Raw genomic sequence first — 1,081,494 nt, forward strand, 5'->3', positions numbered from 1 at the left:
TGTTGCCTTGTGTTACCCATCACTGTTCTCCCACCCTGCACCCTCTCCTCCCATGTGTTACCCATCTCTGTCCTTGTTGCCCCTGTCTCCATGGTTGCTCACCTTCATACACCCTCTCCTCCCATGTGTTACTCATCTCTGTCCTTGTTGCCCTCTCTCCATGGTTGCCCACCTTCATGCACCCTCTCTTCCCATGTGTTAACCATCTCTGACCTTGTTGTCCCTGTCTCCATGGTTGCCCACCTTCATGCACCCTCTCCCCCCATGTGTTACCCACCCTCTGTTGCCTTGTGTTACCCATCACTGTTCTCCCACCCTGCACCCTCTCCTCCCATATGTTACCCATCTCTGTCCTTGTTGCCCCTGTCTCCATGGTTGCTCACCTTCATACACCCTCTCCTCCCATGTGTTACTCATCTCTGTCCTTGTTGCCCTCTCTCCATGGTTGCCCACCTTCATGCACCCTCTCGTCCCATGTGTTAACCATATCTGACCTTGTCCCTGTCTCCATGGTTGCCCACCTTCATGCACCCTCTCCCCCCATGTGTTACCCAACCTCTGTTGCCTTGTGTTACCCATCACTGTTCTCCCACCCTGCACCCTCTCCTCCCATGTGTTACCCACCTCTGTCCTTGTTGCCCCTGTCTCCATGGTTGCCCACCTTCCTACACCCTCTCCTCCCATGTGTTACTCATCTCTGTCCTTGTTGCCCTCTCTCGATGGGTGCCCACCTTCATGCACCCTCTCTTCCCATGTGTTAACCATCTCTGACCTTGTTGTCCCTGTCTCCATGGTTGCCCACCTTCATGCACCCTCTCCTCCCATATGTTACCACCCTCTGTTTCCTTGTGTTACCCATCACTGTTCTCCCACCCTGCACCCCCTCCTCCCATGTGTTACCCATCTCTGTCCTTGTTGCCCCTGTCTCCATGGTTGCCCACCTTCATACACCCTCTCCTCCCATGTGTTACCCATCTCTGTCCTTGTTGCTCTCTCTCCATGGTTGCCCACCTTCATGCACCCTCTCTTCCCATGTGTTAACCATCTCTGACCTTGTTGTCCCTGTCTCCATGGTTGCCCACCTTCATGCACCCTCTCCCCCCATGTGTTACCCAACCTCTGTTTCCTTGTGTTACCCATCACTGTTCTCCCACCCTGCACCCTCTCCTCCCATGTGTTACCCATCTCTGTCCTTGTTGCCCCTGTCTCCATGTTTGCCCACCTTCATACACCCTCTCCTCCCATGTGTTACTCATCTCTGTCCTTGTTGCCCTCTCTCCATGGTTGCCCACCTTCATGCACCCTCTCTTCCCATGTGTTAACCATCTCTGACCTTGTCCCTGTCTCCATGGTTGCCCACCTTCATGCACCCTCTCCCCCCATGTGTTACCCAACCTCTGTTGCCTTGTGTTACCCATCACTGTTCTCCCACCCTGCACCCTCTCCTCCCATGTGTTACCCACCTCTGTCCTTGTTGCCCCTGTCTCCATGGTTGCCCATCTTCATACACCCTCTCCTCCCATGTGTTACTCATCTCTGTCCTTGTTGCCCTCTCTCGATGGTTGCCCACCTTCATGCACCCTCTCTTCCCATGTGTTAACCATCTCTGACCTTGTTGTCCCTGTCTCCATGGTTGCCCACCTTTATGCACCCTCTCCTCCCATATGTTACCACCCTCTGTTGCCTTGTGTTACCCATCACTGTTCTCCCACCCTGCACCCTCTCCTCCCATGTGTTACCCATCTCTGTCCTTGTTGCCCCTATCTCCATGGTTGCCCACCTTCATACACCCTCTCCTCCCATGTGTTACCCATCGCTGTCCTTGTTGCCCTCTCTCCATGGTTGCCCACCTTCATGCACCCTCTCTTCCCAAGTGTTAACCATCTCTGACCTTGTTGTCCCTGTCTCCATGGTTGCCCACCTTCATGCACCCTCTCTTCCCATGTTACCCATCTCTGAACTTGTTCCCCTGTCTCCACGGTTGCCCACCTTCATGCACCCTCTTCTCCCATGTGTTACCCACCCTCTGTTGCCTTGTGTTACCCATCACTGTTCTCCCACCCTGCACCCTATCCTCCCATGTGTTACCCATCTCTGTCCTTGTTGCCCCTGTCTCCATGGTTGGCCACCTTCATACACCCTCTCCTCCCATGTGTTACTCATCTCTGTCCTTGTTGCCCTCTCTCCATGATTGCCCACCTTCATGCACCCTCTCTTCCCATGTGTTAACCATCTCTGACCTTGTTGTTCCTGTCTCCATGGTTGCCCACCTTCATGCACCCTCTCCTCCCATGTGTTACCCACCCTCTGTTGCCTTGTATTACCCATCACTGTTCTCCCACCCTGCACCCTCTCTTCCCATGTGTTACCCATCTCTGTCCTTGTTGCCCCTGTCTCCATGGTTGCCCACCTTCATACACCCTCTCCTCCCATGTGTTACTCATCTCTGTCCTTGTTGCTCTCTCTCCATGGTTGCCCACCTTCATGCACCCTCTCTTCCCATGTGTTATCCATCTCTGACATTGTTGTCCCTGTCTCCATGGTTGCCCACCTTCATGCACCCTCTCCCCCCATGTGTTACCCAACCTCTGTTGCCTTGTGTTACCCATCACTGTTCTCACACCCTGCACCCTCTCCTCCCATGTGTTACCCATCTCTGTCCTTGTTGCCCCTGTCTCCATGGTTGCCCACCTTCATACACCCTCTCCTCCCATGTGTTACTCATCTCTGTCCTTGTTGCCCTCTCTCCATGATTGCCCACCTTCATGCACCCTCTCTTCCCATGTCTTAACCATCTCTGACCTTGTTGTCCCTGTCTCCATGGTTGCCCACCTTCATGCACCCTCTCCTCCCATGTGTTACTCATCTCTGTCCTTGTTGCCCTCTCTCCGTGGTTGCCCACCTTCATGCACCCTCTCTTCCCATGTGTTAACCATCTCTGACCTTGTTGTCCCTGTCTCCATGGTTGCCCACCTTCATGCACCCTCTCCCCCATGTGTTACCCACCCTTTGTTGCCTTGTGTTACCCATCACTGTTCTCCCACCCTGCACCCTCTCCTCCCATGTGTTACCCATCTCTGTCCTTGTTGTCCCTGTCTCCATGGTTGCTCACCTTCATACACCATCTCCTCCCATGTGTTACTCATCTCTGTCCTTGTTGCCCTCTCTCCATGGTTGCCCACCTTCATGCACCCTCTCTTCCCATGTGTTAACCATCTCTGACCTTGTTGTCCCTGTCTCCATGGTTGCCCACCTTCATGCACCCTCTCCCCCCATGTGTTACCCACCCTCTGTTGCCTTGTGTTACCCATCACTGTTCTCCCACCCTGCACCCTCTCCTCCCATGTGTTACCCATCTCTGTCCTTGTTGCCCCTGTCTCCATGGTTGCTCACCTTCATACACCCTCTCCTCCCATGTGTTACTCATCTCTGTCCTTGTTGCCCTCTCTCCATGGTTGCCCACCTTCATGCACCCTCTCGTCCCATGTGTTAACCATATCTGACCTTGTCCCTGTCTCCATGGTTGCCCACCTTCATGCACCCTCTCCCCCCATGTGTTACCCAACCTCTGTTGCCTTGTGTTACCCATCACTGTTCTCCCACCCTGCACCCTCTCCTCCCATGTGTTACCCACCTCTGTCCTTGTTGCCCCTGTCTCCATGGTTGCCCACCTTCCTACACCCTCTCCTCCCATGTGTTACTCATCTCTGTCCTTGTTGCCCTCTCTCGATGGGTGCCCACCTTCATGCACCCTCTCTTCCCATGTGTTAACCATCTCTGACCTTGTTGTCCCTGTCTCCATGGTTGCCCACCTTCATGCACCCTCTCCTCCCATATGTTACCACCCTCTGTTTCCTTGTGTTACCCATCACTGTTCTCCCACCCTGCACCCCCTCCTCCCATGTGTTACCCATCTCTGTCCTTGTTGCCCCTGTCTCCATGGTTGCCCACCTTCATACACCCTCTCCTCCCATGTGTTACCCATCTCTGTCCTTGTTGCTCTCTCTCCATGGTTGCCCACCTTCATGCACCCTCTCTTCCCATGTGTTAACCATCTCTGACCTTGTTGTCCCTGTCTCCATGGTTGCCCACCTTCATGCACCCTCTCCCCCCATGTGTTACCCAACCTCTGTTTCCTTGTGTTACCCATCACTGTTCTCCCACCCTGCACCCTCTCCTCCCATGTGTTACCCATCTCTGTCCTTGTTGCCTCTGTCTCCATGTTTGCCCACCTTCATACACCCTCTCCTCCCATGTGTTACTCATCTCTGTCCTTGTTGCCCTCTCTCCATGGTTGCCCACCTTCATGCACCCTCTCTTCCCATGTGTTAACCATCTCTGACCTTGTCCCTGTCTCCATGGTTGCCCACCTTCATGCACCCTCTCCCCCCATGTGTTACCCAACCTCTGTTGCCTTGTGTTACCCATCACTGTTCTCCCACCCTGCACCCTCTCCTCCCATGTGTTACCCACCTCTGTCCTTGTTGCCCCTGTCTCCATGGTTGCCCACCTTCCTACACCCTCTCCTCCCATGTGTTACTCATCTCTGTCCTTGTTGCCCTCTCTCGATGGGTGCCCACCTTCATGCACCCTCTCTTCCCATGTGTTAACCATCTCTGACCTTGTTGTCCCTGTCTCCATGGTTGCCCACCTTCATGCACCCTCTCCTCCCATATGTTACCACCCTCTGTTTCCTTGTGTTACCCATCACTGTTCTCCCACCCTGCACCCCCTCCTCCCATGTGTTACCCATCTCTGTCCTTGTTGCCCCTGTCTCCATGGTTGCCCACCTTCATACACCCTCTCCTCCCATGTGTTACCCATCTCTGTCCTTGTTGCTCTCTCTCCATGGTTGCCCACCTTCATGCACCCTCTCTTCCCATGTGTTAACCATCTCTGACCTTGTTGTCCCTGTCTCCATGGTTGCCCACCTTCATGCACCCTCTCCCCCCATGTGTTACCCAACCTCTGTTTCCTTGTGTTACCCATCACTGTTCTCCCACCCTGCACCCTCTCCTCCCATGTGTTACCCATCTCTGTCCTTGTTGCCCCTGTCTCCATGTTTGCCCACCTTCATACACCCTCTCCTCCCATGTGTTACTCATCTCTGTCCTTGTTGCCCTCTCTCCATGGTTGCCCACCTTCATGCACCCTCTCTTCCCATGTGTTAACCATCTCTGACCTTGTCCCTGTCTCCATGGTTGCCCACCTTCATGCACCCTCTCCCCCCATGTGTTACCCAACCTCTGTTGCCTTGTGTTACCCATCACTGTTCTCCCACCCTGCACCCTCTCCTCCCATGTGTTACCCACCTCTGTCCTGGTTGCCCCTGTCTCCATGGTTGCCCATCTTCATACACCCTCTCCTCCCATGTGTTACTCATCTCTGTCCTTGTTGCCCTCTCTCCATGGTTGCCCACCTTCATGCACCCTCTCTTCCCAAGTGTTAACCATCTCTGACCTTGTTGTCCCTGTCTCCATGGTTGCCCACCTTCATGCACCCTCTCTTCCCATGTTACCCATCTCTGAACTTGTTCCCCTGTCTCCACGGTTGCCGACCTTCATGCACCCTCTTCCCCCATGTGTTACCCACCCTCTGTTGTCTTGTGTTACCCATCACTGTTCTCCCACCCTGCACCCTCTCCTCCCATGTGTTACCCATCTCTGTCCTTGTTGCCCCTATCTCCATGGTTGCCCACCTTCATACACCCTCTCCTCCCATGTGTTACCCATCTCTGTCCTTGTTGCCCTCTCTCCATGGTTGCCCACCTTCATGCACCCTCTCTTCCCAAGTGTTAACCATCTCTGACCTTGTTGTCCCTGTCTCCATGGTTGCCCACCTTCATGCACCCTCTCTTCCCATGTTACCCATCTCTGAACTTGTTCCCCCTGTCTCCACGGTTGCCCACCTTCATGCACCCTCTTCTCCCATGTGTTACCCACCCTCTGTTGCCTTGTGTTACCCATCACTGTTCTCCCACCCTGCACCCTCTCCTCCCATGTGTTACCCATCTCTGTCCTTGTTGCCCCTGTCTCCATGGTTGGCCACCTTCATACACCCTCTCCCCCCATGTGTTACTCATCTCTGTCCTTGTTGCCCTCTCTCGATGGTTGCCCACCTTCATGCACCCTCTCTTCCCATGTGTTAACCATCTCTGACCTTGTTGTCCCTGTCTCCATGGTTGCCCACCTTCATGCACCCTCTCCTCCCATATGTTACCACCCTCTGTTGCCATGTGTTACCCATCACTGTTCTCCCACCCTGCACCCTCTCCTCCCATGTGTTACCCATCTCTGTCCTTGTTGCCCCTGTCTCCATGGTTGCCCACCTTCATACACCCTCTCCTCCCATGTGTTACCCATCTCTGTCCTTGTTGCCCTCTCTCCATGGTTGCCCACCTTCATGCACCCTCTCTTCCCATGTGTTAACCATCTCTGACCTTGTTGTCCCTGTCTCAATGGTTGCCCACCTTCATGCACCCTGTCCTCCCATGTGTTACCCATCTCTGTCCTTGTTGCCCCTGTCTCCATGGTTGCCCACCTTCATGCACCCTCTCTTCCCATGTTACCCATCTCTGAACTTGTTGCCCCTGTCTCCATGGTTGCCCACCTTCATGCACCCTCTTCTCCCATGTGTTACCCACCCTCTATTGCCTTGTGTTACCCATCACTGTTCTCCCACCCTGCACCCTCTCCTCCCATGTGTTACCCATCTCTGTCCTTGTTGCCCCTGTCTCCATGGTTGCCCACCTTCATACACCCTCTCCTCCCATGTGTTACTCATCTCTGTCCTTGTTGCCCTCTCTCCATGATTGCCCACCTTCATGCACCCTCTCTTCCCATGTCTTAACCATCTCTGACCGTGTTGTCCCTGTCTCCATGGTTGCCCACCTTCATGCACCCTCTCCTCCCATATGTTACCACCCTCTGTTGCCTTGTGTTACCCATCACTGTTCTCCCACCCTGCACCCTCTCCTCCTATGTGTTACCCATCTCTGTCCTTGTGCCCCTGTCTCCATGGTTGCCCACCTTCATACACCCTCTCTTCCCATGTGTTACCCATCTCTATCCTTGTTGCCCTCTCTCCATGGTTGCCCACCTTCATGCACCCTCTCTTCCCATGTGTTAACCATCTCTGACCTTGTTGTCCCTGTCTCAATGGTTGCCCACCTTCATGCACCCTGTCCTCCCATGTGTTACCCATCTCTGTACTTGTTGCCCCTGTCTCCATGGTTGCCCACCTTCATGCACCCTCTCTTCCCATGTTACCCATCTCTGAACTTGTTGCCCCTGTCTCCATGGTTGCCCACCTTCATGCACCGTCTTCTCCCATGTGTTACCCACCCTCTGTTGCCTTGTGTTACCCATCACTGTTCTCCCACCCTGCACCCTCTCCTCCCATGTGTTACCCATCTCTGTCCTTGTTGCCCCTGTCTCCATGGTTGCTCACCTTCATACACCCTCTCCTCCCATGTGTTACTCATCTCTGTCCTTGTTGCCCTCTCTCCATGGTTGCCCACCTTCATGCACCCTCTCGTCCCATGTGTTAACCATATCTGACCTTGTCCCTGTCTCCATGGTTGCCCACCTTCATGCACCCTCTCCCCCCATGTGTTACCCAACCTCTGTTGCCTTGTGTTACCCATCACTGTTCTCCCACCCTGCACCCTCTCCTCCCATGTGTTACCCACCTCTGTCCTTGTTGCCCCTGTCTCCATGGTTGCCCACCTTCATACACCCTCTCCTCCCATGTGTTACTCATCTCTGTCCTTGTTGCCCTCTCTCGATGGTTGCCCACCTTCATGCACCCTCTCTTCCCATGTGTTAACCATCTCTGACCTTGTTGTCCATGTCTCCATGGTTGCCCACCTTCATGCACCCTCTCCTCCCATATGTTACCACCCTCTGTTGCCTTGTGTTACCCATCACTGTTCTCCCACCCTGCACCCTCTCCTCCCATGTGTTACCCATCTCTGTCCTTGTTGCCCCTGTCTCCATGGTTGCCCACCTTCATGCACCCTCTCCTCCCATGTGTTACCCATCTCTGTCCTTGTTGCCCTCTCTCCATGGTTGCCCACCTTCATGCACCCTCTCTTCCCATGTGTTAACCATCTCTGACCTTGTTGTCCCTGTCTCAATGGTTGCCCACCTTCATGCACCCTGTCCTCCCATGTGTTACCCATCTCTGTCCTTGTTGCCCCTGTCTCCATGGTTGCCCACCTTCATGCACCCTCTCCTCCCATGTGTTACCCATCTCTGTCCTTGTTGCCCATGTCTCCATGGTGGCCCACCTTCATACACCCTCTCCTCCCATGTGTTAATCATCTCTGTCCTTGTTGCCCTCTCTCCATGATTGCCCACCTTCATGCACCCTCTCTTCCCATGTCTTAACCATCTCTGACCTTGTTGTCCCTGTCTCCATGGTTGCCCACCTTCATGCACCCTCTCCTCCCATGTGTTACTCATCTCTGTCCTTGTTGCCCTCTCTCCGTGGTTGCCCACCTTCATGCACCCTCTCTTACCATGTGTTAACCATCTCTGACCTTGTTGTCCCTGTCTCCATGGTTGCCCACCTTCATGCACCCTCTCCCCCATGTGTTACCCACCCTCTGTTGCCTTGTGTTACCCATCACTGTTCTCCCACCCTGCACCCTCTCCTCCCATGTGTTACCCATCTCTGTCCTTGTTGCCCCTGTCTCCATGGTTGCTCACCTTCATACACCCTCTCCTCCCATGTGTTACTCATCTCTGAGCTTGTTGCCCTCTCTCCATGGTTGCCCACCTTCATGCACCCTCTCGTCCCATGTGTTAACCATATCTGACCTTGTCCCTGTCTCCATGGTTGCCCACCTTCATGCACCCTCTCCCCCCATGTGTTACCCAACCTCTGTTGCCTTGTGTTACCCATCACTGTTCTCCCACCCTGCACCCTCTCCTCCCATGTGTTACCCACCTCTGTCCTTGTTGCCCCTGTCTCCATGGTTGCCCACCTTCATACACCCTCTCCTCCCATGTGTTACTCATCTCTGTCCTTGTTGCCCTCTCTCGATGGTTGCCCACCTTCATGCACCCTCTCTTCCCATGTGTTAACCATCTCTGACCTTGTTGTCCCTGTCTCCATGGTTGCCCACCTTCATGCACCCTCTCCTCCCATATGTTACCACCCTCTGTTGCCTTGTGTTACCCATCACTGTTCTCCCACCCTGCACCCTCTCCTCCCATGTGTTACCCATCTCTGTCCTTGTTGCCCCTGTCTCCATGGTTGCCCACCTTCATGCACCCTCTCCTCCCATGTGTTACCCATCTCTGTCCTTGTTGCCCTCTCTCCATGGTTGCCCACCTTCATGCACCCTCTCTTCCCATGTGTTAACCATCTCTGACCTTGTTGTCCCTGTCTCAATGGTTGCCCACCTTCATGCACCCTGTCCTCCCATGTGTTACCCATCTCTGTCCTTGTTGCCCCTGTCTCCATGGTTGCCCACCTTCATGCACCCTCTCCTCCCATGTGTTACCCATCTCTGTCCTTGTTGCCCCTGTCTCCATGGTGGCCCACCTTCATACACCCTCTCCTCCCATGTGTTACTCATCTCTGTCCTTGTTGCCCTCTCTCCATGATTGCCCACCTTCATGCACCCTCTCTTCCCATGTCTGAACCATCTCTGACCTTGTTGTCCCTGTCTCCATGGTTGCCCACCTTCATGCACCCTCTCCTCCCATGTGTTACTCATCTCTGTCCTTGTTGCCCTCTCTCCGTGGTTGCCCACCTTCATGCACCCTCTCTTACCATGTGTTAACCATCTCTGACCTTGTTGTCCCTGTCTCCATGGTTGCCCACCTTCATGCACCCTCTCCCCCATGTGTTACCCACCCTCTGTTGCCTTGTGTTACCCATCACTGTTCTCCCACCCTGCACCCTCTCCTCCCATGTGTTACCCATCTCTGTCCTTGTTGCCCCTGTCTCCATGGTTGCTCACCTTCATACACCCTCTCCTCCCATGTGTTACTCATCTCTGTCCTTGTTGCCCTCTCTCCATGGTTGCCCACCTTCATGCACCCTCTCGTCCCATGTGTTAACCATATCTGACCTTGTCCCTGTCTCCATGGTTGCCCACCTTCATGCACCCTCTCCCTCCATGTGTTACCAACCTCTGTTGCCTTGTGTTACCCATCACTGTTCTCCCACCCTGCACCCTCTCCTCCCATGTGTTACCCACCTCTGTCCTTGTTGCTCCTGTCTCCATGGTTGCCCACCTTCATACACCCTCTCCTCCCATGTTTTACTCATCTCTGTCATTGTTGCCCTCTCTCGATGGTTGCCCACCTTCATGCACCCTCTCTTCCCATGTGTTAACCATCTCTGACCTTGTTGTCCCTGTCTCCATGGTTGCCCACCTTCATGCACCCTCTCTTCCCATGTCTTAACCATCTCTGACCTTGTTGTCCCTGTCTCCATGGTTGCCCACCTTCATGCACCCTCTCCTCCCATGTGTTACTCATCTCTGTCCTTGTTGCCCTCTCTCCGTGGTTGCCCACCTTCATGCACCCTCTCTTACCATGTGTTAACCATCTCTGACCTTGTTGTCCCTGTCTCCATGGTTGCCCACCTTCATGCACCCTCTCCCCCATGTGTTACCCACCCTCTGTTGCCTTGTGTTACCCATCACTGTTCTCCCACCCTGCACCCTCTCCTCCCATGTGTTACCCATCTCTGTCCTTGTTGCCCCTGTCTCCATGGTTGCTCACCTTCATACACCCTCTCCTCCCATGTGTTACTCATCTCTGTCCTTGTTGCCCTCTCTCCATGGTTGCCCACCTTCATGCACCCTCTCGTCCCATGTGTTAACCATATCTGACCTTGTCCCTGTCTCCATGGTTGCCCACCTTCATGCACCCTCTCCCCCCATGTGTTACCAACCTCTGTTGCCTTGTGTTACCCATCACTGTTCTCCCACCCTGCACCCTCTCCTCCCATGTGTTACCCACCTCTGTCCTTGTTGCTCCTGTCTCCATGGTTGCCCACCTTCATACACCCTCTCCTCCCATGTTTTACTCATCTCTGTCCTTGTTGCCCTCTCTCGATGGTTGCCCACCTTCATGCACCCTCTCTTCCCATGTGTTAACCATCTCTGACCTTGTTGTCCCTGTCTCCATGGTTGCCCACCTTCATGCACCCTCTCTCCCCATGTGTTACCCACCCTCTGTTGCCTTGTGTTACCCATCACTGTTCTCCCACCCTGCACCCTCTCCTCCCATGTGTTACCCATCTCTGTCCTTGTTGCCCCTGTCTCCATGGTTGCTCACCTTCATACACCCTCTCCTCCCATGTGTTACTCATCTCTGTCCTTGTTGCTCTCTCTCCATGGTTGCCCACCTTCATGCACCCTCTCGTCCCATGTGTTAACCATATCTGACCTTGTCCCTGTCTCCATGGTTGCCCACCTTCATACACCCTCTCCCCCCATGTGTTACCCAACCTCTGTTGCCTTGTGTTACCCATCACTGTTCTCCCACCCTGCACCCTCTCCTCCCATGTGTTACCCACCTCTGTCCTTGTTGCCCCTGTCTCCATGGTTGCCCACCTTCATACACCCTCTCCTCCCATGAGTTACTCATCTCTGTCCTTGTTGCCCTCTCTCGATGGTTGCCCACCTTCATGCACCCTCTCTTCCCATGTGTTAACCATCTCTGACCTTGTTGTCCCTGTCTCCATGGTTGCCCACCTTCATGCACCCTCTCCTCCCATATGTTACCACCCTCTGTTTCCTTGTGTTACCCATCACTGTTCTCCCACCCTGCACCCCCTCCTCCCATGTGTTACCCATCTCTGTCCTTGTTGCCCCTGTCTCCATGGTTGCCCACCTTCATACACCCTCTCCTCCCATGTGTTACCCATCTCTGTCCTTGTTGCTCTCTCTCCATGGTTGCCCACCTTCATGCACCCTCTCTTCCCATGTGTTAACCATCTCTGACCTTGTTGTCCCTGTCTCCATGGTTGCCCACCTTCATGCACCCTCTCCCCCCATGTGTTACCCAACCTCTGTTTCCTTGTGTTACCCATCACTGTTCTCCCACCCTGCACCCTCTCCTCCCATGTGTTACCCATCTCTGTCCTTGTTGCCCCTGTCTCCATGTTTGCCCACCTTCATACACCCTCTCCTCCCATGTGTTACTCATCTCTGTCCTTGTTGCCCTCTCTCCATGGTTGCCCACCTTCATGCACCCTCTCGTCCCATGTGTTAACCATATCTGACCTTGTCCCTGTCTCCATGGTTGCCCACCTTCATGCACCCTCTCCCCCCATGTGTTACCCAACCTCTGTTGCCTTGTGTTACCCATCACTGTTCTCCCACCCTGCACCCTCTCCTCCCATGTGTTACCCACCTCTGTCCTTGTTGCCTCTGTCTCCATGGTTGCCCACCTTCATACACCCTCTCCTCCCATGTGTTACTCATCTCTGTCCTTGTTGCGCTCTCTCGATGGTTGCCCACCTTCATGCACCCTCTCTTCCCATGTGTTAACCATCTCTGACCTTGTTGTCCCTGTCTCCATGGTTGCCCACCTTCATGCACCCTCTCCTCCCATATGTTACCACCCTCTGTTGCCTTGTGTTACCCATCACTGTTCTCCCACCCTGCACCCTCTCCTCCCATGTGTTACCCATCTCTGTCCTTGTTGCCCCTGTCTCCATGGTTGCCCACCTTCATGCACCCTCTCCTCCCATGTGTTACCCATCTCTGTCCTTGTTGCCCTCTCTCCATGGTTGCCCACCTTCATGCACCCTCTCTTCCCATGTGTTAACCATCTCTGACCTTGTTGTCCCTGTCTCAATGGTTGCCCACCTTCATGCACCCTGTCCTCCCATGTGTTACCCATCTCTGTCCTTGTTGCCCCTGTCTCCATGGTTGCCCACCTTCATGCACCCTCTCCTCCCATGTGTTACCCATCTCTGTCCTTGTTGCCCATGTCTCCATGGTGGCCCACCTTCATACACCCTCTCCTCCCATGTGTTACTCATCTCTGTCCTTGTTGCCCTCTCTCCATGATTGCCCACCTTCATGCACCCTCTCTTCCCATGTCTTAACCATCTCTGACCTTGTTGTCCCTGTCTCCATGGTTGCCCACCTTCATGCACCCTCTCCTCCCATGTGTTACTCATCTCTGTCCTTGTTGCCCTCTCTCCGTGGTTGCCCACCTTCATGCACCCTCTCTTACCATGTGTTAACCATCTCTGACCTTGTTGTCCCTGTCTCCATGGTTGCCCACCTTCATGCACCCTCTCCCCCATGTGTTACCCACCCTCTGTTGCCTTGTGTTACCCATCACTGTTCTCCCACCCTGCACCCTCTCCTCCCATGTGTTACCCATCTCTGTCCTTGTTGCCCCTGTCTCCATGGTTGCTCACCTTCATACACCCTCTCCTCCCATGTGTTACTCATCTCTGTCCTTGTTGCCCTCTCTCCATGGTTGCCCACCTTCATGCACCCTCTCGTCCCATGTGTTAACCATATCTGACCTTGTCCCTGTCTCCATGGTTGCCCACCTTCATGCACCCTCTCCCCCCATGTGTTACCCAACCTCTGTTGCCTTGTGTTACCCATCACTGTTCTACCACCCTGCACCCTCTCCTCCCATGTGTTACCCACCTCTGTCCTTGTTGCCCCTGTCTCCATGGTTGCCCACCTTCATGCACCCTCTCTTCCCATGTGTTAACCATCTCTGACCTTGTTGTCCCTGTCTCCATGGTTGCCCACCTTCATGCACCCTCTCTCCCCATGTGTTACCCACCCTCTGTTGCCTTGTGTTACCCATCACTGTTCTCCCACCCTGCACCCTCTCCTCCCATGTGTTACCCATCTCTGTCCTTGTTGCCCCTGTCTCCATGGTTGCTCACCTTCATACACCCTCTCCTCCCATGTGTTACTCATCTCTGTCCTTGTTGCTCTCTCTCCATGGTTGCCCACCTTCATGCACCCTCTCGTCCCATGTGTTAACCATATCTGACCTTGTCCCTGTCTCCATGGTTGCCCACCTTCATACACCCTCTCCCCCCATGTGTTACCCAACCTCTGTTGCCTTGTGTTACCCATCACTGTTCTCCCACCCTGCACCCTCTCCTCCCATGTGTTACCCACCTCTGTCCTTGTTGCCCCTGTCTCCATGGTTGCCCACCTTCATACACCCTCTCCTCCCATGAGTTACTCATCTCTGTCCTTGTTGCCCTCTCTCGATGGTTGCCCACCTTCATGCACCCTCTCTTCCCATGTGTTAACCATCTCTGACCTTGTTGTCCCTGTCTCCATGGTTGCCCACCTTCATGCACCCTCTCCTCCCATATGTTACCACCCTCTGTTTCCTTGTGTTACCCATCACTGTTCTCCCACCCTGCACCCCCTCCTCCCATGTGTTACCCATCTCTGTCCTTGTTGCCCCTGTCTCCATGGTTGCCCACCTTCATACACCCTCTCCTCCCATGTGTTACCCATCTCTGTCCTTGTTGCTCTCTCTCCATGGTTGCCCACCTTCATGCACCCTCTCTTCCCATGTGTTAACCATCTCTGACCTTGTTGTCCCTGTCTCCATGGTTGCCCACCTTCATGCACCCTCTCCCCCCATGTGTTACCCAACCTCTGTTTCCTTGTGTTACCCATCACTGTTCTCCCACCCTGCACCCTCTCCTCCCATGTGTTACCCATCTCTGTCCTTGTTGCCCCTGTCTCCATGTTTGCCCACCTTCATACACCCTCTCCTCCCATGTGTTACTCATCTCTGTCCTTGTTGCCCTCTCTCCATGGTTGCCCACCTTCATGCACCCTCTCGTCCCATGTGTTAACCATATCTGACCTTGTCCCTGTCTCCATGGTTGCCCACCTTCATGCACCCTCTCCCCCCATGTGTTACCCAACCTCTGTTGCCTTGTGTTACCCATCACTGTTCTCCCACCCTGCACCCTCTCCTCCCATGTGTTACCCACCTCTGTCCTTGTTGCCTCTGTCTCCATGGTTGCCCACCTTCATACACCCTCTCCTCCCATGTGTTACTCATCTCTGTCCTTGTTGCGCTCTCTCGATGGTTGCCCACCTTCATGCACCCTCTCTTCCCATGTGTTAACCATCTCTGACCTTGTTGTCCCTGTCTCCATGGTTGCCCACCTTCATGCACCCTCTCCTCCCATATGTTACCACCCTCTGTTGCCTTGTGTTACCCATCACTGTTCTCCCACCCTGCACCCTCTCCTCCCATGTGTTACCCATCTCTGTCCTTGTTGCCCCTGTCTCCATGGTTGCCCACCTTCATGCACCCTCTCCTCCCATGTGTTACCCATCTCTGTCCTTGTTGCCCTCTCTCCATGGTTGCCCACCTTCATGCACCCTCTCTTCCCATGTGTTAACCATCTCTGACCTTGTTGTCCCTGTCTCAATGGTTGCCCACCTTCATGCACCCTGTCCTCCCATGTGTTACCCATCTCTGTCCTTGTTGCCCCTGTCTCCATGGTTGCCCACCTTCATGCACCCTCTCCTCCCATGTGTTACCCATCTCTGTCCTTGTTGCCCATGTCTCCATGGTGGCCCACCTTCATACACCCTCTCCTCCCATGTGTTACTCATCTCTGTCCTTGTTGCCCTCTCTCCATGATTGCCCACCTTCATGCACCCTCTCTTCCCATGTCTTAACCATCTCTGACCTTGTTGTCCCTGTCTCCATGGTTGCCCACCTTCATGCACCCTCTCCTCCCATGTGTTACTCATCTCTGTCCTTGTTGCCCTCTCTCCGTGGTTGCCCACCTTCATGCACCCTCTCTTACCATGTGTTAACCATCTCTGACCTTGTTGTCCCTGTCTCCATGGTTGCCCACCTTCATGCACCCTCTCCCCCATGTGTTACCCACCCTCTGTTGCCTTGTGTTACCCATCACTGTTCTCCCACCCTGCACCCTCTCCTCCCATGTGTTACCCATCTCTGTCCTTGTTGCCCCTGTCTCCATGGTTGCTCACCTTCATACACCCTCTCCTCCCATGTGTTACTCATCTCTGTCCTTGTTGCCCTCTCTCCATGGTTGCCCACCTTCATGCACCCTCTCGTCCCATGTGTTAACCATATCTGACCTTGTCCCTGTCTCCATGGTTGCCCACCTTCATGCACCCTCTCCCCCCATGTGTTACCCAACCTCTGTTGCCTTGTGTTACCCATCACTGTTCTACCACCCTGCACCCTCTCCTCCCATGTGTTACCCACCTCTGTCCTTGTTGCCCCTGTCTCCATGGTTGCCCACCTTCATACACCCTCTCCTCCCATGTGTTACTCATCTCTGTCCTTGTTGCCCTCTCTCGATGGTTGCCCACCTTCATGCACCCTCTCTTCCCATGTGTTAACCATCTCTGACCTTGTTGTCCCTGTCTCCATGGTTGCCCACCTTCATGCACCCTCTCCTCCCATATGTTACCACCCTCTGTTGCCTTGTGTTACCCATCACTGTTCTCCCACCCTGCACCCTCTCCTCCCATGTGTTACCCATCTCTGTCCTTGTTGCCCCTGTCTCCATGGTTGCCCACCTTCATGCACCCTCTCCTCCCATGTGTTACCCATCTCTGTCCTTGTTGCCCTCTCTCCATGGTTGCCCACCTTCATGCACCCTCTCTTCCCATGTGTTAACCATCTCTGACCTTGTTGTCCCTGTCTCAATGGTTGCCCACCTTCATGCACCCTGTCCTCCCATGTGTTACCCATCTCTGTCCTTGTTGCCCCTGTCTCCATGGTTGCCCACCTTCATGCACCCTCTCCTCCCATGTGTTACCCATCTCTGTCCTTGTTGCCCCTGTCTCCATGGTGGCCCACCTTCATACACCCTCTCCTCCCATGTGTTACTCATCTCTGTCCTTGTTGCCCTCTCTCCATGATTGCCCACCTTCATGCACCCTCTCTTCCCATGTCTTAACCATCTCTGACCTTGTTGTCCCTGTCTCCATGGTTGCCCACCTTCATGCACCCTCTCCTCCCATGTGTTACTCATCTCTGTCCTTGTTGCCCTCTCTCCGTGGTTGCCCACCTTCATGCACCCTCTCTTACCATGTGTTAACCATCTCTGACCTTGTTGTCCCCGTCTCCATGGTTGCCCACCTTCATGCACCCTCTCCCCCATGTGTTACCCACCCTCTGTTGCCTTGTGTTACCCATCACTGTTCTCCCACCCTGCACCCTCTCCTCCCATGTGTTACCCATCTCTGTCCTTGTTGCCCCTGTCTCCATGGTTGCTCACCTTCATACACCCTCTCCTCCCATGTGTTACTCATCTCTGTCCTTGTTGCCCTCTCTCCATGGTTGCCCACCTTCATGCACCCTCTCTTCCCATGTGTTAACCATATCTGACCTTGTCCCTGTCTCCATGGTTGCCCACCTTCATGCACCCTCTCCCTCCATGTGTTACCAACCTCTGTTGCCTTGTGTTACCCATCACTGTTCTCCCACCCTGCACCCTCTCCTCCCATGTGTTACCCACCTCTGTCCTTGTTGCTCCTGTCTCCATGGTTGCCCACCTTCATACACCCTCTCCTCCCATGTTTTACTCATCTCTGTCCTTGTTGCCCTCTCTCGATGGTTGCCCACCTTCATGCACCCTCTCTTCCCATGTGTTAACCATCTCTGACCTTGTTGTCCCTGTCTCCATGGTTGCCCACCTTCATGCACCCTCTCTTCCCATGTCTTAACCATCTCTGACCTTGTTGTCCCTGTCTCCATGGTTGCCCACCTTCATGCACCCTCTCCTCCCATGTGTTACTCATCTCTGTCCTTGTTGCCCTCTCTCCGTGGTTGCCCACCTTCATGCACCCTCTCTTACCATGTGTTAACCATCTCTGACCTTGTTGTCCCTGTCTCCATGGTTGCCCACCTTCATGCACCCTCTCCCCCATGTGTTACCCACCCTCTGTTGCCTTGTGTTACCCATCACTGTTCTCCCACCCTGCACCCTCTCCTCCCATGTGTTACCCATCTCTGTCCTTGTTGCCCCTGTCTCCATGGTTGCTCACCTTCATACACCCTCTCCTCCCATGTGTTACTCATCTCTGTCCTTGTTGCCCTCTCTCCATGGTTGCCCACCTTCATGCACCCTCACGTCCCATGTGTTAACCATATCTGACCTTGTCCCTGTCTCCATGGTTGCCCACCTTCATGCACCCTCTCCCCCCATGTGTTACCAACCTCTGTTGCCTTGTGTTACCCATCACTGTTCTCCCACCCTGCACCCTCTCCTCCCATGTGTTACCCACCTCTGTCCTTGTTGCTCCTGTCTCCATGGTTGCCCACCTTCATACACCCTCTCCTCCCATGTTTTACTCATCTCTGTCCTTGTTGCCCTCTCTCGATGGTTGCCCACCTTCATGCACCCTCTCTTCCCATGTGTTAACCATCTCTGACCTTGTTGTCCCTGTCTCCATGGTTGCCCACCTTCATGCACCCTCTCTCCCCATGTGTTACCCACCCTCTGTTGCCTTGTGTTACCCATCACTGTTCTCCCACCCTGCACCCTCTCCTCCCATGTGTTACCCATCTCTGTCCTTGTTGCCCCTGTCTCCATGGTTGCTCACCTTCATACACCCTCTCCTCCCATGTGTTACTCATCTCTGTCCTTGTTGCTCTCTCTCCATGGTTGCCCACCTTCATGCACCCTCTCGTCCCATGTGTTAACCATATCTGACCTTGTCCCTGTCTCCATGGTTGCCCACCTTCATACACCCTCTCCCCCCATGTGTTACCCAACCTCTGTTGCCTTGTGTTACCCATCACTGTTCTCCCACCCTGCACCCTCTCCTCCCATGTGTTACCCACCTCTGTCCTTGTTGCCCCTGTCTCCATGGTTGCCCACCTTCATACACCCTCTCCTCCCATGAGTTACTCATCTCTGTCCTTGTTGCCCTCTCTCGATGGTTGCCCACCTTCATGCACCCTCTCTTCCCATGTGTTAACCATCTCTGACCTTGTTGTCCCTGTCTCCATGGTTGCCCACCTTCATGCACCCTCTCCTCCCATATGTTACCACCCTCTGTTTCCTTGTGTTACCCATCACTGTTCTCCCACCCTGCACCCCCTCCTCCCAAGTGTTACCCATCTCTGTCCTTGTTGCCCCTGTCTCCATGGTTGCCCACCTTCATACACCCTCTCCTCCCATGTGTTACCCATCTCTGTCCTTGTTGCTCTCTCTCCATGGTTGCCCACCTTCATGCACCCTCTCTTCCCATGTGTTAACCATCTCTGACCTTGTTGTCCCTGTCTCCATGGTTGCCCACCTTCATGCACCCTCTCCCCCATGTGTTACCCACCCTCTGTTGCCTTGTGTTACCCATCACTGTTCTCCCACCCTGCACCCTCTCCTCCCATGTGTTACCCATCTCTGTCCTTGTTGCCCCTGTCTCCATGGTTGCTCACCTTCATACACCCTCTCCTCCCATGTGTTACTCATCTCTGTCCTTGTTGCCCTCTCTCCATGGTTGCCCACCTTCATGCACCCTCTCTTCCCATGTGTTAACCATCTCTGACCTTGTTGTCCCTGTCTCCATGGTTGCCCACCTTCATGCACCCTCTCCCCCCATGTGTTACCCACCCTCTGTTGCCTTGTGTTACCCATCACTGTTCTCCCACCCTGCACCCTCTCCTCCCATATGTTACCCATCTCTGTCCTTGTTGCCCCTGTCTCCATGGTTGCTCACCTTCATACACCCTCTCCTCCCATGTGTTACTCATCTCTGTCCTTGTTGCCCTCTCTCCATGGTTGCCCACCTTCATGCACCCTCTCGTCCCATGTGTTAACCATATCTGACCTTGTCCCTGTCTCCATGGTTGCCCACCTTCATGCACCCTCTCCCCCCATGTGTTACCCAACCTCTGTTGCCTTGTGTTACCCATCACTGTTCTCCCACCCTGCACCCTCTCCTCCCATGTGTTACCCACCTCTGTCCTTGTTTCCCCTGTCTCCATGGTTGCCCACCTTCCTACACCCTCTCCTCCCATGTGTTACTCATCTCTGTCCTTGTTGCCCTCTCTCGATGGGTGCCCACCTTCATGCACCCTCTCTTCCCATATGTTAACCATCTCTGACCTTGTTGTCCCTGTCTCCATGGTTGCCCACCTTCATGCACCCTCTCCTCCCATATGTTACCACCCTCTGTTTCCTTGTGTTACCCATCACTGTTCTCCCACCCTGCACCCCCTCCTCCCATGTGTTACCCATCTCTGTCCTTGTTGCCCCTGTCTCCATGGTTGCCCACCTTCATACACCCTCTCCTCCCATGTGTTACCCATCTCTGTCCTTGTTGCTCTCTCTCCATGGTTGCCCACCTTCATGCACCCTCTCTTCCCATGTGTTAACCATCTCTGACCTTGTTGTCCCTGTCTCCATGGTTGCCCACCTTCATGCACCCTCTCCCCCCATGTGTTACCCAACCTCTGTTTCCTTGTGTTACCCATCACTGTTCTCCCACCCTGCACCCTCTCCTCCCATGTGTTACCCATCTCTGTCCTTGTTGCCCCTGTCTCCATGTTTGCCCACCTTCATACACCCTCTCCTCCCATGTGTTACTCATCTCTGTCCTTGTTGCCCTCTCTCCATGGTTGCCCACCTTCATGCACCCTCTCTTCCCATGTGTTAACCATCTCTGACCTTGTCCCTGTCTCCATGGTTGCCCACCTTCATGCACCCTCTCCCCCCATGTGTTACCCAACCTCTGTTGCCTTGTGTTACCCATCACTGTTCTCCCACCCTGCACCCTCTCCTCCCATGTGTTACCCACCTCTGTCCTTGTTGCCCCTGTCTCCATGGTTGCCCATCTTCATACACCCTCTCCTCCCATGTGTTACTCATCTCTGTCCTTGTTGCCCTCTCTCGATGGTTGCCCACCTTCATGCACCCTCTCTTCCCATGTGTTAACCATCTCTGACCTTGTTGTCCCTGTCTCCATGGTTGCCCACCTTTATGCACCCTCTCCTCCCATATGTTACCACCCTCTGTTGCCTTGTGTTACCCATCACTGTTCTCCCACCCTGCACCCTCTCCTCCCATGTGTTACCCATCTCTGTCCTTGTTGCCCCTATCTCCATGGTTGCCCACCTTCATACACCCTCTCCTCCCATGTGTTACCCATCGCTGTCCTTGTTGCCCTCTCTCCATGGTTGCCCACCTTCATGCACCCTCTCTTCCCAAGTGTTAACCATCTCTGACCTTGTTGTCCCTGTCTCCATGGTTGCCCACCTTCATGCACCCTCTCTTCCCATGTTACCCATCTCTGAACTTGTTCCCCTGTCTCCACGGTTGCCCACCTTCATGCACCCTCTTCTCCCATGTGTTACCCACCCTCTGTTGCCTTGTGTTACCCATCACTGTTCTCCCACCCTGCACCCTATCCTCCCATGTGTTACCCATCTCTGTCCTTGTTGCCCCTGTCTCCATGGTTGGCCACCTTCATACACCCTCTCCTCCCATGTGTTACTCATCTCTGTCCTTGTTGCCCTCTCTCCATGATTGCCCACCTTCATGCACCCTCTCTTCCCATGTGTTAACCATCTCTGACCTTGTTGTTCCTGTCTCCATGGTTGCCCACCTTCATGCACCCTCTCCTCCCATGTGTTACCCACCCTCTGTTGCCTTGTATTACCCATCACTGTTCTCCCACCCTGCACCCTCTCTTCCCATGTGTTACCCATCTCTGTCCTTGTTGCCCCTGTCTCCATGGTTGCCCACCTTCATACACCCTCTCCTCCCATGTGTTACTCATCTCTGTCCTTGTTGCTCTCTCTCCATGGTTGCCCACCTTCATGCACCCTCTCTTCCCATGTGTTATCCATCTCTGACATTGTTGTCCCTGTCTCCATGGTTGCCCACCTTCATGCACCCTCTCCCCCCATGTGTTACCCAACCTCTGTTGCCTTGTGTTACCCATCACTGTTCTCACACCCTGCACCCTCTCCTCCCATGTGTTACCCATCTCTGTCCTTGTTGCCCCTGTCTCCATGGTTGCCCACCTTCATACACCCTCTCCTCCCATGTGTTACTCATCTCTGTCCTTGTTGCCCTCTCTCCATGATTGCCCACCTTCATGCACCCTCTCTTCCCATGTCTTAACCATCTCTGACCTTGTTGTCCCTGTCTCCATGGTTGCCCACCTTCATGCACCCTCTCCTCCCATGTGTTACTCATCTCTGTCCTTGTTGCCCTCTCTCCGTGGTTGCCCACCTTCATGCACCCTCTCTTCCCATGTGTTAACCATCTCTGACCTTGTTGTCCCTGTCTCCATGGTTGCCCACCTTCATGCACCCTCTCCCCCATGTGTTACCCACCCTTTGTTGCCTTGTGTTACCCATCACTGTTCTCCCACCCTGCACCCTCTCCTCCCATGTGTTACCCATCTCTGTCCTTGTTGTCCCTGTCTCCATGGTTGCTCACCTTCATACACCCTCTCCTCCCATGTGTTACTCATCTCTGTCCTTGTTGCCCTCTCTCCATGGTTGCCCACCTTCATGCACCCTCTCTTCCCATGTGTTAACCATCTCTGACCTTGTTGTCCCTGTCTCCATGGTTGCCCACCTTCATGCACCCTCTCCCCCCATGTGTTACCCACCCTCTGTTGCCTTGTGTTACCCATCACTGTTCTCCCACCCTGCACCCTCTCCTCCCATGTGTTACCCATCTCTGTCCTTGTTGCCCCTGTCTCCATGGTTGCTCACCTTCATACACCCTCTCCTCCCATGTGTTACTCATCTCTGTCCTTGTTGCCCTCTCTCCATGGTTGCCCACCTTCATGCACCCTCTCGTCCCATGTGTTAACCATATCTGACCTTGTCCCTGTCTCCATGGTTGCCCACCTTCATGCACCCTCTCCCCCCATGTGTTACCCAACCTCTGTTGCCTTGTGTTACCCATCACTGTTCTCCCACCCTGCACCCTCTCCTCCCATGTGTTACCCACCTCTGTCCTTGTTGCCCCTGTCTCCATGGTTGCCCACCTTCCTACACCCTCTCCTCCCATGTGTTACTCATCTCTGTCCTTGTTGCCCTCTCTCGATGGGTGCCCACCTTCATGCACCCTCTCTTCCCATGTGTTAACCATCTCTGACCTTGTTGTCCCTGTCTCCATGGTTGCCCACCTTCATGCACCCTCTCCTCCCATATGTTACCACCCTCTGTTTCCTTGTGTTACCCATCACTGTTCTCCCACCCTGCACCCCCTCCTCCCACGTGTTACCCATCTCTGTCCTTGTTGCCCCTGTCTCCATGGTTGCCCACCTTCATACACCCTCTCCTCCCATGTGTTACCCATCTCTGTCCTTGTTGCTCTCTCTCCATGGTTGCCCACCTTCATGCACCCTCTCTTCCCATGTGTTAACCATCTCTGACCTTGTTGTCCCTGTCTCCATGGTTGCCCACCTTCATGCACCCTCTCCCCCCATGTGTTACCCAACCTCTGTTTCCTTGTGTTACCCATCACTGTTCTCCCACCCTGCACCCTCTCCTCCCATGTGTTACCCATCTCTGTCCTTGTTGCCCCTGTCTCCATGTTTGCCCACCTTCATACACCCTCTCCTCCCATGTGTTACTCATCTCTGTCCTTGTTGCCCTCTCTCCATGGTTGCCCACCTTCATGCACCCTCTCTTCCCATGTGTTAACCATCTCTGACCTTGTCCCTGTCTCCATGGTTGCCCACCTTCATGCACCCTCTCCCCCCATGTGTTACCCAACCTCTGTTGCCTTGTGTTACCCATCACTGTTCTCCCACCCTGCACCCTCTCCTCCCATGTGTTACCCACCTCTGTCCTTGTTGCCCCTGTCTCCATGGTTGCCCATCTTCATACACCCTCTCCTCCCATGTGTTACTCATCTCTGTCCTTGTTGCCCTCTCTCCATGGTTGCCCACCTTCATGCACCCTCTCTTCCCAAGTGTTAACCATCTCTGACCTTGTTGTCCCTGTCTCCATGGTTGCCCACCTTCATGCACCCTCTCTTCCCATGTTACCCATCTCTGAACTTGTTCCCCTGTCTCCACGGTTGCCGACCTTCATGCACCCTCTTCCCCCATGTGTTACCCACCCTCTGTTGTCTTGTGTTACCCATCACTGTTCTCCCACCCTGCACCCTCTCCTCCCATGTGTTACCCATCTCTGTCCTTGTTGCCCCTGTCTCCATGGTTGGCCACCTTCATACACCCTCTCCTCCCATGTGTTACTCATCTCTGTCCTTGTTGCCCTCTCTCCATGATTGCCCACCTTCATGCACCCTCTCTTCCCATGTGTTAACCATCTCTGACCTTGTTGTTCCTGTCTCCATGGTTGCCCACCTTCATACACCCTCTCCTCCCATGTGTTACTCATCTCTGTCCTTGTTGCTCTCTCTCCATGGTTGCCCACCTTCATGCACCCTCTCCTCCCATGTGTTACCCACCCTCTGTTGCCTTGTATTACCCATCACTGTTCTCCCACCCTGCACCCTCTCTTCCCATGTGTTACCCATCTCTGTCCTTGTTGACCCTGTCTCCATGGTTGCCCACCTTCATACACCCTCTCCTCCCATGTGTTACTCATCTCTGTCCTTGTTGCTCTCTCTCCATGGTTGCCCACCTTCATGCACCCTCTCTTCCCATGTGTTATCCATCTCTGACATTGTTGTCCCTGTCTCCATGGTTGCCCACCTTCATGCACCCTCTCCCCCCATGTGTTACCCAACCTCTGTTGCCTTGTGTTACCCATCACTGTTCTCACACCCTGCACCCTCTCCTCCCATGTGTTACCCATCTCTGTCCTTGTTGCCCCTGTCTCCATGGTTGCCCACCTTCATACACCATCTCCTCCCATGTGTTACTCATCTCGGTCCTTGTTGCCCTCTCTCCATGGTTGCCCACCTTCATGCACCCTCACTTCCCAAGTGTTAACCATCTCTGACCTTGTCCCTGTCTCCATGGTTGCCCACCTTCATGCACCCTCTCCTCCCATATGTTACCACCCTCTGTTGCCTTGTGTTACCCATCACTGTTCTCCCACCCTGCACCCTCTCCTCCCATGTGTTACCCATCTCTGTCCTTGTTGCCCCTGTCTCCATGGTTGCCCACCTTCATACACCCTCTCCTCCCATGTGTTACCCATCTCTGTCCTTGTTGCCCTCTCTCCATGGTTGCCCACCTTCATGCACCCTGTCCTCCCATGTGTTACCCACCCTCTGTTGCCTTGTGTTACCCATCACTGTTCTCCCACCCTGCACCCTCTCCTCCCATGTGTTACCCATCTCTGTCCTTGTTGCCCCTGTCTCCAAGGTTGCCCACCTTCATACACCCTCTCCTCCCATGTGTTACTCATCTCTGTCCTTGTTGCCCTCTCTCCGTGGTTGCCCACCTTCATGCACCCTCTCTTCCCATCTGTTAACCATCTCTGACCTTGTTGTCCCTGTCTCCATGGTTGCCCACCTTCATGCACCCTCTCCTCCCATGTGTTACCCACCCTCTGTTGCCTTGTGTTACCCATCACTGTTCTCCCACCCTGCACCCTCTCCTCCCATGTGTTACCCATCTCTGTCCTTGTTGCCCCTGTCTCCATGGTTGCCCACCTTCATACACTCTCTCCTCCCATGTGTTACTCATCTCTGTCCTTGTTGCCCTCTCTCCATGGTTGCCCACCTTCATGCACCCTCTCTTCCCATGTGTTAACCATCTCTGACCGTGTTGTCCCTGTCTCCATGGTTGCCCACCTTCATGCACCCTCTTCCCCATGTGTTACCCAACCTCTGTTGCCTTGTGTTACCCATCACTGTTCTCCCACCCTGCACCCTCTCCTCCCATGTGTTACCCATCTCTGTCCTTGTTGCCCCTGTCTCCATGGTTGCCCACCTTCATACACCCTCTCCTCCCATGTGTTACTCATCTCTGTCCTTGTTGCCCTCTCTCCATGGTTGCCCACCTTCATGCACCCTCTCTTCCCATGTGTTAACCATCTCTGACCTTGTCCCTGTCTCCATGGTTGCCCACCTTCATGCACCCTCTCCCCCCATGTGTTACTCATCTCTGTCCTTGTTGCCCTCTCTCCATGGTTGCCCACCTTCATGCACCCTCTCTTCCCATGTGTTACCCATCTCTGTCCTTGTTGCCTTCTCTCGATGGTTGCCCACCTTCATGCACCCTCACTTCCATTGTGTTAACCATCTCTGACCTTGTTGTCCCTATCTCCATGGTTGCCCACCTTCATGCACCCTCTCCTCCCATATGTTACCCAACCTCTGTTGCCTTGTGTTACCCATCACTGTTCTCCCACCCTGCACCCTCTCCTCCCATGTGTTACCCACCTCTGTCCTTGTTGCCCCTGTCTCCATGGTTGCCCACCTTCATACACCCTCTCCTCCCATGTGTTACTCATCTCTGTCCTTGTTGCCCTCTCTCCATGGTTGCCCACCTTCATGCACCCTCTCTTCCCATGTGTTAACCATCTCTGACCTTGTTCCTGTCTCCATGGTTGCCCACCTTCATGCACCCTCTCCCCCCATGTGTTACTCATCTCTGTCCTTGTTGCCCTCTCTCCATGGTTGCCCACCTTCACGCACCCTCTCTTCCCATGTGTTACCCATCTCTGTCCTTGTTGCCTTCTCTCGATGGTTGCCCACCTTCATGCACCCTCTCTTCCATTGTGTTAACCATCTCTGACCTTGTTGTCCCTATCTCCATGGTTGCCCACCTTCATGCACCCTCTCTTCCCATGTGTTAACCAACCTCTGTTGCCTTGTGTTACCCATCACAGTTCTCCCACCCTGCACCCTCTCCTCCCATGTGTTACCCATCTCTGTCCTTGTTGCCCCTGCCTCCATGGTTGCCGACCTTCATACACCGTCTCCTCCCTATTGTTACTCATCTCTGTCCTTGTTGCCCTCTCTCCATGGTTGCCAGCCTTCATGCACCCTCTCTTCCCATGTGTTAACCATCTCTGACCTTGTCCCTGTCTCCATGGTTGCCCACCTTCATGCACCCTCTCCCCCCATGTGTTACCCAACCTCTGTTGCCTTGTGTTACCCATCACTGTTCTCCCACCCTGCACCCTCTCCTCCCATGTGTTACCCACCTCTGTCCTTGTTGCCCCTGTCTCCATGGTTGCCCACCTTCATACACCCTCTCCTCCCATGTGTTACTCATCTCTGTCCTTGTTGCCCTCTCTCGATGGTTGCCCACCTTCATGCACCCTCTCTTCCCATGTGTTAACCATCTCTGACCTTGTTGTCCCTGTCTCCATGGTTGCCCACCTTCATACACCCTCTCCTCCCATATGTTACCACCCTCTGTTGCCTTGTGTTACCCATCACTGTTCTCCGACCCTGCACCCTCTCCTCCCATGTGTTACCCATCTCTGTCCTTGTTGCCCCTGTTTCCATGGTTGCCCACCTTCATACACCCTCTCCTCCCATGTGTTACCCATCTCTGTCCTTGTTGCCCTCTCTCCATGGTTGCCCACCTTCATGCACCCTCTCTTCCCATGTGTTAACCATCTCTGACCTTGTTGTCCCTGTCTCCATGGTTGCCCACCTTCATGCACCCTGTCCTCCCATGTGTTACCCATCTATGTCCTTGTTGCCCCTTTCTCCATGGTTGCCCACCTTCATGCACCCTCTCTTCCCATGTTACCCATCTCTGAACTTGTTGCCCCTGTCTCCATGGTTGCCCACCTTCATGCACCCTCTTCTCCCATGTGTTACCCACCCTCTGTTGCCTTGTGTTACCCATCACTGTTCTCCCACCCTGCACCCTCTCCTCCCATGTGTTACCCATCTCTGTCCTTGTTCCCCTGTCTCCATGGTTGCCCACCTTCATACACCCTCTCCTCCCATGTGTTACCCATCTCTGTCCTTGTTGCCCTCTCTCCATGGTTGCCCACCTTCATGCACCCTCTCTTCCCATGTGTTAACCATCTCTGACCTTGTTGTCCCCGTCTCCATGGTTGCCCACCTTCATGCGCCCTCTCCTCCCATGTGTTACCCACCCTCTGTTGCCTTGTGTTACCCATCACTGTTCTCCCACCCTGCACCCTCTCCGCCCATGTGTTACCAATCGCTGTCCTTGTTGCCCCTGTCTCCATGGTTGCCCACCTTCATACACCCTCTCCTCCCATGTGTTACTCATCTCTGTCCTTGTTGCCCTCTCTCCATGATTGCCCACCTTCATGCACCCTCTCTTCCCATGTCTTAACCATCTCTGACCTTGTTGTCCCTGTCTCCATGGTTGCCCACCTTCATGCACCCTCTCCTCCCATGTGTTACCCATCACTGTTCTCCCACCCTGCACCCTCTCCTCCCATGTGTTACCCATCTCTGTCCTTGTTGCCCCTGTCTCCATGGTTGCCCACCTTCATACACCCTCTCCTCCCATGTTTTACCCATCTCTGTCCTTGTTGCCCCTGTCTCCATGGTTGCCCACCTTCATGCACCCTCTCCTCCCATGTTACCCATCTCTGAACTTGTTGCACCTGTCTCCATGGTTGCCCACCTTCATGCACCCTCTTCTCCCATGTGTTACCCACCCTCTGTTGCCTTGTGTTACCCATCACTGTGCTCCCACCCTGCACCCTCTCCTCCCATGTTTTACCCATCTCTGTCCTTGTTGCCCCTGTCTCCATGGTTGCCCACCTTCATGCACCCTCTCCCCCATGTGTTACACACCCTCTGTTGCCTTGTGTTACACATCACTGTTCTCCCACCCTGCACCCTCTCCTCCCATGTTTTACCCATCTCTGTCCTTGTTGCCCCTGTCTACATGGTTGCTCACCTTCATACACCCTCTCCTCCCATGTGTTACTCATCTCTGTCCTTGTTGCCCGCTCTCCATGGTTGCCCACCTTCATGCACCCTCTCGTCCCATGTGTTAACCATATCTGACCTTGTCCCTGTCTCCATGGTTGCCCACCTTCATGCACCCTCTCCCCCCATGTGTTACCCAACCTCTGTTGCCTTGTGTTACCCATCACTGTTCTCCCACCCTGCACCCTCTCCTCCCATGTGTTACCCACCTCTGTCCTTGTTGCCCCTGTCTCCATGGTTGCCCACCTTCCTACACCCTCTCCTCCCATGTGTTACTCATCTCTGTCCTTGTTGCCCTGTCTCGATGGTTGCCCACCTTCATGCACCCTCTCTTCCCATGTGTTAACCATCTCTGACCTTGTTGCCCCTGTCTCCATGGTTGCCCACCTTCATGCACCCTCTCCTCCCATATGTTACCACCCTCTGTTTCCTTGTGTTACCCATCACTGTTCTCCCACCCTGCACCCCCTCCTCCCATGTGTTACCCATCTCTGTCCTTGTTGCCCCTGTCTCCATGGTTGCCCACCTTCATACACCCTCTCCTCTCATGTGTTACCCATCTCTGTCCTTCTTGCTCTCTCTCCATGGTTGCCCACCTTCATGCACCCTCTCTTCCCATGTGTTAACCATCTCTTACCGTGTTGTCCCTGTCTCCATGGTTGCCCACCTTCATGCACCCTCTCCCCCCATGTGTTACCCAACCTCTGTTTCCTTGTGTTACCCATCACTGTTCTCACACCCTGCACCCTCTCCTCCCATGTGTTACCCATCTCTGTCCTTGTTGCCCCTGTCTCCATGTTTGCCCACCTTCATACACCCTCTCCTCCCATGTGTTACTCATCTCTGTCCTTGTTGCCCTCTCTCCATGGTTGCCCACCTTCATGCACCCTCTCTTCCCATGTGTTAACCATATCTGACCTTGTCCCTGTCTCCATGGTTGCCCACCTTCATGCACCCTCTCCCCCCATGTGTTACCCAACCTCTGTTGCCTTGTGTTACCCATCACTGTTCTCCCACCCTGCACCCTCTCCTCCCATGTGTTACCCACCTTTGTCCTTGTTGCCCCTGTCTCCATGGTTGCCCATCTTCACACACCCTCTCCTCCCATGTGTTACTCATCTCTGTCCTTGTTGCCCTCTCTCGATGGTTGCCCACCTTCATGCACCCTCTCTTCCCATGTGTTAACCATCTGTGACCTTGTTGTCTCTGTCTCCATGGTTGCTCACCTTCATGCACCCTCTCCTCCCATATGTTACCACCCTCTGTTGCCTTGTGTTACCCATCACTGTTCTCCCACCCTGCACCCTCTCCTCCCATGTGTTACCCATCTCTGTCCTTGTGGCCCCTATCTCCATGGTTGCCCACCTTCATACACCCTCTCCTCCCATGTGTTACCCATCGCTGTCCTTGTTGCCCTCTCTCCATGGTTGCCCACCTTCATACACCCTCTCCTCCCATGTGTTACTCATCTCTGTCCTTGTTGCCCTCTCTCGATGGTTGCCCACCTTCATGCACCCTCTCTTCCCATGTGTTAACCATCTCTGACCTTGTTGTCCCTGTCTCCATGGTTGCCCACCTTCATACACCCTCTCCTCCCATATGTTACCACCCTCTGTTGCCTTGTGTTACCCATCACTGTTCTCCGACCCTGCACCCTCTCCTCCCATGTGTTACCCATCTCTGTCCTTGTTGCCCCTGTTTCCATGGTTGCCCACCTTCATACACCCTCTCCTCCCATGTGTTACCCATCTCTGTCCTTGTTGCCCTCTCTCCATGGTTGCCCACCTTCATGCACCCTCTCTTCCCATGTGTTAACCATCTCTGACCTTGTTGTCCCTGTCTCCATGGTTGCCCACCTTCATGCACCCTGTCCTCCCATGTGTTACCCATCTATGTCCTTGTCGCCCCTTTCTCCATGGTTGCCCACCTTCATGCACCCTCTCTTCCCATGTTACCCATCTCTGAACTTGTTGCCCCTGTCTCCATGGTTGCCCACCTTCATGCACCCTCTTCTCCCATGTGTTACCCACCCTCTGTTGCCTTGTGTTACCCATCACTGTTCTCCCACCCTGCACCCTCTCCTCCCATGTGTTACCCATCTCTGTCCTTGTTCCCCTGTCTCCATGGTTGCCCACCTTCATACACCCTCTCCTCCCATGTGTTACCCATCTCTGTCCTTGTTGCCCTCTCTCCATGGTTGCCCACCTTCATGCACCCTCTCTTCCCATGTGTTAACCATCTCTGACCTTGTTGTCCCCGTCTCCATGGTTGCCCACCTTCATGCGCCCTCTCCTCCCATGTGTTACCCACCCTCTGTTGCCTTGTGTTACCCATCACTGTTCTCCCACCCTGCACCCTCTCCGCCCATGTGTTACCAATCGCTGTCCTTGTTGCCCCTGTCTCCATGGTTGCCCACCTTCATACACCCTCTCCTCCCATGTGTTACTCATCTCTGTCCTTGTTGCCCTCTCTCCATGATTGCCCACCTTCATGCACCCTCTCTTCCCATGTCTTAACCATCTCTGACCTTGTTGTCCCTGTCTCCATGGTTGCCCACCTTCATGCACCCTCTCCTCCCATGTGTTACCCATCACTGTTCTCCCACCCTGCACCCTCTCCTCCCATGTGTTACCCATCTCTGTCCTTGTTGCCCCTGTCTCCATGGTTGCCCACCTTCATACACCCTCTCCTCCCATGTTTTACCCATCTCTGTCCTTGTTGCCCCTGTCTCCATGGTTGCCTACCTTCATGCACCCTCTCCTCCCATGTTACCCATCTCTGAACTTGTTGCACCTGTCTCCATGGTTGCCCACCTTCATGCACCCTCTTCTCCCATGTGTTACCCACCCTCTGTTGCCTTGTGTTACCCATCACTGTTCTCCCACCCTGCACCCTCTCCTCCCATGTTTTACCCATCTCTGTCCTTGTTGCCCCTGTCTCCATGGTTGCCCACCTTCATGCACCCTCTCCCCCATGTGTTACACACCCTCTGTTGCCTTGTGTTACACATCACTGTTCTCCCACCCTGCACCCTCTCCTCCCATGTTTTACCCATCTCTGTCCTTGTTGCCCCTGTCTACATGGTTGCTCACCTTCATACACCCTCTCCTCCCATGTGTTACTCATCTCTGTCCTTGTTGCCCGCTCTCCATGGTTGCCCACCTTCATGCACCCTCTCGTCCCATGTGTTAACCATATCTGACCTTGTCCCTGTCTCCATGGTTGCCCACCTTCATGCACCCTCTCCCCCCATGTGTTACCCAACCTCTGTTGCCTTGTGTTACCCATCACTGTTCTCCCACCCTGCACCCTCTCCTCCCATGTGTTACCCACCTCTGTCCTTGTTGCCCCTGTCTCCATGGTTGCCCACCTTCCTACACCCTCTCCTCCCATGTGTTACTCATCTCTGTCCTTGTTGCCCTGTCTCGATGGTTGCCCACCTTCATGCACCCTCTCTTCCCATGTGTTAACCATCTCTGACCTTGTTGCCCCTGTCTCCATGGTTGCCCACCTTCATGCACCCTCTCCTCCCATATGTTACCACCCTCTGTTTCCTTGTGTTACCCATCACTGTTCTCCCACCCTGCACCCCCTCCTCCCATGTGTTACCCATCTCTGTCCTTGTTGCCCCTGTCTCCATGGTTGCCCACCTTCATACACCCTCTCCTCTCATGTGTTACCCATCTCTGTCCTTCTTGCTCTCTCTCCATGGTTGCCCACCTTCATGCACCCTCTCTTCCCATGTGTTAACCATCTCTTACCGTGTTGTCCCTGTCTCCATGGTTGCCCACCTTCATGCACCCTCTCCCCCCATGTGTTACCCAACCTCTGTTTCCTTGTGTTACCCATCACTGTTCTCACACCCTGCACCCTCTCCTCCCATGTGTTACCCATCTCTGTCCTTGTTGCCCCTGTCTCCATGTTTGCCCACCTTCATACACCCTCTCCTCCCATGTGTTACTCATCTCTGTCCTTGTTGCCCTCTCTCCATGGTTGCCCACCTTCATGCACCCTCTCTTCCCATGTGTTAACCATATCTGACCTTGTCCCTGTCTCCATGGTTGCCCACCTTCATGCACCCTCTCCCCCCATGTGTTACCCAACCTCTGTTGCCTTGTGTTACCCATCACTGTTCTCCCACCCTGCACCCTCTCCTCCCATGTGTTACCCACCTTTGTCCTTGTTGCCCCTGTCTCCATGGTTGCCCATCTTCACACACCCTCTCCTCCCATGTGTTACTCATCTCTGTCCTTGTTGCCCTCTCTCGATGGTTGCCCACCTTCATGCACCCTCTCTTCCCATGTGTTAACCATCTCTGACCTTGTTGTCCCTGTCTCCATGGTTGCTCACCTTCATGCACCCTCTCCTCCCATATGTTACCACCCTCTGTTGCCTTGTGTTACCCATCACTGTTCTCCCACCCTGCACCCTCTCCTCCCATGTGTTACCCATCTCTGTCCTTGTGGCCCCTATCTCCATGGTTGCCCACCTTCATACACCCTCTCCTCCCATGTGTTACCCATCGCTGTCCTTGTTGCCCTCTCTCCATGGTTGCCCACCTTCATGCACCCTCTCTTCCCAAGTGTTAACCATCTCTGACCTTGTTGTCCCTGTCTCCATGGTTGCCCACCTTCATGCACCCTCTCTTCCCATGTTACCCATCTCTGAACTTGTTCCCCTGTCTCCACGGTTGCCCACCTTCATGCATCCTCTTCTCCCATGTGTTACCCATCCTCTGTTGCCTTGTGTTACCCATCACTGTTCTCCCACCCTGCACCCTCTCCTCCCATGTGTTACCCATCTCTGTCCTTGTTGCCCCTGTCTCCATGGTTGGCCACCTTCATACACCCTCTCCTCCCATGTGTTACTCATCTCTGTCCTTGTTGCCCTCTCTCCATGATTGCCCACCTTCATGCACCCTCTCTTCCCATGTGTTAACCATCTCTGACCTTGTTGTTCCTGTCTCCATGGTTGCCCACCTTCATGCACCCTCTCCTCCCATGTGTTACCCACCCTCTGTTGCCTTGTGTTACCCATCACTGTTCTCCCACCCTGCACCCTCTCTTCCCATGTGTTACCCATCTCTGTCCTTGTTGCCCCTGTCTCCATGGTTGCCCACCTTCATACACCCTCTCCTCCCATGTGTTACTCATCTCTGTCCTTGTTGCTCTCTCTCCATGGTTGCCCACCTTCATGCACCCTCTCTTCCCATGTGTTATCCATCTCTGACATTGTTGTCCCTGTCTCCATGGTTGCCCACCTTCATGCACCCTCTCCCCCCATGTGTTACCCAACCTCTGTTGCCTTGTGTTACCCATCACTGTTCTCACACCCTGCACCCTCTCCTCCCATGTGTTACCCATCTCTGTCCTTGTTGCCCCTGTCTCCATGGTTGCCCACCTTCATACACCATCTCCTCCCATGTGTTACTCATCTCGGTCCTTGTTGCCCTCTCTCCATGGTTGCCCACCTTCATGCACCCTCTCTTCCCAAGTGTTAACCATCTCTGACCTTGTCCCTGTCTCCATGGTTGCCCACCTTCATGCACCCTCTCCCCCCATGTGTTACCCAACCTCTGTTTCCTTGTGTTACCCATCACTGTTCTCCCACCCTGCACCCTCTCCTCCCATGTGTTACCCATCTCTGTCCTTGTTGCCCCTGTCTCCATGTTTGCCCACCTTCATACATCCTCTCCTCCCATGTGTTACTCATCTCTGTCCTTGTTGCCCTCTCTCCATGGTTGCCCACCTTCATGCACCCTCTCTTCCCATGTGTTAACCATCTCTGACCTTGTCCCTGTCTCCATGGTTGCCCACCTTCATGCACCCTCTCCCCCCATGTGTTACCCAACCTCTGTTGCCTTGTGTTACCCATCACTGTTCTCCCACCCTGCACCCTCTCCTCCCATGTGTTACCCACCTCTGTCCTTGTTGCCCCTGTCTCCATGGTTGCCCATCTTCATGCACCCTCTCTTCCCATGTGTTAACCATCTCTGACCTTGTTGTCCCTATCTCCATGGTTGCCCACCTTCATGCACCCTCTCTTCCCAAGTGTTAACCATCTCTGACCTTGTCCCTGTCTCCATGGTTGCCCACCTTCATGCACCCTCTCCTCCCATATGTTACCACCCTCTGTTGCCTTGTGTTACCCATCACTGTTCTCCCACCCTGCACCCTCTCCTCCCATGTGTTACCCATCTCTGTCCTTGTTGCCCCTGTCTCCATGGTTGCCCACCTTCATACACCCTCTCCTCCCATGTGTTACTCATCTCTGTCCTTGTTGCTCTTTCTCCATGGTTGCCCACCTTCATGCACCCTCTCTTCCCATGTGTTATCCATCCTCTGTTGCCTTGTGTTACCCATCACTGTTCTCCCAACCTGCACCCTCTCCTCCCATGTGTTACCCATCTCTGTCCTTGTTGCCCCTGTCTCCATGGTTGGCCACCTTCATACACCCTCTCCTCCCATGTTTTACTCATCTCTGTCCTTGTTGCCCTCTCTCCATGATTGCCCACCTTCATGCACCCTCTCTTCCCATGTGTTAACCATCTCTGACCTTGTTGTTCCTGTCTCCATGGTTGCCCACCTTCATGCACCCTCTCCTCCCATGTGTTACCCACCCTCTGTTGCCTTGTATTACCCATCACTGTTCTCCCACCCTGCACCCTCTCTTCCCATGTGTTACCCATCTCTGTCCTTGTTGCCCCTGTCTCCATGGTTGCTCACCTTCATACACCCTCTCCTCCCATGTGTTACTCATCTCTGTCCTTGTTGCTCTCTCTCCATGGTTGCCCACCTTCATGCACCCTCTCTTCCCATGTGTTATCCATCTCTGACATTGTTGTCCCTGTCTCCATGGTTGCCCACCTTCATTCACCCTCTCCCCCCATGTGTTACCCAACCTCTGTTGCCTTGTGTTACCCATCACTGTTCTCACACCCTGCACACTCTCCTCCCATGTGTTACCCATCTCTGTCCTTGTTGCCCCTGTCTCCATGGTTGCCCACCTTCATACACCATCTCCTCCCATGTGTTACTCATCTCGGTCCTTGTTGCCCTCTCTCCATGGTTGCCCACCTTCATGCACCCTCTCTTCCCAAGTGTTAACCATCTCTGACCTTGTCCCTGTCTCCATGGTTGCCCCCCTTCATGCACCCTCTCCTCCCATATGTTACCACCCTCTGTTGCCTTGTGTTACCCATCACTGTTCTCCCACCCTGCACCCTCTCCTCCCATGTGTTACCCATCTCTGTTGCCCCTGTCTCCATGGTTGCCCACCTTCATACACCCTCTCCTCCCATGTGTTACCCATCTCTGTCCTTGTTGCCCTCTCTCCATGGTTGCCCACCTTCATGCACCCTGTCCTCCCATGTGTTACCCACCCTCTGTTGCCTTGTGTTACCCATCACTGTTCTCCCACCCTGCACCCTCTCCTCCCATGTGTTACCCATCTCTGTCCTTGTTGCCCCTGTCTCCAAGGTTGCCCACCTTCATACACCCTCTCCTCCCATGTGTTACTCATCTCTGTCCTTGTTGCCCTCTCTCCATGGTTGCCCACCTTCATGCACCCTCTCTTCCCATGTGTTAACCATCTCTGACCTTGTTGTCCCTGTCTCCATGGTTGCCCACCTTCATGCACCCTCTTCCCCATGTGTTACCCAACCTCTGTTGCCTTGTGTTACCCATCACTGTTCTCCCACCCTGCACCCTCTCCTCCCATGTGTTACCCATCTCTGTCCTTGTTGCCCCTGTCTCCATGGTTGACCACCTTCATACACCCTCTCCTCCCATGTGTTACTCATCTATGTCCTTGTTGCCCTCTCTCCATGGTTGCCCACCTTCATGCACCCTCTCTTCCCATGTGTTAACCATCTCTGACCTTGTCCCTGTCTCCATGGTTGCCCACCTTCATGCACCCTCTCCCCCCATGTGTTACTCATCTCTGTCCTTGTTGCCCTCTCTCCATGGTTGTCCACCTTCATGCACCCTCTCTTCCCATGTGTTACCCATCTCTGTCCTTGTTGCCTTCTCTCGATGGTTGCCCACCTTCATGCACCCTCTCTTCCATTGTGTTAACCATCTCTGACCTTGTTGTCCCTATCTCCATGGTTGCCCACCTTCATGCACCCTCTCCTCCCATATGTTACCCAACCTCTGTTGCCTTGTGTTACCCATCACTGTTCTCCCACCCTGCACCCTCTCCTCCCATGTGTTACCCACCTCTGTCCTTGTTGCCCCTGTCTCCATGGTTGCCCACCTTCATACACCCTTTCCTCCCATGTGTTAACCAACCTCTGTTGCCTTGTGTTACCCATCACTGTTCTCCCACCCTGCACCCTCTCCTCCCATGTGTTACCCATCTCTGTCCTTGTTGCCCCTGTCTCCATGGTTGCCGACCTTCATACACTGTCTCCTCCCATGTGTTACTCATCTCTGTCCTTGTTGCCCTCTCTCCATGGTTGCCAGCCTTCATGCACCCTCTCTTCCCATGTGTTAACCATCTCTGACCTTGTCCCTGTCTCCATGGTTGCCCACCTTCATGCACCCTCTCCCCCCATGTGTTACCCAACCTCTGTTGCCTTGTGTTACCCATCACTGTTCTCCCACCCTGCACCCTCTCCTCCCATGTGTTACCCACCTCTGTCCTTGTTGCCCCTGTCTCCATGGTTGCCCACCTTCATACACCCTCTCCTCCCATGTGTTACTCATCTCTGTCCTTGTTGCCCTCTCTCGATGGTTGCCCACCTTCATGCACCCTCTCTTCCCATGTGTTAACCATCTCTGACCTTGTTGTCCCTGTCTCCATGGTTGCCCACCTTCATACACCCTCTCCTCCCATATGTTACCACCCTCTGTTGCCTTGTGTTACCCATCACTGTTCTCCCACCCTGCACCCTCTCCTCCCATGTGTTACCCATCTCTGTCCTTGTTGCCCCTGTTTCCATGGTTGCCCACCTTCATACACCCTCTCCTCCCATGTGTTACCCATCTCTGTCCTTGTTGCCCTCTCTCCATGGTTGCCCACCTTCATGCACCCTCTCTTCCCATGTGTTAACCATCTCTGACCTTGTTGTCCCTGTCTCCATGGTTGCCCACCTTCATGCACCCTGTCCTCCCATGTGTTACCCATCTCTGTCCTTGTTGCCCCTGTCTCCATGGTTGCCCACCTTCATGCACCCTCTCTTCCCATGTTACCCATCTCTGAACTTGTTGCCCCTGTCTCCATGGTTGCCCACCTTCATGCACCCTCTTCTCCCATGTGTTACCCACCCTCTGTTGCCTTGTGTTACCCATCACTGTTCTCCCACCCTGCACCCTCTCCTCCCATGTGTTACCCATCTCTGTCCTTGTTGCCCCTGTCTCCATGGTTGCCCACCTTCATACACCCTCTCCTCCCATGTGTTACTCATCTCTGTCCTTGTTGCTCTCTCTCCATGGTTGCCCACCTTCATGCACCCTCTCTTCCCATGTGTTATCCATCTCTGACATTGTTGTCCCTGTCTCCATGGTTGCCCACCTTCATGCACCCTCTCCCCCCATGTGTTACCCAACCTCTGTTGCCTTGTGTTACCCATCACTGTTCTCACACCCTGCACCCTCTCCTCCCATGTGTTACCCATCTCTGTCCTTGTTGCCCCTGTCTCCATGGTTGCCCACCTTCATACACCATCTCCTCCCATGTGTTACTCATCTCGGTCCTTGTTGCCCTCTCTCCATGGTTGCCCACCTTCATGCACCCTCTCTTCCCAAGTGTTAACCATCTCTGACCTTGTCCCTGTCTCCATGGTTGCCCACCTTCATGCACCCTCTCCTCCCATATGTTACCACCCTCTGTTGCCTTGTTTTACCCATCACTGTTCTCCCACCCTGCACCCTCTCCTCCCATGTGTTACCCATCTCTGTCCTTGTTGCCCCTGTCTCCATGGTTGCCCACCCATGTGTTACCCATCTCTGTCCTTGTTGCCCTCTCTCCATGGTTGCCCACCTTCATGCACCCTGTCCTCCCATGTGTTACCCACCCTCTGTTGCCTTGTGTTACCCATCACTGTTCTCCCACCCTGCACCCTCTCCTCCCATGTGTTACCCATCTCTGTCCTTGTTGCCCCTGTCTCCAAGGTTGCCCACCTTCATACACCCTCTCCTCCCATGTGTTACTCATCTCTGTCCTTGTTGCCCTCTCTCCGTGGTTGCCCACCTTCATGCACCCTCTCTTCCCATGTGTTAACCATCTCTGACCTTGTTGTCCCTGTCTCCATGGTTGCCCACCTTCATGCACCCTCTCCTCCCATGTGTTACCCACCCTCTGTTGCCTTGTGTTACCCATCACTGTTCTCCCACCCTGCACCCTCTCCTCCCATGTGTTACCCATCTCTGTCCTTGTTGCCCCTGTCTCCATGGTTGCCCACCTTCATACACTCTCTCCTCCCATGTGTTACTCATCTCTGTCCTTGTTGCCCTCTCTCCATGGTTGCCCACCTTCATGCACCCTCTCTTCCCATGTGTTAACCATTTCTGACCTTGTTGTCCCTGTCTCCATGGTTGCCCACCTTCATGCACCCTCTTCCCCATGTGTTACCCAACCTCTGTTGCCTTGTGTTACCCATCACTGTTCTCCCACCCTGCACCCTCTCCTCCCATGTGTTACCCATCTCTGTCCTTGTTGCCCCTGTCTCCATGGTTGCCCACCTTCATACACCCTCTCCTCCCATGTGTTACTCATCTCTGTCCTTGTTGACCTCTCTCCATGGTTGCCCACCTTCATGCACCCTCTCTTCCCATGTGTTAACCATCTCTGACCTTGTCCCTGTCTCCATGGTTGCCCACCTTCATGCACCCTCTCCCCCCATGTGTTACTCATCTCTGTCCTTGTTGCCCTCTCTCCATGGTTGCCCACCTTCATGCACCCTCTCTTCCCATGTGTTACCCATCTCTGTCCTTGTTGCCTTCTCTCGATGGTTGCCCACCTTCATGCACCCTCTCTTCCATTGTGTTAACCATCTCTGACCTTGTTGTCCCTATCTCCATGGTTGCCCACCTTCATGCACCCTCTCCTCCCATATGTTACCCAACCTCTGTTGCCTTGTGTTACCCATCACTGTTCTCCCACCCTGCACCCTCTCCTCCCATGTGTTACCCACCTCTGTCCTTGTTGCCCCTGTCTCCATGGTTGCCCACCTTCATACACCCTCTCCTCCCATGTGTTACTCATCTCTGTCCTTGTTGCCCTCTCTCGATGGTTGCCCACCTTCATGCACCCTCTCTTCCCATGTGTTAACCAACCTCTGTTGCCTTGTGTTACCCATCACTGTTCTCCCACCCTGCACCCTCTCCTCCCATGTGTTACCCATCTCTGTCCTTGTTGCCCCTGTCTCCATGGTTGCCGACCTTCATACACCATCTCCTCCCATGTGTTACTCATCTCTGTCCTTGTTGCCCTCTCTCCATGGTTGCCAGCCTTATTGCACCCTCTCTTCCCATGTGTTAACCATCTCTGACCTTGTCCCTGTCTCCATGGTTGCCCACCTTCATGCACCCTCTCCCCCCATGTGTTACCCAACCTCTGTTGCCTTGTGTTACCCATCACTGTTCTCCCACCCTGCACCCTCTCCTCCCATGTGTTACCCACCTCTTTCCTTGTTGCCCCTGTCTCCATGGTTGCCCACCTTCATACACCCTCTCCTCCCATGTGTTACTCATCTCTGTCCTTGTTGCCCTCTCTCGATGGTTGCCCACCTTCATGCACCCTCTCTTCCCATGTGTTAACCATCTCTGACCTTGTTGTCCCTGTCTCCATGGTTGCCCACCTTCATACACCCTCTCCTCCCATATGTTACCACCCTCTGTTGCCTTGTGTTACCCATCACTGTTCTCCCACCCTGCACCCTCTCCTCCCATGTGTTACCCATCTCTGTCCTTGTTGCCCCTGTTTCCATGGTTGCCCACCTTCATACACCCTCTCCTCCCATGTGTTACCCATCTCTGTCCTTGTTGCCCTCTCTCCATGGTTGCCCACCTTCATGCACCCTCTCTTCCCATGTGTTAACCATCTCTGACCTTGTTGTCCCTGTCTCCATGGTTGCCCACCTTCATGCACCCTGTCCTCCCATGTGTTACCCATCTATGTCCTTGTTGCCCCTGTCTCCATGGTTGCCCACCTTCATGCACCCTCTCTTCCCATGTTACCCATCTCTGAACTTGTTGCCCCTGTCTCCATGGTTGCCCACCTTCATGCACCCTCTTCTCCCATGTGTTACCCACCCTCTGTTGCCTTGTGTTACCCATCACTGTTCTCCCACCCTGCACCCTCTCCTCCCATGTGTTACCCATCTCTGTCCTTGTTGCCCCTGTCTCCATGGTTGCCCACCTTCATACACCCTCTCCTCCCATGTGTTACTCATCTCTGTCCTTGTTGCCCTCTCTCCATGGTTGCCCACCTTCATGCACCCTCTCTTCCCATGTGTTAACCATCTCTGACCTTGTTGTCCCTGTCTCCATGGTTGCCCACCTTCATGCGCCCTCTCCTCCCATGTGTTACCCACCCTCTGTTGCCTTGTGTTACCCATCACTGTTCTCCCACCCTGCACCCTCTCCGCCCATGTGTTACCCATCTCTGTCCTTGTTGCCCCTGTCTCCATGGTTGCCCACCTTCATACACCCTCTCCTCCCATGTGTTACTCATCTCTGTCCTTGTTGCCCTCTCTCCATGATTGCCCACCTTCATGCACCCTCTCTTCCCATGTCTTAACCATCTCTGACCTTGTTGTCCCTGTCTCCATGGTTGCCCACCTTCATGCACCCTCTCCTCCCATGTGTTACCCATCACTGTTCTCCCACCCTGCACCCTCTCCTCCCATGTGTTACCCATCTCTGTCCTTGTTGCCCCTGTCTCCATGGTTGCCCACCTTCATACACCCTCTCCTCCCATGTATTACCCATCTCTGTCCTTGTTGCCCCTGTCTCCATGGTTGCCCACCTTCATGCACCCTCTCCTCCCATGTTACCCATCTCTGAACTTGTTGCACCTGTCTCCATGGTTGCCCACCTTCATGCACCCTCTTCTCCCATGTGTTACCCACCCTCTGTTGCCTTGTGTTACCCATCACTGTTCTCCCACCCTGCACCCTCTCCTCCCATGTTTTACCCATCTCTGTCCTTGTTGCCCCTGTCTCCATGGTTGCCCACCTTCATGCACCCTCTCCCCCATGTGTTACCCACCCTCTGTTGCCTTGTGTTACCCATCACTGTTCTCCCACCCTGCACCCTCTCCTCCCATGTGTTACCCATCTCTGTCCTTGTTGCCCCTGTCTCCATGGTTGCTCACCTTCATACACCCTCTCCTCCCATGTGTTACTCATCTCTGTCCTTGTTGCCCTCTCTCCATGGTTGCCCACCTTCATGCACCCTCTCTTCCCATGTGTTAACCATCTCTGACCTTGTTGTCCCTGTCTCCATGGTTGCCCACCTTCATGCACCCTCTCCCCCCATGTGTTACCCACCCTCTGTTGCCTTGTGTTACCCATCACTGTTCTCCCACCCTGCACCCTCTCCTCCCATGTGTTACCCATCTCTGTCCTTGTTGCCCCTGTCTCCATGGTTGCTCACCTTCATACACCCTCTCCTCCCATGTGTTACTCATCTCTGTCCTTGTTGCCCGCTCTCCATGGTTGCCCACCTTCATGCACCCTCTCGTCCCATGTGTTAACCTTATCTGACCTTGTCCCTGTCTCCATGGTTGCCCACCTTCATGCACCCTCTCCCCCCATGTGTTACCCAACCTCTGTTGCCTTGTGTTACCCATCACTGTTCTCCCACCCTGCACCCTCTCCTCCCATGTGTTACCCACCTCTGTCCTGGTTGCCCCTGTCTCCATGGTTGCCCACCTTCCTACACCCTCTCCTCCCATGTGTTACTCATCTCTGTCCTTGTTGCCCTGTCTCGATGGTTGCCCACCTTCATGCACCCTCTCCTCCCATATGTTACCACCCTCTGTTTCCTTGTGTTACCCATCACTGTTCTCCCACCCTGCACCCCCTCCTCCCATGTGTTACCCATCTCTGTCCTTGTTGCCCCTGTCTCCATGGTTGCCCACCTTCATACACCCTCTCCTCCCATGTGTTACCCATTTCTGTCCTTCTTGCTCTCTCTCCATGGTTGCCCACCTTCATGCACCCTCTCTTCCCATGTGTTAACCATCTCTTACCGTGTTGTCCCTGTCTCCATGGTTGCCCACCTTCATGCACCCTCTCCCACCATGTGTTACCCAACCTCTGTTTCCTTGTGTTACCCATCACTGTTCTCACACCCTGCACCCTCTCCTCCCATGTGTTACCCATCTCTGTCCTTGTTGCCCCTGTCTCCATGTTTGCCCACCTTCATACACCCTCTCCTCCCATGTGTTACTCATCTCTGTCCTTGTTGCCCTCTCTCCATGGTTGCCCACCTTCATGCACCCTCTCTTCCCATGTGTTAACCATCTCTGACCTTGTCCCTGTCTCCATGGTTGCCCACCTTCATGCACCCTCTCCCCCCATGTGTTACCCAACCTCTGTTGCCTTGTGTTACCCATCACTGTTCTCCCACCCTGCACCCTCTCCTCCCATGTGTTACCCACCTTTGCCCTTGTTGCCCCTGTCTCCATGGTTGCCCATCTTCATACACCCTCTCCTCCCATGTGTTACTCATCTCTGTCCTTGTTGCCCTCTCTCGATGGTTGCCCACCTTCATGCACCCTCTCTTCCCATGTGTTAACCATCTCTGACCTTGTTGTCCCTGTCTCCATGGTTGCTCACCTTCATGCACCCTCTCCTCCCATATGTTACCACCCTCTGTTGCCTTGTGTTACCCATCACTGTTCTCCCACCCTGCACCCTCTCCTCCCATGTGTTACCCATCTCTGTCCTTGTGGCCCCTATCTCCATGGTTGCCCACCTTCATACACCCTCTCCTCCCATGTGTTACCCATCGCTGTCCTTGTTGCCCTCTCTCCATGGTTGCCCACCTTCATGCACCCTCTCTTCCCAAGTGTTAACCATCTCTGACCTTGTTGTCCCTGTCTCCATGGTTGCCCACCTTCATGCACCCTCTCTTCCCATGTTACCCATCTCTGAACTTGTTCCCCTGTCTCCACGGTTGCCCACCTTCATGCACCCTCTTCTCCCATGTGTTACCCATCCTCTGTTGCCTTGTGTTACCCATCACTGTTCTCCCACCCTGCACCCTCTCCTCCCATGTGTTACCCATCTCTGTCCTTGTTGCCCCTGTCTCCATGGTTGGCCACCTTCATACACCCTCTCCTCCCATGTGTTACCCATCGCTGTCCTTGTTGCCCTCTCTCCATGGTTGCCCACCTTCATGCACCCTCTCTTCCCAAGTGTTAACCATCTCTGACCTTGTTGTCCATGTCTCCATGGTTGCCCACCTTCATGCACCCTCTCTTCCCATGTTACCCATCTCTGAACTTGTTCCCCTGTCTCCACGGTTGCCCACCTTCATGCACCCTCTTCTCCCATGTGTTACCCATCCTCTGTTGCCTTGTGTTACCCATCACTGTTCTCCCACCCTGCACCCTCTCCTCCCATGTGTTACCCATCTCTGTCCTTGTTGCCCCTGTCTCCATGGTTGGCCACCTTCATACACCCTCTCCTCCCATGTGTTACTCATCTCTGTCCTTGTTGCCCTCTCTCCATGATTGCCCACCTTCATGCACCCTCTCTTCCCATGTGTTAACCATCTCTGACCTTGTTGTTCCTGTCTCCATGGTTGCCCACCTTCATGCACCCTCTCCTCCCATGTGTTACCCACCCTCTGTTGCCTTGTGTTACCCATCACTGTTCTCCCACCCTGCACCCTCTCTTCCCATGTGTTACCCATCTCTGTCCTTGTTGCCCCTGTCTCCATGGTTGCCCACCTTCATACACCCTCTCCTCCCATGTGTTACTCATCTCTGTCCTTGTTGCTCTCTCTCCATGGTTGCCCACCTTCATGCACCCTCTCTTCCCATGTGTTATCCATCTCTGACATTGTTGTCCCTGTCTCCATGGTTGCCCACCTTCATGCACCCTCTCCCCCCATGTGTTACCCAACCTCTGTTGCCTTGTGTTACCCATCACTGTTCTCACACCCTGCACCCTCTCCTCCCATGTGTTACCCATCTCTGTCCTTGTTGCCCCTGTCTCCATGGTTGCCCACCTTCATACACCATCTCCTCCCATGTGTTACTCATCTCGGTCCTTGTTGCCCTCTCTCCATGGTTGCCCACCTTCATGCACCCTCTCTTCCCAAGTGTTAACCATCTCTGACCTTGTCCCTGTCTCCATGGTTGACCACCTTCATGCACCCTCTCCCCCCATGTGTTACCCAACCTCTGTTTCCTTGTGTTACCCATCACTGTTCTCCCACCCTGCACCCTCTCCTCCCATGTGTTACCCATCTCTGTCCTTGTTGCCCCTGTCTCCATGTTTGCCCACCTTCATACACCCTCTCCTCCCATGTGTTACTCATCTCTGTCCTTGTTGCCCTCTCTCCATGGTTGCCCACCTTCATGCACCCTCTCTTCCCATGTGTTAACCATCTCTGACCTTGTCCCTGTCTCCATGGTTGGCCACCTTCATACACCCTCTCCTCCCATGTATTACTCATCTCTGTCCTTGTTGCCCTCTCTCCATGATTGCCCACCTTCATGCACCCTCTCTTCCCACGTGTTAACCATCTCTGACCTTGTTGTTCCTGTCTCCATGGTTGCCCACCTTCATGCACCCTCTCCTCCCATGTGTTACCCACCCTCTGTTGCCTTGTGTTACCCATCACTGTTCTCCCACCCTGCACCCTCTCTTCCCATGTGTTACCCATCTCTGTCCTTGTTGCCCCTGTCTCCATGGTTGCCCACCTTCATACACCCTCTCCTCCCATGTGTTACTCATCTCTGTCCTTGTTGCTCTCTCTCCATGGTTGCCCACCTTCATGCACCCTCTCTTCCCATGCGTTATCCATCTCTGACATTGTTGTCCCTGTCTCCATGGTTGCCCACCTTCATGCACCCTCTCCCCCCATGTGTTACCCAACCTCTGTTGCCTTGTGTTACCCATCACTGTTCTCACACCCTGCACCCTCTCCTCCCATGTGTTACCCATCTCTGTCCTTGTTGCCCCTGTCTCCATGGTTGCCCACCTTCATACACCATCTCCTCCCATGTGTTACTCATCTCGGTCCTTGTTGCCCTCTCTCCATGGTTGCCCACCTTCATGCACCCTCTCTTCCCAAGTGTTAACCATCTCTGACCTTGTCCCTGTCTCCATGGTTGACCACCTTCATGCACCCTCTCCCCCCATGTGTTACCCAACCTCTGTTTCCTTGTGTTACCCATCACTGTTCTCCCACCCTGCACCCTCTCCTCCCATGTGTTACCCATCTCTGTCCTTGTTGCCCCTGTCTCCATGTTTGCCCACCTTCATACACCCTCTCCTCCCATGTGTTACTCATCTCTGTCCTTGTTGCCCTCTCTCCATGGTTGCCCACCTTCATGCACCCTCTCTTCCCATGTGTTAACCATCTCTGACCTTGTCCCTGTCTCCATGGTTGCCCACCTTCATGCACCCTCTCCCCCCATGTGTTACCCAACCTCTGTTGCCTTGTGTTACCCATCACTGTTCTCCCACCCTGCACCCTCTCCTCCCATGTGTTACCCACCTCTGTCCTTGTTGCCCCTGTCTCCATGGTTGCCCATCTTCATACTCCCTCTCCTCCCATGTGTTACTCATCTCTGTCCTTGTTGCCCTCTCTCGATGGTTGCCCACCTTCATGCACCCTCTCTTCCCATGTGTTAACCATCTCTGACCTTGTTGTCCCTGTCTCCATGGTTGCCCACCTTCATGCACCATCTCCTCCCATGTGTTACTCATCTCGTTCCTTGTTGACCTCTCTCCATGGTTGCCCACCTTCATGCACCCTCTCTTCCCAAGTGTTAACCATCTCTGACCTTGTCCCTGTCTCCATGGTTGCCCACCTTCATGCACCCTCTCCTCCCATATGTTACCACCCTCTGTTGCCTTGTGTTACCCATCACTGTTCTCCCACCCTGCACCCTCTCCTCCCATGTGTTACCCATCTCTGTCCTTGTTGCCCCTGTCTCCATGGTTGCCCACCTTCATACACCCTCTCCTCCCATGTGTTACTCATCTCTGTCCTTGTTGCTCTCTCTCCATGGTTGCCCACCTTCATGCACCCTCTCTTCCCATGTGTTATCCATCCTCTGTTGCCTTGTGTTACCCATCACTGTTCTCCCACCCTGCACAATCTCCTCCCATGTGTTACCCATCTCTGTCCTTGTTGCCCCTGTCTCCATGGTTGGCCACCTTCATACACCCTCTCCTCCCATGTTTTACTTATCTCTGTCCTTGTTGCCCTCTCTCCATGATTGCCCACCTTCATGCACCCTCTCTTCCCATGTGTTAACCATCTCTGACCTTGTTGTTCCTGTCTCCATGGTTGCCCACCTTCATACACCCTCTCCTCCCATGTGTTACCCACCCTCTGTTGCCTTGTATTACCCATCACTGTTCTCCCACCCTGCACCCTCTCTTCCCATGTGTTACCCATCTCTGTCCTTGTTGCCCCTGTCTCCATGGTTGCCCACCTTCATACACCCTCTCCTCCCATGTGTTACTCATCTCTGTCCTTGTTGCTCTCTCTCCATGGTTGCCCACCTTCATGCACCCTCTCTTCCCATGTGTTATCCATCTCTGACATTGTTGTCCCTGTCTCCATGGTTGCCCACCTTCATTCACCCTCTCCCCCATGTGTTACCCAACCTCTGTTGCCTTGTGTTACCCATCACTGTTCTCACACCCTGCACCCTCTCCTCCCATGTGTTACCCATCTCTGTCCTTGTTGCCCCTGTCTCCATGGTTGCCCACCTTCATACACCATCTCCTCCCATGTGTTACTCATCTCGGTCCTTGTTGCCCTCTCTCCATGGTTGCCCACCTTCATGCACCCTCTCTTCCCAAGTGTTAACCATCTCTGACCTTGTCCCTGTCTCCATGGCTGCCCACCTTCATGCACCCTCTCCTCCCATATGTTACCACCCTCTGTTGCCTTGTGTTACCCATCACTGTTCTCCCACCCTGCACCCTCTCCTCCCATGTTTTACCCATCTCTGTCCTTGTTGCCCCTGTCTCCATGGTTGCCCACCTTCATACACCCTCTCCTCCCATGTGTTACCCATCTCTGTCCTTGTTGCCCTCTCTCCATGGTTGCCCACCTTCATGCACCCTGTCCTCCCATGTGTTACCCACCCTCTGTTGCCTTGTGTTACCCATCACTGTTCTCCCACCCTGCACCCTCTCCTCCCATGTGTTACCCATCTCTGTCCTTGTTGCCCCTGTCTCCAAGGTTGCCCACCTTCATACACCCTCTCCTCCCATGTGTTACTCATCTCTGTCCTTGTTGCCCTCTCTCCATGGTTGCCCACCTTCATGCACCCTCTCTTCCCATGTGTTAACCATCTCTGACCTTGTTGTCCCTGTCTCCATGGTTGCCCACCTTCATGCACCCTCTTCCCCATGTGTTACCCAACCTCTGTTGCCTTGTGTTACCCACCACTGTTCTCCCACCCTGCACCCTCTCCTCCCATGTGTTACCCATCTCTGTCCTTGTTGCCCCTGTCTCCATGGTTGACCACCTTCATACACCCTCTCCTCCCATGTGTTACTCATCTCTGTCCTTGTTGCCCTCTCTCCATGGTTGCCCACCTTCATGCACCCTCTCTTCCCATGTGTTAACCATCTCTGACCTTGTCCCTGTCTCCATGGTTGCCCACCTTCATGCACCCTCTCCCCCCATGTGTTACTCATCTCTGTCCTTGTTGCCCTCTCTCCATGGTTGCCCACCTTCATGCACCCTCTCTTCCCATGTGTTACCCATCTCTGTCCTTGTTGCCTTCTCTCGATGGTTGCCCACCTTCATGCACCCTCTCTTCCATTGTGTTAACCATCTCTGACCTTGTTGTCCCTATCTCCATGGTTGCCCACCTTCATGCAACCTCTCCTCCCATATGTTACCCAACCTCTGTTGCCTTGTGTTACCCATCACTGTTCTCCCACCCTGCACCCTCTCCTCCCATGTGTTACCCACCTCTGTCCTTGTTGCCCCTGTCTCCATGGTTGCCCACCTTCATACACCCTCTCCTCCCATGTGTTACTCATCTCTGTCCTTGTTGCCCTCTCTCGATGGTTGCCCACCTTCATGCACCCTCTCTTCCCATGTGTTAACCAACCTCTGTTGCCTTGTGTTACCCATCACTGTTCTCCCACCCTGCACCCTCTCCTCCCATGTGTTACTCATCTCTGTCCTTGTTGCCCTCTCTCCATGGTTGCCAGCCTTCATGCACCCTCTCTTCCCATGTGTTAACCATCTCTGACCTTGTCCCTGTCTCCATGGTTGCCCACCTTCATGCACCCTCTCCCCCCATGTGTTACCCAACCTCTGTTGCCTTGTGTTACCCATCACTGTTCTCCCACCCTGCACCCTCTCCTCCCATGTGTTACCCACCTCTGTCCTTGTTGCCCCTGTCTCCATGGTTGCCCACCTTCATACACCCTCTCCTCCCATGTGTTACTCATCTCTGTCCTTGTTGCCCTCTCTCGATGGTTGCCCACCTTCATGCACCCTCTCTTCCCATGTGTTAACCATCTCTGACCTTGTTGTCCCTGTCTCCATGGTTGCCCACCTTCATACACCCTCTCCTCCCATATGTTACCACCCTCTGTTGCCTTGTGTTACCCATCACTGTTCTCCCACCCTGCACCCTCTCCTCCCATGTGTTACCCATCTCTGTCCTTGTTGCCCCTGTTTCCATGGTTGCCCACCTTCATACACCCTCTCCTCCCATGTGTTACCCATCTCTGTCCTTGTTGCCCTCTCTCCATGGTTGCCCACCTTCATGCACCCTCTCTTCCCATGTGTTAACCATCTCTGACCTTGTTGTCCCTGTCTCCATGGTTGCCCACCTTCATGCACCCTGTCCTCCCATGTGTTACCCATCTATGTCCTTGTTGCCCCTGACTCCATGGTTGCCCACCTTCATGCACCCTCTCTTCCCATGTTACCCATCTCTGAACTTGTTGCCCCTGTCTCCATGGTTGCCCACCTTCATGCACCCTCTTCTCCCATGTGTTACCCACCCTCTTTTGCCTTGTGTTACCCATCACTGTTCTCCCACCCTGCACCCTCTCCTCCCATGTGTTACCCATCTCTGTCCTTGTTGCCCCTGTCTCCATGGTTGCCCACCTTCATACACCCTCTCCTCCCATGTGTTACTCATCTCTGTCCTTGTTGCCCTCTCTCCATGGTTGCCCACCTTCATGCACCCTCTCTTCCCATGTGTTAACCATCTCTGACCTTGTTGTCCCTGTCTCCATGGTTGCCCACCTTCATGCGCCCTCTCCTCCCATGTGTTACCCACCCTCTGTTGCCTTGTGTTACCCATCACTGTTCTCCCACCCTGCACCCTCTCTGCCCATGTGTTACCCATCTCTGTCCTTGTTGCCCCTGTCTCCATGGTTGCCCACCTTCACACACCCTCTCCTCCCATGTGTTACTCATCTCTGTCCTTGTTGCCCTCTCTCCATGATTGCCCACCTTCATGCACCCTCTCTTCCCATGTCTTAACCATCTCTGACCTTGTTGTCCCTGTCTCCATGGTTGCCCACCTTCATGCACCCTCTCCTCCCATGTGTTACCCATCACTGTTCTCCCACCCTGCACCCTCTCCTCCCATGTGTTACCCATCTCTGTCCTTGTTGCCCCTGTCTCCATGGTTGCCCACCTTCATACACCCTCTCCTCCCATGTATTACCCATCTCTGTCCTTGTTGCCCCTGTCTCCCTGGTTGCCCACCTTCATGCACCCTCTCCTCCCATGTTACCCATCTCTGAACTTGTTGCACCTGTCTCCATGGTTGCCCACCTTCATGCACCCTCTTCTCCCATGTGTTACCCACCCTCTGTTGCCTTGTGTTACCCATCACTGTTCTCCCACCCTGCACCCTCTCCTCCCATGTTTTACCCATCTCTGTCCTTGTTGCCCCTGTCTCCATGGTTGCCCACCTTCGTGCACCCTCTCCCCCATGTGTTACCCACCCTCTGTTGCCTTGTGTTACCCATCACTGTTCTCCCACCCTGCACCCTCTCCTCCCATGTGTTACCCATCTCTGTCCTTGTTGCCCCTGTCTCCATGGTTGCTCACCTTCATACACCCTCTCCTCCCATGTGTTACTCATCTCTGTCCTTGTTGCCCTCTCTCCATGGTTGCCCACCTTCATGCACCCTCTCTTCCCATGTGTTAACCATCTCTGACCTTGTTGTCCCTGTCTCCATGGTTGCCCACCTTCATGCACCCTCTCCCCCCATGTGTTACCCACCCTCTGTTGCCTTGTGTTACCCATCACTGTTCTCCCACCCTGCACCCTCTCCTCCCATGTGTTACCCATCTCTGTCCTTGTTGCCCCTGTCTCCATGGTTGCTCACCTTCATACACCCTCTCCTCCCATGTGTTACTCATCTCTGTCCTTGTTGCCCGCTCTACATGGTTGCCCACCTTCATGCACCCTCTCGTCCCATGTGTTAACCATATCTGACCTTGTCCCTGTCTCCATGGTTGCCCACCTTCATGCACCCTCTCCCCCCATGTGTTACCCAACCTCTGTTGCCTTGTGTTACCCATCACTGTTCTCCCACCCTGCACCCTCTCCTCCCATGTGTTACCCACCTCTGTCCTTGTTGCCCCTGTCTCCATGGTTGCCCACCTTCCTACACCCTCTCCTCCCATGTGTTACTCATCTCTGTCCTTGTTGCCCTGTCTCGATGGTTGCCCACCTTCATGCACCCTCTCCTCCCATATGTTACCACCCTCTGTTTCCTTGTGTTACCCATCACTGTTCTCCCACCCTGCACCCCCTCCTCCCATGTGTTACCCATCTCTTTCCTTGTTGCCCCTGTCTCCATGGTTGCCCACCTTCATACACCCTCTCCTCCCATGTGTTACCCATCTCTGTCCTTCTTGCTCTCTCTCCATGGTTGCCCACCTTCATGCACCCTCTCTTCCCATGTGTTAACCATCTCTTACCGTGTTGTCCCTGTCTCCATGGTTGCCCACCTTCATGCACCCTCTCCCCCCATGTGTTACCCAACCTCTGTTTCCTTGTGTTACCCATCACTGTTCTCACACCCTGCACCCTCTCCTCCCATGTGTTACCCATCTCTGTCCTTGTTGCCCCTGTCTCCATGTTTGCCCACCTTCATACACCCTCTCCTCCCATGTGTTACTCATCTCTGTCCTTGTTGCCCTCTCTCCATGGTTGCCCACCTTCATGCACCCTCTCTTCCCATGTGTTAACCATCTCTGACCTTGTCCCTGTCTCCATGGTTGCCCACCTTCATGCACCCTCTCCCCCCATGTGTTACCCAACCTCTGTTGCCTTGTGTTACCCATCACTGTTCTCCCACCCTGCACCCTCTCCTCCCATGTGTTACCCACCTTTGTCCTTGTTGCCCCTGTCTCCATGGTTGCCCATCTTCATACACCCTCTCCTCCCATGTGTTACTCATCTCTGTCCTTGTTGCCCTCTCTCGATGGTTGCCCACCTTCATGCACCCTCTCTTCCCATGTGTTAACCATCTCTGACCTTGTTGTCCCTGTCTCCATGGTTGCTCACCTTCATGCACCCTCTCCTCCCATATGTTACCACCCTCTGTTGCCTTGTGTTACCCATCACTGTTCTCCCACCCTGCACCCTCTCCTCCCATGTGTTACCCATCTCTGTCCTTGTGGCCCCTATCTCCATGGTTGCCCACCTTCATACACCCTCTCCTCCCATGTGTTACCCATCGCTGTCCTTGTTGCCCTCTCTCCATGGTTGTCCACCTTCATGCACCCTCTCTTCCCAAGTGTTAACCATCTCTGACCTTGTTGTCCCTGTCTCCATGGTTGCCCACCTTCATGCACCCTCTCTTCCCATGTTACCCATCTCTGAACTTGTTCCCCTGTCTCCACGGTTGCCCACCTTCATGCACCCTCTTCTCCCATGTGTTACCGATCCTCTGTTGCCTTGTGTTACCCATCACTGTTCTCCCACCCTGCACCCTCTCCTCCCATGTGTTACCCATCTCTGTCCTTGTTGCCCCTGTCTCCATGGTTGGCCACCTTCATACACCCTCTCCTCCCATGTGTTACCCATCGCTGTCCTTGTTGCCCTCTCTCCATGGTTGCCCACCTTCATGCACCCTCTCTTCCCAAGTGTTAACCATCTCTGACCTTGTTGTCCCTGTCTCCATGGTTGCCCACCTTCATGCACCCTCTCTTCCCATGTTACCCATCTCTGAACTTGTTCCCCTGTCTCCACGGTTGCCCACCTTCATGCACCCTCTTCTCCCATGTGTTACCCATCCTCTGTTGCCTTGTGTTACCCATCACTGTTCTCCCACCCTGCACCCTCTCCTCCCATGTGTTACCCATCTCTGTCCTTGTTGCCCCTGTCTCCATGGTTGGCCACCTTCATACACCCTCTCCTCCCATGTGTTACTCATCTCTGTCCTTGTTGCCCTCTCTCCATGATTGCCCACCTTCATGCACCCTCTCTTCCCATGTGTTAACCATCTCTGACCTTGTTGTTCCTGTCTCCATGGTTGCCCACCTTCATGCACCCTCTCCTCCCATGTGTTACCCACCCTCTGTTGCCTTGTGTTACCCATCACTGTTCTCCCACCCTGCACCCTCTCTTCCCATGTGTTACCCATCTCTGTCCTTGTTGCCCCTGTCTCCATGGTTGCCCACCTTCATACACCCTCTCCTCCCATGTGTTACTCATCTCTGTCCTTGTTGCTCTCTCTCCATGGTTGCCCACCTTCATGCACCCTCTCTTCCCATGTGTTATCCATCTCTGACATTGTTGTCCCTGTCTCCATGGTTGCCCACCTTCATGCACCCTCTCCCCCCATGTGTTACCCAACCTCTGTTGCCTTGTGTTACCCATCACTGTTCTCACACCCTGCACCCTCTCCTCCCATGAGTTACCCATCTCTGTCCTTGTTGCCCCTGTCTCCATGGTTGCCCACCTTCATACACCATCTCCTCCCATGTGTTACTCATCTCGGTCCTTGTTGCCCTCTCTCCATGGTTGCCCACTTTCATGCACCCTCTCTTCCCAAGTGTTAACCATCTCTGACCTTGTCCCTGTCTCCATGGTTGCCCACCTTCATGCACCCTCTCCCCCCATGTGTTACCCAACCTCTGTTTCCTTGTGTTACCCATCACTGTTCTCCCACCCTGCACCCTCTCCTCCCATGTGTTACCCATCTCTGTCCTTGTTGCCCCTGTCTCCATGTTTGCCCACCTTCATACACCCTCTCCTCCCATGTGTTACTCATCTCTGTCCTTGTTGCCCTCTCTCCATGGTTGCCCACCTTCATGCACCCTCTCTTCCCATGTGTTAACCATCTCTGACCTTGTCCCTGTCTCCATGGTTGCCCACCTTCATGCACCCTCTCCCCCCATGTGTTACCCAACCTCTGTTGCCTTGTGTTACCCATCACTGTTCTCCCACCCTGCACCCTCTCCTCCCATGTGTTACCCACCTCTGTCCTTGTTGCCCCTGTCTCCATGGTTGCCCATCTTCATACTCCCTCTCCTCCCATGTGTTACTCATCTCTGTCCTTGTTGCCCTCTCTCGATGGTTGCCCACCTTCATGCACCCTCTCTTCCCATGTGGTAACCATCTCTGACCTTGTTGTCCCTGTCTCCATGGTTGCCCACCTTCATGCACCATCTCCTCCCATGTGTTACTCATCTCGGTCCTTGTTGACCTCTCTCCATGGTTGCCCACCTTCATGCACCCTCTCTTCCCAAGTGTTAACCATCTCTGACCTTGTCCCTGTCTCCATGGTTGCCCACCTTCATGCACCCTCTCCTCCCATATGTTACCACCCTCTGTTGCCTTGTGTTACCCATCACTGTTCTCCCACCCTGCACCCTCTCCTCCCATGTGTTACCCATCTCTGTCCTTGTTGCCCCTGTCTCCATGGTTGCCCACCTTCATACACCCTCTCCTCCCATGTGTTACTCATCTCTGTCCTTGTTGCTCTCTCTCCATGGTTGCCCACCTTCATGCACCCTCTCTTGCCATGTGTTATCCATCCTCTGTTGCCTTGTGTTACCCATCACTGTTCTCCCACCCTGCACAAACTCCTCCCATGTGTTACCCATCTCTGTCCTTGTTGCCCCTGTCTCCATGGTTGGCCACCTTCATACACCCTCTCCTCCCATGTTTTACTCATCTCTGTCCTTGTTGCCCTCTCTCCATGATTGCCCACCTTCATGCACCCTCTCTTCCCATGTGTTAACCATCTCTGACCTTGTTGTTCCTGTCTCCATGGTTGCCCACCTTCATGCACCCTCTCCTCCCATGTGTTACCCACCCTCTGTTGCCTTGTATTACCCATCACTGTTCTCCCACCCTGCACCCTCTCTTCCCATGTGTTACCCATCTCTGTCCTTGTTGCCCCTGTCTCCATGGTTGCCCACCTTCATACACCCTCTCCTCCCATGTGTTACTCATCTCTGTCCTTGTTGCTCTCTCTCCATGGTTGCCCACCTTCATGCACCCTCTCTTCCCATGTGTTATCCATCTCTGACATTGTTGTCCCTGTCTCCATGGTTGCCCACCTTCATTCACCCTCTCCCCCATGTGTTACCCAACCTCTGTTGCCTTGTGTTACCCATCACTGTTCTCACACCCTGCACCCTCTCCTCCCATGTGTTACCCATCTCTGTCCTTGTTGCCCCTGTCTCCATGGTTGCCCACCTTCATACACCATCTCCTCCCATGTGTTACTCATCTCGGTCCTTGTTGCCCTCTCTCCATGGTTGCCCACCTTCATGCACCCTCTCTTCCCAAGTGTTAACCATCTCTGACCTTGTCCCTGTCTCCATGGCTGCCCACCTTCATGCACCCTCTCCTCCCATATGTTACCACCCTCTGTTGCCTTGTGTTACCCATCACTGTTCTCCCACCCTGCACCCTCTCCTCCCATGTTTTACCCATCTCTGTCCTTGTTGCCCGTGTCTCCATGGTTGCCCACCTTCATACACCCTCTCCTCCCATGTGTTACCCATCTCTGTCCTTGTTGCCCTCTCTCCATGGTTGCCCACCTTCATGCACCCTGTACTCCCATGTGTTACCCACCCTCTGTTGCCTTGTGTTACCCATCACTGTTCTCCCACCCTGCACCCTCTCCTCCCATGTGTTACCCATCTCTGTCCTTGTTGCCCCTGTCTCCAAGGTTGCCCACCTTCATACACCCTCTCCTCCCATGTGTTACTCATCTCTGTCCTTGTTGCCCTCTCTCCATGGTTGCCCACCTTCATGCACCCTCTCTTATCATGTGTTAACCATCTCTGACCTTGTTGTCCCTGTCTCCATGGTTGCCCACCTTCATGCACCCTCTTCCCCATGTGTTACCCAACCTCTGTTGCCTTGTGTTACCCATCACTGTTCTCCCACCCTGCACCCTCTCCTCCCATGTGTTACCCATCTCTGTCCTTGTTGCCCCTGTCTCCATGGTTGACCACCTTCATACACCCTCTCCTCCCATGTGTTACTCATCTCTGTCCTTGTTGCCCTCTCTCCATGGTTGCCCACCTTCATGCACCCTCTCTTCCCATGTGTTAACCATCTCTGACCTTGTCCCTGTCTCCATGGTTGCCCACCTTCATGCACCCTCTCTTCCCATGTTACCCATCTCTGAACTTGTTCCCCTGTCTCCACGGTTGCCCACCTTCATGCACCCTCTTCTCCCATGTGTTACCCATCCTCTGTTGCCTTGTGTTACCCATCACTGTTCTCCCACCCTGCACCCTCTCCTCCCATGTGTTACCCATCTCTGTCCTTGTTGCCCCTGTCTCCATGGTTGGCCACCTTCATACACCCTCTCCTCCCATGTGTTACTCATCTCTGTCCTTGTTGCCCTCTCTCCATGATTGCCCACCTTCATGCACCCTCTCTTCCCATGTGTTAACCATCTCTGACCTTGTTGTTCCTGTCTCCATGGTTGCCCACCTTCATGCACCCTCTCCTCCCATGTGTTACCCACCCTCTGTTGCCTTGTGTTACCCATCACTGTTCTCCCACCCTGCACCCTCTCTTCCCATGTGTTACCCATCTCTGTCCTTGTTGCCCCTGTCTCCATGGTTGCCCACCTTCATACACCCTCTCCTCCCATGTGTTACTCATCTCTGTCCTTGTTGCTCTCTCTCCATGGTTGCCCACCTTCATGCACCCTCTCTTCCCATGTGCTATCCATCTCTGACATTGTTGTCCCTGTCTCCATGGTTGCCCACCTTCATGCACCCTCTCCCCCCATGTGTTACCCAACCTCTGTTGCCTTGTGTTACCCATCACTGTTCTCACACCCTGCACCCTCTCCTCCCATGTGTTACCCATCTCTGTCCTTGTTGCCCCTGTCTCCATGGTTGCCCACCTTCATACACCATCTCCCCCCATGTGTTACTCATCTCTGTCCTTGTTGCCCTATCTCCATGGTTGCCCACCTTCATACACCCTCTCCTCCCATGTGTTACCCATCGCTGTCCTTGTTGCCCTCTCTCCATGGTTGTCCACCTTCATGCACCCTCTCTTCCCAAGTGTTAACCATCTCTGACCTTGTTGTCCCTGTCTCCATGGTTGCCCACCTTCATGCACCCTCTCTTCCCATGTTACCCATCTCTGAACTTGTTCCCCTGTCTCCACGGTTGCCCACCTTCATGCACCCTCTTCTCCCATGTGTTACCCATCCTCTGTTGCCTTGTGTTACCCATCACTGTTCTCCCACCCTGCACCCTCTCCTCCCATGTGTTACCCATCTCTGTCCTTGTTGCCCCTGTCTCCATGGTTGGCCACCTTCATACACCCTCTCCTCCCATGTGTTACCCATCGCTGTCCTTGTTGCCCTCTCTCCATGGTTGCCCACCTTCATGCACCCTCTCTTCCCAAGTGTTAACCATCTCTGACCTTGTTGTCCCTGTCTCCATGGTTGCCCACCTTCATGCACCCTCTCTTCCCATGTTACCCATCTCTGAACTTGTTCCCCTGTCTCCACGGTTGCCCACCTTCATGCACCCTCTTCTCCCATGTGTTACCCATCCTCTGTTGCCTTGTGTTACCCATCACTGTTCTCCCACCCTGCACCCTCTCCTCCCATGTGTTACCCATCTCTGTCCTTGTTGCCCCTGTCTCCATGGTTGGCCACCTTCATACACCCTCTCCTCCCATGTGTTACTCATCTCTGTCCTTGTTGCCCTCTCTCCATGATTGCCCACCTTCATGCACCCTCTCTTCCCATGTGTTAACCATCTCTGACCTTGTTGTTCCTGTCTCCATGGTTGCCCACCTTCATGCACCCTCTCCTCCCATGTGTTACCCACCCTCTGTTGCCTTGTGTTACCCATCACTGTTCTCCCACCCTGCACCCTCTCTTCCCATGTGTTACCCATCTCTGTCCTTGTTGCCCCTGTCTCCATGGTTGCCCACCTTCATACACCCTCTCCTCCCATGTGTTACTCATCTCTGTCCTTGTTGCTCTCTCTCCATGGTTGCCCACCTTCATGCACCCTCTCTTCCCATGTGTTATCCATCTCTGACATTGTTGTCCCTGTCTCCATGGTTGCCCACCTTCATGCACCCTCTCCCCCCATGTGTTACCCAACCTCTGTTGCCTTGTGTTACCCATCACTGTTCTCACACCCTGCACCCTCTCCTCCCATGTGTTACCCATCTCTGTCCTTGTTGCCCCTGTCTCCATGGTTGCCCACCTTCATACACCATCTCCTCCCATGTGTTACTCATCTCGGTCCTTGTTGCCCTCTCTCCATGGTTGCCCACCTTCATGCACCCTCTCTTCCCAAGTGTTAACCATCTCTGACCTTGTCCCTGTCTCCATGGTTGCCCACCTTCATGCACCCTCTCCCCCCATGTGTTACCCAACCTCTGTTTCCTTGTGTTACCCATCACTGTTCTCCCACCCTGCACCCTCTCCTCCCATGTGTTACCCATCTCTGTCCTTGTTGCCCCTGTCTCCATGTTTGCCCACCTTCATACACCCTCTCCTCCCATGTGTTACTCATCTCTGTCCTTGTTGCCCTCTCTCCATGGTTGCCCACCTTCATGCACCCTCTCTTCCCATGTGTTAACCATCTCTGACCTTGTCCCTGTCTCCATGGTTGCCCACCTTCATGCACCCTCTCCCCCCATGTGTTACCCAACCTCTGTTGCCTTGTGTTACCCATCACTGTTCTCCCACCCTGCACCCTCTCCTCCCATGTGTTACCCACCTCTGTCCTTGTTGCCCCTGTCTCCATGGTTGCCCATCTTCATACTCCCTCTCCTCCCATGTGTTACTCATCTCTGTCCTTGTTGCCCTCTCTCGATGGTTGCCCACCTTCATGCACCCTCTCTTCCCATGTGTTAACCATCTCTGACCTTGTTGTCCCTGTCTCCATGGTTGCCCACCTTCATGCACCATCTCCTCCCATGTGTTACTCATCTCGGTCCTTGTTGACCTCTCTCCATGGTTGCCCACCTTCATGCACCCTCTCTTCCCAAGTGTTAACCATCTCTGACCTTGTCCCTGTCTCCATGGTTGCAAACCTTCATGCACCCTCTCCTCCCATATGTTACCACCCTCTGTTGCCTTGTGTTACCCATCACTGTTCTCCCACCCTGCACCCTCTCCTCCCATGTGTTACCCACCTCTGTCCTTGTTGCCCCTGTCTCCATGGTTGCCCACCTTCATACACCCTCTCCTCCCATGTGTTACTCATCTCTGTCCTTGTTGCTCTCTCTCCATGGTTGCCCACCTTCATGCACCCTCTCTTGCCATGTGTTATCCATCCTCTGTTGCCTTGTGTTACCCATCACTGTTCTCCCACCCTGCACAAACTCCTCCCATGTGTTACCCATCTCTGTCCTTGTTGCCCCTGTCTCCATGGTTGGCCACCTTCATACACCCTCTCCTCCCATGTTTTACTCATCTCTGTCCTTGTTGCCCTCTCTCCATGATTGCCCACCTTCATGCACCCTCTCTTCCCATGTGTTAACCATCTCTGACCTTGTTGTTCCTGTCTCCATGGTTGCCCACCTTCATGCACCCTCTCCTCCCATGTGTTACCCACCCTCTGTTGCCTTGTATTACCCATCACTGTTCTCCCACCCTGCACCCTCTCTTCCCATGTGTTACCCATCTCTGTCCTTGTTGCCCCTGTCTCCATGGTTGCCCACCTTCATACACCCTCTCCTCCCATGTGTTACTCATCTCTGTCCTTGTTGCTCTCTCTCCATGGTTGCCCACCTTCATGCACCCTCTCTTCCCATGTGTTATCCATCTCTGACATTGTTGTCCCTGTCTCCATGGTTGCCCACCTTCATTCACCCTCTCCCCCATGTGTTACCCAACCTCTGTTGCCTTGTGTTACCCATCACTGTTCTCACACCCTGCACCCTCTCCTCCCATGTGTTACCCATCTCTGTCCTTGTTGCCCCTGTCTCCATGGTTGCCCACCTTCATTCACCATCTCCTCCCATGTGTTACTCATCTCGGTCCTTGTTGCCCTCTCTCCATGGTTGCCCACCTTCATGCACCCTCTCTTCCCAAGTGTTAACCATCTCTGACCTTGTCCCTGTCTCCATGGCTGCCCACCTTCATGCACCCTCTCCTCCCATATGTTACCACCCTCTGTTGCCTTGTGTTACCCATCACTGTTCTCCCACCCTGCACCCTCTCCTCCCATGTTTTACCCATCTCTGTCCTTGTTGCCCCTGTCTCCATGGTTGCCCACCTTCATACACCCTCTCCTCCCATGTGTTACCCATCTCTGTCCTTGTTGCCCTCTCTCCATGGTTGCCCACCTTCATGCACCCTGTCCTCCCATGTGTTAGCCACCCTCTGTTGCCTTATGTTACCCATCACTGTTCTCCCACCCTGCACCCTCTCCTCCCATGTGTTACCCATCTCTGTCCTTGTTGCCCCTGTCTCCAAGGTTGCCCACCTTCATACACCCTCTCCTCCCATGTGTTACTCATCTCTGTCCTTGTTGCCCTCTCTCCATGGTTGCCCACCTTCATGCACCCTCTCTTATCATGTGTTAACCATCTCTGACCTTGTTGTCCCTGTCTCCATGGTTGCCCACCTTCATGCACCCTCTTCCCCATGTGTTACCCAACCTCTGTTGCCTTGTGTTACCCATCACTGTTCTCCCACCCTGCACCCTCTCCTCCCATGTGTTACCCATCTCTGTCCTTGTTGCCCCTGTCTCCATGGTTGACCACCTTCATACACCCTCTCCTCCCATGTGTTACTCATCTCTGTCCTTGTTGCCCTCTCTCCATGGTTGCCCACCTTCATGCACCCTCTCTTCCCATGTCTCCATGGTTGCCCACCTTCATGCACCCTCTCCCCCCATGTGTTACTCATCTCTGTCCTTGTTGCCCTCTCTCCATGGTTGCCCACCTTCATGCACCCTCTCTTCCCATGTGTTACCCATCTCTGTCCTTGTTGCCTTCTCTCGATGGTTGCCCACCTTCATGCACCCTCTCTTCCATTGTGTTAACCATCTCTGACCTTGTTGTCCCTATCTCCATGGTTGCCCACCTTCATGCACCCTCTCCTCCCATATGTTACCCAACCTCTGTTGCCTTGTGTTACCCATCACTGTTCTCCCACCCTGCACCCTCTCCTCCCATGTGTTACCCATCTCTGTCCTTGTTGCCCCTGTCTCCATGGTTGCCGACCTTCATACACCGTCTCCTCCCATGTGTTACTCATCTCTGTCCTTGTTGCCCTCTCTCCATGGTTGCCAGCCTTCATACACCCTCTCCTCCCATGTGTTACTCATCTCTGTCCTTGTTGCCCTCTCTCCATGGTTGCCCACCTTCATACACCCTCTCCTCCCATGTGTTACTCATCTCTGTCCTTGTTGCCCTCTCTCGATGGTTGCCCACCTTCATGCACCCTCTCTTTCCAAGTGTTAACCATCTCTGACCTTGTCCCTGTCTCCATGGCTGCCCACCTTCATGCACCCTCTCCTCCCATATGTTACCACCCTCTGTTGCCTTGTGTTACCCATCACTGTTCTCCCACCCTGCACCCTCTCCTCCCATGTTTTACCCATCTCTGTCCTTGTTGCCCCTGTCTCCATGGTTGCCCACCTTCATACACCCTCTCCTCCCATGTGTTACCCATCTCTGTCCTTGTTGCCCTCTCTCCATGGTTGCCCACCTTCATGCACCCTGTACTCCCATGTGTTACCCACCCTCTGTTGCCTTGTGTTACCCATCACTGTTCTCCCACCCTGCACCCTCTCCTCCCATGTGTTACCCATCTCTGTCCTTGTTGCCCCTGTCTCCAAGGTTGCCCACCTTCATACACCCTCTCCTCCCATGTGTTACTCATCTCTGTCCTTGTTGCCCTCTCTCCATGGTTGCCCACCTTCATGCACCCTCTCTTATCATGTGTTAACCATCTCTGACCTTGTTGTCCCTGTCTCCATGGTTGCCCACCTTCATGCACCCTCTTCCCCATGTGTTACCCAACCTCTGTTGCCTTGTGTTACCCATCACTGTTCTCCCACCCTGCACCCTCTCCTCCCATGTGTTACCCATCTCTGTCCTTGTTGCCCCTGTCTCCATGGTTGACCACCTTCATACACCCTCTCCTCCCATGTGTTACTCATCTCTGTCCTTGTTGCCCTCTCTCCATGGTTGCCCACCTTCATGCACCCTCTCTTCCCATGTGTTAACCATCTCTGACCTTGTCCCTGTCTCCATGGTTGCCCACCTTCATGCACCCTCTCCCCCCATGTGTTACTCATCTCTGTCCTTGTTGCCCTCTCTCCATGGTTGCCCACCTTCATGCACCCTCTCTTCCCATGTGTTACCCATCTCTGTCCTTGTTGCCTTCTCTCGATGGTTGCCCACCTTCATGCACCCTCTCTTCCATATGTTACCCAACCTCTGTTGCCTTGTGTTACCCATCACTGTTCTCCCACCCTGCACCCTCTCCTCCCATGTGTTACCCATCTCTGTCCTTGTTGCCCCTGTCTCCATGGTTGCCGACCTTCATACACCGTCTCCTCCCATGTGTTACTCATCTCTGTCCTTGTTGCCCTCTCTCCATGGTTGCCAGCCTTCATACACCCTCTCCTCCCATGTGTTACTCATCTCTGTCCTTGTTGCCCTCTCTCCATGGTTGCCCACCTTCATACACCCTCTCCTCCCATGTGTTACTCATCTCTGTCCTTGTTGCCCTCTCTCGATGGTTGCCCACCTTCATGCACCCTCTCTTCCCATGTGTTAACCAACCTCTGTTGCCTTGTGTTACCCATCACTGTTCTCCCACCCTGCACCCTCTCCTCCCATGTGTTACCCATCTCTGTCCTTGTTGCCCCTGTCTCCATGGTTGCCGACCTTCATACACCGTCTCCTCCCATGTGTTACTCATCTCTGTCCTTGTTGCCCTCTCTCCATGGTTGCCAGCCTTCATGCACCCTCTCTTCCCATGTGTTAACCATCTCTGATCTTGTCCCTGTCTCCATGGTTGCCCACCTTCATGCACCCTTTCCCCCCATGTGTTACCCAACCTCTGTTGCCTTGTGTTACCCATCACTGTTCTCCCACCCTGCACCCTCTCCTCCCATGTGTTACCCACCTCTGTCCTTGTTGCCCCTGTCTCCATGGTTGCCCACCTTCATACACCCTCTCCTCCCATGTGTTACTCATCTCTGTCCTTGTTGCCCTCTCTCGATGATTGCCCACCTTCATGCACCCTCTCTTCCCATGTGTTAACCATCTCTGACCTTGTTGTCCCTGTCTCCATGGTTGCCCACGTTCATACACCCTCTCCTCCCATATGTTACCACCCTCTGTTGCCTTGTGTTACCCATCACTGTTCTCCCACCCTGCACCCTCTCCTCCCATGTGTTACCCATCTCTGTCCTTGTTGCCCCTGTTTCCATGGTTGCCCACCTTCATACACCCTCTCCTCCCATGTGTTACCCATCTCTGTCCTTGTTGCCCTCTCTCCATGGTTGCCCACCTTCATGCACCCTCTCTTCCCATGTGTTAACCATCTCTGACCTTGTTGTCCCTGTCTCCATGGTTGCCCACCTTCATGCACCCTGTCCTCCCATGTGTTACCCATCTCTGTCCTTGTTGCCCCTGTCTCCATGGTTGCCCACCTTCATGCACCCTCTCTTCCCATGTTACCCATCTCTGAACTTGTTGCCCCTGTCTCCATGGTTGCCCACCTTCATGCACCCTCTTCTCCCATGTGTTACCCACCCTCTGTTGCCTTGTGTTACCCATCACTGTTCTCCCACCCTGCACCCTCTCCTCCCATGTGTTACCCATCTCTGTCCTTGTTGCCCCTGTCTCCATGGTTGCCCACCTTCATACACCCTCTCCTCCCATGTGTTACTCATCTCTGTCCTTGTTGCCCTCTCTCCATGGTTGCCCACCTTCATGCACCCTCTGTTCCCATGTGTTAACCATCTCTGACCTTGTTGTCCCTGTCTCCATGGTTGCCCACCTTCATGCGCCCTCTCCTCCCATGGGTTACCCACCCTCTGTTGCCTTGTGTTACCCATCACTGTTCTCCCACCCTGCACCCTCTCCGCCCATGTGTTACCCATCTCTGTCCTTGTTGCCCCTGTCTCCATGGTTGCCCACCTTCATACACCCTCTCCTCCCATGTGTTACTCATCTCTGTCCTTGTTGCCCTCTCTCCATGATTGCCCACCTTCATGCACCCTCTCTTCCCATGTCTTAACCATCTCTGACCTTGTTGTCCCTGTCTCCATGGTTGCCCACCTTCATGCACCCTCTCCTCCCATGTGTTACCGATCACTGTTCTCCCACCCTGCACCCTCTCCTCCCATGTGTTACCCATCTCTGTCCTTGTTGCCCCTGTCTCCATGGTTGCCCACCTTCATACCCCCTCTCCTCCCATGTGTTACCCATCTCTGTCCTTGTTGCCCCTGTCTCCATGGTTGCCCACCTTCATGCACCCTCTCCTCCCATGTTACCCATCTCTGAACTTGTTGCACCTGTCTCCATGGTTGCCCACCTTCATGCACCCTCTTCTCCCATGTGTTACCCACCCTCTGTTGCCTTGTGTTACCCATCACTGTTCTCCCACCCTGCACCCTCTCCTCCCATGTTTTACCCATCACTGTCCTTGTTGCCCCTGTCTCCATGGTTGCCCACCTTCATGCACCCTCTCCCCCATGTGTTACCCACCCTCTGTTGCCTTGTGTTACCCATCTCTGTTCTCCCACCCTGCACCCTCTCCTCCCATGTGTTACCCATCTCTGTCCTTGTTGCCCCTGTCTCCATGGTTGCCCACCTTCATGCACCCTCTCCTCCCATGTTACCCATCTCTGAACTTGTTGCACCTGTCTCCATGGTTGCCCACCTTCATGCACCCTCTTCTCCCATGTGTTACCCACCCTCTGTTGCCTTGTGTTACCCATCACTGTTCTCCCACCCTGCACCCTCTCCTCCCATGTGTTACCCATCTCTGTCCTTGTTGCCCCTGTCTCCATGTTTGCCCACCTTCATACACCCTCTCCTCCCATGTGTTACTCATCTCTGTCCTTGTTGCCCTCTCTCCATGGTTGCCCACCTTCATGCACCCTCTCTTCCCATGTGTTAACCATCTCTGACCTTGTCCCTGTCTCCATGGTTGCCCACCTTCATGCACCCTCTCCCCCCATGTGTTACCCAACCTCTGTTGCCTTGTGTTACCCATCACTGTTCTCCCACCCTGCACCCTCTCCTCCCATGTGTTACCCATCTCTGTCCTTGTTGCCCCTGTCTCCATGGTTGCTCACCTTCATACACCCTCTCCTCCCATGTGTTACTCATCTCTGTCCTTGTTGCCCTCTCTCCATGGTTGCCCACCTTCATGCACCCTCTTTTCCCATGTATTAACCATCTCTGACCTTGTTGTCCCTGTCTCCATGGTTGCCCACCTTCATGCACCCTCTCCCCCATGTGTTACCCACCCTCTGTTGCCTTGTGTTTCCAATCACTGTTCTCCCACCCTGCACCCTCTCCCCCCATGTGTTACCCACCCTCTGTTGCCTTGTGTTACCCATCACTGTTCTCCCACCCTGCACCCTCTTCTCCCATGTGTTACCCATCTCTGTCCTTGTTGCCCCTGTCTCCATGGTTGCTCACCTTCATACACCCTCTCCTTCCATGTGTTACTCATCTCTGTCCTTGTTGCCCGCTCTCCATGGTTGCCCACCTTCATGCACCCTCTCGTCCCATGTGTTAACCATATCTGACCTTGTCCCTGTCTCCATGGTTGCCCACCTTCATGCACCCTCTCCCCCATGTGTTACCCAACCTCTGTTGCCTTGTGTTACCCATCACTGTTCTCCCACCCTGCACCCTCTCCTCCCATGTGTTACCCACCTCTGTCCTTGTTGCCCCTGTCTCCATGGTTGCCCACCTTCCTACACCCTCTCCTCCCATGTGTTACTCATCTCTGTCCTTGTTGCCCTGTCTCGATGGTTGCCCACCTTCATGCACCCTCTCTTCCCATGTGTTAACCATCTCTGACCTTGTTGTCCCTGTCTCCATGGTTGCCCACCTTCATGCACCCTCTCCTCCCATATGTTACCATCCTCTGTTTCCTTGTGTTACCCATCACTGTTCTCCCACCCTGCACCCCCTCCTCCCATGTGTTACCCATCTCTGTCCTTGTTGCCCCTGTCTCCATGGTTGCCCACCTTCATACACCCTCTCCGCCCATGTGTTACCCATCTCTGTCCTTCTTGCTCTCTCTCCATGGTTGCCCACCTTCATGCACCCTCTCTTCCCATGTGTTAACCATCTCTTACCGTGTTGTCCCTGTCTCCATGGTTGCCCACCTTCATGCACCCTCTCCCCCCATGTGTTACCCAACCTCTGTTTCCTTGTGTTACCCATCACTGTTCTCACACCCTGCACCCTCTCTTCCCATGTGTTACCCATCTCTGTCCTTGTTGCCCCTGTCTCCATGTTTGCCCACCTTCATACACCCTCTCCTCCCATGTGTTACTCATCTCTGTCCTTGTTGCCCTCTCTCCATGGTTGCCCACCTTCATGCACCCTCTCTTCCCATGTGTTAACCATCTCTGACCTTGTCCCTGTCTCCATGGTTGCCCACCTTCATGCACCCTCTCCCCCCATGTGTTACCCAACCTCTGTTGCCTTGTGTTACCCATCACTGTTCTCCCACCCTGCACCCTCTCCTCCCATGTGTTACCCACCTTTGTCCTTGTTGCCCCTGTCTCCATGGTTGCCCATCTTCATACACCCTCTCCTCCCATGTGTTACTCATCTCTGTCCTTGTTGCCCTCTCTCGATGGTTGCCCACCTTCATGCACCCTCTCTTCCCATGTGTTAACCATCTCTGACCTTGTTGTCCCTGTCTCCATGGTTGCTCACCTTCATGCACCCTCTCCTCCCATATGTTACCACCCTCTGTTGCCTTGTGTTACCCATCACTGTTCTCCCACCCTGCACCCTCTCCTCCCATGTGTTACCCATCTCTGTCGTTGTGGCCCCTATCTCCATGGTTGCCCACCTTCATACACCCTCTCCTCCCATGTGTTACCCATCGCTGTCCTTGTTGCCCTCTCTCCATGGTTGCCCACCTTCATGCACCCTCTCTTCCCAAGTGTTAACCATCTCTGACCTTGTTGTCCCTGTCTCCATGGTTCCCCACCTTCATGCACCCTCTCTTCCCATGTTACCCATCTCTGAACTTGTTCCCCTGTCTCCACGGTTGCCCACCTTCATGCACCCTCTTCTCCCATGTGTTACCCATCCTCTGTTGCCTTTTGTTACCCATCACTGTTCTCCCACCCTGCACCCTCTCCTCCCATGTGTTACCCATCTCTGTCCTTGTTGCCCCTGTCTCCATGGTTGGCCACCTTCATACACCCTCTCCTCCCATGTGTTACTCATCTCTGTCCTTGTTGCCCTCTCTCCATGATTGCCCACCTTCATGCACCCTCTCTTCCCATGTGTTAACCATCTCTGACCTTGTTGTTCCTGTCTCCATGGTTGCCCACTTTCATGCACCCTCTCCTCCCATGTGTTACCCACCCTCTGTTGCCTTGTGTTACCCATCACTGTTCTCCCACCCTGCACCCTCTCTTCCCATGTGTTACCCATCTCTGTCCTTGTTGCCCCTGTCTCCATGGTTGCCAACCTTCATACACCCTCTCCTCCCATGTGTTACTCATCTCTGTCCTTGTTGCTCTCTCTCCATGGTTGCCCACCTTCATGCACCCTCTCTTCCCATGTGTTATCCATCTCTGACATTGTTGTCCCTGTCTCCATGGTTGCCCACCTTCATGCACCCTCTCCCCCCATGTGTTACCCAACCTCTGTTGCCTTGTGTTACCCATCACTGTTCTCACACCCTGCACCCTCTCCTCCCATGTGTTACCCATCTCTGTCCTTGTTGCCCCTGTCTCCATGGTTGCCCACCTTCATACACCATCTCCTCCCATGTGTTATCATCTCGGTCCTTGTTGCGCTCTCTCCATGGTTGCCCACCTTCATGCACCCTCTCTTCCCAAGTGTTAACCATCTCTGACCTTGTCCCTGTCTCCATGGTTGCCCACCTTCATGCACCCTCTCCCCCCATGTGTTACCCAACCTCTGTTTCCTTGTGTTACCCATCACTGTTCTCCCACCCTGCACCCTCTCCTCCCATGTGTTACCCATCTCTGTCCTTGTTGCCCCTGTCTCCATGTTTGCCCACCTTCATACACCCTCTCCTCCCATGTGTTACTCATCTCTGTCCTTGTTGCCCTCTCTCCATGGTTGCCCACCTTCATGCACCCTCTCTTCCCATGTGTTAACCATCTCTGACCTTGTCCCTGTCTCCATGGTTGCCCACCTTCATGCACCCTCTCCCCCCATGTGTTACCCAACCTCTGTTGCCTTGTGTTACCCATCACTGTTCTCCCACCCTGCACCCTCTCCTCCCATGTGTTACCCACCTCTGTCCTTGTTGCCCCTGTCTCCATGGTTGCCCATCTTCATACTCCCTCTCCTCCCATGTGTTACTCATCTCTGTCCTTGTTGCCCTCTCTCGATGGTTGCCCACCTTCATGCACCCTCTCTTCCCATGTGTTAACCATCTCTGACCTTGTTGTCCCTGTCTCCATGGTTGCCCACCTTCATGCACCATCTCCTCCCATGTGTTACTCATCTCGGTCCTTGTTGACCTCTCTCCATGGTTGCCCACCTTCATGCACCCTCTCTTCCCAAGTGTTAACCATCTCTTACCGTGTGTTAACCATCTCTTACCGTGTTGTCCCTGTCTCCATGGTTGCCCACCTTCATGCACCCTCTCCCCCCATGTGTTACCCAACCTCTGTTTCCTTGTGTTACCCATCACTGTTCTCACACCCTGCACCCTCTCCTCCCATGTGTTACCCATCTCTGTCCTTGTTGCCCCTGTCTCCATGTTTGCCCACCTTCATACACCCTCTCCTCCCATGTGTTACTCATCTCTGTCCTTGTTGCCCTCTCTCCATGGTTGCCCACCTTCATGCACCCTCTCTTCCCATGTGTTAACCATCTCTGACCTTGTCCCTGTCTACATGGTTGCCCACCTTCATGCACCCTCTCCCCCCATGTGTTACCCAACCTCTGTTGCCTTGTGTTACCCATCACTGTTCTCCCACCCTGCACCCTCTCCTCCCATGTGTTACCCACCTTTGTCCTTGTTGCCCCTGTCTCCATGGTTGCCCATCTTCATACACCCTCTCCTCCCATGTGTTACTCATCTCTGTCCTTGTTGCCCTCTCTCGATGGTTGCCCACCTTCATGCACCCTCTCTTCCCATGTGTTAACCATCTCTGACCTTGTTGTCCCTGTCTCCATGGTTGCTCACCTTCATGCACCCTCTCCTCCCATATGTTACCACCCTCTGTTGCCTTGTGTTACCCATCACTGTTCTCCCACCCTGCACCCTCTCCTCCCATGTGTTACCCATCTCTGTCCTTGTGGCCCCTATCTCCATGGTTGCCCACCTTCATACACCCTCTCCTCCCATGTGTTACCCATCGCTGTCCTTGTTGCCCTCTCTCCATGGTTGCCCACCTTCATGCACCCTCTCTTCCCAAGTGTTAACCATCTCTGACCTTGTTGTCCCTGTCTCCATGGTTCCCCACCTTCATGCACCCTCTCTTCCCATGTTACCCATCTCTGAACTTGTTCCCCTGTCTCCACGGTTGCCCACCTTCATGCACCCTCTTCTCCCATGTGTTACCCATCCTCTGTTGCCTTGTGTTACCCATCACTGTTCTCCCACCCTGCACCCTCTCCTCCCATGTGTTACCCATCTCTGTCCTTGTTGCCCCTGTCTCCATGGTTGGCCACCTTCATACACCCTCTCCTCCCATGTGTTACTCATCTCTGTCCTTGTTGCCCTCTCTCCATGATTGCCCACCTTCATGCACCCTCTCTTCCCATGTGTTAACCATCCCTGACCTTGTTGTTCCTGTCTCCATGGTTGCCCACCTTCATGCACCCTCTCCTCCCATGTGTTACCCACCCTCTGTTGCCTTGTGTTACCCATCACTGTTCTCCCACCCTGCACCCTCTCTTCCCATGTGTTACCCATCTCTGTCCTTGTTGCCCCTGTCTCCATGGTTGCCCACCTTCATACACCCTCTCCTCCCATGTGTTACTCATCTCTGTCCTTGTTGCTCTCTCTCCATGGTTGCCCACCTTCATGCACCCTCTCTTCCCATGTGTTATCCATCTCTGACATTGTTGTCCCTGTCTCCATGGTTGCCCACCTTCATGCACCCTCTCCCCCCATGTGTTACCCAACCTCTGTTGCCTTGTGTTACCCATCACTGTTCTCACACCCTGCACCCTCTCCTCCCATGTGTTACCCATCTCTGTCCTTGTTGCCCCTGTCTCCATGGTTGCCCACCTTCATACACCATCTCCTCCCATGTGTTACTCATCTCGGTCCTTGTTGCCCTCTCTCCATGGTTGCCCACCTTCATGCACCCTCTCTTCCCAAGTGTTAACCATCTCTGACCTTGTCCCTGTCTCCATTGTTGCCCACCTTCATGCACCCTCTCCCCCCATGTGTTACCCAACCTCTGTTTCCTTGTGTTACCCATCACTGTTCTCCCACCCTGCACCCTCTCCTCCCATGTGTTACCCATCTCTGTCCTTGTTGCCCCTGTCTCCATGTTTGCCCACCTTCATACACCCTCTCCTCCCATGTGTTACTCAACTCTGTCCTTGTTGCCCTCTCTCCATGGTTGCCCACCTTCATGCACCCTCTCTTCCCATGTGTTAACCATCTCTGACCTTGTCCCTGTCTCCATGGTTGCCCACCTTCATGCACCCTCTCCCCCCATGTGTTACCCAACCTCTGTTGCCTTGTGTTACCCATCACTGTTCTCCCACCCTGCACCCTCTCCTCCCATGTGTTACCCACCTCTGTCCTTGTTGCCCCTGTCTCCATGGTTGCCCATCTTCATACTCCCTCTCCTCCCATGTGTTACTCATCTCTGTCCTTGTTGCCCTCTCTCAATGGTTGCCCACCTTCATGCACCCTCTCTTCCCATGTGTTAACCATCTCTGACCTTGTTGTCCCTGTCTCCATGGTTGCCCACCTTCATGCACCATCTCCTCCCATGTGTTACTCATCTCGGTCCTTGTTGACCTCTCTCCATGGTTGCCCACCTTCATGCACCCTCTCTTCCCAAGTGTTAACCATCTCTGACCTTGTCCCTGTCTCCATGGTTGCCCACCTTCATGCACCCTCTCCTCCCATATGTTACCACCCTCTGTTGCCTTGTGTTACCCATCACTGTTCTCCCACCCTGCACCCTCTCCTCCCATGTGTTACCCATCTCTGTCCTTGTTGCCCCTGTCTCCATGGTTGCCCACCTTCATACACCCTCTCCTCCCATGTGTTACTCATCTCTGTCCTTGTTGCTCTCTCTCCATGGTTGCCCACCTTCATGCACCCTCTCTTCCCATGTGTTATCCATCCTCTGTTGCCTTGTGTTACCCATCACTGTTCTCCCACCCTGCACCCTCTCCTCCCATGTGTTACCCATCTCTGTCCTTGTTGCCCCTGTCTCCATGGTTGGCCACCTTCATACACCCTCTCCTCCCATGTGTTACTCATCTCTGTCCTTGTTGCCCTCTCTCCATGATTGCCCACCTTCATGCACCCTCTCTTCCCATGTGTTAACCATCTCTGACCTTGTTGTTCCTGTCTCCATGGTTGCCCACCTTCATGCACCCTCTCCTCCCATGTGTTACCCACCCTCTGTTGCCTTGTATTACCCATCACTGTTCTCCCACCCTGCACCCTCTCTTCCCATGTGTTACCCATCTCTGTCCTTGTTGCCCCTGTCTCCATGGTTGCCCACCTTCATACACCCTCTCCTCCCATGTGTTACTCATCTCTGTCCTTGTTGCTCTCTCTGCATGGTTGCCCACCTTCATGCACCCTCTCTTCCCATGTGTTATCCATCTCTGACATTGTTGTCCCTGTCTCCATGGTTGCCCACCTTCATTCACCCTCTCCCCCATGTGTTACCCAACCTCTGTTGCCTTGTGTTACCCATCACTGTTCTCACACCCTGCACCCTCTCCTCCCATGTGTTACCCATCTCTGTCCTTGTTGCCCCTGTCTCCATGGTTGCCCACCTTCATACACCATCTCCTCCCATGTGTTACTCATCTCGGTCCTTGTTGCCCTCTCTCCATGGTTGCCCACCTTCATGCACCCTCTCTTCCCAAGTGTTAACCATCTCTGACCTTGTCCCTGTCTCCATGGTTGCCCACCTTCATGCACCCTCTCCTCCCATATGTTACCACCCTCTGTTGCCTTGTGTTACCCATCACTGTTCTCCCACCCTGCACCCTCTCCTCCCATGTGTTACCCATCTCTGTCCTTGTTGCCCCTGTCTCCATGGTTGCCCACCTTCATACACCCTCTCCTCCCATGTGTTACCCATCTCTGTCCTTGTTGCCCTCTCTCCATGGTTGCCCACCTTCATGCACCCTGTCCTCCCATGTGTTACCCACCCTCTGTTGCCTTGTGTTACCCATCACTGTTCTCCCACCCTGCACCCTCTCCTCCCATGTGTTACCCATCTCTGTCCTTGTTGCCCCTGTCTCCAAGGTTGCCCACCTTCATACACCCTCTCCTCCCATGTGTTACTCATCTCTGTCCTTGTTGCCCTCTCTCCATGGTTGCCCACCTTCATGCACCCTCTCTTCCCATGTGTTAACCATCTCTGACCTTGTTGTCCCTGTCTCCATGGTTGCCCACCTTCATGCACCCTCTTCCCCATGTGTTACCCAACCTCTGTTGCCTTGTGTTATCCATCACTGTTCTCCCACCCTGCACCCTCTCCTCCCATGTGTTACCCATCTCTGTCCTTGTTGCCCCTGTCTCCATGGTTGACCACCTTCATACACCCTCTCCTCCCATGTGTTACTCATCTCTGTCCTTGTTGCCCTCTCTCCATGGTTGCCCACCTTCATGCACCCTCTCTTCCCATGTGTTAACCATCTCTGACCTTGTCCCTGTCTCCATGGTTGCCCACCTTCATGCACCCTCTCCCCCCATGTGTTACTCATCTCTGTCCTTGTTGGCCTCTTTCCATGGTTGCCCACCTTCATGCACCCTCTCTTCCCATGTGTTACCCATCTCTGTCCTTGTTGCCTTCTCTCGATGGTTGCCCACCTTCATGCACCCTCTCTTCCATTGTGTTAACTATCTCTGACCTTGTTGTCCCTATCTCCATGGTTGCCCACCTTAATGCACCCTCTCCTCCCATATGTTACCCAACCTCTGTTGCCTTGTGTTACCCATCACTGTTCTCCCACCCTGCACCCTCTCCTCCCATGTGTTACCCACCTCTGTCCTTGTTGCCCCTGTCTCCATGGTTGCCCACCTTCATACACCCTCTCCTCCCATGTGTTACTCCTCTCTGTCCTTGTTGCCCTCTCTCGATGGTTGCCCACCTTCATGCACCCTCTCTTCCCATGTGTTAACCAACCTCTGTTGCCTTGTGTTACCCATCACTGTTCTCCCACCCTGCACCCTCTCCTCCCATGTGTTACCCATCTCTGTCCTTGTTGCCCCTGTCTCCATGGTTGCCGACCTTCATACACCCTCTCCTCCCATGTGTTACTCATCTCTGTCCTTGTTGCCCTCTCTCCATGGTTGCCCACCTTCATGCACCCTCTCTTCCCATGTGTTAACCATCTCTGACCTTGTCCCTGTCTCCATGGTTGCCCACCTTCATGCACCCTCTCCCCCCATGTGTTACCCAACCTCTGTTGCCTTGTGTTACCCATCACTGTTCTCCCACCCTGCACCCTCTCCTCCCATGTGTTACCCACCTCTGTCCTTGTTGCCCCTGTCTCCATGGTTGCCCACCTTCATACACCCTCTCCTCCCATGTGTTACTCATCTCTGTCCTTGTTGCCCTCTCTCGATGGTTGCCCACCTTCATGCACCCTCTCTTCCCATGTGTTAACCATCTCTGACCCTGTTGTCCCTGTCTCCATGGTTGCCCACCTTCATACACCCTCTCCTCCCATATGTTACCACCCTCTGTTGCCTTGTGTTACCCATCACTGTTCTCCCACCCTGCACCCTCTCCTCCCATGTGTTACCCATCTCTGTCCTTGTTGCCCCTGTTTCCATGGTTGCCCACCTTCATACACCCTCTCCTCCCATGTGTTACCCATCTCTGTCCTTGTTGCCCTCTCTCCATGGTTGCCCACCTTCATGCACCCTCTCTTCCCATGTGTTAACCATCTCTGACCTTGTTGTCCCTGTCTCCATGGTTGCCCACCTTCATGCACCCTATCCTCCCATGTGTTACCCATCTCCGTCCTTGTTGCCGCTGTCTCCATGGTTGCCCACCTTCATGCACCCTCTCTTCCCATGTTACCCATCTCTGAACTTGTTGCCCGTCTCCATGGTTGCCCACCTTCATGCACCCTCTTCTCCCATGTGTTACCCACCCTCTGTTGCCTTGTGTTACCCATCACTGTTCTCCCACCCTGCACCCTCTCCTCCCATGTGTTACCCATCTCTGTCCTTGTTGCCCCTGTCTCCATGGTTGCCCACCTTCATACACCCTCTCCTCCCATGTGTTACTCATCTCTGTCCTTGTTGCCCTCTCTCCATGGTTGCCCACCTTCATGCACCCTCTCTTCCCATGTGTTAACCATCTCTGACCTTGTTGTCCCTGTCTCCATGGTTGCCCACCTTCATGCACCCTCTCCTCCCATGTGTTACCCACCCTCTGTTGCCTTGTGTTACCCATCACTGTTCTCCCACCCTGCACCCTCTCCGCCCATGTGTTACCCATCTCTGTCCTTGTTGCCCCTGTCTCCATGGTTGCCCACCTTCATACACCCTCTCCTCCCATGTGTTACTCATCTCTGTCCTTGTTGCCCTCTCTCCATGGTTGCCCACCTTCATGCACCCTCTCTTCCCATGTGTTAACCATCTCTGACCTTGTCCCTGTCTCCATGGTTGCCCACCTTCATGCACCCTCTCCCCCCATGTGTTACCCAACCTCTGTTGCCTTGTGTTACCCATCACTGTTCTCCCACCCTGCACCCTCTCCTCCCATGTGTTACCCACCTCTGTCCTTGTTGCCCCTGTCTCCATGGTTGCCCACCTTCATACACCCTCTCCTCCCATGTGTTACTCATCTCTGTCCTTGTTGCCCTCTCTCGATGGTTGCCCACCTTCATGCACCCTCTCTTCCCATGTGTTAACCATCTCTGACCCTGTTGTCCCTGTCTCCATGGTTGCCCACCTTCATACACCCTCTCCTCCCATATGTTACCACCCTCTGTTGCCTTGTGTTACCCATCACTGTTCTCCCACCCTGCACCCTCTCCTCCCATGTGTTACCCATCTCTGTCCTTGTTGCCCCTGTTTCCATGGTTGCCCACCTTCATACACCCTCTCCTCCCATGTGTTACTCATCTCTGTCCTTGTTGCCCTCTCTCCATGGTTGCCCACCTTCATGCACCCTCTCTTCCCATGTGTTAACCATCTCTGACCTTGTCCCTGTCTCCATGGTTGCCCACCTTCATGCACCCTCTCCCCCCATGTGTTACTCATCTCTGTCCTTGTTGCCCTCTCTCCATGGTTGCCCACCTTCATGCACCCTCTCTTCCCATGTGTTACCCATCTCTGTCCTTGTTGCCTTCTCTCGATGGTTGCCCACCTTCATGCACCCTCTCTTCCATTGTGTTAACTATCTCTGACCTTGTTGTCCCTATCTCCATGGTTGCCCACCTTAATGCACCCTCTCCTCCCATATGTTACCCAACCTCTGTTGCCTTGTGTTACCCATCACTGTTCTCCCACCCTGCACCCTCTCCTCCCATGTGTTACCCACCTCTGTCCTTGTTGCCCCTGTCTCCATGGTTGCCCACCTTCATACACCCTCTCCTCCCATGTGTTACTCATCTCTGTCCTTGTTGCCCTCTCTCGATGGTTGCCCACCTTCATGCACCCTCTCTTCCCATGTGTTAACCAACCTCTGTTGCCTTGTGTTACCCATCACTGTTCTCCCACCCTGCACCCTCTCCTCCCATGTGTTACCCATCTCTGTCCTTGTTGCCCCTGTCTCCATGGTTGCCGACCTTCATACACCCTCTCCTCCCATGTGTTACTCATCTCTGTCCTTGTTGCCCTCTCTCCATGGTTGCCCACCTTCATGCACCCTCTCTTCCCATGTGTTAACCATCTCTGACCTTGTCCCTGTCTCCATGGTTGCCCACCTTCATGCACCCTCTCCCCCCATGTGTTACCCAACCTCTGTTGCCTTGTGTTACCCATCACTGTTCTCCCACCCTGCACCCTCTCCTCCCATGTGTTACCCACCTCTGTCCTTGTTGCCCCTGTCTCCATGGTTGCCCACCTTCATACACCCTCTCCTCCCATGTGTTACTCATCTCTGTCCTTGTTGCCCTCTCTCGATGGTTGCCCACCTTCATGCACCCTCTCTTCCCATGTGTTAACCATCTCTGACCCTGTTGTCCCTGTCTCCATGGTTGCCCACCTTCATACACCCTCTCCTCCCATATGTTACCACCCTCTGTTGCCTTGTGTTACCCATCACTGTTCTCCCACCCTGCACCCACTCCTCCCATGTGTTACCCATCTCTGTCCTTGTTGCCCCTGTTTCCATGGTTGCCCACCTTCATACACCCTCTCCTCCCATGTGTTACCCATCTCTGTCCTTGTTGCCCTCTCTCCATGGTTGCCCACCTTCATGCACCCTCTCTTCCCATGTGTTAACCATCTCTGACCTTGTTGTCCCTGTCTCCATGGTTGCCCACCTTCATGCACCCTATCCTCCCATGTGTTACCCATCTCCGTCCTTGTTGCCCCTGTCTCCATGGTTGCCCACCTTCATGCACCCTCTCTTCCCATGTTACCCATCTCTGAACTTGTTGCCCGTCTCCATGGTTGCCCACCTTCATGCACCCTCTTCTCCCATGTGTTACCCACCCTCTGTTGCCTTGTGTTACCCATCACTGTTCTCCCACCCTGCACCCTCTCCTCCCATGTGTTACCCATCTCTGTCCTTGTTGCCCCTGTCTCCATGGTTGCCCACCTTCATACACCCTCTCCTCCCATGTGTTACTCATCTCTGTCCTTGTTGCCCTCTCTCCATGGTTGCCCACCTTCATGCACCCTCTCTTCCCATGTGTTAACCATCTCTGACCTTGTTGTCCCTGTCTCCATGGTTGCCCACCTTCATGCACCCTCTCCTCCCATGTGTTACCCACCCTCTGTTGCCTTGTGTTACCCATCACTGTTCTCCCACCCTGCACCCTCTCCGCCCATGTGTTACCCATCTCTGTCCTTGTTGCCCCTGTCTCCATGGTTGCCCACCTTCATACACCCTCTCCTCCCATGTGTTACTCATCTCTGTCCTTGTTGCCCTCTCTCCATGGTTGCCCACCTTCATGCACCCTCTCTTCCCATGTGTTAACCATCTCTGACCTTGTCCCTGTCTCCATGGTTGCCCACCTTCATGCACCCTCTCCCCCCATGTGTTACCCAACCTCTGTTACCTTGTGTTACCCATCACTGTTCTCCCACCCTGCACCCTCTCCGCCCATGTGTTACCCACCTCTGTCCTTGTTGCCCCTGTCTCCATGGTTGCCCACCTTCATACACCCTCTCCTCCCATGTGTTACTCATCTCTGTCCTTGTTGCCCTCTCTCGATGGTTGCCCACCTTCATGCACCCTCTCTTCCCATGTGTTAACCATCTCTGACCCTGTTGTCCCTGTCTCCATGGTTGCCCACCTTCATACACCCTCTCCTCCCATATGTTACCACCCTCTGTTGCCTTGTGTTACCCATCACTGTTCTCCCACCCTGCACCCTCTCCTCCCATGTGTTACCCATCTCTGTCCTTGTTGCCCCTGTTTCCATGGTTGCCCACCTTCATACACCCTCTCCTCCCATGTGTTACCCATCTCTGTCCTTGTTGCCCTCTCTCCATGGTTGCCCACCTTCATGCACCCTCTCTTCCCATGTGTTAACCATCTCTGACCTTGTTGTCCCTGTCTCCATGGTTGCCCACCTTCATGCACCCTATCCTCCCATGTGTTACCCATCTCCGTCCTTGTTGCCCCTGTCTCCATGGTTGCCCACCTTCATGCACCCTCTCTTCCCATGTTACCCATCTCTGAACTTGTTGCCCGTCTCCATGGTTGCCCACCTTCATGCACCCTCTTCTCCCATGTGTTACCCACCCTCTGTTGCCTTGTGTTACCCATCACTGTTCTCCCACCCTGCACCCTCTCCTCCCATGTGTTACCCATCTCTGTCCTTGTTGCCCCTGTCTCCATGGTTGCCCACCTTCATACACCCTCTCCTCCCATGTGTTACTCATCTCTGTCCTTGTTGCCCTCTCTCCATGGTTGCCCACCTTCATGCACCCTCTCTTCCCATGTGTTAACCATCTCTGACCTTGTTGTCCAAGTCTCCATGGTTGCCCACCTTCATGCACCCTCTCCTCCCATGTGTTACCCACCCTCTGTTGCCTTGTGTTACCTATCACTGTTCTCCCACCCTGCACCCTCTCCGCCCATGTGTTACCCATCTCTGTCCTTGTTGCCCCTGTCTCCATGGTTGCCCACCTTCATACACCCTCTCCTCCCATGTGTTACTCATCTCTGTCCTTGTTGCCCTCTCTCCATGATTGCCCACCTTCATGCACCCTCTCTTCCCATGTCTTAACCATCTCTGACCTTGTTGTCCCTGTCTCCATGGTTGCCCACCTTCATGCACCCTCTCCTCCCATGTGTTACCCATCACTGTTCTCCCACCCTGCACCCTCTCCTCCCATGTGTTACCCACCTCTGTCCTTGTTGCCCCTGTCTCCATGGTTGCCCACCTTCATACACCCTCTCCTCCCATGTGTTACTCATCTCTGTCCTTGTTGCCCTCTCTCGATGGTTGCCCACCTTCATGCACCCTCTCTTCCCATGTGTTAACCATCTCTGACCCTGTTGTCCCTGTCTCCATGGTTGCCCACGTTCATACACCCTCTCCTCCCATATGTTACCACCCTCTGTTGCCTTGTGTTACCCATCACTGTTCTCCCACCCTGCACCCTCTCCTCCCATGTGTTACCCATCTCTGTCCTTGTTGCCCCTGTTTCCATGGTTGCCCACCTTCATACACCCTCTCCTCCCATGTGTTACCCATCTCTGTCCTTGTTGCCCTCTCTCCATGGTTGCCCACCTTCATGCACCCTCTCTTCCCATGTGTTAACCATCTCTGACCTTGTTGTCCCTGTCTCCATGGTTGCCCACCTTCATGCACCCTGTCCTCCCATGTGTTACCCATCTCTGTCCTTGTTGCCCCTGTCTCCATGGTTGCCCACCTTCATGCACCCTCTCTTCCCATGTTACCCATCTCTGAACTTGTTGCCCCTGTCTCCATGGTTGCCCACCTTCATGCACCCTCTTCTCCCATGTGTTACCCACCCTCTGTTGCCTTGTGTTACCCATCACTGTTCTCCCACCCTGCACCCTCTCCTCCCATGTGTTACCCATCTCTGTCCTTGTTGCCCCTGTCTCCATGGTTGCCCACCTTCATACACCCTCTCCTCCCATGTGTTACTCATCTCTGTCCTTGTTGCCCTCTCTCCATGGTTGCCCACCTTCATGCACCCTCTGTTCCCATGTGTTAACCATCTCTGACCTTGTTGTCCCTGTCTCCATGGTTGCCCACCTTCATGCGCCCTCTCCTCCCATGGGTTACCCACCCTCTGTTGCCTTGTGTTACCCATCACTGTTCTCCCACCCTGCACCCTCTCCGCCCATGTGTTACCCATCTCTGTCCTTGTTGCCCCTGTCTCCATGGTTGCCCACCTTCATACACCCTCTCCTCCCATGTGTTACTCATCTCTGTCCTTGTTGCCCTCTCTCCATGATTGCCCACCTTCATGCACCCTCTCTTCCCATGTCTTAACCATCTCTGACCTTGTTGTCCCTGTCTCCATGGTTGCCCACCATCATGCACCCTCTCCTCCCATGTGTTACCCATCACTGTTCTCCCACCCTGCACCCTCTCCTCCCATGTGTTACCCATCTCTGTCCTTGTTGCCCCTGTCTCCATGGTTGCCCACCTTCATACCCCCTCTCCTCCCATATGTTACCCATCTCTGTCCTTGTTGCCCCTGTCTCCATGGTTGCCCACCTTCATGCACCCTCTCCTCCCATGTTACCCATCTCTGAACTTGTTGCACCTGTCTCCATGGTTGCCCACCTTCATGCACCCTCTTCTCCCATGTGTTACCCACCCTCTGTTGCCTTGTGTTACCCATCACTGTTCTCCCACCCTGCACCCTCTCCTCCCATGTTTTACCCATCTCTGTCCTTGTTGCCCCTGTCTCCATGGTTGCCCACCTTCATGCACCCTCTCCCCCATGTGTTACCCACCCTCTGTTGCCTTGTGTTACCCATCACTGTTCTCCCACCCTGCACCCTCTCCTCCCATGTGTTACCCATCTCTGTCCTTGTTGCCCCTGTCTCCATGGTTGCTCACCTTCATACACCCTCTCCTCCCATGTGTTACTCATCTCTGTCCTTGTTGCCCTCTCTCCATGGTTGCCCACCTTCATGCACCCTCTTTTCCCATGTGTTAACCATCTCTGACCTTGTTGTCCCTGTCTCCATGGTTGCCCACCTTCATGCACCCTCTCCCCCATGTGTTACCCACCCTCTGTTGCCTTGTGTTACCAATCACTGTTCTCCCACCCTGCACCCTCTCCCCCCATGTGTTACCCACCCTCTGTTGCCTTGTGTTACCCATCACTGTTCTCCCACCCTGCACCCTCTTCTCCCATGTGTTACCCATCTCTGTCCTTGTTGCCCCTGTCTCCATGGTTGCTCACCTTCATACACCCTCTCCTCCCATGTGTTACTCATCTCTGTCCTTGTTGCCCGCTCTCCATGGTTGCCCACCTTCATGCACCCTCTCGTCCCATGTGTTAACCATATCTGACCTTGTCCCTGTCTCCATGGTTGCCCACCTTCATGCACCCTCTCCCCCATGTGTTACCCAACCTCTGTTGCCTTGTGTTACCCATCACTGTTCTCCCACCCTGCACCCTCTCCTCCCATGTGTTACCCACCACTGTCCTTGTTGCCCCTGTCTCCATGGTTGCCCACCTTCCTACACCCTCTCCTCCCATGTGTTACTCATCTCTGTCCTTGTTGCCCTGTCTCGATGGTTGCCCACCTTCATGCACCCTCTCTTCCCATGTGTTAACCATCTCTGACCTTGTTGTCCCTGTCTCCATGGTTGCCCACCTTCATGCACCCTCTCCTCCCATATGTTACCATCCTCTGTTTCCTTGTGTTACCCATCACTGTTCTCCCACCCTGCACCCCCTCCTCCCATGTGTTACCCATCTCTGTCCTTGTTGCCCCTGTCTCCATGGTTGCCCACCTTCATACACCATCTCCTCCCATGTGTTACCCATCTCTGTCCTTCTTGCTCTCTCTCCATGGTTGCCCACCTTCATGCACCCTCTCTTCCCATATGTTAACCATCTCTTACCGTGTTGTCCCTGTCTCCATGGTTGCCCACCTTCATGCACCCTCTCCCCCCATGTGTTACCCAACCTCTGTTTCCTTGTGTTACCCATCACTGTTCTCACACCCTGCACCCTCTCCTCCCATGTGTTACCCATCTCTGTCCTTGTTGCCCCTGTCTCCATGTTTGCCCACCTTCATACACCCTCTCCTCCCATGTGTTACTCATCTCTGTCCTTGTTGCCCTCTCTCCATGGTTGCCCACCTTCATGCACCCTCTCTTCCCATGTGTTAACCATCTCTGACCTTGTCCCTGTCTCCATGGTTGCCCACCTTCATGCACCCTCTCCCCCCATGTGTTACCCAACCTCTGTTGCCTTGTGTTACCCATCACTGTTCTCCCACCCTGCACCCTCTCCTCCCATGTGTTACCCACCTTTGTCCTTGTTGCCCCTGTCTCCATGGTTGCCCATCTTCATACACCCTCTCCTCCCATGTGTTACTCATCTCTGTCCTTGTTGCCCTCTCTCGATGGTTGCCCACCTTCATGCACCCTCTCTTCCCATGTGTTAACCATCTCTGACCTTGTTGTCCCTGTCTCCATGGTTGCTCACCTTCATGCACCCTCTCCTCCCATATGTTACCACCCTCTGTTGCCTTGTGTTACCCATCACTGTTCTCCCACCCTGCACCCTCTCCTCCCATGTGTTACCCATCTCTGTCCTTGTGGCCCCTATCTCCATGGTTGCCCACCTTCATACACCCTCTCCTCCCATGTGTTACCCATCGCTGTCCTTGTTGCCCTCTCTCCATGGTTTCCCACCTTCATGCACCCTCTCTTCCCAAGTGTTAACCATCTCTGACCTTGTTGTCCCTGTCTCCATGGTTCCCCACCTTCATGCACCCTCTCTTCCCATGTTACCCATCTCTGAACTTGTTCCCCTGTCTCCACGGTTGCCCACCTTCATGCACCCTCTTCTCCCATGTGTTACCCATCCTCTGTTGCCTTGTGTTACCCATCACTGTTCTCCCACCCTGCACCCTCTCCTCCCATGTGTTACCCATCTCTGTCCTTGTTGCCCCTGTCTCCATGGTTGGCCACCTTCATACACCCTCTCCTCCCATGTGTTACTCATCTCTGTCCTTGTTGCCCTCTCTCCATGATTGCCCACCTTCATGCACCCTCTCTTCCCATGTGTTAACCATCTCTGACCTTGTTGTTCCTGTCTCCATGGTTGCCCACCTTCATGCACCCTCTCCTCCCATGTGTTACCCACCCTCTGTTGCCTTGTGTTACCCATCACTGTTCTCCCACCCTGCACCCTCTCTTCCCATGTGTTACCCATCTCTGTCCTTGTTGCTCCTGTCTCCATGGTTGCCCACCTTCATACACCCTCTCCTCCCATGTGTTACTCATCTCTGTCCTTGTTGCTCTCTCTCCATGGTTGCCCACCTTCATGCACCCTCTCTTCCCATGTGTTATCCATCTCTGACATTGTTGTCCCTGTCTCCATGGTTGCCCACCTTCATGCACCCTCTCCCCCCATGTGTTACCCAACCTCTGTTGCCTTGTGTTACCCATCACTGTTCTCACACCCTGCACCCTCTCCTCCCATGTGTTACCCATCTCTGTCCTTGTTGCCCCTGTCTCCATGGTTGCCCACCTTCATACACCATCTCCTCCCATGTGTTACTCATCTCGGTCCTTGTTGCCCTCTCTCCATGGTTGCCCACCTTCATGCACCCTCTCTTCCCAAGTGTTAACCATCTCTGACCTTGTCCCTGTCTCCATGGTTGCCCACCTTCATGCACCCTCTCCCCCCATGTGTTACCCAACCTCTGTTTCCTTGTGTTACCCATCACTGTTCTCCCACCCTGCACCCTCTCCTCCCATGTGTTACCCATCTCTGTCCTTGTTGCCCCTGTCTCCATGTTTGCCCACCTTCATACACCCTCTCCTCCCATGTGTTACTCATCTCTGTCCTTGTTGCCCTCTCTCCATGGTTGCCCACCTTCATGCACCCTCTCTTCCCATGTGTTAACCATCTCTGACCTTGTCCCTGTCTCCATGGTTGCCCACCTTCATGCACCCTCTCCCCCCATGTGTTACCCAACCTCTGTTGCCTTGTGTTACCCATCACTGTTCTCCCACCCTGCACCCTCTCCTCCCATGTGTTACCCACCTCTGTCCTTGTTGCCCCTGTCTCCATGGTTGCCCATCTTCATACTCCCTCTCCTCCCATGTGTTACTCATCTCTGTCCTTGTTGCCCTCTCTCGATGGTTGCCCACCTTCATGCACCCTCTCTTCCCATGTGTTAACCATCTCTGACCTTGTTGTCCCTGTCTCCATGGTTGCCCACCTTCATGCACCATCTCCTCCCATGTGTTACTCATCTCGGTCCTTGTTGACCTCTCTCCATGGTTGCCCACCTTCATGCACCCTCTCTTCCCAAGTGTTAACCATCTCTGACCTTGTCCCTGTCTCCATGGTTGCCCACCTTCATGCACCCTCTCCTCCCATATGTTACCACCCTCTGTTGCCTTGTGTTACCCATCACTGTTCTCCCACCCTGCACCCTCTCCTCCCATGTGTTACCCATCTCTGTCCTTGTTGCCCCTGTCTCCATGGTTGCCCACCTTCATACACCCTCTCCTCCCATGTGTTACTCATCTCTGTCCTTGTTGCTCTCTCTCCATGGTTGCCCACCTTCATGCACCCTCTCTTCCCATGTGTTATCCATCCTCTGTTGCCTTGTGTTACCCATCACTGTTCTCCCACCCTGCACCCTCTCCTCCCATGTGTTACCCATCTCTGTCCTTGTTGCCCCTGTCTCCATGGTTGGCCACCTTCATACACCCTCTCCTCCCATGTGTTACTCATCTCTGTCCTTGTTGCTCTCTCTGCATGGTTGCCCACCTTCATGCACCCTCTCTTCCCATGTGTTATCCATCTCTGACATTGTTGTTCCTGTCTCCATGGTTGCCCACCTTCATTCACCCTCTCCTCCCATGTGTTACCCACCCTCTGTTGCCTTGTATTACCCATCACTGTTCTCCCACCCTGCACCCTCTCCTCCCATGTGTTACCCATCTCTGTCCTTGTTGCCCTCTCTCCATGATTGCCCACCTTCATGCACCCTCTCTTCCCATGTGTTAACCATCTCTGACCTTGTTGTTCCTGTCTCCATGGTTGCCCACCTTCATGCACCCTCTCCTCCCATGTGTTACCCACCCTCTGTTGCCTTGTATTACCCATCACTGTTCTCCCACCCTGCACCCTCTCTTCCCATGTGTTACCCATCTCTGTCCTTGTTGCCCCTGTCTCCATGGTTGCCCACCTTCATACACCCTCTCCTCCCATGTGTTACTCATCTCTGTCCTTGTTGCTCTCTCTGCATGGTTGCCCACCTTCATGCACCCTCTCTTCCCATGTGTTATCCATCTCTGACATTGTTGTCCCTGTCTCCATGGTTGCCCACCTTCATTCACCCTCTCCCCCATGTGTTACCCAACCTCTGTTGCCTTGTGTTACCCATCACTGTTCTCACACCCTGCACCCTCTCCTCCCATGTGTTACCCATCTCTGTCCTTGTTGCCCCTGTCTCCATGGTTGCCCACCTTCATACACCATCTCCTCCCATGTGTTACTCATCTCGGTCCTTGTTGCCCTCTCTCCATGGTTGCCCACCTTCATGCACCCTCTCTTCCCAAGTGTTAACCATCTCTGACCTTGTCCCTGTCTCCATGGTTGCCCACCTTCATGCACCCTCTCCTCCCATATGTTACCACCCTCTGTTGCCTTGTGTTACCCATCACTGTTCTCCCACCCTGCACCCTCTCCTCCCATGTGTTACCCATCTCTGTCCTTGTTGCCCCTGTCTCCATGGTTGCCCACCTTCATACACCCTCTCCTCCCATGTGTTACCCATCTCTGTCCTTGTTGCCCTCTCTCCATGGTTGCCCACCTTCATGCACCCTGTCCTCCCATGTGTTACCCACCCTCTGTTGCCTTGTGTTACCCATCACTGTTCTCCCACCCTGCACCCTCTCCTCCCATGTGTTACCCATCTCTGTCCTTGTTGCCCCTGTCTCCAAGGTTGCCCACCTTCATACACCCTCTCCTCCCATGTGTTACTCATCTCTGTCCTTGTTGCCCTCTCTCCATGGTTGCCCACCTTCATGCACCCTCTCTTCCCATGTGTTAACCATCTCTGACCTTGTTGTCCCTGTCTCCATGGTTGCCCACCTTCATGCACCCTCTTCCCCATGTGTTACCCAACCTCTGTTGCCTTGTGTTATCCATCACTGTTCTCCCACCCTGCACCCTCTCCTCCCATGTGTTACCCATCTCTGTCCTTGTTGCCCCTGTCTCCATGGTTGACCACCTTCATACACCCTCTCCTCCCATGTGTTACTCATCTCTGTCCTTGTTGCCCTCTCTCCATGGTTGCCCACCTTCATGCACCCTCTCTTCCCATGTGTTAACCATCTCTGACCTTGTCCCTGTCTCCATGGTTGCCCACCTTCATGCACCCTCTCCCCCCATGTGTTACTCATCTCTGTCCTTGTTGCCCTCTTTCCATGGTTGCCCACCTTCATGCACCCTCTCTTCCCATGTGTTACCCATCTCTGTCCTTGTTGCCTTCTCTCGATGGTTGCCCACCTTCATGCACCCTCTCTTCCATTGTGTTAACTATCTCTGACCTTGTTGTCCCTATCTCCATGGTTGCCCACCTTAATGCACCCTCTCCTCCCATATGTTACCCAACCTCTGTTGCCTTGTGTTACCCATCACTGTTCTCCCACCCTGCACCCTCTCCTCCCATGTGTTACCCACCTCTGTCCTTGTTGCCCCTGTCTCCATGGTTGCCCACCTTCATACACCCTCTCCTCCCATGTGTTACTCCTCTCTGTCCTTGTTGCCCTCTCTCGATGGTTGCCCACCTTCATGCACCCTCTCTTCCCATGTGTTAACCAACCTCTGTTGCCTTGTGTTACCCATCACTGTTCTCCCACCCTGCACCCTCTCCTCCCATGTGTTACCCATCTCTGTCCTTGTTGCCCCTGTCTCCATGGTTGCCGACCTTCATACACCCTCTCCTCCCATGTGTTACTCATCTCTGTCCTTGTTGCCCTCTCTCCATGGTTGCCCACCTTCATGCACCCTCTCTTCCCATGTGTTAACCATCTCTGACCTTGTCCCTGTCTCCATGGTTGCCCACCTTCATGCACCCTCTCCCCCCATGTGTTACCCAACCTCTGTTGCCTTGTGTTACCCATCACTGTTCTCCCACCCTGCACCCTCTCCTCCCATGTGTTACCCACCTCTGTCCTTGTTGCCCCTGTCTCCATGGTTGCCCACCTTCATACACCCTCTCCTCCCATGTGTTACTCATCTCTGTCCTTGTTGCCCTCTCTCGATGGTTGCCCACCTTCATGCACCCTCTCTTCCCATGTGTTAACCATCTCTGACCCTGTTGTCCCTGTCTCCATGGTTGCCCACCTTCATACACCCTCTCCTCCCATATGTTACCACCCTCTGTTGCCTTGTGTTACCCATCACTGTTCTCCCACCCTGCACCCTCTCCTCCCATGTGTTACCCATCTCTGTCCTTGTTGCCCCTGTTTCCATGGTTGCCCACCTTCATACACCCTCTCCTCCCATGTGTTACCCATCTCTGTCCTTGTTGCCCTCTCTCCATGGTTGCCCACCTTCATGCACCCTCTCTTCCCATGTGTTAACCATCTCTGACCTTGTTGTCCCTGTCTCCATGGTTGCCCACCTTCATGCACCCTATCCTCCCATGTGTTACCCATCTCCGTCCTTGTTGCCGCTGTCTCCATGGTTGCCCACCTTCATGCACCCTCTCTTCCCATGTTACCCATCTCTGAACTTGTTGCCCGTCTCCATGGTTGCCCACCTTCATGCACCCTCTTCTCCCATGTGTTACCCACCCTCTGTTGCCTTGTGTTACCCATCACTGTTCTCCCACCCTGCACCCTCTCCTCCCATGTGTTACCCATCTCTGTCCTTGTTGCCCCTGTCTCCATGGTTGCCCACCTTCATACACCCTCTCCTCCCATGTGTTACTCATCTCTGTCCTTGTTGCCCTCTCTCCATGGTTGCCCACCTTCATGCACCCTCTCTTCCCATGTGTTAACCATCTCTGACCTTGTTGTCCCTGTCTCCATGGTTGCCCACCTTCATGCACCCTCTCCTCCCATGTGTTACCCACCCTCTGTTGCCTTGTGTTACCCATCACTGTTCTCCCACCCTGCACCCTCTCCGCCCATGTGTTACCCATCTCTGTCCTTGTTGCCCCTGTCTCCATGGTTGCCCACCTTCATACACCCTCTCCTCCCATGTGTTACTCATCTCTGTCCTTGTTGCCCTCTCTCCATGGTTGCCCACCTTCATGCACCCTCTCTTCCCATGTGTTAACCATCTCTGACCTTGTCCCTGTCTCCATGGTTGCCCACCTTCATGCACCCTCTCCCCCCATGTGTTACCCAACCTCTGTTGCCTTGTGTTACCCATCACTGTTCTCCCACCCTGCACCCTCTCCTCCCATGTGTTACCCACCTCTGTCCTTGTTGCCCCTGTCTCCATGGTTGCCCACCTTCATACACCCTCTCCTCCCATGTGTTACTCATCTCTGTCCTTGTTGCCCTCTCTCGATGGTTGCCCACCTTCATGCACCCTCTCTTCCCATGTGTTAACCATCTCTGACCCTGTTGTCCCTGTCTCCATGGTTGCCCACCTTCATACACCCTCTCCTCCCATATGTTACCACCCTCTGTTGCCTTGTGTTACCCATCACTGTTCTCCCACCCTGCACCCTCTCCTCCCATGTGTTACCCATCTCTGTCCTTGTTGCCCCTGTTTCCATGGTTGCCCACCTTCATACACCCTCTCCTCCCATGTGTTACTCATCTCTGTCCTTGTTGCCCTCTCTCCATGGTTGCCCACCTTCATGCACCCTCTCTTCCCATGTGTTAACCATCTCTGACCTTGTCCCTGTCTCCATGGTTGCCCACCTTCATGCACCCTCTCCCCCCATGTGTTACTCATCTCTGTCCTTGTTGCCCTCTCTCCATGGTTGCCCACCTTCATGCACCCTCTCTTCCCATGTGTTACCCATCTCTGTCCTTGTTGCCTTCTCTCGATGGTTGCCCACCTTCATGCACCCTCTCTTCCATTGTGTTAACTATCTCTGACCTTGTTGTCCCTATCTCCATGGTTGCCCACCTTAATGCACCCTCTCCTCCCATATGTTACCCAACCTCTGTTGCCTTGTGTTACCCATCACTGTTCTCCCACCCTGCACCCTCTCCTCCCATGTGTTACCCACCTCTGTCCTTGTTGCCCCTGTCTCCATGGTTGCCCACCTTCATACACCCTCTCCTCCCATGTGTTACTCATCTCTGTCCTTGTTGCCCTCTCTCGATGGTTGCCCACCTTCATGCACCCTCTCTTCCCATGTGTTAACCAACCTCTGTTGCCTTGTGTTACCCATCACTGTTCTCCCACCCTGCACCCTCTCCTCCCATGTGTTACCCATCTCTGTCCTTGTTGCCCCTGTCTCCATGGTTGCCGACCTTCATACACCCTCTCCTCCCATGTGTTACTCATCTCTGTCCTTGTTGCCCTCTCTCCATGGTTGCCCACCTTCATGCACCCTCTCTTCCCATGTGTTAACCATCTCTGACCTTGTCCCTGTCTCCATGGTTGCCCACCTTCATGCACCCTCTCCCCCCATGTGTTACCCAACCTCTGTTGCCTTGTGTTACCCATCACTGTTCTCCCACCCTGCACCCTCTCCTCCCATGTGTTACCCACCTCTGTCCTTGTTGCCCCTGTCTCCATGGTTGCCCACCTTCATACACCCTCTCCTCCCATGTGTTACTCATCTCTGTCCTTGTTGCCCTCTCTCGATGGTTGCCCACCTTCATGCACCCTCTCTTCCCATGTGTTAACCATCTCTGACCCTGTTGTCCCTGTCTCCATGGTTGCCCACCTTCATACACCCTCTCCTCCCATATGTTACCACCCTCTGTTGCCTTGTGTTACCCATCACTGTTCTCCCACCCTGCACCCTCTCCTCCCATGTGTTACCCATCTCTGTCCTTGTTGCCCCTGTTTCCATGGTTGCCCACCTTCATACACCCTCTCCTCCCATGTGTTACCCATCTCTGTCCTTGTTGCCCTCTCTCCATGGTTGCCCACCTTCATGCACCCTCTCTTCCCATGTGTTAACCATCTCTGACCTTGTTGTCCCTGTCTCCATGGTTGCCCACCTTCATGCACCCTATCCTCCCATGTGTTACCCATCTCCGTCCTTGTTGCCCCTGTCTCCATGGTTGCCCACCTTCATGCACCCTCTCTTCCCATGTTACCCATCTCTGAACTTGTTGCCCGTCTCCATGGTTGCCCACCTTCATGCACCCTCTTCTCCCATGTGTTACCCACCCTCTGTTGCCTTGTGTTACCCATCACTGTTCTCCCACCCTGCACCCTCTCCTCCCATGTGTTACCCATCTCTGTCCTTGTTGCCCCTGTCTCCATGGTTGCCCACCTTCATACACCCTCTCCTCCCATGTGTTACTCATCTCTGTCCTTGTTGCCCTCTCTCCATGGTTGCCCACCTTCATGCACCCTCTCTTCCCATGTGTTAACCATCTCTGACCTTGTTGTCCCTGTCTCCATGGTTGCCCACCTTCATGCACCCTCTCCTCCCATGTGTTACCCACCCTCTGTTGCCTTGTGTTACCCATCACTGTTCTCCCACCCTGCACCCTCTCCGCCCATGTGTTACCCATCTCTGTCCTTGTTGCCCCTGTCTCCATGGTTGCCCACCTTCATACACCCTCTCCTCCCATGTGTTACTCATCTCTGTCCTTGTTGCCCTCTCTCCATGGTTGCCCACCTTCATGCACCCTCTCTTCCCATGTGTTAACCATCTCTGACCTTGTCCCTGTCTCCATGGTTGCCCACCTTCATGCACCCTCTCCCCCCATGTGTTACCCAACCTCTGTTACCTTGTGTTACCCATCACTGTTCTCCCACCCTGCACCCTCTCCGCCCATGTGTTACCCACCTCTGTCCTTGTTGCCCCTGTCTCCATGGTTGCCCACCTTCATACACCCTCTCCTCCCATGTGTTACTCATCTCTGTCCTTGTTGCCCTCTCTCGATGGTTGCCCACCTTCATGCACCCTCTCTTCCCATGTGTTAACCATCTCTGACCCTGTTGTCCCTGTCTCCATGGTTGCCCACCTTCATACACCCTCTCCTCCCATATGTTACCACCCTCTGTTGCCTTGTGTTACCCATCACTGTTCTCCCACCCTGCACCCTCTCCTCCCATGTGTTACCCATCTCTGTCCTTGTTGCCCCTGTTTCCATGGTTGCCCACCTTCATACACCCTCTCCTCCCATGTGTTACCCATCTCTGTCCTTGTTGCCCTCTCTCCATGGTTGCCCACCTTCATGCACCCTCTCTTCCCATGTGTTAACCATCTCTGACCTTGTTGTCCCTGTCTCCATGGTTGCCCACCTTCATGCACCCTATCCTCCCATGTGTTACCCATCTCCGTCCTTGTTGCCCCTGTCTCCATGGTTGCCCACCTTCATGCACCCTCTCTTCCCATGTTACCCATCTCTGAACTTGTTGCCCGTCTCCATGGTTGCCCACCTTCATGCACCCTCTTCTCCCATGTGTTACCCACCCTCTGTTGCCTTGTGTTACCCATCACTGTTCTCCCACCCTGCACCCTCTCCTCCCATGTGTTACCCATCTCTGTCCTTGTTGCCCCTGTCTCCATGGTTGCCCACCTTCATACACCCTCTCCTCCCATGTGTTACTCATCTCTGTCCTTGTTGCCCTCTCTCCATGGTTGCCCACCTTCATGCACCCTCTCTTCCCATGTGTTAACCATCTCTGACCTTGTTGTCCCTGTCTCCATGGTTGCCCACCTTCATGCACCCTCTCCTCCCATGTGTTACCCACCCTCTGTTGCCTTGTGTTACCCATCACTGTTCTCCCACCCTGCACCCTCTCCGCCCATGTGTTACCCATCTCTGTCCTTGTTGCCCCTGTCTCCATGGTTGCCCACCTTCATACACCCTCTCCTCCCATGTGTTACTCATCTCTGTCCTTGTTGCCCTCTCTCCATGATTGCCCACCTTCATGCACCCTCTCTTCCCATGTCTTAACCATCTCTGACCTTGTTGTCCCTGTCTCCATGGTTGCCCACCTTCATGCACCCTCTCCTCCCATGTGTTACCCATCACTGTTCTCCCACCCTGCACCCTCTCCTCCCATGTGTTACCCACCTCTGTCCTTGTTGCCCCTGTCTCCATGGTTGCCCACCTTCATACACCCTCTCCTCCCATGTGTTACTCATCTCTGTCCTTGTTGCCCTCTCTCGATGGTTGCCCACCTTCATGCACCCTCTCTTCCCATGTGTTAACCATCTCTGACCCTGTTGTCCCTGTCTCCATGGTTGCCCACGTTCATACACCCTCTCCTCCCATATGTTACCACCCTCTGTTGCCTTGTGTTACCCATCACTGTTCTCCCACCCTGCACCCTCTCCTCCCATGTGTTACCCATCTCTGTCCTTGTTGCCCCTGTTTCCATGGTTGCCCACCTTCATACACCCTCTCCTCCCATGTGTTACCCATCTCTGTCCTTGTTGCCCTCTCTCCATGGTTGCCCACCTTCATGCACCCTCTCTTCCCATGTGTTAACCATCTCTGACCTTGTTGTCCCTGTCTCCATGGTTGCCCACCTTCATGCACCCTGTCCTCCCATGTGTTACCCATCTCTGTCCTTGTTGCCCCTGTCTCCATGGTTGCCCACCTTCATGCACCCTCTCTTCCCATGTTACCCATCTCTGAACTTGTTGCCCCTGTCTCCATGGTTGCCCACCTTCATGCACCCTCTTCTCCCATGTGTTACCCACCCTCTGTTGCCTTGTGTTACCCATCACTGTTCTCCCACCCTGCACCCTCTCCTCCCATGTGTTACCCATCTCTGTCCTTGTTGCCCCTGTCTCCATGGTTGCCCACCTTCATACACCCTCTCCTCCCATGTGTTACTCATCTCTGTCCTTGTTGCCCTCTCTCCATGGTTGCCCACCTTCATGCACCCTCTGTTCCCATGTGTTAACCATCTCTGACCTTGTTGTCCCTGTCTCCATGGTTGCCCACCTTCATGCGCCCTCTCCTCCCATGGGTTACCCACCCTCTGTTGCCTTGTGTTACCCATCACTGTTCTCCCACCCTGCACCCTCTCCGCCCATGTGTTACCCATCTCTGTCCTTGTTGCCCCTGTCTCCATGGTTGCCCACCTTCATACACCCTCTCCTCCCATGTGTTACTCATCTCTGTCCTTGTTGCCCTCTCTCCATGATTGCCCACCTTCATGCACCCTCTCTTCCCATGTCTTAACCATCTCTGACCTTGTTGTCCCTGTCTCCATGGTTGCCCACCTTCATGCACCCTCTCCTCCCATGTGTTACCCATCACTGTTCTCCCACCCTGCACCCTCTCCTCCCATGTGTTACCCATCTCTGTCCTTGTTGCCCCTGTCTCCATGGTTGCCCACCTTCATACCCCCTCTCCTCCCATGTGTTACCCATCTCTGTCCTTGTTGCCCCTGTCTCCATGGTTGCCCACCTTCATGCACCCTCTCCTCCCATGTTACCCATCTCTGAACTTGTTGCACCTGTCTCCATGGTTGCCCACCTTCATGCACCCTCTTCTCCCATGTGTTACCCACCCTCTGTTGCCTTGTGTTACCCATCACTGTTCTCCCACCCTGCACCCTCTCCTCCGATGTTTTACCCATCTCTGTCCTTGTTGCCCCTGTCTCCATGGTTGCCCACCTTCATGCACCCTCTCCCCCATGTGTTACCCACCCTCTGTTGCCTTGTGTTACCCATCACTGTTCTCCCACCCTGCACCCTCTCCTCCCATGTGTTACCCATCTCTGTCCTTGTTGCCCCTGTCTCCATGGTTGCTCACCTTCATACACCCTCTCCTCCCATGTGTTACTCATCTCTGTCCTTGTTGCCCTCTCTCCATGGTTGCCCACCTTCATGCACCCTCTTTTCCCATGTGTTAACCATCTCTGACCTTGTTGTCCCTGTCTCCATGGTTGCCCACCTTCATGCACCCTCTCCCCCATGTGTTACCCACCCTCTGTTGCCTTGTGTTACCAATCACTGTTCTCCCACCCTGCACCCTCTCCCCCCATGTGTTACCCACCCTCTGTTGCCTTGTGTTACCCATCACTGTTCTCCCACCCTGCACCCTCTTCTCCCATGTGTTACCCATCTCTGTCCTTGTTGCCCCTGTCTCCATGGTTGCTCACCTTCATACACCCTCTCCTCCCATGTGTTACTCATCTCTGTCCTTGTTGCCCGCTCTCCCTGGTTGCCCACCTTCATGCACCCTCTCGTCCCATGTGTTAACCATATCTGACCTTGTCCCTGTCTCCATGGTTGCCCACCTTCATGCACCCTCTCCCCCATGTGTTACCCAACCTCTGTTGCCTTGTGTTACCCATCACTGTTCTCCCACCCTGCACCCTCTCCTCCCATGTGTTACCCACCACTGTCCTTGTTGCCCCTGTCTCCATGGTTGCCCACCTTCCTACACCCTCTCCTCCCATGTGTTACTCATCTCTGTCCTTGTTGCCCTGTCTCGATGGTTGCCCACCTTCATGCACCCTCTCTTCCCATGTGTTAACCATCTCTGACCTTGTTGTCCCTGTCTCCATGGTTGCCCACCTTCATGCACCCTCTCCTCCCATATGTTACCATCCTCTGTTTCCTTGTGTTACCCATCACTGTTCTCCCACCCTGCACCCCCTCCTCCCATGTGTTACCCATCTCTGTCCTTGTTGCCCCTGTCTCCATGGTTGCCCACCTTCATACACCATCTCCTCCCATGTGTTACCCATCTCTGTCCTTCTTGCTCTCTCTCCATGGTTGCCCACCTTCATGCACCCTCTCTTCCCATATGTTAACCATCTCTTACCGTGTTGTCCCTGTCTCCATGGTTGCCCACCTTCATGCACCCTCTCCCCCCATGTGTTACCCAACCTCTGTTTCCTTGTGTTACCCATCACTGTTCTCACACACTGCACCCTCTCCTCCCATGTGTTACCCATCTCTGTCCTTGTTGCCCCTGTCTCCATGTTTGCCCACCTTCATACACCCTCTCCTCCCATGTGTTACTCATCTCTGTCCTTGTTGCCCTCTCTCCATGGTTGCCCACCTTCATGCACCCTCTCTTCCCATGTGTTAACCATCTCTGACCTTGTCCCTGTCTCCATGGTTGCCCACCTTCATGCACCCTCTCCCCCCATGTGTTACCCAACCTCTGTTGCCTTGTGTTACCCATCACTGTTCTCCCACCCTGCACCCTCTCCTCCCATGTGTTACCCACCTTTGTCCTTGTTGCCCCTGTCTCCATGGTTGCCCATCTTCATACACCCTCTCCTCCCATGTGTTACTCATCTCTGTCCTTGTTGCCCTCTCTCGATGGTTGCCCACCTTCATGCACCCTCTCTTCCCATGTGTTAACCATCTCTGACCTTGTTGTCCCTGTCTCCATGGTTGCTCACCTTCATGCACCCTCTCCTCCCATATGTTACCACCCTCTGTTGCCTTGTGTTACCCATCACTGTTCTCCCACCCTGCACCCTCTCCTCCCATGTGTTACCCATCTCTGTCCTTGTGGCCCCTATCTCCATGGTTGCCCACCTTCATACACCCTCTCCTCCCATGTGTTACCCATCGCTGTCCTTGTTGCCCTCTCTCCATGGTTTCCCACCTTCATGCACCCTCTCTTCCCAAGTGTTAACCATCTCTGACCTTGTTGTCCCTGTCTCCATGGTTCCCCACCTTCATGCACCCTCTCTTCCCATGTTACCCATCTCTGAACTTGTTCCCCTGTCTCCACGGTTGCCCACCTTCATGCACCCTCTTCTCCCATGTGTTACCCATCCTCTGTTGCCTTGTGTTACCCATCACTGTTCTCCCACCCTGCACCCTCTCCTCCCATGTGTTACCCATCTCTGTCCTTGTTGCCCCTGTCTCCATGGTTGGCCACCTTCATACACCCTCTCCTCCCATGTGTTACTCATCTCTGTCCTTGTTGCCCTCTCTCCATGATTGCCCACCTTCATGCACCCTCTCTTCCCATGTGTTAACCATCTCTGACCTTGTTGTTCCTGTCTCCATGGTTGCCCACCTTCATGCACCCTCTCCTCCCATGTGTTACCCACCCTCTGTTGCCTTGTGTTACCCATCACTGTTCTCCCACCCTGCACCCTCTCTTCCCATGTGTTACCCATCTCTGTCCTTGTTGCCCCTGTCTCCATGGTTGCCCACCTTCATACACCCTCTCCTCCCATGTGTTACTCATCTCTGTCCTTGTTGCTCTCTCTCCATGGTTGCCCACCTTCATGCACCCTCTCTTCCCATGTGTTATCCATCTCTGACATTGTTGTCCCTGTCTCCATGGTTGCCCACCTTCATGCACCCTCTCCCCCCATGTGTTACCCAACCTCTGTTGCCTTGTGTTACCCATCACTGTTCTCACACCCTGCACCCTCTCCTCCCATGTGTTACCCATCTCTGTCCTTGTTGCCCCTGTCTCCATGGTTGCCCACCTTCATACACCATCTCCTCCCATGTGTTACTCATCTCGGTCCTTGTTGCCCTCTCTCCATGGTTGCCCACCTTCATGCACCCTCTCTTCCCAAGTGTTAACCATCTCTGACCTTGTCCCTGTCTCCATGGTTGCCCACCTTCATGCACCCTCTCCCCCCATGTGTTACCCAACCTCTGTTTCCTTGTGTTACCCATCACTGTTCTCCCACCCTGCACCCTCTCCTCCCATGTGTTACCCATCTCTGTCCTTGTTGCCCCTGTCTCCATGTTTGCCCACCTTCATACACCCTCTCCTCCCATGTGTTACTCATCTCTGTCCTTGTTGCCCTCTCTCCATGGTTGCCCACCTTCATGCACCCTCTCTTCCCATGTGTTAACCATCTCTGACCTTGTCCCTGTCTCCATGGTTGCCCACCTTCATGCACCCTCTCCCCCCATGTGTTACCCAACCTCTGTTGCCTTGTGTTACCCATCACTGTTCTCCCACCCTGCACCCTCTCCTCCCATGTGTTACCCACCTCTGTCCTTGTTGCCCCTGTCTCCATGGTTGCCCATCTTCATACTCCCTCTCCTCCCATGTGTTACTCATCTCTGTCCTTGTTGCCCTCTCTCGATGGTTGCCCACCTTCATGCACCCTCTCTTCCCATGTGTTAACCATCTCTGACCTTGTTGTCCCTGTCTCCATGGTTGCCCACCTTCATGCACCATCTCCTCCCATGTGTTACTCATCTCGGTCCTTGTTGACCTCTCTCCATGGTTGCCCACCTTCATGCACCCTCTCTTCCCAAGTGTTAACCATCTCTGACCTTGTCCCTGTCTCCATGGTTGCCCACCTTCATGCACCCTCTCCTCCCATATGTTACCACCCTCTGTTGCCTTGTGTTACCCATCACTGTTCTCCCACCCTGCACCCTCTCCTCCCATGTGTTACCCATCTCTGTCCTTGTTGCCCCTGTCTCCATGGTTGCCCACCTTCATACACCCTCTCCTCCCATGTGTTACTCATCTCTGTCCTTGTTGCTCTCTCTCCATGGTTGCCCACCTTCATGCACCCTCTCTTCCCATGTGTTATCCATCCTCTGTTGCCTTGTGTTACCCATCACTGTTCTCCCACCCTGCACCCTCTCCTCCCATGTGTTACCCATCTCTGTCCTTGTTGCCCCTGTCTCCATGGTTGGCCACCTTCATACACCCTCTCCTCCCATGTGTTACTCATCTCTGTCCTTGTTGCTCTCTCTGCATGGTTGCCCACCTTCATGCACCCTCTCTTCCCATGTGTTATCCATCTCTGACATTGTTGTTCCTGTCTCCATGGTTGCCCACCTTCATTCACCCTCTCCTCCCATGTGTTACCCACCCTCTGTTGCCTTGTATTACCCATCACTGTTCTCCCACCCTGCACCCTCTCCTCCCATGTGTTACCCATCTCTGTCCTTGTTGCCCTCTCTCCATGATTGCCCACCTTCATGCACCCTCTCTTCCCATGTGTTAACCATCTCTGACCTTGTTGTTCCTGTCTCCATGGTTGCCCACCTTCATGCACCCTCTCCTCCCATGTGTTACCCACCCTCTGTTGCCTTGTATTACCCATCACTGTTCTCCCACCCTGCACCCTCTCTTCCCATGTGTTACCCATCTCTGTCCTTGTTGCCCCTGTCTCCATGGTTGCCCACCTTCATACACCCTCTCCTCCCATGTGTTACTCATCTCTGTCCTTGTTGCTCTCTCTGCATGGTTTCCCACCTTCATGCACCCTCTCTTCCCATGTGTTATCCATCTCTGACATTGTTGTCCCTGTCTCCATGGTTGCCCACCTTCATTCACCCTCTCCCCCCATGTGTTACCCAACCTCTGTTGCCTTGTGTTACCCATCACTGTTCTCACACCCTGCACCCTCTCCTCCCATGTGTTACCCATCTCTGTCCTTGTTGCCCCTGGCTCCATGGTTGCCCACCTTCATACACCATCTCCTCCCATGTGTTACTCATCTCGGTCCTTGTTGCCCTCTCTCCATGGTTGCCCACCTTCATGCACCCTCTCTTCCCAAGTGTTAACCATCTCTGACCTTGTCCCTGTCTCCATGGTTGCCCACCTTCATGCACCCTCTCCTCCCATATGTTACCACCCTCTGTTGCCTTGTGTTACCCATCACTGTTCTCCCACCCTGCACCCTCTCCTCCCATGTGTTACCCATCTCTGTCCTTGTTGCCCCTGTCTCCATGGTTGCCCACCTTCATACACCCTCTCCTCCCATGTGTTACCCATCTCTGTCCTTGTTGCCCTCTCTCCATGGTTGCCCACCTTCATGCACCCTGTCCTCCCATGTGTTACCCACCCTCTGTTGCCTTGTGTTACCCATCACTGTTCTCCCACCCTGCACCCTCTCCTCCCATGTGTTACCCATCTCTGTCCTTGTTTCCCCTGTCTCCAAGGTTGCCCACCTTCATACACCCTCTCCTCCCATGTGTTACTCATCTCTGTCCTTGTTGCCCTCTCTCCATGGTTGCCCACCTTCATGCACCCTCTCTTCCCATGTGTTAACCATCTCTGACCTTGTTGTCCCTGTCTCCATGGTTGCCCACCTTCATGCACCCTCTTCCCCATGTGTTACCCAACCTCTGTTGCCTTGTGTTATCCATCACTGTTCTCCCACCCTGCACCCTCTCCTCCCATGTGTTACCCATCTCTGTCCTTGTTGCCCCTGTCTCCATGGTTGACCACCTTCATACACCCTCTCCTCCCATGTGTTACTCATCTCTGTCCTTGTTGCCCTCTCTCCATGGTTGCCCACCTTCATGCACCCTCTCTTCCCATGTGTTAACCATCTCTGACCTTGTCCCTGTCTCCATGGTTGCCCACCTTCATGCACCCTCTCCCCCCATGTGTTACTCATCTCTGTCCTTGTTGCCCTCTCTCCATGGTTGCCCACCTTCATGCACCCTCTCTTCCCATGTGTTACCCATCTCTGTCCTTGTTGCCTTCTCTCGATGGTTGCCCACCTTCATGCACCCTCTCTTCCATTGTGTTAACCATCTCTGACCTTGTTGTCCCTATCTCCATGGTTGCCCACCTTAATGCACCCTCTCCTCCCATATGTTACCCAACCTCTGTTGCCTTGTGTTACCCATCACTGTTCTCCCACCCTGCACCCTCTCCTCCCATGTGTTACCCACCTCTGTCCTTGTTGCCCCTGTCTCCATGGTTGCCCACCTTCATACACCCTCTCCTCCCATGTGTTACTCATCTCTGTCCTTGTTGCCCTCTCTCGATGGTTGCCCACCTTCATGCACCCTCTCTTCCCATGTGTTAACCAACCTCTGTTGCCTTGTGTTACCCATCACTGTTCTCCCACCCTGCACCCTCTCCTCCCATGTGTTACCCATCTCTGTCCTTGTTGCCCCTGTCTCCATGGTTGCCGACCTTCATACACCCTCTCCTCCCATGTGTTACTCATCTCTGTCCTTGTTGCCCTCTCTCCATGGTTGCCCACCTTCATGCACCCTCTCTTCCCATGTGTTAACCATCTCTGACCTTGTCCCTGTCTCCATGGTTGCCCACCTTCATGCACCCTCTCCCCCCATGTGTTACCCAACCTCTGTTGCCTTGTGTTACCCATCACTGTTCTCCCACCCTGCACCCTCTCCTCCCATGTGTTACCCACCTCTGTCCTTGTTGCCCCTGTCTCCATGGTTGCCCATCTTCATACTCCCTCTCCTCCCATGTGTTACTCATCTCTGTCCTTGTTGCCCTCTCTCGATGGTTGCCCACCTTCATGCACCCTCTCTTCCCATGTGTTAACCATCTCTGACCTTGTTGTCCCTGTCTCCATGGTTGCCCACCTTCATGCACCATCTCCTCCCATGTGTTACTCATCTCGGTCCTTGTTGACCTCTCTCCATGGTTGCCCACCTTCATGCACCCTCTCTTCCCAAGTGTTAACCATCTCTGACCTTGTCCCTGTCTCCATGGTTGCCCACCTTCATGCACCCTCTCCTCCCATATGTTACCACCCTCTGTTGCCTTGTGTTACCCATCACTGTTCTCCCACCCTGCACCCTCTCCTCCCATGTGTTACCCATCTCTGTCCTTGTTGCCCCTGTCTCCATGGTTGCCCACCTTCATACACCCTCTCCTCCCATGTGTTACTCATCTCTGTCCTTGTTGCTCCCTCTCCATGGTTGCCCACCTTCATGCACCCTCTCTTCCCATGTGTTATCCATCCTCTGTTGCCTTGTGTTACCCATCACTGTTCTCCCACCCTGCACCCTCTCCTCCCATGTGTTACCCATCTCTGTCCTTGTTGCCCCTGTCTCCATGGTTGGCCACCTTCATACACCCTCTCCTCCCATGTGTTACTCATCTCTGTCCTTGTTGCTCTCTCTGCATGGTTGCCCACCTTCATGCACCCTCTCTTCCCATGTGTTATCCATCTCTGACATTGTTGTTCCTGTCTCCATGGTTGCCCACCTTCATTCACCCTCTCCTCCCATGTGTTACCCACCCTCTGTTGCCTTGTATTACCCATCACTGTTCTCCCACCCTGCACCCTCTCCTCCCATGTGTTACCCATCTCTGTCCTTGTTGCCCTCTCTCCATGATTGCCCACCTTCATGCACCCTCTCTTCCCATGTGTTAACCATCTCTGACCTTGTTGTTCCTGTCTCCATGGTTGCCCACCTTCATGCACCCTCTCCTCCCATGTGTTACCCACCCTCTGTTGCCTTGTATTACCCATCACTGTTCTCCCACCCTGCACCCTCTCTTCCCATGTGTTACCCATCTCTGTCCTTGTTGCCCCTGTCTCCATGGTTGCCCACCTTCATACACCCTCTCCTCCCATGTGTTACTCATCTCTGTCCTTGTTGCTCTCTCTGCATGGTTGCCCACCTTCATGCACCCTCTCTTCCCATGTGTTATCCATCTCTGACATTGTTGTCCCTGTCTCCATGGTTGCCCACCTTCATTCACCCTCTCCCCCCATGTGTTACCCAACCTCTGTTGCCTTGTGTTACCCATCACTGTTCTCACACCCTGCACCCTCTCCTCCCATGTGTTACCCATCTCTGTCCTTGTTGCCCCTGGCTCCATGGTTGCCCACCTTCATACACCATCTCCTCCCATGTGTTACTCATCTCGGTCCTTGTTGCCCTCTCTCCATGGTTGCCCACCTTCATGCACCCTCTCTTCCCAAGTGTTAACCATCTCTGACCTTGTCCCTGTCTCCATGGTTGCCCACCTTCATGCACCCTCTCCTCCCATATGTTACCACCCTCTGTTGCCTTGTGTTACCCATCACTGTTCTCCCACCCTGCACCCTCTCCTCCCATGTGTTACCCATCTCTGTCCTTGTTGCCCCTGTCTCCATGGTTGCCCACCTTCATACACCCTCTCCTCCCATGTGTTACCCATCTCTGTCCTTGTTGCCCTCTCTCCATGGTTGCCCACCTTCATGCACCCTGTCCTCCCATGTGTTACCCACCCTCTGTTGCCTTGTGTTACCCATCACTGTTCTCCCACCCTGCACCCTCTCCTCCCATGTGTTACCCATCTCTGTCCTTGTTGCCCCTGTCTCCAAGGTTGCCCACCTTCATACACCCTCTCCTCCCATGTGTTACTCATCTCTGTCCTTGTTGCCCTCTCTCCATGGTTGCCCACCTTCATGCACCCTCTCTTCCCATGTGTTAACCATCTCTGACCTTGTTGTCCCTGTCTCCATGGTTGCCCACCTTCATGCACCCTCTTCCCCATGTGTTACCCAACCTCTGTTGCCTTGTGTTATCCATCACTGTTCTCCCACCCTGCACCCTCTCCTCCCATGTGTTACCCATCTCTGTCCTTGTTGCCCCTGTCTCCATGGTTGACCACCTTCATACACCCTCTCCTCCCATGTGTTACTCATCTCTGTCCTTGTTGCCCTCTCTCCATGGTTGCCCACCTTCATGCACCCTCTCTTCCCATGTGTTAACCATCTCTGACCTTGTCCCTGTCTCCATGGTTGCCCACCTTCATGCACCCTCTCCCCCCATGTGTTACTCATCTCTGTCCTTGTTGCCCTCTCTCCATGGTTGCCCACCTTCATGCACCCTCTCTTCCCATGTGTTACCCATCTCTGTCCTTGTTGCCTTCTCTCGATGGTTGCCCACCTTCATGCACCCTCTCTTCCATTGTGTTAACCATCTCTGACCTTGTTGTCCCTATCTCCATGGTTGCCCACCTTAATGCACCCTCTCCTCCCATATGTTACCCAACCTCTGTTGCCTTGTGTTACCCATCACTGTTCTCCCACCCTGCACCCTCTCCTCCCATGTGTTACCCACCTCTGTCCTTGTTGCCCCTGTCTCCATGGTTGCCCACCTTCATACACCCTCTCCTCCCATGTGTTACTCATCTCTGTCCTTGTTGCCCTCTCTCGATGGTTGCCCACCTTCATGCACCCTCTCTTCCCATGTGTTAACCAACCTCTGTTGCCTTGTGTTACCCATCACTGTTCTCCCACCCTGCACCCTCTCCTCCCATGTGTTACCCATCTCTGTCCTTGTTGCCCCTGTCTCCATGGTTGCCGACCTTCATACACCCTCTCCTCCCATGTGTTACTCATCTCTGTCCTTGTTGCCCTCTCTCCATGGTTGCCCACCTTCATGCACCCTCTCTTCCCATGTGTTAACCATCTCTGACCTTGTCCCTGTCTCCATGGTTGCCCACCTTCATGCACCCTCTCCCCCCATGTGTTACCCAACCTCTGTTGCCTTGTGTTACCCATCACTGTTCTCCCACCCTGCACCCTCTCCTCCCATGTGTTACCCACCTCTGTCCTTGTTGCCCCTGTCTCCATGGTTGCCCACCTTCATACACCCTCTCCTCCCATGTGTTACTCATCTCTGTCCTTGTTGCCCTCTCTCGATGGTTGCCCACCTTCATGCACCCTCTCTTCCCATGTGTTAACCATCTCTGACCCTGTTGTCCCTGTCTCCATGGTTGCCCACCTTCATACACCCTCTCCTCCCATATGTTACCACCCTCTGTTGCCTTGTGTTACCCATCACTGTTCTCCCACCCTGCACCCTCTCCTCCCATGTGTTACCCATCTCTGTCCTTGTTGCCCCTTTTTCCATGGTTGCCCACCTTCATACACCCTCTCCTCCCATGTGTTACCCATCTCTGTCCTTGTTGCCCTCTCTCCATGGTTGCCCACCTTCATGCACCCTCTCTTCCCATGTGTTAACCATCTCTGACCTTGTTGTCCCTGTCTCCATGGTTGCCCACCTTCATGCACCCTATCCTCCCATGTGTTACCCATCTCCGTCCTTGTTGCCCCTGTCTCCATGGTTGCCCACCTTCATGCACCCTCTCTTCCCATGTTACCCATCTCTGAACTTGTTGCCCCTGTCTCCATGGTTGCCCACCTTCATGCACCCTCTTCTCCCATGTGTTACCCACCCTCTGTTGCCTTGTGTTACCCATCACTGTTCTCCCACCCTGCACCCTCTCCCCCCATGTGTTACCCACCCTCTGTTGCCTTGTGTTACCCATCACTGTTCTCCCACCCTGCACCCTCTTCTCCCATGTGTTACCCATCTCTGTCCTTGTTGCCCCTGTCTCCATGGTTGCTCACCTTCATACACCCTCTCCTCTCATGTGTTACTCATCTCTGTCCTTGTTGCCCGCTCTCCATGGTTGCCCACCTTCATGCACCCTCTCGTCCCATGTGTTAACCATATCTGACCTTGTCCCTGTCTCCATGGTTGCCCACCTTCATGCACCCTCTCCCCCATGTGTTACCCAACCTCTGTTGCCTTGTGTTACCCATCACTGTTCTCCCACCCTGCACCCTCTCCTCCCATGTGTTACCCACCACTGTCCTTGTTGCCCCTGTCTCCATGGTTGCCCACCTTCCTACACCCTCTCCTCCCATGTGTTACTCATCTCTGTCCTTGTTGCCCTGTCTCGATGGTTGCCCACCTTCATGCACCCTCTCTTCCCATGTGTTAACCATCTCTTACCGTGTTGTCCCTGTCTCCATGGTTGCCCACCTTCATGCACCCTCTCCCCCCATGTGTTACCCAACCTCTGTTTCCTTGTGTTACCCATCACTGTTCTCACACCCTGCACCCTCTCCTCCCATGTGTTACCCATCTCTGTCCTTGTTGCCCCTGTCTCCATGTTTGCCCACCTTCATACACCCTCTCCTCCCATGTGTTACTCATCTCTGTCCTTGTTGCCCTCTCTCCATGGTTGCCCACCTTCATGCACCCTCTCTTCCCATGTGTTAACCATCTCTGACCTTGTCCCTGTCTCCATGGTTGCCCACCTTCATGCACCCTCTCCCCCCATGTGTTACCCAACCTCTGTTGCCTTGTGTTACCCATCACTGTTCTCCCACCCTGCACCCTCTCCTCCCATGTGTTACCCACCTTTGTCCTTGTTGCCCCTGTCTCCATGGTTGCCCATCTTCATACACCCTCTCCTCCCATGTGTTACTCATCTCTGTCCTTGTTGCCCTCTCTCGATGGTTGCCCACCTTCATGCACCCTCTCTTCCCATGTGTTAACCATCTCTGACCTTGTTGTCCCTGTCTCCATGGTTGCCCACCTTCATACACCCTCTCCTCCCATGTGTTACCCATCGCTGTCCTTGTTGCCCTCTCTCCATGGTTGCCCACCTTCATGCACCCTCTCTTCCCAAGTGTTAACCATCTCTGACCTTGTTGTCCCTGTCTCCATGGTTCCCCACCTTCATGCACCCTCTCTTCCCATGTTACCCATCTCTGAACTTGTTCCCCTGTCTCCACGGTTGCCCACCTTCATGCACCCTCTTCTCCCATGTGTTACCCATCCTCTGTTGCCTTGTGTTACCCATCACTGTTCCCCCACCCTGCACCCTCTCCTCCCATGTGTTACCCATCTCTGTCCTTGTTGCCCCTGTCTCCATGGTTGGCCACCTTCATACACCCTCTCCTCCCATGTGTTACTCATCTCTGTCCTTGTTGCCCTCTCTCCATGATTGCCCACCTTCATGCACCCTCTCTTCCCATGTGTTAACCATCTCTGACCTTGTTGTTCCTGTCTCCATGGTTGCCCACCTTCATGCACCCTCTCCTCCCATGTGTTACCCACCCTCTGTTGCCTTGTGTTACCCATCACTGTTCTCCCACCCTGCACCCTCTCTTCCCATGTGTTACCCATCTCTGTCCTTGTTGCCCCTGTCTCTATGGTTGCCCACCTTCATACACCCTCTCCTCCCATGTGTTACTCATCTCTGTCCTTGTTGCTCTCTCTCCATGGTTGCCCACTTTCATGCACCCTCTCTTCCCATGTGTTATCCATCTCTGACATTGTTGTCCCTGTCTCCATGGTTGCCCACCTTCATGCACCCTCTCCCCCCATGTGTTACCCAACCTCTGTTGCCTTGTGTTACCCATCACTGTTCTCACACCCTGCACCCTCTCCTCCCATGTGTTACCCATCTCTGTCCTTGTTGCCCCTGTCTCCATGGTTGCCCACCTTCATACACCATCTCCTCCCATGTGTTACTCATCTCGGTCCTTGTTGCCCTCTCTCCATGGTTGCCCACCTTCATGCACCCTCTCTTCCCAAGTGTTAACCATCTCTGACCTTGTCCCTGTCTCCATGGTTGCCCACCTTCATGCACCCTCTCCCCCCATGTGTTACCCAACCTCTGTTTCCTTGTGTTACCCATCACTGTTCTCCCACCCTGCACCCTCTCCTCCCATGTGTTACCCATCTCTGTCCTTGTTGCCCCTGTCTCCATGTTTGCCCACCTTCATACACCCTCTCCTCCCATGTGTTACTCATCTCTGTCCTTGTTGCCCTCTCTCCATGGTTGCCCACCTTCATGCACCCTCTCTTCCCATGTGTTAACCATCTCTGACCTTGTCTCTGTCTCCATGGTTGCCCACCTTCATGCACCCTCTCCCCCCATGTGTTACCCAACCTCTGTTGCCTTGTGTTACCCATCACTGTTCTCCCACCCTGCACCCTCTCCTCCCATGTGTTACCCACCTCTGTCCTTGTTGCCCCTGTCTCCATGGTTGCCCATCTTCATACTCCCTCTCCTCCCATGTGTTACTCATCTCTGTCCTTGTTGCCCTCTCTCGATGGTTGCCCACCTTCATGCACCCTCTCTTCCCATGTGTTAACCATCTCTGACCTTGTTGTCCCTGTCTCCATGGTTGCCCACCTTCATGCACCATCTCCTCCCATGTGTTACTCATCTCGGTCCTTGTTGACCTCTCTCCATGGTTGCCCACCTTCATGCACCCTCTCTTCCCAAGTGTTAACCATCTCTGACCTTGTCCCTGTCTCCATGGTTGCCCACCTTCATGCACCCTCTCCTCCCATATGTTACCACCCTCTGTTGCCTTGTGTTACCCATCACTGTTCTCCCACCCTGCACCCTCTCCTCCCATGTGTTACCCATCTCTGTGCTTGTTGCCCCTGTCTCCATGGTTGCCCACCTTCATACACCCTCTCCTCCCATGTGTTACTCATCTCTGTCCTTGTTGCTCTCTCTCCATGGTTGCCCACCTTCATGCACCCTCTCTTCCCATGTGTTATCCATCCTCTGTTGCCTTGTGTTACCCATCACTGTTCTCCCACCCTGCACCCTCTCCTCCCATGTGTTACCCATCTCTGTCCTTGTTTCCCCTGTCTCCATGGTTGGCCACCTTCATACACCCTCTCCTCCCATGTGTTACTCATCTCTGTCCTTGTTGCTCTCTCTGCATGGTTGCCCACCTTCATGCACCCTCTCTTCCCATGTGTTATCCATCTCTGACATTGTTGTTCCTGTCTCCATGGTTGCCCACCTTCATTCACCCTCTCCTCCCATGTGTTACCCACCCTCTGTTGCCTTGTATTACCCATCACTGTTCTCCCACCCTGCACCCTCTCCTCCCATGTGTTACCCATCTCTGTCCTTGTTGCCCTCTCTCCATGATTGCCCACCTTCATGCACCCTCTCTTCCCATGTGTTAACCATCTCTGACCTTGTTGTTCCTGTCTCCATGGTTGCCCACCTTCATGCACCCTCTCCTCCCATGTGTTACCCACCCTCTGTTGCCTTGTATTACCCATCACTGTTCTCCCACCCTGCACCCTCTCTTCCCATGTGTTACCCATCTCTGTCCTTGTTGCCCCTGTCTCCATGGTTGCCCACCTTCATACACCCTCTCCTCCCATGTGTTACTCATCTCTGTCCTTGTTGCTCTCTCTGCATGGTTGCCCACCTTCATGCACCCTCTCTTCCCATGTGTTATCCATCTCTGACATTGTTGTCCCTGTCTCCATGGTTGCCCACCTTCATTCACCCTCTCCCCCCATGTGTTACCCAACCTCTGTTGCCTTGTGTTACCCATCACTGTTCTCACACCCTGCACCCTCTCCTCCCATGTGTTACCCATCTCTGTCCTTGTTGCCCCTGTCTCCATGGTTGCCCACCTTCATACACCATCTCCTCCCATGTGTTACTCATCTCGGTCCTTGTTGCCCTCTCTCCATGGTTGCCCACCTTCATGCACCCTCTCTTCCCAAGTGTTAACCATCTCTGACCTTGTCCCTGTCTCCATGGTTGCCCACCTTCATGCACCCTCTCCTCCCATATGTTACCACCCTCTGTTGCCTTGTGTTACCCATCACTGTTCTCCCACCCTGCACCCTCTCCTCCCATGTGTTACCCATCTCTGTCCTTGTTGCCCCTGTCTCCATGGTTGCCCACCTTCATACACCCTCTCCTCCCATGTGTTACCCATCTCTGTCCTTGTTGCCCTCTCTCCATGGTTGCCCACCTTCATGCACCCTGTCCTCCCATGTGTTACCCACCCTCTGTTGCCTTGTGTTACCCATCACTGTTCTCCCACCCTGCACCCTCTCCTCCCATGTGTTACCCATCTCTGTCCTTGTTGCCCCTGTCTCCAAGGTTGCCCACCTTCATACACCCTCTCCTCCCATGTGTTACTCATCTCTGTCCTTGTTGCCCTCTCTCCATGGTTGCCTACCTTCATGCACCCTCTCTTCCCATGTGTTAACCATCTCTGACCTTGTTGTCCCTGTCTCCATGGTTGCCCACCTTCATGCACCCTCTTCCCCATGTGTTACCCAACCTCTGTTGCCTTGTGTTATCCATCACTGTTCTCCCACCCTGCACCCTCTCCTCCCATGTGTTACCCATCTCTGTCCTTGTTGCCCTCTCTCCATGGTTGCCCACCTTCATGCACCCTCTCTTCCCATGTGTTAACCATCTCTGACCTTGTCCCTGTCTCCATGGTTGCCCACCTTCATGCACCCTCTCCCCCCATGTGTTACTCATCTCTGTCCTTGTTGCCCTCTCTCCATGGTTGCCCACCTTCATGCACCCTCTCTTCCCATGTGTTAACCATCTCTGACCTTGTCCCTGTCTCCATGGTTGCCCACCTTCATGCACCCTCTCCCCCCATGTGTTACTCATCTCTGTCCTTGTTGCCCTCTCTCCATGGTTGCCCACCTTCATGCACCCTCTCTTCCCATGTGTTACCCATCTCTGTCCTTGTTGCCTTCTCTCGATGGTTGCCCACCTTCATGCACCCTCTCTTCCATTGTGTTAACCATCTCTGACCTTGTTGTCCCTATCTCCATGGTTGCCCACCTTAATGCACCCTCTCCTCCCATATGCTACCCAACCTCTGTTGCCTTGTGTTACCCATCACTGTTCTCCCACCCTGCACCCTCTCCTCCCATGTGTTACCCACCTCTGTCCTTGTTGCCCCTGTCTCCATGGTTGCCCACCTTCATACACCCTCTCCTCCCATGTGTTACTCATCTCTGTCCTTGTTGCCCTCTCTCGATGGTTGCCCACCTTCATGCACCCTCTCTTCCCATGTGTTAACCAACCTCTGTTGCCTTGTGTTACCCATCACTGTTCTCCCACCCTGCACCCTCTCCTCCCATGTGTTACCCATCTCTGTCCTTGTTGCCCCTGTCTCCATGGTTGCCGACCTTCATACACCCTCTCCTCCCATGTGTTACTCATCTCTGTCCTTGTTGCCCTCTCTCCATGGTTGCCCACCTTCATGCACCCTCTCTTCCCATGTGTTAACCATCTCTGACCTTGTCCCTGTCTCCATGGTTGCCCACCTTCATGCACCCTCTCCCCCCATGTGTTACCCAACCTCTGTTGCCTTGTGTTACCCATCACTGTTCTCCCACCCTGCACCCTCTCCTCCCATGTGTTACCCACCTCTGTCCTTGTTGCCCCTGTCTCCATGGTTGCCCACCTTCATACACCCTCTCCTCCCATGTGTTACTCATCTCTGTCCTTGTTGCCCTCTCTCGATGGTTGCCCACCTTCATGCACCCTCTCTTCCCATGTGTTAACCATCTCTGACCCTGTTGTCCCTGTCTCCATGGTTGCCCACCATCATAACCCTCTCCTCCCATATGTTACCACCCTCTGTTGCCTTGTGTTACCCATCACTGTTCTCCCACCCTGCACCCTCTCCTCCCATGTGTTACCCATCTCTGTCCTTGTTGCCCCTTTTTCCATGGTTGCCCACCTTCATACACCCTCTCCTCCCATGTGTTACCCATCTCTGTCCTTGTTGCCCTCTCTCCATGGTTGCCCACCTTCATGCACCCTCTCTTCCCATGTGTTAACCATCTCTGACCTTGTTGTCCCTGTCTCCATGGTTGCCCACCTTCATGCACCCTATCCTCCCATGTGTTACACATCTCCGTCCTTGTTGCCCCTGTCTCCATGGTTGCCCACCTTCATGCACCCTCTCTTCCCATGTTACCCATCTCTGAACTTGTTGCCCCTGTCTCCATGGTTGCCCACCTTCATGCACCCTCTTCTCCCATGTGTTACCCACCCTCTGTTGCCTTGTGTTACCCATCACTGTTCTCCCACCCTGCACCCTCTCCTCCCATGTGTTACCCATCTCTGTCCTTGTTGCCCCTGTCTCCATGGTTGCCCACCTTCATACACCCTCTCCTCCCATGTGTTACTCATCTCTGTCCTTGTTGCCCTCTCTCCATGGTTGCCCACCTTCATGCACCCTCTCTTCCCATGTGTTAACCATCTCTGACCTTGTTGTCCCTGTCTCCATGGTTGCCCACCTTCATGCACCCTCTCCTCCCATGTGTTACCCACCCTCTGTTGCCTTGTGTTACCCATCACTGTTCTCCCACCCTGCACCCTCTCCGCCCATGTGTTACCCATCTCTGTCCTTGTTGCCCCTGTCTCCATGGTTGCCCACCTTCATACACCCTCTCCTCCCATGTGTTACTCATATCTGTCCTTGTTGCCCTCTCTCCATGATTGCCCACCTTCATGCACCCTCTCTTCCCATGTCTTAACCATCTCTGACCTTGTTGTCCCTGTCTCCATGGTTGCCCACCTTCATGCACCCTCTCCTCCCATGTGTTACCCATCACTGTTCTCCCACCCTGCACCCTCTCCTCCCATGTGTTACCCATCTCTGTCCTTGTTGCCCCTGTCTCCATGGTTGCCCACCTTCATACACCCTCTCCTCCCATGTGTTACCCATCTCTGTCCTTGTTGCCCCTGTCTCCATGGTTGCCCACCTTCATGCACCCTCTCCTCCCATGTTACCCATCTCTGAACTTGTTGCACCTGTCTCCATGGTTGCCCACCTTCATGCACCCTCTTCTCCCATGTGTTACCCACCCTCTGTTGCCTTGTGTTACCCATCACTGTTCTCCCACCCTGCACCCTCTCCTCCCATGTTTTACCCATCTCTGTCCTTGTTGCCCCTGTCTCCATGGTTGCCCACCTTCATACACCCTCTCCTCCCATGTGTTACTCATCTCTGTCCTTGTTGCCCTCTCTCCATTGTTTCCCACCTTCATGCACCCTCTCTTCCCATGTGTTAACCATCTCTGACCTTTTTGTCCCTATCTCCATGGTTGCCCACCTTCATGCACCCTCTCCCCCCATGTGTTACCCACCCTCTGTTGCCTTGTGTTACCCATCACTGTTCTCCCACCCTGCACCCTCTCCTCCCATGTGTTACCCATCTCTGTCCTTGTTGCCCCTGTCTCCATGGTTGCCCACCTTCATACACCCTCTCCTCCCATGTGTTACTCATCTCTGTCCTTGTTGCCCTCTCTCCATGGTTGCCCACCTTCATGCACCCTCTCTTCCCATGTGTTAACCATCTCTGACCTTGTTGTCCCTCTCTCCATGGTTGCCCACCTTCATGCACCCTCTCCTCCCATGTGTTACCCATCTCTGTCCTTGTTGCCCCTGTCTCCATGGTTGCCCACCTTCATGCACCCTCTCCTCCCATTTTACCCATCTCTGAACTTGTTTCCCCTTTCTCCATGGTTTCCCACCTTCATGCACCCTCTCCTCCCATGTGTTACCCATCTCTGTCCTTGTTGCCCCTGTCTCCATGGTTGCCCACCTTCATACACCCTCTCCTCCCATGTGTTACTCATCTCTGTCCTTGTTGCCCTCTCTCCATGGTTTCCCACTTTCATGCACCCTCTCTTCCCATGTGTTAACCATCTCTGACCTTGTTGTCCCTGTCTCCATGGTTGCCTACCTTCATGCACCCTCTCCTCCCATGTGTTACCCACCCTCTGTTGCCTTGTGTTACCCATCACTGTTCTCCCACCCTGCACCCTCTCCTCCCATGTGTTACCCATCTCTGTCCTTCTTGCCCCTGTCTCCATGGTTGCCCGCCTTCATACACTCTCTCCTCCCATGTGTTGCTCATCTCTGTCCTTGTTGCCCTCTCTCCATGGTTGCCCAACTTCATGCACCCTCTCCTCCCATGTGTTACTCATCTCTGTCCTTGTTGCCCTCTCTCCATGGTTGCCCACCTTCATGCACCCTCTCTTCCCATGTGTTAACCATCTCTGACCTTGTTGTCCCTGTCTCCATGGTTGCCCAACTTCATGCACCCTCTCCTCCCATGTGTTACTCATCTCTGTCCTTGTTGCCCTCTCTCCATGGTTGCCCACCTTCATGCACCCTCTCCTCCCATGTGTTACCCACCCTCTGTTGCCTTGTGTTACCCATCACTGTTCTCCCACCCCGCACCCTCTCCTCCCATGTGTTACCCATCTCTGTCCTTGTTGCCCCTGTCTCCATGGTTGCCCACCTTCATACACCCTCTCCTCCCATGTGTTACTCATCTCTGTCCTTGTTGCCCTCTCTCCTTAGTTGCCCATCTTCATGCACCCTCTCTTCCCATGTGTTAACCATCTCTGACCTTGTTGTCCCTGTCTCCATGGTTGCCCACCTTCATACACCCTCTCCTCCCATGTGTTACTCATCTCTGTCCTTGTTGCCCTCTCTCGATGGTTGCCCACCTTCATGCACCCTCTCTTCCCATGTGTTAACCATCTCTGACCCTGTTGTCCCTGTCTCCATGGTTGCCCACCTTCATACACCCTCTCCTCCCATATGTTACCACCCTCTGTTGCCTTGTGTTACCCATCACTGTTCTCCCACCCTGCACCCTCTCCTCCCATGTGTTACCCATCTCTGTCCTTGTTGCCCCTGTTTCCATGGTTGCCCACCTTCATACACCCTCTCCTCCCATGTGTTACCCATCTCTGTCCTTGTTGCCCTCTCTCCATGGTTGCCCACCTTCATGCACCCTCTCTTCCCATGTGTTAACCATCTCTGACCTTGTTGTCCCTGTCTCCATGGTTGCCCACCTTCATGCACCCTATCCTCCCATGTGTTACCCATCTCTGTCCTTGTTGCCCCTGTCTCCATGGTTGCCCACCTTCATGCACCCTCTCTTCCCATGTTACCCATCTCTGAACTTGTTGCCCCTGTCTCCATGGTTGCCCACCTTCATGCACCCTCTTCTCCCATGTGTTACCCACCCTCTGTTGCCTTGTGTTACCCATCACTGTTCTCCCACCCTGCACCCTCTCCTCCCATGTGTTACCCATCTCTGTCCTTGTTGCCCCTGTCTCCATGGTTGCCCACCTTCATACACCCTCTCCTCCCATGTGTTACTCATCTCTGTCCTTGTTGCCCTCTCTCCATGGTTGCCCACCTTCATGCACCCTCTCTTCCCATGTGTTAACCATCTCTGACCTTGTTGTCCCTGTCTCCATGGTTGCCCACCTTCATGCACCCTCTCCTCCCATGTGTTACCCACCCTCTGTTGCCTTGTGTTACCCATCACTGTTCTCCCACCCTGCACCCTCTCCGCCCATGTGTTACCCATCTCTGTCCTTGTTGCCCCTGTCTCCATGGTTGCCCACCTTCATACACCCTCTCCTCCCATGTGTTACTCATATCTGTCCTTGTTGCCCTCTCTCCATGATTGCCCACCTTCATGCACCCTCTCTTCCCATGTCTTAACCATCTCTGACCTTGTTGTCCCTGTCTCCATGGTTGCCCACCTTCATGCACCCTCTCCTCCCATGTGTTACCCATCACTGTTCTCCCACCCTGCACCCTCTCCTCCCATGTGTTACCCATCTCTGTCCTTGTTGCCCCTGTCTCCATGGTTGCCCACCTTCATACACCCTCTCCTCCCATGTGTTACCCATCTCTGTCCTTGTTGCCCCTGTCTCCATGGTTGCCCACCTTCATGCACCCTCTCCTCCCATGTTACCCATCTCTGAACTTGTTGCACCTGTCTCCATGGTTGCCCACCTTCATGCACCCTCTTCTCCCATGTGTTACCCACCCTCTGTTGCCTTGTGTTACCCATCACTGTTCTCCCACCCTGCACCCTCTCCTCCCATGTTTTACCCATCTCTGTCCTTGTTGCCCCTGTCTCCATGGTTGCCCACCTTCATACACCCTCTCCTCCCATGTGTTACTCATCTCTGTCCTTGTTGCCCTCTCTCCATTGTTTCCCACCTTCATGCACCCTCTCTTCCCATGTGTTAACCATCTCTGACCTTTTTGTCCCTATCTCCATGGTTGCCCACCTTCATGCACCCTCTCCCCCCATGTGTTACCCACCCTCTGTTGCCTTGTGTTACCCATCACTGTTCTCCCACCCTGCACCCTCTCCTCCCATGTGTTACCCATCTCTGTCCTTGTTGCCCCTGTCTCCATGGTTGCCCACCTTCATACACCCTCTCCTCCCATGTGTTACTCATCTCTGTCCTTGTTGCCCTCTCTCCATGGTTGCCCACCTTCATGCACCCTCTCTTCCCATGTGTTAACCATCTCTGACCTTGTTGTCCCTCTCTCCATGGTTGCCCACCTTCATGCACCCTCTCCTCCCATGTGTTACCCATCTCTGTCCTTGTTGCCCCTGTCTCCATGGTTGCCCACCTTCATGCACCCTCTCCTCCCATTTTACCCATCTCTGAACTTGTTTCCCCTTTCTCCATGGTTTCCCACCTTCATGCACCCTCTCCTCCCATGTGTTACCCATCTCTGTCCTTGTTGCCCCTGTCTCCATGGTTGCCCACCTTCATACACCCTCTCCTCCCATGTGTTACTCATCTCTGTCCTTGTTGCCCTCTCTCCATGGTTTCCCACTTTCATGCACCCTCTCTTCCCATGTGTTAACCATCTCTGACCTTGTTGTCCCTGTCTCCATGGTTGCCTACCTTCATGCACCCTCTCCTCCCATGTGTTACCCACCCTCTGTTGCTTTGTGTTACCCATCACTGTTCTCCCACCCTGCACCCTCTCCTCCCATGTGTTACCCATCTCTGTCCTTCTTGCCCCTGTCTCCATGGTTGCCCGCCTTCATACACTCTCTCCTCCCATGTGTTGCTCATCTCTGTCCTTGTTGCCCTCTCTCCATGGTTGCCCAACTTCATGCACCCTCTCCTCCCATGTGTTACTCATCTCTGTCCTTGTTGCCCTCTCTCCATGGTTGCCCACCTTCATGCACCCTCTCTTCCCATGTGTTAACCATCTCTGACCTTGTTGTCCCTGTCTCCATGGTTGCCCAACTTCATGCACCCTCTCCTCCCATGTGTTACTCATCTCTGTCCTTGTTGCCCTCTCTCCATGGTTGCCCACCTTCATGCACCCTCTCCTCCCATGTGTTACCCACCCTCTGTTGCCTTGTGTTACCCATCACTGTTCTCCCACCCCGCACCCTCTCCTCCCATGTGTTACCCATCTCTGTCCTTGTTGCCCCTGTCTCCATGGTTGCCCACCTTCATACACCCTCTCCTCCCATGTGTTACTCATCTCTGTCCTTGTTGCCCTCTCTCCTTAGTTGCCCATCTTCATGCACCCTCTCTTCCCATGTGTTAACCATCTCTGACCTTGTTGTCCCTGTCTCCATGGTTGCCCACCTTCATGCACCCTCTCCTCCCCTGTGTTACCCACCCTCTGTTGCCTTGTGTTACCCATCACTGTTCTCCCACCCTGCACCCTCTCCTCCCATGTTACCCATCTCTGACCTTGTTTTCCCTGTCTCCATGGTTGCCCACCTTCATGCACCCTCTCCTCCCATGTGTTACCCATCTCTGTCCTTGTTGCCCCTGTCTCCATGGTTGCCCACCTTCATGCAACCTCTCCTCCCATGTGTTACCCATCTCTGTTCTTGTTGCCCCTGTCTCCATGGTTGCCCACCTTCATGCAACCTCTCCTCTGCACTGTAATGCATTGTGAAACCTAGGCCTTTCTCCCCTTTTTATGATTCTCAAACTTAGGTGGTTTTTCTCCTACTGTCGTTTACAATTTGCACTGTATCAGTATTTAAAATGCATTGTGAAACCTAGGCTTTCTCCCCCTTTTTAGGATTCTCAAACTTAGGTGAGCCCTCCTACCTGTCTCAAACCGGCGCACTTTTTGAATAACCCCTTGAGTGTCGTCGTCTGTCCTATTGCGCAACCTGCCTGCCTCCCGCTGTTTGGTCTGCCTACTCCACTGACCTTCGCTAGTTTCTTCCCTTCCACCCTCTCTCACTTACTCTATGGTGCTCTCTGTTTCTCTCCTATCTTTTCTAACTGCTTCTCTGGTAGGAAAAAGTTAAAAAAGGACATCCTGGTCTCCAACCCAGGCCTCCCTATCGCCGACACCTATACTAGTGCCTCCTCCAGGGAAACTCTCACTGACACCCTCGTTGTCGTGCCTTCCCCATACCTATGGACCCTTCATATGGTCTCTGTGCTTTCCCCCTTCTCCTCTTCTCCCATTAATGGTGTCACCCGCTGGGATGCCCTCCTGGCATCCTTTCTTTCCTCCAAAGTCATCATTAATGTCCGCAGACAAGGTTTCTAGACAATTCCGATCTATGAAAGTCTTGTCGAAACAAGTTCACCCCTGTTCCTCTAAAACTATCAAGGACCACATCGACTCCCTGGCTCCAGCCCTGGCTGACTTCTGTAATCACTCCTTCGCCACTGGAGTCTTCCAATCCCCCCTGAAGCACTCCCTTGTGCACCTTCTTCTTTTTTTGTAAAACTCTTTTTTTATCAGTGGTCACAGAAAGATACACGGCACCATTGCACATTTCATCTCACAGATACATACAACAGGAGTACACTATTCAATGCATTTTTACAAAACGATATTATGGTGACAAGTCATCATCAGTAATCATGTTGCACAGGTAGACTCTAAACGGGCCCCGGATGTCATTGGGTCTGCATGTCGCAGGTTGTGTCAAAACAAATTGCTCCTCTGATTCATTGACGTGTGTCAATTCTTGTAGGAATTGGTTCATACTGGGTGGCACAGTGCTTTTCCATTTCTGTAGAATACATTTTTTTGGCAACAGCGCAAGAAATGTTGAACAATCTTCTAATTTTTTCAGAACGTTTGCCTCTATTGCCAAACAGGTATTTCTGGGGGGTCAATTCAGGGGGAACCTGAGTACTTTCTTCCAACAGTTTTGCCACAGCCCTCCAGAAACCCTCCACCACCGGGCACTCCCAATACATATGAAAAGAACCGTCCTGAGGAGCATTGCATTTAGGACAGGCGTCTGAGGAATCTGTTGCGAATTTTGCGATCCTGGCCGGTGTGTAGTGTAACCTATTTAAAATTTTGAATTGGATCAACCTCAGTCCGGAGTTGAGCGAGACCTTCTTGGTGAGTAAACAATATCTAGCCCATCGCTCCTCTTCGATGGAAACCTGCAAGTCTGCTTCCCATTGCTCCTTAATTTGATTCAATGTGGGGGTGTGGGCCTGTACTGCAGCGTATAGCCTAGAGATTCCCAGGCCGTCTTTGGCTGTCACTAGCTGTATACACTGATGTGGAGCGGGTTCATCCGGGAAGAGCGGCCACCTTTTCTGAAATGCAGACCTCATATGATAATATTGGAGCGTTTTCAATTGCCCGTCGCCCAGTGCCTTCAGCAACAGTCCCAGGTCTAAAAATGTCCCATTAACAAACATATCGCCAAGCTTCATTTCGCAGTTAGAGTCCCAGGATTCCTGTATACTCATGTCATGTGTGGGGTGTATACCCGGAAAGTTCCATAAAGGTATCTTGGGGTTATAGGGTGTCTCTAGTCTCAGTCTTTTGTCTATAGCTTCCCATGCCCTGACTGTGCAACTAACCGGATTGTATTCACAAGTGTCTTTGTAGTGTGGATCAAAAATGACTGATTGTATGTTTGTGGGATGTGTAGTGTATTCCTCTATCCATGCGTGAGGTGTACTATCCGCATCATTGTACCAATATTTCGCAAATTGTGCTTGGGCCACGTAGTAATAAAGCTCAAAATGGGGGGCTGATTTACCTCCCAAAGAATAGGGTTCTGTCATTTTTTCCCATCCTATCCTCGCTGTTTTACCGTTTCAAAGAAATGTTACCGCCATGAATCTGAGTTTGGCGAAGAAGGCTCTGCCAGGCAATATAGGGATGTTGACAAACAGGTATAATAGTTTGGGCAGGATTACCATTTTAAGAATAGCGACTCGACAGGCTAAAAAAATTGGGAGCCGCCCCCACATCTGAAGCTTGGTGGTTATAATTTGCAAGGCACTTTCATGGTTATCTGTGTATAGTGTGAGCTTATCTCTGGAAACCAGGATTCCCAGGTATCTAATATGGTGTTCTGACCATTTGAGTCCATCTGTCACTGCGGGGCATCTGGTGGTCGGTGTGACCGGAAATATTTCTGATTTAGCCTTATTTATAGTGTACCCAGAGTACTTTGCAAATTCCTGTATCTCTACCATAATGGGTGCTATGTTTATCTCCGTTTTCCGAACATATATTAATGTGTTGTCCGCATAGAGCGAGATCAGCTGGGTGGACCCCTTCATTTTAATCCCTCTATCCGCATGTCTCAGTCAGACCGCAGCCGCCATTGGCTCAATGGTTAATGCAAACAGCAGGGGTGAAAACGGGCAACCCTGTCTAGTTCCCCTACTCAACAGGAACATCTCGGAAATAGCTTTATTAGTCAGGACACGAGCTCCAGGCTCTGTGTATAACAGCCTTACATATCTTACAAAGTTGGGCCCCACCCCAAATGCTTCCAGCACCGCAAGGAGATACACCCACGAGACGAATCAAATGCTTTCTCAGCGTCAAGGGATATGGCCACCGCGCTTCTCGCAGGGTCTATTTGCGCCATCACACCAAAAAGTCTTCGGAGGTTGAAGGTTGTAGATCTCGTGGGGATAAACCCGTTTTGATCAGGATGGACCAGGGTAGGGACTGCCGGCAAAAGCCGATTCGCCAGGACCTTTGCAAATATTTTGGCATCAGTATTTATAAGTGACAGAGGCCTATAGGACGATACATCCTGTGGTGGTTGCCTAGGCTTAGGAAGTACAGTTATTATAGCCTCTCTCATAGTTGGGGGTAATATGTTACTCTCAAGGGCTTCCTCCCATACCTGCATCAATATTGGAATGAGTTTCTCGTGAAACTCTTTGTAAAATTCGGCCCCCAACCCGTCCGACCCTGGTGCCCTGCCTGTAGCCAATGCCTTGATTGCTTCTGTAATCTCCTCCGTGGTTACCGGTTGAGCCATTGCTAGGCGTTCTTCGTCGGGGAGTTTAGGGAGGGAGAGAGCCTCAAGATATATCTTAATTTCTGCAAGTGTTTTCTTGTCTTTATTCGAATATAATTCCTTATACATTTTAACAAATTCCCCATTGATGTCTTCATCCCTGAGCAGTACCTTTCCTTGTGCCGTGTGTATACTTGTGATCTCAGTAGGTTGTTTATTAAGCTTAAGTGAATTGGAAAGCATTCTACCAGCCTTGTTACCCTCCCCTTATCTGCGTGCTGGTATAGGGGCTGCCACGTATCGGACCTCCCTTATGGCCAATGTATTAAATTCCTGAAGGTGTGTGTGTATGTCGGCTAGAAATTCCTTATCTTGCGTGCTTGTGTATGTTTTCTCCAATGCATCTAGGACCCCACTTAGGCAGTATGTGAGCGTTACTCGTTCCCACTGTATGGGTTTCTTGCAGCATTAGGATTTGGGGATTATGCCTGGCAATATAATTGCCGGTTTTCTTAACTTTCATGTGATTGTTTAATCCCCGTACATTCCATGTCAACAGTTTGACCTTCAACCCAACACAGGGACTCTGAGATTGAACATTTGACATTGTCACATTGCTTCGGCCTTTTCTCCTCCTCTCCCTTGCTGACTTCCTGGCTGACACTAACTTTCCACTGGTTGCCTGGCCGCCCTCTGATCTCGGGGCCAGCCCCCCCCCGGCAGTCGCACTCCTGCACTGCCCTCCTGGCAACCCTGTACTTGGGTACTGTTTCTGTATCCCAACAGTCCCACCACCAGCACTTGACACCTGTTGTCTGCACTTACCCTTGCACTTGCCACCTGCTGGCCGTACATTACCTATTGTTATTATTTCTTATCCCATGTGCTGCACTGTCCTCTTCCCCCTTCCCACCCTGCACTTCTCACCCCGCTCCTTCCCATGCACTTGCGCAATCTGAATGACACTTGGCCTAGGAGGATCATTGTCTGTCTTCCCTCTGTTCCCCTCCCTTGTCTCGTCACTCCTTGAAACACCTGTGCATAGGTGCGTCATGAATTCCATATCATATATCATATCATGACCACGGTTTATGGTCATAAAACCGAAAAAACAAATCCTGGAAAAAAAAATCTCGAAATGAAAAGGTCGAAAAAAAAAAAGTAGAATTTTTTTTTAATGACGTTTTTTGTTCGAAATGGGGGGGTTCCCCCCAAGCCCCCTTTTTTCATTTTTTTTTTGTTTTACCCCTTTTTTTACTTACCTGACTCCAAAAAAGCATATAATTAAATAAATAAAAAATTCGACTTTTTATTTTTCGATATTTTTTTTTCGAGATTATTGTAATTCGAGATTTTTTTTTCGGTCTTTTGACTGACCACCCATGACCACATGCTCAGTTATGAGACTTGGGTATTTCCATGTTCAGGATGCTAAAAAGAAAAGAACCAGAGACCACATAACGGGAGAGGACTTTTGACTGTGGGAATTTGTTTTAACTTACTCTGGTGTTGTACTGCTGTCTTTTGTACTTTGTGTTAATCAAATTATTTCCCCAGTTCAACAGAGAGTGCGAGTGAAGAAATAGCAAGAAGTGAGATTGTTCCTGTATTTATCTTTTGCAAGATTGTTGTTTCAGCATAGCCTAATGCAGGGGACCTCGGATCCTAAGGACACCGCCAGTAAGCTTTCCCACACTCTTCACAGGCTGCTAAATGCACTGATATTTAATGATGTTTTCATTTAGCTGAATGGGAGTGCTAATGATCAGTGACAGATGTCTGAGCGAAGCTATTGCTTTGTGCAGTGTTCATGATCTTTTATGTTTAAGAAATGCATACCTACCATGTAAGTGGGCGTGGTGAGTGTGGATGAATCCGAGTCATTACTATGAGGTGGAATGTTATGGATGTTTTTTTAGTGCGATACAGGGATCTGGCAGGCAAGTTCATCAAACCAGCTTGCCGTGGAGAGGGGATGAGGGATCAGGGGACATTATCAAGCCAAATGTTGTTATCCCTTGTATCATTGCTGCAGCAGTTCCCAAGCTCTCCAACCTGACACTGGCCTTCACACATATTCTGTTGTGTAATGTCTTTATTAATTGCTGCATTTATTTTGGTATTTCAAAAACTATACAAATGGTCCTGTTAGGAATGAAAGTGTTAATGTTCTTGTTAGGAATGAAAGTGTTAATGTAACTCTTCATTCATTTCTTCTTACAGACCAGGGCAGTCTCCAAAATGTCTGTGCTAGTTCAGAGAATGATCTGCAGCCTCAGTTCTCTGTCCCGACCCTGGAAGAAACCCAGCCAGCTTCCGGAGCAAGATGCCAGAACGTAGAGACCGTACACCAGAGGTATGCCTTGGCAAGCACGTATGTAATACAGTAATGCAATAGGTAGTGTGCACAGGGAGTAAACCACTTATATACAGGGCAATGACAGATCAGGGAACATTTACTAATATTGAATTAGTTAGTGAAATTTTGCAATACTTTCATGTTCAGAGGGCTTCAGAGGCTGCTAACACCCTGGTATATGACTTACATGCTTGAGTTAATCAAGGGCCTTAACGCTCTACCCCTGTACCGTTGATGGGCTGGTGATGCTTGCAGAACTCATAATTATATGATTATTATGATTATTACAGCCGCACCTCCTCAGACGTACTCTTCCTTTCTTCTCCTTCCCACAGAAGCTCACTGTTTCCAGAGCTCTGGTTCTCTCTAGGCTGGACTACTGCAACAGCCTCTTTCTAAATTTGCCTGCTTCTACTCTCTGCCCTCTGCAACTCATCCAAAACAGGACTGCAAGACTTGTCCTTGGCCTCAAGCCCAGGGATCGTAGCTCTCCAGGACTGAAATGTCTGCACGGGCTCCCAGTGTCAGAGAGGATAAAGTTTTATACCCTCTGCATTGTTCACAAGGCCTTCTGGGGCCTGGGACCTCAATACCTTAAATTCTCTCTTCCTAAATATCTTCCTTCTCGAGCTCTTCACTCATCCTCGTCCAACACCCTCAGGGTTAGTCGTTTCTACAGGCAGTGAGTTGGTGGTAGATATTTTTCTTCTGCTGGGGCATCCCTCTGGAATAGCCTATCTGAAACTTGAGAAGAACCATCTCCGGGTCCGGAAGCTCCTCAAGCCCTTCCTCTTTGCTTCTGCTTTTTCTCCTCCTGTTCCTACTTATGTGCTGGTTGAATCTGAAACTGCAGTGGTTACCTGGCTACCTTATGATCCTGTGCCCATGTTACCTTTGCACTTGCTACCAGCTGGCGACACTTCCACTTATTTATTGTCCTTATTTATGGTCTTATGTATCTTTTTTGTTATCCTGTGCTCTGCATTTCCCCCTCCCCTTTTCCTCTGCACTTCTCCCCCTTTCCCCTTCCCCCCCTTCCCTGCACTTGTGCAATCTCAATCTCACCTGGCCTACTAGGATCGTTGTCTCTGTCTTCCCTCTGTTTCCCCTTCCTTGGCTCCTTGCGCATTATAAATGCCATATTATATCATACTAATAGCAATTGAGAAAAATATCCCGGCTTTGCATTGTTTTTCTGACCTATTTTAATTTCTGTGATGGCATTGTTTTAACTGCATGCAGACGTTTTTTAAAGTGATGTGACACCCTGGCAATTGTTTTACAGCTTTGTAAACTTTGAAGCAAAAATAGGAGACGTTTTGAACTTCCTTAGTCGCAAAGTTTTTCCAGATGGGTTTACAGGCCCACAAAGGTTGAACCTGAAACGTTATGCATCCAATTTCTTTGTGAAAGGTGGGTACATTTGTGTGTTCACAATTCAGGGTGAGTTCCAATTTTTCTTACGCTTATCGGCAAACTCCTAATGAGGCCCTATGTGTTTAAGTAAGTAATTGGAAATGTTTGCCTTCATACTGTGCATGTGTGGCACTAATATGAGTACTGAAAGAGTGATCATGTGTTGCAAGTGGACTATTACGGGATTTCTTGTGATAAGCAAATAACATATGTAACATCCTTAAAGTATCTAGTAAAACGTGTTTTTGAAAGGCAAGTGAAATGTGGAAAAAAACACACCTGGCATCTGTTTAATAGTGTTATTAGGCTGGACAAATGCAGGTAATCCTAACTGTATTTTTTAAATATTTTTATGTGTGTAAGTGTTTACATCTTCACAACACATTACTGTTGTATTCAACATATTATAGCACATTTTGATTTCTCCCCTCCCCTCATCCCCAATGGGCAGGCCCAGTAAGTTTGTCCCACCTCTTGCCTTTTTAGACTGTATTCCGTCCCCTTTCTATAGTGTGTTTCCTGAGGGGAATAGCACTGCCAGTTTGACTTTCAGCAGTATCTTCCCAGTGAGAGATCTTTTGTTTTTGGAGTTTAGCCCCTTCATGTTCAATGTCGCTACCTTCCAATTAACTATGGTCCCATTGTGGAAGCCCCCCTACTCATGTGATCTCAAACAGTATTTTCCTCTGATCCATTTGTGATGATGTACTGCATGTAGCTCCACTCATGCACCCTTTTTTCTGTTCCCATTGTCCAACTCTTTCCCTTTTTGTCCCTCGTTCCTTCTTTCCCTCTTTTGTCCCACCTTCCCTCCTCCACCCTTCTTGTTTCCCTCCCTCCCTTTTTCCTCTTGCGGCATTCGGCCACCCATTTTGGAAGATTCGGGCCTAATGGCCAAACCACCAAGGTAGTGGCTCAACTACTCCCCTATTACTCCTCACTTATGCAGCACAGGGGCCGGAGAAATCAGGCAACCATCTTGTTTGCTGCCATTTTTTAGACTAGGACAACATTGAGTACATTTAAGTCTGCCTGAGAATGTCACTGGCAAAAAGATAGTGATGGTAGCACGTGAACTCTAGTAATTTTATGATGCACAATGTTTCAGTTGAAGTCACCATCAAAAATTGTATTTCTTGGCTACTCTTTCATCGCTTTAATACCTTTTTACTCTGTACTTAGATGGGAGTCTGTACCGGTCATCGAAAGGCAGGATGCAGAAAGTTGTGACTAGCCTGGCAGAAGCAATGAAAGTATTTAGAGAAGTTCATGCTTTAGGATCTGGTGGCCACACAGCCATGGTGAAAACGAGAAACGCCTTGGCTTCTCGTTTTTATTGGCTAGGCATGTCCAATCATATTGATGAATGGGTAAGTGTTTTGTTACTATTATCTTATGACATGTGCATATATACATAGACGTCACCTTGTAAATCGGACACTTAATGAGTTAATCTTGTAGTGTTTTGTGGATAGTGAAGTAGCAGTGCATTGCGCTTATGTTTAATACTGATTTGGTTAGTATGTAGGGTGCATACATTACTTAATGTACTAGAATATATGGAAAAGGAAATATCAAGGTTTCAGTGAATGCATATTAGTACAAAATTAGAGAGGGGAAGTACACCAGCAACTTTTCGCCTACCTTTTCCATCTATAGCTCTTTAGTGGAGAAGTAACTTTACCCTTTCATCCAAGGTATCTACTTGTGAAGAATGCCAGAAAGGTAGTGACATCTTCAATGTGGACCCTGTCCTACACAGCATAAAGGTAAAGTCATGTAAAAAAGTAAGATGGACTAACCTCCAAAGAATTACTTTTTAACAATATTAATGGTAGCAGTATCTCCCTTTACTTTAGTCGTCATCCGTACCTGTGGTTCTGTATTTCTGTCTCTCCCACCTATTGTGGTTCTTCCCCGCTACTCTGTCCTATGTTGTATCTCACTTCTAGTTTGCCTCTCCCTCCAAACCTCTCTTGGTCTTTATGTCCCTCGTGTTTTGTGGCTCCCTCCTTTTTGGTACTAATATTTCTCTCTCTTGCGCTATTCTCTTATTCTGTCTCCCCTTCCTGTTTGATGCCCCCCTCTTTTGCTACCCCAGTTAGTATCTTTCTACTTGTCTGTGTTCCTCCTATGGTGTTCCTCCATCTCCTTTACCAAGTGTAATAATGTGTTCTTCTGAACGATTTGGAGAGCTATCCATCTTTCAGTCGCATGTCTCTTGCAGCGTTTTTTAAAATCCTTAAATTTGCTTTCTACACCTAACTTGTGGCCATCTTGTTATTATGCAGCTTGTTCTCCCTTCTGTTCTTCCTTTTTCCTCTTGCTCTTATTCCTATTCTCCCGGTCCGGTTGACTGGCCATCTTCTTTCGTCCTTTATCTGCCTCCTTTAACCGGCTTCCCATTCTTTGCCTTTCTCCCTCTCTTCCAAGCTCATGTCGTTAAGCTGTGCCTGTACTTCCTCCTGTCCCCGCTTTTTCCTGTCCTCTTTGCCAGGAGTGGCAGACATCCATGGCATGGGTACACGGGTTAATGTGACATTGTCTTCCTTTCATCACCCATGGCGACTGAAAAATAAACACATAATGTAATATTTTTTTGGAGGACCAGGTTTTGCCCAGGCACCCCTTTTGTTTACACCTCTAGACATGAGGCCACCGCCCCCCAGGGGGTCGTGACCCACAGTTTCAATTCCGCTCTTTAACGGTTATTACCTAGGGGCCCGTATCATTGTTGTGCTGCATTTTAATGAACACAGTTTCTTAAATACAGATTAGCAAAGATGTCTCAAAAACATCTCAATGCAACGAAAGCATCCTACACTTTTTGTGTTATCTGCATCATGAAATCTGCTGATTGCATTTATGTTTTTCCCAAATGTAGGTTTCCAAAACCTGGGAACTGGTTGGGATTGATCTGCTTGGTCTCCTCTGACGTACACCTGAAGGCTATCAGTACATCTTGACTGCTACTGATTATTATTCAAAATGGGTGTATGCGTATCCTTTGCAATCAAAGTCTGCGGTGGAGGTAGCGAAAAATCTTGTTACCATGATATATGAGCAAGGTTGCCCACAAAGGATTTTGTCGGATCAAGGGACAGAATTTGTGAATCGGGTAAGTAGTGTAAGAACCGGTTTGGTAGTACCAGATAGACAAATTGGCCCTCATTACAACACCGGCGCTAAACCATGGCGCTATTAGCACCATGGTTGGTGCCGGTGTTGTAACGGGTCGGCCATGGTTCAATGGGGAATTACCACCCCATTCCAAGGTTGGCGGGGCGGTAATTCCCCATTGAACCATGGCCCTTCCCCATTCCCATTTATGTATTATGAGTCCATCCAGTGGAATCCATTTTTTTTGTATTTGTATAAAAGATTTTATATCACAAATGTACAGCAGTTTTTTTGTTTTTTTTAACTCAATTGTACACAGTTGAACCAAACGTAGCACTTACCATTAACTATGCCATGGACCTCTGTTTCCCTTGCAGTTAAATATGGATTTATGTAAAAGCTTACAAATAGAACGCAGCGTGGCAGCAGCCTATCACCCCCAGACCAATGGATTGGATGAGAAAACCAACCACAACATCAAAAGGTAATCTCTGGTCTGTTTGGAATATCTAATATACGTTCCCCATTGTTGTTTTGCAACCATTTCACCCTTAGGAAGGCAAAACAACATAGCGGCCAGTGGTGGTCATGGGGTGTGACATGGTGGGGTTCCCCCTCCCTAACCAGAGAGAAAAGCAGTAACGCAGGATAGCCAGATCTCCATGGCTCCTGTGAGATGACTAGATGGTCAAATAGTATACATAGGTAAACCTTTCTTAGTTGTGGGTTTTGCAAGGGCAAGGTACAATGAGGAGTTTAGGTCAAGAATTGGTTTGGGTCAGATGGCAGTGTGGGGTGAGAATGATGTGGACTGGGGATGCCTCTGTCTTTCTTTAGTGCTCATCGAACATGGAAGGGAGTGAACATTTTTTCAATGTTTTTACTGTAGTGAATACTGCATGTTTCGTACAACAAGAATAAAAAATGCAAATATTAAAAACATGTTGAAATGTTTACTTTTCATTTCCACCGAAGGGCTCTCCTAAAGGTAGTGAATGAGAAGCAGAATAATCGGAACCAATTTCTGTTACCCATCCTTTTCTCGTTGCGAAGCAAGAAGCACAGCTCCACCAATTTCACTCCTTTTCAACTAATGTATGGGTGCAAAGTGTGAATTGCCTGTGACTTACGCTGTAAGTAGAACCATGTTGTATTGAAACCTATTGTGCAAAAACTTGTACCATGTCCTGTGATTAGTTCTATGTCACAGTACCATATTTTAAATAGTGAACACAAAAAACCCTTTTAAGTCCCGGCTTTATTTTGTGGTGCCTTTTTAAAATATCATATTTTTACATATTCCCTACTCCACCATCCCTTGCAAGGCGATTCCCTTCCCCACACTCAACCACTTTTGACCTAATACTTCTGTTATATTGGAGTAAGACTTCCAAATTGAACATTAACATTAAAATTACATGGGTGTTAATCGTAAACGAGAACAAAGTTCAAAAGAATGTTTGTAGGGCATCCAGGTTAAAGCATTGGTGTTGCATTACTTTACTGTCATCCTTCTCTTCTGGGGTGCTATGTATCACCTTTGTACTTTACACAGTGAGAAGTTCCTTATAAGTTTGGTAGGACAAGATCAGGCGTACAGCGGCAGTGCGTGTGGCTGCACCACGAGCACATATATCGGACTCATTGAAGTAATGCTGCAGTGAGTCAAGTGCAGCACATTTGCTTTGATTTGGCTTCAGCGAGACTGCTGATTTCACTGTACCCGTCCTGGGCAGTGAGCCTAATCTGGGCTGTTGCATTAAATAACCTTGCCATTTTGATTACCATTTGTAGCATGTCTTTATTATACATCATTAACTATTGACATAAAGTACTAAATAAGTTGTGTAACAATACTTTATTTTAAGCTGTATCAGATTTTAATGGCAGAAGAGAGTGATTACGTTAAAGGCAAAGAAGAGTAAGATGTAAAAAGAAAGGAAACTAGAGCAAGAGTAGCAGAGAATGTTGGTGTCGCCCAACGTATTCAACAGGACACTTATAAGAAAAGAGTTTTAAAGAGGAGCAGAAATATGTCTGTGAACGTTGGTGACAAGGTACTTTTATTGAATGCCAGGTATAAAAGTCACAAAGGTGGTGTACTGGAAACTAAGTGCCTTGGACCTTACATAATTAGGTCTTTGGAGGGAAAGAAAGTGTACCTAACAACAATGGAAGGACAAGACTTGAGGAAAATGATTAATATTAATCATATAAAGCTGTTTAGAGACAAAGTGACTCAGCAGGATAGCACAGCTGCAGACCATCAGGATATGCACGTTCCAGGTAATACAGAGGACAGCAGCACAGCTGAGGAAATGCAGACAGGAGAGGATGAGATAGAATCATTGGAAACAGAGATTAGCACATGTGTAGAACATGAAGGGGGTGAGTTTACATTTTCTAGCTAATTGGGGTTGTCATTGTCCCAACTTGCTGGTTCTGTTACTGTATGGCCAATCAAATGCAAAGTGCTGATGTTTCTTTTGTTCCTTAGTAAGGTAATGCAAAACATGTACACCCAATACATTTGTTTTCCGTTCTCAGACAAGCCTTGTAGCGGTACATCTTTCCCTCCTCGTCTGGAAGCAATGGTTGGGCCGCACAAGATCTACGATACATCACTACACATATTACAAAACAGAGGATGGATTTCAGATGAGGTAAGTTGTGTGTTTTTGCTTTTCTGTGTTATGATTTTGTTTTAGATTAAAAAATGTTTATTGAATTCTGAGGTCATTAAAGGGTAAAAAAAACATCAAATCTATAGGTGCACACAAAAATTGAGATATGCATGATGTAAAATTATTATGAAAAAAGATGTCTAATTACAGTCAGGTTATAAAATTATTCATCATATTTGTTTGTGTTATTTGCGCCATAATAGAGAAGGTGAAAGTGAATTAAGCTTTCGGTGCACATCTATATTTGTTTGTGTAAAATATTGTAAAAGTGATAGGTACTTAATATGACATTTTCTCTATCTTTGTATAGGTTATCGATGCCTATTTGCATGTTCTGATACTGAAAATGCAACCCGCATTAGAGTATGTACATTGAAAAACATTTTGAATTTAGTTTCTTGTATGAAGTTATTTGTAAAAGTAGATTACATTTTAATTTTGTAAGAGTTTTCGGGGGGAGTAAGCTCGCACAATATGTGAGGAGCCCAGCTGCAGAAGAGAAATAATTATAATAATTACAAACCAGGGTGTGAATATGTATCACCCCATTGTCGAGGTTGCGTACATGGCTGGTAACAGGACTTCCTGTGCTCGAGGTAGTGCACTGCTACCAACCATTTACTCTCCCTCCCCTCATTAGGAGTGAATGCTATATTCAAGACAATATTAATGTTATTGTGAAGCCAAACTTGAGATGCAAAAGGTTACTTTTTTGCAATCCTAAATCACCATCTTGACTTTATTTATTTTTTACATTTGTAGAGCGCACTGCAGCCCAAAGGCATTGAGGCGCTTGTTACAGGAAAGTGTACGTAAGCAAGATTGAAAAACACGCAGTGGTTACTTAGTTACAGCATATGAGCAAGGTTACAGAGTACAGTTAGGGTGTTCAAGTTAGGTTACAGTACTGTACAAGGTAACGGCTTGCTTTGGAGTTGACGACAGCAGTTAGGCAAATAGCGTTGTTTTGATGGCTTTGCAGAACGCTATGTGGGTGTCAATTCCCCTAATGTGCGCGGGTAGGGCATTCCAGTGGGCAGCAGCGATGGCTGGGAAGCTGGAGCCGCCTGCATGTACTCTGCGTGTTATGGGTTTGGTGATCATGTTAGTATAGGCTAGTCTGGACAGCCTAGCGGAAGTGGGTCTGGCTACGCGTTGCACCAGGTAGGGGGGTACCAGATCATGTAGGCATTTGTGTGCGAGGGACAGGATTTTGAAGATGATTCTCTGTTTAACGGGGAGCCAGTAGACTTGTCTCCTGTGGTCTGATATGTGGTCCTTTCTGGGGAATTCTGTAGCGGCCCTAAGGGCATTGTTCTGGACAATTTGGAGTTTGGCAATGTTTTTGCCTGAAGTTCCTCCGAGCAGTGCATTGCAATAGTCCAGTCTCAAGCCGATAGTGGCCCTGGCAATGGTGAGGCAATTCTGAGTAGTTAGGTAAGGTCTTGCTGCCTTGAGCAGTTTAGCGTAGTAGGCGGATGAGGAGGCAATGGCGTTGACCTGCCTGTTCATGGTGAGATTGAAGTGTAAGTGGACTCCCAGGGTTTTGACTGTATGGGACGCAGCTATGGGTATATTGTCGATAGTGAAAGAGCAGTAGTTTTTGTCAAGGTTAGCCAAGATGGTAGGTGAGCCGATCAGCAGGAGCTCAGTTTTGTCGCTGTTGAGACACAGCCAGTTTTCTGCCATCCATGCTTGGATGGTGCTATAAATGGAGTTAAGGGTGGTCTTGTCTAGTTCGTAATCACCCGTGAGGGGAATGAGCACCTTGGTGTCATCAGCATAATTCGTGTATGAGATGCCCAAGGAGTCAAGAAGGTTGAAAAGGGGTCTCGTGAAGAGGTTGTAGAGGGTAGGCGCGATGCAGGAGCCTTGCGGCACTCCACGTGTGATGTGACTTGGTGAGGCACGGGCTGAGTCTGAGAGAACTTTCATAGCCCTTTCCTGTAGAAATGAGGTGATCCATTCACAGGCTTTGGGGGAGAGGTTGGCTGCAATAGAGAGGTGATGGCAGAGGGTATTATGGTCCACAAGGTCAAAAGCGGCCGATAAATCGAGGAGCAGCAGGAGCGCCGGTTTGCCAGCATCTCTATTGATATTGTAGCCATTCCCTCATTGATATTTGAATACTATTGTTTTCAGTGATAAAAGAGGATCAACTTAATGAACTGGAGATTTAATGCATAACAGTGGAGTTTGAGGCTTTCTTTCACCTTTTTAAAAATAAATTGCCTAAAAGATGTAATTTGTAAAAGTTACTTTATTGACCACAAAATACATGGCTGAAATGGAGATGGTCATGATAGGGAACTGATTTTTAAACCTTTGTTAATGTACTCAGTGTGAAACAGGTAAAGTTCCAGGCCATCTCTTCCTGTGTAGCAACCAGTATACTTGGTGGACGCTACAGAAACGCCTCATACAAAAAGGTATTTCACTTTCACATGCTGTGCTCGGGTGGCAATGGAACAAGAAAATATGTACACAATTTTTTTAATGTGATTATGAACTGTAATTCTTTTTTCCCCATTTTCAGTTTCCACTGCAGAACAGTGATGAGCTGTTATGTCCCTTCAATACTGGGAATCATTGGATGATTGTGGTAAAATTTCTTTTTAATCTTAAACAAATTAGGGCGGTGGAGTTGTTTCCACTAGTTAGTGTGTATGGTGTGTGCATCCCTAACATACAATTTTTTTAATGTGCAGATTATTGCCTTGAAGGACAGAAACCTTCTTCTAATTGATCCAATGGGGGAAGAGGGTCAACACAGTCGCAGGATTCTGCAAAACTGGAGGTAAGTATTATTTGTAAGTTAAGGAGGTTATGTTGTGAAACCATTCTCTGGCATGGATTCACATGCTCATGAATATTTCCAGTCGCCAGGCTGGGAATCCTCGGTAAAGAAAAAATATGTTTCAGTTTCATTTCTGAACTGTCTTTCTCCTAACAACCAATGACTGAGCTCTGGGTCATACTGCCCCCAGCCAACGACTGCCCTCTAACTAAGCCCTTCCTCTGGCAGCCATCTTCAGATTTTTACCATACGTTCAAGTGTTGGGAGTTCTTGTGCTATAGTGGACATGGCTGAAGATAGAGGAGACTCGACACCTTTGTTCAGGATTTTCCTGGTATGTGGACTACGGAACATTTTCCTACACGATGGGCACTCCCCTGTGCCTCTACTGCATGCATACCGACCTGACGCACATGGAGGAGGCCTGTGCGTTCTGCAAGGATATGGTGCCCCGCACCATGAAGGACTGTCGCTATCGGCTGAGCAAGTGGCTCCAGTTGGGTGAGCCCTGGTCACCCAGCTTTAAGGAGAAATCCGAGTGGTCTTCTAATCGGAGGAGAGGATAGTGGCCATCCCGTCCAGCGTACAACGGTTGTTGACCCTGAAGATCGCAAGGGTGGGTCCATCAAATCCCTTCTCGGCATGATGTTGTCATGCATTTACCTCATTCGACTGTGCAGGCTGCAGATGTGGATGCGGCCACTGCAGGAGTAGAGTACCTTGACGCCTTTTTGTATGTCCCTACTGTCCTGTCCACGTGCCTTGTATCTGACGCCTCTACAGATAACTACCATATCCCACCACTACTCTTACACTCTACTATACATCCATCATTCAACTAGAACACAGCTATAAATACAACCCCATGAACACCTCATCACCCTAATAAAATGCAACTAGCTGAGCACATTCCAGCCTAGATGTTCACATAGGCGTTCCTCAGGCCTAACACAGCCAGAACTCAGTCTGAGTGTCCACCCACCTGACTGCACACATCCAACGGACTTCTCCAGCATCACACCTATCGCTAGAAAGCAGCTCATATACAACAACCACACCAGCTGCACACATAACTGATGCACATACGCACCATACAACACCATCTCTCTCGACTCACTTGAACCACGGTTCCCGAGGGCTTCAACCTACCAGCGCTTTGAGGTCATAAAAATTATATATAAGGCACTATATAAGTGCCAAGTAACATAACATAACTTACAGGTATTCTGCTGAAGAAATGTTAGGACTTTGGGTTTGTAACTGGAAAACCTATTTGGAAACATGATCTACTACTTTAACTATGTATTCTGAAGGCCACCAGATGATTGTAACTTAGATGTTGCATGCCAAATCATAACACCACATGTGTAGATTGCCTGGTGACATGAACAGTCTGCTTTCATTATGTCTTCAATTGAAATGAAATCCTGAGTTTCATAAGTAAAAAGGAAGTGTGATGCTGCAATCTTTGAAATCCATGGGGAGCTCTGACATGGTTATTTGGTGAAACCATTATTAAATGGTGTGTAATTACTTTGCATATGCGTTAAGATGTAGTGTTATCTTTACAGAAACTTTTTGAGGAGCCACTTCCCAGAGAATCTAACATCTTGTTCCTGGAAAGTAGAACACTGTGCACATGAAACGCAACAGGATGGTTTCAACTGTGGACCTTTAATCTTGAAAGTAAGAATGTGCTATACATTTCAACATTTGTCATTTATGTGCAATTGCCAACACAGAAGACCTCCTTTCTTTTCTTCTCAGTTTGCCGAGACGTACCTTTGCGGTGGAGATCTAAAAGATGTGCCAACAAAAACTAGTGATTTGGATGACTTCAGAAACCACATTGCTATGGAGCTAATGCAGAATTCCAGTGAGAACACATAACAAATCTTTTAATGTGGTCTCCTATAATGTAATTGTCATGTACTGACAACTTTATCTTCCCATGTGTGAATCCAAGTTTCCCCAATTTGTAACTGGAATTAATTGTTTTGTACCTTTCTTTACTGCTATATTTACTCTGACCGTACAAACCTGTATACAAACTGTAAAGATTCCCTCTAGTGTAAGGCATACCCTATGTAGCCAACAATAATGTGCTGCCACTAGGAAAGATGTGCATGTGTTTGTTTAGACGAGTATATTTAACAAATTATCAACACTCGAGTTATAGAATTAAGCAGTGATTTACCCAGTTCCACTTTTCTCTCTTGCAGGCAACATTGACGACTACTGTATGGCTTGTAACCTCATTGACTCAAACTGCTTGGATGAAGCAATGGTCAGTTGAAATATTCTTCTTTAAAGTTACGTTAAAAAAAATACAACTATAAACGTGTAAACCCCACCCACTCCCGCCTTGACGGTAGTCCGTAGTGCTCAAGTGCCATCTCCATGCTTTGTTGTCCTTGGTGTCATGAGTCAGTTCTGCACCGCATGCTTCTGTTCAGTCTTCGGGGCACCTCCCCTGTATTTGCTACATTGTAGGCTTTATGGTCTGGTTCCCCCAACCTGCCTATCATTTTCATCCTGAGCCTTTCTAGGAGGGGCAGATAATTTTCTTCATACAGTTGTTAGACCAATTTGCCCATTCTGCTGCCCAGAGGCGTAGCAGGTCGTCTGTTTCTTTTCAGGTTTTGGGTTATGGGTGTGTGATCTGAGTGTATGATAGTCTCGGGCGAGATCCCAGTCGTGTAGCCTAGCAGACTTCTGGAGAGCCACACGTAATCTATCCTGCAGTGCGTGTGCTGTGCATGTGAGTAGAAGGTGGATCCCTCCTTGTCTTTCTTCAATCGCCCTCCATGCGACAACCAAGGTCAAGGTTTCCTTTGTGTCCCCTGTGCTATTTTGGTTTTGTCCTTAGAGGGGTGGCACGCTATGTCAAAATTTCCTGTTCGGATAATTGGCGTTTTTGCAAATGTTTTCTGTTTGGCCAGTGCCTTTGAACAAATTTGTAATGGCCTGAAATCATGGTATTTAACGGTGGTGAAAGTATCACTTGTCTAAGTACAGAAAGGCCAGATGCTAGGACATAATTATAACTTATTACACATCTATTGGTGATTATCGGTACAGCTGATGTCTGTAACTTGAATGCAAATTAACAAGGGGGGTCCTGGGAGTCTCTCTGCCAGACATTAGTCCTGGTTGCGAGAGACTTACCCAGAGTCTTTAGCTCACTATCTTTCACAGAGAAGAAATATCCTAAACATATCAGTCTTTGTCCTGCCCTGGGGCAGTCCAGCACCGAAATGCTAGGCAATTCTCCTCTGAACAAGAGTACCAACAGCATCCCCAGACACGTGTTTCGGTCTGGTTGGACCTCATCAGTAGGAAGGAGCTGTGCCTCTCTAAGAATAGTGAGCAAGGGGTCCACGTCTGGATTCCCCTAGTAACTTAGGGTGAGACCCAAAGTTACTTGCATATGCAAATTAACAAGGGGGGGTCCTGGGAGTCTCTCTGCCAGACATTAGTCCTGGTTGCGAGAGACTTACCCAGAGTCTTTAGTAACTTGAATGCATGTTGTGCTCATTAATCTATCGCTAAAGTAGTTGTCGGTGTACTGAAATGCAAAGAAACTTACATTGGTGTTTTCCTAATTAGTAAGCGACTTTACTTTGAATGTTAAAGAATGTTGTTTTAAATGATACGTACGACTACTCTTGTTTTTCATGTTTGCTTTACCAGGTACAATGTGAACAATGTAAGAGATGGGCGCATTTCAGTTGTCTGCCAACAACCATTAACACGCAAGACCTACAGTTGCAAGATTTCCACTTCCAGTGTTGGAAGTGTACAAAAGTGCATTAACATTGTAAGTGATATGCAATTAGTACTTCCATTGATTGAATGTCACTGTTCAGGCTGTTGCTTGGCTTATGTTTCTCCCGGCTGAGGTCTGGTACTCACCTACTGCCCCTCAGATACTCCTGGTTTCTTCTTCTGTGGCCAAACGAGCAACCCATTCTGCTCACTAAAGTGATTGCGGCGTCTTTGGGCTAGCTTGTCATTACTCTGTCTCCCTGGTGTGAAGACTAAACTGTGTTCCAGTGTTGCAACAGCCAGTAATGTACAGACTGTAAAGCAAAAGAAGAAATTAACGTGCCTAATGTAAGACAAAAGCAGAAATCTGCTTATGCGTGTTACGCAACAAATGTTTCCTAGGAGATGCTTACACATAGCGGAAGAATGCAGTACTAAATGAACAGAGCACTTAAACTCTGACATACTTATTTCCTTTGTTTCTTTAGTGCGTGCCTTAACCATCTACTTCCCTCTTGATCTGTGTTAACCGCTGGTGATTTCAAGAGTCTATCTTGTAAACGACTCTCTGTTAAGACAAGGCTAACCGTATCCAGATCATCTTTCGAAATTGTACTTTCATTTTCATATTTCCTTTTTATAAGGCATTTTTCCATTAGGTATTACCACGGATACACTCGCATCTTCAGTAGATATCAGATTCTCGTTCTTATTGGTTGCATTAAGTCTCTTGGCATAATGCTTTATTTCTTTTGTATTTGTAGGAGAAGAAACAGCCGTGTACTTAACATTGTATTGAGTTCTGTGCTGGCTGAAATGTGGTGTCACTGGTCGACAATGGGTGTAAGTCATCTATCAACTGGCATTCTGAAGAGGCACCCACAGATCCACTCGCATCTTCAGTAGATATCAGATTGTCATTCTTATTGGTTGCATTAAGTCTCTTGGCATAATGCTTTATTTCTTTCGGATTTGTAGGAGAAGAAACAGCCGTGTACTTAACATTGTATTGAGTTCTGCGCTGGCTGAAATGTGGTGTCATTGGTCGACAATGGGTGTAAGTCATCTATCAACTGGCATTCTGAAGAGGCACCCACGGATCCACTTGCATCTTCAGTAGATATCAGATTCTCGTTCTTATTGGTTGCACTAAGTCTCTTGGCATAATGCTTTATTTCTTTTGTATTTGTAGGAGAAGAAACAGCCGTGTACTTAACATTGTATTGAGTTCTGCGCGGGCTGAAATGTGGTGTCACTGGTCGACAATGGGTGTAAGTCATCTATCAACTGGCATTCTGAAGAGGCACCCACGGATCCACTCGCATCTTCAGTAGATATCAGATTCTCGTTCTTATTGGTTGCATTAAGTCTCTTGGCATAATGCTTTATTTCTTTTGTATTTGTAGGAGCCCCTCACACACTCCTGGGCTCTTCCTCTATGCCCAGGGGAACGAGCAACTCATTAGGCTCACTAAAGGTATTGCAGCGTCTTTGGACTAGCTTGTCATTACTCTGTCTCCCTGGTGTAAAGAAAAGACTAAACTGTGTACTAGTGTTGCAGCAACCAGTAATGTAGAGACTATAAAGCAAAAGAAGAAATGTAATGTGCTTAATGTTAAATAAAAGCATAAATCTGCTTATGTGAGTTATGCGACAAATGTTTCCTAAGCGACGCTTGCACATATCAAAAGAATGCCATCTTAAATGAACAGAGCACTAACACTCTGCCATACTGATTTCAGCCTTTATTTCTTTAGTGCGTACCTTCACCATCTACTTAGATGGCACTTGGAACGTCATGCAAGCACAGAACTGACCATCCCGACTACATCTACAAGCCAGAGCTAAGTAGCCTTGTTTATTCTATTCAGGACTGTCCAACTTAGGTGGTTTTCCACAAGGTGTTTGTAATGATTTAATGTGACTGTTGAGTACCTAAAATTGCATTGTGTAACCTAGGGCTTTCTCCCTCTATTCAGGACTCTCAAACTTAGGTGGTTTCTTTTCCCTCCTGTCTTAAAATGTTCATTCTGTGTTCTCTTTAATCCTGATTGTCGTTGTCATGTCCCATTGCTTAACTTGCTTGCCTCAGGCTGCCTTGTCTGCCTGCTCTATTGTCTCCCCCTCCCACCTCGCCCACCTACTCTATGATGTTCTGTTTCTCCTATCTTTTCCAAGTGCTTCTCTATTGACTATCCTGCTCTCCTCACTAAATCTGGTAGGAAGAAGTTTCCAAAGGACATCCTGGTCTCCAACCCAGGCCTCCCTATCGCTGACACCTACACCAGTGCCTCCTCTAAGGAAACTCTCACCGACATCCTCTTTGTCGTTCCTTCTCCAGCCCTATGGATCCTTGATATGGTCAGTGTGTTCTCTCCTTTCTCTTCCTCTCCCATTAATGGTGGCACCTGGTGGGACGCCCTCCTGGCTTCCTTACATTCCTCTAAGGTCATCATTAATGTTTACTCTAATGGAACTGTCTTGGTCCAAGGCCCTCAGGCCAACCTTCACCTCTTTGATAGACGCTTCCCGCGCCTCATCAACTTCCTTTGTTCTCCTGCTGTCCCCTCTCCGTGACTACCTCGCCTTCCCCTTCTTCCTCCCCCTCAGCTACCTTGCCTTCCCCTTCCCTCTCAGCCCCGTCTCGGCCTCCTTCTACACCTCCGAAGGGCGTACCTCTGATCTGTACGCCTCCCCGGAAGTCCTTCAAGGGTGGAAACCTTCTCCATATTGCCACTCCTAACTCTTGCTCTGCTGTCAAACACTTCTCTGATTATCTGCCGCTTCTTGAAGAAATTGATACATGGTTCACGGCCAGCTCTATCACTAGCTTTGACACGCTCCTACCTGACGGTTACAAGATCCTCTCTGCACCCAAGTCCAACCGCTCTGGTGGTGGTGTAGCTCTGATCTTCCCCAAGTGGATTCCTGCCTCTGTCACTCCTACGCAAGCCTATTCCTCTTTTGAATGCCTCGTCTGCTGGCTCTCTTTCTCCACTAGCCATTCCCTCACTGTGGCTACTGTCCATCGGCCACCTGGTCAGATCCCCTCACTCCTCTCTGAGTGGGCGGACCTCTCCTCCTCACTCCTGGCCTCGACCACTCAACTACCCCTTCTCGGAGACTTCAACATCCACCTGGATGCCGCCTGTCCTTCCTCTGTACTCTTTTGTGACCTCTGCGACTCTCTCACTCACTATTCTCCCCTCTGGCCCGACTCACTCTGCAGGGAACGCTCTGGATGTTCTGATCTCCTCAGACCTTCCCCTCTCTGTTCCCCTCTCCACTCCTCTCTCCTGGAGTGATCACTGTCTCCTCTCCTCCCACCTCACCCTCCCTACCCCTCAGGCTAAGCCATATGTGGCATCTAACAACTTGGCTGAACTCTTTAAAATCTGCAAGGAACTGGCCAATCCTGCCGCAGTCTCTACCTCTCCGGTCCCTTGCCAGGCACTCTGAACGGCACTGGCCTCTCATTTCGTTTCTAAAACTCAGGACATCCTGTCCTCACTCTCCTCCTATCCACCCTCTCATCTCTGACTGTCTTTCTGTTATCCAGGAGTGTTGTGCCACCAATGACCTCTGCTTTAATGCCAGTAAGACTGAGATTCTCCTCATCGGCACACCTGCTCCCTCCTTTCCTGTTGCTCTCTGGCCGGCCTCTCTTGGTCCTCTTCCCGCTCCGACCTGCATGGCCAAAACCCTCGGGGTCATCTTCGACTCCACACTCTCCTTCTCTCTTCACCAATGACTTCTTATACCGAGGATTCCCAGCCCGACGACGGGGAATATTCATGAGCATGAGTACCAACTTCGGTTGGGTTGATAAATGTATGTAAATATGTTCTCTGTAAAGCCCTTTCTTTCCACACCCTCTACCTAACTCTCCTTCCAGTTAACCTGCCTCCCTGTGCCTATCCAATCCAATGGACCCAAACCCTCTATCCCTGAGGGGTTACAGTAGCCTGTGTACTACTATAGTGCAGGTGCCATAACCCTACGGGGATGCATGAGTTTGTGCTGCTCCTGCATTACAGACAAGAGGACCCGTGACACCTGGAGACACGGCTTCCTCGCTACACCCCCTTTCACTGCATCACTGCAGTTGGTAAAGATCTCGGCATCCCATTCTCCACCCTCTGGGCAGCTGCGGTCCAACTGTTTCTAGGTTGGGGAGGTTCGTGGAAGTTTACTAAGTTAATGGGACAGTAATAAAAATATCCCATAAACCTAGAATTCACTCACACGACAGCGAACAAAGGAGAAAAGAACCTTAGAACTGTGGTAAAAAGGGTGCTGAAGCACCTCAGGCAAACAGACCCCAAGAACTGTGAGATTAGGCTCACAATTTATTTTGTGATTTGCCGCGGGATACCTGGGCCTGCACTTGCAGACCATTGTGCTTACTGTGATGACATTTACATTGTAATTTTGAATTTCACATTAATATTATAAATATATGTGCCTTGGTACACCATTTGCTTTATAGGCGCATTATAAATAGCCAATGAAATATTGATAAATATGTTCATGGTGTCACACGTTACATTTTGGTGGCTATTGTATGCATCCCAATCTTTGTTGAGCCTTACGTTTTTCATCTCTTTACACTTACAGAGAAGTCATCCTCAATGGAACATTCAGCGTTGGCTTGTGTGGGTGACCTGACACTTTTACGTCCAGTCCCCTTTCCTCCATACTGCATGGGCGTCCCTCGCGAGGGACGGGAGACGGAACCTTTTTCACCAGAAAAATCTACTTTCCCTCTAAATGTAGAGGCGCGCGGCCCTGGGAGCATGCGCTGCCCTGACTCCACTGCCACACCCCAGTCCCCTTTTCCGTGCAATGGTCGGTTGTATTTTTTTTTTAATGTAACTTTTAATAAGAACAATTCAACCGTAAGCGTGCACCAAAAAACCTCCCAACCCCTCCCCCCACTTTACTTTTAAGGTAGTCCATAGTGTTCAAGTGCCATCTCCGGGCTTTGTTACCCTTGGTGTCATGAGTCAGTGCTCCACCGCATGCTTCTGTTCAGTCCTCTGGTCACCTCCCCTGTACTAGCTCGATTACAGGCTTTCCTGCTATGCCCAAGAGGCGTGTGTTCCTTGGACACCAGGCACCCCTAGATCATTCCTGTAGGAACTCCAATAACCTTGACCAGTCTGTGTGGAACCCTCTTGTATGCTCTCCCAATATGTCTCTATTTTGGGGCAGTCCCACCATATGTGGCTCCACGTTCCCTTCCCTCCACATTCCCTCCAATCGAATTTCGATTCCCCTGGGTTAATTTTGTGGAGTCTTTAGGGCGTTGGGTGCCAATGGAAAAGCAGTTTAACCCAGATTTCCAGAATTTGGAGGGATCTCATGAGCTTGGGAATGCTCACCCATAGTTTCGACCATTCCCTCTCTTCTATTGAGTGTCCCGTGGATAATTTCATAATTTTTTCATATAGGGCCTCGGAGGGGGATCTTCACCCATTTTTAGGTGCACGTATATGGACGCGACCTGTCGCCGGGATCCATATTCAGGTATTTTTCAAAGGGCGTTAGCTTGCGTGTGCCTGCTTGTTTCATGGCGGATGGAGTAACCAGTGCCTCAGTTGTGCATAGCGAAATCTCTCTCTCTCTCCCCCTGTTCGAAGTCTGCCGTATAATGGTCGAATTGTTTGGCCTGGTTCCGCGCAAACATATCTCTGATCTTTTGGCATCCCCCCCTGCTGCCACTTGGTGCAGGGCAGCAGGTTGTCAGTTTATTTTCAGGTTTAGGGTTATGGGTGTGTGATCTGAGTGTATGATAGTCTCGAGCGAGATCCCTGTCGTGTAGCCCAGCAGACTTCTGGAAAGCCACACGCAATCTATCCTGGAGTGCACTAACACTCTGACATAATCATTTCAGCCTTCGTTTCTTTAGTGTGTGCCTTCACCATGTACTGAAATGGCACTTTGAACGTCATGCAAGCACAGAATGGACAATCCCGCCTAGATCTACAAGCTGAAGCTAAGTAGCCCTGTTTATTCATCAATGCATAACGTGTGTGCATACCAATGTAACTTGTATGAGTCACAACTGTCTCTGCGCACTGAATGGCCATAATTAATGTGTTATATGCATGCTGCACAATAGTGAAGCACGCACTGGGTAGGGTGTTAGGCAGTCTCTTGTCTCAACATAGTGTCAAGGTAATGAAGTGTGTGTGTGTGTGTGTGTGTGATGCACACAGCCTCATGAGCACAGAGATGTATTAACAGTCATGGGATCATTGGAGGAGAAGCAGAAGTTGTCAAGGAGCATTTCTCCAGCATGGAGTCTGGCATGGATTCTGATGCTTGTGAATATTCCTCGTCATCAGGCTGGAAATCCCCGGTAAAAGAAAAAACTTTAACTTGCGTTTATAAACAGTCTTTCTCCTATAAACCATTCACTGAGCTCTGGGTCATACTGCCCCCAGCCAACGATTGCCCTCTCCCCAACCCTCTCCTCTGGCTGCCATCTTCAGAATGGTTTTTTCAAAAAGACTTTTTATTGGAGTTTTACAAACAACTAGATGCTTTATACATTATTCATATAATAATGCAAAGAAAAACAGTGAAAAGAATTCAAAACACAACCTCACGCAAGGTAAACTAAATCAGGTGGGGGGTATGTCCGAGGGGGACCGGCAGGGAGGCAGCTTCAGTTTTAGATTATTAAGAAAGGAGTGAGCAGTCTCTAAGGTCGGCAGTGGGTCAGGCAACTGCGGTTCAGAGCCCGTTGAGCCCGTTAGGGATAGTCATCTTTTACCAACCAGCAGAGGGGCAGTGGCTGCCTGGCTATGCCAGGGAACTGTTGTGCATAGTCTTAAAAAGGGGACCAAATGCTATAAAACGTGCTTCTGTTTCCAAAATGGAAGGCAGTAATCTTTTCAGCTACAGCAATGTGCCAACACTTTGTCCTCCACATGGGGATTACTGGGCCCTCAGGAAGTTTCCACAGCCTGGCTATTGAAATTTTTGTAGTTGTGAGTAGGTGCCTACAGAGGTCCACCAGCTGGCCCGTCATCGGAAATTAACCCTCGCCAGTGTCACACAACAAGACTATGCCTGGGTCCCATGGAATCATTAGGCCAGTGATTAGGCTAGTCTGCTCCCGGACCACCTTCCAAAACCGGATCGACTTCGGGCACGTCCACAAGAGGTGGAACAGCGTTCCAGTGTCCGTGCAGCCTCTCCAACAGTGCGATGGTATGGCAGGGTTACACTTGTGTAGGACCGCCGGTGTCAAGTACCATCTGTAGCAAACCTTGATTGCCCCCTCCTTGTTTGTGACACATTTGGAGGTCTTGTGGGTCCTCGAACAGGTGCGGTTCCAGCTTTCCACGTTCAATTCTCTGCCTATGTCTCGCTCCCATCGCATCAAGTAAGGCTCCTTTGAGTCGGAGGACAGGTCTGTCTGCAGTCCTTTGACCATGGGCGGGAAGTTCACCTTATAAGTTCGCTTTATGGATCTCGGGAGTTGAATGCCCAGGTAACTGAGGTGGGTTTTGGCCCATGGAATGGAGAATCTGGCCACCAGGGAGTCCACCAAGGTCCTAGGGATGTTAATACCCATAGCAGTACATTTTGTGATGTTGATGGAGAATCCTGATGTGGCTTTAAAGCTGTCCAGCTCCTCCCACAGGGCTCTGAGAGGTTTCCGGGTGGGTTAGCGTCAATAGCACGTCATCAGTATATAGGGCGGCTTTGTAGGTTTAGTTTTTGACCTCAAGACCTTGGACAAGCGGGTTTCGGCGAATCCTGAAAGCGAACGGTTCCATGGACAGCACAAAGATGAGAGGGGACAGGGGGCAGCCCTGCCGAGTGCCTCTGGTTATCTAGATCATGGGCGATTTGACGCCGTTTATCCTGAGTGTCGTGGTGGGGTGCTGATAATTTGCCATAGTCCACTGCAAACATCTTGGTCCCACACCAAAACGCTTCAATGATTTTCCCATATAGCCCAAGTCGAGTAGGTCGAAGGCTTTATGCGCATCAAGAGACAGGATCGCCACCACCTCTGTTAGCGGATAATATTTAAGGTGCGCCTGGTGTTATCTAGGGTTTTGTGGCCTGGGATGAATCGCGTTTGGTCTGGGTGGATTAGATGCGGAAGGGTTCCAGCAAGCCTACGTACCAGGACCTTCAAGAAGATTTTCGAATCAACATTCATCAATGCAATGGGTCTATATGACGAGCAAAGTTCTGGGTTCTTCCCGGGTTTCAGTATCGGGACTGTGAGGGAGTCCTCCATGGAAGGGGTGTTACAGCCCGTCTCCGAGAATGGGTTAAAAAGAGAGGCCAGATGGGGGAGACAAGGTGAGGACGTATTTCTTGTAGAATGGAGCGCACAGACCATCAGGGTCTGGGGCTGTGTTCTTCATCGAGCGGATGACATCGATCAATGGCAATGGACCCCGGTCAAGGGTTTCGGATCCTGAAAGCCAGGCGTCCAAGAGTGTCCCTGCGCTATCAGTGGTCACGGATCTTCTTGCCAGGGTAGGAGGTGCAATCCTGCACCACGACCCAGGATTGCTGAACCTGAAGCCCTGCTCCTGCAGCATTCAAGTTTGGTGTTTAGGAGCTGCCTGCGGACTGCAGGGAGGTCCTCGCCAATACCAGGGCTCTGAAGTGTTACAGACACAAATGGAAACGTTTCGTGACCTGGTGCCGATCACAGAAGATTAACTCTCTGAGGGTCACGGCCCCACAAGTCTTTCCAACTTGTTGTTGTACACCAGCGCTCCAGGACAGTCTTCGCTTTGGTTGCACCGTCTAGTCAAGGAGATCATCAAGGGACTGTTGCGATTGTTCCTACCGGTGAAGGCACTGCCCCAGCCTGGGAACACAATGTGGTGCTGACTAGTCTCACGGGGGCCCCTTTCGAGCCTATGCATAAGGTTCAGCATATGATTCCATGCCAGACCCATGCTGGAGAACAACAGTTACAGGTAAGTACTGTGTTCCTTACCCTAATTCCCCTTGCTTTCCACACCCTCTACCTAATTCTCTTTCCGGTTACCCTAGTTCCCTGTGCCTATCTAATCCAACAGACCCTAACCCTCTATCCCTGAGGGGTTACAGTGTACTACTATAGTGCAGGTGCTATAACCCTACGGGGACGCACACGTTTGTGCTGCCCCTGCGTAACAGACAGAGGACCCGTTACACCTGGAGACACGGCTTCCTCACCGCACTTCGTTTCACTGCCTCACTCTGCAGTTGGTAAGCATCTCGGCATCCCTTTCTCCACCCTCTGGGCAGCTGTGGCTCAACTGTTTCTAGTTTGGGGAGGTTTGTGGACATTTACTAAGTTAATGGGACAAGAATAACAATATCCCATAGAATGCACTCACAGGCTCCAATTATTGTGCGAGCCCCTGTAGGAAACAGGGTGCTGGAGAGAATGTGTGATTTTTTTTTTTCTCAAAGGAAATGTTGGAGGGAGATATCACTGAAGATTATTTGCCAGAAATAATCTTTGATCGTTTCTCTCCTGAACATTCCCGATGTGCGCAAACCCCTACCCCCACCCCCAACACACCCTCACCCCCACCCCCTTAATTTGCCTTCCGTCTGGCTGGACCCTGAGATGCCTGATCCCTTTCACTTCCGTGATCGGGAACCGGCGCCACAGGGTCATTTTCTTTTTTTTTGTTGGGCAGCTGCGGGGGTGTCCCCCGCTCACTATACTGTATAGTATGGTGAGGGGGGTATTATAGGGGACACCCCCGCAGCCTTTGTTTTTACCGACACCACCAATAAATACATACCACAAAAGGTTCAAACTTTTTGTAGTTCGAGCTATTGGTGGGATGTATTTTAGGTCTTTTGGTAGGGTCGGTAATTTGTATACGGTAATTTTGTCCTATTCCGCTGGAGCACCTCAGGCGAACAGACCCCAAGAACTGTGAGATTGGGCTCACAATCTACTGTACGATTTGCCGCAGGATACCTGGGCATGAACTTGCAGACGATTGTGCTTACTGTGATGACATGTACATTGGAATTTCAAATTACTATTATAAATATATGTGCCTTGATGGATTTTCTGTATAGGCGCATTATAAATACCCAATAAATTATTGATTAATATGTTCATGCCGTCATACGTTACATTTTGGTGGCATTGTATGCATCCCAATCTTTGTTGAGCCTTACTTTTTTCATCTCTTTACAATTACAGAGAAGTCATTCTCATTGGAGCATTCAGCGTTGGCTTGTGGGGTGACCTGAATTTCGCACCAACCTCCTTCTGAGTGACATTGCTTTGAAGTTGTCAAAAAAAATCTTCTTGATGACTTTTGTAATTTATTTTCTGTTAATACATATTTAATTGTAAAGAATAAAATAATCAGCGTAACAATTGATTGCTTCTGTACTGCTTTGCTTCTTTGTGTTAACATTGATCAAATCAGCATAACTTCAAATGGCCTTCAACTATACAGAATGTGGGCCAATAAAGCAAATGGGGGCTTATACATCTATGCTTGCTGACAGGAGCAACAGAGTGGGATGGAACATCCAGTGCTTTAAGTGGGCCGGGGCCTGCCGGGGCCGGGCCCCGCCAGTCTCCAAAAAGTGGGGCTGAGCCGGGGCCCTGCCGGGGCCCCCGGTCCCACCACGCCATGGCAGGACGCATTATCCCGCCAAGGCCGCAGCCGCGACGGGAGATGCGCCCGCCAGTGTAACGTTAGGCAAGTGGACAGAAGTGCCAGCCAGCCACAGCGTCGCTGAGGCTGGCTGGCACTTCTGTCAGTCACTGTAACTTCCCTGATGACCCCCCCCATCTGAGGGGTCATCAGGGAAGTTACAGTTCCTTTGTTGGCCATCGCCAGGTCATTGACCCTCTGTGAACCCGCAGGCTCCATGATTTAATATGTAGATTAAATCACGGAGCCCGCGGGTTCCCAGAGGGTGAAAGACGCCTTGGGCTCTGTGATCTCTGCTCAGAGCAGCGATCACTGAGCCCGAGGTGCCTGTCTCCTTTGGCAAATCTTTATAAAAGATGCCTTGAAATGTGTACGTTTCAAGCCATCTTTTATAAACGTAGAAATATTTCTACGTTTATAACAGACGGCTTGAAACGTACACAATTCAAGGCATCTTTTATAAAGCTTTGTCGACGGACAAAACCACCTTGGGTTTTGTCCGTCCTCAACGCTTTATAAAAGATGGCTTGTACATTTCAAGCCATCTTTTATGAACACAGAAATATGTTACAAATGTCTATGTTTATAAAAGGTGGCTTGAAAAGTACACAAACCGTAGTATGGTAAGCACACAAGTGTGCGCAACTTACTATGGTTTGTACACTTTCAAGCCACCTTTTATAAACATAGAAATATGTAACATTGCAATGTTTATAAAAGAAGGCTTGAAAAATACACAAACCATACTAGTACGCATACAAATATATAAATGCTCTACTACATTTATATATTTGTTTGCGCACCCTACTATGTTTTGTGCACTTTTAGGCCACGCCCACAGCGGATGCCACGCCCCCAAATGAGGGCCCCCCCTCAATTTCTTACCCCACTTAAAGCACTGACTCGCAGGCTCCATGATTTAATATGTAGATTAAATCACGGAGCCCGCGGGTTCCCAGAGGGTGAAAGACGCCTTGGGCTCTGTGATCTCTGCTCAGAGCAGCGATCACTGAGCCCGAGGTGCCTGTCTCCTTTGGCAAATCTTTATAAAAGATGCCTTGAAATGTGTACGTTTCAAGCCATCTTTTATAAACGTAGAAATATTTCTACATTTATAACAGACGGCTTGAAACGTACACAATTCAAGGCATCTTTTATAAAGCTTTGTCGACGGACAAAACCACCTTGGGTTTTGTCCGTCCTCAACGCTTTATAAAAGATGGCTTGTACATTTCAAGCCATCTTTTATGAACACAGAAATATGTTACAAATGTCTATGTTTATAAAAGGTGGCTTGAAAAGTACACAAACCGTAGTATGGTAAGCACACAAGTGTGCGCAACTTACTATGGTTTGTACACTTTCAAGCCACCTTTTATAAACATAGAAATATGTAACATTGCAATGTTTATAAAAGAAGGCTTGAAAAATACACAAACCATACTAGTACGCATACAAATATATAAATGCTCTACTACATTTATATATTTGTTTGCGCACCCTACTATGTTTTGTGCACTTTTAGGCCACGCCCACAGCGGATGCCACGCCCCCAAATGAGGGCCCCCCCTCAATTTCTTACCCCACTTAAAGCACTGGGAACATCACATACTATTCAGTAGGAACTATTTTGCTGTGCCATGAAACTTCATCCTGGAGAACTCCTTGGTAGTGCTAAAGAACATATAATTCATAAACTATACAGTATATATAATTTGAATCCGTTTTATGACATTTTTGACTGGGGTGTATGAGGTGTTAATGATATCAGTTGAATGTGTGCAGTCTGGTGGGTGTACACCCAGACTGGGTTCTGGCTGTGTTAGGCCTGTAGGACGCTTATATGTGCAGCTAGGCCGGTTTGTAATGGGATACAGCTGCTTTTTATTAGAGTGATGACGTGTTTGTGGGGTAGTGGTCGTATGTGACAGCTAGGACGAATTGAGTGAGGAGTATAGGTGCACTCTAATTGTGTGATGTGTAGAGTAGAGAGTAAGCATAGTGATATGTGATGTTCCAGCCACACCGGGCGATTAAGTGCAATGCACTTCAAAGGCGTTCAATGACAAGGGAGGGAAAGAGGGAGAAAGCAAAGACACTCCCACAGGGCATGAACAGCACAAATGTGAAGACTAGCTACTGCACTCGGTCTAGAGACACTTAGACAGTGCAAGTGCTAGGGCACAGACAGGCGGGCATGCCTGGGAACTGTAAACGAGGACCGGAGGGGTTGGGTACACAGGGGCATCGCAGGGGACCGGGGATAGGGGCAAACAGCAACAGCATGCAGGGGACCAGAGGGTACAGAGGGAAATCACAGTACCAGAGGGGCTGGGGGTATACAGCGACATCAAGGGCGACCAGAGGGTGCTGGGGGCACACAGTGACAACATGGGACACGAGAGGGGCATGGCGTAGATGGTGATATTTTAGGGGACCAGGCGAGAAGCTGGGAGCATCACACTGAACCGGAGGTTGTTGGAAGGGCAGTGACGAGATGTGAACCAGGGGGTCTGGGCACACAGTGAAACATTGGGACCTAAGGGGTTGTGGGCACACAGTGATGACGAGGGAAATAAGGGCGGGGGTACACAGCGACAACTGGCGGATAGTAGGTCAAGAAACTCATATCAGTTAAGACTAGTGATCTGACCAATCAGGGAGGCGGGAGGGCTGGGAGACGGGCGGGGATCAGGAAGAGGAAGCTGGTGGGGAAGGCAGGGAGAGGGATTCACTGAGGCACGGAACACAGATTAATACAATTAAATGGCAAAAACAGGCTCGGAGGAACTTTTAGATGCTGTCCACTCACCTTGCTTTCACAAAGCGATTATTACCCAAAGCAAAGACATTGGGTAATAATTGTATTATCGCTGTGTTGCAACTAACCAACGATCCACGACTATTCACAGATAAGCATGCCACTCCGTCCATGTTACCAAAATTGAACAAGGTTTATAATTTGCTTATGTTTCCAATCTATTCAGATCCCTTATGGTATACTAGAGGTTGTGGGGTTGTTTGATGGTTTAGAAACCGATATTCATCCCTGCACCACTGGTGCACCGGAAGTTGATTTGCCACAGTGTGCCTCATGTCCCAAACAGAACAGCCCTCCTAATTGGCTAATAATCACCAAAGAGCTATAAACCCAATTGGAGGGTTGGGCTAGCCAACTATGATTCTATCAAGGCCACATGCCTCCGGAACTAATAGAGTTGTGTCCTGCTGTGAGCAGTTAATGATTGTCAGGTAAAGGAGGAGTGCTTCAGTTTAAAGAGTTTCGAGTACAGAAGCAGCCAGGCACATATGATGTGTCCTTGAGGGATGCAAGGATGGCAGTGAGTGTCTCCAATTGTCCAGATAGCTGCGGTTTTGCAAGATGGGATGTGTAGTGTGCAGTCAATTGGAGTGTTGTTTTCAGAATGAGTGTAATTGTTTCAATGAGGGACTTTCGTCAATGGTGTGATAATTGCACGAGAGAGACGCCGCACTTTTCACCTGGTGTGTGATACTTAGCAACACTTTATGCGTCAGGTTCCCATACAGTCCCCAGGCGGTGTTTTAGCACTTTTACTTTACATTATTGAATTTGTATTGCGCACCTGAGGACCCGGAGGCTTAAGGGCGCAGACAAGACAAACAACATAAATACATATAAGGGTCTATAACAAGATAAGAGCAAAATGGGCAAGACATAACAATCACCATCCACTTAGTAACTGCAGTTCAAGTATTGGGAAAATCAGAGTAAGTATGTTAACAATAATCAGGAAGAACCATAAGAAACTCTCTGAAGATCTAAATTCTAAGAATAATGTTACAGTTTGGGGTCCCTTTGGGTAGATATTTGCATCGTCTGAGAAAAGCAGGCAAGGTGCTGGCCCCACAGCCCACCAACATGCAGTCACAATTGGGTAGCAGACACCAGTCACTCAGATCTATCCTCCGAATGATCATTAAGTCCTTGAGTCTGACTACTCCTGGGCCAGTTCTGTGGTGCAACCAAGCGAGAACCTTATTGCGCAGGGCTTCTTTGGGCTCTTTTTCTTTAGTTTTCTGAATGTTCGTTATAAATAAATATCTTTGATCCGTTACAAAGTCATGAGTGTTCGAGTCCATTATCTTAGGCATATGTGATTTTTTTTTTTACTGGCAGATTTATAGGGAAGTGCTTTTCAATTTGGCATTCATGATTGTGGGATGTTCAACCTCTTTATGGCCAGCACTCGGCTCATGCAGAGATAAGGAAGGAACAGTTTCCTGTAATAAGTCTACGCTAGGGATTTTTGCCTTTTCATCGCATGCCAATATTGGCCCGATAGAACTCAGGGATTCCTCAATACAGAGGTCAGTTTGAGTGGCTTGATCTGTCATTTCCCTTTGTGAAAGAGTTTGGCTGGCAGTGTTTACCCTTGCTGCATGTAGCATCAGCGCTAGCATGCCCATGTGTCTGGGATGCAGAGTTCAATTTCGGCACCCATAGGTCTGCTACCCAATCGTTTAATGCACCCGACAAAAAGCCACGGTCAAATGGGTCCTTACAAAGTAGTAGCTCTTTAGCAATGTTGACCATAAGGTTGGGCCATTTGGAGGAGAGCCGAATGCTTGGATTGATCAAAATTGGGTGTACTCCTCCCTTGTGGGGCAAGATTGAATATACCCCTACCTTGAGGGGCAATGGCAGGTAAGGTTATGGGTATCTCAGGCTTTGGCGATAGTAGATCATTAGAGGTCTACACAGTCACCGTGTCATCCATGGTGCTATGCAGACTTACTAGGGGTACATGTACTTTACGATTTTCCTTCAGTGAAAGACTATCCAAGACCCGCGTTGAGTTTGGTGCTTTGAATCCGGACAATCCACAACCAGCCCTCTGCAAGAATGTTTTATATGTTATCCATACCCTGCTTCAAGTACTCCCAGGGCGGTAAGTGGGGTAAGAAAGTAAGGTGGTGGGGGCTCATTTGGGGGGGCATCTTGCATGATGGCCATGGTCTAATACCTGATGGGGGTGGCCTACCTACGAACATTTTAAAAATGGTGTGGCTTGCTAACTAAGTTCATATCACAACACAGTGTGCCTGCTTCATTCCTTAAAGTATTAGAAATCAATGCTCAATATCATTAATTATTGAACCCTCACAAAAGGCTAGTTGTTTTATTAGCAGGTTCATTAGCATCCCATTACAGAGTTTGGGCAAGACTAACCCTTCAAAGGCACTACTCATCTCCTCTGTCGGGCCGTGAAAGGAAGGCCCAGGCAATTCAGACACTTTCATCTGCCTACAGCACCTAAGCAGCTAGTTTTGTTGCAAATAGCCTCTCCGTCCATCCAGTGCCTTATGAGTGGGAAAGCAGCCGGAGCCAGCCCTGAGCCTTGAAGGGGCAAGCGTAGAGGAGAGCAACAGGGGGACAGCAGGAGCCTTGAAGGGGCAAGGGTAGAGGAGAACAGGGGGATAGCAGGAGCCTTGAAGGGGCAAGCATAGAGGAGAGCAACACGGGGACAGCAGGTGCCTTAAAGGAGCAAGCGTAGAGGAGAGCAACAGGGGGACAGCAGGAGCCTTGAAGGGGCAAGCGTAGAGGAGAACAGGGGGACAGCAGGAGCCTTGAAGGGGCAAGCGTAAAGGAGAGCAACACGGGGACAGCAGGAGCCTTGAAGGGGCAAGCATAGAGGAGAGCAACAGGGGGACAGCAGGAGCCTTGAAGGGGCAAGCGTAGAGGAGAACAGGGGGACAGCAGGAGCCTTGAAGGGGCAAGCGTAAAGGAGAGCAACACGGGGACAGCAGGAGCCTTGAAGGGGCAAGCATAGAGGAGAGCAACACGGGGACAGCAGGAGCCTTGAAGGGGCAAGCGTAGAGGAGAACAGGGGGACAGCAGGAGCCTTGAAGGGGCAAGCGTAAAGGAGAGCAGCAGGGGGACAGCAGGAGCCTTGAAGGGGCAAGCTTAGAGGAGAGCAACAGGGGGATAGCAGGAGCACCCGTGCAGCCTCATAAGGATCCCGACAAGTGCAACCCCGACGAGTGCAACAGGTGAGGCACCTCTATTAATGCGAACACACAGAGGAAGATACCGTAGGACATAGCAAGGGAGGGAGGAGGCTCCGGACCACAGAGCAGTCAGCTATAAAAAGAGGACTACCTCACAACCCCCACCACACCAACCATCCAGGAGAAGATTGAGGCCAGGAAGGGCCAAGGCACCGCACCGTGGAGGCCCTGGCGAAATCTGATCAAGGGCCCACAAGAGTGACGCCAGACACTATGTTTCCCCAGAGCAGGATAAAGGAGCTAAGGTGGAGCTTCCAGGGGGGGCAGGCACGCCTAACCAGACAAACGGTGGCAACCACAGGAGATGAAGCCTCTAATATCAAGAGGGGCAAAGCGGACACCCCAGGCAGGGGAGTCGCTGGGAGACATTGCCCCCTAAAAGCGGGGGATGTAAAGGACTAGGGCCCCTGCAGACCTGGTCCAGGAGAGAGAGACAACCCGCCAGGTATAGCCCCATGACCTCCACGAGGAGAGAATCCCCAAGTAGCTACAGAACATAGGTCCCACAAAAGGAGGACCGGTTGAGAAGGAGGGGGACCCACCAGCACCTCATCACCACAAGACCGGGCCTCAAAGACATTATATAAAGGGGTTTCCACCCTCTCCCCCCCATGAGGCTAGAGGGGTCGAGAGGCCCAGAACCAGAATAAAAGCACCAGGGAGGCCAAACTTTAAGGCAAAATGAAAGCCCGGGGAGGGCAACTGCCACAATAGATAACACCAAAAGGGGTGCGAGGGGCCCTTGGAATTAAAAATGGGCCAGGACAAACCTGCAGGTTGTACAGCTGGGGAAAGGAAAAGACTCCTTTTTTTTTTAAAACATTTTTATTGTGTTTGGTTAAAATTTACCTTTACAAAACAATCATCACATTAAAGGCATGGTCCAGCAAAATTTTTTATTGTCCCTATGGGTCGGCCATGTTTTTTAAGCCTAAGTGGCTCGATTTTAGAAAACTTTCCTATGCACCTTACCCGAGTTTTCATCCATTAAACACACGCGAAAACAGGCACCAAGGAGCCGCCATTTTGTGATAATCCTATCACTTGCCGAATCGCCCTGGCTGACCTGCTTCTGCGGCACTAAATCAAATCCCCCGCCCCTGAGCCTGTCATCAGCAGACTCGTACCGCCCATTTCCCAACGCCAAAGCACGTCTCGTGTCAACAATCGCTGCGCCTCAGCTAATGACGTGTCGCCATGGAAATGGCAGGACGCCTCTTTCCTCAATAAGTATAAACAGACCGTTTCCCAACACACAGCAGCAGATTTTCGATTCCATTCCTCTCTCTGTGTTACTTTGAGTATTCTGTGACTCGTTTCTGTGCTCTGGTCAGCTACCTTCGCCGCTTGTAGCCCGTGTGAACACCTGTACCATCTCGGTAAATTATTTTACTTTGTTTACCACACAATGGCTACAATAATGCCCTACATGTACGAGCCCGAGTATACCGAGGAGGAACTACTGGAAAGGGAAGCACGCGAAAACGATGGGGATTCGGACGGCAGTTGGGAGGACGATTCAACAGATGAAGAGCCTGGGCCTAGTCGCATGGACGGCGTCTCCACCTGGTGCACATGCAACCGGTGCGAGCTAATGCCAACCGAGGACGAGAACTGCTGCTGCCGAGAAAACTCGGGACCGCAATGCATCACCGAGCTGCCAGACTTCAGGGCAGCCTGCCTCACACGGGCCGTGTTGAGAATAATGATGGTGCTTATGCACGAACTTCGTGCAACTGTTCGTCCTCGTGATCCGAGTAACAAGTAAGTATACTCTGCTTGTCATGCCACTCCAATTTCATGTTCTTCTACTATATCCAAAATTATATATTCATATCATAGTAACGCATGTAAGTCGTTCAATAGTGTGCATTGTCTAGATAGCATTTGTCTGTGCAGAATGCCATTAGTTACAAGAATTGTCATTGACAACAAACGTTTATTAAACTTATCTTGGTCATTTAAAAACAGTTTGTTTCATTCCTTTTCACAGGTGGTACAGGCTGGTGGCCTATCGTTCCTTTACATGGTGGCTCCACAGGAGGCTTGGACACCGTGTTCGAAGAGTGATACCCGCCTGTGCCGTTCGTGCCATAAGAGAAACGTTCCCAAGTGACAGCGGACAGTACAGGGGATTTTCTCTCGCTGTGCTGCAACCTGACCTGTATAATCTTTAAAGTCTTGTATTTTTGTGTCATGAAAATAAGATACAAAATAAAACACCACATATATTTTAACAACGGTTGTTTCGATGTTTTAAATGAATCAAGTGTGTCTCCATTCAAGGATGGACGTCAGACATCTGTGCTCCGAATGGGTGAAGGTCTGGTCGCTGTGAAGCAGGGTGGTCACTATCTATCTAAGCTAACATAACATATTCTCGATAATGCATGCACTAAATAACACTTGTTCAAAGTCTTTCAGTAGGTTATGTCTCTATATAAGTCACACATATATCTATACTGACAATTACCATTGGATTATACAGGCCTTAGGTTAAGGGTCTTGACCACTATAATACACCGGTTGAAGTGTGGGTCTATGCTCACAAGAATCTCTGGTATGTGGCATTTGTTATTGATAAGCAACGATATACTATCAAAGGCAGTTCGCACCCGTGGATGAGCGCTGGCATGTGGGGCTGTCTGGGGCTCGAACGGCCAAGGTGCCAAACTACATGTACACTTCAAAAGGTATCCCACGCCAAGGGGCCATCGGTCACATGGCCTCCTCAGACCCCGTGTCTCCAGCCAGGCCTCCCCTTGAAGCAGGCCGCCCCCCTGCAATCCACATAAGTGTGTCTCCATTCAGCAGTCTTCCTGTGCCTTATCTGCACGCCCCAGGCCCCTCCATCCCACCCCCTCTATCAAAGGCGGTTCGCACCCGGGGATGAGCGCTGGCTTGGGGGGCTGTCACGGGCGCAAACGGCCAAGGTGCCAAACAGCATGTACACTTCAAAAGGTATCCCACGCCCAGGGGCTATCGGTCACATGGCCTCCTCAGACCCCGTGTCTCCAGCCGGGCCTCCCCTTGAAGCAGGCCGCCCCCCTAAAACCACAACATACATACGTCATTCATTCACAAACACACCCCTGTTTCTAATACTTTATAAACCACTTGATATGTCTCATGAGAACATCTTTGTGCTTTGCAAGTCAACTCCTGAACGTGCTACCTGGCAACCACTGAGATCTACGCTAATCTGCTCGTCGTCGTGCTATTTGTGAACTTCTGTGACCGCTTAGAGCAAACCCATCAGTGTGCTACCTGTGGCCACCCACCTATTCTCCTGCAACATACTGCTCTGCTTGCTGAATCCAACTGTTTGTTGGTCAAGGTAAGGCCATGTATCCTAGTCATATTTCGCAGATTTTTAAATTTCTATCTATTTGCGAGTAGAGTACACAATAGTGCTATGTTCATTGGTCTCATTGCTATTGACTTGAGTTTCCATTGCTATGCTATCAATAGATCTATTTATTTTCATCTTTGTCTATTGTCATCGAATTGCATCCTTCGGGGGTCCAGTCTATAATGTAAGCATGTTTCCTTCTTGTGCAAGACAGAACATCCAAGGGGCGAGTCACATGTTCAGATTTCAGTCACATCAATTATACATTTCTGCAACTTATGCAAATACTAAGCCGCACATAATGAACTGGTATAGTTCCTGCGACCAAAACAAACCTTGCATTGATCATTGTATGATTAATTTACTTTTGTATCAAATTTTTATTCATGAAGATTGTATAATAATGTCGATATTTACTTTTCAGATTTATCAACAATGCCTGCCTGTTCGATTAGCGGTTGCCCTTCGAAGACTCATGCGAAATCTGAAGGCACTACAATGCATGTATTCCCGAAAACTGTTGATCGAATAAGAGAATGGGTCAGACATTGCGGATATCCACTGGATGAGCTGGAAAGTAGAGTCCAACAAGTCTTACAGGACAAGAGGGGTGATCGATACTGCATCTGCAGCCGGCACTTTTCCTTGGACATGTACACCACATCTTGGGTAACAAAGAAGAATAAACGGCGAACGACACGGAAATTGCTCGCAAACGCTATTCCCACTCTAATCGTCCACATTCCGCCACTGGTGAGTCAAGTGTCCGGATTTAGCTTTAGGCCTTGCAGTAGTGTGTAGGTAGCCGAATGGATGAATTGATATTGTAGGTGTTCTATCCCTTGTAATAATTTCGATATTGATATGAGTGTATAGATTTTTGAATAATGACATTTATCAATATATTCTTTTTCGATTTCATAACCCACAAACAAAATGTATATATATGGGAACAGGGAACTGTGCTGTATTGAGCATTTTTCAAGTATTCTGTCGCCTTACATGGCTATTTTTAATATTGGCATTTCATTATCAATCATTAATTTGCCATTACAACTTCTTGACTATCCCTTGAATCTGAAGCAAGAACATTCTACATCCTTGACGTGGTCGCAGTTATCAACCACTTCTAGCGCGTATCAGGTAATCTTACTAGGCTAATCCGCTACAGACTTGTTTTATGCATGTCAAGTAATAGTTTTATTCTATCGTGTAATTATTTTACCGAATGTTTGGTTAGTGCTTTCCAATTGATATACACCTTAGTTATCGTCCACTGGTGTTTGTTTTCAGTTATAATTAGTGTTATCCATACTAATGCAAGTACTGTTTTTCAGGGAGATGCTGAAGCGTCCGCCACATCTACATTTCTAGATGTTCTTCAACAGCAGGAGGTATGGATACTGACAGCTCCATCGAGCGTCATCATCAGAGCTGGAATTCTTGTCGTTTGATTGTTCTACACAATGTTTCATTCGTGGTTAGCCGTTGATATGTACCTGTGCTGTCGACCCCAGGTGTGTGTTATGTTTTCACTATTGTAATCCTCACTAATGCAAGTACTATGTTTCAGGCAGTTGATGGAGCGTCAACCCCTGCACTTGATGCGGAGCCTGACATTCAAGTAATTCCAGGGGAAATGGAAGCGGGACCATGCGTATACAAATCGGCGCAACAGCTTTCGGAAGTGTGCACTACATTTGCAACATCCATACATATTCTTCAGCAGCACAAGGTATGGATACTGACAGCTCCATCATGCGTGATCATATAACGTGATTCCATTTGCTATACTTTCTTCCCTATTAACGCAAGTGCTGTGTTTCAGGGAGACGACGGAGCTTCCACTACAATCACAACATCCCATTTAGATGATGCAGATGTAAATAAATCGGAGAAATAACTCGATGAAATGTGATCATATTTAGATTTTCCTTGATTCTTTTAGACAATGCATCATTTGTGGTTATCTCTTTATATGTACCTGTGCGTTCGACCCCAAGTGTGTGTTATGTTTCCAATATTGAAAACCATACTAATGCAAGTACTGTGTTTCAGGGAGACGACGGAGCTTCCACTACAATCACAACATCCCATTTTGATGATGCAGATGTAAAGGATTCGGAGAAATAAGTCGATGAAATCTGCATATTTATATTTTCCTTGATTGTTTTAGACAATGCATCATTTGTGGTTATCTCTTTACATGTACCTGTGCCGTCGACCCCAAGTGTGTGTTATGTTTCCAATATTGAAAACCATACTAATGCAAGAACTGTGTTTCAGGGAGATGCTGATGCCTCCTCTCCAATACAACCATTCATGGCAGTCCATGCAGAGCCAGAGGTATGGATACTGACGGTTCCATCGAAATAGATCATCACAGGGCGAATACTTGTCGTTTGATTGTTGCACACAATGTTTAAATCGTGTTTGGCTATTGAGATGTACCTGTGTGTTCGTCCTCACGTGTGTTTTATGCTAATAATATTTTGATACATAGTAATGAAAGTACTATGTTTCAGGGAGACGATGGAGCCTCATTCCGTGCTGTCTATGCGGATACAGAAAATATAGTCGTTGCAGCGCAAGAGGAAGGGAGGACATGCGGAAACTAATCGGAGCTACAGCGTGCTGATGTTGAAGGTTGAGTCAAAAAAGTTGCAAAGAAAAAAAACCAAAAAAAGGTTAGTTACAAACAGTTCAGAACTTTAAAAAAATGTTTGTGCTGGGGACTATTTTATGTTTTTTTGCAGTCAATTAGACTACACTTTATCTTGTGTTTAAACTGAACATCCCTTTTCCAATCTCTCCTCTAGTTACCCGTGGGTGTCAGAGCTATACATACACAGACAGTGAAGCGAATGAGAGATGTTGCTTGCCAGACCATGTACACTATGGAGGAACTATTAATTGAGGCGAGGCATGTTCAGGCTCGAGATGCTCATGTCCAATGGCCAGAACATGAATTAACTGTGTTTGGAGAATACAGCAAAGTTGCATTGGACCATTGCTACAGTGCAACCGCACCACCACAAGAAGATGATATTGAATGTATTGAAGATAGCTCTGAAGTAGTTGCAGATCAATTCACACAATCTACACCCGCCAAAAAATTGCCACCCAAAAACATGTCGACATTGTTGTGTTCTCCCGTCAATGTTGAAGTAGCAGATGTCGAAATGACAGAGAATGAACCAGCCGCAGCATCCATAGATGCATCAGAACTTGATAGCAGCGATATTACTTTCTATCAACAATGCTTGACGCTAGGGGCGTATCAACAGGGTTGTCCGTTATATCGTCTACCCCACTCGAACCCTGAGAGTCTTCAAGCTCCCCTTCCTCCTCACCTGATGATGATGAGAAGTCCAACTTCTTCCCGCGGGATCGATGAATAGGGATCCTCCTCTTCTTGTGTAGATAAGGTCAGCTTTGGGAGGAAGCCACCGTGACCCTTTGGGAACGACTCAACGGTGACTCCCCCCCCGCAACAGACAAGTGGGCAAGGGGAAAAGCCTTGCGGCACAAAAACCCCTTCGGAGCGTAGGAAGCCGATGAAACAGAAACAAGATGAGGATCCGAATCAGCTTAATATGGAGACTGGCGAACCCAGCAGGTATGGGCTCCACAAGGTATGTTGAGAGAACGGAACAGATGGCAAGCAATGGGGGGAGGAGGAGAGCCAGGGAGAAAGAGAGATACTCAAGAGAGGCAAAGGTAAGAGAGAAGAGAAAAGAGGAACAAGCCAACCCAGCGCCCCAAGGAAGAAAAGGGTGCAAAGAGAGGAGAGAGAACGAACGGGATGAGAGTGGCAACAGGGGGAAAAAGGACAGAGGCGGAACACCGCCAAGTGAGTAAACTATGGAGCACTAGCAACAATGAGGAATCAGAAGTTGCAACGCGCCGAACCGCCAAGCGTAAACAGGTAAATACACTCGGCGGCGGCCATGATGGAAAAGACTAGACCGCTAACGACGTTTGGGAGCACAACGTGGCGGCATAGTCTGATGACCGCCATGTTTCCACCTCTTCCACAAATGCCAGGATTTTGCGGTCGTGACAGTATGCCCCCCTCGAAGGCGGGTTCCCCCCGGCTTGCTGGGATGCAATCTGTGAAACTGACGTAGTAAACGGGAAGCATGCACATGGGTCTGAGGTTCCCAGGTATCCTCAGATGAAGGATATCCTTTGCAATGAATAAGATATTCAAGGCGGCCTCTGTGGTATCGAGAATCCCGGATGTGGGAGACCTCGTATTCCTCAGAGGTAGGAGCCGGCAAAGTGTGTAGTTTGGGGGCATTCTGTTTTCTGTTTCCCGATACAAAGGGACGCAATTGAGAGGTATGAAAGGTCGGATGAATGCGGCTATGATTCTTTGGCAGCCTGAGGCGATATGCCACTGGATTGATCTTGGATAGGATTTCGAAGGGACCAATGAATCGGGGAGACAGTTTAGAAGGACGTACCCAGCGGGGCAAAAACTTGGTGGACAACATGACCTTGGAACCTCTGTCCCAGTTGGGTACAGGTCTCCGGTGTTTATCAGCTTGTAGTTTGTTTCGGGTGTTAGCCCTTAGAAGACTTTGGTTTGCAGTGTTATGGGCTTCCTTTAATTTTGCCAGAGAGGTTTCTAAGGAAGGTATGAGAGTTTCAGTCCAGAAGGTGGGTACTATAGATTGCGGATGGTACCCATAGGTACAAAAGAAAGGGCTGATACGAAGTGCGCTGTGTACAGAATTGTTATAGGTGAACTCAGCTGTGGGTAAAAGGGAAACCCAGTTATCCTGTTGTTGGTTGATGAAGCACCTCAAATACTGCTCGAGGGTCCCGTTTAATCTTTCTGTCTGACCGTTTGTGTCTGTGGGTGAAACCCGGAAGAGAGTGCCCTTTCGATACCCAGCAGTTTGCACAAGGCAGTCCAGAATTTTGAGGTGTATTGGCTCCCACGGTCAGACACAATCTTTTTGGGAAAGCCATGCAACCTGAAGATATCTTTCATGAAGACTTCTGCCATAAGGGAGGCCGAAGGTAACCTGGGTAAGGGGGAAAAATGAGCCAGTTTCGAGAAAGAGTCCACTGTTACCATGATACAGGTACAGCCCTGGAAAGCGGTAGATCTACGATGAAATCAGTAGATATATGCTTCCAAGGGCCTGAAGGAATAGAGTCTTGTTGGAGCAGGCCAAGAGGACTTCGAGTGGAATGTTTATTTTGCATACAGGACAGACAGGTCTGGATATAAGCCTGGGTATCGGTTTGCATACTGGGCCAATAACAAGACCTCTGCAGCAATTCCAAAGTTCCTCGTAAGCCTCTATGCCCAGCCACCTTAGTGTCGTGACACCACTGGAGAGCTTGTAATCTGAGATCTTGTGAAGGAAGGATAAGCCTCCCTCGAGTGAAGTACAGACCGTCCCTCTGATCCACCGGAGTTCTCCCCACATGCAAGAGTGATTCTTCTGGGGAAAGGGATCTTTCCCTCACTTCTTCCAAGAAAGATGATACAGCGGATATGATCTTGATATGAGGAAACATGAGCTCTTTCTTATTTCCCGGAGAGGTCTCATCTCTGCGAGACAAAGCGTCAGCAACCTGGTTTTGGGTACCAGGTATGTATGTAATAAGAAAATGGAACTGTGCAAAGAAATGTGCCCATCGGGCTTGCCTGGTGTTATAACACTCTTGTTGACGTAGGATCTGTAGGTTTTTGTGATCAGTCCGTATCAGGAATGGGTGTAAGCTTCCTTGAAGCAGGTGCCTCCATTCTAGACAAGCCAATTTCATAGCTAAGAGTTCTTTTTCTATGACTGAGTAGTTCAGCTGACTAAGGTTCAGAGTCTTGGAAAAATAGGCAATGGGATGTTCTTTGCCCTGAATGGATTGTAGGAGAACGGCGCCTACCGCACCAGCGGAGGCGTCGGTCTCAAGTAGAAAAGGTAGCAGTTGGTCAGGCTGTCTTAGAATGGGGGCAGAACAGAACCTTCTTTTCAGACAGACGAAACTCTCCTCGGCTTCCTTGGACCAGCGAAAAGGCATGGAGGATTTCTTTAGTAAGGAGGTGATAGGCAGAGTGAGTCTGGAAAATTCGGGAATAAACTTCCGGTAGACGTTTGCCAGGCCCAAAAATCTTTGAATCTCCTTGACAGATGAAGGGGAGGGCCAGGCTAGAATGGCTTCGACCTTCTTAGGATCCATGGTGATCCCTTCACTCGACAAAATAAACCCCAGATAGGAGACGGTGGATTTGGCGAAAGCACATTTTTCCGGCTTGACCAACAAATGATGTTGCTGTAGCCTGTGTAATACTTCTTTCACATGTCGGGTATGCTCTTCGGTCTGACGGGAGTATACCAGAATATCGTCTAAGTAGACCACGGTGTTTTGGCCCAACAGATCAGAAAATATGCGGTCCATAAACCTTTGAAAGATCGAGGGAGCATTGACCAGTCCGAACAGCATAACCTGATATTCAAATAGCCCATAGGGAGTGCGGAAAGCCATCTTCCATTCGTCGCCGGTCCTGATGCGGAGCAAATGATAAGCATTACGTAGGTCGAGTTTGGAAAAAACAACCGAGCCTTGGACAGCCTCCAGAATCTCTGAGATGATAGGCATAGGATACCGGTCCTTGATGGTGAGTTGGTTAAGGCCTCTGTAATCGATGCAGGGTCTTAGGTCCTGGGAGTCCCTCTTGGGAATGAAGAAGAGAGATGCTACTGCTTGTGATCTGGATGGTCGGATAAGTCCGTTGGCTAAGTTGTCATCTAAGTAGCGTCTAAGGACTTCCTTTTCAGACAGGGAAAGAGGATACATCCTGCAGAACGGAACCAGAGCCTGAGGGACTAGGTCTATCCTACAGGCCGATGAGGAGGAAGTTCCATGGGTTGTTGGTTTTGAAACACGCTAGCGTATTCCTGAAGACAGGCTGGGATACAATGGATCGTGCTCCTCTCCGGGGCACACACCATCTTGACACTTTCGAATGAGGGACCTGGAAGGCACTTCTCCTGGCATTAAGCAGAACGAAAGGTTAGAAGATTCACAGACCAATCTATGGTAGGGTTATGTCGTCGGAGCCAACCAATCCCCAATATGACTGGGAAATGAGCTGCGCGGATGATATCGAAGTTCAGTACTTCAGTATGTTGTTGAATGGATACCCGTACCTCCTCTGTGGTGTGGGTGATAAGGCTGGAACATAGAGGGGTACCATCTACACCCTCTCCCTTCTGATCTTCCTTCTTGGCTATCCTGCGAAGGCCTACCTTGTCGGCCCACAAGGTGTCCAGGAAGTTCCCTGCTGCTCCACAATCAAGCAGGGCCAGGGTCTCGATTTCCTTTCCTCTGAATTGAAGCTGGATAGATACCACCATTAAACGTTTGTCTTCCGAGGGTTGGGCTGAAGTAACAGAAAGAGTAACATAGGAACTGGGGAAAGCCCCTCGGTAGTCCGTCCTGCCAACTACCGAGGGCGTTCGTTTCCCTGACGTCTGGGGTACATCTGGGCAGTCTCTCAAGAGGTGAGTGGGGGAGCCACAGTAAAGGCAAAGGTTGCCCTCCCTTCTCCTCTTCTTTTCTTCCGCTGTCAAGGGAGCTCTGGTAGTTCCTACTTGCATAGGTTCTTCCCGGGAGGATGGACGAGTGGCAGGTGAGGAGGTCGAAGGGTGAGTCTCTAGATAAGAACTAGAGTTACGGGTCTTTCCCTTTTCATTCTTCCGTTCAGTCAACCTGAAATCTATCCGTACAACCGCCTTGATGAGATCTGAGAAAGAATCGGGGCGAGGGATCCTCTCAAGCTCGTCCTTCAGCTCTTCGCGCAAGCCCCTCCTGAAGATGGTGTATTGAGCCTCTTCTTGCCAGCCTGCTTCTGCAGTTAGTCTCTTGAAGGAGGATATGTAAGTGAGTAGGTCAGAACTACCCTGACGAACATCCAACAGGTCTTTGCTAGCCAGATGAGCGCTTTCAGTGCAAAGAAACGTCTGCTTGAGAAGATCCTTGAATGCTACAAAGTTCTGTAGCACTGGGTCGGACTGGGACACCAATGGGGTAGCCCACGCTAGGGCATTACCAGTCATGTGTGTGATCATAAACCCCACTTTAGCGTGATCAGAGGAAAAGGTGTTCAGTCTGAAAGCGAAAATGGATATTACAGGCTTCCAGGAATTCTTTGACTTTCTTATCCGATCCATTGAATTTGCCTGACAGTAAAGGCAAAGGGGGTAGATCTGTGACTTGCTGTTCTCTGGCGGTAACTCTCTGTTGGAGAGCGCTATTGGCAGTCTGAAGAGCTTGAACTTCCAGGTTTAAGTTTTGTACTGCTGCGACCAATTCTTGAAGTTGCTGGGGAGTTGCCATGTCGGTATCTTGGCATTGCAAGCTATTAACAATGCTTGACGCTAGGGGCGTGTCAACAGGGTTATCCGTTATATCGTCCACCCCACTCGAACCCTGAAAGTCTTCAAGCTCCCCTTCCTCCTCAACTGATGATGATGAGAAGTCCAACTTCTTCCCGCGGGATCGATGAATAGGGATCCTCCTCTTCTTGTGTAGATAAGGTCGGCCTCGGGAGGAAGCCACCGTGACCCTTTGGGAATGACTCAACGGTGACTCCCCCCCGCAACAGACAAGCGGGCAAGGGGAAAAGCCTTGCGGCACAAAAACCCCTTCGGAGCGTAGGAAGCCGATGAAACAGAAACAAGATGAGGATCCGAATCAGCTGAATATGGAGACTGGCGAACCCGGCAGGTATGGGCTCCACAAGGTATGTTGAGAAAACGGAACAGATGGAAAGCAATGGGGGGAAGAGGAGAGCCAGGGAGAAAGAGAGATACTCAAGAGAGGCAAAGATAAGAGAGAAGAGAAAAGAGGAACGAGCCAACCCAGCACCCCAAGGAAGAAAAGGGCGCAAAGAGAGGAGAGAGAGCGAACGGGACGAGAGTGGCAACAGGGGAAAAAAGGACAGAGGTGGAACACCGCCAAGCGAGTAAACTACGGAGCGCTAGCAACAATGAGGAATCAGAAGTTGCAACGTGCCGAACCGCCGAGCGTAAACAGGTAAATACACTCGGCGGCGGCCATGATGGAAAAGACTAGACCGCTAATGACGTTTGGGAGCACAACGTGGCGGCACAGTCTGACGACCGCCATGTTTCCACCTCTTCCACAAACGCGAGGAACTTGCAGTCGTGACACTTTCCAATATGTTGAAATCTCTGCAACGTCACAGGCCGAAACAACGTTGACGCAGGATGACAGTCTCATGAAAGAGAGCAAATACCTTGTATTCGACAGTTGTTTGATGGAAATTATAAGTATGCTGAAATGTGGGCATTTAGTTAGAGGGAAAGTATGTGGGAAGCCATTGATTAATGTAACTCGTCAAATAAAAGGCAGTAACGTCAAAATAAATGCCGCCTGACGATTAAATCATCGGTTCTCATGGTCTGCACAAACGATGCTGAGGAAAATGCCAGCAGGCAATCTACTGTGTGCAGCTGCATCACTTTTTAGTGGCTCCAGTTTTAGAAAGTTAGAGGCTTTCTTTCAGTTTGTGGGACTCCATTTCATTTCTAAATCGCTGTACTACATATACCAACGTGATTATCTGTTTCCGCCCATTAGTGATGCTTGGAAAATTGAACAATTGTCTCTAGCAAGTACATTCGAAGGGAAACGTTTCAGGCTATCCGGCGATGGACAGTGCGACAGCCCTAGATTTTCTGCCAAGTACTGCACCTACCACTTTCAGGACATGGATAGTAAGAAAATTGTGAGTTCGGTGGTCGTGCAGGTAACACAATGTACATCCTCAGTGGCCATGAAACTAGGATTTATAAAATCAGTGGAATATCTACAATCAAGGGGAATACACATCGACCTCATAGCCACGAACAGACACGTTTCAATTGCCAAGACAATGAGAGAGCAGTTCCCGCTTATTAATCATCAATTTGACGTATGGCATCTTGCTAAATCAATCAGTAAGAAAATCTCGGCTGCAGGAAAAAAAAAGGTTTTGAAAGTATTTTGCAGTGGTCCCAGTCTATCACCAACCATCTTTGGTGGAGCTCAAAAACTTGTGAAGGGTCAGTGGAAATACTACTTGAAAAATGGCGGTCACTGATGTACCACTGTACCAACGTTCACCGCTGGTCAGAAAACCTACATTTCCACCAATGTGAACATGACACTTTGTCCCCAGAGGAGGCAAGGAAGAAGAAGTGGTTGATTCCATCTTCACCGACACACAAAGCCATTGAGAAGATTGTTTTCAACAAAACTCTATCAAGAGATTTGAGAGGACTGACAGAATTCTGTCACACAGGAGATTTGGAGGTGTTCCACAATATGTGCCTAAAGTACAGGCCAAAGCACTTGCATTTTAGCTTTCAGGGCATGAAACATCGCACTCTACTAGCGGTCTTGGCCCATAACAGCAATGTCAGACGTGAACAATCTAGGACTAGGGGTAAAAGAAGGATGCCTCGCTACACTAAGGTGTTTTCAAAATGAAGCAAGCAATGGGTGATCAAACCAGTCTATGATGAAATGCAGTTCGACTTTGTGAAAGGCATTATTGTTGCTGTGTTAGAGAAGCACAGATATGGAATTTTGGACGTTTCTGTGCAGAGCAGTGATCCATTGCCACCGAACATTGCAACTGTGCCATGTCCGCCAGAAGCACAGCTGGTTGTGAAGTACAAATCCCGGTTTAAATAATTGCAATACGATTGTCTTTTTGTAAATAAATGTTATTGTACAGTGTACCTGTAACCCTAACCCCTACCTCCACCATCATGGGTGGCGAACAAGCTGGGTGTCATCTTTGAATTCTCTCTATTCACCTCATATATGTGTATGTATATATTTTTCTCATGTAAATGTAAATGCAGCGCACTGTTGCGCACTGTTAACGGAGGGGAGGCTTGCGTATTGCAAATAATAAAACAAACAAACAATAAATCTCACTTTTAACTCAACTCCTGTGGTACTTTATACTTTCTCTGACCTGCCGCCAAAAATTAAATGTCTCCATAGTTATGATTCTTTGGGGTTTCAAAGCTCGCAGACAACGGGACAAAATTGGGGGCCTTAGAACGCGCCAAGCGGGCCGTGGCATTTGGGAGAGAAGCCAGTTCGCATTTGCACATTGTGGCGCACTACATAGAGGGATTCTAAACTTCAAGTTCTCACAGATGCCTTTACTACGGGATGTTGCAAATAAAGAATGCGAAGGACAGCGGCTTTGATTTTCAGCTCGCACCCAGAAGAGGCCCACAAGTCGCACTGGAAGTATAAGGGTCTATTGTTTTTTGACCTTGAGACAGGGACCATGCCGAAAGAACTTCATTTGAAGGGGGTGCGCAATAACGTAAGAGACGATAAGGCAGAACATTCAGAAACTAGACCGAGTTTCATTTTAGTTCAGTATATGAAAAATCGTTGTCAAGAGCACGGTCGGATTTACAGACTGCATTACGCAGAGACACAATGGAAATTTCAAATATAATGTGAATAAATCTTTAGACGCTTTTATACCGGAATGAAGAATTAATGAATGGATGCATGAATAAATGAATGAATGAAGAGCTAGGAAAAGCAAGGAAAACGTATTTGTAGTGGGCACATGGGCATGCAGGTCCACAGGTCTCACCGATCTCGGTCCTTGGCCCAGCCACTTTTCCCTGCACTGCCTACCTGCACTACGGGTCTGTCTCTGTATCCTTCAGCCCCTTCTCCCGGCATTTACCTTGCACTTGCCACCAGCTGGCCCTATTATTTATCTTGTATTCTACTAACCATGTACAGCACTTTTACCCCCCTCCCTCCTTCTCCTTGCGTGATCTGAAAGACACCTGGCCTAGTAGGATCGTTGTCTGTCTGCCCTTGTTCCCCCCCTGCCTTGTCGCGCCTTGAAACACTTGTGTATAGGCGCGTTACAAATGCCATATCATATATCATATCATTCCACACGCATGTAGACTAATTGTCGTTTCTCATTGTGTGTTGGCCTCTATTTATTTCGTTACTTTTCACATTGATTTTAGAGCCGAACATACTCCATTGAACTATCCTTGCAAGCAAATAGTTTCTGATCGGTGAAGGCAAGCGTCCCCAACCAGCACGATCCTCCCCGCAATGAGAGACAATGAAGGACTCTCCCAAGTTCGGAATAAAGCCAAGACAGAGTGCGGGTGAGCTTAAATGGGAGTTTATCAATCAGAATAGGGCATGCAAAGAACTCTGCAAACTCCGAGAGCGCTCTGTCTGACAATAGCAAAGACAGGCGTATATATTTACAAAACACGTCATCAGAACCTACATACTATAAGGGGCACAAGTTCAATGGGATTGGGTGGTGATGACTAGCTATAGGCGCTGCTGCGATGTGGTTGGCTTTGGCAGGAGGACGTCACTGGTCAGCCTCGTGGGTTGGGCTGGGCCTGGCGGGTCGGCTGAGTTCATCCGGGCGGTGTTGTTGTGCCATTGTGGCCAGTGTCAGAGATGAATGTCTTTTCCTGACTTATTTGCCCTCGGCCATGCACACCGCAGTCATTCAGTCATTACAATATTATCTTCTTTAGTAAATCTTCCAATAGGTTATTCTACAGGTTAATGCAACACAGGAGGAATGCACCTTGTGAGGGGTCTGATGGTCATTCGTCAGGGCATGGTTACCAGCGTCCTGTTGACCGGAGCCATAGGTTGAGGGGCTAAGCTTCAGGGCATGGGACGGGCGGTACATGCCTCCCTATCTTGTTAGATGTTGTTATGAATGTGCCGCTGTGTGTTGCCACAGTATTGGGTGTCCTGATTGCACAGGGCCATAAGTCCGGTGGGTTGTGGGGTTTACGAGGGGGCGCCTTTGGAATTGTGTATTCAGGCAGAGGTTTACTGCTGTGCTGTAAATAATGCAGGAGGCGGGCCGTGGCCTTGGGTGCTGCAGAGGGGACTACAAATCTTTGAAGCGGCTCCAGTCTGGTTGGGGGAGGTGGAGCAGCGCGGCGCGGGCCTCTGTTCTCTTGTTTGGCAGTCTTTGCAGGGTGGGAGGGGGAATGGCCTTGCATATATTCATAAAAAGGTATCTTCCTCGTGTGTTGCCGACTTTGGGTAAAAACATCACAAACATTTGAACACTCTATAATACTTATTTGAATCACTCGGAAACGTACATTTCAATTTTACTAAATGTGTCTCAAATATAGCCAGTCTGAGAACCTTATTTGTACACTATGTTTTACCAATCACAGCATTTAGTTATATGCATATACATTTTACAGTAAGTGAGGTAGTAGCGAGGTTGGTGGAGCACATAGAAAATGGCTCACCACTGTACGTGGCGGTAGTAGCACATAAGGGGCTTAGACATATACGCATGACAAGTGTATTTGCGCGCGTCCTTCACATGAGCCCTCTGTATGATTACATTCGCCTTCCCTTGTACTCTAGCAGCATTAGTTCGGTTGATTGTGCAGGTCCACGGGGTGTAAACTTCTCATAGATGCACATAATGAACAGTCCCCTGGAAGGCTTCTTAATTGTTAGCACCCAACTGCAGTGGTGGGGGTTCTTTATTGCTATCATCAGGTGAGCATGCATTCTACCATGTTTATATATTTTACAGGCACCCTTAATGGAAGAAGCTTTGTGGAGAAATACACATTTTACAAATAGTCCTGACATTAATATTTGGGAGTTTTCTGCTTTCATCCGATGACCATGTTACAGTTCCCTCCATCACCCAGGTCTTGCTGACCGGGTCATGCTGGGGGCAATGATGCACTGCGGAAGGTGAAATGTTACAATGTTAATGTCTTACGCTAGCTCATGTCCGTCTTGTTCGTGGGAACGGGCTCACAGCGGATCTGCCAGGGTGCTGCGGCAACAGGGATAACTGAAACTCTCCGAGGGTGGGGGCCGCGCTACAGTGCGCTGAGCTCACACCATCTTTATTAGACAAAATGGTTTCTGAGGCCTAGCTAAGTTCAATACGTGTGGGCAATGTCTTCAGCAGGTGAGCCATCCACCACCTGGGCCCTGGTGGTATGGAGGGGACGCCCGATGAGCCATGGCCCTCACCTGGGGTGGGGATGTAGGCAAGGGGGGGTCTTTTTGGACCACTCCTCCCCTACATTTCCCCCCTTTCGTTACTTAAGTAACGAATACTTTAAGACTTCCAGTCTCCTACATTCTGCTTCGTCCATCACTGCCTCATCCCATGCAGGTGTGCCTTTTATGGGCATCCATGCTCTGCACACCCCCCTTAAGCTCTCCCCTCTTCTGGCATACTCATCTGGGGTACAAGTCAGGTATATACATCCGCCATCTCCCGCCAAATCTACCCACACCTCCTGGTACCATTCTAGTACACGGGGCTCTCTAGTGGTGGTGTGCCACGCCTCATCTATGATATCCTTGTCGTGATAGATAGGCACTAGCTGATATCTTGGTGTGTCATCTGTTCCTGTTTGTACATGCACTTCCTGCATGTTTTGCATGGTACCACGGGTGTTGCCCATTGTCACCATCATCATTGCACCATTCGGTACTGCGTTAGCACAACATCGAAGACCCACCTGGCACAGGCAAAAAATTAGAAGGAGGAGTACCACAGCTGGCATCAAAAATTTCACAGTTGTTCCAAGCCATGAGGGGACCCAGGAGAAGATGTTATCGAACCACGTGCTGTCTTCTGCTCCACCTTCCATTTTCATTTTTTCTCCTAGGTTGTGGACTGCTTCGATCACATGGGACAGGGAGCCGTTCTCTGCGTCTTCAGAAGGTACGAAAGTGCAGCAGGCACTTCCGATTTTTCGGCAAACACCTCCATCCATTGCCGTCAACAGGTCCAAGACATACCTGTTTTGCATGGTCATCAGCCGCAAAGCTCTTAGTTCCACCTTGATTACGTTGAACCCTTCTTCAGTGTCGTTTGCCAGCTGAATCAATTCCCAGCGTGTTATCTGGAGCCATTTTGCGTTTGCTCTTGCTTGGACACTTGAGATGAGTGAGGCAAAGAATGTTTCTGCGGAGCTAAATAATCAATATCTGTCTGGGATCTGAGCCAACAGTTCTGATGATGCCTTTGATATGTAGTTTGATGCTCGTCTGTTACGGGTCAGCACCTCTTCCTTGCTCCCGGAAGACAGGACATACATTTGTGACTCCGCAGTCGGTTGGGCCGCTCTCTGTTGTATGCGTTCCTGTGTCCTTTTGCTCCCATCGATGTGGCTTTCTGGTATTACCATTAGGGCTGAGTGCAGAGTGGCCATTGAGCAGCTGCCACTCCATGACGGGGGGAGGTGCAGGTATGCCTGGTTGCCGCAGACCCAGTACGTGTCCATCAGGGCCGCTGTCCCTTTTTTCAGATCTGGGATGGTGAGGGTCTTGCTACAGTTCTTGTTTGCCCCCATGGAGGTTTTCCCCTCTCCTTTAAAACATAGTTCATAGTCTACTTCGTTCTGTAGTTTGAAGGGTTTTTCAATGGCGGTTACCCAAGTTAGTTTTGAAATGTGTTCCTTCCATACTGGTGTGCATGTTTCTTCTATCCATTGCAATTTCTCTGGTGCCACACCTCTCAGTGCTTCAGCTTTACACATTACTTCTTCATCCTTCCACTTGTTGTCCGAAAAAAGTGTCCCTTGTATTACAAAAAAGGGTTCCTCCAGACATATCACCCCTGCCGTCCTTGGATAGCAAGTTTTCTCGTTCTGCAGCATTCTAAAAGTAACTTTGTGTGCCTGGAAGGTGTTCTTAATCCTGCATAACGTGAGATGAAGGAGACATTGGGTGTCTATAATTGGCAACTCTTTGGGTAGCAATACTTTGGGTGTACCTGAAGCATGAGGAATGAGGGAGCAGACATAACAGCTCTCATTTGTTGTTTGTTTCGCTGTGGCACTCATATCCGCATACCATTTATTTGTCTGGTGGGGGTGTCGTGGGTCTTCCATTTTATCCAGTCCTAACCCATAGTACTCATCATACTTCCTCCTCCCTGCTTCCCTTTTTCGTCTGTTATTCTTGTTCCTCATGTACTTCCCAGCCTCCTGGGCGAGGGACAAAATAGACCCCCCTTTCTCATTCCCGCCCCCCTTGGCCCATGCATCATATAATATTTCGTGTGTTGCTAGCATCTTTTCCTTTTCGTCCTTGACGTTATCTTGCAGGTCGTTTAATATGGGGGCAGGTTGGCTGGTGGGGGCGTTATACAACCACGATATGGCAGACGGGTTTCGGTCATTTAAACTGCGAGCATTGTACTTAGACATCTTTGGCGGAGACACTGTGCTATTTTGCATTCCACCCTGTAGCCCTTTCTTTTCTGATATGACAGCATTGGATGGTGTGGTATGATAACCTCATACAAGTTTAGTTCCGTCCCATACCAAAAAATCACCTTCCCTAGTATTGACACTTGCAGTTGTATTGGTCCCAATAGTGCTGTTAATCCCTCCAACCCTCGTTCATCTCGATAGAGATGAACGCTATAAACCAATATGTAACCAGGCCAAACATTATTATAAAAAACAATGTAATGCACACAGATAATCCACATTCATACGAATATCTGCATCTCTCATTTAATAATTCTCTCACTCTACTAAATCTATCCGTTGCAGGCTGCCCGTTAGATGCCATGGTAGCTCCTGTTTGAGATATAAAAGTGCATTAAGTGCATGCATGTAAACATTTTGTTGGCACTATCAGTGCCAATATATATTGACAGGGAACGGAAGCGGGTAGGGTTTGTAGGAACCGGGATGCACAGACAAGGGTGTAAAACACTTCATAATTTGTTCACTTCATTAATTACATATAAGTCCACAAGACAAAAAGGAAAAAAACGTTTTTTTTTTTTTTTTCATTAATATCTTAAAAATGCAAGTATACTTATCAGCCATTTGCCCATTCAGGTGCATTACTGTCACACACACACACAAGCTCATATTCAGACATTCTGCTCAGTTGCATTGTTTGCTGTTGTCTGTGCCTCCTCATCTACCTCCTCCTGCACATTACTATATGCTTTTCGTACATCTGTCAAGTGTACCCAATATTTCAGGCCCTTTACTTTTACTGCCGTGGGCGTGCAGAACACTACCTCGTATGGGCCATGGAACCGTGGTGCATTCCATCGACGCACAAAACTCCTGACATAAATTAATTCGCCCGGCACCAGCTGTAGCTGTTTTCAGGCTCCGTGACAGACCCTGTTATGTTGCCCTCCTCTCTAGTGAAGGGTGGAGAGAGCTGCTTTGATATTGCCCGCGCTGCCCTTGTTAATTTCTTCAAATAGTCTGTGAACTCTTCTCCCAATATCGCGGCGCTCCTGTGTGCATCTGATTGTTCGCGCAGTGGGGAGTGTGCTGTGTACATTCGTCTCCCAGTCACGATCTCGTGCGGGGACAAATGGTGGTCTTTGCTTGGCTGATTTCTCAGCTCAAATAGCGCAAGGGGCAGACAGTAAATCCAGTTCTTTTTCAATGAAAAGCATAGTTTTGATAACCTTCCTTTTAACAGTCTGTTCATCTTTTCCACTACGCCATTACTTTGAGGATGATAAATCGAACACAATTTATGTTTTATTCCCAATAATGTAGTAACTTCCTTGAAAAGCTCATTTACAAAGTGAGTGCCGTTATCCAAGCGAATCACGTCACAAATTCCCCAGAGCGGGAACACTTCCCTCACTAGGAACTTTGCAGCACTTTTGGCATCAGGTCGTGCACATGGGCCTGCTTCTACCCACCTTGAGAATGGGCATACAACCACGATCATGTAACATGCCCCATTACACCTTTCTCCCATGTCCGCGTAGTCAATATGTAGCTCTCTGAATGGGCCAATGGGTTTTGGAATTGTTCCCCGGAGCGTGCGTAATGTCATTCCTGAATTGTATATCTGACATGTTGTGCATTCCAGCGTCAATCGAGATACGTGCTCCTGGAGACAGGGCACGAACCAATCTTCCTGTATTTCTGCTGCGATGTGCTGTTTGGTATTGTGTGCAGGGAAGTGTAGTTGTTGAAACGCAATTTCCAATAACTTGATTGGCATTACCACTTTCCCTGAGTTGTTTTGTCGCCACAGTAAGTCTGTCGCCGACTTGCTGCACTCTGTTTTGTCCACATCAATTTTTCGTCTGCACTAGCTCCTTCCTGTAATTCTAGTATTTGTGATGTAGGCATCATGTTGTAGCCTTCTGGGAGCTCTTCGTTTGTCCTGTGCTGTAGCATGTACTCACCTGCTTCATATTTCTGAAAATAGGAAGCTTCCTTGGCGGCAGCGTCCGCTGCCGCGTTTCCCAAAGACACAACATCTGTGTTGGATGTATGTGCTTGGCACTTCACTATCGCTACCGCTGTGGGGTCTTGTAGGGCCTCACTTAATTCTTTCAGCAATTCTGCATGCTGTACTGGTGTTCCGTCTGCCCGTCGAAATCCCCTCTGCCCCCATCTTGCTAGACCTCCATGTACTGTCGTCGTCATGTAAGCTGAGTCCGTATATATTGTCACTGCGCAACCCTTTGCTGCATGTAGTGCTTCTATGAGCGCAATCAGTTCTGCTGCTTGTGCGGAGTAATGTGATGGGAGGCGGTACTGTACTAGCGTTTCATACTCACCGTCTTCTAGCCTCACCACTGCCATACCAACATGTTTCTCCCCCGTGTCCACGTCAATCGATGCAGACCCATCCACGAAGTACACTTCCCCCTCGCTCAGAGCGTTCTCATACACCACTGTGTCCTCCCCTCTTTCTCCTGTGTAAGTTGCACAATCGTGGTCCTGCATGTCCTCTAGTGTGCACGCTTCTGTAATGAATGTTGCGGGGTTCACTGTCTTGCATCTCACCACATGGATATTGGCGCTAGACAATATGATCTCATAGGCTGTTGCCCGCTGTGTTGTCAGTGTGCTTTTTGACCTCTCAAGTATTGCAAATAATGAATGTTCCACAAACAATGTCACAGGGCATCCCATTACTATTGTGGCACTTTTCTCAATTGCGAACGCGGCTGCAGCGAGTGATTGCTCGCACGCGAAATGGCCTTGCATCACGGCATCTAAAGTACCACTATAGTAAGCCAAAGGCTTGTGTCCTAGGGACGTCTTTTGTGTCAGTACAGCTGTCATGAGTGTTCCCTTGCAGTGTGAGAATAGGTAAAACTTGCGTCCATAATCAGGATTTGCTAGTACTGGAGCGCTTGAAATTAACTCTTTTAATGATTTAAATGACGCACTCATTTCTTCTGACCATTCTATTTTTTTATTTTCCTGTTGTGCTTCCTTGAGTGCTTGTAGTAGGGGTCTCGTGTATGCTGCATAGTCTAATATCCATGCTCGGCAATAGTTGCACATTCCCAAGAATTTCTGCATGTCTTTCACTGTTGTGGGTTCTCCTACTAATCTTATTACTTCTACCCTGTCGGGGATTATTCTTTTTCCATCTTTTGATATTAGCTGTCCCAAGTATAAGACCTCTGTCAGGCAGTACTGTAGCTTTTCCTTGTCTACCTTGTACCCCTTATTGGCCAATAGAGTCAGGAGTATTGTTGAATCCTTTCTGCATGTTTCTTCGTCTTGTGCACACACTAGTAGATCGTCTACGTACTGAATGATCGTGCTCTCAACTGATGGGTTTCCCAAGTTTTCATGCAGTATGCGGTTGAATATGCTTGGGCTCTCACAGTATCCCTGCGGTAATCTGCAGTGTTCATATCTCTTTCCCCCTAGTGTGAATGCTGTCAGGTATCTACTCTCTTCGGCCAGGGGGATTGAGAAAAATGCATTTTTCAAGTCCACTACTGTGAAATGTGATGCCGTTTTTGGGATGCTGCATAATATTGAAGCAGGGTTCGGGACCAAAGGGAACTCTTTCTGAATTACATCATTTAGGGGGCATAAATCCTGTATCATCCTCCAAGACCCTCCCTTTGCTTTTTTGATTGGATAAATACATGTGTTACATGGGGAGTTTGAAGGCACTATTATCCCTTGTGCTAGTAGTGCATGTATTGTCTCTTTTATCCCTTCTTCAGCTTCACGGGACAATGGATACTGTTTCACGCGGGGTAGAATTGCTCCTTGCTTTAGTTTTATTATCACAGGTTGTACTCCATGCAACAGCCCTACATCATGGGGGCCTGTCGTCCACAAACTATTTGGTACGAGCCTCATGTCGTCATCGAAGAATGACGGCGGTGCTCCTACCACTGCCATCAGCTGAACTGGGATTTCCCTTGCTTGAATCAAAATATCACAGGGCATCGCTATTTCCATTACAATTTCACCATCCCCCTCTGCATCTGAAAAGAGATCCTCAACTGTTAAGTCTCTTAGGGCGATGTTGGCATTCGTGCACAGTACTGTACGCCACTCACATCCTTCCATATCTATTCCAATCACAGCAATCCTTTTCGCTGATACCTGTACCGCGTGCAAGTCTAATGATACCACTGATCCTGGTGCTGTGTCGGGGCACACTATGGGGCGAAAGAGGAATTCTGCTGGAATCCTCCAGTCCATTCCCCTCAGCTCTGGAATTAGGAGGGCCAATGTCTTTAGCCCTTCAACAAACATCTCCTCGTTTTCCGGCAACCCTCGTACTTCTTGTGTAGTCGTGCGGGCTTGTACTACCAACATTGCACGCAATGGGCATATTCCGGGTGTTGAACACACTAACAGGGTAATTCATAGAATTTCGCAGAAAAGTGTCGCAAGCGGCTGGCGCAGAGTGTCCGCGTGCGATTGTCTGCGCCAGGCACGTGCGCTAAAACCGATTTCCGCGCACAGCGTATTCATGGATTTTAGGCTCCCAAACCAGCCGTGGCGCAGAGTATCGAGCGACCCTGCAGCAGCGCCAGTAACGCCCCCAAGAACGCCCTCGCGCAAGGAAAAGCCATCAAAATCGCTAAATCATCGCAAAGGGCTGCGCTAACCCTGGACCAGTTTACAGGGCTGCCAAACAAGGAACGCAAAGCGGGTAACGTTCATATCAGGGGTACGCGGGACGTTTTACACGCGATTAGCCAGGGTACGTGTATTACAGGGGTACGCGTGAAGTTTAACACGCGATTGGCCAGGGTACGTGCATTAGAGGGGTACGCGTGAAGTTATACACGCAATTAGCCAGGGCACGTGTATTACAGGGGTACGCGGGAATTATCACACGCGATTTGGCTGGGTAGATGTATTACAGGGGTACACGGGAAGTTTTACACGCGATTTGGCTGGGTACGTGTATTACAGGGGTGCGCTGGAATTATCACACGCGATTTGGCCAGGTACGTGTATTACAGGGGTGCGCGGGAATTATCACACGCGATTTGGCTGGGTACGTGTATTACAGGGGTGCGTGGGAAGTTACACACGCGATTAGGCTGGGTGGGTCCTCACAGGTGTTCCCTGTACACCCTCCACGGCCCCTGCAGGCAGCCCACAAAACAGGGGACTACCCTGCACACCTGCTCATGTCACCCACCACCCCCACCCCCCACCATCCAGGGGCACCCTCCACCAGGCCCCCACTCATGCCCGACTCATGTCTCCCACCACCCCCACCCCCCAGCACTGTGGGGCACCTGCCAGCAGGCCCCAACCCAAGTCATCCACCACCCCCACCCCCCAGCCAACAGGGGCAGCCTCCACCAGGCCCCCACTCATGTCTCCCACCACCCCCACCCCCCAGCAGTGCAGGGGCACCCTCCACCAGGCCCCCACTCATGTCCCCTATCACCCCACCCCCCAGCAGTGCAGGGGCACCCTCCACCAGGCCCCCACTCATGTCCCCTATCACCCCCACCCCCCAGCCACCAGGGGAAGCCTCCACCAGGCGCCCCCCATGTCCCCCTGCACCCCCACCCCCCAGCCACCAGGGGAAGCCTCCACCAGGCCCCCACCCATGTCTACCACCCTTCCCACCCCCCAGCAGTGCAGGGGCACCCTCCACCAGGCCCCCACTCATGTCTCCCAGCGTGCTACGTGTATTTCAGGGGTGCGCGGGAAGTCCCACTCGCGAATAGCCTGGGCGCGTGTATTTCAGGGGTGCGCGGGAAGTTTTACATGCGACTTCAGCAGGGTACGTGTATTTCAGGTATGCGCGGGAATTCTCACACGCGATTTGGCTTGGTACGTGTATTACAGGGGTGCGTGGGAAGTTACACACGCGATTAGGCTGGGTGGGTCCTCACAGGTGTTCCCTGTACACCCTCCACGGCCCCTGCAGGCAGCCCACAAAACAGGGGACTACCCTGCACACCTGCTCATGTCACCCACCACCCCCACCATCCAGGGGCACCCTCCACCAGGCCCTCACTCATGTCCCCTATCACCCCCACCCCCCAGCCACCAGGGGAAGCCTCCACCAGGCGCCCACCCATGTCCCCCTGCACCCCCACCCCCCAGCCACCAGGGGAAGCCTCCACCAGGCCCCCACCCATGTCTACCACCCTTCCCACCCCCCAGCAGTGCAGGGGCACCCACCACCAGGCCCCCACTCATGTCTCCCAGCGTGCTACGTGTATTTCAGGGGTGCGCGGGAAGTCCCACTCGCGAATAGCCTGGGCGCGTGTATTTCAGGGGTGCGCGGGAAGTTCCACACGCGAATAGCCTGGGCGCATGCATTTCAGGGGTGCGCGGGAAGTTTTACATGCGACTTCAGCAGGGTACGTGTATTTCAGGTATGCGCGGGAATTCTCACACGCGATTTGGCTTGGTACGTGTATTACAGGGGTGCGTGGGAAGTTACACACGCGATTAGGCTGGGTGGGTCCTCACAGGTGTTCCCTGTACACCCTCCACGGCCCCTGCAGGCAGCCCACGAAACAGGGGACTACCCTGCACACCTGCTCATGTCACCCACCACCCCCACCCCCCACCATCCAGGGGCACCCTCCACCAGGCCCCCACTCATGTCCCCTATCACCCCCACCCCCCAGCCACCAGGGGAAGCCTCCACCAGGCGCCCACCCATGTCCCCCTGCACCCCCACCCCCCAGCCACCAGGGGAAGCCTCCACCAGGCCCCCACCCATGTCTACCACCCTTCCCACCCCCCAGCAGTGCAGGGGCACCCTCCACCAGGCCCCCACTCATGTCTCCCAGCGTGCTACGTGTATTTCAGGGGTGCGCGGGAAGTCCCACTCGCGAATAGCCTGGGCGCGTGTATTTCAGGGGTGCGCGGGAAGTTCCACACGCGAACAGCCTGGGCGCATGCATTTCAGGGGTGCGCGGGAAGTTTTACACGCGACTTCAGCAGGGTACGTGTATTTCAGGTATGCGCGGGAATTCTCACACGCGATTTGGCTTGGTACGTGTATTACAGGGGTGCGTGGGAAGTTACACACGCGATTAGGCTGGGTGGGTCCTCACAGGTGTTCCCTGTACACCCTCCACGGCCCCTGCAGGCAGCCCACAAAACAGGGGACTACCCTGCACACCTGCTCATGTCACCCACCACCCCCACCCCCCACCATCCAGGGGCACCCTCCACCAGGCCCCCACTCATGTCCCCTATCACCCCCACCCCCCAGCCACCAGGGGAAGCCTCCACCAGGCGCCCACCCATGTCCCCCTGCACCCCCACCCCCCAGCCACCAGGGGAAGCCTCCACCAGGCCCCCACCCATGTCTACCACCCTTCCCACCCCCCAGCAGTGCAGGGGCACCCTCCACCAGGCCCCCACTCATGTCTCCCAGCGTGCTACGTGTATTTCAGGGGTGCGCGGGAAGTCCCACTCGCGAATAGCCTGGGCGCGTGTATTTCAGGGGTGCGCGGGAAGTTCCACACGCGAATAGCCTGGGCGCATGCATTTCAGGGGTGCGCGGGAAGTTTTACACGCGACTTCAGCAGGGTACGTGTATTTCAGGTATGCGCGGGAATTCTCACACGCGATTTGGCTTGGTACGTGTATTACAGGGGTGCGTGGGAAGTTACACACGCGATTAGGCTGGGTGGGTCCTCACAGGTGTTCCCTGTACACCCTCCACGGCCCCTGCAGGCAGCCCACAAAACAGGGGACTACCCTGCACACCTGCTCATGTCACCCACCACCCCCACCCCCCACCATCCAGGGGCACCCTCCACCAGGCCCCCACTCATGCCCGACTCATGTCTCCCACCACCCCCACCCCCCAGCACTGTGGGGCACCTGCCAGCAGGCCCCAACCCATGTCACCCACCACCCCCACCCCCCAGCAGTGCAGGGGCAGCCTCCACCAGGCCCCCACTCATGTCTCCCACCACCCCCACCCCCAGCCACCAGGCGCAGCCTCCACCAGGCCCCCACCCATGTCTCCCACCACCCCCACCCCCCAGCAGTGCAGGGGCAGCCCCCACCAGGCCCCCACTCATGTCCCCTATCACCCCCACCCCCCAGCAGTGCAGGGGCAGCAGGCAGTCAGGCAGCAGCAGGTGGGAGCGTGCTCGGGCTCTGGGGGGCAGTAGTTCGGCCTTCCGGGCAGGAGCGTGGTATTCCGTGTGCGTACGCGTGGCCAGCTTGGTACGGAGTGATTTTGCACGTGAAAATCCTGCACGTCAGCGTGAAAACTGAGGAAAGGCCCTCAGCGCGTAAGCGCTTCTGTGACGTGACCCGCACAGGTGTTTCCCACACAGCACGTGATGACAGAGCACACGTGGAAAGACTGCACGTCAGAGTGTAATCGCGTGTGATTGGTGGAAATGGCCCTACACGCAGAAGTGACAAAGCATGTAATAGGTGGAAATGGCCCTAGCGCGTACACGCCGCGTAAGTGACGCTGGACGTGTGGGCCTGTATAAAAGGTACGTGTAGAACACGTTTTCCTTGTACGTGCTTTTCGTGGAGAGCGAGTGGGTGAATTCTGTACTCCTTGTCGTTTCACACGCGATTTACTTCACGGCGTTTCAAGTTCGTATTCCCTGTTACCTCTGACAGCTTTTTCTCTTTTTTCTCTTTAACTGGTTTACCTGGGCCTGTTCCCTCAAACAGTGTTCCCTTCTACTGTTGTCCTGTCTCCTCAGACAGCGGACAAATCTTCTTTTGGCGGGGGTGTTGCCAACCAAACGTGCTCCTTTTACACGCTCGTTTACCAGGCAGACGGTGAGTCACGCACGTATCTAACATCTGTGCTTGCCCCGTGTGTAGCCTACCCCTTCAGAGGTCATTCTAGGCTGCGTGTGACACGCATACGTTCATTCTTGTGTTTCTGGGTGCCACAGCGTAGTGCAGGTTTTTCTTTCTGCACACGTGGTCTAGGAGGGGTTGCGTGCACGTCATCTCCCTTTTTTGGGCCTCCTGTGCGTTGCGTGACCCGTCATCTTTCCCCAGGGGTTACATTCAGCCTTGCTAGAGCACTAGGGTACAATTACCATCTGGTACCCAACCCCTTTGACCCCCAATTGCCCAGGACAATAGTCTACAACCACTCCCATACGCACATTAACATCAGTGCCATGGCTGGGAGGCGAGGATTCCGTAAGGGTGGCAAAGGTGGAAGAGCCACAAGTGGTGGCCGTGGTGGATCCGGTAGGGGACGTGGTCGTAACTTGCAGGGTGAGCCTGTCCCCCCATGTGTGGAGGACCAGTCACGGGCACCCATAATCCCCCCCTCCCCCCCTCCCATTGAGGCTGATGTGGCTGACACCATCCATGCTCAGCCCTTGTTGGACCAGCCCATTGTGGCACCAGACCTGGCTGACTCCATGGCTGACTTCCAGGTCAGCAGGGCTACGACACGTGCGCTGGTGCACGTTGATGCCATCATGCCACGTGGATCTGGGGCAGCAAGGTCATCTGCTGCACCAAGGAGGCAGGGCAGAGAGGCTGCAGGGGCAGCTGCGGCTCCATCCACCCCAGCCCTCACACACCCAGCCAGGACAGTGTCGGTCCTAGTCCATGCTAATGACATTCCCCCTGACACCATCACACTAGAGCCAATTCCTGCACCAACTCCCATGCTGAGTGTGCAATCCCACACTCCTGATACAGAGTCCACCAGGGCTCCTGCCCCTAGTGTCCAGAGCGGCGCAGGACACTCAGGATCACCACCACCTTCCAAGCGGAAGAGGAAGAGTGCTCGTCCGGCACAGGCTGATGCCCCAGACACGGCTACACAGTCCGGCCCGTCCAGGAAGCCCAGCTTCACGGATGACGAACTGAATGCACTTGTCGAGTATGTGTCCGGACATGACAACGAGATGGTCATTGTTGCAGGATCCAAGACCACACCTGCACAACGCCAGGCACACTGGCAGACCGTTGCGGACATCGTAAGTGCCCTTGGAATCGTGAGGCGCACAGCCAATGATTGCTATAAGCGCTGGAATGACCTAAAGCGCAGGGCAAAGAGTAAGCTGGCATCAAGTCATGCCGCAACTCTAGTGACTGGAGGTGGGTCTCCAGTAGTAGACATGGAACTCACTCCACATGAGTCAGTCGCTGGGACCTACGTCACGGAGGAACAGATCCAAGGCGTGGGAGATCTGGCTGATTACGAGGCATTGTCCGGTGAGTGCACATGCATGTGTGTGTCATCCATGTGCATGGTGTGTGTGTGAGGGCTTCTGTTCGGGTGCCAGGTGAGAGTGTGTGCGCCTGAGTCGTATGGGTCAGCCATGTGCTTCATGCAATCCTTCCTGCGCAGCTGCATTTGGCCATAGCAGTATCCCTTCTGCCAACAGTAGACATCTAGCCCAACTGCACGCCAGTTGCCCTTGAAGTGTCTCCTTGCCACAACATATTTGCTTCTTTTTCACTGTTCATTCAGTCAGTTTGTTTGCATTACACCACTTTCACTAGGCATGTCGCTGTCCACTAGTCACATGTCTGACATGGGTATGGTAAAGTGGAGTGACTTTGTTACCTGGATATCATTTGTACACACATGTCCCTGTGCAATTGGACCATTTCAGACTGGCAGCTCCAGGTGAAAAATCTGACCTGTTAGAATTAGAAAAGCAATTACATGCGGGAACTGGACTGAATGAATAGGTGCTGCCCTCCTCTCCATCTTCACTCAATAGCAATGGTACATGCCATCTGTGTGATGGCATGTGTGTTTCACCTGCCAATCACAGGCTAATGTGTGATGCCACTGCCAGGCAGCATGCAGAAAATGTGTTCATCTTCCATCTTGGTGTCATCAGTGTGTGCCATTTGCCTGCACTTCATACGCAGTGAGGGTGCATGCATGGGAGGGTTTTAGTCATGTGGGACATGTGTCAATCAAGTACTGGTTCTCTTGCTTCTCAGCCCTCAATGTGTGCCATGGTGCTAATGCCTGTTTCCATTTCTTTGTTTTCATGTCTTTGCAGGGGAAGACGCACCTGATACTGCTGGGGTTGTGGAGATGGTGCAGACCCAGGAGGGGTCCGAGGGCCGACCAACCACCAGTGAGGGACGTGGTGTGGTGGTGGGGGAGAACCCACAAGTGCTGCAGGTCGTGCTCTCAAGGGGTGTCTCTGGCTGCACCTCCCCCGAGCTGTACTCAGGTGTTGATTCGGATGAGACCTACGTGCCGTCGCAGGTGAGTGTTCCAGGGAGGGATTCTGTTCTGTCTCACCCACCTGCACCAGGGTCAGAACCCTCCATGGGGATGTCAGTGTTGGCAGCTACGCCTTCGGTGGTTACGGATGCAGGGTCACACTCCGCGACATCTGATCCTGTTCCTGGGCCAGCAGATCAGAGGGGGAATGCAGTCCTGCAGCCTCAGGCAGTGCCGGCACAGCAAGGCGCAGTTCGCCTTGCCCCAGACAGGTGTGGTGCCCGCCGACGTGGTGGCCGTACGCCACCCGGCAATACCGCATGGGAGCAATCCATTTACGGTATGGCAACCCAACAGGCTGCATCATCCGAGATGATGGCTCAGGCCATGGATAGGGTGGCCACTTCCATTGTCCCCCCAGAAAGGCTGATGGAGCGACTAGAGCAGGCAACCGACTCCATCTGCCAGTCACACAGGGAGGACATGTTGGGGTCCAACAGGGACAGGCGGGCGGCACTGGCGACTCTGCAGGAGGCCATCTCCATTGAGTCCCAGGGCCACAGGGAAGCCCTGAGGCAGGAGCTCCTTCACCTCAGGACGACTCTTGTTGAGCTTGAGGCTTCAACACACCAAAGGACAGAACAGCAGCTGGAGCGTCTCACCCGTACGCTCTCAGCTGAGATGCAGGCAACGAGGGCGGAGGTCCGGGCATCCCGTGAGTTGTTGCATGGGGACCTCCGCACACTCATCCTCCAGAACCAGACCTACCACACCCGCATGCTTGCAGCCATGGAGGAGCAGACTAGGGCCTTGCGTGGGCTGCCTCCCATAGTGCAACCACCTCCGGATGCAGCTGCACAGGGTGATAATAGCGACAGCAGTGATACTCCCACAATAGGGTAGCCGTGTGGGCCATGAGCCCATGGAGGTGTTTTATCTTCCCAGGATCCACGCAGGTGGGTTCTGGTGTGCATCCTGTCCTCGGACCTCCTGGGTGGCCTCCCCAACCCCCCCGGGCCCATCAATGGCCATTTTTGATTGTTTCTTATTTTTATTTTTATTTTTATTTCTTTTATTCCCAATTTTTTTGGGACGATCTGTTGGCTTCCGTGGTTCCTGTGGGCATATGCTGCATTGTGGCTGGGCACATGCAGGCTTGTAATGTATTTGGTTCAGATGCTTGGGTTTGAGTCACACACACCCCTCCTGCTTCCCGTTTCCATGGGCTTGCAAAGGGTGTGCCCAAGTGACAGTGAATTACACAGTGACGTTGGACTCCCATGAGCTGTGTGGGCAGTCTGTAGTCAATACTGTGTATACATTCCTAGTGCATATTGCTGTTGTGTTGTACACTGCATGTTACATTGATGTGTAACTCTTCTTCTGTGTTTACCTCCCAATTTGCAGGTCCCTTCCTCATGTCCACACAAGGACCTCTAGTCTGGAGATGGGGTCCATGTTGGCAGCAGTGCACCTACAACTCTACATGGCGACAACACTGCACAGTTGGTAGTGGTGGGAGTGCAGGCATTTCCAGGTGGTGAGACTACTAATATGTAACATTTGTGATGTCATGTTAATGGTACTACGTGCTCAAGTATGTTGTTGGTCCGGCATTGCTGTGAGCATTTCAGGTGTTGCAGGTTTCTAATAGTGCCACTGTACATAGTGAGACTGATGTCATGTTGTGGGGATTACTTTGTTTACCTGCAATTAGCATGACATGGCACGGTGTGTCGTGTGGCGGTGCTGGGGTTGGGTTGGCTGACATGGCACTGTCCTCTTGTTGCATTTTGCAAGTGGGTATTCATTTTAGCTGCTTCAATGTGTAACTTCACAAAACTGCATTGGTGGTGTCTGTGTGGGTAGGGATGCACACATTGTGACACTTCCAGGTGAACAATCTCAGGCTGACATGGTATTCCCGGTTCATTCTCCAGACATTCAGGATCAGTGTCAGGTTGAGTCATCATTGATTGTCAGATGAAATGTGCCAGGGCAGTGTGCACTCCACAGGGGTGTGATTTCTATGTGAAGTAATTAGCCACTAGCTGTGTACGGGCTGCCTCCCCCCGTGCCCTTTCCCCTCCCATGCGCAGCGGCTGTGCATGTGGTTGGGGATGTGGGGCCACCACCATGTCCACGGCCAGGCCCCGGCGTGTTGCAACGTTGTGCAGGACACATGCTGCCACTATGATCCTGCACACTACTGGGGGAGCGTATAACAGCTGCCCGCCAGAACGGTCAAGGGAGCGAAAGCGTGACTTTAGCACTCCGAATGTGCGCTCCACTATGCCCCTGGTTGTAATGTGGGCTGTGTTATATCTTACCTGGGGTGGCGTGGTGGGGTTCCGAATTGGCGTCATCATGTGGGGGCTGAGAGGGTAGGCACTGTCCCCTGTGGAGGTGGTGATTGGTATCATTGGTGGGGTTGTGACCTTGCTCAGTATCCAACATGCATGCATGTGCAGTGGCATACATACTCACCAAGCAGCCATGTATCGCCATGCCGCCCAGCTTCTAGGTCCCGGCTTAGGGTGGACATTCGGTAAATGAAGCTGTCGTGGGTGGAGCCGGGATAGTTGGCATATACTGAGGTGATGATTCCCTTGGCATTACATGCTACCTGCACGTTGATGGAATGCCAGTGCTTGCGGTTCCTATAGATGTGCTCAGATGCCCTGGGGGGACGTAGAGCCACATGGGTGCAGTCGATGACACCTAGCACTTTGGGGAATCGTGCCACAGCGTAAAAATCCAGGGCGGCAGCATGCCTTTCTGCAGGTGTTCTGGGCAGGTATATGTGCCTGCGGACTGATGGGCGTGCAGTGATGATGTTCAAGACCTGGTGTAGGCAGCGTGACTGGGTGGCCTGTGACACCCCACCCACTATGGCACTTGTCCGCTGAAATGATCCAGTGCCTAAGAAGTGCAGTACATTGAGGACCTTCTCCAGGGGGCTGAGTGCTTGGGAGCACAGGGTGGGTGATGTGAGGTCATCCTCCCACTCACTCACCAGGTCCAGTATAATGTGTGGTGGAAACCTGTACCTCCCATACACCTGGTCATCAGGCATCCCGAAAAGGCTGGTTCTGGGTGTGAATATTCTGGCCCTGACTATCCTCCTCCTCCTCCTTTGGTAGCCCACTGCCACTGCTGCTAGGAACGGTATGTTTATCCTGGCGTCTGAGCTTGTTATTGTTAAAGTCCGCAAATTTATGCTTTGCGCGTGTTCTAGGCGAGCGTGTGACCCGCGCACCCCTGGAATCCAGTTCCCAGTCCAATAGCGTGTGGAAATTCACACGCACCACGGGATACAGCGTGTGACCCGCGCACCCCTGGAATCCAGTTCCCAGTCCAATAGCGTGTGGAAATTCACACGCACCACGGGATACAGGTTCGCTGACGTACTTGCGTGTGTAAGTGCCCGCGCACCCATTAAATACACGTACATAGGCCAATCGCGTGTACGCGCACTTTTGTCCAATTACACGCGATGACACTCTGACGTGCAGTATCTCCACGTGTGCCCCGTCATCACGTGCTGAGTGGGGAACACCTGTGCGGGTCACGTCACAGACGCGCTTACGCGCTGAGGGACTCTGGTCCAATAGAATCGCGTATGCGTGCTGACGCGCTTACGCGCTAAGGGCCTTTCCTCGGATTTCACGCTGACGTGCAGGATTTTCACGTGCCAAATCACTCCGTATCAAGCTGGCCACGCGAAAACACACGGAAGACCACGCTCCTGCCCAGAAGGCCGAGTTACTGCCCCCCAGTGCCCCGAGCAGCCTCCCACGTGCCATCTGCTGCTGCCTGCCTGCCTGCCTGCTGCCACCGTGCCCTGCCATTTGGTGCCTGCACATCAGCCATCTGCAGGGGTCCAGTTGCTGTGTCCACCCCTGCTGGAACTGAAGACTCCCGACTGGGATTACATTGCACCACAGCCCAGCCCCAGGACCCAGTTGCCCACCCACACCTGCCTCTGGGGTTGCCATGTCGGGCACTTCCACATCTGGCACCAGTGGCAACCCCAGGCCAGAGGGGCAGAGGGGCACCAGCTTCACTGTCACCGAAGTTGGTGTCCTGGTGGAGCATGTCCTGGTGCCCCAGTATGATGCCCTCTTTGGATCGTCCCGCGCCAGCAAGGAAGGACGGCAGAGGATCTGGGCCGACTGTGTGGTTGCCATCAACGCGGAGGGGGTGGCAACCCGCGACGTCCTGAAGATCAAGAAGCGCTGGGAGGACTTGAGGTCCAGGACCCTTGTGAAGGCCCGGCGCCTCGTGGAGGGGGGCCGGGGCCGCATGAGTTCCATCCAGATGAGGGTCCTGGAACGCGTACGCCCAGCGCTCCACGCCCAGATCCTTGAGAGGGTGGCCCGTCTGGAGTTGAGCGGTAAGTGTCCATGCATTACTGTGTGAGACAGGGCATGTTGCGGTGTGCTGGTTCTATGATACTTGCCTGTATGTGTGCCATAGGCCATGTATGCATGTATGTGTGCAGGGACATCATGGTAATGCATGTGCGACCAGTGATGTGTGATGCACATGGTTGTTGCATGTGTTGAAATGCCGCATGGGGAGCCCTATGCAGATTTTGAACATGAGAGCATGCCAGTCTCTGTACCTGGACATGGGTGGGGGTGAGGGATGGGTGCTGATGCCAGGTACATATATGGTAGCCATGTCTGTGTGCCTGACCTGCGTGTCTGTGACTTGTGCATGCCATGGATGCATGACACATGTGTGTGACAATGCACAGATTCAGTAAAGCAGCCAAATTACCCTTGTATCCGCTGTGTTTGGTGTGTTTGGGGCCAGATGGATGTGACTGAGGTGAAGTGTGTGCATGTGATAGGCATGAGCCATGATGCATGTGAGTTACATATCATTGAATGTTTCAAGAGTCCATTGGACATGCATGGAAATGTCCATGGCATGCACCATGCCTGTTACTGTGTGTGTTTTGCCTGGACTGACCCATGTGTTGTGGAGGGACATGATGGAAGTGTACTTTGACAGTGGTGCTCATCTGCTATTGCTTCCTGTCTAGGGGACCATTGTACAGTGCCCTGATGCTTGTGTTCTTTGTCTCCCTCTACGCAGCGGCTAGTGAAGAAGAGGGCGGAGACGGCGCTGTGGAGCAAGGCGGCGGGGATGCCCCCACGGCTGCAGCGGAAGGGGTGGGTGAGCCCCCACAGGGGCCTGCTACGGTGGGAGACGGTGAGGAGCCATCCAGGTTGGTGGTTTGCACAGAGGAGGAGGAGGCCGCCACTGGGGCACACATGGGGCCTGGTGGGGGCATCCCTGCTGGTGCAAGTGGTGCAGTCCAGGGCCAGGGGCAGGAGGCAGCACAGGTCACCGTGGAGGGGCCTGTGCATGTCGCTGTCCCTGACCCTGTGAGTGCACCACCATGCACCAGCAGGGATGCCCCGTCCCAGGCCTGTCCGCAGGTAGAGGGGATGTCCATGTCACCTGACTCCCCTCCACCTGCGGACGTGGGAACCCCTGGCCGTGCGGAGAAGGTCCTGATTGGGGTCGCGATGCGCACGGCTGTGATTCGTGATGCCGTGCGTGCTTCCCGGGAGGAGCACGCACGTCATCACGAAGTGCACCGTGCCGACGTGGCCCAATTGGGATCGGCCATGTTCGGGGGTTTCCTGCATGTGTTGGCCAATGTGGCGGCCCTCTCCTCCTCTGTGCAGGCTATCCACCAGTCGTTCTCCTTGCCGTCTTCCAGCCCAGATGCCACCAGGGCCCCCTGTGGACCTGCCCCGACCAATGCAGCCAGCTCGGTGAGGATCCCATCCCTGCCACAGTCGGGAGTCAGAGATCCAGCAGGGGTGGACACCACAGCAACTGGACCCCAGCAGATGGAGGATGTGACGGCATCATCGGGCAGGGCACGTGCACGACGGCGTCGGTGGTTTCCATCAGCCTGGATGCCGTCGTGCTGGCACAGGCAGTTGCGTCGGAGGCAGCAGCAGGCTCAACGTGGGAGGCATCATGGCTCGGGGCCATCAACATCAGGGGTGCAGGCATCGGCCGGAGGGCAGGAGAACCCTGGAATGGGAGTGGCTTCCGTGTGGGAGCGGTTGTGCCAGCGGATAGGTGCGGAGCGGCAGCGGGCAGAGGAGGAACGGCTCACGATGGTCAGGGCGGAGGACTCCATGCGGAGGGCGCTGAGGCGGGCTGAGTGCCTCGAGGGTCTTCGCAGGGAGTTTGAGCTTGACACTGCGTTATCCCTGCGGGACCTCGGGGCGAGGGAACATGCCCGCCTCCAAGCCATTGACCAGGAGTTCGATGATGCCCTGGCCCATGACAACAACCAGTGAGCCGTCCGAATAGCCCGCTGCCTTTGTATATAGTTGTATAGTTAGGGTTAGGTTTCCTTTGTTTTTTTGATTTTTTTTTGGTTGCGATTGGACAATGCACCACTTTTTTGTATATAGTTCAGTTTTTAGTTAGTAGTCATAGTTAGGTTTAATTTGGTTGGGCTCATGGACCCAGGATGATCTTCTTCATGGTTCTTCATTGGCTTATTTTAATTTTTCAGATTATTTTCTTGGACATTCATCTTGTTTTGTTTGATTTGCTTTGTGTTTTTTCTTATTTCATTTCCATTCTACTTGCTGTTCAATACATATTTTTTTTGATTCTTCAATGTGTCGTATCATCTCATTGCTTTCAGGCATGTCATGTTGGGTGTTTTGTCATTCACTTGCAGCCATTGTGTGTGACAGACATGTGTTCAATTGCATTATTTAAATTGGGGGTGTAACATGTAATTGCCTTTGATATGTGGGTGGGTGTGATAGTTGGTTGGGCCTTTTGGCAGGGGAGGATGGGCATTACGGACATGATTGGGGAATGTTGGGACCCAGGTGCAGGGGGGCATGGATTGGACATGGGTGGGGGCCTGCTGGCAGGTGCCCCACAGTGCTGGGGGGGTGGGGGTGGTGGGAGACATGGGTGGGGGCCTGGTGGAGGCTGCCCCTGGTGACTGGGGGGGTGGGGGTGCTGGGAGACATGGGTGGGGGCCCGGTGGAGGGTGACCCTGCACTGCTGGGGTGTGGGGGTGGTGGGAGACATGAGTGGGGGCCTGGTGGAGGGTGCCCCTGGTGGCTGGGGGGTGGGGGTGGTGGGAGACATGAGTGGGGGCCTGGTGGAGGGTGACCCTGCACTGCTGGGGTGTGGGGGTGGTGGGAGACAGGAGTGGGGGCCTGGTGGAGGGTGCCCCTGGTGGCTGGGGTGTGGGGGTGGTGGGTGACATGAGTGGGGGCCTGGTGGAGGCTGCCCCTGCACTGCTGGGGTGTGGGGGTGGTGGGTGACATGAGTGGGGGCCTGGTGGAGGGTGACCCTGGTGGCTGGGGGGTGGGGGTGGTGGGAGACATGAGTGGGGGCCTGGTGGAGGGTGACCCTGGTGGCTGGGGGGTGGGGGTGGTGGGAGACATGAGTGGGGGCCTGGTGGAGGGTGCCCCTGGTGGCTGGGGGGTGGGGGTGGTGGGAGACATGAGTGGGGGCCTGGTGGAGGGTGACCCTGCACTGCTGGGGTTTGGGGGTGGTGGGAGACATGAGTGGGGGCCTGGTGGAGGGTGCCCCTGGTGGCTGGGGTGTGGGGGTGGTGGGAGACATGAGTGGGGGCCTGGTGGAGGGTGACCCTGGTGGCTGGGGGGTGGGGGTGGTGGGAGACATGAGTGGGGGCCTGGTGGAGGGTGACCCTGGTGGCTGGGGGGTGGGGTGGTGGGAGACATGAGTGGGGGCCTGGTGGAGGGTGACCCTGCACTGCTGGGGTTTGGGGGTGGTGGGAGACATGAGTGGGGGCCTGGTGGAGGGTGCCCCTGGTGGCTGGGGTGTGGGGGTGGTGGGTGACATGAGTGGGGGCCTGGTGGAGGGTGCCCCTGGTGGCTGGGGTGTGGGGGTGGTGGGAGACATGAGTGGGGGCCTGGTGGAGGGTGACCCTGGTGGCTGGGGGGTGGGGGTGGTGGGAGACATGAGTGGGGGCCTGGTGGAGGGTGCCCCTGGTGGCTGGGGGGTGGGGGTGGTGGGAGACATGAGTGGGGGCCTGGTGGAGGGTGACCCTGCACTGCTGGGGTGTGGGGGTGGTGGGAGACATGAGTGGGGGCCTGGTGGAGGGTGCCCCTGGTGGCTGGGGGGTGGGGGTGGTGGGAGACATGAGTGGGGGCCTGGTGGAGGGTGACCCTGCACTGCTGGGGTGTGGGGGTGATGGGAGACATGAGTGGGGGCCTGGTGGAGGGTGCCCCTGGTGGCTGGGGGGTGGGGGTGGTGGGAGACATGAGTGGGGGCCTGGTGGAGGGTGACCCTGGTGGCTGGGGGTGGTGGGAGACATGAGTTGGACATGGGTGGGGGCCTGCTGGCAGGTGCCCCACAGTGCTGGGGGGTGGGGGTGGTGGGGGACATGAGTTGGACATGGGTGGGGGCCTGCTGGCAGGTGCCCCACAGTGCTGGGGGGTGGGGTGCAAGGGGACATGAGTTGGTGTTCATTAGTTCAAGGAGACATGTGCCTTTGCTGGGGGGCATGCCCATGGTGGGTGGGCTGCCTGCGGGACATGACCAGGGATGCAGGGTAGTCCCATGTGGTGTGGGCTGCCTGCAGGGGCCGTGGAGGGTGTACAGGGTACACCTGGGAGGACCCACACTGTCAAATCACATGTGGAACTTCCCGCGCACCCCTGAAATACACGCGCCCAGGCTATTCGCGTGTGGAACTTCCCACGCACCCCTGAAATACACGCGCCCAGGCTATTCGCGTGTGGAACTTCCCGCGCACCCCTGAAATACACGCGCCCAGGCTATTCGCGTGTGGAACTTCCCGCGCACCCCTGAAATACACGCCCCCAGGCTATTCGCGTGTGGAACTTCCCGCGCACCCCTGAAATACACGCGCCCAGGCTATTCGCGTGTGGAACTTCCCGCGCACCCCTGAAATACACGCGCCCAGGCTATTCGCGTGTGGAACTTCCCGCGCACCCCTGAAATACACGCGCCCCCAGGCTATTCGCGTGTGGAACTTCCCGCGCACCCCTGAAATACACGCGCCCAGGCTATTCGCGTGTGGAACTTCCCGCGCACCCCTGAAATACACGCGCCCAGGCTATTCGCGTGTGGAACTTCCCGCGCACCCCTGAAATACACGCGCCCAGGCTATTCGCGTGTGGAACTTCACGCGCACCCCTGGAATACACGCGCCCCCAGGCTATTCGCGTGTGGAACTTCCCGCGCACCCCTGAAATACACGCGCCCCCAGGCTATTCGCGTGTGGAACTTCCCGCGCACCCCTGAAATACACGCGCCCAGGCTATTCGCGTGTGGAACTTCCCGCGCACCCCTGAAATACACGCGCCCAGGCTATTCGCGTGTGGAACTTCCCGCGCACCCCTGAAATACACGCGCCCAGGCTATTCGCGTGTGGAACTTCACGCGCACCCCTGGAATACACGCGCCCCCAGGCTATTCGCGTGTGGAACTTCCCGCGCACCCCTGAAATACACGCGCCCAGGCTATTCGCGTGTGGAACTTCACGCGCACCCCTGGAATACACGTAGCCCGTTCAGCCAGGCCCGATCGCGTGTGAAACTTCACGCGAACCCCTGAAATACACGTAGCACGCTCCCCCAGGCCCGATCGCGTGAGGAACTTCACGCGAACCGCTGTAATACACGTAGCCCGCTCCCCCAGACCCGATCGCGTGTGAAACTTCACGCGAACCCCTGAAATACACGTAGCCCGCTCCCCCAGGCCCGATCGCGTGAATAACTTCACGCGAACCCCTGTGATGCACGTACCCTGCTGAAATCGCGTGTTCGACTTCCTGCGCACCCCGGTATACACGCACACGTATTTTTTGTCAGCGGGTGTCCGTGTTTGTGGGTACCCCTTTGCACGTCATTTTTCCTGGAGGGCCACAGTATGGGACATTCATCATGGCAGTATATAGGTGCTATTTGTTGGCGCACCTTTTGGCGCACATTTCTTACAGCCGCAGAGACGCTACCGTCTGCTTTCTTGTGGCGGTCGTGTTTGTGCCTGTGCGCTGGTTTGAGCGTGCGCTTTTTTGCCCTATTCTATTCCATGAATACGTGTTGTAGGCGAGCGTGTGGGCGTTCCGCGCACTTGTGCCCTGTACTTCCCCCGTGACGCCCACGTTTTGGCAAGTTGTTCCCCATTCCGAGTGTTACGCCCGTGTTCCGCCTACTTTTGTTGCGTGCGCCGCGCTATGTGCGAATTTCGCTGTGGCCTGTGCGATTTTCGCTGTGACCTGGCGCACGCTGTTAGATGGCCTGTGCGCCAACGTGCGCCGCGCACTTTTTTATCGCACATCCGCTGGTTTTCTCGCGCAAGGCCTTCCACGAATCGACGTGCGCTGCTTTTCGTGCGATTTTCGCAATTGCACTGCGATTTTCGCTATTCCACTGCGATTCGCACGTTTTTGCCCACTTGCGCCGCGCTAATTATTCCATGAATCGGCCTGTATACCTCTCTCAGTGAATGATATGGTCATGTTGAGTTTACTGAGGAGATCCCTCCCTAATAAATGTATTGGTGAGTGTTCATAATACAGCAAAGGTGTCTTTACTGTTTTACCCCCCACCGTTAAGTCCAATGCTTCTGTGTAAGGAACTTCAATTACAGCCCCAGAGAACCCCTGCGTCTCTAACCTCCTGTTAGATAACGGGAACCGGCCCTCCCTAATACATGATTTCTCCGCTCCCGAATCCACCATGAATATGAACTGCTTGTCTCCTATCTGCGTCCCTACCAATGGTTCCTCTGCTGCATCGTAGGTGGTAGATAGAACTGGACACGCAAGTGTTCTCTGTGGGCTGTCCTATGCGGGGTGTCTCATCGCCCCCCCTTGATTGAAGACACTCCCTGAAACCACTGACACGCCGCTATAGGGTGCTGGTGTGGGGGCCCCGTTTGCTGTTGTCGCAAAAGGGTTGCCTGGCATGTACTGCATATTGTCATTGTTTTGTGGGTGGTTCTGTGTTCTATACTGATGTCCCTGTTGTTGCTAATGATTTCCTTGACCTGGGTTTCTCGGTTGTTGTTGTCCCATTGGAAGACCATATGGGCTCCCCGGGTGGGGATGGCCATACTGTTCTACCTCTTGGAACCCGTTGTTGGGTCTGGCTCTGCACTCCCTAGAGTAATGCCCCCATCTTCCGCAGTTCCAGCAACTCCCTTGTGCACCTCTAGGACCCTGCCATCCATTTCCTCCCATTCCCCCGTACCCCGGTCCACCTCTTCGGCCCCTGTACCCACCTCGTCCTCCTCGAGGGGCCCACTCCTGCCACTGCGACCCTCCGCCTGACTCCTGCTCGTTCCACTGCCGCTGTCCTGCTCCAGCCCAACTAGTTGCCATCCTTCCTTGTATTGCTATCAGCCCCTCCTCCTCCTCATCTCCCTCCCTGCTGTGTGGGAGCGCGGCTATAGCCGCTGCGACCTTCACCAACTTTGTCTGCACTAGTTTTGCTTCGTCTGCCAATCTCTTCTGCGCCACCTCCTTCACCCTTTCTTTTATTCGCTTACAGTGGTGCACTATTATGCTCTGAATCTCAGGCCATCCCTTCGCTTCAATACCTGCTATCTTGTGGAGCGCCTTTTGCACCTCTTTTGGGAGACCTCTTTTTATAATAAAATAAAATAAAGATGTCGATTGATACCAGGGCGTACCCGTTTCTGCTCTCCACATCTCTTGGACTCGAAAAATGTAATCCATAGCATCTTCCCCGTCATTCATTGTACACTGCATTACTGACTGCAAATCCGGTGTATCTGGAAATGTTTCCCGTAAAGCATCCCACACCCTTGCGCGTACTGTGTTGAAGGAAGCCCCATCGTGGCGGTCGCAGCCTAATGTTACTCCTGGGAAACCAGCCTTAACCCATACCCTGTCGGCCTGATCGCCCACTGCTGATACAAGCAAACTTTTCACATCACCTATTGCTAGGGGTACCCCAGATGTGTGTTTCTCAAAGGCGTATATCCACTTACTTGCCCCTCCCGATAACGGGGGCAATAACTTTAATAAATTGGCCTTATCCATCTGAGCCCATGGGATATAATTCGGCCTCCCTCCTCCCCTATGTATCAATGGGAGCTGTAGCCTTCCTTTTGTCGTTGCATCTGCACCCGTTTTGGCTTCTGATGTTCCCAGTGACGCCATTTTCCCCACCCTATTTCTCAATCGTCCCGTCCACTCATCGTCCAGTCTTTCCATTGAACATGCACCATCTAACCTCTCGCTTTCCCCTCCTATTGCCATACTCAACCTGTCGCTTTCCTCCAGATCGCCCCTTATATCACATAGTAGTTCCTCTCTGTCCCCTATGGGCCTCTCTTCATTATCAATACATCCCTCTTGTGTCCCTACTTCGATTATTCGTGTCGGTTCTTCCTCAATTCTGAACAGTATTTCACCTTTTTTCCACCCATCTTCAAGTGTTCTATTCTCACTTGGTGCTCTAGACGTGTGCCCTGATCTTGCTGCATTAAGCGCTGTTCGTTCACATATGTCTTTTATCCTTGAGAGCTCATCTTTCGCTATTGAGAGTCTTGATTCTAAATCATCTGTTAGTTTTTCTATGTCCACCCTCTGTGTACTTGCCTGGGCTCGCTCCCTTGTACTTTCAAACGGCGGGGGTGCCGTTGGCCAGTGGGGTGTAGTAGTTGTTGGGGGAGGCACATAAGTGGGGTCACTGTACCCTTCTGCGGACACAGGCTTGTTTAGTATCGGGTACAAGCTTATTACCTCTATAGGTGGCACTACATTTGGTGATTCCTTAACATCTTTCTGTATCATCAGTGGATTGTCAGTGGTGGATGGTAGGTCAGCATTTAATGCCGGTGCTTTAGGCGGTGGTATCTCTTCAAATAACCTCCAGAGATCTAATATTTCCCTCCTATTGTGCAACTGTTTCCCCTTGTATTTCAAACAAATGCATGTGGCCACCATATCCAGAACACTTTTGTCAAATGACCCCCCCTCGGGCCATATCTGGGGTAATCCCTCTCCCTTCAGCTCTGTTATCCATTGGTCATGATATTTCTTAATTCGCTCCGCGTACCCTCGTAGGTTCTTACAAATATGTGATAAGGGTGTTTCTGCCCCCATCTTTGTGCCCTCCTAGTACTTGTGTGTCTCTGTGTGTCCGCAATTATAATGTAGACGTATTACCAATATGAGTTTTCGTCTTCTATTTCACATTCAATAATGGGCTCCTTTATGCTCTTCCTTGCCTGCACAATACAAAATTGGCTATACACAGTCTCTATTCTATTCTCTTTGGGGGGCACATACAAGAGCAAACCATCAGTGATTTCGACAACATTAACCCAGGAATCAAAAAGGTACACACTCACTTCACCTTGTCATTTTTGTCTTTCAGAAGCTTTATCCGGCCACACTTACCATGACCATTCAATTACTACACATTTATAGCCATTTTTACACACCCACAGCACCAAATTATCTTCTGACGCATACGAGGTGCACACACCTCTCTGTAGCACTCTATTCACAATTCAATCTGCCCTCCCTTTCCTCCCTAGCCGGCTGTCCCTGTCCGTCTTATTCCGATATATATATATATATTTATTGGTCTGATCTTCCCTCTTCTAGTAGGACTCTCTGTCTCTTACTTTCTCTCTAACGTTTTGTGCTGATCTCACTTTTATTTTTTCTTTCCCCCCAACCCTAAAGAAAAGAATAGAAAGAATAGAAGTCACTAATATATTCTCCGTGTCCCCCTTTGCCAGACACTTTTATCTTATTATCCACTTCTTCATATATTCCCAGTACTAGTCAAGATAGCACTATGCGGCGCCGCCTTCCACCCCCTCTCGGAGCTAGGTTCCCGTCACTTTTATCTCTTATTCACCTCTTAATCCTAATGGCCATATGCAAAGAAAAAGCAAGGAAAGTTTAAGATGATCCTTAGTAGATCTGCGTACCCCCTTCTCTACCCCTCTTCGTCCTCTGTCCTAGGTTTCTTCCTCCATTCCCTTTACGATCGCTCGCACTCAATACTCACGTGCCCGTCTTGAACCGATAGTCTCCGAAACTGGGTCCGTCCAGGCAGTGCTGCCGTCCGCTCAACAGTCAGCCCCGGCTCTGGCGAGCGGTACTCAAAGGGTATTTTTCAACCGGGATCCCGTACCCTCTCTCTCTTGAGTGCGCACTTCTTAGTGTACCGGTCGCCGTTGGCGGGCAGCCTCCCGGAGCCGGCGCACCATGCGTATCCCTTTTCGACCAGAGATTCTCGTGCCAAAAGGGGACGGTAATGATAGGTCGGGAAAAAATAATAATAATAATCACGCTTTCGGGGTCACCACTGAAGGCAAGCGTCCCCAACCAGCACGATCCTCCCGGCAATGAGAGACAATGAAGGACTCTCCCAAGTTGGGAATAAAGCCAAGACAGAGTGCGGGTGAGCTTAAATGGGAGTTTATCAATCAGAATAGGGCATGCAAAGAACTCTGCAAACTCCGAGAGCGCTCTGTCTGACAATAGCAAAGACAGGCGTATATATCTACAAAACACGTCATCAGAACCTACATACTAAAAGGGGCACAAGTTCAATGGGATTGGGTGGTGATGACTAGCTATAGGCGCTGCTGCGATGTGGTTGGCCTTGGCTGGAGGACGTCACTGGTCAGCCTCGTGGGTTGGGCTGGGCCTGGCGGGTCGGCTGAGTTCATCCGGGCGGTGTTGTTGTGCCATTGTGGCCAGTGTCAGAGATGAATGTCTTTTCCTGACTTATTTGCCCTCGGCCATGCACACCGCAGTCATTCAGTCATTACAATATTATCTTCTTTAGTAAATCTTCCAATAGGTTATTCTACAGGTTAATGCAACACAGGAGGAATGCACCTTGTGAGGGGTCTGATGGTCATTCGTCAGGGCATGGTTACCAGCGTCCTGTTGACCGGAGCCATAGGTTGAGGGGCTAAGCTTCAGGGCATGGGACGGGCGGTACATGCCTCCCTATCTTGTTAGATGTTGTTATGAATGTGCCGCTGTGTGTTGCCACAGTATTGGGTGTCCTGATTGCACAGGGCCATAAGTCCGGTGGGTTGTGGGGTTTACGAGGGGGCGCCTTTGGAATTGTGTATTCAGGCAGAGGTTTACTGCTGTGCTGTAAATAATGCAGGAGGCGGGCCGTGGCCTTGGGTGCTGCAGAGGGGACTACAAATCTTTGAAGCGGCTCCAGTCTGGTTGGGGGAGGTGGAGCAGTGCGGCGCGGGCCTCTGTTCTCTTGTTTGGCAGTCTTTGCAGGGTGGGAGGGGGAATGGCCTTGCATATATTCACAAAAAGGTATCTTCCTCGTGTGTTGCCGACTTTGGGTAAAAACATCACAAACATTTGAACACTCTATAATACTTATTTGAATCACTCGGAAACGTACATTTCAATTTTACTAAATGTGTCTCAAATATAGCCAGTCTGAGAACCTTATTTGTACACTATGTTTTACCAATCACAGCATTTAGTTATATGCATATACATTTTACAGTAAGTGAGGTAGTAGCGAGGTTGGTGGAGCACATAGAAAATGGCTCACCACTGTACGTGGCGGTAGTAGCACATAAGGGGCTTAGACATATACGCATGACAAGTGTATTTGCGCGCGTCCTTCACATGAGCCCTCTGTATGATTACATTCGCCTTCCCTTGTACTCTAGCAGCATTAGTTCGGTTGATTGTGCAGGTCCACGGGGTGTAAACTTCTCATAGATGCACATAATGAACAGTCCCCTGGAAGGCTTCTTAATTGTTAGCACCCAACTGCAGTGGTGGGGGTTCTTTATTGCTATCATCAGGTGAGCATGCATTCTACCATGTTTATATATTTTACAGGCACCCTTAATGGAAGAAGCTTTGTGGAGAAATACACATTTTACAAATAGTCCTGACATTAATATTTGGGAGTTTTCTGCTTTCATCCGATGACCATGTTACAGTTCCCTCCATCACCCAGGTCTTGCTGACCGGGTCATGCTGGGGGCAATGATGCACTGCGGAAGGTGAAATGTTACAATGTTAATGTCTTACGCTAGCTCATGTCCGTCTTGTTCGTGGGAACGGGCTCACAGCGGATCTGCCAGGGTGCTGCGGCAACAGGGATAACTGAAACTCTCCGAGGGTGGGGGCCGCGCTACAGTGCGCTGAGCTCACACCATCTTTATTAGACAAAATGGTTTCTGAGGCCTAGCTAAGTTCAATACGTGTGGGCAATGTCTTCAGCAGGTGAGCCATCCACCACCTGGGCCCTGGTGGTATGGAGGGGACGCCCGATGAGCCATGGCCCTCACCTGGGGTGGGGATGTAGGCAAGGGGGGGTCTTTTTGGACCACTCCTCCCCTACATCGGCCGTAATAAATAAAATATTTTTTTTGTTTTCATAACAGGTATTTGATCCCGTTCTGCTACTGTCATCGGTTTGAGACACCAGCAGACGGATTCTTCAATAGACACCTGCAGCTTCGTGTGAACAACTGGAGCATGTTAACCATATTATGGGACGATCACCAAGGGCCCACATGCCCTAACGCTGTACTAGTGGCTAGAAGCAACATATCAACCTTTAAGCTGGACTAGTGCCTACTTGATGGAACAGCCTTGCGGTTCAACGTGCGACAAAAGTGCCTCTTTGAACGAAAACCAACACCCTGTGTACCATAAAGGAACAGCGCGTGCCTCAATATAAACTTAGACGGATTTGCGGATACAGATAAAAGAAAATAAATGGCTTTCGGAGTTCATATGGCAATTGCTGAATATTCTCTAAACATTTAATGTCAAATAAATGTACTTTACCAAATTTACCGTGTTGCTGTTTGATTTTAAAGTACAGTTTCATATTCCGAATTGTGGCGCGCTGTGTTGTGAGATGGTCTGTGTTGGTTTCCGGGTTCTGTGTGGAGTCGCGTAGAAGACGACTGGGCGCGTTTGCCTACGCAGCACAGTAACGTCACGGAGAGAGGCGGGGAATATGAATGTTTTGATAATGTCAGGCTCAGGGGCGGGGGAATTGATTTAGTGCCGCAGAAGCAGGTCAGCCAGGGCGATACGGCAAGTGATAGGATTATCACAAAATGGCGGCTCCCTGGTGCCTGTTTTCGTGTGCGTTTAATGGACGAAAACTCGGGTAAGGTCCATAGGAAGTTTTCTAAAATCGAGCCACTTAGGCTTAAAAAAACATGGCCGACCCGTAGGGACAATAACATTTTTTACTGGACCATGCCTTTAACAGTAAAATGTGTAAACTTGTAAGCAAAAACAGCCTTAATACTCTAAAAGAACAAAAGAAAAAATGAAAGAACTCAATACCTGCTATTCCACAGCGGATTCGCCACCAGAATTTGCTTAGGCTGGCGAAATGATGCAACATGGGGTTAAAAATGCTGAGGCACAGCTCCAGTTGCCCGGGAAGGACGGGGTCAAGCCACCATTGGGTTATATTGGCACAATTCTTCACAGGCGGCTTTGCAGAGCAGCAGAAAATGGCATTTTACGTGCTGTCAGAATTTGCTTAGGCTGCCGTCTGATTTTGCAATCGCACCATAAATGATGTAACATAGGTTATATAAATTGCCACCGTAGGGTTAATGCTGCACTGCCCTGTACAACACAAGTTTAAAATTGATAACACAAATTGCTAACATAGGGTTAATGCTGACTGCTCCGTACAACATATGGTTGGCTACAAAAAACACTGTCAAAAAATGGCATCGGAAGCATTTTCTGACAGGTTAATGCTATGCTGCACTGCCCTGCACAAAATATGGTTAAAATAGATAATATGCCCTGTGGAAACATAGGGTTAATAGGGTTACTGTAGCACTGCCCCTGCCCCCGCTGCTCCTGCCCCGTAGACCAGAAAGCATTTTCTGACGGGTTAATGCTATGCTGCACTGCCCTGCACAACATAGGGTTAAAATAGATAATATGCCCTGTGGGAACATAGGGTTAATGTAGAGCTGCCCCTGCCTCCGCTGCCCCTGCCCTGTAGACCAGAAAGCATTTTCTGACGGCAGAAAGCATTTTCAGACGGGTTAATGCACTGCCCTGCACAACATAGGGTTAAAATAAATAATATGCCCTGTGGAAACATAGGGTTAATAGGGTTAGTGTAGAGCTGCCACTGCCTACGCTGCCCCTGCCCCGTAGACCAGAAAGCATTTTCTGACGGCAGAAAGCATTTTCTGACGGGTTAATGCACTGCCCTGCACAACATAGGGTTAAAATAGATAATATGCCCTGTGGAAACATAGGGTTAATAGGGTTAATGTAGAGCTGCCCCTGGCCCTGCCTCCGCTGCCCCTGCCCCATAGACCAGAAAGCCTTTTCGGACGGCAGAAAGCATTTTCTGACGGGTTAATGCACTGCCCTGCACAACATAGGTTTAAAATAAATAATATGCCCTGTGGAAACATAGGGTTAATAGGGTTAATGTAGAGCTGCCCCTGCCCCTGCCTGCGCTGCCCCTACCCCTTAGACCAGAAAGCATTTTCTGACGGCAGAAAGCATTTTCTGACGGGTTAATGCACAGCCCTGCACAACATAGGGTTAAAATAAAAATATGCCCTGTGGAAACATAGGGTTAATAGGGTTAATGTAGAGCTTCCCCTGCCCCTGCCTCCGCTGCCCCTGCCCCGTAGACCAGAGAGCATTTTCTGGCGGCAGAAAGCATTTTCTGACGGGTTAATGCACTGCCCTGCACAACATAGGGTTAAAATAAAAATATGCCCTGTGGAAACATAGGGTTAATAGGGTTAATGTAGAGCTGCCCCTGCCACTGCCTCCGCTGCCCCTGCCCCTGCCCCGTAGACCAGAAAGCATTTTCTGACGGGTTAATGCACAGCCCTGCACAACATAGGGTTAAAATAAATAATATGCCCTGTGGAAACATAGGGTTAATAGGGTTAATGTAGAGCTGCCCCTGCCCCTGCCTCCGCTGCCCCTGCCCCGTAGACCAGAAAGCATTTTCTGGCGGCAGAAAGCATTTTCTGACGGGTCAATGCACTGCCCTGCACAACATAGGGTTAAAATAGATAATATGCCCTGTGGAAACATAGGGTTAATAGGGTTAATGTAGATCTGCCCTTACCCCGCCTCCGCTGCCCCTGCCCCGTAGACCAGAAAGCATTTTCTGACGGCAGAATGCATTTTCTGACGGGTTAATGCACAGCCCTGCACAACATAGGGTTAAAATAAATAATATGCCCTGTAAATAAATAATATGCCCTGTGGAAACATAGGGTTAATGTAACTCTGTCCCTGCCCCTGGCCCCGCTGCCCCTGTCCCGTAGACCAGAAAGCATTTTCTGACGGGTAAGCAAAATCGACGTCACAGTACCGTCGGATTTTGCTTTGCCATTGAAATTCACGCATGCGCAGTAGCAGCATAAGCATTTTTCGACGATGAGCAGAATTTGACGTTACACCGGCCGCTGATAGCGCTGTTCCTCCGAGGGAGGGGGGAGACCAGCAGATCTGTGCGGTACCCCCTCCAGCCTGCCTCACAGTCGCAGTCCCGCAGGGACCAGTGGGGCGCACCTCCTCGGATCAAGGCAGAACTCCCCTCACCGCTGCCACCCGCTGGTCTGCATGTGCCTCTCCCGGGCACACGGGCACGGGTGTCTGCTGGGCGTCCCCTGGGCTGCTGTCCTCTATTCAGGCATGCCTTACTGTGTGTCGGCTGGCACCCACGTCCTGGGCTTCCCATGGGTGGTCGCCTCCGACACCTTCCTCCTCAACAGGCCGTGTCTCAGTGTGTACTCGCCCCGGCCTCACGGTCCCACTCGCGCTGCTAAAAATCTCCACGATGAAGTGCCCTGCTATCTCCGGATTTCAGCTGATTGTGCTTGAGAGATTCAGCGAGCCTGTCACCAACTCTAGTGTAGCATATGGCCAGCGAAATGGCCAGATCTTAACCAGATTCTGTTGTGGTGCAGAGAGCTCTCGGGCTTGCAGCCCTCTTGGTCGGGCTCTCTAGCGCCCCCCTGCACTCGATACTTAGGGGTTAATATACCTTGTGATCCAGTGATTCTTTACACACACAATAACCAGAAAGTGTTGGATAAAGCCAAGTCTACGATGGGACAATGGATGAACCTACCGCTTGACCTCTACGGTAGAGTCTCCCTGATTAAAATGATATTATCACCCAAATTCCTGTACATGTTTTGAAACGTCCCATTGGCACTATCCAGAGAATACTTTAAAGACCTTAAGCACGCAATGTTGGGATTTCTCTGGGCTGGGAAGCAAGCCAGGGTCTCATGGGACAAACTGGTAGCACTGCTGCACCAGGGGGGCTGGCACTACCCGACTTTGAGAATAATTATAAAGTGGCTCAAGCTGGATTCTTGCTCTACTGGTTTGGGTATTGGGGAGAATGGGAACATGTAGATGTGGAAAGGGCATTTGCATCACCGTTCCGGCTGCGGTCTGTCATCGAGACAGCAGCCAAACGGACATCAAGAGCAAACAACAAGTTGGGAAATAACATGTAAAGCCTGGGTCCGAATAGAAGGCGGGGCAGAAAGTGGGATCATCTACTCCCCAGAGCTGCCGATAATCTATATCCCTGGGGTTCCCCATACCAGCCAGAAGTGTTATTTCACATTTTACGAAGCGGTTGGAACTAATGTGCCTCCACGATTTGTTCCCAGGCGGACAATTCATATCACTAGGGGAGCTTAATACCCTGGAGGTGTTTTTGTACTTTAGACTCCGGCACTCTGTGAGACAGCTGTTCCCATCTTTCCCTGGGCAGCCAGAGGTGGCCCCAATACTTGATAGAACACTTAAAAGTGGAAGCAGAGATAAGGCAGTTTCAATACTGTAGTCTATGAGCCTCGCCGGCAGGAAGGCACTACCCCCTGTGAGAAATGGGAAACAACACTAGGACAGGCAGTACCAGGGGATGTCTGGAAATATTATTGCAAAGGCACGAGGAAAGTGATTCTAAATGCTAGGTACAAATTGATTAACTTCAAATACCTACATCAGTCTACCACACGCCGGCTCGAACACATCGATTTTGCACTGATGCCTCAGACAGATGTGTGAGATGCTGAGACGCCCAGGCAGACTTCCTACACTTGGCATGGAACTGCCCATGGATTGCCACGTCGGGGTCCAAGTATTTGACACTATAGGTGAGATAACAGGAGAAAAACTGAACCTAAACCCTCTGACAGCACTACTGGGTTACACCAAACCAATCCGGAGATGCATGAGAAGGATGGTCGGGTTGCACCTGCTCCTGGCTAAAAGGAGAGTGGCGATGAAATTGGGCGGCTCACAATCCTCAACGATAAAACACTCGCAAGTGGACATCTTTTATTGCAATGACATAGAGCCCATACACAAGCTACCTGATAAATCAGTCGAATTAATCAGATGGCCACTTATACCAATACGCAGCTGACACACCAGCACAGAAACGGGAGGCAACATAGGAACCCTAGGAAGCAGGGCCAGTGCGAAATATGGAGGTGTAATGATGTGCATTGTTTGTAACCCAAAGCTGCCTAAAGTGGACAATTTGGCAAATGGTGCCCAACCATACTTTCTTCGGTATATTGTACTACAGTTTAATGTAAGCAGATGAACCAATGTTGAGTATTGTACGCTGTTGGTAGCACATTGGTGCCTGTTATGATAAAAGAAAAAATTAATAAACAGAGTTTAAAAAAAAAAAACTCCCCATTTTCCTGCGAGCGTGAAGCCCTTGGGGAGTCAAGGGCGCAGGGGTGGAAACCTTCCCCACTGTTGCCACTGCTGTCCTCTTCCACCCACCTGAGAAACTGCTAAGAACTCCCAAGCTACCCCACGAGGGTGAAGCCTGCGGGGAGTCAAGGGCGCAGTGGTGTTTGCATCCCGCTAGCGACTGGAATCCTTCCCCACAGGTGCCGCTGCTGTACTGCTGGCCTCTCCCACCTGCCCGAGAAACTGCTAAGAACTCCCCGACCCTTGGGGGGTCATGTGCTTGACTCCCTGGAGCCCATCAACCAATTCCTACATTGCTTGCCACCGCCTGTTGAATGAGAGCCGCTGTGTTTATTGTCAGCGGCCGCCTTCGACACTGCTTGGCTCCTTGGACTCAGCAGGGGGACTTGAAAAAAGGGTAACGTTGTTGCTGAAAAATTCTCTAAACTGAAATTTTCCCCTGGCATTACCATTGACAATAAAACACCGGGAATATCGGAAAACATTGCCACTTGATTTTTTATTGTTTCCCCGTCTGTCCCCACCATATCCATCCATATCCATCATGTTTGGGAGATATCTGGTCCCCTCCCCGTGTTTGGCCCTGGGCTTGGGTTTTGGCCTAGGATTGGGGCCCAAAAGGAAAATCCTGTCATTAAATTGAAATAAACAATCCTCAAAATTCAAAACATCCATACTGACCCACTCAGGCGATGTCGATTCTGCTCAAGGAGGGGGGCGCAAATGCAGATACTCCTGTTGTCACTGATATCGTTGCCAATGACTTTGCATTGGCCGTCCCAACTCCTGGCACTGAATCCTGTCTGATAACTGTCACACCAGACAACTCTACCCCGCACACCAAATTGGATCTTCTGTGCAAACCGGGTCCCAAAAGCACCCAGGGCCTCGTGGGCCGAGCGCCATGCCAGATTTCTTGCTGTCCCGTCCCTATGCAGAAGGAGGCCCTCATTACTTTTTCACCTGTGATGGAGGGCCTTTGTACCCTGGCCCAGGTTACAATCCTGCATTCAAGTGGGCAGGAGGTTATGCAGGCTAAGACATTACCAACTATGACTATTGATGATATGACCAGTCAACCGCCCTCCCCGCTACGCATGCAAGGGCAGCAAGCTTGTGAGCTGCCTGGCAAACGCTCCAGCGGCAACCAATGCAGATCTCGTGGTATTTCCCAGCAGCTCAGCACCTAACATGAACAAAGTGACTAGCGCCAGCCACGCTATCCCGGCAGCTAAAGGGGGTGTTTGCATCCCCCTGGGGACTGGAGTCCTTCCCCACTGTTGCCGCTGCTGTCCTGCTGGCCCCTCCCACCCACCTGAGAAACTGCTAAGATCTCTCTGGCTTCACCGCAAGGGTGTAGTCCGTAGGGAGTCAAGGGCGCTGGGGTGTTTGCATCCCGCTAGGGACTGGAGTCCTTCCGCACTGTTGCTACTGCTGTCCTGCTGTCCCCTCCCACGTGCATGAGAAACTGCTAAGAACTCCCAGGCTTCCCTGCAAGGGTGAAGCCCACGGGGAGTCAAGGGTGCACAGGTGTTTGCATCTCGCTGGGGACTGGAATCCTTCCCCACTGTTGCTGCTGCTGTCCAGCTGGCCCCTCCCACCCGCCCAAGAAACTGCTAAGAACTCCCTGGCTTCCCTGCGAGGGTGAAGCCCGCAGGGAGTCAAGGGCGGAGGCGGGTTTGGATCCAGCTGGGGACTGGAGTTCTTCCACACTGTTGCTGCTGCTGTCCTGCTGGCCCCTCCCTGAAAATCATGCTCTTGTCCCTCATGGAAATGGTCGGAAAGAAAGCAGAAACAGTTAACCCAGTGGTCCCCTTAGGATGCCAAACTCGGACCATGGAAGGGCCTAATGCATTAAGGCCAGTGTTAGGAAAGATTTCCATTTCATGTGCAATTTTCTCTCCAGTTGTGTATCCCCCAACTTTCTGCTGCTGTTATCATGGGCGTAATTTTAGGGGGGACAGGGGTGTTTGTCCCCCCCAACTTTCATGGCACACCATTGTGTCCCCATTCATTTGGCTGGGGCACCTTTTCTTCAGATGTCATGTCCCCCCCCAACATTTTCAGCAAAGTTACTTTACTGGCTGTTATACACCATAGTTTGACTTTGCCAGAGGAGCACAGCCTTCTGCTGCACCCCCCTGGGCTTTTCACTCACTTTATTGTGGGGAAACTGACATTCCCTTAAAGACTGTCAGTACTGGGAGACTTTGTTTCCCTTAGTCCTTGTCAATGTTACAACTTTTCTGCAACATGTTGCAAGTGCACATTGTACCTTAAAGTACAGTGCACTTGGGTCTCCCTGCCTTTTCTAAAGGCCCTAGATACTCTCGAAGGATTTTTTAGGAGAAGTGCAGATGTGCCTTGTACAGGGCTGGTGGCAGCTTATCGTTTCATGTATTTTTAACCCTTTCCTGTAATGTAAACCGTGTTTACCGTGTTTGGCAAGAATAGGTGGCCTGGCTCCAAAATGGCCATGCTATAAGGTTCTTTGTCCTGACCTTTGGCCATCTTGCCCCTCCACCTTCCCCAGGTCGAGCCGACCCGGGTCAGTCCTTATTTGGGCATGCATTCTCCCGCGAAACACCAGGCTTCTGCATGCCTTGTGTGTGTGCTTCCAGGATGTGGGTTGGCCTGTCTGGTTCCAATACACATCCTGGGTGCCAGAGAGTCTGGTGTGCTGTGAATGCCTGGGACCACCGTGGTCCGTGATTGCTCCACGTATGATGTGCCTGTATGTGAGTAGATCTCCCATTGGGTCCTCTTCGTTTTGGCGCGAAGGAGATTCTGGATAAGAGAAGGCTCCAAACACCCATACCATGTCGATCTCTTGAGTTCTCACTGAACGAAGGATAAGATCCAAGTATCCTGAAACTAAGAAGCCAAGTTGAGGAACCGCTGGTGACCCGCTGGAAGGTTTAGCACCCTGAGCCCGCTGTTGTCCCGCTGGACCCCTCTACATCTTATCGAACTAGAAGGTCTGTGAAGACGATTCACCCATTAGAATAGTGGGACTAACTATTCTCTGTACCTTCATCAAACCCTGCAAGTAAGCCTTCTCGGAAGTGTCCCTGGGCCAACCAGTGGGCTGACCAGCTAGCGCAGGATCTTTGCTCTGTCACCGCCGCTGTTTCAAAACTTGGTACATCACAAGCTCTGTGTTCACGGCACTCTCACACCGAATTTCGTACACTTGGCATTTCCAGGTCTGGAATAAAGAGAGAGCGCCCGAACCAGAGTACACACGTTTACCTTGTCTCCCAGTCGTGGTGACAAACTTTGCAAGTTCATTGCAGCTGTGACCCTCTGTGCCCTGAAGCCTGCTACAGTGAAACTGGCCTGATCCATCCACCAGGAGTGGAGAAATCGCCACTGTCCCGTTTGGGAATCAACACTGTAACTTTGCTGCTGAAAGCCGCAGAGCCACGAGATTGCCACATTAGAACCTGCAACCAAATTGGACTCGACTGCCGATGTTTGGTCCAGAGTGTCCCAGGGGTTGGTGAGTAATTGCAACCCTTACCGGTGGCCCATAGCGCATCCATCCATTTTTACACACGAGTGGCCCCTGAGGGCCCCTCTCCTTTCCACAGATAGCCTGAGCTATCAAACTATTCCCAACTCCTGGAACTTGTTCTGCCTTCTCGGGGAGACCCTCCACGAATAGTGAGAACTTATTCTGCATCACCTCACCCACCTTCCTGAGCTGCTACAGACCCTACAAGAGACCCTCTTTTCACCTATCCGCACTACCGCGTGCGCCAGCATTACAAGTACATTTGAGCAATAGGCTTCCCCCTTTTTAGGGACTGGACTGCCTTTCAGTTAGGGTTGTGATTACTGCAGAACTGCCTAAAGACTCTTTACACTACCTACTTCCTTCACTTTTCTAGGTTGTGGACCCATTTCGTGCATTAACCCTTTAGGTCCCTTGGTTTTGTATATATGTATTTTAGTAGGATTGTGTTGGTCCGCCACGACTCTATGGGAAAGTTTTAAATGTGTGCCTAGAGAATGTTTGGATTGATAGCTACGGTGCAGCAGAATAAGCACATCCTGGCGGCACTTCTAGATGCCACCAAAGCATTCAATTCAGTGGAATGGCCATTCATGTTTGCGGTTCTGCGCAGGATGTGACGCCGGGGCCAGTTCATCTCACTGGTGTCGCTGTTATACACACTACCGAAAGCCAAGATCCGGGTGAATGGTCAATTTACTCCTAAAATTGTTCTGGAAAGAGGCACTCGACAGGGCTGCCCCGTCACCTCTGCTGTTTGCACTGCCCATCGAACCAATGGCAGACTCAGGGAGAACCACATACATAGGGGGAGCCATCTGCATAAACACAAGGTGGTGGTGTATCTGTATGCTGATATTGTATGGTAATATTTTTGTCAGACCTGAAGCATAACCTCAATCCATTTAGGCGAGATGTAATTAAATTTGGGGAGGTTTCCGGGGCTAAAATGAAATCCGATGAAATCAATCCTCTTCCTGTTAACGGATAGCTTAGTTCAATTTGTGGAAGAGTGGGGGTTCCACTGGCACACCGATTGCACTCGATAGTTTTTTAAAAAACTTATTTTTATTGGCATTTCGTGAACTTCAACAACCAAACACAAAAATACAGGTAAGACGCACTGTAGTCTTAACTACAACACTACAGCTCCCCTTTGTATGTTGTCATATCCTCTGACATTTCCATATTTAACAACATTCAATATTCTCACAGGGAGGGTTAGATTAGTAATGTTTAGGTAGGCTACCACTGTTTTAGTTGCACTGGGTGGTATAGAAACACCTGAGTCACAAAACCTTCTTCACGTGGTGGCGGGCATTGAGACGCTCAATTCCTAAGCTAGTCCTCTCTTTGGTCATCATTCTCCTCTCCAGCTTGGTTCAGCAGATAAAGTCCCATATGCTCGCTGAGCTAGAGTGATAGGCTGATAAATCTTTGTACCCCATCTCCATATCGTTGCAATGCACCACATCTGAAAGCCAATCCTTTATTTTGGGATACGCTGGCCCCTTTCAATGCATTGCCACCCTCCTCTTAGCCAGTAGCATGAGTAGCCCTGCTATTCGCCTTCTTCCCTTAGGGATTGATTTTGTGTATCCCAGAAGTGCTGTCATCGGTTTTGGGTCTAGCCTCTCCCATATAATTTCCCCAATGGCTTTAAATACTGCCTCCCAGAATGCGGAAAAGCAATGGGCAACACCAAGCCATGTGTATAAAGTCTGCTACCGGTTCTCTGCATCTAGCACAGCCGGTGGGTGCCTCCGGGAAGTAATCATGGATTTGGGCGGGAGTGTAATAAAACTGATGTACGTATTTCCAATGGATTAGCTTCAATCTGGCACTTATTGCAACCCTCTTGGATCCCTCACAGCAATAGCTCAACTCCTCACTGGATATCTCGTGCCCCAGAGAAAGTTCCAATTTTTCTCTATGGGACGACTTCTTCACTCCAGTACTGAGACACATAGCATACATGGCTGCGACCACCCTCCAGTTCTGCCCCCCGGAGAGAATCTTGTTGAGTATCGGAGCAACTACTGGTTGTTTGGGTAATGTCGGGAATAGCCTTTGCAAAGCTGTTTTCAACCTATAGTATAGAAACACCTCTAAAGGGTTTAGACTCACCCTAGTTTTCAACTCTTCTAGTGTTACGAACCTCCCGCTGGGAAACAGATCGTGGTAACAGTGCACCTCTAATTTCCACATGACAACAATCTTTTCGGAGATGAGTGGAATCCCTGGGGTAAAAGTGACCGGCAACACCGGAGAGGAGAGGACCTCCTTCTTTGACTTGCGTTCTATGCAAGGCCAAGCGTTGCATGTGAGTTCCACCATAATCCCTGCCACTCACTCAGGAGCCGTGAGAATACTAGATCGTAGTAGGAATGGCGCCGCTAATGCCCTCTCTACCTCCACATGCCTCCTTTCCCCTTGATCTCCAAACCAATAAAGAGTTGTTGAGCCATTCCAGAGTTGCAATTGGGTCCTGGTTCAGGCCATAATAATTGACAAGAGTGTACAGTCAACCTTGTATCGTGCCCCGCACTAGTAGACCCCTACCCTCCCGGTCCATAACCACTGAGATCAAATTAAACCCTACTGCGCTATGAACAAGGATGCCTATCCCTCTCGCATAAGACAAGTACGAAGAAAAATATCAGTGGCTGCCCCAGCTTTTGCCGAATTTCAATTCAGCTTCTAGCATGAGATGCGTCTCCTGCATGAACGCAATTCCCACTTGGTGTTGTTGCAGGTAAAGGAGAACCCTACGGCATTTTGATGGGCAGTTTAGCTAACGTACGTTCCATGTAAGGCAGTTAATTCATCCTGCCATCACTTAAGTTTGTTTTCAAATTGGTTTCCAAACCCCAATTCTTGACCCATATGTGTCCCAGCGTGTGGTTTTAGACCATCCCAATTGTGTAACCCATGCCCTTCCTTGTGTTGTAGTGCGTCTCCCTGTTGTTTTCCCAACCCCTCGGCCTCCCCCACCGACAACCCCAACCTGTCAGCAATATGCATCCCCCCCTGCCTTGGCTGACCACCCCAACCCGTCAGCATCTGTATACGTCGGCATTTGTATATGTTGAACTTGCTTCCGCTTGAGCGGCAGCTAGTGGCCCGACCATGTCTCTGCACCTACTACAATAAGGTCTGTTCCTGATCTCTCATTCTCTTTCTCTTCATTTCATTGGCTTACGGTCCCTGGCGGATGCGGACCTTTAGGGGTGGCCTCACTCGTTATTTCCCCTGGTTAGTGTGTTCCGAGGTAAGCGTTCAAGGAATGAGTGGGCTTCGTCCGGAGTGGTAAAGAACAGTGTCTGCCCTTCATGTTCCACCCGAAGTTTGGCTGGGAACATCATAGCATAATGAATGCCCCTGTTCTAACGAATGATAGAGGCCTTCACCTGGGCCAAGGAAGCAGATCAGAGGCCTGGGCCAGGATGTGGCTAGCTTTCCCTGTGAACAGCAATTATGGGGGGACCTTTTACAAGGTGGAAATGTTAGAAAAACAATGACTAGGATGGAAGGGGGTATGGAGTGAGTAAGATAAGCCTAATGAGGGGCCCTGCTGAAGCGGTCACACTGGTGGTTCAGTCGAGTACCAGGAATGGTCAAACTTATTGACTGGGCGCCGGCTGAGGGGGGATACAGGTGGTAGGCAAAAAGGGCCTAGTTAGAGGTGAGGGGGCAGTTGGGGTCAAGCTCCACCTGGGAGTCTGGGGGGTCAGGGAGGGAAAGGGGGAGGGGAAGAAAGGATGCTGGTGGTTTCAAGCATACAACAAGCCCCACTAGCGGGGCCAAGGCAAGGTGAAATGGACCAAGGGGATATCTCGGGGATACTTACCAGAGGCAACTGTACACTCAGTAATGGCTGATCACCTACCTGTGCTGGAAATAGGCTCCCTGAACGTCAGGGGTATGAACTCACCAACGAAATCTCCTTATTCGGCAGGGAATTCAAACGGACCTACTCTTCCTCCAGAAGAACTGGGCATCTGGGGTGGAGGGATAGGGGAGGTATTTCACACTTCGTACACAAACTAAAAAAAGGGGGGTGGTGATTTTAATGGCCAGGGATCTGGGCTTCAACACAGAGGCATCGATGAAGGACCTGGAGGGGCGCTACCTGTTTATTAAAGGAGGGCTACAGGGATCTCAGCTAACCCTGACAATGATCTATAGTCCGAAGGAAGCTCAGGCGCTGTTTTGGGAGGAGATAAGGGACAAACTAAGACTCTTTGTTGAGGGCACCCTAATAATAGGAGGGAACTTAAATATGGTAATAAACCCCTCGAGAGACAGGAAGTGAATGACGCCTCATGCCCCCCCCCAGTGGCGGACGACCCAACATCTCGGAGTTTCTGCAGAATTAACCACGAGCTGGGCCTGGAGGACACGCTCCCGAGCTCGGTCAAGGGGGGGTCCCCCCATACACGTACTACTCCAAAATTCACGAAACCTTCTCATGGATTGACTACATTCTGGCTGATAGTTCCCTACTCGCCCACATGCTGGACCTTAGGGTAGACCCAGTCCCCTGGTGAGAATTACCCTGATGAGAATAACCCTGATGGGAGGTTGGGGCCAACAGCGAAGGGGGAGGTGGAAATGCAACGATGCCCGGTTGAAGGACACGGTAATCGCCAAAATGGTGTTGGTGAACATAGTGGAATATTTTGACCTGAATGACAACGGGGAGGTCAGCCCACATATATTATGGGACGCGTTTAAGGCTACGTTACGGGGGTTCCTGATAAAAGCAGGGGCACAAAAAAAGGGAGAGGGATGGCCAGGAAAAGGCCCTCCGGGAAAAAATTGCGGAACTCCAACCAGGTCACGTACCAGGCTCGTCCATTACCTTAGACCAAGCGGTGGCACTTGACTAGTATAAGACCCAACTAAAGGATCTTTTGCTGAACTAGACGAAAAAGAGCCTCAAGTTGCTCAAACAAAAATATTATGAAAAGGGGAACAGGGCGGACAAAGTTTTGGCATGGAAACTGAGGGACGCGCAGAAAAGTGAAATGGTCCAAGATGATGATGGGACTTTGAATCATGACACCCCGAGTATAGGTGGGGCCTTCATACAGTATTATGAAAGGCTATATAAATCTGAATTTAATGGCAATGACATCCTAATTGAAAATTTCCTTAAGAAAATATCTATACCGGGCCTAGCAAGAGATATTGCAGAAAATCTAGAGGCCCCAGTAGCAGAAGAGGAAATTGTCCAGGTGATAAAGGCAATGAAAGGAGGCACGTCAGCAGGGGAGGATGGGGTTTCAGTAAAATTCAACAAATTGTAACGCTGAACCCTAGCCCCTCACTTACCAAATGTTTTTAACGCAGTCCTCAAGGGGGATATCCTGCCCGAGACAATGATGGGGGCCATCATAGTGGTGCTACCAAAGGAGGGAAAAGACCCGACCGAGTGCTGCTCTTACCGTCCAATATCTTTACTCAACACGGACGTTAAGATCCTAGCGAAGGTACTCGGTAAAATGATGGAGAGGATTATGCCCTCCTTGGTCCACGGGGACGAAGTGGGCTTCATAAGGGGACGCCAGGGATTGGACAATATCCGGAAACCCATAGACCTGATCCAATATACACAGGACTCTGACCTCAATGTCAGTCTGCTTTCTCTCGATTCAGAGAAAGCCTTCGACAGAGTGGAATGGAGGTACATGATGGCCCTTCTGCAGAAAATGGGATTTGAGGAACACATGACAAATTGGATAGCCGCCCTATATAGGGCTCCCACGGCGAAAGTACAAGTACATGGGGAACTCACAGCTCCTTTTACTCTTTCTCGGGGTACGAGACAGGGGTGTACCTTGTCCCTCTTGATATGCACCCTCACGATGGAACCCCTAGCTATAGCACTGAGGACCCATCCAGGAATATGGGGGATTCAAAGAGGCTAGGTGTAATTTAAACTTTCCCTCTTCGCAGACGATATTTGGGTTTTTTTGGTAGACCCTTACTTGACGCTCCCGCCCCTTCTCTCCTTGATCGACGCCTTTGGGGCTTTTTCTGGGTTGAAAATTAACAAGTCCAAATCCATGCTGATACCACTCCGAGCGCACGACCCGATCTTGGAGCCGCTAGACACCTTCATAGGGGTTGGGGTTGAAAAACTCTCGCTCCAATATCTGAGTGTGCGACTCACCAGGAATCTCCCGGTACTGGCGACAGCTAATTATGATCCAATATTGGCCAGCATCAAGATAGATCTAAAAAGATGGAGCAACATGATTCCGTCATGGTACAGCTGTATGACGGCGGTAAAGATGAATATCTTGCTGAGACTATTATACCTGTTCACGGCCCTCCCCGCGAAAGTACCTGAATACATTTTCAAAGAAATCCAGACAGCGGTACAGAAATTCATTTGGCAAAGCAAGACCCGAGGACCAAGAGATCCACTCTCACCCTCCCTAGGGAGGAGGGGGGCTTCAGCCTACCCGACGTTCATCATTATTATAGAGCAGCCCAACTTTGGGTCCTCCTGGAACATATGAAAGACGATAAGGGTACGTACTGGACATTCCTAGATGATATGGACACACACCCACTCAAAGTGAGCGACCTACTCTGGGCCCCGCGTAAGGCCATTCCAGGCAGATTACTTGATCAGCTCACCCTCAGGGTTTTGTGGTCCTTGTGGAAGCAGGGCGCACAAACAGAGCACTTATCAACATGGCCCTCCCCAATGGTCTCGCTATGGGGCCCCTGTACTCAGACTGGGAGATAGGGGACTCCGGAATGTGCAGATCTGTTTGGATAAAGGCATGAAAAGGGCGGTACAATTATTCCAGGGGGGAGAATTCCTATCCTATGATAAAGTGGGTGAGGCCCTGGGACCCGGCATGATCACAATATTCGAATACCTTAGGCTGAAGGGCCTCCTATGCGACCAGAAATGGGGAGAGAAACTCAAGAGATCACTAACCCCTTTTGAGAGGGTACTCGACTCAGCCAGTTCAAGAAAAGGGATGGTATCAAAATAGTACAAAGTCATGAACACTAACAACCTTAAAGAGAGACAAGGGTCCAGAGAGTACTGGAATGAGCTGGCGGGGGAGAAACTCACAGAGGAGGTATGGGGCAAGGTCTTTAGAATAGCTTTCCACAGGAACCTTTTTACAGCTGACATGGAGCATAATTTTAAAGTACTTCAGGGATGGCACAGAGACCCACTCAAAATATCTAAAATGTTCACTGGGGCATCTCCACAATGCCCGAAGGGGTGTGGCCAGGTGGGTTCAAGGGATCACATGTGGTGGTACTGTCCACAGATACAAATATACTGGGAAAATCTGCAGGGTGGATGAAGGAGGTCACAGGGGAATTACTCCCACAGGATCCGCTAACAATGCTACTGGGTCTGCCGCCGAGAGACGCAAACACGTATAGATACCCTAGAATGTGGGAGACGATTCTGCAGCCGGGGAGGGTAGCAATGGCGCAGAAATGGAAAAGCCCAATGATCCCAAATAAAAAAGAATGGCTGATTAAAGTGAAAAACATGTTCCTAATGGATAAGCTGACAGCCATGGTGAACGATCAAGCTGGCACCTTCCGTACAGCCTGGGACGGGGTGAGACAAAAATGGGGATGGGAAGTACATGAGGGAAAGAGGCCCCTGCATGTCAAGTAGGTGGATGGTGGGGTCATCACGGTAAAGGCAGAGGGGAGAAGGGAGAAACCCCACTGCCCACATGAACCAGGGGAGAGGGGAGGGGATGCAAGAAGGCAGGGAGCCCATAACAAGCTTGTCGTAAAGAAACTCCAGGACACAGTTGGATGATTTACCATAGTGGTATCCTAGTACCGGGAATAACATTTCCTGAAGGGGATGTGGACTCCTAGTGAACTTTTCACCAACTTGAACAGATTTCCTATGGACAAGAAACCGCAGTTGAAGTTTTGTTGGTTATGGGGAGGGGTATGGCGTCATTTCATCGCCGGATGTTTTTTCGCTGGGTTTTTTGCCGCAGATTTTTTTTTGAAAAAAATCTTCGAATTTTTTAGGGGGGGGTTAAAAAAAATTATATAATTTGGGTGTGGGTGTACGGGGATATAAAAATAATTAAAGCGGAAGGGGGGTAAAAAAAATCTGCGGTAAAAAACCCACGATGAAACAGCAGGCGATGAAATCACATGGAACCATGGGGAGGGGTGGGGTAGAGGGGAGGGGAAATTGTTATGTTTATAAGGACAGATAAGATGTTGAAATTATTTTTACCAATGGTCCTTGTTATGTTTTGCCTAAATGCTAATAAAAACGAAAGTAAAACAAAAGATACCAGGGAATGCAAATAGGGGGCAGGCCAAAGAGCTGCCCACTCTTTGCCATAAATCTACTGTCTCCCTCTCCGCGCAGTTCAATATCCCAGTATGGTGTACCAAATCCGCCCCCTAAGCCAAATGAACCAGGGGAAGCACTCCTCTCCCCCAGTTCAATGTTCCTGCACAGGGTACCGAAACCTCCCCCCAAGCTAGATGAACCAAGGGAAGCACTCCAAAACAAATGCGTACATTGGCTGCGCTCAGTGAGGGGGTCCTTTTTTCTAACCACAGACCATATTGTGGACTGTTTCAGGATATCTAGGGAGGATGAGTTTGACTAAGAAATCGAAAGTGGCCAGGGACATACTGAGCTTTTCATGGCCAAATAATTCCCTGACAAATAGTGCTATCGTAATGAGTTCCAACCCCTGTGTGAATATGCCTCCACGGACTGTTCTGACAGGAGTGAATGCTGTTCCCTTTGGGACATGGCATGTTTGGTTTCCGACGCATTATGACATCACCTGAGGGAGTAACTTTATTTTACCTGCTTAAGATGTTCTTGGACCGCAAGGCATATGTGTCATATGCTATTTACTTATGCTAATACTCGCTCTAGGTATGTATTGTGATGATTGTAATTTGTGATGTGAAACTTTTATGGCTCTGAGCCGAAATAAAGTCAAACAACAACAACAATAATAATAGAAATGATGGTAATAAACGCACAGGACAGAAAAGAAGAAAACAAGACAAAAAGAATTCCATCAAGATTTAAAGGCAATGGGTTAGTCCAGTGAATATGTCCACAATGAATGCCTGACAAAATATCTAAACATTCTGCAAAAGTGCATAGATACAGGCGGAATGTCAACATTAAGCGCTTTAAAAAGAATGTGACCGTGATAACTTGTAAGCGAAATGCAGTACCGGATACAGACTTGCACCACACCATTAGCGCCCACCGTCCCAGACCGGCGGGGCAGACTAGACTGGGGAACGAACACTTAAAAAGCGAGTTCTCAATATTCGGCAAAAGTTGGAAAAGGAGGGTATCTTAAGGGTCCATGGGCATTTTCAATTTTTTGTCAGAAACACTTTGCATGGCTACTGGTCAAAATACCCCTCTAGTGTGATGTCTATTTGTGGAGGAACCATCAGGGACTACACCGACGCGGTTACCATCTTCGCAATCACCTTCTTACTCAGAAAACAGAGGGTCCAATGGGACGAGAGCGGGCTCAGGGTGCCAAACCTTCCAGCGGGCCTCCAGCAGTTCCTAGGCTCTGCTTCTTGGTTTCAGGATACTTGGCTCCTACCCTAAATTCAATGAGAACTCAAGAGATTTACCTGGTATGGGTGTAAGGGGCCTTCTCTTATCCAGAATCTCCTTTGCGCCAAAATGAAGAGGACCCAATGAGAGATCTGCTCACATACAGCCATCCCAGACGTGCACCAATCACAGACCACGGTGGTCCCAGTCATTCCCAGCACACCAGACATCCTGGCACCTAGGATGTGTATTGGAACTAGACAGTTCAGCCCACATCCTGGAGGCACACACACAAGGCATGCAGAAGCCAGCAAAAGCTTCGGTTTGCGCAGGGATCTGCATGACCAAATAAGGGGTTTCTCAGGTCTGTTCGACCTGGGGAAGGCAAAGGGACAAGACAACCAAATGACAAAACAAAGGACCTTGTGGAATGGCCAGTTTGGAGCCAAGCCATTGTCCTGGGCCAAAGGCAGTAAATGCAATATGGACCACAAGAAAGGGTTAAAAATATGTCAAAAATAGCTCTGTCCAAGGCACATTTGTACTTCTACCGAAAAATCCTTTCAGGGTGTCTAGGGCCTTCAAATTGAAAGGAAGACCCCAGCGCACTGCACTGTAAGGTACTTTGTGTACTGTTAACATGTTGCTAAAAACGAGCAACTAAGTGAAAGACTATGGGAAACAAAGTCTCCCAGTACTGACTGTCTTTTAGGGCATGTCAATTTCCCCATTACAAAGTGAGAGAAAACCCAGCAGAGTACAGCAGAATGCTCGGATTCGCTGGCAAAAGTCAGGCTAGGATGGTCAGACAACAGCAAAAACTTGGGGAGTTCACTACTGGAGGGAAAATTACACATACATGGAAATCTTTCCTAACAGCTGTCAATTACCCAGAATGCTAAGAAGAACCTTTGGCTGTGACCCGGCCCCTCTGCCCAATATACAGCTGGGAGAGCTGACAGAGTGAGAGCCCCGGCTTCACAACACAGAGCCGGGGCGCAACGCATTCCGGAGCCTATGCGGGAGGAGGCGGGGGCCAGGAGACAGCCCAAGGACACGTGGAATGCTCGGACAGGAGGGCCTGCACAGTGCTAGCGGGATCCACCCCGTATGCTACATTCAGCCTCCTCAGATTACAAGCCCACAGTGAGGGACAAGTGATCGGTACCGCACATGTAAAGGCACTACAGCTGCTGGGGGCACGGCGGGAGTGTGTTGCTCGCACCTCACCGAGACTCACAACGGATCTTGGTACTGGGCGGGCCTGCATCCCGTGATACGCATGGCCTTGGGAGGACATCTCCAACGCCCCCGCGGATACACCAGTGACAGCACGGTGAGGCCCTAGGCAGACCCTGAGGAGACCCATACAGCAGCCCACTGCTGACCCATTCAGGGGGAGAAAGATCTGACATTGTCCTTGGCCACACGCACAGACCTAGTGTAAGATTACACTGCTGTGGTTCACCGTTGGAGGGGAATGGCAGGTGGTCAGCAAGACTAGCCGCAGTGTGAGCATGCCCATGGGGGAGTAGCGGCCCACACTCGGGCCCTGATTGAAGGCATTCTGCAGTGAAAACCACTGGAACCGTGTGAGCCCATTCTAGGCCAAATCTCTGTTACAGTTCCTGGCGAAATGCTCAGCGACATCAAGGCAATGCTCGGCCAGGTACAATTGAGCATTCAGTCGCTAGACGGGAAGATGGACACACTGACCTGCAAGGTGGACCACATGCAGGTCTGCTTGGAAAGGCATGGGGAACTTTTCAACAAAGACAAAGGGAGGATATCGACCATCGGGGACGGGACCAGCAATACAATAAGAGATATTGCGGAACTCAGGAGGGTGGTGAAATCATTGACAGACAAACAGGACGATGATGAGTCCCAATCCTGTCGGAATAATGTAAGGATTTTAGGAGTACCGGAGGAGGCAGACCAACGCAACATGAAAGCGATGGTGGAGAATCTACTAAAGGAAATCCTGGGCGACAGAGATTTTTCAGCTGTTTTCAGCGTGGGACGGGCTCGTCGTAGACCTAGTGGTTGGAGACCTATACCCGGAGCTTTTCTGCCCACCCGTTGATAGCGCGACTATTCAACTAGCGCAACAGGGACGCGGCACTCAGGATGGCTAGAGAAAAGGGGCCTGTACATTAAGGCCCCTCCACTCTGGTGTAGGCACCAGAAACAAGCCTTTAACATGACAAAGGACCGCTGTGGCACCTGTGAATTCTGCATGACTATCATTAGCCATGTAGCTGGATGTATCCAAAGTCACTTGCAAGGGCAAAGCTCACAGTTGTCAGTCACAGAGCATTGTGGATGTGTCACCTTTTAGGACAGCATTTTGATAGACACTCTGTGCATGCATTTCATGAGTATTGCTGCATGACATGATTTCCCATAACAGTACATGCATGTGGAGTCATCCACTATGGCGGTGCACTGACTTTGTCGTGTGACACCATGCACACAGCCAGCACTTGTCTCTTTCAGGGTGTGTTGTTGTCATGGCAGGATGCCATGGTGCCTATGTTGGGCCTATGTGTTGTTGTCATGCATGTGCCCTGATGAGGGATTAGTTTTACCTTTGCAGGTTTGTGTTGTCTGTGTCTATTCCATGATGGCTACATATACATGGTTGCCGGAGTACATGACATTCTGTCTGTCAGTATTGCATTGCATTGGTGCAGTGTTGGACTGCGTTGTTGTATGTGTAGGGATGGCTAAAGTTGCATTGTAGTTCCGTGTGTGCGTGTATGTGTTGGTAGCTTGTCAGAGCAGTATGCATTTGTGACTTACTACATCATTGTCATTCCTGTCTGTGTCCTGTGGGTAGTCCTGCACCCCCTTCACCAGGGCCTTGACAGGGCATGCATTCCTCAGTTGTGACAATGCCCCGCCTTCCCTTGGCATTTCACTAGTGCTGCAAGATTAGTTTTTGTGATGGCACTTTTACTCACCCAATATACACGTCTGTTGCCCTCTATGCCTATGCCTCTTCATGTCTCCAGGCAGTGTGCTGTGGCACCATGGAAGCGGGCACAGCAGTGTTTTATGAGGTGGTCAGGATCGCAGGTGACTTGGACATTGATGGAGTGATACTGCTTCCGGTTGCAGGATACCTTTTCAGATACCTGGGTGGCCACCAAGGGCACATGGATGCAGTCCAGAGCAGCAATCACGTTGGGCATGTGTGCTATCGCATACAAACAAGTCCATCCAGCACCTGCATGAGTATGTTGTAAAATGTGGGCTGAGAAATGCCATGCAGCAGGCCCACGGTGGGCTGGAAGGTGCCAGTTGCAAAAAAATGCAGGGCTGACACAAGCTTCAGCACTGGGGTAAGGCTGTTCTGATGACGATCCTGCACTCATGGTCATCCTGGATCAAGGTGAGCAGCTCAGCTATGGTCTGCCTGTTCAGCCGGTACAAGGTGATTTGCTGGTTGTCAGTCAAGTTCCAGGTTTTGGACCTGACCCGGGATATGGGTGCTCGCTGTACATGGCATCTCCTCCTCCTCCTCCCTGCACCCTGTGCTGCTCTTCCAGCCTCTGCAGCTCAATGTCCAAATTCCCAGCCTCTGCAGCTCATTGTCCAAATTCACAACAGCTAGTGGCAATATGGTGTTGGAAAGAGTTCCATGTGATAATGTCGCCTGGAAAAAGTCGCCAGGCTGGTGACTTTTTTTTCCTGACCCCTAAAATACTTTCCCCAAATATGCCATTTTCCAGGCAACATTGTCGGAAAGTGTGTTTGGGAAAGGTGTGTACCCTTCCTGAGGTGATTGGGTGCACTTGTGGCTTCATTTCCATCACCTGTATGCATTACCTCAGGTGGTGGTAACTACACTGTGTTTTTGGTGGTATTACCACTGTATCCCAACTTGCAATATGGCAGTAATACTGTTTTGGGATCTCAGTGCTAATACCACTGGTGGTAAATCCATCGGCGTAAATCCTGCCGACTGCATTACCAATGACTGTATTACCACCAACAGTAATTATTGCCGACTCATAATTTGGCAGTATGGTAAAAGTGGTGGTAATTTCATTACCACCATTTTTAATGTATATCATCAAACTCATAATAAGCCCCTTTGTCTTTAGTGGTTTAGAAGTTTCATTTAAAGATCTTTGCTCATTAAAAAACCTTTGATTTTCACAATGTGTCACTATGTCTTTGAACATAATTAAATGACATTTAACCTCCTCTTTTATGTGCTCATACAGTCTTACTAATGACTGCAAAACCAGGTGCAAGGCTTACATAGAGTTCGGTTGATCAGCATTGATGACTGAGTTTCCGATTGATTATAGTCAGGTCTTTGTGGGGAACCTATCTCTTGCGGGAGAACTAAACCTTCCTCTATATTTCGGCCTTCTTTTTGCAATTCTGTGTTCTTATATGAGGACACAGAGTCACATGGATGCAGTGTATTAGACAAATATCTTTTCTTATGCTCTTCAGCCTCTTTTTCTATACTATTATAGAGATTTAGTAACGAGTCTTCGATCTTAGACAGAGCTCTCTCCACATAGTGAACTGAAGCTTGTTTTGTCCCTGCCGCTGTAGTCGACACGGTGGCAGGTGATGCTGTTGGTATATGCAAAGCTACTGAAATTGGGAAGAAATGTGTTATTTTTCCCTTAACCATAGTCTTTTCACTTTTACCCTTAGACTTTCGGCAACTCAAATTTAGAAAATGTCTCTCATCTGGTGGATCACCACTATCCAAAAACAAGGGGGGGTTCTGGGAGTTTGTCTACTACCGGCCTATATCTCGGGTTAGAGTCTCAACCAGGGTCTTTAGCTCACCATTCTTTCACAGAAGAGAAATTTCCAGTACATATCAGTCTTTGTCCTGCCCAAAGGCAGTCCAGCACCGAAATGCCTGGCAATTCTCTTCTGAATAAGAGCACCAACAGCAACCCCAGACACGTGTTTCGGCCTGGTTGGGCCTCGTCAGTGAGGTGGAGCTGTGCCTCTTTAAGAACAGTGAGCAAGGGTTCCACGTCTGGATTACCCTAGTAATTTAGGGTGAAAACCCAAAGCTACTTGATATGCAAAAACAGGGGGGATCTGGGAGTTTCTCTACTACCGGCCTATATCCCGGGTTAGAGTTTCAACCAGAGTCTTTAGCTCACCATTCTTTCACAGAAGAGAAATTTCCAGTACATATCAGTCTTTGTCCTGCCCAAGGTCAGTCCAGCACTGAAATGCCTGGCAATTCTCTTCTGAATAAGAGCACCAACAGCAACCCCAGACACGTGTTTCGGCCTGTTTGGGCCTCGTCAGTGAGGTGGAGCTGTGCCTCTTTAAGAACAGTGAGCAAGGGTTCCACGTCTGGATTACCCTAGTAATTTAGGGTGAAAACCCAAAGCTACTTGATATGCAAAAACAAGGGGGATCTGGGAGTTTCTCTACTACCGGCCTATATCCCGGGTTAGAGTCTCAACCAGAGTCTTTAGCTCACAGTTCTTTCACAGAAGAGAAATTTCCAGTACATATCAGTCTTTGTCCTGCCCAAGGGCAGTCCAGCACTGAAATGCCTGGCAATTCTCTTCTGAATAAGAGCACCAACAGCAACCCCAAACACGTGTTTCGGCCTGGTTGGGCCTCGTCAATGAGGTGGAGCTGTGCCGCTCTAAGAACAGTGAGCAAGGGTTCCACGTCTGGATTACCCTAGTAATTTAGGGTGAAAACCCAAAGCTACTTGATATGCAAAAACAAGGGGGGTTCTGGGAGTTTCTCTACTACCGGCCTATATCCCTGGTTAGAGTCTCAACCAGAGTCTTTAGCTCACCATTCTTTCACAGAAGAGAAATTTCCAGTACGTATCAGTCTTTGTCCTGCCCACCACTATGAATGCAAGGGGGATGCATGAACCCATTCCTTTAGGGTTCTGTTGTCATATATTGTCTATATAATTTCAACAGCTTTGCTGGCTTAAACCCAACACTTTACCCTTGCCACGTCGGCACCTGAAAGATTAGATGCTCATACACCAGATACTTCACAATTCTGTACATTTGGTTTAGGCACCTTAAAGATTAGATGGTTTTCAAATACCAGATACTTTATTAATCAGTACCAGGTTATGTTGTGTACTTCAAGATAATTATGCATTGAAGACTGTTTTAAGTTTTGACTTCACTATTTTTCTTTGTTTATAATATTAAATTTTGCTATATGTAAGTTTTCACAATTGATTTTTTTGTTCTGTCTTAATACAAACTATGTATATTCACAGCCCCTAATGTGTGTGAGTTTCTTTTTCCCTTCTGGACAATTTCATGGGCGATGAATTTAGGGATTTAGTCCATTAGTACAAGCATACAAGGTTCCCCAATACAATTTATATGTTTTGTTTCATTTATTGACATAAATTGGTGTGAACCTTTGGAGTAGCAGTTTTACCTTCTCTTTGGTTTTGCATTTCTCATGCCCGAGTCTGCTACTCGTCACCATGGGCATACCGAAGTCCTTAGTATATACTGCCCACCACTATCCACAACAACTATGTCGGCTACAATATCAGACAGCAACATCACCAGATGTAAGGATGGAGGTATACTTCCTAGGTTATAACGTGCACACTTTGCTGTTGGATTTCCTCATATATAAAACCCAGCCAATGGGGTCCAAACCACCCTCGTTTCACAATAACCAGGAACACCCATCTCATGCTCTCCGCCAACTGCTGCCAACTGCACTTACCCCACACTTGTCTCCGTGCTCGGTGAAGCACCAAAGGCTTTAGCTGGAAGGAAAGGTGTTACAGTAAAAGTAGTCCTCCAGGCTCCAAACACAATCACAGTGCAGCCAACTGCACTTATACCGCACTTTTCTCCTCGCTCGTGGTCCGTGGAGTGCCACAGGTTTTGGCATGAAGGAAAGGTGTTGCACTAGAAGCAGTTCTGCAGACTCCAAACAAAATCACGGTCACCCAATTGCACTTATCCGCACTTTCATGTTACAGGTTTAATCCCCTGCGGGGGACCAAGAAAGCAAAAGAAACGAAAGAAAAGAAAGTATTCCTGGAGTGAGAAGCCGTACAGGTATCCTTCCTTCAAATCAAAAGAAAATATTTTGAAACAACACTTTTCTCTACTGTTTTCAGTAATGAAGCTGCTTGGCTAGATTAATAGTGTAAATAGTGTCTTGGGATTCCCTCTTTTATAGAAAAAACATTAAAAATTGCTCGTGTATTGGGACGGGAGAAAACAAAAGCTTACGATCAACTAAAGAAACCCTACACCAGTATTTTGTTGCCTGCCTTTACTTTTGTGTACCAAGTGTTTCTTTCCGATGGGTTTTGGAGTAATTCGAACCTCATTTTTGCCCTTTCCTCCTAAGTGTACTTCCCACAGAGGTGCACCAAAGTGATTCAGAACACAGGTATGCGGGGGTTGCTGGAGAAAGGTTAGAGGTGGGTTAAGTTTTATAGTCTTACAAAAAACATTACAATGGATATTGTCGAACCCTCATATTCCTGTCTCCCACTAAGTGCGTTGTAACCATCCCCCCACTCTAGTTTTGGTGTGCCCTATACCTACCATACCTACTTACCTAGTCATACCAACCCATTTCCTACCTGGGGTTAGTTTATAGATTGCTAGAGTATGTTTCAGCTTTTTTTGTTAACACTTTCTTTATGCAAATTTGTGGATAGGGTGATTTGTGTATACTGTTATAATCATTGTTTTTGATTTTACTGGATTGCCACCACCCCGGAAAAGACAGGCACCATCCTCATTGTCAGGTAGCTAGCTGGGCTGAGAGCAAGGTTATTAAGCCTGATCATTACTTCATAATAGGTAATGTGCCATGGAGCACACCCCACCATCAGGTGCTCAAGCCTCACCCGCCAGGTCAAGGGGCAATTATCCTGGTCTGCTATGGATCTAAGGAATTCGACCCTTAGACAGTGCCCCTTACTGTCCATGAGGGAGACTCAACAGTGTCCTATCCTGTTGGGCATTAACCACCTGGACAGGGTTACAGGCTAGTGTATTATACATACCATTCATTCCTAACCCAAGTCCTGCCTTGCCCAGCGTAGTGCCCTGTCATTCCGCAGCAGCCACTGTAGGTGCTGTTATGGCTGTGGCTGCAATCACCCCATGTTCATCAGGGCCTAGTGCCAGAGGATAAAGGCACCAGACTGATCACTTTCTCCATGGCAGATGCTGAGTCCATTGTAACACCATCAGAGCACGGCCCCTATGTCCTCCCGAGACCCTTCTCAGGGGAGAAGCATTCCTCGAGAAGTGAAGAGGAATATCAAATATGGGCGCACCAGACCAACCAGATGATACACGACTGGAGAGCTCCAGACCGGGAATAGAAGTGTTGCCTCATCGAGAGTCTGCAAGGTCTGAGAAGGTGCGATGAGAGTGAACTAGGCACTCTCTGCCACACATCCAGACCCCATGGCAAAGGACATCTTGTACACACTGATCAGAGTCTTTGGAGACACTGAATCAGGCATGGAGCGGGTGGTTGGGTACTACACCACCCTTCTCCAATAGGCTGAGAGGCTCTCAGAGTATCTGGCCAGGACCAAGCTGATCCTGCAGCTGGCTTTCCAGCAGAATGGGGTTGAGCCAAACAGCTTCATCCTGGCCAGGCTGCAACAGGTGATGCACAGAGCTAGACCACTGCCACTGATGCTTCGGCAGCTACAAATCAAAGAACGGACCCACAAGCCACCTTCTTATCGTGGGTTCACAAAATGGACCACCCAGGCTAGACCAAGCGCTCTGTCCCTGATGGGGAGGAGGAAGCCTTAGTTGTCAGTAGGATCTAGCTCCCTTGTCACAAGTGTCATGATGCCTACCCCTGGGCACCCAGACCAAGTCCAGCAACCCCGGAAGCAGGCATCAAGTTATCCCAAGCAAGCCCAACAACCCCTGCTAGGGGCTATTTGGGTGCAGTCCTGGCGCCTATGGCGCCAGGCTCATATGGAGAGTCAGTCCTGGCGCAATAGGCGCCAGGCTCATAGATTAAAACGTACCTGATGCAGACCATGCTGCAAACTTACCTGATGCAGACCATGCTGCAAGAGCTCCAAGCCAAAAGAGGCTTGGAAGGGACTACTTTACCTAGGGACTATTTTTTTACTCGGGTGGGGCTGGGGAGGAATACTTACCTGGGACTACTTTGGAGGATATTTAAACCGCACCCCAAGAGCAGCACACGCTTCACGTTATTCTGCATCCAGCAGCGTAACGCTCACCGTGCCTGCAAGTCTGCATCCAGCCTTCTGCCACACTCCCCTCGAGTTTGGAGCTCCTAGAAAAAGGGAGAAAGGAGAAAAGGTTAGAACAAGAGCAATACCTTTGATCCTTACCTGAATTCCCGATCCATCGCGCCTTCGAGCTGGAAGAAAGAAGTTATTTTATGCGCGTCGCTTCACCTGCTGCAGCGCCGTGCTAAACTCACCGGCCTTCGCAGCATCTTCACATTCCACCGCATCCTCCTGCATGTTCCCGCTGCACTCCGGCACCTAAGGAGAAGACAAGGTGAGCCAAGGGAATACACAGAGGAATATTAGTTACCCCCCATGGACTTACCTGATTTTCCCGCCGGGGGTACTATTCCTCTTCACGGGTCGGCACAGCTTCCACTGCATCTTCGCCGAATCCCTGCCCCTAAGGGCAAACAAAAGGACAGCAAGGTGAAACAAAGGGTCTATCAAGGGGAACCCTCCTCAACACAATAGACTTACCCGATTTTACCGCCGGAGGTATTATTCCCCGAGACTTCATACTTTCTCTCAGCGCCTGAATAGGGGAGAAAGCAACAGGTTACATATTGACATTATTTTATCGAACTGTGTTGGATAATACAAATCCTTACCAGAATATTACCGGTTGCCACGAGGAACTCTTCACTAGGGTCAAGCTGCAACCTGCAAGGAATCGGACAAGAGTGAAAGTCAGGCATTTGAACTCTCACGAACTACATACTTACGGCATCTTGCCGGGAATCTCGGAGTCAATATTGTTCTGGAACTCACCAATTCCTTCGAGCCAGTGAAGCAACTGGTTATCTACGCGCCCCTGCGCTCAATGCAGGATGGAGAGCTCATCTTTTCAAACCATCAGGTGAGACTATAAGAGGGGACATCAAAGATGATCAGTGGGTAGAACAACGGGGGCGGGGGGGGATTTACGCTCAACTCCACAGGTGGTTAATTCCCTTTCTCAAGTTGCAGAAGAATATTCCTACGGGCCAAGCAAACGAAGTTAGGTGGGCCAGTCCAGTCTGTCATCTCGGCCCTACGCGTCACATTGGTGGAGACCGCAGCTGTCCCGTTCAGATCGACGCCTCTGTGGGAGCCAGGTGAACGTAACAGAATGCAAAGCCTACCTACAAATTCCCACCCGGGCGTTATGGATACCTCAGAAACTGACCAATTGGCCCAATTACTAGGGGAACTGAGGGCAGAAGTGCATTCCGCCTGCCAAGAAACCAATGCTCTTAGGAGAGAACTGATTTTGTCAAAGGAGCGAACTGATGATCTTGCTAGGCAACTATTGCAAAGCCAGGCTGGACAAGCAACCCTACCTGGTTCTGGGGGAAATCCAGCTCCTGTGTTATCAAGTAACCCTGTGCAAATAAACCTACCAGGAAATATTCCATTACCTCCACCCTAACGCTTTGCCAGAGATCCCAAAAGGTTTGCCGTGTTTATGAACCAATGCCGCTTGCACTCTTTATGCAGACCTGGAGCCTTCCCAAACGATCAAGCCAAGGTAGCCTTTGTATTGTCATATCTCAGCGGCAGTGCAGCTGATTGGTCAATTCCACTTGTTACTCAGGATGACCCTATTCTGCGGGATTTTCAGGGCTTTCAAATGAGCATGGAAAGACTATTTGCCCGGCACTCCCAAGGACAGCCCCTGGATAACAAACTTTTGTCCCTACGACAGGGTAACCAGGACCTTCTATCCTACATCGTGGCCTTCAATAGGTTGATAGTGGAAACTGGATGCCCTGAGGTAAAACGAATCACGTTATTTCATCGAGGGCTTCGAGGAGAACTCAAGGATGTCTTGGCTCAAGTCGTGAACCCACCTCAAGACTGCGCTGAATATATAGACTTAGTGGTCCAGTTAGATCACAGACTTCAGAACAGAAAGGCTGATCGAGCCAAGTTTGAGAATCGGGTGTTGGTCAAAACCCACGCTAACCCCAAAGGAGCAGATGCTTCAGAACCCACGCAAATTGGAGGGGTTAAAGGACCCTTAACCCAGAAGGAAAGAGAAAGACGACAGCAAATGCAATTGTGTCTATATTGTGGAACTTCTGGGCATTTTCTACGGGATTGCCCTGTAAAACCACCCAGGAAGGTGGTAGGAGCTGCTGATAAAAGCCATATGGAGTCAGACTCGGGAAACGAGCACGCCCGACAAGCGTAGAGGTCCGCTTGCCGAGCTTGAAGAAGGATACTCAGACCTCGCATTTCATCATACCAATGGTCCTCGTAGATCCAGGGCAGCCATCGCGTATGCACGCAGTAAGGGCATACATTGATAGCGGGGCCATAGGAAACTATGTGGACTACGAATTGGCTTCCAGGATGAATCTACCTCTCTGCCGAAAAACCACCTCAAATGTCATCCCCACAGTCGATGGAACAAAAATTGCCTCTGGGCCTGTAACTCATTCCACCGCAGAGATGACACTATTGGGTCAGGATGGGCATCGAGAGACTATTGTGTTTGATCTAATCAAAGCCCCACAGTTCCAAATAATACTGGGGATACCTTGGTTGGAAACACATAATCCTTGTATTGATTGGCGAGAGAAGAGAATAACCTTCCTGGATTGTGCACAAACCTGTTACCCAAAGAAAAATCTGAACGCAGGTCTGACCACAGTAACCACAGCAGTCATGCAGCTACCTCCTGAATACCAAGAATTCCAGGATGTCTTCCAAAAAGAACAGGCAAACACCTTACCTCCTCACAGATCGTACGATTGTCAAATCGATCTCATACCCGGTGCACAACCCCCTTGTAGCAGGACCTATGCCCTTACGGAACCAGAGAACCTTCACCTACGACAATACTTAGACCCAGTGCTTAATTTGTAAAAAAAACTAAGTGCCAGTGCCCAAAAAATATTGGCCCCCATAATGCCGGGTGCGCCGGCCGCCCCAGTTCAGTGCTAGACCTAACTAGATCGAGCCACGACCAGCCCATCACACTGCTGCTGCTCCATGTCACATGTTTGTCGCTGCAGCAACTGCTGGCACAGGCTAGTAGTAAATACGCAACTAAGACATGCTCCTCCTGTAATTGCGCCTCGATGCGCCCAGGCTGTGTGAACGCTTTAAAAATGCAAATAAATAAAGCATTCTGTTTCAGTCACTGATGCACTGTATTTGTCTCTACCCCTTCTGCCCCATCTGACAGTCTGTTAAAGTACACCAAGTATTGTTAATCGGTTACCTCCAGGAAGAGCACCCTCCCCTCAGCCCGTTTTTCAGTCACCTCATCCAGGTGTTTTGTGTAATCAATTTACTCTCAAGCCCTTATCAGTCATCACATCTCATGAATGCATCCCCCTTCACCCTTCCTTCAGGCATGAGCATGGTGTTGTATAACTTGGAAAAAGTCATTTCTGCAAGACATTGGGCCTCATTACGACCTCGGCGGTAGCCATGCCGCTATTGGCGGCATGGCTGCCGCCGTAATCGCGTCCGGGTCCTCAGAATGAGGAATTACCGGGCCATTCCGAGTTCGGAAGGCCCGGTAATTCCTCCCTCCAAGGACCCGGACCCGGTCCTTCCCCATTCCCATTTCAGCCCCCATAGGGCTGAATGGGAATGGGAGCAAACAATGGGCCATTACGAGTTGGCCCGTTGTTTGCTCCCTCTTCCCCTCGCGGGACCCGGTAAGCACGCCTGGTTTGACCAGGCGTTGCTTCCAGGGTCCCGCGAGGGGACCTCGTAATGAGGTGGTACGGGGTAAACGGCACCGGCACCTTTTACGGCGCCGTTTACCCCGTGCCGCCAGGTTCGTAATGAGGCCCATTGTTGTGAAATCAACAGCCTGTGCTATTTCTGCTTTAGGGCCTCTTTCCACCTTAACACATATTAAAAAACTAAATATGTTTTGTCACCCAATATTCAGGAACCAGAGGAGAATGCATATTCGGATATCTCCTTCCCACTGACATGTTTTTGACATACTTCACTAAACTGCAGCGTGTAACAAACACCCACCTCCCTATCTGAGGATTGCATGTGCTTTCATTCGGAGCACATGCTCTGAGCGTATTGTACCCAGGTTAAGGGGTCACATCTGGTGTATAAACCACACATCAGGATAGAAAACATGCGCTGGAATTATGTAAAAAAATGACAGCAAAAGACGGTTGAGAATTATACATGAATACTGAACTAGTGCTTTTATTTATGACGACAGATTAGTGGGCATGTGCACCATGTTTATCCCCGTCTAGTTTCAATGTGTGTATCTTTAAGCCTGAAATGGCATTTCAGAAGTTCGTCTTTGCATGGGCTTTTCTCGCGAAGTGCAGCCGGTTCGGTTTCGGCAGAATACGTGCACTGTTCTTGGTCCCCTCCCTGAAGCTCGTTTGTGAACTAATGAGGCTGATAACATTAAAAGGAAGAACGGAAACACTCAGGCAAAAATTCAAAGTTCATGTTTTGCTTAGATGAATGCTATCCAGGGTCAGACTGGGGCATACAATTGTCTCGAGTCGGGCTCTGCACCAATGAAAAAGTGGCCAAAGTTGCAAACAACAATTAATTCCTTTTGTGACAGACACTAGTGGGACCACGCTGCCGCCCGTGCCCCGCCCGGTCCTGGGCTTTGCCCTGCCTTGCCTCAATCACTTAGGCTACCTTTGGTGGGGCCACCACCGCCACGGCCCTGCTGAGCCTGATGATGACAAAAATAGGTGCGCAGTGCAGCGGCCCTACGGAAGGTAAGATTTTAAAAGAAAAAACATATATTTGGGTGGCTGGGGCCCATCACTTTCAAAGTGATGGGCCACAGCCGCCACTCAAAATAAGTTATTTCTTTTAAAACCTACCTTCCGTGGGGCGGGGCCCCAGCCACCAGCCCCACGGAAGGTCAGGTTTTTAAAAAAAAAGTAAAAAACATACTTTTGGGCACAATCCATGGGCCTGGCCGCCCGCGGCAGAGTCATCCGTCTCAGTCTGCGGCAGCCGGCAGCCCCTGGTCGCAGAAATTGGCCTGGGCCTGGCACTGACTGCATTCAACAGCACACTGCACACAGGTCACAGAGAAAGAAGCCTGGGCGCAGACGGACCCCTGGTGGGGTCCTGACTCCTCGGCAGTCAGGACACCACCAGGGGACTCTGCCACCACCCAGGCCCCAACCTGGGCCTTCCTTGCCTGATCACTTGACTGTGACAGGCTCAGGCTGCACCGCACGCAACAAGCGACTTACCTGCTTTGCCGGCTGGGACTTGGTCTCCTGTCAGGGCCTCAGGGTGGGGGGGGCTGGGTGCGCACACTGGCACCCACACAAATGAAAAAGCAGGCAGAGGGGGCCGCAGGAAGCAACTAGGCCGCACCACGCAGTGCAGCAGGGCAGGCTCTCTCTCTCTCAAGTCAGGACAGACGACGCCACGCCTCGACACCTTCACTTCAAAGTAACTTGTGAAATGAAGGTGGCGCTGCGCTGCCTCCTGTGGCAACAACAACACGTCACCATGTAATTTCACTGGCTCCGAAGAACAGCCAATGAAAACTGCACATTCTGTGTTACTATACAGAATGCATCAAATACTGCATAGTAACAACGGAATGGTAGTTTTCATTGGCTGTTGTTTGTAACAGTTTGTTGTTCATTGCTATTGCTGGCCCCTCCCAGGCCCAGCCAGCCATGGCCTGCAGCCTGCAAGCACGAGAGAGATCGAGATCAGAATGACAAATTCCAATGATTTATAATCGAAGCAAAGCGAAGTGGAAGAACAAACAAAGCAATTGCACATGCTCTGGCCCGCATGAGTTCCGGTGCCCAAAAAAGAGTGCCGGTGTTGGGCACCGGCAACCACACCCACAAATTAAGCACTGCTTAGACCAGGACCTTGCCAATGGCTTTATTCGCCCATCCAAGTCCCCTGCATCTTCAGCTTTGTTCTTCGTGCCCAAAAAGGAAGGTGGCCTCAGAACGTGCATAGACTACCGCGCATTGAACCAGATAACTGTTAAGAACCGATACCCGTTGCCTCTGATCCCTGAACTACTAGACCAAGTGAAGGACGCTTGCATATACACTAAATTAGATCTCCGGGGGCATACCATCTGGTACGTGTAAAAGAGGGCGACGAATGGAAGACTGCTTTCCGCACTAAGTATGGGTTATTCGAATACCAGGTGATGCCTTTCAGGTTGTGCAATGCACCAGTAGCCTTCCAATACTTCATGAACGATGTCTTTCGTGAACTCATTGACGTTTGTGTTGACGTATATATCGATGATATTCTAGTATACTCCTCTTCAGAATCTGACCATGTGAAGCACGTCCGAGTAGTCCTTGAAAAATTGTGCCAGCACAAACTATATGCAAAGCTGGAAAAATGCATTTTTCATGCCACAGAAGTTAAATTCCTTGGGTTTATCCTGACCCCAAAGGGAGTCCGAATGGACTCATGAAAGGTGGACGCAATCCTTAAGTGGCCATCACCAAGTTCAGTTAAAGGAGTACAAAGCATGCCCGGCTTTGCCAATTTCTACCGCAGATTCATCCCAGATTTTTCACATGTTGTACATCCCATCACAAGCACATGCTTTATGTGGACTGAAGAAGCTGAAAATGCCTTTCAAGAGCTGAAAGCGAAATTCACGTCTGCACCTGTATTAAAGCACCCGCGCCCTGAACTTCCATACATAGTGGAAACTGATGCATCCAGTCTAGCCATGGGAGCTGTCCTGTCTCAAAAGGACCCTGAAACCACCCAGCTTCACCCAGTAGCATTTTGGTCCAAAAAGTTCTCGGCACCCAAGTTAAACTATGCGGTTACCGACAAGGAGTTATTAGCCATTAAATCCACCTTCAAGGCTTGGCGGCACTATCTTCTCGGTGCCAGGCATACCATTACTGTGATCACCGATCACCGGAACTTACAGTATTTAAAGACAGCCAAGGCCCAATCGTCACGTCAACTCCAATGGGTATTGTTCTTTGCCAAGTTCGATTTCGTGATAACCTATCGACCAGGTTGTAAGAATGGTAAGGCAGATGCCTTATCCCGAATAGGGATGGGAGAGGCAGAAGTGAACCCAGAACCAGTACCTATAATTTCCGAACAAAGGATTCTTGGCATGACTACTCTACAGACACTAGAGGACATTCAGGTAAAGATCCAGCAACTCTTTGATCCTACAGCCCTGCCGGACTGGGCAAAGAAAGGCCCGGACTACTCTGTCACCAATGATCTACCTTATTACCAAAGGCGGCTTTTTCTGCCACACAAGGAACTACAAGAGCTAGACATTTCCCGTTATCATGATACCCTAATGGAGGGGCACCCAGGTATTGCAAAAACCAAAGCTAAAATTAAAAGACAATTCTAGTGGCCCACCTGGCGAAAGGATATTAAATCATTTGTGATGTCTTGTGGCATTTGCGCCCAAAACAAAAGTCAAAAGAAAAAACCAGCTGGACTCTTACAACCTTTAGATATTCCGCCTACACCATGGCACACCTTATCGTTAGACTTTATTAATGATCTACCCCCATGCAATGGATTTAACACCATTCTAGTTATTGTGGATCTTTTTTCCAAGATGGCCCACTTTATTCCTTTAAAGGGATTACCTTCAGCTTCAATCCTGGCCAAGGAGTTCCTCGAAAACATTGTTCGCATACACGGATTTCCGTCCGTAATGATCTCTGACAGGGGCAGTCAATTCATTTCACATTTTTGGAAAAAATGCTGTCAATTGGCGCAAATCGATGTGAGGTTATCGACCAGTCACCACCCCCAGACCGATGGTCAAACGGAGAGGACCAACCAGACTCTCAAACAATACCTTGTTACATCAGACTGAGAGTAATTGGAAAGACATTCTTTGGATCGCCGAATATGCATACAATAATTCAGTACACTCTGGAACTGGACAAAGCTCCTTTTATACCTTATATGGGCTCCATCCTCGAACCTCAGACCTTGACTCACCCCAACACTTAGAAATGCCCGCAGTGGACCATCTGCACGCTACAATTACACAAGCCTTTAAGGAAGCAACTACACATTTAAAACAGGCAAAAGATAAATACAAGAAAGAAGCTGATCGGCATAGAAGTGATACTCCACAATACCAGATAGGGGATCAATTATGGTTAGCCACAAAACATATACCTCTAAAGGGAACACGAACCTTTAACCCCAGATATTTGGGACCTTACTCTATTGAGGCCATTATCAACCCGGTGGCTGTCAAGTTGGACTTACCTGCTAATATGCAAATTCACCCCGTCTTTCATGTGTCACTTTTGAAGCCAGTGCAACCAGGGACAAGACTTTCCCTGTAGACGGAGAACCCGAATTTGAAGTTAAGAACATCCTGGACTCCAAGCTGATAAAGTCAAAACTTTTTTATTTAATCGACTGGAAAGGTTACGGACCACAGGAAAGGTCATGGGAACCTAGTGACCATGTTCATGCACCCCGATTGGTGATGAAATTCCACCGAAATTTCCTAGACAAACCGAAACCACAGGGAAGAACGACTTTAGGAGGGGCCTTGGGGGGGAGTGTTGTCATGATTCCTACCCCCGGGGACCCAGACCAAGTCCAGCAACCCCGGAAGCAGGCATCAAGTTAGCCCAAGCAAGCCCAACAACCCCTGCTAGGGGCTATTTGGGTGCAGTCCTGGCGCCTAGGCGCCAGGCTCATAGATTAAAACTTACCTGATGCAGACCATGCTGCAAACTTACCTGATGCAGACCATGCTGCAAGAGCTCCAAGCCAAAAGAGGCTTGGAAGGGACTACTTTACCTAGGGACTATTTTTTACTTGTGTGGGGCTGGGGAGGAATACTTACCTGGGACTACTTTGGAGGCTATTAAAACCACGCCCGAAAAGCAGCACACGCTTCGCGTTGTTCTGCATCCAGCAGCGTAACGCTCACCGTGCCTGCAAGTCTGCATCCAGCCTTCTGCCACGCCCGCCTCGAGTTTGGAGCTCCTAGAAAAAGGGAGAAAGAAGGAGAAAAGGTTAGAACAAGAGCAATACCTTTGATCCTTACCTGAATTCCCGATCCATCGCGCCATCGAGCTGGAAGAAAGAAGTTATTTTATGGGCGTCGCCTCACCTGCTGCAGCGCCGCGCTGAACTCACCGGCCGTCGCAGCATCTTCACATTCCACCGCATCCTCCTGCATGTTCCCGCCGCACTCCGGCACCTAAGGAGAAGACAAGAACAGCAAGGTGGGCCAAGGGAATACACAGAGGAATATTAGTTACCCCCCATAGACTTACCTGATTTTACCGCTGGGGGTAATATTCCTCTTCACGGGTCGGCACAGCTTCCACTGCATCTTTGCCGAACCCCGGCCCCTAAGGGGAAACAAAAGGACAGCAAGGTGAAACAAAGGAACTAACAAGGGGAACCCTCCTCACCACAATAGACTTACCTGATTTTACCGCCAGAGGTATTATTCCCCGAGACTTCATACTTTCTCTCAGTGCCTGAATAGGGGAGAAAGCAACAGGTTACATATTGACATTATTTTATCTAACTGTGTTGGATAATACAAATCCTTACCAGAATATTACCGGTTGCCACAAGGAACTCTTCACTAGGGTCAAGCTGCAACCTGCAAGGAATCGGACAAGAGTGAAAGTCAGGCATTTGAACTCTTACGAACTACATACTTACGGCATCTTGCCGGGAATCTCGGAGTCAATATTGTTCTGGAACTCACCAATTCCTTCGAGCCAGTGAAGCAACTGGTTATCTACGCGCCCCTGCGCTCAATGCAGGACGGGGAGCTCATCTTTTCAAACCATCAGGTGAGACTATAAGAGGGGACATCAAAGGTGATCAGTGGGGAGAACATCGCGGGTGGGGGAATTTACGCTCAACTCCACAGGTGGTTAATTCCCTTTCTCCAGTTGCAGAAGAATATTCCTATGGGCCAAGCAAACGAAGTTAGGTGGGCCAGTCCAGTCTGTCATCTCGGCCCTACGCGTCACATTGGTGGAGACCACAGCTGTCCAGTTCAGATCGACGCCTCTGTGGGAGCCAGGTGAGCGTAACAACAAGACAGAGCAGCTATCGGACACTGTCTTGGAGCCCACAAGACTCTCTTCTCGTCAGGGGGCGCTCGAGGGCCGGCCAAAATGGCCGATCTCCTTTGAGCTCCCACGGGACTCCTAATTAATCCTTGAAAATCGCTGCAATCCCACCGTGAATTCAGATGGCCTGCACCGTATTGAACGCGGCATAGAGTAGAACACCTGCCACTACCGAAATTGTTGACAGCCCTGCCTTGAATGACCCAGAACGCTCTAAGGTCCGCGTCTCCTGGAACGTCTTCGCTGTGGTCCGCTTGCGTGAGGCTTCGGCAGGCGTCACGAGCAGACCCCATACCACCAGCTTCAAGAGCAGGAATCTCTGAGTGGGCGTGAGCTCCTTATTGCGTGAGAGCCGGAGTGGAACAGCAGACAGCGGACAGATCGGGCGCCTCCGGGACTCCCTGGGCCGTTGAGTCGCAACCGCTGTGAGCACAGGGCAGTGTGCACGGCCTCCGGCTGTGGGGTTAGGTCCCGCCCCGGAAGGACCCAGCGAGGAGAAGAGAGGAGCAGCGGGAAGGAGGACAGTCCGGAATGTGCGAGGTGAGAAGTGCAGCGGGGAGGGGGACAGCCCAGAACGGGCGCTGCGGGCGAGTGCAACACAAACGCTTGGTGCGGCAAGCAGAGGCGAGAGAGCTTCCCGCCACATTCCGCGCCCCCGCACTGGGTTGCCCCGTGCTCGAGTGGGCCCCAGATGGGTAGTCACGAGGCACCGGGACACACGGACCCCCCATCCCCAACCCCTGGTGTTTGCTCAAGGGTGGCCGTTCGCAGGCCTGGGGCTGGAACATTCCACTGCCGGACAAGACACAAGCGAAACAGCGGCCCACCTCGGATACACCAATTGATTTTGCTGCTTAATCTCCCTGATAGCAGAGCAGTTAAATCTCCCACCTCGAGTCACAAAAGAGCTTCCAACAGCCTTTTAAAGTGAGCAGTGCAGCGCTGACACCGGGAGGATAGCCGCATGTGCCCGCAGGATATTCACAACACAGCATTCTCCAATGACTCCCTCTGGCACCACTGCAGTTTAGCCAGCAACACTCTGTCCAGGGATCCCAACATTCCCCCGCTTAGAATTGGCTGACAGAAACTCTAAGATTTCCCGAGGCGGCACTCCACCATGCATCTTCACAGGCAGTCCACGCCAAAGTCTGATTCATGCCACTAGGGACATGAGCCTGCATTCAGAGAACAACCACTGAGGCGCCAGGCATTTATTAAGGTGGAGCCTTACCCGAGGGTGTATCCCCACAGGCTGTAATATTAAGAATAATGTTCCTTGAGGGCCTGGTATCAGGCAACACAACGGCACAGACCCAGGCGCTTACAGACTCTTCAGTAGTGTTGCAGGTGCCAGACCCCCTCCCCAGCAAAACTGCACTATCCGCCAGCTCTGTTTCCACGCAAGACACCAGTAAGAGACTCAACTGCACGTGTCTCGCCCCAGCTTTGAGGGATCCATTCGACTAACTGGTCCGATTACACTCTATCTCAACACTCCGGCACTAAAAGTACACAGGAGCACCTGGACAGGCACGGAAATGGGCAAAGCGGATAAAATGCAGCGTAAACTTAACTTCAATGCTGGACCCGCCTCCAAAGCTCCCAGGCACGAAAACCGCCTAAGCTCCCCGCAAAATTCAGCAGTCTTGGAGGAAGATCTCCCCCAGCAACTGGACATTCGTGAGATCCTATTAGATCTAAAAACAGGGATTGGAAGTCTTGACCGTAAAATTGATTCGCTTTTGTCCAAAGTTGATCTACTGCAACATCGCTTAGATAAACACAAGGACAGGTTAGACAACGCAGAGCAGAGAATTTCGGATCTTTATGATGGCACAGCATCTCTAACGGTGAGGGTGTCCTCTCTAGAAGGCCAATTGAAAGCAGTTATGGCCAAAACTGAAGATTTGGAAGTCGATTCCGTCGGAACAATATAAGAGTGGTCGGAATAAGAGAACAACCAGCTCACAACAAAATGTAGGAATTTATTGAAAAAATATGTAGAGACCTCTTTGTGGATACAAATCTCTCACAACTATTTGTAATAGAGAGAGCACACAGGATCCCATCCACTAAACCTATCCCCGGAGCACCACCTCGACCAGTAATAGCCAAACTGCTGAATTACAAAGACCGGGACACCATTCTGAGACTAGCAAGGGAAAAGGGCAGCCTCCAGTATGATGGTGATGCAATACAAATCTTCCCTGATTTTTCCTCAGCGGTTCAAGCCCAACGAAGATCCTTTTCAGCAGTCAAACGCCGGCTGCGCGACAATCAGATTGCATACTCAATGCTGTTCCCCGCAAGACTTTGTGTCCAGTTTGAAGGGAAGGTCAATTTCTTTGTTTCTCCGGATGATGCCTCCTTATTCCTAGATAGGCACGGGTGCAAGACGTCAAGTGGTAATGAGGCAGCGCTCCTGCAGGCGCGAACGGAGAAAAACCCAACATGATTCGCAAGATGCAACAGCCCGCTACCACAATTAAAAGGTATTACATGGCGGGATTCCAGATCCGAATGACATGAGGAGCGACCACCCCTGGGAGGCCGCAAACGTTCCATGCACAGCAATGTTAACTTGTTTTGGGAGGGAACCAAACAGATGAGTTGGGGTTTATCCGTGTAAGGGTTCGTTTTTGTACGTTACTCTTGTTGGGCACTTTCCAGCACGTTTCCGCTCCACCTCACCCCTTTTCCCTCAACGCCAATGCTGATAGTCACATCCAAGCCCCAGCTAGACTATGGCACCCTTTCAGACCGCCGAGAGTTGATACACAGCCCACACATGATGCACGTAGGAAACACCAGCGTCATTCAAGATAGCCATGTGGAACATTAGAGGAGGAAATATCCCTTCTAAAACCAGAAAGATCCTACAGTTCCTTAAATGCCATGGAGTCAATGTGGCCTGACCTCAAGTAAGGAACGCAATGGGCTTGAAACTGGGGCTGCCATCGATATTTCTCCTCCTATTCTTCCTGCGCTAGAGGGGTGGCCACTCTCATCAACCCTAAGGCCGGCTTCCACCTGATTAAAGTAGATAAAAACTCTGCTGGTAGAAACCTCCTGGTTCAAGGGATTGTAGATGGGAAAGAACTTGTGCTCGTTAAGTCTTATGGCTCTAATGTGGATTGAGCAAATAATTTCGACTCGGTCATGTCCCATCTTACACAGTCCGGTGCAGCAACCATTATATGGGCGGCAACCTTAACACGCACCTAAACCCGCAAAAGGACAAGTCACAAGGCAACGCACTTCCTCTGTCCAAGGCCAGCCTCCAAGTCCTGGAGATATGCAATGCTTACAATATGGAGACATATGGAGGCATAGCAACTGGGAGAATCGTGAATACACCTTCCACTTCGAAGTTCTTAACTCAAGTTCACAAATAGACTATTTTCTTGTCTCAGCACATAGTGCATTCCAATGGGGTGAGTGCAAGATCCTGCCAAGAACTTTTTCTGACCACGCAACCGTGACCCTGGAGTGCATCCCTTCCAAGGGAAGGGCGGGGGCTCCACACTGGCGCTTCAAACCCAGAGCCTTGGTGGACCAGGTATTCGCAGCCGAGCTACAAGAAGAGATTGTCTCCTTCTTAAATATAAACCAAGATTCAGTCACTTCAGCAGGAACGTTATGGGAAGCTCTGAAATGCTATATAAGGGGTGTATGCATAGCTAAGGAAAATGGAATCCTTAAAACAATTAGACGCAAACTAACGTCCAGCGAAGAGCGCCTGAAATCCCTGGAGTTGCAGCTCTCCACCACCGATCAGAAACACATTCATGCTGCGCTTAAAGAAGAACTACTCAAGTTTAAGGACACTGCAGAATGGGAGGTAAAGTTTCAGCGTCGCGGCCAAGTGGCGCGTCAGTATGGTGAGGGGCAGAGACCGGGAGCACTTTTGGCCAGGCTGATCGAAAACCCACTCTAGTGGAAAGAATCTGTTCTCCTCAGGGCACACAAGTTCACACTGAGGCAGAAATACCTGAGGTTTTCTGTGCCTTCTACCAAGACCTGTACAGCACCAAACGCCCTAATGACCCTGAGCTATTACGTACATACCTAGCAGACACAGAGCTATATTGGGTGGAGAGGGAGCTCCGCGAGCTCCTGAATGGCCACATCACTTTAGATGCGATATTGGAGGTAATAAAGTGCTTGCCCAACGCCAAGGCCCGGGGTCCTGACGGCCTGATTGGTGAATTCTATAAGGCTTTTGCACCCCTCATAGCCCCATTACTCCTGAAAGTATATGAGGAGGCAATAGAGGTAGGCATTCTCCCGCAAACCTTGAGAGAAGCTAATGTTATTCTCCTACATAAAAAAGACAAACCACCAGAGGAATGTGGGTCGTATAGACCAATTTCTCTAATAAATCTCGACAACAAAATTTTGCCAAAGATTTTTCCCAACAGACTGATCCCCCTCATGCCAACACTGGTACTTGCTGACCAGGCGGGTTTTGTTCCTGGGCGCAATACAACGTTTGGTGTAAGGAGAATGTTTGGAGCTATAGGTGCAGTTGACCCATCACAACAGGCAGTCGCTGTCCTTCTCGACGCGGAGAAGGCATTTGATTCCGTGGAATGGCCCTTCATGTTTGCGGTGCTCAGTCAGCTCGGACTGGGGAACCAATTCATCAAAATGGTCGCACTCCTCTATAACGGTCCCCAATCAACCATCATTCTTGGCTCCTCAAGATCCACAAAAGTAAACATCCAACGTGGGACCAGACAGGGCTGTCCACTGTCGGCACTGATTTTCGTGCTGGTGATGGAGCTCCTGGCCTCTGGCCTGCGGTCATGACACATCCAAAGAGGTCTGAATATAGGACCCCATAGGTTAGTCATCTCGCTCTACGCAGGCGACGTAGTGCTATTCCTTCAGAACCCTTCCGTAAACCTAAACCCCATAATTCACGAGATAAATAAATTCAGCGCGGTCTCCAGTCTGAAAACTAACCATTCTAAGTCAATAATTTTCCCGCTAACCCCCAACACTCCAAAATTTGCTGATGACTATAATTTTCAGTGGGAAAACTCTCATGTAAGATATTTCGGGATTCTGCTGTCACTGAATCACAAAGATATTTTTCAAGATAACTATGAGGCTGCGTTAAGATCTTTACAGGACAATGTAAATAGATGGAAGACACTGCCTTTGACGATCTGGGGCAGATCGTCGTTGGTTAAGATAGTCCTGCCCAAAATCCTTTACCTGTTCACCAATATCCCAGTTCTCCTCTTCCACCTCTACCTAAAGAAATTAAAGAGTCTCATACTAGATCTCATTTGGGCCGGGAAACCGGCCAGAGTCGCCTTTTCAACCCTTACACTGCCAACCACCAGAGGTGGGTTGGGGGTGCCGGATCTCGAACAGTATTACTGGGCAGCACAGGCGCACTTTCTGAGTTACTGGTACTCCATCCAGTTTGTTAGACCACACGTTCAGATAGAGCGAGCCCTCGCATCACCCAATCTCCTAAGAGCGGTCATCGTCAGTCATCAAGCAGTCCCACACTCCACATTGAATGTAGTACAGGTCACATATGCTATCTGGAAAAAAATTGCCAGGTTATACGGGGTAACAACTAGATACTCTCCCCTGCTGCCGGTTAGATTTATACCCGGAATTCCACTTACGAATGAAGAAGTGTTTCTCCAATGGGCCGACAAAGTACACATCCACTCACTCTGGGATCTGTTCATTGAAAACACATTCATGTCACCACAACAAGCTAAAGAAAGAGGAAGCCCCTCCTCGCTGGACATTTTTATACATTTCAGACTGCGTTATGCGATCCAAGCCTTTTTCCCGTCATTTCCAAGTCAACCGCCAACATGGCAATTACTAGATGACGTGATCCAGGCGCAAGGGGAAGGCAGACTAGTATTGACAATCTACCGTTCACTTCTCACCAATACGGTGCCTGACAATCCACGCACAAAAATGCGGTGGGAAACAGCACTTCAGGCTCCCATTTCTGATGAAGAATGGGTATACATACTCAACCAGACACAGAGGGTCGCACTGAACTCTCGATTCAAACTTATCCACTTCCAATAACTGCACCAAACATATTACACCCCAGCTAAAAGTCGCATACACAACCCAGATTCAGAGACGAGGTGTGAGAGGTGCAGGAAACTCGCTGCCGACTTCCTTCATCTTGCCTGGAGCTGTCCGATGCTGAATACTTTCTGGGCACAAGTCCTTCAAAAGATGGAGGAAATAATTGGGGAAGAACTAAAACCTGCCCCTGTAATAGCGCTTCTTGGGATGATGAAACAACTGTCCCCCTCTGTAAGAAGACTGGCAAACGTTCTGCTAGTCCTGGCTCGCAGGAGAGTAGCCATGGCTTGGGGGCGGGACCCAGCACCTACATTTGCAAAGTGGCAGAAAGACGTGCTCTACTGCCAAGATATAGAGACCGAATGTATTAAATCTCTACCACTGCACGCACGCCCCCCAGACATTTGGGGCCCCTACATCACACACCTGATGGACAGGAAGAGAGACCTCTCACCCCCCACGATTCAGAGCCCACCTGCAAGCCGAGAGACAATAACGAATTGATGGAACAGGAGTGACTGTTAGATCAGCTGCAGATAAAATTGATAAAATAGCACAATGGCTACTTGCAGCAAAGGGCGGTAGGGAGGGGGGAGGTTAGGGCGGGTAACCGGGGGTTAAAAGGGGACGAGTGGATGGTTCACAGGTGGAGCAGATTAAGTGCAGGTCTGATTTCTTTTTTGTTCGGTTCCTCGTATGTTTTTACCTTTTCTATTTGTGTTGTTCCACTTTAATTGCTGTTGGTTCTGTATTTTTGGAAACCATAAAGTTACAAAAAAAAGACTCACTTCTCGTCTTCTCGTCTGAGTGCAATGCCGAGTTTTGCTCTGCTACAAAGGATACATTGATTGGGTTTGTTTGTTCACCTTGTGTGAGCTGAAAGCGGGTGTCCCTCCCCAGCCCATACGCACAAGCGCATACAATTACAACCCATTACAATGTACTCATTGGATCTGCAACATGTTCATTATAACACTGCAATGTACTTATTTATAAAGGGAGAGGGAAGACTACAAAACAGAATGGCATAACTGAAAACGAGGCCTCATGCTTTATCTTGACACATTCACATTAATTTGCAGTGTCTCCATGTACCTAAATCAAAAAATGACTGACATTGTAAAAAAGGAAAACATTTATTTCACAAGCATAAAAGTCTTCAATGCTCTCTCACTAAAATATTCCAACAAATCAACCCTCTTATAACGAGCAAGTCATATTTCTGTGATCTCCTCAAAAACTAAAAAGCAATGTTCTTCCCCACATGGTGTATAACTCACAAAGAAAGGCCAAAGGCTCTATCCATGTTTCAAAGCCAACTCAGTTCAAAGATACGTGTTCAACTCAAATTCCCAAACTTAAAGCATATATTAAAAAACATCATTAAAATGAAATGCAAAAATGAAAAACACAATATCCACTGCAATAATCATCTATCACAAAAAGACCTGCATTGTAGCATTATATTAATTCAAGCTATTCCCAAAACAAGCTTATAAAATGCAGACTCTTGGACAGCGATCCCTCGTCTTCAGCTTGTCCCATCTAATCTGCCAGCCAGCTACATGGGCTTTTCATTGCATTCATATAGGGCCCTAATGGAAACCCCTTAATTATTACACGTACATGTCACTTGATGGGCAGTTTCTTCACTTCTAATGCAAACCAACGTTTTGGTTTTAAACTCTGCTCTTAGTATGTGATGTATGTAAACGTCTAACAAAGACAACTCCTCACCAGCACAGGGCTGCACTAACAGTTTTTAGAGTCTGGTGTCATATTAGCTGTTCGCAAGATGCTAGAAAGTAACTCGCCCTGTTATCAAATCTGAGAAACTTACTCTAAAAGCAAGGCGCTCAGAGTGATTGTCTCATCACCTTATCAGCTTGTGCTTTATGCTCTGCTGTTTCTGGCTATGTTCTCTTAATATCATGGCACAGCAAGATGCTTCGAACAGCATTGTACTACTAAGTACAAAGTCAAGGCCCTTTACACAATGGGCCTCATTACGGATCCGGTGGTAACCCTGTCAGTGCTACCGACGGGTTGCCGCCAGACCCGTAATAATTTACCGACGCCTGACTTACCAGAGCCACCGGGCTATTACAAGTCCGGCGGCCGACAAGTCAGGCGCAGGTACAACTGCTAATCCCCATTCCCATAGAGTCCTATGGGACTCTATGGGAGTGGTGACACGGGAGCACCTGCACCATTAGCAACGGTGACGGTGCTCCCGTGACAAGTCTGCCTACCGTGGCCGCTGGGCTCAGCAGGCTCAAACCTGTCGGGCACAGCGGCTCCGGCAGGCAGACTTGTAGTTGGCCGGTCCGGAAACAAGGGTGCCGGTGAGGCCCATTGTCTCTGACTACATCAGCAGACTGCTGTATGATTCTTTTTAAGTGGAATAAAAACAAAGTTGTTTGCATGGCTTTCTGGTTCAAGATGTAAGCAATAGGATTACATGCAGAACTAAATATGTTTGCGTGCATGTATATTTGAGTAAGCAATCAAGCTTCTAGATGCTTTTCTATAATGAATAATTATATAGGTTCACAAATGAAAAGTAACATAAAACACATACCTCACTAAGTAGCTGCTTTGCAAATGTAAAGCAAATGCAGGTTAGACAGGCTTCTAGTGCTCTGACTGGGTCCTGTTGTTCAAAGCACTACTTTGTAGTATAGATTGCTCTCTACGTGTATAGCGTTTCACTAGTCTCTAAGCAGTACATTCTACTAACAGGCCATGTTTGGCCTATGATAGGTTACATATATGAGGGTCATTTTTGCATGTCATGGTATCTCATTGGCTGCTTTTCTATGCGCAGGGGCAGAATGGGTGCTTACGCATGGCGTTCCTTTGATGAACTGGTCCAGGAGGTGCATACTTTGGAAGGAGAGATGGAGTACACAGTGTATAGTCTACCTAGTCAGATAGTTTCTCCAAACACAGCCCCTGAGAATGACCTGAGACATCAAGTGGAGGAGTTGCACCAGACCATCCAGAAGAGGCATTTGCAGAGGGCACCGGCCAAGATTCCACCTCTAGGAAGGGATGGGGGAGCATGCAACCCCCTGTGTGGGACAAAGAAAGGAAAATAAACAAAAGGAAAAAAAGAATCCCTGGCTCGAGAAATTGCGCAGGGATCCTTCAAATCAAAGGAAAACAAATTTGAGTTAAGGACCCACAGAGCATGTGGCCACGCGGCGATCCTTTACTAAAATAACGTTAAATCAGGCGCAAGCGGAGTGCCATGATAACTGTGATTCCTACCCTAACGAAACAGGGTGGGAGCCACCGCTCCGCTGCACACCTTTGGCGGCCACTGCCCAGGCTCATATGGCGGTGCTCTTCTGACAGGAAGGGAAGCGCACAAAAGCACTGCCATTGCCCTGGTGCATCCCGTCACCGTCAAGGGCTCAAACTGCAACTGAATTGCATGACGCCCCTCGTCCAGGAAGGAGAGCGCTGCATAGCAGTTTAGGGCCCACACCCTGCCAAGGCAGGCCTCCAAGACTCTGATGCCAGCGTCTCCTGGAATAAACAGCCAGGCCTTAATAATGAAAGAGACACCCCCCAAGCTGTTGCTGCATTGCCTCCCATAGAATAATCAGCCCAGCCAAAAAGGACTTTGGGGCGCCCACACACGCTGCTGCTGCTTGACTGGCAGAAAAACATCCTGCCTACTAGGAAACATCATAAAACCGAGGACAATAAGAACTACAGCAGAAAGAACCTTGAGACAGCCCTGGTCAAGCTATCTCCCAAGTAAGGTTTTTATAAATGATGCAAAGTGCAGTGTATACAGACTTTATATATATTTTTAAAGACGTTGGGCCTCATTCCGAGATTGGAGGTAGCCATTGCGCTAATAGCGCCATGGCTGCCTCCAATAACGGTACGGAGTCCGCCCTCATTCAATGGGGACTTACCGGTCTATTCGGACCTTTGCGGGACCGGTAAATCCCCATTGAAAATACCATTCCCCATTCCCATTTGAGCCCCTACAGGGCTCAATGGGAATGGGGAAGGTGCAAATAACGGTACCGCAATTTGCGGTACCGTTATTTGCTCCCTGGACCCTTTGCGGCTCACGCTAAGGCCGCCTGGTAAAACCAGGCAGCCTTAGCGGGACCTGCAAAGGGACCTCGGAATGGGGCGCAAAGGGATTACCGGCACCGATGTCCTTACCGGTGCCCGTAATCCCTTTGCGCCAGCCTCGGAATGAGGCCCTATATTTTACATTTTTAAAAGGCCTATTATATTTTTAGGGACTTGAAGAACTGTTTACATTTATATTTTTAAAGGACTTCTCCTGTTTTTTGTAATGTCACTGCTAAGGTAGTTTAATAGTGTAAATAGTGCTGTTTGATTCACCCTTGTTATAGAATAACACTGCTGGTGTACTGGGATAAGGTAGAAAACAAAAGCTAAAGATCAACTAAAGAAACCATACACCAGAATGTCATTGTCTGCCTTTCCTTTTTTGTACTAAGTGTTTCCTCTCTTGGGGTTTTCAGGGAAATCTGAACCGTCAGACAAAAGAAAAGAGCAAACAGACTCTGCTTCCAGCAGTTAGCCGCCAAAGACTCTGCTGACTGCAGCGCTCCACTTGGAGTTTGAGTCTATGTAGGGATAGGTTCCTCTTCCCCTTACTGTCAGACAAAAGAGCAGAGCAAACAGACTCTGCTTCCACCAGTTAGCTGCCAAAGACTCTGCTGACTATAAAACTTATACTACCAAACCTCCCACTCTGTCAGTTATGCGCATACTCACTTGCACTGTCACACTGCCCAGTGACAACTAACACTTCCCAGTCCCTGCCACACTCCCAAATGTTCTCCCGGTTCCACTTGCCTTGTACAGTGCTTCATTCTTTCTTGCTCTTCCTGAATCTCGCATCCTTTCGCTCAGTCTATCGCACTCTTCCCCCATCCATTCTCCCAATATGTAGCTCACTCCCTCTCTGCTCACCGCTCCCCTTCTGGCCCATCAACCCCCACTGCCCATCACTCCGTCGCTGTGATTGCGCCCCTCTGGACCACTGCTCTCCCTCTGGACTACTGCTCCCCCTCGTGCCCACCATTGTGTCCGCTCCTTCTTTTCCCTCGTATTGTGACTATTTTTTATGTATTCATTTAAAATTCAGATTTTTTTACTGATATTTTTGGGGGAAATTATGTTTTCGCAGGTATTTTTTTATTTTTTTTTTTAAATGGCTGATTTCACAAGGTTTTTAAAATGGCAGATTTTGTGGTATTTTGAGCGATGGCAAATTGATTAAGCTGGGGGGGGCTGACTATAAGAGATTCAGGTTTTGGCAGGCAAGTCAAGGGACCTCTGAATTCCGGGACACGTTCCACACCTGCCTGTGACATTTGTCTATGTCGTATGTACTGATGGACCAAGAAGACGGGAGCAGCGCCCAGATAATCAAAAACTGTTTCTCATCGCAGCTAGGCAGGCAAATCTTGAGAGACCCAGACCTCTTTTACAGCATATTTTGGAAATCGGCAGGTTCTATAAACCAGTTACTACACGGGTGTCCCACATGGAAGAAACCATAAAGGACTCACATGTTCTAGATTCTCATGTAAATATGGCCCACCCAGTGGCACAGCATAGAGGGAGACGTGTGGTGGATCTCGAGGTGAGTCACCAAAAGTAATGGAACTAGCAATAACTAGGTGTGACTCGTGTGAAGGACCCATCCCCCCACATGTTATGCTGCCCTGCAGGTGGGCAAACCTGTGGGAGATGTGCCTAATCCAACAATTTGTCCAATGTCTACAGGGCACCACGGCTAGGTCACATCCACACCAGCATGCTACTGGTTACTTGAATGGGACCAACCAGGGTGGCAACGATCACTGAGAAGACTAAGCGTCATAACCAAGCTTTAACAACAAGGAGGATTGTGTTGCGTGTGATCCTAGCGTAATGTCTTTATGTTGTTTCTAATCTTATTTGTCCTTTTCTCCTGCAGAGATGGCCTGGCGAAGTCAGACGGGAAGCAGCTATCCGAAGATCTTCCGGCAGGTGATGGATGGCTGGATCCGCGAGGATGCTGGCCGAGATGAGCTCCTGAGTAAGTGTTGGAAGCCCGGAACTGGTAAGGATGCGCTTCGACTGCAGTGGCTGCTGGAATCAGGTAAGATGCGCTGCAGGTGATGATTATTGCTGGAGTCAGGCAAGATGCGCTTCAGGCGATGGTATTGCTGGAATCAGGCAAGATGCGCTTCAGGCGATGGTATTGCTGGAATCAGGTAAGATGCGCGTCAGGCGATGGTATTGCTGGAATCAGGTAAGATGCACTTCAGGCGATAGTATTACTGGAATCAGGTAAGAAGCGCTTCAGGCGGTGGTGAGGGTTACGCTGCTATAAGCAGACTAACGCAAAGCACTTGCATGCGGGCGGGGCAGGCTTAAATAGCCTGGCTCAAGCCACGTCCCTTTGCTCTGCCTTGTGGCCCCACCCTGCCATTCCCAGAAGATGCTGCATGTGCAGCCCAATGTATTCCTATGGCCACGCCCGGCCCAGATGCACATGGAGGCCCTGCAGGGGAGGAAATAACACGTTCACCAGAATAAAAGTGTGCTGAGCACACTTTCTCATGAGCCTGGTGCCAAAGGCGCCAGGACTGGGTCCAACTGGACCCTTCATGTGATGGAGCGTGTGGTCCTTGCTCTGTGGTCATGACAGAACTCCCCCTCAAGGCCCCTCTCACGGGCGCTCTTCCTCCTGATCCTGGTTTGGTGGGGTTGTTACAATGAAATTGTCTGATTAGTCATGGGGCATGGACGAATTCACTAGGCTCCCATATACGGTCTTGAGGTCCATAACCTTTCCAATCTATAAGGTAGTACAGTTTAGATCGCACTATCTTGGAATCTAGAATGGTTTGACTTCGTATTCGGTTCTCCTTCTATGATGTCGGGCTCGGGTGGTGTTTCAATCCGAGTATCTGTTTTCATTGGTTTTAAGAGAGAAACATGGAACACCGGATGGATCCGCATGTTAGCTGGTTAATCCAATTTCATGGCAGCAGGGTTAATGATGGCTTTGATGGGGTAAGGTCCCAGGTACCTGGGACGGAAGGCTCAGGGTCCTTTCAAGGGAATGTACTTGGGCGCCAACTAAACCTTATCCCCGACTTGATAATGCAGAGCCTCTCTTCGATGTCGGTCTGCAAATCTTTTCTGTTGTTCTTTGGCTCTGGTTAGATTTTCTGCTGCTTCTTTAAGGGTTCGAGTGATAGTCTTGCGCAATGTTGTAATTGCTGGCATTTCCAATTCGTCAAGTGAATCAAAAGTGGACGTTCAAGGATGCTGACTGTGCAATGTGTGGAATGGGGTCTGTCGGTGCTAGTGTGGATGGAGTTATTGTAGGCACATTCGGTAAACCAGAGGATATTTTTCCAGGACTCCTAAGTTTGTTGCAACATACACCTCAGGTATTGCTCCAAGGTCTGGTTGGTCCGTTTGTTTTGACCATTGGTTTGGGGATGATGACTTGTGGATAACCAGAGGTCAATTTTGGCTATTTTGCAGCACCTCCTCCAGAGAGCTGAGACGGATTGTGTTCCGCGATCTGAAATCAATACCGATGGGAAACCATGTAACTTGACAATTTGCTCCAAAAACACAGTGGCAAGGGCGGAAGCAGTGGGAAGTCCCTTCAATAGAATAAATTGGGCCATCTTGGAGAGTAAGTCTACAATAACCAGGATCGTGTTAAACCCGTTGCAGGAAGGAAGATCGGTGATAAAGTCCATAGAGAGCGTATGCCATGGTGCTGGTGGTACAGTCAAGGGATGTAATAACCCTGCAGGACTTAACCTCTCAGATTTGTGTTGCGCACAGACATCACAGATTGCAATGAATTGGGCAATGTCTTTTCTCCAGGTTGGCCACCAATAGCCCTTTTCAATTTTGGCCCGGGTCTTGGCAATCCCTGGGTGCCTTCCACTAATGATTCATGGTAGTTGGCTATTATCTGGTCTTGCGATTTCTTGTCCTGAATATATAGTCTTCCTTGAAAATAGGGTAAATCATCTTTGATGGAATATTGGTCTCCCCTAGCTAACCACTCCTGTTGTGCTGTTTGGTTCATCTGAGATCAAAGATCGGTTTTTAAGTCCTCCCAACAGGCGGTTGCGGCAATTTGGTTTTGGATCTGTTCTTCGGGAATAATGGCCACAGGCTCAGATGTTGTGAAAGCTTCTTTATCCTCACCTATGCGTGATAGGGCGTCTGCTTTACCATTGCATACTCCAGGTCTGTAAGTAATGACAAAATCGTATTCTGCAAAGAAGAGAGCCCAGCGAAGCTGGCGTGAAGATTGGGCCCTGGCAGTCTTCAAGTATTGCAGATTACGGGGATCTGTGATAACCGTCACTGTGTGTCTTGCTCCCAGAAGATAGTGTCTCCATGTTTTGAAGGCTCCTTTGATTGCTAGCAGTTCCTTGTCAGTGATTGCATAGTTTAATTCTGGCGCGGAAAACCTACGGGATCAAAATGCTATGCGATGTAATTGTCCCGTGTCCTGGTCCTTTTATGATAATACTGCTCTCATGGTTATGCTGGAGGCGTCTGTTTCGACCACATATGGCAGGTCGAGTCGAGGGTGCCAAAGAACTGGTGCTGAGGTGAAGGCAAGTTTCAGCTCCTGGAAGGCGTTTTCTGCTTCGGGGGACCAGAAGAATTTCTTATTTTTTCTCAGTAGGGAGGTGATTGGATGAACTATTTATGAAAACCTTGGAATAAACCGTCGATAAAAATTGGCAATTCCGAGCACACTTCGTACTCCTTTTGTGGATGTTGGTGACAGCCACTGAAGGATAGCATCCACCTTGCGTGTGTCCATATGAACTCCGTGTGGGGTAAGCATGAAGCCCAAAAATTTTACTTCTGTGACATGGCAGAAACATTTTTCCAATATGGCAAACAGCCGGTGCTGACAAAGCTTTTCCAGAACTGCTCTTACATTGCCAACATGATCCTCCTTGGACATTGAATAAATAAGAATGTCATCAATGTAAACAAGCACGCAAACGTCCAACAATTCGTGAAGCACATCGTTCATGAAGAATTGGAACGCCGCCGGGGCATTACATAATCCAAAGGTCATGACCTGATACTTCAAAAGTCCATATTTGGTTCGGAATGCCGTCTTCCACTCGTCTCCCTTTTTAACTCTCACAAGGTGGTAGGCTCCTCGTAGGTCCAGTTTTGTGTATATTTGAGCATTCTTCACCTGATCTAGCAGCTCCGGGATGAGTGGCAGGGGGCATCTGTTCTTTACTGTGATTTGGTTCAGTGCTCTATAATCTATACACGTTCTTAAGTCACCCTCTTTCTTTGGTACAAAAAAGAGAGCCGAGGAGGCAGGGGACTTAGACGGGCGGATGAATCCGTTAGCTAGGTGCTAATCCAGCTAAGACTTCAGATGCTGGTTTTCTTGCTCTGTTAGAGCGTAAATTCGACTGCAGGGGATTTGTGCTCCGGACACCAGATCGATCTGGCAGTCGTAAGGTCTGTGTGGAGGCAGGGTGTTTGCTTGCTCCTTCTGGAACACATCCTGGTAATCCAGATATTCAGGGGGTAGGGAACCAGAGAGCCCCAGTATAGATTTTGTCTTGAGTTCTTGGCCCTTCACACATTTGTGGTAGAAGATGTCAGCGCCTTCTTGAGGAAAGGTCAGCACTCGTGTTCGCCAGTCGATCCTAGGGTTGTGGGTTTCCAACCACGGCATTCCTAAGATCATCTGGAACTGAGGAGCCCCAATAAGATCGAAAGAGATGTCTTTCCGATGACCATCCTGACACATCAGCATGACTTTGTCGGTATGTTGCGTCACTGGGCCGGATGACAACTGAGAACCACTCACTGCTGTGATGTTTTCCGATTTTAACTTTTGCTGGAGAGGAAGGCCTATTCATGCAGCCAGATCTTGTTCAATATAATTTCCCACTGCTCTGCTATCAATATATGCCTCCAAGGCATGTACCTTTGACGGTTGTTGGTGGTTAACCAAAAGTACCGGGATGACCAGATCTGAGGTCTGTACAGATTCCTTCTTTTCGCTCGACAAGTGGACCCCTACACTGTCGGGCGTTGGAGTTTTCCGGGTTTTGTTCCTTTTCTTTGTTGCCATTGTCCGTTGCACCTACTATCCTTTTGGGGGGTTTTACCTGGCATTCCCAGAGGAAATGCCCTACTCTTCCGCAGTATAAACAGAGTTGTTGCTGTCTCCTCTTTTCTCTCTTCGCCTTGGAGATAGGAGCCTGTAATCCACCGATCTGTATAGGCTCGGTTGGTTTGTGGGTTTTGATTTGATTGTCCCGGGGTCGCATATAGACCAACCTCCCTTCAGTTCTTGTGCGATCCATTTCTCGATGCAACCTGTGGTCAAGCTGTACCATCAGATTGATGTACTCCACACAACCTTCAGGAGGATTGACTACCTGGGCTAGAACATCCTTTAGTTCCCCACGCAATCCCCGACAAAAGAGTGTGGTCCTCTTCTCTTCTGGTTAATTTGTCTGTGCTACAAGGCGATTAAAGGTAGCGATATAAGTCATCAGATCTTGGTTTCCCTGCCTGAGGACAATAGTTTGTTACCCACGGCTTGTCCCTGGGTGTGTCTAGCAAACAATTTTCCATTTCCCGTTGGAATTCCCCAAAGTTTCGGAGTAGAGGATCATCCTGCTTTACCAATGGTATCAACCAGTCCGCTGCGCTGCCTCCTAAATATGAAAGAACAAAGGGGGCTCTTGCACTATCATTAAGAAAAGCCCCAGGTCGGCACAGAAAGTGAAGGCGACATTGGTTCATGAATATGGCATACTTATTAGGATCGCCAGTAAAACGTTCTGGCGGGGCCAGTGGCACTGCACCTGGAAGCACCACTTCAACTGGTGGCGATGGCTGCGGCATAGGAGGCTATGCAATTCCAGGTAATGGAACCTGACCTGCGTGTGTCTGAAGCATCTGTCTTGCCAAGTCATCAGTTCATTCTGGGGCTACAATAAGGTCCCTTCTTAAGGCATTGGTTTCTTGTCTGGAGGCATGAACTTCGGCCTGCAATTCCCCCAGTAGTAGGGCCAACTGGTCAGTTTCTGAGGTCTCCATAACACCCAGGCAGAGATTCAGGGAGTCTTCACGTTCTGTTACGCTCACCTGGTCTCTGCGGGCACATTGGGGCATGGTTGCAGCCCTCCCTGGAACTGGTTCCCCTGGGTCAAGCTTCTTCCCCTACTCCTGTGTTGTGGGCTGCGCTGGTTGTGATACTGCTCCTGCGAGAATAAGAGAAGCCGTGAGAATGCTGTGATATGGCTGTGGTTTCCCTCGAACCCTTCTTCCCAGAATGTGGTGAGCATGCGTTTACCCATATAGCCTCACCTGTTTATTTATGAGGGTGAGCTCTGCGTCCTGCTTCTCAACTCTAGGGGCACCTTAGATAGACCTAGTTTCTTCACTGCTCCATGTGCGTGGCAGCCCAGACCGGCTGAGGCAGATCCACTGAAAAAAGGTAAGTGTTCTTCAACAATAATTTGTGTCTGTATTCTTTTGCAATGTCTTTTTTTCCGTGATTATTGTCAGTACCCCTTGTAATGTCTTTCCTTCTCCCCAATAGGTGATGAGAGGCCCAACGGAGTCGCGGTGCTGGAAGCGAGCCCCAATGGAGACCTAAGGAGTCAAGCGCGAGGATTGTGTTGCGCGCGACCTTAGCATAATGTCTTTATGTTGTTTCTAACCTTATTTGTCAATTTCTCCTGCAGGGATGGCCTGGCGAAGTCAGACGGGAAGCAGCTATCCGAAGATCTGCCGGCGGGTGATGGATGGCTGGATCCGCAAGGATGCTGGCCGAGATGAGCTCCTAAGTAAGTGTTGGAAACCTGGAACCAGTGACTGCTGCAATCAGGTAAGATGCGCTGCAGGCGATGATTATAGCTGGAGTCAGGTAAGATGCGCTTCAGGCGATGGTATTGCTGGAGTCAGGTAAGATGCACGTCAGACGATGGTTCTTCTGGAACTGATCAAATAACTGTAATAGAGTAAGTAGTGAAGTGAATACTAGCGTGAATTTAATGCAGTAAAAATGGTTTTCAGTGACGTGGTGAGGCGTTCGTATCACCGAAAGTCAGGTAGATGTAGTAGCAATTACAAAGAAGAGATACAGTATAATGGTAATGTGTTGTGGTATGTTGTGTCTAATTTTCCTATTTTTGTTACAGGCGGAGTTTCGGGGCGGTCCTAGCCAATGAGGGAGTTTCACGCTGCAGCTTCGGCGGCTCAGGATTGTCCGGGCTCGAGCCAAATCCATGTACGGGCACTGACTCACTGTTTAGGGCTTTTATGCCAACAACCTCCTTGTCAGTACTCCAAAGTGTTCTACTGGTAGTAACCGGTGTTGGCATGGTAGTAACCAGAAGCTTGTTCAGCTTGTGCCTTTGGCAGGTAGGGTGACACGGTTCACCCTTACCTGAGTGCAATGTAATGGGTCTCATTCCGAGTTCGGAGGTAACCACGCCGCTATTTGCGGCATGGCTGCCTCCGAACTCGTCCAAACTCCAGCCTGGTGAATGGAGTAATTACCGGTCCATTCCGAGGTCGGAGGGACCGGTAATTCCCCATTCACCAGGGCCATTCCCCATTCCCATTTGAGCCCCCATAGGGCTCAATGGGAAGGGGGAAGGCGACAATAACGGTACCGTAAATTACGGTACCGTTATTGACCCCGGAGTCCCTTTGCGGGTCCCGTCCTTAACGCCTGCTAAAAGCAGGTGTTAAGGAAGGACCCGCAAAGGGAACTCGTAGTAGGGCGGTAAGGGTTTAACGGCACCGGTCTCGTTACCGGTGACCGCTAACCCTTACCGCCCTACTCGGAATGAGGCCCAATGTGTGGCTGGGACCGTCCCAAGTTTATTGTTTGCTCCAAATAAACTGTGACCTTGTATATTCCAAATAACCTTACAAAAGTTGTCTGTGGTTTTTTCATGGGGTGTGTGATATTCTGGCCACAGGAGGTGGGGCGACCAATGGGGATCTCCCTGCTATGACCTTCACTAATTTCTGAGTAAACAATGGTCCGCAATCACCCGTGCTGAATGAAAGGTGTGTCTCAGCCTGGTCTGTTCCTTTGTCACCCTGGCAGTACCTAGACCAACTATTAATATGTTTGTCAAAAGAGCAAAATGCTCATTTTGAGAAACAAGCGTGTGAAAGGGCTTATCATTTAAGAGAGCAAAAGCACATATCAAAATCCCTTTCATATATTAACTAGACAGAAAAGCCCTAAATTCACATTCTCATTAGAGAATTGCTTTATGTCAGAGTTGAACCCACTGCCACTAGCCAAACCAAATTAAAAACACTTTAAAGGAAACATTTCAGAGGAATAGTCCTATGTTTTGCAGAACAAAAATGCAACTTAATCACTACTACCTGATAGTTTATTTCTGTATTCCTCTGAGCAGAATCATTTTCTGGCCCTGGTTGCCATCATTGTCTGATTGCTCTGAGTAGGTGTAGGGTGTTGTCTCTCTGCGTGGTCTGGGGAGGTGGGAGGCGATGCAGGGATTTATGTTCAGTAGGGATGGGCAAGCAGAATTCCATATAGGGTATTTGTGTTGTTGGGGTGGGAGGTGGAATGCCATGTATGGTATTTGTGCTATGGGGTGGCAGACCCCAAGTAGGAAGTTTGTGGGGGTGTTGGAGAGGAAGGATGCCAGTTATAGTGGCTTGCACTGTATGCCGGCAGAGTGTCAGCAATTGTGTGTTGGGTTCCAAGACTTACATGCTCATTTTGCCGGTTCAGCACATGTTTGCCACTTGGAGCCAAGCCAGACTCTAAGGCTTAGCCCTGTCTTGTTCCATCCAGGAATTCTCTGGCTCTCCTAACTCTACATCATACAAATTCCACCAAACAGAGCATAGCTCTCTGACTGTCTCATACAGAGTCCTCACGCCTATTTTTACCCGCTGTCACACACTGGCCCACTTTGGAACTGGAGAGATTACCCAACATAAATTCCACTGAAAGGCCTGTTAGGTGGGAGCATATTACTCTGCTTGACATAACTGAGCCCTGCTAGTCTGCACTACCTATTGTGAATGTTTTATGTTTCTCCATGGGCATCCCCCATAGGAACAAATGATGCTCACTTTTCACTTATACTCGCCAATAAACAAACATATGCACCTTATCATTCCTGATAAAATATCAGATAATGTTAAATTCACGACTCAAGTCCTTAAAAAAAGAAAAGGGGGGACTATGGCATACACAATGGGAAGTGGCATGACAGGAACTTAATGTGTCCTTAAGTGAAATATGCACATTTCTTTCAGTTTGTCTTTTCCAACTGAAGAAAGTGCACATTGCATATAAACATTTGCCAAAAGAAAAGATTTTCCTGTATTGTTGCTGGTTAAGTATAAAAGGTGAGCACCTTTTATGTCTAAGAATCTGTAACAAAACATTCCCTAAAGAGCAGATTACAATATAAGATATTTTACAGCTGTGTTATAGCAATTTGTCTGGTCTTGTGGCTAAGTGTCTGATCTAATTCTATTCAGTTTTGCAAATTAAAGTTCACATTTGTCTTTCCGAGTTCTTGTTGCATATTCAAATGAGAATGACAAAGTATTCGGCAAGAGCAGAATAGCAAGAAACTATTCGGCCAGAGCGGAATAGCTTTTTTCCAGCCGGAATTCAGCTGAATACTTACTCAAAGCCGATGTTCGGTACACCCCTATCTGCATATATGGCCACCTGATTACTGAGGTCACTGACCATAAACCCTGCCTACCCATCATGCAGGGCTCAGCACCAAGACCCCATCATCCTGCTCAAAAGGTGCTTACCTCTTACTCTAACTCCAGTACTTTGGGGTTTCGATCCAGTTCAGAGTTGTAGTGGATAATCCAGTGAACTACTTGTCACAGCACCTATCCAACTTACATTACATTGACACGGCCGTAGGTGAGGGAGCGGAAGAGCATGTGTACATATAACAAGGGCCTGCAACCCCAAAACCATATCTCTGCTATCATAGCTCAAGACACATCTCGCCATGAAGGTATGCAGATGATTCTTTTTTAGCACATAAAAACACTTTCAGGAAAAATACATTTCTTGCCATCTTGTTTCTTTTTTCAATAAATGTGTGAACTACCAGAATCCCAAGGCAGAAGAACACCCTTTCCCTGTGTAGGGTGCCTGTCCCTAGGTGAGAGGTAATGAACCGCCTATCTAATAGGGAAAGAAAAAGGAGAGCTCTCCCTACATCTACAAGGTGTGCTCCTTAGGTATGTCTCTTAGTTAACAAGCAAACATTAATCACATGGCTAAAACGCATCTACTTTCATTACGTTAACATTTCTAGGAGGAACATTTTCCTTAGGGACCTAAGGACCTAGATTGCTTTTATTGACCTTCCAGGAAGTGTGTCCACTGTGTTTTGTAGATGTAATGGTGATTTATGGGTTAGCCCAAATGATCTAAAAAAATCTTTTAAAAAAAGGATCATGGGGAAATCCTGTATGGACTGTAAAAAGTTGTACTTCCGGATATAGAAAAGTGCTGATTTGCCACACTATAATATATTTACATTTTTCTCTAAGGGGCCAAATAGGTGCCCTGTTGCAAAACAACTGTTTTGATTTAGTCTAACAATCAACCACAGATTTCAGGTAACCTAAGTATAGGTATTGTTAGGATTGGTTGGAGAGAGGAAAGGAGAAAGTCTGTCCTCCACTACAGCGATGTTAGTTGTATTCCGTATTCCATATATCTTCAGGGGTATCGTCCATCTAGGTGGTTGACCGGTTTCAATGACGTTCTTGCGTATGTCATCTTCTTCAGGACCTTTACTTTTTCTGTGTCTGGTTAGATCGTGTTCCAGGCAGTCGCATACTGCTTTGTTTGCTGGCACGGGAGCGTGATCCAGTATGCGACTGCCTGGAGTGCTGGCTGGAATCTTCTCTAATCAGCACCCCTATAGGGTTGCCACTGAGGAGACTAAACCCTTGCCAGGCTTTAAAGATAGATTTTGGCACCGTTTTGAACTCCCAATATTTTATTGTGGTAATCACTGAAATATCCCTGTACCCACGAGTTAAATTCATACCAATCAAGATAGCTGAATTAGTGGTGCGTGTTTAAGAAGATATTTTTTCTGCGCATGGCATTCTGTAGGCAGTGCAATCTGATAATGGCCTGCCATTCCAGAGTAAGGCCTTCAACGATATTGTCAGGAACTATGACATAACTCACAAAGGTTTTGCGCCCTGCTGCCCACGGGCCAATAGGGACATAGAACAGTTCATGGGAACACTAAATAAGGCCTGTCAGGTAGTCTCTCAGGGCGTACAGCCCGCCCGCATCGTTATGTGGGCTGACCGCCGTTGCGGTCCTATTGTTCCCAGTTAAGGGAAGTGACGTTGGGCAAGGGTGGGGGCGAGGGGTCTTCCGGTTCAGCAGTGCCCGCCATGTTAAATTAAAGAAAGGTTACATGCTACCCGGCTCCTGCGTGATCATTCCTCTTGTCGGTTTGAGGGCCCGCGCAAAACCTCACAGGGCCTTCTGCATAGCATACAGGACAGTGGAATCCCTGCACACTGCACTTGTGTCCTATCTAATGGCTTACTGAACTGCATTGCATAAGGCCAAGGGGTGCCACTAGCGAGGGTCTATGGAAAAGGAAGGAGAAGTTGGTTGTCCCAGAGCATGACTCATGGTAGAGGTCTGAGATCGACTTGGCAGGCCCACCGCAGAGACCAATGGAAAGCAATCGAAAGGAGAGTGCTTGCAGAGGACTGCATGACACATGCGTTGAGATTGTAGGCCAGGTACCTATCCGTGCAAGACACCCCAGGACTAAGCTGTGCCTTCCGTTCAAATCCACACCATGGACTGTGACAGGAAAGAAGTTATCCATGATTATGGCTCAAGGCAAGGTGAATGAGTTATGTGAAATGCCGCCGGGCAGCCCCAGGCAAGGCCAGGTAACTGCTGCCCCCATGGCAGCAGGCCCCAGGAGAGGGGCAGCAGCCCTCCACCAGGCGCAGCTCCCCTCTCCCCCAAACACACAAGGAGATACACAGTCTCAGCACTGCAAAGCGCAGGAAGGGTGAGGTGTGATTTAACACCTCACCCATCTGCAACAACAAATGTGCGCTAAGCACCCAGGGGAAATACAAAGAGAAGCCCCCCCCAGGGGCGCAGACAGTCGGCTCCAGTGCTAGCCTGGGGGCTGGCCTCCAGCCCCCAAGAATGACAACAAGGACTCAGGGGCTCCCCTTGGGTTCCATATAAGGAGCTGCTCCCAGCTCACAAGAACACTAAGGGCCTCATTAGGACCCTGGCGGAGAGGGTTTTACGCCAGCGTAGTGCATGGCGTACCTCTCCGCCATACTACGAGTTCCCGTAGCGCCATGGCGGCCTTTTCCGCCTGGTTTTACCAGGCGGAGAAAACCATGGCGCTACGGGACCTCGTTGTTAATTACGCCACCGTATTTTACGGTGGCGTAATTAACTCCTTCCCCACTCCCATTATACCCTATGGGGCAAAAATGGGAATGGGGAAGGGCAGAATGGGGATTGGGGATTTACCGCTCCGCCGAGGTCGGAATGGGGCGGTAAATCCGCCAACCCCCATGGCGCTATCGGCGGCTTTCCGCCATGCTTCGCGGTGCATTTAGCACCGCGAAATCCGCCTGGGTCCTAATGAGGCCCTAACTGTTTGTGGACCCTGCTCGGGGACCCAAACAGCAATAGGGAGTTTGCTGCGTACTCAGCGTCTTCCTCTTTTTCTATGACTTTCTTTCAAAGTTCACTGTGTACTCAGAATCTTTGCTTTCCCTACCTCTTTTTCCAGGTCCCCAAGTTTCGCCGTGTACTCGGCGTCTTAATGCAAATATCCCGCTACCAATATCATCCTGTTCGGGAAGCTAATTTCATTATCCACAACTAAAAGAAGTTACCGGGCCATTCCGGAGGAAGAGGATCTTTGTTCCGGTCCGGCCAACGCGGACCACTTGATGGTGGCAGACAGTGATTGCGGCACCCGATAAAGACAAGCGGCCGGGAGCTGTCAAAGAGGAGCGTGCAAACAGGAGGAACCCGGCGCAGGTGGCGTACAACTTCTGCAAGTAAGTCAGCCCCTGCGCCGTGGTTGCTCAGCAACGGGTGCTCAAACGAGACCCGTGAGGGCAAAAAGGTCACCTTTCTTGGAAGCAAGCCTGCGCGGAGCAGCGTCAGACAGAAATACTGCGCTGGGGAAATGTAATGACAATGCGTCAGAAAGAAGTTATTATTGTTGTGCAAAACGAACCCAAGGGAAATTATTTTTACCGGGAAGTGGATATGTTAATTTAATATCAATGCAACAATTAAGGTGGGCAACAGAAAACGAAGCACAGGAGAAAAAAGAAATGTTTTCATTTCCTGTTTTCTTACACATGTCAGAACAACACGCTTTCTACTTAACCACAATTTGATTGGTTTTTCGGCAGAAAGCAAGCCAAGAAGCTAAGGCACAAGGTCAGGGAACCTGCAATAATTAAGGACAACTGTGTTAAAAACTTGTTGCAATAATTAGGGACAACTGTGTTAAAAACTTTGTTAAACTAGGAAAAGGCAAACGGCATGTGACCTGGGCACACGATTCAACGGGCAACAAGAGCAATGTTGTACTCTGCAGGCGGCAAGATGAAAAATATTAGTGCATGAAGACAGGGAATAGTGGGTGATACGTGTTAGCTAAATCTGGTATACAAATAGAAAGAGGCAAACAGCGTGTGAACACAGGCACACGATTGCAAGATACCACCACACAAACAACCAGGGTTATTAAGTAAAGCCGGCATAAACACCCTGGCCACAGACAGTACCCTTCCAAGGGGCACAACAATCAAGTGGGTAACAGCGATAAATTGTTAACATTTTGTACAGACAGTTACCTGCACAGAGGTCAGGTATTTTAATTGAACAGCCTCAGGTGATAGCAAGGCACTCCACAAGGGTACCGGCTATATGGTAATAAAGTTTATTTAATTTTGTTTTCTAACCAGAGGAAGCATGGCACACAAAAGAAAGCCACAGAAGCCCAAAAACGTGCCACAAAACCAAAATCACCACACCTACAAGCTGCAATTGAGGCAGCTGAGCACTATGGATGGGACTGGGTCAGAGAAAATCTATACGGCATACCAAAGGAGGGGTTGCCACTACCAACAGGGGATGAAGACAGCCTCCCCACCAAAGAAAAGCAAGGCACCAGAAGCCCTTAGCAAAGGTAACAAAAACAGTATATTATCAAAATTGTGTGAGAATATGAAAGAGATGCAACAGATGATGCTAGAAATTAGGGACAAGCAACAGGCCCCCAAAGAGCGAAAAGGGGCAAAAGGCCAGAACGTACCGTTGGAACCCACAATCATTATAAATCCCTTGACACCCATAGTACCACCAACACCGGTGGCTACACCCATAGTATCACCAGCACCAGTGGCTGTACTAGCAGGGCCAGAACCAGCAGGGCCGCAGAAAGCATGGTCGACGCCCACACCAAACAACACAGGGCCGATAGACATAAATAGCAGCGTCACTACAGACATCATGATATTCAGTAGTGCCCAACTAGATAAAATCCCTGGCATGGAACATCGATATAACAATTAAAGAGGCCATATGGGTAAAAGAATTCATTGAAATATTCTCGCTCATAGAGGCTCAACGCAAGGGGAGGGATCCTTTCAGGGATCCCAAAAAGATTGAGGAAAAGGCGATAGCCAGCAACGCCCACTTAGGGCAGAATTGGGACAACTGGTTTAAATCATTTGCCATTTTAGCAACAATTTACCAGGAAAAATTCCCTGGGAATTGGATAAAACTGTGGGGATATGCAGACAAGATCAGAGAGGTACAAATCGCTCACAAAGGAAAGGGGTGGCTAGCATACGAAATAAGGTTCACAAGGAACATGTCTGAAAGACCAGCCATAGAATGAGTTGAAGTACAGAACGACTTATACATATTAAATGCTGAGCCTCCATCAGAGGAGGAGGTTGCTTAAGGAACCAGGAAGACAAATAAAAACTCACAGGGGGGAAACAGAGGTTCAGAGAACAAAAAACAAAGGAAGGGAGAGCAGCCCTTTTGGAAAAACCAGCCATGGGCGGCTAGGTCAAATGCCTGCGGACAGAGCAAAAATCACCATGTCACAAAATCCAATATTTCATGCCGAAATTATGGAAAGAATTAGTGCACATGGGGTGAGGAGTGCTGGTATAAGCACAACTGTTCCAACTGCAACGGGGAGCACCCTGCATGCAACTGCACCAGATTACCTGCAAAAAACACACAAAAAGAGGAGCAGTAATGAAACACTGCCCCCAGTCTTGGAACCAGGCAGAACTCCCATCAATCCCAAAAATGTTAGCAAAGCATTAATGATGTATCTCGACAAAGAAATCAGCTCAACAATCAAGCGAGGTTTCAAAGAAGGTTTCATTATCCCGTTTAAGGGAGAAGGGTCCCAGAAAATCCCCAAAAATGTGGTCTCAGCTAGGGACAACCCAAAAGTAGTAAGAGCTAAAATAGAGAAAGAATTACGCCTGGGCAGAATTGCAGGCCCCTGGGAAACAATGCCATTTTCAAACTACCTAGTGTCCCCACTAGGCATGGTACCTAGAAAGCCAGAAAGATGAGGCTAAAACAACACTTGTCATATCCCAGGGGCCACTCTCTCAATGACGGCATCCCGCACACTGAATCTGCGGTTACCTACACGCATTTTCAGGAAGCTTTAAGACTAATACAGGACTGCGGCAGGAAGGCCCTTATGGCAAAACTGGACATGTCTCCCCATGGGGTGCGCAGTATCCTGCGCCCTATTTGAGCAATTCAGCTCTTTTTCCCAATGGGCATTTCAGAAGCTAGTCCCAGGGGTCAGAGTAGTACATTACCTGGACGATTTCATGGTGATGGGCCCAACAGATTCCGAAGAATGTAGTAGGGCACTGGCAGAGTTGGAAGGGATGGCTACACAATGGGGCATCACACTGGCAGCAGAGAAGACGACCAAGCCATCCACAAACATTATCTTTTTAGGGATAGAAATAGACTCAACAGATGGCGTATGCAGAATCCCAAAAACAAAAGTAGTAGAACTTTTAAGAATAATCCAAGAGCTAAGCACAAAAAACAAAGGCACAGTAAGGGAATTACAATCACTGGCAGACAGTCTCAATTTCGCAGCCAGGATCATTCCTCAAGGAAAAGTATTTCCCAGGAGCCTAGAGTTCAAAACCAAAGCATGCATCAAACCCCACCTGCACATCAGGCTAGGCAAAGAAGTTAAAGAAGATCTGAAAGTATGGGGGAATTTCCTCCCAAATTTCAACGGGACCGCACTTTTGCGCACGCAATTGAACACAGGGTCAAAAAGGGTCCTCTATACAGATGCAGCAGGAAGCAAAGGTTTTGGGGCCATGTTAGACACAGAATGGGTGGCCGGACAGTGGCCCGATTCATGGCACAAAGCAGGATGGACAAAAAACATCACTCTGTTAGAAATATTTCCCATCTGGTTAACCATACGCATATGGGGCAGACAACTGGCTAACACAGAACTCATGTTATGGTGTGACAACATGGCAGTGGTAGGAAGTATAAACGAAAGAACTACCAAATGCCATTTGGTGCTCAGAGTACTACGAGCCATCACAACGGTCACACGCATGAAAACATTTTTGTCAACGCAAAAAACATCGCTGGAGCAGATAATAACATTGCAGATGCTTTATCTCGCTTTCAGTGGACAAGATTCTGGGAGCTAGCGCCACACGCCCGGAAAAGGATGACACCAATCCCAACGGACTGCTGGGCAATAATGGCAAGCTAGAGGAAATTGCATCAACGCCTGCGGCGGAGGGCCAAAGCCGGGATGCGGGCCAAAGCCGGGATGCACACCAACAACCAGGCACCTCAAGAACGGGTGCCAGCAGCATGCTGCCCACAGAAAACATGAACTCTGCCAAGGGGTTCCTAGCAGAGATGGCAGAGAAAGTTTTGGCCAGCAGCACTACAGCCCAGTACAATAAGTGCTTGCAAAAAGTTTTCAGAAAAACAGGTTTAACCCATGTAGAGTTAATAACAATAAAAGATATAGAAATCTTTTTAAAGTGGGCTCACGATCAGGGGTTTAAAAAAGAGTGGGCAAAAAGACACCTGGTAGCAATATCTTATTTCTCAAAATTATGGGGTGATTCAGACCCCAAACAAAGCACCTTAATTTCATATGCAATGAAGGGCTGGGGTAAGACAGAGGGACCTCAGGTAGATACCCACCGCCCTCTAGATTTTGATAAACTAGTAAAAATAACAAGCCTATTAGACAGCTTATGCTCCCACCCATATGAAGCATTATTATTTAAAACAGTGTTTTTTCTCGCATACTTTGGGGCCTTTCGGGTGGGAGAGCTCATAGCTTCCAGCACCAAGGCCAACAATGGTTTAGGCATCATGGAAACAAGGGTGAGAAGGGACAGCGTCAACATCGAAATACAACAATCAAAAACAGGGGTCAAAAGGGTTATTAACATCTGCTGCATTGACGATGCACCAAACTGCTCGGTGTGCATCACTAACCTCTATTACGCACAATGGCCCAAAGTGGGGGGGGGATTCCTAATCCATAGAGATACCTCAGCTTTAAGTCACTACCAATTTAAAGGGGTGCTGATGAAAGCAATCAGCAAAGCAGGGTGGAATCCAAAGGAGTTCGGCACCCACTCCTTTAGGATTGGTGCAGCACCTTCAGCATGGCAAGGAGGCCTAGGCGCCCAGCAAGTAAAGAAAATAGGGGGGGTGGAAATCTGATTGTTACAAAAGATATATCAGACCATAACCAGTGGACCCATATGCAGACAGAATGACAACATAACCTGGGTGTAAGAATACCATACCCTTCCCCCCCAAGGTACTAACACGGAAACATTGGGTGAGTGTTGGCAATAAAAGGCTGTGGGATTTTATTGTAGTTATGGTCATAACAAAACATAATCATAATTACAGTAACCATAATATGCTGTACTTTTGGGCATTGGGTCCCGAGGTTGCCCCCTCTGGCCCGTGCCACCTTTCTTGTCCCATGACAGAGTGGTCACCGTACAGTGGCCTGTCTTCTTTCTTTTTCTTCTCGCCCTTTTTCTAGGGTGGGAGGGTTCTGGGAAAAGGTAGAGAGACTCTGCGTATGCAAAGTACTGTTTTGTTTGGGACCACAAACTGGTTTGCTTGGATCCCTGTGCAGAGACCCAAACTGATTTTGTTTTTTTGCTGGCAAGGTAGCTCCTTATAATGGACCCAGGGGCTGCCCCTGGGTCCTTGTTGTGCCTGTGTGGGGGGCTGTGTTGCCAGCCCCCCGGCCGGCTGACGCTGACAGCAATTGCACCTTATGGTGCCTAACACATTATTCCCTGCTTACTTCCTGCTTTTCCGGTCGCTGGTGCCTCACACCCCACTTTCCGGAGGAAGGGCAAGGTGTTGATTTAATACCTTGCCCTTCATTCTTATTGCTCCTGCTGGCGACTGTGTGTCTGCCTTTGGGGGGGACATGCAAACGGAGGAGGGGGGAGAGAGGGAGCAGCTGCATGTGTAATCGCAGTGGTAGGGCTGCCCCTGCCCTCCCCCTTTTCTGGCAGCCATGGGGCACAGGTTACCTGCCCCCACCAGTTACACTTTGGCGCTGGCCATAACCAGTGGACCCATATGCAGACAGAATGATAACATAACCTGGGTGTAAGAATACCATACCCTTCCCCCCAGGTACTAACACGAAAACATTGGGTGAGTGTTGGCAATAAAAGGCTGTGGGATTTTATTGCACAGTTATGGTCATAACAAAACATAATCATAATTACAGTAACCATAATATGCTGTACTTTTGGGTATCGGGTCCCGAGGTTGCCCCCTCTGGCCCATGCCGCCACGACCTGGATGGGTTGCTGGCTATCCAGGTTCCCCCAAAAGTTGCTCCTCATCTCTTCCCTAAGCCAAATTGTCTGTCCCTTCTGGTTGGGGCTCGCCCCTTTGCCGTGTCTGGTACTGTTCCTGTGAGGGCTTTGTCATTTACCTGGTCTTTTCCTTAAGGATGTGCATTTTAATGCTGTAAAACATTCCCCTTGCCATTTGACCAGCTCCTTGCTAGCTTGCAGTTAAAGTGTGACCATACATCGTGTGTTGGCATCTCATTTCCCCTTGCACAGCTGGCTAGCTCATTTCTTTTTAGTAAAACCAACAACTCCAGCTTGTTTAAGATAAATTTACCATTGGCTTTCCCTTGGGTTGGGTGGCTTCTGCTCTGACCGTTTCTGGTTTTACCGGTTCTGAGCCCCCTTCTATTTCATATACTTGTTGCAGTACTTACATCTACATTATGTTCGCTGTGGGCTGACTTAGTATTTTTATTAATTCGCTTTCCGCATTATGCTAGCGCTTGCACCTGCTCTTTTGGGAGCCCCGGCATGTTATCCTAGTTTCTAGTATTACTGCTACCAGCTGACTTTTGTTTTTCAAACCATTTTCAGGTATTGTGCTATTTGCCGGTCCCTTGGCCCCCGGCCCTCCGGCGTTGGCCCCTTATATTGTGCTGTGTGGTGTTAGCCACTGCTTATATATATATATATGTATATATAATTTCATTTAAAAACCTGTTTTCAGGTTTAGTGCTTCTTGCAGCTCTTTGGCGCCGGCCCTCCGGCATTGGCCTTTTGTTTGTCTTAATTATTTCTTACAAGTATTTCCTCTGACTATTTGTTGCTGCCTTGTGAGCTGTGCAGCCCTGTTTTCTAACATTCTATGTAGTATTTGAAAGACTTGTTTCTGTCTGTGATTTGTCTATTTTCCGAGTGCGTGTTTCACTATGCATGTGTTAGTAAGTGAAATGAGTTGGTGGCTAAATAATTTAGCATTTATATAGGGCTACTAACCCTCTGGTATATGAGCGCTGCTTATTATTACCCATGGTGTTTGGTGCTCTTTTATGGACCTCGGAAGGCTGAAAGGCTGAATTTGGCTCTGCCGGGATCCTAACCTGCGTCAGCAGGCTCTGTACAGATGTCAAAGTATTCGAAACTGTGTCAGCAGTCTCTGCACAGATGTCAAATGTACTCGCTGTGCTGTCGGACCGGCAAATTGAGTTGGTGGGGTGTTCATATGGTATGGGCCCTCCTTGTGCTTGAAGCACTGTTATTCTTTTTAGTGTTCCTTCACCCTTGTTGTTTTCCCCCTCTTTCTTGCTTTTAAACAGTCTCGCCCCTTCTGCTACTTTGGCTGCCTATTGTGGCAGGCCTTGGATTTTTATTCTGGTCCCAGTCCTGCTCGTTTTCCTGCTTTCTTGCACTGATGTGTCTGCGTCTTAATCCCCGTTGACTGGATACGCTCGTAACTGAGACTCTGTTTTAATCAGCTGAAAGGAACCTGTGAGTGGATCACACCTGTCGCGCTCTGAAGACTGGAAAAAAATTGGTCACCATCCCATGTAACTCATGCAGCACGCTGCGGGAACTCCCACTTCTGGAACACTTCTTGATTTTTGTGTGGCATCCATGCTTCGGAGTTGCACCTTGGGTTAATATTGGTACTTCGCCCTACTACACTTTATTTACCTTGTGTCCATTGGTGACCCTCCCATGCTCAGGCGTTTTTCTCCAGAATTGGGCTGTGGGTTGTTATTTGCTCTTACCTGGCTCAGCTCTGTGCCTCGCTGGCCTGCCATTTGTGTTTGACATCTGTTCTTTCTTTTACCCCTATATTTCTGTGGGGTTTACAAGTCCCCCCCCCCCCGGTATGGCCCGGTGATGCTTGCTGGCACCACGGTACCTTGTGCCCTCTTCTGATCATTTGCCCTCACCCAAGTTTATCTTGTGCGCTGCCATTTTTGTTCGATAGGTGCTCTGTTCGGTGTGTCAAAAACCAATCGTTTTGACTTTATCTAGCATGTGAGAGGACCTTTTATCAAGCCCCTGAGCCTGCTTTTTCCCCACCCCTAGGTATGTGATGGACATCCCGACTTTATCAGGATTGTGAGCTGTGTTTGGCACTGCCAGTATCCAAACCTGGATCCACTGTCTCTGAGCATATGTGGGCAAAACAAACGCTCTGCTTGCTGTGCTATCTGACTGTTCGGTTGTCTAACCTTTCCAGTTGTTTGTTTCGGATCTTAGGAAGTTTTTGGACTAGCCTTGGTTTTCGTCTGCCTGAGTGTGTGCTTTTTTTGGGCCCCCGGCTGGCTATGGAACTGTCGATGAAATGAGAATTGTGTGCCTTCTATTGCCCCTCTGGATGCTCTTTTACCTACCTTGTCTTTGGTGTTTTGGCGCCGTCTCCCCTTCTTCTCATGGCTCCTTACAGCTAGCTCCCGATGTCACGTCTGTTTCTGTGCTCTTTTGCCAGATTGGCGTCGCCCCATTCATGCTTGCGGCCTTATTCTGTTGCACTCCTTCAGGAGTGTTGCTGCAACTGGGTCCCCCGTGTACAGGTTCACCTTATGTTGTGAAAACTGCAATGTTTCAAACCCCGTTTCAGGGTTCTGTTGTTTATTCTGAGTACACAGAAATATTTTGCCATGCTCCGTTCGGATAGCTGCGTGGAGTTGGAGATCCCTTTTTAGGGGTTCTCCCTTTTTTAGCCTTCTGTTTCTGGGCGGATTAATTTACGCTTCTGCTCCCTTAAAAATAGTTGGAGAGGCATTTAAACGTGGTTAGCTTCTTGCTGCTTTTTTATTGTGGCTGCTTTGTGCTCATTATTGATGCAGACCATCTTCTTGTACACATAACACGTGCCATTGCAGTGGTGACTGATTCACATTGGCCTGTGTGCTGACCCTGCCGGGTTTCAAAACTGCGTCAGCAGGTTCTGTCTGGATGTACAATGTGAGCGCTCTGCCAGCATAGCTGACTGTTTGGTGTGTTTTAAAGTGCCGTGTGACCGCCAGAACCTTCTCCTTTGCTCTGGGTTCTCCCTTGTTCGTCCGTCTTTGTATGGATGGTTTCCTCTGTATTACTTTGTTCTGAATAACTTGACTCCTTTCCAGGCGTGCCTTTATTGTTGGATGTGCTTGCATATTGTGGTAGGTAATGTGCTGCTTTCTTGGGGGGCTGTTTTATGGCTTGTTGTGCCCCATGCTCAGTGTACTGGGTTTGTAGTTAAAAACTTGACTCATGTTGTAGTTCAGGATACTGTTCTTATGGCGAACTTCGTTTTATTTACCGGGTCTTGGTGCAAAAGGATTAGCTGTTCCTCATTACTCTGTTCTTGAGTACTTAAACAGGTTAGTGTGCTTATACTGCCGTACGTCGCATCACGGTTTCTGCCTCTGCTATTGTATGCTGTATGGCACGGCTGTGCTACATACATTTGTTTTGCACCGGCCTGTGTGGCCGAGCTCTGTACCTGGCTTAGTCTTTGCACCTATGCAAGATAAAATGTTCTGTGTCCAGTATTCAGGGTACTGTTTTATGGAGCTTTAGCTTGACTTAGCTTATTCTTTGTTCTGCTCGTGGCGAAAACTGACTTTGTGGCTGTAGGTACGTTCTGTTTGTGAAGTTGCTCTTGATCCAGCCACTATAGCGAGCTCTGGGTTGCACAATGCCCCTTGCTCCGTGTCATCCTGCTTCCAAAAACCTTGGGACAAGCATCATCAAATTTAGCAGTGTTCATTGTGTTGCTTCACGTTGTGAAACAAATGAGATTGTTTGCCCCCTTCCGAAATGCTGTTTACAGCGCAATGTTTTTCACTCTGAACTTTCTGTTGGCGGTTGCCCGGGTTAATTAGCCGGGTCGCTGGATTTTCGCTTACCGCTTGCTTGGCTGCAAGATATGAGCCTCAGCCTTGGTTGGTTTTCCTGCTCAAAGTATGCGGTGTTGACAATTGCTAAAACTAACTTGTCATGGGCTCCAAGTTGATTGAAATTGCTCTTGCTTGTCCCTTTGTTCTGAGTATTGCAATTCGCAATTCTTAAAATTTTGCACTGGTTTTAGATTTGAGCAAATGTCCTTGCTCCTCGTCATCCTGCTTCAAAATGCCTTGTCACCGGTTTTTGTTTTTGTTTGTTCATTGCCTGGCAAAAACCTTTTAGGGGATTTCCGCAACAATGTTTTTCTCTTTCAATCGAGTTGTGCTGCGGGCTCCACCCTCGTTTTTCTTCGGCTAGCCCATGCCTCTTTTTTGGTGGCATGTTGCTGAGTTAGGTTGTGCCCCGTCTTCCGTGTACTGCCCAACGGCTGCTTCTGTATCTTAACCGTTGCGCTCCTGTCCCAATTGCCTTTCTGCCCTGTGGCTGTAAAATGCTGCCTTCGCCGAAATCCTGTGCTCTGTGCAACTACGCTCTGCTTTGCCTGCACTTACTGGAGCCTCTGTTCGATGTGCTCGGAGCGGGCTGAGCCTTCAGGATTCCGTAGATTAGTATTGCACCACACGTGTTTGTCTGTGTTTTTCTGGTTTGTGGTTGCACTGTAACAAAGTCTGTGCTGATTGTTTCAGTATGCAGTGTTGTGTTTGTTTTCAAAACGAATGTCTCACGCTTTCAGTCAGTGAAGAAATTATTTCTCTTGCGGCCCGTGTTCAGGATGCTGTTTTTCCTGGGTGGGGGGTTTGACTTTGTTGTTACGGTGTGCAGTGTTGTGTCGGTTACATGCAAAGTTAGCACTGGCTCCTATGTTGAAAACAAAATCACCTCGCTCTGCGTCGTCATGCTTCCAATTGCAGCATTTACTCTGAAATATGTTGCTGTAAATCGCCTGGTTTTGCTATGTGCTGCACTTCATTTTCAACAAATGTATTTTTTGGCTTCTGCGAGTGCTGTATTCACCGCAGTGCCCTCACTTTGCTGATGGCCGCCAGGCCAACCTTCGCCGGGTTCCGCTTACCCGTGATTTTCGCCCGGCTGAATACTTTATCGTGTTGGCCCTGTCTCCAGCTGGAGCCTCGTAGCTGTCATGATGCCTACCCCCAGGCTTCCGGACCAAGCCCATCAGCCCCGGGAGCAGGCATCTAGACATTTAGTAAAACCTCAGCAGCCCCGGCTAGGGGCTATCTGGGTTCAGTCCTGGCAACTTAGGCGCCAGGCTCATAGTCATTACTTACCTCAGGCAGACCATGCTGCAAATGACTCCAATCCAACATGAAGCCTGAAAGGGACTATCTTTCTACAGGGACTATTTTTTACTCGGGTGTGGTTCTAGGGACTTCTTACCTGGGACTACTTTTGAGGCTATTTAAACCACACCCGACCAGCAACACACGCTTCGCGTTATTCTGCATCCAGCAGCGTAACACTCACCGTGCCTGCAGCCTGCATCCAGTCTTCTGCCACGCCCGCCTCGAATCCGGAGCTCCTAAAACAAAGAGGAAAGAAAGGGACAAGGTTGGAAAACGAACTTATTTCTATTCCAAACCTGATTCTGGATCCATCTTGTCTCCGGACCTGTAAAGAACATAATTTCTGCACGCGCCGCACCTCCAGCTGCAGCGCCGCGCCATACTCACCAGTCTTCACAGCATCCTTCGGGTCGGCGCTGCCTCCATCATTTCTTTGCCGAACTTCGGCACAAAGGAGACAAAAGAAAACCACAAGGTGAGCCGAGGGAACCAACAAATATAATTCTTACCACCATAGACTTACCTGATTTACCACCGGAGGCATCCTTTTGTGACTCTCCATATTTTCACATGCCGCATCTGTAAAGAGAGACAAAACAACACGTTGTCCTCGTGCAACATTTACCGAACAGCGCCGGGTAATACAGACTCTTACCTGAGCGCCACTAGCTGCCACAAGAGCATCTTTTCACGAGCCAGCTGCAAGACAAGAAAGGAGGGGAGGAACAAGAGTGAACATCGGACATATTGAACTCTATGAACTTAATACTTACTGGTCCTCACCAGGAACCTCAGAGTCAATACTCTCCGGAACTCTCCCGAACCTTCAAACCAGTGAAGTAACTGGAATCGACGCGCCCCTGCAAATCCACGCAGGATAGAGAGCTCATCTTTCAAGAATATAAGGTGAGATTGCTGTGAGGGCATTTCGGAGGTGATTAGTTGGGGAGGATTGTGGGGGTGCCATCACTTGAATCCACAAGTGGTTAAATCCATCTCTCCACTTGCAGGCGAATATTTCTACGGGTTAAGCAGACAAGATTAGCAGGGCAGATCCAGTCAGTCATCGCTGCACTACGCATCACGTGGGTGGAAACCGCAGCTGTCCGGGTCTGACCGACACCCCTGTGGGAGCCAGGTGAGTGTAACAGTAGCTGGTTGATCATGTTGTTCACCGGAGCTCTGCTAAATAACTCAGGTGAGCGTTAAGTTGACTGCATTGCCCCCACCCTGTCTATGTGTCTGGAGGAAAATCGGACCTCCCCCGTGAGTGAGTAGTCGTGCTCCATGCAATTTCTGCCCGCAGACCCGCAGCGGTTCTGGCATGTTTTACTTGAGAGTGGCTGCTTCTCGATCAGTTCTGGCAAACTCGCTGTGCCGCAAAAGTGGTGGCTTGCCGATGCACCCGGCGGTGCTTCCCTCTCCAGCAGCTCTTTGTCCTTCTGATCTTTTTAGCAGTCCTTTTTGGCCCCGACATTGACCAACACGCTGCTGATGCAAACAAAGAAACAGCGGGTTTAAAATGATGCTCCTCTGGAACGGAGCAAATAAAAAACACACGTTCCCAGGCAGAAGCTGAGTAAATGAGCAGAGCAATGCTCAAAAAGTAGAGAGACTCTGCGTATGCAAAGTACTCTTTGTTTGGGTCCCCATGCAGGGACCACAAACTGGTTCACTTGGGTCCCCGTGCCGGGACCCAAACTGATTCTATTTTTCTTCTGCCAAGGCAGCTCCTTATATTGGAACCAGGGGCTGCCCCTGGGTCCTTGTTGTGCCTGTGTGGGGGGCTATGTTGCCAGCCCCCTGGCCGGCTGACGCCGACAGCAATTGTACCTTATGGTGCCTAACACATTGTTCCCTGACTACTTCCTGCTTTTCCGGTCACTGGTGCCTCGCACCCCCCCCCTTTCGGGAGGAAGGGCAAGGTGTTGATTTAACACCTTGCCCTTCATTCTAATTGCTCCTGCTGGCGACTGTGTGCCTGCCTTTGGGCGGGACATGCAAATGGAGGAGGGGGGAGAGAGGGAGCAGCTGCATGTGTAATCTCAGTGCTAGGGCTGCCCCTGCTCTCCCCCTTTTCTGGCAGCCATGGGGCACAGGTTACCTGCCCCCTCCAGTTACACTTTGGCGCTGGTCAGAACTAATATAGTTTTCTTTTCCTCCCATCCCTCCCCCCTACACCCGTTTTTCTCTTCAGAAAACTCTACTGACCAGGTCACACCCTTAAAATCAGCCTGGATAGTCGTGCACTCCTTTGTATTCAGGACAGGGCGTCGGGCCAAAGAAACTAAAGACGGCCCAGCTTTCAGGAACACAGTCCCTTCATGGTGGGGCTACAGAGGACTCCACTGGACAGATGTCCATGACAAGTTAGCCAACCTAGTCAACTACAGAGACCGCCCGAATTTTTGTTAATCCATTTAGGGCCAAATGATCTAGTAAACATGGGGAGAAAAATGTTATATGTAGAAATATGCGCCTCACTATCAGGAATTTCTCACAACTGGAGGGACACAGAAATTTATTTTTCAGCAATCCTGCCTAGAAAAATATGGCAGGGGCCACCTGTTATAAATCTGTAGACAACTCCAGGAGAAAGTTGAACAGAGGTCTGGAAACATTTTGTATAGACAGGGGCTTGGTTTTTATAAAACACCCGGCCATAACACTAGGCGACCCCGATCTGTTTTACGCGGATGGCACCCATCTATCGGGGCTCGGCATGGAACAATTTTACAGACAAATCTCCAGTACCCTAGCTAACAGAGGCTGCAAATAACCTAACTTTTGGGGGAACACAGGCAGCCGAAAATCTGCCCATGTGTGGCGGCACGGGCCAGAGGGGGTAACCTCAGGACCCGGTGCCCAAAAGTACTATATTATTACGATATGCGATTATTGTTTATGTTCCATAACCATATCTGTAACAAAAAAAACATACAGCCTTTTTATTGCCAACACTTGACCAAATGTTGTGGCGTAATATTTCACGGGGAAGGTAAGGGTGGGAAGACATGACTCATACATCCCAACACAACAAATGTAAGTTGCCTGCATATGGGTCCAGCAGTTATGGGCAATGCCGCCGGGCAGCCCCAGGCGAGGCCAGGTAACTGCTGCCCCCATGGCAGCAGGCCCCAGGAGAGGGGCAGCGGCCTTCCACCAGGTGCAGCTCCCCTCTCCCCCAAACACACAAGGAGACACGCAGTCTTAGCACTGCAAAGCGCAGGAAGGGTGAGGTGTGATTTAACACCTCACCCATCCGCAATAAAAAATGGGCGCTAAGCGCCCAGGGGAAACAAGGGCAGCCAGGCAGGGGAAATACAAAGAGAAGCCCCCCCAGGGGCACAGACAGTCGGCTCCACTGCCGGCCTGGGGGCTGGCCTCCAGCCCCCACGAATGACAACAAAGACTCAGGGGCTACCCCTGGGTTCCATATAAGGCGCTGCTCCCAGCTCACAAGAACACAAACTGTTTGTGGACCCTGCTTGGGGACCCAAACAGCAATAGGGAGTTTGCTGTGTACTCAGCATCTTCCTCTTTTTCTTTTCCGCAATCCCTCCCACCCCAAAAAAAGGGAGAAGAACAACGGAAGGGAAACCAGGACACTGTATGGTGACCACAACAAGTCGTGGGACAAGAAGGCGGCATAGGCCAGAGGGGGTAACCTCAGGACCTGGTGCCCAAAAGTACTACATTATTACGATATGCGATTATTGTTTATGTTCCATAACCATATTTGTAACAATAAAAACCTACGGCCTTTTTATTGTCAACACTTGACCAAATATTGTGGCGTAATAATTCATGGGGAAGGTAAGGGTGGCAAGACATGAGACATACATCCCAACACAACAAATGTAAGTTGCCTGCATATGGGTCCAGCATTTATGAGAAACTGAAGCTGGTTTCAGAAGTTGAGATACCTCAGTGAAAGCAGATTGGGTGAAGGCAATGACGGTCAGGTGCATGGCATTAGCATGATTGGCCACCAGGGTCCAGAATGGTGTGGGGCTTCTACAATTGAGGCGGAAGAATCCTTGAGACAAATGAAAAACCCCAATTCCAAGCAGTAGTCACGCAGGATTGTGAGCCGGTTGTGAGACACCTACACAGGGATTGATGGTGGTTGCAGCAAAACTTAGAGAGTATACTGGAGTAATTAATTGCTATGGGATGTTATGACAAGCGATTCCCCATGTATGGGACGTCCCCATCATAGTGACAAAACCAGGGTGTGAAAATAAAGATTACCCCGCTGTCATGACCGCTGCCTCCAAGGAGTCAGATCCAGCCCAACATCCTGGGAAGCAGGGTCACAACTTCCATTCCAGGCACCAGCCGGTCCCCACAGGGGCCTTTTGGACCTTGTCCTGGCGCCAGTGGCGCCAGGCTCATAAGGGAACCCAGTCCCGGCACAGGAAGCGCCGGGCTCATATTGAGAGGAATGGTGCTTGGGTGGACCTACCTGCTGCAGACCATGCTGCTCACTTACCTGTAGGATGAGATCCTCATCCATTCCTGGCTGGAACTACTTTACCTTCTGGGTGTGGCCAGCACCACTCCCTGGTACTGGATACTGGAACTATCCTGAGAGCTGGAACTTCTTTCTTGTCTGGGCAAGGCTGTGGAAGGAGACACCTAAGCACTCCAGTGGCTTATTTAAACCACACCCGATCAGTGCAACGTGCTTCGCGTTATTCTGCACTAGCAGCAGGACGCTCACCGTGTCAGCTCCAGAGAATCTTCAGCTTCAGCATCTGTGAACAAGAATTCTTTATCTTACCTCCCGGAAAACCAGTCTTCAGTCTTCAGCAGCGTCTGAAAGAGAACAAGGACACCAGGTTAGGACAAGGCAAAACCAGCGCTGCACTTACCTCGTCCATCGGTGCATCCCGAGGCCGCGTGCCGCACTCTTCATACTCCGACAACCCTGCGGAAACAAAGGACATTGGTTAGTGAACCTCTGTGATATTTTGCTTACCGGTGCTACTTACGCCTCGATCTCCGCCAAGCGCTGTTCAACCGCACCTGCAAAAACAAGAAGGACATCATTAGGGGCACAGTACGCCATCACTACTCACGTGTCTTCTATTCCGGCACGTACCTCGGCGTCCATCTCCAACGCCGGCTGCTACGGCTACCTGAAAAAGGGAAAAGAGACATTAAGAAGTGCATTTAACTTCGAACAACATTCTTTTACTTACGTGCCTCCACGAGCTCCGCCATTCTTCTCACTTACCGTATCTGCATACCGGACCTGCAAAGGCAAGAGACATTTAAGGGGACATATAAATAAGACTCCATATTCAAGCATTTACCGTTCGTGCGGTTAACGACGGCCTTGCTCCCCGATTCCATCCTCTGCAATCAAGAGGCTGGGTTATGAACCAGTGAAGCAACTGGCATTAGCGCCCCTGCACAGACGCAGGATAGAGATCTCCGCTTTCACCTATCTAAGGTGAGCACATTCAGCCTACGAGAAACGTGGGGAGGCCAGAAAGGGGAAAGTCAGATTGGCCAATCAGACGTACATTAACCCTTTGTTCTCCTACTTGCAGACACCTCACCCTCCGGGTCAAAATTACGGTGAGGAGAGGGCCCATCCAGGGTGTTATCAGAGGCCTGCGCGTGACCCTAGAAGACACTGAAATCTCCCAGGCCGGACCTGCGCCTCCGAGGGATTCAGGTGAGCGTTACAGAACGCGAAGCCTACCGCAAATTTCCCACCCAGGCGCAATGGATACCTCGGACACAGATCAATTGGCCCAATTGCTTGGGGCACTGAGAGCTGAAGTACAGGCATCCCGTCAAGAGACAAATGCTTTACGAAGGGAGTTGATCGTTTCCAAAGAGCGAACGGATGATCTGGCCAGACAGTTGTTACAAACACAAGCGGGACAGACGTCTCTGCCTGACTCGGGAGGGAGCTACACTCCTACAACCTCAAATAATCCGGTGCAAATTAATCTGCCAGGGAATGTGCCTTTGTCCCCGCCCGAACGTTTTTCTGGTGATCCAAAACGGTTTGCAGTATTCCTTAATCAATGCCGCTTGCACTTTCTGTGTAGACCCGCCGCATTCCCAACAGACCAAACCAAAGTAGCGTTCGTACTTTCCTATCTCAGCGGTAGTGCTGCAGATTGGTCCATTCCTCTTGTGACACAGGATGATCCGATCCTCCATAACTTTCAAGATTTCCAGACCAGTATGGAAAAGTTGTTCGCAAGACACTCACAGGGGCAGGCCTTGGACAATGAACTCCTATCACTAAGACAAGGGAATCAGGATCTCCTGGCATACATAGCATCTTTTAACAGACTGGTGGTTGAGACTAGGTGGCCTGAGGAAAAGAGAATCACACTTTTCTACAGAGGGCTGCGTGGAGAACTTAAAGATGTCTTAGCACAGGTGGTGAATCCTCCGCAAGATTGTTCCGATTATATCGACCTAGTAGTCCAATTAGATCACCGGCTACAGAACAGGAAGACCGATCGTTCCAGATTAGAAACCCAAATATTTTCAAGACCTCAGAGCTCCGCTAAAGGAAAGGATTCCGTGGAGCCCATGCAGATAGGGGTTGTTAAAGGACCATTAACCCAAAAGGAGCGGGAAAGGAGAAGACAATTACAGCTGTGCCTCTACTGTGGGAATTCCGGACATTTCCTTCGTGATTGTCCAGTGAAACCAGTCAAGAAGGCTGTAGGAGCTTCCGATAAGAATGCTGAACAACTAGAATCGGGAAACGACCTCGCCCGACAAGTGTAGAGGTCCGCTTGCCGAGTGTTAAAACCAGTTCCTTGACCTCGCATATGGTAATGCCTATGGTCCTCATAAGTCCAGATCGGCCAGATCGCATGCATGCTATTAAAGCATACATTGATAGCGGAGCGATCGGTAACTATGTAGATCAAGATATGGCAACCAGGATGAATCTTCCTCTATGTTCTAAGATGGTTAAAGACGTAATCACTACAGTGGATGGTACAGAAATAGCTTCCGGACCGGTTTCTCACACCACCATGGAAGTGTCGTTGCTATGCCAAGATAGACATCGGGAGAAGATCGTGTTTGATGTAATCAAGGCCCCGCAGTTTCAAGTAATCCTGGGAATTCCTTGGTTGGAAAAGCACAATCCTCAGATAGACTGGCGAGCCAAGGTCATCCGGTTTCCAGAATGCGCCCCAACTTGCTATCCTCGACCCGATATCAGGCTAGCAGCCATCGCTTCCGAGAGTCCCCAACTGCCTCCAGAATACCAAGAGTTCTGCGACGTCTTCCAGAAAGATCAGGCCAACACTTTACCCCCGCATCGGTCATACGACTGCCAGATAGACCTAATACCTGGATCTACTCCTCCGTGCAGTAGAATATATGCTCTCACTGAGCCAGAAAATCTCCATCTCAGGCAATACTTGGACCAGTATCTGGCTAACGGATTTATTCGTCCCTCGAAATCTCCAGTTTCTTCAGCTTTGTTCTTCGTTCCGAAAAAAGAAGGTGACCTGAGAACATGTATCGACTACCGCGCCCTGAACCAGATTACAGTCAAAAACAGATATCCTTTGCCTCTGATTCCCGAATTATTGGACCAAGTTAAAGGTGCCGGCATATACACAAAGCTAGATCTCAGAGGAGCTTACCACTTGGTACGCATTAAGGAGGGTGACGAATGGAAGACGGCCTTTCGCACTAAATTCGGATTGTTTGAGTATCAAGTAATGCCCTTTGGACTATGCAACGCACCGGCCGCCTTCCAGTTCTTTATAAATGACGTTTTCCGAGAACTTATTGATGTGTGCGTAATTGTTTATATCGATGACATCCTGGTATACTCATCCTCAGAAGCTGAACACCGAAGACATGTCAAAGCGGTTCTACAGAGACTTCGTCAACACCGCTTGTTTGCTAAATTGGAGAAGTGTACTTTTCATGTAAAGGAAGTCGAATTCTTGGGGTTCATCTTGTCACCCAATGGAGTTCACATGGACTCAAGAAAGGTGGACGCTATCACCAAATGGCCGTCCCCGACTTCCGTGAAAGGAGTACAGAGCATGTTGGGCTTCGCTAATTTTTACCGGAGATTCATTCCAGAATTCTCTCGAGTAGTTCAACCCATCACGGCCCTCCTGAAAAAGAATAAAAAATTTGAGTGGACTCCAGAGGCCGAACAAGCCTTCCAAGAATTGAAAGCCAAATTTATCGCCGCTCCAGTCTTGAAGCATCCTCGTCCAGAACTTCCTTATATCGTCGAGACAGACGCATCCAGCCTCGCAATGGGGGCTGTGCTATCACAAAGAGATCCCGAAACACACCAATTACACCCTGTGGCATTTTGGTCCCGCAAATTTTCGGCCCCCGAAATCAACTATACAATTACGGACAAAGAACTTCTGGCAATTAAGTCCGCCTTTAAGGCCTGGCGGCATTATCTCCTGGGAGCCCGGCACACTGTCACTGTAATCACTGACCAGCGTAACCTCCAGTATCTGAAGTCAGCCAAGGCCCAATCTTCGAGACAACTCCGCTGGGCATTATTCTTCGCGGAATTTGATTTTGTGATCACGTATCGACCAGGCAATAAGAACGGAAAAGCAGATGCCCTTTCTCGAATAGGGGTAGACGAACACACAGCTAATCCAGAGCCGGTACCAATAATCCCAGAACAAAAGATACTGGGAGTAATCAACACGCTATCCCTTGAAGATATCGAAGCGAAAGTCAGTCAACTAATAACTCCTGAAGATTCATTGAATTGGCAACTGAAAGGAAAAGATTTCACGATAGATCAGAATCTATTGTATTTCCAAGGAAGACTATATTTGCCATGTGTTGACTTACAGAAGCAGGTTATCACCTGCTACCATGATTCACTAATAGAAGGACAACCTGGAATTGCCAAAACCTTAGAGAAAATCAAAAGACATTTTTGGTGGCCATCTTGGAGGAAAGATATTAAAGATTTTGTGGCTTCTTGCGGCATCTGCGCACAAAACAAGAGTCAGAAGGAAAGACCAGCAGGTCTGCTACACCCAATAGACATTCCACCTTGCCCTTGGCATACTCTCTCAATGGATTTTATCACGGATTTACCCCCCTGCTCTGGATACAACACAATTCTAGTAATCGTGGACCTTTTTTCAAAAATGGCTCATTTTATTCCACTGAAAGGTTTACCCACAGCTCCCGTTTTGGCCCGAGAATTCCTTGAAAACATCGTCCGGTTGCACGGATTCCCTTCAGTGTTAATCTCCGATCGAGGGAGCCAATTTATTTCCCATTTTTGGCGAAATTGTTGTCGTTTAGCGCAAATTGATGTACGACTTTCCACCAGCCATCACCCCCAAACTGACGGGCAGACTGAGAGGACTAATCAAACTCTGGAACAATATCTACGCTGCATGTTGCAACAATCGGAGGGCACTTGGAAGGATGTCCTTTGGATTGCTGAATACGCCTACAACAATTCGATCCATTCAGGAACTGGAAAACCCCCTTTTTTTCTGCTGTATGGAATTCATCCTCGAACCTCTAATTTGGATCCACCTCAAGCTCTCGGAACACCCGCTGTAGACCATCTGCATGCGACAATAACTCAAGCATTTAAGGAAGCCACAGCCCACCTTCAACGAGCCAAGGAAATGTATAAGAGAGGAGCGGATCGACATCGAAAAGAGGCCCCTCAATATCAAGTAGGAGATCAAGTCTGGCTGTCCACTAAACATTTATCCCTAAAAGGACCACGCACCTTCAACCCAAGGTATTTAGGACCCTACACGATCACGGCTGTGATAAGTCCGGTGGCTGTGAAGTTGGAGTTACCTACTCGGATGAAGATACATCCCGTTTTCCATGTTTCTCTCCTAAAACCTATGCAACCCGGAACCCGTTTGACTAAACCTCCAGAGCCAATCCAGGTTGATGGAGAACTCGAATTTGAAATTCGAAACATGTTGGATTCCAAAATTTCCAAATCGAAACTATGCTACCTGATTGATTGGAAGGGATTCGGCCCCCAGGAGAGATCTTGGGAGCCTTCAGAATATGTCCATGCACCTCGTCTAGTCAGGAAGTTTCATCGAACTTTTCCCAATAAGCCAAAGCCTCCAGAGAAGACAAGCTTGGGAGGGGCCTTGAGGGGGGGTGCTGTCATGACCGCTGCCTCCAAGGAGTCAGATCCAGCCCAACATCCTGGGAAGCAGGGTCACAACTTCCATTCCAGGCACCAGCCGGTCCCCACAGGGGCCTTTTGGACCTTGTCCTGGCGCCAGTGGCGCCAGGCTCGTAAGGGAACCCAGTCCCGGCACAGGAAGCGCCGGGCTCATATTGAGAGGAATGGTGCTTGGGTGGACCTACCTGCTGCAGACCATGCTGCTCACTTACCTGTAGGATGAGATCCTCATCCATTCCTGGCTGGAACTACTTTACCTTCTGGGTGTGGCCAGCACCACTCCCTGGGACTGGATACTGGAACTATCCTGAGAGCTGGAACTTCTTTCTTGCCTGGGCAAGGCTGTGGAAGGAGACACCTAAGCACTCCAGTGGCTTATTTAAACCACACCCGATCAGTGCAACGTGCTTCGCGTTATTCTGCACTAGCAGCAGGACGCCCACCGTGTCAGCTCCAGAGAATCTTCAGCTTCAGCATCTGTGAACAAGAATTCTTTATTTTACCTCCCGGAAAACCAGTCTTCAGTCTTCAGCAGCGTCTGAAAGAGAACAAGGACACCAGGTTAGGACAAGGCAAAACCAGCGCTGCACTTACCTCGTCCATCGGTGCATCCCGAGGCCGCGTGCCGCACTCTTCATACTCCGACAACCCTGCGGAAACAAAGGACATTGGTTAGTGAACCTCCGTGATATTTTGCTTACCGGTGCTACTTACGCCTCGATCTCCGCCAAGCGCTGTTCAACCGCACCTGCAAAAACAAGAAGGACATCATTAGGGGCACAGTACGCCATCACTACTCACGTGTCTTCTATTCCGGCACGTACCTCGGCGTCCATCTCCAACGCCGGCTGCTACGGCTACCTGAAAAAGGGAAAAGAGACATTAAGAAGTGCATTTAACTTCGAACAACATTCTTTTACTTACGTGCCTCCACGAGCTCCGGCATTCTTCTCACTTACCGTATCTGCATACCGGACCTGCAAAGGCAAGAGACATTTAAGGGGACATATAAATAAGACTCCATATTCAAGCATTTACCGTTCGTGCGGTTAACGACGGCCTTGCTCCCCGATTCCATCCTCTGCAATCAAGAGGCTGGGTTATGAACCAGTGAAGCAACTGGCATTAGCGCCCCTGCACAGACGCAGGATGGAGAGCTCCGCTTTCACCTATCTAAGGTGAGCACATTCAGCCTACGAGAAACGTGGGGAGGCCAGAAAGGGGAAAGTCAGATTGGCCAATCAGACGTACATTAACCCTTTGTTCTCCTACTTGCAGACACCTCACCCTCCGGGTCAAAATTACGGTGAGGAGAGGGCCCATCCAGGGTGTTATCAGAGGCCTGCGCGTGACCCTAGAAGACACTGAAATCTCCCAGGCCGGACCTGCGCCTCCGAGGGATTCAGGTGAGCGTTACACCCACCCATCCCGGGACAGTCACTTCTGCTACATATCTCTGAGTGAGGAAGGTTCCTTGTGTGGACTCCCTAAATGCCATTTAAGAGGTCCTCTGACCTCGGCTGTGTTTCAGTCCAACCTATGGCGCGCCATCAAAGATGGATTTTCCCAGTGATCGGGTGCCAATATCTCTATTACTTTACCTTCAGCAAGTGTAGATCAGCAGGACCCTCAACGGGTCCTGCTGGTCTCCACTCGCTGAAGAAACTTGTTTCACCTTCCTGGAGAATTTGAAGGGTACAATCCTTCTCAGTATTTTCAGAGGACAACGCAGGGGTCCTGTTGATTTTTTGCTCGCTAAAGGAGCTTGTTAACCACCGTGAGGATGGAGATGCTGGGGAGATCTTCTTTGTTTGCTGCTGAGGTGATGGAGGTCTTTGACCGCTTGCCCACTGACAAGGAGCTGGTGTTCCAGGCCAAAGCCCTCTGCAGGGAGTTCATCCATTAGAGGCTGGGACGGGCAGGCATTGGCTGGAGCAAACCAGACCATAGGGGCCCTGTGCCTGGGGCAGAGCTGTCCCAGGTGTCCATCATAATGCTGAGGCTAGGTTAGGGGGAGACCAAATACGGGTGATATGATGCAGTAGCCTGACTTTTGGGCATGAGCAAAGGTTGTTAAGGGCTCATAACATCCATTGCCCACAGCTCTAGGCAATATTGCGTACATACAGCAATATCTGGCATGTTCTCCAATTGAGCATTGTTATTATTGGTCGACCAGGCCCACACGTTGTACAGGTACCATTAATGAACTTTTAAAGTGAACATGTTTGTTGTCCAGTCCCACTTTTATGTGGTGGGTCTGAGAGTTGATATCCATGCGGTACCCCATCATACAGCTTCCTGCTTATCTCCTATTACATGTACTAGTAGCCAGGCCAGTTTACTTTGAGAAACAGGCTCGGACTGGCCTATTGGGCAATAGGGCAATGCTGGGACCAAAAACACAAAATGCTAGTAACTGCCCGTTTTATTTGGTGAAAGTGGGCCACTTTTTTGTCCCCTGTGAGCCAGTTTGATAAGCTACTTCACTGTGCGGCTAGTAGTTTTGACCAATGTTATTGAATACATATTCTTTAAAACGCAGTGGAAAGTGGAGAGAAAGTGATCTGCGGTGACTGTGGGGGAAGCACTGCAGTTTTTCTTCTCTGCCTACTGAGAGATGTGGCCACGGACTGAGCTTTGCAGCAAACCTTTCTTAATCTCCATTCCCCCGCGGAACGGAAAGTGGAGAGAAAGTGATCTGCAGTGATCTCGGGACTCGAGGGAGCCGAGAGCCGCAGATCACTACAGTGTCACACACCTGAACTTTTGTGTCTGTGCTCGTTTAGCCTCTCCCCCATCCAGCTCGATAATGGACTCAGGCCCCTCAACAAAAAACAACAAGCAGACCGACGAGGCTTAGGGGCGGCGCCTGAGAAGCCATCGGGTTTGCCAAAATGGCTCTATGTCAGGGAGTATCTTTCTGGCCTCACCTGGTCCAATGGACCCCCTCGGGACCCTGACCTTGACCCTGACGACAAAAAATCTGGTCTTGGCTTTAGAGACCGAAGAGACATCTATGGGCACGGATCATCGTGAGGAAGAGGAGCACCATGGGATCCGTGCAAGACACAAAGGGAAAGCGATCTCAATTTAAAAAAACACAAAAAAATGTTGCAGCGATGGACAAACCCTCCCTGACCTACCCGATTGCGACAAGGCCGACTCCGGCTCTGGAGCAGCCGCGTCCCGCGCCTCGAGCACTCCCCTTGGAGTGTGGAGCGGTGAGTCTCCCAAAGAGGACGGGGCTCCACCTCCGCTGTCTTCCTGTGAGGAGCCTGGCGATTGGGTAGCAGAACAGAATCTCCGCCCGTCTCTGGGGAAGGCTGATGACACGCCTCCTCAAAAAAAGCAACAAGACGTACATGATGCCGTGAAAGACAGAGCAGAGATGCGGCCAACGAAAATTCTAGCCACTACGGAAAACGCGGAAAGGTGCCAATTCGAACAGCCACCTTTGGGGTACAACATAAACGCCCCCCTTAAGGTCGTTGCTGTAGTGCATCCAGGTTCTGAAATCATCTAGGCCCTGGACACACCTGCCCCCTCCTCAATTGTCAATAAAGCAAACAAACTTTCCAACAACATGTGTAATGAAAAGATGCCGGAACATCGAGATAAAGAAACACTGGAGAGTGCCAACCTGGAGTCTAACCACCTGAAGCTAGACTTGACACAGGGGAGCAATGAAAGTAGCGGCAGCATCGAAACTGAAAATGAAAGTTCGAGAAAGTCTTTCAATTTGCAACCAGTGCGAAAGTTAAGCAAAAAACCTATTCAGCAAAAAAAGGGTAAAGGACAAACCGCCTGGTCATCGGATAGTAAGCAAAGCAGAAAACCGCCCTATATCACATGGAGGAAAGAAATCTTCAAGCGACCTAAAACCACACTCAAGGAAAACAGGTGGAATTAGAGCAAAGAAACTACCAACTACGCTGCATTCAAATGCATTAAAAAACTTCTTTCAGAAACAATGTAAGAGAAAACTGGACTCTTCAACAGAACTGTCGGACATAGAAATTTTGGTGGCGATACAAGATCTTCCTATGACAAAAGCCCGGAAAGTAGACCTTACATCTTCAAAGGCGGTAAAACATTTCTGAAACGCCTCATTTACCGCCTGCCTTGGCCCACCCGCTTGCCCACCCGGGACAGAGTTTAACGAACTTCAAATCTGTGACCGAGGGGATCACGGCCGAGTCAGAGACTCAGCTGGAATTAAGCAGGCTTAAAGAAGCCACAAAGATGCCACCATCGCTTATTGCGAAACAACAGCATCCACCCCTCCTGCTTTTATTACCTGGAGCTGCCCTGCTATTTTGAAAGCACAAGATTTTCCCTACTATTGCTGCTTATTTGACTGTTTTTGGCCCTTCCAAGATGGCCGCCGTGGTTTTCTTTGTTGTGTAGGCAGGCTGTGCTGAACCAGCTCTCCCTGTGCTGCACTCCCATTGGTTGCTGAGTGTTTTCTTCCATCCAACCTGGAACCAGCAGGCTTCAGCCGGCCCTCTCAGCAAAGGCCCACTTTCAAGGACCTTGTCTGCTCCCTGTCCGTTTCCGGAACACTAATTGGGGTCCTCCCTGCACCTTAACCACAATGATGCTGCCACCTCACTCCTCTAAGAAATCCGGACTGCCTTGACTTTGCCACCTCCAGAACTATGGGTTAGTTCCCTCCTTATGGACTCACTCCTACTGCCTTTGACTATCACTGTTCTTTCTGCTTGTTGCTTCCTAAAACCTTTTGCTAACATCCTATGCCAAGATTGAAAAAGTAAAATCTTGCTGTTTTTGCTTTGTGCTTAAAAGTTAAATCTTGCTGTTTTTGCTTTGTGCCAAAAAGACAAATATTGCTGTTTTTGCTTTGTTCTAAAAAAGTCAAATCTTGCTGCCCATTGCAAAATTCTCTGTATTTTGCTTGTATACTGTTTCTTCTCTGTAACTTGCCAACCCAGTGACCTTACCACTCTCTTTTGTCTCACACCTACCTGCCTTAGCCCCCCTAGTATCTCCATCCACTCCTCACTTCCACCCCAATGGCGCTTTCTGTTTCTCCTATCTTTTCCAATTGCTTCTCCATTGACTATCCTTCCCTTCTCACTAAGTCTGGTAGGAAGAAGTTCAAAAAGGATATCTTGGCCTCTAACCCTGGTCTTCCTATCGCCGACACCTATTCCAATGCTTCCGCCAGACAGACCCTTACCGACATCCTCTTTGTCGTTCCTTCGCCAGATCTGTGGACTCCTCACGTGGTCTCTGTGCTCTGCCCTATCTCCTCCTCTCCCATTAATGGTGGGACTCGCTGGGAAGTTCTCATGACTTCCTTCGACTCCTCTAAAGTCATCATTAATGTCTACCTAAATGGCACTGTCATGGTCCAAGGCCCTCAGGCCAATCTCCTCCTCCCTCGCCTCATCAATTTCCTCTCATCTCCTGCTGTCCCCTCCTCTTCCCCCTTGGCTACCTTGCCCTCACTCTCCTCCTCCTCCTCTGCCCCTCCTACGGCTCTTTCTCCTCCGCAGGGCATACCTCTGATCTGTACCCCTCCCCGGAAGGTCTTTAAGGCTGGCAACCTTCTTCATATTGCCACTCTCAACTCTCGCTCTGCCGTCAAACACTCCTCTGACATCTGCCACCTCCTTGAAGAACTAGACCTTGATGTCCTTGGTCTTACTGAGACATGGTTCACGCCCAGCTCTGTCACGAGCTTTGACACTCTCCTCCCTGATGGCTACAAGATCCTCGCAGCACCCAGATCCTCCCGGTCCGGTGCTGGGGTAGCACTGATCTTTCCTGAGTGGATTCCTGCCTCTATCATTCCCACTCAGACCTACTCCTCTTTTGAATGCCTTGTCTGTAGGCTTTCTCTCTCGCCTACCCATTCTCTTACTGTGGTTACCATCTACCGGCCTCCTGGTCAAATCACCTCATTTCTCTCTGAGTGGGCAGACCTCTCCTCCTCCCTCCTGGCCTCTACCAGTCAACTCCTCCTCCTCGGTGACCTAAACATACATTTAGACTCTCCTTGCTCCTCCTCTGTACTCTTCCGTGACCTCTGCGACTCCCTCTCCCTGTCCATCCTCCGCTCTGGCCCGACTCACTCCTCTGTACTCTTCCGTGACCTCTGCGACTCCCTCTCCCTGTCCATCCTCCCCTCTGGCCCGACTCACTCTGCAGGGCACACACTCGATGTCTTAATCTCCTCTGACCTCCCCCTCTCCATCCCTCTGACCACTCCTCTCTCCTGGAGCGATCACTCCCTCCTCTCATCTCATCTCTCCCTCTCTTCCCCCCAAGCCAAGCCTACCCCAACACTGCCACCTACCTTCTCGGACATCCGGCCCATGAAGCGTGTGTCATTTGAGGCTTTTGCCGCCACTTTATCTCCCCCCCTCCACCTTTGGCTGTCTCACATCCTGACACAGCCCTGTCTCTGCTCTACTCTTCAATTTCTGATACGCTTGATGCTCTTGCCCCTGTCATGAGGATCCATTTGAAGTCCAAAGCCAAGTGCAATTCCTGGTATGACTCTGACCTAGCTACACTTAAACGTAAATATAGGGCAGCTGAGAGAAAATTGCAGACTTCCTGTTCATCCTCTGACAAACTGGTCTGTCGCCTGCTACAAAGACAATACCGACTGTCTGTCCACACCAAGAAGAGAGTCCACATTCAAGCGCATGTCTCTGCGGCATCTAAGAACTCTGCCGAACTATTTAAAATCTGCGAGGAGCTGGCCAACCCTTCTACAGTCTCTACCCCTCCTGTTGCCTCCCAGGCTCTTTGCAATGGCAATGCCCTTGCCTCTCACTTCATTTCAAAAACCCAGGACATCCTGTCCACCCACTCCACCCACACCCCTCCCCTCCCCTCTCCATCTCTGCTTGCTGACCCTCCTTTAGCCACCCTCCCACCATCCTTCTCGTCCTTTCCTCTTTTCACCCCTGACGAGGTCGCTAGACAAGTCCGATCTATGAAAGCCTTGTCAAAACAGGTTCATCCCTGTTCCTCTAAAACCATCAAGGACCACATTGACACCTTCGCTCCAGCCCTTGCTGATTTTTGCAACCACTCCTTTGCCTCGGGATCCTTCTCCTCCCCTCTGAAGCACTCCTTTGTGCATCCTCTTCTCAAGAAACCCACAGCTGATCCTTCTTGTCCAGCTAGCTATCGCCCAATTTCCATTACTCCCTTTCTTGGCAAACTCCTGGAAAAGTTGGCCATCTCTTAGTTTAACCTTCATTCCAATTCTGTTGGCTGTCTCCATGACCACCAGTCTGGCTTCAGAGCTGCCAGAAGCACGGAAACTGCTCTCCTGAACATCCGTGAAGATCTGCTCTCCAACCTTGACTCTAACATTCCCTCTGTCCTCATCCTCCTCGATCTCTCTTCTGCCTTCGACACGGTCAACCATACCATCCTGCTCAACCGTCTCTGTGAAAACCTGGGTATCACTGATCAGGCTCTGGCCTGGCTGACCTCTTTCCTCTCAGATCGACCCTCCCAGGCTCAACTTGGGTCCTTCCTTTCATCTATCTTCCTCTCTACCTGTGGTGTTCCCCAGGGGTCTAACCTCTCACCCTGGCTTTTCCCCCAATACCTGGCAACTCTCGCCCACTGCATTGCCACTTTCTGCTCAAATTTCCAGTGCTACGCTGACGACACTCAACTCATTTTCAGGCTGCCCTCTGCTACCTCCTCTCCCTCTCTCATCTCTGATTGCCTAACTGCCATTCAAGATTGGTGTTCCGACAATGATCTTTGTCTGAATGCCAGCAAGACAGAGATCCTCCTCATCGGCGCACCTTCACCATCCTTTCCCCTCACTCTCTGGCCGGCCTCCCTTGGCCCTCCTCCTACCCCCACCTGCGAGGCTAAGAACCTCTGGGTCATCTTTGACTCCACCCTTTCCTTCTCCGCCCACATCTCTGAGGTCTCTAAAAAGTCAAATTTCCGACTGCACCTCTTCAGAGGTACTCTGCCTTTGCTCTCCTTCCCCCAGAAGCTCCTGGTATCCCAATCTCTGGTTCTCTCTAGCTTGGACTATTGTAACAGCCTCTTTCTAAATCTACCTGCCTCTACCCTCCGCCCTCTGCAACTAATCCAGAACAGGACTGCGAGACTTGTCCTTGGCCTCAAGCCCTGGGATCGTATCTCTCCAGCTCTGAAATCTCTCCACTGGCTCTCAGTGGATGCAAGGATTAAATTCAAAACCCTCTGCATTGTCCACAAGGCTTTCTGGGGCCTGGGTCCAAAATACCTTCAGCTATCCCTCCGCAAATACCTCCCCTCTCGAGCTCTTCGCTCCTCTACCTCCAACTCCCTCAGGGTCAGTTGTTTTTCAAAGACACGAACTGGGGGTAGATCTCTGTCTTCAGCTGGGGCCTCCCTCTCGAATAGCCTCCTTGCCACTCTAAGGGCCTCATTACATGGATGGCGGTAGGTATTTAACGTTACTGGTAATGGAATACCGGTAACGTTAAATGCCCATGCGGATTACGACCCGGCTCACCGCCATTAGCGGCACCGCTAATTACGATGCCACTAATAGCGGTGAGTCCGCGTGCGCGTGACCCGCCAACCCGTAAATAATGACATGCCGCTAATAGCACACCATCACAAGGCTAGTGCACACGGCAATAGCGCCATGGTAAATACCCCAAAACCCCTTACCGGCATGGCAGCAATACCGCCATCGCGAACCACCCGTTAAAAGAACTAAGCAGTGTCAACACCTGCCACAGGTGGCCAAAATCAGCACAGGTGGAGGCAATGGAGACTGTGGCTGCTCAAAAGAAGCACACCACACCCCTTCCCACACCAAGATGGTTCCAATACTGGCAGCATTACATGGCCTGGAGGACCTGATTGCAGCGCTGCTGCTACAACAACAGGCTGCACAGAGGAGAGGCAGGAGGAGGAGGAGGGCCAGACAGGCACAGCAAGCACCACCACGCCACCTAATCATACCACAGAGGCACCCACCAATTCCCCGGATCAGAGCCAGTCCATTTAACCTAACAACTGAGCAGATACACACCCTGTACCGTCTAGACCGGGACACCATCACCAACATCGTGGACATGATACACAATGACATTGTGAGCCTCATAGATATCCGAACTGCCATCCCCCCTCTACTCAAGGTGGTGACACTGCTCCACTTCCTGGCCACAGGAACCTACCAGCATACAGTGGGGAAGATGCATGGCATCTCCCAACCAGTATTCTCACGCATACTGAACCAGGTACTCGATGCCCTCCTGAAGCATGCACCCGAACACATATCCATGCCACGGACTGCCCAGGAGATTGGAAACACCAAAGTTGGCTTCTATTCACTGGCAGGCATCCCAAGTTGCATTGGGGCCATCGACTGTACACATGTGGAATTGGTCGTCCCACATCACAATGAAGTAGTCTACCAGAACAGGAAGCAATTCCACTCCATCAATGTCCAAATGGTATGTGACGCAAACAAGATAATCACACATTGCTGTGCCCGATTTCCAGGATCTACCCATGATTCCATGGTCCTGCGGAATTCAACTATCCCCCGCTACATGGAGCGACAAATGGGACAACGTTCGTGGCTACTTGGTGAGTTCCAGGCCAAGCACATGGCAGTGTGATTGGGGGGGGGGGATAGATAGATACTCCAACTGGATGTGCATTGGGGGAGGTAGATAGATACTCCAACTGGGTGTGCATTGGGGGGTAGATAGATACTCCAACTGGGTGTGCATTGGGGGTAGATAGATACTCCAACTGGGTGTGCATTGGGGGGGTAGATAGATACTCCAACTGGGTGTGCATTGGGGGAGGTAGATAGATACTCCAACTGGGTGTGCATTGGGGAGGTAGATAGATACTCCAACTGGGTGTGCATTGGGGGGGGTTGATAGATACTCCAACTGGGTGTGCATGGGGGGGTAGATAGATACTCCAACTGGGTGTGCATTGGGGGGGTAGATAGATACTCCAACTGGGTGTAGCCTGTAGTCCGTCGCCCAAATGCACATACAGATGTACGCTAATGGGCATCTGTGTCACGATGCCCGCTCCCGGGGAGCCGGCTCAGGCCCTGCGTCCCCGAAAGCGGACATCAAGTCCCCGGGGAAGGTCCCAGCAACCCCTTATAGGGGCCCTTTGGACAGCGTCCTGGCGCCTATGGCGCCAGGCTCATAGAAAACGTCAGTCCTGGCGCCATAGGCGCCAGGCTCATTATGAAAGTGTTTGGGTGCACTTACCTGATGCAGACCATGCTGCAGAACCCCGGCCTCCTTGAGGCCTGAAAGGAACTACTTTACCTGTGGGACTCATTTACCACCCGGGCGTGGTCGGGGAAGGATACATACCTGATTGGAGGAAGGACACATTCTAGGAACTTCTTCCAAGGCTATTTAAACCACACCCGATCAGCCACACGTGCTTCGCGTTGTTCTGCATCTAGCAGCTGGACGCTCACCGTGTCTGCTCCTGCATCTTGACTTCTGCCACACCTGCCAGCATCCTGAATCACCTGCAAAGGAAGGGAACAAGAGAACAGAAGAAGGAAAAGGCCTCACCTGCTAAATCTGCATCCCAGAGACATTTCGCCGACAATCCTGAAAAGGAAGACATTTATTTTTAAAAGCACATCGCATCGATCACTGCAGCGCCGCATTCTACTCACCTTTACAGGGCGCCTCCATGTTCAGCAGCGACCATCCGGATTCGCAGTCGCGCCCCCGCGCCTAGGGAGAAAAAGACAAGAACAAAGGTGAGAGAAAGAAGGGAAAAGGGAAGCTAAAACTCCATGTCAAGACTTACCTGTTGGGTCATTCCCTTTTCATTTCGGGTCCGCGCCGCATCCAGGCATTTTCGGACCCCGGCCCCTAAGGGGAAAAAGACATCAGCGTTAATGAGTGAATGAAAAGACATTACCAAAACACTAATTAAAGACTTACCTGATTTCCACAAGGATTTCACCGCTCACCTCGGGTCGGTGCCTGTTCCCCGGCATTCCGTACCCCGGCCCCTATGGGGAAAAAGACACTAGCATTACAACATTAATGCATGGACACAAGGGGAACCACTTATAGAAAAACTTACCTGGAAGCCAAGCAAGTTTGGTTCTCACCCATCCGAAAATCCAGTGACGTAACTGGATACCAACGCGCCCCTGCATCAGAAGCAGGATGGAGAGCTCGTCCTTCCAGACCGTAAGGTGAGACGCTACGGGGAAGCACAGAAGGATTTTGAGGAGGGTGAGAGGGGTAAGTGGGAGGCCGATTGCATTACCCCGCAGACAGTTAACCCCCTATTCTAACCTACAGAAGGATACTTCTGCGAGTCAGACAAGCCAGATCTGGGGCCCGGTCCAGTCCGTCTTCCGAACCCTGCGCATCACCTTAGACGAGGTCACAGCAGCGCGAACCAGGCCAGCGCCCCCGTGGGAGTCAGGTGAGAGTTACAATCTGTGAGGGCAGCAACGTACTTGGGATGAACGGACATGCAAGTATATGCCACACGACACAGCTGACAATCCAAATCTAGTGACATTAAACATCAATCCTCATCCACATTGCACGACACTCCACGCCACGAAATACACAAATGTCATCCATGCCATCAACATAGTCATGCAGCATTCCTACAGCACAACATCAACAATGCATTGTGCCCTTGGATGCATGAAAAGGGATACCCCCTAGCTATGGCAATGCACCACAAACCCATGGCACCACTGAAGTGTTGCCTCTCAGCATGGCAACAGCAATGTCGGAAGGACAGTACACCACCAGTGTGGTACAAAATGTGCCTGCCCACAGGGACACCAATGACCTGGCCTCACCCAGGACATGGCAGTCACTGTTGGAGGCATCAATGGGGCATGTCTATTTGCATGCTTGCGCTCACCTTTGCACAAAGCAGTCACACAGACCATATTCATTGATGCAGTTGAATGTGTACATGAATCACAATGATAGGCCAAAGTATGTGACATGAACAGGCCACACATGTGTCAAAAAGTAACAGGAACCTATTCCTCCCCCCATGTAGGTGATGCCGGCTATCCCCTGAAGAGGTGGCTCCTCACACCTGTACGGAAACCCACAGAACAGGCACGAAGAAGAATACAATCATGCACATACCCGTACCCGCCTCGTCATCGAGCAGACTTTTGGACTTCTGAAGTCAAGGTTTAGGTGCATTAGCATGTCTGGTGGGGCCCTCCTGTATGGCCATGAGAAGGTGGCAAAGATCACCACGGCATGTGTCATGCTGCACAATATGTGTATGAGACGGAATGTGCCACTGCCCCCTGACTTCGAAATGGAGGCACCTGATGAGGATGATGACGGGGATGAGGATGGAGGTGAAGGGGATGCAGGTCATGCAAGAGGGGATGGTCAGGAGGGACGTGCTGTGAGACAGCATTTGATCAACCGAATATTCTGAGTAACATGTAGTCATACTGTCACCTGTATATGGCTGGTGATGCACTGGTGTCTGTTTGTTAGCTCACAATGGACCTTGGCGTCAATAAATTGATCATACACAATGAAGGAGTCAAGGCCTGTGTTTTGCTCAAACAACAGTGTATTAATGAACAGAAACAGAAAAATGTGCAAGTCCCCAACCATCCCGCCACCCTTCCCCCCACCCCACAACTGTCCCATCACACCCTTCCCCCCACCCCCCACAACTGTCCCATCACACCCTTCCCCTCACCCCCCACAACTGTACCATCACACCCTTCCCCCCATCCCCCACAACTGTCCCATCACACCCTTCCCCCCACCCCCACAACTGTCCCTCATGAGTCTCCAACAATGTATGTGTCCAGGCATGCACAGAGGTCAATGGACATTCACGCCCTATTGTTCATTGCCAGGGCCAGCATTTGGGGGCTGGCTGGAGGTGCGCCTGGTGGTGCGTGAAGAGCGTCTGAGTGGGCTTGTCTGCCGCGAACTGGGGGTCGAAGAGGTGTCAGACTGTCCTGGTGGAAATTGGCGCTCCATTGCATCTGCGATGCGTGTTAGCACCTCCCGGACGCGTATCAGCTCCCCACACAGCCTGTCTGTGCACGACTCCATTCCCTCCCTGGAGTGCCTGAATGTCTCCCCGAGGTCAGCCCTGAGACGGGCAACCTCCTCCACATGTTGACCTACGAGGTCTGTGAGAGCCTGCTGGCGCTAGATGACGCTGGCCAGGTCAAGGGCAGTGGCGGCCTGTGGTGGTGTGTCTGCTGCGCATCCTGATGCTGGCTGGTGTGCAGATGCCGCCTCTGGGGGGCTACTGAAGGCCTCCATGGACTCGTGAACAGTGACGTGCGAGCCAGGTGTGTGTAGGGGTGATTGCTCGGAGGTTACAGCAGGGCTTGGGGTGTGCATAGGCAGATCGAGATCTGTGGGCTCATCCACGTCGGACAATGGGGCAATGGCTGCCGCCTCCCCTGCCGAACTGGCAGCAGCTGAGGGTGGAGCCTCGTGGCGGTGATTTGGGGGGGGGTGGACCTCCAGAGGCGGGGCAGTAGGGTTTTGCGTGGCACTGGCAGTGGCGCGCAGGAGATGTTTTGGACGCTGCAATAGGGGTCTTGGCCTTTTTCCCCTTGATGTTGTTGGTGCGTCCTCGCTGGGCTGTGGCCTTTTCTCCTTTTGCACAGGGGGTGCATGGGATGCTCCCTCGCTGTCTGTATGCGACCCTGTCCGGGACAAGAAGGGGGATGTCATTGGTTATGGTCGCATGTACTCAATGCAGGCTACATCATGAATTCATTTGGGGCCGTTTGAACTTCATTGTGGAGGAAGCAGGTGAGGTGTCATTTCAGTGCCTCATCCATGCAGTGTTGTGTGTGGCACTTGGCTCTGTTGATGTATGCATGTGTGTGTGTTGGGGTCTGGCGCTGACATGCCCAGGGTGGGATGCATGTGTGGATGCCGGGCCATCCATGCAGTGATCCAGGGCTGCCATTTGTGGGGACCTTTACATTCACATTGCATGCTTGCATCAGTGCACTTACCTCCATCAGAAGTGTCTGGCATGCCGTGCTCCATCCTCCCAACTCCCTCTATACATTCTACCCCGATGAGGTTTGCGCATGTCTCCTCCTACTCCTTCAACTTGATCGGTGACCCTGATCCTCCAGCGGTGGCAGTCTTGTGGTTCTCGGCCAGGATCATCCTGACCCGGAGTCTCAGGTCGTCCCATCGTTTTCTGCACTTGCGTACAGTGCGCGTGCTGGTGCCTACAGCACTCACTTTTGTTGCCACTTCGGCCCAGATTGCTTTCTTCTTTAGGAGGGTCTCCCGCCGCATGTCATTTGCGAAGACCACTTCTGCATTGTCCGCTAAGGTCTGAGTCAGCATCACTAACTCCTCAGTGGAGAACTTCTCCTTTCGCTGGCGGTCTGTGTTTTTTTTTAGTGCCTTGGGCATGGTAACAGTGTAGCAATGGATCTCAGGCAGCAAGGTAACACAAACAGGTCCAGGGGGCAGAGGATGGCAATGGATTGTGTTTTTGAAGATGGCCGCCGTATCTTTCCCGTTCCTGTGCGATGATGCTATTTCCGGTTCCGGTATTTAACGGTCACCGCTATTAGCGGTGGCCGCTATTTGCACGATGCGTCAAGGCGGAGTTGCTATCTGCACTATTGTGGAAGGCAGTAAGTGACTTTTGGGGGAGATTAGCGGCAAGGCTGGAGGGGCATTACCGGCATGACGCAAAGCTCGTGTCCGCGTACTCATAATGGTACGCCATTAGCGCCCTCCTACAAGGGCGGACACGTTAAGGGCGCCATTGCGGATTTTACCGCACAACGTGTAATGAGGCCCTAAAACTTGAGGAGAACCATCTCTGGTTCCGGAAGCACCTCAAGACCTTCCTCTTTTCTTCTGCCTTCGCTCCCCCTCTCCCCTGCTGATCTGTTCTCTCTTGGCACTGTGCACCTGGCCTCCCTCTGTCCTTCGGGCCCAGGTACTTGCTCACCCTGCCACCCTCCCGCACTGCCTCCGGGCCACCCCTTGCACTGGGGTCTGTATCTGTATCCATACAGCCCCCCCTTTTTCTTCCTGCACTTATCAGACCTACCCTGCCTTAAACCTAGCACTTGCAAATTGCTGGCTGCATTACCACTGTTTGTTGCCTTTATTATTTATTATTGTTATTTATCTGTTTCTCCTCTGCTTCGCACTTTCCACTTCTCCCTCCTTTCATGCACTTTTCCCCTCCCCCTCTCTCATGCCCTTGCGCGTTCTCAATGTCACTGGGCCTAGTAAGATCACTGTTTTGTTCTCCCCTGTTCCCCTCCCTTGCCTTGTCGCGCTCTGAAACACTTGTGTACGAGCGTGATAGAAATAAAATATCAATCAATCAAGTTCTTTCCCCAAGCCCAGCAAAGACCTCCCGCAACCAATGATGTAATACTTCAGGAAGATGCCATGACCGAACTTACAATTTCTCCTGCAAACCCAGCACAGAAAAAAAGGATCAACGCCAATCGAATCTCAAGCAGGGGAAGACTGTCTGGAAGAGATCTTCAAACAACTAATCCCAGCTTAACAGATCATCGGAACTCCTTGGGATGCAGCCCAAAATCCAATGGAAGATTGAACGACCCTCATGATATGCCGTCAAGAGATGCCTCAAAGAAGCCTGATCTATCATGTCAACTAGCTCCTTTTAGTAAGTTGTACGAGGCAATCAACGATTCCTTGAAAGACCAAACAACGGTAATTGCGATGATGCTTTCCAAACTAACCTTTTTAGAAGGCTATGTCACCGCCATGGACCTAAAATTAACAGAGCACCAGATGTTACTGGAACAAAAAATTCAGGACCTAAAAACAGCCAGAAAATCACGACCATCATTCGAACAAGAAAGACCTCTTGTGCCAGAAAATACTCCCCAACTTTCGCAGAGACTTCCTGAAACAACCTCAGGCGTGCCGGGACTAAGGCAGATCACACGAGCTTCCCAATGTAACTTGAACCTGCCGCTGAATCAAGCAGGTGGCCTTCCATTTCCTATATCCACACATGCGCTGCTTAACCACAACCCGACGTCAGTCGCGAATCATACAACAACGACAAAATCCAACTCAAGCACAGCGCCGGAAACCACCAATCTTATAGACCCCAAAGCAAGTATAAAAGAACCTATAGACCTAACTGCCGACTACTGGATTTTTGAAATCTTGCAAACAAAAGCAAAAACGCCTGTTAATAAAAAGAAGCAAGTCATGTTACAGCTACTGACAAAAGCCATACCAGGAGACGATGGGCCCATACTTGGGCATAAGAACAGAGCCTCTGGCTACAGTAATGCAACAGAAGACCAGCGAGCGATGCAGGTAAGCCTAAATCCAGGCCCAGACAGAGCAGACCTGGCTAGTTCGCCTATTACACCTGAGGACTTCATGAATGACGAGCCTCGATGGACATTAGTGAGCATCTGGCCTAAGCAGTTCCCCCTTCCTCTAAGTTAAGTGAAGTGAGTACTTCCTCTGTTGCGGTAAAGGTACCACGACTTAAACCAGATGAAAACCCGAAAGAAATTCCAACGAGCACTGGAAAGGTTCTAGAACCAGAAGGCAAAGCCCTGGACATTCGAGCAGCCCGAACTCCACCGCGAGATCACCCACTTAGGTCCCGAGTCAACCGAATTTCTATCACGGAAAGGACAGACACCCCATGTCCACGATTGGAGCGAAAGGCCGAAGACAAACCAAGGGAAAGACCAGAACCCTCGGAGAGTTTGCGATCAGAGACACGCCTAAATCGACCAAAGGAAGGGGACAAACGCCAGCCCGATTCTGAATCATTTTCAGGTTCAAGTTTTTGTCATGTCACGCGGGAGACTGGGGTCTGCCGCTCCCATTTCCTCCTGGCGAGTCTACCCGCGCGTTCGCGTCTGGGGACTCGCCGGGAGGGGAGCGACGGGTTACGGGGCCGGCGGCCTTCGGCGCATGCGCGGAGGCCCTCTCTCTCGGTTCCGCGCATGCGCCGTGGGGGCTTGCCTCCCAAGCCTCGTTATGGGTTCGCCGGCGCCCGGAAACGGAACGGTTTGCGTTCCAGGCCTCTCGGGCGCCGGCGGCCCATAAAAGAGGCCGCGAGTCAAAGCGGGTCGCGTCTCAACGCGGTTCGCTTTGCTCACCTCGTTGTTCCTGCCCTGCCCTTACCTGTGGCCTGTCCTGGGCCTGCCTACGTCCTTACCAGTGGCCTGTCCTGGGCCTGCCTGCCTCCAGTCCTTACCTGTGGCCTGTTCTGGGCCTGCCTTACCTGTGGCCTGTCCTGGGCCTGCCTGCCTCCAGTCCTTACCTGTGGCCTGTCCTGGGCCTGCCTGCCTCCAGTCCTACCTGTGGCCTGTCCTGGGCCTGCCTGCCTCCAGTCCTTACCTGTGGCCTGCCCCGGGCCAGCCTGACTCCAGTCCTTACCCGGGTCCTGTCCTGGGCCTGCCTGCCTCCAATCCTCACCTGGGTCCGGCCCTGGGCCAGCCAGCCTCCAGCTACTACCTGGGTTCTGCCCTGGGTCAGCCTTCCCTCAGCCCATTCCGGAGTTCTGTCCTGAGTCATCATTGTGTAGATGGGACTTATCCTACACTAGCCTGCATTCCCCTGTTCCATCTTGGGCACGTCCCTACAGTTCTCTATTTGGCCAGACAGCTAGCTCCATCTGACCTCACTCTTTCCTGTCTTGCCTGACTCCGAATCTCATCCTGTGCACCATTGGAACCATCTGCACCAGCCAAGCTCCTTTTGCCTACTGCGAATACCTTTTCTGCTACACTGGTCTATCTACCAACTGTCGCTGCACTGAGGTTCTTGGAAGATTCACGGTCTTGACAACAAGCTCCACCTGGACTATGGTTCCATCCATCTGAGCCTACAATCCTCTTGTCACGCTTACCTGGGAGAGTGCCTTTGTGACATTGGGGGTTGGTCCATCCTTCACCCAGTTCCTCTTTTGGGTGGTGGAGAGGCTGATTCCTCGTGCCGCTATTTCATCAGTTCCCGGACTCCAGACTGGCGACCTCTGCGAGACCAACCACCAAGACTACAGGTACGCGGTCCTCTCGGGCCAATCAGCTTGACAGATTGAGACGCCTTCCTTCTGATTCAGAGATGGATGAATCGCAGGACATGAGGAACGAGTTGCTAGCGCTCAGGGCTGAGATGACCGCCCTGCGTCAGGAGAATCAAACATTACGACAAATGATAACGCAAGGAGCACCCAGTACCTCTCAAGTAGAGGGATCATTGGCTCATACAACACCCATCAAATTCGACGGAGACCCTAGACGGGTGGCAGAGTTTTGTAACCACTGCAGGATACACTTTCTCTTCAGGTCTACCTACTTCAACAACGATAGGGCCAAGATTGGTTACATCTTGGGGAACCTAACTGGGAACGCATTAGCTTGGGCAACTCCGTTTGTGGTTACGAACAGTCCTATTTTGAATGACTTTGCTGCCTTTGAAAAGGCCTTTCTTGAGGTATTCCAGACGCCGAACCTGGCCTCCGTTGCACAGAATCAATTGATGGACTACAAACAGGGAAGCAATGACGTCATCACCTACATCAGCCGTTTCCGACTTTTGGCTACCGACTCCCAGTGGCCCGAAATTACACAGAAGACACTGTTTCGTCGAGGCCTGAGAGAGGAGTACAAGGATGAGTTACTTCACATCCCTGAACCAGAGAGCCTTCAACTCTTGATTGATCAAGTACTCCGTATTGACCAAAGGCTAGCCGAACGAAAGGCTGAGAGACGTCGGCTTGACAGAAGCGGTCCCCGGACGACCAACACACCCGCTGGTTCGTTTGGGTCGACCGAGTCCGGACCTGAGCCCATGCAAGTAGGAGCCATGAGGGGACCTTTGACGGAAGAAGAGAAGAAACGAAGGAGGTCTTTGCGTTTGTGTCTTTACTGTGGAGCAGCTGGACATTATTTGGGTACGTGTCCTTTGCGTCCGCAGAAGAAGAAGTCGGGAAACTAGGAGACCTGTCGTATACAGGAAGGGCAACGGCAGGTCCCATTCCTTCCTCAGACCCTTCTGTTATTTGTTCTATTCGTCTGCCCATGCAACCAGCGGTGCTACAGACCCTGAAGGTCCGAATTAAATTACCAGACAAGAACCTGGAAGTATCCGGTCTACTGGACTGTGGGGCTTCCGGCAATTACATCGACGAAACGTTCGTCACCAGACATAAGATACCACTCGTTTCCAGACACACGCCTCTGTCGGTGGAGCTTATTGATGGTACTCCCTTGTCTTCTGGACCCGTTAGTCAGTTCACAGTTGAACTGGCTCTTCTGATTGCTGATCATTACGAGGAACTAGCCTTTGATGTTATCAAGTCACCGAACTACAAGATGGTCTTGGGATTACCTTGGTTGCAACACCACAATCCTTTGATAGACTGGAGAACCCAGACCTTGACCTTTTCATCCGAAAGGTGTGCTCAAGAATGCAAGCTACCGGTTCCCACCAGGACCGTTTCGACTTCTCTAGTAACGGACAGCAATGGGGTTCATCTATGTTCCACGTCTCTGGTCCCACAGGAATATTCCGAATTCAAACAGGTGTTTTCTGAACCCGGCAACATACCCCTACCTCCACACCGTTCCTTTGATTGCTCCATTGACCTGCTACCGGACCACGTTATTCCCCATGGGAAATTATATGCTTTAACACGTGACGAGAAGCTAGTTCTTCAGGAGTATTTGTCAGAGAGTCTAGAAAAGGGGTACATTGTGCCATCAAAATCACCTGCAGGATTTCCCCTGTTTTTTGTAAAGAAAAAAGAAGGTACATTGAGACCCTGTGTCGACTACCGGCAGTTGAATGACATAACAGCCAAGGACCGGTATCCTTTACCCTTAATTCGCAGTATCCTTGAAACCCTGCATACTGCGCGAATCTTCTCCAAATTGGACCTCCGCGGAGCTTATCATTTGGTGCGCATCAGGAGTGGGGACGAGTGGAAGACAGCTTTCAAGACATCTTTTGGGCATTTTGAATACAGGGTTATGCCTTTCGGCTTATGTAATGCCCCCGCTGTTTTTCAACGATTCATGGACTACATCTTTGGTGACCTGTTAGGATTATCCGTCTGGGTTTATCTGGACGACATATTGATATTCTCTAAATCCTTAGACGAGCATGTGGAACACGTTCGTGAGGTCCTTCATCGGCTGTCCGTCAATAACCTGTTCGCCAAAGCGGAGAAATGTAGCTTTCACCAACCCAGCATTGAGTTCTTGGGATTTGTTATCAATCAAGAAGGTATTGGGATGGATCCCAAGAAGGTGCGAGCCATACAAGAATGGAAACATCCACACGATATCAAGGCTCTCCAACGCTTTCTGGGATTCGCAAACTTTTACAGGCGCTTTATCCCACAGTTCTCACAGATCTCGGCGCCCCTCACCAGGCTAACCAGCAGCAAGATCACGTTTGAATGGGATCTCGTGGCTTCTCAGGCTTTCGACGTATTGAAGTCGGCCTTTATGGCTGCCCCGATCCTGCGCCATCCCCAGGAAGAGTTGCCTTACATAGTGGAGGCCGATGCTTCCAGCTTCGCTGTAGGAGCAGTCCTTCTTCAGAAAGATCCAACCACGTTAGTAGAACATCCAGTGGCCTATTATTCTCGCAAGTTGAGTCCCAGCGAACGAAACTACGCGGTGATTGAAAGGGAACTGTTGGCCATCAAGACCGCATTCGAGGAATGGAGACATTTTCTCCTCGGAGCACGCTTTTCTGTGGAGGTGCGGACAGACCATCGCAATCTGCAATATCTTCGCTCTCTGCAATGTCGGACTCCTCGTCAAGCCCGGTGGGCCTTCTTCTTCTCTCCGTTTGAGTTCCATGTTACTTATATCCCGGGAACCTCCAATACAAAGGCGGATGCGCTTTCCAGGTCCCTGGAGAACGTAGATGGGACGCCTTGTCCAGAACTACCACTGATTTCTCCTCGCCATTTTCTGCTGGCCTTGTCCTCTCACCTTAAGTCCATCGCGGAAGCCACTCGGTCGGATCCAGAAAGAACGACCCTTCTTAGTCGGCAATTGGTTTCAGAACGAGATGGACTGTTGTTTTTTCAGAGAAGACTCTACATACCTAGAGGAGCCGTTAGAAGGGGCATTCTACATGGATTCCATGATTCACCCATAGGAGGACATCGCGGGGTCAGAGCCACTCGAGACTTGATATCCCGACAGTTCTGGTGGCCTGGTTGGGCGACCGAGGTCCAGAAGTACATCGACAGCTGTCCAATTTGTGCCCAGTGCAAGGTTCCCAGAAGACGACCATTGGGTTTGTTAATGCCCACCGAAGTGGCTCCCTATCCATGGCATACCATCGCCACCGATTTCATTGTGGATTTGCCTCCATCTGAAGGGTACACCTGTATAATGGTGGTTGTGGACAGCTTCACCAAACTGGCCCATTTCATCCCATTCCAGAAAATCCCTACAGCTACTCAAATGGCTTCAGCGTTTCTGCACGACATCTACCGGTTGCACGGCCTACCGGAGAAAATCATATCGGATAGAGGTACCCAGTTCCTTTCATCATTTTGGAGTCAGGTGTGTGGTCATCTGGGAATACATAGAGCTCTAAGCTCAGGCTACCACCCACAGACAAATGGGCTAACCGAAAGGACCAATCAGACTTTGGAGGGGTACCTCCGCTGTTTTGCCAATGCCACACAGTCTAATTGGAAAGATGGGTTAGATCTGGCCGAAGTATCCTACAACAACACCGTTCATGCTTCCATTGGAGTCAGCCCATTCTTCTGTTCCACTGGTCTACATCCTTGGTTAATGCCTTTTCAACCAGTTCCATCTAGCACTGTTCCCTCTGCTGATGGTCTGGTCTTACACATCCGGGAACAGCAAGAACTTGCACGCAAGATCTTAAGTGAAACCAAGGATCGGATGAAGAGACAGGCAGACAGGAAGAGGAGTGCAGAACCTAATTTCCAGGAGGGCGACAAGGTGTGGTTGTCCTCAAAGAACCTGCCTCTCCGCAATCTGCCCGTCAAACTGGCCCCTCGATATTTGGGACCCTTTGTTATCACCAAACGGTTGTCCTCTGTAGCCTTCCGTCTTCGCCTACCCTCTTCCTGGCGTGTACATCCCGTTTTTCACGTGTCCCTGTTAAAGCCCTATGTGGTCGATGATTACGGCCGCACCTCTCCTCGTCCGGCCTCTGTTTTGGTACAGGGCGTCCCTGAGTTTGAGGTACACGAGATCTGTGATGCCCGTTACCGTAGAGGGGTGCTCCACTATTTGGTTGACTGGAAGGGGTACCCAGCCTGTGATCGTACATGGGAACCGCGCCAGCACGTGCATGCTCCCAGGCTGATACGTGAGTTCTACGTACGGTTTCCCTGGAAACCTGGGGCCCCGGGTCTTCCTGGGAGGGGGCATAGTGTCATATCACGCGGGAGACTGGGGTCTGCCGCTCTCATTTCCTCCTGGCGAGTCTACCCGCGCGTTCGCGTCTGGGGACTCGCCGGGAGGGGAGCGACGGGTTACGGGGCCGGCGGCCTTCGGCGCATGCGCGGAGGCCCTCTCTCTCGGTTCCGCGCATGCGCCGTGGGGGCTTGCCTCCCAAGCCTCGTTATGGGTTCGCCGGCGCCCGGAAACGGAACGGTTTGCGTTCCAGGCCTCTCGGGCGCCGGCGGCCCATAAAAGAGGCCGCGAGTCAAAGCGGGTCGCGTCTCAACGCGGTTCGCTTTGCTCACCTCGTTGTTCCTGCCCTGCCCTTACCTGTGGCCTGTCCTGGGTCTGCCTACGTCCTTACCAGTGGCCTGTCCTGGGCCTGCCTGCCTCCAGTCCTTACCTGTGGCCTGTTCTGGGCCTGCCTTACCTGTGGCCTGTCCTGGGCCTGCCTGCCTCCAGTCCTTACCTGTGGCCTGTCCTGGGCCTGCCTGCCTCCAGTCCTACCTGTGGCCTGTCCTGGGCCTGCCTGCCTCCAGTCCTTACCTGTGGCCTGCCCCGGGCCAGCCTGACTCCAGTCCTTACCCGGGTCCTGTCCTGGGCCTGCCTGCCTCCAATCCTCACCTGGGTCCGGCCCTGGGCCAGCCAGCCTCCAGCTACTACCTGGGTTCTGCCCTGGGTCAGCCTTCCCTCAGCCCATTCCGGAGTTCTGTCCTGAGTCATCATTGTGTAGATGGGACTTATCCTACACTAGCCTGCATTCCCCTGTTCCATCTTGGGCACGTCCCTACAGTTCTCTATTTGGCCAGACAGCTAGCTCCATCTGACCTCACTCTTTCCTGTCTTGCCTGACTCCGAATCTCATCCTGTGCACCATTGGAACCATCTGCACCAGCCAAGCTCCTTTTGCCTACTGCGAATACCTTTTCTGCTACACTGGTCTATCTACCAACTGTCGCTGCACTGAGGTTCTTGGAAGATTCACGGTCTTGACAACAAGCTCCACCTGGACTATGGTTCCATCCATCTGAGCCTACAATCCTCTTGTCACGCTTACCTGGGAGAGTGCCTTTGTGACATTGGGGGTTGGTCCATCCTTCACCCAGTTCCTCTTTTGGGTGGTGGAGAGGCTGATTCCTCGTGCCGCTATTTCATCAGTTCCCGGACTCCAGACTGGCGACCTCTGCGAGACCAACCACCAAGACTACAGGTACGCGGTCCTCTCGGGCCAATCAGCTTGACAGTTTTCTCAAAGAAACAAGACTCTTTAAATTAGAACAATTGTCAACTCAAAAGGAGGACATGATTCTAAACAGAACAATTCTTCACTTGCTCTCGAAGATAAGCATGCTGAGTGCTCTGAAAACGCAAGATTTCGTCTTAATAGAACCTTACCATTGAGAGCGGAAGCCAAGGCGTATTTACGCATTAAAACCGCTGCCGTCAAATCCCCCCAATCAGAGGTGTACAGCGAGCTCGAAAAAAAGAGGTTTTCGGCTTACAGAATTAGAAACCCAAAGGCCCACTAAGTCATCTGGTATGAACGAAAGTGTGAATGGAAAAAGAAAGCGATACATCTCTAAAACAGAAGAACTTTATAAAAGTTCGAGATGGGGCAGACGTACACGACTGACTCCAGATAAAACACGAAGGCCTTCTGAACGTAACCCACAGAGATCGGACTAAAGCGATTATCTTAGAATGCGAACAGAAATAAACCTCTGGTCTTAGACGCTCCCGTCCGACAAATAAAAAACACAGCCAAGCCATCAGGTACAAACTTCAGATGACGACTCACCCCGAAGATCTTTGCAGTCTCTGGGAAGAAAAAATAGAACAGGGGAGGATGAACAAAAAGTCGATTCGACAAGAGCACCAAAAAAAGAAAATTCGACGAACTCCAGCGAAGGACTATGGGGATGGCGACCAAAAGCTCTTGAAACGAAAATCAGGAGATTGCCACCATTAAACCTGATGCACAGCAACAGGAGTGAGGCCGTGAAAACGGTCGAGCAACTGAAAGATGCAACACTAAAAATGGGGTCGTAGAATACCCGAGGCCACCAACATTTAACAAAACCACGAGGAATAAATCTAGGTGCTTACAATATTCTGTGCCTCTAAGAGACTTGATTAGTCGAAAAACCGCCCCTTGACGGGTATACGGTTATAGTTGCAGCGGCCACTAGGGGCCTCCTTAGTAGACCTGGCAGTGCGTGTTGGATCGAGACTAGAACTAATAAAAAAAAATCTGAATCCTAGAGCTACCTGGTGGCGCTGCTCACTTGGGACAACGAAAAAGCCACAAAACCTCACCTAAGGAAAATCCTGCTGCGAATTATTAATGCTGCACTGGAATCCCCAGAGAACAGTGACGGAAACTTTCTGCACAAAAATTGCAGAAGTCATCATGCACAATTTGTATTACATTTTATCAAAAACCTCTGCTTTAGGTACTACTCAAACAGTCTGTCACAAAAGGAATGAATTGCCATTAACTGTGGGCCACTTTTTCATTGGTGCCCGAGACAATTTTATGGCCTGGGCTGACCCCATTGTGAAATGCATTACATGATATGTACAAAAGTCCATTTAAGTTTGAAAATAGGAATTAAAGGATAGTTCCGGGACTTTTTTTTTATTGTCCCTACGGTTCGGCCATGTGTTTTTAAGCATAACTCGGTAGATCGTAGAAAACTTTCCTATGGACCTTACCCGACTTTTCGTCCATTAACGCACTCGAAATCAGCCGCCATTTTCTGATAATGCTATCATTTCCCCCCATCGACCTGGCTCACCTGCTTTTGCGGCACTAAATCAAATCCCCCGCCCCTGAGACAGACTTTATGAAAAGATTCATATTCCCCGCCTCTATCCGTGACGTGACTGAGCTGCGTAGGCAAACGCGTCCAGGCGTCTTCTACGCGACTCCACACAGAACCCAGAAATCAACACAGATGAGCTCACACAACACAGCGCGCCACAATTGGGAATATGAAACTGTACTTTTAAATTAAACCGCAAGATTGTAAATTTGGTAAAGTACATTTATTTGACATCAAATGTTTTGAGAATATTCAGCGGTTTGCATTTTTATTTGCTCACGTTCCAAAAAGTTCGTTTTGAGGCACGCGATGTTCCTTTGCTGTACACAGGGTCTTAGATCATCTCACAATACAGCGCCACAATTCGGAATATGAAACTGTGGTTTAAAAGCAAACGGCAAGATTGTACATTTGGCAAAGTACATTTATTGGACATCAAATGTTTAGAGAATATTCAGCGATTTGCATTTTTCTTTGCTCTCGATCCAAAATAGTTCGTCTTGAGGCAAGCGATGTTCGTGTGCAGTACACAGGGTGTTGGTTTACGATAAAATAAGCTCTTCGGTCGCACTGATAATCGCATGGCTGTTCCAACAACAAGGCACTAGGCCACCACAAAGGTCTGTATGTTGCATCTAGCCGTTAGTACCGCGTAAGGGCATACTTGTACTTGGCGATCGTCCCATAAAATGGTCAGGGTGGTAACGTTGTTCACGCGGAGAAGCAACTGGTGGTTGAAAAACCCATCCGCCGGTGTCTGGTACTCGTGACACATGCAATAATGAAGGATGTACCTGTTTGAAAAACATAAAAAATGAAATTAGTCTCACCATCAGATCTTTATTAAAATTATTCATTTTATATATTCGGTCAGGAAATTATTTCATAGCTAGGACAGTGCAACTGGGTATTATACGTCAAGGGGGGGCTGTAGGATACTGAGACAGTCCCCCAGTGCAGGGGTTGACAGGGAGTCAGTGCAGGTGAAGAGTGGAAGGGCCCAGGACCGAGGTCGCAGACAGTGGACCAGTTGTAGCAGGGGAGAGGGAGAGAGAAAGCAGAAGCAACGAGGAAGGTTTTGAGGTGCTTCCGTAAAAGGAGATGGTTCTCCTCAAGATAGTGCGCGGTACAAAACAATATGCCACATAGAACGAACAAGTTTAAATTGCGGTATAAACTCATCTAAAGAGTTACTTACATTATATTTGCATTTTCCATTGTTTCTGTGCGTAGGGCAGCCCCGAAATACCACTCCTTCTATGCCGACGTTATTTCTTCTAATGAACGAACATTAAATGGCTATCGTTTCTGAAATTTTATTCATTATCGTTTCTTACGTTATTGCACCACACCCCCAAAAAGAAGTCTTTCGGGATGGTCCCGGCCTGTCAAGGTCAAATAACAATAGAACCTTATACTGAGTCGTGGGCCATTCCGGCACCCGAGCAAAAAATCAAAGCAGCTGACCTTCACTTTGAACGAGCACACATTCCTAGTTAGCTACATTCAGTCTAAGGCCATCTCACAGGACTTGAAATTTACACTCCATCTTTGCATTTTGTCTGCGTGCTTTGCAGCCCCAGAGAACCATAAATACGGAGACATTCTATATTTTTTGAAAAATGATTTTTTATTACTGTTTGGTTTAATTTAATGCGCAAATGAACAAGGTTGGATAGACACATTGCATGTACACTGAGCAATCACTTTTATTTACACAATACATAGCTACACATATTCAATGGGCCTGCGACATGAGGAGACTCGAGAGCAAAGTCACAGGTGAAACCCGGGTGGTTCGCACTGCTGCATGGTGAAGGGAGGGGCAAGGGTAGAGAGACACATTGCATGTACACCGAGCAATCACTTTTATTTACACATTACATAGATACACATATTCAATGGGCCTGCGACATGAGGAGACTCGAGAGAACAGACAATCAAATTACAATCATTTAAACCGTGATGTGTATTTCTCAATGAGCTCTTCTTTAGGTGGACATGGAACAGAGGCAATGTTGGGTGGCAATGCAGTTGTCCCCTGCACAGGTTCATTCACAACTCCATGTATGTGCCTATCTAGGACATCAACAATAAGTCTCTCAATAAACTCATATTGCATATCCTCAAACACTGGTTTGATCACCCATTGTTTACTTCTTTTAGTGAAGGCCTTATTGTAGCGAAGCGTCCCTAAAGTTCCGGTCGTCCTACTTTGTTGACGGCCAACATTATGGTTATGTGCCAAGACCGCTAGAAGAGTCCGATTTATCATGCCCTCCATGCCAAAATGCAATCGTTTTGGCCGATACTTTAGGCACATATTGTGGAACACCTCCAAATCTCCTGTGTGGCAGAATTCCGTGAGTCCCCTCAAATCTCTTGTTATAGTTTTATCAAATACAATCTTTTCAATGGCTTTGTGAGTGGGTGATGAAGGAATCAACCACTTCTTCTTCCGTGCCTCCTCTGTGGACAAATGGCCATGTTCACAATTGTGGAAATGTTGGTTTGTGTTCCAACGGTGAACGTTGGTACAGTGTAGCATTACTGACCGCCATTTTTCCAGTAGAATTTCCAACGACCCTCCACATGTTTTTGAGCTCCACCAAAGATGGTTGCTGATTGACTTGGACCACTGTGAAATACCTTGCATATCTTTTTTTTTACCTGCAGCCGACATTTTTTTATTGATTGTTTTTGCAAGATGCCAAACGTCAAATTGGTGATTTATATTTTTGTACTCTTCTCTCATTGTCTTGGCAATTGAAACGTGTCTGTCCGTGGCTATCAGGTCGATCACCATTCCCCGCGATTGTAGTTCTTGCAATGATGCTACAAAGCCAACTTTCTCCATGGCCACTGAGGATGTACTTTGTGACACCTGCACGACCACCGAACTCACAATTTTCTTACTTTCCATGTCCTGAAAGTGGTAGGTGCAGTACTTGGCTGAAAATCCTGGGCTGTCGCACTGTCCATCACCGGCTAGCCTGAACCGTTTGCCCGCGAATGTACTATCAATAGACATTTTTTCCATTCTACAAGCTTCGCTAATGGCTGGAAATAGATAATCGGTTTGGTATTTGTAGAACTGAGTTTTCGCAATGAAATGGATTCCCACAAACTGAAAGAAAGACTCTAACTTTTTAAAACTTGAACCACTAAAAAGTGCAGCCGCTGCACAAAGTAGATTGCCTGCTGGCAGTTGCCCCAGCATGGGTTGTGCAGACCATGAGAAAGGATGATATTTTGTACAGGTGGCATGTATTTTAAGGTTAGTGCCTCGAATTGCACGAGTCACATTAATCAATGGCTCCCCACATACTTCCCCACCAACCGAATGCCCACATTTCATCCGAATAATAATATCAATCAAACAACTATCGAATACAATGAATTTGGCCTCTTTCCTTATACTGTCACTCTGCATCCCAGCTGGTTCGGCCTGTAACGTTGAGGACATGTCACTCACATGAAAGGTAGAATCTCTGATATCGTCTTCCGCTATGTTCAGTGATATTGATGGTGTTTCATTGTCGTCCACTTCATTCTCTTCCATTGCAACATCTGTTCCTTCTCCGGCGATGGGTGAATAAAACAATTTCTTCAACTTTCTCGCGGTCTTAGTTTTTGCGGGTGTCGATTCTGTGAATTGATCTCCGACTGCATCCGAACTACCTGGAGGACATTCACTATCAATGGCTGGATGTGGTATAGCTCCGTTGTCAATCACTTCATATTCTTCCCATTGGCACGATGCATCTCCAGTCTCAAGTCCCTGCCAAAAGGTTTGACAAGCAACATCTCTCGTTCGCTTCACTGTCTGTGTAGATCTAGTTCGTACACCCACTCGCAACTAGAGGACAGATTGGAAAAGGGATGTTCAGTTTAAACACAATTTACAGTATTGAACTATTAACAGTGAAAAACAACATAATATAGTGACCAGGCCACTAACCTTCTTTTGCTTTCTTTTCTTTGAAACTTTCTTGCCTCGAACTTCAACATCAGGACGCTGTTGCTCCGACTCGTGTGTGCATGTCTCTATATTTTCATGATAAGCACATCCATCACGCACTGACGCTCCATCGACTCCCTGAAACATAGAACTTTCATTAGTATGTATAATAATATCGAAAACACAAAATGTACTTGGGGACCAATACCCACGTACATCTCAATAGCAAAACACGAATGAACGCTTTGTGTAGAACATTCAAACGACAATTATTCACGCATTGTTGATCTAGTTAAATGGAACTGTCAAGATCCATACCTCGGGCTCCTCATAGACTTCCATTGATGATATTATTGAAGATGATGCTTCAGTACCTCCCTGAAACACAGTAATTGCATTAGTATGGTTTTCTATTTTGTTAAAAAGAACATAAACTTTGTGCAGGCGTCAACGGCTCATCTAAACAGACCTGCACAAATGATCAGTTGTCTAAAATAAATAATGGATATGTAAATATGATTCGATTTGCTCGATCGTTGGAAGTGTCACCACCCAGAGATCTGCATCAACTACTAGGGGTGATGTTCTTGTAGAAGAAGCTCCGTCATCTCCCTGAAACATAGTACTTGCGTTAATAAAGAAGGAAGTATAGCGGATGTAATCACGTCATATGATTTCGCTTGATCGAACTGTCAGTATCCATACCTCGAAATGCATAAGAACATCAAGGGACGATGTAACTGCGGTGCACACTTCTGCAAGCTGTTGCGCCGACCCGTAACTGCATGCTCCCGCTTCTTCTTGGACTAATGCTCCATCGACTCCCTGAAACATTGGACTTTCGTTAGTAATGAACACAATATTGAAAAAAGAAGAGACATAGGAGGGCGACGACAGAAGGACATATCAATGACTAAAAACGAAAGAAACATTGTGTGTAACAATCACGCTACAAGAATGCAAGATCTGATGATCTCCATCGATGGAACTGTCCGGAAACGTACCTCGAGCATCTGAGTGACATCAACGGTAGTCGTCAATACGTTGGACTCCTCAGCATCTCCCTGAAAGACAGTACTTGCATTATTTTGGATAACAATAATTATAACTGAAAACAAAGACTAGAGGACGAGTACAGTCAGTGGCAGAATAGCCAAGTAAGATTACCCGATAGGCGCTTGAAGTGGCTGATGACTGCAATAACGACACGGATGGAGAATCTTCCGCCTTCATATTGAGTGGATACATAAATGGGGAAATTATTGTTAGCTAATGCTACACACTACCGCAAGGCCGAGAGATAAATACGTAAACTTGACTCACCAGTGGAGGGATGTGGACGAATAGAGTGGGAATAGCGGTTGAGAGCAATTTTCGCCTCGCTCGCGGTGTGTTCTTCTTTATTAGCAATGATGTGGAGTACATGTCAGAGGTAAAGTGCCTGCTGCAGATGCGGTATCGATCACCCCTCTTGTCCGCAAAGACTTCTAGGACTCTACTTTCAAGCTCAGACGGTGGATATCCGCAATATCGGACCCATTCTCGTATCTGATCTATTGTCTTAGGGAAAACATGCATTATAGTACCTTCAGATTTATTATGGGTCTTCGAAGGGCAACCGCCAATGGAACAGGCAGGCATTGTGGAAAGTTCTGAAAAGTAAAGATCAACAATTCTCTATGAATACCAATGTGTTAAAAAATTAAATGACACATAAAAGGTTCAATGCAAGGTTCGTTTTGGTTCTTGTAACTAAACTCAGAACATGTGACTAGTTCCTTGCATGTACTGTCTTGAACGAAAAGAAATTGGACGCAAAATGATTATGGTACATGGCCTTACCTTGACGAACAAACAGTTAGATGCAGGGATCAGAGCAGTTTCTTGTCGTAGAACAGGGAGCAGTTCACAGGTTGCAAACTGACGAGTTTCCTCGAAGTGGTCACGGAAGTTCGCAGAGACGAAGAGCAGATAACCAGCACCTTCACGGGTTGACTAGCAAAGCGCAAAGAAGTTCTCATTAGAAATATGAAGTGGGTTATAAAGAATTCGAAACAGGGGTGTGTTTGTGAATGAATGACGTGTATATGTCGTGGCATTATGCGGTTTGCAGGGGGCCGTCCAGCGTGAGGGGGGATGCTTGGCAGGAGACACGGGGTCTGGAGGTAGACATGGGAACAACAACCCATGCTCCATAGACCACTTTGAAGTGTACATGGTCTTTGGCACCTCTTGGCCTTTATCGCTCCCTGACAGCTCCACTTGGCAGGGCAAGTATCCCGGTGCGAACTGCCTTTGATAGGGCGGGGGGTGGATTGGGGCGGTGGTCGTGCAGACAAGACACAGGAAGACTCGTGAATGGAGACACACTTATGTGGATTGCAGGGGGCCGTCCAGCGTGAGGGGGGATGCTTGGCAGGAGACACGGGGTCTGGAGGTAGACATGGGAACAACAACCCATGCTCCATAGACCACTTTGAAGTGTACATGGTCTTTGGCACCTCTTGGCCTTTATCGCTCCCTGACAGCTCCACTTGGCAGCGCAAGTACCCCGGTGCGAACTGCCTTTGATAGGGCGGGGGGTGGATTGGGGCGGTGGTCGTGCAGACAAGACACAGGAAGACTCGTGAATGGAGACACACTTATGTGGATTGCAGGGGGCCGTCCAGCGTGAGGGGGGATGCTTGGCAGGAGACACGGGGTCTGGAGGTAGACATGGGAACAACAACCCATGCTCTATAGACCACTTTGAAGTGTACATGGTCTTTGGCACCTCTTGGCCTTTATCGCTCCCTGACAGCTCCACTTGGCAGCGCAAGTACCCCGGTGCGAACTGCCTTTGATAGGGCGGGGGGTGGATTGGGGCGGTGGTCGTGCAGACAAGACTCGTTTGCCGCAGGGCCTCACCAAGGAGAGGCCATCTAACTGCATGTAAGAGGCAGGCTGCAGGATCTAGTACATGGAAGGCAGGGGGGTGAATTTATAAATACCTCACCCTCCCAGGAGAATATGTGGTGTGACAAGACAAGGCACAGGAAGACTATTCAATGGAGACACACTAGATTCATTTAAAAAATCAAAACAACCATTGTTAAAATATATGTTGGGTTTTATTTTAGATCTTTATTTCAATTGAACATAAATAATAAACATTACACATTGTAAAGTTCCGGTTGCAGCACATCCAGGGAAAATCCGCGGTATTGTCCACTGTCGCTGGGGAAATGTTGTCTAATGGCAAGTACCGCACAGGCACAGGCAGGTATTACTCTCCGAACGCGGTGTCCGAGCCTCCCGTGAAGCCACCAAGTGAAGCAACGATAGGCCACCAGCCTGTACCACCTGTGAAAATGAAAGATGCAAACTGTATTAAAATGACAAAACTTTCTTATCACTGTCGATTCAGGTAAAAAATGTCATTCTGCTTTGAAAAAAATTCTATCTAGAAAATGCACAATATGGAACCAATTTACATGCGTTCGAATGATATGTAGATGTAATTTTATATGTGGGAGACGACCATGACATAGTAGTGGCATCACTGACATCACAACCAGAGTATACTTACTCGTTACTCGGATTACGCGGACGAACAGTGCCGCGAAGTTCGTGCATAAGCACCATCATCATCCTCAACACGGTCCGTGAGAGGCAGGCTTCCCTGAACTCTGGCAGCTCGGTGATGCATTGCGGACTTGGCTCGCCTTCCGAAATGTAGGCCAAGCACCCGGAATTTTCACGGCAGCAGCAGTTCTCCTCCTCAGTTGGCATTAGCTCGCACCGATTGCACGTGCACCAGGTGGAGACGCCGTCCATGCGACATGGTCCAGGCTCTTCATCCGTTGACTGGTCCTCCCAACTGCCGTCAGAATCCCCATCGTTTTCGCGTGCTTGCCTTTCCAGTAGTTCCTCCTCGGTGTACTCGGGCTCGTACATATACGGCATTATTGTAGCCATTGTGTGGTAAAGAAAGTAAAATAATTTACAGAGATGGTACAGGTGTTCACAAGGCCTAGAAGCGGCGAAGGTAGCTGACCAGAGCACAGAAACGAGTCACAGAATACTCAAAGTAGCACAGAGAGAGTAATGGGATCGAAAATCTGCTGCTGTGTGTTGTGAAACGGTGTGTTTATACTTATTGAGGAAAGAGGCGTCCTGCCATTTCCATGGCGACACTTCATTAGCTGAGGCGCAGCGATTGTTGACACGAAACGTGCTTTGGCGTTGGGAAATGGGCGGTACGCGTCTGCTGATGTCAGGCTCAGGGGCGGGGGATTTGATTTAGTGCCGCAAAAGCAGTGCAGCCAGGGCGATGGGGGGAAATGATAGGATTATCAGAAAATGGCGGCTGATTTCGAGTGCGTTAATGGACGAAAAGTCGGGTAAGGTCCATAGGAAAGTTTTCTACGATCTACCGAGTTATGCTTAAAAACACATGGCCGAACCGTAGGAACAATAAAAAAAAAGTCCCGGAACTATCCTTTAAGCAGAGTTAAGATGAAAACAAATGTATCGACTCGGAAAGGCTATCAGAAGTGTGATCCGCACATGTTATATATAAATCGGTATACGTGCCGATACTTTTTTTTGCCGGGAATCTGGCTCTGAGGGGCAGAGGTCTCCCTTCAGTAGGCCTGACCTTCTTGCAGGGGCATGAGTATACCATGATGCAAAGCTTCTCAGCTTGGAGTTGCTTGTACACATGACACCGGGGCCCAGTTAGAAATAGCATGGCATGGAGCTTTCGCAGAGCGCGTATTAACTGCCGGGGTCCTCCTTAAGAGGTTGATAGTCACATACTTGGCGGCTGTCCCGGCTCCGCCCCTGTCATTAAGCTTCCCATAGAAGGCTTGAGTAACTCCGCCGCTCGCTCGGTCAGAGCTGCTAGTCATTCCTACGAGACCGGAGCGCAGCAGCAGAAACGTGTCCGCACAGAGAGCCGTGGGCTCCTGGAGAGATTCTAGCACCGGACGCCCGCAGTTCTTCACGCCAAGCCCCAGAAAACGCTGGCAGCGAGGTCCATTCCTGATCCCGGCACCGAGCGACCCCGCCCTCGTAACAGCAGAGCGGCAGACCCGTCTTCCCACGCTCCGGGCACAGCATCACGGCAAGAAAGGCGCGCTTAGCTGCCCAGAAGAGTTTGAAAACCGCGGAAGCAAGAGGGGCCGGACTGAGGAGGGAGCGCGGCTTTCTGCCATGGCTGCATTCCGCCGATGAGCGCACATCGGGGATTGTAGGGCACAAGGACTTGGGTGCAGTACAACTGGTCTGGTACACATCTGGGGTGGGAATTCCTTAGGACGTGAACTTCCCGGACATCTGGGCACTGGGTCTTGGGAACATTATGGATTTTGAACAAGAATGTGCGAAGAAATGAACTAGGCAGCAAGTCTTGGTAACCGCAGGACCTGGTGGGACCATACTTAGGAACCGCAGGAGTCTCCCTGTCCAACGTTCAGCTCACGATGGGGCGGGGCTGTACACACTCAATTTCCCAGGTAGATCAGGAGCTGTGGAAACAGGTCTGAATCTGCCCTTAATTTCACACCCGACCCTAACTACAACCTATAAGGCGCTTGGTCCTCATTGGGGCGTTGGCAGGAAGACATGTATCTGAAAAAGTCAACATAGGACCGCCTGCTTCTTCAGAACTGAGCCTTCCTGAGTTCCAGGCCCAGTGATAGAAGGGCCCCACGGCTAGCTGTTCCCGCCTCCCTTTGGAAGCTTGACTCCCTTCCTGTAAAATGGAACTGCTGCACACCTCATCGTTATTCCGAGGGCAGTTCAGTAGGTCCGTTTCGCCTTCCCGTGGAAAGGAGATGCTACGAACCTCGTTACCTTTGCTCACTAAGGACATGTGATTCACGTGCCCGTAGGTTGGACTACCTGGAACCATTCCTGGGGGTTTCCTACGACACCTCAAGAGGTGCTGCTGATCTTCGCTCCCGGTAGAAAACTGTTTTGTCTTGCCTGATTATGTACATTCTGTATCTCTCCATTGTGTTTTCTTAGCACAGCTCAAGGGGTGTGAGTCCTGCTGATCTCCACTCACTGGAGAAACTCATTTCAACTTCCCGGAGGATGAGGAGTGTACAACCCTCCTCCGCGTTTTCATAGGGGAACTCGGGGGTCCTGTTGATTTTTGCCCGCTAAAGGAGCTTGTTAACCACAGGGAGGATGGAGATGCTGAGGAGATCTTCGGTATTTGCCGCTGAGGTGATGGAGGCCTTTGACCGCTCGCCCACCGACAAGGAGCTGGTGTCCCAGGCCAAGGCCCTCTGCAGGGAGTTCATCCATTCGAGGCTGGGACGGGCAGGCATCGGCTGGAACAAGCCAGAACAGAGTGGCCCTGTGCCAGGGGCGAAGATGTCCGAGGTGTCCATCATAATGCTGCGGCTAGGTAAGGGGGAGACCAACGCACTGATGTATGTGAGTGGACAGAAAGTGGGGAAGGAACCACCACACTTCCGGCAGGAAGTGACAGTACAAACACGGTGCACTCTGGTGCCGCGGGCATTGCATTGCACAACATAAACTGGCGTTCAAAGGAGATCAACATTGAAGATATAGCCGTGTAAACAGACCGTGCAACTAAGATAAGAGAAGGGGGAGGGGTCGGTATAACAATGCGAATGCAGTACCGCAGAACAGAAAGAGAGAGATGGCAAACGTACCACAGACAGGGATAAAGCGAAAAGAGACAGCTGTAAAATAGAACAGTCAGTCATCTGGAGTGAGAGGGGTCTTAACTCCTGTACAACTTTCAGGGGGATGTAACCTCTGTCAATAGATAAAACAGCCAGACAACAGTGCAGGGCTCAAAAAGAAAACAACGAGGAGAGGAATAGAGGGATAACAGGAATTCAAAACGGATATAAAGAGGAAAAAAATAGTGTGCAGAGAATTGTATGCGTCTGACACATAAGTGAAATAACCACAAGAAGCGATTTGCAGAGATGGGGAATGTATGTGTGTAGGTCAGCGAAGTCTGAGCGGGAAAAGAGAAAGAAAAGGGAGGAGAGGCGAAAGAAAGAACGAAGAGGAGAATAGTTCGTGTAGTGACTGGGGGAAATTACAACTGGATTGTGATGCGTCCCGCTGAGGGATTGAGAAAGAGAGAGAAGTGGGAGGGGGAGTTGAACAATTCTTATAGACAAAGCACGAACTCCGAATACAAGAGAGGACAGGGCTAAGGTCCTAAAAAAGGGGGGCATTCTGACTTACGCAATGGAAAGTGATGTCTCAGGAAAAGAACATATCCTAAAGTGGCATTTGCGAATGTCATTCAATTTGTCTTTTCTAGTTAAAGAAAGCTAACAGGTCAAATAAGCATTTGTCAAGAGAACTTATCTTCTTTAAACATTGCTGGCTAAGTATAAAAGTTGCGCACCTTTTATGTCTAAAAATGTGTGAAAAACATTTCTATGTAGCAAAATGTCAATATGATAACTTTTACAGGCTCGAGTTCGGAGATTCGTGTGGTCTTATGGTTACATTTCTGGCTTTCTGGACCATACGACGCAAACCGGATCGCGGTAAGGAAGGCGCAAAACAGTATTTTTTTGTTTTTTTATTTCTTGAAAACACACGAGGGACCGTCCACCGTCTGAATAAAAGCGGGCGGATGCCATCCACCTGCGCGTGTTCCCTCGATTGTGCCCGGAAAGAGGTCTAATGACGAGTGAGGGACTTCACTAGTAGGGACAGCAGATGCCACTTCTACTGTATGTTGGTTGCTCTTATAAACCGCTACCAGTGTGCGAGTGGCGGCTTCCAAGTGCTGTGCTTACATGGATGGGAAACAGGCGTTTGATTTTTGATTTTACTCTACTGGTGATTTGTGCCTCGTCAATCATGCGAAAAGATAAAGAATGGGTCATTCCAGAGGGATGTCGATGGAAGAATGGAGGAAACGGCTCGCAGGGCAAAACGAAGCGAAAGGGACGACACAGAAGGCCCATTTACAATAAAAAAAGAAGTCACATTCCTAATTCTTAGCTTGTAACATACGTGCACAGATTGTCATTGGAGCTCCTATTTCGTTTTGGAAATGTAAGTCCCTAGAGAGTGCAGATAACCGCTGTCCTGTTACAAGCACATTTGTTTCAATGCTTTCTTGACTCTGATATAGGGTAAGCACACGTCCCGGTTGTACCGAGACTCTTGCGGAATTAGGTGCTCTGTCCTCTCGTTCCGACAGTTTTTTTTACATTTGCAAATCCTGAATGCCTGCAATCACCGTCCACCCCTCGGTGTCACTCTACTGCAGTCCTGGCAGACACGATCAGAAGTTAGTTCTACTTTTACGTTGGTGGCCGGTACGTTTTTTAAAATCTTGTCATCCTACCATAGTGTCCTCATCATTGGTACCCACTTTTGATTTTCACTACGGGGCAGAAATGACCCCCATCAATACGAGCAAGAAGGCGCGCTGGGCACGGGTGCATTTTAGACTACATTTTATAGAAGTAATTCTAAAAAAACGAAAGTATTTCTAGGTTGAGCTCAACATATAACGTCTCAAAAACACTCATCTAACCTGCTGTGCTGCTTTGCAGCTTTCTGCTTTGGGGGACTGTCACTCAACTTTACAGACTTCCGCATTGCAGGTTAATCCCTGATACTATGCAACTTCGGTGTATTAGCTGCAGTGCAGTTCATGTACATGGCTTAAGGACAAATCGTGCCTTACCTCCTGCAGCACTGACAATGCGTGCAGGCTCATTTGGGAAGTACAGTCGGCAGCTGAACGGTGCAAACAGCTCTACGGGACAAAGTGTTGTTCCGGCCCCCATTGTTATAGAAGTAAGGGGGCAGTGGCCCCTTTGCCCCCTGTACTCGGCACCTATGGTCCTCATGATTAGATCTAGCTATTAGATGGTGCTGTAAACGCTGCCTGTAAGCCAAAACTATTAGCATGGGAAGTGAAGATAGGAGAGAAAGCTGGGATGTGAGGAGGGATACTTAGCCTGTTTGTGGTGTTTGGATTTTTACCAATACATTGACACCTATTGGCTATAATAGTGGGAGGGGCAAGCAGTGGGTCATTCCCACCCACTACCTGCCCCTCCCACCTACCCCCTACCCCCCAAACCCCTGGATCTCGTTCAGCTAGCTATTGCTCAATTATAGCAGTAAACCTTCTAGTGTAGTACAAATGTCTTAACCAGTTGTGCATTCAGTCATTTGATTTGTAAACAACATGTGTGTCCTTCTGTCTGTTTATTGCACAGGATTCCTCTTGCAAACAAACATTGCAAAGCAAAGCCAAAAGTGTTCTTCTTGAATAGACATTAGATAACCATTTGCCACACACTGTCATAATATACCCAGGTACTAACACTATTTACCAGCTGTTGCCATTTTATGGATAGGTAGTACTGTTATGGCAGTGCCTGGGAAATGCCTACCCAAAAGCTAAAACTGTTGGCTTTGCCAATTCTTGGTTTTTCAATCTTATGGCAGGTTCTTCCAAAAGAGAGGTCCTTGTGTAGATATCAGGTAGACACCGATTCTTTATTTGTTAGAGTGATTCTTTTACAGGTCTCTGGCCGTGGAGGAAGTGTTGTTCTGTGTAGTTTGTAGCGGGTGATCACGCTGGACAGGTATTCAGGCCCTTTTTTCCACACATTAGTTGTTGGAAGGGGGCGCAGCAGAGTGCTTCCAATGTAATCCTCTGATGACCATGTACAGTTCAATGATTTTTGGAGCTGAGATGATGTGGTCTTATGCGCCTTGAGCTGTTTACTGAGGGTTTGTCTTTTGTAGTGTGAGGGTCGCTCTTCAGGAATTTTAGTTGGCTGATATTAGGTGCCTTTTTCTGAGAAAGATACCAAGACTTCTGTTAACCTGTCTTATATTACGAGACGGAGATGTCATGAAAGACCAGCAATTCTCTAAGGCTTGTGGGGCTGAGGTAGGGTTAATGACGTCAGTTGTGTGTGACAAAGCCTTTCATCTCTCTGAGGGCCTTTGGATGTGTACAATTGAGTTAGATAATATTCAGTAGGAGATTGTCCCGAAATACTGATAATTTGGAAAGGCAAGCTGAATTGGGGCAGTATCAGACACATGTCAGGTGTGCCTCACTCAGTCCTTTTATAATTGTTAGTTTAGTACCAGGAACACCTTTCAAATAGGCATTATGTTATGTTACTTGGCATGACTTCAAAGCGCTGGTAGGTTGAATGCCCTCGGGAGCCGTAGTTCCACGTCAGTAGAGAGAGATAGTGTCGTATGGTGCATGGGTGCACCGGATATGTGTGCAGCTGGTGTAGTTGTTGGATGAAAGCTGCTTTCTAGCGATAGGTGTGGTGCTGAAGATATCAGTTGGATGTGTGCAGTCTAGTGGGTGGACACTCAGACTTTGTTGTGGCTGTGTTAGGCCTGAGGAACGCCTATGTGAGCATCTAGGCTGGAATGTGCTCAACTAGCTGCGTTTTATTAGGGTGATGAGGTGTTCATGGGGTCATATTCGTAAGTGAACAGCCAGGCCGAATTAACAGGGGTATAGCTGTGTTCTAGTTGAGTCATGGTGTATATTAGAAAATAAGCGTACTGGTGTGATAGGGTGGTTATCTGTAGAAGCACCTGAGACAGGCACATGGACAGGATGGTGGGGAGATACGGATACATAGTGACAAGGGTTGATACAGATATATATGGGGATACAGATATATAGGGGGATACAGATATATGGCAACAATTCCATCCTCTCTGTCCAATTCCATCCACTCTGTACAATTCATCTATTCTGTCTAGTTCCATCCACTCTGTCCAGTTTCATTCACTCTGACCAGTTTCATCCATTCTGTCCAGTTCATCCACTCTATACAGTTCCATTCATTCTGTCAGTCCCATTCACTCTGTCAGTTCCATCCATTCTGTCCAGTTCCATCCATTCTGTCCAGTTCATCCACTCTGTCCAGTTCCATCCACTCTGTCCAGTTCCATCCGCTTTCTCTAGTTCCATCCACTCTGTGACTTCCATTCACTCTGTCATGTTCCATCCACTCTGTCCAGTCCCATCCACTCTGTCCAGTCCCATCCACTCTGTCCAGTTCCATCCACTCTGCTCATTTCCATCTACTTTCTCTAGTTCCCTCCACCCTGTCCACTTCTATCCACTCTGTCCAGTTCTATCTACTCTGTCCGGTTCCATCCACTCAGTCCAGTTCAATCCACTCTGCTCAGTTCCATCTCATCTGTCAGTGCTATCTACTCTCTCCAGTTTCATCAGTATATCTGATTCCATACACTCTATCCATTAGGTCATTCAGTCCACTCCATCCGTTCCGTTCCATTCATTTCATCCAGTTCCATCCAGTACCACCTATTTCCCTCCAATCGTCCAGTTCCATCCATGTCATCCAGTTCCATTCAAGTCATCCAATTTGATCCATTCCGTCTACTCAGTCACTCTATCTACTTCATTTCATCTGCTCTATCCGTTCCATCAGTTTCAACTACTTTCTCTGTTTCATCTACTCCATCTGTTTCATCTACTCCATCTGTTTCATCTAATCCATCTGTTTCATCTACTCCATCCGTTTCATCTACTCTATCCATTTCGTCCGCTCCATCTGTTTCCTTCACTCCATCCCTTCCATCTACTCGTTCACTTCCATCCACTACATCAGTTCCGTCCATTCCATCTCCTCCATCCGTTCCATCAATTCCATCTGTTCCAAACGCTTCATCCATTCCAACCACTCCTTTCGATCCATTCAGTCTGTCAGTTCCATCCACTCCATCGGTTCCATCCGTTCCATCCTCTCATTCCGTTCGAACCACTTCATGCATTCCATCCGTTCCATCCACTCCTCCGTTCCATCCACTCCATGCATTCCACTCCATCCACTCGATCCGTTCTATCGACTCCATCCGTTCTATCCACACAATGTGTTCCATCCACTCCAACTGTTCCATCCATTCCATCCGCTCTATCCGCTACATCCATCCCGTCTGCCCTATCCACTTCATCTGTTCCATCCACTCCATCCGTTCCATCTACTCCATCCGTTCCATCCACTCCATGCATTCCACTCCATCCACTTGATCCGTTCTATCGACTACATCCGTTCCATCCACACCATGCGTTCCATCCACTCCAACTGTTCCATCCATTCCATCCGCTCTATCCACTCCATCCATCCCGTCCGCCCTATCCACTCCATCCGTTCCATCCACTCCATCCGCTCCATCCGTTCCATCCGCTCCATCCGCTCCATCGGTTCCATCCGCTCAATGCGTTTCATCCACTCTATCTGTTTCATCCGTTCTGTTAGTTTCATCCACTCTGTGGACCAATGTTTGCTCTGTCTGTTGTATTATGATGTTCGTGTAACGATATGTAACTCTGCTGTGCACATGATCATGCGCCCAGCTACCTGAGGGTTCGGACGTTTCATCCACTCTATCCGTTCCATCCACTCGGTCCGTTCCATCCTCTCTATCTGTTCCATCCACTCTGTCTGTTCCATCTTCTCTATCTGTTCCATCCGTTCTATCGATTCCATACAGTCTGTTCGTTCCCATTACTCTATCTGTTCCTTCCACTCTGTCTGTTCCATCCATTTTATTAGTTCTATCCATTCAGTTCGTACCATCATCTCTGTCTGTTCCCTTTATTTTGTCCGTTATACCAGCGCGGTCTGTTCCATCCACTCTATCTGCTATGTCTGTTCATCTAGTCTTTTGGTTCCTTCCACTCTGTCCATTCTGTCAGCTCTATCTGTTCTATCAACTCTATTTGCTCTATCCATTCTGATTGTTCCTTCTGCTCTTATCTGTTATATTTGTTAAGTCTGATCCATCCGTACTGTTCCTTCAATTTGTTCAATTTATTCCATCCGTCCTATCTGTTCTATCCACTCTATCCGTTCCAACCCCTCTTAGCGTTACATCCAACCTATTTTTTCATCATTTCCATCCAATGTATTTGCTTCGTCCAATTCCCATTGCTCTATCTAGATTCCTGTTGATTTTATCCACTTCATCAACTCCACTCAGCAAGTCTGATCCAAACTGCTACACTCACTCTATTTGCTTCATCAGCTTCATCTGCTCACTTACTCCTTGTACTCCATCCACCTCATTCCACTGATTGCAGTCATTCCACCGATTCCATTCGATCCATTCTATGCATTCTACGTTCCATGCATTTAGTTCAATTCCAGCCAACTGCATCCCGTCTATCCGATTCCATTCACTCCACGCACGTCCATCATACATTCTATCCATCCATACATTTGATCCACTCCATATATTCCTTACACTCCATCTCACTCCGACCACACCATATATTCCTTCCATCCACTCGATCCGATTCCATTCACTCCACGCACTTCCACCCATTCATTCGATCTACTCCATATATATACTCCATCTATCTCTGTCCTCACCATATATTCCTTCCATACCATCCCGCTATTTGCACTCATCTAGTTCTCTGTGTTCTATCCACTCCATTTACTCGTTTATTCCCTCCATTCTGTAAACTTTGTCGTTATGTACACTTCATCCATTCCATCCACCCTATTCACTTACTCCTTCCGCCACATCCATTCCATCTACTCCATCCTCTACATCCACTCCATCCACTTTATCCAATTCCATTCACCCTACGCATTTTCATCCATTTATTCAATCCACTCCATATATTCCTTACATTGCATCTAACTCCGTCTACACCATATATTCCTTCCACACCATCCAGTAATATACACTCATCCGGTTCTCTATGCTCCATCCACTCACATTTACTCGTTTATTTCCTCGACTCCGTCAACTATGTCAATCCGTACACTTCATCCATCCCATCCACCCCATCCACTTACTCCTAGCTTTACATCCATTCCATCCACTCCATCCTAACCTGTGGGTAGCATTGCACGCTTTGAACACCAGGTAGAATAGTCTCATTGATTGTTGGGTTGGTGGGGGATTCAGAAATGTTCTTCTGGGAAGAGCCATGTTTTTAGTAATTTGCGTAATGACAAATAGTCTTCGGTGTGTCGGATGTGAGGTGGAAGTGAGTTCCATAGAGTGGGGGCCAAGGCTGAGAACAAGGATCCTCCGATCCTGACCGAGTTGGTGGTTGGGATAACTAAAAGGAGGGCAGAGCTTGATCTTAGTGTCCGCTGTGGGAGGTAAGGTTTTAGTTTGTCTTGCAGGTATACAGGGCCGGTCTTGTGCACAGCATGGTGAATGATGCATAGGGTCTTGAAAGTGACCCTTCGTCCAGCTGGGAGCCAGTGGAGCGTTCTGAGAGCTGGGGAGGTGTGGTCTCTTGGGCGCAGTGCAAGTAGCATTTTGGCGGCAGCATTTTGCGCTCGTTGCCATTTAATGAGGTGGTATGCCCGGAAACCAAGGTAAAGGGAGTTGGCATAGTCCAGTCTTGACATTACAATAGACGTGGCTGCGGCAAGTCTACTAGGAAAGGAGAGGTAGGGAAAATGCGTCTGAGAATTTTGAGATGGTAATGACAAGACTTAGATAGTTGTTGATTTGACGAGAGAGGGTTAGGTCAGAGTCCAGAGTGCATCCAAGGTTTTTTACTGTGGGAGCTGGGGTGGGTGGCTGGCCCATGGATGGGGGCCAAAGTAGAGGGCAGGGGAGAAGCTCAGTGTTGCCGCACACCATGATTTCGGTTTTAGAAGGGTTTAGGAGGAGGTGGTTTGTAGTCATCCAACGGTTGATGTCAAGGAGGCAGGCTGCGAGGTGGGGCTGGGAGTTGGGGTCTGAGTTGAGGAGTTTCAGGATGATTTGAGTATCATCAGCGTAGTTGTAGCACAGGATATTGTGCGGGCGGATGATTCAAGGGAGGGTGGACATATAGAGGTTGAAAAGGAGGACCTATTCAACCTATTCAACGATAGGCATGCTCCTTGTGGTACCGCAGTATTGACTGGGCGAGCGGTTGAGGCAAAAGTGGAGAGGAGGGTTATTTGTTTTCTGTTGAGGAAGGAGGCGATCCATTTGAGGGCGGTTCCACGGATTTCCAGGGAGTAGAGACAGTCAAGTAGGATTGAGTGGTTAATTGTGTCGAACGCAGCAGAGAGGTCTAAAAGGATTAGTGCAGCACATCCTGCAGAGTCAGCAGTGATCTTAAGATCATCCCAGATTGAAGCCAGAGTGGTTTTGGTTCCGTTCGTCGTGGTCTGAAGCCAGATTGGGCAGGGTCCAGGAAGTTGTTGGATTCGACAAAGGCGTTTAGTTGGGAGTATGCGGTTCGATCGATGAGTTTTGCAAGGAATCTGGTGTTTGAGATGGGGCGGTAGTTTAGGGGGTCGAGGGACGTTTTTTTTAGAAGGGGCGATGGGGAATGTGCAATTTTGAAGGCATCAGGGAAGATTCCGGAGCTGAGGGAGTAATTTAGGATGGTTCTTGCGTACTCTCCTGCAAAGGTGGATGAGAACATTTCTTTGAGGACTGAGGCGGGGCAGGGGTCGAGGGGGGAGCCAAAGGGTTTTCGGGCAGAGAGAAGCTCGAGAAATTCATCTCTGGAGATTGGTTTGAAGGAGTCTAAGGTGGGTGGCGTTATTGTAGCGGTGGCGGGAGGGGGGTGGTTGGAAGAGCGGACGGATTTTGTGGGGGTGAGAGGAGGGCCAGTTTGTTGTTGAGAGAAGTTGTTCAGTCGAGAGCGGTGGTGTAGAAGTGGAGCGAGAGCCACAGAGTGATTGAGATGGGGTAGATTGGGCTGAATTACAGGTCGGTTTGATAAACTCAGAAATGATTTTGTGGAGTTCCTTGCTGGGGTTTCTACAATTAAGAATTTGTATGTTGTAGTGGGCTTTTTTGGCTTTCCAGATTTCAACTTTATAGTGGCGATGGTGCAAGGCGAAGCTGGATCTACTCAGATAGGTTGGTTTTTTTCGCCATTTGCATTCCAGGGATTTATTTAGTTGTTTTGCAGTCTTCAGCTCAGGAGTAAACCATTTGGGATAAGGACCAAGGCGCGGGGAGGGGCGGCATGAGGGGGTGAGCGGGATTAGTGAGTTATTGAGCCATGAGTCGAAGGAGTCGATGGTTAAGGGTTCATCCCGGGGGGGGTTCGTTGTGGGGCGGTCTCTGAAGCAGGGCTTCGGCTAGGTCTGGGAGGATCTTTAGTTTCTTCCAGCATTTGCGGTGGAGGAGGGCGGTTGGTTGAGGATTGGGCGCAGAGGCTGGAGAGCGGATGGAGAAAGGGACAATGAAGTGATCAGACCAGATGAGGGATGTGGGGGCGGCTAGGTGTATCTGGTCGTGGGAGCTGAAGATGGCATCATGGGTGTGGCCTTTAGAATGAGTTGGGCCGTTCATGTGAAGGGAGAGGTTAAGCGCATCAAGGCAGTCGACCAGTGAGTGGGTCATGGGGTTGGTGGGAATATCTAGCCAGATATTGAAATCTCCAAGAAGAGTCAGAGAGGGGTGGTTTACTTGGATGGTGGCTATAGAGTCACATAGGTTGGTTGGGAAATGTCTGTCATAACCGGGGGGTCTGTAGATAATTAGGAAGCTATGGGAGAACATCTGGGGTGGTGAGAGTTTGACAAGAAGGTAGAATGTCTCAGAGTCGATGAGTGAGACGGAGAAGTGAGATTTAAAAACGACTGCCACTCCGCCGCCTCTAGAGGGTCTGTTGAGCGGGATGAGGGAGTATTCAGGGGGGAAGGCTTCGTGAGCGACAGGGGCAAAGTCATCTGAGAACCAAGTTTCTGTGATAAAGACTAGGTCAAGGTTGTCAGAGGAGTGGAGGTCAAAGATGCTATGTCTGTTTTTTGCTACAGAGCGGGCATTGAAAAGGATGCATCTGACTTCGAAGTGGTAGGTTATCCTGGAGGTTGTAGGGGTGCGGCTGGGCAGGGTTGCGGGGGAGAGTTTGTTAAGGATTTCAAGCAGGCGACACGCACCTTGGTCTCAGACTAGGATGTAGCTCTCAGTTGATATGCCTTTCTCTTTATTTTATGCAAATTCAATTTGAGATGGTACACAACTCGTATCACACCCCCTTTTTCAAATACCCCTGGTCACAATGGACCATGAACCAGGCTGGTTGGTGAAAATGCAATATTTATTTATTTTTTAAAATCAAATGAAATCAGACAATTTTAATATGGGGCAGCAATCACCAATGGGGTGATAATTACAATAGAAATTACACTTTAAACCCTTAACAAAGGCCTAAAATAACACTCACATTTTACAAATAATTAATTAATGTGTGGTTAAATCATAATATACATATGTTTTATCACAATAGCAGGTATGTTATATCACTGGCAATCACAAGGCAATGGATCAGCAAAAGGCATACAATTTGAAAATGAGTGGAAAGTTTAGAGCACGCTGCAGCCAAATGACACGTTGGAAAACTTGTAATTTTCTCAATTCCCGCTTTAAATTACCCAAGCGGTTTTTATTAAAAATGGGTGAAATACTCTGATTTGGAGTGCTTCTTTGGGCTGGGGAATAGATATATATCCCAGGGACAATAAAGAGGTGAAAATAAATCTCTAGTTGGTGAATTGAGAGAGATTTGGAAGGTAGAGTGAGGTTCGTTTTCAGGAAAATAGAGCAGTTAAAAGTGACAAAATTGGTTTTGAAAGAAAGAAAAATGTTACTTACACTAAATTATCTGGGCTATATTGTTAAGGAGGAACACAGTAAGCTCCAAGGTTGATTCGCGAGGTCAACCTTGTCACCCCAGTGCTCAGCCCCAACAATAAAATATGTGGACATTAGTTTGATTACTCCAAATATAACTAAGGGCTTATAATTTACACCAGAGAAAATTGAAAAGAGATGGCACTGGCACTTAAACCTTAAGGACAGGATACGAGGATAATTCTAACAGTTTCAACAAATTACCAGGGTGTACATATGACTACTTAGAGAGTGGTATAAGGACAAAGGCAAGACAAGATAGGCTATGTGTCTCTGTGGGGTGGGGATTATACTCACAGTCCACTTTTTAGTTTTGGGTTTTTTGGGCAGTCAACAGGGACTGTTCACCACACGGCAGCGCGCCTGGCCAAAGTCAGCTGTGCAAGGTCTGGTCACCGGGTAGCGAACAGCGGAGCTATTCGGGTCACTGGATGGCACAAGTATTGCTGGATGCAGTCAGTGGGCAAGCCGTTAGTGGGCAGCAAGCAGGTCCGATTTCAGGATGCAAAAGGTACCCCAGCTTTCCCCTTTTTAATGGGAGATTAGTGGGTTGATTCTGGATCACTGGCCTTGCTGGGATAGGAATCAGCTATGCTTGGTTTTTGCAGTGGGCTCTGGAGTAGACATGACATGAATGGTTATTTACAACACGCTTAATACCCAGAGGTTTCTAAGCGCAGACCCGGGAATCGAACCTGTGTTGCTCCATGTCGTGTTGCTTCCAAGGCGAGCACGTTGTCACTGAGCTATCCTCCCGAGTAGGGTCAGCAATGCTTTGGCCTTGTAGTTGGAATCAGCAAGATGAAAGGAGCAGACCAGGAACGCAGCGCAGGAACATCAGGAAGCGTGTGTGTCTAGAGTCTTGTCTTGGACTGTTTTTATAATGCATAGTGCCATCATAGAAGTATATGGCTGGGCAGGCTTAGCTAAACACACCTCTAAACCTCTGGATTGGTCAGGGGTAATAGTCCCAGCCTCGCTCCCAGTTGGTTGGATTTCAAGGGCAGGATGTCAGATTTATGATGTGAGTTTTACAATGTTCAAAAACCTCCCACAGTTACTTTAGCTAAAATCCGATTTTTCCACAAATGGTACATTTATACAGTTGAAGTCTCATAGCAAATTGCATAAACAGGTTACATATTTTATGCAGACCATTGCAGGCCAACTCTGCAATCTGTGAGACATTGTTTTGTACATTTAATACTCTTTGGTCATTTTCAGTGTGAAATGTTCGGCCTAAACTTCTGTGACTTTACACGTGCGTACATACCATCATGGAGCCTATTTCTGTTAATTTTTAACATTCCATCATGTATCCTTTCCCCATGATTAACATTCTTCTGGCGTTCATTTCCCATACATGCTATTGAAAGCCAATACCTCTTATTTGAAAGCCACAAAAATCACATTTTAACTACTAAATGTTTACATTTTTGCAAAGTCCTGTTGCAAAGATAACCGTCTTCAAAGTTTCTTAATAAAATAGTCTTTTGAAACAAATGGTTATCCTTTGTCCTACACTGGCCCATTTTTTTCTTTTCAGCTACCACCAATTGTCACTTCCCCCAGAGGGAGGATGGGGTTTTCCCAGCTTGATTGAAGGTTTATTGCCCCCTTCTCCACTTCGCACATCCGTGTCCTGGAAATTCCATTGTAGAAGGCTCAGCCCAGACCAGATTCTGTCCAACGTAGTAATTATCACTAGGGTGTTAGTATCTACTAAGAGGGCCCCTTTTGTTTCTGTCATCCTCTCAGCAGAAACCTGTCTTGGGCTGATCCCCCCCCCCCCGGTGCAGCCACTGAAGTTTAATTTACTTGTATTTATTTTTGTTCTGAATTGGAAGAACATCTGCTGAATAGAACCACCTCATGCATTGTATTTTCACAGCATAACCCCCTTTCAAATTACTAGACAAGAAGAAGTTTTTGTTCAACATAGTACTCTCAAACAAGCATTTTTCTCCTTTAGTTTGCAAAGCCCATTTTTACACATGTGGTGCAATTCAAATTTGGTTTTTGACTTTCCTTCTGGATTCCCACACTGTTTGCAACTACAGTTATTTTCTTTTAGGCAGTAGTTTATTTGACCCACCTGTGCACTGAAAATGACGTACCCCAGAGCTGGAGTTTCTTTGAATTACTGATCCTTGACACTTTGTAACTTAAAAGTGAAGCTTTTTCCCATGCGGCGGAAAATGAAATTTCTTTGTTGATTTTTTTCAGATTTGGTTTGACAAAGCCTGTCTTTCAGGGGTCATGCTTGTTTTCGCTGAAGCACAATGGGGATATGAATGGGCACGGCAGGGCCTTATTACTAACAGTAGTTTGAGGAAGAACAGATAAAAATAGCGTCAGAGCAGCATCATTTTGAGGTAAAATACGCCCTTTTCAATGGGGACTTTGGGCTGGGAGCAAAACTGTGCTGCTTTTTCACTCTATTTCTTTTGTATATGGAAGAACACACTAACAGGCATCCTCAGCCTGCCCCCTTGTTTCATCCTGCCCAATATGTGCTTGGCAAGATGGTGCAGCCCTCTTTTTGTTGCTGCAAAAGGCAGTTATGGTGCAATGGTGCTCATTGGAGCCAGCGCAGCCATTTTGCTGTTTCTGCTGAAGCGCAGCTTGGTTATGGAGAAATTCTGTACATTGGGTCAATGTAGCCCACAGGTGGCGGGTTTGGGGCAGCGGTAGGAAGGCGAGGGAGGGGGGGTAGGGTGGCTGGGAGTTGTGGTTGGTGAGTGTTGTGGGCTGGTCGATGGAGGTTGGGGAGAGTAGGTGGGTGGAGGACAGTGTGAGTAGGGGGAGGATGGAGTTGGGCGGATGGGTGCGGGTGGGCGGTTGATCAGAGGGCCGGGAGGCATTAGGGACTGGGTATTCATGTGTGAATCTCATGGTGCTGGGGATGTCAGATGTGCTGGGTGAGAAGTCGAGGGAGAGGCTTTGGAAGCAGGGTGAGGGAAGGAGGGAGGGAGGTGATGGTGGGGTGTGAGAATGTGGGAATGGGTCGAGGAAGGAGGGGTGAGGAGTGGAGAGAGATGGAAGGGGACCAGGCTCGTTTTCTCATTTTCAGGTTTTTCAGTGCAGTTGGGGTGTGAGAGAGGGTGGGGGGGTCGGATGGTGATGGAGATGAGGCCACTGTTCTTGCTAGGGAAGAGACGTGCAGTTTTTAGGGAGGGGAAGGGATATGGCAGGAGGAGAGAGTTAGTTGGTGTTGATGGGTGGATATGGCAGGGGGTGGGGGAGGTGGGCATGGGTTTGGGCGGGCGGGTGGATGGTTTAGTGATGGGATGGGGTGCAGAGTTTTAGGTAAAGGGGGCATAGCGGGGGAGTGCTTGCAAGGGAGTTGGGGAGGGGATGGAAGAAACAGAGGCTTTTGGATGTTTGGAGCGCCATCAGGCTCCTCTGGCTTGGGAGTTGGACAGGGGCTGGGGTGGTACGGTGAGGGTTACTGGCGAGCGCATGATGGTGGGTGGGGGGTGGGTTGGGTGCGGTGGGTTTGTTTGGGATGGAAGGGTTGGGGATTTTAGCGGGGGGAGATGTGAGGCTCTCATGAAGCTCTCAATTTGGATTTAGATGGTTGGGATGGAGTCATGCTCAGGGGACGCTCAATGTTGTTTGGCCTCACAATCTAGATGCAAAAATACAACACAGTGAGACTAATAGGGCCCACTCAATATCGCTTGAGCATAATATTTAGATGCAGAACATTTTTGAGAATGTTCAAGGTTGTTTGGCCACACTATCTGAATGCAAATTAAGCACAGTAACATTTTTAGAGGACGCTCAATGTTGTTGGGCAGATTATCTAGAAGCAAATTCAGCAGAATGAAACTTTTGGCGCCCTCAATGTTGTTTGGGTGCACTATCTAGGAGCTAATTCAACACAGTGAAACTTTAGGGCGCACTCAGTGTTGTTTGGGTACACTATCTAGATGCAGGATACAACACGGTGAGACTTTAGGGTGCCCTCAATGTTGTTTGGGCACACTATCTGGATGCAAATTCAACACAGACAAACTTTTAGAGGACACACAATGTTGTTTGGGTACACTCATTGTTGTTTGGGCACACTATCTAGAAGAAAATTCAGCACAATTAAACTTTTTGGCGCACTCAATGTTGTTTGGGCGCACCAGGTTGACTTTGCAGGATGAGCCGCTTACTGCTTTCAATATTCAATGGTCATGTACAGCACCCAGCAACAGCCCACAATTATGACTGAACCAATTCATTGAGGTGACACACTCAGGTTTGCATTAGAGCACCCAAAGCACTGGGAGATTCTTGGCCTGATAAAATGTCAACCCACTTCCTAATTCCCTGTGGGTTTTAATTGGCTGTTAGAGGGAGGGACGTGGCTGCTCTACACATATGAATAACACTAGAGGATTTATGTAGGAAGGCCATCCCTGTTTGTTATATTTGATTGTGTATTGCAGCTTCTCTTGATTTTTTTAAATTTTTTTTTTATTCATTTATTTATAATATATACAGGAATACAGAAACATAAAACAAGTCAGCAGGCAAAACTACAGAGCAAGAATGCGTGAAAACAAAAACTAAAAAAAAACTAAAATAAATCGTTAAACACGTTCCAGATCTTCTCATATGTAGACAATTTACATTTCAGTTTGTATATCATTTTTTCTGTCCTCGACAGACAGTGCATTTCTTGGATCCATTCCTCAAAGGACAGAGGGACCCGACCTTTCCATCCACAGAAAATCAATCTCTTGGCCACAATGAATGCCCTAAAGATCCACTTTTTCAGGGCTGAGCTGACATCATCCAACCCTGAATCATCACATAAAACTACCGTCCTAAAATCAAGAACAGACCCTCCACCAGTAATCCTTCCACACACATCACAGACCTTATTCCAAAAATCTCTGACCCTCACACAGCTCCACAGCATGTGTTCCAGTGACCCAACTTCCTGAACACAACCCCAATAATCTGCACTGTCAGACATGCCTTTTATGAAGTCTTTCAGGGCACCAATACACACAATTCAGAATCTTAATCTGGCGAGACCTTTCACTCAGGTTCAGCGAACACAGATATCGATGCTTGGCAGAATATGTGTGGTAATGTCTCTCTATCTCAGACCCAATTCTCTCACTCCAAACTCTCTGCAAATTGTCATTACTCTGATAATGTGACACGATTAGCTTGTACAATCTACAGGCCAGACCACCTTCCTTCTCATCTGATTCAGTCAGAAAAGCCCTCACATCCCAAGAGTCAGACCAGTCCACCTCACCTACCGCCCTCTTCAGGCGTCTATATGCCGAATCCGATAGTCCAACAAAATTCCATCTCTCTCTCATCTCAGCAGCAGTCAACCAGCGATCTTCATTCCCCAAATCAGAAACCAGTATAATATCCATCAAAAACCATTCAGGCCAAAAAACTGTCCTCGAATTATCCCTAATCCTAGGATTCAGCCAGATCGAGGCACTTCTGCCCTTATATGCGTCACAACCCAGCAATGACAAGACTTCAATCCATGAATTGCGCAAAAATTACGTTGTTAACAGACTGCCACCCGGAATCTTTGTATTAGTGGTCAACAAGGCTTCTGGGTCCAGCGGCCCATATGCACTTGACTCTGAAACCGCCCAGCTATCCAACTCACCTGTCAAAAATGGAACAAAAGAATGAGCAGAAAAGGCCAAATGGTAGGCCCTAAAATTTGGAACACCTAAACCACCTAAATGGACTGGAAGCTGTAACTTCCAAAGACTAAGTCTCGGAGGTTTTCGGTCCTATAAAAATTCTTGAACCAGACGATCCAAATCTCTCCAGTAACTACTCTTAATTTTCAACGGGAGCATGCTAGATACAAAGTTAATTCTAGGCGTCAAATTCATTTTACCCCACAGCGAAAGGTTAAGCAGTGACCATCTTTCCAAATCCATCTTACAGTCCTGAATCACTACACTCATGTTTTCATCAACCATAAGGGAGACCGGATACGTCAGCCACACCTCCAAATAGCGCAAGCGCACATCACACCAGGTAAACCCCAGCCCCGTAACCAGAGTCTTATCACACCTGTTGGACAGGAGCAACACTTCTGACTTCAAGCGGTTAATCTTGTATCCTGAACAATCGTGATAATCAGACAAAATCCTCATCAGACAGGGCAGGACTCTTCCAAATTCTGCAGCACCAACAAGAGATCATTCGCATAAAGCCAAGCCTTTTGCATAACACTCCAACAATTAACACCTTGTAAAACCGGTTCATTTTTGATGCAAACTGCTAGAGGCTCAATCGCTAAAATGACTAACAAAGGAAAAAAAGGACAACCTTGACGCGTGCCTCGGTACAAACAAAAAGGTTCCGACACCACCCCATTAGTCTTAACGGCAGCCGTTGGATTGGCATATAGAAGAGCAACCCAAGAAACAAAATCCTCACCCAGATTTATCCTCCTCAGTACCGAAAACAAGTAATCCCAACTGACCCTGTCGAAAGCTTTCTCTGCATCAAGGGAAAAGACAGCGGCATCACAGTCCATTCTATCCGCCATTTCCATGGTAAGTAACAATTTCCTGAAATTACTGGACGTACGACGATTTTTCACGAATCCAGATTGTTCCACATCAATCAAAGCAGGCAGGAACTGTACCAGACGCATAGCAAGAACCTTGGCTAGAATCTTATTATCAGTATTGATGAGGCTGATTGGACGATAATTAGCCGGAAGATTACTGTCCTTACCCTTTTTCAAAAAGACCGAAATAGACGCGTGATTAGTACTTTTAGGCAACGTCCCTTCCAGTTTACTAGAAACAAACATGTCTCTCAATAGCTCCAAGGCCGAGTTCGGGAGGATCCTATAAAACTCACACGGGCGGCCATCCGGGCCCGGGGATTTACCCACATTCAGCCCAGAAATCGCACTCTTAATCTCATCCACCGTAATCGTATCACCTAGAAGATCACGTTCAGCATCCTGGACCTTAGGCAGGTTCAAATTGCCAAAAAAGTCCTCACCCCTACCAGTAACACCAGCCTCATTACTATACAGATTCTCGTAGAAGTCATGAAAAATTGAGTTAATTTATTTGGGATCAAATGTAATTCTACCCTCCCGGTCCACCATAGAAGCAATTGCGGACTCCGAAATCCTTTTGTTTAACCGGTACGCCAGCCATCTGTCACAACGTTCTCCCTTCTCGAAATAAGTACATTTAGAATAGAACAAGCCACGCTCTGCCCTCAGCGACAAAAAGTCTTCCATTTCTCTTTTAAGTTTTTTCAAAGTAGCCAATTTAAGAGAGTCAGTTGGATCAAGCATCAAATCCCGAGAGATCTCACCAATACGTAAATCAAGATCACGCCTTTTCCTCTCCTCTGTCTTCCGTTTACCACTAGACAGCCCTAAACAAACTCCACGCATACAGCATTTAAAGGCTTCCCACGTGTTTGCCACATTGACTTCTTCTGAGCGGTTCTCCATAACAAAATAGTTTGCTTCTGAAACAATCCGCTCCAATATATCATCATCCAATAAGATAGAGGTGTTCAGTTTCCATGAGAAAGTCCTTTCACACCGAAATTTAAGTCTCAAATGCATCACTACAGGGGCATGATCACTCAATAAAATATTACCAATTTCACTTGAGACAACATTTTCTGACACATTTCCACCTGTAAAAAACATGTCTAGCCTAGAAAACACACCATGAGCACTAGAAAAGAAACTGAATTGATGTTTGTCCAAGTTCCTCAGGCGCCACGTATCTTTTAAATCATGTTCATCTAAGAGCGATCTAAGCGCCCTGTGATGATGATCACAACGCAGCACTCGCCTGACCTGACTTCTATCTAGTGTAGGATCAACCACAGTATTAAAGTCCCCCCCCAAGAAGAACATTTGGATTATTCAAATCTAAAAGAGTCTGTGCTACCATTCTAAAAAAGGAGCCATTGTCCACTGTTGGAGCATACACATTGCAGAGCGTCAACAATTCCCCCTGAATCTCCACCAACAAGGCAATCATCCTACCATCCTTATCCGCGCACTCTCTTAAAACTTTAATAGACAGTTTCTTCCGAAACAAAATGGCCACACCCCTTGACCTTGACGAAAATGAAGAGCCATAAGCAGAACCAACCCACTCCTTTTCTAAATTAGAAATTTCATCTGCTAAAATGAGTCTCCTGTAAGAAACAGATGTCAGCATGCATGTCCTGTAACATGTGAAACACTTTCTTTTTCTTTAGCAAATTATTGACCCCATTCACATTCCAAGAGACAATACAGAGATCGTTGTCTGCCCCACCTTTGTGTGAGGCCATCATTTACACCATGGAGGTCTAAAACGTCAAAAGTAAAAATAGTACAAAAAAACCCTAAAAAATGACGCACACTTAAATATGAACAAAAAACAAAGAGTAAAAAACAAAAAGAACAGATAAGGCCACGAAGTCTATTCAACCCAAAAAACAATTTAACAAACAACATTCCAAACCATCCCCACGACCTCTCCCAAGGAACCCTGAATCCATTAATAATACATCAAGAAGTTATTTTCAAGAAACAAAACAGAATAAAAAAACCCAGTAAGAAAATTGTATATACACCCAATGTCTTCAGCCCCCCCACCCCCAAAAAAAACCAATAAACATTTTGAGAAATAATCAGACACCAAACTGCACCACAAAAGCAGTTGAATTATATAAATGTACTGTGTCATAACATGCAATAAACCATAAAAGGCAAACCTAGATCCATATCCATAAATGCAGTGAGAAAAACATGCAAAAGAATTATAAAAAAATGCAGTGTTAAACCCCATTCATGTGGCATAAATCCATAGACATCTTTTGACATTGCTCAAGAATAACTAAACTTCCACTTAGGCCAAAACCAAATCCCACAAACCCGCATCCTCTTCTTTTCATTGTTCCAAAAAACCATCGTTAACACCCAATGCACTCCATGATGCCATAAATGACCATGCCGAGTGGTGGCATTGCATGCAGCTCAAGAAGCACCAGAAGCACATCCCCAACGAAGGATAAATGGACCAAGTCTGTCATTAAGGTGCCTCAATGTCATAAAAAATGTCATAAAAAATGGCACTATAAATTATCTCTCCATCTATGCATAAAAACAATGTTCAACTTTAGCGTATGTTTTCCTGCGCCTCCGTGTCTATTATCGATGCAATGTAAGCCTTCCAAAAATCATTCACCATAGGCTGGGATCTGGCACTTTGGAGGTCTTGATGCAGGGCAGCAACCCTTAGCAGGATAATGAATTGGCGCTTTTCAACCCCTGTATAAGGCAATCCCATTGCTCATACATTATCATGCTGCGGCGGGGCCAGAAATGCCAGAAACGCCAAAGGCACTGAGTAATATCTTCCATGTCCCACGAGGGGCACTAGCCATTTCTCTTGAAACAGTCCACGTACCTTTCAGTGTCCTGGGGCATGCTCTGACGACTCCATCCCACTCGCGGATCCTCCACGAATTAGGCAGTCTGTGCGCATTCCACCATCCGTACTGCCCACCGAATGCTCCATGGGCAGGCTCCCATTGATGTGCGGCCAGCCCGGGAATGATACGCCGGACCGATCAGCTGACTGACTGGGGCGTAGTGGGTGCGTACGTGCGCAGCAGCGTCACGTGACATGAAATAAGGTCCTTTACTCAATAATGACAAAAGCAGCAGGAAGCACGTACCGAGGCCGCGAGAAGGAAACGCGAGCAATCATCAATCCACATGGCGAACGAAGGCAAGCTAAAGTTCCAAAGCCTTATTTAAAGTGTCTAAACGTTAACTGCCATCCAAACACGGCGCCATTTTAAATGTCCAAAACTCATAACAAACATTGTAAAAATTAACATAACCAGAGAATAAAAGTCCCCAAATACCATGAGGGGAATGGGGGGGTACATGCCAATCCCAATTCACTCCATGTTGAGGGCAAGCACAGGAAGTCCCCTCTTATATGTTTCCAGCCACTCAAGTGCAAGGGCAGAATCTGATGTGCTTTTCTCCCCATCAGGAAGGCAATAGTCAAGACATTATTTTTACTGAGAAAAGCCTTCAATGTAAGCTGTCTGGCCAATTCTTTAGCCCCCGAAAGGATCTCCTCAGAATCAGAATTTCTTTAGGGAAGTCAGGATAAACAAAGACAGCTTTACCTTTGAACGTTGCATTCCCCATCAGCCTGGCCGCTTTCATCAGGCGTTCCTTAGACCTGAGATTCAAAAAGGATACCAAGATGTGCCTTGCTTTGTCACTCAGGTGTTTACCAATCCGGAGGATTTCATCAATGTCCTCCAACTTGATATTAGTGCAATGAAAGCTGTCCCTAAAAACATGAAAAACCAATGAAGACAGGTCATCACCATCTTCAGCAGAGTCCTCCACACCAACCAATCTAATGTTTCTTGCCCTGATCCACAGCTCCAAATCCAAACGCTGCTCTTTTTCTTTCTTCAATTCTGACTTCAGGTTATTATGAGCCTGAAAGCTTCCTGCAATTTCAGAGCTCATAGTCAGAGAGGACTTTTCCAAGTCAGTGACCCTGCCATCCAGCTGCCCAGTTTTCAAATTAAGCTCAGCCATAGTCAGCTTAATATCATTGACATCCTGGGCCACCTGAAGAATGGTCTTGTAGACATGTGAAAGGCTGGGGGTGTCCTCCATCCCAGGAACCTGCTTGGACTTCTTCGAGGCAGGGTTTTCAGCTTCACCAATCTTTTTCTTGGAACTCATTACAATTTCCTTATAAATATCTTCAGGGAGAGGTCCAGAGCAGTTGAGTTAAGCTGCTACTCCGCTGCCAGCCATTCTAGAATCCCTTGTGTTATGTTTTAAGAATTTAATATAATACATTGTTTTTGGAACAAAATTACAAAGAAGTGAGAACTAGTGTCACTCAATCTCCTTACTGTATACTTTAAAAACAGTTGTTTCCTCCAAATTGCAACATTTTTCCCAACAGCCTGACCCATTGTTTTGGTTGATCAGTTGTAGCACAGGACACGGGGCATAGCAGATGACATATTGAGGTCTTTTCCTCATGACTAGCTGAGTGACACTGGAGTGCTGTCATGACACTATAGCACGTGGTGAGCGGAGAGCAGAAAGTAGGAGAGAGGAGAGTGCTGCAGGGAGAGGTGTATCTAGCAGGGGTCCTGTTCTTCTCCTGTAACAGCCAAGTTTGGTAGGAGTCTGGTAGGACCTAGGAGGCCTGTGATGAGTTTCCCCCTCAGGGGTACACTTAGTGCATGTTTTGTATGTTGGGGGCGTGCCGCAAACTTTAAGTTTATATAGTTCTGTAGCTGGTGGCAAGGTTTGAAGTGCTCATTTACTGTGGGGTCACCTGTACTGCGTCCCTTTAAACTGAGCTCCTTTCTGCCAGTTGTGTTGTCAGGCGAGCACAGGCCGAGTGCACTAAGTGTGATGTCTTTCTCTCTGGCTGCGGCTTTGGCGTTTCAACCTGTCATTCTGGGAGTACAAGCAAGGCCTAGTGATTGTGCTGATATGTTTCCCTTCATCCTTTATTTGATGATCAGGTGTGGTTATGCCGGCTAGAGCCCGTAATTACCGCCTGCGTAACGCTGCTCGTTCCAAACCAAGCCGAGATTGACTGCACGTAACAGCACATTTAGGTTGTGACCTTGTTCTTGATGATGCTGGTGCTGCACCTGATAAGAATGGGCTGGGCAGTAAAACAACCAAGAAAGGGAAAATTACCTCCTTTTTCCTGCCAGAGTGCATTTCCTCGTCTGGCATTTCTAGTCCTTCTGTTTTACTGGATGCTTGTTCATCTTCACCAGCCCTCAGTGAATCATTTTATTGGCTTTTGGTGGAATTGACACACCACACCGCAACTCACTTGAGCCACAGGATTTTGAAGACCCTGAAAGTGCTGCTTTGGAGTGCAGCAATAATATTAGTTTTCATTTATCGAAGTCCCCGGAGCTGGACAAAATTGCAGAAAGTGCCTTTGTAGAGGCTGAAGAGGTTGATTCCTCTTTTAATTCTGCGTCCTCTTGTTCGGAAATATCAGAGCTGGTTGCAAAAGAAAAGGCATTGTTTATGCTCTGTTCGAATATGGCACAGGAACAAAAAGACCTTCACACTGTAGTTAGTAAGATTGTCAATGTTATTCTGGAAAACACCTCTTCTGCTGGGACTTATAATGTAAATATTGAAATAGCTGATAACTCTGTTCAAACTGAAGGTAAATGTGGCTTATAAGTTAGATGTGGCTATGTCCCAGAGCAATGTAACTGGTATAATGGTTGTTGTTGCTTCAGGATTTAGTCCTGTGATTGCTATCTCTGTATTGATTTCAACTAAGTTTATAGAGTAGACTGTGGATTTGTTTGAGGAATCCACTGCCAAATGTTCTAAAAAGAAGGTTAGCAGGAGAAGGCATAAGAAACTGTTCAAACAAGCTAAGAAAACAACTCTATCTCTACATGGGGCAATGTTGGCAAGCCTAGGGATCTTTGGCAACCTCCTCGTCATGTAAAGCTACATGTGTTCAAACCTCGGAGGGCTTTGATCCAGTTCTGGTTGTCAATTCCTCTATGGTCCCTAGCTTTCCCGTTTATTTCTGGCCCTATTGATAAGTGGATCCAGAAACCTAAATCACAGCCCAGTGCATCTGCTAACCAGATGGACGAGTCTTTGAACTTCTATATCTTCTACCAGTTTTATTTATAATTTATTTTATATGTTATTATTTCATTTTGGTCAACAAACAAACAGGTAAACACCAAAAGTCTTCACTGTGACAATGTGTTCATCTACATATACTTTCAAGTGGATGTTACATGTCATCATTATTACTAGCTCAATATCTTGTCAAGCCCCCTGACATGATTTGTGCAAGTGCAACTGCTACTGCCCTTTATTATGCCATGTGCTCCCTCGGTTCCAATAGTCTGTGTGTGCCTCTTCTGACTCCCGTTCACTGTTTTCCAATATCCACAGTGTCAAACATCATCTGCATTATTGCATTCCATGCTCCTATTCCAGCCCTCCCCTTGTGCATTCCTTTCTGCAACGCCCTGTGCCACACTACAGTCTCAGCCAATGACCAGCGTCTTAGGTCTGCCCACCAGGCCTCTATCCTGGAGGGGGCCATGCTTTCATCTGGATCTCCCCCTTTTTACTCTTTCTGTGACACTCTCCTGGTTGCATCGCGAGCAAGCCTGGTCCTTGTTCTTATGAATGCGCAACATTCTGTGTGGGGCTAGGTACACCCTGTGCGCCACATATGTTTGAGTATGTTTAAATCTAGCATTTCTAGAGATTCTCTTGATATACAGCAGTACCCCCTGCCATTCACTATCTGTGAAAACCCTCTCCACGTCTCGCTTCCACTTATTCCGCACCGCCAGTTCCTCTGTGTCCAGCCCTTCTAGTTATAAACCGTATGTTCTGGATAGCGCATGGCCCCCTTCTGATACATGATACATTCTGTCTAGTAGGATATTAGACTATATGTCACCTCTTATGCCCGGCCATCTTCTGTCCATTCTACCCACCACACCCAGATACGTCAAAAATTGTCCCTTATGTATTCCGTTTTTTACTAACCTGGGCCGAGAATTCCAACAGCTTATTTTTTCTCAAGTGGTCGCCCACCATAGCAATACCTTTGCCCTCCCAATGTTTCCTGAACTGTTTCACTGTGCTTCGTTCTGTCCCTATGATCCCCACTATGGGAATATACTTGGAGTATGGGTCTGGCGTCCCTAAGAGTCTGCAGGCCCTTTTCCACAGGTCCCTGCCGAGTTTCAGTAGCCCAGAGGGTCTTGGTAGCCTCATTTCGTGCACCCAGGTCACTGCTTTCAAAAGGTAGTGCTCCAGCATTGGCTGCAGAAGCTGGGTGTCTAGTGTGATGTCTTCTCCGAGCCAGTTTGCCACAACCTCCAGCTGTCTGGCCACGTAGTATAATTCCAAGTTGGGCATTCTCATCCCGCAAACACCATAATCCCTTTGTAGTGTACTGAGGGCAATTCTATTCCTCCCTGCCCACACAGGAACTCCCTCGTTAGACCATCCAACTGCCTAAGGAATCCCCTAGGTATATTGAAGGGTATTTCGTTGAAATGATATGGGATACGGGGAAGTGCCACCATCTTTAGCAAAGCCGCCCTGCCTGGAACTACGAGGGGCAGCCTCTTCCAGAATCTCATGGAGTTCTCTACACCCTCTAAGGCCTTCTGTGTGTTGTCTATGTGAGTAGAGGCAGGATTGCGCCACACGTTTACTCCCAGGTATAAACAGGTTTCCTCCGTTCACCTCAGCCCCAAGTTTGGCAATTCTTTCTTAGCTAGGACTCTCAGTCCCCCATTGGCAACAGACTAGATTTTTTTCCTGTTTACTCTGATACCTGAGAGCTCAGCGAACTGATCTAAGACATCCAACAGGTGCAGTAACTTATCCTCAGGGTGATTGACGTACAGTAACACATCAACCGCGTATAAGGAAATCAAGTGTACTACCCCATCTATCGCTATCCCTGCTTTCTCATACTCTGCTCTTAGGCAGGCTGCCAGTGGCTCTAGCGCCGAGATATAAAGCATTGGCACCCTTCTGTACCTCCCACGCCTCAGAGATTTGATTCCCTGTTCTCACCGTCGCCCTAGGTGCTGTATACATCAATCTCACCCACCTCATGTAGGCGTTACCAATCCCAACCCTATCCAGAGCCCCCATGAGCCTGTTCCATCGGACAGAATCGAAGGCCTTAGCTGCATCCCGGGAGGCCACTGAGCAATCTCGCTCCAGATAATGTGTGCTGTCTATTACGTGGTGTAGTCTTCGTAGATTCTACAAGGCGCAGCGCCCCAGAAAGTACCCAGTTTGGTACGTGTGGATCAAACTTCCTACCACTTTCCTGAGCCTATTTGCCAGTACTTTCTCCAAGATTTTGCTCTTTTGATTCATCAAAAAAAACAGCCTGTAGGATTTGCAGTCCTACGGGTGCTTCCCTAGTTCAAGTATAGGCACAATGGTGGGTCTGTGAGTCTGCTGGGCAGTATTCTTGCTTCATATGCTTCTATGTAAACTTCTAATAGTTTAGGCGCCAGCATATCTGTGTTTTAGCGGTCGGGAGATCCGCTATCACTGCACTGATTTCATCCACCGGCAGTGGTGCATCCAATGTGGCCGTCTGCTCACTCGGCAACCGTGGCAAGTTTATTTGGTCTAGGGCTTCGTCAATGTCAGTGTCGCTTGCTTTAGCATCCCTTGACTACAGGGATTGGTAGAATCTGGCAAATATACTAGTAATCACCCCCTGTAACCACAATCCCGTCCTTTTCTGTGATGCTGTTAATCATGTCCCTGAATTCCTCACGCCTGCATAACCATGCTAGTAATCTGCCTCGCTTATCTCCCTATACATGTCGTTTCTGGGTATATCTTGTGTAATCTAATCTCCCCAGTCTTTCCCATTCCGCTATACACTTTCGACGCAGTTCCAGCAGTCTTGCCTCATCCACATTACCTCCTGCAAGTATATTTTCCTCCCGTGCTATGTCATTCTCCATGCCATCCAGCACCCTCTTTATATCTGTCCTCAGGCCGCCCATTTTCCCTATTGCTGCGCCTCTTCTGGCCACCTTGAAGGCTTCCCATAGTGTTCCTGTTTTTGCTATACTATCCTTGTTGGTGTCAAAGTACTCTGCTATTGCATCTCCCAGGTGGTTCTTGAAGGCGTCATCGAGCAGGGCCTCAGTCCTCAATCTCTAGGTTACTATCAGTGCTCTCGAGTTGGTCGCCTGCCAGTATGCAATTAATGGGGAGTGGTCCGATAATACTCTAGCCTTGTATTCTATCCCTCCAAACTCTCCCAGGGTTTCTACTCCTGTGAAAATATAATCTATTTGGGTGCGTGTGTCATGAACCACCGGACGCGTCCCTTCTGGACTTCGTGGTCCATGACCCATAGGGGACTGCACTCAGCAGTACTTCCAACATGGCTACTGAACACGAAACGCTGTTTGCCAGTCTCCGCGTTGTATGCTTTGCGTTCTACAAAGCAGACACGCCCTCGCAGCCCTGTGCGTCTCAACGCTACCGCTTGCAGTAGTCAGGCGTGTGCTGCCGTAGTTCGTACAGCGACTTCTACTGATTCCTGGTTCCCAGTCCTCTAATATTCCTTCTCCTTCTTCCTCCCCTTTTGTCCTCACCTTCCACTCCTGGAATTCCTTCGCACTCGTCCTTCGAGTGCGCTCTTCACCTTTTTCCTGGACTTTTTTCCCAGACATCTGAACGCTCCTGGAGACGGGTCACGAACCGGACGCTGGAACCCGAGGACGCACGCACAGGGTTGTACAAAACCCTAACTGTTTGAAAGAAGACTCCTTCGAAGAACTCAACCAAACAACTCAGACAGGTGAAAGGGGGGAAACCTGTGACAGATTGAGACGCCACAAACTGATACAGTTACGGAAATGGAGGCTACCATTCAAGACCTCATGCGCGGCATGCAGGAGTTAACAACAGAAGTTCAAAATCTTAAAGCCGAAAACACTGCATTGAAACAACTAGTCCTGTCATGTGATTCCGCGACCAAGGAAAGTGTGTTACTGGGCGGAGTGGTGGATAAATATGATGGCTCCTCAAAGAACCTTTGTGGCTTCCTCGATTCGTGTTTAGTGCACTTTACCTTTAAGCCCTAGTACTTCTCCACCCCCAGGGCAAAGGTGGGCTTTATGATTTCACATCTTTCCGGGAATGTATTAACTTGGACAATTTCCCTAGTCAATTCGGGTGTTGCCCTCCTGGATGACTATGATGGGTTCGTAGGGACACTAAAGACCATGTTTGACCGCCCAGAACAGGTGTACAGTGCCCAAGAACGCCTATTGGACTTCCAGCAAGGATCCCAGGATATGCTTACCTATGTAATACGCTTCAAGCAACTTGCCAAGGAAGCAGACTGGTCCTCTGAGGCCTGTTTTACCCTCTTTTGAAGAGGGTTGAATGAAGAGATAAAAGATGAACTAGCCAGGGTAGCTCGCCCAGGTTCCTTCCAGGCTCTCATGGATCTCTCCTTACAAATAGACTTTCGTATCCAAGAAAGAAGGGCGGAAAAGAAGAAGACTAAAATGCCCTACCAAAAGACCTCTACAGAACCCTCCTCTAGACCTGAGCCCGCTCCTTCCCCGACCACAGACGCAGAACCTATGCAACGAGGAGCCTTCCGCGGACCCATAACTCCGCAAGAAAGGATGCGACGGATTCACACCGAGCTGTGCATGTACTGTGCCTCTGATAAACATCTTGTGAGAGAATGCCCTATAGCCCCTCCACGGCGTTCGGGAAACGCCAGCTCCCGATCCTAGATGGAGCACGGCTTCGGGAGAGAGATGTTTGCTCCACATCTATTCCATCCTTGAACTCTCCTGGACAAAACAATCTTGTCATTCTGCAGGCATTTCTATTGCCTTCCAAGAAAGAAATCTAACCCATTCTGGCATTAGTGGATTGTGGGGCCATGGGGATATTCCTAGATCAAGATTGGGTCACTACCCACAACATTCCATATGAAACACGAGACATCATGCAACCTGTAGAGGCTATCGATGGAAGACCTCTCTCTTCAGGACCCATAACCCTTCAAACCAATGAGATTCTGCTTTCTATAAACCAGCATCCAGACAGGATCAAATTCGACATCATAAGATCTGCCCATTACCTAATGGTCCTGGGTATGCCCTGGTTACAGAAGCACAACCCTTACATTAACTGGGTGGCAGGATCCTTGTTTCTTGGGTCAGAACATTGTATGTCCCACTGTCTATCCTTAGATTCCTCGTCAAGGCCCTCTGAAGATATGCAAACTCACCAGCAAGGCCCAGTTACTGTCGCAAATATCATCCAGGTTCCCAGGGCCTATCAGGATTACACTGATGTGTTCTCGACTGCCATAGTGCAGGCCCTACCCCCTCACAGACCTGAAGACTGCGCTATTGATACTGAACTCTCAGCAGTGATTCCCTTTGGAAGGATGTTTATTCTATCAGAACCAGAGAAAAGAGCCCTCCGAGAATACCTGGATACCAACCTAGAAAATGGTACTATACGACCATCCAAATCCCCGGCAGAAGCTTTGTTGTTTTTTGTCCCCAAGAAGGATACCAAGGAGCTTAGGCCTTGCCTTGATTATCGTGGTCTTAATCAATGCACCCTCACGGACCGCTACCCATTGCCCTTGATCTCGGATATCCTAGAAGCGGTAAGAGGAGCTGTAGTGTTCACGAAATTGGATCTCAGAAGTGCCTACCATCTGATCCTTATAAGGGAAGGTGACGAATGGAAAACAGCCTTTAGAACACCCTTTGGTCATATTGAACACTTTGTTATGCCTTTCGGACTTGCCAATGCCCCAGCAGTCTTCCAATGTTTTATGGACCGGGTGTTCTCTGATATGCTGTTCCTCTTCGTCATAGTCTACCTGGACGACAAACTGATATACTCCAAGGACCATCTGATGCATGAAGAACATGTTAAAGCAGTCTTACAGCGTCTACGTGAACACAAGCTCCTGGCTAAACCCGGGAAGTGCCTTTTCCATGTGTCTACTGTTCACTGTCTCAGATTTGTCCTTAGCCCAGAGGGAATTGGAATGGATCGCTCGAAGGTAGACTCCATTCTATCCTGGCCTGTTCCAACTACTGTGAAACAGATCCAATCCTTCCTGGGGCTTGCCAACTTCTACCGGAAATTCATACCTTCCTTTTCGGAGATAGCACATCCGATCATTACATTGTTGAAGAAAGATACTCCCTTTCACTGGACAACAATCCAGGATGAGCCCTTTCAATGGTTGAAATCGGAGTTTACACAAGCCCTCATCTTGGCTCAACCTGATATTGATCGACTCTTCCTAGTGGAAACGGATGCCTCTAACTACACCATTGGAGCAGTCCTAAAACAGGAATTTGATGACAAATTAGAACACCCCATCGCCTATCTTTCTCGCACCCTGATGCCTAGCGAAACCCACTATTCTGTTTTGGAAAAGGAACTGTTGGCAATCCGTCAAGCCTTCACAGACTGGCGTCATCTGCTCCTGGGAGCAAAACATCCTGTTCAAGTCCACACTGACCATCGGAATCTTCAAGTCCTGCAGTCCCTGGAATGTAGGAACAGTCGTCAAGCCCATTGGGCCTTCTTCATTGCTCAGTACCAGTTTCAAATCCATCATGCTCCTGGAACACACAATATAATTGCCGACGCCTTATCCCGACGTCCTGACTACGAAATTCTCGAAGACCGATCCTTCCCAAAGATGTTTCCCAACACAATATTTGTTGCCCAAGCAATCAGTCTCCTAGAAGACATTCGGATCCAAACCCAGTCCTCTGAGATCTGGAGGGAGTTTATTGGGAAGAATCGATGGAATCTTAAGACAAAGAATGGATATTTGTTCAAGGATAATGGCCTGGTCATCCCCACACAGAGACTACGACAAAAGATCACAAGCCTATGTCATGATACTCTTCATTCAGGACACCATGGCATCACCAATACTCTCTGTCTAAGACAAGGGCAGTTTTGGTGGCCGAAAATGAAGGATGACGTCCAACATTACATCCAAACCTGTGCAGTTTGCACTCAAAACAAGCATGATAACAAGAAACCGGAGGGTCTCTTGCTCCAACCAGCACTGCCAACAAGACCTTGGGAATTCATCGCTACAGACTTTATATTGGAACTACCACCTTCCAGGGGATACACAACTATCATGGTCACCATTGATTTATTCACACACATGGCTCATTTTACTCCTTTATATAAACTACCGTCCTACTCTGAACTCGCTGGAGTCTTCCTGGAACACATATTCCGACTTCACGGACTACCCTCCAAAATCATATCAGACAAAGGACCACAGTACATATCTCAGTTCTGGAAACACTTATGTCGTATACTAGGAATCCAATGTGCCCTATCCTCAGGTTATCCACCACAGACCAATGGAGCCACTGAACGTGTCAACCAAACCCTGGAGCAATATCTTCGCTGCTTTGCCAGCAAGGTCCAGGACGATTGGTCACTTCTAATACCCCTGGCTGAATTCGCATACAATAATTCGGATCACTCGGCTGTCAAAACCAGCCCCTTTTTTTGTAGCCAAGGATTCCACCCATCCGTTCTACCATCCATACTCCCACATCCTACCCCAGTTCCTACAGTTGACTCCTGGATTGAAACCCAAATCAACGTAAACATAGAAGCCAAGGAACACCTCAAAAAGGCCCGAACAAACACCAAGCATTATGCGTACTCCAAAAGAAGACCAGGGCCTTCATACTGAGTGGGTGATAAGGTCTGGCTATCCTCGAAACTACTACCTCACCACTTACGACCAAATAAGTTGGCTCCCCGATACTATGGCCCTTTCTCCACAAAGGAAATCATTAACCCAGTGGCCTTTCGACTCAAACTACCAGAATCCTGGAAGAGGATCCACCCAGTTTTTCACACTTCTTTATTGAAACCATACGTCCAGTCCTCCCGGACTGCTCCAAGATCTACCCCTGTGGTTGTCAATGATCAGTTAGCATACGAAGTGTCCAGAATATTTGATTCCAGGTACAGACGTGGTCAGCTACAGTATCTGGTCGAGTGGAAAGGGTACCCGCCCAGTGAACGCACCTGGGAACCAGTCTCAAACATAAGTGCCCCCAGACTGCTCCGAAGGTACCACCTCATACACCCGGGCAAACCCAGAGGATCTGGGTTTCGGAGGAGGCATGCTGTCATGAACCACCGGATGCGTCCCTTCTGGACTTCGTGGTCCCTGACCCATAGGGGACTGCACTCAGCAGTACTCCCAACAGGGCCGCTGAACATGAAACGCTGTTTGCCAGTCTCCGCGTTGTACGCTCTGCATTCTACAAAGCAGACATGCCCCCGCGGCCCTGCACGTCTCAACGTTACTGCTTGCAGTAGTCAGACGTGTGCTGCCGTAGTTCGTACAGCGACTTCTACTGATTCCTGGTTCCCGGTCCCCTAATATTCCTTCTCCTTCTTCCTACCCTTTTGTCCTCACTTTGCACTCCTGGAATTCCTTCGCACTCGTCCTTCGAGTGCGCTCTTCGCCTTTTTCCTGGACTTTTTTCCCAGACATCTGAACGCTCCTGGAGACGGGTCATGAACCGCACGCTGGAACCCAAGGACCCACGCACAGGGTTGTACAAAACCCAAACTGTGCAAGAGAAGACTCCTTCGAAGAACTCAACCAAACAACTCAGACAGGTGAGAAGGGGGAAACCTGTTACAGCGTGTTCCATGAGGAGCCAAAAAGTGCGGTATCCTCGCATCTCTCTGTGATTCTCTCTTGGCCGGTGGTGCGGGTTTCCTGTGCTTCTTGTCAGACCTGTCTAGTCTGGTATTAAGGGTACAATTAAAGTCTCCTCCCCACACCCATGTTGCCCCTCTATATGTGGTCAATTTGGAGTATAATGACCTGAAAAATATAGTTGCGTGGTGGTTCTGTGTCTGCTGTGAGGTGCGTTTCTTGCAATAATGCTACTTGTATCCCCATCCTTTTCAAATATGCATGCACTAATAGTCTCTTAATACAGTTATTAAGTCTCTGTACATTTCAGGTGACTACTCCCAGACCATCTGTTCCCATTTGGGGTAAAGTCCCAGGGTTGTATCATTCCCATCACCCTGTCTCTTAACTGTCCATCACATACTTTCCCTTCACACATGTCACAGTTCAGTTCATTAATAAACCATACCATCCTCACTGGCCGACCACTTAACTTGGTTAGCCCCCCCAACTCCAGAGAAATAAAACCATAAGCAACCGTTTGTAAACCTTGGATGACTGCCTAGCCGCAAACTGCATGCTCCGGCTCAGCAGCTTCTCCCGCACCCTCCCCCCTCTCCCATTCCTTGGGTGACCTGCAGCAGCTCAATGCCTTCCAACAGGCATTTGGTTCCTTGGCAGGGGACTTCAGTAGCTGCCCATTGAGGCTGCCATTTTGGCACAAGTGTCACACTCCGAAGTCGCTGTTACGGGTCTTCCAAATAATATATATATCAAGTTCCGTAATTTCTGTTTGTTCTAGTGGTCTCACAAATAGAACCTGGATCTTGTCCTCCTTGCCTCTTCAGCTATGCTTCAGGGTCCGTCCTTATTCCTGCTTGGCAATTGTGGGAAGCCCTGATAATTCATCCAGGACTGCGCCTCCGATATATTTTCAAAAAAGTGTGATCTGCCATTATGCAGGACCTTTAACTTCGCCGGGTATATCAACATGTATCTTAGGTTGGCTCTTCTAAATCTCTCCTCAGTTCTTCTGAACATTGCTCTCTGTTTCTGCACCTGGACTGTATAGGCCGGATAGATTTCCAATTTCGAGGAGTTCCGCATGATCGTGCCCCCCCTCTCTCGAGAAGGCCAAGATCCTTTCTCGATCCTTAAAGTTCATTCTCTCAGCTATCACAGGTCTCAGGGGTGCTCTTGGCGGCAGCCTTTTTGTCAAAGATTGGTGTGCTCTTTCGACTGCAAATCCTTGGGTTAGCGTGCCCGCCCCTATTTCTTGCAACAATAGATTCTCTATGTAGCTTGTCGTGTCTTTGCCGTCCTCTCCTTCTGGGAGGCCTTTTATCCCGATGTTGTTCCTTTGGGCTCTCCCCTCAGGATGCTCCACACGAGGCTCTAGTATTGATACTCTTTCCAACACATCTGTCATCTGGGAATGTGCACTGGCTACGTTAGTGGTGTTCCCCTGTACCCTCTACTCTGCCGTGCCCAGTTTGTCAGCTAACTCGCGGACATCTTGGCACAGTCCACAATCACAGCATCAATTTTGTGTTCAAGTACTGTTTTCAGTGCCGCTTTTGATGCTAGGATTGGCCTTCCTCCTGTGGGCTGACCTGTGGGTTCTTCATGCCTGCACTTATAGCCGCTTGCGGGTACGCCTCGCCGTTTTCTTTCCGGGCATATGCCTCCATCACCATTTATTTGCTCTTGCGTGCTTTATCCGGCATCTGAGTCGCTGTTCAGGTGGGCTAATGTTAAAGATGTAGGCATCCTTTGTGTCCCTCCTGCCCAGGCTGTGCTTAGGATCTGCATTCAATCCACAGTCTGTTCCCACAGTGTGGCAGGCTGGTGGTTGTGGATGTCTTAATTTCGGCCAGTGCTGGTCTGGACTTATAACAAGTGCACTTGCTGTAAAGTCCTGTGCTTATTCGCTTAAATAGAGCTGTGCGTGTTCATCCATAATCCAGCGCAGTCAGGCGAGCTGTGTGGTGTGTGTGCTCCCTGTAGTTGCTCCAGTCCATCCTGGCGCCCGTAGTGCGTGTTGTGGCCTGTTGGGTTTGCTCACCATGCAGCCTGGCAGTGTTCCCTGCTACTATGCCTTAGTCTAGTGGATCTTCCCCCTCAATGTGCGGGTGGGCCACACGGGTTACCACTGGTTGCGCAAAACCCCTACAGGGAAATAAGCTCCTGCCCAGTCATTGTGCTTCCCAAACACTGTTGGATCAACATGAGCGCTGCCCCAGTGTTTCCTACGCTGCATTCTCCCCTTCAACTCACCCGTCAATATTGCGGCTTCTGTTTGTGTCTCTGCAAGTGGCTGATCTGGCCCTCTGGAGCACTCAATCCTGCCACAGACCGCCTCCTGCTGCCACTCGGCTTTCGCTCCTCCTCTGATCACAGGCTGATCTTCCCTTTCCATCCGCTGCAGCCTACCTTGCTGCTCCAGTCAGACGGCAGCTCAGGATTCAATTTTTATACATAGCAGCAGTGGGTGCCATCTTGGGCTCAGCGTTCTTGTGCTCACAACTCTGCATATTCCCTGCTTCTGAAACAGAGACTTTTCAGGAATGATCTACAATGGTTGCTCATCTTCTCACACGATTTGCTCGGAAAATCTGACTTTCCTCCAGTGTCAAACACAAGGATCCAGCGGGAGCTCACTTCCCTGCTGCCTCGCTCCATGGCAGCTAGCCACACCTCTGTCTTCTACCAGTTGCGTGGATCCTAAGGAGGAGGTACAAACTATCCAGTTGCGGGTGGAAGACAACATTTCTAACTCTCGTTAAGTATCTGCCAGTGTTAAGAATGTGCCTAGTAATTAAATTAATGTAAAAAGGGGGATATATCTAGCCCCGGCGCATATAGGCCAATATCTTTGCTGGACTCTTCCTTCAAAATTTTTGGGAGAATATTGTTGGCCCGAATCGAAACCTGGATTGGGGAACAGTCGATTCTTTCGGACATTCAATTTGGGTTTCGCCCGGGAGTGGGCACAATAGAACAGAGCCTTAATCTTTATATTTTAGTGGCCAATTCAGTTTTTTGTCGGGGTGAGGCAGTATAACTGGCCTTTATGGACCTAAGCACGGCCTTTGACAAAGTGGACAGAGCGAGGCTCTGGGCTGTGCTTGGGTCCCTAGGGTGCCCCGGGGACATTTTGCGGGTGCTAGTTGACCTCCACACTGATAATGAAGCCTGTGTACGTAGTGGCCAGGTGGGCATTGTACGGCCTGTTTTCGGGTGGGGTGTGGTGTAAGGCAGGGCTGTGTACTGGCCCCTATCTGTTTTTGCCTCTACATTAATGGCCTTTCTCAGGATCTCATGGATGTATTGGCTGACTTCCTGGTATTGGGGATAAGGGGGTTTCCAGTATTGGCCTATGCGGGCGACACACTCCTACTAGCAAGAACACCAAGGGTGTTACAGGTTTTGATCAATGCCTATTCAACATTTATGGATAACCTGGGCCTTAAAATTAATACTAGGAAATCAGCAGTAATGGCCTGTTTAGGAAGAAAACGTCCTGTGCCCATGAAACCTATGGTTTGTGGAGGGGAAATCATACCTAGAGTCAAGATTTTTGACTATCTTGGAATACGTTTTTCAGAGGCCTTAAATGGTAGGGCCCATGTGGCCAAGCAATCTGCAAAGTTGAATCAACAGATAGGCGGCATATTTAGATTTATGTCAAAGTGTAGGGGCCAGCCCTTGGATGTGATAACATTGATTTATGGCATGCAAACTGTAGCAACCACTATGTATGGTGCACCCATCTGGGGCTTCCAAAATGTGGCTGAAATTCAAAGTAAAGAGAACACATTTTTTTAAAATCTGCTGGGGCTCCCAACCAGTGCCTCTGGAATAGCCATCCATAGAGAATTGGGTGTGGAGTTCTGGGAAGACCAGTGGGCGATGGCTCCGCTTTTATTTTGGGTTTGGCTATGGGCTAATAAACATGCCTCTCTCTGTCATTTTATTATTCGCACTGTGTTGGGTAAAGTTGGCTGGAAAAAAATCCCTTGGCTTGCTTATGTCTCCTCTACTCTGGGTGAAGTTAATTTAGGTGCCCTCTTTCCTCCCGCCACACTGAGAACTAAAAGTGAGGGGGCAGTCTATAAAGCTACACTGGGAGACATTGTAGTAAGGAAAAGAATTTTGTTAGAATGTGGCCATAAATCTGGCCAAGTTCACACAAGTATCAGCAGGCTTACTGGAATACAACCATATCTGACATGGAGCCCGTATAAAAAAGACAGGTGGCTGATCACGAGGGCACGGTTCGATTCGCTGCGGCTGCAAGGAAACACCCACAAGTGGAAAGGTTTTCCTGACTCTGCGGGTTGCCCGGTGTGTGGCCACTCCTGCGAGAATCTTTCCCATCTGCTGTTTTTTTGTATAGGGTATGTGGGTATCTGTAAAATGACTTTGATTCCTGCCCTTAAGAAGACAGCAATACGTTCTCATAGGGCTGCTCTTGTGTTTCTTTTGAGTGCGGATACAGTCTTTACAGCTTGTGCTCTTTTGATGTTTTTGAAAAGAGCGATGCATTTCAGAAATAGTATATTGAAACTGCAAGGCGATGAAAGCTAGTGTTGTGAACTATATTATCTTTGGCAATGGGCTAACTGTGTGAGTACCGTCTGTTGTTTGATTTTATTATTCAATTTTAATGTGGCCATTTTATATGAAATTATGTGATTGCTTATTCTATATGCATACATATTATTTTCTGTAATGTGATGATATGTATATAATTGTATTTTTGTCGTTTAATGGATATTTTTTTTATATATCCGAATAAACTTGTTTGATTTGATTTGTAATTAATAGTTCAGGTATCAATATAATTCAGATTACTGAATTGTGTGCTACTGACGAAAGTCCCTATTTGAATAGAGATATGGTATTGCAACTTTTACATCATATACCACAACTTTCTATTATTACTTGCAAGGATATTGCCCTGATGGAATTACCTGCTTTGATAGTTCCATCAATTGGTCATTATTTCATTTTATATCTCCTGCGATAGTGGAGTTTGTGTTGTCCTGCCATGCTGAATTTTTTAAAATGGGTTTTGAGTTATTATCAGACGCTGCCCCCAATTGGAAATTGATGGATAACTGCCAGGGTAGATCGAAGGGACCGCCCAATTTACAAAAAGTAAAAGATATTTTTGGCAGGACTGTTTTCCAGATATCCTCGAATTTATAACATTTGGATGCGGATGAAGAAAACATCAATTGGACATGGCCTCTTGTGGCTTTGAGCCAGAAACGGGATTGAACTCCTATGGATAAAGCAGTTCCTATTGTGGTTACTCAATGTAGTTTAGATTTTATATCTGGAACACTCGCGGGTTCCACTTGTTTCTTTTGAAAAGGGAGGTCGTGGATATTCTTGCTAATACTGATATTTCTGCTTTACAGGAGATGTGGTTAACTCATGTTCTGCGTGTTGATGATTTTAACATTGTACGGAGATTTGCTTCATGTAAAAAGTTAGGTAGACCTAAGGGTGGTCTGGTCATTGGTGCTAGAAATAATATGGTATTACTGAATATTTGTCCCACCTTGTTAAGCCTAATGCAATGGCGGTGGTTATTTCTATTCCCACTGCTAAGCCCCATCAGAAAGTTTTAATTATCAATTTGTATATACCTCCTGGTGGTGGTCTTTCTCTGACCATTTTAAAGTTTGTTGATTGCATTTTATCCTTGTGGGCTCATGATTTCCCTAATAGTTAATTTATGGTAGTAGGTGACTTTAACAACCTGTGCTATACTGTGGATAATAATTGTGACACTTCTGAATCATTTGTGTCCCATGCTGGGGTGTGCTGGTCAACCTTTTTTGATATGTTTGGTTTAGGGTTTTTGGATCCTTTGAATTTGGGCCTGGATGATAGCATTGCCATCATTTGCCATAATGGTCCACCTTGGTCTAGAATAGACTTATGTTACATATATTTTGAGGCAGTTTGTCTCTGTGTTAGTTACATATGATAACGTTGGTTAGTGACCATGTGGTGTTAAATGCCAACTAAATGTCTTTAATAAGGTCACTTAGCAAAAACTGCTGAGTTATGTAGAATGTAATCCTGATGGTAATAAGTTGCATTGGACTGTGTGGAGTGTTGCGGAATTTAACAGGAGATTGCAAGAATATTTCCCTTTAGATGGCACTTGATCCAAGTGATATTGGGAATTGGAGGAGAGTTTCTCTGCTGCAGATAACCTGCTTTGCTGTATTGGAAATGCCAAATGCAGGTCTGTGTATGGTAACATTAATGCTGGCTGGGAGGGTATATGATGCAGCCATTTCTGCTCGGAAGAGGAAACTTAGAGCTGATCTGAAATATTTAAAAACATTGATACATGATCTTGATTTGAGGCAGCAGCTATATTCAGGTACGCATGAAGTATACAAATTGGCCTCGCCTTCCTAAAACGTCCCTGCATTATGCAAATTAGAAAATTGGCTTCTGAGCATTGAGAGACAGAGATACTGGCAGTATGTTATTAAACATATGTAGGTAAGGAGTAATTCCGAAATTAACAGTGTCTGAAAATGAATGGGTGGAGTATGTTGGAACACTTTACTATAAAGAGCAGGCTATTGTGGCAGTGGCTGATGGTCGGACTAGTGAAATTTATGATGTAAATGGGGATTGGTATTTATTTATCTCTGAAGTTATATTAATGATCATATTAAAGCTGAAACCGTCTAGGGTGCCTGGCCCAGATGGCCTGCTGAATGTGGTGTTTACATTGTCCGCTGTCTATTAGGACAATATAGTGCAGGCTGCTTTTAGGAAGATAGCCGATCCGAGTATAATATCTTGGAGCTGGAAGAGAGCCACTCTTGTACCTTTGTTTAAAAAAGGTGATAGAGGCAAGCCCTGTAACTATCGGCTGTTGGCTCTAACTGATTTGGATCTAAGATATTGTTGACTTGCATTCTTCAAAAGTTAAACGAATGGGTTATTGATAGAGGCCTTTTATCCTGTCAGCAGACAGGGTTCCGGAAAGGGTATGGGACCCTACATTGATATTTGGTGTCTGCTGTACCTGATTAGAACTACTTTTTTACTGAGAGGTTCAAAACTATATATATATCTTTTGTTGACTATACTGCAGCTTTGCTGTTCTGGCTTTCATATGCTGACAACACCGTCCTTCTGGAGAAGACACCCATTGGGCTTCAATTGAGTATTGACGCTCTTCTAGATTACTCCAAGGCAAACAGACCTTCCCTGAACGTCTCTAAAACAAAAATCATGATGATTGGGGACTGCAGTGGGAAGCTTAAAAGATTTGCATGGAAAATTGAGGGCGAATTAGTGGAGGTTGTGAAGGTATATATGTATTTGGGTGTATTAATTAGAAATCGCTTTTCCCAGGTAGCCATAAAAGATAAATTGTTCCAAAAACCCTTAAAAAAGTACAGTAAATTAAGTCCTTCATCACTGCTAGAGGTTGGTACTCGGTTGAAGGACTAACTGATTAAACTCTATACAACCAGTAAAACACCTGGTATCCTTTATGGATTAGATGCCTTTGGAGAAGATGAGGTAAAATGGCTCGGTTGACTTGAAGGAAAAAGATGGAAAAATTGCTGAATTGAATTGAATTGATATTTTATTCATATCGCGCTCATACACAAGTGTTTCAGAGCATGACAAGGCAAGAGAGGGGAACAGGGGTGAACAAAAACAACAATTTTACTAGGCCCAGTGACATTGAGAATGCGCACTGGGTCTTGGATCTTCCTCAATGTGTTCTAACAGAAGCGGTGTGCTGAAACTTGGACTTACTTCTTTAATGACTCATTCGATAATCTTGCAGAGTTCTTTTTATTTGAAAATGAGTGATCAACTGAACTCCTCATCTCTGTTTGCACATTTTACTGCTATGTTATATGGAAATGCCAAGCCAAATTGTATAATCATGCAATTTATCATTATCATTATTATTTGTTTTTTATAGAGCGCATCACGCTCGTGGGCTTCAGTGCGCACACACAACATAGCAAAGGCAGTCCGAAAAGGGGATGCATAAGTCAAGGACTTAATCAACTGTACTTTTAAAAGTTTTTTTTTCGAACACTGAACCTTTTAAGGCTACCTGGGAAAAGCGATTTCTAATTAATACACCCAAGTCACAAGTCAAGAACTCGTTATTTATTGTGGAAGTTCAAAAGTTTCATGAATTGATTGACTTCAAAATTGAATCTCCTTTTAATTTGAGTTAATAAGCCAAATTAAAAGTAAAGTTTTGCTTTGGGACCGAGGTATGCTGGTGGAGAAACGTTCTCAAAAACCTAACTATAGTGTCTATGCGAGACAAGGTTTTCCATTTACTCGACCGTTCTCGTATATTATAAAAACACAATGTGGCTCCCTAAGGAAATTCATAATGAGATTAAGATTCAATTTATTACATACTTATGAAATCTTGGGAACCTAGGCTAAAATTCCATATATTAATAGGAAATGTAGATTGTCGCAGTTGGAGGTAGAGACTGTGAGGCATATTTTAACAGATTGCATTTGTAGAAAGAGAACGATCTAAAGGGTTATTCTTTGTTAATGATTTATTGATTACTATGACGGACCGGTTTTGGAGTATTATATACTTTAGTGAATATCTAGTAATGATGGGTGCTGCTTTTTTTTGGTTTATATATTTTTATTGAGATTCCGATACACAATATAAAAAAAGCACATTATGAAGATCAAGTCACTGAGTGATATCGGGAAATCAGTTTTATAATTATACAGCTGTTATGCTTAACACTGCCCTTTTAAACAACACATGGAAAATAAGAGAGATAAACAAAAGAGGGGAAGGAGAAGAAAAGGAAAAAAAAATAAAAATTGCTGGATCGTATCACACTGCTCCCGGTGTGATGCCTGAGCTTGATCGCACTGAGGAGCTTGTGCAGTGAATTCGGCCTCTGCTCATTCATTGGATAGTAAGGTGCTTCAGGAGTAAAGGCTGAAAAAACATCTGCACCTTGTCAGCCACATGTTCCAAGAAAAGTCCCCATATATGTGAGAATTTAGGCATCCGTTCCGCCGCTAGTGCTGATAGTTTCTCCATCTCCAACAATTACCACACTTTCACCCACCAGTAAGCAATGCATGGTCCCTCTGCTACCTTCCAAAAGAGTGCACGGGTGATTCGGGCTGCGATCAGTATTTGGGAGATTAGGTCGGCTCTAGCTCCCGACATAGGAAACAAGCCATTGTCGTGGGTGTCTCCTAGTAGTAGGATCAATGGAGCCATAGGGAGCTGGGTGCCCGTGAGCTCTTTGATTTTAAAGCGAACCTCCAGCCAGAAAGACTGTATTACGGGGCAATGCCACCACATGTGAACAAGGTCACCCAGCTGCCCGCATCCATGCCAGCATATGTCAGAATAGGTGGGGTGCATTGCGTGAAAGCATTGCGGGGAGAGATAGCAGCGAAAGCACAATTTGAGCACCCCTTCCTTCACCAGGGTGCAGTGCAAGCATTTGAGGGCTCTAGTCTATATCCTCCCACAGGACTCCCCTGAAATTTCCAGGCCCAATTCCTTTTCCCATTCCGCCATATATGGGAATTTTTCCTCCTGCGTGGCAATTTCCAGAAGCTTAGAGCATGCAGATATTGTATGTGTTTCTTGCCCTTCTAATACTTTAAATTCTGTGCCCGTTGGGGGATGGGATCCAGCCTGTCGAACAATGGCGTTAGTCAGCCAGTGACGCAATTGGCCATGGCGGAACCGCTCTGATTCAGGCAGGTTAAACTTCGCCTTGCACTCGGTAAAATAATAATAATAATAATAATAATTGAAGAAGAAGAAGAAGAATTTACTTTAATAATGTAATAATAATTTAAAAAGTAATAATAATAATTATTATTAATAATAATTTAGCATTTATATAGCGCTACAAACCCTCAGGTATCTGAGCGCTGCTTATTATTACTCACGGTGTGTGGTGCTCATTTATCGACCTCGGAAGGATGAAAGGCTGAGTTTGGCCCTGCTGGGATTCGAACCTGCGTCAGCAGGCTCTGCACGGATGTCAAGCTGTGCTATCGGACCGGCTAAGGGACCCGTGTCACCGTAGAAGTCCCGCAATCTCAGGAGTTCGTCAGAGTTCCAGAGCGGAAAGGTTCTCGCTTGCACACCCGGGGTGAATGCTGGGTTTTGGGTGATAGGTGAGAATGCGCCCAAGCCTGATTTAAATCCCTTCTGAGCACAGGCTTTATCCCAGCTCTGAAGCGTCGCTAGGGTAGTAATCAGTATGGTGTCTCGGTGTCGCCGCACCTCCTTGGGTAGAAAAGGAAGATGGCCCAGTGGGAAGGGGGAAGCAAATTGTTCTACGATCTTCCCCTTGGGGGCTTTGCCCACCCCTGCCCAGCCCAGCATCGCCACCACTTGAGCAGCCTGGTAATACCTTGGAATCGATGGCAAGCCCAAGCACCCCACCATTTTCCCTCGTGTGAGAAACTTACGTGGGATCAGTGTTATTTTGCGCTGCCAGATGAATTGGCCCACTGCCTTTTGAAGGTCAAGTAGCTCCCGTTCCGGGATAGTCACTGGTAGTGCCTCGAACATATAAAGTAATTTTGGAAGGAGTGTCATCTTGACAGCGCAAATTCGACCTAGCCACAGGATTTCCTGTGAGCCCCACCTGTGAAGCAGTTCTTTGGCTTCTTTCCGTAGGTCTGGGACATTCGCCTTCAGCAAGCCGGAGTAAGTGGGAGTTAGTTGTACCCCCAGGTAGGGGATATCAGTATCCGACCATCGGAATGGGAACCTTGCCTGTAGAGTTGCTAGGTGCTGCCGGCGTTTCGGTCAGACCCATGCCTATAGATTTCCCATGGTTTATTGCGAATCCTGAGATTGCCATAAACTGGCCCAACAGGTCCATGAGAGAGGTGAGTGATTCCTTTAGAAAGCATAGCAGGTCATCTGCATATAGTGCCAATTTGTGGCATTGCACCCCATAATTAAAGCCTTGGATATCGGGGTGGGGGCGAACTCTTTGGGTTAGGGGTTCAATAGCTAAGGCAAATACTAAGCGGGAGAGAGGACATCCCTGTCTAGTCCCCCGTACCCAGGGAAATCAATGAAGACCACCGAGAATAAACCTTAACGCAAGTAGTTGGAAACGGAAACTTTGCAAGCACTAGTTTGGTGAAGCGCGGGCCGAACCCAAAGCCCTGTAGTACCAGTCTCAGTTAGTCTCAGGACATACTATCGAATGCTCTATGGGCATCCAGGTATAATAGTGCTTGTTTTCCCGGGATTTGAGGGGCCAGTGCTATGAGGTCGATCACTCAACGGACATTATCATGGGCCGACCGATTTTGTATAAAACCCGTCTGGTCGTTACTAATTAATTGTGGGAGAACTTCCCCAAGCTGCCACGCCATCATTTTACTGAAGAGTTTCACGTCTGTGTTAAGCAGAGCTATTGAGCAATAAGATGAACCCTCTGCTGGGTTTTTCCCCGGTTTCAAAAGTAGTATGGTAGCTGATTCCGCCATGGTGTGCTTCACTACGCCGGAAGAGAAAAAGGAGTTAAACAGCTTGGTCAAATGGGGGGTTGATTCCGAACTAAATGTTTTATAGAACTTGTTGGTAAAGCTGTCAGGCCCTGGGGCCTTTCCCGAGGGAAGTGAGTGGATTGCTAGTAAAACTTCTTGATCCGTGATAGCCCCTTCTAGGGGATCCCGTAGGGTCTGGGAGAGTTGGGAGTTGTGTATGAAATCGTGCATTGCCTGCCGTTCTCCCTGATGTGCGGCTGAGTGCACCCGGTAGAAGTCTTCCATAATTCGGAGTTTACCCTCTTTTGAAGCCTCGGGCTTACCCTTTATGTCCCGCAGAGCTTCTATGTAATTGCACCTGGCTCTATTTTCCAGTTTAACTGCTAACAGCTTGTTAGCATTATTACCTTTAGTGTAAAAGTATTGTTTAGTGAGCAACAAGGAATGCGCTGCACGCCCAGTGTGGTGTGCCTCCAGGGGCTTGTGCGCCTCTCGCAAGTCTTGAAGTGAGCGCCAGTACTCCTTCTCTCTATGTGCTATCTCTTTCCCTTGAAGCTCCTCCTCTAGATGGGTCTGGAGTAGCTTCCTCGCTTTCCCCGTGCTGCGGATTGATCTATGATGCCTTGCGACAGTGCCTTGAGTTTCAACTGAGCATTTAGACCCAGTACGTTCAGGGTGAGACAATTAACATCAGGGTTCGTCATTGTGATCCTGCTCGGGTAGTTATCCCCCCAGCGGGGGTCTCCAGAAGGCTCTGCTTGTTGGCGAGTACATTTCCCCAGGCAGTGTGTTACGATACAGATACAAATTAACACAATTTGAACATAAAGAAATGAAATTAGGCATTTAAAAACTTGCCAAAACCTTACCATCAATGACATAACGTCAACAGTAGCGGGGGTTATTCGCACAGGGCGCCCGATCGTTTGCCACGACCCATTTCTTCTTCTCATAGCAATGGGGAGAGAACAAAGGGAATTAGAACTCTATGTTTGGTGTCCCTCCCAGGGCCACAGAGCCCAAGTTGTGGGTGAATTTCCAGCAGAGCCATCTCATACGGCCTCCCCCCCTCACTTCTGAGGTTATTGCTGCCCTGGAGAAGTTCCACGTGTAGGAGGCTCAGTCCGGGGGCAGCAGGGATTCCGGTTCAGCCCTCAATGTCACTGGTGGAGATGCAGGTAGATGCCACCCTCTGGGTTTCCTCCTCTCGTCTCTGGAGATGGGCTCAAGCTGGGAATCATCCAGCACTCCGACTTCGAGATGTTGGCGTTGTTTTCCTCCTCCATCAATTCCTTGGCCTCCTCCTCTGAGCCGAAATGTAGTGAGGGTTGCGGTAGTCAAAGACCAGTTTACAGGAGAACCCCCATTGGAAGCAGATTTTTTTTTACTGCAGCCATGAGGTAATCTTTTGCAGGCAGCAGCGATTAGCCAGGGTATAAGGCAAAATGCTCCTGGAATAAAGTGAGGGATTCCCCAGAAAGTCACTGGCTCCGACCTCCGGGCTGCCACCATGATAGCAACCTTTTGATGGAAGAAGTGCACACGGGAGAGGACATCTGGCAGTAGGTTGCGTCTCTGTTGGGCTGAGGAATAGACCCTATGGGTCCTATCCAAGATAAGTTCCTCCGAGTCCGGGAGGTCAAGCAGCGACTTGAAGAGAGCACTTACATACACTGCCCGATCTTGATGTAATATGTGGCGTGGGACTCCTCGTAGGCGGACGTTGTTCCGTCTTGACCTGTTTTCCAAATTGGCTTGTTTTGCCCAGATGTCCTCAAGGTGCCCCTCAATCCCCTACACTCTCTTTGTCAGTTCCGCATAATCGTGTGTCTGTTCACATGTTGCGTTTTCAAGGTCATTTACGCGAGATTCAAGGCCCAGCAGATGAGGGTTCAGATCTGCAATTGATCGGGCCAGGAAGTCCCTGGATGTTTTTATTTCTTGCTTTATCTCCTCTGTGATGTCCTGCTTGAAAGCCTTCAGCATGTCCTTGAGATGCCTTCTGGAGAGTGGGGGCGAGTGGACCTTGTCTCTCATGGCCTGCATCCCCAGTTTCCCCGGGTCTTGGGGGGTTAAGAATGTGGTGATGTCTGATGGCTTCCCTTTAGCTTCTGCTTTGGGCATTGCTGACAAGGGCTGATGGGTTCCAAACCTTTGATGGGGTTACTCTGGCGATCAAGCACAGAGCCGAGCTGTTAACTCAAAGCGGAGCGGGGATGTCAAAGATGCTGCTGCAGGAAGCCAGCCCCTACCCGTTCTGCCTGTGCGTGTACTCCAGGAGGCCCCTCCCTTTCATTCACTTCAGAAAGCCCCCGGGGCTGATGTTCAGCTTCTAGGGAGGGGGGATGAGTGGCTCGTGCCCCCGAGGACTGGGATTTCTTCAAGCATCTTGACTGTTCAGAGGGAGGGCCCTGTGCCCGGAGGGGCAGAGGACGGGATCAAAGTAGATGTTGTTCCGGAAATATGAGCAGGGAGAGTACAGTCTCCGGTTTGGTTTTTCCTTCTCCCCCGTACCGGCTGCTCAAACTTCTGGAAGTTCTGACAGCTCCCAGCCTCTGTGCCCCGCAGTGCACCCAGGTAGCCTGGGAACGCTGAAGCCGCTGGAAACTGGGAGCAGGCGGGCCATTTGGGGGTATCGCTGGAGTCTTCTTCATGCATATTAGCTGTTTGGAGGAGCTCCGTGCCCGGAGGGGCAGATGACGGGATCCGCCCGGGGACCGTTCTGGGGATGTGGGTGGGGAGAGTACACTCTCCGAATACGTTTTAACTTCTCCCCCGGACCAGCCGCTCCAACCTCGGGGCCAAAGTCCCTCTTGATGTCCCGTCACCTCCTAGCCCCGGTCGCCGCTGCAGTACGCTTAGGTGGCCCGCGAGCGCCAGAACCATTGGTAAATGGGAGTCGGAGGGCCGCTCGGTGTATTGCTGGTGCCCACGCTTGTGGCGATGCGGTGTCGCCTCCACCCACTCCTCACTTATGTGCTTGGCCAGGCGGTGTAGCCGAATCACTCCACCAGCTCTGGGGCAGCGCCATCAATCGCCCTGTGTGGAAACGTGGGACGGCTCCTCAGTTCGTCTCTGTCTCGTGAGGTCATCCGTCTCGGCTGGCGAGTTAGCGGTTCATATATGGAGCTCTTGCTTATCCACACTATGAGGCTTTGCGGAAAGGGGTCCCAGTGCCCCGAGTCCAGCCACGCAGGCCGCCATTTTACCTCAAGCTCAGCTCGGGCATCGGGGGGAGAAAGTCTACACCTGCAGCTCTGTACCCTGCGGTTTCACCCTCAGTTCATGACCCGTGCTCTGGGACACCATCGGGGCCCATGTGAGCGAAGAACGGGTCAAAATTCTCAGGATTAGATTAACGGATCAGGCACCATGTCGCAGAGCTCATGGCAGACATGATTCCATGGCATGCTGCCTAGCCACACCCCCACCGGGTGCTGCTTTTTTTATATGGAAAGAATTTGAAAAAATTATTATGATGGAATGATTTTCAGAACGGTATGTGATGATTGTAATTTGACTTTGCATATTGTAATGTTTTTATGGAATCTTCTTTTTTGTATGTATAATTTGTGTAAAAGGTTTGTTATATAAATAAATGCACAATACATTTAAAACAAAAAAAATGGTGGCAGTGCTGGGCAAAGTCAGTTTCATGTCACCTGTTCCTGTTCAGTTTTTCATCCCTGTGAGGATGATAAACGTGTACATTTGAGGTGGGTAATAATAAATGGAGACATTTAATAAAACATATTATAAGTACCACAATAAGTACCACTAACAATCTGGTAGTTTTGTGAAAGAATCAGAAGTTGATTATTTTTTAATTGAGGCACTTAATTCTAAGTGAGGACTGGGGAAAGGTGGGTATGGCCGAGGCAAAGTCAATTATATTTCAGATATGGCAGACTCATCCTCGTTCTTCTGAGGGTAATAAAATGAGTACCACTGAAGTAGTACTCCACAATGAGGAGTTAACACACGTACCTCTGCAAGGTTTGTTTGACTGTACAGAGTCCGTTTTTGTTATTTATTTATTAAGGATTGTGTACATCATACAGATCGCGGTGCAATGTGACTATACAAAGGAACTGCTATACAATTGAAAACACAATAGTAAACAAACACTGGACACTCCCTATAGGCTGTAAACCAACACTGACACGTCTTAACCCTGTGTACCGACCTGCAGGGCTAAGTATTGCTCTCCTGTATGCCTGGCCACAACCTCTGTCTACAATACCATTCCATGCATTGAACACAATTACTTCATACAGCAACTTTCTGTTCTACGTGGGCATTTAGTCGGAGGACTAGTCCAATCAGTGTAGAAAAGAGTCTTGAATTGAGTACATGCAACTTTGGTCCTTCATTTGTGAGTTGCTGATCCTAGCATCTTGTTTTACTGCTACTGTTTTCTTATATTGTGAGTCCAACTTTCAAACAATTAAACCTGATGTGGCTTCCATTACAATTTGATGCTTGAACAACCAAATACATTTTTATTAAGGTTACGGTGGGTTTATTTTGTGCGGAGTCTTCATAGAGACCGTTTTAACTCTGACAGTGCTCTTGCAGCAGTATTTAGAAGGGACTTGGTGTCAATCGGCTGACAAGAGGCTTGAAGAGCATATCATGGTGAAATCTCAGCTATAGTATCAGACATTTTCTAGAAACTAGTGCAACAGTATAAATTGGGGATGCAATTGTCAAATGTTGTTTTTAAGACCTTTTACTTTCATGCTGCTTTAAATATTGATTTGTTTCACCTTTTTGCATTACAATTTCTTTTCAGAGTCAATTTTTCTCGTGTGTAATAACTTTCAGCTGCAGCATCTAATATTATGTAATAGAGAATAAATCACAGAATTATATTATATATGAACATTATCACTATGTGTTTTTCATTTTGTGTTGTGTGACATGTAATGTAATGATATAGTGCACGAATTAAAATATAGGAAATCATTTCCCCATATGGATTGTTTTTGCAAGATAGTCTAACTGAGAGGTGCAAAAAATGTGGCCCGCTGGCTCTATGCAGCCCCTCGGCATGCTTTACTACCCTCCAGGTCAGTGGGGTTTTCCAGTGATGTGCAGCTTGCTTTTAGTAGTTTGAGCTCTGAAATTTAGAGAGCAAACAATGCAAGAGGGGAATTCAAAAAGTTTGATACCTCTTCATTCTATAGGTGTTTACTTTCATACATTGAAAATGAACAAAATCCCCAGACCAAAATATGCAAAACATTCCTTTAAAGTATACTACGATTATACAATAAAAAAAAACAATAACAGTGCACACATGTGGCTTTAATGACCACTAAACACTTTCTGACATACAAATCATTAATCAAAGTAGAAATTACTTTTGATGTTGTAGTTTTGAGGCTGGTTACCACCAAGACGGCTCTTCTTGTAGGCCTTACATCGGCCTGCAGGATCAGCGAGATTCGCGCTCTTGTGGTCCCAGAACCCTACACCACGTTCCATCAGGACATGGTGGTGCTAAGCACTCATCCGTTGTTTCTGCCGAAGGTGGTGTCTTCATCATATCTCAACGAGGAAATAGTCCTGCTGACTTTTTTTCTCGATCCAAAGTTGGAGGCAGATAGGGTCTTGCATTGCTTGGACGTCAGAAAGACTGTTAAGTTTTATTTGGACAGGACAAAAGACTTTCGTAAGTCGAATGCATTATTCATCACTTTTGGTGGTTCCAAACCAGGATGTCAGGCTTCAAAGACCTTGTTAGCAAGGTCGATGGTGGCAGCCATTCTGGAGGCCTACTATGGGAAACACAAGGATTTACCGGCAAATCTTTACGCTCATACTGTCAGTGCCAAGGCCACAGTAGTCGCGCTTCAGCGGCATGTGCCGTGGCAGACCATCAGCAGGGCAGCAACTTGGGCTTACCCCTCAGCATTCTGCAAGCATTATTGTCTAGACCGCAGTGCACATTCAGATGCAGCCTTTGAGCAAACAGTTCTGAAGAACCTTTTCTCTTACGGCTATCAACATTTCACCTCGTTAAGGGCTTATAATCTGTGGTAATCGCCCATGCAGTATAGAGGAAAGGGGATGGGACGTAGGCATCATTACATGGGTGTCATTACAAGAGAGATCTGCTCTCCAACCTTGACTCCAATCTCTCCTCTGTCCACATCCTACTAGATCTCTCCTCTGCCTTTGACACGGTCAACCACACCATCCTGCTCAACCGTCTCTGTGACAACCTGGGCATCACTGATCAGGCTCTGGCCTGGCTGACCTCTTTCCTCTCTGATCAACCCTCCCAGGTCCAACTGGGGTCCTTCCTTTTATCTATCTCCCTTGCTACCTGCGGTGCCCCCCTGGGGTCTAACCTCTAACCCTGGCTCTTCAACCAGTACCTGGCAGCTCTCGCCCACCACATTGCCCTCTTCTGCTCCAACCTCCAGTGCTACGCTGATGACACCCAACTCATTTTCAGGCTCCCCTCTGCCACTTCCTCTCCTCCCTCATCTCTGACCGCCTATCTGCCATGCAAACTTGGTGTGCTGCCAACGATCTCTGCCTGAATGCCAGCAAGACAGAGATTCTCCTCATCGGCTCACCTCCTTTCCTCTCAATCTCTGGCTGGCCTCCCTTGGCCCTCCTCCTACTCCCACCTGTGAGGCTAAGAACCTCGGTTTCATCTTTGACTCCACACGCTCCTTCTCTGCCCACATCTCTGATGTCTCAAAAAGTCAAACTTCTTACTACAGCTCCTCAGAGGTATCCTGCCTTTCCTCTCCTTACCCCAGAAGCTGACTGTCACTAGAGCCCTGGTTCTCTCTAGGCTGGACTATTGCAACAGCCTCTTTTTATATCTACCTACTTCTACTTTCCGCCAGAGGCGTAGCCAGGATTGTGTAACCAGTGGGGCCTGAAGCTAATGTAGTTGGGCCCACCGCAGTGGCAATAACCACTGTAAACTGCCACACAGCACTGCTGAGTGGGCATTTACAGATTTTGGGTGGGCCTTGCCCGCCCAGGCCCTAACCTGTCTACGCCTCTGCTCTCCGCCCTTTGTAACTTATCCAGAACAGGACTGCAAGACTTGTCCTTGGCCTCAAGTCCTGGGATCGTATCTCTCCAGCCCTGAAATCTCACCATTGGTGCCCAGCGGCTGCAAGGATTGAATTCAAAACCCTTTGCATCGTTCACAAGGCTTTCTAGGGCCTGGGTCCAAAATATCTTGAGCTTTCCCTCCGTAAATACCTTCCCTCCCGAGCCCTTCGCTCCTCTACCTCCAATTCCTTCAGGGTCAGTCTTTTTTCAAAGAAACGAGCTGGGGCTAGATCTCTGTCTTCGGCTGGGGCCTCCCTATGGAACGGCCTGCCTGTTAATCTGAAACTTGAGAAGAACCATCTCCAGATCCGGAAGCACCTCAAGACCTTCCTCTTTGCTTTTGCCTTCACTCCTCCTCTCCCCTGCTGACCTGCTCTGTTCTCAGCATCGTGCACCTGGCTTATCCAATGACACTCGGGCCCAGGTACCTGCTCACCCTGCCACCCACCCGCACTGCCTCCCGGCATCCCCTTGCACTGGGGTCCGTAATCTGTAACCATACAGTCCACCTCCCCCCCTGCACTTTTCCAACACATCCTGTCTGTTGCTTTATACTTAGCACTTGCCTTTTTGCTGGCTGCACTGCCTCTGTTTTGTTGCTTTTTCACTACTTATTTATTTTTTATGTAGTATTTATCTGTATTCCTTTACTCAGCACTTTCCACTTCTCCCCCTCCCATGCACCTTCCCTTTTTCCCTCTCCCATGCACTTGCGCATTCTCAATGCCACTGGGCCTAGTAAGATCATTGTTTTTGTACTCCTTTGTTCCACTCCCTTGCCTCGTCGCGCTTTGAAACACTTGTGTACGAGCGCGATATACATAAAATATCAATATAATACAGGTTAACTCACTGTAGCGACTAACGTACTACTAGTCCATAGTCCCCTTTCCTCCATACGACACTCCATCCTCCCGCCTAAACAAGGCACTTAGTTACGCAATAGTAATCTGCCCGATGCATATAAGGGGACTGAGGTGTGGTGTTGAAGGGCGTAGTCAATGGAGTGCACGCTCCTAAGGCCACACCTCTGTACACAGCTACATTTAAAGGGGAAAGGCCTCTTTTGTGTGAAAAAGGTTCTGTTCCTGTCCCTAGTGAGGGACGCCCATGCATTCCGGAGGAAAGGGGAATATGGACTAGGAGTAAGTTAGTTACTACGGTGAGTAACTTGTCATTTGTTTTACACTACTGCCTAGCAATGAGAAGACATTTTGGACGGTAAGTAAAGATAAAAAAGATAATTTTTTCAATTTTATAGAGCGCCGGTAGTTACCTAGGTTAGTATCTAAGTGAGACATGAACACAACAGACATTCAAACTTTAATGCACCAAATAAAGCACAATTTCTCAGATGTATATGTGCTAAAAAGCATGAATAAATAAATACAGAAATATATACATGCTACCACATTAATAACATGAAACCGGACAACAAGTCTACAAAATTAATAAGTCCAACATCTAGGGAAAGAAATGAAGCACATCAGAAATAAAATGGTGAATTAAAAGATGATTCCCCCTTTTTCAAACACACTGAAAACATAAAGTGAATTGTTCATAATAAATACAGGAGCCAAAAACATATACATATTTATTCTCCTTTTTATAATATGAATACTTAAAAATTATAAGGAGTTTGGAATTCCAGAAAAGTACTGATGATGAAAGTAGGTAATTAATTAAGAAATGCAATACTTTTTTTTACACTTCCTATTTTTTCCATAAAATATATTTGGAAATAGTAATGCAGCATGTCATTAAATGAAAATAGAACAATTTAGAAGTCAGCATATTATTTTCCCATGCATTGATGTAAACTCCTTAAAAATATAAAGCCCTAACAATGCAAAAGGAATTAAAGCTACCATCCAATCCTTAGTGGCTACAAACATTAAAATACTATTAAAAACATAATGTACTTGTATACAGACATAGCAAGTTAATCTAAATGTTTTTGGGCATAAAATAACTAATTTGAAATATGTTAAATCAAAATGTGATACAGACTGTTTTCACACATTTAAGACTTCAACTCCCTTTGTGCAAACAGATGTAAATAAATCTACATTTTAATTCCTGCGCTCTTATGCAAAATGAAGAGCTGCAGAACTGTTTTTTCTTTAGGAATCAATTCAAGGAGATTAACATGACATGTTCACTGGAAAACCCAAATTGTCCTGATTACTGTGATGAACCAAATTGCATTTAGTTGCTTTGAACGTGTTTCAAACAGTTACATGATTCACACACTGTGTTTTCCTTTCAAAGCAACCTTATGAAAGCAGCTTCTCGTTATTTTCATAAGTATTCCTAAATTACCTCACAGAATAGATACACTGGCCCTCATTCAGTTTGCTGGTAACCCGCCAGTGCTACTTGTGGGTTACCCGCAAACTCGCCTTGCCATTACCAGCGCTTGATATCCTAGTGTTACCGGGATATTACGGGTTCCGGCAACAGCAGTAAGTTACCATGCCATGGATTTGCCCCTATAGCCAGCACTGCTAGTACCGGCACCAGTGATGGGGCAATTCTCTGCCGGTAGGGGCCTGAACTCCCGGCAGGTCAGGCCTGCCGGTAGTTAGCTGCCCCTGTCGGCAGACTCGGAGAGAGCCAGTCTGGAAAAATTGCTGGAGCCGGCAGTCACAGCATTTTTTCAGGACTGGCTTACTTCTAATGAGGGCCACTGGGCCTGATTTACAAAGCGTTTCTGATGGGGGTTTCCCATTGAAAAATACTTTTGTAAATCAGGCCCGCTGTGTTCTCAATTCCCATAATTATAATAATAATAATAATAATAATAATAAATAAGTCATCCTTGATACACTGTAAGGCAACACTTTCAGTGAAAGTTAAAAGCACTTGAAGCAGGTTTTTAATTAATTTCCATGCAAATAGCAATAACAAAAATTCGCATCCTAACGGGATGTTAAGGCATTTATGATGAAGGTGATTAAATTAGTAAAAAAAAAAAAAAAAAAAAAAACACAGTACATAATTAGTTTGCTGCAATCAATTGATGCCTGGAGGTCTTGATGACCAGCTAGCAATCACTGGAACTTCGGCTGTGAACAGAACTGAGATCTCATGCACAGCTGTTGTACAAGGAAAGAACATGCTTTGTCTAATGTGCCCACAGTTCCTGGGAACCAAACCAGTGGTGTGTAATAGGATCAGTGAATGCACTTGCAGCCGGCTATTGGGTCGACTTTGTTTGAAGGCAATGGACAAATCGTAGACATGCAGTCATCTCTGAATACTTTGGAGGGAGCAATGATCTCCAATGCTGTGAAGCAAGGTTAGCCAATGCACCTAATCAGACAATGGGATCCACTTTGTTTGGGAGTCATACAAAAAGAGTAGTGGAGCAATCATCTCTGGATGCCTTGGATTGAGCCATAACAACGCCTCCCCTTCAATTATTAGAAGCCTATTGCAACAAGTAACCACACTGCCAAGCATGATTGGATCAATGCCAACTTTCCACAAGAGTTGCTAAATCAATGGCAGTGGAACTATTGAGCGTTACACCATATGTTATGCAGTTGAAAAAAGTATTAAGAACACTGATTCTTTTCAATGCTTTGCAGAACTACAGCACTAGAGCTGGAAGAAGAGATGCTAGAGTGTTGGTTTCCAGGCAACCGATTAACACTTTTGTTTTAGTGACAGTAAAGGATGTTGGTTTTTCAGGAACTCTGGTCATGGCCAATACAACGACTGGCAAGAGAACACTACAAAATACGTAATCTGAGAAATGACACAATGCTAATCATTTAATATGGTTTGAAAAGGATCTTAACATGAGGTCAAATTATTTCTGAAGAAAAATATAATATGCAAGTGAACTGTAATATGAAATGTGGGAAGAAAAAGGTTAATACCTATCTAACGATGAGGTACTAATTTAGTAACATATCTATGAAATATGATATAGTACTGATTTGTGGGGTGTGGTAAAATGTGATGCCAAATGTGGAAAGGACCTTTAGATTATGTAATGTATCCCTCATATACTACACATGAAATGATGCTTTAGTAGTGCAAAGGGTAGTATTTGGTACAGCCTGGAAACTCTTCTAAAATCTTCGGAACTGTTCTTATGCAGTATTTAGCAAGACCTTTATTTGCATGGGGGGGTGATAAATATATTTTAAATATTGTGGAGAAATTAGCAAATGAAGTCCCTCTAAACACCCCTATGGAGTTTCCAAAAGGGTCATGAGCTCCAAGTGAAGGAGAATCAGTTCTTTAGGAGACTACTTGGGCTCCCGAGTTCCTCTCCCTGTATCTCTATTCACAGAGAACTGGGTATTTAATTCTAGGAGGACCAGTGGGCGTTGGCCCCGATAATATTATGGGTCAGGATTTGGGCAAATGAACGTGATTCTCTCTGCCACTTTATAATCAGGTCTGTAATGGCCATGGTTGGATGGAGAAGAATTTTGTGGCTTGATTATATTGATAAACCCTAGTAGAGGGCAATATGAGAGTTCTTTCTCCCCCAGCTGCACATTTGACTACAACTCAGTTGAGTAGCTATAAATGCCTATTGGGGGAAGTGTTTGCAATATAGAGAACCTTTCTGGAGCATGTGACATTATCAGATAAAGAGCATGCAGTGATTAGCCAGGCCAATGAGATACAACCCTATATAATATGGGGCACTTTCAGGAAAGATTGCCAGTTCTAAGGGAGGCTAACATTCACCTTTATAGACCTGCAATCTTGTTCCTTCTGAGTGCAGACTCTGTTTTAACTGCGTGGGCACTGCTTTCTTTTTTTTTAAAGAGCTATGCACCTTAGGAAGGGGCTGTTAGGCGAATGATACTGTCAGGCAATCTATACTGTTGTATTATTATTCCGAGTCATGGGAGTCATGTTCATTGGACAGTGCCATCTCGATGGTTGCTGCTGCAAAAGTCTTTTGAAACTTATTTCATGTTTTAGCATTGGATTTTTATTTCTGTACTGTCTATGATATGTACATTTTCGGGCTTGAACTTGTATGGAATTTCAAGGGAAGGGATTTTATTGATCATTGTAATTCATTGTGTGCTATGTTTTTGTGTGTTTGATGGATTTTGAATCCGAAATAAACATATTCACTGTCTAAATGACTGACTGACTAAACACATCATATGAATAACAGGAAGTGCAAGGAACACCTGGCTAGTGCTTAGAGGTTAGAGAAATTCCTAGATGTCATCTCATATGCCAGTAAAGGATGATCTAGCAACACACATAGAAACAGCAGGATTAGCATATCAGCACTTACAAAGCACCATTTCTATTAACTGCAAGTAGATAACGCGGAGGGAGACCCACAGAAGTGGTTTATTCACTGCACTTAAACACAGGACCAGCACTTAGAAGTGCAATGGTTGTATGACATGTCTATACATTTTGAATTTAATATGCAATGTTGGCCCTCATTATGAGTTTCTGGTAAGCCACTGGTACAACCAGCGACTCACCAGCAAACTCGCCTTACAGCTTCCGCCACCCGATATCCCAGTGATTCCGGGATATTACGAGTTGCGACAGGACTCCATGGGAATGGGCTCACTGAAGCACCGGCACAGTTACTAACGGTGCCGATGCTTCAGTGAATAGTCCGCCAGTAGGGGCCTGACCTGCCGGTAGTTCACTGCCCCTACCGGCAGACTCTGAGTAAGCCGGTCCGGTAACAATGCCGCAGCCAGTTGTACCAGCCATTTTATCAGCATTATTCCCGGACCGGCTTGCTCGTAAAGAGGGAGAACACAATAAAAAGAACAAGGCCCATTTATGAATTGACACAATGCAGCAAGAACACTTTTTTCCGTTTCTAGTTCATCCAGAGTGAGTGCACACTCTTAACACAGACACTGGGCCTTGAGCAACAGAGAGCCAAAACAAAAATCTTTGTCAAAACGGTACAGAGGAAACAGAGAGAGATAGACTTCCGAGAGCGTAGCATACACGAGCAGAGATTTGCAAACCAAAACTAGCATATTATTGCAAACCAGCCAAAAGGGCAATTCCATAATTAATATTTAATTGTTCAAATGCGCACAGACAAAGCTAAATAAAACAAATGTATCCATTTTTCGGTAGGCGTCTAACAGGCCATAATGGCTACATAGAAAATGCACTGTGCTAAAGGAGTAATGTCTGATTTTGGAGTTTGGAGCAAAGACACCTGAACTATATGCAACCGAACGGTCCAGCTTGACTATTTTTCAAACATAATGGACACTGTTATCCAGGATAGATGAATTCTAAACCAGTGAAGTCCACACACAGTAATTGAGAACAAATCCAGCGGGTAAAGTATACATCTTAAAAGCTATTCTGGGGAGGGGCAGACACTGAATTTTCAGATGCTTGGCAGAACAAGAGCCTAAAGCCGATGGGTTGTGTAGAAAGTTGGAGCAGCTGATTACAGCCCATCAGATGAAAGCCTAGATGAGATTCTGATCCCATGTTTTTGGTATGTTACTTTTAACTGATGCAGCATGGAAGTTCTGTATGATATTTTTAAGTATTTTATACTACAAAGGCAATGTTAGAAGTGTTCACTTAATTTCATGTGTAGAGTTTATGTACATAGTTATAAGAATGTTCAGTGTCATTATAGTTACTGCTGCTATATACATTCATGTCAAAGTTCAGATAATGGAATGAGAATCATTAACGTGTGCCACATTCCATGTTGGATCAGTTGAAGGCTGTTTCCCCTGGCTGGGGGTCGTTGTTCTTGTGAGATTAATAAATGAACCTATTTATACTTATACTCAAGCCTGTGAGTATTCCTCCAACATACCAAATTGTCGACGAGGATCCAGTTCGACCGACGACCCCCATAGTGCTCTGCGTGGAGCTGAGAGTGGAGTAGAAGCTGCAAGGGAATTGTGCCCTTTGGTCAGCTGGTGAAGGCTGTCCTCCTGGATCGAGTCCCGTTGCAGCGTATAACCAGGAGAGGGTTCCCATAAGTGGACCTAGTTACGGATGACCGTAAGGGTTTACGGAGGAATTGCGCTCTCGGGTCTGAGAGTCTACTTTCCTGGATTGAGCCCAGTCGCAGTGCCTAACCAGGAGAAGGTCCCTGCGAGTGATTTTGAACGAAGATGACCGTGAGGGCTTGTGGAAAAGTCGGCCTAGCAAGTGGAAGTTTGGGCATTTGGATATTTGCAGGCAGGGCACGGAACAGCCGGTGAGGAAACGTCACTTTGTTTACATTCGGAAGTGCTGGTGTCCTAGACAACGGGATCAACTTACCAGGCGGTGAAGGGAAGGCCTGTGGACGTGACTGCACGTCACTTCTCATCTTGTTTCCATGACAACGCAGAGAGCTTGTCAAGAAGAAGAGGAAAGCACCCAGCAATGTGCTCTGTGCGGCAGCCATCTTTGACTTTGGTTGCCCTGGTGATAAATAGGAATGCTGTACAGGATACGAAGAGCGCACTCCTCCATTTGTTACTTCAATTATTACGGCTAACTGCGCTTAGAGCAGCGATCGTTTAGGACGAACATCGACATGCAGAGAGCAGCGATTGGCTAACGAGCAGCGTCACATGCAGTGAGTGGGTCGCTAGAGCATTTGAAGAAACATTAATCATTTGAAAGTTTTGAGAAGGCAGATCTACGATTAGGGTTAACCACATCTGACTATTGAAGTGTTCATCAGAACAAAGACATCAAGGCTTTGGGTGAGTGACGCCTTGTTGGGGTGTGTTAGAGAGCAGTAAGTACCCCTTATTCTTGAGGGTGTAGGACCTCTGCAGGGTGCCTCACAGTGGCGAATATCAGGAATTTTGCATGCAAACTGATCATTTGTGATGACCAGAAACATGGCGATCATTCCTGCTCCAGTGTTCTTCAAGGCAAGTGCAGGGGAACCCAGAGTACGCTGGTCAGACTGGAAGGAGGGGTTCATAAAATATGCACTGGCTATGTTTGGGGTGAATTAATCAAATGAGAGAAAGGAAGCACCGTTATTCCATTGTTTGGGCCAGCTGGCCAGGATGTTTTGAGAAAGTTACCGGAGCCGAGTGATATGGATGAAGCTGGTCCATATGAGAAAACATTAGCGAAACTAGATAAACACTACCAGGTAGAAGAAAATGTCATTCTGGAAAGATGCAAGTTTGCCACCAGGGAACAGAAAACTGGGGAAAGTATAGAGGAATTCATGACTGCTCTCAGGGGCCTAGCAGTGAAATGCAGATTTACACATTGTCATGATGAACATTTAAGAGACCAGCTAATGATAAAATGTTCTAATGACAACATTAGAAAAGAATTGTGGAAGGAACGTAACCCCACTTTGGATAGGGCAATAGAAATAGCAAAGACTGTGGAACACACTGAGAAATGCATCAAGATACTTCAACTGGATAGGAGCAGTGAACATGGATCAGACAGACTAAATGTGGAAGATGGGGTTGTACATAAGGTCTCCAAATCTGTGCATAAACAGTCTACAAGTGGTCCCATGAGACAGTATGAGAAGTCTGATAGGAGGCCAGACTATTTGCATTACAATTTCTTTTCAGAGTCAATTTTTCTCGTGTGTAATAACTTTCAGCTGCAGCATCTAATATTATGTAATAGAGAATAAATCACAGAATTATATTATATATGAACATTATCACTATGTGTTTTTCATTTTGTGTTGTGTGACATGTAATGTAATGATATAGTGCACGAATTAAAATATAGGAAATCATTTCCCCATATGGATTGTTTTTGCAAGATAGTTTAACTGAGAGGTGCAAAAAATGTGGCCCGCTGGCTCTATGCAGCCCCTCGGCATGCTTTACTACCCTCCAGGTCAGTGGGGTTTTCCAGTGATGTGCAGCTTGCTTTTAGTAGTTTGAGCTCTGAACTTTAGAGAGCAAACAAAGCAAGAGGGGAATTCAAAAAGTTTGATACCTCTTCATTCTCTAGGTGTTTACTTTCATACATTGAAAATGAACAAAATCCCCAGACCAAAATATGCAAAACATTCCTTTAAAGTATACTACGATTATACAATAAAAAAAAACAATAACAGTGCACACATGTGGCTTTAATGACCACTAAACACTTTCTGACATACAAATCATTAATCAAAGTAGAAATTACTTTTGATGTTGTAGTTTTGAGGCTGGTTACCACCAAGACGGCTCTTCTTGTAGGCCTTACATCGGCCTGCAGGATCAGCGAGATTCGCGCTCTTGTGGTCCCAGAACCCTACACCACGTTCCATCAGGACATGGTGGTGCTAAGCACTCATCCGTTGTTTCTGCCGAAGGTGGTGTCTTCATCATATCTCAACGAGGAAATAGTCCTGCTGACTTTTTTTCTCGATCCAAAGTTGGAGGCTGATAGGGTCTTGCATTGCTTGGACGTCAGAAAGACTGTTAAGTTTTATTTGGACAGGACAAAAGACTTTCGTAAGTCGAATGCATTATTCATCACTTTTGGTGGTTCCAAACCAGGATGTCAGGCTTCAAAGACCTTGTTAGCAAGGTCGATGGTGGCAGCCATTCTGGAGGCCTACTATGGGAAACACAAGGATTTACCGGCAAATCTTTACGCTCATACTGTCAGTGCCAAGGCCACAGTAGTCGCGCTCCAGGGGCATGTGCCGTGGCAGACCATCAGCAGGGCAGCAACTTGGGCTTACCCCTCAGCATTCTGTAAGCATTATTGTCTAGACCGCAGTGCACATTCAGATGCAGCCTTTGAGCAAACAGTTCTGAAGAACCTTTTCTCTTACGGCTATCAACATTTCACCTCCTTAAGGGCTTATAATCTGTGGTAATCGCCCATGCAGTATAGAGGAAAGGGGATGGGACGTAGGCATCATTACATGGGTGTCATTACAAGAGAGATCTGCTCTCCAACCTTGACTCCAATCTCTCCTCTGTCCACATCCTACTAGATCTCTCCTCTGCCTTTGACACGGTCAACCACACCATCCTGCTCAACCGTCTCTGTGACAACCTGGGCATCACTGATCAGGCTCTGGCCTGGCTGACTTCTTTCCTCTCTGATCAACCCTCCCAGGTCCAACTGGGGTCCTTCCTTTTATCTATCTCCCTTGCTACCTGCGGTGCCCCCCTGGGGTCTAACCTCTAACCCTGGCTCTTCAACCAGTACCTGGCAGCTCTCGCCCACCACATTGCCCTCTTCTGCTCCAACCTCCAGTGCTACGCTGATGACACCCAACTCATTTTCAGGCTCCCCTCTGCCACTTCCTCTCCTCCCTCATCTCTGACCGCCTATCTGCCATGCAAACTTGGTGTGCTGCCAACGATCTCTGCCTGAATGCCAGCAAGACAGAGATTCTCCTCATCGGCTCACCTCCTTTCCTCTCAATCTCTGGCTGGCCTCCCTTGGCCCTCCTCCTACTCCCACCTGTGAGGCTAAGAACCTCGGTTTCATCTTTGACTCCACACGCTCCTTCTCTGCCCACATCTCTGATGTCTCAAAAAGTCAAACTTCTTACTACAGCTCCTCAGAGGTATCCTGCCTTTCCTCTCCTTACCCCAGAAGCTGACTGTCACTAGAGCCCTGGTTCTCTCTAGGCTGGACTATTGCAACAGCCTCTTTTTATATCTACCTACTTCTACTCTCCGCCAGAGGCGTAGCCAGGATTGTGTAACCAGTGGGGCCTGAAGCTAATGTAGTTGGGCCCACCGCAGTGGCAATAACCACTGTAAACTGCCACACAGCACTGCTGAGTGGGCATTTACAGATTTTGGGTGGGCCTTGCCCGCCCAGGCCCTAACCTGTCTACGCCTCTGCTCTCCGCCCTTTGTAACTTATCCAGAACAGGACTGCAAGACTTGTCCTTGGCCTCAAGTCCTGGGATCGTATCTCTCTAGCCCTGAAATCTCACCATTGGTGCCCAGCGGCTGCAAGGATTGAATTCAAAACCCTTTGCATCGTTCACAAGGCTTTCTAGGGCCTGGGTCCAAAATATCTTGAGCTTTCCCTCCGTAAATACCTTCCCTCCCGAGCCCTTCGCTCCTCTACCTCCAATTCCTTCAGGGTCAGTCTTTTTTCAAAGAAACGAGCTGGGGCTAGAGCTCTGTCTTCGGCTGGGGCCTCCCTATGGAACGGCCTGCCTGTTAATCTGAAACTTGAGAAGAACCATCTCCAGATCCGGAAGCACCTCAAGACCTTCCTCTTTGCTTTTGCCTTCGCTCCTCCTCTCCCCTGCTGACCTGCTCTGTTCTCAGCATCGTGCACCTGGCTTATCCAATGACACTCGGGCCCAGGTACCTGCTCACCCTGCCACCCACCCGCACTGCCTCCCGGCATCCCCTTGCACTGGGGTCCGTAATCTGTAACCATACAGTCCACCTCCCCCCCTGCACTTTTCCAACACATCCTGTCTGTTGCTTTATACTTAGCACTTGCCTTTTTGCTGGCTGCACTGCCTCTGTTTTGTTGCTTTTTCACTACTTATTTATTTTTTATGTAGTATTTATCTGTATTCCTTTACTCAGCACTTTCCACTTCTCCCCCTCCCATGCACCTTCCCTTTTTCCCTCTCCCATGCACTTGCGCATTCTCAATGCCACTGGGCCTAGTAAGATCATTGTTTTTGTACTCCTTTGTTCCACTCCCTTGCCTCCTCGCGCTCTGAAACACTTGTGTACGAGCGCGATATACATAAAATATCAATATAATACAGGTTAACTCACTGTAGCGACTAACGTACTACTAGTCCATAGTCCACTTTCCTCCATACGACACTCCATCCTCCCGCCTAAACAAGGCACTTAGTTACGCAATAGTAATCTGCCCGATGCATATAAGGGGACTGAGGTGTGGTGTTGAAGGGCGTAGTCAATGGAGTGCACGCTCCTAAGGCCACACCTCTGTACACAGCTACATTTAAAGGGGAAAGGCCTCTTTTGTGTGAAAAAGGTTCTGTTCCTGTCCCTAGTGAGGGACGCCCATGCATTACGGAGGAAAGGGGAATATTGTCTAGGAGTAAGTTAGTTACTACGGTGAGTAACTTGTCATTTGTTTTACACTACTGCCTAGCAATGAGAAGACATTTTGTACGGTAAGTAAAGATAAAAAAGATAATTTTTTCAATTTTATAGAGCGCCGGTAGTTACCTAGGTTAGTATCTAAGTGAGACATGAACACAACAGACATTCAAACTTTAATGCACCAAATAAAGCACAATTTCTCAGATGTATATGTGCTAAAAAGCATGAATAAATAAATACAGAAATATATACATGCTACCACATTAATAACATGAAACCGGACAACAAGTCTACAAAATTAATAAGTCCAACATCTAGGGAAAGAAATGAAGCACATCAGAAATAAAATGGTGAATTAAAAGATGATTCCCCCTTTTTCAAACACACTGAAAACATAAAGTGAATTGTTCATAATAAATACAGGAGCCAAAAACATATACATATTTATTCTCCTTTTTATAATATGAATACTTAAAAATTATAAGGAGTTTGGAATTCCAGAAAAGTACTGATGATGAAAGTAGGTAATTAATTAAGAAATGCAATACTTTTTTGTACACTTCCTATTTTTTCCATAAAATATATTTGGAAATAGTAATGCAGCATGTCATTAAATGAAAATAGAACAATTTAGAAGTCAGCATATTATTTTCACATGCATTGATGTAAACTCCTTAAAAATATAAAGCCCTAACAATGCAAAAGGAATTAAAGCTACCATCCAATCCTTAGTGGCTACAAACATTAAAATACTATTAAAAACATAATGTACTTGTATACAGACATAGCAAGTTAATCTAAATGTTTTTGGGCATAAAATAACTAATTTGAAATATGTTAAATCAAAATGTGATACAGACTGTTTTCACACATTTAAGACTTCAACTCCCTTTGTGCAAACAGATGTAAATAAATCTACATTTTAATTCCTGCGCTCTTATGCAAAATGAAGAGCTGCAGAACTGTTTTTTCTTTAGGAATCAATTCAAGGAGATTAACATGACATGTTCACTGGAAAACCCAAATTGTCCTGATTACTGTGATGAACCAAATTGCATTTAGTTGCTTATGAACGTGTTTCAAACAGTTACATGATTCACACACTGTGTTTTCCTTTCAAAGCAACCTTATGAAAGCAGCTTCTCGTTATTTTCATAAGTATTCCTAAATTACCTCACAGAATAGATACACTGGCCCTCATTCAGAGTTTGCTGGTAACCCGCCAGTGCTACTTGTGGGTTACCGGCAAACTCGCCTTGCCATTACCAGCGCTTGATATCCTAGTGCTACCGGGATATTACGGGTTCCGGCAACAGCAGTAAGTTACCATGCCCCTATAGCCAGCACTGCTAGTACCGGCACCAGTGATGGGGCAATTCTCTGCCGGTAGGGGCCTGAACTCCCGGCAGGTCAGGCCTGCCGGTAGTTAGCTGCCCCTGTCGGCAGACTCGGAGAGAGCCAGTCTGGAAAAATTGCTGGAGCCGGCAGTCACAGCATTTTTTCAGGACTGGCTTACTTCTAATGAGGGCCACTGGGCCTGATTTACAAAGCGTTTCTGATGGGGGTTTCCCATTGAAAAATACTTTTGTAAATCAGGCCCACTGTGTTCTCAATTCCCATAATTATAATAATAATAATAATAAATAAGTCATCCTTGATACACTGTAAGGCAACACTTTCAGTGAAAGTTAAAAGCACTTGAAGCAGGTTTTTAATTAATTTCCATGCAAATAGCAATAACAAAAATTCGCATCCTAAAGGGATGTTAAGGCATTTATGATGAAGGTGATTAAATTAGTAAAAAAAAAAAAAAAAAAAAAAAAACACAGTACATAATTAGTTTGCTGCAATCAATTGATGCCTGGAGGTCTTGATGACCAGCTAGCAATCACTGGAACTTCGGCTGTGAACAGAACTGAGATCTCATGCACAGCTGTTGTACAAGGAAAGAACATGCTTTGTCTAATGTGCCCACAGTTCCTGGGAACCAAACCAGTGGTGTGTAATAGGATCAGTGAATGCACTTGCAGCCGGCTATTGGGTCGACTTTGTTTGAAGGCAATGGACAAATCGTAGACATGCAGTCATCTCTGAATACTTTGGAGGGAGCAATGATCTCCAATGCTGTGAAGCAAGGTTAGCCAATGCACCTAATCAGACAATGGGATCCACTTTGTTTGGGAGTCATACAAAAAGAGTAGTGGAGCAATCATCTCTGGATACCTTGGATTGAGCCATAACAACGCCTCCCCTTCAATTATTAGAAGCCTATTGCAACAAGTAACCACACTGCCAAGCATGATTGGATCAATGCCAACTTTCCACAAGAGTTGCTAAATCAATGGCAGTGGAACTATTGAGCGTTACACCATATGTTATGCAGTTGAAAAAAAGTATTAAGAACACTGATTCTTTTCAATGCTTTGCAGAACTACAGCACTAGAGCTGGAAGAAGAGATGCTAGAGTGTTGGTTTCCAGGCAACCGATTAACACTTTTGTTTTAGTGACAGTAAAGGATGTTGGTTTTTCAGGAACTCTGGTCATGGCCAATACAACGACTGGCAAGAGAACACTACAAAATACGTAATCTGAGAAATGACACAATGCTAATCATTTAATATGGTTTGAAAAGGATCTTAACATGAGGTCAAATTATTTCTGAAGAAAAATATAATATGCAAGTGAACTGTAATATGAAATGTGGGAAGAAAAAGGTTAATACCTATCTAACGATGAGGTACTAATTTAGTAACATATCTATGAAATATGATATAGTACTGATTTGTGGGGTGTGGTAAAATGTGATGCCAAATGTGGAAAGGACCTTTAGATTATGTAATGTATCCCTCATTTACTACACATGAAATGATGCTTTAGTAGTGCAAAGGGTAGTATTTGGTACAGCCTGGAAACTCTTCTAAAATCTTCGGAACTGTTCTTATGCAGTATTTAGCAAGACCTTTATTTGCATGGGGGGGTGATAAATATATTTTAAATATTGTGGAGAAATTAGCAAATGAAGTCCCTCTAAACACCCCTATGGAGTTTCCAAAAGGGTCATGAGCTCCAAGTGAAGGAGAATCAGTTCTTTAGGAGACTACTTGGGCTCCCGAGTTCCTCTCCCTGTATCTCTATTCACAGAGAACTGGGTATTTAATTCTAGGAGGACCAGTGGGCGTTGGCCCCGATAATATTTTGGGTCAGGATTTGGGCAAATGAACGTGATTCTCTCTGCCACTTTATAATCAGGTCTGTAATGGCCATGGTTGGATGGAGAAGAATTTCGTGGCTTGATTATATTGATAAACCCTAGTAGAGGGCAATATGAGAGTTCTTTCTCCCCCAGCTGCACATTTGACTAAAACTCAGTTGAGTAGCTATAAATGCCTATTGGGGGAAGTGTTTGCAATATAGAGAACCTTTCTGGAGCATGTGACATTATCAGATAAAGAGCATGCAGTGATTAGCCAGGCCAATGAGATACAACCCTATATAATATGGGGCACTTTCAGGAAAGATTGCCAGTTCTAAGGGAGGCTAACATTCACCTTTATAGACCTGCAATCTTGTTCCTTCTGAGTGCAGACTCTGTTTTAACTGCGTGGGCACTGCTTTCTTTTTTTTAAAAGAGCTATGCACCTTAGGAAGGGGCTGTTAGGCGAATGATACTGTCAGGCAATCTATACTGTTGTATTATTATTCCGAGTCATGGGAGTCATGTTCATTGGACAGTGCCATCTCGATGGTTGCTGCTGCAAAAGTCTTTTGAAACTTATTTCATGTTTTAGCATTGGATTTTTATTTCTGTACTGTCTATGATATGTACATTTTCGGGCTTGAACTTGTATGGAATTTCAAGGGAAGGGATTTTATTGATCGATTGTAATTCATTGTGTGCTATGTTTTTGTGTGTTTGATGGATTTTGAATCCGAAATAAACATATTCACTGTCTAAATGACTGACTGACTAAACACATCATATGAATAACAGGAAGTGCAAGGAACACCTGGCTAGTGCTTAGAGGTTAGAGAAATTCCTAGATGTCATCTCATATGCCAGTAAAGGATGATCTAGCAACACACATAGAAACAGCAGGATTAGCATATCAGCACTTACAAAGCACCATTTCTATTAACTGCAAGTAGATAACGCGGAGGGAGACCCACAGAAGTGGTTTATTCACTGCACTTAAACACAGGACCAGCACTCAGAAGTGCAATGGCTGTATGACATGTCTATACATTTTGAATTTAATATGCAATGTTGGCCCTCATTATGAGTTTCTGGTAAGCCACTGGTACAACCAGCGACTCACCAGCAAACTCGCCTTACAGCTTCCGCCACCCGATATCCCAGTGATTCCGGGATATTACGAGTTGCGACAGGACTCCATGGGAATGGGCTCACTGAAGCACCGGCACAGTTACTAACGGTGCCGATGCTTCAGTGAATAGTCCGCCAGTAGGGGCCTGACCTGCCGGTAGTTCACTGCCCCTACCGGCAGACTCTGAGTAAGCCGGTCCGGTAACAATGCCGCAGCCAGTTGTACCAGCCATTTTATCAGCATTATTCCCGGACCGGCTTGCTCGTAAAGTGGGAGAACACAATAAAAAGAACAAGGCCCATTTATGAATTGACACAATGCAGCAAGAACACTTTTTTCCGTTTCTAGTTCATCCAGAGTGAGTGCACACTCTTAACACAGACACTGGGCCTTGAGCAACAGAGAGCCAAAACAAAAATCTTTGTCAAAACGGTACAGAGGAAACAGAGAGAGATAGACTTCCGAGAGCGTAGCATACACGAGCAGAGATTTGCAAACCAAAACTAGCATATTATTGCAAACCAGCCAAAAGGGCAATTCCATAATTAATATTTAATTGTTCAAATGCGCACAGACAAAGCTAAATAAAACAAATGTATCCATTTTTCGGTAGGCGTCTAACAGGCCATAATGGCTACATAGAAAATGCACTGTGCTAAAGGAGTAATGTCTGATTTTGGAGTTTGGAGCAAAGACACCTGAACTATATGCAACCGAACGGTCCAGCTTGACTATTTTTCAAACATAATGGACACTGTTATCCAGGATAGATGAATTCTAAACCAGTGAAGTCCACACACAGTAATTGAGAACAAATCCAGCGGGTAAAGTATACATCTTAAAAGCTATTCTGGGGAGGGGCAGACACTGAATTTTCAGATGCTTGGCAGAACAAGAGCCTAAAGCCGATGGGTTGTGTAGAAAGTTGGAGCAGCTGATTAGAGCCCATCAGATGAAAGCCTAGATGAGATTCTGATCCCATGTTTTTGGTATGTTACTTTTAACTGATGCAGCATGGAAGTTCTGTATGATATTTTTAAGTATTTTATACTACAAAGGCAATGTTAGAAGTGTTCACTTAATTTCATGTGTAGAGTTTATGTACATAGTTATAAGAATGTTCAGTGTCATTATAGTTACTGCTGCTATATACATTCATGTCAAAGTTCAGATAATGGAATGAGAATCATTAACGTGTGCCACATTCTATGTTGGATCAGTTGAAGGCTGTTTCCCCTGGCTGGGGGTCGTTGTTCTTGTGAGATTAATAAATGAACCTATTTATACTTATACTCAAGCCTGTGAGTATTCCTCCAACATACCAAATTGTCGACGAGGATCCAGTTCGACCGACGACCCCCATAGTGCTCTGCGTGGAGCTGAGAGTGGAGTAGAAGCTGCAAGGGAATTGGGCCTTTTGGTCAGCTGGTGAAGGCTGTCCTCCTGGATCGAGTCCCGTTGCAGCGTATAACCAGGAGAGGGTTCCCATAAGTGGACCTAGTTACGGATGACCGTAAGGGCTTACGGAGGAATTGCGCTCTCGGGTCTGAGAGTCTACTTTCCTGGATTGAGCCCAGTCGCAGTGCCTAACCAGAGAAGGTCCCTGCGAGTGATTTTGAATGAAGATGACCGTGAGGGCTTGCGGAAAAGTCGGCCTAGCAAGTGAAAGTTTGGGCATTTGGATATTTGCAGGGAGGGCACGGAACAGCCGGTGAGGAAACGTCACTTTGTTTACATTCGGAAGTGCTGGTGTCCTAGACAACGGGATCAACTTACCAGGCGGTGAAGGGAAGGCCTGTGGACGTGACTGCACGTCACTTCTCATCTTGTTTCCATGACAACGCAGAGAGCTTGTCAAGAAGAAGAGGAAAGCACCCAGCAATGTGCTCTGTGCGGCAGCCATCTTTGACTTTGGTTGCCCTGGTGATAAATAGGAATGCTGTACAGGATACGAAGAGCGCACTCCTCCATTCGTTACTTCAATTATTACGGCTAACTGCGCTTAGAGCAGCGATCGTTTAGGACGAACATCGACATGCAGAGAGCAGCGATTGGCTAACGAGCAGCGTCACATGCAGTGAGTGGGTCGCTAGAGCATTTGAAGAAACATTAATCATTTGAAAGGTTTGAGCAAGCAGATCTACGATTAGGGTTAACCACATCTGACTATTGAAGTGTTCATCAGAACAAAGACATCCAGGCTTTGGGTGAGTGACTGCCTTGTTGGGGTGTGTTAGAGAGCAGTAAGTACCCCTTATTCTTGAGGGTGTAGGACCTCTGCAGGGTGCCTCACAGTGGCGAATATCAGGAATTTTGCATGCAAACTGATCATTTGTGATGACCAGAAACATGGCGATCATTCCTGCTCCAGTGTTCTTCATGGCAAGTGCAGGGGAACCCAGAGTACGCTGGTCAGACTGGAAGGAGGGGTTCATAAAATATGCACTGGCTATGTTTGGGGTGAATTAATCAAATGAGAGAAAGGAAGCACCGTTATTCCATTGTTTGGGCCAGCTGGCCAGGATGTTTTGAGAAAGTTACCGGAGCCGAGTGATATGGATGAAGCTGGTCCATATGAGAAAACATTAGCGAAACTAGATAAACACTACCAGGTAGAAGAAAATGTCATTCTGGAAAGATGCAAGTTTGCCACCAGGGAACAGAAAACTGGGGAAAGTATAGAGGAATTCATGACTGCTCTCAGGGGCCTAGCAGTGAAATGCAGATTTACACATTGTCATGATGAACATTTAAGAGACCAGCTAATGATAAAATGTTCTAATGACAACATTAGAAAAGAATTGTGGAAGGAACGTAACCCCACTTTGGATAGGGCAATAGAAATAGCAAAGACTGTGGAACACACTGAGAAATGCATCAAGATACTTCAACTGGATAGGAGCAGTGAACATGGATCAGACAGACTAAAGGTGGAAGATGGGGTTGTACATAAGGTCTCCAAATCTGTGCATAAACAGTCTACAAGTGGTCCCATGAGACAGTATGAGAAGTCTGATAGGAGGCCAGAGGAACATAATGGGAGCAAGGTCATCAGCAACAAGGTTGTGGGTCGACAATGGACTCCCTCAAAAGATGTGAGGGTTCCTTCAAGAGATGTGGGGTTTTCAATAGATTTCAGAGGAACACCTGGGAAGAGATATTATAGATGTGGGAGCTTGTCACACCTAGCATTTGACAAAGATTGTTTAGCAGTTAGCAGTTCACATAGTGTGTCGTGAGTGTGGTAGAAAAGGGCACCTCGCTCGATGTTGTAGAAATTTCAATTTTGGAGGTGGTCAGGCTCATGAGGTTACTCTGAACTATTATGATGATGATTAACATGAGGTGGGTAGAGAGGTAGTGAACTCTGAATGCTGTTGCTGGGAAGGTGAAGAAGCCAAATCCGTATGCAGTGGTAACAATTTGAGGTGTGCCTGTATCCATGCTAATTGATAGTGGAGCGGACTATATTTTGATTAGTGTGCAGGTGTGGAGAGAAACATTTCAATGCTGTACATTATGGGACGATGGAATAAAGGCAAATGCATATGGAGATGTGCCAATAGAGATTATGGGAAATTTTGAAGGAGAATTGCAGTTTAAAGGAAGGAAAGCTATGAGCACTATATATGTGGCAAACAGAGGAGGTGAACTTCTCTCCTGGAGTGATGAGGCAGAGCTAAAAATTAAATTGGGTGCGAGTCATCCAGATCAGGTATTAACTGTGAAGGGGGTGGAAACAAAACATGACGGAGAGAAGGGTGGAAGTCAACAAAGTGCCAATTAACTTGGTTGTTTGAAAGGTTTTGTACACAAAATCCATTTGAAGAGGGGAGCAGAGCCAAAAGTAGCAAAACTATGCACAATACCTTTAGCCTTACGGAAGGAAGGGGAAGATGAATTGAAGAGAATGGAGAAAGATGGAATTATTGAAAGGGAACAGGCATCAGAATGGGTTAGTCCCATTGTCATTATAAGGAAATCGAATGGGCTGATCAGATTATGTATTGACTTGATACATTTGAATAGCATGGTGGTAGCTGACATATTTCCACTACCGATGATTGATGACTTGTTGGTAGGGGTATCTGGAGCTAAAGTGTTTTCAATATTAGACCATAAATCAGCATACCATCAAATTGAACTGCACGAGGAGTCAAGAGATCTTACAACCTTTATTACACTGATAGGTCTGTTTAGATGCAAAAGGATGCCCTTTGGGTTAGTCCCTGCCGCAAGTGTATTTCAGAGTATTATGTACATGTTACTGGCAGATGAATGTGGAGTTATGTGCTATCAGGATGATGTGTTTGTGTGTGGACGCAATGACGTTCAGCATGATGAGCGGCTGTAGAGAGTTATACCAATTCTTGGAGAAGCAGTTTTGACAATAGCCATGGATAAATGTACTTTTAAGGCCAACAAGGTGGTTTATCTTGGTCATGAAATTTCGGGAGTGGGCGTAAAAGCTAAAGAAGATGCCGTGGATGCGATAAGGAGTATGAAAGCGTCCAAATGCAGGGGTGATGTACTATCGTTTTTAGGTTTGGTGGAGTTTTATGGGAAGTTTATAAAGGGCCTCTCAGATAAAACCAGGAGTATGAGGAAACTCACCTGTAAAGGGCTGGTTTTTAATTGGGATGAGAAGTGCAGGACAGAATTTGAAGATGTCAAGAGAACGGTATCTAATGCACCGATATTGAATGTTTTTGAGGAGGACACGAAGACTTTGATATTTGTGGACGCCAGTGACTATGGTTTGGGAGAGGTGTTGATGCAAGAGGATAATCTAGGACTGCACACTCTAGCATTTGCATCTAGAACTTTGAAGGATGCAGAGTGTAGATACTCGGTAGTTGAAAAGGAAGCCCTAGCCTGTGTGTGGGGCATGGAAAAATTTAAGAGGTATTTATGGGGATGGGAATTCATCATTTGCATGGATCATAAACCGTTGGTGAGCATTTTCTCTAAGGGGGGATTGGAAGTTGTCTCCAGACGCATCATGAAGTGGGCGAGTGCGTTGCAAGGGTTGCAGTTTTCTATGCATCATGTGCGAGGTGAAAGTAATTTGGTGGCGGATGCTTTGTCTAGATAGGTGCAACAGTGGAAAGTGAATCCAGAGCAGTTTGTGCAGGAAGAGGATGAGGCGGGAGAGATTTTTCAGGTGCACAGCAGTTTAAAGAAAAATTATTGGGATACAGCATGTTTGGAAGATTCACTATATCAAAGAGTATTGCCAATGGTCATTAAGAATGACATCAATGAAAGATACTGCCATGGAGGGTTATGGCAGAGTGAAAAATGAACTTAGGGTACAGAAGAATGATATGTATAGAGGACACCAGTTGGTGGTACCATGCAAAATGAGGAGGGCAGCTGTGGACTTAGCACATCTGGGTCATTTGGGGGTTGCCAGGACAAAGGAACTAGTAAGGTCTGATTTTTGGTGGCCCGGTGTAGACAAAGATGTGGAAGAACAGGTGGTAGCATGTATGGAGTGTGTGGAGGTTGATAAGGGTCTCACGGTGCAGAAAGTCCCGATGGTAGTGAGAAGTTGTCCCAGAGTACCATGGGATGAAGTAGCTTTAGCTCTTTTGGGGCCATTTAACATCACAGGAGCTAGAGATGTTTATCTGATGGTGGTAGTTGATTTGTTATCGAAATGGCCTGAGGTATGTGTTTTGAAAGATATTTCAAGTGGAGATATAATTCGTTTTTAGAACAGCTGTTCTGGAGGGAAGGTTTCCCTAAGAAGTCTCTTTCGGACAATGGCTCTCAATTGGTGTCCAGGGAGTTCTGAGATTTCTTGGACAAATATGTGGTGGAACAAGTTGCCACAGCTCTTTACCACCCCCAGAGAAATGGATGCATGGAACGGTTTAACATGACGCTAATGGAGGCCATCAGCATAGCGGTGGCTACAGGAGGTGATTGGGTACGCACCATAATGGAAAGAAATTTTTATTATAGATTAGCTCCTCACAGCGTTACTGGAATGTCACCTTTTGAGGTTTTGCGAGGAAGGAAGCCCAACTCCCATCTGTGCCCTGGATGGATGGAGAAATCAAGATGTGTGGGAGTGGATGTTGAATGTTTGAGAAAGAGGCTACCTCTGTGTGGTGTCAAGGCTAAAGAATGTTATGATCAGAAAAATTGTTGTAAGAGTTTCAAGGTGAGGGAAGGTGATTGGATAAAAGTGAAGAAACCTACCAAGGTACGGAAAGATTCTTCCTTGTACACAGAACCTAAAAAAGTTGTTAAATATTTAGGTTCTTCCATTTTGGTTAAAGGTGGAGGAGTGTGGAATAAAGAAAGGGTGGCCGTTCTCAGGAGGGGTAACTTCTGATAGTGTCTAGAGGATGAGGGGGGGAAGTGTAAGGATTGCATGTTGTTTTGGCAGGATGATATTCAGAACTATGTGTAAAATATGAAGGAAGGGATGTGTTAGAAGTGTTCACTTAAATTCATGTGTAGAGTATATGTACATAGTTATAAGAATGTTCAGTGTCATTATAGTTACTGTTGCTATATACATTCATGTCAAGGTTCAGATAATGGAATGAGAATCATTAACGTGTTCCACATTCCATGTTGGATCAGTTGAAGGCTGTTTCCCCTGGCTGGGGGTCGTTGTTCTTATGAGCTTAATAAATGAACCTAGTTATACTTATACTCAAGCCTATGAGTATTCCTCCAACATAACAGGCAATGACCATGAGATTCTGTTTTTCTGGGTCCTTTGTTTGGCTTCTGAATAAAAGTAATTGAATTGAAATGTTTTCTGAGCCCATCATAACTGAAGTGTTAGCTTTGACACATACAGCCAGCTTTCAGAGGAACAAGTGTATGCTTTTATGTTAAATCGCTTGCTTAGATTATCTTGTCTTTTTTAATGAGATGGTCTGAGCCAGAGATAATCTAAACTGAAACAACTGGAAGCAACCGCACACAATATAGAGCAAACAAACCTGTTTTTTTTAACGAGATATTGCAAATTGATATATTTTTTAGTGCACTTGACAAGCAAGCATACAATTTTGCTCTTAAACGTTGCTTCTATAGTTAATGTTATGATTTTATTTGAACCTACATGCAATAAGCAAGAATGTTTGAAACATTAAATTGATTATATTTACAAACAGTTGCAATATTTCTAAAACCAATGGTGCATTTTATGACATATACTGGGACAGCTTAAAACCATATTTTAGGAACAAAATCAAAGCATTGACAAATAATTAATGAATGGTGATGGTAAAGAACACTCACACATCTGTATGTGAATGCTCACACTTGAAGATACTTAGTTGAACCCAAATGCTTTAATAAATACTTTAAAAATAAAAGCACATTTGTGATTGTTCAAGCCTTTCGTGTCCAGTGACTGGCTAAAAATGTTAATTAGCATTTTCCTTGTCATCAATAATGAGCAGCTGGAAATGTGCTCATAACATTTTCACATATATACTGCCTCATTACGAGGCTGGCGCTCCCGTAATGAAGGGTGCCGGTACGGGACCGGTACCGTTCATTACGGGTTGCCTTATTACGAGGTCCCCTAGCGGGACCCGCACAGAACGTCTGGTCAGACCAGACGTCCTTAGCGGGTCCCGCAAGGGGACCAAGGAGCTGATAACGGGCCCGTTATTAACGTGCCCGTTATTAGCTCCATCCCCATTCCCATTGAGCCTTATGGGGGCTCAAATGGGAATGGGGATTGGTTTTGTGAATGAGGAATTACCGGGTCCTCCAAGGTTGGAATGACCCGGTAATTCCTCATTCACAGAACCCAGAGCTGGAACCTGGTATGGAAGCAGCCATGCCCTTATTAAGGGCATGGCTACCTCCATACTCGTAATGAGACCCATAGAGTGATTTATTACATACAGTTCCTGCAACGTACTGGCTTCAGTGAGGTCACAGAGGGTAAATGCCAAATAAAAGCTCTGGGTAAAATTATATGTACCATATCTTAGCTCTGAGGAAAGCCACTTTCTTCAGCACAAGAGCTCAGAAAATAGTGTGGCAAAAATGCATGTTAGTAGCGGCTAGGTTTAATTGATGGGATGGGTGTATTTGGAGTTTTTTTTTTTAATCTACTGCCAGGGCTTTCCATTCAAGTAGTTATAACTGACTGGTTTAACTTCTCTCTATATTTTAGCGATATTAAAATGTTTGAGATGTATCTTAAATTTAGATCTTCACAAAATAATACTTTATTCTGGCGTATCAATCAAGTTGCTAATAATTATAGTTGTCGGATTCTTCCTGATTTTATGAAGGAATGTGAATCGTCAGATAGGTTTTTCTGGTTATAAATATAGCGATTGTGTGTTTATTAATAGTTTGGCTCTCCAGGGAGATTGGTGCAATACATATAATCATCTAGAGAGTAAACATCTATGTGAGATTCTTTCCAAATTGTTGTACTTATCCACCATATGTGTTCATATTTCCTAGTAAGTTTTACCCTATATTTTTCATGTTATTTTCCATTTCATTTTCTGCCATCGCCTACAATTATTGAAGCACAAATGGGTGTACAAGGATTGTTCTGAATTTGTAGTCTATGCCATGACAACAACTGTATTACGATGGTTAAACATTTGTGCATAGAATGCCTTGTTTTAAAATCTTGTTGCACATACAATTTTAGGTGATTCACACTTAACGAAATTATGCTTGAAACTGGGAGTCGTTTAATGCTGGGTAGACTGGAACTTGAGGATTTTCATAATTATGGTTTACATAGTTTGGTATTAAAATGTGTATGTTTTGTGTTTTTTTAATTACAAACCAAAGCACGACAAAATAATAAAAATAAAGATGTTATTCTAGGGAATGAGAATCAAATGTGCACCCATATGTCTACCCTTACTGGCACGTATAGTGAGAACTAAGTTTAGTAGTTTGATAGAGGGCAAACTTTGTTGTATTTATATTGTATATTTATGGACTATGAATTTGAAGGATTACTCTCTACGTGTATGTGTTTAAAACACAATTAGTTCATGTTTGATATAGCTTTGCTTGATTTTTTTTGGCATTTAAGTTAATACATTCTTAGTTGCAACTCACACACTTGTGATAGATCTATATGTGCTGACCCTTATTAAGCTGTAAGTTTAACATTCCTAGTAAAGTCCCAGTTCATATCCTGAGTAAGCATGGTATTCCTAATAAGCTCACAAAATCCATTATACTTCACTGAAAAATCCCATATTAGGCACCGAATATTATTCAGAGGAAGCTGCTGAAAACAATCAATACATCTCCCTATCACCCATTCAGCAGAACACAATAGCCAGCTGTGTGATATAGTTTGTGACTTATCACCAGGAAGCAAGGCGACAAAATGAGTACCTACGATCTCATAAGGTAACAGCAGCTTCTCTACTGCCCACTAAACACACGACACATTGCTCTAGCAGGGTCCCTTTCTGTTTAGGTGATAGCTTAGATTCTCCTGTGCAAGTGGATTACACAGCAATGGTATACAAAGAAGAGGTGGTGCAGGGACCTCTGCCCTGCCACTGCACCACCTTTACAAAAGGAAGATGTCCTGTGGCATTCCTGAACCTTGAAGCGGCAGGGTTTACCACAGGCCCCTGGATGACGGAGGGAACACATCAGCAACAAAAAGTGCATCCACTGCCAGCAGATGCATACAACCTCAGGAAATCTATCATGTAGACTTCCAAACATGTGCCACAATACACAGAATAGATGGCATACCAAGTATGCTGACAGTTACTCAAACAGCGGTAGATATGAAGGTTAGTACTCATTAGTCCCAAAAATAACCACTTCTGGTAGGGCAGGCTTTCACACAGACAAATATACATTCTAGTTAGTGTGGAAAACCTCGGGTAGGTAGTAGTATGACAGGGAAAGCTGAAAACAGTCTGGATTCACCAACCTAGCCTTGGCATTTTCTGGTAGTGCCTTGTTGGACTTAGTCAGTGAAGTATAGCTTGATTCCACCAAACGTATTTATTTCACCTATATTCCAGCAGATGTAAATACAGAAAAGAGTATTTGATTATAATTGGTATGTTATTTCAATCGGTTGTAGCAACTACTGCAGAAATCTGTAAGCAGCAAATCAATAGTTTGTTTCTTGGATGATTGGATGAGGAGGCAAAGCATTCCATCCGACTGAAGCTGATAAAATGAGTAAGATTGAGAAGCTTATGATCTCCCCACTTGTAAGAGGGAGGCAATCAGGAAATGGGGCTGACGATAGTGTGCGTATACCATGGGGGACCTTTTCCCAGTCTCCAGCAGGCAAAATGGGCGTAGCAGGAGGCACCCACATGCCCTAGATGGTGGAAGAAAGGGGAGAAACATGTTTGGCCAGTGGCAAGTATCCACAAGATGACAAGTTCCCCCCACCACTCCACTTATATGCTGGGTAGCATGTGGGGACCCCATAGCCACTGGCCCCTGACCAAGGAAGGGGTGACTAAAATAAATAATTCTGGTGGACTCCCTTTACTGTCGGCTCATGTCCCAGGCGAGCCCCCTCCCTCACGAAACATTGTAGTACATCATTGTAGTACCCCAATACTGCTTCACTCCACTGTGAATTGCTCCTGAGGTCCCCCACTGTTGCTTGTTCCTGGATGTCTTTGTTTTGCTCCACTGACATTTTACACTGCATACTGCCTGCTGTCTGCTGCCAGCGGTATTTACACCCACTGCATGGCACGCCACACTCTCCCCATGCTTGCTCTGCATTAAGATATCTGCCTGGCGCCAGCAGAAAAAATACTTCAAATGTTATGTTATGTTAAAACGCTTTTATAATACACCCATCACCACCACAGTGATCTTACAGTGCCAGGTTTGGTCCAGAGAGTAGATATTGTGCACTGATCTCGAGTGAACCAGACTGTCGTCAGTGATGGAAAGTAAAAGTGGAAAGGGCGAGAGCAAAAATGAAGTGGGGGTCGGATAGGATCAAACAGACAAACAAATGGAACGGTAAAGGGGTTTAAAGAAGAGGGTGCATGCTTATGTTAGTAGTGGTGTGTGTTCAATCGCTAATAGTGGATCAAGGAAATATTGACCAGAAGGAAAGGGAGTAAAACCTGTGATGGTAGACAATTTTCAGCGAGGGCATTTTCTAGTAGTGATTTCATGGTAGTTTAATTTGTGAGTGCGTGGTTGCATGAAGAACTCAAGATGTGCTCAAGAGTGAGCCTGAAGTGTGTATATTTCTTAACCAGAATTTTTTTAAACATCCCTCGGGGCAATCTAGGAGGATAATCTAGGGGTGCCAAACCACCAGACAGAAATGCCAGGAGCAAGAATTGGCTACGCAAAGATGAATGCGTGATGCACAAAAGGGAAAGAGGGAATGGAAGTAGGAGTAATCTCGTTCTTCCAGGAGACATTTCTGCTTGACAGCATGATGAATGATGAATGAAGAGAATGACTGATCGATGTTAGTTGATGTGAGAAAAGTGTAGTAGCTTACCTGGTAGTAGGCTATCAGATTATAGTAATATATATCCACCTGTAGTGTGATGATCCAGGCTGTGTTCAGTGGCCTAAGAGAAGGTTTCTATTTCATCGCACAGAGGGAACACAATTAGTGTGCCCATTGCTGTTTTAGCCAAATAGATATAGTTGACCCATTAAGTAGACATTCTCACAGTGCCAAGTATAGGATATTGCCATAGGTACAAGATGCACTATTACATCACCACGTTAGTACTTTAAAAACACCAAGGTTTGACTAGAAGTTGGCTATTGTGCCATTGCCAGATTTTCCAGACTGTAACCTGAGGAGGAAGAAAAAGCGGATGGGTAAAGCGATGATGGAAAGAGGGTACAAATAATAGGGTGTTCAAAAGTAGGTGTTGCAGGTTAAAGGACACAGGGTAGTGTTTGTGATAGCCTGGGTGCATATCAATAAAGTCAACGTGGACCTGGACCTCGACTGCAGCAAATTAAAAGTATGTTCTAAGGAAGGGGAAGAGAGTACTTATATGATAGCGGTTTACAGAAATAAATGGTTATTTCCCAAGGTAGTATGTGGCTGTGTGATGAGCTCAAGCTGTGCCGCAGTGGACCCTTGAATTGTGTCCGCTTTTATTGTCTGAGAATATGTTTAATTTCTCCCACAAAACACATTCCAATATGGTAATTCTGGAACTGCCAAGCCTATTGGCCAAAAGGGGCCAAGTCAAGTATTCGCTGTCGAAGGCGAATCTGGATGCCAACCAATATGGTATGTGGGTCAGTTGTCTATCCTTTAGTATGCAGTGACAGTCTGCCACCTTTTTTGTGAAATGTTTTAATGATGGGGATAGGTCTTTGGCTAGGGGTTGGTCAGGCCTTTAAGCCTTCCACAGCACCAGGATATAATTGTGAGCCTAGTTGTGTTGAAACAATTGTATGATGGAAAAAAATGCCAACAACCTTCTTGCTCCCTAGGCTGGGAACGGCCATGCTGTATAGACAGGAAAGCTTGGATTAACTTGAAAGGTGTTTCTGCCCTTAATTCCTTATGAAGGAGTACACAGCAACCTGTAGGGTAAACCTGAGTTGGGGTACTTACACCTTACCGCACACATGTGCAAAATGAAACCCAGGGGGATAATCTGTGAACAAACCCGTACAGGCCTACTGCAGCCCTCTAGTATTGGCAGGGTAGTCTGCCTGCGTGGGATTTGGCCCTGTCCTATGGTCCGTCAGCCGTGACGACTGACCTTTGCATCTAAGAACCTGAATAAATAACAAGACGTAGCCTTATTTCCTTGGCAATGCTTGAACAGCCTTTTTATATAAATGTATGTGTATAATGGACCCACTTTAATACATAGGTATCTTGCAACACTACAGTTCCCCTGGCGGTTGGGCGCTTGAATTTCATACATAGGATAAATAATTACAAATCATCAATTTATTAACAATTGATGAGGGGCGAATGAGTGCTTGAATTTGAGACATAGGATAAATAAATAATGTCAAAGCATCAATTCATTAACATTTGACTAAACAGCAAATTGCATCACCTCCTTTGAAACACCTGGATATATATAATAATATGAAATAAATAAATATGACAGCAATACAGTATTCAAGTTTAAAACAGTGAAAGGCTTGAACATTTCATCCATGAATTACTACTACCATCCAGTTACTGAAAAGCAGCCTAAAAGGAGGGCTCTCCTCATCTGATATAATACATTAAGGAATGCTCCAGACTTTTATAACAATAAATACATAGATAGCTTTTAAACCGTTACTAGCAGCCTCTAATGCCAACTAAAATACTAAAATAAGTCAAGTATCTCTTGTAGCTGGGCGGCAACTATCACTTACACTTTCCCCTAAATGTGATAAGCTCAATACTTTTCATATACAGTTGTACCTTATCAGAAAGCACCTACCATATAGGCTGTTGCATGTAACAGCTTTGTAAGGTTATACTGTGTTCTTTAAATCTCTGACACACACATACATTAAATATGTGAACACTTTTTCTGTGAAACCAACCCTCTTCTCCCCTGGTAGCTGCAGTCTAGTACACAACAAAAAGCAACATACAGAACAAGAACACAAAAATGCCACAGCCAGGCCACACAATGCTAGCAGGCCGAAATAATAATAATTTGGCATTTATATAGCACTACGAACCCTCAGGTATCTGAGGTGCTCATTTATCGAGCTCGAAAGGATGAGTTTGGCCCTGCCGGGATTCGAACCTGCGTCACCAGGCTCTGTACAGATGTCAAAGCGAGCGCTCTACTCGCTGTGCCACCTGACCAGCAATTTGATGCTTACCATAGCTCCGTTCATAATAAGAGATCACAGATTTAGGAAGGTGGTAATTCGGCCCCTTCACTGTCACGTTGTACGGTAGGAACCAATACCCTACCTGCTGCCGAGTGAAAGCATAAGAGCAGATGATGGGAGGGTTCCAATTACTCCCACTTTATTTACCCTTTGCAAAATTGTTCATAACCATTAGGAGAGAAAGAAAAGGAAAGCTCCCCCATTCTTCCTGGGATGTACGTGCATGAAAAATAAAACTCCCCAGTGTTGGGGGCTGTCCCGGTCCACCGGGCAGCCCCATACTCGTGTCGGGTAGCACCCGACACAACACGCTGGAGTGCGGCGATCACGCTGCACGATGAAGGGTGGGGGTTCATCCCACCCGCTCCGGGACACCGGAGCGCCTCACATGGCCGGCTGGCAACCGGCTTACCGCGGCCCCGGCTCCGGGGGCACCCAGGCCGGGGTCGCCACCCTGGCCCGACTCACAGGGCCAGGGAGACACACAGGGACGGCGTTGCCCGGCAGGGGCACCGTCCGGACGGCGTTGCCCGGCAGGGGCACCGTCCTGGAGCTGGGCCCCTTCCTTGGGCCCAGCACACGTGGTGGGGCGCCGCCATGACGCCAACCCAAATAACACACACACCACGGAGTCTGGATGGTCTCGACTGACGAGCCGGAAGCAGCTCGTCCCTTTTATTAACGTGGTCACATGGGAAGCCATGTGACCACAACACACACTGGAGGATACCATGTCCTCCGGGCAGGGGTGACATGCAACACTCCTCCTTTTTCATATCGACAAAACAAAAACCCCAAAATCCCCATCTAGCCACAACTACTACTATTTGAGCCACTCTACTACTTTGCACACCCTTTATTAACCTGGGTGAGTGGCTCTCATATCACTAAACGGCACCAGTGAGGGCTACTGGCACCACATAAAGCACTCAGAGCCTACAGGTGCGCACCACACGACATTGCCCACTAACTGGACCATTTTAAGCAAGTCCATGTCTGCCGGCTCACAGTCTTCCGGGGGAATGTCACTCATGATGTCCATCTTCCGTATGGAGTCGCCGGAAGCCAGCTCGCACCCTCACCAGAGTTCATTTAGGACAGTCACAACACCGTCACACAACACCGGCAAAGCCGCACCTGGGTAGGCCCAGGGGCCACATCGGCCAAGTCCAAAGTCTTCGGAGGAGGCCCCCTCCGCACGCCTCCTTTCCTCTCCTTCATGCCTGCCGTTTATTTGCCGTTGGGGGAAAGCCGGTAGCCCCCCTTCGTTGTTGCAGCTGCAGCCGCCACCACTCCTCTTTTCCTTGCTCCTCGGAGTGGGCGCACACACACACCCTCGCGGGCCGTCCCCCTTCAGATGGGAATGGGGACAGCGGAGGGGCAGCTGACTTCCCCACTGCGGCGGATGTCGCTCCATTGCCAGTAGGGGCAGGGTGGGCAACTCCTCTGCCCGCTCCTCAGAGCGAGCACTCCCCTATTTTTTTTCCATCGCGGGCCCAGCTGATAATGGGCCCGCCTCTTTTTTTTTTTCTTTCCGGCGGCGATGTTTGCCGCGGCCTGCGGGGGGGGAGGGCAGGCAGCTCTCCGCCCGCTCCTCGGGGCGAGCACTCTATTGTGCTTGCGAGCCCAGCTGGTGCTGGGCCCGCCTCCTTCGTTCCTTTTGCAGGCCCTGTTGGATTCGGGCCTGCAACACATTTTTTTTTTTCTTCTGCGGCGCAGTTGGCCGCCCCTTGTCCCCGCGGCTTACGGGTGGGGGAGGGGCAGGGCCTCTGCCTCTTGCGGCCGACGCCGCGACTTCTCCACATCGCGGGGCCCGTTGGAGTTGGGCCCGCACGCCTATGTTCGCTCCTCCTCATCGCGGGTGGGGGAGGGGCAGCGCCTCCTCACCGCGGCCGATGCCGCGGGCCCTCTCACGCAGGGGAAGGGAAAACCCAGCATCCCCGCTCCTGCCGGCGATGGTAGGGGCCCTCTTCCTCTCTTGCGGCCGACGCCGCCCATGCGTCTCTCCCCCCCTCCCCGCCGCGGCGGAGTCCACATCCAAGGTGGGGGAGGGGCGCAGCACGCACGCGCCGATGCCGCCACCTTCACCCATCACCTTCAGGGGACGGGCGGGCAGCCCGCCGTCCTCCATACCTTCCGGGGCCACCTCACATCCTTGCGGCCCAGCCGCGGACTCCCTCCATCTCGCCATCACTTCTACGCGGGCCCAGATGTAGATGGGCCCGCCACACCAAGATCTTTCGGGGCACGCAAAGGCCCGTTCCTCGTCGCCATTGTTGGGGGCTGTCCCGGTCCACCGGGCAGCCCCATACTCGTGTCGGGTAGCACCCGACACAACACGCTGGAGTGCGGCGATCACGCTGCACGATGAAGGGTGGGGGTTCATCCCACCCGCTCCGGGACACCGGAGCGCCTCACATGGCCGGCTGGCAACCGGCTTACCGCGGCCCCGGCTCCGGGGGCACCCAGGCCGGGGTCGCCACCCTGGCCCGACTCACAGGGCCAGGGAGACACACAGGGACGGCGTTGCCCGGCAGGGGCACCGTCCGGACGGCGTTGCCCGGCAGGGGCACCGTCCTGGAGCTGGGCCCCTTCCTTGGGCCCAGCACACGTGGTGGGGCGCCGCCATGACGCCAACCCAAATAACACACACACCACGGAGTCTGGATGGTCTCGACTGACGAGCCGGAAGCAGCTCGTCCCTTTTATTAACGTGGTCACATGGGAAGCCATGTGACCACAACACACACTGGAGGATACCATGTCCTCCGGGCAGGGGTGACATGCAACACCCAGGAAAATCCAATGCAGTGCAGGAAAACACTCACTTGGGACTGAAATCAGAGGCGGTTTTTCTTTTTCTCTTCTGTGAACAGGGCTTGTAATACCTGTACCACGAAAATACCCTCTAGTCAAAATGCTCTCGCCAACTTCCTATGTGACACTGTGAGCAAGAGAAATGGATCGACCCAGTAGAGACGGGCCCAAGTTTTTTCTAGTTTTACCTGACTCGCTGAGAGCTGAACGTGGCTACATAAGTCATAAAGTAGCAACTGAAAACATGGCTCACACCGGACGGCAACAGAGCCACAGACCTTCCTACTGACACAGACTGAACGTCCATACTCTTACCCAACAACACTCGTCTTATTAAAATAACCCGATTGTCTGCCTTGCAGGATACAAGCTACACATAACGCCGGCCCTCCAGCAGCCTCGCATAAAGTAGACACTGGCCACCTCAGAATTGCTTCAGTCTGTGAATCAGCTTAGCCAGTGAACACTTGGCGGTTCGTATCCCGGTGCTAGTTCAGTCACCAATAGGAAAGTATGCAATGGGGCATACAGGTTTATAATTCTTTTTCTACCTGATCAGTGGACCAGGGAAACCAAATGTGAATACCCTCATCAGCGGTCAGTCCTCTTATCCCAAATTGATTACCTCCTACCTCAGTAAAATACACTTTGCACACAAACCAAACAACTCCGTAATTGAGTTGCCAACGAGGGAGTTGCACACTCGATCTCGACGGTCCTCTGGCGGGCTCGCACGAAACCCTGATAAGAAATACCAGGGCGGAGCTATGATGCCAGGTCGTCAGGCCTGATGGCAGGGCCCCACCTCAGGGACACAGAGGCTCCCCCTACAGGTGGGTGACACCAATGCGTGCCATGTTCTGCAGTATAGCGAGAACCAACAGAAACACAAAATGGATGCCTCCCGGGTCACTACAAAAATAGAACTGGGATCCCACTCCCTGGCAGACAAACAAGACACAATACAACAAAACCCATGTAGCCCAGGAGTAACGCACAACGCATACATACCCACATTTTACAATTCAGCCATAGAGTTATATTTTCTTTTCTTTTTGTTTTCTCTGCCAGCGCATACATAACTCGTAGATACCCCGTGAATTAAATGAAGAGTTACAAACTACTGCAACTTTTTAAAAAAATAAAGATATGCTTATTGAAATTTGTTACAAACACTGTATAAAACATTTAACCATTATATTATCCTTCAAAATATGAAGATTAACAAACGTAGTGGTTCGGGTGTTGTATAAAATGGGAGAAAAAGCGACCCCCTCAAAGATATACAAAAAGGTAAAAAAAAGGTTTAAAAAAGAAAGAAATCAAGATCAAAAGGCAAAGGAAAACAATGCCTTGAAAGAACAAATAGCCCTTCCTCCCAATTCCAGCACTGTTCTCCAGACATTCACTCCCTCAGTGAGAGAGACTAATCCCTGGAATGATGCAGGCAACTATGACAATATGACCTTCCTTTTAAACCCTTACCGTTAAGTTCAAGGAAAATAAATTTGAGATCCGCAAGCCTTGCTGTCAGATGAGTTGAACATGGTGTACAGAAAGATATTTGAATTTCGGTTCCCAACATAGAAGACATTTGGCCCTTGAGGAGGATAATGAAAAAGTGGCCTGCTTGACTGCTACTAGCTGAAATATTTTCTGAATCAAGGTCACAAAAGGGGGAGTCTCCGTTTTTTCCACTAGGAGTTTGTTTCTTTATGGGCTCTGACACTGATGACGGCCACTATCTATTGACTCCAGAGATGCCTTGTCCCCCTTTCCTTTATTCCTGAAGCCCAATAAAATGATTGTAGGACTGTTTCGAATTGGGAACTTTAAAATGTATTTAATCCTGCCCATCACCTCTTTCAAATACCACCTACATTTTCGCCATATCCACCAGATGTGCAAGGCGTCTTCCCTTAGACCACAGTTGCTCAAACATTAGTCAGTGTTAGGAATACATTTTTGTTCAATGCTTTCCTCCCTTAGACCTCTATGGGACACCCCTTCTTTTTGCTTGTTTGAACCCTGTCCTGACTTTTTCGAGGCATGTACAGCCTTATGCTTTACTTCCCTTGCCCTTTTTCTCATTCTTATGCGGAAACTGATCAAAGCCTAAGACTATCAGTACTGAGAGACTGTCTCTCTGTGAATTGTACGGTTACAACTGCACAGATCAACTTACAGTGAGGTGCAGTAAGGTTCAACTTACAGTGAGGTGCAGTTAGGATACGTTGTAACCTTATATCTCTTTATATAATACTTCTTTGGCTAATTTTACAATGTGCCTAAAACAAGCTGGTGACAGCAGTGATATTTTGAATGTATTTGGAAAAATGTTCTTATGCACCTTAACATTTGCCGCAAATGGTTACGAAAGGTGGCTAAGATGGCTGTGTTCTTTGGCCTTCTTACGTTCTTCTCAGGTCAGGAAATGCTTTATATGGAATGCTCTTTCTAGGGGAAAGCTGTAGCTTTTGTGAGCTAATGGGCGGTTTGGGGCTGCGACTGTCTAGATCTTAATTTTGGCTGACTGTTTTCTTAGCGATTCCATTCAGTCCTATACTATTCCCTCAGTGGATCACTTTCTGTGCCCTTCTGGTACCGTTTTTGTTCGGTATAACCAGTATCTCAACCATTCAGCTCTTATTGACTCAATTTCTCCACATTTACCTAACCTCTCTGATTCTTCTCTTTCTGGCATTCAATCTGCTGTAAATGACTTTCATCATGCCATTTCTACAAATCTTGACACCATTTGTCCTCTGTCTCAGTTTAAACCTAAAGGGAACCCTCCTCGTCCTTAGCTTTCAAATGCCCTCAAACTGTTGAGGATTCAGCTTCGTAGAGCCGAACGTTGTTGATTCAAATCCGAACTATTGTTAATTTCTCTCTTTTTTCAGAATTTCTGTGAGGGAGCGGGCTTACCTCCCAAGCCTCACAGGGAAAGGCTCCCCCCCTGAGGAGAAGTGACAGAAACCTGCGATTTGTCACAGTTTGTTTACGATTTTGATTGTCGTTAGTGTTGTGTGCCACCACATTGCATTTTCTTCTCACAGTGCCACCTGGGATGGGTATGTTTACAATTTTGATTCTTGCTAGGGTTATGTCCCACCACATGGCATTGTCTTCCCACAGTGCCTTCTGGGATGGGTGTGTTTACAATTTTGATTCTCGCTATTTCTGTGTTCTGCCACATTGCTCCTCTCACTCAGCGCTTCCTGCTTGTGTTTGTTAGCAACTTTGAATCTCCTACGCTAGAATTTGGCCCAACCAGAGCTCCTAATCTAGATTGCCGCTTTGCCACCGTTGATATCTGCCACACTGACATTCTTCTTGACCAGGTTTCCCAGTTTAAACTCCTGCAGTAAATCTGGCTACTGTCTGTAGTTTACCACACCTGTATTCTGCATGACTAAGGCACCAAACCGATATTGATGCTATAAACTTAGTATCTTTTTGAACTCCAACTCTCTGAACCAACCACTACTAATTCAACAAACCCTCATCCTGATGCCATGAACACTACCATTGTAAAGCTGGAGTTCCCCAGCACGACAAAGTCCGGAGACTAATATACAACACCGCAGTGAGGCTTTCACCACTGTGAACCCGATACCACTACAAAACCCCAACAAGCTGGGGAACCCTCCACGAGACTCTAAGAGTGAAATACAACCACCACAGAAAGGCTTTTGCCACTGTGAAGCCGTTACCTGGACAGAGCTCCCAAAAAGGGGAGACCAACCTCTGGGAGGCCAAACCCAATTAAAGTAATTCAACAATACAAAGCACCATCGCTACGTGGACTCACAACCAGGAACCCTAACACAGTAAGGTCTTACCACTCAGAGATCCATCTCGGCCGAATAGGCCAGCCAGGGAATAGTTCTGCCCTGAAATGTCTCAGCCCTTGGAAAAGCCCTCCCTAGGAAAAGCCCTACCCATGAGATAGTCCTGCCCTGAAACATCCAAGCCCTTGGGACAGCTCAGACCCTGGGATAGCTCACAACCTGGAATAGCCCATTACCTGGGCTAGCGCCTGCTCCCGGGATTGCACCTGCCCCGGGGACAGTGCATGCACCCGGTATAGCCCCTGACCCTGGAATAGCCCCTGCCCCTGGGATAGACCCACCACTGGGATAGACCCCACATTTGGCTTAGGCCACACTCAAAGGGCATGGTTTCTGAACAGGGGATAAGGTTTATACCAAGGATCGGGCTCCCCTTAGAGAAAAAGCCAGCCCCGGAATCAGACAAGATACTGAGCTAGGCTTTCCGCACAAGAAAGTTTGAGGCTTGAAACAAGTCCAACCCTGCTGGACATTTGGAACACTAAAACAGCCCTATGATTTCACCCTACAAACAGGGACGTCATTTCACTAAAATGCCAGGGGTTGCGGAAGTGGCATCCCACGGCCTTTGACCTCAGATGACATCACAGGAAGTGATGTCATTTGACCCCACCCCAAGTGACATCGCGGGAAGTGCTGGCACAACCTTCAGATGCGTCTAACACCTGTGTTTCCAGATGATCTCATTTCAGCCAGCTATAAGAACCACAATCACTCAATCTGGGGCAGTCATTCTCTTAAATGCTGCCCATGGTCATAGCCCTTCTTCAGTTTGTGGGCTCTTTTGCACCAATATTGCAGCAATGCTGAGAATAGCACACCTGACTAGCATGAGTAAAGGGGTCCATGAGTGGCTGCGCTCCACAATCTCTGAGTCGGCTTTGACTCTCTCACACATAACATGAACCATATCAGGAAATGTATTGGTGAGAGCAGGATCCGCGTGGAAGACAGTGGAAGCGGGGCTCTGATAGGTAGAATCACACAGTATTGTAAAGTGCTTTAATGCAGGACAAACATCGAAAAAGGTGGAAGGTGACAGGCGCCACGCTAGAAGGTGGCAATACCCCAGCAAGGCACTATGCTGCAGTGGCTCCCAGTGTGGTATGAAGGGCAAGCTGGTGGTCACCCTTCTTGGTGCATCACCTTGTTAGCCGCACCACCAACTGCAGTGCAACAAGGTGCAGGCGAGACTGAGAAAATAGAATTGAATAATCTGAAGAAATCCCAGTGCTTTACAAACCACCCAGGCTCAGGTTCGTCATTCACAAGCTAATGCAGCCGGCCCATGGAGGGATAAAAGGCGCTGAGTGTCCCAGTTCAGTGTAGCGGGTGTTTGAGATAGTGTGAACACGTTTTTTTTTATACATCATAACATTATAACAATGCGTTGCATATGATAGGAGTAGTAGATCTATTAAGCAAGTGTAAACAGGCTTTATAGATACCACCAATTGCATTGTCTTGCATTCAGCTGTTAGATAAGTAGTTTTCCAGATGTGTTATAAAGACATGGGTTAATGTACTGAATATTTAACTACTGCAACGCATCTTTGAAATTGACAAGTGACTTGTTGCAATAGTGGTTGGAGATAGCACCGCTATTGCGATCACAAATCTCGGCAATAACGTGTTAAGCAAGTACACAATAAAAGGTGAATACAGTTGTATTTAATAATATTGCTTTTCTTGAGGAAAGTAAAGCAGATCATTCAAATGATACCTTATGAACCAGGAGTAAAAACATGCCTTCACTTCAATACGGAAACTGCACCAAGGAAGTCCAGTTTCCTGTCGTTTCAAACACGATTCGTACACATTCTTCCTTGTTAAATGTCAGAAACATCGATTGCACACAGAGGCCATTCGCAAAAATTGAAATGTCCCAATGAATTGAGCTTAGCCAGCTCAAGTCTGTAAAGTCTCTTCTCCAGTTTCTCCATGGCGTTAAGGATCAGAACCCTGATCCACTCTGATCCATTCTTGGTTTTGGCGCATTTTGGTGGTGTAACCACCAAAATATTGTTGCTAATGTAAAGAACTGTAAAGGGAAGTTTGGGAGCAATGTGGCGTTGGCATGGCAACTTGCTGACACCTGGGCGATGAAAATGGCCAAAGCACAATTTGGGCCGACATTCTCGCTCACGTCTGACGGCCTGCTGTTGTTTTTGTAGAAGCTGTAGTTCTGAAGTAAGAGAAAAATTACTGCACTTATCTTTGTGCAGTGTTATTCTCCTCATTTCAATTCAGCAATGCTTACTTTCCCTTAAACTCCTGTCAGACTATGTTATTAAAGTCTGTGGAGTGATCGAGTTGTTGCAAGTAGACTGTTGCATGGCACCCCTGTGAGGGGCCATGGTACGTTCCAGGGAGTTGTGTGGTCACATGGTTACCCATGTGACCAACATAATAAAAGGTCCGAGCCGCTTCCGGCTCGGCAGTCACGATTGAACCTGACTCCGCGTGGTGTGTTGTGTTGGTGCCTGGGGGGTGCCTCGCCACGTGTGCTGGGCCCAAGGTCGGGGCCCAGCTGGAGGACGGTGCCCCTGCCGGGCAACGCCGTCCGGACGGTGCCCCTGCCGGGCAACGCCGTCCCTGTGGGTCCCCCAACCATGTGAGGCGGGTTGGGGAGCGACCCCGGCCTGGGTGCCCTCAGAGCCGGGGCCGCGGTGGCCAGGTGGACCTGGCCACGTGTGTGGAGCTCCGGTGTCCCGGAGCGGGTGGGATGAGCCCCCACCCTTCGTCACGCGGCGTGATCGCCGCACTGCAGCGTGTGTCGTCGGGTGCTACCCGACCCGAGTGTGGGGCTGCCCGGTGGACCGGGACTGCCCCTAACAATGGCGACGAGGCGAGGGGCCCCGCGTGCCCCCAGGAGGTTTTGATGCGGGCCCATTTCCAACGGGGCCCGCGCAGGAGAAATGGCGTGGCGGGCCCAACACCAGATGGGCCCGCGGAAAAGGAGGAAAGAGTGCTGCCTGCCCGTCCCCTGAGGGAGACGGGTGAAGCCCGCGGCATCGGCCGAATGGGTGGCTGCGACCCTCCCCCACCTTGGTAGCGGACTCTGCCGCAGCGGGGGAGGGGTGAAACAGATGGTGGCGTCAGCCGCAACGAGGAGCGGCTCACATCGCCGCAGGAGGAGTGATGCAGGCCCTACTCCAACAGGGCCTGCAAAGGAACTGCTCCTCTCCCAACGGATGAGGAGGATGCTGCCTCCGCCGCCCGGAGAGGAGGAGGGTCCTCCCCGCGAGGGGAATGGGGCCCCCACAAAGAAACGCTCACGGCGGTGGGCCGCAGTGAGACTCCAGGCGGCTCCCCCGCAACCCCCCCCTTCCAGGAAGAATTGAGCGGCATCCGCCGCAGTGGTGAGGTGGGCTGTCCCTCCACCGCGACCTGGCTGCGACGCGGAGGAGGAGGATTGAAAGGAGGGGCCGCCGAACAGCTGAGGCGGCCCCGACAGAGGAGCGGCATCGGCCGCGGCACCGAGTTGGGGCATGGGCCGCTCAACAGCTGACGCGGCCCCCAACGTAAGGCGGGCCCATCATCAGCTGGGCCCGCAGGAAAAAAAAAAATGAACAATGGAGGCCCTGCCCATTCCCCGTCTGTGAGCCGTGCGGAGGAGGAGCGGCGAACATCGCCGCATCATTGTGCAGCGGGCCCAGTTTCAACTGGGCCCGCAAAGAAGCTGCCCGCCCCGTGTGGGGGTGAAATTGCGGTGTCGCCGCACCGTGAGGTGGGCTGTCTGCCCCCCCCAACAGAAGGAAAGCATGCGGCAGTGCCCCTCAAGAACATGGGCCTGCCGTGCAAAAAAAAAAAAAAAAAAAGGGGAAATGAGAATGCAGGCCCAAAGACACACGGGCCTGCAAAAGTAACAATGGAGGGGGCGTCGCCCAATAAGTCTGGTGCTGCTGCCCCCGTGTGGAGGGAGATCTGCGGCATCGGATGCCATGAGGTGCCTGGCGGCCCTGGGCCGCAGCAAGGTGAGGCGGACCCGACTTCCACCGGGGCGCGATGGGAAGATGGATGCAAGCTGCCTGCCCAGGCCCCTGGAAGGAGGAACAGGGTTTTTCTGCCACCCTGCCACAATCTCCTCTCCAGGCTATGGACCTGACCGATGTGGCCCCTGGGCCTCCCCAGGTGCGGCTTTGCCGGTGTTTTGTGTGACCGTGTAGTAACTGTCCTAAATGAACTCTGGTGAGGGTGCGAGCTGGTTTCCGGCGACTCCATACTGAAGATGGACATCATGAGTGACATTCCCCGGAAGACTGTGAGCCGGCAGACATGGACTTGCTTAAAATGGTCCAGTTAGTGGGCAATGTTGTGTGGTGCGCACCTGTAGGCTCCGAGTGCTTTATGTGGTGCCAGTAGCCCTCACTGGTGCCGTTCAGGGACATGAGAGCCCCTCACCCAGGTTAATAAAGGGTGTGTAAAGTAGTAGAGTGGCTCCAGTAGTAGTAGTGGTAGTCATGGTGGGATTTTGGAGTTTTTGCATTTTGTTATGAAAAAGGAGGAGTGTTGCATGGCACCCCTGTGAGGGGCCATGGTACGTTCCAGGGAGTTGTGTGGTCACATGGTTACCCATGTGACCAACATAATAAAAGGTCCGAGCCGCTTCCGGCTCGGCAGTCACGAGTGAACCTGACTCCGCGTGGTGTGTTGTGTTGGTGCCTGGGGGGTGCCTCGCCACGTGTGCTGGGCCCAAGGTCGGGGCCCAGCTGGAGGACGGTGCCCCTGCCGGGCAACGCCGTCCGGACGGTGCCCCTGCCGGGCAACGCCGTCCCTGTGGGTCCCCCAACCATGTGAGGCGGGTTGGGGAGCGACCCCGGCCTGGGTGCCCTCAGAGCCGGGGCCGCGGTGGCCAGGTGGACCTGGCCACGTGTGTGGAGCTCCGGTGTCCCGGAGCGGGTGGGATGAGCCCCCACCCTTCGTCACGCGGCGTGATCGCCGCACTGCAGCGTGTGTCGTCGGGTGCTACCCGACCCGAGTGTGGGGCTGCCCGGTGGACCGGGACTGCCCCTAACATAGACCATGGCACTGCCACGCAGATAGGGCGACAAGCGCTGTCGCCGTGGGTTGAGGGGCCTGGCGACAAACGTCATTTTTCATGGGATGCACACCATCTCATACAGTAAGTAGGTCGGCTTTGGTCCTGCTTACGTGGTTTGGGGACATCTTGTTAAGTATTGAGGGAGGGAGGAGCATTTTACCCGCAGCGCCTCAAGGTGCCGCCCCCCATGAGCCTTGCCTCTCCCTCCCCGTGGCTCCACCTTCCCATTCCCGCTTTTCATCTCGCTTCAGGGCGTTCGCTTCATGTGCTTTCTGGAGCCCCTTATTTCATTTAACTGTTCCTGACGCCATACCCTAAATTAACTTGAATACACCCAATGCGGTTTGTATTCCATGTGGGCATGCTGTGTTAAATTTGCCTCACCCCGCACTGTGCTTTGCTATACTGCATTTCGTTTAAATACACGGGTGATGCATGCCCCAGACATAGCGTGTTATCATTCCCTCCGTAGGCATACACGTGTCTGGGAAAATGTTGGAATGAAGACCAGCTGTGTCCTTGCAGAGAATATTGCATGGACAGATGGGAGGTTTAGGTACTCGCAATTTCAGCGCAGGGACAAGTAAACGGGAGCTTTTGAATGTAACATTTATAAATAGGCTCAAAATGCACATTGTGAGCGAGCGCATTAAATACATGCTCCCTTCGTTTAATGTCATGTATGATTTGAAGGACCCATGCCATTCCTGTAAACAAACACAGTGCTCCATTCAAAACATAGCTGCACATGGTTCACAGCAGCAGAGGGTGGGCATAATTCATGGCAAAAAAAACGGACCATAGAATGTGAGGGATGCCAAGGTGTGCAAACCTCTAAAGAGCTGCATCTAGCCAGTAGATAGGGGAGTGTGTTGCGTTATTGCGGCTAGCATCTACGTATGATATGCAAGTAGCAGGTTCGAATCCCAGCAAGGCCAAGTCAGCCATTCATCCCTTTGAAGTCGATGAACGAGCACCAACTTTGGAGCTGATGTATGTGAATATTGGGCAATGCTGCAGGCCCTCCCAAAGCGAGGCAGGGTAACTGCTGTTCCCATCAGCAAGCCTGGAGAGAGGCAGCCCAATCTCTCCTCCTCTCCTTCCCCCCAGCCAGGGAGACACACAGTCTGTACACACAAAGCTGAGGAAGGGTGAGGTGTGAACAATCACCTCACCCTTCCTCCAGGCAACAAGGTGCTAAGCACCTAAGGAAACCAACAGTCAGGCAGGGATCAGGTTCAAGGACCTGCCCCCTCAGGGGGCCAGACAGTCGGCTATGGCTGGAAACCAACAGCCCCCACTGCTATACATATCAAAGACCCAGGGCTCCCCTGGGTCTTATAAATACAGTTCAGCATGCTCTGAGAAAACACAAACAGTTTGTGGACCCTGAATGGGGACCCAAACACACAGGAGGTGCACTGTTTACTCAGTGCCTTCCAAACCTTTGCTTCTTTGCTTAAAATCATTGCAATAAGGCATTTTGTCTGCATAAACCAAATATTGATTTGGGGCAACAGTCCAACAGTTACCCAACATGGGAAACAACAAACAAGCATAATTAAAACCCACAAGTGCTACAACAGCATTTAGGGCTCAGGATAGCTGGGGCAATAACACAGCAAGTAGTGATTCCAATTTTGACATTCGTACAGAGCTTGCTGTCACGGTTTCAGATCCCTGCAGGACCAAACCCAGCCTTTCAATTTTCTTTCCTTTAATCAAACAGGCAGAAAGGAAACATGGGTCCCAAATGGAAATCACGAGAACCCACAACACCGGCTGAAAAATCCAAATCACCCCACCTGCTGGCAGCCATTGAGGCAGCGGAGCACTACGGTTAGGCATGGGTAAGGGAGAATATGTACGACCTCCCAAGGGAAGGGACACCCATGCCACCCAATCAAGTGGCGTCACAACACCAGCAAAGAGGCAGAAAGTGACAGATGCCCCTAAAAAAGGTAACAAAAAACTGGCGAAATTGTGCGAGAACATGTCAGAAATGCAACAATTATTGCGTGAAATAAGGGGGAAATAATTACCTCAGACAGGGGAACAGGGACACACAAACCTCAACATACCCCTAGAACCTACCATAATGGTAACACCCCCACCAGCAACCATCACAACAACAGCAGCCCCAGCCACACCACTGCCACAAGTCCAAGCAACACCAACAGCTGCCAGCACAGTCGCGCTAACTGCAGCCATGGCAGACCTAACAGGTGCCTTAAAAGCATGGGCAAGAGACCGCCAGGGGGCGCGGAACATGACAGATCTGTGAGCTCGCGCTCCGTCAGCACCGCGGGGGCCTAGTGTGCTTTGAGGATCCCCAGCCGGGATTTTAAAGCAGCCCCAGAGGAGACCACTGTCCCCGAATTAACTGGGAAGCCCCACTCGCCCAGCAGCCCGAGACGCCAGCCTCCCTAGGCGCTACCACGGAGAGAGTCTCTGGGAGCGGGAAAGACACAGCCCGCCGAACGCGAGCGGTGCCTACAGCGCGGGAGATACCTCCGAGCTTTCGCCGAGCGGGCCCCTTGGAGGCACACGGGAACCGCCAGCGGGGCGGGAACTACCCCCCCTACAATCACCACAATATCAGGGAAGATGGGGCGCTGGGAGAGGCACCCCCTCGTCCATAGCCCGGAGCGAGACACCAGGGGCCAGCTACCAGAACGCAGGGGGGAGAAAGACGAGGCCGCTCTGGGCCCGTCCCTGGCCAGAGAGGACGGGACTGCCCCGCGCCGATCCAGGCGCTCCTCGGCCGCGCCCCGCGTGAAAGCCTGGGTGCCTGGACCACAGAGGACCCAGAGAAAGTCGGCCCGGAGGGCCGCACACATGAGGGACCTCGCTCCCGCTGCTCTCGGGCCCCACGGAGGGGCTCGGCCCGAAATAAGCCGCCGATACAAGGTGAGGAGCCGAAGGGGGGAAAGCAGGTTGGCGTTGGCATTGTGGCCGCAGCTCCCTACAACAAGAAGGGGCCGTGATCCCCGACCTGAGCTTCTAGAACGTTCCAGGGGGACCCTGCACAGCGGTGCCACCTCCCGGGTGCCCGCCCTACCCCCGATCCTGGAGCAGACCCCACTCTCCGGCGCTATCAGTTCTCTCCAGCGGTTTCGCCGCCAGTCCCCAACCCAGCCCGAGAGTCCCAGAGTCATCATGCTGGCTGTGGGGGACCCCCCCCAACAGCACTGACCAGGGATGACCTCAAGGATATCCTCCAGGAGATCAGGGCGCTCCGCACAGACATACAAGCCTCCATTGTAGACCTCAAGGGGAGAGTGGACACCCTGGAAGACAAAATGGAGGGGATGGAAAACAACCATCTACAGGCGGACCTCCTCGACATGAAATATGAGGCCAGGTTAACAGACTTGGAAATGAGAGAAGAGGACATGATCCTTAAGATGGACGATCTAGATAACAGGGAACGTCGAAACAACCTGCGCATTATGGGGGTGTCTCAGGAGAGAGGGGAGACGCCCGCGGATGTGGGGAGAAAAGTCCAGGGCCTAATCAATCAACTCTTCGCACTGGAGGGGGGCAAAGAGGTCCAGCTGGAAAGGGCGCACCGAGGTGGAGGCGGTGCGGGGGGAGGCCCAAGATCCATCATGGTGAGGTTTCTCCGCTACAGGGAGAAAATGGAAGTACTGGAGAAGGCAAAGAGGCTGGGGAGCTTCATCTTTGAAGGGGACACCATTAAGATTTATCAGGACCTTTCAACCCTCACGCTCACCCGTAGGAGAGAGTGCCGTCCACTCACACAATGGCTGACAAGCCAGGACATGAGATACAGATGGTCCTTCCCGTTCGCCCTATCCTTCGAACGGGCGGGGTTGGACTACAGGCTGATCAGTGGTAAGGAGGCTACGCAAGTTTTACAGGCGCTCAAGGGAGACCCTCCGGAGGCGAGAGAAGGAGCGGGAACTCAGCCCAGACCGGAAATGGAGAGGGGACCGTTGGGTCCCTGGTCGACAAAGAAGAAAACAAAGGGCAGGAGGAAATTTAAAAAACCCAACACCCCACCGTCGGAGGCTGGAGGAGACTAATGAAACGACTATGAACTCCTGGGGTACATCAGGTCCCTAGTGGCACAACCCCGGCCGGGGACAGGATTTTCTTTTGACCAAGAGAACTGCGGTGCACAATCATGTTTTGGCTTTGGCGGCTTGCCCGTTGGCAGGCGTCACAAACAGGGGAGGGAGCGGGGAGGGGGGAAAACGGGCTAGGGGAGGAAGGAACTCTCGGGATCTCCTCAGATCTAGCCATAACGGGGGACAGGGCAGCTCCCGCCGAATCGGGAAGCCGATGAACACCATGCTTGGGAGTAATGGCAGACCATGAGAGAAAGGGCAGGGTCGAGATGATCAGAATTGGCTCACTCAACATCAAAGGGCTTAACTCTCCAACTAAGCGCTCTCTTCTTGGGCGAGAAATGAAGAACTCGGGGACAGACATCCTCTTCGTGCAGGAGACCAGATTGGTGAAGGGTGAGGAGAGGGCCATCCCCGGATCGCATGTGGGCCAGGTATTTTGGGTGTCCAGCGCCACTAAAAAGGCGGGGGTTGGGATCCTGATCCACAGGCACCAAAAACTAACAGAGGTTTCCCATTGGGAGAGGTAGGGTGGGAGGGTCCTGATGGTATCCGGTAATCTCCACAACTCCAGAGTCTCCTTGGTATCCATTTACTGCCCCAATGTAGGCCAGAAGGAATTCATCCACAAGGCCATGGGAGAGGTGATGCGCAGGGCGGAAAGTCTCCTGGTACTGGGTGGGGACCTCAACATGTGGGCGAACCGGGATTTAGACCATAGCGGGGGGGCCACCCAACCAGGCGGCGTGGGGGGAGGCCCGGAATGGGGGCTCAGAGACCTGATGTGGGAAAGGGGACTTGTGGACATTTGGAGGGAACGTCACCCAAGAGCAAAGGGGTACACCTTTTACTCAGCAGCCCATGGGACAAGGACAAGAATAGATTATCTGTTCACAGGTCACCAGTTCATGAGTAGAATAGACACGTGTGATATTCGCCCTGTCAGTTGGTCAGACCATGATATGGTCTGGTCGGACCTAAGCATCTCTGGCTTAAAGGCCAGGGAATCTTTGTGGAAATGCAACGACTTCCTGCTCAGGAAGTCTTGAGAGAAGAAATGTCCTCGGCTATCAGAGAATATTTCGAGCTAAATGACACAGGTGAAGTGGATCGGGATATCGTATGGGAGGCGGCGAAGGCAACTTGGAGGGATAGGCTGATAAGTGAAGGAGCCTCCAAGAAAAGAGAAAGGACCCTTCTAGCTCACAGGTTGAGGTCAGATATACTCTCCCTAGAAAGATCTGAGGGGAAGGGGAAGGAGAAAAAGAGAGGGACCTAGGCCTGGCGAGGGAAAAGAGACAGGAACTCAGGGATCTAGAATTGGGCAAAATAGTAGCGGGACTCCAACACCTGCGTCAGAGGTACTACGAGAAGGGGCACAAGGCCGATGCTATGCTGGCGGCCAAACTCAGAGGTCAGAGAGCAGACAGGTGGGTCCAACAAATTGGGGATGATGTAGAGGGGAAATGTACGGATCCGGAAGGCATAGCAGAGAAATTCGCTAGTTTTTACGAGACCCTATACGGAAGAGAGGGGGTAGTGGAGAGGGAAGCACGGGAGGCATACCTCAATGGGGTCTCACTCCCGACCCTTGGAATGCTGGAATCCGCGGCCCTAGATGCCCCAATAACAGAGGAGGAGGTGCAGAAAGCAATTTCAGGGCTGAAGCTGGGTAGGGCCCCGGGGGAGGATGGATTCTCTGCAAGCTTCTACAAGGCTTTCTCAGGTTTACTGGCGGGCTTCCTAGCGGGTCTATTTTCGAACATAATGCAGACAGGGAAGGCACCACCGTCATTTGGCAAGGCACTAATCACGATGATCCCGAAGGAGGGGAAGGACCCTACGGACTGCCGCTCCTATAGACCCATCTCCCTCCTTAACGTGGACGCGAAGCTGTTCACGAGAATTATTGCCACGAGGCTGGACGGCCATATGCCGAACCTAATCCACTCAGACCAGGTGGGGTTTATACAGGGAAGACAGGGAGCCGACACCCTGCGTAAAACTCTGCATCTCATGCGGGTCGCGGCTCCGATGGGTGAGAACCCAGTCTTTGTGTCCATAGATGCCGAGAAAGCATTTGATCGGGTCGACTGGGGGTTCCTACATGGTGTCCTAGAAAAGCTGGGCTTTGGAATGGGGATCAGACGGGCCGTCAAAGCCCTATATATGTCACCTTCGGCCAGAGTGACTGTCAATGGTCACCTGTCTCGCATTTTTGGCCTCCAGAGGGGGACGAGGCAGGGCTGTCCCCTTTCCCCCCTTCTCTTTGCCATGACCATGGAGATTCTCGCAGAATGCCTCAGAGGTTCTCCCATGGTGCGGGGCATAGTGGTGGGAGACCGTACCTTTAAACTCGGCCTGTACGCGGACGACATCCTGCTCCACCTGAGGGAACCCACGCGTTCAGTCCCGGCGGCCCTTCAGATCATCGACCAGTTTGGCAGGTTCTCAGGTTTTAAAGTTAATGTCGGCAAGTCCATGATCTTCCCATTTGCCTCGGATGCCGATAGGTGCTTACCTGAATTGCCCCCTTTGGGCCTTCAGGTCTGCGTCGATGGGATAAAATACCTGGGGATCAACATTGTAAGACCCAATGAGGACCTGAGCCTGGCAAACTACCCCCCTCTGTTTGAGAAATTGTTCAGGGAGATGGAGGGTTGGGGGAAGGGACAAATCTCATGGATGGGTAGAATAAATGCGATAAAAGTGAACCTGCTCCCCAGAGTGCTCTACCTCTTCCAGATGCTCCCACTGGAGGCCCCGGTGGCATACCTCGGAGAGGCCAAGAGGCCCATACTGAAGTTTATATGGCAAGGCCAGTAGCCCAAAATAGGGTATGAGACCCTCACCCTTCCCAAAGAAAGAGGAGGTGTGGCCCTCCCAGATCTCGACACGTACCACAGGGCCGCCCAGCTCAGGGTTTTGGCCCCCCAACTTAGAGAAGACCCCAACAAACAGTGGGTCTATATTCAAAACTCCTTCCTGAGCCCAGTTACGGTGGGTAAATGGTTGTGGGTCCCACTTAAGAAACTTCTGAGAAGAATTAAAGACCACCCCATTATGGGAACTATGTGGAAGGCACTAGCAGGGAAGGGACATAAGGATGGAGTCACCACATGGCCCTCCCCACTCAGTCACTTATGGTCCACACCAGTACTGGAAGAGATTCCATGACACGAACATTACCAGTCCTGGTTCGAAGCGGGGCTTTGTAGGGTTGGCCAACTGATCCAGGAACTAAAGGAGGCGCTGGGTATCGGCAGACTTTCGCCACTCCTATACCTTAGACTCAAGGGCATACTAATGAACCCAAAACTGAAGGAATGCTTACAGAGGGGGCTCACCCCAGTGGAAAAAATACTGGACTCCCATATGGAAATGAAGGGCCTCATCTCACTCCTGTACACGGCCCTCCTGGCTCCCAGAGAGTGAACCACTGGGAGCCTGAGAAGAAAATGGGAAAGGGATCTAGGCTGCACCATAGGGGATGGTCTCTGGGGGAAACTCTGCACTAGGGCCTTCAAGACGTCGATTTCTTGCCAATATAAGTCCCACGCGGTCAAGCTCCTCCACAGGTGGCAGTACAACCCGATTACTCTTTCCAGGATGTTCCCAGACGTAGCCCCAGTGTGCTGGCATGGGTGTGGGGAAAAAGCCAATTACTGGCATATGTGGTGGACCTGTCACAAAGTCCAGACTTATTGGTCCGAGGTGCTTAGTTGGATCAGGGATGCGGGGGAGGGGGACTACCCGTTGGACCCCATACTGGTGATTTTTGGCCTGCAACATAGAGATGAGCACTGGGAAAAGGTACCGGCCTTGACACACGCCCTATTGCTGGCTGCTAGAGCGGCTCGGGCCAGGACCTGGAAAAGACAAACACTTCCAACGAAGAGGGAATGGGTGACAGTGGCCAAGGACATTTACTTCATGGACAAACTAACGGGCGCAATACATGGCTCTAGTGTTCAGATTGAAACCGACTGGCTGCGTTTTATGGAGGTGTTTGTCAACTCAGAGGACAAGTCCCCAGGGTAATTGGACGCCTCCACCCGGCCCATAAATACCTTGTGCATGGATCCCTTTGCATGGGAATCTGGAGAGTCGATTATACACAGTTGGCCCCGGGTACGGCTGGTGCTGCCCAAAGAGAATAATCACACATTGCGGACTCTGAGTTCCCGAGGGGGGGGGGGCAGAGGGGGAGGGTGAAAAGCATTAAAGCCTTGTGTTTCTATTAAGTTTTTAAGTCATTATGGGCATGTGCCCAATGTATACTACATGAATAAGTTTGCTTTTTCTGGCTCTTGAAAAACCAATAAAAATTGAATAAAAAAAAAGAAAGCATGGGCAACCCCCAGTAGAGAATCACTGGGATAAACAGGGCAAAACAACAGCAATCCAGCGGACATAACAATGATCTGCAATGCCCAATTAGAATTAAAAATGAAATCCTTCCAGACTGAAATACTGAATAGATATAAAAGATGCCTAGCATGGAATATTGACACCACAATCAAAGAAGCCATATGGGCCAAAGAGTTCATAGAAATCTTTTCATTGATAGAAGCCCAACGCAAACGGAAAGATGCTTTTAGGGATCCCAAAAAGATACAAGAGAAAGCCATAGCCAGAAACGCCCAGGTAGAACAAAATTGGAACAACTGGCTACGTTAAACTATCCCTCTCCCCATCGTTCTCACACAGCTTCCTAATAATCTACAGCCCCCTGGCTACGACAGACAATTCTCAAACAACCTCTGCGACTATATTGCCACCCTTCAACTAAACCAACCCAACCTCACCCTTCTTGGAGACTTCAACATATGGCTCGACATCCCCACCAACCCAATGACACACTCTCTGGTTGACGGTCTAGACGCAATTAACCTCCAACCCCACATAAACGGCCCAACTCACTATAAAGGACACACTCTTGATGCCATCTTTAGCTCCCACAACCGGATACATCTAAACCCCTGCACCCCTGTCATCTGGTCCGATCACTTCATTGTGTCCTTTGCCATTCGCTCACCTGACCCCCTTCCAGTACTCGAATCAGACCCTCCGAAGCCACGCAAATGCTGGTAAAAACTAATAATCGTTCCCGACCTAGCCAACGCACTCCTCCAGTCTCCACCTCCTACCTGCCAACTCAATAAACAACTAACCCCCGACGCCTTTGACTCATGGCTCAACACCTCACTAATGCGGCTCACACCCTCTTGCAAACCATCAGCCCGTCGTGGCCTGTTCCCTATATGGTTCACACCCGAGTTGAAGAGCACTAAAGAACTATATAAATACCTAGAACGCAAATGGCAGAAAGACAAAACCCAGGAGAGCAGAGCCACCTTGTCCCGACATCTTCATCAGTACAAGGCCAAAATCCGGAAAGCAAAAAAAAAGCCCACTACAACTCCCGAATCCTAAACTGCAAAAATCCCAGCAAAGAACTTCACAAAATCATCTCCAAATTCACCAAACCGACATGCACTACAAGCATCCCGACCCCCTCACAATCACTGTGCGACTCACTCTCTCTCCACTATTACGCCACAGCTCTCGAAAGAACAAATGCTCTAACCGCCAAACTGGCTCTCTTACATCCACCAGGCAACACTCCCCCCATACCGGCCAACCCACCGCCTGTGACCACTACGCAACCAACGTTCGAATCCTTTAGTCCAATATCTCCAGACCAATTTCTCAAACTTCTATCTGCCCGCAAACCATCCGGCTCTCCGCTAGACCCTTGCCCGGCCACAATCCTCAAAGAAATTTTCGCCTCGACCTGCGCAGGAGAACACGCAAGATCCATTATAAATGACTCCCTTTCCTCAGGTATCTTTCCCGACACATTCAAAATGGTTCATGTCAAACCTCTAATAAAAAAACCTTCCCTCGATCCTCTTGAGCCCAAAAACTACCACCCCATCTCAAACACCAGGTTCCTCGCCAAACTCATTGACCGAACAGCCTACTCCCAACTAAATGCCTTTGTCGAAGCAAACAATCTCCTAGACCACGCACAATCAGGTTTCAGAGCCCGTCAGGGAACTGAAACCACCCTTACCTCAATTTGGGATGACCTTAAAATAACGGCAGACTCCGCGGGATGCACCGCATTAATCCTTCTTGACCTATCCGCCGCCTTCGACACAATCAATCACTCAATCCTCCTTGACCACCTTCACTCCCTAGGAATCCGTGGAACCGCTCTTAAATGGATAGCTTCATTCCTCAAAGATAGGTACCAAATAACAATACTCTCCACCTATTCCTCCCAAGCCCGACCAGTCGACACAGGAGTCCCACAAGGAGCATGCCTATCTGCCCTCCTGTTCAATCTCTACTTGATCACCCTCCCACCAATTATTCGTTCACACAACATCCTGTGTTACAACTACGCTGATGACACTCAACTAATTCTAAAACTCCTGAACTCAAAACCCAACTCCCGATCTGACCTGGCCTCCGGCCTCCTTGACATAGAGCTCTGGATGACCCAAAGCCACCTCTTGTTAAACCCCATCAAAACGGAAATCATGGTATGTGGCAACTCCGAACTTCTTCCGCACCCACTGCCCTGGCCATCCGCCATGGGCAACTCACTGACCCTCTCTAACTCAGTGAAAAACCTTGGATGCACCCTTGACTCTGACCTAACACTCTCGCGCCAAGTCAACAACGTCTCAAAGTCCTGCCACTGCCACCTTAAAACCATTAGGCGCATCTTTCCATATCTCTCCTTCCCCAACAGACTCTCCGCAGTCCAATCAATCGTTATATCAAGACTGGACTACGCAAACCCCCTCTACCTCGGAGTCCACGCTTACCAACTGAATAAACTCCAAAGGGCACAAAACGCCGCAGCCAAACTGCTACTTGGGCTTGGCCCAAGAGACCACATTTCCCCAGCCCTTAAGACAATGCACTGGCTTCCAGTGGCCCGGAGGGTGACTTTCAAAACCTTATGCATCTCCCATCGAGCATTGCATAAAATCAGACCTCAATATCTTGAAGACAAGCTAAAACCCTATCACCCTCCACGCACTCTAAGATCAAGCTCAGCCGGCCTCCTAGTCATACCTAAGACAAACTAAGTCAGGTTAGGCGGATCATCATTCTCAACCTTAGCCCCCACGCTGTGGAACTTACTCCCACCCCACATCTGCCTAACTGAGGATCTAATGTCTTTCCGCAAACTACTGAAAACATGGTTCTTCCCCTACAACCAACCCGTACGCAAACTAACCCAAACAGACTAACAGCATCTCTATGACCCCAATCGAACAATCTACCTGATGCGAGAAATCGACAGCTAATAACCACTAATATAAACTAAAAGGACAAACAGAATTAAACAAGTAAAGTAGATCAAAGCAGTGAAGTGGATAAAAAGAATAAATCAAACGTAAACAGGAACGAGATTTAAACTAATGAAATGTATGGAATGCATGATGAATGAACGAAGTGAATGGCGTGGATGAAATAGTTAGAATGGATGAAGCGTGTGGAACGGATGAATGCGCTGAATGAAAGAATGTGTTGAGCAGATGAGTGTGTAGATTGGATGAGTGTATAGAACGGATGAGTATGTTGAGCGGATGAGTATGTTGAGCGGATGAGTTTGTAGAGCAGTTCGGTGCGTAGAGCGGACAAGCGTGTAGAACGCAGGAGTGCGTAGAACAGATGAATGTGCAGAACGGATGAGTATAGAGCGGATGAGTGTGTAGAGCGGATGAGTACGGAAGTGCGGAGAGTGTGTAGATCACTGGAGCAGATAAATGTACAGACCGGATGAGTGTATAGAGTGGATAAGTGTATAGAGCGGATGAGTGTATAGAGCGGATGAGTGTATAGAGCGGATGAGGGTAAAGAGTGGATGAGTGCAGAGAGCGGATGAATATATAGAACGGATAACTGCGTATGAGCGAACGACTTTGTAGAGCTGATGAGTGCATATAGCAGTTGAATGCATGGAAAGAACGAGTGCATAGAGCGGATGAGTGCGGTGAGTGGATGAGTGTGGTGAGCGGATGAGTGCGGGAAGCGGATGAGTGGGGGGAGCCGATGAGTGTGAGGAGCCGATGAGTGTGAGGAGCGGATGAGTGCGGGGAGCGGATGAGTGTGGGGAGCGGATGAGTGTGGGGAGCGGATGAGTGCGGGTAAGTGAGTAGAGCAGGTGATTGTGTAGAGCAGATTAATGCGTAGAGCAGATGAATGTGTAGAGCATGCGAGGGCATAAAGCGGACAAGTGCCTAGAACGGATGAGTTGCATAGACCGGATGAGTTGCGTAGACCGGATGAGTTGCGTAGACCGGATGAGTTGCATAGAGCGGATGAGTTGCATAGAATGGATAAGTATGTAGAACTTATGAGTGCGGAATGCATGTAGAGCGGATGAGTGCGTAGAGCGGATGAATGCAGGGAGCAGATGGATGAGCAGAGCGGAAGAGTGTGTAGAGTGGATGATTGCATAGAGCGGATAAGTGCATAGAGCGGGTGGGTGAGCAAAGCAGGTGAATGCGTAGAGCGGACGAGTGCCTAGAGCGGACGAATGCGTAGAGCGGACGAATGCGTAGAGTGGACGGATGCGTAGAGCGGATGAGTTGCGTAGAGCGGATGAGTTGCGTAGAGCGGATGAGTTGCGTAGAGCGGATGAGTGCAGAATGCATGTAGTGCGGATGAGTGCGTAGAACGGATGAGTATGTAGAGCCGCTGAACGCGTAGAGCGGACGGAACGGGTGAAATATGTAGATGGAACGGGTGTCGTATATGGATAGAATGAGCGGACTGGAGTGTGTGGAGTAGACTGGGGTGCATGGAGTGAACTGGAGTGCATGGAAAAGACTGGAGCGCATAGTATTGCTTGATTTACATGGAATGGTTTGGAATGCAGGGAACGTTTGAAAGAGCATATAACCCATCATATCACATCATCACGCTTACTCTCTTCTTTACACCACCACTCAACTAGAACACAGAGATACTTTGACACCATTCGGTATAACTGTTCTCATACCAACATTCTGCCGCACACTCCCCATCACTCTAAGTAAACACTGCTGGTTACACCCACCCCAGCCAGGCGTTCTCCTCAGGCCTAACGCAGCCACATTCGGTCTGGATAAATCCTGCCAGAACAAACACATACTCCTGATCTCGCAACCACCACACCTACCGCTAAGAAGCAGATATTACACGAATACTGCACCAGCTGCACACATATCCGGTGCTCACATGCACCTTTGATGCTCTCTACTGATCTGAACTTCGGTTCCCAAGGGCGTTCTACCAGTGCCTTCAGACCATACCAATGGTATATAAGGCGCTATATAAATGCAAAATAACATAACATAACATAACATCTTGGCAACAATATACAAGGAGAAATTTCCCCATGATGGCAGAAAATGATGGGTTTACATGGATAAAATAAGAGAAGTGAAAATCACTCAGAAAGGGAAGACCTGGCTAGCATATGATATCAGATTTAGGAGAAGCATGTCAGAAAGGCCAGCCATAGAATTAGACGAGGTACAAAATGACTTGTACACGTTAAATGCTGAGCCCCCAGCGGAGGATTAGGTCTCACAGAACTCTTCCAAAAATAACAAAAATACACAAGGTCCCAGAAATAACGATAATGAGAAACATAAAAAGGGAGAACAGCCCTTTCGAAAGAACCAGCCATGGGGGGCTAAGTCTAATACCTACAGGCAAAACAAGAACCACTCTTCAAAAGCCAACATTCCATGCAGGAATTTTGGGAAAAAGCAGTGCACCTGGAGTAAGGAATGCTGGTACAAACACGCTTGCACAAACTGCAACGGTGATCACGCAGCTTGCAACTGCACCAGACTGCCAGCCAAAAATTCAAAAGATTAGCACCAACCACTCCTTTTCAAGCCTAGGCCTGGCACCAAGCAGAACTCTCATCAAGCAAAACAAAAGAGGTGATGGCTGGAAGGTTTAGAATGAATCTTAACCTCTGGAAATGCTCTGGAAAACCCTCCAGACCATCGTTCTTCGCCTGCCAAGCCATTACAGAAGTGGAAAGACCATATGCAAATCAGGCTTGGCCCCACTGCCAAAGGGGTAGTCCAGCCCGAACTGCTAGGTCACATCCCTTCTGCACGAGACCACAAGCGTCCCCATACATTTTTCAGCCTTGTTGGGCGTCGTCAGTGAGGAGTAGCTTGGGTCTCTAGGCCCAGCAGGCACGGGACCCACGTCTGGGCATACCCGTCCCACTGAGGGTGACAATAGCAAAACAAAAGAGGTGATGGCTGGAACGTTTAGAATGAATCTTAACCTCTGGCAATGCTCTGGGCAACCCTCCAGACCATCGTTCTTCGCCTGCCAAGCCATTACAGAAGGGGAAAGACCATACGCAAATCAGGATTTGCCCCACCGCCAAAGGGGTAGTCCAGCCCGAACTGCTAGGTCACATCCCTTCTGCACGAGACCACAAGCATCCCCAGACATGTTTCAGCCAAGGCCGAAACATGTCTGGGGTTGCTTGTGTTTCCGTGCAGAGGGGACCTGGCCTAGCAGTTCGGGCTGGGCTGCTACCATTGGTGGCAGTACCAGACTGATTTGCATATGGCTGACCCCTTTTGCAATGGCGCAGACGGGCTAAGAAACGGTGGTGTGGAAGGTTTCCCAGAGCAACGCCAGTGCTACAGATTCATTCAAAACCTTCCACCCATCACTTTTGTAGTCACAGTTTGTCTCACTATGTGACAGAGGGTATGCCCAGACGTGGGTCCCTTGCTCGCTGCGCCATAGGGAACCAAGCTGCACCTCACTGAGGAGGCCCAACAAGGCCGAAACATGTCTGGGGTTGCTTGTGTTTCCGTGCAGAGGGGACCTGGTCTAGCAGTTCGGGCTGGGCTGCTACCATTGGTGGCAGTACCAGATTGATTTGCGTATGGCTGGACCCCATTTGCAATGGCACAGATGGGCTAAAAAACAGTGGTGTGGAAGGTTTCCCAGAGTAACGCCAGTGGTACAGATTCATTCAAAACCTTCCACCCATCACTTTTGTAGTCACAGTTTGTCTCGCTATGTGAGAGAGGGTATGCCCAGACGTGGGTCCCTTGCTTGCTGCGCCATAGGGAACCAAGCTGCACCTCACTGAGTAGGCCCAACAAGGCCGAAACATGTCTGGGGTTGCTTCTGTTTCCATGCAGAGGGGACCTGGCCTAGCAGTTCAGGTTGGGCTGCTACCATTGGTGGCAGTACCAAACTGATTTGCATATGGCTGGACCCCTTTTGCAATGGCGCAGACGGGCTAAAAAACGGTGGTGTGGAAGGTTTACCATAGCAACGCCAGTGGTACAGATTCATTCAAAACCTTCCACCCATCACTTTTGTAGTCACAGAACTCCATCAACCCAACCAATTTCAGAGAAGCACTCTTGAATTACCCAGACAAGGAAACCAGCAAGGCAATCTGGCAGGGTTTCACCAAGGGCTTTATCATTCCATTTAAAAGCTCAGGGTCACAGAACATCCCATTGAACCTAAAGTCGCCCAGGGACAATCCCCAAATAGTGGAGAGAAAAATCAAGAAGGAACTGCTTTTGGGCATGATTGCAGGACCCTGGGACCACATGCCACTCAAAGATTACATAATATCACCACTAGGTCTGGTCCCCAAAAAAGAACCTGGGGAAATGAGGCTAATTCACCACTTATCCTACCCCAAAGGCCAATCACTGAACGATGGCATTCCACATACGGAATCCGCAGTATCCTACACACACTTCCAGGAGGCGGTAAAACTCATTCAGGAATATGGCAGGAACACCCTGATGGCCAAACTAGACATCGAATCCCCTTTCAGATTATTGCCAGTCGATCCAGATTCCCAGCAATGGTTAGGTTTTACTTTTAACAACAAATTCTATGTAGACAGATGCCTCCCCATGGGGTGCGAAGTATCCTGCGCCGTATTCGAGCAATTCAGCACCTTTTTTCAATGGGCTTTCCAAAAACAGAGACCAGGGACCAAAGTAGTACACTACCTTGATGATTTCATGGTAATGGGCCCAGCAAATTCTGAGGAGTGCAGCAGGGCCTTGGCAAATTTAGAAGGAATGGCCGCCCAGTGGAGCATACCGCTAGCAAGGGAAAAAACGACCAAACCAGCCACCAACATAATTTTCCTGGGCATTGAAATTTACTCTATACAGGGACTATGCAAGATCCCGAAAACAAAAATTGCAGAAATATTGGAGAAAATACAAGCCCTGACAACGAAAGACAAGGGCACAGTTAAAGAAATTCAATCATTAGCAGGCAGTCTCAACTTCGCTGCTAGAATAATCCCTTAAGGGAGAGTATTTTCCAGAAGCTTGGAACAAAAAATCAAAGCTTACACCAAACCCCATCTACACATCCGACTAGGCGCAGAGGTGAAACAAGACCTGGAAATTTGGGGGAATTTCCTCAAAGAATTCAACGGGATCTCACTTCCGCGAAGCTTTTGAACACATGGACAAAAAGGGTCCTTTTCACCAATGCAGCCGGGAGCAAGGGGTTTGGAGCCATACTAGACACAGAGTGGGTGGCAGGACACTGGCCCAACTCATGGCAACAGGCAGGGTGGACTAAAAACATCACCCTCCTAGAAATATTTCCCATCTGGCTAACATTACACATCTGGGGCAGGCAGCTAGCTAACACGGAACTCTTGGTCTGGTGCGACAACATAGCAGTAGTAGGCTCCATGAACAGAAGGTCTACCAAATGCCCTCTAGTGCTAAAAGTACTACGAGCCATCACAACAGTCACACTACAAGAAAACATTGTGGTCAAAGCAAAACACATCGCCGGGGCGGATAATAACATTGCAGATGCTTTATCTCGCTTTCAGTGGCCAAGATTCCGGGAGCTAGCGCTGCACGCCCGGGAACAGATGACGCAAATACCGGCGGAATGCTGGGAAATAATGGGAAAACAAAAATAACGGCATCAACGCCAGCGCCAGAGAGCCCAGGCCGGGATGCCCAGCAAGAAACAGCCACCTCAACAACGGGTGCCAACAAAATAACGACATCAATACCAGTGCCAGAGAGCCAAGGCCGGGATGTCCAACAAGAACCAGACACTACAAAGACGGGTGCCAACAACTCCTTAGGCTTCCTCACAGAGATGGCAGGGAAAGCACTGGCAAGCACCACCGCAGCGCAGTACAGTAAGTGCTTACAAACAGTATTTAAAGCCACAGGCGTAAACCATGTAGAGTTAATAACGATTAAAAACATAGAAATATTTTTTAAATGGGCGCATGACCAGGGCTTTAAGAGAGATTGGGCAAAAAGACACCTAGTTGCAATCTCATATTTTTCAAAAATCCGGGGTGATTCAGACCCCACTCAAAGCGCCCTCATTTCTTACGTATTGAAAGGTTGGGGTAGAATAGAGGGCTCCCAGGTAGACACCCGCCGCCCCCTGGATTTCAACAAACTGGTACGAATTGCAAACCAGCTAGAAGCCACATGCTGGCATCCATACGAGATCTTATTGTTCAAAGCAGCCTTTTTCCTGGCATACTTCGGAGCTTTCCGTTTAGGAGAGCTCATTGCTTCCAGCACCAAGGCCAACAACGGTGCTGGAAGCAATGAGGCGTCATGGAGGTCAGGGTCAGACAGGAGAGCGTCAACATAGAAATCCAACAATCTAAAACTCGGGCCAAAAGAACTATCAACATGTGTTGCATTGATGAGGCAATAAACTGCCCGGTGTGTATCACCAACCTCTATTACACCCAAAGACCCAAGGTTGGGGGAAGGTTTCTAATCCACAAGGACGCCTCTGCACTAAGCCGCTACCAATTCAAAGGGGTACTGATGAAAGCAATCGGCAATGCAGGGTGGGACCCCAAAGGTTTTGGCATCCACTCCTTCAGAATAGGTGCCGCCACTTCAGCATGGCAAGGAGGTTTAGCTCCTCAACAGCTAAAAAACATAAGGGGGTTGGAAGTTAGATTGTTACAAAAGATACATCAGACCACAGCTAATATAGCCAGCCGCCCTCATTTTCTTTTCTCCCTCCTTCATATAGAAACACCATACGAAGGGAGGAACTCTCTCCAATCAACATGGCTAGTCGGCCACTCTTTTATCTTCAGGACGGGCCGATGGGCAGAGGAGACCAAAGAAAGGCCACCTTTCAGAAACACCATTTCTTCATGGTGGGGGTACAGAGGCCTACGATGGGCAGAAATCCACAAAACATTAGCAGACCTGGTCACATACAGAGACCCGCCAGAATTTCTGGTCATACATCTAGGGGGCAATTACCTGGTGTGCATTGGAAGGAGAATTTTATTCGAGGACATGTGCTCCTCCCTAGCGGGCATCTCACATAATTGGAGGGGAACAGAAATATACTTCTCTGCCATCCTACCTAGAAAGAAATGGCAAGCCAACTGCTACAAATCGATAGACATGTCTAGAAGAAAACTCAACAGGGGGCTAGAAAATTTCTGTACAACAAGAGGACTGGGCTTCATAAAGCACCCGGCCATTACACTGGGCGACCCGGACCTTTTTCACAAAGACGGCATCCATTTATCATACCAGGGCATGGAACATTTCCTTAGAGAAATTACAGCAACTCTAGCCTCCAAGGGTTTCCACTAGGAGATACTTTCAGGTGAACGTGGTCAGCCGCCAACCTGCCCACGTGTGGCGGCATGGGCCATAGGGGGTAACCCCAAGACCTGGTGCCCAAAAGTATGTTACTATGATGATATGTGATTATTGTTATCTCCATAACCATATCTGTACAATAAAAAACCTACGGCCTTTTATTGCCAACACTTGCAACAATGTGCGAGCCAAATTATTCTGGGTAAGGGCATGGGGTCAGCCAATAATTATGCATGCATATGGGTTCAGCAGTTAGTTCTATGTTCAGCGTCATGTAAAAAACAAACAGCAAATGCGATGGGGGATTAGCCAGGCAACGGGTGTAAGGGTTACACTAAGGCAGCTTTGTGAATACCCCCTCCCGACCCGACCTGATTTTGGGGCATCTATTCCCGGAGCCAACCAGGGTATTCTGTAAATGGTAAATTATTGCAACCCCCTCTAAACAGGCACACTGTTCGAGACGCAACTATAGAAAGTGTAAGCTCCTACTAGAGTCAGAAGCCAAGTGATTTGTTCTGGTCGTAACCAGGCCAAACGCATGCTGCTTCTAATCCGGTCAGACAAAAAGGTAGTGGGTAGTTGCTTGTAACATTCTAATATATGTGCCCAATTGTATAGGCTTTCACAGATACGGATTAGTATTGTCAATAGTATGGTCATTTATTAAAGGTGACTGCTTGAGCCGTCCATGTCAGGAAAAGCGCATTAAAGGGGTGACCTTTTTTCACCCATCACAAGTGGTTACAAATAGAAACATTTCCAAACCCGAAGCCCATCTTTCCATGTTGCCGAAATGAACTCTGGTATTTGTAGTCTCAGGACAAGATGGTATTATAATGCAATACTGTATGCTTTGGCACAACATATTTCGGTAAGGATTTTACCTAGAAATGGCTTCTTAAGATAACTTCCCATGATGCCTTTGCGCATTGAAGACGTGCTATGCGATAACTATGCTATTATTCATGCACATTGGGAGCAGGGAGAAGTCAGTTCAGCGTTCCCACACCCGGGACGGATGGGGGTAGTAATGAGTAAATCCGCAAAACTGACACGGTTTACTAGCTTTAATCTCGCTCTGCAAGTGATTTAAATTGCAGGGACACGCCAGGTAAACGGGATGGTTGTGTTAGGTCCTACGTGGAATGCAGGGGGCATCACAGATGTTTCAGAAATAGTGGAGTGCAGCAGCCAAGTCATCTTAGTGGCTTGATTCTGGTGGATTTGGGGTGAGGCACTATTGCATAGTGATCCGCATAGCCTGCAAGCCTGCCTGACCAACCCTTTAATCAGTGCTTAAGTGGGGTAAGAAATTGAGGGGGGAGGGGTGGCCCTCATTTAGGGGTGTGGCTTTCTTTGTGGGCGTGGCCTAAAAAGTGTGCAAATCCTAGTGAGGTGCACAAACAAATATATAAATGTATGTGAGCATTTATGTTTGTATGCGTACTACTATGCTTTGTGTACTTTTCAAACCATCTTTTATAAACATAGCAATGTTACATATGTCTACGTTTATAAAAGGTGGCTTGAAAAGTGCACAAACCATAGTAAGTTACACACACTTTTGTGCTTACCTTACTATGGTTTGTGTACTTTTCAAGGCACCTTCTATAAACAGACATTTGTAACATATTTCTATGTTCATAAAAGATGGTTTGAAACGTACACAATTCAAGCCATCTTTAATAAAGCGTTGAGGACAGACAAAACCCAAGGTAGGGTGGCCAACTGTCCCGGAATTCGCGGATTGTCCCCCAATAAGGGTCTCCGTCCCGCCGTTTGCAGAGTGGCTGTGCGGGAGGCAGGTTGTCCCGACTTTCGTCTGGACAACCTGCCTCCAGCACAGCCCCTCTGCAAACTGAAATGGCCATAAACACAGCATGGTGCTGCCGTCTGCTGCTTTCTTTCCCCAGGCGGCTCTGCAGCCCTGGCTCCTTTTGAGCCTCCAGGTCGAGCTGTAACGCTCTGAAACCTGGTTTAATTGAAATGCTAATGCTTTGTTCTTGGGGTCGTGATGGTCATGTTTTCAGTTAAAAAACGTGACCATCACCTCCCAAGGACAAACCATTTGCTTTTCAATTAAGCCACGTGTTAAGAGCCATTAAAAAAATTTAAATTTTAAAATGGGCGGGTCAAACGTGAATGACGTTGTGTTGTCATCACTGTCTTGGGGCTCAAGTGTCCCGCAAAAGACTATCAAAGAGTTGGCCACCCTAACCCAAGGTGGCTTTGTCCATCGACAGAGTGTTATCAAAGACGTTATCAAAGATGTCTTGAATTGTGTATGTTTCAAGCTGTCTGTTATAAACATAGAAATATTTCTACAGTTATAAAAGATGGCTTGAAACGTGCACAATTCAAGGCATCTTTTATAAAGCTTTGCCAACGGAGAAAGGAAGGCGCCTCGGGCTCAGTGATCTCTGCTCAGAGCAGATAGATCACAGAGCCCAGGCTCTTTCACCCTCTGCATATTAGATCATGGAGCCTGCGGGTGGTTCCCTGAGGGTCAGTGACCTGGGGAGGGCAAACAAAGGGACAGTAACTTCCTCTGATGACCCCTCAGTGGAAATTACAGTGACTGACAGAAGTGCCAGCCAGCCTCAGCCACTATGTGGCTGGCTGACAGTGCTGTCAGCTTGCCAGAATTAATGTGGGCGCATCTCCCGTCGCGGCTGCGGCCGCAGCGGGATAATGCGTTCTGGCCAATGTTGTGTGGGACCGGGGGCCCTGGCAGGACCCCGGCTCAGCACCACTTTTTGGAGACTGCCCGGCAGGCCCCGGCCCACTTAAAGCACTGCCTTTAATATACTCTAACATCGCATTCGGGTTTTGGGGAATAGTGAAATAAATGGGAGTGAATCCTTGGGCTTGGAGAGCGAGAGGACGTTGGAAATATGTCACACATTTGGAGGGCATGTGAATATCACGGCATATATGCCAGTGGTAGAGAGAGGTCACCTTGGGCTGTGATATTTTTATCTGAGGCATCGATGTGCCATGATAAGGGGAGATTGACTGCAATGGCAGGTTGAGACGAAGAACAGTGGTGCAGACAGGAAAGAAGAGCGGAGGTGGGAGAGAAAAGCCAGGTGAGGAGAGTAGGAGAGCGAAATGAGGCAGGTGGACTTGTAGGGGGTAAGATCGTACTGAACGTTTGCACTGCAAAACCCACGCAGCCACAAAGTAATTTCAAACTTCAAAATACAAATGGTAATACAGAGCAGAGCACATATCAATCCTCGCCCAGTATGTTTTAAGATGTACAGCAACAGAATGAATAGTAATGGCAAGTGTCTGCGCCTGTTTGAGTAGTAAAAATTCCAATTTATTTCTTCAAGTCCTACTTTCCTGAAGCCATCCTACGCCGGCTTAAATATTGGCAAATCCCAAAGTGGACTGATAAGCAGGGGTCAAGTGGGGGACTCATCAACAAACGCAATGGGATATGACGTGGCCAGAAATTAGCATATCAAGGTGAAATATGCACATTTCATTGAATTTACTTTGCATTATCACCCAAATTGCACAGGAGAAATGGCATGTGCCTTTAATAAAATCAACACACACACAAAACCAAGAGAGGATATTTTCTTCTAATAGTGTTTTTGAAAACGTTAAAAGATGTGCATGTTTTAAACTCCAAGAACCAATACCAATGTTTTCCCTGGAACTTGCAGTCCTGAAATGACACATTTCACCTTTAGTTCTTAATTTTTCATCGTGTGCAATGATCAAGTGTCTGGCCAGCAAACTTGACGATTTCGTTTGATCCCCGAGGTCGGGTTTAATTTATAAATTCAAAGAGGACATTCAATGTTTCTCATTTTAGCTGGGTGGGACTGAGTCCACCCTCTGAAAATAGTGGGTTGACTGCGTCCCCCCACGTGTACCCTTGACTTGAGCCCTGCAAAGAATAACTAAAGAATGTTCTACTGACATCGGAACTAGAAGCCTTGCTGTAATTCCACATCCCTCTCTCTCCTCCTCGCTCTCTATCCTTTTTTATCTCCCTGCCCACAAGATTTGGAGCGCCATTAATGGGTCCTCAGGGATCCTGACAGGCCTACACTGGACTGTGGCTTGGGGATTACCATACAAGAATAGTAGGGCCTGGTGGTCTGTGACAACCTGGAACGGTTTCCCGTACAGAAACAGGTGAAAGTGCTCGCATGGCCATACAACTGGGAGCCCTTCCTTCTCTGCTTGAGAGTACGCCTGTTCAGTGGTGGACAGGCTGTGGCTGGCATAGGCCACTATGTGTTTCTGAGAAGGGTCCTTTGAGTCGAGTTGCGCCAGGATGGCTCTCAACCCCACGGGGCTGGCGTCGACCGTTAGCTCGGTCTTCCTATTAGGGTCGTAGTATGACATGTTTTCCGCTTTCGCGACCCTCTCTCATATTAGTTCAAATGCCTTTTGACAGTCGCTGGTCCACTCAAATTTCACATCCTGATGTGTTAGATGCCTGAGCGACTCGCTGACAGACGCAAAGTCCCAGATATATTGGTTGCAATAACTGGCCAGACCCAGAAAAGACCGAAGTTCTGACGCATTGCTTGGGGCGGAGGTGTCATTAAGCGCCGCTACCTTCTCCGGGTGAGGAGTCATTCCTGACTCCGAGAATACGTGTCCGAAGAACTTTAGTGTGTTTTCCCAGAACTCACACATGACCCCGTGCAGGGCCTTGCATACTTTCAACAGGGTCTTGTTCACGTCTGTGCCGAATACTAGTATGTCATCCGAATAGTTCAGGCAATTTGGGATGTGCTTAATGATGGTATGGACCTCAGCCTGGAATGTTTCTGCCGCCGAGGACACCCCGAAGCTCAGTCTTTTATCCCTGAAGAGGCCAACGTGAGTGATGAACGTTGTTATGTTCCTGCTTTCAGGGTGTAGTACTAGCTGATGGTACCCCTTTTGCAGGTTGAGTTTGGAAAAGACTTTTGCCCCGTTCAGTAGGTGAATCATATCTGTGATGCGGGGCGTGGGGTATCTCTCCCTTCAGATGGCTTGATTCGGGCGTCGCATGTCTAGGCACAGTTTTATGGCCTCGGATCCCTTTTTGGGGACTGGGACAGTTGGGGACACCCATGTGGTGGGTCCTGTGGCCCTTTCAATAATGTCTTGTTCCAGTAGTTTTTGGAGCTCATCCTCGACTTTCTTTTGGATGTTGATTGGAATCCCACGGTATGGTTGGGCTACAGGACGTATGGAGTTGTCCACATGAAGCTTGACTTGCCTATTTTTGAGTTTGCCAATTCCTTTGAATATTTTGGGGTACAAATTGTTTATCATTTCGACTGGGTCCATGTACTTGTGGACCACGATGTTGTATAGAATGTGTATCAAGCCCATGTCGGCGGCCGCCTTAAAGCTCAGGACACAGCCACTGCCTGTCTCTGTGGCCAGAACGTGTATTGGTACCCTCATTTCATGTCCTTTGTAGCGACAGAGCCCACTGAACTGTCCCAGACACTTCAGGGGTGTCTTGGCCCCGTGTGTATATATGTCAACGGTTGCTGGATGTAGCTTAGGTTTCTGTGGGAGGTCAGTGTAGACTTTCTCACTTACCAGATTAACCATGGCTCCGGTGTCTATGAGGTACTCTGTTGGCCTCTCTTGCAGTTTAATGATGAGTGTAGGGCTGTGCTCTGTTGCGGTGGGGTTTCCCAGAGTGTACACATATGCCTTTTTCTTCTGGTCGCTCCCCGATTAGCTGGGGTCAGAGTCTGTGGGGGATTGTTCCAGGTATCGTACGTGGTGCCTTGACCTGCGTTCGGGCCTTGCACGCATCACAAACCTTCTTCTTTCTCTCCTCTTTCTCTCCTCTTCTGCCGGTCTTCTCCGGAGTCTCTGTCTCTCTGATCACCGGTGGGTTGACTTTGCGTGGTCGGTGTACTTGGGGCGGGGTTGTTGTTTGATGACCCCCCGTACCGGCCTCTCGAACGGGAAGGGTTGTCTTTGGGTCGGTCTCTCCCTCAGTCTCGGAACAGTCTACATACGGCTTTGAAGTGGCCTTCTTCGCCACAAGAGGTGCAGCGTTGTCAGACCGCGGGGCATGCTCCGTCGTGCGGGTATTCAAACCCACATTTGTAGCAGAAGAGCTCTTCAGTTTTCTTTTCTGGTTGTAGTCTATTTAGGATTTCCCCTGCATTGGTGTTGCCAGAGCTCTCTACTTGTGAGTCAATGGCTCTTTCGACTCTTGCTAGCGCTAGGATTTCCTCCAGCGTGCAGGATTTTTGAAGTAGCTTCCTTCGGAACACTTGGGACTCACATCCTGAGATGATCTGCGACCTCAGGGCTTCGGTATTTGAGTAGTTTGCGAAGTCGCAGCGCTTTAGCTTGGTGCGCAGTCGCATCACATATGCGTCCATGGTTTCCCCTTTTGCCTGCTTGGTGCTGTGAAATAAGTGTCTTTCATAGTCTACATTGGTATGTGGTGCAAAGTACGCTGCTGGCGCATCTTTGAGGTCCTGGATCAAGTCTATTGAGTCCGGGGGCATTTCGTCAATGATATCACGTGTGGCAGATCCGACGGCCAGTTTTAGGAGGCACACTTGCCTGGCGTCAGCGACTGGCCCTGTGTCTCCCATGTACAGATCAACGTCTCGGATCCACTTGGTCCACCTGGGACCCATGCTGCCGGTGTCCGTCACATCGAATGCTCCCGGCATCTGATCTGCCAGTGTGTCTGGTAGTTGGTACAGCACATGATCTGGTGTCGGTGCCACTGGTGCTTGGGGCCCATTCCCTTGAGCTTGTGTTCCTTGCCATCGTCTTGGCCTGACATTTTATTTGGTGGAGTGGCCACTTACTGAATTGTGTGTTGCTGACTGCTCCCTCTTCCTGATGGCCGCCGTTGGGGACGAGCACCATCCGTTGGGTGTGCTGAGTATTTGGGTGCAGGTCCCTTGTGCTTTCTCCCCCTTTCCAGGGAGTGGCTTTACCTCTCGCCGACGTTGGATGGCTGCCAGATATGGCACGAGCGCCATCAATGTGTCCAAAGCCCCTTCTGGGGTTTCCACAGCACCCGTGTGCTGTAGGCCTCCGTCTTGGGCCTTTTGTATAATCAGTGGCAGGTCTTCCCCCTTGCTGGCGGTGCACGCACGCCATGCACCTCCCTCACCCTGTGCAGGCCCGGAACCACATGGGGTCCTCCCTTCCGTGGGATACACATGCGCTGTGTGATTTCAAGCCATGTTCTGTGGGGCGGGGGGATTCGCTCCTGCGAGCGGGCACGTTTTGTGTGCCTACCGTTGCGGCTGTGGCTGGGATTCCACGGCCCCTCCTCGCGACCGATCACCGCCGCGGCCCAGGCTGTGTGCTGTGATACGCGCCGACTGGGCGGACCCATGTCTTCGGGTGCCCCGCTCCTCTTCCGTGTTCACTGAAAGCGGGTCGTGGCACTCTCCTATGAGAGCTGCTCCGCCTGTTCTGCCGCTCTCCTTGTCGCCATTGTTAGGTCTTTGCGCAGCCTTGGGAATGGTGGCGCAGCAATAATCACACAGACACAGAGCTCTGCAGCCACACGTCGCCTTTATTCCACACACAAACTAGAACTGGAACTTCCCTTTTCCCCGCCCCCTCCCGCGTCACTTCCCTTCCTTCCTCCCACCTCCCGTTACCCTGGAGACATCAACGTGACAAGCACTTCCTGTTCTTGAGCCGAGGATGCTTTTATGCAGGTCTGCCTTCCCTGTTCACATATTTATAAAGTCCTTGCTGCCCTCTCCGATGCCAACAAAAGGTGAAGGGAGATACTCTATGGCAGCTGCCACTGTTTGAAAGCGTGTCTCGCGGATCTGAGACTTGAAGGTTAAACAGTGAATGGGGCAGTGCCAGTGCGATCGAGGAATAGGGCAGCGTGTCCAGGGAATAGGTCAGAATGACGAGATGGTGACACACGGTTTCTGCTACCGTCGTGTGGTTGGGCAAACGCCTCCCCAGTCCCCGTCCTCCTTCCCACATGCCCTCACGTCCTCACTCACTGTATGTCTGTCGAACGCCATCTCTTGCCACTCACAACCCGTAGAGCGCACACTCCCTGACCCAACATAACAAGCCGCAGAATGGGAACACCACGGCTTGCCACCATTATAGTGGAACGAAATAACCATGATGAACTTGGTCCGAATCTTATAGATGAGATGGTAGTATAGAAAATAAAATACACTGCAACCTAGTCAATACCAGATCAATATCAAAACACACAACAGAAATATATGAATTGCTAAGCGATGGAGGGACAGACTTGCTATGGCTTCCTCACCAAAACCTGGCTAATTCAAAACTTCGAGCTAACAGCACACGATTCCCTACCCAACAACTTCAAACTTAAACAAGCCAACCGAGATGGAAAAAGGAGTCAGAGGTCTCGCCGTTGCATACAAGGACCAGATAACGATGTTAATGTTAAAGGATATTTGTACTGCGCACTATCATCACCGAAGTGGTCCCCTGGCGCTCTGACGGCTCTGAAAAAAGCGGGGGGCGGGTGAGTTAGTGGGAATAAGCTGGCAAAGTGCAAGAGTGCAGTGATGTGCTGTTGGCGGCCTCAACCGGAATTCCGTTGGCTAGGCATGGGATGTTTTCCGGTAAGTAGCCGTCGTGTGCTGTTGTGCGAGTCTATGTGTGGTTTGTTTTGTTATTGCAGTGTAGTGAAGTTTGTGCAGATTGATTTGTTATAGGCTTGTGGTTGTGTTTGGTTAGAGTTTGAGAGGTATATGCAGAGGGGTGAAATTGTTAGTGGATTGGTTAATTGGCCAAATGCTAACAATCACAATTCTATCTAAGTGTGGCATATGCTGACATTTTAAACCTATCCTAGATACGATGCCGGCTAGTGTTTACGATTACGTCTAGATGCAATGCCGGCTAATGTTCATGATTACGTCTAGGTGTGGCACATGCTAACATTCACAATTCCATATAAGTGTGGTGTGTGCTAATAATCACACTTCCATCTAAGTGTGGCATATGCTAATGATCACAATTTCATCTGAGTGTGGCACATGCTGACCTTCACAATCCCTTCTAGTTGCGACGCCAGCTAATGTTCATGGCTAGTGCTAGCATGTGGCACATGCTAACACTCACAATCCTATCTAGGTGCGACGCAGGCTAAAGTTAAGAATTCCATCTAAGTTTGGTGTATGCTAACATTGACATTTCTATCTAGATGCGACGTGGGCGCTAGAGTTAAGAATTCCGTCTAAGTGTGGCACATGCTAACCTTCACATTTTCATCTAAGTGTGGCGTGTGCTAGTAATCATACTTCCATCTAAGTGTGGCATATGCTAATAATCACAATCACAAGATGTGGCACAGGCTACGGTTAAGCATTGAGGTTCAGCATTCCATCTAAGTCTATCTAGGTGTGGTGCATGCTAACATTCACATTTCTATCTAGATGTGATGCAGGCTAAAGTTATGAATTCCATCTAAGTGTGGCACATGCTAACATTCACATTTCTATCTAGATGTGGCGCAGGCTAAGGTTAAGAATTCCATCTAAGTGTGGCACATGCTAACATTCACTATCTTATGGCGGTGTGGCGCAGGCTACGGTTAAGCATTGAGGTTCTGCATTCCATCTAAGTCCATCTAGGTGTGGCACATGCTAACATTCACAATCCCTTCTAGATGTGGTGTAGGCTAAAGTTAAGAATTCCATCCAAGTGTGGCACATGATTCACAATCCTATCTAGATGTGGTCTAGGCTAAAGTTAAGAATTCCATCTGACTGTCGCACATGCTAACATTCACAATCCTACCTAGGTGTGATGCAGGCCAATCTTCACAGTTCTCTCTAGGTGTGGCACTAGTTCAACATTGGCAAGTAAGTTTGTGTGAGGTGCAATGCTACATTTACAGTCCAGTTGTGAGTAAATTTAGGCTGGTGGTCGCAAATCTAAGTATGCATGGTGTAGGTCTATGGCAGTGTATCATTATGGAAAGGTAAGGTAGAGTGGCAGGGGCTTTCTGGAGTAGAGTAATTGCTCTACACCCCACCCATGCCACACTTACAGTTTTTGTTGGTGTCTGTTGACTTCTTTGGTTTCCCCTGTGGACACCTGCAGACACATCTTGGAGCTGCCAATGTAGGAACCGCCCTTTGCCTTGGGGCCCATAGCCAAAGGGGCTGCCGGGCAGAGGGCTGCCCAGGGAAACTGAGTTTTGAGTATTCGACTGGCCAATCAGGGTCACGCTTGGGGCTGGGAGGCGAGCAGAGGGGGGGGATGTGGCTGGCATGAGAAAGCTGCGGCGAGTAGGGCCGGTTCCTGGGCAGTGCAAGTCATTTTGGTGGCAAATAGTAGGCTCTGGAGGGCCGCATCGCATGGGCATTCTCACTCACCTGAACAACAGTTCACCTCGGAACGCCGCAATGTTAATGGCATGGTCCCACAGTGTAGCTGCTTGTCTCCAGCAATGGAAGCCTGAGTAGCCAATCACGGGTGGAGGGCAGGCAGGGAGGCAGGCGGAGGGAGGGGAAGAGGAAGAGAAGGAGTCGGGGAAGGAAGCAACACGCAGAGGGCTGGGGCACATGGAGACACAGCCCAAAATGATAATAAGGCCCAGATGGGGCAGGGGATGCACAACAGCTCACCTGGGAATGCCGTGATGTTAATGGCATTTTCCCACGGTTTAGCTGCTTGCCTCCAGCAGTGGAAGCCCAAGTTGCCAATCATGGGTGGAGGGTGAGAGGGGGAGGCGGGCAGAGAGAGGAGAAGAGGAGCAGAATGAGTCGGGGAAGGAAGCAGCACGCAGAGGTCTGGGGGCACATAGAGACACGGGCCAAAAGTATAATAAGGCCCAGATGGGGCAGGGGATGCACAACCGCTCACCTGGGAACGCCGCAATGTTAATGGCGTTGTCCCACGGTGTAGCTGCTTCCCTCCAGCAGTGGGAGCCAGAGTATCCAATCACGGGTGGAGGGCGGGCGGGGAGGCGGTCGGAGGGAGGGGAAGAGGAAGAGAAGGAGTCAGGGAAAGGAAGCAGCACGCAGGGGCATGGGGGCACATAGACACGGCCCAAAATGATAATAAGGCCCAGATGGGGCAGGGGATGCACAACAGCTCACTTGGGAACGCTGCGATGTTAATGGTGTTGTCCCACGGTGTAGCTGTTTGCCTCCAGCAGTGGGAGCTCGAGTAGCCAATCACGGGTGGAGGGCGGGCGGGGAGGGAGGGGAAGAGGAAGAGAAAGCATCGGGGAAGGAAGCAGGACGCAGGGGCCTGGGGGCACATGGAGACACAGCCCAAAATGATAATAAGGCCCAGATGGGGCAGGGGATGCACAACAACACACCTGATGCCACAATGTTAATGGCGTTGTCCCACGGTGTAGCTACATGCCTCCAGTAGTGGGAGCACGAGTAGCCAATCACAGGTGGAGGGCGGGCGGGGAGGCGGACGGAGGGAGAGGAAGAGGAAGAGGAAGAAGAAGAGAAAGAGTCGGGGAAGGAAGCAGCATGCGGGGGCCTGGGGGCACATGGAGACACGGGCCAAAATGATAATAAGGCCCAGATGGAGCAGGGGATGCACAACAGCTCACTTGGGAACGCTGCAATGTTAATGGCATTCTCCCACAGTGTAGCTGCTTGCCTCCAGCAGTGGAAGCCCGGTTAACCAATCACGGGTGGAGGGCGGGTGGGGAGGCGGGTGGAGGGAGGGGAAGAGGAAGAGAAGGAGTCGGGGAAGGAAGCAGAACGCGGGGTCCTGGGGGCACATAGAGACACGGCCCAACATGATAATAAGGCCCAGATGGGGCAGGGGATGCACAACAGCTCACCTGGGAACGCTGCGATGTTAACAACAGAATCACCACTAAATATCCTAAACTGCGAATTACTCCTCCTGCACATAGCCTTAGATCATCAAACCAACCTATCTTTCCTACTTGTCTACAGGCCACCAACATAGAACCCTACTTTCACAGACACATTTAGGGACGCCATCACCAACATCACCGTTAGACATGACCACCTCATCATACAGGGAGATTTCAACATTTGGGTCTGAAGAAGAAAAGAATTCACCAAAATCTGTAACAAACCAACTAGCAACGATGCATCTACAACAATTGGTGAAAGGAGCGACACACACACAGCAAGCAACACCCACCATAGAAGGTCTCCAACTCCACATTTTAACCAAGTTTGACCCTTTGCCTGTAAAAGGAAAATATATTATTGTTGGAAGGGATTTTATTCCTCAATTAGAACCGTTAAGGCTGCTGAATGGTCAATTGGATGACCGAGATATTGCCTGGGATATCCCATCTTTGGTGGCAGCCCCCGCCCCCCCCTGGACCCGCCACTAGAACCCACCGTTTGGCAGTAGTGTCTATGTGTATCCTGTTAAATTTGTGCCTGAGGGCTTGTAACAGGAGATCAGCCAGCACAGTTCACTTTTAATGAGGCAGATGGACACTCCCATACACTATTATCCCTGGGCACGACCACCACATATAATAATAGTGTACTGGAAAGAAATACTGAGCCTTATCAGGGACATAACAGGTGCGGACCTGCCGTGGTCCCCAAAAATCATATTGCTGGGTGCAGTGGCAGAAGGGACATATGCGGCGTCGGGGAACAGAGCGGCCCTCATAACCCACCTACTAGTCGCAGCAAGAATGACAGTGGCCCTAAGATGGAAGGCAGTGGAAGGCTCTACAGCCCCATGGTGATGGGTGAAAGTATGGGTAGTCATGGCAATGGAGAACATTTGCGCCACAAAATCAGGGACATACTTGAAATTCTTGGCCATATGGGAACCCCTTCAGGACTATGTGGGGGAGAGGGAGATGCAATATTTGAAACCCCAGACTCTCAGAAACATTCACATCAGATAAAGATGGCAGAAGCTACGATTGTGGGGTAGGCTCATAGAACTGTTCTGGTTACAAACCATGGTTTTAATTGGTTCGAACAATAATGGAAAGGGGAGTGGGGAGGGTGGGTGAGGGTGGGACGGGGAAAGTATGAAGACAATACTTGATTTGACAACAAGGTTCAAGAGTGTTGAATAGGGGGTTCACAAGGATAACAATGTTCGTAACATATGTTGTAATTAAAGACCGATATTGTTTTAATGAAAATGAAAATAAAGTTGGGTAACAAAAAAAAAGAATGAGGCTCGAAGGAACTGTTCATAAAGAAGCAACTTTAACTGTTTTTCATTTCATGCCTTATTAAATCCTTGAGATTCTTTGGGACTGATCAACACACATCTGATCAGGGGCTTCAGCCCTCAGGTGGAGGTGGAGTTTGTTCTTCTCTAACTCAGCCTAGTTGTGAAAGAGGCTAAGGATATCATGACAGGGTGATATTTGGTGCTGTTGGAACACTGAGTACACCCCAAGCCACAACGGAAGAGCAAAGCTGAACCAGCTACATCTCCAACAAATGCCTCATACAGGACTAGTGAAGGAGCTTTAATGAAATCTAACCTCACAAAATGCCTGGAATTCTTTCAAGAGCAGCTGATACACTCCTTTCAAGATCAATTTAAGCAATTGACAGCCAAGTTGAAAAGATTAATGGCAGAAATACATATGAATGTCCGAAAGATGGAGAGGAGGATGCATGTTACAGTGAAGGTGAATCAGTAAATAATCAACAAAAATGACTCCAGGGATACTCATTTGAAGGAGATACTGCTCATCACCCGAATATACAGCTTCCCTTTAATGAGCTAGAAAAAGGTTCCAGGAGAAAGTATATTACCATTAAAAAACTTAAAGAAGGTCTTGACGGAACCACCACCACTAAATATGTCCAACAGTTCAACAGATCCGGGAATCAAGCCAAAGGACATTGTGACGAAATCGTCATATCAAGTTCAAGAAAGAAAGAAACCACCATTGTGTTATGAAAACTTGGAACTCTAACTATACCAAGACCTAGCACAGGGCAGTATTATAAAATGGAGGGAACTACCGTCGATCACTAGAGATTAAACAAAGACTGCATGCATTGTAAATGCTGTTCCCCTTTGCTTTCCAATTAATCTCGGAACATTGCACTTAAAAATGACTTCCGAAAAGAAGGATGGGACATTCTTCATCTTGACTAGAGGGCTGCAGTGTGATGTAAAGACCTGCCTCAACTGGTCCAGACAAGTAAAGGGTAAATTGGGAGACTTAATCACACCTGAAATGTTGGTAAAGGACCGAGGGATGTTTCTCACTAAGAGAGGAAGCAAATTTCTTTCTATTTTCTAGGTCTGAATCTGTGGGTCAACTTTGCCATTTGAAAATGTTTTCACATGGGACTTGTTTTTACTGTGGTCTTTTTCAGGCAGAAATTGATAGACGGGATCCCTGATGTGTCGGTCCCACGGACAAGGCTGTAATTCCACTTGTGGGCGCACTCAGTGCAATTTGGTACAATAATGGTTTGTTTTATGGTGTTCTTTTTTCTTTTTCCTTTGCTCTGATAAAATGTTTTTTTTTATTGCTATACTTCAGAATTTAGTGGAGGTGTCCAGACATAGGTCTCCAGGTGACGTCTTAGCTGAGTTTATCCAAGATCAAAGCTTATGAAGCCGGTAGGAGGACTAAAGGTATCCCTCAGAACGCCACAGCTAGGTTGGGGAGTGCCCTTTGTTCGCTTTCCTTATAAACATATCAACATATTTCATGGCTAAGATTCTGTTACACATTATCAGCGTTGGTCATGGTGGCAAAGAAGGAGATTAGGAAGAACGGCACATAACGTTATAATGCAGGCTCCCAAAGCGACGGTCCCTTGTGAGGAAGACCACGGTCTAGTTGTTCCAGGCACATCTTACGTTCCTGCGTCTACTCACGTGACTCCTGATAAGGAAGGAAGTGTTACTAGCATACGCGTCGCTACTATTCATACCGACGCTCTGTAAATTTGCCGCTAGGATTCCTCCTTCTGATATTGCTAACTTGCATTCTCCTCTGATATCTAAACTTCCATCTTTTCTTTCCGCCTCTCATACCCACAGGCTTATTCTCAGGCCGTATCCCGTCTCCACCATAGGTTTCAAGTTAGGAGTTTCGCCCGTGTCTGTAAGTTCCATTAAACTTAGTGTCCTCTTTAGCCCATTCAATCCTCCCATTGCTAACATTCATTCCCTTACTTATCCGTTCACTCAACACCACAGTTCTAAGACTTCCAGCCATCCTGAGACTCCCAAGAACGTCCTCATCCCATTGAGGATCACATTCTGAATAGCACGTACGTTTCCCTTCCAAAACCGTAGTACTCTCTTTTTCTCTCACTCCTTCCTACCTGGCATTTACCTGTTCTATCTTGTTCCCCGGAAAGGTTTCCAATCCTCTTTGCACTCCAGCTCGCCTAGAGGGACCGTCCAAGCTGCTACCCTCCGTTCCGAAGAGCCACCGCGATTCAGGGTTTTATTCCCCAGGAGGGTTTCCCTGGGGATTCTGCCTCCCTCCTCTCTGATATTCAATCCGGGGAGTGAGAGAGCAGGACTCCCACGGTGGATTCCTCAATCTCTGCCTGTTGCCTCCGGTGCAAGTCTCTGTCTGCCCAGGTTAGTGAAAATGTAAGTCTTTGATTCTATACCAGATAACAGATTCCAGCCCTAAAAATCAAAGGCATAAGCATTATTTGTGAAATAAACCTCTAGCGGTTGTTGGTCTTCTGGAGACTCGCCTTCTGAAGAAGGATCAGTCTAAATGTATGCAGAGAACATACCAACAAATGTGTCATGCTTTCACCAACACCAAGACATGTGGAGTATCTATAGCCTTTCCTAAAGATAAACTTTTTGTGTTAGCTGACTAACAGTCTGGCAAACACAGAAGGTATATTATGATTAAGGATCATTGGGGAGGCATGATGTTTACAGTGGCCAATGTGTGTGCCACTAACATGATACAGGAGATATTATTTTGCTTTAATGAAGGCAAAATTGTTCTCTTTGGAGATGTTAATCTTGTGTGGAACCCTTTATAGATCTCACCAATTTACCTACACAATACAACACAGCTTCCAAAAGGCTAAAGGGGAAATTTTGTGAGGTGGGTTTACTTGATATATGGCAAAATATTGATATCTCTTTTTGTCTCAAATGTTCACCTCTCCCACTCAAAAACTGATTAAATATTTGTTGGCAGCCCTATCTTTGAATTGTGCCAGGGAATCCCATATTGGCCAAATCACTACATTTGAACACACTCCAGTGTTCCTCCCTCTGAATCGATCTGATGTATTTGAAGGATGGGGAGTAGCCTGATTAGCCAAACTGTCTCTCAACAAGTATGGGGCACTCAAATCTGAACAGAAATCTAACCTGTCCCTACAAGTTCTGCAGAAGCTGAGAGTAGCAAAGGGCCACTTAGACTTGCTCTACACAAAGAGAGATGAACATTTTCTTCTATTTACCCATCAAACGTTCTATGTCAATTCTAAATGGGCAACCAGAATGATAACTTATAAATTGAGAGGGCATTTGAGAGCCACACAACACACAAGGCATTTGAGAGTCCCATGGAGTGATTCTTTACCAATGCAAAGAAATGGTTAATTACTATAGAGATCTCCTTTCTTCCACCCCAGGAAGATCTTCAAGTAAACTACTAAAAGGAGGTAGATCGTCCTCTAGTGGCACCTCATCAGAGGGATCCTTTGGCCTCCCTGATCTCCACAAATGAAATTCCGACTGCAATTAGGCCACTTAAATTCGATAAACCTCACGGTTTGGTTTGGTTAGATTCACTGGGATTTTGTAGAATAACCTTTTCTCAATATTGGCCCCAAGTTGATCTCACTCTTCAATTAATGTAGGTGTATGGGCTTACTTGCAGAAACTATGGCTGAATTCAATATTACACTAAAAGCTAATCTGAAGAAGGACCCAAAAGGATGTGCTCTGTATAGGCCTATTTCCCTGATTAATGTAGATGCTAAGCTAAATGTTATGTTATTGTGATTTATACCGCACGTCGTTGCCATTTTCATGGTCTTCAGGCACTCTGGAGGATCTGAAAACCAGGTTGGGAAAGCTTAGCTAGTGGGATTGAGAGGAAAAAGTGCAAGAGAGCTGTGATGTGCTGTTGGTAGCTTTAGTCCGGAAAAAAAAAGTCACTCTGTGCTGGTTTATTTTTTAGTTTGTTTTCACCTAATTTGTGCTCGTCCCCCCCCCCCCCCGCGTGGTTCCCTTCACTGATATCAGTATTTTAGTGCTCCATTGACAGTTTGATTTCTTGTTTGTCAGCACCCTCATGCCTAAGGGTCCATTGTTGTGCTATACAAATGACTAAAAGTAAAGCAAAAAGTAAGTAAAGTTGGTCGATGTAATGTGGTGTTTGATTAATGAGTGTGTATGGGGTGTTGGTTTGTTTTTAGTTGGTTGACCTTATGTGCTGTTTGGTGTATGAGTGTGTATGGGGTGCTGGTTTGATTTTAGTTAGTTGACATTACATGGTGTTTGGTGCATGAGTGTGTATGGTGTGATTTGTGTGTGATTGGTTTAGTTTCCTGTTGGGTGTTGTTTGCAGTTGGTATTTTTGTTTTTGTTTTACATCAGATGTATATGTCTGATCTATTCAGTGTTTGAGGGCGAGTATGCAGAGTATTACATCGTTTTAGAAGGGTTAGTGGGCAGTCCTCTGAGTCCTTTTGTGCAGGTTATGTTGATCTGAAGAGTTACTATTATTCTATGGTGATATGCGTTAGGATGCTTTGTTTCTTTGCAGTGGCAAAGTCAGGGGAGAGGCGGGGGGGCACCCCCTTCGTCTCCCCTGGTGCCAATTGCGCCCCCCAGCCTCCCACTGGTGCCCTATTAGCCACCCCACCCCCGGCATCAAAAGCTGCCTCTGCTGCTGTTTCTTTGGGTGGCCCTGTTTCGGGCAATCAAGTTTTCAGTGTTTCTATCGTGCTGTGTTGGTTGTTTCTATGATATTTCTTATTTAGCTTTGTGAGTTAAAGAGACATGTTTTTAGCAGTTTTCTGAACTTTCGGTGATCTTCTGTTTGTATTTCCTTTGGAGTGAGTTCCGCTATGCAGGGTAATGCTGAACGTATGCTTTGTGTATTGCTGAATGTATGCTTTGAGTGATTTTTTGGTTCAAGGCAAATGTCATTGCTGGATTTTAATGTTTGTTTTTCTTTGTAGATTTCTTCCTGTATGAATTCAGCTCATTGGACGTCGATTGCTCTGTGTGTTAATAAGAGCGTTTTAAAGAAAATGCATTTTTTGACCGGTCGCCAATGTAGTGTTCTTAGTGCTGGTGTGATATATTTTCTCTTAGTGAGCCTTAGAAGTAATCTTGCTGCTGCGTACTGTATTCAGTGTAGTTTTTTCAAAAGGTGTTCTCGCATTCTGAGGTAGATGCTGTTGGCATAGTCTATTCTTGACATTGCGAGAGAAATGCCAGTGAGTGTTCTGTGTGGGAAGGTGAAGAAGTGGAGTATCTTCTTGATTGTGTGTAGGTAGAAGAAGCATTTCTTTACTACATCGTTGACTTGCGGTATGTGTGTTAGTTCATTGTCCATTAATATTCTGAGACTTTTGACCACTTTAGATGGTTCTAATGGTTTTCCAATTCTGTGGCTCATGGAATGTATGTGGTGATGATTCAATGGTCATTGGGCACCATCACAATTTCTGTTTTCTCCGGGTTGAGTTTAAGGCTGTTGGTACTCATCCAATGGTTTATTTCTGTGAGGCAGTTCACAAGGGTTGGGTTTTGTTCTTCGCTAGTGTTGATTTTGTAGAGTATTTTTGTGGCATCTGTGTAGTTGTAGCAGATGAGACTGTGTCTTTTGATGAGGGGGGTATTGTAGATGTTGAATACTAGTGGTGAGTGCAATAAGTCTTGCAGGACTCCACATGTTACTTTGGAGGGTGTTGATTCGAATGGTATTATCCAAGTCATTTCTGTTCTTGATATCATGAAGGATTTTAGCCAGAGTAGCGCAGATTTGTAGTGTTCCTTCAAGTGAGCTATGTCCCCATTACCTTCAGTAATATTCAGCGCTTTGGATTTTGAGTAATTTATTGTGAATCCTGATGTTTTCCCAAATTTCGGCAATTCTTTGATTATCCTGGGTAGTGTGTGTTTTGAGTCTGCCATGTAGAGCATAATGTTGTCTGCATAGAGGGCTATCTTATTTTGGAGCTCCCTGGTACGCACCCCTTTGAATCCCGGGTCTTCCCTTATTCTGCAGGCAAATGGTTCCATTGCCATGGCAAATATAAGTGGGGAGAGAGGGCACCCCAGCCGAGTACCTCTTTGGATGTTAATTCTTTCTGAGGTGTGGCCATTCACTATAAGTTGCATAGATGGATGCTGGTAGTTTGTTAAAACCATCTTGGTGAATGTCGGCCCACAACCGAAGCCCTCCAGTACCAACCTTAGATACCCCCAGTCTATGCTATCGAACGCCCGTGTGGCGTCTAGCGCGGCGTTCGAGAATTTCTGTTCCCCCTGACCCACCCATCTATGATGTTAATTACTCGCCTGACATTATCCTGTGTGTGTCTCCCCCTTACGAATCCTGCCTGGTCTTAATGTATTATCTCGGGCAGTACTGCCGCCAACCGATTCGCCAGTATTTTTGCATATAATTTTGCGTCTGTATTGAGGAGGGCTATGGGCCGGTAACTGGTGCATTCTACTGGGTCTTTCCCAGGCTTTAGGGGTAATATCGTAATCAAGTGTCCCATGTCCTTTGAGACTGCTCCCCTGTCCCTGATTAAATAAAAAAGACGAGTGAGGGGGGTAGCCAATTGTGCCCGGAACATTTTGTAGAACACATTTCCTAGGCCATCTGGGCCAGGTGCCTTTCCCTTGGGTAGCGCTGCTATCGCATCGCATACTTCCTGCATTGTGATTAGGTCCCCCAAGTTTTCTTTGTGTTGTTCCGATATCTGTGGGAGTTTAATAGCCGACAAATAAGACACTTGCCCTGCTGCATTCAGATTCTCGTTAGTCAGGAGTTTTTTGTGAAAGTGGACCATTGTTTCTAGTTTCTCTTTGTCTCCCGTTTGCAGTTCCCCACTACTATTTCTTAACCGGATAATATGGTTGCGCGCCTTCTGTTTGCGTAGTTTGGCTGCTAGAAATGTGCTCGTCCTCCCCCCATGTATATAATATGATTGTTTAATGTTTAGCAGTATTTGCGCAGTTCTGTCTGCAGTGTGGTTTTCTAGTTTGGCTCTGGCCTTTTTAAGTTCCCGCCAGGTCCTTGGCGTCGGACGGGACTTATGGAGCTTCTCAGCATTCCCTACCTCTTCCTCTAATTTACGTGTTATAAGGGCCTTCCCCCTGTAATATTGTGTTGCTTGTGCTATGAATTCCCCTCTGATTACTGCCTTCCCCGCATCCCACACCACCCTCCAGTCCACCTCTCCATTGTCGTTTTCCTTGAAATAGTCCCTTATGACTTCTTCCATGTGTGCCCTAAGTGCGATATCCCTCAGGATTGTTTCATTTAGCCTCCATTGGGGTTGGGGTCTATTTATTGTCCCCTGTAGTTCTATGCAGGTCACTACTGGGGCCTGATCTGAGAGATACTGAACACCAATTTCTATTTTTTTGACAGAGAGGATTAATGTAGAGGACACTAGAATCATGTCTATTCTAGAGTAACCTTTGTGCACTGCTGAGTAGTGTGTGTATTCTCGGATTTCTGGGTGGAAAAACCGCCACGTTTCTATCACCTCCAAGTCTCTGAAGAGTTTTCCAAGGGCCTTTCTGTTTCGCTGATCTGCTGCCGTCGGGGGGGGGGGGGGGGTTATCTAATTGTGGGTCCATCGGGCAGTTAAAATCCCCACCTATTATCACTCGGCCCTCACACCATCCTCCCACTTTCTGGAGTAATTTTGAGATGTATTGGTCCTGTTTTTCGTTGGGGACATAGACTGCTAGAATAGTATACAATTGGCCATTGACAGTACCCTTTACCCCCAGGTATCTACCTTCCTGATCCTTCATTGTTTGCTGTTTGTGGAAGCCTAAGTCTCTGCTGCATACAATTGCCACCCCTTTTGTTTTTGTCTGGCTTGAGGCGAAAAACTGAAGAGGGAATGTTCTGCTCTGCATCCTCTTTTCATCTTTCTGGAGCAGGTGTGTCTCCTGTAGAATCGCTATCTTTGATTGCATAGCTTCCAATCTACCCAAGATCGAACGCCTTTTAGCGGGGGAGTTTAGCCCCTGGACATTAATCGAGACAATGTTCACTTCCTCCATTACTCCCTGAGTGAGGATTATCTGCCTGTCGGACCCCATATTCTGTTTGCTATAGCTTTCTCTGTTTTGCTTTCATTTTACACATTTGTGGGGATGGCTCACCTTTCTTCACGGTTTTTAGGTTCTTTGCTTTTCTGTCCTTCATTCTTTTTCCCCCCCTTACCCACCACCTTCTCTTTCCCCAAACCTGGGAGTGCTTGAGGCCTGGGCTCCCTAGGGGCCCCCCGCTGGTCCCAACGGGCTTAGAGCCTCGAACTCTTCCCCAGTTCATTATAGTCAGGAGTTGTATTACCTGATCCTGCTTCCAAGATGTATGACCTCCTACCTCCGTGCAGGCGCTTCTATTCAGCCGTGCGGTTTCTCACATTTTGGTAGCACTTCACTCGTTATTCGCGTGACGGGCCAAGTTCGGATCTGTTGGGTCTCTCCGTTCCCGGTCGTGTGTTGGCTGCGAGCTTCCAGTTCTTCCTTTCCTCCCTCGTCTTTGCTTTCTCTCCGTTGACCATTCCCATGGTTTACTGAGCGGGCCAGTCATGTTATGTCGGATGCGCACGGGCGCTTCTGGTTGCTCATCCTCCAGGTGCAGCAGAGCCAAACCCTCTGCGCAGTTCCCTATCCTCCTCTGTTTTCCTTCAGATGTGAACGACAGGCCAAACGGGTGCGTCCATTTATATCGGATTTGCTGTGCTTGAAGGGCCTTCGTAACAGTTTGCATTAGCCTTGTTTTGTGGAGAGTGATCCGGGCGAAGTCTTGATATAACTGTATGCGGGACCCATTAATCGTAAGGTCTCCGTTTGTTCTTGCCACGCATAGCACCTCCTCTTTCAGGCCATACGATGTCATTGCTATCAGGACATCTCTGGGCCTTGACCCTGGTTCATTGCGTATTGGGCCCACGCAGTGTATCCTGTCGAAGCCGATTGTCTCTGGTTGGATATCTGCTAGCAGGCTGCTGAAGCAAAGTTGCATGGTTTCTTTCAGATCCTTGTCCTGCACCGATTCTACCAGGCCTTTGACCCTAATATTGGATCTCCTTGAACGATTTTCCAGATCCTCCGCCTGGAGTTCTAGGTTGTTTGTTGCAGTTGCCAGCTGATTAGTTTCTTCTGTGACGTTTGAGAGGCCACTTTCAACTATGTCCACTCTTTCTCCCATCTCCGCCATGTCTTTGTTGACCGCCTGTGGAGATGATTTCAGGTCCTCCCTCAATTGTTCCATTTGACTATGGAAGGCTTTGGTTATTCTGGCCTCCATTCCTTTCAAGCAGTTCAAGAGTTCATCTTTGTCGGTTGCCATTATGCTAGTTGGGGGGTCCTTTATTTCAGGAGTCGGCACCGGTGGAGGGGATGGCAATTCTGTGTGTGTTTTGCGCCTCTGCCTCCAGCGCTTCTCTAGTTGCCCTTCCTGGGGTCTCGCTGGGGTTCTTGCTCTGATTGGGCCCGTTTTGGATTTGGTGCCTGGCATCTGAGTTGCTCTGGCCACTTTCGGCGGGCGTGATACCTTGTGTGGAGTGTATGTTGCTATTGTTGCCAATGTCCTTTTGGGTTTGGCTTGAGTAGTCGGGCTATCGTATGTCCGCAGATCACAGATCTAGTCCCCCATTTGGAGTGGGTTCCTCTCTTCTCAAGCAAGTGTGGGAGACAGGGTCCCGCGTGCGGCCCCAGTGTAGAGGTGGACGTCCAACAATGGAGCCGGCAGTGATTTCAGCCTTGGGAGACCCTTTAAATGGACTGTTTGTACCCCGCCTAGGGGGCCCACTCAGTTTTCAGGATGTCGTGGGGGAGGGTGGCCTATCCCCGTGCTTCCGTCGGCGTTCTTGAGTCGACGTTCTCTCCGCTGGGGGCACCCCAATGCTATCTCAGGCCCGGCGCTCCCACTACCTCTCAGCCGGCCTAGTGCTTCATATGGCCCGTTCTCCCCGTGCTTGTCGTGGTCGGGGAGAGAGGGGGCACTCAGCACCGAATCTCAGGCCCCCCGCTCCAGAGTCTCAACGGAGCTCCGCTCAAGCCCCCTCCCCGATGGAGGTCCACTATCCATCAGGGATGCTGCCGATCGCCTCAATGCACTCCTCAGGGCTGCCCCGCTACTCCGTTGGTCTGCTGGAGGGCCCCGCTCCTGGGTCGTCCCCCCCCCCGTGGCCCGGGTCTCACTTAGCACCTGGGATAGTGCAGGATGGGTGCTTCCGCTGCTGCCTGGTGTCGTCCGGGCTGATCCTGAGCCGCTCCTCCTCCACGTTGCCGCTCTCCCTCGGGTGTGCGTATGGTTCCCTGAGATGGGTCCTGGGCTCCTCCGCGAGCCGGGGGAGCCCCGCACCGCAGGAGGCCTCTGGCAACTACAATTCTGAGCCCAGTAAGTCAGCTGGCTATCAGATGCGTCGGTTCCCTGTGCGTCTGTGGGGGGGCTCGGGCAACTGCAGCGCTATGTCTCCTTCCCCCCACCACGTGGCTCTTCCGACCATTGGGCGCTTCCCTGGTGCCTTGGTGCCTGTCTGTGTCCCCCCTGGGCCCTTCGTTTCGCTGGCAATCGCTGCTGGTACCTTTATTACTGCTACAGCCCGTGCTCTGTTGGGTGGGAAATCCTCGGCTCCCAACGATCTTGCTGTCTCTGGGCTGGACCACCGCCGGCACACGGGTGCGCCGCCCCGCACTGCTGCTGTATCCTAGGGGGCTGGGCCGGTGCCCCCGGTCGTGTGTTAGCCGCGACCCGGGAGCCAAGCAGCACCCCGCCCAAGTGTTGCTGGCCGCCAGCAGTCATCACTCTGGAGCCCCGCACCGCACCTCCCCCGGCGACCCCCGTTGGGTTGCCGCGAGGGACGTAGGCTCCGCTACACACCGGGCCCGTCTTCAGATCCACACCTCCCAAACGTTCGATCTGGCTTGTGTTGTGCTCCCCGGCTGCACAAGTTCGGATTTCCTGCCTCACGCTGCAGTCTTGTCCTAGGGGCTGGGCAGTACCTCCATACGGGTGTTAACGGTCACTGGCTGTCGTTACTCCGTAGTCCCGCGCTTTCTTCTGCAGCCTCTGTGGGATTGCTGCAAGGGCCGTGAGATCCGCCACACACCGTCCACAGACCCACAGCTCACGGGCGTACGATCCGGATCATGCTGTGCTTTCCAGCTGCACTATTTTGTGTGGCTGTAAGGTTACATGCGCTGCGATTTCTCCTTTTTATGTTCGCCTGCACGGAGGACCCGAGGTGCACGTCCTCACGGTCCGGCTGTCATCTTGGAATCGCCTCGAGCCTCATTCTTATATTCAGTCAGGTAATCAACATTCAATGGAGAGAGAAACAATGGGCTTTGGTGCACCTTCTCTTTGTTATTCATCTGAGATGATGGCCACCACGGTTGGGGAGGGACAAGATGACAACTGCTCCAAAATCACCAAATTTCATTTAATCTAGGCAGCGACCCCACCTATGTCTATGGCAAGCTTGAGGTGACAGGGCCAGGGATGTGACCCTGTCAAAAGGCGGTAGGGTAAGAGGAACCCTGGTTCCTGAACCCCCAGAATGCTTGAATATATGCAGGGATATTGAGAATCTTCGGAAGGTGTCATACTAGCTCCACAAGTCCACATTGAAAGAGGCCATGCAAATGGATAATGCATAGCAGCGAGCTATGTCCCAGTGAGAAACCTCTATGGGTGCTAGTCAGCCCATTTAGGTGAAATCCCTGCCCTAGGGGAAAGAAAGGAAGCATTCATGTGTCTATTTTGCCCTTTATAAGAAGAAGACAGATTTCCCCACCCAAGAGGACCGAGTCAGACCTTGTCTAGTTCCTTTTTTTTCGGAGATGGGAATCTGCTGTTATGCCTATGGGAAATATGGCCACATCGCTGGGTTCGCCTCAAACAATGAAAAGATGAGCCCTTGGAGATAGGGCTGCTACAACCAGAGCCCAAAGAAGATTACCCTCCAGATGTAGACCTGGAGCAGGAGGTAGAATCGAGCGAGACAGGGTACCTCCCTGATCTGTTCTCTGAAAAACAAGAACCACCAGAGGTAGCAACATAGGGAGTCTATTGCATAGAAGAAGGAGCCAGTAGGTTTCACATTCCAGTAACCAAGGTAGAAAAACCCTAGCATTGGTAGACTCTGGAAGCCGACACACTGCCATTCGAGCTGATCTAATCACCAAGGACGAACTTGGTCCTGGTGCCCACCCTTGGTCTCAATGTGTAAACAGAGGTTCTGTCCTCTATCCCCAGGTACAGGCGTGGATAGGCATCATTGGGAGACACCACAGTGATGCCAGGCAAACTGGAGGAGGTGTTAATTGGCACAGATTTCCTTTTCCCCTTTTGAAGCTGTGCCTAGACTCCTTTAACCCCAGTCTTATAGTGGATGTAGAAAGTTCCCTTCGACAGGTAAAACAGATCCAATGTTTGAAACAAGGAATTTGTAGGGGGCAAGGCGACGTATTGGAAAGAGTCGATGTGACAGGATCAGCAATGTAACCCTGTCAAAAGGAGGGGGGTTAAGAGGGAATCAAGTGTCTAACAACCCACAGTGCTTGAACATGTGCAGGAAGTTGGCACCACTGTCCCTGTGGCAATAAATACCTGCCTCTGTCCTTTCCAGGTCTCTTTTCCTCCTCTTTCAGAACCACAACTCCCAGAATGCACATTGGCACCACTAGGAAAATTCAGATAGGAAGCAGGAGAATGGAATTGGGACCAGAAATGGAATGGACCGGTATGTTCCCAGCCCAAAAGGAATGAGACACCCAACACCCAAACAACCCAAAACAGATGCCATGGTAATGGTGAGACAACATAGAATGGATCGAGAGTTAAAAGAGACTGCATGGGAGCAGACGAAATACAGAAATCATCCCCAACCACAGTGGGAAAAGACAATCATCAGCACAGAAACGAGAAAAGAACCACATGGAAAACGAACAGGCAGCGCACATGGCTGCCACCACACAAATGGTAATTGAAAAGTCGGTGGGACTAGAAGCCTTCTTAAATACTTCCGGATATCTCAACCATCAGAGGAATATCTTAGCCAGAGATTGGCTAAGGGGAGCGTGTGACATGAAGGGCCAATGCTAGCCGGCAGGAACTCCACAGCAGAGTTGGGTGGGCTAGTAAAGGCCACGAAGTGTATCAGAGGGTGAACGGTGTTCAGGCGTGGTCAGGAGCAGAGGAGGTAGACAGAGAGACCAAAGACAAGAGTGTTTCAGGTGCAGAAGCAGGTGGAGTATGCTGAAGCCTTCTTTAACAATTCCATGGGAAGCCCACACCGCCAGGGGAATATCTTAGCCAGAGATTGGCTAAGGGGAGCATTTGACATGGAGGGCCAATGGGAGCCAGGAGGAACTCCACAACAGGGTAGGCTGGGCTATAAAAGATCACAAAGTGCAGAAGAGGGTGAAAGGCGTTCAGGTGAGGTCAGGAGCAGAGGAGGCAGACCCAGAGACCGGACAGTAGAGTGTATTAGGTGCAGAAGGACGTGGAGTAGACTGTTGGAGTATAGAAGGTATGGTATTGGGTCTAAGACGGTGGTACCAATTGGCTTGTATGTCTGTGTGAGAGACTGAAAGTTTTGATTTCAAGAGGTTTATGTCTGAAAAGGGCAGATTTGCAGAAATAAGCAATCACTTTGGCTGATAGTGCAGACACCCTCCTTGCCATACTGTTTGCACCTGACTGCACACCTGCCATGGCAGACATACATTCAGAACAGTTTTTAAAATTTCTTACAACAGACTCAGCAACTGGAGTCACTACAAGGTTCACAATTGTACCATCTCTAAAAGTGCATTTGTTTTTCATCAAATAATTAGCAACTTTGAAGGATGCCTCTGTAAAAAAACATTTGTATTGCAATGTTTAGTTTGCCTGAAACAAAACAGGTGATGACAGGAAGGTTTGGAAGGAATTCTAATCTCTGGCATTGCTCTGGGCAACCCTCCAGACCATTGTTCTTCGCCTGCCAAGCTATTACAGAAGGGGAAAAACCATATGCAAATCAGGCTTGGTCCCACCTCAAAAGGGGCAGTCCAGGCTGAACTGCTTGGTCACATCCCTTCTGCACGAGACGACAAGCATCCCCAAACATGTCTTGGCCTTGTTGGGCCTCATCAATGAGGAGCAGCTTGGATCTCTAGGCCCAGCAGGTATGGGACCCATGTCTGGGCATACCCTTCCCACTCAGTGTGACTCACGCAAAACAAAAGAGGTGATGGCAAGAAGGTTTGGAATTAATCCTAACCTCTGTTATTGCTCTGGGCAACCCTCCAGACCATCGTTCTTGGCCTGCCAAGCCATTACAGAAGGGGAAAGACCATATGCAAATCAGGCTTGGTCTCACCCCAAAAGGGTCAGTCGAGCCCGAACTGCTTGGTCACATCCCTTCTGCATGAGACCACAAGCTTCCCCAAGCATGTTTCAACCTTCTTGGGCCTCATCAGGGAGGAGTAGCTGTGTCTCTAGGCCCTGGAGGCACGGTACCCATGTCTGGCCATACCCGTCCCACTCGGGGTGACTTACACAAAACAAAAGAGGTGATAGCTGGAAGGTTTGGAATTTTTCCTAATCTCTGGCATTGCTCTGGTCAACCCTGTAGACCATCGTTCTTCCCCTGCCAAGCCATTACAGGAGGGGAAAGACCATATGCAAATCAGGTTTGGTTCCACCCCAAAAGGGGCAGTCCAGCCCAAACTGCTTGGTCACATCCCTTCTGCACGAGACCACACGCATCCCCAAACATGTTTCGGCCTTGTTGGGTCTCATCAGTGAGGAGTAGCTTGGGTCTTTAAGCCCAGCAGGCATGAGGCCCACCTCTAGGCATACCCGTCCCACTTGAGGTGACTAACGCAAAACAAAAGAGGTGATGGCTGGAAGGTTTTGAATTAATCCTGACCTCTAGCATTGCTTTGGGCAACCCTCCAGACAATTTTTCTTAGCCTGCCAAGCCATTACAGAAGGGGAAAGACCATATGCAAATCAGGGAAAGTCCAGCCCAAACTACTTGGTCATATCCCTACTGCATGAGACCACAAAGACCGTTAAATAGGCATAGAGATTTAGGAGGTCATTCCGAGGTTGGAGGTAAGCAACGGTGCTTACCGGCATGGCAAAACAAGAAGCGTGTCCGGGTAGTCAGTAGCCCGCTAATAGAGGGCTATTACGACTTCACGGGCACGATATTTGCGCCATGCCGTTAAGGGCATTACCACCATGCCATTAAAGGCATGAAAAATGCCCTTAGCGGCATCATGCATAGCGCAGATAGCACCGGCATGACCCAATGCGACATTAGCGGTGACTGCTAATAATGGTCACCGTAAATAGGCGGAACCGGAAGTAGCGTCATCGCATAGGAACGGGAAGAAGCTCGGCAGCCATCTTTAAAAACACAATCCATTGCCATCCTCACCACACAGGACCAGTGGGACTCTGCTGTTTGTCAGAAAACCTTCTCCAAACACACCACAATACCCAAGGCCCTTAATAAGGGAGCTGCCCGCCAGCGCAAGGAGAGATTCAACAAGAATGAGTTGGAGATGCTAGCCGAGACACTGCAGGAGCATGCTGGGATTGTCTTTGCCAACAGCATGAAGAGGGAGGCTATCTTAAAAAAGAAGGAGATCTGGGCACTTGTGCACAGAAAGGTAGTGCTGTTGGAAACACCCCACGCACCACCAAAGACTGCCGTAAGCGCTGGGACAACTTGCAACTCAGAGTAAGAAACATACTCTCGGTCAACAGGAGCCAGGCAATGGCAACAGGAGGAGGTCCCAGCTCACCCATCAAGCTGACCACATGGGAGGACATGTGCACCAGCATGATCGGAATGGAGGGGATAGAAGGTGTCGGCGAGATGGAGTGTGGCGCCACAACATCGGCCGATGGAGGTGAGTGTCCCAAGAAAACACTGTAATGCAGAGTCTGATGATAGTCAACAAATATGTCAGTCCAAAGATGCAAGCCATGGTCCAACACACAAACTCCCAGCAAAGTAGACGGACACATTACACAGACACATGCAAATGCCTGCAGCAAGGCGATGCCGTATCTGACGCATACCACACAAAGATGTAAATGCCATAAATCACACAGCATGCAGGCCCCAACAAATATGCATGTCAGATAGCATAGCTCTTGGCCAACATGAGTGACCCTGACGTATGCCTGCATAACCCACCCATGTATCAAACTACATGCTCATCCAAACTCAAATGCCTATTACCCTCATTTGTGTGGATGATCAATTGACCAAATGTATGTATGATGCCTATCAAAACATCACTCATGCCGTCCCTCTGTTCGACCCCCAAAGGCTCTGACCATGACAGCGATGGGCAGGACGCAACCCTCGCGAAGACCACACCCCGGAAGAGGTCCCGGGATGACGCCAACCGTTCTTCGACCTTGAAGGGACAACCCAGGGGCCGCCGTGCACCACCAGGCAAGACACCCCAGGTTGCCAGTACACCGGTGCCGCCAAGGGCCGTAGAGGCGAAGCACCAACACCCATTGCCCAGCCTGAGGAATCAGCCGAGGCACCACACTCTGAGGAGTCTAGTTTGGCTGGGTAGGTGGCAGCCACCGCACCCCAGGCTGTGGAGGACCCACAGGATGAGGTATGGGTGCCCGTTGAAGACGATGCATCAGAACCGCTCTGCACGCCCAGTCCAGCGGCATCCCCCCAAATATCATCCCTTGAAACAGACCACGCCACCACCCCAGAGTAGTCTGGGCAGGAGCAAATGGAAGGGCACTTCAGTCCCATAGGGCCGAATATTGAGGCTGAGCAGGACAGCCAGGAACCATCAACCCCCACAGGTGCACCCGCAGGGCCGCAGCATGCAGAACAGCTGACTGCCCTTGTGCGGCAGTTCGTTGAGGACAACACACTTGCTAGGCAGGAGTAGTGGGAGAACATTGCCACTCTAGGCAGGTCCATCTCGGAGAAAATCACCTCCATGGCCAAGATATTTGCTGAAAACACTAGCCGCCTCTGCGAGGAGGTCTCCACCCTCCGCCAGGTACTAGGCTGTATAGCCGATGCCATGGAGGCAGGGCGTCCGGCTACCCAATTCGAGCAGACGGCCACACCGTCATCATCTAGCTCGACCCAGGCGAGCCCGCTCCGCAGGTCAGCACGCACCCTGCGCCGGCAAGACATGCCGCCACCTGGTCCAGGGAGTGCGAATTGATAGTCTGGGCAGCCTCAGGTAGGCATTGGAGACTTTATGGGACATGTGTGGGGGAGTTGTGGGGTGAGGGGGAGGAGGGGGAGTGTGTGTGGGGGAGTTGTACGGGGAGGGCGAGGGGGATGAGGGTGTGTGGGGGAGTTGTGGGGGGAGGGGGAGAAGGGGGAGGGTGTGTGGGGGAGTTGTGGGGGGAGAGGGGTGAGGGTGGTGGAGGGTTTTTGCCCTATTTGTTTGTTTGTTTGTTTATTTATTTATATGGCGCACCGGACGAGAAGGTATGAGGGCGCAAGCATTACAAGTATATTCTCAACTTAGTTACCGTGCTGTACATATTTACATTATTATACAGGGATGCAGTGAGGAAATGCAGTTACAAGGAGACAGTAGAGTTCAATTGCGAAAGAGTTACAAGTTGAAAAAAAAAATTGCAGTAGTTACAAAGGTTATTGGTCTTTGTTCTTTAGCCACTGGATGTAGATACGCCTAAATTGGTGGTAGGTTTGTGGTGCTCTAACGGAGGGTGGTAGTGTGTTCCAGTGTTGGGCTGCTTTCACCTGGAAGCTATTGCCGCCCATTTTCGTTCGCTTGAATCTGGGAACAGCGAGCAGATTAGCATTGCTATTTCTGGTGTGTCTGTTGGGCGTGTATCTAGTTATTCTGTCGGCTAGATAACGGGGAGCTGCATTGTTAAGGCATTTGTGGGTGAGGGAGGCTACCTTAAGCAGGATTTTGTCCGTGGTGGTGAGCCAGTTGTGAGTTCTCCTAATATTCGAGATGTGTTCTCTTTTAGGGAAGCTAAGCACTGCTCTGAGCACATTGTTCTGTAGGATCTGGATTTTATTGGTAACCTGTTTGTTAGCACCTACATAGAGGGACTTACAATAGTCCAATTTTGATAGTATGAGGGCTCTGGCTAGAGTAATGCAACTTTGAGTGGAGAGGAAGTGTTTGGCCAAGCGTATAAGCTTGCATGTGTAGGCTGTGGTGGAGGTCATGGAGCTGACCTGTTTATGGAAGGAGAGGGTGGCATCAAGGTAGATGCCGAGGGTTTTCACTTCCTTAGCTACCATTATAGAGTTGCCATCTATGGTGAAGCTGGAGTAGTTGAGGTCCAATTTGTTTAGGTTTGTGGCTGATCCCAGGATGATGAGTTCTGTCTTGTCATCATTCAGGCATAGACTATGGGAGGCTATCCATGCCTGGATGATGAGGTACACCTTGTTCACCAAGGCCAAATCCGTGTTGTAATCTCCCATCAGCAGGATGAGGATCTGGGTATCATCAGCATAGTTAGTGTAGGTGATACTCAGACCGTCGAGATCATCAAACAGGGGCTTAGTGAACACGTTGTACTGTGTGGGGGAGACACATGACCCCTGAGGGACCCCACATGTGATGGGGATGGGGTCCGCGGAGGCCGTGGTGGAAAAGACGCGCATGGATCTATTGCTCAGGAATGATTTGATCCAGCCAATAGCTTCTTGGGAAAAGTGGGCAGCCGAGTCTAAGTGGCTACATAGGATCAACAAGATCAAAAGCTGCCGAGAGGTCTAAGAGGAGCAATAAGGCAGTTTTCCCATTATCTCTCAGAGTGTCGATTTGGGCCTTGACGTCAATGAGTGCGGTTTCTGTGCCATGTTGGGGTCTAAATCCTGATTGCCGGACTCCTAGGAGGTGGTTTTGTTCAAGGAATTTTTGAATTTGTAGATGGGGACGGTGATGATGGGTCTGTAGTTAGTGGGTATGGCTGGGTCGAGTGAGGGTTTTTTTAGTAGGGGAGGACCCAGGCTACTTTGAGATTGTTGGGGATAGTGCCTGAAGAGAAGGAGGCGTTGATGAGTTTGGTAATGAATGGAGATAGGTCTCTGGCTGCGTCTTTGATGATTTGAGGTGGGCATAGGTCGCCTTGGCAGTTGGATGGTTTGAGGCCGAGTATGATTTTTTCCACTTCTAGCGTGGAAACTTTGGAGAAGCTGAAGCGAGTGAGGGGGTTTGGGGGAGGGTGTTGAAGGCCGCTGCATGGGGGGTATTGTTAAGTTTGGAGTTGAATAAAGTCTCTTTCTTATTGTTAATTTTGATTTGGAGGCCTGCAACTTTATTGGAAAGGGCATTTTGGATGCTGGCGCAACATTGTTTGTCTTTCAAGCAGGTGTCTGGGGCCGGGATGGGTGACTCTAGCTCTATTAATATGGTGACCAATTCTTTAGTGCTGGATTTGGCATGCAGTATTCTCAGGTTGTAAGATTCTTGTTTGGCGAGGGGGATTTCTTTTTTGTAAGTAGAAACTAATTTGTTGAGGATCAGCTTGTTGCTGTCTGTGGGAGCTTGTCTCCAAATATGTTCCTTTTTGCGTTTCTCTAACCTAAGGGCTTTTAGGTGGGCCGTGAACCAGGTATTCAAATGTTTTATCGGCTTGGGTTTTCACAACTTTAGTGGTGCGATGGCATCTAGGGCTAGGCGCATGCTATTGTTGTAGCTTTCAACAAGATGGTGAGGGTTGGAATTGGCTGGGGGTTGGTTCAGTGTAGGTAGAATGAGAGGGATGAGTTTTTCCACAGTTATATTTTTCTTGCTTCTAGTCGGGATGGCTCTTGGCTAGGGAGTTGTTAGCGATTGGCCTGGACGCTTCAAGTGTGAAGGAGACGATGTGGTGGTCTGACCAAGGTTGCGGGGTGATGGCCGTGATGGAAATCACGCAGTTGTGGTCTGCTATCCAGTCAAGGGTTCTCCCTTTGTTATGAGTGGGGGTAGACACTCTTTGGGTGAAGCCTAGTTCTGACAGTGAGTTATTAATGGCGGACGCTTGGGTGTCTTTAGAGTCATTGTAGCCAACTTTAAAGTCTCCTAAGAGAAGGCATTGGGAGGTATTTTTTAAGTTGTTAGAGAGGATGGAGTTAAGGTCTTCCTCGAAGGAGCCTAGGGGTCCCGGGGGTCTGTATAGTAGGTGGATGGGGGTGGTTTGGGAGTTAGTGGTGGGGGGTTTGGCTGTGAGAAATTCACATGATGAGTAGTGATCAGTGGTGTCAGGTTTAAGGTTGAGGTGGGTTTTGGCGATTATAGCAAGGCCACCGCCTCTGGAATCTATTGTGTCTGCTCGGAGGATGGAAAAATTCTCAGGGATGGCTAGCGCAAGGGCTGGGCCAGCTGCTGCATGTAGCCATGTCTCAGAGATGGCTAAGAAGTCTAGTTCTTCCGTTAGGATGAGGTCTGCTATGTCTGTCGCGTCGGCTACTACAGATCTTGCATTGATTAAAGCACCTCTTATAGGTGTAGTGGCAGGTTTGCTAGTTGTAGGTGTAGCGGTTGATGATAGAGTCTTGTGTTTGGTCATAGTCTTAGTATGGTTGGGCTTAGGTGGGTCTGTGCAGTTGTTGGAGGGGATAGCCACGATGTAAGGCTGGGGCCAATTTGATGGTTTGGTGTGGGTAGTATCCCTAGCTCTGGGCTCATATATTTTGGGGAGTCTGGCGCATAGTTTGGAATTTCTAGCAGAGAGGTTGCACGTGTAGAGAGGTACATGGTGACTGGTGAGGTGGTAACCATGCTTGTTGGGCCCAGGGGGGGGGCTGAGATGACTAGATGCGTGGATAAGGTGGAGGATGGCTCTCAGCAGTACTGAATATATACCCGGTAGGTACATTTTGGAGGAGGGAGGTGAGAGCAGTGGACATGTGTCTAGTATCAGCTGGTTCCTGAGTTGCTAGGTTCCTAGGGGTTGGGCAGTAGACCTACGAATCACAAGGGCGTCAGGAATCACCTTGGATTGCATATATTAGGTGTGGTGGGCTTCAAATAAGAATGAGAGTCAAAAAGTATCTAATGTCACACTTGATAGTGTTGACTAAGTGGGGCAAAGATTCACCTAAATTCAAAATCAAGTAGACAGCTGAAACACGCTAAATTGCATTGACTAAGTGGGGCAAAGAATCAGCTACATTCAAAAGGGGGAGGGGGTGTGAGGGAGTTGTGGGGGGAGGGGGAGGAGGGAGAGGATGTGTGGGGGAGTTGTGGGGGGAGAGGGAGAGGGTGGAGGGTGGTGGAGGGTTTTTGCCCTATCATTATCATTGTTATATTTAATACACCCGTTGTGTCAAAAGCAAGACCTGAGTGGACATTCATCATTGCACATGTGTCATTAAAGGAATGGTTCGCCCAAAATTTTTTATTGCCCAAAAAGATGGGCAATAATAAAACAAATATACTCGCATTTATCCTATGCGTTCCTATGTAAAATTTTGAGTAATTTAAGCTCAAAATTTGTAAAAGCAAGCACATGGGCGCATCCATTTTGTGAAATGGATGCCCGCCTGTGCTGGCTCTGCTTTTGCGGCACTAATGAAGGAAAAGCCAGCCAGCTGTAGTAAACAAAAGCTACCACTGGGTGGCTTTTCCTTCATTGGTGCTGGGACTCGGAGGACGCGGACTGGAGAGGGGAGCCCGATAGCCACAAATGGGAAATCAGCTATAGGAAGAAACACAGCGACATGTAAACACAACCGCGTTGTGTTTCTGCCTGCCTTGGCTTTCACTTTGGGTCTCCGGTGCTCCCCTGCACCGGAGACCCAAAGTGATAGCCACAGCAGGCAGAAACACAATGCGGTTGTGTTTGAAAATGCTGTGTTTTTTCTTTCTAAGTTTCTCAGGCTCCTCCGGCTCGGAGGAGCCTGAGAAACCTAGAAAGAAAAACCGCAGCGTTTTCTAAAACACATTAACGTTGTATTTATGTTTGCGGTCGCTTCAAAAGCTACCACAAACATAAATACGTTTTTAAAGCTGCAGTTTTATTTCTAAGTTTTCCAGGCTCCTCCAGCCCAGAAAACTTAGGAAAAAAACACAGCTAGTGCTTTTTAAAAAAAAAAAATGAATAGCACTTACCGAGATGCAGCTGCAGCTTTTCTGCTTGTAGTCTCCGGTCCGCGTCCTCCGAGTCCCAGCACCAATGAAGGAAAAGCCACCCAGTGGTAGCTTTTGTTTACTAAAACTGGCTGGCTTTTCCTTCATTAGTGCCGCAAAAGCCAACACAGGCGGGCATCCATTTCACAAAATGGATGTGCCCATGTGCTTGCTGTAGCAAATTTTGAGCTTGAATTGCTCAGAATTTTGGGCAATAACATTTTTTGGGCGAACCATTTCTTTAATTCATATACAGTGCATAGCATGCATGTACCCACACATCCAGTGGCCTCTGTCAGAATATAATGTCACCCTCTGCAGCCATGTCTGTCAGTAGTATTGTGCAATCACTGAATGATGCACAGCACGTCCCTCCTGTGCATCGGCACCGCAATGATGTGCAGCCACTTCTTCTTCATCCCCTTCATCATCACCAGCTGGTAGCCAGGGGTCAGGGGCACATTGCATCGGATATGTTGGGCAGCATTACACATGCCATGATGGTCTTGGCCACCTTCTCATGCCTGTAGAGGAGTGCCCCACCTGACTGCCTAAGGCAGTAAAACCATGCCTTCAACAGGCCAATGGTCTGGTCAATGACCACACGGGCAAGGGCGTGGGATCGATTGTAGTCCTCCTCATGCCTGTTCTGTGTGTTTCGGACAGGGGTGATGAGCCACGGCATCAAGGGATAGCCACTATCACCTGCATGGGAGGCATTAAAAGCTATATGTCATTCGATTGATGATGGACAGCTGTACCAGTCACACATGTTGGCAGATTATCGTTGGTCACATGCACATGTCCCTGGTTGTATGGACGCCATTATTAGGCCCTCAATGTGTCCTGTGCCATGGAATAATGGTGTGGGTTGCATCTTCAAGATGATACACGGTGTGCTCTGCCGTATTGTGGCTCATGCATTGTGTACGAATACAGCTGTGTTTGTGTAAATTTAGTGATGTGTTGTGTTCTGTAGGATTTTCTGATGGGGAGCGTTGGCAGTAGGCTCTGCAATGTTAGGCATGCACATGTTTGTAGTGGTATAGTTTGCGATAGCGGTAAACCACCTCCATGGCATGGAGGCCACCTTTTGTTTCAGGAATCTCCTGGGGAGTCCGTGGTAGGGATATGTATTCTGTTGTGTGCTTGAGGAGGGCATCCAGCACTTGCTTCAGGATGCAAGTGTATGAGGGTGGTGAGATGCCCTGCATGTACCACACTGTGTGCTGGTAGGTGGCTGTGGAAAGGAAGTAGGCACCGACACTACCTTCAGTAGAGGGAGGATGGCGGTGCGTATTTCAATAAGGCTGACAATCGTGTATCACGTCCACAATGGTGTTGATGGTGTCCCGGTCCAGACGGTACAGGGCGTGGTTGTGCTGCGGGGTTGGGTTGGAGGGACTGGCTCTGATGTTTGGGATTGGGGGCTGCATGCGTGGTTACTCTGGCTGCACTGGTGGGGCATGCTGGGCCTGTCACACCCTCCTTCTCCTGCTGCATCTCCTGTGTGGTGCCTGCTGTTGGTGTTGGTGTTGTTGCTGGTGTTGTAATGCATGCATGTCCTCCAGCTGAAGTGTTGATGCTACTATTGGATTGATCTTGGTGTGGTAAGGGGTGTGGTGTGTGGGTGTGCTCCTTTTGGTCAGGCACAGACTCCATTGCCTCTACCTATGCTGATGGTGTGTACCTGTGGCAGTTGGGAACACCGCACATGGCATTATACGGTTGGTCAGAGATGCCGGTATTTACGGCATGCCATAAACCACTTTTAATGCCTCCATAATGCCAGTATTTGCATGTCCGCTGCACTTTTGATCTCCTCCGGGTTACAGGCATGCCGTTATTGCCGGTATGATGGCCCGCGTGCCCGCACCCTTCCCGCTATTAGAGGCACCGTTATTTACAATACCGCTAATAGCGGTTTGGCAGGTCGGAATAGCCCGGAGCGGTAAGCGATGCCGGTAATCCTTTACCGGCATCGTTTGTCCCTTACCTCCAACCTCGGAATGACCCCCATAGACTGTTAAATAGGCATCCTTGAAATACAATCTCATGAACAAGCCTCCTGGCGTCAACATGTCCTTTAACAGGCAATCATCTCCATTTGGAAGTACCGATAGACCTCCAAATGGTTCTATTCCCTCAAATGTATCACCGGCTGGAACCCTTAGCCTGCTTTCTCTTCCATAGAGATAATGCTGACAAGTTCCCTTTTGGTGAATCACTGCTTTCTTCACTGTCTCTTTCTCCAATTGTTCCTGGACTTTCTGACAAATCAACTGAGGGTCCCACCCAGAAAGAAAAAGTTATCTTTCTGGAAAATGTCTGATGTAGGAGGCTCAAAACCTTTAGAGAAAACAACTGGGTGGTCTGAAGAACCCAAGGTTCTCGAGAAACAAGTAACCACTTTTGAGTAAAGAATCTCTTCAGCCCCCCTGGTTGACTCTCGACTAGGAAAGACACCAACCCTGGGAGACAGCTGTTCTCCCCAGCTGTTCTCCCAGGGCCGCCCTGAATGAGCGACCTCTGCCCCACTGGGCCCTCTGGTGGAAGAAGGTCTGTCAGATTCGCTGCAGAGTGAGTGGGAAATTGGTGCATCGTGGTGCAATTGGACCTGAAGAGCTGGAACCCTGGCTGCCGAATAACCCATTCTACGGCCAACCCTGGAAGAGACCCATATGGAAAGTATTTTAGAGAATTGGGCCTTTTCAAGCTGGCTGACAGTGCTAACATACTTTCCCAGCTCTTTCACAAACTCGTCTACAAACAAAAGATGTCTAAAAGAAGGGAGCGGGGGCACTACAACATCTCTCAAACTGCACGTGGTTTTCTAATTCAATGTAGGGTTGGACCGTGCTGCAGGTGCACAGAGGTGGGATGCTGATGCCCTTACATCATCTAAACATGTAAATTGATAAGAGATTGTCTGCACATCTTGCTCATGATCAATGTTTTTAACTAACAGATGTTAATTCACCCCCTGATGGTAGTTAAGATAAACGAGTTTAATTTGAGCACCAAGAACAAATAAAACATTAACACACGCCTACTGTGACGAATACATAATTCAACTGACATGTATAACAAAAGTATCTGAAGTCAGCCGACACGTCTTTCGACCCTGCGGGTCTTCTTGAAAGATGATAAATAAATGAAAACATATTACAGCAATTAAATATTAAATGCGTGGATACAAACAAATCATGTGAGACCCAAAGAAAGAACCACCCAAGATTTGACAATCAGAAAGGGGAGACAAAAAGGAGAAAGCAAAGTTCCATTAGTTTAGAATCAAACATATGGCACCACATTAGTTCACAAAACCTGGTTTCCACAAGCAAAATAGTAAACGTTTTGTTTGCCTCCTAATGCTCTTGCTATCCATCAGAATTTAAGCCACTCCATAGTCTGGAAAGCAGAACATAAATGTATACACATCCGGCTTATAAGAAACACATCATAATCAAAAACAAGAGAAATCAACTGCTGGTGCCAAGCTTCACTTAGTTAAGCAAAAAAGAAAAACTACCCCTCATTTTAATCAAGGAATTGACAGTCTGTGATATGTGAAGCTTACCAAGTGAAAAATCGATAATCTAATTTAACAGTGTTTATTACTCTTGTATCTGTAATCAGGAGATCAATTGCGAAAGCATGGGAGTATGAGAAAATGTATGAGGTGAAAATACCTTGAGTTCCTTGTTTATTTGTTTAATTTTCAATCCAGCATGTAAGTATGAATAAAAGATGTGGATGTGTCAATTATATAATTGGTTAGTCTGAAAAAACTATTAATAGAATTAGGAGGGTGTGTTTAAAATATTGGCATTATGGAGAAGAGAAAGCTGGGAAAATCCCAAATTGGGTTAAAAATGTTACCCAGGATCGTGCAATAGACTGAGTGAACTGCGAGAATGAGGAATACATGCACTGAGAAAAGGCTGCCAACATTTAGTACAAAGCTTTATCCACTGCCTGAGACAGAAAAAGATATTGACAAATGGCACAAACTGCCCATGCCACAGATCCTTCTTCAAGGAAGGCGCCAAAGGAAAGGGCAACGAACATGTCCATCCTGCATCAGGAAAATTCCTTCCATGTTCACATGAAACTTATATTTAATTCGCGAGGCTGCAACACGTGAAGTCACGCTTATGCGTGTTTGTTTATGGCATGCAAGTGTCCTTTGCTCTAATAAGCCGGGCACTTAGTGCTTGTCTGTTCCTTCCAACCCACTAAACCCGTGGTCCCCTAAAGAAAGTGCTCGAACACTACACTCGTGTGGAGCAGTAATTAAGGAGGGGTATCTATCCTGCTGGAAGCTTTTTATATGGATTGATGTGCTTTATAGTTAATATTTCGAAATTCATAATTTCGAATGCAAACATGTCGAAAAAATAATACCGAAAAAAAATGTTGAATGTCTATTTTTTGTTATTTTTTTGTTTGAAATGGAGGGGTTCCCACTCAACCCCCCCCCTTTTTAAAACATTTTTTATGAAACATTTTTTTTTACTCGCGAAACCACAAAAAAACATGTAATTTAAAAAAAGAATATCAGTATTTTTTTTCAACATTTTTGTCATTAGACATTTTAATTTCGACATATTAACTGGATACCGATTGGATGGATGTGGAATTGTGACATGATTATTTATTGAAAGGGTGGGATTGTGAATATTGTCGTCTTTTTAAATCTTACTGCTTTGTGGAGCGAATAAAGATCATGATGCATAATAGCCTCTGTGCCATGCCACATAATTAATTCCCTGAATTGTCCACCAATGGAGTCTTACCCTGCCAAGAAAGGTCCTCACCAATCCACCAATGGGACCTTGCCCTTGCACTGGTCCTCCAAAAAAGACTGCACACTGCTCTGAAACGTCCCAACCATAGTTAGCTATCACCTATAAATATCAGTCTGTGACAAAAAGTAGGCCTCAGCACCAAAAGAAGAACTTGTTTAAGTTGTTCTTTGGGGTAAATAAATCAGAAACGATGTGCCTCTTTAGGCTTTTTGGGTCAGTTGTATTGGTAAAAATTAGAAGTTGCACGGTGTACTAAGTTCTCAAACGTGACTAAACCTAGAAAGCCACCCAATACTCGCCTGTTGGACAAGCCTTTCAATCATTGCCCAGTAGGCCAGTCCATGCCTACCCCACCAAAGGGGTCCAGCATTGCCTTGAAGCATCACCCGCCTTCACTAATTGGCTCCTTTGCTTTATGAAGATCAGTCCATTCTCCCATCATATAGAACCTGCTCCGCCACAAAGGGCCAAACATTTCTTCACAGGATCTTAATTTCTTACATTCCCTGCTCTATCAATGGAGCCTGGCCCCGTCTGGCAGTGTCGCCCAGTGCTTGGTGCATAATCACTTTAAACTTGAGCTTCTCGCTATAACGTTTTCACAATAGCCAGTATGTTGCTAAGATCTCTGTACCCTTGCTGTAATCTATTCCTTCTCATCAGCTCACTTTCCTTATTATTCTTTTCCAGGGGACGAGTTGGAATACATACGTCCCAATGTCTATCGGAACATTGCACATCAGCTCAACATCTCCCTGAACTCTGAGACAGTGGTGTCGGATGCTTTCCTGGCTGTCGCTACTGAGATATTTTCAGCAGGTACAGTGTAAGAATATAAGGGTGGGAGGTTTGGGTTCTTGCAAATAACACACATTTTTGGTGGAGAGTTCAGAATTGAGCAGATAGAAAAATGGGCCTGATGCGTCATCACAACCATAACCTTGAAGTATTTGGCTCTGTGCCTTAGGGATCTTGGTCTATTTTCTGAGTTGGGGTTCTCCCCATTTATTCACAGTGCACCCTATTATTATTCTATTTCGTCTTACACACACAATCAATGTTACATGCATGCAAAGAAATCTACCTGAAATGTGAGACTAGGATGTGCCATTTCAGCTAACAAGTTACACATGTCACAGGCGCCACTGTGGTGCGTTGGTGAAAATCACCATCCTTTCATATGAATGGGCTGCACCACAGGGGACTGGGTTAATCCGGCCGCAACCAGATTTGCCGCGCAGTGGGTGGAAGAAATTAGACTTCCTGGGCTCGCCCTTCCCTCAGAGACACAGTACTTCTTTATTTCAATAGGGGGTCTTCTTTATCTACAAGGATCATCCCGGACTACAGGGTATAGCATGCCTCAGACATGAAAAAAATTGTCCTTAGAAATGAATGCTTCTTAAATCATGGTACAAATCACCATTAAACTGCCAGTATGGAGATAATGGTTATCATTTAGTTACGCTCCCCGGTTTGCCTTTAACCAGATTGACGAACGATGGAAACACGAACCGCAAGAGGTCCCAGAACACTGAATGCAGCGGAAAACTAAATGATGAGAATCCCTGACAGATGTTTTAACTTAAGTGTGAGAGCCACAAATCTCAAGCTTAGCTGAAGCTGTGGGCGCTGCTCACTGTGAGTAGCTGCTCCACTGGGTGTATGTTGGGCACTCTGGAACACTGCAGTGGCATGTCTGCTCACATTGGTAAATCCAAATTGTCACAGATCGCCAGATCCCAATTTAAAGATTCTGCACTGACTGTCATCCAATTTAAACCACCAATCAAGACCACCGGATGCTGAAAGGTGGGTTACTATAAGTTTTAAATTAAAATAAATCCATATGAGAAAGGCACCTAATTATTACATGTAAAACAAACCCTGCAATGGAGGAACCAATCCTGGGTTGACTTAGAAAACCAATTACGAGACCAGCCTTATAAAAGTAGATATAGTGAGCCAGTAGGCGAGGAAGGCTGGGAGAAAACAGACATGCTTTCAACCGCTCCCTGGATACACAGGGAGATTACTACCTGAAAATAGGTAGTGCATGTTCTATCAGATATGCAACAGTTGATATGGCATGGGTATGCAAGGGGTCTACCAGAAGAGCTGGTGATGGATGGAGTAACTCTAGAGCTAAGGCACATTTTTTGGATAGTTGAAAAATAAGACAGAACACTATAGATTATCTGGAAGTGAAAGAAGTAAGTGGTTAGGAATCACTTCTACCATGGATTGAAAAGCCGACCTATAGGATTACTTTGACAAAGTTTAGTTTCAGTGTTTTGCCTTATGCTTCTTTCACGGGTAAGTGGTCACAAAATGTCTTAGGAAACTGCCCTTTTTGCAAATATGCATCAGAGAAGGTACGTTTTTCTTTCTTCTATCCTGTGTACTCTATGCCAACATGTAGGTGGATAAAACCGCTTCTAAAAAGTCAAGGAGTGAGAAAGATTGTTGTGGCAGTAACATTGATAAAAACTTGTAATACACAGGAAATAGCACTCTGGCCTGCACCATTTTTAGCCAGTGCTTGAGCCATTAGGAAACATTTTTAGATTCACAAATCGTATATGTTTTTTGTCATATTATTTAATTTTACAGACTGTATTGTATATTTTGGCATATTGATTGGCGTTGATGAACTTGCATATAATGTCTTTTTTTTTTGTTGCATTTGGTTAAAATAGACCTTCAAAAATTAAAAACTATTTCTCAATTCGAAACAATCATAAGTACATTCACATTTCTTTACATTTACATTTAGATCCATAAAACTAGTTATCTAAGAAAGTATTAATTTCATTCTGTTATTTCAGCCAAGCATAAAACATAACATAATTTTTAAAAACACTTTTGCTTTGTAAGTAATTATCCATTTTAATACTTAAATCTTAAAAGTTACCAAGAGAAATACTTTTCGAGAGCTCTTTTAAAATGATTCCCAATCTGACCGCTATTTAGAAAAAAAAAAACCCTTTCATGTTATACATTATTCCATCAGCCAAGTAAGCCAGTGATTTTGAACAATAAGACTTTCTACTATGTGTTATGCACGATCAGTCATGTATACGATATCAACAGTCAATTTAAAATCACCCAACTCTTATTATGCTTTCTTGATTCTGTAACTAAAAGGATCCATATGGTCCTTTTATTCCAGTCACAAGTGCAAATTTAGGTCAAGCCCCAGTGTGATTTACTACTTTTCCTTGGACACATTGGATGAGTCTACAAGTATCAGTCAAAAATCGTACCACCGCAATTTTTAAAGCCACTAAAGACCCATGCAGCATGTCCCACCAGAGATTATCAAGATCGACTCTATCTATGTTGTTTACACATTTTTCAAAATCATGTACACGTTTGGATTTGAGATGTTCACAGTTTAACAACAAGTGTCTTAATGTTTCTTTATCATTCTCTCTGCTACAAAATCTACATACTGGAACCCTGTCACTCGAGCCAACTCTTATTTCGATTATCTCATCAGTTAAGAGCATGTTAAACCGAAACCTCATGAACCCATTATGCACATTCTTGTCTGGGAACTTAACCAGGTAGGATTTGTGGAGTCCCAAAGTCTTATAGTGTGATATTAATTGACAATACAGTTTAGATTTCCCCACCATTTCCATTGTTACAGCCCAATCTGCATTCTGTATAAACTTTTTTACTCGTAGAGGATTGTTGATAAGCGTTTCTCTTGTTAATCCGAGTAGATCAATTTTACACATACAGGAAGCTGTAAATTTAAAAGTACAGTAGCCTCTGAGTTGCCATTTCTGAGGCCCATTCCTAATAAGTCGTAAAGAATGGCGCCCTTGTTCAAATGCAGCTTTCTGAACAGATACAAATAACGCCAGTCTACAATAGCAGACAATGATTTCAAACCTAATTCGTACCTTATTGCAACAATAGGTACAGATTTAGGTAAGCAATACAAAATGGTTTTCCAAATTAGTGACTCCATTTTATGTAGCTCTGAACTAATCAAAATAGGGAGTAGCTCTAGACCACAAACGATTTTAGGGACCACCTTTAGATTGTAGAAACGTAGTAAGGGAGTAAGAGAACATTTCCCAAACTTTTTGTCAATTTTCCTCATCATCACCAATTGACTCCGTACCCTATCTGTTAAGTATTGTCTATAATGGAGTTTCACGTTGTTGTTAAATATTGGGAACCTCAGATACCTCATTGTGGTTCTTAGAGCGAGCTTTTCGTGTTCTTTAAACCATGTATACCCGATTGGCGACTTGTGATTGCACAATCTCGTTATAACTGTTTTTTTAGTTGTTTCTTAAACCGTTTAGGGTAATGTATTCAAGAAATGCCACTATCAAATGTTGGAGATCACGAGGGGTATGGTCGATGAGCAAAAAATCATTGGCGTACGCGCACCACTCCATTTTAAATCCTTCAACTTTTAGTGATACAAAAGAGGCTTATCCAAACATTTCCCTGCATCGGAATCATAATGGTTGAAAAGAGCTGATGCAAAAATGCATCCCTGTATTAACACATTAGAAATTCGTACTGGGCAGGATAGTTGGCCCTCAGTGTTTAGGCGAACATAGATTTGAGAGTCTTGATGGAGGTGAATAAGAATCGACAAAATCTCCCCCGGTATCCCCAGTTTGTTCAATTTCGACCACAGTCTGGCCCTGTCAACTAAGTCGAAGGCCATAGACAGGTCCATAGCTGCGATATAGATTGGCGTGAATCTCTGAGCTCAGGCAGTCATTTTTCTACCGTTCCGTTCTGCTAATCTTTGGAACCTGAATCTTCCTGTGCAACTATCAGGGACCTTTGTGAGTGAGTGCGGACCTTATCCAGGCGCTCGTGTGCCTTTAAGGAGGCTCAGCTCCCCTCTGTCACGTGTGCCTGGAGGCAGAGAAAAGACACGTACTGCCACCCTAGCGGCGTTAATCCCTGGAGCGTAAAGGGCTGGAACCGCTGTTTTGCTGTTTGGCGGAAGGTGAACTGTGATTGCAACGGATATTAGTGTGAGTTATCTACACCAACAACTAGTAAGTAACTTGTCCGTTTGCCCCCTACCTATCTTGAGCCCTCAAAAGGGCTAGCCTCTGTATAATAGTGTGCAACGTGCTTAGAAGAACAGCTGTGGAACGTGCTCTTTGTTGATCTAATGGTGTCTGGCAGATTTGAAGACTTGAAAACTATTTCCCCTGTGGCGATTCAGACCTTATAAACGGCAGTTTATATAAATTGGAATTTCAAGTCGAAAAGGAGCTCACATTTATATTCCCCAATAAGGGAAGGATTGATCAGAGCAATATAGTGCTTAAGTTCAGAGTGGTCTTTCAATTGGTAATGGGGCAAACTGATGGATTGAGAGAATTGGGTTTCAATATTGAGATAGCGAATTGAGAACCAACCCCCTCTAAAGTCGATAGAAATTGGGACTATCAGGGAAACCTGACAATGGTCTACCACCCGGAAAGATATCTCCAATTCCAACTGAGGCATCTCTCTGGAGGAAATAATGGAGACACACGGGATTGGGCCCAAGTCACCTCGGCACTGTGGAATTGAATACCTCTTGGCAAGAGCTCCTTCCATGAAGGAGACGCCCCATATTAATACCCTGAGATGCCTTTCTTGGAACTCTAGGGGGAACCTTCATTTATTTACAAATACGGACACAGGCGCTATGTTAAAAACAAATTATTGTTTTTTTCTTCAAGAAACCTGGTTGCTCTCAAATCCCTCGGTAGATGGCTATGAAATCTGTTCTCAAAATGCTAAACCTAGTCAGGGGGGAGACCATCGGGAGGTTTACTTATTGTTATAAGGTCCACTCTTGGGCTCTTAGCTACAAATATTCCTGACATGCCTTTAGGTATCCTGGTGATTAAAGTCTCCTTAAAAGAGGAGTGTCATGAACCATAGAACTTGCCCCTTCTGGACTTCCTGGTCCTTATCGCACCGGGGCTTATATTCTTTGTTACTCCCAACATGGCCGCAGCAAGCGACTTGCCTCGCCCCAGCTTACACGTCGCACACGGCACGTCCTATATATTGGCCATGCCCCTGCGGCCCCGCGTGTCTCAACGCTATCATTAGGTAATGACTTGACGTGTGTGTGCTGTTCGGCGAATCCACTTTCCAAGATCCTGGTTCCTTCTTCCTTCCTTTTCCCCTTTCCTCTATTCGGCTCCTGGAATCCCCATTCTTAGTGACCGCTACCTACTATCCTGGACATCCTGGAACAGCGACCTTCCCGGAATTCTGAACGCGCTCTGCAGCCGGACGAGACTCGAGCGAGTCTATACAAGACCCGATCCGTCCACAAGAGGAATCTTCCCGCGGAACAGAGCAAGAAGCGATCCCAGGTGAGACGGGGGGAGATTTACAACAGTTTGAGACGCCCAACGACCGACACTGATACTGCTATGGAGAAAGCAGTCCAGGACCTTATGCGTGGCATGCCAGAGCTCACAACTGAAGTACAGAACTTAAAGGCTGAGAATGTTGTGCTAAGGCAGCTAGTTTTGTCTCGCGACCCGCTAACAAGGACAGTGTGTTACTGGGTGGAGTGGTGGATAAATATGATGGATCGGCAAAATCCTTATGTGGATTCCTGGATTCCTGCTTGGTGCATTTTTCTTTCAAGCCCTATTATTTTTCAACTTCTAGGGCGAAGTTGGGCTTCATAATCTCGCACCTCATAGGGAACGCGTTAACCTGGGCCACCCCCTAAGTCAACTCAGGGGATGCCCTCCTGGATGATTATGATGGATTCATTCAGGCACTCAAGACTATGTTCGACCGCCCAGAACAGGTTTTTAGTGCTCAGGAACGCTTACTTGATTTCCGACAGGGTACTCAGGATATGCTAACATACGTTACTAGATTCAAACAACTGGCCAAGGAAGCGGATTGGTCTTCTGAAGCAAGTTTCACTCTATTTCGAATGGGTCTAAATGAGGACATTAAGGATGAATTAGCCCAGGTGGCTCGTACTAGTTCATTCCAGGCCCTTATGGATCTAGCCATGCAGATAGACTTTCGAATCCAGGAAAGAAAGGCTGAAAGAAGAAAGACCAAGACACCTTTTCAAAAGAATCCCCTTGAAACCTCTGTTAAAACCGATTCTGCCCCAACCCCTGACACTGATCCGGAACCCATGCAAATGGGAGCCTTCCGTGGGCCTATTTCCCCTCAAGAAAGGATGAGAAGGATCCACACAGGCCTGTGCATGTTTTGTGCCTCGGATAAACATCTTGTTAGAGAATGCCCTCTAGCCCCTCTACGGCGTTCGGGAAACGCCAGCTCCCGATCCTAGATGGAGCGAGGTGTCAGGAGAGAGATGTTTGCTCCACATCAATTCCATCCTTGAACTCTCCTGGACAAAACAGTTTGGTGATACTCCAGGCCTTCCTCTCGCCCTCCAAAGACAAGACCTATTCCATTCTGGCCTTGGTGGACTGCGGAGCTATGGTAATTTTCATTGATCAAGACTGGGTTATTAGTCATAATATTCCGTACGAGACACGAAACATCATGCAGCCGGTGGAAGTAATTGACGGAAGACCCCTCTCGTCAGGAGCCATAAGCCTGCAGACTAAAGAGATCCAACTTTCCATAAATCATCATCAAGAGCGGATTACATTCGACATCATTAAGTCAGCCCATTACCCCATGGTTTTGGGTATGCCCTGGTTACAAAAGTACAATCCGTATATCAATTGGACAGCAGGATCATTATTCCCGGGCTCAGAGTTCTGTATGTCCCACTGTTTATCCATGGACCCCTCCTCGATAACTCCTAAAGAACCACTAAGAGACCAAGAAACACCAGTCATGGTTTCCAATATCATACAAGTTCCAGAGCCCTATCAGGGATATGCTGATGTATTTTCTACCGCCATAGTCCAAGCCTTACCCCCTCACAGGCCCGAAGACTGTACCATAGATACAGATCCCTCAGCTGTAATTCCCTTCGGCCGAATGTTCATCCTTTCCGAACCTGAGAAAAAGGCCCTTCGGGAATACCTAGACACCAATCTTAAAAACGGCACCATAAGACCCTCGAAATCCCCAGCGGGAAGTCGTTGTAGTACTGCCTTTACGTGTTCTTCATGTTTTAGAGGATCCTTGGAAAAAATCAATATGTCATCCAGATAGACAATGACGAAGAGGAACAACATATCAGAGAACACCCTATCCATAAAACGCTGAAAGACTGCGGGAGCATTGGCTAGTCCAAAAGGCATGACTAGGTATTCATAATGACCAAAGGGTGTTCTAAAGGCTGTCTTCCATTCGTCCCCTTCCCGAACATGGATTAAATGGTAGGCACCCCGGAGATCCAGCTTCGTGAAAACTACGGCTCCTCTCACAGCTTCCAGGATATCCGAAATCAAGGGCAGTGGGTACCGATCTTTGAGGGTGCATTGGTTTAAGCCTCGATATTCTAAATGGCCTCTTCGATCAGTCCTGCCCACCCCATCCAACGTGGCGAAGGGGAGACTCCTCGTCAACTTTAGACTACCTTTTTGTAGATGAATCTCTGGCGCGATTAGCCTCGGAAGTAAATGTGACTTTTAATAACTGGAGTGACCATGGTACTCTGGGGGTCTATGTCCCTTTTCCTATTAGAGAGGCTTCCATAGGGGGAACTACCAACCTAAGAACGATAGGACATGGTACAGGGGTGCGTTGGTCCCCTTTAAATATTAAACTCTTCAATGGAAAATTGACAGAGTTTTTGAATAATACCTCTTATCAATGGAAACAAGCGGCTTTTACCGGACCAGACTATGATAATTTTTTGAAAGATCTCCATGGCAGAGCCTATGATTCCCTAAGAAAGGGCACAATCAAAAGAAAGCATCTCCATACTTATAATGAAGAAGTTGCCACGGAAAAGGCCAATGTCTGGAAGTTGCTCAGAGAGATCTGTAATTTAAATGCTGACCAATTATATAAAAATCCAAAGAGCAGGGCCATTATACAGAAGTATAAGAACTTCTGCATCTCCCCAAAAAATACTATGTTACAAGAAGATGCAGAGATGATGCTCAGAGTATTGGTAAAAAGAGACCTCGGGGTTTTCAGAAGCTTAATCAATGTGCAAAAACCTGTCTCTGCTACTAATCAATTGAATGGGGTATTGGAGGCTCAATGGGTTAACTTCTTTTCTGACCTCTATAAATATGAGGACAAGGGATGTCATGCCATTGATAAAGGGGGAGGGGCTAATAAGATGACTTGGGATCCTACTATTGAATTCAAAGAGGTACTTAAATTGATACAGGAAGCTAAAAATTCTAGGGCTCCTGGGCCCAACGGACTAACGAACAACACTCTCAAAGCGCTACCAGAAATGTGGGCCCATTTACTCACCATGCTTTTTAGAAACGTGGCGGATAGTGGTATAATTCCCCCTAGCAGGCAGACTGCCCGTATAGTTCCCATATTTAAGAGAGGGGATAGAAATATGGCTAAAAACTACAGACCGATCACCTTGATCGATACTGATTGTAAGCTTTTAGCCTCCTTGTTGTTAACTCATGTCAACGATTGGATAACAAAGAATTACATTCTTAAGAAATGCCAAACTGGGTTTAGGGTGGGACACTCTACAAATTTAAATGGTTTGATTTTGACTGCTCTTCAGAATTCAACATGGAGCAAATATGGTGGAACTCTCTATGTCGCCTCTATTGACCTGTCAACTGTGTTTGACTCGGTCATTGGAGGTCGACTCTGGGCAAAATTAAAAAAGTGGGGCTCTAGCTCGATTGGGACGCTATTTTCACTGCAAATTCGGAACCTATTCACTAAAAGCAATAATTCTATTATATAGACAAAAAGTGGTACCTATCTTAACATACACCGGAGAAACAATAATTAATCAACACACAATGAAATGGCAACAATACGAGGCAATATTCTGGAGAAAAACTCTCGGCCTATCCAACTCATTTCCAATCTCAAGAATTCGGTTGGAACTGGCCTTACAATCCCTTGAATCAATCATTACCTGGAAAAAAATGGATCTCTACAGAAAAATAATTTGCCAGGACAAATTTCCATCTCTAGAGATACTCAAAGAAAAAAAGAACCCTGTATGTGTAACAGCCGTGCATTACTGGTCTAATGAGATAAAAAATAAAATGAAGACATCAGTGAAGATATGCTTATAAACAGACCACAATATGCCAAAACAAGAGTACAACAAAATGACTGGATCAAAACAATAGAGGAACAATCTAAATATAAACGAACAATGATCTGTTCAATAGAAGTAAGAGCCCTCAATGAGTTACCTCCATATTTAGTATGTTTTCCAGACCAATCAATAAGAGACCTTTTTCTACGCTTCCGCTTAAATATACTTCCAACTCGTGATTATCTATTTAGCATAAAACATCCAACAATGACGACCACAGACTGCCGATTTTGTAAAATTGACAACACTAGAGAGACTCTATTTCATGTAATTATGGTTTGTGATGCTTTGATGGACAAAAGAAACTTGTTCAAAGATTTCTTTAAAATCTCTCAGAAGCAGATGAGTACAGAGGAACGATGGGCACATCTTCTGAAAGGACACGACAAGAATTTAATTCTTACAGTTATCAAATTTTGGAGTGCGATTTTGAACGAGACTGTTTTTAAGAAACACAAACATGTATGTCAATCCAATTCTTTAACCTTTTTGTTTTTTCTTTCGTTTTTACTTATTCAATTTTTTCTTGTTTTTTTTCTGTCCCTGTTCTTTTGCATCTTGTAAAGGATAAAATGAAAAGTTTGTATAATCAAACAAAACATTAAAAAAAATTTTAAAAAAAAATTTAAAAAAGTGGGGCATTCCTGAAGGCCTCCTGAAATTAATTATGGCTATGTATGAGAACTCAGTGATCCATTTCTGGCTCAATATGGGGGGGAACTTATCCAGAAGAATTAGAACTTGGATAGGGGTCCAACAGGGTTGCTCTTTGGCACCCTGTCTTTTCAACCTCTATTTGGCAGACGTGGGCGAATTTCTCACTGAGGCAAGGCTTGTGAGTGCTAAATTGGGGGCAACTAGATTCTCGTGGTTGGCTTATGCCGACGACTTCCTCCTGTTCGATCACACCAGAGTCGGGTTACAACGGTTGATTAATAAATTCCAACAATACGCGGAACTCAACGGGTTAAAGATTAATCCTAGTAAAACTCGTATTCTGGTGATCTCAAAGGGTAAAAAGAGTAAACGACTAGATTGGAAAATCGAGGGGGAATCCATTATAAGAGCCCAAAAAATTCTGTATTTAGGCTTTCTAATTTTAGCCCAACCCTCGGTCTACGAACTTAAATTGTTTATTAAACACAAGGCGATTCCACTAACTACACAGATCATTAAGCTGGATAGAAAATATGGAAGATTCTCTTTAAAGCCAGCTGGGGAAGGTTGTGACAAAGCTGCTATATGGTATGGAGCTCCACTACATGGACATCCACCCATTCTGGGACACCATAGAAGGAATAATTTGCAGAAAGGTTTTAAAATTATCCAACAATATCCCTGTGGTAGCTATTTGGTTTGAATTGGGATTGGTCTCACTTAGAGCTAAATCCCTGTGGCGGTACATGGTCCTATTCCGTTCCCTTCTCTGCCCCATAAGTGATTCCCTATATGTGGACTTAGGGAGAGTCCTTTTTTCTCAGGGTGGTAGTGCTGGGAATGACTATCTTAATAAGTTAAAGGTTTTATGTGATAACATGCTTAATGACCTTTCCACGGACAGGGAAATACTCAAGACCAATCCAGATAAAGTTAAGAAACTTCTCTACGTATTAGACTGGACTAATACGATTGAACGTCTACACACTTACCACTCTCTCAGTAATATCAAATATGAACACAGAAAAAGAGGAACTTTATCATTTATTATGTTACAATTCCCTAATTGTTACTACCACACACTCCTCTTGAAACTTAGGTGAAATATATTACCAACTAAAGAGGTTCTGAAGAGAAGGAATCTGATCGATGAAACTAATATCCAATGTAGATTCTGTAACAAGATAGGGGTTTTAGAAACAGAACGTCATCTTCTTCTAGACTGTCTCGCAGAGACGTTGCTAGGGGGGGCTAAGGGGGCTATAGCCCCTGGTCTTTTGGTTGTAGCCCCAGATAGAATCTCAGGAGCTACAACCAAAAGGCTAGCTAGCCCCCAGTCCCAACAGTTCCGACATCAGCTTAGCCCCGGGTCTTTTCCAGACCTAGCAACTCCCCTGCTGTCTCGAATTAACAAAAAGCAGGAATCTATACTTGAGGAAATGTAATACTTCGGGGCTTCTCGGAGACAATTAATACATATGGTCAAGATGTGTATCAGTTTCCAATGTATCGGAAGGTCTAGCGGTGGGGAGTTTTATCAAATCGTTGGACCATGGGACTGTTTTGGCTTGAGAGAAGTTTGGCTGTTTTATATGGATATTCTGTTGTGATTCCCTCTCCTTTAGATGGTTCTTATCTGGGCTCATGCCATATTCATCTTTTATATAAATGTTTTAGCCTAGGCCTCCATTTTTATATGAATACCATATATGAAAATGTATAATGAATTATGTGATATTAATTTTAATGCAGTTTGTACTGAATCTTTGCTATAATCAATTTGTATTGTGCTGAACATCTTTTTTACATGACTTGTGCTATCTTTTTCTTTTTTCCTTTTCATCTTTTTGCCTTTTTTAATCCATTAAATGTGAATGTAAAGGTTTCATATGTAAACCATATACAAGAAAAAAAAATAGATTGGTGTTGCACCTCTCTTCTATGCCTTCACCTTCAACAGAGAGACCAGTAGGCCTCCCGCTTCTGTCCCAACTCCTTTACGAAAACCATATTGCTGTACTGGTAGAATTGAATTATTGGACGACCACTCCTCTAATCTCTGCAGGATCAGCCCAGCAAAGATTTTGGAGTCTGCATCCAATGTAGCAATAGGTCGGTAATTTCGGTAATTGTGGGGATCTTTCCTATCCCCCTGCTTAAATATAGAGATTACATGTGAAAAGTGCCAGGAGACCGGAATGTGTTTTGACTGAATTATGTCATCAAATAGAATCGATAAGGCCTTCACCCAAAGTTCTGGGTTCCCTTAAAATAGGGCATTGGGGGAGACGGTTTGGGCCTTCTGCCCTTGATGAGCTCGATTTCTGATTTTGGAACTTTATGTCCTGAACAGAAAAAGCAAAATTCCACGGGAGTATTTTAATGGGGGTCCAATCAAGGATACTATTTGTACCTGAATATACAGTACCAAAGTGACCTACCCAAACTTTCTCCTGAATCAGTGTTGATTGGGCGCTCATTTGTGTTGTCTCCATGCTGTTTACTAGGAGCCAGAACTGTCTCGCGGATCCGTTTTATAACGCAATCAGCATGGATTCACTATTCATCTGTAGCAAGGATTCTCTGTGGCCTTTGAGCCAATGTTTTTACTTCTGTTTAATTTTTCTCACCCCCTCCTTTTTTTTCTCCATAGTAAGACCTGAGTTCCACACATGCTGCACCTCTCCATTACACCTGTTTTTGTTTTGTTTGACAAGGTTATCATACTGGTTCTCATGCTTGGTCTTTCTAGGAGATTTAGGAATCTTAATTGAGTGCCTAATCAAATTGTCAATAAACATAGGGAAATTGTCATGAGTGAGAAGTGTTCTCTTTATCAATGGTGGTTGCAGCATAGGCCTCTATTTACTGAACATTTAATTTTTACACATTACCTTTGTGCCACACTATTCTGGATTTTGAGCGATTCGTAGTTAGCTTTGAAGTGTATTCCAAATTGGAATTTTGATCTATTTCAAAATTCCAGCATAGTTCCAGCATTCGGTGGTCACTTAGCATCGTTATTGTAATGTTAAACTGGAATGTGCCCTCCAATAAAAAGAGCCACATGAATATATAATCAATTGAAGATGACTTTACCCCATCCGTCCAAGTAATAAGGTCGGTAGAATCATCTAACAGTCCGAATGCTGAGTGTAGGCCCCAGTTGGTGAAAAGTAGACTCCAAAGATGGCCCTGTAGTGTCTTTCGCCTACTTCATGGTGGCCCTCCTATGATGTTATTTTTTGAACCATCTGTTATTACTGAAAGAAGACCCATATCTTTTACTTTTTGAGGTTCATACTGGATTTCCGAATTAAGGTCTCCCATTATGACAATCTGTAGTCCAATATGAGCAATCATCTCATCAGTAATTATTAAGTTAATTTCATCTATTGTGGCCTGTAACTTCTGCTCAGGAAGCCAGTAGATGTTTACAATGAGGGTATTTAGAGTAACGCTGCCTGTCTTTAGCTCCAGTATTATTGCTAAGACATCATGAGATATATACGTATGTTTTATTATCTTCATGTCAGGTCCTTTTTTGATGGCGATGAGAAGCCCGCCTGAGGTGCGTGCTCTCTGAACCTTCGTAGCCGGTTCGCAACAAACATCAAAGCCTTCTAAGATAAAAGGATTGGTCATCCATGTTTTCTGAATGCAAATGATTTTAAATTTGGTGAGCCTCTCACGCAGTTCTTTAGAGTTTCTTAAGTGAGCATGCCCTCTCGAGTTCCAAGAAAGCAGAGGGACTTGCTGATTTTGGTTAAAGACCTGACTTGAAGTCTTTTAGCTGAAGTATGGAATCACGTAGCGTTAATGCCAACCATCTCCAGCTGGGGTCCTCCAGGGTCCCGACTTGATTCCTATCACTCATTGCATTGACAACCCCTTCTTGCGTAGTCTGCACTCTACCATTAAGGCGGAAGCTGTTCTGCAGATCAAGAAATCCCATGCTAAATGGCAATATGTTGTAGCCTAATTTGGTAAATTGTGTTTGTTTCCCTACTATAGCCTCAAAAACTGTTCGGGAGTGGAACACGAGTCTGACATGGTCGTATCTTTTAGGGTGTATAAAGTCTGCCAATTTAATAAGTGCAGTAGACAATGTTCTTAACTGAGGGATTTTGTTCAAAAGTGACAACACCCTCCATCTATTTAATGATTTCGGCCCCCCATATCCGAACATATAATACAATATTATACGAGGATCATCAGGATAACAGGGTATCCTACATTGCACTCTGTTTAATTAACCTTCAAAAACAGATTTTGGTCCCTTAACCAACCCTTCTATTATAGCCTCCCCCCCTTGTTCTTTAGGGTTACTGTTTGTGGCTAAGTGTGTATGGGTTTTATCCGCTAGAATTTTGGGGCATTGTACTCTGTCATCATTTACTCCATCTTTCCGGGTTTCTTGGGTGATCCCAGTATTAGTTAGATGTATTGTATCTGGGATTGCGTCCCCTGTTCTCCCTTTCCCTTCTCCCTTAATATACCCTATATGGAAGACCCCATATCTACTGGGGCTTAGAAAGATTCGACTGGGTAATCAGTATTTTTCCACTGTTTATCTAATCATAGTTTCCAATCGTCGATTGCTAAACTGCCACTCTACCCCTCCAATCAGTGAGGCTTGCTCATTGGTCAAAATCCCCGACGTATAATTTCTCATTGTAAGAGAGGAAGGCTTGTACCCTACCATCTCAGTGACTACAGGCTCCCTCCACCCTAGAGCCTTGCGATGGTGTTCTTTATTACTTGGTCCCTGAGCCCATACTTGCCTATGGATATTCATATCATTGGGAATTTCAGGGGATTCCCGACTCATTTAGGGTGCCACAATTCTATCTGAGTGTCAAGCCTCACTGAGGGCGGGACTACCCTCTTTTGTCTTCTTCGCAAGTTCCCCTTCCTCAATTATTTCTACTGATTTGTCAATGCATGGGAGGGGAGGTATGTTCCTTCCCTTTACCCTCTCTACTGGTTTGGTGAATAAGTGGTACACCCCCCTCCAAGAATTTTGTTTCCCACGTTAAGTATCTTTTTGGGCCCGCTGGAATTTGGTCCCCTTTTTCTTTTTGCCTTTCTGTTTCATCTCATCCATAGGGGTGTTACTAGATGGAACTTCACTATCACGATTACAGCATATGTCCTCTTCCATAGAGACGTCTAGGCCCGGAGTTATGTCACAGTTTATTGTATCTTCCTTTATAAAGTTCCTCCATATGTTTCTTGTTGACTTGTTCATTCCCTTCTTTGAATCAGATTTTGAACGCTTACCCTTTTTTTGCAATTAACGGGGGAAGATGACGTCCTCGACCCATTCCTGGGCGTAGGTGAGGGTGTCAAGTTGCTCTCACGACTATCCAAGACTGCAGTCTCAGTTTCCAGGCAATCTATGACATTCAGCCCTTCATTAAGCTTACTTCCCTGCTCTTCTCCTGCCTGCTGCAAGTTATCTGTGTTCACTGCCTTACATTCATTTTCAGAGCTTTGAGTTTTGATCCCTATATCAGAAACCTTCATCAAAGCCGAAATAATGTCTCGTAAAAGAACAGTATGTATCTTCGATTCACTTAAGATGACAGAGTTTTGAAGTTGTATCTCCCCGCATCCCCCAAAACCCCCACTCCACCCAGCCGGTGTCCAGAGGTAAGGGTTTTGTCCCACTCTTCCCCCCGTCCCTGTGGGTGTTGGGACAGGGCCAGGAGTGAGATCCCTCCCGGCAGAAACACCAAAGGGGTGTCAGGTGGAGAATCCGCTTGCGCCCTGTCCTCCACCCCGCCCTGGGTCTGCTTCCATGGTGCATCACCCTCCTCCCCCGCTAGTTCCTCCCGTGGCAAGCCTGACTCGATTAATAAAGGAGACCGGCTTCCATCATTCAGCTCTGAAATAGCTGAATCAGACAGAGTCGGAGGGGAGGGAGGCAGGGGGACAGCAAGCAAGCACCATCCTCATGGTGTTCTTGACTGGAGTAAAGATGAGAGGCGCGGATAGTATGTCATCATGCATCTGCACCCCCAACAATGTTTCCTTCCTGGTTCTCGGGACCGCCCTCATATTTACAACACAGTGGATAAGTTACTTCGAAGTCAACCACTGAGGTATCAGAGCTTGATGGAACGATGACGACAACCCCAAACTCGATTACAGTATCCAACTCACTTGCCCGCGATCCCGTCGAACAGGTGAACAAACACTCACGTGGCACTCCTGTTGGCATGTATATTGTATCACTTAAGGAAGAGTCTTCCTCGAATTTATTTAACATTGACATTATAGGACAGAATTTTACAAACAAAATGAATCTTTTGCTAATGATTTACACTTACATGAATGAAAGATTGTCTATGTGCTTGAAGTGCTTTTCTGTACTTGAATGGATGCATATATGCCGAATGAAGTGAATTGATGATGATGATGGATGGAAGAAAGGACTTAGCAGAAGGTCTGACTCACAAACACTGATTGTAGAGGGAAGGCCTGAAGGTGAGGCGCTTCCTTGAAGACGTTGTAGAAGAACCACTGGCAGTGTGAGAATATTGTCTCTCCGAAAAGGACACTGAATGATGAATGTTGAATTTAAGAGAATCAAATGTCATTCAGAGACCTGAGAGAAATCTGAGAGAAATCTGAGAGAATCCAAGGTTCTGGAGGGACCTGACAGAAACCTGAGAAAATACATGGTCATGGTGAAACCTGATGGAATATTGAGAGAATGCAAAGTTGTTGAGAGACCTGCGAAGGTTGAAGTGTTGAAGGAACTAGAGGCTGCGGGGAGGCCCAACAACAGTGTGCTCTTAAGAACATCTGCAGAAGGCAGAACTGTAAACTCAGGAGAGGACTGCCTGGGTAAGCATTTGATGTACATTTGGTTAATAGAATAGGGATGGACTTTGGAAAAATAGGTCTATGAACGCTTTTTGTTGAACAACCTTGAAGATTATGGGTAACTTGGGGACTAAGGGAGGCTGGACGCTAAAGGACATATAAAGACTATGTTTGAATTTTCTGTTGTTCATGATATGAATTTCTGGAATTAGACACAAGCATTTCTGGAAGGACAGACAATGTTAAACCATTGGATCAGGCTGAGGTGCAGGGAGAACATAGAGGAACTGTAAGTTATAATCATCCTTGACCCATTTTTACTAAGTATTTGCCTATTATTTCTAGAGTCATCCTTTACTACCTACCTTTACAACCTATAGGCATTTATCCTACCTAAGAACATATTTTGTAAAGACTAATAATGTACTGTTAATAGAAACTCTTGTGGTATTTTGTTCATTTTTGAAATCCCTACACCACCCAGTAGCCATCCCAGCCACATAACACTGTCTCACATTCTTTGCTGTTACTTCACAAACCAGTTAGTTTGTTTTCGTATAACGAGATGTTCGACATTTATATATTGTTTCAAGAAACTGCATATTTTGTGGTGTAGATTAACAGTTTTGAGTTCTGTCCTTTATTTCTGTATTTGGTCATTAGTGTTACTACTTGCGGACATCTCAAGGTCGCACATAATGGACTCTTACCACTATGTTGTGAACACTATGTTGTGAACATCTCAACTCCTCCCTCTTGGAGACTTCAACATCCACCTGGATGCCTCCTGTCCCCCCTCTGGACTCTTTCGCGACCTCTGCGACTCTCTCTCACTCACCATTCTCCCCCCTGGCCTGACTAATTCTGCAGGGCACACTCTCGATGTTCTGATCTCCTCTGACCTTCCCCTCTCTGTCCCTCTCTCCACTCCTCTCTCCTGGAGTGATCACTGTCTCCTATCCTCCCACCTCACCCTCTCTACCCCCCAGCCCAAGCCACCTCCATCACTGCCACTCACCTTCTCTGTCATCCGATCCATGAAGCGCGTGTCAGTTGAGGCTTTCGCCGCCACCTTCTCACCCGCTCCTCCCCCTTTGGCTGACTCTCACCCTGACAAAGCCCTCTCCATGCTCCACTCTTCTATACCTGATATCCTTGCCCCTGTCATGAGAATCTGCCTGGCGCCCAAAGCCAAGTGTAACTCCTGGTATGACTCAGATCTCGTCACCCTAAAACGCAAGTGCAGGGTGGCCGAGAGGAAATGGCGTGCTTCATGTTCATCCTCTGACAAACTGGCCTTCCGCCTGCTGGCTCTCCGTCCTCACCAAGAAGAGAGCTCATATCCAATCCTGCATCTCTGCACCATCTAACAACTCGGCTGAACTCTTTAAAATCTGCAAGGAACTAGCCAATCCTGCCGCAGTCTCTACCTCTCCTGTATCTTCCCAGGCCCTATGCATGGCACTGGCTTCTCATTTCATTAAAAAAAAATCAGGATATCCTGTCCTCACTCTCCTCCTATCGCCTCACTCTCTCCATTCCCTGCTCTTCCTCTGGCCCTTCTGCAGCCACCCACCTCCCTCCTTCTCTGCCTTTCCCCTTTTGTCTGAAATACGAGGTTTCTAGACAAGTCCGATCTATGAAAGTCTCGTCGAAACAGGTTCACCACTGTTCCTCCAAAACTATCAAGGACCACATCGACTCCCTGGCTCCTGCCCTGGCTGATTTCTGCAATCACTCCTTCGTCACTGGTGTCTTCCCATCCCCCCTGAAGCACTTCCTTTTGCACCCTCTTCTTAAGAAACCCTCTGCCGACTCCTCCTGCCCGGCTAACTATCTCCCAATCTCCAGCACTCCGTACCTGGACAAGCTCCTGGAGAAACTGGCCATCTCCCAGCTTAATCTCTACACTGAATCTGTTGGTTGTCTTCATGGCCATCAGTCTGCCTTCAGAGCTGCCAGAAGCATGGAAACTGGTCTCCTGAACATCCGTGAAGACCTGCTCTCCAACCTGGACTCCAACACCCTGTGTGTCCTCATCTTGCTTGACCTCTCTTCTGCCTTTGATACTGTCAACCATGCCATCCTGCTCAACCGTCTCCGTGATAACCTGGGTATCACTGGTAAGGCTCTGGCGTGGCTGACCTCTTTCCTCTCCGACCGACCCTCCCAGGTCCAACTTAGGTCCTTCCTCTCCGATATCTTTTTCTCTACCTGTGGTGTCCCCCAGGGATCTAACTTCTCTCCCTGGCTGTTCAACCAATACCTGGTACTCCTAGCCCACTGCATCGCTGCTCTCTGCCCCAATTTTCAGTGCTATGCGGATGATACCCAGCTCATTTTCAGGCTACCCTCGGCCTCCTCCTCTCTTTCCCTCATCTCTGGCTGTCTGTCTGCTATCCAGGAGTGGTGTGCCGCCAATGACCTCTGCCTTAATGCCAGTAAGACTGAGATTTTACTTATTGGCACACCCACTCCCTCTTTCCCTGCAGCTCAAAAGGCCGCCCTCTCTTGGACCTCTTCCTGCTCCCACCTGCAAGGCTAAAAACCTCGGGTTCATCTTCGACTCCATACTCTCCTTCTCTCCTCACATCTCCGACGTCTCTAAGAAATCACACTACCAGCTACACCTCCTCAGAGGTATTCTTCCTTTCCTCTCCTTCCCTCAGAAGCTCACCATCTCCAGCGCCCTGATTCTCTCTAGGCTGGACTATTGTAACAGCCTCTATCTTAATCTGCCTGCCTCTACTCTCCGCCTTCTGCAACTTATTCAGAACAGGACTACGGGACTTGTCTTTGGCCTCAAGCCCGGGATCATATCTCTCCAGGACTGAAATCTCTGCACTGGCTCCCAGTGGCTGAGAGGATTAAGTTCAAAACCCTCTGCATTGTCCACAAGGCCTTCTGGGTCCTGGGGCCGCAATACCTTCAACTCTCTCTTCCCAAATATATTCCTTCTCGAGCTCTTCGCTCATCCGCCTCCAACTCCCTCAGGGTCAGTCGCTTCTCCAGCAACGAGTTGGTGGTAGATCTCTCTCTTCAGCAGGGGCCTACCTGTGGAACAGCCTTCCTGCCTCCCTGAATCTTGAGAACCATCTCCGGTTCCGGAAGCACCTCAAAACCTTCCTCTTTGCTTCTGCTTTCTCTCCCACCCCCCCCTGCTAAATTCCTGGTTGAAACTGCACTGGTTACCTAGCCACCCTTTCTTTATCAGGCCCAGGCCCCACTAATTGCACACCTGCAATGCCTCCATGGCAACCCCCGCACCTGGGGACGCACCTGGGGACTGTTATTCTGTATCCCTACAGTCGCCCTACCAGCACTTATGTCTGCTCTTACCTTGCACTTGCCACCATCTGGCCGCTTTATTTCTCTTATTTATTCTACTATCCCATGTACTGCACTTTCCCCTCTCCCTTCCCCCTCACACTTTTCCTTTTCCCCCTTCCCATGCACTTGCGCGATCTGAATGACACCTGGCCTAGTAAGATCGCTGTCTGTTTTCCCTCTGTTCCCCCTCCCTCGCCTCGTCGCACCTCGAAACACTTGTGTGTAGGTGCGTTATCTACCATTCCGTTGGCCTCATTCCCACGGACGTCAATTCATTATAATATCAGAGGTTTTCTTTTTTTTTTTTAAACTTTATTTTTGCATTTTAGTAAAACATGTATACAAACAAGCCCAAACAGTGGGCTACCAACTTGCCGCCGTCGCCCCCCCCCACGCCCACCCGCCCACCCCTCGACAGCCCCATTACACAACAAGCTTCTATTGCTTTTGATTTACCGAGGTGTAGTTTGTGGTGGCTGACCAGGTGGCTCGGTTGGCACAGTGTTGGAGAGGAGGTGAGAGATGTACGGGCCCCAAATATCTGGGGGTCTCGCATGGTGGGGTAGTGTCTTTATGAATTCCGTTTCTGTTTCTTGGCAATATATGGTGTCTCTCCTCCAGTTCTCTAGTGTGGGGGGTGTACCACGTCCAGTACCAATAGCATGCTTGCCAGTTTTCTAATGTGCGAGGACAGGGATCTCGTTAGCCCTAGGAGTGCCACTAGTGGGGAGTGCTCCACCTTCTCGCCGATTATTGCGTCAGTTTCATCGAGCACATCTGACCAGAATTTGGTCACTGTTGGGCAGCTCCACGCTAGGTGCAAAAAGTCAGCATCAGGGGTCCCACATCTGTCACAAGATGCGTTTGACTCGGGGTGATGTCTGTTTCTCTTTTTGAGGGTATAATAGGTTTGGTGCAGAAAGTTGAAGTGGATTTGTTTGAAGCGGGAGTTGAGTGCCACTTTTTGAGTCTGCTGTAAGATATAGTCCCAGTCTTCATCTAGAATGGGTGTTTGTAGCGTGGTTTCCCAACTTGCTTTCGTTTTGGGGTTCGATGGTAGAGTGTCCATGAGCAGGGCTTTGTAGATAGATGAGACCAATTTTCCCTCCCCTTGTGCCTGTATAACTCTGTGCAGCAGCTGCCAAGTGGGTGGTTGTTGTGGGAACGATGGAATGAGGGCCTGAAGGGTGTACCGCTTTCTGAAGTACATAAAAATATCAAGGGAGGAGGTGCTACCTTTCTCGTTTGCTTGCTGCGTTGTTATGAAGTTGTCTTGTATGAAGAGGTCACCAAGTGTATTTATTTTGCATTTGTCCGCCCAGTTCAGATACACTTTCTCAGCGGTGAGTGGGATCCCGGGGATGAATTTAACAGGTAGTAGAGGAGAGTATCTAAACTGCATCTTGTACTTTTGGGCCATTTTCCGCCATATTGTGAAGGTAGATTGCACTATTTTCAGTGTCGTGTGTGGCACAGCCTGTTTGCTGATGATCACGGCCCTTAGCAGGTTGGGTGAGGCTAGTGCCCGTTCGACCTGTACGTGTGGTCTTACGAACTGGGGCTTATACCAGTGACTGATTAACTGGGCTTGTGCTGCCCAGTAGTACCGTTCTAAATCGGGTAGAGCTAGGCCACCCTTAGTGACAGGGAGTACAAGGGACGAGTATGCCACCCTTGCGGGTTTGCCCGACCAAATGAGGTCTAGAACTAGATTTCTCAGATTACCCAGGAAGCGCCGAGACAACAGGATGGGGATGTTGGAGAATAGATACAGGAGTTTGGGGAGAATTACCATTTTTACCAGTGAGGCTCTTCCCCAGAGGGTGAGTGGTAGAGTTTTCTACCTGTTCACCTTATCTCTTAGTGATTTCAGTGTGCTTTCGTAATTGTCTTTGAATATGTCTTGGTGGTTCAGGGTCATTCAGATTCCTAGGTATCGGACATGGGCTTTTTCCCAATGGAAGTTGAAATCGTCTTGAACTATTTTGGTAATTGTGTTTAAGGGAAAAACAATTGATTTAGATTGATTGATTTTCAAACCTGATACCAGCCCAAACTTTATTATTTCTCGCATGATCGGGTTAAGGTTTTCACTGGGGTTTTGCATTACAGGACTATGTCGTCAGTAAACAGGGATATTATCAGACGGTGAGGTCCTATTTTGAGCCCTCACTGAATTTGGCGTTCCCTGAGGCCCGCTGCTAAGGGCTCCATCACAAGGGCGAATATCATGGCAGATAGTGGACATCCCAGCCTGGTGCCGCGTTGGAGATTAATATATGCCGAGAGAGTCGACCCAAGAGTGATTGCTGATAGGGGCTGATTGTAGAGAAGTGAAACCAGCTTAATAAACTGTTTCCCAAGTCCGAGCTGTTGCAGCACGGCAAACAAAAAGGGCCACTCGGCATCCAGCAGCACAGCCACTGCCTGCTGTTCGGGGTCGAGGGCTGCCAGAACCCCGAACATTCTGCGTATCCCGAATGTAGTGTTTCAGCCAGGCACAAATCCCGCCTGGTTGGCGAGTACCAGTGCTGGCATTAGCGGGAGAAGTCTGTTAGCGAGGATCTTTGCTAGTATTTTATTGTCGAGATTAATTAATGATATGTGGCGATAGGATTTACAATCTTCGGGTGGTTTGTCTTTTTTGTGTAGCAGTATTACGTTGGCTTCTCTTAATGTCTGTGGGAGAATGCCAGATTCGATCGCTTCTTCGAAAATACTTAGCAGAAGAAGGGCTATGAGAGGGGCGAAGTGGTTATAAAACTCACCAGTTAACCCATCAGGTCCCGGGGCTTTGGATGGCGGTAGACTTTTAATGGCTTCTTGGATCTCATCTAGAGTTATGGGATCGTTCAGCAGCTCATGGAGTTCCCTTTCCACCCAGTACAGTTCTGTGTCCTTGAGTTAGTTCCGGAATGCCTCGGTATCTGCCGGGTGCCCGGCGCTGTATAAATCTTGGTAGAATGCCCTGAATACTTCGACTATGTCTTCTTGTTTGTGCAGCATATTTCCCTGCAGTGTTCGGATACTGTCCACCCTTGTTGGCCTCTGTCTGCAGCTATAAGACGAGCAAGAAGGGCCCCAGGCTTCTGGCCTTCGCCGTATTGTCAGATTCTATGATTGTGGCCCAGAAATTTTAATTCCCGTTCAGCTAGGTTTCTGAAGTTGAGAAGTTCTTCTTTCAACATTGCCTGGATGTGGTCTGAGGTGTGAGCGGCTTGCTGCTGTTCCAGTTCCTTCAGGTGTGTTTCGCTGGTCCCTAGATCACGTCTGATAAGTTTCAGGATTCCGTTTTCTTTGGCTAGACAGACGCACCTTACATAGCATTTGAGTGATTTCCACAGCACGGTGCCATGGTTGATTTCAAGAAAGGTGCTGATTTCCTCGCTTAGTTCAGTGGCAAATATTTGATCTGCAAGAGATTTGGGTTTGAAGCGCCATTGGGGGGGGCGTGGTCTGGTAGTCGGCAAGCAGCATTCGAGTGTTACCGTGGCGTGGTCCGAGAAGGGTTTGGGGAGTATTTGGCAGCTGCCCCATTGCTAGTTGCTGTGTGCGGAGACTAGCAGATAATCGATGCGGGAGTTCGTATTATGTACACTTGAGTGGAATGTGTAGTCTCTGATTTCCCAATTCTGGATCCTTCATATATCTGATAGGTCAAATGCTTTGCAGATCTCCTGCACTTGTAGGCTGGCCTTGGACGGGTGCGCGGTTGTTGGCTATGATTTATCTTTCTGTGGGTCGAGATGAGGATTCAGGTCGCCTCCCCAGATTATGGTAGCGTTTCGCACTTGCGCAAGGCGGGACAGCACCCAGTCAAAGTTGTTTGCGCCGTCTGTGTTGGGGGTGTAGGAGTTGACGAAAACCATCTCCTCTCCCTCCACCATGCCATGGACCAAAAGAGCCCTTCCATCGTTATCTCTTTCCGTTTTGATCAAGCAAAACCCCAGCGAAGTGTGAATAAGTATTGCGACTCCCCTGGCGTAGGATGAATATGAAGAGAAGTAGCGGTGGCATCCCCAGCTGCGGGCCCAGGTGTTCATTTTGAGGTAAAAGGTGGGTCTCTTGAATTATTGCCACCTCAATCTTGTGACGTCTAAGTAATTGCAGGATCTTTCGCATCTTGGCCGGGATGTTGCTGCTTCTAATGTTCCAGGTTGCTACTTTGAATTGGGACGATGATGTTTTAAATGGAGCCCGTTTGCGGGAAAAGCGGTGGGCCACCCCTCGGTGGTGTCCTGACATTTGGGGCGGCTGGATTGCATGGGAGCTGCATCAGGCGGGAGGGCGTGCGAAGGGCGGCAGCGGGGCCCGGGACGAGGCCCGCGGTTAGGCGATGGCGCATGGCACACGTTTCGAACAACAACAACAATAAAACAATTTTCCTTACACGGACAACGTCCCAACTAGAACACAAAACGTGCTGTGCACGGGGCGCAGGTGGCCTTCCGAGGCTTAGTCCCCAACCTCCCGTTTGCGAAGATTGTCCTGATGGCTTGTTTCCTTCTTGCTTTGGATCAGTGGCGCGGGTGTTCATCAAGGCGGGACTCTCCCCGCTCTTTCTCTGTTTGTGGCTCCGGACATTTGGTTTGCGGATTTATATCCCTGCCTGTCGAGGAACAGTGTGGCTTCATCGGGGGAGTTGAAGATGTGGGTATTTCCCTCAAGTTGAATGCTAAGCCTCGCCGGGAAGAGCATCGAATACGTGATTTGGTTGGCGCGCAATCTGTGTTTAACATGGGTGAACAATCTCCTTTGGGCTTGGACTGATGGCGAGAAGTCCGGGTAAAACTGGATGTCATCCCCATCGAAGTGGAGTTTGCCCTTTTCTCTTGCCATTCTCAGGATCGCGTCCCTGTCCTTGTAGCTTAAGAGCTTGGCGATGATCGGGCGGGCAGGAGCTCCCGGAGCAGGTCGTGTTGCAGGGATTCTGTGGGCTCTTTCCACTACGAATATTTGCGACAGAACTGTGGGACCAAATAGCTCAGTGCATAGTTTTTCAATGTGCTCCTCCATTCTGTTTGGTAGTTGTTGTTCTCTGACTCCGACTATCCTTATGTTATTTCGTCTGGAGCGGCCTTCCAAGTCCTCATTTTTGGCCAGTACGGTTTTCATTTGGCCCTCAAGCGTGGAGACTCGGGAGGTGAGTGCTGATGTGCCGTCGTCCAGATCTGACACTCTCTGTTCGACGGAGTCGAGCCTGTCACTGCGTTTGTCGAGACGGTGCTGCAGCAGGTCCACCTTGGACGAGAGTGGCGAGTCAATCTTGCTGTCCAGGTCACCTATCTCAGCTTTTAGTTCCATCAGGATTTCCCTAATGTCCATTTGTTGCAGTTGTTCTACCTCCGATGGATTGTTCCGGGATTCGGAGCGGTGTTCCGGCCTGGGCGTTTTGGGTGCCGGGCCCGCGTCAAAATTGAGTCTTTTCTGGGACTTGTCTGGCTTCCCCATCTTGATCTTGGCGGGTGTATGGGCGCAGTTCGGTTGGTAGTCCCGTGCTGCAGATGGCGGCGTCGAGCCGTCCGGTTTTTGAGTTTTAGAAAAGGCGCTGTCAAGGCGTGCACGAATGGAGGGTCGCAGTGCAGTCGTGCCAGGGTTTAGAGACTATCCCTCTTCGTCTCAAGTTCAGATTTAGCCGATGTGTGCCGCGCAGGGGGCTGAGACCCAGCCGCGTGGAAAGTCGTTATGGGCTAAAATGGCGGGGGTGCCGCAGAGTGACCCTTCCTTACTAGCGCAGCGTAGACTTGTTGTCCCGCTTGTTTTGTGTGCTTCTGTGTGCCTTCGCGCACCTCCCGCCTCTCACCTGTGGGTGTTCGCTCCGACACTGTCTCTCCGCTGGCCGTGTAGCTGCTCTGCAGGGCCGGTGAGGCGGCGCCCCCGTCCTGAGCGATTCTTGGAGTGCTGCTCTCCGGAGTCCTCTTCCCGCTCTTGCCGGTCTCTGTAGGTCTCACGGGTGGCTCCTGTCCGTCTGCGGAGGATTGTGGCTAGGTGGGCTGGTGTTCCCGGGGCCCACGTGGTTCACGGTTGTGCGGCCCGCACCACGCAGTGGGTTTCTCGTGGAAGGCGATACCGATTCTCTCCGGATTTTTGGCAGGGATGAGGTGCTGCACTGGCATAGTGTATTTCTTGCAAATTTAATGATTTTGCCTCAGGATTGCTGCGATTAAACAGGATTCATGCGGGAGGTAGCCGAGTGCTTACAGGGGAGTGGCCATCTTGGTCGGCCCTCTAGCGCCCTCTCAATATCAGGGGTTTTCAAAGAGACATCGCACGCCCAATTACACCACAGAAAGTGATGTTACATGAGCTTTGACCACAATGTCATCATGAATATTTTACCTTGGTGACACCACCGGAAAACATACATAAACGTGAAATTCCTAAAATACAACATAGGCACTAAGCAGACAGTTCATATACCAGCCACATTTTAACTGCGGTGCTGCCTTCATGTGCCTTAGATGGTGTCATGATATGACAGGGGCAGACAAGCTAGAACCAGCCCAACAAACAGTGGCACTGACCTACATATGCCATTACATTCTCATGTGTTGCTGCCATCTTATGCCAGTTGCAGCTCCGCCTGTCAGGTATAGTCATTGTATGATAGGTAAATCCCCACATTCCCAGGTGCTGCTATAATATGCGAGATGTAGCGTCTTTAAGTGGATACTGCCATCGTATCCCTGGTATAGCCTTAGGTGCCCCTGCCAGTGGATGCCCAGTGAGTGCCCTGCCTTAGGTGCCTCTGCCCCATTTACATATAGACACAGGCATGCCCCACCCAGAGTATAACATTAATCAGTTGAAACACACTTGCCCTAAGAAAATCACTCTGGGGTAATTTTATTTTAAAAAAAGTCTAATTGCATGCAGGGTACCGCCAGAGTTAGCACTTACAAACTGTACTGTCCCTTTCATGCAATTTTAAACTTTTACAAAACTGAGTGTTAAATGAAAGAGTAAAAACAGGTGTAATCTCCATTACTGATATGTTACTCTCCATTTGTAAAACTTGTAAATGCTGTCTGCAAATAATGCTTTGCAGCTGGCATTTTATGCGGATTTCTTTCAAGTGCTAAAACAACATGCTTTACACAGGAATCCATTGGTCTAACCTCGCCTGCCTGACAATCTCAAGGAGGCTTTAAGCAATGTGTCTTTTAAAGTCAGAGGAGAGATGCATAACAGACATTTTGATTCTGTCTCGTATTGCTTCTCCGGCACCGCCTCCAAAGGGCTCTAAAATGCCCTTGCCTGTAACAGTAAGGTGTAAACGGCTAACGCTTTGCTACTAGGCCTTTGCACTTCTTGACTTAGAAAATGAGCTCCAATGTCTGTCACACCCAAGGAGGATTCAAAACAGTATTTGAAAAAAGATACCAAGAAATAATATGAAAGAATGAATATGCTATGTAAGATGTGTACCCTCCCTCAAACAGTGTGACACACGCACATGTGCACACACACATCCTCTCTCTCACTCTCTCCCCATCCGCTTCAATCACACACACATACACTCATGCCCACAGAGTACGGCTAACAGCAGCGCCGACTTAACTCACACACCATGTAGCAATGCAAGGTTCCATCTGCCATAGCCCCTGCCCTTGCTGTGTGTGCCGCTTCCTTGTCGCTCTGTACCTTAGCTTTCCCCTCTCACCCCTCTTAATTTCCCTTCTTACCCCTTCCAGCCTGCCCCCCTCCCTTTTTCCCAGTCCTATCCCTGCGATGTACCTAGCTTTCCATTATGCGTGCGTGCCACTTTCATCCTTGGCTTTGCATGCGCTGCTCGTTCCTGACATGCGTGGCCCCTCGCATTCTTCGATCGCGTGTGCCTCAGCGCCACTTCCATTCCGGTCTGTTTGCTCTGCGCGTCCTCGGCCTGCGTGGTCCCTCGCATTCCTGTGAGCAGGTGTGCCTCTGCCCCACTCGCATTCTTCGATCATGTGTGCCTCGGCGTCCCTTCCTTTCCCTGCCTGCCTTCGCTACACATCCTCGGCCTGCGTTGTCCCTCGCATTCCAGTGAGCGCCTACCCCATCCTTGGCCACATTTTGCACCTGCACCTCCAAGCCTGTGTGGTCCCTTGTGATCCTCGTTTGCATTGGTTCCGCGCACCTGCCATCTTTGGTTTCTCGCACTGCGCGTCCTTTGCCCGTGCATCCCTTCGCAATGCCTTGATCATGCTTGCCTTGTGCCCTTCCCTCTCCAGTCGCCAATACCCACACACTCCCCCCCCCGAGGGTCCTTGCAGCCCTGCTGGCCATTTCCTTCGCCCGTCTCCCTTCTACTTATCTTGCCTTGGTGGTTTGCTCTGTGTCTTCTGTGCTCTCCCCCCTCTATGGTTTATTCATCGACTGCTCTGTTTTGCTTGTATTGCTCTGTGTTTCTGCTGCCCTCTTCCTTCTTCTAGGTTCCCTCGTCAACTATCCTGTCTTTGTTGTTTTTGCTGTGTGCTGCTCTGTGCTCTGCTTTGTTTTTTCCCCCTTCTACGTCTTCATCCGTCGTCTGTTTGTTTTTTGCTGTGAATTGTCTCTTGTACTGTTATGCTCTTCCTTCCTCCAGGTTCTCTTTCATTGACTGCTCTGGTTTCTTGTTGCCCTGCTAAGATGGTTGTTCATCATACTGCCCTGTGTTCTTTTGTGCTTTCTCCCTAGCCCTCCATCTAGTTCAGTTTAGTTTATCTATTTACCACTTGTTCTTGTCTCGTTCCTCTCTTCTGCTTGCATCCCCCCTCCCTGTATTGTCCCCCAGTGTCCCCCCATCCCTTCCATTCTTCTCTCACTCCCTCACCCATACCCCTCTCATCTCTCCTCTTCTCCGTCCTCTGCATCGTCTTTGGTGCTCTCTGTTTCTCCTATCTTCTCCAACTGCTTTTCTATTGACTATCCTACCCTTTGCACTAAGTCTGGTAGGAAGAAGTTCAAAAAGGATATCCTGGTCTCCAACCCAGGCCTTCCTATCGATGATACATCAGCTCTTCCTCCAGACAGACCCTCACTGACATCCTCTTTGTCGTTCCTTTGCCAGACCTATGGACTCTTCATATGGTCCCTGTGCTCTCTCCTTTCTCCTCCTCTCCCATTAATGGTGGCACACGGTGGGAGGCCGTCCTGGCCTCCTTCCACTCCTTGAAGGTCATCATTAATGTTTACCTGAATGGCACCGTCTTGGTCAAAGGCCCTCAGTCCAACCTCCTCCTCCACGCTTCCCGTGCCTTATCAATTTCCTTTCCTCTCCCGCTGCCCCTTCTCTCCCTTCTTTGGCTTCCTTTCCTCCCCCCTCTGCCACTTCCTTGGTGCCCTCTTCCTCCTGCTTGGCTACCTTGCCCTCTCCTCCTTCCTCCTCTGCCCACCCTGGGGCTCCTTCTACACTTCCGCAGCGAGTACCTCTGATTTGTACCTCTCCCCAGAAGTCTTTCAAGGATGGCAACCTTCTCTACCTCACCACTCTTAACTCTCGCTCAGCTGTCAAAAACTCCTCTGACATCTGCCGTCTCTTGGAAGAACTTGACATTGATGTCCTTGGTCTCACCGAGACATGGTTCACAGCCAGCTCTGTCACAAGCTTTGACACTCTCCTCCAGGGTCGGACTGGGACAAGAAATGGGCCCGGACACTTCAAAAAAAGTGTCCCTCACCCAAAAACAGTGGCCCTCAAACCCTCTTCCGTGAATCATGTCAATTCACAACTTTACAGAAAATTCTACGTATAGGGGGTTAATGGTGTTTGTTGCATGTAATGTTTTGTGTAAATACTTGAGAAAACGAGTGATAACATTCCTTTTCCATTGCCCCGGCATTTGGTAATGATTTGTTATTTCAATAGCGAGTTTGCCAAAGCACTGTACATAGCACATATTTACATACAATCATTCCCAACCGAAGTAGTTGGCACTCATTTATCAACCTCTGATACGGAGTTGGCCTTGCCAGGATTTTAACCTGCTCCCTGAAGGTCATGTCTAGATCTCAGCTGGTCTATATTGCTTGAGTAAGCTAGGACGAGCAAACAGTTCCTTCATTCTTCCCTCCCATCCTCCATCACTCCCTTATCCGTCCCTCCCTCCTTCCCTCCCTCCCTCCCTCCCTCCCTTCCTTCCTGATGATTTTCTTCTTTTTTCTTTTGTTCCTTCCTGTTTTCTTGCTTCCCCTTCCATTCTCTCCCCTTTCTTTCATGGGCAACTTTCCTCTCCTCCTTTCCTTCCTCTCTCACATTGTTTCTTTCCTGTCTCCCTACTATCTTTCCTCTTGACTTTCCCCCATCCTTATACCCTCCTTGTTTTTGTCTCTGCTGCCATTCCTCCTTATGTCTTTCCTTCCTCACTCTCTGTAACTACTACCCCATTGTTATGTTGGAAAATAGCAGTTAAAGATAAATTATTGTGCATGGGTCAACGGGCTAGGGTGCACTTGAGTCGAGTGCAATAATGGGCTCTGCAACATTCTCGAAACACAGCTGATACCAAAGGGCAGCAGCATCAACAAGCTCTTAGTTGGGACAGCATGAGAGTGTGATAAATCCAAGTTCAGACAGAAGCATTTTCTAAGTATGCATCAACCCCGCATCTGGGTGTGTCTAGGTATAGCTATCTCACGGGATTCGGGGGCAGGATTTACAATGTGTTGTCTAGTCCTGCGGGTAAGGTGCCAGGAAAGGGGGGTGGCCTCAAGCATGCGGTTTCAGCTACAACTTAATGCCACAATTCACCACCACACACCTCATGGCGCTCAGACAATCTCCAATCTAAAGCAATGCCACACTAAGGTTACCACCTCCACAATTCTACAGTGTGAGAACCATCCCTCGTTAAACCATGGTAATGCACCTAAACTACAGAGGTGCGATTGCTGGCTGGAAAATTAGGAAAACCTGTCCTCAGCGCACCATGTGATGCTCTTACCAGTATGACACAGCGTGCTGCAGAACTGGCACTAGCGATAACCTGGTTTTAGATCGCTGTATTGAGACGTTAGTGAAGTGAGAAGCTCTCACTTTCCACAACTTCCTGTTTTCTGTTCAAAGCCCCGAGCAAGCATGCCCTACACCAGAAAGCATATATTCAAAGGAAACATTGTGCAATACACCTTATGTCCCTCTGGCTCCCTCCCAGGCACATAAATGGACCAAGTAAACAGACCCTGATGCAATTTCAGAAAGGGTCCTCAATGCAGCCACTGAATCTAAACCATACACAGCCTCTGAGAGGTCCCTTAGTGAGGGGCCTGTAACAAAACTCCCAATGCACAGGGAAGCACAGAGAAAACATTGTTTCATATCATTTTGTGTATTGGGGTTCAGCTGTGCAAGTGCACAGGCACAATAAAAGGTAGGATCTGTACTTTCAACCATGCACCCAATATATATTAAAGCAGGCTGTTTGGAATAAGGGCCAGCGTTTAGATGCCAGAGACTGTGACTAATGTTGGAGTAAACAAAACTGAGCTTGTAAGAGAGAATAATGATTGTACACCTTAGATATCAGCAAATGCAACTGTCTGCCAGCCCAAATGTTCTTTTTATTTCACCCACCCATGACCTGCAAATGTAAGGAGGAAGCAGTGTCAGTGGAGTAACATTGCTGAAAATGTTGGGGGAACATGTCATCTGAAAATAAAAATCGTGTGCCATGAAAGTTGGGGGGGACAAACACCCCTGCCCCCCCCCTAAAATTACGCCCATGAGCAGTGTGCAAGGCATTCTGGGAAATAGTTTTTTAAAATTAAATACGTTTTGCTGATTGCCTTAATCCCCATATTCTGGATATTGAGTACATTCTGAAATACAATCCTAGGGCTTACAGAACGCGACAGTCGTATGCTGCAAAGTTTGGAAGCAAGGTCAAATACTAGGCTCCAAAGCCAACAGTTGGACTGAGAGCGAAAGGACCACATTATGACAAATTATAGTGCACACTTGTGCTTGCCACACTTTATACCTAATGCAGAAGTACAATTGACTGTGTCCTACAATTGTACACTGGAACTTAGGAAATCAGCTCTTACAAGAAGCACTGTGCATTGGACACTTCTAGTCAAGCGGCATGCACAAAACACACATACATGCAGCAATATTTACTACAGTTTAAGGGAAATTTCCATTTCTGTAAACTGAAATTATGAAACTTTGTCCTGGCCTGTAGCGGTTTGTCCATGTCGAATTTCAGACATTTTTAGAAGATAAGAGCTTTCGCTCATAGGTTAAAAAGAGACACGTGTCCTGAATGCAGTTCATTTTCAGTCATAGAGAGCTTTCAGAGAGGCTCGATCATGACCTGATAAGTGGGACATACATACAATCTCACTGCATGAAGGAGCCAGCAGGTACAATAACATAGACCCAGTGCAGCCCAGGTAGTAACATAGAGCTTCCTGCACACATTTATTGTGACACTGGAGCCACCTAAATACTGTATCGTCACCACTGCCTCTCAGGCCCACCCAATTTAAACCTTTACAATTAACCACCTTCACCATACCTTTTTAACACTGACACACTGAGTAGCATCAAATGCTTTTACCATTGGGCAGCACCGAGTGTTTTAACCATAGGACACCATCACATTCACATGCCTTTAACACAAAGCAGCACTGACAGGAGTGTAGCACCTTTGACAGGAGCAGAAACATCTCTTTCGCTGAGTAGCATCACAGAGCAGCATTATTGTTTTATACATTAGGCTGCACATTTGGTAACTATGTCCTGACTTTGAGGCAGCAGATAACCACTTCAGAACCAGTCCCGCCTGATTCGTCTAAACTGTAGTCGGACCTCCTCCATTTGTGGAGCCTTCTCACCAGTAGCACCCCAAAGAAATGAGGGCCCGTGCCCGGCCTGGGCCATCTTAAAATGCATAGACAAGCGCAGACTGTCTCAGACTTGCGACCAGAAACCCAGTCCTCACTAGCGAGCATCAGTTGGGCTGCCTCCAACAAACCAACTGAGCTGCACCATAAACGCCTTATGCACAGACAAGCAACATGGACAGCCAGGTCCCTAACACCCCCTGGGCCCACCTTATGAGACATCAGATTCAGTTGATTACTTGGGGCCAGGCTTGATAGAATATGGAGGGTGGAGACAGGAAGATAAAGGTAAAAGGGGAATGGGAATTTGGAGCAGGTATAAGCTTCAATTAGTAGAACGAAAGACTGCACAACAATACTATTTCTGAAAACCTCACATCAATCAGGATACCTAGGCCCTGCATGCACCACCAGGACAGGACCTTTCACCTTTCCCTGCACCCAGTCTGTCCAGGGAAGCTCTTCCATGTGGGCTGAGTCCACACTACTTTAAGCGTGTTGTTCTGGCATTCATTCAAATTGGCAATCCGGCACGCGCACATTTATGTACACACAAACGGGTTGTTTTAGGATTCAGTGTTCCCTTCTGCCATGGTGCACTTTTGTAAGGACTAGGACTACTACAAAGGCCAGCCATCCACCACTCTCTAGCCCACACTGAGCCAGATGTTGCAAACAATGACCCACGCAGACCACGACACAGCTCCCTTCCACACCAGCTCTAGATACAGCGCCTGGAACAGTACTGAGTTTAAGTCATCCCATGCTCCCGCCACCATATTCCATGTATGGGAGGGATGCTGCTGCCTGCAACAGGTGTTTGAGAAAACCTGATCTTCATTCAAAAGACACTCATTTAGACTGATTGGAAATGTGATTTTCATTTTCATATTTGTTTTTGTCTGTGCTCAAACATCCCCTTGTGGTTTGAGTTGCATGTGTTGTTAGTCATGCTGACACGATGATTGCACATAGTGACCCACACTGACTGAGCGGCAGTGCTCTGGCCCTTTCTCAAACTAACAGAGATAGTAACAATAAATTACAAACACTTCACTTGACTGTTCTTGTTCAGAGTAACTGCCTCTTCTCCGACTCCTGACCCCCACTGGCCCATTCAATTTTATGTTTTTATTACTGTGTGTAACCCACTTGCACAAATTCTGTCTACGGAGACTCTCCATTGCAGTTCACGGCTGGGCCAGGCAGCTCGAACAGGCCTCTCGCGTTGACGGGTGTGCTTTTCTTGAGGCCTGCTCCCTGCTCTGTTATCAAATCGATGCCCCCGGGCTGACGTGTGCTTTAAATAAATCTGAATACATAAATAAATAAATCAACACTTCCTTTCTAATATCTGCGCATTGTGCTGGGTGTGGCACCCAGCAACACACCAATGCGCATGACGGCCCACGTGTCTTGAGCATGATTGGCTGCCATTGCCAGCTTGCTACATATCAACAGGCCCCTTGACCATGCCCTGAGAGGGCAAGACTCAAGAGTCACCCGCTCTGCCCCCGACCCAAGGCAGGCAAAAGCAAACCCGATGTAGAGCCCACCCCCCACAAGAATTGTTGGTGTTCTCAAAGAGAACGTGAAGCTGCCTGCCTGACGCCAAGCCAGTGGATGGTTGGGGTACTGGCAGCCCCACAACTAATGCTATTGGTGAGCCATGAAAGCAAAATTAACACTTGCTAAGTGTTAACTTTTCTTTGATGATGTTCTCCAGCTGACACTGTGTGCATTCTAATCATAAATACATCTGTTTGCCGCTGTAAAACTTCAGTTACAAAAACCCAGCCCAGCTCTATGGATATTAATGTGGCTCATAAAACGGGCCCCAGAGTGGCTTATAAAATCGGCCCCATGGCCATCTAAAGTCCATTGGTAGAATTGCGGCTAGTCCATTTTGCCCCTGCTCTCCTTCCTGATGGCTACAAGATCCTCTCCGTGCCCAGAGCCAACCTTTCCGTTGGGGGTGTAGCCTTGATTCTCCCGGAGTGGATTCCTCCCTCTATTATTCCTATGCAGGCCTACTCCTCCTTCAAATGCCTGGTCTGTAGGCTTTCTCTCTCTCCTGGCCACTCTCTCTCATTGCCTATTATCTACTGACCACCTGGTCAGATCATCTCCTTCCTCTCTGAGTGGGCGGACCTCTCTTCCTCCAACCTGGCCTCGACCACTGAACTCCTCCTCCTTGGAGACTTCAACCTCCACCTAGATGCTTCCTGTCCCACCATGGGACACTTTCGCGACCTTTGCAACTCCCTCTCTCTATTCTTCCCTTTGGCCCGACTCACTCTGCAGGGCACACTCTTGATGTTCTGATCTCCTCTAACCTCCCCTCTCGAACCCTCTCACCACTCCTCTCTCCTGGAGTGACCACTTTCTCCTCTCCTCTCTTCTTTCTCTTTCTACCCCTCAGGCTAAGCCAACCCCCACACTACCACACACCTTCTCGGTCATTCGACCCCTAAAGCATGTGTCAGTTGAGGCTTTCACCACCTCTTTGTCTCCCCCTCCTGCACCTCTGGTTGACTCACACTCTGACACAGCCCTTTCCATGCTCCACTCTGCTTTCTCTGGCACTCCTGATGTACTTGCCCCCGTCATGAGGATCTGCATGAAGCCTAAAGTCAAGTGCAACTCCTGGTACGACTCAGACCTCATCACTCTTAAACGCAAGTGTAGGGTGGCTGAGAGGAAATGGTTGGCATCTTGTACATCCTCTGACAAACTGGCCTACCGCCTGCTCCAAAGGCAATATCGATTCTCTGTCCTCACTAAGAAGAGAGCTCTCATCCAAGCCTGCGTCTCTACAGCATCTGACAACTCGGCCGAACTCTTTAAAATCAGCAAGGAGCTGCCCAATCCTGCCGCAGTCTCTACCTCTCCTCCCCCCTCCCAGGCCCCCTGTACGGCCCTGGCTTCCCACTTCATCTCTAAAACCCAGGACATCCTACTCACCCTCTCGTCCTCTCCTGCTTCTCCCTCCACTCCCTCCTCTTCCTCCAGTCCTCCTGCAGCCACCCTCCACCCCCTCCCTTCTCTGCCTTTCCTCTCTTCACCCCTGACAAGGTTTCTAGACAAGTCCGATCTATGAAAGCCTTGTCAAAACAGGTTCTTCCCTTTTCTTCCAAAACCATCAAAGGCCACATTGACACCCTTGCTCCAGCCTTGGCAGACTTCTGCAACCATTCCTTCACTACTGGAATCTTCCCTTCCCCCCTGAAGCACTCTCTTGTGCACCCTCTTCTCAAGAAACCCTCAGGCGACCCCTCCTGTCCGGCTAACTCTCGCCCGATCTCCATTGCTCCTTTCCTGGTCAAACTTCTGGAAAAGCTGGCCATCTCCCAGCTTACTCTTCACACTGAATATGTTGGTTGTCTCCATGACCATCAGTCTGGCTTCAGAGCATCCAGAAGCACAGAAACTGCTCTCCTGAACATCCGTGAGGACCTGCTCTCTAACCTCGATGCTAATCTCCCCTCTGTCCTCATCTTACTTGATCTCTCTTCTGCCTTTGACACGGTCCACCATGCCATCCTGCTCAACCGGCTCTGTGATAACCTGGGTATCACTGATCAGGCTCTGGACTGGCTGACTTCTTTCCTCTCGGACCGACCCGCCCAGGTCCAACTTGGGTCCTTCCTCTTCTCTCTATCTCTCTTTCTCTACCATTGGTGTTCCCCAGGGGTCTAACCTTTCTCCCTGGTTGTTCAACCACTACCTGGCTCCTCTCGCCCACTGCACTGCTGCTCTCTGCTCCAACGTTCAGTGCTAGTGGACGATACTCAGCTTGCTTTCAGGCTCCCCTCTGTTGCATCCTCTCCTTCTCTCATCCCGGATTGTCTGTCTGGAATCCAGGAGTGGTGTGTCACCAATGATCTCTGCCTGAATGCCAGTAAGATGGAGATCCTCCTCATCGGCAAACCGGCATCATCTTTTACTGCCACTCTCTGGCCGGCCTCTCTTGGCCCTCATCCTGCACCCACCTGTGAGGCTCAGAACCTGTCATGATCTCTGCTTCCAAAAGGTCAGGGTTTTCCCAACTCCCTTGGAAGCAGATCCATAACCCAGGTTCCGAGTGCCAACCAGTCCCAATGGGGACCTTTTGGACCCAGTCCTGGCGCCAGTGGCACCAGGCTCATAAATATGCCCAGTCCCAGCGCTGGAAGCGCCGGGCTCATAATGCTTGGGTGGACTTACCTGCAGCAGACCATGCTGCTTACTTGCCTGCCAGTTGAGCCTCTGATCCTCTTCTGTTTGGAACTACTTTTCCTGTTGGGTGGGGCTGGAGCCACTCCCTAGATTCAGAACACTGGAACTCTTCTGGAAGGCAGGAACTCTTTTCTTACCAGGAACTCTTTTCTTACTTAGGCGTGGCTGTGGAAGGAGACACCTAAGCACTACAGGAGGCTATTTAAACCACACCCGGTGGATGAATCTTGCTTTGCGTTATTCTGCATCCTCTGCAGCAGAACGCTCATCGTGTCTTCTGCATCTGATCCTGGGCCTAAGGAAAAAGGCTTACCATCCTGAATCCAGTCTTCAGCAACACCTATAAAGACAAGAAAGAACAGGTTAGCATTCCGGCATCTGAAAGGCAAAGGCTTACCTACTCTTCGTGCGCTCCGGAGGTCTTCACACTGCATTCCGGCATCTGAAAGACAAAAGCTTACCAACTCTTCGCACGCTCCGGAGGCCGTCGGCGCTGCATCCCGCATCTGAAAGACAAAACAAGGTGCGTTTAAAGACATTGGGGAACTTTAATACTCACGTGCCATTACTCCTTTCCACATCTAACCCAGTGGGTATCCCGGCACCCTGCAGCCGCTCCGAACTTGTACCTGCAAAATAAAAAGACAGTTAGAGCGCATTGTGAAGCTGGCAACAAGCGCTTACTTACGTGCTTCCAGGCGCTTCTATTCATCACACGGGCTCCATCTTCAAGGCACTTCAGCCCGTCATCCGCCATCGCCGGAACCCTGCAAAACAAGAGACATCATTATTAAAGACTTTAAAGACATTTGAGTTACTCGAAACTTACCGTTCGTGCAGTAAACGACGGACAGCAGTCCTCTGAAGTCAAGAGGCCTGCGCTACCTATCCGGTGAAGAAACTGGTTACAGCACCCTGCCCCGAGGCAGATGGAGAGCTCGGCATTCACTTACCTAAGGTGAGAGCGTTAACCTGTGGGGGTCTACAGGAGAGGAGAAGAGGAAAGAGATAGGGACACCCCAATAACCCCAGTTCATTAACCCCGTATTTTCTATCTGCAGACATCTTACTCTGCACGTCAGGCATACAGGGCACAGAGGTCCAGCCCAAAGAGCCAACCGGGTGCTGCACATCACCTTTGAAGATACGGTAGTCGCCCAGTCAAGACCGGCGCCTCTGCGAGAATCAGGTGAGCGTTACAGAACGCAAAGCCTACCGCAAAACTCTCGCCCAGGCGCTATGGAAACCTCGGATACTGACCACCTAGCCCGGTTACTTGGGGAACTAAGGGCAGAAGTGCATGCAGCTCGTCAGGAAACGAACGCTCTAAGAAGGGAACTTATTATTTCCAAGGAGAGAACAGATGATCTTGCTAGACAATTGCTACAGTCACAAGCCGGAAAGACCCCGCTACCAGCATCAGGGGCAAATCTTCCTTCAACATCCTCTATGAATCCAGTGCAGATCAACCTACCTGGGAATGTACCTCTGGCTCCGCCCGAACGATTTTGTGGTGACCCAAAGAGGTTTGCGGTATTTATCAATCAGTGCCGGTTGCACTTCTTATGCCGGCCAGCAGCCTTTCCAACTGATCAAGCTAAAGTAGCTTTTGTACTTTCGTACCTTAGTGGCAATGCGGCAGACTGGTCGATCCCTCTAGTTAATCAAGATGATCCGGTTCTCCATGATTTTCAAGCCTTTCAGCTTAGTATGGAAAAACTGTTCGCAAGACATGCACAGGGGCAGGCCTTGGACAATGAGCTTCTTTCATTGCGACAGGGTAATCAAGACCTTTTGGCTTATATTGCATCTTTCAATAGACTAATAGTGGAAACTCAATGGCCTGAGGACAAAAGGATTACGCTGTTTTATAGAGGTCTACGTGGAGAGCTCAAAGACGTTTTAGCCCAAGTAGTGAATCCCCCACAAGACTGTTCGGATTATATAGACTTGGTCGTTCAAATAGATCACAGACTGCAGAACAGGAAGGCCGATCGTTCCAAGTTTGATGCTCGAGTATTTTCCAAACCGCCAACTCCTTCCAAAGGAGTAGACTCCGGGGAACCCATGCAAATAGGGGGTCTGAAAGGTCCTCTAACACAAAGGGAGCGGGAAAGGAGAAAACAGTTGCAATTATGCCTATATTGCGGAAATTCAGGGCACTTTCTTCGAGACTGTCCGGTGAAACCTGCCAAGAAGGCAGTAGGAGCTGCAGTTACCACAGTTACAAACTCTGAGCAGGGAAACGACCTCGCCCGACAAGAATAGAGGTCCTCTTGCCGAGCGTGAAAACCAGTTCTGTGACCTCGCATTTCGTGATACCTATGGTCCTCATTAGCCCTGATAATCCGGATCGATTACATGCAATTGAAGCTTACGTCGACAGCGGTGCAATCGGCAATTATGTGGATCATGAAATGGTTTTGAGGATGAATCTAACTCTTTGTCCCAAGGCTGTAAAGGACGTCATTACTACGGTGGATGGTACGGAGATAGCCTCCGGGCCAGTAACGCATACCACTCAAGAGGTGACGCTAGTAAGTCAAGATGGACACCATGAGAAGATCGTGTTCGATGTGATCAAGGCCCCTCAGTTCCAGATTATTCTAGGAATACCTTGGTTAGAGAAACACAATCCTCTGATCGATTGGCGAGCAAGAACGGTCCAGTTTCCAGAATGTGTCTCTACTTGTCACCCTCCACCTGGTGTTGCACTGGCAGCAATTTCTTCAGAGACTCCCCAGTTACCTCCCGAATACCTAGAATACCAAGATGTTTTCCGGAAGGAGCAGGCTAACTCTCTACCTCCTCATAGGTCTTATGACTGCCAGATAGACCTAATACCTGGATCTACTCCTCCTTGTAGTAGAATTTATGCCCTCACCGAGCCTGAGAACCTTCACCTTCGACAATACCTGGATCAATACCTGGCAAATGGGTTTATTCGTCCTTCCAAGTCCCCTGCCTCTTCAGCTTTGTTCTTCGTTCCAAAAAAGGAAGGAGACCTTAGAACTTGTATCGATTATCGCTCCCTGAACCAGATCACCGTTAAGAATAGATATCCGTTACCTTTGATCCCTGAACTCCTGGACCAAGTCAGAAAAGCATGCATATATACAAAGCTGGATCTTAGAGGAGCTTACCACTTGGTACGAGTAAAAGAGGGCGATGAATGGAAGACGGCCTTCCGCACTAAGTATGGGCTATTTGAATATCAGGTCATGCCCTTCGGACTTTGCAATGCCCCGGCCGCCTTTCAATATTTTATGAACGATGTCCTCAGAGAGCTCATAGATGTGTGTGTTGTTGTTTACATCGACGACATTCTCGTTTATTCTTCATCGGAATCTGAACATCGGAAACACGTGAAAATGGTCCTCGAAAGATTGCGTCAACATAAACTTTTCGCTAAGTTGGAAAAATGTGTTTTCAACGTGACTGAAGTTGAATTCTTGGGATTCATATTATCGCCTGGCGGAGTGCGTATGGATTCAAAGAAGGTCGATGCAGTTCTCAAATGGCCATCACCATCTTCCGTAAAAGGTGTGCAAAGCATGTTAGGCTTCGCTAACTTTTACCGCAGGTTTATCCCCGAGTTCTCTCGAATAGTCCAGCCCATCACTGCCTTGTTAAAGAAAAACAAACGTTTTGAATGGTCTACCGAGGCGGAACAAGCTTTCCAGGATTTGAAGACTAAATTTATCTCTGCACCAATCTTAAAACACCCTCGCCCCGAACTCCTCTACATCGTGGAAACTGATGCTTCAAGCCTTGCCATGGGGGCAGTTCTATCACAAAAGGACCCGGTAACCAATCAGTTGCATCCCGTGGCATTTTGGTCCCGCAAATTCTCGCCTCCTGAAGTCAATTACACGATTACTGACAAGGAACTTCTGGCTATCAAGTCTGTCTTTAAGACTTGGCGGCATTATCTGCTGGGGGCCCGACACACCGTTACTGTGATTACGGATCACCGAAACCTGCAATATTTGAAAACCGCAAAAGCCCAATCCTCTAGACAACTCCGTTGGGCATTATTCTTTGCCGAGTTTGACTTCATAATTACCTATCGACCTGGTACAAAGAACGGTAAAGCCGATGCCCTTTCTCGGATGGGAGTGGAAGAACACTTGATCAACCCTAAACCTGTACCAATCATTCCCGAACAAAGAATTCTGGGTGTAATCGCCACAGAATCCATAGAGGAAGTTAAGGATAAAGCCAGGCAACTTGTAACTCCAGCAGACATACAGAATTGGCATCTGCAGGGAAAGGACTTTGCAGTAAAGGACAACTTATTGTATTTCCAAGAACGATTATACCTACCAAGCACAGATTTACAGAAAAAAATAATCTCTTGTTATCACGACTCTTTAATGGAAGGTCATCCCGGTATAGCCAAGACCTCAGAAAAGATCAAGCGCTACTTCTGGTGGCCGTCTTGGAAAAAAGATATCAGAGACTTTATAATGTCCTGTGGAGTATGCGCCCAAAACAAGAGTCAAAAGGAAAGACCAGCAGGCCTCTTACGCCCTATTGACATCCCACCTCGCCCTTGGCATACGCTTTCTATGGACTTCATCACCGATCTACCTCCATTTTTCGGATACAATACGATTCTAGTAATCGTGGACTTATTCTCCAAGATGGCGCATTTCATTCCGCTCAAAGGCTTGCCAACAGCAGCAACTCTGGCCCGAGAATTTCTCGAAAACATCGTCCGACTGCACGGTTTTCCTTCGGTTCTAATTTCGGATCGAGGTAGTCAATTTATTTCTCATTTTTGGCGAAGTTGCTGTCGGTCGGCTCAAATTGATGTGAGACTATCGACCAGTCACCACCCTCAGACCGACGGACAAACCGAGAGGACCAATCAAACTCTGGAACAATATTTACGCTGCATGCTGCAACAAACTGAAAAAACTTGGAAAGATATCCTTTGGATAGCCGAGTATGCCTACAATAACTCTGTCCATTCGGGAACTGGGAAAACCCCGTTTTTTCTTTTGTACAGCAGTCACCCTCGAACCTCGGAGTTAGATCCCCTCCAAGATCTTGAAACACCAGCAGTAGACTACCTGCATTCTACAATCACCCAAGCCTTTAAGGAAGCGGTTTCTCACCTTCAAAGGGCTAAAGAACAATACAAGAAAGGAGCAGATCAACATCGGAAGGAAGCCCCTCACTATCAAGTAGGGGATCAAGTCTGGTTATCCACCAAATATCTACCTCTAAAAGGGCCACGCACATTCAACCCAAGATACCTTGGTCCCTATTCCATCACTACCATAGTAAACCCAGTAGCGGTCAAGTTGGACTTGCCCCCGCACATGAAGATACATCCGGTCTTCCACGTCTCTCTATTAAAACCCGTGCAACCTCAAACCCGACTAACCAAATCTCCAAAACCTATCCTAGTTGATGGAGAACTCGAGTTTGAAGTCAAAAGCATTCTGGACTCCAAGATCTCCAAATCTAAACTATTCTACCTAATTGACTGGAAAGGCTACGGCCCCCAAGAGAGATCCTGGGAACCTGCTGAATATGTCCACGCTCCTCGCCTAATCAAAAGATTTCACCGAACATTTCCTGACAAGCCAAAACCCCCGGAGAAGCCCGGTTTGGGAGGGGCCTTGAGCGGGGGTACTGTCATGATCTCTGCTTCCAAAAGGTCAGGGTTTTCCCAACTCCCTTGGAAGCAGATCCATAACCCAGGTTCCGAGTGCCAACCAGTCCCAATGGGGACCTTTTGGACCCAGTCCTGGCGCCAGTGGCACCAGGCTCATAAATATGCCCAGTCCCAGCGCTGGAAGCGCCGGGCTCATAATGCTTGGGTGGACTTACCTGCAGCAGACCATGCTGCTTACTTGCCTGCCAGTTGAGCCTCTGATCCTCTTCTGTTTGGAACTACTTTTCCTGTTGGGTGGGGCTGGAGCCACTCCCTAGATTCAGAACACTGGAACTCTTCTGGAAGGCAGGAACTCTTTTCTTACCAGGAACTCTTTTCTTACTTAGGCGTGGCTGTGGAAGGAGACACCTAAGCACTACAGGAGGCTATTTAAACCACACCCGGTGGATGAATCTTGCTTTGCGTTATTCTGCATCCTCTGCAGCAGAACGCTCATCGTGTCTTCTGCATCTGATCCTGGGCCTAAGGAAAAAGGCTTACCATCCTGAATCCAGTCTTCAGCAACACCTATAAAGACAAGAAAGAACAGGTTAGCATTCCGGCATCTGAAAGGCAAAGGCTTACCTACTCTTCGTGCGCTCCGGAGGTCTTCACACTGCATTCCGGCATCTGAAAGACAAAAGCTTACCAACTCTTCGCACGCTCCGGAGGCCGTCGGCGCTGCATCCCGCATCTGAAAGACAAAACAAGGTGCGTTTAAAGACATTGGGGAACTTTAATACTCACGTGCCATTACTCCTTTCCACATCTAACCCAGTGGGTATCCCGGCACCCTGCAGCCGCTCCGAACTTGTACCTGCAAAATAAAAAGACAGTTAGAGCGCATTGTGAAGCTGGCAACAAGCGCTTACTTACGTGCTTGCAGGCGCTTCTATTCATCACACGGGCTCCATCTTCAAGGCACTTCAGCCCGTCATCCGCCATCGCCGGAACCCTGCAAAACAAGAGACATCATTGTTAAAGACTTTAAAGACATTTGAGTTACTCGAAACTTACCGTTCGTGCAGTAAACGACGGACAGCAGTCCTCTGAAGTCAAGAGGCCTGCGCTACCTATCCGGTGAAGAAACTGGTTACAGCACCCTGCCCGAGGCAGATGGAGAGCTCGGCATTCACTTACCTAAGGTGAGAGCGTTAACCTGTGGGGGTCTACAGGAGAGGAGAAGAGGAAAGAGATAGGGACACCCCAATAACCCCAGTTCATTAACCCCGTATTTTCTATCTGCAGACATCTTACTCTGCACGTCAGGCATACAGGGCACAGAGGTCCAGCCCAAAGAGCCAACCGGGTGCTGCACATCACCTTTGAAGATATGGTAGTCGCCCAGTCAAGACCGGCGCCTCTGCGAGAATCAGGTGAGCGTTACAGAACCTCAGGGTCACCTTCGACTCCACACTCTCCTTCTCTCCTCACATCTCTGGCATCTTTAAGAAATCAAAATACCAACTGCACCTCCTCAGAGGTATTCTTCCTTTCCTCTCCTTCCCACAGAAACTCTCTGTCTCCAGAGCTCTGGTTCTCTCTAGGCTTGACTACTGCAACAGCCTCTTTTTAAATATGCCTGCCTCTTCTATGCATCCTCTACAACTCACCCAGAACAGGACTGCAAGACTTGTCCTTGGCCTCAAGTCCAGGGATTGTATCTCTCCAGCCCTGAAATGTCTCCTTTGGCTCCAAGTGGCTGCAAGGATCAAGTTCAAGACCCTTTGCATTGTCCACAAGGCCTTCTGGGTCCTGGGAGCGCAATACCTCCAACTCTCTCTTCAGAAATATCTTCCTGCTCAAGCTCTTCGCTCCTCCACCTCCAATTCCTTGAGGGTCAGGTGCTTCTCCAAGCAACGAGTTGGGGGCAGATCTCACTCTTCTGCTGGTGCCTCCCTCTGGAGCAGCCTCCCTGCCTCTCTGAAACTTGAGCAGAACCATCTCGGTTCCGAACGCATCTCACGATTTTCCTCTTTGCTTCTGCCTTCTCTCTTCCTCTTCACTGCTGATCTCCTGTCTGATACTGCACTGGTCACCTGGCTACCCTCTGAACTTCGGGCCCAGGTCCCTGCCCGCCCAGTTGCATGCCTTCACTGCCTCCTCGCAACCCTTGCACTTGGGTCTGTATTTGCAACCCTACAGTTCCTTTACCTGCACTTATCAGACACGTGTTGTCAGCACTTAACCCTTGCACTAACACCTGCTAGGGCACTACTTGTTTTTGATCCTGTGTCCTGCACTTGCCCTTCCTCCCCTTCCCCTTGCACTTTTCCCCTCCCCTCTCCCCTGCACTTGCGCGATCTCAGTGTCACTTGGCCTAGTAAGATAATTGTCTTTGTCCTCCCTTTGTTTCCCCTCCCTTGTCTCATCGCACCTTGAAACACTTATGTATAGGTACGTTATAAATGTCATATATCTCGCAACCATATAACATGGGTCAACAGATCTTCAGCAGTGCATATTGTAATCCAATTGAACAGTTGGTGCACCATGAGTCAAAAGAACTGAAATCTCCCCTGAATAAATGAGACAGTAAGATTCTTCAGCAAGAATACTACACCTGAACATATACTCAAGGCCCTAGGGTGCCTATATCGAACATGTCTAACCAAGCTAATTTCCTGAAACATTTGTGAAAATAAATCAAACCCGGGATACATTGGGAGCATGTATTGCAAGAGTATGTTTACTGTATATAACTGTTTATAACTAATAAAGTATTTATTGCTTCTGCTTGTACCAGAAAAAGGGCTGCTATGAGCTGGGAACTGGGAGGCCACAGTTCTAACCCAGGCTTCCCCACTTGAGCAAATTGTGTGATTCTGGGCAAATCACATTATATCACTTGTACTAAGTTCTTTCATTTGTCAAAAGTAGAAGCATTAAAAACAAACCGGTCATCAAGCCCTACACGAAAACTAACTTTTCCTCCTATTCTCCAAACAATAAAGGAATGTGATATTTGTCAAAAATAAATGTTAATGATAATTTTATTTTTTTAGTACCTGCAAATTAAGACAGTAGGGAACCCAAGAGAACGAAGTTCAGAAAATGTACCAAATAGTGACGCACAGAGCACCACCAGCAACATGTATTAACACCCTGTGTGCATGTACTAGTAAGAATGCATGTTTATGTTTAAAGATCCATAATTACAGTCAAGTATTGACCAAACTGAGGTTTAAGAGCAGTGGTAGAAGTGTACTGAAAAAAGTAGCAGAATTGTGATCTTGGCAGGGAACAGGGTAGGTGGAAGCATACTGCAACATGTGACAAGGCCTTGCAGCTAGGGCATTGCAGTAGTCTAAGTGACTAGTAGCTTACAACTTTACACTTGCACAAGGACATGAATGGACAAATCCTCTATATAGATTGGTGAATATGGTTGTACAAAGTTGAGGAATGGTAATGTGATTGGACCTGCAGAGTCCTCAAAAGGACTATACCTAAAGTCACCTCCCAGGTGGCCAGGGGAAGGCAGTCGCTACCTGATCCTGACACTGGGGGTGGTATTGGCCAGGAGGATCACCTGGGAGGAGAAGGGCCATAGGGGAACAGGAGTACTCTGTTGGGAGAGATCAGGTATTTGTCTTCCTCGGAGGAAGAAATGTCAGTGATGCCAGAGTATGTAATCGATTTTTTTTGGGGAGGTTTTCTTTTCCAAAGCTAATTATCTTGATGGTGGTGAAAACTGTAATAATATTTTGTTGGGGGTAAACCCTTCCTCCTCACAAAGTCACCCACATTTATGGTGATGGAAGCTCCTGTGATCTACCGGGGAATGGTTGAATGGGAATCTCAAAACATTAACATCTTAGATTCTGAAAACTCTAATTCCTCCTCAGGTGCAGGCCATCAGGAAGAGAAGTAGCAGAAGGTAGAGTGATTGCAGCTCCATGTTGCAGCAGAAGTTGAGGCTAAGCAGAGACGCCAGAGCTACCGTGATTTGCAGATCGGATGCCAGTTCTCAGAGGGTCTCTACCTTCAAAAACCTTTTATGCAGACGTTGCGCAGCGGGAAGGGTTGTTTGTGAAAGTTTCCCCCCTGAAGACCGTAAATGCAGAGGTCGCGTGGTGGGAAGCATTAAGTTTAAAAGCTTCCCCCAACGTGAGTTGAGCTCTGTTGGTAGGCGAGCATTGGAGTAAGCGAAGAATGCTCCTTTCTCGACCGGCATGGGCTGCATGAATCGTGAAGCAGTTTGCCTGGCAGAGCAAAGCAGAGGAAGCAGAAGACCAAGAGGCAGCAGAGCGCGCAGACACGTATGCAGTACCCAGTGTGTTCACTAGCATTGCGTGACCTCGGAATGCTCTGTGATGGCCTGCTGGCCAGGTCTAGTTGTTTTGAATACTGAACTGATGTAAAGTGGCAGAATAATGATAATTGTGAATGCCGAACTGATACAAAGACACTAAGGTAGCAGAATAAGAACTTTGGGAACAGACCAGAAAGGCATCATTATACTTGTAAAGGTCAGAGCCATTTCCAAAGCCAAGAGAGGACAATATTACAAGAAGCTAATGAGAATTATTTTTGCCAAAGCCAAAAGAGGGCAATATCAAAGCAAGCTAATCTAATACGAACCAATATTGTCAAAGCCAAGAGAGGGCAATTAAGAAGCAAGTTGATTGTAAACCCTATTGCAAGAGTGAGAAATAAGTAATACTTGGGAATTACCTAAACAACCATTGTCTAAGGCAAAGAAGAGCAAGTGTGAGCAAAAGCCATTATCAGCACTTGGTTAATATAAGAGTGGGAAAACAAGAGTGGCAGATAGAACGTATTCAGGAGGAGAGGTGCATAACCTGAATTCCATGTGGTAATCACATGTGTAGAACAATCATCATCAATGTCTTTCATGTCTTCCCAGAAGGAGTAGTCAAAACTGATGTTGTGGAAAGTCAAAAGACTTTGCTAAACTGTTTGAAGTAAACTTTACCACAGATGCTTTTGTAGTAGTGTTAGGAATGCTTTATTGGGTCATGGCAGGCTAGTATACCAGGGCAAGGGACTTTGTAGTAATAGTCCTGGTAGGTGAGTGGACCAGGAAGAAATCATTTAAGTACTGTGTTTTGGTTAAACACTGAAGAAGAAGTGGCAAGACCACTAAAGTATATTGTGAACTGTTGTGGAATCATCCTGCGAAATCGTTATCTCTGATGCAAGTATATTGTGAACTGTTGTGGAATCATACTGACAAAAGCATTTTTGTTGATACAGACGAAATGTAGATGTATTCTTGTTCTCTATTCTTTCGGATTATGAAGAACCTTATCATTAGAACTTTGTTGCAAGAAAGAACTTTCCTATTTCCAACTGTAGATTGAAAATCCTTTTTGAATCTGGGGTAGGGGATCTCAGGAGAAACAGTTATCAGGTTTATATTCCTCCTGGGAAAGCTGGCAATCTACCAGCTTAATCTTCACACCGATTGTTAGGGAGAATTCTTAATATGTGCTAATTTACCTTACCTTTTGAGACCCCCAGCAACTTTGCTGGATTTCTAGGATTTTATTTTTTTACCTGGGAAGAGTGTGAGCCTTTTTTCCCACTCTTCCATATATTTTGATGTGTATTTTACTTTTGTGTTCTTTGGTTATGAAGTTTATTTTTTTTTCACTTTAATTTTTATAGGCATTTCAGAAAAACAGAATCAACAAGGAACAAAGGAAAACCCAACTCCCGCCCCTTACCCCCCCACCCCAAACTCAAGAAGTCCAGTGCGAATGCGCCACCCAGTCAAGGAAATCCCCCCTCCCCCTTTTGGGTTCTAAAGGATGGACTGGCCACCCTACGGATGCCCCACTAAGAGTCAGCTTCGCCGGAATCATCAGTTATTATCCCCAATACTCTCATGCTTCGGGTGCACCAAGGCTGCCTTGGACCATCAACCAGATAAGCCAGTAGAGAAGCCCAGTCCGCCCTGAATCTTAGATGCTCCCCTCGAATAGAGGACGTGAGCCACTCCATTGCCACCAAGGTCCATAGCTTTGCCACCCATTCGTGGTCCTGCGAGGGATCTTTTGCTTTCCATCGGCGAGCTAGTACCATTGCCGCTGCCATCATCATCATTACGTAAAGCTTGCGGCCCGCCTTAGATTTGATAGCAGTCAGAGTTCCCCCCAGGCCCAGTATCGCAAGACCTTTGCTACTCCTTTGGTCCAGGCCCAAAACTTGGTTGAGTGCGAGCCAGATCCCAGCCCAATAGTTCTCAATTTTCGGACACTTCCACCATATATGCTCCCACGTGCCCTCTGCTCCACATTGCCTCTAGCAGAGGGGGGAAGTGCCGGGGAAGATTATGTGAAGTTTGGCAGGAGTTAAGGGCCACTGGGTGAGCAGCTTCAGCCACATCTCCCTTACTTGAAGGGATTTTGTTAACTTAGGAATCTGCTTCCATAGCCAACACCAGTCACTATCCTCGATTGGAGACCCGGTAGCTAGTTCCCAATTCTTCATGTAGGACCACAGTGGAAGGTCCTCTCCTGCCTTCATGTGCCTATATAGGGCTGAGATCAAGTGCTTGTCCCCCGATTCCCTACTGATGTAAGTTTCAAAGGGTGTCAACTGTCGGGTCGCTGCATGCTTAAAGTTAGGGTGGCTAAGCCAGTGCCGAAAGTTGGCAGTAACAGAACCTTTCATTCTCACCCAGACTGAAGTCTGTCTTGCACTGCTCTAATTGCTTTACCTGTCCCCCCCTAAACATATCCCACAACATTCTGCATCCCCCCTGATGCCAGGCTTGGAAGGTAATAGTAACGAAACCCGGGGTGAACTGCGGATTAGTGGATAATGGTGTGTAGGGGGATGGGTGCGTCGTTAAGTGGGCCTGCTGAACCGCCTCATCCCAGGTACGGGCCACCAAGGCCAGGATTGCACTGCAGTACATTCACAATGGCCAGTCCTGCTTCGGCTTTCACAAGACCCCTTCGAGATCCTCCCACAGAACCGCCCTGTCCATGGACCTCCATACCTTCTGCCAGTCGTTTTGTTGCCAGTCCCGATGCACCCTCAGCTGGGCCGCCCTAAAGTACACTCTAAAGTCTGGTAGACCCATACCACCCCGCTCCGTGGGGGTTCTCATCACCTTGGCCGCTACCCTTGGGGGCTTGTTGGCCCACACAAAGCTGCTGACTACCTTGTTTAAGGACCTGAAAAAGGCCGGGGGAACGTGCGCCGGCAGGGCAGCGAAACAGTACAAGAGCCTGGGGAGGACGGTCATTTTTAGGATGTTAATGCGCCCTAGGCAGGAAACCGCTAAAGGGCCCCAATCTATCATCTTGCTAACTCAGCTTCCATGGTAGGAATGGCCGTACTAGGGCTGGTCAGGGAAAGAATAACTTCGTGCACTTCCCCTGCGAAGGGGAGTCCCGTTATAAGCGGATTGGAACGCACTGCTTCGAGGAACAGTTCCAGGTGGAGGGAATACAATATCGGGGAGGGAAGACACCCCTGTTTGGTGCCCCGCCTCACATACACCGGATCTGAGAGCTGCCCATTCACCACCAGCCTGAGGGTTGGATTTCTGTAATTGGCTCTAATCCTGTCCATGAACTTGGGGCCAAATCCCATCTTGAGCATTGTTGCGGAGAGAAATCCCCACTCCACCCGATCGAACGCCTTCTCTGCGTCAATTGCCATCAGGAGAGTGGGGATTCCCCTCTTATGGGCCTTTTCTATTAAGTGGGCCAGCCTCCTAACATTATCAGTGGTCTGCCTGCCTTTGACAAAACCCGATTGGTCCGAGTGGATCAGCTTAGGGACAAGGTGGTCTAATCTCTTAGCTAGGATCTTAGAATATATTTTTGAGTCTACATTAATTAACGCTATGGGATGGTAGGAGGCGCACTCGGTTGGATCCTTGCCTTTTTTGTGGATAAGAACTACTTTCGCCTCCTCCATAGTTCTCGCAGTTGTGCTGTCCTATCTGATTGAAAAGCAAAGTTAGAATAGGGACTAGTATTTCCTTATGGCGTTTGTAAAACTCTGCCACATAGCCGTCTGGGCCCGGTGATTTAAGATTAGGCAGCGCTCTAATTGCCTCCCTGACCTCGTCCTCTGTGATGGCCCTTTCCAGTGCTTCCCTCTCTTCTTGTATTATACAGGGTAAGCTAACACTATTTAGGTAATTTGACTGGAGCGCCTAAGCCAGAGTATCAGACGCATACAGGGCGGAATAAAATCTGGTAAATTCCCCTAATTTGACATCGTTATTGGTATTAGTGGACCCATCCCCCATCTTAATTTTTAATATTGTCCTCTCCTTATGCTCCTTTCTTAGCATTCTCGAGAGCAGTCTGTCGGCCTTGTTAGCTTTAATATAGAATTTCTGCCTGAGGTCCAATGAACTCAGCTCCGCGACTCGAGTCTGGATCAGGTCCAACTGGCCTTGCACTACCCTATACTCCCTTTTGGTTGCCTGGGTCTGATGTATCCCCATTTTAGCGGTTATTCCCCTAAGTGCCTCTTCTAATCGCGCCTCCTCTAATCTCGGTTCCCTGTCTCTTCTCACTTTAATCGCTGTTATTGCCCCTCTCAGGGTTGCCTTAAAGGCGTCCCACCTAACTTGTAGCGGGGTGTCCCCTCCGGGATTCTCAGCAAAAAAACGGCCCATTTCCTCCTCCAACTCACGAACCAATACTTCGTCTTTAAATAGGGCAATAGGGTAACACCATTTCCAGAGCCCCGAAGGTCTACCCTTGGCTCTCAGGAATAAAGTCAAGGGGGCATGGTCAGATAGAGTTGTAACACCTATCAAGATATCCAGGGCCCTCCCCAGCAGGTTGGCTGAGAGCCAGATATAATCTATTCTAGAGTGGGACCGGTGGGCATGGGAATAGAAAGTGTACCCCCCTGTTTCCCCCTGTAATTCTCGCCAGACATCAACCAAGGCCAGATTGCTGATTTTCTTCTTCAGGTCGTGCGACTGTCTCCCCAAAGGTCCCGCCCCTCCCGCCGTTCTGTCTTTCGTTGTATCCCAAGCGATGTTGAAGTCGCCAGTAAGGATAATAGGGGACTTGGCGAACCTCGAGCTTTCCCAGTGAGCTTTGGGGGAAAATATCTTGTGCCGCATTCGGGGCATATACCGGTGCTACCGTGAGAGGGTGCTCATTTCCCACCATGGATACCGCCAAAAACCTCCCTTGGTCGTCTACCATCTCCCCAGCGACATGTAGATCCAGCCCGTCTCTAAGGGCCAGTAGGACCCCCGCTTTCTTTTCGGTTTGAGTGGCTTGTAGTGACCTGGAGTAGCCCCAAATCTTGACCCTTCCCCGGTCTGCTGTGCGGAAATGGTTTTCTTGGAGCGTGATGATGTCTGGCCGTTCACACCTAATATAGCGCTCTACTTTCTTGCGTTTGATCGGCAAATTGAGGCCATTCACATTGAGGGAGAAGATCCTCAACACTCGTTGACTTGGCATGCTACTTCAACTAAAAGTAATAGGTCTCCCAGGTCAGCCTGCTTAGCATCCCACTAACCTCCCACGGGGTCTCCCTTTCTAGTGGCGCTGCGGAACCCTCTGATTTGCTACTAAAGCACTGGGTCTTCCCAACACCCCTCCCCCTCTCCCCCTCTTCCCTCTGGCAATGTGGGACGACTGGCCTCAGCCCACCTCGAATCAGAACCTCGAGAGTCACCCCATCTATTGCCCCCGAACAGTTCCAACGCGGAATCACCCAATCCCATTCCAAGATGTGAGTCCCCCCCAGCCCTTGCAGGCATTGCTGTTAGTCATGGCCTTCTCAAGCTGTAATCCCTGCTACTATGCCCTCCCCAGGCATCCAATTTAGGATCCGTCAGACAAGACCCATCCAGGACCTCACACCCCCGTGCGGACCGAGACAGCTCTGCAGTTGTTGTCCGACAATTGACGGTGGACCTTCCAGGAGCAGCTTGTTACCATTTTTCCTCGATTTCTTGGACTGGGCCGTAGACCATTCCCACACTCTGTGGGCGGGTGTCTGGGATGGGTCAGAGTAGATGATGACGGCGCATCCTCTTCCACCTGCAACAAGGCGAGACCCTGCTCACAGGTGGTGATCTTCTGCGGCTTCCCTCCCCATTGAAAGGCCAGACCAAAGGGACGAAGCCACCTATAGCGTATGCCTTGGGCTCTCAGATGGGATAGTACTGAACCCATTTGTCGTCACTTATTTAATGTTGTTTGCGCCAGATCCTGATACAGCGCTATACTGCGAGAATCCGCTCCTTCACTGAGTAACTATGCAAGGACACAAGGACATCTCTGGGTCTCGCACCCGGGTCTGCTCGCTTGGGACCCACTCTGTGTACCCTATCAAAGGCGACGTCCTCTGACCCAGGCGCCTCCAGGAGGTCCGCAAATATGCCCTTCACAGTTTGGGGAAGGTCTTGTTCCTGAGAGTCCTCCGGTAGGGACTTAATGCGAATGTTCGAACGCCTAAACCTGTTCTCCAAGTCTTCCACCTAGAGCTCCAAATTGTGTGAAGCCGTCGCCAATGTGTCCAGGAGGGAGTCCGTCTTCCTTGCGTCCTCAGCTAAGTCCTGAATCGCCCTCTCGTTTGTGTCCACCCTTTCCTCTATCTTACTAATGTCCCTTTTGATCTCCTGGAGGCCCTCCGCCAGGTCCTCCCTAAGAACGTCCATTTGCTTTTGGCCAGCCGCGGTAATTTCCTCAACCATGTCTGCCAGTAGGAGCTTCAGTGCTGCCTGAGTGACTGGTTGTTGATGTACTGAAGAGCCCAGGTGTCATGATCTCTGCTTCCAAAAGGTCAGGGTTTTCCCAACTCCCTTGGAAGCAGATCCATAACCCAGTTTCCGAGTGCCAACCAGTCCCAATTGGGACCTTTTGGACCCAGTCCTGGCGCCAGTGGCACCAGGCTCATAAATATGCCCAGTCCCAGCGCTGGAAGCGCCGGGCTCATAATGCTTGGGTGGACTTACCTGCAGCAGACCATGCTGCTTACTTGCCTGCCAGTTGAGACTCTGATCCTCTTCTGTTTGGAACTACTTTTCCTGTTGGGTGGGGCAGGAGCCACTCCCTAGATTCAGAACACTGGAACTCTTCTGGAAAGCAGGAACTCTTTTCTTACCTAGGCGTGGCTGTGGAAGGAGACACCTAAGCACTACAGGAGGCTATTTAAACCACACCCGATGCATGAATCTTGCTTTGCGTTATTCTGCATCCTCTGCAGCAGAACGCTCATCGTGTCTTCTGCATCTGATCCTGGGCCTAAGGAAAAAGGCTTACCATCCTGAATCCAGTCTTCAGCAACACCTATAAAGACAAGAAAGAACAGGTTAGCATTACGGTCTTCAGTGACAGCTCTTCACTTACCTGGTCCATCGGCTGTCACCAACGCCTCGCGCTGCATTCCGGCATCTGAAAGACAAAGGCTTACCTACTCTTCGTGCGCTCCGGAGGTCTTCACACTGCATTCCGGCATCCGAAAGACAAAAGCTTACCAACTCTTCGCACGCTCCGGAGGCCTTCGGCGCTGCATCCCGAATCTGAAAGACAAAACAAGGTGCGTTTAAAGACATTGGGGAACTTTAATACTCACGTGCCATTACTCCTTTCCACATCTAACCCAGTGGGTATTCCGGCACTCTGCAGCCGCTCCGAACTTGTACCTGCAAAATAAAAAGACAGTTAGAGCGCATCGTGAAGCAGGCAACAAGCGCTTACTTACGTGCTTCCAGGCGCTTCTATTCATCACACGGGCTCCATCTTCAACTCACTTCAGCCCGTCATCCGCCATCGCCGGAACCCTGCAAAACAAGAGACATCATTACTAAAGACTTTAAAGACATTAGAATTACTCAAAACTTACCGTTCGTGCAGTAAACGACGGACAGCAGTCCTCTGAAGTCAAGAGGCCTGCTCCCCTTATCCAGTGAAGAAACTGGTTACAGCACCCTGCCCCGAGGCAGATGGAGAGCACAGCGTTCACTTACCTAAGGTGAGAGCGTTAACCTTTGGGGTTCTACAGGAGAAGAGAAAGGGAAGAAGAGAGAGACATTCAATAACCCAGTTCCTTAATCCCATATTTTCTATCTGCAGACATCTTACCCTTCGAGTCAGACATACAGTGCACAGAGGTCCAGCCCAAAGAGCCAGCCGTGTGTTACACATCACCTTTGAAGATACGATATACGCCCAGTCAAGACCGGCGCCTCTACGGGAATCAGGTGAGCGTTACAGAACGCAAAGCCTACCACAAAACTCCCGTCCAGGCGCTATGGAAACCTCGGATACCGACCAGCTAGCCCAGTTACTTGGGGAATTAAGGGCAGAAGTGCATGCAGCCCGTCAGGAAACGAACGCTCTAAGAAGGGAACTGATTATTTCCAAGGAGCGAACAGATGATCTCGCTAGACAATTGCTACAGTCACAAGCCGGACAGACCCCGTTACCCGCATCTGGGGGAAATCTTCCTTCTACATCCTCTATGAATCCAGTGCAGATCAACCTACCTGGGAATGTACCTGTGGCTCCGCCCGAACGATTTTCTGGTGACCCAAAGAGGTTTGCAGTATTTATCAATCAGTGCCGGTTGCATTTCTTATGCCGGCCAGCAGCCTTTCCAACTGATCAAGCTAAAGTAGCTTTCGTGCTTTCGTACCTTAGTGGCAATGCGGCAGACTGGTCGATCCCTCTAGTAAATCAAGATGATCCGGTCCTCCATGAATTTCAAGCTTTTCAGCTCAGTATGGAAAAACTGTTCGCAAGACATTCACAGGGGCAGGCCTTGGACAATGAGCTTCTTTCGTTGCGACCAGGTAATCAAGACCTTTTGGCTTATATTGCGTCTTTCAACAGACTGATAGTGGAAACTCAATGGCCCGAGGACAAAAGGATTACGCTGTTTTATAGAGGTCTACGTGGAGAGCTCAAAGATGTGTTAGCCCAAGTAGTGAATCCCCCACAAGATTGTTCGGACTATATAGACTTTGTCGTTCAAATAGATCACAGACTGCAGAACAGGAAGGCCGATCGTTCCAAGTTTGATGCTCGAGTATTTTCCAAACCGCCAACTCCTTCCAAAGGAGTAGACTCCGGGGAACCCATGCAAATAGGGTGTCTGAAAGGTCCTCTAACACAAAAGGAGCGGGAAAGGAGAAAACAGTTGCAATTATGCCTCTATTGGGGAAACTCAGGGCACTTTCTTCGAGACTGTCCGGTGAAACCTGCCAAGAAGGCAGTAGGAGCTGCAGTTACCAAAGTTACAAACTCTGAGCAGGGAAACGACCTCGCCCGACAAGAATAGAGGTCCTCTTGCCGAGCGTGAAAACTAGTTCCGTGACCTCGCATTTCGTGATACCTATGGTCCTCATTAGCCCTGATAATCCGGATCGATTACATGCAATTGAAGCTTACGTCGACAGCGGTGCCATCGGCAATTATGTGGATCATGAAATGGTTTTGAGGATGAATCTAACTCTTTGTCCCAAGGCTGTAAAGGATGTCATTACTACGGTGGATGGTACGGAGATAGCCTCCGGGCCAGTAACGCATACCACTCAAGAGGTGACGCTAGTAAGTCAAGATGGACACCATGAGAAGATCGTGTTCGATGTGATCAAGGCCCCTCAGTTTCAGATTATTCTAGGAATACCTTGGTTAGAGAAACACAATCCTCTGATCGATTGGCGAGCAAGAACGGTCCAGTTTCCAGAATGTGTCTCTACTTGTCACCCTCCACCTGGTGTTGCACTGGCAGCAATTTCTTCAGAGACTCCCCAGTTACCTCCCGAATACCTAGAGTACCAAGATGTTTTCCGGAAGGATCAGGCTAACTCTCTACCTCCTCATAGGTCTTATGACTGCCAGATAGACCTGATACCTGGATCTACTCCTCCTTGTAGTAGAATTTATGCCCTCACCGAGCCTGAGAACCTTCACCTTCGACAATACCTGGATCAATACCTGGCAAATGGGTTTATTCGTCCTTCCAAGTCCCCTGCTTCTTCAGCTTTGTTCTTCGTTCCAAAAAAGGAGGGAGACCTTAGAACTTGTATAGATTATCGCTCCCTGAACCAGATCCCCGTTAAGAATAGATATCCGTTACCTTTGATCCCTGAACTCCTGGACCAAGTCAGAAAAGCATGCATATATACAAAGCTGGATCTTAGAGGAGCTTACCACTTGGTACGAGTAAAAGAGGGCGATGAATGGAAGACGGCCTTCCGCGCCAAGTATGGGCTATTTGAATATCAGGTCATGCCCTTCGGACTTTGCAATGCCCCGGCCGCCTTACAATATTTTATGAACGATGTCCTCAGAGAGCTCATAGATGTGTGTGTTGTTGTTTACATTGACGACATCCTCGTTTATTCTTCATCGGAATCTGAACATCGGAAACACGTGAAAATGGTCCTCGAAAGATTGCGTCAACACAAACTTTTCGCTAAGTTGGAAAAATGTGTTTTCAACGTGACTGAAGTTGAATTCTTGGGATTCATATTATCACCTGGCGGAGTGCGTATGGATTCAAAGAAGGTCGATGCAGTTCTCAAATGGCCATCACCATCCTCCGTAAAAGGTGTGCAAAGCATGTTAGGCTTCGCTAACTTTTACCGCAGGTTTATCCCCGAATTCTCTCGAATAGTCCAGCCCATCACTGCCTTGTTAAAGAAAAACAAACGTTTTGAATGGTCTACCGAGGCGGAACAAGCTTTCCAGGATTTGAAGACTAAATTTATCTCTGCACCAATCTTAAAACACCCTCGCCCCGAACTCCCCTACATCGTGGAAACTGATGCTTCAAGCCTTGCCATGGGGGCAGTTCTATCACAAAAGGACCCGGTAACCAATCAGTTGCATCCCGTGGCATTTTGGTCCCGCAAATTCTCGCCTCCTGAAATCAATTACACGATTACTGACAAGGAACTTCTGGCTATCAAGTCTGCCTTTAAGGCTTGGCGGCATTATCTGCTGGGGGCCCGACACACCGTTACTGTGATTACGGATCACCGAAACCTGCAATATTTGAAAACCGCAAAAGCCCAATCCTCTAGACAACTCCGTTGGGCATTATTCTTTGCCGAGTTTGACTTCATAATTACCTATCGACCTGGTACAAAGAACAGTAAAGCTGATGCCCTTTCTCGGATGGGAGTGGAAGAACACTTGATCAACCCTAAACCTGTACCAATCATTCCCGAACAAAGAATTCTGGGTGTAATCGCCACAGAATCCATAGAGGAAGTTAAGGATAAAGCCAGGCAACTTGTAACTCCAGCAGACATACAGAATTGGCATCTGCAGGGAAAGGACTTTGCAGTAAAGGACAACTTATTGTATTTCCAAGAACGATTATACCTACCCAGCACAGATTTACAGAAAAAAGTAATCTCTTGTTATCACGATTCTTTAATGGAAGGACATCCCGGTATGGCCAAGACCTCAGAAAAGATCAAGCGCTACTTCTGGTGGCCGTCTTGGAAAAAAGATATCAGAGACTTTATAATGTCCTGTGGAGTATGCGCCCAAAACAAGAGTCAAAAGGAAAGACCAGCAGGCCTCTTACGCCCTATTGACATCCCACCTCGCCCTTGGCATACGCTTTCTATGGACTTCATCACCGATCTACCTCCATGCTCCGGATACAATACGATTCTAGTAATCGTGGACTAATTCTCCAAGATGGCGCATTTCATTCCGCTCAAAGGCTTGCCAACAGCAGCAACTCTGGCCCGAGAATTTCTCGAAAACATCGTCCGACTGCACGGGTTTCCTTCGGTTCTAATTTCGGATCGAGGTAGTCAATTTATTTCTCATTTTTGGCGAAGTTGCTGTCGGTCGGCTCAAATTGATGTGAGACTATCGACCAGTCACCACCCTCAGACCGACGGACAAACCGAGAGGACCAATCAAACTCTGGAACAGTATTTACGCTGCATGCTGCAACAAACTGAAAAAACTTGGAAAGATATCCTTTGGATAGCCGAATATGCCTACAATAACTCTGTCCATTCGGGAACTGGGAAAACCCCGTTTTTTCTTTTGTACGGCAGTCACCCTCGAACCTCGGAGTTGGATCCCCTCCAAGATCTTGAAACACCAGCAGTAGACTACCTGCATTCTACAATCACCCAAGCCTTTAAGGAAGCTGTTTCTCACCTTCAAAGGGCTAAAGAACAACACAAGAAAGGAGCAGATCAACATCGGAAGGAAGCCCCTCAATATCAAGTAGGGGATCAAGTCTGGTTATCCACCAAATATCTACCTCTAAAAGGGCCACGCACATTCAACCCAAGATACCTTGGTCCCTATTCCATCACTACCATAGTAAACCCAGTAGCGGTCAAGTTAGACTTGCCCCCGCACATGAAGATACATCCGGTCTTCAACGTATCTCTATTAAAACCCGTGCAACCTCAAACCCGACTAACTAAATCTCCAAAACCTATCCTAGTTGATGGAGAACTCGAGTTTGAAGTCAAAAGCATTCTGGACTCCAAGATCTCCAAATCTAAACTATTTTACCTAACTGACTGGAAAGGCTACGGCCCCCAAGAGAGATCCTGGGAACCTGCTGAATATGTCCACGCTCCTCGCCTAATCAAAAGATTTCACCGAACATTTCCTGACAAGCCAAAACCCCCGGAGAAGCCCGGTTTGGGAGGGGCCTTGAGGGGGGGTACTGTCATGATCTCTGTTTCCAAAAGGTCAGGGTTTTCCCAACTCCCTTGGAAGCAGATCCATAACCCAGGTTCCGAGTGCCAACCAGTCCCAATTGGGACCTTTTGGACCCAGTCCTGGCGCCAGTGGCACCAGGCTCATAAATATGCCCAGTCCCAGCGCTGGAAGCGCCGGGCTCATAATGCTTGGGTGGACTTACCTGCAGCAGACCATGCTGCTTACTTGCCTGCCAGTTGAGACTCTGATCCTCTTCTGTTTGGAACTACTTTTCCTGTTGGGTGGGGCAGGAGCCACTCCCTAGATTCAGAACACTGGAACTCTTCTGGAAAGCAGGAACTCTTTTCTTACCTAGGCGTGGCTGTGGAAGGAGACACCTAAGCACTACAGGAGGCTATTTAAACCACACCCGATGGATGAATCTTGCTTTGCGTTATTCTGCATCCTCTGCAGCAGAACGCTCATCGTGTCTTCTGCATCTGATCCTGGGCCTAAGGAAAAAGGCTTACCATCCTGAATCCAGTCTTCAGCAACACCTATAAAGACAAGAAAGAACAGGTTAGCATTACGGTCTTCAGTGACAGCTCTTCACTTACCTGGTCCATCGGCTGTCACCAACGCCTCGCGCTGCATTCCGGCATCTGAAAGACAAAGGCTTACCTACTCTTCGTGCGCTCCGGAGGTCTTCACACTGCATTCCGGCATCTGAAAGACAAAAGCTTACCAACTCTTCGCACGCTCCGGAGGCCTTCGGCGCTGCATCCCGCATCTGAAAGACAAAACAAGGTGCGTTTAAAGACATTGGGGAACTTTAATACTCACGTGCCATTACTCCTTTCCACATCTAACCCAGTGGGTATTCCGGCACTCTGCAGCCGCTCCGAACTTGTACCTGCAAAATAAAAAGACAGTTAGAGCGCATCGTGAAGCAGGCAACAAGCGCTTACTTACGTGCTTCCAGGCGCTTCTATTCATCACACGGGCTCCATCTTCAACTCACTTCAGCTCGTCATCCGCCATCGCCGGAACCCTGCAAAACAAGAGACATCATTACTAAAGACTTTAAAGACATTAGAATTACTCGAAACTTACCGTTCGTGCAGTAAACGACGGACAGCAGTCCTCTGAAGTCAAGAGGCCTGCTCCCCTTATCCAGTGAAGAAACTGGTTACAGCACCCTGCCCCGAGGCAGATGGAGAGCACAGCGTTCACTTACCTAAGGTGAGAGCGTTAACCTTTGGGGTTCTACAGGAGAAGAGAAAGGGAAGAAGAGAGAGACATTCAATAACCCAGTTCCTTAATCCCATATTTTCTATCTGCAGACGTCTTACCCTTCGAGTCAGACATACAGTGCACAGAGGTCCAGCCCAAAGAGCCAGCCGTGTGTTACACATCACCTTTGAAGATACGATATACGCCCAGTCAAGACCGGCGCCTCTACGGGAATCAGGTGAGCGTTACAGAACGCAAAGCCTACCACAAAACTCCCGTCCAGGCGCTATGGAAACCTCGGATACCGACCAGCTAGCCCAGTTACTTGGGGAATTAAGGGCAGAAGTGCATGCAGCCCGTCAGGAAACGAACGCTCTAAGAAGGGAACTGATTATTTCCAAGGAGCGAACAGATGATCTCGCTAGACAATTGCTACAGTCACAAGCCGGACAGACCCCGTTACCCGCATCTGGGAGAAATCTTCCTTCTACATCCTCTATGAATCCAGTGCAGATCAACCTACCTGGGAATGTACCTGTGGCTCCGCCCGAACGATTTTCTGGTGACCCAAAGAGGTTTGCAGTATTTATCAATCAGTGCCGGTTGCATTTCTTATGCCGGCCAGCAGCCTTTCCAACTGATCAAGCTAAAGTAGCTTTCGTGCTTTCGTACCTTAGTGGCAATGCGGCAGACTGGTCGATCCCTCTAGTAAATCAAGATGATCCGGTCCTCCATGAATTTCAAGCTTTTCAGCTCAGTATGGAAAAACTGTTCGCAAGACATTCACAGGGGCAGGCCTTGGACAATGAGCTTCTTTCGTTGCGACCAGGTAATCAAGACCTTTTGGCTTATATTGCGTCTTTCAACAGACTGATAGTGGAAACTCAATGGCCCGAGGACAAAAGGATTACGCTGTTTTATAGAGGTCTACGTGGAGAGCTCAAAGATGTGTTAGCCCAAGTAGTGAATCCCCCACAAGATTGTTCGGACTATATAGACTTTGTCGTTCAAATAGATCACAGACTGCAGAACAGGAAGGCCGATCGTTCCAAGTTTGATGCTCGAGTATTTTCCAAACCGCCAACTCCTTCCAAAGGAGTAGACTCCGGGGAACCCATGCAAATAGGGTGTCTGAAAGGTCCTCTAACACAAAAGGAGCGGGAAAGGAGAAAACAGTTGCAATTATGCCTCTATTGCGGAAACTCAGGGCACTTTCTTCGAGACTGTCCGGTGAAACCTGCCAAGAAGGCAGTAGGAGCTGCAGTTACCAAAGTTACAAACTCTGAGCAAGGAAACGACCTCGCCCGACAAGAATAGAGGTCCTCTTGCCGAGCGTGAAAACTAGTTCCGTGACCTCGCATTTCGTGATACCTATGGTCCTCATTAGCCCAGAAAATCCGGATCGATTACATGCAATTGAAGCTTACGTCGACAGCGGTGCCATCGGCAATTATGTGGATCATGAAATGGTTTTGAGGATGAATCTAACTCTTTGTCCCAAGGCTGTAAAGGACATCATTACTACGGTGGATGGTACGGAGATAGCCTCCGGGCCAGTAACGCATACCACTCAAGAGGTGACGCTAGTAAGTCAAGATGGACACCATGAGAAGATCGTGTTCGATGTGATCAAGGCCCCTCAGTTTCAGATTATTCTAGGAATACCTTGGTTAGAGAAACACAATCCTCTGATCGATTGGCGAGCAAGAACGGTCCAGTTTCCAGAATGTGTCTCTACTTGTCACCCTCCACCTGGTGTTGCACTGGCAGCAATTTCTTCAGAGACTCCCCAGTTACCTCCCGAATACCTAGAATACCAAGATGTTTTCCGGAAGGATCAGGCTAACTCTCTACCTCCTCATAGGTCTTATGACTGCCAGATAGACCTGATACCTGGATCTACTCCTCCTTGTAGTAGAATTTATGCCCTCACCGAGCCTGAGAACCTTCACCTTCGACAATACCTGGATCAATACCTGGCAAATGGGTTTATTCGTCCTTCCAAGTCCCCTGCTTCTTCAGCTTTGTTCTTCGTTCCAAAAAAGGAAGGAGACCTTAGAACTTGTATAGATTATCGCTCCCTGAACCAGATCCCCGTTAAGAATAGAAATCCGTTACCTTTGATCCCTGAACTCCTGGACCAAGTCAGAAAAGCATGCATATATACAAAGCTGGATCTTAGAGGAGCTTACCACTTGGTACGAGTAAAAGAGGGCGATGAATGGAAGACGGCCTTCAGCACCAAGTATGGGCTATTTGAATATCAGGTCATGCCCTTTAGACTTTGCAATGCCCCGGCCGCCTTTCAATATTTTATGAACGATGTCCTCAGAGAGCTCATAGATGTGTGTGTTGTTGTTTACATTGACGACATCCTCGTTTATTCTTCATCGGAATCTGAACATCGGAAACACGTGAAAATGGTCCTCGAAAGATTGCGTCAACACAAACTTTTCGCTAAGTTGGAAAAATGTGTTTTCAACGTGACTGAAGTTGAATTCTTGGGATTCATATTATCACCTGGCGGAGTGCGTATGGATTCAAAGAAGGTCGATGCAGTTCTCAAATGGCCATCACCATCCTCCGTAAAAGGTGTGCAAAGCATGTTAGGCTTCGCTAACTTTTACCGCAGGTTTATCCCCGAATTCTCTCGAATAGTCCAGCCCATCACTGCCTTGTTAAAGAAAAACAAACGTTTTGAATGGTCTACCGAGGCGGAACAAGCTTTCCAGGATTTGAAGACTAAATTTATCTCTGCACCAATCTTAAAACACCCTCGCCCCGAACTCCCCTACATCGTGGAAACTGATGCTTCAAGCCTTGCCATGGGGGCAGTTCTATCACAAAAGGACCCGGTAACCAATCAGTTGCATCCCGTGGCATTTTGGTCCCGCAAATTCTCGCCTCCTGTAATCAATTACACGATTACTGACAAGGAACTTCTGGCTATCAAGTCTGCCTTTAAGGCTTGGCGGCATTATCTGCTGGGGGCCCGACACACCGTTACTGTGATTACGGATCACCGAAACCTGCAATATTTGAAAACCGCAAAAGCCCAATCCTCTAGACAACTCCGTTGGGCATTATTCTTTGCCGAGTTTGACTTCATAATTACCTATCGACCTGGTACAAAGAACGGTAAAGCTGATGCCCTTTCTCGGATGGGAGTGGAAGAACACTTGATCAACCCTAAACCTGTACCAATCATTCCCGAACAAAGAATTCTGGGTGTAATCGCCACAGAATCCATAGAGGAAGTTAAGGATAAAGCCAGGCAACTTGTAACTCCAGCAGACATACAGAATTGGCATCTGCAGGGAAAGGACTTTGCAGTAAAGGACAACTTATTGTATTTCCAAGAACGATTATACCTACCCAGCACAGATTTACAGAAAAAAGTAATCTCTTGTTATCACGATTCTTTAATGGAAGGACATCCCGGTATGGCCAAGACCTCAGAAAAGATCAAGCGCTACTTCTGGTGGCCGTCTTGGAAAAAAGATATCAGAGACTTTATAATGTCCTGTGGAGTATGCGCCCAAAACAAGAGTCAAAAGGAAAGACCAGCAGGCCTCTTACGCCCTATTGACATCCCACCTCGCCCTTGGCATACGCTTTCTATGGACTTCATCACCGATCTACCTCCATGCTCCGGATACAATACGATTCTAGTAATCGTGGACTTATTCTCCAAGATGGCGCATTTCATTCCGCTCAAAGGCTTGCCAACAGCAGCAACTCTGGCCCGAGAATTTCTCGAAAACATCGTCCGACTGCACGGGTTTCCTTCGGTTCTAATTTCGGATCGAGGTAGTCAATTTATTTCTCATTTTTGGCGAAGTTGCTGTCGGTCGGCTCAAATTGATGTGAGACTATCGACCAGTCACCACCCTCAGACCGACGGACAAACCGAGAGGACCAATCAAACTCTGGAACAGTATTTACGCTGCATGCTGCAACAAACTGAAAAAACTTGGAAAGATATCCTTGGGATAGCCGAATATGCCTACAATAACTCTGTCCATTCGGGAACTGGGAAAACCCCGTTTTTTCTTTTGTACGGCAGTCACCCTCGAACCTCGGAGTTGGATCCCCTCCAAGATCTTGAAACACCAGCAGTAGACTACCTGCATTCTACAATCACCCAAGCCTTTAAGGAAGCTGTTTCTCACCTTCAAAGGGCTAAAGAACAATACAAGAAAGGAGCAGATCAACATCGGAAGGAAGCCCCTCAATATCAAGTAGGGGATCAAGTCTGGTTATCCACCAAATATCTACCTCTAAAAGGGCCACGCACATTCAACCCAAGATACCTTGGTCCCTATTCCATCACTACCATAGTAAACCCAGTAGCGGTCAAGTTGGACTTGCCCCCGCACATGAAGATACATCCGGTCTTCCACGTATCTCTATTAAAACCCGTGCAACCTCAAACCCGACTAACTAAATCTCCAAAACCTATCCTAGTTGATGGAGAACTCGAGTTTGAAGTCAAAAGCATTCTGGACTCCAAGATCTCCAAATCTAAACTATTTTACCTAATTGACTGGAAAGGCTACGGCCCCCAAGAGAGATCCTGGGAACCTGCTGAATATGTCCACGCTCCTCGCCTAATCAAAAGATTTCACCGAACATTTCCTGACAAGCCAAAACCCCCGGAGAAGCCCGGTTTGGGAGGGGCCTTGAGGGGGGGGGTACTGTCATGATCTCTGCTTCCAAAAGGTCAGGGTTTTCCCAACTCCCTTGGAAGCAGATCCATAACCCAGGTTCCGAGTGCCAACCAGTCCCAATTGGGACCTTTTGGACCCAGTCCTGGCGCCAGTGGCACCAGGCTCATAAATATGCCCAGTCCCAGCGCTGGAAGCGCCGGGCTCATAATGCTTGGGTGGACTTACCTGCAGCAGACCATGCTGCTTACTTGCCTGCCAGTTGAGACTCTGATCCTCTTCTGTTTGGAACTACTTTTCCTGTTGGGTGGGGCAGGAGCCACTCCCTAGATTCAGAACACTGGAACTCTTCTGGAAAGCAGGAACTCTTTTCTTACCTAGGCGTGGCTGTGGAAGGAGACACCTAAGCACTACAGGAGGCTATTTAAACCACACCCGATGGATGAATCTTGCTTTGCGTTATTCTGCATCCTCTGCAGCAGAACGCTCATCGTGTCTTCTGCATCTGATCCTGGGCCTAAGGAAAAAGGCTTACCATCCTGAATCCAGTCTTCAGCAACACCTATAAAGACAAGAAAGAACAGGTTAGCATTACGGTCTTCAGTGACAGCTCTTCACTTACCTGGTCCATCGGCTGTCACCAACGCCTCGCGCTGCATTCCGGCATCTGAAAGACAAAGGCTTACCTACTCTTCGTGCGCTCCGGAGGTCTTCACACTGCATTCCGGCATCTGAAAGACAAAAGCTTACCAACTCTTCGCACGCTCCGGAGGCCTTCGGCGCTGCATCCCGCATCTGGAAGACAAAACAACGTGCGTTTAAAGACATTGGGGAACTTTAATACTCACGTGCCATTACTCCTTTCCACATCTAACCCAGTGGGTATTCCGGCCTCTGCAGCCGCTCCAAACTTGTACCTGCAAAATAAAAAGACAGTTAGAGCGCATCGTGAAGCAGGCAACAAGCGCTTACTTACGTGCTTCCAGGCGCTTCTATTCATCACACGGGCTCCATCTTCAACTCACTTCAGCCCGTCATCCGCCATCGCCGGAACCCTGCAAAACAAGAGACATCATTACTAAAGACTTAAAAGACATTAGAATTACTCGAAACTTACCGTTCGTGCAGTAAACGACGGACAGCAGTCCTCTGAAGTCAAGAGGCCTGCTCACCTTATCCAGTGAAGAAACTGGTTACAGCACCCTGCCCCGAGGCAGATGGAGAGCACAGCGTTCACTTACCTAAGGTGAGAGCGTTAACCTTTGGGGTTCTACAGGAGAAGAGAAAGGGAAGAAGAGAGAGACATTCAATAACCCAGTTCCTTAATCCCATATTTTCTATCTGCAGACATCTTACCCTTCGAGTCAGACATACAGTGCACAGAGGTCCAGCCCAAAGAGCCAGCCGTGTGTTACACATCACCTTTGAAGATACGATATACGCCCAGTCAAGACCGGCGCCTCTACGGGAATCAGGTGAGCGTTACACCAGGTCCGCCGGGGTATCCCCTTGGGGCCAGTCATTGGGAGATGTTGCCTGGGTGTCCTCAGTGTCCTTGGCCCATATCTTGATCAGAGCGTTCTCCTACACTCTCCTCAGGGGTCTCTGGAGGGACTGCGTATCTTTGGCTTTATTCTTGGACATGGTGCCGGCAGATTAAGGCGTTGAGCTCAGCAGTCAGGGTTCTGAGTTCCCCCGGGAGAAGGATGCCCTCCCGGGGGGGTAGTCCATGGGCACAACCGCTATGGAGGTCACTCCGTAGGTGCTGGTCGTCGGGGCTGTCCTCTGAGCGCCAGTGCACTCCTCCGGGGGGAGAGTGGGTTCAGAGCTGTAGGTGGGGGTCCCAGAGCGGTCAGGAAAGGAAAAGGCTGGGGTCCGGCACTGAAGTAGTGTGCTCTGACTGTTTTAGAGCCAGTATAGTATGTGGCACCATGAGATGACCAACAAAGGAGATGAGAGGAGCTGTGCAGAGCAGTGTCCCCACAGCAGAGAAGGAGTTTCCGGGGGGATCACCACGCCTCCCCCCTTTGAGTTGGACCCCTAGATTCACAACGGTGAGGGCCCGAGGACTCCAACCCCAGGAGGGATTAGCCTGTGGGGGGGGGCGCTGTGTCCGCTGCAGGGATGCAGTATCAATGCGTGTGCAGAGGGGGTGTGCAGTCGTGGGCCGGCCGCTCTCCTCTGGAGCCACGGCCACCGCAGGCGGTCCCCGTAGTGCCACAGGTCCTCCTAGCACATTGCCAATGTGTGCGTCGCTGACGAGTGGTCTGCTATGGCCTCAGCTCCTCGCTGGAGGTGCAGGGTCTCAGCCCCCGGGCCCCCCACCCGCCAAGGACGGTGAGCCAAAACGCTGGATAGGGGGACGCTGCAGTGGAGCCGGCCCACACCGCGGGACGTACCCTCCAATCCGCGGTCCGGTATTCCACACAGGCGGACAGGCCCCGAGTCCTTCACCAATGCTTGGGTGGCGCGCATAGTAACAGCCCGAGCACCCCGTCGGCAGTGCAGGCCGCAGTTGCAGGAGCACTGGTGCGCCTCCTCCGATCCTCCCGGGGCCGACAGACCCCCAGCTCCGCTTCTCGGGTCGCCGGAGGGGGAACACACCGCTCCCGCTCTCTTATCGCATCTAGTTACTACTGCCTGGGGAGGGCTTCGTCACCAGGACGCGAGATTACAGGGCCTCGGGACGGGAGCTCGGTGGCCGCGGTGTTCACAGCATCGCGGCCATCTTAGAATCCCGTGGTTATGAAGTTTTAACAAAACTTCATAGGCATCACCTTTTTCTGTGTGTCACACAGCACCTTCAGTGCAGTGGCACAGGGATGTCTTTCAGACTTTGCAAGGTTTAAATACCTTACCTGGGACTGAGTACTGTCTCCCAGAGCATGTAAAGTTAAATTGACTTTACTAGTCTCTTTAAATTTACTGACCCAGCACACACTATCTTACTATAGAGTGCTGGAGGGGTTTCCTAACTTTCCCTGAGTCAAAACACTCATATAACAGTCAAATGTTACCTTTTCCTACTTTAAATGGCTGGTGGCAGTGGTTTAGATCAACTACCGTGATTTTTCCCAACCGCTAACAACGGTAGCTAAAAATCGGGTCAGCCATGTTTTTCAATATGGCGCCCCAGGCCTGTCTGTAAAAACAGACTCCGGTCATCTTTTTTCGCCATTTCTTTTAGGAAAATTCCTTCTTGTGTTTTTCTCTGTGTGCCAAACCAGGTTTGGTCCCTTTGTTCGTTGGCCTTTGGCGGGCTTCAGTGCTGAAGCCCTGGTCTGGCGCCTGAGTGTCTGGGGTAGACAGGATGTGAGAGAGGTGCCCGAAACTCCCTGTGCTTAGTCTCCTAGGAGACCTCAATGCACTCTGGCGTGATTGGCCAGCTGGGGATAAGGTGTTATCGGAAATGATGGTCTTCGTTTTGGAAAGGGGAGGGATTGGAGTGTCAGAGTATCCTACGGGACAGGATAGGGACGGTTTGTGAAATTTGCGAGAATGACTGCGATTGTGGAATGAACGGAGGGGATTGTGGGAATTGTAGTGTTCTGTCCGGGAAAACTGTGTTTTGGGTCAGAATAATTACAGTGACTTGAAGAAAAATGGGAAGGGCAATGACCGGGCGTATTCAGGTAGGGAACAGACCAACAGGCATTCTGGAATGGATAATCCTCAGGTGCAAGCGGGTTTGAAATCTTAGGGGATTGTTTCTGTATGGAGGGGTCATTGGATCTAGGTAGAAGAGATTTAATGGGATGAGGTGAGGCAGATGTGTTATAGCCTATAAAGGCCTCAGAGATATTCGCCTCTCCTTCTTCCTTGGCATAGTACTGCGTCTCACCTGGGGCATTCCCATGTGCATAACCCCGGGCCCCCCTTTCCAGGTGATCCTCCCTCATTCTTCCACCCCCAGGGTTGGGATCTGAGAGCGCCAGCCCTCCCCTGGTCACCTGAATAAGGGTTTCCCCGAGGGTTACCCGGGAGAATACCCACAGGTTTCTCACAGTTAGGAGATGGGGAGAAGTAGCAATTAAAGAACACAATGTTTAAAACTGATGGTCATGGGTGAAAAAGAAATAAAAGTAACCTAACCAGCCTCTAGGGTCCATAAATAGACCAAAGGGGGCAGTTAGTAGTCAGTAGTACCTTTTGCGGTTATTGGTGGTGTGGCAGCACAGAATAAGACTTCTTGCCGCTGTGTGAGCAATTCGAGGTTCAGGAGGGTGCAAAAGGTAGTGCTGGGGGGTCCTAGCGGTTCAAATGTGTCGAACAGTTCTTGAAACACGGCTTCAAACAGTTAAAATGCAAAAAACACTAGGCTTCTGGCTGTCTTGGCACTCAGAGTGCTGTGAGTCCCAATCCAAGGGCTCAGGGACAAGATGAGTCCATTATTTGGCTCACGACTGAAGGGGTCTTTCAGAATGGCGAGGTATTGGATACGGCTGCGGCTGGCAGAGGCAGGCCTTGGCACATCAGCAGGTTCACCCCCAAAGGCCCCTGGATATGGTTAGAGGACAGAGATTGCTCTCCCAAAAGGGTCTATCAAAATCTTCAAAAGTTGAGGTCCAAAAGATGATTCAAAGAAGTGGTGGGAGACCCCATCTTTTAATGGTAGACCAACTTTGCAGTTGATCCAACTAAAAGCTAGCCTGCTTTAGGAGTCCAATACCTGTTAATGAAAGAAGTGGGCTTGCCCTTCTGATATTGCACAGAAAGTGTTTTATGTTAAACGAAGTGGAGGGGACAGGAGGGTGAGAGAGCAGAGCACAAACCAGATGGTGTAATCCTTCCTCAACCGTACAAAGCTCTCCCTGTCTACACTAACCCTGACCCCTTCCCTTCTCAATAGGATCAAAGCCCTTTAGATATGCATCACCCTAGTGTGGGGTCAAGCCTTTTGTGAATGGGTGTTCCCTTTTGATTCCTGTTCCCAGGACAACTTCCTATGGAGTGGCTGCCCCTAGGAAAGAGACATTACCTGCCCTTACAAAGGAACAAAGAGAGGACATCCCCAGGCTACATTACTGCCAGTAGGGTGAGGAGCAGCCTGTCTGAGGAGTAACACATAACCCTTCCACAGTTGAACCGGGCCTACATGGCGGACACATGTGTGATATCAAATTGGATGTGGCTGCAATGATTATGAGCAATGGCATGCGCCATGCCCCAAATCAGGCATGACTTATATTTAGAGTTTCTCCTGCCACCAGCATGTGCTACCTTAGCTGTCAATTGGGCCCCCGTAACTTATAGACCTGCTCTGTGCCACTGGTAGAACAGGCACTGCAGATCATTAGACTGCTGCAGCAGGGCACAGGTACACAATACCATTTCAGAGATGGAATGAAACACATCATTTTATTAATTAACACAAACCAAAAAGGCAAGGGCTTTCGCACCTTTGCCAGATGTCAATTCCTCACATTCACACATTTCGCTTAAGTAGCATTTTTATACACAAATTTCATAATCTGGAATTTCATTGAGCACCCTGGTGTCCTCTCTCTCCCGTGCTGCCATATACCCCCTTTTTAGTACTGCCTGGGGCCTCCTTTCAGTGCGCTGTAGGCATTCAACCAGTGACAAAGCCCCCTATCGCGAACAAACCTGCCAAAATGCAAAGTATGCTCTGATCTCCCTGCTGCTGACCATGATGTTCACAAAGACACACATGGAGGATTCCAGATTAAAGAGACTGAAGGGTCAAATTCAAGCAGACGACAAAAGCCGATGACAAAAAGCCAAGCTTCAGAGACCACCAGAGGGCGCAGACGGCATGGCTGGTTAACCTGCCGTCTCCTTCACCCAGAAGACGAAGAGGACAAATATGTACCCCAGCAGACCCCCTGTTTGCATTTTTGGTTGCTGGAATCGTGTTCCTGAGGCCCCCAGGAGCATTTTGAGCTCATTTTGGATGTTTTTGGTGGATTATAGCTGAAGAGGGAGTGGCCTGTGTGTTTCGGAGTGGTCTGTGAAGCGGAACTGCATTTCCAGCGCTGACTCGCTGAAAAATCTAGCCAGAACCTGTAGAGCCTCTGCCGCACCATATGGGGAGGGGAATATGGCGCTGACCCAGTGATTTCTCCCGGTGATGCCTCTTCAGTTGAGGTGACTGGTGGCAACTTTCAGACAAGTGATGGGATCGCGAGTTGCAGAGAGCGGGGGATTGCAGACTGGAGACCAGAGCTGATTTATGGGGCAGCTTTACTGCAGTGGGTGACTTCGAGCGCTCACAGCAGTGTGGAGCTCCCAATATATCTGGATACTCCTGATGAATACTTCAAAGGGCTGAGACACCCCGCCGCCCATGGAAATTACACAGTGAATGCTACAGCACTACAGGGGGCCAAGGACATCTTGTTGAGGCTGCGCTGGCACTCTGGTGCCTGAGTGACTGGGGTGGACAGGATGTGAGGGAGGTGCCCGAAACTCACTGTGCTTAGTCTCCTAGGAGACCTGAATGCACTGTCCGGCAACGACAGCCACCATGCTGGGTGAGTGACAGCCAGGCTGGAATTAATGGGGGAAAACTGTTTAAAAGCAGGTCTCTGGGACTTGGAAAGCAGAGTCGACCACTGGAACGAAAGAACCGAAGACGAGCTGAAGGAAGAGGACTGCTGCAACTCCTGGACGACCGGTGAAGCCCTGCTGCAGGTCTGAATTGCCTGAAACTCCATCGACAGAGAAGCCCTTCAAGGTTAACTTCTTCTCTTGAGTTTGGTGGGAACAACCAACTCGCAATCCACCTGGACAGCGTCCCCATCTGGTCGAATTTTCATCAGAGGCCTGTTGAAAACCGGATAGCCAGAGGGAAGGAAACAAGCTTGTGGACTTTAAGGCACTCAAACCTTAAAACGACTTCTTGTTAAAGCTTTTGGCCTCTTCCCTGGGCAGTGCAGGACCCTCCTGACATCCTCCTTCTTGTCCCGACGACTGAAGCTCAGGAACAGCGAGGTCTGCTCGAACTGCCAGGAACAACTGCCTCGGCTACAGCTCTTCTTCATTGAAAAGGTACTGTGCAAACACAGTCCAGAAATCTTTTCGGCCATCGAGAAGGTTTGTGGAACTTGCCTCTTCTTTGAAGGCTTGTCCTTCCCTAAACATTCGTCAAACTTTTCGCCTAGCCAAATTCTTTTAAAATCTGTGGCAAAGACTTAACTGTTATCTACCAGAACTGTGCTATCCTATACAAAGACTCTGAACCATTGACTTTGGCCCAGGCCTATTGAGAAGAATTGCTGGTTGTAGTTAACTGAAACCCTTTGCCCTGCCTATGAATGTATTTGGGCTGCCTTTCTTATAACCTTGTCTTTTTATCGCCTTTATAAGTAACTGAAGTGCCATGTTGCTCCCACTTCAGGGGAGCTGAACTTGTTCAGTAACGTTGGTGCTGTATTGTAGTTTATTAGTGTGTGATATTGAGCTGTTCTTGCTAGTGGAATGTTTTCTAACTGACTGTGTGAATAACTGGTATATTCTTTTACCAAGAAACCTTGAATCTGTGTATATTTGAATCACTGTATTTGTTGGTCCTTTGTGTAACTTGTTCTACTGCTCACTTAAACTCTTGAGATAAGTCTGGCTGCTCATCCATCGCTTCCACTTTACTGTGTAGTACAGGCTTGTACCAAATTTGAAATTGTACTGACACTTGTAGTCTTAATTGCATGTAGTGTTCCCAAACGGTGCTGCATGTGATTCTGCCTAACACTGGTGTACAGCGGTGAGGATAAAGGTAGACTTGTTACATTTAGAGTACTGCTCTTACCTTTGTTCAAATAACCCTCACAAGGCTAAGTAACACTAGAGAAGCAATTGTTTTTATCATGACTGATATGGAAAGCTACAGACAGGAGACCCTAGTCACTTTAAGAGTTGATCAATTGAGAGATGTGCAACGCTAGGAATCTCACTGTAAAAGGCAAGAAGGTTGAATTGATAGAAATGTTGTTAGAATACCAAAGTCTGAGGAGTGGGTGTGAAACCCCTGCAGCAAATGTGGAAAATGTTGATGAGGATGATAATATGTCAGAGCCCAGCTCTAATATTGTGGATGAGTTAGATGAAGCAGAAGAGTCTCAGAATGTAGAATCTTACCTACCTACTAATAGGCCTCAACCTTTGACCACAGGGAACCCATCAGGTCCAAACGTATATCCTGAATTTGCCTCACTTGAAAAGATGAGACTTGAGTTAGAATTTAAAAGAATCCAAGCTCAAACTGAAAGCAAACATCAAGAACTTAGACTCAGAGAAATGGAGTTGAATCATGCACTTTAAATGATTGAAACTGGTTCTCTCCCAGAGTCCTCTAGGTCTTCCAGTCCTAAGAGGCCTTGCATGCCCAAAGATGCAGTAAGAATGTATGAGGTTAAGCTTGATATTTTGGATTGGTTGGGTGCTTTTGAATATAACCATGGGATTCAAGACATTACAGGGAATCAGTTGATTCCTTGGCTTTTTTCTAGGCCCCTGTTGCAACTGATGTGGTAATGGAGTTGGGGGATATAGACAGAAAGGAGTATGAAACTGTGAAGCTAGCTTTGATAGCCAGATTTGGGAAGACCCCTTCTCAGTATCTTAAGAGGTTTAGAACCCTCAAAAAGCATGATGGTAACCATTGGGCTACCTCAGTGAATTAATGTTTGAAAAACTTAGATGGAGGGGTTACGGGTTACAGAGTTAACACTTATGAAGGTATGAGAAATCTGGTTATGTTGGAATCTATTTATGATGCCTGCTCTCCTGAGACAGCACTTGGCTGACTCGAAGGAAATTGATCCAAAGAAGTTAGCAAGGGCTGCTGACTTGTGGGTTACCAACAGGGCTACTCACAAGGATTCTGGGTTAACTCAAAAGAAGGATGAGGGAAAGCAGAACAAGAAAGATACAAAAGAGAATTCTAATACTTCCACTGCAAAAGAGGGCCACAAACATAACAAGGGTAAGCCACAAGGGAAACCGAATCAGGCTAGTGTACCTTCTGGTGACAAACCAGAAGGAGGTCAGAACAAACCCCCATTCATAAAGACATTTGGTAAATGTTATGCTTGTGGGTCAACTGACCATGTGAAAGTTGATACCAGATGTAAGGGTAAACCTTCAGGGGTCCACACTGTCTCCTTAGCCTTCTCCCCAGTGGATGAAGTACCAATGGCAAGTGGAAACTTTCACTTACTGGCCAAGGAACCCGTGAAAGTCTCAGCCAGTGTCTCTTTAGTATCCCTGGGTCTGTGGGAACAACAGAACTTAGATGTCTACAATTCCATTCCAGACAATACTAAAGAGTATTACAAAGACAGTTTCTTGTGAATGGTCAGGAGACCCCTGCCATCAGAGACACTGGGGCCAGCATAACTGTAGTTGATGAATCATTTTTCAAGGAAGAGGATGTTGCTAAGGCACCCAAATTCCTAACTAAGCTTGCTGGAGGCCCTGTCCAAATGCTTCCACAGTTACCAGCTCTCATCCAGTGCAATGACATGACTGTCAATTATATGATATGATATGATTATAACGCACCAAGATACCTGTAAGTGTGCAGAGTGAAGTACCTGGGAGAGTCCTATTGGGGAATGACTTAAAAACTCTTGGAGTTGTATCAAGCACCCCTAGGCCTCACAGCAATAGGAAACAGGAGCAGACTAGGAACGCCAGAGAAAGTACCTTAAGGGGCTCTCAAGAGGAGATTATAGAGGAAACTATAACTCCCAGTCCACAGGACTTATAGGGGGTCATTACGACCCAGGTGGTAAGTACGCCAACTTTACCACCATGGTGTAAACTACGTTTGCACCATGGTGGATGGCGGATTTACCGCCCCATTCCAAGGTGAGTGGGGCGGTAAATCCCCATTTCCCATTTTACCCTTCCCCATTCCCATTTTGCCCCATAGGGCATAATGGGAGTGCGGAAGGCGCTAATTACGCCACCGTAAATTACGGTGGCGTAATTAGCACCAAGGCGGTTTAGCGCCATGGATTTTAATGGCTGCTAAAAGCAGCCGTTAAAATCGGAATCAGGCGTTCAGGGTTAACGACGGCGTTAACCCTTAACGCCTGAGTTGTAATGAGGCCCATAAACTGCAATTTTTAAGAAGAAGGAGGAGAAGGAGAAACCTACAACCTCCAGGAATAAACCAGCCAGCACTTCTGTCCTACCAACAAGGACATCCCCTAAGGGACTCTCCAAAATCACACCTGTGGTCCCTCCACCATCTGAGGCTGAGTGTGTGGAACAACCTTGTGTGGTTGAATCAGTTGCTGAGGAATCAGAGCTGGAAGAGGACCTTGCCCCTGTTGGAGATTTGGATCCTGCAGACCATCCTGACCTGCAGTCTTTACTAGCAGAAGGTGGACTTCAGCAGAGGTCAAAGAGAGTGCCCTACTCTTGAAGGTCTTCGCCAACAGGCAGCTTCCCAGCTGGATGGGCAAGAGCCAGGGAAGCATAGGTTGTACTGGGAACATGGCCTCTTCTACAGTGAACTAACTGAGTCTATCCCAGGGGACAACAGAAGACTTGTTGTGCCTCTTGAAAGCAGACTCCAGTTCCTACAGTTAGCACATGAGATACCTTTGGCTAGTCACTTGAGTTTCAAGAAGACCAAGAAACTGCTCTCTTTATATTTCTACTGGCCTAAATTGGGGTCTGATGTAGATAAGTACTGTAGGTGCTGTCACACTTGCTAAACCTCTGGCAAGAGTGGAGCCAAGAATGTGGCACCCTTGGTGCCTCTCCTGGTGGTGGGAGTCCCTTTTGAGAGGGTAGGAATCAACATTGTTGGTCCCTTAGACCCTCCAACATCTTCAGGAAACAGGTTTATCCTGGTTGTAGTAGACCATGCTACTAGGTATCCTGAAGCCATACCTATGAGAACTGTTACAGCTCAGGCTGTGGCTAAGGCCCTACTTGGTATTTTTACCAGAGTAGGTTTTCCTAAGGAAGTTATCTCTGACAGGGGATCCAATTGTATGTCCCACTACAAACAGGCCATGTGGAAAAACTGTGGAGTAACTTACAAGTTCTCAACTGCCTACCATCCTCAGACAGATGGATTGGTAGAGAGGTTCAACCGTACAATGAAGAGCATGATGGGTGCTTTAGAGGAACCCCTTAGAAGAAAGTGGGACCTTCTACTGCCATGCATTCTATTTGCATATAGAGAAGCCCCTCAGGAGGGAGTAGGATTTAGTCCCTTTGAACTTCTTTATGGCCATCTAGTTAGAGAGTTAGAGGCCCCTTGGCCCTAATTAAGGAGTGGTTGAAGAGTGCTCCTTCCCCTAAGCCAGTGAGAGTCACTGACTATGTGATAGGTCTCCAGAGGAGAATGTCACACATGATGGCAGAAGCATCAGATAACTTGAAAGCAGGTCAGGCTCTGTGGTAAAGCATTGGCATGACCAGAAGGCCAACATTGTTGAGTTTTCTTAAAACCAGCTTGTTCTAGTTATGGTACCTACAAGGCAAAGGGCATTACAGGACAAATGGATAGGACCCTTCAAGGTTGTGGGTAAACTTGGAGCGGTCAACTATCTGGTGTACTTAGGCAATCCTAAGGAGGCTCCCAGAGTCTTTCACACCAACCGTCTAAAAGCTTATGTCTAAAGACCAGAAGTTGGAGCTCAAGAGGAGGAGAGTGAACCTCTACCTGACCTACTCAGAGGCCAGCCTTTAGAAGAGAAAATAGAAGGAGTTAATCTCTCTTCTAACTTGACACCTGAACAACAGGAGGAGTGCAGGTTTCTGTTAAATCAGTTTGCCTCCCTGTTTTCACTATCACCAGGCTTGACCCCTGGGGCCAGCATGATATTCAAACTGGTGACTGTCTACCTGTTAAAAGCAGAGGTTATAGGATGTCAGATCATGTAAGATCCTACATAAAGGAGGAGGTCAACAAGATGCTTGATCTCGGGGTAAAAGAGCCCTCTACCAGTCCATGGTCTAGTCCAGTTCTAGTACCAAAGGCAGGATCCAAATAGTTGAGATTCTGTGTGGACTATAGAGCTCTTAATGCAGTCACCAAGACTGATGCCCACCCTTTACCATGAACAGATGAACTGGTGGACAAACTTGGTTCAGCCAAATACCTCAGTACATTTGATGTCACTTCAGGCTATTGGCAAATAGCACTGACAGTCCATGCCAAGGAGAAAACTGCATTCTCAAACCCAGCAGGCTTCTACCAGTTTAAGGTAATGCCTTTTGGACTAAAGAATGCACCTTATGCATTCCAAAGGATGGTTAACCAGGTTCTGAATGGGATGGAGGGCTTCTGCATGGCATACTTGGATGACAATGCAGCGTTCAGCCCTACTTGGGAAGAACATGTTGACCACTTAGGATATGTTTTGAAGGCTCTTGAGCAGGCCCATCTGACCATAAAGGCTAGTAAATGTCAAATTGGTCAGAGTAAAGTGATCTTCCTTGGACATGAGATAGGAGGAGGTGACATCAGGCCATTGCCTAGCAAAGTACAAGCTGTACAAACTGGGCCACCCCTACTACTCAAACCCAAGTGAGAGCCTTCCTAGGCCTCACTGGGTACTATATGAACTTAATTGAGAACTATGGGACCACAGCTTCTCCCTTGAATGTGATCTCCTCTCCCAAATTCCCTAAAAAGGTCAGGTGGAATGATGAGTGCCCTCAAGCATTTGAAGGCCTAAAGAAAGCCCTTTGTCAAGCTCCAGTCCTAAGAGCTATTGACTATAACCAAACCTTCATTGTGCAGACAGATGCTTCAAATACAGTTATAGGTGCAGTTCTGAGTCATCTGGATGAGAAAGGTAGGGAGCACCCCATTTGCTTCATCAGCAGGAAGCTGAAGGAACCTGAGACAAGGTGGGCAACCATTGAAAGAGAATGTTTTGCTATTCTGTGGTCACTGAAGACGTTTAGGCCATACTTGTATGGACCTAATTTTGTGATTCAGACTGACCACCAACCCTTAAGATGGTTGATGCAAATGAAAGGGGAAAACTCTAAACTACTGAGATGGTCAATCAGCCTGCAAGGGTTTGATTTTACCATTGGACACAGGTCTGGCTGTCACCACCAAAATGCTGATGGTCTCTCCAGGATGTTTGACCGACTGGAGTAAGGAGATTAATCCAGGAGTGGATTAAATCCTCCTGTCCCTTAGTCTGGGGGGGGGACGAGTGTTAGGGACAATTCTCAATATGTTCTAATTTCCCTTACCTTTTGAGACCCCCAGCAAATTTGCTGGATTTCTAGGATTTGATTTTTTTGTTACCTGGGAAGACTGAGCCTTTTCCCCCACTCTTCCATGTATTTTGATGTGTATTTTACTTGTGTTATTTGGTTATGAAGTTTTAACACAACTTCATAGGCATCATCTTTTTCTGTGTGTCACACAGCACCTTCAGTTCAGTGGCACAGGGATGTCTTTCAGACTTCCCAAGGTTTAAATACCTTCTCTGGGACTGACTACTGTCTCCCAGAGGATGTAAAGTTAAATTGACTTAACTAGTCTCTTTAAATTTACTGACCCAACACACACTATCTTACTATAGAGTGCTGGAGGGGTTGCCTAGCTTCCCCTGAGTCACAACACTCATGTAACAGTCAAATGTTACCTTTTCCTACTTGAAATGGCTGGTGGCAGTGGTTTAGATCAACAACCGTGACTTTTCCCGACCGCTAACAACGGTAGCTAAAAATTGGGTCAACCATGTTTTTCAATATGGCGCCCGAGACCTGTCTGTAAAAACAGACTCCGGTCATCTTTTTCCGCCATTTCTTTTAGGAAAAGTCCTTCTTGTGTTTTTCTCTGCGCGCCAAACCAGGTTTGGTCCCTTTGTTCATTGGCCTTTGGCAGGCTTCAGTGCTGAAGCCCTCCTCTGGCGCCTGAGTGTCTGGGGTGGACAGGATGTGAGGGAGGTGCCCGAAACTCCCTGTGCTTAGTCTCGTAGGAGACCTGAATGCACTCTGGCGTGATTGGCCGGCTGGGGATAAGGTGTTATCGGAAATGATGGTCTTCGTATTGGAAAGGGGAGGGATTGGAGTATCAGAGTATCCTACGGGACAGGATAGGGACAGTTTGTGAAATGGACGAGAATGACTGCGATCGTGGAATGAACAGAGGGGATTGTGGGAATTGTAGTGTTCTGTCTGGGAAAACTGGGTGTTTTGGGTCAGAATAATTAGAGTGACTTGAAGAAAAATGGGAAGGGCAATGACCGGGAGTATTCAGGTAGGGAACAGACAAAGAGGGATTCTGGAATGGATAATCCTCAGGTGCAAGGGGGTTTGAAATCTTAGGGGATTGTTTCTGTATGGAGGGGTCATTGGATCTAGGTAGAAGAGATTTAATGGGAGGAGGTGAGGCAGATGTGTTATAGCCTAAAAAGGCCTCAGAGATATTCACCTCTCCTTCTTCCTCGGCATAGTACTGCGTCTCACCTGGGGCTTTCCCATGTGCATAACCCCGGGCCCCCCTACCCAGGTGATCCTCCCTCATTCGTCCACCCCCAGGGTTGGGATCTGATGAGAGCGCCAGCCCTCCCCTGGTCTCCCGAATAAGGGTTTCCCCAAGGGTTACCCGGGAGAATACCCACAGGTTTCTCACAGTTAGGAGATGGGGAGAAGTAGCAATTAAAGAACACAATGTTTAAAACTGATGTTCATGGGTGAAAAAGAAATAAAAGTAACCTAACCAGCCTCTAGGGTGCATAAATAGACCAAAGGGGGCAGTTAGTAGTCAGTAGTACCTTTTGCGGTTATTGGTGGTGTGGCAGCACAGAATAAGACTTCTTGCCGCTGTGTGAGCAATTCGAGGTTCAGGAGGGTGCAAAAGGTAGTGCTGGGGGGTCCTAGCGGTTCAAATGTGTCGAACAGTTCTTGAAACACGGCTCCAAACAGTTAAAATGCAAAAAACACTAGGCTTCTGGCTGTCTTGGCACTCAGAGTGCTTTGAGTCCCAATCCAAGGGCTCAGGGACAAGATGAGTCCATTATTTGGCTCACGACTGAAGGGGTCTTTCAGAATGGTGAGGTATTGGATACGGCTGCGGCCGGCAGAGGCAGGCCTTGGCACATCAGCAGGTTCACCCCCAAAGGCCCCTGGATATGGTTAGAGGACAGAGATTGCTCTCCCAAAAGGATCTATCAAAATCTTCAAAAGTTGAGGTACAAAAGATGATTCAAAGAAGTGGTGTGAGACCCCATCTTTTAAAGGTAGACCAACTTTGCAGGTGATCCAACAAAAAGCTAGCCTGCTTTAGGAGTCCAATACCTGTTAATGAAAGAAGTGGGCTTGCCCTTCTGATATTACACAGAAAGTGTTTTATGTTAAACGAAGTGGAGGGGACAGGAGGGTGAGAGAGGCAGAGCAGAAACCAGATGGTGTAATCCTTCCCCAACCGTACAAAGCTCTCCCTGTCTACACTAACCCTGGCCCCTTCCCTTCTCAATAGGATCAAAGCCCTTTAGATATGCATCACCCTAGTGTGGGGTCAAGCCTTTTGTGAATGGGTGTTCCCTTTTGATTCCTGTTCCCAGGACAACTTCCTATGGAGTGGCTGCCCCTGTGAAAGAGACATTACCTGCCCTTACAAAGGAACAAAGAGAGGACATGCCCAGGCTACATTACTGCCAGTAGGGGCAGGAGCAGCCTGTCTGAGGGGTAACACATAACCCTTCCACAGTTGAACCGGACCTACATGGCTGACACATGTGTGATATCAAATTGGATGTGGCTGCAATGATTATGAGCAATGGCATGCGCAATGCCCCAAATCAAGCATGACTTATATTTAGAGTTCCTCCTGCCACCAGCATGTGCTACCTCAGCTGTCAATTGGGCCCCCGTAACCTATGGACCTGCTCTGTTCCACTGGTAGAACAGGCACTGCAGATCATGAGACTGCTGCAGCAGGGCACAGGTACACAATACCATTTCAGAGATGGAATGAAACACATCATTTTATTAATACAAACCAAAAAAGCAAGGGCTTTCGCACCTTTGCCAGATGTGATTTCCTCACATTCACACATTTCTCTTAAGTAGCATTTTTATAGACGAATTTCATAATCTGGAATTTCATTGAGCCCCCTGGTGTCCTCTCTCTTCCGTGCTGCCATATACCCCCTTTTTAGTACTGCCTGGGGCCTCCTTTCAGTGCCGCTGTAGGCATTCAACCAGTGACAAAGCCCCCTATCGCAAACAAACCTGCCAAAAAGCAAAGTATGCTCTGATCTCCCTGCTGCTGGCCATGATGTTCACAAAGACACACAGGGAGGATTCCAGATTAAAGAGACTGAAGGACCAAATTCAAGCAGACGACAAAAGCTGATGACAAAAAGCCAAGCTTCAGAGACCACCAGAGGGTGCAGACGGCATGGCTGGTTAACCTGCCGTCTCCTTCACCCAGAAGACGAAGAGGACAAATATGGACCCCAGCAGACCCCCGTTTGCATTTTTGGTTAATGGAATCGTGTTCCTGAGGCCCCCAGGAGCATTTTGAGCTCATTTTGCATGTTTTTGGTGGATTATAGCTGAAGAGGGAGCGGCTTGTGTGTTTCGGAGTGGTCTGTGAAGCAGAACTGCATTTCCAGCGCTGACTTGCTGAAAAATCTAGCCAGAACCTGTAGAGCCTCTGCCGCACCAAATGGGGAGGGGAATATGGCGCTGACCCAGTGATTTCTCCCGGTGATGCCTCTTCAGTTGAGGTGACTGGCGGCAACTTTCAGACAAGTGATGGGATCGCGAGTTGCAGAGAGCGGGGGATTGCAGACTGGTGACCAGAGCTGATTTATGGGGCAGCTTTATTGCAGTGGGTGACTTCGAGCGCTCACAGCAGTGTGGAGCTCCCAATATATCTGGATACTCCTGATGAATACTTCAAAGGGCTGAGACACCCCGCCGCCCATGGAAATTACACAGTGAATGCTGCAGCACTACAGAGGGCCAAGGACATCTTGTTGAGGCTGCGGTGGCACTCGCAGAGTTTTTTTTATGCAGAAAAGGGCAATGCACCTGAGCCCTATAGGATTCTAACCGCCAGTGACTCCTCATTAAAGGTACTAGACTTGGAATTGGCCTTCATCATTCTATGACTTTGATGCCTAGCATTGTGATTTTTAGGACATACCCCAGTGTGCTTAACTGACTTGCATGACTCTGATGACATGAGTTCTTAAATTGGTGATCCCACTTGAAACTGAAAGTCTGAATCTTTGGTAACAGCATGATTTTGGGCATATCTTTGCTAGTTCATCTATGAAAATGGAGGCCCCTCCTGAACGGGCTGATGGGTCAGAGAAGGGTTCAATGAAGGCAGACATCCAGGTATGAAATTAAGTCCATGAGAAGCTATGTTCAGGCCTCGATTGCAAAGTTGAAAGGGAGAGTCAGCAAGTTGGAGGATAAAATGGAGGTCCTAAAGAATAACCAGCTCTCCTGCGCTGTTGTCACCCTGCCTTGGTTTAAAATAAACATATTTTAAAAAAGGAATAACCAGCTCTCCATTGATCTTGCTGATATGAAGATCAACGCAAGATTATAGGACCTTGAGTCCAGAGGGATGGATTTGGCTACTAAACTTGATGACCTTGAGAACAGGAAAAGGAGATGTAATCTGAGGATTTGGGGTTTAAAGGAAAATCAAGGTGAATCACTGTCCTCTCTGGATAAATCAGTCCAACAACTGTTTGCTTCTTTTTTTGAGGGAGTGGACCTTCCTGATCTTGTGTTTGATAGAGTTCACAAAGGAGGGGGCTCCCCAGGAAGACCACCTTCGGTGTTAGTTAAATGCCATTATTTCACTCAGAAACTGATGATTTTTCAGAAGACAAGAGACAAGGAACCCATTATGTACAAAGGGTTAGCGCTGCCGATTCACCAGGACTTATCTGCCCTAACTTTTACCAAACTGAAGGAGTGTCACCCGTTGCCGTAATGGCTTAGAGATAATGGTGTGAGCTACAGAGGAGGATTTCCCTTTTCTCTTAATTTTGAACATGACAAGGAACATTTCCGTATCACAGCGATGGCTGAGGCACAAGGCACCTTTCAACATTTACAGGAGGGGGAACAGGCATTGAGCCCGGAAAGGGAGTTGAAAGGGCCGTCCACACTAACTGGTACTCAACAACCTCAACTGCATAGAGGAAGATGAAAGGGTTCCAGGAAATTCCGAAAGCTAAACACGCCCTGAGGGTCACATGTAAAATAGGTCAATGTTTTATTTGGGGCTTAGTAAATGATCCTCGAGACAGGGGTCGCCCTCGAAGTAGGATGTCAACATTTTGATGTGGCCCTTGATACAGAGTTTAGAAGAAATATTTTGTCCGTTTTCATTTTACATGTTGCATTCTTTGGACACAGTCTGTCTGGAGTCCCACCTTATTCTTTTGTGTTATAAATGTTAGTATCGTCTTTAAAGGGTGAAAGGGACCTGTTTAGGTGGCTCTAGTTTCATAGAGCAGTCTCCACAATAGGGGGCTGGTGGGACTTGTGGGAATGGGGGGAGGAACCAACAAGGGAACCGGCAGGTAACATTTTGCTCATGTGGACATTTTTTATTTTTGATGGTAGGTCTCTTTATTGCTGAAGGGTGTTTATTTAGACAATTCTGGTTGCCACAAAACTTTGCAGGGTTTCTCTTTCAGGTGTTTTTCATTTTTTATTATATTTGAATGGTGAAGCTCTGTTCCGGGTGGGTCTCTGAATGTTAAGGGATTGAATTCCCCGCAAAAACAGTCTTTGTTGGGAAGAGCGTTACGACAGTCGGCTGTCGACATATTTGTTCAGGAAATCACATTTAAGCAGGGCGAGGAGTACAACATCAGAGGTAATGGTGTTGGGATATTGGTTTGGCCGTCTGGCCTAGAACTTAAGGTTGGTGTGGGGATCTTGATTAAAAAATCTCGTAGGTTTCAAGTTTTGCAATTTAAGAAGGGGTTAGGAGGCAGCTTCCTGGCAGTTAGGGGAAAATTACATGATAGTGAAGTCATATGTGTGTTGTATGCTCCCAACCAACAACAGATTCCGTTCTGTGAAGAACCTTTCTCCTTATTAGAGGGTTGGAGTAGGGGTGTCATGATTTGTGGAGGTGATTTGAATACCTTAGCGGATCTCTTTGAAAGATTGGTTCTCTTTGCGGGAAGGAGCCGCCCTGGGCGGGTTCGGGGAATTGGGAGGTCCCTGGGAGAACTTTTTGTCAAGTATCATTTTACGGATTCCTTTCGGTTCTTACATCCAAACCTGAGGGCATACACTTTCTACTCAGCACAACATTGGGCATATACACGGCTTGATTATATACTATTGCACTCAAGCAGGGCCCAAGCTATTATGAGGTCATCCAATAGGGTGGTAGCATGGTCTGACCATGAAATGGCTATGGTAACTATGGGTTTAGGCCGTCGACTGCCTCCTGAAAAATGATGGCCATGTAATGACACATTGTTTAATGATGTGGAATTGCGGGACACATTTCAGGAGGAAATGTGTTCTTTTTTCAGATTAATGATACAGGAGAGGTCAGTAAGCGCATGGTTTGGGATGTAGTGAAGGCAACCTTTTGGGGGCTTACTATCACAGAAGAGTCTGTGAAGAAGCAGACTAGGCTTTGGGGGATGCACAATTACAGGAACAAATTAGGTCTCAGGAAGATGCGTTGTTTAGGGTCCAGTCTGACCAGGATGAGAACCAGAAAATCGTAGCTGATCTCTGACAAGAACTGAATGATCTTTGGAGGGGTGCAGCATTCTTCCAGCTTTGTTGTTGCTTGAAGCAAAAATGTTTTGAGAAGGGGGACAAAGCCCACACTCTCTTAGCTGCATGGCTAAGTAAGCAGGGGGCAGAGAGGTTAGTTATAGAATTAAGGGATTCCCAGGGTGGGAATTTGATGACTCTGGATAACATCACAACATAGGACATATACACGGCTTGATTATATACTATTGCACTTCAGCAGGGCCCAAGCTATTATAAGGTCATTCATTAGGTGGTAGCATGATCTGACCATAAAATGGCTATGGTAACTATGGGTTTGGGCCGTCGACTGCCTCCTGAAAAATGAGGGTCATGTAATGACACATTGTTTAAGGGTGTGGAATTGCGGGACACATTTCAGGAGAAAATGTGTTCTTTTTTCAGATTAATGATACAGGAGAGGTCAGTAAGCGCATGGTTTGGGACGCAGCGAAAGCGACTTTTGGGGGCTGAATATCACAGAAGAGTCTGCAAAGAAGCAAACTCAGGCTTTGGTGGATGCACAATTACAGGAACAGATTAAGTCTCAGGAAGATGCGTTGTATAGGGTCCAGTCTGACCAGGACGAGAACCAGAAAATTGTAGCTGATCTGTGGAAAGAACTGAATGATCTTTGGAGGGATGCAGAATTCTTCCAGCTTTGCTGCTTGAAGCAAACATGTTTTGAGAAGGGGGACAAATCACACACCCTCTTGGCTGCATGGCTACATAAGCAGAGGGCAGAGAGGTTGGTTATATAATTAAGGGATTCCCAGGGTGGGAATTTGATGACTCTGGATAACATACTTCAGAGGTTTGCTCAATACTGTAGTGAGTTATACACTAGTGACATGGCGGTCTCCGATCAGGTTATAAAAGATTACCTTAAAGGTGCCCACCTTCCTAAAGTATGCCCAGAGGATCTAATATTGTTGAATGCACCGATAAAACCTCAGGAGTTTTTGCAGGCTATCACTAAAATGAGGTCGGGTTCGGCCCCATGCCCCGACGGCTACACTGGAGCCTTTTACAAGAGGTTTTGCCCCCAGTTAGTCGCCTTTCTAACTTCACTTTTTAATAGTATATTAGATGGGGACAAGGTCCCCGATACTTTCACCCAGGCTAGGATTGTAGTGATACCAAAAGAAGGCTATGATAGGCTCAATTGAGGCTCTTACTGTCCTGTTTCTCTTTTAAATGTTGACATAAAGATTTTCGCTTGCGTATTGGTGGAACGTTTGGGACGGCTGATGCCAATACTGGTACATAGTGACCAGGAAGGTTTTGTGCGAGGAAGACAAGGAGCAGACAATCTTTGCAAAACGATCGACATAATAGCTTCTATTGGCCCCTATGATGTGGACCTGATTGTGGTATTGCTTGACGCAGAGAAAGCCTTCGACATTCTTAGGCATGATGGGATTTCAGTCCCGTTGGATGGTTAGGATTTTGGCTTTGTACAAGACTCAGAGAGTCCAGGTGACTGAATGGCTTATCCTCAGACTTTGGGCCTCATTACGACCCAGGCGGAGGACCATGGTGCTGTTAGCACCATGGTCCATGCCGATGTCCGCCATGGCGGAATGGGGAATTACCACCCCATTCCAAGGTTGGCGGGGCGTTAATTCCCCATGCCTCCGTGGCCCTTCCCCATTCCCATTTTTGCCCCATAGGGCTCAATGGGAATGGGGAAGGCGCTAAGTACGGTGCCGCAAATTGTGGCACCATACTTAGCACCAAGGTCCCTTTGCAGGTCCCTACTTTAACGGCTGGTAAAACCAGCCATTAAGGTCGGGTCCCGCAAAGGGACCTCGTAATTAGGCGCTAATAGGTTAACTGCGCTGCAGCCTTTTACGGCGCCGTTAACCCATTAGCGACTGGTTCGTAATGAGGCCCTTTGTTCCATTGTAGTGGGGCACCTGCCAGGATTGTCCCATCTCCCTGCTGCTCTTTGCTTTGACTTTGGAGCCGTTGGTAGACCTTATTCAGAGACATGAGGAAAAGTATAGGTGCTGAGGAGGGGGAGAGAATATAAAGTATTGCTTTTTTGGGGGTGATGTCCTGATGTATATGACCAAACCAGATGTTTCTCTACCAGGGTTTATTAAGGCATTAGATGCATATAGCACTTGTTCAGGTTTCAAACTGAATTATGGAAAGTAGGAGGTTTTACCCTTAGCGGACCCCACGCCTGAACTAGTTAGGTCAATCAACCGGAAGGTCTTCATTTGATTTGCAAGTTGAGAGATTGCGTTACCTTGGGTTACTCTCTATATGCATTTAACAAAATTGTACAATGCAAATGTTCTCCCTCTATGGGCCACCATTAAATTGGAATTAGCAAGATGGTCCACCATGGTCCTTTATTGGGCAGGTTGTCTCCCCACAATTAAAATGAATGTCCTCCCGCGTCTTTTATGTTTGTTTCAAGCTTTACTGATTGAAATTCCTCAGCCGTTTTTTGCGATGCGAAACAAGCTCTTTTGAGGTATTTGTGGAGGGAGGAAAACCCATGTGTGGCTTATAGTACATTGATTCAACCAAAAGAAATGGTTGGGGTAGGTTTCCTGGATTTATGTGAGTATTATAGGGTGGTACAATTAAGAGTCCTGTTAGACCATCTTTGAGGCAGCAAAGATAGACAGTGGGTCACTCAAATGATTTGGTGTCTCCAGTTACAGTTGGGGAATGGTCATGGGTCCCTGTTATTCATCTCCCAAAGAGAGTCATGACACACCCGGTATTAGGAACTTTATGTCAGTTAAGGAGGAAATCTGTATTGTCACAGGATATAACGACTTGGCCTTCTTCACTGAGTTATCTTTGGGCTCCCCCACTAAGGGACAAGATCCACAAACCGCTTTGAATTCAGTTCTGTTACGAGAAGGGTTTGATACAAGCAGGACAACTATGGAAGCATGGCTCTTTTCTCACTAATTCTGATCTTGATGAAATATTGGGGGGGACATAATGTCCAACTTTATGTATCTATAGTTAAGGGGTGCTTACAGACTATACCTGGAATACCGTTTTGTGTCGTCCCTTGACGACCTTTGGACAGGTGCTAGAATCCGATGTGGGCTCGAAGGGCTTCATTTCAAAACTTTACTCAGCCTTGCTAGAACCTAGGGACATAAAGTTGCAGAGGGTTCAGCAACAGTGGGCATAAGATATTCCCTTCTTGGAGGTTAGAGATCCTTGGCCGTTGATGCGTTGACATTCATGGTCTAGCTCAACGGTCATGCAATATAAGATGCATGGGTATAGGTTGTTGCAACAATGTCAGTACTCGCCCGACAGGCTTTCCAAGATGTTCCCAAGTTCTAGCCCTCTGTGTTGGAGGGGGTGTGGTAATATTGGCACTTATTAGCATGTTTGGTGGGACTACCTGACAATCCAGACCTTTAGGAAAGAGGTGTTGGGTTTGGTGAATTCAGTAGATGGTGTTGAGTGGCTCCTAGTTCTGCTATTACTTCTCTTTGGACTGCATGATGATGGAGAGTCTTACAAAGTATCCCACGTGATGGCCAACTTGTTTGTGGCGGCCAGAGCCTGTATAACTTTATATTGGAAGCAGCTCACCCTCCTGTGCATAAGGAATGGCTGCGTAAGGCACATGATATTTATTATATGGAAAGTCAAACGGCGGCTTTCTCTGAGTCACTTAAGGGTGTGGCGATGGAGTGGCTTCTGTTCTTGACTTATTATGTACAATATGGAGTGTCAAACTCATTGGAACCCCTTAGAGATCGAGTATAGTTTCAGTAAGTTCGCCACTTTATTGTTAGGTGTATATGGCGGGCCTCCTTTCTCCATTGTGCAATGGGCATACAATGGCATACCAGTTCAGTTCAATAAGCTTTATTTGCACAAACAATTGAGCCTCATTACAGGTCTGGCGGTAACCCTGCCGGTGCTAGCGGCGGGTTGCTGGTGGACCCATAAAAATGTACTGGCACCTGACTTCCAGGTGCCACTGGTTCATTACGAGTCCGGTGGCCGGGAAGTCAAGTGCCGGCATATTTGTTAATCCCCATTTCCATAGACTGCTTCCGTGAAGTGTTTGCCTATCATGACCGCTGCACCCAGCAGGGTCAGACCTGTCAGGCACATCGGCTCCGGCAGGCAAAAACGTAGTCTGACGGTCCGGAAACAAGGGTGCCGGTGAGCTTACCGACACCCTTGTTTCCGGACCGGCAACAATGTAATGAGGCCCCAATGTCATAAAAGCATACAGCAGTAAATATCATACATTACATAAAATTAGCTTCATATTTCATTAAAATTGCAAATTTGTGTAACTGTACAATTACTGGGCATTCACCAGCTGCTTCTTTGATCTAATTCTCTATGCCCATTTGAGATATTTGTTAGTGGCAAACACTGCTGGAGTGTCTGTATTATTTAAACAAATTGCCTATGGCATGCCTATTAGTCCTGCAGTCACGTATTCAAAAACATGGCTTTAAAAAGTGTTTCCTTAATGGCAATGTAACTGGGCACAACATGAAAAAATGATCCAATTCCTCATTCGCATTATTACACAGTGGGCACACAGGAGAGGCATCATTGTGCCATTTCTGTTTCAAGAATGCCACAGACAGAGTACCGAACCAAAACTTTATGTACAATGACCTTTCAAATTTAGGATTTACATAATCAAGCTAAGCCTCATATCCTTCCTGTGGTTTGATATTAACATAACGTACCAGAGACGGCGAGCCAAGCGTTTTTTACTAAAAATATGGTGTGCGCCTTAAGAGCAGCACCTTTTGCCATGACTTTCTAATGCATAGAAATTGAACTCGGGTTGCTCCAATAGTCCCTGAGATCCAGGCCCCCAAGCGTCTATTGACATTTACGGCCCACTTCAAAGAGTCTGTGATAGGACATCCACCAATGCGTCTCTATATTTAGCAAGATTTTCATTGGACCACAACCAGACCCAGAACACCGGGCGAATGGGCAGATGGACTCTATGCCCAGCATGCCAGTCTTGTATAGCACTAGCAAGTTAGGCATGCTGAAGGGCAGACTCAATATATTCTTTACATATATGTTTTCAACCATTGCCAATGAATGGAAGTTCATCTACCCCCACAACTCCGCCCCATAAATAGTGGCTTTTCTTGCCTGGCCTTGTATTCTTCCAGTGAGACACGCACTGCCCCATTGCTATGTTCAGAAGTTAAAGGAGTCAGAGCACCACCGTATCGGACCAGATTGGTCCTGGTTTTCTCCAGTTGCATTGACCAACCACAGGATGCCATCACTCTGACCCCCAATTAATCATAGTAGGATACGTGCTCTATTTCACCCAACCTTAGGCCTTTGCATTTCCTCCTGGTATGAGTATTAAAAACCATGCATTTAGTCTTGGTTACATTGAGTGCTAAACCATTTTTCTTACAAAAGGCAACAAATATGTCTAAATGCTTGCGATAACCAGTAAGTGTTAGTGATATCAATACTGCATTGTCTGCAAACAGTAGGACCGGTATCCTATCACCAGCTAACATTGGTGCATCAGTCTGGGAGGTCAACAGCTCCTCTATGATGCCATTAATGAAGATGCAAAATAATTTTGGGGCCAGAACACACCCTTGGCGGACACCCTTTCTGATTTTAATCCTACCATTAGTTCCCAGCTGAAGCACTTCTCTATTGCTGTGTTCAAGCTCTGGATAGCGGTCAAAAAGGCAGCCGGAATATCAAGGCTCTTGAGGAGCCTCAGAGATGATGCCTGGGTACAGTATCAAATGCAGTTCTCAGGTCTACATAAACTGCATAGACACTGACCTTCCTGAGAACTGCATATTTATCAGTAACCAGCCATAACCAGAAGCTTTGATAGACTGTAATCAAACCCTCGCAAAACCCATCTTGCTGGTGATTAATGATCTGAAAAAGGCTTGGATTACCCCACTGTTGAAGACCAGATTAGATCCAGCTGTGGCAGAGACAATTGCAAAGTTTTATAGAGTCTTCTGAGATACTGGCCTCGCGACAGTCTACAATTTAGAGCTCAACCTGACACTGAAACAGCGCTGTTGGACCTTGAGTCCAATATCTCCAACATAGTTGAAAAAGGCCACCCAGCGCTTCTGATGCTACTCGACCTCTCTTCTGCGTTTGATCTTATAGATCACTGCGTCCTCCGGGAGAGGATTGTCAGCATCGCTAACTGCTCAGAGAAAATAGGCCACATGGATTGCCTCCTTCTTGGGTCCAAGGCCATCCAAGGTTTCTATGGGTAAGGATGAAGTCCTTCCCGTTAGTCAATCGTGCGGAATGCCACAGGGCTCCTGCCTGTCGCCTTCCCTCTTTAATATCTATATTAAACCATTCTTGGATATGCTGAACGCCCTGAGTATCACCAGTGCCAACTACGCAGGTGTTAAGAAAGTTTTCCATTTATGGGTAATTTTCCCTCCAGTTGTGAACCCCCCCAACTTTTTGCTTTTGTTTGAACATAGCATGACTTTTACCAGTGGAGCCCAGCCTTATGCTGTACTCCGCTGGGCTTTTTCTCATTTTGTTAAGGGGAAACTGACATGCCCTTCTGACTGTCAGTACTGGGAGACTTTGTTTCCCTTCGTCTTTCACGTTGTTGCCATGTGTTGGTAACTTTTTATCAGTGCACAATGTACCTTCCAGTACCGTGCGCTGGGGTCTCTTTTTCATTTTTAAGGCCCTAGACACCCTCAAAGGAATTTTGGTGAATGTACAAGTGTGCCCAGGACAGGGCTGCTGGCATCAGTTACCTTTAAAGCATTTCTGACTCTTTTCTGTGGTCCAAACCACGTTTACCGTGTTTGGCCTCGGACAGTGGCCAGTGCCTAAAATGGCCATGCCACGAGGTCCTTTGTTCTGTCCTTTAGCCATCTTGTTCCTTTGCATTCCCCAGATCGAGCAGACCCTGGAATTCTTTACTTGTTCACGCAGGCTCCAGCGAAGACTACGATTTCCGTGGGCTTCTGCATGCCTTGTGTGTGTGCACCCAGGATGTGGGCTGGACTGTCTAGTTCCAATACGCATCCTGGGTGCCAGGATTTCTGGTGTGCTGGGAATGATTGGGACCACCATGGTGTATGATTGTTCCACGTCTAGGATGGTTGAATGTGAGCAGATCTCCCATTGGATGCCTTTTCGTTTTGGCGCAAAGCAAACTTTGGATAAGAGAAGGCACTCTACACCCATTCTAGGTTGATCTCCTGAGTTCACCCTGAAATCAATAAAGGAGCTAAATATCCTGAACCGAAGAAGCAGATCCGTGGAACTGCTGGAGACCTGCTGGAAGGTTTGGAACCCTGACCCCACTGTTGTCCCATCAGAGCCCCTGTTTCTCATCGAACAAAGAAGGCCTGCAAGGGCGCTTAGACCCGTTGGAGTACTGGGAGTAACTACTCTCGGCACCTCCTGCTTAACCTGTAAACGAGCCCCTTCGGAAGTGTTCCTGGTCCGCCCAGTGTATTGACCAGCTTGTACGGGTCCTTTGCCTTGGAACTGCCGTCATCTCAAGTTTTGACTTGAGACTCTGGGAACCGTAAACTCTAGGTAGAAGGCCCTCTCCTGCTCATCATCGTACACCTAGCATTCGTAGGTCTGGAATTAGGAGACTCCTCCCGAACCCAAGCCTATGCGGTACTCGTGTTGCCCCGTTGTGGTGATGAACCTTGCTGGTGCCTTGCTGCTGTGCCCGCCAGTGCCCTAAAACGACCTGCAGTGGAACTGGCCTGATCTCTTCTCCAGAAGTGGAGAAAACACCACTGTCCCACCACAGACTGAGGTCCCGGAACGCAGCCGGGAAAGCCCGAGAGACGCACAACTGCAGGACTTGAACCTGTGAGCAAACTGGATTTGACTGTCGAAGTTTGGTCCAGACTGCATCGAGGGTCAGTGAGTACTTGCAACACCTACCGGTGGCCCCTGACGCATCCATAGACTTTTACGCACAAGTGTCCCCCAAGGTCCACTCTCCTTTGTGTAGGTACTCCCTGCTACCATCATATTCCAGATTCCTGGAAATCGCCTGCCCTCTTGGGGAGGACCTCCTTGAATAGTGGAACTGTATTTTACATCACCTCACCCACCTTCCTGAGCCACTACAGCCCCTTGAAGAAGGCCTGTTTTTTACTCTAACGCACAGTCAAGTGCTGCCGCGCTAAACGTACTTTTGGCCACAAGGCTCCACACTTCGTAGGGATTGGATTGCCTATTAGTTGGGGTTTGGGTTGCTGAAGCACTGTGTAAAGTATATCTCACTGTCTGACCCCCTTCTGTTTCAGGTTGCGGATCCATACTTGTTTAATATTACTTTAGGAGAAGAGATACTGTATATATGTTTCCTAGAGTTTGGTTGTGTTAGTATTGTTATATTGCTGTGGTTTCATCTCGTGTTTGACTTAAAAGGTCTTTAATAAATGCATATGTATTTTTGATATGCACCTTACTGAGAGTAGTATGTGATGCTGTTTGCTGTGTTTGCTCATTGAGGGCCCTCGATCACTCTCACCCGTCCTGAGACCTAGTCTTGACTGCCGCCAACGCTACCTTGATTGGTCTGGCTTGTCCAGAAGGTTACCCTGTTCCAAGTAACTAGGCTGGCCTTCTGAACCTCTGCCTACCAGGACAAAGTTCAGAAATCCATCTTAACAGTGGGCGACACCAAGGTGCTCATTGAACTGACCGGCTGCTATAATGAGGATGCTAGGAACATTGACCACATCTATAGCAAAATTAAATCCTGGATGGCTCATAATGCCCTAGCAATGAATAACAATAAAACTGAACTGCTTGTAATTACCTCTATCCCTCTGTGGAAGTCCATCGATCCCAACTACTCCAAGTTTACCCTTGGGGGAGAGGTGATTCTGGTGAGTCTTAAGGTCAAAACGCTTGGCGTCGTTTTTTTTTACTCTGAAATGTCCATGAAACCCCATGTTTTTAACATCCCCCCTTCATGTGCCTATGTTACTAGGCTCTTCCATCAGATTAGACATTTCCTTACATTAAAAAACAGATCTCACCTGGCTACTGTTCTGGTCAATTCTCAACTGGATTACTGTTATAACCTACTTGCTGGTACTACTCAAGCTAACCTGACCCGTCTGCAATCCTCTCAAAATGGTGCCGTATGGGCTGTTTACGGATTGGCCAGAATGGACCACGTATCTGACTTTCAGAGGGAACTCCATTGGTTGCCTGTAAAACAAAACATTAAACACACGATTCTTTCTTTGACCTTCAAATGTTTGAATTCTGCTGCCCCTAAATACCTTAGGGATAGGATTTCCCTCCAACACTCATCCAGAGTACTTTGCTCCAACAACACAAACGCCCTATACCAACCCCGGTTTAAATGGAAGAAATCCAGGGGGGCACGTTTTGAAATCCAGGCCCTCCTGGAGTGGAATGGTATTCCTGTTCCTCTACGATCATCTACATCTCTGATTAAAGTCAAGAAGGAGGTGAAAACTCCTTGCTGATCTCTGGTGGCTTCTCTCCGCCGATTTATTTGTGTTTGTTTGTTTTGTTTATTTGTGCGCTCTGAGGCCTACGTGCGTGTAGCACTTTACAAAAATGTAAAATAAATAAATACTATTTGACCAGGCCTCCAGGTAGAACAATAGAGTTCCAGCAAAGCCCCCCGCCCCCCTGCATTTAACAGTAAAATTGGTGTATAGTTAGATGGCTGATCTCTGGGGCCGTTCTTATGGATCTGGACCAACTCAGCGCTGGCTCAGGACACAGACACCAAATTAATATTTTTTTTTACTTTATTTATTGTGCTTGACAATGCAACAAGAAGTCGAGTAATGTACATATCTCAGGCAATACAAGGTGAATATACAAAGACTGACAGAATGGGCTATACAGGACAAAATGGGTCAGGTAGTAACACCTCAGTCAAAAGTACATCCGTCCAAGTGGCAGTTGAAGCAAACAAATTAAGTGGTTACGGGAGCTGATGGGGACAAGTCACTAGTATCATCATCAGTGTCAGCCGACAAGGATGACATATAGGAGCGAAATGGGGTCCAGATGTTCCTGGGCCGAGACACTATTGGTTGCTGGGCGGTCCAGCACTCCTCCGCATCCGAGGCCCAGGTAACAGCCCGAAGCCACTGATCGTGTGTGGGGGTCCTGGGACGCAGCCAAAGCAATAGGATACACCGGCAGGCCAGCAACATACATAGCTCAGCCAATTTATCAGAGTCCGGCCCAACTCAGGGAAATTTGTGGAAGAGGCGTGTCGCTGGAGATGGAGTGATAGTGTGATCCATTATTACAGACATTGTAGTGCACACCTCCTCCCAGAACAGGGACAGGTGTGGGCAGGACCATATCATATGAATGTAGCCTGCGTCTCTCGAGCCGCATCTTGGGCATGTGGGAGGATGATCCTTCGACATACGATGTAACCTGATCGGGGTGTAATGAAATCTGTGAAGTACCTTAAATTGAATCAACTTAAAACAGGAATTAAATGAGACTTCATGGGTGCAGGAGCGCATGCGGTTCCAGCGTTGGTCTGTCAACTCCCCGTCCAGATTTCCCCGCCCCCAAGTGTTCCTAAGTTTAGCAAAAGGGGAGGTGGCCTTAGTCTGAAGTAGGGTATACAATCTGGAGACCTTCCATCTGAAGGTCGACGTGTTCAGGATTTCAACTATAAACAGGTCATCTGAGGGAATTGCAGGAAAGTCCGGCACCTGTTTTTGAGCGAGCGGCGGAGGCCTGCATATTGCAACCAATGCGAGGGCCTGCCATGTATTTGCTCTGGTAGATCCGGCCACTCGAGGAAGATACCCTGATTAAAGACATCCCGGACACCCCTGAGATCTGCATTAGCCCAGAAGTGTATTGTTGCGAGGTCAACACAAGGGGACTCCGGAAGGAAATTCCGAAGTGGGAGGTCACCGTGAAGGGAGTGTGGGGAATTTGCCTGTTTCCACAGCATGTTCAAGGCTAGGGTCGTAGAGTTGACCAGGTCAAGGGATTTAAGTTTGGTACAATATGAGGGGAGTACTAGAGAGCGGATATCGCGATCCACCACGGATAGGCATTCAAGTCCAACATGCGGAGGAGAATCTGTGGGCATGAACCAGTGAGATGCGTAGTGTGCTTGAGCCGCAATCCAGTACCTCTCGAAGTTAGGGGCACCGAGGCCACCCAACGACAATGGGGTGGACAGTGCATCCAGCTTCAGGCGGACCGCAACAGAGTGCCATAGGAATGCGTTGATGGTTCGGGTCAGGGTCTTGAAGAATTCATGGCCTGGCCACAAGGAGACATTCAAAAACCTATACAAAAGCTGGGGAAGTACAATCATTTTAAGAATGCCGATCCTATCAGACAGGGAGATCAGCAAAGTGGCCCCGCCTAAGCATTTCCGCGCAAGGGTAATCAGATATTTCCCAAAGTTGGTTTCATACAACGTATGCTGTTGGTGTGGGACCACCACCCCAAGATAGGTAATCTCGGATTGGGACTAGATGAATCCCAGTCGGTCTAAGGAGGGAGTGGTGACCTCAGTCAACGGAAATAACAGATTTAGTGCAGTTAACTCTAAGACCCGATATTTCACCAAAGCAAATGACATCCATAACACTGGGGCTAGGTTTCGTTCAGGAGAGTGGATAAAGAGGACTGCATCATCTGCATATAGGGAAACAATTTCAGGGAGCCGGCCAGTCTGAGACCTCTGTGTGTGTGTGCCTGGCATATCATGTCAGCCAGGGGCTGTAGCAAAAATTGGCGATAAGGGGCATCCCTGTCTCGTGCCCCTAGCTATCCGAATTAGGGCCGAGCACCGGTCCTCTGTGCGGACCCCGGCGACAGGAGAGTACAAGAGCCTAACCCAGGACCGAAAACAGGGTCCAAAGTTGCTCCTCTCAAGAACCTGCCAGAGGTAGCTCCAGGAGACTGAGTCGAACACTTTTTACATGTTGAGTGAAGCCGCGATTGCTTGGGTGCCAGGGTCAATCCGAGCAAGGATATTGAACAAACAACGTAGATTTAGAAAAGTGGAGCGTCCTGGAATAAACCCTGACTGGTCCGGTTGTATAATGTACGACATATTTGGAGCCAGTCTAAGGGCTAGCTCCTTGGCGTAGATCTTGACGTCGCAGTTAATAAGGGAAAGGGGGCGGTATGAGCCACATTGGGTGGGAGGTTTACCCTCGTTTGAGTAAAACAGAGATTATGGCCTCTCGAAGGGAAGGAGGGAGAATACCCGATTCACACGATTCCTCCCAGAGGGCTAACAACTGTGGGACCAGGCAGGCTTTGTAACGCTTATAAAATTCGATTGGGAGTCCGTCAGTACCAGGAGACTTTCCGTAGGCCAAGGCATCGATAGCCTTCGCTATTTCGTCAAGCGTGATCGGATTGTCTAGAGCGTCGCTGGTATCTGAAGAGAGGATGGAGAGGGGGAGGCCATCCAGAAACGACACAATATCAGCCACAGAGACACTGTCCATGTTGGAATGAAGTGTTTCGTAAAAAGATCGAAATTATGCATTAATATCCTGTGATGACAGGGCTAGGGTACCATCGGACCTCCTTATGGCCGAGATGTGGGGTGCACCAGCCCCGTGGCGAAGCAGTTTGGCCAGGACACGGCTCGTGCGGTCACCCTCCGTGTTTCTACGAGTGGAATGGGGATCATCCAAGAACTTCCGCTCCCGGTCTGCATGAGTATGGAATGAGTCCAGTTCCGTGCTTGTATCGGAAAGGTCGCCAGGGGAATACGAAGATGCATATTGGGTCTCAAAGGAGGCGAGTCGAGACTCGCTCTCTGCAATATTCCTCCGGACCACTCTGAGAATTCCGGCCTCTTTAGAGATTGCAATGCCTCTGATGTAGACTTTAAATGGCTCCCAGAGGATGGCTTGCGTCCCGATTGACCCCGTATTTAATATGAAAGTTGTCAATGGCAGCTCCCAATTCTGTTTTGAATGCTATGTCGAGTAGAGGATGTGACTTTAACCTCCAAGAGCATGGCCCTACGGCATCCGCACTCCATCGTAAGGAAATTGTTACCGGGGAGATTCCCCCGTCGCATGTCAAGCACTCTTTTAACCAAAAAACCCTCCCCCCTCACCCTCATCCCTCTCCCTATCAGAGAGGTGAAAACCCTATTAACCTCAAACCTAACCACAAATAGCAGCAGCATCACCTGGGGGGCCGTGTGCTGACCATGAACGGAAGGCTTCCGGTGTGAGGAATTTACTAGGTGTTACATGGTGCATAATATAAGAAACAAACAAGGAACCAAGAAGGCTAACCAGTTTAACAGGACAGGTTTCGATGAGTTTGGTATGATCAGCGAGCTACAATCAACTCATCTGACAAGGTCAAACCCTGTACCAGGCAATGTGAAACAATCAGCAGGAGGCAAATCAGCGCTTCCATGGTATCAGGGTCTTGCTCGATCAGCCTGGGAAATGCTAGTCAATAAATTTGGAGGCCTCCTCCGGGATGGTGAAGAAGAAGACTTGGTTGAAGTGTTCAATCCTAAGTTTAGCAGGGTAGAACATTGAGTATTTAACTCCCAGGCCACAGAGTCTCTTCTTGGTGGCTAGGAAGGTCTCACGCTCCTGCTGAACAGCCACCGAAAGGTCTGTGTAGAGGTGGATTCTGGCGGATCCGAGGATGAGGTCCACCTTGGCTCTCGCTGCTCGAAGAAGGGTATCTCTATCGCCGAAGTTCAGCACCCTCGCTATAATGGGGTGGGGAGGGGCGCCCGGCCTGGGCTTAGCTGTTAGAGCACGGTGAGCCCTCTCTATGGTTAACTGTGGCTAGAGCTTTGGGGAATCCAGGAGTGACAGTAGGATGCGCTCAACGTATTCTTCCATGGGGCCTTCGATCTTATCTTCGGGAACTCCTATGATCAGAGGTTGTTGCGCCTGGGGAGCGATTCAAGGTCCTCATTCTTCTTGCTAACATCTAGGACCTGTCTGCACAGGGCAGAGACCTCTGCCCGAAGGGCAACAATATCATCCTCTGCCACTCCGACTCTAGACTCCAACTCAGTTACCCGGGCATCAGGTTCCTCCATGTGAGCCTTGATCGGACAAATGGTCCCGCTCATATCGTCTAGCTTGGAAAGTAAAGCAGTAAATCCCTCCTGCATGTATTGCATCATTCTCTGGGATTTGGTTATCTCGGGAGGCGATGACACAGAGCTTTCCGGTTCTGACAGGGGCTCTCCTGGCTTCGGGGCCGCTTTGGCAAACATGTTAATGGAGCTCTGTTTTTTGTTGGCTCCCTTGGTCATGGTCCCGTCAGCCTGGCAGGGCAGCCAAGTGTACAGTGCCCAAAGATCAGAGTAGATCTATCCAGGTCACAGAGGTCTGTTCAGAGGACAATAGCGGACGATGGGGAGGCCAGCAGCAGTCTTCAGCGAAGTTATAGGAAAAAGTGGCCCGTGGTTCCGAATATCGCCAGGCAAGACGTACAATCTTGGAAGCACGGCCTCTGCAGAGCGCCGCTAGATAGGAGTCATGAAAAAGGGAACCCAACAGACCAGGGGAAGATGGGGCAGATCTTGACGCAAGTGCCAGGAGGAGAGCTAGATATGAGTGTGATCCACAATGCAGAGTAAAGCTGGGTCGCCAGGATCAGCAGAACAATCTGTAATGTCCAGCAGGGTCGCCACTAGCTTCGTCCAAATGGGTTGCGCCCCACACGTACATCAGAACGCCGGATGATGATGGTGGGAGTTGAGAACCCCTGGGCAGTTGAACATGAACTCCGCCCGGAGCCCTACCGGGATCTAGGCACCTCCATAGTTGTGTAAAAGTTTCCAGAGCGAATGATGCCGGTAGGTGAGCAAGATGAGAGTACAGCATTTGGCCCCCAGATGATGGTGGTGTTAAGAGGGCCTACAGTATCGTCAGGACCAGTAGCCCAGGATCTGACCGAGGGCTGATGGTGCAGGGGCACCGGGATGACCAGCGTGAGCCCGGCACAGAGGAATCAGCTCTCAGGTAATGGATTGGCAGGGGCCGTATAGGCCTTGAGGGAAGCCGTCTGTGTCAGGGCCAGAGTAGATACGTTCAAGTGTCTTGAAGTGGGATCGGAACAATGTATCCTCTTAGTGTGGGGGGGCGCAACTCAGACCCTGCGGGCCCCCATTGACTGTAGAACGGAAGCAAGCGCGGATGGTGGGTGTGTTGGAGGTATTGGGGTTGATTGGAATGGGGGTTTTGTACCGGGTGTGGCAGTGTTGCAGCTTGCAGGGTAGGGGTGGACCTCACCCGGGGAGGGTACAGCACATGCAACAGGGCACCAGCGGTGGGTTCAGGCCCTCCAGTGGCAGCTAAACGAGTGGTCATATCGCACAGGTGCATGGAATCCCAGTTGAGCTGATCCGATGCGCTGGTTAGGGTCTCAGGTGGGGGCCCAGTTCAGGGCCAGAGGAGTTATGGGGGCTGCCGCATCTGGAGCTGTGCTTACCCTTAGGTTGACCAGCCAGGCCAAGTCAAGGCAACCGTGAATGGTCCGATGCCCGGGAGGCCACCAGTGGCAAGGTGCATGATCCGCGACAACCCAATGGGCAGCTCCACAGCCACGCCCAGCACCAGCCCGTTGCGGGCTACAGCAGGCTCCTCACTTGCCTTCCCACCGAGCGATCCGTCACCCCCTGGAGACCGCAGGGGACCGCCACGCAGCAGTAATATGGAGGGGTTAAGTGGGCCAGTCCGCCACTGCGCCCAATGCGCCGGGTGCATTCAGAGAGTCAAAGGAGGGATGGTGCTGCGTCTCTCTGGGCCCCCTGCTGGAAGCCAGAGGCCGCTGTTCAGGGACGTGTCCAGCAGCGGCACTGGCAGAAGAGGGCCCTGCCAACTCGCAGAGCATCCAAGGTGCAGTAGCGTATAACTGGGGGGCTGGAAGCACAGGGTGTGTGTCGTCTGATGCCGGGGATGCAGCCCAGAGCCCGGACCAGGCAGAAGAAGGCCAGCAGTGTCCAACGGTCGAGGCAGTGTCAAAGTAAGGTAGGTCAATAATATCCACACATCAGGGAGGGGGGCAAGCAACCACCGCACCAGTCAATGCTGCCAGGAGCAGAACCCGCTAGGTGTTCGGCTCGGAGCGGCAGGCGCCCCTCCACCCTCCAGCCCCAAAGCCTTGCCGCTCAAGTTGACGGGAGCCCGACTCCCATGGAAGCATAGAGCGGGTCACTGAGGAGATGTCGGACGGTCACCTTCAGACGGCTATTGCTCAGTGACGGTTCTCCACAGGGGTGCAGCAGTCAGCCAGTACCTGCGGGAAACCGGTAGGATTCTGCCAGTGGTTTTTTTCCAAGTAGCAGCGGCACCACAGCAAAGTTATTGTAAAATAGGATCTTCCTCGGCACAGAGCCTCCGCTCAAGCAGCCATCTTTCACGAGCGCAACAGCACCCCCCAGGCACCACATTTTGACTCAAGATGGCATTATAACATTTTGTTAGATATGGGACCCAGACAACATGCTTGTTCGAGTAAAAATCTATTGAGATCCTATCGGGGCCTGGCGCCTTTCCCAACTTTTGGCACATCAATGCTCTTTCGACCTCTTCAAAGGTCAGTACCAATGGTGTGTGGTTGTGCCCATCTCCATACCTTACATATTCCCCCTCGAGGACGATCGTCCATGCCACTATGGGACTCATCATCACCATAGAGTGTACTGTACTATTCCATCCAAGTTTGCTCTGTGATACAACCCTGCATCATGTTAGATACCGCTCTATGCCCAGTCCCCATTAGACCCCTGTCAGGGCTGGCTGGGGTAGGCCTGTGGTGAATCATAGAATAGGAGGGTGCTTCAAGGCTAAACATTACAGGCTTCCCAAGCTAAGATGGAGGAGTGAAGGAAGATTCTGATTGGTTGGGAAGACAAAGGGCAAGGTACTAGGCTGGAGTGCAGGGTTCTATAACTGCCTTTCATCTAGAGTAGTTCAGAGACTGGTTGTGTATTTTAAAGCTCCTTAATTTAGGCCATTCCCAGAGTCAGGAATCCTCAACGAAGAAGTAAGAAGGTGTAGAAGCTGTGAGAGGTTACCCCTGAAGACCTCAGGTGGGAGCGTTCATCATCAATCCAACAGTCAAGAGAAAACATCAAAGCTAAGTACTGATCTTGTTTTATGTAAATATTTATTCCAAGGGACAATTTGTGAATAGAGTTTTGCTAGTAACAACACTGTTGAATCTAAGAGTGTTTATAGAAGATTTCAGTGTTCTTTAATGAGAGAGCTATCTGAAAAGCGCGTTGTGCCACGTTTTCTGCATTATTTTCTAAGGAGAACTGAGTAAAAATAATAGTGTTAGATGAACTGTTCAGTTTAACTCTGTGTTAATATGATTGAGAAAGTTAAAGTAACTGAGCCAACAAAACGCCACTGAAGTATTGGAAAGCGCGCGGCAGCGTTCATTTGAATTTGTATTGTGTCGAGTTGTATGCGTGCCGCGTTCCGAGAACACAGTAATATTTAGTGTCAGGCACAGTGGCGCGCGGAGAGATCATACGAGATAGTGCGCGCGACCTCGCTTTCTTCAGAGTGCATCGGGTCAATATGAGCAACAAGTGTTAAATGAAAATACGGTGTAGCGCGGGTCAACCGTAACGCTGAGTGCGGCGTGAATAAGGTAATTATCAATTGGTTTGGCGTGTGTGCACATTCAGCTACTGTTCAGCACGGGAAGGCAGCGCAAACAATCTGTAGTGAGATTCATTTTGCGCGTGTGCTGACAACTTCTTAGTTCGGTTCCGCTTCAGTGACACAGCGCAGGGTTGAAAGTAAAGCGCGAGTCTTCAAGCGTAAACGTAGTGCTTCAAGGGAGTGTGAATTAACCCCAGCAGACTTACATTAAGGATTAGTTGAAGTAGAAGTAGGACTGCAGTTTTTAGGTTTGTTTAAGACAAGAGGTGCAAGAGGAGTAGAAAGAGTACTACAGACTCCAGAAACACCGGGAAAGAAAAGAAGAGTATGAGTTGTTCCATAAATTCAAGTTAAAAGTAATTTTTAGCATAAATACAAATAGAAGAAAAGTGTACCTAAAGGAAGCCAGAATTAGTAAGCAGAAGATAACCCTTCCAGTACAGAGAACTCAAATGCTACAATCAGGCAGTTCCTAAAAAGGAGTGTCAGAAGAGTCTAGCAGTAGAACCCATTCATTCTGGAACACTTACCCAGCTTTCATTTGGGATCAGTCATTCTAGAGGTACCCAAAGAGACCTTTACTTGCTTCTAACTGATTAAGCAGAAGCAGAGCACATAATAGAGTTTGCATACATTTGAGTACACAAATGGTAGGATTCATTCATTGAATTTATAACTGGATGTATTTGTTTCACTACAGATTTCGAAGACAGACCAGAGGGCTACGAGTCTGCAGTTTTCTCGTTTATTTTATCCACTACCCCTTTCCCTTCCTTGGGGTTTTCGGCTCAGCTGTTAACATTGAGTTGGGAGGAGAACTCCATGGGAGGATCTGTGGGATCAGCATCAGCTCCTGCGGAATTCTGCAAGCCAGTACTGACAACCCCAAAAGCCCTTTGAATCCCCCTTGCTAATAGCATTAAGTAGAGTGCTCCAGGTGTCCTCATACCATGCCCTCTTTTTAACTCTAAGTAGCCTTCCATATTCAACTCTAGCCATCCTTAACCCATGGCTATTTGGCATTATTTCAGTCCTGGCTTCACTAATCAATCGTCCCTTAGCCTGTCTACACTCATTGTCATGCCAAGGAGTGGAAGTCTCAGTTGATGTACAGATTACTTTTGAGGACTTTGAATACCGGGACCCCACCATTACTGTTATACTCTCGTGCAAAATTACGAATGCGACCGCATCAATGGGGTCTAACGTGGCCACTCCATCCAAAGATGGGACAATATCATAATATGCCAGAGGCAGGATTGTCTCTAGATTAAGTTTAACCCACCTGAAGTTATGCCTGACATGTCCCTGTACCTCCAGCTGGACAGTTCCTTCTTTGCTACTGAGTGATCTTCCTGCTGGAATCATCCATAGATGATCACTCGCTTCCATGGCTAGGAGGTGATGATCATTCTCAACCCTTTTACAAATTTTGAAGGTTTGCACCAAGTCCCAGGTCTCGATATTCACAAAAATATAGTCAATCTTACTATTGCCATGACTATTTTCAAAAGTTGGTATGGCTGGGGCATCTCCTGGAAAACTGCCATTATGAGCCCTTGAATTGGCTGCCATTAGCAGGATGGCTACCTCCTCTGCATTCCTATGTTGTGTAGGTGGGTAGGCTGCATTAACAAACCCTATTCCCCAGTGGCTGTCCTCGTCCATGATGTCAATCATACCATGCAGGGGCTCAAACTGAATATTAAGGTCCCCTATAGCCAAGATCTTCAGAGGGCCAGAGGGAAATAGTCTCTAGTTCAGGACCCAATCTGCCATCCTACCGATCAGTTCCGCACCCCTACCTGCCAAGATCCTATTATAAAAGTTCATCAGCAATATCGTGGAGTCACCCCTCAGTTTAAGCTGTATTTCAAGTAAGTCATGCGAGTCAGTATTCACTAGCCTACACGACTTAAACAGAGCCCCATCCACCCACATAACCAACCCTCTCTCTAGGGTGACCCAATAGCAAAAGTAGCATTCCACTGGATATGGGGAGCCTCAGTGGCCCACGTTTCCTGGAAGCAAATCACCTAGTAGCTTTAAATAAATTCAAGCATTCATCAGGGGGGGATAGCATTAATCGCTGAGAAAACTTTACCTATTCGGAAAATAAGTAGCCCAGCCATCCATTCGGGCGAACTATTGTCCATTAAACTAACCCTCTCCCACACGGCCACTCCGAACCTTCACCTTATCTACAGACCACCGGGCCTATACTCTCCTTTGAGGAAGACATAGTTTCACTCCTATCACTGCAAACCAAACCAACGTCTAGAACTGCTATTCTGGGGGACCTAAACCTTGGTTTCAATGACCCTTCAGACACCCATGCACTCTCCTTAGCCAAATCCACAGAAACTCTGGGTTTCAATCAATGTACATGCAAACCCACACACATCAAAGGCCGGACCCTAGGTTGGCTCACCAAACTCAACAGCAACATTAAGATACTATCCAACCTACCGTGCCCCTGGTCAGACCACAATATAATTTCCTTCACCATTCCTGTGCACAATTCTGTGCTACAAGCACCCCCGATACACCCTACCTCCCTAACTAGAAAGGCTTGTAACATTACCTATGCCACGATCCTCCCACTACTGGAGCCCCTTACAACTTCCCAACTCTGCTACCAGGACCCTACAGTCCTGGTTGACTTTTACAACCATACCCTCCTACAAGCCATTGACAAAGTCACACCTTTGACTGAGCGTAAATCTAAACCTCTAGCTAATTTCAACACTTGGTTTACCACAAATCTTAAAACCATTTGCGCCACGAAGCGAGCTGTTGAAGCTTCCTGGAGAAAGGATCCTTCACAGACCAACAAAGCTATGTTCACCATCCTGTCCAAAACTTACAAACTAGCCATCTGCCAAGCAAAAAAAGATACGTTCAACGAAAGGATTGATAATGCAAAATCAAGCTCTAGAGAGCGCTTTCCTATACTGTGCAAACTAGAGTCTCCAACTGCCCCACCAGCTAACTGCCTCGAAGACAGTACCTGGTGCACTGACGTCCAAAATGCACTCCTGGACAAAATAGCATCTCTCCAACTGAAAATCCAAGCAAACAAAAAAAGCTAAACTCAAGAGTATCAAAATGCCACTAGCCTCTACCCTAATGCCCAGACTGTACTAACCAGCTGTTTGACTTTGCCCAGATCTCTAATCTAGAAGTCAAAAAAATCAGCAGCCTTAAACCGTCCAGATGTCAAGGCGATAGCTGCCCGGCCTCTGTGATCAAAGACTGTGCCACTGAGTTACGATTGTAGCAGAGGCCCTACCAACCTCAAAGACGCCAGGGTCCTCCCCCTCCTAAAAAAAACAACACTAGACCGCAGCATCCCCAGAAAGTATTGCCCTATTACTACTTTCCCTTTTGTCCTGAAATTTCTGGACAAAGTAGCTTACCTACAGATTCAAAAACATCTAGAATCCAACAATCTCCTAGGCTTGCACCAATCTGTCTTCCGTCCAGGCCACAGGACTGAATCAGCTCTCCTTGACCTAAAAATACAAATGGACGAATGCAAGGACAACAGCAAACTTGCCCTCCTTCTCTTACTAGACCTCTCAGCTGCCTTTCAACCTAGTGGACCACAAAACCCTGTGCCTTCACCTGGCCTCAGCAGCCCACTTCTCACCTAAAGCCATAACTTGGATTGAATCATTCTTGTCCAATAGAACCATGAGGGTTTTTTCGAGTTTAGCCTCGGCAGACTCGGCCCTAGTCACTTGTGGTGTTCCCCAAGGCTCTTGCGTTTCGCTAGCGCTTTACAATATTTTCACAAAGCCCCTCTTTAACCTCCTTGACTCCCTGGGTATCTAGAACCTCATTCTCAGTATAACTATGAAAAGTAAATTTAGGAGTAGTTTATTATGGTGGAATTATTGTTAGTAGCTAAACTGGTCAATTGCTTAGAAATAGATAGGCAGTGACCCGCAATTCTATTTGCAAACTCGTCCTGAATGGTTTGACATCCCAAAGAGTCTTTGGAGATAAGTGCAGAGGGAGATGAATGACTTTCAAATTCTTTAAGAATTTTAAAGAGTTTTTCATTATATGTTTTCTTTTTTGTTTTGATAATGGTATGTTTACATAATTGTACACTTTATTATAGCTTTTGAGGGTGATGGAACAGGGGCTCTTCCTCCATTTTCGTTCTAAGGCTCTTTTTTCCGTCTTGCTTCCACAATCTCATCTTTGAACCATGTTTTCTTCATGGTTTCAGTTTTTAGCTACTTAACATTTTCAGGTGCAAGAATGTCCATGGTCTCCTTAATGGCAGTTGAGAGGCCAGGTTGTATAAATGAACACTAGCTTCAATATGCCCAAGTTTAGTTGTAATAGCAGCAAAAAAAGCGGTGGCTGAGATGTTCTTAGTGTCACAGCATATTACTTTTACTCTAGGGTTAATATCAAGTCTGGGAGAAGAGGTTGGGATCATGATTGTAGTATATTAACAAATAAATGGTCTGAGCAAGGACACAGTAGGGTACTAATAGAAGTACTCTGAACATTATGTGAGAGGATCCAGTCCAAGGTGTGACCACACTAATGAGTTGGACCCTTTACCAATTATGCAAAGCCAGCTGCTTCCAGAGAGGAGAGCAATGATGCAGCAGAAGGGTCTATTGGGTCATCTGCCCATAAATTGAAATCACCCATCATAAGTACTGGGGATTTAGCTTTAGTTGTGCTATTTAATAGTTCCCGCAGCTGTTCTTCAAAGAGCAAAAGGGCTTGGGGAGGTTTATAAAGCATAAGTATAGTAAGATGTGTTTGGATTAATGTTCAATTTTACTTTAAGAAGTTCACAGCTATCCAGAGGAAAGTTGTTAGAAGAATAGCAGTCAAAATGATCTTTCACAACAAGCGCAACCACCCCACCCCGTTGGTCAATATGATCAGCTCAGTATATTTTATATACCGCATGCAAGGAATTTTCAATAGCAATCTGCGCAGCATCATGCAACCATGTTTCTGATAGTGCAAGAATGTCTGGTTCGTGAATGAAAATGTGATCTGCGATCTCAAAAGCATTTTTTAACAAGAACCGGGTGTTTAATAAGGAGATGCTTAACTGATTCTTTATGTAGGTTATATCATCTTTGGGTTTAGGATGTACAGTGTGAGTTTCGTTAAAACTCAACTCCACCAGAGTGATTACTGGCAACCCTTTAGTAAGGGTAGGAGATGTTGATATCAAGACAGGGCCATGGTCTGAGTGAGGCAGCCCCTTAAGCTGGTTCTTATGTACCAGCGTGGTAATTGCTTTAGTATCTGTAATCTTAGAAAGGGAGGGGCTTGCATAATAGAGATCAGTAGTAAAGATCTGTGGACAATCATGCAGGTGCGCCACAGCAATGTTTTCAGATGTTGCTGTACACTTAGTCTGGGAGCGCGTTCTAGGCTTTGCAAACATATTCGGAAGCATTCCTAAGAAACAAGGAATTAAGTTTACCTTTGTTTTCCTGCGTAGAAACAATGACTCAACTAAAGAGAGATATTTCAGAGGAAGGCGTCTTAACTAAGTCCTCTTAGTCTCACCTTGCACGAACCGGCACAGACTGGCTTGGTCGCGCCAGGCGTTGTCGCACCTGCAAACTTAAAAAAAGCAGAGGAGCTTGGGCCCGCCGAATGAAGAAGATACGTGACTGCCGAAAAGCGGTCGACCAGTGCCACCGGCAAAGGAGACCACCTCCCCACTAGAAGGGGTGAGAGACCAGATAGCCCAAGATGGGGCAGCAAAACAAAATACCCCAAGAAAGGGTGAGAAATCCAATAACCCAAAAAGGGGTGAGAAACCTGATAGCCCAAGTCGGGGTGAGACACCAGATACCCCAAAAGGAGGTGAAAAGCCTTATAGTCCAAGATGAGGCAAGAAACCAGATATACAAGAGGGGGTGAAAAAAAACAATAGTCCAAGAAGGGGTTGCGAAACCAAGATGGAGCGAGAAACCGGATACCCCAAGAAGAGGTAAAAACCAGATAACTCAAGAAGGGGTGAGAAACCTGATAGCCTAAAACAGGGGAAGACACAAGATATCCAAAGACGAGGTGAAAGGAAAGACAGCCCAAGGTGTGAAGATAAATAGATAAATAGGAGACCCCTAGTCGGGCTGAGAAACAGGAGATCTCAAGACGGGGTGTAAGAAGCTGAATACCAAGGAGGGTGTGAGACGCAGCACCTCGAGGCAAGGTATGAGCAGCAAACCTCCAAGGCGGGAAGAAGGAAGAAATACCCGAAGGCGAATGGAGAGACACACTATTTCAGACCGGAGTAATTACGAGGTGACCTAAAAAGACAGACTATTACCCAAGGAGGAGAGGAAGAATAAAGAGACATTGGGCAAACGTGAACTTTGAACCATCTCACTTGACAAGTGGCCTGGGAGAAACTACAGCGACATTTTGGCGGGTCTCAGAAGCCAGCCACCAATTCCTACGTTCAGTAGAATACCCTCGTCAGACCTGGTTTGACTTAGTTTGCATTATCCTTTTTGTTAGTGGTAGTGGACAGAATTCAGCTTAGTTTATGTTTTGATGAGTGGATCATTTTGTGTTGATCAGACATCCTGACGAGCACCCTTTCTTTTTTTAAAGAGTAGGGCAAAACCCCCTTAGCTATAGGGACAGAATAGGCCTTACGTTCTTTATTGTATAAATCTTGATATATGAAATGACCTCTTGTCCACCTCCTGAGTCTGACTTATCACACCTGCATTCTTTGAATATTGTCTTCCGTATTGCTGATTATGCCTTCAGCCTCAGCGATTCTTAGGGTATCCTTTTCCAACTGGACACGACTGGAGGTGACTATGACAGTTATATCATCCAACTTGCAATTGATAGAGTTGAACCCTTTCTACATTGAGGTGAGTATTTGCTGGATGTCCGGTGGATTAGCCACAGTCAGAGTTTGTTGATCCACATATTTGTTTACTTACTGTGAAGAGGTAGTGTCTCCTGCACTGACTTAGTTTAATGGTCCATACTGCCCTGTTTCCTGCTTGTGCCCTTTGTCATCTTCATCACCCTCTCCCCTTGCATGGACACGGGAAGAGTAACTGAGTATGTTAGGTGCTACGTTAAGGTACGTAAATGTCTTATAGCCAAGGTCTGAGTGAGGGCTTGTACTATAAGCAATATCAATTGGGATAATTCCATGGACGGGTTGTTTTCAAAGTCGTTCCAGGGCACCAAACATATATTGCCTAAGGGGATGCCTGCAAGCTTAATATAAAAGGTGAGGAGGAGGGGCACAACCACTGTTCTAGGATGATTCACTTGGGTTCTAATAGTGCCCCTATTTCAATAAGTATCCCTATGTATGAATAAAACTCTTATATATAAAACTTCTGGTGCAATAGGGTATGGCCTCCAGGCCACCAGAGACCATCGAGCTACCATCCAAACATAAAAAGGCCTGTTGTTGCCAACAGGGAACCCTGGTTGCACTCTTGGCAGACCGAAGTCCTGTGAAGATGTTTGTAATGTAGGCCAATCCTACACCTTGAATTCACTGTGATAAGTGTATAAATAGCAAACATAATAATACATTGTAGAAGTAAATCTTCAAGTAGGTCAAATTTAATAGTATTGGGGTGTTTAGTCCACCCTCAGTTACCATCAACTATATAACCAAACAATATTTCCATAAATCAAACGGTGATGTATAGTAATTCAACACAATTAGGTATTCCATTTACATTCACTGACATCCTGACTCTTAATCGATATTAACAACACAATCAATTGTAGTGCCACATATAAAATATACATCAAGTACAGGTTAAATGCGATTAACAGTGTCCAAAAAAGCTCAATTTGTTGTAAGGGCAACAACTATGGCCAACGCGTTTCGGAATCTGAGTCTATCTTCAGGGCATTTGAGGCTTAATTGTGCCAAATGTGTTCAAAGTACAGCATACACCTGTGGATACAACAGGTGAATGTGCTTAGTCAGATATACTGTTATATCGAGGTACTGTTTCTTCTAGTAATTGTGTGAAAAGTCAAAGTACACTGACCTTTATGGTTTTTTCCAGTATGTTTCTGTGTTGCATAGAACCTGCAAATAGAAGGGATGAGGTCAATGTATTCATTTAGGGAATCTTATTAACAGGGGTAAAGTACAAACACATTAGTGATGTTTGGCCGATGTACATGAAAATGTAATGAAAATCACTGCTCACCCGCCACATGGAAAATTCCAGCTGGGCGGGGGTGTTGCTGAATAGTTAGCTGTAACCTGCTCAAGGGTCTCTAGTATGTCCACTGTAAAATAATAGTGATTGGTCACATGCCCATGTGTGGTATGGCAGCATAGGTATCACATTTAGTACTCTGTACACAGTAAATAAATCAAGAGGTTACTGAGTGTAAAACTCATATGTATCTATGCATGTGGAATTATGACGGTCAGGAAAAACTCCCTCTGTCTGTAAATATTTGTGTGCCCTCAACCCAGAATTATGCACACCACCATGTATCTTGAAATGTTGCCCATATTGTACATAATCAGTTAGTAATGGGGCCACCGTATGTTGCACCCAAGTAATCTAGTGAGGGGCATGTTACGAGAGCGTGGTGCGTCTCGACATATCCCACCGTTTAAAACAGAGTGAAAGTCAAGTTCTAGTGATACTGTAAAGCAACACTATTGTATTGTAATAGAGTTTCCAGATTGCAAGAGCTCTTACCTGTGGGGTATCTGGTCATCCTCAGAACCAGCTATCCTGAAATGGCGCGGCTCGAGAACGCTGTATATATACGTTGGCATGACAATCATGCGTATGCGTGTTAGTCAAGCGGGTCTGACGTTCCGCCATATTGGTGTGGGAACTATACCGCTCAAACCCGCATCAACCTATGGATCACAACTTTGGGTTAAAAATATAATCTGGTCAATGCCCCATCGTCTGTCTTTTGTCTGTCTGTAGTCCTCCAACTCTCCAACAAATCAACAAATACATTTTTGCGTCCCGTTGCCATGGCAACCATTAAAGCTCTATGTGGTTTGTAGGCTCCTGACTGTGCCTGTTGACTCAGCGGCAGATGAAACCATCAGCATGTTTTGCTGCTAGTCTCTTAAAGTCCATAGACATTATACATGAGGAATTGCACTATTGTAATTGAGCACTATAAACATGTAGTACTGTTTGTGGTCAACTAAATATTATTGGACTCTGGGTCAATAAGCTAGATTTATAATGCCATACTGGCCCGTCTGTGGAAGGTCACAGACTGTTTATGTCATCCAATGTGATATTGCCGCCACTGCACATCCCTGTGCTGTGTTTGGCCCAACACAGGAGGACAATTAAATATTTAGGCACGACAGGGAAGGCGAGGTAGGAGGGCAACAGACCGGGGACTGGTCATTGTGCCTCGCACCCACTCCCTAGACATGCAGTTATTTGGTACAACACAACAAGTGGCTCTAAATTTTGTCGGATTCATCTTGGGTGCATACCAGGACCCTGTAATCAATTCTGTTGAATCTGCTGTCCTGCTTACCTCGCATGTCGATATCGAAGACCCACTCACAATCTCACAGTTGTTATTGAATACATAGCGCATTTACATAAAGCTCAGCACATCACAGTTTTATCTAGTTCAAACCAGTGCTGTACCTGGAGGTTGATCAAAAATCTAAATCCATTTCCTTTGCCTGCTTGCTATATAAGTACAAGTCACAAGAAATGTATGATCTTCCTCAATGCATATCTCACGGTTCCATGTATAGAACCCACTCACAATATTGCACATGTCATATATCAACAGTAAGTACACCTAAATAAAGCACATCAGGTCATACAGGGCCTCGGATTGGACAGGATATTGTAGCCCTCGGGGAGGAGAGTGTCAAAAGCAGTGATGGAACTGACCTTGAACCATGTCTCAGGGAGAGCAAGGATGTCAAGATCAAGGTCTTCAAGGAGCTGGTCTTCAAGGAGGTGACAGATGTCAGAGGAGTGTTTGATAGCAGAGCGGGAATTGAGGGTAGCTAAGTGAAGCTGGTGGCCTCCTTTAAAGGATTTGCGAGGGGGCAGAGGGGTGTGGTGTCCCAACTGGGGGTAGGGGAGAAGGGGGACGAGGGATGGAGGGGGGGCAGGAGAGGGGGGGTTGAAGAGAGATGGAAGACGCCTGTCAATAAGGAGGAGGTTGCGCTGAGAGCCCTGGGCTATGATAATGTCCTTGTGATAGACATTAATGGTGCATTTGGAAGATGCAATGTGAGCCAAGAGCAATTGCGATCTGGTGCCGCCAGTAATGGGTGAATAGGAGAAAGGGGAGAAGACAGAGAACATATGCGGAGTCCATAAATCAAAGAAAGGAACAGCAAAGAGAATGTCAGTGAAAGTATGACAAGGGGAAGCATTTATATATATATTGTTTATTTGTACAGCGCTTATACACAAGTGAAGTGCTTTAAAACACTTCAATGCGGGAAGGGAGCAAGGGAATACTGTAGTCATTCTTAGGCCTTGAGTTTCCAAATGATCTAACAAAAAGTAACTAGCGTACTAGGCCTGACAGCATTTCTCCTAGTGCAAGTGCATGAAGTGTTTCAGGTGAACCAAACTAGGGAAGGAAGACAAAGGGGGGACAAGACAGAACTTACTAGTCCTAGTAAATTCGGGTTATGCAAGTGCACAGACAGATGTGGGAGGGATGGGGGGTAAGTGCGCCCAGTCCAGCAGGTCCCTGGGTTAAGTGCAGAGAGGTTACACCTCTCATGGAGCGTAATTTGCAAGTGCAGTAGTCTTAAAATAGTGCAGAGGCTCAGACGCAAGTGCAAGACTGGTGGGGGAGCCTGGGACCTGTGATGGTCTAAAGGTGAGCCAGGTGACCAGTTAGTAAAAACTGAACAGAGTAAGGAGGGGAAGGTGGATTGAGGCAGGAGAGAAAAAGAAAGGAGGTTAGCAGAGGAGAGGGAGAGAGAAATAGGAAGCAAAGAGGAAGGTCTTGAGGAGTTTCCTGAACTTAAGGAGCTCCGGATCAAGGCGGAGAGAGGCAGTGAGGCTGTTCCAGAGGGAGGCACCAGCAAAGGATAAAAATCTACCTCCAAATCTCTGCTTAGAAAAATGGCTCACCAGCACAAAGAGTTGGAGGAAGACGAGCGGAGGGCTCTAGAAGGAGAGTATTGTGGAGGAGAGCGTTGAAGATAGCCTTGTGGACTATGCAGAGGGCCTTGAACTTGATCCTAGCAACCACAGGGGGCCAGTAGAGGGATTTCAGTGCCGGAGAGATGCGGTCCCTGGGCTTGAGGCCAAGGATAAGTCTTGCGGTTCTGTCCTGGATGAGTTGTGGCGGACGGAGAGTAGAAGTAGGAAGATTGAGAAAGAGGCTGTTGCAGTAGTCTTGCCTAGAGACAACCAGGGCTCTGGAGACGGTGAGCATTTGGGGGGAAAGTCAGAAAAGGTAGAATGCATCTGAGGAGATGCAGCTGGTAGTGAGACTTTTTGGAGATGTCTGAGATGTGAGAAGAGAAGGAGAGAGTGGAGTCGAAGATGACCCCCAGATTTTTTGCCTCACTAGTAGGTGGAGGCACAGGGCCAAGGGAGGCCGGCCAGTGAGAAATTGGGAAAGCAGGAGCAGGGGTCCCAATGAGGACGATCTCTGTCTTACTGGCATTGAGGCAGACATCATTAGCAGCACACCAAGACTGAATTGCGGATAGACAGTCAGGAATGAGCGAGGAGGAAGATGAGGCTGAGGGTAGCCTGAAAGAGAGCTGCGTGTCATCCGCATAACATTGAAAGTTAGAGGTGAAGGTAGAGATCCTGTGGGCCATAGCGGCATGTAGACATTGAAGAACCATGGGGATAGGTTAGTTCCCTTGTGGACACCTTGAGTAGAGAGAGTGATAGAGGAGAAAAAGGGCCCAAGTTCCACCTGGGAAGGACGGTCAGAGAGAAAGGAGGCAAGCCATGCTAGGGCCCTATCTGTGATGCCCAGGGTATCACGGAGACGGGAGATCAGGATGTTGTGGTTTACAGTGTCAAAAGGCCGAAGAGAGATCGAGAAGAATGAGGACAGAGGGAGAGTTAGGGTCAAGATTTGAGAGCAGGTCTTCATAGGTGTTCAAAAGAGCAGTTTCTGTGCCTCTGGATGCTCTAAAGCCAGACTGATGGTCATGGAGACAACCAACAGATTCAGTGTAGAGGGTAATTTCTCCAGGAGTTTGACCAGGAATGGAGTGTTAGAGATCGGGCGATAGTTTGCGGGGATAGAAGGGTCAGCTGAGGGTTTTTTGACCAGATGATATAAGTGTCTGCAATAGGCAGACCAGGGTTGGAACTAAGGGGTGCCTTTTTAAAATTTCTTTCTTCGAGACTTTGTGAGAGAGGGAGGACAGGTGATGGAGTAGCAGTTAGAGATGATAGGGGAGACTGAGAGCACCATGGGGGCATAGACAGTGGGGTGGGGGAAGATCAGAAGATAGCAGGGGAGAGGGTCAGAAGCACTATTCAACAGTAGAATCTCACCAGGCGGCCAGGCAGGCAAAAGCAATGAGTGCCATGGAAAAGGCCAAATTACAGATCAATAAGAAATTGGAAAGCACACTAAAGCAATAAAAAGCAGTACAAAATGGTGGATTCACAGTTTGAAGCACACCTAAATTCGAATTATGCCAGAAAGCACTAAAAGGCAGTACAAAATATTGGATGCCCAGTTGGAAGCACAACTAAATTCTAAATATGCCAGAAAGCACTAAAACGCAGTACAAAATGGTGGATGCGCAGTTGGAAGCACACCGTACTTCGAATTATGCCAGAAGCACTAAAAAGCAGTACAAAATGGTGGATGCACAGTTGGAAGCACACCAGAGAGTAGAAGCGGATTTTCAATTAATTGTTTTCTTTTTCCTTATTGAAACATGGCATTAAGAAAGCAGTAGAGAAGAATCAGTAAGAGGAACATCAAGGTGCATAGTACAGCTGGTTGCAGAGATTAGAGATTGATGATTAGGCAGATAGGAATAGGAACAGGCAACAATTGAGCAGTCAGAGTCCAGGAAAGTGGGTTGACCAATGTAAACATGGTGTTCACCAGGACAGTTTGAAGACAAGATTGTGATCGTGGAAAATGCATGCAGGGAACCAAGACTGTGTAATCAAACGGCCGTGTTGTGCTTCCTCCAGCCCCGGATAGGGCCAGACATGTGCCTTAGTTGAGGGCCCTGGATAGTGGGCCGGATCTCCCGCCTGCCGGCTCTCCAATTGGCTCTTTTAGAGATCGGTGAGCCAATCACAAAAGCCGCAGTGGACAATGCTGGTGAGGCACTCCGGTGCCTAGAGAAACTGTTGTGGGCACGGCCATGATGGAAAACTAAATGGCCTCAGTAATTGAAAGCCCCACTGGGTAGCATGCGCACTTGGGCTGCAGCAGCAACTTGAAATTCAATAGTTCAAACACACAACTGTGTGCAAGAAGTACATTCAGCAAATTAGGCACACAAATGCGATCCGACTCGGAGCGCTTCAATATTTTTGTAAATTGAAAACAATACCCCTGCTGGGTTTAGCTAGTGGTGCTGCTGTTTTTTTTGCGATCTTGCCGCTTCGTGGTGTGCAAGGGAAGAGGTGAGCACCTGCAGGTGTAGGTGGTAGGTGTGAGAAAGGGAAAGAACGTGATGCGTCACAATTGATTGTGCAGAGCTCACAGGTAAGCAGCTATTATGCGCGGCTGCTCAGCAGCGCCCCCGGACATTTTGGTTTTAACACTTCACAAGTCAAACTAGAGAGTCCTCAAGAGAATCAAAGTTTTTTGTCCTCTTTGAGTTAAAGTATATTGCCTCCCCTAGGTGGTGAAAGAAGTGTTGATTTTTAGCAGGGTTGTCCAACTCCAGAGAAAGGATACAAGCGAGTTATTTGTTGGATGTTTTGGCTCTAACACCTGCGACCAAACCACATCACATGGTCCTCCGTTGGGAGCAAGAGGAGCTCTGTGGACCAGGAATGCCCACCAGTTGTGTAAAGAGCTACCTGGATGTGGTGAGAGATTTTCCCAAACCTTTCCACATTCCCTAGACCATCAGGCACCCTAGTAACAGCAAAGGATGCCACTAAATCGATATACTGTTTAGGGAAGAGTATTCGATTCTTATGAACAACACACTACCAGGACAACCTTTTCCCACTTTCCCTCCCAATAAGCACCAGTCTACCCCCAGTGCCCCATTTCCATGCAGCTGTCCCAGAAACCTAAATCTCATACAGCAGGGCAGGGGCTACTCTTCCCACGTCCTGCATATTTTGCCAGGGGGCACCCTGAGACAGACACAGGAGAATGTTTGCTCATCGAGCGATTGCCGTTCTTGCCTCGAGACATGTACAATTACAGAGCCCTGCTCACAGATAAGAGAAATTAATCGTCACCTCATTAAAAGCACAGTGCGGGGAAAGGTAGAACCACGCTAAACTGCTGCTGATTATAAAATAGCAGATGGTGAGGCTCGGATGGGCCTATGGGCAATAGGGCAATGCCCAAACCAAAAACACAAAATACTTATATGGACCAGTTTTTTTAGTCAAATTGGCCTACTTTTTTGGCCATGTGGGCCAATTTGATAAGTTACTTCACCATGCGGCTAGTAGTTTTGACCAGCGTTACTGAATAAATATTCTTTAAAATGCACAATTTGCATCACATTTCATTGAAAATCTCCCCCTTGAGTACTATTCAAACAGTCTGTCACAAAAGGAATGAATTCCCATTTGTAACTGTGGGCCACTTTTTACTGGTGCCCAAGACAATTGTATGCCCCAGTCCGACCTTGAGATTGCTGCTTTAAACCTTAGCTGCGTGCAGACGAGACGGATTAGATTCAAGACTTTGCTGACCCATTTATTCTGCCGAAATATGATTTCCAGGTGGATCTTGGCTTAGTTATCACAAATGATAAACAGTGAATCTTGTTCATCAGCCGGGAATGCTTCCGGAGGAAATAGTATGCAACTATGAAAAAAGAGTGCCCGATTTTCAAATGGGTTAAATAAGTTCTAAGATATTAATGAGATAAAAGAAATTTCACTTTGATCACGGATCATGCACCTTTGGTCTGGATGTCCTGGAATAAAGAAAACAATACCAGAATGTGGCGGTGGTTCTTGGCCGCTCAACTATTAGATGTCCAGGTTTGCAATACAAGTGGCAAGTTATATCAAATTATGGGGTTCTGAGAAATCAGAGATATCAAAGATAATGCTGGAGATTCGTGGTGAAGCCCCTCGCCAAAGAATACAAAGCGGATGGTTCTTAAGTTTTGTGAGGAGCCAAGAATGAGACTTGGACATAAGGTATTCATGGTTTTGGTCAAAGACTTTTATTATAAAAGGGGGTGGGAAAATGCCTCTCTGTCCATGCACTAGAGGTATTTCCCTAACTAAAACCAAAACTAAGGGTCTGTTGATGTCATAATGTCGAAAACAAAACCGTCCCGTGTCCAAAGTACTATTCTGACCCTCGGACTCTAATGAAATAAACTCTAAGGTGAAAAGGGTAATGTATTGGCCTTGAGCGATTGATCAATGTTCAAAGGGAAAATGCACAACTCCAACGCAAAAGTTGCAGAAGGATAGAGTGCCTTGTTCCAGAGGGTGATTCCCTTCCCCTTGATTTCTCTTCCATCTGGTGTATATTCAAAATATATCAGTTCCTTCAGTTTCTCTTCCTTCACAGCAAAACTGATATTCAAAACAACTTGGTTCTTTATCTTTTATCTTGCTAGGCTACCTGGTGTACACCCCTGCCAGGTTTTCCCTCCTCTTTTCTTTGGTTTTACCCAGCATTTGCTTTGTCCCGATATAGCCTTCTCAGGACCCCTTTGATGGTGATGTATTTCTTATGCACTGTTCAATTTGTCCTTGCCTGGTGTGTTTACCTACCAGAGCTTTCTTATTCACACTTGTAAATGCTTGGCATATTCTTTCGATAGGGCTGTCTTGCAATTGCCTGGTATACTCTCCTGCCAGGTCTTTCTTGAACATACTTTCAACTGCCTGGTATACTCTCCGCCCGGGCTTTCTTGAACACACTTGCAACTGACTGGTATCCTCTCCTGCCAGGGCTTTCTTGAACACACTTAGAACGGCTTGGTATACTCTCCTGCCAGGACTTCTTATAAACACACTTGAAGCTTTAATTTGTCTGATTTGCCCTCCTGTCATGGCTTTTCTTGTGTGGGCCTTGCCTACACTTCCAACCAGAATGTCTTCCTGCCTTTGCAAAATCTAATACTGAATCTGCCTGGTATACTATCCTGCCAGGGCTGTTCTTATGTGTGTATGGCCTACACTCACAAACTGGTAAGTCTTTAACTTCTCTTTGGTTTTCCCATTTAACAAAATGCCAACTGGCTTCGTCGCTTTTCAATACTTTGTTTGGTTTTTTAATGTTTATTTGCATGTGGAGTGGCTGCCCATCCACTCCGGTGTCCCTGTTTCTCTTTCGGGACTCACTGGCTCGTGCTGGCATATTTCCTTCTTTCTGCAGGAAAATCGATGACAGGCAATCAGAGTCTCTTCTTGTCTCGCCACTTTCTCTCTTCAGTTTCTTTGCCTGCTGTGGTCTGTACTGGGCTATTCTGCTCTTTGTCAGGCTTCCATCAGGTAAGCGGTGTCGCTCAACAACTGAGAATGCCCAGTATCCCTGGGTTGGCTTCTGGTGTTCCCGCAGCTTGTCTTCTTTCACTGACAACCTTCCTCGTCTACCTCTTTGAGCTGAATGGCTCCACGGCAGCTCCTGCAGCCCCACGGTCTCCCGGTCCAAGTCAAGAGAAACAGCCTTCTCCTTCCAGGTACGATGTGCCACAGTCAGCTGTGGCCACTGTTTAAATATCCCAGCTACAGGTATGGACGCTGAACAACTAGAGCACAGCCTGTACTCTTGATCTTTTCCGCTCTGTATTACTCAGCTCCTCTTCCTCATCCCAGTATCCATGTAGTTATGGGAAGGGTAGTACATTACTGATGCTATACATACAAAGTCTGAGTAAGTGTTCTTTAAGGGCAAATCAGCTTTGAGTGACTTGCAAGTAGAGCTTGGAAAAGTATTTTCATGAGACTTCTATACAGATTTTGAGGAAAGATCTTCCATGTTCTTCCTAAATGAATGACGGGAGGTGTAACAAAATGCCATGAAGGCATTGGGTATGGATAGGGTAGCCTCAAGAGAGGAAGGGGAATACCATTCCTTGTCTGATGGTGTCATGCTAGTCCCCCCAGAGGTTGTCTCACCCATGTGATCCTCTCTTCTATAGCCCCCCCCCAGGTGTCAGGATCAGGTAGCAGCTGCCATCCCCAGGCCACATGGGGAGAGGTCACCGCCGGGAATAGAGTGATGACACCATCGAATTCATCACAGTTTGTTGTACCTGCCCTTGATCAGGTGTCTTGGTCCACATCACAATGTAATGAAGAAAAAGGGATGCAGCAGAAGTCAAATTGGAGCATTAAGTTGGGGTGAGCTGAGAACAACATGATACGCCCCTTTGTTGCTAAGTTGTGAAGTTCATATCTGAAGGAAACCACTGTCCTGTTGCAACTCTGCTGGGAAGGTGAATCCACAAGAGGATAAAAGCGCCAGGCCTTGGGGGGAAGAATTCAAGAATACTGGCGAGAGCATATGGAAAGATGAACATTGAGGGGCATGGAGAACAAGTGCCAGGGGCTAGTGACTGAGGAGGTGGAGGAATCATTGAGTGCGCACCAGAGTGCAAGAGGTTCTGAGAGATTAAAGGAAACCTTAATGTAGTCAAATGCTGATAGTTGTCCTGCTGAAAAGGACCATTGGCTCTGACACTCTACCCGGGGGTGCAAGGGTTGCTGATATACTGAAGGTAAACCAAGGACATTTCTATGTTAAAAGTTGCAGTCTGGGCACGTCTTAAATCATGTAATTGTGGGCCTATGATCCGTTGGCAGATGGCAAATTTAAATATAAGCCATTTTGGGTTATTACATGGTGATCTCTAGGACGCCAGAAGCCAAAATCTATTGATTTATTTTTATTTATGATCTTTCTTATGATCTTTCTGGTCAGGGGTGCCTGTGTATTCACTATCTGTCGATGAGTTTCTTCCACAACAAACCATTTAGGCTTGGTGTCAGCGAAACCCTTTGTCTTCCCTGAGAAAGTGCTGTCACCTCCCAGAACAACAGGAACTGCCCCCATGGGGAAGGGAGAGGCCCAGTGGTTCAAAGGGCAGACTCTGTCAGGCCAAAGGAAGTCACACCAGGCTGTTAATTAACAGAGCCCTTTTGATATAGGCAGACAAAAGAGTGGAGTAGATTAGAAGGGGACTTTAGAGAGAGGTTCCACCATATTGGATTTTCCTAGAGCTCCCAAACACCCTGTCCGGCTCCCCATGTCCTAGAACTCTAGGTAAAACATCATCAGGTAAATGATTCTGAAACAGCAATCAGGAATGGACCACTTACATATGGCTAGAAGGGAGCCATTCCACTGTGGTGTTTTGTCTATGCAAAGAGGGAGACTCTCCCGTTAGTTGATTCGTCTTTGGACAACTGAAGGAGAAGGATTCTTCTGAATCTGGTTGAGAGTAGTCTTCTACAAAGTCCTCTACCATATAGGTAAAAACCAAAATGTCCAAGGAGGAGGCAAGCTTTTTCCCCTAATCAGCCCAAGGGAATATTTGGGGTGTGCAGCTGTTGAACAAGGCCTGCTTGCAACCAGAGCCCTGGCACTCAGGGTCCTGAAGATAGAAGCCACTGCAATTGGACTTTGGAACCTTCCAGGTTGAGAAGGGCTGCACAATGGCTACCCTTATCCTTTGGAGACTCTGGGGGCGTTCCACCAGCAACACAACCAAGAACCAAGGAAGTGACCCCTGTCTCACCTTTCATCTTCAAACCACGTTGATGCCAGTTTGGGTACTTTTGATGCTGTCCATCTGCTGCAAGGAAACCACAGGGGTCATCTTTGATTTTGGCACATGACCCCCTCACGCAAATCTGTAATCCGCTCAACGCTTACACCTAAGCACTGCTGTCTCCACATCTGAGACCTTACAAGTCTTCCAGTGTCCCCAACACCTTCCTGTTTACCAGCATCCTTGTGTCCCAAGCCTTTGCAGCTGCAGTACCACAACGCTGTGTTGGACAAATTGAGCCTGCTCGCTGCCAATGGGAAATGTTCCCTTCTCCACGCCCAAGACTGCCAAGACTTCCAGCGCTGCCCACCTGACATTGTCTGCCGTTTCCCAGCATCTTCGACCCACAAGCTGCTGTAGCTGCCAAACTGTACCTCATTGTTGGATATCATCAATGCTCCTCCCGGACTGGACACCGGTCTGGTGCCCGAAAGCATTCATACTCCATGTTCGACGCCTAAAAACCTGCAAATCAAGAATAAAGGTACTGATAGTAGCTCTGTCCCACACGTCTGCTTTAGAGGGCCCTTGTGACTAGTAAGACCCCACTCTCTACCTTTTTAAAGACCTCTTCAGTGACTTTCACATTGCTGCTTAAAATATTGCTGTGCAGCCTTGTCTTCAAACCCCTGAGTGCCCCTTTTATTCAAAATTCTACAGTTTCTGTGTTTTCCCTTGAAGGGTGGATAACAGTGTTCTTGATTAGTGTGTTGGTATTTGTAGTTGAATTAAAGTGTCATTTCGTCAACACTCTTTTATACTATTGTTGTTTGGAAAGCTTCTCTGCTAGCTCACAGCCATCTTGAAATGTATAGCCTGGCCTTGGGCTGCACTGGCCAAAGAGGCAAAGGCGAAATCCATGTTGGGCTGGGCCTGTTTCACCTTTATGATTGGGATCACTGCTGGTTTGGTAGTAGTGTCGTGCTGAGTGGGATTTTTTTGCCACTACTCATCCCTCTACGCCTGCAGAGTAATAGTCATTTAGTCACAGTATGATTCTGACTGGCATGACTCGATACTGTAATATTCTAAAAGAATATTGCTTGTCCAATATGAAATACTATTTTTTTAATTTGTATTATTCTTGATTTAACCTAAAAAGGTTTTTACAAGGTAGATCAACAAACTTTCTCTAAAATCTCTGTCTTGGTTCTAGTTGTTGTCATTCTCTTTAGTTGCGGTTTTTAAAATCAGGTCCATGATTTTTGCAGTGGCCGTCACCCATACAGTCTTCTCGCCTCCAATCAGCCGAGGCCACCAAAACTCCTCCTCGTATATATAGAGGCCGAGGCGAAGATGTTTTTCAGATATGGTTTCCAAATGTGGTCGACCTCTGGGCATGAAAGTAACAGGTGTCCAATAGTTTTCACCGTATTCTGGTTGTTGCAGAATCTGCATTTGTTGGATGTAGACTGGCTTCTAATTTCTAGAATTTCGTTGCTATGGAGGAGGTTCAGTCGTGCTCTCAGGAATGTGTCCTGAGCTTTCTGTTTGGGTATTTTGCCAGGAAAGCTTGTGACTCATGAAGCTTCTATGCCTGCGGCGGTAAATGGGCGGCCAGTTTATATGTTGCAGCTATGTCCACCGTTGTGATCCAGTCTCGTTCATTCAATCTCTTCTACGTTTTTGTTGGGTTCTCGGTCAGTTTGTTTTTCGTGATTTAGATCTCGCCGAGTTTTGCCTTCTGGCCTTTAGCCCATTGGGTTAGGAGAATGCAGGGGGATCCTATTATATCTTCATGTATGGCTTCCAAAAGTTTTGGGCTGTCTTCTAAGAGGAGTTTCCTATATAGCATCAGGGCATTCCGCTCTCTTTTTAATTTACTGTTTTTTAAAATGTATTTTTATTAGCATTTTCAAGAATACAAACATGAAAACAACCTCCTCTTCCACCCTTTTTCCCCCTCCCCTTTTGCCCCCCAGCTCGAGACCTCCATTCAGGTACATTAGTGATACTTTTTTTCGGTAACGTCAGGTTCTGGGAACACCATTGCATCACGTTATCTCCCTTGAGATAGTTCAATATCGTTCCCCAATCTTGGGGAAACTTGTCTATGGGGGTCATTACGAGGTTGGAGGTAATGGAAAAACAATACCGTTAAAGGATTACCGGCACTGCATACCGCTCCGGGCTATTCCGACCCAAGAACCCGTTATTAGAGGCACTTCTAACAACTTTGCCGCTAATAGCGGTATGGGCACGGGCACGTGGGCCTTCATGCCGGCAATACCGGGATGCCGCTAACAGGAGGATATCACAAGTCAATCGGACATGCAAATAGCGGCATCATGAAGGCACGAATACGGGATAACGGCATGACGGCAATACCGGTATCACAAAGCACCCGTAAACTGCTATGTGCAGTGTTCCCAACTGCCACAGGTGCATACAATCAGCACAGGTGGAGGCAATGGAGTCTGGGTCAGCACAAAAGAAGCACACCCACACACCACACCCCTTCCCACACCAAAATGATTCCACTAGTAGTAGCAATACCGGGGCTGGAGGACATGCTTGCATTGCCACACCAGCAACAACAGCAGGCACCACAGAGGAGACGCAGGAGGAGAAGGAGGGTGAGACAGGCCCAGCATGCCCCACCAGTGCAGCCAGTGGTACCACGCAGGCAGCCCCCAATCCCTCGCATCAGAGCCAGTCCATTCAACCTAACCCCTGAGCAGATCCACACCCTGTACCGTCTAGACCGGGACACCGTCACCACCATTGTGGACATGATACACGACGACATCGTCAGCCTCATTGAAATACGCACCGCCATCCCCCCTCTACTGAAGGTAGTGTCGGTGCTCCACTTCCTTGCCACAGGCACCTACCAGCACACAGTCGGGCACATGCTTGGCATATCACAACCCTTATTTTCTCGTCGGCTGAACCAAGTGCTGGATTCCCTCCTGAAGCACACAAGGGACTACATATCCCCACCACGGACTCCCCAGGAGATATTTGATACAAAAATTGGCTTCCATGCACTGGCAGGCATGCCAAATTGTATAGGTGCCCTCGACTGCACCCAAGTGGAGTTGGTGGTCCAGAATGCCATGGAGGTGTTGTACTGCAATTGCAAGCAATACCACTCCATCAATGTGCAGATGGTATGTGACGCCAGCAAGATCATCACACATTGTTGTGCCCGATATCCCGGATCAACTCATGACTCAATGGTCCTGCGGAACTCCACGCTCCCACGCTACATGGAGCGACATGCAGGACGACGTGCCTGGCTGCTTGTTAAGTTTCATGACAGGCACATGGCAGTGAAATGGGGGGATAGATGCACACACCACCATGATGTCATTGTTGATGTGACAGCACGATGTGCACATCACAAAACACTGTTGCCCAAACCATCCCAAACTGAACTTGACAACCAAATCCCAAAGCAATGAAGTAAGCTGCACACCTATCGCAACATGCCAAATTTAAAACCACCCCACATCCCACAACACGTGCACCACCCATCCTCGCACCTCACCCTCCGATACACAATCCAGCAACATGCTGTGAATATTCACTATGGAGCTGTCTGCAGCAAATCACCACACAGGACAAGCATCCATGGGAGTGCACTGAACAGAACCACCAAGGGAATCCACTGCATGTCACAGGGCTGCCACCACCACAGAAGTGCAGCATGTCACCATGGGAATAATCAGCGCTGAAAGGCAAACAATGCACAGAGTTCTGGCAACGCTGCCAGTTAGAAAATCATACAGAACACTACACATCACATATTCAACACAACCACAGCGGTATGTGTCCACAATGCATGACCAACATCAAGGCAGTGTACACCGTGTATCATCTTGAAGATGCAACACACACCATAAATCCAGGCCACAGAACAACACATTGAGGGCATGAGAAATGTGTGCATACAACCATGGACATGTGCATGTGACCATCAATCATCTGCAGGTATGTATGACAAGTACAGCTGTCCATCATGAATCGACTAACAAATACCTTCAATTTCCTCCCATGCAGGTGATAGTGGCTATCCCTTGAAGCCGTGGCTTCTCACCCCTGTCCGAAACCCGCAGAACAGGCATGAGGAGGACTACAATCGTTCCCATACCCGTACCCGTGTGGTCATCGAGCAGACTTTTGGCCTGTTGAAGGCACGGTTTTGCTGCCTTAGCCGGTCGGGTGGGGCACTCCTCTACAGGCATGAGTAGGTGACCAAGATCATCATGGCATGTGTCATGCTGAACAACATGTGTATCCGACGGAACGTGCCCCTGCTCCCTGACATTGAACTGCAACCACCTGGTGTTGATGAAGGGGATGAAGAAGATGTGGGCACACATCATCGCAGTGCTGATACACAGGAGGGACGTGCTGTGCATCAGTCAGTGAATGCACAATATTTCTAACACACATGGGTGCAGAGGGTGACATGAAAGTGGGACAGAGGGCACTGGGTGTGGGAGTACATGTACACTAAGCACTGTATATCAATAAATGAGACATATGCAATAAGGAATGTCCACTCAATATTTTTTTTTTCACACAACGGTTGTATTAAACTGTCCAAAAAGATTTAAGTGCTCAAACCTTCCACCTCACACACCCTCTCCCCCACAACTCCCCCACACACCCTCGCCCCCTCCCGCTCACCCCACAACTCCCCCACACATGGTGTCCAAGCAAATGCTTCATGTGTCTGTTGCCTTAATCAGGCTACCCCGTCTACATCCTTCCACTTCCTGCACCTGGTGGCGGCATGTCTGAGTGGCGCAAGGTGCGAGCTGACCTGCGTAGGGGGCTGGTTTGGGTGGAGCTGGAAGAAGAAGGGGTGGCCGCTTCCTCCAGTCTGGGGGCTGGACGCTCAGCCTCCATGGAATCCGCAATGCGGCAGAGGACCTGCCTCAGTGCAGACACATCCTCTCATAGTCTTGTGGTGCTTGCCTCTATGGCCTGCCTCAGGGAAGCTGTGTTGTCGCGCCCCTCCTCCCTTGCCTGGGCACTGTCCGCAACAAACTGCCTCACTAGGGCAGTGAGCTCCTCCTGGCGCTGCCCTGCGTGTCCTGTCTGCTGCACCCCCGCCTGTACCCCAGTGGAGGTGAAGGGTGCATGTGTGACATGCCCAAATCCATGTGGGTCATCTGTGGGACTCATGCTCCCTTGTACGGCCTCCCCTCCAGACTGCTCCGGAGTGGTTTTGTGGTAGGAGTAGACAGGTGTGACCTGGGGGGATGGGGTGGGACTGGGTGTTGCAGGAAGGTCTGAGGAATCGTCCTCGACAGGTACACACACCTGGCCCTGCACATCATCATCTGTCTGGGGTGCCATAGCTGCCGCCTCCCCAACAGAGCTCTTCTCGGCTGATTGTGCCCCATCGCCTACTGTCTCCTGTGCAGGTGACACAGGTGTTGTGGGGACTGTGGTAATGGGCCTTAGCAGCGCCAGTGCAGCGGCATCCTGTGCTGCTTTGGACTTCAGTGCCTGTCGTGGCTTGTCTGGGCCTTTCGAAGTGGAAGGCCTGTTGCTTTTATCCCTGGCCCTCTTCTGGGGTGTGGTTGGTTGTGGTGGTGAGTCCCGGGCCTCGCTGTCACGATCTGAGCCTGTGGGGGACCAAGAGAGGGACGGCATGAGTGATGGTTTGACAAGCATCATGCATACATTTGTATAATTGTTCTTCTACACATTAGAGGGGATTAGGCAGTGGAGTTTTGATGATCACATTGCTTGCTATATGGGTAGAGCATGCAGGCATCCGTCGGGGTCACTCATGTTGGGGCTGGCGTATGCTATGTGACATGCATTTCTGTTGTGGGCTGCGTGCAGTGTGACTTATGCCATTTTCATATTTGTGTGGTGTGTGTCAGGTATGACATTGCCATGCTGCATGCATGTGCATGTGTCTGTGCAGCGGACGGCATCTGGGCAGGGATGTGCCAATGTGTATGTTTTGGGCCATGTATTGCCTCTTTGGACAGACAAATTGGTGGACTTTCATCATACTTAGCATTACAGTGTTTTCTTAGGACACTCACCTCCTTCCTCCGATGAGGTGGCGCCACGCTCCATCTCGCCCCCACCTTCTATGGCCTCTATGCCAATCGTGCTGGCGCAGATCTCCTCCCACCTGCTTAGCTTTATTGGTGAGCTGGGACCACCGCCAGTAGCCATGGCCTGGCTCAGGTTTGCGGACAGACTGTTCCTCACTCTCAGGCTCAGGTCGTCCCAGCACTTGCGGACATCCTTGATGGTGCGGGGGTGTCGCCTACGGCGCTGACTTTCCGGGCAACAAGTTGCCAGATCTCTTTTTTTTTATCTGTACCTCCCTCTTGAGGCTGTTTGCAAAAATGACCTCTGCATTGTCTGCAAGTGTCTCAGCCAGCATGGTGAGTTCATCCTCATTGAAGTGCTCTTTGCGCTGGCGGGAAGCACCTTTTTTTACTGCCTTGGGCAGGATGCTGGTGTTGATGTTTGATGTCTGTAATCAGAATAAGGCTCCAGGTCCTGTGTGGTGAGGATGGCAATGGATTGTGTTTTTCAAGATGGCCGCCGTGCTCTTTCCCGTTCCTGTGCGATGTCGCTACTTCCGGTTCTGCTTATTTACGGGCAAAGGTTAATTTATGATGATCCGACCAGATGCATGGTCACTCTGAAAAGTGTGCTGCAGATTTCAAGTGGTGACAGAGTGTTTGGTTGTTGACCAGGTCGAAAGCTGCTGACAGGTCAAGCAGTAAGAGGAGTGCGAGTTTGCCATTATCTTTCAAGATTTGGATCTGGGTAGTAAGTATGGACAGACTATCATATGGCTCTCCGGCCTACAGCCCTCAGCCTATGCACAGCCCTCCCATTTACCACACACCACCACATACACTTACTGGTATAATTGGCAGATAGTCAAGGATATCAAAGAGGGGTTTTGTGAATACATTATAAAGTGTCGGGGACACGCAAGAGCCTTGCGGGACTCCACAGGGTACTGGTGAGGGTCCAGCAGAATCCGTTGGAGAGAAGACCCTCATGGTTCTGTTCGCCAGGAAGGAACTGATCCAAGCCGTGGCTGCGTCTGAAAAGTGTGCTGCAGATTTCAAGTGGTGACAGAGTGTTTGGTTGTTGACCAGGTCGAAAGCTGCTGACAGGTCAAGCAGTAAGAGGAGTGCGAGTTTGCCATTATCTTTCAAGATTTGGATCTGGGTAGTAAGGTCTATTAGTGCAGTTTCCGTACCGTGTCTCGGTCGGAAGCCTGATTGCCTAAGTCCTAGGAGATTGTTTGATTCTAAGTAGGCCTGTATTTGTAAATAGGCTGCTCTGTCCAGTATTTTTAATAAGAACGGTACAGTCGTTATCGGCCTATAGTTAGACGGGTTGGCTGGGTCAAGAGTAGGTTTTTTGAGGAGTGGAATGACCCAAGCATCTTTAAGGTTGTCAGGTACTATTCCAGATTTGAAGGAGGCATTGATGAGGTTGGTAATGAATGGTGCCAGGTCATGCGCGGCCGCTTTGATGATCGGGGCGGGGCAGGCATCAGCTTGGCAGTTTGAGGGTTTAAGTTTCCTGATGATGTTTTCTACTTCCCAAGTAGAGAGGGGTGAAAAGCTGAAAGGTTTACAAGTTGACTTAAAGGTAGATGGTTTGTTAGGTGGTTGTTTGTGGTCTGGGTCAGCTAGTAGTAAGGATTTTTTTGCGTTGATTTTGGATTGTAGGCGAGCTATTTTATCTAATAAGGCCTTCTGAATATTACTACACCATAGTGCGTCAGTAACACATTTGTCTATGGGGGCAATGGGGGATTCTAGTTCTTTCAGAATTTTAAAGAGTTCTTTTGTGTTGGATTCCGCTTGTGTAATCCTTTTGTTTTAGGTGTCTTTTTTAGCAAGCAGTATGGCTTCTTTGTAGCTAGAGGAGGCTAAGGTTAGCTCAGTCTTATTGGATGCTGTGGGGTGTTTTTTCCAATGTGCCTCAGCGGTTCTTTTAGATTTGCGTAATTCTCTAAGCTGCTGCGTGAACCAAGTGTTAAGGTGACGCTGTGGTTTAGGTTTCCGCAGTTTTATAGGGGCAATGGTGTTCAGTGCTTTGAGTATAGCCTGGTTGTAGATATCCACTAAAACTGTGGGGTCAGCATCTGAATCAATATTATTCAAAATAAGGAGTAGTATAGGTAGAAGTTTGTCGGGAGTAATATCTTTCTTATTTCTCGTGCAGGTGGCAGGGGCGATGATAGTCGCCGGGAGGGGTGTGTTGGCTTTGATAGCAAAGGTTAATTTATGATGATCCGACCAGATGCATGGGTCATTGGATAGGAGGTCAATAGAGCAGTTGAGGTGGGAGAGCCAGTCTAGTGTTCTGCCTTTGATATGAGTGGGTTTGTGGATGATGTGCGTATGACCCAGTTCAGATAAGGTGTTGGCTAGGTCATGGGCGTTAGTGTCCTTAGGGTCGTTGAAACCAAGATTTAAGTCCCCAAGTAAAATGGTTTGAGAATTAGGTTTGGTATTTATGGTTGTGAGTGATGCAGTGTCCTCTATAAAAGAGGAAATGGGTCCTGGTGGTCGGTAAATAAGGTGCAAGGTTGCCGTGTGGTTGGGTGAAAGAGGTAGCTTAATTGACAGGGATTCAGCAGAAGGGATTTGAGCCTCTTGGATAACTTTAATGTCAAAGGTATTTCTGAATATGAGGGCGAGTCCGCCTCCCTTCGTTTGAGTGGTGTTTCTATCAGATCTAATAATAGCATAATCATTAGGTATGGCGAGGGCCAGGGATGGGCCAGATGCAGCATTAAGCCAAGTTTCTGTGACTGCGAGGAGATCAAGATTTTCGTAAGTTATAAAGTCAGCGATGTCGAGAGCATGGGCAGGAAGAGACCTAGCATTCACCAAGGCTGCTTTAATTAGTTTGTCTTTTTTGGGAGATTTTTCAGGTGGTATCGGTCGACTATGCCGAAGGCTATGGTCTAGATTGTCTGAGTCAATGATGCCGCTAAGGGGCATTTTTGGGACTTTAGCAGCATGCTGGTAATGTCGTTACCGGCATGCCGCTAAGCTTGTGCACGTGAACTCGTAATAGCCCTCTATTAGCGGGCTCTTTACTAAACGGACACAGGCCCTCACTATAAGGTTGGCGGAATGGGTTTACCGGCACCGGTAAAGGTGCCGGTAAACCCGTTCCGCCCTATTACGAGGTCTCCTCGCGGGACCCGCAATGGGCGCCTGGCGTCCTTATCGGGTCCCGCGAGAGGACCAGGGAGTTAACAACGGGCCCATCATTAACAGGCCCGTTGTTAGCTTCATCCCCATTCCCATTGAGCCCTATGGGGGCTCGAATGGGAATGGGGATGGACCAGGTCCGGGTTCCTCGGGCGGGGAATTACCGGGTCTGCCAAGGTTGCGATGGCCCAGTAATTCCTCATTCGAGAAACCCCGGCCCAGATTACGGTATGGAAGAGGCAACCATGGCGCTAAAAGCGGCATGGTTACCTCCAACCTTCTAATGAGGCCCACAGCATTTGCTCCATGCGGGTAAGGACGGTTACTTACCTCCAACCTCGTAATGACCCCCTATGTTCCCTTGTATTCCACACGTGATCGATTGCATAGAGACTACGCCCCAACATTTGTGGAGGCACTTTCTGCTTCCACTTGCTCGCTATTACTACCCATGCCGCTATCAACAAGATCATAAACGCTTTGCCTTGGGGTTTTGTCGGGATTTGGAATTCTGTGTCGAAGAGACCACACATCCACTCCTTTTGGGAATAGGCTGGGGGGGCTTGGACACTTTTCTGGATCTGAGTCTTGTTGTCCTCCCAGAAATCAGGGTACATTGAGTGTAGTCTCTCCGGAGTATAGTGCCATTGTACTATCGTCTTATACCATGCTTCCCTGGTTTGGATAGTTATCATTTGCTTGTCCCCTGCATGCGTTGTTATGAATTTTTCGAATGGAGTCAAATCCCTTAGTCCTGCTCGTCTTATATCAGGCGGCTTCAGCCAGTGTCTTACTTGGTAATATTCCATCCTGTCTTTTTCACACAGGCCAATGTGTTTTTTACATTCTTCATGTCCCCCACCTTTATGCAACCCAGTGCCTCCCATCTTGCAAAGGATCCCTGCAAAATTCCCGGGGAAAACTACAGATTACCAAATATTGGGATAAATGGAGATGGAGACACTTTCAACCTGTCTAATCAATCGGTCCCATGTGTTGCAAACTACTAAAAGAATGTGACTCAGACCTATGTTCTTGGGTCTATCCTGCTTACTCATCCACAGCACCCCCCCCAAGGAGGGTACCTGCTACTGCCTGGTCCATTCTAGCCCATGGCTTAGACATATCGCTAGAGAGCCACTCTCGTTGGACACTCAGTTGAGCCGCGGCATAGTATCTTGCGAAGTTTGGGAGGTTGAAGCCTCCCTTCAACCTAGGCGCCATCAGGGTCTCCAAAGCTATTCTGGAGTGTTTCTTTTGCTATATAAATTGGATTAGTACTTTGTTCAAGGTTTTAAAAAATGATGGCAGAACTTTAAGTGGGAGCGCCTGGAAGAGGTAAAGTACTCTAGAAAGCACTACCATTTTTATTGAGGCTATCCTTCCTAACCAGGAAATTCGTAATGGCGTCCATCTATTCAAGTCAGCCTTAATTGTTTAGAGTATCACTGAGAAATTAACCCCATACATGGCCAAAATTGAGTTAGTCAGGTTGACTCCGAGGTGAGCTATCGTGCTAGTTGCTAGTTTAAATGGGGAAACTCTCTGCAGTAATGTCAGGTGGTTCTTTGCTAGCCCTAGATTTAACAGTTCCGATTTTGCCATGTTGATTTTTAGTCCCAACGCTTTTTCCACCTTTGAGAATTCCTGCAGTAAAGCTGGTATTGAGAAATCTGGATGTGTCAGGGTCATCAGCATATTGTCTGCGAAAGCTATCATTTTATGCTCCTCTCCCCCAAATCTTATCCCTTGTATTGCTGGGTTTTGCCTAATGGACAGTATAAGTGGTTCTAGATATAGTGCATATAGGAGAGGGGACAAAGGGCACCCCTGCCTTGTCCCTCGTGAGATTTGCACCGTTACCGACAAGTGTGAGCTAATCGAGAGTCTCATAGTGGGTCTGCTATAGACAGCCTTGACCAACTGTACAAACCTCGGGCTCACTCCCATTTATTCCAGTGCCTCAAATAGGAATAGGCATTCGACCAGGTCAAACTCTTTTTCAGCATCAAGCGCTATGAGTACCGCTGGGACCTCGCATCTCTCAACCTTTTCTATTAAGTGGGACACCCTTCTTGTATTGTCCCACGTGTGTCTACTCTTAATGAACCCTGATTGTTCCGTGCCTATCAGGTCTTGTAGGAGAGGAGATGATCTAGCTGCAAGGACACCTGTGTAGGTTTTAGCATCCAGATTTAGGAGTGGAATGGGGTGGTAATACCCGCAGAGCTAAGGTTCTTTATTGGGTTTAGGGAGCACTACCTCTTTGGCCTCTGCCATTGAGGGGGTCACCATACCTAACTGGTTAAATTAGTTAAAAAGGCTTGCTAATTTTGGGCTCAATTTTGTACAAACCTTTTGGTAAAAGCATGCTGGATAACCATCTGGTCCAGGAGTTTTGTTTCAGACCCTTGATCACCGCCTCCACTTCCTCACTAGTCATTTCCTCCTCCAGTCGTTCCCTGTCAGTGTTGGTCAGATTCTGCATTGGGGCCTGCCCAAAGTATTGTTTTACCGATTTACCGATTTTTGATCTGGGTTGTCGGAATTGTACAGGGAACCATAGAATTCCTCGAAGGACCTCATTATCTTCTCTGTCTCAGTTGTAATCGACCCATCCAGCTGCATTAGGGACATTATGGTACGATTTGCCTCTGCCCTTCTCAGTTGTCTAGCCAGGAGCCTGTGTGCCCCGTTCATATTTATATAATAACGCTGCTTGGTGTATAATAAGGATCTTTCTGCCCTACGTGAGCAGAGCAACTCCAGCTGTGCTCTAAGGTCCTTCAACTTTCTGTAAGCGTCCCGGCTCTTTTTTTTGCTAATGTTTGCGTGATTACTGTTATTTGGTATTCAAGATCTAGATCCATGGCCTCCCACATTTTCCGTTTCTGAGATTGTAAAGCTATAATTTCACCTCAAAGCATGACCAGGACCACAGCCCTCTGCGCAATTCCTACCTATGGATTGCTAATGTTAGAGGTGCATGGTCGGGAGATTATTCCTAACTTCACTTCTTCTATCTCCCCGAAGGAGAGCTGCCGAGACCCAGATGTAATCAATCCTTGATAATGTCTGATATATGTGAGAGAAGCATGTAAATCCACTTTCCTCTCCCTTCATCTCACGCCAAACGTCCTTAAGGGCTAAATTGTCAAAAGCTTCACTTAAGCGCTTGGACAGAGGATTGCTCCCCTGAGTGCTCCCTGTACTTCTATCTCTGATGGGGTCCCGTGCCAAGTTGAAGTCCCCTGTGAGGATGACCTCCCCCACCACAAACCTTTCTAGTTTCAGTATTAGTTCCTGAAGGAAGCTGACCTGGTTGATGTTGGGTGCGTATATAGTTCCCAAGGACACTCTTTTTTGCCCCATTTGCACTTGTAGGATTAAGTACCTCCCCAGCTTATCTTCTAATGTACCTAAGACCTGCGCTTGAAGGAAGCTTCTGAAACCTATTAACACTCCTGCTGTTCTATATATGGCATTTGCTTGGTAGATGTGTTTAAAGTGTTGGAATCGGGGAAGCGATCTGTCTGATTTCTTTATGTGGGTCTCCTGGAGCATAATGATGTCTGCCTGGTAGCGTCAAATCATCCCTTCTACTTTTTTGCACTTAACGGGAAATTTTAAACCCTTTACATTGCACAATGTGATCCTAAGTGCCTTCATTCCCGTAATGGCCGTTTCCCTTCCTTCATATCCTTAATAGAATTTTGCCATCATTTGGAGATATTCTGCAGGTCCGAGTCCCCACCTCCCCCTTCCTCTTCCCCCCCTTATTCCCCCCTCCCTTGAGCCCATTTACACCCCCCTCCCTCCCAACTTCTAGAAACCCAACCCCCCCCCCTGTAGCCCAGCCCAGCCACCATCCCCTCCCTTTGCCCGGTCAGGGCCTGAGTTCCCATGAACTACCCCAGATGCTATCCTGAGGCATTGGACATGGTTCAACCCTGGGAACTTCCTCTGGAGGGGTGAACTACACCTCATAACAGATTCCATGATGGACCCCAACTCTCCTCCCTATCCAGGCCATTTTCCTTCCTCTAATGCTCTAGTGCCCCCTCTTTACCTCCCCTTATTTGAGGCCCACCCATAGACATATGAAGAAAGTAACTCCAGCTCAATGTCTCTGTGGTACTGATGATTTTAGGTCGGGCGCGTTTCCCTTCATTTGGTCTGAGGGCCTTTCAAAGTTATTTCTCTGCCTCCTCTCCTGCCCCTACGTCTGGACCATTCCCAGGGTCTGTTGACTTTGCCTGGGTGGGTGGGTTTGGACATTTGCAACTGGTGTACCTCTTCTTCATCCATGTTCATTGATGCCAGCTCTTCCTTGTATGTCGTGACTCTCCGTTGCCTGCCTTCCCACGTAAACAGGAGACCAAATAGAAACATCCACTTATATGCAATGTTTTAAAATGTTTGAAAGCGGGTGAATAGCCTTCCTCTTTTGCAGTGTGGTTAGCGCCAGATCTTAGTAGAGGTGAATCTGGGTTCCATTAATCGTTACTCCCTGGTGAGCCCTGGCCACTCGAAGTACGTCCTCCTTCATTGTGTAGGAAGATATAGGGCCACCAGGACATCTCATGGTCTTGCGCCTGGATCCCTCCTCTTGGGTCCCACCCTATGCACCCAGTCACTTCCTCCGGTTGAATCTCTGTAAAGAGGCTCCCGAAGCACTGTTGCATAGTGCCCCTAAGGTCAGTGTCTAGGATCTCCTTGTTCAGGCCCTTCACTCGAATGTTCGACCTGCGGAAGTGATTCTCCAAGTCCTCACCCTGTAGCTCTAGGTTTTGGGTGGCCCTAGCTACCTGTTCCAAGAGGTTGCTGTTTTGTTTGACTTCTTCTGCCACCTCTGACAAGCCCCTCTTGTTAATGTCCACTCTGTTGCCAAGGTCGGTAATTTCCTTCCTGACTTCATGCAATGAGCTCCGGAGGTCTTGCAGAGCGTCCTTGTTGAGGGTCATGGTGTGCATGTTCAATTGCTTGGATCCGGTTCCTAGTGATTGTTTCGACTGACAAAAGTTCTGACACAAAAGTGTGGGAAAAAAAAGTTCTGAATTTTTTTAAACATTTTTTTTATGGGGTGGGGTCCCCCCTAAACCCCTGTTTCTTCTTTTGTAAACACTTATTTAACTATACTAAATTAAAATAAACCCTTTAATATTAAAAAAATTAATTCAAAACTTTTTTTCCGGTACTTTTGTTTCATAACTTTTGTTATTCGAAACTATTGATTCGAAACTTTGCCTGCACACTCTTGGATCCACCTCCTGGCTGTTTCACAGTGGCTGGCTCTTGCAGCTCTTCCTGGCTGCCTCCAGCAACGCACCAGCTGGCCCCCTTGCGAGTCAGCTGGCCCCTTAGATTTGGACAAAGCGGTCTTTGCCTTGGCTTGTGGCATCTGTAGGGTTTGTTCCAATGTCATCCTCCTCTTTAAGGTGCCCCTTTTGGTATCAGTTTCCACTGTGCTTGTGTGAGCCCTCACTCCTTGTTCAGGCTCCTTCAGATGGCAATGTTCTTTTTATTGTAGCGCCATGGGGTGAGGCAGGCCTCAGGAAGTCCCCCACCCCATCTTTATGGGCCTCCTGCGGCCACTGCTTTTGGGCCTGCCCTGTCTTGTCCTTTGCCCCTACACATTGGTGTGGCTCCTATAATTTATATCTAATATTGTAAGGGGAGAGACGCGGCCGGACCCTTTAGGGCTTGCTTTTGGCGCTCTCCAGTGGGGGTCCATCTCATTCGCTCCTCGTTCACTCCTCACACCCCTCCTGTGCCGGCACTACATGGTACCACTTCCTTGTGGGTTCCATTCAGGGTTGTGGGGGGAACCTTCCGCCCACCCGGGCGAGCAGGCTTAATGTGCTTGCAAGTAGAAGCCGTTCGCGCTTCTCCTGTTGTCCGCCACATCCTCCTTAGTGGCGCAGACAGGGTGGATGTTGCAGGGCCGGTGCCCTGTGCTGCACCCCTGCTCCTTCGCTTGCTTCTGGTTGGAGCGAGGGAGGGACCCTCGCAACGCAGAGGTGTTGTGGCTTGTTGTATTATTAGGTGGGCGAAGAGCGCACCCCTGCTCAAACCCATGTGCACTCACCGACACTTTCTTCTTCTTCATAGGGGCGCCAATGCTCTGTCCCCATGGGCGTAATTATAGGGGGGGTAGGGGGTTTCGTCCCCCCAACTTCTGTGGCATGCCTTTTTGTCCCCCCCATCTTTTGGAGGGAGGGCAGGGGGGAGAAATCATCAAATATGTAATTGGACAGCACCAGCCCGGCTGGGGTGCTCAGCAAGGCTTATGCTGTCTCATTACATAATTGGGAGATGTTTGGCAGCCGTGCTGCAACACATTGAGGGCTGTGATGCCCTGCATGGCTCAGTCCCTCACCCTGGCTGGCCTGACTCAAAGTCAGCAGCCAGGGTGCTGAACTGGGTGTTGCAGGGCCTTGCGCCTGTGCTGTCATGCTAGCAGCAGCACTTCTGGGGCCCAGCGGCACAGAGCATAGCTTTCTGGCTTCGTGTTTGTGTGACACACAGACAGGAACTAGGAAGCTCATTCAGCTTCCTGGTTTCTGTCTGGAGGCGCGTGAGTGCGACAAGGTTAGGTCGGTGTAACATGAGATGTGGCCCGGGCAGCATTTGAAAGCAGAGCAGAGGTACTTATTTTTATTTTTTAATAATTTTTAATTGTGTTTGTGTATGTTTGTTGGGGAGCTCTGTCCAATCCCTCTGAGGCAAAATACATGCAAACTTCCTAATTAGCATATGGATTGCACCAACTGAAGTGACTTCACAGAAAAGGACATTGGAATGCACATCATTAGTCTCTGATACTTGGAGGCATCATGGAAGTGACTTTAGAATAAGTTGCCATAAATAAGCCAAGTGACAAATAACTTTGTGGTGCAAAATACCTAATATTGCACTATTGTTATATGTGGAGCAACTATATAGTCATTAGGCTTTTCCATTAAAATAGCATGATAAATTAACATAAGCTTTGAAGTGAATGAGAATCACTTACAGGGCTGCAGATAAGGCACACTATGCTTAAATAATTTGCCCAGGATCACACATTTGGTTAATGGTGAAATTGGGATGTGGAAAATTTAAGTGACCGTGCCCATCTCTCCAGGCTTAGTTGATATAGATATTTATTAAGGTTTTGCTTTACTTGTTATGTGCTTATTATTTATATAATACATATAACATGTAATTATTTATAGCAATGCATTGGAAGCAAACCACATTACTTAATAAACTAGCATTGCACAGTAAACTAACCATACACTGTATACATTGTCATAGAAATATGTTGAGCAATGGGAGTATGGCTTTAGTTTCATTCTCCCCATTCTGCATGCAAAGTCACAATAGCATCATGCAGATTAATGTGAGCCTAACAAATCCTACTTGGGTTTTAAAGCCATAGTCATTATTTAAATAGACAAAAGTCCCTGCTAATAGTACCCCCCCCTCTCGTCAGTGCCTAATGGCTCACATTGTAATACTCTGTTGATACAGAGCAACGTGAGGTACTCTTTGGGACATTGTCCTGGCAGCGGGATACCTCTACCTTTCGGAACGGGTAAGGTGTCCTGCTGCCAGGACAATGAGCGTGCTGAACAGGAGTTGTTCATCACACATTGGGCCTCATCACGACCCAGGCGGTAAGTTACCGCCTGGGCCGTGACTTTACCACCATGGCGTAAACGTAGTTTACGCCATGGTGGTTGGCGGATTTACCGCCCCATTCGGACCTTGGCGGGGCGGTAAGTTCCCAATCCCCATTTACCCTTCCCCATTCCCATTTTTGCCCCATAGGGCATAATGGGAGTGGGGAAGGCGTTAATTACGCCACCGTAAATTACGGTGGCGTAATTAACTCCATGGTCCCTTAGCGCCATGGATTTTAACACCTGCTAAAAGCAGGTGTTAAATTCGCCATGGCGCTAAGGGACCTCGTACTCAGGCGGTAAGGGTCGGCGCTGTTTACAGCGCCGTAAACCCCTTACCGCCTGGGTCGTGATGAGGCCCATTTTCTTGCCAGTGGGACACTTTTGCATTTGGGCACCCTCTTTGAGATGCCGAATGGGAGAGGTGTCCCAATGACAAATGTCCCATTCTGGCTCTTAAAAGAGCTACGGGCTGGCAGCTTGACCACCCCCTTGCGACTCTCCCGCTCGGTACTCCACTGCTTTGAACCATTTGCGCACAGGAAAACATACCTTAATTTTAGGCAGTCAGAATCTTGTAGAAAACATCTATCAGCACGTAGACATATAAGGTGCAGTGCAGAACCCAAGTTTGGAGACATATGGCATTTAAAAATCTATACCGATTATACTTGGTCACCCACTGCACTGCATTAAACAGTGGTTTCTGCCTTTCAATGAAAGGAAAAATCAGACAAATTGCTGACATTCCAGTGAATCTGGTCCTTTCGGCCATGGCTTTATAGTCAACTATGTAAAGTCAACATTGCCCAAAATGTCAGGTATCAGGGGGTGATAAAGTCTGGTCTGCTCAATGGACGTTGTGCCACTGTTTCCATGTGTTATTGTAAATATACATATAAATGTTGTGTACACACAGTGTATGTCAGTGGAGGTGCTGGGTGCATTTGTGTGTGAGTGAGATTGTGTGCAAACATGTGTGTTGGCTTTTATGTTTGAATGAATGATAAATAATGCATTGTGTGTATGTTCTAGTAGAATTCATTTTTGTGCATGTTATGTTGTGTCACTGGGTGCATGGCAGGCTGGCTGAAGATGTGTGGGAGCCCAATTGAATTTTAAAGATATGCCACCAGTCTTATGAAAGTTATAACAGATAGTCAACAGTGGACTCTTGTGGTGTAGTAGTTTAGTGTTATCCCTCAGGGATTTAGGTTGTTTGACTGATGTACAAAATCACACCGGAATTAACTGTAGTCATTTTCGCTGCAAATATGTTTTTACCTCGGTACAAAAAACCATACCCATGTCCACTGAAACCGCCAGCACACCCATAAACACCCTTCACTTACCTTTTCTCCATCCTCTGCCTCTCCTGTAACCTGCTGCGTCAGATCCATCCCTTTCACACAGGTCGTGTCCCTTTTCTTCTTTTTGTTTTGTTGGGTCCCCTGCAACCACTGCTGAGGAAGCGGGGGACAGCCCCGCAACCGCTGAAGTCAAAAATACTGAACATGGGCTGAGGGGGCCACCCCTGCAACCACTGCTCTTCATGTTTGGTATCTTCGGCTTGAATGAAACCTGGTGACCGAATTTGGTCAAATCTACCATTCAACCAAATCTTTTTTAACTATTTGCCCAAAATGATCCATCAGAGCCACCATCCACCTTCCCTTCACCCCACCCTTTTCCTTCTGTTGTCATGTCCCCCCCCCCAACATTTTCAGCAAAGCTACTCCACTGTCTGTCCCACACCTCTGCTGCTAGAGCTACCGGCTCCGGCGCAAGTTCCACAGGTTCCAGCCCCTTCTTTCTTCCTGGAGCTGCAGCTGCTTGGTCAGTCTCCGGCACCAACACTTTTTCTTCCGCTCTTCCCGGCTCGGATTCTTAGATTCTCTTGTCTCCACTTTCCGCCGCCTTGGTCCTGCTCCTCGTTCCCGGGGTCTTGTCGCCTTGGGCCGTGCTTCAGATGGAAGGCGCAGGGGGGATTAACTCTTGCTGGAGAGCCAGCGAGGCTGGAAGGAGGCAACATTTAGAGTGAGGGCCCTTGGGCCTGCTTCAGTGGGCTCGGACAAAGGACTGAGCGACATGCTCTCATACGTCGGCAGCCATAACAAACATATGTTTTTTTCTCAGTACCTTCCTCTTATGTAGAGCATGGTTTTATTTTAGATTCCTACTTCCCAGCAAGGTATATCCCTCCCTTTACCCCTCCCCTTTGGGCAAATAAAGTGGAGATACAGTGATAAACCTCCTGTAGTAACCCAGAAAGTAGGCCTGTCATAAACCCTTGGAGGAGGGTGTTGCATGACGGCGTTGGTAGCTGATGTAATGGAGATTACCTGACATAATCTGCCCATTACGCTTAGCTCCCATCACTTGTCACCTTCATCAATCTATGAGGATGTACGATAGACACCTGTACAGCAGGCATCCCATAAACAGTCTGATCATTAGAATTATGTAAATGCAAACTTTATTATGGTAAGCAAATAAATGCTCATGAGAGCACTGACCCCAGAACACAAGCATATACATGACATTCCTCAGACCCTGGGAGCCAAACTTTGTAATGGGTAAGGATTGTGAATCGACGAGTTGAAGTAGCTTTCCTGCAGAGATCACTAATAGAGACTCCCTTCATCTCTGCCTGTGAATCAGCAAACCCTCTGCTGGATCTCTGATTAATGATAGAAGGAAGAGGGCGTCCTGCTAATTTCTGTGCCTTCATAATGGTCATCCTGACTCACCTACTCAGCATAGCTATTGCCGGCTTCTGAACTTGCTTGTTAACCCTAATGGTCACAAAGAGATTATTGCATTTCCAAAACTCTCAGCAGTCAATATAAATCAAAACCACCCTTTATATATTTAGAAAGGCCAATTTCCTATCCTCCTCAAAGTCTGAAACATGCCCCAGGGCAGGGAGAATCACATCTTGCTCTAGATGAAATGACAAACAGATTTTGGAAAGAAGGAACGAACCGGCCTTAGAATCAGGGCTTCCGGTAAAGAAAAGTAGGTAATGGTGACTACACCAGAGGGCTACCAGATCCCCCAATCTTCTTATTCAAGAAATATCCACCAAAAACAGCTTTATATGACAACCACTCTAGATCTACAGACTCCAAGTGCTCTAAAGGAAGGGACTACAGATCCTCTTAAACCAAAAGGAAGGTCCCACTGAGGATGGATCTTACGGCAGAGGGAGAGTGGGGTTCAACAAGCTAAATCCTTAAACAACCTGCGAATGGGATCCTCCAAGACCTCAAGACCACCTCACAGCTTCCAGAATGTCTTAATAACAGCCCACTGTGCCTGAGTTGAAATTGCCATCCCCTTCTGGAATCCTTCTAGTAGAAAGTCTCAAATTCTAGTTGGAGGAAACAATAAAGGATGATGCCCTAGTCCCACATCATGACGGAAAGGTACACCAGTGATGGGTGTGGGCCCTACTGGTATAGAGTAGTCTGGTGCTCTGATCTGAACTGCCTGTGTGACCCACTCAGACAACCATAGATTCCTAAGATTGAGGTGGGACAGCTGCTTCTCTGATGGGACCCACGCCCCTGCTGTGAGAGGGGACCAGAGGAAAACTGATTTCCAGTGTCACTGCTAGCTGCTGCATTACCAAGAACCAGGTCCTTCTCTGCCAAAACAGAGTCACCAGAATAAAGTCACCTCCTACCCCATCAGCCTCTGAAGCGCCCTGGAAATCAGGGGAAAGGGCGGAACTGCATAAAGCTGGACTTTGGGCTAGCAGAAAGATAATGCAAGGATCCCCAATTCCTGTCCCCCTCCCTTGTGCCAGTTTGTTTATGTGCAGTACCCGTTTGACTCACACCGTGCTTCCTGAACCAGCAGATTATCCGAATCCTTCTATCTTTCCTAGAGTCAACACACCAGAGCCAAGTAATTGTAAGAATCAGCAAAGAGAGAACAGCACTCAATAGGCCACAAGCTGACTGCGTTATGACACCGGTGTCAGGACGAGGTGGGGGGGTCTGTACTTCCGCTCTCTATATGGCAGAGGAAAGGCACAGAGGACCCCAGCCGAGATTCTCTGATATGGTAGCGCTGGTCGAGCAATCAAGGCCTAGCTTCTCAGGAGGTGATGCGGGCTGGTTCTTAAGTACAGTGTATCCCCAAGCCCCCACAAAGGAATGTCCACACACTGTATTACTGAAAACACAGTCTTTATATAATTAATATTCAAAGGTTATGTACACTTATCACAATAACGCACTTTGTGCTCCGGAAAATCAACAATGGTAAATATCTACAATTCTAAAGTGGTACCACTAATATTCGATTTGAGTGCATTCAACAAGGCTGTGAAAATGCCACACGGATCAATAGCAATGAAACCAGCAATAGAGAGAAGAGAGAAAGCAGACGGATGAAACAATAGGCAGACGACTGGTCCTTGCTACTGGACGCAGCTCTGAGTGGAGATCCCCCCACCTGGGCAACCTGTAAAATAACGATATATAAAACAAGCCCAGTCCATATATTGTTCAAGAGTCTCGTTCTCTCCTACAATGTTTTACCCCCCCAATGTACCTGGTGGAGTAGAGTTCGTCGGCGAGGCGTCGACCGATCCTTCTGGAGTGACTCCCTTTAAGGCAGGAGCCACGGATCGTCGAGAGGCGTCGCGGACTCGGGGTTCGGTGTCGGGGAATCGGCGGCCCTTCTTGAATGTCGCCCCTTTCAAGCGGGAGACACGGGGCGCCGAACGTCCGACCGTGAACCGGGTAGAACGACGTCGATGAGGCAGCAGGCTTTGATCCGAGCGGTGCTCGTCGACGACAGAGCGTTGGCGTCCTGCAAGGAAGAGGCGTGCGGGGCACCTCGGTGACGATAGTTCTGGACCGCAAAGAGATGAAGAAGAACTGTGGCCCAGCAAGGGCGTCGAGTCGTCGGCGTCTCTGCGGTCTTTGGGTGGCGGGAAACCCACCGGTGGATACTCCTCGGCGCGTCGACGGTCAGGCCTTCTCCCACAGGAGACAGTACGGCGATGCAGACGAGAGCGTCCGTTGATCAAGTTAAAGTTCTTAGGCAAACGGGAGCGCGGCGGCTCCGGTCGGCGACGGCGGTCGTCGACAGTGGCGGACAACAGTCCGGGCGCTTCGCTTTGGGATTCCTCAGCAGTCCCCGTACCGGGTCAGCAGCCTGTCGTAGGTCTGTCTACCAGGGAGCGTTGGCAAAGGTCAGCTGTGCACGATGGTCCCTCGTAGCTCGGGAAGAGGGCGCCTTACCAGGTCCTCTCTGGGTCAGTCCTTGGAGACACAGCAGCCTTTAGATCGTGAAGGAGAGCCACGGCAATCCTTCTCTTCCAGCAGGGCCTCAAGGTCAAGCGTCAGTTACTCCAGTTACTCGTCGTAGTGGACTTCAGCTTCTGAACAATTTCCAGTGGTGAGAGGTCCCCAGATATACTATTCGGTCTCTCATCCACACTGCTGGCACACACTCAGCAGCCAATCGTACAGAAGGGCATTCATGCAGTCGGTCAGCCAATCAGGCACGCAGGGCATTCAGGCCACTCTTCTCCCGCTCAGACACTCACAACAAGGAATGTGGATTGAGACAAGTACTCAGCCATTCAACTCTACACACTGCATTCAGTCCAGTTTCGGGCAGGGCTGTCTCAGTCTTTGTCTCTCATGGCAGAAACCAGACAGCCACAACACGGAGTGCATATTGGTCACACTCCCCATTCACCCAGGTCCCACCCACAGGCGGTACCCACAACATACAGTCAGCGGGAAGGCTCCAGTAAGTCTAGCTGGGCCTTCACAACAACACCATATACGGAACTTCCACCCAACAGCCAGTCAGGGGGAAGGGACAGAGTCAGGGCTTCCCAGGACTTTGGGAAAACAAGGTATCAGGTGATAGAAAGCAAGAGGCCACCGGGGCCATCTTGTTTCCTATCAGGAATCAACTGATTCCAATGGCAGGGCCGGGGTACCCTAAAATGGCGGATACCCAGCGCACCTGTCAAATTCAGCATGTAGCTGCCACCAGCCCATACCCAGCTCTGGGGGCCACCCACGGGTGCCCAAAAACATACACTAGGGGTACAGGGTTGCACCCCTACCCATGGGTGCCATAAGGGTATCCCATGGGTCTGTTCACCAAACCAAAAGAGAGAGCTGCACCGCCAGGAGTCCCGCATGGACTTCTGCGCGGAAAACACGACAGAACACACGATAAGAACAGAAAAAGGACAAGGATACGGAGGCCCTGTCCCTCCGATGCATTTCCAGCATCACAACCGGACACCGAGATCCAACCGAGTGAGAGCAACGCTCCAAGGTCCCATGCAGATTGTATTCTGATGCCCTAAGCAGAGAGCAAGCAAAAAGAGAGAGTGAGAGTGAGAGAGGGAGAGACAGTGGGGAGGGAATTGCTATGCCTCTGTGTCTGCGAGTCAGACTGTGCAATGCTCCCCAGTCTCGGCAGTAAACACCCTCTGATAGCTGCAAGCTCCCTAGACCACCAGGGTCTAAACCAAGGGGCTCTGACTCTGCACAGAGCCCAGACCAAGGCCCCCTAGAATGAATTAAGTCTTGGAACTACCCGGGCTGCAATCACTAATCTGCAGCAGGTCCATGTAGAGAAAAGCGGCAGGCCTTTAATCACTGGTTAACATTTTTGCTGTTTGTAACACCTTCTGGGTGGGAAAGATAGGGCCAGATTGGCCTGGGCAAGGAATCCAATAGCAGGAGGAAGGGAGCATAAAGAGAGCAGCAGAAAGCAGAAAGTGGGTTATTCGGGTGGGGTCAGAGGAGAAGTAGTTGGCAGCCCAAGAGATCAGCAGGAGGAATGGAAGCCAAAGCGGTGTATGGATCTGATTTCTGGAGCAGGTGAGGAATTGGTTAGTGAGTGCAAGTTGTACTGCATTGTGATTTGTGATTGTGCCTGAGAGAGTAACGAGTGTGGCTAGGAGAGGAAGTGAAGGGAATGCATGAGATGAAGGGTGTCTGAGTAGAATTTGGGGTGGAGTGTTCATTGTAGTGTGGAGGAGGGAGGTGGGAGTTGTTTGGAGGATGTTTGGAGGATGGGGTTGTGGTGTGGTGTATGGAGTTGTAGATTAGAGGAGGGAGTTGTAGTGTGGAGGAGGGAGTTGTAGTGTGGCAGAGGGAGTTGTTGCATGGAGGAGGGAGTTTTAGTGTGGAAGAGGAAATCGTAGAGTGAAGGAGGGGGTTTTAGTGTGGAGGGGGAGTTGTAGTGTGGTGGAGGGAATAATAGTGTCGTGGAGAAAGGAAGATGAAAGGGTGGAGGCGAGGCTTAGAAGGAATGAGAGTCATTGGAGGGAGAGAGGAGGAAGATGAAGGGAGTAGATAGAGTAGAGGTCAGTGGAGTAAAAGGAGGAGATAGTGAAAGAAGTACAACAGGCAGTGAAAGAGAAAGGAGTACTTTGGGCGTGAAAGAACAAAAGCCGAGCCAGGCAGAGTGTCTATAAGGCACAATCACATACCCTTTTAGAATACTAACTACTTGATAGAGTAGGGGCAGTTTGGGAAGTCCCTGAGGGAGGTTAGATAGGAAAGGGATTCACTTCCAGTATACGTCAGATCTTAGACAGTAGGGGTAAATAACCAATATATACTAACCGGAGGCTAGGGTCTTCTATGTTAGGGAGGAGTGGTTTTTCAAGATGAGAGCGAGTGGGACAGCAATAGGGCCCATTGATATCTCAATAAAAACCCTTGAACCATCCCTGAATGTTGTAGTAATCTATGAGCCATCTGCGACACATGATTGACTAGATATTTGAGATGGAATCTTGCACAGGGAGCTTGAAGCCAATGCCTGGTGACTGAGGGAGGACATTTTGTACCTTAATACGTCTGTCCTTCCGTAGCAAGGAACACTTTTCTCTCGTCTGACCTTAGAAAGGCCTCATTTAAATCCAATCTCTGAAATGGCTGTAGATGCGATTTTCTGAAATTGACCAAAAACCCAGATGCGAGATGACCTTGAGTATCCTTTCTATCTGCTCCGATGTCATCAACTGAGAGGTCCTCAGAATGAGTCAATTATCTCGCTAAGGAAGGATTCCCAGTGGAGAATCACCATTACTGGGGCCACGTGTTATGAAAGGGCTTAGTCTTTTCAGACCATTTCTTCTCCTTTGCCTTTTCCTGCATAGATTAAATAAACGTATGATCCTCATGAGTCTTCTTAACAATGGCGTACAGTTTCGGTCCAAAAACGATATCGCCCAAAAAGGGCATATAAAGCAGAATATTCGTCTGGCTCTGATCAACCTTTCTATTTGTAATGTGGATATTACAGAGGGTGAACGCCATAGCACAGCCAGGGAGCGTGAATGCTGAAATCACGTCCATTGCTTTGTCTGACATGACCAAAGATTCCTGTTCGATATGGAGGAGGATCTCAGTGCAGTCTTCTTCCATCACCATCATGTTGTACATTGTCTGGACATCTTTAAGAAAGGGTTTCATCTGATACATCTGGTAAACTCCTGCCCTTCATGCCAGGTTAGAACCCTCATAGGACATTTTAAGGGCAGAATCTAACCTGTCGGCAGTTGAATCACAAGATGTTGCATCTTCTGCAGCCACCAACGAATTACCAGTCAGGTTAGGCCATAATTAATCCACCTCCATATGCTTTGCCAATGCTGCATCACTACCTTGAATTTGGGAACAAGTGACTGTTCAGGTTTTTGCCATTCCCTGTTAACTGACCTTCCACATGGTTTTAATTGATAGGCACCCAAGAAGCCCTCATGATATCATAGTAGCTTAGAAAGTCTTCATCGGGATTGATCTCTTTTTCAGAGAACTCTAAATTTTCTCAAATATGGTGCACCATTCCTGCTGTTGCTTCCTTTGAAATGTGCTGCCCTCGGTTCTCTGGGTCAGCATTCTCATCCCCTCCTTTATAGGAGGCCTTTCAATACGCTCCTTCAGAAGGGACTCTAATATAGAAGCGTCCATCAAAGCCTTTTACTCTGCTTTAGATTTGGGAAGGCCAAGAGAAGGAGCTCTCTTTTTTTGTTTCCATATCTCCTCGAATCCCTGTGTTCATCTGGGCTCTGCCTGCTTTTTTGGCTCTGGATTATTTAGTCCTTTTAGGGAATGGAGAAGATGAGGGAGGCCTATGATGGCGGGTCTTCTACGTGCACTTCCACATAATGCAGTGCTTTTTATTGAGATGCAATGCTGTGCTCCCCTATGTCACCAAAATAATGCAGTGTAAACATTAGCGTATCTGTGTTGCCTCTAGTTTTATCATCCAGGATCGTGCTGGTAGCGCCAGTGTTCTTCCGGCCCCTCGGCTGGCCACGTGAGTCCACGTCACGCGCATGCACCGACTGAGGTAGGTCCTGCATCCTTATTAGCTCTGCCACATGACTGCTGATGTTTGAAGCAGTTCCTCTTACGCTGCCACCCCGGGCCCTGCCAAGGATTGCAGCTAGCAATAAAGCGTGCGTTCAGCCCCAGCACAGGGATCACAACATCACATCTGTCCTTCGGCTCACCTTCCCACCGACTTGCCGGAGTGCCCAACATTACCCAGTGAAAAGTAACAGGAGGTATCATAGGTGCACCTCCCCACTATAGGCCCAGAGACCCAGGGTAAGGGGACCAGTGCACCTGTGGTAAGTGAGGAATCTGTAATAAAACAATTTCACATAAAAGGAAGGCACCTCATAGACTGATGAAGGGCACGAGGGAGGGAAGCTGAGGATAACAGCATATTGTCTTGTAGGGGCCCCTGAGGGACCCTCGGATGTGGAAACAAGGCACAATCACCACACACAAACTGATACGCTACACACGAGGTTGTATTCCCAAAAACTATGGTTTATTGCAAAACAAATAGTCCCAGTTGGCCAAATGGTCCCACGCCCCGCGACGTGTGTCTAACAGACCTCGGGGGACACAAGAGAGCAAAAAATGTACATCAGTTACATATATACAAAATGAGCATCTTACAATCAGTAATGACACATTTGACACATTCGATGCCGCCCCTAATTCATTCCCTTTGAAGTGGAGGCGATGATCAACCATGGTGACGAATATGACACTTTAGATCAGCATATTTACTAACAGTTTGCAATCTCGAATTTACAGACCCTATTCTTTATTTGTGAGAACACAGCGCTTCTGTTTTCATGGACAAGCTTCGCGTAGGGGGACTGGCACATTCGAGGCCTTACTATCTCCTGGTTTCGATTCACACTCTAGAGGTCAGCTTGCTCTCCGGGGCCTCACAGTGCTCAGAAGGGGGGCCGTAAAGAAGAACATAATTCAAACCCTTTAATATTAGTTTCGTACATTGCTATTCTTTTAAGGCGACTCACTGGCATCCGTTGTACTGATTAAAATGCCTTGCTCCTTGCCTTCAAGGATATGTGCGGGAGGGAACCGGGCATTTATGTCTGGCTCTCCAGCGTAATGTTTCAACATGTCTTTAGTAACCTTGGACCATTGAAGCGGAATAATATCTTCACCAAAGCAGTTTTACATGAGGCAAAGTAGCAGTGTTAGAGAGAACAGAGAGAGAAAACAAAATGGTGATTCTGGTCATCTTAAAATTGCCGCACTCTAGTTAAGCTAGTAACTATGTAATGACTAATGAGCAAATATTCTTAACACTTTAAATGAGGCGGTTGGTCTTCGGCCAACCAATTATCCTGCATTGCCTTCCGTTCGAGGGGTGTCTAATTTTCTAGACTGACAAACCCTCCTCTTGGCCATATGCCAAACGCCTCATCCAAACATTGCATCTTCCTCCGACTAGGTGTTTGGATCGAATTCAGAATTTGATTCGAATTCTGACTCATATACACTCATTGTCCCCTCCTTATTATTATCAATATCGATCGCCATGAATTCTTTGATCGTTTTGGATTCAGTACTATTGTGCGTGTTTGGTCTATTAATGTTTTTTCGTTCCACTATTTGTACACATTCCTTACTAATTTCAGTGTATACTATGGGGAGACAATGTAATCAACAACAACACGTCACGAATATTCCTAAAATTGCTACTAAGATTGCAAATAGCTTCCATCCCCAGGACCGCAACACTTCCCAGAACCAGGAGCTTATGTTCAATTCCCAGCCTCTTTCAGGGGTGTGAAGATCAGAGTTTAATACATGCAATTTTCTTATTGCTTCGAAAATCATGGGGGAGGAGTCGCTTACAAATACACAACACGCTGATCCCATGATTTGCAAACACCGCCGCGATCAACTAAGATTATATCAAGGGCCATTCTATTTTGTAGTGACATCAATCTAATTCCTTTTTCCTCAAGAGTCATGTTATATAATATGTCGGTTGTTCCATTTCTTGTCTCTTCTAATATTCTGGACAGTCGTCTTATATTATAAGAGTTTATTGCTTGGCCCCAAAATGGTATAAATGATTTCGCTATGTCTTCTACAATCAACCCGTCTTCAATATTCCGGCGAGAACGTGACCTAGTCAATTTGGCTACATCTGCTGTTTTTGAAAGAAACACCCCAGGAAACAGAAAGCCTAAATAGCAAGTACCTCCCCAGTTTCTAGGTAACCAAGGATATGCTTTTTCTCCACATATGAAGTACACAGGATCTCCCACATATGTTGGTTCCACTTCTTTATCAAGGAATGCTATGTTTTCGCAACCAGTGAATGTCCCCACCTGAAAAGAGCCCTTTTTCTGTAAACAAAAAGGGACCGAACGTGGATTATAATTTACTGTATAGGAAGGGGGCTTCGCATCCTTGTTTCCTTTTGGGTTCATATGAAACGTGATCACTGATGATTTATAAGGCACAGACAATCTATCCTGTGGCATTATTGCTGGTGTAATTAATTGTGTTTTATGGAATATGGAGCGACCCACCGGTTTCATAATCACTTCCTCGAATTCATTCATGTTTGTTTTGTCTAGTTGACCAGTTTCACTCTCGTTCCATTTCCCATAATATAAGGCACACAGAGAGGCATAGCATGCAGAGGTCAATGGCAGGGGCTGTACATACCATCCTATTCCCTTACCACCATGCTGGGGAAAGTGGGCACAAACCCAACAGTTGTTTCTTCTTAGTATTGGGTGTGTCATGTTCATTATCAATACTAATGTGTTGTTCCCATACCCTTCCCTATGTCTCTCTTCCATTGGGAGAGAAAATAAAGGGGTAGACCTGCGATATAGTCCCTGATCCTTCAGGTATTGTGCAACGCAAAACTATATATTGGATCAGTGAAACGGGTTGACTCTGGCAAAATTTAGAACATATCACATTTCATTTAAATAGTTTTATTACAGAAAAATATCTTTGATTTTATAAGTACTCATTTAAAATTCAACAATTCATCACCTCATTCATTCCCTAATACAATCCCCATTCTAACATGTCTATCTAAAAACACACACCACATAATACACTACGCTCAGTTCTTTAGCAGAGCATCCATTATTGTTGTTTAGTAGCTTATTCAACAATGACCCAGTCCATAACATCAAGTGTCGTTATGTAGCTGATATGGTGTTTGACCAGATGTCTTATTTGTAGAGAAAACGTCGACACGTGTTTCGGTCAAAGACCTTCTTCAGGACGTAGGGCAAGAGGACACTGCTCCGCCCTATTGTAAACGTGTATGGGCCAGAATTCAATCTAAAAACAATAATACAAAAAGCCAGAAAGTCAACCCTATTTCTTTTAGAAGGTGACACATTAATGTCATATTTATGTCAGAATTAAATGAAGACACTCGCCTTACTCACCCCCAAGTAACAATTCCTAGGATCGTGAGAAAGGACCAAAGGGATAAATCCTCCACTGGCCTCGGTATTTATATCGAGCCTGTGGAACCAACACACATGAAAACACACACTTAGTGCTTAATACATAAGCCAAAATAGGACTTGTAACTATACATATATCAAGCTCGAGGTGATATAAAAGTCACTTACATATATCTGATGGCACAGAGAGCAACTCGTGCGGGGCCTGCACGATTGTACAAGCAGGACGTGCACTAGTGTGCTGAAGTCACTAGATCCTCACTGGACCACTCAGTAACTGTAGCAAGATAAACAAATACACAAATACAGGTCCGAGTTATCACCCATAAATCACAGGCTGTCGCTTCGTTCTCTAATAAAAAAATCCCCATAGTGCAAAACTCATCTGTTACCTACATTATACTCCAAGTGCCGTTACCATGAACATCTTAGCCTAATGGTACTATACTCTTCAACACCACACGTGCACATACAACATAATTTCCGTGTTATTTAGAATGCGTATGCCTTAACCGTACTCCCGTCATCTTGATCGTGCCTGTTATGCGTTCATATCTTACCTGGGTCCAGTCAATTGATAACCAAAAGCAAGAGAACCACTAGTCCGGACGCCGTTCAATTCGCGCGTAACCGCCGACTCAATCAAAAGCGAAAGACATAAACAGAGGACAATCTAATATCCTCATTCAAAGACACAAACAGGGGACTACATCCAGCAAACCACTATCTGGCCCCTCCACAAGTTGAAAAACGGACACGAATGAAAGAAAGTTACGCAACCGGGATATGTATCTTATTTATAAGTAATAAATAATAAAGAATAAAGAATAATAAAGCCGCGTACGTCCGCTAATTTGGAAAAGGATCACTCCATGGTTCTACACATCCGATCCCATACAAGGATGCACAACAGTAACAAAATCAAAACCAAACGAGCTCTAGTATTTTAATAACGTGGAGAATACACGTAAAAATGCTTGGTATAAAATGCCCTATTCCCTTTATACAGCACAGCTTGATTTTAGGAACTGGGTGCTATGCTCAGGTCATAACTTCCTGCATCTAGCAACTCACATCTGTCATACACGCAATTTCAGAGAACAATACAAAACAAAACAAAACAAATTAAATTACAAAGTCATACACAGACAGCGAACTTAAAACATACAATGAGGCCACAAAATCATTGCCTCTATTACTTCTTTTAATGTATGTCAGCCTGCCCTAGTCTAATCTGTTTGTTCATCTATGCTTTCCAAAAGCAATATTCAACATCAACTATACAGAGAGGTTATCTTTGCTGCAAAAAATAGACTCAATACTATTCATATGATGAACATGTATTATTCATTGTCAGCAGTGTATACATAAATTAAAGAAAATGTTAGTTACTTATAACACATGTTAATTAGAAAAAACGTGAAAAATATTAATTACTTGTAATAAGAGTGTTCCACTCTACTGAGACATTCAATCCTTCCTGAACGGTATTCAAAGTATGAATCCATTTCTGTTCTATGCGGTGTAATATTGTACTGATGTCCCCCCCTCTCATATTACTCCTAATATGTTGGAGTACGAACCATCTCATTTCTGTGTCTTTGTGTTTCATTTTCAGAAAATGGTCGACAAGCGGTTTATCCGCCACTCCATTCCTAATGCAGCTCCTATGTTCTGATATTCGTTGTCGTACTTCACGTGTAGTCTTGCCAACATATAGGAGTTGACAGGGGCAGCTAATAATATAAATCACGTTTTTTGTCAGGCAGTTAGTGTGGCAATTCATCTTCCACACTTTTTCACCATATTTAAATTCCTTTTTGGTTACTGTAAGAGGGCATGCTACACATTTGCCACATTTGTAGTGGCCCAATATGGGGGGCAACCCCCACTGTCTATTGATGGTAATGGCCCTCTTTGGTTCTCTATACGTGTGTACTAATATCTCTCTTAGATTCTGATTACGTTTAAATGCATACATCGGTTTCTGTGATAGTGACCCTGGGTGCTTTACAAGGTTCCAGTGTTTGTTAATTATTCTCTTTATATCAACACTCACTGGGTTAAAAGTTGTAACACACACTAGGCTTTCATTCTTCTGTCTTTCTCTAGGGGTCAAACAGATTTCTCTATTTGTATTTTCCGCTCTTTTAAGTTGGTCTTTCACCAACCTTCTCGGGTACCCCCTCTTTTGTAGCCTTTCTTTTAGTTGTTCCGCATGGATCTTGAATTCATCCTTTTCAGAGCAGTTTCTTTTAATACGCAAGAACTGGCCATAAGGTAAGTTCTGCCGTAAACTCGCTGGATGGAAACTATTAAAGTGCAGAAGGGTGTTTTTATCTGTGGGCTTTCTAAACAAGGTAGTCGTGAGATAATTCCCAGTTTTTTTGATCACAAGATCCAGGAAACTAACCTGTAAATAACTGTATTCAATGGTAAATTTTATGTGTATATCACATTGATTCAACCATATATGGAATTCATTAAGGGATGCAACTGTCCCTTTCCAAATTAGAAAAACATCATCGATGTATCGATGCCATATCCTTAAATAGCCACTCAAAGTAGGATGGCTAGTAAGTGAATTGTGTCGCCCCAAAATAAACTTCTCTTCATAGTCAGCCATATACAAATTGGCGACGTCGGGAGCAAAAGTAGCCCCCATACTCACCCCTCTCTCTTGCTTGTAAAGTTGTTTCTTGAATAGGAAGAAATTTTCGGTCATAGCCAACCTAATACATTCCTGAATAAACTCAGTAGGGGGCAAATGAGGTCTCATTCTTTTATTCAAAACGTGACCTAGAACTTCTAGACAATCTTGTTGAGGGATTGCCGTATACAATGACTCAACGTCCATGGTCACCAGAATATCACCCTCTTCAATTTGGACATCTTTGATAATATTGATCATATGCGTTGAGTCTTTTACATATGACGGCATAGCCTGCACAAATGGTTTTAAAAATACCTCCGCATATACTGAAAGTGGCTCCAATAAGGAGTCTATAGCTGACACGATCGGTCTTCCGGGGGGTTTTGTAGAATTTTTATGAATTTTGGGTAGTGTGTAGAATGCGGCCTTCTTAGACCCAGCTTTGTTAAGAAACCGTCCTTCTTCCACACTAATCCACCGTTCATTTATTGCATGGTTGGTTAGACTCTTTATTTCTTCTTGCAGTCGTGCCGTGGGATCCCTCTCTAGTTTTTATAGGAATTTATATCTTCCAATAATCGTATACATTCTGCTTCATATAAGTCTGTATCGAGTATAACGATCCCTCCCCCCCTTATCAGCAGGTTTTATGGTAATCGATTCATCACTGCATAGTCTGTTTAGACTCTGTCTTTCTTCTTTCGTTAGATTATCTGGTTTGTGATTCTTGACTCTTATAGCATCTAGTACTTCGCGTGTCACCATATTCTCAAACGCTACAATCTCAGGTGCAACAGTGTGGGGAGGTGGAGTAAAGCTAGATCTAATTTTTAGCCCGCTTACATTGGGTATCATGTCTGATTGCGATCCCTTTTCGTATGGATGAGCCGGAAAGTAAACCTCAAAAAGTATTTCAATCGTACATTTCTAAAAAATCTGTGTAGCTCTAGTTCCGTATTGAAGACATCTGCTCTCATAGTTGGAACATAGGAGAGTCCCTTGGATAATAGATCAAAATCTGATTGCTCCAAAGTATATTGCGATAAATTAAATATAGGCATCTGGTCGGTGGTTCCTTCTGCTATTGGTTGGAATACCACTGTCTGGTTCTCATGCCTTGCCCCTGTCCGTACTGGGGTTGTTGCTGTCTGGGCCTTCCTCGTTGTCCCCCTCTGAAAAAAACCCGCTGTGGGTTCTGGCCCCTACCCCCGGTGCCAGTCCCTGTAGGTATATTAGGTTGCCCACTGGAAGAGGGATCCGACCCACTAGAGGATCCTGAAGTATTGGAGAAGTTGGAAAAAAAAAAGATGTTTCAAATTATAATGAGGAAAAAACTTACCCTTATCTAAGAAAAGGTTTTTTCACGGATCACGGATCCCCCGGTAGGGGGTTATAATTATCGAAGAAACAACCGATATTCCAACTTCTCCAATACTTCAGGATCCTCTAGTGGGTCGGATCCCTCTTCCAGTGGGCAACCTAATATACCTACAGGGACTGGCACCGGGGGTAGGGGCCAGAACCCACAGCGGGTTTTTTTCAGAGGGGGACAACGAGGAAGGCCCAGACAGCAACAACCCCAGTACGGACAGGGGCAAGGCATGAGAACCAGACAGTGGTATTCCAACCAATAGCAGAAGGAACCACCGACCAGATGCCTATATTTAATTTATCGCAATATACTTTGGAGCAATCAGATTTTGATCTATTATCCAAGGGACTCTCCTATGTTCCAACTATGAGAGCAGATGTCTTCAATACGGAACTAGAGCTACACAGATTTTTTAGAAATGTACGATTGAAATACTTTTTGAGGTTTACTTTCCGGCTCATCCATACGAAAAGGGATCGCAATCAGACATGATACCCAATGTAAGCGGGCTAAAAATTAGATCTAGCTTTACTCCACCTCCCCACACTGTTGCACCTGAGATTGTAGCGTTTGAGAATATGGTGACACGCGAAGTACTAGATGCTATAAGAGTCAAGAATCACAAACCAGATAATCTAACGAAAGAAGAAAGACAGAGTCTAAACAGACTATGCAGTGATGAATCGATTACCATAAAACCTGCTGATAAGGGGGGAGGGATCGTTATACTCGATACAGACTTATATGAAGCAGAATGTATACGATTATTGGAAGATATAAATTCCTATAAAAACTAGAGAGGGATCCCACGGCACGACTGCAAGAAGAAATAAAGAGTCTAACCAACCATGCAATAAATGAACGGTGGATTAGTGTGGAAGAAGGACGGTTTCTTAACAAAGCTGGGTCTAAGAAGGCCGCATTCTACACACTACCCAAAATTCATAAAAATTCTACAAAACCCCCCGGAAGACCGATCGTGTCAGCTATAGACTCCTTATTGGAGCCACTTTCAGTATATGCGGAGGTATTTTTAAAACCATTTGTGCAGGCTATGCCGTCATATGTAAAAGACTCAACGCATATGATCAATATTATCAAAGATGTCCAAATTGAAGAGGGTGATATTCTGGTGACCATGGACGTTGAGTCATTGTATACGGCAATCCCTCAACAAGATTGTCTAGAAGTTCTAGGTCACGTTTTGAATAAAAGAATGAGACCTCATTTGCCCCCTACTGAGTTTATTCAGGAATGTATTAGGTTGGCTATGACCGAAAATTTCTTCCTATTCAAGAAACAACTTTACAAGCAAGAGAGAGGGGTGAGTATGGGGGCTACTTTTGCTCCCGACGTCGCCAATTTGTATATGGCTGACTATGAAGAGAAGTTTATTTTGGGGCGACACAATTCACTTACTAGCCATCCTACTTTGAGTGGCTATTTAAGGATATGGCATCGATACATCGATGATGTTTTTCTAATTTGGAAAGGGACAGTTGCATCCCTTAATGAATTCCATATATGGTTGAATCAATGTGATATACACATAAAATTTACCATTGAATACAGTTATTTACAGGTTAGTTTCCTGGATCTTGTGATCAAAAAAACTGGGAATTATCTCACGACTACCTTGTTTAGAAAGCCCACAGATAAAAACACCCTTCTGCACTTTAATAGTTTCCATCCAGCGAGTTTACGGCAGAACTTACCTTATGGCCAGTTCTTGCGTATTAAAAGAAACTGCTCTGAAAAGGATGAATTCAAGATCCATGCGGAACAACTAAAAGAAAGGCTACAAAAGAGGGGGTACCCGAGAAGGTTGGTGAAAGACCAACTTAAAAGAGCGGAAAATACAAATAGAGAAATCTGTTTGACCCCTAGAGAAAGACAGAAGAATGAAAGCCTAGTGTGTGTTACAACTTTTAACCCAGTGAGTGTTGATATAAAGAGAATAATTAACAAACACTGGAACCTTGTAAAGCACCCAGGGTCACTATCACAGAAACCGATGTATGCATTTAAACGTAATCAGAATCTAAGAGAGATATTAGTACACACGTATAGAGAACCAAAGAGGGCCATTACCATCAATAGACAGTGGGGGTTGCCCCCCATATTGGGCCACTACAAATGTGGCAAATGTGTAGCATGCCCTCTTACAGTAACCAAAAAGGAATTTAAATATGGTGAAAAAGTGTGGAAGATGAATTGCCACACTAACTGCCTGACAAAAAACGTGATTTATATTATTAGCTGCCCCTGTCAACTCCTATATGTTGGCAAGACTACACGTGAAGTACGACAACGAATATCAGAACATAGGAGCTGCATTAGGAATGGAGTGGCGGATAAACCGCTTGTCGACCATTTTCTGAAAATGAAACACAAAGACACAGAAATGAGATGGTTCGTACTCCAACATATTAGGAGTAATATGAGAGGGGGGGACATCAGTACAATATTACACCGCATAGAACAGAAATGGATTCATACTTTGAATACCGTTCAGGAAGGATTGAATGTCTCAGTAGAGTGGAACACTCTTATTACAAGTAATTAATATTTTTCACGTTTTTTCTAATTAACATGTGTTATAAGTAACTAACATTTTCTTTAATTTATGTATACACTGCTGACAATGAATAATACATGTTCATCATATGAATAGTATTGAGTCTATTTTTTGCAGCAAAGATAACCTCTCTGTATAGTTGATGTTGAATATTGCTTTTGGAAAGCATAGATGAACAAACAGATTAGACTAGGGCAGGCTGACATACATTAAAAGAAGTAATAGAGGCAATGATTTTGTGGCCTCATTGTATGTTTTAAGTTCGCTGTCTGTGTATGACTTTGTAATTTAATTTGTTTTGTTTTGTTTTGTATTGTTCTCTGAAATTGCGTGTATGACAGATGTGAGTTGCTAGATGCAGGAAGTTATGACCTGAGCATAGCACCCAGTTCCTAAAATCAAGCTGTGCTGTATAAAGGGAATAGGGCATTTTATACCAAGCATTTTTACGTGTATTCTCCACGTTATTAAAATACTAGAGCTCGTTTGGTTTTGATTTTGTTACTGTTGTGCATCCTTGTATGGGATCGGATGTGTAGAACCATGGAGTGATCCTTTTCCAAATTAGCGGACGTACGCGGCTTTATTATTCTTTATTCTTTATTATTTATTACTTATAAATAAGATACATATCCCGGTTGCGTAACTTTCTTTCATTCGTGTCCGTTTTTCAACTTGTGGAGGGGCCAGATAGTGGTTTGCTGGATGTAGTCCCCTGTTTGTGTCTTTGAATGAGGATATTAGATTGTCCTCTGTTTATGTCTTTCGCTTTTGATTGAGTCGGCGGTTACGCGCGAATTGAACGGCGTCCGGACTAGTGGTTCTCTTGCTTTTGGTTATCAATCGACTGGACCCAGGTAAGATATGAACGCATAACAGGCACGATCAAGATGACGGGAGTACGGTTAAGGCATACGCATTCTAAATAACACGGAAATTATGTTGTATGTGCACGTGTGGTGTTGAAGAGTATAGTACCATTAGGCTAAGATGTTCATGGTAACGGCACTTGGAGTATAATGTAGGTAACAGATGAGTTTTGCACTATGGGGATTTTTTTATTAGAGAACGAAGCGACAGCCTGTGATTTATGGGTGATAACTCGGACCTGTATTTGTGTATTTGTTTATCTTGCTACAGTTACTGAGTGGTCCAGTGAGGATCTAGTGACTTCAGCACACTAGTGCACGTCCTGCTTGTACAATCGTGCAGGCCCCGCACGAGTTGCTCTCTGTGCCATCAGATATATGTAAGTGACTTTTATATCACCTCGAGCTTGATATATGTATAGTTACAAGTCCTATTTTGGCTTATGTATTAAGCACTAAGTGTGTGTTTTCATGTGTGTTGGTTCCACAGGCTCGATATAAATACCGAGGCCAGTGGAGGATTTATCCCTTTGGTCCTTTCTCACGATCCTAGGAATTGTTACTTGGGGGTGAGTAAGGCGAGTGTCTTCATTTAATTCTGACATAAATATGACATTAATGTGTCACCTTCTAAAAGAAATAGGGTTGACTTTCTGGCTTTTTGTATTATTGTTTTTAGATTGAATTCTGGCCCATACATGTTTACAATAGGGCGGAGCAGTGTCCTCTTGCCCTACGTCCTGAAGAAGGTCTTTGACCGAAACACGTGTCGACGTTTTCTCTACAAATAAGACATCTGGTCAAACACCATATCAGCTACATAACGACACTTGATGTTATGGACTGGGTCATTTTTGAATAAGCTACTAAACAACAATAATGGATGCTCTGCTAAAGAACTGAGCGTAGTGTATTATGTGGTGTGTGTTTTTAGATAGACATGTTAGAATGGGGATTGTATTAGGGAATGAATGAGGTGATGAATTGTTGAATTTTAAATGAGTACTTATAAAATCAAAGATATTTTTCTGTAATAAAACTATTTAAATGAAATGTGATATGTTCTAAATTTTGCCAGAGTCAACCCGTTTCACTGATCCAATATATAGTTTTGCGTCTCTTCCATTGGGGACAAGGTATAGGAAATCACATGAACTGGGCTTTCCGTCGTGGAAATGTTCACAACAGGCAAAAGTACCTCCAAAGGGTGCATTTCCTCCAAGTACCACAATACTGATACGGTCAGTATTGGGGCTAATATACTCAGTAAACACATTATTATTGTTAGACCCAGCATACAATTCTTCCGACCATGTCCTTTTTTCACCTTTCTATGTACTGTGTTTAACTCATTATCAGCATTGGTGCAGGAGGGGATGTTTGCTGATTCCGGCATCTTCTTTCGTCGTTCTTCTTCTTTTGCCGTGTTCGTCGTGAATATTCTCCTGTCGATGCATTTGTTGGAATGTTAGAGAGTTCAATAAATGTCTACAGTCTTTCCATGCCAGTTCTTATCAGCCTGGATTGCCTAGTCATTTGGCAAGATCTCCGTGCATTCGCACATTGCTCTAGAGTTTCAGAGTAGTTGCCTTTGTACCATGTGTGCCCCGCTTGTCCCTTCGGGTTCCGGACACATGGATTTAACACCGAGGAGTTGCATTCGTTGAGCTGTTTGGTCTGCACAACCCCCATGCCACCCTCCGCTAGGCCTCCGGTTCCTACTTCATCCAAGAATAGGAAACAGAGGCAATAAAATCACAAAAAGATGAAGGTGTGATCACTCCTTTTTTCTGCTCCGCAAGTTATACCGATTTGCTCCCGGTATCGTGTGGTCGACAAATAGTGCGGGTGCACTTCCGGTCTCAAGCTTGGAGTCAGCCTGGGGCGCAATGGCAGATGATGATGGGCGCCCATGCGACGATGCAGGCTGTGGCGCAACAGAAGATGGTGGGCGCCACAGAGGTATACGCTTGGTGTCGGCCAGCAGTGATGCAGAATCTGCTGGACAATGTTGGGGCATTCTTTGCCCTTCCTCTTTTATGGCAATTTCATCAGGCTTTGTTTTAGGATCGAGCAGTTTCTGTGGCAAGGAACTGGCAATTGTATTTTTCGTTTCTGGAACCGCTGTCTCTTTCTGGTCGTTCTCCCGATCAGTCAAAGTGTCAAGTGGTGGTGAGACTTTCTTGGGGTGCGTGGCATGTATCCACGCCTTTCGTCCATCCACCCGTATCGCCGTCTGCGTAGTCAGGAGGATCTGGTAGGGCCCACGCCACTTGGGTGCTAACGATGTTTTCCGTTCAAAATGTTTCACTAGCACCCAGTTTCCTGGCTCCAAAGCGTGTCCTGGGCCAGTGTATCTTATGGGCAGCGCCTCTTGCACCTGCTGATGAATCAAATGCAGTTTTTTCATTAACAGATTACAATATATGCTGAGTACAGTATGTTCCACTTCCCTCAGCCTTTTCGGCTGAGGTGCACACCAAACATTCGCTGGTCTCCCCATGATAATTTCGTACGGGGAGAGCCCAGTTCTCGCCTGCACAGATGTTCGCATACACAGTAGCGCTATTGGCAATGCATCTACCCAACTTAGCTTGCTACCAGCACAGATCTTACTAATCTTGGACTTCAAGATTCTGTTGTGGCGTTCAATAAGACGGGCCGACATCGGATGTCTCGAACAATGAAATCGCTTATCGATTTGGAGGCCCGCACAAATCTGCAGTACCACTGCACCTACAAAATGCGGACCGTTGTCTGACCATATAACACGAGGCAGACCAAAACGAGAGAAGTACTCCTTCAGCATTACTTTCGCCGTGCTCATGGCAGTGCAGTCTTTTAATGGATACGCTTCCACCCACTTACTGAACGCACATATGACCACCAAAACATACTTCAAGTTTTGGCATCTCTCCATTTCTATGAAATCAAAATGGAGTACCTCAAATGGCATAGAGGGAGGGCCAAAACTGCCTGTTGGAGTCATTGTTCCCTTTCCCACATTGTGTTGTAGGCACGTGATACAATTCTGTACCAACCTCTCGGCATTCTTTTTTATGAGTGGATTTTCCCAGACTGTAGCTAGATGCTGAATTATTTTCTTTGCACAAATATGGGTGGGACTGTGAGCCATTGTAACCATTGCATTTACATAGGCATTTGGCAACATCCAATTCCCGCTCTTCTTGTCCACCCAACAACCCTCCAGATCCAATTCTGCAGAGCCCTCAGCCTAACCTTGTATTTCATCGACAGTGGCTTTCGCCTGCATCTCTTTGACAGTGACAATTCCATTCTCTATCATACAGGGTACTTCCTCTGACTGTACTGTTAACATTTTTGTATTCAAATCAGTGGCAGTTTGTTTCGCAATTCTGTCTGCAAATGTGTTTCCCTCTCCCACCTTGCATGTCACCTTTTTATGTGCTTCACATTTTACTATTGCCAAGTGCTTTGGACACGTAAGTGCAGACAGCAATCGTACAATCAAAGGGCCATGTTGGATTCTAGCCCCGTGTGATGTTAGAAAACCTCTCTCGGCCCACAGTCGACCAAAATTATTAACCATTTCAGGAATTCTTTTACTCTCTACAATGCTTTTTAACGTGGTGATGGCATATGCGGCAGTTGGTGTGCTGTCAGGTAATTTAAAGCAGGAACAATCACAAAACAGTTCTCCATCTGGTTCTTTTAGTGGAGTATCACTCAAATCAATTCTCCCTTTCGTTTCCTCCTCAGTAACCATAAAGCAATCATGGGGGGGTGATTCATTTCCACCAAGGTCTTCCTCGGGCATTGGCATCAATTCTGCTGGATTCAAAGCGCTACACCTCATAATTTGGATGTGGGGTGTGAACAACACTATTTCATATCTAGTTAATTTAGCAGAGGTGAGGTGTTGCGCCTGCGTTCTATTGAGTAGAACGTCTATGGCATGTGACACCATCAAAATTAAAGTGTGCCCCAATAACATCCCTTCTGTTTGTTTCACTGACGCAGCAGCCGCTGCAACAGCTCACAAACATCACGGTAGTGCGCGCACTACAGGGTCCAGCACAGAAGAAAAATAACCGCACGGCCTATTTCTTCCACCTTGTTCCTGTGTTAAAACAGATAACGCGCAGCCTTCATTCTCATGCACAAACAACCTAAAAACTTTTTCATAATTTGGCGTGCCCAAAACTGGAGCAGAACACAATACAGTCTTGAGCAAATCAAATGCTTTCTGACATTCTTCATTCCACTGCAACGGCATCACTACATCCTTTTTTGTCAACTCCACCATTGGCTTCACAATTAACGCAAAATTCACAATCCACTGACGACAATAAGAAGCCATGCCAATTATAGCGCTGACTCCTTTCTGTGTCTTCGGAATAGGCATACCAGAAATGATCTCTATTCCCTCCGGCGTTAGTCTCCTCCCTTCTTTTGAGAGTAGATAACCCAAATAAGCTACCTCCTTCTGACAATACTGAAATTTCTTTAAGCTTGCTTTAGGACCATCCGCAGCTAGTTGAGTCAATAACGAAACAGGACCTTTTTTACAAATCTCTTCCGTGTCAGCAGCAATTAATAGGTCGTCAATATACTGGAGCAATACACAGCCTGTCGGAAGTTCTAGCATGTCTAGCTGTTCTTTCAATGCTCTACTGTATATACTTGGACTTTCAGTATAGCCTTGTGGAATACGTTTGAATGTGAATGATCGTCCTCCTAATGTGAAGGCGAACAAATATCTGCTTTCCTTGTGTACTTGAATGTTGAAGAAAGCATTCTTCAAATCAATAAAGTATTCTGCCGATGCAGGAATCATGGTCAAAATTGTGGTAACATCTGGAACTAACGGGAATTGGGGATCTACTAATTTGTTTAATGCATGCAAATCAATTATAAAACGGTACAGTACCTCATTACCCCCTTTCTTATACACTGGAAGAATGGGGCTGTTGCATGTGCTGCCTGTAATCTCTTCAATCACTCCCAAATTCACCAAATCAGAAACAATATTTTTCAATCATTTCTCTCCTTCTGCTCAAATGTTATACTACGGGATGCGCGGTATCGTTACTCCTTCTTTTAAAACAATTTTCACTGGCTCTATCTTCAAGCATTCCACATCATTGTCATTCACTCCCCAAATACAAGTTGGCACCTCACTCAATTCCCCTGTTAAAGGTTTAGTCACAAATTCAGATGTTGGCATATTCTGAGGAGAAATGGTCAAGAATACCCCATCTGGTGTACAGTGGATAACTGCGCTTAGTTTTTTCAATAAATGTAATCCCAGGAGATTTTCCCCACAATTCTCTGTTAAAATAAATGGACAATGTTCAGTAAAAGGCCCTATTGTCACTGCTACTGATTTGGACTCGGGATTTATTACCGGGGTACCTGCGAACCCTACTGAGATATTTTGTCACCCTGACAGAGGTATATCTGGAACCAAGTGATGGTCTATCGAGCACTTCTGTGCCCCCGTATCTACAAGGAATCTATGCTCTTCATTCCCGACTTTCATCTCTACGTAGGGACCTTTCTGATTCAAGAGAATGGGCACCGGTTCCGACCCCTCTCGTGGGCTGTCCTATTGCGGTAACAACACATCATCCGAAGTGTAGTCACTGCTATTATTGTAATATGCACCCGATTGAGTATCAAAAATGTTCCCGCCTCTTCCTCTATTTCCATTTTGTATACCCTGCTGATTTTGGCTCTGGGTAAAAGTAGTTTGATTCGGAGCCTGACCTTGATTCTGTGCACCATTCCCTTGATCTGGTGCCGCTGCATATGGTTTCTGTTGTGGCCATTTGTTCCTGGGTGCCCTCTGTGCTGCCTTCTCTGACCATACCCGCCTCTATTTTGCAAGTGTGGACATTGCGCTCGCCAGTGTCCTTCCTCTCTGCAATACGCACATTAATTTAATCCCAAAGGCCCTCCATGCATGTTTAATTTATTCCTGCCCTGTGCATTTCCCCTTCCCCTGTTGTGTCCTGATACTTGCTAGAGTAACACCCCTACTATCGTCGTCCGCAGGGCTTCTATTCTTATTTGCAATAGGTACTCATTACATATCTCATTTATTTCCCCCACGGAAATCCTAGGGCTTGACATCCATCTCATTGTCTCCCGCATACACACTCGCAGTCTATGTCTATCACCTGTCTGCCCCGGTGGCGGCAAAGATTTCTGCTGCATATAAGGTCCCGCCGCTTTCTTCCTACCTCTCTCAAAATCATTTCTCCCATATCCGGGTGTGGCAAGTACTTCAGAATATTCCTCATCAAGTTCATTCTTAAGCTCAAACAGTCTTCTCACATGCTCTTTTATTTCTTCATCTCTCCCTCTACAATGGGCTAATGCATTCAAATCCAACAATCGTTGCGGTGGTAACTTCCCAATTAGTTTTTTCCATTGTGCCGACAAATATTCCCCCATGCATTCCAACAATACCTGTCTCTCATTGTTCCTTCTGAAGTCATACAGTGACGCTAGCTTGGAAGCCCCATCATTTTCGTCTATATACATTTCCGCCTGCTCTTGCAACTCACGCTTTCTCTCCTTGCTGATCGCGCTGCGGGTCACTCTCATACATTCACTTTGCTCAATTTCGCTCATTGGGGGGGCAATCAGGACAGAGGCACCCTCTTGGGCGGGAGGTACGGAGGGGGCAGTGAGAGTGAGCGATGTATGTTGGGGCTGTGATAATTGCGAAACACTCGGGGCTGGCTGACTAGTGGGCAGTGCAATTACTGATGCAGCCTGTGGCCGTGCTGGGGTTGGGAGGGGCTGACCAGTGGGAGGGGGTTGAACGACAACTACTGACGTAGTCTTTTTAGTCTCTCCCCTCGGGCCTTGTTTTGTTTCAGTTAATATTTTGTTTATTAATTCGTCTGATGAGTGTAACTCTCTCTGTGGATATATTTTTTCAATATTCAATTGATCGCATCTATTTGCCTTCCTCAAACTATTACTCCTCTCCTTCTCCTCCTTTTCCTCAGCTTTCTCCGCTTTTGACTTATGCCTGCTCGCATGTTTCTCTCTACTTCTAGATAGGAGCATTGCTTCCCTCCTCCAGTCCTTAAGGATATCAAGTGCTGCAGGGCGTGCTTTCTTACTTATCAACACCTTTTCCAGGTTATCTATCCGATCGATCTCAAAACTACCATTACTCGGCCACTGAAGATCTTCCTGCTTTCTGGTTTGCTTATGCCAAATTTCACAAAACATTATTGCTCCCACACCATACTTTACATACATATCATAAGCTGGCGTTCCCCCCGGATGCGCGACCTGGCCAGTTTCCAAAGATTGTTTGCTGCAGCGGAAAAATCCTGCTAAGGTGGACAATACCCCAGGCATGTTTTAAACTTACCCATGGCTAATCAAACTTACTCTGGGTGTTTGATTTTGCAAAATCAACTCTCAACCAATATCAGGATCGCTTACGAATCGGGGCACGACTCACCTGATTAGTCAATTTGTCTTTTAAAGACACAATTCATCCGTATACTGACGCAACCAATGACGTTGTGTCTGCGTATCTTGGCTCGGCCTCGTTTCTGGACCCTCACCCCCTTGTTCACTGGCCGGGGTTGTTGATCAGGGATCAGCTGTGTGCAGATCTGCAGAAAGGAATCTCATCACTTACGCAGGGCGCCCCAAGCACCTCTTGATCCCAGCTCGATCGCTCCCGTCCTCGCCGTTCTTATCACCTTCCTTATTTTGCAACGTAAAGATGGAACAAGTAAGGGAGGGTCCCTATTCGGGCGCCATCTTGAAGGGGCCCCTGAGGGACCCTCGGATGTGGAAACAAGGCACAATCACCACACACGAACTGATACGCTAGACACGAGGTTGTATTCCCAAAAACTAGGGTTTATTGCAAAACAAATAGTCCCAGTTGGCCAAATGGTCCCACGCCCCGCAATGTGTGTCTAACAGACCTCGGGGGACGCAAGAGAGCGAAAAACGTATATCAGTTACATATATACAAAATGAGCATCTTGCAATCAGTAATGACACATTTGACACTTTCGATGCCGCCCCTAATTCATTCTCTTTGAAGTGGAGGCGATGATCGACCATGGTGACGAATATGACACTTTAGATCAGCATATTTAGTAACAGTTTGCAATCTCGAATTTACAGACACTATTCTTTATTTGTGAGAACACAGCGCTTCTGTTTTCATGGACAAGCTGCACGTTGGGGGACTGGCACATTCCAGGCCTTACTATCTCATGGTTTCGATTTACGCTCTAGAGGTCAGCTTGCTCTCCGGGGCCTCACAGTGCTCAGAAGGGGGGCCGTAAAGAAGAACATAATTCAAACCCTTTAATATTAGTTTCGTACATTGCTATTCTTTTAAGGAGACTCACTGGCATCCGTTGTACTGATTAAAATGCCTTGCTCTTTGCCTTCAAGGATATGTGCGGGAGGGAACCGGGCATTTCTGTCTGGCTCTCCAGCGTAATGTTTCAACATGTCTTTAGTAACCTTGGACCATTGAAGCAGAATAATATCTTCACCAAAGCAGTTTTACATGAGGCAAAGTAGCAGCGTTAGAGAGAACAGAGAGAGAAAACAAAATGGCGATTCTGGTCATCTTAAAATGGCTGCACTCTAGTTAAGCTAGTAACTATGTAATGACTAATGAGCATCTATTCTTAACACTTTAAATGAGGCGGTTGGTCTTCGGCCAACCAATTATCCTGCATTGCCTTCCGTTCGAGGGGTGTCTAATTTTCTAGACTGACAGTCAGGCAATATTCTACACGATAGATTCTTTCGAAATGTAGATATTTGAGGCTCTATATGCATGGGGATTACCATGCTATTAGCTGCTTTTTTAGACTACATATGTTTTCACATTTCTCTACTCCGAAATGCAATTCTAAAATGTAGACCCATTGATCAGCCAGTTGTGATTGGAAATGTGTGGGGACGTCACGTGATCGCAGGAGCACAATCTCGCGAGATCTCAATATAACGGGATCTTGCGAGCCCGCGCTCCGCGAGAGAACATTGGGAGAACGGTGCCACCAGAATTGGCAGAGCGCCAGACTAAGAGGTCTGCAGACAGCGCTGCTCCTGATAAGGGGCCACCATAACTGAGGCCCAGAGAAGCCTATACAGCTCAGCTTCCAGGGCACAAATTCAATGCCACAGGAGGCCACATGGGGGCCCTGGAAGCTTACAGCGTGCCATCCATGTGCACACCCTGCCTCCAGTGAAGTAACTGGGAGGCCCAGACTGGAACTGTGAGTAACTCCCCTGCCCTGCACAAGGACAAGTTATGCCCACCAGTTTGTCTTGTTAATAAAGACAGTTAGAACCCATCTAAGCATCCTGTCGTCCTTAGAGGCCACCACAAAATGGTTGACACTTCAGACTGTTTTCGTGCTTGCAGTTATTGTTATCTCTTCAAATGAGGATGTTGTGCATGAATTAGTTAATTCATTGCAGCACAACCTTAGTTCTTTCTTATTCCCAAACTATTCTTCTGGAGCCTGTGCATCCTTTTCAAATGTGTCCCCATTACACCGTAGTTCTAAGAGAGTTAATAAATACCTGTTCTGTCCTTGCAGTCTCCCAGTATCTCGTTTTTCCACTGTCTCTGCCCCATCCGGGTCTCATGTTCTTCCCTCCTCCATTATTGCTTTGCTTATTACCTGCATGCCTTCACTCTCCTTTTCTACCTGTTCCCGTCTCCATTCTCCTTTTTTGAGGACCCTCCATACAAGAATTTTGCTTTTCTTTCATCTCCACTTGCTAATGTTTCCCTCACTTTCATGCTCATTTGTTTCCCCCCATAGTCCCTTCCCTTCTTTATTTTTCTTTAACTCTCTACTCTCTTGATAACTCTACTGCCCTCCCTCCTTTCTTTTGCGCTCTTCCAATTCAAGATAACATCGTCTCCACCCTGTTTAAACTAAACCGTTTCCCACTGCACCTCTTCCTCTGGAGGATCCCAGACCTCTTCTTCCAGCTACAGGGACAAATGGGTTGGCTGCTTACTGTATAGTTGCCCAAGATTTTGTACCACTGCTAAGGTTCGATCTCACGAGAAGGCACAATGCGTGGGAGGGAACACAAATACTGCTCCAGACAAGACATAAACACAGGCCTGTAATACCGCCAATATCATCATTTCTTTAATTTAGTCCACGCCTGGAACTCGCACTGCCAAAGGGAGCAACTATGCATCTTTACAACACAAAAAAGGAAGACTATTTATTTAAAGAGCAGGATTGAATGAACTGTGACAATAAACACTGAGGTATGGCACCAACAACGTCTCCTCCTATTTGATGGGCAAGTTCGGTGCGAGCAATAGGCAAACGAAGTGGCTGTCTAGGGCACTGGCCAGCAGAGGCTGACAAACAACAGGGTTTTCTTCTGTTAGCTTGAATTACAAAAGAGTGGTAAACCAGTTCTAGCTAAAGTGGTTGCATGATGCCTTCCTGAGTGGGGGGCCCTGCTGCAAGCCACGGCGCTGACATGTCTAGGGATAGTGGAAGGAGGGCTATTTACTGTTGGACTGCCGCCACATCATTTGGCTCAAAAGTAAAAACCCAGAGGACTAGCCGTAAGAAGTCTAAATAAAACGATGTGGGCACGGGAAGGTCACTGACGACGAACAGGCCAGAGTCTTGGTAGGTTCCTTCTTGAATTTATAGAGGCAGAGCATGGGCCAGCCGAAAGAGAAACGTCCCGTGGCAGGGAGATGGGTGGCAAAGAGATCTCTTGCAACATCAGCAACAAGGAGGTAAATGGCATTTTCCACAAAATCTCAGACTAGGAAAAAATATGGTGTGCGTGTAGCACACTTTATCTGAAACATTTTCATTAACATGAACAGCCTGATAGAGTAATGCTGAACGCGATGCACTGAATACTTCCCCCCAAGTATTTTTTCCAGCATTTACTCTCAGTCTTAAGCATATTTATTCATGCAACTTTATTTTGGGCACATCCTGCTTGAAAATAATGTGAACGTTGAAATGTTTGTATCGGGGGAATTCATAGCATTATCTACCATTTCTTGTGAAGGTTATTTATTTATTTATTTTATTTATTGAACATTTGTATGGCACCTATACAGAAGAGTTTTTACAGGCGCCACACCACAAGACAATATGTGTGTGTGTGGGGGAGGGGGGTGTCAGACAAGGGAATCATGAGCGTAGAACAATAAAAACAAAACAAGAAACGGTTATATTGGCCTTGTGACAGTCCTACCATGCAAGTACTTGAGAAGGTGGTAAGTGCAGAGGGTTAGCGGATAGAGGGAGAAGTGCAGGAGTGGGGTGCCCCCAGGTAAGTGGGCAGGGAAGTGCTGGGCAGGCCAAGGTGGCAAGTACCAGGGGGGAAGGGAGGATGAGTGCGGTGGGCAGGGTGGACCAAGTTGGGCTAGTCCAGGAAAGGGAGCCAGAGGGCATGTGCTGACAAAGGATGCAGGGAGGACTGGTGGGGGTTGTTCTGGCCTCTGTATGACTCTGAAGGGACCAGTCCCCAGATGTAGCGGCAGATGGAGAGCTAGCATGAGAGGGGGGAGAGGGAAGGAAGAGGAGAAAAGGAAAGTCATGAGTAGTTTCCAGAACTTTAGAAGATCTGGCTCAGGACGGGGAGCGGGAGGGCTGTTCCAAAGGGAGGAGCCAGCCGATTAAAGGGTCTACCTCCAATTATCGGCTTGGAGAAATGTTTGACCTGCAGAGAGCTGGAGCCAGAGGACCAAAGGACTGTGGCTGGGAGTTATTTAGAAAGGGAAAGCTGGATGTAAAGAGGTCCCAGGCCCCAGACAGCTTTGTGGATAATGCAAAGGGTCTTGAATTTGATCCTTGCGGTCACCAGGAGCAAGTGGAGAGATTTTAGGGCAGGGGAGATGCAGTCCCTGGGCTTAATGTCAAGGATAAGTCTTGTAGTCCTATTCTGGATTAGTTGGAGGGGGCAAATGGAGGAAAGAGGCAGATTGATTAAGAGACTGTTGCAGTAGTGAAGTCTAGAAAGAATCAGAGCTCTGGATATGTTAAGCTTCTGGGGGAAGGGAAGGAAAGGTAGAATGCCCCTGAGAAGGTGGAGCTGAAAGTTGGACTTCTTGGCAAGGTCTGTGATGTGTGAAGAGAAAGAGAGAGAGGAGTCAAAGAGGATCCCAAGGTTTTTTGCATCACAGGTGGGTGAGGGGATGGGACCCAATGAGTCTGGTCGGAGAGAGGGGGGAAACAAGGAGCAGGCATCCCAATGAGTAGGATCTCTGTTTTACTTGCATTAAGGCAGAGATCATTGGCAGAGCACGATGCCTGAATAGCAGTCAGGCAGTCAGGTATGAGGGAGGTGGAGGAAGAGGAGGTGGAGGTTGGCAGCTTGAAGGAGAGCTGTGTGTCGTCTGCATAGCACTGGAAATGAGGTGAGAAAGTGGAGATCAGGTAGTCCAGAGAGGACAGGTAGATGTTGAAGAGCCATTGCGATAGAATGGTGCCCTGAGGGACGCCACAGGTAGAGCATTTAGTGGAGAAGAGTAAAGGAGCCATTTGATTTGCACTTGTGAGGGTCTGCATGAAAGGGAGGTAAGCCACGCCAGTCCCCTGTCCATGATGCCTAGGGTATCATGGAGACGGTTTATGAGGATGGAGTGGTTGACTGTGTCAAAGGCAGGAGAGAGATCGAGGAGGATCATAACAGAGGGAGAGCTGGAATCCAGGCCGGAGAATAGGTCTTCATGGGTGTTCAGGAGAGCAGTTTCTGTTTCTCTGGCAGCCCTAAAACTGGACTAGTGATCATGGAGGCATCCAGCCATTTTGGTGTGAAAGGTTAGCTGGATGATGACCAGCTTCTCCATGAGTTTGCCCAAGAAAGGGGTGATAGAGATAGGACAATAGGTAGCTGGGCATGAAGGGTCAGCAGATGGCTTTTTTAGGAGAGGGTGCACAAGAGAATGCTTGAGGGTTTGGGGGAAGGAACCAGTGGCAAATGTGTGGTTGCAGAGGTCAGCCAAGGCTGGCGTGAGAGAGGCATTTCTGCTGGATTCAAAGCGCTACACCTCATAATTCGGATGTGGGGTGTGAACAACACTATTTCATATCTAGTTAATTTAGCAGAGGTGAGGTGTTGCGCCTGCGTTCTATTGAGTAGAACGTCTATGGCATGTGACACCATCAAAATTAAAGTGTGCCCCAATAACATCCCTTCTGTTTGTTTCACTGACGCAGCAGCCGCTGCAACAGCTCACAAACATCACGGTAGTGCGCGCACTACAGGGTCCAGCACAGAAGAAAAATAACCGCACGGCCTATTTCTTCCACCTTGTTCCTGTGTTAAAACAGATAACGTGCAGCCTTCATTCTCATGCACAAACAACCTAAAAACTTTTTCATAATTTGGCGTGCCCAAAACTGGAGCAGAACACAATACAGTCTTGAGCAAATCAAATGCTTTCTGACATTCTTCATTCCACTGCAACGGCATCACTACATCCTTTTTTGTCAACTCCACCATTGGCTTCACAATTAACGCAAAATTCACAATCCACTGACGACAATAAGAAGCCATGCCAATTATAGCGCTGACTCCTTTCTGTGTCTTCGGAATAGGCATACCAGAAATGATCTCTATTCCCTCCGGCGTTAGTCTCCTCCCTTCTTTTGAGAGTAGATAACCCAAATAAGCTACCTCCTTATGACAATACTGAAATTTCTTTAAGCTTGCTTTATGACCATCCGCAGCTAGTTGAGTCAATAACGAAACAGGACCTTTTTTACAAATCTCTTCCGTGTCAGCAGCAATTAATAGGTCGTCAATATACTGGAGCAATACACAGCCTGTCGGAAGTTCTAGCATGTCTAGCTGTTCTTTCAATGCTCTACTGTATATACTTGGACTTTCAGTATAGCCTTGTGGAATACGTTTGAATGTGAATGATCGTCCTCCTAATGTGAAGGCGAACAAATATCTGCTTTCCTTGTGTACTTGAATGCTGAAGAAAGCATTCTTCAAATCAATAAAGTATTCTGCCGATGCAGGAATCATGGTCAAAATTGTGGTAACATCTGGAACTAACGGGAATTGGGGATCTACTAATTTGTTTAATGCATGCAAATCAATTATAAAACGGTACAGTACCTCATTACCCCCTTTCTTATACACTGGAAGAATGGGGCTGTTGCATGTGCTGCCTGTAATCTCTTCAATCACTCCCAATTTCACCAAATCAGAAACAATACTTTTCAATCATTTCTCTCCTTCTGCTCAAATATTATACTACGGGATGCGCGGTATCGTTACTCCTTCTTTTAAAACAATTTTCACTGGCTCTATCTTCAAGCATTCCACATCATTGTCATTCACTCCCCAAATACAAGTTGGCACCTCACTCAATTCCCCTGTTAAAGGTTTAGTCACAAATTCAGATGTTGGCATATTCTGAGGAGAAATGGTCAAGAATACCCCATCTGGTGTACAGTGGATAACTGCGCTTAGTTTTTTCAATAAATGTAATCCCAGGAGATTTTCCCCACAATTCTCTGTTAAAATAAATGGACAATGTTCAGTAAAAGGCCCTATTGTCACTGCTACTGATTTGGACTCGGGATCTATTACCGGGGTACCTGCGAACCCTACTGAGATATTTTGTCACCCTGACAGAGGTATATCTGGAACCAAGTGATGGTCTATCGAGCACTTCTGTGCCCCCGTATCTACAAGGAATCTATGCTCTTCATTCCCGACTTTCATCTCTACGTAGGGACCTTTCTGATTCAAGAGAATGGGCACCGGTTCCGACCCCTGTCGTGGGCTGTCCTATTGCGGTAACAACACATCATCCGAAGTGTAGTCACTGCTATTATTGTAATATGCACCCGATTGAGTATCAAAAATGTTCCCGCCTCTTCCTCTATTTCCATTTTGTATACCCTGCTGATTTTGGCTCTGGGTAAAAGTAGTTTGATTCGGAGCCTGACCTTGATTCTGTGCACCATTCCCTTGATCTGGTGCCGCTGCATATGGTTTCTGTTGTGGCCATTTGTTCCTGGGTGCCCTCTGTGCTGCCTTCTCTGACCATACCCGCCTCTATTTTGCAAGTGTGGACATTGCGTTCGCCAGTGTCCTTCCTCTCTGCAATACGCACATTAATTTAATCCCAAAGGCCCTCCATGCATGTTTAATTTATTCCTGCCCTGTGCATTTCCCCTTCCCCTGTTGTGTCTTGATACTTGCTAGAGTAACACCCCTACTATCGTCCGCAGGGCTTCTATTCTTATTTGCAATAGGTACTCATTACATATCTCATTTATTTCCCCCACGGAAATCCTAGGGCTTGACATCCATCTCATTGTCTCCCGCATACACACTCGCAGTCTATGTCTATCACCTGTCTGCCCCGGTGGCGGCAAAGATTTCTGCTGCATATAAGGTCCCGCCGCTTTCTTCCTACCTCTCTCAAAATCATTTCTCCCATATCCGGGTGTGGCAAGTACTTCAGAATATTCCTCATCAAGTTCATTCTTAAGCTCAAACAGTCTTCTCACATGCTCTTTTATTTCTTCATCTCTCCCTCTACAATGGGCTAATGCATTCAAATCCAACAATCGTTGCGGTGGTAACTTCCCAATTAGTTTTTTCCATTGTGCCGACAAATATTCCCCCATGCATTCCAACAATACCTGTCTCTCATTGTTCCTTCTGAAGTCATACAGTGACGCTAGCTTGGATGCCCCATCATTTTCGTCTATATACATTTCCGCCTGCTCTTGCAACTCACGCTTTCTCTCCTTGCTGATCGCGCTGCGGGTCACTCTCATACATTCACTTTGCTCATTTTCGCTCATTGGGGGGGCAATCAGGACAGAGGCACTCTCTTGGGCGGGAGGTACGGAGGGGGCAGTGAGAGTGAGCGATGTATGTTGGGGCTGTGATAATTGCGAAACACTCGGGGCTGGCTGACTAGTGGGCAGTGCAATTACTGATGCAGCCTGTGGCCGTGCTGGGGTTGGGAGGGGCTGACCAGTGGGAGGGGGTTGAACGACAACTACTGACGTAGTCTTTTTAGTCTCTCCCCTCGGGCCTTGTTTTGTTTCAGTTAATATTTTGTTTATTAATTCGTCTGATGAGTGTAACTCTCTCTGTGGATATATTTTTTCAATATTCAATTGATCGCATCTATTTGCCTTCCTCAAACTATTACTCCTCTCCTTCTCCTCCTTTTCCTCAGCTTTCTCCGCTTTTGACTTATGCCTGCTCGCATGTTTCTCTCTACTTCTAGATAGGAGCATTGCTTCCCTCCTCCAGTCCTTAAGGATATCAAGTGCTGCAGGGCGTGCTTTCTTACTTATCAACACCTTTTCCAGGTTATCTATCCGATCGATCTCAAAACTACCATTACTCGGCCACTGAAGATCTTCCTGCTTTCTGGTTTGCTTATGCCAAATTTCACAAAACATTATTGCTCCCACACCATACTTTACATACATATCATAAGCTGGCGTTCCCCCCGGATGCGCGACCTGGCCAGTTTCCAAAGATTGTTTGCTGCAGCGGAAAAATCCTGCTAAGGTGGACAATACCCCAGGCATGTTTTAAACTTACCCATGGCTAATCAAACTTACTCTGGGTGTTTGATTTTGCAAAATCAACTCTCAACCAATATCAGGATCGCTTACGAATCGGGGCACGACTCACCTGATTAGTCAATTTGTCTTTTAAAGACACAATTCATCCGTATACTGACGCAACCAATGACGTTGTGTCTGCGTATCTTGGCTCGGCCTCGTTTCTGGACCCTCACCCCCTTGTTCACTGGCCGGGGATGTTGATCAGGGATCAGCTGTGTGCAGATCTGCAGAAAGGAATCTCATCACTTACGCAGGGCGCCCCAAGCACCTCTTGATCCCAGCTCGATCGCTCCCGTCCTCGCCGTTCTTATCACCTTCCTTATTTTGCAACGTAAAGATGGAACAAGTAAGGGAGCGTCCCTATTCGGGCGCCATCTTGAAGGGGCCCCTGAGGGACCCTCGGATGTGGAAACAAGGCACAATCACCACACACGAACTGATACGCTAGACACGAGGTTGTATTCCCAAAAACTAGGGTTTATTGCAAAACAAATAGTCCCAGTTGGCCAAATGGTCCCACGCCCCGCGATGTGTGTCTAACAGACCTCGGGGGACGCAAGAGAGCGAAAAACGTATATCAGTTACATATATACAAAATGAGCATCTTGCAATCAGTAATGACACATTTGACACTTTCGATGCCGCCCCTAATTCATTCTCTTTGAAGTGGAGGCGATGATCGACCATGGTGACGAATATGATACTTTAGATCAGCATATTTAGTAACAGTTTGCAATCTCGAATTTACAGACACTATTCTTTATTTGTGAGAACACAGCGCTTCTGTTTTCATGGACAAGCTGCACGTTGGGGGACTGGCACATTCCAGGCCTTACTATCTCATGGTTTCGATTTACGCTCTAGAGGTCAGCTTGCTCTCCGGGGCCTCACAGTGCTCAGAAGGGGGGCCGTAAAGAAGAACATAATTCAAACCCTTTAATATTAGTTTCGTACATTGCTATTCTTTTAAGGAGACTCACTGGCATCCGTTGTACTGATTAAAATGCCTTGCTCTTTGCCTTCAAGAATATGTGCGGGAGGGAACCGGGCATTTCTGTCTGGCTCTCCAGCGTAATGTTTCAACATGTCTTTAGTAACCTTGGACCATTGAAGCAGAATAATATCTTCACCAAAGCAGTTTTACATGAGGCAAAGTAGCAGCGTTAGAGAGAACAGAGAGAGAAAACAAAATGGCGATTCTGGTCATCTTAAAATGGCTGCACTCTAGTTAAGCTAGTAACTATGTAATGACTAATGAGCATCTATTCTTAACACTTTAAATGAGGCGGTTGGTCTTCGGCCAACCAATTATCCTGCATTGCCTTCCGTTCGAGGGGTGTCTAATTTTCTAGACTGACAGTCAGGCAATATTCTACACGATAGATTCTTTCGAAATGTAGATATTTGAGGCTCTATATGCATGGGGATTACCATGCTATTAGCTGCTTTTTTAGACTACATATGTTTTCACATTTCTCTACTCCGAAATGCAATTCTAAAATGTAGACCCATTGATCAGCCAGTTGTGATTGGAAATGTGTGGGGACGTCACGTGATCGCAGGAGCACAATCTCGCGAGATCTCAATATAACGGGATCTTGCGAGCCCGCGCTCCGCGAGAGAACATTGGGAGAACGGTGCCACCAGAATTGGCAGAGCGCCAGACTAAGAGGTCTGCAGACAGCGCTGCTCCTGATAAGGGGCCACCATAACTGAGGCCCAGAGAAGCCTATACAGCTCAGCTTCCAGGGCACAAATTCAATGCCACAGGAGGCCACATGGGGGCCCTGGAAGCTTACAGCGTGCCATCCATGTGCACACCCTGCCTCCAGTGAAGTAACTGGGAGGCCCAGACTGGAACTGTGAGTAACTCCCCTGCCCTGCACAAGGACAAGTTATGCCCACCAGTTTGTCTTGTTAATAAAGACAGTTAGAACCCATCTAAGCGTCCTGTCGTCCTTAGAGGCCACCACAAAATGGTTGACACTTCAGACTGTTTTCGTGCTTGCAGTTATTGTTATCTCTTCAAATGAGGATGTTGTGCATGAATTAGTTAATTCATTGCAGCACAACCTTAGTTCTTTCTTATTCCCAAACTATTCTTCTGGAGCCTGTGCATCCTTTTCAAATGTGTCCCCATTACACCGTAGTTCTAAGAGAGTTAATAAATACCTGTTCTGTCCTTGCAGTCTCCCAGTATCTCGTTTTTCCACTGTCTCTGCCCCATCCGGGTCTCATGTTCTTCCCTCCTCCATTATTGCTTTGCTTATTACCTGCATGCCTTCACTCTCCTTTTCTACCTGTTCCCGTCTCCATTCTCCTTTTTTGAGGACCCTCCATACAAGAATTTTGCTTTTCTTTCATCTCCACTTGCTAATGTTTCCCTCACTTTCATGCTCATTTGTTTCCCCCCATAGTCCCTTCCCTTCTTTCTTTTTCTTTAACTCTCTACTCTCTTGATAACTCTACTGCCCTCCCTCCTTTCTTTTGCGCTCTTCCAATTCAAGATAACATCGCCTCCACCCTGTTTAAACTAAACCGTTTCCCACTGCACCTCTTCCTCTGGAGGATCCCAGACCTCTTCTTCCAGCTACAGGGACAAATGGGTTGGCTGCTTACTGTATAGTTGCCCAAGATTTTGTACCACTGCTAAGGTTCGATCTCACGAGAAGGCACAATGCGTGGGAGGGAACACAAATACTGCTCCAGACAAGACATAAACACAGGCCTGTAATACCGCCAATATCATCATTTCTTTAATTTAGTCCACGCCTGGAACTCGCACTGCCAAAGGGAGCAACTATGCATCTTTACAACACAAAAAAGGAAGACTATTTATTTAAAGAGCAGGATTGAATGAACTGTGACAATAAACACTGAGGTATGGCACCAACAACGTCTCCTCCTATTTGATGGGCAAGTTCGGTGCGAGCAATAGGCAAACGAAGTGGCTGTCTAGGGCACTGGCCAGCAGAGGCTGACAAACAACAGGGTTTTCTTCTGTTAGCTTGAATTACAAAAGAGTGGTAAACCAGTTCTAGCTAAAGTGGTTGCATGATGCCTTCCTGAGTGGGGGGCCCTGCTGCAAGCCACGGCGCTGACATGTCTAGGGATAGTGGAAGGAGGGCTATTTACTGTTGGACTGCCGCCACATCATTTGGCTCAAAAGTAAAAACACAGAGGACTAGCCGTAAGAAGTCTAAATAAAACGATGTGGGCACGGGAAGGTCACTGACGACGAACAGGCCAGAGTCTTGGTAGGTTCCTTCTTGAATTTATAGAGGCAGAGCATGGGCCAGCCGAAAGAGAAACGTCCCGTGGCAGGGAGATGGGTGGCAAAGAGATCTCTTGCAACATCAGCAACAAGGAGGTAAATGGCATTTTCCACAAAATCTCAGACTAGGAAAAAATATGGTGTGCGTGTAGCACACTTTATCTGAAACATTTTCATTAACATGAACAGCCTGATAGAGTAATGCTGAACGCGATGCACTGAATACTTCCCCCCAAGTATTTTTTCCAGCATTTACTCTCAGTCTTAAGCATATTTATTCATGCAACTTTATTTTGGGCACATCCTGCTTGAAAATAATGTGAACGTTGAAATGTTTGTATCGGGGGAATTCATAGCATTATCTACCATTTCTTGTGAAGGTTATTTATTTATTTATTTTATTTATTGAACATTTGTATGGCACCTATACAGAAGAGTTTTTACAGGCGCCACACCACAAGACAATATGTGTGTGTGTGGGGGAGGGGGGTGTCAGACAAGGGAATCATGAGCGTAGAACAATAAAAACAAAACAAGAAACGGTTATATTGGCCTTGTGACAGTCCTACCATGCAAGTACTTGAGAAGGTGGTAAGTGCAGAGGGTTAGCGGATAGAGGGAGAAGTGCAGGAGTGGGGTGCCCCCAGGTAAGTGGGCAGGGAAGTGCTGGGCAGGCCAAGGTGGCAAGTACCAGGGGGGAAGGGAGGATGAGTGCGGTGGGCAGGGTGGACCAAGTTGGGCTAGTCCAGGAAAGGGAGCCAGAGGGCATGTGCTGACAAAGGATGCAGGGAGGACTGGTGGGGGTTGTTCTGGCCTCTGTATGACTCTGAAGGGACCAGTCCCCAGATGTAGCGGCAGATGGAGAGCTAGCATGAGAGGGGGGAGAGGGAAGGAAGAGGAGAAAAGGAAAGTCATGAGTAGTTTCCAGAACTTTAGAAGATCTGGCTCAGGACGGGGAGCGGGAGGGCTGTTCCAAAGGGAGGAGCCAGCCGATTAAAGGGTCTACCTCCAATTATCGGCTTGGAGAAATGTTTGACCTGCAGAGAGCTGGAGCCAGAGGACCAAAGGACTGTGGCTGGGAGTTATTTAGAAAGGGAAAGCTGGATGTAAAGAGGTCCCAGGCCCCAGACAGCTTTGTGGATAATGCAAAGGGTCTTGAATTTGATCCTTGCGGTCACCAGGAGCAAGTGGAGAGATTTTAGGGCAGGGGAGATGCAGTCCCTGGGCTTAATGTCAAGGATAAGTCTTGTAGTCCTATTCTGGATTAGTTGGAGGGGGCAAATGGAGGAAAGAGGCAGATTGATTAAGAGACTGTTGCAGTAGTGAAGTCTAGAAAGAATCAGAGCTCTGGATATGTTAAGCTTCTGGGGGAAGGGAAGGAAAGGTAGAATGCCCCTGAGAAGGTGGAGCTGAAAGTTGGACTTCTTGGCAAGGTCTGTGATGTGTGAAGAGAAAGAGAGAGAGGAGTCAAAGATGATCCCAAGGTTTTTTGCATCACAGGTGGGTGAGGGGATGGGACCCAATGAGTCTGGTCGGAGAGAGGGGGGAAACAAGGAGCAGGCATCCCAATGAGTAGGATCTCTGTTTTACTTGCATTAAGGCAGAGATCATTGGCAGAGCACGATGCCTGAATAGCAGTCAGGCAGTCAGGTATGAGGGAGGTGGAGGAAGAGGAGGTGGAGGTTGGCAGCTTGAAGGAGAGCTGTGTGTCGTCTGCATAGCACTGGAAATGAGGTGAGAAAGTGGAGATCAGGTAGTCCAGAGAGGACAGGTAGATGTTGAAGAGCCATTGCGATAGAATGGTGCCCTGAGGGACGCCACAGGTAGAGCATTTAGTGGAGAAGAGTAAAGGAGCCATTTGATTTGCACTTGTGAGGGTCTGCATGAAAGGGAGGTAAGCCACGCCAGTCCCCTGTCCATGATGCCTAGGGTATCATGGAGACGGTTTATGAGGATGGAGTGGTTGACTGTGTCAAAGGCAGGAGAGAGATCGAGGAGGATCATAACAGAGGGAGAGCTGGAATCCAGGCCGGAGAATAGGTCTTCATGGGTGTTCAGGAGAGCAGTTTCTGTTTCTCTGGCAGCCCTAAAACTGGACTAGTGATCATGGAGGCATCCAGCCATTTTGGTGTGAAAGGTTAGCTGGATGATGACCAGCTTCTCCATGAGTTTGCCCAAGAAAGGGGTGATAGAGATAGGACAATAGGTAGCTGGGCATGAAGGGTCAGCAGATGGCTTTTTTAGGAGAGGGTGCACAAGAGAATGCTTGAGGGTTTGGGGGAAGGAACCAGTGGCAAATGTGTGGTTGCAGAGGTCAGCCAAGGCTGGCGTGAGAGAGGCATTTCTGCTGGATTCAAAGCGCTACACCTCATAATTCGGATGTGGGGTGTGAACAACACTATTTCATATCTAGTTAATTTAGCAGAGGTGAGGTGTTGCGCCTGCGTTCTATTGAGTAGAACGTCTATGGCATGTGACACCATCAAAATTAAAGTGTGCCCCAATAACATCCCTTCTGTTTGTTTCACTGACGCAGCAGCCGCTGCAACAGCTCACAAACATCACGGTAGTGCGCGCACTACAGGGTCCAGCACAGAAGAAAAATAACCGCACGGCCTATTTCTTCCACCTTGTTCCTGTGTTAAAACAGATAACGTGCAGCCTTCATTCTCATGCACAAACAACCTAAAAACTTTTTCATAATTTGGCGTGCCCAAAACTGGAGCAGAACACAATACAGTCTTGAGCAAATCAAATGCTTTCTGACATTCTTCATTCCACTGCAACGGCATCACTACATCCTTTTTTGTCAACTCCACCATTGGCTTCACAATTAACGCAAAATTCACAATCCACTGACGACAATAAGAAGCCATGCCAATTATAGCGCTGACTCCTTTCTGTGTCTTCGGAATAGGCATACCAGAAATGATCTCTATTCCCTCCGGCGTTAGTCTCCTCCCTTCTTTTGAGAGTAGATAACCCAAATAAGCTACCTCCTTATGACAATACTGAAATTTCTTTAAGCTTGCTTTATGACCATCCGCAGCTAGTTGAGTCAATAACGAAACAGGACCTTTTTTACAAATCTCTTCCGTGTCAGCAGCAATTAATAGGTCGTCAATATACTGGAGCAATACACAGTCTGTCGGAAGTTCTAGCATGTCTAGCTGTTCTTTCAATGCTCTACTGTATATACTTGGACTTTCAGTATAGCCTTGTGGAATACGTTTGAATGTGAATGATCGTCCTCCTAATGTGAAGGCGAACAAATATCTGCTTTCCTTGTGTACTTGAATGCTGAAGAAAGCATTCTTCAAATCAATAAAGTATTCTGCCGATGCAGGAATCATGGTCAAAATTGTGGTAACATCTGGAACTAACGGGAATTGGGGATCTACTAATTTGTTTAATGCATGCAAATCAATTATAAAACGGTACAGTACCTCATTACCCCCTTTCTTATACACTGGAAGAATGGGGCTGTTGCATGTGCTGCCTGTAATCTCTTCAATCACTCCCAATTTCACCAAATCAGAAACAATACTTTTCAATCATTTCTCTCCTTCTGCTCAAATATTATACTACGGGATGCGTGGTATCGTTACTCCTTCTTTTAAAACAATTTTCACTGGCTCTATCTTCAAGCATTCCACATCATTGTCATTCACTCCCCAAATACAAGTTGGCACCTCACTCAATTCCCCTGTTAAAGGTTTAGTCACAAATTCAGATGTTGGCATATTCTGAGGAGAAATGGTCAAGAATACCCCATCTGGTGTACAGTGGATAACTGCGCTTAGTTTTTTCAATAAATGTAATCCCAGGAGATTTTCCCCACAATTCTCTGTTAAAATAAATGGACAATGTTCAGTAAAAGGCCCTATTGTCACTGCTACTGATTTGGACTCGGGATCTATTACCGGGGTACCTGCGAACCCTACTGAGATATTTTGTCACCCTGACAGAGGTATATCTGGAACCAAGTGATGGTCTATCGAGCACTTCTGTGCCCCCGTATCTACAAGGAATCTATGCTCTTCATTCCCGACTTTCATCTCTACGTAGGGACCTTTCTGATTCAAGAGAATGGGCACCGGTTCCGACCCCTGTCGTGGGCTGTCCTATTGCGGTAACAACACATCATCCGAAGTGTAGTCACTGCTATTATTGTAATATGCACCCGATTGAGTATCAAAAATGTTCCCGCCTCTTCCTCTATTTCCATTTTGTATACCCTGCTGATTTTGGCTCTGGGTAAAAGTAGTTTGATTCGGAGCCTGACCTTGATTCTGTGCACCATTCCCTTGATCTGGTGCCGCTGCATATGGTTTCTGTTGTGGCCATTTGTTCCTGGGTGCCCTCTGTGCTGCCTTCTCTGACCATACCCGCCTCTATTTTGCAAGTGTGGACATTGCGCTCGCCAGTGTCCTTCCTCTCTGCAATACGCACATTAATTTAATCCCAAAGGCCCTCCATGCATGTTTAATTTATTCCTGCCCTGTGCATTTCCCCTTCCCCTGTTGTGTCTTGATACTTGCTAGAGTAACACCCCTACTATCGTCCGCAGGGCTTCTATTCTTATTTGCAATAGGTACTCATTACATATCTCATTTATTTCCCCCACGGAAATCCTAGGGCTTGACATCCATCTCATTGTCTCCCGCATACACACTCGCAGTCTATGTCTATCACCTGTCTGCCCCGGTGGCGGCAAAGATTTCTGCTGCATATAAGGTCCTGCCGCTTTCTTCCTACCTCTCTCAAAATCATTTCTCCCATATCCGGGTGTGGCAAGTACTTCAGAATATTCCTCATCAAGTTCATTCTTAAGCTCAAACAGTCTTCTCACATGCTCTTTTATTTCTTCATCTCTCCCTCTACAATGGGCTAATGCATTCAAATCCAACAATCGTTGCGGTGGTAACTTCCCAATTAGTTTTTTCCATTGTGCCGACAAATATTCCCCCATGCATTCCAACAATACCTGTCTCTCATTGTTCCTTCTGAAGTCATACAGTGACGCTAGCTTGGATGCCCCATCATTTTCGTCTATATACATTTCCGCCTGCTCTTGCAACTCACGCTTTCTCTCCTTGCTGATCGCGCTGCGGGTCACTCTCATACATTCACTTTGCTCAATTTCGCTCATTGGGGGGGCAATCAGGACAGAGGCACTCTCTTGGGCGGGAGGTACGGAGGGGGCAGTGAGAGTGAGCGATGTATGTTGGGGCTGTGATAATTGCGAAACACTCGGGGCTGGCTGACTAGTGGGCAGTGCAATTACTGATGCAGCCTGTGGCCGTGCTGGGGTTGGGAGGGGCTGACCAGTGGGAGGGGGTTGAACGACAACTACTGACGTAGTCTTTTTAGTCTCTCCCCTCGGGCCTTGTTTTGTTTCAGTTAATATTTTGTTTATTAATTCGTCTGATGAGTGTAACTCTCTCTGTGGATATATTTTTTCAATATTCAATTGATCGCATCTATTTGCCTTCCTCAAACTATTACTCCTCTCCTTCTCCTCCTTTTCCTCAGCTTTCTCCGCTTTTGACTTATGCCTGCTCGCATGTTTCTCTCTACTTCTAGATAGGAGCATTGCTTCCCTCCTCCAGTCCTTAAGGATATCAAGTGCTGCAGGGCGTGCTTTCTTACTTATCAACACCTTTTCCAGGTTATCTATCCGATCGATCTCAAAACTACCATTACTCGGCCACTGAAGATCTTCCTGCTTTCTGGTTTGCTTATGCCAAATTTCACAAAACATTATTGCTCCCACACCATACTTTACATACATATCATAAGCTGGCGTTCCCCCCGGATGCGCGACCTGGCCAGTTTCCAAAGATTGTTTGCTGCAGCGGAAAAATCCTGCTAAGGTGGACAATACCCCAGGCATGTTTTAAACTTACCCATGGCTAATCAAACTTACTCTGGGTGTTTGATTTTGCAAAATCAACTCTCAACCAATATCAGGATCGCTTACGAATCGGGGCACGACTCACCTGATTAGTCAATTTGTCTTTTAAAGACACAATTCATCCGTATACTGACGCAACCAATGACGTTGTGTCTGCGTATCTTGGCTCGGCCTCGTTTCTGGACCCTCACCCCCTTGTTCACTGGCCGGGGATGTTGATCAGGGATCAGCTGTGTGCAGATCTGCAGAAAGGAATCTCATCACTTACGCAGGGCGCCCCAAGCACCTCTTGATCCCAGCTCGATCGCTCCCGTCCTCGCCGTTCTTATCACCTTCCTTATTTTGCAACGTAAAGATGGAACAAGTAAGGGAGCGTCCCTATTCGGGCGCCATCTTGAAGGGGCCCCTGAGGGACCCTCGGATGTGGAAACAAGGCACAATCACCACACACGAACTGATACGCTAGACACGAGGTTGTATTCCCAAAAACTAGGGTTTATTGCAAAACAAATAGTCCCAGTTGGCCAAATGGTCCCACGCCCCGCGATGTGTGTCTAACAGACCTCGGGGGACGCAAGAGAGCGAAAAACGTATATCAGTTACATATATACAAAATGAGCATCTTGCAATCAGTAATGACACATTTGACACTTTCGATGCCGCCCCTAATTCATTCTCTTTGAAGTGGAGGCGATGATCGACCATGGTGACGAATATGACACTTTAGATCAGCATATTTAGTAACAGTTTGCAATCTCGAATTTACAGACACTATTCTTTATTTGTGAGAACACAGCGCTTCTGTTTTCATGGACAAGCTGCACGTTGGGGGACTGGCACATTCCAGGCCTTACTATCTCATGGTTTCGATTTACGCTCTAGAGGTCAGCTTGCTCTCCGGGGCCTCACAGTGCTCAGAAGGGGGGCTGTAAAGAAGAACATAATTCAAACCCTTTAATATTAGTTTCGTACATTGCTATTCTTTTAAGGAGACTCACTGGCATCCGTTGTACTGATTAAAATGCCTTGCTCTTTGCCTTCAAGAATATGTGCGGGAGGGAACCGGGCATTTCTGTCTGGCTCTCCAGCGTAATGTTTCAACATGTCTTTAGTAACCTTGGACCATTGAAGCAGAATAATATCTTCACCAAAGCAGTTTTACATGAGGCAAAGTAGCAGCGTTAGAGAGAACAGAGAGAGAAAACAAAATGGCGATTCTGGTCATCTTAAAATGGCTGCACTCTAGTTAAGCTAGTAACTATGTAATGACTAATGAGCATCTATTCTTAACACTTTAAATGAGGCGGTTGGTCTTCGGCCAACCAATTATCCTGCATTGCCTTCCGTTCGAGGGGTGTCTAATTTTCTAGACTGACAGTCAGGCAATATTCTACACGATAGATTCTTTCGAAATGTAGATATTTGAGGCTCTATATGCATGGGGATTACCATGCTATTAGCTGCTTTTTTAGACTACATATGTTTTCACATTTCTCTACTCCGAAATGCAATTCTAAAATGTAGACCCATTGATCAGCCAGTTGTGATTGGAAATGTGTGGGGACGTCACGTGATCGCAGGAGCACAATCTCGCGAGATCTCAATATAACGGGATCTTGCGAGCCCGCGCTCCGCGAGAGAACATTGGGAGAACGGTGCCACCAGAATTGGCAGAGCGCCAGACTAAAAGGTCTGCAGACAGCGCTGCTCCTGATAAGGGGCCACCATAACTGAGGCCCAGAGAAGCCTATACAGCTCAGCTTCCAGGGCACAAATTCAATGCCACAGGAGGCCACATGGGGGCCCTGGAAGCTTACAGCGTGCCATCCATGTGCACACCCTGCCTCCAGTGAAGTAACTGGGAGGCCCAGACTGGAACTGTGAGTAACTCCCCTGCCCTGCACAAGGACAAGTTATGCCCACCAGTTTGTCTTGTTAATAAAGACAGTTAGAACCCATCTAAGCGTCCTGTCGTCCTTAGAGGCCACCACAAAATGGTTGACACTTCAGACTGTTTTCGTGCTTGCAGTTATTGTTATCTCTTCAAATGAGGATGTTGTGCATGAATTAGTTAATTCATTGCAGCACAACCTTAGTTCTTTCTTATTCCCAAACTATTCTTCTGGAGCCTGTGCATCCTTTTCAAATGTGTCCCCATTACACCGTAGGTCTAAGAGAGTTAATAAATACCTGTTCTGTCCTTGCAGTCTCCCAGTATCTCGTTTTTCCACTGTCTCTGCCCCATCCGGGTCTCATGTTCTTCCCTCCTCCATTATTGCTTTGCTTATTACCTGCATGCCTTCACTCTCCTTTTCTACCTGTTCCCGTCTCCATTCTCCTTTTTTGAGGACCCTCCATACAAGAATTTTGCTTTTCTTTCCTCTCCACTTGCTAATGTTTCCCTCACTTTCATGCTCATTTGTTTCCCCCCATAGTCCCTTCCCTTCTTTCTTTTTCTTTAACTCTCTACTCTCTTGATAACTCTACTGCCCTCCCTCCTTTCTTTTGCGCTCTTCCAATTCAAGATAACATCGCCTCCACCCTGTTTAAACTAAACCGTTTCCCACTGCACCTCTTCCTCTGGAGGATCCCAGACCTCTTCTTCCAGCTACAGGGACAAATGGGTTGGCTGCTTACTGTATAGTTGCCCAAGATTTTGTACCACTGCTAAGGTTCGATCTCACGAGAAGGCACAATGCGTGGGAGGGAACACAAATACTGCTCCAGACAAGACATAAACACAGGCCTGTAATACCGCCAATATCATCATTTCTTTAATTTAGTCCACGCCTGGAACTCGCACTGCCAAAGGGAGCAACTATGCATCTTTACAACACAAAAAAGGAAGACTATTTATTTAAAGAGCAGGATTGAATGAACTGTGACAATAAACACTGAGGTATGGCACCAACAACGTCTCCTCCTATTTGATGGGCAAGTTCGGTGCGAGCAATAGGCAAACGAAGTGGCTGTCTAGGGCTCTGGCCAGCAGAGGCTGACAAACAACAGGGTTTTCTTCTGTTAGCTTGAATTACAAAAGAGTGGTAAACCAGTTCTAGCTAAAGTGGTTGCATGATGCCTTCCTGAGTGGGGGGCCCTGCTGCAAGCCACGGCGCTGACATGTCTAGGGATAGTGGAAGGAGGGCTATTTACTGTTGGACTGCCGCCACATCATTTGGCTCAAAAGTAAAAACACAGAGGACTAGCCGTAAGAAGTCTAAATAAAACGATGTGGGCACGGGAAGGTCACTGACGACGAACAGGCCAGAGTCTTGGTAGGTTCCTTCTTGAATTTATAGAGGCAGAGCATGGGCCAGCCGAAAGAGAAACGTCCCGTGGCAGGGAGATGGGTGGCAAAGAGATCTCTTGCAACATCAGCAACAAGGAGGTAAATGGCATTTTCCACAAAATCTCAGACTAGGAAAAAATATGGTGTGCGTGTAGCACACTTTATCTGAAACATTTTCATTAACATGAACAGCCTGATAGAGTAATGCTGAACGCGATGCACTGAATACTTCCCCCCAAGTATTTTTTCCAGCATTTACTCTCAGTCTTAAGCATATTTATTCATGCAACTTTATTTTGGGCACATCCTGCTTGAAAATAATGTGAACGTTGAAATGTTTGTATCGGGGGAATTCATAGCTGCAAGCATTATCTACCATTTCTTGTGAAGGTTATTTATTTATTTATTTTATTTATTGAACATTTGTATGGCACCTATACAGAAGAGTTTTTACAGGCGCCACACCACAAGACAATATGTGTGTGTGTGGGGGAGGGGGGTGTCAGACAAGGGAATCATGAGCGTAGAACAATAAAAACAAAACAAGAAACGGTTATATTGGCCTTGTGACAGTCCTACCATGCAAGTACTTGAGAAGGTGGTAAGTGTAGAGGGTTAGGGGGTAGAGGGAGAAGTGCAGGAGTGGGGTTCCCCAGGTAAGTGGGCAGGGAAGTGCTGGGCAGGCCAAGGTGGCAAGGGCCAGGGGGGAAGGGAGGATGAGTGCGGTGGGCAGGGTGGACCAAGTTGGGCTAGTCCAGGAAAGGGAGCCAGAGGGCATGTGCTGACAAAGGATGCAGGGAGGACTGGTGGGGGTTGTTCTGGCCTCTGTATGACTCTGAAGGGACCAGTCCCCAGATGTAGCGGCAGATGGAGAGCTAGCATGAGAGGGGGGAGAGGGAAGGAAGAGGAGAAAAGGAAAGTCATGAGTAGTTTCCAGAACTTTAGAAGATCTGGCTCAGGACGGGGAGCGGGAGGGCTGTTCCAAAGGGAGGAGCCAGCCGATTAAAGGGTCTACCTCCAATTATCGGCTTGGAGAAATGTTTGACCTGCAGAGAGCTGGAGCCAGAGGACCAAAGGACTGTGGCTGGGAGTTATTTAGAAAGGGAAAGCTGGATGTAAAGAGGTCCCAGGCCCCAGACAGCTTTGTGGATAATGCAAAGGGTCTTGAATTTGATCCTTGCGGTCACCAGGAGCAAGTGGAGAGATTTTAGGGCAGGGGAGATGCAGTCCCTGGGCTTAATGTCAAGGATAAGTCTTGTAGTCCTATTCTGGATTAGTTGGAGGGGGCAAATGGAGGAAAGAGGCAGATTGAGGAAGAGACTGTTGCAGTAGTGAAGTCTAGAAAGAATCAGAGCTCTGGATATGTTAAGCTTCTGGGGGAAGGGAAGGAAAGGTAGAATGCCCCTGAGAAGGTGGAGCTGAAAGTTGGACTTCTTGGCAAGGTCTGTGATGTGTGAAGAGAAAGAGAGAGAGGAGTCAAAGATGATCCCAAGGTTTTTTGCATCACAGGTGGGTGAGGGGATGGGACCCAATGAGTCTGGTCGGAGAGAGGGGGGAAACAAGGAGCAGGCATCCCAATGAGTAGGATCTCTGTTTTACTTGCATTAAGGCAGAGATCATTGGCAGAGCACGATGCCTGAATAGCAGTCAGGCAGTCAGGTATGAGGGAGGTGGAGGAAGAGGAGGTGGAGGTTGGCAGCTTGAAGGAGAGCTGTGTGTCGTCTGCATAGCACTGGAAATGAGGTGAGAAAGTGGAGATCAGGTAGTCCAGAGAGGACAGGTAGATGTTGAAGAGCCATTGCGATAGAATGGTGCCCTGAGGGACGCCACAGGTAGAGCATTTAGTGGAGAAGAGTAAAGGAGCCATTTGATTTGCACTTGTGAGGGTCTGCATGAAAGGGAGGTAAGCCACGCCAGTCCCCTGTCCATGATGCCTAGGGTATCATGGAGACGGTTTATGAGGATGGAGTGGTTGACTGTGTCAAAGGCAGGAGAGAGATCGAGGAGGATCATAACAGAGGGAGAGCTGGAATCCAGGCCGGAGAATAGGTCTTCATGGGTGTTCAGGAGAGCAGTTTCTGTTTCTCTGGCAGCCCTAAAACTGGACTAGTGATCATGGAGGCATCCAGCCATTTTGGTGTGAAAGGTTAGCTGGAGGATGACCAGCTTCTCCATGAGTTTGCCCAAGAAAGGGGTGATAGAGATAGGACAATAGGTAGCTGGGCATGAAGGGTCAGCAGATGGCTTTTTTAGGAGAGGGTGCACAAGAGAATGCTTGAGGGTTTGGGGGAAGGAACCAGTGGCAAATGTGTGGTTGCAGAGGTCAGCCAAGGCTGGCGTGAGAGAGGCAATTCGGGTGGATTCAAAGCGCTACACCTCATAATTCGGATGTGGGGTGTGAACAACACTATTTCATATCTAGTTAATTTAGCAGAGGTGAGTTGTTGCGCCTGCGTACTATTGAGTAGAACGTCTATGGCATGTGACACCATCAAAATTAAAGTGTGCCCCAATAACATCCCTTCTGTTTGTTTCACTGACGCAGCAGCCGCTGCAACAGCTCACAAACATCACGGTAGTGCGCGCACTACAGGGTCCAGCACAGAAGAAAAATAACCGCACGGCCTATTTCTTCCACCTTGTTCCTGTGTTAAAACAGATAACGCGCAGCCTTCATTCTCATGCACAAACAACCTAAAAACTTTTTCATAATTTGGCGTGCCCAAAACTGGAGCAGAACACAATACAGTCTTGAGCAAATCAAATGCTTTCTGACATTCTTCATTCCACTGCAACGGCATCACTACATCCTTTTTTGTCAACTCCACCATTGGTTTCACAATTAACGCAAAATTCACAATCCACTGACGACAATAAGAAGCCATGCCAATTATAGCGCTGACTCCTTTCTGTGTCTTCGGAATAGGCATACCAGAAATGATCTCTATTCCCTCCGGCGTTAGTCTCCTCCCTTCTTTTGAGAGTAGATAACCCAAATAAGCTACCTCCTTATGACAATACTGAAATTTCTTTAAGCTTGCTTTATGACCATCCGCAGCTAGTTGAGTCAATAACGAAACAGGACCTTTTTTACAAATCTCTTCCGTGTCAGCAGCAATTAATAGGTCGTCAATATACTGGAGCAATACACAGCCTGTCGGAAGTTCTAGCATGTCTAGCTGTTCTTTCAATGCTCTACTGTATATACTTGGACTTTCAGTATAGCCTTGTGGAATACGTTTGAATGTGAATGATCGTCCTCCTAATGTGAAGGCGAACAAATATCTGCTTTCCTTGTGTACTTGAATGCTGAAGAAAGCATTCTTCAAATCAATAAAGTATTCTGCCGATGCAGGAATCATGGTCAAAATTGTGGTAACATCTGGAACTAACGGGAATTGGGGATCTACTAATTTGTTTAATGCATGCAAATCAATTATAAAACGGTACAGTACCTCATTACCCCCTTTCTTATACACTGGAAGAATGGGGCTGTTGCATGTGCTGCCTGTAATCTCTTCAATCACTCCCAATTTCACCAAATCAGAAACAATACTTTTCAATCATTTCTCTCCTTCTGCTCAAATGTTATACTACGGGATGCGCGGTATCGTTACTCCTTCTTTTAAAACAATTTTCACTGGCTCTATCTTCAAGCATTCCACATCATTGTCATTCACTCCCCAAATACAAGTTGGCACCTCACTCAATTCCCCTGTTAAAGGTTTAGTCACAAATTCAGATGTTGGCATATTCTGAGGAGAAATGGTCAAGAATACCCCATCTGGTGTACAGTGGATAACTGCGCTTAGTTTTTTCAATAAATGTAATCCCAGGAGATTTTCCCCACAATTCTCTGTTAAAATAAATGGACAATGTTCAGTAAAAGGCCCTATTGTCACTGCTACTGATTTGGACTCGGGATTTATTACCGGGGTACCTGCGAACCCTACTGAGATATTTTGTCACCCTGACAGAGGTATATCTGGAACCAAGTGATGGTCTATCGAGCACTTCTGTGCCCCCGTATCTACAAGGAATCTATGCTCTTCATTCCCGACTTTCATCTCTACGTAGGGACCTTTCTGATTCAAGAGAATGGGCACCGGTTCCGACCCCTGTCGTGGGCTGTCCTATTGCGGTAACAACACATCATCCGAAGTGTAGTCACTGCTATTATTGTAATATGCACCCGATTGAGTATCAAAAATGTTCCCGCCTCTTCCTCTATTTCCATTTTGTATACCCTGCTGATTTTGGCTCTGGGTAAAAGTAGTTTGATTCGGAGCCTGACCTTGATTCTGTGCACCATTCCCTTGATCTGGTGCCGCTGCATATGGTTTCTGTTGTGGCCATTTGTTCCTGGGTGCCCTCTGTGCTGCCTTCTCTGACCATACCCGCCTCTATTTTGCAAGTGTGGACATTGCGCTCGCCAGTGTCCTTCCTCTCTGCAATACGCACATTAATTTAATCCCAAAGGCCCTCCATGCATGTTTAATTTATTCCTGCCCTGTGCATTTCCCCTTCCCCTGTTGTGTCCTGATACTTGCTAGAGTAACACCCCTACTATCGTCCGCAGGGCTTCTATTCTTATTTGCAATAGGTACTCATTACATATCTCATTTATTTCCCCCACGGAAATCCTAGGGCTTGACATCCATCTCATTGTCTCCCGCATACACACTCGCAGTCTATGTCTATCACCTGTCTGCCCCGGTGGCGGCAAAGATTTCTGCTGCATATAAGGTCCCGCCGCTTTCTTCCTACCTCTCTCAAAATCATTTCTCCCATATCCGGGTGTGGCAAGTACTTCAGAATATTCCTCATCAAGTTCATTCTTAAGCTCAAACAGTCTTCTCACATGCTCTTTTATTTCTTCATTTCTCCCTCTACAATGGGCTAATGCATTCAAATCCAACAATCGTTGCGGTGGTAACTTCCCAATTAGTTTTTTCCATTGTGCCGACAAATATTCCCCCATGCATTCCAACAATACCTGTCTCTCATTGTTCCTTCTGAAGTCATACAGTGACGCTAGCTTGGATGCCCCATCATTTTCGTCTATATACATTTCCGCCTGCTCTTGCAACTCACGCTTTCTCTCCTTGCTGATCGCGCTGCGGGTCACTCTCATACATTCACTTTGCTCAATTTCGCTCATTGGGGGGGCAATCAGGACAGAGGCACCCTCTTGGGCGGGAGGTACGGAGGGGGCAGTGAGAGTGAGCGATGTATGTTGGGGCTGTGATAATTGCGAAACACTCGGGGCTGGCTGACTAGTGGGCAGTGCAATTACTGATGCAGCCTGTGGCCGTGCTGGGGTTGGGAGGGGCTGACCAGTGGGAGGGGGTTGAACGACAACTACTGACGTAGTCTTTTTAGTCTCTCCCCTCGGGCCTTGTTTTGTTTCAGTTAATATTTTGTTTATTAATTCGTCTGATGAGTGTAACTCTCTCTGTGGATATATTTTTTCAATATTCAATTGATCGCATCTATTTGCCTTCCTCAAACTATTACTCCTCTCCTTCTCCTCCTTTTCCTCAGCTTTCTCCGCTTTTGACTTATGCCTGCTCGCATGTTTCTCTCTACTTCTAGATAGGAGCATTGCTTCCCTCCTCCAGTCCTTAAGGATATCAAGTGCTGCAGGGCGTGCTTTCTTACTTATCAACACCTTTTCCAGGTTATCTATCCGATCGATCTCAAAACTACCATTACTCGGCCACTGAAGATCTTCCTGCTTTCTGGTTTGCTTATGCCAAATTTCACAAAACATTATTGCTCCCACACCATACTTTACATACATATCATAAGCTGGCGTTCCCCCCGGATGCCCGACCTGGCCAGTTTCCAAAGATTGTTTGCTGCAGCGGAAAAATCCTGCTAAGGTGGACAATACCCCAGGCATGTTTTAAACTTACCCATGGCTAATCAAACTTACTCTGGGTGTTTGATTTTGCAAAATCAACTCTCAACCAATATCAGGATCGCTTACGAATCGGGCACGACTCACCTGATTAGTCAATTTGTCTTTTAAAGACACAATTCATCCGTATACTGACGCAACCAATGACGTTGTGTCTGCGTATCTTGGCTCGGCCTCGTTTCTGGACCCTCACCCCCTTGTTCACTGGCCGGGGATGTTGATCAGGGATCAGCTGTGTGCAGATCTGCAGAAAGGAATCTCATCACTTACGCAGGGCGCCCCAAGCACCTCTTGATCCCAGCTCGATCGCTCCCGTCCTCGCCGTTCTTATCACCTTCCTTATTTTGCAACATAAAGATGGAACAAGTAAGGGAGGGTCCCTATTCGGGCGCCATCTTGAAGGGGCCCCTGAGGGACCCTCGGATGTGGAACAAGGCACAATCACCACACACGAACTGATACGCTAGACACGAGGTTGTATTCCCAAAAACTAGGGTTTATTGCAAAACAAATAGTCCCAGTTGGCCAAATGGTCCCACGCCCCGCGATGTGTGTCTAACAGACCTCGGGGGACGCAAGAGAGCGAAAAACGAATATCAGTTACATATATACAAAATGAGCATCTTGCAATCAGTAATGACACATTTGACACTTTCGATGCCGCCCCTAATTCATTCTCTTTGAAGTGGAGGCGATGATCGACCATGGTGACGAATATGACACTTTAGATCAGCATATTTAGTAACAGTTTGCAATCTCGAATTTACAGACACTATTCTTTATTTGTGAGAACACAGCGCTTCTGTTTTCATGGACAAGCTGCACGTTGGGGGACTGGCACATTCCAGGCCTTACTATCTCATGGTTTCGATTTACGCTCTAGAGGTCAGCTTGCTCTCCGGGGCCTCACAGTGCTCAGAAGGGGGGCCGTAAAGAAGAACATAATTCAAACCCTTTAATATTAGTTTCGTACATTGCTATTCTTTTAAGGAGACTCACTGGCATCCGTTGTACTGATTAAAATGCCTTGCTCTTTGCCTTCAAGGATATGTGCGGGAGGGAACCGGGCATTTCTGTCTGGCTCTCCAGCGTAATGTTTCAACATGTCTTTAGTAACCTTGGACCATTGAAGCAGAATAATATCTTCACCAAAGCAGTTTTACATGAGGCAAAGTAGCAGCGTTAGAGAGAACAGAGAGAGAAAACAAAATGGCGATTCTGGTCATCTTAAAATGGCCGCACTCTAGTTAAGCTAGTAACTATGTAATGACTAATGAGCATCTATTCTTAACACTTTAAATGAGGCGGTTGGTCTTCGGCCAACCAATTATCCTGCATTGCCTTCCGTTCGAGGGGTGTCTAATTTTCTAGACTGACAGTCAGGCAATATTCTACACGATAGATTCTTTCGAAATGTAGATATTTGAGGCTCTATATGCATGGGGATTACCATGCTATTAGCTGCTTTTTTAGACTACATATGTTTTCACATTTCTCTACTCCGAAATGCAATTCTAAAATGTAGACCCATTGATCAGCCAGTTGTGATTGGAAATGTGTGGGGACGTCACGTGATCGCAGGAGCACAATCTCGCGAGATCTCAATATAACGGGATCTTGCGAGCCCGCGCTCCGCGAGAGAACATTGGGAGAACGGTGCCACCAGAATTGGCAGAGCGCCAGACTAAGAGGTCTGCAGACAGCGCTGCTCCTGATAAGGGGCCACCATAACTGAGGCCCAGAGAAGCCTATACAGCCCAGCTTCCAGGGCATAAATCCAATGCTACAGGAGGCCACATGGGGGCCCTGGAAGCTTACAGCGTGCCATCCATGTGCACACCCTGCCTCCAGTGAAGTAATTGGGAGGCCCAGACTGGAACTGTGAGTAACTCCCCTGCCCTGCACAAGGACAAGTTATGCCCACCAGTTTGTCTTGTTAATAAAGACAGTTAGAACCCATCTAAGCGTCCTGTCGTCCTTAGAGGCCACCACAAAATGGTTGACACTTCAGACTGTTTTCGTGCTTGCAGTTATTGTTATCTCTTCAAATGAGGATGTTGTGCATGAATTAGTTAATTCATTGCAGCACAACCTTAGTTCTTTCTTATTCCCAAACTATTCTTCTGGAGCCTGTGCATCCTTTTCAAATGTGTCCCCGTTACACCGTAGTTCTAAGAGAGTTAATAAATACCTGTTCTGTCCTTGCAGTCTCCCAGTATCTCGTTTTTCCACTGTCTCTGCCCCATCCGGGTCTCATGTTCTTCCCTCCTCCATTATTGCTTTGCTTATTACCTGTATGCCTTCACTCTCCTTTTCTACCTGTTCCCGTCTCCATTCTCCTTTTTTGAGGACCCTCCCTACAAGAATTTTGCTTTTCTTTCATCTCCACTTGCTAATGTTTCCCTCACTTTCATGCTCATTTGTTTCCCCCCATAGTCCCTTCCCTTCTTTCTTTTTCTTTAACTCTCTACTCTCTTGATAACTCTACTGCCCTCCCTCCTTTCTTTTGCGCTCTTCCAATTCAAGATAACATCGCCTCCACCCTGTTTAAACTAAACCGTTTCCCACTGCACCTCTTCCTCTGGAGGATCCCAGACCTCTTCTTCCAGCTACAGGGACAAATGGGTTGGCTGCTTACTGTATAGTTGCCCAAGATTTTGTACCACTGCTAAGGTTCGATCTCACGAGAAGGCACAATGCGTGGGAGGGAACACAAATACTGCTCCAGACAAGACATAAACACAGGCCTGTAATACCGCCAATATCATCATTTCTTTAATTTAGTCCACGCCTGGAACTCGCACTGCCAAAGGGAGCAACTATGAATCTTTACAACACAAAAAAGGAAGACTATTTATTTAAAGAGCAGGATTGAATGAACTGTGACAATAAACACTGAGGTATTGCACCAAAAACGTCTCCTCCTATTTGATGGGCAAGTTCGGTGCGAGCAATAGGCAAACGAATTACAAAAGAGTGGTAAACCAGTTCTAGCTAAAGTGGTTGCATGATGCCTTCCTGAGTGGGGGGCCCTGCTGCAAGCCACGGCGCTGACATGTCTAGGGATAGTGGAAGGAGGGCTATTTACTGTTGGACTGCCGCCACATCATTTGGCTCAAAAGTAAAAACACAGAGGACTAGCCGTAAGAAGTCTAAATAAAACGATGTGGGCACGGAAAGGTCACTGACGACGAACAGGCCAGAGTCTTGGTAGGTTCCTTCTTGAATTTATAGAGGCAGAGCATGGGCCAGCCGAAAGAGAAACGTCCCGTGGCAGGGAGATGGGTGGCAAAGAGATCTCTTGCAACATCAGCAACAAGGAGGTAAATGGCATTTTCCACAAAATCTCAGACTAGGAAAAAATATGGTGTGCGTGTAGCACACTTTATCTGAAACATTTTCATTAACATGAACAGCCTGATAGAGTAATGCTGAACGCGATGCACTGAATACTTCCCCCCAAGTATTTTTTCCAGCATTTACTCTCAGTCTTAAGCATATTTATTCATGCAACTTTATTTTGGGCACATCCTGCTTGAAAATAATGTGAACGTTGAAATGTTTGTATCGGGGGAATTCATAGCATTATCTACCATTTCTTGTGAAGGTTATTTATTTATTTATTTTATTTATTGAACATTTGTATGGCACCTATACAGAAGAGTTTTTACAGGCGCCACACCACAAGACAATATGTGTGTGTGGGGGGGAGGGGGGTGTCAGACAAGGGAATCATGAGCGTAGAACAATAAAAACAAAACAAGAAACGGTTATATTGGCCTTGTGACAGTCCTACCATGCAAGTACTTGAGAAGGTGGTAAGTGCAGAGGGTTAGCGGATAGAGGGAGAAGTGCAGGAGTGGGGTGCCCCCAGGTAAGTGGGCAGGGAAGTGCTGGGCAGGCCAAGGTGGCAAGTACCAGGGGGGAAGGGAGGATGAGTGCGGTGGGCAGGGTGGACCAAGTTGGGCTAGTCCAGGAAAGGGAGCCAGAGGGCATGTGCTGACAAAGGATGCAGGGAGGACTGGTGGGGGTTGTTCTGGCCTCTGTATGACTCTGAAGGGACCAGTCCCCAGATGTAGCGGCAGATGGAGAGCTAGCATGAGAGGGGGGAGAGGGAAGGAAGAGGAGAAAAGGAAAGTCATGAGTAGTTTCCAGAACTTTAGAAGATCTGGCTCAGGACGGGGAGCGGGAGGGCTGTTCCAAAGGGAGGAGCCAGCCGATTAAAGGGTCTACCTCCAATTATCGGCTTGGAGAAATGTTTGACCTGCAGAGAGCTGGAGCCAGAGGACCAAAGGACTGTGGCTGGGAGTTATTTAGAAAGGGAAAGCTGGATGTAAAGAGGTCCCAGGCCCCAGACAGCTTTGTGGATAATGCAAAGGGTCTTGAATTTGATCCTTGCGGTCACCAGGAGCAAGTGGAGAGATTTTAGGGCAGGGGAGATGCAGTCCCTGGGCTTAATGTCAAGGATAAGTCTTGTAGTCCTATTCTGGATAAGTTGGAGGGGGCAAAGGGAGGAAAGAGGCAGATTGAGGAAGAGACTGTTGCAGTAGTGAAGTCTAGAAAGAATCAGAGCTCTGGAGATGTTAAGCTTCTGGGGGAAGGGAAGGAAAGGTAGAATGCCCCTGAGAAGGTGGAGCTGAAAGTTGGACTTCTTGGCAAGGTCTGTGATGTGTGAAGAGAAAGAGAGAGAGGAGTCAAAGATGATCCCAAGGTTTTTTGCATCACAGGTGGGTGAGGGGATGGGACCCAATGAGTCTGGTCGGAGAGAGGGGGGAAACAAGGAGCAGGCATCCCAATGAGTAGGATCTCTGTTTTACTTGCATTAAGGCAGAGATCATTGGCAGAGCACGATGCCTGAATAGCAGTCAGGCAGTCAGGTATGAGGGAGGTGGAGGAAGAGGAGGTGGAGGTTGGCAGCTTGAAGGAGAGCTGTGTGTCGTCTGCATAGCACTGGAAATGAGGTGAGAAAGTGGAGATCAGGTAGTCCAGAGAGGACAGGTAGATGTTGAAGAGCCATTGCGATAGAATGGTGCCCTGAGGGACGCCACAGGTAGAGCATTTAGTGGAGAAGAGTAAAGGAGCCATTTGATTTGCACTTGTGAGGGTCTGCATGAAAGGGAGGTAAGCCACGCCAGTGCCCTGTCCATGATGCCTAGGGTATCATCGAGACGGTTTATGAGGATGGAGTGGTTGACTGTGTCAAAGGCAGGAGAGAGATCGAGGAGGATCATAACAGAGGGAGAGCTGGAATCCAGGCCGGAGAATAGGTCTTCATGGGTGTTCAGGAGAGCAGTTTCTGTTTCTCTGGCAGCCCTAAAACTGGACTAGTGATCATGGAGGCATCCAGCCATTTTGGTTTGAAAGGTTAGCTGGAGGATGACCAGCTTCTCCATGAGTTTGCCCAAGAAAGGGGTGATAGAGATAGGACAATAGGTAGCTGGGCATGAAGGGTCAGCAGATGGCTATTTTTAGGAGAGTGTGCACAAGAGAATGCTTGAGGGTTTGGGGGAAGGAACCAGTGGCAAATGAGTGGTTGCAGAGGTCAGCCAAGGCTGGAGTGAGAGAGGCAATTTTGTCGTTGGTGGTTCTGGAGGAGCAGGGGAGCACCTCTTTAGAGGAGACTTTCATGGAGCGGACGACTCCAGAGATCTCTTTTGGCATGGGTGTAATTTTAGGGGGGGACAGGGGTGTTTGTCCCCCCAACTTTCATGGCACACTACTCTGTCCCCATTCATTTGGCTGGGGCACCTTTTCTTCAGATGTCATGTCCCCCCCAACATTTTCAGCAAAGTTACTCCACTGTCTTGTGGCACAATGGGATAGAAAGAGGAGTGTATGGAGGGGGAAAGGGGAGCCAAGGAAGGCGAGAGAGGATGTAAGAGGGTTGACGGGGGGAGCAGATGACAGAGAGGACAGGATGTCCAAGGTTTTGGAGGAGAAGTGGGCAGCCAGTGCAGAGCAGAGGGCCTGGGAGGGGAAGAGAAGACTGTGGAAAAAGGTCTGACCCTTCATATTGTCGCTTAAAAGCAGGGCCAAGTTAATTAATAAGTCACTGTGGGTGACACTGAATATGGGGGCGCTGATGGGGCTTCGCCAGCACTTCTCTTGCACTGCAGAGGACCATGCATGCTCTGACTAAACTGCAATGTCCTGAGGTCTTAGCATTTTACCCGTGGCCACCCATTCCTAGGAAAGATTGTTATTGTCTCCTGGGCAGACTTGGGAGTGATGATTGTCTGTGTTGGCAAATGTCCATGGCCCCTTTGTGAGTGTAAGAATGTAAAGTGAGTGAGCGAGTGAGTGAGTTAGTGAGGGTGTGTGTATGTGTGTGTGTGCGTGTGTGAGGGGCCTGCCAACAGCTGTGTTTGCCACCCTGTCTTCCTCACCTTGTCCTTCCACCCCCACACAAAAGTAAGACTGACAGTGAGATGTTGTTGAGACAGAGAGCAGAAAGCAGGCATATTGTTGCAGTGCACCCTTTGTGCCCCAACCCTACGCACCATCTTCCTTTTTTGGAGCCAATATCCTGTTCCTTGCAAATGACGCTTGCACTGGGACTGCATCTGCTGTCCTAGTTGTGTCCTTGATGGGAGGTTGCCCTGGCTCTTCCCATGCACATGTGCCAATTTGTAAGCTTTTTTGCAGTGGCCTGCCAATGCTGTATCTGTAATTGTTTGTGAATGAAGCTTCCACCGGGCATTCCCATACTCTTTCTGTATATATTAATGAGGAGAAATTGATAGGCCTTCTAAGTTTGACAGTCCAACCACCAGATATTTGTAGGGACTTTGAATGCCACAATTAAACACTGGATGAAATCTGGGACTGCTTAATGAACAAATGGGCAGACATGTTTAACTTGCAAGACTCAGGGTGTCTGCTCATGAGGCAGAAATTGTCGTTGTGCCTTCTAAGTTTCAGTTTAACGATCAGCCCATTCATTAATAGTTTTTTTTGGAACAGTCTTTATGTGCATGCCCTATCAGAGCTCACATTTGTCTTTTGGCCGCATATCTAGGCCTTTTGAAAGTGTTCCAAGTACAGGGTTACTGGGGCCTAGTTAACACAACTTCCCACAGTCCTTTTAAATCTTGCAGGTTTAGGCCATTTTACGGTGATATTGGAGATGCAGTTATTTGGGAAACTGCCCATGGAGATGTTTGATGGTAAGGTGATATAATAAGACATATTTTCTATTTTCTCCTTTATCGGGGCAACCGCTTATGCCCTTTAAGGTACTAGTCAAAATCAAAGACAGCATTCCAATCCTCCCATTTAATTATATATCCATTTTTAGATTCCTACCCCTTGTTGCAATAATTTTCTCTACTCGGTATATCCTATCAAAATCATTCTTTATTTTCTAAAACGCCTTTGTATAAAAAATGCACTTTAAAATCTTGTTGCTATAGTCCTTCAGATGATAGATGGGAACACCCTCCCTGACTTCTACTTCAGCTACTTTAAACATCTGTGTCATATACGTTTGCTGATATATATATTTTTTAATTATTTTTATTGTTTATGGTTTTTTCCAAACCTTTACAAAGTTCTTTTTTTTTTAAACAAGACAGAAAGACAATACAATATCTCAAATAATACACTTAGGTCATAGCAAACACAATCCATCGCATAGTAAAAAAATTAAATAGGATCACTAGATAATATAGTTCCATAAAATATAAAAACAATTGCTTACACATCAACATCGCAAATGTCAGAAAGCCAATTTAGTGTATAGTTAGACATCACTATCTCGATGGACCTTAGTAGACATATGGTCCTCAATTAATTTTATATTGTACATAGTCGCCAATAGGAAACGCAACATTTACTTAGGAATCGACTTTAGGATGTTCTGCCCAAGCTTCCACAAAGGTTTAAGACAATCATAATAATCCTCTTTAGAGGCAATCTTAAAATGCAATTCATGGTAATTGATCAGGTGCAGTTAGTAGCTTTCCAGATAGTTTTTGCTCAAGAATTATTAAAAAATTTGTTAAACAAATAATGAGACTTTGGTTTGTACCTGCCATGCATCTTTGCCAAAGGGACTCTCTGCTTAGGCTAGATACTGTGTAAAGGTATTTGCCAAGTATGTGGGTTCTGATGGGTTCAAAAAATGAACAGTAGACTGTAAGATGTTTCAGTGTTTCCATAGTATTATTACCATTACAGAATCTACATTGACCATTGTTAAATGAGTTATTATAGAATTTCCAGGACATCAGTCGCTCATTCGTAAGTAACTGGTTCAAACTAAATCTCAGATACGTCTTTCTGGCTCGTTCACAAGGAAAGATGGTCTGGTATTTCGGTCGATGACCCCATTGCCATGTAAATTTCTCATATTCACCAAAGGTTTGGTATTCATTGATTTTATCAATCAATAGACACCAATGGTATCTACAGTATTTAAGTTTGCACGAAGGCAAGCGCAGTATCAGATCATCCTGAGAGATCAAGGCACTAGCTAACAACTTCTCCATCTTAGTCCTAAATTTTAGAAACGACGGAGGGTATCCTTTCTTTATCATAATTTCAAGATCTTCATAAAGTGAATCTTTAGGGGGCGCTAGCATTTTTCCATAGTGCATAAGAAGTCACCAGTGCCATTTCACCGATAATGGTAATAAACCCAGTTCATGACACACAATAGCATTCGGGATGGAAAGAGCCAAACCCAATACAGTTTTCAACATTTTACCTTGAATCACATCAAGCATAGATTCCACATTCAACAAACATATATCTAGAGAATACAATAAAATTGGTTCAATCTTTTGATCATAACATTTCAAAATAGGGATCATTGAGTATTTCCCCAGACGATGATGAATCATTTTCATCTGCGTTGTTAACAATTTTGCCTTATTAGACAAAATTGTCTTCCACCCCTCTAAAGAGTATGAACTAGCAAGTTGATAACCTAAATAACGGATGGCAGTAGCTGTAGGAATAGCAATACCATTCAGACCCCAGTCAAATTTAATAATTTTTTTCCGACCTTCAATAAATGTTATTATGAAGGATTTTTTGAGATTGATCTCTAGATTGTGTTTACTTGCAAAGGAATGAAATAAGGCCAATTTTGTCTGTAGCCCAAACGGTGTCCTGTCAAAAAATAATAAATCGTCTGCAAAGCTCAGCCAATTTATCGCAGTTACCCCCAGTTTAACAGGAAAAATGATGGCATCCTGGAATATTAATACTCTTTCCCATTCCTTCTCTGTGAGCGTGATTTCAAGATCTGCTTCCCATCTCGCCTTCAGCGCCGCTCCTTTGGGGTTAGGTTTGTCATTAAGCCTGTTGTAGAGCCTGGAGATTGGTCTCCAGCCGTCCGCAAGGTCGTACAGCTGATGACAGTACTGATAACCTTGGAGCCTAAATTGATGCCCTAACATGCAAGGTTGATGTATCCGCACTCCAAATCGTAGTCAAGAATCCTGGGGTGCCTGAATCCACACCTGTGGACAATATGAAAACAATTGTAGAAAAATTGCTCATGGGGGTCCTGGAGAGCCTGCTGTTCATGGTGTAGCGCTGACACAGATCCTTGGTGGCCATGCCTCTCTCTGGAACGCCAGAGTGGGCCACCATTGCCAGAATGTTCAATTACCAGGACAGGGACATGCTGTTCCGAACCGCCAGAGATAAAAAAAAGATTTGTGTTGGGGATCAGCAACCATCTGTCTTTTGCCGGACTTTAGCCCGCAGGTGCAGGATCAAAGATTTTTTTTTTAAGTGTTAAAAACATCATGCAAAGGAAGGAGGTGCACTACTCGATGTTGTTTCTGGCCAAACTTAGGGTGGTGCACAAGGGCAGGGCAACTTTTTTCAGGTCCCCAGAGGCCTCGGAACACTTTGCATTGTACCTTCCTGACACTAGTGGATCTCCCCGCTGATCACCTCATTGATCAACTGATGATATTCTGTCATGTTAAATTACTGTAGTAACCTATCTATGGGGGAATCCACAGGATACCCAGGGAGAACTGGCCCCACTCGAAATTGAAAAAAAAGCAAATATGTGGTAATATGCCTTCAGTCACAGGGAGCCAATCCAGTCGCTGTCACCTCCCCGCTCCCACAGGCACTGCTGCCATCGTTCAGTGTTATTTGATGGGGTTGGTTAGGGTGAGGGGGTCAGGGAGCCAGTAAGTTTGTGTTCTGGCGTGGGCGGACTTAAGGAGGGTTAGGATTTATAAGTTGCAGCGCAAATGTGTTTGTATTCAGGGTATTGAGTTGGGTCGAGTAGCAGCACTAGTGGGTACTATTGACCTGCTTAAGGAGCGGAAGTGACTTGCAACCCCTGATGGGGTTTGTGGGCAATCTATGAGACCCCAGAGGGAATCACTGACAGGTTACAGTACAGGAATGCCTAATGACGTTGAACATACAGGGGTTCACTAACTGTAAGAAAAGATGGTAAGCTTCCTAATATTGCAGGGTGGGGTATACATAGGTACTACTCCTCCTTTACCTCTCACTCACGTGGGGTGGCTACAAACATTCAAAGATAATTGGAATTTAAACTTCATGATCAAATTGGGAACAAGGAGGGGCGTTATCTTTTGTTGGCGCGGGTGGTTGCAGGGTTGCAGGTTCTTCTCATGAATATATTTGCACCAAATAATGATTGTCCAGACTTCTTCCAGTGTTGTGCTAATCACCTACATACATTTGTGAACTACGAGATCTTGTGGGCGGGCGATTTCAATGTTGCAATCTCCCTTGATCTGGATAGATCCTCTACTACCCAACTCACCTCGAAATATTGGGGGGGGATAAGATACTTCTCCGAACCCTTTCAGACCACTCCCCAGCGTTGATTTGTTTTTCTGGTCCGACCTGACCCTCTAGACAATTGCGCTGGCGTTTCAGGACCCACGCACTATAAGACACGGTTTTCCACAAAGATATAGCACAAGACATGCAAACCTATTTTCAGACCAATGAGGGTTCTGAGACCGGGGTAGCATGGGAAGCCTTTATGGTGTACATCAGGGGATGCTGTATGGCCAGGGAAGGAGAAGTCTTGAAGGCTTTGCAAAATATGATACTTGAGCAGGAGATCAAGGGCTTGGAGTTACAGCAAGGGAATCTTGACTCCCCAGATGTCCGGACTCGATTAAAGGAGGAAATGGCCCTCCTGACAACCAGAGAAGAGTGGTTCCTCTGTGATCCCATCGCTGCGGCAGCATATGGTGAGGAGGACCGTCCCAGACAGACGTCGGCCTGGGCTATTAAACGTGAGCATCAACTTGACGCTATTGTTGAAGTTGAGGATGCAGAGGGCATCCCTAATAGGGATCTTGAGAAGATCAATAACATATTCTGTGACTTTTATGAGGGGTTGTATACATCCCAAATGACCGCCAGACGGACTTCATTGTGCAATACCCGGCTCAAGGGGAGAGCCTGAATGAACCCCCCTCTGATGAGGAGCTTCGTAGGGTGATCTTTCTCTCCCTAATGGTAAGGCCCCGGGTTTGGATGGGATTACAGTGGAGCTGTATAAAGAATATGCTGATCTCCTACTTCCACATCTGTGTAACATGTACGAAGCAGCCAGAGCTTCAGGCATCCTGCCTGAATCCACTAGATCCGCCCTTGTGAAGGTATTGTTGATACCATCTAGGGAACCCCCTAAAATGCTCCTCGTACAGACCACTATCCCTAATTAATACGGACAATAAAATCCTGAACAAGCAGGCTTTATGCCCGGAAGATCCACTCAGAATAACTTAAGATGTCTGTTTGCACTTATGCATAATGTGAATCCTGAGATCCTGATTGCCACGGCCGCTCTGGATGCTGAGAAGGCCTTCGACTCAGTGGAATGGCCATTCCTGTTCGAGATCCTTCGGAATTCAGGAATCAGGCTGTCCTATCTCCAGTGGGTCTGACTATTGTACACAGCGCCTAGGGCGGCAGTGTATACTAATCAAATGATGCATGATGATTACATCCGTCCGACACGTGGAACAAGGCAGGTTTGCCCCCTGTCCCCCATCCTTTTTTCTCTGGCAGTTGAACCTTTGGCCTGCTGCCTATGGGAGTATCATGCTCACAGGGGGGTTTATGGAGGATGACATGTTGTGAATGACATGTTGTTGTATGCGAAACACCCTATGCAGAATTTACAACCACTGGTACGAGAGATCTGCCAGTTTGGGGACCTTTTGGGATTGAAGATTAATTGGTCTAAGTCGGGGGTGCTCCTGTTGACTGCCGGTGCTCGACAGACTGGCATTGAAGAAGCCTTTAGATGGTGCCCACACGGTATTCGATACCTAGCAATTATACAGGGAAAACTATGTGATGGCGCTTGAGAAATTTGAGCACAAGGTTGAGGAGTGGATCCTCCTCCCCATCCCCCAAGCTGCCCGAATATCTCTGGTAATAATGTCACTGCACCACTGATTACCAAGAAACTGGAGTCCTCTATCTACAATGTTATTAAATCACAGAGGGTAACTAAGGTTGGCAATTATAAGGTTAAATGGGAGTTGGCATTGGGTAGGGTGTTTGCAGATGAACAATGGAAGGTGATATATATGCAGACGCGCAACCTGTCCCTGAATAACCGCTTCTGAGTGATCCATTTTAAATTTCTACATCAGCTGTACTATTCTCCTGCACGTCTGCACAGGTTTAACCCCAACAAATCCCCCCAGTGCATTAAATGTGGGTTCGTCCCGGCTGACTTTTTTCATGTGTCTTGGACCTGTCTGCGAATTCGACCATTTTAGATTCAAATAGAGGAGGCTGTGTCTCAGATACTATATACTCAAAGGCAATACTCCCCAGATCTGTGGCTACTAGCTCTGATTGAGGGTGAGTCTCCAGCTGAGCAGAAATTGGTGGGGATAGCATCAGTGGTGGCCAGATCCTTAATCGCTAGGGCATGGGGGAGGCGCAGGCCTCTGTTTTCGTGAATGGGTGAACAGTATGAGTATGTGTGAGAAAAGGGAGACCCAATATGCAGCATCTTCGCCAAGTCGTAGCAGACCGTTGGATTATTGGGGTCCCCTTAGAACTTATTTGGCCAAAGATACGGAGGACTCAGACTTTCCCTCCTCTCAAGGCCACTATTGCCTGCTCAGGATTAGAGTTGTAAGGAAGATCCTGGCCAACTATTGTCCAGTTTTGGTTCACCTATTGCATACTGCAGGGAGGTTATGAGGTTAGGGGTACGTGTGAGCGGGTTGCTTTCATTGAACAATGGATATTCGTGGTGTCGCTTTTTGCTTACAAATGTCTACCAAATTTATATGATTTGGTCAAGTGTACAGTGCTGCCTCAAATTTGTGTATTGTGAAAATAATAAAGCAAATATTTTTAAAAAAAAGGCAATAAAACCTTCAATGGCAAGCAGATTCATTTGATTTAAACACATTAGGAAAGCATAACAATGGTTGTAATTATGTACCGATGATAATGCATTGACGGTGTGACAGTACCTTTACGCCATGAAAAAGATGCAGCCTGAAAAAGCCTCAACAATTGTTTAAAAAGGGTTACCATATAAGGGTCTCAAAAATGTGAGACGTTGGTCACCAAAGGATATCAGCAATGTTATTGAGGCATTGTTGGATAAGAGGATGCGTTTTTCTAGAGGGCCCTCCACCCCAATTAATGCCAATAAGTACTGCATGGAGGATGTACATGTGCACATTGACTCTGATCTAGTACCTCATATGAAGGCCCAGGGGCTTACTCTTTGCAATGACCGAACTGGTAATAATGATGTGAATAAGGAATTCAAAAATTCAGAGACTAGCTCTCCCTCAGAAGCAGAAATTCCCTCTGAAGGGACTCCTAGGATGATGGGATTTCCTCCAGCACTGGTACCCTCCCCTGTTGAACCACAAATAATTTTATCGGTTCTAGAAGGTGAAGCAGAACGTAACCTAATTGAGTCCTCAGAAATCGGAGCTGAGTTTCCGGTATTGTCTAGGATCCTTAATTTACTAGATAAAGGACATGACCAGACTCATATCCAACTTGGATATTCACACAGCATGCTAACTGACCTGCTTACTAAGGTCAACAGAATAGAGGGGTTATTGTTCACTTGTGACATGGTAGCGGCCCTATCTAATGGTAAACAAAGGGAGAGCCCCTTACCGAAGAACAAAGCTTCTCAAACTCCCGCTGACCCACGATTGGGACCTATGGCGACAACTACCTTTGCAGCAGTTACCGCTGGAGATCATACTAAAAATGATACACCAGCTGAAGCAGAAACTAAACATCTCATGGAGATGGTATCGGCTAATCCAGCGGCCATACAACAGATACTAGCCACTATAACAAGGAGCAGTCCAAGTGCTCGACCTGTCGATGCTCAGATGACTAGTGATGATGTGATCGCCGCTCCGATCTCAGTGACACCTAAGTTAGTAAAAGAGGATCTTTTGGATAGTCCCTCAGCTTTAACCAACTTGATTGATTTGGAAGATGAGGCTCAGTTATGTCTGCACGATTTGAAAACACTCACAAATGAGGAACAGGCATATAACCCTGTCCTGTCAAGGAAGCAGAAAAAAATACTGCTGAGAGCAACAAAACGTAAAATGAATCAAGCAAAAAACAAAAAATTCAAAAATCAACAAACTCTCCCTAAAGTCACTTTAGATTCATTGAAAGTCGATCCAAAGAACTTGTCCCATGAAGAAGAGATGATTGATCTACTGCAATTGAATAAAGAGTCAAGGGCAGTATTGAATATTGATGTAACACACAGTCCTGGCGACTCTCAGATGTCGCTGATTAAAAACAACACAGGAAGAGACTTGGGGGGGATTGCTGTGGGAGAGCATGGTTGTTCGCCCAAACAAAAACAAACAGACTTGATAAAGTTCTTTCCTGCTCTATACATGAAGAAGGCCTCCAATAAAATCAAGGTTGCAGCCACCAATAAAACCATGAAAAAAATAGTTGCAAACAAATCTACTCTGAATAATTCCAAGATAACCAATAATGGACAGGCTAATTTGGATAAGCCATTGATGACTCATTCCCACCTAGGGTGGGACCCTTGCTTAGTGGCTTTAAAGATCTTGCATATAAAGTAGGCACTGACGATGGGGAGGTAGTTGAAGAGCTGGGTGATTTGCCAGGCAAGCATACTACATACATGGACCTGAATATGTCCAAGATAGAACCCTCAAGCCAGACTTATGAGGTCTACTCTGAATCCTATCCTAATGATCAAATGGCAAAAAAAGACGGAATGTTCCTAACCCCCGAGATGCCACCTATCATGGGATGGGAAAGCAAACAACAAAATTTTCCAAAAACAAGCCTAAATCGGTCTGCAATGCTAAAGGCCTGTCAAGAAATCCCAGCATTACGTACTATCAGAAGCAACGATATTGATTGGGTTCGTTTGGCACACAACAACCCTACGCGGATGATATGTGGCTATCAGTCGCTTATCATCACAAGTCTGATTTGGGCTCAGCGAGAAGATGTGGAATTATTGGGACTACATCCTTGTCTCTTTAATACCAGTGAACTTGCGGAAATTTTCATTGCAACTATTCCTGAATCCCCGCAAATACCGAATGCAGTGAGTTCTCAACCACTGATTAACGAGGAGGTGCTGACGCAATTTATAAACTTAGCAGCATCCCTTACGGGTATGATGAGTATGGGGGCGTTGACCCCATCTGCCCCGCACACAAAATTGGGAGGCAAATAGGATGAAAATCTGGGGATTGGGATACTTTCCTGGAACCCATGCGGCAGTGCTAATTTAAGGTTATGGAATGAGTCTTTGGATAGGGACAGTCACCCAGGGATCTGTTTAATACAAGAAACTATGTCCATGGGAAATCTAGTCCTAGAAGGGTTTGATGCTTATCAACAGCCGGCCACAAGAGGTGATCAAGGCCGTCCAACTGGAGGCCTTGCCATACTGATTGATAAGCAGTTAAAATTAGAATCTATTGTGTGGGCTGATGATGCTTTATTGGTGGTGGGAATTGCATGCAATGATCTAGTAGGGCAAGAGCTTCTGATTGTTGATTTATATTGGAATGAGGTCACTGTTTCTTTTGAAACAATTACTAATCGACTGAACTATATCTTTGAAAAGGCTTTGATGCATAAATGAATGTTGAATGTAATAATCGGTGGGGATTTCAATTCCACTTGTGTATTCATAGATAAGAATGGGAAATATGCTACGCATGATTCGAAAAAAAAATCCCAGGTAAATGGCTTAAAGTGGCTGGAATTCCTTCTCTCATGGGACATTCAATGTGTTCCTTTTAGAATGGGAAGCTCCCAGTATACCTGGGCTAGAGGTACTTGTGTGTCACTTATTGATTACATCTTTGTGTCAACGGGCCTCTTAGAATTAATGGACCCTATAGCAATTCACAATCTTGGGAGGGGAAATCATTTATCCCTGAATTCTAAGCTTAGATTAAATGTTATGAATTTCGATAACATACCTATGCTTGATGCCATTGAATTTGATCGCGTAGGTGCCACTCTTAAGTGGACTTCTAGCACTTGCAAAGATGTTACCAACAAAATAGAAAACAATACCTTGATTAATAGGAGTTGTGTGTCTAGTGGAATCTCGTGTATCATCGCTGAGATCCAGAACTCCATTAGAGTTGCACTTCACATGGCTTGTCTGATGAAATCTAAGGCCATTAAGCCTACATTTACACATCGTCATCAGTTTAATCTAAAAGTAGTTGCATTGAGGAAAGAGAAACGGCTACTGCTTAGACAACTTGCCAAAACTAATTTTACAACTAGTGAATTTAATCAAAGCAAAACTCAAATCAATATGACCTATAAAAGACAACTAAAAATGATGAGGTATGAATTGATAAATAGGGATAATCAGCATCTAATTACTCTATTATTAAAGAATAACACTAGACAGGTGTGGGCCACCATGCGTACCCTGTTTGATAATACTGAGTCAATTGGAGAATCGGCAATATCTGCAGTAGTTTGGATGGGGTATATCAAGGCTAAATTTATCAAACCTACTGCGTTTTGTGGTGATGTAGATAGCTTAATTTTTAGGCCAACCCCATGTGGTTGTCCTTGGACGACAGTAGATAAAACTACGATCATTAAGAATTCTAAAGGATCTAGAGCCCTAGGTCCGGATGGGATTCCTCCTTGCCTGATTAAACTTAACCCGGATTTGTGGGCAAGGATTCTCAAAATAAAATTTGATGCGATTTACTCCCTGGGCTACATTCCAAATTCGTGGTGTATGGCCAATATCATCCCAATTTACAAAAAGGGCCAATTGAATGAACCGGCCAATTATAGGCCGATAGCTTTGATGGATGCTGCAGCGAAGATCTTTACGAGTTTGTTACTTCAACATATTAACCAGCACATCATAAAAATCAATCTTTTATCGAAATATCAGACTGGTTTTCGACGTCATATGGGATGTCAACTTAATGCGACGCTCATTGCTCATGTATATCAACAGACGAAATCTCATAAGGCAGGCCCGGTATACATGGCGTCACTGGATCTTACAGCTTCGTTCGACTCTGTAATTAGACATATTTTATGGACAAAACTGATCAAATTTGGTTTTCCAGAGCAGCTTGTTGCTATCATTGCTGCTCTACATAAACAAACCACTTATCGTATTCGTTTGACAAGAAATGGGGCATTCACCGATACAATTTCCACCGAGATCGGCCTCAAACAAGGATGTAACCTTGCTGCGGTCCTATTTAACTTATATTTATTAGACTTGGACAAGGACCTGCACAGATGCCGGAATGGGAAGATATGAATGGACACCTGGGGAATGCTTATTAGGGACATACCCCAGACCAAGCAAACTCAAGCATGTTGTAAAGCTGATGGACATTTCATGTATTCTAGTAAAAAGAACCATAGCAATGGCTTGGAAGACGCCAGCAGGCCCCAGACATGAACGCTGGCTGAGGGAAATGGAGAGATGGACAGCGGCCGAAACCAGGGCCTGGCAGGAAGGAGCCAACTCTGGTGGAGATGTGGCGAGTGGCACTTTGGACTCCTGGAAGGTCCTCCTGAGCGATATGCGCTTCAGTGCAGACCACAAACCCCCTTGATGACCTGCAGCATTTTGCCGTAACGGGTCCGCTACACCACTGTAGGGACGGCGATCCCTGTATGTGACCCCCCTTGCTTCCCGAGACACCTGAACTTTGCTCCACCCCATCCATTCAAGTATTATGCACTGTATCATATGAAGACTGTAGTTGTTTATGTTTATCTGTTTCAGTTATTATGTTTGTATTGGTATGTCTATAACACTAAAAACCAATAAAATATGTTTTAAAAAAAATAAAATCAGTACTGTTATCAGTATTGTTTTTTTAGGGCCAATAATGTCTGATTCAAGGCTGAGACATCCAGCGGAGATGTGCCAGGTGTTGCAGCAGTAGGGGGCGGCACCTGATCGTCCCTAGCAAACTGGTCCATCTTGCCCTGTTTTCTGGGATTGCCCATGCTGGGGCGGCAGGCAACAGTTGTTTCTAGTATATGCTGCGATTATCTCACAATATTTTGCCCACCCAAACACAGTCTCTCCCGGGGGAGTCCAGCCACTGTGTTCCCCTGCACACTTTGATCAGTGCTCAGTCAGTCCAAGGATGCAACAGGGGCTGGTCTTGTGAGCCCCATAGCACCACCTGCAGTCCTCCAGAACCGCCACTGTCCTCGGGGGGACCAGGAAAACACCAGTTCACATGCCAAGGAGAGCAAGATCGGCAGATTGCCCTAAGCAGGTGCCGACCAAGCCACCACCACTCTCCCTGACCACATGGCCAACTGCCAGGCCCACACCCGGCACAGCCCCAGTCTGAATAACAAGCCTTGTGTCAGCTCTGGGGAGATATCAGTCCCAAGATACCCAGGGAACAGTTCACAATACCTCAATTTTTTCATGGGGGTCCAAGCGCAAGCAGTCCGCCAAGGCAACAGCACTCTGGGGAAACGCCGTACTTGTAATGAGGCCCTAGTCTTGAGTTGTTCGTCGATCCATTGGTCTGTAAAATCTCTGAAAAATCTATCTTCTCTCAGAATTATCATTGTTCAAAAACAAATAAATGAACTTGGCAAGCACAACCATTTTCATTAAAGCTATATTACCAAAGATAATTGTGTAAGGGTCAACTCACAGGTGCACATGTACAGCTCATCTACCTTCCACATGTTCATTATGCCTAAATTGTTGACATGTTCCTTATGCTATATGTTGTCTCCTGTTAATTTGAGGCTAGGGGCCGAATTCATATTAGTCTTTTTGAAATTTTGTCGGGCATGTGTTCCCATTGTGAGGGGTTGGCAATGTATCACACTGGAGGTATTTGTGAAGGTTGCCAACATTTTGGACCACATCATTAGAAAGGTGGCCATTGTTTCTGCTCTTAGATGATTTATAAGTGTAGTCAAGGTTTTTGCTCTGTGAATATGAATATCTGTGAATATCCATTAGGGTAGCCAACATATTACACTTAGAAGAATTGTGCGGTTGGCCAATGGGCTTCACTTGGAATAATTCGGAAGGGTGACCTGGGTGTTGCGCTCATAGGATTTTAAACAGATTGTAGCCTTTGCACCAGAGGATCTCTTGTGATAGTCTTTGTATAGCACTTGGAAGGGTTGTGCAGTTTGCAAGGATGCCACACTTAGTCAAGTCTGTGGGGGCGACCAAGTTAGGGATTCTCGGTGATTGTAGAATGTGTTCCACTACTTGGAATGCAGGTGTTAGCAGAATGCTGCCTTTACGGTTAAGTTGGGTCTTGAACGTAGCCACTTAATGATAGCTGGATGCCTGCAGAATATATCCACCATAATTTATCAACCCAGATGTTTTAGAATGTTGCCGAATGTACCAATTCTAGACTTTCATTTGATCATAACCAATGTATTTTTCCTCTTGCACCCTGCGCTTTCGGAATTAGCCAAAGAGCACCCACACTCCCACATACATATGCTTTCACATATAACTCGATTGACGCTTTACAAAACACTTCTGCCTCGGAATGTAGCTACCTTTCACGACACAAAATTGAATTGTAGCTACACACATAATGGACTATCCTCTTACACACACCCTCCAGCTTATTTACCTAGTGTACCTCTGTCTGCCCATGCACATACCAATTTAGCAAGGGGTGGCTAACAGGGACTTGGCCCAGCCCTCATAACCTTTAATGGCCATTATGCACACATGCATACTAGCACCTCCTAACTTTCCCATACTTCGGACCCACAAGGGCTTTCAACCTACATCGACTTGGGACCATACCCATGGTGAAAGGCGCTATAAAAATGATCAAATTAAATTAAAAGTAATTAGGTTTGCACCCTGTCATGCAGAGGATTTATATTTTCCTTTTCCTCGTCTCTGTAGAAATATCACTCCCTATAGCCATTGGCTACCTTAACTGTGGTGTGGTTTTCTCCCAGTGAGATGGCAGAGCTGCAACTTATGACATCAGGTAAACTGAGAGGATGTATTCTGACTTACAGGTTCAGTGATCTATAAAATGTGGCAATTGACAGGTTTGATAGGACTTGGATTTGTGGGGATGAGTAGAAGACTGAGGAAGAAGAAGAGGGTTCCATGACTATGTTCCTGCACTAGAATCTTTAATTCCTAAACTCCAGGGGAACCCCTTCCTTTAGTTATTGGATGGGAAACCCCCTTCATACAACTAATGCCCCTCCTATGGCATCTACGTATGGCTCAAATACACAGAGGCCATAAGAGATACATCCAACAGGTCCTATAAGGGGAGAACTGTCCCTGCATTAGGCAGAGCAGAGAGGCTGGCTTGCTTTGGATAATACTGATAGTCCGTAAGTTTACTATTTGTTCATTTGATGATTTTTATTAAAAGTACTGCAGTACATCAATGTAACATTTATGACATGAATACAATAGTTATACTATATATATAGTATGTTTTTGGTTAACATAGGTGCAACATCATCTGGTAGAAATAATGATGGCAAAAACACTCATAACGCAACTGAGAATTTCAGCAGGGACAGCCAAAAGCATATGCACCTTTTACCTCCTGTTAGTGAAGAGCATTTACACCCAGCTCACTTCTTTTTTTTAAATCATATTTTTATTGACAACAAATTAACAGCAACATTGATTTGTCTACAGATTGTCCAGTATTATGGAACCTATTTTAAATTGGCATAGATCAAACATTGTGACAACCTTTCATTTCAGTTGCATCAATGAGCCGTTTTTGAAGTTTTCTCACACAAGTTATAGAGGGTGCAAATCAAGTCTCATCTAACCAGAAGTAACTGAAGAAGGGAGCTCTGCACTTCTTAATATGAATAGGTGCTATCTGGGATAGTAATAACTCCATAAAATATTCCTTTTAACCCTCCAATCAGAATCCTCTTGGAATCTTGGTTGCTATACATTATACGACGCAAACGACTGTGGACTACCATTCTTGGGGTACCTTGTTGATTTATGGATCCCCTGCTGTGTGACATTGGACCACACCTGAATCACTCAAACAAATCTACAACCAAGACTCAGGGAGTGATGATAGCCAAACCCCTCTCCCTCCGCCCACCCATCTCATCACTCCTTGCAACCTTGCACTTCACTCACTGCCTTCACACGACCCACCAGGTATAATGTACTTAATAGACTCCTACCCTACCCATCTTCTGTCAACACCCATTTTCAATCAATGATTCACAACCAGGGAGGTGCCCTTACGGCTAGCCTGCAACCATCTATACCCATCACAAAAGTGTTTTCATATCAGCACACATACTTCCGGCCTGCACCTATGAACACCACAGGTTTTCTGCTTCTGACTCCCAGCTATCAGAATGAGACTCTCAAACATCTTTCTTACAAAGTCATGTTCATCAAAGCAAATATTATTGACAAAAGGGCGCTCTATAAGACCACTTACCTTACCTTACCATTTAGCATACTGACAGTAAATCACTATTTAAGTATTTGAGATATGAAGTAGAAATGAATTGGTTTATTAAGCTGTTGGCATTTACAGAATGCTAAGAACCTTTCCTTTCTTTCACTAAAGCAAAACTGCAAGATGCAGAATATACATGTACCAAGTTTGCATATGCTTTATTGCAACTACCTATGAGAAGCCGTGAAGACACATAGGGAACTTATAGGGTGACTGAAGTTAATTGGGTTGGAAAGACAGGCCTTAGATAAATGGAAGGGGAGACATGATTCCTCTGCAGTACGAGACGCAGAGCTGGTGTTCACAGCCAGAGACAAGGACGGGTGGAAAATTCCTGGTTCCCGAGGCTGCAAGCCTCCTGCAAGAATTCAGAATAAAATCCTAATTGCAGACAGAAGGGCTTCATTTTGTGGTCCACTCACACGTGACCCAGCAGAATATGATGATGCTCATTTACCCGTAGTGGGAAGAGAAGCTGTTCCCAGCGAGACAGAGTGGAATACAAGTGCTGCCCAACAAAACTGCAACCTGTAGGCACTCTCTCTGAGGCTTAGGTGGTGAGACAGTGGTAACAATATGGAACACACAGCCCTGCATCTTCCTTCCCATCACCTTGAAAATGTACACTCAGCTCTGTAACCAGACAGGGTCCCAGGCCTGGGAGGCCCCGCTCTAGCCAATCCAGAATCTCTATTTGTGAGGTGGTATAACATGTTGCACAGGCCATTGGTCTTCCTGCGACCCTGCAACAGTATAGTTTGTAACATTTAGGTGAAGTCTCAGGTGGAGCCACCTGCTATGGGGGACCAATAAACATACTAATGTAAAGATTTTGTATACATAGTTAGCCCAAACTGACCTATGATAACACCCTGTAGGTTTTTAGGGTGGACCCGATTTTTGTGATGTCATACGTGCATAAAAAACGTGTGACACAGTCTCAGAAGCTGAGAATGCTGGAGAATTATTTTTCCTGTGTAATCCCTCTCTATGTTGGATAATACAGTATACTTTGCCCCATGGCTGAGTCTTCTGTTCTTGCGATGGGGAGTCTTTGATGGACCCACGTTTCTCTGCTTAGTATCTGGATGAATTCTGTGAGGTCCCATCCGCAAGTACTTAACAGTAACAGAGGTGCTCTTCTCGCGTATACAAGGGTGCCATTGCTGATGACACCTTTGAGGTAAGAGTGGCTGCTGAATATGGCGTTCATAATACCTCTGTGGTTGATGAAATGTTTAATCTCAGTTGTTTGTACGCATGAATATCAAAAATAGCTTCACTCAGGTGTGAAATGATTTCATCTGTGGTGGACGGTGGTCAGTCAAAATCTCGAATTTGTAAATATCGAAAACTATAATCTCGAATTTATTTGACCGAAAATAAAAAATCTCGAAAGTCATAATCTCGAAATTTTTCAAGCAATCTCGAATTTATGTCAATCTCAAAGGTAAGTAAAAACCATACTTTTTATGCTTTTTATTTTATTTAATAACTTTAACTTTTTCTAAAGTAATATACACTATATGATAAGTATTATAATATAACATTATTTAATACATTTATATATATATATTAATATAAGCTTACAGATATTTTATGTTAAACTGTGTAATTTTTTTAACATGTAATACATCTATTTTCCTCTTGATGGTGCTATTGCATCAATAATAACAGTTGTATATTTTTTAACTTTGTGTTTGTTTACTTATTTAAATACACGTTACGTAGTCCTACGTAAAACGTAAGCGCCATTTTTAAAGTTCATATTCAATCGGTTTCTGCTGCGGTCGCGTCTCCTGCAAGCTGTTCCTGGATTTTCATGGATTTTTCTTTTTTTTTTCCTTGGACTGCTTTTTTTTCACTGGATTTACTCGGATTACATGGACTGTGGATTTCTACAGGATTTCCTGGATTACATGGACTTCACGTCTCCTGCAAGCTGTTCCTGGATTTTCATGGATTTTTCTTTTTTTGTTCCTTGGATTGCCTTTTTTTCACTGGATTTACTCTACAGGATTTCCTGGATTCGATGAATTATGGATTTCCAGTGGATTTACTTGCAGTCGCTGGATTACGGATTATGGCTACAACGTGGTTTTTTTCTGGATTAGCATTGGCTTTTATGTCTGCATGAGGACTTTTCTTGTTTTTTCCCATGGATTTTCTTGGTTATTTTTTTATTTCGATTGAGTTTTTCCTGGATGTGTACTCGAATATTTCTTGACTTTTTTTAGGTAAGGATGGTTTTTCTCTTTCGTGAACGTGTTTTTCCTGGATCTGTATTTTGATTTTTTTGATGTTTTTTTTGGGTTTATTTCCAATGGATTGCCGTTGCAGTTCCTGTATTTTGCATCACCAGGATGTTTTATTCGCAATCACTATCGCCATGGGACAATGGACTGCACCTTTATCTGAAACGTGAGTAATTTTTTTTTAACATTTCAAGTTGAACGCTATAGAGTCTAAGAAGGTTTCTTTATTTTGGGGGTCAAAAGCTTCTATTAACTGTATCAGTTTTCCTTCATAGTCTCTGTATTTTCTTCTCGGTTGTGCCTGGTTAGTTAAGGAAACGGTCTGTGCCAATTTAAATTGTTGGTGTTGTTCTTCATCTTGCAAGTCACGTAAAAAATGCCACAACGTGGGGTTATTGATGTTAAATTGTTTGTTTAACCTGCTGTGCCATCCCTCCAGGGCGTTATTCGTTCTAGGTGTTTTTTCTAGGGTTGCCTGATAACAATTCCAAAAATTTAATGGGTATTTTGGCCTTCTTCTTGTTCCACTTCTGGTTAATTGTCCAATCCATGATTTTTCAAAATAGTCTAATAGATCACTAAATTCTTCCTCATGATTTTTGTAAAAAGTACTGTCAATTAAATGTTCATAAAATTCAGTTACATAATCTATTTGTACAAAAGCTAATGCAAAAAGTTTTTTAATATTAAACTGGTAGCAACAGTCCTCCGTGTATTTTGTGTTTAGACCTAATTTCTGCATTTTATGCCATATACTCTGTGTGAAGTGGAAAAAACATCCTTGAATTCGTGTATTTTCGAAAATTGATTTAAAACCGTTGATTTGTGCTGTCTCGTAAACCATGATTATTGTAGTTGGGTTTGCCTCAGGGATCGATTGTTTTATTTTATCAAAAACGATTCTGTACGCCTCTTCAGTCTTTTTCGGCATTAATGTATACGCAAGTGGAATTGTCTTGCCGTTTATTGTGCCATGAATGGTATAAAACTGGAGGAATGGCTGCGGGCATACTTTAAAAGTTGCGTCACTTTGCCATTTTTCACTGTTAGTCAGATGGTGGAAATTACTTGCCATGACGAATATAATATTTTTTCGCGGTTTAAATCAATTGTCGCTTGGTGAAAAATGTCTCCATTTTTTGTTGTTTTAAATATATCAGGGATTGTAATGTCTTCAAAAAGCCTTGGTACAGGTGGCATATTTTCTTTTTGTTTTCTAGCTCTGTTTATTGTCCGTTGCATTAACCTCTCACCTGGTAACTGTGCAGCGATATGTATTGGTAAATGGTCACATACTTTTGACACAACCGAGCCACTTGGTTCCCCGAGACTTTCTTCAGCCTTTCTTTTTAGCTCAGAGAGATTTTTTTTTATAATAATATTAGATTGGTCCGGTAGATGATTATGTTCGTTTTTACTGTGCACATTTGTTCCCTCAGTAATAGCTCGAGCCGTGCATTTATTTCTTTTATATTCGGCGCATTTCCAGTATACACGCTCATTCTTCTCATATTCCTTATGGTAAACGTATCCATTTAATGTCAGCTGTTTTCCTCCCTTTTGGTTTGTCACAAATTCCATTTCGTATTCTAAAACAAACGGAAGAAACGTTTTCTGTCATATATCTCTAAGTAATATGTTTTTTTACTGTTATTCCACTTCAATGTTTTATAAATAGTACCTGGTGTTTTACGAAGTAAACTCAAGCAATTTCCCGCACTACAGCATCAAATGTCGTCCTGTCAGGTAATGACGGTTTGGCAATATCGTTATTCCAATCTTGGATCCTGAACAAGGTTCTTTACTCTTGCTTTTCACCTATCAGTTTAACCCCTTCTAAACTCTTGATTCTAATACGTATGTTGACAGTAGGGTGGGGGGGCGTGTGGGGGTAGCAGGGTGCCGGGTAAGGGGGGGGTGGTAAGGGGGGAGGGGGTTGGGGGGGAACCCCCCCATCATAAAATGCTAATTTTGTTTTTTCTTTATTTCTATTTATGCATGTTCGTTTTTTTTTTTTTCGACATATATGTATTCGAGATATTGACCCTTTTAATGACATGTATATATTTTCGATATTTTAATTTTCGATATTATTTTTTCGAGATTTTTGTAGTTCGAGATTATTTTTTCGGTATTTTGACTATAAACCGTGGTGGACGCGGTGGGTGTGTGTCTCTCTCTCTCTCACTTTATTGCCTTATTGGAAAGGTGCATGTTCATGCATAATCGTACTTAGCCAACTGCTTTGCTTTTTGGGCGATCACAAGTGGGGGAAACCCACCAAGTATGTCCCAATACCATCTCAATGAAGCTGGCCTTCTCAAGCTTGTTCAGTTCTTCTTCAACCTTGGCATCAGGAGTAACGGGATGTGGCAAAATGGTTTGGGTTAACATATAGTTTTATTTGCGTTTGAGGCAGCCTTCTCCAGAAAGAGTGATTGGTATTGTTCAAGAAGAGATTGGATGCATATAGTTGACATGTGAAGTGGATCAGGTCCAATGACCCAGTCACTTTGCAGCTGAAGTGCATGTCTTTCTCCACTACAGTGGCAAAGACATGCTCTATTATGCTGTTTGTCCCATGCAATATCTGAGGCACGAAAATTCCTAGAAGTGGGAGTGGGTGTGTTGCTGCCTTATGCAAAGACCTGCACTTTGGTATACTGCAATCATGGTTGTGGCTTCAGGTGGTTGAACTTTGAAATCTGGAGCAGGTTCACATAGGTGATCGTATCTATAACTGATACTCGAATAGCACTGAGATGTACTTTGCAGCGAGGTGTTTTTTTTTTTGCCACGTCGAGATTCTTGGTGCATCTCGTACATGAAGAATACTTCACCTTTATGGAGACATAAGGTTGTGGCAGAGGTTTCTACCCTGCAGGTGACTCTACCCATCTTACTGTAGTCGTGCATTTGGTTGACGTTGCAGGTCAGGAGTGACACACTATGTAAAAGTAGTTGAACTTGTTTAATTTCCTGCATTCTTTGGCTAGACACTCTTAAAGGTCATACGTGTTGCCTCCAGAGTGGGTGCATATTTGACTTGTCCTGGATTGTTCTGCTTCTTGATCAGGGTGTCGCCTCACAGTATTGCTTTTTCATTGGCCCTGGGTGGTTGTTATCTGTCTCCTCTGCAAGGTGGCTTCTACTTGTTCGAGTGACTGTGTGTATTTGCTCTAACATTTGCCTTTCTACTGCGCTGTGCAAAGATGTCACTCTAGCGTCCGCTAGATCATTGTCTCTCGCCATCTCTAGAGGTGAAGTGCATATGCATGGTTCCCAAAGGGTGCTCCTTCAGAGCTTTACTGATGCACATCCTGGATAAGCTGGGCCCTGAACTTGTTGTTAACATTGATCATCGTGAATGAGGTGGTAGATGACATCGCCTTGCGTGAAACGCATCGAGCAATTTGCTGCTCTGCTGCCTAGCTTGTCGTAGATTGAATTGCTCATAGCCAGGATTTACTTGAGGATTGAAGTGTGCTGACAGTCTGGCTGTTGCTGTGTCACTGTCGTTGTCATTCCAAGTATTTAGGAGTGAGTTGAACAACTCATGTACTTCTTCCCCCACTAAATGTATCAGCATGGATCGCTTGACTTCTGGGTCTGTTTCCCTAGCAGCCTTGAAATAGTTGTTAAGCCCCCCATTCCACAGCATCCACCTCGTGCCTCATGATGGGGCCTCTAGATAAGTCAAATTAAGATGGGGTAGGCTGGATCCAGGAAGTCTTGCTGGCCATGATGTGCTGCTGCCGCAGCAGCACCGCGAGCAGACATACTGTGATCTGGCATGATCAGGGCTGCTTGAACTGAAGCTACAGTGTATGACCTCCTCGACTCTGGGCCTCTGTGAAAGACAAGTCATCCGTTGTGTGTCCAGAGTGTTTGTGGTGACGCCAAGGCTTACCTTGCCTTTAGTGCCATGGGTATGGGGTCTGTAGTGTCGTAGTGTCTGTGCTGTGTTATGTCCAGACCACAATTCCTCCCTTGTACACTGCCACAACAGGGCTGCTGCAGTCAGCTGCTCTTCAGCACATTCCGCTCAACATTCCTGGATGGCTGTGACTGCCTGTGTGGATCGGCAGCCCACTTTATCGCCACACCAGTTATGTATCAAACCTCAGCCTAATGCGTGCATAAATAAAGCGCAGCTTGGAGACTTACTTACTTACTGAGCTCTGTCAGCAACTACTCACGTTAGCGTGGGGTTGGGGGGCATAGGCGTGCCCTGCATAAGTCAGTCCCCCACTTGGGCCACCCCAGTCAAAAGTGTCTCGACACGCCACTGGGGGGAGGGGCTTCCATTAATATATAACGTGTTGCGTCACCTGTTGGCATGCTGCATGTGGGTAACTGCGTGGGCCATCCAACATGTGCATCATAACAAAGATATAACATTCCTTTGAAGAGGGAAGTTCAACTTTGGAGATTATGAACTGTTGCAGAGGAAAAGGAACACAGCCACTTTAAGAGGGAGGAACCGCAGCAGGAAGAGGGAGGTGGAATGAGGGAGGAAAGGGAGAGGACAAGGGAAGAATCTTCTTGTATGGAGATTAAAGGAGATAGACACGAGCTGACAGTGTCATGTGGCATTTGTGAATACACGTGTGAGTGGGCCATATCAACTGCCGACAAAGTGCCGAACCCACACCACAGGAAGAGACAAGCAGCCTATACATACTGCGAGGAGGGCAGTGGCTGAAGGCAGAGACCAGGATGAAAGGAGACAGTGGCGAGGGATGTCGCAACAGAAGACACGGGCTCCCACGAGGAGATAAAGTATTCCGGAAAGGAGGCCGGACCAGGGAAGGAGCTGGGAGGAAGACTGCAGCATTGCCGGGAGAAAGAAGTACACGCCACTGGAAATGGACAATGGAGCAGCAGCACGTGAGGCCAGTGTGGTAAGGAGGACCACCCAGGGGTGGCACAGAAGCTTAGGAGGGAAGCAGCAAATACGTACTGAAGCACTTGCAAAGTTCCTAGCAAAACGTAGCTGCATAATACCAGCAATACACCACCTCGTAATCAGTTACGCCTATGTCGGAAAGGAACGCATGTTAGTATAAAGACGCCAGCACATGGCCACTACCACGCCACTACAGGTAGGCCACGCACCAGCGATTACACGTGGCCTTCCCTTGTGGGGGGAAGGAAAAGAGACGCGAGAGGAGGCCACGTACCAGCAACCACACGTAGCCCAATAAAGAAAAACAGATAAAAAGAGCCAGACAGGCAGGAAGACAGCAGGAGGACAAGTGGGAGAAGGGAATACACCCCAGCTACACCCACCCCACGCACAAAGAAACCACGCCCTTTCAGCACCATGTCAGAGGGAGCAGCACCAGTGATAGACATAGGCGGACAAGCTGCGGCAGGGGCAAGCCCCACAAACCTAGCCACATTTCTATGGTGCCCCAACCCATTCACACTGCAACTACAACAACACCAAGGCCAGAGATAGGAGGAATGGATGGAGGAATTTCGAGAACTTCATGCGAGCCGTAGGAAACCAAGCCGCACCAAATCCGATGGACATTTTCACGAACCTAGTGGGAAAGGAGATCAAAGGGGTCATAAAATCCATAACGCCCCAAAAGAAATCGACATACAAACGCCTCACTGCTGCAATTAATGGAAAGTTAGTTGTCCTCCCCAACAGGGACTACGAAAAGGTACACATTCAACCAGTGTACATAACTACCACATGAGACAATTGGCAAGTTCATCCTCAGACTCCAAAGGAAAATAGCATACTGCGACTTTGCCAACTTCAACGACGACAAAGCCATCAGACTAAGAGACTAAGAGTAATTGAAGTATGCATATCCTCACAGTTTCGCAAACACCTGCTGAAGAAGCCCCTCCCACTACAAGAAATAGCAGACCTCGCAAGGGTATACGATGTGCAAGCAGCTGCCATGGAGAACCCAAAAAAGGCAGACACAGTTGCCCCCCTAGTAACAGACCCGCAAGGGCAGACCATATATCCTGGCACACAGACTCGTCAAGAAGCATGGAACACCAACCGACGTCCCCCAACAGAGAGACAGTGATACAAGTGTGGCTACGAATCCCCCCACAAAGGCCAGTGTTCAGCTATCGGGCAGATGTGCATGAGATGTGGACAAGAGAATCACTTTCAAGCCACGTGCCGAGAGAAAACACCCATGCTGCCTGCATATAGGCCACCACCACTGTTGATACCACTCAAGAGATATGACCCACCGAGAGCACCTATTCCTCAACCGTACAAAGAGAGAGATAGTGGGAGACTTACCCAAAACAGGAACACAGCGACATATTCCACTCAGCCAGGGTTCATAAGAGCCGTGGAAAATCTAAACATCGATCCACCCGGAAGACACTTTGAAACGCCTGAATACTTTCCCTCTGGGCAACCAAACCAGGCAGGGGAACAAAGACATGGGCAGGAATACATCACGTATGACCCTCCATTCAGCAGTGTTCCGGGCCTTGTCTGCACGCCTCATGCCCATACACTCCATTATCAAAGGCAGTTGGCACCAGTGGATGTGCGCTGCCAATGGGGGCTGGCAGGGGTTGGAACGGCCAAGGTGCCAAATACCATGTACACTTCACAGGTATCTTACGCGTAGTGGCCATTGTGCACATGGCCTAGCCAGAGCCTGTGTCTCCATGCAGGCTCCCCTTGAAGCAGGCCGTGCCCCTGCTATCCACATAAGACAACGCCATATACACGTCATTCATTCACATTCACACCCACTTTTCTAATTCTTTATAAACCACTTGATATTTATCATGAGAACATCTTTGAGCAATGCAAGTCAACTCATGAACATGCTGCCTGAGAACTTCTGTCAGCTCGTCATCATGCTACCTGTGAACATCTCCCCGTTCTCCTACTACTAACTACCCTGCTTGCTGAATCTAACTGTTTGTTGGTCAAGGTAAAGGCAGGTCACCTAATCATATCTCCTTGATCTTTAAATTTCTATCTATTTCGAACAAACGTACCCAGTAGTGTAATGTTCATTCTTCTCATTGCCGTTGACTTGATTTTAATTTGTTATGTTATCGATATATAGCAATTGTCATCAGTGTTAATTGGGATCGAATTGCATCCTTCGCGGACTGTGTCTATAAGCATGTTTTCTTTTGATGCATGATAGTACATTCAAGGGACAAGTAACATGTTACGATTTGCGTCACATCAATGAATTGTGTATGAAAGTTATCCTATAAAACAGCCGTCTATGCTACACAGGAATTGCTTCGGTGACCAAAACATAGATTGCATAGAAAAAATATATGATATAATTCCATCTTTCACTCACTTTTATGCAAAGTAATTTTCTAATAATGTTGACCTTTTTTTATACAGAATTTCAAACAATGCCTGTATGTACGGTTTACGGTTGCCGCTCTAAGACCCATAACAAACCTAAAGGCACTACAATGCATGTATTCCCGAGGAATATAGATCTAATAAGAGAACAGGTCAGATATTACAGATTTGCGCCGGAAGAGCTTGAAAGTAGAGCCCATGAAGTCTTGGGGGACTCGAGGGGTAATCGATTCCGCATATGCAGCCTGCACTTTGCAAAGAATATGTACGACCAATCGCAGTACACAAAGAAGCATCCACTCAGAACGTCTCGTAAATTGCTTCCAAATGCAATTCCGACTCTATTCATGCACACGTTGCCTCAGGTGAGTCACGTTTCCTGATTTAGCTGAACAGGTAACTACATGGACGGATTGGTGTTTTAGGTGTAAATGTCCCTTATAATACTTTTCAAATTTACGAGATTGTATTGCGTTATAACTGAACCCCATTTTGCTAAACATCTGTCCTTGGTTTTAGGAGCATCATAGAAAACGATTTATGGGCACAGATAACTATGCTATAGTGCCCTTGGAAATAAGCATAATCTTTTCGTAATTGGTCGCTTTACTTGTCAATTTCCAAGGTTATCAGTTCTAAATCAAATCTAATTTTCCCTTAACAACTCCATGACAATGCACTGAATGTGAAGGAGCAAGATTCTGCATCCATGTCTTCCCTGGAGTCAACAACAACTTCGAGCGCGCATCAGGTAGTTTTATTTAGCTATTCAGTTCCGGAACTGTTTTATGCATGGAATTTGAGATAATATGATCAAATGTACGTATCCTGTCGTTTGTTTACATAATGTTTCATTAATGGGTTTTTAGTAATTTGTACCATTGTCTGCATCACAATGTGTGTTTTCAATTTCACTTGTTTCATCCAACTAAAACAAGTACTGTGTTACAGGGTGATGCTGGTACTTCAACTACAATTACATCATCTTTCAGAGCTGATACAGAGCCAGAGGTATGCGTACTGACAGTTCCGTCGAATGAAAAAAAGTAGGTCCTACATCTGATACCATTAGACATTGACATTATTATAAACAAGCATCTTTTGCAAATTGCTTCAGTGCAACATTTCAATCAGTGGGTTTCACACAGTCATCTTTGATTGAGTAAACTAGCCATCAATCAGGTGAAATTCAAAATGTATATTTAGATTAAGTGACGTACACGGTGTGCAAGGGTATCTGTGTAAACCATGTGTGCGATGGAATAATTTGATTTCAAATACTAATGACTTATTTTTAATTAATACTCTTTTCTGGGGATGTATACAAGATCGGGATATAGAAGAGGAGGCACATGGATCCGAGTTGGCAGGCAAGCTTGCTGGTGCAGTCGTTACAGTGAAGAAGACGGTTTCACAGAGAACCAAGAAAGCAAAGGTAACTAACAAACAATTTCATTTCCAAACAGTGTTTTGTGCTGTTACCTTCATAACATGTTTTTTTTTAAATCTAAAGTGCCATATACTATATGTTGAATTTACATTGAACATGGTTTTCTAACCAGTCTTCTAGGTGCCCGATGGTGTACGAACTATGCAGACACAGACAGCTACAAAAATCAGAGATGCTGCTTGCCAAACTGATTTCACCATGGAGCAACTATTATTTGAGGCGCAGCGTGTTCAAATCAATAAGCAGACTCGAGATGCTTTTGCCCAATGGCCAGAAAATGAATTGAATGTGACCGGCGAAGCCAGCAAAGTGTTGTTGGACCATTGCTACAATGCGAGAGCTCCACCAGAGGAAGATGAAACTGAATGTAATGAAGATGCTTTTGAGTTAGTCGCAGACCACTTGACACAATCGACACCCGCCAAAAAAGGGCTACCCAAAAAACAATCGACATTGATGTTTTCTCTGATTCGTGTTCAAGTAACAGAAGCTGAAATAACAGAGACTGAAGCATCAACACAATTGACCAAGGAACTAGCAACCACAGTTGAGTCAGAAACAAAATTCATGCAGGATGATAGTCTAATAAGGGAGTCCAAATACATTGTATTCCACAGCTGCTTGATGGAGATTATAATGATGCTGAAATGTGTGCATCCAGTGAGAGGGGAAGTATGCGGGAAGCCATTGGTGAATGTGACTCGTGTATCACAAGGCAGTAACCTCAAAATACAAGCCACCTGTGAAATGCTCCATGCAAAACGTTCATGGTCCGCTCAACCGATGCTGGGGAAACTGCCAGCTGGAAATCTACTGTGTGCAGCTGCTTTACTTTTCAGTGGCTCTAGTTTCAGTAAGTTGTCCAGTTTCTGTCAATTTGTCGGACTCCAGTTCCTTTCTAAAATATAGTACTACAACTATCAATGTCAATAGCCCCTGCTATTAGTGAAGCTTGGAAAATTGAACAAATGTCTATTCAAAGTACATTCTACGAAAAACGGTTCAGGCTAGCTGGCAATGGACAGTGTGACAGCCCTGTATTTTTAGCAAAGTACTGCACATACCACTTTCGGGACATGGAAACTAAAAAAATTGTGAGTTCGGTGGTCGTGCAGGTATCCAAATGTAAATCCTCAGTGGCCATGGAGAAACTTGGTTTTATAAGATCCCTGGTAGATCTCCAATCTACGGGAATGCAAATCGACCTCATAGCCATGGACAGACACATTTCAATAGCCAAGACAATGACAGAGCAGTTTTTTCAAATATTCACCATCAATTTGATGTATTGCACGTTGCAAAATCAATCAATAAAAAAATCTCAGCTGCAGGAAAAAAAAGGTTCTGAAAATATTTTACAGTGGTCCCAGTCTTTCAGCAACCATCTTTGGTGGAGCTCCAAAACTTGTGATGGGTCTGGAAATTCTACTAGAGAAATGGCGGTCACTACTGCACCACTGTTCCAACATTCACTCTTGGACAGAAAACCAACATTTCCACCAATGTGCACATGGCCCTTTGTCACCGGAGCAGGAACGGAAGAAGTGGTTGATTCCATCTTCACCTCCACACAAAGCTCTTGAGAAGATTGTGTTTCATAAAACTCTATCAAGAGATCTGAAGGGACTCACAAAATTCTGTCACACAGGAGATTTGGAGGTGTTCCACAATATGTGCCTAAAGTACAGGTCAAAGAGATTGCATTTAGGCATAGACGGGATGCAATATAGGACATTATTAGCGGTATTAGCGCATAACGAGAATGTGGGGCGTGAACAATCGAGGACTGTGGGAAACTTTGGGATGCTTCGCTACACAATGGCCTTTACAAAAAGAATTTAAAAAAGGGTGGTCAAGCCAATATGCGAGGAAATGGAATTCGATTTTGTGAAAGATCTTATTATTACTGTCTTGGACATACATACTCACGGAATCGCGCACGATTTTGTTCTGAGGACACATACATTGCCACAAAACATTGTCAACGTGCCCTATCTACCTAAAGCAGAGGTCGTCCAACAGTTCACTTCCCGGTTCAAATGATTACCATCTATTTCTTTGTTCAACAATTTTTATATAAAGTGTCCAAATAAAGCATCCAATTTGTCTTTTGAAATGTATACTCTTTGTCCATTTTTTTTTCAACAAGTGCCATTTTTACGAATGCCACGCAATGTAACGCTGTGCTTTCACACTTTCGAGTTTCGTCGAGCTACTGTGGGACCTTCACTGATCTTGGGAGGGTCAGATGGATAACAGCATGAAAGCAACTTTGGGGTTCTGTAGTTGCCTTACCAAACAGTTGCCCAAATAGCTTCATAACTACTCGTCCCACAAAAGGAATGAGACCTAGGCTAGATAAGATACTCGGCACGCAAGAACTACTGACTGTGAGCAAAACAGCGCATCAAAGTGGGTTGTTGGTGAGAAATAGCTGCACTCTGACCAATATATTCATGGGGGCATGTGTTGGCGGTCGTTGCTAATGTAAGGAAGGAGTAGGTCGGTTGAGCCCCCCGGCCGCCATAGATTATACGCAAAAGTGACATCCTGCTCTTGCACTCGTGGGGGATGCCTCCTTTGCCCTTCTGCAGCAATGGGGAAGAAGGCCCTGACATAAGCAGAGTTGGGGCTATTGCTAGACACACTTGGACTCCATTTTGTGTACCCTCGACTCCAACTTTGGACTAGGCCGCATTCTGTCATTGCAAAGTTTCCCCTCCCCCTCAGCAGCGCCGCGAACAGCGAGCACTGACAGTCCCCACCTTTTTCCTCCTGTGCCTGTGCCTCACAAGTCCCTTTCTCATGGTTACGCCGAGACAAGGGGCCTCATTACGACCCAGGCGGTAAGTTACCGCCTGGGTCGTACCTTTACCACGATGGCGTAAACTATGTTTACGCCATGGTGGTTGGCGGACTTACCGCCCCATTCCGAGGTGAGTGGGGCGGTAAGTCCCCATTAACCCATTTACCCTTCCCCATTCCCATTTTTGCCCCATAGGGAATAATGGAAGTGGGGAAGGCGTTAATTACGCCACCGTAAATTACGGTGGCGTAATTAACAACAAGGTTCCTTAGCGCCATGGATTTTAACACCTGCTAAAAGCAGGTGTTAAAACCTCCATGGCGCTAAGGGACCTCGGAATCAGGCGGTAAGGGTCGGCGCTGTTTACGCCGCCGTAAACCCCTTACCGCCTGGGTCCTAACGAGGCCCAAGATGTTGCAAACTAAGAATGTATTAATTTAAATCTTCCTCTGAGATCACTGTCCTGTGTGTGTCAGGGCCAAACCATGACTTGTAGTTGTTCATCCATCTCAGCAAATGTTCTCCTGCACCTCTCATCTCCGCTGCTGGAAAATTACTGCTTGTTCAAACTTGTGCCCCTCTAAAGCTATTCATTTCATGTACCAAAAGTGTGACCCTTCCTTGCTGACCACCCCAGAGTGCCTCCCAATAAAATAAGACCCCAGTCTTGGTATATTCTATCCTAAACTAACATGTGTCACTCCACCCCCTTTCTAGCTCTGATGTGCCAGACCTGTGAGCTATCAATACCGACCCCCGCTGGTTGCCTCAGGGGCAGAACCCCCATACCCTTTACCTTCCTAGTGACCCAAAGTGGGATAGTACAAACACACATGTGCAATTTATAGGCCTGGCAGGAGGGGGTTGCAGCAGGGCTTGCTCGGTTATTCTCCTACAAGCACATTTTGTCATGGCTCGAGACTTGCTTCTTGCGAAAAATGTTTACGTGAATTGCCGTGTGAACACGAGACGGGCTGAGCTGACAGGTGGTGTTGGCTGGCTGTGGGAGTCGCTGGGAGGGTGCCAAGTTCTCCAGAGGAACCAAGTAAAACACTAGAAATTTTGCGCGCCATTGGTAGATGGCAGCAAACAATTCATATGTTTTTCAAAAATATATCTAATGCCACTATGGTCTGAAGGGCTATTGGCTCCCATTCTGAGTGAAGGTCAGCGGCTTTGAATGTTTGCTTGCGAGCTGAGCAAACCCACGCATCGTACACAGTATAAGGTTCAATTGTTTTTCGACCTTGAAAGAAATGGATGATTCTGAAAGGAATGAATGAAGGGAGGGGTGTAATACAGTCAAATATGATAAGGTTCACCATTCCAAAACTGGACAAAGGAACATTAATTTCATTTTATGAAAATGTGTTGATTTGAACGTGTGTGCGTTACACAGAGAGAATGTCAGAAGGTTGAACCTCACCACCCTTCTCCTCACCTGTGGCTTCCTCTGGTTTATCCTTGGAGTGCTTGGGAGGCCTTCGGGGACTCCTGGTGTCTTCCTTTGCGGGCTTGTCTCTGGACTTCCTATCGTGCAAGTAGGGCCTGGCTCCCTCGGAGGCCACCTCGACAGGGAGTGGGACCTGTCTCGGGGGGCCCCGAGGAGCCAAGGTCCCGCAACAGGGAAAAGACTGATGGACAGTAAAAAACCCTGTGTAGTCTTCCGGAGATCGTGACGAATATTATGCACTCCAATGGTAGATGTGGCTGTTTGTGATCCGGAGTGAACCAGGAAATCGTGGATCAGGTAAGACTGACCGTCCTCCAATATGGATACGGCTGAGGAAAGGAGGCAGGATCCGATCCGTGGGTTAATTGGCAGTACGAAGGTAAGCAGATAATGAGAGGAGCTTAGTGAGAAAAGAGAAGAGGGGTAACCCCGAAACGGGGAAACGTTCCGAACCCAGAAGATATGGTACAGATAGGAAGAGAGCTGAAAAGTCCCTACTTACCAGATACGGCAAGATCCACAAAATGCACAGGAAGGAACGCGTAGAAACGCGAGAATGGCGGCTAGCCGCTAGTGTGAATGACAAGACGCCGAGCGAAGAAAAGTTAAAGAAAGTGAAACGGACGAGAGCCGTGAAAGGGAAAGGGGAATGAAAGCAAAGCCAGCAAGCGCAAGGGTACGCGGGCGAGGAAGAGAACTGCTGAAGGCACAGGAGGTGGTTAAACAGAGTTTAGTCGAGCGCTGGTATCACGAAGGAATAACACAGATACAACGCGCTGAGAGGGGGGCGTGGCTTGCTTAAATAATGAAGGCGGCCATGTTGGATGAGGACTGGCCCGCTAGCAGAAGGTTCTCCGCGGCGTGATCTTCCACTTCTGCCATAGCTTCCATGGGTGGATCCTGACAGAGAATGGAAATGCCGAATATTATGTAAGTTTTACTTTCGCCGGTTTTATAGACCAACGAGTCAACTTATCATTAGCCGATCGTTATTGCTGGCTTACATTGTACTGGGTTGTTCTTTGTGGCATATTGCAACGACACGCAAATACAACCTGTCTGTCTACTTGTCTTTGTCCCAGGCACATGGGCAGTACAGCATCAAGATGCATGTAGTCCGCCACTGGGTTCCCCCAAGTTCCACAAACGCCTAATTCAACGCTAATATTTAATTAAAATGCTGTCTATGTGTTCTTCAAATTGTAGCGTCAGCTTCCACATCCCATTTCGAGCTGAACATACGCCATAGCACTAACCTCTGAAGCAAATTGTAGGCTACTTTCTACATAGTTTTCTCTGTGTCCCCATTGTTCCCATTGTTTCACGTCTGTGTTCATCGTTAGTCTTAACACAGGCCGAATTAATGGGTAAAATGATAAATTGTAATAAAGATCGGCTACTGAGACACAATTCTGTTATGTTTTTCAAACAGCTACATCCTGCCTTTCTGCGATTGTCATCGATTCCAGCACTTGAATGGCTGGATCACAATGATGCTTTTTTGGGACGATCGCCACGGGCCGAGATGCCCTTACGCGGTACCAGCGACAGGCTGATACCCGAACCTTGTGATTCACAGTGCGTCCAATGCGCTTCTTATACCCAAAAAGGAACACTGCGTGACTCACAATAAACATTTGTGGATCGAGAACAAAGAAACAAATTACCCATTTGCTTGAATATGGCAATCGCAGGATGTTCTCAGAGCGTTTATTGTGAAATAAAAATACTTTACAAATTGTACAGTTTTGCTATTTCCTTTAAAAGAATAGTTTTATATTCAAAATTGGGATGCGCTGTGTTGTGAGATGATGTGTGTTGATATTCTGAGTTCTGCGTCAACTAAAGTTAACACATAGGTGATGACTGGGCGCGTTTGCTAACGCTGCCCAGTAACGTCATGGAGATAGGCGGAGAATATCACTAGGTTTGGTGATGTCAGCCACAGGGGTGGGGGATATGATTTAGTGCCGCCAGGGTCCACCTTGGGCGATGCGGCAAGGGATAAGATTATCACAAGATGGCCGCGCCCTGCTGCCTGTTTTTGCATGTGTAAAAAAGAGGAAAACTACGGTAAGGTGCATAGGAATTGTTTGTACGATCGATCAACGTATGTTTAAAAACACATGCCCGACCCCTCGGGACAATAATATTTTTGAGCGCACTATTCCTTTAATTCTCATTTCCATAGGACTTTAATAGTTTGCACTACAATTCGAGGAAATTGTCATAAAATGTAGGTTTCCAAGGCACCAAATCCTGTAAGAGGGAGGTTCCTTTTCCCAAACTTAAACACCATTGCAAATAAATCATCGGGGCCATTTTCCATTAAATGGATATTGCACAGAGGCCGCCAGCTACGTTTGCACTTTCACGCTAAATAGCCCCCTCTGCGCAATGTGCAATTGTCATCCTTTCCACCACGTAATAGGAACTATAAGAGTACAACATAGGCGAAATCACGTTTACACTTAACTTTTGGATGACGTGTTTAGATATGTGTAAATGCCTTCTATAATTATTGATTGCCGGAAGATTTTACAATAGACTCTGCATGCTTTATCTAGGTGTAAACGGCAGAAGAATTCCAAAGGAATTCTTTGGTTTACAATATGAAAAGTAATGGGGTTATTTTCATTGTGGTGTTGAGTAGAAATCATACGTAAACATTTTCTGCATGCTTTTTTAGCCCCAAAATATGTTTCATTTATATAGCGTTGAGTTGGAATTGAATATAATTACCATTTTTCACTACAAAGTGCAAAAACAAAGTAGTGAAGGCGATTATGCCCGCATGTATTCTTTGTTTTGCTTTTCGAAGTGCAAATAAATGCACTTGCATGGAGAGCACTTTTTGCACCTAAGTTCAAACATAACAGGTCCCTTCTGTGCACATTGCTTATTGGAGGAAAACGACCTTCCTGGTGGGTTATTTTGAAAAGAATTATGTATTGTAGAAAGCGAACCGCCTCAATTTGCACTTTTATGAGAAAGGTACCCTCCATGCAATATTCCTCATTTCAATCATATAGTGGAAAGTGAGCAACAAAACTTGGGAAACATCCCCTTTGCCTTTCCACTTCTTGCACTACATTGGTGAAAAAGTGTAAATTCCTCCTGCGACTAATCTTCTGAGCATTTACAATGAATTCCCATGGACTATGCCTGCTTTTATTTTATAGGTATTGCCGCCACCATAAAATTCCATGCTGGTGGTAAGGCGCCCGCATTTGTGTGATGTTGTGTGATGGACATGCTCTGTCCGCATCATTCCCCAACTCCTCCTGGCAAAGGCACCGAAACGAGGCAGATGAGTAAAAGTGGCAGAAACAGTATTTTTGGCCACTTTTACCTGCCTGCTGCACCTGGAAGATGAAACGCCTGCAGGCGCTAGACCATGTGTTGTTTTGAGGTGGATCAGGGTAGCATGATGGATACGGTTTCTCCATTCTTTGTTCCCACTCCATCGCACAGATCACTAAAGAATGTCACGAGACAGGCATAGTACATATATGCCTGTCTCAACACTTTCCGTAAAGTTCTATGGGATTGCAAAGTAATGGCCTGTGATTGGTTGCGCCTGTCTTTTATCACCCTCGGTAATATTGCTGTTGTTTGTTGCATTTGTGTTCCTACAGGCATCACGTGGGGGAAAGTAGTCTCACTCTATGCTGTTGCAGCTGGGCTGGCAGTGGACTGTGTCAAGCAGGCACAACCGGCCATGGTTCACACCATCGTGGACTGTCTGGGGGAGTTTGTACGCAAGACTCTGGTCACGTGGCTGAAGAGAAGAGGAGGCTGGGTAAGTCAATGATAGGTGTTAAAATAACTGTGTAATTGTGGTACAAGTCAGAATGCACGTGCATTCATTGGGACAGCTGTATGTGGGGATCCTGTGTTTGAATACTTTCCAGAGAAGAGGCCTTTGCTTTAGTAGACTATATTGCATGCTAAAAGATGTTCTTGGCATTTCTTCATACTAATTGCTCCGCAAACTAGAATATATGAGTATGGAGAAGTGGGTGGGGTGGGGGGGAGGGTGGACTGAAGGCATCGAAAATAATCCCACAGAAAGTGCCAATTCACCATCTATATGATAAGGACGTGGACCAGAGTATTTTAGGAAGCAATGGTTATAACCCAACAGAAGCGACATAGCTGCCAGTAAGAGAAGTTATCGTATGTCAAACACATGCAAATTAAACGGAAGAACGCGTTTCCTATTTCCTCACACTACAAATATTGTATAAATACTCTTGTATTAATTATCTTATGCTGAACATTTCATTGACATTGTCTTTTTTTTAAGTACCTGCGAATGTTATTATACTTTTTATTTTAATTTTATTACATGGTTAAAACGTTCAACCTTTAATAATAATGCAATAGAATAAAACAACACCTATAGAATGACATTAAAATTCTATATCAAGCCCGGAGACGAGCATTACCTCCACGTCCACTCTTCCTCGTCACAGTACTTACTTCATGAGGCCCCTGCCTCCGACACAGGACCTTCTTCTATTTCTTTAAATTCCTATAACTCCTCCCCCACATCCACGTCACTCAGTTTCATATTACCAAGCCAGAGCATGGGACCTTCCCCGCAGGGAGGGTGAGGAGGGTCGTCAGTACTGTGACGAGGAAGAGTAGGACTAGGAGTAATGAAGATTACCGGTAAGTAATCAGAGCATTACCTTCACGTCCACTCTTCCTCGTCCCAGTACTTACTTCATGAGGTATACCAAAGCAGCAACGGGGAAAAGGTCCCAATTAGAAACAGAGCTAAAAACAGTGCAGCAAACACACCCACAATAACTCTTAATTCACATCCCCACAGATAAAACTCCAACCACGAAAGAACCAACCCCCCGAGTGGGAGAAACTCAACCCATAGCGGTTGATGGAAATCCCTAGACCAGCTAAGGCGGCAGCCATACAAACCTCTTGCAGAAAAAAACCCTCCTTGCATCGGCCCAGGAAGCCGCCAAACCCCTGGCGGACCGCCCCTGATCGTGCGCAGGCACAGGCAGGCCAAAAGCCATATAGGCACTGGGATCACAACCCGGAACCATCAGAAAATGGAAACCACAGATGCGTTTTGCCCAGCCCCAGCCGGACCACAAGCAATCAGAAGACTATCAGATTGGTGGGAAAAAGCAAACCTAGCCAAATACTCCAACACGTCCCGCCGGACATAATGTTAAGCCAAGCCACCTCCTCATGCATTCACGGATCATGAAAGAAGTCAGGGAGAACCAGATCCTGAGAGGTATGAAAACCGAGATACAACTTAAGGGAGGAACTTCGGACCACACCTCAGCAGCACCGAGTCTGGCAGTACCCTCAGGAAAGGAGGGTGACATAAGAGAGCCCCAAACTCTCCAAGCCTACGGGCAGAATCGAAGGCAATAAGAAAAGCAGATTTTAGTGTAAGATGTTTGATATCAATCTCGGAAAAGGGCTCAAAAGGAGGCCTTTGAAGGAACCGTAATACAAGAGGGAGATCCCAAGGGGGAAGCCCTAGGACTAGGAGTAATGAAGATTACCGGTAAGTAATCAGAGCATTATGCTTTAACTTCTTTAATAACTGCTTCTAACAGCTTTTTAAAACTCTTAAACTTTTTTGGCTGTATAATAAAAAATCTGTCATTAAACAAAAAGAGAGAGGAGGAACTACCAATCCCCATGATCCTCTCCTTTATGGTAGTCCTGAGATCATTTATCGCTCTCCTCCAATCAGGACCCTTCCCATAGTAAATAACAAGACTCCTTTCCTCTTCTTTTTTGCTGCTCTCCAACAGTTAAGTGCTCCTTGAATTTTCTTACCAGGAATGTACATTCGTAAAGTGTTTATTGCCTGTTATTATGTATTATGTATATATATTAGAGCGTGCAGTAACAAATAACTAGCTGTGTAATATGAAGCGTGAGTAATTCGCCCCTCATTTTGCGACGCACGGCTGCATGTTTAACAAGCTCCAATCTTACTAATATTTATAGTGAGGCAGACAGAGGCAGACAGAGCCAGCGAGTGAACCCGCTCGCCTCAGGGCTCCGGTCTGCCCACACACACACAGCGCGCAGATTTGATCTTCCTCAACACCACCAGCATTTACAAGCGTGCACGGCACCCTGGGAAGGAGGCTGGCGCATAGCGATTACCGTGCAATAGGAGAGGTTGATGTGAGGTTGCCTTTGAGTGTGGTTGAGGTGAAGGCTGTTGTGGTGAGATGGGCCATGAATGAGTGATAGGAGAGGTGGGTGAGTGGGGTGAAGGGCAGGTGGATGTTTGGTGTCAGTGAAGGTGGATGCAGGGAGTCTAGAATGGAGGAGGGGGGAGGAGGTGATGCTGAATCGGTTGAGAATAGGACATGTGGGGCTGAATGACTGTCTGTATCGAGTGGGGAAGCGTGAGTCGAGGGACTGTGCAGTGTGTAGGGTGCCTGAGACTGTGGGGCATTTTTTGCTCAGGTGCGAGAGACATGTTGTAGAGAGAGAATTGATGAGGGTTCGGTTGTCTGCGCTGGGTGAGATGAGTGGGAAGGCTTTGCTGGGAGGTGACGGGTGAGAGGCAGGAGGAGGGGCAGTGTGTCGTTGGATTTTGTGAGGCAGACGGGGCGGTGGGAGGAGTTGTGAGTTTATGTGGGCTATGTGTTGATTGGTGGGTTGGTGCACATCATCCTATTGGATGGGGAAGCGCCTGCATGGGTCCGCCCACGCTTTCAGTAATTAAGAAGAAGAAGAAGAAGCATGCGCAACATTCATTCTAACTGCGAAGGAGCCGGCAAGCAGTTGTGATCGAACCCTGCCTTCCCTTCAACGTTCTAAGCAGCGTTCGGCAAGCCATCAGCTGCAGAAGCCCTAACGCTAGTATCATGCCATGAAAGAACATACAAAATAAAGAAATAAAGGAGAAAATACTTTATATAGAAAAATATTAATAAAGAAGGCTCCAAAGCACTCAGCACCTCTCAGAAGGGAAGTGAGACCTTTAATCACCTCACCCTAGCCTAGCCATAAAGCAGCCATGGCTCTGACAGGGGAGACTATACATGGAGTGAAGACAGCAAGCAAGACCTGGGAGAAGATAAAGCACACCTCTCCCAGAGTACAAAAAAAGTTCTAAGGGACTCCTTAGTACAGGCAGTCGCGCAAGGAGTTAAACCCCTTCAAGACAGGCTACAAGTCCTGGAAGACATGTTGGGCAATAAAGCTGGCAAAAGAGACAATCCAGGTGAGGGACCTTCCACATTAGAACCCATAAAGGAGGATAATAAGGGGAGCAAAATTGCCCGAAAGAGAAAGGCCACTTCTCCCCTTGGGATGACGATGGGGATACAAAAGAAGCCAGAGGAGGTGGCTGGTGCCTTTAATAGGCTTAAGAACGCTTTTCTGTTAAAACCAGCCATGCCTAGTCTCGTACCCCCCACACCAGGGTCGAAAAATAAAGCGGAAGTTCAAACTTCCCCGGAAGAGGGCGATCAATACGATACAGATGACGATGAAAGCATCCACACGCCTACCTGCGAGCATAAAACCAGCAATGTGGAAGTGCCTATGTCTGACATGTTCAAGCCAGACACGCTTAGGCTTCACAGGTCAACAGACTGTGCCCCATCACCAAGAGTAGCTCTCTACATGGTGCGAAAGATGCGCAAACCTCTGGAAAAAGAGACCAGGTTTAGTCTAAAAGCAGAATGTCCTAGACGCGATTTAGCAAGAAAAGTAGCAGATACACCTGAGCTCGATCTGAAGATGCTCACCTTCATTATAAAAGCAGGATAAGATGGCAGAAAGGGCATGGATCGAGCATGGAAAATCTTAGAACTAGCCGGGCCCATAGCTAAGGTTATGGACTTTGCAGAAAGAGTAAAACATAAAGGAGAGCCCGTAGACGCTCAAGTTCTAGCAAACTGGGCTCAGCGCACAGTATGCATGTTAGTTAACGCAAATTGCGCGATTTCATCCGAACGGTGCAGGAGCATGCTCCTAAAAATAGACAACAAGCTAGGGGATTCGGCATCCTACGAAGCAGGAGAAGGTGCCCAAGGGTTACTTTTTTCGGCAAAGCCTTCATGAATGAGATGAAAAAATTTGTTGAAACTTTCACAGCGCTAGAAAAAGTGCAAGCCTCCATCGGGAAAGTATTTGCCAGGAGAATTTGTGTAGGGGCCGGCCGACACAGAGGCCGTCCGACTGGCCGTTTCAACTCACAAAGAAGGCCCCAATGCCCGAGAGTGCAATGTTAGGAACCAAGACAGCAGGATGCCTTTTCTTCCAAGAGAGGACGGGGGTACAGAGGGCGCAGAGGTCGAGGATTTTACAGGCAGCAAGGAATTACCTCAGGTGAGAACGCACAACACAAGCTACCCTCCGGTAAGAGGAAGGATAACACTTTTTATAAGCAATTGGCGCAAGCTCTCTTCCTATGCATGGGTTCTGCAAACCCTAGTAGGTTTCAAGCAACAATTTATTGAGACACCCAAACAATCTCGTCCTCCCCCACGCATTTACATATCACGTGCAGAAAGTGTCCTGTTAGATACAGAGTTTCAGTTGCTAGCGCAGCAAAAAGCGAGAGAGAGGCCAGCCACATGAACACTAGGCTTTCTGAGCAACAAGTTCTTAGTTCACCGCAAAGACAAAGTACGCCCAGTAATAAATCTAAAAGAACTGAACAGTTGGCTAGCATACAGACATTTCAAGATGGAGTGGATCGACCTGCTAGGAGATATGCTAAGGAATGATGACCGGTTAAAGCGGCTACACCTAAAAGATGCATACCTTACGGTACCCATAGCAGCAGAGCACCGTCTCTTTTTGAGGTTCATTTGGAGGAGACAGACCTGGCAGTTCAGAAGTCTCCCCTTCTGGTTCGCCTCAGCCTCATGGGCATTTACCAAACTATTGTGGCCAGTAGCAACAGCGCTCAAAGAACAAAGAATTCGGATGATCATATATTTAGACGACATCCTGCTCATGGCAAACAACAAAGAAAGGCTCACCAAGCAAGTACAATGGACAATCTCCATAACATGGCTAAGTTTCCTAGTAAACAAAGAAGAATCTCCCCTAACTCCGAGCAAGAGGGCAGAATTCTTAGATTTCTAATAGATATTCGGTAGGCGACCATAGAACTACCCACACCCAAGATGAGAGCGATAAAGAAAGATCTGAGAGTAGCTCTCAATAATCCATTTATATTGCTTCAGAAACTACCAGAGTAGTGGGCCTACTCATGGCATCTATTCAAGCGATTTTTCTGGGTCCCCTACACTACCGAGCCCTACAGCGACTCAAAACGAAATATTTCCAGAATGTTATGCGATACCATCAATTAGTGTCGCTAGACGAAAACAGCAAGTCAGAACTTCTATGGTGGCTTCACAACATGGAAGCATGGAATGGCAGAGACATTTTTGGAGATGTTCCAGAGCTCATCATCGAGACTGATGCCAGCAGATCAGGCTGGGGCGCAAGAGGTGGTCAAACGGAAACAGGAGGAAAGTGGCTGCAGGCAGAACTCGATCTACATATAAACTGCCTAGAACTACTAGCAGACTCATTTGTGGTGAAAGCGTTTGTCAAAGAGAAAGCACATTGGTGCGTCCTTCTTTGGATGGGAGGGGGTGGGGGAACGAAATCCAAGATGCTAGCAGAGCTAGCCAAGGACTTTTGGCATTTTTGCCTGGAGAAAAAGATCGCAGTCACAGCAGAGTATCTGCCGGGAGTGCAGAACACAGTAGCGGATTGGAATTCCCGCTATCTGCAGGACTCAAGCGACTGGAAATGACACAAGTCCGTAGTCAACACGTTACACCAACTGTGGTCACCGTTCAATACGCATATCTTTGCAACGAGGCACAACACCCAGCTGCCGAAGTACTTCAGTTGGAGGTTGGATCCAGAAGCATTGGGGACGGACGCCCTCCTACAAAGCTGGACAGGCCAAGTTCATTATGCCTTTCCCCCTAATCGCAATGCTGGCGAGGGTACTAGAAAAAGCGTGCAGAGTCAGAGCAGGTATAGTGATAGTGACACCAGCATGGAGATCGCAAGCCTGGTTTCCAGTTCTGATGGAACTTTCTTCAGATTTCCCTTGGAGGATTCCATAGAGGGCGGATCTCCTGACTGATCCGTCAGGGTCAGCACACTCACTAGCGCAGGAACAAACTCTAGCCTTGATCGCATGCAAAATTGCAGGTGCAGATGGTGTTTGCCAGGACTTTCAGAGGAGGCTACAGAGCTCTCAGAGTATCCTGGGCTACATCCACCATTAGGAGCTATAATACCGCTTAGCAAACCTGGGAGTTATGGTGCGGTGGAGGATTTTCCACCAGTTTCAGCCCCTATAGTGCAAGTAATAAACTTCCTAGCAAGCGTGCCCAGTCAAGGGAGGGCTTTCAGAACAGTAGGAGTATATAGATCAGCCATCTCAGCCAGACACAAGTAAGTAGATGGCGCACCAGTGGGTGAACATCCAGCAGTGGCTAGATTGATAAAAGGAATGAAAGTGAGCAAGCATCTCAGCAAAATTATTTTTCCTTGTGGGACGTTTACAGGGTACTAAACCCTTTTGAACAATGGCCAAGTAACAACCTTCTTTCGACAAAAAAGCTATCCAGGAAGCTGGCGACCCTATTTTGTCTAGTATCCTGTAAGCGTGTTTCAGACATGAAGGCATTAGAGATTGACAGAAAAATGTTTTACCCAGAAGAAGTGGCGTTTAGCATTGCACAGCACACGAAGACCAGTTCATCAGTCATCTCCTATCCCTATTTTCCAAACAGAAGTAGTTTATTCATAGCAAAGTGCATTAAAAGTTACAAAGTAGAAATTGCAGGAGTGAGGCCGCAGGGTGTAACTCAGCTATTGATAAAGCGAACAAAGCCATATCACGCAGTAGCAACAGCTACTATAGCAAGATGTGTGAGAGAAATTATGACCTTAGCTGGGGTTGATATTTCATTGTTTGGAGCTCATTCCATTAGAGGAGCTATGGCTTCCAAGGCTTTTGCAGCGGGAGTCCCGCTGCAGGAGATCATGAAAGCAGCAGATTGGTCAAGTGACTTTGTTCAGAACTTTCTACTTTAAGCTGATTTCAGCTATTGCCAAAGCTGTGACAAGCATAATGTTCGCCTCTGGTCTTGACATAAAACGAAGATAGCCCAAGCTTACAGCGCAGGAAGTCTTGATTCTATTAAAGACACAGCGGCAAGCATTATCCTACCCAGCAAATATGCAGTATTTCTCATTGTACAGCATATTATTGAATTATTGGAAGCGTATTCCCTTCCCTAACAGTAAGTCTCTCTATTAATGCAGGAGATGACCAGAAGAACAGTTGAGAGTAGCTGTACACAATTGCAGCAGGGGGATTAGCCTGTCGGCAGGATAAGAAGTTGGTGGGACAGAAGAGCAATCCCAGAGAACGTCAGAAGAAGTTTTCTTTGTTCACAGTTTATCAAGAGCCCTAATAGAAGCATCCAAAAGAAGAGGAAAGGACCTAATTGAGTCGGGAAGGGTTCTGATTGGAGGAGAGCGATGAAAAGGGTCTCAGGACTACCATAAAGGAGAGGATCATGGGGATTGGTAGTCCCTCCTCTCTCTTTTTGTTTAATGACAGATTTTTGTTATACAGCCAAAGGCTTATGTTAAAAAAATGTTTTTTTCAAAATTGAGTTTTTAAAAGATGTTGCAAGAAGTAATTAAAGAAGTTACAGCATAATACTCACCTCCGTGTCATTAATAGAATCAAGACTTCCTGCGCTGTACGCTTGGGCAATCTTCATTCACGTGAATACAGATCAAGTCCTATCTTAAAATCTTGAAACAAAAATTATACTTTATGCTTCTGTTTGGAGGAAAAATGTGTAAATGACTTGATTGTTTTGAAATTGATTCGTTGCTGGCTCGGTGCTAAATGACAGAGTATGTTCTGAGGAAAAGGGAGTGTCAAAAGTGGGTTCTCCAGCATTTAGTGTTTTGGTCTCACGGCTTTAGTGTATTCATTAGTACTACTATTAAATAAAAGCAGCCCTGTTTTTTGGCCCGGGCAGAGCGGGCGACAGCCGGGGCGCAGAGCTAAATAGCTCAGGAGGGGGGCTAAGGGGCCCAGCCAGAAAGCTGAGTCTGATTTTTCCAGTGAGTGCTCCTCTGTAATGTCGACTGGCTGCTCTCTGCCGACTTGTGAATGACTGCGATGCGTTTGGAATATGCAAACAAAGGAATGCATATTCCAAACGCAGCATGTGAGATCCTCTGGAGTCACACAGCCTGTGCCCCTCATTCTTTGTGCTGACAGCCTTTCAAGTGAGGGCAATTTATAAGTGATGGCTCACTTAACAAGCCATTGTTTTTACACAGTATGTGCTATTTCAGTGTTAAGAACTGAACATGGGGCATTTTTATTCACCAGGTCAGCACAAGTATCAGTTAGCTGACCAAACCTATGCATTCTTCAAAGAGAATTAAAATGCCACACAGAAAAACTATTTTCTTTATTTTCATGTCTCTATTTGACACACCAAAATGTTTTTTTTAATATTACTTTTTAGTTACACATAGCGCGTCGCTGAGAAGGTTAACTGTCTTTTTCTTGCTTAAGTATTCTAGCGGCTACTTTGGGACATGGATTTAATGCATGCACTTAGCATCAAAGGTCTTTTAATTTTGTAAACAAGCCAGCCACTGCCTAGCCTGCACATCCAATGGCAACTCAATGTCACTTGCCACCTTGATTAGGAAAGTATAGTTCATTGTGTGTCACCAGGAAAGACATGTGTACACGGCAAATCATTGCAGTGATATGTGTGCAGCAATGTTTTGTTCGCTGCACCCGCCACCACCCTGTTGGTTAATGGCGTTTATGTGGCGCTCCCGTATGTAACAGCACATATGCCGGTTTTTGTCTGATGTGTGCAATGTCCATACAATAGCATACTGGAACGTTTTGTGTATGTGGCTCTGATGAACATGCCATACTGTGCCCAAACTAAATGCCGGAAGCAATCAAAGCAGTTGCCTCGAATTGTACATCCACTAGGCCAAACTCCCTTTCTACACTGCCACGCCATGATGTTCACTAGCTGCAGGCCAGCACTAACAAGAGATGCTAATGCCAGCTCTGTTAGATAAAGCATGGGTCTGCTAGTTTTAGACCCCGGAGACCTGCGTAATAGTAAGGAGGTAGTGGATGAGGAACTGTGGACCCTTTACCATCGATTAGAAGCCGGTTTTGTTTAAAAAGCTTCATCGTCTTATTAATGGCAAGGCTAACGTTTGTAGGAGGTACAATCCTTTCTGTGTAGCCTTTCTGTGCATTGTTTATTGGGTCGCTCTTCTGTGGTATCCTGTCCGGTCTGTACATATAATTCCCTAAAGATGTTTCTGTATAGAGGGCTGGGCATGCTCACACTGAGACCCAGCCCTTCGTCATCTACAATTCTTCAGAAACAAGAGGAAAAAGAGCTTTTGTGCCCCATTTGAGTGTCTGATGTTGCATCCATTTTATACTTGCATCCAACATTTTAATGTTGGGGTGAGTGTTGTGAACAGTGATGTAAGCACCAAGCCATGCATCAGTTATCAATTTAGAGATTCACATATACAATCCTTTTATCATGTACTTGTTTATCCAATACAGAGATCTCCGATCACTGTTCTCGTCCTGAAATTCTCTTTGATTTAATGCAAAGCATACAGGAACCATCATTTTTGTTTTTTTAAACATTTTTAATTCATTTTATTTCAACAAACCACACATATCAAACTTGCAGTGCATATAATAACATTTTAAATTTACATCACACCAACCGTGTCCACAGCTTCTCTCATTCCCTCCCCCGTTCGAGCCTACTCTCCTTCATATTCTACTTCTTCGTCTTGCAGTAGGGATTCCTCTCCTGTGGTCTCTGCCGGGTCCCCATCACTTGACCGGTCTTGGGTGGGTCCAAATAACGTGGCTAACAGATATTTCCAGGCTATCAAAGTTTCAGCCTTCTCCTCCCCTCCTAGATTACTAGCTTCCTGCCATACTGCGGTTTCAACTTCTGCTCATTTCTGTAGGTCTTTCCACCATACTTCTGTTCTTGGTCTATGGCATGCCTTCCACCCCATAGCGATTCTACGCTTTGCAAGTATGTATGCAAAGTCTTTTAGTTTGCTTACATGCTTCAGTTTACGTGGTCTGGGAAACCCCCCTATCAAGCATACCCACCAGTGGTTGAAGTGTACGAAAAGAAGTAGTGGAACTATGTTCCCTGCTGGCCTGCACCCACTCGCCACAAACCCCATTATCACGTCCCCTGCCACACACAATACACACCACCAAACACTTGCACCTGCTGTTTAAGGGAACTTTCAGTGCAGTGCACTGAAAGGGCAAGTTTCAACTGCTTCCTACACTTTTATTTTAAAACAAAACCAATTCGGAACCGTTTCTTTTTAAAATAAAAGTATAGGAGCAGTAAAAGGTAATTGAAAAAAGTAGAGGAGCACCGCTTCCGACCGCTCCCGCTCACTTCGATCACTGATGCCCACGCTGTTTCCACCATTATCTTAATCCCTTTTCCTTCCAACCTATGTGCTACTTCCCTCCAGAAACTGTCAATTACTGGACATGTCCAAAACATGTGCACCATTCCGGCATTTTCTTCGTTACATTTGGGGCATGATTGTCGTCCTGTATATTTAAATTTGGCTATCCTCTTGGGTGTCATATAAGCCCGGTGGGTTATGTACAATTGTATCTGTTGTAACCTCGCATTCCTTGACACTTTCTTGTGGTACCCTTGGGCTCGCTCCCACATCCCATCACTCATTGGGGCACCCACTTCCTCTTCCCAGTCCTGTCTCAGTTGTACCACTTCCTTCCTCACTTTGGACATCATCAGCTCATATATTGTAGATATCTCATGTCCTCCTTCTGCTATATCATATACTGTATCTATGGTGGCGTCCAGTTCATCTTCTAGTACCACTTCGGACCATGTCTCTTTGATTCGCCGCACCACCCTATAGCATGTAATATATTGTCCAGTATGTAGCCCCGTTTCCTCCTCCAACGTCTCAAAGTCTTTTATATTCCCCTCTTGCCATAGGTCTCCTATCGTTGCTATCCCTACCGGTTCCCAATGCTTCCTGATCATCATCCTTAGTTGCTTTTCTTTTCCCGCCAGTGCAACTAGTGGCACTTTCGGGGAACATGGGGATGGGTTCTCCATTACCTGACAGGCCCTACGCCATATCTCCCACCCTAGTATCATCATCTTTGGGCGCCCTTCCATATCCGATCTGGGCAACCACATAATTTCTTTTAAGAAGAATGGGGCGCAGTCCAGTAAAAACAGCCTGGACTCTGAGGTTGGTTCTTCCGAGATCCATTTTGCTACATATTGTAGCTGGCTTGCTATGTAGTAGACTTCATAGTTTGGCAATTTTATACCCCCTCTCTCATGTGAGTTGTGTAGCTTCCAAAGGGCAACCCTGTTCCTCGTCCCGTGCCAAAGGAATTCCCTACATATGCCATGTATCCTAGCAAAGAATCGCCTTGGTATCAGGAATGGGATGTTCCCAAAATAATGCAGTAGTCTTGGCAGGACCACCATTTTCAGCATTGCCCCTCGTCCCATCATCGCCAAGGGGAGCTTCACCCAGAACTTCATACTATTTTCTATACTTTTGATCGCTTTCTCTGTATTTTGTTGTTGTTCTGCCTCCACCGTATGATAGATGTCTATCCCCAGATATCGAAACGTGTTGACCTCCCATGGTATCTGTAAAACAGGTAATTATATCTGCCCATTGGAAATATACAAGATTTCCTAGGATTCACTGCTATGCCAGACAGCCCTGCAAATTGCTCCATCACTTCCAGGGCATATTGGAGGTTTTCTTCAGGGTAACGTAGATACAGCAGCATATCGTTTGCACATCAGGAGATTAAGGGCCTCATTACACGGAAGGCGGTGAGCCATGGCGCTATTAGCGCCATGGCTCATGCCGGTAAAATACCGGCACCGCCTTGGCGGAAAGGGGATTTACCGCCCCATTCCAAGGTTGGTGGGGCGGTAAATCCCCCTTCCGCCATTGCCCTTCCCCATTCCCATTTCTGCCCCATAGGGCTCTATGGGAATGGGGAAGGCGCTAATAACGGCACTGCAATTTTGCGGTGCCGTAATTAGCTCCGAGGTCCCTTAGTGGGTTGGTTTTCAACGCCTGCAAAAAGCAGGCGTTAAAGCACCAACCCGCTAAGGGACCTCGTAGTAAGGCGGTAATGGTTAACGGTCACTGTTACCATTAACGGTGGCCGTTAACCATTACCGCCTTCCGTGTAATGAGGCCCAAAGTGTGGTTCCCATTTTATGGGGATGCCTATTATGTCATACTGCTGTCTCAGGTATATCGCCAGGGGCTCTAGGGCTAAGATATACAGCATAGGAGACCACAGGAATCCCTGTCTGGTACCTTTACTGAGTTGCCACCTGATATTACTGCTCCCATTTTAATCCTGGCCAGCGGCGCGCTATATAATAGTTTGACCCATTTAAGATACCCAGGTCCTATTCCATAATTTGTCAAGGCCGCAATCAGCCAGGGCCATTTGACAGAGTCGAAGGCCTTTATAGTATCCAGTGATACAATTGCGATTTCGCCCGCGTCCTCGTTCGCATGTTCAATAACTCGATGGAGTCGTCTGAGGTTATTGGATATATGTAACGCTCACCTAAAGTCTTTAGTAATGATGTCTCTTGTTTTGCAGGGTTCCGCCGATGGCGGATGACGGGCTGAAGTGAGTTGAAGATGGAGCCCGTGTGATGAATAGAAGCGCCTGGAAGCACGTAAGTAAGCGCTTGTTGCCTGCTTCACTATGCGCTCTAACTGTCTTTTTATTTTGCAGGTACGAGTTCGGAGCGGCTGCAGGGTGCCGGAATACCCACTGGATTAGATGTGGAAAGGAGTAATGGCACGTGAGTATTAAAGTTCCCCAATGTCTTTAAACGCACCTTGTTTTGTCTTTCAGATGCGGGATGCAGCGCCGAAGGCCTCCGGAGCGTGCGAAGAGTTGGTAAACTTTTGTCTTTCAGATGCCGGAATGCAGTGTGAAGACCTCCGGAGCGCACGAAGAGTAGGTAAGCCTTTGCCTTTCAGATGCCGGAATGCTAACCTGTTCTTTCTTGTCTTTATAGGTGTTGCTGAAGACTGGATTCAGGATGGTAAGCCTTTGCCTTTCAGATGCCGGAATGCTAACCTGTTCTTTCTTGTCTTTATAGGTGTTGCTGAAGACTGGATTCAGGATGGTAAGCCTTTTTCCTTAGGCCCAGGACCGGATGCAGAAGACACGATGAGCGTTCTGCTGCAGAGGTTGCAGAATAACGCAAAGCAAGATTCATCCACCGGGTGTGGTTTAAATAGCCTCCTGTAGTGCTTAGGTGTCTCCTTCCACAGCCACGCCTAAGTAAGAAAAGAGTTCCTGGTAAGAAAAGAGTTCCTGCCTTCCAGAAGAGTTCCAGTGTTCTGAATCTAGGGAGTGGCTCCAGCCCCACCCAACAGGAAAAGTAGTTCCAAACAGAAGAGGATCAGAGGCTCAACTGGCAGGCAAGTAAGCAGCATGGTCTGCTGAAGGTAAGTCCACCCAAGCATTATGAGCCCGGCGCTTCCAGCGCTGGGACTGGGCATATTTATGAGCCTGGTGCCACTGGCGCCAGGACTGGGTCCAAAAGGTCCCAATTGGGACTGGTTGGCACTCGGAACCTGGGTTATGGATCTGCTTCCAAGGGAGTTGGGAAAACCCTGACCTTTTGGAAGCAGAGATCATGACAGTACCCCCCCTCAAGGCCCCTCCCAAACCGGGCTTCTCCGGGGGTTTTGGCTTGTCAGGAAATGTTCGGTGAAATCTTTTGATTAGGCGAGGAGCGTGGACATATTCAGCAGGTTCCCAGGATCTCTCTTGGGGGCCGTAGCCTTTCCAGTCAATTAGGTAGAATAGTTTAGATTTGGAGATCTTGGAGTCCAGAATGCTTTTGACTTCAAACTCGAGTTCTCCATCCACTAGGATAGGTTTTGGAGATTTGGTTAGTCGGGTTTGAGGTTGCACGGGTTTTAATAGAGAGACGTGGAAGACCGGATGTATCTTCATGTGCGGGGGCAAGTCCAACTTGACCGCTACTGGGTTTACTATGGTAGTGATGGAATAGGGACCAAGGTATCTTGGGTTGAATGTGCGTGGCCCTTTTAGAGATAGATATTTGGTGGATAACCAGACTTGATCCCCTACTTGATAGTGAGGGGCTTCCTTCCGATGTTGATCTGCTCCTTTCTTGTATTGTTCTTTAGCCCTTTGAAGGTGAGAAACAGCTTCCTTAAAGGCTTGGGTGATTGTAGAATGCAGGTAGTCTACTGCTGGTGTTTCAAGATCTTGGAGGGGATCCAACTCCGAGGTTCGAGGGTGACTGCCGTACAAAAGAAAAAACGGGGTTTTCCCAGTTCCCGAATGGACAGAGTTATTGTAGGCATACTCGGCTATCCAAAGGATATCTTTCCAAGTTTTTTCAGTTTGTTGCAGCATGCAGCGTAAATACTGTTCCAGAGTTTGATTGGTCCTCTCGGTTTGTCCGTCGGTCTGAGGGTGGTGACTGGTCGATAGTCTCACATCAATTTGAGCCGACCGACAGCAACTTCGCCAAAAATGAGAAATAAATTGACTACCTCGATCCGAAATTAGAACCGAAGGAAAACCGTGCAGTCGGACGATGTTTTCGAGAAATTCTCGGGCCAGAGTTGCTGCTGTTGGCAAGCCTTTGAGCGGAATGAAATGCGCCATCTTGGAGAATAAGTCCACGATTACTAGAATCGTATTGTATCCGGAGCATGGAGGTAGATCGGTGATGAAGTCCATAGAAAGCGTATGCCAAGGGCGAGGTGGGATGTCAATAGGGCGTAAGAGGCCTGCTGGTCTTTCCTTTTGACTCTTGTTTTGGGCGCATACTCCACAGGACATTATAAAGTCTCTGATATCTTTTTTCCAAGACGGCCACCAGAAGTAACGCTTGATCTTTTCTGAGGTCTTGGCTATACCGGGATGACCTTCCATTAAAGAGTCGTGATAACAAGAGATTACTTTTTTCTGTAAATCTGTGCTGGGTAGGTATAATCGTTCTTGGAAATACAATAAGTTGTCCTTTACTGCAAAGTCCTTTCCCTGCAGATGCCAATTCTGTATGTCTGCTGGAGTTACAAGTTGCCTGGCTTTATCCTTAACTTCCTCTATGGATTCTGTGGCGATTACACCCAGAATTCTTTGTTCGGGAATGATTGGTACAGGTTTAGGGTTGACCAAGTGTTCTTCCACTCCCATCCGAGAAAGGGCATCGGCTTTACCGTTCTTTGTACCAGGTCGATAGGTAATTATGAAGTCAAACTCGGCAAAGAATAATGCCCAACGGAGTTGTCTAGAGGATTGGGCTTTTGCGGTCTTCAAATATTGCAGGTTTCGGTGATCCGTAATCACAGTAACGGTGTGTCGGGCCCCCAGCAGATAATGCCGCCAAGCCTTAAAGGCAGACTTGATAGCCAGAAGTTCCTTGTCAGTAATCGTGTAATTGATTTCAGGAGGCGAGAATTTGCGGGACCAAAATGCCACGGGATGCAACTGATTGGTTACCGGGTCCTTTTGTGATAGAACTGCCCCCATGGCAAGGCTTGAAGCATCAGTTTCCACGATGTAGGGGAGTTCGGGGCGAGGGTGTTTTAAGATTGGTGCAGAGATAAATTTAGTCTTCAAATCCTGGAAAGCTTGTTCCGCCTCGGTATACCATTCAAAACGTTTGTTTTTCTTTAACAAGGCAGTGATGGGCTGGACTATTCGAGAGAATTCGGGGATAAACCTGCGGTAAAAGTTAGCGAAGCCTAACATGCTTTGCACACCTTTTACGGAGGATGGTGATGGCCATTTGAGAACTGCATCGACCTTCTTTGAATCCATACGCACTTCGCCAGGTGATAATATGAATCCCAAGAATTCAACTTCAGTCACGTTGAAAACACATTTTTCCAACTTAGCGAAAAGTTTGTGTTGACGCAATCTTTCGAGGACCATTTTCACGTGTTTCCGATGTTCAGATTCCGATGAAGAATAAACGAGGATGTCGTCAATGTAAACAACAACACATACATCTATGAGCTCTCTGAGGACATCGTTCATAAAATATTGAAAGGCGGCCGGGGCATTGCAAAGTCCGAAGGGCATGACCTGATATTCAAATAGCCCATACTTGGTGCGGAAGGCCGTCTTCCATTCATCACCCTCTTTTACTCGTAGCAAGTGGTAAGCTCCTCTAAGATCCAGCTTTGTATATATGCATGCTTTTCTGACTTGGTCCAGGAGTTCAGGGATCAAAGGTAACGGATATCTATTCTTAACGGTGATCTGGTTCAGGGAGCGATAATCGATACAAGTTCTAAGGTCTCCTTCCTTTTTTGGAACGAAGAACAAAGCTGAAGAAGCAGGGGACTTGGAAGGACGAATAAACCCATTTGCCAGGTATTGATCCAGGTATTGTCGAAGGTGAAGGTTCTCAGGCTCGGTGAGGGCATAAATTCTACTACAAGGAGGAGTAGATCCAGGTATCAGGTCTATCTGGCAGTCATAAGACCTATGAGGAGGTAGAGAGTTAGCCTGATCCTTCCGGAAAACATCTTGGTATTCTAGGTATTCGGGAGGTAACTGGGGAGTCTCTGAAGAAATTGCGGCCAGTGTAACACCAGGTGGAGGGTGACAAGTAGAGACACATTCTGGAAACTGGACCGTTCTTGCTCGCCAATCGATCAGAGGATTGTGTTTCCCTAACCAAGGTATTCCTAGAATAATCTGAAACTGAGGGGCCTTGATCACATCGAACACGATCTTCTCATGGTGTCCATCTTGACTTACTAGCGTCACCTCTTGAGTGGTATGCGTTACTGGCCCGGAGGCTATCTCCGTACCATCCACCGTAGTAATGATGTCCTTTACAGCCTTGGGACAAAGAGTTAGATTCATCCTCAAAACCATTTCATGATCCACATAGTTGCCGATGGCACCGCTGTCGACGTAAGCTCCAATTGCATGTAATCGATCCGGATTATCAGGGCTAATGAGGACCATAGGTATCACGAAATGCGAGGTCACGGAACTGGTTTTCACGCTCGGCAAGAGGACCTCTATTCTTGTCGGGCGAGGTCGTTTCCCTGCTCAGAGTTTGTAACTTTGGTAACTGCAGCTCCTACTGCCTTCTTGGCAGGTTTCACCGGACAGTCTCGAAGAAAGTGCCCTGAGTTTCCGCAATATAGGCATAATTGCAACTGTTTCCTCCTTTCCCGCTCCCTTTGTGTTAGAGGACCTTTCAGACCCCCTATTTGCATGGGTTCCCCGGAGTCTACTCCTTTGGAAGGAGTTGGCGGTTTGGAAAATACTCGAGCATCAAACTTGTTTGTTTGTTTGTTTGTTTGTTTTATTATTTATAATGCGCGGGCGTACCCGGGGGTATCAAGGCGCAGACTTTACAAGAATTTTCGAAGCTTGGTTACAGTACAACTTGGAACGATCGGCCTTCCTGTTCTGCAGCCTGTGATCTATTTGAACGACCAAGTCTATATAATCCGAACAGTCTTGTGGGGGATTCACTACTTGGGCTAAAACGTCTTTGAGCTCTCCACGTAGACCTCTATAAAACAGCGTAATCCTTTTGTCCTCAGGCCATTGAGTTTCCACTATTAGTCTATTGAAAGATGCAATATAAGCCAAAAGGTCTTGATTACCCTGTCGCAACGAAAGAAGCTCATTGTCCAAGGCCTGCCCCTGTGAATGTCTTGCGAACAGTTTTTCCATATTAAGCTGAAAGGCTTGAAAATCATAGAGAACCGGATCATCTTGATTAACTAGAGGGATCGACCAGTCTGCCGCATTGCCACTAAGGTACGAAAGTACAAAAGCTACTTTTGCTTGATCAGTTGGAAAGGCTGCTGGCCGGCATAAGAAGTGCAACCGGCACTGATTGATAAATACTGCAAACCTCTTTGGGTCACCAGAAAATCGTTCGGGCGGAGCCAGAGGTACATTCCCAGGTAGGTTGATCTGCACTGGATTCATAGAGGATGTTGAAGGAAGATTTGCCCCTGATGCGGGTAACGGGGTCTGTCCGGCTTGTGACTGTAGCACTTGTCTAGCAAGATTGTCTGTTCTCTCCTTGGAAATAATTAGTTCCCTTCTTAGAGCATTCGTTTCCTGACGAGCTGCATGCACTTCTGCCCTTAGTTCCCCAAGTAACCGGGCTAGGGGGTCAGTATCCGAGGTTTCCATAGCGCCTGGGCGAGAGTTTTGCGGTAGGCTTTGCGTTCTGTAACGCTCACCTGATTCTCGCAGAGGCGCAGGTCTTGACTGGGCGACTACCGTATCTTCAAAGGTGATGTGTAGCACCCGGTTGGCTCTTTGGGCTGCACCTCTGTGCACTGTATGCCTGACGTGTAGAGTAAGATGTCTGCAGATAGAAAATATGGGGTTAATGAACTGGGGTTATTGGGGTGTCCCTATCTCTTTCCTCTTCTCCTCTCCTGTAGACCCCCAAAGGTTAACGCTCTCACCTTAGGTAAGTGAATGCCGAGCTCTCCATCTGCCTCGGGGCAGGGTGCTGTAACCAGTTTCTTCACTGGATAGGTAGCGCAGGCCTCTTGACTTCAGAGGACTGCTGTCCGTCGTTTACTGCACGAACGGTAAGTTTCGAGTCATTCAAATGTCTTTAAAGTCTTTAGTAATGATGTCTCTTGTTTTGCAGGGTTCCGGCGATTGCGGATGACGGGCTGAAGTGAGTTGAAGATGGAGCCCGTGTGATGAATAGAAGCGCCTGGAAGCACGTAAGTAAGCGCTTGTTGCCTGCTTCACTATGCGCTCTAACTGTCTTTTTATTTTGCAGGTACGAGTTCGGAGCGGCTGCAGGGTGCCGGAATACCCACTGGATTAGATGTGGAAAGGAGTAATGGCACGTGAGTATTAAAGTTCCCCAATGTCTTTAAACACACCTTGTTTTGTCTTTCAGATGCGGGATGCAGCGCCGAAGGCCTCCGGAGCGTGCGAAGAGTTGGTAAACTTTTGTCTTTCAGATGCCGGAATGCAGTGTGAAGACCTCCGGAGCGCACGAAGAGTAGGTAAGCCTTTGCCTTTCAGATGCCGGAATGCTAACCTGTTCTTTCTTGTCTTTATAGGTGTTGCTGAAGACTGGATTCAGGATGGTAAGCCTTTGCCTTTCAGATGCCGGAATGCTAACCTGTTCTTTCTTGTCTTTATAGGTGTTGCTGAAGACTGGATTCAGGATGCTAAGCCTTTTTCCTTAGGCCCAGGACCGGATGCAGAAGACACGATGAGCGTTCTGCTGCAGAGGTTGCAGAATAACGCAAAGCAAGATTCATCCACCGGGTGTGGTTTAAATAGCCTCCTGTAGTGCTTAGATGTCTCCTTCCACAGCCACGCCTAAGTAAGAAAAGAGTTCCTGGTAAGAAAAGAGTTCCTGCCTTCCAGAAGAGTTCCAGTGTTCTGAATCTAGGGAGTGGCTCCAGCCCCACCCAACAGGAAAAGTAGTTCCAAACAGAAGAGGATCAGAGGCTCAACTGGCAGGCAAGTAAGCAGCATGGTCTGCTGAAGGTAAGTCCACCCAAGCATTATGAGCCCGGCGCTTCCAGCGCTGGGACTGGGCATATTTATGAGCCTGGTGCCACTGGCGCCAGGACTGGGTCCAAAAGGTCCCAATTGGGACTGGTTGGCACTCGGAACCTGGGTTATGGATCTGCTTCCAAGGGAGTTGGGAAAACCCTGACCTTTTGGAAGCAGAGATCATGACAATATATTTCTATTAGGGACATATCCGGTCTGGTCAGGGTGTATTAATTTGTTAATGAACCTCCTCATTCTGTTTGCCAGAACCGCAGTTAGCATCTTGCTATCCTGATTCAGCATTGAGAGCGGTCTATATGAACCACAATCATTACCAGGCTTATTGGGTTTGGGGAGCGGTATGATAATCGCCTCTCTCAGGGACTCTGGTAGCCTTCCTAGTTCGTATGCCTCATTTAACATTGCCAAGAGCGGGGGGAGCACCTCATTTTTGGACATTTTATAAAATTTGCTAGGGAGTCCATCAGCCCCCGGAGTCTTGCTGGTGGGTAGTTTCACCACTACCTCTTCTAGTTCCTCTAGAGCAATCGGAGCATCCAGCTACTCTCGCTCCTCTGAGCTAATTTGCGGCAACCCAATGTCTTCCAGTGTTTCTCTTATTTTCCTATGATCACTTCCATCTTCGTCTCCGTACAGGAGTCGGTAATAGTCTACAAATTCCTGATTAACGCCTTCTTGGGTGTCCACTATGCATCCATCTTCCTTCGTTACTGTTCTGATTGCTGATCTAGGGGTCTCGCTTTTATATAACCATGCCAGGGCCCTCCCTGGTTTATCTCCTCCTGCATGCTGTCTCTCGATGTACTTTTTATAGTTAAGATTACACAACCTACCCCAGTGCCCAGCACATTTCTATTGCAGCCTGAGTATTGTTTCATTATCTTCCTTGGTGTTACCTCCCTTACTTAGCACCGTTTCCAGTTCTTTTTCTTGTAATTCGGCTAATATCCCTACCTGTAGTCCCTTGGACTTGGCTATGGCTATTCCCCTCACTACCACTATAAAGGCTTCCCAGAGCATACCCGCTGTCTCAACGCTGCCAGTATTAATCTCAAAATAGCTTCTGATTTCCTCTCTCAAATCTTCTCTGAAAAGTGTATCTTTCAACGCTTCTGCTCTGAGGCGCCACATTGGTATCCTTGCTCTCGGAGGTTGGTATTGCCATACCAGTACCAGTGGTGAGTGGTCTGATAGGACCTTCGCTTTATATTCTGTCGGTTCTACGTGATTTCGCCAACCTATTTTTGGCCGTGGTACTTTTCATCGCCGGATTTTACATCGCCAGAAACTCCTGTTTTTGTTTTTTTTTTTATTCTGGAGGGGGTTGCCCCCCCCCGAAACCCCCTATTATTATAATAATACCCCAACCCTAAAAAAACACCCCCCAAAATAAAAAAAATTAAAAAACGGGGTTTCTGGCAATGTAAAATCCGGCGATGAAAAGTACCACGACCAAAAATAGGTCGGCGAAATGCGTGTATACCATTCTGTCTGCGCTATTTCTGCCATTAGCTCCTGTGTGGTAAACATGTAGTCCAGCGTGGTGTGTAAATTTTGTGGGGCCGAATAATGCGAATACTGTCTGTCCTGCCGATGGCGCACCCTCCATACATCCTCAAACCCGTAATCCATTAACAGTGACTTCAATGCCCTGGCGGCTGGAGTGGGTCTATCTACTTTGCCATCTGATCTATCTATTTTTGGGTTCAGTGCGCAGTTAAAGTCTCCTCCCCAGATCACCGCCCCCCCTGGGCACATACTGAGTTTATTGTATAGGGTCCTAAAGTATGCCGCCGTGTCCTGATTCGGGGCATATGTGTTTAAAACGCTTATTTCCTTGTTTTCCACCAGCCCTCTTACTGTTACCATCCTCCCGTCTGCTTCGTCTGTGGAGTGTAGTAGCTGGAATGGGACATGCAGTGCTACCCAGGTAATCACCCCTCTAGCATAGGCCGAATACGTTGTGCCTACAACAGTCCCCCTCCACTTCTTTCGGATCACCTCCAGCTTTTCTTGTGTGAGGTGAGTCTCATGTATTAGGGCTATGTCTATTTTATGTCTATGCAGGTACATCATAACCTTATTCATCTTTAGATAGCTATTGAACCCTCTAATATTCCAAGTAATTACTTTAAGGTACCCCATGATATATTAGGATCCTACTCCACCCTCTGCTAGTGCGGGCCATATCTAAGACTTTTCCTATTATGTGTAGGCTCTTTCCCCAACATAAACGTCCCCTAACTACAAACACAACAACTTCACCCACCTCCCTCTCTTCCTCCTCACACCCCAACCCCTCTCCAACCTCCCCAACTGAACGCCCTCCCCGCCCCCTTCCCAGCCCCAACTCAATCCCCAACTCCCCACACCCCCGTCCCAACTGTTGCCCAGCTCCATCTCTGGATCTCAGGCATCCCCGCATCTAGTCCTTTTTCTCAGCTCTTGCCGGTACTCGGGACCCCGTAGGGTGATATCGCCCTATCAGCGTTTCAACTACTCTACCTATTGGGGATAGGTCGTCCTCATCCTGTGTCTCCTGTATTATGCTACCTATCACAGTGCACGTCCCTCTTTTATCTGTTTTGCACACTTCTATATTCTAGTCCACCAAGTCCACGTATTTAGTGTGCCCATTAATTAGCCCACGCCTTGTTTTACCGTGTCTCTTGTTCTTCCCTATGGCATGATCTCTTATGTATTCTCCCTCCCCCAAAATTTACAAAACTGGCGCCGGTTCACTTATCCTGTTCGTCTTGCTTCTGCCCATCTCCAGACTCTTGGCATCCCTGAGTATCAGCCATTGTTCCGCTTCTTCTGGGGCCTCGAGAAAATGTGCTTTGCCTTTGTGTATGACCTTGAGTTTGGCCGGATACAGGAGCATATATTTAAATCCGGCCATTCTCAGCCTTCTTTTTATTGCCATGTAGCTGTAGCGCTGTCTCTGTACCAACATGGTGTAGTCCGGGTATGCAGTGATGGTCGCAGACGCCCGTGTTATTGTTCCACCTTTCTGAAAACATTCCAGGACCTTTTCCCTGTCTCTGTAATTCAAGATCTTTGTGTCATGATCTCTGCTTCCAAAAGGTCAGGGTTTTCCCAACTCCCTTGGAAGCAGATCCATAACCCAGGTTCCGAGTGCCAACCAGTCCCAATTGGGACCTTTTGGACCCAGTCCTGGCGCCAGTGGCACCAGGCTCATAAATATGCCCAGTCCCAGCGCTGGAAGCGCCGGGCTCATAATGCTTGGGTGGACTTACCTGCAGCAGACCATGCTGCTTACTTGCCTGCCAGTTGAGCCTCTGATTCTCTTCTGTTTGGAACTACTTTTCCTGTTGGGTGGGGCAGGAGCCACTCCCTAGAGTCAGAACACTGGAACTCTTCTGGAAAGCAGGAACTCTTTTCTTACCTAGGCGTGGCTGTGGAAGGAGACACCTAAGCACTACAGGAGGCTATTTAAACCACACCCGATGGATGAATCTTGCTTTGCGTTATTCTGCATCCTCTGCAGCAGAACGCTCATCGTGTCTTCTGCATCTGATCCTGGGCCTAAGGAAAAAGGCTTACCATCCTGAATCCAGTCTTCAGCAACACCTATAAATACAAGAAAGAACAGGTTAGCATTACGGTCTTCAGTGACAGCTCTTCACTTACCTGGTCTATCGGCTGTCACCAACGCCTCGCGCTGCATTCCGGCATCTGAAAGACAAAGGCTTACCTACTCTTCGTGCGCTCCGGAGGTCTTCACACTGCATTCCGGCATCTGAAAGACAAAAGCTTACCAACTCTTCGCACGCTCCGGAGGCCTTCGGCGCTGCATCCCGCATCTGAAAGACAAAACAAGGTGCGTTTAAAGACATTGGGGAACTTTAATACTCACGTGCCATTACTCCTTTCCACATCTAACCCAGTGGGTATTCCGGCACCCTGCAGCCGCTCCGAACTTGTGCCTGCAAAATAAAAAGACAGTTAGAGCGCATCGTGAAGCAGGCAACAAGCGCTTACTTACGTGCTTCCAGGCACTTCTATTCATCACACGGGCTCCATCTTCAACTCACTTCAGCCCGGCATCCGCCATCGCCGGAACCCTGCAAAACAAGAAACATCATTACTAAAGACTTTAAAGACATTAGAATTACTCGAAACTTACCGTTCGTGCAGTAAACGACGGACAGCAGTCCTCTGAAGTCAAGAGGCCTGCTCCCCTTATCCAGTGAAGAAACTGGTTACAGCACCCTGCCCCGAGGCAGATGGAGAGCACGGCGTTCACTTACCTAAGGTGAGAGCGTTAACCTTTGGGGTTCTACAGGAGAAGAGAAAGGGAAGAAGAGAGAGACATTCAATAACCCAGTTCCTTAATCCCATATTTTCTATCTGCAGACATCTTACCCTTCAAGTCAGACATACAGTGCACAGAGGTCCAGCCCAAAGAGCCAGCCGTGTGTTACACATCACCTTTGCAGATACGGTATACGCCCAGTCAAGACCGGCGCCTCTACGGGAATCAGGTGAGCGTTACAGAACGCAAAGCCTACCACAAAACTCCCGTCCAGGCGCTATGGAAACCTCGGATACCGACCAGCTAGCCCAGTTACTTGGGGAACTAAGGGCAGAAGTGCATGCAGCCCGTCAGGAAACGAACGCTCTAAGAAGGGAACTGATTATTTCCAAGGAGCGAACAGATGATCTCGCTAGACAATTGCTACAGTCACAAGCCGGACAGACCCCGTTACCCGCATCTGGGGGAAATCTTCCTTCTACATCCTCTATGAATCCAGTGCAGATCAACCTACCTGGGAATGTACCTCTGGCTCCGCCCGAACGATTTTCTGGTGACCCAAAGAGGTTTGCAGTATTTATCAATCAGTGCCGGTTGCATTTCTTATGCCGGCCAGCAGCCTTTCCAACTGATCAAGCTAAAGTAGCTTTCGTGCTTTCGTACCTTAGTGGCAATGCGGCAGACTGGTCGATCCCTCTAGTAAATCAAGATGATCCGGTCCTCCATGATTTTCAAGCTTTTCAGCTCAGTATGGAAAAACTGTTCGCAAGACATTCACAGGGGCAGGCCTTGGACAATGAGCTTCTTTCGTTGCGACAAGGTAATCAAGACCTTTTGGCTTATATTGCGTCTTTCAACAGACTGATAGTGGAAACTCAATGGCCTGAGGACAAAAGGATTACGCTGTTTTATAGAGGTCTACGTGGAGAGCTCAAAGATGTGTTAGCCCAAGTAGTGAATCCCCCACAAGATTGTTCGGACTATATAGACTTAGTCGTTCAAATAGATCACAGACTGCAGAACAGGAAGGCCGATCGTTCCAAGTTTGATGCTCGAGTATTTTCCAAACCGCCAACTCCTTCCAAAGGAGTATACTCCGGGGAACCCATGCAAATAGGGGGTCTGAAAGGTCCTCTAACACAAAAGGAGCGGGAAAGGAGAAAACAGTTGCAATTATGCCTCTATTGCGGAAACTCAGGGCACTTTCTTCAAGACTGTCCGGTGAAACCTGCCAAGAAGGCAGTAGGAGCTGCAGTTACCAAAGTTACAAACTCTGAGCAGGGAAACGACCTCGCCCGACAAGAATAGAGGTCCTCTTGCCGAGCATGAAAACCAGTTCCGTGACCTCGCATTTCGTGATACCTATGGTCCTCATTAGCCCTGATAATCCGGATCGATTACATGCAATTGAAGCTTACGTCGACAGCGGTGCCATCGGCAATTATGTGGATCATGAAATGGTTTTGAGGATGAATCTAACTCTTTGTCCCAAGGCTGTAAAGGACGTCATTACTACGGTGGATGGTACGGAGATAGCCTCCGGGCCAGTAACGCATACCACTCAAGAGGTGACGCTAGTAAGTCAAGATGGACACCATGAGAAGATCGTGTTCGATGTGATCAAGGCCCCTCAGTTTCAGATTATTCTAGGAATACCTTGGTTAGAGAAACACAATCCTCTGATCGATTGGCGAGCAAGAACGGTCCAGTTTCCAGAATGTGTCTCTACTTGTCACCCTCCACCTGGTGTTGCACTGGCAGCAATCTCTTCAGAGACTCCCCAATTACCTCCCGAATACCTAGAATACCAAGATGTTTTCCGGAAGGATCAGGCTAACTCTCTACCTCCTCATAGGTCTTATGACTGCCAGATAGACCTGATACCTGGATCTACTCCTCCTTGTAGTAGAATTTATGCCCTCACCGAGCCTGAGAACCTTCACCTTCGACAATACCTGGATCAATACCTGGCAAATGGGTTTATTCGTCCTTCCAAGTCCCCTGCTTCTTCAGCTTTGTTCTTCGTTCCAAAAAAGGAAGGAGACCTTAGAACTTGTATAGATTATCGCTCCCTGAACCAGATCACCGTTAAGAATAGATATCCGTTACCTTTGATCCCTGAACTCCTGGACCAAGTCAGAAAAGCATGCATATATACAAAGCTGGATCTTAGAGGAGCTTACCACTTGGTACGAGTAAAAGAGGGCGATGAATGGAAGACGGCCTTCCGCACCAAGTATGGGCTATTTGAATATCAGGTCATGCCCTTCGGACTTTGCAATGCCCCGGCCGCCTTTCAATATTTTATGAACGATGTCCTCAGAGAGCTCATAGATGTGTGTGTTGTTGTTTACATTGACGACATCCTCGTTTATTCTTCATCGGAATCTGAACATCGGAAACACGTGAAAATGGTCCTCGAAAGATTGCGTCAACACAAACTTTTCGCTAAGTTGGAAAAATGTGTTTTCAACGTGACTGAAGTTGAATTCTTGGGATTCATATTATCACCTGGCAGAGTGCGTATGGATTCAAAGAAGGTCGATGCAGTTCTCAAATGGCCATCTCCATCCTCCGTAAAAGGTGTGCAAAGCATGTTAGGCTTCGCTAACTTTTACCGCAGGTTTATCCCCGAATTCTCTCGAATAGTCCAGCCCATCACTGCCTTTTTAAAGAAAAACAAACGTTTTGAATGGTCTACCGAGGCGGAACAAGCTTTCCAGGATTTGAAGACTAAATTTATCTCTGCACCAATCTTAAAACACCCTCGCCCCGAACTCCCCTACATCGTGGAAACTGATGCTTCAAGCCTTGCCATGGGGGCAGTTCTATCACAAAAGGACCCGGTAACCAATCAGTTGCATCCCGTGGCATTTTGGTCCTGCAAATTCTCGCCTCCTGAAATCAATTACACGATTACTGACAAGGAACTTCTGGCTATCAAGTCTGCCTTTAAGGCTTGGCGGCATTATCTGCTGGGGGCCCGACACACCGTTACTGTGATTACGGATCACCGAAACCTGCAATATTTGAAAACCGCAAAAGCCCAATCCTCTAGACAACTCCGTTGGGCATTATTCTTTGCCGAGTTTGACTTCATAATTACCTATCGACCTGGTACAAAGAACGGTAAAGCTGATGCCCTTTCTCGGATGGGAGTGGAAGAACACTTGATCAACCCTAAACCTGTACCAATCATTCCCGAACAAAGAATTCTGGGTGTAATCGCCACAGAATCCATAGAGGAAGTTAAGGATAAGGCCAGGCAACTTGTAACTCCAGCAGACATACAGAATTGGCATCTGCAGGGAAAGGACTTTGCAGTAAAGGACAACTTATTGTATTTCCAAGAACGATTATACCTACCCAGCACAGATTTACAGAAAAAAGTAATCTCTTGTTATCACGATTCTTTAATGGAAGGACATCCCGGTATGGCCAAGACCTCAGAAAAGATCAAGCGCTACTTCTGGTGGCCGTCTTGGAAAAAAGATATCAGAGACTTTATATAATGTCCTGTGGAGTATGCGCCCAAAACAAGAGTCAAAAGGAAAGACCAGCAGGCCTCTTACGCCCTATTGACATCCCACCTCGCCCTTGGCATACGCTTTCTATGGACTTCATCACCGATCTACCTCCATGCTCCGGATACAATACGATTCTAGTAATCGTGGACTTATTCTCCAAGATGGCGCATTTCATTCCGCTCAAAGGCTTGCCAACAGCAGCAACTCTGGCCCGAGAATTTCTCGAAAACATCGTCCGACTGCACGGTTTTCCTTCGGTTCTAATTTCGGATCGAGGTAGTCAATTTATTTCTCATTTTTGGCGAAGTTGCTGTCGGTCGGCTCAAATTGATGTGAGACTATCGACCAGTCACCACCCTCAGACCGACGGACAAACCGAGAGGACCAATCAAACTCTGGAACAGTATTTACGCTGCATGCTGCAACAAACTGAAAAAACTTGGAAAGACATCCTTTGGATAGCCGAATATATTACAATAACTCTGTCCATTCGGGAACTGGGAAAACCCCGTTTTTTCTTTTGTACGGCAGTCACCCTCGAACCTCGGAGTTGGATCCCCTCCAAGATCTTGAAACACCAGCAGTAGACTACCTGCATTCTACAATCACCCAAGCCTTTAAGGAAGCTGTTTCTCACCTTCAAAGGGCTAAAGAACAATACAAGAAAGGAGCAGATCAACATCGGAAGAAAGCCCCTCAATATCAAGTAGGGGATCAAGTCTGGTTATCCACCAAATATCTACCTCTAAAAGGGCCACGCACATTCAACCCAAGATACCTTGGTCCCTATTCCATCACTACCATAGTAAACCCAGTAGCGGTCAAGTTGGACTTGCCCCCGCACATGAAGATACATCCGGTCTTCCACGTCTCTCTATTAAAACCTGTGCAACCTCAAACCCGACTAACTAAATCTCCAAAACCTATCCTAGTTGATGGAGAACTCGAGTTTGAAGTCAAAAGCATTCTGGACTCCAAGATCTCCAAATCTAAACTATTTTACCTAATTGACTGGAAAGGCTACGGCCCCCAAGAGAGATCCTGGGAACCTGCTGAATATGTCCACGCTCCTCGCCTAATCAAAAGATTTCACCGAACATTTCCTGACAAGCCAAAACCCCCGGAGAAGCCCGGTTTGGGAGGGGCCTTGAGGGGGGGTACTGTCATGATCTCTGCTTCCAAAAGGTCAGGGTTTTCCCAACTCCCTTGGAAGCAGATCCATAACCCAGGTTCCGAGTGCCAACCAGTCCCAATTGGGACCTTTTGGACCCAGTCCTGGCGCCAGTGGCACCAGGCTCATAAATATGCCGAGTCCCAGCGCTGGAAGCGCCGGGCTCATAATGCTTGGGTGGACTTACCTGCAGCAGACCATGCTGCTTACTTGCCTGCCAGTTGAGCCTCTGATTCTCTTCTGTTCGGAACTACTTTTCCTGTTGGGTGGGGCAGGAGCCACTCCCTAGATTCAGAACACTGGAACTCTTCTGGAAAGCAGGAACTCTTTTCTTACCTAGGCGTGGCTGTGGAAGGAGACACCTAAGCACTACAGGAGGCTATTTAAACCACACCCGATGGATGAATCTTGCTTTGCGTTATTCTGCATCCTCTGCAGCAGAACGCTCATCGTGTCTTCTGCATCTGATCCTGGGCCTAAGGAAAAAGGCTTACCATCCTGAATCCAGTCTTCAGCAACACCTATAAAGACAAGAAAGAACAGGTTAGCATTACGGTCTTCAGTGACAGCTCTTCACTTACCTGGTCCATCGGCTGTCACCAACGCCTCGCGCTGCATTCCGGCATCTGAAAGACAAAGGCTTACCTACTCTTCGTGCGCTCCGGAGGTCTTCACACTGCATTCCGGCATCTGAAAGACAAAAGCTTACCAACTCTTCGCACGCTCCGGAGGCCTTCGGCGCTGCATCCCGCATCTGAAAGACAAAACAAGGTGCGTTTAAAGACATTGGGGAACTTTAATACTCACGTGCCATTACTCCTTTCCACATCTAACCCAGTGGGTATTCCGGCACCCTGCAGCCGCTCCGAACTTGTACCTGCAAAATAAAAAGACAGTTAGAGCGCATCGTGAAGCAGGCAACAAGCGCTTACTTACGTGCTTCCAGGCGCTTCTATTCATCACACGGGCTCCATCTTCAACTCACTTCAGCCCGGCATCCGCCATCGCCGGAACCCTGCAAAACAAGAAACATCATTACTAAAGACTTTAAAGACATTAGAATTACTCGAAACTTACCGTTCGTGCAGTAAACGACGGACAGCAGTCCTCTGAAGTCAAGAGGCCTGCTCCCCTTATCCAGTGAAGAAACTGGTTACAGCACCCTGCCCCGAGGCAGATGGAGAGCACGGCGTTCACTTACCTAAGGTGAGAGTGTTAACCTTTGGGGTTCTACAGGAGAAGAGAAAGGGAAGAAGAGAGAGACATTCAATAACCCAGTTCCTTAATCTCATATTTTCTATCTGCAGACATCTTACCCTTCAAGTCAGACATACAGTGCACAGAGGTCCAGCCCAAAGAGCCAGCCGTGTGTTACACATCACCTTTGCAGATACGGTATACGCCCAGTCAAGACCGGCGCCTCTACGGGAATCAGGTGAGCGTTACACTTTGCTATAATTGCAGGAGAGGGAGCCCCGGGTTGAGGCCTTTTTGTCAGGGCCCTATGTGCCCTTTCGATCACGAACCCTTGAGAGAGTGTGCCGGCCCCTATTTCCTGGATTAACATATTTTCCACGTACTCCGTTGGGTCCATGCCTTCCTCCCCTTCAGGTAAGCCTACCACGTGTATGTTATTGCGTCTGGCTCGTCCCTCCGCTTCCTCTGCTCGGTTTTCCAGGTTGGACACCTGCTGTTTCAGTATGTGAACCTCTGTAGCATTGGTGGTGCTCACCTCCGTGTTGGTTTTCACTGCGCTCTACAGGCCACTCGTCCGTTCCGCCAGTGCTCTCACATCTTGTCTCAACAGGTTGACCTCTATTCCCACTGCGTCAATCTTGGTCTCCAGGGATGCTTTCATGTCCGCCATTGCTGTCCCCCACGAGGATTTCAGTTCTGTAATGGTTGCAAGGATCAGGTGATCGTCCCTTGGCAAGGTCATCCCTTCCAGTGCAGTGGTCAGGGCTTGTGCAGACGTGGCTGGGGACTGCTGCTGTTTCGTGAATATGTCCATTGTTGGCTGCTTATTTTTGCTTTTTCCCCCTTTAAGCGCCATTGCTCTGGTCGTCCCTGGTCCTGTACGCCTGCTGCGTGAAGATGCGTCTTGTGGATGTTACGCAGTTCCGGTGCCGGTCTCTTGCCCCAATTTCACCCGTGTGGGCTTGCATATGGTGCCTCTGCTTATTGTACCTGTATTGGTGTACAGGTCCCCCACTTGCTGGGTCTACGGCTCTTTTATGTTGTCTTCTCTGCCTTGTGTGCTCTTGATTACCCCGTGGGGCCCTCCGCACTCCACCACTCACATGCCTGTGCCCCTATTCATCGCTTCTGGGGTCCCGCATCAGCATGCGTTCCCACGTTAATGTGTGTTGTTCCTTGGTGGCGCTTCCAGCCTCTCTTTGCGGGCCGAGATGTAGGTCAGTTCATGTGGGGCGGACCTAGCATTAGCTCAGTAGGCCACCCACAGGGTCTCTTTCAGTCGATCCGCGCCTGGCCTGGGCGACCCGGCACTTTCCCAGCCCTGCTCAGAGGCCTACCTCTCATCCTCTCTCATGAGTGCACCTCCCGGTGATAGTCTTGCATTGTGTGCTCCACGTCCTTCGGTGAGCACATGTGATCGGATCTGCTGTGGGCAGCCACGAAGTTGCTCCAGGGTGCGCACAGTGGGTGGTCAAACTCCCACACAATAACCCTCCATGTAGGTGGCTTCTTTACTATTTTTCCTACCCTATAGTTGGTTCAGGGAAAGAGAATCAGAGAAAACAACATAATACTAAGACAGGGGAGTGGCTCAGCACTGGCATCTTCGGAACAGGGGCTGGCAAAGGGCAGCTTGTACGACAAGCCCTGTTCATGTTGTTACCCGACCAGTCGCTTTAAAGAAGCGACCTCCGAAAAAGAGAGGAGGAGTCAATGGCGCAGAGCAAGGAGGGAGGAGTGTGTGTGAGCGGAACGTGTTTCAGTTCTGAGTTGTAGTTAATAAAGTAAGATGTGTTCCTGAGCTCCGGTCTCGTGTGAGCACGTGTGATCGGATCTGCTGTGGGCAGCCAAGAAGTTGCTCCAGGGTGCGCACAGTGGGTGGTCAAACCCAGGACCCACAGCACCGGGCCCGCTCCCACCCGCCGGCCACTTCAATTGGTAGGTGAGGAGACAGGCCTCCAGCTGCCAGGGGTTAATGCAGTCCACGGGGCTGTTGTTAAGCCCCTCGGCGATCCCAAAATGGTCCTTGGGCTACTGTACAGAGAGCAAAGTCATACGCGTTGCAATGTGCGGGTGCCCCAGCCATGGTATGTTGTGTTCGGGTCATGTGCTACCACTCATGTTGTACTCTGCCCGTTACTGCAGTACGGTGTGCTCCAGATGGCGAGCGCTGTCAGCGCCAGTGTCAGTTTCACTATAACATATTCTGTGCCGATGTCCTTTGTTTAGTTGTGTTCCTCTTTCTCCATATGCCGCTCGACCCAAGCTGGGGGAGGGGCAAACCAACAGTGAATGTTTCGGTGCGGCTGCTTTGGAGGACACGATCACCCAGCGCGGATCGTGTCCGTGCAGCCATGGCAGTAATAAATGATTACCGGGCCGCGGTGAAAAGCACTCCGGGAGCTCAGGTCATCATGTCCAAGTTGGCTCAGCTGGATTCCAAGAGGCCCGTGGGTAGCGCTTATGCTGGCTTCCACCTGGAAGCAGCATAGAAATGTGTTCAGATTACTCGCCGGGCATGGGCACGATTACACTAGATGATACAATGTCTCTCTGTGCCCGCCGAGCCGCTGCGTTCTCCGCTCCCGCTGTGAGCTCCCGCTCGTCAGTTACATTTTACATTGGTACGGGTATTGCCATCCCTCGATCTCGCTTCTTAGTGTTGGTCCACGCTACTTGACGAGCGGGTCCCGGCTTCCTTCCATCCGCTCCGCGCACCAGCATTTCTCTTTGTTTTATCCCCACCTGCCTCATCTAGCAAAACCACAACTGCTGCTCTTCCGATCCGCTTTCATAGCATCAAATCCACTGTACATGCGGCGAGGTCTTGCATTGCATATCCAGCGCCTCCTTATCCAGTCTTTGTTATATTTCAGGCGCCATTTTGCTGCTCCTGGCCGTGAGATAGCTCCAACTTCGCTGTCTCCGTACTCTCTTCCACACGCACGATTCCCGTCAGGCTTTCACTGCTGCATGCCCATTCACTTCATGCTGCTGTAGTTGCAAATCCAAGCTTCCTAGTGGGTTCTAAATGCACTTTCTTTGACGGAACATTGCCGGATCAACAGGAGCACCCAGGATGTGCGTCCTAGTCCGTGGCCATGTAGCCACGCCCCTCCAGGAACCATCATTGGTGCTATTCGTCCCCTTTTCCACTCTCATAGAGGTATTTTGAAAGAGTACAATAACAGCGTACCAGACTGTGCATCTTTGAATGATACCCTTCTATCAGAAAATCATTCATATTATAAGTCTAGTATTGCCCCTTGCGAAATACAAGTGAGGTGGTACGAATAGAACACCTGCAACACAGGGCCAGGCCAGTGGGCCCTACGACCCGGAAGACTGTTCACGCCGCAGTGTGCCAGTACGGACAGTATGAAACGGCATTCACGTAAGGTCTTCCCTAAGAGCAGGTAACAGAAAAACCATTTACTTGGGCCGCAACAGCAGTGTTTTCACATTAGATTTCTGCTGTGAAGTACTTGCATTACAATGTGAAACCAGTTTCATTTATATAGCAATTATTTATTCATATTGAGGAGGCGTTTTGTCGCGCGACACATAGATGTAGTTTGGGAGTGACGTGTCAGGAGTGGTGGGGCATTCTGGTGTTTCGCCCTGGACACCAAGTTGGCTAGAAACTGCCCTGCATAGGAGTGAGTGTAAATCGTATGCCTATTTTCGTGTTACACACAATTCAGTTATTAAATGAGAAACAGATGGGGGATTTAAGAAAATTGGAAGGTGGTTTTGGATGTGGTGTGCACCTGGAAAGCACTAAACTAAACTCTGCATGGGCACCTTTTCTGAGATATCCTTTCAGGCAGCCTACCATTTGTGCGCGAAAGCCATTCCGCTGTGGATTTGGCACGAGGGATGATGTTTAGACGCGTTTCTTGAAACGATTCATGTAATGTGCTGTTTTATAAAAACACAGTTGGGCCTCATTACGACCCTGGCGGTAAGGGGTTAGTGCCAGCGTTAGCTGCGCCGACCCCTTACCGCCAATTACGAGTTCCCTTTCCGCCATGGCGGTTTTTACACCTGCTTTTAGCGGGTGTAAAAAACCATGGCGGTAAGGGAACTTGGTGTTAATTACGCCACCGTAATTTACGGTGGCGTAATTAACGCCTTCCCCACTCCCATTATGCCCTATGGGGCAAAAATGGGAATGGGGAAGGGTAAATGGGGATTGGGGATTTACCGCCCCGCCAAGGTCGGAATGGGGCGGTAAATCCCCTTACCGCCATGGCGTTAACGTAGTTAGCACCATGGCGGTAAAGTCACGGCCCTGGCGGTAACTTACCGCCAGGGTCGTAATGAGGCCCACTGACGTCTAGTGGCCGTTAATGCTATGCACAGGGACAGGAAGAATTGCTTGCACATAACATCAGCATATAAACAATGCTAATTAAATAATGTGCATCACTTAAAAAAACGGAAACGATAACGTAGACTTTTAGCTATATTTGGGTTCAGTCTTCTGGCCATGAAGGGAAAGCAAGGTGTGTGACTTGTGTGCAGCAGAACGCTCATCGTTTTGCATCGGGGAAGCAGAACTGTGTATGCAAATGTAACAAGCACACCTACCCAGCTTGCAATTTGTCAAGGGCTTTTAGCATTTCCCTCACGAAATGCAACTGTGGTTGAGGTATAATGAGGAAGAGCCAGGTGAGCTATAGGCTGACTAGTGCTTCCCAACGCACAATAACGAGCCGGTAGGCACTGACAAACAAAATCAGCATCCAGCATGCTTAAAAGGCCAAGAAGCTTTACCTCTCTTGCCGATTCAAGAGGTCTACTTGAAAAACGTCATCAAGCATAAATCAATTATCCATTACATTCCATTATTATTCTATATGAACGTGTACAGGGATACTAATGTTTTGTGCTTTCGCTTCCTTGCTAATCACTGCACTGCTGCTGTGACTAGTGGCCTGATTATCATGAACCTCACAGGAGCTCGGGCCCTTCCTCCCAGTCTATTCCAGCACCCTCCTCCCCACTGCACTTCACAGTGGGCCCCGGCCTTGTGGCTCCACATACCACCCTTGAGAGTTGCCTGCACTCACACTTAGCTTGAGGCTCCCCTTAGCATTTCCCTGCCGGGCCCTCCTCCAGCACTTGTCCACTCCTCTGCTCCTCCTTCCATCCCTCTCCCCTGCACTTCTCTTCAATGCACTTGCACAGCTGAATGCCACATGGCCTATTAGGACCACAAGTGTATATATATGTATAATACTGTGTTTTTTTTGCCACTGTTATTATTTCCCCAGTTCCCTTCCCATTTAGCCATGTGGCACTTTGAAACACAATTCTGTTGTATAAAGCGCTTTACAAATGCACAATAAAATGAATTAAAAAAAAAATTGAACACTTTCAGCACCTGCTGCATTATTCTTTATTAGCAGGGCCATGAAGGTATGTTGTGGAGGAGGATGTGGGGGGAGGCACATGATCGAAGATCTTTAGGCATCTGCATTTGCAGCTGCACTGAAGCTATCCCTGGAATCTTAAGCAAGATAAAAAAGCACTGTTTTTTAAATAACTACAGTGTTGCATCTTCCAATAATTTTCCAAAGGGCCTGGGCTAGGTTACCCATGTAGTCTCCAGTCCTGCGCTTCCCTTTGAGACATATTTTGCATTTATTTCATTTGCGATGCCTTGACTCTTTTGCCAGAACCTGAGTACCTTTTGAGAAGGCTAAGCGGAACGAGGTCTTGGTAGTATACAGATGTGTGTGTGGGCCTCATTATGACCCAGGCGCTAAGTGTTTAACGGCGTCGTAAAAGGCTGCGGCGCCGTTAAACCCTTAACGCCTGATTACGAGGTCCCTTTGCGGGACCCGACCTTAACGGCTGGTTTTACCAGTCGTTAAAGTAGGTTGCCGCAAAGGGACCTTGGTGCTAAGTACGGTGCCGCAATTTGCGGCACCGTACTTAGTGCCTTCCCCATTCCCATTGAGCCCTATGGGGCAAAAATGAGAATGGGGAAGGGCCCATGGTGAATGGGGAATTACCGCCCCGCCAACCTTGGAATGGGGCGGTAATTCCGCCATTCACCATGGCGGACCCCGGCATGGACCATGGTGCTAATAGCACCATGGTTTAGCGCCGGGGTCGTAATGTGGCCCCCTGTGTGTGTTTTCCACGAAGGCAGTGGGCCTCATTAAGAGGTAGGTGGTAAGGGATTACCGGCACCGGTAAGGGCACCGGTTCCGGTAATCCCTTACTACCCTATTCCGAGGTCCCTTAGCGGGTCCCTTCCTCAACGCCTGGTCTGACCAGGTGTTAAGGACAGGACCCATTAAGGGACTTCAGAGCTAATAACGGTACCGCAAATTGCGCTACCGTTATTAGCTCCATCCCCATTCCCATTGAGCCCTATGTGAGCTCAAATGGGAATGGGGAATGGTTCCCGGAATGGGGACTTACCGGGTCCTCCAAGGATGGAATGACCCGGTAAGTCCCTATTTCGGGAACCCGAACCCGGAATGCAGTAAGGGGTAGCCATGGTGCTATGCACCATGGCTACCCTCCTACCTCGTAATGAGGCCCAGTGTCTTGTGTGAGGATTTGTTGAAATTCCTCCGAGTTACAGCGTTTTGTATTTTGCATGTGGTCAGAGCTTTCTGCTGCAAGACGTGTTCAACACCCATTGGATCCGATTTACAAAAGCGTTTTTCATGGGACTTACAAAACGCTTTTGTAATTCAGGCCCATCGTGTCTTAAGCCGGTAACAAACCTTACGTAGCAAGGTAAGCGCTTGCTTCAGAGATCTATCTGGCTACGACCCGATGCAACATGTTCGAACATCATCAGCCCTTCATCCATCCTAAGAAAAATGACACTAACAGTAATAATGACAGCGCCTCGGAACGGGGGGAGTCGGGTCGTTGGTGAGGGCTCTGCAGCCCGCCCACATCGTTGTGTGGGCAGACCGCCGTTGAAGCGCAATATGCAATTGTTAGCCTCATGGTGTGTTTGTGGTACAATGTTTCCAGCCCAATTTACACACGAAGAAGGTGCAAAGGGCAAACATGTTAATCGTGCGCTGAAATATCCCTGCAACAAGAGGTCCCTCCTGCAGCCTGTCGGCTGTGTCCAGCTGGGTGCGCCGACATGGGCTCTGAGCCGAAACGGCAGCGCCGAAACATCTGGTGCCAGAACAGCCGCGCTAAAATGTCCTGCTTCGCCACACATCTGTTTTAAAATCACCTGCTGTGTATATGCCACCACCTGGTGAATGGTTTTGGATATATCATTTTGTTTTTACGAAGTTTTAAAAGGATGACAATGTCACCGTAACTAATTAACTAATCTTTTACAACCTTTGAGACCACGCTCTGGAATGTCTTGCTTCCAATACAAATGCGTATTCTCCCATATCGGTTCTAAAATGCATGCATGATTTCAGCTTACTCCCACACAATAGCCCTCAGAGTAGGTGGCTTCTTTACTTTTTTTCCTAGCCTATAGTTGGTTCAGGGAAAGAGAATCAGAGAAAACAACATAATACTGAGACAGGGGAGTGGCTCAGCACGGGCATCTTTGGAACAGGGGCTAGCAAAGGGCAGCTTGTACGACAAGGCCTGTTCATGTTGTTACCCGACCAGTCGCTTTAAAGAAGCGACCTCCGAAAAAGAGAGGAGGAGTCAATGACGCAGAGCAAGGAGGGAGGAGTGTGTGTGAGCGGAACGTGTTTCAGTTCTGAGTTGTAGTTAATAAAGTAAGATGTGTTCCTGAGCTTCGGTCTCGTGTTTTCTTTCCCAAGCCCAGTCCGGGCAACAATTGGCGACGAGGACGTCTCCTCTGGTGACCGGAGCATAATCCTTAATGCGTGTCATCCCACTGCGCTTCCTCCAGTACAATCAGCGAGCGTTTCCTTGCACGCCATGTCCTCCCAAGTCGAGATTCGCAGTGCGCGTATCTCGGCAACGTGCGCCAGTGATCCCGCTGTGCGGCTCAGAATGCTTGATCCCGAGTGCGGAATCCAGCAATCATGCTGTCTTCTTCCTGAACGCTCAATCCTGAGCGCATCGTGCGGCAACCCCCACTGCTGTCTCCTGCCAGACCATTCCACGTGGAGAGGAACAGGAATCTCTCCCTGTGCAGGCGGCGCGGCAATCTGCCAGCAGTTTTCCTTCCTCCCTGCTTTCCTTGATGTGCGGTTCGTGCCACGATGTGAGCACGTGCCTGAAGGTGGGTGTTCCCTCGCCCCTACGCCTCCCACGCCATTCCCACACTGGTGCCACAGCCCAAGGCCCGTACGTGTCCCCTCCTCAACACTGCAGTGCGAGTAAATTTGCATACAGCACAAAGGCCCTGGGCCCTCTCACGTGCTGCTCCTACCATCAAGTGGCCAAATATCTGTCCAACAACACAAGGGGATTGTCTCATCATGGGTTCTAAGCAATTCAAAGGACAATCTGCAGCACGTTTCAAAAGGGCTACAGTCTTTCTGCCTCCAGGGCCACGCTCATCTTAGTGGTCCCATGCCCTGCACCTCAATCACAGACCCTGCTTCCGAACACCCAATCACCTTTTTCCTCACCATCGTAAGGCTCGCCAGCTGCGATGGGCGACCCTGTCTCGCCGCCCCCCTGTCCACAGGGCCAAATCTGTAATGCTGCGCATGCCACTCCCTTTCTCAATGAACCCGCATGTGGACAAGGGCCCACAGTGGACCGAATGGATGGAGGACTTTCATCATTTTGTGAGGGCGTCTGGGGAAGGGGACTCACCGCACCTATGTGATGTATTCATCAATCGGTTGGCCCTGAGATCAAAACGCTTGTCAAGACGATTCCTGCTGCAGATCAACCTGACTTTGCCGCACTCATCACTGCTTTGGACAGAAAACTTGTTATTGAACTGAACAGGGATTATGAGAGATATACGTTCAATCAATGCACGCAGAGGACCGAAGAGACGGTTCGACAAGTTCATTACATGCCTGAGAGTAAAAGGGTCTCACTGCCAATTCCATGCTTTCTCCCTCGACGAAGCCATACGCTTGAGAGTCATCAAAGGCTGCCTGTCTCCCACCCTCAAGAAGCAGTTGCTGAAAAAGCCCCTCTCGATTGATGAAGTCAGCGAACTGGCCAGGATATTCGAAAGGGTTGATGTCCAAGCTGCCTCCATGACTGGTGCACCCGCATCTAAGCACGAGAGTGCTGACCTCGTCGCTGCCGTACACCAGTCGCTGGGTGAAAGAGGGACTCCACCCTACAAATCGCAGGGCCAATCCGGGCCCACTCAACAGAGTCAGTGCTATAGATGTGGCATGGCATTTCCACACTCAGGATCCTGCCTTGCCCTGTCGCAGAGGTGTGCCAACTGCGGAAATGAAGGATACTTCCAATCTGTCTGCAGAGAGGGGAGGCCTTTCCCTACCCTGAGGCCCCAGTGGCCCAACAGGTCGCTCAACCGACCACCACAACCACAATACTACAAGAGCAGGGCCTAACGACCCAATCAACAACGCTACGTCAGAGCTGTAGAGGACTACCACACATCTGACTACCCTCAGGACTAAAACCATTATGACCAGTAATCCTGCATAGTCGATGAATGCAATGAACCCCCCCAAACCTCCATGACTACCAGGAATATGAAGACTCGGTCCAAGTCCTGCCTCACCCGAGCACTGCCTACTACGACCAACAGCCCCACGATGAATATGTCAACCTCATCCAGGACGATCGAGAGGTCCAGAGGATCCCAGTCAAAATGGGAAACAGCCTTTTCTACTTCCTGGTAGACTCGGGCGTAACTGTTAACATCATAGGGGAACAGGAGTACCTGAAAATCCCGGACAGACCCACACTTGAGAAAACGTACTCAAGAATCATCTAATGGGGGGTTCAGCATCACCTCTCCACGCAATCGGACATTTCAAGATTTAACTTTGCCACTAAGGGCTAAAGGTGGAAACGATCATCCATCTCATTAGGAATCCAAAAAAAGGCAAGTGTCTCCTCAGCTATCACACTGCTTCCTATCTGGGACTCATTGACATTCACTTCTAAGGCAACATAATTCACTCGTCGGCCGAGAATGTCAGAGGTGAAGATACGGTATGTGCTGTTAACCTGCCCAACCTCCACACCCTCATCACCAAGGAGGATGTTTTAGCAGCATTTCCTCGACTCTACACAGGACTGGGAAAGTTGAAGGGTCCCCCCGTTAAGCTCCACATTAACCTGTCAGTGAGACCAGTCCCCCAACACCCCAGAAGGGTCGGTTTCCATCTTCAAAAATGCAGTTTCCAAAGAGCTTGACCAACTCCTCACCGGCAGCATTATCGAACTGTCCACAGGCCAACCCCATGGGTCTCCCCCCTGGTCATCATACCTAAGGAAGGGTGGCGGTTATGCCTCTGCGTAGACATGAGACTGGCGAACACAGCAATCCAAAGGGAACGTCATCCAGGACCGTGCATAGAGGACATGATAGTCCAACTCAACAAATCGTGATGTTCTCTAAGCTTGACTTGATCAAGGGCTACCATCAGCTAGAACTCCACCCGAGTCAAGGGGCATCATGACGTTCGCCACCCACGAGGGTCTGTTTCGATATTGGTGCCTGAACTTTGGCATCTCGTTGGCCGCCGACATTTTCCAGGAGCCGATCAGGCAGATCATCAGACCCATCAAGGGCGCACTAAACTATAGTGATGACATTTTTGTGTTTGGCCTATCACGCGAGGCGCTTGAGGAGGCACTCCTCACTACGTGCACTGCGATACAAGACGCGGGCCTCATGCTCAACCTCGAGAAGTGCCGGTTCAGCAAGTCCAAGCTAAAGTTCTTCAGCCACATTTTCTCCGCTGACGGAATGACTCCGGACCTGGACAAAGTCAGCACTATCACCAACTTGAAAGAACCACTACAAGTGGTGGACGTTTGGTCCTTCCTGGATATGGCCGGCTACTGCGCAAGGTACATTCCACACTATGCATCCATCACCGAGCCAATCCAGAAACTCTGACAAAAATAGACGCCTTTCATCTGGTCCGCTGCCTGTCAGTGACCTTTCGAATCCATCAAGAGGACCCTCGCTGAAGCCCACCACCTGGCATATTTTGACCTCAGCTGGCAGACTGAAATCACGGTGGACGCCAGCCCTGTGGACCTAGGGGCCATCCTGGCGCAGACGAGCAGCGCAGACATTTACTCCAGGCACATCGTTGCGCACTCAAGCCGAGCCCTTTCCGGCCCTGAATGTGCATATTCACAGGCCGAAAAAGAGAGTCTGGCGGCTGTCTGGGCCTGCAAACATTTCCACAATTTCATCATAGGGAAGAAATGTACTCTCGTTACGGATTACCAAGCCTTACTATTATTGTTCGGCAACTCGCGAACGAAGATGCCTCCCAGGATCGAAACATGGGGCATTCGACTGCAGGAATATCATTATGACATCATCCACTGATCTGGCGGTGACCTGAACCCGTCAGACTACCTGTCCCGTCACCCCGCAGGTTCACCAATCACCCGCACGGGCAATGTTGAGTACATTGACTACGTTGCGACCAACTCACTGCCGCCTCACTTTCTCTTGAGGTGCTGGCAGCAGCGTTGGCGGCTGACCCAACGATGGAACTGGCCATGAGCCTGACCACCAATGGCAAATGGAAGGACTACCGTCATGCAATGCTGAGCCACCCGGGGGTGGGCAGAGAGGAGCTCGAAATATTGGCAAGAATCCACACCGAGCTGGCCATCAAAGACCATGCCGTCATGTTAAGAGGATTCCGGCTTGACATACCTGCGACGCTTAGAGCTGAAGTCAAGACAGCCCACGAAGGACAACGAAGGGCTGAAAACACAAAGAGACAACTGCGTCGCCATGTGTGGTTCCCTTTTCTAGACTCACTGGTCGACAGGTGGGTTAAGAACTGCCTGGCCTGCCAATGCACAACAAGAGCAGATGCCCAGATACCATTGCAAATGACGCACATCATGGATCAGCCCTGGGAGAGAGTAGCCGTTGACTTCAACGGACCGATGGAGTCCGGGAGGTACCTCCTACTACTGATAGACGAGTACTCGCGATTCCCCATCATCAAGGAAGTGGCCACCACGGCGTACGCTCTGCTAGCAGCCACATTCAACGAAGTCCTTAGTGAGTGGGGAATTCCAAGGGTCATCAAGTCAGACAATGGACCACCTTTTAATAGCCAAGAGTTTGCAGCCTTTGCCAAACATCTGGGATTCAAACATCTGAAAATAACACCCAGGTGGCCATAGGCCAACGGAATGGCAGTGCGGTTCATGGCCTCCGAAGAAGAGAGGAGGAGTAAATGACGCAAAGCAAGGCGGGAGGAGTGTGTGTGAGCAGAACATGTTTCAGTTCCGAGTTGTAGTTAAAAAGTAAGATGTGTTCCTGAGCTCCAGTCTCGTGTTTTCTTTCCCAAGCCTAGTCCGAGCAACACATGTTTTCATGAACTGTACTGTTCGTCACTTTTTGGCGTTTGGAGTTGACAGAGGATCGTTTGTTTAAAGAATATCCGAGTTGTAACCAGCATTTCGGCCTGAGAACCGTGCTTAACAGGATTCACAAACATACTGTGCGTTCACCTTGTGGGTGGTTCAAACCAAAGACACTGAAACTCGAGCATGGACTTGGGCCGATGTAGGAATCGTGGAGGCTGAGTATGACGCAGCCTGACGAAGAGTGCTCACAGGAAGCAGAATCGGAAGGAGCTCCTAAAATTGCACCAAAGACAACACAAGGGCCATACCCAAAAAAGCCCACTTTAAATACTCGCTAGGTGAATATTATTATCTCAAAGCCAAGTGCTTCTCTTCTCACAAAATGATTACACCGCAGCAGCAAAGCTCTCTGCACTCAGCAATTCATACGATTGCTGCTTTGATAATCCAACTTAGTTACATGAGGGGCCAGCAAAGATTTAAATATCCATCAATGCTTGCTGCAGGGTTCTAGATAAAAAAAACTCATCAAAGATAGGTGCCAGGTTTCACAGTCATATATCTGTGACTTATTTGAAAGAATTTTGAGAAATCGCTTCATTTGTACAGCCAATGATCCCGTTTTCTCATGTCTTGTAATCAAGCAAGAATGACACGTTTCACACAACACTGCACCTTACCAAGACTTCGGTTCAACAAAAGTTAAAAATAAGAAGAATCAATGTAAGGTGCTAGGTCTGAAAAAGTCTCCCTAGCAAATACTGCAATGTAGAAAATAGAAATTCAGTCTTTCATAGATATCATATTCAGTGAAAAAACTTTAGTTAATATGAGATTAGGGTGATGGAGTAAAGTAACAAAAACTTTGAAATTCGGCAAATGTTGGAACGTTCACTACTTTAATTCCGAACCCTCCATTGCACAGCACAAGGGCAAACTGATGACATCACAGATGATATCACTTATTACATAACTAATGACATCGTCAACAAAATCCCTTTAACCTAGATCATCAAGATGGCAGCCATGGCCTTTTGCCACATTGCCCAGGACATGGCTGAAGACCATGCCCCAGGCCCTGCAACTGCACCCAAATTTGAAACTCGGTATAGCTGAAGTAGCCATTGGGCCTGGCTTGTAGCCTCATAACGGGTCCACATGTATATTACATTTCTGTTAGCATGCATTACACATCCTCAACGTTTGTCATATGTCATGCAACAGGCCAAGAGGATTTTCCCCCATTACAGGTCTCTGGCCCGCTACCCGTGGTGATCCCTTTGCAATAATGAGGAACTGGGATGAGAATGCACTCTATATTCGGTATGAAGGATGTGATGTAATGCGGGACAGACAAGGATGTTGGACTATGACCGAATGAGGGATGCAGTGTTAATGAGGGTCTGTGATGAGGATGAGGGATGCATGGTTAAGGGGGAACTTTGATGAGGAGGGATTGCAGGTAAATGCAGTGAGGGACTATGAAGAGGAGGGAGATGCTGGGGTTATCATGGGCGGTGATGAGAAGGAGTGAGGTAGGGGTAATGAGGGACTGTCACACGGATGGGTATGCAGAGGGAATGTGACGAGGATAAGGGAAGCAGTGGTAATGAGGGACTGACAGAGATGATGGATGCAGTGATAACGAGGGCCTGATGAGGATGAGTTATGCAGTGATAAATATAGACTGACAGGGAAAAAGGGGAAATGGAAATATAGGTTAATGAGAGACTGACGAGGATTATGAATGCTGGGGTAATGAGCAAGTGTGATGAGGTTGACAGTGGCAATGAGGGACTATGATGAAGATGAGTTATGCAGGAGTAATGAAGGACTGAGGCCTGGATGAGGGTTGCAGGAGAAATTAGGGATTTAGGTTCCTGAGGAAATGTGATAAGGATAGGGTAGCAGGGTAATGAAGGACTGTGATGAGGATGAGGATTACAGGGTGAATGGTGAATTGTGACAAAGCTGAGGGTTGCGGGTAATGAGAGGCTGTGATGAGGATGAGGGGTCCAGATAATGAGGAGCCATTAAAAGCATGAGGAATGTGGAAGTGACGGAATTGTGACGAAGATAAAAGTTGCGGGGTAATAATGGATTGTGATGAGGTTTACAGTAGTAATGGGCGAGCGTGACAGGCACGAGGGAGAGTTGCATGTAAATAATGAGGGAGATTGACTAGGCTGAGGCCTTTGGGGCTAATTATTGTGATGAAGTAAAGGTATTCCGGGATAATAGGGGACTTTTGCAATCTATACTTATATGTATATATTTAGTGAAAACAAAGTTGATTAAGAGAGAGCTAAGGTGATCAGATTTAACACCACAAAAACCCTGAAATTCAGCAATCACTTTTTGAGGAAGTACACCTGAACTATCCACCCCCTGTTGCGCAGCGAATGACCAGAATGATGGTATCACAGATTAAATCTGATCACGTTAACTTTCTCCTAAGTAACGTTTTTTCACTTCGGCCATGGCCTCTGTACATTTTGCACCAAAAGGGTTCTTAAAGGGGCCCACTAGCCATGGTCTTTGGCCTTCAGCCGTGGACACTGTATATGTAGCACGGATAGATTTCTTTGGGGGCCAGTAGATATGGCCTTCAGGCATGGCTAGCGGCCTCAGGTTTCTGCTATGGCCACTGTACATATTGCACCAATAGTTTTTCTTTGGGGCCCACTAGCCATGGCCTTCGGCCGTGGCCACTGCATGTTGCACCAATAGTTTTCTTTAGGGCCCACTAGCCATGGCCTTTGGCCGTGGCCACTGTGCATGGTGCTCTAATAGGTTTCTTTGGGGCCCACTATATCTTATCAGTGATGCCATGTATGATGTAACTATTGATGTTACCAGTGATATCATCAGTGATGTAATCTGTGATGTGATCATTGTGGGCATACGCCGCGCAACAGTGGGCTCATAGCTGACTTGCTCGATATGTAATTGCTGAATTTCAGCGATTTTATGGCGTTAAATCTGATCATCTCAACTCTCTCGTAGCGTTTTTTTTCACTGAATTTCAAGGGTTTTGTTATACCATGGTTTGTTCAGGGCCCACTAGGTATGGGCAGTTTCAAAAAGACTTTTATTCAACACAGCATCATTTAGCCTTAGTTACATATACAAAAACACAATTTTACCTTTATAAATAACCCAAGTGTGCAACAATATTTAAATTCATTCATTAGTACTGCAGAATCCATAACTTTTTCGCACTTACTCGCCAGGCTTGAGTCAGATATGGGGGAACACAACAAACAACTTTTATTTCATCACATTTTCTTCAGAAAAGGAGCACAGAATCTATGTTGCGTATGTCATTATCATTCAGGAGGGGAACTAAGAGTCTCCTTGTGGGGGCTTGATAACTAGTACAACATTTCTTTTAAATGGGCCACGGTCTCCTCCGCTGCCAAACACGTGGGGCATAGGACACTCCCGTGATGCTGGCCAGGTTTAGATTGTAAATTAAAATCTTATGTAGAGATTGCGTGAGTATTGAGGTTTTATCATGTCTAAATAGCTCTCAAATCCCGGGTTTATCTTCCCAGCTAAATATGTGGGACCCCCTGAGAGCAGCCGGCATTCATTTGCCAATTCTCCTTCTAGCACAGATCTAGCCAGATTCTTAACTTCTGTGCGGTGTGCTCTATGGATGGCCTGAGGATTTGACCATAAATCAAATAAGCCCAATTGCCTCAAGGTTTTATTAACATGTTGAAACCATGATAAGGATTTACCTCCTCCAGTCTCCAAGATGTGTGAAACATCATCTTGATATATTTTTAGCTCATTGGTTGACCAGAGCTTCAACCAGAAAAATACCGGCCTCAATCCCAATTCCAATTCCCAGTTTCACTGAATTTCAAGGGTTTTGATATACCATAGTTTGTTCAGGGCCACAAGGCATGACTTTTGGCCATGGCCAGTGGCCAAGGCCTTCGGGCATGGCCACTTCACATGTTGCACCAATACGCTTCAATGGGGCCCACTAGCCAGGGCATTTGGCCATAGCCAGTGTGGACACTTTATATGTTGCACCAATCGGTTTCTTAAAAGTGAAGGGGCCCCTGAGGGACCCTCGCGTATGGAAACAAGGCACAATCACCACACACGAACTGATACGCCAGGCACAAGGTTGTATTCCCAAAATCTAGGGTTTATTGCAAAGCAAATAGTCTCAGTTGGCCAACTGGTCCCATGCCCCGCTACGTGTGTCTACCCTCGGGGGACGCAAGAGAGAAACATTTGTACAACAGTTACATATATACAAAACAACCATCTAGTAATCAGTAGTGTAGCAACCTATACTGCCCCTGTTGCATTTCCTTTGAACTAGGCACAATGATTGACAATGGTGACGAGTATGACACCTTCAAACACTCATTTAGTAACAGTTTGCAATTTTGTAAGCTCACAGACATAAGTCTTTGTTTTAAAGAACACAATGCTTCTGTTTCTGCAAGCAAGCTGTGCGTAGGGAGAGACACATTCCAGGCCTTGCTATCTCCTAGTTTCTATTTGTGTGCCGGGGGGTCAACTTGCTCTCCAGGACTCTACCGGGCTCAGGGAAGGGGGGCGCAAAGAAGAGCATAATTCAAGTCTTTTAATGTTCGCTCTAGCATTTCTACTGTGCTTACCGAGACTAGCTGGCACCTGCTGTACTGATTAGAATGCCTTGCTGCTCACTCTCCAAGGATATGCGAGGGAGGGGACCGGGCATTTCTGTCTGGGTTACTGCGTTATGTTTCAACATGACACTCGCCGCCTTGCATTGTGCACCAGTGAAGCAGAATATTATTTCAGCAAAGCAGTTTTACATGAGGCAAAGAGGCAACGTTAGAGAAAACAAGATGGTGATTTTTTTTGCTTATAAAATGGCAGCACCTTAGTCAAGTTTATGGCTATATATTTCTAATACTGAATGCATGAGACGGTTGGTCTTCGGCCAACATAATACATAGCCTTCTGATCGAGGGGTGTGATTTCTTTCTAGATTGACAAACCCTCCTTTTGGCCGTATGCCAAACGTCTCATCCGTACAGCGCATCCTCTTCCGACCAAGTATCTGATTCGGATTCTGATTCTGAAACTTGTGCATTTTTAGTTTCCTCTTCATTGTCATCTATATTGATGGACTTGAATTCTTTTACTGTTTTTGATTTATCATTACCATGAGTATTTGATTAAATAGTGTTTTTTCTCTATCATCTATACACACCCTTCACTAATTTCGGTGCAAATTACAGGTAGGCAGTGTATGCAACAACAACATGTCATGAATATTCCTAGTACGCAAATAATTTCCATCCCCACAAATATAATAACTCCCAGAACCAGGAGCCTATATCCCATCCCCCTTCTGGGGTATGGAGCTCAGAGCTCAAGACATGTAGCTTTTTTATCGCTTCAAAAATCGCGGGCGAGGAGTCGTTTATGAATACACAGCATGCTGATCCCACGATTTTGCAAACACCGCCACGATCAACCAGGGTTACATCATGCGCCATTCTATTTTGTAGTGTCATTAACCTAATCCCTTTCTCCTCTAATGTCATGTTGTATAATATATCTGTTGTTCCATTTATTGTTTTTTCTAAGATTCTGGATAGTTGTCGTATATTATAGGAGTTTATTGCTTGGGCCAAAAATGGTATAAATTATTTTGCTACGCCCTCTACTATTAATCCATCTTCATTACTCATCCGTGGCCTAGATCTAGATAGTTTGGCTATGTCTGTTGTTTTTAAAAGAAATACTCCTGGGAACAAAAGTCCCAAATAACAAGTACCGCCCCAGTTTCTAGGCAACCAGGGATATGCTTTTTCCCCACATATAAAATATACAGGGTCACCTGCATACACTGGTTCTAATTCCCTATTAAGAATCGCTGTATTCATACATCTAGTAAATGTTCCTACTGAATAGGAGCCCTTCTTCTTTAAGCAAAAAGGAACAGAACGTGGGCTGTAGATTACCGTATAGGAGGGAGGCACTGCATCTTTAGTTCCTTCTGATCTCATACGAAATATGATTACAGATGACTTTTCCGGCACGAACAATCTATCGTGTGGCATCGGTTTGGGCGTAGCTTTTGGCATTGTCATTCGTGCTCTATGAAATATGGAGCAACCTATGGGTCTCATAATTATCTCCACAAATTAATTCATGTTTGTGCTATCTAATTGACCCGTTTCACTTTTATTCCATTTACCATAATATAATGTACTCAGGGATGCACTGCATGCAGAACTCAATGTCAGTGGCTGTACGTACCAACCTATTCCTTTGCCACCATGCTGTGGCAAATGAGCACACTCCCAACAGTTATTCTTTTTCAAAATTGAATGTGGCATGTTCATTATTTGCAGTAACATGTTGTTTGCATAACCTTCCCTATGTTTTTCTTCCATTGGGGACAGAGTGTAAGTAATTACATGAACAGGGCTTTCAGTGGTGGAGATGTTTCTCATGGGCAAGAACATTTCTAATGGGTGCATTTCTTCTAAATACCATAACAGCAATACTGTCATTATTGGGGCCAATATACTCATTATACACATTATTATCGGTAAGCTCAGCATACAATTGTTTCAACCATTTCCTTTCTGTGACCTTCTATGCGCTATGTTTAATTCATTATCAGCAGTGGTGCAGGAGGAGGCAACAGTTGGTTCCGGCATTTTTCTCTCACGGTCCTTCTTCTTCTGCAGTGTTCGTCGTGAATGTCTCTCGTCATTGCATTCGTTGGAATGTCAATAAGTTTGATAAATGTCAACAGTCTGTTCTGCCAGTTCTTGGTAGCCTGGATTGCTACACGTTCGGCAAGATCTCTGTGCGTCCGCACATTGCTCAAAAGAACTCCAGAGCAGTTATCAATTTGCCTTCGTACCATGTGCGCCCCGTTCGTTCGTACGGGTTCAGTACACATGGATATTATGTTAGCACCGAGGAGCCTCGTTTATTGGGCTGTCCGATTGGCACAACCCTCACGCCGCTCTCCTCTAGGCCTCCGGTTCCTACTTCATCTGAGAATAGGAAACAGAGGCAACAAAAAGATCAACAGAAATGCAGGTTTGATCACTCCCTCTTCCTAGGCCACAAATTGTATCGCCTAGCTCCTGGTATCGTGTGATCAATGAATAGTGCGGATGCACTTCCAGACTCAAGCTCGGAGTCAGCCTGTGGCGCAATAGCAGATGATGGTGGGCGCCACAGTGATGACGCAGCTTTCGTTTCAGGCTGCGGCACAATGAAAGAGGGTGGGCGCCAAAGAGGTACACGTTCTGTGTTTTCCAGCAGTGATGCAGATTCTGCTGCGCAACGTTGGGGCACCCCTTGCCCTTCCTCTTTCACAGCAATCTTTTCAGGCTTTCTTTCAGGGTCAGGCAGATGTTGTGGCAAGGAACTGGCAACCGTGTCTTTCGTTTGTCGGACCGTTGTCTCTTTCTGGTCGTCTCGATCAGTCAGTTTTTCAGACGGTGGCGGGATGGTGGTGGGACCTTCTTGGTGTGTGTTGCGTGTATCCACGCCTTCCTCCCATCCACCCAAATTGCTGTTTGCCTAGTCAGGAGGATCAGAGAGGGTCCACGCCTTCTGGGTGCTAACGATGTCTTTCGCTCAAAATTCTTGATTAGCACCCAGTCTCCTGACTCCAGTGCGTGTCCCAGACCAGTATATCTTACTGGCAATGCCTCCTGCACCTGCTGATGAATCAAACACAATTTTTGAATTAAAAGATTACAATAAATACTGAGCACAGGGTATTCAAGTTCTTTTAGCCTTTTCGGCTGAGGTGCACACCAAACATTCGCTGGCCTCCCCATAACGATTTTATATGGGGAGAGCCCAGTTCTTGCCTGCACAGATGTGCGCATGTACAGTAACGCTAGCGGTAATGCATCTACCCAGCTTAACTTGTCTCCTGCACATATCTTGCTGATCTTAGACCGTTGTGGCATTCAATAAGACCGGCTGACATGGGGTGTCTAGAACAATGGAATTGCTTATCAATCTGGAGACCTGCACAAATATGTAATATTACTGCGCCCACAAAATGTGGACCGTTGTCTGACCATATGACACGGGGTAGGCCAAAACGGGAGAAGTATTCTTTTAACATTACTTTCGCCGTGCTCATGGCAGTGCAGTCCTTCAATGGATATGCTTCAACCCATCTGCTAAATGCACATATGACCACCAGAACATACTTCAAGTTTTGGCATCTCTCCATCTCTATGAAATCAAAATGGATTACCTCAAAAGGCATAGAGCAGTGGTCTTCAAACTTTTTTGGCCTGTGCGCCCCCAGAGCAAAGTTTGGGCAGGACGGGCCCCCCCAAAAGTGCCAGATGGACAGTATGTAGAAATCGCTATGAACTTTTGCGTGCCGTCACTGCACCCTACTCCCACCACTATCCCAGTGCTTCCGCCCTTCCTGCTCCCACCACAGTCCCATGACACAAGCATACACACATCCATACACATTTAAATAAAAAATAAATCACCATAAACGTACCTCGCGTGGTTGCTAAAATGCCCCGCTCCAGGTTGCTCTGCCCGTACATGCAAGGAGGCGCAGGAACACCCCCTTGCACATACATACATGCAGTGCCCCAGCCAGCATTTCCAATGAGCTATGCAAGGCTGGCGAAGCAAAACACCACCAGCGTTGCATGGCTCAGTTATTATGTGCGGCTGGGGAAATGAACTGTCAAAGGCAAGCAGAGTTTCCCTTTGACAGTTCAGCCAGCCCAGGAGCACTCCCTCAGCTGGAAAAAGCAGCTGAGGGAGTGCTCAGTGTTTCACTGGGCTGGCTCCTCGGCTCCTCCATAATGGGTGAGGTGGCCAGTGGGTGGATGCCCCCTCACCCATTATGGATGAGCCGGCAGGCTTGGACTGGCCTATAGAGCAATAGGCCGATGATCGTACCAAAAATGCAAAATGCTAGTGTAGGCCAGTAAAAATGGGCCACTTTTTTTGGCCAATGTGGGCCAGTTTGAGGAGTTACTTCACTATGCAGCTAGTAGTTTTGACAATTGCTGCTGAATAAATATTCTTTAAATATCACCATTTGTTTACATTTGAACAAAAAACAACCCCTTGGGTACTATTCAAACAGTCTGTGACTAAACACTGAATATCCATTTGCAACTGCTGGCCATTTTTTCATTGGTGCCTAAGACCATTTTATGGCCCAGTCTGACCATGTGAGCTCCCATTTCCTCCAATCTAAAAAAGAAAAAAACAATAACTTTTTTTTTTTAACATTTAATGCTGGGCTCTGGCCCCCCCCTGGGATGCGGCCACGCCCCCTGGGGGGCGCGCCCCACAGTTTGAAGGCCTCTGGCATAGAGGGAGGGCCAAAACTGCCTATTGGAGTCACCGTTCCCTTCCCCACATTGTGTTGTAAACACGTGATACAATTTTGAACCAACCTCTCTGCATTTTTCTTTATGTGCGCATTCTCCCACACTGTGGCTAAATGCTGGACTATCTTTTTGGCACAAATATGGGTAGGGCTGTGGGCCATCGCGACCATTGCAGTTACATAGGAATTGGGCAGCATCCAGTTCCTACTCTTCTTGTCTACCCAGCAACCCTCCACATCTAATTCAGCAGAGCCCTCAGCCCACCCTTTTATTTCATCGGCAGTGGCTTCTGCCTGCATCTCTTTGACAGTGGCAATTCCATTCTCTCTCATGCAGGGCACTTCCTCTGACTGTACTGTTAACATTTTGGTATTTAGGTCAGTGGCAGTTTGTTTAGCAATTCTGTCTGCAAATGCGTTTCCCTCTCCCACTTTGCATGTTAATTTTTTATGCGCCTCGCATTTTACTATTGCCAGGTGCTTTGGACACGTAAGTGCAGACAACAATCGTACCATCAAAGGGCCATGTTGTATTCTAGCCCCATGTGATGTTAAAAAAACTCTCTCAGCCCAAAGTCGGCCAAAGTTATGAACCACGGCAATGGCGTATTGACTGTCAGTATATATGTTTACACTCAGATTTTCAGAAATCTCACAATCTCTGGTCAAGACTATTATCTCTGCCGCTTGTGCAGAGTTGTAGGGGATTCTTTTACTTTCCACAATACTTTTTAATGTGGTGATAGCATAGGCAGCATTTGATGTGCCATCCGGCAATTTAAAACAGGAGCCGTCACAAAACAACTCTCCATCTGGCTCTTTTTGTGGGGTATCTGTTAAATCAATACTCCCCTTCGTTTCTTCCTCAGTAACCATTAAGCAATCATGGGGAGGTGATTCATTTCCATCAAGTTTTTCCATGGGTTGTGGCATTAATTCAACAGGATTCAAAGCGCTACACCTCATTATTTGGATGTGTGGCACAAAGCCCACTACCCTTCAGCCATGATCAGTGTCCACAACCTTTGGCTGTGATCACTTTACATGTTGCACCAATACCTTTCGTTGGGGCCCACTAGCTATGTCTTTTAGCCATGGCCATTGGCCATGGCCAGTGGCCATGGCGTTGGGCCGCGTCCACTTTACATGTTGCACCAATACCTTTCTTCGGGGGCCCACTAGCCATGGCCGTCAGCCATGTCCACTTTGCATTGTACAACAATATGTTTCTTTGGAGCCCACTAGCCACGCCCCTGTGGCCATGGCCAGTGCCCATGGCCTTTGGCCACACTGTACATGTTTCTCTAATCAGTTTCTTAAAAGGGCCCACTACCCTTCAGCCATGACCAGTGCCATGGCCTTTGGCTGTAGCCACTTCACATGTTGCAGCAATATATTTTTGCGGGGCCCACTAGCCATGGCTTGCGGTCATGCGCCCTTTACATATTACACTATTTGGTTTCTTAAAAGTACCCACTACCCTTCAGCTATGACCAGTGGCCACGGCCAATTTACATATTGCACCAATAGGTTTCTTTGGGGAACAATAGCCATGGCCATGTTGGCTTCACTTTAAATGTTGCAGCTGTACACGTTTTTTTCAACTTTTTTCCTATTCCCGCTGTACCTGTAAAATTTCCTTTTACCCGATAATAGCACCGAAATACACATACAGCGGCAGTGAACTACCCATAACCGCGGTTATCCCCAGGTATACCCGCAGTTATCCGAAACACTTGAAAAATCCCAAACTCTTCTGCCCTCAAAGGCACTCACCAAATGCCTCTGTCCTCTTTCCAACCACTCTCTTCAGGTGCTTTTTCCCTCCCTATCCCTCTTCCGTTACCCCCATCACTCTTCGTTTTGTGTGACACACTTTCATCCCTGATCACGTCTTCCATTGTAACCGCAGTGATCTTGCGGTATGCTGGTGGAATTACCACGATAATGCGAAAATTCTCGAACTCTAACTCGGTCCCCATACCACTGTCAACTTCCCAATTTCACATGATGTTCTCTTTCCCATTCCCCCCTCTTTCCTAATGACATTTCATCCTTTTACCTCCTCCAAATATCTTTTTTTTCACTTTTTGTTTTAGCATAACCCGAAAAAAAATCACTACAGTAATCGTTTTCATCTAGCAAAGAAAAAGGCAGCCTTTTCATTTCTGAAAAGCCTCTCTGCTGCTATGTACCATGGGAGATACATCTCTAATTTTGGGAGAAGGGGGTACCAAATTTACACCAGGAGGGAGGGCTTGGGCCAGAAAGCAGGCTTTAGTGTGTTCGGTCGAAATCGGACTGGTAATTTTGTGCAAAACACTGAAATGTACGCCCCAAAAAATTAGTGATATCTGGGTCCGCTCCGCTGATCCATTTGCCAGTTGGCTCCATGGACCAATGTGTGATTGGGTCGTGGTACGCAGTGCTGTCGGCGAGCAGTGGACGTGTCCGGTGGTTGGCTGGAGAGAAGCGTGCTGTGCGACAAGGTTTTTGGGAGATGCCGCTATGAAGTATCGAAGAGAGTGGGGGGCTGAAAGGCATTGGAAAGACTGATCTGCAGGATCGGCTGGATGAAAGAGGGGGCAGCAAAGATCTTGACAATGTTTTGTGCTGTAGGCTACGGCTGCCGGTGATTATGTCGAGGTCGCACGTTTGAGTTGTTTTGTTGCAGCGGGTTTGTGAGGAAATATTAACCTGCTTCTTCAACTTGGCTTGCAGTGGGTCTGGGTAAGGCGTAAGCTTCTTACTGCATGCCCATGCCATGCAGAAAGCGCGTACGACTTGGGTACAACCCCCTTAATGTAAAGGCTGAATGTATGAGAGAGCAATGAGGCACGTAGCGAATAGGTAGGCGGGCAAGTTTGCTTACACCATTGGTGCACGAGAGTGCATAACGACATGGAGAAAAGGAAGGAATGTTTGCCAGCACACTGTGGAGATATGAACCAATGCCACAGCTATTGACATACACTCGATTGGTGGGTAGTTGCACAGGGAAGTATGATATGTTGGTCACTGTAGGCAGACTGTGTAAGGGATGGGTAGTGCCTTGGAGATAATATGAGGGTATTAGCAGTCGGTGTACTATGTTGTGTTGTGCCTCCAAAGGCCCTACTGCCTTGCGTGCATGGCAATGGCCTCTGGCCATAACAGTGTGGGTAGTTGTTGGTAGTAGGTGTGCGAATGCTCTTTTGGTTTGCTCTTTCACTGTACGAATACGTACGTGTAGGCAGGCAAGCACCATTGCAAATGTTAGCATGCATGCCTGCATTGCCTTCCAGTGGGTGTGTAGTAGGCCTAGGCAATTGGGTGCATGGGCAGAGGCTGTCGGCTTACGCCTGTGTATCCAAGAGGCTAGGGCTTGGCCATAGGCTTGCTTAAGGGAGGGTAGGTAGACATTGGCAGATGGAAGGAATTTGTATGCAGGTACTCACAGATAGTTAATTGGTGGCCAGTTGTGGAAGTGACTATTATTTTTTGGTGTGTGCAAGCACACTCGATTGGGGATGGGGAGTGCATTGGAGGCAATATGAGGATATATGCAGTCGGGCTGCCATGTTGTCTTGTGCTTGTAAAACCCATATTGCCTTGTGTGCATGGGTATGGCCCTTGCCTGTAACAGTGTGGGCACTGGTTGGAAGTACGTGTGACTCTGTTGCCTTGTTTGAGGTTCTGCATCTATGCGTACTTGTAGGCTGTAAATTATAAGCTTACCTTGTGCTGTACAATACACTTGTAAATATGTAAGTGCTGTAAAATGCGCCCCTTTGCAGAATTAATGTGGAGGACATGGTGCAGGTCGTAAAAGGGGAATTGCATAGATAAGACATCATTTGTGTTCGGAGGGGTGTGGACGTGACTAGAGGTTCGGTTCAGGGAGTGCAGTAAGATAGTGGGAAATGAAGGCTTGTCTTAGTATGTAACATTTGCCACATGGCTCATGTGCGCAGATACTAACACATAAACAGTTGTGGGGTAAGTGCGCAGCTGACAACCTTGAGAGGCTATTGGGGTTGGGGAGTGCATTGCAGATGGTATAGGGATTGCTGTAATTGGTGTACCATGTTGTGATGGGAGTGGCAAGCGCGTACTGCCGTGGATGGTGGCTACGGGCGTTTGACATAACAATGTGGCCATTGTTCGGAAGTAGGTTTAACAATGTCCCCTTCTTTAGGTCAGTTATTACACTGATATGTAAGTCTAGCGTACAGGTCTGGAAATGTGTATGTGAAGTGTGGGTGCTCACTGTCACAGTATGGTTGTTGTGGAAATTTTGCAGGTGCCATACCAGTAGAGGTGGTGTGAAGTGACAGCACGTGAATATGGGGACCATTATTGGCCTTGTTGCTATTCACATACTGAGATGACACTATTAATGTACAGTATGGTACACCTCTCATAACACCTAGTACGGTGAGAGAGAAGGAAGGTAGTGTGACAAGGCAAGAGTTAATAAGTATTACATATGAACACTATGGAGAATGTGAATTTGTTTGGGTCAGTTATTACACTGATATGGAAGTCTAGCGTACAGGGCTGGAAATGTGTATGTAAAGTGTGGGTGCTCACTGTCGCAGCACGGTTGTGGTGGAAATTTAGCAGGTGCCATACCAGTAGAGGTTTTGTGAAGTGACAGCACGCGAATATGGGGACCATTATTGGCCTTGTTGCTATTCACATACTGAGACGACACAATTATTAGACGTTATTAGCTCCCTCCCCATTCCCATTGAGCCTTATGGTGGCTTGAATGGGAATGGGGATTGGTATTTTGAATGGGGACTTACTGGGTCCTCCAAGGTTGGAATGACCTGGTAAGTCCCCATTCAAGGAACCCGGACCCGGACACGAGTTTGGAGGCAGCCATGGCGCTAATAGGTCCATGGCTACCTCCAAACTCGTAATGACCCCCCCTTGTCTTTGTAAGGTAGCGAAGGTAGCATGCGCTGCCTCTCGGATGCTTTATAAAATGAAGGTTTGCAGGTTGGTTCATATAGCAGGAACTGCAAGTGGACATACTGACCCATGATGGTCGGCCCAGATAATAACGATGGAAAAGACATTGCTTATGGTAATCTTCCAATGGTTGGTCCACCAGCCGTCTATTGGAATGTGGAAAGTGTGGCATGCGCAGTAGGGTGCAACATATCTGAGTGGAAAGAGGAATAAGAGTACATGTAAGTAGCGGCTATTAGTTGTAGCGTACAGGACAAAACTTTGCAGGAAGAATAATGTAGTATTAGCTGAATGGCTGAGGAACAATGACATGTGTGTTACTTTGTAGCACCATATCTGAACCCATTGCCTTGGTATCTGGTTTGTAAGTAATACAGCGATTGCACTGGTGCACAGCCACAGAAGAAAATGTGTTGTAACCGTTGGGACAACATGATGTTTTCATGTGTTGTTTTTTTTTACAAAAGTTGACAGTGCTAGCCAGTGCAGTTGGGCCCATGTCGCATTGTGTCAGTGTGTTTACAAAGAAAGTAATACAATGAGAAACGTAATGGGGGTTACCTTGGATTGGTGGAGAATGGAGTAGCTGTTTTGGTAAGAAGCGCGCAAAAGAAATGTAAGTTGCTCATATTTGTGTGCCGGTTGACCGCTGCGTGCAACTGTGTCGGTTACAAAGTATAGTACACTGAGGGTGCTTAGACTTAGTAATTGTTTGAAAGGGCATATAAAGGGTAGAACAGGGAATCTAGCAGTGTACAAGCCCGTAGAAGGTGAGGTGTTTGTGTATGAGAAGCAAAAGAGAGCGCAATGACAGTGGGAAGTTACTGGGAATGGTGGAGACATGGCAGTGTGATGGCTTTTTTTTACTGCCGTCACAAAGGTCTGTGTAATGTATGGAGAGAAAGTGCGCGGTAGAGCAAGTTTGTAAATATGCATACAGAGTAGCACATAAATAACTGTAAATTCCAATACACATGTGATGTAAAGGTGTACTTACATAATTTCGGCAAATTCCATCCTTCAATTGGGAGGCCGTGAAATGGCACTGTACAGCGTATGAGATGGTTGCAGAGTACCTTTGGGGCACATGGACAGAGGAACTACACTGCAAGTTATGTATCCCTTTTTGCTAGTGTTCTAGGCAATATATGACCTTGCAAATACACATGCTTCCCCCGCAAGGCTGTTTTACAATGAGAGTGTGTTCTGTTTAAGGAGAGGTATGTTAAGTTTTGATTTCCGGAGATGAGGCAGGAAAAAAAGGAAGGCATTAGCCAGGAACGTGTTTCGAGTCTAGCATCTTTTTACGAATGTAGGTAGTGTCATTTCGGTGAAGGTAGTGCAACGTACAAGTAGATACGATGGTGCTGTACAAATGGACAAGTGAATGCACAGATGGCAAAATACAGAAAATGTTTTTTTACAGTGTGTAAAGAAAAGTTAGATGTGCATTGTGTTACAAGGCAACGGTGGAAAATGTGACATTGTGTTTGCTATTTGAGAACACGTGGGTTGGTGGTCCATAGTACGCAGGTTGGTGTTGTAATGCATGGCCTTTTTTGTGGCAACTGTTTAGTAAAGGAAAGCAGTTAGTGTGAACGTTTGTTTGACATTGTCAGGCGGTTATGGCCTGCAAATGGTGTTGTCTTTACAGAAAAAAATAAAAGGTAACAGAAGTTGAAAAAGTAAAGAGGCACGTTAGTGGTTGCAATGTGCCTGGGGAGCTATGATGTATGTGCTGTATTAAAATATGGGTTGGCTACGTTTTTTGAAAATGGTGTACATAACAATGAAAGTGAGCTAATGACGTACATGGTGGCAGTGTAAAGTAAGGAGGGAAATGTTGGAGAAGTTAGGAGACTTACGTAAGATGTATGGATGCATGCATGAAGTGATATTGTTCTAATTGTACAGATTGTAGGGTACGTTACTGCAGTTTTGTGAATTCAGTGTGTGCCCTTATGGTCGGGTTAGGTGACCAGTGTACGTAGGAAACTGGTTATGTATTGAGGGGAAGAAGTAGTAGGCAATGTAAACTGCAGTGGCTAAGGGTTAGGTGGCTGTGTTATGTGTGGGGTTAGTTGTTTGTGCATAGATGTTTGCATGTGTAGTTCTGCAGTGCAGTGGCAATAGTGGGCAGAGTATGTAATGTTTAGTGTATGGCTGGAGGCTCTACAATGTAGAGGGTGTAGTGACGCGTGCACAGCATGGCCACAAGCTGCATAGTGTAATATAGGTGTGCATTGTCGGTGGTGCTATTGGTATGTGTATAGCAGAAAAAAAGTGCACTTAATGCAAGTCAATATTGTACAGAAGTATAATAGAAATTGTTGAAGACTTACTGTTTGCCTTGACAAAGCCTTGCACTGTGTTTTGGGTAAGGAGTGTAAAATGTAGTCGTACTGGTTGCTGTATTATCTGTGGGAAAAGAGAACACAATGGGCCTCATTACGAGATGCGTAGTAAAAACGGGGTCATTATCGGCATGGCTGAACGAGCGGGTCCGTGCTCGTATGACGCAGCTAATAGCGGATGATTACGAGTGCGCGAGCACGCGCGAACCCCCATGCCGGTAATGGCCATAGCGGCATGCCTCAAAAGGCCCTCCAACCCCCGATAGCGCCATCACGGGACCCGCTGATACCGCCACCGCCTAGGAGGAACCCCTAAATACCGACCCGGTAATACCAACATGCTAATACCGGGCTCGTAAAACCGGACCCGGAAATAACGTCATCGCGTCGGAATGGGAATTGGCTTGGTGGCCATCTTTAAAAACACAATCCATTGAAATCCTCACAAGCCACCAGTTGATACCTGTAGAGCTCTGTGCCAATATTTTGAGAATGTCCAAGGCTACCCGGAAGACCACGCATCGGCTGCGGAAACAGCGTTTCTCCGACGCTGAATTGAATATGTTAGCGAACACACTTGCTGCACATGCAGACCTCATGAAATCCCATGACATGAAGCATGAGGTGCAGCAGAAGAAGAAGGACATCAGGCAGGATGTAGGCCGCAAGGTGTCAGCCGTAGGAACCACCCCATGTAGTGTAAAGGACTGCAGGAAGAGGTGGGATGACCTCCGCTTGAGGGTCCGCAACATCATGGCAAGCAACAGCAGGTAAGCCATAGCCACAGGCGGGGGTCCCCACTCTCCTGCCAAAATGATGCCCTGGGAGGAGACTGCAAGCAGCTTCATAGATCCAGAGTCCATCGAGGGATTCGGGGCGATGGAGACGGGTGTGGCATCATCCCCAGAAGGAGGTGAGTGACCCTGCAGATCCCTGTAGGGGAAACCATGACGTAGCACAAGTGATGTGGAAGAGAATCTAGGCAAGGCAATGCATGTCCCAACACCCACATGAACATATCCAAGTCCAGATGGCGGGCCAAACCCTGCCAGACAGAAATGCATGCTGAGTGCCAATCCCATAACCAGCACACAGCCAAAACACCTGGACCATGCCCATGTAACACATCACACAAACCCCAAATCAACGGCATGCCACCTGCCATGCAGTGATGCCCTGCATCTCTTCTACCCCCAGGCACCGATGAGGAAGATGCCAGGCAAGACAACACTGCGAGAGCATCCACGTCCCAACCAAAGAAAAGGGCTACCGCCACCACCACCTCTGTGGCAGCCAAGCAGTGTGCCTGACCGAGCTGAGACATAGCCAACAACACCTGCTGCCAGTGCGCCAGACACACTTGAGACCCAGCAGCCCACACCAGTTGAAAGGGACTCCCTACAAGCCCCGGCCACCACTGAGGATGACATGGATGGCAATGTGGACCAAGAGGGAGTCACAGAAGTGACATGTCCACCGAGCTCAAGCCCCGTTTCCACCGCCCTGCCCCATATCGAGCCCTCACCCACCTACAGCACTGCTGATCCCTGCCTCCATGACTTGGACCTGAGCACCATCGAGGAGGACAGCACCCAAAATGCAGGCCCTGTGAGTGCACCCCCCACGACTCCAGCTCCCACCAACACCCTCGAGTCACGTCTGTCGAGGGTGGAGGCACGACAGGAGGCCATGTTGGAGCTCCTGCGGCAGTACATTACCAATGGAGAGGACACCAGGCGGGGAATCGCCACTGCCATTGCGGGGACCACAGCGGCCATTGCAGCAAACACAGCCACTGTGAATGCGTCGGCTGTGCTGATGAAGGAATGTCTGTGGGCAGTAACCCAAGTACTTCCTTCAATCCTGCTCCACATACACCGGCCACGCCTTGGAGCAGGCATGGAACCTGCCACCGACTCATCATCAGCCACTACACCTGCTTCATCAGTCTCCAACAGCCCTGTGCGCCAGACCCGAAGGAGTGCACGGCACTCCGAAATGCCGCCCCCGGACAGCATAAAAACCCTGCAAGTAGTGTGGGCAGACAATGGGAGTGAGACACATAGTTGGGGGTGAAGGGAAGCATTTTGTGGAGTATATGGGGGGGTTTGGAGTTTGTTGGGTGTGTTTGTGAGTTCACTGGGGTTTTTTGGAGTTTGTTGGGTGGGTTTGGGAGTTCACTGGGGTTTTTTGGAGTTTGTTGGGTGGGTTTGGGAGTACACTGGGAGTTGGGGGGGATTGGTCACATTTTTGCTGTTTGAACTAATACACCCGTTGTGTGAAAAAACATTCAATGGCTGGACATTGTTCATTTTGTGTGTATCCATTTAATGTGTGACGGTGTTCAGTGGCCAACTCCCAACAATCCCTGTGTGCATGTCCACATGGACCCAGTGTGTCACTGACACATGTCTATAATAGTCCCTGTGGTTCAGAAGTATTCGTGAATCAGTGCTTGGCGTACTGCATGGCCATCCCGTGCATTACGTACTGGCAGGGGGGCTACTTCACCTCCGTCTCCATCCTCATCATCCTCACCCAGTGCATGCATGTCAATCTCAGGTGGCAGTGGTACATTTCTCCTGACGCACATATTGTGCAGCATGACACAGGCCATGGTGATCTTTGTCACCTTCGCAGACATATAAAGGAGTGCCCCACCAGACCTGCTTAGGCAGCGGAAACGCGCCTTCAACAGGCCAAAGGTCTGCTCAATCACAACACGGGTACGGATGTGAACACAATTGTACTCCTCTTCATGGCTGTTCTGCGGGTTCCGCACAGGGGTAAGTAGCTATGACCTCAAGGGATATCCTCCATCACCTGCAAGCAAATACAAATAGGTGTGTGTCACTCTGAGCTGCCACCTTCAAGAGGCACAGTCATGGCTGCAGCTATTTGGTGTGGACATGCACATGTCCCTGTACGTATGCAAGAATGTTAACTAGATGCATCATAATATACTGCTATGAGGTGTGGTAGTCAGGATGGCGTTCAATAGATGATGCAGGGTGAAATAATGCATACTGAGGAGGATGTGCTGTGGTTGTACGATGATGTTTAGCCTCTCATTTATGCTGTGTATTATACACTGTGCATGGTCACACCAGCCACATTGCCACAGTTGCAATCCTGTTCAGTCATGCATTGCTTGACATACCCATGGTGGCCTGGTTGTGCCTCTTACTTGTTGTCATCGATATGCATAATTGGTGAAATGTTTGCCAGTGATGTGTCATTTTGGGTTTGGGAGATACAGGTCAGGAGTGTCTAGCTCTGCATGCATTCTCCAATCACTGTCAATTCCACCCAGGTGGAGTATGCACACCCCCTTTTCCACCCATGTGGAGTATGCACCCCCCCTTTCCCACCCAGGTGGAGTATGCATCCCCCCCTCTCCCACCCAGGTGGAGTATGCATCCCCCCCCTTCCCACCCAGGTGGAGTATGCATCCCTACACATCAGTAGCCCATTGCACTGCCATGGCCCACTCAGGCAACTCAACAAGCAGCCAGGCATGTGGTCCAGCATGTCGCTCTATATGATAGGGTAGCGTGGAGTTACGCAGCACCATGGCATCATGTGTTGATCCAGGAAATCGGGCACAGCAATCAATGTGTGATGAACTTGCCGGAGTCACATACCATTTGCACATTGATGGAATGGTATTGCTTGCAATTGCGGTACACCGCCTCCATGGCATGGGGGACTACCAATTCCACATGGGTGCAGTCCAGGGCACCAACACAATTGGGCATGCCTGCCATTGCATGGAAAGCTACTTTGGTGTTGGCTATCTCTTGGGCAGTCTGTGGTAGGGCTATGTGGGCGCTTGCGTGCTTCAGGAGGGCATCCAGCACTTGGTTCAGCATTCATGAAAATAGTGGTTGTGAAATGCCATGCAGCTGCCCCACTTAGTGTTGATAGGTGCCTGTGGCCAGGAAGTGGAGCACAGGCACCACCTTTAGTAGCGGGGGGATGGCAGTGCGTATTTCTCTGAGGGTGGCAATGTCGCTGTGTATCATGTCCACTATGGTGGTGATGGTGTCCCGGTCCAACCGGTACAGGGTGTGGATCTGCTCAGGGGTTAGGTTGAATGGCCTGGGTCTGATGCGAGGGATTGGTGGCTGCCTAAGAGGCACTGCTGGCTGCGCTGGTGGTAATTTCTGGCCCTGCCTCGCCCTCCTTCTCCTCCTGCGTCTCCTCTGTGCTGCCTGTTTTTGCTGCTGTAGTTGTTGTTGGAGTTGCTGTTGTTGCTGTAGTTGTAGCAGTATAGGCATGTCCTCCAGCGCCATGATTGCAACAGCTACTGGTAGCATTTTGGTGTAGGAAGGGGCGTGGTGTGTGGGTGTTCTCATTTTATACTGGCCCAGCGCCTCCATTGACTCCACCTGTGGTGATTGTGTGCACCTGTGGCAGTTGGCTTGATTGCTGTTTGCGAGTGGTCCGCAATGCCTGTATGGCTGGCATCGTGCAGACCCTGATTACCGCCTTCAGGATGCCAGTATTTGCATGTCCGCGTGGGTTGTGATGTCCTCCTATTACCGGCATGCCAGTATTTGCTCCCCGAAGTGGCGCCTGTACGCGCCCATGCCAGTATGAGGGGGCAAGGTACGGGCGGTGCCGGTATTGGTGGGTTGTGGGGTCGGAATTCCCCGGACCCATTAACGATGCCGCTATTACCATTCCGCCTTCATTTTTCCATTACCTCCATTCTCGTAATGAAGCCCAATGTGTTACCGCAGGTATTTCGTTACTTTGAAGTACAGTACATAGCATACATTTCTTTCTTTTGTGGACCCTCATAAGTAGCATTTCTTAAGTACTATGCTTTGAACCAGTGTACTGTGCAATCAGCGCAGTTCCTGAGGTTCTTTACATAATCATTGGGTCTGTGGGGGAAAAAAAATCCATGCTGGATTAAAAAGAAAACTTCGAAATGTAGTTGCTAATATAATGCACAATGAGTGATAATGACGTTTGGAGTGGTTACAGCACTTTTCAAGGTGTACTGTTGAAGAAGGAGGAAATGTAATGGTGCACGATATGTGCTCTATACATGTTGGTAAAATGGGTGGCATTTTATAGCAGGTGCTGATTTGTAAATGTTTCACTGCTTCCTTTTTGTACCATTGTTTCTTTATGCATTTGGTTTCTCCTGGTGGTTTGCAAGTATTATGATATTGTTCAGTGGTTATGCAGTATTATGACCGTAGTTACGTAGCTGCTGGCGTATTTTAACTGCTTATACTTTGGAAGTTTTTGATGCTATGTTTGTAGCAAAGTAGTTGTTGAAGGTTGAGTTGGGTAGTTGTGATGCTGAAAGTAACATCGTCATATTCAGGTTGCAGTTATATACCAGGTGGCGTATTATAACTGTTTAGAGTGTACTGTTTGTTAAGGGTACGTAGAGAAGCTTGCGCATTCTTGTGGTTATTTGGCCATCTGTCTACATTTGGAACTGGTACTGCTGAATTACGGATGTACGTGGTGCCACGTCCATATGTGTTGGAGTTGTATGAGTGTTGTTGGAGAGCTGGTGACTTATTTGCGTAAATCGCAGGTTACTGAGGATAGTTTTGAACCCTCATACTTATCACTTTTCTTTCCACGTATGCAGTGGAAACTACTGGTACTGGGCTTTGTGTAAACATACTGTTTGCGTGACTGTACTGTTTGAGTGACTGTACTCCTTGGGTTTATTGGGGATAAAATTGTCCAACATACACTGTAGTGCATTTCGTCAATGTCTCCAGTATGGTACGTTGCTTTAGGTAGCTAGTGTGGAAGGAAAAATATTTTTCTCCACTTATTAAGGTAGTGCTTGGTGCTGGGGAGTAAGGTATAGTAAGTTTGTACATCACTGAGTAAAGTTTGGCTTCCACATTATTAAGTAGGGATTTCCAAGATTTGTAAGATTTGTAGCTAGTATGTGCTTTGGACTGATGGACGTTTCATAGCATTCCTACCATGACCACTATTTTCTAATGTATGCAGTGTAGTTGACTCTATTGGTGGAGTCCCTGCTAGTGCAGAATGTGCACGATAGTTACGTACCTGTTGGCGTACTGTAACTGCTGATACTTTGGAAGTGTTTCATACTATGTTTGTAGCACAGTAGTTGTTGAAGGTTGACTTGGGTAGTTGTGATGCTGCAAATAACATTGTCGTATTCAGGTTGCAGTTAGATACCAGGTGGCATATTTTAACAGTTTGCAGTGTCCTGTTTGTAAAGGCTACATAGGAAAGTTTGTGGATTCCTGTGGTTATTTGGACATCTGTGTACATTTTGAAGTGGTACTGTCCATTTGCGGATTTACGTGGTGATACATAAATATGTGTTGGTAGTTGTACGACTATTCTTGGAGAGCTGGAGACTGATTTGCGTTAGTGGTGATTTTAGAGGTTACAGAGGATAGTTTTGAACCTCACAGTTCGCACAGTCCCTCCCACGTATACAGTGGAAAATACTGGTACTGGGTTTGGTGACACATACTGTTTATGTGACTGTACTCCTTGGAATCATTGGGGATGAAATTGGCAAATATACACTGTAGTGCATTTCACAATGCTTCATTTATGGTACGTTGCTTTAGGTGGATAGTGTGGAAGGAAAAACATTGTTTGTCCACTTACAAAGTTACTGGTTGGTGCTGGGGATTAAGGTATACTAGGTTTGTACTTTAATGAGTACATTTTGGCCTCAAGAATATTAAGTAGGCATTTGCAAGATTTGCAGGTAGTCTGCACATTGGACTGATGGAAGCATCATTGCATTCCCACCATGACAATTGTTTTCTAATGTATGCAGTATAGTGGCCTGCATTGATAGAGTCCCCTGTGTGGTAGATTATGGCTACAGTTGTGAAGGTTTTCCTGCCAAGTGATATCTGTCCGTGTGTGAAGGCAGTAAGGTTGCAGTTGTTTTTGGTACCGTCGGCATTGTACCTTAAGAGCATTAATATCACATATTGACTATGTGAGTGCATATGTAGCGTCAAACGATTATCAGAATTGCACGAGGTACAGACCCTGGTATGGTTTGCATTTTGCACCAGTTGCTAAAATGGAATTGTTTCACAGTTGGGTATTGGTATATACACAAAGGATTTGTTAGGGACTTGCTCCTCAATGATATGGTTGCAAAGAGTGCATGTATATCTCCACATGTAGGAAATGTGAAAGATTTCTATTACAAGTATGTTTTTTCTTTCCAGTACATTAGAAATTCTTGGGGATCTTCTTGTCAGTTTAAAGTGAATTTCACCATTCCAGCACTGTAGTCCAATTCTTGCCTTATTCCTGAGACACTGTAAATGGTCTCAGGATTACTTACTGTATTTCTGTGAAGGATGAGCATTTGCAAACACAATTGGTGGCGCCATTTGAATAAATGTATTCAACAACTGCTGGTATTTGGAACAGAACATTTATAGCATAGCAATTAACACCTGTTGTATTGGAAAATTTGAATGGGACAGGTCCTTCTGTGTCTGAGCCCTTTGATGGAAGGGTACGTGGTTTCTTAGCAGAGTTTTTTTTTGTGTGGGTGGAGTTGGGTTTGGTTTATCTATTTTACTCCTTTTGTATGTGCTTTTGGTAGTTGCTGTAGTATGACTTTCTTTCATTTTCTTTGACAGTACTTTGACCCAATCATTTAATACTTCTGATGGAATGAGTCTTCTTTTCAAAGCTTTTGGTTTTTGAGGAATAGGTTACATTTTTAGATGGGGTGTGTACACTGCACATAGTCTATTGTATTCTATGATGCAACAAATGTCTGCATTGACTGCAGTTGCATCAAAATTACCTAGATACTGTCCTTCCAGTGTACGTAGTTGTGACAGTGCTACATAACTCATGCCTTCTTTAAAGACTGTGTTGCCAATATCAATCAATGCTTCATCTAAGGTGAGACCTTGTGATTTATGAATAGTTACTGCATAAGATAGCGACAGAGAAAACTGTTCTCTGCGTACATACATGTCTTTGAAAAGAAGGAATTGTCTCATTGTGCGTCCTATATTTTAGACTTCTGAATGTTTGTCAAACTTGATGTTTATAATTAACAGAGAAAGGGAACTGCTACCAGCGGGTGAGACAAATATTGGCTGTATAATTCATAGCCTAATACGTACACCCATGCATAATTGAAGACAAATGATGAAATCATTAATATAGAATGCCAGAAGGAGCCACAGAGAAAGCCAAACGGGTATTGTGAATATAAGTTTATCTGTGACTATAATAAAGCACATAACATAGAGAAATAATACATAAAAATAAATATTAAAATATTATAAAATCAAAGGTTGGTAAAACCAAATAGGTATGACAGGATCATAACACAGTGAGGTTGGTGAGGTATAGACCATTTTATAAGTACAAAAAGTAACCCAAACAGGTGAATCCTGCAAGTAATGAATAAATCATAATTGTTCATACCAAAATCAATATTCCATAGCTCATTCCCTTGTCATGTAGCCATGTGCGAACATGTCTCTAATGTATGCATAATTTAGTACTGCAAATAGATTGTTAACATGGGCACACGGCAAGGTAAAATTGAGTTACGGTAAAGAATTTCTATGCCTTTCTTTGTTCAAAGAGCAGTAAATCCCATATCACTAGTTAGGTAATAATAACATACAACAAAAAAGAAAAAGTCCTTTAGCAAAGTTTTGGTGCTGCCTGGAAGTATCCTTATGCAAGAGTGGTTTGATCCTCACGCTAGGATCAACAGTATTCTGTGCCAGAAGTCCTTAGGATGAAAAGATGATCCTGCCGGCAAAAATTCTGGGGCAGGAGTGGTTTCCCCCTCACACTCTAATCAGAGGTATCATATGCAAACTAAATGCTACTGTCCCATGGGTGTGTGTGGAAGACAACAACTGTACCAAGTGCTCCATTAACTAAACCTGGAGATGGTGTATCTAAGGCTTGTAGTCGTGCTATGCCTTGCTGACACATGTGTATTGTCATACGATGTACATCCAGTTTGTCTGTGCTATGAATTTGTACTAGTGGTTGTTTCTCTTTTTGCAGCATTGTTGCATTAAATTGTGTGCAGCTTGCTAGAGTTGGCATTAAGGCCATACAGCTGACATTTTTGTGAGTGAATTGTTCCATGACATCAGTAGCACATGTTTTACGCCTGTATAGCTCATGGATGTGTCTACTATTGAGGGTAGACTGCGCCCCTTTTGATAGTACACCAATCCGTATGTTTTTTTAAATATTGGCATATGTGAGGTCTGCGGACTGACGCATGTTTTGAGTTAGTTCTCTGTATTGAAATGTTGCCACAGATTTACATTGCTGATGCTTCCAAGACTTTTACGGCACTGTTTGTGTCCTAAGGTTTTGAAGATAAGTTCACCTTTGACTGGTGTCAATTGAAGGAGATCTCCGAAAACAATGACATGTTTTCCTCCAAAGAGTTCTTCGTAGTCTGTTTTGAGTACCTCTTGCATTCTGAGGTGAATCAAAGCCAACATTAGGTTGGAGACCATGCTGACCTCATCTATTAGGTGTATTTTCATTTGTTTCAAAATTCTGCGTAGCTCCATAGCAGCTTGTGCTGAAAGTTTATAGTACTCTAATTTGTTTTGGTGTTCAACTGGAAGGAGTAGCAATCGGTGTAGAGTGACTCCACCTATGCTGTACGCATCCAAACCTGTAGGGGCAGTTATAACCGCAGAAAGGTTGTTTTTTGTTATTTGTTGGACATATTTACTGATCATTTTTATTAAGACTGTTTTACCTGATCCAGCTTCACCACTTACATACAGTAGTATAGGTGTGTAGTTCTTACAAGTGCAAGTTGTACTTTTGTGCTGTATACCATGCTCAATGGTTGTACTTACTTTTTAAAAAATTGTATGCTGGTCATTGTTTAGTTGGGATTTCAGTACTGCAAACTCTTCTGTAGAGTGCTCGTACGGAAGCTTAGTGGTGGTTACCTCCGTCATGGCTAATTCTGCCTCATTTGCTATGAGTGGCTCTCCAAGTGGTTCTTGGCTGCCTGTTTGCGAAGCTTCACTGCTTTCAGAAGTGTCCACATTTAGTTGTACTTGAAGTTCTTCTTCTTGTTGGCGTTCACTGTCCAATATGGTTTTGTACTGTAGGGTATTTTGTGTAGATTTGGGGCCTGGCGGTATTTTCTTACTGCCAAAAAAAATGGTAATTTGACAATGGCCCTCATTCCGAGTTAGGACTACACCATGGAGTAAATAGCTCCATGGTTGGCAACCATGGAGCTATTTACTCCATGGAATACTGGCATGGTGAATGGAGTAATTTCCGGTCCATTCCAAGGTTGGATGGACCGGTAATTCCCCATTCACCATAGCCCTTCCCCATCCCCATTTCTGCCCCCATAGGGCTCAATGTGAATGGGGAAGGAGGTAATTACGGCACCGTAAATTACGGTGCCGTAATTTACTTCAAGGTCACTTTGCGGGTCCCGTAATTTACTCCTGCTAAAAGCAGGAGGTAAAGAGGGACCCGCAAAGGGAACTCGGAATACGGAGGTAAGGGATTACCGCCATCGGTGCCCTTACAGGTGCCGGTAATCCCTTACCTCCAACCTCGGAATGACCCCCAATGACTACTCCTTGCACTTAGATTGGGTTTGGCCCTATTTCCTTTCAGGGACATTCCTTATTATAATATACAGGATCATTTAGCGTTATACATCATTGTTGGTGGTATTTTGGTGAGCATAATCTTTCTGTTTTATTTGTGGCCCCAACATATAAAACCCCCTTTCTTTTGTTTAGACTGTTCGTGTGATCTCTAGAGGCCTCGGACCTACACTCAGAAATACCACAATTTCACATATAGCATTCTCAATAACCTGTGGTATTATCACTAATTTATTTACATTAGTGAACTATGTTTCCATAGGCATCTTTTTGCTGATTCATGTACGCCCAGCAAGAACTATTGTATTATATTCCACTCAGAAAACACACACTGAGTGGAAACACGCACATTGCTATTTATAATTGCTAATGAACTTACCCCATCTGTATGGGAAACATGATACAGGCATTACTTAAACATCTTCCCCTTCTCCCAAGATACTATTTTAGATGCACCAAATAAAAAGACAAAAGCAAAAACACTCTACCCAGATTGTGTGTTATATTTGTGTTGTAAACATTTGCATTTCAAAATAATACATTACCCTTCTTGTAAAACAGTCTTCTCTGAAACAAACGGAAAACAAAACAAATGCAGTAATACAACGAAATTCACTTCACATTATTTGCAACATTATAACGTGGCAATTAAACACAGGGATTTCCTATTGCTACTCTCCCTGCCTGATATTTATAGAAACATTTCATCCGTACGGCACACAACCTCAATTCACTTAGATAATTACCAGCTATCTGTAGTTCTCCTACGCGCGATTTCCCTTGGCTTGCCGCCTCTGAGGAATGAGCCCAGGATTGTCCTCGTAACCTTGCAATTTGAAATGCACAGCGAGAAGCATACAGTTCTCAAGCCAGTGCCAAGTGAGACCAGGAATACCCAGTCTCTGAAACTCTGTGTCAGCAGCTCAGCCAAAGCGAACTCCTCCCGGCAGCTCAGCCAAAACGATGTGAACTCAGTTCTGTCAGACCTTGTCCAGCAGAACTCTGTTGCATCCCCCATGCTTACGTTTCACCAATCAATTTCAAAAGACTGTATCCTCCTTCCTTTAACAACAGCTCAACTTTTACAGTAAGAAACTGCATCTACACTCATTTCCTGGCATGCAGATTTTGCTTCCTGCAACACAGTGAACAGAGAGAGCAAGAAAAAAAATAAATCTAAATGCACGTTTAAAATGACTCTCAGAGCATGTCTCTTCTGCCTTTTTTCCACATGGAGAGCACATTATAATGTTATTGAGTTAGTACCGATGTTAGTATTTGTTAATTAAGTCACTCAATTAGACAGCTAATGTGGTCTCCTGTAAATGAGGCATTTCAAATAAGAGAAAAAGAAAAGAAAAAAATATATATTCTGGATCATTTAGCGTTATACATCATTGTTGGTGGTATTTTGGTGAGCATAATTTTTCTGTTTTATTTGTGGCCCCAACATACAAAACCCCCTTTCTTTTGTTTAGACTGTTCGTTTGATCACTAGAGGCCTCGGACCTACATTCAGAAATACCACAATTTCACATATAGCATTCTCAATAACCTGTGGTATTATCACTAATTTATTTACATTAGTGAACTATGTTTCTATAGGCATCTTTTTGCTGATTCATGTACGCCCAGCAAGAACTATTCTATTATATTCCACTCAGAAAACACACACTGAGTGGAAACACGCACACTGCTATTTGTAATTGCTAATGAACTTACCCCATCTGTATGGGAAACATGACACAGGCATTACTTAAACATCTTCCCCTTCTCCCAAGATACTATTTTAGATGCACCAAATAAAAAGACAAAAGCAAAAACACTCTACCTAGATTGTGTGTTATATTTGTGTTGTAAACAATTGCATTTCAAAATAATACATTACCCTTCTTGTAAGACAGTCTTCTCTGAAACAAACGGAAAACAAAACAAATGCAGTAATACAACGAAATTCACTTCACATTATTTGTAACAAGAAGAAAAAAAATTACATCAATGGAACAGCATTCACTTTGCAACATTATAACGTGGCAATTAAACACAGGGATTCCCTATTGCTACTCTCCCTGCCTGATATTTATAGAAACATTTCATCCGTACGGCACACAACCTCAATTCACTTAGATAATTACCAGCTACCTGTAGTTCTCCTACGCGTGATTTCCCTTGGCTTGCCGCCTCCGAGGAATGAGCCCAGGATTGTCCTCGTAACCTTGCAATTTGAAATGCACAGCGAGAAGCATACAGTTCTCAAGCCAGTGCCAAGTGAGACCAGGAATACCCAGTCTCTGAAGGTCTGTGCCAGCAGCTCAGCCAAAGCGAACTCCTCCCGGCAGCTCAGCCAAAACGATCTGAACTCAGTTCTGTCAGACCTTGTCCAGCAGAACTCTGTTGCATCCCCCATGCTTACGTGTCACCAATCAATTTCAAAAGGCTGTATCCTCCTTCCTTTCACAACAGCTCAACTTTTACAATAAGAAACTGTATCTAAACTCATTTCCTGGCATGCAGAATTTGCTTCCTGCAACACAGTGAACAGAGAGAGCAAGAAAAAAAATAAATCTAAATGCACGTTTAAAATGACACTCAGAGCATGTCTCTTCTGCCTTTTTTTCCACATGGAGAGCACATTATAATGTTATTGAGTTAGTACTGGTGTTAGTATTTGTTAATTAAGTCACTTAATTAGACAGCTAATGTGGTCTCCTGTAAATGAGGCATTTCAAATGAGAGAAAAAGAAAAGAGAAAAATATATATTCTGGTGTGCTTTTAAATCTTCAGCCTGTCTCCATTCGCTTATGCATATGTTACACTAGCAACCTATGGCTGGCTATATGTGTGCCACATTATTGCTGGCCATAATGTTATCATATTCAGTGGTGCTGTACTCCAAAACAAATAAATTATACAACAGTACCGTGTAAAGTTTTCATCAGTAATTGTACTTTCACTGGCTTTGAAAGCATCTTCATAGCATGTGTAGGTGGCTAATAAAGCTTCTTCTTCTTTTCTCCATGGTTTAAAAAGTTGCAGCAGAGCCATGTAGTACAGTTCTCTGTGTTGAGGAGTGTTTAAGGACAATTTCATATGATTAATTAGGCTTAAATTGGTTAGTGTTACGAGGCTGCCTCCACTCCGTATCTACCTTTTTCCTCATTTGGTTTAATGTTGTTTTTGTATGAGAAGTTTTGGGCTACCTGGAACAAGGACAAGGTTTCTAAAGTAGTACTCCTGTTTGGGTAGTGTGTGTCCAATAAGTTCTTCTTCAAAATGTCCTGGCTGTTGGGATCGCTTTTGGCTATTCTTTGTATGTCTTCGTACAATTTAAGTACTCTATTTCTGGATGCAGCAGGCCCAAGGCTTAGCCACACTATGTGGTCAGATTTCCCATAGAAGGATGTGCCGGTTAAGCGGTCAGCGGCTTCATAGCTCCCACATTCTCTATGGGAGAGTATTTTAATGCCAAAGCTGTACAGTTTTTGTGCCAGTGTTTTCTCAGAGTATATGTCATCCCAGAGATCTTTGAGCTTTGCTTTCTCTGATTTGGTCAAGTAGGCGGTGACATATTGTGCAGCAGTAGTGGAATTGTCTGCAATGTAGATTGGCATTCCATAGGAGGGCAATAATTGCATTGTAATCATTGATGTACTTGGATGCTTCACTCCTTTTTATGTAGTATGTGTTTTTAGGAGATTTTCCTTTCACACTGTGTCGAACTGAAGACATTAATCTGTTTACTTGGCCTGTTGTTGAAACTGGTCTAGGGAAACCAAAGCAGCATTTAGTGTAGTATTTGCGTCGACAATACTTGCTACACTTGTGTCGTTGGAATTGCAAAATGTGTGCTCGTAGGTCACTATGGGTACCTTCCAGAGGGATTTCGCAAGTGACATATTTGTGAATGAACAGTTTCATCACTCTCCTCACCAAATTTAGGAGCATTTTTTAATCCACAAAAGCATGTGGATGTGTGGTGCTCCTCTGGCTAGATATTCTTTTCTCCAAAAGAAGTGTTGTACTCTCAAAGCGAATATTCACAAACTGAATGTTGCTATCACGTGGGTATGATTAAAGGCCAACAACTGTGCCCAGTGCTCCATTATCTAGTGTTAGGGAGAATTCTCTCTTTAGGCTGAATTTCCTAACCTAGTGAGTCCCCCAGCAGGTTTGCTGGATTTCTGGAGTTTGTTTTTTTCTCATGCCAAGAGTGAGACTCTTTTTCTCCCACTCTTGGACATGATTTATGGTGTTCCTTTGACTGTTAATGTGTTTTCTGGGCTATGGGGTCCTTTACTCCATAGGGTCTCATGTGTTTTTACTATGTGTGTTACACAGTACCCTCGTGCAGTAACACAGGGGTGTCATAGTGACACCCCACCATAGACTCCATACCCTGGGACTGACTACTGTCTCCCAGGGCATGTAAAGTCACCATTGGCTTTACTAGTCCCAAATTATTAACAGAAACCAGTACAAACCATCATATTGTGGACGTACTGGTCGGGGCAATTCGATTGCCCCGGGGTCTGTTAGTCGAGGGGGCAAGTCTCCATCCCCCCTGATCGAGTTTTGGCTGGTGGCAGTGGATACTACTTTTTATATTCGACCGCGAATATTTCCCTGTGGGATTTTCCCATTGTTCGAGGCTACCAACTTTAATTATTTAATTCTCATAGCCTCGAACATACCGCCGGTTTATTTAATTAATATTAATTTGCCGGTTGGTATTTTTTGCCAGGACTCGATTCTAAAATGGTGTTTGTGTTCTCTTCTGTGACCCCAACCCAAGTCGAGCCCTTTGTTCCACTTTTTGGCGGGCTTCTCCACAGAAGCCTCCAAAAGTGGTGCCACTCTGTCTGGGTACCACAGGAGGTGTAGGAGGGGGTTTAGGCACCCTGGACTGAGTTACCTTGGTAACTCAAGACACACTCTTGTGTGATTGGCCCAAATGGTGAGCCGGCCGGCTCACCACTTAGCATGTTTGATTGACAGCTAGGCTGAGTGAATGGGGGTATGCTGCATAAAAGCAGGGCTTTGGGGACTGGAACTTCAGAAGTCGCCACAGGACCTGAGAATCCGATGAGGGAGAAGCTGAGCCGACCTACCACGACGACACCACCGGTGGAGCCCTGCGGAACTGACTCACCACTTCCTGACGACAGAGAAGATCTCCCAGCTGGAGAGGCTTCTTCCCCTGACTGGTGGGCACAACCAGTTTACCTTCTTTTCTTCGCACCCCAGACCGGTTTGTGGTCGAACTGCCCGTGCCAAGCTCCCCGGTGGCCGGATAGCCACTTACCACTGAACCGCGAATCAACGGACCGCTCCTTGTACCTGAGAAACTCTGTGGCTGGTTTCTTCTCTGGCAGTGCAACGGACTCCTGTCTTCCTCCCCGACGAGATCCTCTCTTCCCCCGGACGAAGCACCAACTTGCTTCCGCTGCCAGGAACAACTGCCCCCGCTGGAGTGTTCTCATCACTTTAAGGTACCGTGTCCACCGGGCCTCCCTTTCTAAAGATTGCTACAAGGTAATAATAACTCCTTAACCTTCTGGACTGAGCTGGCCGCCTTGACCCTCTAACTGGTCCCTTTCTTTGGTCCAACTCCTTTTTGAACCGTTACAAGACTTTTGTGCACTGCAACCGTGTGACCTTGGACACATTTCGTTTTGATCCTCTTAAAGCGGATCCGGCCTACTGACTCTCAATTCACGGTGTTACTTTGCCTTCCTCTCTTGTTGTGCTCGTGAAAAAGTGTTGGGATCTGTTTCAATGTATTCTTCTCTCCCTTTTTAAAATGAATTATTAGAGTGCCATCTATGTTAAGCGCTCACCGCTGTCTGAAAATAAGTGGGGCTTTACTTAAGACTTGTCTAATATTCTTTTAAGGGAGTGTATATCTTTTAGTGACCGTGTTTTTGAATTGCTTACTATTAGTGCCTGTGTGTTTTTCTAGATGTGGTTTTAAATAAATAATTATATCTCTTTTACACCAAGCCCTGGTCAGTGTTTACTTGTTCTATTGTGTTCTCTTGACCTATTGTGAATACTCTGTATACTGCCTAACTCTTCTTGAGGGAAGTCTGACTGCTCGGCCACAGCTACCAAGTGAATCTGTGTGGTACAGACTGCTACCAAGTGGGTTTACTGCCAAACACCTGTAGTCCTAAATCTTTTGCAGTGATCCCAGAGGGAACTGCACAGGGTTCTGCCTAACATCAAGCCCTTGCTCTACGTCAAGTTTAGGTTTAAGCAGTACTCTACAATTTAAGGATAATTTCAATATTTTTTCCAACCCAGCTGCGTTGGAGATTGAATTTTCTAAACTATTTAGTCTTGTTGTGGCTTGCTCACACATGGGTACTGTCATACCATGTACGTCTAATTTGTCTGTGGCACTAATTTCCAGTATTGGTTGCATTTCTTTATTTAACATTGTTTCATTGAATTTGAAACAGCTTGCAAGAGTTGGCATTAAGGCCATACAATTGTCATTTTTGTGCGCTATTTGTTCCATAACATCAGTTGCACATGCATTGTCGCTATAAAGTGCATGTATGTGCCAGTTTTTCACTACAACTTGTGCTTCTTGTGATAATACACAAACTCTAATACTTTTTAAGATGTTGGCATAAGTGAGATCTGCAGATTGCTGCATGTTCTCAGTTAATTATCTATATTGGAAATGTTGCAAAAGGTTTACATTACCTATGCTACCAACAGTTTTCCGGCAGAGTTTGTGGCCTAAGGTTTTGAAAATCGGTTCACCTTTCACTGGTGTCAATTGTAGAAGATCTCCGAAAACGATAATGTGTTTCCCTGCAATGAGTTCTTCATTGTTAATTTTAAGTACTGCTTGAAATCTGAGATGAATCAAAGCCAACATTAGGTTGGAGACCATGCTCACTTCATCTATTAGTAGCATTTTCATTTGTTTCAATACTCTGCGTAATTCCATTGCAGCTTCTGCATAACGTTTGTAGTAGTCTAATTTATTTTGATGCTCTACTGGAAGCAGTAGTAATTGGTGTAAAGTAATACCGCCTATGTTGTAGGCAGCTAAACCTGTGGGGGCCGTTACAACAGCTGACAGTTTGTTGTTTGTCAATTGTTGAAGGAACTTGCTGATGATTTTGATTAAGAATGTTTTCCCTGATCGAGCTTCCCCACTGACGTACAGCAGTATAGGTTTGTAATTTTGGCAGGTACATTGTTTATTTTCGTATTGTACACCATGTACAATTTGTTTTGTTACGACTTCAAAAATTGTGCTCTGATTGTTGTTAAGTTTTGCTTGTACAGTTAGGTCTTCTGTATCTTCTTGATACTGATACATGGGGTTTTCTACTTCTGCCATAGCTACTTCAGCATCATTTGCTATTAGTGGTTGTCCTAGTGGTTCTTAACTTCCTGTTACAGAAGGTTGACTACTGTCGGAAGAGTCCTTATCTAGTTGGGCCTGAAGTTCTTCTTCCTGTTGCTGCTCATTGTGTAACATTGTTTTATACTGCGTAAAGTTCACATCGGTGATAGCACTTTCATTTGCTTTGAAAGCATCTTCATAGCAGTCATAGTTATCTAGTATGTCTTCCTCTTTTCTCCATGGTTTGAAAAGTTGTAACAGAGAAATGTAATATAGTTCTTTCTGTTGAGGAGTTTTTAATAACAATTTCTCATGAGTAATTAAGCTTCATTTGGTAAGTTTCATTAAGCTCCCTTCGCATTCGGTCACTCTATATCTACATTTGCTTTCATCGGGTTTTACATTATTTTTGTATGCAAAGTTTTGAGCTATGTGGTATAGACACATGCTTTCCAGAGTGCTACTCCTGTTCAGATAGTATGTGTCTAGTAAATTGTTTTTGGCTGTTGGGATCATTTCTGGCAATTGTTTCTATATCCTCATATGATTTTAGCACTCTTTTTTTAGATTTTGCAGGACCAAGACTGAGCCATACTATGTTGTCTGATTTTCCATACAAAGCAGTACTTGTTAAACGATCTGCTGCTTCATATGCACCACATTCTCTATGGGAGAGCATTTTTATGCCTAGGCTGTACAATTTCTGTGATAATGTTTTGTCTGATGCTAGGTCATTCCAGAGGTCTTGAAGCTCTGTTTTTTCTGCTTTTGTTAAGTAGGTTGTAACATATCGTGCAACAGCAGTTGAATTTTCTGCAATGTACTGCACATCTATGTTTGCATTCCATAAGAGGGCAATGATTTAATTGTAATCATTGATATATTTTGATTCCTCCCTTCTTTTTATGTAATACGTGTTCTTAGGTGATTTACCTTTAACACTATGTCGAACTGAAGACATGAAGTTGTTTACTTCACCTGTTTCTGTAACTGGTCTAGGGAAAACAAAGCAGCATTTGGTGTAGTATTTACCTTTGTTTTTGTATTTGCTATGACAATATTTGCCACATTTGTGTCTTTGAAATTGATTGTAAAATCTGGCTTTGCAGCTCACTATGTGTCTGTTGAGAAGGGATTTCACAAGTGACATATTCTTGGATAAACTTCAAAACAGTGCTGTCACTGTCGTGACCAAATTTCGGTGCACCTTTGATCCATAACAGCATGTGAATATGTGGTGCTCCTCTCGCTTGATATTCTTTTCTCCAAAAGAAGTGTTGCACTTCTCCAAGGGGAGGAACAGTTTTATTGCAAATAAAGTGTAGCATGGCAATGAAACGATGATGGAAATATCTTGACACATTAACTGGATCTAGAGAGCAAAGTTCTCCAGGTGTTAATATATCTATGTTGTTTTTGTTGCTGTTTGCTATGCGTAGGAACTCATGTAAATCTTCCCATGCATATTCGGCACAACTAAGCGTAACAAACCAAGTCGGTGGTCTAAGGTTTCTGATCATACAACGCACGTCTCAGTACCGTCGGAACCAGTATTCCTTTGTACCACGCATGTTTGCAAACAAATTTGTTATACTTGATTGTAAAACCTCATCTTTTTCCTGTATGTTTTGTATTAACTGCGCAGCTGACATATTTTGAAAGTGGGTACCAGATTTAAGAATGTGTGCAACTCCGTAACATAGTGTTGCTAATTCACTTTCATAGAGTAGGTGGAATATGTATTCCACATTTTGTCTAAATCTGGGATCTTGCGAATACATTCATAATGAACAGTATTCTGATGCCCCAATCTGAGTGGGTCTATCATCGTATCTTCCACCTTTGCCAGTAGGAAATAGCAGTGGAAAAGCATGTGTTTCTATACTTTTTTCCCATATACTCATTGGTGACCCTTTGGTTTGTCGCATTTGGTAAGTTTCTAGTGCATCATCTATGCTTTCATTGGAATGCAGTGGATGAATTGTGTAATGGTCCAAAAGAGTGGATACTGTAGCAGGATCCAGAAATTTGAATTGTCCTGTTTCTGATGGCTCTTGAATTATTTCAGTTGTTTCCCTTAAGCTTTCATCAATATTTATTTCCTTGTAGTACTCATTATTGTCTTTTAGATATTGCAATGCTTGTCTAACTTTGTGTAAATCCACTAATTGTTGCCAAATTCTTTTGTCCTTTGTTGGTACTCCATTTACCAAGACTATTAAAGAATGCTCTATTGAACATTCCACTCCTAGAGTGTGTACATTTTCCGTTAGAACTAATGGAAAATAAACTACTTTGCCACAAATGCCTTTCACCAATTCAGAGGAAGGTCATTTTGCTGTTTTTTGATGAAGGCGTATAATTGCTTGAAATGGGTGAACTGTTTGAATTATTATGCTCTCATACAAATTGAGCTGTTGCAGGATTTTTGGTAATGGAAACAATTCCAAATTATTTGTTATAGCACGTGAAGGAGTGTGGTTGTTGTCTAATTTTGTAGTACAGTAACTGCAACATATTAGGCGTTCAGTTAGTTCATATTTGTTTTCTGCTAAAAGGTAGAGAGCTAATTCAAACCATTTAGAATCTTCATTGTCTTCTATTTTGTATGCTATGTCCGCATTTTTTGTGTTCCTTTTGTAAAATGTTCTGTGGCAACACACACACACATGGTTTGGTACTTCAGCCGATGACCTTTTAAATGTTACTATTTCTTTTCAGTATTTGTGTAATAGAGGGTTGCTATGTGCAGAATTGTTGCTACTATGTTCTAAAACTGTTGCATTTTGTAAGTGACTCTCACTTCCAAAATACTTTCTCTGAATACGGTCAATTTCTCCTTGTAAGTATTTGGGTGTACCATGCCGAAGAGTGGTATTTAAGTTGGCTAATTCCGAAGCTGGACATTTTGCATAGTATATTTTATACACTAGATTTCTTACATTGGAATGATGTATTGATATCCTTTTGATATCATGGAAGGTGCTTTTGCAAATAGGCCCAGAAATGCAGGCTAATGAATGTCCTTTTAGTCCTGTGTATTTCCGCACTGTACAAATATCCATATTTTGCAGCACTTTCATTTGACTTTTGTCTTTACCTTTTAAATATTGATTGAGGAACTGGCGTAAAGATTTGAACGCTTTGTTTGGAATGGTACACATTGATGTGCACAGCCATTTGTATAATGGACGGTGTGGCTTTTCAGGGAATACATTTGTAAGCAGTGTTTCTTGTTCCATGATAGTAGTATTGATTTTCTCATACCCTCATCCACTGCTATGGATGGCAATTGTGTTTGTTTGATTTTGTTTGTATGCTTCTTCATTAAAATATGGTTCTGTGGTTGTTGTGTGACTCCATTCACCACCACAAACATGTAAGAAATAATTTTTGTTCACATTCGGTTTATTGCTGATTTTCTTTTGTAGTTTAGTACTTAGTTTTGTTAGTGCTTTCATTCTATTTAACACTTATATAAACAACTTCCTTTTGAGAAGATAGCACTGTCCACGAGAGCTTGTAGGATTAACGTTCTACGGTAGGTTTTAAGGGGTGAGGATGAGTTAGGTCCTCTTCTTAGTAGATTCTGAAGGACTCTGTGGCGAAACATTTTTGATAAAATACCTTTTTTACTATGCGTTATTGTTACACTATCACGATTATTAGGAGCATTGTTAGATGTACTGGTAGGCATTTTTTACAGCATTTTTGTGTTTTGTGACACATTTTGCTGGAGGAGGTAAAGTTTCGGTAGTTGAATCCTTCCTTTGTTTTGCTAACCAACTGCATTAGCTGGTTTGTTCCAACATTCTCTACAGACTCTACAACAGGTGGATGCTAACATTGGGCAGTTTAATTTTTATTTGCTCTACTTTTGCGTTCCTTTCTACGGAGTTGCTTTTTGGTAGGCATTCTTTGGTGTCTGTTGAAAAAAAAAGGTATACTTTGGTCTGTTGTCCAATGTATGTTTGCTGTGTGCTTGTGTGCATGAGTCTAATGGGGAAACTCTTTGTCATGGTGTGTCAATGTGTATTGGACTCTTGCAATTATTTGGTAAGGCTACATTACTACTTGTATACTACTACAATGTGCTTCAGATGAGAGTACCAAGTGGCCTCGAGAACCATTATTAACAAACGAAATGCCATAAACTTGCAACAGCAATTTATTTTCTAAATCTAATCTTCTAAGGATTACGTATGTTATTTGAGTTCCAAACACACAGGGATTTGTGAGCCATTCTGCCTGTTATTCTTTGTTCAATAAATGGATATTTGTAGGTAGAATGGTTTAGAAATCAATGTATGCTTTGGCGCCCAAATTAAACAAATAACCCACAGAGCTTCTTTGAGGAGTACTTACAATATAAAGGTAGTACTGTACTTACTTTTTTTTGGAAAATAACCAGGTTTCTTCGGATATGTCGTCTGCAGTGTAGATGCTGTTGATTCTCAGGAGAGTAGTCTTCACTGCGGTGCAAAAAACAAAATGAATTACTTTGTGTGTTTATAGCAGTGCTGATACTGCACACATTAATTGTGCTTCTTTCGTCACAGCATTCTACTTTCATATTTCAACCCACTGCATGTGTGCATTTCACTTCACTCTGTGCAGTCTTTGGATGGTATTTGCAATATGGTACTTGAAAGTCCTTCCAAATTGCTAACAGTTTTACGTTTATGGAAATGTCTTGTTTTTTACACGGTGTTCTATGTATAGGAGAGAGGTTTGTAAGCGCTAGGGCACAGTAGTAGATGGGGGAACATGTTCTACTTGCAAATTAAAAGCACGATGCCGAGAAATCGGGAGACCCTCAGAGGGAGATGTCACCACAGCAATCGGGAGCGCTTACTTTTCTCATACGATTACATTGCAAGTAGCATTATTGTAGGCCGTACACAGTACACAACTGCAACATTTTCACATACAAAATTGAGTTCCGCCCTAAATAGGCATGCTTGCAACGTGTGTATAGGTTATGCGGAAGACAGTAAATAGTTGTGTGATTTGTCAATGATAAATCGGGCATCTTGCACTTAAAAGGGGGAGCGTCGGTATGTATTGCCTATGCACATTAAGCAGCATTCATTTGTCTAAATTAGATCATAAGGGTTGCACATGTTCTCTGATTACAATATACATACCTGTATTATATACTCATGCATGTGCGCATGCATGAAGCTGTACGTAGAAATTCACAATACTTGCACAGTAGCTTGTGAAGTAGGTGCTTTGCAATGATATGAGACTTCCATTCAGAATCATCGACAGTAATTTTGAAGTGGGTAATGTTGATGCTGGAGTTAGAATTGGGTATGTTCAATGTGATTGGTGGATGGTTGTGTGACTGCTTAGTTGTGTCCAATGAGGGACTCGATTTGCTACCGATGTGGAAAGGGTAGAAGGACTGGGTAAGAGTTACGTGCCGCACGTACACAATGCTTGTCCACGGATAGGGCGTGTTGCATACAGGTTTCTACAGAAAATCCTGCATGGAAAGGGAACTCTAGGCATCAGCCAATCAGATGTTCACATTAATCTTTTGTGTCGAAAGACGGTGCGTACACTGAAGATGGCACGGGTGGAGGGGGTCAGGGTTTTGGTGCTTGGAGACATTTTTGTGCATGGCTTACAACACTTTGCCGAGAGTAGGCAGGTGGCACACCATTTCGATGTGAGAGGAGTGGAGGTGGTGTGGAGATCTGACACTGATGCCAATGCTGCGGCAATTCTGCAAGTTTGCAGAGGCATGCGTACTATGACCACTCCTCATGTGGTCATTTTGCACTACGGTACTTCTGTCAGTCCAGAAAAAGTAGACACCCCTCAATGATGAGGCAATGTACTTTGTTGGCCGAAAGACCAACAGCCTCATGTGTTTAGTATTAGAAATACTTAGGTACAAGCTTGACTAAAGTGTGGCCATTTTGAAGTGATTGAAATCGCCACTTTGTTCTCTAACGTTGCTTTTTGCCTTCTGTTAAAACTGCTTTGCTGAAACCTTATTCTGCTCCACTCGTACTTTATTATCCATGCATAAAGCAAGGCCACGGAAGGCTTGTTGATACATAACGCAGTAACCCAGACAGAAATGTCAGGTCTCCTCCTTCACAAGTCCTTGGAAGTAGGCAGCGTGGCATTTTAATCAGTACACAGGTGCCAGAAAATCTCACTGATAAAGTAGAAATGTTATGAACGAATATTAAAAGGCTTGAATTATGCTTTTCTTTGCTGCCCCCTTTCCTGAGCCCTGTAGAGCCCTGGAGAGCAAGCTGACCCCAGTACACGAATAGAAACTAGGAGATAGCGAGGCAAGGAATGTGTCTTTCCCCTGCACGCAGCTTGCTTGCAGAGAACAGAAGCACTGTGTTCTTATAACAAAGAATTGTGTCTGCAGGCTCATGAAATTGCAAACTGTTGCTAAATAAATGTCTGAAGGTGTCATACTCGTCACAATTGTCAATCATCGTACCCAATTCAAAGGAAATACATTATGGGTGGTATTGAATGTGTCACTACTGATTGTAAGGGGCCTGTTTTGTATATGTGTAACTGTTGGACGATTCTCGCTCTCTTGCGTCCCCTGGGGTCTGGAAACACACATCGCGGGGCGTGGGACCCAGTTGGCCAACTGTGACTATTTGCTTTGCAATAAACCCTAGCTTTGGCAATACAACCTCGTGTCTGGCGTATCAGTTTGTGTCTGGTGATTGTGCCTTGTTTTCACATGCGAGGGTCCCTCAGGGGCCCCTTCAAGATGGCACCCGAATAGGGACCCTCGCCCCACTTGTTCCATTGTGTACGTTGTAAAATAAGGAAGGCGGAGAGAACGGCGAGGACGGATGATCAAGCCGAGATCAAGAGGTGTTCGGGGCACCCCTGTGAAAGTGATGAGAGACTCCTTTGCAGATCTGCACACAACTGATCCCTGATCGACGTGCCCGGCCAGTGAACAAGGAGGCGAGGGTCCCGAAACGAGGCAGAGTGAGCCAAGATACGCAGACACAACGTTATTGGTTGCGTCAGTATACGGACGAATTGCGTCTTAAAAGACGATTTGACTGATCAGGTGAGTCATGCCCCGATTCAAAGTAACCCTGAAATTGGTTGAGAGTTGTTTTTGCAAAATCAAATGCACAGTGTAAGGTTGATTAGCCGAGGGTAAGGTTAAAACATGCCTGGGATATTGTCCACCCTAGCGGGATTTTTCCACTGTGGTAGACAATCTTTGGAAACTGGCCAGGTCGTGCCACCCGTGGGGTCGCCGGCGTATGAGATGTATGTGAAATGTGGTGTAGGGGCGATAATGTTTTGTGAGATTTGGCATAGGCAAACCAGAAAAGAGGAAGATCTTCAATGGCTGAATCACGGGAGTTTTGAGGTTCCGAGAATGGATTACCTGGAGAAGGTGTTGTTGAAAAGGAAAACACGCCCTGCTGCATTTGACATCCTTAGGGACTGGAGAAGGGAAGCTATGCTTCGTTGGAAAAGCAGAGAAAAGAGCGTGCGCATGCATAAGTCAAAAGCAGAGAGGGTGAAAGAAAAGCAGGAGGAAGAGGGGAATGATAGTTTGAGAAAATCAAATAGACGTGATCAATTGAATATAGAAAAAATATATCCACAAGATTTGCATTCATCAGATGAATTAATAGACAAAATATTAACTGATACAAGGCGAGGCCCAAGGAAGGAGACTAAAAAGACCGCACTAGTGACAGTTGTTCAGCCTCCTCCAGCTGCTCTGCCCCTCCCTATTGTCCAGATCCCAGCACAGCCACAGACCATACAATCAGCGCCTCCCATTAGCCAGCCAGCGCCGCAACAGTTGCTTCCCGTTCCCATTGTCCCATCCACACCTCCCTCCCAAGGGATTGTTTCTGTCCCATCCGCCCCTCCAGTGATTGAACTTGAACACATTGGGCCTCATTACAACCTTGGTGCTAAGTGCACCAACTTTACCACCATGGTGTAAACTCCGTTTACACCATGGTGGATGGCGGATTTACCGCCCCATTCCAAGGTGAGTGGGGCGGTAAATCCCCATTTCCCATTTTCCCTTCCCCATTCCCATTTTTGCCCCATAGGGCATAATGGGAGTGGGGAAGGCGCTAATTACGCCGCCGTAAATTACGGCGGCGTAATTAGCACCATGGCAGGTTAGCGCCATGGATTTTAACGCCTGCTAAAAGCAGGCGTTAAAATCAGAATCAGGCGTTAAGGGTTAACGGTGGCGTTAACCCTTAACGCCTGAGTTGTAATGAGGCCCATTGAAACGTAAGAGGGGACCGGACAAGGTGAATGCGCGAGAGTGACCCGTAGTGCGATCAGCAAGGAGAGAAAACGAGAGTTGCAAGAACAGGCAGAGATGTATATAAACAGGAATGATGAAACGTCAACGCTAGCATTGATGTATGATTTCAGGAGGAGCAATGAGAGATAGGTATTGTTGGAATGCATGGGGGAATATTTAACAGGGAGATGGAAACAGTTAATTGGAAGGCTGCTGCCGCAACAGTTGTTGGATTTGAATGCATTAGCACATTGTAGAGAAAGAGATGAAGAAATAAGAGAGCATGTAGACAGACTTTTTGAATTTAAGAATAAACTTGATTATGAATATGCTGAAATGTTTGCCACACCGGGGAAGAGGAATAAAGATAGTAGGAGAGATAGTAGGGGGGTGGCAATATCATATGTACAGCGGCGATGTCTGCCGTCGCCAAGACAAACGGGTGATAAACTAAAAGTATGTATACGAGAGGCGTTGAAATGGATTTCAGATCCTAGTATTCCCACAATGGAAATACATGAGATATTTGATGAATACCCCTTGCCAATGAAAAGAAAAGCACTGCAGACAATGGTTGAATATTTGATAAACAAAGATATAGATGAGAAGAAAGCCAGCCACCCTGAATTTATTTTAAAATTAGTTTATTGGCATTTATAGTTACAATCACTATTCAAATTGACCGACTTGGTCACTGAAATTCTGTCTTTGCAAATAAACAACAACATTTACATAACAAGAACATCAAACATTAACTATCTCCGGTCTGGGGGCAAGTGATGGCTGATTGGGTCGCAAGCGGGGGAGTGGCCGGGCGCCACGGACGTGGGTATGGGCTTTCCAAGAATGTCAATGCTGGAGGGGTCTGGTTTCGAGTGTCTTGGTCGACCTTTTAGGTCATGTGATAGGGCCGGCGGATTGTTCAGGGGGGCTTATCATCGGAGGAAGGAAACAGTCTGGACATGGTGTCTTTCCATGCAGCAAGGGCCGTACTCGACTCGTCCGTAGATCTAGCCACGCTGTCCTCCCAAGCTCTTGTTTCGGCGGTCGCCCAATTTTCAAATTCTTTGCGCCATACTCTGTGATTCGGCCCTGCCGGCCGTTTCCATGCCATGGCGATGGTCCTCTTGGCTGTTATGCATAGCAAGTCTATCAGCTTAACCGCATATTTGAGTTTGGCCAATCTGGGGTAGCAGCCTAGGAGGCATTCAGCTGGGGTCCACTTATACCTAGTGACTTCCGCCTCTTCACAGGTTCTTTTCACCATTGACCAGAGGCTACGTGTTTTGGTGCAGTTCCATAGCATGTGGATTAGATCTGCTCCCTTTGTCCCACACCAGGTGCACTGTGTCTGGGCGGTTTTATTGAACTTCGCAATCCTGCTCAGGGTTAAGTATGTGCGATAAAGTACATTTAATTGGATTAGCCGAAATCTCTGGTTTCTAGAGACCTCTTTCGGAAAGGACAGCGCTCTACTCCATTCTACTTCGGACAGCTCTTGTCCCATGTCTGATTCCCAGCGGGTCTTTAGTGTATCACTGCGGGGATTGGGGATGTCAACGAGAAGGCTATAGATTTGAGATATTGCCCTTCCCCCCTCACTCAGACTGTATAGTAGTGTCAGAAAGGGGGTTGCCTCTGGCTCCTATGGCCAGGTGTCCCATTTCGTGCGTGCTATCTTGCAGATCTTTTGGTACCACAGGAATTGGCCAGCGTGAATGCCCTCTCCCTCCTGCAACTCAGTGAAGTCCCTGAATATGCCTTCGGAGTATAGATCGCCCCAAGTGTATACATCTTTGTCTTCCCAGAGCCTAATGGTGTGGAGGGTGGTGACAGATTTATCGAGTCCCGAAAGTATTGGTACTTCTTGGAAGTATGGTTGGTTCCAGTGTAGTGTCGTCTCAGTTCTACGCCATATTTTTCTGCCCAGAGTTGCCAGAAAAGGCTGATCGTGTAGCAAAGTTTGAGGGGCCCAAATGAAAGCCACTCCCCCTGAAATAATGGCAGTATACAAGAGAGCACTAGAACGTGGAACAGGAGAAACAGCCCTATCACTTGATTTCGGAATAATATTGCATATGAGAGAAGGGGGAGGAACAGTGAGCGCGGTATTTCCCATGAGAGAAGTCCCACCTACTTTTGTGCCCAAGGTAGAAATTCCTGCAGCAAATGGCCAACCAGCGCGAGTAACGGAAGCACATTATACAGCACAATATGTGCACAACCCCTTATCCAGGCAGGAAGTGAATAACATAAAGCAGACGATTCCCGATATAAGAAAGAATCCTGTGGATTATAAGGAAATAGAGTCTTGTTTGAGATCACCCATGTTCACTATGGACGATATAGATTTAATGTTCCCAGTAGTTCTGCCAGCAGACATATGGAAGCAGATAAGAAAAGTGGATGACGATGTGGCCTATGGCGCCACATGGGCAATTTAGAAGCAGAGGATAAGAATAGGGAGGTGGGGGGAAAACCATCGGCAAACATGGCGGCGTTACCAGCACGAATAATACAAAAGTTGAAGGAAATTGTTCCAGAAAAAAGAATTCTATGGGACAAATTGACTGCATGTGTTCAGGGCAAGGATGAGTTAGCTACAGATTATTTTAATAGATTTGAGGAGGTATTTACAGATTTCATTGGACAGGATGTAAGCACAGAAGCAGGTGAGAGACTATTTGTCGATAAGTATGTTAGAGGGTTAATACTTCTGAACCAAAACTTAATAATGACATCAGAGAGTGCATGGCAAGCAAAACTTTGAGCGAAGTATTGCATATGGCCCAATATTATGAGAACAGAGTGAATTAAGAGAAAGAGAAAGAGGTAAAGGATAGGGTGAATTTGAAAACAAGGGTGCTACTTCAGCAAGTGGCGGGACACAATAGAGGGAGAGGAAACGCACAAGGCAGAAGTAATTCGAACATGCATGGAGGGCCTCTGGGACTAAATCAGTGTGTGTACTGTAGGGAGGAAGGTCACTGGCGAGTGCAATATCCACATTTACAGAATAGAAATGGGTATGGCCAGAGAAGACAGCATAGAGGTCACCCAGGAACAAATGGGCAGAATAGAAGCCACATGCAGCAGCACCAAAATAGCCAAGGAAATGGTACCCAGAATCAGAACCAAGTCCAGAATCAGACTGCTTTTACTCAGAATCAGAGCCAACAGAACACACAAAATGGGAATAGAGGAAGGGGCGGGAACATTTTTGATACCCGATTGAATATGTACTATAGTAATAGTAGTGATTACATATTGGATGATGTGTTGTTCTCTCAATAGGACAGCCCAAGACAGGGGTCGGAACCAGTGTCTATTCCCGTGAATCAAAAAGGACCCTACGTAGAAATGAGAGTTGGGAATAGAGAGCGTAGCTTTCTCGTAGATACAGGAGCTCAAAAGTGCTTGATAGACCATCACTTGGTTCCGGAGATACCACTGTCAGGCCGAAGGAATATTTCAGTAGGGTTTGCAGGTACCCCGGTGATCAATCCAGTGTCCCAACCAGTAGCAGTGACATTAGGTCCATTCACTGAATATTGTCCATTTCTCTTAACAGAAAATTGTGGAGAAAACCTTCTGGGTTTAAACGTATTGAAAAAATGTAGTGCAGTTATCCATTGCACTCCTGATGGAGTGTTCTTGACGATTTCGCCACAGAATGTACCAGTATCTGAATTTTTGTCCAAACCTTTGCCAGGAGAATTGAGCAAGTGCCAACTTGTATATGGGCGATGAATGACAATGATGTGGGATGTTTAAAAATAGAACCAGTAAAAATTGTTTTAAAAGATGGAATAAAGTAAGCGCGTATTCCACAGTACAAATTTTCAGCGGAAGGAGAGAAAGGATTGAAAAGTATTGTTTCTGATTTGGTAAAATTGGGGGTGATTGAAGAGATTACAGGCAGTACATGTAACAGTGGAATACCAAGAATTGAAGAATGGGAGAGGGTGCACAGCTTGTTTCTTTTGATTTTGAATAGATTAGTATCTGTTGAGTATGCTTTTAGATTTTACTTCAAAGGGTGCAGCCCATTATACCGTGTCACTGTGTGGGACACTCGTTATGTGCTGAAAGAGAAAGGACCTAGGCTTATTAGCCTTCGGTGTGGACTGCACACCTAAATTCCCCCAATAGGGTTAGAACATTTGTTTTTAGAATATAAATGACAGTAAAGCCATCTTTGATAAAGTTGCTTCAAAGTGCTTTTATTCTGCAAATTGCAATTCAATTTGATTTCTCATTTAGTTAACGAATGGTTAAACTTCACCAATTCGTTTTGTGCTGATACAATGGCAAAGAAAAATTGGAGTGTGTGCAGGACAGGAGAGAAGGAACCCATGGAACATTGGACTGCAATCACCGCGCAGTGAGAAAAAACTGGGGTACCAGATTAGAACATTTCTGGACTCGCCCACATGAGAAAGATTTTTTTGTATGCTCGTGTACATTTAACCTGGCTCTGAGAAAGGAATGTTACCATTCCGAAATGCATTAGCCCTAGGTTATTTTTCTTTGCCATTGTATCAGCACAAAACGAATTGGTGAAGTTTAACCATTCGTTAACTAAATGAGAAATCGAATTGAATTGCAATTTGCAGAATAAAAGCACTTTGAAGCAACTTTATCAAAGATGGCTTTACTGTCATTTATATTCTAAAAATAAATGTTCTAACCCTATTGGGGGAATTTAGGTGTGCAGCCCACACCAAAGGCTAATAAGCCTAGGTCCTTTTTCTTTCAGTACATGTAACAGTCCCATTCTCCCGGTGTATAAGAAAGGAGGTAATGAGGTACCATATCGTTTCATAATTGATCTGTGTGCACTTAACAAGGTAGTAAATCCTCAATTCCCATTGGTTCCAGACGTCACCACAATTTTGACAATGATTCCCGCCTCCACAGAATACTTTAGTGTTATTGACTTGAAAAATGCCTTCTTCGGTATTCCAGTACATAAGGAAAGTAGATATCTGTTTGCCTTCACATTAGGAGGGTGATTGTTTACATTCACACACATCCCACAAGGCTACACAGAAAGTCTGAGTATTTACAGCAGAGCATTGAAAGAACAACTAGATATGCTAGAATTACCGACAGGTTGTGTGTTGTTGCAGAACATAGATAACCTATTAATCGCTGCTGATACAGACAATATTTGTAAAAATAACACTGTTTTATTATTGACACATTTAGCAGCGCATGTCCATAAAGCAAGCTTAAAGAAATTCCAATATTGTCGAAAGGAGGTGGCTTATTTGGGCTACCTACTTTCAAGAGAGGGGAGAAGACTGACCCCTGAAAGAATAAAAGAATAGAGAGTATTTCTGGTATGCCTATTCCAAAGCACAGAAAGGAGTCAGAGCTATAATAGGCATGGCTTCCTATTGTCGGCAGTGGATTGTGAATTTTGAATTGATTGTGAAGCCAATGGTGGCATTGACAAAAAAGGATGCTGTGATGCCTTTGCATTGGAATGAAGAATGTCAGAGAGTATTTGATCTGCTCAAAACTGCATTGTGTTCTGCTCCAGTTTTGGGCACACCAAATTATGAGAAAATGTTTAGATTGTTTGTACATGAAAGTGAGGGCTGCGCGTTGGCTGGTTTGACACAGGAACAAGGTTGAAGAAATAGGTCATGCGACTATTTTTCTTCCGCGCTGGGCCCTGTAGCGCGAGCACTACCACGTTGTTTGCGAGATCTTGCAGCGGCTGCTGCGTCAGTGAAACAAACCGAAGGAATGGTGTTGGGGCACACCCTAATTTTGATGGTGCCACATGCCATAGACCTTCTATTGAATAGAACGCAGACGCAACACCTCACCTCTGCTAGATTGACTAGATACGAAATTGTCCTTTTTGCGCCACACATCCAAATTATGAGGTGTGGCGCTGTCAATCCTGTAGAATTAATGCCACTGTCCACGGAAAAACTAGGTGAGAATGAATCACCTCCCCATGATTATTTAATGGTTACTGAGGAAGAAACAAAAGGAAGGATTGATTTAACAGATACCCCACAAAAAGAGCCAGATGGAGAACTGTTTTGTGACGGCTCTTGTTTTAAATTACCCGATGGCACATCAACTGCTGCCTATGCTATCACCACACTGCAAAGTATTGTGGAAACAAAAAGAAATCCCTACAACTCCGCCCAGGCCGCGGAGATAATAGCTTTGACAAGAGCCTGTGAGATTTCTGAAAATCTGAGTGTAAACATATATACTGATAGCCAATACGCCTTTGGCGTGGTTCACAATTTTGTCCGGCTTTGGGCTGAAAGGGATTTCTTGACATCACATGGAGCCAGGATTCAACATGGCCCTTTGATTGTACGATTTCTGTCTGCACTTACGTGTCCAAAGCGCCTAGCAATAGTGAAATGCGAGGCGCATAAAAAGATAACAAGTAAAGTGGGAAGGGGAAACGCATTTGCAGATGGGATTGCGAAACAAACTGCCACTGATTTGAATACCAAAATGATGACAGTACAGTCTGAGGAAGTGTCCTGCATGATAGAAAACAGAATTGCCACTGTCAAAGAGATGCAGGCAGAAGCTACTGCTGACGAGATAAAAGGGTAGGCTGAGGGCTCTGCTGAATTAGATCTAGAAGGTTGCTGGGTAGACAAGAGAAGTAAAAACTGGATGCTGCCCAACTCCTATGTAAATGCAATGGTCACGATGGCCCACAGCCCTACACACATTTGTGCCAAAAATATAGTTCAGCATCTAGCCACAGTATGGGAGAACCAGCACATAAAGAAAAATGCCGAAAGGCTGGTCCAAAATTGTATCACCTGCTTACAACACAATGTGGGGAAGGGAACGGTGACTCCAACAGGCAGTTTTGGCCCTTCCTCTATGCCATTTGAGGTAATCCATTTTGATTTCATAGAGATGGAGAGGTGCCAAAACTTGAAGTACGTTTTAGTGGTTATATGTGCATTCAGTAAGTGGGTGGAAGCGTATCCATTAAAAGACTGCACCGTGATGAGCACTGCAAAAGTAATGTTAAAGGAGTATTTCTCCCGGTTTGGTCTACCCCCTGTCATATGGACAGATAATGGCCTGCATTTTGTGGGCGCAGTGATATTACAGATTTGCGTAGGTCTCCAGATTGACAAAAGATTCCATTGTTCTAGGCACCCCATGAGTGCCGGTTTTATTGAATGTCACAACAGCATTTTCGAAGGCCAAAATATGCAAAATGTGTGCAGGGAGCAAGTTGAGCTGCGTAGACGCATTACCACTAGCATTACTGTGCATGCGCACATCTGTGCAGGCAAGAACTGGGCTCTCCCCATATGAGATAGTGATGGGGAGGCCGGCGAATGTTTGGTGTGCACTGCAGCCAAAACGACTAAGGGAGCTTGAATACCCTGTGCTCAGCATCTACTGTAATCTGTTAATTCAAAAATTGCGTTTGATTCATCAGCAGGCTGTCATGATGCCTACCCCCAGGCATCTAGACCAAGTCCATCAACCCCGGAAGCAGGCATCATGTTACCTGGAGCAAACCCAGCAACCCCTGTTATGGACTATCTGGGTACAGTCCTGGCGCCTATGGCACCAGGCTCATATGGGTCATCAGTCCTGGCGCCATAGGCGCCAGGCTCATATGTTAAAACTTACCTGATGCAGACCATGCTGCAAGGGATCCAAGCATCCAAGCCCATGTGAGGCTTGAAGGGACTATTTTATCTTAGGGACTATTTTGTTACTCGGGTGTGGCTGTGGAGGAATACTTACCTAGGACTACTTTGAAGGCTATTTAAACCACACCCGAAGAGCAGCACATGCTTCGCGTTATTCTGCATCCAGCAGCGTAACGCTCGCCGTGTCTGCAGTCAGCATCCAGCATCCTGCCACGCCCGCCTCGAGTCCAGAGCGCCTAGAAAGAAGGGAAAGAAGAAGAAAGTTTAGAACAAGAACTTTACTGGATTTCTTACCTGATTTCGGATTCAGCGCATCTTCGAACCAGAAACAGATTTCATTTTAAATGCGGCGCATCGCCAGCAGCAGCGCCACGCCATACTCACCGTTCCTCGCAGCATCTCTACGATCCGGTGCTGTCTCCATCACCTGGTTGCCGCATTCCAGCGCCTAAGGGGGCAAGAAAACAACAAGGTGAGCCAAGGGAACAAACAAGGACAATCTCTTGCCACCATATGCTTACCTGATTTTACCGCAGGAGGTATTATCCACCAGCATGCCAAATCTTCCTACGCTGCACCTGCAAGAAAAGAGAAAGCAGCGAGTTAATCATTGGCATCATTTACCGGACAGTGTTACAAAACACAGACTCTTACCTGAACGCTTTCAGCTGCCACAAGACAATCATCTTTTGGGTCTAAGCTGCAAAAGAAACAAGGAATTGGACAAGAGTGATTAATCGGACATTTTGAACTCATTAGAACTATATACTTACAGCCTTTCGCCCGGAGGTTTGGAGCCAAGATTTGTCCAGAACTCTTCCAATATCCTCAAGCCAGTAAAGTAACTGGCCATCAACGCGCCCCTGCATTCTTCGCAGGATGGAGAGCTCATCATACAAAACTATAAGGTGAGCTTTGTGAAAGGGGATGTCAGAAGTGATAAGTGGGGACGCAGTGAGGTGTTAATACTCAAATCCACGGGTGGCTAATTCCCTTTCCCCGTCTTTAGGAGACTAGTTCTACGGGTCAAGCAGAAGAAGCTAGGTGGGCCAGTCCAGTCAGTCATTTCTGCACTATGCATCACGTTGGTGGAGACCGTGGCTGTCCAGTTCCGCTCGACACCCCTGTGGGAGCCAGGTGAGCGTAACAGAACGCGAAGCCTTCCTACAAATTCTCACCCGGGTGTCATGGAGACCTCAGAAACTGACCAACTGGCCCAATTATTAGGGGAACTTAGGGCTGAAGTACATGCCACTCGCCAAGAATACACTCAGGAGAGAGTTGATTGTTTCGAAGGAACGCACTGATGATCTTGCTAGACAATTACTGCAAAACTAAGCGGTGCAAACACCCCTACCGGGACTCGGGGGGGATTCCAAACCCTGTTTCACCAAGCAACCCTGTGCAAGTGATTTTACCAGGCAATATCCCTTTAGCCCCGCCAGAACGCTTTGCGGGGGACCCGAAAAGATTTGCCGTGTTGATGAACCAATGCCGTTTGCACTTTTTATGCAGACCTGGAACCTTTCCAAACGATCAAGCCAAAGTAGCCTTCGTATTATCATATTTCAGCAGCAGTGCAGCGGATTGGTCAATCCCACTAGTCAATCCGGATGACCCTATTCTTCGGAATTTTCAGGGTTTTCAAATGAGCATGGAAAGACTATTTGCCCGGCACTCTCAAGGACAGGCCCTGGATAACGAACTTTTGTCCCTACGACAGGGTAACCAAGACCTTCTAACCTACATAGCAACCTTTAATAGGTTGGTGGTGGAAACTGGATGTCCCGAGGAAAAACGGATTACGTTGTTTCATCAGGGACTTCGAGGAAAACTCAAAGATGTTTTGGCTCAAGTTGTGAACCCACCTCAAGACTGTGCTGAATATATAGACTTAGTGGTCCAGTTAGATCACAGACTTCAGAATCGAAAGGCTGATCGAGCCAAGTTCGAGAACCGGGTGTTGGTAAAACCCAACGCTACCCCCAAAGGAACAGATGCCTCAGAACCCATGCAAATCGGAGGAGTTAAAGGACCCTTGACACAGAAGGAAAGAGAAAAGAGGCGGCAAATGCAATTATGTCTATACTGTGGTACTTCGGGACATTTTCTACGGGATTGCCCTGTAAAACCACCCAAGAAGGTGGTAGGAGCTGCTGATAAAAGCCATATGGAGCCTGACTCAGGAAACGACCACGCCCGACTAGCGTAGGGGTCCGCTTGCTGAGCTTGAAGAAGGATACTCAGACCTTGCATTTCATCATACCAATGGTCCTTATAGATCCAAGGCAGCCATCACGTTTGCACGCAGTTAGGGCATACATTGATAGCGGGGCTATAGGAAACTATGTGGACCACGAATTAGCTTCTAGGATGAATCTACCTCTCTGCAGAAAGACCACTTCGGATGTATCACCACAGTTGATGGAACTGAAATTGCCTCTGGGCATGTAACTAATTCCACCGCAGAGATGACATTATTGGGTCAGGATGGGCATCGAGAGACTATTGTGTTTGATTTAATCAAAGCCCCGCAGTTCCAAATAATACTGGGGATACCTTGGTTGGAAACACATAATCCTTGTATTGATTGGCGAGAGAAGAGAATAACCTTCCCGGATTGTGCACATACTTGTTACCCAATAAAAACCTTGAACAAGGACCTGGCCACAGTCGCTACTCCAGTTGTGCAGTTAACGCACGAATATCAAGAATTCCAGGATTTTTTCCAAAAAGAACAGGCAAACACCTTACCACCACACAGATCATACGATTGTCAAATTGATCTCATACCTGGTGCACAACCTCCATGTAGTAGGATCTACGCTCTTACGGAATGCGAGAACCTTCACCTACGACAATACTTGGACCAATATCTTGCCAATGGCTTCATTCGTCCCTCCAAGTCCCCTGCATCTTCAACTTTGTTCTTCGTGCCAAAAAAGGAAGGTGACCTCAGAACGTGCATAGATTACCACGCCTTAAATCAGATCACGGTTAAGAACCGATACCCATTGCCTCTGATCCCAGAATTACTAGACCAAGTAAAGGACGCTTGCATCTACACTAAATTAGATCTCCGAGGGACATACCATCTGATGCTTGTAAAGAAAGGCGACGAATGGAAGACTGCTTTTCGCACTAAGTACGGGTTATTCAAATACCAGGTGATGCCCTTCGGGTTGTGCAATGCACCAGCAGCCTTCCAGTATTTTATGAACGATGTCCTGCGTGAACTCATTGACGTCTGTTTTGTCGTATACATAGACGATATTCTAGTGTACTCCTCTTCAGAATCTGACCATGTGAAGCATGTTTGTGCAGTCCTTGAGAAACTACGCCAGCACAAGTTATATGCAAAATTGGAAAATGCATTTTCCATACTACAGAAGTTGAATTTCTTGGATTTATCCTGACTCCAAAAGGAGTTCGAATGGACTCTCGAAAGGTGGACGCAATTCTCAAATGGCCATCACCCAGTTCAGTTTAAGGAGTACAAAGCATGCTCCGATTTGCTAATTTCTATCACAGATTCATTCAGGATTTCTCGTACGTTGCACACCCTATCACAGTGCTCTTGCAAAAAAATAAACGCTTCCTGTGGACTGAAGAAGCTGAGAATGCCTTCCAAGAACTGAAAGCGAAATTCACGTCTGCACCTGTATTAAAGCATCCTCGTCCTGAACTCCCATATATAGTTGAAACCGACACATCCAGTTTAGCCATGGGAGCTGTCCTGTCCCAAAAGGATCCTGAAACCGGTCAACTTCACCCAGTAGCATTTTGGTCCAGAAAGTTCTCGGCACCCGAGTTAAACTATGCGGTTACCGATAAGGAGCTATTAGCTATCAAATCCGCCTTCAAGGCTTGGCAGCATTATCTTCTCGTGCCAGGCATACCATTACTGTAATCACTGATCACTGGAACTTACAGTATTTAAAGACAGCCAAATCCCAATCATCACGCCAACTTCGATGGGCATTGTTCTTTGCCGAGTTCGATTTCGTGATCACTTATCGACCAGGCTGTAAAAATGGCAAGGCAGATGTCTTATCCCGAATAGGAATGGAAGAAGCATATGCGAACCCGGAGCCGGTGCCCATAATTTCAGAACAAAGAATTCTTGGCATAACTACTTTACAAACCCTAGAAGATATTCAGGTAAATATCCAACAACTCTTCGATCCAACAGCCCTGCAGGACTGGGTAAAGAAAGGCTCAGACTACTCTATCATCAATGACCTACCTTATTATCAAGGGCGTCTATTTCTACCACATAAGGAACTACAAGAACTAGTCATCTCCAATTATCATGACACCCTGATGGAAGGGCACCCAGGTATCGCAAAAACTAAAGCTAAAATTAAGAGACAATTCTGGTGGCCCACCTGGCGAAAAGACGTAAAGTCATTTGTAATGTCCTGTGGCATTTGCACCCAAAATAAAAGTCAGAAGAAAAAACCGGCTGGCCTTTTACAACCCTTGGATATTCCACCTACACCATGGCACAACTTATTGTTAGACTTCATTACAGACCTACCTCCATGTAATGGATTTAACACCATTCTCGTTATTGTGGATCTTTTTTCCAAAATGGCCCACTTTATTCCTTTAAAGGGATTACCTTCTGCTTCAATTCTGGCCAAGGAGTTTCTCGAAAACATTGTTCGAATACACGGATTTCTCTCCGTATTGGTCTCTGACCAAGGTAGTCAATTCATTTCACATTTTTGGAAGAAATGTTGTCAATTGGCGCAAATCGACGTGAGGTTATCGACCAGTCACCATCCCCAGACCGATGGTCAAACGGAGAGGACCAACCAGACTCTTGAACAGTACCTGCGTTGTATGTTACACCAGACTGAAAGTAATTGGAAGGACATTCTATGGATCTCCGAATATGCATACAATAACTCTGTACATTCTGGAACTGGACAAAGCCCTTTTTATACCATATACGGGCACCACCCTCGAACCTCAGAACTTGACTCGCCTCAACACTTAGAAATGCCCTAGGTGAACCATCTGCACGCTACTATTACACAAGCCTTTAAGGAAGCAACTGAACATTTGAAACATGCGAAAGAAAAGTACAAGAAAAACGCTGATCAGCATCGAAGTGATGCTCCACAATACGAAATTGGGGATCAAGTTTGGTTGGCCACAAAACACATACCTCTAAAAGGAAAGCGGACCTTTAACCCTAGATATTTGGGACCTTACCTTATTAAGGCCATTTGTCAACCCGGTGGCCGTCAAATTGGAATTACCTGCTAGTATGCGAATTCACCCCGTCTTCCATGTGTCACTTCTGAAGCCAGTACAACCTGGGACAAGACTAACAAAGCCACCTGACCCCGTCCTTATAGACGGGGAACCCGAATTTGAAGTGAAAAGTATCCTGGACTCCAAAATGGTTAAGTCAAGACTTTTTTATTTAATCGACTGGAAAGGTTACGGACCACAAGAACGGTCATGGGAACCTAGTGACCACGTTCATGCACCTAGGTTGGTGAGAAGATTCCACCAGAATTTCCCAGACAAACCAAGGCCAAGGGGAGGAACGACTTTAAGAGAGGCCTTGGGGGGGAGTGCTGTCATGATGCCTACCCCTGGGCATCCAGACCAAGTCCATCAACCCCGGAAGTAGGCATCATGTTACCTGGAGCAAACCCAGCAACCCCTGTTAGGGGATATCTGGGTACAGTCCTGGCGCCTATGCCACCAGGCTCATATGGGACATCAGTCCTGGCGCCATAGGCGCCAGGCGCATATGTTAAAACTTACCTGATGCAGACCATGCTGCAAGGGATCCAAGCCCATGTGAGGCTTGAAGGGACTATTTTATCTTAGGGACTATTTTGTTACTTGGGTGTGGCTGTGGAGGAATACTTACCTGGGACTACTTTGAAGGCTATTTAAACCACGCCCGAAGAGCAGCACATGCTTTTCGTTATACTGCATCCAGCAGCGTAACGCTCACCGTGTCTGCAGTCAGCATCCTGCCACGCCCGCCTCGAGTCCAGAGCGCCTAGAAAGAAGGGAAAGAAGAAGAAAGGTTAGAACAAGAACTTTACTGGATTTCTTACCTAATTTCGGATTCAGCGCATCTTCGAACCAGAAACGGACTTCATTTTAAATGCGTCTCATCGCCAGCAGCAGCGCCGCGCCATACTCACCGTTCATCGCAGCATCTCTACGATCCGGTGGTGTCTCCATCACCTGGTTGCCGCATTCCAGCGCCTAAGGGGGACAAGCAAACAACAAGGTGAGCCAAGGGAACAAACGAGGACAATCTATTGCCACCATATGCTTACCTGATTTTACCGCAGGAGGTATTATCCACCAGCATGCCAAATCTTCCTACGCTGCACCTGCAAGAAAAGAGAAAGCAGCGAGTTAAACCTTGGCATCATTTACCGGACAGTGTTACAAAACACAGACTCTTACCTGAACGCTTTCAGCTGCCACAAGACGATCATCTTTTGGGTCTAATCTGCAAAAGAAACAAGGAATTGGACAAGAGTGATTAATCGGACTGTTAGGGAGAATTCTCTGTTTAGGCTGAATTTCCTAACCTAGTGAGTCCCCCAGCAGCTTTGCTGGATTTCTGGAGTTTGTTTTTTCCATCCTGCCAAGAGTGAGACTCTTTTCTCCCACTCTTGGACATGTATGTGTGTGTAATTCCTTTGAGATGTAAATGTGTTCGATGGGCTATGGGGTCTTTTACTCCATAGGGTCTCATATGTTTTTCTATGTGTGTTACACCGCACCCTACGTGCCGTAACACTGGGGCGTCCTAGCGGACCTCCACCATAGACTCCATACCCGGGGACTGACTACTGTCTCCCCGGGCATGTAAAGTCACCATTGGCTTTACTAGACCTAAATTTACTAACAGGACTAGTACAAACCATCTTATTGTGGACATACTAGTAGGGGTAATTCGATTACTCCTAGACCTGTTACTCGAGGGGGCACTGTCCCATCCCCCCTCGTCGAGTTTTGGCTGGTGGCAGTGGAAACTACTTGTTATGTTCGGCCCCGAGCATAACCCTATGGGATTCGTCCTATTGTTGGAGATTGATACTTTTTCTCGTTAATCTCTAACGTACCACCGAACTACTTATCTTAAATAGGTTTATCGGATGGTATTTTCTGCCAGAACTCGGTTTGTAAAATGGCGTCTGTGTTCGTCTCTGTGACTCCTAAACCAAAGGTTGAGCCCTTTGTTCTACTTTTGGCGGGCCTCTGTACAGAGACCCTCCAAAGTGGTGCCATTCTGTCTGGGTTACCTCAGGGGTGTGGGAGGGGGTTTAGGCACCCTGGACCGAGTTGCCTTGCCAACTCAGGTCGCACTATGGAGTGATTGGCCCAAGTGGTGAGCGTTCCCGCTCACCACTTAGCATGTGTTGATTGACAGCTAGGCTGAATGAATGGGGGTTTTCTGCATAAAAGCAGGGCTTTTGGGACTGGATCTTCAAAAGTCGCCACAGGACCTAAGAATCCGACGAGGGTAACGGTGAGCCGACCTGCACGACGACACCTCCGGCCTCACCACTTCCCGACGACAGAGGAGATCTCCCTGCCGGAGAGTCTCTTTCCCTGGCTGGTGGGAACAACCAGTCCCCTTTGCTTTTTATTCGCCTCAGGACGCAGTGGTCGAATTGCCCATGCAGAGCACCTCGGCAACCGGATAGCCACTACCCCTGTACCGCGGCCAAAAGGTGGTGCCTTGTGACGGAGCACTCCGCGGCTGGTCTCTTCCCTGGTGGTGCACCAGACTTCATTTCCTTCGACGACGAGATCATCTCTACTCTTGGCAAAGACCTGACGTGCATCCACCACCAGGAACAACTGCCCCCGCCGGAGCTGCCCTCCACAACAAGGTACTGTGTCCGCCTGGCTTCCCTTTCGATCAGTTCGAGTGAGGTGTCTTAATCCTCTCCGTTCCGTTGGGTCGCCTCCAAGCTCTTCTCCTTCTTTGTTCTGAACTGGTTCAACCTGCCGATAACAATTTGCTACACAGACTTGAATGCATCTCCACTAGAGACTTTTTGGGACATCGCGTTTGCCGTGATTTGCCTTAGTGTTTTCCATAGATGTTCTGTTATAAATAAATGCCTTAATATCTTTACACTGAGCCTCGTTGCATGTTTGCTTGTCTTGCTGTGAAGAATTGTCCTATTTTGTATACTCCACATACTGCTCAACTTTTCTTCAGAGAAGTCTGACTGCTCAGCCACAGCTACCACGTGAATCTGTGTGGTGCAGACTGCTACCAAGTGGGTTCACCGCCAACGCCTGTAGTCCTAAATCTTTTGCAGTGGTCCCAGAGGGAACTGCACAGGTTTCCGCCTAACACGGACATTTTGAACTCATTAGAACTATATACTTACGGCCTTTCGCTCGGAGGTTTAGAGCCAAGATTTGTCCAGAACTCTTCCAATATCCTCAAGCCAGTAAAGTAACTGGCCATCAACGCGCCCCTGCATTCTTCGCAGGATGGAGAGCTCATCATACAAAACTATAAGGTGAGCTTTGTGAAAGGGAATGTCAGAAGTGATAAGTGGGGACGCAGTGAGGTGTTAATACTCAAATCCACGGGTGGCTAATTCCTTTTCCCCGTCTTTAGGAGACTACTTCTAGGGGTCAAGCAGACGAAGCTAGGTGGGCCAGTCCAGTCAGTCATCTCTGCACTACGCATCATGTTGGTGGAGACCGTTGCTGTCCAGTTCCGCTCGACACCCCTGTGGGAGCCAGATGAGCGTAACAGAGGCTCTACCAATCAGATACAATGGTCCGGGGCATGCACTGGAACCCAGAGATTGGGTGCTAATCAAGAATTTTGAGAGAAAAACATTGCTTGCACCCGGGTGGCGTGGACCCTACCTGATACTGTTAACAACGCAGACCGCCATCCATGTGGACGGAAGGAAAGCGTGGATACACGCAACACACGCTAAAAAGGTCCCATCACCATCCGAGAAGCTGCCTTATCGGGACAACCAGAAAGAGACAGCGGTCCCAGACACAAAAGAAATTGTTGCCAGTTCTTTTCCACAAACTCTGTTTGATCCTGAAAGAAAGCTTAAAACGAAGCCTGAAAAGATTGCTATAAAGGAAGAAGGGCAAAGAGTGCCTCAACGCTGTCCAGCAGAACATGCATCATTTCTGGCTGACACAAACCGTGTACCACTATGGCGTCCACCATCTTTTATCGTGCCGCAGCCTGAAACGAAAGCTGCATCATCACTTTGGCGCCCATCACCATCTGTCCGGAAGTGCACCCGCACTATTCATTGATCACATGTTACCAGGAGCAAGGCGGTATAATTTGCGGAACCGAAAGGAGGAGTGATCGAATCTTCATTTCTTTTGATCTTTGTTGCTTCTGTTTCCTATTATGGATGAAGTAGGAACCGGAGGCCTAGAGGAGAGCAGCGTGAGGGTTGTGCAAATCGGACAGCCCAAGAGTGAGGCTCTTTGGTGCTAAAGAAATCCATGTGCCGATCATCCCTTACGGACCAAAGGGGCTCACATAGTATGAAGGCAATTGATAACTGCTCTGGAGTTCTTTGAGCAATGTGCAATTGCACAGAGATCTTGCCCAACGTGTAGCAATCCAGGCTGTTAAGAACTGGCAGAACAAACTGTTGACATTTATCAAATTTATTGACGTTTGAACAAGTGCAACGATAAGAGATATTCACAATGAACATTTTTGGAGAAGAAGAACAGCGAGAGAAAAATGCCGGAACCAGCTTTTGCCCCCTCCTGCACCCCTGCTGATAATGAGTTAAATATAGAGACTGGAAGGTTACAAAAAAGGAATTGTCGAAATAATTGTATGCTGATCTTAACAATAGTAATGTGCATAATGAGTATATTAGCCCCAATAATGACCGTACTGATATTATGGTACTTAGAAGAAATACACCCCTTGGAAGTACCTTTTGGAAACATCTCCACTACTGAAAGCCCGGTTCATGTATTTACTTACACTCTGTCCCCAATGGAAGAAAGACACAGGGAAGGTTATGGGAATAACACATTACTGCTAATAATGAATATGACCCACTCAATATTAAGAAAGAATAATTGCTGGGTATGTGTCCACTTGCCGCAGCATGGTGGGTAGGGAATTGATTGGTATGTGCAGCCCCTGCCTTTAAGTTCTGCATGTTATGCATCCCTGAGTGCAGTGTATTATGGAAAATGGAACAAAAGTGAAACTGGTCAATTAGATTAGATGAATGAATTTGAAGAGATCATTATGAAACCTGTAGGTTGTTCTATATTTCACAAAACGCGACTGGTTACACCAGTAATGATGCCACAAGACAGATTATCTGTGCCCTATAAATCATCTGTAATCACGTTTCATATGAACCCAGAAGGAAATAAAGATACAGTACCCCTTTCCTATACAGTAAATTACAATCCACGCTCTGTCCCCTTTTGCCTGAGGAAAAAGGGTTCCTTTTCAGTGGGGACATTCGCTAGATGTATGAATATAGCATTCCTTGTTTTATATGTGGAGAAAAAGCGTATCCCTGGTTACCTAGAAACTGGGGAGGTACTTGTTACTTGGGATTTTTGTTCCCGGGGGTATTCCTTTCAAGAACAGCTGATATAGCAAAATTGGCAAGGTCAAGACTCTGGCGAAATGAGGAAGGAGGTTTGATCGCAGAGGACATAGCAAAATCATTCATACCATTTTGGGGCCAAGCAATAAACTCCTATAATATAAGACGACTGTCCATAATATTAGAGAAAACAATAAATGGAACCACAGATATATTATACAATATGACATTAGGGGAAAAAGGATTCAGATTTATGACACTCCAAAATAGAATGGCTCTTGATGTAATCCTGGTTGATCGTGGGGGAGTTTGTAAAATCGTGGGATCAGCGTGTTGCGTATTCGTAAGCGATTCCTCCCCTACGATTTTTGAAGTGATAAGAAAGTTGCACGTTTTAAGCTCTGACCTTCACCCCCCTGAAGGGAGTTGGGAATTGAACATAAGCTCCTGGTTCTGGGAAGTATTACGGTCATGGAGAAGGAAATTATTTGCGATCCTAGTAGCAGTGCTAGGAATATTCATGGCAGGCTGTTGTTGCATACACTGCTTACCTATAGTGTGTACTGAAATAAGCGAGGAGTGTGTACAGATTATGGGGAAAAAGAGCACTACTAAATTAGGTACTCACGATAATGATGAATTAAAGACAGTAAAAGAATTCATGTCAATCAATATTGATGACAATCAGGAGGAGACCAGTAGTACGCAAGATTCAGAATCAGATACCTGGTCAGAAGAGGATGCCATGTACAGATGAGGCGTTTGGCATATGGCCAAAAGGAGGGTTTGTCAGTCCAGAAAAAGTAGACACCCCTCAATGATGAGGCAATGTACTTTGTTGGCCGAAGACCAACCGTCTCATGTGTTTAGTATAAGAAATACTTAGCTACAAGCTTGACTAAAGTGCGGCTATTTTGAAGTGATTGAAATCGCCATTTTGTTCTCTAACGTTGCTTTTTGCCTTCTGTTAAAACTGCTTTGCTGAAACCTTATTCTGCTCCACTGTCATGATCTCTGCTTCCAAAAGGTCAGGGTTTTCCCAACTCCCTTGGAAGCAGATCCATAACCCAGGTTCCGAGTGCCAACCAGTCCCAATTGGGACCTTTTGGACCCAGTCCTGGCGCCAGTGGCACCAGGCTCATAAATATGCCCAGTCCCAGCGCTGGAAGCGCCGGGCTCATAATGCTTGGGTGGACTTACCTTCAGCAGACCATGCTGCTTACTTGCCTGCCAGTTGAGCCTCTGATCCTCTTCTGTTTGGAACTACTTTTCCTGTTGGGTGGGGCTGGAGCCACTCCCTAGATTCAGAACACTGGAACTCTTCTGGAAGGCAGGAACTCTTTTCTTACCAGGAACTCTTTTCTTACTTAGGCGTGGCTGTGGAAGGAGACACCTAAGCACTACAGGAGGCTATTTAAACCACACCCGGTGGATGAATCTTGCTTTGCGTTATTCTGCAACCTCTGCAGCAGAACGCTCATCGTGTCTTCTGCATCCGGTCCTGGGCCTAAGGAAAAAGGCTTACCATCCTGAATCCAGTCTTCAGCAACACCTATAAAGACAAGAAAGAACAGGTTAGCATTCCGGCATCTGAAAGGCAAAGGCTTACCATCCTGAATCCAGTCTTCAGCAACACCTATAAAGACAAGAAAGAACAGGTTAGCATTCCGGCATCTGAAAGGCAAAGGCTTACCTACTCTTCGTACGCTCCGGAGGCCTTCGGCGCTGCATCCCGCATCTGAAAGACAAAACAAGGTGCGTTTAAAGACATTGGGGAACTTTAATACTCACGTGCCATTACTCCTTTCCACATCTAATCCAGTGGGTATTCCGGCACCCTGCAGCCGCTCCGAACTCGTACCTGCAAAATAAAAAGACAGTTAGAGCGCATAGTAAAGCAGGCAACAAGCGCTTATTTACGTGCTTCCAGGCGCTTCTATTCATCACACGGGCTCCATCTTCAACTCACTTCAGCCCGTCATCCGCCATCGCCGGAACCCTGCAAAACAAGAGACATCATTACTAAAGACTTTAAAGACATTTGAATGACTCGAAACTTACCGTTCGTGCAGTAAACGACGGACAGCAGTCCTCTGAAGTCAAGAGGCCTGCGCTACCTATCCAGTGAAGAAACTGGTTACAGCACCCTGCCCCGAGGCAGATGGAGAGCTCGGCATTCACTTACCTAAGACATCTTACTCTACACGTCAGGCATACAGTGCACAGAGGTCCAGCCCAAAGAGCCAACCGGGTGCTACACATCACCTTTGAAGATACGGTAGTCGCCCAGTCAAGACCGGCGCCTCTGCGAGAATCAGGTGAGCGTTACAGAACGCAAAGCCTACCGCAAAACTCTCGCCCAGGCGCTATGGAAACCTCGGATACTGACCCCCTAGCCCGGTTACTTGGGGAACTAAGGGCAGAAGTGCATGCAGCTCGTCAGGAAACGAATGCTCTAAGAAGGGAACTCATTATTTCCAAGGAGAGAACAGACAATCTTGCTAGACAAGTGCTACAGTCACAAGCCGGACCGACCCCGTTACCCGCATCAGGGGCAAATCTTCCTTCAACATACTCTATGAATCCAGTGCAGATCAACCTACCTGGGAATGTACCTCTGGCTCCGCCCGAACGATTTTCTGGTGACCCAAAGAGGTTTGCAGTATTTATCAATCAGTGCCGGTTGCACTTCTTATGCCGGCCAGCAGCCTTTCCAACTGATCAAGCAAAAGTAGCTTTTGTACTTTCGTACCTTAGTGGCAATGCGGCAGACTGGTCGATCCCTCTAGTTAATCAAGATGATCCGGTTCTCCATGATTTTGAAGCCTTTCAGCTTAGTATGGAAAAACTGTTGGCAAGACATTCACAGGGGCAGGCCTTGGACAATGAGCTTCTTTCGTTGCGACAGGGTAATCAAGACCTTTTGGCTTATATTGCATCTTTCAATAGACTAATAGTGGAAACTCAATGGCCTGAGGACAAAAGGATTACGCTATTTTATAGAGGTCTACGTGGAGAGCTCAAAGACGTTTTAGCCCAAGTAGGTAATCCCCCACAAGACTGTTCGGATTATATAGACTTGGTCGTTCAAATAGATCACAGGCTGCAGAACAGGAAGGCCGATCGTTCCAAGTTTGATGCTCGATTATTTTCCAAACCGCCAACTCCTTCCAAAGGAGTAGACTCCGGGGAACCCATGCAAATAGGGCGTCTGAAAGGTCCTCTAACACAAAGGGAGCGGGAAAGGAGGAAACAGTTGCAATTATGCCTATATTGCGGAAACTCAGGGCACTTTCTTCGAGACTGTCCGGTGAAACCTGCCAAGAAGGCAGTAGGAGCTGCAGTTACCAAAGTTACAAACTCTGAGCAGGGAAACGACCTCGCCCGACAAGAATAGAGGTCCTCTTGCCGAGCGTGAAAACCAGTTCCGTGACCTCGCATTTCGTGATACCTATGGTCCTCATTAGCCCTGATAATCCGGATCGATTACATGCAATTGAAGCTTACGTCGACAGCGGTGCCATCGGCAATTATGTGGATCATGAAATGGTTTTGAGGATGAATCTAACTCTTTGTCCCAAGGCTGTAAAGGACGTCATTACTACGGTGGATGGTACGGAGATAGCCTCCGGGCCAGTAACGCATACCACTCAAGAGGTGACGCTAGTAAGTCAAGATGGACACCATGAGAAGATCGTGTTCGATGTGATCAAGGCCCCTCAGTTTCAGATTATTCTAGGAATACCTTGGTTAGAGAAACACAATCCTCTGATCGATTGGCGAGCAAGAACGGTCCAGTTTCCAGAATGTGTCTCTACTTGTCACCCTCCACCTGGTGTTGCACTGGCCGCAATTTCTTTAGAGACTCCCCAGTTACCTCCCGAATACCTAGAATACCAAGATGTTTTCCGGAAGGATCAGGCTAACTCTCTACCTCCTCATAGGTCTTATGACTGCCAGATAGACCTGATACCTGGATCTACTCCTCCTTGTAGTAGAATTTATGCCCTCACCGAGCCTGAGAACCTGCACCTGGATCAATACCTGGCAAATGGGTTTATTCGTCCTTCCAAGTCCCCTGCTTCTTCAGCTTTGTTCTTCGTTCCAAAAAAGGAAGGAGACCTTAGAACTTGTATTGATTATCGCTCCCTGAACCAGATCACCGTTAAGAATAGATATCCGTTACCTTTGATCCCTGAACTCCTGGACCAAGTCAGAAAAGCATGCATATATACAAAGCTGGATCTTAGAGGAGCTTACCACTTGGTACGAGTAAAAGAGGGCGATGAATGGAAGACGGCCTTCCGCACCAAGTATGGGCTATTTGAATATCAGGTCATGCCCTTCGGACTTTGCAATGCCCCGGCCGCCTTTCAATATTTTATGAACGATGTCCTCAGAGAGCTCATAGATGTATGTGTTGTTGTTTACATTGACGACATCCTCGTTTATTCTTCATCGGAATCTGAACATCGGAAACACGTGAAAATGGTCCTCGAAAGATTGCGTCAACACAAACTTTTCGCTAAGTTGGAAAAATGTGTTTTCAATGTGACTGAAGTTGAATTCTTGGGATTCATATTATCACCTGGCGGAGTGCGTATGGATTCAAAGAAGGTCGATGCAGTTCTCAAATGGCCATCACCATCCTCCGTAAAAGGTGTGCAAAGCATGTTAGGCTTCGCTAACTTTTACCGCAGGTTTATCCCCGAATTCTCTCGAATAGTCCAGCCCATCACTGCCTTGTTAAAGAAAAACAAACGTTTTGAATGGTCTACCGAGGCGGAACAAGCTTTCCAGGATTTGAAGACTAAATTTATCTCTGCACCAATCTTAAAACACCCTCGCCCCGAACTCCCCTACATCGTGGAAACTGATGCTTCAAGCCTTGCCATGGGGGCAGTTCTATCACAAAAGGACCCGGTAACCAATCAGTTGCATCCCGTGGCATTTTGGTCCCGCAAATTCTCGCCTCCTGAAATCAATTACACGATTACTGACAAGGAACTTCTGGCTATCAAGTCTGCCTTTAAGGCTTGGCGGCATTATCTGCTGGGGGCCCGACACACCGTTACTGTGATTACGGATCACCGAAACCTGCAATATTTGAAGACCGCAAAAGCCCAATCCTCTAGACAACTCCGTTGGGCATTATTCTTTGCCGAGTTTGACTTCATAATTACCTATCGACCTGGTACAAAGAACGGTAAAGCCGATGCCCTTTCTCGGATGGGAGTGGAAGAACACTTGGTCAACCCTAAACCTGTACCAATCATTCCCGAACAAAGAATTCTGGGTGTAATCGCCACAGAATCCATAGAGGAAGTTAAGGATAAAGCCAGGCAACTTGTAACTCCAGCAGACATACAGAATTGGCATCTGCAGGGAAAGGACTTTGCAGTAAAGGACACCTTATTGTATTTCCAAGAACGATTATACCTACCCAGCACAGATTTACAGAAAAAAGTAATCTCTTGTTATCACGACTCTTTAATGGAAGGTCATCCCGGTATAGCCAAGACCTCAGAAAATATCAAGCGCTACTTCTGGTGGCCGTCTTGGAAAAAAGATATCAGAGACTTTATAATGTCCTGTGGAGTATGCGCCCAAAACAAGAGTCAAAAGGAAAGACCAGCAGGCCTCTTACGCCCAATTGACATCCCACCTCGCCCTTGGCATACGCTTTCTATGGACTTCATCACCGATCTACCTCCATGCTCCGGATACAATACGATTCTAGTAATCGTGGACTTATTCTCCAAGATGGCGCATTTCATTCCGCTCAAAGGCTTGCCAACAGCAGCAACTCTGGCCCGAGAATTTCTCGAAAACATCGTCCGACTGCACGGTTTTCCTTCGGTTCTAATTTCGGATCGAGGTAGTCAATTTATTTCTCATTTTTGGCGAAGTTGCTGTCGGTCGGCTCAAATTGATGTGAGACTATCGACCAGTCACCACCCTCAGACCGACGGACAAACCTAGAGGACCAATCAAACTCTGGAACAGTATTTACGCTGCATGCTGCAACAAACTGAAAAAACTTGGAAAGATATCCTTTGGATAGCCGAGTATGCCTACAATAACTCTGTCCATTCGGGAACTGGGAAAACCCCTTTTTTTCTTTTGTACGGCAGTCACCCTCGAACCTCGGAGTTGGATCCCCTCCAAGATCTTGAAACACCAGCAGTAGACTACCTGCATTCTACAATCACCCAAGCCTTTAAGGAAGCCGTTTCTCACCTTCAAAGGGCTAAAGAACAATACAAGAAAGGAGCAGATCAACATCGGAAGGAAGCCCCTCACTATCAAGTAGGGGATCAAGTCTGGTTATCCACCAAATATCTATCTCTAAAAGGGCCACGCACATTCAACCCAAGATACCTTGGTCCCTATTCCATCACTACCATAGTAAACCCAGTAGCGGTCAAGTTGGACTTGCCCCCGCACATGAAGATACATCCGGTCTTCCACGTCTCTCTATTAAAACCCGTGCAACCTCAAACCCGACTAACCAAATCTCCAAAACCTATCCTAGTAGATGGAGAACTCGAGTTTGAAGTCAAAAGCATTCTGGACTCCAAGATCTCCAAATCTAAACTATTCTACCTAATTGACTGGAAAGGCTACGGCCCCCAAGAGAGATCCTGGGAACCTGCTGAATATGTCCACGCTCCTCGCCTAATCAAAAGATTTCACCGAACATTTCCTGACAAGCCAAAACCCCCGGAGAAGCCCGGTTTGGGAGGGGCCTTGAGGGGGGGTACTGTCATGATCTCTGCTTCCAAAAGGTCAGGGTTTTCCCAACTCCCTTGGAAGCAGATCCATAACCCAGGTTCCGAGTGCCAACCAGTCCCAATTGGGACCTTTTGGACCCAGTCCTGGCGCCAGTGGCACCAGGCTCATAAATATGCCCAGTCCCAGCGCTGGAAGCGCCGGGCTCATAATGCTTGGGTGGACTTACCTTCAGCAGACCATGCTGCTTACTTGCCTGCCAGTTGAGCCTCTGATCCTCTTCTGTTTGGAACTACTTTTCCTGTTGGGTGGGGCTGGAGCCACTCCCTAGATTCAGAACACTGGAACTCTTCTGGAAGGCAGGAACTCTTTTCTTACCAGGAACTCTTTTCTTACTTAGGCGTGGCTGTGGAAGGAGACACCTAAGCACTACAGGAGGCTATTTAAACCACACCCTGTGGATGAATCTTGCTTTGCGTTATTCTGCAACCTCTGCAGCAGAACGCTCATCGTGTCTTCTGCATCCGGTCCTGGGCCTAAGGAAAAAGGCTTACCATCCTGAATCCAGTCTTCAGCAACACCTATAAAGACAAGAAAGAACAGGTTAGCATTCCGGCATCTGAAAGGCAAAGGCTTACCATCCTGAATCCAGTCTTCAGCAACACCTATAAAGACAAGAAAGAACAGGTTAGCATTCCGGCATCTGAAAGGCAAAGGCTTACCTACTCTTCGTACGCTCCGGAGGCCTTCGGCGCTGCATCCCGCATCTGAAAGACAAAACAAGGTGCGTTTAAAGACATTGGGGAACTTTAATACTCACGTGCCATTACTCCTTTCCACATCTAATCCAGTGGGTATTCCGGCACCCTGCAGCCGCTCCGAACTCGTACCTGCAAAATAAAAAGACAGTTAGAGCGCATAGTAAAGCAGGCAACAAGCGCTTATTTACGTGCTTCCAGGCGCTTCTATTCATCACACGGGCTCCATCTTCAACTCACTTCAGCCCGTCATCCGCCATCGCCGGAACCCTGCAAAACAAGAGACATCATTACTAAAGACTTTAAAGACATTTGAATGACTCGAAACTTACCGTTCGTGCAGTAAACGACGGACAGCAGTCCTCTGAAGTCAAGAGGCCTGCGCTACCTATCCAGTGAAGAAACTGGTTACAGCACCCTGCCCCGAGGCAGATGGAGAGCTCGGCATTCACTTACCTAAGACATCTTACTCTACACGTCAGGCATACAGTGCACAGAGGTCCAGCCCAAAGAGCCAACCGGGTGCTACACATCACCTTTGAAGATACGGTAGTCGCCCAGTCAAGACCGGCGCCTCTGCGAGAATCAGGTGAGCGTTACATCCACTGGTACTTTATTATCCATGCATAAAGCAAGGCCACGGAAGGCTTGTTGAAACATAACGCAGTAACCCATACAGAAATGCCCGTTCTCCTCCCTCGCAAGTCCTTGGAAGTAGGCAGCGTGACATTTTAATCAGTACACAGGTGCCAGCAAGTCTCACTAATAAAGTAGAAATGTTATGAACGAATATTAAAAGGCTTGAATTATGCTTTTCTTTGCAGCCCGCCTTTACTGAGCCCTGTAGAGCCATGGAGAGCAAGCTGACCCCAGTACACAAATAGAAACTAGGAGATAGCGAGACAAAGAATGTGTCTCTCCCCTGCACGCAGCTTGCTTGCAGAGAACAGAAGCAGTGTGTTCTTATAACAAAGAATTGTGTCTGCAGTCTCATGAAATTGCAAACTGTTGCTAAATAAATGTCTGAAGGTGTCATACTCGTCCCAATTGTCAATCATCGTACCCAATTCAAAGGAAATACATTATGGGAGGTATTGAATGTGTCACCACTGATTGTAAGGGGCCTGTTTTGTATATATGTAACTGTTGGACGATTCTCGCTCTCTTGCATCCCCCGGGGTCTGGAAACACACGTCGCGGGGCGTGGGACCCAGTTGGCCAACTGTGACTATTTGCTTTGCAATAAACCCTAGCTTTGGGAATAGAACCTCGTGTCTAGTGTATCAGTTAGTGTGTGGTGATTGTGCCTTGTTTTTACACGCAAGGGTCCCTCAGGGGCCCCTTCACTTCCCATTTGGGATACGTGAGTTCACGTACTTTGTTGCCAGATTTGACACAGTTGGTTGAAGCACTCATGACCATCTTCTCAACAACGAAAGTAATTTTTTCTGCTTTACTCCCTAGAGTAAAATGGGACAACAGGTCTGTTTTCTGTCCAGATCAAACTATTGGGAGGTGTATCATCAATCGCGGCATGCGTGCATTCATGTTACGAGCTGGTATGTTTTCTGCAGCCACGATAACATTGCTTCAAGCAATGCAGATTATTTTGAGGCAGATGGTGTTGCGCTATCTTCTTTGGGAAATGCGATGTTCTTTTGGAATTTAATGCTTGCTTTAGAGAAGGTTCTGTAATGGTTGTAGGAGGAAAGCAAGAACAAAAAATACAAAAAAATAAATAAAATAACAGATGTCTATACAGTATCTGGCCACATTTTTTTTAAAAAAATGGCTCTTATCAGAGCCCACCTTCAAGGGGAAAAAGGTGAATAACACTATACCGCAGTCACGCTCTGATCCTATACATGTCTGCGAACATGGTGGTACTTTGCAGCCAGCATATATCACTAACAGGGATTCAGGGGTGGAGACGCATGCAAATGAGAATGAGCGGAGCTAGGGATTGGTCCATAAAGTTCAGTAGGTGTGTTCTGAACAGCGCACTTTAGTAAGACCGTCTTCTGCCTGACAGGAGACCACACAGCCATGGCTTTCCATGCTCGAAAACAGATTATCTGGATCTTTGGAGACTCATGGATACATTGGTTGAGGTTCATGCAGAAAGCTGCAGTTTATCTACTGATCTCGGTTTTCCTGATGTTGAAGTGCACTGGCACGGCGTGTGTGGCATGAGGTGGCTGGACTTGGTACCTCTATGTGTTACTTTACTGACAGAGCATCCTCCAGATATACTTATCATTCATTGCGGAGGAAACAGTTTAGGCCATGTCTCTGGAATTTCTTTGCAATTTGCAATGAAGGAAGGACTTGCGAAGCTCATGGACATGTTTCCAAATTGTCAAATACTTTTTTCCCGTATTGCACAAAGACAAATATGGTTGCGTTCTTCTGCTTTTGGTCCACAAATGGAGAGAGCGAGACGCAATGTGAATAAGGCTGTTTGTGCCTTCTTAAGAGATGTTGGCATGTCCTCCTTCCACAATGAAAACATTTTGTTTCGCAGCTCTTTCATTTTCCGCAAAGATGGAGTCCACCTCACATACGCTGGCAATCAAATTTTTCTTCGCAATGTACAAAATGCATTGCGCCCTCTTTTGAATTCACACTACCGTATCTGACAATCCGTTTTCTCCAATCCACAGTTTTTGACCCACACAACACACCACCAAAAGGCTCTTTTCAGAGCCACCACTTACTCCCATCGTACACTTCATTGTGTTTGCTCCGCTTGCACCCTCCCTTTTTTCCCCTACGACTGTCTGCAAACTTTTCCACCACTCCGCGGGGGTGTACGACCGTCACTTCATAGTTCTATCTTTAAACTGAGAAAGGCAGCTCTGAAAAGAGCCTTTTATGTAATTTTTGTTGTTTTCACGTTTATTGCTTCACAGCACACAACACACTAGGAGAAGAGGCGAAAGGAGGGTAAGGAAGGAACACCGGCCACGGGGATAAAAAAGGGCAAGTGACCAGAGAAAGATATAGGGTGAGCTTCATTTAGGTAAGGAGCAGATCTTCTGGTGCTCTCTGACCGTAGCCTCAAAAGCACTTCGAAAACTCTCCCCCCTGCAGAGTACTGCGTCACAATACATACACACTATTGTCACCTTTGAAAGGTAAGGGTCAACAGCATTGCAAATGGCTTGTGAGGCAGCTGGAGGGAGGCGCTGGACCCCACAGGAGTGTCTCTTGTGGTGGGAGGATCGGACACGGAGGTTGCTGTGGAAGAACTTAATCGACTACGCTCTTCACATGGCACCACCTTGCGAATGTCTGTAGTCTGGAACGAAGTGAGGTGTCACTTCATGGTTGTCGTACCAAAGCTGTACGAACAAGTTTCCTGTGACTCAGCACCACCTCGCACTGGTTACACTTCACCAGATTTGCACGTGCTTTTGGTACGTTCCCATAAACGGTAAACAACCTCCACACCCACGACTCCCGGCAAGTGCTCGTAGTGTCGAGTTCCTCCACTTCATTCTCTTCCTCCTTTTCTTCCTCGCTCTCTACATCCTCACCCATATATCTCTCTTCAGGCCCTTGGGGAGGTGATGGTGGTGGGGGGTTTGGGGGTGGTGCAGAAGCTAATGAACCAAAAGCAGCATTGGAAGCCATACCGATTAGGTTCCTTTTGATCACTACAGCAGTAAAGGCAGTACACCTCAATCTGCTATAGCTAGAAGGTCAATGAAGATGCGCTTGGGGGTGTGGCCATTTGTAGGGGTGGAGGGGTGCGCCTCGCGACCGTCTTCATCACTGTAAAGCGGTACAAAATGTTTACACACTAAGTCCTCAGGTCAGCTATTGTCTGGGATATGTGAAATTATATTTTTCCACTCTACAATACTTTGCCTTGTGTCTACAAGTTCTTTTGGACTGTTGCGGAAGCACACAAACTGCGCAAATTAGTCCACACGCTCAGCGTGGGTGTGGTCACATGATGATGTCCTGAACACATCCGTGCCAGAAATGGGAGACCGCTGGACAGCAAATGCAGGTTACCAAACGTGCACATGTGCGCAAGTGTCCTACGGACAGTGTTCGGGTTCTCAAACTAATTCAAAGTACGACACAAGTGAGACGGACAGTTAGGGACAGGCGCGATGTTCGCTATACTTACAGTTGTACTGCGCATGTGCATACATGATATGTTCACTGTACGGACAGTTCCTGTGTCCTTAGGACAACTCCATTTTGTTTGCCGGCCACCGCCCTGTCCTAAGGACGCCACCATTTTGGCTGCGCCCGATACGGATAGGTATACTGTCCTTCACACACTCCCATTTTGCTCATTTACAGCCATCCCGGACATCTGGTGTGTTCTACAAACATGTTTCATCTCGTTTACAAGCGGTACGGCGAGGTATAATGTCCTTAGGACGCCCCTTTCTGTTTATGTACGCACAACTTCACCAGATGGTGCGGTCAAACATCAAGTCCATCTTACTTGACATTAGTAAGGATAGGTGTACTGCCTTTACAGCACCCACCTTCCATTCCTTATGGATAGGTCGAACAGGTGCGCTGTTTGCGAACATTTGAAGTCTTTTTAAAAAACATTTTTTTACTCACAATCTTTCACTACAACTACTGTACAAAAACATTCCAAACACACACACACACGCTTCAATCCACAGAAATAGCTGGTGAACCGGACACTGACACAAATATGTTGGGAATTAGGATTCCACACGGGCTGGTTATGAGGCGAAGATTTGTGAGGGGAAGAAGGGATGGATATTTTGTCAAAACGTCTATTTTCCTCTTCAAGGTTTGAGGAAGTTCACTACGGAATGGAGAAGCGGGGCAGGTACAGGTGGGGCAATGGTAACACACTTTTCCTCTCACACAGTCCTCCACAAACTCCTGTAAATTTTTAAAATTCTCGTTCAATTTGTCGATTTTCTGCTCAATCCTTTGTATCCTATCTTCTTCTGACTCGTTTGTTCCCCTTTCTTCTTTTCTTTCCTGGTCTGTTAAAAAAAAATATACATATGTTAAATGCCTATAAAATACTGGTCATTATTTTGCATATGCAGAGCAATCTGTACCATTATTATCGCTGTCTTCAGACATTTCCCCATGCGGAAAATACTCCTCCAGCCACTCCAAATTACTAGCCATTTCTGAGTCAAAACAACACAAAGAAAATATTATTTCGAGGGGATTGGGTCCTACGACGTATTCCATATCTATGACATGTAATCTCCACAGCTGTGCTGCTTCGGAAACTTTTTCGGCGTCTGCGTCCTGCGTCGATGACGTCGATACGCCGTCGTCGAGGACCTCCTCCGACGTCATCCGATGTGATAAGTAGGACGCACGACGCCCATAGCCTCAGTTCCGTTTTTTCCGCGAACGTGTTGCTTCGTGTTTCTCGGTTCTAAGCCTCGACTCTTTGGAGTTCTGTTCTTTCTGGTTCTTCGAACCTGTTCGTTTGTGAATTTCCTTCGGACGATGTCTTCCACTTCGTCTTCAACCCCGCGTCCGGGCTTTAAGAAGTGCGGGGAGTGTGGGTCCAAGATGTCGGTGACTGACTCGCACGACGCCTGCCTCTGGTGCCTCGGGGAGGCCCACGACACGGATGTCTGTATCGACTGCCAGTCGCTCACGTCCAAGGCCTTACGCGAACGTAAGAAGAAGTTGTCGGTAGGTCAGGTGTCCAAGCCCCGGAAGTCGAAGTCGGCGGGGCTTTCGACGGATGATTCGAGGGGTGACTCTCCGCGTCATCGTCGGAAGTCTCGTCGGTCTTCTTCTAGGAGTGGGTCTCGCCACTCCTCAGCCTCTTCGAGGCATTCTCGGAAGCGCCGTCACCGGTCGCCTTCCAGGTCCTCTTCCGGGGATTCTGCACGGCACGTCGGTTACCCCACCAGCCGTGCGACGCCGGAGGAATGGGCTTCCTTCGGGAAGAAAATGTTGGCGATTCTTGAGTCGCAGGGTACTCAGCCGTCCGCGCCCCCGAGTGGGGTCGGCAGTGTGAGGTCGAGAGACACCGCTCGCAAGAGTGGTCGGCACGAGTCACGGGAGCGGTCCCGTTCGGACAAGGAGGCTCGTTCTCGCCGTACCCGTTCCAGGTCCCGGTCCTCGACGCGTTCAAGACCGTGTGCTCCTGTGAAGTCTTCGAGGAAGACATCGACGTCTGAGGCGTCGAGGGCGTCGACAGGCTTTCTCGAGGCTCCGGCTTCGAGGACGTCGTCGAGGCCGTCGACGATCAGGTCGTCGAGGGACACGCTCGGGGCTCCGGCCTCGAGGGCTGTGTCGACGCCGCCGATACTGGAGGCGCTGCATCTGACGTCGACGCCGATTTCCTCGACGTCCACGCCGATCCTCTCGGCGCCGTTGCCGGTTTTCTCGGCGTCGGCGCCGATTCGCTCGACGCCATCGACGCCTTTCGTGTCGGAGGTGCCCCATGTCATGGGTGTGCCCCCTAGGAAGGCTCTGGTTAAGAGCAGGCACTCTCGGGTGCCTTTTCGCCACCTGGAATATATTTCGGAGGCGGATGAGGATTCTGATGGCCTGGTTCCTAGTCTGGTGCCAGATGAAATTGTCTCGGGCCTTAGTCAGTTTGACGATTTGAGGCAGTCACTGCATGATGCCAGTGGACTGGACACCTCTCCGGAGGTGGAATTTTGTAGGCCTGAGCCTGGCTCCCATGCCGATTCCTCGTACCGGCGCCTTATGGCTAGGGTGTCTGAGTATCTGGGATGGTCTGCTCCCCCAGGGGAGTTTGTGCAGGATGATCTGACGGACATCCTTGATGTTGGTCCCCCAACTGACCCGGTACTGCCGTTCCATATGGCTTTACAGAGAAGGGTGGCGGCGGCTTGGACTGCTCCGGAGAGTCTCCCGCCGGTGGGCAGATCCTTGTCACGTAAATATCGTCCAGCCAGTAGCGACCCCTGCTACTTGACCAGGCACCCCACTCCGGAAAGTTTGGTGGTGCAGGCGGCCACGGCCCCGGCAAAGCAGGCGTCGTACCCTACCATCCCTCCTGATAGGGACGACAAACGTTTTGATGGCTGGGCGAAGAAAGTGTTTTCTTCTGGTGGTATGGCGCTTCAGGCGGCCAACTCCATTTGTGCCTTGTCTCGTTTCACGCACACTCTGTGGAACTGTGTTGCGTTAGCGGCTGAACGTATTCCCGAAGGGGATGAACGGGATGGTTTCCTTTCTATGGTCCAGGATGGTAAGGATGCCATGTGTGAGTCCGTTCAGTCGGGTCTGGACTTGGCTGAATGCGTCAGTAGGTCCATGGCGGCGAGCACCGTGATACGCAGGTTTGCGTGGTTGCGGAAGTCGGGGTTTGCTCCTGATGTGCAGTCCCGGCTCCTCAACATGCCCTTTGATGGTGAACACCTTTTTGGCAGCAAGGCTGACGAGAGCCTTGAGAGGTTGCAGACCTCAAAAGCTGCAGCGAAGTCGTTGGGCGCTGCAGTTCGCCAACCTCTGCCTTTTCGTCCTAGGGGACGGCAGTGGAGGGGTGGTTCCTTTAGCTATTACTCATCCTTCAGTAAAGCGAGAGGAGCTGGCAGTCAAAGAGGCCAACGCAGGGGTACCAGAGGTGGACGACAGGGTGCCCGTGGTGCCAAGGCCGCTCGGGCAGTTGCCTCTTTGCCCTCAGGTAACGCCGCAGCCGCTCCCACTCAGTCGTGAGGCCATGTCCCATGGTTCGCCGGTTGGGGGTAGGCTGGCGCAGCATCTTGTAGAGTGGCAAGCCATTACTTCAGATGTGTGGGTTCTGGAGATCATTACCCACGGCTACTGTCTTCCTTTTCGGCACAGGCCTCGCGACAATCCACCGGGGAACCTCTCTTTGCAGAGTCCGGATCCGCTCCTTGCGCAGGAAATTCAAGCCCTGCTGGAGAAAGGCACCATAGAACTGGTGCCTGTGGCGGAGAGGAACAAGGGATGGTATTCCCCTTATTTTTTGGTTTCGAAGAAAGACGGAGGATTGAGACCCATCATGGACTTGCGCGGTTTGAACAAACTCCTCAGGAAGGACATGTTCAAGATGGTTACTCTCTCTCAAGTCCTCTAGGCCCTTCAGCTTCAGGACTGGTTGGTGTCACTCGACCTCAAGGATGCTTACTTCCATGTGCCGATCCATCCCAAGCACAAGAAGTACCTGAGGTTCGCGGTTGGCGACTCGCACTTTCAGTTTCGGGTCCTGCCGTTCGGATTGGCCTCCGCCCCGAGGGTTTTCACCAAGCTCATGGTGGTGGTGGCAGCGCATCTCAGGCAAGGGGGGATTCGCGTCTACCCCTAACTGGACGATTGGTTGATCAGGGGGAGCTCTCCCGAGCAAGTCCTGGATCATCTATCGATCGCCTGTCGCTCCCTTCACAGGCTGGGCTTCTCCCTCAATTTAAAGAAGTCCCATTTGACACCAACACAGCGGCTCCAGTACATCGGAGCAGTGCTCGACACTTCCCTGGGGCAGTGTTTTCCTCCCCAGGTGAGGGCTCTTCACATTCAGCAGATGGTGCACAAGTTTCAGCATGCCCAGACGCTCCCAGCGTTCGAGTTCTTGAGGTTGCTCGGCCTCATGGCATCCTGCATTCTTCTGGTGCCAGAGGCTCGCCTGCGGATGAGATCTTTGCAGTGGGCACTCAAGACGCAATGGTCGCAGTCCTCCGGCAGGATGTCGGACTCGGTTCAGGTGCCGTCCTCGGTCGCCCGGGACCTTCTGTGGTGGGCCGTCGAAGGCAACTTGATGAAGGGGGCTCCGTTTTGGCTTCCCTGGCCGGAGGTGACGGTTGTGACGGATGCATCCCTCACGGGATGGGGAGCTCATGCCAACGGGCTGACAGTCAGCGGTCGTTGGTCTCTGTCGGAGTCCAGACTCCATATCAATCTGTTGGAGCTGAGGGCCGTCAGGCTAGCCCTGAAGGCTTTTCTGCCGTCTGTGCGAGGGAAGACTGTCCTGATCCTGACGGACATCACAGTGGCCATGCACTACCTCAACAAAAAGGGGGGGGCAGGGTCACTTCCTCTGTGCAGAGAGGCGATGCAGCTCGAGTTCTGGGCCATCCAGCAGGAAGTTTCGATCTCGGCAGTTCATCTGGCCGGTGCCGAAAACGTGACGGCGGACGCTCTGAGCAGGCAGTGCGCAATCTCTCACGAGTGGGAGTTGGCTCAGGAGATTCTCCTGGAGATCTTCGCCCTTTGGGGGACCCCTCACGTGGACCTCTTCGCCTCCAGTGTCAACCGGAAGTGCGAAAGGTTTTGCTCGCGGGAATTTCCTCCAGAAGGAGCCTTAGGAGACGCGTTCGTGGTGGAGTGGTCATTCCCGCTGCTGTACGCGTTTCCTCCAGTCCCCGTCATCCCGCAAGTGCTGCGGAGGTTACGGAAGTTCGGTTCCCGGATGATCCTCATTGCCCCGGCGTGGGCTCGGAGGACGTGGTACCCGGACCTTCTCGACTTATCCATCTGCCCTCCACGTCGTCTTCCCTACCGAGACGATCTGCTCTCACGGGAGGGGGGTCTGGTTCTCCATCCAGAGGTCAGATCCCTCAACCTTCACGCTTGGCTTCTGAAGGGTTGAGGTATAAGGATTGGGACCTCCCTGAGGACGTGATGGAGGTGTTGCTTTCGGCCCGAAGGCCGGCAACAAAGTCTCTGTACCGTTGCCGTTGGCGTAAGTTCTGCGACTGGTGCAGAGTTCAGAATGTGGATCCTTTTGCATGTGACATCCCCATGGTTCTGTCCTTTTTGCTTTCTTTGGCCCACAGGGGCTTGCAAGTGGGTACCGTTAAGGGTTACCTGGCAGCGCTGTCCATCTTTAAGCGCTCGTCTGAGGAGTGTTCTTACTTTAAAATCCCTTTGATTTCACAGTTCCTGAAAGGGCTCACTAATGTGTTCCCTCCGTCACCTTTCCTGGTGCCCGGTTGGGATTTAAACTTGGTTCTTAAGTTTCTTATGGGTGCTCCGTTTGAGCCTTTGCATTCTTGCCCTTTGAGGCTGTTTACTCTGAAAACTGTGTTTTTAGTTGCGGTTACTTCCGCTCGCAGAGTGAGTGTGTTACAGGCACTTTCAGTTAAGCCTCCCTTCACTGTATTTCACAAGGACAGGGTTGTCCTTAGAGTTCGTCCTTCTTTTCTTCCGAAGGTAGTGACGGAATTTCATTTGGCCCAGAAGGTTGTTCTTCCGGCATTCTATCCTCCTCCGCATCCTGGTAAGGAAGAGGAGAGGCTCCATAGGCTTGATCCTAGGAGAGCTTTGAGCTTTTATGTTTCACGCATGTCCCGGGTCAGAGTGGATGATCAACTCTTTATTGGTTACGCTGGAAAGCGTTTGGGGCAAGCTGTGACGAAACAGACTTTGTCTCGCTGGATTGTTTTGGCCATCTCGGAGTGCTACCGTTTGGCGGGTAAGGACCCACCGACTGGCTTGCGGGCCCATTCTACCAGGGGTATGGCTGCGTCTACTGCCCTGCAGAGGGGTGTTCCTATTCGCAACATCTGTGATGCAGCCACCTGGGCTTCAGTACATACATTTGTACGTCGCTATTCCCTTGATTCCATCCGGGCACAGGATCTGGCCTTTGGCAAGGCGGTCCTTTGCTCTACTATTTGATTGGCTATTCTAAATTCTTTCCCTCCTCCTTGCTTTGGTACTGCTTTGGGAGTCTGTCATAGATATGGAATACGTCGGAGGACCCAATCCCCTCGAAGAACAAGTTACTTTCTTACCTGGTAACGTTCTTTCGATGGGATGGTCCGACGACGTATTCCATATCGCTCCCGCCCGGCCTTCCCCGCTGCAGAATTTCTTTTGCAATTGCAGCTTACGTTCCGCAAGGCTTTGTGTCTGACTGGCAGTTGACTTATGTCACACATTCTGGGGGGAAAAAACTACAACTGAGGCTATGGGCGTCGTGCGTCCTACTTATCACATCGGATGACGTCGGACGTCGGAGGAGGTCCTCGACGACGGCGTATCGACGTCATCGACGCAGACGCCGAAAAAGTTTCCGAAGCAGCACAGCTGTGGTGATTACATGTCATAGATATGGAATACGTCGTCGGACCATCCCATCGAAAGAACGTTACCAGGTAAGAAAGTAACTTGTTCTTCTGCACCACACACCAAAGAAAAACACATACAAAAAAATGCCCTCCACTCACTCTTTTCCTGTAAAATCCCTTCGTCCTACTGCGTCCGTCAACTGTTGTTCCAGGCTGCCGAGTTTCTGTGAAGTGATTACGATGGAGGCATCCTTTTTTTTTTATGGTACCATCCATTTCAATCTACATGGTTATTAAATGTGTCCTTTTCTTTTCACATCTTCAGGTTTCCCTATTTACTTCTTCTTAGTACTTATAATATCTTTATGTCCTTCTTCTACGTTGTACACTTTTTGTGTAAGACAATAGTAAATTTTCACATCCCCCCGCCTCTTTGGGTAATGTTGATCCTGTCCACCCCTGTCCGCAAACAGGCGCTCGGTCCATCCCTTTCTATTATCAATAGGGAGGAGGTTCTGTATGTTCTATGTTAAATGTACATCAAGAACGTAGGTTATACTACAAATCTCCCAAAATCACAACAACACAGTGTATATTCCACACAGCACCTTCATTGACACACTGTCATGATTAGGTTCCCCTTCCAAAAACCTGTACAATTCACTACAAAACAACCTTTGTTAAGGGGACATTATGGTTAAGTTGCACTCCCAAAAACCTGTAAAATTCACTACAAAAAAACTTTGTTGAAGGGACATTATGGTTAAGTTGCCCTACCAAAAACCTGTGCAGTTCACAAAAAAATAATTTCAACCTCCCCTTTATGGTTCCAATTAAAACCGAAAAACCCCTGAAATTCGACAGTTATGGTAGCCTAAACCCCCAAACCTGCCACCGCCCCTGTACACTGCTAACACTAACACCCAGACCATGAAAGATGCCATATCAAATGTCACTGATGAAATCACTGATGACATCACATGTTTAGTCCTTTTGCTTTCGTTTCCTGCCATATATATATATGTACATTCAGTAAAAAAACTTTGTTAAAGGAATGTTATACTTCACAGTGAAACCAAAACACACTGCTCATTCCCCCATTATGGTAAGCTAAGCAACCATAACTCGCACCATCTACGCGCATTGCTAAGACTAACACCCAGGACATCAAAGATGACATCACCAACATGCTAGCGTGCATAGGGTCAGCAAAAGCCGACATGCCCTCTGTGTGCTGCCTCATCCTCTGGCCCACAGTTGTTATTGCAGCAGTCACCATGGACAACTGCCTGCACTGGCTGTCCAGTGACCTTCCTATTCTCCACGAGGAACTCTGCACACTGTCCCATCTTGCCTGCAAGTGCTGCACCTACATCTCCGTCAGATTTTTGTTGGTGACCTGACGGCGGTCCATGACACTCGGACACCCCCAGATAGATTTCAGTGAATGCTGTTACATAGACTGCAGACTATGAAGACGGCCAGGGCTGAAGCAGGGGGACCTGAAGTCTGTGTCTTCTCCAACAGGTGTACCACTCAAGTGTCTTCAACTGGTGTACCACTGGCATCACTCCCAGTATCTGGCTCACCCTGGCGATGGGAAAGGCTGTCTGCCTCAGGTAACGAGGGGAAGTAAGGGGGCCGATGGGTGGGTGCAGGTGTTGTGCCAAGTGTGGGGGTAGCTGTGGTGTGGCAGTTGCAACTGCTGAGGGTGCCACACCCAAAGTTGCATGTGGAGTGCTGGTGAAGGGGACACTGGGTACAATGGTGGGGACTGTGGTTGTCTCACCACTTGGCACGGTAGAGGAGCAGGTTGACACCTTCTCCCTGGTCTCCGCCCCCTTAAAACCATCCCATTGGAACGACGGACAAAAAGCCACAATTGGGAACCCGCGCATCCACCACCAGGAACAACTGCCTCCGCCGGAGCTGCCCTCCACAACAAGGTACCGTGTCCGCCTGGCTTCCCTTTCGATCGGTTCGAGTGAGGTGTCTTAATCCTCTCCGTTCCGTTGGGTCGCCTCCAAGCTCTTCTCCTTCTTTGTTCTGAACTGGTTCAACCTGCCGATAACAATTTGCTACACAGACTTGAATGCATCTCCACTAGAGACTTTTTGGGACATCGCGCCTTGCCTCTCTCCGAGTGGGCCTGGCCTCTGAACTTTACGATCTATTGTGATTCTTGCCTTCCTGCCTTGCATTTTATCCGCTAGGATTGAACTGTGTTGATTTCATGACCTGCCTATCTTTTTCTCTCCCGTCCTAATTAATATTCGAGTGTCATCTGGGTTGAGGTATACACCTCTGTCTGAAAATAAGTGGTACCGGTAGAACCTAGAGTTGTCGATATTGCTAGGGGGATTGATCGTCTACTTTGTAGAGTAATTGTGTTTGATTTGTTTGCCGTGATTTGCCTTAGTGTTTTCCATAGATGTTCTGTTATAAATAAATGCCTTAATATCTTTACACTAAGCCTCGTTGCGTGTTTGCTTGTCTTGCTGTGAAGAATTGTCCTATTTTGTATACTCCACATACTGCTCAACTTTTCTTGAGAGAAGTCTGACTGCTCAGCCACAGCTACCACGTGAATCTGTGTGGTGCAGACTGCTACCAAGTGGGTTCACCGCCAACGCCTGTAGTCCTAAATCTTTTGCAGTGGTCCCAGAGGGAACTGCACAGGTTTCCGCCTAACACGGACATTTTGAACTCATTAGAACTATATACTTACGGCCTTTCGCTCGGAGGTTTAGAGCCAAGATTTGTCCAGAACTCTTCCAATATCCTCAAGCCAGTAAAGTAACTGGCCATCAACGCGCCCCTGCATTCTTCGCAGGATGGAGAGCTCATCATACAAAACTATAAGGTGAGCTTTGTGAAAGGGAATGTCAGAAGTGATAAGTGGGGACGCAGTGAGGTGTTAATACTCAAATCCACGGGTGGCTAATTCCCTTTCCCCGTCTTTAGGAGACTACTTCTAGGGGTCAAGCAGACGAAGCTAGGTGGGCCAGTCCAGTCAGTCATCTCTGCACTACGCATCACGTTGGTGGAGACCGTTGCTGTCCAGTTCCGCTCGACACCCCTGTGGGAGCCAGATGAGCGTAACAGAGGCTCTACCAATCAGATACAATGGTCCGGGGCATGCACTGGAACCCAGAGATTGGGTGCTAATCAAGAATTTTGAGAGAAAAACATTGCTTGCACCAAGGTGGCATGGACCCTACCTGATACTGTTAACAACGCAGACCGCCATCCATGTGGACGGAAGGAAAGCGTGGATACACGCAACACACGCTAAAAAGGTCCCATCACCATCCGAGAAGCTGCCTTATCGGGACAACCAGAAAGAGACAGCAGTCCCAGACACGAAAGAAATTGTTGCCAGTTCTTTGCCACAAACTCTGTTTGATCCTGAAAGAAAGCTTAAAACGAAGCCTGAAAAGATTGCTATAAAGGAAGAAGGGCAAAGAGTGCCTCAACGCTGTCCAGCAGAACATGCATCATTTCTGGCTGACACAAACCGTGTACCACTATGGCGTCCACCATCTTTTATCGTGCCGCAGCCTGAAACGAAAGCTGCATCATCACTTTGGCGCCCATCACCATCTGTCCGGAAGTGCACCCGCACTATTCATTGATCACATGTTACCAGGAGCAAGGCGGTATAATTTGCGGAACCGAAAGGAGGAGTGATCGAATCTTCATTTCTTTTGATCTTTGTTGCTTCTGTTTCCTATTATGGATGAAGTAGGAACCGGAGGCCTAGAGGAGAGCAGTGTGAGGGTTGTGCAAATCGGACAGCCCAAGAGCGAGGCTCCTTGGTGCTAAAGAAATCCATGTGCCGATCATCCCTTACGGACCAAAGGGGCTCACATAGTATGAAGGCAATTGATAACTGCTCTGGAGTTCTTTGAGCAATGTGCAAATGCACAGAGATCTTGCCCAACGTGTAGCAATCCAGGCTGTTAAGAACTGGCAGAACAAACTGTTGACATTTATCAAACTTATTGACGTTTGAACAAGTGCAACGATAAGAGATATTCACAATGAACATTTTTGGAGAAGAAGAACAGCGAGAGAAAAATGCCGGAACCAGCTTTTGCCCCCTCCTGCACCCCTGCTGATAATGAGTTAAATATAGAGACTGGAAGGTTACAAAAAAGGAATTGTCGAAATAATTGTATGCTGATCTTAACAATAGTAATGTGCATAATGAGTATATTAGCCCCAATAATGACCGTACTGATTTTATGGTACTTAGAAGAAATACACCCCTTGGAAGTACCTTTTGGAAACATCTCCACTACTGAAAGCCCGGTTCATGTAATTACTTACACTCTGTCCCCAATGAAAGAAAGACACAGGGAAGGTTATGGGAATAACACATTACTGCTAATAATGAATATGACCCACTCAATATTAAGAAAGAATAATTGCTGGGTATGTGCCCACTTGCCGCAGCATGGTGGGTAGGGAATTGATTGGTATGTGCAGCCCCTGCCTTTAAGTTCTGCATGTTATGCATCCCTGAGTGCAGTGTATTATGGAAAATGGAACAAAAGTGAAACTGGTCAATTAGATGGAACAATTATGAATGAATTTGAAGAGATCATTATGAAACCTGTAGGTTGTTCTATATTTCACAAAACGCGACTGGTTACACCAGTAATGATGCCACAAGACAGATTATCTGTGCCCTATAAATCATCTGTAATCACGTTTCATATGAACCCAGAAGGAAATAAAGATACAGTACCCCTTTCCTATACAGTAAATTACAATCCACGCTCTGTCCCCTTTTGCCTGAGGAAAAAGGGTTCCGTTTCAGTGGGGACATTCGTTAGATGTATGAATATAGCATTCCTTGTTTTATATGTGGAGAAAAAGCGTATCCCTGGTTACCTAGAAACTGGGGAGGTACTTGTTACTTGGGATTTTTGTTCCCGGGGGTATTCCTTTCAAGAACAGCTGATATAGCAAAATTGGCGAGGTCAAGACTCTGGCGAAATGAGGAAGGAGGTTTGATCGCAGAGGACATAGCAAAATCATTCATACCATTTTGGGGCCAAGCAATAAACTCCTATAATATAAGACGACTGTCCATAATATTAGAGAAAACAATAAATGGAACCACAGATATATTATACAATATGACATTAGGGGAAAAAGGATTCAGATTTATGACACTCCAAAATAGAATGGCTCTTGATGTAAACCTGGTTGATCGTGGGGGAGTTTGTAAAATCGTGGGATCAGCGTGTTGCGTATTCGTAAGCGATTCCTCCCCTATGATTTTTAAAGTGATAAGAAAGTTGCACGTTTTAAGCTCTGACCTTCACCCCCCTGAAGGGAGTTGGGAATTGAACATAAGCTCCTGGTTCTGGGAAGTATTACGGTCATGGAGAAGGAAATTATTTGCGATCCTAGTAGCAGTGCTAGGAATATTCATGGCAGGCTGTTGTTGCATACACTGCTTACCTATAGTGTGTACTGAAATAAGCGAGGAGTGTGTACAGATTATGGGGAAAAAGAGCACTACTAAATTAGGTACTCACGATAATGATGAATTAAAGACAGTAAAAGAATTCATGTCAATCAATATTGATGACAATCAGGAGGAGACCAGTAGTACGCAAGATTCAGAATCAGATACCTGGTCAGAAGAGGATGCCATGTACAGATGAGGCGTTTGGCATATGGCCAAAAGGAGGGTTTGTCAGTCCAGAAAAAGTAGACACCCCTCAATGATGAGGCAATGTACTTTGTTGGCCGAAGACCAACCGTCTCATGTGTTTAGTATTCGAAATACTTAGCTACAAGCTTGACTAAAGTGCGGCTATTTTGAAGTGATTGAAATCGCCATTTTGTTCTCTAACGTTGCTTTTTGCCTTCTGTTAAAACTGCTTTGCTGAAACCTTATTCTGCTCCACTGGTACTTTATTATCCATGCATAAAGCAAGGCCACGGAAGGCTTGTTGAAACATAACGCAGTAACCCAGACAGAAATGCCCGTTCTCCTCCCTCGCAAGTCCTTGGAAGTAGGCAGCGTGGCATTTTAATCAGTACACAGGTGCCAGCAAGTCTCACTAATAAAGTAGAAATGTTATGAACGAATATTAAAAGGCTTGAATTATGCTTTTCTTTGCAGCCCGCCTTTACTGAGCCCTGTAGAGCCCTGGAGAGCAAGCTGACCCCAGTACACAAATAGAAACTAGGAGATAGCGAGACAAAGAATGTGTCTCTCCCCTGCACGCAGCTTGCTTGCAGAGAACAGAAGCAGTGTGTTCTTATAACAAAGAATTGTGTCTGCAGTCTCATGAAATTGCAAACTGTTGCTAAATAAATGTCTGAAGGTGTCATACTCGTCCCAATTGTCAATCATCGTACCCAATTCAAAGGAAATACATTATGGGAGGTATTGAATGTGTCACCACTGATTGTAAGGGGCCTGTTTTGTATATATGTAACTGTTGGACGATTCTCGCTCTCTTGCATCCCCCGGGGTCTGGAAACACACGTTGCGGGGCGTGGGACCCAGTTGGCCAACTGTGACTATTTGCTTTGCAATAAACCCTAGCTTTGGGAATACAACCTCGTGTCTGGTGTATCAGTTAGTGTGTGGTGATTGTGCCTTGTTTTTACACGCAAGGGTCCCTCAGGGGCCCCTTCACTTCCCATTTGGGATACGTGAGTTCACGTACTTTGTTGCCAGATTTGACACAGTTGGTTGAAGCACTCATGACCATCTTCTCAACAACGAAAGTAATTTTTTCTGCTTTACTCCCTAGAGTAAAATGGGACAACAGGTCTGTTTTCTGTCCAGATCAAACTATTGGGAGGTGTATCATCAATCGCGGCATGCGTGCATTCATGTTACAAGCTGTTAAGTTTTCTGCAGCCACGATAACATTGCTTCAAGCAATGCAGATTATTTTGAGGCAGATGGTGTTGCGCTATCTTCTTTGGGAAATGCGATGTTCTTTTGGAATTTAAGGCTTGCTTTAGAGAAGGTTCTGTAATGTTTGTAGGAGGAAAGCAAGAACAAAAAATACAAAAAAATAAATAAAATAACAGATGTCTATACAGTATCTGGCCACATTTTTTTAAAAAAAATGGCTCTTATCAGAGCCCACCTTCAAGGGGAAAAAGGTGAATAACACTATACCGCAGTCACGCTCTGATCCTATACATGTCTGCGAACATGGTGGTACTTTGCAGCCAGCACATATCACTAACAGGGATTCAGGGGTGGAGACGCATGCAAATGAGAATGAGCGGAGCTAGGGATTGGTCCATAAAGTTCAGTAGGTGTGTTCTGAACGGCGCACTTTAGTAAGACCGTCTTCTGCCTGACAGGGGACCACACAGCCATGGCTTTCCATGCTCGAAAACAGATTATCTGGATCTTTGGAGACTCATGGATACATTGGTTGAGGTTCATGAAGAAAGCTGCAGTTTATCTACTGATCTCGGTTTTCCTGATGTGGAAGTGCACTGGCACGGCGTGTGTGGCATGAGGTGGCTGGACTTGGTACCTCTATGTGTTACTTTACTGACAGAGCATCCTCCAGATATACTTATCATTCATTGCGGAGGAAACAGTTTAGGCCATGTCTCTGGAATTTCTTTGCAATTTGCAATGAAGGAAGGACTTGCGAAGCTCATGGACATGTTTCCAAATTGTCAAATACTTTTTTCCCGTATTGCACAAAGACAAATATGGTTGCGTTCTTCTGCTTTTGGTCCACAAATGGAGAAAGCGAGGCGCAATGTGAATAAGGCTCTTTGTGCCTTCTTAAGAGATGTTGGCATGTCCTCCTTCCACAATGAAAACATTTTGTTTCGCAGCTCTTTCATTTTCCGCAGAGATGGAGTCCACCTCACATACGCTGGCAATCAAATTTTTCTTCGCAATGTACAAAATGCATTGCGCCCTCTTTTGAATTCACACTACCGTATCTGACAATCCGTTTTCTCCAATCCACAGTTTTTGACCCACACAACACACCACCAAAAGGCTCTTTTCAGAGCCACCACTTACTCCCATCGTACACTTCATTGTGTTTGCTCCGCTTGCACCCTCCCTTTTTTCCCCTACGACTGTCTGCAAACTTTTCCACCACTCCGCGGGGGTGTACGACCGTCACTTCATAGTTCTATCTTTAAACTGAGAAAGGCAGCTCTGAAAAGAGCCTTTTATGTAATTTTTGTTGTTTTCACGTTTATTGCTTCACAGCACACAACACACTAGGAGAAGAGGCGAAAGGAGGGTAAGGAAGGAACACCAGCCACGGGGATAAAAAAGGGCAAGTGACCAGAGAAAGATATAGGGTGAGCTTCATTTAGGTAAGGAGCAGATCTTCTGGTGCTCTGTGACCGTAGCCTCAAAAGCACTTCGAAAACTCTCCCCCCTGCAGAGGACTGCGTCACAATACATACACACTATTGTCACCTTTGAAAGGTAAGGGTCAACAGCATTGCAAATGGCTTGTGAGGCAGCTGGAGGGAGGCGCTGGACCCCACAGGAGTGTCTCTTGTGGTGGGAGGATCGGACACGGAGGTTGCTGTGGAAGAACTTAATCGACTACGCTCTTCACATGGCACCACCTTGCGAATGTCCGTAGCCTGGAACGAAGTGAGGTGTCACTTCATGGTTGTCGTACCAAAGCTGTACGAACCAAGTTTCCTGTGACTCAGCACCACCTCGCACTGGTTACACTTCACCAGATTTGCACGTGCTTTTGGTACGTTCCCATAAACGGTAAACAACCTCCACACCCACGACTCCCGGCAAGTGCTCGTAGTGTCGAGTTCCTCCACTTCATTCTCTTCCTCCTTTTCTTCCTCGCTCTCTACATCCTCACCCATATATCTCTCTTCAGGCCCTTGGGGAGGTGATGGTGGTGGGGGGTTTGGGGGTGGTGCAGAAGCTAATGAACCAAAAGCAGCATTGGAAGCCATACCGATTAGGTTCCTTTTGATCACTACAGCAGTAAAGGCAGTACACCTCAATCTGCTATAGCTAGAAGGTCAATGAAGATGCGCTTGGGGGTGTGGCCATTTGTAGGGGTGGAGGGGTGCGCCTCGAGACCGTCTTCATCACTGTAAAGCGGTACAAAATGTTTACACACTAAGTCCTCAGGTCAGCTATTGTCTGGGATATGTGAAGTTATATTTTTCCACTCTACAATACTTTGCCTTGTGTCTATAAGTTCTTTTGGACTGTTGCGGAAGCACACAAACTGCGCAAATTAGTCCACACGCTCAGCGTGGGTGTGGTCACATGATGATGTCCTGAACACATCCGCGCCAGAAATGGGAGACCGCTGGACAGCAAATGCAGGTTACCAAACGTGCACATGTGCGCAAGTGTCCTACGGACAGTGTTCGGGTTCTCAAACTAATTCAAAGTACGACACAAGTGAGACGGACAGTTAGGGACAGGCGCGATGTTCGCTATACTTACAGTTGTACTGCGCATGTTCATACATGATATGTTCACTGTACGGACAGTTCCTGTGTCCTTAGGACAACTCCATTTTGTTTGCCGGCCACCGCCCTGTCCTAAGGACGCCACCATTTTGGCTGCGCCCGATACGGATAGGTATACTGTCCTTCACACACTCCCATTTTGCTCATTTACAGCCATCCCGGACATCTGGTGTGTTCTACAAACATGTTTCATCTCGTTTACAAGCGGTACGGCGAGGTATAATGTCCTTAGGACGCCCCTTTCTGTTTATGTACGCACAACTTCACCAGATGGTGCGGTCAAACATCAAGTCCATCTTACTTGACATTAGTAAGGATAGGTGTACTGCCTTTACAGCACCCACCTTCCATTCCTTATGGATAGGTCGAACAGGTGCGCTGTTTGCGAACATTTGAAGTCTTTTTAAAAAACATTTTTTTTACTCACAATCTTTCACTACAACTACTGTACAAAAACATTCCAAACACACACACACACGCTTCAATCCACAGAAATAGCTGGTGAACCGGACACTGACACAAATATGTTGGGAATTAGGATTCCACACGGGCTGGTTATGAGGCGAAGATTTGTGAGGGGAAGAAGGGATGGATATTTCGTCAAAACGTCTATTTTCCTCTTCAAGGTTTGAGGAAGTTCACTACGGAATGGAGAAGCGGGGCAGGTACAGGTGGGGCAATGGTAACACACTTTTCCTCTCACACAGTCCTCCACAAACTCCTGTAAACTTTTAAAATTCTCGTTCAATTTGTCGATTTTCTGCTCAATCCTTTGTATCCTATCTTCTTCTGACTCGTTTGTTCCCCTTTCTTCTTTTCTTTCCTGGTCTGTTAAAAAAAAATATACATATGTTAAATGCCTATAAAATACTGGTCATTATTTTGCATATGCAGAGCAATCTGTACCATTATTGTCGCTGTCTTCAGACATTTCCCCATGCGGAAAATACTCCTCCAGCCACTCCAAATTACTAGACATTTCTGAGTCAAAACAACACAAAGAAAATATTATTTCTGCACCACACACCAAAGAAAAACACATACAAAAAAATGCCCTCCACTCACTCTTTTCCTGTAAAATCCCTTCGTCCTACTGCGTCCGTCAACTGTTGTTCCAGGCTGCCGAGTTTCTGTGAAGTGATTACGATGGAGGCATCCTTTTTTTTTATGGTACCATCCATTTAAATCTACATGGTTATTAAATGTGTCCTTTTCTTTTCACATCTTCAGGTTTCCCTATTTACTTCTTCTTAGTACTTATAATATCGTTATGTCCTTCTTCTACGTTGTACACTTTTTGTGTAAGACAATAGTAAATTTTCACATCCCCCCGCCTCTTTGGGTAATGTTGATCCTGTCCACCCCTGTCCGCAAACAGGCGCTCGGTCCATCCCTTTCTATTATCAATAGGGAGGAGGTTCTGTATGTTCTATGTTAAATGTACATCAAGAACGTAGGTTATACTACAAATCTCCCAAAATCACAACAACACAGTGTATATTCCACACAGCACCTTCATTGACACACTGTCATGATTAGGTTCCCCTTCCAAAAACCTGTACAATTCACTACAAAACAACCTTTGTTAAGGGGACATTATGGTTAAGTTGCACTCCCAAAAACCTGTAAAATTCGCTACAAAAGAAAACTTTGTTGAGGGGATGTTATGGTTAAGTTGCCCTCCCAAAAACTTGTAAAATTCACTACAAAAAAACTTTGTTGAAGGGACATTATGGTTAAGTTGCCCTACCAAAAACCTGTGCAGTTCACAAAAAAATAATTTCAACCTCCCCTTTATGGTTCCAATTAAAACCGAAAAACCCCTGAAATTCGACAGTTATGGTAGCCTAAACCCCCAAACCTGCCACCGCCCCTGTACACTGCTAACACTAACACCCAGACCATGAAAGATGCCATATCAAATGTCACTGATGAAATCACTGATGACATCACATGTTTAGTCCTTTTGCTTTCGTTTCCTGCCATATATATATGTACATTCAGTAAAAAAACTTTGTTAAAGGAATGTTATACTTCACAGTGAAACCAAAACACACTGCTCATTCCCCCATTATGGTAAGCTAAGCAACCATAACTCGCACCATCTACGCGCATTGCTAAGACTAACACCCAGGACATCAAAGATGACATCACCAACATGCTAGCGTGCATAGGGTCAGCAAAAGCCGACATGCCCTCTGTGTGCTGCCTCATCCTCTGGCCCACAGTTGTTATTGCAGCAGTCACCATGGACAACTGCCTGCACTGGCTGTCCAGTGACCTTGCTATTCTCCACGAGGAACTCTGCACACTGTCCCATCTTGCCTGCAAGTGCTGCACCTACATCTCCGCCAGATTTTTGTTGGTGACCTGACGGCGGTCCATGACACTCGGACACCCCCAGATAGATTTCAGTGAATGCTGTTACATAGACTGCAGACTATGAAGACGGCCAGGGCTGAAGCAGGGGGACCTGAAGTCTGTGTCTTCTCCAACAGGTGTACCACTCAAGTGTCTTCAACTGGTGTACCACTGGCATCTCTCCCAGTATCTGGCTCACCCTGGCGATGGGAAAGGCTGTCTGCCTCAGGTAACGAGGGGAAGTAAGGGGGCCGATGGGTGGGTGCAGGTGTTGTGCCAAGTGTGGGGGTAGCTGTGGTGTGGCAGTTGCAACTGCTGAGGGTGCCACACCCAAAGTTGCATGTGGAGTGCTGGTGAAGGGGACACTGGGTACAATGGTGGGGACTGTGGTTGTCTCACCACTTGGCACGGTAGAGGAGCAGGTTGACACCTTCTCCCTGGTCTCCGCCCCCTTAACACCATCCCATTGGAACGACGGACAAAAAGCCACAATTGGGAACCCGTGCATGAATCCTTGCAACATTCCTGTGCCACGTCAAGTATATGGGAGACGATATGCACTCAGGCAGCCATTTAGAGTGTACCCACAAGCTGACATAGTGGAGGAATGCTACCAAGAAGGATGCCACTTGCTGAGCTGTCGAATTGCAGCCAAAAAAAGGATGGATATAGGGTAAATCATAGTCTGACGACAGCAAACGAATGTCATAAAGAAGATATAAGAACCTATGCTGAAACGATATGAAAATACTAAGAACCTATGCTGAAACAATATGAAAATACATAAAGATGACAATGTAACTGAACCCAAAGGTAAAGTTATCATGGATCTAAAAGAAGATTAAGTAACTTACTGACCAATAACTGTAAATACGCTGCTAAGCAAGGTAGAAAGAAAATATAGAAGCTTGCTTATTAGAGGTTATGGACGACTATTTGAAGAAGATGGACGACGGCTAGTGCCCCTCAACCCAGCTACCTCCAAATACGAGCCTAGGATTGTCAGGTGTCTTGACCCACGTTTGAATTATTAGGCTACAATATTTGGTGCTTTGGGCTTAGAAAATCCAAGATGGCCGAAAAGCCCACATTTGCGCCAGAATCCAGGAAAACCGCGCAGTTTTGCGCACACCAAAATGGTCACCTGACCTGCCACCCACCAATGCGAGCGTGATGGGCCAGAAGCGACATGAGTGAAACGTGGTGCCAAAGGAAAAACAGCAGTGCCTGTTAGCTCAAAAAGCACTTTGAAATCACATTTGTTTCTCTGAAATGCAAGCCAAAAATGCCTATTTTAAACATTGAAAGATATTCAAAAATCTCACTGAACACCAGCAGACATTTGGCAGAATATAGTCTTATGTGCACACAAAATCTGGAAAGATGAAGAGCCTAAAGCAATGTTTATAGCAAAACTGGCTGAGCTGTGGATGTCAACAGCTTAAATGAAATTGGATTTAAAACCACTAAAATCGAAAGGTTTAAAATAAATGAGTGACCTACTTTTGAGTGTCACATAGGTTGCAACTGTTTAAATGTCCTAGTTTTGAACTTAGAATCAGCGTTCTATTGTAAGTTTGATTTGAATGAAGAAAAACTGGGAACAAAAGTGACATTTAGCTGAAGCCTGGCTTAAAGAGATTCAATTCTACCTGACAACTACCCCCGACAGGAGTGGAAACTTGCACAGCAACTGCATTCCCAGGCCTGGCCTCCCTTCTGCTGCACCACCAAAAGGAGATCACACCTCTCTGATTGAATTATTGGTGGGGTACCTAGGGCTGCAGGAAACAGAACAATGAGCTTTCCTTGGCTCAGGCAAATGTTAAATTAGGGGGGGGTCGTAAATGGCTTTCTCTTGGAAGAAACTGGGAGGAGCAGTGCTTCTGGGAGCCACCTGAGCTGGAGGCGGGAACAGACAGAAATCCCCCCATGTGCTTTGGAACCTAAACCACCCTCATCTGGGCCAGAGCATAATTTTAAAAAGATGGATAATTCATAGTACGAAATTGTCAAAATTATATAATAATATCATTTATTCTTGTGATTTGTCTGTGCACATTTGAAGAGGTGTTAGGTCTCAGTGGTATGTTCTGGGGGTAGTAGTGGAAAATAAGGTATTACTCCAAATGTCTGCATGTTAAAAATCTGACACTTTATCATCTGATGCCCATACTCCTTGCGCATGTGTGTGTAAATTCTGGAAAGGCTTAGAGGTTGTGTTCTTGATGAAAAGGGCAGAATTCTGTCAGAAGTGGACACAACATCTTACAAAGACAGCGATCGGATGATTTGGTGCTACAGAAAATATGTTAACTGGACATATAATATTAGAAAAATTGTACATAGATAAATATGTATTTGGATCAAAAATAGATTTGTGTGCAAATTGACAAGGGGAGGATCCTCTGACCCATAAACTTACCTCATCACGATGACACCCCATTTCCTTCCCCCAATCAAGGGAGAGAGGGAAACTTGGCCAATGATAAGTTGTGAGGGGCAGGCTTAGTTATGCCCACACACCCACCCACTTTCTAAAGACATAAAAGGACCCACTGAAATCCAAGCAGGACACACTCATTTTTCCACTTCACCTGAATTCTTGCGAAGCACTCTGCCAGACCAGACAATATCAAGAAGGACCATCCAGAACTTAGAATCCAGACTCCAGAACTTGTAGCAGAGGGGCCTGAACCACCAGCTGAATCCTTTTTCAGCAGGCCTCAAAATCTTTTGCAACCTGACTCTTCAAGAGCCGGGCTGTGCTGTTTGATTCTGGCTAGAACCCTATGCCAGAACCCAGAAAGCAGTGCTGTATCCAGACCAGACCGCTGTGCAGTGCCAAGAACTTTTGCCAGAACCAGAGATCCAGACCAGCAGAGCAGAGCTGACCCAGATCGCTGTGAGCAGAACCGGTACCAGAGACCGTCCGTGGCGAGAGAACCACAGCTAAACCTGTTGACCAGATCCGTGACGGAGGCCCATTCCTTCCAAGACTAGGAGTGAGAATCCTTAAAACTGTGCCAGAACCAATCTCTTAGTCTAAAATAATCTGATTCAAACCATTTTAACCTGTCCAGAACTGCAACATAGAAATCGTGTCCATTCTCTGACTTTAAACCTGTGAAAGTGTCATTTGCCATTCAGAATCATTATTTAATTTCTGAAAATCTACCTCCACAAATTCGTCCGTATCTTTTGAACCGCGTGTGCTAGGAACGAGATTTAACTTTCATCTTGAAGCTAAGATCCTCAGCTTTCCAACAAGCCCTAAGCTCCTTATAGTTTTTCCATAATCTTGCTCGACGCACTCGGAAAATGTGCCGTGAATTGCAACTAGCTCATTTCACCACCTGTCAAAAATCGCTGTCTTTTGCTTTGCATTGCTGAGATTCATTTTCAATCTGATAACCATTCCTGAATAATTGGTAGTTGACCTGAACCAATCTTAAGTAGCTATTACCTACCCTGAATCTCCTATAGGGAATTAAAATCATTTTTAGCATATTTTCACTTCAGTACAAATCACATTCAAAATATTTCTGCATGTTTTAAAAGCATACCGGTTGCTCCAAGATTACTAGAATTTGAACTGAATCTGTATCGCATGTTGATTGTGTTCCTGAAAACGGTGTGGTTTCCTTCCATCTCTTTATATTGCATAGGGGGGGGGGGGTGAATTGCCACAAGGGGAAAAGTGATTATATTATCTCTTGTTGAAACCATATCAGTTTATTTCTGTACTGCATTATTTTCCATCATTGAATTTCCTTGAAACCATAAAGCATTCTCAGCTATTTTATCCTTTCTGTACCAACTCCTAACTGATTAAAAAAGTGTGCTAGGATCCATTGTTGATCAACATTATCTTCAGAAGTGTGTTATCAAATATTAATTTATTTATAAAAGTGTGATATATATATATCTTGTTTAATTTTCCAATACATTTGTAAATTGCAAAACAAACCTACTTCTTGGCTCAGTGAGGTCAGGGGGATTCAAAGAGAGGGGCGTTATATAAGGGTTTATCATCTAGATTATAACTGGTCATAAAAATATATAAATAAGGGCTTCCCTTGAGCATCCCAGACCAGGCATTGACTTAGTTGGAGTGCTGAATTGAAGTCCCTTAACAGAGTGGGGGCTCGAGCCAGTACATCTGGATTAGATCTACCACTTGTGCAGATTAATACAGTGTGCTAACTGACAGGATACATAAATCCTGTTGGATCGCCACGCCGTGTTACATTGTAAAAGCACCCCTCAAAAGAAGGACGCTCTAAGGAGACGGTCTGTTTTGCAAAATAGAATACAAACTTCTGTAAATCAGGAAGGAAATCAATTTCCCGAATGACGACATTGGTAGATATGAAGATAGCTAGAGAGCACCTCTTACATAAACTGTTTGTGAGAGGTGAATGGTCTGAACAGGACCAGAATGTGTGGCTGCAGGCGATCACACAGCAGGTCAATACGGCTGGGTTAGACATCTGGAAAGATCAGGGTCCCTTACACGTGGCCCTGGGTGAACTATACATGGCCCCTAAGGCAAAAGATGAACACAACAAGATTGCCAGGGTAGCAGCATATTTATATTTATATATGGGAGCCATACAGGACAAATGTGCTGAAGGCCAAGATCTGGCAAATTTACAACTGATGGCATTGGAGAAGGCCCAATCTGACCTGGTCTCTTCCGAGCAGAGGCTGCAGAGGAGCCAGGAGTCAGAAAATGATAGTAGGCAGTATATCATTAAAATAAAAGAGGACATGGATATACTGCAACAGGAAAAGACAGACCAGGATACCAGATTTCTGGCCGTGCAGAAGGAGTACCAAGAAGGTCTGGACTCCCTACTGCAGAGCCAGAAAAAGCTGGAGCAACAACTAGACTTCAACAGGGCATGCACAGAGCAGGTAGCCACCCTGCAAAACTACCTAGATAGAGAGAAGGCAGAGAGCAACAAACTGATTCTGAAAGACCTGGATACCCAGACAGAATTTGAAGAAGAGCACCAGAAAGCTGGGGCCCTTAAAAGGCAGAGGGACGACCTGGCGGCAGAGATGCAGGCTCTTAGTCAGGAAAGGGACACCTTAGGCCAGGAAGTCTGCCAAAATCACCTGGCCCCCCAGGGACTGGGTGACCTCCCAAAAGAGCATCAGAACGTGTTAGAGCACACCAGGAGTGTCGAAGATGCTCTGGCAAGTAAGGAACAGGCCAGTGGGGATGGGACTCAGGAGGTAACCCTCCTGCAGCAAAGACTGGCCCAGTACTCCAGGACCAACCAGGAGGCACAGAGAGAGAATGAGGCTCTCTGCCAGGACAATGATAGGCTCCAGCAACAGGTAACCATGCAGGAGAGACTGATAGAGTCTAGTAAGGCTTTAACTGAGGAACTGAAAGCACAGGCTCTTGCATTGCAAAAGGGAGCAGGGCTGATAGAGATGAGGTTCGCTGGGAAAGGGAAACACCGGATCATAACCTCAGGAGCCCTAGTACCAGAGGTCTTCATCCCTCCCGGTCCCTGGACTCTGCCACCCCCATGTCCCCTGGTGCACATGAGCCCAGGGCCACTGGGATGGCAGATTACTATCCAGCCAAAAGTATGGGGCTCATAGGCCAGTACCTCCCAGGAATGGATGGGCGGGCTTCTGGGTATGGGCACCTAAGTACAGTGCAATTTAGTGGGGAACCCCAGAAGAGTAGGCCCACTAAGGGCATCCTGAAAACCTCTGCCCAGTTGGGTCAGTGGGGGGGGTACTCATCAAATCCTGGCAGCAAGGAGGAATCTGAAGACTCCTCTGAGCACCACAGGACACAGGAGACGAGGTCCCCACATTCTGCCAGCCATTCCCAGGCTCGCAGAATCCGAGAAAACCTGGAAGATCAGACTGGCACCTCTGGGAGCAGTGTTTCTGAGTCAGAGGATGAATTGACCAGGGTTACCCGAAGCAAAAAGGCCAATAAGGCAAAAAGGGCCTTGCTTAAGGACCCCTTAAAACAGATTAAGGCAATAAGGAGTGTCATCACCCCTTATCACAAGAACGCCAAGTATTCTGTTTGGGAACACTTGGAGCTTTACGAGCAAATGATGGAGACTTTCCATTTGAAGGACAGCAGTAGCTGCATTCAGTATGTCAAATGGACATTCTCCCCAGAATACTCCAGTTTCTTTGTGGGGCTGGAGGACCAAAACCATTCAAGATGGTCCACATATAGGGCGGCCATCTTGAAACATTTTTCTGTTCACAGAAATCCCCAAGAGGCTCGCAAGGCAGCCTACAATTTGCAATGTGGGGAGGATCAGGCCCCACAAGAATTTGTGCAGGAATTGAAGCGTGCCATTGCGCAGACTACTAAAAGGGTGCGCACGGACAGTAAAGAGTTTGTAAATACGTTTTTCCATGCGTTGCCCAAATACATCATGACCCAGCTAGTGAGAGATTTTCACGAGAAAAGATCTCTAGACTGGGTCATTGAACAGGCCACCCGGATCTATGAGGTGCAGAAGCCCATAGAAAATAAAAACAACGCCCAGAAAAGTCCCAAACCAACCAGCACCCCTGCTGCTGCCAAGGTGGCAGAGGTAAAGGTTGCCCCCATTTCAGATTTGGAGATGGGGGGGCCTAAAAACCTGCCTGCACCGAATAATTCTCAGCCCAGAAGGCCCTTGGGCCAGAAACAGACAGGGAGTCAAGGGGGTAGTCCTACAAATGGGGTCCCTCGCTCCCCTGACTATGTAAGTCCCCGCTACAAGAGAAACCAACCCATCCTGGGGTATGTGTGGACTCCTCCAACCCAAGGGGGGGGGATCCAACCAGGCACCCAACACAGGGAACTTCCCTCCTAACTTCCCACAGGAGGGCAGAAATTCACCAAACCCTGGGCAGAACTTTTTCCCCAGGTGTCCACCCAATTTCCAGCCCCAAAATCATCCATCCTTCTTTCCCCAATTCCCTGAGCCCAGACCACCAAATCCGGGAGAGGGGAGGCCAAGGGTGGAGGGGTACCCAAATCTTCCCCACCCGGGGTACTACCAGAGAAGGGATAGCTACCCTTCCCGGGATCAGCCCAGAGGAGAAAACAGAACCCTGTATCAGCCTGAGCGGGTTTCACAGTCAGAGCGCCAGGTTCAAAATATGGCACGGGATATGGGTCACCTGCTGAGGGCGCAATAGGACCCTCAGATGAGCATGCCAGCGCAGAATGCCCCAAACTCTGGACCTGGTGCTACAGAACAATGACGCGGGCAGCACCCCGATAACCCACCAGTTCCCAGGGAGGAGGCACAAGGGGAAGGGGGGTGTAAAGCCTTGGAGGAAGCTTTCTTCCCCACTTATAAACAGCCCCTGGAAACCCAGGAACCGGAAACAAAATCTCCTACCCCTGAAAGTCTGCCACCCAAGGAGCAGAGAGGAGGTAGGAGAAATAAAGGACCCAAACAGACCCATTTTGTGGAGGAGGTACAGGTCTTCCAATTTGAGGGAGAGGGATCCTCAGAGGATCCTGGGAAAAGGATCTTCTCCTTCAAAGATGGGGGAACTCCTCCCAAGGAAAAATGGGTCCCAAGGGATTCCAATCCAGACTGGGTAGATGTGGGGATTGAGCTGTCGCCGCCCATCATTCTATCCCAGAACCAACAATACAGAAAACCCCTGGTTCAAACCCATCCTGGTGACTGCCTCCAAAAAGGGGGGGCAGCCCAGAACCGGAACCAGGGGAACCCAAAACCACATCCATAGACTGGGTAGATGTGGGGATTGAGCTGTCGCCGTCCATCATTCTATCCCAGAACCAACAATACCGAAAACCCCTGGTTCAAACCCATCCTGGTGACTGCTTCCAAAAAGATGGGGGTGGCCCAGAACCAGGGGAACCCAAAATCGCATCAATATCCAATTGCCAACATTTTCTTTCAGATTCCCAAAACTCCCTGCCGAACTCTGCCCAAATCTCTTCTCTCTCAATGTCCAAAACCAAAAAAATAGCCCACCAGTTGTCCAAAAATGTGCATTATCTGTGTCCCCTGGAGGAGAAGGAGGGAAGATACTATGCCCCGGTACAAGGACAGGGGGAGAGTACAATTTTGGCACTGGTGGACACTGGATCCCAAGCTACCCTTTTGTCCAAAAGGGCCTTTGATGAACTAAATGCAGAAGGGGGGAGAATTACCGAATTCCTCTCACCTCTCTTCCTGGACAACTTCAGAACTTTGACGGGAAGGAAATTCCCGTCGAGTGGACTGCAGATTTGGACATCAAAATTGGGCGACACAAGGTGAAACACCCGGTCATAGTAGTGACTCCAGAGGGCACCCCTTGTTTACTAGGGAATGACCTCCTGAGAAGGTTGTCACCCCTAATAGATTGCGTAAACAAGGTCCTCTGGACCCAGACTAGCCGACCAATAAAATTAAAACAGCATCAACCATGTTAGTTTAAATGGCACCTGCCACATGGTTGAACAAAAATCTGACCAAGTAGTATTTCACTTCCAGAATAACCAAATTCCAGACGTGACAGTAATAGCAGTAGGACAACAGACTGGTGATGGGGGGTCCTCTCTATTTCTGAAAATCAACCTTCCTTCCAGTTTAAGGTGGTATTCCACACGGGAAGGGAACACTCTGAAATTCTTTACTAATCCACAATCAGACATTCCCACTCCGATAGTCGAGAAAGATGTGAAATCAGCTCAGAGCCTGGCTGATATTCAGCAAATTGGAGAGCAGTTGTTCATCCCTGTTCAGTTAAATGATGGGAAAGACTCTGTTCTCGCCCGAGTATGTGTGAACAACGGTAAGAGCTTCATCATCAAAGCCATGTTCCGCCAACTCCCAAAAGATCCAGCCATTCCCACATTCAAACGGATAGACAAATGGGAAATGGATCTGAAAACACCCAATTCCAAACATCTCCTGCCAAGCAGGTGTATGCTCAAAATCTACATTGGCAACAAGAGCATAGTCCATAATTGTACTAAGGCAGTGACATTCTTAATCGCTTTGCCATTAGTTTGGACCTAATAAACTTCAAAGCTTGGTCCCGATTAGCGGATAATCCCATGGGCTTTGATGATCCAGAAAAAGCATTTAGGTCAGCTCAATTGCTACCTTATGCAGTTGAAATTCAGGTTAAAGAGGAAGTCACCATCCCAGAAAGGACCTGACAATTCTCCCTGGAAGTGAAAGTTAAAAGAGGACAAACATTGAAAAACCCTGATGCTTATATTCATCTAAATGTTTCTCTCCAACAGCAAGGGTTGGGGATAAACCCAACACCCAACACCATTAGTCAACATAGAACATGACACCATTCCAATAGAGGTGGATAACAGCGACTTAAAGAGTATTATTGGAATGGCGGTTGATGACCGACATTTCTCCATTGATTTAGGAAATGAACTGTTAGGACCAATCCCCAAGGACTGTTTTGACAGTGACAGTGATGACAATACAACACCAGACAGGATCTTTACCCGGCATGGGGGGAACTTCCTGGTGTACACTTCCTGCCCTTATGGTAAGGAAGATGTGACTTGTGACTTCAGGAGGGATGAGGTGATTTTCCAGGTCCATGAGAGCTGCCTTTCCCACCTGAAGCCTCCAGTCCAAATAAGCACTCTGACCAGGGACTTCTCCACCCAGCTGGAGGAGGCCGCTGAGATAGCAAAACCAGAAGTCTTTCCAGGCTTCAGGCAGATGGTTGAAGAGAGAGTCAACCTAGCTGATGCCTCTGTGACTCTGGAACAGAAGCAAAAGTTGAAACAAGTTTTCTTGGATTTCCAAGATCTCTTTGCGGTAGACTCATATGACTGTGGTCGCACCGACATCCACACAATAACAATTCCCATGGACCCTGGCATGACTCCAGTGTTTGTGAAGCAATATCGCTTGCCTCTCGCATCCATGGAGTCCCTTACTGAAATAATTAAGAACCTTGAGTCCCGGGGAATAATCCGTCCAGTACACAGCACCTTCAATAATCCGGTGCTGGGAATATTGAAGCCAAACAGCCAGTGGAGAGTCTGCGCCGACCTTAGGGAGCTCAACAAACGGGTCCATACTTCCCGATGGCCACTTCCCTACATTGACCAAGGGCTGGCCCGGATCCAGGGGTCACAGGTATTCACCGCATTAGACCTGACCAATGGGTACTGGACTGTGCCTGTCAGTAGGGAGGACCAATACAAGCTGGCTTTTACCTTTGGGGGCCAGCAGTACACGTGGACCCGGACTCCCTTCGGATACCTCAACTCCGGCAATGAATTCAACATTTTCCTACATAAGGCCATGCCCGACCTGGGTGCAAGGGGTAACCTGGTTTATGTAGATGATGTCCTCATCAAAAGTTCATCTGTGGTTTCCAAGATGGCCGCCGGGGCAGAGAGACGTGCTTGAGTCTCGCTCCTGCCGGGCCGCACCGAACACCTCACTTAGCACCAGATCCGAGGGTAAAAAGCACCCCCAACGGCTGCCGACCCTCCCCGGAACTCACCGCTGCTACGGGAAGGAGAATCGCTGCGGTGGAGAGTGCGAGCAGAGGCATCGCTGCATCGGAGTGCCACCCCTCCCACACCGAGGACGCAGCGTGCCCTGAGCGACCGTTGAAAGGAGAGGCCGCGACAGGGACCTGTCTCCGGACGACAAGCCGGGGTATACAGGCACAGCGACACATACCCACCAGGCGGAGGGGAGCCACCGGCAAGGGATACACCCGGAGCGAGGCGCGGGGGTCCGCGGGCGGGCCACACTGGATCCGCCCCTCCCCCCTCCTAGCAGAGCAAACTACGTGCCGGGGAACGGAACAACGACGGGAGTGGAGGACCCAGCGGCCCGGCATTTCATCGTCTCCTGGGAACACTACGTCTGGCAAGAGGAGCTCCCGCTAGAACTCCGGAGCCGTGGCTGGGCCTTAGCACGAGAGGAATAGATCGAAGGAAGCGTACGGCCCAAAGACCCGAGGAGTCTCAGTGACGGGCCGGACTGCACTACAGGTGAGAGGGCCCCCCCCACCCCACCTACACAGAGGCTCCCCCACAAGGCCAACCAAGCCACTCTGCATCCAGGGGGCAAATCCCCATACACTTCAGCCTTTGTACTTTGGACAGAGTTAACGGGAAGAGACAGGCAAAGAGTCAAGGACTCTACCCCCAGACCCTCTAACAGCTCGGGGGGCAACTAGGCAAGAGGTATCCAGAGACTGAAGGGTGAACAAGCGCCTCTGAAGAGAGGAGGCAATATAACTTGGGGCACACTATCAACCAAGCTCACCCCGCCAAATCAAGAATGGCTATGCAGTAGCGCCCAAGGCACAACGTAGCAGCCAAGGAGCAAATAAACCCAGTGAGTACTTCACACTGCAAGGGCAATGTTCAAGGCAAAGGGGAAAGGGGGTGCGACGCAACCAAACCAGCAGTCGGCTAGACAAGATTCAAGCATACTCCAAATGTGGGCATCCGATACCCCTATAACTGTAACGCTCACCTGACTCCCACGGAGGCGCTGGCCTGGTTTGGATTGCTGTGGCCTCTTCTAGGGTGATGCGTAGGACTCGGAAGATGGAATGGACCAGACCCCCAAATCCGGCTTGTCTGGCTCGTAGAAATATCCTTCTGTGTGTGAAAAGGGAGTGTTAACAATCTGCGGGATAATGCGTAGGCCTCCCACTCCCCTTCTCACCCTCTACGAAACCCTTCTGCGATTCCCTGTGAAGTCTCACCTTAGGGTCTGAAAGGACGAGCTCTCCATCTTGCTTCTGATGCAGGGGCGCGTTGTTATCCAGTTACTTCACTGGATCTCGATTTGGTGAGAGTTCAGGTTCGCTTGACTTTTCCGGTAAGGTATCGTAAGAATTCTGTTGCAAGTTCAAGCTTTAAATAACCATTGTCTGTTTTCTCTATTTCAGGTGCTGAATGAAGATTCCGAGTTAGGGAATGGAACCGTCGAAGGAAAATTCTGGTGAGTTTTTGATGAGTGGTTCCTCTAGTGTTCTGGCATTAATGCACTAATGCTTGTGTCTTTTTCCCCTTAGGGGTCGGGGTTCGGAAATGCCGAAGATACGGCGCCGACCCGAAGTGAGAAGAGATGTCCCAATAAATATCAGGTAAGTCTTTGATGAGCGTTCCGCTAATGTCCTTGCATTCGCTCACTAATGCTAATGTCTTTTTCCCCTTAGGGGCCGGGGTTCGGAAATGCCGAAGAAACGGCGCCGACCCGAAGTGAAGAGGGATTGACCCAACAGGTAAGTCTTATGGTGGAAATTAAGCCTTTCTTATTCTATTCCCTAACTCACCTTTGTTCTTGTCTTTTTCTCCTTAGGTCGCTGATGGGCAAGAAGGCGCCTAGTAAAGGTGAGTGGAATGCTGCGCTGCAGACAGCTATGCAATGTGCTTTTAAAAATGAATGTCTTCCCTTTAGGATCGTCGGCGAGATGACTCTGGAATGCGGATTAAGCAGGTAATGTCTCTTCTTTCTCCTGTTCTCCTCTCTTCTCCCTTTACAGGTGTTCCAGGATGCTGTCAGGCGTGGCTGGAGTCCGGATGCAGGAGCAGACACGGTGAGCTTCCAACTGCTAGGTGCAGAACAACGCGAAGCGTGAGTTGCTGCTTGGGCGTGGCTTAAATAGCCTTCAAAGTAATTCTAGGTATGTATTCTTCCTCTAAGGTATGTATTCTTCCTCCGGCCACACCCGTGTGGTAAAGTAGTCCCATAGGTAAAATAGTCCCATTCAGGCCTCTAGGTGGCCTGGATGTTGCAGCACGGTCTGCATCAGGTAAATTCACACCAAGCACTTCTTAACACAAAGTCATCCTTTATGAGCCTGGTGCCTATGGCGCCTGGACTGTTGTCCAACATGAGCCTGGCGCCAAAGGCGCCAGGACTGAGTCCAAAGGGCCCCTACCTGGTGCCGCTGGGACTTCTCTCGGGAACATGATGTCTGCCTCTGGGGTTGCTGGGCCCGGTCTGGCTCCTTGGGGGTAGGCATCATGACAATAACCACCAGGGGAAGGTCGCAGGATGAACCACCATTGGACTCCATCCCCCCCAACGCAAGTAACCAACCCCCATCAAGGGACGACATGCACGCCTGGTTCGTAGAGCTGCAAGACAAACTTATGTCGACGGTTCAAGACCAATTCGCCACAATGAGGAACGACATGAAACAGGCAGTTCAGGACCTAAGGCAAGATGTAGCCAAACTGGAAGAAAGGACGGACACTCTAGAGAAAATTGTGCAAAACGTGGACGAAGAGACACAACAAAATAGCAAAACCCAAGAACACCTAGTGCGATTAACTCACAACTTAGAAATCCAATGTGAGGACCTAGAAAATAGGTCCCGCAGATCTAACATCCGCATTAAAAACATGCCTGAGACCGTGCTGGACAAAGATCTTAAGAGAGCGGTACAGGAAGTGTTCAGTGACCTATTTGAAGCACAGGAAGCGCACATCATAGGGATCGACAGAATACACAGAGTGGGCCCGAAAAGAACGGGCGCCCCTGGAGAAAGACCTAGGGACGTACTGGCAGCCCACACATCGTACCCACAGAAAGAACATATACTGAGGAGAGCGAGGCTGGCAGACCATATAAGGATGAATGGGGCAGACATATAGCTTTACCAGGACCTGGCATCTGTGACGTTACTAAAGAGGAGGGAAATGGCACCACTAATAAAAGAGCTGATAGCAAAAGAAATAAGGTACAAATGGACATTCCCTTTTGGCCTGCTATTCGAGTGGGAAGGGAAACAAAGGAGAGTGACAACTTGGGAAGAAGGGCTCCATATATTGGACATACAAGCAGAGGAGGAAGGTGACAGGGGCATCAAAGCAAAAAGGGAACTGCAAAAAAGGCAGAGAAGTTGGGAGGTGATTCGGCAGAAAAAGAAACCAAATGGTAGGGGGAACACCAAACCGGCAGCAGTGGAGTAGAGGAACACCCATACAGGACGATGTCAGGGGGCACCCCCCAGACTACGGAACTTGCAGAGGCACTCTACGAAGGAACTTGGAAAAAGAAATTCCCAGCGACCCGGCTGGGGATCAGGTACGAACACGCAGAAGGTCTGAGGAAGATGCGAGGTTTAGGAGGCCCCGCAAAGTTTAACCCGAGTCCACAGAGGGCAGGGAGCGATAGGAGCAACGCCCTAGCATCCATAGGTACCCGGGCCCTCCTCGGGATCAAAGTTGGTTGTTCGTTTATAATGGGGGGAGTTGGGAAGTGGGGGCGGGGGATGGGAGAGCTACTCCGGAAGGTAGCTGGGATCACAACACTCGGGCTCACATGACACCTGATCATGGTCAACTGCAATGGGGAAAATCAGAATATTAACGTTAAACGTTAGGGGCCTGAACTCCCCAGTGAAGAGGAAGAAAATAGAGAATATGCTTAAAAGGGAGAAGGCGGACATCCTACTACTCCAGAAAACACATATAAGAGCACAAGACAGAAGGAAGGTCTATCTCAGAGGGTACAATGTACTGGCACAATCGAACGGTACAGAAAAGAGAGCAGGGGTCCTAATAGCCTCACTGGGGGGAAGGGACGCAACACTAATTGATAAGAAGACAGACAGAGAGGGGAGGATTGCGTTCGCCAATGTATTGTTAGAGGGCTCTAGGCTCACTTTGGCATCAATATACGCGCCAAACACGGGCCAAGACGGATTCATGCGGGATACGATGGAGAAATTGGAGGGGTTTGCGAAGGGAGAGATAATACTGGGGGGCGACCTCAACATGGCATGGCAGCCGCAACTAGATAGGAGCGCGGGGGGATCACAGAACAATGGGACCCCATCCAGGCATCTCAAGCAAAGAATGGACCAGATGGCGTTGTGTGATGCATGGAGGGAACTGAAGGGCCAAAACAAAGGCTACACATACTATTCGCATGTCCACAACACAATGTCACAAATAGATTACTTCTGGGTGTCGGTGGGGATGTTGGGCAAAGTGCAAGGGATGGAACTTGGCCCAATCGCAATCTCGGACCATGCCCCACTCTGGCTGGACGTACAGACCCCAGGGAAGGGTGGGGGGATCTGGCGATGGAGACTCCCACAGGATATGCTTTCAGACCCGGTGACTAGAGAAGCAATCAGGGACAAGGTAGCAGAATATTTCGAACAAAATGACACAGGGGAGGTCCCATTGGGTACGGTTTGGGAAGCGTTCAAAGCAGTTACCCGGGGACACATGATAGCTCTGAAAGCCACCAAGGACAAACAAAGGCACGGGTGGGAAAGAGAACTAGAAAAAAACTCACTGATATACGAGAGGAGCTACTAATACACCCTACCAAAAGCCCTAAGAAAGCACTGAGACACACGCAAGGGCAACTGGAAATGCTTTGCAATAAAAAGGCAGAGACATCCCTCCTCTAGCTCAAGCAGAGATACTTTATCAAAGCAAACAAGGCAGACAGATTCCTGGCGAGACAACTCTCCGCAAAACAAAAATCATTAACCATTCTAAACATTAAAGACGCACAAGGCGAGCCCCATACACACACAAAGGACATAGGGGAGGTATTCAAGTCGTTATATCATAAACTATACGCGACTGAGCACCCAGACGAGGGCGATCAAAACAGATTCCTGCAGTCTCTCGCGATCCCAAAGATATCGGAAGAACAGAAAATAGCTTTAGAAACCCAAATCACGGAGGAAGTGGTGAAGAAAGCATTAGCAGGACCCCCTTATAACAAGGCACCAGGCCCAGACGGCTTCAAGGCCCCCTGCTATAAAATATACGCAGATATCCTCACCCCATTCCTCACAAAACTACTAAACACTTTCAAAGAAAGCGGAAATGTAACCCCATCCATGAATGAGGCTAAGGTCCTGGTGTTCCACAAACCAGGCAAAGATCCCTCTCTCCCTGGTTCTTACCGCCCAATTGCATTGATAAACTTAGATTAAAAAATGTACACAAAGATCCTAGCAGCCAGGCTTTCCCCGCTATTGTCCTCTCTAATAAACCCAGATCAATCAAGCTTTATCCCAGGCAGGAAAACCCATGACAACCTAAGAAGAGTGATACACTTAATAGAAAAAGTAGGCATTACACATACACCAGCCATACTACTCTCACTCGACGCCGAAAAGGCTTTTGATCGGGTGGAATGGTCCATTCTTTTCAAAACGCTAGAGCATATGGGTTTTGGAGAACAATACATAAAAATGGTCAAAGCCAACTATATCTCCCCATCAATAAGAATAGCGATCAACGGAGAAGCTTCAGACAGGGTGGAGATTACCAGGGGAACAAAGCAAGGATGCCCATTATCTCTCCTCCTATATGCAATATTCCTGGAGCCGATGCTAATTAGGATTAGGGAAACTACCCAAATAAAAGGGATTGAGATGGCAGGTAGACAACATAAGGTAATAGCATATGCAGATGATATGCTACTAGCCCTGGAGGATCATGGGGAGTCTCTGCCACGTACGATGCAGGAACTGGAGGCATTTGGGGAGATATCAGGCCTGAAAATCAATAGGAACAAATCCGAAATACTATTATTGGCAGGGGACAAAGAGGCACAGGAAAGGGCGGTGGGAGCACAAGGTCTAAAAATTGCAAATGAAGGAATCAGGTACCTGGGCATCACACTCACGCATAAGGTGGACTCACTGTACAAGGGCAATTACCCCTCATTACTGGCAAGAGTGGAAAAGGACATGGAGCGATGGTGCCCTCTGAGGATCTCTTGGTGGGGTAGAATCCAGTCGGTGAAAATTAATATTCTACCTAAACTACTATATCACTTCCACGCCCTCCTGATAACAATTCCTAACTCATTCTTCAAAGCACTGTCAAAGACAATTTCTTCATATGTCTGGAATAAGAAACCCCCAAGGGTCGCGAGATCGATCCTCACGACACATGTCAAAGAGGGGGGAATGTCACTACCACACTTCAGGAAATACTACCAAGCAGCGCAATTATGGGTCCTGAAAGAATGGCTGGGGGATGACCAACAATCGATCTGGGTAACTCAGGATAGGGCAGTCGCCAGAACTCCGCTGGAAGAGATCCTTTGGAGGCTAAAACAACATAGACACCCGAATCTCCGCATCAGTGAAATCATGAAAACTACACTGAGCGCATGGGACGAACAGACACGGAAGGGCTACCTGACCACGGCAACAGCACCATTCATGCCCATCTGTAGGAACCCACAATTCCCACCAGGACAAGAGCCTGGGGCCTTTGAGAAATGGGAAAAGGGAGGCTGCAGGAAAATAGGAGAAATGTTCCTCGACAAGGAAGTACGACCCTTTGCAGACTGTAAAACTATGTGGAACTTGACAAAGGCGGATAGATACAAGTACGAACAGCTCACACACTGGCTGGCAACGCCAGAGATTGCCCAGGCGGCCACAAGGGAGTTAACCCCATTCGAAAAATACATCTTATCCAACTCAGGAACTAAGAAACTGATCTCCACACTATACAACTTCATCAACACACAGGATGAAGAAATAAAATGGACTTACATGAAAAGTTGGGAAAGAACATTAGGGGAAGAGATCCCAATTCAGCAGTGGCAGAAGCTGTGGGCGGGCATTCCCAAACTAACACGAGCGGTGCAGACCAGGGAAATGTGGACATAAATAGTCACGCAATGGCACTACACTCCCGAGAGGCTTAACAATATGTACCCAGGAACGCCCGACCGCTGTTGGAGAGGCTGCCCAGAAGCCGGCATGTGGAGGCATATCTGGTGGGACTGTCGAGGGGTCAAAGGATTCTGGTTGGAACTAATAACAGAAATGAATAAGATGTTACCAGAGGCGGACCGACTGGGGGAGAAAGTGTGGCTTTGCGGAATGATGGGGCATCAATCCAAGAAATATAGCAAGGCACAATGGAGAAGCTTCATGAGCCTGGTCATAGCGGCATGGGCCACTATCACCCAAAACTGGAAAAAACAAGACCCACCATTAATATACACATGGTTGCAAAAGGTCTGGTTGCAAATGACAATGGAAAAGATCACACACCATCTACAGGGCTTGAATGGGTCATTCGTGAAGGAGTGGGGGGAATTCTGGAATACCTACAATCGGACTATATGGCACAATGGTGCCCGCACAACATCAGAATCACGGACATATTTACCTCATAGACGATCCCGAGGAAAGTTGGAACATGGAACACTCCTTCCGGAGGGAAGGGTTGGGTGAGGGGGGGATCTAAGGGGATGTTACTCTGTTTTATTGTTCTATGTTACACTGTAAAACAATAAAAATATGTTTTTTAAAAAAAGGTTCATCTGTGGAGGAACACATAGCGGAGATCTGTTATTTTCTGACACAGTTGAGGGCCGCCGGAGCAAAACTTTCCTTTCAGAAAGCACAGTGGGGTAGAACCTGTGTCAATTTCTTGGGGCATGAGATTACTCCTTAGGGTCTCTGTCCCCAGGAAAAGAAAGTGGAAGCACTCCAGAAACTGAAAGACCCCACAACTCTGCGGGAACTAAGGAGCCTCTTTGGACTGACTAATTACAGCAGAAAGTTCATTGAGGGCTACGCAGAGATCACCAGACCCCTGATTCATTTCTTAAAGGGGGGGTCAAGTGGGAATGGGGTCCAGAACAATCCGAGGCAGTAAGACAGCTCAAAAGAAGCCTCTCACAAGCGCCCTGCCTAGCTTAACCTGTCAGAAACAAGGAGTTTTTCTTGGAGACAGGGTTCTCTAATACATGCTTGACTGCAGTATTATATCAAAAGCATGAGAATGTCAATAAAGTAATCTCCTATGCAAGTAAAACTTTATCCTCTGTGGAGGAAAAATTCAACGGTTGTGAGAAGGCACTCCTGGCAACGGTATGGGCATTGAAGAATTACCGCCCGTTTATCCAGGGGGAACACATCATGGTGGAGACTCCACACCAGCCTCTGCAATATCTCCAAAGTGACAGAATCCAGGCCGGAAATGTGAGTAATTCCCAAATTACTTCCTGGATTCTGTCAATGCAAAGCTTTCCTGTGGAGGTCAGATATGGCCAAAACTAGAAGAGTCCTCTCGCGCAATTTCTGGCTGACTTGCATGATTGTGCCAGAGAAAACTGTCTTGAGGACGAAAATCTAAAAATCACGGACAACATGGAGGCATACCTTAATTCCCCACACAAAGTCTTTGAAGAAGACAAGTGTGAGGGAATGCCCACTGTCTATTTGGATGGATGCTCTTACCATGTTGACAACAATGGGGAAAAAGAACTTGTGGCCGGCATAGGGAATGCATGGGTGAATGAGTCCCCAGAACCCTCCGCTGGATACAAAATTGGTCCCCGAAGTAGTCAGTTGGCAGAGTTGATGGCTGTGCATCAGGCCATCCTCACTGCTGTCCAACATCAACTCCACGAACTGGTCATAATCACAGATTCGGATTATGTATGGAACGGGTTTGTGGAGCACCTGGTTAATTGGAAAACCAGAGGCATGTTATGTGCTAATAACAAACCCTTGAAACATGGGGAGCTAATTCAAAACATTGATGATATGGTCACCGTGAATGGGATGACCATCTACTGGAAAAAGATCAAGGGTCATTCCAAAGTAGAGGGACCAGACAAAACTGGAAATGACTTAGCTGATCAGCTGGCAAAAACCGGGGCCATCCAAGGGGGTCTAATAGAGATTGATTCCCTGTTGGGGGCAATCCAGGTCACTGATATCACTTGGACCCAGACAAATGCTCACAATGATCTTTCAATTGCACAATGGAGTAAGAAGACCCCAGATGCTGATTTGATTACGGCTCAGAAGGGGGATCCAATAATTGGTAAGTTTTACCAACACATTGAGGACCCTGAGAACTTTTCCCTGACGGATACCGATTACACTGGGAAAGAGGACCTTAGAGTGTTGATGAAATGTCCAAAAATGTTCCGAATCCAAGACGGTTTGCTGGTAAGGAAATCCCAAGCTGGCCATGATCAGTGGGTGGTCCCTACCTCATTCCAAAGCCTGATGTTAAGTCACGCCCATGATGCGGCCACAGCTGGTCATAGGGGGTTTCATACAACACTTGAGATCTTAAGAGAGGTTGCAAACTGGCCACACATGGGGCAGGACCTCGACCAATACTTGAAGGGGTGTCTTGTGTGTGCACAATTTCAGTCAACATCCCTCACACACCGTGCGCCTCTCCAAAAGAGGGGGATTACACTGCCATGGTCAGATTTGCAAGTCGACTTCCTCGGCCCTGTGATTCGCTCCTCTAGGGGAAATAAGTACAGTGACGTGGCATGCTTATTTACCAAATGGGTGGAATGTCTCCCGGCCCCAAACTGCAAGGCAGAAACAGCAGCTGCCCTGATGATCAACCACATCTTTTCGCGTTTTGGTCTACCCCAAAGGATTGAGTCAGACAGAGGTAGCCACTTCACTAGCGAAGTAATGACTAAGATGTGGGAGATACTGGGGGTTAAAAGGAAGCTACATATTGCTTACTGGCCAGCCTCTTCTGGTACAGTGGAGAGATACAACAGAACCATTGTGAGCATCTTAAAAAGGTTTGTGGCAGATTCTGGGCCAAGTTGGGATATCCGATTACCTCTTGTCCTAATGGCCATCAGATCTACCCCTTCATCTGCAACTAAAATGTCACTGTTTGAGCTGATGACTGGACGCAAGATGGTGCTTCCCCAGCATTTGCTGTACAGGACCCAAGAGCAGACATTAATAAATGCCTCCACAACTCACAAATATGTTGAGAATTTAAGGAAACACCTCCAACATGCTTTTGCCTATGCTCAGCGGAATCTAGAAAGATCAGCCGAGAGTATGAAAACTCACTATGACCTGAAGACTACCATGAAAGAATACAATGTGGGAGACCGGGTCTATCTATACAATTTCGAAAGGAACCAGGCCAAACAGCGAAAATGTCTGCCTACATGGAAGGGACCTTTTGAAATTGTAGACAAGATCTCCCCAGTCGCCTACAAGATCCGCATCCCCAAAGGTAGTTCGGCGGAAGGGGATGACAAGTGGGTCCATATTAATCAGCTAAAGTGTTGCCATCCCAGGCACACTTTGCAGCAACTGGAGGAGTCCTCTGCAATCCCAGAGGGGGCCGATCCAGAGTAATACAGTTCCAACCCTAAAATATTCCACATACAGCCTATAAAATTCTATGATTCTTGAATGCAAATGTCTCCTGATTTATAAGATGTATATGTTCGCCCCACCATTAATAGTGGTGGGGAAATGTCTACGAATATGTTTCTGCCGTTTTGCTTTGTCATCCTAGGAGAGATGAAACCATGGAGACTGACCAAGGAGGGCGACCCAGGGACCGGGAGCAAAGATCCGGGTACCGCCCGAAACTAGCATCAGGACCGGCGAGGAGAACCGATCGATCCACCCTGATGGAGGAAAAGATGCTGAACTGTGCCATCTGCGGAATCAGAAGAAGATGATGTGGACATCCCAGCACATGGATCAAAACATCCTTTGCACCCGACTCCCCCTCGACTCGAAATCAAAGTGCAGTCGGGCGGGGGGGCTTGTCAGGTGTCTTGACCCATGTTTGAATTATTAGGCTACAACATTTGGTGCTGTGGGCTTAGAAAATCCAAGATGGCCAAAAAGCCCACATTTGCGCCAGAATCCAGGAAAACCGTGCAGTTTTGCACACACCAAAATGATCGCCTGACCTGCCACCCACCAGTGCGAGCGTGATGGGCCAGAAGCGCCATGAGTGAAACGTGGTGCCAAAGGAAAAACAGCAGTGCCTGTTAGCTCAAAAAGCGCTTTGAAATCACATTTGTTTCTCTGAAATGCAAGCTAAAAATGCCTATTTTAAACATTGCAAGATATTCAAAAATCTCACTGAACACCAGCAGACATTTGGCAGAATGTAGTCTTGTGTGCATACAAAATCTGGAAAGATGAAGAGCTTAAAGCAATGTTTATAACAAAACTGGCTGAGCTGTGGTTGTCAGCAGCTTAAGTGAAATTGGATTTAAAACCACTAAAATCGAAATGTTTAAAATAAATGAGTGACCTACTTTTGAGTGTCACATAGGTTGCAACTGTTTAAATGTCATAGTTTTGAACTTAGAATCAGCGTTCTAGCTGCATGTGTAAAAATTGTAAGTTTGATTTGAATGAAGAAAAACTGGGAACAAAAGTGACATTTAGCTGAAGCCTGGCTTAAAGAGATTGAATTCTGCCTGACAACTACCCCCGACACTAGTGGAAACATGCCCAGCAACTGCATTCCCAGGCCTGGCCTCCCTTCTGCTGCAACACCAATAGGAGATCACACCTCTCTGATTGAATTAGGGGTGGGGTACCTGGGGCTGCAGGAAACAGAACAATGAGCTTTCCTTGGCTCAGGCAAATGTTAAATTAGGGGGGGTCATAAATGGCTTCCTCTTGGAAGAAACCGGGAGGAGCAGTGCTTCTGAGAGCCACCTGAGCTGGAGGCGGGGACAGACAGAAATCCCCCCATGTGCTTTGGAACCTAAACCACCCCCATCTGGGCCAGAGCATAATTTTAAAAAGATGGATAATTCATAGTACGAAATTGTCAAAATTATATAATAATATCATTTATTCTTGTGATTTTTCTGTGCAAATTTTAAGAGGTGTTAGGACTCGGTGCTATGTTCTGGGGGGTAGTAGCGGAAAATAAGGTATTACTCCAAATGTCTGTATGTTAAAAATCTGACACTTTATCATCTGATGCCCATACTCCTTGTGCATGTGTGTGTAAATTCTGGAAAGGTTTAGAGGTTGTGTTCTTGATGAAAAGGGCAGAATTCTGTCAGAAGTGGACACGACATCTTACAAAGACAGGGATCGGATGATTTGGTGCTACAGAAAATATGTTAACTGGACATATAATATTAGAAAAATTGTACATAGATAAATATGTATTTGGATCAAAAATAGATTTGTGTGCAAATTGACAAGGGGAGGATCCTCTGACCCATAAACTTACCCCATCACGATGACACTCCATTTCCTTCCCCCAATCAAGGGGGAGAGGAGAACTTGGCCAATGATAAGTTGTGAGGGGCAGGCCTAGTTATGCCCACGCACCCACCCACTTTCTAAAGACATAAAAGGACCCACTGAAATCTAGGCAGGACACACTCATTTTTCCACTTCACCTGAATTCTTGCGAAGCACTCTGCCGGACCAGACAATATCAAGAAGGACCATCCAGAACTTAGAATCCAGACTCCAGAACTTGTAGCAGAGGGGCCTGAACCACCAGCTGAATCCTTTTTCAGCAGGCCTCAAAATCTTTTGCAACCTGTCTCTTCAACAGCCGGGCAGTGCTGTTTGATTCTGGCTAGAACCCTATGCCAGAACCCAAAAAGCAGTGCTGTATCCAGAACAAACTGCTGTGCAGTGCCAAGAACTTTTGCCAGAACCAGAGATCCAGACCAGCAGAGCAGAGCTGACCCAGATCGCTGTGAGCAGAACCGGTACCAGCGACCGTCCATTGCGAGAGAACCGTAGCCAAACCTGTTGACCAGATCCGTGACGGAGGCCCATTCCTTCCAAGACTAGGAGTGAGTATCCTGAAAACTGTGCCAGAACCAATCTCTTAGTCTAAAATAATCTTATTCAAACCGTTTTAACCTGTCCAGAACTGTATCATAGAAATCGTGTCCATTCTCTGACTTTAAACCTGTGAAAGTGTCATTTGCAATCCTGAATCATTATTTCATTTCTGAAAATCTACCTCCACAAAATCGTCCGTATCTTTTGAACCGCGTGTGCTAGGAACGAGATTTAACTTTCATCTTAAAGCTAAGATCCTCAGCTTTCCAACAAGCCCTAAACTCCTTATAATCTTTCCGTAATCGCGCTCGATGCACTCAGAAAAATTGCCGCGAATTGCAACTAGCTCATTTCACCCCTTGTCAAAAATCGCTGTCTTTTGCTTTGCACTGCTGAGATTCATTTTCAATCTGATAACCATTCCTGAATAATTGGTAGTGTTGACCTGAACCAATCTTAAGTAGCTATCACCTATCCTGAATCTCCAATAGGGAATTAAAATCATTTTTAGCATATTTTCACTTCAGTACAAATCACATTCAAAATATTTCTGCATGTTTTAAAAGCATACCGGTTGCTCCAAGATTACTAGATTTTGAACTGAATCTGTATCGCATGTTGATTGTGTTCCTGAAAATGGTGTGGTTTCCTTCCATCTCTTTATATTGCATAGGGGGGGGGGGGGGTGAATTGCCACAAGGGGAAAAGTGATTATATTATCTATTGTTGAAACCATATCAGTTTATTGCTGTACTGCATTATTTTCCATCACTGAATTTCCTTGAAATCATAAAGCATTCTCAGCTATTTTATCCTTTCTGTACCAACTCCTAACTGATAAAAAATAGTGTGCTAGGATCCATTGTTGATCAACATTATCTTCATAAGTGTGTTATCAAATATTAATTTATTTATAAAAGTGTGATTTATATATTTTGTTTAATTTTCCAATACATTTGTAAATTGAAAAACAAACCTACTTCTTGGCTCAGTGAGGTCAGGGGGATTCAAAGAGAGGGGCGTTATATAAGGGTTTATCATCCAGATTATAACTTGTCATAAAAATATATAAATAAGGGCTTCCTTTGGGCATCCCAGACCAGGCATTGACTTAGTTGGAGTGCTGAATTGAAGTCCCTTAACAGGATCATGAAGTGAAAAGACCATGGGCCTCATTACAGGTCAGGCGGTCCGGAATTAACAGTGGCGGTAAACCCACCGCCATTGTTAATTCCGGACCGCCCGATCCCGAGTCCTGCATGCGGGAGGTGATCTTCCTGCCAGGTGTGACCTGGCGGTTTGAACACCTCCGCCCTGCAGGTGGACGTGGAAACACCAGCACCATCACGAGATGGTGCCGGTGTTTACACTTCCCCATTCCCATTGAGTCCTATGGGACCAGTCCATTAGGCCCCATGCCGGACTCGTAATGAGGCCCCATGAAGAGGCTGTTTTTCCCTTGCAAAATAAAGGAGTATATTGGCCTGGGACAAAGGATGCTATTTCGAGAGATGAAGGCAAAGAACGAAGGGAGTCCAACGAGCAGATCATGTGCGAAGGACATATTTCTCAAGATTAGAAAGAACAAGGACATTTACAGTTGGCAAGTATTGTACAAATAAAATTGTACAAAGTTTACATGGGATATGGTGAGCAAGTGTGTAAAGGCCAAGAGGAGCAACTGCTCCCAGTATAATTGAATCAAATAGTGTTAAACGCACTGTCGAAGTGGACACATTCGTGGTCTCTAAACATGTGACGAAGAGCTCACAAACAAGGGCTATTCATTAGGCTTGAAACTAAGATAATGGTGTGCCTACAATCCCTTGGATGTTCTGAGACAGTGCAGACCGGCAAGGTTAATCTTCAAACAGAGGACACTCGCTCAAGGCCTACCGATGAGAGAGGATAGACTAATTGGGAAAACGAGGCGAGAGCTGGAGTATCTCAAAGCACCTGGGTTTCTTTTCTATGTACGTGCTGCTGGCGAGCCAAATGTCAAGGTTGGATTTGGGTTGCTCACCAAATATAAATGCCTGCCATGCACTTTTTCATACAATGTTGCAAAGTGTTATTCCGCTGCCATATTCTCTGTTGTAATCAGTACACTATGTATGTAGAAGTAGCTCAGGGCGTTTCCTACCGACAAGGGGCCGCCAATGAGAGACCAACACTAATGCATTCTATATGAAGACATGTTTCCCTAATCCAATCCCACCCCTTGATAGGTTTTTGTAAAATGCCACATAGCATGATGTCATAGATGATGCATCTAGCATTATATAAACTAAGTGTAATCAAGAAGACGTTGTGATCCTGCATAAATCAATTTGATGAATCACGATTAACCCCGCTTTCCTTCATTGAGACAAAAGCAGTATTTGACCATCCTCTTTGAGTCTGTCTGGTTATTTGGCCTGAGACATTTTATTGGTAAGTCCATCTAGCACAAAGACGCTTCAAGGTGCTAGAGCACATTTTTTAGCAGTGCAGATGGTTTAGGTCTAATCGACCTAGAGCCCAGACTCTGGGACATTCGACGGCTCCCGCAACCAGCCAGAAGATCGTAGAAGTTTCCAGCGGAGAGAGGAGCGTAAAGAATCACGTGATCAACATACGGTCGGCAGGTCCCCCTTTGGCAAAATTCCGGTCCATTGCCCCGCGGACGAAAGGAGAACTGGTTGATTGTGGGAGAGTCGATGCCGAGAGATTCGAGCTGAGTGACGGATGTAAGTAGACCATTGTAGTTGATAAAAATATAGAAGGGGAGGGACTGTGATTGTGTTATGTTGTATATATATAAGAGACATAAAGATTAACTGGGTTTTGGGGATTATAAAAACAAGAGAGATAAGAATACCTCAAATTCACGGGAAAGGTCACATGCTATAACTCCATATAGGAGTATTAAGGATTCCTAAAGGCAGAGCCAATAGATGGGCGCATGCCAAACTCCCAAAGGGAGTAACAAAAAGAGAGGAGTTACATTTACTAAGACAGTAGAGGGAGACGTACGTATGGGGAATATTACACGGCCCACGGTAGCAGCCGTGTAGTTATGGTTAAGTTGCTAAACTCATGGGAAGAGCACTTTTTTGGCAGCTTATAACTTTGCTTCCCCTGGACAAATCCTCACCAAACTTTTCAAAAAAATGATATGCGCGGCTCTGAATTTTTTCACGAGTTTGGGCGAGGTTTCGTGTGGGGGGGAACCATTATAGGGGGGTCCCAAAAAGTTTTTTTTCCCATAGACTGAATGGAGAAAAACTGTGCATGGCTACAGGTCGAACGGCTGGACATATCCTCACCAAATTTGCGCCAGGAGCAGGGGCTTGGTCCAGAAAGCGTACTTTTGTGTGTTCGGTGGAAATCGGACTGGTGAATTTGTTACAAAACACTGAAATCTACGTCCCAAAAAATGTGTGATATCTCCCTGTTCGCTAAGCGGACCGAAGTTTATTTATCTATTTTATTTATTTATTTATTGCATTTATTTTACACCCAAACCCAGAGGTACCACAGCATAGTTTACAGTAGAAATAGTCTTGGTGTTTACATACTTACATACTTACATACGTACAATTTGCAGATACACATAGAGTTACATTTCTTAACAAGCTAATAGTAATAATCTTAGTACTACAGGTTTTTGGCCATTTAAGTAGTGGTAGACTAGATGCAGAAGTGAGACTGGTGGGTGGGGGAAGGTCTCAAGAGTGTTGTCGAGGGAGGATGGGGATAGGGAGAGGTAGGACAGAGTAGAGCAGAGATGGGAGGGAGAGAAGTTAAGGGGCGGTTGTGAAGTTAGAATTTGTTAAAGAGCCATGTTTTCAGTAGTTTCTTAAATTTGTTGAGCGTAGGCTCATTCTTGATGTTGGGGGGGAGTGTGTTCCAGATTCTTGGGGCTGCTGTTGGGAAATTCGATTTGTCCGTTCTGGTGTTCTTGAAGCGTGGCATGAATAGGTGTAGGTGGGCATTAGATCTGAGTGTTCGAGTGGTTTGTTTACGGCTTAGACAGTGGTTAAGGTAACTCAGTGCAGTTCCAGTGATACACTTATGAGCCAGGGTGAGCGTTTTGTGTATTATTCTTGCTTCAATTGGGAGCCAACGTGCTTCTCTTCTGTGGTGCGATATGTGATCTCTTTTTTATGCATAAAGCTGTTCTTAGTGCTTTATTTTGAATAAGTTGCATTTTGTTTATGTTTTGTTTAGAGGTGCCTAATAGAAGTATGTTGCAGTAATCAATTTTGTAAAGTATGAGGGCTCTGGCGAGAGTGATGCAATTGTGTTGTGTGAGAAATGGTCTGCTTAATGAGATGAGTTTGGCTGTGTATGCCATGGATGATGCAAGGGCATTTATATGTTTGCTCATGGTGAGACTAGAGTCTAGATAGACTCCTAAGGTTTTTACTTGCTTGGAGATGGTGATGGGGGTGCCGTCAATGTTTATTGTGGTGTATTGTGGGGAAGCTTTGCTAGTTGAGTGGGAGAGCCTACAATAAGCATCTCTGTTTTTTCTCCATTTAGGCATAGGCTGTTTGCTGCCATCCAGTTCTGGATGATGGAGTAGATTTTGTTTACCTGGATGGTGTCTTGTTCTAGATTCCCTGATATGGGAATAAGTATTCGGGTATCGTCAGCAAAGTTTGTGTAAATTACTCCCATTGCATCTAGCGCTGCAAAAAGTAATTTAGTGTATGCATTGTATAACGTTGGGGAGAGACAAGAACCTTGGGGAACGCCAAGGGGGACTGGTAGGGGGTCGGCTGCTACATCTCATATGGCTACGCTGGAGGTGCGGTCTGAGAGGAATGAGGTGATCCAGGAAGTGGCATCCTTAGAGAATCAGAAGTTATTTGCCAGTGTTTGGCAGAGTTTTTGGTGATCTACTAGATCAAATTCCACAGACAGATCAAGTAATAGTAGTAAGCATAGTTGACCTGATTCCCTAACCGCGTCCATCTGGTTTTTTAGGTACAACAGCGCTGTCTCTGTGCTGTGGCTTGGGCGGAACCCTAACTGTCTTTCTCCTAGCAGGTGGTTGTTTTCAAGGTGGGATTGGACTTGAGTATATGCAAGTTTGTCTATAACTTTGAGTAGAAAGGGGATGGTAGTGGTAGGGCAGTAGTTGGTCGGGATGGTAGGATCCAGGGTAGGTTTTTTTGAGAAGTGGGGTGACCCAAGCCTCTTTGATATTGGACGGAATGGTATTAGTCTTGAAGGAGGCATTGACAAAATTGGTGATGGTTGAAGCTAGGATGGGAGCGCAATCCTTGACTAATTTGGCAGGGAAAGAGTCTCCTTTGCAATTAGAGGGTTTTAGTGACGCTATGGTTTTTAAAACCTGTTCAGTAGTTACTGAGGTGAAGTGGAATTCAGGCGTATCCGTGACAGAGTCTGCTGTGAGCAGGACCGTGGCGTTTGAGGGGGTGGATAGTAATTTTTTTTGTAGATTGATTTTATTTTGCTAGGTGGTTATTTTGGAGGCTAGCACATCCTGGATGGTGGTGTACCATGCTGTGTTCACTGTACTTGGGGGGTGGATCGGGGTTTCTAATTCTTTTATGATGGAAATAATTATTTACTATTTGAGGTGGCATTGGTGATACGAGAGTTTAGGGAATTAGCTTTCTGGGTGTACACTTCTTATTTGTATAATTTAGAAAGTTGCTGCGCTTCCTTTTTAGAATATCTGGTATTTTTTTTTCTATGGAGGTGTTCTTGTGCTCTTTTGATTCTTCTGAGTTCTCCAAGGTCATCATTAAACCATGTTTCACTCGGGGGGCATGGGCAGCAGCAGAGCAATGCGGACGTGAGACCTCTAGAGCTCCCACGACCGCCACATAAATCCTGACAAAAAAGCCTGTCATCCATGTCAGATCTGGATATAAAATAGTCCTGCCGTAAGATAAACATCTGTAGCCCAAACTGGTGTTAGTTCATCGTTGACACCAAAAAACTACAACTACACTGAGCCACAGAACAATCCCTGTGTGTATCCGGAGAGACGTGAACAAAATGGCGGCGAACTACGCGCAATGTCCGTAAGCCCGTTGGCAAAGGTGGAACTCGAACAAGACTCGGCTGGGGAACCCAAGATCAGATTTGACCGTCGGCGCCGAATGGAGGGCGAGTACCAGAGACAGACAGACTGCGGTGTGAAGGTGGAGGTGAGGCGGTGCCCGGAGGGAATACTCTTCCTGGTTACGTCCTACAAATATTGTGAGTGAAAGACATCGAAACCATTTGTCCTGAAGTACTGTGACTCAGGGAGAGGGACGTCACTGTTACAGGAAACGAGTTGCAGAATCCGGTTGGCTGCGAAGGGGACTGCCTTGGACCGTTAGCAGGGACACCGGGGCGCATGTGATAACTCTGCCGGGCAGAAACGGCACATGAAGAGGAGCTGACTCATATACGTAGTCTACGCCTCCGACCTCCGAAGGTGAACCACCTCTGTACACCGTTGGTAAATGAAGAGGCCCTCTCTACCGTTGTGTTTTATTGGGTGACATCGCAGGAGTGGGATGTGATGTCGGGCCGTATTAGGTCTGTGAGATCCTGTCCCAGTGCTCAGCGTTCAGAATAGAGATCGCCACTCTTGTGTGGAACCGAACCGAAGAGCGGACTAGAAGCAAAGTTAAACACGCGCCCGGCCCAGTGCCTATCTGAGCCCCATGCAATTTGTCTGCCAAACGTGACACTGCAAGCCGTGAAGTGCGGGCAAAACTACCAGAGAGAGGAGATTCACTAGACCGTGTGCAGAGATGAGTGAAGCCGGTAAGCGTGATAGACGGGCTCCGGTGAGTCACGTGACCCAACGGCCCTGAAACTGGGGGGAAGCGACACGAGAGCTGCGTCTCCCGTGCTGAAGGAGCGCCATTACTTCCCTCTCCCCTGTCTATCCCTGCCGAGGGACCACTGGGCCTGCAGCTGACCGGCAACATAGATCGAGGTGATGGATGCAAAAATGACACCAAGGAAGGAGCATTCCTAGTGGTGGTGGCGGATAGGGAAGCTGTTAGAGGTCCCATTAACATGCCCCAAAATAACCTGGGTCTGACATCCTTGAGACTCCGGCGGCGGACCGGCTCGAGAGTATCAGAGGCGCAGGCCTCCATACCAGTTCTATAAGAGCGGGCCCGACTTGCGTGGCTGTCCCAACGGAACAGGAAACCCGGGCTGGTGACACGGACACTCTTGGGAATGCGCATAAACAGCAGACAAGCACATGCGACTGTTGACCTGTTCCTGGGGGGGGTAGTTGCGGGAGAGTAAGAGCCCGGCTGGGAAGCCTGCGCTGGCGAAGGGTGGCGGAGTGGAGGCAAGGACATAACCAGAGGGGGGCATAATACTGAAGTTTAGCATTGAAGTGCCCTTGCAACCCTACCCACCGAGACCTCCCTGATACCGACAGCCCAGCTAGCCCGATACTTCACAAGCATACGGCCACATCCTGAGGGGAAGAAAACAGATAATCCCCTAGTCACCTACTGTGTAATGGAGCACAGACAAAGAGGCCTCATGCCATGATATAGGTGCATCCCGTAGATGAAGAATTGTAACAGACTCCACTGTAGCAAGCGAATACAAGGCCACAGGAGTCACATACCAGCACTGACCTCGCCTGTGCCCTGTGAAGTGATTGACCAACAAAGCTAATCGAACTCCTCAGAATTAGACGGGCCATAGAGATAATGAAGGACATAGCATACTGTTGAGCTTCAATGTCCCTGGACGGTGGGCAATATTGGTCCCCTGAGCCCACCGAGAGCTGCTGACCCCTGCCACAAAGCGGTGCTAATCACTCTGATGTTTCTTACTACGTGAGACATAAGCAAGCATTACAAGAGCTGGCTGTCGTTGGCAAAGGGTTAACAATCAATCAAGCAACCATCTACAACGTCCGGGTGAAGAGAAATCAGTGAAGTATTATCCGCCACCATCCGGAACTAGCATGGGCAAAGACAAATCCAAGAAAACAGGCACTTAAAGCAAAATTGACCAATTTACCACACCCTCGGCAAACACACTGACAGAACAAAACCAACCGGAGACAATGGCGGAGATGGAGAACACATTATCTCTAAAAGCCGTCATGGCCGCAATAGCAGAATCATAAGCCTCCATGGAGCAGAAAATGGACGGCATCAGAATGGATGTCTCGCTCTTGCGTCATGACCTACAGAAGCTGTCGTCCCGAGCCGGTGAAGCGGAACAACGCATCTCGGGCGCAGAAGATGGGCTATGTAACCTGGAGCAACAACTAACCAGGGTCACAACACGCCTAAAAGCAATGGAGGAGAGAGTTGATGAAGGCAAGGGTAAATCAAGGTGCAATAATGTCCGGATCTTGGGGTTACCAGAAAAAACAGAGGGACCAAGCATTGAATTGTTCCTAGAACAATGGCTCAGAGATATGTTTGAACCAAAGGTGTTCTCTAAGTTCTTTTCCATAGAAAGAGCTCATTGCGTGCCTACTAGATGCCCGGTACCCAGTGCCCCACCACGCACTTTGATAGCAAAATTCCTGAACTACAGAGACCGGGATGCGTTACTTCAAATGGCACGTACCAAAGGCACTATAACCTTCAATGGATCTAAAATTGCATGCTTTCCGGACTACACCAGGGAGGTGCAGAAGACGAGACAATCATTCGATCAACTTAAAAAGCAGCAACACTCCTGGAATGTAAAATATGGCCTACTGTTTCCGGCACAATGAATATCTACCACAAGGGTACGACAGTCCATTTTACGGACCCTAAAGAAGCTTGGAAGTGGGCAGAACAACATATTGAGGGAGATTGGAGAACAGCATGAAACAACAGAAACAGGAATACTAGAGCCATGCCAGATCGGGGTCCCCCTGCCGGACAGCCACTAGAGCAGGAACAGGACCCACCACAACGCGTGGAGGGGGACTGATATACGGAATGTCGCTGTGCAGCAGGACCTAGTCCCCTGTGACACAAGGGTATAGATAGCCTCTGACATGAAGGAGCATGAACGGAAACCAATGGCATGGATGAACACAAAAATGAGTGGCCGGCTCGAATGAAAGAAACCCCCAGCCCCACTGGGACTTGTTGTGGGTGTTGTAAGTGTTTTGGTTAAAGTCAGGAGTAGGTTCTAGTTATCTCCAGGCTTGTGTTCGGGCAACAGATACTTCGAAACGGGGCAGAGTATGGGGTGAGGGGAGAGGGGAGAAGGAATGTTTGTTTAGTTATTTGTTTAGAGGTGTTATTTGAAAGTTGGAACAGGGTATGGGAAGTGATTAGTCAGGCATGGATCCATTTACTACCTCACAGAGGTCCTTCTAATGTTGCAACACGTCAATGTACTGCCATCACATTGATATTCACGCACCATGGCAAAGCACACTCCCGCATGTACTACTCATAGACTGAGCTTGCCTGACAATGAAGACCGTACTGTCAAGCTCCTGACCTGGAATGTCAACAGGCTAGGTAATAGTCTCAAAAGGAGGTTAGTCATACAATTCCTGAACAAACATACACCGGATATAGCATTTCTTACCGAAACCCACTTAGCAGGTACAACCTGTAATTTATTTAAACATACCAACTACCGCACTGCGATACATGCTGGTTTCACCATGGGCTTGCGGGGTGTACTCATATTACTGCAGAAAAAACTTCTTTTCACCCTTTCCAACGTGACTCAGGACACAGGAGACAGATTTACACATGCCGTGGGAACACTATGGAACCAAACAATTGCCTTATTAGCGGTCTATTCCCCTCCCACATTGCTAACAGCATTGGCAAATGACATTACACCATTGATTGCCAACAACACATCAGATCTGTTAATCCTAGGGGGCGACTTTAATGAAGTAATGAATGTAGAGCTAGATCATACACATTTACGAGGGAGAAACCCCAGAATTCATACTAAACTTGCCACCTTCACTGATGCAATTGGACTGTGGGATGTATGGCAAGACCTGCATCCTGATGTAAGAGAATATTCATATCACTCTGGGGTCCACACCTCGTTATCAAGGTTTGACTACTTCTTTCTTCCAGCGATGGTCCTTCACAAAGCAGTAGTGGCAAAACTCCTCCCGAGAGGTTTATCAGATCACTCCCCCCTATTGATGGAGATGGCGATGTCAAGACCACTCCCTCCCATATCGTGGCCCCTTAATAGCTACTATCTGGGATTCCTGGAACTTATAGAACACATACAAACTGCTACCAAGTCATATTTTGAGCTAAATAAGGGGTCAGTGGATAGTACAGGGGTACTGTGGGAGGCATACAAGCCAGTGCTCCGAGGAGAAATTCTCTCCTGGACTTCGGCTGAGAAAATGAAATACATGGAGTCAATGGTTCTACCTGAAGCTAAGCAGGTGGAAGAGGCCCATCTAGCCCAAGGCCGACCCGAAACACATAGATCGCTTATCGTGGCACAAAAACGTCTGCAAAACATGGCTCTAGACAATGCCAAACAAGCTCATAGAGCAACGAGAGCCAGAATTCACGAAACGTGGGATAAGGCAGGCAAAATGCTGGCATGGTTGGAACAAAGAGATGAGGGGCACAGCCAGGTTAGGGTGATTAGACCGTCTAATGTGAACCTGCTCTTGACAGATAGAGACATTGCTGAGGGTTTTGCAGCCTACTACACTGAGCTGTATGGGCCTCCCAACGGCCCTATTGACACCTCCATACTAGACAGGATAACCCTCCCATCCCTGAGTGTCGAACAAAGCACTCTTCTGGAAAAGGACATCACGGAAGATAAACTGATCACAGCAATTTTGCAACTCCAATCTGGTAAAACCCCACGCCCAAATGGCTTCCCGATCGAAGCGTGGATAAAAATAGGTCCGAATGAGTTAGCCCCATACTTGCTAAATATGTATCGACACTCAAAGGAACAGGGCCACTTGCTGGCTGATCTTAGAAAGGCCACCATGATAGTAATCCCCAAAGCCGATAAACCCCCGGATCAATGTGGTTCGTACAGACAGATGTCCCTTATAAACAGTGAAATGAAGCTTTTAGCCAAAATACTAGCAATTAGACTACAACAGGTCATAACATCATTAGTGCATCCGGACGAATGTGGGTTCATGCCGAATAGGTTGACACGTATGAATATACGTAGACTACACCAAGCACGCGAAAGATCACAAGACTCCGAGGACCCCCTAGCACTATTGGCAATAGGCTTTGAAAAAGCTTTTGATTCAGTACACTGGGAGGCGCTCTGGGAGATAATGTGTCGGATGGGATTTGGCACAGAATTCATGGGCTGGGTGCAATTGCTCTACAGCTCCCCTGAAGCGGAAACCAGAGTCATATGCTGGCCATCCAACCCTTCAAATTGGGTAAGGGAACGAGGCAGGGCTGCCCCCTGTCAGCACTGCTCTTTGCACTAGCAATAGAGCCCTAAGCTAGATTATTGAGGGAATCACAAACTTGGAAGGGCTTCCAGGGGTCAGCAGATTGGGAGGACAAGGTCTCCCTATATGCAGATGATCTACTGATCTATCTGAAGAATCCGGTCATCTATTGTCCCATAGTAACTGATCGCCTACAACAATATGGATCCTTTAGTGGTCTAAAGGTAAACTGGGCCAAATCTGTACTGTTCCCAGTTAAAGGGATGGGAAATGTTATTCCAGAAAACTGACCATATCGAGTTGAGGGAACCCATTTTCGATACCTAGCCATATTGATCACCAGGAATCTGAATGAATATATAGATAGGAACCTGCAACCGATCATGGAAAGATTCAAAGAGGATGTCCATCACTGGATTTCCTTGCCATTGACCCTCTTGGGAAGAGCTGTGTTGTTCAAAATGATGGCACTACCCCGTTTTCTGCATGTCATACAGAACGCCCCACTCCATGTCCCGACGGATGTATTAAGCAAAATAGACTGTATACTTCAAAAGCTTTTATGGGGAGGTGCACACCCGAGAATAGCGCTAGGTACGCTGCAGAGGTCAATTTGCGAGGGAGGTATTGGGCTCTCACGCCTACAAACGTATTACTCGGCGAGTCAGATGGCAGTAGTGAATGATATGCTACACAGGGACACATCACTCCCACATGTAAAGGCCGAGATGGACATGAGACAAAAACCTCCCCCATTGGAAGGGGTCTACCAGAAAATAGGCGCAGTAACCCCTCGAAGGATTGTAGCGCAATCGACACTAATCAGGGCAGAAGTACACAAGTTCATTGGTTGGGACAAGAAAGATACTCCAGTGCAACCACTATGGGAGAACCAAAACCTACCCGAGATGGACAAATTACCCAGATGGTCGAGCTGGGTGTGGAAGGGAATAACGAAAGTGGGTGATGTGGTTGAGGGAGGAAAATGATTGCCTTTTGAGAACTTAGTAGTGAAGTCAGCCTTCCTGAAACTGAAGGGTACCAATACACACAGCTAAAACATGCGGTACAGAAACATCTTTCAGTTATATCTGACATGCCAGATTGCACCCCCATGGAGAGAAACATTGTATTAGAACGTATAAACAACAGAATCACCTCCACCATGTATAGTGCTGTTACCTCCTTTGCTACACCGGAGTTGTTGGGGTTGAAGGCCAAATGGGAAAGGGATGTCCTGCCGGAGTATTGGGTCGCAACCCTGATGTACCCACGTGAAACGGCCATCTCATCCAGGCTCCGGCTTATTCAGTTCAAGATACTACACAGAGTGTACTATCCAAGAGTAGCTCTCTATCGCTGGGGCAAGAGGGCAGATCCAAATTGTTTACGATGCCGGCATGAGGAGGGGAACTTTTTCCACATATTATGGGAATGCCCACATATTCAACAACACTGGCAACAGTGCTGTGATGTGCTTACGAAAGTCCTGGGACATATATTACCTAGAGAACCCAAATTGTTATTACTGGGAATGGAAGGTGAAGGTGAGATGACACGGTATGAGAAAACACTCTTTTCAACCACAAACGCCCTGATCACGAGGAACATAGCAAAATTATGGGGATCTGATGTGTTATCGCAAGTGGAACAATGGATTGCAGATGTAAACGTTTGTATAGCTATGGAACAGAGGGTGTATAGGGCCAGAGGCTGGCCCGAGAAAGCTGGAAAGATCTGGCAACAATGGGAGGATGCTCAGTGATCTGCCTAACTTGCCAAACCTGATTAATGCATAAACCAAAGTAATGTGAAGTTGCTGATGTGAACAAACATATTGTGTGTACTGAGCAGGGTGTGTGGATCCAACGACCTTTTGTAGTATTGTTATAGTTAGACTCCATGGGAGTCCTCTGTTGTAATGTATATCATAAAACCAATAAAATGTGTTACAAAAAAAACATGTTTTACTTCTTTTGGGTTTGGGCTGTTTGGATTTAAGTGGAGCTCTTTCATCAATGGCAGTTTTAAGGCACTAATGGTAGTGCATAGCGATGGCTTCTGGTTTATGGTCTATTGGTTGAGTAGTGTTAATTAATTTGTTCAATAGTGTGGTGTTAGGTTCTCCTGGGTTACTTTCCTGGAATCGCGCATTAGGGTGGGTAGTGTGTTGGCTGCAGGAGGGGAGGGGTCTTTTAGTGTGGTGATATTAAATTTAATGAGGCGGTGGTCAGTCCAAGTCATTTCTAAAGTATCTTCTATCAGAATTGTGTAGTTCAGCGTTAGAATCCAGTCAAGGATCCGACTTTTAGAATGTGTAGGAGTGTGAACCATTTGTTTGAATTGCATTTCTAGAAAGGCGTTGTGGAACGCTGAGGCATTGTGATCAGATTGGTCATTAAAACCAAGGTTGATATCTCCTAAGAGTATGCATTTTGTATTGGGTTTGTGTATAGGAGCGATAAGCAGTGGTAGATCTATGTCAGGGTGAGTAGCAGGGCTTGGGTCTCTGTACACTAGTAGAAGAATGAACATGGTTTTAGGGTCGTGGTTAACTTGAGGTTGAGGAGTTCGTAGCCTGCTAGATTTTCTGTGGTGCATTCTCTGAACTCGAGGGTGGATTTTGCTATGATAGCGACACCACCTCTGATGGACTCTTTACAATCAGATCTGAACAGTGTGTAGTCAGGTGGTAGTGCTAATGAAATTAAAGGGCCCGAGGCTGCAGTGCTACAGATAAGATTTTGAGGTGGGAGTATTTTACGCATAATTTTTCTAATTAGAGAGTAAATGCAATTTCAAGAGAGTAAAAATGAGTTTTCTCCTCTGCAAGAGAGTAAAACGTATCCAACATACACCCAATGCATACATAAAATCAGACCCGTAAAATCAGACATGTAGACCAAAGGAGTTGTAGATCAAAGTTGTCTGGCTTGCCTTTAACCATTTTAACACACTTGTGGAAAATATTCTGCCATAATAACTTGTAAGTACATGCTACATACACATCTTCATTTTCTAAATTCTGGACCCTAGAAACTCTGTTAAGAACTATTAGAGATAGAGATTAATGTATTGCTTGCAGAGGGAGTCTGAGTAAGCAAGTGTTAGCATATGATTTACTTACAGGAACTTGCACACATAATCTCAGCAACAGTCACAACCTGCTAAACTACCTTCCCTGCTGTCTGCTGCAGGAAATTAATGTGGATCCCCACATTGTGTACAAAACCAAAAACATGATTCTAGCAATTACAGTTGGGAAGAAATGCAGACAAGTGCATAAATTGTAGACTGGTCCAAAATCCCTGCTTCAACACTAAAGTGTGTGATCCTGGGCAACTCATTTTGCCACTGTGCCTTTTTAGCAAAAACAGAAATGTCTATAACAAGTGATTTATTGCCAACTAGTTACTACTCAAAAAAGCCTGACTGACCCCTTTTCCACTGTTTGAACTATACCATTAATAGTAGTGACCATTTATATAATGCACATGACAAAGGGCCCAATTCATTGAGCGTTTTACAATGGGGTGTTGCCATTATAAAATACTCACATGAACTCCGAGTATTAAAAACTCACCTGTTCCTTCCCCCATCTTGTACTTCCATCATCGGTGAGCAGTCTTCATTGCCCAATTGGTTTCTTCCAAGATAGTCAAGAATCTGCATCTCTCGCATGACACGCATCACAGCCAATTTAGCCCGTAATCGCTAATCACATCAGGGGGATTAAAGAGTGGTGGAAGTGGAAAAAAAGGAACTACTGGTACTCTGGCTGCACCCAAAAAGGAGGGAGTGGGGTGGCCAGACAGATGGGGCAGGTAGGCAAGAGGGGAATGTTGGGGGGGGTGCGGGACAGGACCAGGATCACAAACTGTGAAGCAGGGATTTTAATCCACTCTGTAAATTTGACCACATCGCTTCCAAGCTTTACTTGGTACAAATAGTTTGGATTTCAAGGCCAACAGTAATGATGTCTTATAGAGTTTACTTAAAAAAAAAACACAAATTGCATAATAACGCCACATGACAACATGTAAATCCTTACAGCTACGTGTTAAGCCAAAAGAATATCATTGTGGCTTTAATGTTCGTCCTGAATGGTATACTATAAGTCCAAGAATGCAAGATAATGTCAACGTCAAAGATCCAGTTAACCCCACAGTACTTTCAGTGATTTAAGACATGTAATACAAGATGTTGTATAATAAACTCAGGTATGGAGATACTTTGCAACAGCCCTCTAGCTCATTGTAATTCATGATGTTGAAAACATTTGATTAGTGACTTAAAGCAACTTTATTTTTTTGCGTGTCAAGCTAGTAGACATCATAGATATATAAAGCGCCCATTTAATGATGTGGTAATATAAACACATAATTAAATGGGCGCTTTGGGTTGCTCACATTAACTATCATGTATATGAAAGGCTCTGCCACTGAAAAAAGAAATGTGCTTGCAACCTGATCACTTAACAACCTACAGAGCCGTGTGCCTGCCTAGTGAGACCTGGTAAACTGTCAGTGCTTGAATGTCGGCCTGAGCCAATTCTAGAACTGGCTCAAGAGAAAGAAAAAGCATCCCACCGCAGGTGAGATAGCAGCAGCAAAAGGGCAAGATGCTGACCTGGCTGGGTTCTCCTGGCGTCACCACCCCTGTGGGTTTGTAGCCTCCTGTCTCAGCTGCGAGCCCAAGGCTACTCTTCCTATGAAAGTATGCAGCAGTACTGTGGAGTGAAGGACACTTGCGCAGAAAATGTCTTGCGGAGGGGAGGGGGCGAGGGCGAACCCTGGTTACGTGTCTCAGAGAGACTGGGAAGGGAAGGGGCGAGCGGGGCAGAGCAATGCACTTATTATGCCACATGCTGCACATGCGTTAGCTCTGCAGGAAGGCCCAGGGTGTGGAGAATGCTTTCACAACTTGACACAGCATGATTGGTAGTGAGCCTGGTTTTACGTTGAACTTTAAGTTTAAGGCTTCCCTTCCCGGTGGTTGTCCAGACTGCTATTCACTGTTCACGCTGCTATTTAATGTTTGCCTCCACGTCCCTTGCTTACTCTGGCCAATCGAATCAATAAAGGCTCCTCCTCCTCGAGTCCTTGACCAAGCAAGACATTATTGATCCATAAATGCCCTCCCCACAGACGATTACTGTTCTTATGAAATGGGTGAATTCTTTGTTTCCGTTTTTCTAGGTTTTACTCCTCTCATGCGGAGCTCCTGGCCTGCATAGGAATCTTCACAGAAGTCAGGGAATGTAGCAAAACATTCCCTGGGGATATTCCCTGGAGGACACCTATGGCCAGTATTTGATTTTTAGGGGCTTGTTCTGTAAACTCCAAGACCCAGCACAGCACACTAGTGCAGATCCAAGACACCTTTTGCACTCTAGTGCCATCTAGTGGAGGAAAGTATGCTTTTTAATGAAAATAAATACAGCGTAAACAGTACGCAGAAGAAAATGAAATGCTCCGTAATGGCCATAATTACATGCGTAAAATGGAGCAATATGCACCTTATCTGGAGGGCTGCGAGGCTGTATGGAGCCAGGTTTCTGTTAACGCTAGGAAATCCAGGTTGTGTTCCAAGATGAGGTCATGTATATCGATGGCATGTGCACCTAGTGATCTGACATTAAGTAGGGCTCCCTTTAGGGGCTGGAGATAGCTATAGTGGGTGGTGGTGGTTGGCTGGGGTGACAAGCCTAGGGTTTTTTGCTGATTGCATTTGGTTTTGATTTTGTGATGGATGTGTTGTAAATTAGGATGAAGAGGTGGGATTGCGAGTCAGGTTCTTGGTTACTGTCTGGTGGTTTAAGGGTGAGGGTATAAGAGGTATTTTTGGTGATACGGGAAGAGAGTCTTATTTTTCTAACCTTACCTAGTATAGGTCTCGAGGCTGTGGTTGCCGTATAAGTTCTGGAAGATAATCAAAAGAGTCGGACAACACCTGTTGAAGGAAAAGTGGCAGGAGTTTTGTGTGCAGAGAGTTGTATTGTGTTGAAGGCTGGAGTGTTGGGTAGGAAGGGTGTAGGACATGGTAGTGGGTGGTGCCTAGAGCAATAGAGGCGTGCCAAACCTAGTCCTAGCTGTATGAATGCTCCTTTTGAGCAGTGGGAGGTGCCTGGATTAGTGAAAGGGAGATGGGGGTGTATAGTATTTTGCTGGTGCTGTAGTGGATCTGATGTACTATTATCAGTCAGGGTTTGTTCAGGATTTTGCATTGAGAATGGGAGCAAGTATAATAGTGTTATACTTAGTAGTATGGCTGGTGGTTTAGGTAATCTATACTGTGTGAGCGATCTGTTTACACAGAGAGTCTAATTTCTAAAGTGGCCAGAGTTAGCACTAACAAATGTTCTGGGAGGGTGAAAACCTGTTGCGTTAAATGGCATAGCAGGACGTCCTCCTAATAGGAGGACAATGGGTTGGTCCTTAGTGTGAGGAATGTGACAATTAGAGCAGAGTAGGCATTGATTGATGTCTAATGTCAAGTAGCAATGGTGTGTGCCTAGTGTGGGGGTGCTCTGATAAGGCACAGCCTAAACACGTGCTAGTCTTTACCGCAGAATCTAAGTGTCATTGGATCGCGGTACATCGTGGTGTCATAGAAGTTTGGGCACGGCCGGTGGTTGGCTGGAGGGAAGCATGCTGCGCGTCAATATTTTTGGGGAAAGCCGCCATGGTGTATCGGAGGACAGTGCGGCAGCGGCAGGGTCTGGAAAATGTACCATATGCATTGTGTCGGCGGCCATAAAGGAAGGAATGGCTGGGGGAGTGAGAAGTGGTTCATGTGATATACATAGGCTAGTATTTTCTGTGGTGATTGGAGGCAGCTGTCGTAACAGTCCCTTGGTTTCTGCCGCAACCTGTTTGCAGCAAACTCTTTTCGTGTTGAGTGATGGCAGGACATTTGCAGATGGGGAGTGAATTGCACATGAGATAAATTGGGTGGGAGCACGGGTGGTGGCGCGCTGCGGATGGAATGCAGTAGTTGGCCACATGGAGGCATGCATGGGTGAATGAAGGTGCAGTGGGTCTGTGGAAGGATTACACTATCAGGTGAATGGCCGAAGCCTGTAGCCTGTAGGCTGTAGGTCATGCACTGAGGAGTGTAGTTCTGCAACATACACACCGCAGGATGGCATGTTTCAGTCTGCATCCGGTACAGGGTGGTGCTTGCAAAGTGCGGTGTGTGCCAATTGGTTGCAGTAGCGTTAGTTCTGCAAAGTGAATGTGAGTAGGTTGGCAGTGACATAGTACTTTGTGCATGGGAGTGGATACGCCGATAATATGTGATTGAAAGTGTATAGGGGTGCAGTAGAGAGTGTTTTCTTTCCACATTGTGTTACCTGTTGCAATTTGTTGCTGCATAGCTACGTGGTGGTGCGCAGGTTGGGTAGGAGTGCTGGTGGCAGTGTTGTGTATGTCGATGGTCGTAGTTGGTGAAATGCATGACGGCATTACGTTGCTGTAGGTGTGTTCAAGGCCTATGCTGTGTGCAGAATTGCAGAAGTATGCCAAATGTTGTGAAAATGTTGTGGTTAGTGACACAATACTTTGTGAATGGCTGTGCGTAGAGGTGTTGGAGGATGTGGTATGTTTGTGCATTCTGGTAAGTGTGACCTGTGTTCGTGATTGGGTGTTTTATGGTGTGGGGGAGTTGGGGTGAAGTGCTGCTACCTACATGTGGCATATTTCTGCAAAATGGTAGCTGCCCACATGGCCATCATGTTAACTGTTGCCATTTGCTGCTGTGTAGCGCCACAGCGGTTTACAGGTTGGGTAGGAGTGTTGATGGCAGTGGTGTCTATGTGGATTGTCGCAGAAACTGACATGGAGACATGCATGGTGGCATTACATTGCCGTGAGTGTGTTCAAGGCCTAGACTATTGGATGCATGGCCGAAGGCCGTAGACCCTAGGCCATGCATTCAAGAGCCTAGGCCTTGAGGACACGTATGCCAGTAATGCATTTTTCAATGTGCATGAGTTAGAGGGTGGTGACATGTAAGGAATGAGTGTAGAGCCCATTTTATCCATTATAGGCCACTGTTGCAAATAGATTGTGGGTAGCTTGGCAGTGGCACCATACTTTGTGAATGGTAGTGGGTACGCCCATAGTATGAGATTGAAAGTGCAAAGGGATGCACAAGAGAGTGTCTTGTTTGTACATTATGGTAACTGTTGCAATTTGTTACTGCATACCTCCATGGCGGTGCTCTGTGATTGGAGTTTCTGCAGAGAAAAGTCACGCTGTGTGGGCACTGGGTGCAATGCTTGTATACTGTCAGTATGTTACAGGGTATGGTTGAAGGGCAGCTTATATGTGCTTGGCTAGTGTGCTGTGTTCACAATGCTTGCAGTATGGGCAATGTTCTAAACATGTTGTGCTTACGTTGCCAGTGAAACAATCCTTTCTGAGTGGCAGTGGGTAAGAGAATAGTATGTGAATGCAAGGGTGTAGGGGTGCCGGAGACAGTGTAATGTTTATACATTATGGTAACAGTGTTTTATGGTTTGGGGGAGATGGGTAGAACTGGCACTACGCATGTAACGTTTGTGCATAATTTTAGGTGCCCACATGATCGTTTACTTGGATGTGTAGTGTTGCGGTGGGTGTGGAAAGGGTTGCAATGTTGTCTGCATACATAAAGGTGTGCTGGGGCGTGTTAGGATGTTTGTGGATGCTGCAGTACTGCCTTCTTTAGCAGACATTTCTGGTGGAGGGGCTTTGCAAACAAACGGAACGTGTACTGATAGTGTTTAACAGTAGAAAAAGGAGTGGTGAATAGAAATGACAGTGTGCAATGCAGAGGTTTTGTATGCGATTGGTGCATGCGTTTTGAAATGTGACAGCACCCAATTTGGGGAGTGCTGCAAAAAGTGACCGTCCAAAGGGAAGAAGTATTGTCACAGCTGTATTGGGCTGTGGCCCTCACTGTAGATGGGAAAGCGCACATGCACATCCTCCCATTATGAGCAGGGTGGAATGGGATATAGACAATTAGGAGTTTAAGGCGTGGTTCATAGGAAGGGGCGTTACCATTTCGTCACAATACTGTGTTGTGAGGGTGGTCGACATGGAGAGACGCACCATGCTTATCGTCGGTGATATCTTTGTGCGCCATCTGCACAGGTGTTGCGTGCAAAGAGGCGTTTGTGGTAATTTCGGGTTGGAAGGAGTGGACGCTTTCTGGGCCTGTCAGGGTGACTGCAGTTTCGGCAGGACGGTTTACCTTTGCAGATATGTGGCATCCGTCACAAACGTGGACTGTGTCGTGGTGCATTATGGAAGTGCATATTTGGGTTACATGTCGTGTGGATGATTAATCCGTCTACTGATGAGGTTGCTGACCGCAGTGATGCATATTTTCCCTACTGCCAAGGTGGTTTTCTCAAGCATAACACCAAGAGCAGTGTGGGTCCATGACAGTGTAATTTGTCCCCAGCCAGCGGTCGGAAGGTGTGTTATAAACAGATTTATGCGTCGGTTTATGCAGATTGCTGGCATGTTCTCCACCCACCATGAGATCATGAGGTCACAAAATATGCAGTGGTTCTGTAGAAATGGCATTTATTTGAGTGCCATTGGCAATGCTGTTTTCTTTCACACGGTGCAAGAAGCATTGACCAGAATGTTGTAAAAATGTGAGGACAGGCAAACAGAAATGCGTACAAAGAGAAAATACAAAAAAAATTGCTTGCACTCTTGTTAAAAAAAAAAAAGAAACCTTCATATATATGCGCTGGAAGACTGAATCCCTGCCTAGTTTCATATTGTTTAGCACCCACCCCAGCCCCACCCCACCACCGTCACTATCACAAAAAGGTAGTGGATTATGCAGTACTTTCAGGATGGCACGTGCCACATCCTAGATGGCCATGTGGATGTATGCGGATGGAGAAATTGTGCATACTTTCATTGAACTTTTAAGTGGATGTGCTTTGGAATGGCACAACATTTGTACTGTGAATGTGTAATGGTACATTTCAAGTGTTGCACAGCAGTGACAGTGTTCAATGATGGCGGCTTTAATGTGATTGGTGGATGCGTGTGTGCCTAGTTACCAGTAACCTAATGAAGTAGAGCTGCAGAGAAGATAGTTGAAACGGAAGAAGGACTGTTCCAGTTTTACAGGGGTGCGGCCCACACGCTACTTTGGGAGGTGCATGTGGCAACATCTGCCCTTTACACCACCTTGCCCAATTGCCATGGCAGTGTGGGGATTAGCCAATCAGGTAGTGTGGGTGTGGTTAACAGGAAGGGGAGGTGAAACGGTTGCACATTATACTCTGCATACTGAGGGTGGCTGACATGGCGAAACGTATTGTGTTGCCTGTAGGTGCTCCCTTTGTAATAGATGTGCAGAACTGTGCTCTGCAAAGAAACTTTTGACTGTAATTTTGGTTAGGAAGGAGTGGACGCATTGTGGAACACTGTGCATGAGTGCCATTTCGTCGATATGCATGCATGACTCCACTTAACGCTGCACCTGTGCAACGCCCTGAAGTTATAGACATTCAACATTGATAAATGAATGTGTAATGATCAGCTCATGTGTAGTGACTCCCTGAGAATCTGCCCAGGTAGCAGTCATTCCTCTAGTGGAGCGACCTTGCACATGATCAGGAATGGGTAACCCTGCTGCCACATAGGCCATGAAGATAACAGTCTGTGTCCAGTGACTGATGAACACCACTGAGGCTTTTCTGCCTGTGCCTGTTGAGCCAAAACTCACCAATATACTGTTTCCAGAAAACCTTTGGTTCCAGAAAGTTTCTCCAGGACCACCTTCCTTACGTCAATGGAATGCCATGCCTGGTCCTCTGATGTTTGAGGTGCCTGAAAGAAAGCAGGGAGAACCACATCTCTTGAAGTATGAAACTTAGATACTACTTTAGGGAGGAACTTAGGATCACAACAAAACACTGCAGCTTCAGAAACAAATCAAAAAGGGAGGTCTACACAACAGAGCCCCAATTTCTCCCACCCTCCGGGTTGAAGTAATCACAATCAGAAAGGTGTTTTGAGGATATGGTGTTTGATGTTAATAACACTTCAGAACCAAAGGGAGAACCCAAGGAGGTAACCCCTTATAGAGGAGGTGTTGACAGGAGCCCAGACTTTTAAATAATCTTCTCACTGTGCTTCACCCTCTAGCTTCCCCTCCGCACCCGCTTTGAGAGCTCCAAGAGCTGCCCAGTGAGAGCAAAGAGTAGAAACTGACAAGCCCTTGGCAAACCAACCCTGAACAATACCACAGAGAAGAGCTACAAAAACCTGATCCCTTACAACACTTAATAAAGTTACCCCAATGTCTTTCATAGACTTTCAAGGTGTAAGGGCACTTAGAGTAGAGGACAGTATCAACCACTTGATCCAAAACTCTCTGATCCCTCAGCCTCTCCCTTTCCATTTCCAGGCTCCCCATCGCATCCCTCGTGTCACAGACCCTTGTCCTGCTTTTAGAGGGCAAAGCCACCTCGGGACCTTCCAAGCCTCCTGTAATTGGAGATCCAAAAGGAGGGAAGAGACCCACACCCTCTAAGGCCGCTAGGGAACCGCCAGAATCACTATCACCCTGCTTTGTCTTATTTTTGATTTTACCTTGGGGATCAGGGGAATAGGAGGAAAGGCATAAAGGAGCCCCTGAGACCAGTCAAGATTCAAATGATCAACTCCTCAGGCAGCCACTTCCTGGAACCGGGAGCAGAAGAGGGGGACGTTTGCAGATGAGGGGGAGGCAAAAAGATCAACAACTGGGCACCCAAACCTGTGACATATCTCTGAGAAATTCCTGTCTGAGGACCAATTCCTGAGTGACAGGGAATTTCCTGCTGAGGCGGTCTGCCTCAAGATTATCCAAAGATCTGATATTAGATCCAGAACCCCCCGACGGTTCACATAAGCCATGGCAGTGGTGTTATCAGTCCTGGCCCTGGACTGTCCGACCCTTGATCCATCCGAAAGCTTTTCTTTTTTAATGTAACTTTTTATTTGCATTTTTAAACAGAACAATTGAATCATAAATGTACCCCCCACCTAACCCCCTCCCTGCCTCCCCTCCCCTCTCTTTGGTTCGACAGCAGTCCATAATTTGCAAGTTCATTCTCAGGGCTTTGGGTTTCTTGGTGTCCAGAGACAATGTTACACATGTGCTCCTGTCCGGTCGGCGATTATTCTACTATACCCAGAAGGCTCATGCTCCTCGGGCACCAGGTGGCCCTCGATCCCACCTGTAGAAACTCCAATAACCTTGACCAGTCTGTGCGAAACCCTCTGTGATCCCCTTGGAGAGAATATGTGAGCCACTCTGGGCTGTAAAGTTCCAAATCTTTGCCACCCATTCGTGTTCCAGAGGGAGGGCCATGGATTTCCATTTTCGCACCAACATTAGGGCCCCCGCCATCATCATGATCATGTACATTTTAATGTCTGATTTTGAGCGAAGGTCCTCGAGCGTCCCATCTAGTCCTATCAAAGCTAATCCTCTGTTACCCCCATATTCCACCCACAAGACATGCATTATCGCCCTTTGTACGCCCTCCCAGTAACCCTCTATTATGCAGCAGTCCCACCATATGTGGCTCCACGTTCCCGCTCCTCCGCAATCCCTCCAACAGTACTTCGATTCCCTAGATTCATTTTATGGTATCTTCCGGTTGTTAGATGCCATTGGGAGAGTAATTTAACCCAGATCTCCTGAATTTGGAGGGATCTCGTGAGTGTGGGAATGCTCGCCCACAGTTTCGACCATTCATTCTCCTCTATTGTCTGCCCCGTGGATAATTCCCATTTTCTCATATAGGGCCTTGTGGGCGGAACCTCCCCTGCCTTTAGGTGTGCATATATGGATGTGATTACCCGATTGTCACCGGGTTCTGTAGTGAGATATTTTTCGAAGGGGGTTAGCTGGCCTATCTCTGCTTGTTTTACAGAGGGGTAGAACAAACAGTGCTGCAATTGCACATAGCAAAATCTCTCCCTCTCCCCCAGGTCGAAGTCTGCCTTATATTGGCCAAATTGCTTGACATTGTTTCCCACAAACATATCTCTAATCTTTTGGCATCCCCCGAGTTGCCAGGTGGCGAATGCAGAGGTTTTATTTCCCAGGGTGAATTGTGGCTTATCAAATATTGGAGTGCAATGTGATGGGAGTGAAGTGATGTGTGCCCTCTTTGTTGCTTCATCCCACGAATCTCCTACCAGGGCTAGGATCGTGCTGCAGTACATTTGGGGCGGCCTATCGGCTTTGGGCTTCCAAAGTATCCCTTCCAGGTTTTCCCCTGCTGCTGCTCAGTCCATTGACCTCCATATCTTCCCCCTATCCTCGTTCTGCCAATCCCGGATAACTCTCAGTTGGGCTGCTAGGTATTATGCCTTAAGGTCTGGTTCCCTCATCCCGCCTCTAGAGGTAGGAGCCTTCATGAGTCTGGCTGCCACCTTCAGTTTTTTATTGTTCCATAGAAATCTGCTTGTTATTTTTTTAAGGGACCTGAATAGGGCAGGCGGTACTTGGGCTATTAGGGCTGAGAAGTAGTATAAGAGTTGCGGGAGGATGACAATTTTTATGACATTTATTTGGCCTAAGAGCATTATGGATAGGGGCCCCCAGTCTATTAGTTTCGTCCTGAGCCTACGAGGGGCGGGTAGTTTGCTTGATACATTTGCTCTACAGATTTGGCCAACTTGACACCCAGATACGTTATGGAGTGTTCCACCCACTTATAAGGGAAGTCCCTTCTAAGGTCCTGCTCTTATTCCTTCGGGAGCGTGAGATTAAGAAGTTCTGACTTGTTTGTGTTCATTTTTACCCTGCCACCCCCCCAAACCGATTGAGTTCGTTTTCTATCGCTCCTAGGGAAAGTTGTGGTTGGGTGATTGTTAAGATCATGTCATCCGCGAAGGCTGCGATCTTGTGCGAATTCCTCGCAAATGGGATTCCCACTATGTTCTCATTGGCTCTTACCGCTGCTAGAAAGAGTTCTAGGTGAATGGCATACAATATGGGTGACAGCGGGTACCCCTGCTTGGTGCCCCGCTGGACTGCCACCAGGGCTGATATCTGACCATTTATGGAGAGTCGTAGGAGTAGGTTCTGGTAGTTTGCCTTCACCCTGTTCAGGAATCTATTGCCAAATCCCATTTTGTCCATGGTTGCTAACAGGAATCCCCACTCCACTCAGTTGAAAGCTTTTTCGCCATCTAGGGCCATGAGTAGAGCAGGGTTTCCCTTCTAGTGTACTTTCTCCATCAAGTGCACTATCCTTCGGACGTTGTCCCCAGTCTGTCGGCACCTAATGAAGCCTGATTGATATGGTTGGATCAGTTTAGGAAGGATTTGGTCGAGCCTGGTTGCCAGAATTTTGGTATGCACTTTCGCATCTACATTGATCAGGGCGATTGGGCGATAGGATTCGCACTCTGTGGGGTCCTTGCCTTTTTTTGGAATAAGGACCACCTTCGCCTCCTCTATGGTATTGGTATTGCCCCATCTGTGGTAAACTGATACATTATTTGGTAAGGTGGGGTATTAGCGTTCCTCCGTGAGTCTTGTAAAACTCAGCAGTGAAGTCGTCTGTCCCTGGGGATTTGTTAATCGGTAGTGCTTTTATTGCTGCTCTGACTTCTTCAGCGGTTATGTCCTGCTCTAGGGTGACCCTCTCCTCCTCCGTAATTCGCGGCAGGTCCACTTTAAGCAAGTAACGCTCCTGGTGAGCTGGGCTGGGATTGTCTGACCCGTAGAGCCTAGAGTAGAATTGAAAAAACTCTCCCTCACTGTCTTCATTGTCAGTACTGGTCTTTCCCCACTTGATTCTAATTTTCACAATGGTTTTGCCCTTTTCTTCCCTCTTCAACATGTTGGCCAGAAGATGGCCTGCTTTGTTTGTCTTTATGTAGTACTTTTGTCTTAGGGACAAAAGGTTGCACGCCGCCGCCCTCGTTTGATTAGGTCTAATTGCCCCCTGGTGGCCCAATACTCCCTTTTAGTTTCTGCGGTCAGAGCTGTCCCCATCTTGGACCTTATCTTCTTCAGTTTGGCTTCCATCCGGGTCTCTTCCAACCTCAGTGCCTTGTCTCTTCTTGCTTTAATAGTGATGATGTGCCCCGTTATAGTCACTTTAAAGGCGTCCCATCTAGTCTGCGGGGTCGTATCTTCTGCCTTATTCGTTTCGAAGAATGCCTCTATCGCTTCCTTGACTTCTAGGACTAGTTTCTCATCTTTAAAGAGAGGTGCCGGGAATCGCCACCTGCATAGGCCCATAGTTCGTCGATATCGTTTCAGGCTTAGGGTAATGGGTGTGCGTGATCTGTGTGTATAATAGCCCCGACCGAGATTCCTGCAATGTGACCCAGTAGGCTCCTTGATAACCATACATAATCTATCCTGGAGTGCATGCGGTGTGCGTGTGAATAGAAGGTGTAACCCTTCTTATCTCCCTCCATCGCCCTCCAGGCATCTACCAGGGCCAGGTCTTGAATTCTCTGCTTGAGCTCCGCTGAGGGTCCCCAGTGCGCGGCCCCTGTACCATTTTGCTTCTGTCCTTAGAGGGGTCCCACGCAATATTAAAGTCCCCCGTTAGGATGATTGGCGCTTTTGCTAATTTTTCGAGTCTTGTCAGCGCTTTCTGAACAAATGCATTCTGGCCTGAATTGGGAGCGTATAGTGTCGCTACAGTATAGTTTTCCCCTCTCCCCGTCAGGGTTACTGCTAGGTATCTCCCCTGATCATCGGTATCTTTTTCCTTCGGGCCCAACGCTTTTTTGAGGCCCAGTGTACAGCCGCCAGTTCTTTCCAATTTGAAGATCTGAAAGAATCCTCCTAATTCAATTTTTCCTGTACAACTATGCACCCCCAGCACACCCTCTCCCCCCATTTTAGACTGCTTGCATCTGCAGTAAGGATGGTCCTCATGGGGCACTTCAACCCAATTCTCTTATGGAGGTTGCTACTGCACAACCACCAGGCAAAGTCCTTCCACAAGTCCAGGAACACACACATCCTGAATTCAAAGGACTGGGAGGCTGGACTCAAGTGACCCAGGAGAGGTCAAACTAGGGGTCTGAGGTGGGGAAGAGCTCAAGGACTAGGAAGACACAAGAGGTCATATGGCCCTGAACCCTCCTAAGGTCTCTCGCAGTAGCCCTACCATTCTGAGGACACAGGTTAGAGAGGCCTGGAAGTGAATTGCTCTCTCCCAAGGGAGAAGGACTTTTCCCTGTCTGAAAAGAAGAGTTCCTGGGACCAGACCAGCTGGTACTTCTGCCAATTGATTGGAAACCCCCGGTCCTGAAGGGCCTAAAAGACCAGAAGAAGATGCGCCTGATCGGTACCCCAGAGCTCTGCCTTGATTAACCAATTATCAACCTAAGAGAATATCTAAATCCCTTGCACCCAAAGGCGAGGCACCACGGAGGCTACCAATTTTGTAAAGACCCTCAGGACGTCTTTAATCCAAATGGAAGAACCAAGAATTGAACATGACTACACCCTACTGCAAACCTGAGATACTTCCTCTGAGAGGGGTGCATCAGCAACATGTAGTAGGCATATTATAGATCTAGGGATATCAACCCATCTCCCTTCCTGATCACCGGAATTATTTTTTGAAGGGTTTCAATCTTGAACCACTCCTGTTTTACAAAGGCGTTTCAGGCTTTTAGATCCAAGAATGATCTGAATTTCCCTGAGAGTTTATTTATTTAATGTATTTATTGGGCATTTGTAAGGCACCTATCCAACAAATGGTGTGGAGGAGCAGGGAATAAAACAACAATAACGGTCCTACTAGGCCTTGTGTCATTCAGAAGTGCTGTAAGAAGGGTATCCAGTGATATTTCCAAATAGAAATAACTAAAAACCTTTTTTAAATGAATCCAAAATAGAGAAAAAAACACAGAATTATTTGTAAAAAAGCCTTTATGGGGGGGGGGGTGTTATAGACATAGGGAAACAGAAGGCTTGGGGGGACCCCCCAAATATAAAAATATATATTTACGATTCGTAAAATTTATTTCGATAAAACATTTTTTGAAAAAAATCACACATAGATCCGTAACAGAAAGTGCAGGGGGGAGGGCAGTGGGTGGAAGTGCCAGTCAGGGGGAAGGGATGATGCTAGGGTTGGAGGGAGGTGAGGGTTTGAGTGGAGGCATACAAGTGCAGGGGAGGGAGGAGGAGGAGGGGAAGAAGAGGCGCCCTGGGGCTAGACATTGCTGACGGGAGGCCAGGTGGAAAAGTGCCAGGTGGTCTGGGAATGCAGGGAACGAGGCCCACGTCCTAAGTGCGAGGACGGGGGGGGGTGGACCAGGCTTAATAGGGATGCACACCATGCCTGGCTAGTCAGGGGAAGAGGGCACGGAAGGGAAAGTGCAGGTTGGTGTGGGGGTGGGGGGCAGGGAGACTGGGATGCTGGGATAGCCTGGGTGAGGAGGCCCTGGTGACCTTTAGGACTCAGAGGGTATCAGGCAGCCAATTAATGCAGCAGAGGGGGTCATTGTCAGGGGGTGAGGGAAGAAGAGAAAAGGAGGGTCTTCAGAAACTTCAGGAATTTAAGGAGATCTGGCTCAAGCCTGAGAGGGGCAGGGAGGCCATTCCGGGGTGGGCTCCTGCTGAAGAGAGAGATCAACCCCCACTCTCTGCTTGGAGAAACGTCTGATCTGTAGAGAGTTGGAGCTAGAAGACCGAAGGGCTCTAGCAGAGAGGTATTTAGGGAGAGAGAGTTGGGTGTAGCGGGATCTCAGACCCCAGAAAGCCTTTTGGATGATGCAGAGGGTTTCAAATTTGATCCTTGCAAGCTGCTGGGAGCCAGTGGAGATATTTTAGGGCTGGAAAGATGTGGTCCCTGGGCTTGAGGCCAAGGATAAGTCTTGCAGTCCTATTCTGGATTAGTTGAAGAGGTAGAAGCAAGAAGAAAAGCAGATTGAGAAAGAGGCTGTTTCAGTAATCAAGCTTAGAGAGGACCAGAGCTCTGGAGACAGTGAGTTTCTGGGGAAAGGTGAGGAAAGGAAGAATGCCTCTGAGGAGGTGCAGCTGAAAGTGGGCCTTCTTGGCAAGGTCCGCAATGTGAGGAGAGAAGGAGAAAGAGGAGTCTAAGATGACGCCAAGGTTTTTAGCCTCACAGGACGGTGAGGGGAGGGGACCCATGGAGGTGGCCAGAGCGTAGGAGGAAAGGAGGGAGCAGGGGTCCCAATCAGAAGGACCTCAGTCTTACGGGCATTAAGGCAGAGATTGTTAGCAGCGCATCATGCCTGAATAGCAGTCAGACAGTCAGGAATGAGAGAGGAAGAAGAGAAGGAGGTGGAGCGAAGCTTGAAGGAGTGATTGGTACCAAGAACACTTGTAAAAATAGAAACCATGACCTTGTTAACCTAGACAAACCCTCAAAATCACCCTCTTGTCCAGTATTTTCTCGATTGCCAAGGACATGGCTGACTTGTTCTTTGGAATAGGAGCTATGGTAATGAGCTACTGAAAAGGCAGGATCAAGAAATCTATGAGATAGCCCCCCTGAACTGTCTGTAGGGCCCAGGCATCTGAAAGCCACCTGTCCCAAACCTGGAAAAAAGTGCCAGAGACTTCCACCCACTGGCCTGCATTCGTTGTCAGGATTTCAGTGTTTAAGTGACTGCCCAGCAGGTTTTGTTGCCCCTGGTCTAGTCCAAAAACCTTGCAGTCATCAAAAGGACTTGGACCTGGTAGCAGAGGAATTCTCCTTAGTTGTAAAACCATATGACTCGTGGCCTCTGGTAGGAAAAGTTAGCCTTTAGTTTGCCAGCAAGTTTATCTGCCGAAAGACCGTATAGAATTTGTCCTCTTAGGTGTCCCCAAAAAGTGTATTGCTTTCAAAGGGAATCTTCAATGTAGTGAACTTCTTGGAGCCTTCAGTCTACCTGAAAGGCCTGCTCCAATCGACACCTGCTAACTTCCTGCTTGGTCGCTCCCCAAACGCCATTGCTCGACAAATCTGACAACCGTTCCACCTGCTTTTGCTTCTCCCTCAGAATGGGAGCACAATCAGATCCATCCTCCACGATTTTGCGTAATTTTTAGCTATGCTCGGAAAGAACCAAAAAAGACTAAGCGGGAGATGCAGAGCTCGGCTCAAGGAAACCGGTCTCTGTGCTCTCTCACTCATATCTGCTATTAGCTTAGAGCCCTGGGTGCGGTATCGGCCCAGGGTTGTCATACCACTGCGCTCTCCATTGGAAGCCCTCACCAGGCAGGGGGACTGAAAGGATCTTATCGGTTGGATGAAATAAGACACTAAAATGCAACCCCTTTACTACAGGGAATGTAGGTGCAACACCATCCAGGGCCATCCCCACCGCTCTGCTGGAGATGCCAAGAAGCCTAGTTACGTTGCTCCCCTGTGCCCCGAACCAGAAAGATGTCAGATTTCTGGCCGGAGGATAGAACATGTTTTAATTAAGGGATTGTGTGTATGTGGGAGGTGTATACCCCCAGAGGACAAAAAGTAGCAGTTCCTTTGATGGAGACGGCTTCTGAGAGTACCGGGACGAGGAAAAGGGACGTGGAGGCAATGATTGTTTAACAAAAAGGGAAGTAAGGGCTCAGAAGTAATGCCAGTGCTACTGTACCTCTTAGTCAAAAAGCGGAAGAACATGTTTTGCTAACAGTGCATCATGGACTGCATCTGAAATGTTACTTGCACCTACATTAGCAGACAACGCCAGAAGATACAGAACTCTCTTTCAGTCACAGTGGAGTTCATGGTTCGAACATGGGAGCTCTTTAGTTTTGATGCAAAACTAAATCACAATCTATTATTTTGTGAACACCACTTTCTGCCCATAGAGGAGTTAGCAGTTTTTGGTTACCAGAAATCCCCTATGACAGATGTACTAGTGGAACTATTTAAGGTTGAGCCTACAACCTGAGCCCCCATAGTTATGAAAGTTACTAATTCCCATTTGGTTAAAAGCGTGAAGCCAAAATCGTGGCAGATAACCAAGATTTAAAAAAAGTACCATCACAATTTCCTGGGTACTTATTGGTGAATCTCTTCTATGGGAAATGCCTTTGCATAAAATCCAAGAATGGCTTAAGTTTCTGTCAGGACTGATTTTCTATACTATGGCCTCGTGGACAGATTTATAGAAGGCCAACCTATATTGTGACAGGAATAACTCTGGGAAGCTGTAGCCAAACCAGTTTAGGTAGCAGTGACAGGCGGTCTAGGCTTAGTTCCTCAGAGGCGATGAGCTTGTAAGGGGTCCACAATGAGCTCACACAATGGGAATCACAGATTTCAATTAGACAGGATGTATAAAAATACAGTTATTTATTTATGGCCAAAACACACTATAGAAAAATGACTACTGGCAGGTAGACTTATCACACAACACTGTCAAACTACATACATATATTCATTCACTTTGTTATAGGGCATAATACGCATCAGAAACTCCTTCAAAGGAAAGGTTAGAAGAGTAATATACACAGAAAGGTCCACAGAGATGATCCCTAACTAACATTTTCCAGCCCTAAATTTTCTGGGGCAGTGTGTGTGCCCAATAGTTCAGGTTCAAGTTCCACAGAAGTTTGGAGGCAGGAGAAAATGCAGGTAGAGTCTCTGGAGTCCAGTGAAGGGTTCTTAGGGTTAGGGTTCAAGTTAGAGTAATGCCCAAAAGTAACACCAACAGTCAGATGTCTTGCGCAAGCAAGCAATGGCAAAGCTAATATTGCTACAAATAAGGTTTATTATAAGCCCATTGACTTATAATGGGAGTATAGGGGTAGGTTAGAAACTCTGTAACTTACCCATCTTACTCTGATACTTCCCCAGACTTGACAGAACAAAGGAAGAGTGTCCAACGTTGCCTTTCCTGGCAAAAGTCTCAGTCCTCGATTCACAAGGGTTGCAGGTTCGGGCTCTTCTCCAGTTGGTGTCTTTTACTGTTGCAAGGACCCGCCATCGAAGAATGCAGAAAATATTAATGTAGCTCCCCTCTCAGGACTGGACTTAGGTTAGGTAAGCAATTTTCGGACAGTGTTCACTGTGCACAGCGACACAAAAGGGCTCAGCAGCTGCGGTCAGACTTTGCCTCCTATCTCGGGTCCCCTCGATGTTAGGACGCCGACATTTTGCAGGACGTAGTCTCGTAGGGCCAGCTGAGGATCCCCCAAGTGTCTGACCAAAACTCGGTACGGTGACGACGGCAGCACAGTAGCCCAAACATAAAGCTGGCCAGCCACAGGATGGCTCCACAGCACTTCCGAAGGCTTCCTTTGGCAGGGCACTGAGCAGACGTCGAGAATGGATGGTCCCACTACTGTAAGGGTTGTTGGTCCTTCGCTGGACTACTAAAGATCACAAGCAAGACAGGGCTCCTCCAGGACAGCAGCAGAAGTTGGTTGACAGGCCTCCTTCAGTCAGGTCTCAGGTTTCTTTGCAGGTTTCACAGCTGGACAGGATACTTGGCTCCTTCAGGTTTCTCCAGGATCTCTAAAGGATGGGTGCAGGGGTCCTCTTGTTATCCTAAATGCCAGTAAGAGCTGAAACTCCCACTAGCCAAAAGCAGGACTAGCCCACACACACACCCCCCATCAGTGGTCCAATCAGGACCACTGACGGGAACATTCATGCATACCACTCAGACACACTGAAACCCGTTTGTGGATTGTGACCAGACAGTCCCTGCCCACATCCTGCCAGCAAACACACACAGCCCTCAATAGCCCGCCAAAAGCTCCTGCTTTCCTGGGCACTGGAAGTCCTTATAAGGATTTTTCTGGCCTTTAGGCCAGGAAGAAGGCTCAAGAACAAGATGGCAAAAGAACAGGTGAAAAATCTCATGGCATGGCCATGTTTGACTAGTAGCCACAGTTAGCAGCCAAACGTGGTAAATGCGGTAAAGCTAAAAAGAAAATCCCCAAAAAGTGGGGACAAGTCACTGTTGCCACCAGCCTATCCTTTTAGCACACCTAGACTAAACAAAAATCCTCTGAGTTTTAGTCTAGGGCAAAACATAAATGCACCCCATTGTACTACAGTGTAAGCTGCGTTGTACAATGATAAAAAGTTACCACAAGTGATACAAAAGTAACCAAAAGTAGTACCATAGTAACACGACTAAGGGAAACAATGGTTCCCTGTAATGACTGCCTGAAGGACATATCAGTTTCTCCATAACATATGAGCAAAGGCCAGTGTAGGGAAGCTTAAGGCTTCACTGCACTTTGAAAAGTACAGGTCAGATTCAAACATAAAAGCAAAAAGTTTGGGGGTTCCATAAAGATGGAAGGAAAGGTGCAGTAAAGAGAAATCTTTCCTAACAGTTGCACAAAGACATTTTAATTTTCCCAGTAAAAGGAGGATTAAGGGAGCATTATGTGAGTGGTCAGAAATGAAAGCCGGACACAAAGCTGTCATGTTTTACGATCAAAGACATTGATTAAATAAAAATGGGTTGGGAGAATGATTCTATAACACTATCCTAAAGAGGAACACCCCCACCTAGGAATTATAAACTAAGGGTCTGCCTGTGTCAGGATGTCAGTAAACTGAAAAGATGTCCTTGTGTCAAAAACGTCCTATCCTGACCCTCACACTACAAACAAAAAAGCAAAGGGTGCAAGGAAATGTTGTTAACTTGATGCTGGCAAAAAGTGTTCACAATCAAAAGTACAAGATTATGTCCAATGAAAATGTTCTGCAAGGTAAAGACCCTTGGATCCAGAGGGTGATCCCCTTCCCCTGGATTTCTTAAATAGGATGGCAAAAATGTCTCCTTGGTTAACAGTTCCTTTACAACTTCACTGGACTCACAAAGTTCTTGTTTAAGCAATACATTCTGTAACAGTTTACTGTAGTAATTCCTGTAACTTTGCAGATCACTTGGTATACTCCCCTGCCAGGAATCTTGATACAATTGCAGCTGCCTGGTATACTCACGTGCCTGGACTTCTTATGCGTTGCACAGTTCTTTGGCTATACCACAACAGCAAATACTGTAATGCGCTTGGTATTTCTGTCTAAGGTAACATTGCTCAAACTTTTCCCTCAAACTGGCATTTCATGTATATGATTGGGGGTTGCCTTTGTACTTTGCCTTGTCTGCATTCAAACATTCTTCTCAAACTTTTGCCCATAATGGTATCTGCTGCATCTGTACTCAATTGATTGGGGTTTGCCTTTGTATTTTTCCTTGTCTGAATTAAAACATTCTTCTTATTGGGTTTTGAATTTGTACTTTGCCCTGACTGCATTCAAACAAACGTCAGACATTTTCTACATCAGAAACTTCGTACCATTCAAACACTTGTTGAAACGCTTGTCGGAACACCCCAAGGTCCCCAGCTGCTTTGGACAGACTCGCTGGTTCCTTCCTGCATCTCCGATTCTGCTTGCACTTCTGGGGTGTCGTTCCTTCAGCCGCTTTCCTCTTTGGAGTGTGCGTATGTTCTTCCAGCATCCAGCGTGCCTTCACAGTCACACATCGGCTTTCCTTCTCTGCCCGGGCTGGAGAATGCTGCTTTCAGACTTTTGCTTTACCTGTTTCATGGCAGCATTTCTTCTTTTATGCAGAAAAGGCAAATGGTCTGAGGTTCAGGTGGATGTGCTGAAAACAAGGGGAACATTGTAGAATACAGGCATAGGATGGGATGAAGTGAAGTCTGAGAACACTGCAGATGCAGCACGGCCAGGAGAGGGCAAAGGAAGTAGCAGGACTGCAGCAAGAGGATAGCACATGGAAGTCTGAAGAAACGAGGAAAGAGAAAGGAGCAGTCAGGGAGGAGGTAGAACTGGATGGAAGTCAGGACAGTACGTAAGGACAGTTCAGAGAGAGCGTTACCGGGAACAGGAAAGTTGCAACGGAGCACGTTAGTCGGAGGAGATGTTTTGATGTACGGGTTAAATCAGACTCCTCCTCTGCAGCATAACGGAATGTGAAAAATGTGGGGGTCATCTTGTGAATGGCAAAGGTACACTCTGTCATTGGCATTATGTTCACCATCTATCCCAAAGGGACCACGGGCGGTGTCGTGGTCTAACATCATGCCCCGTGCTAAGCCTGGACATACCCGGCTTCCATGGATGTAAACAATGGAATCGATGAACCAAGACAGGAGTGTGATGCTGGAAATGCATTGGAGCAACGGGGCCTCTATATCCTTGTCCTTTATTGCCTTATCATGTATGTTCTGACTTGTTTTCTGCACAGGAATTCATGTGGGATTCCTGGTGGTGCGGCTCTTCCTGTATTTGATTTGGTGAACAGACCCATGGGATACCCTTATGGCACCCATGGGTGGGAGTACAACCCTGTACTCCTAGTGTATGTTTTTGGGCAACCGTGTGTGGGCCACAGAGCAGGGTGTGGGCTGGTGGCAGCTCCGTGCTGAATTGACAGGTGCCCTGCGCATCCTCCATTTTGGGATGTCCAGGCCCTGTCACAGGAATCAGGGGATTCCTAATAGAAACAAGATGGCCCCTGGGGCCTCTTGCTTTCTATCGCCTGTTACCTTACTTTTTTTTTTTTTTAAACTTCTTTTTATTATAAGCGTGGCAGCAAAACACAGGCGAACAGCGCCAGGTAAAACATTGTAAAAGAACAGTATACATAGCATTGGTATGCAGATGTTACTTCACATTTCGAACAATCAAAGAGCAAAAAGCAGTGAGATCTTGTAGGAGGGTATCGGGGAGCTATGACTGAGCTGAGGACCCAGGCTGGCCAGGGGAAACCGGAGAAGGAGGGGAGGTCTGAGTCACGGCCAGGTCTAAGATATAAGAGCGGAATCGAAGCCAAATATTTCTCGGTCTGGAATGTGTGGGTTGTAGGTGGGACCAGGCCTCTTCCGCATCAGAGGCCCATGTGACCGCCCTCAACCATTGGGCATGTGTAGGAGGGAAGGGGCGAAGCCAACAGAGCAGGATAGAGCGCACCGCGAGGAGGAGGCAAAGACCAGCTAGTTTCTTGGAGTCTCGGGGGAGGCCCGGGAGATCGTGGAAGAGACATACCAGCGGGGAGAGAGCAATGGGGTGGTCCGTCACGGTGGATACAGTCGAGCAGACGGCCTCCCAGAACTGGGCCAGGCGAGGGCAAGACCAGATCATATGGATATAGTCAGCCTCATCCCGACCACATCTGGGGCAGTTGGCAGGGTAGTCGGCCGACATACGATGTAGTCTGATCGGGGTATAGTGGAATCTGTGAAGAACTTTGAATTGGATAAGTTTGAACCGAGAGTTGAAAGAAACCCGTTGTGTGCGGTCGCATAGATGGGTCCAACGATCATCAGACATCTCCACACCAAGGTCCGCCTCCCAGGCGAGTTTCAGTTTGGTGAAGTCTGGAATCGATCTGGACTGCAGCATGGTGTATAGCCTAGAGATCTTGCCCCTCCTAGGGGTGGGAGAAGTGAGCTCGTCAATAGCAGGGTCATCAGGCGGTATTGCGGGGAATGTTTGGTAGTGTCGTTTAAGGGTCTTTCGAAGGGATGCGTATTGGAGCCATACGCTCTGGCCCCTTCTCAGGGGTAGGGGGAGGTCAGACCATTCGACGAATATACCCTGGTCGAACACGTCGCGTAGCAGTTCGAAGCCCAGGTCCGCCCATCGGCGCACTGCTACCAATGGGACCCGCGGGACCCCGGGGAGAAAGTTCCACAGTGGAAGATTACCGTGGAAGGCGTAGGCAGTCCCCAACAGACTCCACGTTTTTGCCAGTGCAACGGCTGTGCAGGTAACCGGGCTCTGCGAGTTCCGAGTCAAGGGGGCGGGTTGTAGCACCAGGGAGCGGATGTCTCGGTCAGCTACTGCGAGCCTCTCAAGTCGGACATGCGGGGCAGGATCCGTGGTATCAAACCAATAGGAGGTATATTGGATTTGTGACGCCATCCAGTATTTAAGAAAGTTAGGGGCACCGAAGCCCCCGTAAGACATGGGGGTGGAGAGGGTCCCGATTTTAAGACGAACCGCACCCGAGTGCCAAAGAAAGGAGTTCACGGTGCAGTCTAATTCGCGGAAAAAGCCCGCCCCCGGCCATAAGGGAACATTAGCGAACCTATAGAGCAGTTGGGGTAATACTACCATCTTCAACAGGCCAATTCTGCCAGCCAGAGATATTGGGAGCTTGTCCCAGACCTGAATCTTGGCTGTCAAGTGCGTGAGGTATTTCTGGTAGTTTTCGTGGAATGTCCGCTCGTGTTGGCGAGTCACCACCGTCCCAAGGTACGTAAATGTGTCTTGAGCCCAAGTGAAACCGAAGGCATCAGGGAAGTGAGAGGTGCATTCCGTGAGCGGAAAAAGGGTAGATTTCGAACAGTTCACTTTAAGGCCAGAGATCCGGCCGAAGCGACTAATGTCTGCAAGTATAGGGGGTAAATTGGCCGAGGGAGAGCGCACAAACAGCAAGGCATCATCTGCATAGAGGGACACTATGTCTGTGTGTCCCGCGGAGCGGAGACCCTTGTCGGCATGACGTTGGCAGAGCATGTCGGCGAACGGCTCGATTGCTATCGCAAAGATCAGGGGAGAAAAGGGACATCCCTGTCTCGTTCCCCTGGCGATCTTGAAAAGGGGAGAGTATCGGTCCACCGTACTGACCCTGGCAACCGGTTCAGAGTAAAGCAGTCTGATCCAGGAGATAAAAGAGGGGCCGAATTTACAGCACTCAAGGACTCGCCACAAATACTTCCATGAGACCGAGTCGAATGCCTTTTGCATGTCAAGGGCAACAGCCACAGCGTGTGTGTCGGGGCTGATTCTATCAATAATGTTGAATAGCCGCCTCAAGTTCAGAGAAGTGGAGCGACCTGGGATAAAACCGGCCTGATCTGGATGGATAATAGATGGCAGAAGGGGAGCCAGCCGGAGAGCCAGAGCCTTGGCAAATATTTTGACATCGCAGTTTATGAGGGACAGTGGGCGATACGAGCCGCACTGTGAAGGGGGTTTGCCGGGTTTAAGTAGCACAGCAATCGTGGCTTCACGGAGAGAAGGAGGAAGTGCCCCAGCCCCAACAGATTCCTCCCAGAGAGCCAGCAAATGGGGAATCAGTTGTGCCTTGAAGCGTTTGTAGAACTCGACTGGAATACCGTCCGAGCCAGGTGTGCGGCCCGAGGATAGGGAGTCAATTGCGGTCGAGAGCTCCTCCCGTGTGAGTGGGGAGTCGAGGGAGCCCGCGGCCTCCGGGGATAGGGTCGATAGAGGAAGGGTATCGAGAAAGGAGTCAATCTCCGCCAACGAGACTTCATCGGCATTGGAGTACAAAGATTCATAGAAGGTGAAGAATTCCCTATTGATCTCTTGTGAAGAGACCGCCATGGAACCGTCAGATCTCTCAACCCCGAGGATGTGCGGGGGCCCCGTCTCACGCCGGATCAACCTAGCGAGGAAGCGGCCGGGGCGTTCCCCCTCCCCGTACCTCCTAGCCACACCAGGGTTATCGAGGAACCTCTGCTCGCGGTCCGCAAGAGAGCGGAAGTTATCCAGTTCCTCCCCAATGCTAGCGAGGTTGCCCGGAGTGGAGTGTATTGAGCATGTGGCTTCCAGAGATGAAAGTCTGGATTCGCTGGCGGCGAGGTCTCTGCGGATTGACTTAAGGACCCAGCTTTCCTTAGACAGCGCAATCCCTCTAGTGTAAGCCTTGAATGATTCCCATAGGGTTGCGTGGGACGTTACCGAGCCCATATTGGTCTCGAAGTACTCCTCAATCGACAGTTCAAGTTCGGTACAAAACTCAGGGTCCAGCAGGGAAAGGGGTTTTAATTTCCAGTGTCGGGAGCGGGCGGGATCGGGGCCCCAGTCTACTGTAATGGTGACAGGAGAGTGGTCAGAGAGGGTTCTCGGAAGGATCGTTAGTTGTGTTACATTCTTGACTAGTATGTTAGAAATCACCCACCTATCAATACGAGAATAGGAGTCGTGAACCGAGGAGTAAAAGGAGTAGATGCGGGAATCCGGGTAGAAGAACCTCCACGCGTCCACCATGGCCAGACGGGGAAGGGAGGAAAGTGCCGCATAGGCCGCCCTGGAGAGGTGACGGGGCCTGGAGCCCGATCTATCCAGGGCTATATCGAAGATCGTGTTAAAATCCCCTCCCCAGAGGATTGGAACAAGGGGGAAGCCATCGAGAAGGGAGGTGACCTGCACATAAAATTCCGGGTCGTCAAGGTTAGGGCCATAGATATTCAGGAGGATCACTTCCTTATGGTGCAGCATGGCGTGAAGAAGTACATATCTACCCTGGGGGTCGATTTTCGAGGAGATGAGGGAAAAGTGGAGGCTCCTATGAATGAGGGTCATGACTCCTCGGCTCTGGGAAGAATAATCAGTGAAAAACCGGTGAGGACCCCAGGATTTGGCGAAGCGCATGCAGTGTATAGTACGAGCATGAGTCTCCTGAAGGAAGAGAATCTTGGATCGGTGGCGTTCGGCCTGCAGCTGGAGCTGTCTCATCTTCCTATAGTTCCCCAGACCTCGCACATTCCAGCTCATAAAGGTCAGGGCACTCTCAGTCACAGTATGGCGGTATTAAGAATAAAGCTGAATGTCGGGGACCGAGAGGTCAAATTAACAGTTCCACAGGAGCATATCACAAATGCCCCAGCACAGTTCGCCTTCGCTGCCATCGCCATTTTTCCAATAACAAAAACCCAAACAACCCCAACATACCCCACCCCCACCCACACCCCCCTCCCAATCAGAGGGATGACCAGCCCATCCCTTAGTAAACAAAACAAAAGCAGAGGCATCATCGCCTGGGGGTCTGAAGGCCCGACTGGCCGTAACGCTCCGGGTTGCAGCAGAGCAAATAGTGCATGGGAAGCCCGTGACGGATGAGAGATGCATATTAGACAAAGTTCTCGCCAAGGGAACAGCGGGCGAACACCAAGGTCGAGCTGAACAAGCAGGTTGCGGGAGAAAGGATTGGCATGGTCCCAGTTCCGGGGGGGCGAGTGGACCATACGCCTCCCATCGGGGACCAAGGATCACCGCTGTGCCGAGATCAGAGGGAGGGGATCAGCCAGGGAAGTGTTCATCGATGAACTTGGAAGCCTCTTCCGGGATAGTGAAGAACAGCACCTGATTGGAGTACTCTATGCGAAGCTTGGCAGGGTAGAGCATAGCGTATTTTATGGAGTGGTCTCGCAACCTGCGTTTCACCGCCTGGAAGGTCTTGCGTTCCCGCTGGACCGCAGTCGAGAAGTCGGGATAGAGGTGGATCCTTGCGCCACCCAGAAGTAGCTCACCTTTGAGTCTCGCAGCCCTGAGGAGGGCGTCCCGATCGCGGTAATTTAGTACGCGGGCTATGATGGGTCGAGGAGGGGCACCAGGTCTTGGTTTCGCCACCAGGGCGCGGTGGGCCCGTTCAATTGCGAAGTGTGGAGAAAGCTCAGGCTCGTCAAGAAGCGACAGGAGTGTGCGTTGAACAAAGTCTTCCATAGGCTCGTGGATTTCGTCCTCAGGAACCCCGATGATGCGGAGATTATTGCGCCTCGAGCGGGATTCCAAATCCTCGTTCTTCTTTTCCACCTCCGTGACTCGGCTGGAGAGAGCGCCGACCTCGGCGCGAAGAGCCCCCAGCGCATCCTCCGCAGAGCCCACCCGTGTCTCGACCTCTAACACACGGCCATCCGTCCTCTCAATGTGGGCCTTAATAGAGGATATGGTGCCGGTCATGTCATCAAGTTTGGAGTGGAGAGCGGTAAATCCCTCACGCATGAGATCAATCATATTTCGGGAATCCGGGGATGTGTCGAGGGGGGCGTCGGAGACCGACTCGGAGGCCTCTTCAGGTGGCCTTGCCGCAGCTCTCGCAAACATATTGATGGAGCTCTGTTTCCTTGCACCTCCCTTGGTCATCCTGTCTTATGAGTGTGTCAGGTGAAGAGAAGGGGGAGAGATGAGAGCCAAATATTAGTGCCAAGGAGCGTCCTCCGAAATATAGGGGCCAATCCGTGTTCCGGGGTAATGTAGACACAGAGCAACAAGCGAGCACACCTTGAGGCCGGAGTGGAGGTTGTGGCCCCTCTAAGACAGGAGAGTGGATGTCGCCGTGATAGGCCCAGGCGCGCACCGGTGAAATGGCGTACAGTGGCCGGGGCGCGGTGTAGGGAGTCCAGCGGAGGCAGCTCCAAGGAATGTTCAACAGCGCCTCAGCCCCAGGACGCCTGCAGCCCGGGGGGAAATGGAGCACGGTCCAGCGGGTCACAGTGGTTGGGTAGAAGCAGCAGGAGTCAGCGGCATGAAGAGAGAGGCAGGGGGGCGGGAGGGGACAGCAGCGCCGGTACTAGGGAGGCACCCGCAGGGTGTGATGGGTGCGGGCCGACCCGCCAGAGTCACAGCAGTCAGGCGCAGTCCCCTCCCCGCGCTCCCCCCACCCCCAAGCCGCCACAAAGTTGAAGTGGCCCCTCGGGGCCCGGACCAATTGCACGGGGCAGGTCGGCTCCCGCGCCAGCCAGGAGAAGAGGTGGTGGTCCAAGTGGTCACAGCCAGGCACAGTAATCTGGCGTCCCTCGCCTGGTCACAGCCGGACCCAGCAATCTGGCGTCCCTCGCCGGGCAGGTGCCCCTCACCCTCACGGTCCGCAGCGCCGCGGCCCCAGGGCGAAGGAGGGCCGACGCTGTCGGAGCCGCGGGTCGAGGAGGGCGGAAGGCCGTAGCCGCAGGGCTGGGAGGAGGGCGCAGGAGTTAGCAGCGTAGAGAGAGAGGCCGGGGGGCGGGAGGGGACCGCAGCGCCGGCACACGGGAGGCACCCGCAGGGTATGGAGGATGCGGGCCGGCCCGCCAGAATCACTGTAGTCAGGTGCAGTCCCCTCCCCGCTCTCCCCCTACCTCCAAGCAGCCACCAAGTTGATGCGTCTCTCGCCGGGCGGGCGCCCCTCCCCCAAGCGGCCCGCAGCGCCGCGGCCTCAGGTCGAAGGCGGGCCGACGCTGTCGGAGCCGCGGTTCGGGGAGGGCGGAAGGCCGCAGCCGCAGGGTAGGAAGAAGGGCGTAGCTCCGTCCGCGGGGCTCGCAGCGGCTGCAAACCGCGTCCGGTTGCGGTAGAAGTGTTCCCGCAGGATCGGGTGCAGAGGGCAGGTCCGTAGATGGCGTCGGGCAGAAGAGAGCAGGATCGAACGCTCTGCCGGCCCGGAGCACCACGTTTAGGCGGCCATCTTGATCGCCGCGCAACAGCGCCCCCGCCTGTTACCTTACTTTTCCCAAAGTCCCGATAAGCCCTGACTCTGTCCCTCCCCCCTGACTGGCTGTTGGGTGGAAGTTCCATATATGGTGTTGTGGGGAAGTCCAGGTCAGACTGGCTGGAGCCTTCCCAATGACTGTATGTTGTGGGTACGCCTGTGGGGTGGGACCTGGGTGAATGGAGTGTGTGACGAATACGCATTGTGTGTTGTGGGTGTCTAGTATCTGGTGGTTGACACAATGACTGAGACAGCCCTGCCCGAAACTGGTATGAATGCAGTGTGTACTGCTGAATGGCAGAGTGCTTGTCCAAATCCACATTCTGTGTTGTGAGTGTCTGGATGGAGAAGAATGACCTGAATGCACCATGCGCCTGATTGGCTGCCTGACTGCCTGAATGCCCTTTTGAATGATTGGTTGCCTGAGTCTGACCTAGCAGAGTGAATGTGAGATTGACAGTATATCTGGGGGCCTCTCACTGCGAGAAATCGTTCAGAAGCTTAAGTAGAAACTGACATTGAAACTGATGCTTAACTTTGAAACCCACAGGAAGAAGAAAAACTGCTGCTGCTGTCCTTCACTAATCTGAAAGCTGCTGTGCCTGCAAGGAACTGATCCAAGAGAGAACTTGGCTAGGAGACCTCTCCCTGAGCTACGAGGGACCATCGTGCAACAGCTGATCTTTGCCAAAGCTCCATGGTAGACAGACCTACAAAAGGCTGCCGACCGGAGAAGTGGACCGCCGAAGAGAGCGAAGAAAAGCACCAGACTGCCATCCACCATCGCTGACCGGGGCTGCTGTGCTCCTTTGCCTAAGACATTTGATCCAAGGACTCCCTTGCTCATCCTCATCGACCGCCTTCGTCCTGCCGGAGAAAGTCAAGGTCGTTGAATACCGAGGAAAATCTGCCGGTGGGTTACCCGCCACCCGAAGACCTCAGAAATGCCGTCAAAGCTACTGAAGCCAGCCGTGGTCATGTCCCGTTCGCCGACGCCAGGCGCCGACGACTCAACGCCCTTGCTGGGCCAAAGTTCTTCATTCCCTCTTTGCAGCAACGAACACCCGTCGTTGAGGCACACCGCATGCCTCTTCTTCCCAGGACGTTCATGAGCTTTCGTCAAAGAGCACCGCGAAGATCGAAGCTGCTTCCTCGATGACCACCGCTCACCTTTTTCTTCACCTCAGAAGTTCAACGACCCGTGGCTCCTGCCTGGAAGGGAGCGCACTCAAGAAGGGCCTGTCAATTCCCTGACGAAGAACTCTACAACACAAGGTACATTTGGGTTGCAGAATTATTGAAGAAGGTAAGACTTTAATAGACAATATATGGACTGGGCGTGTGGTGCATCTTCATTTACAGGTTGCCCAGGTGGGGGGATCCTCATACAGAACTGACCTGGTGATAGGGGCTCAGTATTCTGCCAATTGTCTAACCAACTTATCTTCCTCCTAAGTCTATGTCGATATCATTTTGCTGTTTTGATTTGTATGCTATTTGAACTAATTTAGAAGCTAATGTGCTGCCCCCACTGTAAAATGGATGTAAAATTAATCCATCTACTGTTGTAAGATTGTGTTCAGGCCCTCTCTAAGATTTTGGCACATGATATTTGACCTACCCTCACTAAGAGGCTCTACCGCCTCCTGTTACCTACTTGAGTGAAATGCCCTATCACATTAAAGATATGATGCTTCTTGCCCCGTGCTTGTACTTGCCTCTCACTTTAGTGAACCCATCAGTGACCAGAGCTGACGCTCTTGCAGTACCTAGCAATCAAATAACTCAGTAAATTCCTCATGCTCAGCGTGCTCATTTTAGCACACCTGCAGAGAACCTTATTTATCAATTGTGCCAACGTAGTTTGCCCTTGTCCTCACCTTTGTCGTAGTTCCGCTAGCCTAGCGTTACCAAACGGATGTCCCAATACACCACCCTGCGTTTGTGTACTGCAGTGTTACTACTTACTAGTACTAACTACAACTCTTCTGAACATAGTATGTACGTCACTAAGCCTTACACTGCAGCCCTTACAAGCTCTATAGTCCTGTGCCTGACTACAGCACTGAATAATCTTCAGCCTGAGAACAAAATGCTTCCCTCCCAGGAGCCAAAACCCGCAAGATTTCTCCCATCACTAAATGAATCTCATTATACGCAGACCATCAAACCTACCCTTTTCTTACCTAAACTAACGTTAAACCAGAGTAACCGCCAGGTTAGCCAAATCAACTCCGCCAACCGTCCATCTGACCTCACTCCTAACCAATGGATCAAGCAATTCGCCGCTAAACCAGTCTCAAATCAACCATGCCGCAGCAACCTTAGAAACATAAGATTAGGCTCTAGATTTAGCAATGATGCATTCTCAGTGAACATACACCACGAGAAAATCCCCATATCATTCTACCCTGATCATACTGAAACGTCAACTCAGAGTCCACAGTGTCCAACAACTCAGAGTTCACAGTGCCTTACCCCCTCACCACACAAAAAACACACACAAGAGCAAAACAGACACACTCCTTCATCTTCACAGGCCAAGCCCTTCCTCTCCCCACCGCAGGCCAAGACCCCTGACATCAAAGGTGCACCAATAAATGCTAGGCCTATCATCGCACATGCAACAGACATAGCTGATATAATCAACAACAAAGAACTTGACTTCTTGGGGATATCAGAAACTTGGTTCCATGCCGCTGCAGGGCCAGCTTTACTATTGGCCATTCCTGATTCCTACACCATTGTTCGAGCGGACAGAGAAACTTGTAAAGGTGCAGGGGTCGTCGCCTTCATAGCTCGGACTACCCTGGCACTTCGAGTTTCTACTGCCCCTACGCCCAAGTCCAGTGAACTTCTCACAGTCAAATAAGCGACCTCTCAATCAAGCACTTTAACTATCCACCTCATATACAGACCCCCCGGCCCTACTGTGGACTTTGAGGAGGATTTCATTACCCTACTTTCTGACAACACTATACCCTCCTCACAAATTCTTGTGCTAGGTTATTTTAACCTAGGATTCTCAGACCCTAATGACCATGCAGCCAAAACACTGGCGGAATCTCTAACTGAACTAGATTTCTAGCAAAGAATCAGCCAATCTACCCATGAGAAAGGAAGAACGCTAGTTTGTTCGGCTGACCACAACTGTGTCACAGAAATTACTGCCATTGAACTTCAGTCTTGGACTGACCACTCCCTTATATCCTTCACTATCGCTGCTAATAGTCTAGTTACTGAAACTAAACTTACTGCGCCACCTGTCCTCACCAGAAATAAACGAAACATCACAGCCGAGAAGCTAACACCTATCCTCATCCCAATACTGAACTCCACAAGCTCAGAAGACCCTCAAGATCTGATTGCCTTATTTAATAGTACCATGACCAAGGCCCTAGACATTATCGCCCCATTTAAACTTTGCAAGAGCAAGCCTAAAGCTCATCTCAACACTTGGTTCACCCCACACTTGAAGGCCCTCAGGCTTGAAAAAAGGAAATGTGAAACCACATGGAAGAATCTGCCTTCTAAAGAAAATAAGGACAAAGTAACCGAAATCTCTACTTTTTACAAAGCCGAGATCATTAAAACTAAACAAGAAACCTACAACGACAGGATTCAGAACTCTAGCTCTAGTATTAAGGAATTATTTGGAATCCTAAGGGAACTAGAATCACCTATAGCCCCCGATGACTCACACCCAAAAAATAAAGATTGGTGCACCGGTATCCAAAATGCGCTGGCCAATAAAATGATCACCCTTCAAAATAAAATTGCCAACAAACGGCTCAATTTCAATAGCATAGAGACCACCCAGAAACCTCAGAAAAAAACAGCCTTAAATACCCTCCAAGAATTCAAATTCGCCTCAGTTAATATTCCAGAGGTTGAAAAAATTATAGCCACATTGAAACCATTGAGATGCCAAGGCGACATCTGGCCAGCACAAATAATCAAGGACAGAGCTAGAGACCTGGCCACATTTATCACTAAATTAATAAACGCTTCCTTCAAGACATGCCAGGTACCCACTAACCTTAAAGACGCCTAGGTAGTTCCGTTACTTAAGAAAGCTACACTTGACCCTACCATCCCAACAAACTATAGGCCCATAACAACTGTCCCTTTTTAACTTAAAATAATAGACAAAGCGGCCTACATCCAAATCCAGACAGACCTCGAGACCAAAAACCTTCTAGGGCTCAGACAATCTGGCTTCTCAGCCTCTCCACAGAACAGAAACAGCCTTTAACAATTTGAAAACACAAATAGACCAACTGAAAGACAATAGACAATGCGCACTACTCCTTTTGCTTGACCTCTCCACCGCGTTCGACTTCGTGGACCATAACATACTTTGCAAACATCTCTCCTTAGCGGCCAACTTTTCACAAGAGGCTGCAAACTGGATTAAATCCTTTTTAGACAACACAACAATGAGAGTCTTCTCTCCCTCTGATGCCGCAGAACCAGCCCCTATTACATGTGGAGTGCTGCAAGGTTCTTGCATCCCTCCAACACTGTACAATGTGTTTACCAAACCTTTATTTGACATATTGGATCATCTGGATGTCATCTATACAAACTACGCAGATGACACCCAGATACTTATACCGTTATCTGGCAACTACAACTTGGACACTGCCCTATTAAACAAAATTTACATCGTCATTCAGGCTTGGATGGCAGCCCACAGTCTCTGCCTGAATGACGAGAAGACCGAAATTCTAATTCTAGGAGCTCCCGCGAACACTAACAAACTTAACCCAAAATACACATCCTTCAACATAGATGGTAATATCATCAAAACTGTCAAGGATACAAAAACTCTAGGTTTCTACCTTAATTCCTCCCTGAACCTCAGGAAACAAGTTAATGCAACAGCATCAGCTACTGCCTATAACTGCAAACTCATTCATGCCTGCAAAGCTTACTTTTCCACAGACAGCTTTATCATATTAGCAAGAGCGTTAATATTGTCTAAACTTGATTATTGCAACACACTCTATGCAGGAGCAAGCAAACAAGTACTAAACAAACTTCAAAACTTCCAAAATAATGCCTTGAGAACAGTACTGAGCATTCCCAGGAGAGACCACATCTCCGAAACTAGAAGGAACCATAAATGGCTCTCAACACAGGATAGAAGCTACTTTGAACTAGTCTCCATTGCCTATAAATGTATCAACAACACAGCCCCAAAATACTTGAAACATCATCTAGATCCACAAGGTCAGCCAACTGCTTCTGCATTGCTACCCCAAGCTTCAACCTGAAAAGAGCTGGTGGCATCAGCTTTCCCGTTCAAGCGGCCCAAGCCTGGAATGTCCTCCCGCTCAATCTTCGTACCAACCAAACCTTCCACAGTTTTAGGTCTAACAACAAAACATGGATCCTCACGAATGACAACACTTTTGCGTCTGCTTAGAGTACCTAAACACTGAAATTCTTTGCTTTACTAATCTGCACTTACCACCTCTCCTCGGCTAACTTTGAACTTTCTGTAAACTTCCATGTGCTTGTGTATGTCTGTCGTCCGTATATACTGTATTCACCACGAGCCTGTGGAACTCTTGACCTTGTTGTAAACAATCATGTGTCTGTATATTCCTGCAACTTGTATACACTCTACTCACCATTTGCCTTTCAACATGTTGTATGTACGGTTCCATTTGCCTGATGTCGGCACTATGTTGTATTCATGTACCTTTTTATGCCTCAAGCTGTCTTGTAAATGCGCCCAGATACCTTAGGGTGCGGTGCGCTCTAAAAATAATATTAAACAAACAAACAAGTATAGTTGATGCATTTTAATGGAATCAGAGTAATCGTGGTACCACTTAGAACTGTATATATTTACCATTTTAGAATTGTTGGAGCACAAAGTGTGTTATTGTGATTGTATAACGTGAACCTTATTTATATTAAGAGCTGTGTTTTCACTAACATAGTGTGTGGACATTCCTTTGTGGGTGCTTGGGGATTACATGTACTTAAGAACCAGCCCGCATAACCTCCTGGGAAGCTAAGCCTTGTTTGCTCGACTACGTTACCAATAATAGAGAATCTTGGCTGGGGTCCTCTGTGCCTCTCCTCTGCCATATAGAGAGCAGGAGTACAGACACCCCCCTCCGGGTCTTTACACACTGCCTGAATGCCCTTCTGAATGATTGGTTGCCTGAGTGTGGCCCAGCAGAGTGAATGGGAGCTCAGCGGTATATCTGGGGGCCTCTCACTGCTATAAATCGTTCAGAAGCTGAAGTAGAAACTGACATTGAAACTGATGCTTAACTTTGAAGCCCTCTGGAAGAAGAAGAACTGCTGCTGCTGTCCTTTGCTAATCTGAAAGCTGATGTGCCTTCAAGGAACTGATCCAAGAGAGGACCTGGCTAGGAGACCTCTCCCCGAGCTACGAGGGACCATCGTGCACCAGCTGATCTTTGCCAAAGCTCACTGGTAGATAGACCTACGAAAGGCTGCCGAACAGAGAAGGGGACCGCCGAGGAGAACGAAGAAAAGCACCGGACAGTCATCCACCGTCGACAACCGCCGTCGCCGACCGGAGCAGCCGTGCTCCTTTGCCTAAGACATTTGATCCAAGGACTCCCTTGCTCATCCTCGTCGACCGCTTTCATCCTGCCGGAGAAAGTCAAGGCTGCCGACAACCGAGGAAAATCCGCTGGTGGGTTTCCCGCCACCCGAAGACCGCAGAGACGCTGCACGACTCAACGCCCTTGCTGGACCAAATTTCTTCAGTAACCCCTTGCAGATACGAACACTCGTTGTCGAGGTGCCCCACACGCCTCAGCTTGCAGGACGTTTTCGACCGATCCTCAACGAGCGCAGCAAGAACTGAAGTTGCTGCCGCAACAACAGTGTTCACCCTTTTCTTCACCAAATCTCGACGACCCGTGGCTCCTGCCTGCAAGGGAGTGCACTCAAGAAGGGCCCGTCGATGACTCATTGAAGAACTCTATGTAACCAGGTACTTTGGGGTCGTGGATCTATTTAGAAGGAAATAAGGCTCTTGAGAACACTATATGCACTGGGTTTGTACGATATATCTTTATTTACAGGTTGCCCAGTGGGGAGATCCTTATACAGAACTGTGACTTAGTAGCTAAAGTACTTTTCTGCCTAAGTGTTCTAACCAACTGTTTTCCTCCTAAATCTATCGTTGGTTCACTGGATTTATTGATTTGTGTGACATTTAAACTACGTCTAGGTCATGCACTTTAAAGGAATCAAAGTAATTGTGGTACCACGTAGAACTGTGTATATATTTGCCATTGTAGATTAATGGAGCACAAAGTGAGTTATTGTGATTGTGTATATAACCTTGAACCTTAATTATATAAAGACTGTATTTTAACTAATACAGTGTTTGGACATTCCTTTACGGGTGGAGTACAGGAGTACAGACACCTCCCTCCAGTCTTTACAAGGAGCATGGACAAAACAAGCTGGTTCCCATGTTCTTTCAGAAGGCAGGTCATCTTTCCAATGAATGAGATATTGTAAAGATCCATGATAGAAACGAGAATCACAGATCTGAGACACTTTGTATTCTTGATGCTGATTACGAAGAACAGGTGGAGGTGTAGGAGATTGATGATAGGAAGAATCGTCCAGCTGTACTAGGAGACTGATGATAGGAAGAATCGTCCGGCTGTACTGGTTTAAGTAAAAAGGAATGAAAAATGGGATTTATGCGGTTTCAGCTGGGAGGCAATTGAAGCTTAAAAGCAAGAGGATTGATCTTTTGGATGATTTTAAAACATCCATAGAATCTGGGAGCGAATTTGCCTTTACAAAGATAGGCTGGTAGGTGTTTGCGAGATAACCAAACACAATCTCCTGATTGATAAGAAGGATCAGGTTTGCGGTGACGATCAGCGTAGGTTTTAGTGTCTCTTCGTGCCTTGGTCAGAGTTGCAAAAGAAAGGTGTCATACCAATCAAAGAGTGAAGGGAGTTATTATATAAGCGTTCTGCAGTAGGTAATAGGTTTACTCAATCATCTTGAGCCGCAGATACAAAGCAGCAAAGATAATGCTCTAAGGTTTGATTGGTGCATTCTGTAATCCCATTAGATTGGTGATGAAAGCCAGATGATTGAATACCTAGATTTCAGCAGAGAGACTTCCAAAATGCTGATGTATTATGGGTCCCACCATCTGAGATCACGGCTTTAGGTAAACCATGTCACCTGAATATCTCTTTAAAGAAGAAAAGGCTCATTTCTACTGCTGAACGGATTTTAGAGCAAGGCGTGAAATGGGCCATGTTAGAGAAGGTATCCACAGTTAACATGATCACTGTACAATCCATTGAAGAAGGTATCTCCACGATAACATCCGTGGCTATGTTTCCCAGGTACGAGAAGGTAAAGTAGGTTGTAGAAGTTTACTTGGAGATCTTTGTCAAGATGTTTTCACTTGTGCACACACTAAACAAGATCGACAAAAGTCTGTAACATGTTTACGCATTTGTGGCCACCAAAAATGTCTCTGAATCATGTGAAAGGTATATTGAATCCCCGGTTGTTCTACAATCTTAGAACTGTGACACATCTGTAAGACCTTTCTTTATAGGGGCTCAAATGGTAGGTATAAGGCAGAACCAAGAAACTTTAAGCCTTCTTGGGAATCCAGGTCTGGTAAAGAAGGGTCAATACTTGAGTAAGCTTGATGAACTTCTTGTAGAAAGGCTGTATTAAGCATACAAAAGAAGAAACATTCTTTCATAGTTGTTAGGTAATTTCTGAAATGGTGTGTCCATATGGGATAAGGCATTTGCAATGATGTTGTCAGTCCCTGGGATAAAGGTTAGATGAAACTGGAATTGGGAGGGAAAACGAATACGCATGAAAGGGCTTGGCAGCTGTTTCTGCACTCAAAGTCTGCAAAAGGACAAGGTTGCGATGATCTGTTCTTAGTTCGGTTTCCTGTTCTGCCCCTAAGAGATGATGGTGCCATTCTTTTCAAGCCGTCTTGAGGGCTAAAAGTTCCTTTTCAAGAACCGAATAGTTCCTCTCTGAGGTAGTTAAAGTCCCAGAATAGTAAGCCAGATTCCTTTTGATCAGAAGTGATTTGTTTGAGTACTCTGTCTGAGTACTGTGCCAGTAGCCCCCTCTGAAGTGTCAGTCTCTACAATAAACATTTTGTGTGGATCTGGTGGGATTAGAATGGGAGCAGAAATGACATATTTTTTGAGTTGTTGAAAAGCTCTTTCTGCGTCGTTGCTCCAAACAAAGGCAGTGTTTTTCTTTAGGAGAGAAGTGATAGGAAGAACAGTCTGAGAGAATGAGGGTATGCATTTTCTATACAAATCTGCGAGTCCTAAACATTTTTGGATTTCTTTCACATTGCTTGGGCTTTTCCATCAAAGAATGGCTGAGACTTTATGAGCATCGATGGAAACGCCTTTTGGGGACACAATATAACATAAATAGGGCACATTGGAAGAATCGAAGAAACATTTCTCAGGATTTACTTGAGTTGGTGGTCCTGAAGTCGCTGTAGTAAGGTTCTTACATGAGAAACGTGTTCCTGTAGAGTCTTGGAGAAAAACAAAATGTCGTCAAGATAGACGATAACTGTGTGAAAGTTTAGTTCTGCAAAGAGATGGTCCATGTAATGCTGAAAAACAGTGGGGGTGTACACCAGTCCAAATGGCTTCACTGAGTATTCAAAATGACCGTAGGGTGTCCTAAAGGCGGTCTTCCATTCATATATAAAATAAAGAACAATTATAATCTCTGCTCTTAATCCGTATTAAATTATAGACCCCCCTAAAAAAAATGTTTTAAACTTTTATTTTTGGCGGCAGAGGTTTACAAGGTACACACATCAAGGCAACAAGCATGACTAAGCAACATAAGGTGGAGCAATACATAAAACATAGTACATTAGTAATAGCATTGTCAGGTAATGGTCACATACGATTCATACGAGTACGGGATCCTGTAGTAGGAGTGGTCATTGAAGGAGTGGGGGACGAGCCAGAGCTGGAAGCAACCTCGCCTTGTCTGTTAAGGTAGGAGTTGAATTCCACCCAGATGTTCTTGGGGCGAGAGGTGGCGGGGAGCATGGATATAAATTCTTCCTCACAGTTTTGCGACCAAGTAAGCATATGGAGCCATTTCTGGTGGACCGGGGGAAGGGACTTTTCCAGCTCTGGAGAATGCATTATTTGGCTATCATACACTCAATATTGAGAAATCTAGCCGAACGTCTGGTGTCATCAGTATTCCAGGCTCCAAACAGGACGGCCAAAGGATCAGGGTCAATAACCGTTTCAGTGATGGCCATGAGTGTTTCTAGGATACTTTCCCAAAATCTAAGCAACTTGTCACAAGACCAGAACATGTCTTCTGTGCTTCTGTGGTCCCGCAACGGGGGCAGAGATGCGCCGTAGTGCGAGTGAACCTCGAGGTCCTATGCGGAGTATAGTAGAGTCTATTTAGAAGTTTGTACTGCATGGCACGAAAACGGAAATTGAGGGAGACTTTTTGGGTGTGTAGGCACATATTGCCCCAGGCTCCGTGTGATAGTTCTAGGTCTAGTTCGCTAGCCCATTCAACACGTGCCTTGAGAGTGGGAGTAGGGGTAGCATCCTGTAGGATCTTGTAAAGTGAAGAGACTATTCCACGGGCACCGCCCGAGTTGGCAATATATGCAATGGCCGAGTTGTCTGGGGGCTCAGCAGGGAATGTGGGCCATTTGGTGCGAAACGCGGCTCGTAATCTATAGTATGGAAAGGTCTCCAAGGCGGTCCTGGTGTGTCCTGGTTTCCAGGTTTGGGGGTCAATGAACCTGCCATCGGGGTAGAAGTCCGTCAGTGCTTGGTATCCCAGCTTCCCCCAGTGTCGGGCCAGCGCTGCATCATGAGTAGGTTCTAGGCCGGGGAAGGCCCACACAGGAAGCCATTTGTAATACGGGGAGGCTTCAGGTGTCTGAGATAACAGGTGAGCCCAGGCTTGAAGGGTCGTGTTGATTGGGTCAATGGGAGAGTCGGGCGTGTATTGCCGATGTAGTATGATGGACATTAGGTCTATACCAGCAGCTGCCAGTCGCTCCAGTTTGATATGGGGACGCACCGGAGTACCAGGGTACCAGTGAGTGGCATGTTGGGCCTGGGCCGCGTGCCAATAAAGTGACAGATCCGGAGCCGTGAGTCCCCCTTGTCTGTATGGGAGTGTCATGTCCGTCCACTTTTTGCATACTGCGCCAGAGTGCCAGAGGAACTGTGCACACAGTGTGTGTAGTCTAGTATAATATTCCCTCCCGGGCCACACGGGTACGTTACTAAACGTGTAAAGGAGTTTGGGGAGTAGGATCATTTTGATGAGGGAGAGCCGTCCAGCAATGGATAGTGGAAGGGCACGCCACCGTAGGATTTTTGTCTCAACTATTTGTGCTACCGCGGAGTAATTATCAGCAAGGAGGGTGGATTTGGCTAAGGATATTTGCACACCCAGATATCTAACGCCATTCGGTGACCAGCGGAGGGGGTATTCGGTGGTGGGCTGCTGGGTGGATTCAGTGAGTGGGAAGATCTCTGATTTTGAGTAATTAATAGTGAAGCCGGAGTGAGTGCCAATGCGAGTGATATCTCTCAATATCGGGTCAAGATGTGTCGTGGGGACTCTGATATATAGCAAAACATCGTCCACATATAGAGATATAATTTCGGGGCTGTCTATCAGTCTTATTCCCCTGCGGGCGTGATGAGCACGGACATAGTCTGCCATTGGCTCTATTGCTAGAGCGAATAGAATCGGAGAAAAGGGGCATCCCTGTCGGGTACCCCTGAAGAGTGTGAAAAATTCAGATGTCAATGTATTGGTTCTAACCCGCGCCACAGGAGAGGTGTATAACAATTTGATGAACCTAAGCATGTTTGGGCCAATTCCCATAGTCTCCAGCACCAGCCATGTGTATTTCCAGGAGACCATATCAAAGGCCTTCTGGGCATCCAGCATGACCGCCACCGCTTGCACATCCTGATCAATGCGGGACATCACGTTGAACAATCTTCTGATGTTGTGGGAGGTAGACCTTCCAGGTACAAAACCGGCCTGGTCTTCATGAACTAAGTATGTCATAATGGACAGAAATCGGTTCGCTATAATTTTTGCAAAGATCTTCGTGTCAAGATTCATAAGGGAAAAGGGGTCTGTAGGACCCGCATTCATCATCAGGTTTACCAGGCTTGAGCAGCACTGTAATGGCTGCCTCGCGCATGGAAAGGGGGAGGATAGAGAGTCGGAGCGATTCATCCCAGACCTCAAGTAGCCTGGGAGCGATTATGGCGACGTGTTCTTGGTAGAAATCAGTGGTTAGGCCGTCAGGTCCCGGGGCTTTACCTTTGGGCAAGTCGGAGATAGCTGTTACTATCTCATCCAGTGTAATTGGGGAGTCCAATTCGTCTCGAGTAGTGGAGGAGATCTCTGTGGTGGGGATCTGGTTGAGGAGTTCTCTCATATATTGTTCAGTGTGTTCAGCAGGTTGAGAGTAGAGAGACCTGTAGAACTCAGTGAATGTGTCTAGGATTTGTTGGTCAGCCCATTGAGCGTTGCCATGTTTATCCTTAATAGAGGTGATTTGCGTTCGGCCAGATTCCCATTTGATCAGTGTCGCTAACGTTTTCCCGGGCCTATCCCCCTCCCCATATTTCCTGGCTGCTTGTGGGCGGCTAAGGTATTGTAATTCGCTGACGGGAAGTTTGTTGAATGCCTGGAGTTCATCGGAGACATGTGCAAGTATGGCTGGGTCAGCCCTAGCGGCACATTGCAGTTCCAATTGCTTCAGTTTGGTTTCAGTTCGACCCAATGCGGCTCTGATTGTTTTCAGCACCCCACCCTCCCGGGAGGTGGACATACCCCTAATATACACTTTAAAGGCATCCCACCGGACTGCAGCCGAAGTGTCCCGAAGAGTGTTGTGTTCAAAGAAAGACAGAATGTCAGCAAGTATTTCAGCCCTAAACACAACATCCCTAAGGGCCTCGGATTTGAAACGCCTGGTGCTGAATGTCGGGACAAGTATCCCCAACTTCGCCGAGATTGTGATCGGGGCATGATCAGACAGTGTGCGAGGTAGGATCTAGGAGTCCACCACCCCGCCCATGACTCCCCTTGACACAAAAAATAGGTCTATCCTAGAAGAGTTATTGTGCACTGATGAATAGTAAGTGTAATCCCTCAGTTGGGGGTGTAACGTTCTCCAAACGTCGCAGATGTCAAGGGTCTTAATGTGGGAGTGCAGTCTGCGTGCAGCACTGGACAAAGAGCGGGGAGCAGTTCCAGTCCTGTCTAGGACCGTGTCAAGAATAAGATTTAAATCTCCACCCCAAAAGATCGGTATGCCCACATATCCCATCAGTATGGTAGTGATGTTATCAAAAAATTCAGGAGAGTCCACATTGGGGCAGTAGGTGTTGACAAGTAGATATTCTTTGTTAGCCAAAGTACAATGTAGTATTACATAACGTCCCTCGGGGTCGGTGTAACTTTTGTGCAATGTGAACTTAATGGATTTATGAATCATCGTTAGTACTCCCCTGGATTGAGTGGAATAGGAGGTAAAGAATCTCGCAGGTCCCCATGCCAGGGCCATAGTTCTAGGTATGTGGCCGTTGGAGTGTGTCTCGTGTAGGAGCAGTATTTTACAGCTGTGTCTGTTGGCATAAGCTATGATTTTGTGGGCCTTGGTATGATTGCTTAACCCACGGACATTCCAGGACATTATGACGGTAGACATTGCAGTGACAAATAAACCATTATACCACACATATTCTCAGTGGACATCTCGGATCCAGCAATAGTGTGTGCCCCAAAGTTTGGAGTTAATCCTGCAATCGTGACCCTTCAGTGCTCGCACCATGCAACCTTGTGTGCCTTTTTTAGATAACATCCCGTACCCACCCCCCACCCTCACCACGACCCGAGTTTAGCAGTGTGAACCCCACCCATCCTTAACTGCGCACAGTCGGATCGACCCCAACATGATCCAGCCTGTGCAGGAGCCCAACAGGGGCTAACCCAGAACAACGATATGAAGAACAGTGCAATCGCAGTGGGGTGCGCTATTGCCGTGTGCTAGCACGCTTGGAACCCAGTGGGATCCGTGAAAAGACAAGCAGTGTTTGCGGTTTGGTAATGCATGTCGCTGCATCTAACAGTGGCCGTGCCAGGCCTGAATGTGAATCAAAGGAACGTTACATTCAACAACAATAAGAAGTCAACATGGTCACGATGAGTAGTTCAACATTATGGTAATTTAACAGTGCATATCTGAGAGACTAGGTGCTGTGAGTACAGCCCGGATTGCATCGGACATGTGAATGTGACAGCAGGATAGTTGTGGAGGAGGCTAATGAGCGATGGTGCCAGCAGACCGGCTGGCCAAAGGACGATCAAGGGGTGCAAGCTTCGGACAAAGTTCAGTCATTCTCCATCATATCCTCAGCGGGTGGATGAGGGGGAATATGCGCTTCTATGAATTTCACCGCTTCCGAGGGCACCGTAAAGAAGTAAAGTTTGTTGTTGAATGTGAACTTTAGACGCGCAGGGAATAGGATGGCATAAGGAATGCTTCTCTCCGTGAGCAGTTTCTTAACTCTAAGAAATTGGCGACGCTCCTGCTGCACTCTGGTTGAGAAGTCAGGGAAAATTCGCATCACCTGCGAGTCCATTCTGAGCTCACCCTTCTCACGTGGAAAAACTCAGAATTTTTGCAATAATGGGCCTCGGAAAGTCACCAGGTTTGGGGCGTGGGGCCAGTGCCCTGTGGGCCCTTTCGATTGTGAAGAAGGGGGACAAATCCGGGTTGCCCAACAGGTCTTTCAAGAGGTTTTCGACGGCCAATTCGAGTCGGCCCTTCAGCGCATTTTCCGGGACCCCAATAATGCGTATATTATTCCTCCTTGATCTGGATTCAAGGTCATCACACTTAGCCTTTACTGATTTCATGTACGTGACAAGGGTGGCCACTATACTCTGCAGTGTAACTATATTGTCCTCACTGGCACCGATTCTATTTTCAGCCTCAGTGATCCGCGTCCCCTGTTGATCCAGTTTGGCCCTAAGAGATGCCACATTAGCATTTATATCGTCTAGCTTTTCGTGAAATGCAGCAAAGTTTCTAGCCATAGACTCCATCATGGCCGTCAGGTCCGTAGGAGGCCCTTCCGCAGGGAGTGGTGAGTCGGTCGGGTCACAAGAAGAGTGGGCCAACTCGGATCTCGGGGTGGCTTTTGCAAATTTATCCATAGCCCCAGTTTTACTGGTATTCCTGGATCTGTTAGACATTGTGTAATATGAGTAAGTGGAATACGGGTGCTGTATATGACCTGGGGCTGTGCAAAGCAAAAGGTCAAAGGAAGGAGATCTGGCTTTTTTGATGATGTAGCAGTAGCCCACAGGGTTATCAGAAGCGTATTATCCAGGCTCCTGAGCCAGGGTGTAGGGGAGGCAGTGTCTGGGGAGACGACCATGCAGCGCGCCTCAATGGATCATATGAGGCAGAATGGGTAATCGCCGCGGGATCCCAATGTCATGGAGTGCAGTGATGAGGGAGCGGGGGGTATCAGCCAGAGCGGAGGGGTCGCGGGAGCACCCGCCCCCAGTATCCCCCCCAGCTCCTCACCCCATGCTTGTGCAGGATCCGGATGGCGGAGTCTCCAGCGAGCCCGCGCGAAGTCCACGGGGGGATCCCAAGCCGTCAATGGTACAGTTTCAGCGCCGCGCTGATGGGCCCCCCAGCCGTAGGTCAGGTGGGGGCGATCTCCGCGATGGGTCCCGCAGAGACACGGGGGCCGCAGGAAGAAGTCACGCAGCGACGCCGCACGGGCGCAGAGCAGCGGACGGCCGCGGGGATCCCAGCAGCAAGGCCGCGACGTCTGAGGCAGGATTCGCCCACACGTATCAGCGCAGGTCGTGATGACGGCCTCCGCGCTCCCGATCAGCTACAGCCCCCAGGCTTCGGGAGGCCAGCGGCGAGAATAAGCGAGCAGTAGGGCCGCTGGCAGCGGTGGGCCCCAGCTGCGCAACCCTTCCCCTGCCCAGCGGCCGAGCGGCGGCCCAGTCAGTCCAACGCGCGGCTGCGTCACCGGCTGAACTCAGGCCCAGGAGGTCCGATTCGGGCCAGAATTTCACAGGCAGGTGGGGCGAAGTGCCTGCAAGGCAGGAGCCGGTTTAGAGGATGGGGCAAGATGTTAGACCGCAGATGAAGGCAGATATAGAGCGGCGGCACACGGAGCTGGAAAGCTAGCCAGGCATTTTGTCGGCTGCTCAACAGCGCCCCCAGACCCCCCTAAAATTTAACTTGGTGAACACAATGGCCGACTGAGCAGCATATAAAATTTCCATAATCAATGGGAGCGGATATTTGTCTTTCACTGTCACAGCATTAAGTCCCCGATATTACCAAGATGGTCGTAGTTCCATGGTGTTCCTCTTAGGAATAAAGAAAAGCAAGGCCCCTCAGGAGATACCGACTCTCTTATCAGCCCATTTGCCAAGTTTTGTCATAGATATTCCTCTAGAGCCTCCTTTTCCATCGTCGTCAAACGGAACATCCGGTTTAATGGCACAGCCGATGAAATGGCAGAGACTGTACCAGGTCCTTATGAAAGACTTTATTAAAATCCTGGTAATGTAACAGGATGGTGGAAAAAAAAGTCTTGCAGTCCTTTTCTTGAAGTGAAGCAGGAACCACAACAACCGATACAGGTTTCTTTTCCTGAACACAGTGTGACATGCAGTGCTCTGAGCCAAGAACACTGTATGTGCTCTCCAGTCAATATACAGATTATGCAATGTGAGCCATGGAATCCCCATTATGAGAGGGAAATGTAACAATAGTCTTTGATATTATACATGTCCATGAAATTCAGGTATTTGCCCATTGTAGAGCCTTGAAAAGAACCTACTGGGTCGAAACACGTTTCGGCTGGGGCACTATCAATTTTTGATTAATAAGAGAACAGAGTTTACGTGTATCACAGGCTGAGGCACAATTTATTTCTAATTACTGTGAGAACAAAATTCATGTGTATCACAAGAATCAATAAAAGTGAAGGTTGAACTTCTCATTGATGGAATAATTCTTCTGTTTCTTATTGGACGCACTCAGATTGTGAATAACAATTAGTACTTATGAGTTATTAGAGTGAAACAATTTTGTTTAACTTAAACATTTAAATTAAACTTTTGGCTAAGCGCTGTGAGAAACCAGAAGATGTCTCACAGGCTAGTTCCCGGTTACCTGTCATCCAGGTGACCAGGACATGGCCATCTCTATTGGATCCAGTTCCTGTGGGTGGACCATTGCGGGAGGAACACCTGGATCGGGATGTCCTCAGGGATAGGAAGTGGGACACCGATGGGTGAGATGCGGGACCCACTTCCTTATAACAATTCTTCAATTCTTCCACATCCTACCCTGTAGGATATAAGCTCTATCACCTCCCTTTTCCGACACAAACATTTTCTTACACCAGGAAAAAAAATGGACTAACATCAGAGCTGGTTACCTGACATGTCCCAACACAAGGTTCAGGCAGAGTCAGGCAATTGCTAATAACCACACACCTGACGGCCCTTTCCCTTCCCCACAGGGATAAAAGGTGGTGCACAAGAGCACACAACGAGCAAGGCAGACCGCACGACGAGTCGGCTATTCCAGGACAGCAGTTCAAGAGGAGGAGAAAGGCGGCTAGAACCGAAAGGACGACAAGGAGAGAAATGCCAGTGCCCTTTTCGATTCAGACCCGTGACACCTCTGTGAAAGGAATTATAAGACTGGGAATAATAGCCAGTGTGTAGTGTAGCAGATATCAACAGTGCACAAGCCCTCCTACACTGATAACCAAAGAAAGGCGAGACACTCGCTACCGTGGCATTGTCCTTGACTCCAGAGAAAAGAAACGCCAAGCGGTTCATTACAGCCGGTGAGTGAGAGGGAGAACCAATAGTAAAATGAACTGTGATGAGCGAAGGTTGCAAATGGCAACATAAGGTGAATTAAAGAACAAAGCCACTGTGTGTTACAGAACTGTTAAAACCGCAGGGAGAGAACTGCTGCAGAGTGGTCCTGCGCCACGTGGGTGCCCAATCGAAAGACTCTGCACGGCCCCCTTGTGTTAAACACTCCAAGTACCACAGGGCCCTAGGAGAGCCGTCGCAAGACATCAACGTGGTCATACAAGAGTCGAGTAAAAACCCCTTGTACAGTCGAAAGTCTTTGACCCACAACTTTAAAGGAAAGCCTGACTGGGGGCTTTAGAGGAAAGTCTGACTGGGGCTGCAGTCCTGACTTGAGTAAAGTGAATAAAAGCCAAGGGAAGTGTGAACCCTGAACTGAATAGCCTCAGCCTTTTAAGATGAGTAGCAATTACCCTGGAGATGGAAGGAGATGCAGAAGTCACTCAACATCAATAATCAAAATGACTCAGTTAGTCTGTAAAAAGGATAACTGTTTAATTTTCAATTGTCTAAAACAGGGAGCATAACGAACATCAACGAATTCGCTCAATCCTCTTACTCAACGAAATTCATAAAAAACTGTACTTTTATAGTCAAAACTTGTCATCATTGACTTTGACCTGCGTCACTACCAACGTCATCCTATGTGGCAAACTACAGAACCTATTGCTAACTATGATATGCTCTGAGTGAACATCTACATATACGATCTATACTAGTATGGGATAATAAGTGAAAGTGATAGGTTTCTTAACATCAAGTGGGACAACTAAGCCCTTCCCTCAAAATGGCCACCAGGAACGTCACTAAATACATGGCGTCCCATTGGCTACACAAACTATAGGACCCTTAATTACGCAGTCCCCTACAATTGGTTGGCACTGTAACCTTTGTCAGTACTTTTCCACCTACGTCTACCAGCACGCAGATTGGACTTCCAGGTGCTGGGGAGCTTGTCTTACCCCAGCTTCCCCCCCAATTAGCATAGAAATCTATCATCCCCTCAGTGGTCAGTGTACTCAATAAGGCTTTGAAGCTCGGCCTTGAGTTTGTTCTGTACTGTGGAGAATCAGGGGAGTGAAGGCACGCTCTGCCCTCATGCGTAGGTGTGAACATCTTGCTCGTCCATCTTCATCATTCCATGTGACTGTAGACCATGATTTCGAGCATTTACTGTCTTTAAAATACCATTTTTTAATAGACCTCTGATGTCTTTCGTGTGTTTTTCATGCCTTCTGAACAGGAGCTGTTCTTTCACACGATTTTGTATCCAATGCTAGTTACTTCATCCTGATAAGACCTTTGCTTCTTGGCTTGACTTCATGGTTCATTCAGCCTCGTCTTTCCGAGATTCACTTTTAATTGATGTGTTTTCTTACTGCGTCACACTAAAGATGAGGCCTTCCATTTTTAGTCCAACTCTGTTATAACACGTAGTGGAAACATCCATCGTTTATCCTTAATGCATATATGTATATAATGGCGCATGCCGTAATCTATTCACTATAAAGCCAGCCTAAAGAATACTTTTCTGCTTGCGTTTCTTTTGCATCTGTACACGTGTAAATTAACTGGATTTGATTGGCATAAGCGTCTTCACCTTGATCCCAAGATGTCACTTATCCTTGATACTTTCTTGATGCCTTATAGAATATCTGCATCCTCTAGTCTCTGCATCTGTTCTAGTCACATCAACTCTGCTCTGTGTGATGTTACCATTCATCTTGTCCATTCATTGCTCTGCTTCTTCCTGGATTTCATTCAAATGGCCATCATATTTTGTTGTATGCAGGTATGGTTTTCTCAATGGGAACCTTGCTTCCAGGATTCTCTTAGATATCGGTATTTTCACTGGCAGCGCACGTGTCTCACATCCTGGCTCCCAACATATAGGTAATACAGGTGAGGTGGTTGAGGTGGGGCTACTTAGCTCTTCCTCTACAACCCGACTGAGGGATGCCTACGAAATAGGGTGATTGGTAACACCCCGAGAACAGTAGAGTACGTGAAGCCTGACTGGGGGCTGAAACACGGATTCAAGAAGAAAAGAGCCAAAGGAGTCTAGCGAACAAAGGCAATTGAGAACCCGAAGGATGGATGCTGGAAGAAAGCTAGGGGAAGGGAACCCCACTTTTCTAAATTAGATGAGAAAATCATGAACTGTGTTGGAATGAAAAGCAAGAACCCGACGAGGGATATAAATAAAAGTAAACTATATAGCTGGCAAGTGGGAACCCGGCTGAGGGATGCCTACAAAACAGGGTGACGTATGATAACCCCGGGAGCATTGTGTTGACAAAAGTGAACCCGGTTGAGCGATGTCCACAATAGAGGATTGTTTAAAAAGACATTGAGACTTGTGAAAGCAACAGGTGAAATCTTTTGAGTAAAAGGCCTTGGTGAACCGACAGAGAGAGGCTAACATTCGAGAAGGGTCTGAGCCCGGGAGAGAGGGATCCAGGGGTGAAAAGTCATCACCCAATGTACATACAGAAAGGAATTTTTGTTTTGGTATTTTTAACATATCAAGCCCTCGGAGGCAAGAGACTTTGCTTAAAGAGACTTCACCACCGCATACCCTGATACCGCTGAGAAGAACTATAGCCTCGTGCTGGAGAAGCCCAGTTGTGTGCTGTGCTCAAGAGGCCCGCCATGTCCCGTGCTAAAAACGTGGGGAAGGGAGACCTCACTATACCATCCTGATTTATTTTATTTATTTATTTATTCATTAGTATTTATAGAGCGCAAAGCAGTCCTAAGTTATGGTTTTATCATTTATCATTTTTGGGACCACTTCTTTCTTTACTCGCAAACATTGTCCCACACTACTTTTGTAATTTAGCTGTAAGTTTTGGCAATTGTTTTTTTTTAGTATAGGCCATTTTTTGATTTAGGTTTAGATTAGGTGTTTTTCTCACCCATTTATACAGTTTAATAAACACCCTTGAACTGTGATCACTTGTGTCTGTCTTTAATTTTGCCACCATGAGCTCCTTACAGGGCAATCAATTCAGGTGTACATTTAACTGAATTTGTATACTCTCAAGAGGGGTGTGAATGGTAAACAGTAGCATCTCAATCAGCAAAGTACAACAGTCCAAACGAAAGAAATTTCCACAAAAAGGTTCAATAAAAATATAAACACCATACGCAAAGTAAATAGGTAGAAAAACACTACACAAACCCACCCCTGTGGGAAGAACACAGAATATGCAAGGTAGAAAAATACAGCAGTCTGCATAATGAAACGGGGGCGAAAGGCAATCAAAAACCACAATGTTCATAAAGGTATATGTTCTTGTGTGAAAGGGATTAAAGGTGACCTAACCAGTCTCTAGGGCTTAACGATGGACACGAGGCGAGCAGTTAACAGTCAATTATACCTTTGTGCTGTTCTTGGCGGTTCGTCAGTGTTGAACCAGCCTTCTTGGTGCTGTGCAAACGATTTGAACCAGGCTTGAAGGTGGCAGTCGAGTTGTTCCGAAAGGAGAGCAGATGGCAAGACAGGGTTGAGTTGAAGTTCCCTGCGGTTTCGAAGCAGCAATTGAAGACATGCAGATTGTGAGGGCCACTGGGGTCGGTTCAACAGCGAAGATGCTCGTGATTAGATGCGCAGTTTGACTTTGGTGGTTCAATGCAGCTCTTGAGGGTCATGGTTCAATGAGGGTACCACCGTTAGTTTTACTAACGACAAAGGGGCTAGCGGTTCGAAGAAGAATCCAACATGGCGCTTGCAGTGATGAGCTTCTAGTTCAAGCCAGGGCAACAACGTGCCCAGCTGCTGTGTTGCAGTGGCAAACTGGTTTGAATGTGTGGCAAAACAAAGTGAGTGCCAAAGGCAGCTCCGGAGGGTCCTGTTGGTTCGGCTATGTCTCACAGGTTTTAAACAGCTCAAATCAGTTCACCCAGAAAACAACAGGGATCCTGGCTGTTGTGGCTTTCAGGTTTCTATGAGCACCAATCCAGGGGCTCAGGGACAGTATGGGCCCTTGTTTTCTTTCTCCCAAACATAGGGGAAGCTGGCAAACAGCCACATGAGTCTGACCCCTCCAGTGAGGTCCTGGGTACCGATGTAGCTGGCAGAGGTAGGTCTTACTCTAGCAGCAGGTCAGTCCCAATGTGCCCTGAGGATGGTGAGAGAGCAGAGCTATAGTCTCTGCCTTAGACTCCCTTTCTTCATCTATCTCATAACTGGAGGACTTTGGAAAGGACTTCTCACCCAACAACAATTCTTCTTGAAGTGATGAAGTCCAGAGATTAATAAAAGGAGTGGGAGACTTCCGTTTTATAGGCAAAAGTCCACATGTGATTGGACAAAAGTAAGCCTGCTTTAAGGGGTCTGATACCTGGCCTTGTGGCAAGTGATCTTTACTTTCTTACATCATACCCAAAGTGGTTTGTTCTAAAGGAAGTGGAGGAGACAGGAAGGGAAGAGAGCTACAAAGGGAAAGAATATGGTGGAACCTTTCCCCATTTGTGCTGAGCTCCCTCCGTCCACACTAACCCTGTCCCCTTCTCAGACCCATAGCATCTAAGGCCCTTTGGTATGCAACACTCTGATTTGAGGCGTGTCCTTTTGTGTTGGGTGTGCCCTTTGATTCTTGTTTCCCAGGACAGTACCTGCTGGGAGGCTGTCCTACTGGAGATAGGCATTACCAGACCTCAGAAAGGATCAAAAGGAGAGGCACTGTCTTTCAGTCTCTTGCCCTGCAGGCTAACAGGGCCAGGCAGCCTGCACAATTCTTCCTTAGCTGGCCTTGGATCCCAGTGTTTACACATGTATGATATAGATCAGATGTGGCTTTAATAATTGTGAGAAATTAGCTAGCCACCATATCCTAAACTCAGGTAAGGCTTATATTTAAAGTTTACAACTGCCACCAGGATAGTAACTCTCACAATTTTGTGGTTTTGGGACAGAGATGCTGCTTTAAATGTAGCCTCTGCTCTGCAGTGACTTGGCTGTCACTGCGAAGGCCAAACAGGACACCTGTGACCTCTGGACCTGCTCTGTACCACTCGAGAACAGGAGTGACCGATGCACTGGTACAGTTGTATGCTATGCTTTTGGCATGGAGCTTATATAAAGGGTGTCAGATTAGCACGCCAACGCTTTCTGAAATAGAATTACCACATTTTATTTATTAATGCAAATTTAAAAAACAGGTTTTTTACACCCTTGCTAGTTGCTAATTCCTCACACTGCCACAATTCAAAACAACTGTATATAGAATATGTATGTTGTATCTATGATAACACTGACCCATTGCCTAAATGTACCCCCATATTTACACTATATATGTAAAGACACCATTAAGTGTTACGCTCACCTGGTCTCTGCGAAGGAGTTGGGGCATGGTTGCAGCCCTCCCTGAACTTGAATCACCCCCTTCAGGCCTCTCCCTCAGTAGAAAAGCTGTGAGCGGTGGTACGTGGTGATACTGCTCCTGCGTGGAGATTAGAGTGTGTGAGTGCGCCAATCTGTGATTGTTGTACCTCTCGAACCCTTCACCCCAAAGTACGGTTTCTGTGAGCATACGCCGGCCCATAAAGCTCACATGTGAATTATGGAAGATAGGCTCTCCGTCCTGCTACTTCTGGCAGAGGCGCGTCGAATGGGATCTAGTTCCTTCACTGATTCCTGATAAGGATTAGTCCAGTCCAGCTGCGACTATGCTTCTCCTTATGATTCGTAAGTCTTTCTTGAGCTCTTGTGATGCTGTTAGTTCTGTTTAATGTCTTTATATGTTGCTCCTATTTATGCCCGCAATAATGTCCCTCTTCTGTTTTCTTCCCTTAGATGGAAATGCGGCCTCCATGCAGCTGTGAGACGCAGCCGGATGGAAGATGGATGCTACCGCAATGTTTGACAGCAGGTAAGTGATGGTTTAAGGAAAAGCACGAAGTATGGCGAAGCGCAACCACAAACTGACTGTTTTTTCGATGTTTAACCTTGTCTTCTGTTTTTCCTTGCAGGCACTGCTGTCGACGATGGAGCATGTCGTGCTGAGGTGCAAAGATAAAGATTTTGGCGTTCCGGAAAGTGTAAAGATGAATACTTGGTTTGCTGAAGAGATGTAAGGTAAGAACAGCTTCCCCCAGTTGGTAAGTATGCTGGCAGGAAGCAGGATGTCCAGGAAGCAGGATCTTCAAAGGTAAGTCTGACCTTAGGCGACAGTGAGCGTTACGCTGCTTGCAAGTGCAGAATAATGCGAAGCGTCTGTTTTGAGGATTGGGGCAGCTTATATAGCTGAGATCGTGGGCACGCCCATTAGGGCTGGCTTACCAGCCACACTCTACCACTCCTAGAGAGTGAGCACGTTCAAAGGCAATCCATTAGCAGCCACACCCCAAAATACACTTGGGGATGCTTAATGGATGGAATGTTCATGGTTAATGCATTCTGCTTAATGGATGGAATGTTCAAGGCTACTGCATCTGAAGTGCTATGTCCATAATAAAAGCTTTTTGGTGTTAAATGGATGTTCTTGTTTACTTTTGTTCATGAGCCTGGCGCCAAAGGCGCAGGCCAGTGTCCACCCAGGTTTCCTGTGCATGCAACCCCTGCATGCATGTGCCCTGACTTCATGATCATGACATTAAGAAAGTGACTGATTCTTTTGTCTGTATTGTTGCTCTATGTAAGGCACTTCCAGTAAATTCCCGTCCAACTAACCAGATAAAAATCTTCTTCCTTGGCTTTGGGGAAATGGTCAAACTACCTTCTCATATCATTATTGGATTCATTAGGTAACGTTTTTAGTAAGCTGATAATAAAGCAGCTGGAATAATGGTGCAAGAGATGTAAGGTATTGTCCAGCTACAAGCTGGTTTTCGGAAGGAAATCTATACAATTGATTAAGCTTTTTGACTTCTTCTGATTATATATACATTTCTGACAACCAATGTATCTGACATTCTTACATCTGCAAACAGCTTTCCACCGGGTTCCACATGCAGAACTATGGACTGTGTTAGTGGAGCTGTTGGTACCAAGAGATATTGGGCCTCATCACAAGTCTGGCGGTAACGCTTAAAAGCGGCAGTAATGGAATTAGCGCTACCAATACCGCTCTGCTGGATTATGAGCCAGCACAAATACCTCCGGCTGCAAAAGCATCCGGTGCTATTAAAGCCAGCGCTATTACAGTGGGCTACACAAGGCGCGAACACAGCTGCATCACAAGTCCATTTGCTGAAAACGGGCGCAGTTAACGCCGAAAACACTGCGCAATTACCTCTGGCTTCCAGCTAGAGGCAAATGAACACAGGTGTCTGAAATGAAGCCACAGGTGACCCCAATCCACCCCAGAGGGCTACATAAGGCACACCCCTACCCCAAACACTGTTTCCAAAACCATGCTGCCACTGTGAGCTGGGACAGACAGCTGGAAATAGAGAGGCAGGACAACCAGGCCAGGGCACAGCGTGTACAGGGGGGTGGGGAGGAGGAGGAGGTGGAGGAGAGCCCAAGCAAGGTGTGCACCGATCCCCAGAATTAGGCCCTCAGTCTGGACCCTCACCGACAGCCAGTTGGTCAGCCTGTAACGCCTCAATAGGGAGACCACAACAGAGCTGCTCACCACAATTCACGGCGACATAGGGAGCAGGATCAACTTCCGGACAGATGTGCCCCCAATGCAGAAGCTAGTCTCCGTCCTACAATTTCTTGGAACTGGCACTCTGTGGCCATGATGCATGGACCTGGATAGAGGGTGAGTAGAAAAGCCAGCGCACATGCGCCCCAAAGCACATGCCTAAATGGGTTTGGGGTGTGAATGAATACACAAAGGTTGGCATGACAAGTGAATGGGCAATGTACTTCACCTCCTCCCTCACCATCATCACAGTACAGGCCAAGGATCATGCACACGTCAGACTCATCTGCTTGGAGAAGCAGCAGTACACATACAGTAGCAACCATATACACCAACATGACTACAGCTACAACAATGCAACATACGCCTACCAAATCAATGCTGACAAATGGCCACATAGCCCCACACAACAACAACCCTGCCAGTACCACAGCCATGCATTCATGTGCGCCCAACCCACAGTGGCGACCAGGTTCAGTCCAGGTACCAAGGGAGGGCCCACGGGGAACCTCACATGCCACATGCACAGTGGAAATACACTGCCACATGACAGCCACCATGTCAGCTGCACGTCAGCGACAGACACCTTACGTAACATTTGTTGCAAGGGAACAGGGTGCATTTGAAGCACCAACACTGCATGACACGCGTGACACATCATGCAGAGACATGGAATAGACACATACCATGAAATGAAGGTTCATGTGCATGCACAAGTAGTACATTGAGCTGATACTGTGTAAGTCCACCCCCACCCCCTACACTGTTTCTAATGCCTGTGCCTCCCCAAATGCAGGTGACTCCAGATACCCATAGCTGCCCTGGCTAATGACCCCTGTGCGTGATCCACAAACATCGCAGGATGTGGCCTACAACCACGCACACAGCAGTACCTGGTGTGCATCGAGCGTACCTTTGGCCTCCTGAAGGCACGTTTCTGCTGCCTCGACCAGACTGGTGGATCCCTGATGTACGCACCAGAGAAAGTGGGTTAAATTGTGCTTGTGTGTGCCATGCTGCACAATAGCTGCCTGAGGAGAAATGTTCCACTACCCCCTGACATGGACTTGCCACCCCGATAGGATGAGGAAGCAGTGCATGTGGCTGAGGCAAATACACACATTGCCTGAGATGACATGAGGGATGGGAGAATGACATGCCAGGGACTGATAGAAAATGTATTTTGACACTTTCACATGGCACAAGTCATGCACCACTGTGTGACACCACCCACAAAATAAACACAACAATGACACAATCAGGAATGTCATAAAATTGATGAAGTTTAACGTTTTTTTTGTCATGAAGTGCCCCAGTTATCCCCTTCCCCCTCCCCCTCTGACCACCAACTCCCCATCACACAATCCCCCCTCCCCCCTCCCATGGCCACTCATGACAATCAGAGTCCTTCACAACCGTGGCCACTCCCCCCCGCAACTCTGACACCCCCTGGTGATTTTGGGCACAGAAGGTGCAGTGACTGTCGCTGTGGTCTGCCCTGCTGTGACCCCTCTGTGGGTGTGGTGGAGGTGGATGGGACAGAGCCTGTCCCCAGGTTCTGCTGCCACTGCACCTCTGTGCTCTGCCAGATGGTTTCTGCTAGTGCAGAGACGCCTTCTGTCATTTCCCTGACCCGTTGTGCATACAGTGTCAGGGCGGACGTGTTGGCTGCCATCTCAGCCCTGTTCCACACCATTGTACGCACAACCCTGCGAGTAGCCCCCCGGATATTGTCCCAAATGGCCTTCAGGCGTGCGGAGTGAGTGTGACCAATCTCCTCCATCTCCCTCTGTCTGTGGTCCATGTCCTCCAGCCTCTGCAACAGCATGCTGCGTGTTGGACTGTGCTGTGTGGGTGAGGGGCTCTGCACTGGCCCAGGGCTGAATGCAGGGGGGCCATAAGATGGAGTGTCAACACCGGCTCTGGTGTCTGTGTGCGCTGGTGGTGTAGAGGGCTCACTGCGGAGCATTGGCGCTGGCAGCGTGGAGCGCTCTCTGGGGAGTAAGGCCCTTTGGCAGGTGGTGACACTGTCATCCCCCTGTGGCTCCTCAGTTGCCCTGCCAGCAGGTGCGGCCTCGGTGTCAGTATCTACGGGTGCAGTGTGCCCAGCATTGCTCCTGGTGGCCTGTGGCATGGGTGTTGCCTTGGCCCTGCTCTGCTGCAGCGTTATGCGGCGGGACATTTGCCTTGGTGTGGCCTGTGTCAGCCTTTGCAGGGTGGCGGTGGGTCTGCCACCTCCTCCTTCTCCTCTGAGTGTCTGTAGGGGACATAGGAAATGTTGTCAGGTATGGTTCCCCCACGTGTAATGGTATACAAGACACAATTGCTATGGTACAGAGTATGACCCCACACATATGGGCAAATGGGCATGATTGGTCATGGGAGGATGCATGTGGGCCCAGTGTCATGGTGTTGCTTGTCACGATGGGTGTGGGACCCATGGCATGTTGGTCATTGGCCTGTATTTGAGTAGGGCAGGGTGTCCATGCTGGGGTAGTTTATATCTGGCATGCATGCGTGTGGTCCTTCATGGCCCACATCCCCTCCCCGGGTATCACTCACATGGGGGGTGTGGCTTGATCCATGGCACTGCTGTGCAGTCAGCAGGGCAGTACTGTGGAGCACAGTAATTGGCAGGCTGGGCACATATCGGTATGTGGGATGTGTACTTCCTTGTGGCTTGTCTGCCATACCGCTGTGGGGCAGGCCTACTGGGCCTGCAAAGTACAGGTGTGACTGCTGCACGGTGTTGTGGTCGCTTAAGCACCTCAATCCCCCTGGCACAGGGTGCGCCTATAGGGGTATCATGCGCATGGATTTTGTTTGGTTCACTTGCACAGCCATTTCCGCTGTTGTGTCGCTCAGCGGTGCCCTTGGTGCCTGGCCCCATGGCTGCTGTGGAGGGTGTCTGATGTGCCACCCCGTCACTCTGCCCTGTCGGCATGCCCAGCCTCTGGGTCCCCTGACTTGTGGCCCTGTCCACTGGGGCATTTTATGCTGGGCTGTCATTTTTGCATGCATTTGTTGGAGGGGGGTTCACTCACCTCCTGCCTCCTGGCACCCGCCTCTGCACCGCTGACTCCCTCTATCCCTTCAAGATCCAGCACCATGCTCAATTTCTCCTCCTAGGCGGTGAGGACCAGTGGCTCAACAGTGCCTCCTCCTGTGGTCAGGGACTCCCGGCAGTATTGGGACCGCAGTCCCTGCACCTTGACCCTAGAGGTCGTTCCGCCACTTACGGCAGTCCTCTCCATCACGGGGTACACTTGAGACTGCTGTCACCTTCTGGGAGATGGAGTTCCAGATGGCTGTCCGGCACTGCCCAGTGGTCTTCCATTGGCGACTACCATGGAGTTTCTCACAATGGGCAATTACCTCATCTATTAGGACCACTGCTCCCCCTTGCTTAATTTGGGTTTTTGCAGGTCGATGCTCGGCCCCATTGCCTCTTGTCCTCTCCTGGGATATTTCTGCTGCTTTCCAGGACCGCATGGCTGCAGGAAGTGGAGATATTTAATGGATTGTGTTTTTCAAAATGGCGGCTGTGATGCTTTCCATTCCGGTGGTGACGTAATCTCCGCTGGCGCTAAAAGTGCTGAGTTTGCCGGCGGTAGCACTATTAGCACTGCTTTTTCAACCGTAGCCCTTATTCTGGCGCAGTTACTACCAGGCGCTAATAGCGTTTCGCTAGAGTAGTTTGTAGGGGGGTGCCTTCACACCAAGTTGTGATGTGGCACTGATTCCGCTGCACGACCCGATGGGTACGCTATTAGCGGCCAGTAGTAATTGCGCCGGTTAACCACCAGACTTGTCATGAGGCCCTTTATCCTTTTGATTAGATGTCTATATACTGAGAACTATGCAATTGTAAGGGGGAGGGACAGGGTACACCGCTCCTTCTAAGATCAAGGCTGATGTCCACCAATGCTGTGTCCTGGCACCCTTCTGTTCTGCCTGCACATCAAGGGTCCAATAGAGTCAATTGCTAATCTGGATGCTGATGCACCAAGCCTTGGGGGGGTCTACATTTTTTGCCCTATTTTTTGCAGGCGATGCCATTTTAATATTGAAAGTACCAATTGGCCTGCATGCATGTGTCCTCAGGCAGATATTGTGCAGCATGGCACACACAAGCACAATTTAACCCACTTTCTCTGGTGCAAACATCAGGGATCAACCAGTATTGTCCTTCATTCCTTCACACCTTTCTCTACATATGACTTTCTGGAAAAAAGCAGCACGTCTACTTTGTGGAAAAAACATTCAACCTAGTGTTCATTTTCACTAGCTGGAGTTGGTGCCCACTTATCCTGTGACTATTTGGAGGTGAAATGCAGACCTGGCTTTGAGGACTATCTTGAAATGCTGGAAACTAAAGAACGTTGCCTTTTTACTAATTTTACACTTATTGAAATACTTTGCACACCATCTAAGTATTTCAGTTATATTGGCCGGTTTGAATGATTACATTATATTTTGATGGTTTTGGTTTAAACGACATCCCTGTTAGGATATGAACTTATTTTTTAACCATAGGTTTTTTTTAGTTACTTATTCTATAATGTAGAGTTGACCTATAAGAATTGATAGTGCTGTAATAGTCACATACTAATTAATGAGAGGATACTATTGTATTCAATGCTTGGCACTAGGCACTTTATGATATTAACCCATGGATTTGCTTTTAATCGATTAAATATTATGTATTGTCTGTTTAAAGTGGTGCAGTTCAATTGTCTATTATACATTTTAATATACATGCTTTATGGCATAGCCGAAATAAACCTATGATGTAAATGGTCATAACTGTTAGATAAAAGTTCTCTGATCTTTAATCAGGTGGCTGAAGGGATCCTTATGTTTGCCACTGCTTTCTCTGCTCAATGTATTGATGCCACAGGGGAAGCTTTTCAGGTGAAGGTTCTTTTGTTGGCCCTGTAGGAGCCGAAAGAGTATTTTCCGTGTGTGGCCGAAAAATCATTTTAAAGGATGTTTCTAGGATTGATAAAAAGGTACCCCCAATTATCCCACTAAAATACGAATTAGAGTGATGTCTACAGAGAAAGGTGCACATATAAATGCGTTGGCTTAATTCAGTGGTCATCCTCTTTGGAGAATATATTTGAGAAGTTCTGGCCATGCATTGAGCACACTGTCTACCATGATTCAGATATGTGAAAGGTTGTTTTGTGAGGGTGAACATAGGACATAGCTCTTGTGGAAGTAGCACTCATTTACTGCAGCAAGTTAACAAGTCATGACAGAAGCTTGTGGGCACTATCCAGGGGTAGCCTTTTTTTGACTAAGCAAGGCAGACCTTAAAGCCAGGTAGAGAAGACTATGGGCTTAATTCATATAACTTTTTCCAATGGGGGTTTACCATCATAAAACGCTTCTGTGAATGAGGCCCTATATTGGACCAGAATTGAGGTTCACTGCCCAGTTCTTGTTCTTACAACTTCGACTGGGTCCTTTGGAATTAGCTTGTTTGAACTGTAGATGTGAAATGGGTAGTGAGGAGGTCCTCAATGCACATCGACCACTATATCTGGAAGGATAGCTCAGGGGTAAGGTGTTTGGCTTGGTAGCAAGACAACACAGAGCAACACAGGTTTGAATCCCGGGCTGGAGCTAAGAAACTGATCCCCAATATTAAGTGTGTGATGAAAGAACTATTATAATGATAATATCCCAAGAGAATGGTGCATTTCTTCCTTTGTTTTCCACATTATAAGGAATTGCATGATGAGTGGCTAAAGGGAATCTTTGTAAAGGCAGCAATATTTTAATGGCAGAGGTCTTGCTATGATTTGCCAAATGTAACTAGTGACCACAAAGATATGAGTAGTAGTAGTCAAGTATTTTTGGAAGGCAGAAAAGCAGTTCACCTGCAGTTCAGACCCGCGTTTGCAGAAAATAGCACTGCCCTATAAGACAAAGACAATTTCCGGGAGATAAAGGCTTGCATTGGAACTATTTTGCATTTCCACAATGCTTTGTTTATGTGGCTCTGAAATGAAAGTGCACTTTCACTGATGGCTGTTGGGTGGCACTGTGGCAGGTGTGACTTAGCTCAATGGCCTATTCTACTTTCACAGTGTAGTTGGAATGTTTTTTTCAAACCTTTTCAAATCCACCATAACTTTTCTGGTGTTTGCTACACAAGCCAGGATTATTCTAAATTAATGAATGTGTGAAAAAATTATTCTAGCATTTCTTTCATTATATGTGAAATATGCCATATTGTTTTGTAAGAACGTTTGCCATTGACAACAAAGTTGTAGATGATGATGAATGTATTTGCAGTTTTCAATCGGCACTTCAATATGTTCTCATGCAGTATGGAGTTGTAATACTGCCTTCAAGGGCCCATTCAATTAAAGATTGTAATATATGCATAATTCAGATTTTCCACACGTTGGTTACAGAAAGTCATAATTCTATGAAAGACACAGAGGCGAAGGATTATGCTTCTCAATTCTTTACTCAAACTCGAGCAGCATTAATCAACAACTTTGCATCATCAAAAAATAAACACATTCAAAACTACATTTCCCATGAAGTTTTTTGTATGTGAGTTTCATTCTTTTGATGTCCACGAAATAACAAAATACCTGATTCCTTCCACCAATCATCACCTACAATGTCCTTTATCCTCTTCAACACTCTTGAGTCCTTCCTCTTTCTTTGTCTGTGTCAAACTTTAAGTCAACCTTGCGTCCCAACCGGTAAATGCTGTAAACCGCAACCTTTTACTCCTCATCCTTCCCATGAACCATGATCTCATGAACCATTCGATGTATTCTCCACCATAGAACCTGAAACATAAACCATATTTCAGACTAGTGTCCCCAGGGTGGGTAATCGACATGAAAACTTTTCCATATGCCCTTTGACTCAATATCAATATATGCCTTTAAATATAAACTTTTAATAACATTTTCATCACAGAAAGCAGTACATTCATATTTTACAATCTCGATTACTGGGTGGGATAGTCCTTTGCCTCTGTGTCTTTAATAGAATTATGACTTTCTATAACGAATGTGTGGAACATCTTAATTCTATGTCAAGACAAGGAGGCTCGTATTATGCTTGTATAAAGCTTACTTACCACCAACGTAGCTATTTCTACCAATGGGTTAAAATAAAAGGTTTTAAATGTCGATTCATTCGACCAGTCTGCTGCCTTCATAATGTCTTCTAATCTGGCTCCTGATAGGAAAGCCTTCGAGGCTATTGCTCCTCTCACTGAGTAAGCCCCGTATGAATCTGTGTCTACTCCATCCTGTGTCATCACCCATCTAATCCATATTGCTAACGGGGCCGTCGCTACTGCCCCAAACAGCTTCCTTATGGCTATGAGTAACTGGTTTACCCCTGGGGGTCTCCTTCCCCTGGTCATAGACTCATATTCTGAAATGCATCACACTACACATCATTTTGGTTGTCCTGGGAATGCCTGATATGAAATTTATCTCACCACATCTTAATTCTCCTCAGTATACGCCCTGAGGAAATAATGACTTCCTATTAATCTCTAAGGCCTTTAGATCTGAGACCCTCTTGCATGACAGTAAACATAATAGAATAGTCAACTTGGCTGATAAAGCCTTCATAGATAGTTCATCATTGTCTGGCCATGATAAAAACATTTTCAAGACTTTGTCTACATCCCATACCTGATCATATTTATGATTTGGAGGTCTAATTATTCTCACCCCTTTCAACAGTTTGCAAACTAAAGGATGTTCCCCCACGGCTAACCCTTCAATTCTTGGGTGTCCCGCAGAAATAGCTGATCTGGCTGTATTAACTGTCTTATACGCCTTACGCTGAGCTGCTAACTGAGCCAAATAATTAACTACCTGCACAACATCTGTTCTAGAGGGATGTATGTCCCTTGCCACACCCCAACTGTGGGAACCTGACCAGGCTGTTCTATATGCCTTCTTGGTCCCAGGTGCCCAAGCCTCATCAATAATCTGTTCAGCCTCTACCGATAATCCTGGCCTAGACCAGGCTCTCCTGAAATTGCCCATGCAATGTAGCTGAAGCTGCCTGACTTCACTAGAGGGTGACCTTCCCCTGTGGGATCTCTCACTATGCAATCTAATCTCGGCAGTGCTATTGGATTGTGGTAAATCATCTCCAGCAGGTCCGGGAACTATGTTTGACCCCTCCAATCCGGCGTAATTAGTATCATGGATACACACGGTCTCCTCGCCTGCGCTAGAGTCCTCGCAATCATCAAGAAGGGAGGGAATGCGTATTCTTTACCCGGACCCCACTGTTGCAGGAAAGCGTCTATCGCTTCCGTCTCCGGGTCCGGTCTCTAGCTGAAAAACCGAGCAAGTTGCCCGTTCAGCCTCGATGCGAAGAGGTCTGTCCTGCATGGACCTTATCTCTCCATCAGTGCCTGGAAAACCTTCTTGTCCAGCTTCCAGTCACTGGCATCCCTGAGGAATCTGGAGTTCCAGTCTGCTATCTCGTTCTGACGAACTGGTAAATATTCCCGCGTCACTGATATCCCTCTCTGTAGGCACAAGTGCCAAAATTCCTTCGCTAGCACCGCTAGCATCCTCAATTTCGTGCCTCCCAGTCTGTTTATATAACAAACTGCTGACACGTTGTCCATCTTGAGGAGAACGCAACATCGTGCTCTCTCCGGTGTCCAGCATTTTACTGCAAAGGATCCTGCTAGAAGCTCCAAGCAGTTTATGGGGAGATTTAATTCATCTCCTGATCATCTACCCTCTGTCAACAGATCTCCACATCTGGCTTCCAATCCACCTGCTGGCATCAGACTCTATCACTACGTCCGGGGATGAGCCAAATGTTGCCCTTCCATTCCAGGCATCCATGTGTTGCAACCATCATTGCATTTCTTCTTTTGCCTCTATAGACAGGGGTATCCTTTGCTCGTATGATGCTCCCCACCTGAGGTGCTGGATTTTCAGCCTCCGAAGGGCCCTGTAATGTAGGGCTTCCGGGAATATTGCCTGTATTGATGACGCTAGGCGTCCCACTATTCTTGCTAGTTCCCTCAGAGATATCGTCGCTACTGATCATCTGTTTCCGAATCTCTTTCTTTATGTCATTTACCTTGCTCAGAGGAAGGTTGAACGTTCCCTGAACTGTGTCTAATCTGAAACCCAGAAATTCCATGCTCTGTACTAGCTGCAGGTTCGACTTCTCCCAGTTTATTAAGAAACCTAGTGGTTGTAACAGCTCTATCGTAAGATCTGTTTGATCCCTGATCAGCGTTTTGTCCTGGCACTTTATACAAACGTCGTCCAGATATTTGATTAGCCTGATCCCTCTCTCCCTGAGGAAAGTCACTACCGGCTTCATTACTTTCGTGAAACACCAAGGGGCTGATGCTAGCCCGAATGGTAGGCAGCTGAATTCCCAAACTTGCCCCTGCCAATGAAACCTCAGAAACATTTGTTGTTCCGCTGCCATGGGTATGGTTAGATAAGCGTGCTTGAGATCTATTCTCGCAATTCAGTCCCCTTGTAAATTATCTCTCAGCAAGTGTATGCCGTCCATTTTGAAGTGTCTGTAAACTTCGAACGTATTCAGTTCTCTTAAATTTATTATAGGCCTTGTCTTGTGACGGCCACTCACTATAAATATGTTGCTTATGAAGCTGTCCCTTGTGTCTGTTACTAGTATTATAGCATCTTTCTGTGCTAATTCTTTTATCTCTGTGTTTAGTAATTCTTCGTCTGCTGTGCTGAGCCTTAATAATTTCGGCCATCTTTCTTAATTTGGTGTGTTTATTCAATCTATGTGGAAACCCTGTACAGTGTCTAAAACCCTAGCATCTGAAGAAATCCATCTCCATTTCTCTTCACATTACGCTACTCTCCCCCCTACTGCGGGAATATGCATTTGGATTTCTTGCACTTGCGCATTTCTCCTCACCTGTGTTAGGCTGCCGTTGGCTCCCGGGGTGTCTCCACCCTCACCCTGTGCATCTTTCTCTCAAAGGGAAGAATGGATTTGGATTTCTTTCGTCTTGTTTCCATTGGTATATCTCTTCCAGCCCTTTCAAAAACACATCTGCCAAATACCCTCTTCAGAGAGGCTTGTGCTTGTCAATCGCCACGTAGCAGTTGGCTTATTTCGTTTATAAAGGCATCCCCAAATAGCTTCCCTTTTGCTGGAGCTGCTGCCTCCGAGGTGGCCAACTGGCACAATTTTTACTAAAATTGACCTTCTCCTTTCTGCCATAATTGCGCTGTTGGCATTTCCTAATAAGCAGATAGTTCTCTGTACCCAACCCGATAATATATTTGGGTCGATGAGCTTGTTTTTACCTTTCGCCTCTTCTGCCAATTCCATAATCTTCTTAAGTGGTCCAACCACATCTAGCATCTTGACACAATCGCCAGGATCCGTCCAAACCTTTCTTTATGTCCTTCACGTACCTCTCCATGAACGTGACCATGCGGTCATCAATGTCCGGGTTTTTCGCTATCCCTTCTGGCAGGTACGGCCTTAGGCACTCGGCCCTCAATTTGTTTCTGGCTTCCATAGCCAGCTGTGATCTTAACCTTTTCTCTATGTATGCAGCAATCTTGGACGGTGGTTCCCATTCTGAGTACCTTGGGTGAATGAGTGCGTCTGGATCAAACTCATTTCCTTCCCCCTCTTTGTCCTCTGTTTTCTTTTTCTTAGGAGCTCTCTCTTCTTCTTCTTCCGAAGATATCACCTCTACCTCCTCTGATGATGGGCTATCCCACTCATCCTCGTCATACCCCTCTGAGCTATCAGAGGTATCATCACGCCATTTCTGTTCTTTTTTTTTTGGCTTGTAGCCTTGCTTTTGCCCTTACTCTTTCTCGAATTTACAGGCTTTGTTCCTTCCCCCTTTATCCTTTCCTGTACCACTTATCCCCTTCAGCTACTCTAGTCCTCTGGAGAAATTGAACCAGTCCTTCATGACTACCAGATGTTGGGAACTGTGCCCCATGGATTGACTCAGTGCCTGATGCAGAATCTAACCCATGCCAGGCTGCAATCTTTTCTGGTTTCCTTGAGCCCTGTTTTCCTTGCTTGAGCTGGACATGAAAAGATATAACGGACAGTAATGCCACTGCATGCAAATCCAGGTGTCTTGGGCCTGTACCCGTCTTAATATGCTTTTCGGGCAGATAATATCTCTTATTTGCATAATGCAAAGCTCCTTTTCTGCTTCAAAAAGGCTGTTGTGCCTTATTTTGGCCACAAGGTGGCACTAGCGTAGCGTTAATACGCTCTTTACCATGTCTAACAAGACCTACTTATCACCCTGCACGCTCTGTTGCGTTCGCCTGAAGATCTTCCTTTGATCTATTTCACTCTGCTAAATCTAATCTCTTTCCACTCTTCGCTCCAACTATTTCGGGCTAACTGTCCTCCTACAGGAAGTAATTGACGAATCACCATCGTGCTCCTCGAACTTCCATGACAGCATGCCCTCTATCATTCACGCGTTCACCGGAACATCGTCCCATCGCGTTCGAATTCCTTTCTTATTTCTAAACTTGCGGATATGCTCTGACAACCTTGTTAACACGCTGCACACGCACTGCGCTTCGCATATAACACGTTATCTTAACCTTATACAAACAAGCCACTGTAAATATCAATTGACATTAACATAATGCTAGGTACTTAACTGACTGCCTGAGCAGCAAAGAAAGAGGAAGGACTCGAGAGTGTTGAAGAGGATAAAGGACATTGTAGGTGATGATTGGTGGAAGGAATCACGTGTTTTGTTATTTCATGGATATCAAAAGAATGAAACTCACATACAGAAGACTTCATGGGAAATGTAGTTTTAAATGTGTTTATTTTTTGATGATGTAAAGTTGTTTGATTAATGCTGCTCGAGTTTGAGTAAAGAATTGAGAAGCATAATACGAGCCTCCGTGTCTTGACATAGAATTAACCACAAACTATCATTAATACCGCACTAGATAATTATGCAGAACAATCCAATGTTCTACCATGGAAAATAGTTTGCAGCTGCAATGGAGTTCGGTGAACTAGCTAGTGAAAATTAACACTACGTTGAATGCTTTTTCCAGAAAGTAGAAGTGATGCTTTTTTCCAGAAAGTCATGTGTAGAGAAAGGTGTGAAGTAATGAAGGACAATACTGGTGGATCCCTGATGTATGCACCAGAGAAAGTGGGTTAAATTGTGCTTGCGTGTGCCATGCTGCACAATATCTGCCTGAGGAGAAATGTTCCACTACCCCCTGACATGGACATGCCACCCCGAGAGGATGAGGAAGCAGTGCATGTGGCTGAGGCAAATACACGCATTGCCGGAGATGACATGAGGGATGGGAGAATGACACGCCAGGGACTGATAGAAAATGTATTTTGACACTTTCGCATGACAAAGTCATGCACCACTGTGTGACACCACCCAAACAATTAACACGACAATGACACAATCAGGAATGTCCTAGTATTGATGAAGTTTAATGTTTTTTTGTGTCATGAAGTGCCCCAGTTATCCCCCTCCCGCCTCCCACCACCAACTCCCCATCACACAATCCCCCCTCCCATGGCCACTCATGACAATCAGAGTCCTTCACAACCGTGACCTCTCTCCCCCGCACCTCCTGCCGCACCCTGGTGATTTTGGACACAGAAGGCGCAGTGACTGTCGCTGTGGCCTGCCCTGCTGTGACCCCTCTGTGGGTGTGGTGGAGGTGGATGGGACAAAGCCTGTCCCCAGGTTCTGCTGCCACTGCACCTCTGTGCTCTGCCAGGTGGCTTCTGCTAGTGCAGAGACGCCTTCTGTCATTTCCCTGACCCGTTGTGCATACATGGTCAGGGCGGACGTGTTGGCTGCCATCTCGGCCCTGTTCCATGCCATTGTATGCACAACCCTGCGGGTAGCCCCCTGGGGTTTGTCCCAAATGGCCTGCAGGTGTGCGGAGTGTGACCAATCTCCTCCATCTCCTGCTGTCTGTGCTCCATGTCCTCCAGCCCCTGCAACAGCATGCTGCGTGTTCCACTGCGCTGTGTGGGTGAGGGGCTCTGCAGTGGTCCAGGGCTGAATGCAGAGGGGCCATATGACGGAGTGTCAAAGGTTATATGTCAAAGGTTCAAATGAAAAGGATCGAATGACAAAAGGGTCGAATCAAAAGGACCGAAAAAAAAGGGTCGATTTTTTTTTTTAGATTTTTTTTTAAGGGACGGTCCCCCCAAAACTCCCTATTTTTCAGTAAAAAAACACTTTTTCTTATTCGGAAACTAAAAAAATAATATATATTTGTCACGCTCACCTGGATTCCACAGGGGCGCCGAACGAAGCTGGACTGCTGCAGTCTCCACCAGTGTGACTCGTAGCGAAGTGATGATCGACTGCACTTGCCCACTCAGTTTCGTCTGCCTGGCCCGCAAGAGGATTTTCCTAGAAGTAGTAAAAGGAATTAGCCACCCATGGTAGAGGGATTAACACTAACACTATCTTCCCGAAAACTTCTAGTATTCCCCTTCATAAAGTCTCACCTTATAGTTAGGAAGGATGAACTCTCCATCCTGCGTTTGGAGTGCAGGGGCGCGTAGAACTTCAGTTACTTCACTGATCCGAAGGTATTTGGCAGAGTTCCAGACAAATAATGACTCCGAGGTAAGTTGTGTGTAACCAAATGTATAGTTCTCTTATCTTAGAGTTCAAATGTCTGTTTATTCACTCATGCTCCTTTCATACCTTTCCCCATGCAGCGTGGTCTGAGGAGCGAGTTCGCCTTGATGGATGAAGGTAGCGCCTTGGTAAGAGTCAGTTTGCACCAAGCACTGTTTAGCAAGTAATATTGTCCCAAGTGCGATTAACCAATAGTTCTCTATCTTCGTTGCAGGTGCGGCGCCTTTGTGAAAATGTCGAGCATAGAATGGTGACCAGCGCTGCCTCGAGCGGTAATATGCCAAGTAAGTATCTTGCGGTAAGTAAGTGAATGCCTTTGGCGGAACCCCGCTCACCCTTTGTTTGTTCTTGTCTTTTCAGATGCTGATGTTGCGAGCGGCGATTCAACGGGCACCGCACTGGGTCGTGAAGATGCTCTAATGATAGGTGAGTATGGCGCGGTGCTGCAGCTGGCAATGCGACGCAGTTGTTTTAAATGTTTTTTCCCTTTCTCACAGGTGCGGCTGCTCCAGGAGAAGATGATGACCAAATGGGAATCTTCCTGTTCTAACCTTCTCTTCTTCTTTCCTTTTCTCTAGGATCGGCTCCAGACACAAACGGGTGTAGCTGTAGACTGAATACTGGACTGCAGACACGGTGAGTGTTACGCTGCTGAGATGCAGAATAACGCGAGGCGTGTGCTGCTCTTCGGGCGTGGTTTAAATAGCATCAAAAAGTAGTTCCCAGGTAAAGAGTTCCAGTACCAGACCCAAGTAGTAAAATAGTTCCTAAAGGAAAGTAGTCCCTTCATGGCCTTGATGGCCTGTACGTGAGTTCTTTGCAGGATGACCTGCACTGTTTAAAGATGGCAATATGAGCCTGGCGCCTACGGCGCCAGGACTGAACCCATATAGCCCCTAGACGGGGTTTTGGGAATTCCTGGGTCCTCGTGGATGCCTGTTCCCTGGATAGATGGATATGTTCCGGATGTCTGGGGGCAGGCATCGTGACAGCACTCCCCCCCCAAAGCCCCCCCAAAGGCGGTTCTCCTTACTGGCCCCGGCTTGTCAGGGAAATTCTGGTGGAACCTTTTCACCAGTCGAGGTGCATGAATATTGTCACTTGGTTCCCATTTCCTTTCTTGTGGACCATAACCTTTCCAGTCAATCAGATAAAAAAAGTCTTGTTTTGACTATTTTTGAGTCCAAAATATTTTTAACTTCAAATTCTGGTTCTCCGTCTATTAGGATGGGATTAGGTGGTTTGGTTAGTCTTGTCCCTGGCTGTACTGGCTTTAAACGTGAAACATGAAAGACTGGATGAATTCGCATATTTGACGGTAACTCCAATCTGACAGCCACAGGATTAATAATGGCTTTAATAGTGTAAGGTCCCAAATACTTGGGGTTAAAAGTGCAAGTCCCCTTTAAAGGTATCTGTCTTGAAGCTAGCCAAACTTGGTCTCCTATCTGGTATTTCGGAGCTTCGCTTCTATGTTGATCTGCAGTTTTCTTGTATCTCTCTTTATCCTGTTTCAGATGTTCCGTTGCTCTTTTAAAAGCCTGTGTTATAGTGGCGTGTAGGTTGCTCACGGCGGACATCTCTAAGTGTTGAGACGGGTCGAGTTCAGAGGTTCGAGGATGCCGTCCATATATAGTGTAAAATGGACTTTGTCCTGTTCCTGAGTGCAATGAGTTGTTGTAGGCATACTCGGATATCCACAAAATTTCCTTCCAATTGCCTTCGGTTTGATGTAACATGCACCATAGATATTGCTCTAGTGTTTGATTGGTCCTCTCAGTTTGACCATCGGTTTGAGGATGGTGGCTGGTTGATAGTTTTACATCGATTTGGGCCAATTGACAGCATTTCCTCCAAAATTGAGAACTGAACTGACTTCCCCGGTCTGAAACCAGTACGGAGGGGAATCCGTGTATTCGGCAATATGTTCTAGAAATTCTTTGGCCAAGGTCGAGGCTGAAGGTAGACCCTTTAATGGAATGAAATTAGCCATTTTAGAAAGAAAATCCACTATTACTAGGATGGTGTTATACCCATTACATGGGGGAACGTCAGTAATGAAGTCAAAGGATAAGGTATGCCAAGGTGTAGGTGGAATGTCCAAAGGTTGTAATAGACCTGCTGATTTCTTCTTCTAGAACTTATTTTGGGCACAAATACCGCAAGACTGTACAAATGACTTAATGTCTTTCCGCCAAGTAGGCCACCAGAATTGTCTTTTGATCTTGGCCTCGGTTTTAGCGATCCCAGGATGCCCTTCTACCAAAGACTCATGATAATTGGAGATAACATGTTCTTGTAGTTCTTTACTTGGTAGGTAAAGACGTCCTTGATAGTATGGTAGGTGATCGATGACTGAATAATCTTTGCCTTTGTTTAACCAGCTTTGTAAGGCTGCAGGGTCGAAAAGCTGCTGAATCTCTTTATGGATGTCGTCCAGAGTCTGTAGAGTAGTTATTCCAAGAATTCTTCTCTTTGAAATTATGGGTACAGGTTCTGGATTTGAATATGCTTCTCCCATTCCAATACGAGATAAAGCATCTGCTTTGCCATTTCGACAACCAGGTCGGTAAATGATCACAAAATCATATTCCGCAAAAAATAAGGCCCATCTAAGTTGGCGTGACGATTGCGCCTTGGCTGTCTTTAAATATTGTAAGTTTCTGTGATTACGGTGATGGTGTGTCGAGCTCTGAAAAGATAATGCCGCCAGGCCTTGAACGCCGACTTGATAGCCAGTAATTCCTTGTCAGTAACTGCATAGTTTAACTCAGGTGATGAACATTTCCGTGACCAGAATGCCACCGGGTGAAGTTGACCAGTCTCAGGATCCTTTTGGGAAAGGACAGCTCCCATGGCTAAGCTGGATGCATCTGTTTCAACCCGTATGGAAGTTCTGGGCGTGGGTGCTTTAAAACAGGAGCTGAAGTGAATTTCTGTTTTAGGTCTTGAAAGGCCTTTTCTGCTTCTTCAGTCCACTGGAAGCGTTTATTCTTCTGCAAAAGAGCTGTGATGGGGTGTACAAGATGTGAAAAATCAGGAATTAATCTGCGGTAAAAATTTGCCAATCCAAGCATACTCTGTACTCCTTTAATGAAGGTATGTGAGGGCCACTTGAGGATTGCATCCACCTTTCGTGAATCCATTCAAACTCCATTTGGGGTCAGGATAAATCCAAGGAATTCGACTTCCGAAGTATGAAAAACGCACTTTTCCCATTTTGCATATAATTTATGCTGACATAGTTTTTCTAATACAGCACGAACATGTTTCACATGTCTTGTTCAGATGAAGAGTATACTAAGATGTCGTCTATGGATACAACAACACAGACGTCTATGAGTTCACGAAGGACATGGTTCATAAAATACTGGAAAGCTGCCGGTGCGTTGCAAAGCCCGAAAGGCATCACCTGGTATTCGAACAATCCGTATTTGGTACGGAAGGCAGTCTTCCATTTGTCGCCCTTTTTTACGCGTACCAGATGTTACGCCCCTCGGAGGTCCAACTAAGTGTAGATACGAGCATCTTTCACTTGGTCCAGTAGTTCTGGGATCAGGGGCAACGGGTATCGTTTTTTCACCATTATTTGATTTAATGCACGAGAGTCAATACAAGTTCTGAGGTCACCTTCCTTTTTAGGAACGAAGAATAAAGACGATGCCGTCGGAGACTTTGATGGGCGAATGAAGCCATTAGCTAGATATTGATCCAAATATTGCCGTAAATGAAGATTTTCGGGTTCTGTGAGGGCGCAGATTCTACTGCATGGAACTTGAACACCAGGTAGGAGATCGATCTGGCAATCGTATGATCTGTAGGGTGGTAACGTGTTTGCTTGGTCTTTTTGGAAAACATCCTGAAATTCCTGGTATTCCTGGGGTAACTGAGTTGTTGGATTAGTGACCGTAGCCAGTTTTTTTTTATCAAAGTTCTTTCAGGGTAACAAGTGTGTGCACAATCCGAGAAGGTCACTCTCTTTTCTGGCCAGTCAATACAAGGATTATGAGTTTCCAACCATGGCATCCCCAGAATTATTTGGAACTGTGGGGCCTTGATTAAGTCAAACACAGTGTTCTCTCGATGCCCATCTTGACCCAACAGTGTCATCCCCATGGTTGAATGAGTTACTGGACCGGAAGCTATTTCCGTCCCATCGACGGTGGTGATTACATCAGTTGTGGTTTTTTCGCAAAGAGACAGGTTCATCCTTGTAGCCAATTCTTGATCCATATAGTTTCCTATGGCTCCGCTATCAATGTATGCTCTCACTGCGTGCATACGAGATGGCTGTCGATGATCTATAAGGACCATTGGTATAATTAAGTGCGAGGTCTGAGTGTCCTTCTTCATGCTCGGCAAGCGGACCTCTACGCTTGTCGGGCATGGTCGTTTCCCTGCTCTGATTCCATATTGATTTTGTCGGTGACTCCTACCACCTTCTTAGGTGGTTTCACTGGGCAATCCCGTAAAAAATGCCCCGAGGTTCCACAATACAAACGCAATTGTAACTGTCACCTCTTGTCCCTTTCTTTTTGAGTCAAAGGTCCTTTAACCCCCCCAATTTGCATGGGTTCTGATACATCAGTTCCTTTGGGGGTGACATTGTCCTTAGGTCTAGATCAGCCTTTCGATTCTGAAGTCTGTGATCTAACTGATCAACCAGGTCAATGTATTCAGCACATTCTTGAGGTGGGTTCACTACTTGTGCTAAAATGTCTTTTAGTTCACCTCGTAACCCACGATGAAGCGTAATCCGCTTGACTTCTGGCCATCCGGTTTCTACCACCAACCTATTGAAAGTTGCAATGTAGGTCAGCAAATCCTGGTTACCCTGACGAAGGACAAAAGTTTGTTATCCAAAGCTTGGCCTTGAGAATGTCGGGCAAATAGTCTTTCCATGCTTAGTTGAAAACCCTGAAAATCCTGAAGAAGAGGATCATCCTGGTTGACTAGTGGAATAGACCAATCAGCTGCACTGCCGCTGAGATACGATAGTACAAAGGCTACCATTGCTTGATCATTCGGAAAGGCTCCAGGTCTACATAAAAAGTGCAGGCGGCACTGGTTCATAAACACGGCAAACCTTTTAGGGTCCCCCGCAAAGCATTCTAGTGGTGCAAAAGGGACTGTCCGTGGTAAAATCACTTGTACTGGATAACTTGATTGAGCTTGGGTAGGAGCTCCCGGGAGTCCAGGTAAAGGTGTGTGTCCAGCTTGAGCTTCAAGTAATTGTCTGGCGAGATCATCCGTACGTTCTTTTGCCACAATCAGTTCTCTCCTGAGAGCGTTAGTCTCTTGATGGGCGGAATGCACTTCAGCCCTAAGCTCCCCAGTAGTTGGGCTAATTGGTCAGTCTATGAGGTCTCCATGACGCCCAGGTGGAGATTTGTAGTAGGGCTTTGCATTCTGTCACGCTCACCTGGATTCCACAGGGGTGCCGAACGAAGCTGGACTGCTGTGGTCTCCACCAGTGTGACTCGTAGCGAAGTGATGATCGACTGCACTTGCCCACTCAGTTTCATCTGCCTGGCCTGCAAGAGGATTTTCCTAGAAGCAGTAAAGGGAATTAGCCACCCGTGGTAGAGGGGTTAACACTAACACTATCTTCCCGAAAACTTCTAGTATTCCCCTTCATAAAGTCTCACCTTATAGTTAGGAAGGATGAACTCTCCATCCTGCGTTTGGAGTGCAGGGGCACGTAGAACTTCAGTTACTTCACTGATCCGAAGGTATTTGGCAGAGTTCCAGACAAATAATGACTCCAAGGTAAGTTGTGTGTAACCAAATGTATAGTTCTCTTAGAGTTCAAATGTCTGTTTATTCACTCATGCTCCTTTCATACCTTTCCCCATGCAGCGTGGTCCGAGGAGCGAGTTTGCCTCGATGGATGAAGGTAGCGCCTTGGTAAGAGTCAGTTTGCACCAAGCACTGTTTAGCAAGTAATATTGTTCCAAGTGCGATTAACCAATAGTTCTCTATCTTCGTTGCAGATGCGGCGCCTTTGCGAAAATGTCGAGCGTAGAATGGTGACCAGCGGTAATATGCCAACTAAGTATCTTGCGGTAAGTAAGTGAATGCCTTTGGCGGAACCCCGCTCACCCTTTGTTTGTTCTTGTCTTTTCAGATGCTGATGTTGCGAGCTGCGATTCAACGGGCACCGCGCTGGGTCGTGAAGATGCTCTAATGATTGGTGAGTATGGCGCCGTGCTGCAGCTGGCAATGCGACACGGTTGTTTTAAAAAAATGTCCCTTTCTCACAGGTGCGGCTGCTCCAGGAGAAGATGATGACCAAATGGGAATCTTCCTGTTCTAACCTTCTCTTCTTCTTTCCTTTTCTCTAGGATTGGCTCCGGACACAAATGGGTGTAGCTGTAGACTGAATACTGGACTGCAGACATGGTGAGCGTTACGCTGCTGAGATGCAGAATAACACGAAGCGTGTGCTGCTCTTCGGGGGTGGTTTAAATAGCATCAAAAAAGTAGTTCCCCGTTAAAGAGTTCCAGTACCACACCCAAGTAGTAAAATAGTTCCTAAAGGAAAGTAGTCCCTTCATGGCCTCATGATGGCCAGTACGTGAGTTCTTTGCAGGATGACCTGCACTGTTTAAAGATGGCAATATGAGCCAGGACTGAACACATATAGCCCCTAGATGGGGTTTTGGGAATTCCTGGGTCCTCGTGGATGCCTGTTCCCTGGATAGATGGATCTGTTCCGGATGTCTGGGGGCAGGCATCGTGACAATATTTTTTTTTTAAATGTGACCCTTTTGTTTTAGGTCCTATTGACTCGACCCTATAGCATTCGTTCCTTTTGGATTCGAACCTTTGACCGGACACCAGTGTCAACAACCGGCTCTGTTGTCTGTGTGCACTGGTCTTGTAGAGGGCTCACTGGGTAGCATTGGGGCTGGAGCGTGGAGCACTCTCTGGGGAGTCAGGCCTTTTGGCAGTTGGTGACACTGGGCTGGCATCCCCCTGTGGCTCCTCAGTTGCCCTGCCAGCAGGTGTGGCCTCGGTGTCAGTGCCTACGGGTGCAGTGTGCCCAGCATTGCACCTGGTGGCCTGTGGCATGGGTGTTGCCTTGGCCCTGCTCTGCTGCAGCCTTATGCGGCGGGACATTCGCCTTGGTGTGGCCTGTATCAGCCTTTGCAGGGAGGTGGTGGTAGACCTTGAGGGCCTGGATGGGCCACTAGCTGATGGGCCTGCCACCTCCTCCTTCTCCTCTGAAGCCTCTGGCGATGTGTACGTGTCTGTACCGGACATAGGAAATGTTGTCAGGTATGGTTCCCCTATGTGTAACGGTATGCAAGACACAATTGCTGTGGTACAGAGTATGACCCCACACATATGGGCAAATGGGCATGATTGGTCATGGGAGGATACATGTGGGCCCAGTGTCATGGGGTTGCTTGTTACGATGGGTGTGGGACCCACGGCCTGTTGGTCATTGGCCTGTATTTGAGTAGGGCAGGATGTTCATGCTGGGGCAGTTTATATCTGGCATGCATGCGTGTGGTCCTTCATGGCCCACATCCCCTCCCCGGGTATCACTCACATGGTGGGGGGTGGCATGATCCATGGCACTGTCATGGCTCTATGGGGCACTGCTGTGCAGTCAGCAGGGCTGTACTGTGGTGCACAGTAATTGGCAGGCCGGGCACATGTCGGTATGTGGGATGTGTACTTCCTTGTGGCTTGTCTGCCATGCCGCTTTGGGGCAGGCCTACTGGGCCTGCAACATGCAGGTGTGACTGCTACACAGTGTTGTGGTCGCTCACACACCTCAATCCCGCTGGCACAGCGTGCGCCTGTAGGGATATCATGCGCATGGCTTTTGTTTGGTTCACTTGCACTGCCATTTCCGCTGTTGTGTCGCTCAGGGGTGCCCTTGGTGCCTGGCCCCATGGCTGCTGTGGAGGGTGTCTGATGTGCCACCCCGTCACTCTGCCCTGTCAGCATGCCCAGCCTCTGTGTCCCCTGACTTGTGGCCCTGTCCACTGGGGAATCTTATGCTGGGCTGTCATTTTTGCATGCATTTGTTGGAGGGGGGGTTCACTCACCTCTTGCCACCTGGCACCCGCCTCTGCACTGCTGACTCCCTCTATCCCCTCGAAGTCCAGCACCATGCTCAATTTCTCCTCCTAGGCAGTGAGGACCAGTGGCTCAACAGTGCCTCCTCCTGTCGTCAAGGATGCCCGGCGGTATTGCGACAGCAGTCCCTGCACCCTGACCCTCAGGTCGTTCCGCCGCTTGCGGCAGTCCTCTCCATCACGGGGTACACTTGAGACTGCTGTCACCTTCTGGGAGATGGAGTTCCAGATGGCTGTCCGGCGCTGCCCAGTGGTCTTCCATTGGCGACTTCCATAGAGTTCCTCACAATGGGCAATTACCTCATCTGTGAGGACCACTGCTCCCCCTTGCTTAATTTGGGTTTTTGCAGGTGATGCTCGGCCCCCATGCCTTTTGTCCTCTCCTGGGATATTTCTGCTGCTTTCCAGGACCGCATGGCTGCAGGAAGTGGAGATATTTAATGGATTGTGTTTTTCAAAATGGCGGCTGCGATGCTATCCGTTCTGGCGCTGATACAATTTCTGCTGGCACTAAAAGTGCTGAGTTCGCCGGCAGTAGCGCTATTAGCACTGCTTTCTCAACGGTAGCCCTTATTCTGGCGCAGTTACCGCCAGGCGCTAATAGCCTTGCACTAGAGTTGTAAGTGGGGGGTGCGTTCACACCAGGTTGTGATGTGGCATTGATTCCGCTGCACGACCCGATAGGTACGCTATTAGCGCCCAGCAGTAATTGCGCCGGTTTACCACCAGACTTGTCAAGAGGCCCATTATCCTTTTGATTAGATATCTATATACTGAGAACTATGCAATTGTAAGGGGGAGGGACAGGGTACACTGCTCCTTCTAAGATCAAGGCTGATGTCCACCAATGCTGTGTCCTGGCACCCTTCTGTTCTGCCTAAACATCAATGGTCCGATAGAGTCAATTGCTAACCTGGATGCTGATGCATCAAGCCTTGGAGGGCCTACATTTTCTGCCCTATTTTTTGCAGGTGATGCCATTTTAATATTGAAAATACCAATTGGCCTACAGTGTAAAATGTTTGATTTTAACTACTTAGCAAAAGAAAGAGGGCTTAAACCGAACATTGGTAAAACAAAGGATATGGTCTGCCAACCACTGAGTCAGAAGAGGGTCCCCCGACTAAAGTTGCCAGTTGATTGTTAAACCATAGAGATAGTTGAAATCTATGATTATCTAAGCAAAAAAATGGACAATGTTTCAAACTGGAAACCTCAACTAGGGAAGTAATAACATCCTTGAACATAAGGGGAGGCAGTTAATAAATTCTCCAAACTAAATGGTGATAAGGCATTAGTTCATTGTTTTCCACCAATGGTCAATCGGATCCCGATCAGATGCATTACATATGCAGATGATCTGGTATTGTTGGATAGAACTCAAATAGGACTGCAGCAACTACTTGCATCCCTACACGAGTATATGGCTAGCAATGAGCTAACGATCAATACATCAAAAACAAAAATTGTGTCAATTGGGAATGTAAAAAATAAGAAAGACAAATAATTTAATTGGACGGTTGCTGGAGAACGCATCGCCTCTGTAGATTCCATCAGATATCTGGGAATCCAATTTAACAACTTGGTCTGCCAATACCATTGGGTGCAAGAGCTGAAATCAAAAATGCAGATGCTTGCCTTGCAAGGCGCAAAAATCAATAGAAACTACGGAAAGTTTTCATTGGAACCTGTCCTCAGATTTTATCCGCAAAAAGTAATGCCAATCATAAGCTTTGGTGCCGAGGCGGGGTGGAATGTCAATGACCAAATCTGGCATTTGTTGGAAGGGCGGTTCTGGCGGTATGTGTGTTAAGACTGCCACAATCGACTTGTATGACGCCACTGAGACATGAATTGTCAATAAATTCGCTACATACAAGAGTAACATGGAACTCTATTGCGGCAATGCGAAAGATGTCTCTAGAGTTTCCGTCCCCAGCATATCAAATATTTGGAAATTAGTACGATCCAAACAGCAAAAACCTACTTAGTCTCGGTTCCGCCGACTAAAGTCATTCTTGAAGGCAGCTGATATTAATAACCAAGAGCTATTAAACCGCCCGCAACACGCCAAGAAGAGATTTGAAAAGTGGGCATGGATTATAAATCAAGAAGCACGACAGAAGGTGGATTCAATCCAATCCTTGGGACATGATTATAAAAAACTAAATATACACCCATAATATTTACTCCAATGTCCTTCTCGTCACCTTTGAGAACAATTTCTGAGGCTCAGGACAAATAACTTAAAAACAAAGGAAATGCTCTGGAAAAGAAAGGACAAGTCAATAAAAGATAATCTTTGTTGTTTTTGTGGAATGGCTATTGAAACATCAAAACACTTGCTAATTGAGTGCGAACAGACTGTAAACCAACGATCACTAAAAAGTTTGCTCCATTAGATGATGACATGAACGGGTGGTGGGCCAGGTGCATCTCAGGGAATAATATAAAACTTGTCTATGCAACTGTAAACTTCATGGACATGATTTTAAAAGTAGATGTCTAATCAAATGATATTTTGTGCTGGATTGAAAGACTGCGATATGTATGAACAGAGCGGGATGCGCAACATCATGTTATGATACTTGAAAGCAAATGTCAAGAACTCTGTTTTTTTCTTGTCTTATTTCTGTCTTTTCTTTTCATCTGTATCTTGTATAGTTTGGACTTTATCATTATTGTTAGATGGTGTAAGGATTCCTTTTCTGTCTTTTTGAAACAAAAGTTTTTGCCTTGTGTTTAAACTATAGTTTCTTTAAATAAAAAATAAAAAAAATAAAAAGATAAGGCATTATCAAGTGCCGTGGAGGTTTTTAAGCTACAGGCAATATCAGCTACTGTATATGGAGCGGAGTTATGGAGCCACAACATTGTAAAAACACTGGAAACTAAGGGATTGTTTAGCTTCCATACAGCTCCCCGTCACTTCTGACAAGGATGGAATGAGGTTTGAATGTAATAGCTTACACCCTGAGGTTAAACCCACTTCTATACAGGCTAAAGATCTGGAATTGTGCGAATATTGGGTGTATTGCAAATCTCTTCAAGACCTTAAGGCGTTGATCAATTGGCATGGTTCTTCTATGTCAAAACAATGCTGCGTAATATCCATTAGCCGGAACTGTTGGATGACGCACGCTGCTACAGTATACAAGGCACAATGGTTGTGAAGGCAGCATATAAGGAGTGGTCAATAAATATGGCCTGGTCAAGTGGAGTTGGTGCCCACTTATCCTGTGACTATTTGGAGGTGAAATGCAGACCTGGCTTTGAGGACTATCCTGAAATGCTGGAAACTAAAGAACGTTGCCTTTTTAGGTTTAGATTTGGGGTTCTCCCCCTACAAGCAAGTGCCAATTCTGTTTCATTCACGATGAAACTGTACGCCACTTTTTATTGCTGGGTCCTTTGTATAGTGAAGTGAAAGAGAGATGGCTCAAGTCGCTGCTTAAAACAAGTGGAATTAGGGTCATAATAGATGCTATATGCCTTTGTAAGGCCACAGAGGATGGTAACCAGGTCAAGCGCATGGCCATGTTTTTCAAGCAGCCTGGAGAAAACGAGTAAAGGATATATATGTGATATTGAATACTGCATACTTGTTGCATACTGCTATGTCTTCTGTCCGGTATGGATTCCTCTAAGTGAACATATAAAGTGGCACTTATTGGAATACTTTGCACACCATATAAGTATTTCAGTTATATTGGCCGGTTTGAATGATTACATTATATTTTGATGGTTTTGGTTTTAACGACATTCCTGTTAGGATATAAAAAAAAAGTAACCATAGGTTTTTTTACTCGCTTATTCTGTGAAATAGAGTTGACCTATAAGAATTGATAGTGCTGTAATAGTCACATACTAATTAATGAGAGGATACTATTGTATTCAATGCTTGGCACTTGGCACTTTATGATATGAACCCATGGATTTGCTTTTATCGATTGAATATTATGTATTGTCTGTTTAAAGTGGTGCAGTTCAATTGTCTATTATACATTTTAATGTACATGTTTTATGGCATAGCCGAAATAAACCTGTTATCTTATGTTACTTGGCATTTATATAGCACCTTATGTATCATTGGTATGATCGCAAATCGGTGGTAGGTTGAACGCCCTCGGGAACTACAGTTCGGTCAGTAGAGAGAGAGAGTGTGGTATGGTCCGTGAGTGCACCGGATATGTGTGCAGCTGGTGGGGTTGTTGCATGATAGCTGCTTCTTAGCGTTAGGTGTGGTGCTGAGGAAATCAGTTGGATGTGTTCAGTCTGGAGGGTGGACACCCAGACTGAGTTCTGGCTGTGTTAGGCCTGAGGAGAAGCTTAAGCTAGCCGGAATGTGCTCAGCTAGTTGTATTTTATTAATATGATGTGGAGTTGGTGGGGTGATGTTATTATGAGAACTACTAGACCAAATGTGTCATAGTACAGCTGTGTTCTAGTTGAATGATGGTGTATAGAGGAGAGTAAGCATAGTAGTGTGATATGGTGGTTATCAGTAAGCGCCTGTGATCAAGCACGAGAGGAGGACAGGGGGTGTACATTAGGCATAATTTCTAAGTTCAACAATAAGTTTGAGACACCCAGACATGATATCATTCACAAGTCTATCTAAGTGCGGGATGTGCTATCATTCACAATTCCAACTAAGTGAGGGATATGCTACAATCATAATTCTATCTAGATGAGGCACATGCTATCATTTACAATTACAACTAAGTGAGGGATATGCTACCAATCATATTCTATCATTCACAATTCCATCTAAGTGTGGCACTTGCTATCATTTACAATTCAATCTAAGTGTGGTTCATGCTAGCATTCACAATTCCATCTAAGTGTGGCACATGCTATCATTCACAATTCTATCTAAGTGTGGGATATGCTATCATTCACAATTCCATCTAAGTGTGGTTCATGCTATCATTCACAATTCCATCTAAGTGTGGCACATGCTATCATTTACAATTCCAACTAAGTGAGGGATATGCTATCATTCACAATTCCATCTAAGTGTGGAGCATGCTATCATTCACAATTCCAACTGAGGCATATGCTACCAATCATAGTTTTATCTAGATGAAGCACATGCTATAATTTACAATTCAGTATAAGTGTGGTACATGCTATCATTCACAATTCCATCTCAGTGTGGGACATGATATCATTCACAATTCTATCAAAGTGCGGGATATGCTATAATTTACAATTTGATCTAAGTGTGGTTCATGCTATCATTCACAATTCCATCCAAGCGTGGCACATGCTATCATTTACGATTCCAACTAAGTGAGGGATATGCTATCATTCACAATTCTATCTAAGTGTGGTTCATGCTATGATTTACAATTCCATCCAAGTGAGGCACATGCTATCATTTACAATTCCAACTAAGTGAGGGATATGCTATCATTTACAATTCCATCTAAGTGTGGTTCATGCTATCATTCACAATTCCATCCAAGTGAGGCACAGGATATCATTTACAATTCCAACTAAGTGAGGGATGTGTTATCATTCACAATTCCATCCAAGTGTAGCACATGCTATCATTTACAATTCCAACTAAGTGAGGGATATGTTATCATTCACAATTCGATCCAAGTGTGGCACATGCCATCATTTACAAATCCAAGTTAGTGAGTTATATGCTATCATTCACAATTCCATCCAAGCGTGGCACATGCTATCATTTACGATTCCAACTAAGTGAGGGATATGCTATCATTCACAATTCTATCTAAGTGTGGTTCATGCTATGATTTACAATTCCATCCAAGTGAGGCACATGCTATCATTTACAATTCCAACTAAGTGAGGGATATGCTATCATTTACAATTCCATCTAAGTGTGGTTCATGCTATCATTCACAATTCCATCCAAGTGAGGCACAGGATATCATTTACAATTCCAACTAAGTGAGGGATGTGTTATCATTCACAATTCCATCCAAGTGTAGCACATGCTATCATTTACAATTCCAACTAAGTGTGGCACATGCTATCATTCACAATTCCATCCAAGTGTGGCACATGCTATCATTTACAATTCCAACTAAGTGTGGCACATGCTATCATGCACAATTCCACCCAAGTGTGGCACATGCTATCATTTACAATTCCATCTAAGTGTGGGATATTGCTATCATTCACAATTCCATCTAAGTGTGGCACTTGGTAACATTATTGCACCTGTCTTGAGGCTGGCTAATCATGATTGTCTCTGGGAGTGGCACTAGTTAACATTGGCATGTATGTTAGTATGTTATGCAGGACAACATTTACAGTCCAGCCTTGAATGGATTTAGGTTGGTGGTTAAATCTCTTTAGGTGTGCATGGTGTGAGTCTATGGCAGTTTATGTTATGGAAAGGTAAGGTAGAGTGGCGGGGGCTTTCTGGAGTAGATTCATTGCTCTACACCCCACCCATGACACACTTACAGTTTTGTTGATGTCTGTTCACTGCTGGCTTCCCCTGCGGACACCTGCGGACACTTTCTGGAGCCGCCATTGCAGGAGCCGCCCTTTGACTCAGGCCCGTAGCTGCAGGGGCTGCCCGGTCAGAGGGCTGCCCTAGGAGGGTCTGTTAAGATCAGTGTACTGACCAATCAGGGGCGGGTTGGTAATATGGAGCAGTGCGGGCCATAGGCCTCCGCACCAACGATATTTCAGCCAATCAGGTTGCGGGTGCTGGGCGGGAGGAGGGAGCGGGGAACAGTATCGAGGGGCTCAAAGGGGCATGGGGGACCATCAGGGGCCAAAAATGACTGAGCAAACAGGCCAAGGGGGCCGCATGTTTCTGGATACTCACCTGCTGCACCGTGGTGAAAGAATGCAAGCACGGAGCAGTGCGGGCCATAGGCCTCCGCACCAATGATATTACAGCCAATCAGGGCACGGGTGCTGGCCGGGAGGCAGGAGGAGGGTGGAAGGGGGAAGTGGGAGCGGGGAACGGTATCAAGGCGGCTCAAGGGGCATGGGGGACCATCAGGGGCCGAAAATGACTGAGCAAATAGGCCAAGGGGGCTGCATGTTTCAGGACACTCACCTGCTGCACCGTGGTGGAAGAATGCAAGCATGGAGCAGTGCGGGCCATAGGCCTCTGCACCAACAATATTTCAGCCAATCAGGTTGCGGGTGCTGGCCGGGAGGCGGGAGGAGGGTGGAAGGGGGAAGTGGGAGCGGGGAACGGTATCGAGGGGCTCAAACAGGCATGGGGGACCATCAGGGGCCGAAAATGACTGAGCAAACAGGCCAAGGGGGGCGCATGTTTCTGGACACTCACCTGCTGCACCGTGGTGGGAGAATGCAAGCACGGAGCAGTGCGGGCCATAGGCCTCCGCACCAACGATATTACAGCCAATCAGGTTGCGGGTGCTGGCTGGGAGGCGAGAGGAGGGTCGAAGGGGGAAGTGGGAGCGGGAACGGTATCGAGGGGGCTCAAGGGGCATGGGGGACCATCAGGGGCTGAAAATGACTGAGCAAACAGGTAAGGGGGCCGCATGTTTCAGGACACTCACCTGCTGCACCGTGGTGGAAGAATGCAAGCATGGAGCAGTGCGGGCCATAGGCCCCGCACTAACGATATTACAGCCAATCAGGCCGTGGGTGCTGGCCGGGAGGCGGGAGGAGGGTGGAAGGGGTAAGTGGGAGCAGGGAACGGTATCGAGGGGTTCAAAGGGTTATGGGGGACCATCAGGGTCCGAAAATGACTGAGCAAATAGGCCAAGGGGGCCGCATGTTTCAGGACACTCACCTGCTGCACCGTGGTGGAAGAATGCAAGCATGGAGCAGTGCGGGCCATAGGCCTCCGCACCAACGATATTACAGCCAATCAGGTCACGGGTGCTGGCTGGGAGGCGGGAGGAGGGTGGAAGGGGGAAGTGGGAGCGGGGAACGGTATCGAGGGGGCTCAAGGGGCATGGGGGACCATCAGGGGCCGAAAATGCCTGAGCGATTGGGCTAAGGGGGCCGCATGTTTCAGGACACTCACCTGCTGCACCGTGGTGGAAGAATGCAAGCACGGAGCAGTGCGGGCCATAGGCCTCCGCACCAACGATATTGCAGCCAATCAGGTCGCGGGTGCTGGCAGTGAAGCGGGAGGAGGGTGGAAGGAGGAAGTGGCAGCGGGGAACGGTATCGAGGAGGCTCAAGGAGCATGGGGGACCATCAGGGGCCAAAAATGACTGAGCAAACAGGCCAAGGTGGCCGCATGTTTCAGGACACTCACCTGCTGCACCGTGGTGGAAGAATGCAAGCATAGAACAGTGCGGGCCATAGGCCCCGCACCAACGATATTTCATCCAATCAGGTCACGGGTACTGGCCGGGAAGCTGGAAGAGGGTGGAAGGGAGAAGTGGGAGTGGGGAACGGTATCAAGGGGCTCAAAGGGGCATGGGGGACCATCAGGGGCAAAAATGACTGAGCAAACAGGTAAGGGGGCCGCATGTTTCAGGACACTCACCTGCTGCACCGTGGTGGAAGAATGCAAGCATGGAGCAGTGCGGGCCATAGGCCCCGCACTAACGATATTTCAGCCAATCAGGTCACGGGTACTGGCCGGGAAGCTGGAAGAGGGTGGAAGGGAGAAGTGGGAGTGGGGAACGGTATCAAGGGGCTCAAAGGGGCATGGGGGACCATCAGGGGCAAAAATGACTGAGCAAACAGGTAAGGGGGCCGCATGTTTCAGGACACTCACCTGCTGCACCGTGGTGGAAGAATGCAAGCATGGAGCAGTGCGGGCCATAGGCCCCGCACTAACGATATTTCAGCCAATCAGGTCACGGGTGCTGGCCGGGAGGTGGGAGGAGGGTGGAAGGGGCAAGTGGGAGCGGGGAAAGGTATCGAGGGGCTCAAAGGGTTATGGGGGACCATCAGGGGCTGAAAATGACTGAGCAAACAGGCCAAGGGGGCCGCATGTTTCAGGACACTCACCTGCTGCACCGTGGTGGAAGAATGCAAGCATGGAGCAGTGCGGGCCATAGGCCCGCACCAACGATATTTCAGCCAATCAGGTCACAGGTGATGGCTGGGAGGCGGGAGGCGGGTGGAAGGGGGATGTGGGAGCGGGGAATGGTATCGAGAGGCTCAAAGGAGCATGGGGGACCATCAGGGGCAGAAAATGACTGAGCAAACAGGCAGGGGGCCGCATGTTTCAGGGCACTCACCTGCTGCACCGTGGTGGAAGAATGCAAGCACGGAGCAGTGCGGGCCATAGGCTTCCGCACCAATGATATTACATCCAATCAGGTCGCAGGTGCTGGCCGGGAGGCGGGAGGAGGGTGGAATGGGGAAGTGGGAGCGGGGAATGGTATCGAGGGGGCTCAAGCGGCATGGGGGACCATCAGGGGCTGAGAATGACTGAGCAAACAGGCAAAGGGGGCCGCATGTTTCAGGACACTCACCTGCTGCACCGTGGTGGAAGAATGCAAGCATGGAGCAGTGTGGACCATAGACCTCCGCACCAACGATATTTCAGCCAATCAGGTCACGGGGCTGGTCGGGAGGCGGGTGGAAGGGGAGGTGGGAGCGGGGAACGGTATCGAGGGGCTCAAAGGGGAATGGGGGACCATCAGTGGCCGAAAAGGACTGAGCAAACAGGCCAAGGGGGCCGCATGTTTCAGGACACTCACCTGCTGTACCGTGGTGGAAGAATGCAAGCATGGAGCAGTGCGGGCCATAGGCCTCCGCACCAACGATATTGCAGCCAATCAGGTCACGGGTACTGGCCGGGAAGCTGGAAGAGGGTGGAAGGGAGAAGTGGGAGTGGGGAACGGTATCAAGGGGCTCAAAGGGGCATGGGGGACCATCAGGGGCCGAAAATGACCGAGCAAACAGGTAAGGGGGCCGCATGTTTCAGGACACTCACCTGCTGCACCGTGGTGGAAGAATGCAAGCATGGAGCAGTGCGGGTCATAGGCCCGCACCAATGATATTTCAGCCAATCAGGTCACGGGTGCTGGCTGGGAGGCGGGAGGAGGGTGGAAGGGGGATGTGGGAGCGGGGAATGGTGTCGAGAGGCTCAAAGGGGCATGGGGGACCATCAGGGGCAGAAAATGACTGAGCAAACAGGCAGGGGGCCGCATGTTTCAGACACTCACCTGCTGCACCGTGGTGGAAGAATGCAAGCACGGAGCAGTGCGGGCCATAGGCTACCGCACCAATGATATTACATCCAATCAGGTCGCAGGTGCTGGCCGGGAGGCGGGAGGAGGGTGGAATGGGGAAGTGGGAGCGGGGAATGGTATCGAGGGGGCTCAAGCGGCATGGGGGACCATCAGGGGCTGAGAATGACTGAGCAAACAGGCAAAGGGGGCCGCATGTTTCAGGACACTCACCTGCTGCACCGTGGTGGAAGAATGCAAGCATGGAGCAGTGCGGACCATAGACCTCCGCACCAACGATATTTCAGCCAATCAGGTCAAGTGTGCTGGCCGGGAGGAGAGTGGAAGTGGGATGTGGGACCGGGGAACGGTATCGACGGGGTTCAAGGGGCACGGGGGACCATCAAGGGCCGAAAATGACTGAGCAAACAGGCCAAGGGGGCTGCATGTTTCAGGACACTCACCTGCTGCACCGTGGTGGAAGAATGCAAGCATGGAGCAGTGCGGGCCATAGGCCTCCGCACCAACGATATTTCAGCCAATCAGGTCACGGGGCTGGCCGGGAGGCGGGTGGAAGGGGAGGTGGGAGCGGGGAACGGTATCGAGGGGCTCAAAGGGGAATGGGGGACCATCAGTGGCCGAAAAGGACTGAGCAAACAGGCCAAGGGGGCCGCATGTTTCAGGACACTCACCTGCTGCACCGTGGTGGAAGAATGCAGCACGGAGCAGTGCGGGCCATAGGCCCCCACACCAACGATATTTCAGCCAATCAGGTCGCGGGTGCTGGCCGGGAGGCGGGAGGAGGGTGGAAGGGGGAAGTGGGAGCGGGGAACAGTATCGAGAGGCTCAAAGATACATGGAGGACCATCAGGGGCCGAAAATGACTGAGCAAACAGGCAAGGGGGCCGCATGTTTCAGGACACTCACCTGCTGCAACGTGGTGGAAAAATGCAAACACGGAGCAGTGCGGGACATAGGCCTACGCACCAACGATATAACAGCCAATGAGGTCGCGGGTGCTGGCCGGGAGGCGAGAGGAGGGAGGAAGGGGGAAGTGGGAGCGGAGAACGGTTTCAAGGGGGCTCAAGGGGCATGGGGGACCATCAGGGGCCGAAAATGACTGAGCAAAAAGGCCAAGGGGGCCGTATGTTTCAGGAAACTCACCTGCTGCACCATGGTGGAAGAATGCAAGCATGGAACAGTGCGGGCCATAGGCCTCCGCACCAACGATATTACAGCCAATCAGGTCACGGGTGCTGGCCAGGAGGCAGGAGGAGGGTGGAAGAGGGAAGTGGGAGCGGGGAACGGTATCGAGGCGGCTCAAGGGGCATGGGGGACTATCAGGGGCCGAAAATGACTGAGCAAACAGGCCAAGGGGGCTGCATGTTTCAGGACACTCACCTGCTGCACCGTGGTGGAAGAATGCAAGCATGGAGCAGTGCGGGCCATAGGCCTCCGCACCAACGATATTTCAGCCAATCAGGTTGCGGGTGCTGGCCGGGAGGAGAGTGGAAGGGGGAAGTGGGAGCGGGGAACGGTATCGAGGGGCTCAAAGGGGCATGGGGGTACATCAGGGGCCGAACATGACTGAACAAACAGGCCAAGGGGGCCGCATGTTTCAGGACACTCACCTGCTGCACTGTGGTGGAAGAAACCTATGATGTAAATGGTCATAACTTTTAGATAAAAGTTCTCTGACCATTAATCAGGTGGCTGAAGGGATCCTTATGTTTAACACTGCTTTCTCTGCTCAATATATTGATGCCACAGGGGAAGCTTTTCAGGTGAAGGTTCTTTTGTTGGCCCTGTAGGAGCCGAAAGAGTATTTTTCGTGTGTGGCCGAAAAATCTTTTTAAAGGGTGTTTCTAAGATTGATAAAAGGTATCCCCAATTATCCCACTAAAATACGAATTAGAGTGATGTCTACAGAGAAAGGTGCACATATAAATGCGTTGGCTTAATTCAGTGGTCATCCTCTTTGGAGAATATATTTGAGAAGTTCTGGCCATGCATTGAGCACACTGTCTACCATGATTCAGATATGTGAAAGGTTGTTTTGTGAGGGTGAACATAGGACATAGCTCTTGTGGAAGTAGCACTCATTTACTGCAGCAAGTTAACAAGTCATGACAGAAGCTTGTGGGCACTATCCAGGGGTAGCCTTTTTTTGACTAAGCAAGGCAGACCTTAAAGCCAGGTAGAGAAGACTATGGGCCTAATTCATAGAACATTTTCCAATGGGGGTTTACCATTATAAAACGCTTCTGTGAATTAGGCCCTGTAATAGATCATAATTGAGGTTCACTGCCCAGTTCTTGCTCTTACAACTTCGATTGGGTCCTTTGGAATTACTAGGATTGAACTGTAGATGTGAAATGGGTGTTGAGGAGGTCCTCTATGCACATCGACCACTATATCTGGAAGGATAGCTCAGGGGCAAGGTGTTTGGCTTGGTAGCAAGGCAACACATAGCAACACAGGTTTGAATCCCGGGCTGGAGCTTAGAAACTGATCCCCAATATTAAGTGTGTGATGAAATAACTATTATAATGATAATATCCCATGAGAATGGTGCATCTTTTCCTTTGTTTTCCACATTATAAGGAATTGCATGATGAGTGGCTAAAGGCAATCTTTGTAAAGGCAGCAATGTTTTAATGGCAGAGGTCTTGCTATGATTTGCCAAATGTAACTAGTGACCACAAAGATATGAGTAGTAGTAGTCAAGTATTTTTGGAAGGCAGAAAAGCAGTTCACCTGCAGTTCAGACCCGCGTTTGCAGAAAATAGCACTGCCCTATAAGACAAAGACAATTTCCGGGAGATAAAGGCTTGCATTGGGACTATTTTGCATTTCCACAATGCTTTGTTTATGTGGCTCTGAAATGAAAGTGCACTTTCACTAATGGCTGTTGGGTGGCACTGTGGCAGGTGTGACTTAGCTCTACTTTCACAGTGTAGTTGGAATGTTTTTTTCAAACCTTTTCAAATCCACCATAACTTTTCTGGTGTTTGCTACACAAGCCAGGATTATTCTAAATTAATGAATGTGTCAAAAAATTATTCTAGCATTTGTTTCATTATATGTGAAATATGCCATATTGTTTTGTAAGAACGTTTGCCATTGACAACAAAGTTGTAGATGATGATGAATGTATTTGCAGTTTTCAATCAGCACTTCAATATGTTCTCATGCAGTATGGAGTTGTAATACTGCCTTCAAGGGCCCATTCAATTAAAGATTGTAATATATGCATAATTCAGATTTTCCACACGTTGGTTACAGAAAGTCATAATTCTATGAAAGACACAGAGGCGAAGGATTATGCTTCTCAATTCTTTACTCAAACTCGAGCAGCATTAATCAACAACTTTGCATCATCAAAAAATAAACACATTCAAAACTACATTTCCCATGAAGTTTCTTGTATGTGAGTTTCATTCTTTTGATGTCCACGAAATAACAAAACACCTGATTCCTTCCACCAATCATCACCTACAATATCCTGTATCCTCTTCAACACTCTTGAGTCCTTCCTCTTTCTTTGTCTGTGTCAAACTTTAAGTCAACCTTGCGTCCCAACCGTTAAACACTGTTGCATCCCATGAACCATGACTTCATGAACCATTTGATGTATTCTCCGCCATAGAACCTGAAACACAAACCATATTTCAGACTAGTGTCCCCAGGGTGGGTAATCGACATGAAAACTTTTCCATATGCTTTTGACACAATATCTACTTTTTATAACATTTTCTTCACAGAAAGAAGTACATTCATATTTTACAATCTCGATTACTGGGTGGGATAATCCTTTGCCTCTGTGTCTTTAATAGAATTATGACTTTCTGTAACGAATGTGTGGAAAATCTGAATTCTATGTCAAGACAAGGAGGCTCGTATTATGCTTGTATAAAGCTAACTTATCACCAACGTAGCTATTCCTTTCACTGGCTTAAAATAAAAGGTTTTAAATGTCGATTCATTCGACCAGTCTGCTGCCTTCATAATGTCTTCTAATCTGGCTCCTGATAGGAAAGCCTTCGAGGCTATTGCTCCTCTCACTGAGTGAGCCCCGTATGAATCTGTGTCTACTCCAGCCTGTGTCATCACCCATCTAATCCATCTTGCTAACGTGGCCGTCGCTACTGCCCCAAACAGCTTCCTTAGGGCTATGAGTAACTGGTTTACCCCTGGGGGTCTCCTTCCCCTGGTCATAGACTCATATTCTGAAATGCATCTCACTGAACATAATTTTGGTTGTCCTGGCAATGCCTGATATGAAATTGATCTCATCCATGTCTTATTTCTCCTCAGTATATCAAAGGTAACGCCCTGATGAGATAATGACTTCCTATCAATCTCTAAAGCCTTTACATCTGAGACCCTCTTGCATGACAGTAAACATAATAACATAGTCAACTTGGCTGATAAAGTCCTCCTAGATAGTTCATCATTGTCTGGCATTGATAAAAAACATCTTCAAGAGTTTGTCTATATCCCATAGGTGATCATATTTGGAGGTCTAATTATTCTCACCCCTTTCAACAGTTTGCAAACTAAAGGATGTTCCGCCATGGCTAACCCATTCAATTCTTCGGTGTCCTTTAATTAACTACCTGTACATCTGTTCTCGAGGGATGTATGTCCCTTGCCACACACCAACTGTGTCAACCTGACCAGGATGTTCTATATGCCTTCTTGGTCCCAGGTGCCCAAGCCTCGTCAATAATCTGTTCAGCCTCTTCCAATAATCCAGGCCTAAACCAGGCTCTCCTGAAATTGCCCATGCAATGTAGCTGAGGCTGCCTGACTTCACTAGAGGGTGTCCTTTCCCTGTGGGATCTCTCACTATGGAATCTTATCTCGGCAGTGCGTTAGGATTGTCGTAAGTCATCTCCAGCACGTCTGGGAACTATGCTTGACCCCTCCAATCCGGCGTAATCAGTATCATGGATACATGCGGTCTCCTCGCCTGCGCTAGAGTCCTCGCAATCATCAAGAAGGGAGGGAATGCATATTCTTTGCCCGTACCCCACTGTTGTAGGAAAGCGCCTATCGCTTCCCCCTCCGGGTCCGGTCTCTAGCTGAAAAACCAAGCAAGTTGCTTGTTCAGCCTCGATGCAAAGAGGACTGTCCTGCATGGACCCCATCTCTCCATCAATTCCTGGAAGACCTTCTTGTCCAGCTTCCAGTCGCTGGCATCCCTAAAGAATCTGGAGTTCCAGTCTGCTATCTCATTCTGACTTATTGGTAAGTATTCAGCCGTCACTGATGTCCCTCTCTGTAGGTACAAGTGCCAAAATTCCTTCACTAGCACCGCAAGCATCCTCGATTTCGTGCCTCCCAGTCTGTTTATATAACGAACTGCTGACACGTTGCCCATCGTGCTCTCTCCTGTGTCCAGAATTTTACTGCAAAGGATCCTGCTAGAAGCTTCAAGCAGTTTATGCAGAGATTTTATTTGTCTTCTGATCATCTGCCCCCTGTCAACAGATCTCCACATCTGGCTCCCCATCCCCATCTGCTAGCATCGGACTCTATCACTACGTCCGGGGATGAGCCAAAAGTTGCCCTTCCATTCCAGGCATCCATGTGCTGCAACCACCATTGCAGTATTTCTTTTGCCTCTATAAACAGGGGTATCCTTTGCTCGTATGATGCTCCCCACCTGAGGTGCTGGATTTTCAGCCTCCGAAGGGCCCATGTAATGTGGGGCTCCCGGGAATATTGCCTGTATTGATGACACTAGGCGTCCCACTATTCTCGCTAGTTCCCTCAGAGATATCGTCGCTACTGATAATCTGTTTCCAAATCTCTTTCTTTATGTCATTCACCTTGCTCAGAGGAAGGTTTAACGTTCCCTGAACTGTGTCTAATCTGAAACCCCGAAATTCCATTCTCTGTACTGGCTGCATACACGACTTCTCCCAGTTTATTAAAAAACCCAGTTGTTGTAACAGCTCTATCGTAAGATCTGTTTTATCCCTGATCAGCGTTTTATCCTGGCACATTATACAAACGTCGTCCAGATATATGATTATCCTGATCCCTCTCTCCCCGAGGAAAGTCACTACCGGCTTCATTACTTTTGTGAAACACCAAGGTGCTAATGCTAGCCCGAATGGTAAGCAGGTGAATTCCCAAACTTGTCCCTGCCAACAAAACCTCAGGAACCTTTGTTGTTCTGCTGCCATGGGTATGGTTAGATAACCGTCCTTGAGATCTATTCTCGCAAGTCAGTCCCCTTGTTGTAAAATATCTCGCAGCAAGGGTATGCCCTCCATTTTGAAGTGTCTGTAAACTACGAACGTATTCAGTTCTCTTGAATTTATTATCAGCCTTGTCTTGTGATGGCCTCTCACTAAAAATATGTTGCTTATGAAGCTGTCCCTTGTTTATCTTACTAGTCCTATAGCATCTTTCTGTGCTAATTCTCTTATCTCTGTGTTTAGTAATTCTTCGTCTGCTGTGCTGAGCCTTAATAATTTCGGCCATCTTTCTTGATTTGGTGTGTCTATTCAATCTATGTGGAAACCCTGTACAGTGTCTAAAACCCAAGCATCTGATGAAATCCATCTCCATTTCTCTACACATTTCGCTACTCTCCCCCCTACTGCAGGACTATGGATTTGGATTTCTTGCGCTTGCGCATTTCTCCTCACCTGTGTTAGGCTGCTGTTGACTTCCGGTGTGTCTCCACCCTCGCCCTCTGCCTCTTCCTCTCGAAGGGAAGAATGGATTTGGCTTTCTTTCATCTTGTTTCCATTGGTATCTGTCCCCTTGGAACCTGTTATTATTGAAACAGCTGGCGGAGCGGCTCCTATCGCTTGCAGCCCTGTCAAAAACACATCTGCCAAATAGCCTCTTCAGAGAGGCTTGTCCGTGTCAATCGCCACGTAGGAGTTGGCTTATTGTGTTTATAGAGGCATCCCCAAATAGCTTCCCTTTTGCTGTAGCTGCTGCCTCCGAGGTGGCCAACTGGCTCAATTTTTACTAGAATTGACCTTCTCCTTTCTTCCATAATCGCACTGTTGGCATTTCCTAATAAGCAGATAGTTCTCTGGGCCCAACCCGATAATATATTTGGGTCGATAAGCTCGTTTTTACCTTTTGCCTCTTCTGCCAATTCCATAATCTTTGTAAGTGGTCCAATCACATCTAGCATCTTATCTTGATACGATCGCCAGGATCTGTCCAAACCTTTCTTCATGTCCTTCACATACCTTCCCATGAACGTGACCATGCGGTCATCAATGTCCGGAGTTTCTGCGATCCATTTTGGCAGGTGCATCCTTGGGCTCTCGGCCCTCAGTTTGTTTCTGACTTCCTTGGCCAGCTGTGTTCTTAACCTTTTTTTTATGTTAGCCGCAATCTTGGACGGTGGTTTCCATTCTGAGTACCTTGGGTGAATGAGTGCATCTGGATCAAACTCGTCTCCTTCCCCCTCTTTGTCCTCGGTTTGCTTTTTCTTAGGAGCTCTATCTTCTTCTTCCAAAGATATCACCTCTACCTCTTCTGATGATGGGCTATCCCACTCATCCTCTTCATACCCCTCTGAGCTATCAGAGGTATCATCACGCCATTTCTGTTGTTTTCTTTTTCGGCTTGTAGGCTTGCTTTTGCCCTTACTCTTTCTCGGCTTTACAGGATTTTTTCCTTCCCCCTTTATCCTTTCCTGTACCCCTTATCCCCTTCAGCTCCTCTATTCCTCTGGAGAAATTGAGCCACTCCTTCATGACTGCCAGATGTTGGGAACTGTGCCCTAAGGATTGACTCAGTGTGTGATGCAGAATCTCTCCCATGCCAGGGTGCAATCTTTTCTGGCTCACTTTCGCACTGCTTTCCTCGCTTGAGCTGGACATGAAAAGATATAGGGGACAGTAATGCCACTGTATGCAAATCCAGGTGTCTTGGGCCTGTACCCATCTTAAAAGGGCAGATAATATCTCTTAATTTGCGTGATGCAAAGCTCCTTTTCTGCTTCAAAAGGGCTGTGGTGCTGTATTTGGCCACAAGGTGGCACTATTGTAGCGTTAATTCGCTCTTTACCAGGTCCAACAAGACCTACTTATCACCCTGCACGCTCCTTTGCGTCGCCTTGAGATCTTCCTTTGATCTATTACACTCTGCTAAATCTAATCTCTTTCCACTCTTCGCTCCAGCTATTTCGGCTAACTCTCCTCCTACAGGAAGTAATTGACGAGTCACCGTTGTGCTCCTCAAACTTCAGTGACAGCAGTGTCCTCTATCATTCACGCATTCGCCGGAACCCATCGCGTTCGAATTCCTTTCTTATTCCTAAACTTGCGGATATGCTCTGACAACCTTGTTAACACGCTGCACGCGCTGTCGCATATATCACGTTATCTTAACCTTATACAAACAAGCCACTGTAAATATCAATTGACAATAACATAACGCTAGGTACTTAACTGACTGCCCGAGCAGCAAAGAAAGAGGAAGGACTCGGGAGTGTTGAAGAGGATAAAGGACATTGTAGGTGATGATTGGTGGAATCACATGTTTTGATTTTTCATGGACATCAAAAGAATGAAACTCACATCAAAAGACTTCATGGGAAATGTCGTTATTAATGTGTTTATTTTTTATGATGTAAAGTTGTTTGATTAATGCTGCTCCAGTTCATAATACGAGCCTCTGTGTCTTGACATAGAATTAACCACTGAACTATCATTAATACTGCGCTAGATCATTATGCAGAACAATCCAATTTTCTACCATCGAAAATAGTCTGCACCTGCAATGGAGTTCGAGGAACTAGCTACTGAAAATTAACACTAGGTTGAATGCTTTTTCCAGAAAGAAGTTCTGATTTTTTCCAGAAAGTCATGTGTAGTGAAAGGTGTGAAGGAATGAAGGACAATACAATTTGAACTCGAATCTGCCATTGTTTCTCTTCTAAAATATATTCTGCTTTCTTCCTCAGACGGACATCACCAAATGCGTGGTAAACACGGAGCCCCAACGGCACTTCCATTGGCTTGTCTCCATCGTTTGCAACTTTGGACGCATCCTGAAGAGCATGTTCTTTTTCGTGATTCGCGAGAGATAAGCCACAACCTTTCATCTCCATCAGAGGCACCTACCAAACTGGAAGCATATCATCAGAAAGCAAAGGTTGACCTTTCCTCCACCTGAAGTAATCCCAGGTCATTTCAGAAGTGCATACAGATGTTCTATTGATCGCTGAGGCGTTCAGTGCACAGACAATATACCACCTTCAAGCAACGCTGGACAATACTGAAATACTATAAACATTGAGAATCGCCTTAGAACAGGAACCTGCAGAACTGGCATTGGCTGTGCTTTCGTCAAATACCTGATTCCTCTATTTTCTCAAAAGAACAACCCTACTCTAGCAAAATCTGGATGGAGGGAAAACTTAATTTAGCTTAGAGGAAAATGGCATATGGGAATGGGTTATTATCCCACAACCTTCTGTCTGTGGCAAAACATTTTGGGGGTCCTATAGGGGTGTGAACAGAGAGGGGCTGCTTCAAGAAGCAGGAAGTGGGGGAGCTTGGCAATATGATGGGACACGAAAGAATCAATCCTGGTGTCACAGGGGTGTCTCCCATGAGAAGGTAATTCAAAAATGGACAGGGTTCAGAGGATGGGTTCACAATGAAAGACTCAGAATGAACTGCTGTCAACGAAACCAAAACATTGTGCACGGAACACACCGCCCCTTTCAGGGCCATAGATGAGTGGCGCATTGCGCCTGGGGTACAGCGCAGGGAGCAGAGAGCTCAGGAACAACAAAATCATTTACCATGGACTGAGGGTCGCAGAAACATGACCCTGGTCTGGGAAAATGTGCTTACGTTTATATTCAAATACAACCTTTAAAATGATCTGACATCCTTAAAGGGTCCCAATTAAAATAATTCATACTAAATCAACCCTGTTCAGAGGATTCATCAGATTTGGGAGTTAGTGACTGGTTAAGGGTTGTTTCAGTTTGGTGAAGGTTGATGAGGCTGCTCCCAGTTAGGATTGATAACAGGGTCAGAATGGTTCCTCGCATGGGTGCTGGTGATTGGTTCAGGGCTATTGCTCCTGGTGTGTGAGTTGTTGTTAGGTGCTAATTCAGATATAGAGGCAGGCAATTGGTTTGGGGCTTCCATCCTGGATTTGGACATTCTTGATTGGGGCCTTTTCGCCATTGTCTTGAAATTTAACATCAGTATGCTTTCTCTACAAAGCAAATAGCTGCTGCTGATTCATCTAATGCAAACATTGGCAAAGCCACCAATTTTAACTTTTGTGTAGGCCCAGGATAGGCATTTGCCAGACCTGGCAATAAGGTGGCAACAGCTGAACAATGGTCCAATTACCTGGCATAAGATTGCAGTACCTGGCAAATGCTTATCTGATACCTATGTAGTCGACAAAACGGTTTACTTTGCCAATTATTGTTTTTAACAGGATATCAGTGCAAGGAACAGAAACAAATAAAGTAGCCAAAGGCACACTTGGTTAAGACATTTATAGTACACTAATAGTGTGTTTACAGCTTCAATTAGTCAAACTGCTTAGAAATAACACTGGAATGCCCAATTTTGATGTTACTGATTGAAAGAGCTGCCTCAAAGAGATCCCAGGAGGATGTGTTTTGGACAGGATGGGCAGGTAGTGGGTGAATATGGTCCAATGAATTAGCATGACAATGGGTCGTCAATGCGTGGTTAAATAACTCCACAACACCGCTGTTTGTTCTTCCTCTCATGTAATTTCCCTCCTAATTGTATTCCAATGCAATAATGTAGGCTTCTATGTGGCACTGAAGCACTGACTATTAGCCAAAACTAAAAATGGACATGTTTTTCCTAAAGTCAAATACACTTCACTATCAAAGATCAGCTAATCAACACCGTTTCTAGATAAGGTGACTGCTTTGCCATACTATGATAAGGGAGAGCTGTAAAAGAACAGAGGGCAGCACACATGGCGAATTGTGTTTAGAAGGCATGCAGCCAACAGGGCACAGTCATCTCCACCTAACCAAATGACAGCACAAATATTAGCAGTGGTTGCATGCACTATTGTTCGAATACGAAGTGTATATAAACATAGAATGTAATGTGTCCATTCATTGAGCTCTTTGTGTTATGTGTAACGGCTGGCATACCTTTCAATTGTTCAGGATTATACAAATGAAAGGTTGTCTCCACATACTGTTGACCGACGACTTTACATAAAGTCTGAATTTCACAACAGATATAGCCACTGTTTCCAGATAGTCCCTTCCACAACGGCCACATAATCTGTCTTTCCCTTACTTTCAATTACTCTGAAAGTGGCAGAGCAGTATATAAACCATAAACGCTGCTACCACCATAGAAAAAATCTGGATCTGAGACAACTACCAGGTATTTCATTCATTGGGAGTGGCCGACCTCCAGACTGTTTACTAGAGGGTACTTTCACCATGGGAAAATCACTTTACCTACACCTAGGTCTCCATTTCTATATCTGCCAAAATTGGAAGTGCTACAAAATTAGCTAAACAAGCTTCTTTTATTTTCTCAGTTGTACCTTATCTGTGTTCGGAAGGAATTCACGTGGTCTTGAAAGCTTGCAATGAAAAAAAGGCTACCAATGCTACATCTTGCAACCGCTCTGTAATGTCTAACAATGGCCCAGTATGCCCTGTCACATTACACTATGCCCTATCATGTTACACCTCAACCTGTGACGCCACCCCTCCCCCTGTCATGCCTCGCCATGATACGCCACAGCCCCCCACTCCCTTTAATGATATCCCGCAATAGCCCATCATGTCACAACATGTTCTGTCACGTTACACCATGCGCTATACCTTACTCCCCATCTTACACGGCCAGTCACCATACCCCGGGACACCATACCTCACCCCATTAGGTCACATACCCTGCCTTTTGACATTACTCCTCATCCTGTAATGACACACCTCATCCTGCCAAGCCACTCTGTGCCCAGTCATGCCACGCCAAAACGCATCATGTCATGCCTCACCCTGTCATGTTTCAACTTGCCTTGCCACATCATGCATGGATTTCTCATTTCTTAGCCCATATAAGGATACCTCACCCCTTCAAACCAAATCGCCTATTGCCATGTCATGTCACACTTAGCCTCAGCCCATCACATCACATCACACTTGTTTCTATCATTTCTCACATTGCCCCATTACATGGCACCTCAACAAATCACAAAATGTCTTGCCCCATCACACCATCCAGTCATGGCACGATATGCAGTGTGACAGCACGCCTTTCAACAACACACCATCTCATGCCCACCACGACACACCTCGTCACATGAGACCACACCCATCATATCCCACCACATAGGTTACTTTATGCCCCATCATGTCACATCACACACTCTCTGATGTCAGAAAATCCTACGGCTCTTTTTAGTTTTTCTTTCTGTCAAATATTGACATTCTGATGCCAGCAATGAGTGCCCTGCTCATGAGCTGTAAGGCTGCGTGATGGGAATCATCCCAGGTCTATATAAAGAGGCTTTCCATGAGGTCCTTCAGAAGTTCCATCAGCATCACATGCTGGCTTATTAAGCAGCCACAGTAGTTTACGATATCTATACAGCTTCGGACTTCAGTAAATTTGCAGGCATGTTCAGCTTTTTCTTTTTTTCTTTAATTTTAAAACAATGTTCCGGGTTCACCATTGCATGGTTAAAATAAGATTAGCACATAGTCTGTACAAATGAATTGGCAAACTCATTTAATGTTCCTTGCATAGTGACTAATACCCATAGGGTAAGGAATGACTCATCTCCCGTGACTCACACCAAAAAGGGCTTTGTAGAACCCAGGAACTCCACTTAGGAGGCCCTATGATGGGAGGGCCTAACATTTCCCCAGATATGTCCAAAATACCCAAGCTTAACTCAACCCTGTAGAGCAATTGTGATTTAAAAAAATCTCTGAGACACTACTTCGGGTATAATGTATACAAATGCCCCAGATGTTCAGAATTGTCTTGACGTCATTGTTAATTTTATTCAATACTGCCAAGTGCCCCACTCGGACCCACCATATCAAAATCAAAGGACCATCCACCACTTTGCAATTTTCTGCTAAGAAGAGTCTCACAGCATTCTGCATTTGGGATAATAGTTTATCTGAGTTTGCAGGCTTTGGGTTCCAACCTCCTTCATCATTGCAACCTAGTAAGATGCAAAGAAAAATGTCATGCTGTGTTGGTGCAGTTTTAAAATCACACAAGATGCAGGTTTTGATACCTTTTATTGGACTAAATGAAAATACCATGCAAAGATGGAACAAAGCATTAGCTTTCAAAGTCCGTCAGAAGTCTTCACCAAATGTTGGTAGGGAGAATTTAACAAGCCATCATATAAACATTTGTACGAATTTTCACATTACAATTTACAGATGTGTTTATAACCACATGGCCCGAATCTAGGCTATGCCAAGATGTTGTTGGAGGAGCCCGTACTTTGATGGCTCTAATTTTAGTCAGGATCTCCCCTCCCTGTAAAGGTACCTATAAAGCTCACTAACTGATTTAATTCCTGGCTTGTCTATAAAAAAGTTGTTTTGAGTGGCGACAGTTTGAGGGTGCCCTTCTTTCTGTTCTTTATCATTGGAAATCCAATATCTCAGTTGTGCTTGCTAGAACCATTTACCTTTGTCTACCTGGAACCGATTGTTGGATTTTTTTAAATGTCTGCAGCAACACTTTATAGTATAATTGACCTACACTCATCACCCACCTCCAGCCCATTTGGCGAACCCATTACCCATTTGACTTGAAGTAAACATACAATTGCTCTGGATGGTGTGAGTGGGAGTGGGACCAAGTGCGCACTACCCCCCCCATGTGCCCGTGAGAGGTCCCAAAAATAAATCTGGGTAAAAGAATCACTACCTTTTGATGAGAGAAAAAGCATAGGTTTCATGGGCATTTCTGCGATCTTCGGTTTTAATGCAGCCCTTCGTTTTACGGCTGGTGCAGCATATCTGTCTCCCACCCAAAGACATAAGAGTCTTATATTTTCCAGCATATTTTGTATTTTTGTGACTTTCATCGCCCACTTATGCCTTCAAAGTCCTGTTGCGCTCTAGTTCTCTGTACTCCATGGGTTGCGCAGATATCAGAATTTTAGTGGGGAGAAGGAGCAGCCCTGCCTGCTCTGCCAAGACATCCTCAGGACCTACGAGAGCTCTGTATTTTCTTTAATCCTGGTTTGAACTGTTGTGAACGTGACACAATAGTCAGCCATAACTAATTGAGCATTATTTTTGGTGAAATTTAAATGTAAACGAGGTGTTTTTCTATAAACGTCCTGTCTATGATAAATTCTAACAGCACAAATGAATCCTTCTTTCGTTTCCAGTTCAATTAAAAAAACAACTAAAGTTCTTCCGATATTGCAATGAAAATGCCACCCACTTAGAAGTCATTTTTAATTGGAAGCAGAGCATAATCACTTTGCATTCCGTCGCTCCTTGAAAACGTATATTTTCCCCTCCTCTTTTTAGCCTTCAATACAATCAGCGGCCTCAATCCTCTGATGACCACACTCTGTGGAAATTCATACCCATAGACATTAACAGGTCTGGGTGGATTTGTTTCCCTTTATTACAAGAAATGCCTCTACACTTTGGTGAGCCCTGTCCTATTCCTTGCTAAAGGCTGATTGCATTTCCGAATCAAAGGCCACCCTCGTATTGAGGGCAGAGAAGGAGAAGTTAGAAAGGGGTTCACATAGGTTGACAACCGTGCTGGATGTCATAATTGCCAACCCTATTGATTTAGGCAGTAGGCTACTGCTTTTTTAGCAGTCCTATCGCCTACAGATTTGGGTGACAGATCCTACTGCTTTTTACAGGAGAAGGTCATATTTGACTCTAAGGCAGGCTGCTTGAGACCAGCCCAGGACAAAGCATGCAGCACATTACTCTTTGAGTGATGGTCTCAGACCAATCCACTGACCTCACAGCTACAGGACATTTCCCTGCACTCTGGCCGGGACAGGCCTCAGGTGAACCACCAGTGAAGGCAAGTGGCAGAGCGTGCCACCATCGCACATCATCTGCATATCAGACTGAGGAGGGTATCAGTCTCCATGTGGTTCAGTTATTTATCTTGCACTGCAGGAATAAATATGTATTGCCCAGGCTGCTGCTACAGAGCAGTGACAAACGTTGCCTGCCAGTTCTGTGTGATTACCTTCTGTGAAGTTAGGTAATTGAAGTTGGTGTTCAGAATTATACATCTTGAACATTTGAACATCTTTCCATGTTGTCCTGTTTGATGGGTTGTGCATCTTAGAATGCTTAAGTGGTGGCAACAATGTAAGTTTTGTATTTTCCTGTGATGTAATTTATATGCCAATTATTATTTTTGAAACTTGAAAAATCCTGCATCTTTTTGGTCACAGAATGTTGGCAAGTATGGGATGTTGACACTAAGATATTTTCCAAAATAATCACAAACCCGCTAACTCCGATTATCATCATTATAGGGGCTTTTGGGGAGTTTGTTCCAATGGAAAGGGTAAGCTTCCACCCTTAAATTGTAGGCAGTAACAAGGAATTTTTAGAAGCCGCAAAATGGACACAAGAAGAGAAAAGAGTGATTAAGTGCATGGAAAGTTTGATTAATTATACACAAAACTTTAAATGTAATCCTGGCAGAAATAGATAGACAATTGAGTTTGGTGAGGAGAGAAGCAGCAAAAGGAGAGTAATCAGGGGCTCAGAAAGACAGCTGAGCAGCTGAATTTTGAATCACCCTGTAGGTAGTGAATTAGACAGTCAGGGGGTCCCAAATAGAGGGTATTTCCATTATCCAGCCTGGAACCACCTATGTATAGGCCGAGATGAGGGATAGAAATGGGTGGATTTTATGGAGGACCTTCACATAGAAAAAGCAGCTACTGGTAACTAAACTAATCTGGGATACTAGTGTTAGATCAGATCCAAAGCGAAAACCCAGTTTGTGGACTCAAAGGACAGGAACAGGTGCAGGAGCCCGCTCTGAATGCCATAGTGAGAAGCCCCCATTACTCGAGATTTCATCCACAATTCATTTCTCATTCATATCTCTATTCACTTTCTGCCAGTGCATGCAACCCACCAGTCAATGGCCCTAATGAAGTCGGATGATTTGAAAGTTTAGGATTGTAGACCCTAGACCAAATGGGGCAGGATCTGGGTATTATAGGCATAGGAATAAAAGTGAAAGCCATGAATGTGGACCATCTGTGCCAGATGCTGAAGATAGAGATTATAAATATGGAGTGACAGAAGTGAGACCTGGGTGACCTTAGAGGTTGGAGAAAGAGAGATAGTCAGTTGAGAACCACAGGAGGCGACAGGGACGAGAAAGAGGACTGGGTGGAACAAGCAGGAGTTGCGAAATTTGAGACAGAACCTTTAGTGAGACATAGGCTTCTTTGGCCCAGAATGGAGGTTAGGGGGCAAGGCCCTGATCAGACAGGTTCAAGCCCAAGATGTAAGTGGTACGAGAGGAAGGCCCTGCAATGAGAAGATGGAGCATCATCCCAGAGACAGAAGCAAGGGATGGCTAAAATTACTCTAGCACCAGGGAGGTGCTCCAACCCTCTTTCACACCAACCTCCTCCTTCTACTACTCTGGCCAAGAAACTAGCCAATCCTTCCGCAGTCTCTACCTCCCCTGTCCATTCCCAGGCCCTGGATTCACACTTCATCTCTAAAACCCAGGACATCCTGTCCACCCTCTCTGCTTCTCCCTCCACTCTCTTGTCTTCCTCTGGCCCGGTTTGCGGCCACCCCCCTATCTTCTCTGCCCTTTCTCTCTTCGCCCGTGACAAGGTTTCTAGACAAGTCCGATCAAGCACTCTCTTGTGCACCCTCTCCTCAAGAAACCCTTAGCCGACCCCTCCCTTCCAGCTAATTATCGCCCGATCTCTATCACTCCTTTGCTGGGCAAACTCTTGGAAAAGCTAGCCATCTCCCATCTTAATCTTCCCACTGAATCTGTTGGTTGTCTCCATGACCATCTGCCTGGCTTCAGAGCAGCCAGAAGCACAGAAACTGCTCCCCTGAACATCCATGAAGACCTGTTCTCCAACCTTGACTCTAACCTCCCCTCTGTCCTCATCCTACTGGATCTCTCTTCTGCCTTTGACACAGTCAACCATGCCATCCTGCTCAAATGGCTCCGTAATAATCTGGGTATCACTGATCAGGCTCTGTCCTGGCTGACTTCTTTCCTCTCTAAATGACTCTCCCAGGTCCAACTTGGGTCCTTCCTCTCCTCTATCTCTCTCCACCTGTGGTGTTCCCCAGGGGTCTAACCTTTCTCTCTGGTTGTTCAACCAATACCTGGCACCTCTCGCCCTCCGCATTGCTGCTCTCTGCTCTATCTTCCAGTGCAATGCAGATGATACCCAGCTCGCCTTCTGGCTCCCCTCTACTGCCTCTTCTCCTTCCCTCATCCCTGACTGTCTGTCTGCAATCCAGGAGTAGTGTGCTGCCAATGATCTCTGCCTGAATGCCAGTAAGACAGAGATCCTCCTCATCGACACACCTACAGCCCCCTTTCCCGCCACTCTCTAGCCAGCCTCACTTGGCCCTCTTGCTGCTCCCACCTGTGAGGCTAAGAACCTCTGGGTCATCTTCGACTCCACCCTCTCCTTCTCCCCTCACATTTCTGACGTCTCTAAGAAGTCAAACCCCCAACTGTACCTCCTCAGAGGTAGTCTTCCTTTCCTCTCCTTCCCCCAGAAGCTCACTGTTTCCAGAGCTCGGGTTCTATTCTCTCTAGGCTTGACTACTGTAACAGCCTCTTTTTAAATCTACCCTCCTCTACTCTCCATCCTCTGCAACTCATCCAGAACAGGACTGCAAGACTTGTCCTTGGCCTCAAGCCCAGGGATCGTATCTCTCCAGCACTGAAATCTCTCCATTGGCTCCCAGTGGCTGCAAGGATCAACTTCAGGACCCTTTGCATTGTCCACAAGGCCTTCTGGGGACTGGGACCAAAATACCTCCATCTAGATCATTATCTTCCTTCTCAAGCTCTTTCCTCTTCCTCCTCCATCTCCCTGAGCGTCAATTGCTTTTCTAAGCAACGAGTTGGGGGCAGATCTCTCTCTTCGGCCGGCGCCTCCCTCCGGAACAGCCTCCCTGCCTCTCTGAAACTTAAGCAGAACCATCTATGGTTCCGAAAGCAGATCAAGACCTTTCTCTTTGCTACTGCCTTCTCTCTTCCACTTCTCTGCTGATCTCCTGTCTGATAATGCATTGGTTATCTGAATACCCTCTGTATCACAGACCCAAGCCCCTCCCCTCCCAGTTGCACACTTGCACTGCCTCCTGGCAACCCTGCACTTGTGGGCTGTCTCTGCATCCCTACAGACCTCCTACATGGACTTATCCAACACTTGTTATCTGCACTTATGCCCTGCACCACCACCTGTTGGGCACACTCTTTTCCTATGTCTTGCACTTCTCCTCCTCCCCCCCCCCGCACGTGCACGATCTCAATGGCACTTGGCCTAGTAAGATCGTTGTCCCCCCCCCGCCTTGTCCCGCCTTGAAACACTTGTGTATAGGCGCACTATAAATAAAATATCATATCATATCTCCTCCACCTACCTGCTTTTTCTCACCAACCTTCTCCTTCTGATGTTCCATTTTGGCAACCTTTCCCCAAACTCTCCCTATAGTCGCCAACTACCTCCTCCTCATCCACACTTTCTACTACACTGTGGCAGATTGTAGGGATAAGTCCGTGTTGATTGCTTTATAAACCAGGCTATTTAAGCACATACATGTGTGAAACACTGTACTATTGCATTTGTCTTGGTTGAAATACGTTTCAGCTGCAAAAAACACACAGATGTGCATTAGTATTGACAATGCTGCTTAATGTTCAAAATGTATTTTTTACCCTATCTTCACAGACCACACGATGATTTAGACATGTCTGTGGCTACACACCACACTGCTCTGTGCTAGCATGAATGCCTTCTGAATCATAATCGATATATCATTCAAACAAACAGCACGGTAAAAGAATCGCAAACAAAACTAGGCGCTGGTTGTCACAAATGAGATACAAGGTATTTTGCACAGCGCTAGATTGTTTCAACGTACAGGAAAATGTGCTCCACTTGCATTCATGTTGTATTTTTATTTTCACAATATGGGCTTCATTTGGATTACGGCATCACGTACAATTTGCTTGGTTTCCGACAGCGAAAAAACTTTATTTTAGGTTTGCACTGCAGATTTCCACCGGGTTTTCACTGTGGTAAACTGGCGGAAAATCCGCCTGTCACCATTCCTTGCAATGGACGATCAGTATTTCCACAGGCTTTGCGCAGGGGGAAAAGCAGTGTAAAGCCAGAGTAGTGCAAACATTAAAAAAAATGCATTTCCTGCTGGCGAAAATGCAACAGATTTTACCTCTACCACATTCTAAATGAGGCCCTGAGTATGAAGTTATATTTTATAAACACAAAGGGGGTAATTTAAATGACGCGTGAAAATACAGTGTATGCTCTGTATCAGTCAGTCATTAAGTTTTATTACACCGTTAGCCAAAAAGCACCAAATAAATAAAACAATACACATTCAATCAAAAAAGAAGAAAATGACCGAAAGTATTTAAAATAAAACAACATATTCAAGGATAAACTCAGTGAACGTAAAATAAGCAAATATACAGTTATTCAAGTACAATATACAGAGGCATGTCACAATAGAGTTACACAGCATTCAAACCAGAGCAGAATCATAATTGGGGCAATGCTATTTATTAATGCTTCACTACAACAACCAACGGAATGTTCAATCCATTTATAGGAGGACTGGGGGGGGGGGGTGTAACAGAAAATATGTTTCTGTGCTGCTCTCCAACTTCACTTTTAGATTGCACTATGGTTTTGTGAATGCATGTATTGTCATGCAGACACAAAACGTAAGGATCACAATGGAATCCGCCTGGCTTTTGCACCTGCTAAAAGCAGACAAGCAGACGGATACCATAGAAAAACTTTGCAAATGATCCCTGAGAAAACGTTATTTGCAGCCTGCATTTACTTTTTTCCAAAACGGATTAAAACAGTTAAGAGTAAAGGCTGTTTTACTCTTCACATATCGCCCCCATTTTGGAAATTACAAAAATTGTACGTATGAGGATATTTGCCCATAAGTGCAAACAGGCAAGGCCGCTACTGTGCAATTTAGCAGGTCTTTAAAATGACCACCAAAATATAAAATTAAAAAGAAACAAATCAGTTTTAGAAGATCTAGAATTAGCATTACCGCCATGGTAAAATCGCATGTACATACTGTTTGTAATGTTGTTCAGACTAAGACAGAAGAGACGATGTTAACAGCAGTTTGTAGTAAAGAAATGGCTCTCAAAGCAAATAAAAATATAAATCTAAATACCCCACTCATTCAGCTGGAAGCAGCAACATGCTTAATCATCTTCAATGGCAAAGCACTATAGACTGGATGGAAAGAAGGGGCTGCGACTTCTGATGTGCATTACCTTTACTAACTAGAGTTGAAGAAGATGCGTGATCTTGAATGGACCTTACAAACAGAATCAGAAGTTATGATGCCAAACATACCACTTTAGATGTTTGCAGAAGTATATTGCACTTATGGCCTCTGCAATTCTAGCAATTGGGACAAGATCAGCATAACCGGCCGCATGTGCTTCTGGAAAAGGCCAATTCAATAAAAAAATATGGGCCTCATTACGAGCCGGAAAACCCGGTAGGTTACCGCCAGACCCGTATTACCATTCTGCCTCCGTGATTCCCGGGATCACTGGGGCATTACGACCCCGGTGACCCAGGAATTCCAGAGGCGGAATTGTGTAAGTACCCATTCCCATGGAGCCCCATAGGACTCCATGGGTATGGGGACAATGGAAACACTGGTTCCGTCTATGACAGAGCCGGTGTTTCCATGTCTGCCTGCACCTCCCGCCTGCAGGACTCTTAATCAGCCGGTCAGGAAAAAATTGTGGCAGCGGTTTTACCTCCTCTATTCTTTCCGGATCGGCAGGGTCATAATGAGGCCCTATGTATTTAAATGCCTCGACACAACCGAAACAAAGCATTTAGGAGACACAGCAGGATAAACAGCAGACCTACATGATATTCTACTGGCGCTCAAACAAGTTGTTCCATAGAAGCCTACACTTATGATTCAGAATATGGAGTCAGGGAATACAATTTGGACCTACAATGTTGAATGCAAAAAGTTTCTTAAAGATTCTAAAGAGAAACCTAGAGCAACTAAATAGCTTTAGCAAAGGTTATGGAACGTCTCTTGTTTGGCTTACACACACTAAAAGCACAAGAACAGATTCTGTGAACAGCATGGCAATGTGCTAGGAGGCTTCTCTGCTAGACAGTGGCCTATAAGACCTTTGCTGACAGCTTTGTCATGCTCAAATGTGAGCATTGAAGAGGATATAAAAACCTGCACCAAAGCAAGCTGTCCGAACCTGAAAAGATACCCCAACACATATACCATGTGTAGATAACACAGTAATAGTCACAATTCCCAACAGAGTTAGAGGCCCTATTCAAAAGGTACTTCATAACAAGTAGCTCAGATTACAATTTATATCTGATGCAGATGCTGGAATGGCTATTGCCCACTTTCGGATATTAGCAACAACTCAACAACTCGGCTTGTAATGGAAAAATACTAGTTGCCAAAGCTGAAACAAGATTGACAACAGAATATTGCTAATTGCTCAACATTTTTGCAGACAACAGAGGGCCATACCAGTAAGCCAAAAGAGACAGCTCTTCTGAGGGCAACAGTACAGTTTGAAATCATGTACATGGATCACTTCGTTCTCTTGGTAGCAGTTAGCAAATACAAATAATTTTAATTGGAGACTCAAGTACAAGATTCACTGGGACCTTCCCCCCAGAGAAAGTCGATTTTAAGGAAGTCATGAAGGATTGTATATTCCTAGTAGCTATGACAGCACCTAAAACACTCAAAGCTGACAATTGTCAGCCTTTTCAGGCAGAGCCTTAAGAGGAGACTTGTCATTCTGAGGGTGTAACTTGCAATTCTCAAACCTGTCTCATTTGCAGTCAAATGGATAATTGAGAGAGTGAATAGGATTATAAAACAGGCAGCAGAAAATACATAATTTCCTCTAAGAGTAAATCAGTAGATCACTTGCCTTTGTATAAATATTGACCAGGCCAACCACAATGTAACGGTAAAACGCCTTATAAAATGCTGTATGGCATGCCAATGTAGATGCCTGACTTATACAATCCTTCTTGTTTCCTCACTAGATCAGGGCAACTGCTTGTTACCACACTATTGGGAGACTCTTTGGAGGTGGAGAATGAGCACCTAGCTGGAGAGAGTATAATAAAGGAGAGTACCCATGTTTTTTAAAAGCTGCATAATGCAGAAAGATGTGGGCCCAGTTACAGGCAACTTGTGTAGGTTATCTAGTTTGTGGGTTTAAAAAAAGCAGGTGTGCTAGCTCTGTACCCCTAAAAATGGAACACGTCAGGTTAAAGTTGACTATTTGAAACCGGCTCGACATGATTACTCACCTGTACGCAAAAGAGGAACGTTTTCCTTTTGAACAACCTGGACAGCAGGCAAGAGACAATGGGAAGGAGTTAATAATGAAGGAGAAAAAATAATCACTTGATTGTGGATGTCTGATTGACATAGGAACAGAGACCTTTCCTGAACCAGACAAACACTATCATCAAATAATATCAGATGCAAGTTCTGGAACAGAAGATGAAGGAATTGGTGTGTCTATAAGCTGTTGGGAAGCAGGGGTGAAAGCCCCAGGCCCCTCTGCAATTCAGGACGAGGTGATTGTAGGAGCAGATACGGTGGGGAAGCTCACAGAGGAGGGGGCAGGGGGATCACCTATAGATGCTGAGTTGTAGTGGAGTTATAGTGGATTTCGATATTAGTATCACATGTGTGATGAAACTCCATGTTAGAAGTTAGGCAGAACCGGCCACCAGGGGGCGCACGGATGAACACCGACTCCGTGTGAGCTCCAGCACCCATGGTCCCTGAGGCGACTTGAGCCCCTGTCTCACAACCCCCCCACCAGTCGAAAAGGGCTGAGGAGCTGTATGTGGGCCCCCCCTCGCCTGGGAGCAAACGCTGTCAAAATCGGACCGGGAGAAGTGGAGATATCACCGTGTGAATATCTGAGCCCGGAGACGGCCCAGCAGCGACAGTGAAACCGCTATCTGGCGTTGTGTCAATCCGACGGTTATCTCCGCGTGAAGACTTCCTGCATCCGCGACCCGTGTGTGGCGCCTGGGAGGCGAATTTCTCTGCCCCCGCGGAATGCGGATGGACTCTGCCCCTCGGGTACGGAGTGTGGTAATTAAGGAGAGTTCAGCCACATTTGCGCGCTAGTTCTCCAGGAACACCGCACCGCCAGAATCCTGAGCGGAAGGCACACGTGTGAAGGAGACCCATTTTGCCAGCTAGACTGTGGCCCTAATCCAAGCACCAGGCTACATTGCGAGGATCCGAGAAAGTTGTTGGCGCTCTGCTTAGCCGCCTTGCATGACAGCTTTGTATCAGTGTATGAGGGCCCCCGGAATTTACTCACCTGTGCTACTCTGGAGAGGGTAAGGCCCCCGACTCAGGGGCATGTGCCTCCTCTCACCCTGGACCTACTCCCTGCTCGGTAAGCCCGAAAATCTACGGCACTTCACTGCTATCGTGCCTTAGACACCTGAACCCAGAGACTACTGGACCCCTCATCGAATACGCGCTGTAAGAAGATTCAATTCAACACTACAGCTAAGTCAATGCCTAGTCTGGGATACTGAATGGAAACCCTTATTGATATAGCTTTATGTCCAGTTCATGAGTTCTGGATGACTACCCCTATATAACACCCCTCTCTTAGAATCCCCCTGACCCCACTGAGCCAAGAAGTAGTTCTGTTTTGCAAGTTTAAAAGGTTTATTTGAGAAATAAGACAAAATATAGATACCACGCTTTTATAATAAATTAATAATCGATATCGCCCTTATAAATATAATGTTAATCAACAATGGGTAATCTGACACTAGCACACTTCTTTATAATCAATGAGGAGTTAGTATAGGATGGATCAAGTAGCAAAACTACTTTTATGATTTCAAGGGAAAAGCAATGAGGTATAAAATGCAGTACAGAAATAGTTGAGATGATTTTAGCAAAAGATAATATAATCACTTTTTCTCTGGCAATTCACCCCCCTCCCCTATGCAATGTAAGACATGGAAGTAGATGGAAAGAGGAGCACACAGTTCTCAGGAATGCAATCAAATACAATACGAAATTCAGTTCCCCCCCAGCAAGCTTAGAGAAAACCGGTATGAGTTTTAAAACACAGGCCCAAGTGCTTTGAATGTGGTGGCAATGAAGTGAGAAATATGCTGAAAATGCTTTTAATTCCCTTTAGGAGGTTCAGGGTGAGTGAGAGATACTTGGGATGAGTTCAGGCTCACTTTAGCAATGATTCAGAGATGGTGATTAAGAGGCAAACGAATTTTTAGCAAGGAAAGAAATGACTGCTGATGGTTACACGTGGCTGGATTTTTAACCAAATCGCAAATCGCGGTAAAATTCGCGAGTGCGTGAATCGTGATTATGGCAAAAGTATAAGGAGCAGCAAGGCGGTTCTAGGTTCATACCTCCTCTATTCTTTCCGGATCGGCAGGGTCATAATGAGGCCTTATGTATTTAAATGCCTCGGCACAACCGAAACAAAGCATTTAGGAGACACAGCAGGATAAACAGCAGACCTACATGATATTCTACTGGCGCTCAAACAAGTTGTTCCATAGAAGCCTACACTTATGATTCAGAATATGGAGTCAGGGAATACAATTTGGACCTACAATGTTGAATGCAAAAAGTTTCTTAAAGATTCTAAAGAGAAACCTAGAGCAACTAAATAGCTTTAGCAAAGGTTATGGAACGTCTCTTGTTTGGCTTACACACACTAAAAGCACAAGAACAGATTCTGTGAACAGCATGGCAATGTGCTAGCAGGCTTCTCTGCTAGACAGTGGCCTATAAGACCTTTGCTGACAGCTTTGTCATGCTCAAATGTGAGCATTGAAGAGGATATAAAAACCTGCACCAAAGCAAGCTGTCCGAACCTGAAAAGATACCCCAACACATATACCATGTGTAGATAACACAGTAATAGTCACAATTCCCAACAGAGTTAGAGGCCCTATTCAAAAGGTACTTCATAACAAGCAGCTCAGATTACAATTTATATCTGATGCAGATGCTGGAATGGCTATTGCCCACTTTCGGATATTAGCAACAACTCAACAACTCGGCTTGTAATGGAAAAATACTAGTTGCCAAAGCTGAAACAAGATTAACAACAGAATATTGCTAATTGCTCAACATTTTTGCAGACAACAGAGGGCCATACCAGTAAGCCAAAAGAGACTGCTCTTCTGAGGGCAACAGTACAGTTTGAAATCATGTACATAGATCACTTTGTTCTCTTGGTAGCAGTTAGCAAATACAAATAATTTTAATTGGAGACTCAAGTACAAGATTCACTGGGACCTTCCCCCCAGAGAAAGTCGATTTTAAGGAAGTCATGAAGGATTGTATATTCCTAGTAGCTATGACAGCACCTAAAACACTCAAAGCTGACAATTGTCAGCCTTTTCAGGCAGAGCCTTAAGAGGAGACTTGTCATTCTGAGGGTGTAACTTGCAATTCTCAAACCTGTCTCATTTGCAGTCAAATGGAATAATTGAGAGAGTGAATAGGATTATAAAACAGGCAGCAGAAAATACATAATTTCCTCTAAGAGTAAATCAGTAGATCACTTGCCTTTGTATAAATATTGACCAGGCCAACCACAATGTAACGGTAAAACGCCTTATAAAATGCTGTATGGCATGCCAATGTAGATGCCTGACTTATACAATCCTTCTTGTTTCCTCACTAGATCAGGGCAACTGCTTGTTACCACACTATTGAGAGACTCTTTGGAGGTGGAGAATGAGCACCTGGCTGGAGAGAGTATAATAAAGGAGAGGACCTATGTTTTTTAAAAGCTGCATAATGCAGAAAGATGTGGGCCCAGTTACAGGCAACTTGTGTAGGTTATCTAGTTTGTGGGTTTAAAAAAAGCAGGTGTGCTAGCTCTGTACCCCTAAAAATGGAACACGTCAGGTTAAAGTTGACTATTTGAAACCGGCTCGACATGATTACTCACCTGTACGCAAAAGAGGAACGTTTTCCTTTTGAACAACCTGGACAGCAGGCAAGAGACAATGGGAAGGAGTTAATAATGAAGGAGAAAAAATAATCACTTGATTGTGGATGTCTGATTGACATAGGAACAGAGACCTTTCCTGAACCAGACAAACACGATCATCAAATAATATCAGATGCAAGTTCTGGAACAGAAGATGAAGGAATTGGTGTGTCTATAAGCTGTTGGGAAGCAGGGGTGAAAGCCCCAGGCCCCTCTGCAATTCAGGACGAGGTGATTGTAGGAGCAGATACGGTGGGGAAGCTCACAGAGGAGGGGGCAGGGGGATCACCTATAGATGCTGAGTTGTAGTGGAGTTATAGTGGATTTCGATATTAGTATCACATGTGTGATGAAACTCCATGTTAGAAGTTAGGCAGAACCGGCCACCAGGGGGCGCACGGATGAACACCGACTCCGTGTGAGCTCCAGCACCCATGGTCCCTGAGGCGACTTGAGCCCCTGTCTCACAACCCCCCCACCAGTCGAAAAGGGCTGAGGAGCTGTATGTGGGCCCCCCCTCGCCTGGGAGCAAACGCTGTCAAAATCGGACCGGGAGAAGTGGAGATATCACCGTGTGAATATCTGAGCCCGGAGACGGCCCAGCAGCGACAGTGAAACCGCTCCTTGGCGTTGTGTCAATCCGACGGTTATCTCCGCGTGAAGACTTCCTGCATCCGCGACCCGTGTGTGGCGCCTGGGAGGCGAATTTCTCTGCCCCCGCGGAATGCGGATGGACTCTGCCCCTCGGGTACGGAGTGTGGTAATTAAGGAGAGTTCAGCCACATTTGCGCGCTAGTTCTCCAGGAACACCGCACCGCCAGAATCCTGAGCGGAAGGCACACGCGTGAAGGAGACCCATTTTGCCAGCTAGACTGTGGCCCTAATCCAAGCACCAGGCTACATTGCGAGGATCCGAGAAAGTTGTTGGCGCTCTGCTTAGCCGCCTTGCATGACAGCTTTGTATCAGTGTATGAGGGCCCCCGGAATTTACTCACCTGTGCTACTCTGGAGAGGGTAAGGCCCCCGACTCAGGGGCGTGTGCCTCCTCTCACCCTGGACCTACTCCCTGCTCGGTAAGCCCGAAAATCTACGGCACTTCACTGCTATCGTGCCTTAGACACCTGAACCCAGAGACTACTGGACCCCTCATCGAATACGCGCTGTAAGAAGATTCAATTCAACACTACAGCTAAGTCAATGCCTAGTCTGGGATACTGAATGGAAACCCTTATTGATATATCTTTATGTCCAGTTCATGAGTTCTGGATGACTACCCCTATATAACACCCCTCTCTTAGAATCCCCCTGACCCCACTGAGCCAAGAAGTAGTTCTGTTTTGCAAGTTTAAAAGGTTTCTTTGAGAAATAAGACAAAATATAGATACCACGCTTTTATAATAAATTAATAATCGATATCGCCCTTATAAATATAATGTTAATCAACAATGGGTAATCTGACACTAGCACACTTCTTTATAATCAATGAGGAGTTAGTATAGGATGGATCAAGTAGCAAAACTACTTTTATGATTTCAAGGGAAAAGCAATGAGGTATAAAATGCAGTACAGAAATACTTGAGATGATTTTAGCAAAAGATAATATAATCACTTTTTCTCTGGCAATTCACCCCCCTCCCCTATGCAATGTAAGACATGGAAGTAGATGGAAAGAGGAGCACACAGTTCTCAGGAATGCAATCAAATACAATACGAAATTCAGTTCCCCCCCAGCAAGCTTAGAGAAAACCGGTATGAGTTTTAAAACACAGGCCCAAGTGCTTTGAATGTGGTGGCAATGAAGTGAGAAATATGCTGAAAATGCTTTTAATTCCCTTTAGGAGGTTCAGGGTGAGTGAGAGATACTTGGGATGAGTTCAGGCTCACTTTAGCAATGATTCAGAGATGGTGATTAAGAGGCAAACGAATTTTTAGCAAGGAAAGAAATGACTGCTGATGGTTACACGTGGCTGGATTTTTAACCAAATCGCAAATCGCGGTAAAATTTGCGAGTGCGTGAATCGTGATTATGGCAAAAGTATAAGGAGTAGCAAGGGGGTTCTAGGTTCATACCTCCTCTATTCTTTCCGGATCGGCAGGGTCATAATGAGGCCCTATGTATTTAAATGCCTCGGCACAACCGAAACAAAGCATTTAGGAGACACAGCAGGATAAACAGCAGACCTACATGATATTCTACTGGCGCTCAAACAAGTTGTTCCATAGAAGCCTACACTTATGATTCAGAATATGGAGTCAGGGAATACAATTTGGACGTACAATGTTGAATGCAAAAAGTTTCTTAAAGATTCTAAAGAGAAACCTAGAGCAACTAAATAGCTTTAGCAAAGGTTATGGAACGTCTCTTGTTTGGCTTACACACACTAAAAGCACAAGAACAGATTCTGTGAACAGCATGGCAATGTGCTAGGAGGCTTCTCTGCTAGACAGTGGCCTATAAGACCTTTGCTGACAGCTTTGTCATGCTCAAATGTGAGCATTGAAGAGGATATAAAAACCTGCACCAAAGCAAGCTGTCCGAACCTGAAAAGATACCCCAACACATATACCATGTGTAGATAACACAGTAATAGTCACAATTCCCAACAGAGTTAGAGGCCCTATTCAAAAGGTACTTCATAACAAGCAGCTCAGATTACAATTTATATCTGATGCAGATGCTGGAATGGCTATTGCCCACTTTCGGATATTAGCAACAACTCAACAACTCGGCTTGTAATGGAAAAATACTAGTTGCCAAAGCTGAAACAAGATTGACAACAGAATATTGCTAATTGCTCAACATTTTTGCAGACAACAGAGGGCCATACCAGTAAGCCAAAAGAGACTGCTCTTCTGAGGGCAACAGTACAGTTTGAAATCATGTACATAGATCACTTTGTTCTCTTGGTAGCAGTTAGCAAATACAAATAATTTTAATTGGAGACTCAAGTACAAGATTCACTGGGACCTTCCCCCCAGAGAAAGTCGATTTTAAGGAAGTCATGAAGGATTGTATATTCCTAGTAGCTATGACAGCACCTAAAACACTCAAAGCTGACAATTGTCAGCCTTTTCAGGCAGAGCCTTAAGAGGAGACTTGTCATTCTGAGGGTGTAACTTGCAATTCTCAAACCTGTCTCATTTGCAGTCAAATGGAATAATTGAGAGAGTGAATAGGATTATAAAACAGGCAGCAGAAAATACATAATTTCCTCTAAGAGTAAATCAGTACATCACTTGCCTTTGTATAAATATTGACCAGGCCAACCACAATGTAACGGTAAAACGCCTTATAAAATGCTGTATGGCATGCCAATGTAGATGCCTGACTTATACAATCCTTCTTGTTTCCTCACTAGATCAGGGCAACTGCTTGTTACCACACTATTGAGAGACTCTTTGGAGGTGGAGAATGAGCACCTGGCTGGAGAGAGTATAATAAAGGAGAGTACCTATGTTTTTTAAAAGCTGCATAATGCAGAAAGATGTGGGCCCAGTTACAGGCAACTTGTGTAGGTTATCTAGTTTGTGGGTTTAAAAAAAGCAGGTGTGCTAGCTCTGTACCCCTAAAAATGGAACACGTCAGGTTAAAGTTGACTATTTGAAACCGGCTCGACATGATTACTCACCTGTACGCAAAAGAGGAACGTTTTCCTTTTGAACAACCTGGACAGCAGGCAAGAGACAATGGGAAGGAGTTAATAATGAAGGAGAAAAAATAATCACTTGATTGTGGATGTCTGATTGACATAGGAACAGAGACCTTTCCTGAACCAGACAAACACGATCATCAAATAATATCAGATGCAAGTTCTGGAACAGAAGATGAAGGAATTGGTGTGTCTATAAGCTGTTGGGAAGCAGGGGTGAAAGCCCCAGGCCCCTCTGCAATTCAGGACGAGGTGATTGTAGGAGCAGATACGGTGGGGAAGCTCACAGAGGAGGGGGCAGGGGGATCACCTATAGATGCTGAGTTCTAGTGGAGTTATAGTGGATTTCGATATTAGTATCACATGTGTGATGAAACTCCATGTTAGAAGTTAGGCAGAACCGGCCACCAGGGGGTGCACGGATGAACACCGACTCCGTGTGAGCTCCAGCACCCATGGTCCCTGAGGCGACTTGAGCCCCTGTCTCACGACCCCCCCACCAGTCGAAAAGGGCTGAGGAGCTGTATGTGGGCCCCCCCTCGCCTGGGAGCAAACGCTGTCAAAATCGCACCGGGAGAAGTGGAGATATCACCGTGTGAATATCTGAGCCCGGAGGCGGCCCAGCAGCGACAGTGAAACCGCACCCTGGCGTTGTGTCAATCTGACGGTTATCTCCGCGTGAAGACTTCCTGCATCCGCGACCCGTGTGTGCGGCGCCTGGGAGGCGAATTTCTCTGCCCCCGCGGAATGCGGATGGACTGTGCCCCTCGGGTACGGAGTGTGGTAATTAAGGAGAGTTCAGCCACATTTGCGCGCTAGTTCTCCAGGAACACCGCACCGCCAGAATCCTGAGCGGAAGGCACACGTGTGAAGGAGACCCATTTTGCCAGCTAGACTGTGGCCCTAATCCTAGCACCAGGCTACATTGCGAGGATCCGAGAAAGTTGTTGGCGCTCTGCTTAGCCGCCTTGCATGACAGCTTTGTATCAGTGTATGAGGGCCCCTGGAATTTACTCACCTGTGCTACTCTGGAGAGGGTAAGGCCCCCGACTCAGGGGCGTGTGCCTCCTCTCACCCTGGACCTACTCCCTGCTCGGTAAGCCCGAAAATCTACGGCACTTCACTGCTATCGTGCCTTAGACACCTGAACCCAGAGACTACTGGACCCCTCATCGAATACGCGCTGTAAGAAGATTCAATTCAACACTACAGCTAAGTCAATGCCTAGTCTGGGATACTGAATGGAAACCCTTATTGATATATCTTTATGTCCAGTTCATGAGTTCTGGATGACTACCCCTATATAACACCCCTCTCTTAGAATCCCCCTGACCCCACTGAGCCAAGAAGTAGTTCTGTTTTGCAAGTTTAAAAGGTTTATTTGAGAAATAGGACAAAATATAGATACCACGCTTTTATAATAAATTAATAATCGATATCGCCCTTATAAATATAATGTTAATCAACAATGGGTAATCTGACACTAGCACACTTCTTTATAATCAATGAGGAGTTAGTATAGGATGGATCAAGTAGCAAAACTACTTTTATGATTTCAAGGGAAAAGCAATGAGGAATAAAATGCAGTACAGAAATACTTGAGATGATTTTAGCAAAAGATAATATAATCACTTTTTCTCTGGCAATTCACCCCCCTCCCCTATGCAATGTAAGACATGGAAGTAGATGGAAAGAGGAGCACACAGTTCTCAGGAATGCAATCAAATACAATACGAAATTCAGTTCCCCCCCAGCAAGCTTAGAGAAAACCGGTATGAGTTTTAAAACACAGGCCCAAGTGCTTTGAATGTGGTGGCAATGAAGTGAGAAATATGCTGAAAATGCTTTTAATTCCCTTTAGGAGGTTCAGGGTGAGTGAGAGATACTTGGGATGAGTTCAGGCTCACTTTAGCAATGATTCAGAGATGGTGATTAAGAGGCAAACGAATTTTTAGCAAGGAAAGAAATGACTGCTGATGGTTACACGTGGCTGGATTTTTAACCAAATCGCAAATCGCGGTAAAATTCGCCAGTGCGTGAATCATGATTATGGCAAAAGTATAAGGAGTAGCAAGGCGGTTCTAGGTTCATACCTCCTCTATTCTTTCCGGATCGGCAGGGTCATAATGAGGCCCTATGTATTTAAATGCCTCGGCACAACCGAAACAAAGCATTTAGGAGACACAGCAGGATAAACAGCAGACCTACATGATATTCTACTGGCGCTCAAACAAGTTGTTCCATAGAAGCCTACACTTATGATTCAGAATATGGAGTCAGGGAATACAATTTGGACCTACAATGTTGAATGCAAAAAGTTTCTTAAAGATTCTAAAGAGAAACCTAGAGCAACTAAATAGCTTTAGCAAAGGTTATGGAACGTCTCTTGTTTGGCTTACACACACTAAAAGCACAAGAACAGATTCTGTGAACAGCATGGCAATGTGCTAGGAGGCTTCTCTGCTAGACAGTGGCCTATAAGACCTTTGCTGACAGCTTTGTCATGCTCAAATGTGAGCATTGAAGAGGATATAAAAACCTGCACCAAAGCAAGCTGTCCGAACCTGAAAAGATACCCCAACACATATACCATGTGTAGATAACACAGTAATAGTCACAATTCCCAACAGAGTTAGAGGCCCTATTCAAAAGGTACTTCATAACAAGCAGCTCAGATTACAATTTATATCTGATGCAGATGCTGGAATGGCTATTGCCCACTTTCGGATATTAGCAACAACTCAACAACTCGGCTTGTAATGGAAAAATACTAGTTGCCAAAGCTGAAACAAGATTGACAACAGAATATTGCTAATTGCTCAACATTTTTGCAGACAACAGAGGGCCATACCAGTAAGCCAAAAGAGACTGCTCTTCTGAGGGCAACAGTACAGTTTGAAATCATGTACATAGATCACTTTGTTCTCTTGGTAGCAGTTAGCAAATACAAATAATTTTAATTGGAGACTCAAGTACAAGATTCACTGGGACCTTCCCCCCAGAGAAAGTCGATTTTAAGGAAGTCATGAAGGATTGTATATTCCTAGTAGCTATGACAGCACCTAAAACACTCAAAGCTGACAATTGTCAGCCTTTTCAGGCAGAGCCTTAAGAGGAGACTTGTCATTCTGAGGGTGTAACTTGCAATTCTCAAACCTGTCTCATTTGCAGTCAAATGGAATAATTGAGAGAGTGAATAGGATTATAAAACAGGCAGCAGAAAATACATAATTTCCTCTAAGAGTAAATCAGTACATCACTTGCCTTTGTATAAATATTGACCAGGCCAACCACAATGTAACGGTAAAACGCCTTATAAAATGCTGTATGGCATGCCAATGTAGATGCCTGACTTATACAATCCTTCTTGTTTCCTCACTAGATCAGGGCAACTGCTTGTTACCACACTATTGAGAGACTCTTTGGAGGTGGAGAATGAGCACCTGGCTGGAGAGAGTATAATAAAGGAGAGTACCTATGTTTTTTAAAAGCTGCATAATGCAGAAAGATGTGGGCCCAGTTACAGGCAACTTGTGTAGGTTATCTAGTTTGTGGGTTTAAAAAAAGCAGGTGTGCTAGCTCTGTACCCCTAAAAATGGAACACGTCAGGTTAAAGTTGACTATTTGAAACCGGCTCGACATGATTACTCACCTGTACGCAAAAGAGGAACGTTTTCCTTTTGAACAACCTGGACAGCAGGCAAGAGACAATGGGAAGGAGTTAATAATGAAGGAGAAAAAATAATCACTTGATTGTGGATGTCTGATTGACATAGGAACAGAGACCTTTCCTGAACCAGACAAACACGATCATCAAATAATATCAGATGCAAGTTCTGGAACAGAAGATGAAGGAATTGGTGTGTCTATAAGCTGTTGGGAAGCAGGGGTGAAAGCCCCAGGCCCCTCTGCAATTCAGGACGAGGTGATTGTAGGAGCAGATACGGTGGGGAAGCTCACAGAGGAGGGGGCAGGGGGATCACCTATAGATGCTGAGTTCTAGTGGAGTTATAGTGGATTTCGATATTAGTATCACATGTGTGATGAAACTCCATGTTAGAAGTTAGGCAGAACCGGCCACCAGGGGGTGCACGGATGAACACCGACTCCGTGTGAGCTCCAGCACCCATGGTCCCTGAGGCGACTTGAGCCCCTGTCTCACGACCCCCCCACCAGTCGAAAAGGGCTGAGGAGCTGTATGTGGGCCCCCCCTCGCCTGGGAGCAAACGCTGTCAAAATCGCACCGGGAGAAGTGGAGATATCACCGTGTGAATATCTGAGCCCGGAGGCGGCCCAGCAGCGACAGTGAAACCGCACCCTGGCGTTGTGTCAATCTGACGGTTATCTCCGCGTGAAGACTTCCTGCATCCGCGACCCGTGTGTGCGGCGCCTGGGAGGCGAATTTCTCTGCCCCCGCGGAATGCGGATGGACTGTGCCCCTCGGGTACGGAGTGTGGTAATTAAGGAGAGTTCAGCCACATTTGCGCGCTAGTTCTCCAGGAACACCGCACCGCCAGAATCCTGAGCGGAAGGCACACGTGTGAAGGAGACCCATTTTGCCAGCTAGACTGTGGCCCTAATCCTAGCACCAGGCTACATTGCGAGGATCCGAGAAAGTTGTTGGCGCTCTGCTTAGCCGCCTTGCATGACAGCTTTGTATCAGTGTATGAGGGCCCCTGGAATTTACTCACCTGTGCTACTCTGGAGAGGGTAAGGCCCCCGACTCAGGGGCGTGTGCCTCCTCTCACCCTGGACCTACTCCCTGCTCGGTAAGCCCGAAAATCTACGGCACTTCACTGCTATCGTGCCTTAGACACCTGAACCCAGAGACTACTGGACCCCTCATCGAATACGCGCTGTAAGAAGATTCAATTCAACACTACAGCTAAGTCAATGCCTAGTCTGGGATACTGAATGGAAACCCTTATTGATATATCTTTATGTCCAGTTCATGAGTTCTGGATGACTACCCCTATATAACACCCCTCTCTTAGAATCCCCCTGACCCCACTGAGCCAAGAAGTAGTTCTGTTTTGCAAGTTTAAAAGGTTTATTTGAGAAATAGGACAAAATATAGATACCACGCTTTTATAATAAATTAATAATCGATATCGCCCTTATAAATATAATGTTAATCAACAATGGGTAATCTGACACTAGCACACTTCTTTATAATCAATGAGGAGTTAGTATAGGATGGATCAAGTAGCAAAACTACTTTTATGATTTCAAGGGAAAAGCAATGAGGAATAAAATGCAGTACAGAAATACTTGAGATGATTTTAGCAAAAGATAATATAATCACTTTTTCTCTGGCAATTCACCCCCCTCCCCTATGCAATGTAAGACATGGAAGTAGATGGAAAGAGGAGCACACAGTTCTCAGGAATGCAATCAAATACAATACGAAATTCAGTTCCCCCCCAGCAAGCTTAGAGAAAACCGGTATGAGTTTTAAAACACAGGCCCAAGTGCTTTGAATGTGGTGGCAATGAAGTGAGAAATATGCTGAAAATGCTTTTAATTCCCTTTAGGAGGTTCAGGGTGAGTGAGAGATACTTGGGATGAGTTCAGGCTCACTTTAGCAATGATTCAGAGATGGTGATTAAGAGGCAAACGAATTTTTAGCAAGGAAAGAAATGACTGCTGATGGTTACACGTGGCTGGATTTTTAACCAAATCGCAAATCGCGGTAAAATTCGCCAGTGCGTGAATCATGATTATGGCAAAAGTATAAGGAGTAGCAAGGCGGTTCTAGGTTCATACCTCCTCTATTCTTTCCGGATCGGCAGGGTCATAATGAGGCCCTATGTATTTAAATGCCTCGGCACAACCGAAACAAAGCATTTAGGAGACACAGCAGGATAAACAGCAGACCTACATGATATTCTACTGGCGCTCAAACAAGTTGTTCCATAGAAGCCTACACTTATGATTCAGAATATGGAGTCAGGGAATACAATTTGGACCTACAATGTTGAATGCAAAAAGTTTCTTAAAGATTCTAAAGAGAAACCTAGAGCAACTAAATAGCTTTAGCAAAGGTTATGGAACGTCTCTTGTTTGGCTTACACACACTAAAAGCACAAGAACAGATTCTGTGAACAGCATGGCAATGTGCTAGGAGGCTTCTCTGCTAGACAGTGGCCTATAGGACCTTTGCTGACAGCTTTGTCATGCTCAAATGTGAGCATTGAAGAGGATATAAAAACCTGCACCAAAGCAAGCTGTCCGAACCTGAAAAGATACCCCAACACATATACCATGTGTAGATAACACAGTAATAGTCACAATTCCCAACAGAGTTAGAGGCCCTATTCAAAAGGTACTTCATAACAAGCAGCTCAGATTACAATTTATATCTGATGCAGATGCTGGAATGGCTATTGCCCACTTTCGGATATTAGCAACAACTCAACAACTCGGCTTGTAATGGAAAAATACTAGTTGCCAAAGCTGAAACAAGATTGACAACAGAATATTGCTAATTGCTCAACATTTTTGCAGACAACAGAGGGCCATACCAGTAAGCCAAAAGAGACTGCTCTTCTGAGGGCAACAGTACAGTTTGAAATCATGTACATGGATCACTTCGTTCTCTTGGTAGCAGTTAGCAAATACAAATAATTTTAATTGGAGACTCAAGTACAAGATTCACTGGGACCTTCCCCCCAGAGAAAGTCGATTTTAAGGAAGTCATGAAGGATTGTATATTCCTAGTAGCTATGACAGCACCTAAAACACTCAAAGCTGACAATTGTCAGCCTTTTCAGGCAGAGCCTTAAGAGGAGACTTGTCATTCTGAGGGTGTAACTTGCAATTCTCAAACCTGTCTCATTTGCAGTCAAATGGAATAATTGAGAGAGTGAATAGGATTATAAAACAGGCAGCAGAAAATACATAATTTCCTCTAAGAGTAAATCAGTAGATCACTTGCCTTTGTATAAATATTGACCAGGCCAACCACAATGTAACGGTAAAACGCCTTATAAAATGCTGTATGGCATGCCAATGTAGATGCCTGACTTATACAATCCTTCTTGTTTCCTCACTAGATCAGGGCAACTGCTTGTTACCACACTATTGAGAGACTCTTTGGAGGTGGAGAATGAGCACCTGGCTGGAGAGAGTATAATAAAGGAGAGTACCTATGTTTTTTAAAAGCTGCATAATGCAGAAAGATGTGGGCCCAGTTACAGGCAACTTGTGTAGGTTATCTAGTTTGTGGGTTTAAAAAAAGCAGGTGTGCTAGCTCTGTACCCCTAAAAATGGAACACGTCAGGTTAAAGTTGACTATTTGAAACCGGCTCGACATGATTACTCACCTGTACGCAAAAGAGGAACGTTTTCCTTTTGAACAACCTGGACAGCAGGCAAGAGACAATGGGAAGGAGTTAATAATGAAGGAGAAAAAATAATCACTTGATTGTGGATGTCTGATTGACATAGGAACATAGACCTTTCCTGAACCAGACAAACACGATCATCAAATAATATCAGATGCAAGTTCTGGAACAGAAGATGAAGGAATTGGTGTGTCTATAAGCTGTTGGGAAGCAGGGGTGAAAGCCCCAGGCCCCTCTGCAATTCAGGACGAGGTGATTGTAGGAGCAGATACGGTGAGGAAGCTCACAGAGGAGGGGGCAGGGGGATCACCTATAGATGCTGAGTTGTAGTGGAGTTATAGTGGATTTCGATATTAGTATCACATGTGTGATGAAACTCCATGTTAGAAGTTAGGCAGAACCGGCCACCAGGGGGCGCACGGATGAACACCGACTCCGTGTGAGCTCCAGCACCCATGGTCCCTGAGGCGACTTGAGCCCCTGTCTCACGACCCCCCCACCAGTCGAAAAGGGCTGAGGAGCTGTATGTGGGCCCCCCCTCGCCTAGGAGCAAACGCTGTCAAAACCGGACCGGGAGAAGTGGAGATATCACCGTGTGAATATCTGAGCCCGGAGGCGGCCCAGCAGCGACAGTGAAACCGCGCCCTGGCGTTGTGTCAATCCGACGGTTATCTCCGCGTGAAGACTTCCTGCATCCGCGACCCGTGTGTGCGGCGCCTGGGAGGCGAATTTCTCTGCCCCCGCGGAATGCGGATGGACTGTGCCCCTCGGGTACGGAGTGTGGTAATTAAGGAGAGTTCATCCACATTTGCGCGCTAGTTCTCCAGGAACACCGCACCGATAGGAATCCTGAGCGGAAGGCACACGTGTGAAGGAGACCCATTTTGCCAGCTAGACTGTGGCCCTAATCCTAGCACCAGGCTACATTGCGAGGATCGAGAAAGTTGTTGGCGCTCTGCTTAGCCGCCTTGCATGACAGCTTTGTATCAGTGTATGAGGTCCCCCGGAATTTACTCACCTGTGCTACTCTGGAGAGGGTAAGGCCCCCGACTCAGGGGCTTGTGCCTCCTCTCACCCTGGACCTACTCCCTGCTCGGTAAGCCCGAAAATCTACGGCACTTCACTGCTATCGTGCCTTAGACACCTGAACCCAGAGACTACTGGACCCCTCATCGAATACGCGCTGTAAGAAGATTCAATTCAACACTACAGCTAAGTCAATGCCTAGTCTGGGATACTGAATGGAAACCCTTATTGATATATCTTTATGTCCAGTTCATGAGTTCTGGATGACTACCCCTATATAACACCCCTCTCTTAGAATCCCCCTGACCCCACTGAGCCAAGAAGTAGTTCTGTTTTGCACGTTTAAAAGGTTTATTTGAGAAATAAGACAAAATATAGATACCACGCTTTTATAATAAATTAATAATCGATATCGCCCTTATAAATATAATGTTAATCAACAATGGGTAATCTGACACTAGCACACTTCTTTATAATCAATGAGGAGTTAGTATAGGATGGATCAAGTAGCAAAACTACTTTTATGATTTCAAGGGAAAAGCAATGAGGAATAAAATGCAGTACAGAAATACTTGAGATGATTTTAGCAAAAGATAATATAATCACTTTTTCTATGGCAATGTAAGACATGGAAGTAGATGGAAAGAGGAGCACACAGTTCTCAGGAATGCAATCAAATACAATACGAAATTCAGTTCCCCCCCAGCAAGCTTAGAGAAAACCGGTATGAGTTTTAAAACACAGGCCCAAGTGCTTTGAATGTGGTGGCAATGAAGTGAGAAATATGCTGAAAAGGCTTTTAATTCCCTTTAGGAGGTTCAGGGTGAGTGAGAGATACTTGGGATGAGTTCAGGCTCACTTTAGCAATGATTCAGAGATGGTGATTAAGAGGCAAACAAATTTTTAGCAAGGAAAGAAATGACTGCTGATGGTTACACGTGGCTGGATTTTTAACCAAATCGCAAATCGCGGTAAAATTCGCCAGTGCGTGAATCATGATTATGGCAAAAGTATAAGGAGTAGCAAGGCGGTTCTAGGTTCATACCTCCTCTATTCTTTCCGGATCGGCAGGGTCATAATGAGGCCCTATGTATTTAAATGCCTCGGCACAACCGAAACAAAGCATTTAGGAGACACAGCAGGATAAACAGCAGACCTACATGATATTCTACTGGCGCTCAAACAAGTTGTTCCATAGAAGCCTACACTTATGATTCAGAATATGGAGTCAGGGAATACAATTTGGACCTACAATGTTGAATGCAAAAAGTTTCTTAAAGATTCTAAAGAGAAACCTAGAGCAACTAAATAGCTTTAGCAAAGGTTATGGAACGTCTCTTGTTTGGCTTACACACACTAAAAGCACAAGAACAGATTCTGTGAACAGCATGGCAATGTGCTAGGAGGCTTCTCTGCTAGACAGTGGCCTATAGGACCTTTGCTGACAGCTTTGTCATGCTCAAATGTGAGCATTGAAGAGGATATAAAAACCTGCACCAAAGCAAGCTGTCCGAACCTGAAAAGATACCCCAACACATATACCATGTGTAGATAACACAGTAATAGTCACAATTCCCAACAGAGTTAGAGGCCCTATTCAAAAGGTACTTCATAACAAGCAGCTCAGATTACAATTTATATCTGATGCAGATGCTGGAATGGCTATTGCCCACTTTCGGATATTAGCAACAACTCAACAACTCGGCTTGTAATGGAAAAATACTAGTTGCCAAAGCTGAAACAAGATTGACAACAGAATATTGCTAATTGCTCAACATTTTTGCAGACAACAGAGGGCCATACCAGTAAGCCAAAAGAGACTGCTCTTCTGAGGGCAACAGTACAGTTTGAAATCATGTACATGGATCACTTCGTTCTCTTGGTAGCAGTTAGCAAATACAAATAATTTTAATTGGAGACTCAAGTACAAGATTCACTGGGACCTTCCCCCCAGAGAAAGTCGATTTTAAGGAAGTCATGAAGGATTGTATATTCCTAGTAGCTATGACAGCACCTAAAACACTCAAAGCTGACAATTGTCAGCCTTTTCAGGCAGAGCCTTAAGAGGAGACTTGTCATTCTGAGGGTGTAACTTGCAATTCTCAAACCTGTCTCATTTGCAGTCAAATGGAATAATTGAGAGAGTGAATAGGATTATAAAACAGGCAGCAGAAAATACATAATTTCCTCTAAGAGTAAATCAGTAGATCACTTGCCTTTGTATAAATATTGACCAGGCCAACCACAATGTAACGGTAAAACGCCTTATAAAATGCTGTATGGCATGCCAATGTAGATGCCTGACTTATACAATCCTTCTTGTTTCCTCACTAGATCAGGGCAACTGCTTGTTACCACACTATTGAGAGACTCTTTGGAGGTGGAGAATGAGCACCTGGCTGGAGAGAGTATAATAAAGGAGAGTACCTATGTTTTCTAAAAGCTGCATAATGCAGAAAGATGTGGGCCCAGTTACAGGCAACTTGTGTAGGTTATCTAGTTTGTGGGTTTAAAAAAAGCAGGTGTGCTAGCTCTGTACCCCTAAAAATGGAACACGTCAGGTTAAAGTTGACTATTTGAAACCGGCTCGACATGATTACTCACCTGTACGCAAAAGAGGAACGTTTTCTTTTTGAACAACCTGGACAGCAGGCAAGAGACAATGGGAAGGAGTTAATAATGAAGGAGAAAAAATAATCACTTGATTGTGGATGTCTGATTGACATAGGAACAGAGACCTTTCCTGAACCAGACAAACACGATCATCAAATAATATCAGATGCAAGTTCTGGAACAGAAGATGAAGGAATTGGTGTGTCTATAAGCTGTTGGGAAGCAGGGGTGAAAGCCCCAGGCCCCTCTGCAATTCAGGACGAGGTGATTGTAGGAGCAGATACGGTGAGGAAGCTCACAGAGGAGGGGGCAGGGGGATCACCTATAGATGCTGAGTTGTAGTGGAGTTATAGTGGATTTCGATATTAGTATCACATGTGTGATGAAACTCCATGTTAGAAGTTAGGCAGAACCGGCCACCAGGGGGCGCACGGATGAACACCGACTCCGTGTGAGCTCCAGCACCCATGGTCCCTGAGGCGACTTGAGCCCCTGTCTCACGACCCCCCCACCAGTCGAAAAGGGCTGAGGAGCTGTATGTGGGCCCCCCCTCGCCTAGGAGCAAACGCTGTCAAAACCGGACCGGGAGAAGTGGAGATATCACCGTGTGAATATCTGAGCCCGGAGGCGGCCCAGCAGCGACAGTGAAACCGCGCCCTGGCGTTGTGTCAATCCGACGGTTATCTCCGCGTGAAGACTTCCTGCATCCGCGACCCGTTTATGCGGCGCCTGGGAGGCGAATTTCTCTGCCCCCGCGGAATGCGGATGGACTGTGCCCCTCGGGTACGGAGTGTGGTAATTAAGGAGAGTTCATCCACATTTGCGCGCTAGTTCTCCAGGAACACCGCACCGATAGGAATCCTGAGCGGAAGGCACACGTGTGAAGGAGACCCATTTTGCCAGCTAGACTGTGGCCCTAATCCTAGCACCAGGCTACATTGCGAGGATCCGAGAAAGTTGTTGGCGCTCTGCTTAGCCGCCTTGCATGACAGCTTTGTATCAGTGTATGAGGTCCCCCGGAATTTACTCACCTGTGCTACTCTGGAGAGGGTAAGGCCCCCGACTCAGGGGCTTGTGCCTCCTCTCACCCTGGACCTACTCCCTGCTCGGTAAGCCCGAAAATCTACGGCACTTCACTGCTATCGTGCCTTAGACACCTGAACCCAGAGACTACTGGACCCCTCATCGAATACGCGCTGTAAGAAGATTCAATTCAACACTACAGCTAAGTCAATGCCTAGTCTGGGATACTGAATGGAAACCCTTATTGATATATCTTTATGTCCAGTTCATGAGTTCTGGATGACTACCCCTATATAACACCCCTCTCTTAGAATCCCCCTGACCCCACTGAGCCAAGAAGTAGTTCTGTTTTGCACGTTTAAAAGGTTTATTTGAGAAATAAGACAAAATATAGATACCACGCTTTTATAATAAATTAATAATCGATATCGCCCTTATAAATATAATGTTAATCAACAATGGGTAATCTGACACTAGCACACTTCTTTATAATCAATGAGGAGTTAGTATAGGATGGATCAAGTAGCAAAACTACTTTTATGATTTCAAGGGAAAAGCAATGAGGAATAAAATGCAGTACAGAAATACTTGAGATGATTTTAGCAAAAGATAATATAATCACTTTTTCTCTGGCAATGTAAGACATGGAAGTAGATGGAAAGAGGAGCACACAGTTCTCAGGAATGCAATCAAATACAATACGAAATTCAGTTCCCCCCCAGCAAGCTTAGAGAAAACCGGTATGAGTTTTAAAACACAGGCCCAAGTGCTTTGAATGTGGTGGCAATGAAGTGAGAAATATGCTGAAAATGCTTTTAATTCCCTTTAGGAGGTTCAGGGTGAGTGAGAGATAATTGGGATGAGTTCAGGCTCACTTTAGCAATGATTCAGAGATGGTGATTAAGAGGCAAACGAATTTTTAGCAAGGAAAGAAATGACTGCTGATGGTTACACGTGGCTGGATTTTTAACCAAATCGCAAATCGCGGTAAAATTCGCGAGTGCGTGAATTGTGATTATGGCAAAAGTATAAGGAGTAGCAAGTCGGTTCTAGGTTCGTTGGAAAGCTTAGATTCGAAGCTTTCAGAGGAATGTTAAATTTCGTTCCTATCCCAAACGGTTCCAGAGATACGGACGATTAAATAAAGGTAGTTTTTCAGATTTAAAGTAAACTCAAAATGACAGGTGACAGCTTGCAGCTTCAGAATTGACAGGTGACAGTTGTGCAGCTTTACAAATGACAGATGACACGATTTCTAGGAGGCTGTTCTACTTAGATTAAAATAGTTTGGATTAGATTATTTTAACTAAGAGATTGGTTCTGCACAGTTCTGCTAGGTACTCACAATATAAATTTGAAATAGGCCTCGCCACGGATCTCGTCAGGTTTTGGACTGGACTCCGGTTCTGGTCTCGGCACTTCACAGTGATCTGGGTCAGCTCTCTGGTTCTGCTCACAGCGGTCTGGGTCACTCTGGATCTCTGGTCTGGTCTGTCCGGATACAGCGGTCTCTGCACGGCTCCTGGATCTCTGCACTGGTCCTGGCAAAAGTTCTTGGCAAGGGATTCAAGCAGCTCGCCCAGCTGTGAGTAGCTTGCAATGATTTGAGGCCTGCTGCAGAGAACTCAGCTTGTGGTTTTAGGCCTCTGATTTAGGTTCTAAAGTATAAGTTCTAGGTTCTGGAGTATGTAGCTGGAGTCAGTCTGGAACTGGTATCTTCTGGATGTTGTGTGGTCCGGCAAAACGCTCCGCAGCAACTGGATTTGAATGTCTCTACCTGTCCCAGCAGTCTCTTTTTATGTGTTTTGAAAATGGGTGTGTACCTGGACCTAGCTAAGCCTGCCCCTCTCTACTTGTCATTGGCCCAATTCTCCCCTCTCCCATGATTGGGGGACAGAAATGTGAGTCAGAGTGATGGTGTAGGTTTTATGGGTCAGAGGATCCTCCCCTGGTCAGTTTGCCCACAGATCTATATTTGATTAAAATACGTCCTTCCCAGATATACAATTTGTTGAAATTACATGTGCGCATTATATATTCCTTATGGTCCATGCTTGTCCGCCTCTGATCTTCCTGGGGGCTTGCATTAAAAAATGACAACATTTTGCGCTTTTTAACTGGTTTTGCAATATCGGACATTTACCCAAATTTACACACATGTGCGCAAGGAGTATGGACATTAATTGATGAAGTGTCAGATTTTTAACATGCAGACATTTGGAGTGAGACCCTATTTTCCGCTAGCAACCCCCCAGAATACACCACAGGGTCCTAACGCATCTCAAAATGTTCACAGAAAAATCACAAAAATAATGATATTACTTATATAATTCTGACAAGTCCGCACTTTGAGTTATCTATCTTTTTTAAATTATGCCCTGGTCAAAAAGGGGTGTGGCTTCCCACATCACAGGGTGGAATAACTGGTTTATCCACTTCCCCCAAGCTCAGCTGCTAGCAGAGGCACTGCCCCTCCCAGTTTCCCCTAAAAGGAAGCCACTTTACGGCCCCCCAATATATTATGCCCTGGTCAAAAAGGGGTGTGGCTTCCCACATCACAGGGTGGAATAACTGGTTTATCCACTTCCCCCAAGCTCAGCTGCTAGCAGAGGCCCCCCAATATAACATTTGCCTGAGTCCAGGACAGGCCTTTGTTCAACTCCCTGTAGTCCCCAGCTGCTCCACCCCTAATCTAATCAACAGGGCCATGTGACCTCAGGATGCAGCCAGGCCTGGCAGCCAGGCCTGGGAACACAGCTGTTGATCCAGTATCAACTCCTATCGGGGGTAGTTGTCAGGCAGAATTCAGTTTCATTAAGCCAGGTTTCAGATAAATGTCACTTTTTGTTCCCAGTTTTCTACATTCAAATCAAACTGACAATTTTTACATATACATTAAATAATTACTTCCTTCAAGTCATTTCAGAATATAGTTTTACATTGTATCCACCTCTTAGCAAGTCTTTCCTTGGTCTGGTTTTGTTTCATTTGTTCAGTTTTACACAAAAGTCTGGTGGTTTTAAAACGCCGGCTTTCTGATAGTGGTGAGTACTGGTAATGCAACCATTTTTGGGATTAAGAAAATGAATTCCCCACAAGAAGGTTGTATCTTTGGAGTGGTCTCGTGCCAACTGCGCACAGTTCTCCTATTCTGGCGTGAATGTGGGCGGCGATAGCTCATCCCCACATCCACCCAGTCTATTGATTTAGTTTGTTCTGGGATAGAATAATGGGCGGTGACAGCTCATCCCCACATCTACCCAGTCTATTGATTCAACATGGGTCAAAACCCATGACAGCGCCCAGAGTGCCCTTACACTTGAGTCAACGGCCTTAAACTGAGGAAGAAGGACTGCGGCCTTGTGATACGCAGTACCCAGCCCCAGGCATGCGAGCACAGCCTTGGCACTTACGACTTGCTGCCCCTGGGCTCTTCGGAATCCCCATTGAAGACCTCCCCGACATCACCAGCGAAGTGCTCGAGTCTGTCCTGTTCTTAGGACCCCACGCGACCCCGCAGAGGGTAAGGCCCCCGATCCAGGGGCGTGTGCCTCCTCTGACTCCGGGCCCATTTTATGAACGTGCGACATAGACTTTCCAGATTCGCATACACCCCTTCTTCTCCGGCTGCTCGACATATCTCCACCATGTCGCTGGAGGCCTCGGAGGCGGGGGCCGCGGCCACTAGGGGAGACATCGCTGCATTATTAAGTGAGATAAAAAGCATGGGCTCCAACCTGGGTGGCAAAATCGATAAAATCACCCAGAGAATGGAAAGCTTCGAGGAGAGATTGGAGGGTGTCGAAAACAACCAGGCGTCGATCGACACACTTGAGACACAAATGGAAATGGAAATGAGAATACGGAACATTGAGAAAAAGGAAGAGGAGATACGCCTTAAAATGGACGATGAAGAAATTGATGAGCCCAAAACCGAAAGGATACACCGAGCTGGTGGACCCCCCGGTGGTCCCCGCTCGGTCCTGGCCAAATTCCATAGATATCAGGACAGGACTAGGATTCTTGAGAAGGCCAGATCCAGAGGCCCACTCACGATGGGAGGAGCTCAAATTACAATCTTTCAGGACCTATCTGCGCTTACGTTAGTGATTAGACGCCTTTGCAGTCCCCTGACAAAATGCCTCAAGGAACAGGGAATACGATACAGATGGGGTTACCCGTTCTCACTCACCTTTGAACTTGGGAGTAGGAAAATCGTCCTTAGATCAGAGGATGACATAAAAGAATGCATTGCCGAACTTCTGAGTACAAGCCCGAAGAACAATGAAAATGGGGATAATGAACGAGATGGAATGCAATGGGAACAACAGGGACCAAGGCGCAAAAGAGTGAAAGGATCCAGAAAATACAGACGCCCCAATAACACACCCGATAATGGAAAATGAGAATGTACAGCCTGGATGCCACGACCAGAAGCACTGGCATCCATGGTTGAATCACGGGACTCTGGTCATATGGAGACTGAGAGCTTGGAAGTCAAGTGCCCGTGGGACGACAGAAGACGAACACCCATCTGAAGTAAAAGGGGGTAGGAACTCGCGTGAGACGACCCCGGGATGCACGTAATGTTATATTGTTATGTTTTTGTACGATTATTGTTGTTACCACTGCTGTATTACATGAAGTTGGGGTGGGGGGAAGTGAGACGGGGGCTCACCCTTATGTTGAGATGGAAAATTTGAGTGGGACCGTGAGGTAACGTTCCCCATTGATGGTCCGACAATGGACGGAACACTGTCACCAAGTCCGTTTCGGACACCGTCAAAAGCTGCAAATGCAGCACCCTCGGTTCCTGGGCTTCCTTGAGCCTCAGCAACTTCTGAGGGAAAGGGATGTTGGAATAATGACAGCACCATTTGAATTTGTTTGCAACACCAACGTTGATATGGGCCTTGAGAAGCAAGCAATTGTCTGGTCACCAGTCTTGAAAGACACTCCTGAGACATCTCTTGATAACCCAAAAAAGAAAGACTCGCTCAGAGTGGCGTCTATCAATGTAAAAGGGCTGAACTCTCCAACTAAGAGGTCATTAGTGGCAAGGGAATTCCGCAGATCCAACATTGACATAATGCTCGTGCAAGAGACCAAGTTTGCCAAAGGGGAAGAAAGAAGCATCATCGGGAAGCAGGGGGGACTAGAGTTCTGGGGCTCAGGCCCGCTGAGAAAAGGTGGGGTTGGTATCCTGCTCAAGAGGGGCATCCAATTCGAGGTAGAAAAGACATGGTCTGATGTGGCAGGTCGGACCCTCCTGATCACGGGGAAAATAGCCAGAGTGAAAGTGACTATCGCCACTGTATACGCACCAAATATTGGACAGACTGCATTCCTCCAGAGAGTAATCCCAAAAATAATGTTGGAGGCAACGGGGCACGTAATCCTGGGGGGTGATTTCAACCAATGGGCTGATCCAGGTATTGACTGGAAACCGGGGAATCCAGAGACAAGGAATCAGATTAAAGGGGGACGTACCGACCTTGTTAAGATGATGGATCTGTACAACATGAAGGACATATGGAGAATAATGTATCCCGGCGCAGCTGGATACACCTTCTATTCAAATCCCCACCACACGTTTACGCGCATTGACTATATATACATGTCGAACGACCCCATACCAACTACACAACACTCAGACATTATTCCAATAACCTGGTTGGACCACAACATGGTTCTGGCTGACATTTCTTGGGCGGACTTACCCACCATTGGAGGGAAATGGCGGTGCAACGAAACCCTCTGGAAAGACCCGGTCTTCAAAACGGCTATGGAGACCGAAATCGAGGAGTACTTTAAAATTAATAACGATGGGGAGGTTTTCAAGCAAGGGGTCTGGAAGGCGGGGAAGGCCACATGGCGAGGGACCCTAATACGGGAGGGGGCCGCAAAGAAAAGGGAACGGAAAATTATAGAGCAAAGGTTGAGGGCCGAAATAGGTCAATTAGAGGCGGAGAGGAAAAAAGAACATAGAGTTGACCCCGATAAAGTGAAAACTGCACAGCTAAAAAGGGAAGAATTGCGGCTCTTGGAACACGATCAAGTGGTGCATAAACTGCAATTTTTGAAACAGAAATTTTATGAGAAAGGAGATAAGGCCGACGCCTTATTGGCGGCCAGACTTATGGAACAAAGAGCTGACCGTAGAGTGAATGAAATCATCGAGGATGCTGTCCCTCCTCCCCATAACCCTTGCAATATCCCAGAATCCTTCGCCAAGTTTTATGAGAAACTCTACACCTCTGAGATAATTCCCGGCCAACCTGACCCATAAGCCTACCTATCATCAATCACTATGCCCACGATAACGAACGCAGAAACCGAGTTTCTGGATTCCCCAATTAATGAAGAGGAAGTTCATGAGGCAATCAAAAGGCTGATACTAGGCAAATCCCCCGGAGAAGACGGCTATACTGCCGGTTTCTATAAGACGTTTGCCAAACAACTAGCCCCCTTCCTCTCGGTTCTATTTAATGAAATACTAGAGACAGGATAGGCCCCGGACTCCTTTAAAAAAGCCTTGATATAGGTGATTCCCAAAGAGGGTAGGGACCCCAAAAACTGCGGATCTTATCGCCCTATTTCCCTTCTCAACCTTGACGCAAAAATTTACTCCAGGGTTCTGGCGGCTAGATTAGAAACGCTAGTGCCCCGCCTGGTCCATTCAGATCAAGTGGGTTTATACTCGGGAGACAGGGGGCTGACTCCATGCGCAAAACATTGCACCTCATCCATGTGGCCCGCAACCTTCCTGGGGACCCCGTCCTGCTATCAATCGATGGGGAAAAGGCTTTTGATAGAGTGGAGTGGGAATTTCTGGGAGCCGTCCTGCAGAAGGTTGGAATAGGCCCCAAAACTAGGAGGGGCATACAGGCAATATATACATCTCCTACAGCGTCGATATCCGTAAACGGTGAATATTCCCGTTGATTTGAAATACAACGAGGGACTAGACAGGGGTGTCCCCTCTCTGCGATCCTCTTTGCCCTTTCATCAGAACCCCTCGCGCAAAGGATAAGAGCTGACCCTGCGATAGAAGGGATCCTATTAGGCCCGGCGGAACATAAAATAGCACTATATGCGGACAACATTTTCCTACACATGACCAATCCCGCAGAGTCAATTCCCCAAGTCCTTAGACTAATGGACGAGCATGGCCAATTCTCCGGCTTTAGAGTAAACAAGGAAAAATCCATTCTATTCCCCCTTCAGGGAACTGAGACAGAAAATGATCTTAAGTTTCTTCCACTAGGCCTTAAGCTGAAACACCTCACACTACAGTACCTGGGCATACAGATTACTAGAAGCCTGAATGACTTATTCGAAGCTAACTTCCCTCCACTCCTCCAGCGGTTTACTGCGGACCTTAGGAAATGGGGCAAACTTATGATCTCTTGGCTTGGCCGCATCAACGCGATTAAGATGACGTGCCTCCCCCGCTTCCTGTACCCATTCCAAATGTTGCCAATCGAAATACCGAAAGGGTTCTTCACTGAAGCTAAAAAGATCATGATGAGATATATATGGCAGGGTAAGAAACCAAGAATTGCATACACCACGCTGATACTCCCCAAGGACAGAAGAGGGGTTGGGCTCCCGGACTTGAGATCATATTACATTGCCTCCCAATTACGAGTCATGATCCCCCACCTCAGAGAACAACATGACTTTCAATGGGTCCAAATGGACAACCATTACTTTGCCCCGGCCACAGTATCAGAATGGCTATGGACCCCGCACAAAAGGGTACTATGGAAAATCAAGGGCCACCCTATACTGAGCACGATTTGGAGTGTATGGCCTGCGAATCGGGAGATGCGCGGGATCACCACCTGGCCATCCCCGCTCAGCCACCTATGGTTCCCTGGCATGAACGATCGCATACCAGAAGTGGGCAGATACCAACCCTGGTACGAGGCTGGCTTGGAAAGAGTGGGCCAGCTCCAGAGGAAGGACTCCTATATCACTCTTCCGGAACTGACGGAGGCATTGGGCATAGGCACACTGTCCACATTTCAGTACATCCAACTGAAAGGGGTCCTGACGAAGGCAGAATGGAAGGACAAACTGAGCAGAGAATTGACCCCATTCGAGAAAATATTGGACTCTAGAGTGGAGAGGAAAGGTCTCATATCATTAATGTACCAGGAACTAATAGCAGCGGGAGACGGTTACACGGAGCCCTTGAGGTCTAGGTGGGAAATGGACTTTGGGGAAGAAATAGACCCCGACCAATGGAACCTAATGTGCAGGGCCGCCTCCAGAACATAGCTATCTTGTCAGTACAAACTGCATTCCATCAAACTCCTGCACAGGTGGCAATATGACCCCCTCAGACTATCCAAAATGTCTCAGTCAATGAGCCCGACATGCTGGAGGAAATGTGGTCAAATGGCTAACTACTGGCACATGTGGTGGGGTTGCCCGCGCATCAAAGTATTCTGGAACGAAGTACTGGGGTGGATCAAGGAAATTGATGGTATTCAGAGAGATGCTGACCCCTATCTTGTGCTCTTTGCCTTAGAAAGGGACGCGGACGAATGGAACAGAGTGAAAGGCCTGACCCCCATCTACTCCTTGCCGCCAGGGCTCTTCTGGCGATCAAATGGAAATCCAGTACAGTCCCTAGAAAGAATGAATGGATTGCCCTAGCCACGAATATCTATCTGATGGAAACCATAACGGCCACTCTGCACGGAAGGGCAGCCCAATGCAAAACCCTATGGACGGACTTTGAAAGTCAACACCTAACACCAGATAATGAGTCCCTAACAGACGAACCTGAGGAGACCTAATGGAAATCCAATGCTCAAGTAGCAGTAATTGAAAAAAGTTTTTTTAAAAAAAACTTTCGATACAAGTGATCACTGTGTGATCAGACACTGGAGTCAGGAACTTTGCCCTATCAGCGTTTCGGCGCTTTAGTTACGAAAAATGGACTGGTGCTAAATTAAGAGAGGGGGGAGGGGGGAAAAGGGAAGATTTTTTCTTTTTCTTTTTGAGTATCAGCAAATGCACCTTAATTGAGAACTGAGATAACTGTATGACACTGTGAGCTGACATTAAGCTTCTGTTTTTTTGTTTTGTAACTAATTGTGACAACCGGTGTATTATTTGGTATGTATCTTGATTTTCTTTCTTTTTAATTGTTCTTTCTTGTTTCCTTTCTTTGTTGTACATGATAAAACCAATAAAAACAAATTTAAAAAATAAAAGAAGTTAGGCACCGTTTTTAAATTGAGGTCTAGTGTCATGGATATGCTAGTATCCTTACATTTAGTCCAGAAGGTTAGAAGGATTTGCGTGTGTTCTTTGCTTCGCAGAAGGTTAATTTCTTGAATACATTCACACACAGTTCTTTATTATATCTTATCAGTAGTGCATGCATCCCAGAAGTAATGTGTCCTGCAAGGCCAATAGAGGGTTGGAATGGGTCTTTGAAGAGTTTTCCCACGAGAAAGAGGGGTGGGGGCTTTAGGCTTTACCGTCCAGATCTATAAGTTATAGAGGCCCGAGACACCCAAACCCCAGACACGAACATTTATGTACACTGACAACTCAAGATCCCTGGCCATAAAACTGTAAAATTACCAATTGATCACAAAGAGCAGAGAGCAGGGACTCTGAGAAAGTTATAATGACCTCCAAAGTATCCACCTCGCTCATGTCCTTGGTATCAGGTGCACTGTAGACTCTCAGAAATAATGACTTGCATAACTAAAATTCCCAATTAGAGCCTTTGTACCCGAAAATGGAAGATGACGATCCCCAGGTGGAAGAAGATGGACAGAGGATGCTGGGATCAATCGCCTGGAATCCTGTAGGGAGCAGACTATATGTGTAGAGGGTCGCCCCAACCAGCTACCTGGATTTGTAACCTATGTAATGTAAGTCACTTATGACGCTGTGTACCTGTAAAACCTATTGCTCATGCTGTTTTAATCACAGCGCTGCGTGGCAGCAGAGTTCTTTGCTGGCACGTACTTGTATTTTTTGCAAGATTAAACCTTGTTCTCCCTGCAAGAGGTGTTCTGGGCCTTTTTCCCTAGTGGGTTGTATTTTCTCTGGTGGGAGCATTTAGGGGTTACTCTACAAATGTGGTGACCCCAACGTGATCTCAGATTTTCTGGAGGGACGGAGGATTCCAGGCGACACATCTGGAGGGGTCACGCTCACCTGCAGTGACGAGTCCCAAGCGTGCAAACCATGGTGATATTTTGACAGAATTACTGTCTGCTCTTTGGAGCGGGACGCGGCTCCTAGGACGGTGCAGACCGTTAATGCGACCCTGTGACGGAGTGAAAACAACAAGGGTCAACATTGAGAGGGAAGTTGGGGTAACAAGGGTGTGTGGGCTTTTGTGCAGTGAAGAAGAGAGGGCGAGGTTGTATGGTGGAATGGTGTGCAACTAGTTTGAGTAGTGTGTAAGACCACGTGACAGGTATATTATTATAATATATGAGAAGAGAAACACAGAAGTGGGATCCTTTCCGAGGTAGGGAAAAAGTTGGTGCCATATTTTTAAAAACAAATACCACAATGCAGAAGTAGGGGCTCCATATAGTTAGAGGGCTCGAATTCCCGTGCCCAATATATTTCGGGTGGGGGAGTAAGACAAAGTAGTGGTTGTTATTTTAGTTTGTTGTTTTGGTGTTTTAACTCATATTGTGTAGTGGAGAAAGGGCCAAGGGAGGGCCTGTGGAAGAAGTGGTGCAGGGGTGCTTTGTGGGAAGAGCGGGTGTGACTGGAGTGAGAGAGAAGGCAGTGTGGGTAGGGGCGACAGAGGAGCGGGAACCAAGTACTGATCGGAACACCTAAGACAAACTTTATTTTATATATGGTGTGACATTTTCATATATCAATTTTCTTAACATAGGAATAATTACACAGTTAGAGTGTATGTGCAGTGCATTGCCGTTGTATAAAGACAAAATTGAAAAATATCATAAGCAGTGGGTGGCGGACAATAGAGGGATACTGGACATTCATGACAGTAAATCCCAGTGTGGCAACGGCTCAACTCCGGCTGTAGTTAAAGCAGTAGCACCTGAGGAAAAACCATTGTCTTCGACCCCACAGTTGACAAACAGATTTGGGCGGGCAGCAGTGGCAAGAAAAAAGGCAAGTGACGGCAAGAAGGCAAGGAGGGGAATGGGCACGCAGTTGCCATTATTGCATAAAGGCCTCGGCAAGGTGCAGTATGTACCTTGGACCCAGATACACAAAAACAACTTGATTAAAGAACTCCCGCCTCTCACTGCAGGTGCTGAGAAATGGATATCCACTTTTGAAAAACCAACAGCTGGGATCCCTTGTGCAGTAGGAGATATACAAAGTTTGCTTGTAGCACTTGTGGGGGATCAGGCAGGGGATGTTTGGGTTAAGGCTGGGTACCTAGGAATTAAAATAGACAACGATGTGCATGATGGCATGCACTTCAACGACATCAGAGTGCAGGTGTGGGCAGCACTTCGGCAGGGTTAGCCTGATACACTGGATCTGCAGTCCAAAATGCAAATGGGGGATGATGAAGACACTGGCCAATACATTTTGAAAGTATGAGAGATGTTGAGGGCAGAGACGGGGGGACAGTGGCACTGATCAGTTCAGCTTTTCTATTTTGTATCAAAAGGGGATTGCTCAAGGAAGTACAAAAGGCTCTTGATAAGACGTAGGTATAGAGGCAAAAGGGTGGTTTGAAATACACACTACTATTATACATCACTGTAAGTGGTTCAAAGAAAGAGAAAAGGGAATGGCACAGAGGGTGCAGGCTGAGGAAGCAAAACTGGTTCTGAAATAGTTTGCAAAAATAACAGTTGAAAGGCCGATAGTGGCAGTTACACAAACAGACTCAGCAGAGCCGGCAGTAGCGAGAATGGAAGCAAGAATAGCAGCCTTTTGGCAAGGCGAAGGGCAGTGGATCAGTGGACCTCAGTCGCAGTACCCTGAGTGGTACAAAGGGGATCAGCAGTGTGGAAGAGGGGGGGTTCAAGGAGGAATGGCGGCAGAGGCGGATTCAGAGGGATAGGGCCGAGAGGCGGAGCGGAACCAGTTTAGTATTGCGGATGCGGAACAATGGGTTATTTTGCAAGGGAGTGCAGAAGTAGGATGGGAGCAGGATACAATCCATACACTCCCGCCGGCCCGATACCTCAGCAGCACCACTTTCCCGCACCCCTGATGCCCACTACAATACCACATGAACCACACCAAGCATTTTTTTTAAAGTATTTCTATTGGTTTTATAACAATACAACAATTATCATCATTATTGCACCATTTAAAAATCTTGTGTATCCCCCCTCCCTCCCCACTCAACTTTCCCAAGACCACAAATGTTCCTTATCAATTCCTCATGTTCCCGATGGCCCATATGGGCTGCCGGTGTCATCGGAGGCGGAAGCTAATTCTGTTGGATGAAATAGTGACACTGTGAGCGCCATAGGTCCTCACTGATGCCCAGTCTTTGTTCTCTTTGCTTGTTTTCCCATGCACCCGTTTCTGCTGCTGTCCACTTGCGGAGGTCCTCCCACCACATTGTTACGCTGGGGGCTTTGGGAGATTTCCACCCCATAGCGATGCGTCTTTTTGCTAAACTGACATCAGTTCTTTGAGCCTGTTCAATGGTTTGTTTTTTTTTGTTGCTTTTTTGGCATCTGCCCAGGATGCATGATCTAGGTGACTGTACGTCCAGAGTGATATCTGCGTCAGCAACCTTCGCTGCAATCTGCGTCCAGAAGAATGCCAGACTGCATTCTGGGAATGCCAGACCATACAATCGTATGGTCTGGCATTCCCAGAACATGTGGGTCATCCCCACGCGGGGTTCGTTACATTTGGGGCACTCTATTGTTCTTGCTCCTTTAAATTTGGTGACAACTTCAGGTGTAAAGTACGCTCTGTTGGTGATATAGAACTGTATAAGCTGCAGTCGGGCGTTTCTGGACACTTTTTTATGGTAGTAAGTTATTGATTCCCATTCCTTATACTCAAATTGCAGGCCCAGTTCCTGTTCCCATTTCACTTTACACTTGAGGCCTTGCTTGGTTGCGCTGTCTAGCAATGATTTGTAGAGTCTCGAGGTTTCGTGTCCGCCCTCGGCAGCGTTTAACATATTTTCAATGGTGTCATGTCCAGTTTTGAGGTTCTTTACCTCGGGCCATCTTTTTGCGAGCTTCCTTGTCACCGCTCCGTGGAGTAGGAACTGCCCCACTGGTAATCCTGTGGTCTCGTGTAGCTCTGTGAATGTTAGAATGTCCTGGACGTTCACAAGGTTGCCAAGGGTGGCGACCCCGCAGGGTTCCCACGTGTTTCTTATCTCTTTCAGGCCCCCTGGTCTGTTCGCCATGATTGCAGCAATCCGTATTTGAGGTGAATATGGGTCGGTTGCCCTCATAACTTTGCAGGCTATTTCCATATCTGGATTCCAAGCTTCATTAGGTATGGTTTGTGTTGATTCACTCCGTCTGGGGTCCAGAATAGATCTCTGAGTAGCATGTGGGGAATGGCTGGCTGTAGGAGGCGGGTGTCAGTTGTGGTTTCATCCGCCATCCATTGAATTACGTGCTTCAGTTGGCCTGCAAGGTAATATAATTAAAAGTTGGGGATTTTCAGGCCACCTCTGTCGTAAGGTCTCTGTAGTACCTCTAGTGCCACTCTGTCGCCCTCCTTGCCACAGGAATCATCTGCATAGTTTGTTTAAGTCTTTCAAGAACTGCTGGGGAATGTTATATGGAACATTGGTGAAGAAGTATAGGAGGCGGGGCAACGCCACCATCTTAAGGAGCCCGGCTCTTCCTGCACCTGAGAGTGGGAGTCTGCCCCAGAAGTCCATTGACTTTTCTAGGTTGTCTTTGGCTCTCGCTGTGTTGGGGGAGTGCTCAGTCATGGGGTCTCGGTGAATGGTTATCCCTAGGTATCTGAAGGAGGTGGTCTCCCATCTGAAGGCCATGAGTGGGAGCCTTTCTTCGCTGGCTTCGCTTAATGATTCGAGGGGGAAGAGGCAAGACTTGTCATGATTAATTTGTATCCCCGTGTATCTGCGAAACCCATCCAGTGTCTCTAGTATGTATGGCAATATATGTTCTGGGTTGTTCAAGTAGAGGAGTGTGTCATCTGCGTACATGGAGACCAAGTGGGTCACTCCATCTATCACAGTGCCACTGTCCCCGTATTCCTGCCTTAGATATGCTGCTACAGGTTCTATTGCAATAATACATAGCAAAGGGGAGAGCGGACACCCCTGATGCGTGCCCCTATAGAGGCGCCGGTTTTCCGAATCTGTATTGTTAGTGCGCACCCTGGCCGTGGGATCGGTGTATATGAGTTTGGTCCACTTTAGGAAGGCCGGTCCTATTCCCATCTTGGCCATGGTGGCATGTAGCTACTTCCATCGGACTGAATCGAATGCCTTGGTGGCGTCTAGGGATGCCACTGCACATTTTCCTGGCATGCCATTAGTGCTATATATGACATGGTGTAGTTTGCGTCGGTTTTCTGTGATGGTTCGCCCGGGTACGTACCCAGTCTGGTCTTGGTGGATTAGCAGTGGGACCACCCTGTGCAGCCTTCTCGCTAATAGCGCTGTCAGAATCTTGTTATCAGCGTTGAGCATAGATAGGGGCCTGTACGAGCGGCACTCTCCACTGTCCTTGTCCGGTTTCAGTAAGGGGATAATTACGGCTTCCCTCATGGTGTCTGGGAGGGTGCCTATTTCATATGATTCGTTGAACACTTGGGCCAGGAGTGAGGCCAGTGTTTCCTCGAGCGTTTTGTAGAACTCCCCTGGGAGCCCATCTGTTCCTGGGGCCTTTCCGGATGGTAGGGATCTAATGGTGGCCACAACCTCCTCAGGGGCGATGGGCTCATCTAAGGCCTCAGCTAGTTGCGCATCAAGTTTGGGTAGCTTAATGATGTCTAAGACATCCTCTATTTCAGTGTCTGTGGGTGACGGGGGTTCGGTGTACAGAGCTTGGTAAAACCCGGTGAACGCTAAGTTTATTTCAGCCTGCGTGTGTGCCAATGTGCCGTCCGGGTTGTGGACTTGGCAAATGGGCACCCCTCTTGTAAAGCCAAGCAAGGAGCTTCCCAGGCTTGTCCCCAAGGGCATGACTTCATTCGATGTGTTTTGTGTAGCTAAGTTTCCCTAGTTTTTCCCAGTTCCCCAGGCAGGCTTGTTTGAGCGCTATTATTCTTTGAATGTGGGTGGGGTCTGCGGGGGCCTTAGCTTCTAGTGTCTTTAGCTCATCTTCGTCACGTGTTAGTGAGTTGAGTATGGACTTCTGGGCTCCTCCTATAGCTGCGATCATCTCGCCCCTCATGACCACTTTATACGCCTCCCCTGCTGTGCTAATGTGTTGCACACTATTCGTATTTAAATACCATTAGTCTAGAGTGCTTTTTTTAATCTGTTCGGAGAAGGCCTCGTCTAGCAGGGCTTTGGATCTGAGCCTCCAGGTAGGCGCTGGGGGTCTGGGTGCAAACACTGTCCACGTGGTCATCAATGGGGAGTGGTCTGACAACACTCTGGCAAGATATTGTGTGTCGCCGAACATGGCCAGTTGTTCCTCGCTTACGTGGATGTAATCTATTCTAGTGTGGACAGCGTGTGGGACTGAGTAGTAGGAATACTCTTGTTTCCCTGGGTGGTGTTCTCTCCACAGATCTCTAAGCGCGTATTGTTGTGTTAGTGCATTCAGTATTTTGGCAGGTGGGGCCGGGCGGGCGTGCTTGTTATCTGATCTGTCTATGAGGGGATTCAGGTTGATGGAGAGATAGTGTTGGCTATTTGCATACCCTGCGAGAAGTACAATGTTCTCTGATTGCCCTTGTAACAGCACCCTCGTTCATTGAAAATGATCTAGAACAAGTGCCTGAGAGGTTATGGACAATGAGTGCCCACGATGTAGGCCTCTTACAGGGAGTGGCACCGGTTCGAATGACACTCAAGCAAGGTGCAGTGTTTCCCTGGTGAAACAATATCCACTGTCCAAAGAAGCAGATGAGGGATTAAGAGATACCATTTCTGCACTCTTACACCAAGGAATTATTGTGCCCTCCAGTTCCCCATACAACATGGTCATATACCCGATATAAAAGGCGAGGAGCTGAAGTTGGAGAATGACCCAGGATCTCTGCCCCTTAAATGACATTGTACAGGCGGAATTTTCAGTAGTTCTTAACCCTGCAACCATTTTGTGTAGCATCCCAAAATAAGCAACACACTTCACTGTTGTGAATTTGAAAAATGCATTCTTTTCTATACCCTTGCACGCAGATTCTCAATATCTCACTGCGTTTACGCATGGTGGAAAGCGGTACGAGCACACGAGATTGCCACAGAGGTACTGTAAATCCCCTAGTATCTTTAACAGAATACTACATGCAGATTTAGGAAACATACAGGTACCCAGCACTATCATTCAATATGTAGACGACTTGCTAGTATACAGTGACATTGAACAACAATGCTGGAGGGACCCTGTCACGCTTTTGCAGCTGTTAGAATATAAAGGGTACAGGGTAGACAAAGCAAAGTTACAATACTGGCACCAGGAAGTTCTTTACTTGGGACAATTAATATCTGTCCATGGAAAGAAAATAATACCTGAGCGCTGTATCAGTGTGCAGTTCTCCCCAGCCAAAGTCTGCTAAAGAAATGCTAAAGAAATGCAGATGTTTCTCGGGCTGTGTAATTATTGCAGGGTGTGGATCCTAGATTATGCTGCATACACTAAGCCCTTGTTGCAAAGCCTTAAAGACGCACAGAAGACAGACAATAAGATAACATGGACAGAAGATATGCTTACGATCTTTAGCGAATTGAAAGAGGTCATATCCACTGCCCCAGTGTTAGCAACCCCTGAATACACTCAAGAGTTTTACTTGTTCTTCCATTTTGATGGTCAAATGATGATGGTAGTACTGGCCCAGATCTCTTTCCTCTTTATGACCTGAATATGAATCTTAATTGCCCTGTTCTGTCTGTATCCTTTGATGCTTTTGTGGGCACTGAGGCCTTGGGGCATGTTGCGCATCACAAAAAGCTCTTAATAATAATAATAATAATAATAATAATAAAAAGAGTACTATGGGCCACAAGACATTGGTCTATAACAGCAGGGTACTAGATTTGGTAATGCAGGGACTGTCTCCTTGTGAGCAGGCGCTTTCTGCTGCTGCATTCGCGATTGAAAAAAGCTCCACAATCACCATTGGGTGTTCCGTAACATTGTATGTGGAGCATGCAGTGTTTGCCATTCTTGAACATTCTAAATCCTCTTTGACCACACAGCGGGCATCAGTGTATGAGGTTATACTGTCCAGCCCAAACATCCACCTAGTGCGGTGCAAGACAGTGAACCCTACTACTTTCCTGACAGAACTGTGTACAGAGGAAGACATCGCTAGGCATGACTGTGTAACATTTGAGGGGGAGGAGGAGGACTTACCAAAAGCGAAAGACAGCCCACTCGAGGGGGGGTGCTTTTCGTTGATGGGTCAGCAAATATCGACCAGGGGACAGGCTTGAGACATACTGGTGTAACAGTTGTCTTCCTAGTGGACGGTGGGTATGAGGTGGTAGTGCAAAAAAGGCTGCTCATACATTATTCAGCTCAAGCAGCAGAGCTCATAGCGCTTATTGAGGTGCTTCTAGCGCCCCACGGATACTGGGTGACTATTTATTCTGACTCAGCCTATGTCACCACAATGGTGCACTCAGGGCTTGTGAGGTGGAAAAGGAGAGGGTTCAGAGGGCTGCTGGGTCACAAGTTCAAAGGAGAGGGTTCAGAAGGGCTGATGGGTCACAAGGTCAACATGCATCATTATGGGATAAATTGATTGATGCCTTTTCCGAGCCCTCCGTGACAGCGGTGGTTAAATGCGCCACCCACACCAATGACACATATGTAGTTCACTTAGCAACGACACCACGGATGCAGTGGCCGAGCAGGCTGCGTATCCTCCTGTGCCTGTCATTTCACAGTAGCACAGAGACGGGAGCAGTTGCCGACTCCGTACACTTTCCTGGTTGAGATCTTCCAACTTTGCAACATAGCAGCACTCTAGGTATCAGCACATAGCAGTCGTTTTCTCTTTTTGATACACTTCCCTTCTGATAGCACAGATTATTGAACTACAAGGTCAAGCCCCACAGGAGGAGAAAGAGCTGTGGCAGAAGCGAGGCTGTACGCAGTCTCCCACAGATTTGTTATGGTGGCAGGATAGCATGGGCAAAGTTGTTATGCCATGCAAACTGACTCTGATTACCTTCGACTAGTTGCATCATCCATCCCATTTGTCAAAAAAACATTTTGCTCCAGATATACAGGAGGCCGGGTTTGTTCCCAATCTCCAGGAAGTTCTTACTAAATTGGTGATAAATTGCATCACATGCCAAACTTACAGTACTGGTCACACCCTACGAACAATATGAGGTGTCTTACCATGCCCTACTGCGCCATTTTGGGAGCTCCATATTGATTACGGTGACATGGGAGAGAACTGCAAATGAGTGTAGATATTTTATTTGTTGTGGTATGTTCCTTTTCCCCGTGGTTTGAGGAAGGTCCTTGTTCGCACCCAAATGCTAAATATGCCGCCACATTTTTTGTGAGAGAGGTCTTTCCTCGTTGGGGTGTCTGTGATGTGCTGCGGTCAGATAATGGCACCCATTTCTTTAATGAACGGATGTGACCGCGTTGATAGGCATCAAGCATCGGAAGTGCACCATTTACAACACCCAGGCCAACAGGATTGTAGAAAGGATCAACGGATTGCTTAAAGCAACACTTTCTAAGTTATGTGTCAGAGAAACTGGGTGCACTGTCTCCCCCTTGCTTTATTCAGTTTGTGCATGCAGCCCTGTAAGGATCATTATTTATCACCACATGAGGTGGCAACAGGCAGGCGGATGCATACACCTCTATCGCCTGTAAGCAAGGCCTCTAATCCTCACAGGGAAGCGTTCGTTTTGGGTGAAGAATTTAAGCAATACCTGACTGTTTTGACTAGATCCATTACATTTATATAGCAACAGATAGCACCACGGGAATCTGAAGAATCAGCCAGTGCTGCATCTACTTCCACAACTACACAGCCTCTTCAATTGTCACCGGGTGATCGAGTGTTCTTAAGGAACTTTGTGCGCAGGTGAAGTGAACCTAAATACAATGGGCCTTTTACCGTTGTCTATGCCACTCTGGTTGCGGTGAAGGTCGGGGAGCTGCGATATTGGGTACAACTTTCTGATGTCCAAAGGGCTCCTGATGCCGCACCCCCCACTAACGAGCACAACAGTAGTAAATAAGTAGTGTCTGTTGTGACTGGACTTATATTTGCAAAGTGATTTACAGCATATATATATATATATATATATATATAAATATATATATATATTTGAATCACATATACAACTTCACATACAATTTCATAAAGGGCTAAAGGATGTTTTGAGTACAGTTTTAGTATATTTTTACTATTTCGAGTAAGATTGTTCTTTTTCTATTTCGTTTTATTTACTTGCCTTTGTTTCTTTTTCCTTTTTTATCTCAGAATGTTGACAGTAAAATTGCCTATTGATGAGCTTGTTTGTAATGTACAATATGAAGCAATAAAAAGCTCCTATACTGCTGTGTGTGTGTGTCCATGTATATGTGTGTGATGCATTTGACACTTAAAGTATTCTGTATTTTTATGTTTGAGTTCGCAGTATATCTAGTGTGTAATTTTATATGGTTAAAACATATAAAAGGGGGGATATCCAAGGGAGGTGTACCTGAGGCGGGTGTACATATCAGAAGGGGGACAAGATGCAAAATCATATGTGCCATATGCTAGAATATTAAAGCATTTTGAAAGACAATCTAAGAAAAAGTATGATGAGTATAGAGGTTTAGGTTTTGATATGATAGAGGATATGCATCATCCAGAGATGAGTAACAGTGGGTATGCGGACATGAGCACGGTGGGGAAACAGAGGGTAAATGGGAGTTGTTATATTTGCTCTTTAATACCACACATGTCGGGAGCCCCCAAGGTATTATTACCGCAAGACGTTCCACTTTTGGATGCTCAGTGTCTTGTCCATCTACCACTATGTAGGATGCGCATACGCCTTGTGATAATGGACCCAGATGACCAACAGTGTGTCCATAATGCCAGAAGCCCACAGTCCTTACAAACGGTGTCTGTATAAAAGTTCAAAGATAAAAAAAACGAACAGTAGAACTGTTTGAATTTCGGCTGTACCAAAGTTACATACAGCTGAAAATTTTGAACAATTCTACCATACATGACTGTTATAGGGAACAAGGGAAGCGGGGGTTGCGGGGGGTGCCCTGCTTCCAAAACAATAAAGTAAAATAAAAAAAGAAACAAAAAGGACCCTGTGGTGCCAGTTTCCATCCACGTAACTGAAGGGAACTGGCATCACCGGGAGTCAGCGCCACACAGCGAAGTGTGCTGCCAAAAGGTAAGTAAGGGGGTGGGAGGAGCAGGGTTACAGAAGGGGCATTTTGGTGTGGGGGTGATGTTCGTGATTATTTTGTTTTCTAAAATTTTTAATTCGTAATTTTCAGATTTGAAATGTTCAAAAATGTTCAGATTTGAAATAATCAGGGACAGCACTTACAAAGACCATACATGCAGCTAGAAGGAGTGAGGTTTGTGGCCAATCAGTGGCAAGAGACTGTGATAAGTTGCATGGCAGGAGGACTTATAGGTCAAAGAAAAGAAGTAATTGAGAGGGTAAACGAAGCATGTCAAGAGTACTGGGGGAAGCACGTGGCAAACCTAACATGGATTGAAGCAAAGGAGAAGCCAGTGAAGCTGCAGGAGCAGGAAGAATATTAGCTGTGCTTCTATAATGCAGGCGATGTCTCTGTGGGTACCAATGACAAATGCAATGTCACCATAAACATTCCAGACCACACAAAGGAACAGCAGCAGTGATGGATATGTACTGGGTCTGTGGCCAGCAGGCATTTTTGCACCTCCCACCATCGTGGAGGGGAATATGCTCGTTGAACATACTGTACTCTGTTCTCCTTGTGGTCCCTAAAGCACACCTAATCATGAGACCAGGGACCTTGGTTACTCTCACATCACTACTAGGGCATTGCATCGCCACTACAGCCCCCTGTTTTCCAGATCTTGCCAGGAAAAAAGGAGAGCATACTTTTGAAAAGTAAAAGGTGATCTATCACAAAACTCAGCTTAATTGCTTCCCAAACTACCTGATCAATATAGACTTTACAATAAGGAAGAGAAATGTTTCACTTCTCTGTTGGTGCCAGTGATACAAGCAGCGGCCAATGCCAAATGGCTGCAATTAGTTAGGTGGAAGCTGATACAACTGGCGAATGATACTGAACAAGGCTTCAATGCGATCAAAGTTCAATTGAGAGCAATCCGGTTAATGACGTTGCAGAACCGTTATGTGCTCGTCCTACTTACAGCTATGAAAGGGGGCATTTTAAAAAAAATAGGAAAATCCTGCTACACTTGCCTGCCCCCAAACGATGATGCGAACGGGTCTCTCACGCAGATGATAGAGGCCATGTATACCCTCAGAGAACATAAGCAGACAGAAGCTGGGATTCATAAAAGTGACTGGTTCGTTGATCTCTTCTCGCGTGCACCACGTGAATGGGAGTAGTTGTGAAGATACTAGTGCGAGTGGTGGTGTTCGTGCCAGTGATCTCCTGCATGTTCCATTTGGGACTTCAATGCTGTGCTAAAGCAATCCCTAATAGTGCGATGATGATAGTTTTAATTGGGGTAAGCAGTGTACCTAACGGCACAAAAGATGGGCAGGTAAAAACACAAGATCCAAATAAACCCTGCATGGTGAGGATTGAGCAAATTATTGATTCCCCTGGAACAGTTACCAGAGCCCGACCAGATCCTGAAAACTAAGTAAGTGGAACACTGAGTTGATTTAGAAGGAGATGGGGGCTGTATATATCTTACGTGCACCCCGGAGCAGTATGCCCAACCGGGAGAGAGTTTGCGTTCAATATGTAGAATATGGGCGCCCAAGAAAAGAGCATCGAGTTATGAGGAGGCTGAGAAGCTGGCAAGAGAATTCGTTAATATAGAATTAATAAAAGGGGGGAATGTTGGGAAACAGGGTCAAAAGTCCCAGGCCACTCAGCGAATCAGGACAAGGCAATTGTAGGAGGAGATATGTTGGGGAAGTCCAGAGAACAAAGGGGGAGAAGGGTCACCTATAGAAGCTGGGTTGTAGTGGAGTTATAGTGGATTTTGTTTTAGTATCACGTGTGTAATGGAACTCCATGTTAGAAATAGATGTCATTTTGAAATTGAGGCCTTGTGCCATGGCTATACTAGTACACTAACATTCAGTCCCGAGGGTTAGAAGGGTGTGTGTGCGTTCTTTGCTCACAGCCCTGGTAGCTTCAGAGAAGGTACATTTCTTGAATACAAACACACAGTTCTTTATTATGTCTTATCTGTAGTGCATGCAACCCAGAAGGAATGTGTCCTGTAGGGCCAAGAGAGGGCCTTGAAAGAGTTTTCCCACGAGAAAGGGGGTTGGGGGCTTTTGGCCTTCACTGTCCAGATCTATAAGTTATAGAATCCTGAGAACCCAATCCCCAGACACAAACAGTTATGTACACTGACCAGCACACGACCCGGCCATAAAACTGTAAAGTGACCAATTGATCAAGGAGATCAGAGAGCAGGGGTGTGCTGCACCTACCATTAGTTCATGTGATTTGTGCTGCAAGGTGCCAGGGGAGAGGGTAACAAATGGATGCTGCGGATGGGAAAGTGTGGAGGCGCAAACGTGCATGGGATTAGAGCGGGGGTTCACATAGTTCTGAGAGTTATAACCTCTAAAGTATCCACTTCGCTCATGTCCGTTGTACCAGGTGCACTGTACAAGCTAAGAAATAATGGCCCTCATTCCGAGTTTGGAGGTAAGTACCGTCCCTTACCGGCACGGCGCACATAGCGTGTCCGTGCTGGCACCAGCCCGCTAATAAAGAACTATTACGACTTTGCGGGCACGAGCTTTGCGCCATGCCGGTAAGGGACATAGCGCCATGCCACAAAAGGCCCCCAAAAAGCCCTTACCGGCATGAAGCTAGGCGCAGATTACACCTCCGACAGTCCAATGCGACATTAGCGGTGACCGTAAATAGCGGTGACCGTAATTAGCGAACACCGCTATTTACGGTCACTGTTAAATAGCGGAACCGGAAATAGCGGCATTGCACAGGAACGGGAAGGAGCATGGCGGCCATCTTTTAAAACACAATCCATTGCCATCCTCAGCACACAGGACCTCTGGGACACTTCAAATCAACCGAAAAGTACATCCTACCACCCAAGAATGCCTAAAGCACTCAATAAGGGATCTGCCCGCAACCGAAAGGAGAGATTTAGCCAGGATGAACTGCAGATGCTTGTCGACACCTTGCATGAACATGCAGGGACAGTGTTCAGCAGCAACCTGAGGAGGGAGGCAGTGTTGCGCAAAAAGGAGATTTGGGCACTAGTCGGCCAGAAGGTCAGTGCAGTGGGCAACACACCCGACACGGTGAAGGATTGCCGTAAGCGGTGGGATGATCTGCGCCTGAGGGTGCGCAACATTCTATCTGTAAATTGTACCCAGGCCATGGAAACTGGAGGAGGACCAAGCACTCCCATTAAGCTCACCCCGTGGGAGGAAACATGTGCAAGCATGATTGGCCCGGAATCAATAGAAGGCGTAGGAAAGATGGAGTGTGGCGCCACGACATCTGCTTATGGAGGTGAGTGTCCAAAGTAAAAAAAAGCTAAGCCAAATCTGATGAAAGTCAATGCCAATGTCTGTCCAAAAAGTGACGCCATGGTTGGCCACACACACACTCCCTGTAAATTATGCTGAATCAAGTGAGACACATGCCGATGCCTGGTGCAAGGCCGTAACGTACATGACACATACCACACAAAGTAGGAAATTCCATGATGCATACATCATGCATGACCTAAATTGTGAGCATGTCAGACAGCACAGTACCTGGCCAACATGAGTGACACCGACATATGGCTGCATTTACCACCCATTCATGAAATGATGTGCCCTTCCCAACACAAATGCCTATTACCCACAATTGTGTGGATGTGCAATCGACCCAATGTATATATAATGCCTATCCAAACATCACTCATGCCGTCCCTCTCTTTCACCCCCACAGGCAGTGAGCATGACAGTGAAGAGCAGGACACCACCCTTGCACAGGCCAAAACCAGTAAGAGGTCCCAGGAGGACAGCAACCGTCCGTCTATATCCAGGAGACAAGGCAGGGGGGGCGCCGTGTCCCAGCAAGCAAGCCACCGCAGGGACACTGTCACGCTCACCTGGTCTCCACGGGGGCGGGCTCGTGTCCGCAGGATGAAGTCTGCACTGGTGTTGCTCTGCTTAAATGAGGGTGCTAGCTTGCGTCTTACCTTCGTTCTTGCCTCAGGAGATGTTCGCCTGCAAGTCGAAACGAGATATTAGCCAACTGAATGGAGCTGGTCTTGGTTTTCACCTCCTTCCGATTTTTCCTTCTCTTCCTCTGGCTTACCTTGGTTTTTTAATGGGTGAGCTCTCCATCCTGCACACTCTGGCAGGGGTGCGGTTACACTGTCGTTCCAGGATCAAGTTACTTCACTGATCCGATGGAGGTTGCTGAAGTGGAAGGACCGGAGTAAGCAGGTAAGTCTCTATTCCAATAACTCCTTGGAAAAGCTGCTTTAAGTCTTTCTGCTCAAGGTATCTAATGTTCGTTCTTGTCTTTCAGGTGCAGCATTAAGCGGCTTTCGGATGATGGGATGACTCTTCTGACAATGAAGAGCAGGATTCCTGCCGGTAAGTATAGCGCTGTGCGGGGCACGCTTATTGTTTGCTTTATTTAGCTTTCCTTTGCTGTGTGTGACTAACCTGCTTTGTCTTTTCTGTTCGGCGGGTGCGGCGCAATTCCAGGAAGAAGATGGAAGGAGCGTTTGACGGTGTCGACTGGTGGCGCGATGCAGAATGATGGAAACTGCTCATTGGAGTTCCTGGTGGTGGCCGATTCAGGTGAGTAGTTACCGGAGAGGGTACCTTCTGTTCGGTTCTTCTACAGATGCGGCGGTCCGTGGGTAAGAAGAAGGCGAGGACAGGATGTTCTGCAGGTAAGGCCTTCAATGCGTGAATAACTCCTGTTCTTCTCTTTTCACAGGTGCCGATGGATGAAGACTCAGGACTGGCATGGCAGAAGGGAAGTAAGAGCTGAACTGACACGGTGAGCGTTACGCTGCAGGAGTGCAGAATAACACGAAGCGTGTTCAGTTTGCAGGGTGCGGTTTAAATAGCCTTGCAAGTAGTTCCAGGAAAATAGTCCCCTTAACTGTATCCTGCCTCTCAGGTAAAATAGTCCCAAGCCGCACCCTGTACTGAATAGCTCAGCGTCTCAGAGCCAAGTATATGGACCATATGTTTAACACCTACCATGAGCCTGGCGCCAGCGGTGCCAGGACTGAGTCCAGGTAAGCCTAGCTGGGGCCTGAGAAGCCCCCAAGGAAGCCAGAGGCAGGGATGGGCTCACCAGTTTCTGGGTTTTGGGAGCATGCACCATGACAGCACTCCCCCCAAGGCTCCCCTAAAGGCAGACTCACCCATTGGTCCTGGTTTTTTGGGTGATTGTGGTGGAACCTTTTTAATAACCGTGGAGCATGCACATTCTTGCTAGGTTCCCATGATCTTTCATGTGGTCCATACCCTTTCCAGTCTATCTAGTAAAATAGGTTTGATTTGGTGATTTTTGAGTCAAGAATGTCTTTAACCTCGAACTCAGGTTCCCCGTTTACTGTGACCGGTTTCGGTGGTTTCACAACTCGTGTTCCAGGTTGCACTGGTTTCAAAAGCGAAACATGAAACACAGGATGAATCTTCATGTGCGGGGGTAAGTTCAATTTCATAGCCACCGGATTGATAATGGCCTTAATGGTATATGGACCTAAATATCTGGGGTTGAAGGTATGAAGCCCTCTCACTGGTATGTGCTTTGACGCCAACCAGACTTCATCCCCCCCAACCTGATATCTTGGAGCTTCACTTCTATGCACGTCGACTGATTTCTTGTACCTTTCCTTAGCTTGCTTTAGATGCTCCGTTGCTTGTTTGAAGGCTTGGGAGATGGTAGAGTGCAAACTTTTCACAGGTGGCATTTCCAGAAGTTGCGGCGGGTCAAGATTGGAAGTTCGTGAGTGTAACCCATAGATTGTATAGAAGGGACTTTGACCTGTAGTGGAATGTAGGGAGTTGTTGTAGGCATACTCAGTGATCCATAAAACATCCTTCCAGCTGCCTTCAGTTTGATGTAACATGCACCTGAGATATTGCTCCAAGGTCTGATTTGTCCTCTCTGTCTGGCCATCAGTTTGGGGATGGTGACTGGTGGAAAGTCTTACGTCGATTTGAGCTAACTCGCAACATTTCTTCCAGAAGCGTGAGATAAACTGGCTGCCACAGTCTGAGATCACGATGGAAGGAAATCCATGAATTCGGACAATCTGCTCCAGAAATTCTTTAGCCAGAATTGTAGCTGAAGGCAATCCTTTTAATGGGATGAAATGGGCCATTTTTGAAAACAAATCCACCACTACTAAAATTGTGTTGAACCTGTTACAAGGAGGAAGGTCCGTTATAAAATCAAGAGATAGGGTATGCCAAGGTGTAGGTGGGATGTCTAATGGCTGAAGCAGGCCTGGTGATTTTTTTTTCTGGGCCTTGTTTTGAGCGCAAACTCCACAGGATAGTACAAACTGCTTGATGTCTTTACGCCATGTTGGCCACCAAAAATGCCGTTTGACCTTGGCCTCAGTTTTTGCAATTCCAGGATGACCTTCTACTAATGAGTCATGGTAATGTGAGACAACCTTTTCCTGAAGTTCTCTGCTGGGTAGGTAGAGACGTCCTTGAAAATAGGGTAATTGGTTTGTGACTGAATGGTGAGGACTCTAGGTCGGCCAATTCTTTAAGGCGTTGGAGTCCATGAGATGAGAGATTCTTTCTTGAATGTCTTCTAATGTTAGAGATGAAGTCATTCTAAGAATCTTTTCACCAGGAATGATGGGCACTGGGTCGGGATTGGCGTATTCCTCATCTACTCCTATACAGGACAGTGCATCTGCCTTGCCATTTCGACAGCCAGGTCGGTAAGTAATTACAAAGTCAAACTCAGCAAAAAATAATGCCCATCGGAGTTGGCGAGATGATTGAGCTTTTGCCACCTTCAGGTACTGTAAATTATGATGGTCAGTAATTAATGTGATGGTGTGCCTAGCTCCTAAGAGGTAATGCTGCCAGGCTTTAAAGGCTGCCTTGATGGCTAACAGTTCCTTGTCCGTAATAGCATAATTCAATTCGGGAGCCGTAAACTTCCATGACCAAAAGGCTACTGTGTGCAGTTGACCAGTTTCGGGGTCCCTTTGTGAAAGGACCACGCCCATTGCCAGACTGGAAGCATCCGTTGCGATCATGTATGGTAGATTTGTACAAGGGTGTTTCAGGATCGGGGCTGAGATGAATCTTTGTTTTAGCTCCTGGAAGGCTTTCTCAAACCTCTTCGGACCATTGAAAATGCTTGTTTTTGCACAGCAGAGTGGTGATGGGGTGCACTAGTTGCGAAAATCCTGGAATGAAACGACGATAGAAGTTTGCAAATCCGAGCATACTCTGAACTCCTTTAATCGAGGTTGGTGACGGCCAGTTGAGAGTGGCATCAACCTTTCATGAATCTATGCACACACCATGAGGGGTTAGGACAAATCCAAGGAACCCGACCTCAGTAATATGGAAAAAACATTTTTCCAGCTTTGCAAATAGTTTCTGTTGTCGAAGTTTGTCCAAAACTGCCCGGACATGTTTCACATATTCTTGCTCTGAACGGGAGTATACTAGAATGTCGTCGATGTATACTACGACACACACATCAATCATTTCTCGTAAAAAACGTTGTTCATGAAATACTGGAAGGCCGCTGGGGCGTTGCAAAGGCCAAAAGGCATCACCTGGTATTCGAATAGCCTGTATTTCGTGCGGAAAGCGGTCTTCCATTCGTCCCCTTTCCTGATCCGTACCAGGTGGTATGCTCCGCCGAGGTCTAACTTGGTGTAAATTCGGGCATCTTTAAGTTGATCCAATAGGTCAGGAATCAGAGGCAACGGGTAACGGTTTTTAACAGTGACCTGATTCAATGCGCGGTAGTCGATGCAAGTCCTAAGGTCACCTTTCTTTTTAGGCACAAAGAATAAGGGTGATGCCGCCGGGGACTTGGATGGGTGAATTAAACCGTTAGCCAGGTACTGATCTAAATATTTTCTCAAATGCAGGTTTGCGGGCTCTGTGAGAGCATAGATTCGATCGCACGGAATCTGTGCTCCTGGTACAAGGTCGATCTGGCAGTCATATGACCTATGAGGGGGCAGTGTGTTGGCTTGATCCTTTTGGAATACATCTTGATAGTCTTGATATACCAGAGGTAGTGAGTTGGTTGGTTTCATGATCGTTGCCGCTCCATTGACCAAAGGTCCTTTAGTTGGATAACAAGTTTGAGCACAATCGACTGAGAAGGTCAACCTCTTGGCACGCCAGTCTATGAAAGGATTGTGTGATTCTAACCATGGCATTCCCAGAATTATTTGAAATTGTGGAGCCTTGATTATATCAAACACTATGGTTTCCCGATGACCATCTTGGCACAACAGAGTCATCCCTGTCGTAGAGTGTGTTACTGGACCCGAAGCCATTTCAGTTCCGTCGACTGTGGTGACTAAGTCTGTTGTTGCCTTTTCGCAAAGGGAAAGGTTCATCCTCGAAGCCAATTCTTGATCCATATAATTTCCAATGGCTCCACTGTCGATGTATGCTCTGACTGCATGCATTCGAGACGGTTGTTGGTGGTTTATAAGGACCATAGGCAAAACTAGGTGCAAGGTCTGGGAATCCTTCTTTTAGCTCAGCAAGCGGACCTCTACGCCTGCCGGGTGGAGAAGTTTTCCGGCTCAGACTCTGTTTCGACCTTACCAGCGACTCCTACTGCCTTTTCAGGTGGCTTCACTGGGCACTCTCGAAGGAAATGGCTGGCTTCTCCTATCCCTTTCAGCCTTGGATAGCGGCCCACGTACTCCTCCGATTTGCATGGGTTCTGACACGTCGGTGGCCTTGGAGGCGTTTTCCTTGGGGCGTACAAATACTCTAGAATCGATTCTAGCATGATCTGCCTTACGGTTCTTCAGTCTGTGATCTAGCTGGACCACCAAGTCTATGTATTCAGCACAGTCTCTGGGTGGGTTAACCACTTGAGCTAAAACGTCCTTTAACTCCCCTCTCAGACCGCGGTAAAACAGCGTTGTTCTTTTGTCATCCGGCCAATCAGTTTCCACAACTAGTCTGTTGAAGGTCGCAATGTATGTTAGCAGATCCTGGTTGCCTTGACGCAAAGACAAAAGCTCATTGTCCAATGCCTGACCTTGGCAGCGCCGGGCAAACAGCTTCTCCATATCCAATTGGAATGTTTGGAAGTCTCGTAAAATGGGATCATCCCGACTGACCAGCGGTACCGACCAGTCAGCAGCACTGCCACTAAGATATGAAAGTACAAAAGCCACTTTGGGCCGGTCGTTTGGAAAAGCTCCTGGCCTGCATAGGAAATGTAGACGGCACTGATTCATAAACACTGCATACCTTTTTGGGGCCCCAGCGAATCGTTCTGGGGGTGCCAAGGGTACAGCTCCTGGGAGGATCACCGGAACTGGATTGCTTGATGCAGTGGGTACCGTTGACCCCACCCCAGGTAGTAGCTTTTGCCCCACCTGTGACTAGAGCAACTGTCTGGCGAGATCGTCGGTGCGGTCCTTGGCTACAATCAGTTCCCTTCGTAAGGCATTTGTTTCCTGTCTACCTGAATGTACCTCGGCCCTGAGTTCCCCCAAAAGCTGAGCTAGCTGATCCATTTCCGAGGTTACCATGGCACCCAGGTAGAGAATTTGTGTAAGTCTTCGCACCTGGTCTCCACGGGGGCGTGCTCGTGTCCGCAGGATGATGTCTGCACTGGTGTTGCTCTGCTTAAATGAGGGTGCTAGCTTGCGTCTTCCCTTTGTTCTTGCCTCAGGAGATATTCGCCTGCAAGTCGAAATGAGATATTAGCCAACTGAATGGAGCTGGTCTTGGTTTTCACCTCCTTCCGATTTTTCCTTCTCTTCCTCTGGCTCACCTTGGTTTTTTAATGGGTGAGCTCTCTGTCCTGCACACTCTGGCAGGGGCGCGGTGGCACTGTCGTTCCAGGATCAAGTTACTTCACTGATCCGATGGAGGTTGCTGAAGTGGAAGGTCCTGAGTAAGCAGGTAAGTCTCTATTCCAATAACTCCTTGGAAAAGCTGCTTTAAGTCTTTCTGCTCAAGGTATCTAATGTTCGTTCTTGTCTTTCAGGTGCAGCATTAAGCGGCTTTCGGATGATGGGATGACTCTTCTGACAATGAAGAGCAGGATTCCTGCCGGTAAGTATAGCGCTGTGCGGGACTCGCTAATTGTTCGCTTTATTTAGCTTTCCTTTGCTGTGTGTGACTACTCTGCTTTGTCTTTTCTGTTCAGCAGGTGCGGCGCAATTCCAGGAAGAAGATGGAAGGAGCATTTGACGGTGTAGAGTGGCGGCGCGATGCAGAATGATGGAAACTGCTCAATGGAGTTCCTGGAGGTGGCCGATTCAGGTGAGTAGTTACCCGAGATGGTACCTTCTGTTCGGTTCTTCTACAGATGCGGCGGTCCGTGGGTAAGAAGAAGGCAAGGTCAGGATGTTCTGCAGGTAAGGCCTTCAATGCGTGAATAACTCCTGTTCTCCTCTTTTCACAGGTGCCGATGGATGAAGACGGGCGTGGCAGAAGGGAAGTAAGAGCTGAACTGACACAGTGAGCGTTACGCTGCAGGAGTGCAGAATAACGCAAAGCGTGTTCAGTTGCAGGGTGCGGTTTAAATAGCCTTGCAAGTAGTTCCAGGAAAATAGTCCCCTTAACTGTATCCTGCCTCTCAGGTAAAATAGTCCCAAGCCACACCCTGTACTGAATGGCTCAGCGTCTCAGAGCCAAGTATATGGACCATATGTTTAACACCTACCATGAGCATGGCGTCAGCGGCGCCAGGACTGAGTCCAGGTAAGCCTAGCTGGGGCCTGAGAAGCCCCCAAGGAAGCCAAAGGCAGGGATGGGCTTGCCAGTTTCTGGGTTTTGGGAGCATGCACCATGACAGACATACAGCACCTGCAACACCAAGGCCCTTGGAGGGCAGACCACCCCCAACCCCCACTGTTCTGCCTGCAGACACCTGTCCAACACCCCGTTCGGAGGAGTCCAGTGTGGCTGGGGAGGTGGCAGCCACGGCACCCCTCACAGTTGAAGACAGCCCAGATGACATCTGGGGCACTATTGAGGATTATTCAGTGGATGCTGTCCACACCCCAACACAATTTGCATCCCCCCAGGTATCTAAAAGTGATACCGCTGATACCAACACCCCAGAGCAGTCTGGGCAAGACCACACCCAGGGACATATCAGTCCGGTATTCAGTCTCGGGGAGGACGAGCAGGCTGGGCATGCCAGCCAGATTCCCAGCACGGCCACAGGTGCAGCCGCAGGAGCACAGCAGGCTGACCTGCTCACAGCACTCATCAGGGAATTTGTGCAGGACAACCGTCAGGCCAGGGAGGAGTGGCGCACCAAGTTGTCAGCACTGGGCCGCACCTTCATGGAAAACACCAACCGCCTCTCTGAGGTGCTAGGGCGCATCCCTGATGTTTTGGAGGCTGGTCTTCCCGCCCTACAACCTCAGCATGAGGCCACACCATCCACCAGCAGTTCAACACAAACCAGCCCGCTCTGCCGGTCGGTCCGTGCGCTGCGCCGACGGGACATGCCACCCCCTGGTTCTGGGAGTGCTGAGTGACTGTTCTGGCAGCCTCATGTAGGCTTCGTGGACTCTATGGGACTTGTGTGGGGGAGTTGTGGGGGGTGGGGGGAGAGGGTGTGTGTGGGAGTTGTGGTGGGAGGTGGAGGGGGGTGAGGGTGGTGGAGGGTTTTGTCACTCACATTAATATTGTTACTTTCAATACACCGGTTGTGTAAAAAAAAAAGAGACCAGGGTGGACATTCATCATTGCGCATGTGTCATTTAATCTTTCACAGTGCTTAGTGTACATGTACCCCCACACCCAATGCCCTATGTCCAACCATTATGTCACCATCTGCTGACATGTATGTCAGAAATATTGTGCGATCACTGACTGCCGCACCGCACGTCCCTCCTGTGCATCGCCACCGTGATGATGTCCTGCCACATCTTCATCATCCCCTTCATCATCATCAGGTGGTAGCAGGTCCATGTCAGGGGGCAGGGGCACGTTCCGGCGGATGCACATATTGTGCAGCATTACACATGCCATGGTGATCTTAGCCACCTTCTCATGTCTGTAGAGGAGTGCCCCACCCGACCGGCTGAGGCAGCGAAATCGTGCCTTCAACAGGCCAAAGGTCTGCTCGATTACCACACGTGTACGGGTATGGGAACGATTGTAGTCCTCCTCGTGCCTGCTCTGTGGGTTTTGGACAGGGGTGAGGAGCCACGGCTTCAAGGGATAGCCACCGTCACCTGCAGGAGAGTGGAATGAAGGTAAATGTTCGCCAATTCATGATGGACAACTCTACTAGTCACACATGCCTGCAGGTAATCGTTGCCCACATGCACATGTCCCTGGATGCATTGACCCCATTTCAAGTCCCTCTATGTCTCATGTGCCATGGACTAATGGTGTGGGTTGCATCTTCAAGATGATACATGGTGTGCACTGACGTCTTGTTGCATGTGCATTGTGTATGCATACAGCAGTGTTGGAGTCAAATTAGTGTTGTGTTGTGTTCTGTGAGATTTACTTGTAGGAAACATTGGCAGTAGTCTGTGCAATAATAGGCATTCAGCGCTGATCATTCCCATGGTGACATGCAGCAATCCCATTGGTGTGCCAACCCGGTGACATACTGTGGATTCCCTAGTTGGTTCACTTCAGTGCACTCCCAGGGATGATTGTCCTGTGTGGTGACATGCAGGAGAAAGCGACATAGTGCATATGCACTGCATGGTGCAGGATGGCTTTACGGAGGGTGAGGGTCGCTGATGAGTAGTGCATGTGTTGTGGGATGTGGGATGGTTATCTCTTAGTCTTGTAGTGATAGGTGTCGACCTTACTTCATTACTATGGGATTTGGGTGTCATGTACCGTTTGTGATGCTTTGGGGCACAGTGTTCGGTGATGTGCACATCGTACAGTCACATCAACATTCCCACCCAGGTGCACTATGCATCCCCCCCATTCCCACCCAGGTGCAGTATGCATCCACCCACCTCACAACCCCGATGCACTGCCATGGCCCAGTCATGCAACTCACCAAGCAGCCAGGCACGTCGTCCAGCATGTCGCTCCATGAAGCGTGGTAGCGTGGAGTTACACAGGACCAAAGAGTCATGAGTTGATCCAGAATATCGGCACAGCAATGTGTGATGATCTTGCTGGCGTTGCATACCATATGCACATTGATGGAGTGGTATTGCTTGCAGTTGCGATACACCACCTCCATGGCATGCGGGACCACCAACTCCACGTGGGTGCAGTCGAGGGAACCTACACAATTTGGCATGCCTGCCAGTGCATGGAAGGCTACTTTTGTATCGAATATCTCCTGGGGAGTCCGTGGTTGGGATATGTAGTCCCTTGTGTGCTTGAGGAGGGCATCGAGCACTTGGTTCAGAATCCGGGAAAATAAGGGTTGTGATATGCCATGCATGTACCCCACTGTGTGCTGGTAGGTGCCTGTGGCAAGGAAGTGGAGCACAGACAATACCTTCAGTAGAGGGGGGGTGGCGGTGCGTATTTCAATGAGGCTCACTATGTCGCTGTGTATCAGGTCCACTATGATGGTGATGGTGTCCCGGTCTAGCCGGTACAGGGTGTGGATCTGCTCAGGGGTTAGATTGAATGGACTGGCTCTGATCCGAGGGATTGGGGGCTGCCGGAGTGGTAATGGTGGCTGCACTGGTGGGGCATGCTGGGCCTGTCTCACCCTCCTTCTCCTCCTGCGTCTCCTCTGTGGTGGCGGCTGTTGTTGTTGTTGTTGTTGTTGATGTTGTGGCAATGCAAGCAAGTCCTCCAGCTCCAGTAATGCTACTACTATTGGAATCATCTTGGTGTGTGGGTGTGCTCATTTTGTACTGGGCCTGACTCCATTGCCTCCACCTGTGCTGATTGTGTGCACCCGTGGCAGTTTGGGACACTGCTCAGGGCTTTTTACGGCATGTCAGAGATGCTGGTATTTACGGCGTGCCGGTAAGCACTTTTTTCGGCTTCATGTGGCCGTTATTTGCATTTCCGCATCAGTTCTAATCTACTCTCGTTTACGGCATGCCGCTAATGCCGGCATGGTGGGTCGTGTCCGCGCGACCAGACCACTATTAACTCCATCGTACTTTACGATGCCGTTAATAGCAGTCTGGTTGGTCGGAATATTCTGTAGCAGTAATCAATGCCGGTATTCCTTTACCGGCATAGTTTTCCCTTTGCATCAACCTCGGAATGACCCCCAATGACTTTTATAACTAAAATTGCCAATTATAGCCTTTGTACTCAATGACGGAAGACAACGATCCCCATGTGGAAGAACATGGACAGAGGATTCTGGGACCAATCGCTTGGCATCCTGTAGGGAGAAGGCTATATGTGTATAGGGTTGCACCAACCAGCTACCTGGATTTGTAACCTATGTAATGTACGTCACTTATGACGCTGTGTACCTTTAAAACCTTTTCCTCATGCTTTTTTTGTCAGAGCTCTCAATGGCAGCAGTGTTCTTTGCAGGCGTGTACTTGTATTTTTTGCCAGATTAAACCTTGTTCTCCTTGCAAGAGGTGTGATGGGCCTTTTTCCCTAGTGGGTTGTATTTTCTCTGGTGTGAGCGTTTAGGGGTTACTCTACAAAGCTCTGTTTTACTTTTTGCTGTGAATGAGTCTCATAATTGTTTTATATTTCTTGGAAAGTTGTTTTAATTCCTGCAGCACCACATACCGCTAGTGGTCTACCAACATATACGACATAATGGATGTGCAGGATAGAGTCCATGCACCTATAAGCCTTCATCTTTTTCCTGTGGGTCCGTTCTCGATAAAACAATACAGAACATACTGTGGGCCTACTATGCAACTTCAAGTAGACACACTATCGATGATGGATGCATCAAGAATGTGTTCTCCTAATATGCCTGTTTCAAGATTATAAGTTATTTGAAAGCCCTGGATTGTCTATTTGTATTAATAATTGTTAAGGAGGATTTGGGGAGGCCACCATATTATGGTAAACAGAGAAGACACTGAGAGGTTAACCAAACCCAATCAAGGTGAGATGGTAGAGTGGCAAGGCTTTGTTTTAGGGCCTCATTCCGAGTATGGTGATAGACATGGAGCAATTAGCTCCATGGCTGCCTCCCATACCGGTATCACCTCCGGGTTGGGTCAATGGGGACTTACCGGTCCATTCCGACCTTGGAGGGACCGGTAAGTCCCCACTGACAAAACCATTCCCCATTCCCATTTCAGCACCCATAGGGCCAATGGGAATGGGGAAGGAGCTAATAATAACGGTACCGCGAATTGAGGTACCGTTATTTGCTCCGAAGTCCCTTAACGGGTCCCGTCCACAACGCCTGGTCAGACCAGGCGTTAAAGGAGGGACCCGCTAAGGGACCTCGGAATAGAGCTCAAAGGGTTTACCGGCACCGGTGTCCTTACCGGTGCCGGTAATCCCTTTGCGCCCAACTCGGAATGAGGCCCTTAAAGTGCTCTAGGGCTACGAGTCCACACAGAGCAACACTGGTAATTCCAGTCGAACAGGTAAGCATGAAGAAATACAATTATTTATTAGGCATTTAGATCACACACTAAGCAGATACAAATACCAAGCCAAATATTGGGCCTCATTACGAGGTTGGAGGTAGCCATGGCGCTATTAGCGCCATGGCCGCCTCCAAAACCCTTCCGATTCCGGCCTGGTGAATGGAGCTATTTCCGATCAATTCCGAGGTCAGTGGGACCGGTAATTCCCCATTCACCAGGGCCATTCCCCATTCCCATTTGAGCCCCCATAGATTCAGTCTCTTCAGTGCGGTGACAAAACAACAGGTTTTCGAGGGGGATCTTCCTTGAATGTATCTTGTTTTGTTGGTGTTTAAGAGGTTTAGGGGCCGATTCATGGAACAAACGTGGGCCGAAAATCCATGCGCAAGCAGGCGCAAGGTAGCGCAAGGGTGAGAAACGCTGCGCACGTGCACGTGTGCGATTCAAGGAAGACGCTGCGCGTGTTTCCCGCTGTCCGTGCGCCCAATCCAGCCATGGCGCACGCATACATACACGGCGTGCGCTACGCGCACAGCAAAAGCGCACATAGTGCGGCACACACAACCAAAGTGGGCGGAACAGTGGGCGTAACACGCGGAATGGGGAATAACGCGTGAAAAAGAAGGCGTAACTGGGGAAGTACTGCAGGAAACTACACGGAACGCTCACACGCACGCTCACAACCCGTATTCATGGATCCGAATACGGGAAACCCGCGCACGGCAAAAGACGCACACAGGCGTCAACGCGTCCGCCACACGAAGGCAGGCGGAAGCGTCCCCGCGCACAGTATAAAAGTGCACGCAAACAACAAACACGTATATACAGCTACGATGAATGCCCCATTTGTCGCAGGACTGACCGTGGGACACCGCAGGAGGAGGAGAATAGCCAGGGCACGCATTTTCGCACCACGGACAAGCCTTTTTGGGATGCCTGACGACCAGGTCTATGGCAGGTATAGGTTTCCACCCCACATCATCCTAGACCTGGTCAGGGAGTGGGAAGATGACCTTACATCCCCCACCCTTTGCTCCCAAGCATTGAGCCCCTTGGAGAAGTTGCTCAATGTCCTGCATTTTTTGGCCACTGGGTAATTTCAGCGGACTACTGCCATAGTGGGGGGGGTCTCACAGGCCACGCAGTCACACTGCCTAGACCAGGTACTGGCAATCATGACAGCGCGCCCCTCAGTCCGCAGGCACATATACATGCCCAGAACACCCGCAGAAAGGCAGGACGTTGTCCTGGATTTTTTCAGGGTGGCACACTTCCCCAAAGTGCTCAGTGCCATAGATTGCACCCATGTGGCCCTACGTCCACCTAGGGCCACTGAGCACATCTACCGAAACCGCAAGCACTGGCATTCCATCAATGTACAGGTGGTATGCGATGCAAAGGGAATCATCACCTCTGTCTATGCAAACTACCCTGGCTCCACCCATGACAGTTTCATATACAGAATGTCCGCCCTGAGCCGGGCCCTGGAAGCTGGGCAGCATGGCGACACATGGCTCCTAGGTGAGTACAAATGCCCTTGCACATGCATGCATGTCACACACACACAAATAAACAAACCCCAATAATCACAACCATTTACACCTCCCCAGGGGACAGTGCCTACCCTCTGAGCAACCACATGATGACGCCAATCCGGAACCCCACCACACCACCCCAGGTAAGATACAACGCCGCCCATATTGCAACCAGGGCCATAGTGGAGCGCACATTCGGAGTGCTCAAGTCACGTTTCCGCTCCCTTGACCGCTCTGGCGGGCAGCTACTCTATGCACCACCAGTAGTGTGCAGGATCATTGTGGCAGCATGTGTCCTGCACAATGTTGCAACACGGCAGGGCGTCCCGGTGGACATGGTGATGCCCCCACATCCCCAACCACAGGCACAGGCGCTGCCCATGGGAGGGGACAGGGCACGTGGCGAGGAAGCCCGGACCCAGCTTGTGGCCACATTTTTCACCTAAACTCCCACCCCTGCGGAGTGCACACAGGCCTGGCACATACCAGGTGACAATCGATGATGACAAAGAGACAGTCAACTGTCACAACCCTACCACCCTGAGATAGTTGCCATGGAAGTGCCACATTGTCTGCATCCCTACCTACTTAAACACAAGCTATCCTGTGTGACCAAAAGGCACACATATGACATGACATGATATGGCCTATACACAAGTATTTCAAGGTGCGATGAGGCAGGGAGGGGGGAACAAGGGAAGACAGACAACGGTACTACTAGGCCAGGTGTCATTTAGATTGTGCAAGTGCAGGGGTAGGGGGAAGGGAAAAGTGCAAGGGGAAGGGGAGGGGGGAGTGCAGTACAGGGTAAGTAGACCCAAAAACAAATACATAGGCCAGCTGGTGGCAACTGCAAAGGTAAGTGCAGACAAGTGCTGGGAAGGGGGGGCTGTAGGGATAGAGAGACAGTACCGCAGTGCAGGGGTTGCCAGGGAGGCAGTGCAAGTGGAGAGTGGCTGGGCCGGGGACCGAGGTCGGTGAGAGTGGCCCAGTTGCAGATCCAGTGCAGTTCCAGTGAAGAATTTTGCAAGGGAGAGGCAGAGAGAAAGCAGAAGCAAAGAGGAAGGTCTTGAGGTGCTTCCCGAACCGGAGATGGTTCTCCTCAAGTTCCAGTGAGGCAGGAAGGCTGTTCCAGAGGGAGGCCCCTGCCGCGGAGAGAGATCTACCCCCAGCTAGTTGCTTTGAGAAGCGGATGACCCTGACATGCAAGGTGTGAATCACACACACCTGCAAAACAGGCCAGGCCATCACTGTTATGTCACTCAAACCCTCCCAAACCACAACATGACATGGCAAGCAATACCCATACACCACCACAGTAACAATAAGGTACACATTGCCATGTCCAAAATGTACAGTGGCATCAGACAATGATGCCTGACCTGGAATCAGATGAAATGACTGACCAACAACCTCCCACCCAAAATAAGTCATTTCCAAATGCATTACAAGAGTTGTAGACGTAACATAACAATGAATGCCTGTCTACATGCACATTGTGCATTGCAAAATCAACACTGCAGCTTCTGTGTGCTGTGTCCTACTCCTGCAACACACTGCTCAGCGCACAGCACAGTGAACAGCCATTGTGTGTGATGCACACCCTGAGCATCACATCTAAGCGACAGACTACATCAAAAAGCAAATTAGGCATGTACAGGATCCATAATTGGTCACAGAACATGTGCTGCAGGGACACAGTGGGCACCAGAAGGCAAACAGTGTACACATGGATATGCAAGGGTGGTAGTACATGTAGTGCATCAGAGTGCAAGTGTGTGGGTCAGCAAGGACATGCACTCAACATATGCATGTGCAATCAAGTGACCATCAGTGTTCTCTACACATCACATGTGAACATTTACCATGTGTACACCCCAGCATGTCAAACCACAACTATCCCCTCGCACCTGAAAGGTAAACACAACACATGAACAGGCATTGATCAGCAGAACACAACATGTACATAGGATACCACCATTACAATGTCAGGGTTCCCATCACACTGCAGGGCAAGGCAACTATCAACAACAACCCCCCCCCCTCACAAATGACCATGACCCACTGAACAACTGCACCTGGGTCATGGAGCCTTCAACCCTCAATTCCACCTGGCCACAGGATCACCTTTACCCTTCGTCACCATCTCCCATCTTGTGTGTAAAAAGGTGCCTGCACCCTCAGAATCCACACTCATTTCCAAAATCACAAAATCCAAGGCATAAAAACGAACCAGAACACCCTCCAGTAGATGACTTGACGTAGCAGTACCTCACAAAGGCCAAGTACTACCACAATGATGCAACAACCAAGGTAGCACAGTAAAACAATGTCACAACAGGATGTGAACCATGTGTGGTACATAACATAGAATGATGCACCATGAACGGATGTGTACCGTCACAGGTCCCGTGTACAGGTGCGGGAGTGTCACGAAACAACCACCCCCACCGTGTCCCGGGTGCCTGCAAGGTCAAACTCACACAGGCCCCTGAGACCCTGGTGGGGAAGGAGGTTCAGGGATATGCAGTCGGGACAGGTGTTGGCACACTGGATAACTGGAATGAGTGGCAGGAGAAGGGAGGAGGAATGACACATGAAAGTAGGGAATGCACGAAAATGTACTACCTGCATGAACACATACACAATCCAAACAAACTTGGACATCATTGTCATGGCCTTCTGTAGTCCAGGCTTAGGAGTGGCACGAACCAACCACCCCCTCTAGGGTTTTGGCGCCTGCAAGTTTGGGGCTTACACAGGCATCCGCAACCCCAGCGGGGAAAGAGGGTTAGGGAACGTTGCTTGGATAGGTACGGAAAGCTGGAACACCGGGTAGAGGGTACAGGGTTCAAAATTGCATAGGATTCCGGGTTATTAGGGGGAAGAAAACATACAAAATTGAATTACACATAAATCCATGCATTAGTGCACCCCCCAGCAAGCCTATGCAGAGCAGTTTGAAAGAAAAACAACAAGACACTTAGCTCTGGTTTTGAGTGCTGGCCTCCTGCCTGCGCACTCTCAGGTCCGATTACAGGAGCACTGCAATGCTGCAAAGAGAGCCACAGTCAACAACCTGTACGTGCCAATCACACAAAAACACACCACCAAACATGCCCCATAGCAACAAACCACTCTACAAACAGACAATCTGGTGAAGCTGCTACGTACCCATATATAACATTACCCCTGTGATGGGTCATACACAGTCAATGCAGTAAGTCAGCCTCCGGTGGGTGCGTGGCAAATGGAACACCAATGTGTCACAATTCACACAACATGCAATGTTCACTGGGTAAGCAGACATACCCATATAGCAAGCCATGACTTCAGAGCAAATTGTGTACCACCATGACCGAAACAAAGTTGGCAGTGCATTTATCATAATGTACATGGAAATGAAATGCACTGCACCCGAGTATGTCCCTTGCTGCATGTCCCTGTGAGCTGCCCCTTTCCATGTCTCGGAAGGCTACATGGTTGATACAAGTGCCTCGATGGACCTTGGTGTACCGGAGGGTATGTGCCACTGCCCCTGCAGGTGTCCCAGACAACCTTACAATCAACAGCCATCAGTCCACCAACACATCTGAGCTGCACTGTGTGCTTCAACACCAATATTCGTCCAAGCTCACCCTCAGTGCTGTGACTAAGCCTGCATGTGCAACTCACCTGGTGCAAGCTTTGCTGTGTTGTGGCCCACCTGTGCTGCTCACCTTGCCTGGAGTTCCTTGGAACACGTCAGCAGTTCTAGGATGTAGGTCTGCAATCCCTGTGCCTCTGCTTGTGCACACATGTGCATGTGGGCACCAACAAACGTGTCCAGAATTCCGTCGTCCAATGGGCCATGTCTGCTGGCAAAGGTGCTCTGGAGGCTCATCCCCCTGCAGAAAGGGCATGAAATACATGATTAATGCTTCAAAGTCATCTGTGTGTGTCTCTTCAGGCATCTCATTACTTGACCATGTCAGAGAGTCACATCATAAATCACACCATCAGTCCGTCTTTCACATCCAAAGTGTGGAACACTATCTACAACATGAATTGCAACAAGCACGTGTACAGTAAAGATAAGAAACATACTACACAATGCATAGCAATGAATGTACACATTAATCATGAAACACCCCATCTAGCAAAAGCTGAACAGTGAACAATAACACCAAAATCATCCCCACTAGGGGTATAAACACAAGTCACACAGCACCAGACATGCCACAGATATGACAGTCCAAAGCCCTTGTGTAAAAGTTTGTGACACCGGACCATCCTTGCGAGCCCATGGATAAGGGAGGCAGGAGTGGCATATGTGAGTCAAGGACCCCAAGCAGCAAACACATACACAAGACAAGCCTGAAGGGCCCAGCTGGAACAGACAGTGGATGTCTTCAAAAGCCACAAAGCACCGCACCGTCACATGAAAGCACAATAGACAAGCAATTTTAAACTATATTAACTAATTACACTAACTATGGAAAACCTACATTACCTAATTAAACTAACTATAAAACAGAAACTTAACTAACTAAACTAAAAGAAAAATCAAAAAGGGCCACATACGACCCGGGGGGGAGGGGAGGCACCCAGGAGGGGGGAGGTACAGGGTGCTGCTCAACATCCACATGCGATGATGCTGAGCCAAAAAAAAAAACCTCCATGGGCTCAACGCCTGCACAGCCCGACCTATGTGGGAGATAGATGGTTGTCCGAGTCTGGCTCATCCTGTAAAGGAGGACGTGGCACAGTAGCCTGGCCACGCCTAGCCGCAGCTTGCCCCTCGTCGGCAGCAAGTCTGCCGGACGGGTGAGCCTGGTTCTGTGTGGCGATGTGACGTAGGTCTGCATGCAGAACCTCACGTGATACAAGTGCTTCCTCTTGCAAGGTAGCACGTGTAACACGGAGATCCTCCTGCAAGGCCTGGCTGGACAACCGCTGCACCTTCCGGCAAGCCTGTAGCTCAGCCGAGATGGTACGCTCAAGCTGTGCAAACCTCTCCTCTGCCTGCTGCCTCTGGGACATCATAAGGACCCCCAGAGTGGATCTGAGGGAAGCATACTCCTCCCTCAGGGCATCCATGTGCGCCTCTGCGTGAGCAGCAATTGCTTGACGCAGAGACGGCATTTCAGCCTGGCGTGCCCTGTCTGAGGCCGCCATGCCCAGCCTGAGCGAGCGGGCCGTGGACCGTGCCGCCTGCTGCTGGAGAAGCACCTGCCTAGCAGGGGGGAGCACAGATCGGGCCACACGCTCCATGCTCTCAGCGATGTTCTCCATTGCTGCCCCCTGCCGTTCTGAATTGGCAGTCATGTCTTGCTCCCACTCAGTATACTGCCGTTGCGCGCAGCGACTGTGTTGCCGGGCTTGACCCCTGTGGGACCCAAGGACCGAGGGTCCTCGCTGTGTTGGCACCGCCTGCGGCTGCACGACTACATGCCCCCGTCGACGTGATGTCCCAGGCACATCAGTGACTGGTGTGGAGGGTGACCCTGCGTCCCGATCCACCACGGGCGGAGGAACCAAGACTGTCTGATCCCTCAGTGCAGGTGTCGCAGACAGAGGAGTGTCCACATTAGAATCACTCACCCCTGACACATGGACTTGATGCTCATCCAACTCAACATGGACGTCAGAGTCGTCATCAAGGCTGGACTCATAGGCAGCCAGAGACAAGATGGACTGTAGCACTTGGGGGTTTTCGTGGCCTACCACCCCACGACCCCCACTAGTGCCGGGTTGATGTAGTTGTAACAACCCTGTGTCTGGCATGACAACACCATCCTCTGCCTCCATTGCGTCATCACCTGAAAAATAGAGAGAAAAAAGGTCACTACACATGTCAGAAGCACACAACACACACACACACCGACAGCAAACGCATCAGGCAGACATGTGACACACAACATATAACCTGGCATGCATGCTGGGTCAACTTTGAATTGCTTCTGTGATCAGACCTGTTGAAAGGTGGCAGTTTACATGGAAGTGGGTCTATGCAGTGCAGAAAATGTGTACGCCACTCAGTACCTACATGTACAAGGACTCCATGGTGTGTGCCAGGAAATGTGAAGGCAGTGCAATGTCAAATTCAGACATCACGTGCATTGTGCATTCAATGTGTACCATAACTAGAAGCCAAGCACCCCTCCACCCCAGTACCAAAGCAGAGATGCCTAGCATGGTATCAAAAGGCTGACCATACACCTGTGTATTGACAGGCAGTGTTGACTGGCATCAACAGCTTAATGTGATTCAAGTGACAACACTGCAAATGATGCCGGGACAGTAAGCAGGACACATGATGAAAACTCTGGATTCCGCCCATGTGTGAAGAAGACACAACAACAGTTGGACAGAGTCATTGGCCATTAAACAGGCTGAGCCTGTGAGCCACACAGATTGTCAGACCCTAAACATGTGTGCAACGCAGGACTGAGCCACAGTTGACATGGGAAGGCTGATGAGATGGCAGACAATGTATGTAACCAAGGGCTTGTATTACAGTGATCATCCAGTCAAGGACACATAGGGGCATGCGTGCAATGCACATGGAGCATGAATGGGCACTCATGTCCCTGCGGGACATCTGACCTATGCACAGTACAAGTGAGATACCCTGCATCAAGTACTAAGGCTGTACCACACGGCATATGTCTGGCAGATTCCACGCTGGAAGTTAGCATCTACACAGGACGCATGAATAAGAAAGTACACATTGGCAAGATTGAAGAACACCAGTGCAAAGGTGGAACTGGGGTGCAGAGTGGCGGAGGAGGGGCAAGGGAGCATACCTACATGGAGTCCCCGCATGCAGGCAGAGGAGACATGCATGACGGAAGCATTGCATTACTTACACATCAGAACCATGTACACTTCACATGTAGTGGCAATCATGCACAACACATCCCACAAGTGAAACACACACGTCCTCAACAAACACGCATCAACACTCACTGGACTGGGCATCAAAGTCCAGCATCTCTCCCACTCCTTCGACCAATTCAGGTGGTATGAACTCCGCAACGAGTGCCTCATGCAGAGTGAGCTCTTCCTCCTCTGGTGCAGGCCCACCGCCAGTCACCAGAGTCAAGTTGTAATTAGAGGCACGCTTAGCTTTAGTGCTGCGTTTGATGTCATTCCAACGCTTTTTGCACTCTTGCGCCGTGCGCACCTCATGGCCGAATGAACTGACATGTTCCGCAACATGCTTCTAGTGGGTGTCACGTTGGGCAGCTGTAGTCTGACTATTGGCACCCACTAGCATGTCACAGCTGTGGCCCCGCACGTAGTCCACGAGGAAGTCCTGTTCCTGCTTGCAGAAAGGCTTCTTCCTCGACGTGCAGGAGGTCGTGGCTGTGTGTGGGGTCCCAGCCTGTGCTGCAGGTGCAACCTTCCTCCTCTTGGACTGTGGTGCAGACCCTGGCTGGCTAATGCCGCCCTGACCAGTATGGCCAGTGGGTTCGGTGGATTGAGCCAAGGGAGTGGCAGGTGGAGGGATGACCAAAGGCCTGACTTGTGTCAGTGGAAGCTGGGTGCCCACTAATGGACCCCGCGCAGCAACATCAGCTGTGGCAGGGTCATTGACCGCAACGGTCCTGGTTGGCAAACTCACAACCGGGGTGCTGTTGGGTGCATCTGCCCCTGCACTTGCCAACACCCAGCTGTTCGGGCAGCAGATGACATGACTGCCCCAGGGACACGTGTCTTGGTCTGAGCAGCCCGGCCTGCCCCTATGGTTTCCCTCCTGGCCTGTTGGAGATCTACCAAGGGCTCCTCAAGTGCCAACGCAGCCTGCGCTGGCAGACCCTGAGCCTGGGTGGCGGTGTCCACAGCTGCACCTGCAGCTACCACTACCCTTGGGCCCGTGGCAGTCGATGGAACGGACTGCTGGGTCACACGGGCGCCAGCGCCAGATGCAGAAGCTGCCTCCCCCGGAACCACAGGGGGTGGTGGCATGACTGCACCGACACATGGCACAACATTGTGCTCAAGTGGCGCACCCCTGCCTCTTCCCCCTCTGTGGCCGCCCTGGACACCCTGGAGTCCCCCTACTCCCTGGTCACCACGGCCAAGTCCCTGACCATGCCCGCCACGAGGAGGACACCCAGCTGAGGCGCCCCTCACCTTTGGTGGCCTCCCAACCGTGGCACAGATGTAGTAGTGCCGGCACAGATGGAGTGGTGCCAATGGGAGGTGTACACCACAATTGACCTGGGCAATTGGGGTGAAGGGGGTGGGAAGCAAGATGTTAACAGCCCCCCTGCACCTGCAAGGCTGTATGTGACCCCGGTGATGTAGTGACGGGTCACGCAATGCTCAGGCACCCCAAAACTGCAGTAAAACCGTGCACGCAACCCTGCAGCCTACGTGCGTCGATTCAACCTCCCGCAGTACGCGGTGGCACCCAGTAACACGAATAACGTGTACGCGTGGGACACGCAGGCTACTATGACATCGAAAATGGGTGCGATACACAGGGGCACCCGCAGTGGGAAAAAGAGCGTGTGCGACTCACCGTCTGACTAGCGCGATGCAGAAAAACACGCGTAGCCAATACCCCCGCCAAAAGAAGAGATACGTCCTTGATAGCTGTGATGTTGTGATGGCGCGCGAAACAACAGGAAGCAGCAACACACGTCGGTCTCCACGAAAGGCACGTACAGCGAACTGCTGGGCCCGTTCACCTTTAACCCGTGCTGAGGGAAACGCCCGCGTGCGTCACATCACTTACGCGCATGGGCCCTTTCCTCGGATTACACGCGGACGTGCAGTTTTTCACGCACGCTGAAATGCCCATGCACGCCTGTGCGCGTCACGTCACAGGGGCGCTTGCGCTTGAGGGGCCTTCTGTCCAATGAAATTGCATATGCGTGCAGACGCGCTTACGCGCTAAGGGCCTTTCCTCGAATTACACGCTGAGGTGCAGAATTTTCCAAATCACCCCGTATCAAGCTGGCCACGCGTAAGCACATGGAAGACCACGCTCCTGCCCAGAAGGCCGAATTACTGCCCCCCAGAGCCCCGAGCACGCTCCCACCTGCCATCTGCTGCTGCCTGACTGCCTGCTGCCCACGTGCCCTGCCATTTGCTGCCTGCACATCAGCCAGGGGTGCTGTTGCTGTGACCAACCCTGCTGGAACCGAAGACTCCCGACTGGGATTCCATCGCTCCACAGCCCAGCCCCAGGACCCAGTTGCCCACCCACTCCTGCCTCTGGGGTTGTCATGTCGGGCACTGCAACATCTGGCACCACTGACAACCCCCGGCCAGAGAGGCAGAGAGGCACCAGCTTCAGTGCCAGGGAAGTTGGTGTTCTGGTGGAGCAAGTCCTGGGGCAGTATGATGCCCTCTTCGGAAGTTCCCGCGCCGACAAGGAAGGACGGACTCGGATCTGGACTGACATCGTGACTGCCATCAACGCGGAGGGGGTGGCAGTCCGCGATTTACAACATGTCAAGAAGCGCTGGGAGGACTTCAGGTCCAGGACCCTGAACAAGGCCCGGCGCCTCTTGAAGGCAGCGGATGCTAAGGGGCGCCGGGGCCACTTGTCGGAAGATCAGATGAGGGTCCTGGAACGCATATCCCCAGCGCTCCACGTCCAGGTCCTTGAGAGGCAGACCCGTCTGGAGTCGAGCGGTAAGTGTACATGCATCATGATTGTGAGCTGTGCGTGTGGTGATGTTTCAGTAGTGTGCAGGTTGCACATCTGTTTGTATGGGGTCGAGTATGGGTGGGGGTGTACAGGGCCGTGAGGCTAACACATGCGAGGGCTGTAATGTGTGAGACATGGATGGTGCTTGTGTGTGTAGGCTTGCATGCCAAATGCAGTTGTGTGGGCACACATGTTTGGATGAATGTGTATGTAAGTAGACATGTTCGTGATGTCACGCATGTATGTTGTTTTCAGCTGCATGTATCAGCACTGTGTACATGTGCATTTGTGTGTATTTGACAAGGGTGCAACAGTGATGCAACATGGATGCATGTGACAGCGGGATGTGGAAGCCTGATTGGTAGATGTGACATGGATGCCCATCTGAACACTGCAACACTTGGCAGAGGTGTACACATGCATGCAAGTGTGGTGGTGTGTGTACATGTGTAGTGCACTTCCTGTGTTGCATGTGATGTCTGGCTCAGCTTTGCCTGCTCATGCTGTTGTATGTGTATGGATGGTGCTGGCAGTTGCGATATGGCTGTGGTATGGCTCATGTGTGCGAGTTGAAATGACATGTGTGTTGGGGATTGTGATGGCATGTCTGAGGTTTGCCAATGCCACTCATGTACAACTGTCATGTGTGTATGTGTCCATTGTACAGTGCCCTGATGCCTGTGTTTTATTTCTCCCTGTCTGCAGCGTCAACTGACGAAGAGGGCGGAGAAGGTGCTGTGGAGCACAGCGGCAGGGATCCCACCGCCAGCCGGAGGCGCAAGGCCCGGCTCCCCTCCCATGTTGTGATCTCGTCAGGGAGTGAGGAGTCCGGTGCCGCGTCCCAGGCCGCAGCTCCCGGGGGGAGGTCCAAGAGGCGGAGGTTGGAGTTGGACTCCTCGGCAGCAGAAGGGGCAGCTGGGACCCCACAGGGCCCAACGGGGGAAGATGGCACGGAGTCATCCAGGTTGGTGGGGGGTTTGGTGGAGGAGGAGGCCGTGCAAGCAACAGAGACGGGGTCTGGAGGTGGGGATCCCACTGGTGCTAGTGGTGCATTGCAGGACCAGGGACAGGAGGCAGCAAAGGCCGCCGCGGAGGTGCCTGTGTGCAATCCTGTCCCTGGTCCTGTCCCTGCATCATCTTGCACCAGCAGGGATGCCTACGTCCAGACCCGTTTTCAGGCAGGGGATGAGCTCACGATAACTGGCCTTCCTCTGCCTGCGGACGTGGCTATCCGGGTCCAGGTTGACCCTGTCCTGACTGGTGTGGCGTTGCGTCAATGGGCCATGCGAGGTGACCTGCAGTCTTTTCATGAGGAGACTGCACGTCATCTCGAATGGCTCATTGACCGCGTCGGCCTACTGGGACAGGTCACCCAGGCCGGATTACTCCGTTTGATGGGGCTTACTGCGACCCCCTCCTCAACTGAACCCCCTATGCGCCAGTCGTCCACCGTGCCATCTTCCCACCCATCAGTCACCTGGGTGCCCTGTGGAGTTGCCTCTGACGGTGCGGCCAGGCTGGTGGAAGAGGCATCCCTGCCACAGTCGGGAGTCGGACGTCCAGCAGGGGTGGCCACATCAACGACTGCACCCCAGCCAGCGGAGGATGTGCAGGCAGCAGGAGGCAGTGCACGGGCAGAGGCACAGCAGCAGCAGCAACGTGGTGGGAGCCATGAAGGCTCAGGGCCTTCAACATCGGAGGGGCAGGCATCGGCCGGAGGGCAGGAGGACCAAGGACAGAAAGTGTCTTCCGTGTGGCAGCGGTTGGGCCACGCCATAGATGCGGAGCGGCAGCGGGCGGAAGAGGCACGGCTCACGATGGTCAGGGCGGAGAACTCCATGCGGAGGGCCCTGAGGCGGGCTGAGTGCCTCGAGGCAATCCGCAGGGGTTGGAGGTGGACACGTCGACGGCCCTGCGGACCCTCGGGGCCATGGAGGAGGACCGCCTCCGGGACATTGAGCAGGAGTTTGATGATGCCCTGGCCCGGGACATCCAAAAGTGAGCCGTCAGACTAGCCCGCTGCCCTTGTACATAGTTATGTAGTTAGTGCTAGGTTTCCTTTGTTTTTGACTTTTTTTGGACCTTTTGGACAATGGGCCACATTTTTGTATATAGTTTTTTTTATTAGTTAGTGTTGTTAGATAGGCTTCATTTCTTTTGTTGGGATAATGGACCCTGGCTTGTTCATCTGTACATAGTTCACTGTTGGATTTTCTTTTTCTTTTACAATTTACCCATGGAGCAATGGCTTTCAATTATAATTTTCCATTGGATTTTCTTTTGTGGACTGTGACTTTGGACACCATTCCTTTGGATTATGATTTTTGGTTTTGCTTTTTTTCACGGACATGCTTCTTTTCATTTTTTTACATTCCCATTTCTGTTTGTTTATTTTTGATTCAATTTATGTTTCCTTTAATACATATTTTTTGATCAAACTTCAATGTGTAGTATCATCTCATTGGTTTCATTCATATCATGATATGGGTTTTGAGATTCACTGACACCCATTGGGTGTACGTGAGGGACATGTGTTCGTTTCCAAACTTGCAATTGCATTTCTAAGTGGGTGGATGCAATACTCGGGAGGGTGTTTTGCATTTGGAGGCTGACCATAGGGACCAGGGATCTAGATTGTGATGACATGTTGACTGGGGAACATGAGTTGGGGCCTGCTGGCAGGTGCCCCACAGTGCTGGGGGGTGGGGGTGCAGGGGAACATGAGTTGGACATGAGTGGGGGCCTGCTGGCAGGTGCCCCACAGTGCTGGGGGGTGGGGGTGCAGGGGAACATGAGTTGGACATGAGTGGGGGCCTGCTGGCAGGTGCCCCACAGTGCTGGGGGGTGGGGGTGCAGGGGAACATGAGTTGGACATGAGTGGGGGCCTGGTGGAGGGTGCCCCTGCACTGCTGGGGTGTGGGGGTGGTGGGAGACATGGGTGGGGGCCTGGTGGAGGCTGCCCCTGGTGGCTGGGGGGTGGGGGTAATAGGGGACATGAGTGGGGGCCTGGTGGAGGGTGCCCCTGCACTGCTGGGGGGTGGGGGTGGTGGGAGACATGGGTGGGGGTCTGGTGGAGGCTGCCCCTGGTGGCTGGGGGTGGGGGTGGTGGGAGACATGAGTGGGGGCCTGGTGGAGGGTGCCCCTGCAATGCTGGGGGGTGGGGGTGGTGGGAGACATGGGTTGGAGCCTGGTGGACGCTGCCCCTGCACTGCTGGGGGGTGGGGCTGGTGGGAGACATGAGTGGGGGCCTGGTGGAGGCTGCACCTGCACTGCTGGGGGGTGGGGGTGGAGGGAAACATGAGTTGGACTTGGGTGGGGGACTGGTGGAGGGTGCCCCTGCACTGCTGGGGGGTGGGGGTGGTGGGAGACATGGGTGGAGGCCTGCTGGAGGGTGCCCCTGGTGGCTGGGGGGTGGGAGTGGTGTGAGACATGGGTGGGGGCCTGCTGGAGGGTGCCCCTGCACTGCTGGGGGGTGGGGGTGGTGGGAGACATGGGTGGGGGCCTGGTGGAGGCTGCTCCTGCACTGCTGGGGGGTGGGGGTGGAGGGAGACATGGGTGGGGGCCTGCTGGAGGGTGCCCCTGGTGGCTGGGGGGTGGGAGTGGTGTGAGACATGGGTGGGGGCCTGCTGGAGGGTGCCCCTGCACTGCTGGGGGGTGGGGGTGGTGGGAGACATGGGTGGGGGCCTGGTGGAGGCTGCCCCTGCACTGCTGGGGGGTGGGGTGGTCGGAGACATGGGTGGGGGCCTGGTGGAGGGTGCCACTGGTGGCTGGGGGGTGTCGGTGGTGGGAGACATGGGTGGGGGCCTGCTGGAGGGTGCCCCTGGTGGCTGGGGGGTGGGGGTGATAGGGGACATGAGTGGGGGCCTGGTGGAGGCTGCCCCTGCACTGCTGGGGGGTGAGGGTGGTGGGAGACATGGGTGGGGCCTGGTGGAGGCTGCCCCTGCACTGCTGGGGGGTGGGAGAGGTGGGAGACATGGGTGGGGGCCTGCTGGAGGGTGCCCCTGGTGGCTGCGGGGTGGGGGTGATGGGAGACATGGGTGGGGGCCTGCTGGAGGGTGCCCCTGCACTGCTGGGGGGTGGGGGTGGAGAGAGACATGGGTGCGGGCCTGGTGGAGGCTGCCCCTGCAATGCTGGGGGTGGGAGTGGTGGGAGACATGGGTGGGGGCCTGCTGGAGGGTGCCCCTGGTGGCTGGGGGTGGGGGTGGTGGGAGACATGGGTGGGGGCCTGCTGGAGGGTGCCCCTGCACTGCTGGGGGGTGGGGTGGAGGGAGACATGGGTGGGAGCCTTGTGGAGGCTGCCCCTGCACTGCTGGGGAGTGGGGGTGCAGGGGAACATGAGTTGGACATGGGTGGGGGCCTGGTGGAGGGTGCCCCTGGTGGCTAGGGGGGTGGGGGTGATGGGAGACATGAGTGGGGGCCTGGTGGAGGCTGCCCCTGCACTGCTGGGGGGTGGGGGTGGTGGGAGACATGGGTGGGGGCCTGGTGGAGGCTGCCCCTGCACTGCTGGGGGGTGGGGGTGGTGGGAGACATGGGTGGGGGCCTGCTGGAGGGTGCCCCTGGTGGCTGGGGGGTGGGGGTGGTGGGAGACATGGGTGGGGGCCTGCTGGAGGGTGCCCCTGCACTGCTGGGGGGTGGGGTGGTGGGAGACATGGGTGGGAGCCTTGTGGAGGCTGCCCCTGCACTGCTGGGGGGTGGAGGAGGTGGGAGACATGGGTGGGGGCCTGCTGGAGGGTGCCCCTGGTGGCTGGGGGGTGGGGGTGATGGGAGACATGGGTGGGGGCCTGCTGGAGGGTGCCCCTGCACTGCTGGGGGGTGGGGGTGGAGAGAGACATGGGTGGCGGCCTGGTGGAGGCTGCCCCTGCACTGCTGGGGGGTGGGGGTGGTGGGAGACATGGGTGGGGGCCTGCTGGAGGGTGCCCCTGGTGGCTGGGGGGTGGGGGTGGTGGGAGACATGGGTGGGGGCCTGCTGGAGGGTGCCCCTGCACTGCTGGGGGGTGGGGTGGTGGGAGACATGGGTGGGAGCCTTGTGGAGGCTGCCCCTGCACTGCTGGGGGGTGGGGGTGGTGAGAGACATGAGTGGGGGCCTGGTGGAGGCTGCCCCTGCACTGCTGGGGGGTGGGGGTGGTGGGAGACAAGGGTGGGGGCCTGGTGGAGGCTGCCCCTGCACTGCTGGGGGTGGGGGTGCAGGGGAACATGAGTTGGACATGAGTGGGGGCCTGGTGGAGGGTGCCCCTGCACTGCTGGGGGTGGGGGTGGTGGGAGACATGGGTGGGGGCCTGGTGGAGGCTGCCCCTGGTGGCTGGGGGGTGGGGGTGATAGGGGACATGAGTGGGGGCCTGGTGGAGGGTGCCCCTGCACTGCTGGGGGTTGGGGGTGGTGGGAGACATGGTTGGGGGCCTGGTGGAGGCTGCCCATGCACTGCTGGGGGGTGGGGGGAGTGGGAGACATGGGTGGGGGCCTGCTGGAGGCTGCCCCTGGTGGCTGGGGGGTGGGGGTGATAGGGGACATGAGTGGGGGTCTGGTGGAGGCTGCCCCTGCACTGCTGGGGAGTGGGGGTGGTGAGAGACATGAGTGGGGGCCTGGTGGAGGCTGCCCCTGCACTGCTGGGGAGTGGGGGTGCAGGGGAACATGAGTTGGACATGGGTGGGGGCCTGGTGGAGGGTGCCCCTGGTGGCTGGGGGGTGGGGGTGATGGGAGACATGAGTGGGGGCCTGGTGGAGGCTGCCCCTGCACTGCTGGGGGGTGGGGGTGATAGGGGACATGAGTGGGGGCCTGGTGGAGGCTGCCCCTGCACTGCTGGGGGGTGGGGGTGGTGGGAGACATGGGTGGGGGCCTGGTGGAGGCTGCCCCTGCACTGATGGGGGGTGGGGGTGCAGGGGAACATGAGTTGGACATGAGTGGGGGCCTGGTGGAGGGTGCCCATGCACTGCTGGGGGGTGGGGTGGTGTGAGACATGAGTGGGGGCCTGCTGGAGGGTGCCCCTGTACTGCTGGGGGGTGGGGTGGTGGGAGACATGGGTGGGGGCCTGGTGGAGGCTGCCCCTGCACTGCTGGGGGGTGGGGGTGTTGGGAGACATGGGTGGGGGCGTGGTGGAGGCTGCCCCTGCACTGCTGGGGGGTGGGGGTGGTGGGAGACATGGGTGGGGGCCTGCTGGAGGGTGCCCCTGGTGGCTGGGGGGTGGGGGTGGTGGGAGACATGGGTGGGGGCCTGCTGTAGAGTGCCCCTGCACTGCTGGGGGGTGGGGGTGGTGGGAGACATGGGAGGGGACCTGGTGGAGGCTGCCCCTGCACTGCTGGGGGGTGGTGGGAGACATGGGTGGGGGCCTGCTGGAGGGTTCCCCTGGTGGCTGGGGGGTGGGGGTGGTGGGAGACATGGGTGGGGGCCTGCTGGAGGGTGCCCCTGCACTGCTGGGGGGTGGGGGTGGTGGGAGACATGGGTGGGGGCCTGGTGGAGGCTGCCCCTGCACTGCTGGGGGGTGGGGGTGGTGGGAGACATGGGTGGGGGCCTGGTGGAGGGTGCCCCTGGTGGCTGGGGGGTGGGGGTGGTGGGAGACATGGGTGGGGGCCTGCTGGAGGGTGCCCTGGTGGCTGGGGGGTGGGGGTGGTGGGAGAAATGGGTGGGGGCCTGGTGGAGGCTGCCCCTGCACTGCTGGGGGGTGGGGGTGGTGGGAGACATGGGTGGGGGCCTGCTGTAGGGTGCCCCTGGTGGCTGGGGGGTGGGGGTGGTGGGAGACATGGGTTGGAGCCTGGTGGACGCTGCCCCTGCACTGCTGGGGGGTGGGGCTGGTGGGAGACATGAGTGGGGGCCTGGTTGAGGCTGCACCTGCACTGCTGGGGGGTGGGGGTGCAGGGGAACATGAGTTGGACTTGGGTGGGGGCCTGGTGGAGGGTGCCCCTGGTGGCTGGGGGGTGGGGGTGATGGGAGACATGAGTGGGGGCCTGGTGGAGGCTGCCCCTGCACTGCTGGGGGGTGGGGGTGGTGGGAGACATGGGTGGGGGCCTGCTGGAGGGTGCCCCTGGTGGCTGGGGGGTGGGAGTGGTGTGAGACATGGGTGGGGGCCTGCTGGAGGGTGCCCCTGCACTGCTGGGGGGTGGGGGTGGTGGGAGACATGGGTGGGGGCCTGGTGGAGGCTGCCCCTGCACTGCTGGGGGGTGGGGTGGTGGGAGACATGGGTGGGGGCCTGGTGGAGGGTGCCCCTGGTGGCTGGGGGGTGGGGGTGGTGGGAGACATGGGTGGGGGCCTGGTGGAGGGTGCCCCTGGTGGCTGGGGGGTGGGGGTGATAGGGGACATGAGTGGGGGCCTGGTGGAGGCTGCCCCTGCACTGCTGGGGGGTGGGGGTGGTGGGAGACATGGGTGGGGGCCTGGTGGAGGCTGCCCCTGCACTGCTGGGGGGTGGGGGTGGTGGGAGACATGGGTGGGGGCCTGGTGGAGGCTGCCCCTGCACTGCTGGGGGGTGGAAGAGGTGGGAGACATGGGTGGGGGCCTGCTGGAGGGTGCCCCTGGTGGCTGCGGGGTGGGGGTGATGGGAGACATGGGTGGGGGCCTGCTGGAGGGTGCCCCTGCACTGCTGGGGGGTGGGGGTGGAGAGAGACATGGGTGGGGGCCTGGTGGAGGCTGCCCCTGCACTGCTGGGGGGTGGGGGTGGTGGGAGACATGGGTGGGGGCCTGCTGGAGGGTGCCCCTGGTGGCTGGGGTGTGGGGGTGGTGGGAGACATGGGTGGGGGCCTGCTGGAGGGTGCCCCTGCACTGCTGGGGGGTGGTGGGAGACATGGGTGGGAGCCTTGTGGAGGCTGCCCCTGCACTGCTGGGGGGTGGGGGTGGTGAGAGACATGAGTGGGGGCCTGGTGGAGGCTGCCCCTGCACTGCTGGGGAGTGGGGGTGCAGGGGAACATGAGTTGGACATGGGTGGGGGCCTGGTGGAGGGTGCCCCTGGTGGCTGGGGGGGTGGGGGTGATGGGAGACATGAGTGGGGGCCTGGTGGAGGCTGCCCCTGCACTGCTGGGGGGTGGGGGTGGTGGGAGACATGGGTGGGGGCATGCTGGAGGGTGCCCCTGGTGGCTGGGGGGTGGGGGTGGTGGGAGACATGGGTGGGGGCCTGCTGGAGGGTGCCCCTGCACTGCTGGGGGGTGGAGGAGGTGGGAGACATGGGTGGGAGCCTTGTGGAGGCTGCCCCTGCACTGCTGGGGGGTGGGGGTGGTGAGAGACATGAGTGGGGGCCTGGTGGAGGCTGCCCGTGCACTGCTGGGGAGTGGGGGTGCAGGGGAACATGAGTTGGACATGGGTGGGGGCCTGGTGGAGGGTGCCCCTGGTGGCTGGGGGGGTGGGGGTGATGGGAGACATGAGTGGGGGCCTGGTGGAGGCTGCCCCTGCACTGCTGGGGGGTGGGGGTGGTGGGAGACATGGGTGGGGGCCTGCTGGAGGCTGCCCCTGGTGGCTGGGTGGTGGGGGTGGTGGGAGACATGGGTGGGGGCCTGGTGGAGGCTGCCCCTGCACTGCTGGGGGGTGAGGGTGGTGGGAGACATGGGTGGGGGCCTGGTGGAGGCTGCCCCTGGTGGCTGGGGGGTGGGGGTGATGGGGGACATGTGTGGGGGCCTGGTGGAGGCTGCCCCTGCACTGCTGGGGGGTGAGGGTGGTGGGAGACATGGGTGGGGGCATGGTGGAGGCTGCCCCTGGTGGCTGGTAGGTGGGGGTGATAGGGGACATTAGTGGGGGCCTTGTGGAGGCTGCCCCTGGTGGCTGGGGGGTGGGGGTGATAGGGGACATGAGTGGGGGCCTGGTGGAGGCTGCCCCTGCACTGTTGGGGGGTGGGGGTGGTGGGAGACATGGGTGGGGGCCTGGTGGAGGCTGCCCCTGCACTGCTTGGGGGTGGGGGTGGTGGGAGACATGGGTGGGGGCCTGGTGGAGGCTGCCCCTGCACTGCTGGGGGGTGAGGGTGGTGGGAGACATGGGTGGGGGCCTGCTGGAGGGTGCCCCTGGTGGCTGGGGGGTGGGGGTGGTGGGAGACATGGGTGGGGGCCTGCTGGAGGGTGCCCCTGCACTGCTGGGGGGTGGGGGTGGAGAGAGACATGGGTGGGGGCCTGGTGGAGGCTGCCCCTGCACTGCTGGGGGGTGGGGGTGGTGGGAGACATGGGTGGGGGCCTGGTGGAGGCTGCCCCTGCACTGCTGGGGGGTGGGGGTGGTGGGAGACATGGGTGGGGGCCTGCTGGAGGGTGCCCCTGGTGGCTGGGGGGTGGGGGTGGTGGGAGACATGGGTGGGGGCCTGCTGGAGGGTGCCCCTGCACTGCTGGGGGTGGGGTGGTGGGAGACATGGGTGGGAGCCTTGTGGAGGCTGCCCCTGCACTGCTGGGGGGTGGAGGAGGTGGGAGACATGGGTGGGGGCCTGCTGGAGGGTGCCCCTGGTGGCTGGGGGGTGGGGGTGATGGGAGACATGGGTGGGGGCCTGCTGGAGGGTGCCCCTGCACTGCTGGGGGGTGGGGGTGGAGAGAGACATGGGTGGCGGCCTGGTGGAGGCTGCCCCTGCACTGCTGGGGGGTGGGGGTGGTGGGAGACATGGGTGGGGGCCTGCTGGAGGGTGCCCCTGGTGGCTGGGGGGTGGGGGTGGTGGGAGACATGGGTGGGGGCCTGCTGGAGGGTGCCCCTGCACTGCTGGGGGGTGGGGTGGTGGGAGACATGGGTGGGAGCCTTGTGGAGGCTGCCCCTGCACTGCTGGGGGGTGGGGGTGGTGAGAGACATGAGTGGGGGCCTGGTGGAGGCTGCCCCTGCACTGCTGGGGGGTGGGGGTGGTGGGAGACAAGGGTGGGGGCCTGGTGGAGGCTGCCCCTGCACTGCTGGGGGTGGGGGTGCAGGGGAACATGAGTTGGACATGAGTGGGGGCCTGGTGGAGGGTGCCCCTGCACTGCTGGGGGGTGGGGGTGGTGGGAGACATGGGTGGGGGCCTGGTGGAGGCTGCCCCTGGTGGCTGGGGGGTGGGGGTGATAGGGGACATGAGTGGGGGCCTGGTGGAGGGTGCCCCTGCACTGCTGGGGGTTGGGGGTGGTGGGAGACATGGTTGGGGGCCTGGTGGAGGCTGCCCATGCACTGCTGGGGGGTGGGGGGAGTGGGAGACATGGGTGGGGGCCTGCTGGAGGCTGCCCCTGGTGGCTGGGGGGTGGGGGTGATAGGGGACATGAGTGGGGGCCTGGTGGAGGCTGCCCCTGCACTGCTGGGGAGTGGGGGTGGTGAGAGACATGAGTGGGGGCCTGGTGGAGGCTGCCCCTGCACTGCTGGGGAGTGGGGGTGCAGGGGAACATGAGTTGGACATGGGTGGGGGCCTGGTGGAGGGTGCCCCTGGTGGCTGGGGGGTGGGGGTGATGGGAGACATGAGTGGGGGCCTGGTGGAGGCTGCCCCTGCACTGCTGGGGGGTGGGGGTGATAGGGGACATGAGTGGGGGCCTGGTGGAGGCTGCCCCTGCACTGCTGTGGGGTGGGGGTGGTGGGAGACATGGGTGGGGGCCTGGTGGAGGCTGCCCCTGCACTGCTGGGGGGTGGGGGTGCAGGGGAACATGAGTTGGACATGAGTGGGGGCCTGGTGGAGGGTGCCCATGCACTGCTGGGGGGTGGGGTGGTGTGAGACATGAGTGGGGGCCTGCTGGAGGGTGCCCCTGTACTGCTGGGGGGTGGGGTGGTGGGAGACATGGGTGGGGGACTGGTGGAGACTGCCCCTGCACTGCTGGGGGGTGGGGGTGTTGGGAGACATGGGTGGGGGCGTGGTGGAGGCTGCCCCTGCACTGCTGGGGGGTGGGGGTGGTGGGAGACATGGGTGGGGGCCTGCTGGAGGGTGCCCCTGGTGGCTGGGGGGTGGGGGTGGTGGGAGACATGGGTGGGGGCCTGCTGGAGAGTGCCCCTGCACTGCTGGGGGGTGGGGGTGGTGGGAGACATGGGAGGGGACCTGGTGGAGGCTGCCCCTGCACTGCTGGGGGGTGGTGGGAGACATGGGTGGGGGCCTGCTGGAGGGTTCCCCTGGTGGCTGCGGGGTGGGGGTGGTGGGAGACATGGGTGGGGGCCTGCTGGAGGGTGCCCCTGCACTGCTGGGGGGTGGGGGTGGTGGGAGACATGGGTGGGGGCCTGGTGGAGGCTGCCCCTGCACTGCTGGGGGGTCGGGGTGGTGGGAGACATGGGTGGGGGCCTGGTGGAGGGTGCCCCTGGTGGCTGGGGGGTGGGGGTGGTGGGAGACATGGGTGGGGGCCTGCTGGAGGGTGCCCTGGTGGCTGGGGGGTGGGGGTGGTGGGAGAAATGGGTGGGGGCCTGGTGGAGGCTGCCCCTGCACTGCTGGGGGGTGGGGGTGGTGGGAGACATGGGTGGGGGCCTGCTGTAGGGTGCCCCTGGTGGCTGGGGGGTGGGGGTGGTGGGAGACATGGGTTGGAGCCTGGTGGACGCTGCCCCTGCACTGCTGGGGGGTGGGGCTGGTGGGAGACATGAGTGGGGGCCTGGTTGAGGCTGCACCTGCACTGCTGGGGGGTGGGGGTGCAGGGGAACATGAGTTGGACTTGGGTGGGGGCCTGGTGGAGGGTGCCCCTGGTGGCTGGGGGGTGGGGGTGATGGGAGACATGAGTGGGAGCCTGGTGGAGGCTGCCCCTGCACTGCTGGGGGGTGGGGGTGGTGGGAGACATGGGTGGGGGCCTGCTGGAGGGTGCCCCTGGTGGCTGGGGGGTGGGAGTGGTGTGAGACATGGGTGGGGGCCTGCTGGAGGGTGCCCCTGCACTGCTGGGGGGTGGGGGTGGTGGGAGACATGGGTGGGGGCCTGGTGGAGGCTGCCCCTGCACTGCTGGGGGGTGGGGTGGTGGGAGACATGGGTGGGGGCCTGGTGGAGGGTGCCCCTGGTGGCTGGGGGGTGGGGGTGGTGGGAGACATGGGTGGGGGCCTGGTGGAGGGTGCCCCTGGTGGCTGGGGGGTGGGGGTGATAGGGGACATGAGTGGGGGCCTGGTGGAGGCTGCCCCTGCACTGCTGGGGGGTGGGGGTGGTGGGAGACATGGGTGGGGGCCTGGTGGAGGCTGCCCCTGCACTGCTGGGGGGTGGGGGTGGTGGGAGACATGGGTGGGGGCCTGGTGGAGGCTGCCCCTGCACTGCTGGGGGGTGGAAGAGGTGGGAGACATGGGTGGGGGCCTGCTGGAGGGTGCCCCTGGTGGCTGCGGGGTGGGGGTGATGGGAGACATGGGTGGGGGCCTGCTGGAGGGTGCCCCTGCACTGCTGGGGGGTGGGGGTGGAGAGAGACATGGGTGGGGGCCTGGTGGAGGCTGCCCCTGCACTGCTGGGGGGTGGGGGTGGTGGGAGACATGGGTGGGGGCCTGCTGGAGGGTGCCCCTGGTGGCTGGGGTGTGGGGGTGGTGGGAGACATGGGTGGGGGCCTGCTGGAGGGTGCCCCTGCACTGCTGGGGGGTGGTGGGAGACATGGGTGGGAGCCTTGTGGAGGCTGCCCCTGCACTGCTGGGGGGTGGGGGTGGTGAGAGACATGAGTGGGGGCCTGGTGGAGGCTGCCCCTGCACTGCTGGGGAGTGGGGGTGCAGGGGAACATGAGTTGGACATGGGTGGGGGCCTGGTGGAGGGTGCCCCTGGTGGCTGGGGGGGTGGGGGTGATGGGAGACATGAGTGGGGGCCTGGTGGAGGCTGCCCCTGCACTGCTGGGGGGTGGGGGTGGTGGGAGACATGGGTGGGGGCATGCTGGAGGGTGCCCCTGGTGGCTGGGGGGTGGGGGTGGTGGGAGACATGGGTGGGGGCCTGCTGGAGGGTGCCCCTGCACTGCTGGGGGGTGGAGGAGGTGGGAGACATGGGTGGGAGCCTTGTGGAGGCTGCCCCTGCACTGCTGGGGGGTGGGGGTGGTGAGAGACATGAGTGGGGGCCTGGTGGAGGCTGCCCGTGCACTGCTGGGGAGTGGGGGTGCAGGGGAACATGAGTTGGACATGGGTGGGGGCCTGGTGGAGGGTGCCCCTGGTGGCTGGGGGGGTGGGGGTGATGGGAGACATGAGTGGGGGCCTGGTGGAGGCTGCCCCTGCACTGCTGGGGGGTGGGGGTGGTGGGAGACATGGGTGGGGGCCTGCTGGAGGCTGCCCCTGGTGGCTGGGTGGTGGGGGTGGTGGGAGACATGGGTGGGGGCCTGGTGGAGGCTGCCCCTGCACTGCTGGGGGGTGAGGGTGGTGGGAGACATGGGTGGGGGCCTGGTGGAGGCTGCCCCTGGTGGCTGGGGGGTGGGGGTGATGGGGGACATGTGTGGGGGCCTGGTGGAGGCTGCCCCTGCACTGCTGGGGGGTGAGGGTGGTGGGAGACATGGGTGGGGGCATGGTGGAGGCTGCCCCTGGTGGCTGGGGGGTGGGGGTGATAGGGGACATGAGTGGGGGCCTGGTGGAGGCTGCCCCTGGTGGCTGGGGGGTGGGGGTGATAGGGGACATGAGTGGGGGCCTGGTGGAGGCTGCCCCTGCACTGTTGGGGGGTGGGGGTGGTGGGAGACATGGGTGGGGGCCTGGTGGAGGCTGCCCCTGCACTGCTTGGGGGTGGGGGTGGTGGGAGACATGGGTGGGGGCCTGGTGGAGGCTGCCCCTGCACTGCTGGGGGATGAGGGTGGTGGGAGACATAGGTGGGGGCCTGCTGGAGGGTGCCCCTGGTGGCTGGGGGGTGGGGGTGGTGGGAGACATGGGTGGGGGCCTGCTGGAGGGTGCCCCTGCACTGCTGGGGGGTGGGGGTGGAGAGAGACATGGGTGGGGGCCTGGTGGAGGCTGCCCCTGCACTGCTGGGGGGTGGGGGTGGTGGGAGACATGGGTGGGGGCCTGGTGGAGGCTGCCCCTGCACTGCTGGGGGGTGGGGGTGGTGGGAGACATGGGTGGGGGCCTGCTGGAGGGTGCCCCTGGTGGCTGGGGGGTGGGGGTGGTGGGAGACATGGGTGGGGGCCTGCTGGAGGGTGCCCCTGCACTGCTGGGGGGTGGGGTGGTGGGAGACATGGGTGGGAGCCTTGTGGAGGCTGCCCCTGCACTGCTGGGGGGTGGAGGAGGTGGGAGACATGGGTGGGGGCCTGCTGGAGGGTGCCCCTGGTGGCTGGGGGGTGGGGGTGATGGGAGACATGGGTGGGGGCCTGCTGGAGGGTGCCCCTGCACTGCTGGGGGGTGGGGGTGGAGAGAGACATGGGTGGCGGCTTGGTGGAGGCTGCCCCTGCACTGCTGGGGGGTGGGGGTGGTGGGAGACATGGGTGGGGGCCTGCTGGAGGGTGCCCCTGGTGGCTGGGGGGTGGGGGTGGTGGGAGACATGGGTGGGGGCCTGCTGGAGGGTGCCCCTGCACTGCTGGGGGGTGGGGTGGTGGGAGACATGGGTGGGAGCCTTGTGGAGGCTGCCCCTGCACTGCTGGGGGGTGGGGGTGGTGAGAGACATGAGTGGGGGCCTGGTGGAGGCTGCCCCTGCACTGCTGGGGGGTGGGGGTGGTGGGAGACAAGGGTGGGGGCCTGGTGGAGGCTGCCCCTGCACTGCTGGGGGTGGGGGTGCAGGGGAACATGAGTTGGACATGAGTGGGGGCCTGGTGGAGGGTGCCCCTGCACTGCTGGGGGGTGGGGGTGGTGGGAGACATGGGTGGGGGCCTGGTGGAGTCTGCCCCTGGTGGCTGGAGGGTGGGGGTGATAGGGGACATGAGTGGGGGCCTGGTGGAGGGTGCCCCTGCACTGCTGGTGGTTGGGGGTGGTGGGAGACATGGTTGGGGGCCTGGTGGAGGCTGCCCATGCACTGCTGGGGGGTGGGGGGAGTGGGAGACATGGGTGGGGGCCTGCTGGAGGCTGCCCCTGGTGGCTGGGGGGTGGGGGTGATAGGGGACATGAGTGGGGGCCTGGTGGAGGCTGCCCCTGCACTGCTGGGGAGTGGGGGTGGTGAGAGACATGAGTGGGGGCCTGGTGGAGGCTGCCCCTGCACTGCTGGGGAGTGGGGGTGCAGGGGAACATGAGTTGGACATGGGTGGGGGCCTGGTGGAGGGTGCCCCTGGTGGCTGGGGGGTGGGGGTGATGGGAGACATGAGTGGGGGCCTGGTGGAGGCTGCCCCTGCACTGCTGGGGGGTGGGGGTGATAGGGGACATGAGTGGGGGCCTGGTGGAGGCTGCCCCTGCACTGCTGGGGGGTGGGGGTGGTGGGAGACATGGGTGGGGGCCTGGTGGAGGCTGCCCCTGCACTGCTGGGGGGTGGGGGTGCAGGGGAACATGAGTTGGACATGAGTGGGGGCCTGGTGGAGGGTGCCCATGCACTGCTGGGGGGTGGGGTGGTGTGAGACATGAGTGGGGGCCTGGTGGAGGCTGCCCCTGCACTGCTGGGGGGTGGAAGAGGTGGGAGACATGGGTGGGGGCCTGCTGGAGGGTGCCCCTGGTGGCTGCGGGGTGGGGGTGATGGGAGACATGGGTGGGGGCCTGCTGGAGGGTGCCCCTGCACTGCTGGGGGGTGGGGGTGGAGAGAGACATGGGTGGTGGCCTGGTGGAGGCTACCCCTGCACTGCTGGGGGGTGGGGGTGGTGGGAGACATGGGTGGGGGCCTGCTGGAGGGTGCCCCTGGTGGCTGGGGGGTGGGGGTGGTGGGAGACATGAGTGGGGGCCTGCTGGAGGGTGCCCCTGCACTGCTGGGGGGTGGGGTGGTGGGAGACATGGGTGGGAGCCTTGTGGAGGCTGCCCCTGCACTGCTGGGGGGTGGGGGTGGTGAGAGACATGAGTGGGGGCCTGGTGGAGGCTGCCCCTGCACTGCTGGGGAGTGGGGGTGCAGGGGAACATGAGTTGGACATGGGTGGGGGCCTGGTGGAGGGTGCCCCTGGTGGCTGGGGGGGTGGGGGTGATGGGAGACATGAGTGGGGGCCTGGTGGAGGCTGCCCCTGCACTGCTGGGGGGTGGGGGTGGTGGGAGACATGGGTGGGGGCATGCTGGAAGGTGCCCCTGGTGGCTGGCGGGTGGGGGTGGTGGGAGACATGGGTGGGGGCCTGCTGGAGGGTGCCCCTGCACTGCTGGGGGGTGGAGGAGGTGGGAGACATGGGTGGGAGCCTTGTGGAGGCTGCCCCTGCACTGCTGGGGGGGTGGGGGTGGTGAGAGACATGAGTGGGGGCCTGGTGGAGGCTGCCCGTGCACTGCTGGGGAGTGGGGGTGCAGGGGAACATGAGTTGGACATGGGTGGGGGCCTGGTGGAGGGTGCCCCTGGTGGCTGGGGGGGTGGGGGTGATGGGAGACATGAGTGGGGGCCTGGTGGAGGCTGCCCCTGCACTGCTGGGGGGTGGGGGTGGTGGGAGACATGGGTGGGGGCCTGCTGGAGGCTGCCCCTGGTGGCTGGGTGGTGGGGTGGTGGGAGACATGGGTGGGGGACTGGTGGAGGCTGCCCCTGCACTGCTGGGGGGTGAGGGTGGTGGGAGACATGGGTGGGGGCCTGGTGGAGGCTGCCCCTGGTGGCTGGGGGGTGGGGGTGATGGGGGACATGTGTCGGGGCCTGGTGGAGGCTGCCCCTGCACTGCTGGGGGGTGAGGGTGGTGAGAGACATGGGTGGGGGCATGGTGGAGGCTGCCCCTGGTGGCTGGGGGGTGGGGGTGATAGGGGACATGAGTGGGGGCCTGGTGGAGGCTGCCCCTGGTGGCTGGGGGGTGGGGGTGATAGGGGACATGAGTGGGGGCCTGGTGGAGGCTGCCCCTGCACTGTTGGGGGGTGGGGGTGGTGGGAGACATGGGTGGGGGCCTGGTGGAGGCTGCCCCTGCACTGCTTCGGGGTGGGGGTGGTGGGAGACATGGGTGGGGGCCTGGTGGAGGCTGCCCCTGCACTGCTGGGGGGTGAGGGTGGTGGGAGACATGGGTGGGGGCCTGCTGGAGGGTGCCCCTGGTGGCTGGGGGGTGGGGGTGGTGGGAGACATGGGTGGGGGCCTGCTGGAGGGTGCCCCTGCACTGCTGGGGGGTGGGGGTGGAGAGAGACATGGGTGGGGGCCTGGTGGAGGCTGCCCCTGCACTGCTGGGGGGTGGGGGTGGTGGGAGACATGGGTGGGGGCCTGCTGGAGGGTGCCCCTGGTGGCTGGGACGTGGGGGTGGTGGAAGACATGGGTGGGGGCCTGCTGGAGGGTGCCCCTGCACTGCTGGGGGGTGGGGGTGGTGGGAGACATGGGTGGGAGCCTGGTGGAGGCTGCCCCTGCACTGCTGGGGGGTGGGGGTGGTGAGAGACATGAGTGGGGGCCTGGTGGAGGCTGCCCCTGCACTGCTGGGGAGTGGGGGTGCAGGGGAACATGAGTTGGACATGGGTGGGGGCCTGGTGGAGGGTGCCCCTGGTGGCTGGGGGGGTGGGGGTGATGGGAGACATGAGTGGGGGCCTGGTGGAGGCTGCCCCTGCACTGCTGGGGGGTGGGGGTGATAGGGGACATGAGTGAGGGCCTGGTGGAGGCTGCCCCTGCACTGCTGGGGGGTGGGGGTGGTGGGAGCCAAGGGTGGGGGCCTGGTGGAGGCTGCCCCTGCACTGCTGGGGGTGGGGGTGCAGGGGAACATGAGTTGGACATGAGTGGGGGCCTGGTGGAGGGTGCCCCTGCACTGCTGGGGGGTGGGGGTGGTGGGAGACATGGGTGGGGGTCTGGTGGAGGCTGCCCCTGGTGGCTGGGGGGTGGGGGTGATAGGGGACATGAGTGGGGGCCTGGTGGAGGGTGCCCCTGCACTGCTGGGGGTTGGGGTGGTGGGAGACATGGTTGGGGGCCTCGTGGAGGCTGCCCCTGCACTGCTGGGGGGTGGGGGTGGTGGGAGACATGGGTGGGGGCCTGCTGGAGGCTGCCCCTGGTGGCTGGGTGGTGGGGGTGGTGGGGGACATGGGTGGGGGCCTGGTGGAGGCTGCCCCTGCACTGCTGGGGGGTGGTGGGAGACATGGGTGGGGGCCTGGTGGAGGCTGCCCCTGCACTGCTGGGGGGTGGGGGTGGTGGGAGACATGGGTGGGGGCCTGCTGGAGGGTGCCCCTGGTGGCTGGGCGGTGGGGGTGGTGGGAGACACGAATGGGGGCCTGCTGGAGGGTGCCCCTGCACTACTGGGGGGTGGGGGTGGTGGGAGAAATGGTGGGAGCCTGGTGGAGGCTGCCCCTGCACTGCTGGGGGGTGGGGCTGGTGGGAGACATGAGTGGGGGCCTGGTGGAGGCTGCCCCTGCACTGCTGGGGGGTGGGGATGCAGGGGAACATGAGTTGGACATGGGTGGGGCCTGGTGGAGGGTGCCCCTGGTGGCTGGGGGGTGGGGGTGATGGGAGACATGAGTGCGGGCCTGGTGGAGGCTGCCCCTGCTCTGCTGGGGGGTGGGGGTGGTGGGAGACATGGGTGGGGGCCTGCTGGAGGGTGCCCATGGTGGCTGGGGGGTGGGAGTGGTGGGAGACATGGGTGGGGGCCTGCTGGAGGGTGCCCCTGCACTGCTGGGGGGTGGGGGTGGTGGGAGACATGGGTGGGGGCCTGGTGGAGGCTGCCCCTGCACTGCTGGGGGGTGGAGGTGGTGGGAGACATGGGTGTGGGCCTGGTGGAAGCTGCCCCTGCACTGCTGGGGGGTGGTGTGGTGGGAGACATGGGTGGGGGCCTGGTGGAGGCTGCCCCTGGTGGCTGCGGGGTGGGGGTGGTGGGAGACATGGGTGGGGGCCTGCTGGAGGGTGCCCCTGGTGGCTGGGGTGTGGGGGTGGTGGGAGACATGGGTGGGGGCCTGGTGGAGGCTGCCCCTGGTGGCTGGGGGGTGGGGGTGATAGGGGACATGAGTGGGGGCCTGGTGGAGGCTGCCCCTGCACTGCTGGGGGGTGGGGGTGGTGGGAGACATGGATGGGGGCCTGGTGGAGGCTGCCCCTGGTTGCTGGGGGTGGGGGTGATGGGGGGCATGAGTGGGGGCCTGGTGGAGGCTGCCCCTGCACTGCTGGGGGGTGGGTGTGGTGGGAGACATGGGGGGGTGGGGGTGGTGGGAGACATGGGTGGGGGCCTGGTGGAGGCTGCCCCTGCACTGCACGGGGGTGGGGGTGGTGGGAGACATGGGTGGGGGCCTGCTGGAGGGTGCCCCTGGTGGCTGGGGGTGGGGGTGGTGGGGGACATGGGTGGGGGCCTGCTGGAGGGTGCCCCTGCACTGCTGGGGGGTGGGGGTGGAGAGAGACATGGGTGGTGGGCCTGGTGGAGGCTGCCCCTGCACTGCTGGGGGGTGGGGGTGGTGGGAGACATGGGTGGGGGCCTGCTGGAGGGTGCCCCTGGTGGCTGGGGGGTGGGGGTGGTGGGAGACATGGGTGGGGGCCTGCTGGAGGGTGCCCCTGCACTGCTGGGGGGTGGGGGTGGTGGGAGACATGAGTGGGAGCCTGGTGGAGGCTGCCCCTGCACTGCTGGGCGGTGGGGGTGGTGAGAGACATGAGTGGGGGCCTGGTGGAGGCTGCCCCTGCACTGCTGGGGAGTGGGGGTGCAGGGGACCATGAGTTGGACATGGGTGGGGGCCTGGTGGAGGGTGCCCCTGGTGGCTGGGGGGTGGGGGTGATGGGAGACATGAGTGGGGGCCTGGTGGAGGCTGCCCCTGCACTGCTGGGGGGTGGGGGTGATAGGGGACATGAGTGGGGGCCTGGTGGAGGCTGCCCCTGCACTGCTGGGGGGTGGGGTGGTGGGAGACATGGGTGGGGGCCTGGTGGAGGCTGCCCCTGCACTGCAGGGGGGTGGGGGTGCAGGGGAACATGAGTTGGACATGAGTGGGGGCCTGGTGGAGAGTGCCCCTGCACTGCTGGGGGGTGGGGGTGGTGGGAGACATGGGTGGGGGCCTGGTGGAGGCTGCCCCTGGTGGCTGGGGAGTGGGGGTGATAGGGGACATGAGTGGGGGCCTGCTGGAGGGTGCCCCTGCATTGCTGGGGGTTGGGGGTGGTGGGAGACATGGGTGGGGGCCTGGTGGAGGCTGCCCCTGCACTGCTGGGGGCTGCCCCTGCACTGCTGGGGGGTGGGGGTGGTGGGAGACATGGGTGGGGGCCTGGTGGAGGCTGCCCCTGCACTGCTGGGGGGTGGGGGTGGTGGGAGACATGGGTGGGGGCCTGCTGGAGGGTGCCCCTGGTGGCTGGGGGGTGGGGGTGGTGGAAGACATGGGTGGGGGCCTGCTGGAGGGTGCCCCTGCACTGCTGGGGCGTGGGGGTGGTGGGAGACATGGGTGGGGGCCTGCTGGAGGCTGCCCCTGGTGGCTGGGGGTGGGGGTGATAGGGGACATGAGTGGGGGCCTGGTGGAGGCTGCCCCTGCACTGCTGGGGGGTGGGGGTGGTGGGAGACATGGGTGGGGGCCTGGTGGAGGCTGCCCCTGGTGGCTGGGGTGTGGGGGTGATAGGGGACATGAGTGGGGGCCTGGTGGAAGCTGCCCCTCCACTGCTGGGGGGTGTGGGTGGTGGGAGACATGGGTGGGGGCCTGGTGGAGGCTGCCCCTGGTTGCTGGGGGGTGGGGGTGATGGGGCGCATGAGTGGGGGCCTGGTGGAGGCTGCCCCTGCAGTGCTGGGGGGTGGGGGTGGTGGGAGACATGGGTGGGGGCATGGTGGAGGCTGCCCCTGGTGGCTGGGGGGTGGGGGTGATAGGGGACATGAGTGGGGGCCTGGTGGAGGCTGCCCCTGGTGGCTGGGGGGTGGGGGTGATAGGGGACATGAGTGGGGGCCTGGTGGAGGCTGCCCCTGCACTGCTGGGGGGTGGGGGTGGTGGGAGACATGGGTGGGGGCCTGGTGGAGGCTGCCCCTGCACTGCTGGGGGGTGGGGGTGGTGGGAGACATGGGGGGGGGCCTGGTGGAGGCTGCCCCTGCACTGCTGGGGGGTGGGGGTGGTGGGAGACATGGGTGGGGGCCTGCTGGAGGCTGCCCCTGCACTGCTGGGGGGTGGGGGTGATAGGGGACATGAGTGGGGGCCTGGTGGAGGCTGCCCCTGCACTGCTGGGGGGTGGGGGTGGTGGGAGACATGGGTGGGGGCCTGGTGGAGGCTGCCCCTGCACTGCGGGGGGTGGGGGTGCAAGGGAACATGAGTTGGACATGAGTGGGGGCCTGGTGGAGGGTGCCCCTGCACTGCTGGGGGGTGGGGGTGGTGGGAGACATGGGTGGGGACCTGGTGGAGGCTGCCCCTGCACTGCTGGGGGGTGGGGGTGGTGGGAGACATGGGTGGGGGCCTGGTGGAGGCTGCCCCTGCACTGCTGGGGGGTGGGGGTGGTGGGAGACATGGGTGGGGGCCTGCTGGAGGGTGCCCCTGGTGGCTGGGGGGTGGGGGTGGTGGAAGACATGGGTGGGGGCCTGCTGGAGGGTGCCCCTGCACTGCTGGGGGGTGGGGGTGGTGGGAGACATGGGTGGGGGCCTGGTGGAGGCTGCCCCTGGTGGCTGGGGGTGGGGGTGATAGGGGACATGAGTGGGGGCCTGGTGGAGGCTGCCCCTGCACTGCTGGGGGGTGGGGGTGGTGGGAGACATGGGTGGGGGCCTGGTGGAGGCTGCCCCTGGTTGCTGGGGGGTGGGGGTGATAGGGTGCATGAGTGGGGGCCTGGTGGAGGCTGCCCCTGGTTGCTGGGGGGTGGGGGTGATAGAGTGCATGAGTGGGGGCCTGGTGGAGGCTGCCCCTGCACTGCTGGGGGGTGGGGGTGGTGGGAGACATGGGTGGGGGCCTGGTGGAGGCTGCCCCTGCACTACTGGGGGTGGGGGTGGTGGGAGACATGAGTGGGGGCCTGCTGGAGGGTGCCCCTGCACTGCTGGGGGCTGGGGGTGGTGGGAGACATGGGTGGGGGCCTGGTGGAGGCTGCCCCTGCACTGCTGGGGGGTGGGGGTGGTGGGAGACATGGGTGGGGGCGTGGTGGAGGCTGCCCCTGCACTGCTGGGGGGTGGGGGTGGTGGGAGACTTAGGTGGGGGCCTGCTGGAGGGTGCCCCTGGTGGCTGGGCGGTGGGGGTGGTGGGAGACATGGGTGGGGGCCTGCTGGAGGGTGCCCCTGGTGGCTGGAGGGTGGGGGTGGTGGGAGACATGGGTGGGGGCCTGGTGGAGGCTGCCCCTGCACTGCTAGGGGGTGGGGGTGGTGGGAGACATGGGTGGGGGCCTGCTGGAGGGTGCCCCTGGTGGCTGGGGGTGGGGGTGGTGGGAGACATGGCTGGGGGCCTGCTGGAGGGTGCCCCTGCACTGCTGGGGGGTGGGGGTGGTGGGAGACAAGGGTGGGGGCCTGGTGGAGGCTGCCCCTGCACTGCTGGGGGGTGGGGGTGGTGGGAGACATGGGTGGGGGCCTGGTGGAGGGTGCCCCTGGTGGCTGGGGGGTGGGGTGGTGGGAGACATGGGTGGGGGCCTGGTGGAGGCTGCCCCTGCACTGCTGGGGGGTGGGGGTGGTGGGAGACATGGGTGGGGGCCTGCTGGAGGGTGCCCCAGGTGGCTGGGGGGTGGGGGTGGTGGGAGACATGAGTGGGGGCCTGCTGGAGGGTGCCCCTGCACTGCTGGGGGTTGGGGGTGGTGGGAGACATGGGTGGGGGCCTGGTGGAGGCTGCCCCTGCACTGCTGGGGGCTGCCCCTGCACTGCTGGGGGGTGGGGGTGGTGGGAGACATGGGCGGGGGCCTGGTGGAGGCTGCCCCTGCACTGCTGGGGGGTGGGGGTGGTGGGAGACATGGGTGGGGGCCTGCTGGAGGGTGCCCCTGGTGGCTGGGGGGTGGGGGTGGTGGAAGACATGGGTGGGGGCCTGCTGGAGGGTGCCCCTGCACTGCTGGGGGGTGGGGGTGGTGGGAGACATGGGTGGGGGCCTGGTGGAGGCTGCCCCTGGTGGCTGGGGGTGGGGGTGATAGGGGACATGAGTGGGGGCCTGGTGAAGGCTGCCCCTGCACTGCTGGGGGGTGGGGGTGGTGGGAGACATGGGTGGGGGCCTGGTGGAGGCTGCCCCTGGTGGCTGGGGGGTGGGGGTGATAGGGGACATGAGTGGGGGCCTGGTGGAGGCTGCCCCTGCACTGCTAGGGGGTGGGGGTGGTGGGAGACATGGGTGGGGGCCTGGTGGAGGCTGCCCCTGGTTGCTGGGGGGTGGGGGTGATGGGGAGCATGAGTGGGGGCCTGGTGGAGGCTGCCCCTGCACTGCTGGGGGGTGGGGGTGGTGGGAGACATGGGTGGGGGCATGGTGGAGGCTGCCCCTGGTGGCTGGGGGGTGGGGGTGATAGGGGACATGAGTGGGGGCCTGGTGGAGGCTGCCCCTGGTGGCTGGGGGGTGGGGGTGATAGGGGACATGAGTGGGGGCCCAGTGGAGGCTGCCCCTGCACTGCTGGGGGGTGGGGGTGGTGGGAGACAGGGGTGGGGGCCTGGTGGAGGCTGCCCCTGCACTGCTGGGGGGTGGGGGTGGGTGGGAGACATGGGTGGGGGCCTGGTGGAGGCTGCCCCTGCACTGCTGGGGGGTGGGGGTGGTGGGAGACATGGGTGGGGGCCTGCTGGAGGCTGCCCCTGCACTGCTGGGGGGTGGGGGTGATAGGGGACATGAGTGGGGGCCTGGTGGAGGCTGCCCCTGCACTGCTGGGGGGTGGGGGTGGTGGGAGACATGGGTGGGGGCCTGGTGGAGGCTGCCACTGCACTGCGGGGGGGTGGGGGTGCAAGGGAACATGAGTTGGACATGAGTGGGGGCCTGGTGGAGGGTGCCCCTGCACTGCTGGGGGTGGGGGTGGTGGGAGACATGGGTGGGGGCCTGGTGGAGGCTGCCCTGGTGGCTGGGGGGTGGGGGTGATAGGGGACATGAGTGGGGGCCTGCTGGAGGGTGCCCCTGCACTGCTGGGGGTTGGGGGTGGTGGGAGACATGGGTGGGGGCCTGGTGGAGGCTGCCCCTGCACTGCTGGGGGGTGGGGGTGGTGGGAGATGGGTGGGGGCCTGGTGGAGGCTGCCCCTGCACTGCTGGGGGGTGGGGGTGGTGGGAGACATGGGTGGGGGCCTGCTGGAGGGTGCCCTGGTGGCTGGGGGGTGGGGGTGGTGGAAGACATGGGTGGGGGCCTGCTGGAGGGTGCCCCTGCACTGCTGGGGGGTGGGGGGTGGTGGGAGACATGGGTGGGGGCCTGGTGGAGGCTGCCCCTGGTGGCTGGGGGTGGGGGTGATAGGGGACATGAGTGGGGGCCTGGTGGAGGCTGCCCCTGCACTGCTGGGGGGTGGGGGAGGTGGGAGACATGGGTGGGGCCTGGTGGAGGCTGCCCCTGGTGGCTGGTGGGTGGGGGTGATAGGGGACATGAGTGGGGGCCTGGTGGAGGCTGCCCCTGCACTGCTGGGGGGTGGGGGTGGTGGGAGACATGGGTGGGGGCCTGGTGGAGGCTGCCCCTGGTTGCTGGGGGGTGGGGGTGATAGGGTGCATGAGTGGGGGCCTGGTGGAGGCTCCCCCTGCACTGCTGGGGGGTGGGGGTGGTGGGAGACATGGGTGGGGGCCTGTTGGAGGCTGCCCCTGGTTGCTGGGGGTGGGGGTGATAGGGTGCATGAGTGGGGGCCTGGTGGAGGCTGCCCCTGCACTGCTGGGGGGTGGGGGTGGTGGGAGACATGGGTGGGGGCCTGGTAGAGGCTGCCCCTGCACTACTGGGGGGTGGGGGTGGTGGGAGACATGAGTGGGGGCCTGCTGGAGGGTGCCCCTGCACTGCTGGGGGGTGGGGGTGGTGGGAGACATGGGTGGGGGCCTGGTGGAGCTGCCCCTGCACTGCTGGGGGGTGGGGTGGTGGGAGACATGGGTGGGGGCGTGGTGGAGGCTGCCCCTGCACTGCTGGGGGGTGGGGTGGTGGGAGACATAGGTGGGGGCCTGCTGGAGGGTGCCCCTGGTGGCTGGGCGGTGGGGGTGGTGGGAGACATGGGTGGGGGCCTGCTGGAGGGTGCCCCTGCACTGCTGGGGGTGGGGGTGGTGGGAGACATGGGTGGGGGCCTGGTGGAGGCTGCCCCTGCACTGCTGGGGGGTGGGGGTGGTGGGAGACATGGGTGGGGGCCTGCTGGAGGGTTGCCCCTGGTGGCTGGGGGTGGGGGTGGTGGGAGACATGGGTGGGGGCCTGCTGGAGGGTGCCCCTGCACTGCTGGGGGGTGGGGGTGGTGGGAGACATGGGTGGGGGCCTGGTGGAGGCTGCCCCTGCACTGCTGGGGGGTGGGGGTTGTGGGAGACATGGGTGGGGGCCTGGTGGAGGGTGCCCCTGGTGGCTGGGGGGTGGGGTGGTGGGAGACATGGGTGGGGGCCTGGTGGAGGCTGCCCCTGCACTGCTGGGGGGTGGGGGTGGTGGGAGACATGGGTGGGGGCCTGCTGGAGGGTGCCCCTGGTGGCTGGGGGGTGGGGGTGGTGGGAGACATGGGTGGGGGCCTGCTGGAGGGTGCCCCTGCACTGCTGGGGGGTTGGGGTGGTGGAGACATGGGTGGGGGCCTGGTGGAGGCTGCCCCTGGTAGCTGGGGGTGGGGGTGATAGGGGACATGAGTGGGGGCCTGGTGGTGGCTGCCCCTGCACTGCTGGGGGGTGGGGGTGGTGGGAGACATGGGTGGGGGCCTGGTGGAGGCTGCCCCTGCACTGCTGGGGGTGGGGGTGGTGGGAGACATGAGTGGGGGCCTGCTGGAGGGTGCCCCTGCACTGCTGAGGGGTGGGGGTGGTGGGAGACATGGGTGGGGGCCTGGTGGAGGCTGCCCCTGCGCTGCTGGGGGGTGGGGGTGATAGGGGACATGAGTGTGGGCCTGGTGGAGGCTGCCCCTGCACTGCTGGGGGGTGGGGGTGGTGGGAGACATGGGTGGGGGCCTGCTGGAGGGTGCCCCTGGTGGCTGGGGGGTGGGGGTGGTGGGAGACATGTGTCGGGGCCTGGTGGAGGCTGCCCCTGGTGGCTGGGGGTGGGGGTGATAGGGGACATGAGTGGGAGCCTGATGGAGGCTGCCCCTGCTCTGCTGGGGAGTGGGGGTGGTGAGAGACATGAGTCTGGTGGAGGCTGCCCCTGCACTGCTGGGGAGTGGGGGTGCAGGGGAACATGAGTTGGACATGGGTGGGGGCCTGGTGGAGGGTGCCCCTGGTGGCTGGGGGGTGGGGGTGATGGGAGACATGAGTGGGGGCCTGGTGGAGGCTGCCCCTGCACTGCTGGGGGGTTGGGGTGATAGGGGACATGAGTGGGGGCCTGGTGGAGGCTGCCCCTGCACTGCTGGGGGGTGGGGGTGGTGGGAGACATGGGTGGGGGCCTGGTGGAGGCTGCCCCTGCACTGCTGGGGGGTGGGGGTGCAGGGGAACATGAGTTGGACATGAGTGGGGGCCTGGTGGAGGGTGCCCATGCACTGCTGGGGGGTGGGGTGGTGTGAGACATGAGTGGGGGCCTGCTGGAGGGTGCCCCTGTACTGCTGGGGGTGGGGTGGTGGGAGACATGGGTGGGGGCCTGGTGGAGGCTGCCCCTGCACTGCTGGGGGGTGGGGGTGTTGGGAGACATGGGTGGGGGCGTGGTGGAGGCTGCCCCTGCACTGCTGGGGGGTGGGGGTGGTGGGAGACATGGGTGGGGGCCTGCTGGAGGGTGCCCCTGGTGGCTGGGGGGTGGGGGTGGTGGGAGACATGGGTGGGGGCCTGCTGGAGAGTGCCCCTGCACTGCTGGGGGGTGGGGGTGGTGGGAGACATGGGAGGGGACCTGGTGGAGGCTGCCCCTGCACTGCTGGGGGGTGGTGGGAGACATGGGTGGGGGGCCTGCTGGAGGGTTTCCCTGGTGGCTGGGGGGTGGGGGTGGTGGGAGACATGGGTGGGGGCCTGCTGGAGGGTGCCCCTGCACTGCTGGGGGGTGGGGGTGGTGGGAGACATGGGTGGGGGGCCTGGTGGAGGCTGCCCCTGCACTGCTGGGGGGTGCGGGTGGTGGGAGACATGGGGTGGGGGCCTGGTGGAGGGTGCCCCTGGTTGCTGGGGGGTGGGGGTGGTGGTAGACATGGGTGGGGGCCTGCTGGAGGGTGCCCTGGTGGCTGGGGGGTGGGGGTGGTGGGAGACATGGGTGGGGGCCTGGTGGAGGCTGCCCCTGCACTGCTGGGGGGTGGGGGTGGTGGGAGACATGGGTGGGGGCCTGCTGTAGGGTGCCCCTGGTGGCTGGGGGGTGGGGGTGGTGGGAGACATGGGTGGGGCCCTGCTGGAGGGTGCCCCTGCAATGCTGGGGGGTGGGGGGTGGTGGGAGACATGGGTTGGAGCCTGGTGGACGCTGCCCCTGCACTGCTGGGGGGTGGGGCTGGTGGGGAGACATGAGTGGGGGCCTGGTTGAGGCTGCACCTGCACTGCTGAGGGGTGGGGGTGCAGGGGAACATGAGTTGGACTTGGGTGGGGGCCTGGTGGAGGGTGCCCCTGGTGGCTGGGGGGTGGGGGTGATGGGAGACATGAGTGGGGGCCTGGTGGAGGCTGCCCCTGCACTGCTGGGGGGTGGGGGTGGTGGGAGACATGGGTGGGGGCCTGCTGGAGGGTGCCCCTGGTGGCTGGGGGGTGGGAGTGGTGTGAGACATGGGTGGGGGCCTGCTGGAGGGTGCCCCTGCACTGCTGGGGGGTGGGGGTGGTGGGAGACATGGGTGGGGGCCTGGTGGAGGCTGCCCCTGCACTGCTGGGGGGTGGGGTGGTGGGAGACATGGGTGGGGGCCTGGTGGGAGGGTGCCCCTGGTGGCTGGGGGGTGGGGGTGGTGGGAGACATGGGTGGGGGCCTGGTGGAGGGTGCCCCTGGTGGCTGGGGGGTGGGGGTGATAGGGGACATGAGTGGGGGCCTGGTGGAGGCTGCCCCTGCACTGCTGGGGGGTGGGGGTGGTGGGAGACATGGGTGGGGGCCTGGTGGAGGCTGCCCCTGCACTGCTGGGGGGTGGGGGTGGTGGGAGACATGGGTGGGGGCCTGGTGGAGGCTGCCCCTGCACTGCTGGGGGGTGGAAGAGGTGGGAGACATGGGTGGGGGCCTGCTGGAGGGTGCCCCTGGTGGCTGCGGGGTGGGGGTGATGGGAGACATGGGTGGGGGCCTGCTGGAGGGTGCCCCTGCACTGCTGGGGGGGTGGGGGTGGAGAGAGACATGGGTGGGGGCCTGGTGGAGGCTGCCCCTGCACTGCTGGGGTGTGGGGGTGGTGGGAGACATGGGTGGGGCCTTGTGGAGGCTGCCCCTGCACTGCTGGGGGGTGGGGGTGGTGAGAGACATGAGTGGGGGCCTGGTGGAGGCTGCCCCTGCACTGCTGGGGAGTGGGGGTGCAGGGGAACATGAGTTGGACATGGGTGGGGGCCTGCTGGAGGGTGCCCCTGGTGGCTGCGGGGGTGGGGGTGATGGGAGACATGGGTGGGGGCCTGCTGGAGGGTGCCCCTGCACTGCTGGGGGGTGGGGGTGGAGAGAGACATGGGTGGGGGCCTGGTGGAGGCTGCCCCTGCACTGCTGGGGTGTGGGGGTGGTGGGAGACATGGGTGGGGGCCTTGTGGAGGCTGCCCCTGCACTGCTGGGGGGTGGGGGTGGTGAGAGACATGGAGTGGGGGCCTGGTGGAGGCTGCCCCTGCACTGCTGGGGAGTGGGGGTGCAGGGGAACATGAGTTGGACATGGGTGGGGGCCTGGTGGAGGGTGCCCCTGGTGGCTGGGGGGGTGGGGGTGATGGGAGACATGAGTGGGGGCCTGGTGGAGGCTGCCCCTGCACTGCTGGGGGGTGGGGGTGGTGGGAGACATGGGTGGGGGCATGCTGGAGGGTGCCCCTGGTGGCTGGGGGGTGGGGGTGGTGGGAGACATGGGTGGGGGCCCTGCTGGAGGGTGCCCCCTGCACTGCTGGGGGGGTGGAGGAGGTGGGAGACATGGGTGGGAGCCTTGTGGAGGCT

At 48.4% G+C, this 1,081,494-nt stretch overlaps 1 protein-coding gene across 2 annotated transcripts; it reads left to right on the top strand.

Annotated features, from left to right (window-relative positions):
* The first annotated feature begins 316,895 nt into the window (after positions 1-316,895).
* On the top strand, positions 316,896-974,755 carry BOK (BCL2 family apoptosis regulator BOK). 2 transcript variants are annotated; one of them, XM_069618118.1, is made up of 4 exons: positions 316,896-318,463; positions 470,990-471,118; positions 705,838-706,001; positions 972,595-974,755. In XM_069618118.1, exons 1-4 carry the CDS (start codon positions 318,241-318,243, stop codon positions 972,718-972,720), a joined length of 642 nt encoding a protein of 213 aa, XP_069474219.1. In that variant the 5' UTR covers positions 316,896-318,240; the 3' UTR covers positions 972,721-974,755. The 2 variants fall into 2 exon arrangements, with proteins under 2 accessions (XP_069474219.1, XP_069474220.1); XM_069618119.1 differs by lacking the exon at positions 972,595-974,755 and adding an exon at positions 713,528-713,822 and having other exon boundaries at positions 316,914-318,463.
* Positions 974,756-1,081,494: the final 106,739 nt, after the last annotated feature.

This window comes from Ambystoma mexicanum, chromosome 10, assembly GCF_040938575.1.
Source record: "Ambystoma mexicanum isolate Mex_15411 chromosome 10, UKY_AmexF1_1, whole genome shotgun sequence".
Lineage (NCBI taxonomy): Eukaryota > Metazoa > Chordata > Amphibia > Caudata > Ambystomatidae > Ambystoma > Ambystoma mexicanum.

Excerpts from the sequence above, each read along its gene's own strand:
- BOK (XM_069618118.1), top strand. The coding sequence starts at position 318,241 with ATGGAGATGCTGAGGAGATCTTCGGTATTTGCCGCTGAGGTGATGGAG. Across the intron at positions 471,119-705,837 it reads TACTGAGATATTTTCAGCAG|GCATCACGTGGGGGAAAGTA; the intron begins GTACAGTGTAAG and ends GTGTTCCTACAG. Across the intron at positions 706,002-972,594 it reads TGAAGAGAAGAGGAGGCTGG|ACGGACATCACCAAATGCGT; the intron begins GTAAGTCAATGA and ends TTTCTTCCTCAG.